Genomic DNA, 1,082,664 nt, shown 5'->3' on the forward strand with positions numbered 1-1,082,664 from the left:
TGACCCCCTGTGTGGCCTCCACGAGACTCCCATCACTTGCCACGGTTTGAGCACCGCCAGCATGGTAGGAAGACAGATAGGAACCCACATAGGCTGTCTGTCGGAGCATCCGACATTCGCTGTGGGCCGAAGAGGTTACCTACCAGAAGCATGCGCGAGACATCGAGGCAAATATTCCTAATGCCGAACATAGCTTCAATAAGCAGAAAATCAACTTTTTCTCCATTCATTGACTCGAGTATTTCGTCAATATCCAATATATCAGCCGCGAACGGGGCTGCCCCGTGTGGAATCCACGAGACTCTCATCACCTGCCACAGTTTCAGGATCGTCGACATGGTAGAAAGAGAGGTAGGAACCAATATTGTACGTCTGTCGGAGCATCCGACATTCGCTGTGCGCCAAGACGGTATCAAACTGATACACGAGGCGATCGAGGCAAATATCTCAGGTCGTGTGTCGCAATTCCGGGTCATTTGGATAGGCTTTGTCAATAGGACCAGCTATAAGAAGAACTCGCAGAAAGAGAGGGCTATCATGACGAGCTTCAAGAGATGGTCGCTATAGATGATGCTGCTGGAAGCTTGTAGGAACGCTCGTCAGAATTCGAGTGTCCGGAATCAGCTCAGGATTCTACGGACGGCTCGCGAATCATGGGACTCGGTCTCCATATCCATTGTTTGAGACATGGAAGTAGAACCAGAGGCAATATATGAGGTCAAATCGGGCTTGATTGTAGAATGAGATTGCGGTTTCGGTGTAAGTGTAAGATGGAAAGATGTAAGCCGCAAGAGAGACCATAGTCGAGACTTGATTGTCTGGAACGGTGCTATCGAGCATAAATGAGGGCCACATGGCAGACGCATATGGTTGACCTCTGTGGAAGATTGACTGAGAAGTTTATAGTCGACCCGCAGCACAACGAACCATAAGAAGAATCTCTCCCCGTACTAGGTAAAGTTAGCAAAATGTAATGTTGATTGTTATGTCTTTAGTTTACCTACCTAGGTCTGTATGGGTATGGATACAGTCACCCATTTCTGACCTTGTTCGGAGCGTTGTTCTAGCTCCAAGAATGGCACAGGGCTGTCATTGATATAGCCTTTCCATCGCCACCTTTCCGAAGTCATCGAATAAGATGTACTCTCTTGATTTCCCTTTGAGGAAGCGGACTGCATGGGGTGTTCTGCAATCTCCACTTACGCTGCCTCAAGTAGGATGACTGTCTCGCTCGATACTGTGTAGTATACCAAGAGAAAGCTGAGACAGAACATCGAGTCGACATGTGTTATACGTTTCCTATGTAAGCTGTGTCCTTGTTCTATCCCCATTACCTCTTAGAAACGAAAGGGAAGAACCCCATCATCATGAACAGGGCGACGTAAAGTCAGACCGGCAAAATACAGCCTCCACATCTGAAAGGCTATGAAGGAGAAGCTCAGAGCAGAGGCCTTGAAGAGAGCTTGAAGAAAGTCGAACAAAGGAATAGCGGGGAGTGAGCATAGAGATCACGATCTAGGAACCATGTAACCTCAAAGAAGACTCCTTTATCTCAGCTGGAATGAGACCACAGGCAGATTCGTTCCGGCTCTCACTTCAACAGAGGCCATCACAGGCACAGCTACAGTGGTGAGCATAAGGGCCTCCAGCGCGAGCTAACTGTGGAACTATTCGCGTGATTTGTTAGCTTGGCTCTTACACTTCCGGAGAGCTTATCCCGGTACCAACCTCATATGTTCATTCGAGAATGCGTGTGCCGAGCTCGCTATATATGGTATTTCCAATACCTTTCGAGGTCTGAGATGCTCAGTGCTGAGGCGATTATCCAACAAATGGATAACCTGGTGCGCAGTCTCGCAGTAGCAGCCATTGAATCTTGGGCTTGGCCACATCGAGGATAAGATCTTCTCCCTCATCACGGCCATCATCACAAGCTCGAATCTAATGAGAGAGAGAGGCTCAGCTGGACTATCAATTCGATTTGCTGGCCATATGGCGTTCATTCGAGAATGCCTGTGCCATTTGGCATGCGTGATATTTCTGATACATTTCGAGGTCTGAGATGTCCAGTGCCGAAGCGATTATCCCGTAAATGAATGACCTAGGGCTCATGTCTCCCAGAAACCATTGAATCTTTGAGCATGACTACATTGAAGACATCGATAGGATCTCCTCTCTCATCACGGCCATCATGACCAGCGCGGATCAAGTGGGACGCTTGACTGGGCCATCGATTCCATTCGCTGATCATATGATATCCATTCGAGAATCCTTGTGACAAATTCGGTATTTGTGGTATTCCAATACCTTTCGAGGTCCAAGAAGTTCAGTGCTGAAACGATTATCCAGCAAATGAATGGCATGGGCTTATATCTCGCAGCTGCAGCCATTGAAACTTGGGCTTGGACATCGATAAGATCTCCTCCATCATCACGACCATCACCACGAGCGCGAATCTAATGAGATGCTCACTTGGGTTATCGATTTGATTGTTGGTCATGATGTCCATTCGAGAATGCTTGTGCCATTTGACATGCTCGATATTTCAGGGCCCAGAGATTCAGTGCTAACGCGATTATCCCGCAAATGAATGCCCTGGGCTCAGATGTTGCAGCAGAAACCATTGAATCTTGAGAATGGTCACATCGAGGACATCGATAATATCTCCTCATCACGGCCATCATTTCAGCGAGCCAATCAAACGAGAATGGTCCGACGGGTTATCGATTCCATTTGCTGACCATATGATATCCATTCGAGAATGCTTGTGCCATTTGGTAGGCTCGATATTTCCAATACATTTCGATGTCCGAGATAGTGCTGATGCGAGCATCGCGCAAATATGTCCGGGGCTCAGATGAAGCAGCAAAAGCCAAGGGTTGGACATCGATAAGATCGGCCATTATTCTCAGCACGCCAATCAACGGGGTGTGAGATAAGTTATCGATTCGATTTGCCGATCATATGATGCCTGTCTCATTGAGTGTGCGTGTCTGGTTAGGAAATTAGTAGTGGGGACAGGGCTAGACAACAACATCCCATACCGGACCGTGTTCCACCGCCGACACTCAGCAAACATTGCATATGCTGCAAGCTGATGTGGTATTGGTAATACCTCCTGTGACAGAAGGGTTGCTCGCATTGCCCTACACGAACCAGCTTGGTATTATAGGTGGTGATTTCGATCCCTCAGATGGTCACTTTTGTGTTCCCAATAGTCTGCCTGGTGATGTAGCTGACTGGTGTCTTCTGTGTGGACAATCGAGGTACCAGGACCACATTCCCCAGTGACGATCCACATTTCGTGACCATAGCAGAATATGAAATATCTTTGAGATTAAGTTAGCGATTTCCTTGTATATGCTTTGACAAATTCTTACCCTTTCTTGTGCTGATATTCTTTTTTGCATTTGAGGACCATGCTATCATCTCGAGTCCCATTTGCGTAGGTACCTTTTGCATCACTTGTAGGAGAATAGATGCCTTTACCTCGACGATGGCTTCTGACTGACGGATGGTTCTGAGCACCTCAGTTGACTATCATAAGCAGCGACTATTGAAGATATGCCAAGAGTCACCTTCGCCTAGGAACTATCGAGGGACCATTTCAAGTCGAAATCCCCTAGCTTAAGGCACGTAGTGTAGAAGAAACTGAAAGTTGATTCAACCAACTTTTCAGAATTGATCTGCTCACTTTGAGGTGTAGGCCTGTCTCAAATCGAGAACACCACTGGAGTGTTGAGAACTTCCTCAATACCATGCTGCTATCGTTCGCAGAAACATTTCTTGCATCTGATTGGGAAAAGAATCGAAGAATTCTCACTTCCAGCTCTATCCCGGTGGTCGATTCACCGGAACAATGGGCTTGAGGACATCATCAAACGCCAGAGGCGGCAGAGGCATGGGAGGTTGGGTGTCTCCCTAGAACATTTCGATCTTCACCTCAAGCTCTTGGATCAATCCCAACAGCCGGCTGAGGAATCGCCTTTTCGGCCTGTTTATTGACGAATAGGGGGGAGGAATTCTGGAACATCAATTCTGATGAGGTTGAGACCAGGAAGCCATAGCGAGGGCTATATTCACATATTAGTAAATTGGTCCTCGTCCTGAAGTTATGGAGAGTGTAATGTACCGACACGGTGACATATTTCCAGATACGGAATACTTTCTCTTTCCACTCAATTATATCTCAGATGAGACAGTGGGGTCTGTATGACTTGTGTTTAAGCTTGACCATTTCAGACCCCTTCTTCAAAAGTGGCAACCTCCGAATAAGTGTAAGATGGAAAGTTGGAGAAGAGAGATTACCACCGGGTGTTACTAGTCTTGCTTGCTTTTGTCCATTTCGGGAGCAGCAAGATAACATGACGATCTCTCAGATGAGTGCTAGCCTCTCGTTCTAGACCGTAGTCATCATCGAGATAGAAAGTGGAACGCATATTTTGGTCCAGAGATGTGTTCACTCTGGCCTAATCCTCTACCTTAAAGCAGAGTTTGAAATCCCGCTGTTGTTGGTAGCACGCTATGAAGCCACGCCATTTTGTTCGTACGTTGCAAAATATCGCAATGTCGGATCCGTTGCTATGGAACGTATCAACTATAAGTTATCTAGTTAGCAATGCAACCGTAAATTCTAGAGATCACTTGCAGATGCCAAAGGCGGTCGCCTAAGAGGCATGCTTCATTGAAGGCTTGCGCTTCTCCTTTGCAGAAAGATGTTCAGCACATTACAACGAATGTAGATGTAATACATCCGGTTGATATCATCTGCAAGTCACTCTCATGTTAAGAGTGCTTATCAAAGAGTATTTGAGAATCGACTTGGGCTTTGTTGATCTTGTGTTCAAGTAGGGGTAAGGCTGGAATGACCTTGAAGTTCGATCCAAGCTTTTTGGTCTCGGTCAATCTCCAAAACAATGTCGATGGGAAAAAGATGGAGAAGCCCACTGGTGGATAGCCTAGGTGATTTTGCAAGAGTTAGTTCATTTTTGTAAGCCCATCGGCAGTGTCATAAGGACCACACAGTTATCTCCTTCGTGGTCACCCTTCAAGGAAACGAGTAAGTCGAATCTTCTAGCAGTCTCAGGTTAGGCCCCCCACGATGCGTGGGCCTGAGTCTGGTTTCTGTTTCCCTAGGATGCAGGGGAAAATGGGGAGCTATTTGTTGGTAACATTGAGACATCCCAACGTTTCTAGAATGATGATAGCCACCCTGTGGGAGTGGATGAGATTGGAAGAGACAGGGTTGGATGATTCAAGGCAAGTAGGGCAAGAATAGTAGATGTGGACCCCTAGAGGAACCCCGCGGGTCCTTTGGGGTTATTGCAGTGCTCATGCTCAGAACCTTGGGAGTCTGTGATAAAGAAGAAACGAGGATGGATGAAATAGTTGTAGGAGAGATGGGGGAGATGGGGATGGAGATGGGGGAGGGAGAAGATGGAAGAAGAAGAAGAAGAAGAAGAAGAAGAAGAAGAAGAAGAAGAAGAAGAAGAAGAAGAGTGAGGGAGGGAGGGGGAGAAAAAGAAAAAAGGAGGAAAGGAACGAGAAGGAAGAAAAGGAAGGCGTGACCCAGGTGCGACAGCTAATTTATCTTTCCCTCTGAGATGAATAGCAGACCCTGGAACTCTGGAATACTTTCTCTTTACATGTTCTCTAAAAGAGCCAATAAGATCAGAAGAATTGAAGAATATTGACAGCTATCTCAATCGTCTAATTATAAACATAGTAGTTGAACAAAAAAAGACATAAAGGGGACATCCATCACAAACCCACATGGCAACCTCATAAACAAGTCAAGTCGATACAAATGCCGAGTAGCTCAGGGGAACATAATCTGTGGGTGTAACAGCCATAGCCAGTGTGTGATTCCCATTTCCAATCCATATCCATATCCATAATATCCATAATGCAAATCCAATGATCAAGTTCTATGCCACATGTCAGGACAGGAGTTGAACTGAAAACTCCCTGGACTGGAAGGAAATAGGCTGATCATAAGAAATAGAATAAAAGCCAAAAAAGGAAAAGAATCGAACAGGAGCCAGCCTTTGCCCTGCGGAATGATACATGTTGTACATCGGAGCAATATTCCCAGACATCCCAATCGACATCTATTGGCAGGATGCCGAATAGATACGAGAATCTGAGAGCATGGGTGAAACAATATTAGGCAATATCTTGAGAATAACAGTGACAAAGAAAGTAACATGAAATACTGTATGGATGTAAACGGGAAGCAAGAGTAAAAGGATCATAGGAAACGGGGCATATTCATTCGTTGCTTGTTCGAATATCTCATGACCGTTTTGGTTTCTTTTTGTTTTTCAACTCCAGTTCCCCTTTTCTTTCTAGTCTGATGTTCACTTGCTTTAAGTGCCATAGGGCCAAAAGTCCAGACACAAGAATAGAAACCCAGCACAAAGATAAAGGGGCACATGGAATTAACGCACCGACACGATGTGACCAGCAACAACCGTGCTTGTGGAAAAAACACTCCGAACGAAGACTTATCTCAAAGCCTAGTGAACTCAAGACATCATGTCAACCGATAGGAGAAAGAAGCCAATATAGTACTAATACAAGGGATTCTTGACATCCTGGACTCCGCGTCGGATGACATCCTCGACGCGCCAGCGGGGAGGGGAAATATTCTCCGAGCGCTTGCGGTGCCACTCCTTTTCTAGTTCTGGTGGAGGAGCCGGCTGTTCGGCAGCAGGCAGTGCACCACCCGCGATACCAGTAGAGAACTTCAACTGGAGGACGTTACCAATTTCGTCACAAGCGGTCAGCACGCGGTCGAGATCGTCCTTGGTGTGCGCAGCAGAGACACAGAAACGAGCACGGGACGAGACCAGCGGAGTGGCCGGGTAACCAACAACGACGACAGAGATCTTTCGCCGGAGCATCTCGTGCGAGAATGCAGGCATCTTGGCCGGGTTAAAGAGAAGGAGTGGAACGATGGGTGAATCATCGTGGCCATACACTATAAAGCCAAGACGCTTCAAGCCGAGACGGAGGTATCGGGAGTTAAAAGCCAGTCGCTGCAATCGCTCCTCACCCTGGCCGGGAACAAGCTCGCCGCTGATGATGCGCAGAGCGGAAGAGATCTGAGAAAGCACTGCAGGGGCGGGAGATTCTCCGAAGTAGACACCGGGGTTGGTGGCACGAAGTTGGTCGATCATCACCTTGTCTGCGGCGATGTAGCCACCGTTGGCACCGAATGACTTTGTAAGTGTGCCCATCAGAATATCCACCTCGGAGGTATCGATGCTGAAGTAATCACAAACACCGCGTCCCTTGGGGCCAATGGCTCCAATGGAGTGAGCCTCATCGACGAACAGGTTGAACTTGTACCGGCGCTTCAACTGCACAAGACCAGGAAGGTTGCACATAGAACCTTCCATCGAGTAGAGTCCCTCAACCACAACCAGGATCTTCTTCCAGGGACGGTGAGTGCGGGGTTGTCCTTGAGAGATAGCCTCACGAAGTCTCAGCTCTAGGTCCTTCATGTCATTGTGCTTAAACATAGCGATAGAGGCGCCAGAGAGACGAGCACCGAAACGGATCGAGGCGTGGTTCAGTTCATCGGAGATCAGGAGACATCCCTTCGAGACCAAGGCGGGAAAGACGGTTGCGTTGGTACCGAAACCCATAGAGAAAATCATTGACGACTCTTTGCCCACAAACTTGGCAACCAGGTCCTCTACTTCAACATGCAGATCCTGTGTGCCGGACTCCGCTCGCGTGCTGGGTGCTGCAATGCCATACTTCTTGATGGTTTCTTCTGCAAGGTCCGCACAAGGGCCATCCGACTGAGCGAAACCCAGGTAGTTGTACGAGCTCAGATTCAGGGTGTCGGTGGTAGTTCCCGTCAGGTAGAAGTGCTGGTTGTGATCATCCGTACCCCGATCGATAAGAGTGATGGTGCGGCCAGGAACACCAGTCACGGGGCGCTCGAAGCAGTCGTTGATACGCAATTTCAAGCGACGCACGTAGAAGTTGTCGAAATCACTGTTGAGAGCGCCATAGCCATTGCGAGGCTTGAGATGGCGGTAGTGTTCTTCACGGAATCGCTTGCCAAAGAAATCACGGACATGCCCGAAAGCGATTAGGATTAGGTAACTGATATAGGTGGTGAGCAGGTAATAATACGGCGGCTCGTCCATCACCGGCTCCGGGAAGACACCACCAGGGTGCTGGCTGGAGTATCGGTGGCTGGGATGACCGATCGGACCAAACTGGGCATGTTGCTTGGCCAGCCGACGAGCCTCCTCCGGGCTCGGAGGCTGGAAGAGTGTGGTAGGCAGCTCATCCATGTTGGGATTATCCGCGGTGGCTGTTGATAGAGAGATCGTCGGTAGGGACAGTGAGGCCAAGCTTATCGGCGGAGCAGAATTGTTAGGTTGAGAATGCCCACTCTGTACAGTTTCCGTCTTTGACTTTGGCGAGGACGAGAATAACTGGGAAAGGCGATTGGTCTTGACCGTGGGGGCCTTGATGGAGATACCGCCCTTTCCCGAAGCAGGTGAAAAGGACGGCGGGTTGGAAGAGGTGTCGTTGGAGGAGTTGCTACTAAATCGACGAGGCATCGCAGGAGGAAACAGCGCAAGGTTTCGGCTCGGGTGTTTCTTTTTTCACGTCAGGATCGAGAAGCGCTTTGTGTAAGGCGCGTCCAGATTGACGAATTCAAGGCAGGGACTACCGGAGGTAGTTGAAAGTTGATGCCTTGGGGGTGGGCTGTGTTCTTGATGACTTCGGTCTTCGGCGGAGTTAAACCCTCAATGTGTTCAACCTGGAAATAATGACCAATTAGTATTCTGGACCATCAATTCCATATCTCTGACCATGCCCAGTCCCCAAATAATCCATATTCAGGAACTGGCAGGCCACAAGTCCGATACGTACAAGATCAATTCGAGGTAAGCGGGAGCCGAATACTCCGAAGGGGGCTTAAAAATTGTGTGCACGTGGAATGGAGGGGGCAAGATACACGAAGGGGCAAAGTGCCCTACGTTCAGATGACGAAGTGACCACTGAGAATAGAAATAATGAAGCACCGAAATATAGGGTTGAAGAAGAAGGAAAGTCAAGGTAAATAAGAGATGTTTCCTTAAGCTGTGTAGAGCCCACCTCCTGGTATTAATTAAAAACATATGCAGTACAGTGATAATTACGTGTGATTGGTTAATTTTACTTGACAAGGAGGTATTATTACCAAATCAATACTAAAGGTTTTTTTTTTCCGCACTAAAATTTCGGGCCCGAGAAGGTCTAGAGGCCAAATTGACAGAGAGTCCACTATGCCCACAATTCCAGGTTCCAGTTTGCCCCTGAAGTTGGAAATTTTACATGAACTAATACTCCGTACTCAGTACTATGTATGGAGTACGAGTACGGAATACTATTTTGTGAAAGGAACATGCCATGTTCATCCGGTATATCCGAGTATCCTTTTGCACCAAATAACATGTCTGTGACACTTACATCTCATATGAGGTTCGAAAACGGCAAGATGCCTGAGGCATAATTTCTATCCCGAGGTTCGGAGCTGGCATATCAGACTTTCCAAGCAAATAATTTCACATTCAAAGAGCTTTTTATACAAATTATCTTTCCCCGTAGCCGCGGAGATCGGCAACTCAATACCCGATCATTCCCGCATCCCCTGGGGTATCTGCACTGTCTGACTCGCTCTTGCTTTGTCAAGCTTTGACCCCTGTTAACCCCTGTTAACCCTATCAAATCCTTCAAATTTGTTGAGCTATTGCCACATTGTGTGTAAGAATAGTTTGAGCCCTAGATTTATTCGGTCTCAGACATTATAAATATTCGATACTCCAGACTCCAGTGGCTTGATTGTGTGAACTATTGCTACACACATCATTAGCTATGCCTCATATCGATGAAATCGTCGAACTGGACGTCAAGGAGCTTTGGCGGCCCTCATCTCCTGAGACAACCCAGATCTATGATTTCATGACCAAAGTGAACAAGAAGTATGGCTTGTCCTTGCATGACTACAACGCTCTCTGGAAATGGAGTGTATCCGAGCCAGCCCAATTCTGGGAAGAAATATGGCACTATACGAAAATCAACGTCCACGATCCATATCACGAAGTGAGTAATCTCTATTTGAACCTGGATGCATTATCCTGGAAATGAGATACCCGATGCTAATCCGATCTACACAGGTCCTTGGTTCAAAAGATGTGCTATTTCCTAGACCTTCATTCTTTGAAGGCAGCACTTTAAACTTTGCCGAGAATCTTCTGTATCCCGCCACCTCCCCGGATGAAAATTCCGTAGCAGTGATTAGCGCCACTGAAGCAGCCCGCGAATTCATTTCGTGGAAGGAACTACGAGAGCGAGTTCGGCTGTGCGCAAATGCTTTGAAAGAAACAGGTGTGGAGACCGGCGATCGTGTCGCTGGCTTCGTAGGCAATCATGCTAATACCGTGGTGGCAATGTTGGCCGCAGCCTCAATCGGGGCCTTTTGGACTGGCGTGTCACCTGACACTGGTGTACATGCTGTCTTGGAACGCTTGAAGCAGATCCAGCCTAAGATTCTCTTTGCGGACAATGGCTCCTTCTATAACGGAAAGGTGCATAGCTCACATGCCAAGGTCCAGGAGATTGTCTCTGAATTGCCAGACCTTGAGATTTTGGTGCTCTTTATCACTACCCCAGAACTTGAAGATAGCCTCGATGATCTTCGACCTACAAATGGCAAAGCAACGGTTTATGGTGATTTCTTGTCAGAAGTCAAGAACCCTCAGGCACCATTGGAGTTCGCAAGCTTGAGGCCGGAACATCCTGTCTATATCTTGTACTCATCCGGTACAACAGGGGCTCCTAAGCCTATTGTCCATGGGTCTCTAGGCACATTGTTGCAACATAAGAAAGAGCATCTTCTTCACTGTGACATTCGACCAGGTGATCGCTTGTTCTACTTCACAACGACAACCTGGATGATGTGGCACTGGCTGGTATCGGGCTTGGCCAGTGGAGCCACAATCGTCCTATACGATGGTTCTCCCTTCCGACCCTTTGATATTGAAGGCGGGAAGGGAGAAATGGCCATGCCACGACTAATTGAAGAGCTTCAAATTACCCATTTCGGTACATCAGCTAAATACCTCTCTCTCCTCGAACAAGCCGCTTTGAACCCTCGCAAGCATGCCCATAGGCCGGTGTCCTTGAAGACATTAAGGGCCATCTTCAGTACTGGATCCCCATTGGCCCCATCCACATTCGAATACGTTTATTCCTCTTTCCACCACGACGTCATGCTCGGTTCCATCACCGGCGGCACAGATATCCTATCTCTGTTCGCCTCTGGCTGCCCCATTCTACCAGTTTACAAAGGAGAAATTCAATGTCGCTCTTTGGGGATGGACATCTCAGTGTTCGACTATGCCGGCAACGATATCAGTGCAACAGGCGAACCTGGCGATCTGGTCTGCGTCACACCCTTCCCGGCCCAACCAGTCATGTTCTGGCCCCCGGGACCAACAGGTCTGGAGAAGTACCGAAAGAGCTACTTCAACGTGTTCGGGCCCACAGTCTGGCACCATGGAGACTATGTGCGCTTGAACCCACAAACTGGAGGTGTGGTCATGCTAGGCCGCAGCGACGGCGTACTCAAGCCATCTGGAGTGCGATTTGGAAGTGCCGAGATTTACAATATTCTACTCAAGCATTTCGCCGATGACGTGGAAGATTCTCTTTGCATTGGTCGGAGACGAGATGGCATCGACACCGATGAAACCGTCGTTCTGTTTGTCCGGCTTGCTGCTGGCAACGAGTCTGGTATGCCGCCGGACCTCGCGGCACGCATTCAGTCCACAATTCGGAAGGAACTAAGCCCCCGTCATGTCCCTGGTGTTATTGATGCATGTCCCGAGATTCCGGTGACTTCCAATGGCAAGAAGGTCGAGAATGCTGTCAAGCAGATCTTATGTGGGCTTAACATCAAAATTGGTGCGAGTGTGGCAAATGCTTCATGTCTTGATTGGTATAGAAACTGGGCTTCCGAACACCCTTAGTTATAATTCCTTATTACATAGAAAATGTGCAAATCTAAAGTTTTCTTGGCGGGCTTATAATTTTCTGGTATAAAAACATCAATAGCTAGTACGGCGTAGATCACCTGCGCCATATATTAACCGCAGCTAACCATTTTCTCCTTGAAAATACATGCCTATTCTTTTCCAACCCTGTCTTTTCTTCTCCGGTGACACCCCGTGGCTTGGGAAAAAGATCAGCATTACCAAGGATAACAGATATTCCACGATGTCTTCCTCGCAATGATACTGCAATTAGCAGTAGCTTGCTAAGTGTGTGCCACGCTCCACAAAACGAGTAGGTTTGGCCGGGATAACCAATACTGACACCGACGCAGCTGTATGCAGACACGGCTTCAAAAATAATCCTAAAGGTTGAAAAGGCCAACGGTTCGGCTTCGGAGTGATCTGATTCAGTGATGGCTATGACAAGAATAGCAAGAGATAGCCACCAGATATCGTGGCTGAATTGAGAGCGAACTTGTTCGTAAACGAAGCGGGCGTGAGGAAAATTTGAGAGACTTGAGCGATGGGATTCTTTTTGAACCGGGTCTGTGGGCCAGTTGTTTGCAATATTCGTGCTGCTACTACTTGTCAGAGTCGAACTTCGACCGTTGGGATTAGGGGCTGTCATACCTGATGGTGGCTGAGACGGGGAAAGCATAGATATACTAGAACCCGGCACGTTTAGTTGCGACATTCTGAATCCTGTTTGAGTAAAAGGATAAGAGCTCACCATCATGAGTACTGTATGAGATCCGGTTAACGACTTGCCTAGTCATAGTAGGATTTCCGTTAATGGAACACATACCGTATAGAATAACCAAACCCTGTGGCAGTCCATCAAATGCCACGACAGAGAACCCGCCGCCTCGCACAGCTTTATTCTGCATCAGCTCTATTTATCAATGAAAGACCGGAATGAGATACCTAAAGCCTGGAAAAGCCCATCTAGGACGCGGAAGTTGGGTGAAAGAGAAGCAATCTCCTCGTCACGGATGGCAGCAACCTCAAACCCACCCCACATGATAGCATTAAAGAATAGGACTGTACTCAATAGAAACCATGTATGCCAAGCAGGGTACAAGTAACCTGAGATCTTTTGGGATTGATCGAGGGCGAAATCGAATATTTGTCGCCACGACTGCCAAGTAGGATTATTTAGCAGCATCTTTCTCAAAATCCAGATATAGAGTCGTAATAAGCAAGGGAAAAGCGTGTTTCCAGCAAGGATGAGAACGCCACAGGCAAGAAGTGGAAAGGGCCTATGGGCTGTGTGAGCAAAACACTTGCCAAATGGTTATCTGCAGGGAACTGTGACCCACTCCTTTTGATAAGGGCTCATGTTAGTATCAATGAGGGACATGCCGTTGTTGCAAAGCGCAGATGTAGCAAGAAAAGCACCTGCCCAAAAAGGGGAGGTTTCATCCTCCCGTGGAATGTCTGGGCGAATGAACTTGGACCAAAGGCCGATGCTCATGATACCGATGATGAGGAACCCGATGAAATAGATCATGGTAAGTACTGCCGTCAAGAGAATTGCCTTGTACTCAATTACCCTGTACTCTGCCTCGGCTGGTTCATTGCAGTCGATTGGGTCTCTATAAGAGAAGTGGTTTTTAGCCAGGAACTCATGCTTTTTATGTGCATTTCCATTGCCGAGATCATTCTTGACATCAACAATGATAGAAACCACTCACTGGGCTTGGTTGGGATGTACCCGATCTGTGACAACGACAATGCCATACTTGTTCCATCCTTCAGGTTCACAAGGGGACGAGATATCCGATTGAACTTCTGTCACTATATTGGCGATTTTTGCCTTGCCTATAACATCGGTAGACAAGGTACCCTCTTCAACACAAGCCATTTGTTTCTTTTCCTTTTGTCTCTTCTTTTCCTTGTCTGGGTTATCTTTCAGAGCAGATCGGAGCATCCAGGCACGGAATAGAGAGATGGTTGCAAATATAGGAAATGCGTGTCCAAGAATAAGAAGGACAAACAGGGTGCCCTGCTGTAAACTGCTTAGTGGAGACAGGTCCATCTTAGAAAAGTCAACTGTCATATCCGGATGTCAACTATCAACAGCCGAGGACATACCACGCCCAGCCCAGTTCCTGTCATGGCACTGAAACACATAAACAAAGCATCGGGATATTGGAGACCATGAATAGGCGATGGGGCGGTATAGAATATGATACTTCCGATGAAAGATGTTAAAATAAAGTAGGCATAGTGTAGTCTGAGTGGATTGAATTCCAAAAGATCAGCCATGATCGGCATACTTTAGTGGGAATCGTAAGCATTGTCTGAGTGTAGGGCTGGGATATCCCAAACCATATAAAGATAATCGGAGTGTAAGGCCCAGTAGCAGCCGTGAATACTTGGGCTTTCTTTATCTACGTGAAGCCCCCTTCCATAAAAAATGTAACCGTGGGATTTTATCATATTGGTCTGGTTCCTTGCTACTTTCGTCAGATACCATTCATTTCTTAGATCCGGTGGAGCACGAGAACATATGTTGTAGTACTTAGCAAATTCTAAGGTACGGCACGCTGCATTCTGAGGAAGCAAGGCTCAAATATGTTGTTCATTATAAGTGGATGGCCAGATCGTGGCTATCTGAGGATTAGGGAGAACCACAACAAATAAATCAGGTAGCTGTTGCAGTATAGAAGAATCTTATGAAGAAGGGCGGGCTTTCGTGGAACGAAATGGATTCCTAAGATATCATGTGGTCCTTAGCGGATGTTAGGGCCTAATATATATACCATTGCAGCGACAATCGCACCTTTCGATTGTAGTTTAAGTTCCTAGAGGATTTTCCTTGGTAATACAAAAGAGTCAAACATCTGAGCTGGAAAGTGCTTTGAGCATCTGGCAAGGTGAAACTTCCCTCTGCCACTCCATGTCCAAGTGACGGTCTGGGGGGCTCACTTGGCATCAGACCTCGCAAATAGTGACCCACATGAGAATGCGGTGACCCTTCCCAGGACGTATCCTTCTCCCCAAATGTGTTACTGGCCTTCAGTGCGAGCTGAGATATCTATATTGTGCAAATCCTAATTCTAAGTCTAGCACTGGAGTAGATATCAATATAGCCCTCCGCTAATGGAGGTCGCCTCTCTAAGCTCCCTGGCATTATGGCTAGGCAATCACTGCTACTCCAAGGTGGAGCAAGTTGAAGTAGCGGAAGGACCGCTAAACCTGTCTTCTTGGTTCGATTGACTCAGCAATAATTTACTTCCTTCATGGGACTGTAGATATTTGCCACGTGTTTACAATGTGCTGGGAAGGCGGAGACACAGTCACAATGGAGCATAAGATTGTCAATTTGGGCTGTGATTAAAGTACACGCAAATGGAAATTAACAGAAAAAAAAGGAAAAGCAAGCCGAAAGTCTTCCGTGTATAGCCCTTTGTTTCAAACCGTTGGATGCCCATATTTTCTCCAACGATAAAGGGACTCTCGTGGGATGTTGAACAAGCATAGCAACCTAGGCCACCCTAACTAACACTTTAGCACCTCTGTCTTCCGACGTCCTCAGTATGTTTTCCTAGAAGCCAAGAGAAAGATTTTATTGATGGGCCGTGTATTCCCCTCGTAGCCTGCCCACGCGAGTTGCTGATTAAGGGCCCAATCTGGCTCGATTCTTTCGGTCTTGGTTCCGTCATCATCGACAGTGAGTTTGATAATCATCAAGCGTAGTGTCCAATTTTCAATGCCACCAGCCTTCCCTTCGGTCTCCACAAGTAAATCCATCAGTTGAGCATGCAATTTCTGTAACACAGATCTTGTTTGCGAGAAGACGCCTTTATCAGTAAGCTGCTTCAGTATATACTTTTTTGCTTCACGGGACAATTTTTGATTCTCGTGGCGACTGTTGAAGATGCTCAGTAACGTGATAGTGGAGAAACTCGGGGTCTGCATGAATAATATCAGAGGAAAAGAGATTTTCCCTTCGTCTAGGTCTTCGCAAAAACCTTTTTGCTGTGCATACTATTACGTGATGGCACATTGTCAGCTTTTATATCCTTAAGGGGAGAGAGGGATGTAAATACGTCTGCAGATTTGAGATTTTGGTAATCATCGCGAATTTGGAAGTACCTCCCAAGCAGATTGGCAAAATGACTTAGATCAAGATCCCTAACTTTGTGTCAGCCGATGATTTTATCAGTCACGAGGAGGCAATTTAATCACTTATTCAGAGTAGCTTCTGTCTGCATCAGTCGGCTGATAAGACGGAATAGACCCCCTGTCTCTATTGATTCTTTAGTAAGACAGGTAATCAACCAGGAGAAAGGGGATAGCAGAACTTACTGCCATCAACCATGCTCATATATTCTTCCAAGTTGGGCACATGGGTATGGTAGCTCCAGTGAAGATCATGTCCTTGTCCAAGATGAAGGTTGCGCATTTCCTCTACTGATATTAATCTCAATATATCGAAACAAAGAAATTAGATTTACCATACCCGAGTATACAGACACTGCAGATTCTGATAGCCTCTGTATAAGACGCAAAGCCTCGTTCATCAGAAACGTAGCTGTGTTGATCGTCTGACCGACGCCGAATACTTGGTGCGCGACTGGATTACCACGTCGTAGCGAGCTTCCGTCCTGGATGTCATCGAGCCTTGTCCATGGTTAGTGATAGCGAAACATGGTGGGCACGGGTTGAGCTACAATAGTGATGAGTTATGCAAAAAATTTATTGCATCTCCAATAATCGACAGGGATTGGTCTGGCACCTTGTACCAAGAGTTGAGCGCAGATATCAAAGTCCCTCTGATATTCTTGGATGGCAAGGAAATAATGTAAGTGTATGGATCCAACACGGACTATCAAGATGCGAACTAGCTAGTTTTTTCCTGTATCTTCGCATAAACTATCATCTGGAACTTGCCTCGTCCTGCAGATCATTGCCTAAAGAAGTCTTCATCAAAACTTTCTCCTCAATTGCTATATAGAATTCCGGGTTTAGCATTATGCATAATCAAGTTTACTTCAAATTCTGAAGCAGACTCAAATGGTATTTCAACATACCTAGCATGTCTAGCTGTTTGGGCTCGATGGTATCAGCACAGTTTGTAGCTTCTGAAGTTGATTCAAAAATTGAAGCTTGCGGTGAAATCACTGGAACTTTTTCACTCCCGAATGTTTCGATGTAATCACGGTAAGGGTTGCGGTCACTCTTTGCGTAACGAGGGCACCGAATGCTCCAAACATAGTTTCCAGCCATTGCATGCTCTAGTAATTCTAATATCCTCAGGATTGACCTTGATGGGTTGGACGTGGTTTTGTACTGGTCTCTTAGCTGGCAGAATCGCTCTTCATGTACTGTGAGCTCGGACCGGACGACTTCTTTAGCAGCGCTCTCCGTTAGCATCTTCGAAGTCATAACAATTTGCACAGCATTGACTACTGGTATAGTCTCTCCACTTTTAATGTAAGCTGCTTTCTCCTTCTCCCACGAGAACAAGTCGTTGACTAGAGCCAGCTCAGCATATGCGATGTAGTTTATCGGGCCGATGATTTTTTCTTCTCCAGGTGTGAGATAGATCCCCGTTCCCCATTGAAGAATTGCAAGTGTCCAACTATAACCCAGTCAGAAAATAATTTCAGTACAGGTGATAATAGATATGTATACCTTCCTGAAACGTCCACTACCCTGGATTTAAGGTATTCGTCCAGGCTAGCGAACTCGAGTTTTCTTATATCTTCTGTTGCCTTGGTCCATGTCCTCCAGAATGGTAGAAACCAGCTTCCGAAGGTAGGATCAAGACGAAGGAATTCCGCCGCTATCTTGGCCTGTGCCTCGGATTTCCGTTGTGCGGGTTCTGACATTGGAGTTGGAATAGAGGTCACACTGCTTTGATTAACCGTCTGGTCAAGCTGCATGTTCATTTTCCGTGCCTTGAAATATGTAAGCTGTGTAGTCTTAAGCCAAGTCCAAGGGGGACACTATACAGAATGTTCATCTGAGGCGGTGTCATTGCCATCTATCGTCATTTGTTACTTTATAATCTTGTTCTCGCAGGTTGTTAACATACCATCATGAATGAATGCATATTCTATGATGTAAGAAAGAAGGGGGAGTCTTTCGGGCAAGCAATTCGGTGCACATAACGTGGTAAAATTGCCTGCCTCAGCGTTGAGGGAACCAAATGACGATCCAACAGCATCTTCAGTTCCAAAAATGTCTAGCTGGCACTGTACTGAAGCGTGGTCACATATGTCACCATGTCTATGTTCGTGTGGAATAAATAAACAGGTAAATTCCGGATCGTCGACGTAGATTTCAGGGCGGATGGGCACAGCATATGTGGCCATGTTGTTCAGAGAGATAAGTACTCGCAGACGTCTCTCTTTGAAGATATCTAAGATGGAAAAATTGAATTGGATCGATAGAATTGTTCAATCTAATTGACGACATTACAAGAGCAACGAGCTATTTATGCTCAGTTTGAGGGCCTTTTATCGGCATCTAATTCCCTCCGCAGCTCTCCAATAAGGCCCTAGCTGTATATAGAGACCATTCAGCCCTCGATTCCAAGCAGTAAGATTGCTTGAATAGGCATAGGTGAGGGGTTGTCGTGGCATGGGGCGTTTGGGCTGCATGGATAGATCAACACCCACAGCAAAGAGAAGACGTGGAAAATTGATGAGTCTCACAGGACTTGATTGAGGCGCTAGATGCACAGCGCATCATACTGTAGAGTTCGACAATATGAAAGGGTAGATGACCTAAAAATATATAAAAGGATCTTGCAGATCCAATCATTCAATGGATAGGCCGCGACAAACACAGAGTCTGTTAATGATATCTGGTATTCTTGTAGGCACTCCCTTTACCTGCTAGAAATACAGCTGGTCTCAAGCATTGGCATGATGAGTGGCTATATGGCAGGGGAGCCATTCGAGCCTTGCAATGATGTGCCCAGGTGTTTAAGAGTGATTAATCATGCTACGCTATTAACCCCTTATGTAAAGTTTATGCAGGCTTAGCTTATGCTGTCACGTTCCTAAGGTTGTCCATAACGCAAGAGATATTGTGGTAAAGCCATATACAATGATGTCTACAGTTTTCAATATTCAAAAGAGGGTTTCCTATCTCGATGTATCATATGAGGGATTTAGTTTAGTACTACTTCCCTGCGCTACTGCGTACTAATGTATAATCCCCAGAGACTGTGCTGCATCGAAAGGTGTCAGGCGAATAGATATTGACATTGTGTGGCTGGCTGAGACCTGCAACCCCTCAATGCTCCTCTTTTGTTTAGATGTATTTTGGCCATATCTGGACCCCAGAGTCATTGGTATTCTCATCGGCATTTCAACCCCAATGAAGATCAGCTGTTTACTGTAATTCTGCAGAATCAACACTCATTTTATCTCATCTCTTTCACTTATTCCATCGCTCTCATTGGCAGATAAATCCTTATTCTTTCCGTAGCGTATACAGGCCGTTCCTGTTGAAAAGAATTAGTACACGATATCAGTATTGCTTCTTTGACTGTCTTGATATCTGATCAGTCGATGCAAAGAAAAGTATCCTAGGGGACGAGGTTGAAGCAATGACACCCTGCATCATGCTATTCCGTTTATGAGCAACTGGTGTGAAAGGAGCTTACACACGTCCTCTAGCAACCCACCACGTATACACCGCAACCGACACCCAGATCTCATTAATCTGTCCCCCGAAAACTTAAAATCACACTGAATGATAGTGATACTGTGACTGGTGACTGTCAATATACATGTAACGTAATTTCTAGCCGATCTGGTCACCCCGGCCCTTTGAGCCAACCCAAATGTTTCTTTGCCGTATCCAGATTCATCTACATAGACAAAATGGTACAAACGGAAATCCGAGATGAGGTGAAAGTTGAATGTATTGAAGTGCGTAGGGAGAAAAAGAAGCTATCTACATGTTTAGACTATTTAGGTCCTGGGAGATATGGACTCATACATATCATATGCCAATGCATGCATACACCACTCCACGCCAATACCAAAGGTTCTGGGTTCTATAACTGACCCATTTTGATTGGTAAACAGTCTCCATCCTCCTGCGATATCGTACTTTAAGCCACCTATTGAAAGTTCGTACTGCTTGGTAATGACAGATTTTACCGAGGAGTTTTCCTCGTATCTTTCTAGACATATAAGTAGTCATGACGAACTAAGGATGCTAGACATGCCAGCTTGACATACTTTGACCCGGCAAATTTACGAACTCTCCATCGCTATCAGATCATTGGCTGAAGCGGGCGAGCTTGCAGGTTAGATATTTCCCTGACTACCCTGAATACAGGAGCTTTGATCTAGGGTTTAGTTGTGACTCTTGCTGATATAGACTACTGACCTCTAGTCCCACAAGACCTTACTCGCTCTGGCCAATCATTTTAGCATTTCAAGGACGGAAATAATCGTTGTACTCTTTGCTACAATGCCTCTCGACATTATCCCGGCAGCAGTAATTCCGGCCAGTAGTAGTTCTCGGGATATGCAAGAGGGAAGCTGGACTCTCCGCACTTCTCAAGGAAATCAGCTGACCCGCCGAGGGAGGAGAGGAGGATGCTTAAACTTGAACGGCTCCGTCACTTCACGAGCTGCTGCCAAGAGTGCTTGGCTGATCAAGCGTGCGATGAGCTGGGTTTTCCCTCCCCCGCCGATGGGTACAGCACTTGCTGAGTATGACAAAATTCGTGCGCTCTGCTTGCAATCAGCTACTGCCAGTGAAAAGAGTTCGGGCTTTGGCTCACTTAGCTACCGGTCGGCCGTATCTCAGGTCCACCAGTACGTTACAGCCTGTGATGTCATAATCAGTGAATGGGAGTCTGCCCTAAATAGTTTGACTTTGCGCACTGATCGTTCCGGCGATAGTGGTATCTCGATTAAACGGCGGAATCCTGCTCGAAACGAGCGTGGCACGTTTGCGATCAACCATTACGTGGGTGGTTCTCTCGTCCAGCTCCCTTACGATAACCAAGCTGTGACTGTTGGCAGTCTTGTCCCCGCTTCTTTGTCAACTCTCGGACAAGAAACAAGCCATCTAGAGGCGACATGTCATGCCAACATGCACGCCTTATGTGACCATTTCCCATGGGACGTAATTACCCGTGAGCCTTGGTACCGCTATAATTGGGTACTACTCAAAGGGTACGCTGAGAAGTCCCCTTTTGCAGCTTTGTGTGCTCTCTACGCAGCGTCACATGCCAGAAGTACATACTGCAAACAGAGGATGCAAAAAGAATTATCGGAACGGATTGGACAAGCAGTAATGCGGATACCGATGTCCCTTTGGGGAAATCTTGACTTCTCCAACGCCGTCAGGGCTTTTTGCGTGGACACAGGTGAAACTTCTGCTCACCGGTTCCTAGACGAAAGTAGCATGATGGCGTCTACCCTTGCAATACGGATAATCAATGATGCTTGCGATGTTCTCACAGATATGGCCACTCTGGAGCCCTGCAACACCTTTCTCATGCTCTGCTCTAGAAGTATGACCGAGAGGGCCGATTGTTTCCTTCGAAATTACGCTACATGGGAAACAGACCACGAACTCTTGACCGGCAGCGCTGCCCTCAGTTTGGTTTACTCTATAACATTAAACCGTGGGTCGATCCACGAGAAGATACTACAGCGATACGAGTCTGGGAATTTCGCTAGGCGACCGCGTCCCTGTGCTGACTGTGCTCGCGCTACTGCCCATGCTCCCCTCCTTACCGAATGGGAAGATCTACCGCCACCGTGTAGTCACCCAACCTCCTCTATTGCATACCCTGGATTATTCGGCGAAGCCCTTGACCGTTACAGGGCTAACGACCCTGAGGCCCTATCTTTCCTGCGCCCCGAGTCAACATTTGGTGGAGCGTTAACGCGTTACGCCCTCGACATAAGTATGCGCCGACCAGCCGATGTCTCTTTGCTTGTGTCGCCCTTATTGTCACTCCTGCTCATAGAGAGTGATTTGCTGTATTGTGTGGGGGTCGACTCTATACCTGTTGAATACATTGGCCCTCTGCTATTGGATGACTCCTGAGCAGCGGTCCTATTGTGTTTGACTTTTGGTTGTTGATGATGTGATCGTCCTGCTGTACTATTCTACAGGTGTAGTGTAAGTATAATCGAGTTCCTTCAGTTTGTTAGAAGCTTAACAGATATTAGTCTCGGAAACAATGGGGATGAGGCCTGCGCATACAGGCCCGAAACATGCAATCTGGATGTTGGAAGAAATGGTGGAGGGATTAATGGCTTCCGTGGAAATGCGGAAGGGCAACGGATATTTGCAACCTTGGAAGAATGCCGGTATTAGTCATTTGTTCGTTGTGCTTAGTTATTATTCATTGTCACCTTTCCATACATCTCTCCAATAAATAGATACATATTGTGCAATTTCGATTTAGAGCACAATATACTACGATTGGATGAGTCCCCATACTCATTCGCAATATCTGGGGGACGTAGCTTCTCTACCATTGTGGTAGATGGCCAGCACTAAAGTCGGCGTTGGTTATGGGTAATATATCCTTTTACCATACCGATCCAATCAAGTAAATCCATCAAGACCAGAAATGTATATGTTTAGGAGTAACCCTGTAACTATATATTCAAGCCATGCAGGTCTTGGCCTCAGGGTAATTGGGCTACACACCTGGGCAAGCCCTGCTTGCATCTAGATTTGAATGAAGATAAATAACACAGACAATGGCTTCTTGTCAAAACATCAATAATTCAATCATAAAGTGGCCGATTTATCATTGAAGAACATAGGGCTGGGCTATGGATCTGTCATGCAACGGATTAGCTAAGCACTTCGGATCGAGGCTCCATTACGATTCTTCGCCGACAACCCGTCCGAGCTACATCACCTCTTCCGGATATATTCGGTGCAACAAGAAATCCTGACTCAACCAGGCTGTTGCATTTGTACAGAATTAGTCATAATGCGCCGCTCAGCACTGCGGGCCATTGAGTCCACGAAGCCATTGACACGAGCTCCTCGCGCCGTGTCAAGAAGCTTCTCTACCATCAATGATTCGGCCAAGGTAAGAGAGCCCCCCGTTATGTGTTGCAACGTAGTATTATTTGTAACTGACGAATTGTTATCTATCTGCAGGATCCCGCCGAGTTAGAACAAATCACCACACTTCCCAACGGAGTTCGCGTCGCCACGGAATCATTACCGGGTCCCTTCGCTGGTGTCGGAGTCTACATCGATGCCGGATCTCGTTACGAAGATGAGAGCCTGCGCGGTGTCAGCCACATCATGGACCGTCTAGCCTTCAAGTCTACCAAGGCGCGCACCGGAGATGAAATGCTTGAGATTCTTGAGTCCCTAGGTGGTAACATTCAGTGTGCCTCATCCCGGGAGTCATTGATGTACCAGTCTGCCAGTTTCAACTCGGCAGTTCCTACCACGCTCGGTCTGCTTGCAGAGACCATCCGTGATCCCCTCATCACCGAAGAGGAGGTTATTCAACAGCTCGCAACAGCGGAGTATGAGATCGGCGAGATTTGGGCGAAACCAGAACTCATCCTTCCCGAATTGGTACACATGACTGCATACGCCAACAACACTCTTGGAAATCCGCTACTGTGTCCAGAAGAACGGCTAGGCGAAATCAACAAGGCAGTGGTGGAGCGGTATAGGGAACTTTTCTTCAACCCAGACCGGATGGTGGTTGCATTTGCCGGACTGCCACATGGGGATGCTGTCAAACTCACAGAGAAGTACTTTGGTGACATGAAGCCGAGAGACATTAGCACGACAAAGGGCCCTGTACTGTCAGGCACTGGAATCGAAACCACACTGTCTGATTCCCGAACAGTCGCCCACGAAGGCCAGGTGCCGACCGTTCCTTCCTTCACACCCTCATCAACAATCAGCAGCCCCGCTGCTTCCCCCAAAACACACTCTTCGCTCTTGTCGAAGCTTCCGTTCCTCAAGAACCTCACTTCCTCCAAGGGCTCTCCTACAGTCGAGCCTCTCCACTCATCCCTGGTTGAGCCATCCGCGCTAAACCTCCGCCAGCCTGCCCACTACACGGGCGGCTTTATTGCTCTCCCCCCGATTCCTCCGCCAGCGAGCCCCATGCTTCCTCGTCTGAGCCACATCCACCTTGCATTCGAGGCTCTCCCTATCTCCTCACCCGATATCTATGCTCTCGCTACTCTCCAGACCCTCCTCGGTGGTGGTGGCTCATTCTCGGCTGGTGGCCCTGGAAAGGGTATGTACTCGCGACTCTACACGAACGTGTTGAACCAGCACGGTTGGGTCGAGAGCTGCATTGCTTTCAACCACAGCTACACGGATAGCGGAATCTTCGGAATTTCCGCATCCTGCAGCCCCACCCGGATCACGGAGATGCTCGAGGTCATGTGCCGTGAACTGCAGTCCCTTACTTTGGACACTGGCTACAGCTCTCTGCAAGCGCAGGAAGTCAACCGTGCGAAGAACCAGCTCCGGTCATCGCTGCTCATGAACCTGGAGTCTCGCATGGTCGAGCTTGAGGATCTTGGACGCCAGGTGCAGGTCCACGGCCGCAAGGTCAGTGTACGGGAGATGTGCCAGCAGATTGAGGCCCTCACTGTCGAGGACCTCCGCCGTGTGGCTGGCAAGGTCTTCGGTGGCCAGGTTCACAACGATGGCAAGGGCACTGGTAAGCCCACCGTTGTGATCCAGGAGGGCGAGTTGGAAGGCTACAAGCTCCGGACCTTCCCCTGGGAGGAAATTCAAGAACGGATTTCCCGGTGGAAGCTTGGTCGGCTGTAAATAGTTGATTAATACTTCTGGACTCACGTTGATGTGTCGAGCATAGGGTCATGTGGGTGAAGTAGTTGCATCTAGAGGATGATCTGTAATTATAGACCATGGCCAGCATTTCGACTGTAGAATACACCTCTCTTTTTTATAAAAAAAAACAGGGTTTATATGAACACCTAGCCTTTCTCAATTTTTTCTCTTTCTACATAGTATTCCTTTTACCCATCCATTCACATAAGATCACAAAAACAAATGACATCGTTGTCGGTGGGTCCAAGCTCTTCGCCGCTTTTCGGCAAAAAAGTCGGAGCGAAATCAGAGCGACTTTCCATCATTCAACCATCACCTTTAACTAGATCCCCTTCGTCATTCCCATCAAAATCGCCCAAAATGGTCAAGCTTACTGAAGTCGAAGACGAGCACTTCACCGACAAGCCCACTCCCACAAAGCACGACGCTCTCCTAGTCTCTGATGACGAGGATGACTACTCAGACACTGGTTAGTACCGAATCCCGATACCCAGATGGAACTCGATCGCGCCATTGTCATTTGCATTGGGAATTGCTTCTATGGGAAGATGCTATACTTCCTGGATTTCCTCACATCATCTCATTCCCCAATCCCAATCCCCGACAACGCGACCTCGAAAGCCTAGGAATGAACACATCATTTGCAAATAAACATCAAGAACCGTATCTGACATGGAAATCAATGAACAACAGACTCCGAGATCTCCGACGATGAGGACGTCGATCTCGAGGCCGAATCTGTCTATGAGCGTATCGCCGCTCTGAAGGACATGATTCCCCCCTCCGCCCGCCGCACCGTCTCCAGCACCGTCTCTTCCATCACAGACCTCACCAAGGCCAGTCTCTCATTCAGCGGCAAGGCTCTCTGGATTATCAGCACCAGCGCTTTCCTGCTCGGTGTGCCATTCGCATTGGCCTACGCCGAGGAGGAGCAGTACATCCAGATGGAGCGCGAGCAGGGAATGATCAAGGGAGCTAACGAGGTATGTGTTTTGTATCCCCTTCTACTTTTGTTTCCGTGGTTTCATCGAAACTGCAACAATTGTTTTGAATCTTCGATTCGTTGTCACACACTTGACACCGTGTACATTGCCTCGGGTATTCGCTTCTCGGCAATCCTCAAAATTCTTTTCTCAACACTATCACCACATGCCCTTTTCGCGCTTTTCACCAAACTTCTAGTCACTGAATCTTATACTGATTATGATTCCTATTTGCAGATGCTCACCCCCGGCCTCGAAACCGAGAAGACCGCTCAACCCACTCTGTAAATTAATACCACATCGGAAAGCAGAGAGATTGGCGAAGAATCCAGCGACACGATTATCGACCGACGCGACTTGGTGTCATGCAAACATCACACCTAAGCGCATGTCGCCGTGATTCTGTTATATCCTGGGATTTCCAATCACCTATTTTGGCCAGATCTCAAAATATCGGACTAAAAGTACTCGGAAGGAGTTGGTTTCCCAATTCTCTTCTTGTCTTGACTTGTCCGGATCTTTGTTATACTTCTTGTTTTTTTTACTTCCTTTTTACTCTCGCATCTCTCATGCTTTCTGACATTTTGGCTCCGGCAGCTTATGCATGCATGTATTTGTACAACCCCAATCATCTTTCTTCCTGTTTCTCTATACCTTTTTTCTTCTCTATGTGCATGTCCAGGTAATGAAAAAGGATGGGTTTGGTTATCTAATTTGCATCTCGGGGTAGTCCTAGCTTTCTTATAGGAAAACAGGCTAAGAAGGCTTAGTTTCTTCAGATAGCCAGCTTGCTGTTATGTTGAGCTCGCCGATCCTTGTATTTGTAGGCTAGCTGGACATGACTGAGAATGTGCAACAAAGAACAAAAGGGTATCATTGTGGAAGGTTAAGCGCCGGAGAAAGTTTGCAAAAGGAAAGCGACATCATAAAACTAGCAAAACTCATAGAGTTCATGGCATTTGAGGACAAACACCGACCCTCAGGTACGCTGGCTCTTTGGTATGATCATATCTCATCATCCATAGATAGACTAAATAAGGACAGACCTGATTAGCATCATGCAAGCACCGAGAACATCTGACAAGAACGTACCTCTTTCTCGCGGGCAGACTTGAGATTAATGTGGAAGTCACGCCAAAGCTTATCAACTTCACCACTTCCAGTCATGCTGTCGAGGACATCATTTGCATTTCGTGTTCTCCGCTTGACGCTCATATCATTTCGCCGGAGGATCTCGTCAGATTCCATATGGCCCGTACGTTCGAGGAAGTCAATGACCCATTCATTGAGATGGTAGCGCCAATGCGTGAGGGTGTGGGCGAGCTGGGCTCTCGCCTTGCATTGTCTATTGGAACGCAAGAAAACCGTTAGATGGTGAACTAGATCGAAATGATTGTCCAAAAGGAACTTACTTTCCCAGAAAATACCGGACATTCTCAGGTGGAATGACATGGCCATCCCGGTCCCGTTCCTTTCCATCGTCTTCATTACTAGAACCCTCCCTGTCGTCACTGTCGTCACTGTCATCATTATCATCTTCCAGCGGCTCCAACGTCCGTAAGGAATACGCCTTCCCGTAGAGCTTTATGTCGCTAGAAGCGGGATGCCCAGAGCGCCTGCAAGCATCGCAGGGATGGTTCTCCTCCGTGAGGAAGGCAGCGATCTCGATGTGTGGCCGGGCCTGGAGGGCATAGACAAAACTAGGGTTCCAAACGGAGGAGATCAGCTGTGAACCAGCCCGTCCCTTGACTTCATCTTCAAGCTTCATGAATGCCATCTTGTACATGTCATCTGAGCGAGGGAAGGCCGGGTTAAGTTTGTTTTGCACCATCCAGCCGATAACATCGCGGAAGTATTCCTTTGGCTGCTTATATGCGTGTCGGGTGAACTCGAAGGGGATCTCCTCGGTGGGAACACCGAATTCATGTTCGTCTTCTAGGACAAAGTCGTCTTCGTACCGATCAAGGTTCTCATTGGGGTCGATGGCTGATTCTACGTCGCTGTCATCGTCGTGATGACGCCGGAGACCACGACTAGAGGGGCCGGCACCGCTGCCGGGACGTGCAATCTCCTGCACATCCGAATCATATTCATCTTCGTCATCATCGTCATCTTCTTCATCCTCATCCTCATCCTTCACACCAGCCCGTCTACGGCGAAGGGCTTCAAGGTGCTTCATTCTCTTGTCTCGGGCAGATTCAACATTCCGGCCGCGAGTTCGACTTTTCTTAACGACTACGCATGATTGACATTAGCATAAATAAATTAGTCTTGTGCACCAATGGGTTGCTACCTGAATCCTGAAGGTCTTCTAAATCTTCCGCGATATCGAGTCTGGCCTGTTTAGAGATTTGGCGGGGCGTGTGAGGAGACGGGGATGTCTCTTTCTCCTGTCCACGTCGAAGCCTCTTCACTGGTGAGGAGGCTAATGGTTCATCCGAGTCATCGTCGCTTTCGTTGACTGCAGCTGGCCTTGATAGCCTGCGCCTCTTGACCGTCGAAGGAGCCACTGACTCGTTTGAATCATCGTCGCTGAGTAGAACAGGGGAGCTTGAAAAATGGCCACCTCGGGTAGACCTGCGCCGTTTCGTGACTGAGGACGCCACGGGCTCATCTGAGTCGCTAGAGTCAATCGGCGAGCTTGCGGCCTTTCGCTTGAGTGTGGTCCTCGGCCTTGGTGGGCTGAGGACCACCACTTCAAGATTGTCGGGTGGCGCGGCTTGCATTTCCTTATGGGAGGCGAGGAGGATAGGTCTATGTAAGGGTTCATTCTCCGATTTGTCTTCTACAAATAGTTCGTTTTCTGGATCTTAGCTTTCAGGCTGCATTGATAAGAGAGATCACCGTACTTGGGGGTTTATCATTGGACCTCGTTTTAGTGGGGAGCTTCGGCTGTTCTGTCTCGGGCGAAGGCTCCGACTTGAATTTGAGAGACTTTGGAGGACGGTATGTACCCAAGCTTGGGTTTTCATATTTGAGTGTGGCGTATCGGTTGGCTTGCTCCGGACTCACATCCGCTGAAGGCGATGCGGTTGCAGCAGCAAAGGCAAGTCGCGTTTGCTTTTTTTTCGATTTGCGGGGTGGCATTGCGATTGAAGGTCAATGTGATAGAAGAGGCTAGATCAGAAGGAAGAGTACCGGGTTCATATAGCCAGGTAGGTCATAGCAGAATCAAAGAAAAGCAAATATGTTCAAAGAAGAAAGCCTGAGCCTGTCACGTCAGAGTGGGACCTTCGCTGTCGCGGATCGCGTTTAGAAAACCGCGAGAGCACGTGACCTATATACTTACAAGATCAAATCAACTCGATGAGCTTGGAATGGAAAAATCGTTGTGAAATATCTTCTTAGAATAAACCAACATCTGCAATTTGTTCTTTCGGTGAAAATGGCGGAAATGAGAAAAGTATAGCACCTGAAATATCATGAAGTTATACATAACTCTTGTGTAAAGTCAACGCAGTAATTGGCCACAAGTACATCTTTAAATATGTTACATTGACAAATCTAGCTATTGAAATGAACATAAGTGTTATTATAATATGCAGTTATGCGGGCATGGATATACGGGCATTGTTTGAACAGACTGGCTATGAAATTATCCATACAAGTTGTTGCTCTTATAGGACGAAGACCAGTCATTCAAAAGATATTGGAGATTTCACAAGATATATAAAGCACTATATAACTATCTCCAAAATAGCTCTTATTAATAGGTCATTATTCAATAGATCTTTCCAAATCATGTCTCCTTTGCCATATTGTCTTCTTCTGGCTTATCGTCGATGAAAATAAATTCGAAGACATTATAGTCCCATGGGGTTCTACTTTGGATGTATTTCTTAGGTTGAACACTAGCCATGTAGTATGCATTGCTGCTTTCAAATGTTTCCACCCCTTTCGCTATATCTATAAGAAGTAATCCTACAATGTTGTCCTTGTAACCCGATCTACCCCCTACATCTCTCCAGGACTACGGATAAATTCAGCCCTATCTCTAGACCAAAAGAATCACGGAAGTCTTGTCGCTTAATATGTCTCCTATCTGTTGGGCTTACCGCCATAATGCTTCTCAAAGATCTTATTTATACCACAATCCTTCAACATTTACCCTATTGGTGGAGTTTGACTTTCTCCCAAGCCATTGCCATTCAGCCTGCCGATTCGTGGAAATTCATCAACCTCCTATCTCGCCGGAACAAAAGCTTGAAAAATATCCTCGAACCCCAGATCACTATTACCCCAGGTCCGGTCCGCGCAGTTGATAAAGCTCCAATCCAATCAGAAATTCAATAGACGAAAGATACGCTTTACCATGTGCCATTGACTCTGAATACCCCACCACTCAGCGATCTTAGACACTGGGCACCCCGTTATCCATATGCCAAATAATGCTTAGCGTATCCGGGGTTTGTTGATTCTGGGGATGGTGTTGATCCACCATGGGGTTGTCTTGCTCACATGCGGGTTTCACTTTTCGCCCCCGGAATATGCCCTAATTGTCTCTTCTTATATAGCTTTCCCCGCCCACTTAGGTGCATCCCTGGAGTGTTGCTCATCTTTATCTCTCAAATCACCGAGGGCTATAGTTGATCACCCGTTACACGACTTTTCTTCAAAAATATATTGGAGAAACTTCAACCTCGTTCATTGTTAAACCTGTCCACGTCCCATCAGCATGGGTCTGTTAATGAGCCACAAGAGGGCGTACAACTGGTTCGTGCACAGCCATCTAATTTGGAGAGCATAGCCTAATCCAATTTATAGGTACATCTCTTGTGTTGCAGCATCATGTATGGTACTCTACGGTTACGATGCATCTGTATTCAACTCGGTCCAGGGTTCCAAGAACTGGCTGGCTTGGATGAACAACCCAAATGCCAACACAATCGGTTCAATTAATACAGCATATACGGTCGGCGCTATCTTCGGTGGTTTCTTCCTGGGAGGACCCTGTGCAGATTTCCTGGGCCGCAAGCTTGGGATGGCCATTGGCTGTATTTTGGTCATTATTGCTACATTTATGCAAACCTTTGCTCCTCGCCACAATCTTGCTACCTTCCTTGCGGGTAGATGTATTATTGGTATTGGTCAGGGTATTGCATTGAGTAAGCCTTCTTGATCCCGTTTCAATTGCGTGAACTGACGGAATTGCAGCTGCTGGCCCTATCTACATTGGCGAATTGGCCCCAGCAGAGATCCGAGGTAAAATCATGACCTTTTGGCAGATGTTCTACTCTGTTGGATCGTTCATCTGCTTCTGGGTCAACTTTGCCTGCACTAAGAATGTTGACAAGTTGGGTGAGTGGGACTGGAGATTGGTTGTCATTTTCCAGCTTTTGGTTCCTACTATGATTCTTGCCCTGCTGCCCACTGTCCCCGGTAGCCCTCGTTGGTAAGTCCCGTCTGGGCATTTCTATCAGTTCTGAACAATTCTGACCTTCACTAGGTATATCCAGAAAGGCAATAACATCGAGAAGGCTCGTGAAGCCCTGCAAAGAGTGCGCGACAATGAAGACGAAGTGGAGCAAGAGTTGCTGGAGATTCGCGAGGCCATCGAATATGAGCGGGAAGCCATTTCGAGCAACTACTCTGCTCTCTGGAAGGACAAGTCTCTCCGCAAGCGCATGGCTCTGGCTCTAATCCTTAACGCCGGCCAACAAATTACCGGACAAGGCTCGCTCAACTCATACTCCACCAAGATCTACCAGAAAGTCTTCACTAGCGACAGCCAAATTGCTCTGATCAACGCTCTGAACGCCACCTTTGGAATCTTCTTCACCCTGAATGCCGTCTGGATTATCGATCGTTTCGGAAGAAAGTTCCTTCTGATTGTCGGTGGTATCGGCATGGGTATCTGCATGATCATTGTCTCTGCTGTCGAAACTGAAACACCACAACTCGCCGATGGATCTAAATCACAACCCGTCGGTATATCAATTGTGTTCCTTATGTTCTTGTTCATATTCTTCTGTAAGTTTCCTCTACACACTACCTTAATACCCCACAGCGAAACCACTAACATCATTTCTCAGACAAACCATCTTGGGGCGCAACAGTATGGATCTGGACGTCTGAGATCTTCTCAATGAACGTCCGCGCCCAGGCCGTGGGCATGGCATCGCAGACGCAGAACGTCGCCAACGCTATCGTCCAGCAATTCTTCCCTATTTTCCTCGACAACGAGGGCTTCTATGCATTCTACATGTTTGCCGGTATCAACTTCCTACTTGCTGTCTTCGTTTGGTTCCTTATTCCAGAGACCAAGATGGTTCCTCTTGAGGAGATTGATACTCTGTTTGGTGGCGCCAATCACGTTGCTCAGGGAGAGGAGGTGATGGCGCAACAGAAGGGAGCCCATATGAGGGACGAAGAAAACGAGAAGGCCAATGCTGTTAATGTGGAGCATGCTCGAAGCTAAGTAGCTAATTTGACCCTATACGCTATGTTTTTGGTATATCGACTGTGCTGTTTGTGTCTGGAAATAATATATAAGAGATAAAATAGATCGAGAGCTTTCTTCAATGTTAAAAATGAGGAAGGGAAGAAGAGAAAAACGGTCGTTGCGGATTTTGGCCGATCCCTCAGGCATCAACTGCGCACCACGTGACCACAGGGAATCTTTCACACCTCTAGCAAGCCATATCAACTTGAAGATCTTGACCAACGAAGTGATTTTGTTCTTAAGCTAATATTCACCGGTATATCCAAATTTATAAATTTTGTATTCTAAACTACTATTGGGAGCAACAATTTGAGCACATTTCCTTATTCCAGCCAAACCAAACCAAGTCAAAACGCGAGAATCAATCAAGCCAAAACCAAAGAACAAAGAACCAAAAGAGTATACCAACAACCCTCTAATATGACAATCTATTTCAGATATCCCATGGCCTTCCAAGATGCCACATAGGCCCGCGCGATGTCAGCATCCACCGGCCCCTCAGCAGCCATGGTGGCCGAGTGCTCTTTCGCTTTCTGGGTGTCGAGGATAATGCCACCACAGGACATGCGCTCAAAATTGCCATCGAGGAAGTCAACTAGGCGAGAAGCGGGGTTCTCGTCGGCAGACAGTGGTGAGCGGCGCACGCGCATAATCCAGTCAGCGTAGGGGATGATGTTTTGAGGAGGGATGTCGAGGGCCGATGCCAGCACCGGTGACATGTCCTCCCACGGCTGACCGACCGGGTTGTCAATATGGTAGACAGGGTAAGCTGCAGCACTGTCGTTTTCCAGTTTCAGCAAATCCACCATGACACTGGCGCTACGGTCGACAGGAAGCCACTGCAGGGTACCATGCAGATCGGGCCACACGCGCAAAGCTTGCGCACTCTTAATCAAGAAGGCAAAGTGCTCGACTGGGTTCCAGAATCCGCTGCGGCTAGAGCCGGCGATCTGCCCTGGGCGCGTGACGGTCGCGCGGAACAGGTGCGGGTAGCGGTGCAGTGTCTCGTCGAGCATGCGCTCGTGTACCCACTTGCCCTCGGGGTAGCCGCCAGGCATGACGGCGGCCATCGGCACGCGGTCTTCCGTGATTCGAGGTCCGGCAGATGTGTCCGCGTAACCGACTACACCGATCGAAGACACGAACTGGAAGCCGACACGCGTCTTTGGTTTTCCTAGAGCTATCTCCCGCGCTAGGTCAAGCAAGTTGCGCATAGTCTGTAGCTGTGGCTCAAAGCCCTTGAGGGGCCTTGTGCCGCTCATGGGCCAGGCGTTGTGCACAATGTGGGTGGCATGCGACACCAACCAGGCGTATTCTTGAGCCGGGAGGGCGAGCTGCGGCTTGGAGGTATCGGTCTCATAGACGCGCAGCTTTTCCTGCTCGGTGGGTGACAGAGCAATGCCTCTTGACGAAAAGGCCTCGGCTTGGCGCCTATTGACTGGGACGCTGGAATGGCGGTTCACGCAGACGACAGTGGCGACATCGGGGCGCTTGACGAGGGTCTGCACAAGGTGGGCACCCAGGCTGCCGGTGGCGCCGGTGACGATGACCACAGCAGGAGTAGAAGTAGTAGAGACGTCGATGACTGCGGAATCGAGAGCCGGGGTGGCCCAGCCGGCCGTGTAGGAGTCCACGAGTTGTTCAGCATCGGCCTCGCGGGCGGCTACATCGCCTCTATCAATCACCTTGGTTTCCTTCACAGACGCCACAGATGCCGGGAGACGAGCTTTCCGCTCCCCAGAGGCCAGAGCAATAATAACCTTCTGGAAGGCGTTCTCGGGTCGGTTGCCGTCAGTCCAATCAACATGGCCGAAGCCGGCCGCGTGCAGAGCGCGCTCCCAGTCTTCAGTGGGCACGACAGCGTGGGTGCGGCCGTCGTCGAAGAGCCACCAGCCCTCGAGCAGGCCGAACACAATATCCATAGCTGGCACACACTCGGTCATCTCGAGGATCATAAGGAAACCGTCAGGGCGGAGGGCCATGTGTACGTTTTGGGTCGATACAACCAAGTCGTGAGTGGCGTGGATGGCGTTGCTGGCCAGAACAAGATGCTGTTCCAGGAGCTCCGCAGCCGGTGGCTTCTCGATATCATGCACAGCAAAGCGCATAAACGGGTACTGCTTGGCGAACTTGCGGCGCGCATTGGCTACCATGGATGGAGACAGGTCCGTGAAGGTATACTCAACAGGGATACCCAAGGACGCCAGCACCGGAGCCATCACATTCGTCGTACCCCCAGTACCACCACCCATTTCGAGGACTTTCAGGGTCTCACCAGGATGAGCTACACGCCTGGATAATTGAGTGATGACCTCCGCCATCTGCTGGTAGTGCATGCGATTGAAGCCATAGTCACAGTACATGGCCTGGACAAGCTGGCGGCCCTCGGCGCTGCCGAAAATAACCCGGATGCCGTCCGTGGTGCCACTAAGCACACCGGCCAAGTTCTTGCCGGCGTAGTAGGCCAGGCGGTCGGGGATGGCGGACTCCGGGTGCGCGGCGACCATCTCCTCGAGTAGGGTAGCGCTGTTCTTGCGCGGCACAGCTATGTGCGTGCGCGTGATCTGGCCCGTCACTGTATCGATATCGATTAGGCGCGCCTCACGCTCGAGGAAGCCATAGACAAACTCCATCATGCGGCCGTGCTGTGGCAAGAATGCAACTCGGTCTAGCAGCTGGCCCGGCGCGGCTGTCCGCAGTGGCGACCCGAGCTGGTCAAAGGCTTCGACCACTAGGGCCGTACAGAGTTTGCTGCTGCCGGCCAGGCTGACGCGGGCGATGCTGTCAAGCCCAAACTCGCGGATCTTATCGTCAGTCGTTAGCTTGACCTGGCCGAAGCACTCGAGGATGTCGGAGTGGGAGAGGGTCAGATTACTGGTGACTGGACCGACTGGCAGCGAGACGGGCTTAGCGAGAGCAGAAGCCTCTTCTGGATCTGGGGTGGTGATATCGGAGGCTGTGTCGTCGTTCTCATCTGGCGGCGTGATGAGTTCTGCAGCGGAGTCGCTGTCGCTGTCATCCGAATTTTGTTCCACGGCGTCTCCCCCGGCATCTCCCCCCGTCTTGCTCAGCCCATTTGCGACGCAGGCGACAAACTGGCGCAGACTAGTGGCCTCCATCATCTCTCCGTGGTCGAGGGTGAATTTGAACGCATTCTCGACCTCGCGGGCCAGCTCCATTCCCATCAGCGAGTCAATGCCTAGGTCGGCCATCTCGCTGTCGAGGGTCATGTCGCTGGGGTCGACACCAGAGACATTAGCGACTAGGTTACACACGTCTTGGGTGATGTCTCGAGTCTTCTTCTTTTCTTTCTTGGCTTTAGCACTAGTTTTGACGGCCTCGAGAGCAGCAGCAACTGCAACTGGGGGAGCAGCAGCAGGAGTAGCAGCAGCCGGAGCAGACAGTGCCACCGCTGGATTTCTAAGGAACTTCTGATCTGTCGTGAAGCGTGTGAGAATCTTGCTCATGGACGCCTTGGGCACCCGTGCATACTGCAGACCGAGCATGACGTCGTTCAACGCGCCGGTGGTGGCATCAAAGACAAAGACATCGCTGATATAGGCCTTGTCAGACTGGCGCGTGTGGCGCGCCAGGACATGCCAGATACCGGGGCCGTTCTCTTTACCAGAAATCTCTGGGAGTGCCTTTGGCGATCGCATAAGGAGCTCGCAGCTGGTGGCAATAAACATCTCGCCTAGAGGCAGGTCATCAGTCAGGAGATTCACATAAATGCCGGCGACCTGGCCAAACGAGTCGCCCATGGGCACATCGAGCCAGGTGCGGCCCTCGTGGCGTTTATGAATAACACCAGCGCTCTCGCCTGGGCGACCGATGATGTATTTCACGCCACGGTAGACCGGCCCAAAGTCAACAATCTCGCTGAAGGCGCGGTACACGTTGCGGCCGTGTAACATCTCGACTCCTTCATGGTCGAGATCTAGCTTAAGAAGAGACTGACACTGCGCGTGGCTGACTAGACGCTCGTAATGGCTGAACTGTTGTAAGAACGAGGCGTCGGTCGGTGCTCGCATGCGTATCGTGGCCTCGGCGTGGACCTGGGAGTCGCCATTGCTAGCCACACTGTGTAGGCTCAAGTGCCACTTCATCTCGGCCTTGTCCAGCGGCGACAGGTCCATGTAGAAAACACGCGACGAGTCGGCGCACACCGGTGCGTGGCTGGTGAGATTGTGCACCGTGGGCGAATAACCAGCTGGCCGCCAGTCTAGATTGAGGCTGAAGAGAGCCTCGATGGCCATGTCAATCTCGAGTGTCGCCGGGCAGATGGGTGCCGTTTGGGCGATAACATGGGATGAGAATAGGCGCTGGTATGGGTCCGATGCTGTGTTGATGCGGAAGCGGGCAAGCTTCCTATTCTTTTTGGCCTCCGGGTAGCCGATGAATGTCCAGAGAGGGAGGGACCGGGGGTCTTCCACTTGAGTGGCAGAGGCACCTCCGACGGTATATCCACCTGCTTCAATCATGGCCTGAGCTGCCTTCTTGACAACCTCCGTCGGCGACTTCACATCCAGCCAGTGGCGTGACTTCTCGAACTGGTACGGTGGTAGCAGCAGCTGCACGTACTCACGTGCCTGGGAAGGGTGGTGAGGCCAGAAGGAAACGCGCAGGCCCTGCTTCCATAGCGCAACGGTGGCATCTGTGAGACCGTCAAGGCCCTTTTCAGTGTTGGTGATGGATACAGCCTGGAAAGCGAGCATGTCAGGGCTGGCAGAAGTGACTTGGGCCAACGCACGGCTCGCCATCACCGTGATCGTTGAGTTAGAGCCAGCCTCCAGGAAGATAGCTTGCGGGTGTTTCTTGGCTAGCCGTTGCACAGCATGGTTGAAGAAAACAGGTTGGCGCATGTGCGACGGCACAAAGCTCCAGTCTAGTGGTTCTGTTGAACCATGCTCAGTAGCTCGTTCAACAGGGATCACTGCGTCGTGGAAGGTCAGGTCCCGGCCGACGTTTCCGAGTTCACCAACGAGTTGCTCTACCAGCACCGAGTGGAAGGCGTTGGTGACGTTGAGTCGCTTGCTCTTTATGCCAGCTCCGGCAAACTTGCTATTACCAGCGAGAGTTGCAGCCACAGCGTCGATGGCCTGGGTCGTTCCGGCCAGAGTGAAGCTCCGAGGACCGTTGTAGCAGCCGATGCTGGCGGAGCCGTCACTGGTGATATTAGCCGCTTTGAGTAGATCATGCACAAGTGCCTCATCCGCCTCGACGGCCATCATAGCCCCCGAATCCGCCCCCCAGGCGTCGCGTACCAACTTCGCCCGGCCGGCGACAAGCCGGACCGTATCGCCGAGGCTCAGCACACCTACCACACAGAGCGCGGTGATCTCGCCGAAGCTGTGGCCCACGACTGATACGACCTTCGAGGCCAGCCCACAGTCCATCCATGCTCGGGCACTGGCATACTGCATGGCGAATAGGGCCGTTTGTAGCTGGACGATGTCGCGGATGGGTTCGCGCGAGAAGATGGCAGGGAAAATGCTAGACAATCCAGCCGCCGTGACGGCCGCATCACACGCATCTAGGTGCTGCCGTAAAATGGCGACGCCATCGTACAGTGCGCGGTCCAGCCCGACGAACGTCGAAGTCTGGCCGCCGAAGCACAGCACGACTGGCCGCTCTGCTTTGACAATTGCGATGCCACTGGCAGCGGCTGTTTCTTTAGTAGCCACAGCAGCGAGGGTAAGCTTTTCCTGCAGCTCCTCTAGCGACCGGCAGCTGAAGACCAGTCCCTGCGGTAGACCAGGGTTAGATTGCCGGGCCATATTGAACGCTACATCGGCCAGGGTTGCCTTTTGGCCTCCTGCGTGGGTGCCTAGGTATGGGGCTAGTGCCTTGCTATAGACGGCGATGCTGCGTGCGTCGAATCCATTTATCCAGAAGGGCTGGCGCGCCATTGCCTCAGCTACCAGGCGGTTGTTTGGGGTCGGCTTGTGCGCTGAGTAGGCCAAGACGAGACTGGCGTTGGACCCGCAGGCGCCGTAATTGTTGAGCAGGGCGACCTTGTGTTCAGCCGGCCACGGGCGTAGCGCCGTCACCACCTCGACCATGTCGGTCGGCAATGCGTGAATGTGTGGGTTCATACGCTTGAAGCTGGCCTGTGGTGGGATGAAGTTGTCGCGCATCATCATGAGCAATTTAACTAGCGCGATCACCCCGGATGCGCCCTCTGTGTGGCCGACATGGCCCTTCACCGAGCCGATGGCCACAGCGGTTTCACGCCGTGGGCTGGCCACCGCCAGCTTGACGCTCTCATACTCGGCCGGATCACCGACTGGCGTGCCGGTGCCGTGGGCCTCGACAACGGAGATCTCAGCCGGGTCGATGCCGGCCTTCTTGATCACGTCCTTGAACAGCTGCGACAGGGACGGCACGTTGGGTACGAACAGCGGCGTGATGTTGAGGTTTTGGTAAACCGCCGTTGCCCGGATCGTTCCTAGCACCGTGTTGCCGGCGGCCTGGGCATCTGATAGCTTCTTGAGGAAGACGAAAGCGACGCCTTCCGCCCGACAGTAGCCGTCGGCATCGGCGTCAAATGGCTTACACTGCCCCGTCGGGCTTAAGAAGCTGCCGGCGCTTAGGTTCTGTATCCATTGCAGGTTGGTCATGACGTTGACGCCGCCAACTAACGCAGCACTTGCCTCGCCGGACAGGATGTTACGGCAGGCAGTGTGCATCGCTACTGTCGACGACGAGCAAGCCGTATCGAACGTCATCGCCGGCCCTGTCCACCCGAAAAAGTGAGCGATCCGGCCGGTGATAAAACTACGTAGGCCACCCGTCGCCGTGAATGCGCTGGGCGCATGGGAGGCTATGTTTTGCTCATAATCGACTCCGCACACGCCTAGGTAGCAGCCAATGTGGTCTTCTTTGTCTGTTCTGGGTTCCGTGAAGTATCCCGACTGTTCGACTGCCTGGTATGCCGCCTGAAGCGATAGCCGGCACTGAGGGTCCATGGCCTGTGACTCGCGTGGGCTGCGCTTGAAGAACTTGTGGTCGAAGGTATCCGCGTCGCGCACGAAGTTGCCGTAGTACTTCTTCCCATCCGCGTCTGCGGCATCTCGGAATAGCATGTCGTGCATCATCCGCTCCCGAGTGATCACTTCATGCTGCGATTTGCCTGTCTTCAGCATCGCCGCGAACTCCTCCAAATCCTCGGCTCCGGACACGTTGATGGACATGCCCACAATAGCAATGGCCTCCTCAGTGTTCTTTCCTCGTTCTACTGATACGAGCGGAGCATTTCCTGCTGAGATGGTTGTTGAAACCCCGATACTGATGCCGTTGCCCGTTGGGGTAGGCGTGGCTGCAGCCATTGACGCCCTTTGGATCCTCCGGCTTTCAATATGTGGTTCTAGCTCCTCGAAGGATGTTTCCCTTGGTCCGTACCTCCGGGTGATTGTCGGTGGAATGCACTGGTCTAGTCCAAACGCCACTAGAGATACCTCCTTCTGAGTCGACGCTGCCGCTGCTAGCAGCTTCGACATCGTCCCGGCCCAGTTGAACTGCTGCGTCAAGATCGCCTGCAGCAACATTGCGGTAAGGTCAGTCTCATCTGCCGAGACATGGGCTCCGTCCGCCGAGTTGCTGTATGTCGGCAGGGCCAACTGAGCCGCTGTCGCCGGAAACTGTAGCTGGCCACCATACGATGTCGAGTGGCATAGTTCGATCAGCGCCTCCGCATCTCGCTTCCGCTCCGCCCCTGGCGCGTGGAGATAGCCCTTAAATGCTAGCGGGATAGCCTTCACGCCGGCGGCCCGTAGTTTCCGTGCTAGCGTCGGCGCTAGGCGCTCTGATGTCGTCACTGTCGCTCGTGCCTCGTCAAATAGAACCGATACATAAGCGTCCGGTGTTAGCGAAGACACAATCTTTGTCATGTCGTCGCGTTGCTTGCTACCGCTGCGCCACGCCGTCGCAAATGAGGCCGACCCGCCCTTGCCCTTGGCCGCGTCCCGGGCCTCCCGCGCATCCACCACCGCGGCCATCAGCAATCCCAGGCGCACCGCCACGGCGCCGTATTTTTGAAACTCGCCCACGTCATGTGAGCTTGCGACTGCTACCGCGGCGATCAGGCCGGCACAGAAGCCCAGCGTTTCCACCGGGGTAGTGTTTTGTTGTTGCTGTTGTCGAACGAGTTCTGCTTGAGGGTCTTCGACACCAAAATCACCCAACCGAAACTCCAGATACCGCCAGTACTGGTCCAGTTGGATGGCTACCATCAGCGGCCCGATGGCGACGCTGGGTAGCTCTGCATCGGGCGCGATCAGGTCGCCCGCTGAGATGCCGTTTCGCAGCCATGAGTCGAAGTCGTTCAGTTGCTCCATACCCGCTACTGTGCCGGCCTCGGGGATCTTTTCCACCACGGCTGCCCAGATTTGTGGCAGCCCAGCCACGGCCTCCAGTATCCATGTGGCGTTAGGTCCGCTGAGGAGTTGCTTCACTGGCTTTTCCAGTGATCTTTTGCTTTGTGTACCGATGTGACCCCCAAACACGAAGGTCGTCGCCTTCTGTGCATCCCCCACAGAAGAGGGAATAGAAGATGTAGTCATTGTAGTGTAAGGCAATGTGTGTAGCTGACTAGGTACTCAACCACTAAGTGAAAAAGAATCAGGTCAACCCGAGTTGTTGCGAATCACTTGTATGATTTGATTCTATACTCGGGATATTACCCGTGGATTCATACAGTCTTACAGGTCCATAAATTTGGCTACTATCATCGGACATAGGCCTGCGGACTTGCCTTCCACATAGAGATAGGATTTATTTCCGGGGGTTTCGTATCTGAATAGCAGTCCGTTTCTATTATTTTATCCGAAAGTCCGCGCGGAATTTATCGTTCCAAAACAACCTATTGGGACTGTCAGCACTAGGAATAGTACCTACCTCCTGGGCCCAGGTGCTTGGTAGATTCACGAGTAAGCCCTAGAGGACAATAGTAACTCCGTCTTGGGTGAAAGTCTACACAACACAGACACAAGCTGGGTATTGTTCATTGTCATTCCATTATCGACATGCAATACTTTTGGGGGGCGTATTTCGAAAAGAAGCTGTTACTTTCAAAAGATATGCCTACATGTGAATCAAAATAAGTAGTAACTATAGGTTAATCATTCTACCTATCAAGGTGGTAGTATCCTTTCTAATATTTGTCACATATTTTATATTTTATCATACCCAATTGGCTCAACTTCCGATCTTGGAAGCAACTATACTGTCCATCAACATCATGGCTAGCAACAATAGTACTACAACTCCTTCTCTCGAGGTGGCCATTGTAGGCGGCGGCATCATCGGAGCCATGACAGCGCTCGGCCTGATAAATCGAGGGATCAAAGTGACCATTTACGAGCGAGCCTCCAGCTGGCACGAGATCGGCGCTGGATTTTCTTTCACTGGCGTGGCCCAGGAGTGTATGCGGCGCTTGGATCCTGGCGTCTTTGACGTGCTGAGCCAGATCAGCCAAAAGTCAGATCCCAAGAATGCAAGCACGAGCTATTGGAATGCATACCATCCACAGACAAAGCAGGAGGCTGAGGACGCATCGAAATCACTGCTCTTTCAAATGCCGGGCAACAAGCTCGCATTCTGGGGCTGCGTACGCTCACACTTCCTGTTAGGCATGGCTGCACTGCTGCCAGATGGTGCAGCAAATTTCGGGAAGCAGCTTGTCAGCTACGATGACAACGATGCGAATGATAAAGTGGTCCTCCATTTTGCCGACGGTAGCACGGCCGAGGCACATGCTGTGCTTGGATGCGACGGCATCCACTCGACCACCCGAGAGGTGCTTCTCGGCGCCAATCACCCGGCCACCCGCCCAAGCTATACTCACACGGTTGCTTACCGAACAATGCTGCCCATCGATGCCGGCATTGCTGCCCTCGGTGAGGCCAAGGCAATGAGCGGTTGTATGCACTGTGGCCCGAACGCCAACATGATGTCGTATCCTGTTAGTCTAAGTGCCACACCCTTTACCAACTCACTTACAGCTGTAAGGCTGCGCAAGCTAACATTCACAACAGGTCATGAACGGAACCCTTCTAAACGTTGCCTTCTTCGCCCATGAGCCCTTAGAGTTCCCCGACCCAGAGAGGATGACAGCTCCAGCCACACGCGATGAGCTCGAGCAGATTGTGGTCGGCTGGGGTCCGCACTTGGTCGACATTGCGAAGTCCTTCCCAGAGAACATGGTGAAATGGGGAATATTTGACATGGACGCAAACCCGGCGCCAACATATGCCCGCGGCCGCGTCTGCCTTGCCGGTGACGCTGCCCATGCCAGCAGCCCGTTCCAGGGTGTCGGTGCCTGTATTGGTGTTGAAGATGCTCTTGTTCTTTGTGAAGCCTTGGATACGGTGCAGGTCAGCAGGAATAATGGCAATATTCGTGACCAGAGAGCGGCAATTGTACACGCACTGCAGGCTTATAGCCAAGCAAGGATGGAGCGTGGTAAATGGGTTGTCCGTAGCTCGCGCGAGATGGGCCAAATGTACCAGTGGCGATATGGTCCCACGGGGCGGGATGCTGAGAGGAGCAAACTGAAGCTTGAGAGAGCCTCTCGAGTTATATGGGACTATGATGTTGAAAAGATGGTAACAGATATCAAAGCTGCAGCTGCTTAATGTACGTTCTGTTTTTAGACAAGAATATAGAGCGACTTACAACATGACCTCTAAATTCACAAACAACCTCATCTCATGTAGGACTGTTGGTTTATCACCTCCCTGTTGCTTGTTAGTTTAATTGCAGACTGAGATATCTATTATTTGCTGCTAAAATATTTCTATTTCACAGAATATAGATAAATACCCTGCTATTCCATGGATCTTTCAATCAAGAACTCTCGCCGTCTTCATATATCGCTGTGTCTCCGGGATCAGGGCTATGACCAAGTCTTAAGATACCAATATACCTTTGGAACCACGATCCAAAAGTTGTCTATGCTCAAAACGATCTCGATGATAGATAGTTCATTCCTAAATAAGTGTCATGTCCTGCACTATATATATCGGAGCCTGGAATATCTGAGCATAATGCTCAGATATAGTGGTTTTTTGGCCTAGTGTGTAACTCGCCAGTCCAGGGGCTGGTTATAACAATACAATAAGGTATTAATCTCAAGAACTAGATGACTTTATATCATAGTAAGCCTCTTATGCTAGTGCTCTATGAATCGCAGTCTAGTAAATAGACGCCCCATTTCCAAATATACAAGAGGGATCCCATATGGACTTTAGTTTTCGAAGCTTGGGCAAGTTGGCTGTAGAATACCATGCGGCCGCTCCTTCGTCCCCATAAGCATAGTTCAAATAAACGTGAGGAGTGGAGAAACCGCTGGTTTTCTGTAGGTTCGTGCGTTGTCCGCTCATAAACTGATCAACCTGAGGCCTGATTGAGGCGTCCGTATATTCGTTTTGTGTGAGCCTGCAGAAAGAGAAATACATCGTGAAATTAGTACAAGGGAAGATAAGCAACAGAGAAATCCAAAGAGCCAGAGATACTTACCACCACACTTGAATATCACGCCACGGGAAAGCAGTTTCAGACACCGGTGTCTGGAGAGTCACCTCGTTGCTGTAATATTGGAGGACAGATTCTCCCTTGAACGCAGGATTTGCCTTGTAAAACGCCGTGATATCCTCAAAGTGAGACTCATAGCTTTCGACGTCAGTTCTTTTGAAGCCCAAGGTGTGCGCGCTGATGATGTTTCCCCTGTCACACACTCCAGCTGTCTGGGACTGGTAGAACACGTCGGTCTGCGGTAGGTAAGTCACAGATTTAACAACCGGACCGATAGCGGCAAACTGGTCAATATATGGCTGTGCCTCTGCCACAGGGCCAAAGTACCATAGCTGCAAAACAATGCTCGACGAGTCGCTAGCCCGGTCAAACCTGATGACTGCTTGGAACGATAGCTTGGCTGGCTGGTTGCCATCAAAAGTTTTCATGGTCTCCCAGAGCGAGCGATTAGACGATGCCGCGTAGACAAAATTAACTGCGGTCAGATTGCCGTTGTTGGTCTGTTCGTGAATTCCGTAGGTTGCTTCTGTTACGATGCCAAAGTTGATACCGGCTCCGCGAATTGCCCAGAAAAGATCCTTATTCTCCGTTGCCGAAGCCTTCACCAATTGGCCCTTCGCGGTCACCACACGGACAGATTTCAGCGTGTCGATCATTAGACCGTACATGCCCGTCATCATGCCAATGCCGGCGCCGATAGTAACCCCAATTGCACCCGGGCAGATGGAATTGCCAGTTTCTAGATAATGCAGGTCAGTCATTATTCCGCTTGTCCTGCGCGGTGGCCTTTGACAGGCAGTGTATGAAGTCCAAATACAAGGAACGTACGGATTTCTTTGCCAACATCATACAACCCTTTTTGGACATCCCACAGCTTGACACCAGCTCCAATTGTCACCAAATTGTTTGTAGTATCGATACTGACTTTATTAAAGCTGGCCAGGTTCACGTTGATTCCGGTAAACTGGCCCTGGCCGACTTTCGGACCATGGCCACCATTGGTTGCAATGAATGGGATCTTGTTTGCTACTGAGATTTGAACCTGTTGTTCCCATAAGTATTTCTGACATGCCAATAAGCGACATACAAGGAAACGACACTCACCACTTTCTGAAGATCCTTTTCCGTTGCGGGCTTGATTGCCCCAGACCAATGTGGAGCTTCCCAAGCTGACCATCGCGGTCCAACAACGGAAGAAAAGTTAGCATCTGTTGAAGATGCAATTTCTGTGGCAGGTGAAACCCATGGTTCATACAGCTCCTCGAGCGTATAAGCATCATGTCTGATGTAGTGGCCGTGGACTGCTATGCTAGAAGCCACACTCGCCAAGACTAAGAGACGGGCCAACATGATTGGTTGAGGATGGGGAGGGGTATAGCTCTGTGCAGATAAGGATGCAACCAAGACTGAGCAGTATAAAAGCTTGGTATGGCCCTTATATTAGTTAATTGCCACCCAGACGCCAAAGTCCGGAAATTTAATTAGCCACGCTCAGATACCATGACTCGCACACTGCTGATTCTGCTCAGCCCATTGTCTCATCACTTAATCCCCCCGCCTGGAGAACTAACTCCGGAGAATTCAACATATGAAGACCAATAGTACTGAGACAGGATGTTGTCACAAATGGGGCAGGGCACAAGTGAGATGTGGATCTGGAGCTAGTCCGTTGCTGGCTCTGTAATCCTCTTCCATAAGCAACATCTCATTGAACAGCGCATCAATAAAACACCGCCGGAGTGTAACCTACCCGCTGACTCGGATAGCCGAGGTTCTTATGGTCCCACAATTGCTGCAGGAAATGAGGAAGCGGGAACTGGAGACTGAATTAGGAACGGGGCCGTGACATGTCGGTTAACTAAGGTTCACATACCTGCATAATCACATCCACTCAACAGATGGGTGGGTCCATCATATTTTGCGACCCACAATGCCCCACATTGGAAAGCTTGGCGTTGCAGTACCATGGGTCGAATTATCTAATTTTATCGCATTTGTAACAGAAAACTCCCCTTCCTTAGTAAATTCTGAGCATATATGTACTCGTATATTACTCCGATTAAACTCACCTGAGATTTCACTATTTAGTCTGATCTACAAAGTGGTTGACTTACATCTTTTCGTTGAGCTAGCCAACTGGCCAGATACTTTGTTCTGTTGTTTTTGATTGCTTCTGGTTCCTTGTAGCCACAACCCTTCTGTCGAATAGGGCGGTAAAAGATGCTCTATGAAAATGCCAGAGCAACATATCAAAGAAAAGGCGATGCTCTAACCGGCCCAGTTCATTTGTGATAAATTTGAGTCTGTACACTGAAGTACATTAGATAGAAAGATGCTACCTGACTATGTACACAGGTCACTTTTGCAGTTGTTACCACCTCCAAAATGTGGATAGACCATCTAAGCCACCATAACAGATGGGTCACCATCTCCCCAGACATGGTTCGCCTTCCACGACTTAAATCTCCAAAGATCACCAACTTTGACAGCGTCGCAGTTGTAGATAGCGCCAGTGGTGAACTTGTTGGGGCCTGGCTCAAATCCTTTGCCGTGTCGGCAGTGCTGAGCAAGAGACGTAAAGGTCACTCGGGCCGTTGTTGGTGTGTCAATGCTGATGCGCATGTTGGTGAGGTAGTGGATGGTATCGACCTTGATGACATTATCCCAAACTTTGGTCTTTAGATCTTGTGCATTGGTGACGGTTGTGCCGGCAACTTCGGCGTATATGTCATCTGTCACGGCGGACCAGAAGAGCTCTTCGTCGGCGTGGTCAATTGAGGCTGTGGTGCGGTAACAGGCATCGGCGATGGCCTCGCGGTCACTCATAGGTGGACCGGCAAGATTGACGGGCAATGGAGTAGCGGGCATGATGGCTGGTTGTGATATTTGGGAAGTGGGTAGACTGGGAAATGGTATGAATAAACTTGTAGGTAGCATATCGACGTTGCTACTTATGTATTCAAGTGTCCTATCTCAGCCTGAATACTTCCCTAGGAGTAAATCTCTTGGCAGACAGGCGGATCGACCAAGCCAAGCTAGCCAAGAAATTGTTACTTCACACGGCGGACATAAATGTCCTGTGTACGGTGCGCAATGTCCGCGGAATATTTACAGTCCGCCTCGTCACACAGTCACTCGAGAATATTCCTGATCAGTGGAAGTTTCACCCTGTTTGTATTTGCCACGTAAAATACGTCGGCTTGATCATGGCCCGGAAATATATCGCCGACATAGATCGAGTCCCATAATCTAGTATTGTTTCTATGGTAAAAGTAGATCTGTTATTTAAAATCTGATTAGAGCAGCTATCAGCAAAACTATGTAATTATGATCCTTCTCCAGGGCTATGCTACATGGTATGTATGGTCCTACTTGGATAAGGACCAAGGACTTCATGTTGCATGTAATGATCAAGCCAAGCATATGTAATGATCCCTCACTTCATTGTATATATAGCTATGAGTAACTCGAAACGGAGATATCGAACATGAGAGAGGGACAAAAGAGCAGAGATAGATACAAGGTATGGTAAAAATGTCACTATGCATAATGTCATGTCTAATGGTAAAAAGGACGAAGATCATCTCAAAGACACTATCCGCCATAAAAGAGGGAACCGGGAAAAATCATACCCACCTCGTTATTGCTCCTGTTGCCGGCCGGCGCACCATCTGTTATATTCAGCCTCGACAGTGCAGAGATAGTCTTGTGCTAAAACATTTAAGTGGCCCAATTGCCGAAGCAAGCAGAGAAGCTTCTCCACCTCTCCCTCGTTGTTGCTCATACTGCTATTGCTGCTGCTGTTGATGCTGCTAGTGCTGCTGCTATTGCTCCTTGCACTTCCTGACCCCCTGGTATTGGTAGACTGTGCACGTCGGATGAAGAAATTGGCAGCATAGGCGAGCGGATCAGCTACAAACGGGTGCATACTGAAGCAGCCGAGCGACCTGGCTGACTCGGCAAGGCCCACTATTTCGACTGCTGCCCGCTCAGCCCGCCACTTGTATGAACTGGCGAAAAGCTGACGGTCGCCAACTTGTTGTTGCTGTCGCTGCAAGAGCGCCATCTCGAGGGTGCCGCTGAGATAGATGACCGACTTCTGCGCCAGCATGTGGGTAAAGAGTACCATGGGGTCGCGGGTGACCAGCTTTAGCGATGGACTTTGAGCGAGAATCTGAGCCCTTTTCTCTACGGCCAATGTTAATTGGTCGTGCCTCGTCCAGAATTCTTGAGCCTCGTCTGTCCCCGTGTTCAGCATTGACATGCGGCGATGTGTCATGCAGCGACCATGTAGTGCTGCCAGCACAATACATTCTGCAAACGGAGAAAGAGGGATCATTGTAGACGAATAACACTGGGGACTAGTACTCATGGCTATTGCTTCGGATAAGAAACACACTCGGGTTGGTTGGTTATTTTGAAAGCTTGCCTCCGAGGCAGGCAGACGTGTGCGGACTGCTTCTTCCTGCAGCGTCAAGGGCCACTCGTTGCGTGAGCAGAGAAAGCGATCAAAGCTAAAGGCGATCCAGAAAGTTCGCCTTTTCTCCTCGGCTATTATGTACGGAATATTTTGGTCGGACTGGTCGCCATCAGGGCCAGCAGGACTACTCGACATGTCTTCAACACCCCCATTCTCATCAACATCGTAGAGGCGTGCAAGCTGTACAAGCCGAAATGCACGTCCCGCCGTAAGCATGGCCTGGTGTTCACCACTCCGCACAACATCATAATATGCTAGGAGAAGCCAAGATTGAATCAGCTCGATGGGGATCTTGTCGCCAGCAATAGAGGGTTTAGGTCCGGGGTTGTTATTGGTTGATGCGAACCACGACCCGTCACCACTTAATGTTCGCATGCACTGGGAGTCTAGTAATTGGCATGTTTCTTGGTAAAGGGCGTCGCCAAGGGTGTGATACTGTGCCGACATGGCTGCTGCCACGGTATGCATGGCTGACCGGAGACAGGTTCGAGCAGGAGAGGGCTTCTCTTGATCTGTCCAGCTAAAGTACCGTCGGCGGTGTATCATAGGAAGGACATCATGGAGGCGGTCAAAATATAGTTGATCTCTGGAGGTAAGACATAGAGGTCAGTCACAAATCTTTCCTTCATTTTCACAGGAAATCATGAAGACACACAGACACGGGAGCACGCAAGTCAAACGTTTAAAGAAAGAATGAAAGGCATGCAAAGATCCACGCACAGGTCAGCTAAGACGAGATTCGTCACCTTAAAACCACCCAAGAACCGGACAGGACTAGCCGTCTCCAGATCAAATTGCAACATATTTCCCATGTCTGCCAGCATCCCATCGTTCATTTCAATATCCTGCCAGTCCATCAAGGCAGGAAGGCTGGTATCTTGCTCCGCAGTCAGAAATGTGGGCATTGTTGCAGTTATAGTTGCGCTCGTAGTCGCCGCTGCATCGTTTGATGTGGGGAAAATGATCGATGAGGCCGATGACCTGGCAGGTGTTATGGTTTGAAGTGTCGGTGCATTCAATGGGTGGGATGTATGGTCGTGATCTTCGAGCGGAACAGGGACGATGCTAGGAGTGGTACTACCAGTGTTACTGCCACTCTTATGATGTTCTGCTTTTGGTGGAGTCTTGGACATAGTACTAGGGTCCTGGTTCCCCAATTGCTTGCCTAATTGCCATTCGAGCTCCGCTGCAACCAATCAGCATTAATAATGTCTTGCGATGTAGCGGCATTGTGCTCGTCCCACAATCAGGAAGTGCAAAAAGGACAAAAGGAGCTCACCAATTCGGACTCGCATTTCATCAAGCTGGCCCTTTTTGGGACCCCTTTGTGGCCTCTGGTCAATTACCACACATGCAACTCCTATCTCTGCACAGAGACCGCATTGTGGGCGGACTCGGTTGCATCTCGCCTTTCGTTTGCGACAGGTTTCGCATGCGAACCCGGCTTGCTGGCGGAAGCCTCTTGAATTCATGGCGGGTTATCAATTCAAAACGGCTGTAGCAGAGTGATATGATTTGGCGGGTATAAGCTTCTGGGGCCGTTGGCTGCCAATCACAATAGTACCACCTGAAAGGCCGAATGGCCGAAGAGGAAACCGAGTTTAATTATGGAAGATGTAAATCGGACGTTTTCTTTGAACTTTTGGGCTCACCTGGTTATATAAATTAGATTGCCTGGGGTATATGTTGCCTTTTCTACCTACTATGCATCATCGCTGCGACTTTTTAGTGCTTATGTCTGTAAGCTGTTTCATATCCAATCAATCTCGAAGAAGGCCATGATACGCGACTATCACAGGGGTGATGAATAATTACTGACTGCTCCCCGGGGGGGCCAAAACCTACCTTGGTAAGAAACGAGAATCAGGCCTCGGGCAGCAAGTACGCAATCTGTCCACGAGTCGAGCTCACCAGTACGGGATCTAGAGACAAGACCCGTTGAATTCGAGAGTTTTCGCCACATAGGTAAATCGAGATACGATAAGCACATACCGTATTCGAAGCTGAATCTGGGCCCGGCGCCAATATCCAACTCTCAAGCCAACCTCGGAACTACCTGTGCTCTATAGCCGCTGAGAATATGTCTCAACTCAAAAACACCAAACTTAGAAAGCCCTTATCTGCATAGTAGAGGTGTTATAGCCGAACAGCATAAGTCTAAGAATCCTTTCGCTGCACAATATAGTAGTCTCAACCCAACAGCGCAAGGTTAGAAATCCTTCAACCTTCACGGTATGGTGGTCGCGTACTCCGAACACGGAACCACGCATCCATGGCGCACCAGGTGCATGTCCTTCTGTCTCAAATTCTCCGATGGGCCGTTTGTGGACTTGCAGGGCCCAGACTGGAAATTCGTTTATGCAGGCAATGGCCACTTCCGGGGTTGAAGGATCGTATCAATGTGGCTGAAATCGATAGGAACGCTCTAGTTTCTATCTCCGAGAAAATAGCGAATGTAACGCGATATCCGGAGTAGCCAGTGCGGAGTCTGACAAAACGCACAGATCACAGTATATTTCCTGTATCCAAGTCAGTGGAAAATCAGCAGCCACCAAGAGGGTCTTCGGTCCCATCCGCCGCCGTACCCGCTTCCAACACTCGGTTCGTCACCTTATTGGATTGTTCGTATTCTCTTGATCCCGTCTTTACGGGCTGCAAGGTATTTCAAGGCATTAGACTTGAAAGCCACACGAAAATTTGTTGCAAGGCAGTGTTAATCATTCTGGGACGGCATGGAGACAGTTGGCTATTTACTCCTGAACACGCGACAGTTACGGTTAAGCGTATAACCATGTCTAAGAGTATAGAATCATCGAAGCGAAATTAATATGAGGTTAAAATCCAGTTCTCCACAAGTAAGCTGACATCTCGCCTAGATAGCCCGAGGTGGAAATACAACCGGAATCTCAGAATCCGGTCCGACCCTTGTTCGAATATCTCAACGAAGAGATCAACCGGTGTTCATATTCCTATGCCGACAATTTACACGGCGTTATCTCAACCAAAAGCCATTAATTCCGTGATCTCGCCATCGTGATGTAGCCAATGATTCCAGAATGATAGATTGTCCTAACTCCGTACGCATGGCGCAACTCCGTCAGTATGGTGCTCCGGTGTCTAGGCATTTATCAGTTGCCGCATAAACATATAACCAATACCATGTTCGGGAGGTACCCACGAGCATCTGCATTCTTAAATTTGTCGGAGCTAACCTGCACAACTTCCCCCTGTTCGTGTTATCTTAAACAGCAGCCGATACCCCTTTTTCTCACACCAAACACAGTCATCCATCCAGCATACCAGAAACTTTAGCAATGGCACAGACCCCAGAGAACAAGGCCGCCTGGCTATCCGGCTCCAAAGTTACGCCGCTTGAGGTCGGCCCGGCGCCATACACACAACCCGGACCTCACCAGATCGTGGTGAAGAACAGTGCATTAGGTATCAATTCGGTCGACTGGGCCAAGCAACTGCTCGGTGAAGGCTTGCTAGGTCATATTAGCTATCCATTCATTCTTGGAGAGGATGTGGCCGGCACTGTTGTCGAGGTTGGCGAAGGCGTAGAGCGCTTCCGCGTCGGCGACCGTGTTGTGGCTGCGGCTGCTGCCATCTCCCTCAATACCCCCCTCGAGGGCGGTTTCCAGCTGTACACAGTCATTCGCGAATGGCTAGCTGCACCACTGCCAGAGAGCATTACCTTTGAGCAGGCTAGCGTGATACCATTGGCAGTCTTCACAGCCTCCCATGGTCTCTTCGACGCCGGCTACCTGGGCCTTGATTTACCCACCGTGCCCGCACCTCAGTCCAGTGGCGACAAGCGTGCTGTCATTATTACCGGCGGTTCATCCGCTGTTGGTAGCACTGCAATCCAACTGGCCGTGTCCGCCGGCTACGAAGTTGTGTCCACGGCGTCACCCAAGAACTTTGACTACGTCAAGAAGCTCGGTGCCAGCCATGTGTTTGACTACAAAAGTGGCACCGTGATCGACGATATCAGTGCTGCTGTCAAGGGGCTCCACCTTGCCGGTGGATACTCCATCGGCGACGGCTCCATTGATCTGCTGGCTGCCGTCTTGGCCAAGCACGAGGGCCCTTCCACCAATAAAGTCATTGCACTTGCTGGCGGTCAGCCGAGTGGTGGCAGCATTGATCCGAGTGTCCAGGTCAAGTTTATCCTACTGGGCCCGGATGCCGCTGGCCCGGACTCGGTTGTGAGCAAAATCTACAAGAACTACCTCCCGGAGGCACTAGCCAATGGGCAGTTTGTGACAGCTCCCGAGGCGATTGTTGTGGGTAAAGGACTGGAAAAGATTCAGGAGGCGTTTGGAGTTCACATGCAGGGTGTTTCAGCGAAGAAGATTGTTGTGTCACTATAGAAAGTCAAGATATATCTAAATGGTTTCTACTCAGCCTAATGGTTATGTAGCTCTCTACCACTCATTTAATTTTTTGATCTACATTCTGTGGGGTTCTAGTACTATTGTACTACAGTTTCTAGACCTTAAAATGTATAGAGTATGAAGATCTTCGGTGCTATTTACATATCCCCTGTCCGCTATTAACAATTGCTACCACATATACAACCCGTGGACAGTTCAACCTCCAATTTCTCATCAAATTGATATGACAACCTCTTTGCTACCATTTCAATTATAATTGTTTACTACATATAGCCTTTCACTCACTGTATCTGAAAATTTACAGAGTCCATCGCAAAAGTGCTAACGAAGAGATGTTGCATGCATGATGTCTTATATAGTTCTGCGAATGTATTAATATTAAAAAAAAAATCAAGAAAGGAGTGCCGAAAATCGCGATTCATTAGCGATTCAGGGTATGTTCAGGCTTTTGGCACCCCATTGACAACAGCAGCAGCATTGTAGGTAACAGTATACTGCCAGTGTCCGCAAAAAGGATCATCTAAATATCTAGCCATCTCCAAGAGACTGAGGCTAAAATAAACAAAAGGAAAACGCCGAATCGTCTGCCAACTAGCTGATGCCCAAGAGAGCCATGTGATCTGCTCAAACAATTAATTGGACGTTTATCCATTTCCCACCTTAGGCCGGGGTCGACTTTTCAGCCAAGTCCAAATCCTCGGTATTCGCCGGAGCATCTCCCGTAATGGCCTGCAGTTTCTTCGCCTTACGGATATCAACCCATCCCAAGCCCCAGCCAAAGGCAAATGTAGCTACACTGACTCCTATGCCGAGATACATAACATGGCTAATTGCCGTGGTGTAGCACTCGAGCGCAGCGGTGAGCTTATCACCCGAAACAAGGGTTCGGATTGAGTTCAGTCCGGTACTGATGAGGATATCAGGGTTGACGCCGATCTCGGCGAAGCGTCTCTGGAGCTCCGCGCGCAAGCCATTCGTGAAAATCGAATTAGCGACAATCAGGAACACGGCACCGCCCATGTTTTGGCAAAAGATGATGATGGCCATGGCAATAGGGATCTGCGGAGGGGGAACGAGGTTTTGGATAGCAATGTAGGGCTTCATATAGGAGTTAAATTAGCAAAGCCCGGTTGGGAGGTAGAGAGAGGATATTGGGAAGTAAACTCACCGCAGAGGTCATTGCACCACTGCCAACACCATAGAGCACCTGGTACCCAAGCCATTTGTGGGATATAGTTGTGGGTTTAATCAAAGACATGAGGCCATACCCAATGGCAGTCACTGCGCTTCCTCCGAGGTTCCAGGGCAAGTAATAACCTAAGATCTCGGCTGCGAAATGTTAGTATGATTTCTTTTGAAGTGACGAAAAAGAATGGGGGGAACGAACTCATCATTCCAGAGAGCATAGTGAAGAATACCAAGCACAAGGTCGCTGGCAGCATGTGTACACCACTCATGATAGGACTGTTGTGAAGCACGGTTTGGAAGAAAATGGCGAGGTAGTACTCGGCCACCAAAATGGCACCGAGAAGGAAGAACAAGTTACCCGCAGCAGACCACACAATGCGCTTTTTGATCATGGCAAACGGTACCATTGCGCCATCGCCCTGGCGATATTCCCAGATAAGGAAGATGATGAAGGTCACAGCCGCGCCAACCAAAAGGCCGATAACAACGGAGCTATTCCACGGGTGCACGGTACCGCCGTATTGCAATGCAAGTAAGAACATGACGGCAGCGGGACTAATGAGCATAAAGCCTGGAAGATCCAGAGACTTGATGGCCGTGCCGAGGACTTGTCTGGCGGGTAGCTTGTCGGTTGGCTCGGGAATCTTGAACAGGAACAACAGAATGGCTAGGGCACCGCCAATGGGTAGGTTGATGTAGAAACCTGCAAGAAGAAGAACATTATTAGCAAGATAATGATAATAAAGAAGACATCTGAACAACTTACACCAACGCCACGAAACATTTTGGGTGAATGCACCGCCAAGAATAGGGCCCAAGGCAATACCGAGCTGGCCGATACCCATGTTTATGCCCAGAAACTGGGCCTGCTTCCTGCGCGGCAGAATAACTGAGATAATTGTCATGGCGCCGTTTCCAATACCTGACGATCCAGCTCCGGCAATGGCTCTTCCAACAATGAACATGGGCGACGAGACGGCGGCTCCACAGATGACAGACCCGAGCTCGAAGAGAAAGAAGAAGGCGAGGAAGGACCACTATTTCCAACGTTAACGATGTCCAAATCTGTCTCTTTTCAAATCACGACGGAATGACCAACCTTGATATTAAAATGGCTGTAGATCTTGCCGGTGAGCGGCTGCAGAGCAGAGCTTCCGAGCTGGTACGCGCCACCATACCAGCCAACGTCAACTAGAGAGTTGAATCTTTGTGTAATGGCAGGCGTTGCGGTAGACACGACACACATGTCAAGGAAGACGAGAAAATAGGCGATTGTAACGGGACCAAGGATCGACCACAAGGCCACGCCGCTGGGAAAGTTGCTGTCATCTTCTGTGGCCTCGTCCTTGGAGTCGACGCTGTCGGAGCCGTACTTCTCAACATCACCACTCTCATCCAAGAGTACCATGTTTGTGTCAATTGGATTGTTGGAGTCGGTAGTGGTCATGGCTATGGCACTGGAGCTAACTCTTGCTCTCGCTGCTGCCACGAACTGTAATTAGTAGTTATCGAAGGAAAGTAGCTTGCAGTCGTAGGTTATATAACACAATTTTATGACAAAATTAAGTTAAAAAAGGGATCATGAGCTTAGAATATGGACCGGAATGTTTCTGCGACGAGTAAGTAAATCCATTTAGGGCTAGTAGCTGTATGTCGGAACCGGAATCTGAAATCCGGTCGGTCTCCTGTTGACGGACTATAGTAGTAGGTCCGGCCTTTCAAGCTAGAACGTGATATAAAATATTTATAACCATAGGAATTGGAATATTACAAGATTACAAGAGATTATACAACATTTGGTTCGCTGTAGTTTTAAAATAATTCGGGCTTTTTACAGGCCATTTTAGCCCAAAACGGTAATTGCCCGTTCATAGTAGAAATCATTCTATAAGTACAACTTGAATTATATCAAATGTAAGGTATGCGTACACAATTTTTCATTAACAATATATTCAGTCTTTTCAAGAATGTCTATAGCAGTGTGTCCGGGGCAGACCATCGCCTAGTAGAACAATATTTGTCATATACCTCCGAGACAGGCAGTAGTAGAAGCCAGTGAAGATATAATCTCAGTAAAACTAAATACGTTTTCATATATCATAATACCGTGCAAGCTATTAAAGCGTAATGTAGTTCATTTCACATGTGCAATAGTGGTCTGTGATCAGTACAACATATATACCTTTATTAGCAGTACAAATATATCAAGCCTCTACATGGTAGGTATCGACTGATCTTCATAATCAACAAAAAACTCCTCTAGCCATAAAGTCGGACTCATCAAGTATCCTGCCTGCTGACTATATGCCAACGCATCTGTATCTCCTTCCGCAGTTGTAACTGGAGCCATAGTTATATCCGCTGTGTTTCTTACTCCATCACCCGACTGCTTTGCTCTATATGACTCTTCCTGTTGAGTCAACAGTTCTCTATCGTGGTATGACGATTGGAACATTCGTAGACCGCGGGCCAATTGCATGAATACGCCGTCAGCTGACGCCGGTTTCTCACCAGCTTCAGCAGCAGCGAGCTCCAGCTTGTCTGCCGTGCATGATAACAAAACGGGCAGATCGACGAGCCTCCGTACAGTGGCTGGATCCCAGCCAGGCTCCCGTAGCGTGCTGAGTTGGTGCAGGGTGGCCACGCACCGTACAAGCTGAGCCCACTGGATGAAGGAAATTCCGAGGAGTCCAGACGGTGAGAGAGTCAGGAAGGTTGATGTGCACGACTTGATCGCTAGTGCTGACTGCCAAAAGCAGGAGATGCGCGTAGGTCCACATGTTGGCGGTGGTGGGCGCGCGGACTGCTGGATGTGGATGGTCTCGATAATGCACATCTCTGTATAGTATGTCTGAGCAAGGAGGACTATATATCGATTAGCAATTAGTGGTTGATCTTCTAAATAAAACTCTCTGAGCTGGACACCTACGAAAATGTTGTTGGAATGCAGGGGGGACAGACGCCCTTAGCTCCTGTAGCTGCCCCATCAGCGTCTTGATGTACAATAGAGATTGAGGTGAAAGAGTCTCCGGTGGAGGGTGGTCGGGGAGTTGGGCTCGCTCCCGGACCTCGGTAGCCTTCGTGGCGAGGAGCTGCAGGCGGACCTGAATAGCCAGGGCAGCATCAGATGGGCATTCTGCGCCGGCACTATTGCCGCTGGCGATAATGGCAGCAAGGGCCTCGTCCATCTGAGGTATCCACCGAGGTGCCTCGACCTGGCAGAAATAGGCTGAGACGGCCGAGCCAAGGACAAAGCAGCCTAGAATGGCTCGCTGACGCTCGAGGTAGAGCTGGGTATCAGTCCCAGCGCCGGTTGTCGGTGTTGGCATCGCAGTAGTCGCCGGCGTGATGTTATACATGTTGTCGAAACCGCCTTTCGGTTCGAGATGACTTATTGTGCGCGAGATTTCTGGTACAGCTTGATCCAGAAAACGCAACTCGCCGACCAACGATATAGCCATCGCCATGAGTCGAGGCAAGCTGTGATTGCTGCGCAAGTGCTCCCATCCCCACGCAATGTAGACAAGGAGGCCTAACAACAGATCAACTGTTTGTTGTGGTTGCTGTTGTTTCTGCTGTGGCGACCGTTGAAGAAATGCTGTCTCATACAATACACGCTTCAGGTCGAGGGAACTTGCCGTCTTGTCCTTAGCCGATACCGATGTCACACAAACAATGGCGCGAAACAGGAACGGCCGGTCTAGTCGTAGTTTCTCGGCCGTGAGGTAGGCAGGCAAATGAACAAATGGGAAATGATGCAGCATGCGCGAGCAGAATGTGTCTATAGAGATCGATGCTGAGGATGGAGGTACCGAGGATGGAGATAGAGCGGGCGACATAAACGCGCCCGACATGGTCGAGGATGGGGGCGTGTCGACGGGCATGCTGTTGGCGCCGAACCCGTTTGCATTGTCCATCCCCCACCAAGAAGCAGAGGCACGGACGGCGTCGCTATCGGCATCCTCATCGTCTTCGTCCATAAAACCGGAGCGCGATTCCTCCATAGTGCCGCTTCCTTCGGCCCCTTCTGCGCCCGCATCTTGGTATGGGATGATGGGATGTGGTGGTGGTTGTTGTTGTTGTTGCTGATGTTGTTGGTGTTGTTGTGGTGGCGATTGCTGCTGCTGTGACCAATCATCGACTCTTTCGCCGTGGGCATTGCCCGCTTGGAGCATTGAGACTAGTTGACCAAGTGTACCCTCGAGCTTCGCAATACGGGCTTCAGATGAGTTTTGCTTTTTGTCGCTGCGGCGACGTACTGCATCGGCTGGATGGCATGGGCGCTGGAGGCGGTGGCACCTACATAAGTGCACCTTTCGTGTCAATGAGTGTTCGCGGGTTAGGGTCTCGAAGCATGGAACAGGCAGCAAAGCGCAGCCCGGACAGACCTTTCGCATCCATTGCCATCAGAACGAGGAATGCATTTGCATTTTGTTTTAAAACAGTTCAAACACGCTTGCCCATATGGCGCTGATCGGCCAGCCATTCTGCAGAGGCCCGGTCGGGATTAGTTGTTGGGGGGGATACAGCTCTATACAGCGATAGATGATACTGGTTTGAAGTGTCTAAAGGGAATGTGGTAGATGTGAAATACGAGGAGTACCAGTCAGACACAGATTGTCAGACAAAGGGTGTACTTTGTACATTATCAGCCTACTTTTGTTCTCCACCTAATATTCTCTCAAGCGGGCCCCATAGATTAATAATCACTTCATTAAGCCCTGGAGCCCTCTAGGGCTGTTGTAAGTAAGAAAGAGTTAACTTTGAGAATTAGAATACAACGTCTTACAAAAATTACATATAATGCATGTGATCACGTACTAATTACTCCGTATCTCTTGGCTCTGTGTTGCAAGATTACGGCCCCGGGGGCTCTGGCCCCGGCCCCAAGGCCGGTCTTTGTGCTTTGTCATCCTGTTTGTATAGTTTGCAGCAGTGGTTGCATATGAGACTTAGATGTCAACCTCTCGAAGACAGGTTCGTACGTTGTCAAGAACCTATACTTCAATTTCAACTCGAGCATGCATAATTTGAACTACATGTATGAGTTGTATGAATAGCTTCCTATTAACGACTCACAATACCTAGTGCGTGTCTGAACGGTTCCCCCGTATCCCCAGGGCCAGTCCTTTTACGCACTAAGCTCCGAGATCGTGCTCTAGGAGCCAACCTTGGAAGGGGCTTTAGCCTCTCCCAGCACCTTGGCTGCATGACCGTGGGTCAAAATCACAATGTCGGAGGTATTTCTATAGCCCGGGCATGGCGGCGAAGTGCCCTTGAAAGAACCCAGCTCAAGATTCTTATTCTGTGCCTCGAATACGGCTCCTAGAGCGATCACGGCTTGTCCTCCTTGCCGGCTTGTACAACATATACCCCTCTCATCACAGACTAAGCTTGGTCATGGTGTTTGTATAGTTTGCAGGAGTGGGGCTAATCTACCATGGATCAACTCTCCCCACTTCTCCTTTAGTTTCCAAGGTTCTCTTCCTATTTTTAAATTGACGGCACTTGGCCAAGACATATATAACGAGTAGCAAACACTAATACTGATAATAACAGGGCCTTACATTTGATTTATTGGAAAGGTGTAAAGGACATGATGTCCTTGTGTAGCTTGCACCGTTATGAACAACCGATCGTCTTATAATCCTAGTCTTTTGCCGATATCATAACAGATTGGCTATTGGAACGCGCCCTATAGGCTGGTATCTAACAGAAGGGATATATATAAGCATTAGCCTGCCACTATCTGTCATTTTTTAGCATGGATTCAAAGTCCAGAGCGCTGACGATCCAAAATGCGGACAAGTGAATTCCAAGAAAAGAAATTAGGGCTAGCAAGAAAGTCCGAAAGTCCGAAAGTGCAACGGTATCCACAGACACAAGTCAAGATGCATGCGGATTGTATAACATGCAGAACTAGAGACCAAAGGATGGAATGGTGACTTGTGGCTTTTTTTTGCAGGTGAAGCTTTCCAGGCTCGTGGACAATTACAAACTAAACCAAGTTCTTCACCATGTCTATCGCAATAGAAAACCACCTTACGAAAGGCGAGACAATCGAAACCGACTCGGAACTCCCCCGTGACATTGTATCCCAGTTCCCAATCCTCAATGCTTACACCCAGCTGTTGTTTGGGTTCAAGTTGCCGGCCGACGTGGACCGCGATGCCATCGTCGCATCCCTCCAGGACGGCTTTGATAAACTAAGGGCGGAGATCCCCTGGCTGGGGTGGCAAGTGGCACGGGAGTCAGGGCCCAACGGCATCTTGAAGGCGATGCCGTGGCCCGCGGACGTGCCCAAGGAGCGCATCCGCGTCAAAAACTGTGACGATCTCGTCGCACCTATTTCCAAGCTCGTCTCAGCCGGCGTGCCGATCCACATGTTGGACGGATCAGTTTTAACGCCCTGGCCGGCGCTCCCACAACCTCGCGGCCTCGACAGCCCTGACCCTGTCGTCGCCATGCAGGCCAACTTTGTGCAGGGCGGCCTGATCCTCAACCTTAGCACTCACCACACCATTATTGACGGCACCGGCATATACCAGTTCGTGAATCTACTGGCTCTTGTCATGAGCGGCAAAAAGATTCCGGCCGCCGACTTGGAGCAGGCCAACCGCGACCGCAGCCGCGTGATCCCGCTCATTCCGCGCACTGAGCCCGTCAAGAGCTACATCCATCTGCGGCGCCCACCCGGATATACCTGGGCGCCACCCTCAAGCCCACCGATGTGGTGTTACTTCAAGATACCGGTCAACGCTCTGGCCCGGCTGATCAAGTCGGTCAAAGACGATCCATTGAGCAACAAGCCAGGTTCGATGATGGTCTCTGACAACGACATCTTCTCCGCCTTTGCATGGCAGCGCCTCTGCGCTGTGCGCGTGGCTAACGGACAACCGCCGGAACGCTCATCGAAGCTCGGCCGCGCTATCGATGGACGCATGGCGCTAGGCGTGCCGCTGACTTACATGGGCCACATGGTATGCCACGCTCTGGTGCGGCTGCCATTGGGCCAGGTGGCTAAGCTGCCACTGCCACAGCTTGCGCAAGTGCTGCGTCGTGAGCTCAACCAGGCTAACACGCCATGGTCCATTCGCAGCTATGCCACATTCATGGCTCGTGAGCCCGACACGTCCAGCCTACTGTACGGTGGCACCCACGACGCCCGGGCGGACCTTATGGTGACAGCGGTTGGCCAAGCGACGCCGCTGCCGGCATCTTGGGGCCCTCTCTTGGGCCGATCGTGCTTCTTCCGCCGCCCAACAGCGGCGCCCATTCCCGGATGTTTTATTATCAACGAAACAGAGGGCGCGTTCATCCCTCTGACGTTGTGCATGCCCGAGGAAGACATCATCGGGCTAAAGAAGGACCCAGTATGGAAGCAATACATAAGGTATGTCGGCTAAGGCAAAGATCTACAGACTTTAGACTACGTAGGTCGGCAGTACTGTGTAGTTAGATTAATCTATTTGACTAACTCGACTTTGTGATAATTACTATGTGATCGAAATTTAAAACCTCCTAATTGAGTCTTGTATGATTATAGAATAAACCAGCTATGAATCTGCGTATAGTGATTATCTGCCATCTCATTGCGTAATTTCGTCGATTAATTGTCCGCCCACGCAGAGATTCTCCGTGCGCGATTGTAACCTAGTCAGACCAATAGATAGCTCTGAGCCCTCACGGCTCTATACTTTTAGAAAAATAAAGGGTGCGATCTCAGACCTATAGGCCAAGCCAGTTGAGGATAGCCAGTCTGGTAATTCCCCGGCGGACTTTTTATACGCCGTATCACCAATTTGTCTGGAAGTAACCTCTTCCGGCGCTGCTTCGGGGAATTGATCATTTCAGATGGAGCTTCACCCATGATTGTTGAAGTCCGTATAGTTAGATCGTCTTCTAATTTGAATAAATAACTCTCATTAGAATAAGGCACTGTGTGATACAATTGATGTTCAAATAAAAGCGAATTGGGTATAGAACTTAGAGCGATCATTCACCATCTTCACACATTACAGCTCTCAAACTTGGCTGAACTGTTAGCTCTGTTCGAGAGTAACTGAGCATCCACATTATCAGTGAGCAAGTCCAAGTCATCTGACTTCTTTAGACGAAAATGGAGGACGACAGCGAGTGGGCCAGTGAGCCGATTGCCATCATTGGTATGAGCTGCAAATTCTCTGGTGGTGCCAATGACCCAGACAAGCTCTGGGATCTGTTAGTTTCAGGAAAGACTGGCTGGAGTGAGATACCGGAGGACCGTTTCAATCTAAAAGGAATCTATCACCCTAACAATGAGAGGGTCAGCACAGTAAGTCAACCTGGGATATACCAACAGCAAGTCCGAGTGCTAACAACAGGACAGACACACGTCAAGGGGGGCCACTTTCTTGACGGCGATATAGGATGTTTTGATGCTGCATTCTTCAACTACTCCGGGGAGACAGCACAGGCGGTCGACCCACAATTCCGGATGCAACTCGAATCGACATTCGAGGCGTTAGAAAATGGTGAGTATATACTACTTACCTTACTACAATTCCTTTGGGACCTCTCTCTAACTTGAGTTCGATCAAGCCGGCCTTACACTGCAGCAAGTGGCTGGATCACAGACATCCGTTTTTGCTGGCGTCTTCACGCACGAATACAACGAGGGTCTGGCGCGAGATGAAGACAATCAGCCGCGATTCATGCCAGTAGGCACATGGAAGCCGATGTCGGCAAACCGCATCTCGCACGTTTTCGATTTCCGCGGTGCTAGCATGACGCTGGAGACTGGCTGCTCGACCACGCTAGTGGCGCTGCACCAAGCCGTGCAAAGCCTGCGTTGCCGTGAGGCCGACATGTCCGTGGTGACCGGCGTCAACTTGATGGTAGGCCCGGAACCATTTAAGACCATCGGCTCACTTGGCATGCTATCGCCAGACGGTAGGTCATATGCGTTCGACAGTCGCGCCAACGGCTACGGCCGTGGCGAAGGCGTTGCCACAGTTGTGATCAAACGGTTGTCGGACGCTCTGGCCGCCAACGACCCCATCCGCGCTGTCATTCGTGAGACGGCGCTTAACCAGGACGGCAAAACAGAGACCATCACGACACCGTCTGGCCCCGCCCAGGAAGCGCTTATACGCGAGTGCTACCGGCGCGCCGGCCTTGATCCGCGCGGCACACAGTACTTTGAGGCGCACGGTACTGGAACACAGGCTGGTGATCCTATCGAGGCACGGGTCATGGCCAACGTGTTTAGCGGCGTCGATGACAACGGTGATGGTGGCCGTGACGAGGCGCACTACCTGCGCATCGGCTCAGTTAAGACCAATGTGGGCCACACCGAGGCTGCTTCAGGCTTGGCTGCTATAGTCAAGGGAGTTTTGTGCCTAGAAAAGGGCCTAATCCCCGCCAGCGTTAACTATGAGAAGCCCAATCCGAAGGTCAAGCTAGACGAGTGGCGACTCAAGCTGGTAACAGCACTAGAGCCGTGGCCAGAGAGCCTCGTCGACGGGCCGAACCGCCTGTCAGTTAACAACTTTGGCTATGGCGGCACCAACGCCCATGTCATCATGGAGAGCGCCGAACCGTGGACTTCCACGCCCACTGTGTCTTTCCCGCTCAACAATGGCACTAGTAATGGAAATGGCACTAGGGCCGGCCATTCGAACGGTAATGGACATACAAACGGAACCAGCAGCACTCACAAAGCGGCTGACACCAAAGTGTTGATTCTCAGCGCTCGTGACGAGCGCGGCTGTCAGCGTCTGGTGGGGGACATGAAGAGTTATCTTGAAAAGCACAAGTCACTCAATTATGAGGCTGCAAATGCGCTACTGCGTGATCTCACCTACACATTGACAGAGCGCCGCACGCGCTTTCCGTGGGTGGCAGCCCACCAGGTGCATCTGGAAGCAGGCGCAGACCAGCCTCTCGACGCCGTCATCGAGGCGTTTGACTCGCCACGGTTCAAAGCCAGCCGGGTTCCCACTACCCAACCGCGAATCGGCATGGTCTTCACAGGCCAGGGTGCGCAGTGGAATGCCATGGGCCGTGAGCTGCTGGCGGAATATCCGGTATTCCGGCAGTCTATCGACGAGGCCGATACGCACCTACGCGATATTGGCGCCACCTGGTCGCTGTTGGAGGAGCTACAACGGGACCCCAAGACCACGAAGGTGCACTCGACATCGATCAGCATCCCTGTGTGCGTGGGAGTGCAAATCGCGCTAGTGCGCCTGCTAAAATCATGGGGTATCACTCCAGCGGCTGTGACCAGTCACTCGTCGGGCGAGATCGCGGCGGCCTACGCAGTCGGCGCTTTGACATTCCGACAGGCTATGGCAGCAGCTTACTACCGTGCCGTGCTGGCGGCAGACGAGTCACTGCGGGTCCCCGGAGCGCCTAAGGGTGGCATGGCGGCCGTGGGTCTAGGTGCAGAGGAGGTGCAGGAGTATCTTGACAGAGTGGCTGATGTGGGAAAAGTCGTTATCGCTTGTGTTAATAGCCCGGAGAGTGTCACTGTATCAGGTGATGCTGATGCCGTTATAGCCGTTGAGGCGATGTGCAAGGAAGATGGCGTGTTTGCTCGCAAACTCAAGATCGAGCAGGCGTACCACTCGCACCACATGGACCCGCTGGCAGACGCCTACCGCGAGCTCCTTCGTAAGGAGATGGCAGGGGTAGTCACAAAGCAGTCCAACGGGGAAGCAGAGGAGCTCAAGGTCATCTTTTCGTCAGCCGTCACCGGCGGTCGGATCACCGATGCCAAGGAGATTGCCGATCCTGACCACTGGGTGGGTAGTTTAGTGCAGCCGGTGCAGTTCGTGGATGCCTTCACGGAGATGGTGCTTGGCGAGACAGATGATGCGAGCGGCCGCAGCATCGATGTTGTACTCGAAGTCGGCCCGCATACGGCGCTAGGAGGACCCATCCGCGAGATCATGTCGCTGGTCGAGTTCGACGGCATCGAGCTTCCCTATTGGGGATGTCTAGTGCGCAACGAGCACGCTGGCAACACTATGCGCGCTACAGCTATCAATCTACTACGCGAGGGTGTGCCGCTTGTTATGAGTGAGATTAACTTCCCGGAATCATTATCCGAGAACTCATATATTTACGACGACGACCTTCCACGCGTGCTGATTGACCTGCCTACCTACCCCTGGAACCATTCGATGCGGCACTGGCAGGAGGCACGCGTCAACCGCGCCATCCGTGAGCGCAGCCAGCCGCCGCATGATCTGCTGGGAATGCCGGTTGCCGGGAACGACCCTGCCACTGCCGTCTGGCGTCGCACGGTGCGCGTCTCCGAGGTGCCCTGGGTCCGCGATCATATGGTACAGGGCAGCATTGTGTACCCGGGCTCCGGCTATGTGTGCCTAGCCATCGAGGCCGCTAAACAAATTGCCAAGGGAGAAGACGATCAGAAGAAGATCTCGGGCTTCCGCCTGCGCGATGTCGACTTTATGGCGGCCCTTATGATCCCCGATAGCAGTGATGGGGTCGAGATCCGAACTACACTTCGCCCCGTTCCTGAGCGGGAACTGGGTCTGCGCGGCTGGCGGAGATTCGAGGTTTCGACTGTCACCCCCGAGAATAGGTGGACGCTACACGCCCAGGGGTTGGTTAAAGCCGACGTGGAGGAGGAATGGGATGAAGAGCATGTCCCAGCGCAGACGAAGCCAGAGAACGAGATCAGCTTACGTCCCCTGTCGGCTTACACGCGCCACAAGGACCCGCGCGACATGTTTGCCAACCTACGGGCTCTCGGCGTGTATCACGGCCCACTATTCCAGAACACGACTAAGATCGTACAGGATGGCCGGGAGCCGCGGTCAGTATCCGACATCACGATCCGGTACGAGTCAGCGGCCGACACAGACCCGGTAGCCGCCGCGCAGGACAGTGTACTGCACCCTATCACGCTAGATGCTGTGGTTGTGTCGTTCTTCTCGGCATTGCCTGGCGTTGGCGCGGTGGTTGAAGATCCTAAGCTACCACGGTCGATCGACGCGATGTGGGTCTCGAGCGACATCAGCCGCGAAATCGGCCACACTTTGCGCTGTGACACGTCGCTTTCGCACGACGACCCCCAGAGCGGCAGGGCTAATGTCACCGTTGTCGATAGCCAAACCGGGGCGATCGTTCTCAAGATCCAGGGCCTTGCTACCTTCTTCCTGGGGCGTGGCAGCGGCGCCACGGCGCGCCAGGACGCGGCTAACAAGGGGGAGGAGGTTTGCAGCAAGGTCGAGTGGGGACCCGACTTGTCACTACAGCAGCCGCTAGCACTGGCACATGTTAAGAAGGAGCTAGAGCTGGCTGTTGGAATTCCGGAGACCATTCTCACGGATCTTTCCCGTGCCGTGTTCTACTTCGCTCAGGAGGCGCTGAAATCGCTCACTCCCAACGATGTGGACCGGCTGAAAGATGAGCAGCTGCACTTCTTCAAATACTATACCTGGCTCACGGAACTAGTTGCCCAGGGCGAGAACATGAAATGGGCGCCAGGCAGCCCGGAAGATCTCCAAAGGAAGCTAGCTGCCGTGGCCTCGCAGAGCGTCGACGGTGAGCTAATCTGCCGTCTTGGCCCCCTCGTCGGCTCCATCCTTCGTGGCGAGAGCAACCCGTTAGTGGCTATGATTGAGGATGGGCTGCTGCACAAGTACTATGCCCACTCTGTGCGTCTAGCGCCGTCGCTCACACAGCTGTCAACGCTGGTGCGTAAAGTAGCTCACAAGAATCCGGCTGCGCGCGTTCTGCAAGTCGGTGCCGGTACTGGTGGTGCTGCCACTCGACGTATCCTTGAGGCGCTTGGCACGCCCAAAGTTCCTCTGGTGGCCAGCTGGCACATCACCGAGCCCTCGGCAGACGTTTTGGAAGATGCCCAGGCGGATCTGATTGATTGGGCCGATCTGCTTGAATTCGGCCAGCTCGACATCGACAGCGACCCGTCTAAACAGAAATTTACACCCGAGAGCTACGATATCGTCGTGTTCTACCAGTCTCTGCGCACGGCGAAGGATGTACCTACCACCTTGGCCCATGTGCGCAGCCTTCTGAAGCCCGCTGGAACGCTACTGCTAGCGGAGACGACTCAGAACGAGGACCAGCCTGACATATCATTTATCTTTGGATTGCTGCCTACCGAAACATCGTCCCTTTCGACTTCTTCCTGGGACAGCTTGCTTCGCGAAGCCGGTTTCAGCGGTGTTGACCTTGCCATCGGCGACGCCACAACCACCATGTTATCTACCCTGCCAATTGGTGAGCTCCAGCAGCCAGACCTAAGCCGTGCCAGCAACCCCGGCGGCTTTGCTGTGGTGACTAGTAACAAGACACCTTCGCCGGCTGGTCTGGTCGATCTGCTCTCCCAGCGCATCCAAGATTTGACTAAAACTACCGTGCAACATCTCGTGCTGGAAGAGAGCAGCCTCGACGCGTACGAAGCCAAAGTCTGTATTTTTGTCAGCGAAATCGACGAGCCAACCATACTCACCGATCTTGATGCTGAACGTATTGAGGGCCTCCGCGCAATGATCACGCAGTGTGGCGGCTTGCTTTGGATCACGACCGGCGGTGCCGTCGACAGCGAACAACCCGAGCATTCTCTTGCTCAGGGATTCCTACGCGTCCTTCGAAACGAGTATGTTGGTCGCCGCTACCTCTACCTGGACCTGGATCCGTGCGTCAAGCAAACCACTGAGGATATCGTCTCTACCATTGCGCAAGTTCTCGAACAGGGCTTCGGGTATGTCGATGACGTCCTCGCGACCGAGATCGGCCCCGCTGAGTTTGAGTATGCCCAGCGCAACGGCGTCCTGCTAGTACCGCGCATCTACAAGGACGAGGAGCACAACGATATTGTCACTGGTCCGCTCACAGCAACCTGGGGTGACCTTGATGCCACAGCCAGCATACCCCTGGAATCGTTATTCCAAAAGAACCGGCCACTACGGCTGGAGGTCGGTATCCCGGGTCACCTAGATACGTTGGCATTTGTGGATGACGATAAGGATAGCACAGACGGGAGTCTGGCACCCGAAAGCGTCGAGATCACGCCGCGGGCTTTTGGCCTCAGTTCGCGCGATGTTATGGCGTCCTTGGGCCAGCTCAAAGACCGTGCCATGGGTCTCGAGTGCGCTGGCATTGTCTCCCGTGTTGGCACCGAAGCCCAGGCAAAGGGTGACTATACTGTCGGCGACCGTGTCATGGTCCTCCTACCTGGAGATGGCAGCGCTTGTCTCCGGAACAGTGTCACTGTCGCCTGGAACGGCAGCATCGTCAAAATACCCAACAACATCACTAGCTTTGAAGAAGCCGCATCTATTCCATTGGCTTTCACCATTGCTTATGCCGGCCTCGTTGATGCTGCCCGTCTTGTACCCGGACAATCTGTCCTCATTCATGCGGCAGCTGGAGCTATAGGACAGGCCGCCATTATGGTAGCAAAGCATCTCGGAGTGACAGAGATCTTCGCCACCGCTGGGTCTGCGGAGAAGCGCGACCTCATCAGCAGCAAGTACGGCATCCCTACTCAGCGTATTTTCAGCAGCCGCGATATCTCCTTCGGCCCCGCCGTCCTAGCCGCCACAGGGGGACGCGGTGTCGATGTCGTCCTTAACTCGCTGCCCGGTCCACTACTACAGGCCAGCCTTGACGCCCTTTCACCTCTCGGCCACTTGGTTGAGGTTGGCAAGCGCGATATCGAAGCCAACAACCTACTTGCACTGGCATCTTTCTCTCGCGGCATCTCGATGACGGCGATAGACATCCCAATGCTGATACAACGCCGTGGTGCCGATGTTCACCGTGTTCTCGTTGAGGTCGCCAAACTCATCGAGCAGCAGGTCTTGACGCCGGTCCAGCCCGTGACAGTCCACCCCATACAAGACGTCCAGGCCGCCTTCAAGTTTATACAGACCGGCACCCACGCCGGTAAAGTTGTTCTCTCGGCTGGGCCAGATGAACAAGCTCCAGTGGTCCCGCGACTGAATCACGTCGCTGCCGCCTCCCGTGTCCGACTCCGGTCTGATGCCTCGTACATCGTCGTCGGTGGTGTCGGCGGTATCGGCCGCTCCGTCGCGCACTGGCTGGTGGCCCACGGCGCCAAGAATCTAATTCTGTTGTCGCGTAGCGCCGGCCAGATCGATTTGCCAGGAAACCAGAACACCGACGGCGCCTTGTTCGTGCGCGAGCTACGCGAGTCTGCTGGCTGCCGCGTCAAACCCGTTAGCTGTGACATTTCGCTAGCTAGCGAGCTAGCGAAAGCTCTACGCGCCTGTGCCGATGACGGATTCCCGCCTGTTCGCGGTATCATTCAGGGTGCCATGCTTCTGCGCGATGCCATCTTTGAACAGATGACGCTAAACGACTGGCATAGCGGCCTTCGTCCCAAGGTCGACGGCACCTGGAACCTTCATACCGAGTTCGCGGCGCCGGACTCGCTAGACTTCTTCATCATGCTGTCGTCCGTCTCGGGCATTCTAGGCATTGCCTCACAGACCAACTACGCGGCTGGCGGTTCCTACGAAGATGCCATGGCGTATTGGCGCCAGTCCAAGGGTCTTCCAGGCGTCTCTATCGATCTTGGACCTATTTCCGACGTTGGCTACGTCGCCGAGACCGCCAAGGTGGCCGAGCGTCTGCGCAAATCTGGTGACTACGTCATGCTAGACGAGGCGACTGTTCTGCGCGCCCTCGGCGCGGCTGTAGCCCGTCCGCTCGGGGGCCGCCGTCAGATTATCATCGGCCTCAACACTGCGCCGGGACCGCAATGGGACGCTCGTGGCGGCTCACAGCTCGGACGGGATGCTCGCTACGTGCACCTGAAGCGCCAGTCCAGGGCTTCGCGTGCGGCACTGGCAGATGACGAATCCGGTGCTGGTGTTTCACTCTCTACGCAGCTAGCCGAGGTTGGCTCGCGCGAGGACGCTGCCCGGCTCATTAGTACTGCCATCGCTGCCAAGTTGGCTGATATTTTCATGATCGACGTTGCTGAGATTGATATTAGCAAGACACCAGCCAGCTACGGTGTTGACTCGCTCATCGCTGTCGAGCTGCGCAATATGCTGGTGCTGCAGGCCGCTGCCGATGTCTCCATTTTCAATATCCTGCAGAGCGCTTCCCTCGCTGCTCTTGCTGCTGATGTGGCAGCAAAGAGCCGTCACGTCGAAGCCGCTGCTTAGGCTTGGTCGTTTGCTTTATTGTACTTTGTTTCAATTTGGGAGTCATGGCGTCAGGTTTTGGATCATTGGTTCAATATTTAGAACAATCATTTCACAAATTGAGCCTTTTTCCATTGTGGCGATCTACTCTGTTGTCACACGTCAATCACATGCTGATACTTGCTTTCTCTTTCTTTCCTTTTAAAGATTTGCTACTAGTCCTAATCGGAAAAGAGGTTGGTTTGATTCTCAGGGCCAATGAGGGAAGCAGAGCCGGGGACGAGAGAACGAGGCGCGGTAAGTTCAGGCTTTGAAGCAACACAAACAGAGTCGGCGCCCTCCGCCTTATCCATTTGTCGAGCAAAGTAAATGAGGGTCTTCCAGCAAATGAGAGTCTCCTTGGCATCGAAATTGGAGGGAGTCTTCAAAACCTGGCTCTGTCCACCGAGGTCTTGCGAGATAGTTGTAGACGGCGAATGTACCACATCGCGCGAAGAGCAAAGACATTCGCAGCTTCCATATAAGCGGAAGAGAGGTCAGGTAGAGACTCTGTGGGGGCGACAGAGTACTTGGCCGAATGATTAAAAGCGAGGGTAACCACAGAGTTGATGTAGTGAAGGCTAGTGGGGGCTTTAGCATACTCCGCAAGCCTGACTTGTTATTGCGGATCTAACGGTTATTAGGGCAATCGGCGGATAGTGCCTATGGAGAGATTGATTGTCCCAAAATTCTCAAGGGATGTATGTGCATCCTTGCCCCTCGACTGAGCCATGCTGTAGAGGCAAGGTAGTTGAGAAAAAATACAGGCGAAGGTTCAGCCAGCACGCAACGGACGGTTGAATATTCGATAAGAATATGAACTTTGTGAGAGATACTATTGCTGACCACGGTTAGAAACGATAGCGTCTGCTATAGACAGAGAATCTAGCAGGTTATGAGGTCAAAGTTAGATGTTTATGAAATGCAGGATCTATAAAGGCTCAGCTGTTCAATTGATCTCGCGCTTTGCGGGGTTGATGTCGTGACAGTCTGAGTAACTATACCTGGTACATGGCGCGATCATAGACTTTGAACACGCAAGGTTGCGCTATTTAAATGGTCTTTGGCATCTAATATCTACGATTTTCTATGACCGACCTTCTGAATAACCAACATGTCCGCTGTTCAGACTATCACTGTGCCCACCCAGCCCGATATTCAGTACCACCCTGATTATGAAAAGTACAAGGAGCGTACTCGTCGTCGAAAGGAGACTGAGACCCTGCAGTCTACTGTACCTTCAGGCTTCCCGCAGAAGTTGATATCGCCGTTAGTCTGGGAAGGAAAAGAGGTTGAGAAGCGGGACGACTGGATTTATCAGTTGTACGATGACCAACTGGATGAGCTCGACGCTGCTTTGAAAAGCTTCAAATGTGGGTTATTATCGCAGTATTAACCTCGGGATATATCATTGCTGACCTAACAGCCCTCAATCTTCCCTTGGGAGATATCAATCAGTCGACTTTCCCTCTACCTACCCTCCACACTGTTCTTCGAGATATTTCGAAGGAGATCCACACCGGTCGAGGATTTGCTGTTCTTCGGGGGTTGCGCATCGACGATTACTCCCGAGAAGACAACATCATCATCTACGCCGGTGTATCTTCGCACATCGGTAATATTCGAGGACGTCAGCAAGAAGGTCGACTGGCAGATGGCACTTCACCCGTGCTATCCCATATCAAAGACCTCACCAACAAGGTCGACAAAGGTCGTATCACTGCTCCTTCGAACACGACTGATAAGCAGGTTTTCCACACCGATGCTGGCGATATCATCTCACTCCTCTGTCTGAACCGTGCCGCAGAGGGAGGCGAAAGTTATCTTTCTAGTAGTTGGCATGTGTATAACATTCTGGCCAAGGAAAGACCTGACCTTATTCATACTCTATTTCAGGATTGGCCATTGGATGGGTAAGAATCAGCAAGTGACAAAGAGACGTGTTTGCAAACTAACACTGTTCAGCTTCGATAACCCAGTCAGGCCCTACAGCCTTCGCCCACTTCTATACCACCAATCAGCCACTGCGACTACTCCGGAAAGAATTGTAATCCAGTATGCAAGAAGATACTTCACTGGATTTATGGCTCAGCCCCGATCGAAGGGTATCCCCCCTATCACGGAAGCGCAAGCGGAGGCGCTTGACGCTTTGCATTTCTTGGCAGAAGAGCATAGTGCGGCTCTGGATTTCCAGAAAGGTGATGTGCAATATGTGAATAATCTTAGCATTTTCCATGCACGGAATTGGTTTAGAGACGAGCCTGGTAAAGAGTATGTTCTCTTTTCATGTGCCGTCTGCTTATATGAACATACTGACGATGTGGTTATTTTAGGCGTCATTTGCTGAGACTCTGGCTGCGAGACCCTGAAAATGCATGGGAAACACCCGAGAAACTCCAAGAGCGCTGGGACATAGTCTACGATGATCTTCCAGGGGATAAGCAGGCGTTCCCATTGGAGCCGGCCCTTCGCAAGAATGTAGGAGCGTGAGGTGTGTAACACAGCATAATAGCCTGATAGCTGCAGTTGAATTCAATATTCGGTTATATTTATGTCGGTTATTCCGTCGAGTTAATCGGAAAGCTGCGCAGCATGCGGTATAATTCCGGGCATTCCGTCATAAATAAGGATCTGCTTTGCCAAACTTAACATTTTCAACCTTTCAAATTCTATATTGTAGAAGGATATGCTCGAGGACTCGTCCGATATACCCAATATCAAGAATTCGGTCTAGACCCATATTAGTGAATATATTCCCAAGCACTATAACCCTCAAATATCTGCTGAATACACCTTTCGTTATACCAAGCCAAGCATAGAATACCAGGATAAACATTCTTGGCATCCCTGGGGGGCGGAATCAAATACCGAAAGTCAAAAAGAATGCGGAATCAAAACATCAACATGCGGGGACCCCGGATTTTCCCCAGTCCCACTATTCCGTATATAGGAACTTATATTTAAGAACTCATGTCACCGTATCATTGCAATTCGGGCCTACCTGAAATTATCCAAAATGGACCCGGAAAAAATACACCATGAGATGGTCGAGGATGTCAAGTCTACGGATTCCATACCAGACATAGATCCAGCAGCAGAAAAACGACTCCTATGGAAACTCGATCTCCATGTCGTCCCTATTCTTACGTTTTTATTCCTACTCGCCTTCCTCGATCGTATCAATATCGGTAATGCGCGACTTCAGGGTCTGGAAAAAGATTTGGGGATGAGTGGGCATGATTACAATATCGCCTTATTTATTTTCTTCATCCCCTATATCCTGTGCGAGGTTCCTAGCAATCTGTTCTTGAAAAAGGTATCGCCGTCTTGGTGGTTGGGAGGAATTATGTTCTGCTGGGGTATGTTCGGATCGATAGAGCATTGAGAGACTAGAACTGACGATATTAGGTATTGTTACAACCTGCCAAGGTGTCGTAAAGAGCTTCGGTGCTCTCGTTGCATGTCGGTTCCTGCTGGGTTTGTTTGAGGCTGGATTGATGCCAGGTCGGATAATCCTTTAATCTCTTGATAGCACAAGCTAATGGTAGCAGGCTGCATCTATTTGATTGCCATGTACTATAAGCGCCACGAACTACAATGGCGATTCAATATCTTTTTCAGTGCTAGTATTGTGGCTGGTGCAGTCAGTGGAGTATGTATTGCCTGCATGATGGCATGATTCTGTACTAAATCTTATTCCTAGCTTCTTGCCTACGGGATAGCCCAGATGGATGGTGTAGGAGGATACAGCGGCTGGCGATGGATCTTCATTATCGAAGGTCTACTGACAGTAGTCACTGGAATCGCTGCCAAATTTCTCGTCGTCGATTGGCCTGAAACGTCTACTTTCTTAAACGATGAAGAGCGTGCTCTACTGCTTCGCCGTCTATCCGAAGACCGCGGCGAAGCGCAAATGAATCGCTTTGACAAGCCAGCAGCGAAGCGCACATTCTCAGATATCAAGATCTATCTTGGGTAAGAGTGAATTCCTTTATTCCAAACCGTTTCCACTGACAATAGACCTAGTGCTATTATGTACTTTGGAATAGTCAACACAGGCTACGCAACCTCATTCTTCACCCCGACCATCCTGAGACAACTCGGCTGGACATCCGTCCGAGCTCAAGTAATGAGTATCCCAATCTACCTCGTCGCCACGGCTATTGCACTAGCTACAGCCTTTGCCAGTGACCGACTCCGCCATCGATACAGCTTCACAATAGCAGGATGTCTCATTGCTACAATTGGATACGTTATTCTCATGTGTCAGGAGTCGGTGCCAGTCGGTGCCCGATACTTCGCCCTATATGCGATCACGGGTGGAGGATATATGACACAGCCGATCTTGTTGGGTTGGGTTAGTAACAACATGGCTGGACACTACAAGCAATCTATTGCCTCCGCTTTCCAAATCGGGTTTGGTAATTGTGGTGGGCTGGTTGCTAGTAATGTTTTCTTTGACTCGGAAGCGCCGACTTACAGAACTGGGTTCGGTGTCAGTCTGGGGATGATATGGATTGGTGGTGTGGCGTGTACGGTGTTCTTTTGTTATCTATACCGTGAAAATCGGCTGCGTGAGCAAGGGAAAAGGGATCATCGGTACCACTGGCCCAAGGAGGAGCTTGAGAATGCTGGAGATGATCATCCCAGTTTCCGGTTTACTTATTAAATATGGAATTGAATGTTCTGAAACAGACTTATGTGGCTTTGTGTCTTTTTGGTAGTCTTTTTAGATGTCCTTTCACTACATACTTTCTTTACTGTTATAGATAGTAGAGGCAGATAACCTCTCTATGTATAGACTGGGATGTCCCATGGTTAGCCCATATTTTTATAGTTTCCACGCCTTATGGTATAAAAAGCAGGTGTCTCTTTAAATGTTTTCTATTCGTCAAAAGACCTTTTATCTTCCCTTGGCCAGTCCCAAATTGGACAGTTGACGCCAAGACCACATGACGTAGTCTATTAAAATTCCTCGAATTCCCGAGAGCCCCAATGATCAGCCTAAGTTCATACCCGTCGATCATTTAAAAACTTAGGGAAGTATAGCGACGTGTTAAAATAACTAGCCAAGAAGGATCCAAAAAGGATCCAATGATATATCAAAAGGGCACGACCCCGTGGGTCCCGCGGAATTACTTACAAGAAGATATGCCTTGGCCAATTACTTATAGTCTCTCTACTTAATAAGAATCAAATCCTCTCCACACCCTCCATCTCAAATCATTTCAAATGCTATGACTCTCCATCCCCAATGTCGCGAACACTGTCTCCACGGAAGCACGTTCAAACCGAGACTCCAGAACCATGGAGTTCCAATACCCCATTCAGTCCACCTGAAGTCCCACGCTCCGTCCCCGGTATCAAACGCCTTCGAAACACACTATCAAAACTCTCGCCATCCGCCTTCGCAGAAAAAGAACTCCTCCGAAAAAAGAATCAGTACAAAATCCCCCTGACTCAGAGAAATGTCGACACTTTAGTCACAGAGCAGGAATGCAATGAAGCCTACAGACCTAATCTACACTCGCCTGAGATTCAGGTGACTGAATGGCTTCGACAAGTCAAATGAGGGCGAAAGTACTATTTCGCCATCCCATTTGGGAATGAGCACGAGGATATGTCAAAGTTGCGCATGGACTTTTCTCGAACTTTTCTCGACTTATTCCGCCCCCGCACTGCATTGCGCCCGTCCAATACGAAGTGAAGGCAAATTGCTCCATGGGGAAAGACGTGATGCTTGGCGTTCATGTCATGGAATTTGAAATGTACATAATTGTACATTATAATGTCTAAATAATTTGGTATACAACATACCTAGAGATTGCGAGTTGATATTATATTATCCCAGATGCTATGCAATTCAGTTAATTCAAATAAATACTTTTATAAAAATAGAAGGACACCCGAGATATTTCCCAAGTGGATATAAGCGGGGTAAGTCTAGCGACATGAGTCTGCCTTGTATTTATTTCTTAATATACTAAACACTAGTCTCTTGGAATCTCAAAATGTCCAAGAAAGTAGCAATAATCGGTAAGTCAATCCAGGTCCATAAGGTCTATCATATTAACATCACCAGGCGCCGGCCCCTCAGGTCTAGTCACAGCCAAAACCCTTCTTCACCATTTCCGCGGAACATTCTCTCCAATCATCTTCGACTGCCAGGACAAAGTCGGGGGTCTGTGGTCAAGTCATTCTTCCATCAATGGCCGCGTTACACTAGACCCTCGAATGAGGACAAACCTCAGCCGCTTCACCGTTGCTTTTTCAGATCTTGCCTGGGAGTCGGTGATTCCCGATGTTCCGACTTTTCCTCAGGCGGCACAGATTGGAGAGTACCTGGCCTGTTATGCGGAGCGCTATGTTCCAGACCATGTGCTTAGGTTAGGGTGTAGAGTTGTAAGAACTATACGGAAGGTTGAGGGTGGTCAGCCGAAGTGGAATGTTCAGTGGGTTCGGGAGAGGTATGTTGAGACTTCCTTATATCGCGCTCAAGCTGGACCTGACTCACGGCTATATATAGTGCGGGTAAAGCTCAGCAGGAATATGGATTACAGGACGACGAGGTATCTTCAGAAGATTTTGACCTGATTGTCATCGCCTCCGGATATTTTGCCGAACAGTATGTTCCAGATATACCAGGTCTGACGCAATTCCAAGGCCAAATCATCCACAGTTCTTCCCTCCACTATAAGCGAGAAGAGCTACTTTCTAATGAAACCAAAAATGTGGGTGAGATCGTCGTCGTTGGTGGCAGCATGTCAGGCGTCGAAGCTGCGTCGGCTGTGGCTCTCCACCAGTCCTCATCTACACTTTCCAATGGAATCCCACATACCCAAGAGACAAAAGTGCATCATATACATTCAAGACCATTCTGGACTTTACCAACTTATCTCCCCCACGAGTCTCCAGACGGGAGTCTATCATTTCTACCTTTGGATTTAGCCATGTACGACCTAGGCCGTCGACCACCCGGTCCAATAGAGTACACCCTGGGCCCGATTCCGGAAGAAAGAGCAGTTAAAATGAACAGTAACTTCCACACATTACTCGGCAGCGACTATGAGAAATACGGGCACATGGATTCACCCCATGGCGCCTCCAGAATCCAGCCACCGTGGGTCGCCATCGGCAACGACTACGCCGAGTTCGTCCGATGCGGCGCGATTCAAACATCAATGGGCCGAGTGACTTCTATACACTCTAATCCGGATACTAAAAAATCATCACTTCATTACGAAGGACCCGACGGTGTGACCAAGACAATAGAAAATGTGGCTACAATTATCATGGCCACCGGATTCACACCGTACAAATCTCTATCACTACTACCAGATGAAGTATTGGCGACCCTCGAATACTCCAAAACGGATCCCTTCTCCCCGCTGATCCTCGACAAGGGAGGCACCATCCACTCGGAGATCCCGGACATCGGATTCGTCGGATTTTACCGCGGCCCGTACTGGGGCGTTATGGAAATGCAAGCACGGTTCCTCGGAAAACTATGGAGTGGAGGCAACACTTTCCGCGAAACAGACCAGAAGCAAAGTCTTCGCAGTCTCAGACTGGCGGATCTAGACCGCGGTCAGTTCCCAATGGCTGACTATGTCGGATTGATGGAGTCGTTCGCCAAGGATCTGGATATTAGTCGTTCGGCATTGCAAGGTGATATCCGGTCTGGACCTGCTATTCCTGCTAGATATCTTTATGGCGATACGCCGGGGCAGTGTGAAGTGGATAGGACGTTGGATGCTTTGCGCGACGCTCTTGTCCCTAGCCATCAGGTGGCGATGGAGGGTGCGGCGTCGGCTATTTTCCGGGCTTTGCATGGGACTTGGAAGTCTGTGCAGACGGGTAGATGCGAAGTATATGGGTCTCTGACTTTTTACCCGCGGTACCCGACTACGTTGGCTTATAATATGGAGTATGTCTGTGTGGAGACATGGAGAGAGAGGCGAGATAATGTGTGGTTCATGCGGTTGGTAGAGGTGGGATTTGATATTGCCACTTCCCGAATTGAGGTATGGTCATCGGGCTTGGCCGATGAACTATCAGCTGGTCGACTTACCCAGATTTTGGAATTGATGCCACTCTGCCGAGAGGCGAAAAATGGGGAGAATATCCCCGAAGGGTATGTGATATCCGCGAAGAGTGTTGATTTGGCTTCTGGGATTGAGTATTTGTACACTTTTCATTTCAAGGGGGTTTCCATCTTGTCTTGGGAATGTGTTGAAGTCGGTGTAAGCAAAGGGAAGCGCTATTCGTACATAAGAGACTGAGAATCAGATAGGGAGATTAAGAAGAGATAATGGACCATGGATGAAAAACTGGAGACTTTTATGATTCTTTTACTGGGGATTGAAGAGATGCCCACGGGTTCTACGGGTTCCCCACAATGAGAGTTCTAGACCCAATGTAACCGTCATTAAGAGTATTTATCCATTAGAGCCTCTTAACACTCTTCCTTTTGATTCCTCTAGACTTCTTCCCTTGGACAAAAGGACCAACCCACGGAGTCTCCGATGCGGCTAATTACCATATAGAAAATGAAGTCTTAATCAGAGAAAAGCCTAAATGTAGTTAGATAACCATCGATGAAGAAATCAGATTACCCAGCCAATCACTGTATGTAAATAGAAGTTCGGTCTTGGGGATATCTTCTCCACGGCTGTTGATGTCTGGAACTTCGGTGGATCTCTACAAATTTTTATACTCAACATTTATACATTTATATCTTTCTATTTCTCTATTTCTCTATTCCTATATATTCTCAAACCTATCAACGTGTCTTTCTGAGAATATAAAGAACCCAACAGCCGCAGTTCAATCCAACCTGCAATTCCATACTCCAAATTAGGGTTCTGAAGCCATACACACAACTCAACCTCCTCGCCACTCAACTACATGATTTCTATTTTTTAACAAACCCGTCAAAAACCACATCAACACAATGTCCAGCAAACCCTCACCACCCTCAACAATCCTCCCGCTAGACCCAATCTCCGAATGGCGCGCCTGGCAAACCCTCATAATCATCTACACAATCCAACTAAACCACCAAATCCGCCGCCGCTGCCTCCTCGAACAAGAATGCATGCAAAACCTCCCATCAAGCGACCACTTCCGTCCCCTAATATTCCTCGAACCAGTCCCAACCCTGCACAAACCCTCTCCAAACCCCAATCCCACCAAATCACCATCAAACAATCCCTTCAACCCAGCAACAATGAACGCCCTACGCACAAAAGCCCGACTATTACGCGCGCGCGTGGAAAAGGGCAAGGAACTCGGTTCCGAAATTGAACGACGAATGGTGCAGGACCCGCCTGCCAAGTTCCCGACGCATTTCTGTCACACGTGTGTGCAGGATGGGGAGAGGGTTGAGGTTTTGCTTACGAAGTGTGGTCATCGGGTTTGTACGACTTGTCTTGAGTTTGCGGGGGATGGGGAGGGGGGGTATGAGTGTAGTATTTGTTTTGAGCCTGCTGAGTTTGTGGCGAGGAGTCCGCCTGGACTTGTCAAGGAGTTTCCGGAGATTCCTTCGCCTTTTAAAGGACGGGGGAGTTGGGATGGGGCGATGGGGGATTGGAGGATGAGTGAGGTTTTGATTCCTGATTGTTGATTGCATTTTATATTGGTGTTTGGCGGATGGTTGTATTAGCGAGTTCTAGGAAAACGAATTATGTGCATTGATCAAAAATAGCCCTAGGCTAGAATCGTCTTTCCAAGTAACCAAAATTCCAATCTAGTGAACCTCTATACCAGGACAAAACATGCATCGTGAGCCATAACCTGGTCATCAGGCCATCCAGGCCATGGGAACGCCTCGCACCGAAATTGAGAAAGAATCCAAAACGTGGGGACACTATGCCACCGGGGAATGAAGGGGGCATTATACAGTAATTATAACAAATAAGCATCTACCCCAAAAGCGTACATGAATCCTGGAGATGGCTGAGAGGAGGTTTAATCCAAATCATGACTCGCAGGTTGTAGCAATGAAAGAAATCAAGTCCTTCAGCGGTCCTCTGCTTTCTCTCCCTCGTCAATGATCATATTGACTTCCTTGACAGGATGCAACAGCATAGGAGGGAGACACATGCGGCCCTCGCCAGCCAGCTCCTGCTGCTCACCGCCATCATTATCGACGCGGAGGCCAAGCCAGCGGCGCCAGATATTCGGCGAGAAGCCGGCAGAATAGAACCAGGTCGTACCACGGAAGTTGTGTTCGCGATCGCCGAAGATGGACGTACGAGCGCCGCCGGAGGCTCCATTGCGACCGGCATTGAACACTGATTCCAGATAACGGGTGGGCCAGCGACGGTCGATGTAGACAGCGTGCGGGACAAAGACAGCCTTGAAGCCGTGGTGCAGCGCTGTCGTTGCGGGCCACATCTCCGAGAACATGCTGTGACGCTTGAGAGTGCATTCGCGGTGCATGGTGGTGAGCAGTTTGCGGGAGATTCGCGACGCGGTGATGATTGCGGTGCGACGAGGCGGCATGCCATTCTCCTTGTTATAGCCTGTCACGTCATCGCGCAGCAGCCAAGTCGTGCCCTCGGGGTCGTAGAGGGGGTTGAAAACGACTAGGTCGGCATCCTCACCCACGCCCCATTGGTACTGATCCTTATCCATGCTAGTGGGTGGGATACCTTCTCCCTCCACCTCGAAGATGTCCCGTTCATCAGGGCGCTCGGGGCCCCAGATGGACTTGTCACCTTGTTGGTGCAATGAGCTCCGCACGCTGCCTCCCTCCTTGACAGGGCTCCACATGTTGTTGGCGGAGTTTGTACCGCTCTCAGTCTGCACGCGGACCATCTGGCGGAAGTCTTCCCATGAGCCGTGGACGGATGGAACATAGAAGCGAGCGTTACGTTCCCAAAGGCCCTTTCGTGGCTGCTTTTTCGCCCACTCGCTGACCTTGTCGAAGAGGTGGTACCAGTGACCCGTGTAACGCGCATCCATCTCCCAGTTCCAGAAGTAATCGTACTCGGGATGCTGGAAAGCGAAGTACTGCATTGGCATGTACGTGCTGCGGTACACACCGTGGATTGGCAAGCCGCGAGTCAAGGTCTCCTCCAATCCGGGATACATCAGAGCCATCTGCGGCTCAGACCAGAGAGTTCCCATGCCGCGGAACTCCTCCGGCAGCGAATCATCAAGCACACGCTGGTATGTCTCGTCATCGGACCAGATCTGCAGGTTGGTATCCTTGACATGAACCAAGAAGTGAACAGTATACTCACCACCGGACATGAGTGAGAGCTCTGAGATGACAGAGCGCATATACATAATGTCTTCCGGTGTATAGTTGAAGTCATGCCATGTGCGGATAACCATCGCAGTACGGGGAAGACGCTCGGGCCCAACCTTGGGCGGTTCCTGGCGACTATCTTCCGCAGGCGGGGGAATGTTCACCTTGGGAACACCCATTGGCATAGAAACAAAGCGATTGAGACGTGGCTCCGGCAACTCATTAAAGCGATGGCGGTTGGCTGCGTGACAGCGGTGTTGCGCAGCAGCCCAATCCACCTGTCGGAAATCCACTGGTGGGATATCCTCCCACACACGGTCGGCACCCTCACGGTGGCCGTCCAGGCCGGCACCAATGCCACCCTTCTTGACCCCGTATCCCAGACCGTATGGACCCAATCGGCCAAATCGATCGAAGCACATGTCGTCTCGAATACCCAATATCGTATTCGAGCCTAGCGCTGGGTCTGGGAAGCCCTTTGGGACTCCGGGGTAGCTTTGGATAGATGGAACCCGTAGCGTATTTTCTGCATTGAGGAAGCACTCGCGCTTCTCACCGTGTTTGCCTATATATTCCGGCGACTGGTAGTCCGGATAAGGATTGAACACATTGCTCAGCATGTTCGGGGCCAAATCCCTCTTGGTCACCTTTTTGGTGTCCTGCTCCTGCTCCTTCTTCTCCTCACTTGTATCCATCACCATGCCCATGTCCTCAGAGCCATCACCAGGGTACTCGGGTATATTTTCAGGGCGTGGGACCAAGGAAGAGATCCCGCCCTGGTAGCGAGTGAGGAAGGGGAAGCTCTCCCATTGTGGGGGTTTCGGGGTGCCGCCAACCTTGGGCAGGTCGACAGGGACTGGTGAGGAGGAGCCGGAGATTGTAAAGCGGAAGAGGGTGAAGACGAAGAGGACGAGGGTAGCGAAAAGAGCGAAGCAGAGCCAGCGCATGATCCGTTGGGGTACGCGAAAGCCAACGCTAGCTTGCGAGCGGCGAACACTGCCGCCAGCTATAACGGGGGGTGGGTAGGACTCCGCGACTTTATTATCGTCCAGCGACTCATCGTCGGAATCATGGTCGTCGCTTTGGTGGTGGTGGTATTTGTGACGGCCAATTGGTTGTTTTTCGATGTCTGTATCTCGTGAATTATAAGGTGATGGGGATTTATAGGCCGCGGAGTGCCTCCTGGCCTGGACGGTCATGATGCCAGACAATATATCAACATTGAATGAGTGGGGTATCGCAAAATCACTCAATCACTCATAAAGTATAATGAGAAGCAAGTCAAATGCCCAAATCAGGGGGGAGGAGCACGCGACTATCGTCCAGGCAATGGGGGACTTTGGCCTTAGGCTAGACTTGAACAGAAAAAAGAAGGTAAAGAGAGGTTAACAAAGGTTAACAGGGGCTAAAACAATCCAAATTTAAAAAAAGAAATAGCCTAAAGACCGTTAAAAAATACAAAAAAACACAAAGAAAATAAACAAGGCCAAAGTGACAGGCCAAAGTGTCAAATGCCAAGACCGTCCAAGAAATGGATTACGCAGTTGCCCGTCCTCAAATGGACTGGTTCGAGCCTTTTAATTTATTTTGCTTGGGACTTAATATTATTTACCACATATTTGGGATATTATAAAATGGATCTTTTTGCCTTCTTTTACCTATAAAACTGTCATAGCTAAACAGAACATATGAAAACACCATACATTGTCATACTGGGCGATGTCGACTGTGGATCCTGGAGAATATCCATTCCTTGATATGTGAATTTCATTACACACTGATCAAACCGCTCATACTCTTCTCCACATGAGCCAATACATAACTAGCTAATTCTTTGTGCAGCTTAGGCTTTTCCTCTTCCTCGGCATCTTCATACAGATATTCCAAGGCACTTCCGTTGGCGGCGATTTCAAGGTAGATTGACCTATCAGCTTCATCTACCCCGATGCAAGCAACGAATGTCCCAAACTTCATTAACATCGAGTTGAGAATCAAACGGCACATTCGACCGTTACCGTCAATGAATGGGTGGATGTTCACGAAGATATGTGCATACTTCGAAGCTAAGGCGATAGGGTCGATTTTCCCAGTCGCTGTGGCTTCTTTTAGATCGCATCCGAGCTCGTGGAACATCGACTTCATTTTATACGGAACTAGGGATGGATGAGGAAATGCATGTAAGCCTGCACTAACCTCGTGTGATCGATAGACCCCACTATACTCCCTCCAGGGCATAGTCTCGGCGTCGATTTTGTAGGTTAGGATTCGGTGGGCTTCGAGGAGGGTTTGCTCAGTCAGATCCTGGCCACGGATGCACAACTGGTCAATCATAAATGCTGCAGCTTTGGCATGTTGCACAACCTCTCGCCAACAACGGAGGACAGCCGAGGAGTTTGCAGGGAGGTTTTGATGAATTAGATACTCCTTGAGAGATGAGTAATCTTGGTGTTGCTCTTTGATCTCCTCTGGGATCTTTTCACCACGGAAAATCACGAGACAAAGTTTGAGGGTAATTTCTGAGCTGCTACCAGCTTTCTCAATCTTGTTGGAGCCGTACACCATCCATGCGAGGGAGTGTAGAACATGGTTCTCAAATGCGGCTTCTTGGTGAGTTGTAAGTTCAGCTTCCGATAGATCGGATAGTTTATTTGCAAGGGTGACAATCTCGTGGAAGGCACTATCGGGCTCGAAATCTTCGCCTCCGATCTGAAACCCATATGAGTCCTCCTCCATGGCAATGGTAAAAGGGGACTCGACCTCGCGTAGAGAAGCAAACATGGTTCCTTGACCGAGGCGGAATGTAGATTGGATCGAATAAATTGAGTGAAGCTAAGTGATGGTGAACAGGAAGCGATGTGTCAAGAATAAAGTGAGTCAAAAATATTAACCTTGGAACCTACCCGTTTAAAGATATATACTAGGAAAGGACTAGGTCCCTAACAATACTCGGCTTGCTTCCATGGTTCTTTTGTCAGTTTTAGTAGTCCATGTACATATTCAGTACAGAGTAATCCTTGTAGATATTCAATAGTTGACCGCCTATGCCTTATGATGTCTTTTTAGAAGTATTCACTTTTTGGTATCTTCTTCTCGTTCTCGGTTTTGTACGCAGGAAATGGCAAGAAAGCATAAAAATTGAAGGTGCTTGTGCCATTTATCTATAGCCTCCAGGGCTACCATTTAGGATGAATAATCTCGATAATATGAAACTGAGAAAGTTGAGACTAATATTCAAGGAACACTTATAGCGAGAATTATTGCTCTGCGTGGCAATAACCAACAATCAATTCCTGGGCACGATGGCATAGATCGTCCGCCGCCGTATAGATATCAGCACGGACTCTAGCCCTGGGGGACGTTAGCCCCTTCCATCTCCCATCATACTTCCATATCTCTTAACTATTGTTGATGATGCGAATTATTCCTAGAATTCCGCGGGTTAATTGAAAGAACATACACATCTTTCCTTATTCGCAACTTCGGAATGCTAGTTTCATCTCAACACCTCGTCTAGGACAACACTGCGTATCTCGCTCTCCTGAGCTCTACGCTGAAACACAGAACGGCCAAGGTAATCATATTTAAAATACACCATAATCCCATTTAAATGTATTAAATAACTGATGATTTCTCATCTAGACGAGAAGATTTCCGAGAAAGATCTGCACCGATACACCAGGCACCGATGGCTGTAAGCTACACATTTTATCTCGGTTTGAACAATGATTTAACTGACTCAAATTTCAAGGTTCAACGAAGAAAAAGAAATTGCTAAGCGTTACGGGGAGTTTAACCTACAACAACTAGTTCAGGTTGCCATCAATGTTTGCGAGGGGGCTCAATCATCTATGTTGCTCTCCTTGAAAGTTGCATACAAGATAATATGCTAATATTCACAGGCACCAGAGTCACAAAATGTGCAGAAGGCCTACATAACAAGGCAGTTATCTTGACAATGGATAACGGTTGCGAGGTTTTCGCAAAACTCCCAAATCCCAACGCCGGGCCTGCTCGTTATACAATTGCATCTGAGATCGCCACACGCAAGTTAGTAAGATTTCCAATTTCGCCCTTGCTACATCCAAACTTATATTCAACTCTATAGCTTTCCGACGTGTTGAAAATTCCTGTTACTCGAGCCCTAGCATGGTCCTTTGACGCGGCAAGTAGTCCTGTAGGGGCTGAGTATATCATTGAAGAAAAAGCACCCGGTGTGCGTCTTGGCTCTGTTTGACACCCTTCAAATCACCCGTATCGTGGATTGGCAATCGGCACGAGTTGCACCGTTATTCTATCATGCCAATGTTCCAAGGATGTGTGCACACCGTGGACCCCTTCAAGAAGGCTGGGCTGTGCCCGAAAGACCAGAAGACTTCGATACTCTAAGTGCAGAGGAACAACGCAAGATTGACGATGATCTAGAGAGTCAAATCCTTCACAAATACTATGAAGCGCAGGTGTATAAACGATCCCCCCGTTACTGGTCTGTCCTCGAAAATCAGAGGATCCCTATCATCCGGAAACCAGTTTGGCTCGTTACGGGAGTGTGAGAAAACCGCGATCTATTCTTTCTCCGTGGATCACTTATCTCGCTCTTCGCTGATTGGGAAGAACTTTTCCCAGATGTACCATGTCCGATAGAGTTTACCATGGAGGATGTCCAGCTTCATTCCAAGGAAGAGGAGAATATAGATGGTGTCGGGAAGTTGCTGACATTGTTCCGAGATGAAGCCGTGCTCCCGGTGGGTGGCATGATTGACCCCAAAGACTATGATACTGCCCAGGAGAATAGCCGGAAATTCAAATACATCTTCATTGGATTGGGCAAGGATGATGAAGAGAAAGAATTATTCTCGAAACTCTGGCCCTACCAGGAACCCACTGACACCGAGGGTTTGTAATCGATAGCACAGCAACATTTGGCAGTCAGGGCTGTGTATGTTTAGTGTCCGTTCAGATAGTTAATACAGAGAGTACAAGCTCACGAACTCTGAACAAATTAACAATGATTGGGATATCAACCCTACTGCGCTTTACAGGGGAGCGCATAAATACCATGTCCCTTCATGGATTCTACAATACATTTCTTCTTCCTTCGTCATCTCTCGTATGCTCAGCAACAATATTAGCCAAATTGGGGATAGAAGTGTTACCTACTCCTCCCCTATATAAGGTTGTTAGATCCGTTTCATCCTATAGATCTAGGGCACTCTATGCGAGTCTGTGTTAGCCCTAATTATGTAGATCATCGTGCTGCAATATATATTGTACATCCATTTCAAACTCATTAGCTAGATACCCTGTCAAGATAGAAGCTTCGTCACTGTACTTTAACCATAAGAAATAAATACAAACAACCTCGGAATGACTGCCCAACTGCTATTCATAGTCTATCACGTGATAATAGGCCGGACTGAAATTTACTTAGCCCGACTCAGCCTTACAGGTCTCCTAAAACGGCCGAGATAGGAAAACAGATGGAAAACAGATAGAAAGTTGGAAATTTCTGCTCATTTGTTCCTTTGATCTCTTTCTTGCCCAATCTGAGATTCTGGGATTTTACATTTTAGTACTTATACAGATCTCTGGGGGTTCCAAGGCAGAGAAGCAATTTTGGGCGATGCCGAGAAGAAAAAACAAATGAGGCTAATAGCATAGCGTAGAGGAAAAAGAGCCGTTTGAAGAGAGAACATCAAAAGAAGTAGCGAACCAGTTGCAGAACCCCTTTCCTTGCAGAGATCAATGTCATGTGTGGCCAAAGAACTCCCCGCCATCGTCATCATCAATCCATCATTTGCAGATTTCGGTATTCTCCTTCAAGCTACACGTCCGATTCGAATTCGCATTATAGACCTTAATCGCGGTTGGTTTTCCGGAGCGCATCGGCGAGCCACTCCAGACCCTCGTACAGACCGTCACCGGTAGTGGCGCAGGTAGATTGGATGAACTAGATCGGTTAGTGAACCTGTAGAAACATACATCAAGGATGTCACTTACCCAAGCACGACGGGTAAGGCTCTGAAGACCAAGCTGCTGCGTGATCTCGGCGGGGCTCATGGCGTTCTAGAAAGCGGGGGAGGTCAGCATGACATTTCCAAAAACATTCTCGAAGGATTCCTTACGGGCAGATCCTGCTTGTTGGCGAACACCAAGAGCATAGCATCACGGAGTTCGTCCTCGTTCAACATGCGCTGCAACTCCTCACGGGCCTCAACAATACGATCGCGATCGTTGCTGTCAACCACGAAGATGATACCCTGGGTGTTCTGGAAGTAGTGGCGCCACAAAGGACGAATCTTATCCTGACCACCGACATCCCACACGGTGAACTGAATGTTCTTGTATTCGACCGTCTCGACGTTGAATCCTGCAGGAGTCAGTTTCCGGGCAACATTTTCCATACTTATGATATTGCGAAGAGCGCATCGTATCGGTAGATGGATCGGGAGGCGGACTAACCAATTGTGGGAATGGTGGTGACGATTTCACCGAGCTTCAGCTTGTACAGGATGGTAGTCTTACCAGCGGCATCAAGACCGACCATCAGAATGCGCATCTCCTTGCGACCCCATAGTCGGTCAAACAGCCGTGAAAAAGTGATACCCATATTGTCGGTAGCGAGAAAACCCTCGGATCCTAAGAGGCGTGGATAGGTCAGAGAGATATCGAGGGATGTGGGTGAAAGGGGAGAAGCGGAGGGGTTGGAAAACGTGTTGTGGACTTGTCGGTCAGAGATCCAGGGGGGGGGGTCCAAGTTTGGGCACGAGCCAGTTAAAACTGAATCAAGCACTTACCGGCAGAAAAAGGTATAAAGTTGGTTTAAGAAGTAATGAGATGCAAGTTCAGGGGAATGAGAGAAGTCAGAAGGGGAAATTTGGTTTCGTTTTTGTTTTGAATACGCAGAAATACGCTGACCGTTGGCGGTGGGCGTAGTCTTCGTCACCTGTTTAACTTGAGAGAGCACGCAACTCGTTTTAAAAGAAGAGAGAAATATAAAAAGTGGCAACTTATGATTCTACAGATATAGATATATATCGTCTGACTATAATAGTTCTGCCTATATGGATGGAAAAGTATACATATGTACTATGAATGGTTTGTGGAAGAGGACACCGTGTTGGCCCCTGTAAATGAAATACCAAAGGGGAGAGTCCAGGCTTAGACCCTCCCCAAGGTCCCACACCCTCGTCACCTATAATTCCTTTAATTCCTTTGGCTCTGGTCCACATTACCCCAATCTCTTATTGTCTTCGTCGTGATATTTTCTCACGAGAGTTTCGAAAGAACGTTCGTATCATGGATCGATAAATCGTCTTACCTTCCATCGTATCGCTGGCATAACCGAAAACGGTCAAGAGCAAGATGGATGCAACAAAGATAACAGCAAAACTAACCCAATAGTCCGTCTTGGTATATCCATTCTTTACGCCAATGAGTTCCGTGGAAAAGTATGCACTCATCAAACTAACCGGCAAGAACAAAATGGTTGCCTTGGCCAGCAGGATAGTGATCCGAGTTAGCTTTTCAACGGCCTGCGAGTCCTTGAGGGCAATCAAGTTGAAATTCTAGGACACGTCAGCAAACTTCCCCGAATAAAGACCGGGAAAATACCCACCAGGAATGTCAAAGACTCTTTCTCATTGAGACAGTTCTCAATCTCGCTCAAACAGTACAAATTGATACGATCAGCCAACCGTTCGAAGCGCGCCACAGCCGTTGAGCTCAGCTGCACCCCGACCGATTTCTCAGTTGTGTTGTGATAACCGGCATTGCTTATAACACTCGACTGGCGCATGTCCGTGAATTCCATATCGCCAAAGGTGGCTCCATACGTCATTGGGGTCGGATGGGCCGAACGCGCTTCGTCGCGGAGCATCCGTTGCCGTTGTAAGAGTCGCCGCATAATAAGCTCATAGCTCTGATACAATCGTTTGAGAACTGCGAGTCGTCGACCCAGCCAGTGCAACTCGTTCACCAAATCCACTATCGGACGATCGAGCATTTGCCCTCTCTGCTCGGAGTTAGCCATCATCAAAACGTGCTACGGGGGCGATACTAACCAATTTCTCCAAAGCAACACCATATTTGTGTTCTCGCTTTGCGATAAGTCCATAGCTTGACACCCAGTCATCGAAGATATAGTAGAAGAGCAAACTCGGTCCATCCTCCTGCTTGATATTGGCTTGGTCCGGTCCGAGGTCACTGAAATGTCGCACCCGGATGGTGATCAGCGACTCGCTCTCGGACATAGCAAAGTGCTGTCTTGAAACGCCAGCGAAAATGAAGCGGATGTTCCTGCGCACGATGTCGAGGACCGGCTGGGCTTCCTCTTTCGGCACTACCTTTCGTCTTGGGAACGGGTTCTCCTGGATTGAGATTATTGTACCTGCGAACAAGTTAGCGGATGCACTCGAACCCCGGGAAGCGTGCGGTGCATACCATCATCGCACTGGATCAGCCAGGTCCAAAGCCGTTTTCCATCCGGGAGATCTTGACCATTTATCTGTGATAGTGTGGGAATCACAAACAACGTATTATAGCCGATACATGTGTCTGGTGAATTGTTTAATGTTTATGCTAACTTGGATTTGGTGTACTTTACTTACATCGAGGACCATGATCTACAGATGAGAAGTGCCAGATCTGATCTGTGACTTGTGAAAAGGTGAGGTTCGCGAATGACGCCGACTCGTGGGATTTATCTGGTTCAAGATTCTTGAGGGCACTCTCTGGGTCATCCACTTCGTGTACGAACGACGACGCAATACTAGGTGCTCGCGAAGACCTTTTTGTTGGTAATGGTGTAGGTGTAGGTTCGGGTCTAGGATGCACTGGCTCTGTGCACATCATCCCCTGGAGTCGTTCGGACACTCCATAGTGTTTGGTAATCGCCTGGGGATCCATGGTCAGCCATTACTGCTCATATGAGAATAAAATTAGAAATCCTACCCTTATGCTTTCTTTTTGCTCCTCTGGTGCCCATATATTACTATGATCGCGATGTCAGTACCTAGTATACACTCAGCTATATTTGGGAACTTGATTCTTACATCCACCGTGTGCCGAAACACTTGTCTCTCTATATCATGTCAGATCTTGGATACTGGAAGACCCTACAATCAACTTAGTTGGATGTTATGGGAGCAAAACTTACCGGCTTGCTCAGCAATAATTTTAGCTCATCAGTACCCAGATTGGATGCACACCATGCGTCTTCGTTCCCGAAATCAAGCACAAAGTTCTGAGTCAGAGGATCCTTTAGGCAGAGCACAGCAGCTTCAAACTGCGTCTTATCGTCGATATTCTTGAATTTTTCCGCTAGCGAGCCCTCATCGTCCAGACTCGAGTAGTAATCCTGAGGCGCAGTTGACTCGTGTGAATCTGTTGTATAAGACATGATGAAGCAAAACAGAGTAGTTTGCAGACACTGGGTTTGGAGGAAATTCTTGTAGATAAGCCACAAAATCAATAGCCAATAATCGAAAGATCAGCTGTTAAGTCGAGAGGGGGTATCGGATGTCAAGCGAATAGTCATATAAACAAACTTATCATGGAACGTAAACTCGAAGTATACGGGAAATTAAGCAGAAAGCCAAGTTTAAATATTCTGATCTCACTGGGGTACAGCCTCATTAAAAGAAGGCAGCCGGGCACCTGGGTAGAACCTGGGTAAAGGGTGACCAGTCATCTGAGGCTGACACTGCCGCCGGTCACGTTTAAGCGCTGCGATCATCTGCAGCCCCCGCAGACAAGGTCAAGTTTTGTTTCACCTGTTTTCACCTGTCGAAATATGTCTTAAAATAGGCTGTGTGATCATCTTGTGGACTGTGTTATACATCTGTTTACTTCATAAATGTTTGTTGGTCGGTCATCCGGGCTGTGTTCAATATATATTACGCGGTCAGATGTTTGCAACGAGGAGTTTTGGAAAATCTTACTAGGTGGGTATATATGTATTCAATAATCAATAAAATGTACGCCAGTTTGTAAAAAATGACATTATTTATGCAGCTAGACCACTATGCACCTATTCAATACGGACTCGTGCTTGTGGCTGATCTAGATCGTCGGGGATAGGGGCCAAACAATGTACATGTATTCAAGAACCATGACAATGAAGTCCTCATCACTACCGCCACACAATAGTAATATGGAACAACAGAGTTCCTTTTGTGAACAATGGCATGATAAATATGATACATAGTAAAGTATTGATCGTTACAATATAAGCGGGTCGGCCATGTGGCGGGGCGATGTGGTCGATGCTCCTCCTAGGTTACATATATGTACATATAAAAGTCGTCTGCATAGTTACGGCTTTTTCTTTTTTTTTTTTTCTGGCTACCTATAAAAATGAGAAAAGAAATAAGATAGCTAAACTAATGACATCTAAAAAAAATATCTGAGAAAACCACTAAAAATACCATATGAGGCCGCATAAGCAGCCGACTATGCTCGGCAGTACCTTGAAGCAGCAGCAACGTTAACATGGCCGGATAATACTGAGATATGTCAAGTATTGTTTTATCTAGGTACGATCGAGTGGGACTGAGGGGATGTAAAGTATCCGTGGACATATTGATCCGTAAACGTGATGATGGTGTGAAAAATTGTAACATGAGATACTTTTTTGCAGTCTTGGTGAGATTTATCGAACTAAAAATAGTCTTATAGGAACGATGAACATTATCCTCAGTCATAGAGCGTACTTGTTTCCGAGATTGAATTTGATATCATGCCTCAGGCCATAAATTTAGTCAGCATGTAAAATCTAGGGCACCGCTAATCCTAATCCAGACTAGCGCTAGTCCACACCCACAAGCGGAGAAATTCACGGCCCTCGACATTTTCTTTTCTCAAGCATTCAGCGCAGAGCCATACCATAAGAATTTCAACTTCTTTTGGAAGACTGTAGCAATCATGTCCAAGATCACAGTCGGTTCGTTTCACCTCAGTCTCTCACCTACATGACCTTACCACTAACTGCTCTTGTCTCATTACAGCCGGAGTGCGCCAGAATGTCGAGAACCTTCTCAACTACTCTCTCAATGAGAAGAAGCGTAACTTCAACGAGACCGTTGAGCTTCAGATCGGCCTGAAGAACTACGATCCCCAGCGTGATAAGCGTTTCTCTGGCACCATCAAGCTGCCCACCGTCCCCCGCCCCAACATGGCCATCTGGTGCGTTTCCCCTCGACATTCCGCCCCGCGGCGCAAAATTTTACATCAGTCCACGATGTTCGGTCGCGAAGGACATGCGCATGTCCAGTGAACACAGAAGCTAACAGGAAATCTATAGTGTTCTTGGTGACCAGCACGATCTTGACCGTGCTAAGCACCACAACATCGATGCCATGTCCGTTGACGATCTCAAGAAGCTCAACAAGAACAAGAAGCTCATCAAGAAGCTTGCTCGCAAGTACGATGCCTTCCTTGCTTCCGAGGGTCTGATCAAGCAGATTCCCCGTCTCCTCGGTCCCGGTCTCTCCAAGGCCGGAAAGTTCCCTACCCCCGTTTCCCACGCTGAGGACATGGCCGCCAAGGTCAACGACGTCAAGTCCACCATCAAGTTCCAGCTCAAGAAGGTTCTGTGCCTCGGTGTTGCCATCGGTAACGTCGAGATGGAGAAGGAGGCCCTTGTTGCCAACCTCATGCTCGCCATCAACTACCTTGTCTCCCTCCTCAAGAAGGGCTGGCAGAACGTTGGCAGTCTTGTCATCAAGGCTTCCATGTCTCCTCCCCACCGTGTCTACTAGATTATCTGTCGCTTAACTGCGCCGGTGTATTCTAGTTTGGGCCTGAGAACTGGGTTTATGTAGTCTCACGACTAAAAAAAAAATATGAAGCTCATGATCGGTCTCAATTTATTATCTCAATATCGTAATTTTACCTTTCGTATATTGTATCTGTAGATAATTCTTATAGAGTTATATTGTACATTGTGAAATCAGATATGATTTATGATAACATCCAGGGAATCAAGTTACTCCATGCCCGCCATCAATTCGGTCTTATCCAGAATCATGCCCCGCATGCCAATGAACTCACGAAGACTTGCCCACTCTTCGCCAACCTCCTCGCCTCTCATATAAGGATCCTTAAAACCCCACGCACAAGCAACTCTATCCATGGCAGCGCGTTCTTCTTCACGCAACCACCGTTGCCGCAGAGGGATGCCAGGAATCCAGACCACACGCTCCATCTGATCGTTAGCCGTAGTAATGGCCAAGATACCCATGGAGGATGTACCACCAACATAAGCCAGTGTAGCGGCGAATGCAATACCAGTCGCTACGTTCGGATCCATTGTATTCTGGAATGTGGCAGCCCATGATGCGAGAGCATAGCAAGCAGCCGGGGCAGCTGCGAGACCGACTAGAGGGACGCCGGCTTTCTTGAAGATTTTCGCGCGGTGGAAGGCGGGGGCGCAGAAAGTGTTGTCGATGATGGCTAGCACGAGTGAGAGGTTTTTCTCTGCAATGGCGACCCCAAGAGCCTTGTTAGCCAACTCCGCTGGAACAGCGCTGTTGATACTCTTGGGGTTGGCCTTCAATAACTTCACTGGAGAGCTGCCTTCCTCTGGGACAGGCTTGTAGGCGTAAAGGTGGAAGATCTCGGGGAAGTGCTCGGCCCGTCGCAGCAGAGTCAGGGTCTCAGTGCAGGAGGCCAGAGCTTCAGGCGAAATGAAGACCTTCTCGTCCTTCACAAGTGCAACGGCAATATCTGAGACTGTATCTGCCAGTCGTGGGTCCGGGTGTTGTGAGGACTGTGATTTGCCTTTGTTCTTCGCAGCAGTCTGCTTCTCCTCCAGGTCTAGTAAAGAAGAGATCGCGCTGCTCTCGCCCTTTGAGGACCCCTCGCTTTGATCCCGTTCTCGCAAGACAAGGGACTCGGCGACCCGCTGGCATCTTTGTAGCAATTCTACTACTACCTCATTGGAAGCCACCGCCTTTGATTGATGCACAGCAGATGCATCCCGCGCAATCTCTTTGACTGCAGCCTCTGGGCTCACCTTTGTGGCTGTAGCGGAAGCATATCGGCGGGGAATAAGCATAGGAGAGCCAAATACCAATCTATCGGCCCGGTTCGAGGGCTGTATACGGAGATTGGAGGCCGCAGGTCGACTTGCGCGAGCGGTGGGGAGACGCGCGATAGGGATACCACGACGGGGCGCTGAAGTCGAGAATTGACATAATTGACAGATTGGGCCCTGTGGTAGGGACCCTTTATTGGCTGTTAAAACAACTCGTTTCATGGCTTTGATGGTGAGTAACGTTGTAAGGCAGCTGTATTTTTTTCGATGGGAGAGTCCAGGCGGAGACTTCGCCCCGGCGCTGTCCACTTCCCCGTACTCACACCCTGACGTCTTCTTACTTCTCTGCCTAACAACTCCATGTTCATTTTATTCAAGGAACGCATCTTCCCAACCTGACTATTTTCTGAATCATATGAAACCCTCTGCCTGATAATATCATCATCTAATCCCCAGCTATGCCACCTCCTCCCCCTCCGCCGCCGCCGCCGCCGGGAGGTTTGGGCGGTCCTCCCCCGCCGCCCCCTCCAGGAGCTCTCCCAAGTAGACCTCCTAAAGCACAAGTTAAAGACAGGGTGAGCACAGTGCTCATATTTCATTGGCGCAAGAATGTTGTTGCCAAAAGAATTCGGGAGCTAACCTATAGATAGGGCGCACTTCTTTCTGATATTCATAAGGGCACCAAGCTGAAGAAGGCTGTTACCAATGATCGATCAGCACCTATAGTCGGAGGCTCAGGAGGTGTCTCATCAGCTCCTCCAATTGCGGGTGCACCACCTGTTCCTGGCGCGAGGCCGCCTCCAAAAAGCGGGCTTGCACCACCTGTACCATCCGGTCCAGCCGCGAATCGATTACGAAGCAACAGCGAGGGAGTTTCTGGGACAGATGGTGCAGCCAGTGCAATGCCACCTCAACTAGGGGGTATATTTGCTGGTGGGATTCCCAAGTTACGTAGTCGTGGAGGTGTCGATACAGGTGCCAGTCGAGACTCGCCATATATTTCTGATTCCGAAGGTGCACGTCGACCACCTGCTGCGCCAGCTCCCAAGCCCCCAACAGCCCCCAGGCCTCCTGGGGCCAGGCCGCCTCCCCGTCCCTCATCGACCGATGCGCCGCCTGCACCACCGGTCAATCCTTTGGTTGCCGGCTTGAAGAAGCCTCCCCCAAGACCTGCTTCACGTCCTACAGTTCCAGCGCCAGCTACAAAGGCCCCTGAAGCGCCGCCTCCACGCGCGCCTCCTCCACCTCCAGCACCGGGCAAGCTTCCACCACCGCCTACATCGAGAAAACCGTCCGGACCCCCTCCACCTCCCCCATCAGCCCCCGCGACTCGGGCACCTCCTCCCCCGCCGGCTGCTTCTAGATCGACACCACCCCCTCCCCCATCAGCAGCTCCACCATCAATTGCTGCACAAGCTGCCCGTTCTGCCCTAGGACATTCTTCGCCTTCGGCACCTCCCCCACCACCCCCATCAGCTGCTCCCGGTGCTCCACCACCGCCGCCCCCAACCTCACTTCCTGTAGCTCCACCAAGCGAGCCGCCATCCCGGCCATCCCCTGTTTCTTCTCGCCCTGTCTCCCACGAACCATTTTCAGCGCTGGACCCTAGCGCTTACACACTTAATGGTGGATCGCCTGCACCAAGTTCACGAAGCCCTTCAACGCATGGACATGGCCCAGTCCGAATAGAAGATGTGCGTTTTAAATTCCAAAGCGAGGGACTGTTTCCCAAACCACGCCAATTTATTGGTGGGGAGCGCCGATACCGCGCTGGAAGGGGCAGTAGTGTTCCTTTGGATCTGAGTGCTTTGCGAGGCTGATTGGAGTGCATGGGAAATTGCGGGCGATATCGTGCACACATAGTGAATTGCTATACATAAATCCTTTTATACTAGAGTCATCTATGTAGATCATTGGCACTGTAGTGAAGTTTGTACAACAAAACCTTTCTTTTTTTTAAAAAAAACAAATCATAAAACCTGTTCATCGCCTTTGCTTAAACAGTATAAAATGATGTGGTATCCTTACCATGAGCTTCCTGCACGTGATCGAATCGGGGATGTCAATCGTCCGTCGTGGAAAGACCATGGAGTACCAAGTCACGCGCTGCCACCAATCTCTTTGCTATTATTCGAGCTCGCCGACGCGTGTATTTCCACAATTTTATTGTTATCACTCAGGAGGGTTCTCGCAATCTTCACTTGAGATTCAATAAACGGCGCAGACCCGCTCCGTGCTATTCCCATCACCTCTCATTGAATTGGCCTCGGACTTTGAACAGAGCTCCTACAGCTTTAATTTTTCTCGACGAGCTTGAGGATTCTCAGCAAATTATCATTGCCACGCTACGACCCACCACAACCACTCCGGCTCTTTACAAACACTTTTTGCGCGAAGTGACGGACTTCGAAGTGAACGAAGATCCACGAACCCTCTCCTGCTCACGCATAGCAAGAGAGCAACTCCGAGCTTAGTGACAGGACCATCACCGAGCTCGCGACCCAGCTCGATCATCTCAACTGAGCGGTGCATCTGCTTGTACCCGATCAACCGCAAAATTGAGATATCCTTGCACTCTGTCAAACCGCCGTTCTCCTACCCAAAATGTCTCTCCACTTTTACGTCAATAGTGAGTTTTGCCGTTAGCTAAAATGATTATATACATACCATATCTACATAGACCAAGTACTAACTAGCTTTGACCAAACAGAAAAAGTCCTCATTCTCACTGTTGACGGCCGCACACTGATCGGCGATCTTCTGTCAACTGACCAAACGACGAATCTTGTCCTCGCTAATACCGTTGAACGCATCATCCGCACCCCAGAGGATGACGAGCCCTCTGCTGAAATTGAGCATGGGCTGTATCTAATCCGCGGTGACAACGTTGTGGTGTGCGGTGAAATAGACGAACAGATGGACGGAGACATTGACTGGTCCAAGGTGAAGGGCGAGGTAATCCGAGACACAAAGAATGCATGAGCGGGGTTTGCACAGTCCTATTTTCCATTGTCGTTTTTAGGGCGTTTTGGGGAACCCATTTGCATGCAATACAGCGATTCAGCAAGCCGATGAATCCTGGAACTTTTACTATTGAATCCGCCGTTGCGGGCTTGGCCCTACAACGATGCAAAGATACGCTGGGTGTTGAATGTCCGTCATGTTTTGATTTTCCGTTGCGAACCTATACTGATATATATCACAAGGATTTGCATCTTTGATGTGCAACCTTGATATGATGCAATGGCCACAGGTTACATAAAGAATGGGGCACATGGGATTTGCCATCAACTCGGCATTCTTGCCCCTCGAATGACTTTGCGGGGGGGGGGGGGGGGGGGGGGCCCATGGATATACGACAGGGGTTGGATTCTATCAAGTTGCCAAGTCTGAGATGTCCGGGGAACCCCTACGTTATTTGATCCAAAAGGAATGTGATTTTACATCGGCAATATGATTCAATTAATAGGGACGTGAATTATCATTTTCTATACATTCCGTTTCGAAAAAGGAGTTACCGTTTGCAGCCACATTCCTTCTCGACTCCACGCGGGAAAATGCCAAGGCTAATATATCAAGTACAGAGTACTCCGTACGGAGTACAACATACGACGTAGAAAGAAAAGATCTAAAGACAAAAGAGTGCCATATATAGATAACTAGGCAGTCATGTTACAAAGATATGTATAGTCTACTACATCTTTTAAATCAGATGTCCACGAGTCAGATGTGTAGTACTCGGCCTCTTAGGCCCCTGTCGGGTCTTGGCGCAGTAAGTTAGGAGGCTACATGGCATGAGGTGTACTCCGTACTCAGTACTGAACATGTAAGTAAGAAAGATTTAAAAAGAAGACAATTTAGATTATATTTCATATTTATCCAGTTAGGCCGCAAGCAGAAAAAAAAAAATTGAAAACTTAAGGCGAAACATCCAGGCAGAAATTACCGCCCCCTCAGACCTCCCCTAATTGCCATCTCAACTTGTCACCTCCCCTTTCTTACTCTTTCTCTTTCCCCCCAACTATTTTTTACCCTCTCTTTGTTTAAAGATCGCTGGGCGATCTCCAATTCCTACGTTTTACCTCTGTTCCGCCCCCTTTCGCAGTTTTTCCCCCCCTTATCCGCTCAGCCCTTCATGTGTCCGATAGTATCACTACAACACATAGAGCGAATACCGGGTCAATTCAAACAGATTTCCCGGGCTGATAGCCCATCTTGAAAGGTTTACCCTTAAGCAGACCAGCCCAATAAACCAACCGATATCCCCCACGTCTCCCCCGCGTCAGCCATGTGGCTCTATCGGGGCGCTCAGTCCGCAGTCTTCTACTATGCCAGTTGCACCCCCTGCGCCGAAAATGTCGATCGTCGGAAACGTAGAAAAGATGCTGCCCGGGTCCAGCGGGAGAAGGAGAAGGAGCGACGCAACAACGAAGTCGTCACCGACCAACCCCGTCCATTCGCACAACCAACCCCTTTCAGCACCAATGTAGGGTGGAAGGAAGAAATATCCCTAGGCCCTGGTCCCCCAGCCCGTCGGGGTGGACACCGCAGTCATCAACGAACCGACAGCTGGAATACCGACCAGAGCTCGCAGAAGAAAGACAAGAGTGGTGGCCTGATGCATCCGCTCGGCGAGAAGTGGAAAGAGATGCGGTACCAACGGGAAGACGAACCTCTTTGGGGACAACAAGAAGTCCGCGGATCGTCCATTGGATTCTCTGGACGTGGTCGTGCAGACCCGAATGAAACCTCCAAGTATTACATTCCCCGCGTCCCGCCTGTGAACGATCTCCACCCACCCATTGTTAGTGGACCGTGTAGCCGTGCCGATACCAGATGGATGCTCCAGCCACCACCAAGTGCCCGAGTGATGGCCGGTAAAGCAGGTGTCACATCGCCGACTCGTGCTACCCCCCCTGGACTTAACAGCATATCTTGGGCTCCCAAGACCGTGACCAAGGAAAAAGAGACTGGACCAATCAGTAATGAGACTGGTGACGGCGCTACCGATGATACCGCTCAGAACCGTCGGCCTCGTCGGCCATCGCTAACTCGACTTCGTATCGAATCTGATGGCCCAATCCCAGAATTACACTCTCGAACTGACTCTATGTTCTCCACCGGCACCACCAACTCGGATCTCTCCCAGACTCTTTCATGGAAATACCCCGAAACTCCAGCATCACGCCCTCAATCGAAAGCCACAGATGACAGTGACAAGTTCTATCGCCCAAATATATCGAAGACTCTCTCCACAGTGCACCGGGATGATAAGAAGATCCACATGCTACATCTAGAGATCAACGATGACCACCGCGATGATATTGCCCTGGGTCAATTCCAGCCTCTCCGCCCATGGCGTTGGAGCATGGACATCTAAAAGCTTTTTGAACACCCTACAACCCTCATCCTCGAAAACCTCCTATTTTCCTTCCATTCGACTTCCCTAGGTTTCCAGCTATACGGCGTTTGAAGCATCAAGACCAGCCAGCATTTGCTTTTTTTTCTCTCTTTATTTCTCCTCGGTTCTCTGAGACCCTATTTCCGCGTTTGCCGAGTGATACTGATGTCTCGACGCAAACACCCTCTCGTCGGGACCTCAGATCCCATATAGGCATGTACCTGGCTGGCCCAGTATATAAAAGCGAAATGCCTTATATCGCCTATAGTTCCTCCGTTGCTTCAACCCAACCGTATGAGAACTGGCGAGTTCACCATGACAGCACTCCTTCCTATCATTTTACATTCCCTTTCCTTATCTCTTTGTTTTCTGCAGTATTTTTGTGGCCCTCCAGACTTATCTTTTATCTTTCCTTCAATCCCTAGATATTATCTCTTCCTTGTACCATAATCACTCCCTCTCTCTGCTTGGGTTACCAGTACATAGCGTTCGACCAACAATGAATGTTTTGCCTCCTTTTATACATCGATCAGTCTAGATGGGCAATGGTTTCTGGCCCAGCGGCCTGGTTTGGAAAAGACGTCACAACGCTTATGCGACTATTCTTGCAGGATACATAAACCGGAAAATGGCAATATTCTGTAACCCGATTTGCCCGAATATGGTAAACACCCCTCCCTTTTAACATCCCTCTGGTACCTCCACAAACTCCTGAATCTCCCAGATCTCAGTGACAAGCTCTTCAAGCATATCCGTATCAGTCACGATATCACCCTCCCTAGCATCCCCCACCGGCCGAAAGAACAACTTCTCAAACTCAATAACCAACGGGCCATCAACTCTAACACGTTTATCAGCATCCATAGATATACCAACTCGTGCAGTCCGAATTGGATAACCATCCCGTAGCTCCCATTTCTCAAGTACAATCCCCGGCCCTTCACGATCAATATCAAGCGTAAGCACAACCTTAACATCCCCGTGTACCTGATTCAACCAGAACCTCACATCAGAGCTCAATTTCGACTCCGTCTCAGAAAGCGCCACCTCAAGAACGACAGTGGGTATTTTGCTCAAGTTACCACCAGTTCGACGTGGTGCCCACGAGCTATCGGGCTGCTTCACACCTCCTGTGCCATAGACCGCGGCGCTTCCAAAATGTCTTATACAACGGCCTAGCCCCATTGGCATGAGAGCACTGATTAGCAACCATCTGAACCTCCCGGAGGCGACTTCGTGTGGGAGAAGAGCTATCCTGGCTAAGAGTAGACAGAGTGAGCTGTCGTATGAAGCGGGGGATGTGGTCCAATCGTTGATTTTGTGCTCGCTGTCTTCTGGGAAGTTGTGGGTGAAGGTATTTTCATCTATATCGGTGAATAGAACCCATTCGCTCCATTTTTCGATTCGGTCGGTTGATTCTAATCGTCTTTTGAATTCTTGGTTCATTATCTTGTTGAAATGGCGTTTTCCTTGGTATGGGAATCTTTTGATTGAGGGTTCAAGATTGCCCAGGAAACCTGTGCCATGGTTGTTTGTAGTTGAATTTGTCGAGGGCATTTTGATTTGGTGGGAGCTGATTGAACAAGTTAAACAAGTTGATGTATTATTTAGTTTGAATTGGGGAGTGGGATTGCTTTATGGTGATGTGATAACCAGGTAACGCACACAGTATGGTTAATATATATATGAACGAAGAATATGGGTTAATGGTAACGAATTCAGGCCAACAAATTCCTACCTATACCTACAAGTAGGGCATAAATAAGCTTGTAGGTTACTGTTAAGCTAGAGGCAAAGGAGAATATAGATGCGACGCATTTAGCGTTAGATTTTCGAATCAACTCGTCTTCGTGATAAATGCAATGCACTTCGAATGCATATCAAAAACATCGTATGCAAAGGACATGTCTTTTTGATCTCGATGAAACAAGAGACCAGGGCGCAAAAGTTTAGCTCAAAAAGAAAGACGCAAGAGAGTAGATCGCTGGATCTCCTCGGCGTTTCAAAATTATCCCAAATGCAAAAACAACGCCTAACCCGGTCACGCATAGCCTCTGTAAACCAGCTAAAGGTCCAAAGGGGCCCGTATTCAAATGCTCGGAGCCCGCGGAGCACCAGCCAAGCCACCCTTTGTTAGTTTTTGTCCCTCTTCGTTGTGTTTGCTAGACGGATACAGGCGCCGGGAGATATATAGAGAGAAAGAGGATCGCGTTTCGAGCCCCTTCTGCTCTAGTAGACCTTCTTCTTCTCGTCCATGCTCAACTGGCCAGGGCCCATGTTGACTAGTAGGACCAATCCACCACTGTAGGAATTATTAGCGTTGAACATGCCATACTACTGGGCAGAGGAAACATACACAATCGACAAGATCTGGAAGAAGTCGTACTTGGCAAAGTCCTTTTGCGGGTGGTGGGCATGCAGCTAGACAGAGCTGTCAGTAACTGAAGATAAAACCAATTGCCCAGTAAACATACCGTCCAGAAGTTGTTCACAAACACATTGAACAAGCTCAGCAGAACCACAAGAATGATGGCACTCCACTTGGCCTTGAAGCCAACAACGACCATGACGCAAGCGATAAGACCGAACAAGCTGACCAGAATGCGCCATAAGCTCCACTCGCCGGAGAACACAAACCCGATGAAAAGGAAGATCAGCAACACACGACCAGCGAACTGGACGTACATCTTGCGGTCCTTCTCATCAAGCTGGGGTAGACCGGCGGGAACGAACTTCTTGCGCACCCACGAATCAGACAGAACCATAAGCAGACCACCCACAACACTCAGATTGCGAAGGAAGAAGTTCAAGTCAAAAATGAGACCGTATCCAAGACCTTGTGTAATGACGACGCCAAGCAATCCAGCGACGGCGAACTCGGTGCGTTTGCGGGCGATGACCAGGGTCGAACAAACGGCCATAGCGATGACATTAACGATAAGGAACATGTGTGTAATTCCCCAAGGAACTAAAGTCAAGAAAAGCGCGTTAGACAACGTTATAGAGCTGTGGGACCCTGGACCCTAGGTCGCGCAGATCAGGGTCCAGGAGCATGGATATGATCTTACTCTTCCGGAAATCACGGAGGTAAAGGAGCTGATCGCTCCATTGTGTGAGGATGCGCAGCGAGTCTTCGATGAAGGTCACTACGATCAGGAATCGGCCGATAGCTGGAAGGTAGCTAGAGAGCAAAAGAACAGGGTGTTAGTGCATGCTTCGAATCCCTTGTTTGGAGCTCTCTCGCGACGCGGACCACAACACGGAAGAAGAAGATCAAAACAAAAGCGTGGAACTCAAAACGTACGGCTTCACTGGATCGGCCAAGGTGTCCAACCAGTCCTCAATCTTGCTTGTCTGCTCGCGGATTGCATCTAGCGGACTAGGGTCGCTGGTGGCATCTGCGCTACCTGGCCCGCCGAACGGGTTCTGGTGACCGAGGTTGTAGCCCGCTGTGCCACGAATTTGGGCCATGGCGGAAGAATAAAACAAAAAGAGGTGGAGAAGAAGAAATTTGTAGTTGAGTTAGTTGGGGAAGAAGAACAGGAGTAAATACCAAGGAGTTGTATACAAAGCAACTTCAGGCCACGATAACCGGAACTGGCCGCTAAACCCCTTTTGGAATTGTGACGACACACTCCTCATATCTATATACAACAATTGTAGTCTTCATACTAAGACCTCTACATTCTTGTTTATTTTGTTCTTAGATTGGTTATGATTTCATTGCAATACAGATTGTGTTAGAGTAACAAAGAAAAAAAAAGAACTTGCACAAACACATCGTCAGATCCATTCCCGCAATTCTGCTTTTGTTTCCGCAATGCAGTTCTTCCTCCTTGCACAGCTTGCAAGGGGAATCTACCAATTCCGCTCCTAATGCGTTGTGGCAATCTCCCAGGCACCCCCATTGTAGTTGAGGGGAGGGAGAGTGCTCGAATGATGTGACACCCCCAGAACGCCAAATAACAACAAAACACAAACAAAAAAGGGTAATAAATACAGTTCAAGATGAAGACATTGGAGAGAATCAGAGAGAACTAGAGACAGAAAGACTTGGAGAAAATTGTTCATGCAGCCCAGTCAGAGTCCAGAGGGTGACCCTTCTCACGAGAGCGCAAGATGTCGGGGAGGTAGGTTGGGGTCACAGTCACACGGGGCTCAATAGGGGCAGGAGCGACAGGGGTGGACTGGTTCTCCGAGGCACTGGTCTCGCTGACACTCTCGTCAGTCTTGCCACCCTTCTTCTTGATCTGCTTCTTGGAGACGGTGGTCCATTCATCATCGCCCTTGGCAGCTCCCAAGAGACGCATCTGCTCCTCCTCAGAGGGGAGGTTCTGGGCCCACTTAGTAGGAGCAGAGGCAGCAGGGGACTCGAAGGTGTCAAGGAGGGTCTGAGAGGAAGCGGCAGGGACGGCGGGAGCGTGACCGGATCCGCCATTGACCACATTGGCCTTCACTGGAGCAGTCTCCTTGTTCTGCCAAGCGTTGGCAGCGGGAGCAGTTGATCGGGCAGCCTCGCGGCGCTCAGCCTCGCGAGCGGTGTGCAACTGCTTCTCAAGGAGCTTCTTGCGTTCAGCCTCAGCCTCCTGGACTTGCTGCTTGCGGGCCTCGTTCTTGAGACGCTGCTGGCGCTGCTTCTTGGTTTCTACCTCCTTGAAAGTTTGAACCTTCTGCTTCTTGGGCTGGTTCTCAACGTTGCCAGTAACACGGAGCACAGATGCACCGGGGGCGGGGGCCTCCAGCATGTCGGAAACATATCCGGCGGAGGGGACAGTGGCGTTCACCGGGGGAGACGCGGCGGGAGACAAATCATCATCGGCCTCAGCGCCAGTAGTCGAGGAGGCACGGGTGTCGCTGGTCTGGAGCTGGGTAGCCTTCTTCTTGTTCTTCTTCTGGCTCTTGGTGGGAGCGGGCTTGGCGGGAGCGGGCTGAGCAGGAGCGTTGGTCTTGAGGCCGGCCATGCGGCGGGCCATCTCCTTGCGGTCGATTTCCTCGTCCGGCTTCTCGTCCTCGGTGGTGGGGGGCGACACGACAGTCTTAACCTCGGACTTCTTGGCAACCGGCTCGGGAGCAGGCTTAGACTTGCGCTTTGATTTCTTGGGGGCTACAGTCTCGGTTTTCTCCACGGCAGTTCGAATCACGTTGGCCTTGGGGGTTGTGCCATTGGTGTAATACCAGCCGAGGCCACCTGCCACGACGAGCAAAATTGCCCAGCTAATATAGGGGTTCATGGTCATGGAGCTGTGCACTCATCAGTCAGTACCATCAACGTGGTCAGGGCGGTTGCAAGCCTAGAACTTACTGTCGGTTTGAAAGGCGGAGTTATTGGGATGAGAGGGGATGTGGGATCAAAGTTGCCGAAAGACAAGGTAGGACAATTGCGCACGCGCACGTTGAAATTGACACGCGCACTGAAAGCCGGGACAATTGCGCTCAGCTACAGAAGCTCCAGGAAACTTTCTCCAGAAAGTCGAGATTCCAAGGCGGTCAATTGACCAGAGTGCGCGGGGTGGTGATTCCGCGAATATGGATTAATATGAATAGCGCAATGGCGCAAAATGGGATAAAAGAAGAAGTAAAAGAGTTGAAGATGAGAAAGGAGGAAGATGGGAGTAGAGAGGAAAGGGCAACCGTGGCAGATCCACTTGGTACTGTGACCGTAATGGTAACTTACCAAGCCCTTGGCTTTGGAGTACAAAATGCAACTTGAATTGCACATAATTTCTGTACCTTGACAACTTGGCATCTTTATTGAAATTTCTATATATTTTACTTTATGTTTTTATTATATACCTATACAGCACGGAAGAATAAAGAATGTGGTGTTCATACGGTATGGGAGATCCGTACAGCTGTCATATATGTATTCGATATACCCCGTACCTGGGGAACAGTGCGACTTATCTCAATAGTCTCAATAACTTTCACAGTGAACAGGCCACGTCTCCGCCTGTCTCTCCGCCTTCTGTGTCAACCGATTTATATCTTACTAGCGCATTCTAAATCAAAGGACCTCCTGAGCATTAATTTTGTTGGATTAATCCGATTTCTCGGATCGGGACGCTTGAAGATTGCCGATCCGGCAGGGGATCTCTCTTCCAAGGTTCTTATTACCCCCTTACAGACTCTCAAATCCACCCACGAGGAAATGAGTTATGTTGTCATAATCTCCAGTAGCCCGAGTCATGCAAATGATGCGTGTGAAGTATAGCGAGTCTTGGCCAGTCCCTAAGACCTGCAGTATGCAATACCTTCAGAGGGCTTGGGATTGGTTCACCGGTCATGCACTCCTGAAAGCGGATCTTTGACATATAACACTAGTTTCTTACTGTTTTGCGCCCTATTAGCTAAACCGTACTCCTTCCGAAGGTTGTATTCTTCTTTATTCTCATTTGCTTTCCCCTGTATATTTTTCCAGCTCTGCTCACGCTATGTGAAAGGTCTTATTGACCGGATGACTATTGAGACTGACGAAGCAATTGTGACTGATGCTAATAGCTCCTCTATTGGTTTCGATTGCAAGATTTCAATTATATAGGCTTTACTACTTCTTATAGGAATATCATCTGACGAAATCTAACATGTCCACTATAGTGTTAGATATAAAAACCCATGAAGTGCATGTGATTGAGGGGCATATTCGAGCGACGAACTCCTATATATACTTCGGGATCATCCGCGCCAACAAATCTTTATTATATAGTTCAAAACGTTCAAGGTTATCTTAACTACCCTAGAAAAGCGAAAATCTTTTTAATTCCCCCAAGTATCTCGCTGTGCCTTTCAAAACTACTGCAAAGCTTAAGTCACAATTATAGTCATGGTGACCATGCATCAGAACATAGGGCCTACAGTAAATATCGCGACTTACCACGCCCGCGCGCCGAATGTAGGCGCTTTTCTACTCCTCTAGGTCAATAGACAAGGTGATGCCCACCAGGCTGTATAGCTTTCCGTGGCGCTAGAAGCTGCGGGTACCCGTGTTGCTTTTCACATGTTCGGGGGCGAAGATTTCGAGGGTCATATGCAGCTCTTACTCCGGCTTGGCGATCCCACCTATCCTGTGATATTAATCATGGATAACTGGCTCAATAAGCGTGGACGTTCCTGTAACAGTTTCAAGTACCTGATCACTCTCTACGCGACAAATATTGGCGAATAGGCACTATCTTGTTACCACATAGATATTCACCCGCTAGCTTAGGCGTGAAATCAGCCATCTGGTGGGGCACAGTGAGGCTCGGGTTGATAGCGGCCGGCCCCGGGAGATTCTTGGGTTAGCAGCCCGGGGCGCCGTCGGTCACCGGGAATGCCTGCCCAAGCCCGGACTAAGATATATATTTTTTCATTCTAGATATATACTATAAAGCCATCTCCTAGAATCCGACTACGCTGTAGATATTATTTTAATAATTGTGGTGCCTCTAATACAACCACTTAAAAGTATTCAATATTTGCCCACGAGGGGTTTATAGTCAGACGAAATCCCCGCAGCCGATAACGTTGATAAGCTTCCCACTTCTGTCATCTTCCAATATTTGAAGGTCAACATTCACCATGGGAAAGAAGATTATCATAGACACTGATCCGGTATGCTCCATCAAACTCCTTTGAAATAGCTCTAGAACTGACCCATAGCACAGGGCATCGACGATATCCTCGCCCTTTTGCTGGCTCTGTCCGCCACCCCGGAGGAGGTAGAGATTCTTCTCATCTCATTGACATTCGGTAATATCGAGATAGATAGGTAAGTGATTGTTTTACTTAGAAAGGTTACACTGTCTGACCTGATATGTAGCTGCCTCCGCAATGCAGTGTCAATGTTCCACATCCTCGAGCGGGAGATGCAGTGGCGCCGCGAGAATGGCCGCCACGAAGGCTTCGGTAGCTTGAGAGCTTTCCGTCCTATATTGGCTGTTGGTGCAGAGGAACCACTCGAAAGCCAGAAAATGCTCGCGGACTACTTCCGTATGTATCGCTCTACCATACCATAGACACCTTGTACTGATATCCCCGCAGATGGAACGGACGGACTTGGTGGCATTCACGCAACGGTATGTGAAGATATGTGGCCTATAAAAAAGTATGCCATACTAACTTTTGAATAGCACCCACATCTCACCGCCAATAAGGCATGGGTACACCTCTTCGCTAAAGAGCTGAACGGCGAGGGAATCAAGCCTGCTGAGGACTGCTCAGGCCCCGATGACCACGCATTCACCCCATCGAAGCTTCCAGCACACAAGGAGATTCTCCGCGCACTCCGTGATAATGAGCCGGATTCAGTGACTCTGGTAGCAGTTGGCCCACTCACTAATCTGGCTTTGGCTGCAGCAGAAGACCCAGAGACGTTCCTCCGCGTGAAAGAGGTAGTAGTCATGGGCGGTGCTGTTAACGAGCCCGGAAATGTGAGCTAGGCCTTTTTCAGACTGGAGAAATACCGAGACTGATATTTTTAATAGGTGACACCAATGGGCGAGTTCAACGCCTACGCAGACGCAGTGGCAGCCGCACGTGTTTTCGCACTCACCTCGCCCAACCCACACACGACAATCCCACCCACAAAGAGCGATAGGCTCCCACCGTACCCCCGAAGTCTCAGCCGGCAACTGACTCTGCGTCTTTTCCCGCTGGACATCACCCTCCGCCACAATCTATCACGCGGCGAGTTCCGGGAGGCCATCACACCTCTTCTGGCTGCCGGCTCCCCACTCGCTGAGTGGGTCAATGCCTTCATGGGACACACATTCAAGACCTTGGAGAGACTGCACCCAGGACATGTTGGCGATGATGCCAAGCTGAGTCTGCACGACCCTGTGTGCGTCTGGTATGCTTTGACATCGGAAGACCCGAAGTGGGCTTACTCGAAGAACTCACCCGAGGATATTCGAATTGACACCCTGGGTCAGTGGACTCGCGGCATGTGCGTTATTGACCGCCGCAGCCGCCACCGCATCGAAGGTGAGGAGGAGAGCCCAAGTGACCATGGTCTCTGGCTAAGTGGCCGTGCTGGAAATCGCATCTGGCGAATGGATGAGTCGCCTGTGGAGGAGAACTTTGGCAAGGTCATCATTGACAGGCTTTTCAAGTAAACTTAGTTTGATAGAAGGGAACAAATCTGTTGGGTATAGACGCACATAGCTATTGGTTTCTATAGAGACTGAAATAAGCTTTTCCTTTTTTTAAGTCTGAGAATATACTCTAGCCAATCTAAAAGTGGCAACCTTAAGAAGTTTTATTGTGAGCGGCCTACTAGCATTTTTGGATACGCGAATACCAGAGAACCAGAGGTTAAATAGAAGGAGGTACAATAAGCCAAAGTATCTCAGCAATGCCATCTGTGAAACTTGGCCTGTGCTCCTGTCAAAGTAAGCCATAGCAAGCCATGAAAAAGCCATAACAAGCCAAAGAAAGCCATACGTACAAGTGTGACGTCAAACTTCTTTATCATTTCGTACTCCGGAGTATGATTGGGTGGTACCTGGAGATCGTCTCCCGCTGGAATGTATAGAATATGTGAGCTTCACCAAGGCTCGCAGAACATACCCTTTGTACGCCACCAGCGCAAAGAACTGCAACAGACGACACATGCAATCAACAACAGCCAAGTAGCTAATAATCAGAAGATCTAACTATATCCAACAAGTGAAGGCAACCATCAAATCGTGAGACGAGGCGGGTGTCTCGAAACTCCTATCCAGGAATGTGGAATGTCGTACCTCGAGATCGACCATGGCACTTACTCCTAAAGTCCTATAAAACACGCGAATATGCAACACTGTACAATCCAGGAGGATCTTCGCGGGCGGCCTGGGAACTGACAACCAGCCCCCAAATTAGGGAAGCCGTCAAACCGTTTCTATATAAGACCGGCCGGTCCAGGGATAAGACCCATACCAGTAGCAACTGATCTCACCTTGAATCTCTGTATAAGATCAATCCCCAGATCCACCTTTTTGAGCTTATTATTCTCTATCCCCACACTTTCCCACCATGCAGCTCACAACCCTATTCACTGTTTGCATTGCTGCTCTGAGCAGCACCGCTGTTGCAATGCCCCGTCTCTCTGGGGCGTATCACGGTGCCCGCATCTCTGTTCGTGTCCCTGGAAATGAAACTACCGCTCACAATGCCACTACAACGGGTACACGGGGTAAAGCTCCCTTGTCGACGGGGACGGCTCATGGTGGTCGTGTTAGTGTCAACCGCTGCCATGAGTTGTGCTCTTTGCAGTCTCAGACTTGCTCGCTTGCTGTACCGGAGGATGATAAGTTTTGGTAAGTTTTGCTTTGGGAATATTCTTTTTCTGGATTTAGCTAACATGCTGATTTTAGCTGGTCCGTTTACTTGCAATGCACGGAGAGGTGCAAGCCTGGGCATTTCCGCAAGTAAAAATAATTGGATAGGGGATATGGATAAAAGAGACTGAATGTTATGGACTATGTGATACGAATGAAGAATTTGGATTTTTTTAAAAAAAGTGAATTGAAGTTTTGCGGTTTTTCGTCAGGTCTTGCAAAGTACGAATAAGCTTCACCGTAGTAACAGCGGGAAGGATGATGGATTAGCCCTTTTCAGCCATAGAGCAATAATTGGTTATTGCAGTTTAATAATGAGGTGCTTGTACGGGAAAGAACGGGAGAGCTGTTGCAGCTTCCAGTTAATTGAATGATTTTCCTAAGGATCTACCTGAGCTGAAACAAACCACCTTGCTAGTCCAGCTGGGCATAATTTTACTGTAACAAAGAGAATCCCCGGGGGGCCCCGGGGTCAGAGAGAAAGCACGTGCCAGTTGATCAAGAGGAGGTCAAGGAACCTTCCAAGATTAACTATCAGAAATTAACCGTGGGTTGAGACAAAACACACAGTTTCCTAGCCAATAGGAATAAAAATGCCAAGTAAAAAAAGCAAAAAGAGTGTAGGAGATTGTCCAATCGATGCACGTGCTGGGCTACCTCAATTGTTGCAATTGTTGGAATAAGTACCAAGTACAACTTAGAATGACCCCTTTCCCCCATTTTCTAAACTATAGGGTAAGTACCGAGTACCTACCAATAAGCTCTACTGGCCCCACTCTTTAGTCCAGCAAATGCCCGTTGTTCCTTGAGGCACGAGTCTCCGCCCGACCAATCAAATTTGCCTATTATGACTCGTGGGCACAAGCACGCGACACTATAACCTGGCCGACGTTCACGGTTATATAGTCAGGACCCCTTGCTGTAGCAGATTGCAACTACAACTTCCTCATTTTTACAATGTCACGACTTCCAACTCCAGCTATGTCGGGCGGCTTCACCATCAAAGATAAACCCGAGGGGGATTCCTTCACATTACCCCCCGCTGCATTGAGCACTGCCAGTCGGAGGTCCTCTCGATCAGATCCTTCATATGTCCCACCATCACCGACCTCTCCAGAGCTCCCTGGTCGTACGGGTAATACCGGACGGTCAGGTGCATCGATCAAACGCCCACTTGAGGATTTTGATTTGCCTCCGCCACCAACTAGAACTCGCAAGATCATCCAAATGAAACCGAAATCGCCCGCAAAATCCCAAAAGACAAGGGAAAATGGCAAAGCTTCACAGACTTCAGAAGACGCATCCAACACCACATCAACCTCCAAGAGAAAACAACCCAGTGCAACTAGCGCTGCAGGACGAAAGATCGCCCGCAAGACAGCACACAGTTTAATTGAGCGTCGACGACGGTCCAAAATGAACGAGGAGTTCGGGACATTGAAAGATATGATCCCAGCATGCACTGGACAGGAAATGCATAAACTCGCAATTCTTCAGGTACAGCCACATTTCTTCTAGGAATTTACAATATACTAATTATCCCAGGCAAGCATTGACTACGTCAATTACCTAGAGAAATGCATCCGCGACATGAAGACTGGAGGATCAACACACACACCTGCTGCACCGCCCTCGCCCACATCCGCCGAGTTCATCACAGAAACAGGCGAGCCCTTGCGAAGAGACAGTTCTTCTACTTATTCATCATACTCCACCTCTGCTTCACCGGAGTTACAAACTGCCCCCACTGAATTCCCTGATACATCCCCGTCTTTCTCCCCGCGCACCCAAGTCCCCTCGGCACAGATCCCACAGGATGCTTCATCTGTTCTTCCTAGTCCCGCACTGGGGCCGATATGGGCGTCCAGTGAAAAGATGCAGGAATTCCAGGGAGTTGATCATGAGGCTTCGGCTGCATTGCTTATGTTGACTCAAGATCGGAGAGGGACTGCTGATTCGATCAGTGAGAAGTTCCTTGGGAGTACGGCGTTGTCGACGTCTTTGGAAGAGAATTCAGCTGTGCCTCCTGAATCTCAAAGGAGGAAGGGCATGAGTGTCCGTGATCTTTTGATTTCATAGTCTCACGGCCTGCTTTTTGTATCTGTTTTCACTGGGTAATTGGGAAATTCGGGGTTTTGGTGTTTCTGGGAATAGTTCAGAGGCAGTTATATTAGCGTTGTTTAAATTTAGCATCTGTTTTCAGGATTTCGGTGGATTAGTATCTGCATGTATTGGTGCATGTATCTTGTTGCTGGCCAACCGATGAAGGCGGGTGTTGGCTTCAATTTGGAGGAAAATATGTGGATAATAAGTTGAATACAATTGATTAACATAAACACTGAAGGACATTCAGAATTAATGGCATTATAATCGTTTCATTTAGAAACTGTGCTGAGCATTGCCAGTTGGCTGACCAGTTGGTGGCAAATAAGGTTTCGCCCCCACAATATCGGATCGGCAATTCGCGAACGGCCGAGTGCCGAAACCCCTCGAGACTATTGCAGAAGGATCTGATAAAGAAATTCCCCCTTATGAATACATTCTCTGTGTAGTCGCAGACAGGACCATGTACCAACGCCGGTACAACGTAGAGCGATCATGTATACGCTGCCACGCGCACAAGATCAAGTGCGACAAGGGCGCACCATGCGGTAACTGCATGCGAAAGAACATGACCTGCCAGTATCCAGGTCCAGGCCGAGTCAAGCGCCAACCGCCGAAGAAAAGCACAACGAATATTGCATTACAGTTGGAGAAGCTTGAACAGTCCATCGCGACGATAATAAACGAACGGCCGAATAGCCTGGACAATCAAACCCAAGGCCCGAGTACAAGCTCACCAGCCCCGAATGACCGATCCGACTATAAGTCACCATCAAGCAATTCAGCTGCAGCAGACCAGGGGTTTCTCGGCAAAGACGGTCGGTATATCAACGAGCCTCTTCTCTCACAGGTTCTGGAGAAAGAGAAAGAGCTGCAGTCCGCAATTGGGTCACCTGTTGATGCAAGGAGTCCGCGTCGACCACCTGTATTAAGGGCAGATGGCCTCTTCTCGAACCCGCTCTTGGGCGAGATTGACGCCCGAAAGCTATTTCCGAGTCGTTGGCAGGCAGTTTCGCTCTGGGAGGCATTTATCAATCGTGTAGATCCCTTGATAAAGGTCATTCATGTTCCAACGGCGCAATCACGCATCTTTGCTGCTATTAATCGACCTGAGAGTGTGGGTGCTGATGTACGTGCTTTGCTCTGTGCGATTTGCTTTGCCGCTACAACAACCTTGCTTTCGGAGGATACTCAGAATGAAGTCTTGTTTGCCGATTTGCGACGGTTTCAGCAAGGCTTGGAATTGTCTTTATATCACTCCGACTTTTTGGATGCTCCGACCCTTACTTCCTTGCAAGCGATGGTTATATATCAGGTGAGAGAATGTTTCTTTAAGTGCCTTTAGTGCCTCTGCTTGGTATCACTGACCGTTGCTCTTTAGTCATGCTTTCGATTTAGCAATAGCGGCCGATCTGGCTGGACATTACATGGCGTAACTATCCGAGCCGCGCAATCAATTGGCCTCCAGCGCGACGGAAAATACCTCAAACTGCCACAGTTAGAATGCGAGCTACGCCGACGAACCTGGTGGCATATCCAATCGGCCGATATCCGAGTGGCAGAAGACCATGGGCTCAGCGTTCCGGACAACGACCACGGCGACACAGACGTCCCACTGAATATCGACGACCAAAGCATATCAGAGACGAAGATCGCTTCAGCCGTATCACAGAACCAATGGACCGAGATGACCTTCTCTCTAATCCCAATAGAAATTAATAGGGGACGGCCAGCTTTACTTCGAAGTTTAGTGGGAGCATCTGACCCAGACCGACTCATCGCCGAATTCAAAGGCGCAATAGAGGAGAAATACCTGCGCCACAGCGACCCAGATATTCCGATCCAACGCTTCGGATTCCTCCTGGGATGGATTCTGCTCACAAAGACCGAAGTATGCATTCGACAGAAACAGCTACAGTCACAAGGACCGGCGGCATCCTCACTCGACCACAACCTTGTTCAAAATACACTGGCACAAGCTTGTATTGGAATGGAAATGCAATTCGAGATGCTCACCAATGAGTTACTCCACGGGTTCCGCTGGCTCATGATGACTTTCACGCAGTATCATCTCCTCACATTCATTCTCTGGAGTTTGTGTGCATATCCCACCGGCCCACATGTTGAACGAGCCTGGCGCATTATCGATATGCAGTTTGATATCATTAATAATCCCTCTTGGCCGGACCCGGGACCTAAGTGGCCGATGATTGTGCAGTTGCGGGATAAGGCGCGGCGGATTCGTCAGGCGCTTGATTCTGTTGAGCAGGGTCAGCAAATTGTACACGAAAGTCGCCTTATATATGGTGATGGGCTCCGGATTGGGAACTCTCAACTTGAGGCAGGCTTTGATATTGATAGTTGGGATCCAAATTTTGTTGACTTTTCGGATTGGAACAACCTGGCCCAGAGTCTTTCTCTCTTGGGTTGAGGATGTGTTGGATATACTGGCATCTTAGTATGGGTCAATAGTAATGTGTGTACATATTAAAGCTGGTGGAGATAATAGATTGCGACGAACCACATAGACATGTTTATGCCCTGAATATATGCCTTCTTTTGAGCTTTTTGTCCTACTCAAAAGCGGTATTTTCTCAAAGAAAAGACATGACAATTTCCATAATGGGATGGCGTTTGCCGCCCCCTCCACGGCTCCTTCTGCTTTGTTCTATAACGACAGGATGCGACGCGATTCATCTCAGCTAATACAAACACCCAAACCGGTACTTCACCTTCTTTCTTCCCCTACATGACTTAAGCCTTACACATCATTGAACCACCGCCAACATGTCTTCACCTTACGAGCAACCAGATAATCTACCGCTCCTCCTACAAGTAATCCGCAGCCAACCGGCCCACCGCCTGCAGGGTATCCTCCAAGACATCGTCAAGCATAGCCCCGAGGGTCGCAAAATTGCCTCAAAATGGCTACTAGCAGTGAAAGACAATGTACCAGTTGTCCCCACATCTACTACTCCTGTCACTGACACCCCACCGGTCAAAGAAGAGTCTATCTCGACACCTGTGGCCATGACACCACGTTTCGAAACTTGCCTCTACTGCATGGGAGAGTTCGAAGTCACTAAAAACTCGGCGACAAGTTGCAAATATCATGTTGGTACGTATATCCCCCAAGGTCAATACATTGCTAGAACATAACTAATCTATGGGAAGAACCCGATATTATCGACGAGGAGTTTTTCAAAGAGGAGATCTTCGCTGGACTTGATGTTGATAATCTGGAATATCGCGAGATTTGGCCTGATGGATTCTACCATCCTTGCTGTGGAAGGGACTTGACTGAGGATATGTGTCAGGTTGGTTGGCACAAGGCTGTCGACCCGGAAGATCGTCCTCGCAAGCGAGATATCTGCGGTGAGTTCCAATGAAGTTAATGGAATTTGTCACTGGAGTTCGGGGTTGGGGGTTTGATTTAGCATCTTTCTCTGTGCCCGAGATATGATTCGAGCACTGCTGATGTTCCAAATCAGGAAATAATTTCATTCAATATGGCACGAGCGGTCTCTGTATCTATGCCAGCGACCCAATTGATTTCGTCCTAGAAGAAATATCCAAAATTAAATAGACCCAGCCCTGATTATTGCAACGGGCATTCCGGGTTATACTCCGTCGAAGCCTCGTCATCTTCACCCAAACCATCTCGCCTCCGCTGCTCCTGTCTCTCATTCTCATCGTCCACCAACTGCCGCAGCCGCGCTCCATCAGGCTCCTCGCCTGGCTGAAGACGGATTAATTCAGTGACCATAGCTGCCGACCGCGGCTGACCCTGATGACGCAAGTAGCGCTGAAACTCCGTGAGCATGTATTCGCGGAGTGCGGCGTTGAGGGGATCCCGTTGTTCGGGTGTCGATGAGGGCACAGACGGTGTTTCCGGTGTGTCTGTAGATATAGCTGCCGGCGGTGATGTCACTGAAGACGTATCTTGGGCTTGGGATGGAGGTGGCATTGCTGGCAGTTTCGGGTTGAGCTTTAAAAAGTCTATCACCGCTCGAATGAGGATCCAACGCGTCTCATTGTGATTCTGCCAGATGAATCGTTGCCATGGGATTGTTGGGCCGACATATACCATGTTCGGGTGCTCGCTTGCTAATGGCCAGTAGTCTTCCAGCAGGAATGTCTGTGCTGAAAGTAGGGAATAGAGATCGCTCCACACAAGGCTTCCGAGAATTCGCATCTGACCGTAGTAGCCTGGTGACTCGTCAGGTCGTTCAATACCCTCCTTCGGGTCGAAGGTTGGATCAATGGCGAGGAGGAAGCCGGTGAAATCACCGGGGATGAACCTGGATGTCGCGGGGCTGTAGGAATCTGTGGTATATGAGGCGAAAGATGCGGAGTCAACGACGAGGAAAGCTTCATCTTGTAGATTTGACCAGCGGTCACTGTCTTTTATTTCGTTTTTGAAGTGTCTGGTTTGTTAGCTTCGAAATGCAAGAGGGAAAGGGCACACCCACTGCTTAGCTGCATCGACATCGCCCTCTGAAATACCAAATTCCTTCCCATCCAGCCAGTGAAGCTTTAAATTCTCCTTGATAGCACTGCTTCCTGTTTGGCCTTTGCCCCAATCCGAGACATGGGCTTCCACTTTGCGAACGAATTCAGCCCATTCAGACTCCGTTTGCCCATATGTCAACCGATACACAGCAAACCCGTATTTTCCCTCCTTTCCGTCCTTCTGTCCATTTTCCATTACCAAAGCGCAGCCAGCAATCCAAGGTTCGCGCGGCACAGGCTCGATAGGTGCACCACGCACCTCTTTCCTCAATTTGTTCTGGCCTTCAATCTGGCCGGAGCATGTCGAATGATACATCTGTCCAGACGTAGGGATTACACCTCTCCACACACTAGCATTACGAGAGATCGCTTCTCGACTAAGCAGCTTCAAACGCTCATGGTATGCTTTACTTCTCGTCAGCAAATTCGCTGCATGAAGTGACGCCGGACCCGCCCGCGGGGGATCCGCAAAGTGCCCCTTATAACCGTTCATGGGAATCATGATGGTAAAATCCGCATTCGCGGTGATTTCAGTCAACATATGCAGCGAATCACTAATCTTCCATTGCATAGCATCTGGTTCGCCAGTCAGATCTTCCACGACTGGCTGGTACTCCCTAAGGGCTCGCAACAACGGAGCGCGCAGTGTATTGACATGCACTGTAACCCATCTATGGGCGCGCTCGCTCATCATCTCGAATTGCGCAGACATGAACATTGTCCAGAGAGCCGCGACACTAACAGGCTTTTTATTTTGTTCCTCTCTGCGCTTGTTGAGATAAGTGTCGAGAGCAGCCCAATGGTCGTAAATGTAATTGAAGGTGTCGCGAAGGTGTAATCGCACCGTTGGTTCATTCAAATACTGAAATACGGCGATCACGGCTGATAGATGCTGACAAGCGAAATCGAAATGTTCTGGCCGGTCGAGGCCTTTCTCCTTCCATACTTGGTCGTTCAGGGGGATGATACCCTCCCATAAACGGGATTTGAGATATTGAATGTTCTTTCCGACCAGACAGAGACGATTGCCATCTTGTATGGATCCAATTCGGGACATGACACTGGCCATGATGGGTTCGCCATCGGTGCCCGGGGGAAAGTTTTTGTCTTCGATGAAGGAGGCTTCATCTTGGGACAGGCGTTCGATATCTGGTAAATTACCATTGGGTAGGGGCTGTTTGCCAAATACAAATCCTAAAAAATGTGCGATGGTTTGAGGCTCAAGAATGCGATCGACTTGATCGGCGTGTTAGTTCCTGATGGAGAATTGGTGGGGTATCAACGCACCGACGGGCAAGTTTTGTGCCTTGCAATGAGCGATAGTCACTGAAGTGCCTTCAGAGAGAATATGTGAATACAACATTGCAAATGAAATGTAAGATCAAGAAGATCAAAAAGATCAAGAAATTCAACTGAGATTTTGAAAGTGGAGAGGCGAGATCATTTCAAAAGCCGCCAGGCAACTGGACGTTCTGGTTGGTGAAGTTTCAATTTAGCGCCCAAGTCATTGCATACTAGTTTGATACTACATCTCAATGGGGTTTGGCTTCTAGAGTATTTCATTTCTTTATTGTAGTTTCATTGGTTGGCCCCTTTAGATCATGCGATCTCTCAGTAAAAGGGGGAAATATTAAGGAGAGTATATATTCATGTAATATATACCACGGAGAATCTATATACAGAGTACGGAGTAGTAATTGAGAAATCATAAACTTCATTATAAATTAGATATCAAGTCATTATTTCGTCCCAAATTATTTTCTGATAAACCAGCCCGAGATTTCAATGAAAAAAGCAACTATACCTGCGGTGTACTCGCTCCACTAGCCCTGAGTTTCTCCTCCAAAATCAACCTCTGGCAGAATGGACTTCTCTCCCGAATCCAAGGACCCCATCGCATCAAAGCAAACGGAATAGGAACACAAGCCAGACTAATAAACCCAATGAGGGAAGTCGCCCAAGCAACTCCGAAAGACTCATACAGCGGCTCAGCGGCAAGCGGGAAAAGCGCTCCAGAAATGCTGCGCAGAATAACTGAAGCTGCAAGCGCACTGGCGGAATAGATTTTGTATGCGTCGGTGACGTAGGTAAGAAGCGAAATGAAGATGCTTTGGAATCCGAACCCGAAGATGAATCCTGACATCGCGGGTGCGGCCCAGTGCAGGGTTGATTTTGCTGACCAGGCAAGCCAAAACATGCTTATTGTTAGACAGGGTCCAGCGATGCAGGATAGGGGGAGTCGGTGCACTTCTGGGCCGGAGGTCCAGGCTTTGTTGAGCTTTTTGGCTTTTTCGTAGATCATGTCATAGTAGAGGGCGACAAAGCCGGAGGATGCGGCGCCGACACCAACTGTGATGGGTTAGATATGGTTGGAAGTGATGAAAGAAGGTGGACGTACTTGGGATGAGTGTAAGGGAAGTTTGTTCGACGGTGAAACCATAGACACCTGTCAATATATTAGTATTGTAGATTGGGATATTAGCTGGAGCATTCGTTACCTCCAAAGATAATGGGATAAGCTTGGAAATAAAAGAAGACCAGACTCCATGCGATAGCGATATAGATAGATGTTGAGGTGATGATAGGCTCAAAGAAGAGCATCGTGACGGGGCGAGTGATAATCTCCATTGGAGTGAATCTCGAGTCGAGGTTAAGCTCCTCGCGTGAGAAATACCGATTAGATCCTGTATCCTTTCTCAATTTGGCAGCTTGTTGCTTCAGAAGTGCCGGGCCGAAGGTTTCTATTTTAAACGAAGATTAGCTGATGACACAGTCCGTTAGGCAAAGTGATAAGCATACCAGACGTGAAAAGCAAAGCCAACCAGGTAACACCTGTCAGGATCACGTCGATCCTAAAAGTCCATCGCCAACCATATTTGATCGAGCATCCAGATATGATCGGGCCTAGAATGGGACCGAAACTGCAAGCCTAAGAGATATATCAGTACTATCCAAACATTCCACCAGAGGTAATTGGCCACATACCGACATATACATTGCCATCGCACGACCACGAGTTCGCCTATCAAAGAACAAGTCCGCATAAATACCACCAACAACGGTCTGAGGCGCAGCCCCTGCTAGACCACAGATTGTCCGAAAGACGAGAAGAGATGCCCAGTTTGGCGCTAGAGCACAGCCAAGCGTAGCGAGGACGAAAACAGAGAAGGACCAGACGAGAACGGGTTTCCGTCCGATGATTTCACTCATTGGACTGAATAGTAGAGGGCCAACTACATAGCCAACAAGGAAAACGGCGGTTGGTAAGACCTTTTGCTGGCCCCCGGACTGGTGGAACTCCTGCAGGATAGTGGGGACTGCATTGCTAGGAAGTGCGGCTGATATGCCGCTATTAAGAACAATAAATAGTGACACAATAGCATTGTACAACTTTTTCTTCTATTAGTTTGTTAGTAGATGATGATATATCGTGAGATAAAGATGTGCGTACAAAGGCCCAGTTTGGTGGGTTTCTCGGTGAGTTCTCCTGAAACTCGACAAGTAGTTCATCTTGAGACCGTTCAACTATTTGGTAATCACCATTTGACTTTTGATTATTCTCCGTTGAAGCAAGGGACCTCTTATCAGCACTTCTATCCTTGTCTAGTATATGTTAGTGCAAACCGGAGAATATCAAGTGGAAGTTGATCACACCTGAAGAAAGGATGGCTGTGATCTGAGCCGTTAAAGATTTTGTTTCTGACGCCATATTGCATCAAATGAGTGGGGTAAGCTAGAACAAAAAGGAAGATTAGAAGTATTGTGTTTATTCTTAAAAACTCTAGATGAGGATTGAAGCACTATATATGCTATACAAAAGTTTTCCGTTCCCATTGCAACCGGCCGGCCTAGAGAGGAAAATCTTGTCGATTCCTTGACTCACTGTGGCTAGAACCTGTTCGTCTTGCATAATGCCTCTATCTTCTTCGTTGGAGTAGGTAACAAGCCAATGGGAGACTCCTATACTTCAAGATTTTTGCACGGGAAACCGGGGCCGGTACGGGGCCGGGTGTTAGGGCAATCCACTCACGGTGCCGAGTTGGACCCGGACATGGATGACTGCCCCGGATGCACAAATTGATTGCTAAGGATACAGTTTTTCGTTGGAGATGCATCTAGACTGGTGTGACTAAATACATATGAATAAAGAAAACATACTGCGTTGCGCGTGGCGGCCCAATTTGTTGGAGTATCAACGTTGATCTAGGCTATAACATTTTCGTCCTTGCGCGTTCTACTCAGTTTAGACAGTTTAATTAGAATGATCTTAGCTTCAGTAAGGTCTATTAGGTATATTATTGTTACTGTGGCATCGATGGCATCATAGGCAAGAAATCGAAGATATCGTTCTGCCCCTCCTCAAACAGACCAAATGAATCTGCAATGGAATTCGAAACAGTCCAGTTGGGTGCCTCCATCGTGCCGGATAGCCGAGATACGGGCGCTCTGGCCGCTGCAGATGGGTCACTACTTGGCATTGAGACCATATTTGAATCTTTATCAGCCTGAATGGTCGGGCCGGTTCTATAGCGGAGATCGTCGAGGGGACCCACCCCCGATGGAGGCGGGCCGTTGATCATGGGATTATCAGGTCCCTCGAAGGGTGGGCCCTCGCCTTGGTCAGGCATGATGGGTACATCAGTACTATGGTTGCTCTGCGGACGCTGACTCGCTATCAAGGCTCGTGCGTAGTTCACGAAGATGGAGACAGTCCGGTGGATATCGGGATATGGGGGCTGTTTGAGGAAGTCACAGATTCTTTCTGCTCTTTCAAGTAAAAGACTTTGATTGATCAGATTCGGACGCCATCTGGCGATACGAAGAGCGAATGTTGCTAAATATTTGTATTAGCAAGTTGGATGTATGTAGCTGATTGAGGAAATGATCAACTTACTGACGAAGGCGATTGTGAGAGCTGGATACGTTGGCGCCCAGGGTAATTGACAACGATAGGATGGCTCGTTGATCAAAAAGCTTAATTGGTCCATGATGGTTGTAACAAGGGACTGCCACAGGCCCATCACATTCTGGTCGAGGATTTCAGAGTTTGAATCCGCGTACGTGGGTTGTAACTTTTGAATCCGTGCTAAGGAAGCACAGAAGACAAAGATCCTGGCATAGTGAAGCATAAGCTTGAGACTGCTGCGTTGAAAGGCCCCTATATGGAAACCATTGTCTTCGTGGTTTGTTCAAGTCAGTAATTGATCCAGACCGAGCGTGCATTCAACGCGAGAGATGGCAGCCTACTTTCATGGATTTCATCCCATGTCGTCCACCAGTTTTGCAATCTTGTCATAATGGCCGGTAGTTCTGTAGACACAATATCGCCTATAGTTGAAGTATTATCAATGATCATACGAGAATTACCTGTCATATGTTAGTCATTGGTTAGACGAATCGCACCACAGTTTTGCATTTTACCTCGCAGTTGATGAAGCTCAATGATACACACAGTCCGCATATCACAAGGCAGAGAGAGTGGATAGTCAAGGAATCTGCGCAGCTTTACTACATCGACCTCGGCAATGCGTGATTTTCGTCCCGTACCAGATGCGACGTCCAACTCCAATGTAAAACTGATTAACCAGGTCCTTGTCTGCCATACCAATTCACGATCAGCCATCGAAGCCGAGAGCGAACTTCGGGGGACATTTTCTTGGGACAGCAAAGTGTCTAAAGATTTCTCCAATCCAGAATCCAACGCGGTGCGAAGAATGAGAGCAATTGAGAACCATGTTTTCTCGGAGTAAGCAGCCAGCAGAATCATTCCTTGTACTGTTTCCAGTTTCGTAGGCCGCTCGAAGAAGCTGTCTTCGGCCAAACGCTGTGCTTCATCTTGGAGAACGCGCTGCATATGTGTGTCTCCGCGCAGATCTGTCACTGCGCGACTAGCCAGATAGATAATCACCGTAAAGCAAAACAAGGATCTTGAACGGACAGAGTCGAATGTGTCTCTAATCGGATCAAAAAGGGGAAGAAAGTTTTTTGATCCACCTGTAAACCTGTAGTTAAGTTAGATTTGCTTATGATAGTGAAATTCCATTTGGCTGTGAGTTCTATACCTCTCATACATGACACGAGCAAGCTCCTCACTAACGATTCCTCTGGCGACGACATCTCCTCTGGGGTCACCCTTAGTTGAATTTTCCATAAAAATCTTGGTCTGTTAAATCGATGCTAATTGTTTGAGTGATTTGATAGTAACTCACATCATTACTACCTAGCAAATTCACAGACATCGAGTGTACTGCTGATGCAGGCGCGATCATTTCATTAGGGCTGAGCTGTTGAGACTCCGGTCCATTCGCATCAGACGTGTAAGACCGCTGGAGGCTATTTAATCCAGTAGAACTGGGTAAAGAGTCAATTGAAGTGTCAAAACCACCATCTTGTACGGTGGCAGGTGAGAACCCCTGATCTCTTGATGCTGGAGTGTGATATCCAGTTCTAGGATCTAGCGGTGAAGCAGTATGGTTTCTTTGACAGAATATCAGCTGGTTGCTTTCACATGTAATATCGATATCTCAATTGTCACCTTGCGGGGGTAGTCGTTTTCCGCCGACGATCGCTTCGTCGTCGGCCATCATCGATGGGGTCCAAGATGCAGTCCCGGCCGGTAGAGCGACAGCGGAAGCAAGGGACTTGGCTACGCGCATCACATCGCATCTTTTGTCTTCTGCACCATCGGCATGCTTTAAAAAAGCGAATCGGGACATTTTCAGCTCGGTAGACGATTTCCGACCCTCTTTCACTCATGATGGCCGCTCCTTCATGCGATTCCAAAAACAGAACACCAGCCAGCCAAAACCTTTATTGGGAGAGCAAATATTTGGTTCCAGTTGGCAAAGATCTGCCGATGTGTATCGATCGTAAACTGTGGCTAAGTCCTAATGCCTGCCAACTTCCTGATAGGGATATGTTAGCCGGTTACCGAAAACACCGGTCACGTGTCCGGCTAGCTTTTCTCCTTTAGGAAGGCCAACAACAACGCCTCGTGAGAAGAAAGAAATTCAAACTTTTCACAAATTGCACCTCATTTCAAGCACGAAAGAATATTCACCCAATTCCGCCTTAGGACGGAATGACAGATTTCTGGGCAGATAAACTTGAGGGAGGACCGGACCACAAGGTCGTGGAGAAGATTATTTAGTAACAGGGTTGCTCCTTCCATAGTCTCCGACTTAGCCTCAGTTTGCCAGCCTTGCGGTTGGCTTTTTCTTATGCCAGTTATTGGAACTCAATGTAGATATATTATCAAGCATCATTTCACCTGACCTTTCGCAATTTCACCTGTTCTCGGACTTCCCTTTTATTCCCTAATTAACAACAAATAATTTCTCTGAATAGGTGCCAGCTACTATCCTATTTCTCATTTACAAATGAAAGAATCATCACATTCGCGAGCATTATACTCCTGGGTGGGCACCTCCAGGTAGACCTTCGCAAAGCCCCAAAGCCCAGCCTAACCCAACCCACTAATGGGTTGGGTTTTAGGTCTATCTTTGGGCCCACTGGTGGGCTATGGGCCTGGAGTGAAAGCCTACGGTGGTTTCTCTATTTGATATTTGATATTTAGCACATTTTCCGCAATATCTTGTCTTCCTCCGATTATATTCAGTTTAAAATTAAAATACATACTTATACAGCTACAATAATTTGATATCTATGTTTGAACTTGATACTATCAGTAGAAGGTCATAATTACAGAGGCCAATTTATTAGTACGAGACGGGCTTTAAAGGGGGCCGGGGTTGAGTTGGAGCTTTAGACCCATTTATGGGCTTTGCGGAGCTCTACTTCCAGGGCTGCCTAGGTGCTTCCCACATATTACATAATACTCTGCTAGCAGAAAAGTCCATATATATTTTGATTATCTCTGCTAATGTGACGTAAAGAACAAAGAAATAAACTCGATATCCTGATACAGAAACTCCTCGCTCATTAAGAATGGCTCCACTAGCGAGGTATCACGCAACTACCCGGCTCATCAAATCTGCCTCGCTCACATCCACCGACCATGCGATCTGGAGAGCTTTCCTAGATGAGGCCGTCGATCCGGGGCATGCTGCTTGCTATATCTGGAAAAGGATTCATGATCGCACCGATTGCTCTACAGAACAGGTCCTGCATGAGTTGAAAATTGACTGGAAGCGACTGGCCACGAAGTGTCAGTCGAAGCGGGGCGTCCGTCCCCAGTGGCTGCCGTGTCCCCGCCAACCATAAAATCAGTGGTCAAACAAGACCAGGTCTCGTCTCAAGCATGCGCGCTAGTTGAAGCGCGAGACGATTCACACTGTTTTATGTTGGATCAGAAGCCATTGGACCCCAACGTATCCGTTCGGTTCGATCATGCCTGGGTCATCCCTCCGAGCCTTTTTGATGACAGTGACATGGATCCGCAGGTAGGTGTTTATTGAGCGTTTCTAAGCCAAGTTGAGAATCGGAAATCTAACAATGTCGGAAACTCTTATAGGGTTCTCTCTATCCCCTTCTCCGGGCATTTTTGACGCCTGCTAAAACCTCTGAGCTTCAGACCATTTTGCGCACTAACAAACTGGAATATCAACTCAAAAATATTTTCTTACTCTCCCCTAGTATACATTCGGCTTTTCGAAATGGGCACGTTCAAATATTTCCAGCAACTAATACCCCTGACCAGTGGAATGATGAAACCGAGATCAGAATCAAAACCGCCAGTGAAGTTTACGTCAATACTTCTTGGAATCTTACCCGTCCGGTAGTACGTCCAACTGACTATGTGTCAGTATTTTGTGTCTAGACTGTTCCCTGAGCCTTGTGGTGAGCTGTTCCTTAGCGATGGTAGCCACTGGGACTCAACAATGCAAATGTTTATCATGGAGAGCCAAGGCACGAATCAGCCTCTCCCAGATCCATTTTTGTTGCGAACGCATTACCGCATCGCAGCTTCTTTACATCTATTTCATGTTGAAGAACGAATCGCCGATGGCTGGCCTTCGCCCCCGTTGTGTATGGTACAAATAATTCCGTTGCTTAGACCTCTAATGCTAATTTGGTTCCTTGGGATAGTCCACTTGAACATAGCGACCCAGAAGATATTGCGCTCGGTCTGGCATCTCATTCCTCACTTTATACGCGTGCAGTGTTATGGCGCGCTCATAAAGTTAGGCAGTCACCTATACCCGCAGTATTCCACCGGCCTCGTGCACCGGTTACCGTTCGGATTGTATGCAAAAGAATCCACTCGCACTCCTAATGAAGGAGAGACACTCAGGCTCGTGGAACGGTATACTTCGATCCCCGCACCCCTTTGGATAGATGATTATCAGGGCATACGCCGCGTTCTTATCATGACAGCCATGCCTGGAGACACGCTGGATATGGTTTTTCACCGACTCTCATACCCTGAGCGCAAGCAACTGTCGAAAGACCTGAAGAATGCCTTATCACAACTCCGCTCTATTCCAAATCAGAGCTCGTACCACTTTAGCGATTGTCATGGCGGCCCGCTGTTCGATTATCGTTTCCCCTCCGGCGTATGTGGTCCGTTCCGCCTGATTTCTGATTTCAATTCCTTCCTCGTCCACAGACACGTACTCAGCGAGACAAGGGAAAAAGTCGCAACCGTCCATGCGCGTCAATACCGGTCTGTGTTCACGCATGCGGACATACATCCCAGAAATATTATCATTGATCGTGGACGCCTGTCTGGCATTGTGGACTGGGAATGCGCCGGCTTCTATCCTGAGTACTGGGAGTTTACGAAGCTGTTTTATGGCGTGCACACATCCCCAGAAATACTAGGTCTCATTCATGATGCATTCGTGGGAGATACATATGAGGAGGAGCTAGAAGCTGAGAGGTTATTGTGGTACGACACGCCGTTTGGGGCATGATGGATTGTCGAAATGTACCTGGCGACCCTATTTCGTGTATATAACCAAGCACCTGACTCAAATTGAGCAGTTGTATAAGTTAGGAGATGCAACATGCTTTAATTTACATAGTAACGGTATTTCGGCGTACTGGGAAACCTGACGGATGGAGCATCCATGAGTCGCTGTTTTCTTTGGGCTGCGTCACTCGATTTGCGAGATTTGTGATGCTGTCCTTTATCGATAATGTCGTGGGAAACATGGGCTTGCGAAACATTGACTTTATACCTGCAAGTGTTGAATAGCAAAGGAATGGATATTTTGCCAAATTTTTGATGTTGCTCAGTCCGTCGGCAAGGATATATAAGGAATAGTTCAGGTTTCAATACTAAAGGCATGCTTTGGCCGCGATCAGCGGGTGAGATTGGGGGCTAGCGGCTGAAATCCTACCACAGCCTCTTCGCACTCCATGCGCCTTGCCAAGATAGAGCCCCTGAGCTTGGAGGTTATATCTGCTGACACCCCAGGAATAACTTCCCCAGATTTTCACGAATCTACAAACACGCACTACCCCAGAGCCATAGTACCCATAACTACCACGACAAAGTAAAGGTATGATGAATCCCAGGAATGATCATCTGGGCATTACTTACATTACATTAGAAAACATGGATCAACCCCAAACTCTCCCCACGCTCCCAAAGGCAACGCAAGCCTCAACCAACTACTGCATGTACTATATCGAAGATGGCGCCGCGGGCAAAAATCAAACCAAAGCCCTGACAGCATGCTGTTCACCGAATCCCGTCAAAACGGAATCCCAAAATGCCCAGTGGTGCGAGATACCCGATCCATTTTTCCAAGGTCTGCCTGAGCCAGGCGCACTCAATAATGAGGCGAGTCGCTGGTTGCAGGGCAACTTTACTCTTTGCCAGAAAAAAGAGATTCCGGACACGGGGATCCAGTCAAATTACTGTAATCTGCCCAAATATAATCCTCATCTTAGTGCGGCAGCTTCTTTCCAAGGACAGCAGCAGCTTCTTGTTTTATGTATGGCTCTTTGGGTTTGGGTTTTTTGTCGATGAGCTTGGGGTGGATGGAAATGCTTTGCTGTATTTTTGAATGACGGAAAGACCACTGAAAAGACATAGCAAGGCCGTTTATGCGGCCCACTATTCTTGTATCGCATAAATTGATACATACAATGCAATCTGCAATTCAGACAATTGCAGAAGTATGGTCGAAGTTCCTCTTTTTATTTACTGCCGTACTCCGCTGGATATTCCAGCTTCGACAGCCTTGATCTGAAGTGCCAAAAACTTAGAGTAGATCCGGCACAATGCGAGGTTTCCACCAAAGTACCAGAAGCCCGGATGACCACTGGGGCGCCACATCTTAAAAGTGTAATTAGCATGGAGTTCAAAAGTATCATCGAGTAAACGGGAGCTTACAGCTTGAAGCTCTCCTTCTGCATCCAGATCCCAAACATCCGAACACCGGTCCGCAACCTTGTCACCCAAGACCTTTCTGACTGTCGTGCGCATATTATCGTATCCAGTGGCAAGGACAACAACGTCCGCTGGGAGGGAATCACCATTCGCCAAGAGCAGCTCGCGATTTCCAAAGCCGTTGATACCGTCCGGGCTGTGTTTGACTTTGATCTTGCCGTCGATGATAAGCTGGCTGCATCCGACATCGATATAATACCCGCCGCCGCGGGTAAAGTATGCGCGGGTAATACCAGCCCCGTCTATCCCGAAATCCAGTTCGAAGCCAGCCCGACGGAGTCCGTCAAGTGTCTCCTTCTCGGCGTTGGCAATGTCCTTCGTCATATGTGCACCCAAAGCGAATTGGACAGGCCAGGGGAGACTCTCGGAGACGATGTCACATTGTTCAGTTGGGGGACTACACGGTTGACAATATTAGTATGGTGTGAATCAGAGGGAGAAGGGATAAGAAAGAAATGGAAAGGAATTTGGAAACACACCCGCCATCCTCATGCAATCCACTGTGCATCATAAACACACCCTTCTCGGCAGTTATAACATATGTCCCGCTGCGCTGCAGCATAGTAACATCTGCACCATTCTCATAATAGTTCTGCGCGATATCGTGCCCACTGTTACCAGTACCGACGACAATAACCTTCTTACCGCGGACATCGCTTTCCGATGCATCGCGGTGCTGGCTGCCGTGGTATACCGTGCCCTGGAACGATTCTTGTCCCGGGAAGAAAGGAATTTTCGCCTCGCCTGAGTGTCCTGTACACCATACAAGGTGACGAGGCCGGACGATGCGTTGGGACCCATCACCACGAGCGAGGACAACCGTCCACTGGCCTCCAGCTTCGTCATACTCTGCTGAGACGATAGAGGTCTGCATCCAAATATTCAACTCCATGATACTGGCGTAGGCTTCAAACCAGTCACCCAGCTTGTCTTTCGGCGTAAACTGTGGCCAGTTCTGTGGGAATGGCAGATAGGCCATGTGTGTGTACTCAGCTGGGTCGTGCGTGACAAGTGTCTGCGCGAGAAATTAGTATATCTCTCCATATAATAGAGCATGTTCCTCTCATATCGCGTACCCGGTACCGATTACGCCAATTATCTCCCACGCGCTCGCTCTTATCGACAATCAAGCATGACACGCCGAGGCTCTGCAGACGCGCACCCATATTTAATCCAGCTTGGCCTGTTGACTGGTTAGCATCCAAATCATAGGAACGCTCATTTTAACGAAAGAATTCCTTACCGGCCCCAACAACCAAAGTAGCGGGCTCCTCATCCAAAAACTCCTTCTGTCGATTCCTGCGCTCAATCCATGTGCCACCAGCTAGACCACCAGGCATCGACTCGGTCGTTCCCTCAGCCCGACGTTTCCCGAGTGGTTCTAGAGCCGAACTGAGCTCCTGCAATGATGTATACATAGCATAAGCCTTCCAAGCCCCATCCGCCGCCTGCGTCAGACGCAGCATGCCCGTTCCAGTACCAATGGCAGTCTCGAAGAAGAACATGGAAGACACCCAGCTCAGCCCGTCGACAACCTGCTCCAGACGTGGCTGAAACTTGCCCGTATCCTGGAGCTTGAACCTGGAGAGTTGTGCCTTGGTCTGTTGCTTGGATAGGAAGTTCTGAATTTCAGTGGCTGTATGTACGGTGCGCATATCCCAGTCCAACGCCAACATATCGCGCCACCAGGAATCATCATGGAATAGCTCCTTGATGTTCAAGTCTTCTGAACCAGAGAGCTGAGCTTCGAGATCCGAGAGCCATTTCTGAGCGACGCTTTGAGGGTCGGAAGATACGTCGGAGGGTGTCGTTGGCAGTTGGATGATGTGTGGATTTCCACCGGTTAATGTTGTTGCCATCTTCAAGACGGTTCGACGGATTTGCTCACTCTCCAACTCAATGGGCTTTATGGCAGTGTAGTTCAGGTAGCGATGCAAAGATAAACCTCTGCATCAATTGTGGATCCTGACAGTTCTTATACCCTCCGTCTTCCCCTCAATTCCCATTTTGCCGGATATTCCTGCCATAGGCAACTGAGCCGAGCTTCCCGGCGTGTCTCCGAGCGAGGGGCAGTTGGGAAACGTGGAGTAGGAAGAAGGCAATGTCCACGTGGAGTCGCCCAGAATCAGTGACCCCGGCCTCTTCTCCGAGATCCAGGGGAGATCGGAATATTGACACCCGAGCTGACCATCAAGGCAGGTTGGCCGAGCGGATCAGCCTTAAGAGGAAAATCCGGCGATCGGTTCTGGAAACTTGCCAAATCCCATGTCTGCAGTGTCATTTACTATTCTGGGTTACTGGTATACGCTGTACCTGTAATGTTGCGGTTGAATATCAAAGGTTATACTTAGAAATGCCCATTGCACAAATTTAGCTCCTATCCGCCTTTTTTTGCCGTCGACCTATAAACTTGACAAGGCATCTACGCAGAATGATATTTGAGAAGACCACTGAAAGACACTTATGCGGCCCAATTCTTGTCATCTTTAATTGGCATCTATATTATGTTTTGTGATAGATTGAGACTAAACGCGATATCGCCTCTATTAGTTTCCGAGGACCTCATGTCAGGTGAACGGTACCATGAAGTTATGCAATTTAGATGATCCACATGTGCCTGGAGCCCTGGAAAATTGTATAACCGTGTATTTGGAAGGAACGGTTGACCAGGCGCATCACGTGGCTCTTTCCATCCTTCCTTATCAACCATGAGGTGGTTATTATTAAACTTTAAGGATGTCCCTTCGCCCTTCGGGGCATATGGTCAATCTGAAAATATACAGAAAAGATTAGCTGGCCCCTGCACTAAGGATGATACGCTCAACCAAAGAGAACATACCCATATTTTTTTTAATCTTACAGATGCAATACTGAGGTTTCAGGGGTATGGGTCTTTGATATCAGTTTAATTGGCTATTATGCTTTCGAGACTTCACGTGACGGTATCCACTCGTGGATGTCGTGGTCGAAACCGAGAGTGTGCGGTCTTTCATTGGCCGGTATTATGTGGGTCTATACACACATAATACCTTGGCACCATACAGCATGGAAACTTCCTTGGCTATAGGGTATACAACATATGACCACGCGAGAGACGTTCTTTGATTTCGAAAGATTAAGTTTCTTCGAACAGTAAGCCAATTTTATCGAATCGCAACCGTGAAGGTTTCCAGGTAATGGCACCCAACTACGATAGAAATTTGGCCTTTTTAGCAGTCTCTAGGCCAGGTAGGTAACAACCGGCTGGTTTCCAAGCATTCGACAACGGTTGGCCAGACACTTCGCTCATAAAGGTGTACGGAATTACAATTTTATTATTGGACAAAGCGCTTTAATAGATCGGCACTAGAATAAAGCATGATATAAGATAGCGTTTACCAATAGTTGTATACTTCTAGAACTAGAATATCACTATGAGCCCTGATGTATCGCAGCGTGGAAGCTTCGCTTGATAGCAACTTTATTCCCATCTATACTGGCATAAAGGATCTAGGGTGTGGGGATCGAAAGACCCATCGGGCCCCATCTTCAAGGGTAAGAAAGATAGCCCAGTTGGAATTCCCTGTGGCAGAACGTTGATTTGGATTGCAAGAACATGCAATACCCTGCCGTAGCGCGCTGGCTTGGTGGCACAGAGCTTGAATATCATATTTGGCATATGTGAATATTGGGCGTCTTGGTTTGGAGACATTCTGATAGGAAGAAATTCAAGAATGGAAGAGAAATGGGCTCAAAAGGGATTATGATGGCAAGGACACCGACACAGGGTGCAGACTATATTGTTAGTGGTGCCACGATTACAGGTCCCTTGCACTCCTAATGCGTACTACAATGTACGGTGTACACTCGACATATCATATAATCTTACAGGGTAACTCAAAGTGACCTGAGAATGCAGCCTGCATTAGTGCATAGTAATACCAATACGGAGTCCATAAGAATTATTTTAGTTAAGGCGAATCTCATATTTGGCCTTATTGTATGCCGTGGAAATAAAAGTATTTACTACTAGCGTGCATATGCAATACTGTTTGCTGACGAGTGGTAAAGGTATGTTTATATCGTACATCTAGCACTCTATCTACTTCGTACCGGAGTAGCGGTGTCATTGAGCACTGTAGTACGTATATCTCTTCCAAAATGGGCAATCCTTCCATGAACTCAAATCTGTAATATCATTTATTTTTATATTTACTCCGATTATATCGCTGCTTTGCGTCGCACTAACACTTAAAACCTAAGCCACCTAGGTGCCCGAGGACGTCACGAGTATATGTATTGCGGTCACATAATAGAGGAAAGGTTCTCATCCTTGTTCTACCTCATCCTTGTTCCATATCGTTTTTGACCCCTTTTCCTACCTCTCCCACCTCTCCTCAATCTGAAAATGGAGGATCCAAAATTAGGCTCGAAATACACTTGCAAGAGTGTTAGCTCTTTTGGAGGTTACAGTACCATCTATGCTGGCTTGGTTGTCAATGCCGTACTCGATTCAGCTATATTGAAGGGAAAGCTCACAGAGTTGGTCAGATTATGGCCAATACTGGGCGGTAATTTAATCAAAGACGTGAGTTTATTTGCCACTACTATGGCCTGCTTAACTATATCTTTTTCTAGACAAAACCATGGTCTTTCACCTGTGGGTCTACTGTCGATTACGCCAGCAGGGAGATCAATGAATCACTGGCTACCTATTTTCAAATACAACACGAAGAATATACTAATGGGCCAAACATCATGAAAATCTCGGAATTATCCAAAGTTGAGGAGAGATTCATATTCAATGTCCCAGTCAGCCTCGCGACAAGTTTCCGCCTTCGTGTTACGCTCCTACAAGACGCTACACTGCTCACTTTTGGAATCGCACACCATATTTGTGACGGCAATGATTGCTGGGAAGTGGTTAAAGCATTCTGTGATCTACTGTCTAATAAGCCAATCCCTTTGTTTGCTCTTCCGCCTGACGCCGGAGATGTCCGAATGTCTGATCTGATGAACGTCAAAGATGAGTGCACGGAAACTGAATCCAATTTCCACTACCAGATGCATGCACAAAACTACGACAGTGGGATATTCAAGCTGGCAATGCTTATGTGGCACATGCTGGTAGCGATCATTGCCATGAAGCTTGGATTCCGTGAGGCTCTTAAGGACAAGTTTATCTACATTCCAGGCGCATGGGTCGACGAATTGAGGAAATGGTCACAAGGAGAGTTGAAGAATGGTTCTCCTGACATTCAACTCACAAGAAATGATGTTATCGCTGCATGGTATCTAAAATCCGTGTATTCCCCTCAATCTACAGCTATATCCTCTGATCCAGTCGACTACTTTGGGATTGCCAACTTTCGCCGCTTTATTGAACCCCCGAAGGCAGGAACATACTACATCCGTTGTAGTGTTTTGGCCCTTCGGTGCAAATTCTCCGTCCAGCAGCTAAAAGAAGAGTCAGTTGCTGAGATTGCACGGGATATACGCCTCACCACACTGCGATATACATCTAGCGGATCCGTCCGGCAGAGCCTTCGATTCTCAGAAGATCATATATCCAAGACCCTCTCATTAGCACTCCGTGGCACAGGAAACCTAGGGTTTTCGGTGGTGTCTCACTGGACAACATTCGATTACACAAGTCTTGATTTCTCCGGCGCCAGTCTTAATGGAGAAAAAGCCTCAGTCATATTTATCAATCCTATGATTGTCAACCCATTGAAACTCACGATAGCACCGGTGGCTGTCGTCGCAAAGGATGGGTGTGGGGGCTACTGGATTCGAGCGGCGAATACATCGACTGGCTGGAAACAGTTCAGCAGATCTAACACCATGGAAAAACTATTCCCTAAACAGCGATGGGGACTTAGCCTTCTCTGTTCCTGTTTGCAAACCATGGTTTGACTAGTATGCTTTTTTCGAGGTCTGAAATGTTTCAACTACGGGCCTTGTAGCTGTATAACCTGTCGAAGTCTGAAGGACGCATATGAAACATCTGAGCGCTGTTTGGTTCCCATTTTATGTATACTTTTATGTAGAGAGATTTGCCTACTTAGTTCCTGGACGATTTTCTATCCTGTGAAGTGTCGTCCCTAATACATTCGGGGCATCTCACCACAAATTTTCACCATGCACATAGATATCACCAGTAGATCTCTTTCCAACAGATCATGAGTCACATGTTATCATCTCATATTCCTCATGGAATTTTCCATACAGTGCGACTAATATGGCGATACCTACAATCTCATTATCTCATGTTGTCGTTGCCAGACCAAGCCCTAACTGATCACTCACTCGTGCTTACAGAGTGCTCATAGTTGACACATCATGGTGATAGATCTGCAGCCTTAATGGTGGTTTCCAATGCATATAACTAAACGGGCTGATACATAATAACTTTCTCAGGTTGGAAGCATTTCCCGAGGTCCTGTGGGGCGCAGTTTCCACATTTGACAGGTCTGTGGAGTACATGTGGATACATGCAGGCCAATCAAAGTAAATTATTAAAACCCTTATCCAGGTCAACCATGGAAAAGCATCTAGGACCCGCTAAGCCACACCGTAAAGCCGAGGATAAGCCACTTTCCCGAATGAGGCTTGTTTGGCCCCCAACACAGCCGTCACAAATTAAGATTGTATGGTAAAACCAAAGATATGCTCTAAGCATTTCTCGATGGTTCCTGTGGCCTTACAAAATGATGGGCTCGCGAAAGAGTGATGCCTCGACATCTCTCCTCCATGTCTCTCAGGAGGAGCGTTTGATTAACGCAGAGGAACCTATCCCACTCCACACATTGCGAGCTTCCAAGTGAGTGTTGAACACATCTTGGCCTGTGTTATAATTACCACTAACAAATTGCCTCTCATTCTAGGCAGCCTTCTATTGTAGACCAGCAGGCATACCAACTCGTCGACGCACGCGATACCTCGGACTATGAAGCCACGGTAGATAATGATTCGAAGTGTTCTCCACCGCCCCCGCCACTGCCCCCAGCCAAGAAAAAATGGATAACTGGATTGCTACTTTGTGCATTGGGAGTGGCGCTGGCGCTACTCGCCCACGTTATTCTCACAGTCGAATTGGCCACAAAAGCCGCTTCTGGTGGCTATGGATGGGGTTCCTCGTCGGCCGTTATCTACGAAGGTACATGCCACCAGGCAAACCAAATCGCGACCGGTCTCCATATCCTTGTTAACATCATTGTTTTGACTTTGAGCGCCACAAGCAGCTATTGTAATCAAGTTCTGGCTGCACCGTCGCGCGCAAGAATCGATATTGCCCACTCTCAACGCGTATGGGTTTCGATTGGATCCTCCAGTTTTACAAACGTCTGGTACGCGCCTTTGTGGCGTAAAACATTATGGCTGTTGATTCTTGGGACCTCTTTGCCAGTTCAGATGATGTGTGACTCTCGCTGCGACCATTAAGAGAGCTCTAGCTAATATGCCATGTCTTCAGATATAATTCCTTCATATACGTATCAGTCACCGCCAATGATTTCGGAATTGTTGCTGCACCAATTGCGTTTGGCAATGAATACACGGATTTGTCTCAATTCGATGTCCCTTCCGACTTCCACCGCATAGTTGGCATGAACGCGAGCAGCCTATATAATGATATCATATCGAATGCGCTCGAGGAAATTGACAATCACGATTGTCTAGAAGCCTACAGTGGCGCGTATCAAACCGCCCGAACAACAGTCGTCGTTTTGACCCCAGATCTTGGCTCAAAACTAATGGCTTGGTCATGTCAGGTTGGACTGAGCGGCGGTAGGATCTCCACCGGCAGTTCTCACGAAGGTTTAGGTTGTAAAATTCAGGGATACAATGGCGAATATACAATTCCGATTACTTACACCGACGAGCTTCAGGTAAATACTTGCTTCAGTCGCTCAGTCACACCAACCTGTGAGCTTGGATGCAGTTTACCGATTGGCTTAGTGGTAATGGGCTGTATTGTGTTGAAGCTAATATGCATGCTCGTCACTGCTCTCGAGCGGAGGTCCGAAATATTCTTGACAGTTGGTGATGCCCTCAAGTCATTTCTGACATGCCCTGATCCTTACACGGTCAACAACTGCCTCATGGCTCGAGTCAATAAAGGACAACCAAAAGCATTGCATTCCTTTAATGATTATCCCTGGGTATCTGTATTCTCCCGCGCGGTGCCATTCCGCTTGGGACAGAGCCCACCTCCACAGCCAAAAAGGGTCTGTACAATACGACAGAGATGGTCAGCTGCTTTACCACGTCGACTATTTGCTTTCCTTCTGTTTTTCAAAATGGTCCTCCTTGCCTTGATTGGTCTCGCCTTGGGTTATAGGACCTCTGGGTTTGGCGGGAACGGAACAGAACTGAATGAGGATGGCATGTCTTCATGGGAACAGAAGGTCACTTCGTTGTACCATACCCAGCTCTACCCACTTGGATCCTTTGGATTCATTGCCACTGTGTTGGTTGTGAATTCTCCGCAAGCTGTGATCTCAATAATCTACGCGATCTACAACAATACTCTCACTCGAATGTTGCTTGCTGCCGAATACAATGATTTCGGCGTCGAACGCAAGCCCCTTCGGGTCTCTTTTCCTACTGGAGAACAACGCTCAACATACTACCTCTCTGTGCCATACCGGTATAGTGTCCCGTTTATGGTGTTATCCGCCCTTTCCCATTGGCTTGCCTCCGAGGCCTTGTCATTCGTCCAAATAGTACCTCGAGATGCTCAGGGTAGTATGCATCACAGTCGAACGATATACGTGATAGGTGTGTCGTCTCTTGGTCTAAAGGTCATGGTTATACCTTGGCTCATTATGGTTGTGGGAATTCTCATTTTGATGTTCCGGAGGTTCAAGTCGGCCGCCATGCCGATTGCAATGAACTGTAGCGCGGCTATCAGTGCTGCTTGCCATCCACCGCCAGATGATATCGATGCCGCGGAAAAGCCTGTAATGTGGGGACAGGCTGATATTGAAATTCCGGATCTTCGTACATTCCTTGGACCTGGCGTGGCCGAGATCGAGACCAAATGCCGTCGTACTACATTCACGTCGCAAGAGGTTGTTGAGCCAAGTCCCCAATTTGTATACTACTAGAATATATAAAGAAGAAGTCAAAGGACTGCCAGTCCCTAGTGCGAACAACAAGTGTTGGTCATATTAGGGCTCACTACAAAGTCCAGGTTCATATAGCACGAAGACCTCGGCGCCAAATTCTTTCGTCAACGTCCAGCTCCTTTAACAGTCATTCAATGGCCTGAACGCATTATTCTCCGAGGTATATTGCATTACCCTGTCGTCGGACCTTGTCCGTGATATCTATCATAGACAGTGTTTTGATAATCTTGCTCTCTTTCGAGGGTATCAAGTGCCGTCCTCGCACAAGACACTTTTCCTTGAAGCGATTGCCTCCATACAAATTTACACAATCACAATAATGAAACCCGTGGTGTGAAGTGCCAATAGCTTGCACAACAAGCCATAATCCACACTCAGCCAAAGCCCAGTACATACTACCTCTGCTACTCCATGTCCCTACTATATTCTACTACTATTACAAGCCTACATATACACTTCAGGTTTCAGATCAGCACATAATTGACATTTATCCTCGATCTATCTCAACTCTACTCGCCACCTTTCCGATTCTACTCCTCTGGGAACCAAGGCTCATGCCCCAGCATAATAATAAAAGTCCCTTCAACAATTGCTTCAGGGGGCACATCCAGCATCCACTTCCACAGAGCCTCTAGAACATCCTGATCAAGCTTCTTCTCCCTATAGTCACCAAGACTAAGCCGTACAAAGCCAAGACTATTAGGTTTCTGAATCCACATTACATTGACCGGCGAGGGAGGAATATCCAAAGTGCGCGTAGTATTTCCATGGATTTCAAAGCTCCTACAGAACTGATCCCACTGTGGCTTCCACATCTCAAATGTATTTTTCCAATCGGGATCGATACCACTATCTGCAAGAATAGCACACATACTCCACACCATGTGTGTAGCACTTACATACTTCTCAAGGTAACCGATAACACCGGGCAGAACTCCGTTTTCTCGGTACAGCTGGAAACGGAACTGGTTGAGACTTGTGCCTGGTGCGGGATCGGGGAATGAACAAAGGAGAGTGCCGGGGGGTGAGCCGGTGCGGTCGACGTTGCGGATGACCTCGTCTATGGGTTCGAAGGCTTGTGCTACTTCGATTGGGAAGCGTTCGGATGCTGTGGGTGTGAAGTGTACGGGCTCTTTTTGGCCCCAGCCGAGTTTCCAAAACTTCATGATTGCTAGTTGGGCTGCTGAGGGCTGGATAATCGCAATGTGATGTTGATGGGATATCATTTTCGAGGCAGAGAGATCCATTTATATACCGACAAGGGGCTGTGCAATTTGGCTCTTCGGGTCATGATACTATATTGATCTGAAAGATTCCCTTCATTGTCTTTGTATCTATCCGAAGGCTCGGGGCTCTACAATACCTTTGTACTCGACTTTGTAGTCGAGGCTTTTACATCTTTGTTTACATCAAACAAGGATCCCAAGCCTAGTGGGAATGGGGACAAAGGACTCATTGTCTTGTTCTAACTTGAGTTTAGACGTGGTGGGTTAATAGAAACAAATCGGGGACTGCTGCCAGAGCTTACGGGGAAGGATTGAGTCCAAGGCTTTGGCTCCTTGCTCAATGACTACCAAGAATATAGGTAGGGCTTATATATCAGAAATTAAATAAACATACAAAGATGAATTTTTAGAAATAAATATGGAACAGGGACCTATGTACACCGGAAAGCCAACGGCCTGACACGCCACGCTACCCAGAGGTATTAAACACATACACAGATAGACATGAGTAAAAAAGCAAAATCAAAAAGCAATTACTGAGTCCGTCGGGCCATAAAGTAGGTCAGAAGGTTAAGTGATCCTTCACGGGGAGGCTGCGTGACTTTTTGCACTCGCTCGGACCCGAAGGTGATGTTCAAGAATGTGCAGAGCTCAGTGGCATTCTTTCTGACACCAGGGCGAGGGTGCCCGAGCTGTTGCATCACGACAGCACCGATTCGAGCCAGAAGCTCATCGTCGATATCAACACCAGGACGCGATAGCGACTGCTGGATGGTACTCAAGCCCATAATGGTGGACCTGTAGGTCTCATCATTCTCTGCTTCCGCTCCAAGATCCAATCCTTGCAGAACACCGACAATCGCAGTCTCGGGCAAGGTCAAAAATACAAGTTTATCTGCCACTTCCTCCAGGCAAGTAACAAAGTGGGAAGTGGACTCGTAGTGTCGGCGGGCCCGAATAATAGCTGCCATGGCGCGAGTGTCGTAGGGGTGGAAATGCTCGCGGGTCCGTAGAAGCATGGAACGGATAGTGGCCAAAACCTGGGTCTTCACGTCATGATCCTTGCGGTTGGAAGGCGTCGCTTCCAGTTCATCGAATAGAGCTTCCAGCAACGAATTGTAGTCCTCGCTTTGGGACACAATCTCATCGCCGTGGTATTGGATGAGTCCCTGCAGCTTCCGATAACCCGAAGGCTCCATGGTTCTCGAGAGAATGCGAGCTAGGCCTTTATGGATCATCTCCCTGGCATTAACTGGGTCCTTTGAACGTGGGCTAGGGCTGCGTTGACGATCAAGCCACTTTCGAGTACGTCGTGTGGAATCGTCAGACATTGTTGACTGGGATAGTGTTGATTGAGACAATGATTCGACTAATCTCTGCCTCACCTCTGGCGAACGCGGTGTAGGTTCGTTTGCAGTCACTTCTTCAAGGGCAGTCGGCTTAGCTGCAGACCGCGGGACTGCAGGCAAGTCTACAGTCTTGGTCAGAAGAGGAGTCGAATTTTCGTTGTTGCCATCGATCAAATTCGTTCCCATGTGGGACTCTTGGGGAAGCGGGGCCTCGATATCCATGGCATTAGAAGCCGCTGGTTGGACACGACCCCTCGTTGGTGACGGGCTTGGTTGCAGCGGTGCCCGGCGTGTTGGAGATGGAGTTCGAAGTTCAAAGTTCATACTAGAGTCCTGCTTGGGGGCCAAATCAGGTGTAGGCTTCCTAGCCGAAGCAGCCACCGAGGCTGGGATGTCCTCAGAAATGGGGTGATCCTCTGCTTCACTATGTTCAGGTTGATCATGGCGGCTAGAGGACGATTTTGAAGGGGAAATCTTTCCAACCGAGGCGACGTAGTCAACATCCTCATGTTTCTCCGCGGTGGGCGTAGTAGGATCTTCGTAGATTACCATTGACTCAGGCTGGGGTTTGACAGCAGATGCAGGTCCAGCACCAAAGGCCAGATTTATATGCTGGCGAGCAGGAGACACAGGCGCGGGAGACATTGCAAGATCGGGTTCGGGGATGAAAGGTGGAGGGGCGGCAACGACAGGTTCCTCCTGTATCATTGCTTCTGGCTCTTCTATCGTTGGTTCCGGGTCTTCAATAGGAACCGAATCCGCGTGAGGGCCATCCGGTGCTGAGTACAGAAGAGGTTGAGATGCATGAAGGGGAGGACTTTCCAACGAGACAGGGGCTGAGGAATGGTGGTCCTCGGACGGGGAGAGGTAATTCCCGTGACGCGGACTTCTTGCAGATGGCTGGTTGATAAGACTTTCGTTCGAGTCACTGCGAGCGCGACTGGCAGCCATGAGATCGTTGTGAGACTTGGACTTCGATAAATCGAGTTTCTTCGGCCTGCCCTTCGCTGAAGCAGCTTGCGCTGACTCATGCGGGCGAGTGCGAGGTGCTGTTAGAGGGGCCTTCGATGTAGGTGTTGAAGGCTTGGTGGATCTAATAGCCCGGGGAGAAGTTGTCGCTTGTCGCGTAGACTGGGTACTAGACTGGGCTCGTGACTCAGGACGACGAGCATATGGGTCTGCAGTTGCAGGACGACTCAGTTCCGGTCGTCGAGGCTTCATGGCGGGTCTCATAGGTGCAGAAGATAGAGACGAGAGAGGAGCCCCAGTGGGTACACTCCGGGTTGACTTGGAGGTAGGAACAGGTGGCTTCGCCTCGGCAAAGGTTGGCTGAGCCGACTCGGGTCGAGAAGGCATCTGGGCCTTCTTCCGAGCAGCAATAGCTTCTTGTAGAGCGGAGCGACTCTTGGCGGGGCTCTTTGCAGACAATGCAGGTGCACCTTTTGAAGGGGGGTTGGGGTTCGATGGATCCTTTTCCAGCAGGTTTCGTGACTTGGGGTCGAGGGTGTCCGCTATCATATTGGCTCTCTCCGGCCACACGCTGTAGAACGTCCAGAAGGTACTCCTTGTTGCTTCGCGCACACCAGGGTTGGCATCTCCCAATCCTTTCGTAATCGACTTCTCGACAAGATCAAGGCCACCGCCATGTTCAACTGCGCTTTTATGATGCGCCTGGCGGATAATCAAAGCTTTTAGCCAGCCTATAGCAAACTGACGCACTGCAACATTTTTATCCTGGGTTGCGAAAGAAACGTGCTGCAGAAGGCGAACGCTAAATGAAACATTTCGAATGACGACTTCGACAGTGGCATTTCCGTTCTGGGCGGCGATCTTTTTCAGCGCCGAGCAAAGCTTCAATAGGTTCTGCATGATTATCTCGACCATTGGGTCAATTTTAGGGCCACATGTTCGGGCAATATCTTGGATCAAGAGACTGCCGTTGCTAGACATTGTGGTTCGTAAAGAGTTGACAACCTTCAAGATACCATCAAGGAGTGTCTTTACTGCATTGATATAGGTCTGAGAGAAGTCGTGCGGCGCATTGCCTCGAGTTAGTCTACGGAAAAGAATCACATTCTTTTCACGCTTTGACCAATTGTCCTCAGATTCTCTTCCCTCGAACCAGGGTAGCATATCGCGCACAAGATCATCAACGTCCCTTGCCGAGGCAACATCAAACGGTTCTAAACCATCATCATCTGGCAATGGTTCCTGGGATGCTGGTGCCGGGGCCGGTGTTCGGGGTCGGTTCACAATGGGTGGTTCTGTAGGTGCGGATGAGGCTATTGGTCTCTCACGGTTAGCTCTAGAAGCTGGGCGGGGCTTCACGGGCTCCATCTCTGCAAACAAATTAGTACACCTAGCGCAAATCTCCCAGGAATAAATAGAATGAAAATACTAACCATCATCAGTCTGTTCCATAGCATGTGAACGTGAGGACATCACCGAAATCGAGCGTTCAGCGCGAGAGATTGGGCGCGTAGAGGATGCAGTGTCGGGTTCAACAGACCCTAAACCAATTCCAGAAAGGATAGCATTCGCGATAGATTTCCTCACACCGCGTGCCGCCATTTGCTTTTGTAGGTCCGACTTCGCTCTTGCGGGGCCGGTTCTAAGTTTGGTTAGAGACGATGAATATAACGATTAAGAGGGATATTTTCACTCACCGGAACAGATCGATCACGACCAACTTAGCCGTATCTCGAACGGCGCTATCGGCGTCCTCTAAGCACGAAACTAGGGAAGGGACATATTGGCGGAACAACAAACCATGGTGCTTCGTCATCTGCAGGTCGAGATTAGTAGCTGAGACAAGCCTTGCAGGATGCATAAACCTACATTTGCCAGCCAAAGCATGCTCGTTTCTTTCGCCCGATGATTTTTCCCAACAAGTGCAACTTCTAGCACATGGTATTCGACTTCATTTCCTGCAAATGGCCACAGTTCGGTGAATATCGATGCAGCCTGGGCTCTTATACGTTCTTTTGGGTCATTGAGACGCTCCAAAAGAGTAGGATACAAGCTCTGCGCCTGATGAACAATCCATTGCTCCTGATCTTGGATTGCCAGGCGCTTCAGGAGATGGCCAAGTGTGGAGAACCCCGCCCCAAGAACAGAGTAGTGTTGGGAGCCGATGGCGAGGCGCAAAGTTTCAAAAATGGGGCGAATCGCTCCTTCGGGGACATTTTTCTGTTTGATATCGGATTTGACACTAGAGAGGTAGGCGATCTTTGAATCAACAGACAGGTTGGGGTTCTTGAAGGCCGCCAATAGTTCTGCTGCCTTCGCCTCCATTGTCACCACCGAGAGATTGATCTCAACTCGGGTCAGACACTGAAGGGGATGGACAGAAGGGTGATATTGTATGTAATGGACGATCCGGAGGAATCAAAAGGCAACAAGGCCAATAGCGGATCGGACCACAGATTCGGATTCGATGTCTCACTAGCAAGGATGAAAGTTAGAAGCAGATTCCAGCGCAACAAATTAATAGGCCAGACAAGGCAGAACGATTTGATAAAGCGATGATAACATGGATGTGGGCAGGCAGTGAACGCATAAACTGGTTGTAGGATGGGGTCGCAAAAGGGTACGGAATATCGGAAATAGAAGGATAGCGAGAAGCACCGACGTGTTCGGAGGCGAAGGATGATAACGACGTACCGAATGCGATGGAAGCGACAAATAGAGCGCAAAAGGTGACTTGGATATAGTGGGATGTTGAAAAGTGGAAGGGAAAACAAGGGGCGATAAGCGCGTGACGATAAGCGCGAATGGCCTTGGGCGGGATATTAAAAAGGATATTAAAGGGGTTATCCCTTTTAAGATCCTTTATTTCATTTTAGAAGTTGATTCCTAAGATCTACGTATCACTAGTTTATACCTGTCTACTCCCTTGGATCTACATATGTGAGGTGCCCGATGGATATCAAGAGCCCAACCTGCCCAAGTGGTTTGTTTATTAACTTGGAGACTTACGCGTCGCAATGGGCAACCAACAATCGTCATGTTTACATCTCAAGGTCAATGTTTAAATTGGCAAGTTAGTATATGTGAGTAGGCAGATTTTGAATCTTCCAAAAACAAGATATTAAAATAGTAATACAAGTCATAGTAACACATGCGCATGACTAGAAGCTGTCCACTGCATTGACTAACACGCGTTAAAAAATCAATATAATGCTCAATTGACATGCAGTCGATGACATTTTACTCCATACATTTCTTCCACTCCAATCAATGTGAATCAAAGCGTCCTAGCACCCCACGAGATCGTCAAAGTGGAGCATAGTGCCTATTAAGGATCACCTGCGCCGACAAGGTGGTATTTAAAGGTGGTATGAAAACTAAGGTGTTCAGCCTTGTCACTATAGATGATCACATTTGTAGGCTCGAGGTTGTTTATATGCAAATAGCGTCAGTCTAGTCAGCATCACGTTGCCTTTTCGAAGGAACCCCGCTCTCATCCCACTTGACCTTTCATACACCTCACCAATACAGAGAGAGCTATATAAGTTGAACAAATACCCGTGGGCCTCCCAGTTGATTGATTTCAGTCAAACCAAACACATCATGGCAAGCACCGTCCCAGCACCTCAACCCTCCGCAATCCCCAAAGGCAATGCCCAGCAAGTACGACAAACCTCGCGCAAAGAAGAAAAGGAAAGAAACTTAGGAATGAACCTCGCCTCATCAATCCCCCAACCAAAGCTCCGTCTTCACGTACAAGACCTACGGCATCCAGCCTCAAGCGCTTTCCTCACTCTCCTCCCAGACGTTGCGTCAACACTCGACAAAGCCCTAACAAACATCATTAAATACCTCTATACTTCACCCCCAAAGTTGGAGAACACCCAGCAGCCCTTCTTCACACCCAGCATCCCGCCAACAAGATCCGTAACAGTTTTCCTACGCGATTACAGCGGCGTGGCATACACAACAGGCACAGAGCTCGACGATGCACACAAGGAAATCCACGTCTCGCTCCCGTACATCCAGCACTGTACCTCTGGCCCATCGGCGAAAGATGACCCGCTCCATGAGCTGGTGGGAGTCCTGACCCACGAGCTAGTGCATTGCTATCAGCACACAGCGCCGCCCAGCTCCTCAGATCATAGTAGCAAGGAGATCCCGCGTCCGCCGGGCGGACTTATCGAGGGCATAGCTGACTTCGTGCGGCTGAAGGCTGGTCTGGAGCCGCCACATTGGAAACGTCCTCTTTCTGCGGCGGAGCGGCCGCCGAAGTGGGATATGGGGTATCAGCATACGGCGTATTTTCTGGCGTGGATTGAGGATGTTAGGGTTGGGAGGGGTGCGGTGGGGATGTTGAATGATCGGCTTTTGAGAGTTGGTTATGTGAGGGAAGGGGAGGGGGAGGAGGTGCGTGAACAGAGTATTGGATTCTGGAAGGGTCTTTTCGGGGTTGGGGTTGGAGAATTGTGGGAAGAGTATGGCCTATATCTGGATAGTCCTACAAAGGTGGGTGTCGGGAGAAGTAGCGGGAACTGGGAGGATGAGATTCTTAACCCAGAGTGATGGGATGAATGTCAAGTACAGATGAAGAGGCATGGTAGATCTATTTCGTAGTCATCTAGAGGTATACAACTAGCAGGTCACAGACTAAAGAGCTTCCATTAACATTGAGTTTGTATGCATTCAGTAGATGCCTGAGAGCTTCTATATTTGGATGGCAGGGAGAAAACGAAGGCCATGGCATGCCTAGTTTTGCCCGATATCTAACTGGAGAGTAAAACAGAGGGTAAAAAACAGCAAGGGAAATTTCGAAGAAAAAGACACCAGGTGAATCGAAGGGATTGGAATTCCCATAATGTACAGGATCCAGTCATGCAGGAGACAGGATAGATGACTCTTTTTACCGCCGGCCAGCTTCCCATGCGAAAGAATAGCACACCGGAAAAAGAAAAGCGAGATGACAAAAAAAAACAGACATGAAATAATATGTTACTGTGCCTTGGACCAAGGCATCCCATTGCACCAAATATCTTAAACAATGACCTCGCCCAGGTCAACGTGGACCGGCTTCCAAGGTAGGGCCGATGGCTCCTCCATCGCACTGGGAACGCGCACAGAAAGAGGGCTGTAGAGATACCAACCCTTGAGCGCGGCAACAGCAGCACGCTCGCGGGCCTCCATCAGACTGGCGCCAGCGCCCTCCCCTAGCTTGTCCTGACCAGAGAAGATACCGACCACAAAGACGGGGTGTCTGCTCTTACGACCAGTCTCACTGATGACCTTGGCGACTGGACGTTCGAAGCTCTCGCGAGCGCACAACCGGGTCAAGTCACGAGCTGGCGCCTGGAAGTTGAACAATTCTGAGATGTTGAGGTGTCGTGAAAGGAAGTGTTGCTCGAAGAATCGTTTGGCTGCGGCGCGGCCAGCGTGCAGGTAGATGGCGCCCATAACAGCTCGGACGAACTCAGCGCTCGCTTGCTCGGTGGTGACACCTGCCGCAGATGGCTTGGGCCCCTTGAGTGGGTCACCGAATTCATCATCATAGAAAATCTTAGAAGTGACCGTTTTCCTCCAGTTCTTCTGTGCTTCGTATGGCCGTGCTGTCGGGTGGGTCGGGCCCGAGGGAATCTCAGCACCAGGGTCGACTCTCTGGAACTGCAACAGACCGGGATCGACCTCTCCTCCGGGCAATGCGGCCAAGTCAACACCCCATTCTCGTGCCATCGCGGCAAGGGTCTTGGGTCCAACGTATGCGTACATGGCAGCAAAGATCACGGTCAATGGCAGACGAGGGTACGTGCAAATAAGGTGCTCGGTGGCGTAGTATGAAAGGAGGTCGTGACCGAGAGTGGCCAGCGAGGCATTGTTGAAATTCGAGTTCGGATCAGCTGATGCATCGACTAATGTGCGTGCAAGTGTCTCGATAGGTAGTCTGGAGGGTAGGTAGAGTCGAGCGTGGAGAGCGGCAAGTTTTGCAGATTTTCGAGCTGCGTTGACTGGGGGAGAGGGATATTTGAGTTGCAATTTGCGAGTGTGGGAGTGCTTGACAATTCGAGCCAATTGATCATCCAAAGCTGCTGGTTCCTCGAAAATTGCTGTGGTCTGATCATCACGGGCTTCGATTGGGGAAGCGGTCGATTGACACCGTTGCCCGTAGATGTGTTGATGCAGGCGGTTCACAGTCCGAGCCCGCGGCGAAAGGACTGAACTGCTCCATCTTTGGAGTTGCAGTCTCTTCATTTGGGCGATTGTGGTATTCTGAGGGGCGTAAAAAGATTATACAATGGACGGGAGGGAGAGTCGCGACGCAATCGATTAGCATACCATCAACGAGAGAGAAGAGAAATTGTCGCGGCAGTCACGGGATGGCCAAGTCGTGTGAGGTTGCGCTAAACCTATTGTGGCATTAGCGCCTTGGCATCAGACCTGCGACCGAGACGGCCCTTTCGGCTTCCACCTTTGAGAACTACTAGCCCTACGCTCGCTTTATCTACTTAACAAACCCTTCAATTGCATCTTCGTCACAATGGGTGGAGGTGGAAAGATCCCGTACGTACTTGTACTTCTCATGATTTTGCCAGGAGCTAATGGATTTGATCTGGCAGGTACCCCAAGGAAGTCTGGTCCCCCGCTGGTGGTTGGTACGCCCAGCCAGCCAACTGGAGGGCCAACACTGCGATCATGGGCGCTTTTGTGATTGGTATCGCTGCCGTCGCCTTCAGCATCAGTGCTGAACGGGAATATCGCGACAAGATGCCCGAGCCCGGCCGCTTCTTCCCCAGCCGATAGTCCGTTGCCCAAACTCTTATGTCACTCGGTGTACCTTATGCTGACCCTGATATCTCTTACTTTATAGCTGGAGCAAGCAAATTCGCGAACACGAGCAGCAACAAGCCGCGAAGAACGACTCATGAAGAAGGTCCAGGATACTGGATGGCGGTTGTAGGAGGATTTTCAGCAGGACGGACCTTTTCTTTTCATGTTTTTTCTACTATTTGATCACTTGTGTGCTGTACGACAATAAAAGGGCGTTCCTCATTCGGCCATTGGTCAATTGACCAATATATGTCTCTGAGGGGACTCTTCAAGTGTCCTCAATAATCGCTGCGTGTACAGGCGGACACGTTCCGTGAATTCAGTCCCATTCCACAATTCCTCCCCGTCTCCATTAGCATCAATATGCGGCACACCAATCTGTTCGACCACAAAGCCAGCTGCGACAGTTGCGCAAATGAGTGCTATCGGGTAATGTTGGTAATTACCCCAAGACTCGAGGGCTTTATTCCAATTTTCGGATTTTGATAGAACAGAGTCAATGACCTCGAATGGCTCTCGGCCTGCAGTCACCATGCCCTGGGCTAGAGCACCAAGGAAAGAGTTTCCCGCCCCAGTGGGGTCGATCACAGGCGTAGCACCGGAGGCATCGGGTTGATGATAGGCGGGGAACCAGATCTTGCTAGACTTCGAGTAGGCGTAGCTACCATCCTTTCCTGCCCTAATAACCAGCATGCCAGTTCCATCGGGACCAATTCCGGAGTCTGTAATCTTTTGGACTAGCTGCTGGCCTTCTTGGCTCTTGTCGGTCCAACCGGGATGGTTAAACATCATGCCCAGCTCCATGTGGTTGGGACTCACCACATCCACGACTTTATTTGCGGCGAAAAACTTGTCCTGTTCTTCTGGAGTACAGAGATCAGGGACTGGCTCCCAGACGAAGATAGGGCGCTTGGAAGCATGCGCGGAAGACGGCGCTTTCCCTGCCTTTTGCAATTCATCTCGTCGTTGAAGGATTTGATGCACTATAGACATACAACGAGATGGAGAACAGACCATATGGAATGTCTTGGACCACACCTGGGAATCTGACAACATTTCAGGCTCGAGTCTTAGTTTCGGTGTCAAGTATTTGAAGTCTGTCCGAGTTAGTCACTGCGTGCATACTTTCACAAGATATCAGAAACTTACCTCGTTTCTCGTCAGGATGATAGCCATTCCAGGCTCTTGTTGTTAGCCTGCTAGGGTCCTCTCTAAGAACACAAGACGTGTTCCATGATTTGATTACATCAAGCGTCTCAGCGGGGAAATCGGAGCCAACATCCACGATCCAGCTCACAGATCGTGCATACTTCGAGCCCGAGACCAAGCGGGCGCCCACAACTGCAAATGAGGCTGCACCACCAAGGATATTCTTGACACCGGGTCTTGAATCACCGAAATCAATCTCATCTAAACAACAATACACCTGTGAGTCTACATCCCACTTTGAGAGTTGAAGTAAAGCATACCAATTATAAACATTCCCAAGGTGCAGAACTCGACCTCCATTTGCTGATCTTGGGGCAACATATTCGCATCTAAATGGCTATTCATACGGAAAAGAAGATTGTTGTTCAGAGAGGGAACAAAACAATGAAGTGTTTGGAGTTCCTATCGCATTACGGTGGATCGGATGGTAATATAATTACCAAATATACCCCGCAACGTCATTCCCATATACGGATCCCGCTGTAACGTACCATACCACCTCTAAAGCCGTCATCTGCCTCAGGAGCTCCTTTGTCTTCTTTCTACTCCCTACCATCCCGTGCATTGTCTTCGGAACTTGAGGGCATAAAGTTACCAAATAGCAGGGGATTTTGCTCTTCGATAATCCCTATATCTCAACCTACTCAAATCACCCTTTTTACCTTTCCGCTTCCACCGTTGGAGCAACGTGTTGCCTATCATGGCGTCCGGCGGCCATATGCATAATTTCACCACCCTCATCAAGCGGTATGTCTGCTTAGTATTAGCAGTGTCTGGCCTATGGCATTTTGCTGTTGGTTCAGTGCCTGCTAAACTGTTTTGCAACTACATCTGGCAGACTTGACTGACGTTGGACTTGTCTACAGGCTCGAGGCAGCGACCTCACGCTTGGAGGATATGGCGATGTCATACGATGATCCTAACGCTCAAAAGGCCTTAGCTGGGTCTCCTTCTTCCGTGCCCGCTATTCCAGAACCCCCTAAACCTTCCCCTCCTCCGCCCGCAGCCCCTGTGGCGGCCCCGGTTCCGCCACAGATTCAGGACTTCGATGCATTGATCAAGGGAGATGTTCAGAACTTCGTCAACCTGGGAGAGAAGATCGGTGGTCTGGTTGCTGAGCAAGTATGTCTTAAAAGAAGGAATTCTTGGAACTTGGTCTGTCGCAAGCAGTTGCTGACTGGATATATAGTCCAAAGCCGTCCTTCAAGCCTTCCAAGCTGAACGCACCTATCTTTTCGTTGTGACAAAGGCCAAGAAGCCTGATACCCAGCCTCCGGAGTTAATGACGGATCTGCACAAGGCATCTGATAGCATTAACAACATTCGCGAATCAAACAGAGCATCCCCGCTATTCAACCACCTGAGCGCTGTTGCGGAGGGCATTGTTGCGCTGGCTTGGTTCTTTGAAAGCAAGCCTGCGGAATTTGTCACGGACATGATTGGTGGCATTGAATACTATGGAAATAAGGTACTGAAGGAGTACAAGGACAAGTGAGCACTCCTGTTAATGACGTCTTGAAGGAATCCCTATATTGACAATTTGACAGGGACAAAACACATGTCGATTACATCAAAGCCTACTATCAAAACTTCAAGGCTCTTGCAGAATACCTTAAGAAGCACTTCCCCCAGGGTCTCACATGGAACAATGCATCTGGCATTGATGCCTTGGAAGCTTTGAAGCAGGCCAAGGGCGGTCCTGCTCCGGTCAGCGGCGGTGCCCCTCCTCCTCCCCCTCCTCCTCCGGTCCCATCTCTCAATATCCCTGGTGGCGGTGCTCCTCCCCCACCTCCGCCTCCTGGTATTCCCCCCGCTCCGGCCCCTGCAGCACCAGCACCAGACATGGGCGCTGTCTTCGACCAGCTCAACCAGGGCGAGGGTATCACCTCCAGCCTCCGCAAGGTCGATAAATCGCAGATGACACACAAGAACCCCAGTCTGCGTGCCGGATCAACAGTCTCGGATTCCGCTGGCTCCAGCGCCGTGCGGGGCAAGTCGCCAGCACCTAACAAAAAGCCCAAGCCGGAAAATATGCGCGCACGCAAGCCGCCCCGCAAGGAACTCGAGGGCAGCAAGTGGCTCATTGAGAACTTCGATGCCCCTGGCGAGATCGTCGAGATTTCCGCTCAGCAGAATCAGTCCATCCTCATCAGCCGCTGCAACAAAACCATCATCAAGGTCTCCAACAAGGCTAACGCGATTGCCATTGACAACTGCGTTGGTCTCTCTCTCATAGTGGACTCTCTCGTCAGCAGTCTTGACATCATCAAGTGTCCCAAGTTTGCTGTGCAGATCGACGGCACGGTTCCCACTTTGCTGATGGACCAGGTTGATGGTGCTACCGTGTACCTTGGCCAGCAAAGCCTCAACACTGAGGTCTTTACTAGTAAGTGCTCCGCTGTAAACATCAACCTTCCACCACCGGAGGGCACCGATGAAGATACCAAGGAGTGCCCTCTTCCTGAGCAGTTCAAGAGCTACATCAAGAACGGCGTGCTCGTAAGCGAGATCGTGGAGCATGCTGGTTAAGCTCGGCTCGTTAGCTGAGGCTAGGAAATTTTATTTTCTTGGACTCGGCAGAATTGTAATACATCATGTCGACTGGGTTGAGATCACAGTCTTCTCTTTGGTTGCTTGGCACTTGGTATGTTGGATAATTTTGCTGTATCTAGCGCTCTGTAGATATAAACTGCAGGAACTCCTATTCTAGTACATTTCACAAAATCTTACCTTCTTGTGTCTTTAAATAAACATTCTCGAATTGTGAAAATACCTAAATATATATCCGCTGTTAGTGTACATTGTTGGCAAACACGAAGTGAAAATCGTGAAAATCGTGCAGCAACGCAATTCATGTAGCGAGATATATGTAATCAAATTTAAAATCTACGGAGTGAACCTAATTAATAGATAAACTTGGTGTAAATACCAAATCAACACGGAGAAGGTACCAAAAAGAAATATAGAAAGGGGGGTATAGTCAACGGCCTATGCGCCTGGGCTCCCCAATATAACCATAACCAACGAAAGCAGATCAACTGGAAGTCCAAGTGGTAAACATAAATACACACATCGCTAGGACTTGAATCAAGATGAATGAAGATATTCGATGCTATTATGTGAATTAGTATGAACAAAGATCGGCAAACCAGTGCGCCTATTGTCATGCTGTTCTGTGCTGCTCACCAGGGCTTTGGGGATGTAGTCAGGAAAAATGTCAAGGAAGGTTAAGATACATGTGGGAGATGGGAAGTGCTATTTTACTGAATAGCGAGGAGATCTTTGGAGTGTATTGCATTGGGTTCGTTTAGCGAGGATGGTAGTCGTGGGTGGGCGATGATTGATCATAGAAGCCTAATTTGCGTGGATGCCGTTCATCGACTGAGGTCTCCGCCCTGTGCACATCGAGACCTCGGAGTCTCTTAGCAAGTAGGCTTTCCCTAGGTTCTGAACTGCTTGGATTCGAGATGAAAGGATAACGTCTGGAATCCTCGTTGTCCTTGGCGAGCTTGTTGTACTGAGACGCACTATGCGAGGAAGGAGTACTTTCAGGGCCGCCTGGAGCATCCAAGGAACTTCGCACACCTAACTGCGAGGGGAACTGGCCGGGAGACGACATATGTGGACGGAGGTGAGGGATCGCTCCCTGCTCCACACCCAGCCTGCGGGAAGTTTGTCCAATTCCTAGGCGCGTATTTACGCCCTCAGTGCTGGAGGTGGAAGGCTCTCGGGATGGCTTGTACCGGGTGTACCGAGGCTCAGGATATTTGACATCATTCCGTAGTTTCTCCTTGCCATCTGGGACACGGTTCGCAAACACAACGCGGATAGTCGAATATAGATAAAAGCGACCGCGTGACGGACAACAGATGTTGAAATGAATGAGGTATCTCAAAGTGGGTTTATCGTTCGGGTCTTCCGTGGGATTCAAAGAAGCTTCAGGGCGATCTGTCCCAAAATTCTTCCGTGCACTGAGCGGCATATCGATGATCGGACCTGCCGAATAGCTCCGTTGCCGAATGCAGGTTTTTGTGCCAGGTTCCATATCACTGAGGTCGTATGGGATTAGGAAAAGCTTGACCGCAGTTTTGTGCGGATTCTTGATTATGATTTGTAATTGACCCTGTTGCGGAATCCGGTAAGAGCCCCCCGGGGGAGATTTAAGCGATTCTGACTTGCGATTCTTCTTTTCCTGGAGGCGTCGTGATCCGGCATCAGATGTACGACTATCGTTTTCTCCTTCTGCTGTGGGACTACCCTCGCCCGTGGGACTTGAATGTCGCTTGTGACGTCGAGGCGGACTAGGATTCTCTTTCGGGAGGGAGTTTTCCAGGTCAATTACTCCCACATAGGGGCTTGGATTGTCGTCTGAAATCGAGCGGCCGCAGCCCGAGGTCGGATAGCTGTAGAAAACGGCCGGGAATGGCACTGTAACATGTGGCGGACATTTGAGATGGCCTTTACATTTCCCCTTGCCCAGTACACCGATCTGAGCCATGAAATCCAGCGGCTTGGAAGGATTCATTGACATTCTCCCGCACAGTATCGACTCCTCGTAAGACCCCACCATCGGTGCGTGGGGTTTATACGATATGTCAGAGGCAAAAGACGGCCTTCTTACTCGCGATGGTGGGATCTGACCCCCCGGGGACGGTGCGAGTTGAAGACTATATGCTGAAGTCAACGAGCGGCGAGGCAAAGGCGTCTGGTTGGTAAAGATATCTTGCCGCCGCCCGGGCGGAGATGGGCTACTAATATTGGGAATTTTATCGCCTGGCGGAGAGAATTGTAGATTCCCGAAAATATCTGGTGGCAAAGTACGGCGACGGTTTGCTCTCTCCACGTCCACATGCTCAACACGAGGAGAGAAGTCCAAGTCGGTGTTATTTGCTTGGTATACCAGAGGACTGGTAGGAGCTTTCAGAACATAACTTGATGAAAATGAGCCCACCGACGGTGCACGAGCACGATCATCCACGATAACATTGGGCTGACGATTTTCATTCGATGTACTGGTCTTCCGTAAATCGGGTGGCAAGGCAGGTGCTCCGAGCCAGGGAATAGTGTGGGAAGATCTTAAATCAACAAGAGGAGAAGTTGAACTCCGCTCAGTGAAAGAAGATCGAGGAGAGTGTGAGTCATGGGGATCTGCGGCTCCATCTGTGGCTCCTTCTCTGAAATCACCCGAGTGTAACGCTGATCGAGGCCTCTGGATATCGGCCGGCGATTCCAGTTCCTCAGTCGCGGTGATGTGGCGTTCTTGGCTAAGGGAGCGGTCTTCGTGCTCTCTTCCTGCTATTTGCGACTGCTCCCATGAGGTTTGGATGATTGAAAGTTCATTGTTTTCCCTATCCGGGGACTATTGGCATGTTAGCTGATGTACACTTGAGAAGATGTGTTGGACTATGCAAGAAAAGACAAAGAGAACAAAACAGGAGTAAAAAAAGGATAATCACAGCAAGCAGAGGCTGGAAAGAAAATCAGATATTCATGAATATATTCACATACCGTGTGTTGAAGTCTCCAAGGTGAAGATTCTTTGATACGGTGTATGAGCTCCTCCCGATCATTTGCCCACGACCTGGGCGGATTCAACGCCGTTGAATGCATAGAGTCGGTTGCCATATCTGGTGCAGCTATTTCACGGTGATTGGAATCATTTAGCTGCGGCTCCGAGGACCTTGTCAGCTGTTCACGATCATCATGGTCGGGTGACCGTAGATAGTAACGCCGCCGATCTGGATCTCGAAATAGGGGCATGGTGGCGTGATAAGGGCAAACTATAAGGCCTGAGACGCTAAAAGTGACATTTCACGAGCCCAGCCGCGCAACATCCCAGCCGCGCAAGACCTTTTGAAACCGGAGCCAAGCTGTGCCGCGGGGAGTTAAGACGCAGCGTACCAGGATGATTCAGGTATATGCCGTCAATAGTTCTACTGATTTCGCGAGGAAGGCACCGCTTATATAGAAGGTAGCATGTCCATAGGCCCCGCTTTAGCTTTTTTTTCTCTCTTAAAGTATAAATACCCAATCTCAAAATATTGAATAGTTGAAAGAAAAGCATTGGGTGTGCAGTTGAATGGGAGGTGGACACCCGTCGATCTCGGAAATCCGGACTGAAAACGTCATGTGATGGGCCAGTGACGTTGTATTGCCCTTTAGGTGATTAGGCCCTTGATTTTTTTATATTTGAATTCTTTGGGTCTCAATAATATCAAGGCGCGATGCCTAAATATTGTAAAGATGTTGGAGAGAAATGTAGCAGAATGTGCCAGTTGGAATGCCAATAAAATGAATAATGTCACATATATTGGACATTATACATGATATTATAGATATTGTAGATGTTGATGTAAATGATATTAGCTATCTCATTCTTTTAGAATCTACATAAAACAAAAAGAATAAAGTGTATAGATATTTCTTTCAAAAGAGTTCATACTTAGCTGCTAGTGGCCGAGACCGATGTTCCGTGCGGAGATCGCCACTTTTTTTTTTCTTCTCCGAAAGTCTTTCGAAGTTCAACACCACGTCAGGACAAAACATATCTGTTTTGTTTCAATATCAGCATGGCACCAAAACGTACCCACGATGGCGATGCTGCTCCATCAAAGGGCGAACCCGAGATCAAGAAGCGCAAGGGTTTTAGCGTTGGACCCGCAAACCTACCAGATGGCACATATCGTCGCAAGAGTGAGCATGCCTTCAAGTTGTAGCTTGAACGAGACTAATGAAATGATCAACAACAGCCCAAAAGATCAAAAATGACTTGATTCACAAAGCCAAAGTGAAGAAGGCCTATGCCAAGATCAAAGCCGAAGAACTCGCTATCGCGCCTAGGAAATCCGTGTACGATACCGCCGCGGCAGAGGAAGCCGAAAAGAGCAAGGATGAAGGAAAGACTGTTGAAGACGCAAAGACCCCGGAACTCCACCCGGATCGCATAGCTATGTTGAACGAGCCTGAGCCCGAGCCGACACCTGCACCTAGAGCAGAACGGCGCCCACGAGGGGATGGCAAACAGAGGGAGCGCAGACCGAAGCCCTCGGCGTTCGCAAAGGAGATGGAGTTTGCAGAGAAGCGGAGAAAAGCGGAGGAAGCACGACAGAAGGATCGCGAGGCGAAACAAAAAGAGCGTGACATGCTGCTGCGCGCGAAGCGGCCGGATCAGTTTGGCAAGAGGAGATTAGGCAGAGAGAGCAATGCGCTGCTTAGTCGTGTGCAGCGCATGGTTGGTAAGAATTAGAAAGGAAAGGCACGAACTACACATGGTGTTGACTATGTTTTCATGATACCCGGTCATAAAAAAATTCAAAGCATTCAATACATGATTCTTGATCAAGAGCACTTTGATTAATACTGTCTTGCTAACCTACGCCGCGGCCGGAGCAGAAGACTTATTGTTCCCTCCACTTGTACCGCTTCTCGACTTTTTGAAACAAGCAAACTCGCCCTTCGTCCGATCTCTGAGCCGTTTCAGGATAACACGCATTTCTCCTAGTTCGGCCTTCAGTTTTGTGCGAGCTTCGTTGGTAGTACGACGATCCAGCTCAGTGTAGATCTCGCCTTGCGTACTTTTTGCTTCCTCAGTTGTGTATGAGCTAAGACTCTGTGCAATGAACTCGGTATCCAGGGTGGCTTGCATCAAAGCCGGGAGTGAGAAGGAGGACCGAGCACGGAAGGCATCAAGCAGTGACGAAGAAATGTGAGAAAGGAGATGTGTCAACACAGTGGAAAGTAGCGAGGAAGGTGAACTTGACGCAGCGCGACTAGCACCTGATGACACAGTAGACGGAATAGTTGTGGAGATCTCTGTGTGGACCAGCACCATGGTCAGCATGGTGTTGTAGACATATGGCCGAACTTGCTCCGGCCTGTCAACAGACGGCTCCCAATCTGGAGATGCAATCCCAGCCGTGATTGTTTTGTGTAATAAGACAGTAGTTGGGGTGATGTATGATTGAAAGAGCCTGTCTTCAATCTGGCTCAGCACGTCCCGGACGGTCTTGGCCTCTTCCGTCAGCTTGACTGAGAATGATGTCTCAAAGTTCGAGATAAGCTGTGGGACATGGTCGGCTTGTAGAGCTTTGAGATTTGATAGTGTGAGAAGGATTCGAACATTCTATTATGTGGTCAGTTACGCAGGTATCACATCGAATTGGACTGAAATTTACCCGATTCCAAGAATCGACCGAATCAGCCGAGAGAACCGACAAAGCAGCGTCAGTCGCTTGGCTTGTCATCGCCGGTCGTGCAATAATCCATTCATTCTCTTCATCTACTGTAGTCAGGCGCTCTGCGTTTTCGACCAGGCCACTTAACGCTTTGTAAACACTCGATACAAACTGAGAGCGGACCATTTGAAGTAGCTTCGCAGGCGGCTGAGTGACAACATCCACTGAACCTGGCTTTGCCATAGCTTCCGAAATGTAAAGAATCTTTTGCATGCCCCCAAGGATAGCACTCTCAAAAGCCACAAAGAACCCCGGCATCTTAGTCAAATCACGATTATCTGAATCGCGTGTCCAGTCTTCCAACATTTTGCAGATCTCCGCGTCTTTGCTCCAGGCAGCACACGCCACACGTGCACACCGTTCCCGGGAAATACTGACAAGGGTCTTGAGGAGGTCATAAGTTTTTCCAGCGCCGCCAATCGGCCTTAGGGCTGCCATTTCGCTCGCCGCAGTGCCTACAGTGATAAGGAATTTGCTCAGATAGTGCACTCCACTGAGGGAATTGGAAAATGGTGGCCAGAATGCGAAAGTCTCCCAGTGCTCTCCAAGTTTTGGAGGAGGATATGGTAGGTTCGTTGGATCCAGTTTGAACCGGGATTCTGTCGGAGTAATGCCCCTCGACTCTGGGGTTGATGGACTTGCTGGAATTGGCGAGAAGAGAAGGGAGATATCTTCTGTTGGGGGTTCCGCGAACAGAGCCACGACATTCTCTCGAATGATATTGACCAACACATCGATACCCTTCTCTAACTCTTGAATATTGTCGTCGGAAAGATGGTGATGTTTGCGACTCTCTCCTTCAAACCCGGTAGGCAAAAGCCGTTGTCGATTGCCATCAATGAATGATTGTGCGACTTCCCAGAAATCCAACACCTCCCCCAGCAAGCCACTTTGAGAGGACAGAAGGCGGGTTAAGAACGTTTGTATGCATTCCCACAACTCAATGACTTGGTCCGTGTCTAGTCTCCCTGGTATTTCTACCGCACCATCACGGGGCGCTAGGCGGAGATAGGATGCTGTAGCCTGTGGAGTTGGTCTCTCTCCACAAGCAAGTCTTCTTCTTAAAATTTCAATTTCGACCTTGCATCGGTCGCAGAATCCGGTGATCTTTGTTTTCAAGAATTCAACACGACTCTGAAGCCATTTCCAGATGGGGTTGTTCTCAACACCTAGTTCCAACAATGCCCCTATCAACTCCATGTGTTCTTCTACAGGCCCTGAAGCGGTGCTCGTAGTTGAAGTAGTGGGGGCATCGGCAAGACGTCTCCATAGATCACGCTTAAAGTCATGGATTTGTTGGTCAACATCCATCCACATTCGGCCCATGGCTAGAATGGTGTGTGTCTCAGAGTCGCTTAGTTGCCGGTGGGAACTGGACGATGCCTGTTCGGCAATATTTTTCGCCCGATTCGCGAGGGTCCTTGCTTTGGTATATTGCTCAACGACAGCATCGTAGTCACGTTGCTGGATGGACTTGGACAAAAGGCTTCCAATTTCATAGACATCACGTTGTTTCTCCATAGTCTCCACCACTGATTTGAGTACCTTCTCTCGTTCCCGACCTCCAAGGGCCGGTCCCCACACTTCTTCGGCCTTGACAGAAGCCTCAACCAAAGGACCTCTGATACCCTTCATGCCAAACTCACTCTCCTTGACAAGGGCGGTCTTCTTGGGAACCATTGGGGCGGGAGATGCAATCCGCTGCTGACCTGAATAACTCCGGAAATGTCCCGACCTGCGGGGACTCAGAGCTTGTTGTTTATCAACACCCTGGTTCCTCATCTCGGTATAGACGCTATCGATAGTTGCCTTGGCACGGACGAAACGCTCAAAGTTGGCTTCCACTAGCACCTTTAGGGACGCGGATTTCTGGTCAATGGAATGCGACAGGTTATCCAGACCGCTCGTCAGCGATTCAATAGAGGCTGAGTGATGCGCCTGTGATAGGAATAGTGCGGGCGAGAATGATGTTGATGATAGCAGGAATCGTGATTTCCCATCTTCTTCTAAGGGCACTCCCCGTTGTTTGAGAATCCGGAGAACGCTGTCACTTGTACCCAATGGATCCGGCTCGTCTTCCCGCGCATTTTCTCTGCCCTCCTTTCCTCTTCGTGAACCAAAATTGCTCCTCCAATCACTGGTACTGCGTTCAAGAGCTATGTATCGAGACTTGCGTGGACGGGAATCAGCTCGTTGAACTTGCGGTTCTTCTGGTTCATCGGCCGCGTCTAAAGATGCTGGCCATTCCTCCGGGAACTCGGAGGGTAGGTTATAGTGGCTTGCGACGTCGAGGTCAGCCATAATTGCCGGGGTAGAGCGCAAGAGCCACGAATTGAAACACAAAATAGACAAACAGGGGGTTGATCTCCGAGATCTGATAACAGAACCCTGAAATGTTAAGTTGTATGTCGTAAGTCAAGAGTGGACACCTAAAAGAGTGGACTCGGGCCGTGGGGGAAAACCAATGCGGTCTGAGTCCCGGATCGGTGCGGCGCCGAGAGATTTGATTCTTTCTTCCTTTCTCCTTCTTCCCTTTTACCCCCTCACCACTTATTATTTTCCCCCAGAATAATTGAAGGGATCTTTCAAGATGATCGCTGCCCGGAACTTCTCTGTCGCTCGCCAGTGCATGCGCCCCTCCCGCGTGGCCCGTTTTGCTACTCCTATCGCGCAGGTACACAATTCCCCCTCAAGGACAACAAACGCTTTAACAATTAAAGCTCAATTGACTAATTTTTGATCTTTTAAATAGGTTCGCTTCTACGCCAGCCCTGCGCAGGAGGCTGTTGCCAAGTTCAAGGGTCAGAAGGGTCCTGATGTACGTTTTTTCTCGTTTTTTCATCTATGCCGGTGCAAGCCGCGCCAGCACACTACCGACCATAAATCGCTAGAACATCACCACGTGTATAATTACGTCAATGCTAATTGATCTACTTTGAAATAGGGCAAGTACACTGTTACTCTGATTGAGGGTGACGGTATTGGCCCTGAGATCTCTCAGTCCATCAAGGATATCTTCGAGGCCGCTAAGGTACTGATTTCTCAAGATTCTAACTCTTCAACGCGATCGAAATACTAAGTTCAGTAATAGGCCCCTATCAAGTGGGAATCTGTTGATGTTACCCCCATCCTGAAGGATGGCAAGACCGCCATTCCCGACGATGCTATTGCCAGTGTGCGCCGCAACTACGTCGCCCTGAAGGGTCCCCTCGCTGTATGTTCCAGTTTCCAATTGCCTATAACTCCCTCGCATCTGCACTGCGATACTAAACTCCGCTCTTTCAGACCCCCGTTGGCAAGGGTCACGTCTCCCTGAACCTGACTCTCCGCCGTACTTTCAACCTGTTCGCCAACTTGCGTCCTTGCCGCTCCATTGCTGGCTACAAGACCCCCTACGACAATGTCGATACTGTTCTCATCCGCGAGAACACCGAGGGTGAATACTCCGGCATTGAGCACGTTGTCGTCGATGGTGTCGTGCAGAGCATCAAGCTCATCACCCGCGAGGCTTCCGAGCGTGTCCTCCGTTTCGCCTTCCAGTACGCGCAGTCCATCAACAAGAAGAAGGTCCGCGTTGTCCACAAGGCCACTATCATGAAGATGTCCGACGGTCTGTTCCTCAACACCGCCCGCGAGATCGCCAAGGAATTCCCCGATATTGAGTTTGACGCTGAGCTGCTGGACAACTCATGCCTGCGCATCGTCACCGACCCTACCCCTTACAACGACAAGGTTCTCGTTATGCCCAACCTGTACGGTGACATTCTGTCCGACATGTGCGCCGGTCTCATCGGTGGTCTCGGTCTCACCCCCTCCGGTAACATTGGTGACGAGTGCTCCATCTTCGAAGCCGTTCACGGCTCCGCCCCCGATATCGCCGGCAAGGGCCTCGCCAACCCCACTGCTATGCTTCTTAGCAGTATCATGATGCTGCAGCACATGGGTCTCCACGACCACGCCGGCCGCATCCAGAAGGCTATCTTCGACACCCTCGCCGAGGGCAAGGTCAGTTTTTACATCTATTCCTACAGTTACCGCGCATTACTGACACCATCTTTAGACTCTCACCGGTGATCTTGGCGGTAAGGCTAAGACCCACGAGTACGCTGGGGCCATCATCAAGCGCCTGTAAAGCAAGCGCTGCTAAGACTCCTTGTACTATGACCCACTGATCTATTCCCTTTGTACCCTTCGAACGACATTAGACCTATAGCGATCGAAATATACCTACTTTTGGTTACCTGGAGGCGCCTGATTCCCACACAACCTTGAACTTCCTTTAGGCATATGGTAGATCTGTATCGTACATTGATCGGTTCTGTTACTGTAGCAGTAGAGTACAAGATGCATGCATAGTCATACACATCACTCAAATAAAAGAGAACGCCACCCCTCGAACTCCGTAGGTATCAAAGTTTAAACTTCCATATCGAAACCTCGGCCACCTTAACGTCGTCGGGCAGTCCTGCGCGTCGCAGTGCTAGCTGAAGGTTTCTTATCTTTGGCTTTGGATCGAGATGTTTGCGCTCTGGTGCTCCGCGAACCACCTTTTTCATCCTCGCCGTCATCCTCGTCAGTATTGCCGTCAGATCCCTCCTCGCCTTCCTCGTCATCCTCATCATTCGCACCAGTATCGTCTGCCGAATCGCCCCCTTCATCTGACAGCTTGCCTTGGCTGCCTGGACCGATTTCTACCTGCAGCCGGGTTGAGCGTGTTCCACGCGTGGAGGGACGGGATGCGCGACCTCGAGATGGGACAGGAGAAGATCGTGGTTCTGTGGTGGATAAGTGGTCAGTTTACGGGATGTAGACCAGGCTGTAAATCATATCGCTCCTTACCATCTGTATCTGCAACTGTGCTTCCTCGCCGTGATCCGCCTGCGCGGCTGGCACGACTAGTGACAGGCGACAATGACTCTTCCATCGCAAGCCGCCTCTCAAACATCATATCACCGTACTCGTCATACGGGAGCTCAAACGAGCAATACATTTCGCTGGATCCTTCATCATCTTCGTTGACGTCGGTGATCACTGAATCTTCCTGTAAAGATATCGATAATTAGCAAGATGAACCAGCGCGGACAAAGCTCCGACCACCGCTTACCCGTTCGTCAAGAGCTTCCAAGTTGTATAATGAGCCTAGCTTCTTCCAGATGCCTGGAATTCGCATGTGCTCCGCCGTGGAAGGTGCGTATCCTTGGCTCTTTAGATAATCTGAGATTGCGAGCATCCGAAAGTGTTTGTGTAGGCCTATGGAGCCAGACGGTTAGTTGCGTGGTCGACTCAGCGGAGGTACGAATTAAACTCACCCACTGGTTTCCATTTTATGATCGCTTTAAGTAGCGCAGTTTCTTGCTCGTCTGTCCAGGGATCTGTGATTAGGTTGTAGTCTGTGTCTGGCTTGTCGACGCTGTCGCTTGACGGGGTGTTTGCGCTCGACTCCACTGTAGTATCGTCTTGAGGTGTGGGCGAGTGCGCGCGCTTGGTCTTCTTTCTTGGAGGCATTGTAACTTGATGGAATATCCGTGGACAGAGAGTAAGAATTGAATTGGAGTAGGAGGGGAGGTAATGAGCTTCGAGCTGGGCGAGGGCACTTTCTGTTATCAAGGGTCTGTGCACGATAGCCATCTCCGTCGCGGGACCTGGGAACTTTCACGCGTCAAACATCTCATCTAGCATGGTCTCATTATGGAGTTGGATTGTGATGAGCTGGATCCTTTCTCCAGTGAAAGTCTCTGGAAACTCTCAAAATTCAGCATAGAAGCTCTACAGCCATTGGGATCGTTACCATGGAATACGACGCTAAGTGGTGAGTACCAACCGCAGATTCCCTAGAACATTCAATAACTCTCTCTTCTTATAGATGATACTACATCTTGCCTTGAGATATATCCACAGTCTACAGATAAGATCGATCCTATATGGAAGCTGGATCTCTTTCCAACCCGCTTGGAGAACCCCGAATCATTTACCAACTCGATCATCAATCCCTCCATAGACGGCGAGTCTGACGCTACATGTGATTCTTTGAGAGACATATCGGATGACGGCAACGACCTATGGTCCTTGGATTTACTTCAGGAAGACCCGAGTCAGGCATCCCCGCAGAAATCATGGGAGAGATATCAACAAAGATCTTTTCAAGAACATGTGTCTGTGTACATTAGTGAATCTGGGGCGAAGGGCTTTGATGCAATTTTGGAACGGCCAAAAACTGCAAACAGAGATGGTCCGCCACAACGAATGGTTCGAACAGATGTGTTCATTCGATCATTGCTTCGTCTCGGGCTTGGCTGGAGCTCTCCATTATTTCGCTATGATCAACGCACCAACCAATTTGAAAGATATTTGAAGGATATTCGGGTTTCTGGTATTAGCCCATTGGCGTTGGAACATGTTATTGAGTATGTGGTCCAATGTGGTACCAACATGCAGCGCATGCGGCTGTTTGCGCAGGACCCGCCAGCGAAGTGCAAAGAACTCTCTGCTTTGTTCACATTAAGCAGCACCGTCGCAATAATAATTTTCAACCTTGAAAAACAGATAACCGATCATTCAAGGAACATCGCTTCACTTCTGCAAATAAAGGCACTATTCCACCGCTGCGGAGACTTGATTGGTGTCTTGGCAGCTATTGTTGGTGCTGCGCAAAGGGCTGTCTCGGATGCACAAGTCATGTCAATTGTTACAGAACGTGCAGCATTTTTCGCCCAGAAGTTTGACTGGATGGAGAACCTTGTGCATGAGATTGTGATTCGAGTGACTCGGCCGTGGTTCAAATTCATTGAGACTTGGATTGGGCTTAGACCCGAAGATGCAACTCTCAAAGAGTCCATGGCAAGCGGCAAAAACTTCGTCAGACTGGTAACTCATGACTCTGGCAAGTTCAAGACTGGGCCAGCGCGAATCGACCACATCTATCAAGCGGACCATATGCCGTCTTTCATCCCGCCCGACCAAGCCCGTTCCATCTTTGAGAGTGGACGAAGTCTCCAGTTGTTGAAACGATCCCATCCTTCTCATCCCATCGCAAAGCGCGATGTTCTCTTGCGAACTGGTAGTCTTCATCTCCGTTGTGCGACCACTTGGGCTGATATTGAGCAAATTCAAACAAAAGCCCAGGAGTACGAGTCAAGTCTCCGCGCCGAGATCAAGAAATATCATAAGGGTGATGCAGGCTTGCAGGATTCACCATCAAATGTTGTCACCCAGGGTGTCGATCAATCCACTGACGCAGAAGTTACAACGGCAGCCTTTGAACTCTTCGACATCGATGATGACAAAAATGCCTCAGGGCCGGTAACAGATTACAAGGCTCTCTCAAAGGATGATTTCAAGCAACTTCTCGATAAAGCCCGTGGGTTTGAAACCGAAACCGCCAATGAAGGAAGCTACCTCGGTCCTGAATTAACATACGGCATCCATCTATCTCTTGCCCCCATTCTTTCGTCACAGGCACTTCTCATCGACTACTCTTGCCTACACCTTCTCTTCAAGGAGCATCGACTTCGTCATCATCTGAACATGCAATGGCGCTTCCAGTTGTTGGGAGAGGGCTCATTTGTCGCCCGCCTTTCTCATTCCCTATTCGACCCGGAAATGGAAAGCGGGGAGCGCAAGGCTGGGAAAGTGCGCAGTGGTGTTGGCACCGGTTTACGCCTCGGTAGTCGTGACACATGGCCGCCAGCTAGTTCAGAGTTGCGACTCGTGTTGATTGGCCTGCTAGGAGATTGTTACTTTGGCAGCACAAACACAGAGGATGACGAGAAAACCGACGCTCAAAAGGATAACGAGTTGCCTGGTGGTATGAGCTTCGGAATTCGGGAATTGACAGACGAAGAAATCGAAGGATGTAAGAATCCGAATGCAATAGAGGCTTTGGATTTCCTTCGTCTGCAGTACACGCCACCAGAAGTCCTCGAATCCCTCATTACTGTTCGGTCTTTGGATAAGTATGATCGTCTGTTCAAGTATTTACTTCGGTTAATCCGCATGGTTTCTGCCGTCAAAGGACTTATCCGTGATTCTACTGCTCGAAGGTCCCTATCAGGAGGGTCACGGGATGTATACCAGAAGTTTAGAGTTGATGCCCAACACTTTGTTCTAGCAGTCAGTGATTACTGCTTCCACATTGGCGTTGGATCCACCTGGCAGCGCTTCCAAGATACACTTACCAAGATTGAACGCTGCGTCAACTGTGGTGATATCGACGGTACGATTGAAGCGGCGCACTCGGTACCACGACTTCGTGATTATCACGAAGACATTCTTGACCAAATGCTGTTCGCATTATTTCTCAGCAAGCGCCATGCACAGGCGGCCAAATTGCTTGAATCCGTTTTTGGCACTATCCTCACCTTTAGTCTTCTGTCAAGAGCAGATGGAATCGGGATGCGTAACGAAAGTGAAGGAGCTGCTCTACACCTCTATCAGTCTTTTAGAAAACAGGTCTCCGCCTTTGTCAACTACCTTCGCAACCTGGAGTCTGGAAAAGCCACTTCAAAATCAATGGCTAAATCAGGGAAATTTTTCTATTCGCGGACAGACCCAACCAGTGTCTTTGAACATCTACGGGTGAGACTAGACGTGAAGAACTACTATTGATCGAAGGAAGCAGCTACTACACGTTCCGAATGTGTAAAGAACAACCTACTGGATCTTGGCTGGAACGCTTATCACTCTGTTTTTACTTCTTGGACATGTTACGATTCATGATTGACGAAATTCTTTCAAAATTCACTTCATTTGTACGCAAATGCAATCCCAATGTTTCTATACCCTTCCAAATGGCGTGTTTTCTGTCGCATTTCCCTTATTATTACAACTCCAATCCAAAAAGCATTTCATGTTCTCATGCACAAAATCGACATAATCCAAGCATACACCACAATTAGAAGAAGTGAAGATCCGACTCGGCCCAACCCTTAGCAAGAAGAATTTCACGGGCAGATTTCTCCATAGGCCCAGGGCCGCAGACCAGAACCATACTTTGCTCTTCTGGGGCCGCATACTCCGCGAGCAGTTCCTCAGAAATGCGGCCCCGACGACCGGTCCAGGTATCAGACCCTTTAGTCAAGGTGTGCACGACAGTGCATTTCCGACAATCAGTCTCAACAAAAGCATCAAGGTCAGAACGGCACAAGATATCTTCCTCCTGCCTGTTTCCATCCAGCACAACACACGTCGTGGGATCTTGTGTGTCTTGCATGACAGCCCGCAGAACCTGGAAGACTGGAGTGATCCCCGTTCCTCCACAGATCATTTTGAACGAACGGACATGGCGCTCTTTGCCGCTGATCAAAACCCGGCCGTTGCCGAGATATTCAAATCGGCCGGTCGGGCCCTTGCAGTCAATCACTGAGCCTAGGGGAAGCTTGTCGAGAGCCATGGTCATTTTTCCTCCTGGAATGGTCTCCGTTGGGAAGTAGATCTTCACGAGTAACTCCATCTTGCCTATGAGGTTTGTGTCTGACATTGGCGTATAGGATCTGATGACTGCCTCGTTACTGGATGGATCCTGGACTTTGATCATCAGGTGCTGGCCGATTGGTAGGCCGAGAGTCTGTTTCTCATGTTCCAGGTCGAATACGAATAATCGTGTGTCCCAGGATACATCCTTCTTCTCTGCGAGAGTGGCTTTTGTCCATGCTCGTGACTGAAGGAACACTGCGCGTTTCACGTCAGAGCCTGTGACCGAATCGCTCTTCAGCGCTTCGAGAGATGCCTTGTCTAATGTGCCAATATGGTAATCAGGCATCATTGCCTTGGCAGTTTCACTGTCTGGGAGAAGTTAGCGGTGCAATATTGTGAGAATTTTTGATTTGTCACTCACGGATTGCAAGGAAGTCCTCTGATACATCCAGACCAGCAGAAGATGTAATACTGATCGCTCCTCCGGGGTGGCCTTCGAGGAAGCCTGTACCATCATATACTTCGCCATTAACGACAAACCAAGGCTTCTCGCTGGTGCTATTGGCTTTCAACTCTTGCAAGTCGATTTGTCTGTTCACGCCATCTTTCTTCATGTTTATTTCTTTCACTGGCTCCGGTTCGGCAGGCTCCTCGCCTTCGACCCTTTCACCCCAGTTGCCATTGAGCAAGTCACCGCCAGTCTTCTTGACTCTCTCCATCCACCCTCCAGCTTTCGCTGGATGAGTAGGGTGCTCAAATTTCAACGTATTCCCTTGTTTGGTGATCGCCACTCTGAACCATGGGTTATTCATCATGCCCAAGACAGACCAGTACATGTCCCGCGGCATAGCGCTTAATGCCTCATCCACCGCACGGACTAGAATTGCATCACTGGTCTCTAGGTCCGCCACTGGGACTTCCAAAGACCAGAAAGACCAGCAGAAAGATGCTTCCCTCCACCACATGTCTACCTTGCCGCCAAACAGCTCGCCATCAAAGTCGCGGTATTTATCTTCTGCATATTCGATCTCGGAGAGGCGCCATGCTAGAAGATCAGAAATGTCAGCCATGTTTCATCCTTGGGTTCAGGGGTGTAAATACATTTGCCTTTATCCAGAGAAACCTCAACCTTTGTTACCCTCCGACCACCCCCGGCGTATGCATATCCTTTGACTGTATATGTGGGTCCAGCTGTGGATAAATCGATCTCTTCCTCGTGTTGTGGATATACAGCCACCGAGTTGACGTTGAGTTCGTAAATGGCATATCGCTCGTCGGTCCACCACTTGGGGTCCTGGGAGGACATCTCTGGCGTCACCATTGTCCTGGCACTGTTAGCACGGTTCATTTCACGGTCAGTTCACCTGAGACTTACGGGAGCACTCGGTTATCATAGATATGATACCAGTTATCACTTGGAGCCTCAGTCAGAATCAACTTCTTCAGCCACTTTACACTCCGACCTCCGATTTGACCAGGCACCACTGCTCTCAATGGACGGCCATGATCTGGTCTAAGGTCTTCGCCATTCATCTTATGAGCCAACATGATTCCTCGATTTGGATCCATGGCCCAGTTCAATTTGACTGAAGTTCCGTAAAATCCATTCGGCTATGGGTTTCGTCAGTCTTAGCTCGATGATTCCCGACACCCTTAAAATATTGATATGAAAGTCTTACCAGCTTATCAGCACCCTCCATACAGACATACTTTGCTTGTCGAAGTGGCTTCGCACTGCGCAGAATATCCGCCATCATAGGTCCCGTGAATAGCGCCGTCGATAAACCAGCCGCACCCCATGAGAAGCCCTTCGACTTCCGAACTGTGTTCTGTTCTTTGCGTCTGTTGCCCGCACAGACGAGTGTGATGGGTGCCGTGATCTGGTCATACTTCTGAAGCACGTCGCGGAAGTTCAGGACTAATGGCTTTTCAACCAATCTAGCTCATCAATCAGTTCATCTGGACACGAAGCCTGCAAGCATAAGTAGGATTGCACTGACCCTTCTATACTGATCTCCCAATCAGGGATATCCTCATCGCGGACCTGGGGTACCGGTCCATGGTTCCGAACATAGAACAGTTCCGGGGATGTGAGGAAACCTAGGTATCGGCTTAGCTTGGCGAGTTGGGTATGGCAGATGAGAATGGATACCTTCTTTATACAATGCTGTCAATGGAGGCTCCACATTGAATGGATGCACTCCTGTCAACCGAATCAATCGTGGATCGCGAGGTACATGGTTATCTGGTGTCCCTTTATCGACCTCTAAGATGTCGACGGGGTTCTTTGATGGTGGTGGGAGTGGGATATCAGGCTCTCCTGGAGTTGGAATGATGTCTTCCACTGTGATCTGGGCATTCTTGAAAGAGATAGTCTCTGATTCTGTTATCGTTTGTGTGGTTATGGTGGTCATGATGGTATTGGCGCGAGGCTTCTACGCTGTGTGCTATGAATGTAATGGAATATAATAGAAAATATAGAAAATATAATAGAAAATCTGTCGAAATTGCTTCCAAATATGAAAAATATGGTAGAATTCCAAGTATAATAAATCAAAACAGTCTTAACGTGAGACTGTAAATACCCACATTTCACTACAACATAGTATACATAGCCCTAGACCATCAGCCCAATACCATACACCATCAGCACAGGACTAGATCTCCGCGGATTCTGTTCATTCCAAAACTCCACATTCCTTTATGGAGTATAGGATTATAATTGCCGAGTCATATTCAAATTCTTATCTACTCCATATAGATGTCGAGATAAGAATGAAACCCTAACAACCAATCACAATCGACATAAAAACTCCCATCTCCGCGGAGATAAAATCGACTATCTCAGGAAATCCCTCGTTCCTGTTTTCTCCGGTTTCGTGGTCTGATTAGCCTCAATTTGTACGACTCAATAGGTAGTGTCACAGATCACATCGTAGTATCAGACTCAGTGGAACGAGGCATTTATTTCCTTAAAATTAGCATGAAACACCCAATTCCGTAGTGCATTAAACTCATCTCACATTGCTTAGTCTCAGCCATGCCTGTTCTAGATGGACTACGGTATGGGGAGCCAGTCGATGGCAGCCCAAGTACCAACAATGTTCAACGCCAAAAGATTGTAATAGTTGGACTGGGAATGGTGGCGGTCTCACTCATGTAAGGGATTCTATCAGCCGACTATGAGAATTCCTCTAACAGCCCAAGTGAGAAAATTATCAAGCAGGATACAGAAAGAATATACGACATTGTCGTCATTGGTGAAGAGTCCCACGTAGCATACAACCGTGTTGGACTATCGTCGTTTTTCGAACATCGCAAAATTGAGGATCTATACCTCAATCCAACGGAATGGGTAAGCTATCTATTTGTTAGAGTGAAGAAACATAAGTCCTGATAAACATTGCTTCTTAGTATGACTCGTTTAAAGAACGAGCCTTCGATCACCACCTCAACACACGAGTAACAGCTATCAACCCCACGGAGAAAACCGTTCATACCTCCACCGGTGTCTCATTATCTTATGACATCCTCGTCCTTGCAACTGGCTCCGATGCCACCCTCCCAACACATACCCCCGGCTACGATGCCAAAGGCGTCTTCGTATATCGAACTATCTCGGATCTGGAACGCCTCATCGACTTTGCAGCTCAGCATAAAGGCGAAACAGCTGTTACAGTCGGAGGTGGACTGCTGGGCTTGGAAGCTGCCAAGGCCATGACAGATCTAGAAGACTTTGGAAATGTCAAATTAATTGATCGAAATAAATGGGTGCTAGCTCGACAGCTGGATGGAGATGCGGGAATGCTGGTCACTCGCAAGATCCGGGAGTTGGGACTTGATGTTCTACACCAGAAACAGGTGAAGATTGTTCATACCGACGAAGGAAATAATGTAGTTGGCATTACATTCGAGGATGGTGAGAGGATTGATTGTTGCTGCATTTGCTTTGCGGTATGTTTTTTCTTGATTTTCTTTTGGCGATGCACATGCTGACTGGGTTTAGATTGGAGTACAACCTCGAGATGAACTGGGTCGAGATATTGGAATCCAGTGTGGTACTCGGGGCGGATTTGTGATCGATGAAAGGTTCGTCAATTACTAGTTGTGGATACCCAGTCATATCACTAACTTGTATAGTCTTCAAACCTCAATCCCAAATATCTACGCCGTCGGAGAATGCGCAAGCTGGGAGAACCAGACATTTGGAATTATTGCTCCCGGTATTGAGATGGCCGATGTGCTCGCTTTCAATCTGACAAACCCAGACAAACCGCCCCGGAGTTTCACGCGGCCAGATCTCAGCACAAAGCTAAAGCTACTCGGAGTCGACGTCGCTAGTTTCGGTGACTTCTTCGCCGACAGAGACGGACCGAAGTTCCTTCCAGGTCGTCGACCCCCCACTGATTCTGGCCTGGCAGAGGATGCTTCACGAGAGGAACCTCCTGTCAAGGCTTTGACATATAAGGATCCATTCAGTGGGGTGTACAAGAAATATCTGTTCACCATGGACGGCAAGTTCTTGCTTGGCGGCATGATGATTGGAGATACCAAGGATTATCTGAAGTTAAACCAGATGGTCAAACTCCAGAAAGAACTTGATGTTCCTCCTAGTCAATTTATCCTCGGTGCCCAGAACGGCGGAGAAGAAAATGCAGATGACCTGTAAGTATCCTAGAGTTCTGCTATTTGGAAGGGATCCTAATTCATCTCTGCAGTGATGACAGCACCCAGATCTGTTCATGCCACAATGTCACCAAGGGAGACGTGGTCGACAATGTGAAGAATGGTACATGCACAACCATTGCACAAGTCAAGTCATGCACAAAAGCAGGGACAGGCTGTGGTGGCTGCATGCCTCTCGTTCAATCAATCTTCAACAAAACAATGCTCGAAATGGGACAAGAAGTATCAAACAACTGTTAGTGATATCAACTTACCCCAGTATTATCCCCCGTCACGACTAACATGTTTAGTGTGCTCACATATCCCCTACTCCCGCGCCGATCTATATAACATCGTTGCTATTAAGCAACTGAAAACCTTCGTCGATATCATGAAAGATGTTGGAAAGAACCCAGATTCCCTCGGTTGCGAACTTTGTAAGCCCGCAATTGCATCGATTCTGTCCAGTCTGTTCAATCCGCACATCATGGACAAGGGCTTCAACGATTTGCAGGAGACAAACGACAAATTCCTCGCTAATATCCAAAGAAATGGCACATTCTCTGTGGTACCCCGAATCCCAGGTGGTGAAATCACAGCCGATAAGCTCATTGCTATTGGATCCGTGGCCAAGAAATACGGTCTTTATTGCAAAATCACCGGTGCCCAGCGCATCGACATGTTCGGTGCGAAGAAGCAGGATCTTCTGAACATCTGGACAGAACTTGTGGATGCGGGCATGGAGAGTGGACACGCCTATGCGAAGGCACTTCGAGCAATTAAAGTACGTTAAACTAATGACCTTCGAAGAGAACACCAGCTAACAGTGAACGTTCAGAGTTGTGTTGGAACCACATGGTGTCGTTTCGGTGTCGGTGACAGTGTCGGCATGGCAATTCGGTTGGAAGAGCGATACAAGAGTATCCGTGCGCCTCACAAGTTCAAAGGAGCTGTATCTGGTTGCGTGCGAGAATGTGCCGAAGCTCAAAACAAGGAGTAAGCAAACAGTCCCACAATGTTGAATTGAACACTCGCTAATAGCTCACAGCTTCGGACTCATCGCTACCGAAACCGGGTTCAACATCTTCGTCGGAGGCAACGGAGGTGCAAAGCCTAGACACGCTGAGCTCCTTGTTACAGATGTACCAGCGGAGATGGTAATGCCCATAATCGACCGTTACCTTATCTTCTACATTCGCACTGCCGACAAACTCCAGCGAACAGCACGATGGATCGAGAATCTCCCCGGCGGAATCAACTACCTCAAAGAAGTGATCGTGGATGATAAACTCGGAATCTGCGCCGACATGGAAAGACAAATGCACGAACTAGTCGATAGCTATTTCTGCGAGTGGACCGAGACCGTCAAAGACCCCAAGCGCCGAAAGGTCTTCCAACAATTTGCAAACACAGACGAAACGGTCGACACAGTGGAAGTTATCCAAGAGCGGTCCCAGCAACGACCCACATACTGGCCGAAAGACTCTGCCGAGCGACAGGATTTCAAAGGCCACAAGTGGTCGAGTGTCTCCTGGCAACCGGTTGTTCGAGCAGATCATTTCTCCGACGAGCCACCTCAGGTTTCATCGGCGAATGTCAAGCGCGGTGATACTCAACTTGCTGTCTTTAAGATCAAGGGCAAGTTCTATGCGACGCAGCAGATGTGTCCGCATAAGCGAGCTTTCGTTCTGTCTGATGGCCTTATTGGTGATGATGATGCTGGGAAATATTGGGTGTCATGTCCTTATCACAAGCGCAACTTTGAGCTCAACGGTGAGCAGGCGGGTCGGTGCTCTAATGATGAGAGTATGAATATTGCTACATTCCCTGTTGAGGAGAGGGATGATGGCTGGGTGTATATCAAACTCCCGCCAATTGAGGAGTTGGATTCGATCTTGGGGACGGAAAAGTGGAAGGTGCGCAAAAGTGAGGCGGAGGATCCGTTCCATAAGGTTGATAAGAAGTTCAAGGGGATGAAGGGGAAGAAGATTACGGATGGTTTCCTGCCTACCCCTACGGTGCAGCCAGCAAAGTCGATTGACTGGTAATTGTTGTGTGACATGTTTGTTTATTTGAAATTTGGCGATGGAACAGGTTGGCGTATGGAATTATCGAAATAGTTAATGGCCTTATGAGAATACATGAGAATACATATATTTGCTTTGCATCGTTTTTCCCATTATCACTCATTCTATGTAGATATATTGTCAGATATACGAGTATATAACTTGTTCATATATTATATCATTCAACACCTGGTTATATAAAAAGGGCCCGAATATCCATCTACCGACATAAGTACGGAGCCTCAATGTAGCCGCTTTTTACTTCCACCTCATTGGAGGGATTAACAATGGCCACCGATCTTTTTCATATCCTTCTGAAGAGTTCTCAATATTTCTGATATGCTATGTGGAGAAAGGAGAAATAAGAAATAATGTTCATTTGGATATGCAAATTGCTGAGCAATTATGCTCGCACACCTCTAGGGCTGGGCAGTCAATATCGCCTAGATTCCTTATCTCGGTATACTGAATATAGAGCTACCCGTGGACGCACACACTCAAAATGTCTGGGAAAATAAAAAAAAAGACCCGTCTAGACTGGTAGGAAGTCTTTGCTTCACTACCGAGTAGAGAAATTACTAAAAAAGAAGCCCTAATTTTGGATCGGTGGATGATACCAGATCTTTTAGGGTTGACTCCCGTTGACTCCGTTGACTCCCGTTGAACTCCAGCACCAATTGACAAGCACCATTGCTAGATTTAAGTATTTCCGCGGAGCTCATATCGCTATTTAACGAAAAGACCCGCTAGGCTGAGCTTCTTCAGTCCCTATCTCAGTTGGCTTGTCATCCAATGAGGAGGCTCGCGTTTATCAACATAGATTCCTGGCCGCTGTGGAGAACAACGCCCCCCAGACCCGACATGATCTTATGGAGTACCCGGTAAGCCTATAATAGTCGATTGAAGGTCCGCGGAGTTACATGAAGTAGCTTAATTCATTCGATCAGGGTTTGCTTCCAATTGTGGCACTTGGCATAGTATACTTCCGAGACTGTGATAGGTCATTCAAGTTGATATCTTATCTTTATTAGAATTTCAGCAAAGGGTACGGCGGAATTTTCAGGAATGAGATCGGTGGCGAGAAGTAACTTTAGAATTCAAGGATCCGATGATCCTTGTTCTAACCTTGTCTTTGGTTTGTATCAAATCAGCGATCTGAGATATGGATACTCCCTGGTAACTCTTGACTAACTATTTTCCATTGGGAGCACCTAGCTATCTGCGACAATTGGATAACCTGACATGCAGCAGGATTTGCAGACTGATTGTTGTTGTGTGTGTCACGACGAGATACAATTGAGATATACTTCACCGAACAGAGCATCAGCAGTATCTATATAGATGCGAATGTCTCTCTATCTTCCATCTTGTATATTTCTCCTAAATCTCCAAAGAAGCTCTTACTTCCATCTAATTTACAAGTCTGTATCGAATTATCTGAGCTATTTTATTAGAATATCAGCTTCCGAGCCTACCTCGACACAATCGGTCGACAATACAAAGATCCCATCATGGCAACAGGCTTTGTTAAACAGCTTTTTATATCACCAGAAGTTAACCCCAGTAATCGCAAAGCCAAATCTATTCCCATATTGAACCCTTTCGATCAATATGGACGGGTATTCTTTTTCTCGTGGCTTGGCTTCCTGGTAGCATTCCTATCATGGTATGCATTTCCACCACTGGTAAGTTCAAGATACAATTACAGCATGTTTGATAGACACAAGAGAGCGTCTCTAATATCATCAACCTGTCTAGCTGAGTGTGACAATTAAAAAAGACTTGAATATGACACAAGATGATGTCGCCAACTCAAACATTGTCGCTCTTCTAGCAACGTAAGTACCAGATATGGGATCAATTGAAAGAAACATCTCTCTGACCGCTACAGTCTACTCGTCCGGTTTGTTGCAGGCCCACTCTGTGATCGCTATGGCCCACGCTTGGTCTTCGTGGGACTACTCCTCTGTGGAGCCATTCCTACAGCCATGGCCGGTCTCGTCACCGGCCCCAAGGGCCTAATAGCTCTGCGATTTTTCGTTGGAATTCTAGGAGGAACCTTCGTGCCCTGCCAGGTCTGGTGCACTGGTTTCTTCGACAAGAGCATTGTCGGTACTGCCAATTCCCTTGCTGGAGGCTGGGGTAATGCAGGCGGAGGAATTACATAGTATGTGTCTACCTTCTCTATTTGATCCTATGAATATACTAACAAACCAACTCAGCTTTGTTATGCCCGCCATCTACGACTCCCTAGTCCACTCCAGGGGCCTCCCTTCGCACAAAGCATGGCGTATCGCTTACGTCGTCCCATTCATCATCATCACCTTCATCGCCTTGGGTATGCTGTTCCTCTGCGAGGATACACCAACAGGAAAGTGGTCTGAGAGACACCTTTGGGCGAAAGAGACGAATACCGACGGAAACATCGTCGACATCAACTCCGGCGCTTTCACTAGCGGAATGACAACCCCCCACAATGCCGCAACAATCGACATCGAAAAGAAAGGCGCCCAGTCACCGCAAGTCCTAGAATCTGACCCATCAGCAATGGGCCAGATGGACATCTTCAAACAAGAAACAGTCGTCTCCCCAACTTTCAAAGAGGCCCTCAACGTGGCACTGAGTCTATCAACCATGGCTCTGGCAATCCCCTACGCCTGCTCATTTGGCTCAGAGCTGGCAATCAACTCCATTCTGGGATCTTACTACACAAAGACCTTCCCACACATGGGTCAAACAAAAACAGGCCAGTGGGCTGCTATGTTCGGTCTGCTGAATGCCGTCTTCCGACCCGCTGGCGGTCTCTTCGGTGACTTGGTCTACCGCTACACAGACAAGGTCTGGTCTAAAAAGCTTCTGATTACCTTCTTGGGAGTTGCGATGGGAGCTTTCCAACTTGCGATTGGATTGTCGAGCCCGTCCACGGAGGCGTCTATGTTCGGTCTCATCGCTGGAATGGCTTTCTTCCTTGAGGCATCTAATGGAGCCAACTTTGCTCTTGTGCCCCATGTGCATCCTTTTGCCAATGGTATGTTTACCCCATTCTTACTCCAATGCCAGATTTGAAGCTAACATCTTGTCACTAGGTATCGTTTCTGGTATTGTTGGTGGCTTTGGTAATCTTGGAGGAATTGTCTTTGCTATTGTGTTCAGATACAATGGATCAAGTTACGGGCAATCGATGTGGATCATCGGTGTTATATGTTTGGCGGCTAATTTGGCCGTTTGTTGGATTCGGCCTGTTCCTAAGAGTCAGATGTCCTGAGAGCGATTTTATATGTGCTTTAATAATTACGAATACCTATTTCAATTTACGAATACTTCTCGATACATCCGTGTTTCTTCTTAGTTTGTAATTTAGTTTATATAAATGAGGCTTAACTGGACCCTGGCGGCCTTTGTACAAGGGTTCTAAGCAAACCCATCATGCAGTCCATGGTAGCAGCCATGCTATCGATTCTACTTTCTAGCCTGGTGATATCTGACCTTTTAGCCCCGGTCGAGGCCTCACTAGCTGCCTGGCTATTCATTATACTAAGAAATAAAGCCATTTCTGTTTGTAATGATGGCGAGGAAGCCGGCGGTGAGGGGGGTCGTGTCCGTGGCCGGACTGTTGGACGCTCAATTTCTATATTATAATTAGTAAAATATAACCTAAATATACCAACTTTTACATACCTTCCTGGCTAGAGTTGTCCGGATCTCTAGGCCTTTTATCCCTCCCCCGCTGCACTAATTTATCGGCCATATCATTCTGCACAGAGTCGACATGTGTCTGAGGCTTACGCTCATTTTCGGGGTCTTTTTTTGGTGGTAGGCAGAGATAGCATCCTGGATTCTACCCTCGACAGATTTCATTTCATTTGACATGGTGCAGTAATAAACTGGATAAGAAGTTAATAAAAATGGATTTTTTGACGGAAGGTGGAAATTCAACTTTTGGTGCACCAATATCCCACCTCGTGGGATTTTTGGCGCTTGGGGTAGATTTGGCCAAATATTTCGGAGGTCCTACCTGTATACAGTATAATGTACATAACTTTATGCAGCATAAGTAAGCCTTCAGGTGATACATAATGTTGGGATAGGAAACACCGATCGAATTGTAAGGATTAGGTATTAGGTATCTTTTGTAGACTAATTCTAGAATAGTTAATCTTTCATAGAACAATATTGACTCTGCACACGACAAGAATATGCAATCTCGGTATCCACTCCCTACCTAAAAAAAGTACGGATATATGCCAAGCTCTCGGGTTAGCGTACTCCGAGTGCGGGTTGAAGCTGGGGCGAAGAGGGGCATAAATGAGTTCCCTTGGTTTTTGTGTATTCTACTCTAATTCCAAATCTCGTCACAATGGCTCAATCTCAACCTCGCCGCTTTGCCCAGATCGTGCACCTCAAGCCCTCCGCTGTTGCCGCATACAAGGAGTGCCATGCCAATGTCTGGCCTGAGATTCTTCAAAAGATCAAGGAGTGCAACATCGTAGACTGTAAGTTTCAATGTCAAAGATATGTATAAAAATACTGTATGTTCTCACTGGCTGACATGGTATATTTTCGCCGATGAAGACTCAATCTACTTCGATAATGATCGGACTCTGTTCGCGACCTTCAAGTATATCGGAACAGACTTCGAAGCTGATATGAAGAGCATGGCATCACTCCCTAAAATGAAAGAGTGGTGGACTATGACTGATGGAATGCAGGTATGTCGACGATCTAACACAACTGGAGAGATATGGAGCTAATCCGAAGACCCTATTAATAGGAGAGCCCTATTCCTGGAGCCGTGGGCAGTGCGGAGGGTCCAGGGTGGTGGAAGCCCTTGGAGGAAGTGTTCCACACCGACTAAATCCTTCAGCCATCGTGAAGAAAATTGAACCTGTACATAGCCATAGATTCTCTATTAGGTGGTCGATTGTCGGAAAAATTGATCAATCTTTCTTTGGTTCACGTCATGCGCGGCGGTTCCAACGCCACCCCTAGTTCGATGGAGGTTGGCAAGATGCTTTTTGTCGTCAATACTCAGCACCACAAATTTGAAGTTTGTCAAGACCGTAGGCAGAATGGTCCTTTCTATCAGGTCTGGGGTAATCAGTATCGCCATATATCCGGTGTTTGACCACACAGGCTTCCTATGAAGCGTAGTCATGCTGGTATCCGCTGGATTGGAGATCTCAGCAAAATATGTCCATAGCTCTCGGAGGATAATGCCATGGGCAACGATCGCGATATTTTGTTGGCCGTGTGGGTCACACATTAGAAGTGGGAGTAGGTGTTCCTCGAAAAATCCTTTAGCTCGCTTTCTCATCGACTCTTTGGACTCCGGGATGACCCAGTCTCGGGGCCTTGGTGATGGAGGAGATTCTTTCCAGAAGCGGCCTTCCATTGATCCATAATCCTTCTCTCTTAAATTTTGAGTCAATATCGGTTGCAATGGTGTTTCACCGGGTGAAACCTGTGCGTGACAGACCCCCTCGGCTGTGATTCTTGCTCGACTTAAGTCCGAAGAAAAGACAGTCGTGAATTTTGTTGAATTGGAGACGAAATGCTGAGCAAGGCAATTTATCTGAGCCATCCCGTGGCTGGTTAGTGCTGAGTCAGTGGTGCCCGCGCTATCATAGGAAGTGTTAGTGCGAGCCAAGGGGAAGTAGGAAAATGGAGTGCCTACAGGACTTTTCCAACGTTATGCACTGTTTCAGCATGGCGGATTAGATATAGCTGCATTGCGAGATAAGTTGGTAAAAGTGGGAGGGGGAAAGATATGAGCGAAAGTAGAAAGGGGACTACATAAGAACAAACATGACGAAGTCGATCAAAGAATGACACAGAATTTAGCTAACCTCTTTAGGAAATATCTTCTACTTTAAATTTCAGAACGGAAGGAGCATGTTAAGAGTATCAATTTCTTTCCCAGTTAGTGTGAATAGAAGCTCACATTTAATTTCATGCATGGCGCCCGGGCGTTGAAGGCGCTAGTTCGAGAATTGGGGCCAACGTTCATCATTGGTTTTGGACTTCATTTCTTCAACCTGACTACACCAAATACGTGCTAGTAAGATTGCAGTTGATTACAACGCAATTTATCTTCCGGAGATACGGAGTAACTAACTGCATATAGGTAGCAACGCGGAATTCGTGCCCCTGGCTCTGCTATATATACGTTTGCATTAGCAGGCAAGTCCGCAGGGCTGTCTTCCTGTTACCCACTCTATAAAGGGCTACTTTGTTGTTTAAACAGCATTAAGAGCTTGATCCTTGTGTGAGCACTTCTGTGAGCACATAATGAAGTTCTTTTCCTTCGTCAGTGCCTTCACGGCGGTGCTATCGTATACAAATGTCGTATCTGCACAGTCCGATCCCGACCCAATTGGCGCCATCTATGATGGCCCTGTGCCAGCCGACCTATATGGATCCACCTACCCCTACCCTTGGCCGGTGAAGCAGTTCAACTTCTTCAATCAGCGCCAGAACCTTTCAATGGCGTTTATGGACGTACCGGCAAAAGAAAGCCACAAGAATAAGAAGACAGCGGTCTTGCTACACGGCGGGAACTTCTGTGGCGTCACTTGGTCCGACACCGCGCGCCAGCTGTCGGCTGCCGGGTACCGAGTGATCCTTCCCGATGACATTGGCTTCTGCAAATCGAGCAAGCCCCAAGGCTATGCTTACAACGTACACCAGCAAGCTTTGAACATCCACAGCCTGCTCACTGCGCTGGGCATCGATAAAGTCACCGTAATCGGTCATTCGATGGGCGGCATGATTGCTGCTCGCTACGGCCTTATGTACCCAACCAGCGTTCAACAGCTTTTCCTCGTCAATCCCCTGGGCCTGGAGGACTGGGTAGCCAAGGGTGTGCCCTACCTATCAGTCGACGCGTCGTACCAGAGCGGGCTTGTACAGAACTTCACCACTCTTAAGGCGTATGAGCAGGCTAGCTACTTCCACAATGCCCCCTGGAAGCCAGAGTATGATACTTGGGTTCACATGCTAGCCGACATCTATGCTAGTGACTATGGCTCCGACTATTCCTACGTGATGGCCCTCGTCACCGATGCTTTACTCAGCCAGCCTGTTATCCACCAGTTCCCTGTCCTGCAGACACGCACCTACCTCCTGGTGGGAGATAGCGACGTTTCGGCGCTTGGAAAAGCATGGTCACCCCCTGCCATCGCTGCAAAACTGGGCCATTATGCTGAGCTCGGTCCTGCTGCCGCAGCCATGATCCCCAATTGTACGCTCCATATGTTCCCCGGTCTAGGCCATGCGCCCTTTCTCCAGGACCCCAAGGCGTTCTACAAGGTACTACTTTCTTTCCTGGACTAACTGGACCTGGAGATTGGCATGCTATATATTGATGTAAGATCTATTTGTCGTGCGGGGACTACATTGTCTATCTCTCTCGCTAGCCATCTGGGTATCGGATCATTCCTTCCTATGAGACTTGTTGAGTATGCAGTGAGAGAGAGATGGTGAAGGGAGAGAGATATGTATAGTAGAACATATGAAGGAACAGGCAGAACCCCTTTTGGTAAATATTAAAGCATTGATGTCTGATTCTAGCCTCGCTCTTGGCCGCCCTGTACGATTCAATATCAAAGGCTATGCTCCCGTAAATCTAGCAAATAAATTAGCAAACAAACTAGCAAACCAGCAAACGAAGGTCTCGAGAATCTGGACTAGCAAACAGGCATACAGCAGTTGATATCATAACAAGACTCACAGTGGACTTAACCTGTGATTTTTTAATATGTTTTTTCACAATAGTCACTTTACTTACCTGGGCCAATTTCGGAGTACGGAGTAGATCTTTCAATTATTCACGGGTGCCAGGGCTAAAACGCGTCGCGTCGCACATCCCACCACATTCCAGCACTTAACACCCTTCCCACATTGCCCTTCAGACCACAAATATGTAGTAGACGGCTGCGCTAAGTGAGTTGTCGATTACAAGATATCCCTCAATTCTATGCTAATCAATTTCCAACATGCTAGGCTGAATCCTGTCTCCACCAATACTCCGCTCTCAATGGCAAGACTACTGGCTAGTCATGAGCTGGCTTCCCCGATCCCGAGCATAGAAAGATCAGAATGGGACAGCTCTTTAGTTATGCGCACCACGTTTGAAACAGCAACATCCCCGTCTGCGACGGTAACTCTTTTCCGAATATGCTTGAAGTATAAACATTTATACTCACAGTTGTCCAGCAATGATCGCTTTTGGGGATGTGTTACGGAAGATTTCAAGCGTCTCTACAACTTGGGGTCATTAGGCGTCAAATCTATGGTTCAACGCAAGTTGTTAAAATATCGCACGGCGGACCATACCATTCGTCCTGTCGACCCTGATGGTTATCGGATCGAATCACTTTTATGGCGAATGGCGTATCACATTACCGGCGTCAGACAGTTGGATAACCTACGACATGGTCACCAAGAAGGACCTCTGGAGCCTGTTCCTGAAGTTGATATGTCTGTGGAAGAGATCGAAGAAGACATATTGAAGCGGAGCAAGTTAGCAGAAATGCGCTATGACTTTGATCAGGCCAGGGAGCTCCTGTTTAATCTCTCTGACATGTATAAAGCCGAACAATGTCTCGATGAATTGGAGTCCCGTTCAAAACTGCATGACCAAAAGGAGAAACACCACGAAATGGAAAGCGCGAAAGCAGAGAGTGACGGTGATTGGGAGAAAGCCAAATCCACGCTGCTCTTGATGGAGAACAAGTTGAGATCGGGACGACTTATTATGGCGTTGGAAAAGAGACAAGCAATACAGGAGAAATACAACAAACGTCTCCAAGAAGAGATTGTGGAGGCACAATTTGTTGATCGTGACTTGACTAAGGCCTGTTCTCTGGTGTCCCAGATGAAAGGCAAGAGGCCCAAAGCCTTCGTGGCATTATTCAAGTGCAATGAGGCTTTGGCTCAGGGTGACTTTACCAGAGCTAGGTCTATACTTTCGAACCCACAACTACCATCGGCCCATATAGCCTTGGGGCTTATGGTGGACCTTGCAGAAGAAGTGCACAATGATAACCAAGAGAAAGCTGCTTCTCTATCTTTACTTCTTAAAAGGGATTGCGGGAGATTCCAAAAAGTCCTCTTGGACTCACAGGCTGGTGTTAGTGCAGAGAGCTGCGATGGCCATGTTGAGGCCCCGAGCTTGTTATATGATCAACCTAAGGACGCATCAGGTCATCTATCCGATTTGGCTGAAAAGCAAAGCGAGCAAGCAGCCTTGGCCGGCGACTGGAATAAAGCCAAGAAATCACTACTCGGCATTCCGAAAAACACGGTCTCCGGGCCACTCCTTAGAAAATTAGAAGAGGAACGATCGGCATTTTATGAGATGGAGAAGGATTTGGAAAGGCAAGCTAAGGAAGCAGAGAGGAACGGTGACTGGGAGAAGGCAAGATCTTTCCTATCTCGTATCCAAAGCGACTTCGGCAAATTCCTCCTTGCGGCATTGGCATACAGTGAGGCACGGTTAAGTCTGAAGGAAGAGCACATGGAACTATTTGTTGAGCTCCAGAAGGAATATCCCGATCCTCGCCTCGAACAGGTGAAATTCACACAGTACTTTGAATATACAGAACGGAATGGGCCCCAAGAGAGATCCATCGACCTGCATAGTCTTTTTGTCGGAGAAAAGATGTTTGGAACTGGTGTTCTCTGGAAAAAGCCTGCTGATTTCCGCAAGGTCTTTGAGATGATGGCTGAAGATATGCGCGATGCCTGTGACAGGGCATGGTACGGTCTGCCAGCTTTAAATGTGCAATCTCTAGCTGCATATCGAAGACAGCCTCGGGAAGTTCACATAGCTGGGCAACCGCCTTCCTCCGAAATTATGCAGGCAGGGCTCGGTGATTCCTTAGGCACCAGCTCATCTTCACCGACGCTACCGGCGATACCTCGCGACCCATGTATGGTAATCCCCGGTCCGATAGTGGTGCGAGAGTATCAGTGGGACCGACCTGAATTACCGTCATTGAGCTTTGATCAGCAGTTAATCCTGATTCAAATATGCCTTCGACACAAAAAGCATTACACGAAACCGCAAGGCAATATCCACTTTTGGCACCGTGTTGCTGATCAATTTTGGGGAGTTGCGGGCTGGCACTGGAAACGTATCAGGACGTATATTCAGGCCAAAGTACGTTCTGTGGCTGCAAGTGATCGTGGTCCTCGAATATTACCACTCTTGGGTGAATTTCGTTCCCATATCCATTCCCTCAAGTATCCGTCCCCTCGAAACATCGTGATGCAATCGAGGTCGCCTCCACGGACAGGTTCGCGTATCTCAGCACTTTCGCCTCGACCCATCCCACGTCCGAGACGTTCAAGTATTCCCAGTATCACAGTATTTCCGGGCCCGTCAGGAAACCTTACGAGTCAGGGAGCTGCAAAGCATGGAGCCACAAAGCGGACATTGTCACAGACTGGATTCGATGTTGAGATCAGTTCGGATGGTATGTAATATCATTGCTGTGGAGCGTTACTGAGACATACAAATAAGTTATCCCCGTCGGTAGAAGATAGACCTACACCTCTTGCCTCGCGACCCCGACATATTGACCCGTTTAGCTCTTCTCTGCACGCGCATTCTGAATCTATGTGCAGGGAAAGCTCCGTGCAAGACCTTATAACGAAAAGCAACGAAGCAAAAGAGCGGCATGACTTTGATAAAGCCAAGTCTCTGCTGCTTCAAATCTCGGATAAGACAGTTCTTGAGCCACTCCTTGCGGAATTGGACAAGGCCCGGGAAAGTCAAATACAAATCAATAGAGACCTTGAAAGAAGAGCCAAGGAAGCCGAGTTGAAGGATGAAAGGCAAACGGCCAAGTCTCTGCTATCTCGCGTTGTCGGCGAGGATCCCTCTTTCCTTCTTCTAGCATTGGAGTACAGTCGAACAAGGAAAGAGTGGGAAATATTTGAATCAGAAGAAGCGCTGGAGCAGCTTAAGAAGAAATACCCCGATCCACGCCTTGAACAGGTGGAGCTTGACCAAATTTCGAGTGTGCAGAAATGTCTGGCAACCCACGAAAGATCGGTCATCATCAAGGGTAGCTTCGTGCCTACAAAAGGAAAAATGGTTCTCTCTGGCAAAAGCCCGATGGTTTCCGCAAGGTATTCCAGCTGATGGCTGCAGACATGCGCCGTGCTCGTGACGATGTTTGGTATGCAACACCACCTCGAGCTAGGACTACAAGACTTGAATCAGACACAGGCGCCCCATCTCAATCCCATTCTCGAGACCAGTCTCCGCAAGTGGATATGTTTGCCGCACCCCGATTGTCAGAAAGGGCGCGGGCGATCTCAGGCTCAGTCTCAACCTCAATCACAACCCCAATCCCAAGACTTAGATCTGGACCAAGAACTCGACTTCTTAGACAGGGCACGGGCAGAGATCATTAGTGGCAACGACAAGGCTAAGGCTCTCCTGCGCCAGGGATCGAGCGAGGAATGCAAAGAAGCCCTCCTAGCATTGAATAGAAGCCAACAAATGCTTCTCGGTGACTTTGAGGAGTCTGCGACTTCACTGATGGCCCAAACTGAGGATGCGGAGAATGAATGGTAGCAAATGGAACTGGTGCTTGCTATGGAAGCCGAGTCGAAAGCTAATATAGAGGACTTCAGATCTCTACTAGCTCGGCTACCAAGGAATGATAGCCAAACCATGAGATTCCGCAGGGAATTTGAAGAAGCGCAGGCCAAGACGAATCGGTACCTTGCAAGATGCAAAGCTACAACTCTCGCCGGGGGAAGGATGGAAGATGTAGAGCGAGAGCATTGACACAAATCATGCATCAGAGATGCTGGTCAAGTCAGAATGGACGGGGCCCGGGGCCTGTGACATACTAGAAACTCGAGCAAAGCATAATTCTGTATCTATAGTTTAATATGAATATTGTGTCTCTATTTACTTCAACCAAGTCTCTCTCCGGATTCCTTTACCTCCTTCACACTCAACTCCGGAGAGTCGATCTTTTCCCCAGCAGGCACTCTCAAATCCGCAGGCGTCTCTAGCCCAGACCGCCAATCTTCCACAGCCGGTGGGGTCCATTCCGCAGCACTATCGACAACACCGTATCAGCGTAAGGACTAAACCAGCTATAACCAAAGCCATCTAGAAACCACCTACCCATGCTCCCGATCCCCAATCTCCTTCGTCCACTCCTCGGGAAGCGGCGGACGCGGCGTATCTGACGCGAACCCGTTATTCACGGCATCAGTGCGGCCCTTATACCACGGGTAATTTGTCTCGGATTCTGGTGTCTCTTCATTCGCATGCGGAGCTGGACCTGGACCTGGAGTCTGTGGGAGTGGGGTACCGGCGGCCTCGTCGATAAAATTAGAGCTTTGTTGCTCTATCCGACGTCCGAGTGGTGTCGATGTAGCAATTGCTCTGCTAGTTCTGCCACTGGCTGAGCTCTTTGCAGGTTTGCGGTTTCGGTTCTGTGTCGTGGATTCTGCCCGGTGAGGGGTTTGGCACCAGGGGCAATCGAATTTATCTGCGTAGGCGCGATGCCAACTTGCGTGTGTGTGTTGTTGATATCTTCTCATAATGTGGGATCTAGGTGAGGGATATATATACAGAGGGGATGAAATTGAGCGATTTCAATCTCGGGGACCAAACAGCTTTTTAAAGCGGGTAATGGTAAACAATGGAACTATCTAGCCTTTTTTTTCCCCTGCATCCTTGCTGCTTGAACAGCCACCAAATGTGCTGGCAATGGGGTTGGGGCCATCACATTCTGCGGCGTCGATCTAATTTTAATTATGTGGGTTACTTCTAATAATTTGGGAATTGCACCACCATGGCATGATGCAATAAAATCTTAAATACTCATGAACTACTTCGTACTTTGTACTTTTAAACAATTTACTCCCAGCTACAAGGCAAATGCAAGGCAAATGAGGGAAGACAGATGGACATTCGGGAGCAGTTAGAACTGAGTAAAGAAAATTGCCTTAAATGAACACCGAACTAATTGCTCCCAGGAAAATAAAACCCCTTCCGATAATAAAAAGTAAAAAGTGGTATGTGCCATGATCCGTCAAAAACTACATCACATAAATAAACGCCGGCAGTAGCTTATTTCCCTCTGGAAATATTGGGAACTTTTGGTAAAGATAGGAAGCGAGACGCTTAAGCAGCAAGCTTGCGGATCTTCTCCTCGACGCGGGCCTTGCGCTGCTCGCGAGTGAGGCGGGCGACCTTGTACTTCTTGGACTCGGCCTTCCACTCCTCCTTGGTCTTCTTGGAACCAGCATCCTCATCAGCCTTGAAGGGATCCTCACGGATGGCCTTGTGGGCATCGGCGTAGATCTCCTCAAGGTCACCAGCCTCAATCTCGTTCTCAATGTACTTGACGAACTGGGACTTGTAGCGCTCCTCATCCTCATCGGCAAGGTTCTCCATGTACTCGGAGACGTGAGAGCCGTGGATGTAGTTCTTGAGCATCTCAGCGTCAAGCTCCTCGGACTCGATGTCGTAACCGGGGAAACGGCGGTCAGAGTGGGGGATGAAGATACCACCATCGGAGGCACCCTTCATGGCAGCGAAGACACGGTTACCGGTGGAGGTGCGGACAAGACCAACATCGAGGAAGGCCTTGAAGGGGCGGCGCTCGCCATCATCGGTCTCGACGGCCTCGGTGAGAGTGTGCTCACCGGTAGCCTCCTCGACACCCTTGAACTGCTCGTCAAGGTTGAGCTTCTTGAGGACACGGCGGGCAAGGAGCAGGCCGGTGGCGTAGGCAGCAGCCCAGTTGGTAAGACCCTGCTCGATACCGTACTTGGGGAGCTCGTGGGCGTAGGCGGCAGCGAGAACCTTGTCACCGGTGACCTCAGAGTAGACGATCTGGGTGACGATGTCGCGGTTGGTGAAGCGAACGACCATGCGGTACTTGGGGGCGTTGTACTTGTTCTTGGCCTGGGTGATCAGGCGCTTGCGAGCATAGTAGTCGGTCTTACCCTCGCGACGGCGACGGTACTTAGTCTGGAAGCGACTATAATTGCAAAAGTCAGTAAACAGATATCTTGGGGGGGGAAACAAATAAGAATTTTACTAACCTGAAGTAGGCGTTGTTCTTGACGGTCTTGGTGAAAGGCTGTCAAAAACGCGAGTCAGCAATTAACGCTTCAGAAATTACGCCGAAGCAACTTGCAGGGACCCGGCTCCGATACAATCGGAGAGGAAATAGAAATGCAAAAGGAATGCATAATGGCTCTTCAACCATTTGAACTCACCATTTTGACGGGGGTGTCGAGGACGCTGGAGATGGACGAAGAAAAGGAAGTGAGAAATTTCGTGGATCGACTTTGTGCGGGATTTCGCTTAGCGTGTGGCTGCATCCCCCGCCAAAAAATGAGGTCGGCGACGAGTGGAACATCAACTTTTCTACTATGAAAATGAAAAAGATAAAAGATAATAAATTCAGAAAAATTGAGAAAAATTAATAAAAATCAAGAAAATATTCTGAACCTCTTATTCTTCATCATTTCTACATATGACTCTGATATTCTTCTAGAAATCCGATTTCTATAACATCTCACAATCGTGCCTTATCCTCATCCAGCAATTGAAGGCCTGTGAGTTTCTCCAGTTCTTTAACTGCATCTTGAGTCTTTCCAAGTGTGACTTTGACTGTACGCATGCCAGCTTTCTTCGCTCCCTTCAAGTTCTCCCCGATGTCGTCAAAGAACACAACATCGTCGGGATTAACTCCGGCCAGCCCTCGCCTCTTAGCTAAAGAGTCCATCTCCTGTAACGCCACCTGGTAGATTTTTGGGTCGGGTTTGCGAAGGCCCGTATGCGCAGACGAGATAAAGAAATCGAATTGCTGCTTGACCTCGGATGCGTTATTGTATTCATGTCCGTCGGGGAAAATAACGGTGTTGGATAGAGCGCCCATCAGGAACTGTCCCGATTCTCTCAATTTCTTCAGAGCTGGGTACATATATCGGTCTGGCGTGCGAGATATCCGCATCATCTCCCAGAATAGCCATTCTGCATCCACTGTCGGCAGTGGAGGGATGGTGGATCCGCTTGTGCCTTTTTTCTTTTGAAGTTGTTGGTGGAATTGTTTCCATAGCTCGGGGTCTCTTAGGTCCGCATTGAACCCCGCAAAGAAGTTCGCGTCCATCTTGATGTCGCCGCGCTCAAGCTTGTGCCAGCTACCGTTCGGTGCTGTTCGCGAGATACTAAAATTGACCCATCCTGGTGGGATGTTCTGCGCAAGTTCATAGTCAAGAATGGCCTGGAACGGAGATACAACCTAGAAATTTGTCAGATATATATATCTTCAATTTGCGGGTCAAGTGGCTGACTTACACACACTCCTCCAATGTCAAACAGTAGGCCTATTGGCCGCTTGATCTCTGCCATGTTGAGATGATAATGCGGCTGTCGGAGATAGTAGAGCTCACTTCAAGATATATCGCAATTTATTTCTAAATGTGTTGTGATGACCTTGAAATCGCAACGAATTGAATTACTTTGAGAGCGATCTGGACCTAAAAGACGGTCTGATTGCCGAGGTACGTCTCTAAACCGAGGATATACTCCACACTAGCAACCTTCATTATTACCCTATTGAGGCCGTATATTGCGACTGAATTATTAGTTAATCTGTACTATTAAAATCATTTCTCTCGCTTTATAGTGGTTTATTACCCAAATCAATATTGGCCATCTGTAAAATGCCATTTGCGGAGAGACACGTGATCCCTTATCGATAAGAACGCGCTCAGAGAAGATCGCGGGACTTTTTGGAGACTCAACAATGGTACTTCTCTAACACCATTTAGATTGTGTTCGAAATGGATACAACTCGAACTATAACTGAGTTGAAATCTGCATTTATCTGGAGTCAAGTCCGCATTTTCTCAGAGAGCCTCGATCTCCCGGAAGACTGGCGAAACTATGCTGCTGAAACCACGGAAGGTGATCTAAGTGACAAGGTGATCGAAGATGTTCTACATAAAGGTCAGAGCACGAACCTCAATCAAACAGCACAATTATATATGGATTTGCACCCATATATGGCGATGAATATCATACTCATAGTCATATAGTAAATGCAGCTGCTAAGCAGCACAATCGCGTTGTCTATTCATCCCAAGCGATACATCATGTCGCCCAACAGATTGCAAACTTGTACTGGTCGTCGGTTAGCCAAGAGGCACAAAGTCGAGATGCTTTTGCTCGAGGTATCGAAAAAACAACGGATTTGTCAAGGGAGATGTAAGATCCCATCCATTTATATACAAGGTATAACAACACTGACTATATATATTAGAAACATTGCAAAGATGCCTGTTGACTTGGAAATTCCGGAAGCAAGCGAAGAGGAGCATGCAAGGTCAGTTTAAAAATACACATCCGGATTTTTGTTCATTGAAGTTTCAACTGCCTTACACCAGTCGTACAGGTATCAGCAGCTCCGTGAGCGGCTCACGAGTCTTGACAGCCAACGGCAGCAACGGCAACGGCGCCTTGATCAGTTGCAGCATCTTCGACGATTGCTTGAGCCATTCGAAGATCCCCAAAAGAACATTCAACCCAATCTTATCACGAGGGATGGGGAACTTGTTCAAGAATTGGAGAAGATGCGTATGCTCGTAGCTAGAGTTGGAGGCCGAATTGCACAGCAGAAAAGAAGTAGCGGTGCCCTTGAAACTTATGATTACTCACTTCCAGGCTCTGATCAGAGATTAGAAGCCCTATTGGATATGCCTTGATGAAACCAAAATACCCCTTGTCCACATATGCATACAACGAAGTTACTTGCCATACGAGATGATTACACATTGTTAATTCTTCTGATTTATTTTATAGATTGTAGTTTCCTTGGGATTGTACTTTGATTTCAAGCGCGTTGCCCTAGCTACAATGATCCCGATATCTATGTACCTTCCATTAGGGCACATAGTATAACCTCATGGATGTCAACAACGGAAGAGAAATATTGGCAGGTACGTATCAATTATGACTGCAGAAAGTCAATTATAGACCTTATAGAGCACGTGCCCTTGCACCGAAGCATAATTGAGCATTCTGTACTGGACGAGGGCCCATTTTGTCTCTAAATCTCGACCGTCATCAATCGATTACACTTACACCTTCGTCCGGCGGTCGGAAAGAAATAGGCTTCGCCCCACCGATATGTTGGGAAACCGACTCCTCTAGAGTGTCCTTTTTTTGTCGATTTGACTTGCAGCATAGTTGTCATTCTCTATCTGAATGAGTGCCCTCGAGAAGATGAGGGAGCTTGTTGGGATGAGGTCATCACGTGAATCTCGATCACGTGCTGACTCGTCGCCAGCCCCACTCGCTGCTAGCGTGAGCTCCCAGCACAACACGCTTGTTGGCTGCCTATTGGAGTGTGATTCTGATCAGAGCTCCCTGAACGAATTTGCCATTGATTCAGACTTGAGTGATAGTGACGATACTGTCCCTGATTTGAGTGCACCCGCCATCATCGAGGGCGACACTTCCCCCTCCCCTTCCAAGGCTTTCACGCGTGGGCATCGCCGTCGCTCCACGCACGTTACTCGCCGTGACCTTGAGAAGTTTCAATCGGAGGTCCTAGGCGTTGAAAATCACGCCTCGTGGTTCGACGAAGACAACGGCGCTCCCCAATCATTCACTCCTGACGATCCTCAACTTGAGGAACTGAACCGAGCTTTCGCCGACGCCGACGTCTCTATGAACAACGCCGCCATGGCTAGTAACGGTACTGGCCCCGGAAACTTCTCGGGTTATGAAAACAACACCGGCACGATGAACATGCCGAATATTCCCCCCCGCCAGACTCCGTCCCCCTCTCCCTCCCACTCTTCGGTCACCACCCAGATCAATGGCGGTGGAATGGGCGCCATGGGCGCGGCAATTCCGATGAACGCTGGCCATCAGATGGACCTGCACCATCTCTATGAGATGGTTGTTGAATTGAGCGACGTGTTGAAGAACAATCGAGATGTGACTAAGAACATCGTCGCAAATGCGGAGGAGATTGTGGTATGTGGGAACCTAAGAACATTCAACTTCGATATCTAGCTAACATAGGTTTAGAAGAACGGTATTGCGGACAGCTCTAGTGCGAATGGCCAGCAGGGCGAAAACCTTAGTATGTTGACCTCTGGCAATATTCACATCCTTGTTTACTAACAGCTGGAGCAGCCGCTCGGATTGCCGAACTCGAGCGTGCACTGGCCAAGGAAAAACGTGTGAGCGCGGACCACAAGTACCACCGCGAGGAAAACTGGAAGATGATTCAGGAGTTTGAGACCGCCGTGGGTGTTATGGTCGAGCAAATCCGCAGTTACTGCCAGAACAACAACATGCACTACCTTGCGCAGAAGAAGCACTACAACAATCTCCTTCAGGCTGAGCGCGACGCCCATCTGGAAAGCCGACTTGACCGGGACTACTGGCATGCCCAGACCATGAAATGTGCCGAAATGATCCGCACCGCCTATCGTCTCAAATGTGAAGAAGATGATGTCCCCACTCGCGTCATTTCTGGTCTCCAGAATGAAGTTCGTGCCTACCGCTTTGCGCTTGGCATGGAAGCCGAGAAGCCCGAAGAGGAGTACGGTTGGGAATATCTCAAGGATATCCCAGGCATGGATTAAAATAGGGGTTTATGTGGGGAAGGGTGGAATCCGCACTATTATTCCCGTCCGCTTGATGCCGTGATGACTTTCTTTTCATCGCATACCCCTCGGAGGCGTTTGCGTTTTTTTGTTATTATTGCTCGGCACTTTTCTCCAGGAAATGGTGTGGCGTTCTTAGGCGTATCGCGAATACCCGTATTTCTTGAGTGTGTTCGACACTCCTTTTTTTACGAACTAAATGTTCTTTAAATCATTCTCCCGTCTAATCCACTGTAGACTCCACGATGTAGCTGTCCACTATACGGAGATCCGAACATTCTCCGGATTTGGCCTCCCTCAAAATTCCACTCCAATTATTTAAATGTCCAATCAAAATTTGCAGTAAATTGCATGTTACATGCTCACGTGCCTCCCCTTATGTCACCTCTGTTGCTTAATTGCATCCGGACTCCATTTTAGTCACTTGCATTCTACTAGTTATGCATTTGTTTATATGATATTGGGTGGAGGGCGCATTTGAAGCTCAGATCATACGGCATTTCCCCATTTCCTAACGTTTCCCAGCATTTCCCGGCATTTCCCAATATTTTCAACATTACCAACGTTCTCTTATTCTAATCGGGCTATATTGTCCACCTGATTCTCCTTTAATATTTTGCGATCATCACTCGAAAGTGGGGGACCAGCCAATTATGCGTCGTTCGATCTAGTCCTATCCAGTCATTGCGCTCTTTATACGACGCCACACCGCTGATAAACTCTCAACGACTTCCTGGGCACGAGTTTACATTCCTTTTTATCTTCTGACTTTTGAGCGATTTCAAAATGGAAGGTGTTCAGACTGTGGACGTGAGCTGGCTTCATCATTCACAAAAAGGTGAGTGCCACTTTCTATAGCATCTTCTCTGACCCTAGGTTATGAGCGGCGTGTTAGAGTTCCGAGATCGGCACAGCTTTTAACACTCTCTTTAGACCATTTATCTCGCACAAAGTCAGTGTCAGCGAGCGACAAGCCTGGCGCCGAGTCAGAACCGCCGATATCTCAATCTAAGTCGCACAGGAGATCTCGCTCTAACAGCAACCCGGCACGCCCAACACCGCCACCCTCAGAACCGAAGCAAGCTCCCCGAAATGACGCATCGCCAGTACAAAACAAACCGCCACCAGTTGAAAAAATCGAGGAGCCAAAGCCATCTACGCCGTCTCCTAAACCCATCGGCCGGCGAAACTCATGGATATCCAGTCTGAGCTCAAAGTTTTCGTCTGGATCTACACCACCGTCGCAATCTAGTCTCAAGGCCAGTCCCGCAAGTCCCAAGACAACCTCGCCTCTCGATACGCATAACCCATTCGGCGCCGCATATTCCCCGAAGGACAAGGAGGAAGAGAAGAAAGACGATTCCAATCCTTTCACTTCGTCGTCACCTAAGGGGCCATCGTTCATTCACAATGCACTGCGCAAGTTCTCATCTAACTCGGGTGGCTTGCCCAAGTTGAACCCCAATGGCTCGATCTGCCCGCGTCGCGTGATGAACATTGACCAAAATCGACACCGATGCAAGATCGCAGACTTAAACCAGGCTAAACTCAACCGGGTTGCGTTCTGTGTGGATGTTGAAATCGCGGGTATCTCTCATCGGGACGATGACGAGGAGGCCCCTCCAACGAATCAATTACGGCAGCCTCTACCTGAGTCTAATAGCCACAAGTCTAAGAAGGCCGATCTCAAGACGAAGGAACAAGACGAAGCTGGGGGTTTGAAGCATCCCCAGGGTACATTGGCCGAGAAGGATAACGCAACTGAGCCTCCGGCTCCTGTTTCTGCTCCGGTTCCTGCTCCGGCCAGCGGTGATGCGAAGATTCAATCTAGCTCTCCACCAACAAATACCACCGGAAGCAAGCCATCTACTGACCCCATTCCCAGCGGAGAAGGGGCTGATCCATCAAGGAAGCAAGAGAAGAAGAAAAGGTCCGAGGCAGAGCGAAAAGAACGGAAGGAGAGAAAGCGAAGACAAGCAGTGGCGAATGGCTCGGTTCCATTGCAGCTCGATGCAGAGAATGACGAAGAGTATTCCCGAGGTCCAGCACCAGCACCAGGTGCCCCTCGATCCAAAACGCAAAGTCACCCAACAACCGATCCAGTGCGGATCTATCGCCGTTGTTGCCAGCTACGTGAGACACCTGTTCTCAAGAGAGTTGTTGACGAGATCTCCAAGCCTTCATCAACACTGGCCGAGTCACCAGGCACGGTAGCAGCTTTGGATCTGAGCAATTTCCCGATGACATCACAGGACTTGGCAACATTCAGCGACTGGCTCGCGGTCGTTCCAGTCCGTAAACTCATCCTTGAAAATTGTGTATTGACGGATGCTTCCGTGCGAGCCATACTTTCAGCTCTACTTTCTACCAAGACGGTAGAACAGATGCGCTATCGACGGAGACGATCGCGAAGACCGGAATCTCCAGACTCCAATGATCATGAACGATACGGCGTTGTGGAAAAGCTTTCTCTGAAGGATAACCCGAAGATCGGACGGGAAGGATGGCGCCACATCAGTCTCTTTATTCACCTCTCGAAATCCTTGAAGGCCATCGATTTATCGGGTATTCCATTCCCACAAGGACAGGTTGCGATCGATGGGTCTGGGACAACGGGCCAACCCCAGTCGCCTATGGCCGATGTGAGCATTGTCTTCGCGAGTGCCCTGGCAGAGCGCTTTGCTGGGGATCATCTTGAAGAACTGCTCATGAGCGAGTGTTATCCTTCGGTGGACGCTGTAAAACAAATCTGCCAGGCGACCACCAAAATGGGTCTGCGAAGGCTTGGCTTTGCGAACAATGGTCTGACGAGGGATGGCCTGGAGCATGTGGTTGAATACCTCAAAGCGGGACAGTGTGAAGGACTGGATCTAGGCGGCAACGCTATAAAGGATGATCTCGATCTCATCACAGACGCGATTGAACCTGAGACACCGCTTTATGCGCTGAGTCTGGCGGATTGCTCCCTCAATCCGTCGGTTATTTATCCATTGCTCCAGTCGCTTGCGCAGATCCATAATCTCCGGTTTATCGATTTCTCGCACAACCGCGAGTTATTCTCGTCCCAGCCTAACGCGCTGGGGGCTTTCCGTCGCTTCTTGCCAAAAATGCCCTCTTTGAAGCGTTTTCATCTCGCTGATGTCACCTTATCGCCGGATCATGTTATTGGTCTTGCTGAGGTATTGCCGGAGTGTCCCAGCCTGTGTCATCTGAACATTCTGGAGAATCAACAGATTGTGGATCTGGCGTCAACCACAGATCCCGTTGCTCAGGAAGAAGCATGTGCTGTATATGCGTCTATGATGGCAGCTGTGCGTGTGTCAAGGACAATCATTGCAGTTGACATCGATGTGCCCAGCGCAGAAAACAATGAAGTTGTCAAAGCTCTAGGATCACAGATTGTGGCTTACTCGCTGCGGAACCTTGAAGGTGGCGCTATTGCAGAGGAGCTTTCGGGCTCTGCTTCTCCACTTGAGGATGTCCATGTACCAGACATTTTGCAGCATATTGTCGGACATTCTGTTGGTTCCGAAGAGCCTTACGATGATGAAGATGAGGCGGCTCCCGACGAGGATTATGTTATTGGTGGCACAGGTGTTGTCAAAGCATTGGGTGTTTGTCTTGGGAACCTGGACCAACATGGTCTCGATGTCCTCGGGGAGCAATCTTTACCCGCTAGTGGTACCACAACACCCCGACGCCGCAAGTCTCGAGGTGTTCCTACTAAGCGGCCTCGCGACATGTCGAAGAATCTGCTGGAATCTGCGCGCAACATTAGAGTCCGGATCCAGTCGGCTCTTATTCGCGAAGATCGTGCTGGCAATGACGCGAACTATCGCCGCCTGCAATTTTTGGACATGACCTTAGCTAGGATGATCCAGCGCTTTGAAGATGAATACCCAGAAACTCGTATTATTCCTCAACTCCCGCCCGCTGTTCCAGTTCCTGACACCATCTCCCAACACTCCGGTGATGACGATGGAAATGGCTCCATCACAGCTGGCGGTAATTTGAACAGCAGTCAGCTTGATGAGACTGGCGGCGACGAGGAAGACACCGATCAATATGCGGTCCGCCTTTCTCGCACCAGCTCTATGACTTCCCTCCACTCCCGGGCCATGACCTCCCAAGAAGGACACATTCACCGCATTGGCCAGAACCTCCGCCGTGACTTCCTCAAACCATCTCTAGTCCCTGGCGACGGCGACGAAGATTTTGACTATGACGACGATAAATCACGTATTGCCGCTCTCCGGCAAAAGCTCGATCTTCTACATGACGAGCAGTCTTTGTGTCAATTTGATGACTTTGATGCCGACATGGCCTTTAACCATCTCGGAACCACCGTCGATGACCTCTATGATTCTCAGAAACAAGATGCCGAAGGATTCGAGCGTTTCAAGCAATCCCAGATTGCGGCCCAGATCAACAGTGGTATCCGTTCCAGGGATAATTCTGAACTCCGGACAGGCTCCGAAGCAGAGAGCAAGTCCCCGTCTTAAGTTTTCTTTCATTTATTACCATATTTATTCATGTTTTTGGCCTTTTATGTATTCTTTTGCAAGCTTGCGTTTCATAATACCTGTACATACACTATGTGCGCATGTCTTTTGAGTATTATCCACATACTCCCGGTTTGTATATACGTGGCACGGTGGGCGGTATCCTGTCATCATTAGCATCACTGTCATTGCCATTACTTTGTATCTTGCATGGCTATGTATTTACATATGGTTATTTCAGGGCCTCTCTTTATAATTAAGGAATTTCTCTATGTATTCTCATTGAATGCTTTGCAAGTAATATGGTGTTGCTGCCTTAGGCCAACATGTTTTCTCCCCTTGATACATGAAATTCTAATGCCCTATCTCAGGATTTGCTATAAGACTATGTATTTAATTTGAATAGATCCATTTATTTAAAATAATAAAAGCTTCAATAAAGATAAATCGCCGATGCCCAGAGTGAGATTACCTGAAGAGTTAAAGAGTGGGTTCCTCGGCTGAACGTCCCCCAGTTTCCTGGGGTATCACATGTCACCTCCGTCATGGCAATGGCACCTTTCTCCTCTCCTTCAACTCCAACAGCGGACATGTATGAGCCTGAGTCTGGCTGATAGCACTCAACAGCTCCGCCATGGCCGTTCAGTCAAAACTATTACCGCCCGAACGGTCCATCAAGCAGATCCTCTCTAGCCTAACAACCCTCTACCTACGAAACCGAACCCGAATCTCACGCGCCGTATATCTCGCCCTCTTCGCCGCACTCGCCAAACGAATCCATAATGCCATTTCCGAACAGAAAGCCGCGTCACAGCAAGTAGAGCTGCGTCGACGGCCCGGCACCAGCAGTCTAGGCGATGAGGAACAGCCCCGGAAGAAGCGCGTGGAGATCAACCGGGAATTCTTCAAGAACTTGCTTCGTTTACTGAAAATCGTCATACCAGGATGGCGAAGCAAAGAGCTACGACTGCTGGTGAGCCACAGTGTCTTCTTGGTGCTGCGGACGCTACTTAGTTTGTATGTCGCCGAGCTGGACGGAAAGCTTGTGAGTAACTTGGTGCGCGGAAAAGGGAAGGATTTCTTGCTCGGTCTTGTCTGGTGGATGATTGTGGCTGTCCCTGCTACTTTCACTAATTCTATGGTAAGTCCCCCGGTGATGGGACCCAAATTTCGGCCCTGTGGTGATATGCGACCGTTCAATACATTTGCTAACTCGACACTTTCTGTATCAGCTCTCCTATCATCAATGCAAGCTTGCTCTCAGCTATCGCAAGCGCCTCACGGACTATATCCATGAGAAGTATTTGTCTAACATGACTTTCTATGCCATCTCCGCCCTGGACGACCGAATAAAGAATCCCGACCAGCTCGTCACGGTTGATGTGTCTCGCTTCTCGGACAGTCTGGCAGAACTCTATTCCAATTTAGCTAAGCCCATTCTCGATATGGTTATTTACAACTATTCGCTCTCCAAGAATGTGGGAGGCGAAGGGTTGTTCATCATGAGTCTGCTAGTGCAGCTGTCCGCCAATGTTATGCGGATGTTGACTCCACCATTTGGCAAATATGTTGCCGATGAGGCCCGGCTGGAGGGCGAGTTCCGTTTCCTTCATTCGCGGCTTATTGATTACAACGAAGAAGTCGCGCTTTACCATGGCCACGAGGCCGAGAAGGATACCCTGGACAAGGGTTATTTCACATTGATCAAGCATGTGAACCGCATTTTGCGCCGACGGCTTTACCATGGATTCATGGAGGACTTTGTGATCAAGTATTTCTGGGGAGCCATGGGCTTGGTTCTCTGTAGTGTACCTGTCTTCTTCAAGATTCCTGGTCAGGCTAACCGCAGCATGGGTGATCACACTGAAAGTAAGTTGTTGTCGTTTCATGTTGAATTTTTACATTCTAATTACTCCCAGGCTTCGTCACCAATCGTCGAATGTTGCTTTCCTCCTCGGATGCCTTTGGCCGATTGATGTTCTCCTACAAAGAGATCTCGGAACTGGCTGGCTACACTTCGCGTGTCTCCTCATTACTGGAAGTGATGGACGATCTCCTCGCTGGAAGGTTTGAGAAAAAGTTGGTATCTTCCGCTTCCACAGAAGAGAATGCAGAGGTTCTATCTGGTCGGGGTACAGTCATAGAAAGCGATGCAATTGAGTTCACCGACGTACCGATCGTATCCCCGAACGGTGACGTATTGGTGCGTAAACTGTCCTTCACCGTCAACCCGGGCGACCATCTTCTGATCGTCGGACCCAACGGGTGCGGCAAATCGTCTCTCTTCCGAATCTTGGGCGGGCTCTGGCCGGTATATGGAGGCACCGTGAAGAAACCGCCTTTCCAGGATATTTTCTACATTCCTCAGCGACCTTATCTTTCCCGTGGTACCCTGAGGCAGCAAGTGATTTACCCAGATGGAGTGCGTGAAATGCGTGCCAAGGGTGTCACTGATGCTGATCTCTACGATATCCTGTCAGTGGTTGAAATTGCGTCTGTCGTAGACCGTCCTGGGGGCTGGGATGCAGAGGAAGAATGGCGCGACGTGCTATCCGGTGGTCTGCAGCAGCGCATTGCTATGGCTCGGTTGTTCTATCACCGACCTAAGTTTGCCATTTTAGACGAATGCACATCTTCAGTGACGTTGGAAATTGAGAAGGTCATGTATGAGACAGCCAAGAAACTTGGCACCACCCTCATGACTGTTTCGCACCGACGCAGTCTCTGGAAGTATCACCAGAAGATCTTGCAGTTTGATGGAGAGGGCGGATATATTTTCACTGGTCTAGACTGGGAGCGCCGGTTAAAACTTGAAGAGTAAGTTTCTCCGATCCGATTTAACCGATCGAGTTCTTAACTATTTTCACAGTGAGAAAGAAGAATTGGACTTGCAATTACGAGCTGTCCCGGAATTAGAACGTCGGGTTGCCGAATTAACGGCTTAGATCCTTGCACGTTTTAAGTACTCCAATACAGCCATATATCATTCTCTTTAGCGTTGAAATGAAATCGATGATGTATTATGCATCCACTTCCAATTATATTGACCAATCTCATCAAACACTTGACCTCGGTTTTCCACTATTCGGCATTTATGAGTTTTTTTGGACCACAATTCCTTAACAACCAATCAACGCCTGTCATATCAATGAAATCTCACGATGTTTAAGATGAGCCCCCCTTTGGCCCACACTGATGTCGTTAGGGATCCCTACGTCATTTTCTCTGTCTATCTTGTTTGCCACGAAATACCAGGTTCTTTTAGGATCGTGACTTGGCCATTTTGCTTCAATTCCTTTTTACATCTATATAAACCATTCCCCGCCCCCCATATATACACACCCCTATAAAACAAACCCTTTTATACATATACCCAAAATGGCTACCTCACAGACAAATCCTCATCAAAAGAGAAAGATCATCATCTTCTCTGGTATGTAAATCCCTTTTACTTCCCCTATCCCTTATGCCCTATAACCCCTATGCCCTCCAATCCCGACCACCAAGCCCTAAATCCATATAACAAAACCAACCTAACAACCCCAGACTTCGACGGCACAATCTTCCTCCAAGACACCGGCCATGTCCTAGTCGACAACCTCGGTTGCGGCGCAGCCTACCGCAACAAACTCGAAGAACAATTCAAGACCGGCGAACGCACTTTCCGCGAAATTTCAGATGACATGTGGGGATCCCTCACCATCCCCTTCGGCGACGGCTTCGAACTCATGGAAAAACACCTCAAACTCGACTCCGGCTTCCGCGAATTCCACCAATACTGCGTCGCCGAAGGCTTCCCCTTCAACGTAATCAGCGCAGGCCTAAAACCCGTTCTCCAGCGCACCCTAGATCTCTTCCTAGGCGCAGAAGAGGTACGATAATACTCCACCTATGCCAGATATCCACTCCAAGTATCCCACCCACTAACCTTCCCCAGGCCTCCTCAATTGAAATCGTCGCAAACGACCTAGATGCTCCAGGCGGTATCCCCTGGAAACCCGTCTGGCGCGACAATACCGACTCAGGCCACGACAAGGGCGCGAGCGTGAATCAAGCGCGCGAAAAAGCCCAAGCTGAATGCGAGCCCGATGAAATCCCGCTAATTGTATTTATCGGCGACGGCGTGTCTGATCTTGCCGCGGCGCGTGAAGCAGATGTTCTCTTTGCTCGACGGGGTCTGCGACTCGAAGAGTACTGCATCGAACATGGGATTGAGTATACTCCTTTTGATGATTTCTCGCAGATCAAGAAGGAGGTTGAGGCTATTAGTCTTGAGGATCAGCGGAAGACGGGTGGTGTTGGGAAACCGGTGCGGTATAACCCGCGTGCGAATATGTGGAGGAGGATTTCTAGTAAGGAAGCTGTACGTTTTATCCTTTCTGAACTTGTTTGGGGATTTTTACTGATTGTTATAGGTTCCGACGCTTTTGGCTACGGCTACGCCTTCGCAGGATGAAAAGATGGCGCTTTGGCCGGATTATTTCTCGCAGCCTAAGCAGCCGGAGACAATTAAGGAATAGGTTTTTATTGGGGGATTTTTGACGTATTATGGTTTGATGTTTCATGTTGGGTTTTCGTTTCACTGGCATGGAGTGGGTGTTCGATATTTTTTGTCATTACTGCCTTGAGGTTGGATCTTTGGGTTTGTACACGGTGCTGTATATTGGGATTAGTTTGTATAGATACCAAGTTGTGCATAGTCCAATTGTATATAGTCTTATGATCAATGGCATAAATATCAATGAATATCTTTGAACCTTGGAATGGTTAGCTGGATGACTCATAGAATTGAGCATAGAAGAGAATCGATATAATTGATATACTATTAATGCTAGAGATATTGATAAACTGATGCTGATGAGTTCGTAACCAATTAAAAAACGCATTTGAATCATCAAAAAAAAATGCAAGACAAAGCACTGCCTATGTTAAACCAGTCTGTCTAGTCCGTAACATCCAGAGGCTCGATATTCCAGATACTATCAGCGTACTCATCAGTAACGCGATCCATAGAGAAGAATCCCATGCGCGCGACAGAAGAAATCGATTTGGCAAGCCACTCCTCCTGATTCTGGAATGCCTCGTCGACCATCTCGTGGGTGGTGATGTAGGAGTTGAAATCATCCGAGACGAGGTAGTAGTCGCCGTGCTCTTCGATGGAGCTTGTGAGCGCGGCAAAGTCAGCTTTATCACCGAACATGTTGTCCTTGATTGCGTCGAAGACACGCTCTAGCTGTGGGTCTAGCTTGAAGTCGCCGTAGAAATGTCTGTGACGCAAGTCCTCGACGTCTTCAGCGAGATTACCGAAGAGGAAGATGTTCTGTTCGCCGATTTCGCGGGTGATCTCGATCTGCAAGTTGGGTTAGAACCGAAGTTGGATATAAGCGAAAGAAGACTTACGTTGGCTCCATCACAGGTGCCAATGATCAGACCGCCGTTCAGGACGAACTTCATGTTACTCGTGCCACTGCCTTCGGTACCGGCGGTTGAGATGTGCTCGCTGATATCCGAAGCAGGGCAGATAATCTCCGCCTTGCTGACGTTGTAATCGGCGATGAAGATAACCTTCAAAAGGTCGCCAATCTCCGGGTCCTTGTTCACGACATCGGCCACCTTGTTGATAAGATGAATAATTGTCTTTGCCATCCAGTAACCAGGGGCTGCTTTGCCTCCGAAGATGGAAACTCGGGGTACTACTTTCTTCTTCTCTTCTGCTGACATGGCTTTGATGCTCAAGTAGCGGTGTATAACTCCAAAGATGTTGAGCTGCTGACGCTTGTACTCGTGGATACGCTTCACCTGCACGTCAAAGAGGGCATTGGGGTTGACATCGTATCCTGTGGTGGCCTTAATGTGTTCGGCTAGGCGCAGTTTATTCTCCCGCTTAATGGCAGCCCACTCCTCGCGGAAAGCCTTGTCGTCGATAAAGGCCTCTAACCTGTCCAAAATAGTGAGATCCTTTAGGAACTGATAGCCTCCAAGCTTCGTTGCGATCAAATCAGACAATCTGGGGTTGGCCTGGTGGAGCCAGCGTCTCGGGGTGATACCATTGGTAACATTAGTGAAACGGTCTGGTCCATAGATCTTCACAAAGTCTTTGAAGAGAGTGGTCTTGAGCAGGTCTGAATGCAGCTCAGCCACACCGTTGACTTTGTGAGAGCCAATGATGGCCAGGTAGGCCATGCGCACCATCTTGGGATGCGACTCTTCGATGATGGAGACACGCGACAGGATATCCCGGTCATTGGGGAATCGCTTTTCAACGGATTGCAAGAAGAACAGATTGATCTCGTAGATGATTTGCAAGTGTCGCGGAAGCAGGTTTTGCATCAGCGGAACAGACCATTTCTCCAGGGCCTCGGGGAGGACAGTGTGATTAGTATACCCGAAGGTCTTGGTCACAATCTGCCACGCCTCATCCCATTCCAGTCCCTCCTTGTCAATCAAGATGCGCTGCAACTCTACAATTGCAAGGGCTGGGTGGGTGTCGTTAAGCTGGATAGCAACCTGATCAGAGAACTCGCTCCAGGCCCGTTTTGTCTTCTTGAACCGCCGAACAATGTCAAACAACGAGGCAGCGCACCAGAAGTACTGCTGCTTCAGACGCAGTTCTTTGCCTCGCTCGAGGTTATCATTGGGGTAGAGAACAGCTGAGATTGTTTCCGCCCTTTGCTGGTCGGCCACTGCGCTTTCATAGTCTCCGGCATTAAACTTCTGGAAGTCAAACTCTCCGCTACTGGCCTTGCTAGACCACAGACGAAGGTTGTTGGTAGTCTTCGTGCCGTACCCGGGGATGGGAACATCATATGCGATGGCTTGAACAATCTCACCATCCTCCCACGAGTTCAAGATCCTGCCGTTCTCATCCTGGTATTTTTTGACGTTACCATAGAACTGGATGTCGACTGTGATTTCGTGACGGGGGAACTCCCAAGGGTTGTTGTCCAGCCAGTAGTCTGGAACCTCCACCTGATAGCCATCGACAATCTCCTGCTTGAAGATACCATAGCGGTAACGCAACCCGTAACCCCAGGCTGGGTAGTTCAGCGTCGCCATACTGTCCAAGAAGCACGCTGCCAGGCGACCCAGACCACCGTTGCCTAATGCTGCATCGTGCTCCTGGTTGATGACGTCCTCGATACGGAATCCGAGATCGCTCAATCCATCTAGAATCATCAGCAATAATACAGGTCATAGATCCTCCTAGCGCTTACCTCGAGCAGCATCCTTCAAGCCAACATTCAGCATAGCATTGTCCAATGTACGTCCCATAAGGAACTCAAGAGACAAATCTACGGCGATTAGCCATTGTCTTCTGCCACCGAGCTGATCACTTACAGTAGACTCGCTTCTGATCCTTGAAAGTCTGACGCTGCTGAGTCTTGTTCCACTCGATGATCAACCTGTCTCTGAATGCAAGGGCGGTTCCAGAGTATGCGGCCCTATACAAAGCCCAAGTCAGCAAAAGCTCGAATGAAAGACACAACGCACATACAACTCATCGCAATTGTACATCGACCGAGCGAGGGTTGTTTCAATATGGCGGACGAGATCTTTCTATAAGATACATTAGACCCGAAGTATCAAATACTAACACAAGCCAGACTCACCTCGAATTCTTCTTTAGTGTTGAATTCAGTGGCCGACTAATTTGACTCGCATTAGTCTTCTAGAATCGAATCTCCAGTTTTGTCTCAACCTACATGTTTTCTCCAGCTGCAGGATTATATGGTTAGCCCAACTATGAAGCAAGTATAGAAGGAAGGTACTCACGCCTCTCGCAGTGGCTCAGGAATGCTAGCTTCCACAGTTTTGATCTCAGCGGGACCAAGGCCAGTGAATGTACGCTTGTGTTTGGGACGACTGAATCCCGGACCGACAGGACCTTGGAGGTCTGCAATAGGAGCTCCGAAGGAAGATCTACGCTCCCGACGAGGTTCGCTTGGTAGCTCTGGGTCAACTGTGTTCGTTGACATGATGAAAGATGGAATTAAATTGGGTGAGAGCAGTAAGTAGGAAGGTTCACAAAAAAAAAAGAGAGAGAAAGAGGTACAGAGAAAGAGGGGAAGGACCTTGTAGTCATGACATTTCGAGTGACACTGACCTTTTTTTAGTTCTTTTACTTTTTATTCCTTTTCTCCTTTTCAGGCTGTTTCTGGAGTACTACATAGAGAAGTACGTCATATAACTTCTTAGCTCCTATAATACCTGATTTTGAATACATGTGATGATATATGAGACATATCATGCCATGTCTATTTCTCTTTCGCATAAAAATGCCCTTTATAATATAAAAGGCACTTCAACCCGCCATGGCCCTGGGCCTTTAAAGGCCCATTTCGGATCCGGTTCTCGGCTCCACCTGTTCCTCTCCCGAAAACCCGTTGATCTCACCTTCAACCAACATACAACATAATTGATTTTCCTATACTTCTTTATAAGTCAACTTCCGAGCTCACCGAACTTCACCCTGCAAACCTAGATACCCCGCGAACGCACAGACGCATTGCATGAAGCACGTACTGTGTGCACCGACGAGGCCCTAGTGCCTCCCGTGACTTACTCTTGAACCTGGGCCCAAATGAATTACAGGCGGTGTATGCGTTCAAGATGTTCTAGCCCGCGTCCTTGGAACTCTTTTATCGGGAAAATCGTTAGTAGGACTTGGTTGTTATGAAGTGGGTGGTGGGAATGGGGCGCAGGGATTCTGTGGTCTGGACTCTGCACGAGAACTTTGGATATAATGCCGGAGCCCTCAGGAAAATGTTGTAGACTGGAAGGGATACTATATATTTCCTGATTCCTTGTTGAGGTGCTTCTACCGTTTATCTCACGAAGTGGATATTAACCCATCGGAGCTAGGAGTTTGCTATCCAACCATAGCAGGTTCTCAAAGCTGCCCTCTACACTAATCAGATCTACAGGTAAAAGCAAAGTCAAATGGAATAATTTATATATTGACATCGGGAGGCTCGGCTATGCATAAGCCCGGACAACTCCCTTCCGACCAAGCTCCGGGGGCGCCTGACACGAGGCCCATGCTCGGCAATCCCGGGATCGGGTCTATACAAGATAGAATAACAGTCCTCTGAAAGTTGAAACAACGCTGAAGGACAGCTTAACAAAAACAAAGAAATTCAGAAAAGCATCAGACGTGGAACTGCTTGGGATGGGTTAATAGTGATATTTAATAAGGGGGGATAAAAACGCAGAAAAACATATAAAACGGAGATTAGCAGAGGGAATATCAGAGCAGAACGTGGAACGGAAACAAGAAAACCGCCATGGTATGCAAGGAACTGGGAACAGACCTGGAGAGGCAAAGAAAACATATGAAAAGGAAACATAAACCCCATTGGCCTGCATACCCACAAATATCGAGTACACGAAAAAAAAAAAGAAAAGAAAAGTCCGGAGAGTATTCAATTCCACCGGGGGTTCTTCCCGGCATTTTCAGGATGATACATTCCGGAGCTTAAGAAAAAGGCACATGGAACAGAAACAGTAACATAGTTCACTGCCTGAGCATGCTACTGAGACCTTTATGGAACATAGACCCTTGTTTAGGGAAAAACCACATTAAGTACCAAAAGGGATATTCCCAGACCAAAGCGCCTGGGAAATCAGCCGAGAAAGCCATATAAGGCGCCATCAACGCCTACAGCTGGTCAAAAGCAAAAAAAGGACGAAAAAGGGTATGGTATGAGGGATCGTTGGAGGACTGTTCAGGCAGTCTCCTGAGGGGAATCAAGAAAACACCGAGGGCGACATTGAGAGATAGGGACGGTGTGTGTGGTCGTAAGGTCGGATTGAGAGGGAAAGTGTGCGTGTGCACAGGAGGACATGTGACTGGGGTCCTCGGGGTACATTTCGACTATAGAATACCCGAGTCTTTCAAGGCATTCTGCAGGATAGTCTCTTTGACTGCTGCGAACACCAAACGGATATTCGAGGTATCAGTCGCTTGGGTAAGACTAAAGAAAAATCAAGTCAGAAACGGTGCGCGACAACTGGCACTGTTGAGATCAGGCGAACTCACTGTGGGTATAGGTTCAAGTGTGCACGATTCACCTGGTTGAATCGCCAGAGAAGGTACTTGGCGGCACGGTGTACATCGTTGCCGCCCGAGTAATCGGGAAAGTAGTTGCTCAGCGGTGATCGAGGCAGCTTCAAGCGGAACAAATCGACTTTGTTCAGGAAAAGGATGATACTTGTCCGCATGAACCACCGAGAGTTGACCACGGAGTCGAAGAGAACCAAACTTTCCATCATACGATTCTATCAAGTGTGTCAGCTTCGGTATAGGATGCTCGGGTGTAACGAAGCCTCATACCTGATTGCTTTCTTCCAAAAGCACTTGATCATATTCACTGAGCGCAACGCAAAAGATAATGGATGTCACGTTTTCGAAGCAATGGATCCATTTCTTTCGCTCACTGCGCTGGCCGCCCACATCAAACATGCTATAGCTGGTTAGACATATCCCAAATCGTGAGTGTCCAAGACTGCCGCCACGTACTGTATGCTCAACTGGCCCATTGTGAAGCGTGTCTCATAGATACCGGTCGTCTTCGTTCGCGCCCGAAGCACATCTGAAACATCCGGAACGTAATCGGCGGCCGTTATTCGTTTCGCTTCCTCGAAGAAACTGACGGGTAAGAACTCAGCTTTGAGATCGGGAGACATGATCGGACTTACTAGGGCGCTGAATCCATCAAATAAAACTCATTTTGATGTTCCAGAACTGTTGATGTACACGGGTCGTTCCAGAGATATGTGATGGCATCGCCCACTTTCGAATCGAGCGGAGTGTTGGGATCGGGGTCCACGTTGTAATCTTCCAAAAATGTAATGTAGTCCTGCACCTTCTGGCTGGACGGTTCGAGTTGGAGATAGTGGTATGCTCCGATGAGGGCCTTGGCGCAATCCAGGAGATTCTTGTAAACGGTCAATCGATATAAGGAGAGTTCTTCCACGGTGTAACCATTTTGGTGGATAATCTTCATCTGCTTTACAATCGTTGATTTTCCGCTTTCTCCGGATCCTGGTTTTGACGTGAGTTATAATTCCTTCCAATGGAGTACCAGGCTACCTACCCAAAAGAAGGATCTTGCATTCTTTCCGTAGTCGCCTAGAATCTTCTTCTAGCTTGCGATCGATCTGTTGGCTTCGTTTTTTCTGATCCGCGTCCCCAGTGGACTCTGAGCTGAAACACGACCCCATGGTGGAATCGTCAGTGACCCAGACCAGCAGGGAGGAGATTCATCAACCGCGCGCGAGAACAAAATGTGCCGGTCAAGACGGCCGGAGCCTTCGCTTGTGAAAACAAGCGCCACAGACGAGGATAGAAGGATCTCAGTGCGATGTGTAGAAATAGCGATATAGATTGGAAATCGAAGTGGGACCTTGGAGATGGTGAAGGCGAAAGGTTGAGGCTGAGTTGCGAAGGGGAGACGTTGGGTTTCGGGTAGGGAAGATGGGGGCGGAAGTGGGTAAACGCGGAGAAGGGATGTTCTCGGATGAGAGAATAAAATAAAAAAAAAGGGTACGAGTATAGAGTAAGTGTAATAAATGGAAGAAGTTTAAAGAAGAGAGAGTGCGACCATCGTCATGCTGGGGGGGGGAAAGAGTGGAGAGGAGAAGGTAAGAAATGTAAGAAACATGTACGGTTCAGCTTACATTTCCAAGGTAATGTAATCCAATTTCATTCCTTTCTTTTTTTTTCTTTTTTTTTTTATATTATTATTAGTGTTTAAGTGATGTATTATATATTTTGTTTCAAACTACCTAAGTTATATATAGGTATTATGTAGGTAATGAAAACCCGGGGGAAAGCACGTTCCGATCGTATAGGGTATGATCTAGTATTAAATTCTCTTTAAATCCTATAAACGCTGTTTAAGCGACGAAAACTGCTAATTAAACGGGGCGCCACCGGACCCGTGCAATCCGATATCAATTCGGATCTTTTTTTGTATAGATTTATAGATTTACCTACAAATCTTTAATAGGACTTCAGTACTCCGTTTCATACACTTTTCAACCCACTCTGGAGCTTAAAAGTGGAGTGTGACGCAAAATTTAATGCCTCAGGCAGCGCGGGGTTGGTCTTCCAACCTTGGGTTCGGTGTGTATCTAATTCTTTATATATTGAGAGTACTTGAACCTATTATCTATTTAAATTAACTGCGTTTTCAAACTTGGAGGTGTTGGCTTAAGATATGCGGTGAGCTAGCTGGGTACTGGCCACATCTCCCCTTGTAACACGGAACTCAATTCAGCCTTGTGGACAGATGTACAGAAGGCTTGGGAGAGTGCCTTGGTGGTGTTGGTGTTATTAACATCTCAGAGGTATGAAGTAGAGGTAGATAATCACAGAAAGTCAGGAGTTAGATATATTTCCACAATGTATATGTATAAGGACATGTCCTCTTCTATCAGGTACCTACAAGGCATATGAAACCCCGAAAGGTAACTCCAGAGTTTAAAATGAGTTGCACTTCTAACCAGCCATCACATCATTCAAATGTCTTTGTTGCATGTCTGCAGTTACATATTATGTTGGCAGTAGCGTGGGCATTGTTTCACATGCCTCAGCCGCCAGATTCACATCCACATTAGACGACACGATTAGTGACAAGACTCAAGTATCCCTCTTAAAACTCATGTTTGAGCCAATGTCTCTAGTTAATTTCCTTCAGGGTTGCATTGTACATGGCTATTAGAGTTGGGTGTAGGTTCGTAGTTGATATATATATGTAAGTATATATATATATATACACGCAATGTGCAACTATTTAGCGATAAGATCACCTCACAAAATGTAGAACTTGATTGGCCTAGTTTGTAGAAAGAATGTGCATTTGATATACTGAAGTGTAGTGTTCTAGATGGTGTCTCCCTTATGCAGGTCAATGTGAGCCGGGACAGTCCACCTGACCTATAAGAGCATCAGAGAGAGCCCCGGGTAGGTATACATAGCTTATATTCATGTAGAGTTGATAAATTCTCATGATTATCATGTCTGCCTAAGGATATTGAAGGTGAGGGGTTGTACTCTGACCTGCCAAGGTTCTGAATAAAGGGCCCAAGAACTCTCTGTATATTGGTTTTTTTTTTGGGCGGGTTAAAGTAAATCAAGATTAATACATAAAGTGGATAATTCTTATCCAATCTGACTGTATATAAGTTCTATATCCCATATCAAATATATCAAAGCGATCGTTCAAGGGAAACTTCTTCCGGTATAAGACCAGGGTCTGGGCCGCGTGGTAGTGGAGCGAGGGCAACCTTGGAAGTTCACACAAATCAACAAATAGAATATATATGAATTGTAGAGAAGAAATGCAAAGAAGATGTATTAAATCATTAGATATTCTAATAAGCAATAAGAAATTCTCATTTTAATATAACCTATAAAGCACCTGGGGGGGCAGTGGCTTGCTGAGTCATCCGCATAAAACTGGGCTTCGCCAACGTCATCGGCCTTGTTTTCTGCGCTTTTCAGTCCCTTCCCCACATCTGTTGCCAACACACTTGCTTTCCTTCGCGACCCCTTTCTTCTTTCTTTGAAAATTCATTTGCTTCTTGACTTGAGATTCTTTATTTGAATCTCCATATTTCTTCTTGTTTATCTCTCTGATTATACATTCCCCCCCCCACCTTTCATCATGGCGGAATTCGTGCGTGCCCAGATTTTTGGCACCACCTTTGAGATCACCAGCCGGTTCGCAATGCCCTATCCTGCTATATTTACTATTGGTGTTTTAGCAGGCGCATCCAAGGGAATAGGGATGCTAACTTGATTTCTAGGTATACGGAACTGCAGCCGGTGGGAATGGGTGCCTTCGGACTGGTCTGGTATGTTGCATTCTGTGTCGCACAAGACATTTCCAAGCCAAAGTCCATGCTAATTAGGTTATCGATATTATAGTTCTGCCAAAGATCAATTGACTGCCCAGCCAGTCGCAGTTAAAAAAATCATGAAGCCCTTCAGTACCCCCGTTCTGTCCAAACGAACCTACCGGGAGCTGAAGCTGCTCAAACATCTCCGTCACGAGAACGTCCGTACTCCATCAAATAAATTGACTATACTCCTTTGCTGACATTCTACAGATTATCAGCTTGAGTGACATTTTCATTTCGCCTTTGGAAGACATGTATGTCCCCCCTTATCTGCAAGGCGGGGTTGATATACTAATGATCACAGCTACTTCGTCACCGAACTTCTGGGAACTGACCTCCACCGACTTCTTACTTCACGACCTCTTGAAAAGCAATTCATTCAGTACTTCTTATACCAAATTCTGGTAAGATTCCCACGGGAATAACATCCGGGTCAGAATCTAACTTTTTTGATAGCGTGGCTTGAAATACGTTCACTCTGCCGGTGTGGTCCATCGGGATCTGAAACCTAGTAACATCCTGATTAACGAGAACTGTGATCTGAAAATCTGCGACTTTGGCCTTGCCCGCATCCAGGACCCCCAAATGACCGGCTATGTTTCAACACGATACTATCGCGCGCCTGAGATCATGCTTACTTGGCAAAAGTATGATGTCGAAGTTGACATCTGGAGTGCGGGTTGCATCTTCGCTGAAATGTTGGAAGGAAAGCCGTTGTTCCCCGGAAAGGACCATGTCAACCAGTTCTCGATCATTACGGAGCTGCTTGGTACTCCTCCCGATGACGTGATCCAGACCATCTGTAGCGAGAATGTGAGTAGTTATCCTTTTGGCAAAATACGAAAATATGCTAATATTCGATGATGCAGACCCTCAGATTTGTCAAGTCCTTACCAAAGCGCGAGCGCCAACCCCTCGCAAATAAATTCAAGAACGCCGATGCCGATGGTATGTGATATCTGAGCCCACTTTGGGGTTATGGGCACCACGCTAATCTGTCTCTTTTTTTTTCTAGCTGTTGATCTGCTCGAGCGGATGCTGGTTTTCAACCCGAAGAAGCGCATCCAAGCCCCCGAAGCATTAGCACATGAGTACCTGGCGCCATACCATGACCCGACCGACGAGCCTGTCGCGCAAGAGAAGTTCGATTGGTCATTCAATGATGCCGATCTGCCCGTAGATACTTGGAAGATCATGATGTATGTCGCTTGACTTGTTACCGCGCCACAATTATCTTTTACTGACTTTCCACATAGGTACTCCGAAATTCTTGACTTCCACAACATTGAACAAGGAAACGACGCCGGGGAAGCCCTGGTACAGGGCGCAGTTCAGGGCGACCCTACTGGACAGGCATTCGCATAATGGTTTGACATGAAATCTCCCTAGACACTCCCTTCTGCCATTGAATTCCAGTCTCCAAATCTGAAGTCTGGCTCTATTTCTGTTCAAAGGTGCTACGAAGCTGGGGTATTCACTTGTGTTCTTTTATTTTATTTTCCCCTTTTCTACTTTGTTCTTTTTTGGTCTTTCTGGAAATCATTGTCCATAGCTCTTCCGGCGTCGTCAAGAATTGGTTGGTGATTAGGAGAAATCATAGGGGGGATCTGATTTAGTTCAGCGATGGCCTCATAACCTTTAATTCTTTGAAATATCTATGCAATCCAAAGTTACTTCTCCAAAATACTATTACTTTCCCCCATACTCCATATATGATGTTGATGCCCTCAAGATATTGGCGGGGCTACCGTTCACCGCCCGTACGATAACCGTATCAGTGATGTTCCCCTGTTTGCGACGATCTTAGTCTCATGGGAAAACTTGAGGTTTTGGAGGAGAAGCACCTCTTTTCTACATATTGCAAATTCATTCAAGTCATTCAGTCTCAGCATTCTAACCACATTCCTCACAACCGAACCTAATACCCTGTCGCAAGCTTCGGCGCGATGGCTGTCCAGCATAAACAAGACCCAATTGTCTTGGTCATAGATTTCCACCATGCACGGTGAGCCATGAGACATTGAAACCCCCTGGACTCGTATCTTTGAAACGGGGTCAAAGACGGATCCATACTGGAACCTGGCTGATTGAGACATACATCTGCAGCGGCCCCGAGATTGAGCATTGCATTGCCGATGAAGGAACCGATCCAGCAACAGAGAATGACTGGTCTCTGCTCCCATTTATGGCCCTGTCTGATGGCGCACATCTGTACGATACCCTTATCGCCGACAAACATCTCCCCTCCCCTTCTTGGTCTCCTTTGGCGCAATCCCGCGACAAATGAGAGCCGATTTGCGCTAGACTAACTAACGGGTGGAATTGCAGGTCAACCGAGGAATTCTCATACTTCACACTCTGCCGAAAGGAGACATCCACTACACCTGCAACCTCCCTCTTCGGCATCGCCTGCTCCCGCCAGATCGATTCAACCCTACTCATCAACCGCTCGGCCGATGTGACTCGATCAACGGTACAAAAGGCTGTTGTGGTCGTGACGGATACTCCGCAGCGAGTAGGTCAATTGCGTGAGAAGCTCTCCGTGGTGACTTCCGCATGGTTTGCTCAACGGTATGTGGAACTGCTTGCCCCGGTGGACTATCTGCTTCCCTAATGCGCTGGCATGGGATCCATGGAGTTCGGCTTAGAATGAGAAAATGTGACTAATAGAGCACTTTTCTTGACAGTGACTTCTCGGACATTGATATCTTGAAGGTATGTTCTAGCCGCAACGGATGTAGAATGAAACGCTGACAGTGGATATAGAAATTCCGTGAGGGCTTGGTGATTGCTCTATTGAATGATGGCCCAAAAGACCAAAATTTAGGTAAGGATATCATCTACTCCGATGCGTGTGAAAATTTGCTGATTTACGAAGGCCTTTCGCTTCGGGAAATGATTCACGAATTCAAATTCCAGACTTTAGTCCTTTTCAAGGCACTCCTGTTGCAACCCAAGATGCTTTTCTTTGGGACGCGCTGTGAACGCCTGTGCATGATTCAGTTCTCGCTTATATCTTTAATACCCGGCCTCCTAAACAACTTGCAGGACTGTGCGGATCCTGCTTTTGACACCTATTCTCAGACCGTTGAGAAACCAACGTCTCTCAAGACGAGTGACAGAAGTTCCTTGCTGGCATACATGGGACTTCCATTGCAGATTTTTGGAAAGGGAAGCATGTTTGGCCCTTATACACCTCTCCAGCTGCTGGATCTGCTGGCGGATGATGGCACAAAATCATATGTGGTTGGCTCAACAAACTCGCTACTTCTTCAGCAAAAGGACCGCTACAGTGATATTTTAATTAACCTCGACGAAGACAGTATCGTCATTAATTCTCCTTCCCTCCGCAGTGCCCTGGTCCTCTCAGCGGCCGATAGGCGCTGGATTGACTTGCTTACACAAATTGTTAATGACACTTGGGATGAGGAACATCCTTCGCAACCCAAGACCCTTGGCTTCATGGGATCAGAGGAATTCATTCGACTACAGTTTGAGGAATATTTGCTGGCGCTATTATCCTCCATGAAATACCACGAGGAGCTCTACCCATGCGATGCCGGAGAATCGGGACATCTTAGCAGAACCCAGCTGCAAAACTTGAACATTGAAGGAGACCCTGCTAGCGACTTCAATACGGAATTTCTGGCCCAGTGGAAAACCACATCTAATTACGCCCTTTTCTCGCGTCTCACCTCGGATGCGCTCCTATTTTCCATCACTGAGCCACGACACCCCAACGCCGGCGGTCTGACGATGGAAGATGTCCAAAGACGACTCGCACAACAGGTAGCAGACCTGCACCTTGATGAGCGTGTCCGCGAAGGGCGCGAGGCCCTGAATCGCCATATCTCCACTGGTCAAAAGAAAGTGAGCGCGGCATTCACTAGCTTCTGGTCGGACATTGAGACAATGCGCGAAGCACAACGCAAGCGCAATGAAGAGAAAGCAGCCTCTCAGTCCCAATCTCAGCGCGCCTCTATGGACAAAGAAAGCCCTATATCACCGACCCCCTCCTCACAGGACCCCGCCGATGCCTCCTGGTTCGCAGGCCGACAAAGGCCATCCGTCGACATAGCACAGGCCCAGGCTTCCGTGGCCGTAGCCAGCCAAAAGGCCGGCTCCTATCTCAGCTCGTGGGGCACCTGGGCGAGCGAAAAACGTCGCGAATGGCAAGACAAGCGTGTCACATCCCCAGGCCCGAATCCGACTGCCACACCCAGTGCCGGCATGACTTCCCCATCAACTCCCGTCTTATCTGTCGTTACCGAATCGACCGAGTTGGACCGCGGCCGTCGTCGTTCCATCCAGCATAATAGCGAAGGCAACAATAGCTCCGAGGGTGGTCTTACTCGCAGCGTCAGCCGAAGAAAGAGATGGAGCAATATTCTTCTTAGACGCGACAGCGGCGAGTTCCAACGTTCCGATGATGTCTCCACTTCCGATTCTGTCGAAACTTCCTTCCCCAAGTCTCCTCTATCACAGGGATCCCCGGCTTATGCGAATGATGCGGATCACAAGCAGACACAGGACCACCCTGTTCACGATGGAAAGACTGCTGCCCAGGATACCGTTGATGCGGATGGGTTTTCTTCTGTGGCTCTCACCCCGAATGAAAGCCCGGGGCAGACTTTGAAAACCGAGGAGAATGTTTCCCAAAGCCAGAAGGAAAACACACCTCCCAGCGGCAGTGTGGTAGATACACAGCCGAAGGACTTGGCAGCAGCACTCCCTGCCAAAGAAGAGACGCATCCATCCTAGAGCAAGGACTCGTCTGGTACGAACTAGCATGTTGGATTTGGGAGCCCGGGGGGTGATTTGCATTTTTCGCATCTAGGGTGATGAAGTACTAACAGACTTTCTGTCTTGTCTTTCTTGTCTCTAGTTTCGCATAGCATATCCATTCTAGCACAGTTCTTATTTTGATCATACATAAATATACCACTGGGCCTGGCCAGTACTACGCATACCAATGTCTTTTCATTGTACCTTGTTATAGTCTTTCTATTGGGCTAGGTCTGTACTAATCGCAATATTCGAAACCCTGATAGCTAGCTACATAGAACAGAACTATCAATGTATGATGTAGGATTTTTCTGTAGAAAAAAAAAGTTAAACAGGAAAGAGCAAAGTAGTCATCATTTGTTTGTCGTCTCAGCGCTATGAAGTGGAAACATAAAATAAATCGCCGACACAATGAGAAGAATTCATACACTCCTATCAGCCTGATCCCATCCGCCAGCTGTCCATTGAAGGAGTCATATCCTGGAGCAGCACGAGTTCCAGCCCTCCCTGTCTTGCATTTCCATCACCGATAAAATGGGAGGGCAATAAAGGGACACCGAAAATCACTAATTCCGGAAAGAGACGGCAGCAGAAGCAGAGAGCAACAGAAAAAAGGAGATAGAAGCAAGTTGGGTGTGCAATATTGTTGGGAGGGGGTTGGTAATTTGATCTAAGCAATGTATGAGATTTCATCGCCGTCCATGCGCTCGATATAGTCCTTCTCCATGAGGGCTTCAATGTTCTTCTTGATATCGGGGATTTTAGGCGGGAAGCGGGACTTGACCTGCTGGATAACCTCCTGGACAAGCTGGACGTGCTTCATCTTCTTGCGCGACTTCATGATTCGAACAATGGCGGACTACAGCAACGTTAGGATGAATGGATTATGTGGGGGGTTTGAGATTAGCTAGGAGAGATACCTGGAGCAGAAGCCTCCTGTCCTCTTCTATCGTTTTGTGTGTGTCGTCGGCCTCGACCTTTTGCTCGGACTTGATCTGAATGTTCAGGTTGATTTTAACCTTCTTACTCTTGAAGTTGTAGTTCAATGTGAACGAAGTGGAGAACTCGGGCTTAGCGCCTTCAGGGATAGCGATGAGGACCTTGGCCTTGAGCAGGATGCTCAGGTTGGGATCGAGAATGTCGGGTGCCAGGGTAGTGGCCTTTTCAATCTCCTCGTAGGACAGAGTGTCGGCTTCGTTGAAGAGGAGCAGAATACCCATCTGGTAGGTTGACACCTGGAAGGTGTAGGGCACTTTGGTGTTCTTGATATAGTTAGCCTTGATTTCGCCCTTGCATAGCTGCCACAGCCATGTCAATTTGCGGCCGCTGTGTTTGTCAAAGTAGAATGTCTGGAACCGTTCAGCGGTCTTGACTATCTCCGGTGGCGCAAGGAATGGCGTGGTCGGGGCATTGAGGGGCCAGAAGCCAGTTCCTAAGATCTGGAAATGGGCGTCGGTCTGTCTCTTCCGGTCCTCATCATCTAGCACTTTGTCTTGCCAGACCTTGTAGTTGTTATTAAGATCCTTGGAGATTTGCATGTCCTGGAACATGCGTTGTAGCTTGTTGGTATATTCGAAACCGCACGCCTCCTTCAGCTTGCTGATCATACTTGTTTCAGCATCATCAGAAACAGAGGTCACATGAACGAGACGCTTGGCCAGGTTCTTGGAATAAAACTTTTGGAAGACGTCTTTGTCTTCGATGTACTTGAAGACTGTCATAATTTGCACCAGCATATCCTCAAGCTCTGACTCTTCAGCCGACTTGGATCCCTTCTTGAGCAATGAGTCTGTGTATTTTGCCAACAGTTCGGGAGACTTGGAAGAGCTGGTCTTGCAAATGCGGTTCCGGTTGACAAACTCCCGGCAGGCGTTATCAAGAGACCGCACAAACTCAGCCTCGCCATTGAAGGCCTCATCGACCAAGCTCTGGTACCGTGTATGAACTTGCAGTAGAGCATCAACGTACAACTTGGGCTCTAGTGTTTCTCCCTCTGAAGCAACCTTTTCGACAGCAGCCAGACCGGCCCGTCTCACGTGGTTCTCGAATGTCGTGCGCAGAGGATCCAAGCCTTCCTTGATTCGTGATAAGAGTCGATACATGCGAGCAAGATCCTCCTGGCGTTCATTGTCCAACAGGACTTGGAACTCGTCGCGAAGCAAATTCGAGTGGGCGGTGACAAGAACAGACAGACAGGTATCGGTCAAGCTCTTGGTGACATCTGGATGCAAATACAAACCGACCCGGTCCTTCTCCTCCTTCAAACGAGCTTCTGCCTTCTTCATATATTCCACCACGCTGTTTTCGGCCACAAACTGCCGTGACTCATTTTCGTAATACGCTTTGGTGGCACTGATGAATGGCAACTGGAAGTACTGCCGGTAGACATCTAGTGTCGACTTGGAGCTATCATTCTCATCCAGCCCCAGTGAAACGAACGAGTCCACAATGGCTTTAATCTGCGACTGTTCGATGGTCTCTCCATTACGTTGCTTCTCGATCAGATTCAGAACAGCGTCCATGACCTTCTCATGGACCTTTTCGAAAAAGTCCCCTTTCCATTTGACCAAATGCAGGGTATAAACGTCATAGACGTTTTTCTTACCCTCGTCGATTTCACGCTTAACCCAGTGACGATTGAGGTAGCGAAAGAGGTGGTTCACGTACTTGGCGGCGGTCGTGTAGCGTGACCATTCGCGGATGTAGAAGCTAAGCATTCCTTCCTCGGTGTGGCTCTGGGACTGTTTGTAAACTCCACTCAGATGACGTGAGAGGTATTCGCCGAGTAATTTGTAAAGTTCCTCGCCCAACAGGTGGGCTTTTGTCCAGGTCAGCTCATCATAGGAAGCTGGGAGTGCGGTACGGAGAAAGGAGAACGAACCGCCACGTTGTCCTTGTAGGCCTTGGCCGCTAGAAACGGCTTTTTGAGATGTACAAAAGTTATGGACAGCCCTGATATCAAATTGTGAGCGCGGTTCTCGTCAGATAAGAGGTAGGATCGAATCTTAAACACACGTGTATAGGCCCATGTACTAGACAAAAAAAAAGCCAGTCAGCTTCTATTTTCAAACAAACTTATCGCCAGGTAGTGAGTTGTTCGGCATTTCACTTACAGTCTTCATATCGATACCGGAGTCAAGGTTGAGCATGACGCTCTCGATTCCTGCTTCTAGGAATGACCAACTAACCCAGTTAGTTCACGCTATAACGCTGTATTAAAGGGAGTCCTCAATCATTGTCTCACGTTGAATCAAGGTCATCCTTGTGAGGCACCGGTGGCATTGCGAACGACATCGCGGTTGCAGAGGAGTCGGGTGGGATGTGAAAGAAAGCGAGTGGTCGAGGCCGGGGGTCCTGCTCCACTAGTCAGTAACGTGCTCTTGACTCTCGATAGTAACATGTAAGTTACGCATCATGAGTATTACCTCAAGACGGTTGTAGCACCACAGTCACGCCTCAAAGATCCCTAGGTGATCAAATGAGTGTTGGCGCTTAGGAGGGGAAGAGGGGTTGGCAAGAGCGGGGTGCGGGCAGCCAAGGAAGACAAGCCAGAAGAAAGAAGATACGACCCTCGGGAACTTCTAGAGCAAATATAGAAGAAGAGATAAGGCAGAAGGGGAGCAGAGAGTGATGAGGCTGAGAAGGACCAGAGCGTGGGGATGGCCTTGTTGCCGCAGGCGGTGAGGTGGCGGAGCTTTCCCGCCAAATCTACATCATCGGCTTCGATGCTTTGACCAGTCGCGACATATATAAATTCCATTAATATATTTCTTTAGCAATTATTTTAAAAAAATAATATGCTATACTTGTTCATCTCTTTTGTGCCTCTAAAATGAAACAATCTCTATCCTTGTGGTATTACAACATGTCTGTCTAATGACATTTGATCCATAGATCTATAGTATATTTCTTACTAGTACTATTACAGACTTCGCATATCAAACTCAAACTACATAATAGCAAAGATGAGTGTAAAACAAGCACCTTGCTGTCTCAGAAATTTGGGAGCATATGGGAACTATTGGCCTATAACCTTCAAGTTTTCTAATTTCCTGATTAGGCCCAGTCCGGTGTTCAGAATATACATATGACGACATTTAACATATCCTGAGATCATTGCATACATTTTATGTCCACCAGACAATAGATTCTATGTGTAAATGATATTCATAGAGAGAGATGGAGCAACCAATTGTAAATTTCCTATTCTAAAGGATCTTCTTATTTTCATCATCTTGTTGTTGTGCGTGGTGAGAATTGTACATAGTTTGCACTTCTTTCCGCCTATTTCTGCCGTCTAGATATAGAACGGAGAAGGAGAAAATATCTCAAAAATACAGAAGACAACTAAAAAAGTACCACTATACTGTTGTACGGACATTACAAGGTCGCATAGTCGACTATTCTTGCCCAATAAAGGGGAGAATATACACCTGTGGGGGGAGGCACGTGATTCTGTTTTGAGTTGTTTGCCGAATCTCGTGGTTACTGTTCTCTCTGATTTCTCTTTCTTAGCTTTAGGAATGTTATAGCTGACATTATATTACTATTAGAATGCTGGCTGGATTATTAAGTATTGAAATTGCTCCTGGTCAGACATTAATGGAGCTACAAACGAGGTTAAGACACTCTCAATCTTCCACTTAGCTGGGTCTCCGGCCGAATAGGTTAGATGACGCCAGCATCAGACCACTCTCGATCTCAATTGATCCTGCCGAGCAGATATGCTGTACATTCTGGATGACCGAGCGGAACAGGAGACTTCGCATTGTGGCAGAGCTTTCAATGGGATCGGCATAGGAGGACCCCAAACGGCCATTGCTGGATTCCAAAAATTCAAACACTGGCCACAGCAGATGTTCTCCCCCTGTCGCCATCATGTTTCCTTTCATCTTATGTAACCAGTTGATTCCCTGACAAGGTTGAAGAGGGCTCCCAAAAGTCTGGTGGCATGCTGTTGATACTGCGCGCCAAAAGTCCGGAGCGGGAAGGCCATCTGTGATAGATGTGATCTGAACAGACTGGGAGCCACCATCATTAAGGCCGGTTGTGTCTCGATATCCGTCCAGAGTTTGACTGGTGATCAGACCCGCCACGAGATTCACGGGAGAGATGAAAATCCACGAGTTGGAGTCCTCTTCACTGTTATAAAGCCCACAGGACACAGCAGAGCCCACCACCCGCCAAACATAATCGCTCACATTCGCCATTCCGTTGTCTGTGGACCCGATTATCCATCCCGGCCGAATGATGTTCATGTGGATATGTTTGCAGGCTGTGTCTTGTTGAAATTCTTTAATAGCCAGTTCCGACATGAATTTACTTTGACTATATCCATCGGAGGTGGAAAGTAACTTGGCCACGCTGCGATCATCATCCACGGCCGAGCAGCCGGGCAGGAGGGCCGAGATGTAAGTGAACGCCACGGGATAGGCTAGATGCGCTAGCGCACTTAGGAGGTTGATCGTGCTTTCTGTGTTGACTGACTGGAGTTTGTTGTAATCCTGACCCCAATGAACCCAAGCGCCATTGTGAACAACAGTGTCGAATCCATCACCTTGGTCAAGCCCACAGAGGATCTTCCACTGACTCTCGGACAACCCCAAGCACGGCTGGGAGAGACATCCTCGCCATGTTCGGACGCGATTTCGATACGATTCTCTCCACCAGCCTGCGCCATGAGCGGCTTGGACGACACGTCTAATTGCTATCTTGTCGGATTCAGCGCGAACGAGAACTGTGACCGACTGCACTCGGGGATCTTCCAGCAGTGCTTTCAAGATATGTGTCCCAAGAAAGCCTGTGCCTCCTGTTAACAGGACGCGGCCAACTCGACGATCCTTCCCGCTGGAACGTCCACCGAGGCTAGAATTCGCCAACTTCCGCGAATGCGCGCAGATTCCACGTATTCTCTCCCGTATATTTTGATACTCCGACCAAAGATCCATTGTCAGCAGCGGCTTTTGCTCCAGATCTTGCGTGGTCGGCGGCATGGAAACCATGAGAGCCACATCGCGAACAGTTAACCCCGATCGGAAGAGCGGCGCCATAGGCAAACGAACGTCAAAGCGGGTGGAGATGGCCACGGATATAGCCATCATATCGATAGAGTCCAGACCAATCCGAGACAGGGTAACATTCTTCCCTACTACACGGTTTCTGTCCAGTTTCAACCGCGAATGAAGGGCGTCGGCCACCACTTCGGACACTATCCACGCAGTAGTTTCCGTTGATGCCAATGGGACATCGCTTGACTGAGCGCCGGAGCACCCGAAAGTCAAAAGTGCCTCGGGCGTTAGCGATGCGGCAGCAGCTCGAACCTGTCGTCGATCAGCCTTGCCGGAAACGGTGAGTGGCATTTGGCGGGCGAGGAGCCATAGCGAGGGGATCATGACTGCTGGCAGCGTGGACGAGAGCTCCCGCTCGACTTGGCTGACTATCTTCACAAACCGTGAACTGGGGGGAACAAATAAGAGCCTGTCGTTGGCCTGAGCATGCGAGGTGGACGTGCTGAACATTTCCTCATCCGACGTTTCAACCATTGCCACCAGCATATGATGGGTGTCTCCAATTTCTTCTGTCCTTGGTTTAATGATGTCCGCCATAATAGTGGTGAACTGAGCGCCCAGGGCTTCCGTCAGGTGGTGCTCGACGTCCATCAGGTTCACGCGCTGGCCGCGCAATTTCACTTGGTGATCTTTGCGACCAAGGAAGAGGCAGGTGCCATCGGGATTGATCCGTACTAAGTCTCCGGTCTTGTATAATCGCTCCCCCGAGGCATTCATGTTGGTGGACCATTCGGTTTGATCTAGAAACACAGCGCTAGTCTTTTCCGGCTCGTTCAGGTAGCCGCGGCCAACGATACGCCCTTGGAGGACTAATTCTCCGATCGCCCCGATCGGCATCAACCGATTGTGGTCGTACTGGTCCACCACCCACAGCGTACATCCCATTCCTGTGCCAATGTTGCGAGGGTCGACGGACACACCGTGTATGGTGTGCACAGTTGCTCCCGTGCAGCATTCAGACGGTCCATAACCACACAATAATGTGACCGCGGGTGCCCATATTGCGACCTGCGATGGTAGCAGCGTCTCTCCCACGGCGACCACAGTTCTCAAGCTGGGGACATCGGCAGGCGCAATAAGACGAAGCATGGATGGAGTGGCGCACATCCATTCGGCTCGGTATTGTCGAATGGCGGAGCCAATGCCCCCGGCTAGCTCTTCGGCCGATGGGATGCACACACAACCGCCGCTAGACAACGTCGTGAGAATCTCGACTGCAAAAGAGTCGAATGCATACGACGATAGTTGTAGAACACGGGTGCCTGTTCGGATGTACAGTTTCTCACGCTGGGCAATCATGGCGGAGCAATAGGACCCGTGTTCAATCTCCACGCCCTTAGGGTTCCCAGTCGACCCAGAGGTGAACACGACATAGAGCAAGTCGCTGTGATGACCATTATCTAGGTCATCCTGCGGTGGAGATGATTGGGTGCTGTCTTCCCGCACCATCTGCTCGGAGAATAGCAGGATTTGAGGCGCAAATCTCTCACAGTACCCCATGCATACGGCGGATGTTATGACCCATTGCGCCGCCACTGTTTTACATATGCTTTGATTTCGCTCCCAGGCTGAATTTTGATCCAAGAGGACAAACGCAGCCCCGGTCTTCATGACGGAGAGCATGGCGATGACCACCCACTTGGTGCGTTCCAAACAAATAGGAACAATGGCCCCTGCCCCAATGCCCATGTCCCTCAGGCCGATTGCACCTGCATCAGAAAATTGCTGTATCTCATCGTACGTGAAAGAACCATCCCAAGAGCAAACTCCCTGCTCTTGCGGGCGGATCTGGCATTGAAGTTTGACAAGCCCATGGATGGTGTAGTCGACGCGCGAAGGAGGGGGTAGTTGCCACTCGCATAGCTGCACCTGGTCGGCTATGCCCAAACAGTCCAGTTGCCCTAGTCGCGTGGACTGCGCCCCATTCAACTGGGTCAAGATATGGCTGACCTGACGAATAATGCGCTCCCCCTGAGCCGGGGGAATGATTTCATCGTCCAGCAGGAGCTCCAACTCCCAAATCTGATCCGTATCACCGGGAGTACAGATCAGAACCATCGAGTACCCCGGAATAAACCCGTCTGCTCCCGTCCGCTCTTGGATGGAGTCGAATATGGCCGACTGTAGTGGATCCTTACGTGGCTGGATTACAACCAGGGTCTGGAACATACACGCTGTAGACGCCTCGGGACTGACGCGAGAAATGGAGTGCAATCCCGCATGCTCCCACTCAATGGTGGACTGCATGTTTTCCTGAGTCATTTTGAGTGCTTGGTCAATGCGCATGGATCGATCAATTGTGTGCCCAAATGGGATGGTAGCCAATGTAGGCCCCATGATGCTGTCCATTCCCGGCAAAGACGATAGCCTTCCATTGCTGATGGTCCCATAAACCACACCAGGGGACTGCGTGTACAAGGATATGAGCAAGGCCCATGCCAAATGGACTTTGATCGCCGGGGTCACTCGAGGGCCAGCAAGTTCTGACTGGTCGGTTTCCCCCCTCGCTGGCGGCACATTCTGTGTAGGTTGGTGACGGTAGGTCAATCGAATGCGGAGCTGGGCAGCCCGGTTGGTTGTGGGGGGTTCGGGGAAGACGGCTGCGTTGAGGTTGCGACAATAAGAATGCCAAAACTCCTGTTCGTTGACAAGATCCCGATCTTGCAGGAAGCGTACAAATCCTGAGAATGGACGCGGAGGCAGTGATTCGCCTCGGTAGGCGGCCTCTACATCCTGTAACATCAAATCCCACGACCAGCCATCATAGACTGCATGGTGGATGGTGACCACAATTTGTGCGTTGCGCGTGGCAATGTTATTCTTCTCTGTGCTTGTATGCGTTTCTGGGACTATGAGACCGAGGACGACCAGAGGAGTCCCGGGGCCCATCTCCTTCGCCGCTTCACTTGTCAAATACTGTTCCTCGGATTTGAAGGATGGCATCGGGAGCTCATGGTGATCTGTGACGACCTGGTAGAACCCCACGGACGTTTGGATGATGCGGGTGCGCAGTATGTCGCTGGATCGAATCACCATGTTCCAGGCTCTCACCAACCGGGGCCGATCGACCTCAGGAGAGAGCGTTAACGTGAATTGATCGATGTACGCAAGAGACCCAACGGAGGTTGTGGAAAATAGACCCTCTTGGATAGGTGTACATGGGTAGATGTCACGAATAGACTCTTTCCCAATGCCGCATTGCTCTTGGGCAGCCTCCAGGATCTTAGTACGGTCGTCGCTATTTTCCGGGAGCATGGAGAAAGGAGGAACAACAGCAGATCCCACCTCTGAGGGGATTGGTTCGCATTTCTCAAGACCTTGAGCCAGATCCGTTAATTTCAGGTCATGCTGTAAAATATCCATGGCTTTTAGAGACATTCCTGACTTTCGAGCGAGACTGACTAGTCTCACAGCGGCCAAAGAATCTCCGCCCATGTGCACAAAGGCGCTATTCATATCGATATCTGTCGCCTCTAACCCCAGAGTCTCTTGAACAAGAGATGCCACTTGATGTTCCGCGGTGGACATTGCGATTCTCTTGGGGTTCCCATTTGTCTTCGACTTGAGGAGTTTCGTCATCTCTGATTCTGTTCGCGCAGTGAACATAGCGGCAAGCTTTTTCCGGTCGATCTTGCTAGTAGGTGTCTTTGGCAGAGCCGAGAGCTCAATCACAAATGCTGGTATCATATACCGCGGTAGACGGTGCCCCATCTCATCACGGATCGCATCCTCTCGGCCATAACGCCTCATTTCTACATGTGCACTGTCTTTACACACTGAGGGCACTTTTGATACATCGGATTTTGTCGATCTCTCTGCCACGAAGGCGACGACAATGTCTTGGTGGTGCGCACCAGGCGAGGCCAAGACATCCACTGAAATGTCCAAGCCTGTCTCCATCTGTCGAAGGGTGAATTCGATGTTTTCGATGTCTATTCGTTGGCCGTTGATCTTCCGCACATTGTCTCTTCGACCCAGGTATCGCATCGAGCCGTCCCAGTTGAATTGAACCAAGTCGCTGGTCCTAAAGAAAGCGCCGCGATGCGGAATGGGAAAAGTAGACCTCCAGCTAGGGGCCGAAACAAAGACTTGCTCGGTCTTCTCTGGTTCGTTCAAGTATCCATGAGCAACAATCGGCCCCTCCACGAGCAGTTCCCCTATTCCTCCAATTGGGGTCAGGATGTTCATGTCATTTGGGTTCACTATCCACCCGATGCATCCGACCGGACGGCCAATTGTACCATCCACCCATGACCGGGGGTCCATTCGAGTTGATACACATATGCTCACTTCGGCTGGCCCAAAACCGTTGTACAGGCGACTACCCCATGTTTGGACTAGGTCATTACCCACAGCCTCTCCACCAACAACAATGGTTTCCATAGTGGGAAACTGTGAGGGGCTGAAGGTCCTGAGCATTGTGGGCGTGATGAATGCCCATGTCGTTCGATGTTTGGTAACGAAAGACGGAATATCGTGCAGCCTTTCCTCCTCGGACGGGGTAAACACCGTTCCTCCTCTCACAAGTGCATGGAATATTTCATAAATCGCCATATCGAAAGCATATGATGAGAATTGCAAGGTTCTGGGAGGTTTGTCAATTCCTGTGGCAAGGCCGTGGTGGTGCATCGTTGTGGCAATGGCCCGGTGACTTAAGAGTACGCCCTTAGGTTGTCCCGTGCTACCAGACGTGAAGAGAACGCACGCAACATCTTCTTTATCGCCGCTCGGGAACTGCCAGCTGGCTGATGGCCGAGGCAATGATCTCAGCGTTGTCTCTGAAACAACTATGCGGTCGACACCTTTTACGCGCGCCAATCGATCATATTCGGTCTTCGAGGTCAGCACCACTGCGGACCCTGTCTGTTCCACTACTTTCGCAATATAAAGATTTGGATGGCTCGCGCATATCGATGTGCTCGCCGCTCCGGTTTTCAAGACGGCCAGTATACTGACGATAGCCCATAGCGACTTTTGGAATAGGATGGGGACAATTGTTCCCCTGCCAATGCCGCGCTCGACCAAGGCCGCAGCCAGAATGGTAGATAGCTCGTCCAATTGTGCATATGACAAACATCCTTCAGTGGTAATAGCCGCGGGCTCGTTAGGTCTTTCACGAGTCCTGGCTTGAAATAACTCATGCAGCCGACCTTGCGAGGAAGTGATCTGACCTGAATTCCACTTCATCAGAGAGTCCCTGTCTTCGACACTGATCATATCGATATCCCGGAGACACCGAGTGTGATTTTGCCGCATAAGCTGTTGTACAATGTTTTGGTATTGGGATAAAAATCGTCGCGCCTGTTCATCCATACATTTCGTAAAATCATAGTATACATTGGCATCTACGGTTGCGCCCGCCTGCCAGCATACTAATCGGAGACCTTCCTGTGGGTGGAGTTGGAAGCTCCCACGTGTCTTCGGATGTTGATACGGGCAGTCCATGATGCTCAATGTCACATGAGGGACATATTGGTCGTTCCCCGCCGCATGGACTTCTGATTTGACAGGACCGCTGGGAAATGTGAGAAATTCTGCTGTCTGCTCTAGGGCTGACTCAATTGAGGATTCTGGTTGCGACTCGAATGGGATCTGCGCCAAAAGTTTCTTATTCTCACAAACTGAGAGGAGCAGCGTTTCGGATCGATTGTATTCTTTCAATAGGAGTGCCCATGCCAGGACCAATAGTGGAACTGTCTGCTTTGAACGTTGCCCTCCATGGCCATCCAAAACAGACCGAATCTGCCTAATGTCGCCGTGGTCCTGCGTTTCCTGAACCGTCAAGTCTCTTGGGTGTGGGAACGAGAAATCTCCCGAGACTTTCAATTCGCCCTTGCTTTTCTCTGTAGTTGAGCTCGTGAAGGAGTCAAGAAGACCCTCTGGCACTTGGTGTAGCCCGACCATTTTCAAAATGCGTGGTCTAACGAAGGTCAATACAAGGTGCGAGTGCAACAAGTGATATGGGCATGGACTTGTGTTATTGCTGGTCAATAACAGAAAGCTTGAACTTTACAGATTGCTTTCCTAGCACCCTCAGCCAGCCATCTCTTCGATGTGCCTTTTTTTTCCCCCCATATCCAAATTCGTGCAACTCGTTTCCTGCACGTACGGCGCCATCAGAATGCCCCCAATCCCTTGCCGTTTCTTAGGGCCCTTGCTGTCCGAAAATACCGATCGTTTAGGCTTTGCCAATCATCACCACGCCAAGGGAAACTGCAACATCGTAGTACCCGAGCAAAGGACTATCACCGCCCTATGACAACTCGTGCCCTATGCGTGCGTGGACTATTCCAGACTATGCCAGACTATGCAGGAGCATGCAGGGGATTACCGGCCCACTGAAGCCCAAGGATATTTCACTAGGGTAAGTACCTACTAATTATAAAGCCGAAAGTATTGAATATCAGTCTCTGGTTGTGAAAGGTATGCTTCCCAAGTCTGAAGAAAACAGTATTAAGAATCAATATGAAAAGGGCCGACATGATCCGTAAATAATTGAGCTAAGGATGTACAATAAAGCTTTGAAAGTTCCAAGTCTCATCCTGATTGTGATATATTCCTTTTTCAGAATAATAATATCCGTCTCCTGTAGACCGATTAGGGATTAATTCCATTTCTTCAGGGTTCAATATATTATACTCCGTACCCATATGTGCATTAAGCACAGTAGATCGACGGTAAAAGGACGTAGAATAGCTTATTAGATCATATAGCATATACAATCTTTATATCGTAGAATTCATTTACAGCATTCCTTGCAACCTTGCAAGAACAGACATGTTGGTATTGGCCAGTTGAGTTCTTCATCCGGTCAATACCACCATATACGTTTCTCTACACAACATTCCTACTCGTTGAGTTTCTTCAACTAGAAATAATATATTGAATTCTCTATAATTATACATCTTAAGGATGAGAACATTACTCTCTACATATTGAAGGTAGATCATCTCATAGTGGATATAGCTGAGGTCATGATCGTGTAGATCTTTTGGAACAAGATATATCCACACTTATTTATGGATGTTATAGGTACGTTATATTTACACACAAAATATACTGAATAGAGTTTAAATAGACAGATATTGTACTTCTCTATTAGTTTTTACTTTTATCGAAGAACTTGCTTCTAACATTAGATTCCTAACCTAAGGAGTAGTAGCTGTTCAGGATATAGTCCCAAGATGTACGGAGTATTATTTCTAGGAATCTCTAAAGCAAAACTAACCAATAGGACTAAAATCACGGATGATCACAAACAAGGGGTCCTGAGCGGCATGACAATATCCTTATCAAAAATGGTCACTTATGCTGCAAGGGGATGATCCATTCCAGATCACGGAGTACTCCGTCCAGCCTCAACCCATAGACCGCTATTTTGCTCTTCCTTGATCAGGTTGCATACCAGGGCATATAGTGTATGGGTACACATATCACAATTGCTCACCACAATGGAGTAATCCGTAGCGGGCACCATCCCTTGCTACAGATCATCAGTGGCTTAGCTCAACCATGTGTTTACAGGTGACTTTCCTTGATCTACCAATTTGAGGGATATCACTCAACGGCATGTTACAACACACATGTTCGCATATACCGTTCAGGGGACGGTATCACCGATGCACGGTGCAGATGGGGCTTCCAAGGTTAGTGTCAATTATTGTCTTATGTATCAGATCTCTGCAGCAGCGCATTTTGAGGCGTGCAAACCGACTTTCAAGGTCACATTGCCAGTTAGCCCTACTGTTGAAGGGATATTACTCGTTTATTGATTCGGTTTCGTTTATTCTTTGCCCACCATCACACTCGTGGCACGCATGCTCGCTGTATGTTGATATTCTCTTCCCGAAACAGAAACAAGGCCTCGATCCCCACTATATTCTATCCTCTATGACCAGTGGAAGTACAAAAGGGGTTGCACTGCGTTGGAAGATCATCACCTATACTCAATAAGCAAGCTAGCCCGCAGTTCCATTTGGCGTTTCTCAAGTCGTTATCTTGTTTTTTCCGTTTTTTAATTGAAAAAATGACGAGACAGAAAAGGTTGATAGCGGTTATCGGGGCAACTGGTGAGTTGGCTACCCCAACTTCCATATCAGATTCTCACACTAGACAGGTAACCAGGGAGGCTCTGTTGCGCGTTCGCTATTGGATAATGAATCCTTTGAAGTGCGATGTATTACCAGAGATGCGTCGTCCCCCCAGGCCAAGGCCCTCACAACCCTCGGTGCCAAAGTGGTTCAGGCTGATGCCACACAACGCCTGGAGCTAGAGAAGGTACTTTTAGGATGCTCTGGGCTGTTCGTGAACTACAGTGTCTATGTAAGTTTGGTAGTGGCTCGTCCGCTTCCGCTCAGTTTGTTGCCATCGCGCTAACCTCACCGTTCCTCTTGCCACTAGGGCGCTGATATTGACGAAGCAGAACAACTGGGAAAAGACATATTCCTTGCAGCGGCTGCAGCGGGGATAAAACAGGTTGTCTTCAGTTCTGAGCCTCACCCAGAGAAGCTGACGAGTGGCAAAGTTCCGCTTGATTACTTGGATGGTAGGAAATCCTGAGTTCTACCGGTGATGCTCACCATCTTGCTGACTCTGTCTCTTGTTTCTTCCTCCCAGTCAAGGCACGAGTGTATGAATGGGTCTATCAGACCCAGAATTTCGATTCTTTTACCCCCATCATGCCCGGATGGTTCATGGAAAACATGCAGGATTCCCTTATGCAAACGCTGCTCGACGGATTCCCCTCCAAAAAGGACAACGAAGGATATTTGACATGTCGCTCACCTTTATGGGGTGGGAATGAAGATGTTCCCTGGATAAGTATAGGAGATGACTTTGGAGACTTGGTTCACGGTATTTTCCTCGATCCAATTCGATGGAATCACCGACCCGTTCAAGCGGTTGCGGATCCAATGTCGTTTGGCGAAATGACTCGCATTTTCTCCCTTGGTACGTTCCCCCGGAAAGCAAACACCAGGCACCATGAGCTCATCTTCCACTTAGTCACGGGCCAAAAGACACGATATATTCCATGTGACCTTTCTGAGGTGGTGTTCGGGGTTAAATATGATAACCTGAAGAACCAGGATCCAAGTGCTTTGTTTCGATATGCTCAGCTACGAGATGGTGAGTATTACGGCAATGGACCTACCGACAATCGCACTGCCAATCAGCTCAAGAAAGCGGCTTTCAAGGCCAAGGGAGGAAAAGGGCGAGAGACTCTTCTTACACTGCGGGAATATATTGAGCGAGAATTTACTTGAGGAAGGACTGGCTTGCCGACTCAACGAGGAAGTACTGGGGGTCGTACCTCGTAGATGAGATGAGCATAGTATGTTGAAACAATACAAGCAATGATCTTAAATTTGATATCGCAAAGCTATGTAGAGGGAGAAGGAATTCTATCGATAATGCTGTTTGTCTCATTATCACTGGCCTTTTATATATAAAAGGTGATTCTATTTGGTTTACTTTTCCTTTCCATGATGCTTGAGATATAGTAGGTATTTTGGATTTGACAAGCCAAACAAGTAGCTAGGAATCTAGAGTTCTTATTGATATGTCAATGTGTCACCGAAAAAGAGACCGCGTTCTGTCCAATAATTTTGATTTGAGACCCCCCAAGTATTTGTAGTAGTTTTATGGTCTCCCCTGTTTCCATGCCAAAGCCCAAGAATTCAGTGATTTATCATAAGCTAGGGTTTGGAACAAGATGATGCTTTAAGCTTTGATCACAGCTTCCAGAAGTGTCGCACGGCGGCTACCATTATCTTCTGGTGATGCCCAAATATTTACCAGCTGCAACTGGGCCGAATCCAACAGAGCTCGCCATCCTGACGCAGATCGCTCTGGAGCAGAGAATAGAGTCATCATAGCCCAGTCATCACGAGCTTGTTCAGGCGATAGATCCGCAGGGTTATCGGAAAGAACCCAGTCATGAATGAGCAGAACCGAATCCTGATCCATAGCCCTTCGAATGTTTTCCAGAATCTGACGAGATTGGACCTCGGGCCAATTGTGCAGCACCCTCCCCAGGAAGTAAACATGAGCATGCTCAATGGGCTGTTTATTGAAAAAGCTATACTCCATGCGTTCCAAAGAACCCTGGGTCCCGGCTTCCAGTTCGGCGTCGTGACTTTTAACATATTCTGGGCCGTCCTGTACGATAAATCGACACGGCAGGTGAGAGAATCGACTCATAACTGCCTTAGCCTCGTGTCCATGGCCTCCTCCCACGTCGACGAAAGTAAGAGGCATTTTGTCCTTCTGAGACTTCTCATATAGCTCCTGGAATTTAGGCTCAATTGGGAACCACTGGGCCCACTGTGCAGGAGTCCCATCGCCCGCAGTAGCCTCCATGAAACGATTAAATGCATCTTGTAATAGGGGCTGCGATGGGAGCCATTCAAAGAAGGGCAGTGATGTCCCAAACGTATGTTGAAAAACACCACGATTGGAATTGGTTGGGTTATGATACCCGTTGCCTTCAAAGAAGGAAAGCGTGTTTGCAGACATTTTGAGTGCCAGGTCGCTAGAACAATGGTCAGGTCTTCATATAAGATCGACCAAAATCAGAATCTCCCAGACTTACAGTGTCAATACAATACCATCATGGACCATACCGCCAGGCATGAGAGACTTGCTGGCTTCGTTTAATTTGTACTTTCCTTCTTCGGTGATGTCAAGAAGACCCAGACTAGTCAAAGCCCTCAGAATGCGTGCTTAGATCTTACTTCAGTATCTGCACCAGATAAGGGAAGCGAACTGCTTGTCAAAACTTACAGGCTAGCGCAGGTTCGCACCCACTTCGATCGGCCACATCGCATGGCCCAAAGATGGGTTGAGATGGATCAAACACTCCCAATTGAATGCCCATTCTGGCAATCACCAAGTCTTGTATCTATTATTGTTAATACATCTATCCAATAATTTATCATACCGTGAATAGTAGTAGCGCAGAAAGTGTTCACACCTGGAAGGCTTGGTTCAAGAGTCTTTCCGCCGGGTCCTCTACGGATCTGCTCAGCGAGGCGCAGGCCTGACGAAGCTGGGCGACATCTTCCTTTTTGGTACTAGGATTATTGATAATGTCCTTGGCCTCGTTAATGGTGGAGATTAGGTGTGGAGGGAGCATAGCTAGTAATAACCGGCAAACAATGTTTGAGTACAAGTTTAAGACTGCACTTTGTGAGATCTAGATTTGAAATTATATAAACAATTGATATATCAACAAGACTTAGATGTGTCCTATCTCTAATTCTCTAGTCTACACCGCTGAATCGAGCATATTTCACAATTGTGAATATTTACTGATGCCCACAGATGGTTCAACTAAACCCCAGGGACGTTAGGAATGTGGCTTAGCTGGGAACTGTGAGACATTGCAGATTAGGATTCATACTCCTTCCCACGCATGCGTTAGTACTATGGAGCATTTAGAAAGTATCTCGGCTTTGGTAGGGAATACCCGGTCTATACAATAAATATGTAATGATGAGAGGCAAGGGGCTGCTCGTACATGAGACTATTTATGTGTATGTTGTATGTGGAAAAGACCATACGACACACCGCAGAGGAATTGACGTGGATATCTAACTTTCAGTGAATATTGATCTTGCATATTTCCGTGAAGTACGTTGTAGGAGTATCATATCGTGTTCGCGTTAATCAACCCTGTACGGAGTAGGTGTATACGTACCTAGACCGGTATTGAGATGCACCTTACTCCAGATCTATCACATTCCACTCTTGAAAACAAAAGAATTGCATAGGACCCTTTTCATATCCATCCAGATATGATCAAGCAAGGTTCCTAAGTGGTAGATAGTATAAAACTCGTCGAGGTGGTTGGCAGAGGCTAGCAAGTGCCATGGCAGAACCTTATGGGGAGACTTACACCGTTTATTGATCAATATTCTATTTTCTCTCTATCACAGAAAGAGTACAAATCTGTACATCAAAAAGATGCTAAATGATATCTTGCATTCAAGTGGACACTATGATGTGTGGACTACTACTCTCGTAATTGGTATCACAGTAAGGCCATAGATGACTCTAATTGCTATTTAGATATGCTAACAAACATTTATAGATAGCCCTGGCGTGGTCATGCACTTTGTTACTGTTCTACACACATTTTGATCAGTTAGCAAGCTACCCAGGGCCAAAGATTGCACGTTCCACTCGGCTTTGGTATGCGGTACATCTCTTTCGCGGAACATTGCTTCAAGAACTCCTGAAAGCCCATAAAAAGTACGGACATGTGGTTCGTATTGCGCCAGATGAGCTGTCGTATATTTGCCCTGAAGCATGGGACGATATATATGGAAACGAAGTCGTTCCGGAAATGACTAGAGACCCCCGATTCATTCAGGATGTGGGCGGGCCAGGGCAATCATTACTGAACGTCACCAATGATCACCATCGTGCAATGCGCAAGAAGCTGGCACATGGATGCTCAGCCGAGTCTCTCCGGGATATGGAATCCATCCGAACATCTTATGTGGACTTCCTCATCCAACGACTTTCTGAAAATTCGCAAATTGGAGAGGTATTGGATCTTGTCAAGTGGTACTCGGTAAGTGAATATGCTACTCCACAAAAGAACTATAGTCCCAACTTAGATGTTTTATTTTCATGAGCAGTTCTTCGCCTACGACATCCAATGTGACTTGGCATTCGGGACGAGCTTCAAATGTCTCGAGACATCGAGCCTTCACCCATGGATTAAAATAATGAAGGAATTTGACAAAATCGACCCCTTCTTCAGAGCGGTCACATATTTTCCATGGGTGATGAAATTGATACGATATCTGACACCGCGATATGTGCTGGATATGGAAGGAAAGCTCGCAGCGATGTCGATAGAAAAGGCCAAAGGGCGAATGGCGAGACCTGCTGGACGGCCGGACTTGCTCGAGCACTTTATCCAGACTACAGAGGCCGTGAGCGAGGCTGATATTTGTTCTAATGGGGTGGCAATGATAGCAGCAGGGGGTGACACGACAGCGACTTTGCTCAGTGGAACGACATTTTTCCTACTTCAGAATCCTCAACTGCTAACTAAATTGTCCCTGGAACTCCGCCAGAGCTTTAAATCCGAAAGCGAGATTGATCAGGCTGCCGCAGATGGAAATGAGCTTCTACAGGCCTGTGTTCTGGAGACACTGCGTGTATACCCCCCGGCTGCTGTTGGGTTTACTCGAGCAGTGCCCAGGCTAGGCGCAACAATTGCAGGAAAATTTGTACCTGAAGGGGTGAGTAAGACTAGTTGAACCCCGACGCATTTCGTAAGATCGGTTGCTAATATATTGGCGGGATAGACCACGGTTTGCATACCACAATATGTAGCCAATCATTCTGCAGATAACTTTTCAAAGCCTGATGAGTTCTGCCCAGGACGCTGGCTTGAACCAAACGACTTTCAGCATGACAGGAAAAGCGTATTTCGGCCATTTGCGTGCGGCCCTTATGGATGCCTTGGAGAGAGGTACCATGAACCCTGACCTATATACTCCCGGTTTATACTAACCATCCCCAGACTGGCACTTTCAAATGTCCATCTTGTTCTGGCGAAGCTTTTATGGAGATTTGATCTTTCACTAGACGCTGGCTGTGAGAATTGGGAAAGACAAGCTGTGCATATCACTTGGGTAAAAAGCCCGCTGCGTGTTTTTCTTAGGGAGCGATCTGATTAGATTATATAACTCAATTAAACATTCCGATTGTTGAATTATTATCATGGACTTGTAGTCAGTTTTTTCGTGAATTTAAAAGACAGACTGTGTGACCTAGTACAGGTTGTAGATCCTATTAGCGGTACATGTTGATCTTTCAGCTCTGCGTAGTTGTAATCCGTTAGAACTATTGATCCTTACTTTCTGGCCTGGCTAATTCTATCAATATCGGAGGAACGAGCGTTCAAAGGAAATTATCATTTTCACCAAACTGAGAAAGGCTACGAAAGAGAAAAAGTAAGAGATGGGAGCAACAGCCGAAATAAAGGCTTAAGGCCCAAGATATAATATCATATATTATCCTCTGATATTTCAATATAACCAAAGCATTTTTACTCTGCAGAAATAGGGGCTGAGTGTGCAGAGGGTACCTTCACTGTGGACTTGCCTTCCTCCTCCACGATCCCATGTCGACCATCGTTTGGAATGTTGGCAGGTACATACGTGCTGCCAGAAACCACGGCCTCTGCCGCCTTCTCAAACTCCTCGTATGTGGACTTCTGGCAGTCGTGATCAAAGATCCACATCGCGCGAGCTATCAACGTGGGTTGTTTGTCCTGCTGTTTGGCGTCCCAATTAGCCCCATGAAGAGACTCCAACATCTTCGCGCTTCCCTCCCCAATCAAGGATATCCGTTGATATCTGTGTACGACTGTGAGTTAACTGTTTTGCAAAAAATAAAGAAAGAGAGCTAAAATCTGCTCACCTTAGCTTCTCCATCACCGAAAGAGCAAGCGGAATCTGCTTCTTTCCAGCTAGCTCTAAGCAAATGGCAATCACCGCACCGTCCTCGATACTTTGACTTGCACCCTGGCCCGAGGTGGGAATAAAAGCATGTGCGGCGTCTCCGATGACAGCCATTCGACCTTTTTCTGACACCCATCGAGACAAGGGGTCGACTGCCATGACGAGGTGGTCATAACAGGTGTTGTTCGGTGTGCATTTAATCACTGCCCCGACTTTGTCCTTTGCAGGCCAATTTTCAATCAATGCTAGTGCCTTTGTCACGTCCGAAGGTTGGAGCCATGATTTGGAGACTCCGTCAGAGCTCTGGGGAGAATGGGAATGGGACCGTTAGCATCATTTGTGGACTCGATTTCCTGAATGAGTGAGTCAATACGTACACGATGTAAGCAACCCCAGTACACGTCTTTGCCGTGTCTTCCAGTACCCATGATGACTGCAATGTCTTTCCCAATGAAGTGATTCAACTGATCAGCTTTCTCTGTGCCTTCTAGGATCCACTGAGCATCCGGGTGGTTGTCCAAAACCTCGGCCGGATAGCCCGCGCGGTACGTGGCAGCACCACTCTTGTTAAGTGGCTTATTGTCCCCGGTAATGACCGGTCGTGCTTTGCTGTGAATACCATCACTAGCAATTACACAGTCTGCAGACAACCGTTCTCCATTCGCGATGACTCCAGCCTCGTTGTCGTTTTCCCAGTATTCCGACACCGATATTCCGAAGCGAAGGTCGATACCCAGACTCTTTCCATACTCGTACAGGGTGCAGACTGTCGTTGAACGGTTTAGTACAAGCCCCTCGCCCTCTTTATATCCGGTCATGTCTTTCCGAAGCTTGATATTGGCTGCTTCATCCCAGACAGTGATGCTAGCGACGTCGCAACGGACGGAGTCCAGGTACCTAGCAACGGACCCATTATCCCACTTCTGGATTACGTTGGCCCCATTACTAGAGATACTGAAGATATCACCTGCGGTCCTGTCAGATCGGTGTCCTTGAATCTTACTGGAAGAAAAGCAAAGATGACCTACCCAGGTGCGTTGGTTTCGGGGTCTTCTCCAACCCGATCACGCTGTGACCTTTGCGATGGCATTCAATCGCAGCAGTGAGCCCAGCAAGACCGAGTCCCACAATAATCACTTTAATCCCCGATGAACCTGGCGGCGCAATTCCATTTGGACCGGAATGGGTGACAGTCATCGTAACGGGTCAGACTTCTCTAGTGGATAGACAATTTGCAGAGGTGAATACGTGTGAATTCTTTTGAATCTAGGCTTATTATTTAGTCCATAGGTCTAGTTATGTGTGATTCGTCGATTATAGCCATGTGCATACCATACAGTTCAGACCTGGTTAAAGAACCCAGGTCATGTTTGGTAATCGTCGGCGATAAAATCCCATTGTCCGTCCATGTACATATCTCCACTCCTCTGCAGTGTATGTACTACACATTGTACCTATTGACTCCCGTAGTATTCTGCGTTCCACACCGCCACTCCCTATTCAAGACAGATAGGGCTACGTGGTATCCGAGTGGAGACCTTGCATCCTATGGCTGAGATTACATTCTGAAATAATGATGGAAACGACTAGTACGATGCAAGGGTATTTCTTAGGTACATTTTGCATGATGTAGGAAAAGTCTAGCAGGGTGCATTGACTGGTAGGGAGTACGTACTCCGCTGGTTGAGGCGCCAGCAGGAACTTGGCCAGAATGAATCAAGCCGCTGATCATGGAGCTGAATGTTGATCTCATATGCAAAGGTCAGCCGTGCCTTTATCCAAGAAAGTGGTGGGACTCCTTTGGGTTATATACGTCGCAGTATAGCGGGTGCCGTATAACTAAATTCATAGCAGGTCGATTCCAACCCGCAGGCGAGATCGGGACAAGCCCGCTACATTGATAGCTCTAGTTTACAGTCCATATAGAGCAGTGGCTCTTCAGTTTTTGTCAGATATGCACCGTGATGGCCTAGATCTCTTGGTATACTAGCGGTATTCATATCTAATGCCTCTCAGAGGATGAGCAATTTTTGTCCAGGTTTCCATCATATGTGGATGTAGACCATACTCACTACGCCCAAAGGTCCTTGCGCACTTTGATCTTCAAATCAGACGTAGCACGGGCAACAATCCGGTCAGCCCATTGTATCCCATTCCGTGACTGGTCATCATCCACCAGTTCAAGGGCGAAATGACTAAAGATATAGGCCAGAACAGCGTATAGCTCCATGTAAGCGACACTTTATTTCCACAATCAGCAAATCTTTTCCAAAGATCCTGGTATTTAGATGGTCTGTAAACGTACCTCATTCCAATACAGCGACGCGAGCCCTTCCCGAAAGGAACGCTATATCTTTCTAGTTCCTCCCCACCACGTATCCAGCGCTCGGGGTCGAACTTATTTGGCTCGGGAAAGATCGTTGGATCCATATGGATGACAGGGTGGGAAGTAGACACGCTGGTCTGTGCAGTTGAGCGTTAGTGAACATCTCCGAGCATAGGGTATAGTAGGGTTACTGTATACTTACACCTCCGGGTAGAAAGAATAATCCAACTTGGATGCCCTCCTTCGGGACTACACGAGGTAGATAGCCAGGAACTGGGTCTGCCAGTCTCATTGTTTCTCGAATGACACCTCCCTAGAAGAAAAGTTAGCGACGTTGTCCAACAAGAGTGGGGTCGACTTTCGCATCGCTTCGTACAAGATAAGGGAGATTTTGAATCGCTTTTGGATCGAAGACATCGCGAATTGCCGCCTTGGCTCCATCCAGCTCTGATTGAACCTTAGCCAATACGGATGGCGAATTTAGGATGTTAAAAGTGGCCCAGGATAGAGTGTAAGCAGTTGTGTGAATGCCCGCGGTCATGAAGTTGAAAGCACCATCAAACACCTCCGCCACGTTCGGTAGCGAGTTTTTGCGACTGTCAATTTCCAAGTACAAATCGAAATATGACTTTCTAGCTGGGACATTGCCAGATAACTTTCTGTGCTGTGCCTCTGCCAACCGATCGTCACAGAACTACCCCGTTGATATCAGCAATGCCCAACGGAGATATGAGTCCACACATTCAAACGTACCTGTCTGAACCTGATAATTTCCGGACTTAATTTGTTACCGACGGACGATGGGAGAGCTTTCATGACTGTTTTGATAGCCGGAAACTCCATCACTATTGATATTAGTTAAAGGGTCATGGATTAAGCGACGGGTTCACACACTGAGCCAGGTAATAGACCCCAGATTATCGACCTCATTTAGCAGAGGGTGACCATCATCGCCGGAGTCGATGAAATTGTAGCTATGAGCAAACATCAGATCACATACGACATCGCCCTTTAGTATGGAGTTAGCATCAATGAAAGTTGTGCTTTATTTTAAGGACCGAGCCTTACAATAAGCTCGCTGTAAATCTTTTGTATATCGACTGATTTGTCGTTGGCCGCTGCTGTCTGAAGGTGGCCGGCTGCCTTCTTAAGTGTCTCCAGAAGGCGAGGCTTCAGATCTAGCGTTGTTTGTGCGGAAAATAGCGAGCTCAGATAGCTACGGTGCTTTCGGTGCACTGCTGGATCGGTCAAAGAGGCCAATGCTCCATCAGCCCCCAGTGACTTGTAGAATTCGGGCTCTTTGTAAAAAGGTGCCCCTGCGCGAAATACACTATTGTATTATCGTCAATATCTGGCTCTTGCTTCTGGTGGGTGTTACTCGTACGTCTCATAAAACTCCACATCGTTCACATGCACTCGGTTTGGCGCAACGCGTATTACAGGAGAGTCTATGATCTGATGTTAGATGTTATGCTGCGAATTGGGATCATCATGGTGAAGTGAAGTGCTTTTGTACCGTATTTTTTATGTAATTCAGCAAATTGTTTACTGTATGTGCCATCTCGGATGTAATTGTAATAAAATCCATATAGGGATGTGATAGCAGCAAGTCTTGGGCCCGGGACGGAGGCGAGTGGATGAAGATAAAGAAGATCGAACGCCTTCCACAAAAGTGAGATAACGTAAATGATTAATAGGCCAGAGAGAAGCTCGTGCCAGTAGGCAAGTAATAGGATAGTCCACTTCGTGCCATCTCCCGGCGTGATAGCAGAACCGTCAACCATCATGAATTGCACAGCCACTTGAATTATGCCACCTTGAAGGTGATCAGAAAGTAGATGAACAAATAGAACAAAAGAAAGCACTGGACCAATACCCAATATACCAATGCTCATCAGCCGAAATGGAACCAGGGAGTATACCTCAAGAATACATAGTAGGGGTTGATAGAATAGCATCTCATTGTTTGTCTATTATCAGTGCAATGATGAAGTATTGCATTGCTACCTGTAAGGGGTATACAGGTGCATTCCTTCAATTCGGATTGGTCTGGCAAGGCCCGCATACTTACATTCGACTCCATAACTGCAGCTGACGTGTAATATTGTGTCGCATCCAATAGGTAGTTTTTTTCTTCAGCATCACATCGTACATTACCGGTAGCTACCTTAAATGTGCAACAGACTCCTTGCATGAACATAATGCATAGTGATATGGCTGGCTGGTGTGGAGCAGCATTCTAGAACGGGACAAAGGAGGGATTGTGCCCTTACATTCAACCAGTTCTCACACCGTATAGTTTATGTCAACGGGAATGAATGTTCGGGTACCGATAATGCTATACTATGGTTTATGATCGTTAGAACAAAGCCCAGAGACAGGTGAGAAGGGATGCTCACATCAAAAATCGCCATTGGTATCCATATCCCTAGCTAGCAAAAGAGAACAGGTCACGTCATTCAACGTACCTGGTACTGAGTTTTCTACACCAGACTTTGTAATTGACTGGTGCGCCTCAAATCAGCGGAAGCTCTATGCCACAGTGCAATATCCCGCTGGATATTCAATTCAAGCCATCATACATCCGCGACCACGGGGTCCTGCTGTGTTGCCGAGAACATCTATAACAATCACACTTCAGCCATAAACATGGCAACCACGGTCAAATCCTGGTCACACGTCCTGCTAGATATCGCCGCAGGTATAGCCCTTCATCTTCTCGTCCTTCGACATGGGGAATGGGATTTCGTCCTACCAGTCATGGTTGTCAAGCTGATTGGTGTCTGCGTGCCGCTTTTGGCCATCGGGGCACTGTTGTTTCATAATCGAATCGATATCTTTTGGCCCTGGCTATCAGCAGTAAGCCTGCGTGCGTTGAGAGTCACTGGGAGCCTCTGCATGAGCATTCTGATATACCGATGGAAATTTCATCGGCTTCGGCGGTTCCCAGGACCCCTTGGGTCCCGGTTGTCGACCGCATACATCATGTGGAAATCTGGGACAAGTAGCAATGCCTTCGAGATGGTCGCGGAGTACCACGAACAGTATGGGGACTTCGTGCGAGTGGGTAAGTTAAGTGCCACAGTCTGTTTCGTTCGTCTTCTCCGGGCGGGGGATGTAGGCTAACTCGAGTCGCCTGCTTAGGCCCAGCGGAATTGTCAATCAAACATCCGGATGCTATCGCTGCCATCCACTCCTCCAAGTCGTCATGTATCAAGAGTCCGTGGTATGATATATTGCGGCCGCATCGGTCCGTGTTTGGGACGCGGGATCGAGCAGAACATCAACGTCGCAGACGTGTATGGGATCATGCGTTTCGACCTGCCGGTAAGTGTTGCGGTAAAAAGTTGAATATTGCCATAATTGTACTCCCTGACGCGCATATGTGTGGTGATGTCTAGCTCTAAAGGAATATGAACCCTCCATGCGAGCCTGCGTGAACCAGCTAGTCGAGAAAGTCAGCAAAAATGCAGCATCAGGTACTCCTATCAATATGACCGAGTGGTTTGGGTGTCTCATGTTTGATGTAAGAGCCGCCTCTGAATGTCGAAGTACTGCTAATCATTAGTTTACCGGCAGATCATCGGTGAACTGGCGTTTGGGGAAACGTTCGGCACTCTTGCCAACGAAAAGCCACATTACATGATGCAATATCTACACGACTCAAATGTATCCACCGGAATCATGATTCGCGCGGTGTGGATTATCATGGTTTTCCGGACCATACCAATCATCAATAGAGGATTGCAGCAATTCTTAGATTTCTCTGAGACAGCAATGGAAAAGAGACTGAAGGTTCCTTCCCCGGTACTTTTGAGACCTATTGGCGATGAACTAAGCAAACAATCATACAGAGAACTGATCAACCGCGAGACGTCTTTGCTTGGCTTTGGGACGACTTTTCTGCTAAATCACCTCAGACGATAGAAGCTAGGCAGAACCTGATCGCTGATGCTTCGTTATCCGTGTTTGCTGGGAGGTACAGTGGAGCTCGAACACCCCGATTTAATCGCTTTTGTGCGTGGGATTCTAATCTTTTTGGTGACAATAGTGACACCGTGGCCATCACGATGACGGGAATCTTGTACTATCTTATGCGTTACCCAGACTACCAAAGGCGGCTACAGGAGGAATTTGACCAGGCAGAAGACAGCCACGATGGATCGGACGTTCCGGACCTTGTCAAGTTACCGCTTTTCAACGGCATCATCAACGAGTCACTGCGGCTTCACTATGCCGGCCCGTCTGGGTTTCCCAGAATCACACCACCCGAGGGGATACGGGTAGGAGAAACATTCATTCCCGGCAATGTTAATGTCAAGGTCCCTTTCTATGCCGTATTTCGGGATGAGCGGAATTTCAAGCACCCCGACGAGTTCATTCCAGAACGATGGTACAGCCGTCGCGACTTGATTCACCATCCAGAGGTTTTCGTGCCTTTCCTGATGGGGCCATACAATTGTGTTGGTAAGAATGCTGCTCTCATGCAGATTAGATGGACCATGTATTCGCTTTTCAGCCGGTTTGAGGCACAACCGTTGGACAAGGACCAGCTCCAGAAATACTGGTACCAGCGCGCTGATGGCTTTAGTATGGGGCTTGGGCCTCTCTGGACTAGATTCAAGGAACGGCCAGAACAACGGAGCTCCACAAGTCACTGACAAGAGATAAGGACATATCCTGTGCGAAGTCTACGCGACTATGTTGTATCATACCCAATGTCTCTAATATCGTGGTCGTTAGGGGTTTAACCTTGGGGAGATGTTAAACATGCAAACAGTACAAACAGTACAAACAATACAAATTCTTCTACTCTTGCCTTAGGCATAATTTGTGAGAATGTTTGCACAATTTGCACAATCTTTTACATATTGGACTTCTCACAAATTGAACGTGGGATACATATCATTGTAAAATTTCCCATATTTAGTACACCGACACTTTGCCTATTGTCAATGCGATCTACGGCGTACGGAGGAGAACACTCTCAGCTCGCCACAAGATACCGCATATTCCCTACATGAGGTGACGCCGCACTTTCGGGTCAGGATTTGGAGATCGGGACACAACGTCGCAATTCTCGATAACCAAGATGTAATCTCTCATTCCGAGGGTCGATGGCTCTGCTAGTCGCTGATCCTGCATTGCACGCGCATACAGACACACACGCTTGGTAAACAAAACGGGTATGGAGTGCTCCGTAGATACTATCCATCTTCGAAGAAGCAAGTACTTCCCATGCAAGGGGAAGTCTGTCGCAACCCACGATTGTGTCTATGCGTCCATGTCACATTTGGCTTGGCTTTCTCATCCTGATTTGGAACTGAGGTCTCAGATCGTGACTGCATGCCCTCTACGCCTACTAATGGGCCGTGGAGATGCCCACTGTCATTGGGGGTATTCATCACGTATCGGTTGTTTTAAGTAAATTGAATTGTCGGTCTGAACTGGGGCCAGTTTAGTGCTCGTGCAGACAGACAGACCCATCAATGTTAGGAGTGCAAGATTCTCATTGGGCCTTTAGGGAAACAATATATATCAATGCCGAGACAGTGAATTTAAAGCTAATCACAACTGCCTAAATCAATTTAGCATCAGTCCAAGACGTCGACCTCATACCCAACCTGAACTAGTAGCCATGACCATCGAAGCGAAGGCGAAGAAAGTTGTCACGATATTTGGAGGGACTGGTAACCAACTTCCCAAACCTGAACTAAATTCTTTAGAAGTAGCTGACCAATACAGGGAACCAGGGCAGTAGTGTGGCACGTTCCTTGCTAGCACACAAGGATAATATCTTTCACGTCCGTGTTATCACCAGAGACCCTCAATCCGACAAAGCGCAAGCCATTGCATCACTCGGGGCAGAGCTCGTCCGGGCAGATGGAATGAATCCAGTCGAAATGGCCAATGCCTTCGCTGGCAGTTGGGGGGTGTTTATAAATACCAATTCGGATGATGAGGCAGGTTCTCCATCAATTTTCCCCTGCTCGGTCAGATATGTACTTACTGAGGTTGCATGTGAATAGGCCTTGAAGTCATTAGATGGTCCCAGTGACTATGACCTCGGCGCGACGGTAATCGATGCTGCAGAGAAATCAGGCGTCCAACATGTGGTCTATAGCTCTGGACCATCCATCACCAATGCTACAAAGGGCAGAATGCATATCGAAGGATTTGAGAGTAGGTAATTCCTCTACAACTATTGCTACATTTGCTGATCTCCCAAGCCAAGTACCATGTTGAGCAATATGGGCGCAAGAAAGCATTTGCTAGCTTCACTCCCATATTATGCGCCTCCTTCATGGAATGCTTCTTCTATGATCCCTTTGTGGATGCCTTTGGTGGTTTCCCTTGGAATCCTGACCCGGAGACAAATGAATTGGTCTTCAGAACCCCGCCATATGGGGGAAAGGGTGATATGCCCTGGGTTAGTTGTGAGGTCGATCTCGGGGACATTGTTCATGGCATCTTTTTGAATCCGTCCAAATACAATCAGATTCTGGTTCAAGCAACAAGCCAACAAATTGCAATGAGTGACATAGCAGCGTCATACACACAAGGTATGCCCATCTCCTCCTTGTCCTTTTTTCATAGGCGTCGAGTCTTTTCAGGTGACTAAGAATCATTACTTACAGCCACTGGAATTCCTGCTCGATACGAGGAGATGCCATCCTGGTCTAGCATTAAGCTCAACGGTACACGGTGCCGAATCGAGACTCGCCAAATGTTCTGGTACATGAACTCTTGCGGTGGCCGGTGGTTTGCAGAGCACGAGAGCGACATGTCGACCGCGGCGGTCTTGAAAGAATCTGCAATGGCAGCTCGAGGCCAAGTTGGAGGTCCTACTACATTTCAGAGCTGGTTTAAAAAGGCGCATCTCCTCAAATCCCAAAGTGTGTGATATTTCAGAATTGTGTCTGGCAGTTGAAACCCTCATCTCATGCCACTGATGGCTGGAAGGACGTCTCGACTGTGTTTACCATGTGCCATTCCTTGTATCCAGTGCTTAAGCAAAATATATGTCCTGATAGATATATAATCGAATTGTTTCTAACAAATATCTCGCGTTCTTGAAGTTTTAAATACGAAGCAATGAGTTATAACCTGCGTACTCAACAAAACACAGCATTGGCTTAACCCCCTAACCGATCTACTTGCTATTTAAATTCCGTGTTACAGTAGACTTATAGATGATGTGACGCAGACGCTGATAGAGGGAAAAAAGAATCTTCTTGTTATAGTGTTTTGTTGAAAATCGGTGTATCTATGCATTGGAATTATCACTCGATAATCATGTCACGGTAACACATATCCCAATAACCTTTATAAAGATAGATATAATCTATTCAACAGTCATAGGGCGTTTATCACAATAATGTATCTTTAGGGGTTGATAAAAGTATTCTATGATACAGTCGACATATGGTTGAGGGTGTTCGGGGGTAATATTTGCAACGAGGCCAGGCCCATTTTGCCTGCTATACTCCCTACTGACAGGGGTTGAAAACTGTACTATTGGTCTGGAGCCACGGTAATGATGCAAATCTGTGGCATTAAGCCCAGATTTTATGATCTTTGATCAGGACACGACCTCTAGGGCAAAGAAGGATAAAGCAAATAGGAGCTGAATTTCGTGGGTAACCCGTGGGTACTCATTTACGGGTTATTGGTTAGAAGCTGGTGTGTTTATGGGCTCAATGTTCCTCCATGGCTGTCGGAGTATTGTTCATGAGGCACAGCTCAGCCTTCGACTGCATGTTCCCACCGAGTATGCAAGGAGAATAATTTTTCATATAACTCGGGTTTGTGGCATTCCTTAGTCCCTGGCGTCTTGATGTAGCTTTCTAGCCCCATCTTGTGCGCCACTGAGCTGGAAAGGGTATGTCAGTGAGTGAAAGCTTGTCGCACGAATGAAGGGATTTTAGCGGTCAATGATCGCTGATCGACGTTTGTACATTGACCTGTAGACGTACACATCATATATAAATATATGCTAACTGATTCACACCTATTACACACCTCCTTTTCCCACTTTGAAGTGTAGAAGCTTATTTCTTCAGATGTCCATGCCAGTATGGATAGCCCAGGTATTCTAACTGTCGTGTACTCTCGCTTGGGACGTTTTCCAGAGATCAAAGCTGTCTGTGGCTTTCTTGCTGTCTGGGCGCTTTTTCGCTGGATTCGCTACTATCGCTCATGGGTATGTGTCCGAAGATGCCCCCTCGGTATCACGACCATGGCTAAAAGACGCGTTAATAGATTAATCTTCCCACTGTTGGGCCTAAGGGTTTCCTGGCGTCTAGATGGTCCGGGCTAAAGTGGCCCGCAAACTGTGACCAACTCCTTAACGAGGGATATGTCAAGGTTCGTTTGTGGCGCGGAACATAAAGCAGGAAAAAGCTGACATGATTTCAAGCATGGCGACTATGCGTTCCAGGTACGGACTCGGGACAGGTGGGAGGTGTGTGTATGCAACGACGACATGGTCCGCGAATACCAAGTCCTTTCTGATGAGTATGCATCTCTAGATGCAGTCAGTGAAGATGTAAGTTCTTCTTGTCACCAGAGACCACGAAAGGGGAATTCTGACATACTGATGTCCACAGCTCTTTCAGACCATGTACACTTGCCCAGGCGTCGCGGACTCACTTAAACATGTGCCCGTGGCGGCTCTCTCAAAGGCTGTGGTTTGGTCCAGAAACCGAACAACGGGGAAGCATTCCACATACTTCCAGGAGTTGGTTAAGGAGCAAGAATTTGGGTTGAAAGCTGAACTTGATGTTTCTTCAGGTGGTAAATTGCCCCCTTGGCCCGCGAAAAGGTGTAGCCCCGGCTAACATTTACATGTGCGGCCAGAATGGACCGAGTTCAACTGCCTCTCGGTTGCACTTGCGCTGATGCTACGAATGATCGGCCGAGTGTTGGTCGGCCACCCACTCTGCCGGGATCCAGAGGCCATCTCGTTGTTCATGAGGTACGGCTCAGCCGTCCCAGTCAGTGGATATCAAATTTCGTGGTTGCCGCGTATATTAAGACCGTACTAAATCCCCCAAATTTTGCGTTTGAGACAAAGTTGATTTAACTAACTATTTGCGTAGCTTGTTGGGTCCTCGTTTTGCCGCTTCCAAGATGCAAGTTGAGCTAAGCACTCTCATAGTCGAAGACATGATGCGCAACGCCGATGCAAATGATGACCAGCTGGTCCGTATCTGACACCTGAGCATCTCCCTATGCGATAATTCTGACATTTTACACAGACGCTCGCGCAATGGGTTTGGCGGTGGACAGAGCGAGAAACGCCCGGCGAGTACACCCCATTCGACGTGGCTGGATTGCTAGTATCATCTATCTTCGGTGCAGTGCATACAGCTGGCTCGGTAGGGACATTCCCGCATGTGAATTAAATTGAAGATGCTGATGGCAACTCAGGTGCTCACCAAGTCCTTCTATGAGCTCACTCAACGGCCGGAGTATATCGAAGTTCTTCGCAGCGAAGTTGAACAAGCCATGCGCGAACATGGAGGTGTCGGCAGGGAATCCATCGAGGCCATGACAAAATTGGACAGTTTCATCAAGGAAACCATGCGCCTACAACCTGTCGGTCCAGGTAAGTTCACAGCGCATTCACTTTCTACCAACCATGATTACCTGACACCTTCCCACAGCCGCAGTCCATCGAGTCATGAAGAAAGACTATACCTTCAAGAATGGGGTAAAGCTACCGAAGGGGACATTCGTCTTCGCCCCAAATACACAGCTACATATGGATGAGCGCCTTTATGACCAACCGGAAGAGTTCGATGCGTTGCGATTCCACAAACTCGGGCAAGTGTCGGGAAAGCCAAATAACTACAAACTTGCCGGCTCCAGTCCCAAAACGCGTCAGTTTGGTGACGGGAAGCACGCATGGTCAGTTTAACCCCAGAATTTATTTACTAGAAGATCCGCGTTCCGATACTGACTCGTCATAGCCCCGGGAAGCAGCTTGCTGCTGATCTGCTACGTATCATCATGGCCCACTTCCTGCTCAACTTCGACATCCGGAAGTGCGATGAGGACGTAAGCTACCCGCCTATGGAGCAGCGAGGCATGTCGATCAGGCAGCGCAAGTGTTCAGCATGAAGAATTAGGATAAGGAGCTTAGCTTTCTACCCGCCGACGAGAATAGCACTTGTACTATGTCGAGATGCTGAAATCAGTGAACAGGAGTCAACCCTTTTCTAATTAGAGCAACTGACAGCTAATGGCATTAGGCCTTAGGATATCTCATTTCTGGGCACTTAATTGTGTGTTGTGGTACGTTTGTATTAAAGATATAATATAGAGCACTTTGTCTCTGCTTTTGACAGAAATATTTTCGGGAAGTTGAGTCGCATCGAGACTAAAAATAAGTTTGTATATAATACGCATATCGGCGTATAAGCTCGGTATCTTCTACTACAAAGTTAGTGATATGCAATATCAGTGTCATCGGCGCTAGTAGAGAGTTACATGGCCAGCTGCTGCACCAGGGCCTCATAGGGCTGTCTTTCTCTGCACTCAATAACACTACATACATTACACTAGTTGTGGCAAAGCAAACTCGACACGTCACGTTCTGCACGATTCTGAGCTGTAAATGCGGTGAACCCAGACTCTCTGTCCATACAACCAAAACTTAGAGAAGTGGACATGCCAAATTGTGGCCCCTTGCGGGACCATTGGCTAACTATCGATGGCCCGATCTACAGAGTGGTCATTCCAATCTTGAAGCATCCTTTTGGCTCTAGCCAGCCACTTTTGCCCTTGCCGAATACCCGCTGACCAGCCCATGATGGGGTGTGCGTGTTCATACGCGTTGGCCAGGTGCGAATAAGGCCTCTCTTCAACCTATTGAATAGTTAACAATTTTCCAATACATCTCACTTCATCTAGACTTTTGGTAATCAGGCAAAAAGTCTCTGCTAATCCCGTTCTTTCAAGACGCCATGACGATTCCTAGCCAGCGCAAGACGATCACCGTGGTCGGAGCTACCGGTGAGCCACACTCATCCCATATTCCGTTTGGTTTCATTGGGGGCTTTGTGAATATCACTGAGGTTGTTCCTAACACGACTCGGCGTGGATAGGCAAACAGGGGGGTTCAGTTGCCAAGTCGCTTCTCCAAAACTCCAAGTTTAATGTGCGATGCCTGACTCGAAATGGGTCGTCGAAAAAGGCAAGCGAGCTTCGTGCAATGGGGGCAGATGTCGTGCAAACAGATGGCTTTGACGAAGATTCAACCCGCGATGCAATCGCTGGTAGCTGGGGCATATTTATTAACAATGGATACTCAAATACGGTATTTCAATCTCTTCTACCTCCGAGGAGTCGACGAGGAATGACCCCAATTGACCATCAATAGGACGATGTGAGAGAGGGCCGGTATGAACTGGACTTTGGGAACCGCATTCTACAAAGCGCTGCTGCCGCTGCAATCCCGCATGTTGTTTTCAGCTCCCAGCCATCAGCAGAGGAACTCACCAATGGCAAAATTCGCACCCCCATTTTGGATGGTATACATAAGCTCTCCCAAGCACCCATCGAGATGATGGGGCGTTGGTTTCCAGATATGCTGACCGATTCGCAACAGTCAAGGCATGGGGCGAGACATGGGGACGAGCAAACCCAGCCTTTACCACCTTCACCCCAATCATGTGCTCTTGGTACATGGAAGACTTCCTAATGCCATCATTCTATCAGGGGTTCGGTGGATTCCCGATGAACAAGGATTCCGATGGACTATTCACATTACGCAGTCCATTGATCGGCGGTGGTGAGAGGGTGCCTTGGATATGTATCGATGAAGATTTTGGGGACTTGGTTCATGGAATCTTCCTGAACCCGGTTCGTTGGAATCGTCGCACTGTCCAAGCCGTTGGTGATATCCTGTCCTTTGCGGATGTTGTGGACACCTTCGCCCGAGGTAGGACGAATCCTTTTGCCCATCCCTTCTGACGCTGGGGCTATACTAACATTATATTTACAGTGAGGAAGCAACCGGCACGGTTTATCGGACACGAAGACCCTGAAACGTTCCCGGCTTTTGAGAAGCCCGAGTTGAAAGAGTCCAAAGATGTATTCTCGTTCTATCAAATGCGAGATGGCGAGATATTTGGGTGTGGAATCACCGAATCTCAGACCTCGGCCGAACTGAAGAGAGCGGCTACTCAGGCTAAAAGGTGCTCTGGGGGCCGGGAATCTCTTATGACATGTGCTGAATGGTTCGCAGACGTCTTTCCACAACACGCGTAGTTTACAATTTATTCTACGTTCAGACAACCCAATTTATTTTCAGTCAACGGTGTTCATGAATATAATATTTAACATCTAGTCATATAAGGATATAGCCATTGAGAATGATTTAATAAAAGCTGGTGACTATGAACGGCCCAATTGGTACTCAGCCCCTATAAGATGTGGGACCTGCCCCCAAGCCAGATGCCCATAGCCCCCGACTTCTCTGTTTTATCAACTATGGTAATAGTAGCCTATCAAATCATTACCGACAATGCATATCTCAAAATCAGGTTTGCAATCGAATGGTTACGTGATAGCTCTACTATTGAAATACATAGGAACTGCAACGCGATAAGAATCGAGGGGTATCCCTCGTGTCATTGGATTCCTTACGCCTACATTGGCACCATGCAGTGGTACCCTCTCGATTCTTGTCCACCCTATCCCCTTGCTTCTTTTCGCCTATCGGTTTTATGGTGGAGATGGTGGGGGGAAGAGGCGTTATGTATGTTCTTTCCTGATACTGGGACTCAGCTACGCCCGCCTTAGCCCTAGCAAAGGCCTGCACTCTTTTGGGGCCGCTAGTGGGTATTAAAGATCCAAATTCTTGACTACGTGCCCAAAGTGGTCCACATTATCCTCGGTCGCAATTAATGGCATTCTGGTTGGCTGCTGTTATTGTGCTCCTCGCCCTCGGGCTGGGGCCTTACTTGCCTGATACCTATGGGTCTCAATGCCGGTGTGGACCACAGGATAATTGCTGGCCCTCACCGGCGGCTTGGAGTGCACTCAATGACACCGTCGGTGGTCATCTGGTGCAGTTACGCCCAGTGGGAACCGTGTGTCATGAAGCACAATACTCCAACGGCTCTTGCAGTGAGCTCATTCAAAACTTTCGCAATACTACATGGCGTGTTGACAATCCCGGTAAGTTTAATCCGATGCTGTGGAGTGTCCGAGGAAACTGTCATCCATACTGACCAGTCGCCTTTTCGCAGCCGCGTTACAGATACACACATGGGAATATTCGCGCCCACAGAAGCAAAGCTGTCACCTTAGTGACCCCAAAGAACTTGGCCTATGTGCCCAGGGACGCGTAGCACGCTACTCTGCTTATGTACAGTCCGTCTTGGAAGTGCAGGAGGTGGTCCAATTTGCCGCTTCTAATCGCCTGCGGCTCGTCGTTCGCAATACTGGCCACGATCTGGCAGGTCGTTCATCGGCCCCCAACTCCCTACAGCTCCATACCGCTGGTCTTAAGGGTATCCGTCATGTTGAATCGTTTACTCCTCAGGCTCCCGACGGTCTGTCGATTCCATCACAGGGTCCGGCGGTGACGGTGGGGGCCGGGGTACTCACAGGAGAGCTCTACTCCGCAGCTGCAGAGGAAGGATATACGGTTGTGGGAGGAAGCTGTAGTACTGTCGGTATTGCGGGAGGTTGGATGCAAGGCGGTGGCTATGGTATTCTCACACCGTCGCGAGGCCTCGGGGTCGACAATGTGTTGGAGGTCGGCATCGTCACAGCACAGGTAAGTGACTGATCGGTCATCCCTACGTCGCAGGTGATGGACTTAGTTCGCTGCAATTACCGCTGACGTATTGGGGATTCTAGGGCATCTATGTTATAGCAAACCCGTACCAAAACCAAGACCTCTTCTGGGCCGTTCGTGGGGGCGGCGGGGGCACGTTTGGGGTCATCGTGCACGTCACGTTCCGTACCTACCCCGATGTACCTGCAGTCGTCTCGAAGCTGAATATTTTCAGTCCCCATGGGCCGGACTCTGCCTTCTGGGACACTGTTACCGATCTGCTCCACACGATCCCTGCCCTTGTCGATAGCGGCGACGCTGTTCAGGCTTTTGCGATGCCAGTCCTTCCTGGCAACCAGTCATTCCTCACTATCGAGTCCTATCTCATCGATGATACTCGTGCAATTGGCCTCAATGTCCTCAATGAGCTGCGCACACGCATCGAGAAGCGTGGATTATCAGTGGAGTCATCCGATGAGTCCTTCGATCGATTGTCCACGTATCTTGCGGTTCCTAAAGGCTTAGACCAGGCGGGCGTGGGAATGATGACTGCGTCGCGACTGGTTTCGCGTGATTTGATGACATCAATCAAGGGACCTTCTCGAATTAGCCAGACGTTAGCAGAGCTCAGCTACGGACCTGGAGACGTGCTCAGTTTTGAGGGGACGGCCGGTGGGCCTGCGGTCCAGCGGAAAGACACAGCAGACAGTGCAATCCATCCATCCTGGAGATCTGCATTGATGTCTCTAACTCTGGGTCGCGGCCTACCATCAGAGCCGGATTGGGACGCCTATGACCGTATTCAGAACGAGCTGGTTATGACACAACTTCCGGCGCTTCAGTCCCTCGAGGAGGGGGCGATGGGAGGCTACCTGGGCATACCATTCCCATATGAGAGCAACCCTTCTCACATATTCTGGGGACCCCACTATGACAAGCTTCTGGCACTCAAAAGACGCTGGGATCCTGATGATTTGTTCATAACCCGATTGGGGGTGAACTCGGAGCGGTGGGATGACGAAGGCATGTGCCGAGTAGATTGGAAGCAGCGTTACCTAGGGCAGTATTATAATCTTATAGATCGGGTGCAAGCGTGGACAGGACAGGTGGTACCCAAAGTCTCGCCAGCCTGATTGTACAGATGTAGGCCGTTGGGCGCTGGCCTCATGTTCAAAAATAGGCAAACATTTTAGTTCAGGCAGTGGAATATGGTGACATCCTTCTTTCGGATTCCACCAACGCTTATATTACTAGTATGAATAGTTTAGACACCAATACAGTTCGATTTCGGCTAATAGTTTCTCAATATCAATTTCCTTCTGAGACAGTTTATCCTAATCTTACATGTAGTGTAGTTTAGTTCTACATACTTACCCTACTAACAGTGCTGTACATAACCTATCTCATACGTATATGTATACTAAGGTGAGGAGAAAATTTTTTTTTTTGAATACTAAACGTAGATATAAGGAACCCAAATAGATGTCATTGAAGTGACATCTAGTATGATGCCGTAATGTCTAGAGGGAACTGTGGTAATAAACACTCAGATACATGCCTGTCTTCTCCGAATACGCCATTGAGACATATTGTATCAAGTTCGACGTCTCCCCAGATTCAAAGTTCGGGCTGTTTATTAAGGAGTTAGCAAGGATGGTCACTATGGTATTCGATGAGGAGGGTAACCGTACAAGTATCCTTTGACTGAATCGATGTAGCTTGCAGCCAAGTCATGCCATCCAAGGGAATCGTAGAACTTGACAATCGCCTGAGCATTTTCCATATCATTCATGCCGTGCATAATAAAATAATACTTGGGGTTGGGGAAGTCGGTACTTCCGGGCGCCAGTTCGTAGCTCCAGATTCCAACACCCATTTTGTCCTAGATTCACATAGTAAGTGATTGAAGCTAGGTGTCAGGAAGGAGAAATTTGATTACTGACCTGATCCGAAGTGAGAAGCTTCCAGAATTGTTGGATGAACTGCATCCCTCGCTGAGTGGTGGCATGGGATTCAAAGCGACCGCCCAGAGTCCATATGTCTCGTAGCTTGGACCATGTCACATCTTGAATTGTGTTATAAACTTTGAGTCGAGACTTGGAAGCGGTAGTACAATCAATGCCGATGAAGGAATACTGGTTGTACAGCCCTGCACCCTCCAGATATTCGTGGATAGTATCCAAAGCAGGGTACGAGACCTCATTGCCGAGAGACTGGACCGCGTCGTTCAACAATTGTCTGAAAGATTTGCCGGTCAAGTGCGACTTCAGGGACGGATACAAGTAGCACTTTACAGAGACTTCTCCGCCTTTGAGATCAAGCCCGAAGGACACTTGGTTCTTCATCCTAGTAAGATACAATTGATCGCGACCAACCTCGGCGGCTTCTTCCGGGGTGGCAGTGAGGGATCCTATCATATGATGGAGGAACTTGGTGTCGAAGCCCTTGAGATTGAGTTGGGACATTGTGTCGATTGCCCGTCTGACAGTGTCATGATTGATCGGGTCTGCTGCCGAACCGGACTGCTGGCTCACAGGCTCCCATCCGATCCGAGCTGTTGGAGCCCCATGTTGCTGGAAGTTGATGCTGAATTCCACTGGAATTCCAGAATATGTGATGAACGAGTCCCAGGTATGGGGGTGTGGGCCGAGTCGTGGAATCAGCACAGTCCTATACAGCGTCATGTAAAGATATTGATCTTGAACACTGTACTGGGCGGACTGCAGGACTTTTGCCAGTAATGGTCCCGTCTTATCCCACCAAGCCTGCTCAGTGGGGTTCTGAAAGGCAAAGCACTTCAAAGGTGGAGTCGAGTTATTGGAGACAGCATTGCCTCCAGCTTTCACTGATGGGATGGGAGGATTGACAGTCATTGTCGCTTTGTGTGTGGAACTCAGTTGTGCAGCGGATGGGAGTAGCCAGGAAAGGAATTTGGCACTACAACATAGATAGATGTGTGCATATGTATTCTGTACTCCCGATGGATATTTCACGAAAATGGTCAATGTGGGCTGAGTGAATTTACTTGAACCTTACGCCTGGTTAATGCATGTGCTTGAAGTTGTCGTGTCCTTTGCAGACATGTCATTCTTTCCAAGATGCAGCCATAAACCTGTAACCTGTAATATGCAAGGGCTAGATAGGCGGTATGTGCTGTTTAGATAGGGCATGTTTCTGGACTACTGCTGTATGCTGATGCATGAGGACGTAGATTTAATGGCTTCCAATGAGAGTGCTGAAAGAAGAATGTGATGAAGAGGGATGATGAGGCTAGCTGAAGGAGAAATCAGCGTCCACACCGATTAGTCTGATTAGTCTGTGAGGAAGGAACCTTGGAAGCAATGGCAACATGTAACTGCCATTTCGAAATTCTATGACACCCAAGGAGAGTTCTTATTCTCAAGATGTAAACAAATGTTTGAATTGGAAAGAGCAATCTCAATGAACTGGGAAGGTGCGAATGCTGAGAGTATAACCCCCCCCCCTTCATTTTCGACTTTTCTCTTCTTTTCTCCTCCTCGGCTAACATAAGTGCGGTCTACGACAGAAGTAACAAGTAGTATAATCCATGGTGATCAATATCTCTTATTTCATTTCAGATAGATATAGTATCCTAAAATTGAATCCCAGATCAGATTCATCCACTGCAAGAGACTCAACTGCTTCGTTCGGTCTCCTCCAGTTTCAACCATGGATACTCATCCGAGGAATGGTAGTAGACACTCAGGTAAACCCCCGTCTTTTCCGTATATGCGAAGGAAATCCATGATGTAAGACGAGCCGTCTTACTCAAATCTCTCTCGGGGCTGTAACAGTTAGCGGATTGATTGATATTAGGTGAGAGTGGAAAGGAGTGGGATATCATACAAATAGTGCTGAACTGTCGCCTCGTAGTTGTCACCATATTTGGAAAGCCCGATACGAGACAAGAACTCAGCCAGGCCACTGATAACATTCTGATCACTTTCTCCGTGGATGGGGAAGTAAAACTTCGTGAGTGGGGTGGCCTCGCCCTTCTTCATCTCGTAATTCCACACCATCGGGCTGCTGGTGGACTTGTCGCCGTCGTCAAAGCCACCATTAAAATCACGATGCCCCTCAGACAGCTTGGTCAGCTGCCACAGTTCTTTCAAGTACTCTAAGCCTCGTTGAACGACAGGAGACTTGGCTCGGCCGCCGAGAGTCCATATCTCCTCAACCTTGGACCACACGACACTGTTGTGTGAGCTATAGAGCTTGAGGCGCGATTGAGCAGGGTCAACGCAATCAAATGACCAGAAAGCAAATTGGCTGTAGCCATTGGTTTCTTCCAAGTAAGCGTGCACCATATCAAACGAGGGGATGGGCCCCATTTGCGCTGCGAGGGGCTGGATTGATTCAGCTATGAAATTGCCGAACCCCTTCTCGTTGACATTGCATTTGATGGCTGGGAATGTGTAGCCTTTGACGGAGATGGTCTTCTCCTTCAGATCGAACCCGAAAGCCGCTTGGGAGGTTAGTTCGCTCCCTTCGATCTTCTTTTCTTTCAGCAACCCTCTTTCGTGGGCATTGACGGTATGCACATCCAAGAAATACCGGAACAGCTCAGGGTCAAAACCGGGGATTTCCAACTTTTCCAGTTGGTTCAAGAGATCGAATGTTGGTTTTTGGTTGTAGGGGTCTTGTTCTGTGCCAGACGCTGCAGCGACGGGCTCAAATCCGATGCGGACCACCGGGTCGACGTTTCCATTTTGCTGGTAGTTAACGCTAAATTCCACGGGGAGCCCACTTCGAGTAATGGCGCTGTGGAAAACATATGGGTATGGACCCAGTTGTGGAATCAAAACTTGACCGTAAAACGTGAGAGCCTCCAAGCGTCGGGCAGGGTTATAACCAGCTGAGGCCAAGATTTTGTCCAACAGACGGCCAGTCTTCTCCCACCAGACTTTCTGATGACTATTTGTGAAGAGGTAGTATCGACTCAGCACGTCAAAGGTGGTGGACATGGGAGAAGTAGAGGCTCCCTTGGCCATCATGCCCAGGGGCACCTGATTCTGAGCCGTTTCAATCGTCATGGTGTCAGTACACGTGAAAGGATCGATATAGGGCTGAGTTGTTCCGACCTAGGTTTAAAGCGGTTTTCAAGGTAAATATAAGCACCGAACAAGACAAGGCCAAGACAAATGCCAAGTACGTGATGTATCGCACCCTTGAAGAGATACATGACATGTGCTTTCTTCCCACCGCTAGTCGTGACCGGATCGGCCGTCGTCGTATTGCAGCTTGACTGGCCATCAAAGGCAAGGGATGATAACAGCCACACTATGCATGGCACGCACATTACACTCGCAGAGCTGTGGATCAGAACTTACACGTCATTAGATTGTATTATTCACAGAAGATTACGTTGGGGGAGATAATCCCCAACGGGCAGCTAGGGCTTGCAATTTCCACACCCCAGATGTCCAATTTGGATCTGATATGATATAGTCGACACGGAACACCCTGATATTGTTGGCTTATTACTGAGCAAGCAGGAAGTAATGTATGCAATTGATAGGAATTGTCTTCTATTTGCTTCTTCAAACCAACATCAAGCCCCCATTGCTCTCCAACACGGTTCCGGTGACGAATTGGTCCTTCATAAGATACAGATACGCCTGTGCTACACTCTCTGGGGTGCCAGCACCACCCACCAAGGACTTTTCTTTCGCCATTTGAATAGCCATATCGTAGTGCGGACCTAGCATTTCCCGTACGACCTCCGTCATAACCGCCCCTGGAGAGACGACGTTCACGCGGAGAGGCTTCAAATCGACGGCCAATCCCTTCATCATCGTCTCCACTGCTCCAAGGTATCCAATAATGGCGGACCAACCAGGATCAGGCTTGTGCCCGTGGGCACCGCTCGTAAGAGTGAGAGAATTTTCCGAAGCTCGATCCATGAACTGGGGCAGGTATTTGGCGAATATCAGAGGCGCCGTATACCGAATGCGGCCCGATCGCTCGACACTGTGAACAGTGATTTCGGCCAGCGGCGGCGGAGGAGGCATCATATCTGCGGCGGTGATAATAACATGGTTTATCTTCGCCCCGTTGGCTGAGAATCGCAGCACTGATTGCACATTTTCCTCCATGTTTTCGGCGTCGGCAAGATCAATGGTAATTCCTCTTAGTCGCGTTTTGGAGCTTTGCGATGGATATGAGAGTTTGAGTCTGGATACGGCCTGCTCCAGTTTGACTGGGTTGGATCCGGTCACAATCACAATGGCATTGTGTTCCAGTGCGGCCTCTGCGACGGCGTAACCAATTCCTGAAGTCCCTCCCACGATGAGCACTATTTTGTCGCTTAAGCGGCCTACGTATTTTCCTGCCTGGCCGGTCATCCTTATTTTTTCTTGCAGGATATGGATGGATGATATTCCTGTGTCTTTATCCCCAGATCCAAAGTTTTGAAATATTAAGATACGGCTCCCGCATGTTGATATAGCAGACACGGTACTTTATACCATGTACGAGTAAAGACCTAGGCCCCAAGGAATGAGACTCATCTAAAAATGCATAGGATGAATCCAGGAGAATGCAAGGGTTAGGTTGCATGCATGTTTAGATGCACATCCATTTTGGCCATAGCCTCGGTTTATACAGATAAAATTTATGTACAGTGGGATTTCTTAGGGCTCTATGATGGAGGTAAGATATTCTAACATTCGATTGATATAGGTTCTTGTAGTAAATCAGTTATTCTTTTCGGGTATAAGGTGGAAGATGAATTACGTCTTACTAGAAGCGCAAGCAAAGTCCATTGTAGATACTAGATAGTATTGTTACAGCCTGCCCCTGGACTGGCGAGTTACACACTAGGCCAAAAGGACCACGATATCTGAGCATTATGCTCAGATATTCCAGGCTCCGATATATATAGTGCATGACGTGACAAAGGGAAGAGATATCAAGCAATGATGACTCCAGTGCCCGGTGGAATCTACATATTACATGGAGAACCAGAAGCAAAGACAAGTTCACGTTGTATCATTATCTGAAACGGAATGGTGAGCCCATGTCGCGCTAAACTCTGGTGTATAACTATGTACCTCCTATGTTAGTTACCCTAGTGTAGTTCATGTTGACCCGTAAATGACGTCACTTGTCTGAGGTAGATTACAGCTTGTAGATTTATCCAATTCAAAAACCTAACTCCTTTCTCAATGCCAACAGCCAGCAAAACAAAATAGCAGATCTCTCACAATGGCCATAACTCCACTTTCAAATACTCAAGTGACCACCCGCCAGATTCCCGAGTGGCACCATATACCGAACACTTCTATCCAGTCCAAGCCGCTCATGATATACCATGGAGCCTTCGATGCCACAGCCCCAGAGCTCGAGGAGCACCTAAAGGGGGTGGGCGAGGTTGTTCCTCAATGGGTATATAGCATGTATAGACAAACCCACTTCCATTCCACAACACCAGAGGTGCTCGGGGTCATTTCAGGGAGCGCGCGTCTTTGCTTCGGGGGTGAGGAGAATCCCGAGCGATTTGAGCCGACTGTCCAGCGCGGCGATTTGATCATCGTACCCGCGGGAGTGGGTCATCGACTCTTAGAAGACCTGCACAGGAACCAGGAAGAGTTCCAAATGGTTGGTGCATATCCACGCGGTAGACAGTGGGATATGTGTTATGGGAAACCGGAAGAGAAAGCAAAGGTGCAGAGAATCAAGGATGTGGCTTGGTTCCGTCAAGATCCGCTGTATGGCGCCGACGGCCCTGCTTTGCACGTCTAGATATAATTGCGCGTGCGCAAAATCAAATCCCGCTCAAATGGTATATTTAATCAACAATCAAAGATGCATGAAACACTACTACAGCCGGATATCACTGTGTAACTCTTTCGACAAGCCTAGTAGATCGTTAGAAAATGGAGCAGTACGCCAATTATAGAAAGGGGGCTTACCTGAGAACACTAATCGAAAATGTCATGAGCCAAGCCAAAAGCGCAACCAGCAACACGGAAGCAAGTGCTTTTTGTCGTACGCATATAGCATCATTCTGAGGATTGATCTGTTGGTTGACCTCCGCTTCGGTGCAGGATCCAGTCACCTCGGTGAGCGAAAAGAAGGCCAAACTCAGATTGGCGGAATCGAAGACGATAAAGAAGATATCCAAAAGGAGGAGACGCGCTTTAGCCGAGGCAGAGCGCAAACCCAAAGGCTTAGACGTGTATTCATCGAATGTGATGTATAAGAGGTAAACCAAGGCGACTGCATCAACTATGATTGCCATCAATGCAGATGGGCCTTGAGAACGATGCCCTTGATTGGCCATGTGCTGGATCGACCCACCCAGAGCAAGTGCAGAGAGTGAGAAGCACCAAACAGTCGTTCTAAGGATCATCGGTATCATCGGGCTTCGCAGAAGCGTCTTCTTGAAACGCTTGACCCAGATATCCCTTCGGTCCCCACTGTGTAGTGGATACTCCGGACTATCGCCCTCCAAATGCTTTCCTCGCCATGGTTGTAAGTAATCACCGTGATTCTCATTCAACCATTCTGGTGTCACTTGTTGTTGCTCTCTACCGGGCTCTCGGGGGTATTGGATGGTTCGTGAGAATGACATCCATCGCGATTCACGGTTGACAAATGGCGAGTCATCCTCGAACAGGCCATTAGTTGTCGCGTGAGTAGGTTGGGTCTTGGACGATGCGTAGGGCGAGTGATTGTGCTGAGCGACAAATGCGCCATTTGGTTGGGATGGTAGTAAGCGATCGGTTGCCTTAGCTTCATCTCCGTCCTCTTCGGGCTCATCGACCGAACGAATCCAGGCTACAAAGATCTGGAATTAGTGGATGATCGTTGGATCGAGCTTTAATTGGGACCCATACCAGGTAGGGATCGGAGTGCGGATTGTTGGGAGTACGCGATTTCTTCGTGTATCTGGCCGTCTGTACGTGAAAGTGTTGAATCGGAGGTTTTATTGCGAACAGCAGATTGGGTATCGACGCTAAGCTGGCCTGGTAGTGATGACTCCGGGATGGTCTGGATCTTCTCTGTCTTCTCATTGAAGACTGGCCCTGTAGCACTATCTTTGGAGCTGTCCATGATAAAATAAAATAAAAGGACTTGTTGGGAATCGCGGGAAACGTCACCCGCGAATCCCCAATTTCGCAAGCTGAGAGATAGGAGGCTATGCTCAGGGCAGGATGATCTCCCTACGAAAATGGCGGGAATGACGTCTCGATACTTTTGCTTACTCCATCCCTTTTCACCACACTAAAAAAAAGTAAAAAAAAACCCCTTCACACAACTATTTATTGTGAAGTCTACTACTATTTCTCTTTTCTATCTTGAGAATATTCGATATCTACCTCCTCGAATTATTGTCCGTTCTCAATCGTCTTAGGCATCCACCATGCGCCTGTTCCTAATTCCGATCTCGACAAAACGAGTCCTCGTATATGCTCGACCCCTTCGCAAGGATTTAGCGAAAGAGCTGTCAATCCTCGATCGCATCACAACAAAGGCGGCGGAAACATGGGCGAAGTGGGAGGAAGCCGACAAAGGATGGAAGATGCACCTTGTTCGTTGGGGAAATAGTGTCCAGCAACGGATACCATACGAAGAATGGGCCCTCAAGAGCATTCCTTCATTCAAAACCCAGCAGCGCATTAATGGAGATCATGGAAAGACCAAAATTGATGTGCTATTCCCTGGTAACGCGGTGCGGTTGGACCGAATTCAGGATGTGTTGCGCAAAATCGCCACCGAGAGACAAGAGCTTCATCGGAAGAAGATGATGTGGAGCTTGATTGCTGCACCAATTACAGCACCCCTTGGGTTGATACCAGTGTATGTGGTTCGCATGCGCCCTCTCCGGCGATATGATATACTAATGAGGAGCAGGGTTCCGAATATTCCCTTTTTCTATCTGGCATACCGGGGCTGGTCCCACTGGCGCGGTTAGTTTGATCTTGTACTCGGACACATTCCATGAAACTGACGAGTATATACAGCATTGAATGGCTCAAAACATCTAGAACTTCTCGTTGAAAAGAACATCCTCAACCCCATCTCATTACCGGAACTAGAACAGCTATATGCCAAACGCGCATCTGGAACTATCGAAGGCACTACGAACGATACACCATATTCCGAAATTGCCGACGGCATCGAACAAAGTGAGGACCGGGTGCTGTTGAAGATGACAGATGCCAAGAAGTTGGCTGTGATATTGGATGCACCGGAGCTTGCGCTGGAAGCCGAACGAGCTATTATTCAGGTCAGGGAGCAGCTTGAGGCACCAAAGAAAGCTAAACAACAGGAGAAAGATGAGAAGAAGGATTGATAACGAGGATTTAATTACTATGTACTAGGGAAAGGAGATATCGAGCTCTCCTACTCATCACGGATATCATGTACGATAATGAAAGAAGAACATCAGATTCATAGATATAACCATATAGACGATAATCATTAAATACACTTCAATATGAATACAAAGAAGAATAATTACATTGTGAGTCCAATGACCTCAGAGCCCCTGACGGAAGTAGGTAAATCCGAGTCTCTCCCCCATTGTTCCCACCTCATCCACCACCCCATTCATCGGAGCTCCATACATCATGTCTACGAAAAAGATTGAGCAATGGGAGATTGAGCGGTATTGGGAGATTTTTGCCTCATTATCAAATGGCCAAAAACACCTCAATAGCTCCCAAGCCGCCTCCGTGCTGAGGAACAGCCGCCTAAGTGATGCCCAGCTCGAGAAGGTCTGGGACATTGCCGATGTCGACGGAGACGGAGAGCTAGACTTTGAAGAGTTTTGTGTTGCGATGCGCCTAGTTTTCGACTTGGTCAACGGCGTAAGTGACCCCGCCCTCTCAAATCATCACTAAATCGCTCTAACACGGCGTCTTATCACACAGGAACTACAAGATGTCCCGCATGTCTTACCAGATTGGCTAGTCCCAGAGTCCAAGTCACATCTCGTCCATGCGACCCGCGCACTCAGCAGCGGACACGAACAGTTCGAGCGGATAGAAGACGAAGATGACTCGCTCGGTCTGAAGGACGGCTTTGATTGGTATATGAAGCCCGACGACAAGAACAAGTACACTGAGATCTACGACGCCAACCGGAACGCCCGCGGCCAAATAGAATGTGAGTAACTAGCGCATCATTCCCAGAAAAATACCCCGCTGACCACCCCAGTCCAACAATTACAACCACTCTACGAATCGCTCGATGTCCCCGACACCGATATCCGCTCCGCCTGGAACTTGGTTAACCCTTCTGCATCACCCGCAATCAACAAAGATGCAACACTCGCCTTCCTGCACATCCTGAACTTCCGCCACGAGGGTTTCCGCATCCCACGCACCATCCCCGCATCGCTGCGCGCCTCATTTGAGACCAACCAGATCGACTACCAAGTCGACAAGGCGCGACCTGCACAGCGCTACGGCGTAGACGGCGACATGGAAACACGGACAGGTCGCAAGGCCAAGTTCGGCGATACCTACCTTGGTCGTCTTGGTGTTGGTGGCAAGGGCTCGTATCAGCCTAAGGGAACGGATTTCAGCGACACGATCCAGGACGAGGAGTGGGAGAAGGTGCGGCTTCGCCGTGAACTGGCAGAGTTGGAGAAGAAACTAGAATCAGCCAATAAAGCATCGGCTTCTAGGCGGGATGGCCCGCGTCATGATGGCCGGCCCAACTGGGTTCTAATTAAGAAGGAGGCGCTTTCCCTCTTGGAGTATAAGGAGCGAGAGTTGCGGGAGCTGCGTGAGGGTACTGGCCGTGCTAAGGATGGTCAGGAATTGGAGCGACTCCGGGAGGATGTCAAGGCTGTTGGGGAACAAGTGGACGGGTTGAAGAGCCATATGGCCCAACGGCATGATGTCCTGTCGGATCTCCGCAGGCAAATTGAGGATGAGAAAGCTCGGCGGTGATTAGTGTGTGCATATAGACCAACGGACTCGTTGGCCTAATACTCTTGTTCTTTTGCTTTCTACGGCCCCTTTAGCTGCACATATGCCCTGTTGATTCTTGCGAACTATCTTGTACAGCCATTTCATGTTAGGGAGCTTCAGGCGTCAAATGGATATTCTTTGCGTTTTCATTTCTAGGGGATATTGAAATAATTTAGCACATGTTGGGGGATCTATCTACCTAACTTGTAGCATTACAGAAACAAGTTATATATATATATATATATCACCCTCTGGTAGTTCACCTTGGATGTTAACACCAATCTGGCCTACTATGTATACTCCGTATTCGTATATATATTTTACTACTTAAATAGGTAAATCATTTGAGTTGTATTTAATCAATCTACCTTTCTATGCGCCAATGGAATGATAGAGCCGATTCACGGTGTTTGAATATATAATGGAGCTGCCGGTCTCAGTTCAAACTTTGTACCTGGCCCCCTATACTTCCAGACCCATTTATGATATGATGCCTCTCGGTCCTTATTGACCCGGATCATCCGCAACGGTAGTAAAAGTCATGTACCTTTTGTATTGGTGTGCAATACAAAAGATACCCATTGTTTAGAGTTTGTGCCAGGGGAACCTTAGAAAGCTGATGAAACGAAAGGGGTACAAAATAGATAACTCCCCGATTATTTCTAGCCGGCATGTTATCTCCATAGATTCTCCATAGTTTCTCCATAGCTTCTAGCCCCCAATCCATTCAGTTTCTCATAGATTAACCACCTATAATATCAAAGCTTACCAAAAAAAGGGTTCAGAAGACTACAGAATAAGACAAAGTCAGAATCTTGAATTAAGAAATGCGGGGACGATTTGAGGAATGATGACGATCAGGTCTTAACTACAATATTAATTTATCAGGTACTTTTGGTTGGTGGATCTTTGTAAATGCGTCGACAGTTTCAAGCTTATAGCCATAGCCACAATACGAGTGCATAAAAATCTTGGCCTTTGGCATATTGACTAAGAGTATACCTTTGTATTGGCTAAATATACGCCAAGCCGGAGAATCATCTGTTAGAAAATGTCTTATATTTCGAGGAAAACGTGTAGATAGAATTCACTCCAAGCCAAATTGGGACTAAATCCCAGTCTAACTAGTGGGGATTCGTGGGGTAATGCAATTGAATTCATCCAGTTAGACACCGTTCAATTTATTCACGGACATTGTGGACCCCGGAGCTGTATAGGTCAGTGAAACAGTACGGAGTAGCTCCTCTCTTGTTAGGATATCCAAAGGTATAAAAGACCTCTCGGTAGCCCTCGATTTGATCAACCATCAGCAAAGACATCCGAGCAAAATGCACTCCAGCGCTATCATCCTCGGCCTCATTGGCCTTGCCAGTGCCCAGACTCTCAACATCCCCTCTCGCGTGGGTAACATTGTCTCTTTGCCCTCTCCCAGTGTGATCACTGGCAGCGTCGATCTGGGAAACCGGGAGTTCGATCGTGGCCGTGCCTGCGACAATGATGATGATACTGGTATGTCCGCCTAAAAACGAGTCCAAATGAATCAAGCTAATTGAATAGGCGATGACAACGCCGTGTTCATCTTGCAGGATGGAGCATCCCTGAGCAACGTGATCATCGGAAAGAACCAGCTTGAAGGTATCCACTGCAAGGGATCCTGCACCCTGACCAACGTCTGGTTCCGCGATGTCTGCGAGGTGAGTTTCACCCATATCTATCCAATCAGCTAATACTAACGAGCCCTCGATAGGACGCTATCTCCATCCTTGGAACCGGAGATGCACTCATCAAGGGTGGTGGTGCTCAAGAGGCCAAGGACAAGGTCGTGCAGCACAACGGCCGCGGAACCGTCACCATTGATGGATTCACCGTTGTCAACGCAGGCAAGCTCTACCGCTCATGCGGCAACTGCAGCAAGAACGAGAGCAAGAGCCCACGTAAGGTTGTTGTCAAGAACGTCAAGGCCAAGAACGTGTCTACCTTGGTTGGAATCAACTCCAACTACGGCGATACTTCAAGCGTGACCAGCAGCTGTGGATCCGTCAAGCACGTGTGCCAGGAGTTTGAGGGAGTGGACAAGTCCGAGGGAAGAGAGAGCCCCAAGCTGGACTCCACCGCTTCTTGCAAGGGACAGTCTTCTCTTTCTTCTTGCTAAATTCGAATCGATCTTTTCGAGGGAAGAAGATATGAAAGAGGCTTGTATGCTGATTACTGCCTATTGAGGAGGAAAGAAGGATCATGAGGGCAACTACATAGTCAAGGCTTAGGCCATCTCCCTCACAGAACACCGAATTCCCTCAGACCATCAATGTTACGGAGTAAACTCTCGTAAATAGCAATGTTGTATGCCAAGCCTCAAACTCGGCATTTGAACCTATTCTGTTATAGCTCATAGAACAAACTTCGACAGCCGAATCCGACATAGTGTGCTTCGAGGTCCTAAGTATAGCGTTGTAAGATCTGCCTAGGACCTCCCGAGGTCCCGAGACCCGGGTCTTGTAGGTCGATTAGCTAATGTTAGGGTCAGCCCTGGAGGTGGGCATTAAATGGATGTTTGCGTTTTATTTCTGATTCTTGCAAGGAACACCGAAATAATCTAACATATGATACAATAAAGAGCGTGTACCGTGGTCATCTAACTGACCTGTAGCAATTGATACACGAGAAAGTCATCCATCCCACCATGTAAGCGAACGCCAATCAAACCAGCCAGCCCACCATAGCTATTGTTACAGTCCAGTACCCACTGGACATCATCCAGCGTGTAGCTTGGATGGAAAAGAGACACCATACAGTCATTGAACACCTCAAGAGAGAATGCTCTCACCAGGATCGCGCTTCGTTTCAACCGCAACAAATGCATCCCCCTTCTGGTCGAGTCCCTTCTCCGCACGGAGATAAGCCTCTTCCGAGCGATCAGTCAAGATCTCAAGATCTTCATTCGACAAGATCGACCCAGGGTCAACGCCAACCTCAAACCGTTCGAACTCGTTCTCGCCAAGCGCCTTGCGCAGTTCCTCGATATCATGGGAATTCGCACTGGAATCAAGCAAGGAGCGGAATTTGCCTTTCTGAATCACCAGACGTTCGAGGCGGCGCTTGGAATCCGCTTTCTCGAGGAGTGTCTGCTCAACGGTACCCTTCGTAGCCAATCTGTAGATAATCACTGGCTTGGTCTGGCCAATGCGGTGAGCTCGGTCCTGGGCTTGCAGATCTTGCTGCGGATTCCAGTCCGAGTCAAAGATAATCACAGTATCCGCGGCGGTGAGATTGATTCCCTGACCACCAGCTCGGGTGCTGAGGAGGAAAATCTTGTGACTCTTCTTGGTATTAAAATCTTTGATCTGAGCCCGGCGATCGGACTGTGCAATAGCACCGTCGATTCGACAACACTCCCAGGAGCGAAGTGTTGTTGCCCACTCTTCGATGATATCAAGCTGTGTCTTGAACTGAGAGAAAATGAGAATCTTATGGCCTTTCTCAAGCAAACACGAGACCAAACGGTCCAACAAAAGCATCTTTCCAGAAGCAGAGACGAGTGTTTCGTCTACAGAAGAGGATTCGTCCATCCATGGCCAATAGAAGTTGTGCGGAGAGTTACAGGCGAGGCGAGCTTGCAGAACCGGGTTTTGCATCTTCTTTTGCCCAATCTCTTTCTCTGCAAGCAATATTAGTAAAGGGACTGGGAAATGTGATATGAAGGTAACGTACTAGCAAGTTTCAAATTCTGAGCCTTCTGCATCTCTTCCAGTTCATTATCGCTGGGCTCGCTCTCCTGTTCCTCTTCTTCAATTCCCAGCTCGAGTTTGCGGAGGTGCTCATCAAACTCTTCATCGCTTAGATCATTGTAACCCTGACGAGTGCTGCGTCGGCGTCGGCGGCTAGAATTCTTTCCATTACTCGCTGGCGTGGACGCCCCACTGGATCTTGCGCTTTTGACAGGCGATGCATCGCCACTGCCATTCCGTTTGCGCTTCATACTTTGCGAGCGTATAGAGCTGCCGTTCTTAGCTTCCAGACGCTCCAGAGCCTTTCCCTCGAGGTACTGACGTCCTGTACCATTGATGATCTCTCGATAGAGATCTTTCTGTTCAGAGGTCAAAGGAGCATAGAGAATGTACTCCCGCTTCTTGGGAAGGGTGGTCTCCACATCTGTCTTGAGACGCCGCAGAAGGAAGGGCTTGAGAATGGCGTGCATGCTGGTGACAAGGTTACGCTTGCGTTTCTCAACCAGCTCTGCCTGGCCCCTATTGTCTAGCACGGAGGAAAAATCAAACCAGCTTTCAAACGAGTTGAGATCGTTGAAAACTTCAGGAAGCAGGAAATGTAGAAGTGACCACAACTCTGAGATGTTGTTCTGGAGAGGTGTTCCAGTGATCAACAGACGATTGGCCGAGTTATAGGTCAAAAGCTCTTTGATGAGCTTGCAATTCATATTTTTCAGCCGATGGCCCTCATCCTGTAGATCGATTAGCGCCTTAGAAATGAAAAATAGACCGAAGGCAAACGTACAACGACGATATAACGCCATTGATATTGAGCCAAGAACTTCCGATCGTTCATGCAAATCTCGTAAGAAGTGCATACCACCGGGAAGTCCATGTCTCCCTGGTTTTTCATTTTCATAAATTTGTTGCGCATGGCAGCGCGCTCATCTTTCGAGCCGTGGTACAAAACCGTTTTAATCCCCGGTGTCCATCGGGCGAACTCGTCCACCCAATTGCTCACGGTACTCAGCGGTGCTGAGATCAAGAATGGCCCTGAAACGTTCATCTCCTTCAAGAAAGCAATCATTGAGATTGCTTGAACTGTCTTACCGAGGCCCATCTCATCGGCAAGAATACCACAAAGCCCATTCATCCATAAAGTCTTGAGCCATTCGAGTCCCTCCAGCTGGTATGTTCTCATTTTGCCACCTGTCACGAGTTTTGGCTGCTGTGTCGCGACCAATTCCTGCTCACCAAGAGCCGTGGGATTCGCTTCGTAGTCATCTGCAGCTTTTTCAAGAGCCTGTTGTACCGAGGGATTATCTTTGGTCACTTCCACGTCGGCCTTTTTAAAATAACTAGAAATTGAGTTGCTATTGGCGGCCGCTGCTCGCTTAGGTCGACCCCGGGTGGGTGCTGGTGCCTTTTCGTTGGCTTCTTGTCCACCGGCTGATTTATTTTCTTTCTCCTCCGTCGCATCTTGGTTTTGTCGAGTTCGAGTAGTTCGGCGAGTAGCTTCAGGAGGAGACTTGGTCTTCTTTTGACTCAGGACAGCTTGTTCGCGCTGCTTGATCGCCGCCAAACGTGCGTCCTCTTGCTGCTTTTTCATTTTATCTGACATAATAGCCACGAAGACCTGCACGTACGAGATGATATCAGACTACTGTAATGAGATAAGACGGGGATGGACTTGACACTTACGGAGCTCGTTTTCAACAAGTGCATCAAGGCCTTGGCCTTACTGTCCATCCCCTCGACATCTTCAGAATCAGTCAATTCTGCTTTCGAGTTGTCCTCTTTATTATCCGAAGACTTTGAGTCTTCAACCTCAGTCGGGTCTGTGAGTGGCGACGAAGGAATGACCGACTCGGGCGCCATAGTCCCTGCATGGGAATCCGTGGGAGTCGCTGTATCCTCAGCAGACATTTTTCTTGATAGGATTGAATAATAAGGAAAAGAGAGTGAATGGTCCAAAGCGAGCACTAGATGGATGGAGATAGTACGTCATTCACAGGGGTGAAGAAGTTTTCCTAACGTCAAGTTTCGCTGTCGGCGAGGGGTAAACGAATGTAATGGCAGAGACCGGACGTATAAAATTTTCCAACAAATCTACCCTCGTATTTCAGACAGACGTTGGCCCTGCGCACGAGTGTTGGTTTGTGATGTATCTTTAATCAAAGTGAGATCGCGTCCTTGACGCGGCATTTTCGCGTTCGATGCACGGACCAATTTTAGATTAGACAGCCCCTGGAACTACTTGAACTTGAACATCATTGAAAACTTGTCATATTTGAGTATAATCGTACAAATAGATCATTCGTGAAGTTTGCTATGAAGAAGATTGTCTCATATCCTTGAATCCTTCATGTTTCCTCAATATTGCTTGTTTGTATCCCACTACTGCGGAGAGGAACAGCCATCCATCGGCACCAGCACCACATCATCCATGGAGACCTCAGTGATGGAGCTGATATCAGTGGAGCTTTGCTGCTCATCGGGCTGCTCATCCTCGTGTTGCTCGGGCTCGCTTTCTTCGGGCATCATAGTAGGCTCATAGCAGATAAATTCTTCCATGAGGCGGTCAATGTCCCCCAGTGTCATTCCAAGGAACTCCTCGGGGAAGAAGTCCGAAGACATGGTTTGTCCAGCTGGCTGGGTTTGTTCGACTGGCTGGGTCAGGGGAAGCTGTTGACGGTTACTGTGGCTGCGAGTGATTCCAACACCGGCGCCGTAGACCTGGAGTTCTGGCTGGTCGTTGTACCGACGGCGCTGAGCCTCTGCTTCAGCCTCTACCTTTTCAAGGCGGGCCTCTTGTATTCTTCTTTGATACCTGATGTGACTCGCGGAGTGACTGGGACCTACCGAAGGCCAGTACTCGGCGAGGACTCTGCTGAAAGGTCTGGCAGGTTTCTGGGAAATGGACTGGGCATCACTCGCATTCCGTGGTTTCTTAGATGGTGTTTCTTGTGGCGATTCTGGTGGAGATGACTCTGTTATGCTGTTGACTTGTTTTAGAGGGGTTAATCCTTGAGGTCTGACACCGGTTTTCTCGTACTGTTCGATCTTCGCTGCTTTCTGTGAACCGACATTCACTTTGATCATTCCACCGAGTCGGGGCTTTGTAACGTCCCACGACAAGTCCGGTTTCCGTTCATAATACTTGTCCCAGTTAATGATGGGATCCGGGTCAGTGCTGCGTCGAACTAAATCGTTTGGATTCATTGTGCCGTGCAGACCAATGTTTTGAATGAATTCACTCTTGGCGTCACTGACTGGGTCCGAAATGGGATTGGTTGCGGTCCCCATCTCATCAGCAGGCGGAGTGAATCTCAGGTCGTCTTTCCATTCAAACTTGTCGGGTTCTTGTGAGTTTCCCTCAGATTCTCGCATCACCACCAGGCTGTCTCCCCATTCGCCAGCATATCTTCGAGGTAGTCCGTGCTGGTGCAGGTACTGTCTAGCTTTCAGGACATCGTGTGCTTGACACATCAAGAGGTCCGTGTACTTGGTGAGCACCAGCTTCCGATTCGTCTCTCGGGTGATCCTTTTCAGTACCAGTTGAGGTGGCGGCTGGAAGAGCTTCAAGTCGCTGTTATCGATTCTCGTGAGTGCTTTGCGCTGTTTACGCCGCATTTCTTCAAGTCTTTTGTTCTCCCGTTCGATATGTTTGTTGCGAATGCTTATCAGAAATTGGAGCTGCAGTCGCTCTTGTGGCCCGAGGCCAAGGAGCTCGCAAACTCGTCTCCAACTGTGGTATCTCATTGTGTTTTCGATAATCTCAACTCGCATGGCTGGGTGCAGATCCTCCCATTTGGGGTTAGGCATCTTAAGCGACGACTCACATCAGACTTGTTCAATTCTACTGACATAGCTGGAGTCATAATATACTTACCGCATCAAGGAGCACCTGAGTCGCATCTGGAAGTGACTCGTCGTCACTATTCTGAGAGGTAGCCATACCCTCGGAACTCGGAGCGGCACCCGTACGAGTCTTGCGCGCCATTTTGACGTTCCGCGCATAGACCGGATTGTCCATGTTGTTACTAGCGAGGTGGTTTTCGAGCTGGTCCATAGGAATTCCTTCAATCTCAGGCTTGGACGATGAAATGGTTGACGACGACAACGACGACGACGACAACTCATTGCGGGAATCGAATGCGAAATCTTTAATTTGTATGTTCTGTTGGCTGTTTTCGACGCCAGCATTCTGCGCGGAGGTGGTGGAGTCACGACCTGGATGTGGTCTGCTCAAACTGGGAAATGCAGCTGGTGGCAGATTAGGGTTGAATGGCACAGTGTTTGGCCTGTACCGCTTCTGTGGGCGTGGCCTTCCTGATTCCCCAAGCTCCACGGAGTCATCAAAGAAGCCATCTTGTCCATGGCGCCGCGAGATTCGCGATGGTGTCTCGTCGTCGTCATCGCCGTATCGCACTGGCGCGCGGATGCTGTCACGCAGTTTCATACTGCTCATTTTGGCGGCGCGTCGAGGTGGAGCGTGAGGTGTGGGACGAGGGGTGATGCGATTACTGATTGATGTGGGTGTATCGATGGTAGCTACGTGTAAAGGTCAATGGGAAGCATGCGCTTCATCAAAAAGGGGAGATGGGGGATGATGGGGGGGTGGTCGCGAGATAGAATGGTTGTCGCGCAAACTGAAAGGAGAGAAGAGATGGGAAGAGGGGAATGGGTTTGAAATTGCGCAAAGTCAGCGCAAGACTCGAGCTCTCAGATTTAAAAGGAAAACAAAAGGCAGGGGCAAATTGAGTCGAAGGTCGAGAAGGTGGGCAAACGTTGGTTTAAATGGTTTGCAGGCATCGACCAACTTATGCGCGTCTCGAGACTTGCCAGATCCTGATATTGACCCCATAGTTGATTTCCTACGCAAGATGCAAACACACACTATCTTCGAACCTTCCCATGTTTATGATCTTACGGATATAAAGATATAAGGGTCTAATCACTGGTAGAAGGCTTGGATATCTGGAAGATAGCATCAATGAGCAACTGTAGCTGGGTATTTGCATCCAAGAACCATAAAGCATTAAAGCAGACAGATAAAGCAAACATAAAAGAAGAGCAGACGACCACCATATTCTACACGTTGTAAAGATTCCCTCCGTTTTATTTCCTTGTCAACCAACATATTCATCTCTCCCCCCATCCCCATAGCCATTCACAATTCAATCAAAGATACTCGCAACACACCAATTCCGTTTCCTCTAGACCACACGGCCTTGGAAGGGAGCATTAGGCTTTCGCTCATAGAAAGGGTCATCATCTCCATCCATATCCATTTCACCATCCCCGATGGCAAGATCATCATCTCTATGATCTTGAAAACTTCGCTTCTTCGTAAGAATTGGTGGTACCGATGGAGGCGCAAGAGTCGAGGCCCCACGAACAACAGTCACATTCTGTTTAGCACGCTCAACATCACGCTTGGCAGAAAGAATGGAATCAAAAGCGACGAGGACGCATTTCATATTGTCCTCTATTGAGGCACAGAAGCGACGTTGCTGAACCATGTGTGTAGCCTCAGCAGACTGAACATTAAGCATGACCATGATATAGGCAATGACGACTCCAGCGGAGCGTTCATTCCCAGATTCGCAGAAGACGAGAACCTTCCGTTTCTGCTGTTGACCGTCTATCATCATTCCATCATTTTGTATATCCAGACCAGCAAGGTGATCATTGATGCGGCGGATAGCACGTGGGAATGCAGAACTGAGTTCTTGAATATCAAGGACATCAATCGAGTCTGCCATAATACCAACCTCCGCCGCAGCCTTATCGCCAGACACGAGGCGAGCCTGGGCCGAGTGCCGACTGCGAATAGCGAGAAGTAGAGTGAAACCTTGGCTACGGATGTAATCGCTATCACGTAGACATGACGAAGGGCCAAGAGATAAGAATGGGAAGACGGACTGGGCTTGGCGACGCATATCGTAGTTCCATTGGGAAGGGCTGAAACGGCGTGTGAACCCGCCCAGATCGACATGATCGAAAAATCCTGGGCAAACAAAGTCTCCCTCTGCAAATTGATGGGAGTGACGGTCGAAGACCTTCCTGTCGACGATTACAGTGTCATCGTTGCCGGTACCTGCCAACCCAAAATAGGTTGTCATAAGAGATCCATCTATCAGCGCGGGGGTTGGATATCGTGGTGTAGCCGTGTAATCTTGGGTGCGAACATAATGAGACTGCTCGTCGTGAGACATGGGCACTTCTCTCTGTGAATTGCCGTTGAACATTGTGTCTTGCAAGCTATGGCCTGTCTGGTGGCTCTGGTATACCAAGTATTGAATATTGATGGGCTGACTTGTTGGCGAGATCAAATCATTAAATATGTCATGAATCCAAGCAGAGTGGATGCATGAATTCAATTATCAAGGTCACTGAAAGTGCGAGACCAAGTTCCATATAGTGGAGATGTAGGAAATGTGTCAAGTTGAATCACCATATAATTCTTCTCTGGAAGACCATTTGAAGTATAATAACAATATTCCAACAGTCAATGGGTTCAAAGACCTGAATTATTCAAGGTTGAAACATCCAACTTGTATGAGGGGAGGCTGCACGCGGCTCATCGGGGATTAGGTAAGACGTTCCAAGATTCCACCTGGGCAAGGTTCCACCCGCAACGGGTGTTCCTGAACTTCTTTGATCTCTTGGCTTTTCAATTTTGATACTTCCTTTGTATAAATTCATAAAACATGAACAGAAAACCATTATTGAATGGTTTTGTATCTGGTCATCATTGGATAAAGACATGACAACGCTCGCCAATGATCTTTCCGCCAATTTGCATTATACAAAACGCTACGAATTTGACAGCTAGAATATCGTTCTATTGAATAGGGTAATTCATATTTTATCTTGACTCCTATAAAGGTCATCCTGGTCACGCTTCAAGCTGTCGATGTCTATACCAGCCCTAGAAACCTTCTGGACTTAAGACAACGTCGTTGGCGGAACTGAGTTAACCCGTGTTACATTGGGTTGATTGTGCACAAGCTATTCTTTGGACGCGTTTGGAGCATTAAGTGTAGAAATATAGTACTTAGATGTTGCGCTACAATATGTATAGGCCAAAAAATAACGGGGTCATCTCTAATGTCTTTCCTAGATATATATAGCCAACGCATCCATACCCGCTCACGCTTGAAAAATGTGGTCACCTTTGCGCCTACTTCACTCATTAGAAATCACTTATAACAGGATAGTGGCCTTGTGTTAGTATAAACAGAAGCCTGACCAAGGCCAAACTGTCAGGAAAAACAAGCTAATCCGTAACCGAGCTCCGAGTTCCGAGTACCCCTCCGCGTTAATATAAGCAGAGAAGACTTTCAAAGACTTTCTCACTCAATTAGATACTCAACGGTCAAAACAAGTCAATCATGGAAGAAAAGCTTCTGCCGGGGGCTGTTACCAGCAAGCAGGAGAGGCCATATCCACGCCTTAAGAAATGGACCCTCTCATCAATATCGACACTCATCGCATTACTCGTTCTCAGCAATCGCTACAACCTATATCCCATATCATATCCCAATTGCAGCCCAAAGCCCTTCAAATACACCGGCGAGCATATAACATGGGAACCATGCGGCGACCTACACGACCGACCACTCGAATGTAGCAGCATCGAAGTTCCCATAGACCAATTTGCAGAGAAATCAAACACAACCAGTTCCAGTGGTTTCACAATCCCACTCATCCGCCTACGCAGCGAAAACGCAACACAAAACCTCCTCCTAAACCCCGGCGGCCCAGGAGCCAGCGGCTTCGAATTCCTATACCGCCGGGGTGACCAGCTCAGGACCATCCTAGGCTCAGGTTTCCACTTGCTAACATTCGATCCACGCGGCATAAACAGCTCAACACCGACAGCATCCTGCTACCCAGACGCCAAGACACGACAAGAACAGTCACATGTTCGAGCGCGCGATGCCGCATCCGATAGCCCCGAGATCTATGCATGGGCGCGTAACTTTGCCAAAGCATGTCCGGAGACGATGGGCGAGTACGCGCCGTACATCAACTCCCCTCAGACTGCAGCGGATATGAATAGTATCCTCGATGCGGTGGGACAGGAAGATATGATATATTGGGGATTCAGTTACGGGACTCTTCTGGGACAGACCTATGCGGGATTATTCCCGGAACGCTCGAAACGGGTGATTATCGATGGAGTCGTGGACCAATTCGCGTGGTACGAGGGCGTTGGCGAATCCGATGAATTCATCGACACGGATAAAGTGTTGGACGGGTTCTTCGACGAATGCATAAAAGCAGATGCTAGATGTGCGCTTGGGTCGCTGGCAACGTCGAAAGAAGAGCTGCGCGAAGTAGTCTTCTCATTCATGGATACGCTGCGTAATAACCCGCTCGACGTATACATCAACAACACCGTCTATGGAATCTTAACCTGCGAGAAAGTCTGGTACAACGGTGTTTTTGCGGCATTATACAGGCCTCCACTATGGTCGACTCTTGCGGAGAATCTTTACAATTTGATCCGAGGAAATGCAACACCCGCCTTCCTGGCTTATAACACTGACCATGGACTGGATGATGAGTCTAATGAATTCGTCACGCTGAACGATGGCCGAACTGGACCGGCGCACTGGCCGCAGGGACAAGACGAACTACTAGCACAAATCACACCATGGTTGAACCAGAGTCTGTTCAGCGCTTCGTTTCTCACATCATACTACCAGAAACAGCAGTGGACGGTACCTAGGACACATCCGTATGTTCCGAGGCGAGACGTGGAGACCGCACATCCGCTGTTGATCCTATCGACTACCTACGACCCTGTGTGTCCGCTTGTCTCGGCGCGCGTGGCTAATGAGGCTTTTGCTGGATCTCGGATTGTGGAGGTTGAGGGGTATGGGCATTGTTCTGTGGCTGTGGCTTCAGTTTGTGCTGCGAAGCATGTGCGGGCATTCTTGTATGAAGGGAAGCTTCCTGATGGATACACGCGGTGTAAGGTTGATTCTGCTTATTTTGGTAAGCCCGATGAGAATGGGCGAGTGGCTGCGAAGGCAGACTTTGAGGACCGGGAGGATCAGAAGATCCATCTTGCGCAATTGGAACTCATGGCGGGATGGGAGTTTGCGAAGCCGGTCTTTTATTGATTTTGCGTTTGGGGATGACCTTTGTCTTGAGTCATAAAAGGATGATGATATAACAGGAGTGCTCAGAATGGAGTAAGTCTATGTAAAAGCTTGGTCTGCGGTTATTCACTATTTCTTCTTAAAAGGCATAGACCCTAGAACCTTAAGAAACCTACGAAATCAACACGTATCTTACAAGGACTAATACGCAATTTTGGAGAGTGGCTTCATTATCCGCTATTTGTGTAATCGGACAGACAAATTCTTGACAAAGGCCACACCACCTGAGTAGTGTAGACACATAAGCCACATAGTAGATACACAGACCGCCATGTCCCAGATATGAAAAAGGGGGACCCAATGGATATTCCATTGGGGACGAAGGGTATTCCAGGCCAATAGCCTTGAGTAAAATCAAAACAAAAAGGTAAGGAAAAGGCCCACAGAAGAGCAATGACCGTAGAGAGAGTCAATAAATCCGTGCGTCACTCACACAGGAACATAAGGATTGACAAGAAAAAGGGGAGATCATACCCAAGACAGAAACGCCTCGAGATTAAAGAAATTCGTAATGAGCGTCTTGGTGGGACGCAGAAATAGAACCGATGGGAAAAAGAATCCACAGGAAAGCTGAACGGAACACAAATATGTACAAATCGGGTGAAGACGCCCACGCTGTTAAAGGGGAAAAAGCAGGGGGAGTAATGTGATGTCTCAAAATAATTGCCAGGATGTCGCTATGCCGAGGTTGCGCCGTAAATTGAAGTAAAAAATATCAAACCCAAAGCCTACGACTGCGGTCGTTCATTTGCTGGTGCCGTCTCATTGGATGGCTTTTCTTTGTCCTTAGGTCTCCAGAAGTGCATCATTCGGCTGAGACGGCGGCTCTTCTTCTTCGTTTTGTCCGATGCGTTGCTAGGGGGCTTCTCCTCCTGATTGAGCTTGCTCCGCTCAGAATGGGGACCACCGACCAGTTTGGAAAGGCTGGCTAGACTGGAGCGTTTGGAGGCGTTAGCCTGGCTGGTACGTCGGGTACCAGCAGCAGAGAAAGAAGCTGCGCGGTCGGTAGAAAGACGTCCACGGGGAAAGAAGGAAACCGCGGAGAAACGATTCAGAGTGTTGGTCATGGTCGATGCACTGCTGGTTAAAGATGGGACATCTTCAACTGATGCATAAGGATATTCCGCCGATGGCAGATGATGGTACGAGTGACTGGAAAAGTTCCGGTCAGTCATAGAGGACTCTGCAATTGACCGCGGAGCATCGGGAGACGGGAAAGACGAATCAGAAGGCGAAACCCCTGGTTGCAACGCAAATGGTGGAATAGTAGGCAACAGCTCAATGGGTGAGGTTGCTGGCCGTTTGTCGATAGCCATGAATCGAGGAGAAACGTCGGGGCTGGGAGGCCCAATCGTTTGATGCGTAGATTCTTCCGTCTTCAGAATTTCGACGGGGGTTCGAGGCTTGCTGCCGAAAGGATTGCTAGCAGTATGTACCTGCTCAAGTGCACTCTTTCCCACCGGCTGTTCTTGATTAACCTGTTTATCGCCTTGCTGAATGCCTAAGCCAGCATTCTGAGAGGAAATGCTACCCGCGGGGGCACGAGTCAGAGTATCACTACTGCCGGTGGTATCGTTGCTGTGGACAGATTTCACATCATCCTCGGACGACGAAAACACTGCGTTGTCGATCGATTGTACGTTCACGGGAATGCGCTCGCCCTTGGGTGACTGGGAAGCAGCCAGGAAAGCATCCTCTTCCTCTTCGTCAAACACATCGGGCGTTTCGACTGCCGAGGTCGGACCCAAACGGAAGGCACCGAGAGCAGAGCGGTCGAATGGTTGCATCGCTGGGGCGCTTTCTGTGCGCCGATGATAGCGCATCTCTGGGCCAACAAATTCACCCCGTCTTCCACCGCTGTACATCCGTTGAGTTGCAACCGAAAAGTTGTTGCTGGGCGCACCCTGCGTCACTGGTCGCATATCGGGAGTGTTGAAAGGACCAAGGGCAGCATCAAGGTCAATGATAGGGCTACTTAGTACATTATCGTGCGGGCCAACACCCTGCTCATAGAAACTTCTCGGTTTCCACGAGGTCTCTAGTGATTGTGCAGACAACAAGCCACTTTCGGTCTGACGATTATCTTGAACAGGCTCAAGGGCAGAAGGAGGCATCGAAGGATTGGTCGGAGTCCGGATGACAACGACATCGTCATTATCAAAATCAACATCCAAAACCGATCCGGTCCCTGAGTTGGTCCGAGTAAGAGCAGGTGGGCGATGCGCAGGGGCGCGAGGTACAGGCGGCTCCTCCTGTGTGTCAGACTTCGCATGGCGCTTACCCTTACCCTTGCTCTTGGTTCGAGTTAGAATGTGACCGGCCCAAGAGCGAACACGCTTCTGCTTCTTCTTTTTGGACTTGATATGTGATTTATTGTCAGACGAATGCTCCACCGCTTCATCGCCAGATGTATCGGAACCATCGTCTGAAAATGAAGGTCGGTAGTTGTCCGTCGACTGAGCATCATCAGGCAAGAGAGTAGAATCGAGATGCGGCGTCGATTTGCTTTTTCGGGAGCGAGAGTGCCCAGCGGCGGAGTGCGAACGTTTGATAGAGGATCCGGAGTCGTCATCTGTCTGCATGAAATCCATCACCAAAGAGGCATCGGCAGTCTTCGGCCGAGGTTTTGGGCTGTAGTGAGGTCTTGGCTTTACCCGATCCGAGAAAGTCGGCTTCTCCATTTGTTGCTGCGCCTTAATTGTGGTCGTACTATCCGAGGTGCCATGCGACACAACAGAGACTGGTCGCTCGACATTTGAGGTTTGGTTGAAGGACATTTCCGCTTGAATGGCGGCGGGAATGGGAGGCACGGGGGGTAATAGCGGAGATGCAGGGGGCGTAGGGCGTCCGAGGCTAGCAGCCGATTGAGAGAGTGGTCGCGAAGGAATATCAGATGCAGACTTGCGGTACGGGTCGGCAGGTGTAGTAGGCGCACTTCCAACCATAGAACTAGGGCCAAGTGCCTTAGTGATGACATTCAAATCGACACCCGAGATCGCAGCAGAACGCCGATGAGCATGATTTCGTCGTCCAGGAACCCTACCAACACCAGGCCCTGGAGGGGGAATAGGTTGATCTGCCATGGAAGCCGCCCGTCTGTGACCGGGTCCCAGTGTTTCCGGTGTTACCAAATGGTCGGTTCCGACAAACTCACTTGGTCGCCGACGGTGTCCGCCCGTGCGAGGATTCGACAAGGACGGTGCTGAGAGGTGTGGTGACTGCTGTTCTGATCCGGGATTGAAAGAGAATGAGGGTAACGCAGGCCGTCCCCGGCGTTCAGGGGTTTCCGATTGGGTGTTGGGGGTATCAGGGTCCCGTGCAGGAAAGACAAATGGTGGATTAGGCAATGGTGCGTGCATGTGCTGGCGGCGATCGTGGCTGGCGGAGAGGTTCGAGTTGTCGAAATGTGGCGGGAAGCCCGCCTGGGACTGCGGAGGAAGTGAAAGCGAAGCCATGACGGCTAATAGAAAATAACAGAAAGGATAAATGAATTTAGTGGAGTGACAAAAGCCCCGAAAAGGTCCAGGGCAAAGACCTCCAGACCGACTTCCCTTCAGCAAGAAAGCCTAGGAATCTGGAGGTCAAGATTAAGCACGGGTGGGGGTCATTGAATCTTCCGCGCCAGGCAGAAAGTGAAATCAAAAGTATCCAAGAGGTATGGAAAATGAATGGACGGCCACGACGAAGGCCAAAGAGGGTGAAGGTGGAAAAGTTGGTCGTAGAGAGAAAGAGAGAGAGAGAGGTAAAGAGAACAACAAATCCAGGAGGGGAAGAAGGGGGAGCTGAAATTACCATACACGGTATCACCCGTTGTCATCCGGACAAACCAATTACTTACATACAATTTTAACAAAATTATATGTTGTATATAGGAGTTACCTATTTCTATCTTAGGAATCCCTTTCTTTCCCCTGAAGGATTTGATATAATACTACAGATACAGACAGATTAAATGACACCTGTCAATTTGGAATGTGAACTTCACAAGTTTTCTATAAAGGACGTCATGACCTTTGCCACCATTTAAGCGTCCGGTAAAAAGTGGTTCACTGAATCCACTCGTATATCGTACAATATCTTTACAAAAGAAGGCACCTCTTTCCTGGGGTCATCAAAGTACCAATCAACAGGGAGTGACATCCGGAGAAAAAAGCGGGTATTGTCACTGCCAATCAGTTTGCCTGATCATCCAAATCTCGCTTGATTCGGTGGGTCCGGATAGTGCGCCACGCTGGGGGCTGCAAGTCAAGGGGATTATATCCATGTTAGGGAAGAGGTGTTCATTGCCGAGTCTCAAAAAAAATAAAAAAAATGAAACTTCTCAACTCTTGCCAAAGTTCAGATTTTTCTTATATACATGTATGTAGATGTGGATGCCGGGAGATTGTCAAACCTGAAACCGTACTTTGCACTCTCCATTGCTTGTCTTGGCTGCGGAGTCGGATCGGATATAAATAGTGGCGCGAGACATAGCGCCATTTGGCAGGGGATGAAAGTTGAAAAGACAAACGAACTTTTTCCCTGTGAAACATTATTTTCCCCCTAGCGTTCGGTGGATCGGTTTCTTTGTTTAAACCAATAACAATGAGGTCTTTGACGGAGTTCGGGGGGCAATTGCGTGGGGCCGATCAAATCCTTTGAATTTGGAAATGGTCTGCATATGCATCTGTACCACGTCTTTAAAAGTTGACTTAGTTCTCACCGTTCTCTATACTTTATAATTTACATGCTAAACTCCATAGTAGTTTGATTTATGAGGTACATAGTAGGTAGTAAATAATTATTAATGTGTACTTCGTAGTATAGTGGATCTGATTTGCGAACCATGCCAAGGCAAAAGGAAATTAACGTACAAATATTGGATGTATAGAGATAACACACGTATTAATCCACTATGCGGGATGCCGACGGTAAAAAAAAAATATCTGCCTAAAAGATCGGATATGCCCGTTGATGATATCATACAATCTTGTATAATAACCGAAAGAACCATGGACATAATTAGGGTCAACCTTGGATTTGGAGCCGGGGATTCCCCGAAATGAAATTTATACCTCAGAAACGCTGGACAATAATTCAAATGCTGTATGTGAAATCATCACCCGAAAAACAAAAAAAAAAAAAACATCCATCTATACATCACTGTCAGACTCGAGTTCATCATGTTCCAGATGCTTCTTCTGCTCCTCATTCATCTCTCTATATGTGCTGAAGCTCAGCATGAAAAAGGCCAGCATAATTAAAACACCTCCAATAATAGAGGACATGGAAAGCGAATCGCCGGTTCGGAACCAGTCCACCAGAGCGACCAGGAAGATGGTAAGGAGAGCAGCCACTGATGATAGGACAGGCGACGTGAGGGAAATGAGCACAAGGAAAGACCCCGAAAATGCTATATTGATGTTAGCCTCTGTGTATGTGTTTTCAACCGCTGATCTGGTACTTACTAGCATTGGCACCGACGGAGATCATCAACATCCATGCTGCCTCACCAGTAGGCCATTCAAATGTCTCCCATCCCGTCCAGTGTAAAAATGGCAATGGGATCCATAGTACTAACAGAGTGAAAACTCCAATTAGACTGCCAAAAGTATTGGCAAAGATCGTGCCCCGGCCAGGACTGGTACCATCCGGAGGACAGGCAAAGCGTTTGTAGAGTACCTCGTAAAGCCCATAGAGGATACTCCCAATGCCGATAACGACGTTTCCGAGGAACCTGTTCTGCGCCACATGGTCATCCGAGGCCTCGCCTCCTTTCGAGGGCTTCTTATCCGGCCGGTCCCCATAGGCAACGACCATAACACCGATGGTAGCCACAGCCACGGAAAACACCTTGTCGAACCGCAGCTTCTCGTTCAGAAGCGGAATGGAAAAAGCATACGCGAAGAAGGCCGAGCAGTTGTAGATTGCCGTGAGGTCGCTGGCAGTGGTCATGTTGACTGCCACGTACCATGATCCTCCCGCGACTGTGAGAGCAGTAGTCACAAAGGCGGTGGTCTTCAGCATATAGGGGACAGGGGATCGATTGGAGGCGCGAGCGCTCAGATGTACTTCCCGGGATTCTACCATCTGTGCAGTGCTGCGAATGAGAGAGACGTGGCGCCGCCAGAAAGCATCCCATGAGAGTTTCCGTTTCTGTAACCGAAGGATACCTAGCTGGACCAGCCAGAGCAAGGACCATGACCCATGGGTCATATAACTGCATAGGGAAAGAATAAATAGTCAGCGTTTACATTCCGGAAAATGGGATTCGCATGGGCTTGTCGCTGGCATCTTTGGGTCCGGACTTACAGCATGCAATACGGCTTCTTCCAGTGAAGCTCATTTTGAATGTATGAAGCGGTCTCCGTTTGGACCACGAAGCTAATCAAACTGAGCAGGAGAAATCCAGATGCAACCATGTACTTCTTGCGGGTTGCTTGGGCAGCGTCGTGTTCCGGACTTTTACTCCGGATTGTCGGCCGTCTGGTTTCATGCAGCATGGGCCGGCCTTCTGCATCGCGGTTACCGAGGCTGGAGCGTGACCGGCGATGGTGTTCATCTAGAAGGGGTTGTTGCGAGCGGCCGTCTGTTGGTCGGTGTAATGGGGGGCGATTGACAACCATCTCTTCGTCAGAGTCGAAGTCGTAGACTGCGTCCGGGGTAGAGGTCACCCGCGGCTCTGAAAGCTCAAAGCTATCGGAAGCCACAACGTCGATTGCGAGGGAAGGTGCTAGTCGGCTTAACTACCTCGACATGAATACCGCCGTCAGGGGTGTTCTTGTCCGATTTACTGCGCTTGCGGCGAACGATAAGGGATAATGAACCGATACGTCCACGGGCGAATTGTTCAAAGGCCTCTTATCCAGGTGATGCATAAAACGTGGCTATAGTTTATCCCCCCAAAAGGTTACCCATGAAGCCTATTTCCACGTGTTCAATATTTCGTACACTGTGTTCACAGGATACATGCACGGGAATAGTTGTAGCTCGAATGGTAGGTTCAGCACACTGAGTACCAATTATTTCGGAAGGGAATTAAAGCAAAGGATTTATCAAATAGAAACCCCCGTGTTGAAAATGATCAGAAAATCAAATGAGGCGTAGTAAAATGACCGCCTTCAGGTGTGTCGTCACATCCACTTCAAGTTGTTACCTAAAAGCGGGACCCCTGTGATTATAACACGTGACCTCATCTGGTGCTATTCCATATTTAGTTTAGCGCGGAATGTATATCGTTTGTGGTTTTCCAAGCTTGGAAGGTCCGTTCTCAAAGGATTCGGGGTCCTACCGCCCCAGCCTAGCCAGCCCTAGTTAGCCTCTGTGAAAGGCCCCTAGCATATGTTGTATGTTGTAGTGGAAAAGGCTAGTAAAAGGTCAAGATGGATATGTTATAATTCCTGTGTCCATAATATCGATATCTATTGCCCTAGTACGATCTGGTCTTGCTCTAATTGCTCTCTTCAAACAACTATAGAAATTATGGCCGTGGTGCATGGCCTTAAAATTCCTCGAATTGTCATGGGGCTGACTATCAAACATTCGTGTGCGATGGATGATCAATCATATGGACACATGCATTACCTTACTCCTTAGGCCCGAACACCGCCTTCTGAGTATCATAAGTATATTCCAGATCCAAATGCCAGTAATTAGGAGAGTTGGATTTGGCAACCAGCCAAGCCTGGTCCAAAGCCTGCACGACCTCTTCCGGGAGCGGGCCCTTCTGGAGATCAGCAAGGTTAGTCTCAAGCTGTGCGAAGCTGCTGACTCCAACTAAGACTCCATCACGACCACCATTGTCCATTCTGAGAGCAGAGTGATGGCGGACCCAGCGCAGAGCTGTCTCCAGCATTGTGAGACCATGTTTCTCTACGACAGGTTCAATGATACTCAGAGCTTCGAAGGTAGCATCTCTGAAGTAACGCTTGCGGTAGTTGGCTCCAGTAGAGCTCGAGTCGCTGTATCTGCCTTCCGCGGGGATATCTTTCGACTTGTATTTTCCGGAGAAAAGACCACCCGCCAACGGGTTGTAGATGACGATGTCGAGACCATACCGGTGGCAGGCGGGAACGAGCTCAGTCTCAATGTTACGTGCTATTAATCGTGTTAATCGAGTTGGAAAACCTATAAAAGGAAAAAGGTATCACCTACTGATTGCGTTATACATGGCTTGGTAAATAGTGGGACGGACCCATCCCCTCTCAGCGCAAAGGACGCAGATCTCAGCCACTTCGAAGGCTGTAAAGTTGCTCAGACCGAGCTGTACAAACTTGCCCTCCTTGTGCAACTGGTTAACAGCCTCAAGAGTTTCAGCAAATGGAGTGGCGCGATCTGCTGCATGCAGGTAGAAGATATCGACTGTATCGGTCTGCAATTCCTTCAGAGAGAGCTCGAGTTTCTCACGAACGACCTCCGGCTTGTGGAAGCCGGGCTTGCTCGGGTACCATTTTGTGGCCAGAGTCAATCCACGCGACTTCCAATTCGCCTTGGCTGTGAATGCTTCCTGCTCTCCGTCAATGTAGACACGGGCGGTATCAACTTCATTGAATCCTTGCTGTTGGAAGTAGTCAAGGCATTTATTGTACTCATCCAGTGAGGTGATCCGAGCACCTTTGGCCTCATTTGGGCCAAAGGTCATCAATCCGAGAATCACTCTCGGCTGGGGGTTCTGTGCGATCAGAGGCATGATGAGAATTGAAATTTGTTCGTTTCTGAGATGTGTTGTGAGGTGAGATGGCGTGCGAGGATGGAGGGGGTGGGGTGGAGTCTCTTATACGATGTCCAGGAGTTGTCTAGGACCTCGTGTTCGGCGTGATACGATGAATTTGTAAGCCATAATCGATTCCAAGGTTGATAATCAATAAGTTCCAAGAATCTGCAATGTGATAAGTATAGATTATGATACAAAAAAACCTTACGTCACTCGGTAAGGATTATCCGAAGCCACAAAACGCAGTGCATACATGACCAGTAGACCTTTTTTAGAAGTTGTCCGCTAAGCTCCTAGGAGATGGTGGGGTTCCAAGGTTGTGGATGATCCCCGATAACGGATAACGGAGCTCATCGTAGCCTCCGCGGGCAATTCGTTTCTTCCCGACAACGAACTGTCCTTCCTGTCTATCCAATTGACCCTATTCTTCCAAAAATGAGTCTCCTCGAGCCGCGATATGACGCAAACGATATCCTCCAGCTGGATCCGAGGAAAGGCGAGCGGGATTATAGCATATTGATCATTAACCCCAACACCTCAACACATATGACTGAAGCTCTGAAGCCCATATTGGCTAGCATGAACTACGGGGACGTGCACTTCGAGTACTTCACTGCGCCTGACTCCACTGTTGAGGTCGACGGAGTCAAGGTTGAGCCAATTGCCAGCATCAACAACGCCGAAGAGTCATGCAAATCGGCGTTGAATTGCTGGCCTGTACGGGAGTTTGTCGGCCATTATGACGCCTTTCTTGTAGCGTGCTACTCCGCGCATCCATTCGTCGGCAAGCTCAGAGAGGATATCACGTCTAGCGAAGAAGCGAGCTCAACGAGAAACAAATATGTCACTGGGATCTTTGAAGCATCCATCACCGCTGCACTCTCATTGGTTAGCGGTTTCGCATTGAAAGGTCCAATCAATCTAGCAGAGGGGCTACAAAAGTACCAAGAGAAAGGAAGTTTTGGAATTGTGACCACTGGCTCAGCGTGGAAGGAGGAGCTCACAAATGCGGTTCAAGGAGCGCTGGGTTATGATCATGAGGATGGGACCTCTATGCACTTTGCGGGCGTCGAGACCACTGGCCTAACGGCAGTTGAACTGCACACCACGGAACCAGAGGAAGTGCGACGGAGGATCATCGATGCTACCCGCAACTTGCTTCGGAACTCGGCATCTCGTGTTAAGGTTGTTTGTCTGGGCTGTGCAGGTATGGCCGGCATGGAGGAGGCGGTACGAGAGGGCTGCATTCAGGAATATGGAACAGAAGGTCAACGTGTACGAATTGTCGACGGGGTAGTTGCCGGTGCTGGGAACCTCATCACAGCCTTGAAGGCGGGATTCTAAGTGATAGTGGTCCAAGGCGACCGTTGGCCAACTAGATCACCGCAGGAAGACGATATATCAAAATTTATGCATAGCTGGGCGGATTAAAAAGCACTTGCACCTCATATTAATTATATTGATCCACAAATATTTTTCACATGTCATTCAGACGTTGTTGATGTGCAACGCATAAGGTAGCAAGAGCTTCTGCCTGAGGCAAAACAACCGGCCAAAAAGTTCCCCGCGTGAACGCGATACGCGTTAACGAGCAGCAACACTCGACGGCCTCCACGGAAGAAATATGCCAAGGTTCGTTCATTCTTTTGATTCAATTATAATAGAGGAATCCCTTTCCAGCTCTAAGACCGATGCTAATATCGGTGGCAATTGCAGAGAAATCATCACGATCCAAGCCGGCCAGTGCGGCAACAACGGTATGTGGCTCACCTCCGCGGTCCATTCCACGAAACCCTTGATCCTATACTTTTGAACAGAGTGCGAGGAAATATAGTTTATGCCGCTAATATCCGATCTATCTAGTGGGCAGCCAGTTTTGGCAGCAACTGTGCCAGGAACACGGAATCAGCGCAGATGGAAACCTTGAGGAGCATGCGACTGATGGGGCAGCTGGTGATCGCAAGGATGTCTTCTTCTATCAGGTGTGTATAGCAGACTTGGGAGAGTATATTTAGCTTGACATGGCAAGAACACTAGCTAACAGACGTGGGTAGAGTGACGACACCAGGTACATCCCTCGTGCGATCCTCCTCGACTTAGAACCCAGAGTATGCTATCCTTCACTAGTATATCACATCGATACGCGATGATTAACGCAAAGCTTTTTTTCAGGTGCTCAACGCCATTCAGACTGGGCCCTACAAGAACATCTACAACCCCGAGAACTTCTTTGTCGGACAACAAGGTATCGGAGCTGGAAACAATTGGGGCACCGGATATGCTGCCGGAGAGGGCGTGCAAGAGGAGATTTTCGATATGATCGACCGCGAAGCAGATGGAAGTGACTCACTAGAGGGATTTATGCTTCTACATTCGATCGCAGGAGGAACAGGCTCTGGACTGGGAAGTTTCATCCTAGAGCGCATGAACGATCGCTTCCCGAAGAAACTCATCCAAACCTACTCCGTCTTCCCAGACACGCAGTCCGATGTCGTCGTCAACCCCTACAACAGCTTGCTTGCCATGCGACGATTGACCCAAGATGCCGACTCCGTGGTCGTCCTGGACAATGGCGCTCTATCACGAATTGTTGCTGATCGTCTCCACGTTCAAGAGCCTTCATTCCACCAAACCAACCAGCTCGTGTCAACGGTGATGTCTGCATCCACAACCACGCTACGATACCCTGGATACATGCACAACGATCTTGCCGGAATCATCGCCTCGCTCATCCCTACGCCACGCAGCCATTTCCTTCTCACATCATACACACCATTCACAGGCGCCAACATTGAGCAAGCCAGGACAGTGCGAAAGACAACCGTGCTAGATGTTATGCGTCGGCTTCTACAACCCAAGAACCGCATGGTCTCCGTCAACCCCAGCAAGTCCAGCTGCTACATCAGCATTCTCAACATTATCCAGGGTGAAGCCGACCCGACCGACGTGCACAAGTCTCTGCTACGAATTCGTGAGCGCCGCCTTGCTTCTTTCATTCCCTGGGGCCCTGCCAGCATTCAGGTGGCTCTGACGAAGAAATCCCCGTACATTGAGGAGACCGGGCACCGTGTCAGCGGGCTGATGCTAGCCAACCACACCTCTGTCGCGACACTCTTCAAGCGTATTGTGAAGCACTACGACATGCTCCGCAAGCGCAATGCCTTCTTGGATTCATATAAGAAGGAAGCGCCATTTGCTGACGGACTTGGTGAATTTGACGAGGCACGGGCCGTTGTGATGGATCTGATCGGCGAATACGAGGCAGCCGAACGGGAGGACTACCTAGACCCAGATGCCGGCAAAGCAAATGAGCTGGGGGTATGATATGAGATTATGAGATTTCATTCCCTGTTTTTCTTTTTAAACTCTTTTTTTTTTTTTGCTATTTGGGCAGGGCAAGGGCGGTTTGGGCGCATCATCGGTGTCTGCGCCGGCGTTTTTATTCACATTTTACATTTTCCTTGCTTTTTTTTGTGTTCTCAACGCAGTGGACATATCATGAAACCAATCCACGCTAGTCGCTATTTAAAATTGACCACGTACACGTAGCCCGTATAGATGGTGTCAACGTGGTAGGATTCTGATTTGTACTGATTAGCGTGTGCAGAAGGGATCTGTGGGTAGTACTACGGAGTACATACCACCTAGATAAGGCGATGAGGTGGAGAGACGGTGAAATTGGGTAGCGGGATCGGCCCTGACTTTAGGTGATTTAGGCCTAACCCAGGAAATGTAGTATGTACGAAGGACGGAGTAGACGGAGTACAAGGCAAACCTATGTCTGCAGTCCTGCAGTCCTGCGCAGGATGCTCTTACCGATGCAATAGCTCCACGCGGATCATCCGTGCCTACGCGGACTTGGCTCGGCCGACTCGTCGATTTGTACCCCGTATCGAAGACAGTTCACAGGGGTCATAGCTCCTTTTGTCGACTTGCGATTGTGGCTTTTTTTTTATGCCAGATGCATTCGATTGAGTAGCATTGGGCATGCAGGATATAAGGCATGTTGCCTGAGTACCGTAGTATGATAAGTCCGGGTGAACACCTTGCCACCCTGGTGGCGCGGTAAAACGGAAGAACCGATATTTGGGTTTCCAACCAATTTGACTCTAGTTAGTACAATAGTAGTTCCGTACATACCATGTACATATGTAGTTAGAAGGTTGGTCCATGTTGAAAAGTACACCTGACTCCTGAATTATCACGTGAAGGCGCCCTTGAATGCACGGGCAAATTCAACATCATTGGACCCGAGACCAGGCACCTTGGTACTGAGGAATAAACCTGGAACCTTTGGTAGGTCAAGAATGGGAAGAAAGGAAAGAAGAAGAAACAAAGAGAAAAAAAAAAGAAGAAAAAAAAGAACTCTTTGAGTATATTTGTATAAAGTAAAAGGAGTCCAAAGGATACAAAGATGTATAAAAAAAAAAGAAAACCAATTTCAATAATTGTAATCCACTAAAAAAGCACTAAAATTCTCCAAAAATGCTCCAAAAATCCACTTAAAAATCCCCAAAATGCGTTTAGCTCCATAACTCTGGGAAACTCCACCCATGATTCCGTCACTGTCGCCTCACTGACTCAGCCCTTTTATCTGTTTCTTTGGCCTTCTCCCGTGTCTTCCGACCCTATATATAGTCTCTTGTTGGCCTAATTTCTTTTCACTACTTTCCTCTCTCAAGACCCCGGCGCTTATCACCTAGCGTCTCGCCTAACTCTACTATCTCCTTACTTATCTCTCTCTATATCCCTCTCCATCTATCCAAACCAAATCATCTACCAAGTCACAATGCCTCCCCGCAAGCCACGTTGCAACTTCAAGGAGTGCAAGGAAGCCGCCCAACGCATCGTTGGTGACTGCAGCTTCTGTACCGGCCACTTTTGCTCCAAGCACCGCATGCTGGAAGCCCACTCTTGCACTGGACTGGAAGACTGCAAGAAAGAGTCACACGCCCGAAATGCCGATAAGTTGAACAGCGAACGTACCGTCGTCGTCAAGGGCGTATGAGAAAGGGAGGGACTACAATCAGAAATGGGAAATAGCCGCTTCGCTTTTCTCTCCGAACAAAGGGGGCGGCCAAGGACATGACCAGCCTAGTCGATGTAGGCCCGGGCCATCTCGCCTCCTCCCCCTATCTTATCTGCCGCGGCCGATCAGGTGCCATCCCTATTTGACTTGGCTTCGACCCGGTTCGATTCGATCCGGTTCTTCCCTTTCTTGCGTGCCTCTGCGGTGATCTTGGATTTAGCGCGGTGTTTCATTTTTAATTATTTCTCCTTCTCCTGGGATGGGGGCTTCTTTCTTTTGTCTCGTTTATGATCTATATTCAGATCGGATTCGGTTTTTGGCTACGGCTTGTTTGGGTTGAGGCTTTAAGGTCTTCATTTGCATGGCGTTTGTGCTTGGTGTTGACATCTTTTTGACATCTGATCTTTCGATATTTCGACATATTTACTGCTCCCATTGTCATCGCATTTTGGGCATGCCTATTCTTTTTTTCCGGGAATGCTAAATATCTCTTCTTGAGTCATTTTAGCCATATACTATACATATCTGAAATATCGAGCCACTTTCTTATCACAAGACGTTCACTTCCATTTACGGGGTATACATTTACGGGGTACCCCAGGTACATATGTAGTTTATGGGTCATCCCTGAAACATGGTAGATTCTTGGCAAAACGTTGGAAACAAAGTATTTCGTGGATTTCGTACAAGTACAGATATGCTTGACTAAAATTGTATGATTGAATTGAACCTCATTTGAAACACCGCAGCCATTTAGCCCGGTCCAATCTTCGGCCTATATAACAAGTTAGCTTATAATTCAATGCCCAAGAACAGACCCATAAAGCGACTAAGACATACATATCATGATGTTCACTCAGCCGACTGAGATACTTATTCAGTTCCTCCACACGCTCCTTATGAGTTTTGACACCTTCGCGCTGGAGCCGCTCATGCAACTGTCCCAAAAAGTCAGTTATAGTCTGTACAACAAAGCCGAAGTAGAAAAAGCTCGAGCCTGGCAAAAAAGACAACACATACCCGTTTCCGCCGAATTTCCTCAGCTCTCTTTTCGGCCTCGGTCTTCCCAGGCGCATCCCTCTCTTTTTCTCTGTCTTCCTCAGACCTCACCCCCTCATCCTTTTCATTATCTGGTCGCTCCGTGTCTGGTGTTGACTCCGACTTTGACTGTGCCACTTCGCCCTCCTTTTTCTTCGTGCTCTTCTTCTTTTTCTTCTCTACCCGTCCTCCGCTGACTTTGCTTCCCTTCAGCTTGAGCTTGCCGCCACCGATGGAGTACTCGTCACCCGCCATGCTTGCGGCGCTTGTTTGGGGGGTGTAGTAGGGTGGATTATTTCGGTTCCCCTCTTTTTAGTGTGACGTGCCGCTCGTAGAGGTATGGGCTTAGGGGAAATGATAGGCGCGGCGTGCGGAGTAATGGGGTGATTGTCGATCGGTCTCGTGTGTCGGTGTGGATGTTGGGGTTTCGTTCCCTTTTTTTGGATTTGGAGGGCGGCGCACGAATGAGATAGTATTATTTAGCTTGTGTGGTGTGTTGATTGAAAATGGAGGGTTTCTCTTGTCGGAGTTTGAGGTTGCCAATCAGAGGCGGTGACGAGAAGTTCGTTCTACACATTTCAAGATTCGACGACTTTCGATGAAAATAGAACTTATGATTCACATTGAAAGTAGGTATTAGAAATTAAGGGGGCACCGTGGTATATATCCTCTTTGGGGTATGTTCCTGGCCAATACAGATGACCTCCTTATATATGCTCATTACGAAGTCAACCTAGGCTTCGCATTTGAGCCTTTTTCTCTTTGTATCTGCTTCTACTTCCTGAATATATACTCTGCTGAACAGACAAGAAGCACTCTCTAATGGCCGGATCTAAGTGCGACAGATGAAAGTGAGGTGGAACGCGTTCTGGCGCACCTGCCTGCCTCCTTCCAATAGATACAACGATGAAGGGAAAGAGCAACCCGAACATATCTTATAAACCGAAGCCAACCGTCTTGTACGCTCTCCTACTGATACCCCCAAAATTTCCGAATACTTCGTTATTGACATTGGTCCCTCTAAGGAGACTCCCTCATGGTGTCGCCAAAAGAACCGGGATAGCCGTTGGAGATTGGAGTATCGGAGCCCAAAAAAAATCTACCTAATGAGGCAAGGAGACAAAACTCAGAAGCTACCAACCCTGTCGGCGACCTTGATACAAAGCAAGTCGAGTGGACCTTATGCAGACCACTTCGCCCGCTACCAAGCGTGAGGCGAACAAACTTCATAAAACAACGCAGACACCTACATCCTTACAGGTCTACTTTGCTTTCACTTCGCTCGCACTTCGGACTTCGAGCTCTATTTAAACCCCCAAACACCTCGTTTGCCTTCCTCCTCCTTCCAACAATTATCTTGCCTCTCTTCTTTTCGACAATTACTTTAACCCACCATGATTATCACAGATACGATACTTGAACTAGAATCTACTCAAGAAGGTGGTGAGATTGCGCATATCCCCCCCAATTCCGACACCAACAGAGCTTCAGAGTGTTCTAAGGAAAGTGGATGCCGCGCGCTCTAAAAGCCCACTTAACGAAGCCAGTATCCGCTGGACGCTGGATCTACTTACGACAGCCGGAATGGGCCATTTTTTTGACAATGGGGTTTTTACCCAGTAGAAAATTAGTAGTCGGCGCTAATAGACCTCATTATACAATAGTTATTTCCCGTGTGATTATCTACCTTCGCAACTCGCTTGGTTTCACCATTAAGGCTACTTCTCCTGAACACCACGTAAAGATATAAGTTTTGCTTAGGCATCGTATATAGGCCCTATACGACTAGGGAGGGTATTTAGGTAGGATATATAAAAGGGGAAAAGAAAATTATACCTACTTAGTCAATTTCAATGACCTTAGGGCTGTCATTATTATGAAGGCTAATAGGATTTAATACTGTTCTAGTAGCTAACTAAACCTATAGAGATATTATCTAAACTACTAGAGCGGCCCTTCTTCTTATTCTATTCTGTCTACTATTACTATCTTATATAGAGTATTAAGCGCTATAATCATATACTCCGCTAGTAGACTTCGGTAGAACCCATCTTGAGTCGGAGCCTCCGACCCAAAACCCACCCCAATAGGGTTTGGGTTCCTCTTTTCTTCCAGTCGCTACTCTTCCCAACCCCACCGACGATTGTGCCTCTGCTTATAGCCTGACGCACTAGCCCTTTCATAATAGCGATGCTGCTCGATCCGATACTGAGTTTGTAATGCATATCATCTAACTAGGAGCTGAACCACTAGGGTGATTCAGGCCACAGCGGTATCCAGGCTATTTCGTGTCGGTACTTTTGCTTTAGTCTAAGGCCCCCCGGCCTCCGTATCTATAACGTGCCGATATTCCTTCGATGCCGTATGTCCCGCTCTGCTCACCCCTTCGGAGGTTACATTACACGGCCCGGCGTCGAAAAATGGCTCTTGGTTGCCCGGTCACGAATAACGGGGCGCACAGTTTTCATCATCGTCGGTCTCTCTAGGTCCTACATTCCTAATCGATGAATCTTCGAACATATAGCCCCATAATATAGGTCAATAGCTGGAAATACCGCAAATGCCTTTAAATGCCTCATAAGCAATCTAGTGTCTAGTATAATCAGAGAAAAATGTTTCACACTACTCTATGGGTACATACCATGCGGTAACTAATACTAGTATATATAAGATGGTTGCCGCTGGGCTTCGCTGATAATTCCATTTTATAATACGTAACTTTTCATTTTCATCATCAGAGAGCCGCCAAAATGATTCGGACAATCCTACTCTCAATTAGTTTTCTTCTCATCAGTCTCGGGCAAACAGTAATTGTCCCTCTCCCTTCAAGCACCGGACCATGCGATGTCACGCTTCATGCAACTGAACTAGTTGACATGTCTCGAACCGATCCCAACGACCCAAAAGGAGGTAAACGTTCTATCATGGTTACCACCTTTACACCCGTCAATTGCGGAAGTGTACTATCTACATCTTACGTCCCGAATGCAACAGCCAAGTTGGAAGATGGGATTTTCCAATCTTTTGGACTACCTCCAGGAACGTTCGAGTCACTTCATATCCAGACTCAGAGACAGCAGCGGCCACCGCCTTTCAGACTTCACGGAGATTATCCAGTAGTGCTTTTTTCTCCGGCAGTGGGAATCTCAAGATTGATGTACACATTGCTGCTTCAAGAAATTGCCAGCAACGGATTTGCTGTTGTCTCCGTCGACCACCCGTATGATGCCGACATCGTGGAATATCCCGATGGCCGCACTGTTCCCGGAATACTCGCAAACATCAGTACCCCAACAGAATTTGTTTCAGCACTGGAAGTACGTGTCAAGGACATGTCATTTTTACTTGATCAAATGCACGACGAAAAAGTGATCAGAAACCTATTCCCTTTGTCACAGGGAAACCCGCATCTACTCTCTCTTGATCGAGTAACTATCCTTGGTCATTCCCTCGGTGGAGCAACAGCAGCGCAGACAATACTAGTTGATAATCGGTTTGTCGGGGGTATCAATCTAGATGGTCAACTATGGGGGTCTGTCGTGGACAAAGGACTTTCGACCCCGTTCCTGCTTTTTGGTAACGCAAACCACACCTCTGCAACAGATTCCAGTTGGGCAACTTTTTCGTCACATTTACGAGGATGGAAACTGGAGCTACAACTCGCACAGTCTAAACACTATACGTTTTCTGACTTTCCAGTGCTTGTTGATACTCTAGGTATTTCAGATGAAGTTCGACAAATTATTCAGGCTCAGAGCAATGGGACTGGGACGATAGGTGGTTTGCGGGCTAAGGATGTGATTACTTCATACACCGTTGCTACACTGCAGTACTTTGTTCATGGGCACAAGTCGAAATTGCTGAGCGGCCCTTCTGTAGCATATCCTGATGTGACATTTGTGTCTTCCTGACTGGCTAGATGATTGGTTTTTACTCAAAGTTTACCAATTGGGGTAGTTCCTGTGGCCCAAGGTTAGCATGTCATTTGAGCTGAACAGATTGATCGCATCAGTCTGTATCAATGTCCTTATTTGTCAAGCTAGTTTGTTAGAAGCAGGGTATAAGCAGGGTATAAATTAACAATAATTCTTTTCCCTCTTTCTGCCCTAGAAACACGATAGTCCCCTTCAGATGCCAGCCAATAATATCTCACCTTCCGAAACATTTCTACTAAACCATGGTGATCCCTCTCTGCAGCACATCCTTGAATTGATTGCCCATCTCTCGTCGCTTTGCCACTATCTCCGTGCTCCAATAGCATCACAATAACATTTAGATTCCCCCCCAGCAGCAGCAACATGTATTGCCCTCCACTCTCGATCATCTGTAGCTTCAAAATCTGCCCCTTTCCCAAGCAACATTCTCGCAGGGCCCTCTGCACCACGTCGGCAGGCATGATGAAGAGGCGTCTGATTTTGTTATGTGCGAGCATTCAGCTCTGCCCTGTACGATAAACATAGAACAACGGCACTGTCGTCAAGTAGCATTGCTGCGTAGTGAAGGGCAATCCACTGTCCCGGATCGGATCTCGCGTGGATATCGGCCCCATACGAGAGGAGTGCGCCGGCCACGTTGAGCGAGCCGAAAAGCAGCGATTGTTAGAGAGGTGTACGACCTCCTTGATTCTTCATTTCCAAACCTTTCCTACGTTCCCGACTGGTATCCTCTTCAGCGGTAAGACTAAGTAGACTTGTCAGCTTGTGAACATCGTCCGTCCAGATCGCATTGATCAATTCTTCTTCCTCGACATTAGAATCGAGTGTCATTCTGCCACTAATTTTTCATATTAATTACTTAGCCTCGTATGTCCCATTCAACTGAGCGTCTTCTAAAGTCGTCCACCCTCTCTCATTTTGGTATGCTAGCTGCGAACCTCTGTCATCTTCCTCCCGCAGAAGACATTTCATGACTCCCACATTCCTCTCGCATGAAGTAATATGCACTGGCAAATTTCCGGCCTCATCAGCAATAATGACCTTCCCACGGGGAGCAAGCAGTACTTCAACGGTATCGACATGACCACCCTGGCACGCAAGATGAAGAGGTGTACGACCAATTTCAGTCTGGAAATCAAAACCACCTGCACTATCTACAATTGTCTTTCCTTCGCTGTGTTGTGCATTGTAATAAACCAGAGGTAGAAGCAGCACTAAAACAGCCTGTGTTTGTCCCGCCGATGTAGCACCATGCAATGGTGTCCATCCATCTTTACATGTGCAATCTATCCTAGCCCCTTGGTCGAGTAGATGCACAGGGCCAGGGTGATAAATTCAACAAATATCGAATGTGTATTGTCATTGATGAGGAATGCCTCCAGACGCTACTGAATACATCGGCAGAGGCTTTAGAGCAGGAAACAGAGTACCATCGAGATTGTACCATACGGTATGTGAAGGTTGTAGAGGCGTAGCCGGATTTGGAAGAACTTGACGACTTCCCTGGATGGATGAAGTGTTCGACCCGTGCGTTGTGGGACCGTTGGAAGATGATGTGTGATAGTGATGACATGAGTCTCTCTTGGGACAAAATTGATGATTTCTGCCCTGGGTATATTGTGGATGATGAATGTGAAATCCGAGTTTCTGTGCTAGCGGAAGATTTGGAAAAAAAAAAGAGCCATGTCCGTGTTGAAATGGGCTAGCACTGTGGTTACACCTAATGTATGGAGTATAGTATTGAATATTCATAGAACGACCTTTATTGAACCTGACTCTGAGACCCTGATAGAAGTGGCAACTCAGATAGGAAGTCTCGGCATAGTAACGACACTCTTAAAGGTACTTATGTACTTATGCAGTGGATTTCTCCCTCTTTTTGGCCTTTCCATTCTGTTTTACCTCCTTGAACATGCTCAATATCTTGTATTACTATGTTGGGTTATATCACACAATATATCGATGATCTATCGGCATAGATAGTGCTTTTATTCACCCCAAAGCTACTAATTCTGTATAACCCACTGTTCACGAACAATTACGGTGGCGTAGTTGAATCACGGAGATATCCCCAACTGGCACTAGGCACATGTAATGTGACTAGTATAGGCTGACGCCTATGGCGCAACTGGGCGCCACTCATAAACAGGGCCCACGATGATGAAGAAGCATAATAAATTGTGGCGGGGAAGTGAGATGTGGGGAGTGTCACCTAGAAATGGTGGGGTCTTGGAAGTAAGCAGAAGTGGATAAATAGGTTGTTTGCTACACTTGGTCAGGTCATTTACCTTGTGCAAGTACAATCTTTTTGTTTTGCAAGTTGAGTATATCACCCTAGTAGGCGCGATGTCCTGAAGATACGGAAATTCCAAACGCCGCAGTCGCCTGGATCTGTTAGTATATAAGAGGGAAACGGGAATTTATCGGCTTTTTTTCTCACAATTCGACTAAAATGCGATGCTGCATCCCTTTGTCTAGCGGCTGTCGGGCAATTATCGGACTACATGCTACAAAAGGAAATTTGGCTGTGAAGACAAGACAAAGCCTACATGTCCAGACATTCAAGCCGACGACGGAAGGGTAGGATCATGATGTGAATGGTTGATACAGTCAAATAGCAATTATGGGAAATACATATATAAAAGGGCAATGTTTCGTTTGATTTCAAGAGCCAGCAGCTTATTTTTGAGAAAATACACCTAAGATGAAGGGTTCCTCTATTCTAAGTCTGGCAGGTCTTCTGTCCTTAGTCAACGCCCATGGATACCTGACCATTCCTTCAAGTCGTACTCGGCTTGGATTCGAGGTAAGCCCTCAGATGGATTCATGGATGCAATATACCAGACTGACTTTGTTAGGCTGGCATTGATACCTGTCCTGAATGCTCCATCCTTGAACCAGTCTCTCCTTGGCCTGACCTAGAAGGACCCCAAGTTGGCCGTAGTGGACCATGTGGTTACAATGCCCGGGTTAGTGTTGATTATAACCAGCCCGCCGCTCACTGGGGCAACGTGGTCGCCAAATACACTGCGAACCAGATTGTGGAAGTGCAGTGGTGTGTCGACAACAATGGAGACCATGGTGGCATGTTTACCTACGGTATCTGCCAGGACCAGGCCCTGGTCGACAAATTCCTTGATCCAAACTATCTTCCAACCAATGCCGAGAAACAAGCTGCAGAAGACTGTTTCCTGAAGGGTGAATTGAAATGTACAGACGTTCCTGGACAGGACTGTGGCTACAGTCCGGACTGCTCTCCCGGACAGCTATGCTGGCGCAATGACTGGTTTACCTGCAATGCATTCGGTGCCAGCAACCGACGCGGCTGCCAGGGCGTGGACGGTGCGCCATTGAACTCCTGCAAGACAACTATTGCTGGTGGCTATACTGTTACGAAGAGAATCAAGATCCCAGACTACAATTCAGCACACACTCTGCTGCGCTTCCGATGGAACTCTTTCCAGACAGGCCAGGCTTATCTTAACTGTGCTGATATTTCTATCGGGGGTTCCGGGGGAGGATCGACTACCACCAGCGGTACGACTTTGACCACTACGACAAGTAAGACAACAACTACCGGAGCATGTGCTACTCCTGCCAGCAGCGTCTCGGTAACTTTCAACGAGTTGGTAACCACGTCAGTGGGCCAGAATATCTTCCTCACTGGGTCAATCAGCCAGCTGGGCTCCTGGTCTACCTCGTCGGCTATCCCACTGTCAGCAGGCTCATACACATCGTCTAACCCACTGTGGACTGCCAGTGTTAATCTCCCTGTTGGTACTACCTTTACGTACAAGTTCTTCAAGAAAGGAGCGGACGGTAAAATTACCTGGGAAAGTGACCCTAACCGGAGCTATACTGTACCAGCAGGCTGCTCTGGAACTGCAGTCACTGAAAGTACAACCTGGCGGTAGTGGATTTCTGGGAGTGACACACCGTGGAAAGAGATATGAGCTGGTGTGGTATGATGTGTTGAATATGTACATAGTGATATCACAGATTGAAATCGACAACACTTCACTGGACCTTAACGAAACTGGAATCACCATCGTATATAAAGTACGTACATTACACACCTCTGTTCGCGGCCCAGGGACCGGCAAAGAGCACAGGCACTGTCAGTAAGTATAGGAGAATAAACAGATTGTCGGGTTTGACATTGTCTAATATGCTAGTCATGTTGATTCATTATTTTGTTGGAATGTCCCAAACATCGCCGATATTAATCAAAAGGAATTGGGCGCAGATTAGATCCTCCCATACGTTTACGCATCTCGGCGCCCGCAGCCACAGTACTGGGTACCTTGATACCGCAGCAATCGCCGAACCAGTCTGCACTATCATGAGGATGGTCATGGCCGTGGGCATGGTCATGACCATCATTCTCAGCACCCCCCTCCGACGGATCGGTCATGCCTTCAGCAGCAGGCAGAAGACTTCCGAACAGGAAATGTTGCATAATAGGAAGCTTCCCAAGCACCTCCTTAACAAACATTTTCTTCATGCCGCTCTCAACCTTGGTCCAATTCTTAGAACCAGAGATATCGTCCAGCATAGGGCTATGCCAGCGAAGTCCCTTCACAGTCTTGACACTATCAACCCACCGGACCTGATCCAGGTAGAGATATTTATCACCCTCTTCATCCAAAGTGGCAGTATTGTGGATACCCAAGGGAGTGATATATGGGTGCCCGACAAGCTGACTAGCTCCGAACAAGAACGGTAAGAAATGGTAGTCATCCAGACCCCAGACACCGTGCGATCCAGCAGGCTCAAGGTAGTAGGCTGACTGGATCTCCCGCATGAGATGCATATACTCGACATAGACCTTGACCACGACAGCAGGGAAGTCGCTAGCGGGGAGAAGACCAAGCTGATACAGACACAACAGCCACATCATGAAGTTTAGTTCGTGTCCGGAGCCGTAGTCAATCCGCTCTCGTGAGCCTAGGCAGTTGATTAGATATGTCGAGGCTTCTTCGGTTGCGCCCGCATCTTTCAACCCGAGAATGTTAGTGTGCCATGATGTGCTCTGGGCGCTTACATCGTCGCACAGTGCCCGGAAGGCCGGGTTGCCGAAGCGGGATCCACCCTGGTCGATTGGCGGGTTTTTGGCTAAGAGGGAGCGTATCTGAGTGACGACTGAGAGGACCTTGGAGATGGATTCGGATTGAGGTTTTTTTTGGAGGTCGTTGATGGAATGCCCCCGCACAGAGTCAGTTAGGCCAAACACAAAGGCGAGGACAAGGTTGTAGGTCGGCGATGAGAGGAAGAGTTCATGGTCTTTTGGGGATAGGATGCGGCGGATTGGCTGACGGTACTGGTGGGCGGAGAGGTCCGGCGGCGAAGGGAGAGGAGGGGTTGTTGGAGTTAAGTCTCGGGAATTGGGGTTTGACCTGCGGGTATTTGACCGCAAGGCAGACAATTTTTTAGAAAGATCTACCTTCCCCGTAGGAGATGGTAAAGATTCTTGCGATGCCATTCTGCTGGTTAAGTGAGGGGAACTTTGGAAGGAAATAAGTCGGATAAGTTGATATTGAGCTTAACAGGACTGACCGCCTGCCTTAAATAGAGTATGACGCAATTTGGTGAAGTGGAAGACAATGAGGTGTGAGTTTGTCAAATTATATGTGCAGATTAAAGCAGATAACTCTGGCTATAAGCAGAAGATCTACATTAGTCGCCCATATCAACATGTCAAGCTTTATAGGTTGCAGTGACAGTTCGGATCAACACTTGGCCCAAGTGGGTTAGAGTGGAGCATGTGATCGCTTCCCCGGATTGGTCAGGTGACTGGGATCATCACTTTGTTTCACGCTTTTGCTCGAGGTCACATTATATGCCACATGATGGCCATAGCACCCTGAGAGGAGGAACAGTCAAAGAAATGCAGATAGCAAGGCTTCAACTTACCAGACTCAGCTACTGAATAGTTTTCCATCGCCGTGAAAATCTTGTCTCTTTTCGTCCTCTGTTAAGATAAAAGGACCCGGCGCTTCAGACCTGCATAAACTTGGTCCCGGGCGACCCTCGGATTGGACAATATTCTCCAGTCACATATCAGGAGGGCAAGCACGCCATAATGAACACATTCGACTCATCGGCGCCGCCTCCGACAGGTCCCAGCAACTCCGGAGGATCAAACAACAACCACTCATCATCACGCTCGCCCACAGATTCAGGCCTGTCATCGTCCCTCGGCAGCACCCGGTCCCACTCAAGCTCCTCATCCCGAATCCATGCACGTAGCCAGAACCCAGTTCAGAGCTCATACCAATCCACCGAGTCAACACCAATCAACGGAGCTGGTCCCGCGGGGCGCAACTATCAGTCCACAGAGGGAGCACCCGCCTCTCAGCTCAAAGACTTCGGCCTAAATAATGCAACCTCTGGAAATGTCAATCAACCAGCGAAACCTGTGTCGACTTCCGAGCCCCACCAGTCCTGGTATAGTCGACTCGCAGATCGATACGGCAGCCTCGAGCTAGAGAACAAAGGCAGTGTTGCCCGCGACCACCTTGCCTTGGGTACGATATGCGCAGCCTACCTTGAAATTCCGCATAGACCCCCTAACACACTTCATTTCCTACAGAACGAACTTTCCTAGCCTGGATGCGCACCTCCCTAGCGTTCGCCTCAATCGGAATCGCAGTAACGCAACTCTTCCGTCTGAACAGCGCCTCCACAAGCACACACGCCAACTTCTTCGACCCAGAATCCGGCCCACACCCGGGCATCCTCCCACCTGACCTCGCCTTGGCTGCCTACGATTCAGCTGCATTCCACGCCTCCTCTGCTTCCTCTCGTCTTCGTAGTGTGGGTAAACCACTCGGCTCGACTTTCATCGGCGTCTCGATCATTATCCTTGCTATCGGCTTCCACCGCTACTTCCAGAGCCAGTATTGGATTATTCGGGGGAAGTTCCCGGCTAGTCGGGGTAGTGTTGCGCTTACGGGGCTTATAGCTGCTTCACTGATTATTGCTACTCTTGCGGTTATTTTGGCTGTTTCACCGGGGGCTGTTGAGAACTAGTTTGGAGATTGTCTGCTGGCTCGTCTCTCTTTTTCTCCATTTTTGAACCCTTCGCATAATTCCTTCTGTGATACTGCTCATTTGTTTCGTTGCGTTTTGCGTGCTGCATTTTCCATTTTCGGATTTCTTGAGTTCATACATACGTTCCTGCCCAGGGATGTCGGTGCTCCTTTTTCGATGGCGAAGAGAGAGGAGAGATGCATTATTGGGTATCCTTTGTTTCTCGGCATACTGATGTTGACGATAGATTGTATATGTACAATCATGATGATGAGTTTAACCACACACATGTAGCTCATACGTACATATCCTACGAAACTGGCATATACCGAAAAGCCGATAGAAATATTTCGTTCTTTTCTGTCACGAACGCCCCGAATCCACCCGCGCCAGACCAGTCTAGGCACAATGTAGGAAGCAGGCGAAGACACAGGGAAAACTACAAGATGGACTGGAGTGTATCGACAATGATGGGGGGAAGGAAAGATAGGAAAAAAGAGACCCAGGCAACATGGCTTGCAAACAATGCGAAGCAAGAAATCAGAGAAAAAAGGAGCAGACCAAGAACCGCCTAAATACAATCCGTTTATCGCGGGCCGAGCTTGTCCAGGGCGCGTGCACCCTGTTCCTGCCACTCCTGCTTGCTTACCCACATGTCGTCCTTGTCGGCGATCTGAGGAAAATGGTTTAGTAAGAGCTGGAGTCAAATGGGAATGAAAAGCGAGACTAACCAAGTTGGCAAGCACAGCACCACCCAGGAAGACCATGTGTCTCCGGCGGGGGGGATCTTCGATGCGAACCTTGAATTTCTGGAAAATCATTAGCCAAGTTGCATTGATATTGTTTGACCAGGTTTCTTCGACGTACGTTCAGGCGCTCTGGGTCGCCGCCCAATACCCGGGTGAGCCAGAGCTGCTTCAACTCCTTCTCCAAACGAGAGGGCAAACCGGGGTACATGCTGCTACCACCGCTGAGCACGATGGCCTTGTATAGACTGGAGCGAACATCGACATCGGCACCCTGGATACAATTGAAGAGCATTTCAGCCATACCGGGCTGGTCAACGTCAACCAAGTGGGGTTGGAAAAGGCACTCGGGGGCTTCGAATCGCTCACTGCCGACGCGAATGACACGGCCATCGGGCAGGGTGTAGGACTCGACGAGGACGGTGGTGTCTTCGGAAAGCTTTTTGTCCAACTCGAGGTCGTAGGAAACGTAAGCAAGCTTTTCCTTGATCTGGCGCACGGTTTCGAAGTCGGCGGTTCGGTTCAGCGCATAGCCGCGGCGCAGAAGGAGGGCAATCAGGTTGCGAGTGACGTCGCGGCCGGCGACATCCAGGCGCTTAATGTGGTGATTGAGTACGGTCGACTCGTACACGGGGATAATGTGTGTCACACCGTCACCGGAATCCACAACCACGCCGCTGCTCAGACCTATAACATGACATCAGCATTCATCCCGAACGCACGCCCTGGACTTGTATCACATACCCTGGGCATACAGTGCCAGCACCGCCTGGATCGCCACATAGACGCCGCCAAACCCGTATCCTTCTAGCATCACCTCGGCCATCTGCTCGCGGTTCTTAAGCGGGTTCATCGGCGGCTCCGTGAGGAGAATCTTGCGATCTGTGGGGTCGATCTTCATCTTCTCGTAAAAGGTGTAGTTCCATAGACGTTGCATGTCGTCCCATTTCTTGACAATTCCATTCTCCATCTAAAGCAGCACAGGTTAGGCATTGACAAGACACTTGCCTGGTTTGCGGAGAGGGCGGGGTAGAGCAGGCGAGGCGAACCCCGACATATACATACAGGATAACTGATCTGGAGCATTGATCGTGCAGCGGCGGCTTCATCACCGCACATGATATCCTTGACGACGATGTCGCCGCCCTGCTCCTCCGTTCGCAAGATGGGCCGCCCCACTATCGAGGGAAACTGGTGCTCTGGGAAGTTCTGGCAAGGAATTTGAATTAGAGAAAAGTATAGACAGATTTTACTGGCTGTGCGACATACCTGGGCGGCATAGCCGACCTTGAGAAAGCCGGTTCCTCCATCGAGGACTGCGGAGTAGCTTGTTAGCTTGGAGCTGGGACACGGTAGCCTGGGGGAATCGGTGTACCAATGGGCATTTCCGCCATCTTGGAGTAATTGGGGATTTGGCGGTTGGGAGTAAGGGTACCGTCCGAGACTGGGATTCTATTTAGAAACTCCCAAGATAAGCGGAACTAGGAGGGTTCAGGGGAGAGCGGAGGTGTTGGGGATGTTTGAAGTCGAGCCCACGACGGACGGAGCATCATAACTTACGTGACCGTACCGTACCTGATATTCACCCCCACAGTTGAGCGCGAGCCGCAGCCATGACGGTATGTGACCGCATCATCACATTCTTGAACCAAGCAAGCTCAGAGGATATGGAATTGTGTGTAAATATAGCTTTTGGACTATTGACAGAGCACTCGCTTAACGCTGAAATCAATGATATATGCGCATGGTTATAGTATACTACATGAACGCCTCACATTAAGGGGTGTACACGTGGACTTCACTAAAAAGTTACACCAAGTATAGAATCGGAGTAAGGAGAAGAATTATATGTCCACAATAATAAAGTCCAATCTCTACAGGGCTAATTTTAACCTATAGAAACTATTAGCTTTGAAGACCTTCCTGTCGGCCGACTCCGATATCCCGAGGTCGGGAAACACGCGCTCCACCATCCCTATCGCATCGCTGAATTTCTTTTGAACTGATGAGCTCTTGTCTATAGATATTACCATCGCTCATTCGAATCCAAACCCAGAGAAAACAGCGAGTAGCAATGCCACAAATCGGTTGGGTAAGTAACCCCTAGAGCATGACAGTCCTGAACACAAACACTAACTAAGCAAACAGTATGGACTGGGGTCCATGGGCCTGGCAATGGCCTCTAATCTGCAGCGCCATCTAGCTAGAAAGAGCCTAATCTTTTCGAATCGCACAATGCAGCGCGGAGCACCATTGCAAGCGTTGGGAGCAGTCCCAGAGCACAATTTCGAGAAGCTGGTGTCTCAATGTGGAATCATTTTCACCATAGTAAGTCGATTCCATCGGCAAAAATAGCAACGTAGCTCTAAGCCTGTTGCAGGTCTCGAATGACTCGGTGCTCCAAAGCCTGCTATCGACTGCCATGGGCTCAAGCCAGTCTCTAAAGGACAAGATCTTCGTCGACTGCTCAACAGTGCATCCCGAGACCGTCAGAGCGGCTGTATCGCAGCTAAAAAGCAAGGATGCATCGTACGTGGCAGCGCCGGTCTTCGGCGGGAACCCAATTGCTGTGGATGGCAAGCTCGTTTTCGCGATTGGCGGTCCTAAGAGTGCCACTGAGGCCGTTAAACCGCTGATCCAGGATGTGATGGGCCGACGTGTGATTGATTGTGGCGAGGATGCTACAAAGGCCTCGCTTCTGAAAATCGCGGGTAACATTGTTACTGTTTATATGATGGAGGCTGTTGGTGAGGCTCAGGTATTTGCTGAGAAGACTGGGCTGGGAACTGGTGCTATGGAGGAGCTCATTGGTGAAGCTTTTGGTCCTGTTGCTGGAGGGTATTCTAAAAGGTGAGCTATAATGTTGTCTCGGTGCTGGCATTACGGCTCTTCATACTTATTTGTTTTTCCCCCAGGTTGACTACGGGGGCTTATGCGCCGTCCCTGGACTCCCGTCCCGGCTTTGGGGTTTCCCTCGCTATTAAGGATGCCAGACATGCCATGTCGATGGCCCAGGAGCACGGTGTTGAGCTTCCTGGCCTTGAAATCGCCCGGGCTAACATGGAGGCCGCGAGAGAATATGGCGGAGAGTGTTTGGACAGCAGTGCGATGTACGGGACATTGCGCCAGAAGGCTGGTCTGGAGTTTTGGAATGAGAAGAGCAGGAGAGAGTAATGTGTCTCATAAGACACAGAGTGATTATTGATATGGAGATATTTATTTGTCTAAACATCTAGACCGAAATGATCAATCCAAATATCATTGGCGGCATTTATGAGCATGTGACCCGTGGCCCTTCTCGCACTATGCTTCTGCCTTGCCTTGTATTGAGACTTAAGAAACGGCATTTATGAGCATGTGACCCGTGGCCCTTCTCGCACTATGCTTCTGCCTTGCCTTGTATTGAGACTTAAGAAAAAGGATACACCCAAAAAAATAAACAATTTGACTTCCTAAAAGCGAGGATTTCCTTTCGCCAAAATGGGTCGCGGAATGTGAAACATACGAACCAAGATCAACTTGGCAGAGGTAGGACATGGGTTGAATGCAGCCCACTTAAATGGGTTTGTAGTCTCTTGGTGAGTCTACTCCATATGAGGTGTTGGGCGGTGCTTTCGGCTTGATTCGTGCCGCGTTTGCCAAAGATGGATAAGTCTCCGCAAAGCTGAGCCCCAGGGACCAATTAGACAAATTCCTCATATGCCGCTCAAAGACGGGATTGATGACGAGCTCCTCCGAGTCGCCGGCTGACAATAGACAGTCTGTATCCTCGTACGGCCAATTGACACTCAAGCCACGTGTAAATGGGATCGTCCAATTATCAAATGGGTAGTTTTGATAATTTGTGATGATCCTATCACGCATTCCAGGCCAGGGAACGTAATCCATCCAAGCAGGGTGTGGATGGAGAATTTGTGTTGGGCGCGGGGTCAACCACTCTGGGAGTCGCTCATAGTTCTCTTGCGTAGGGTAAATCTGCCAGCGCATGAGGAGGAACATGGTGTAGAGCACAGCAACTTGCTCTGGCAAAGAGTAAATATCTGGAAAGGCACGCAGAATATCTGTGAAAACCTTTGAGACTGGATGGGAGTAGACACTTCTCTCCGGGTTCAGCAATGAGGAGACACTTGGGTACGGTGGCCCGGCTAACTTTTGTCTAGGGATGCCTTGAGCAGCCTCGCGTTGCCGGCTTTGAAGAAATTCTAGAAGAATATTATCCAAAGGACATGTCGCTGCTACGTTTTGTATCGGAGCGGCGAATGCAGGTGGCCCACCTTCAGAGGTAGTAGTCAAGGGATGTGGGTATATTGGTGAAGGAGGATTCGGGGGAGGACAGCGGAGGTTTTCTGAGCTGCTGCGATGTAGCCGGTCGACTTTAGGGACAGTATGCGAGGCATCCAGAAGGAAATTAAACCCCAGACGCTCCTCGGAGCCAAGGTTCAGGCCGTGGGTGATATTATGGCGTTGCGAGTCCAATGCGACACGAAGAGAGGCCGGTGAAGGACCATTGGTACTATTGCGGCGACTCCCAAGAGTAGGTGCAGAATGTGTCGGGGAAGGCGTATCAAGGCTGGCAATAGACTCGGCATATGATTTATCGCCTGGAAGAAGTGGCTGACTATTGGGGGTGAGGTGATCGGTATCGGGTAGTGGGGATGCATGCGAAGGAGGCGGGACGAGATTGGGTATAGCCAGAGATGGACCTTTCTTTATCAGCTTGAGACTTTGATTTTATTGGGATGCATAACTAACCTGGTAGTTCTGGCTTGGCTATCAATGGTTGGAGAATGTCCATTGCCGCCTTAAGCCCTTGGCGGAGCTCTGCGTTCTCCGACCGAATCGTATCATTCTCTTGGAGAGCTGCTTGGAGATCGAGGTAGGGTTTCTGTGATGAGAGGTCCCGGACCTGTTGCTCTAGAGCTTCTATGTGCCCCTTCGTCCTTTCACGAATTGCGCGCTGCGCTTGGCGGTCGTTGGCCCGCTTTTTTGCCAACTGATCTGGGGTGAGATTGGCGACGCCTCTTGATGACATGCTATTCAGCTTTCGCTTGCGTCCTGATGTTGTGCCATTATCCAAGGTCCTCTCCACGTCTATCGAAGCCGCACGGAAAGGAAGGGAGTCCTCGGGTCTGCCGAGGGGGTTAGGCTGTCGTTCAGACAAGTCGGGCAAGTCAGGCGAAGGCGCCACATGCTCATTGGTGTTTGAAGCGCGGGCCATGGCCTTGCACACGCGCTAGTTCAGATTAGCCATTCAGTGGAAATGAGGAATGGAAGTTGAGAAGAGTTCTGGAGTAAGATGTATGGGGGCTATGTGGGTCAAGAATGTGAAATGATTAAAGTTTCATGCTGGGTAATATTATTGTATCAGATTCAATTGGGGAACCTACTATGTATATTTTGATCTAAAAACCATATATCTAGGGAGAAAACCCCTCTATTTCTAGAAGCTGATGGATAAATCTGGAGTAAAGCACCTGTGAACAAAAAAAAAAAAGAATATACAGAATTATCAGCGCCGTATATAACCTTGGAGAAGGATCAAGACTATGCACAAAGAAAAAGATTCGGTCGTGTCGATCATATACAAAGGCTTTTATAAGTTCCAATGCAAGCAGAAGCCAGACAAGAAGGGGAATGATAGTGACAAAAGTTCAAAGTGATAAGCTATAAGCATTATTGGATCATATGGCCCATTTTCGAGATCTATCACAGCCGTATTAGTATCAATCCCAGACCGAGCAAATAGTTTGTAGACATACCTTAGTCTGTAGATAGCCTTCAATTTCAGAGCTCTTAATTCCTCTCTGGCCACCTGTCCGCCATGCCAATGGGATCATTGGCACCCGCTCTTTTACGAGAACTTCCCGGTTGGGCCCCTCAATAGCCCGGACTTTATCGGGGTTATTGGTAAGTAGACGAATTCCTTCTGGAATTGCATCCACACCACAACCAAGGTCTTTCAGGATGGCTGTAGCCAGTCCATAGCTTCGAGCATCAGCCGGATGGCGGAGTAAAAGGTTTGCCTCAACAGTGTCCGACCCAAGATCCTGGAGATTGTATGCCTTCAACTTCTCACCAAGACCGATCCCACGACCCTCCTGACGCAGGTAAACAATCACACCGCCTGTCGAATGTGATGACAAGGACTGGACCTCTGGGGGCGCATCAGAGGAAAGACCCTCAACGGGGAAAGACATCAAACGCGCCGCCTCATCCAGCTGCTCGCCGCAATCGCACCGCGCCGACCACGCTGTTTCTCCAGTATAACACTCCGAGTGAATTCGCACCAGCGGAGGCTCGACCTGCTGTGGTGTCGAGGCTGACCCAGCCAAATCGTCATCATACCGGCTGCTGACTCGACCCGGGTGCAATTTCCCAACATACGCGCCGCGGATCATTCGGTCCATCTCGGTCTCCCCGGGCCGGACGCTGTCCAAGCTCCGGCTGCGAATGTTGTTTCCAAATACAATGGCCAAATGCTCCTTTCCGTCCAAATCATTGTGGTATAGGTGTAAGAACATTTCCGCTCCGTTGGTTGTCGGGATTCGCGCTCGCACGATACATTCCACTGCTGGGAGCTGCGGGAGTAACTTGGGGCCTTTAGCCTCCTGGTTCTTATTGTGGATATCTGCTGCTTGGTTTGCGTGAAGGACCGCGGTGGGGTGTAAATCCAAGTTCAATGTGCCACCGGGGGTCGCAGGTGGGGTGAATGCGGGCGACAGCAATGAGCCCGGTAGGGCCGGAGTCTGTTCGCCTGCTGCGATGCTCCCCTGACCCGAATCATCCAATTGTTCATCTGATCTCGGGAGGGAATGCGGGGTGAGCTTTGGTGAGGCGTGGGCTGGTAGGTCGGTCATTGCGACGGCGGAGAGGCGGGGTAGTCGGAAGGTGTGGCGCGTGAGGCTCGCTGTAAAAGCTCTAGTGTGCAGGGGTAGGGAATGTATGGCGTAGATGCATCTGACGAAAATACAAAACAAAATCTGTTCAATGGAAAGTTTTAATTGCGAAGTAGACTATGGTCCGGCTATGCTCCCTCGGCATGAGGAGAAGGAGGCTGACTCATCTCTATGTCACTGCTTACTCTAGCACATTCTCTGGTTCACCAACAGAACTGTTTTACCACTCAGGATTTTATAGGTTCGAAGGATCAGCCTTATTTGATCTACAATTACACCATTGCATGAAAATCTTGACTTGTTCTGGCCCGAAGTCACACAAGAATTGCATATCGTTCTCAAATTGCATAGTTATATCAATCTAACAACATGGGAGCCGACATCGGGGAAGGAAAAAAGTAAACAATCACGGCAATCGATCACGCAACCAGTGTTCAAGTGACACAGAGGCACATCCATGATTAACGCCGTAGTCATTGCAAATGTATGGAAGCCATATTTTAGGTCATACTTGTCCGTTTTAGTTAGACATGTTCGTCGAGAATAGAAGGTAGTATGTGCCATCAAACTCCGGTAACCTCGGCTCTGCAGTGAGGAGGCCATCGGCATCACCCCAGTACAGGAGCTCTATTGCATCGCCGTTCAGGGTCACAGTATCGGAGTCGAGATTCTGCGGCATGATGGGAGTGGGAGTTAGATTAGCTCTTGATATATAAGCTTCGCGAAGTGGTATACAAAAGCCTCTTATATTGTAGACATCTACTATGTGCAACCCCTCGACGCTACTTCGAAGGCTAGAGTAACTCGTTTAAGATGCAACAATGGATCCATATAAAATATCTATTCAGCAAATACGGTTATCAACATATATTGGAGCTATGGCTTGTTGCTAGCGTCCCAGTCTTAGCTATGTGGTGTCAAATGTAAAAGTTGAATTATCCTCATGTCAAAAAAAGAATTTGGTCTTTCTAGCTAACCTTGGAAAGTATCTAGTCAAGATGAAAGCACCCCATATCCATGGTAGGCCTTCGAACTCCAGATAGCGCCGCGCTTAAATGGTATCATCATCACATCAGATCGTAGAAACAGCTTGAGATTACTTGCCCAGAATATCCAGCACAAATCGCCGGTCGACCTCCATCTCTTTATCGTCTTCTTCACCCTCAAACTTGAGGCGATAGACATCCTTCCGTGCGCCCATAACCTCCGCACGATAGAATGTGGTAGTGTCCGGGTATCGTGCGAGGACCTGCTTGCCAGCTGGGTACGCAGCCAAGTGGGTGCTGAGCTGAGGAATGGGTATGAGAGAGGCAGCGGTTGTCTTGTAAACCGCCCCCTGCTCACCATTCTCATTCGGCTCGGGGTCCTGCACATCATATCTTAACCAGACATGACGCGTCAGTCAATGTAAATCGAGACGAAACGGAAACGACTCAACGTAACTTACCGCTTCTTTGGTCCTTCGCCATTAACAGCCTTGATTATGCACTGGATCCCCTCGCCTTCGACACCTTGTTTATTCTTGTTGTGTTTGAACACAACCTGAGCCCCAACTACCAATAATCCATTCCTCTCTGCAACCGTGCCCTTAGTCCCTTCCGACGACCCTTCTTCGATCTTGACCATGACGTTATCCTGACGGCCCCCTTCGCGGGCTTGCGTGCTTGATGAGACGCTGGCGCTGCGTGGGACGGTCCCCTTTGAGCGAGCGGACTTGTCAGCCCCCGAGGCACTGGGGGAGTCGGTCACCGAACCTTCGACTTCATTTCTTTTCTTGCGAGACTTGTTGAACGACGCTGACCGATTTGGAGGCGCTTCGGCTTCGGATGCCTTGCGCAATGCTGTGAGCAGTTCTAAATTTTTGATTACGTCGCATGGCTCGTCTTGCATTATCGAACGCTCATCTTCGCTGAGCTTTTGACTAAGGCGGAGCCAGCTATCGAGTTGATCGTGTTCAGCCATAGTTGGTTCTATTTAGAAGCGCATTATTAGTACATGCGATTAATAATTAATTTGAATTTGATCGGATTAATTGGAAGCCAAGCGCAATTTGGAGCTTTGCGGTGGCGGGTATAGAGCCGAGGGATGTAGTGCGGGGGAACACTCACGGTTACCATCATGGGCGATTTTGTCTACTAGACCTTTAATCTGCAAGGACAATGAAGTCTGCTGATCGAACTTCTCTTTAGATTTTCGAATATCCTGGCAGATCTTGGTCCAGAGCTCCAATTCCTCATTATTGCCGAAGCCGTTGTCTCTGGGTCGGGGGCGGTTGCGAGACATCCCGTTTACCAACAGGGGTTAAATAAGGGTATGGATAGTAGGATCGGCTTACTACTGGCCAGAACCTCTAGGTAATGAGACCAGATTTGGAGCAACAAGTTGTTTGTTTGAAAGTGTTGGAGATGCAGTGATAAGAGGGCTCTGGGCGGTCGGGGTTAACACGCTAAACTACTTTGGGACATGGCGTAGGTACATCGATTCACAGTTGGAATCAGGTACAAGATAGTTCTTGGTCTTATATTTGTGATATCCTCTGGGAAAACATAAGCTTATTCACATGTGTTCAATTATCATGTCTTAATGCGGCTATGTAATCTGGTTATACAACATACAAATTTGTAAGATGGTTGCGGAAGTAAATGACCGATTGGGATGCTCCGTACGGAGTACAATCCAGAAACAAAAGCCGGGAATATCTCGAAATGCCACGGGATCAAACCTTTAACTATTAGAGGTCTCAAAAGTGCGTCATAGTACTATAAAGACAATATACCCTGCCCAGCATCACTCACCGAAGTCTTGGCGGGGTATTTCTAATATCCTGGAACTGATTGCCCCTCCACTTTTTCTTCCTCCAAAACATCCATTTCAAGATGCAGGTACCACTACTTCGGCTGCAATGCGGTAGGTTTTGGAGGTACTCTATAAGCAACATGGCTGATATCTTTTACCTTAGGCGTCAATAGCTACGACTGGGGTAAGTTAGTACGACAATATTCTATGCCCCGCGCTAATATCCCGTAGGCAAGGTCGGCCAAGAATCGGCTGCGGCCAGGTATGCGGCCACAACATCCGGCCCGGATTTTGCAATTGAAGCCGAGAAACCCTATGCCGAAGTAAGTGAGACCTCAAGTCTAATATTGAACATGATGAGCTCAACATTCATAGCTCTGGATGGGCACACATCCGTCTCTTCCCTCTAAAGATGTCGAGACTCAGCGTACCCTCCTCGACATGGTCCAGGATAATCAGGCCCTGCTGTCGACGGAGATCAGTGAACGGTTTGGAGGTAAACTTCCGTTCCTGTTCAAGGTCCTTTCCATCCGTAAAGCGCTCAGCATCCAGGCCCATCCAAACAAGAAGCTCGCCGAGCAGCTCCATGCCCGGGACCCAAAGAACTATCCCGGTGAGTGTTACTTGGGATCACAGTAATAAGAAAACACCCGAAAATGTTACTAACAAATCATAAGATGACAACCACAAGCCCGAGATGACTATTGCCATCACTCCGTTCGAGGGTTTGTGTGGCTTCCGTCCGCTCGCGGAGATCACTCATTTCCTCAAGGCCGTAGAGCCTCTGCGCACCCTTGTTGGCAACCAGGCTGCGAGTGAGTTCGAGCAGCTTGTCAAAGGCAACGAGAACTCAGTTGACCCTGCTGTCATCCAAAAGAACAAGGAAGCGCTACGCTCCCTTTTCACCACGTTGATGGAGTCGTCATCCGAGAAGATAGAGACCGCCTGTAAGGACCTTATCTCGGCCGCAGACAACAACCCCAACAGCTTTGCAACCGTGTCAGGTGAGGTCGAGACCAACCCTACCAACCCCGCCGAGCTGGCTGCGCTTGCCAAGCGTCTGAACGGACAGTTCCCTAACGACATCGGTCTTTTCATCTTCTTCTTCCTCAACTTTGTCAAGATGGAGCCTGGTGAGGCCATGTTCCTGAAGGCAGATGACATCCACGCGTACATCTCCGGTGATATCATCGAGTGCATGGCGTCCTCCGACAACGTGGTGCGAGCGGGTTTCACCCCGAAATTCAAGGATGTCAACACCCTCACCCAGATGCTGACTTACTCCTACGCACCAATTGAGGAGCAGAAGCTCCAGGCAACCGACTACCCATATGTCGTCCTGAACGCCACTGCTTACTCTAGTGCCTCGTCCGCGATGCTCTACGACCCTCCTATCGACGAGTTCAGCGTTATCAAGACCGACTTAAACCGGACTGGTGCCAAGGCCACTTTCGACCCCATTGATGGCCCCAGTATCCTGATTTGCACACGTGGCAAGGGCAAGATTACTGTCGGTAATAAGACTGAGGAGGTCAAGGAGGGCTATGTTTTCTTCGTGGGCGCTACTGCTGAATGTGTGATTGAGAACACCGGCAGTGGTGAGGGTGATGATGATGTCTTCACGACCTATAAGGCATTCTGTGAATTGACTGCGACCGGTGAGGGAAACTAGGTCAATGGTAACTAAGTTGTCATATTCTAATCTGTGGCGTCAAGATGAAACACCTCGTCCTAGCATCGGCGCAAACCTTTGACGTCCGCATGGGTGATATGGATGATACTATTGTGCGAAATAATTAAATAACAAAACTATGAAAGAATCCAATAACAGAATCGCGATATCAGGGTCATTTAAGCACGTATTAGGACAGGGCCCGGGATGTTCACACCTTCTCAACTCATCACAATGCTTACACTAAGCATATCAACCCGCATTAAGTGATAGAATTTGAATCCCGCAAGGCGTTCTTGTGGCCAGCACATCTAATATAATCTCTAGGCGGCATAACGACGTGTGGCAGTGATGCAGGCCCAAAGAACGGCAGAGTTTGAAGCATGAAGCTGCACTTTTCAAGCCATGAGATGTTTCTGCCTGTTTTCAAGTCCAATCCGCTTGCTAAATTTGTCCATAGCCTCACAGTCCCTCCTACTAAGACCAGACATGTATCACCAGTCGCTACGCTTCACATTTTCTATGGCAGTGAGTGAGTCCTGGGACACTGTGCTTCCGCCTTTCCCATTCCTCCTACGTTGTGCGTTGTGATTAGTAGGTGGGTGCGACTCTATCCCTAAACATAGGGTTTGGCCAAACAAGATCAGCTGCTCAGCCTGATACATGAATTAGAGGTAAGTAGGCTGTGCTTCCTTCTCATATATAAGCAGACCTCCACGTAGAGCATCTTGGTATCTTTACATTTTTCGAAGGAAGTAGCACAGGTGCGTATCTCCAATTTATTAGCCTGTTCTCATAATAGATATCTTCTCCATTCGTCCGAATTACCTCTGCTTTCTTACTAGGTATGGTTCCCAACCTCCGTGTTTTTGGTTTGCTTAATTCCTACATAGTTTTCCCCATAACCTTTCCTATACAGTAAGTTCAATCCCAAATCCGATTATAAATCAAGTCAAGATCCCCTTAAAACGCCATTGAAGCGCCGAACTCGGCGCTAAATCTGTACCCCTGGAGATATCACGATGCAGATCGGTGCAAAACCAATCATCGCCGGGTGCTGCTCCTGCATGCCCCACAGGAGGACTGCAAAGAAGCGGGGGAACTATAAAGTCGACACTCAGCCCTCATCTTCTCCTCTTTAGTGCACTTCACTCAATCTCAGAAATCATGGCTAAACACGATGTCCCCGAGCTTGGCTTCTGGGAAAAGGCAGATATCCCATTCCTGCACCTGTCGGTGTTCGCCAGCATGGTATATTCTGCCATTACTGGTGTTTTCCGGGGTAAAGCCAGCCCCAAACGCTATGATCACCATGTTCTATCAGGTTTGATTCGGAAATTGGTTGATCGCAGGTCAGATCGGCAGACACAGTGTGTTCCCTCCAATTATTCCACCCTCCAAGTATTGCACACTAAACTACAAAAATCCGTAAATGACAATGGACAAGATATTGATGTATTGTCGCACAGGTACCTCACTCCCCCAACTTCAGTGGTCTATGAAACCGTCATGAAGAAGCGTGGTCTCGAACCCGAGACCGTCACCCTGCCTCATGGCGCAGAGGGCCACTGGCTGGGAAATAAAAGTGCCAAGAACGTGATTGTATACTATCACGGTGCGTCCCCAATCTCTGCATTAAAAATGCCTAGCAATTTACACCCACAGACCAAAATACTAATAACAAACAGGTGGCGGTTTCGCCATGCCCGCCATTGCGGCGTACTTTGATTTCTGGCTGGAGATGCTAAACGCCTTGAATGCAACCGGCCACGACCTAGCCGTGTTCTTCCCACGGTACACGCTAACCCCACACGCGACATATCCGACCCAACTCCGCCAAGCCGTTGAGGCCCTGCGCTACATCATCAACGAGACTGGCCGCTCACCAGCCAACGTGATTATCGGCGGTGACTCCGCGGGTGGGAACCTCACTGCTGCGACACTGCTGCACCTGTCTCACCCGCACGCTGAGATCGAGCCTTTGGCTCTGTCGGCATCGTTGGCGGGCGCATTTACATACGCGCCGTGGATTAACTTTAGTACGGATTGGCCTTCCATGAAGGAGAATCAGTGGAAGGATATTGTTACGACCTCTGTTTTGAATCGGTGGTCTACTGCTTACCGGGCGGATAAACCGGCGGATAATTGGAATGAGCCGTTTAATGCACCGGCTGAGTGGTGGAGGGATGTCAAGACGGAGAAGATTTTGGTTCTTGTTGGTGGGGATGAGATCTTGCTTTCGCCTATTCAGGAGTTTGCGAAGAAGATTAAGTCTGTGTATGAGGAGATTACTGTTGTTGTTGGGGAAGATGAGTCGCATGATGCACCATTTTACACTATGGCCAAGGAGCAGACTCAGACTGGAACGGAGTTGCGACAGTGGCTGGCTGCTCGGCTGTGATTTATTTCCTACCACATACTTATTAAAGTAGATGGACAGGAACTGGTCTTGTTCCTCTCATACCGAATCATAGATTGGAGACATGGAATCCAAATATGGTACCAGTTTCAAAAATGAGAGGTCATGTCTTTTCATACACAAGCAGGATAGGCTCCCCTGACTCGGATTAAACAAAACAAATATATGGAGCAGCATTCAGATTATTCTACGATGAAACCTTAGCAGAGAATTTAGCTGCCGCAGTATCGAAGAACTCGCTCTTCTCCTGGATATCGGTGATAAGGGGGTGCGCGGGCTGGACCTGCTGTAACCGGCTAGACGAGAGATAGTAGTTAGCACCGAGTGGACTGGCACTTTAAACGGATCCAGGGCGGGACAACATACGACTCCAGGTCTTCAGTCTGCTTGCCAGCCAACACATTCAAAACAATGCTATTGGCAATCAATTCCACGTCGGTGGGGTATTTCTCAAGGGCGGAGGTGAGGGCGGCCTCGGCCTCGGGGAGACGACCCAGATGGATCTCAGAGACGGCCTGACCGACGATAGATAGCGGTGCGGAGGTACCAGGTGCGGAGGCGAGCTCCTCGTAGACATAGAAAGCAGACTGGTACTTCTCGCCGCCCTGTAAAGTAGAAACACAAAAGTCAGCACTCATAGACCGCTGACTAGAATATTATAGATTCCTCATCAACATACCATTCTCAATCCAACCCACGACTCGGCAACGTTGACTAGTAGCGAATCCTGAGCCCAGCGCTTGGCAGACTGAACTTCCTTAAGGGCGAGATCGGTTCGGTTTTGTTGGAGGTGGATCTGGACGATGAGGGAGACACTAATATAGACATATTGTCAGATCAATATATCCTAGCATATAGCAGTCTGCTTGCGACGGAGGTACTAACGCCTCGAGGTTACCCTGGTGCTTGGACAGCAGCGCCAGCGCTTCCTCGCTGTGGCCCTGGGCCTGGAGCACGGTAGCAGCAAGAACCTGCACGGTATTGTTTTCGGGGTAGTTCTCTGCGAGCTCTTGTGCGAGCTGCAGGGCAGCGTCTGTCTTTCCAGCGGACTGCAGAGCCAGGGCCCTGACGGCCGACAGGTCAGGGCTGTCCTCCTCGATGGAGGGCTCGGCGAGGCTTTCCTCGTATTGGCCGAGGGCAATCTGGGCGCGGAGTCTGAGGACTTGGGCGGGGAGTTGGTTCTCGGGGGAGAGCGCGGAGGTCTCGAAGTCGATCACATTCTGGTATTGGCCGGAGTGGAAGGCGCTGTGGATGTTGAGGAGCTCTGCGGGGAAGCTTGATTAGCTTTGATCGGAGGTGTAGGACGGAATGGAACGCTTACCGCCCTCTGCAGAAAATGGATCCATGTTGGCTGTTGTGGGGGAATTGGTTCAAGGGAAATGGGGTGTTGTTGATGATGCGCTGTGGCCGCAGTTGTTCATGGTGGCTTTATGGCGGAGAGGCAACTCTGCCGAGATAAGACGGGGCAGGTGGACCGACCGCCTTCGATCTATATCTTCACTTCACACTTCATTAACAAAATCTTAGGGATGCTTCTACGTCTTCAAGATCTGGTATTGAAAAAAATTGATTATATCTTTATTCTCCACGCAAAATCTAAACATACAGGGTATCAACTTTAGACAAATACCAACATTCCTTGAAACAAAACAAAAATAACGGTGATATATATACATCAGTTGGGGCCTCGTTAAAACCAACTGGGTTGAAACCCTGTGGGATAAGTCCCCCAGCTGGAAAGAGTACCCCATATTTTCTCACATATTCCAGCGCGGACACAGTATATCTGAAACCCAGAAGCAACAGACATCATAATATGCATTAAATCCCTCTTAGGATCCCCGAAAGAATCTCCTCTTGAAGGCCCGACATGCTTTGCGGGCTTTCCTCGATACAACTTGCACAACCACAAGAGGCAACCACTGAGGCTCTTTTACGGTAGACGAAGAGGGCGATGGTGAGGAGGCAGTGGCGGTGAAAGAGGATTTCTCGGACGGTTGTGGTAAAGCCCCACAGAATGGGAGCAGACAGTTTTCGTACTCCGAGTCAGTCACAGTCGTGGCTAGTGAGCTGGAGTCCCCTTCTTCATAGTAGAAATCTGTGAATCTCTGCCTTGGGGTGTGTTTGGCGATTACACTATGTAGTCGACGAAGAGACGGCTGGCTGAGGATTGTCGGGACTGGAGGTTCGTGTTCCAGCTTCATTATACCCAGCGTTTGTAAGTCGAGGGAGGAACGGGAACGTCGGGATAACCGAGGAGATGGTTGTTTTTCGGATCGGGAGGCTTGGTAGGGGTGGTGGGTGATGTTGTGGGTAATGACCACCGGATGGACTTCAACCTGATGGATCTCAAGTGTCCTGTAAACTATGTTAATACTTATTTGGACGTGTGAGATATCTATATGTAATGGACTTACCTTGGGTCGATGCTCCCGTTGTCTCCGGAGAAGGCATCGAGCCAGTTGGAGTCCTCGGGCTGTTCGTAGTAGCCTTCCACGGACGTCATGGTGCTATGCTGTATATAGCCCTTGGTAATTTGTGTGAAAGGATTCGAAGGGATTGTAGGTGGCTGTGGTGTATCTCCTGTGGTTGATCGAGTATACAATATACTCTATAATAATGGCCAGTTGAGGTATACTTGAAGTAGATTTAATATATACCTATGGTAGGAAAATCTGATAGTGAGAGGAGGTACATGAAGAAGTGAGAAGTAAGATGAAGAAAAATGGATTCGAAGGACGTATATATAGACCATCATTAGAGAACTAAGCCTTCTTGAGAGTCGGCCTCAAGTTCCGTAGAATTCAACTCATAATTGGAGTGTACTTTCCCTGATAGAGATAAATTAGGGCCACATCCATGGTTGCTGGGACGAAATCTGTTTCGGAGATGATGGCAAGAGCGTCACGGGCACCGCAAGAAGGAAAGTACATCTCAAAGTCAGGCACCGCTCCGACTGCACGAAACCTTATATTCAAGAGAACAAAACACGAAAAGTATGCATACATCATAGTGATGGAAGGCTTTGGTGAGATGGACCTTGTTGGCCTCCAGAATAAGGAGGAAGAAGTGATACTGATTTTGGGGCACCCCGTATCAGTGTCCATTATGCTGTGCCTGGGTCTATCACTGCGGCACGTAAGGAGAAGTATGGAATGGAGGAGGGACGGCATATGCGGGTGAGGTGAAGGTGAGGCCAAGAACCATAGTTGGATCATGGGAATAATGATACTGTCCAGTGGGGAGGGAGCTCTTGAGTGCGGGGGATGTTGAGATTGGTGAGGGAGCTGCCACGAGGTGAGTAAGAGCTTACGCAGCTGCGTGAACGATGTCGGGGTAAAAGTTTGGGGAAGTGAAGGTGTCGAGATGGTTCTGAGTAGCTTGATATATGTAGCGGATGACCAGCATCAGTCTACAAGCTCATTACTATACGCATTGGCGAATCGTTGGACCACATGCAGGTATAGGATCCAGACTATTGAACCACGCTTTGTACATCGTATATAGGCCATTGCCTTTGAATAAAGGTGATAATAGTGTAAAATCGTTCAAATGAGCCGCACAAGTAGAGATTATATTGTTGCCTATCACTCTGACTATTCGCTTTTGTTTCTCATGTCTAAACAAGACAACAATACCTATCGACTTTCCTTCACCTCTTAGGTCCAAGAGGTGGGAAGAGGGTTGGCTGGCACAATGGCTCTTGTTCCTGTTCCAGCGGGGGGAGTAAGGTTGGCTGGAGGAGCAACTGAGCCACGCTTATCACTGCAGGAGTCTTCAGTGCGTCGTCCCGAGCAACCGATCGAATAAGCGGTTACCCTTGTGTACTAACTATTCTGTTCAGATGTTGCTACCCCTATCCTGAGAGAATTCGATCTGCCAACCTATTAGGTATGCTTGGATAGCTATTTGATGACCTCAGTATCAGCTGATTTCACGAACAATCACGGCTAGGTGAAAGCGCAAGGCGTTGATCCACCCCTAAAACCCATTCCTAATAAATAGGATATTAGCATCATCTTCCTTTGAGAGTTTAGCATAGTGACCCTCGGGATTCGGCGTAGAACACAAATATGCCTTATCTTTGTTGATGTGCTGACTTCCAGAGCTGCTTTTGTATAGGCGGGAAGAATAGCGATATGCGGGGTACAATATATAGATAGTCCTTGTTTAATCTATATTATGAAAGAGACTTGCATGAAGGCATTATATGTGCCATGTTAATATTTAGAATATAGAGTAGAGAGTAGTAGAGTACATAGAGTAGAGAGAACTAATTGTCCAACGGAGTACATTTGCTCCGCATCATCCAAAAGTCATAAGCCATGAAGCCATAGTACCACCAGCAATTGGAATCAACTATCTCAATCAACCCTGCCATCTGAATCTACCCTCCCGGAGGGTCTTCACGACACCAAGGGGCATAAACTCGCGATTGGCAGCAGCCAAGCTACCGTAAGTACGAGCCATCTCTTCGCGATACAACTCTGCCACCCAGCGCCAGTACGGCGTCATTGTGTACCAGGAATCATTGATAGAGCATTTAGAGGAATTTTGACTAAGGAATCTTTGCTCCCTTTCAAAGCCCCAAGTCCGCTCCATACTCGTCTCGCTCGGCACCATGGTCAATTTCAGATACACGCCAGCAAGGGAATCGCTGAATGTTTCTTGATACCGGGTGTACTCTTCTAGGGACATGAATGGCTTCTTTTCGTTGCTCCATTTTTTCCCAAATTGGCCCCTAGCATCAGCGCCGTTCTTTATGAAATTCGCTTTGGCTTCCTCATATTCCTTCTCGTCCCTTAGCGAAGCCTTGTGCAGTAGCTTCCGGGGGGTTTGCTTGATGTTTTCACGCATTGCAAAAAGTCTAATGAAGGGATTGAGGAGCTCCAGGCCGCCGAGTTCGGTGGGATAATAGAAGAATCCATCGGGGAGATCGTGCATGTCAAACCGATCAGCGATTACAGTGCGTAGATAGTCGGTGACACCACTGATTTGGGCAGATGGACTCTTATCGTCTGAGGTTTTGTTAAATAGTGTGCGCTCGATGCGGCTCAGGGTGGAAATGGCCATGTCGATATGGTCCCGACCGAAACAAAGGGCTGGGTTTGCAAAGTTGTTGGCGAAGAAGCGGCCGAAGTAACTGTTCCATGCCTGTACCCAAGCAAACACACTCTTGCAGGATGAAAGCTGCCGTGAAAGCTCTTCAATATGCTTATCAACCTGGGCCTGGTCGATTATGAACTTTTCTTGTTCCGCATTCAGAACCAGGAAGCCCCAGCGGATATCACCGGTGGGAAGAGCCGACTCTTTCGAGGTTTTATTCAGCCCCATCCGCACACTTCCAGTCTTCTCCTGATTGAACTTCAGACCCATAACTTTAGTAAAATGCTCCATTGCCTGCCATGACTCAACGCAAGTTTTCTCGGACCCCCAGAACCAGAAATCATCATGGAGTCGGTACAGGAAACCGCCGTCTGTAGCTTGGTTGACTGCGTAGTCCATACAGAAGAGAACAGACTCTCCGAGGCAATCACTTAGTGTATGACTGGTTGGAAGACCACGCTTGCGAACTTGTATGGAGGCCTGAGGTCCATCTTGGGCAAATTTGAGCGGAGCCTCCAGGAACAACAGGAAAAACTTGAGCCATTGCTCGGAAACCCCAAAGAATTTCAGTACGGTGAGGAGAGTGGCATGGGGCATTGAAGCGCCAAACCACTCAAAGTCCGAGCGGACTGCAGTAAAGCCCCCATGCTGATGCTTATGGATGATAGATTCTGTGACTAGGAGGTGCAGCAGGGAGTGCTTTGTATCCAGGGCGTTCTTTGCTTTGGTCCCCTCGTCATCATACTGTCGTGCACCTTCTTCGGTTGAAGCGGGCAGTTGGGTCATGAAATAATTTTCGGTGTATGTCCGCTTTCGAATCTCATTGATCTTACCAGAGTCCGAGTTTGCATATCGGCCAAGGAAGTACTTGCGCATTTCCTTATGATCTTCCGGGATATCCTCATGTGGAGCCTTCCAGGCGTTGGAACCTAGGAATGTCACGAATACCTCTCGCAACTTCACGGCCCAGGTTGTACCAAGATACTGTAGCATAAGAGCGTCGAGAAGGTCTTCATCCATGAAAGCCCGGTATTTACCGTTGAGCTGACGGCGCAGTTCAACGGGAATACCATCTACGGCTCCAGTCCAGGTCCAGCTCTCGAGCGAGGCAAGACGCATGTTGAGCACATCTGCCACTTCCTGGGCAACTTCGTCGTTACGCATGAATTCTTTCAGAATGGCGGTCTTTTCTTCACCAAGTAGGTCGCTCTTGATCAGCGCCTGAGACACCCACTTGAGTTCATCCAAATCGAGCCAATCGCCTTTCGAGAATAGTTCTGTTCCAAATAATTGGATACTTACTCGGAGATCCTTGAGTGCCTGTTGAGAAAGGTTGGTTTTCATGAAAAGATCATTGAGGTAGGACTGGATTGCATCTTCGCTGACGTGGGTTGCAGGAGTAAAAACGAAGGACTCCCAAGTCGCGCGTTGCTCGTGCATCTCTGCCCGTCCAGCTTTTTCCAATTTTGGGTCGGAGTCAGTGGATTTGGTTTCATCTGCAGTGCTAGCAATGCTTCCATCCAACTCCGACAGCCACTCCGTAACCAATTTACTATAGAAATCGCCATGTTTATGCTTTATCTCAAGATACTGCAACTCCTTTTCAAGTTGAGCGATGCGATCCTTCAAAGCTGCCTGGGAGATGGAATGGTCGTAGCGACCTTGTAGAAGCACGTGGCGCATGTTCTTATGATCTTCTGGCTGTAAACGACCGACCCCTCGTGGAGTGAGTTTCTCTTCCAACTCATCCGCGGACTCAGCATCTAAATCCGCGTCATTTTTGTCAAGCGTGTCCTTGGGGTATCCTTTCAGACGTGATATCCCATCCAGCAAAGCTTGAGCACGGGCGCGTAGATCTGGGGCTCCATTCGCAACGGCAAGGATCTCGGTTTTGCGCTGATCAAATAAGGCCCGCTGCTTGGAAAGTTCATTGATTTTCGTGGCAGTGATAGCCTTGAGAGTCTGTGGGAGAGCTCCATTTGCCATGATTATGGGCTTTAATCGATTGATGTTCCTGAGCATCTGAAGTTCTGAATTTTGAGAACCTTATAAATTGAAATGTGGGGCTGATATGTGGGGGGATTAATAACAAAATGTAAACAATGTAAACACACACTTTAAGATGGACAATTTGAAATGGACAAAAAAAGAAAGGAGGTTAAGGGGGGAGATATTTCTGAGGCTGATTGTAGACTCCCTAATCAGGTATAGCGTCAACATCCTTGCTATATAACAGATAAGAATACCCTGTGGTTTTTTCAGTATTTTAGTCTTCTCAGATATCATTCTGTTTAAATTTCTTATTATAACCCTTGATCATCATAACAAAAAAAAAGGCCGATTATTCACGTCTTCGAATAACAAAATTCCATGTCCAAGGAGGCAATACATTCATACAGAGTCAAAACGCGTAGCAAATCCTTCAAGCATACCCTGGATTCTCCCTTTGTAGTACTCACCAGCGAAATTTGCATCTGCCGACTTGGTGCACATGTCCAAGAGATCAGTACGGCTCAAACCAAAATGCTGTGCGGCCAACAAGTACTCATTTGACACGGGGCTACAGAAAAATCCCACGTCATCAGTCTGCAGAAATCACGTCAGGAAAGAAAAACCAAAAAGAACACAATCCTGATTGGAATAACTTACACAGAGTGCAATAGGACAGTCCTCATGTCGCCAGTAACCGAAATGATGATCCATGAACCCACCATTAATCATCTTCGCGTGAACATTGCAAGAAATACACAGTTCGAGGCTTAGCTTGCGCCGCGCGATCTCCTTCTTGATCTCGTCAGGGACATGGATGACATGGCCCAGTCGGTCAGGCTGGAAAGAAAGAAGGGTCGACAGCTCGCTCGCAGAAGCCGAGGCTGTTGTCTCAGCAAAGTGAAGAGTAATTCCTAACCCATTGGCTTTGGCTTTTGAAAACGGTTGTTTGTAGATGCTGACATCGCCTTTGGTTGGGTTGCCGCAGATATCCACCCCCACCACTCCGCGCGGCTTATGTTCGATCGCAAGATTGATAATCTCGTCCGCCTCGACTGCTGTCATACTGCCGCGATCGATGGCGAGAATCAAAAACACAGACATAAGTCTAGTTTTGGTTCGAAATTTCTCAATTGTGTCTAGCACTGTGTTGATGTATTGCTCTCGATTGATGCCGGGAGATGCTCTCGGTATGGTCCGTAATTCGAGGTACACAACTCCATCACGGAGAAAGTCTTCGAGAACCGAGTTAGTGGCATATACTAGGCTTTCTAGGTCGTTGCAGAGCTGGTATGTCAACTTGGAAAACGTTGAAAAGAACCTGGGCCTTTGTTAGGTTGTAGCATGATGATTTCGCAACATTGTGCGGTGTAAACACGGACACCTACGTTTCCAGTGTATAATCGACCTTGCCCGGAGGCATTAATACCAGTGGGTCCTCAACGTCAAAAGCGGGGTTCTGCTCTATTTTCCTTTTCCAAATTTCGTGGAGGCATTGGCGACTAATGCTCCCGCTGAGATGGGCGTGCAGCTGAAGTGTGATCTAGTCAGTAAACAAGACCAGAATGAGACACCAATCATACCTCGATCTTTGGCAGCGCTTTAGTAAATATCTGGTCAACTGGCTTTGAATCATCCATGGCTTGGTCAGGTAGTCAAGTGTAAGAGTGTTGGTAGAAGCGGACAGAAACTACCAGGGCAGGTGACTTCCTATCTTCACGACTTCACACGGAATTCCCCACGCTACTATCTAGTGAGGTGTTCTCACTGGCTGGATTATACCCCCACATTGGGGTCAATATCAAAGTGTGGGTCTGTCGGATCGTTGGGATTTTCATTCGTGCGCCAAGCAGCTAAGTATTAGACTAAGATAGTATAGAAGCATGTCTTGACGATAGCTGTTAACTGGATCCAGAAATATACATCAGGCAGAGGAGAACAGAGGGACAGAGACAAAACAAATATCTATTCTATACACTAGTTGCAATAAAACCGCTCTCACAATTTGTAGTAGTCAAAACCAATTCGCTGCCGATGACCACGGCCCCCAACTCTCAGCTCTGTCACGGCAGCGATACATTCCAGTTCAATTTTCGTCCAGCGTTGTATACATTACGATGATGGCGAGATCAAGGCATTATCATGGGGGCATTCTTGTCATCCTTATCGGGGGTATGTGTCGGAAGTTTGCTCCAGGGGATGATGAATGTAGACAAAAAGGCAAAGCCAGACAGCGCAGTTGCAACTGCAAAGGTAGTCTTCAGTCCTTGCATATAGGCAATAAGAATGCCGGGAAGGTCATCCGGACCGAACACATCTCGGAGCTGTGCAGCACCTGTTGAACTAACTAGCTCCGGGTCCACTTGAGGGGCGCTGATCGGCAAATGGGCCAACAATTGGTTGATAAATGCCGCCTGTCCCGCTGCGGTGGTGAATGCACCTCCAACTGTTTGGAAGACTATATATTCTGTTAGTTTCACTTTCGGATACTTACGGAAGAGGTACATACAGTAAAGGTTGGCTGTGACAGCTGAGATATCTTCTGGGCCCACATTGGCTTGGGCAATGTTTAGGCCGTTCTGAACAGAGAATGCGATGGCAGATCCAGCCAGAATCTGGAAGCCAATCCACTTTCCAATGGAGGTGTCGATATCCAGAGTACAGAATAGACCAATTCCTATCGTGGCGATCCCTGAGCCAGCCAACATCGTCGGAGCTGCATGGCCGGTTTTAGAAACCACTATACCGCCAACGACGCAGAAGATGCCCACTGAGATAACCATAGGAAGGTTGTCGACACCAGATTCGATTGGGCTGGCACCCTTGACACTTTGGAAGTAGATGGGCAGTTGGTAAAGCAGCAGAATGAGGGTACCCATGAAGAAGAATTGATACGGGGCAACACTCCACAATGACCGTTGTTTGAACAATCGTGGTTGGAGCATAGCATACTCGCCGAGATAGATCTCCCACGCAATAAGAGCAATTGTGAGGAGACCAAACCCGATTAGCAGTCCAATAACCTCGCTGCTCTTCCAGGGCAAAGTGTTGCCGCCGTATTGAAGGGCCAGGAGGAAGCAGATAATCGAGGCCATGGCCAGTACCACGCCGACTGGGTCTAGTTGCAACACCTTCTCCTTTAGGCTGACCTTTGGTGGTTTGGCAGCAGCTGGGAGATGGAAGAAGATAAGTACTAGACCAGCAGCGAGACCTCCAATCGGCAGGTTGATGTAGAAGCACCATCTCCATGTCACACTCTCTGTAAAGGCACCGCCGATCAAGGGCCCAAGAACGGCAGCAAGACCATAGGTGAGTCCAATGATACCCATCATGATCGGTCGTGTTCTTGGTGGAGTACTGAAGGCAACAATACTAGTTCCTCCTACTGAAATTCCAGCACCACCCCAACCAGCGATAGCTCGACCCACGATCAAAGCTTTGGAAGTTGGAGCAACACCGCAAATCAGACTACCAACCTCGAATATCACCATCGAAACGATGAAGGTGTACTTTAGATCGAAGTACTTGAAAGCTTTTCCCCACGTAGCCTCAAGACCACCGAAGGTCATGAAGTATGCGGCGGCATACCAAGATACATCGTAGAGACCATGAAACTCGTCCGTGATCTTAGGGACCGCGGTACCAACGATTGTCTACGTTGGTGTGTAAGCGGTGAGGTTTGTTTGCTCCAGTCATAGATTACTCACTTGATCCAGAGAAATTAGGAAGACGCCCATAACCGATGCACCAGCAAGCAGGACTAGTTTCAAGCCCTGTGGATACTCCGCCTCGGGGTCGGCCTCCTCCGATGCCCCAGTTTGATCAGTGTCACTATTATCCGCGAAGACATCTTTCTTCTCTTCCATGCTGCTAGCAGCGTCGGATGTTTGAGTATCACCAGACATCACCTTGGGTGCCGTTGGGAGTGTTGTCTGGGTATAACACTGGGCGACAGTGATAAGGGTTGTTCGAGATATAAAGCAATATTTCTGTACTATATCAGAATCATAGAGGGATGTTGACTGGAAATATAAGGTTTTTCCAGGTGGGGAATTTGGAGAGGATGATAGCTGTTACATCTCATGTTCCTCATTGCCACAGTTCAAACAAAAAAAGGGTCAGAGCTAACTAAAAGCCGAGAAAGACGCGAATTTGATTTATTAGAGCTAACTAAAAGCCGAGAAAGACGCGGATTATGAATTAAATCCTTACAAATCTTAGTCGAAATTCTTAGAGCTATCTATTTACGTGGCTAAATGACCGACAAGCCTTTTTTTCGCCCCCCCTTATAGTTCATATAGTATAACCCCCCGATGCTTAATAAATCGCCGAACTTTTTTTGATCCCCACAAAACGATATCTCCACGGAAACTAGCTAATGAGATTACATATTATTAGATTTGTAATTCGGGGGTTAGGGCTAACTTGACGGCCCCATTATACTCCCGACTGAAGATCTTGATCCTTCCTGAATATATTCCTTCCCGACCTCGGGTGATTGTAACACTCCCTAAATAGTATCATTCAATCTCACCTCCCGTAACCCTAACCTTATCATACATCTTTAACCTTAGCAATGATTGGCAAGTAATATGTATTTTTTTTTTTAATTACGAAGGTATGGCGTACATGTACCGTTAATCAATTTTAATATTAGTGTCAGATGATGTAGCCAGTTGGATCATGCAATTTATCTGTGGCTGTGTATATATGGTTTTAATGCAGGGATTAATATCATTCTTGATGCACAGACAAGGTTCCGTATTCTCGCTAATACCAAGTAGTATAAAGGTGCGCTGGGCGCTAGGACCAAATATGGAGTTAACCGTATCACACCCCTGCAGTGGAAGTGGACATGCAAGGCCCCCAGTCCACGACGTGTCAAATCTAGTACTTTGTACGGAGTACTCCGTACTATGTGACGGAAAATGATACAGTCTCACTTCCGGTTGTTAGTCTAAACTTTGAACATGGATTTGCATCCTTTTGATGGCACCTCGGTACGCCTCGAGGGGCTGGCCGCAAACAAGGTGATCACTTACGTAAACTCTATTGCTCAGGGCTAAACATTAGACGAAGATATTTCATTATGATATTTTTATAGAAAGTGGTGAAGGAAAGGTAAAAAAAAAAAAAGGATGATTCCATATTGAATGCTTAAATGAATTGCCCCGTACTTAATAGCTAAAATAGAGTCTCCGTCAAACCGATCCAATCCCTATATGAAAAGGATGTCCACATTGATACTCAAGGAGTTAGTGCCCGAGGAAGGTGCACGGGGATTGGACTCCTGAAAAAAGGCCAAGAAAGTTACGGGAATTACACTCGAAATACTAGCGTAACAAGCTATAATTTGTTATTTATTATTTTCTTTGTTTGAAAGGGGTTTTGCGTTCAGGGTCAAAAGCCATGTGCCCAGATCTATCTACTGCGCGTGCTGATCCCTGATGTCCATGCAAACCGTTTCTATTCCGATCTAGCCGAGTTAACCAGGGTGTGGATACAACATTGATATGTTCAATATATCTCCCGGGAGGAAAAAAAAAACGAAGAGGTTGCAACCTCACAACCTCGTATTTTGGGGCTATTTCTTCCCACCAAATCTGCACTTCGTAATATGACGGCAGACAGTATAGTGGGTCCATATACTTGGAACAGGAAGCTCTGGCGAGTCAGCAAAGATCTTACATTTAATACAGTAAACTCTCAGTAACACGAACAGGCGCCACAAGGTACATCACCCGCCTATCTTGATTCAAAGTCATTTCTTCAGGGTCGTAAATGCATGCTGTATTGCGTGCTGTTCCCATTTGGTCAAATCGTCAGCTCACGTTATCGCAACCGTATCGTGGCCCTAAGAGGGGGCGGTGATGTAGAAGGGTCGAAGCGCCCTAAATAAACTCACCGATATGAGGCAGATTGTTGTGAAGTCAGCTCGGATTTGTTAACTTCTTTTTTGGCCTTCTAGCACGTGAATTCTTCTTTCATTCATTTCTTCTTTGTCTTCCTTCTTCTTTTTTTCAAGTCATATGAACCAATTCGTCTTCGCAATCAGACATTCATAATGACCGGCCAGACTGCAGGGGAGCCTGCAGCCGCAGAAACACCACCTGCCCCGTCCTCACTTCCTCATAGACAGTCTTGTGACAGGTGTCACAAGCAAAAGTTGCGGTGTATCCGTGAACCCAACACAGGTGTATGCGATAGATGCCTGCGAAAACGGGCTCAATGCGTGTACAGCTTCAGTTTGCCTAAAGGTCGCCCCACCATGTACCGTTCTGGTGGGGCGAGTGTGCGCCCAGGAACGGCAACTGCTGCACCTTCGAATCAACCAAGTCCGCCGGCAGAGCCAGTCAAGCCTGTTCGTAAGTGTTTTGGCAATATTTTTCGTTGCGTTCGGGTTGTTGGATTCGTATCGACTATTAACACTCGGGGAAGCTTCAGGTCCCAACGTTGAAGTTGATGAGAGTGCAACCAAAGATTCTCAAGTCGCCAACCCTACCACAAACGAGAATCCAGTCTTAACCGGTGTCATGGATAATGCCCCACGATTAGAACAATTGAACTGGGATGATATGCAGTTGGACGGAGAGTGGAACAGTCAAGACCCTACTCAGGTCGACAAATTATTGACATCTCTTGGCGCATTTTGCAACGACGGAAGCGCACCGGATGCGCACCCCCAATCTTCACCCGACCAACTTCACTTCCAACTGAATTCCTCCAATCTCCATGCATATGACCACAGCCAGCCTATCGGTAACATCTTCCAAACCCATAATATTGGCAGAGCCGAGATGGACAGAGGCATAGGCGATGGCTCAATGAACATGGGAATGGAAAAGCCGATGCACATCCCCAGCATTGCTGTAACACAGCTGTCTCAGCTCAGCATGGACCTTGCCTTATTGCGCTACACAAGCTACAATATGGCCAAAGCAGCAGAAACGCCCCCGTGTCATATGCCGAATGATAGAAGAATCCCGTTGATCGATAGTTCTGCCTTTGAGTTCGTGAGCACATGGCTGGCCCATGGTCAAGGGTTCACAGGAATGAATGGACCTCAATTAGCACCTGAAACCCAGGTCCCTTATCCAACTCCCATCTCTGAAACAGGAACTTGCGCCGGTCGCACACTGAGAGAGGTCTTCTGTTCGTCGCAGCGGTTGTTAGAAATCCTGGGACAATTGCAATTCAGTCTCATGGTCGAAGTCAACCCTTATCCTTCACCGATAATCACCCCACCGGAAAGGCCATCCACTGCAGTCTCTGGTGGGGATAGCGGGTCCCTTGGGTTGCCGAATGGTTCGGGTATCGCGGGCCGATCCGTTCCCTGCCCGAACACGGGAAATGGAACCATGCAGGTCATTCATTATCTGGTCATGGCTTGTGAGGCGTTGCTGTTGGAGATCTATGTCGCCGTTCTTGTCGCCTTGCAACATGAGGCATATTCATCGACCAATGGAACCGTCCTGGGAGATGTGCGTCTGGTGTTGGTAGTAGAGCTTTGTTCCTACCTCATCGAACGCCAACTCCAAGCCGTGGACTCATACCTGGCGCCGCAGGCTCGTCTGCATCCGCATATTATGAGTGGGCCGATTCCTCCGAAGTTCGATATTCCTGGGGGGCCTGATAGTCTTGATAAGGATAGAGATATGTTGAATGATCTCAGGAACCAGGTGCAGGAGAGACTCGGGCACCTTCGACAAACTCTGCGTTGTAGATGACAAGACGCGATGTTGATATGAGAATTAATGGAAGGAAACAATGATAAATGGAAACCGGATCCTTTGAGGTCGGATTTCGGAATCTGGACCGGAATTCAGACCGGCTGGCTGCTTGTTGAGATACACCGACTATTTCAATTGCAATGGCGTTCTGCTAGGAACAGGCATTGGGCACTGCTGGCCCATTATCAACCAATCCATGTCTTTAGAAGATCTTGTGAACAGCTTCAGGTCCGAGCAATACGCCGGAATGCGCATGGGATCAAATTATGGTTTCGATATATTTACTCTAGAGTACGCCATTCTGTGCTTTCTACATACACCGTACTCAACTCCGTACTCCTTACAGCAATCCCAGGGATACACACAGATCTCCATGATATGGATTGGTCATTCACAGAATTTTTACTCAGCTCACCACCTTGATTTGAAATCCTACTTACTCGGAGCTTCGGACTTCCTAAAACGTGCAACTAACCCAATTCGGACATCCTCATATTAGAAGTGTTTGATCATGTGTTACATGTAAGTCATGTGCTCGAATGAGGGCTACAGCCACGCGTGGATGTACCTTTGATGCTTAATAATGCGCCGACGGCAGCTCACACTTATACAGATTCGAAATTAACCGAATGCACGGGCTCCGCACATTCGGCGATATAATGCGTAATGAAGGACATGGATATTTGAACAGATAGGAATGTTTACGAGGCTTACATGCATTATCCAAATATGTACATTTATGTTACCGCTTGGTGTTGGGAAGTTTCCATACCAAAAATATACCTTTATCCTCGCTTATCCTGTAAGTTAATTAAACGAAAATAGAAATTTAGTGATGGGAGCCAAAGGAGCAAGCGGCAAGTCTACCGTACTTATATGTCATTTAATCATTTAACCATGGAACGTTGAAATCATATGACATCACTAGCCCTATAATGATTTCGTCTCAGGCCTTGACATCAAGCACAATCGGTGCATCAGACAACTTTATCATTCCAGTGATAAAGTGTTCTCCAGTCTCCGCCCGCTTCTTCGAATCCTGGTAGGAGGATCTCGAAGCCCGGACCGCCGCACCACCCCTTCTCAAGATCTCCTCATGGTAACCAGCGACCGCAGCCTTCACAACATCAATATCATGGACGCTGCCATCAGCTTCCAACTTGGCCAGTACTTTAGTCAACTTAATCGCATCGAGGAAAGCATGGAAAGCACCCTCGCCACGGGACGGTGTCATTGCGTGTGCCGCATCTCCCAATAGCACGACACGACTGGAAGGCAGACTTTCGAGTTCAAGGTCGCGCCAGATATGCGGCTCCTTGCGGATTCCCTCGGCTGGGGTAAGTTCGAAAATCTCTCGCAGCTTGGCAGGCAGTCCTGCTGTGGTTTTGAGGACATGGTCTAGCTTTTCCTGCTGGCTGGAAGTCTGGAGCCAATGTTGGGAGCTGTTGACATCCGCATCGGGTTGCATGAACATCCAGTAGAAGCGCCCAGACTTGGCATCTGGAAGGACCTTATGGAGTCCGACGAACCCGATGAAGCCAAGTTCCGGGTTGACGAGGTTGTAGGCGCTGTGGCCTAGAGCGAGCTGGCGTGTGAAGGCCTCGCCGGATAGATTCAGTTCGCCCACAATGGCGCTTAGAGGGACAACCTGGAGGAGGTCGCTGCTAGGGCGTTGGAGAAGAGTAGTTCGAACTTAAAGCCGGTGAGTATTTAGTTAGCAAGGATTATGAAATCGCTGTGTCTGGGTTGGGGGAATATAAATCCAATCACATACCAGGACTGTAAACGCCATCGGCACCAACGACGATATCTCCCTTAGCACTTGTGCCATCGTTAAAGAATACCTCGACACCTGCGTCATCATGTTCAATCCGAATAGCATGCTTGTTCCACTGGACATCCAGATTGGTCAGAAGCCACTTCCGAAGAAGAGACCGCTCTGCACGAATAAATGGCACTTCGGCGGAATCCTGTGTCGAAACGACAGGGTAGAGTCAGTCATGAGATGATCCTTCATTTTTGATAGCCAGCCATTGGATTCAATTTCCATACCTCGAATCCATAACCCTGATCCTTTCCACCATAATAGTAACGGAACTGGCCGGGAAGTGTCAATGGGGCCAGGTGGTTAGTGGCTTCTCTGACATCGGGTAGGTCTGACGGGAGAGAGGAGATGAGTTCATCGACGATCCTAGTTTCCTTTTTAGCCCTTGTTCCCAGATAGATTAATTTGAGGGCTTACGTGTGTAGAGCAATAGCCCATCCCTGGAAGCGCGCATTGCTGTCTACGTCCCGCTCAAAGATCTCATATGAAATGCCCTGCTTTCGGAGGTTCTGGGCTAGAGTAAGCCCGCCGGTGCCAGCTCCAACAATGAGAACGTGCATTTTGATTATTGAAGGTATAGTGAATGAATTGTTTAAGATAGAATGGTAGGCAATAAGTACTAATTACGACCCCGGTCATATATGAGTATGGCTCCGGGAAATAATGTTGTTTGTTATGTTTAAGGCATTAGGATGGAACCACAATTCACCCTAATGACGCTGCCATGGAAATTCCAAGACTCCGATTCGGCGCTTAATAATATTAATAGAAAGATCGGCGTCAGGATGGCTTGAAGAAATGTAATTTTTGGAATCAGATAAAGACGAAATAGGGTTCTGGCCACTGCATCCACTTGCAGCTCGATTCCACAGTCCCCTTCTAGCGAATGATATAGTTATATTCAATGACACGAGCACATTCCTCATGCAATACAATAAACCGCCGAAAGCTTAGGTGGCCTGCAGGTCAGGTTTGAGGGCAATCGGTGTTATTCACACATCTTACGATAACCATGCAGACCGGAAATGTATATACTATGAGGCTCGTTGTAGTTGCATATATGACGTTTGCCAGATGTGATCTGTAGATCTTTTATTGCATTCTTCTTCAAACCGCATTCTTGCTTTATCTTCAGCTACTCGTGCGTAGTTTACCTTCGAAATCAACGGCAAACGGCAAACATGTCGACAGACGAAGTTACCCTCCCTCTTGTTGACCTCAGTGGATACATCAACCCACAAAAGCCAGGCGACAAGGAACGAGTCATCGCCGAGGTGCGAGACGCTTGTGCGCAGTATGGATTCTTCCAGACCACCGGACATGGCATCTCTATGAGCCAGCAAAAGGGCCTGCTGAAGAGTATCGAAACTCTCTTCCAAATGCCACTGGAAGAGAAGCGCAAGCTCTCGTTCCTGAACAACCCTTGTCGCCGAGGATTCGAAGAGTCTGGAGCATCGCTTCGCGACGGTGACGCTTTGCCGGATTCCAAAGAGGTAAGTCCACTTTCTTGAAGGATTCGCTGCTTTGCTTCTCTTCCTATGTTAGTATATTAATAAAAATTTCAAGGCATTCTACATTGGACGAGAGGATCCCGTCGTAGAGCATTCCGGCTTCTACGGGCCAAATGTCTGGCCCCCTCTCCCCAAGGAGGACTTCCACGATCCCGTCTGGGAATACTACCAAGCAACGCACAAACTCGGTGAAATTATTTGGGAGATTCTTCTCCTCGGCCTTGGACACCCCATCTCGCTGATGGAAGAATTCGCCAAGCGCCCGATGGTCGTGATGAAGATGATCCGGTATCCGCCGCAAGCCAAGGATCTTCCAGGCCAGTTCGGCGTCGGCCCCCACAAAGATTTTGGTGGCGTCACCGTGCTTTTGCAGGAGGCTGGAAAGCACGGTCTCCAGGTCTGGCACGAGGGTTTGGAGAAATGGCTGCCTGTTAAGGCTATGGAAGACGTGTACGTCATCAACTGTGGAGATATGATCGGAAAATGGTCTGGGGGCCGGTATAAGAGCGCGAAACATCAAGTCATCAACGCTGCTAGCGACGAGCCCCGTCTGTCGTGCGCCACCTTCTTCCATGGCGATTTGTTCGCGACCAACCCACTGGACCCGTCCGACCCTGAGCGCGAGACTGTTGGTGCGCTGCTGGTGAAGCGATTCCGCAACCAATTCTCCTTCGACAAGGAACTTATTGCTGCCGTTGGGGCTTAAAGTCGAAGGATTCAACCTTGGCAGGCTAGATTGTCAATAATTGTCAGAATACGAGGTTTTTAATATCCGAAGATATCGTAAGTCGTAAGTCACCGATCTTGATGTTATTTAGAGTTATGAAATGGCCGAATCCCTGTACACTTTTATTAGAGATGAATTATATATAAAACTTCTAATTAGACCCCTGTTTGATTTTATGTCAATCAATTCACATTATCAGTATGAGACTTCTACTACTTAGCAGTTTATGCGCCTTGGCAACAGCTGCCAGCGTCAGCGCTGGCGCCCAGGCTTGCAAGTGCTTCCCCGGTGATGCATGCTGGCCATCAAAGGAGGAATGGAACAGCTTCAATCGCACAGTAGGAGGCCGTTTGATTGAGACGGTACCTCTGGGCTCACCATGCCATGCTCCTAATTATGATGAGGCTGTGTGCAAGGAATTGACATCCCAGTGGAAGCTTTCAGCAGTGCAGTATGTTCAAACCTCTCAAAAAAAAAAAAAAAAGGAATCATATAACTAAAAACTAGACAGTATCGACTCGTCCTCCTCCATTCAAGACCCTATTTATGCCAACCAAAGTTGCGATCCATTCACACCTCGCGATTCCCCGTGCCAGATGGGCAACTATGTGCGATATGCGGTGGATGTGACAGGACCGAAGGATATTGCAGCAACCATCCGGTTTGCCGAAAAGAAGAACATCCGTCTGGTGATCCGAAACACGGCACATGACTACATGGGGCGTTCGACCGGTGCCGGTGCGCTCGCCATCTGGACCCACCACATGAAGGACACTGAGGTCAAAGACTGGTCTGATCCAGAGTACACCGGCAAGGCCATCAAGATCGGTGCCGGAGTGCAAGGTTTCGAGGTCGGCCAGGCCCTGACAAAACATGGATTGGTTGCCGTGACAGGTGAATGCCCTACAGTGGGAGTTGCTGGAGGGTATACCCAGGGTGGTGGTCACTCCCCTCTCAGCACAGCGTACGGTCTATCCGCCGACAACACCCTGGAGTTCGAGGTTGTAACAGCGGACGGCAAGTTCGTCAAGGCCAGTCCACACTCCCGCAAACACGCCGATCTCTTCTTCGCCTTAAGTGGCAGCGGTGCTGGCAATTACGGCGTAGTGGTCTCTGTTACCCTCAAGGCGCACCCAGAGGCGATGACCAGCGGAGCCGGCTTTACCCTGGATGACCCCAGCTTGGATTACCCGGCGATCGTGAACGCCTGGCACGCCGCTCTGCCTGCTATTCTGGACGCAGGCATAATGGCCACCTACTACGCAGAGAAGGGTACCCTCGTCGTCTACTCCCTGACTGGTTACAACCGCACGCAGGCCGACATGGAAAAGATTCTAGCACCCTTTGTCAAGTCTGTGGCTTCTTTGAACGTCGACCTCAAGCCAAAATACACCCAATTCGACACGTACAACGAGTTCTACTACTCGTACTTCGGACCTCTGCCCGTTGGTGTCTTCGGCTCAGCCGGTGAATACCTCATGGGTGGCCGTCTGCTTCACCGCGATGCCCTCCAGCAGGTCGGTGGCGCCATCAACGAGACACTACAGCTAGGCGTGCGAGTCATCGGCCAAGCGACTAATATCGCCCGCTTCGCCTCTCGCAGCAGAGCCGTTCTCCCGCAATGGCGAGACACTCTCGTTATGTCCTCGTACACCCTGCCGTACAGCTTCGATGTGCCATTTGAGAAAATGAAGGCCAAGCAAGACTATATCACGAACACCATTATGCCGATCATTGAGAAGGTCACACCCGACGCGGGAGCGTACATCAACGAGGCTGACTTCCAGCAACCCGATTGGCAGGATGTTTTCTACGGTCAGAATTATCGGCGGTTGTTGGCGATTAAGAAGTCATATGATCCAAAGGGGTTGTTTTGGAATCCCATTGCGGTGGGCAGTGAGGGATGGAAGACGCAGAATGATGGGAAGTTGTGTCGGGCTTGAGTAGATGTAAATAATGCATATTAGTTGATCATTTCTATGGTTCAACCATAGAATGCTGTATTACTTTCAAGAAGTATATCTGTTGAGAAGCAAAGCGAGTGAATTAAAATGACAGTGATCTTGATTCAGGAAGTTGAATTTGCTACCTTTGATGGCGGCGTTTCCGGCTCAACCCACTCTTTTCGATAACACGAAGGCCTTCTTCCACCGCCTGTCTCGTCTTGTCCATGATACTTTTGATGGCGCTTTGCAGATAGCGTGCGATCTCATTTTACTCTTCGTTGCTGATATTTCGGACACTAGTGGACTTGATGAGGTGGGAGTAGGTGTGGACATGGCCGGACATGTAGAGCAGTCCAATGGCTGGAAATGGTGACCTCGTGCTGGGTCACCGAGTAGTCTGTTCAGTAGTCTTTTCAGTAGTCGTTTGATATAGGGATCGACCTCGGAATAGCCCCTGTACTATTTCCTTAGTAAGCGAATGCAAATAGTGCAAATAGTGCAAATGGTATACAACACAAGGAGTGTAAAAACAAATCCAAAGTTACTTAGGGCTATGCGGGCTGCCACCCGCAGAAGGTATCAAATCCTGATTTCCTCTCATTTTATAGATGAAATATCATATATTTCATATTGTTCTTTTTGTACAAATCCCTTCCAAACTTCTGGAACCAAATCCGAGATCCCCAAGAATATATATTCGGAAGACTCTGTGATCAATCTATATCCGACCCAGATATACAAGGCAGTGACCTCGATATTTTGCTGAAATAATATAGGCGAGATATCAGTTGCAACAAATTTTTCGTAAGAGTTACTATTATATGGAGTACAGTACAGATAAAAGCACGCTTCATATATGGAATAAATTAGATTGTTGTAGACATGATGCCAAGCCAACACCACGATTAGTCCATGGTCTAGATTCACCTGTAGATAAATTAACAGAAACGAAAATGACAACAGGAGATCGGCTTCAGGGTCCGGATTACGCCGGTAAAAAAAAAAGCAACTAAATTGATGTCGAACTTAAAATACTTGCAATACAACCATGCAAGTTTTATAGAAACACAGCAATATGCCCGTGGGGAATCGGGTTAGTGTAGAAACTCAGTTCCAAGAGGTTTGGCATTTTGAAGAATGGAAACTCCATTAAAAGTCCCCGATGCAGAAAGTACTATTGCACTCTTCGATTAACTACTCACAACATATATACAAAGCCCCGGAATCTATCGAGCTCTGCAGAGCCTATTATCCTTATCCAAAGTAAACTCATCAGCTCCCACCGCGAAATGACCATACATCAACCGATGCGGGTCATGATCATGCTTGATCTTTAGCAATCGCTTATAATTATCCCCGTACATCGTTTGTTTCCAATCTCCCTTATACCATGGATCCATCTCATTGAGATTGACACCTGATCCGGGCGTCGCCGCCTCGATAGCGGGGAAAAACTCATCAACGAGCTGCTTCTTGAGCGCCAGACTCTTCGCGGGATCTTCCCAATCCCAGGGATTGTTAGGATTGCAGTAGGCAATGGCCTTACGCCAGGCTGGGTGGACTGAGTTGGGAGGGTGAGGTCCGCGGATTGGGGAGTCTTCTTCCACGTTGATGAAGGAGCAGCCGACAAACCATGTTCCATCGGCAGTGATAGAGCGGTATGCATCCATCAGCTCAGCATTGGATGTGGTATTCAGCACTGTCGCGCGCGGGATGAGCCGGCTGGAGATGACAGGGAAGCTAGGACACAGGTTTCCGTATGGCAGGGGCCCGTACGATGAGACCAGGCTGTCGGCATAAGTGCGGGCCTGGCCGGTCTTTAGCTCATACGGGAGATCCAGCCGTTTCAGATCGTCGATGAATGGGGCTACTAGGGCGTCCACGGCGGAGCTTTCCTGATCCGGTAGGACTAAGCTGAAGACTTGCAGAGTAGCGTTCGTGACGAGGAACTGCACATTGTTGGGAGTGTTCTCCACGAAGGATGGACCACGGTGGAACCAGCTTCCGATGGCTTCCCAGAACGCGGCGTCGTTGGTGTTGTTGACGACTAGTGTGCCTCCGGCTACTGGTCCGTCGGGGTACGCTTTGATCGTCACGCTAAGCACAACTCCGTACGTCCCGCCTCCGCCGCCTGCAAGTGCCCAGTACAGGTCTTTGTTCTTCTTGGGTGTAGCGGTCAGATACTTCCCGGCGGGGGTGACAAGTTCCCATTCAAGAACCTGGTCGGCGGGAGCTCCGTATTTGGTAACGAGCTGCGAGTGACCGACGCCTTGCAGATAACCGCCGGCAATCCCGCTGAGACCGCATTCGGGAGCTACGATCCGGTAACCCGCCGCATTCAAGGCTTGATAGGCCTCGCCAGCAATCACACCGGGGCCCAGTTTTACCGCGGCTCCGGAATACTGAGGGCTCACGTAGTTGGGGATCACATCGATGGTCTTCAGGTTGTACATCCATAGGGAGAGTGCTCCATAGCCAGTCGACTTTCCCATATAACTTTGACTTTATTAGCGATTGCTCTGTTGTCATTGCAGGAAAAGGTGGACTCACTCAAGGCCGGTACTTTTGACGACGAGACGAATGTTATTTTCGCTGGCGAATTTCAAGCCCGCCTGCACGTCGGCGGGTCCAGTCACATCGATGGAGTATACAGCTCTGTTTCCTAGCTCGCAAGGCACAGATTTCGGAGTAAATGGTGAACAGGAGGTGTTCAGGAAGTATGCGTTCATAAACTCGCCCGGTTGTGGTTGGCTATCATGATAAGCTTGGGTTCATCTTTTACGGTTGAAATAGGGTATTCCATACAGAGTCTGCGCACCAGCCTCATTGAAGGCTTCCTGTAAATCCTCGCATGCAGGCTCATTGAAGGCCGGATAAATGCCAGTTTCGTGACAAATGTGTGCCAAGGGAACAGTCTCGATCAGTCTTCCACCGACTGTACTGTTCAAGCGATGCCATGCCCCCTGTTTCGGCCACCCCTTGTCACCAGGGATGTTTCTGCATAGCGGATCTGTGGTGGGAGGTCGTGCCGCAGCGGCGACGACCGAGATCAAGAATGGCCAGAACCGGATAGCCATCATCTGAAAGGGTAATTGACTGCAACTGACTGGGGTATTGCATGCAATATCATCAGGAAACAATGGAAATGCAGGGGGTGCTTACCCCTGCGTAAATCCTCCGATGCTATATTTGTCCAGCGTTTCGGCGTATTATCTGCCACGCCTCACCCCGAGTCTTCGGCGGTTTCTTATCATTTTCGTGTTGGATGACTTGGAATTTGTACATTTTTGCCGACAAGCCAATTGAGAGAGATTCTATATTATATTCCTTTTAAAATATTTACATTAAATATTTTCAGGGGAAATCGGATTATTCCAAAATAGGAAACTGCGCCGTGAGGCTCAAATGGCTCTACACATCGCAAAATAAACTACTTTGATAATATTAGAACTAACTAAGGAATACGGAATAGGATTACGGACTATGGAGATACTTGGTAATGGAGTGAAGTAAAACAAAAAATGGATTCTATTAAGTAGAAATCTACTAGACAAATATCAATCTATACGCTTTGCAGTCTAGAACCAAGTAACAGATCAAAAAATGGGGAAGACATCTTATAAGCCCCAAAACAAAACAAAAAAAGCAAGGCTAAAATAACAAGTCAACTTGTCCAACAGGCAAAGTTTTCTCAACGGCGTGATTGCAGGACCTGGCCATTCTCACCGCTGCCACCGACGGTGGCCTCCTGCGACGCCAGAAGGTAGTCAAATCCAAGGGACTTGATCAGTCCAAACCATTTCAGAACCGGCATCGGCTCTAGACCTTCCCGGTCTCCCCGCTCCTGCTGAATGTATGCAGTCAGCTCATCTGTGTGGACAGCAAGCGGGCTTTCGTAGTGCGAGAACTTGGTCGTAGCAGTAGTAGTAGGTGCAGCAGTAAGGGAATCACCGAGCCACTGGGAAACCTGCTCAGTGGGAATCAGATCCACGCGACCGGCCCAGACGCTCATGTCGGGCACCTTGTTCGATGCGTCGACGTAATGGATGAACGTATTCATTAGTTGCTGCTTCTGCACGGGATCTTGTTTTGTAGCGGGGAGGAAGCGGTAGATGGAGGATGGGACGTCCAATTCTCCAGCAGAGCGCTCCAAAATGCGCTCACTGGCCCATTTGCTGCCAATGTAGCCCTCGGTTCCGTCCACGGGGGGAACATAAGCGGCCGCAGAGCCGGCTTCGCTTGTGGTAGCCAGCTCCGGTAGAACACCCACAGTTGAGATGTAATGGATAGGGACTTGGTGCACGGCGGCGAGTTTGGCAAGTTCCTTGGTCGGCTGGACGTTACTGGGACGCAGGACGTTGTAGTTGTCCCAGAAGGATCGGACGGCACCCATGTGGAGAATGACATCCGCCTGGCTTGCTAGCTGACGGAATTCATCCAGACCCAGTCCGAGAAGTGGAAGAGACAGGTCACCTGGGTGATAGGCCACATTGGAAGCAGAGAAGAGTTGACGTGCGCGAGGCTTGTCTCGCACGGCGATACAGTGGATCGCAGCCACATCGGGTCTTGCTGCAAGCTGCGGGAGCATGGACTGGCCGAGGAAGCCTGTCGCACCCGTGACAACGATGGTCTTGGCTGCAGAAGGGCTTCTTGGGGCAAGGTCGCGGAGGAAGGTGGGCAAGGTTGGCGGTGCAGTTTCCTGCTCCCAATCAATGGAGTCAACGGTCGGGCTTTCTTCAATCTTGCGCGCCATATCACCGAGGACACTGGCGCCTAGGAGCTTGGCGAGGGGAAGCGCGACATTGAAGGCCTGGCGAATGCAGGCCTGGAGACGGATGACCAAGAGGGAGTTGCCTCCCACGATGAAGAAGTCGGTCGAAGGTCCCAGGTCAACACCGAGCTTGTCGACGTTCTTTCCCAAGACTTCACGCCACACGTGCCTGAGCTGCACCATGGTCTCGGTCAATTCAGTGTCGTCCTGCGTCTGTAGCACACGATCAGGCAGAGGCATGGCCTGTACGGCCTTGCGGTCTACCTTAGAGTGGTTGCTCAGAGGGAATTTGTCGATCGGAATGGCCATCACCGGTATCATGTACTGGGGGAGAGACAGACGAGCGAGCAGGTCCCGCAAGAATGTGTCCTTGTCCACAATATTGTGCTTGGGCTCGAAGACAACGTGGGCGACCAGGAACGGCGAATCACCCTCACGGAGAGTGACCACAACTTCTCTCAGCGCACCACCAGCAACACAGATCATGTTGCTCTCGATATCGCTCAGCTCAATCCGAAGTCCACGGATCTTCACCTGAGCATCGCCCGCCATTCGACTATGGAACACCATGGCGCCATCTTCTTGCAGATGGCCGATGTCGCCTGTGCGGTACATGCGTGTCCAGCCGCGGGCGACATCTTCAGGTGTCGCAAACGGATTCGTCACAAAGTGTTTGTCGGTGAGCTCCTGGTTTTTGAGGTATCCGCGAGAGACACCAGCACCGCCGAGACAGATCTCTCCCGGCATGCCAACGGGAACCGGTCGCAGCTGCTCGTCCACAACGTAAGTATAGTAGTTGGGGAGGGAGAAGCCGCACGGAATACGGCCCATGTCGGTCAACTTCTCCGTTTCGCGGTAAGGGATCTCCATCTTATGAGATGAAATGGAGATCTCGGTCGGACCATATGAGTTGAAGAAGCGGAGCTGGGGGAGATCAAGGCTCGCGAATTCTTGAGTGACGAGGGTGGTAAGCTGCTCACCACCACCGAAAGCGAAGCGCCAGTCCTTCGCCTGTCGAAGTGTGTCGCCGCCGTACTGCATCCAAAGCGAGTACTCGGATGGCGTGGCCTTGGTGTAAGTAATTCCCACCTCTTGGATGATCTTGGTGATCGAAATTGGATCGCCACGCTTATCAGCAGGAACGATGTAGGCCATACCTCCGTTGCAAAGGGCTGTGTACATCTGGTCCGAGGAGTGGTTGAAGGTGAAGGCACTCTGCTGAAGGACGCGCTCCGCCTTCAGTCCCCAAGACTTGGTATATCCCTCAATCTCGTTTCGGAGACCTGCGTGAGTCACCACAATTCCCTTAGGCAAACCCGTCGAGCCACTGGTGTACAAGATCGCTGCAGTGGAATCTGCGTTTGAAGAGTTGGGGATGGGAGCCGTGGCCGCCTCAGGGAGACCAGAGACGTTGATGATGCGGGCATCCGGTGCCTGTTCCTGGAGTTGCGGGGCATCATCTTCTGTGGTATCATCAGCGAGAATGGCGAGAGGCTCACAATTCTTGGCGACAGTGGCGAGGCGAGCCAGCGGATTGCGGAGATCCAATGGTACATAGACTGCACCAATGCGCATGATGGCAAGCATGGAGCATGTCCAGTCCGCCGCAGGCTGCTGGTAGACAAGTACTCGGGAGCCTTCGCGGACTCCGGCATTCTGCAAGGCCTCGCTTATAGCCTCAATCCGGTTCACCATGCCGGAGTATGTGAGGACCTTGCCAGTACCGTCCATCAGGGCGACTTTGCGGGGGTTCTCCTCGGCAATCTGATCGATCCGGAGGGGAAGTGTTCCGGGCCAGTCAGATGTCAGATTGAGACCTGTCCTAGAGTTAGTAGCGTTCTCCCTTTTGGGCACATGCTTGAAGGGATGAAAAGTAGACTTACCACGGCCGACCTCGACCGCTTTGGTCAGCTGCTCCTGTCCAAAGATTGGGGTATTTTCCAGAGTCAACGACGCATCACTGGTGACAGTCTCAAGGAAGTTGACATAGGTCTTCAGCAACAGGTTCGCCGCTGTGAGGTCGTAGAGACTCGTCTGTACTCGAATCATCACGAGAGTGTCTGTAGCATTCCACTCAGTCACATCCAATGTAATGTCGTACGCGGTCCGTCCAGGGTGGACATCTTCGAACTCAAATTCACAGTTACCCCAAGGGTATTTCTGCTGGGCACCCTGGCGGTAATCCAAGAAGGCCTGGAAGAAAGGACTGTGTAGCGAAGATCGAGCGACGCCCAACTCCTTGAGCAACACATCAAACGGCAAGCGCGATGTGCCCAGCGCTGCGTATGTCGTATCTCTGGCTTCTGAAACTGCATCAGCAAAGGACTGGTCGTTCTGACGGCGGAAGCGAAGGGTCAGAAGGTTGAGGAAGAAACCAATGCTGCCTTCAACGCTGCTATCGTTGCGAGCAGCGTCGGCAATACCGATTGTCAAGTCCTTGGTGTCCTCGCCGGCGAGGCAGAATAGCATAGCCTTGAACGCAGCGAGGTGGAAATGGAAGGGAGTAGACCGCTGTGCCTTGGAGACAGCCTTCACTCGCGCGACCAGCTCGGGCTCAAGGTCGATGGCCACCTGGTGGGCGGCGAATCCTTGCATGGCAACTCTGGAGCTCGTGCGGGCCATTGGCAAGAGCGGAAGGACAGGGGGCTGCTCACCAGCAGGGAATACTCCCTGCCAGTACTTCAGCTCATCGCTCATCTCTCCATTCTCAAGGGCCTGGCGCTGAGCCACTGAGAAGGCAGGATACTGTCCTGGGGGTGCCCCGAGAGATTGGCCGCTGTAAGCCTTTTCCAAATCTGCGGTGAAGATGTTAAAGCTAGCTCCGTCCATGACAATGTGGTGGTAATTGATCAGCAAATAATGGTTTCCTGATGAGAGGGTTAGGAGAAGGATACGCATCACGTCGCCGTTCTCCAGGTCAAACACATGCTCCTTCAGGGTCTTATACTCAGCAGCAACTTGCTCCTCCGATGCAACCTTCTTGCGTTCAAGGCGCATCGGGGAGCTGCGCAACACCTTCTGGTAAGCCTCACCGGCTTCGTTCTCATTCTCGACAAAGCATGTGCGTAGCGCTTCGTGTCTGGTTGCCACTGTGCGGATGGCTCTCTCCAGGGCGCCTACATGCAAGTTTCCGGTGACATGGAACTGGAAGACCACGTTGGGGGTTGTTGGGTCTTCAAGAAGGTGTCGCAAGAACCAGAATCGTGACTGCGGCAACGAGAGACGCTCACTCTTCAGGAACTTTTTCGGTAGGCGTTCAGTTTTTACTGTCTTAGCGATGTCATCATGGTCGGAAACGACGGACGGTGTGGTCATTGTCGTCAATGTCGTTCCGGCATGCTTGTTTGGGGTCGAGTTTTCACCTGGTGTGGAGGTGGAGTTGTCCCCGGATGTCGATGTCGAGTCTGAAACAGATCCCTCAACCCGCGGCTGGGGAAGCTGAGGCTGCGCCTTTGTCGGAGCAGGCTTGGTGGGCTCAGCATCCTTGCCCTCGGTTCCGATGGTTGCAGCAAGCTCCGCGGGGAGCTTCTCAAAGGCCCCTTGGCACAGCTCAGCGAGAGATGCGCCTCCAATTACCTTAAGAACAGGCATGTCAACCTTCAACTCCTTGGTGAACCAGGTTCGCACTTCCACGGCAACCAAGGAATCAATGCCCAGTTCGAGAAGAGGAGCATCGTGATGGATCTCCTGGTCTCCCAACTGCAGCAAGACGCGCAACCTCGATGCGAGACAATCTGCGTTCTGGTTAGCTACTCACAAGAATCTCGCACTTGAAAAAACATACCTTCCAGGGTTTCGAGAGCCTCTTGCTTGTTTGAAGCTGCCGCAAGCTGTTGGCGAACGGGCAGTGACTTCTTATCCTGTTCGTCAGATCCTGATGCTGATGAGTCGCTCTGGCGAATCATGTGCGAGAAGAATGAATTGCTGAACCACGGGCCGGTGACCTCGTCCTTCTCATCCTCGCCGTAGATGCGGACACCGGTGGTCACAGTGGGGATGTAATCGTAATCATTCTGACCTGGATATCCGGCTTGGATCGCTTCACCAAGCGCTTTTCGGAGAACTGTCTCAGAGACGAGCGCCAGGCGGAGCTTTCTCAGCTGATCATGGACGCTCTGGTTGGCTGCTTCAATCAAACCGATACCAGTGACCTGGCCGATATCAAGGGCAGAGGCGGCCAGACCACGTCTGCGACGCTGTCTGGCAAGGCCACCCATGAAGGCGTTTGCCGCATTGTAGTTGGACTGGCCGACATTTCCGAAGACACAGGCAATGGATGAGAACATGACGAAGAAGTCAAGGTCCTCGTTGTAGAAGAGCTCATCCAGATTCTTGGACCCGTCAATCTTGGGTCCAAGGACTCTCTGCATTGACTCGGCCGACATATTTGAGAAGAGCTGGTCCTCAAGAATCATGGCGCCATTGGCAATACCGGCGATTGGTGGGCATGTCGCTCGGATCTCATCCACGGCGCGCTTCAGATGTTCCTTGTTAAGAACGTCCATGGAGACAATCTTGACAGTGGCGCCTGTTCCACGGAAGGATTTCAGCCAGTCTTCATTGACCTGGGGGCGTCGACTGGTCAAGCAAACACATCCAGCTCCATTCGAAACCATCCACTCGCAAAGTGACTGACCCATGGAGCCACTGAGACCAACGAGAATATATGTCTTGTCTTTGGAGAAGAGAGCTTCGGCCTCGAGAGGGCGCACCTCAATCTCGACAAAGCCGTACACAGGCCAATGAACAGCATATGTCGCGTGCTTGTAGCTGAGCGCACCGAGACGGTCAACCTGAGTAACCAAGTCCTGAACTCCACCTGGGAAAACGACCGTGTTGGAAACGGCATCTTTGAGTAGGTTCTCCAGAGCAGCATGGTCATAGGACTGAGAGAGCGCGGAGGACTGGTGTCGGAAGAGACTAGTTGGGTTAATGCGGCTGCAGCGTGCGGGCAGGAACTTATCGACGCGCAAACCGCTCTCGCTGAGAGAAGGTGTAGCTGTCAAATCTAAGAAGTGGGTAGGCATGATTTGACGAAGTCTCTCACGCACGCAATGGTTGGGAGTGCGCACATCCAGAGTGATCCATGCTGGGTCTCGCTGTTTGTCTTGCCCATCACAGGTGAACTCCACGCCAACTGCCTTTGCGGCGGCTTGCTTGACTAAGGCCGCAGCGAGGAAACGATCTTCACCGGAGCAGTGAACCAGCATGTGACTTCTGTTGGGAATTTGCTCAAGGAGCGAGCGAACGATGAGCTCGCTCGCAACGGAGACAAGCAAGTCGTCGGCCTCGGCACCCACATCTGCTGGTACACTCGCAACTGGAGCTGCCTGGGAAGAGTTGGTAGTCGAGACGAAGATCTGCATTTTTCCGTCATTGCCTCTGCCGGCTCCAACGTACAAGAACATATCCGGCGTGACACGGATTGCCATCAAGCTTGACGCTTCGACCTTGATGAAATCCTCAGAGAACTCTTTGGGCTGGCCGCCAACAAGCTCCACCAAAGAGGATGGTGAATCTGCCGCCGGTGAAAGAACAGTGATGTTGGGGTGGGAAATTGGCACTGTCTTGGTGATGACACGTTTGGACGAGTTCAGTCTGGCATTTTGCTCTGTGTTCACCATCAGGCGAGGGATTTTCAGCTTGCCGTGATCAAGGAACACCTCGGGCTCCTTTGACCAAAGGAATGCAAAGTCCCTGTGTTCCCTATCTCCCAAGGCCGATGGAGGTGCCTCCCAGGCGTCAAGGGCGCTCTGCTGAAGAAGATACTCAGAGATAGCCTTGGATGTGTTGTGTTGCAGATCGGACACATCGAGAACATTCCAGGTGATGTGTGCTGCCTCTTGCTGGATAGTACGGCTGAATCCAACACTGGCCATGTGGTACGCGTGATCGGTGTGTGCGCCTTGGGTGACCCAAACGATGTGCTTAGCCAGCTCCACCATTCTCTTCAGGCCGTCCATCTTTTCAGGTGTGATGTCCTTGAAGATGGCAGAGTCGATATCGACAAGGTTGATGAAGGTGCTCATTGGGTTCAACTCGAGCGCCTCTTCCTCGGTAGGAAGGCCGTTGAGAATGGTCGTCTCGCCGCAGAAGCGTCCAAGGTGGTCCACAATCTCCTCGCCAAGACGGACAGTCTCGAGAGTCCCATTGCCGAGAATAACCAGACTTTCAATTTCGATAGGCGGAGTAGAGGCAGAGAGTGGTCGTCGCAGGAAGTGCACTCGGTCGTCTACAGCCTGCGCCGCCATGACCGAGAATGACCCATCAGTGCGGTCCATATCTGGGGTGGCAGCGTCAACTCCCCCAAATCCAGCCTTACGCAAGGCAGAATGCCAGATTCCCAATGTCAGCGGGGAGGGGCCATCGCTCTGGCCTTCGACCGCGGTTGAGCTGGTGGGCTCCGACAGCAATAGATAACCTCCTGGCTTGAGAAGCTCTCGCACATTTTTCAAAGTCGCCTGGAGAGGATCCGCAGCGGACAACGCGTTAGATGCGATGATGATATCGTAGGAGCGAGGTTCAAATCCTTGTTCGGTGGCCGGCTTTTCAATGTCCAAGGCACTGAATGTCATCTTATCGCTGTGTGCGCAGAAGAACTCCTCCGCTCTGGCAAAGTAGTCCGCTGATGGATCAGTGTAGGTGTATGAGGAGAACTTACCACCGATGCTATCAAGAATCGGCTTTGTAGCGGTTCCTGATCCAGCACCTGGTATCTAGTTAGTAACCCGAAAAGGGTATTTGCATTCCAATTGTAGACAGATTAGGCTCACCTATTTGGAGAATGCGCGCGTGTGGGTAGCGATGTGTTACCTGCGCTACCATACTTGAAAGGTTCACAGCAGCGGCTCCATCTGGCAGCGCGAAACCAAACTTGGTCTGTGTGAACATGACAGTATCGTCGGCCGCGGTGGCTGGAGCGAAGGGCTTGAGGACGATATCCTCCACGTGGATCATACAGTTTCCGGCATCCTGATCGAGAAGATCGATACTGGCAGAGAATCCCTCAAACTCAGGATCGAGCGCTGAGATGACAGGCACTTTCGACCCGGAAGTCGGTAGCGAAGCACACACCTCCGGGTTGACGCGAAGGGCTTTCATCCCGGTGGGGACGGATAGTGACCCAAGACGACCATCCCCGGGGGCGGAGAATGCGAGAATTGATGCCTGGAAGGCAACATCGAGTGTGCTTGGGTGAACCAGGAAGTCGGACACGTCCGAATCTTTGTAAGGGAACGAGTCCACCAGGACGGAAGACTGGTTGAGCTTGCGCTTCATTCCAGACATAGTTCTGAATGGCCCGCCGTAGTGGTATCCTAGCTCGGCAAGACCAGCATAGAAACGGTCGGGATCAACCGCGTTCATGTTGTTCTCGGTCACTGGTAGACGGTCCAGTGCTGCGACGTCTGGAATACCGAAGATGATCTTCACTGTTCCGCTAGCCATGAGTTCCATATCCAAGTCCGAACCCTTGGTGAGAACAGGGACGGAGTAACAAGCGAACTGCGTGGTTGCGGTTTGGTCGGGGAGATACTTGACTCCAGTCAGGGTGACCAAGGTTTCGACGCCCGCGCTGTCTCCATCCTCAAATGTGAGGGCTCTTGGAATGGAAAGGTCGTGTAGCTCGAACAGTTTGACCTGCATATTGCCCGCAACATGTCTCGCTGCCTCGAGGGCCATGGCGATATAACCTGCAGCTGGGAAGACGGTCATACCTTGCAACTGGTGGCCAGCGAGCCAGGGGATTTCCGACTGCTTGAGCACATTCAGCCAGCGTAGCTCCTGTGCATTGGAATCGGTAGACAGGAAGCCAAGAATTTCATGGTGGCCGTGCTTCCGCGTCCGCATTTTTCTCGAGATACGCGATTCGCTCCAGTGGGAGCGTCCATGGTTCCACTGATATGAGGGCAATCCGGCCACCAGCTTGGGAGGGCGAGCGCCTTCCTCAGCCACAGCTTTTTCAAAGGATCGGAAATCAACCAACTGCGGAAGATGAGTCCACATGAAACCCAGGCCCTCGGAGAAAGCCTCGATGTCGTTCTTTCCACGGCTAAGAACACCAGTGTAGGGAAGCGGTGTGTCTCGCACATCGGAGATATTTTGCATGGCTGGGCCTTTCAGGGCCGGATGAGGTCCGACCTCAACGGCAAGGTTGATGAGTTGGTCGCTAGCTGCGGCATTCTTAACAGCATCTGCAAAGAGCACTGCATTGGTCATGTTATCCCTCCAGTACACGTCGTTAAGTTCCTCAATCGGTTCCATTGGCTCAGCAGAGGCTGTAACACTAGAGAACCAAGAGCAAGCCTTGGAACGCTCCTTGTTGATCCGGATACCGCATGCCTGCAAGGCCTTGACGTATGCCTCTCCACAGGGCAACATGTGGTGGGAGTGGTACGCAGTGTCAACCTTCAGAGCTCTGGCAAACTTGCGGTCTTCGTCGAAGACCTTCTTCGCGTGCACGACGGCGTCGGCATCTCCCGACAAGGTCACACTGGCAGGAGAGTTGTGGGCAGCGATAGCCAGACGGCCCTTGAAGGTGGACAAGTTGATGAAATCCTTTGCATCCTCCCATGAGGTACCAACTGCCAACATGGCGCCCTTTTGGCCAGTGGCTTCATTGCCTGCAAGGTGAGCAAAGAATCCACGGTAGTAAGCAAGGCGGATCGCATCGTGGCCGGAGATGAAATCGGCTGCATAGGCAGCAGCAATCTCACCGGAGGAATGACCCACGACAGCAGAGAAGGTAATTCCAGCTGCCCGGAGAAGATCAATCAGGACAACCTGGATTGCGGTACACAATGGTTGCGACAGTGCAGCTTCAGCAAGGCGCGAAGTGTCGGCTCCAGCCAGCATCTCCTCTTTGAGGTTCCATGTCGGACGGTCGCTTTCTGGGAGAGTATTCAGCGAGTCCTCGAGCTCCTGGATTCTCTTTTGGACAAATGCTGACGAGCGGATCAGGTGAGCGCCCATCGCTGGCCATTGAGCACCCTGGCCGGTAAACACACCGAGCAGGCGAGGGGCGGTTTTAATAGTGGAGCGGAGGCCAACAGTGGCCGCAGAGTTCTGGCTCACCTCTGCTAGCTTGATGTCAATTTTAGAAGCGAGTTGCTCAACAGTCAGGGCGGAGAAGGCGGCCTTGGTCGACAACTGGCTGCGGCGGGAGTGTAGTGTCCACGCCAGGTCTGCGACATCGATAGTATCATGATGAGTCTTTAGGTGTTCGGAGAAGAATTGTAATTGAGCGAGCAGAGATCCTTCAGACGCAGCTGAAAATACGAAAGGAGTTAATGTTGGACCAGAAGAGCCAGTGACTTCGGGGGCCTGGTACGACTCCAAAATCGCGTGTGAGTTGGTGCCGCCGAAACCTGTGTTTGTCAGCATCGCGCTCAACCCCCGGGGCCCATTTTTAGAAAATACTAACCAAAGCTGTTAACACTGACACGACGAGGAACTCCTTCTGGCAAGGTAGGCCAAGATGTCAGTTTTGTGGGCACATGCAAACCCTTGTAAAATGGTTCGATCTTAGGGTTCAAAGTCTCGAATAACAGGTTGGGAGCAAAAGCCCCTGCCTGGATCATGCTAGAAGCTTTCATGACACCAGCGAGACCCGCGCAGCCCTCAAGATGACCAATGATGGTCTTAATCGATCCAACGTACAGGGGTTCCTCCGAGTCAGTAATGTGTCGACCAAAGCATTCGTGGATGGCAGCAGCCTCTTTTGGATCTCCAGCCTGAGTACCAGTGCCGTGTGCTTCGAAGAACTGTTGATTTTTGTCAGCGTGCTGCGTCAAGCACATATTTACGGTATCGAGGGGAATTCATTCTTACTCACCTGTGGTCGGTCGTGAGGGTTATTCGCAGGGTCCAGACCAGCTCTCTTGTAAGTCTGACGGATCAGGGCAGACTGGGCATTCGAGTTGGGAACGGTCAAACCATTCGAAAAGCCGTCCTGGTTGGCTCCAGTCTCGCGGACGATACACTCAATGTGATCTCCATCCGCAATTGCATCACTCAGTCGCTTCAATACAACAGCTGCCACGCCCTCACCACGAGCGTATCCATCCGCATCCGCATCCCACATGCGGCAGCGGCCGTTAGGTGACAGCATAGTCAGCTTACTCTCTCCGATATACATTTCGGGGTTGAGAAGCACTTGGGTACCGCATGCCACGGCGACCCGCGATTCGCTGGCACGCAGGGTTCTCACACCCTGGTGCAAGGCGACCAGACTGGACGAACAGGCCGTATCAATGGTCATACTAGGTCCATGCCAATCGAAGAAGTATGAGACACGGTTGGAGATGATTGCACGATTTGTGCCAGTTGCGAAGTAGTTGGGCATGGTGTTGTGATCACGGGTAAGGGTGTCATTGTAGTCGGCAGTCATGGTTCCAGCATAAACAGCCGTGTCAGATCCTCGCAAGGACTCAACAGTATGACCTCCCGCCTCGAGAGCTTCATACACCGTTTCCAGCAAGATACGCTGCTGGGGATCCATCGAATCGGCCTCGTTGGGGCTGATGTTGAAAAAGGCTGCGTCAAACGCACGCACGTCTTCCTCCAACAGGTAAGACCGGAGAACATTGGATGTGCCGTGATGGCTGCCATCAGGGTGGAAAAAGGCCGAGGCATCGAATCGGTCTGGGGGAATCTCCATGCCCACATCGCGAGGGGTCTCCAGTAGCTTCCACAAAGCTGAAGGCGAGCTTGCGGATCCGGGGAAGCGGCAACCGCTTCCCACAATAGCGATAGCTTCGGGTTGTGTAGAAGGCATCGCTGAGATAATGGCTAATGTTGGTAATTGGGTGTCTTGTGTGTATGTGTATGTGTGTGTGTGTGTGTGTGTGTGTGTGTGTTTGTATGTTTGTGTGTTTGTGTCTTTTTGTGTATAGGTTCAATGCAATTGCTCTTCCTGATCAAGTGATAGAAATTTAAGGTAAACAAGGAAGAGACAATAGACAAGCGTTGATCCTCTATGGCATAGGAGTGACCGTAGATGTATTCCTCTATAGTTCAAGCGGCAACCAGCTCTATTATTACAGAAGCTATGGGCAGTGCACAGATGCTCTATTCATTGCTAGCTATCACGATTATCGCCGACCAACAACTTAGATTAGCCCAGCCCCCATAAGCCCTCTTGCTCTCCGCCGATATCAACGACCTCAAGAGTAGTGGTGGGCCCCGACACAGCGTGATGCCTGACAAATCAAGATGTGTTGCAGATACGAGCTCTTCATGTCAGATTATATCCTCCGACACCTTTATCATGAAGGATTGAGGTCCGCCGAAGGCTTATAGTGGAGAAAGTCGTATTTCTCAGAGCTCCAGCGCTACACTTATGCAGCTAAGCAAGTTTGCCTAGCTACATATGTATCCTTCGGCGAATATTTATTACAATCTTACATGATTCGCAGATATTAGGCGTACCCACCTGGCATTTCTTGATATGTGAGGGTTGCTAATTGGGGTAGCTGGCGTGTACTCGTGTACGCTAGGCGTAATTATTCATGCAGTCATCACAGCAGGCCCTCGTGGACCTTGAGTTTCCTATAGTACCTTCACGCTAAGCTACCCGTGCATATTCAGACTTTTGAATTTCGTTTCCAGGCCTTCGGAGCCGAAGACTGGATTAGGCAAGCATCGTCTCAGATTACCCATGGCTTTGACAAGATGGTCAAAATTTAGCCAGTAAATGACAATTTCTCCGCAACCTACATATGTAGAATTTGGTCGTGTTTCCCACATGGCACCCTAGTATCACAGCCCAGGTCGTTTCCGATGCTTTCAAGGTTCCCAGAACCGTTTGGTACCTAAGAGATGCATAAAAAATCTTACAGATTAAATGAAATAATTTCAAAGAAAACGCCAGTTTCATTTATTAAATTCACGTGCCAATTTCCCCGGTCCATCAAGAACCCTGCTCATCAACTGAGCGCCTAGTTAACCTGATCTATGTACTTGGAGGTAGGTCTAATTCCTAGTCCACTCTTCTCATATGCCATATCAACCATCTTCATTTGGTTAAGAGAGTCTTGCCTGTCAACCCAGTACTGGGTCGGACGACCCTTAACCCGGTTTACAAACTGCTCCAGCTGGTACCGGAACGACATCCAGTGATCCTCACCGTTGAGCTTAGAAATCTCGCCAGTAGCATCGCGGGGCTTGTAGGCCTTCTGCGATTTCTTCTCGGTCCACTTCTTAATTAGCTTGTTGCTGGCCTTGTCGCGAATCTCAAAGGTTTCCTTGATATCAATCCGGTGCCAGAAGACAGCGTGAATCCAGCCATTGATTGTAACCTCACGAGTGACAAACTTCTGCTGGGAATCGGGAAGGCCGCTATCCTTAACCTCAACCTTCCGGTGCGTAACCGTTGCGTAGGAAGGGTGCCAGATACTTGGGCCTTGCAGGGTGCTAAATGCCTCACCGATTCCGCCGTTGGGGAAGCGGAATTTGGTCTTAAACTCATAGTCACAATCGTGGTGGACACCCTCGGTAAAGGCTTTGGTATCGGCGACCAAGCACTCCTCGGGCTCGGCGTCGAAGATGAGACGTAGCGCAGCGAAGTTGTAAGTTCCCATGCCCATCATGGTACCACCCGCAAGGTGGTGCTTGAAGTGGATGTGATCCTTGGTCACGAACCACCAGGGGATCATGGAATAAGTATCCACGTGAACCACATCGGCGGGAGTGATTAGAGACCGGAAGATAGACCAGATAGGGTGGAAGCGATAGTGGAAGGCTTCAAGCATGACCGGTGCGTTGGGAAGATCGAATTCTGGGAGGTTGAAAAGTACCTCAGCTTCCTTGGAATTGGACACAGAGGGCTTTTCGAGAAGAACATGTTTTCCTGCTTTGATGGCCTTCACGGCCCATTCGAAGTGCAGAGCATTTGGAAGAGGAATGAGAATTACATCAACATTGGGATCATCGAGGATTTCTTAAGTAGGGTTAGTAAAAGCTGGAATGATCAAAGGTAGAGATTAGGCACTAACCCTGATAAGTATCCCTAACAACTGGAATACTATTGCTCTTCGCGAACTCCTCGGCACGTTTTCGGTCACGGGCCGCCACAGCATAGAGAACCACTTCGGGATGCATCTTGGCGGGAATAGTCAAGGTCATACCACTGCCATTTGTCAGTCTGGAACAGAGATATTACCCAATCTAGTTTTACTCACGCTGAATTCGCAGCTCCCAGTATACCAAATTTGAGGGCATCTTTGCTCTTCTCAACACTGGGTGGATCAAACGCCCACCAAAGACGCATCAATTGTCCGACAGACATCTTAGATTTTCAAACTGGAAGGCAAATACGCGAGATTTGGGGCACTTCTCTGTGTTAAGAGTTGGACAATAGAAATACACTTCTAGGAAAAGGGGGAAAGAGAACTATAGCTCTTCTCGGAGCCGTTGAATACTGATTTTACATTATTCTTTTCACGACTGTAGCAATATCTCTATCCGATAAGCATATAACTTGACGCCGAACCTGTGAAAGACCAAAATATGGCCGAATATACGCTAAAACAAAATGAGGTTCTAAAATCTAGAGTGCTGACGTTACAAGTCGCCGATAAATTGACCAATCAGGTGACATTTAATGCGCCGAGAGATTAGCGAGGGGTTGGCGAGGGGTTGGCGAGGGAGGCTCTTGATAGGCAGCGCTTTAACTTCTTTGTTCTTTGCTCCCCGTGAAACTCGCGATTCCACGAAATTCTCAAATTTCTAATCCCTGTGGCGCAGGTGTTACCAATCCCCTCTAACTACAGATGTAGTTTAGTTAGTTCAACCGATTTCAAAGCACCTATCCCCTCTTTTCAATATAAGTAATTCCTTTCGTAACTTCTAACTTCAACATTACAACCAATCTACCAATCTACCAATCTACCAGCCTACAGCCTACCAGCCTACCAGTTTCTCTTCCAAATTTGAAACCCTCAAAACTACACAATGTCCAAGACACTTGCTATTTTCGGTGCCACCGGTCAACAAGGCAGCTCTGTCCTGAACCATGTGCTGAACGACCCAGAGCTCTCCCAACAGTTCAAAATCCGGGCCATCACCCGTGATACTACTTCAGAGAAGGCCCAACAATTGAAGCAGAAAGGCGATGTCGAAGTTGTCGATGGTGACGTGACCGACCCCGCCTCGCTTGCGAAAGCCTTGGCCGGCGTACACACTGTATTCGCTATGACCACACCTGATATTAGCCCCGACGCCTTCAACGTTGAGGTCGGCAATGCCAAGCGCATCGCTGACGTTGCCGTTGAGCAAGGTGTCGATTATCTCATCTGGAGCACTCTGCCATCAATTCGTGATCTCTCCAACGGCAAATACACCTCCGTTGTCCCCTTCGATGCCAAGGCCGCCGCCGAGGACTACATTCGCACTCTCTCTATCAAGAGTGCTTTCGTCTCTCTCGGCTCATTCATGGAGAACCTCCAGGCACAGACTTTTTTGGCTCCCACAAAAGCTGCCGATGGCACTTACGTGTTGGCCCGTCACACCTCTCCCAAGGCTCCATTCCCCTTGATCGACGCTGTCGGTGATACTGGTAAATTCGTGGGTGCTATTCTCGCCGAGCCTGAGAAGTTCCAGGGAAAGCGACTCCACTGCGCCACAAAAATATACACCGTGGAGGAGATCACCGCCCTTCTGGCCAAGAGTTCCGGCAAGACTATCGTCTTCAAACAGATCTCCACTGAGGAGTTCAAGGCTGGCTTGCCTTTCTTCCAGGATGTGTTCGCAGAGGGATTCAGCTTCATGGATGATTATGGATATTTCGGCCCTGGCTCTGAGGAGTTGGTTGCAGAAGCTGCTGCTGCCGCTCGGGGCAAGCTCTCCACTTTCGAGGAGTACTTGGAGAGACACCCATTCCAGCTTGCATAGATAGATGACCGTGCTAAGGGCTGGTATGCCCAGGATGCAAATTTTTCATAGAATTTAAAATCGATTATAGTTACGCATGAATTTAACACCTCGATACCTAAAACCTCCAGTACTACATAGATGTTCTAACTCCCATTTCCGCTACCTATTGCTACTAAGCTAGATTCGGGTTCCCCAGCTCCCTTGCCATTTGAACTTGGTGGAAACTGGAGACTTCCAGGGTGGAGCTTGGCGGGCCGTGCCGAGAGTTGACAAGAGTCCATGGAGCTCGGGATATTCCAAATCGCTTGAGAATGATAAATTTGCGGTTGTTGTGTACATCTTTCATAAGGGTTGCAAAATCTCTATACTCTTGGTACTTCGTAGGGCTTGTATAGTTGACAGGATGAGAAGTTCGACCATTTTGGTGTCTTTTGAGGTATGTTTTTGATGCTCTTTTCAAATATATATACCTCTTCTGTCCTCCACATTATTCAATATTTACTAGAAGCCAGTGTAATTATTTTGAGTATCACGTTATTTTAATATCTAATTGAATAAGAGTAGTGCAAATTTAGAAAAACAATAACTACTGTGTAGGTAGAATCGTCGAGGTATGATCGAGTTGTTGGGCCCTCAACTTCCTGCCTAAAAGGGGTATGACCTCTGACTCCTGGCCTGGATCTTACTTTCTCTCAACTTGCATCTCTTATTTTCCTTCTCATTCTTTCCTTCTAAGCTCTGAGTTTACTTCAATAACTGATATCTGTTCCCATCGAAGTCTAGGGCGGGTAGCAACAAGTTCCCTGGATTGACCTGACGGCTTTGTTCTGACCCGCTGGATCTGGTTTGTCTTCTCCGGATATCATTCAGGATAACCTCATTGCCAAACATCAATATTATCACGCACAAGCAATCATTTTGTGCGCTAACAACTGAGCATGCTTAAGGGGAAGAAGGCCCACACGTGACCTAGTGGGACACCACCCCACTCCTCTCCACTATAATCCCCCACTCTCCTACAAATGCTCCTCGAACATTGACATAACATGGAAGATGCCCGGCTGCAGCTGGCACGCCCTTCAACACCCTTGACCCAGAATGGTGTTATGACAGACCTGCATCAGTTTACAACGACCGCGTTGTTTTAGCATATACGGGACCCCGGAATCTGTTTCTGCAACGGGCTATGACCAGTCGGCGCTGATATTCAGGCCCTCAATCCCCCGACAGAAGCGTCCCACATGTTGTTTACGGTCTCGTGGTGAATACAGGATTGTCTCGCTCCATTGATGCCATTGGTGGCATATACATAGTCGGCGAGTTTAAACCACTCTGGGCAGTTGAATGCTCGTGAAATGACGAACAATGGTCCAAACCCGCATCCTCGCTCAGAAAGTCTGATCGATATATCCATACCGGAAATTCATACCGTCATGAAATCTCCCCTGCCATGTTCTTTCTCATTCCATGCCAACCTCGGCACATGGGAGCCCGGAGTGATTCAGCATACCCATCAAAGGATCAGTTGCCTTGCCTTTGTTAGCAAGTTTGCATCCATACCCCGAGTTCGTTGAAGACATTTTGCTTGAAAGAGAATTGCTCAATGAGTTTCTTGACGCTATTTTATCTCCGAAAACCCACGCCCCCGCCGACAACCATGACGCGCCCACCAAAAGAGTGCGTGAATTGTGCGGCGATGATTTCGACAAGGACTTTACCAATGATTGCGACTTCATCGACATCATTGCGAAAAAAAAGCGAAAACGATCGCGCACACAAGGTCTATATTGCAATCCGATCAGGCGCAGGCGTCTCCGAGAATGAGAGACGAGCTGGAGGACGACGAGGAAGAATACGCCAACATGATGGAGGCAGCCGCTGCCCGTCTCGAGGACAGACCGCCTTGGCACAAGCGTGTTCTTGGAGATTCCTCGAAGTCGTCAAGAATTTCCTGAGGTATGGTGTACGCGAAGTCTAGTGCTGGGCCACGACGACCTGATAGTAAGGTCACTGCCTGGGCTTCCCTTTTCTCCTCATCCTTCATGCTGCCCATGCCATGCCAAGAACAGTTGCTTTGTGGGATAAATTTTAGGTCAAATACGCATGGTATGTATCAAACACGCCTTGACATAACTCGATTTGCCAGGTCCTATCTTTTCCTAAATGCATCGCAACAGGAAAAATCATATCTTCGAGTCTGTTTCCGGCAGGTTACGCGACCCTAATAGAATGCCGGGTGGCGCGTATGACTTCGTGATATCTGACGCAGCCTAAGTGCAACTGAATGACTTCACAGCGAAGCAGGATTCTCTAAGGCCATACACACGCTTCGGACAATATCCATTCGTCTGATAACCCTGGAATTCATAATGTCAAAGGTTATACATTGGAACGACGTTTTCACAGCTTAAGCCCCTTGTCATTTTTTTGCCGTCAACCAACCTATAAAATGAATAAGAGATTCAAGCGGAATATCTGGGAAGACGCCCGAAAAGACCACTGAAAAGACCACGAAGGAGACATCGCAAGGCTCGGCCGACTATCCTTCTTTTATATGCAAGAGAAAGTATGATTGCCAGTCTGCTTGATGTTGAGGTTGCTTCACTGCCTATGCCTAAACATTCACTCCCACGACTTACGCGATGTGGAAGATTCAAAACGAGCTCTCTCCCTATAGGAGAAGGAACCTGTCATTCTCGCCTTTGCTAATTTGCTACATTTTGATTTTTCTTTTCTGGCCCCATGAGGCAACTGTGGCCGACGGTTGTCCTGGAAGTTGGAATTTTTGACTGAATTTACACCATCCCTAGCTATAGACGCACGAGGATAGCCTGAACTAACGCAGTATGGCTACTGACCACAGTCCGTTTACCGAGGTACCCGAGCATGACAATCACCATACAACTAGCCACATGACGGTGACACAAGAGGACTTCAACTCGGATGAGCCGGAGAGCCCTACAAATATTCGCGACTCTAGTTTGTCCCCGAAAACCCACGTCCCGGCCGACGTCCATGACGCGCCCACTAAAAGAGTACGTGAACTGTTCGGCCACGATTTCGACAAGGACTTTACCGATAAGATGCCGAGCTTTTTTCCAGTGAGCATTGTTGGGTGACACGGCGCTAAGTCACCGTCCGGTCAGATAGAACCCCGTCGCTACCTAGTACAGAATATCATCCTTATTCCATCTCCTATAGCAAATGGTAGCTAGCTTCTATCGAAGCATGCATCACTACGGGCCTACGGGCCTACGGGCCTTAAACGAACAAACGGCAAAGTTGGGATTTAGGAGCTTGGCTTGAGGGTGGCTCAAGCTTCTTTGATTATTCACTCCTCCGTCAGCCGAGTGCCGCCAACCTCGAACACGACGTCGTGATCAAGAGTACCCTCCTTATTGAACTCGCCGGCATCTTTCGTCTTACTGTTGAACCTCCAATCTTGAAACTTCCAACATCTATCGCAGAAAGTATTAGGAGGAGTTGAAGCAGTGGTCCATTGTTAAGGGGTCTGTCTAGGTAGACCTTCAACTAGCAGAGTCACTGCTTATCGCAGCTCGAAGTGTATTTGTGCGTCCAGGAACTTGACCACGGGTGTTCGACGTCTTCGAGACATTCCAATTTTCTTGCTTCTTTATATTGATACCCTGTTGTCTCCCCATTTTTTCTTGGCTTTTTTGAACCTCGGGGTAACCAAGGAGTTGTATTCTTGAATATCTTCATTTTCGTCCTTGTAGTTTCAGTGGATGTATTATGTCGCAATGACTTAGGTACTTGGGCCACAGCTTATGCGCTCAAAATATAAAAGAGGCTGACTGCAAGCCATGCATTCATTTGACAAGGGTAGCCCCGAGCCTCAACGTTTGAAATCCACAGTACTGTATGCGGAGGAATCCCGTATCAATCCCATATTACTGTAATACCACTCGTTGCGACAGCAACATAACCCGTACAAGGTATCCACAGCTGCAACAAGTTTCGATACGCCTATCCACCACCCACTGTCGTCCTGGACATTCTTAGGTGTTCAAGGTCAAACCGCCAAGACCCTGGAACCAGGATTCGCTGGCAACGGCTTCCGAGCGAGCCGTCGTATGATTTTGCAATAGACCTCAAACAAACGAAAGATTAAAAAAAGCTCGTGTTCAAAGTCATAACTCTGAAATGCGGGGACTTGGCCCTGATCCTGATCCTTATGAAATGCCGAAGTGGCTGAACGTTTCGAAGAAATTTCTGGAAGCCACGTTGTCCCAGGGAGCTGAATGTGGGGTCATTCGAGATTTCAGGTTCCAAGATAAAAGGCGCGTTATTTTTAGCCCGAGATCTGCGACACATGGAACCCGCGCTAAACGACTTTGCTCTCTGTCCCGAAGGTTTGGTATATGGTACATGTGGATTTGTTTGGTTGGATGTCTGGTAGAACTTCGGTAACCGAAATGAGTGCTTCAGATAAATTGCCTTGGAGGAACCCGAGCTTTGCCGTATGTTGGATCCCGGATGTGTTAGCGTGGAGTAGGCTACAGTAGCCCATGAGCTAAGCTGGCTTTGGAAACACGTTGACTTGCGACGGCATTTCCGGGGACGTTTTCCTGGTCGTGTTATTTGCCCCGCTGGGGCTGATAATGTTGGATGCCTACTGCCTTCTGGTGCCAACATTAGCTTGGGATCCGAGCCATTAGCGACTTGCACCAATCGCGATGCTGAGATCAGGTCAGTGGTGGAGAATTCTTTTTTTGAGAGCCGGAGCCGCCTGGAACCGGACGTTATTCCGGATAAGATATGAGGCCCGCAATATCTGTCCCGGAGAAGTTCAGCCACGATATCTAACACGATGGATAATCAAATGCCGATGAATCATGGGACATGTTCCAGATACTGGTGGATTCGCTGCAATCTCTCGATATTTCCGCTTTCCCGCTTTCCCGCGCTCCCGCTATCTTGGATACAGGATAATGAGTATTTCAAACCCTCAGAAACACAAGTGTACCTCTCTTGGTGTCTCCTCTCTTGGTATCTGAATCATGGCCAGCCGTGGATGTATCAGATTTCTCAAATCGTATGATCGCGCGTCATCTATGAAACGAGCATTCGAAACCCCGGATATTGTGCATGAAATCCTGTAAGCCGTGCCCGATATAGATATTGTACGGGGTTGATTGCGGAGTCGGCCTCGGTAATAGAAAAAGCCACCGACCTTAAGGTACGACGTAGGGAAGTTGAGCATATCAACTATAAGCCAAATGGCGCCATGCCGGTTCCGGGGTAGTATCTTCTGAAACACAGGTGTGATTCTGAATAGGACTGGGACGAGTCGCAATGCATGATTCTGGTTACACGGTAAGTGATGTGCGAGCGACAGGCACCTATGATACTGTTGCACCCCTCTCCTCGGATATGATGGGAACATTCATTCCAAGTCGAATCACATGCACCGCCAATAATTAAAGAGAAAAGGCAAAAAATAAGACAAAAGAGGCACACATCTGCCTTCCTGCAGTCCGAACCGAAATGCGGTAGATAAATTTCAGCATTTAGCCACAGCCGGGCCGGTGATTGGAGGTGCTGAGCCAACGGAGGCAGACCCCGAGAGTGCCCTATCAAAAGGGAGAGGCCCGAGGATGGAAGGATGACCTTTGTGTGTTTATTTTTCGTCATTTCTATTTTAGTGTTGGTGTAGTCCTACAAGCTTGGCTTGATTCGTATCAACACTGGAAGCATCGAAGACGCATCGAAGGAGCGGGACGAGGCTGAGCTGAAAGTGGCTGTGGGCTGAGACGAGAGCGGGGAATGTCTGAGACGTGTCAGTCGCTGTGATGAGCATAATTAATGTGGTGGTAGCGGATAGTATCATTTCGACATGCACTGGTCATCCTTCAAACGTAGAGGTCTGCCAACGTGCATGCCTCAAAGCGGGGTGCTTTTTTTTTCCAAGGTTGCCTAGTTTGGTCAAGGGTACCTCATCGCAAAGAAGATGTACATTCGGCCGAGTACATTGTCACAATGACTGTATCTTTTGACGAAGTGTTTGTATCTCCGGTAGGTACCTAGAGAAAAAATAGTCATTTCTAGCAAGTCACAACCACAATGCTACCACCATAACATGTATGATATGACCAGGGAAGAAAGTGCAGGGTACTCCGTATCTCAAACCGAGACTAAGGTAAAGGAGCAATCCTGGCTCCAGTGAGGCGCAACGGTTCCATCCCCCTGGGTCGGTATAATTAGTATGTAAGATTGTTGAATTGGAATATTACTTGGGGACACCATACATACACACTAGGTGACTCTAGGTAAATGTTAGGGTGTTTCGGATAAGTGTTACAATATGGGAAATTGGATTCACTGTCGGGGACAATTGTTATAGTCGTACTCCGTAATAGGTACTCCATACTAAATTGCCCTGGAATGGAGCTGTTAAGCCCCTTCCGTTCTCTCCTGAAGATCAGACCCATTTAGCTCAGTTTTGTGGCACTCAAATTCCTTTTTTCCTTCTTTTCTTTTTGACCTCATCAAGTATGTATCCCAACTAGCTCGCGCTATAACAAGTGTCTGCAGTTTCCAGGTTTCCAATGTTCCAAGGAACGTTCGATGTCTCTGACAGTAATACCGTATTGAAAATGGTAATACTGTAACGAGCTCGAATTTCGTTCATTTCACCTCGCGTGCGTCTTCATGATGTCATCACAATGCCAGGTATTTTGTTAAAAACAAGTTGGAATAGTCTAGGATATATCGTCATCTAGTTAAATTATGAGATACCTTCTGATATAGGTTAAGGCTAACGTTGACAACAAAGAATATTTTTGCTTTTTTACTTTTTTTACTTTTTTTTTTCATAATCCAATAGATATTAAGGAAAGGGCCCCGGGGAGTATTCAACCGCAATCAATCAAAGCACCCCACAGAGTTACAAAGGGAACAAAGAGCACCAAGGAGAGTTTTTTTTCGCCGAAGGTTTCATCCCATAGGGGGGAGCCCACCGTAAAAAGCGGGGTGTCGTCATTTAGGGCTGTTGATCGTAGAAAGCGGATGCGAGATTGACTGGTATTGTGTACAACATACATGCGCATCAAAATGGAGTGCAGAATTAGTTTCAATTAGCTCTGGTTAGTTCTGCGGCTGATGAACTCACCTGCCTCTCTAGGCAATACCATTCTAATCTTGCGGATTTCATCTCGTCCGATATAAGAAGTCCAAGAATATAATAATGACGTTCTAAGCGTTACATTCAATGTACACTATACTAGTAATTTTGACCTTCCAGAAGGAAACGTTGGAAGTATTGAACCCCTGAATGACATTTACAATACAGATTGTACAACCACATACGAACCCTGTCAAGTGGACCCCCAAGCCAATGGAAGAACCTAAGAATCTTGGAAAAAAATACTAAGACATCTATTTTCCCTATATAACAATCCTTTGACATCTTTTTCGTGGGGTCCAAAGTAGAGGATGATTGGATGAAAATTTCAAAATGAGACTTGTCTCCGCCAGCATTATTGTGATGACTTCTTAAGAACCCCAGGAAAATGTTGTCTGCATTACCGCCCTCTTATTACATAGGCTAAGGAGTACGGGTCGCACGTCAGAGGAAAACTATATCATTGAGTAGCGTGGCATGATAGCATGGGTTCTTCTCAATGTACATATGTACATGTGTACCCAGTACTCCGTAACTCCGTACATCTAGGCAAATAGGGTTCGATAATCAACTCCCCCTCTTCATCCCGTCTGCGTCCCCCCTGGTCTGATCCTGGTGGAGATCACTCACTGGCTGGCAACTTGAATTATGGATACTCCGAGGCACCGTGATTAGCGGTCAGGATGTTTTTTTTTTTTTTTGAGAAATTATCGTGCTGTCATCGGCAAAGAGTGGCTGTTGTGAACCGGCAGATCCTTGCTTCAGCCACCGCTCTTTTCTTTACCTCGTTACTGGGTGGGGTATATTGAGGCTAGGGTATAGAGGGAGAAACCGCATCTAATACGGGTAACCACTCATGTCTTCGATAACCTGGTTTAATATATATGGTTGAATAATAATCTCACTTGTTTTGTATTTCCTTGCAGTTTAATTTATTTTGATGTTAAGATCCTAGAGAACCGAGGGTACTCTTGTCCCGCCACAACCGCGATATCACGTTGGGAGCGCACAGATCATGGATAAGAGACATAGTCAGCACTAGATCTAGCTCAATGGTGTAGTTTTGAAGTTGCATGTCTGATAGCACATACGAGTCATCTGATTCTAGCACGCTATTTGCAGTCAACATTAGAAAAACAAAGGAAATATACGAAATAAAAAAGCAAAAAGTGACATCTATTACCCTTTTGGGATAATCGTACCTACTCATTGCTTTTTGGGATATCGCAGCGCATGGCCATTCTAGATAGATTGCGAAGGGACGCAAGGCTCCCATGCATCCGAGTATGTATCTACGGAGTAGTCGTGAGGGGAATACCCCCTGAGGTTTGAACAAGATCCTTGTCAAGAACTGTTAGTTAATGCGGCTGTCAGGACCGGGAGAGGCTAATTATCACTAAACAACGCTACGTCCATTCAACAGCCTACCTAGGTAACGTGCAGGAGCACGGGATCAAGAGAGCGTGGGCCTTAGTGAGGGGTGTTGAGGGGCTTTAAATTTCTTGCCCGGCTGTAGCGGCAGAGACTCGTGAATCAAAGGAATCAAGGAAATAATGAAGCACGGCATCGCCAGCTCATCGTTTCAACGGCTGCGGGGTTGGCAGGTCAACCCCGCAGATGTTCCTGTGCATTGCGGCTAGTCACATTCCGCGTACGGAGTTTAGTTTGTATCATTGAAGACAGGTACGAGCCGAGCTAGAGCTGAGAATGAGCTAATTAAAAAAAAAAGCAAAAGAGAGAGGGAAAAAAAAAAAGCCGAGTATGGAGTCAACTTGACACTAAGCCACGCGAAGTGTGGGCCTTGTAGGGCGAAACGGATAAAATCGACAAAAGACTCCTAAATAATGTTTCAAATGTTCTATTTTTCGGAGTGTTCGTGAGAAAAACAGAGACCCCAAACTCCCCGACGATCTGTTTTTATTTTTTTGATAATCCACTCCACCCACATTTCACTGCCACAACAAGCCTCACCGGTTCAGGGATTCAATTTCAACCTTTCCGTGCTATAGATGACGGTGTACTATAAAATATACAAACCCTATACATTAGTGAAGATTTGCGGTGTACACCTGTACAACCCGCCATTTAACCCCACCAAGGTGTTGAGGAAATAATGATGTGCGTTTGTGATTGACTCACTCTTTGTCTCAAGGCTTAGGCACAGATAGGCGCCTGACCGTCAACAATGCACAGAAACACAAGAAAACACAACACTAGATAAGACTATGGATCACAGGAAGAACAGGAAAGTCTAATCTATCTCGCGATCAAAACGCAGGAATCCGAAGGCTCCGCATATCTTCCCCGGGACCGTTCTGTCGGTGCTAGGCGGGAATTTCCACTGATGTAATACAAGTAAATATTTAATGACCGTTACAGTCTAACAGGCACTAATCTTTAAGTGGTCATAATATGTACTATAGCAAACTAAATAGGCTGTGATGTGGGGGAACTGGAGCCCGGCGGTGTCTCGGACTATAGAAGTTTGAATGAAATAGACTGCTATTCTTGTATCCACCATAATCCATAATCTCTTGGGACATTTATTATTATTAAATATGAGTTCTGAATAGAGAGAAATGGATCTCCCCCTTTTTACCCCATGAGAAATTCAGGAGAGTCTGTCATAGGTAGATTGTAGTTGTGGAATTGTAATTCCCGGTCCTTTTAGGGCTCCCGTCCAACACACTTGAAACAAAGATCGTCCCCGTTTGGCCGATAACATTCCCCAGGAATTCTAAGGATCGTCCAATGATACCGAGCGACGGGTTACTGTCTGGCAATCATTCCACATCGTCATCTCGTGGTAGGCAGCTCTGTATTTTGATAGGCACTTGGGTATTGAAGTAGTACCTAACTGTAGGGGCATGCCTGAAGGAAATGAGCAATTGCATGTTGCCATAGTATTTAATAATTTCGACGGCCCTCCTTTTTTCCCCCTTCCCATCCTGGAGAATTCTTTGTCGCTTTTTCTTTTTTTGTTTTTGACCCCTTGAGATCTCAGCCTCATTCCCACTGATTGTGCCTCATATATACCCGTGGACACTGGTGAGTCTTTGGATATATTCAAATTGCCTGACCAGACCTTATAAACTCCCTCACATCTACATCTCGACTAGAATATCTGCAGTCGCAGATTGAACTCGACCTGTTTTTTGAACACTATTAATTCTTTGAAAAAGCAAAGAAAAGAACATTGAAGAAAGACATCAAAATTACGCCATACATCGAATTGCTACGGAACAATACAATACCAATATTACCATATAATACTGGTATACAATACAGCATTTCCCATACCGCATGCTACGTCTATCGTAAGTACCCAGTACCCACTGCAGCTTCAATTCGCGGAATTGGGATTCATTGATTTAATTATTTTTCTTTTTCCCCCTTCAACCCAACTTCTTCAATAACTCCCCTCTCCTTGAAACCAAAAAGAAAAGTCAATACTCATACGACGATAAGGACAACGCAGGTCTTCTCCCTCTCGTCGCATGATCAGAACTTCCGCGGTTTAACCCACTTCAAACTCGCATACGAACTTAGTGGCCACCACGTAACCGTGCAGCAACTGGATCAGCTCGCAGTGATCCTCAAAACGGCACTAAACAATCCAATATCGGCGAGCTCCCCAACTTCGTCCAGTCACCGATTGTTCACCTTTCCCCATTCGACCGCCTGCATTGACTGCGTTGGCAACTCTGTCGCAATTCTCGATTTTCGTCCCATTCTCCTATTCTAGCTTCGTTGCGCCGGGGAAAAACACTCCCTGCACTTTAGCACGGGTACTCCCTTCGCCTGCCGCATCGCTAGTCTTCAATTGCACCCAATTGCGCGCCGCCCTTGTCAGACTAGGACAATCCTTGACTCTTTGGTCTTTTTTTTTTCCCTCGCTGTCTACTTCCGCAAGCACCCAGAGCCGGTCCTTGGGGCTCTTTCCTAAACTCTGGTAAAGAGACCTGCATACGCATTGCATTCCGCCTTTGACTTGCCTCGGCGCACGCCCGTTCAATTTCGAACCAGTTCCGCGTCCCCTTCCCGATCCACTCGTTGTTTCCACGATCAATTAGTCCATATAACAACACCCTCCGCTTCCGGTGCAGAGCAGCAGCCTTCCCCACGCACCGGCAGATCGACACGCATAAGAGAGGGGTAGCTTGGGTACCATTGGAAGAACATCCAGAGAATCAGCCGGGCTCCAAAAGAAGCAAGACAAGGACCCGCATCCCACTTCCTTGAGGCTGGAGATCATTCCCCGGTTGATTTCGTTTGTGACGTTTATCCCAAGTATTTGACACCGGCTGAAAATATCCCTCGTGGGAGATTGGTCATTGCACAGGGCCAGTGCCCTTTGCAATTGTTATCAGGGACTTCGTTTTTTTAAATCGCTCAAGTTGTCTTTTGTTACAACTTTTTTCTCCCGTGAGCTGCTCTCCGGCAGGGCTCTCCGCATTACACCCAATCCAGGACAAGATGCAGCAGAGTTCAAGAACGGTGAACTTCTGCTGAGGACGTGGCTGAACCATCATTTTCTTACCGTGTCAGAATAGTCTACCTGCTCTTTTGGCTCGTATCACTCCACAATCCTGACAGGCGGTAGCCTTGCGAACCTTGACAGCAGGCCGGTCCCATACGCTGTTATCTATTCGTCCATTTCTGAGTCCAGGTGACTCGAACGTTGGTACCGTATTCCACGGGCTTATATTTCCACCATCGGCAGCTGAGCTGTCGTCTTTGATAGATAGTCGTCATGGCTTATGCTACGACTACCTCGCCAACCCTGGATGCCGACACCCAATCCAACTTAAAACTTGCGACATCTCTCCCTCAACCGACTTCTCTACATCATGTTGTCACATCTTTACAATCCGGCCCTCCCCCTTCTTGCGCACCCTCTTTCACCTCTTCTCCAATCTCTACTCCCACCTCATCCTTCCCTGCTCCTGGCACTCCCTATACTTTCACTCCTGCTGGCACTCCCCTGCATCCTGCTAGCGAGGGACACTGTGGTCGAGTGAACGGTCATTCCCTGCCTACGCCCGGCCCCCTCGAACTTGGCGATTCCATGATGGCGATTCCCGGAAATGCAAATCCCTCTAGCTTGAATGACTCTGCTGCGTCCACCAAGGCGCCGGGCCTAATGCGACGAATCTCAAGAGGCGCCGCCAACAAACTCACTCGTAGGAGGCAGTCTACCTCTCAGAACGACAAACGGGATAGAAGCACTGGTCCCATTATCATGCGCCGGCGCAGTGATAGCAAAACTGGTCCTCAGCCCGTTCGAGACAGCGCCCTTGAGTCGAGCAACGAGGATGAAACCGGTGAATCCATGGACAACCTGGGTCCATGGGCTGGCTCGGAGGCATCCAGTCTTCGCAGCGAGAGTCGTATGAATATGACTCGCGAAGCTGTTCCTATTCCCGTCGTTGCTATTGCGCCTAAGATAGACTCTGCTGTCCAGCGAGGCACAGTCCTAACCAAGGTAACCAAGAAACGCAGGAAGCAAGTTCGCTTCTTCCTAGACCTAGATGCCGCCAAGGTTTTCTGGGATGTCTCCAACCCGGCCAAACGCTTCTATATCGATGATATCAAAGAAATCCGGGTTGGTGCCGACGCTCGCAATTACCGCGAAGAACATCAAATTCCGGAAGATTTGGAGCGCCGATGGTTCACCATTGTCATTGCCGATTCTGACCGCTCTAAGGGCCGAACGGTCAAGACCTTGCACCTCATTGCTCCTAGTGACCGTATCCTGGACCTGTGGATTACCACCCTTGAGCATATCTCGCGGTACAGAATCGACCTCATGTCTGGCCTGGCTGGTTCGAGTCAAAGCGAAGCGGTTCTGCAGGCACACTGGCAGCGCGAGATGTCAAGACTCTTCCCGCAGGGTCCTCCCCCAGTAGGGGAGCAAAGTCTCGACCTCGCCGCCGTGGAGAAGGTCTGCCGCAGCCTGCATATCAACTGTTCCAAGAACATGCTTCGGGCACAGTTCACTAAAGCTGATGCTGCCCGGAATGGCAAATTGGATTTCTCCGAATTCAAGGACTTCCTCTTGCGTTTGAAGGAACGAAAGGATGTCAAAGATATCTTCAAGCTTCACGCTGCAAAACCGAAGGAAGGCATGACCCGAGAGGAATTTTTGACTTTCCTTTGTGATGTGCAAAATGAAGATATCGAATCTGACCGTGTCTACTGGGCTGCACTGTTCGACAAGTACGTCCGGCGAGCCTCCAAATCTCGCACTCCTTCTGCAGAAGGATCGGACCTTCCTCCCCCCGTGTCACGGATGAACCTGGACGCATTCGCTGCGTTCTTGTCTTCTTCCAGCAACGGTGTCTACGCTTCACGTGCTCCCCAGTCGAGATTCGACCGACCGCTGAACGAATACTTCATCTCTAGCTCCCACAATACCTATCTCCTAGGCCGCCAAGTGGCTGGTGCATCAAGCACCGAGGCTTACGTTAGCGCGCTTCAGCAGGGGTGTCGTTGCGTCGAGATCGACTGCTGGGATGGCGCAGATGGACGCCCCATCGTTTCCCACGGGCGGACTCTAACCACTAGTGTCCTATTTGCGGATTGCATCACTGTCATTAACCGATACGCTTTTATTACATGCGACTTCCCTCTCATCCTTTCGCTTGAGGTGCACTGCAACCCGGAACAGCAACTGGCAATGGTTAAGATCATGAAGGAGACATTCAAGGAAAGGCTTATCCTCGAGCCCTTGATGACCAACTGCCATATCCTTCCGTCGCCCGAAGAGCTCAAGGGTCGTATTCTGGTCAAAGTCAAGACTTGTGACGAGACCCAGTTTGATCCTCGCCAAGACCATACCGGCTCCGTCGGCACCCACGGCCGAAAACGCAGTGCTAGTACGCCATTCGTGCGACCAACGCTCACTGAGATGCACACCCTGCCTCTTCCCACGCTCTCGAGTCCCCCTACAATGGGTTTCGTCGACAGCATCGGCCCTTTGGTATCTGATAGGCGCTCGCTTACTGCTACGAGCATGAGCAGTGCGACCGAAGATAGTGACGGAGCGCTAGTGTCTGTTCACACCGACAAAAAGAAAAAGCGGCGTCAAAAAAGCAAGATCACCAAGCCTCTTTCTGACCTGGGTGTCTATACCCGTGGCTATAAGTGGCACAGCTTCTCGTCTCCAGAGAGCCGGCGGTACAACCACGTATACTCGTTTGCTGAACGGTCTTTCGAGAGCATCTGTCAGAGTCACGATAACAAGGTTGCACTGGAAGCGCACAACCGCAAGTATCTCACGCGGGTGTATCCTTCCGGGTTCCGCCTCCGTTCATCCAACTTTGATCCGAACAAGTTCTGGCGCCGTGGTGTCCAAATGGCAGCGCTCAACTGGCAAACTTACGACATTGGTATGCAGATGAACCAGGCTATGTTCGCTGCGGGCACTGATCGTACCGGCTACATCCTCAAGCCCGAGAGCCTTCGTCTCCCGGCTATTGGTGATGGAAATCAGAAGCGCAAGATGGAACGCAAACTGGTTCGATTCTCGGTTGATGTTGTCTCCGCACAACAACTCCCCCGCCCACGTACCATCGGGCAGGATGACAGCATCAACCCTTACGTCGAGATCGAGATGTTCAGCGCTGATGATCGTGGCCAGAGCTTTGTCCTCGGCGAAGGTGGTATGGATGCCTCTGCGCGCAACGGTATGTCCGGTATCGGATATCCCCACCGCCGCCGCACCAAGATCGAGCAAAGCAATGGCTACAGTCCGGTTTTCAATGATAAGTTCAAGCTGTCGCTGGAAACTAAATATCCTGATCTTGTTTTTGTGCGGTGGACTGTCTGGAGCTCAGTGGACGGCCGCAGTGCAGGCAATAACAACAGCGTGCAGCTGGCCACTTTCACCGCCAAGCTCACCAGTCTGTCGCAAGGTTACCGCTATTTGCCTCTCTACGATGCCAGTGGCGACCAGTACTTGTTCTCGACGCTTTTCTGCAAGATCTCAAAGCAAGATCCCATCTCCGTTCAGCGTCTAGACCTCGAAGAGCTCCGCGCTGAACGCATGGGTATTCTACGCCAAATCGGCCAGACTGTCTTCAAGCGCTCCTCATCGGCCGAGCGCGAACGGGATCAAGCACAGGATCGCAGCGATTCTCCCCCTGAGGACAAGGAAGGCTCTCCTAACCTGACCCCCACTGTGTCAACAACAACGTCGAACTCATCATTCGTGCAATGAGGGTCACGTCACCTCCTATCTCGCTCACCTTTAACCTCCGACCACTGCAGATTTGTGCTGGTCTTTCCTCTCATCTCTCTCCCGATCTGGAATCTTGTTCCTATCATTGTCAGCATCAGCCAAGGTTCCGGCGTTTGTCTTTCTACTGCATCATATCCCACTCTTTGCTCTCATCTGTGCTTGCGTACATTGTTGGACGTTTTGTTTATTACGCCATTGTCATCCATACCCGTCATAGCGATACCCCAAGTTTTCTTTTTGCCATTTACCATTGGTATTATCTTGTTTAATCGTTATTATTGTCCTATCATTTGTCTGTGACAACCCCGGAAACTGAACATCCGGCTATGTATTCGACTGGGAAGATGTGTTTGTGTACTTTCGTCCCATCCTTTCTCTTTTCTCCTTTCCGTTTGTTTGGTCCAATTTATGCTATTCTCATATTATCTCTTTTGTTGCGCTACTGTCCGCATAGGATCTTTCGGAAACTCGGTTCTGCCATTCATCGTTCGCATTTGAGGAGTCCATCATTATATCAGAATATATACGTGACTGGTTCACCTGAGCAACTTCTTCTGCTTCATCGTTTTATCATAGCATAGGGACTCGGGATTTTTCATTTTCAGGAGGCTCTCACAGTTGATCTGTCATTTCAATGATACACCTTTGCACGCTTACTTCTATTCATATTCAGAATGTACTATTGACCTTTTTACCTCTCAATGTTCAAACCATAAGAAAATACCCGTGGAAGGTACACTCCCGAGGTCCTGAGGTCTCTGCTTACTTATCGACCCGATCACATGATTTATTTTATTACTCGATCTCATCGAGTCAACGCCAAGAGCGTTGTCTATCTTTTCTCCATATCAAAGCATAGATTACGACTAACCAATCATAATTTACATTAATATTCCTTTTGTGGGGATAATAGTGGGGCTAGTGCTCCCGAGACAATTCCCCAGGCCAATTCTTGTAGATAACGAGTTTCTTGCTTTCTTACTTGAACTCATTCGGTCACTAACTATCATGATAGGCGTATACTGAGACCATGCATACGCTAATATGCTTGGCTGGAGACCCCACAGCCAACAGCTTCCTTATCGTACTCGGAGAGAACAGGATTCAATCCCGGGATGATACTCTTAAATCATTCCGCGTAGGGTTATATCATACTGTTGTCCCCCGTCTTTGTACTTGTTTTTCTTCAACTTCCCAACAATAGCCTTTCCTTAGTTAGTTTGATTACTCTACTGACAACTGTTACGAGTCCATACGCAAATATGTCCAAACTCAAATGGATACTCGACAAGGCGGCTGTAGAGAAAGAAACGGGACTCACCAATGCCCAGATGATGTTGACCAACAGTGATTTACGCCCAGGTAAGAATGTCCAAGCTTATGGGACCTCAAATCTTCCCTCTATCTATCACCTTCATCGTGGTCCATAAAGAATTTGAAGACTGATCAATGGAAATTGTACTACAGTGGACCCGGAACGACGCCAATGGAAATGGATCAACTTTATTGCTTTCTGGATTGCAGACTCATTGAACATCGTCAGTCTATCTAAATGGTGCCAGAAACCTAGTGCCGGCTAATACGAAATACAGAACACATGGATGATCTCCTCCTCAATGATCGTTGACGGTCTTTCTTGGTGGCAATCCTGGATCTGTGTCTGGGTTGGATACTTTGTGGCAGCAGGTTTCGTGTGTCTTACTGGACGGATTGGTGCTGTCTATCATATTTCTTTTCCCGTCACAGCCCGAGCATCATTCGGAATATGGGGCTCTTTATGGCCCGTCCTTAACCGTGTGGTGATGGCTATCATTTGGTATGGCGTACAAAGCTATATTGGAGGTACGTATCTTTCCGATACAGTGAAAACTATGCATACTTATTATACATTACTAGGCCAGTGTATAACTTTGATGATCGAGGCTATTTGGCCCAGCTATCGGAACCTTCACAATGGCCTTTCTGCCAGTGCCGGGGTTGATACCAAGAACTTCGTCAGCTTCTTCTTATTCTGGTTGCTCTCGCTTCCAGCCATGTGGTTCCCCGTTCACAAAGTCCGCCACTTGTTCACCGTCAAGGCGATCTATTCTCCTATTGCTGCCATCGCTTTCTTTGCCTGGGCCATCTCCCGTGCCCATGGTCTCGGGCCGATTATCCACCAGTCCAACACCGTTCACGGAAGCGATCTTTCATGGGCGATGGTAAAAGGAATCATGTCGTGTATTGGAAACTTTGCAGCGCTTATTATGAATAACCCGGATTTCTCACGATTTGCCCGAACCCCGAAAGATGCATTCTGGTCCCAGTTACTTACTATTCCCGCTGGCTTTGGCATCACTTCATTCGTTGGCATTATCGTGTCTTCCTCCTCATCGGTTATCTTCAACGACGGCTACACATGGAACCCCCTTGATCTCCTCGGAAAATTCCTTGATGGAGCCAGTTCCGGCCAGCGCTTCGGTATTTTCGTCATCGCCACCGGATTCGCCCTAGCCCAGCTCGGAACAAACATTGCCGCCAACTCAATCTCAGCAGGAACTGACTTGACTGCCTTGTTACCTCGATACATGACCGTCCGACGCGGTAGTTACATTTGCGCCATCGTCGGCCTAGCTATGTGTCCAGTACGTTCTCCCATATGTTTACTTATCCCTCATATAACAATGACCCGAACTAACAAATTTCCCAGTGGAACCTTGTCTCGGGCTCAAACAACTTCACTACATACCTCTCGGCCTACTCCCTCTTCCTCTCCGCAATCGCCGGCGTCATGATCTGCGACTACTACGTCGTCCGCAAGGGCTACCTGGACATCAAATCCCTCTACAGCGCCAGCAAAACAGACCCTTACTACTATACCTTGGGTTTCTCTTGGCGCGCCTATGCCGCCTACATCTGCGGTATCATGATCAACATTGTTGGCTTCGCCGGTGCCGTTGGGCGCAAGGTCCCTATCGGCGCCCAATATATCTACAACATCAATTATTTCACCGGTTTCATTGTCTCCGGTACCGTGTACTTGGGTCTGACGTGGTTCTTCCCCATTCCTGCGACAAGCGCTACCTGGAACGAAGTTGACGTCGACTTTGAAGACTCTGTTGCATACGGGAAGGATCCTGCTGACTTGGAGGGTCATGGGTATGCTGATCGGTCGTCTGATGACGTTGAGTCGGACGTTCGGAAGGGTCCGAATACTTCGGATAAGAAGCTTTGAGCGGGCTAGCGTGTTTATTATGGGCGGCGTTTTCTTTTGATATTGATTTTCGCTGGTGCTTTTACCATCAAGCGGGCTTTTTATATAATTACCTTCCCCATTTGGGATATATTTACGATGAGATGACAATTGACTACTTCCTGGGTTGCTAGGCTTCCAGAGATGGCCCACCCCAGGATTTCCTTCTATGTCCCGAGCATTCTCTTTTAGGGCCTACGATCCTACCAACACTAAATTCTAGTAGCGTGTATATCTGCGAAGCCATTTAAGCTCCTACGTCTGCATGCTTTGAGTAGCTACCGGAGATATCAATGTGAACTTGGGTGTTTTTCAATCGAATTATGTTTTCGTTCTCCTATGGAACCAAAATCTGGACTTTTTACTAAAGGCAGGCGTTGAAAGTGAAGGGCCAGGACATGTTTTCTATTCAATCATGTTTCCTAATTCAAAAGACGGAAAAAAACTCAAGGAAATACCTTGTTCGGTATTGATGGTCGTTTGGTGGATACCGATATACCAATTCTTCTCTGGGCCGAAGACATTCATTGATGGCCTCTTGCCTTCTGTACAATGTATCGTACACACTTGGAAGTCATTCTTTAACGGCGCAGGGCATCTCTGATAGGGGAGTCACCGCGGCGGAAGGAGGCTAAGTACAAGTTAGGTCAGTCATGTTTGGATCTTGGAGCTAGGCAGGCTCGGGGAAAAGCGGATAGCCGGGCCACTGCTGAAAGGCCTGCGAAGCTCAATGCTGGAAAGATGACAGCAATAAACCTCTGCCCAAGCTCAACAGAGCTTATATCGCAGTGACCAGAAGCTCCAACGTCACCCAAAGTCTCTGTAAAGCCCAGGAACAGAATGATAGATATGAACGTACCATCAGCCTCTTCCCAAGCACGTCCGGCACCGAAGCCGAGACCAACCCACGCGGGCCAAGCTCTGCGCTTGAACAGGAGGACTGAGAAGACAACACCGAAAGACAGACCGAGGGAGGACTTGATGATCACAGAGGAGATGGCGCGGTCCCACTAATTGTATGACGTTGAAGGTTAGCCGCGGGTTCTCTCATTTTTGCTCCCAAACTCAGACAATCGTTGTATATATCAATGGTATGATTCTATATTGCGATCTCCCTCATTTGAAGAACCCAGCTAGCTCATACCTTCTCGTTAAGCAAAGCCTCACTGACGGGCTTGGTGGCGCGCGCGATCGCTCCGGATTGATTTGATTCAGCCATTGCGAAAAATCTGTTGGGGTAAAAGTAAGCATCAATTGAGCCGGAGCTAGGTCCGAGCAGAAGACGAACCAGTTGCAATGATGTGGAATTATAGAGGTGAATGGAGGCGTGTGGAGTGCAAGGAGTTTGGGAGGTTCAGCGGATCGAGTCGATTCGGCCAAAGGCGGTCGGAGCAATCCGCGGTTTTTCTTCTTGGTCTCTTTTTTTTTTACCCTCGACAAGTAACCACCCACTCTCTCGAATAATTTGCTTTTTTCGAGATGCCGTTGATTGCGGAGGTAAGTCAAATGTTATATTGGAATACTCCATGTCTTTTCCCGAGATTCTAATGTGTTGCGCTTCTACAGCGTCCGCGCTCATCGCAAGAGGCTCTACTCCGCCTCGAGAAGGGCACCGCCAGTCCGACAACCCAGATTCATGAAGCGGCACAAATTATCGGTGTAGATTTGACACTATGTGAAAGTCACCCGGAAGTTCACCGAGATGTTAAGATCCAAACAAACGCGACCCCGAAGGAGGAATGGGTTCTACGATGGCTATTGAAGAGACTGAGAAGTGGGAAGAACTACAGAGTGGATGCGGCTTCCTTCCTTTTATTACGACAGCTCATCGACCTGATTTCGCCCAAGAATCTCGCTGCTATTCTTAAGGATCAGAAATTCCTATCGATCCTATGTGATACATTCGAAGATTTGGAAGCCGATATCTTTTCCGGTCTGGGAAACGGCCTTGCAACCCTAAGCTCCGACTCCGAGTCCAGTCACACACTGTCTGGATCCCCGACACACGATGATCGCCGCGGAAACCAAGGGAAAAAACGCAAGAGAATGACGACTGAGAATGATGTAGATGCCATGGACGTGGACGTGGACGAGCAGCGTCAGAACCCCGCAGCATGCTTCCTCGCCTTCATCCGCGCCTTGGATTGTCTACACGGATTTGTCACACTTACGCATCGCACAACGGGCACTGATGGTGTGGCAAACTCTCATTTGAAGCTTGCGCTGAGGGGCGAGCCCGAGGCCGTCGCTATGCTGCTGGGTCGAGCATTCCGAGTAGCCGCCGTGGCTGCCAAGCAGTTCTCGCATGAGGGAAAAACAACTGACCTTCAGCACCTGCTGTACGTGTTCCCAGCGGCGGTGGAACTGTGGGAATCGAGATCTTACCGTGAAGATGATATGGACAACAAGTCGAGCAATGAATTTTTCGCACGGCATTGCTTCGCCCACGCGCTTAGGCTACAGATTTGCCTCCGGTCCGCCAAACTTGACACCGACGAGCGGGCCACTCTCCTGCATGCTATTGAGCGCATTATTGCTCTTCATGTATTGCTTCCCGCTCGTGCAGCATTCTTTGAGCGTGGAAGTTCTGGCATCGATTATTCTCAAGAAGAGCCCGATTGGAGCTCAGTCAAACCGGTGACTGATACTTTCAGGCCGATCATTCGCGAGTTTGCTGTGGCCAAGGAAAACAAAGCAAGCAATGAAGCTTGCATGCATCCTTGGCGATCAGTTGAGCTTCTCCCCGAGCTGTTTGACAACGCCGTACGTGCTGTTCCTAGAGATGTGTTCCGGAGACAGACACATGAAGCTCCGTGGTTGGAGACTTTGTTTGTCGCTGTTGCGGAGCTAGCATTCTCTACTGCGAAGGAGGAAGACTTTGCTACCTTTTCTTCCAAGTTTATCTCGGTATTGGAACAACTCCTCCAGGTCGCTCTCGACCGGAACGTCGGTCTTTCTCTTAACACCATTCTGGCGCATGCCAATTACACTGGTCTTTTCGAACAAGGCCTTGAAAAGGTTCAGTGGAACGTGACGGCGTTGTTTGTCAGTCTTGGTGTTGATATTTTCCTACCAAACTCCGGTCTTCGTGATTCGCGTAAGCTTCTTGAGGCATTGCTCGACAAGGTTCTATTACAGTGGCGCGAAAGCGGTTCTCGGAAACGGAAGGAATACAACATCATCAAGAACAAGATTGTGCTGCCTTTGTTGCGAGGTTTCGCTGCCGCAAGAGACCTACCTAACTTCATGGAATTGTGGCACAACCAACTCGTTATTGTGGAGGAGGCTCGCCAAGATAACAGCAACTTGAGTCTCTTCTCGGTTTGGGAAGATGATGAGTTGGCGGATGCTTACTCGGAGCTGATGCGAACTTCCCTCACCGAGACGCATATTGCTGCCCAAATGCGTACCGCTGCTAGCGAGACGCGAGCTGAGAATGGCAAGGTTGCTCAGACCCCTCAGTCTTACGCTAAATTCGTTATTGTCGAGGCAAGCTTCCGTGGCCGAGTCCCGACGTTCCCCGAATCGGAAAAGACCTTGGCATCTCTTCTGGACACCATTACATCTACCCTATCGTCGAAGCAGACTCTGCACTGGAGATGGCGTCTGTGGCGCTTGGTTCGGAATTTCCTAGAGAATACTTTGCAGTCCGCCGATAACACCATGGCAAGTGCAATCATGCCATTGGTAGAAGTCGCGGCCAAGGTTATTCATCGCAACCACAAGGACCTGAGCAAATCCCCACATGCTCCTCTCGAATCGTGGGAGGCTTACCGGTTTTCAATTGTCGCAAACAAGGCACACGCTGGTGATGAGCAGCTAGCCTCATTCGTTAAAGCCACCAAGGATGTCATAGAACTCATCACCTCCATCTCAACCAAGGATGCCAAGAAGTCGATGAAGGCATCCTGGAATGGCCGCACGGATACTGTGGATTCCCAAACAACCCTTGGCCTAGCCTACTTCCTGGCCCTTGTCAGGGTTCCGGAAGTCTGGGCTCTTATTTCTTCTGAGGATCGATCCCGTCTGTTCCGTCATATTCTCTCCCTGGCAGCCGCTCAATACCAATCGTCATCGTTGCCCTTGGAGGCTGTTGCAGAAGAAGCAAAATTCCTCCAGGCGTGGGCGAGCGTGGTCTGCCACGAATATATGCTCAACGCTCCCTTCATTGTCTCTGATCTTTCCCTTCTCCTCAACGACGGCATCGAGCAAGACTCCTCCAATCGCAAACTGCTTATCGAGAGCTTGCAGAGGGTTCCGGCCCCGTTGATCACTCGGGGTCTAAGGACCACAATTTTGAACAAGTTGCAAAATGTTCTCCTTCAGCAGGATAGTTCTCCCGAAGTCACAATCGGAATGATTACGATGATGGCGAAACTGGCTGCCATGCCCAAATGTGATGCCACACTGACTAGCGACTGGGAGCCCATCTGGACTGCTGCTCGAGCCGTGCCATTGGAAGGTAGCGATCTCGACCTCCAGATCATGAAAGCATTCCGAAGCCTGCACCGCGCGATATCAGCCAAGCTCCTGGTTTTGTCTGAGGATGAGCGGAACAAGATGTTCAAGAAACTCTTTGCCCGCGCATCGAAGCAAACCGCTAAGATGAAGCAGGTGGACCGTGATTCCATGGCCTGTTACCTTTTGAGGTTAACTTTGTCCGAGCTCTGGGTCCACCGCAAGCAGCTACAAACGGCCTTTTCGGAGAAGGAACTTGCCGCTTGTCGCCAAAAAGTGTTTGACTTCGTGTTGGCGGACATGAAACACGTCAAGGATCAGTGCAGGAAGCAGAAGATGGAGGAGACAATTACCATTATCAAGACCATCGATGCTCTAGAAGATTTCGAAGATCTAGCCACCAACAACGCGGAAGTGGAGAAGTTCCTTACCAAGATTGACAATTACATGGAAATGACCGTTGATTCCGAACCAACAAGATTAATCCGTCGCCGTCTTCTTGCTAGCAAGGGACCTGAGGAGAACATCGCTCAGCCAGTCCTGCAATGCGCCGAGACTCTTGCCCTTCAGTCTCTCTATGCCGAGGACCAGCAGCTGTTCATCCGGACCACCACCGAACGCTTCCGTTCAATGACCGTGGAAAAAATCACACAAACAATCTGCGAAGTTCGCGGACTTGGCTTGACTGGCGAAAATGCCGGCTACAGACTCCTCGTGCTCTACCTCGCCGTTTCCTCGCTCCCACCCGTCGAAGACAAAGAGAGCCCCACAGCACGCGAAATCTCCCTCCTCTGCACATCCCTCGCCGAAGCCATCATCCAAAGCACAAGCATCGACCAGTTCTGCTTCGCAGCCGAATGCCTAGATCTCCTCCTCCGCAGCCACACCCGCAGCCTCACCCAATGCAACATCGACGGCATCCTCAGCGCAATCGCAAGCGCCTCCTCCAAAAACGGTCCCCACATCTCCCCAGAATACGCACCAACAATCTACACCCGTCTGTGTCGACTAATGGGCGTCATACTCAGCCTTCAACGTCTCAAAATCGGCGGCCGATTCCACCTAGTAGTAAACGCCATGCAGCGCCTACTAGGCTGTCTCTTCGCTCGGTCCCGAAAGCGCGGCCGCTCCCGCTTCCAGCCCACCCTCTCGCAGCCATTCTGGCTCGCTCCGCTCGACGCCTCCCACGCTACCTACTACACCCGTCTGCTCACCTCGCTGTGCGACCCTACCGTCTCGGCGGTTCTGCGTCCCCAGCCTGGTGCATCCCGTGAAGCCCTGACTGATCAAACGAAGAAGGCGAAGCGTATTGCAGGACAGTACTTGCAGTATGTTGTTATGGAATATGCGCAATGCTCGCTGCGTGGATCGCTGTCCCCGGAGGTCAAGGCTGCTATCTTGCCTGGTCTGTATGCGGCTCTGGATGTTACGTCGCGTGAGTCTATGCGTGCGCTTAACGCTGCGCTGGATGTTTCTGGTCGTGCGGTCTTCAAGTCACTCTATGATGACTATGTGAAGTTCGGAAAGTGGAATAAGGGTTGATTGGGGTTTTGTGAGTAGCTGTCTTTTCTCTGTACACTATCTTTTGCTTAAGAATTATGATATCCCCCAATGCATTGATGATCATCATATTTATTTCAGAGTAAAACTATAAATACCAGCAAAATAATGTCCTAAATTTGGGCTCTTAGGGTAAGCAAAAGTGGCCTGGCACCCGCTGGATTCTGCGCCAATACTTGCCCCAGGTGAGTTACGAGTTAAAAATGATGCACGAGACACTAAAGAAGGCTGTAGGAGAAAGAAAATTCGGAATAGTTGGAACAATTTGGCCAAAGCAATTACACTCGAACAGGCAATCTATTACTGTGGCCGTCTAGAGCAGAGATTCTAGATAGGGTATCATAGGAGATCATAAATCATGCAAGATCAGATCAAAAACAGTGCGGGAAAAAATGAGTGGAGGAATAGAAAGGTAAGAAATCGTCAATCCATAGATAGCTAGATCATGGAAGTCTCCAAAGTCCGCGGACTGAGGCAGGGCACAGACACATTGTCTAGTACCGGGATCCGCGAAGATTGAGATGTAGCGGAACTTGGGTGAGGAGCGTGGCGCGAAGGTTGAGTTTGCTTGTCCTCTGTGTTGGAAATGGGGTGCTCAGGGATAGGCGCGTCCAGAGAGAGGCCGTTGTGGCCGCTGTGTGTAAGACAGCCGACACAGCTGCAGTCACTGCCGCATTGGCAGCTTCCCGTGGTGTCAGAACAGGCGTTTGGTAGCCCGACTGGGTACTCCAGTGTGTAATACTCAGAAGGATGCATCAACTGCTGGTTCAGTTGGTGATTTGCCGACAGAGGCGAGGAGTAACCGCTGGCTAGGGTGGAATTTGGGTCCGAATAGCTATCAAATGGAATCGGCTGGAAGCCATGGTCCATTGAAGGAGTGCTTTGCATGAAGTAGGGGAATGGGGTGGAAGGGGTACCTCCATGGTAAGGCGAGGCTTGGTAAGGGTTGATGACTTCCGGACTCTTGTCATCGCCGTTGGAGGTGATTATAGCACCCATCTCTTGGACATGTTTCCGTGTCGTGGTATTGAATGGATGAGCAGCACAGCCAAGGCACTGGCAGTCCTCTCCGCATCTACAGTCGTGACAAGGATCGCCTCCTGGCGGGGCATCGTAGGAGGGCTCAATGTTATTTAGCATGTATGGACCCATGGATGGCTGTGTGATTCCAAGACCGCTCATGGGGTTGGAGTATGCCATGGACGGCGGCGAAGTAACACCGTATGAAATCCCTGTTGGGGGTATTTGCGGCTGAGAGTGTGGCAGCATCATCCCCATATACCCATCATGGAGGCTTGGTTGTTGGGAATGTGCTTGGTGCATGGCGGAATGCATGTAGTCTCCAGGCGTGGGGATTGAGGAATTCTGCCATGGGGACATTTGGGGCACGGGGAATTGCATGTAACTCTGATCACCCCAAGCAAGAGGTTGTTGGAATTGCTGCTGGTCAGCCTGTGAGTACATGGCTTGGTTTGTCGTGGAAGGGCGAGACCCTCCGCAGCAAGATCCACCATTCTGAGCCGGAGCAACAGCCGCAGTAGGAACTGGGGTCGGGGTGGGCGATTTCGGCTTTTGCTTTTGAGAGCAGCAGCCTGATACTTGGGGAGACTGCGAGCCTTGCTTAGTAGTTTCTGTGGGCGATGGTGCCTTTTGGTTGTGTGCAGACGCAGCGGGAGATGTGTGTGAACCATCTACCCCGAGCTGTGAAGAGAAGTCTGAAATCAAGTTCGGTGTCCCATCCTCGAGTTTAACCTTGTCTGGCATATTTTCCAATGCCCGTGCTATGTTTTCAGGTGCTGCTTGCATAGTACTCTGTCGTCTTCCAGACTTTTGAACTTTGCCCGGAGCTGGCGACGATGTGGAAACCATGGAGGATGGGGGAGACTGAGTTGAGTCATTGGCATCCATGGGAACTTTATAGAGCGGTCGACATAAGCATGATGAGCCTGAATTCAAGTCAGTACAACGCAAACACATGTGTAGTTTGGCGACAAAGATATCTATACCTTTCGGAATGCGGACCATCACAGCATATGTCTTCTGACAGCTGCAAGTTCCTTTCGGGTGGGGACATTTTGCAAGAGGACGCCCTGCTTTAGGGACCTTCATCATGAGTCTATCGAAGTGTTGGCATTTTGACGATCGGTGACCTCGAATGCATGGTTCACTAGTGTAACTGTTTAGCACGGTTTCATTGATAATATACGATATATATTCCTACCAGGACCACTTGGCACCTTCTTCATCGAGAGGCATGTTGGTGAAGAGATATGTATGATTCCGTCGAAGTTAAGGTGGGACGCAAGATTGATTCGTAATGTCGCAACCGTGTGTCGCAGAACTCCAACGGTTAGTCGATACCCCGCGCATGCAATCGCCCGTTTCCGTTAGGTCCGTCAGACGCCTCGTATTTTGTAGCTAACTAAGCCATATGTATGCACGTATTGTCAAAATGATGTTCGAGAGATCGGAGAGGTGGAGTCGAGACGGAGCAAAGTGGAGGTTTTAAATTCTTCAAAGCGGGAGAGACCGGACTGATGTGTGATCGCAACAGCAATACCACAAGAGATGAAATAAACACTAAGACGCCGAGTACATATGATCCGACTCTATAGATCACAGCAAGTTCAGGCTGCAAGGGGGAAAAGGTGGGAAAAAGGTGCGGGGAGGTACGGTACCTGGCCATATTATGTAAGGCAATACCTTCCTATTTGAGTGTGGCGCGTTGGAATTGTTTCGATGACGGCACTTTTGGACACTTTTGGGACTTTGGCGACTTTGGCGACTTTGGACTTCAGACCACCACAATGCCTCCCAAAGCACCCGATAGCCCTCCGGAAGAGCGCAATGCCAGTCCTTTCTTTACAATCCCCGCTCCTCTTAAGCGCCTCTTCGACAAGTTCCCGTTGACTACCTATCCCGCCAACGAGATCCCTCAACGCCTTCGGCCGCACGACAATGTCAACCAGCTCTATGTTTTTGCCGACGCATCTGGCGCACGACATGGCCGACCCTCATTCAATCCTCAATGTCTCAAATGGCAGGTTTGTGCTATCTAAACTCGCATACTCACATGCAAGGACGCGTGTAGCCGTCCCTGTCGGAACCATACTGATCGGTCTCGCTCTAGGCATACTTGAAATTCGTTGGGATTGACTTTGAGATCATATCGTCCAACAACCATGCCTCACCAACTGGCTCCCTGCCTTTTCTCCGCCCCTCGCTGCCTGCAGACGCCTCAAATCCGATCCCTTCACACAAGCTCCAAAAGTGGGCCATTGAACAAGTTCACTGCGAGGAAGAACAACAATTGAACCTGCGGTTCGAGGTTTATGCCTCGCTTTTGGACAATCGGATACGCAACGCTTGGGTAGGCTAGAGATCCCATCAGAAACAAACCCTAGACTCTTAAGGAGCTGACCGATGTGCATAGTTATACATGCTTTATCTAGACAGTGAGAACTTCGACGCCGTCGCACGCCGGCTCTATGTGAATCCAACAACCTCAAACTCGATTGTGCGCGCCGCTCTAGGCCACCAGCTCCAACAAGCCGCGCGCGATGAGCTTCTCAAGACGTCGCGCTACATCGATGCCGCTGATCTGGAAGGCGATGCGGGTGGCGCGTTCGAGGCGCTGTCCACCTTGCTCGGTGAGGACGAGCACTTTTTCGGCCGGCCAAACCCAGGCCTCTTCGATGCCAGCGTCTTCGCCTATACGCATCTGATCCTGGACGATACCCTAGGCTGGAAACGGAACCGGCTAGGACAACTACTCAGGGAGCATCCCAATCTTGTACAACACCGTGACAGACTACTGAAATTATTCTAAATGTATAACAGCAAATATGGCGTTGGATTTGGACTCATTTATTTCGAGAAGAATAATATCTCCCCCAATTAGCATATCCATCTCAGCCCCTCTTAACAAAACAAACCCCAAACCAAACCCTAACTCCAACCCACTTCTTCGCCCTCGCCCCCAAAACAACCCCCAATTGCTCATCAACCCCCCTAACAACAACCCCATCCGCACCTGCACCAACGACCTCTTCAACCTCAAACCCAGCCTCCTTAGCCGCAACCAAAACATCAGGAATAGTATGACAATAGCTCGTAGGCCGAACCTTAACCCCTCTCTCATCTGTAAACCCCGCCTGACTCCGCATCCCCATCTCAGCATGCATATTCGTCACAAGCAAATACCCACCAGACTGCATAATCCCCGCCGCAGCCGCGAAAAACTGCTCAAGCGGAATATGTTCCAGGACCAGCGTGGAGATCACACCCACGGCATCCGCTCCATGCAAGGAAGACGGAAGCTGCGTCATTGAAACCTCAGGTTGAAGGAGGTCAAAAATACCGAGCTCAACATCCGGCGTCTGCGTTGCGTTCTCCGCATACTCGCGTGTCGCTGTCCGCGCCACATCTAACATCCCGCGCGAGGCATCTAGTCCGATTACGGTAAAGTACCCGGCTTTGTCGGCTGTGGATAGGGCGGAGAGGAGCTGGATTGTGTTTCGGCCAGTGCCGCAGCCTAGATCTACTAGGGTGGGGCGGGTTGTCTCTGGGTCTGTAACTGGGAAACGTTTGCTTACCCGGTCGATGAATTGGGGTAGTAGAGAACGCATCTCGATTGTGTCCAGGCGTTGGAGGAAGTTGCCGTCTGTGTCGTAGACCTGTTTTGAGTTAGTTATATGATTTATATGTTGGGTGTATTGTGTCGCTGGTATAGATTACAACAGATCTGGAGATATACCCACCTCTGCCCATTTATCGTATGCTTCTACCGTGTCCACATATTGCGTTTGCTGTGAGTTTGATGGCTTCGTAGCCAGTAATTCCTGGATTGTCTGCATTTCGAATATCAAGTGCTATGGTGGAAAGCCTCCATAGCAATGGGGTTGCGGGGATTTATAGGCACTTGTTCCACACTAATACTGGACTTTTCTCCACTTTGAAGATCGAACATGGAGTATATAATGTAGACGATAAGAGTCCGTGCGGCGTTGAGTCATATACGAACGTTGACTCATTTATATAAAATTTAGATTGATGGAGAGAAAAGCAACAGCGGGAATAACCGAGATGCCTGGTAGCTCTAAAACCGAGGATACGAAGTCTAAGCCTACATTGAGATTACGGAGAAATGTTGATCATCAGTAGTATATGACGGTTTAGTCACAGAGAAGAATCGTACACATTCATGTCACCATCAAAGAGACAAGGAAAGCGATAAGGGAAAGCCCGGGGAGAGAGCACACTAGGTAGGTCGACAAGGTTTCCAGAGTGGAGTAAAAAAAAAAAAAATAAAAAAAAAATAGAGAGAGCACAAAAGACAGGCTAAAAGTGGGCGAGACAACAGTCCAAGGAATCGCATAATTGCCGTACCGGACGGAACATAAGTCAAACGCTCGTGAAGAAGATGAAAAGAGGCTGGGAGAAGTGAAAATAGAAAAAGAAAAAAGGGAAAGAAAAAAAAAAAGCACCAAGTGATCGCAGCGGACATCGCGCATATTTGGTCATCAAGTAGTGAGTCAATCGTCACCAGTCAAGTCATTCAGTAAACAGTTGCTCCGAACGGAGCCGTCTCCTTCAGGTCCTCTACGAGGTCCTCCACATTATTGAGATACCTCCCCAGAAGAGCTTGCTTCTCGTCCGTCGTGCGTGTATCGCGGTTTGTTTTACTCGCAGCACTTGCTGCGGCGGAATGCGCACTGCGCGAGAAGGGTGCAGAGGAGAGTTTGCTTGGGCTGCGCTGCAGACCTGGCGGGGAAGACATGGGTGCTGGGATGATGGCCTCGGGCATCAGGTAAAAGTAAAGGAACTCGACAAGCTTGAGTTTGACTTCCCGAGAGGTGGCGCGTTGCTTGAAGAGTGATGTGACGGTGAGGAGGCCATCTAGGTCCTCGAATGTTCGTGTGTTTGATGGGCAGTCAAGTAGGGCTGTGACGAGCGTGAGGAGGGTTGCTGATTGCACGGCTGGGCAGTTGATCGGGTCGAGTAGGTCGAGGAGGAGGTTCATATAAATCTCACGGGCGAAGAGGGTGCGCGAGCCGCGATGGAGGAGGAGAGCGCCTTGGATTAGATCCAACGTGCAGACGATCAACATATCATTTGTGCCGTTGCTTCCTCGACCTAGAAGGTGTTCGAGGCAAGATACTAGGCGCATAGCGACTGAAGTCATATTGTTAGCCAACAGTCTAGGATAGAAATTTCCAAAGACATACTGTTCCATTGGAAGCTTTCCTGCAATTTGGAAAATTCCCGAAATGCTGGATCATCTCGCAAGTCTGACAAGGTCTTTGGCACGGGCTGGGTTTCGGGGGAGCGCGATCTCCGGTCCGAGACGGGCTTAGGTTTCGATAGACATATTTGTGCCAGTAGTCCCTCGACCTGGCGTAATCCTTTACGGATCTTGCTAGGCTCGTATGAGGAAAGGTAATCAAACGAATGGGCTAATAGAGCCTCCATTGATAAATCAGATGCGAGATTTTGACATCAAAAAAAGAAAAGCAAGTGAACATTCTTAAATAAAATGTAAGTGGAGAAAGGTCCGTGGTGTGGATGAGGTCAGGGCCCTTTTCCAAGGTTGGGCGGTAAATAAAGCATCGTTGCCCTAGGTAACTGGTCAATAACCAAGGAACTCATCACATCAAACGAACTCTTAGCTCCTTTTTTTAGATCGAACCCTGGCGTTAAATTCGACTTTAATTTTAATTATAGCTAGAACTCGATTTTCTATTGAGTGCGTAGATATATATCTATCTTGACCTTGCCTCTGTTGCTATAGTGAACATGAACTATATCTTATACCTACTATCCCTTGAATTGGAGAGCAATTAGCGCTTATGACCTATCAAATCATATTTGCTTTTAATTGACACATCTTATTTACTTCTCGCACCTTTCGGAAACCTTTCTGTTATAGTGAGGTAGCACATCCCTCCGGTAGGGCTGATCCCTAGCATTATATTACTTAGTATTTTGTATGGTATACTTAGAGGAATGAATAATACTGAAAAAAATATAACGATATAATTCCTAAATATTGAGCCTCTTACTTGTCTAGTTTGGTATGCTTTGCTTTTCTAGAACTGCCTCTTAACAACGTAATATCTCGTCCACATGGATGGATCCATGCAGGTGGATAGATGGCGATCCCGATTAGTCATGGACCTCGGCACCTGACCTGTACATACCAGGACCATGTCCACGTGCATGCATAAACGCTTTACGATAACTATATTATAGTGTCATTGTATGGCGTATATGATCATAAGTTGTAAGCTGTTGATGTTATCTCTACTATTTGCGTACCCGAATTACATTACGTAGCCCCGGAGCTCACTAGCTCCCCACGTATTTCTGCCGCCTTCACCAAACCCCTCCATCTCCCCATCCACAATCATGAACTCAACACCTTTCCAACCCCCAAGTCCCGTTCCTCCTCGGACAAGCTCAGCAAATGCAACAAATGGCAATGGGAGCCCCTCCCACCGACGCAAACTGTCGATAATGGACGAAGAGCCGACGAAAACTGGACATCGTCGCAACAAATCCAGCGTGGACGGCACCAAGTACAAGGATGGAACTTGGTCGTCGAAGAATGATAAGATCCTCATGGGTCCGTACGACTATGTGCACGAGCACCCAGGGAAAGATATACGGCGACAACTGATCCACGCCTTCAACGCCTGGCTGCAGGTCCCGCCGGCGAGCCTAGCGATCATCACCAAAGTCGTAACGATGCTGCATACATCGTCGCTGTTGTGAGTTTGGATCCCCACACCTCCTCCATCTTCTCGCCCAATATATACCCCGATGCTGACGGCGTGAGCGCCAGGATCGATGACGTCGAAGACAACTCCGTCCTCCGCCGCGGCATCCCCGTCGCACACAACATCTTCGGAACAGCGCAAACAATCAACTCCGCAAATTATGTGTATTTCCTCGCGCTGCAAGAAGTACAGAAGCTTAACAACCCAACTGCGATCGACATATATGTCCAGGAAATGCTGAATCTGCATCGGGGTCAGGGCATGGATCTCTTCTGGCGCGACACGCTGACCTGCCCGACGGAAGACGAATACCTGGAAATGGTCGGCAATAAAACAGGCGGGCTCTTCCGCCTAGCGGTCAAACTCATGCAGGTCGAGAGTACAACGGGCATGGACTGTGTTGCCTTGGTAAATGTCATGGGCTTGATTTTCCAGATCTGCGACGATTACCTCAACCTGTCGAATACGGTGTACACGGAGAATAAGGGATTCTGTGAGGATCTCACCGAGGGCAAATTCTCATTCCCGATTATTCATAGCATTCGTTCGAACCCGTCCAATCACCAGCTGATCAATATCCTCAAGCAAAATACCAAGGATGTGGAGGTTAAGCGCTATGCGGTGCAGTATATGAAGAATACAGGCAGCTTTGCGCATACCAGTCGGGTTGTCAGAGATCTGCGCGATCAGGCGTTCGCGTTGATTGAGATGATCGATGCTACGCCGAAAATAAATGGAGCCGGTGATGGGCAGATGGTGCGTGCTATTGTGGAAAAGATTGTGGAGTCGACACTATCAGATCCCAATGCGTGCTAGTTTTTCTTTGTTCTTTTGGTATGATTTTGTAGGTCGTGTCTTTGTTGGATATACCCAGTGCTAGTTATCTTATTTTCACAAAGTTGGCTATGTAGCTATGCGCTCACGATGATATGATTTATTTTTACATGGTCTGGAGATTTAAAGTGTTGAAAGAGTTGTACCCAGCACGACAGTAAATGGTAGTTTCATTAAGAACAATGTGCATGTTCATCTAAGGGTATAACCACATCCCTGCCATGAGTCGTGTCAAGGCTGAACTCAAAACTTGAACTCTACTTAGATGGTAGATGGTCTAGAAACAAGAAACCCAAAGCGCAAAATGTCACCAACTTCAAACAATATCCGTCCACAAACACAGCTATACGTCTATGTATATGTCCCACAAACCAAAAATACAAGCTCACATAACCACACAGCAAGCCTTCTCGAGCTTGCGCAGAACCTTGGGCAACACCTTCTTGGCAAGCTCCTCGAGCTCGTCCGGCTGTTGCTGTCCTTGCTGCTGGTGTCCCTGGTGGTGGCCTTGTTGGTGGCCTTGCTGGTGTCCCTGTTGGTGGCCAGGGTACCCAGACGAGCCGCCCTGGTGACCGTTGTATGGAGGCATGACAGCCTCACCACCAGTCAGGTTCACATAGATGCGACCGGCGTTATCCTCGGTGGCATACTGGAGCCCCAATTCACGACAAACCTGCTCGACGCGCGGCTTGATTTTCTGAATGTGATTCGCGGAGTGGTTTCCCTTTCCGACGATACTATAGCGCGAAGCCGTATTAGTCGCGTAAATTCTAGCGCACAAGGCTCTCATTCATCCTGGGGCGTGTGGCGACTTACACATGAAGGTGGTTCTGTCCATGCGACTTGGCGTACTTGATCCGTTCTTCCAGGATCTCCTCAGCCTCCTCGACGAACTGGCCGTGCAGATCGATGGTATCGGCCTCAACGCGCCCGCTTGCGTTGTTCTCACGGAAGATAAACTCAGACGCTTGTCTGTTATACTCCTCCATCTTGCGGCCGTGTGCCTTTCCCTCCTCGGAGAGTTGCTTGGCGCCGGCGCCATCGCCGTTCGCATAGGCTTCCTTCGACTGGTGGGAATGTTAGCGCTGATGGAATAACTAGAACTGCGATTGCGATTGTATTCGAGCGGGTGGAATTGGGTGGTCGCATACCCGGCTGAAACATTGTCCGCGCTTATTGGCTTCCTGGCGCGCGAGGTCGCGGAGCCGATCGTACTCCGCCTCGGCGTCGCTGCTGTTCTCGTGGTTGAAGGCTGATATTGTTAGCGATTGCAGTTGTATAAAACGATTGATATATTTACATACCCCGAGGGCCCATGTGAGACATTTCGTGCGACATGTTTGTGATGATAAAAAGCCCGGGGGGAGGGAAGCGTACCTTCTTAAAGGTGGGGAATACCCGAAAAATTAGATCGATCGATTCCGTGGGTCCTTTATATTATTTTCCATGGTTATCTAGATCTATGGAACCAAGATTTTTGTCCCATTGGGACTCACAGAGTGGTGATTCCAAAGAAACAGACAACAATATGTGCGAGTATGTTTTATCATTATCAAAGGTTATACTTACGTAGAAAAGTCGCCTTTTCCCGCTGTCGACCTTATCTCAACAAGGTCATATCTGAGAAGACTACTAAATATACCACCAAAAAGTCCACTGAAAAGTCCACTGAAAAGACATCACAAGGCCGGCCGACTTTTTTTGTTCTAATATATTACCTAGGTAGGTATCCCCATAGTAACACCCCCGTTAATATCTTTAGTGTCCTCCTTGATACCTCGACTCTAAACATCTCTCCTCTTAGCCCTATCAAAGACGAGATCTTAAGCCTCTTCTGCTAATATAAGGTCAGAGTACATATCGAAATTTCGAACGATAAGCTCTGCCACTACCCGACATTTTTCTCTATCGCCTTTAACTACCCTCTTATCAAAGCATACGACCGAGTCATACAGAATCTTGTCGCTATCCTAAAGCAGACACTTGGTTCTAGCTTCAATATACTATACCCCTTCAACGTTAGTCCGAGTGAAGCTAAGGCGCAGCCGACTATTCTGGTATTTGTGGAGCTATGGACGATTACAAACTGGTTTGAGCTGCGACTTCAAGTCATATTTCGACTCTTGCCACACATACAAGCGGACAGCTTTGACATCGAATTTTACCCGGCGCTATGTCATTCCTGAATGGAGGTGGCATTCCGTTCACACACAACGTCAGAGAGTATGAAGTTCCCCGAATGGGATCCTCGATCGGAATTGAAGGAGACAAAAACGCCGGAACGCTTGGCGGGTTTGTGACATTGACTCACGATGATGTCGTTCGTAGAGGTTTTTTGACCAATTACCACGTTGTCAGGCCATCGCCGTCCCAACGCCCCTCTGACAGCAACGATTTTCTCCAAAGCCTCGATCGTTTCGGCTCCTCCCCTGTGCGCCCTCTAGCTAACAAAATCACGATGGAATCGCCATCTGGCCTTTATAAAGACGCTCTCGTTGCCCAAATTTCTAGGCTACTATACCCATGCATTTATAGCTACATATAGACCTACCTAGGTAATATATTAGAACAAAAAAAGTCGGTCGGCCTTGTGATGTCTTTTCGGTAGACTTTTTGATGGTATATTTAGTAGTCTTCTCAGATATGACCTTGTTGAGATAGGTCGACAGCTTCACGACTGTCTCAAGCGCTATACTTTTTTCCGACTTCAATACGGAGTATATCCCCTAAAATCGTGTACCGCTTTCCACTTCCCCATATTTTGACCGTCGAACTCTTCAATTAGAGACAGAGTTTTGGCGCCCGTCTGCAACAGTATGGAAGCGGTGGATTCTTGTGGCATTAGGACACATACATACCCAGTGGGACTCGGCGGTTAGCTGTCCAATTAGCAACTATCTCTGCCATTTATTTTTCTCTTTTTCTTTTTGGCCCCGCTTTATTGGCAGAGAGAGACTTCCTTCATAGTTATGCCATCTGGTCCAAATGTCACGATTATCTAGCTGACGGCGTAGATGTGAATGGAATGAGGCACGACCTGACTTGACTCATAAGCGCTATTCGATTCCGCCAAGCCAGCTTTCGACGTGCTTTTTCTTTGGACCCCAGTGCTTTTCCACGTCCGATTCTTCATGTCATCGGGCTCTTCTTCGTCGGTACTTTCCAAATCAATCCATGAATGCTGGTACATGGATTTTTCGGCAAGAGGATAACCGTTGATCTGAACCATTCATGTATCTCACGGGTTGCTCCTTCCGAGAGCATTTGCGAGCAGAGATCATATTTGTAATTGCTCAGTGCGGCAGGTGCCATGTCATGTTGGGGATGGAATGCGGTATTTGGTCAGGGGACTTGCTGTTAGCTGTTCCTAAGTCCCGAATGGAATCACCATTTGTCAACATCCATTCCGAAGACTCGTATTCTAGACAATGACCCCATGGAGCGTGCTGGCGGACCGCCAGATCTGTGTCGCAAAGTTGTGTGTTCTCAAAAGATTTCTAAGCAAGACTGGAGGTCAGTCATGGCTTTCGCACGCAATGATGGATGACAGCCGGTATTCCTCATCACGGCGTATTAATTCACCATTACCAGTCCCGGTGGCGCAAAGAAACGAGAGAGCTAGTCAAGAGCAATTACCGACAATGGTGGTTCCGACTCAACGCGTGGTTGTGACTTAGCGCCTGACAAATGCTTAGTGGGTAAGGTAAATCCCGCCCTCTTCGACAACATCGACCATGATGACAGATAGACATGGCCCTAATACTTCATAGTCGCATCCCAACCATCCTCAGAACACAAGATGGCCCGTCACCAGAGGAATTCTTCCTCACAGGCATTGTCGCCAATGTCAATCAGAACCGTAGATCGATTGCTCTACTTCAACAATCGACTCTCTATCCGATCCGTAGTGTAGCATTGTGATTCCTTTCCCTCGCAAGCGAACGAGATTGTCTTGTCAAGTGAAGCAAGGCCATCACCGAGGAAAGCCGGAGTCTGAATGACGAGAGGTCTCATATTGATAGCTTTCCGAGAGATTAAGAGTTATTTGTTCCCAGCACCTAGATATGAAGTCCATATCTTAAGACTTTGCTAGAGGACCTTCAAGTTGCTGAATTCATCATCACTCGGTCGCAAGGCATAGTCCATCCCCACACACTAGCAAGTAGAATGCTGGTGAGCGCTGGGATGTGAATAGTCGGAACTTAGGGGTGAATACAGTAATACAGGTCAATGTTCGCTGCTATGTATCCTGGTCGCAGTATTGGAATATAGAGAGGTCGAGTTATTTGGGGGTACTGAGTGGCGCAGTGGAGGTGGTATTCCTGTGGCGCGGGTTGTGGGTTTATTTCATTGGTAAAGGGTTTACAGGGAAAGATAGCGGCAAGCAGGGAGACCCTTGGAGATGATCTACATAGTTACCCTGCAAAATTAGTCTAGAAAGCTATACTCCGTAAGTTATACGTATACTCTTACTCCGTACAAAATTGTAATATTCATATATTGTATTAATAAGCTCAGCCCATGACCCAGGGAAATCTCAGAATTCAGAGCTCAGGACTGCGTTTAGACCAGACTCACCAGAGCGGACTTCAATAGTCTCCATTGCCACGAGGGAATAAGTGGAGTCCAATATCAACTCCTCACGCAAAATAGCGGCAAATTTCAAAGGTTGGCGGCTGAAAACGGCTAGAAGCACTAGCTAGTGGGTCATTTAGTGCAGAACTTTAGGAAAGAACCATGGAAGGCGATTGGAAATAGTGGAAAAGAGGAAATCCCCCAAACTTTCATTTTTTTCAGCCAAATCTGACATTGGGGCCCTAACCTCCTTTCCGATCATCCGGACATAATTTTTGCTGAATCTACTCCGTACTAGTGGAAGGACTGAGTACTAACATTAAAGGTGTTACAGTCAGTGTCTCGCCATTCTCGAATAGTCGCTTAGGTGGACTGTGGGCTCCACTGAAGATAAAACGGAGGATCCACGGATGTGCAGACTGCCGGATACCTTTGGGGTCTCTCTGTGTACTATTGTGGCTCAAAGATGTTTCAAAGAAGTGATAAAGAACTAGACATGGATGCATAGGATGAGGCGTAGACTAGTCTGATTGGGCAAGAGCGCTGGCCTTTTGCTTTGTTTCTTTGTTTCCCTCAGATTGAAGTGATCTGAGACGAGATCCTGTTGAGATGAGGTCAGATGTCAGACTATATGGAACAATCGTGTGGAGAACGGAGTCGAGAGTATATGTAGTACGATAGTATACATGTTGCAAGGTGTAGTCATGTGTTAGGGGTTCCCTCCTTAGCCCCATTGAAGAGCCGAATTACAACTACCGTTGCTATTGTTTCTAGCATTGCATCTTGAAATATGATTCGTTTTGTTGTTTGATATGCTAATATTGCTCTCCACAAGATCTGCACGCCTCCAAGAGTCTGTATGTTGACATGCAGGGTATACTCTGCTCTATACGGATTATACGGAGTTCTAGATAAAGTGTCGGAATCAGAATGTTCCATATATGCATCTAAATATTCCGTACTCCGTAATATCCTCTTGAAATAGAATCAAAAAGGAAGAATACCAATACGATCACAAAGCAAAAGGGGCTGAATGGGCCCTTGGCCCGACTCTTCACCCAATCAGCTAACTCCCGGGTATTGTTCTGTATTTTTCGAGTAATCAAAACATTACATACGAGGTACCCATCTTGTACTCCGTAATCCGTACTTCTCCCCCTAATCACCCATTGTCTGTCGTATTACCAGTGTATCCCCTTTCTCTGAAACTTTCCCAATTTCCCCCTCAGTCTTGCCCCTTACCTTTGTGAACTTTTGTCCCTTCTCTCTCTTCTCCAGATTGGATTCGATTCGAATTCTTCTGATTCTTCCTTTCTTTTCGTTTTCTTTCATTTATACCCTTTTGCCGGTCCTTCATTTTTCTTGCAAAAGGACGTTCAGGTTCGTACCATTTATTTCTTTTTTCCCTCTCTTTGATCGTGTCAATTGGCTATTTGTTCTGGTTTCCGACTCCTTGCGTCGGGATGCTTACACCAATTCTGAAACGCCGTCTGCCTCTACTCGGCAGTGCTTGTACCACCTATGCAACGTCCCCCTCGAGATCAATGCAATATTTCCCTCGGATGAAATTATTCCAGCTTGCTGACCGTTGTTCCGACTTGGACAGCCCCTGTAACAGACCGAATATCCCTATACGAAGAACCTTTTTCCATCCACTTTCACACCGTTGATTGCGACTTCATACCGTCAAAATGGGTTGCGGAATGAGCACCGAAGATAAGGAGGGGAAGGCGCGGAATGAGGAGATTGAGAACCAGCTCAAGCGCGACAAGATGATGCAAAGAAACGAGATCAAGATGTTGCTCCTCGGTATGATCCACTCCTTGATGGGAATATGGCATTATGGCTGACTTGGGATACAGGAGCCGGAGAGTCGGGCAAGTCCACGATTCTGAAGCAGATGAAGCTTATCCATGAGGGCGGATACTCCCGTGACGAGCGTGAATCATTCAAGGAAATCATCTACAGCAACACCGTTCAGTCGATGCGGGTTATTCTCGAGGCCATGGAGTCCCTCGAGCTCCCCCTCGAGGATGCGCGCCACGAGTACCACGTGCAGACCATCTTCATGCAGCCCGCTCAGATCGAGGGCGATAGTATTCCCCCCGAGGTTGGAAACGCCATTGCCCAGCTGTGGCGCGATACTGGTGTCCAAGAGTGCTTCAAGCGCTCGCGCGAATACCAGTTGAACGACTCTGCCAAATAGTTAGTAGTGACCGCTCGGCTGTCGCATTGCAACGTGACTAACTCATTTTCTCTTAGCTACTTCGATTCCATTGAGCGCATTGCTCAGCCCGACTACCTCCCTACTGACCAGGATGTTCTCCGTTCTCGTGTCAAGACCACCGGTATCACCGAGACCACATTCATTATTGGTGACCTCACATACCGCATGTTCGACGTCGGTGGCCAGCGATCCGAGCGTAAGAAGTGGATTCACTGCTTCGAGAATGTCACCACCATTCTGTTCCTCGTCGCCATTTCCGAGTACGACCAGCTTCTCTTCGAAGACGAGACCGTCAACCGTATGCAAGAAGCCCTGACCCTGTTCGACTCCATCTGCAACTCCCGGTGGTTCGTCAAGACCTCCATCATTCTCTTCCTCAACAAGATCGATCGTTTCAAGGAGAAGCTTCCCGTTAGCCCGATGAAGAACTACTTCCCCGATTACGAGGGCGGTGCCGACTACTCCGCGGCTTGCGACTACATCCTCAACCGTTTCGTTTCCCTGAACCAGGCCGAGCAAAAGCAGATTTACACTCACTTCACCTGCGCTACTGACACTAGTCAAATTCGCTTCGTCATGGCAGCAGTGAACGGTAAGCTCAGCCCAACCTTATTGTACAACGTATCACTAACGTTTCACAGATATCATCATCCAAGAGAACCTTCGGCTCTGCGGTTTGATCTAATGAACCTATTGGAAGTGTGTCGAACCTAGATCGCATGTTTTTATTAACCGGGGCTGATCGGATCCGGTCAAAAAGCCTCGTTTCAAGATCCCGGCGTTGATTCTCTTTTGCGTTTCCTTTTTCTTATTCTCCGTTCTAATTTCCCCCGCCCTTGACACGATCTCTAGCCGGTTTTTGTGTTTTCTATTGTCACTCCTGATATCCACGACAGAAAACAAGGAGTGTCTACCTTCCTTTTTTCTCTTTCATATTTCCTTTCAACTTTTTTTTCAACCCATCTGATTTGAATGCTGGATATCCTATCATCTCTCCCCCATTTCTTGTTTATGTATGTAACCATATCTTCCCCGATCATTTTCCTTGGTCTTGCGTCCGTTGGAAGCCAAGAGCGTCCATCCGGGCATTGGGCACGGGGAAATGGCAGGATCCGCGGATTTGAACGTTTCCTTCTCATGTGTCATGCCAGGCCGGTCGTTGGGTTATTTCACAGAGTCATTGGCTCTTAGGGTTCTGACTCTTAATTCCACAGTTTCTATACAGTATTCGATGCGCATCTTTATATTCGTATGGCCAGGTTGTAGATATGGATAACTATCTTGTGGTTATGTAGATGTATAAGCACTTGATCTATGCAGAGCGAAATAAGGGTATCGACGCATAAAGATAGAATCAACTACCGTAGACAGTAAAAGTATCGAGACAGCGGCGTATTACGCCTCTCAAAACCTCAACTTCGGTCCAACATAAACAATCAAAATAGCAACAACCCATAGCCCGAAAATCCACGCATACAGCATCATCCGCCCCCACAACCCCTGCCCTTCCGTCATCTTGCGCAGCATTCCCATCCTCTTCCCCGCCGCCTCCATTGTGGCACTCGTGCGGTCGATGCCCGACACCGCGCGGTCCAAAGCAGACTTCTCACCCTCCAGAGTCGACTGGAAATTCTGCGAGGATGATTTCAATTGCGAAGCGAGTGATAGAAGGGAGCTAGTTAGATCTTCTTGTTCCAGTCTGTGGGTACTCAGTTCAGTTTCCGTTTCAGAGATCTTGGTTGTACTGCTTCCCGTCGCCGCTGCTTTTTCGGTGGATGGCGGTGCGGGTTGAGTTGTGTGACGGTTGCGGAGGGTTGGGGGTACTAGCTGGGTTGTTGATGACGGGTGCGGTGTTGGGGTTGTTGTAATCGCTGTTGTAGATGTACTCGGAGTTTGCTGCGCTTCATTTGTTCCCTTTACTTCTCGTTGGGAATCTGATGACAGTGTCGGTGTCTGCTGGTCTTTTGGTTGCGATACAGGTGAGATAGTTTTCTCAACGACAGGCTTGGAGAATAGCTCCTTCCATTCGTCGTCATCTTCGGTCTCGTCGTCTTCATCTTGCTTCGCTTCGGCTTTGGCGTCTTCTTCGTCTAAGATGATCTGTATACGCTTCAGGAGCTGTTTGTCGCGTGCGATCTCGGCTTGTGCTTCGTGTTTGCGGTCGAGAGGCTTTATTTGTGGGAGAGAGCGCTCGAGTTGGGTGAGGAGTGAGCGGGCGTATTCAACGTTCTGTAGTATTTGTCAGATTCCTAGTTCGGGTATATTTCTCTTTTGAAATAAAGGCTTCAGGAAAGGTTGAGTAAATGCTTACCTTGTTCACGCGCATACGCTGGTATTCTGATTGTTGGATTGAGCGCCGGTCTGTCCCCGGGGAGAGGAGGTTGTGTTCGAGTCTGGTGAACAGGCGGGCAACGTTGAGAAGGGCCAGATCTGGAGAACCCTCAGAGGGGAATGCGGTTACAGTCATGGCTGCGACTTGAAGTAGAACAGTGTGGTAGCTGTAAGTTGAAGATGTGGCGTCCACGAGTTGATGTCCCCAGCCCTGGAGGGCACTTTCGAGATGACTCAGCATGATGGCGGCCCCGGATCTGGGGAATAGTGGAGGTTGAATTTAACTACATTTAACACCACTCTATCCAAATAAGACTCTGATTTGATTTAATTATGAGTCCTAATGATTCTCAAAAGTTTACGACTTCATGGGTGCCAGCACAGATGAAACGGAAGGCCTTCCAACCCGGATTAGATATTAGCATGAAATCTCCAGACAGTTGAGGTTTGACGTCGAGATCAGCCCAACCTTGGAAAGCTTGAAACTATTAGCAGATACCGCGAGATGTAGTCTTAGTACTGCGGTTTCGGTCGTGTCAAATGAACCGCCCCTTCAACTGAACCAACTGAACTATCTCAAGGACGTGGATCATGCACACTAGAGCGGCGGATGTAGAACCGCAGATGAACCGATTCGTAATCAAACTTCTCGACACTTCAACACTCAAGGCCAGGTTGTAACCAAGATATATTATATCCTGGGCGTGTCCGGGTTCTAATGGAGGCTTTGGGGCATCGGGATAATGGGCCTGCAAGGTCATGGCGGTCTCCCTCCGTTCTTCCATCCGATTGGTACCTCGGTTCGGCCAATAAAAACATAGCGCACTGAGTTCTCTATATTTTGATTGGTGTACAAGCAAAAAAAATAATCCATAGCCACGATCACTGTACAACAGCTAATAACGGCCAGCCTGCCACTACAAATTTTGTCTATAGTATTGAGTATGGGAAAACGGTAAGTTGCACACTGGTCGTTATATTCCGTCCTGCCATTGCTTCCACTGTTTTTCCCTTGCAGACCGCTGGATGAGTACTGGGTACTTGATCGACAGCCATATTCTCTATCACCCACATGGGTACTCGATACTCCGTACATGTGGTACAATGTCAACCGCACAGACCTGCATCTGCTCATACATAACTTGCGCCACAAATTAGTATCGTGGACTAAGATTGGGATAATATATACGAACTTAGTATATGTGGCCCAGAGACCCTTATATGATACTTCGATTGCCTATACTATACTACCCCTCTACATATTCCTATTTCCAATTTGACTTGCTCGTCAACAATTTGCTCTACGATCATCTTGTTTCTTCTTTTCTCGCTTCTTTTGCATCACTGAACGGTTAGAATGTCGTTCGGATTCTCAGTTGGGGACATTATCCTCTGCTGCCAAATCACCTATCGACTATTTACTGCCGCAACCACAGGTCGAAAGAATGCACCACGCGATCTACGAGAACTTGAATGTGTCTTGTTTGGCTTGAATTGCTCTCTGACTCAGTTGCAAAGGTCTTCTGTTGTTATCTTGTCGAGGAACCCCAATACTCTGGACCATGATCCTACCGACCTTGCTCAGCAATTAGGGTTTATGATCCGCTCATGCCTCCAAACCCTAGGACACCTCGAATCCGCCACAGACAAGTACCGAGCTACAGTTACCACACCTTCATTAGAATTGCATGATGGAAGCAGAGTCAATTTCTTATACTCTCAACAATTGACCACTCAAGTCAAAACACAATGGCGGCGGATCATGTGGGATCTCAAAGGCGAGTCCTTGACTCAATACCGACGGAAGCTCGAGTCACATCTTGATTCGATCAATCTTCTCTTGAATACTCTTATATGGTACGTCCTACAATGTGGGTTTTATGGATGTCTTGTTAATACATTCCAGGTCTGCCACTGATCGTATCGAACAAGATGGCATGCGCCAAGGGGAAAGAATCGAAGAATTACTTCACCAAACCTCACATTTTAACAATGCTTTGCTTCATCTGATGCCGAAGCCGAAGCGTCCAGCACCGAATAGTTCATTTGAGCTTTCTCGTGGCCCTTCATCGGGCGTATCATCAACATTTGAGTTAGTTCCATCAAGGCCAAGACACAGGCTGGATCAGGATTCTGCGAGTGTATATTTCATGGGAAGTCAAAAAAGCCATGCAGGTTTCTCCAATGGGATAAGAGCTTAATCAGCCCTTACTATTTGCCGCAGGTGTTATGCAGAAGGTTATTGAGCTTGTTGGATGGTCCTCATTTGCGATGGAGTCATGGCGTTTGTGGTTTATAACCAGTTAATTACAGGTGTACAATCAAATTATACTACAAAGCCTAAGCTTTCTGTAGATTTCGTCAATTACAAAGCAAATACGCTAGGTTCAGATCTTTCCCAAGTTGTATCATAATCAAATAACTTGTCATATTCATAAATATATTGCTGAACATGTGCTTAACAAAATAAACATCTCTGCCGCCCAAAGCAATGCTTGACCGAAAGAGACAATCCAAGCCCACGCTTTTCTAAGGAAAGACATTATTCGTGAAATAGTAAGGAACCACACAGAAGGGAATAAGAAAGAAAGGCATAAGAGAAGGCATAACAAGAGATATAACGGCAAAAGCAAACATATAAATAACGCAGAACCCAAGCCTGGTAATCGGACGGAATAGATCAGCCTGTAAAATAGGCCAACTATCTATACTCAACAACAACACGCTTCCAAGTCCGCCCTCCCTCGGCATCTTCCTCACACATTTGCTGAATGGATTCATTGCGTTTTTGCACCTCGCCTGTCTCAGGTGAAGAAGTACTACTCGCATCGATGGCCGCTCTTTGACTTTGCTGTTCTCTGACCTGTGCAGCAAGAGTTCCACTGCTTGGGAGGAGGCTTGTATGCGATAAAGGTTGCAAGATATCGCATGCAGATGGAAATCGCGAGTCGGAGGAAATGATGTCGCCTTTCTCCATAGTGATAGACTGAAGCCAGAAGTCTTGCTCTTGTTCAAGTTCAGAGATAGGTATGCGGGCTTGTCTCCGATGTTTGATATACCGATGGATAAAGATGAGGCTGAGAAGAGAAAGGCTGACCAGGGTGGTCACAGGTAAGACAAGTTCGGCAGTCGACTGCAGGGGTTCACACGGCAGATGGTTGTATTGTTCCACGGTGTTCATGTCTGGGCGTTTGGGTTGGATAGCGTCCACCACTCGCAAAGTTGAAACTGACACCCCTGTAGAAATGGGGGAAACAGCTCAACTTAAGACTGGGCGTGTGGGGAAGTAAAGAACTCGAAGGATTTTACCAAGTCAGATACGAGTATTGAATCGAGACTATAAGCGGACTTGGCGGGGAGAAGGCGGAACTAGTGGGACGGTGTGCAGGGTGGACTTGTTTTAGTTTATATATAAGATCTAACTGAAATCGATCCGAAATAGGTTATGGGGGGGTGATCGAAGATCGAAGTATGCATTGGTGCACGGCGATATATGCAAGATAGGGCTTGAAGAAATAGAAAGAAAAAAAAAATAGGAAAAGAGAGCCCGAGAACCAGGATATCTAAAGAGGCAAATTAGAATTATTTGACATGTCGAATAATTCAAATTCAAAATATAAAATATAAAATGCCAAATAGAAGATGTGTTTTTGCCTCTCTTAAGTATAAAGTGGATAAATTAAAGGCCAGCCAGCCCGTGTCTCTCCACTCAGCTTGCCTTCTACACGCCACTTGGAATATTCTTTGTTTACACAAATCTTACTCATTTACTTCCTTGGGGTTTAGTTCATATCTCAAATCTCAAATCTTACTCTCTCTTAGCATGCGGAGAAAAAACATGTGCTGTCGATCATAACTTTCGAGATGAAATTCAGCTTGCGCCTGCATGGGTCCCCGCGCTAAAACACTTTCATACATCGAATCACACTGCAAGATTCCTTTCTCGGCTATTATAGTGGGCTACACGCACCTATCCGAGCAGTTAATTATCTACTTTTCCCCCCTTGGTCTTATAATATGTCTAGATCAATCTGAGGTGGATTGAGGGCCTTGGCCCGGGTGCATAAGCCCGCGAATCACAACATAAAACGAATAAGTCATATGGTCTCTCCGTATACTCCGTATATTGCACCTATTAACTGGTTTCCTAAAAAAAAAAAGTTAAAGCGCTAAGATATATATAAAACTATAGTATAAGGTCTAGAGTTTAGCGGTGACTCTCTTCAGCTCCTCTTTGGCTAGTTCACGCAATTTGGTACGAAGAATCTTGCCTGAGGGATTCTTCGGTATCGCATCGAGGAATACAACTCCGCCGGTAATCCGCTTGAACGCGGAGACCTTGTCGTCCATGAAATGCGTGATCTCCTTTGCGGTGGCGGATTGGCCCGGTCTAAGCACCACATATGCGCGAGGTTGCTCATCGTTATTGCTAATCTGATTTAGAAAAGAAAAAAAAAAGAAGTGAGAAGAAGGTAAAAAACGGAAATAATTACCTGACAACTCCGATAACTGCAACATCTGATATCGCTGGATGTTCAAGTAATAGAGCCTCTAACTCGGCGGGCGCCACTTGGTTGCCCTTGACTTTGATTAATTCCTAGTTAGTTAGTTAGTTAGTTTTCTTTTCTTTTCTTTTCTTTTCTTTCTTCATAAATACCTTCATTCGATCCACAACATGGAATTTACCATGATCATCAACAAAGGCAATATCACCAGTGAGCAACCAACCATCCTCAGTTTTGGTCTCTTTAGTGGCCTTTTCATTCCGCCAGTAACCCTTCATCACATTAGGAGCACGAATCCACAACTCGCCACGAGAATTCCTCTCCTTCACCTCTTTTCCATCCAACATAATCTTCGCCTCACAATTAGCATTGAGCTCACCGACAGATGCAGAAGTACTGATTTCGGCAGGATTCCATCCCGTAACTGAGCAAGTCGCCCTATAAAAAGCAGGAGGGATTAGTTTCCAACCAAATAGAAGAAGTAAAAAAAAAAAAAAAGCAAAACTGCAAAACTGCAAACTCACTCAGTCATTCCCCATCCCTGTTTAATATTAATCTTCCCAGGAGGCCACAACTTCTCAACCTCCTCACAAACCTCCCTCCCCAACGGCGCAGCACCACTCCCAACCGACTCCACACTACTCAAATTATAATTCTTCACAGCAGGATGTTTCGCCAATGCAACAACAACAGGCGGCACGAGAATGAAATCCGTAATTCGGAATTGCTGCGTATACTCCAGCATCTTGATAAAGTCAAACTTGGGCATGATATATACCGGCGTGGCGCGGTATAGCGCCGCCGCGACGAAGATATTCTGCGCCATCGCGTGATACATCGGTAGGAAGCATAGCCATCTGGACCGCGCACGACGGGCCTCGTAGTCCGGATGCAGACTTGCGGTGTGGCAGTACTGGAGCATATTAGCGACGTAGTTCTTGTGGGAGATCTCGACGCCTTTGGGACGGCCCGTTGTGCCGCTTGAGTAGTTGAGTGCTAGTGTGCGGGAAGAAAGGGTTGGTGTATTTAGCTCGTCCCAGATGAAGGCGCGGCCTTCTTCTTCTGAGGCTAGGAGATCGCTCCAATACGCGCAGCCTTTTTGGGGTTTTGTTATGCCGTCGTAGATGGAGTTGTCGAAGGCGAAGATGCGGTTTGTAGGTAGATTGGCTTGTTTGGCTGCTTCTAGGCCTGTTTCTAGACTGTTGCTTGCGCAGAGGAGGTAGGTGGCGTCGCTGTCTTGGAGTTGGTAGGCTAGTTCACGGGCTATGTAGGTTGGATTTGCGCCGGTGAAGATTCCCCCGGCCATTATCACTCCCAGGAAGACTACCGGGAAGAAGAGGTCATTGCCTGAGAAGAGGAGGACACGGTCTCCTGGTTGGAGTCCGGATTTGCGTAGGCCTGCGGCGAACCGCTGGCTCCAGAGGCGGAGGTCATGGGTGGTGAGGTAATGAGTTTCTGGGCGGGCTGCTTCCAGGTAGCACTTGTGTGTTTTGGAGAGGGATGCTGTGGGCGATTGGAAGAGAAGAGAAGCTAAATGGGTGTCTGGGATGTCGATTGTCCAGCGGGATTTATACGGCATGTTGGGAGTATAACAGGTAATGGTTCAGTATCAATATGTGAGGGAAAAAAAAAGACTTGGAGGAACATCAGGACTTCATATAAGTCAGGGACGTATCTAATTCTGCACAATCGCCCTTATTCCTGCATAATCTCCCCGCATTGTCGGTTATACAAAGTGTTTTGCGGGGAAGAAGTGCCGGGGCCTCGGTCTTCACACTGGACGGAGTAATAGAATGGAACTAGTGTGCTGGGCTGATACTACATAAAGGCTATTAACTGAATAGCTTAGGCTGTGGCCAAAAAGAGTATGAGTTTCGCCGACTTGAAGTTGATGGACCGTATATAACCTCTAAAATATGAATCTAAGAGAATAAAGGACCGGAAATAATGCAATTATTTTGAAACTTCAGCTCCATGAATCATCTACTACACCCCGACCAGCCCATAATACACGAGGAAAAAAAGAGAAATGGCAAAAAAGGCTACAAAGCGAATATTCATGATTCCTCCCCACCTAAACAGGTAACTGCGGCTTTCATCTCAATAACAAGCTTCTCCTCCAATCGGTTCTCAGCCCCAGAAGTCGAGTCAAGAGGCTTCTGTCGGGACCATTCCAACTCCTTCTCATTAGTTGCGACAATGCGTGCACGCAGAGAAGCTCGGCGACTGAGCAGCTCCTCAATGTCTTCCTTGACCTGCACCCTATCCCATTTGAGATCTTGGATGGCCTGTGCGTCAACTCCAGCACTGGCGCCCGCCTCACGGAACTGGTTCAGGATGAATGAGATCAGTGCGAGCGAGTAGGCCTCGGAGACCATGCTGAGGCTGATCCACTTGGATGTCGGAACGGAGGAAACGGCCGTATGGCTGGAGAATGCCTCTGACGCGCGGGTCAGACGCGATTCGAATTGGTTGATGAACGCAGACACCTCGGGCGCAGTCCGCATGACACTGTAGAGGAGGTTCAGACACAGAGGGAGGAATCCTCCAGTCCAGATGGCGTACAATCGAGGAACGGGGTCAAAGGCTCCGAAGGCTTTCTTTTGGGTGAGAATGCTTGTAAGGCGACAGGTGGACAGTTTCATCAGGACAGCCTCAACAGCGAGGTGCTCCGCGAGCATGGGTAGGCTTGACATCTTGACCAGAATCGAGATGCTGAGCTCTGCATACACAGGGTCGCCTCCCACGGCTAATTGGTCGGCCCAGGAGAAGAGCGTCGTCGCATGACGAGCGGTGTCGTTTTCCTCAATGTGGTACACGATATGCTCATAGAGACGATCTGCGTTCTTCACTTGCAAGGCCGTCTGCAGAATAGCAATGATAATGGCGAAATCTTTCGGTGCGCATTTCTCCGGCGCGTCATGGAGATAAGTGGTGAGGGACTTGAAGCCTTGGGCCACCACAGTTTTCACAACTTCCACAATGACAGTCAGGTCAGAAGAGACTTCAGCCTTCTTATTGATAGCTTCGGGGGCACTCCGAGAGGGACTATCCAAGTGGAACTGAAGAGAAAGGAATAGCACGTTCAGAAGGGATCGGAAGTAATCAGTATCGTCGTTAACCAAAGCATCTTCGTATGTCAGATGCCGGGCTCGTAGTGCCGTCCACGTAATCTCGAGTAGCTGGAACACTTCGGCGCCTCTAGCGTGGACCTCGACAAGCCGCTGGAGAAGTGCCTGGGCGAAATCAACGCGCGCTTGTTGGATTCGCTCAAAGATGGCCTCAGGAGGGCCACTGCTAATATTGGCCTTCAAGCAACTTTGCGCGACCAGCGCCATCGACTTTCGGACTTCGGTATCGGGCATGAAATCGGCACAGTGCTCGATAGCGAAGAATTTCCAGCTATGGAGAAGGCTCTGTTTCAGATTAGGAAATAAACTCATTTGCGACGAACGGAAGAAAAACTTACCACTTGTGCCTCCACAAGAGACAGATTGATGTTGGCGCGCTCAAACTCCTCCGCAAAGCCACGATTCTTGCTACCGGCCCAGGCAAAGTCGTAGGACAGCAGCTTGTCTCCCATACTCAGATCATAGTAGTAATCCCGTCCTAGACTACGAACCTCGAGCGGTGTCCTTTTGAAGTCAACGATCTTGCAGCCCGAGTATCGCATCTCAAAGTTCTTCTTCAAGTTGGCATGCAATGAGGAATTGTAAGCCGAAACTTCAACCGCATCCTTGGCATACCACGACACCAATGGAATCAAGGTCTTTATAAAGCTTCGGTCACCCACCTCCTTTGCAGAGTGCAGGTAGACCGCGCATAGGTCTGCGACAACAGCTGCAATCCGCGTAGCATGGATTTGATCCATGACTGGTAGAGAAGAAATTTTCAATTTGGAGACGTGGCTAATGATGCTGGTGAAGAACTGAGGATGCTTGCTCAGATGCGAAGTGGCCCATGGCCAATTTTCTTGGGCACGAGAAACGAACTCGAGCAATGCCAAAGCTACTTGCGGCTCCTGTTGATCAATGTGAGACAATTTTTCAAGTGCCATTTTGAGGAAAGGTACACTCCTCATGCTGAGAGCACCAGAGGCGGGTTCCTTCTTCAGAGTCTGGCGAGGGGATGATCCTGTGAGAATGAAGACTGCAAGCCACTGCTGGCGCTTGCTAACAAATGTCGACAGCAGCTGCAATACTGCAAGAAGTAGAGGCCTATCACACATCGGTTTGTCAAGTTGTGACAGTACATCAAGGAACAGACAGGACGACTCTGCTCCGAGGTGTCCAACAAGTGAAGGCGGTTCATTGTCGGGATTTGAAGAGGCGCTGGAGATCAAGATTTCGAGAAGCGACACAACAGGCAACCTGTATGCATCATGCAGCGCGTAGAGCTTGACTAAAACTGGGCTGGCCTTGAACAATTGTTCCTCCAGAAGCGAGTCAGGTTTTTCTGCCAGCTGTGCTGCCTGCACAAGTTTGATGCAGAGCCGCAGTGTAGACTTGACCTGGTTCTCGAAGAGGGTGAGATATCTGAGGTGGAGTGTTGGGGGAGTCTGGAGACCCTCGGCGATCAACCGAAGAATTGGATTAAAGGGCAAGTCGGCGGTTGACCGAGGGCGCAACATATCCAGAATGTACGCTGCCGATGAAGAGAAGACGCCAGTAACTTTAGTTTCTAGCTTCGAGCTGTCGTTTATTCCGAAGGCATAGTACAGAACACGTTCGAACGAATTGGCAAGCATCGAGTTGATCTTGAGCCGCTGTTCCGGCAAATTGAACCTCCAATTTCCACTGCTGTTGAAGATCTCCAGCATCGTACGAGTGAAGTTCAACATAATAGTCCTCATTACGTGAGACGGAATACCTGCACTCCAATCAGACGCAATGGATGATTTGTTTGTCACGCTGCCCGGACTCTTTCGCAATACTGCTCGAGATGCCGCATCGTCGATGACAGCGTCCACGAGGTCGACACAGGTCAGGAGGAACGGGTACTCGCCGGAAGGAATTTCCATAGCTGAAACGATTGCTGTCATGACACCACTCTTGCCGTCGGACCCAATGAGACTGCTGCGACCAAGGAAAGGCCATACTCGATTGGGTAGGATCTTTAGAAGTGCTTTCATGAAGCGCAGGCATGATATGGTTGCGTCCAAAGACTTGCCTGAATCTCCTCGGGAGCCGATGGTCTGCAAGTTGCGTTCAAAGATATCGAATATCACAGAAATGATGTCGCCCTGTTTACACAATCCATCACTAGCCATCTCGAGGATCCTTTTGCCGCTTGAATCGCCAGAAGGCTGGGTCTTAGAGTTGGCTATCAAATCTGTCAAGAGATCAATGATTTCCGTGGCAGTGTCATCAGTCCACCCAGGCGAGTAGTCACCGGTCTCGCTCCATTCCTCAAGCCAGCTTCCTAAAAAGCTTAAGCAAGAGTACCGATGCTCCCACATGATGACTGCGGGCTTTGAATCGGAAATGACTTGGCCAACGGTTTGCCGTGGGATTTCGGACGAACCGCTGACAATGATGGCATTACTTGGTTCCCTCTCCAAAAGACGGTTCTGAGATGACGTTTCAAACATCGGGAGGGGTTGGAGCAGGGATACAAAATCGGCGTTTTCGTCCTCTCGAATGGTGACATAGCCCTGGAAAGTGGGTGAGACAATCTGTGTAAAGGACTTCATGTTCTCCACCTCGTCTAGAATAGCTGGCAAGCCTTCTTCATTCAAAGAGTGCCCACTGACAAGAGCGCGACAGAGCTGTAAAAACGGTGCCGTTTCGTAAGGGAAACGAGACCGTGCGACACGAAAGATGCCATCCATCAACTTCTCATCCTTGGCGAATAGAGATTTAGGATCGCTGGCAGACCCTAGAGAACCTGAGTCTCTTGACAGGTCGTTGTTATCGTCACTTAAGATAGCCAAGACCGACCCCACGATTTCCGGGGAGTAATCCAAGAACATAACAGCAACCCGGATAAGGTCGAGAAGTGACAGCCGAACCCATCGGGTTGTGAGGCCATCATCGACGGCTGACATTGACCCTGTCTTGCTAGCCAGGGCAATAACGGTGTTAAATGCCGATTCTTTGAGGGCATCAGATGTGAGAATTGGAATAGCATCCTCAGCCGTGCATTGTGGAGTTCTGGCGCAGTCAAGCAATTCTTCATAGTATGACTGTTCAGATGCTCGAGATAACCCTGCATTCTGTGTTTGCTCATTGTAGGAGATAGCCGAATGTTGGCTCACAGCACGATCTCGGGCGTTTCTTGTGTGTTCGGCCACTTCTTGAATGCTATACAAGATCAGACCCCATGAAAAGGCCGCCGGATTCGCGGTGTTCAAATCACCGCATGCAGTAAGGAAGATCTCATTGATTTCAGAGATTTTCTCCTTGCACCAGAAGTAAGGCTGAGGCGAGGATTGGATGCTTGTATGGTTCTGAATAGTAGAGATGGCGAGAGAGGGTTTTAAAAACGATAATGTGGTAAGCGACACGAAAGCTTGAAGTGGCAACAACACTTCCACAGGTTGCTGACAAGGCTATAAAAAAAGTTAACATCTCGAGAGGTCAAAATGGGCCACTGGCCGCTTACCACTTGAATTGTCTCTAAGAAGCTATAATCAGCCATGAGCCGGAGCCAGGACAATAGGAGGTCTGCAGTGGGAAATTCCTCCGAAGCTTGAAGCTGGTGGAACATGATTTGCACGATATGAACGATCTCCTCAACAAGGCTTGTTCTCCAGATGTTCTCCACTTCCTCGCTGCTTTCTGCGGCACCGAGCCAGCCACCGTCTCCTTCCAAGATTTTTAACCGACTGCGTATCGAGTTGATGCATTCTTGAAGAAATTGGGTCGATCCATCAGCAGTCGACTTGCTTTGGAAAATTATGCTCCCTACTTTCCGCAAAGCTAGTTTGCGATCGGAACTGGCGGGGGCGGTCGAGTCAGCTGGAATACCATCGTGTAGTGACAAAGCTAGCAGCTTGCGAAGTGTCTTCACTACATGGGTTGCCTCGGAGAGATACACCTCGCGGATTCGTAGACGTCTCGTCTCCTCTTTTTCGAATGACTGATCACCATCGCTTCTGGCTGTCTGGTTCAATAGGTTGGCGAAGTTCGGACCGGCTAGGGAGCCTCGAAGATTCTCGGTCCCAGCCGCGCTCTGTAGACTGGTCGCTTCCTCGCTGGAAAAGCCGATTGTGAGGCGCGTTGCCGGGCGGTTCTGCCATTCCAATACAGCGATGCGAAGAGCAGTGATCTCGTCGATTCCGGCTTGCTTGCTTAACCATAGCGCATCCGCCTTGATCTCCTTTAGGTCAAAAGAGCTTTGGCCATTGGTCTCGACATGGATTGCAGCGGTTTTGGATTCGAATTCGGTTTTGGATTTTGCGGAAGGGGAAGGGAACGGCTTTAGGCCGTCAGAGAGTAGGCGAATGGATTCGGAGTGCGAAAAGAAGGCATCGATATTGCCTCCATCGTCAACATAACTTTCAGGTGCGAAGGCGTACAGGAAAGCTCTTTTCCAGGACCTGCAACATATTAGAGTATTAGCTTCTATGACAATGAATAATTAGAATGGACATACAAGAGTTGAACGTCCCCGGAGAAGCACTGGTCCAGGGACGGGAAATAGGCCTCCGGGACGGGAGCCATTTTGGTCAATTAGATCATCATAGAATAGAAAGAAAGAGCGGAACAAGGCGACACCAAATAAGGTGGCAGGACAGTGAGGAAAAAGGGTAGATGGCGAGCGTGGGGAGCTCTTGAATTGAGAGGGAGCTTCAAAAGAATATTATTCACCGCGACTGGGTCAACAATCAGGTGCCTATCTGATCTTATTGCCGGGCGGTGAGTAACAACATGGAAACCCGCATTCTGTTTTGAGTCACTTTTCTCTGACAAAGCTAATTCGCTAACATTTGATTCTGTTGGAGCTGTGTGAGATTCCGAAGCCTGCAGCATAGCGATTATAACATTTTATCCACCCTTCCGATCTCGAACGACAATCCGCGGTCATGGCGGACCTTGTTGACCATTCCCCCCACCATGCCACCAAAGCGGACAAATTGGCCAGCGCATCCAATGTCATTTTGATCGACAACTACGACTCATTTACCTGGAATGTCTACCAATACCTCGTCCTTGAAGGCGCCACAGTGACAGTCTACCGCAATGACGAAGTAACTATTGAGGACTTGGCTGCAAAGAAGCCTACTCAACTGGTTATCAGTCCTGGCCCTGGCCACCCCGAAACCGATGCAGGAATCAGTAACGACGCAATCAATTATTTCAAAGGAAAGATTCCGATCTTTGGTGTGTGCATGGGTCAACAATGTATGATCACCACATTTGGTGGTAAGGTGGACGTGACCGGCGAAATTCTGCACGGAAAGACATCGGAGTTGAAGCATGATTCCAAGGGTGTCTATCAAGGATTGCCAGCCTCCCTCGAGGTCACTCGGTACCACTCGCTCGCTGGAACACATTCTACTATTCCAGATTGCTTGGAAGTGACCTCGCGGGTCGAGCTGCAGGACGGTAGTGGCAAGAGCGTCATTATGGGTGTGAGACACAAGGAGTTCGCAGTGGAGGGTGTTCAGTTCCACCCCGAGAGTATCCTGACGCAATACGGGCGCAAGATGTTCAGAAACTTCTTGGAGCTCACCGCTGGAACCTGGGATAACAAGCAGGGAGCAACCACAGCTGCACCCTCAGACAAGAAACTATCCATTTTGGACAAGATCTACGCCCACCGCAAAAATGCGGTTGAGGAGCAGAAGAAAATTCCGGCTCTGCGGCCAGAGGCTCTTCAAGCCGCATACGATTTAAACATTGCGCCTCCCCAACTGTCATTCCCTGAGCGCCTAAGACAGTCAGACTATCCTCTCTCACTTATGGCGGAGATAAAGCGTGCATCACCCTCGAAGGGCATTATTTCGGCCGATGTGTGTGCTCCTGCCCAAGCACGGGAGTACGCCAAGGCTGGCGCTAGCGTCATCTCTGTCCTCACAGAGCCGGAGTGGTTCAAGGGCACCATAGATGACTTGCGGGCTGTGCGCCAGAGTCTGGAGGGTCTCACCAACCGACCAGCTGTCCTCCGAAAGGAGTTCGTTTTTGACGAGTATCAGATCCTGGAGGCACGTTTGGCTGGAGCTGATACAGTTCTGCTGATTGTGAAGATGCTAGATATTGAGCTGTTGACTAGACTGTACCATTACTCGCGCAGTCTTGGCATGGAGCCTCTAGTCGAAGTCAATAACCCTGAAGAGATGAAGATTGCAGTTGACCTGGGCTCTCAAGTCATCGGTGTCAACAACCGAGACCTGACGAGCTTCGAGGTCGATCTCGGAACTACCAGTCGTCTAATGGATCAAGTCCCTGACAGCACAATTGTGTGTGCCCTTAGTGGGATCTCGGGACCCCAGGATGTGGAAGCTTATAAGAAAGATGGTGTAAAGGCCATTCTTGTTGGAGAGGCTCTTATGAGAGCGCCCGATACCTCTGCCTTTGTGGCACAGCTTCTCGGCGGTTCTAATTCAAATGCCAGTGCATCATCAAGTTCTCCTTTGGTGAAGATCTGTGGAACTCGGACCGAAGAAGGAGCTATGGCTGCTATCCAAGCTGGCGCAGATTTGATTGGCATTATCATGGTTCAGGGCCGCTCACGACTTGTCCCAGATGATATGGCCCTCCGCATTTCCCAGGTGGTCAAGTCGACCCCTCGTCCGGACGGTACATCGCAGCAGCCGACAGACGCAACATCATTGGAATGGTTCGATCACTCTACTAATCTCTTGCGCCATCCTTCTCGTGCTTTGCTCGTGGGCGTGTTCATGAACCAGCCGCTATCATATGTCCTTTCTCAACAACAAAAGTTGAGTCTTGATGTTGTGCAACTGCATGGATCTGAGCCTTTGGAGTGGTCTAGTTTGATTCCAGTTCCTGTCATTCGCAAGTTTGCCCCTGGTGACCTTGGCATTGCTCGCCGAGCTTACCACACTCTTCCATTGCTGGACTCTGGTGCTGGAGGCTCCGGTGAGCTTCTGGAGGAGACCGGTGTCAAAAATGTTCTCAGTAGTGACGAAGGATTGAGGGTAATACTGGCTGGAGGATTAAACCCTGACAACGTGATCGACACTGTGAAAAAGCTAGGCCAGCTTGGTCAGAAAGTGGTGGGGTTGGACGTCAGCTCAGGTGTAGAGACAAACGGGTCTCAAGATTTGGAGAAAATTCGAGCCTTTGTCAAGTCTGCTAAAAGCATTCGGCAATGAACAGGCTATGAACATGCATTTACACTCCTCAGGATGACTCCTTTTCTCATTCAATTTCGGGGTTTCATATTCAATAACTATGAGCAATACCTATTCATAGCAAGCAAGCACAACACTTCCGGGTTTTATTCTGCTTCTCCTTACTTCACTTGTTTGATAAAGACTTTACTTGATACCAACAGGAATGATTTTTGATCCTTCCTTGAAGTAGATCTCAATCTTAAATTGCTTCCAAAGTCCCAATTTCGGCTTTATCGTCACCTGCATCCTCCAGATATCATCATGATCAGTGCATTCCATATCATCGTTGCAAAAGCAGACCAAGGCGACAGCTTTTGGGAAGTATAACACAGTATCCCCTCGAAGCGTTGTCCGTTGACAATAAACTTATTTTATTTCTGAGATTCCTCGCCCTCTGACGGAAATCTCAGTCAACAGCAGAGATCAAACGAGCCTCAGCATCCCCAAACTAGTCATCTCATTCATATCTCAAAGACTTGCCTTTCGGCAATACTCTACACACTTCGTCGGTGAAATATTACTTCACCTAGCAAAGACCGAGTGAAAGTTCTGACTCACAAAACTAGTCCTTGCAGTATTCCTGTTCTTCCTCCTGACACCATAGCACATTTACCTCTAAAGCCATTCAACGTGAACCCAAAATGAGGAAGCCGTTCCAAAGGATTCATGCCTCTATAGTAGGCAAGTTCGAAGACGGCGTCGGCGAAAAGATTCCACAGTGGATTCGGGCAAATGGAGGGCAGTTCTCGAGAGACGTGAACCCGCGAGTTACCCATCTCATTGCCACAAAGGAGGCGTTCAAAAGCAATGCAGTTCCAGGTATGTTACCCTTGGATCTTTCAAAAACAACGAATTAATCAACGACATACAGTGCAAACTGCCAAGAAGAACAGCACTATCAAAATCGTCTCATACGATTGGCTTGAAGACTCGCTGCTGTCAGCAACCCGCCGGCCAAAGCCTGAAGGGCCATATCTTCTAAAGAATCTGATGAAACCCGAGAAGAAGGAAGTCAAGAAGAATGCCACGCCAAAGTCCTTAAAGACGGTCAAGGAGATCAAAGCGAACGTTCCAAAACGTCGGATAGGTATCGATTTCCGGAGTTATATTGCATTGCTACAATACACACGGTGCTGACATGTTCTCTACAGTTGACCCTTTCCTTGGCTCAAAGGGAAAAAGAAAGCGTAAGCATGATCTTCATATCCAAATAGCATATCCAGGCTAATATTTACCTATCACAGCCGTGCGTCAGGTGTACCAGGACAAAAAGACAAATGTGGTTTACAGCATCACCTTATTCCGCCCATCAAAACCACCAGGCAATAGCAGAGAAAAGTACCAACTAACTGTGAGTAATATCCGTATTGTGGACTTTTCTTTTTCAAGGTATTGACATTACCTAGCTTTTCGAATCCGTCGCCGAACCACACACCTACTCGACCTACACCAAATTCAGCCGCGTTGGCACATCTAATGTTGAACTGCTGGCGGGACCAAAGTGCAAGCTCGAGCTTGCGGTGGACAAATTCAAGCAGTTCTTCAAGGAACAGACTGGAAAGGAATGGAACGAAAGGGCAAATGGAAAGATGCCACCCTCAAAGACAGACCAGGAAGGAAACAGCTTACCTGCTCACGAAGGGTGGTTCTATCTCGAGGAAAAGACAACCATTCTTGGTGCATTCCTCAGAGAACCCCAGAACCCAAGTTCTCAAGGCTCGACTGGCAACATCGTATACGATCGTACCAAAGAGGATAATGTCGACCATATGGCAACCCATCAAGTCCAAGATGGGGACAAAGGCAGTTCTGAAGCTGACGGTAATATCAACGAAAGCAGCATCGAGGACAAAATGACAAATCATCAAGTCGAAGATGGGGGTGAAGATGGATATGAAGCTGGTGATGATGATGATGGCGAAATGGATGGCTAGATACTACCGATGAATGACGGGAATCCCTCCAGGTGGTTAACGCCTGTACTCATGAGTGGATTCCTAGGTGGACGTGGATGGGGGAGGACTAACGCTGATTTTATCTCGGATTGTAATTCGATGATTTTAGGACAGTCCATACCTGGATATGTATCCGCTTATTTTTCTCGTGCTTTTATAAATACTTTTTCAGTGGCATAGTTCAAGAGTGCAAGGAAGTAAATAGAGACCCCCATTGTACTATCCTATTATACCAGGCTTTCCATGTATCATGCTCTACATTAATTGGCCACAAATTTGTTACTATATGTATGTACCGTGTAAATATCTGGTACGAAGTACTATATTTCCGATCATTCCACCGACGGTTGGGACCCTGACATAGTATACCTTTTAGAGGCATGTCATACTACATGATACCTGAGTTATAGTAGGTAATATCGACTCTCTACTATCCTTCCAAGGTTGTTCTAGTAATTGAGCCTCTGGTGGGGCTGGGGATGATCGTGGCTTTTTAGGGCTAATCACATGCAGCGTGACCCCCACTTTTATAAACTATCGGTCCTACCTCCTCCGTAGGTAGGAGTTGAATCCCATATTGGCTATGCCGTATCTACGATGTAAATTTATTATCCAACCAACAGATAACAGTTTAGACAATACCTGTAGCCCAACATTGATCGAGTTTAGCACCCATCTCAACATGTAGTGACATATAAGAATGGATAATATAAACAGCCCCCAAGAGGCTGCCAAGAGCATAGACCTTTGGATGTTATACTGATGTTTTTATTTTTTGCTACGCCTCTACGGAGAAGATATGTTTGTCTCATCTGTCCATCAGGACTGGAGAAACTCCTTTGATTAACCTGGGTTTAAAAGTTGGATTGTATATTTTCATACACAGTAAATTGGTGAATTATAGATCGGCAACCAATTCACTGCCGGGAGATTGGGTCATGCTGGTCCCAAAAAACTGCTGTACATGTCTTAAATATTTTGTTTAGACATTCTCAAAATCATAAGCTTGAACATGACAAAAGAACCCATTCTAATTGCCCTCTAACGCCAGATACGCCAGTCGATTGAATGCGACGAGATGTTCTGTTTGAACCATCCGAGTCACAACCAATATAGTGATGCGAGTTCGTAAAGAATCACAGGTATTCCTTCTTTTTGCTGGTTCTTGTGTATTGGGTAAGAGCCCATTCGATGTCGCCACTCGAGCCCTTCTCCAATGTACCACCGCGGATCTCGAAAAGTCGCATTGTCATGCGAGGACCAACTTCAGCCAGCTCCACATCCCGGTACCCAGTCTTTACGAAAACATGGTGTCGCACTTCGATGTTGTCATCCTTGTTCACAAAGCTCACAACACGGTTGCCGACCTTTCCGGTTTCGCGAGGGGGGAAAAGGTGCTTCAGAATCTGAACAACGCGAGCACCCAGCTTCGTCTTAAACCCTTCAAAAATCAAGTGCGGGTAGCTTTCGGACACGGTACCACGAGCAGCATTGGGGATATCCTGACGAAGGACAACATTGTGGAGAGAGAAGCTGGCGGTCGGGCCATGGGGAAGATGTGAAATAGTGAGTGCGGTCGGGGTACCACGGTGCTCGTGAAGGAGGATCATGTCGGTCAGAGCCGCAGAGGTAGCGCTGGAGACGAGATCTCCAAGAACGAGAGTTCCACGGTTAAGGCGAATGGAGGTGGGAAGGAGAAGGCGGATTTCTTTTGCAAATGCGCCGAGGCGAGCGGAGGGCGAGCGAGAGGTGGTAACCAGAGGACGGGGGTCGATAATGCCGGAGGTTAAAACGTATTCATCATCAATGTCCATCTCAGCGTCTTCCTTGTCCTTTGATTCGTCATATTTGAAGTCTTCCCGAAGAGTTTTATCATTTGCGATTGTAGGATCTAAAGGCTTTCCAGAAGCCAATGAAGCCTTGAGTTGCGATCTTTTTTCGGCAATCGAGGCATCACGGAGTAGCAAAGCTCTGCGATAGAGATAATCGCGACGCTCGCGAGTTTGGCGGCGCTACTGACTGTAAGTAAAATATCAAAAATGTCAACTTTATCCTTTACTTACCAGCATTTTGAAGATTGAAGTAAAAGTGGCTTGAGCAAAAGAAGAGCGGGCAACTTTTTTTTTTCTCTGTTAACTCCGGGGCTGCATTTATGGTTTATCCGCGTAACCGTAGTGGGATCGCACCGATAAAGAATCTGGGCAGTTGCGGAGACGCTTTTTGCTCATCCTTTGAGACAAACTCATCGACTTTCTTTTGTCAGTCCTCTGAGACAGAGAGCTGGACTGGTTGTATGTGCTCATTTGTTCTTGTCAAGAATACACCACTAATCCTACCTCACGATATAGATCTCCGTTCGTTTGCCCCTCAGGCACACCCTGGAGATTTCAAACCTTGAATATCCCCATAGGACGACCGGATTGTCCTCTACGCTCTTTAATCGTTCACGACTGCGAAGCTCATTTCAGATTTCAACAAACTTTTGGTCCCCATTTTTCTTTGAATCTTCATCACCTTCAGTCATCCCTATCAACGTTCCAAAACGGTACCCATAATGAGCTACCAACCGGAAGACCGCTCGGTGGGAGCTGAAATCGATGAGATTGATTCAAACGCACTTGCTCGCGCGCGTCCACGTCGACATGACGATGAAGATGAGGGTTCTGATACCTTCGAAGATGACGATATGGAAAGCACAGTCGGTGCACCCACAAACGGGAATCAGAAGTCCCAAGGAAATGGGGAGGAGGAAATAGAGCTACCTGCTCATGCATGCGCGTTAGTTTTTATATCTTTCTTGTGTATGACCATTTACTGATTATATTATAGGTACTGCGGCATTCACAACCCGAGCAGCGTCGTCAAATGTCTTTCGTGCAACAAGTGGTTCTGCAGTGCGCGTGGAAATACCTCCTCTTCCCATATCGTCAATCATCTTGTCCGAGCTCGCCATAAGGAAGTCCAACTTCACCCTGCTTCTTCTTTGGGTGATACTATTTTGGAATGCTACAACTGTGGCACCAAAAATGTCTTTTTGCTTGGCTTCATCCCCGCTAAATCTGATACCGTTGTGGTTTTGCTTTGTCGGCAGCCATGTGCCTCCATGCCATCTTCCAAGGACATGAACTGGGACACTTCACGCTGGCAGCCTCTTATTGAGGATCGGTCCTTCCTCCCCTGGCTCGTCGGAGCACCTACTGACCAGGAACAACTCCGAGCCCGTCACCTCAGTCCTCAATTGATTGCGAAACTGGAGGAAATGTGGAAGGACAACTCTCAAGCGACTCTGGAAGATCTAGAGAAGGCTACAGCAGTGGACGATGAGCCTGCGCCAGTGCTACTTCGCTACGATGATGCTTTCCAATACCAGAATATTTTCGGGCCACTTGTTAAGATCGAAGCTGATTATGACCGCAAGTTGAAGGAGTCTCAATCTCAAGATGGACTGATCGTGCGTTGGGATCTTGGTCTCAACAACAAGCACCTTGCAAGCTTTGTACTGCCTAAGCTTGAGCTGGGAGATGTCAAATTGGCCGTGGGTGACGAGATGCGCATCAAATACAATGGTGAACTGCGTCCCAAGTGGGAGGGTGTGGGCTATGTCATCAAGATTCCGAACAATCAATCTGATGAGGTCACCATCGAACTACGCGCCAAGGGCGACCACAAGTCAGTTCCCACCGAATGCACGCACAATTTTATGGCCGACTATGTTTGGAAGTCCACTTCCTTCGACCGCATGCAATGTGCTATGAAGACATTTGCCGTGGATGAGCAGAGTGTCTCGGGCTACATTTTCCATCGCCTCCTTGGACATGAGGTTGCTGCAGCTCCTATGAAGACCCAAATTCCGAAGAAATTTAGTGTTCCAGGTCTGCCCGATCTGAATGGCAGTCAAATCAACGCGGTTAAAAGTGTCCTTCAGCGGCCTCTCAGTTTGATCCAAGGTCCCCCCGGAACTGGTAAGACCGTTACCTCAGCCACCATCATCTATCATCTTGCCAAGATCAATGGAGGCCAGGTTCTTGTCTGCGCTCCGTCCAACGTTGCCGTTGATCAGCTTTGCGAGCGGATCCATCGGACTGGTCTCAAGACCGTGCGAGTTACTGCTAAATCTCGCGAGGATGTGGAATCTGCCGTTGGATTCCTTTCACTGCACGAGCAGGTTCGAATGAACGATAGCAACATTGAGTTAGTGAAACTCAACCAGCTTAAGGCCGAACTTGGAGAATTGTCTAGCCAAGACGAAAAGCGCCTCAAGCAACTTACTCGCTCTGCTGAGCGTGAAATTTTGACTAACGCGGATGTCATCTGTTGTACTTGTGTCGGTGCAGGTGATCCTCGTCTTTCAAAGGGCAAGTTCCGCACTGTCCTGATTGACGAATCAACCCAATCTGCCGAGCCCGAGTGTATGATCCCCCTTGTTCTGGGTTGCAAACAAGTTGTGCTAGTTGGTGATCACCAGCAACTTGGCCCCGTGATTATGAACAAGAAGGCCGCTAAGGCTGGTCTGAACCAGTCTTTGTTCGAGCGTCTTGTCATCTTGGGCTGCTCTCCTATTCGCTTGAATGTCCAGTATCGTATGCACCCGTGCCTTTCGGAATTCCCATCCAATATGTTCTACGAAGGCTCGCTGCAGAACGGTATTACTATTGCTGATCGTGTCCGCCGTGACGTTGACTTCCCTTGGCCTATCATTGATGATCCCATGATGTTCTGGTCAAACCTAGGCAATGAGGAAATCTCCGCGTCGGGTACCTCGTATCTTAATCGTACCGAAGCTACCAACGTCGAGAAGATCGTCACACGCTTCTTCAAGGCAGGTGTTCAGCCTAGGGATATCGGTATCATCACTCCATACGAAGGGCAGCGCAGCTATATCGTCAGCTCTATGCAGGCAAACGGCACCTTCAAGAAGGAACATTACAAGGAGATTGAGGTTGCCTCCGTCGATGCTTTCCAAGGCAGAGAGAAGGACTACATTATTCTTTCTTGTGTTCGTTCCAATGATCATCAAGGTATTGGTTTCCTGAGCGACCCTCGTCGCCTCAACGTGGCCCTTACTCGTGCTCGATATGGTCTTGTTGTTCTCGGGAACCCCAAGGTTTTGTCTAAACACCCGTTGTGGAACTGCCTTTTGCAGCACTTCAAGGAGCGTCACTGTCTTGTGGAGGGGCCCCTGTCCAACCTTCAGGAGTCCTTGATTCAATTCAGCCGACCTAAGCAAGCATACAGAGGCCCGCAGCGCTTCCAGATGTCTTTCAGTCAGACAAGTAATGCCCCAAACAATGGAGTGAATGGTCGCAACGGCGGTCACCGCAATGAGTATCATGACTCTGGGTCTGTAGTGGGCTATATCCCTGATGATGTGTCTTCTGTTCATGGCTCGGCACTCGGTGGTGTTGGCCTTCCATCTGGCTATCCCCCTATGTTCCAGAATTTTGGCGAATCCTGGCCTGCGATCTCTGGCGGTCGCCGAGCAAACGGTGCCCGACCCAAGGGAGCCCCCAGTGTGGCCGGCGAATCAGTCGCTGCTACCGAGTCTGATGTCACCTGCAGCGTCACTGACGGACGGAGCGTTGATCAAGGCGGTGTCAGTCTCGCTGGTCTGAGCATTAATGATATGAGCAAGCAGCCCAGTCTCAGCCAATCTGACCGATTGAAGCGCTACGTCGAGTCCGGCGGACGCGAGCCTTACAGGGCTGGAGTTCCGGACAACGGCAGTATCTTCGGGGGCAGCTCCGCCAGTATTCGCGTGACTCGCGGCGTACCAGGCCAGAATCCCCATGATGACGATGACGCCCGTAGCGTCTCCACTGCTTTTGCGAGCCAAGTTGGTGGCAACTATGATTGAGTGACTTTATGTCCAACTTTTCCCAGGGCAACCTCCAACAGGTTCGCCCGTCTTACCACTCGGCGAAGCAGTGTCCGTGCATACTATCAGGGTTCTTTCTAACAGAGTCTGCCTGCCCGTTTCTTTTATGCCGACCAGGACTTTGGATCTGCAAACCCAAGACTTTTCGGATGCTTATCCCCGGGTCCTTTTGACCTGCTATCAGAGCACCGTTCTGTCCGTCGAAGGATTGTTCCCTGGGTCTGATCCCTCACCATTGTCACCATGGCATTTTTACACGGCGTGATTTTTGGGGATGAGGCGACAGCCAATGATCTTTCCAGTATCGTCCGATTGGAGGAATTACTGAAAACTCACCCGTCGATTGCAGATGCCCAGTTCCCATCGCCCCGGTAGCAATTACTGGGCGACTCTGTCAATTTACCCCTACCCCTTGGCCATGTTTCATACTTGCTATCTTCATCTCTTAGGTAGTCAGGTGTCCTTAGGAAAACAATGCCAATTATGATCCCACCCTTTTTTCAACGTCCGTAAGCAGGCAATATGTCAAGAAACCAAAAATTATCCCAACTCAGGACAGCCTTCCAACCATGGAAGCTTCGCTGGCTTATATTGCCGAGTTAGGGCTAAAAACATCTCTCTGCTTCAGCTTCTACCCATCAGTCCCATCAGCCGCTCCCATTATAGCCTTACAGCCGTACTAAGTCAGGTAGGTGCATTATATTAATCAGCTAGAGTAGTTCAGTTCAGTGCTTGTCTTCTATCGCTCCTATTTCTTGGGGGGAAGAGCCTACGTTCCAAATGGGCGAGCAAATTAGGTACATTTGAAATCAGTGACATGATTTCCCATATTTTCGAAGACGCAGATAGTTATATGGCAACGGGGCCAGATACCCAGCGCCGATCGATAACACTGCTGCCATCCAGAACTTCGGATCCCCCAGCGCAACTACCCCACCGGTCAGATGATAGTCAACTGCATTCTCAGCTAGTTCCATGGCCAACATCGAAACCATACTCATGCCCATAGCCGTACGAGCAGCCATCGGCCAAGAGAGCTGGTCAGCCCCCCGGCGGAGAAGAACTGTCTCAAGGATGACCGAAGTTGTGATACCGGATACCACTATATGATTGTTCTTAGTACCCAAGACCAGAAACGATCTGATTTGTGCAAGGGGGAACCCACTCGATAAGGCCATTATGCTGCTCATGCCAATCTCAGCGTAGTACGTCTGTAGGATCCATAATGCGGAGAAATCGCCGACTGTGCATCCCACCAAACAGCGGAAAGTGTTGATTCCTGCCCGTTTCCAGGTGGATCTGCAGGTCCAGAATGGAATACTGAGCGCAGAAAGGGGTTGGGCTGGCGGCTTTTTGGCACATTTCGGAGCCTGAGATAATTGGTTTTCGCGCTTGATGCTCGTTGGGCACTGTTTTTTCTCTGTATGGCAGGCTTGTACACGAGTCGTGCCACTAAAGGCGCGTCTTGGAGCCCAGCAAACGCCTCGGCTCCGTTGAAGGAAAAATGAGTGGCGTATTTGATTCATATCCCTGCTTCTTGGGATCTTATGATAATTTCACTTGAATGGTAACATGCACAAGTTCGAAATAAAAATTCGAAGAGACAGGGTCAAGGGATGCCAGGTTGGTAGAAATGGTGGAGCTGCCCAGGCCTGAAGCACAAATAGCACAAATGCCGCAGGAATACCAGATATACAATTTACGCGTCAAATCGCATTTTGAATAGTATGCCAATACTAATATTGCTTTTATAATTCCATAGTATCTCACGATAGAGGGAATAACTGGCAAGGCAAGAAGGGAGCAATATAGGGCGAAAATATTATAAAATGTCAAGTACTCAGACTATGTAACTATACCCCGGTGGGGCCACGGAAGCACTAGGAACATCTCAGGTTGACAACACGATGAACTAACTCCTGACCCTTTTACGTGGATGTGATTATCATGCGATTGTATGCCTGTTAGTCCACGTTGAATGGTGGCTTTGTTTTGCCAGTTTGGGCATTGCCATTTCATATAGATCTGGGGCCTCATATAAATCCATTACTTGTCCGAACATAAGTTCAAAACCGGGCAGTAAATTACCCGAAATAGTTGAGCGTGCATTAGACTTTCCTAGCATTCAAGACTATTCTATTATGATAGGGGCAGTGTTGATTATGCTTTATATTTCATCTTAGAGAATTCTCTATGTTGGTATAGAATACAGATGATATACTATCTGGCGACTTCATTGCTATTCTACAGCATGATCTAGTAGAAGAATTGCAGTCTTGCCACCCTTTCGTCTCTGTGAGAAAGGTATAAAATACTATTCACTGTATGGCGAAGTTTTCTAGCATTGCATACTTCGTAGCTAAATCAAGTCATAGGCTACAAGATTCTCAATGGTTGATCTTCCAAGCATATCCATGCAAACCACGTTCTTTCTGTGTTACTTCCCTTAGAATCCCGTACAACGCACATGTCCTAATTTTAAGTGCTTGCATAGCCCGGCTGAGGTTGAGAAAACCTCCCTAGATAGATCCGTATGGCCTGTATTGCTTTTAATAGAAACAATCGATTGCGTGTACATGAAGATTATTGATTTATAAAGCTTGTCAACCATAAACAAGTTTGTTGCAGCCTAACATCGGGCATGGCGAACGTGCATTTGCAGCAAGGCACCTTCGACTGCTCGGGCGGTGCCCGATCTTTGATGCTTAAATAAGCATCTTTGCCATGCACGTGATTAGATATCAGGCCGATCATTATCACGTGCACTCACCGCCACTGGATTTGTCACCATCTGTGGCGACCCCAAGGATTTTCCGGAGGGACCGGCTGCCTGACAGGCATCTTGCTTTGATACCTAAATCGGATCCGCCTGTTATGGGATAATAGGATTGGTGCTCCGTACTCCATACATACTAGTAGTCTACAGTCATACCCTCGGTGTCTCTATAGGGTATGAGTCACTTGTGTTCCTTGGCCCCCTCATCTCGATAGAGGCCTGGGCCAGGCATTAATAAATAGTCTTGTCCTTGACACTTCGATCTGCATGTATATAAGCTCTAGCCAGTTATGAGTTCATATGACAATTCTCCTGTTCGGAAACCCCACTAGAAGACGAAAGAACCAAAGATTCTGCAGGGCTATTGAACAAAGACTGCGCCACAAGAGTGGCGCACCCGCACCTGACGCAACCGGTATAAATAGCCCACGGATGCCTTGCTACCTGAAAATTTTGGCAACTCTCCATCTTCACCCCGAATCGATAATCATCGACATCTACTAGCTTTCACCGCTAATTATTTCTTTTTGTTTTTCATAAACAACTCTATTCTTCCTGTTTACTTCTACTCAACTATTTGTTGCCTTCAAACTTACCGTTGTTCTGAATTAACGACGCGTCTCTGGTATCTACTACACTCTATCACCATCCCCTCAATAGTGTGGGGTATCAACTTCGCGATATGGGCGACGGGTCTGACTATCCTAGCCCACGAAGTGAAGGTCCTAACGGTGCTCTCGCTGCGACTATCCTTGCCTCTACGTCTGAGTCCTCGCCTCCAATTGCCAGAATGAACGACCCTCAGCCCATGACCTACAACATTGAAGGGGCGCGCCCGCGTCTTTCTGTTCGACGCGCCCGCGATCCTCCTAAGAACTCTGAAGGTCAAATTTTCTGCGATCATCCTGAGTGTCAAGCTGCCCCTCCTACTTTCCGCCGTCCATGTGAATGGAAGTAAGAATACCCACTATCCTATTGTTTTGTCTCTTAATGTATCCATTACTAACACGACTCAAGCAAACATATGGATAAACATGATCGTCCCTACAAGTGTTATGAACCAAACTGTGATAAGATCCAAGGTTTCACTTACTCTGGCGGTCTCCTTCGCCACCAGCGCGAAGTTCACAAGAAAAATACCGATACCAAGAAGGCCCTGATGTGCCCATACACTGACTGCAACCGCAGTACTGGCAATGGATTCACGCGCCAGGAAAATCTGCGGGAACATCTTCGCCGCCGCCACATGCACAATGATGAAGCTCCCCCTATGGTCGATATGTCTTGGGAACGTGCCACCGAACTTGATGGTGTCGAAGGCGTCCGTGCCCCCTCCCTCCCTATTACTGGAATCAAGCGCCGCCACGAGTCCCCTCCTGTCGGAGATCTCCGAGACATGCCTGAGACCGATGAGCATGGAATCGACCTGCACAATGAAGTTAAGAGGCTCCGTCGTGAAGTCCAAGAGAAGGATCGCCGCCTCCAAGAGCTGGAGCGAATCGTCGCCAATATTCAGCAGGCTATTCCTCAGCAGTCTCCTCCTGTACCCGAACTGCAGGAACTTTCGCAGCCCGCTCCCCAGCCTGCTGCAGCTCCTCCCGTTTAGGGTTGCTCTTTTCAGACCGAAACGTCTACGGATTTGTCCTTTGCATCATGTGGGCGTTTATGGAAGCAACCAGTGGGCTTCAAAATTCTTCAACTTTGCTTCTCTTGTTTTGAGTCAATTTTGCGACTTTGCTTTCTTTGTCTGTGTAGCATTTGGGGTGGGTTCCCATGGATCTTTTCTGGGCAGACATTGGATTTCGGATCCTGTGCGTTCTGCAAGAATTCAAGGGTCGGCCTTCCCGGTATTTACGGCGTTCTAGCTTGGTGCTTTCATATGGGCCAGGCGGTGTTGTTTCCAGAGGCGGTTTACAGCGTTGTCTCGCCTCATATACCCGAGTGTTTGATTTGGTCTATCTTTTCGGATGAATCACTTCTAACACTCATCTCAACTTTCAGTTCGATTTGTTCCTGATTAATAGCAGATTGTACCAATAATATCATCTTTACGAGGTCACATATTTTCAATTATCGTAACTCTACCTTGTAATACATAACAGCCTCAAGAGACCGTTTATTAGCCCCCAAATACGTGGATTCTTCGTGGCATGACATCCGACATGCACGTTGACAGTCGAAGTATAAGGCGGCCAATGATATTCATGGACTCTGGACATGTATTTATTCCTAAGGCACCCAGGCTTCCACACGATAGCGATAGTTCCCAGGCAAACATTTCAGCCACATCACTTCCATCCTACCCTTGGCTCGTATATTCCCGCGAGGCTCTGGGAAGGCCGCGTGAGCACGGCCGTTTCGGCAACTAATTGACCCGCTGGCGGCGTCCACATCCAGAAAGCCGGAGTTAGGAGACAAGACCGCCGTTAATAGGCTCTGTGCGGAGCTCGCTGTCCGATACGGCGGCCTATGAGGCGTCAAGCTTGGTCATAGTGCCCTCGGACAACGGCTATGACTCCTTGGCTGATAGAACTAGCCTGTGACTCATTATTACGTGGATCGCGTGTTTTGTTCTTGACTCGACGCGAGCGGCTCAACGCGATATCACATGATGGCCTTGGTGCGTTGTTTTCGTGTTGGTCAAGTCATTCTTCCTAATACGTATCTTTGTGGCTTTGGGTGAGAAAGTATATAGAATGTCATGGGTGTAGGGTATAGGCAGCGCTCTAGGCGGAAGTGTGCTTGTTTGGGTTGATAGGATGATTGCAAGAAAAACAAGACGTATATCGTATATCACAGTATGCCATGTATTATTGAGGGGATTTCCTCCCGTTTGTTGCCTGCTACATTTGTTCTTACACATGTGCGAGGTGAGTTGGCAACCTAGTCCTCAAATATATATACTGTAACTAGTCCAACGTATAACTATATTCTTCTACTTCCTGCGTTTTGATTCCTGTTCTACTAATAAACGTGCAAATTTTATACCTTGTTTGCTGGTAGCATACTACACATATATAGTTCTGTATTAAGAGTGAAATCGCACATGTGTATATCACATACAACTTATGAATAAATGAGTATTCAATGTTCCTTTCGTACTAACGGCCAATGTGTCCTATACCTGTATCAGTGAGACAGCTAGCACAGCCTTGGTAATTTTCTAAATGTAGAAGGCTGGTTGATAGTAGAAAATCACTTGGTTACCGGATTGGTTGCTTCTATTCCGCATTACCCTCTACTCTGAGCCAGATAAAGCTGGGATGTTGGCAAGACGATATATTTTTTCTGTTACATTTCTATAGAAAATGTAGCGCCTTGATCGACCCAAAATACGGCGCTGATGGACACAGGGCTGATATCGTGTGTGATAGAGATGTTGTACAACTACAGCAGCATGTTAATTGGGAGGAGCGCAGGCTGCGCAGCCAGGATATTGGAGGCTAAACAACATATTGTGTCTTGTTGATAGTATTTAGGACGCTCGGACTAGAATGATTCTTATAATGATTGTTGTGACATCAACCTTGCTGTTTGCTAAATAGTAGTTTGCTGTTTTACAGTCCTACAGATGTATAAATATTTTGTCTCTCTATAGATTTCTCCAATACACACCTCTTCCTTCCTCATCTCTCTTTCATAGCATGCTCAACTAGCTATGAGACCCTTCGCTCATCCCGAGCACGTTATCCTCCATCTTTAGGGTAGCTGGTCATTATGCTCAACAATGATCATTAGTTATATAGACCTTGTTCAACATATCATATAAGCATAACTACCTGGGATAGAATGAGGCTGTATATACTCTTTGATATCATAATCTCTTTAGTTTTATGATAAGTCGAAGCCGAGCTTGGAGAGTTTATAGACCTTGATAGTGGAGGCGCCGATAACGATAAGGAAAAAAGTTCAAAATTCCACCCCACGTTCGATTAAAGACAGTCACATTCCTCACAAAAGACCAGACGAAAACGACTTTCTCGTCATATATATATAATGCCTCACGCCCCACGTCAGGGAAACCGCAGGAGGTCCCCAGGCCCGAAAGCGAAAGCGCAAAAACCAAAGCAAGCGCCACCGGCAAACAAACAGCACGCCAATCGCAAAGCCGAAATTGAGAAGGCGAAAGCCGACGCCGAAAAAGCAGACGAAGAAGAGTCTGGCGGACTTAATCTTGTCAGCACAATTCCTCTTACCCTTCAGCAACTACTCTTGGACGTATTCAAAACAGCCCTCCTCGGCAATCCAGTCGCAAAATCGGAACCTGTAACCCAGGATACCAACCCCGCTGAATCACAATCCGACGAAAACAAAGATGAACCACTAGATATTAAATCTCTCATTCAGACGATTAAGGGGCTTCTGTACCAGCGCGATTTTGATTCTGCGTTCACTGAGGCAGGCGAGGATCTCCTGCGCGCCTATGCCTTGCGTTGGAGTGCGTCTCGGTCACTTGGATATGCGGGCCTGTTGAAGGGAGTCTTGACTTGGATGAAAGATGAAGAGAAAAATACCCGAGGTCGCGCTAGAAGCAAGAATCCCTGCACTCGCGTCGTCTCGATTGGTGGTGGAGCCGGTGCAGAGATCGCTGCTCTTGCCGCTGCGTGGAGAGACATGGGCTCCCAAGCCCAGTCGCTAGAGGAACGTGTGGCAAACGTGTCTCTTGAAGACAAGGAATCTCAAGACGAGAAAAAGACAGAAGTTGAAGACCAAGGTGTCAGCGCACCCAGTCTCTCTGTGATGGCTGTCGATATCGGAAACTGGTCGAACGTGGTGGACAGACTTTCACGAACAATTACCTCGTCCGATGTGCCATTTTCCCAGACAACAAAATATCGTCCTCCGTTGCTGTCGGAGAAAGTGGCCAGTGAAACATTCTCGGTGTCTTTCCGTCGCGCAGATGTCCTGACTCTTCCCGAGGAAGGCCTGAAAGAAATTCTGCTCGGCTCCCCCTCATCCTCTCCTTTCACTTCCGTCCTTGTTCCTATCATGTTCACTTTGAATGAACTATTCTCTACCTCGATGCCAAAGACTACCGGCTTCCTCCTGAAAATGACAGAAATGCTTCCTGCCGGTGCTGTGCTTTTGGTTGTTGATAGTCCTGGCAGCTATTCGACTTTGAAGTTAGGAACAAAAGGTCCGGATGGTGAACCACAAGAGAGGAACTACCCTATGAAGTTCTTGCTTGACCATACACTACTGAATGTGGCGAAGGGCAAGTGGGAGTGCGTATACACTCAGGACTCGAGGTGGTGGAGACGGGACGCAGTGCGTCTGCGCTACGAAGTTGGGGAAGGAGCAGGCTTGGAAGATATGCGCTTCCAGATGCATGTGTATCGACGTTTGTAAATCTGATGTGTTCTATATCACGATATATAAATACCCTTTAATGAACAATACGATTGAGTCTTCTAAAAAAAGAGAAGTGGTTTTGGAGTGAGGTATGGTATTGCTACAGATAAGAAAGGTGGTTTAGTTCAGACCACTCCAAATTCGCGCCACGAGGCCAAGCTCGCCCCAAGTCGCGGCAAAGATTGCGATTAATTGGTACATTCAATGAGTTGTGAAAACGGGGCCCATAAATCCCCGAGCTTTATAATCCTCCTAACTCCGCAGACCCAGCAGCATGCTAGTGCCCTTGTTTCCGTCCTTTCCTTCTCCTCCGCCAGGCAGGTAAGTGACGTTGGGGTTCGCCGACAGAGTCTGGGCGATCTCCTTGCTAGCCTCGATACGACGGATCTCAATCAATCCGCTGCCAGCCTTGGCGACGGCCTTGCTGATAATTTCGGCACTCAGGGCTTCACCCTCAGCGCGAATGACGTTAGCCTGGCGCTCCTGCTCGGCACGCTCGACGATGAACCGGGCCCGCTCGGCATCCTGCTGGGCGATCTGCTTTTGCTCGACGGCCCGTGTGAACTCCTTTCCGAAGGTCATGTGTGTGATGGAGACATCCTCGAGCGCGATGTTGAACTGTCCGGCACGCTTCATCAAGTCGGTACGGATACGGTTGGAGACAGCTTCACGTTGTGTGATCAGCTCGGCGGCGTCGAACTGGGCCACGATGGCCTTGAGAACTTCGTTTCCGATGGAAGGGAGGACACGCTCATCGTAATCGGTACCGTATGACTGGATAACCTTGGGTTAGTCTTTTGTTTCGGTAGATGCTTAGGGATCGTGGGAAATGCGCACTTGGTAGATCTGCGGCAGCTTCGGCACCTCCGGGCGGTGCAACACACGCAGTGTCAAGCTGACCATCTGCAAATCCTTACTTCCTGTCGTGGTGGAAATGTTACGAGGCTTCGTGCGGACATCGTAGACAATTGCGCGCTGCAACCAGGGAATCAAGAAATGTGTTCCTTCGTTGACAACCTTCTCTTGGACACCAGACACTCGATCGAAGATGACAGCTCGTGTGCCACCCTTGACATCGTAAAGGGAATTTTGAACTAGCATACCCCCAATAGCCACGGGGAATGCCAGCCGATAAACATTTTGGAGGATTTGAGCCATGGTTGGAGGTGGAGGGCGAGGTGATGAGGACGGATGATGGAGATGATGTCTGCTTTTCCCGTTGCTCACTCTGAGTGTTCCCAATCGGGTTTAGTGCCCATCTTTCCAAACCTCCAACTTCACCCGACCTTGGTCTTTTCCTCACTCATTTCGCTACCTCCATACCTTTTCCCCCACCCACTCCTCTCTTTTTACCAGAAATCATTCACAATGGGTGGCTCTGTGGACCCTAAGAACGGACAGTAAGTCGTTTCGCGTTTGCTCCTGGTGTCGTGGGTTGAGTACCGGCCTCCCGGATGCGTTACCCGCCCGGCTACACAATGCAATTCATGAACGATGCCAATTGAGTCATGATTTAATAGTCTTAGTGACTTCTGCGTCTATCATTCAGTTAACTGACAAATTTTACTTTCTATAGCTTCATCGGCAACTGGGGCGAGTTCGGTACGTTTGACAATAACCCTTGAACCTTTCATACGGACCCGATATATGCGCACGAAACCTACCCCTTTCGCGATATGAAAGATCGCGACCCCCGAATGGAGAAAGATTCAGAGAAACAACCAGGCGAATGCAATTCGAATGAATCGCTAATATCCAATTTCCAGGTTGCCCGACCCCCCAGCGCATCGCCACCTACTCGCTGTCCGCTAACCGTCAGCGTCCTTTCGCCGGTGCCGGCCACGCTGCCATCTTCAACGTCTTCCGTCGTTTCCGTCACCAGGTTCTCTACGTTGTCCCTCCCTTCGTTGCCGCATACGCCGTCATGAACTGGGCCATTGAGCGGTAAGAATGACTGTAGGAGTCACGTTGATCGGTGTGCTAATTCGATACCTTAGCAACGAGTACCTCAACTCCAAGCCCGGCCGTCTTCTCGAGGGTGGTAACGAAGAGTAAATTATTTCAATTTGTTTGTTGGAGTGAGGTTGGATTGGTATAACAGAGCATGATACACCCAATACTCTGCAGTTTGGGGGAGCTGTATGCTTGTACAGTAACTAGAAAGCAATCGACCATTTGATTTTCCTTTTATATTCCATCTTTTTGCGCTTGAGATGGCTCTATTTTCTTATATTTGAAATGAAGCTTGAGTAAGCGTCTTTCTAGGGCTCTCTATTGGTCCCTGGGGTGACCATGGCCAATTGTGGGAATGAGACATGTCTACTGGGTGGAATTGCAATCAAGTGATCCTAGAGGCCAGATTAATTGCCTATATTAGAATTGGATCTATCTTGTTTCTAATGATGGTTGGGGGAGAAGTTGGTGGCAGCCCAGCGATTCCCCACTTGAGCCGAGAAGCAAAAAATTCGCCCAAAACAGCCAAACTTCCGCCGTACCCTTTTTCTTCGAATGCTTCGTCTCTCCAGACTCTCTTCTACTTTTTATTCATCATCTATTTTCCCCCGTTATTTCTCATCTTCACACATCAAAATGAGCGAGCTCACTCACCCCACCATCGTGGGTATGTGTTCCACCCCCCTCCATTACCCCGCCTTCGAATCAATTCGCTATAAAAAAATACATGCTAATACCCATCTACAGATGGTTGGTTCTCTGAGAAGTCCGGCATGTGGCCCGGTCAGGCCATGAGCCTCAAGGTCAACCAGATCATTCACCACGAGAAGTCCAAGTACCAGGATGTCCTCGTCTTCGAGAGCAGCGACTACGGTACCGTTCTCGTCCTGGACAACGTTATCCAGTGCACCGAGCGTGATGAGTTCTCCTACCAGGAGATGATCACCCACCTCGCCATGAACTCCCACCCCAACCCCGAGAAGGTCCTTGTCATTGGTGGCGGTGACGGCGGTGTCCTCCGTGAGGTCGTCAAGCACGCCTCTGTCAAGGAGGCTACTCTGTGCGACATCGATGAGGCTGTCATCCGTGTTTCCAAGAAGTACCTGCCCGGCATGGCCATTGGCTTCCAGCACCCCAACGCCCACACCCACGTTGGTGATGGCTTCGAGTTCCTCAAGAACCGCCAGAACGAGTTCGATGTTATCATCACTGACAGCTCCGACCCAGAGGGTCCCGCCGAGAGCCTCTTCCAGAAGCCCTACTTCGAGCTGCTCAAGTCTGCCCTTCGCGAGGGAGGTGTCATCACTACCCAAGGTTGTTCGTCACTTTCTTTGCCCTCCTTTTTCGTAGATTGCTCATTTCCCCCATTTTATCATCCCTCAAACAAACAGATCACACGCTAATATTTTTTCGCACCACCCCGCAACGAACCCACTTTACGGGCTCGGTTTTGCGGAACTGTGCTTTATATCTAACAGCCGAGAACCAATGGCTCCACCTGGACATGATCGCCGAACTTAAGAAGTCCTGCAAGGAGGTCTTCCCCGTCGCCGAGTACGCCTACACCACCATCCCCACCTACCCCTCCGGCCAGATTGGCTTCATGGTCTGCTCCAAGGACGCCACCCGCAACGTCCGTGAGCCCCTCCGCACCTGGACCGCCGAGGAGGAGCAGAAGCTCTGCCGCTACTACAACCAGGACATCCACCGCGCCAGCTTCGTTCTGCCCAACTTCGCCCGCCAGAAGCTCGGCAACTAGGTGTTGTGATCTCCGAAAAAGCTTTTATGGTCTTTATATTCTCATGACGATATTGAAATGAAATCATGGATTTCCGTACATCCTATTCTGTAGATTGGTCCCATTGTCTCTTGTCGTGCGTAGTCCTGATTTATACTGCCAATGTGTTTACCCTTTATAGATGATATTATGGAGGGGAGATCTGATGGCTGCCGAGCAAGAACCCTAGTTAGGTAGGCCACTCATGCTAATTAATAGCAGAATCAACAAAGTTCACACCATATTTTATTGTCCATTTTCTGTTGCCACGAGACTCAAGATTGTTTCTCTTTCGTCGAATCAAGTCTTCAATGTTCGGCTACCCTGGAGCTCGGTTTCTAACAAGAATACGATGGCAATGGTATGCGGCGATAATGCAATGTATCTGTTAAGAGATAACTGTTCTGGAAGCTATGCGGAAACAAAAGCCGGTCCCATTAAAGGTGAGGCCCAGGAGGCTGACACATATCTATACGGCAGATTTACATCATGGCTTTTGTTTATTTTTCCTACGAAATCCAACAATAGTCAGCACTCTGCGGAAAAGTTGATTGTTGTGCAATTCGCTTATTCTCAATATGTAGGCCCGAGGTCCTTCACAATGAAGGTCTATATGCATTGCGTTCTGTTATTCGTCTCTCCCCCTCTAGTGGCCCTGATCCTCAGGCGGGAAAAATACTCTGGAAAACTCATTGTGATAGGTGACACGGCCTCGTTAGCACCGCGCAGGGTAAACCAAAACTGTACGTCAGATGGCATTGCCAAAATGGACGTGAGCGGTTGTACATACCCATCGATTTACCCACCACCTAAAGACCTGGTATGCGTTACACCACCGGGGCAATTTCCTGTCACCTACAAACCCGTGTCGCCCGTGATACCTCGAGCTGAACTCTCCCAATGTTACCTGGGCTGTGTCAATGCCAATTCCGAATGCAACGGCACAGTGGGAAATGCCCTTTGAGTGAAACACCATGGAAACTATCTCCTTGCTGGCTAGCCTCGGATATATTAAGAATTTTCCAATGCGTGAAGTCCAATTATACGGGGCGTAAGAGTGTCAAGCTGATCTTACATAGGCCTTGACTACAATTTCCATTGCTTATAGCTCCTAGAATTTTGAAGGACGCCTGGCGTGCACTGTCGTACTTCATTCTTTGTTGAAACACGGCGAGTCTGTACACCTAAACCTTGGGACTTCCTAGCATAATCATATACCGCTTTCTTATTTATGACATATCTATCGTTCTAGTTACATCTTTTGATCTATCTCAGAATATAGAAATAAAATCAAGCTCACACCCAACCCGCCAATAAGACAAAACTTCCAAACTTGTATCAAGAGCCACTTCCTCGCTAGTGCTTGGACTGGAGTGTTTGAATAAATAAAATGGACCAGAAGACAACATCAAGTAAGTTATGTTCACCATTCAATTTGACTCCCCCGAAACGCGGAATCGTGATCTCTCAACATATCTCGATTGGCCCATGGGTGCCTCCTAGAGGCGGATTGCCATCTAACTCCTGTGGTCTTCTTCCGTATGTTCCCCTTCCTCGTGAACCTCATGAGAAAAGAGATCGACCGAGGTATCTGTAAATTTCCTGGCATTCACTCCACGTTCGAAAAGGATATCAAGCTCTGCAAAGGTCCGTCCCTTCGTTTCAGGTAAACGGAAGAAAGTCCATGTGAAGCAAAGAAGACAAGAGCCTGCCCAGAAGAAACCTGCCTTGGCTTTCCAATTCCAGGCAGTTGGATTGATCATACAGGGAGCCATGATTCCGCTGATAATGGAGCAGACGTTATAAACGTTCCGGGCCAAACTGATAGTTTTGGCGCGAAGTCGAACAGAAGAAACCTCCGAGACGATGGAGTAACACACTGTTCCGACGGTGACCTGATAGCAGAGTGAGAACACCAAGAGTAGTGCACCTGAGGCCCAATAAGCGGAACTGTTGTCTGGGCCGGGAATGCCTGAGAATCCAATGCTAAGCAGCAGCAACAACAGTGTAAACAATCCCCCGAGGTACAATTTGCGACGGCCGACATGAATCATGAGTGTCCAGGCGATAAACACGCCGACGAACCCAATGGCGTATTGTGCCATGGTCAGGTTGAAGGCATTGGCAGTGTCCATCCCAGCCTGCTGGAAGAAATATGTTGAGTTGTTCATCAAAGCTGTGCCGCAGATATTTTGAATGCCCCAGGTAATACAAGCGATCTCAGTTCGGCGTAGATTGTAACCTCTGAAGCAGTCCGAATAAGTCGCACCCTGGCTGGCCTCTTGTTCAATCTCGTTCGTATAAGCCATGACCTCCACAGTAGCGTCGATGTCGACGGCGTCGTCCACATTTCGACGTGTCAATGACCGGAGGGCGGATTTGGCTGCTTCTTTGTCACCACGTCGGACATACCACCACGGTGAATCGTGTGCAAAGGCGATGCCGATAATCAGGGGCACTGGCCACATCCATTGCAATGCATATGGGATACGGTATGCCCATTGATCGTTCCTGCTCAACATGGCTCTTAGGACGCCCGAGGCTAACAGCTGGCCCATCACCCAGCATATGTTGATGTAGGTCGTAAGCAATCCACGAAGGGCAACAGGGCACACCTCAGACGCATATGATACGGGCAGTGTTTGGAAAACACCCCATGGGATTCCCATCAAAATGTTGCCAACTTGAAGGACTTCCACCGAAGGTGCAAAGAATTGGATGAAAATGAGACAGGTGATCGATGATAGTGCCCCCAGCATTGTTTTGCGATAGCCGAATCTCTCAGCAACGAAACCGTTGAGGACGAGACCGATGATTTCTCCCACGGCAGCACCATTGTAGAGTCCTGTCTGCCAGGCTGCGGAGACGGAGTATGTGCCATCATCAAGGAGAACCCCAAATTTTTTCTTCCACGGATCTAACGCAAAGAACGAGGTGATGAGAAGCAAGTCATAGCCTTCCATAACCACTGCCGTTGACAACAAGATGGACCAACCCACTGCTTTCGAATATAATCGAAAAGCGGTTGGAATCGACATCTCACGCTCACCTCGGGTAGTCTCCCGAATTTGAGCTTCCCGATCTCCTTTTTCATCGTAGACCGGGTTCTCGTCATGTTGAACAACTTCAGCCTTCTGGAGAGGCTTGTTTGAGCCTGTGTCCATCTTCGCGAGGGTAATTGGCAGTAATGAAAACAAAGGACAGAAATGAGAGATGAGACTGTTATTTCAATAGAAATTGGCTTAATAGAACACTAAATAAAGCCTACATGACAGCAATATTTCAGGGTCGACGCCACATCTTTACCTCGTCGTACTTCATGTTCACTACAGTGAAGCTAGTAATAGACGCTCTCAGTTAATGAGGTAAAATTTTGTGTGTCAATTTGCCCCGTTGTCTCAAACAAGCAAATGCAGAGGATCGGCAGTCAATGAAGGATCTGGAATATCGGATCCTTCCCGGTTTCGGTGTTTATATACCTTGCCATATTCCTTTTTGAGTACTCTATGGGTCTATCTACGGAGCACTCGCCGATAATAACCCTATATATTCCGCTATCCGATATGTTAATGATGTAATCTTAGGACATATTATTATATCCAAATTCAGTGAGTCTGGGGTCCGGGGTCGAGACCTCCGCGTTTTGGTGGGATCTACAGTGTCTATGGGGCGCCATTTACGCTTGAGGATCTTCGGCGTTCCCAAAGGAAACCTGACATGCCCAATTTAGGTATTTAGCTAGTGAAGGAGGAAAGACCTTACTCTTTGAGTCCGTACAAACCTGTTCAGGGCGCACTCTCGGTCCAGTCGTCTAAAATCGCGCACTGTGTGGCTGTGATCCACGAAAAGTAAAAATGTTGTTCAGTTAATGGCAGGTGGTTGTTCCTATACACACCGTGTACTATAAAGTTCTTCAAGAAGCAGTTGGAAATGTCCTTGCGAGAATATCACGACTCCATCACTCTTATAGGCACATGTATCATTGTCACCTGGAATATATACATAAGCCATGGAGTCCAGCGGCAATGAAATGAAATATGGAATAGTTAATGCTCAGAAAATCAACATGGAGACCACAACATTCTGAGGGAATATTGAAATCTTCAATACGAACATGTTCCAAAAAGAGAATCCTGAACCCCTTCTCCCAGCGCCATGCGGCATTTACAGCGTAGATCAGCATCGTAGCCCTGCAGAGATTTACTACTCCTGCCACCAGTTACCGTATTAGGTATTTCGGGCAGCAGCTGAAACCCACCTGGGCGGAAAAGCTAATCCTATTAGAATTCAAGATTCAAGCTCTTATATGGGTTTAAATAGCCCAGTATTGTGGTTATTAAGTCAATAGGGGTGTATCGAGCAGTGTAAATGATGTATGACGATGTCTATTACGGGCGATATAAGCTAGTATCAAGTTTCCGAGAAAAGAAATTCAATATATTTTGAACTGTGGAAAGTGTGTTTGATATGTCGTCTTATTACTAAGCTTTTATTTATCTGTCCGGCGCAATACCGATCGATTCAGGTGCTCAGGAGACACTGAGACGATCCCCGACAGGTGGAGAGTCAAGTTGAAATCTCCTAGGAGACTCTTCAACACATGGCGTACTCCCTCCTCACCTTGAATGGCCAATCCATAAACGTACGGACGACCAATCAGGACCATCTTTGCACCAAGTGCTAATGCCTTTGCGATATCAGCACCGCAGCGAACACCTGAGTCAAAGATAATTTCCAAATCATCTCCCACGGCGTCCACAATCTCCGGCAAAACATCCAACGATGCAATACCCCCATCCTGTTGTCGTCCGCCATGGTTGGACACAACGATTCCCTGGACGCCATAATCTACCGCTTTCTTCGCGTCCGCCACCGTCTGAATTCCTTTTAAAACGATTGGACCGTCCCAGTGCTCCTGGAGGAATTTGATATCCTCCCAGCCGTGACTCACACCGGGGAATACGGTGTGTGCCCACTCGGTGGCCGCAGTTTCGAGATCCCCCTCAATGGGTTTCCCATGTTCTTCCTCGAACTTTCGGCGGTATACAGGGTCAGAGAATCCCAGTGCTACACCGATGTCATCTGGACGGATGAAAGGGTTGTATGCATTGTTCAGGTCGCTGGGACGCCATCCAAGAATGTACGTATCCAAGGTTACAACCAATACCTTGTAACCTGCTGCCTTCGCTCTTGAGAGCAGGCTCACCGTGATATCATTGTTCTCATTCAGAGGCCAGTAGAGTTGATACCAACGCGGCCCGTTCCCATTGGCCTTGGCCACATCCTCGATGCTCGTGGAGGATGCGGTACTGAGAATGTAGGGGACGTTCTCCTTCTCAGCAGCCTTCGCCGATGCCGTCTCCCCATCAGGGTGGAAAATGCGCTGCACGCCTACCGGTGCCATGGCGATCGGATAATCGTAGGTCTCGCCAAAAAGCTTCGTTTTGAGGTCTGGGAAGTCACTCTTGACTAGGCGTGACGGCACAATCCCCCATTTTTTGAAGGCTTTCTTATTATTATCGTCTGTCTCACGAGTACCGGCGGATCCCGAAACATATCCATAAGAATCTGCAGACAGACGATCCTTGGCCAGGTTTTCCCAATCGAGGCAGTTGAAGGTTATCGAGGGTTTCTGGCCTTTGCGACCGGCCTGGTACACCTCATTTTCGTATGTGAATGGGGTGAGTTTGGGAATCGGCTTACTATCCGATTTGTTGTCTTGTGGAGACGTCATGATCGTAGAAGGAGAAAATTAGAAGGGACTGGAAAGAAGATTGAGACAAACTGTAGATGAATATGAAGGAAACTAGGGAATAGAAGCTGCTTTTATAACTTGCAGGGTTCTGATACTTTAGACAATGGGGCTCCAAATTGACTCTAATTGGTGGGTTTGTAGAGGCTCTCAAGCAAGCTCGGTGCTTGATGTGAACGTATATTCGGCCGAGATACGTCATTGTCCTTCATAGTTTGAAACCTCATCATCCGCTATGATCCGGGGAGCAACAGAAATACTCCGAATTATTTCTTGATAATACGGATCACTGCTGTGAATTTGTTACTTGGTCTTGTCGGATATAAAGTTGTACCCTACCCGTCATCCTAGCCCTATCCACATGCAGCTGTAGGTTGAATGTCAAAAACTTTTCGATTCGGGCCCGGTATATTCATAACAATATAAACCTTTGATGCTGTTAAAACATCGTTGACTACAACTTAACCTCTAGTGTCCAGAGGTCTTCCTAGAACGGGTCCATAGTGATAAGCACTAAACAGCAGCAGCAGCCTCTCGTCTGGAAGCCCTACCTTTCTCGGACCACGGGAAGTGAAAGACAGGAATAATGAAAAAGCTGTTGCTGTCATCCGCGATACCTGCTAGAGCAGAGTACCATGCCAAGAATGCAGCAATCAGAGCAAATAAGCCTCCAGCTTTGAGGATTTGCGGATTAGGCATTCCGTGAGAATCGCGATGGAGGTGTCCAAGCCCAAGCAGCAAGAAAGCCACATCCACTGATAGGAAAAGGGAAAAGAACACTGCAGTTGATTTGACAGTGCAGGTGAGGAGGAGAAATGTGAAGGCGAACCAGCCCTAGGACTTGTTAGGCATGGTAATATGAAGGCTGATTTGAATGGCATAAATCAACATACCATAAGAAACAGCCCATACGAGTCGTAAAACATGTCGGTCGACCCGTTGTCTGCCTTCTGAAGCTCTGACATGATTTGGAATCCAGGGGTAAACGTGATGCCTAGGGCTATCCAAAAGCCACCATATGAAGACAGAGCGGTGGCACCAAATGTGTTTCCAGCAGCCATTTCCCTATCACACAGATAAATGGTTAGATTCAGATCACCTAGAAGCACATGTTCAATAAGAAGGTACTTACCACATGCCAGCGAGAAGCTGCACCAGCCCACCATAAGAATACGCAACACCAACAACCATATTAGGCTCTGTGATATTCCGCGTGCCCATATTGATACACCCCAGTACAAATGTGGTCAAGGCAAACCCCGAGAGACCTAAAGGCGCAGGATTTGCATACTTCCGAAGCTTGGGCGTCCGGTAGAGACCTGGTTGCAGTTCGCCCGCAAATGCAGGCAGTCGAGACTCCACAGTATTTACGTGTGCAAGTGGGCCATAGTGCTCGAGGTGGGTTGGTTGAAGGTCGTCCATTTCAATTCTGGTGGCGGCCGCATGGCTAAAATCCATTTCCTGGCGGGGGTTGCTGGAATTGGAAAGAACAGTCATGCTTGCTGGGTCTTGCGAGATATGATTAGAGGTGACGTTCCCCTCCAAAATAGGTGGATATAATGGATCGTATAAGCTTTGAGATTAAAGATGGAAAGGAATCATAGGATCTTTGATAATAGAAACTAACATTAACAATTGATGAGAGGGAAGATCAAATATAAATAGTGACTACGGGGTAGTAGTTTATGGTCATCCCCAGAGAAATAATCTAAGTGTCAATGCGGGGTGGACTATTACCCCAGGCGAACAGAGAAACCTAGACACCACGGTAGAGCAGTTAGGCTCTGTCGGTATAGAGGGTTGTGGGGTATACATTGGGGTTTAGTGAAATGCGGAGACAGGATTAGTTGTGTTCTTCTGTGGTGACTGGTTGAGAAAGCTTCTACCCACCTTTCTGATTGCAAGTAGTCTCGGCCGAGAACGACAGAATGATGTTTAACAAGCATCGGCCGAGAACTGCACTTTAGCTTACCGAAAAAGTGGATGTGGTACGGGAGTGTGGGTATAAACGCGAAACTATATGTACTTGAGAGGAACAATCATTGAGATTCTTTGATCATGATTAGGGAAAAGGGAACTGGAAATAGCTACAATATATGCGTGCAAATACGCAGCGGCTCGAACATTCATAAATTCCAAGGTGATAACAGATAAGCTTCAGCGGCTCATTTAACCTTCCAACCTTGGTTGGAACCTTGGAACTATAACCCGATTAGGTAATTGCCAAGAGTGGACCTCGGGAGACTGCCATCCGTTGTTAGCCCCAAGGTCGTTAGCTCCAGGGTAATCTCCCAGCTGAAAATGATGTGTCAAAAACTCATCTATCATTCCAGCTCTGATTCGATGACAGAAAGAGATTAACGATGAAGCTCCAACAGATTTGACATGGATCCGACGGAAATCAGTAGCACCAACCACTAACATACTACACACAATATACCACGTATGATATTGGTTCATCAGACTTGGGACATACGATATGCCCTGCCGTGCCAGCTCAGGTGAGAAGGGACGGAACAGTACATAGTACCTGGGGCTGAACGCAGGGCTGGCCCTAGAAGTGCTTGGTCTCGGCCTTCGCCGATCCCGAATCGGAACCACTTACGGAGTAGATCTGCAGCATATGTCCGAAAAGTCGGGTTAAGTGGCGTAGTGATATGCCGAATCTCACAGGCTGCTTAGACGTGGGTTTCCGATGCTTCCATTGAATCTTTGTTTCTCTCAGTATGCGCGCGATTAATAACATAAAGAATAGGTTAGCAGCCCGGACAATCTGTTTACGGTGATTTAATTTCCGACAAATGCCAGCACAATGTTAGCGGTCGGTTTATTTTCACACCACGTGGTCGCTCATTGCCTATTCGGGCTGACCTTGGCATTGAACAGCCGGCTAGCAAAGGCTTGAGTAGCCCCAAAGATTTGTCCAATCCGACCAAAGTTCTGAGACATAACTGGCAAGTCGACTTCGGATATTACGTATTGTTGTAAGGGTTCTTAGGCCCAAAAACCGGGCATAAGCTATGAGCGCACACTAGAGAAGAATAATGATTCACTCGGCCGAGAAGACATCAGAATGGACCTCGGACTTGGATTTTATTCCATTGTTGTACCAAGGCACGGCATTGTCACAGTGGGCCAAACTCTCAGAAACTCGGAGAAACAGCTTTTTTAACTCATTAACCCACTGTATGTGCTTCATTTGAAAGCATCTATGGGAGACAATTTTAGCCTAACATCGCTAATGTCAGCTAAAAACCTCAGAAGATTCACATACCCTGATACACCAATATGAAATGGTTTATCATAGTCTGATCTCCTTTTCTACCAAACGTACCAATATTCTGAGCACCACACAGTACTCCATTAACCGCAATGGCAGCCGGATTGCCTGGCTACGGATCGTAATGTGCCAGGCCAGAGTGGAGGACGTGGAGCGAAATACCACCTATTGTACTTCGCTCTGTGCTGGGAGAAGTTGGCAAAACAACGTCTTTTAGCTAGCAGCTTTAGGTACGTTTGAGTTTGGGCTTTGGCGGAACTGGGGGAACAAACGAGAACAGCACTACCACGTTCGCAAAATACTGAATTGCGCCATCATTACCAGTGGTATTGGAATCCTCCAATCTCTAAATTGACTGAGAAGCCATTGCATTAGGCCCAGCCACTTGAGCCACGCTTTGCGAGTCTTATCCCACCGCTACTGGCATAGGCAAGCAGCTCATCCACGTCAATCCGCCATTACAATCCAATCTGGAAGAACTGCTTCAGAGACTATCAATTAACGGTAATTGGCGTATAATATCGATTTCGTCGTGTCTACCAAGGCGACCGGCAGGTGTAGTGTATGGTATATCACCCCAATTTGGTGCTTAACGAATGGAGTGGCCTTCTTACTCGACGGCTGGAGTGATTAGCAAGGACTTGCCCTTTGCTCAATGTATAATTCTTGAAAATTGATGGCATATTGGTAGTTGAATAAGTCTGTTTTGATCGGAGGTGAAGCGCCGGGCTGGGCAAGGGTCCACCCGTGGACGGGTCCGCAGTGCTGAGTAATCACTCCGGCCCCGCGATCCCGGGCTCATGGAACCACGCAATTTCTAGATATCTGCACGCTGGGTTGTTCCACATGCATGCCATAATTCTTTAATTATTTGCCAATGTCACTTATACTTGGTCGCTGGATTGGACGAATGGCACGCAGATAAATCACCAACCAAGCGCGCCGAACATGCAGCCTGAGGAGCGGCCATCCAACACGTCTAGTACCGGCCAAGCGCGTCCGCCCTCGGCTACAGGAAGTCAACCCATTACCCGGAAACGTGTGAGCTATAGCTGTCAATCGTGTCGTCGGCGCAAAGTCAAATGCGACAAGGTGATCATTATAAGCTCAGGAGCATGGTGCCTAGGCTGAACATTTATCTTAGATACTTCCAGTATGCGGCAACTGCACGAAAAACAACACCGAGTGTGTCTACAACGCCGAACCACAACAAGGTGACAAAAAGCCCAGTCGTACCCGCCGGCCGAATAGAAACAAACGACAGAGACAGATTCATGACGAAAATACAGATGAGCAGCCGACGTTTGATCATTCGAGGCCGGCGTCATTATCAAATGTCCAGAAAACAGATTTAAGCGCAGTTGAAGCCCATCTGGCTCAACTTGTCTCGCTTGTTGATCGGCTCAAGAGGGATAATCGGGCTCATGAATCGGCGGAGGCGCAAGCGTCTGGATTAAACCCCAGCGTGGAAACCGCGCCGATGGACAGTAATTCTCGGACCAAATCTCTCGTCACACAGCCAGACAGTCCGCTCAGTGTCCCTGCTGATTCTAGCAGCGATGAGTTCCCCATTCCGCACGGCCAAACTACAGATCTTGTTGATCCACTGGGGACTTCAAACTTGGGCCACATGTCCTTGGGGGATGGCGGGAGTTCAAGGTTAGTAGTGATACACTAAGCTGAAGTGCGTTTGAGTCTAATTTTGGGTTAGATATGTTGGAACAACGTATTGGGCTTACATTTCCCATGAAATGGATGAACTCAATCAATTGCTCGGAAACCAGAATCGGTCACATGATTTAGCAGCAGGTAGTGATCATACTGGAACCGATTCAGTTTCTAGCGAGCGAAGACAACGGAGAGAATCGATAGGCAGCCAAACCACTAGCCAAACCACGCGCTCTCCCTTTCCGCTCGGCTTCTCGGGACCCATCCAGAAAGCTGTTTGCATCCCATCGGGTCATTTCCCGGTGAGTGATAAGGCAGTGGAAGCAGATATGCTTAAGCATGTTCCGACGAAATGGCAGAGTGACATCCTCTACAGGGGGTTCATGTCTGGTGTCCACTCACTGAGTCCTATCATTCATCCTCCAATGATCTTAAAACTTTACAATACATTTTGGGACTGGTATGACTGTAAGAGTTATACGGGGGAGCCATGCCCTAGTCCTTCTTTCATTCCACTCCTATACGCTATATGGTTTGGAGGCTCAGTTTCGATTTCTATGAGAACAATGGAGACAGAGTTCAATACTTCGTCACGAGCTGTCCTCTCAACAAAGTATAGCGAGGAGGTTACTTGTTGGTTAGCCAAGATCTCGTTCCCCCATAGCGTCACACTTCACGGTCTAGCGGCCTATCTTATTGCACAGACAATTTTGTCAAGAGAGGAAGAACCTCTGGCAAGTAGTTTGTTTGTCAGTTTAGCAGTGAGAGTGGCACAGACCTTGGGGTTACACCGGGATCCATCCCATTTTAACATCGATCCTTGGGAGGCAGAGTTTCGACGCCGATTATGGTGGCACATCATGCATATGGATGGCGTTATCGCGATGTCGAGTGGGCTTCCGCCATTGCTTACCGATGAGACTTACTGGGATGCTCGGCAGACGAGCGAGGTCAAGGACACCTTGTTGGGTACTGCCGAAGCGGAACAGTATGAACAACTGGTTGCCAGCGGTCAGCGGCCACCCGATAATCCAGATGACCCGACTATCTGTGGTGGCCCCTCGATGGTGAACGTGTATTATTTGTCTGCAAAGGGCAAATGCATAATGGCCCGTGAGTGATACTAGGCTTAGATCTTAGGGGCGTGGACTGACCTTTCCGCAGAGTCTGTTCGTAGGATACTAAAGATCCAGCTAGGCACGAAACCTCTTACAAGAGGAGATATGGTTGAACTCCGCTCTGTCCTCCATGATCTCCAAGTCAAACTCAACTCTATCATAAACAGAATTCCAGAGGCAACTGCAACTGAAAAGTCAGCAGTGTCTTCAAGAAGAGCTCCTCGTTCCACCTCGGAGGAACTTCCTCTTGAAGGTCCATCTGGCTGCCCGGAGCAATATCATTCAGTAGTCCTCGTCGCGTTTCATAAATGGGCTAGGATTATCTTGTCATTGTTCATTGATAAGGTCAAATTGTCTTTGCAGAAATCCCATTCGGCACTAACATCGATGTAGGCATTTTGTGTTGCGTACCAACCATTCCTCAGGAATCCCCGAAGTCGGATTTGGCCCGTAGCACGCCAAAGGTAAGTGTCGCGACTCACCTAGGCATTGGCTATTGAGTCTAATTCAAATAGTGCGCTACGCCACTGTTACGCATTCATGGAGAAGTTTATTCGATTGGCGACGGATCCTGACTTTCAGCCATTTCAATGGGGCTGGCCAGGGTAAGTATTCTGATCTTTTAGATACAGATATTTTAGCTAATGATCGCCAAGAAATCATCAGCCCATGCATGCAATGATGTATGTTGAACGCATGAGTTAATAGCCCTGCTAACTCGATCCAGGATTATTCTCATCGACTTGTACGAACGACCATATAGCCCGGAAGCCTCCGTATCACGCGGATTCATTGATCAAATCATGTCGCTTTCTGGACCGGACGGGGGCGTCGTAAGTGGCGGAGATGACATTTTCACACAACGCCCATTGAGAAATGGAGGCCGCGAGGCCTGGGATATGATCCGTCGTCTGCGCCAAAAGGCATGGCAGAAAGCTGGTCTAAATCCACAATTGCCCTGGACGGGACAGGATTGGCCAACCGAGTCTGGCTTTGCAGATACACCTTACTTCAAATTCATGGCATCCACAGCCATGACCGCACCTACTACGAGCGCAGCAGTGACTGCCACCCTCTCGTCATGCGACAAAGAATTCGCTCCTGGCGTAGCCTTTGCTCGCCCCGCTGCTGCTACTATCCCGGCTCAACAACCCCTCCTTAACTCTCCTACCCTCAACTTCATGGACACCGCCAATCAAAATATACTGCCCCCTCCTCAACCTTCTACCCCCTTCATGATTGATCCGAGTCTCAACTTTGACTGGGTTGAGTGGGACAATATCTTTGGTCAATCTTTACCCGTGGCAGATGAGCTTATGGAACTCGATCAAGTCACAGGGCTTGCATTTGCGGACTTGGAAAATGGAGCTACTTGAGCCGACTCAAAATGAAGACAATTGAATATCTTCCTGAACCCCGTTGCTCTGGCTCCTCTGCATACCAACAGTACGCCTTTATTTCCTTTACACTCTCAGTATGGGGTGTTTGTCTCCATTTCTGTGAGTTCCATCGCTATTTGGGGTGTGGCATTGAAGTTAAACTTCTCACACCCTGAGGTGACCCAACGTGCACTTAGCTACAAACATTGTGGTAGAAACTAGGTACTATCTATCATCCCGCGATAACCCCTGACATGCTATGGGAAGCGGCTTGTCGACATGCCGTGAAGCATACTGGTATAGGGCTCTTGCTCGATGCATCATCGGATGTGGTTGCAAGCAATTTCTCTGCGATAATATGCTTCGAGATGACATAAAACGGAGGACATCACTTAGATTGATACCAAAGTGTGCCCTGTAGAAGATGGTGATCAGAACGGAAGTTAATAGAAGATCGATATGCGTAACATCTCACTCTATGTACTGTGCTCGGGCTTGATCTTTGAGCCAATAAGCAGAGATGCCCTGTCAGGGACAACACACTCATCCAGCTCTAGCGTGACACCGATTCGTCTTGATTCAGTGACATGTTCCTCGTCGTAGGGATCACGTTGGGAGAGAACTTCGATCATGCGAGTGTGCCAGTATCCTTCCAAAAATTCCATCACAGGTTGGTTAAGCTCGTCAAACTTGACTTTGAGTTCAGTGAGAAGTTTTTCAAGTTCCAATATTCTTGGCATTTCTTCGTCATGAATCTCTTCGACTTCTTCTTCTTCTCTGCTGACAAGTTTGGGACAAAGATAGCGTCGAGCGGAGATGTTGACGCAACACGAATGTTTCAGACCCAATGCATCAAAGGTCAGAAATCTGATAACCCCCCAGCCAATTTCTGTATCTCCTCTAGTCCACCGAAGGATAAATTTTATTATCTCCCGGAACAAATGGCTTAGCTCTACCATCCAATACCGGTTAGAATCGACGTTCCCAACAATACGTCGTAGCAATACCGACATCGTAGTGCACCCGCCGGGAGAGCACGCGCAGGAACATCTATCCCGAACCGAAGGAAGGAGAAGAAAAGACTGTTCCAACATCGAGAAGAGTTCCAAATCATATTTTGGGCGTAGATCGTAGTCCCTCAAACTTAAAATATACTCTCCGACACTGAACCCGAGATGATGTGTTACGGTTGAACTGGTCCCGGGTACTTCTTGATCCAGATCAGCACCTTTGGAAATCAGCCAATGCATTCGCTCCGCCCACATTTCCTTCCTCCAAAATGGAACAATTGTGGTCATGAGAGGTGTAAGTCCTCGAGAGTCTCTCTGGTTAATATCCCGGAAGCCAACTTGACAAAGTTCCTCCAGTGTCTTGACAGAGAAACCTGGAGAATGATGAACAGAGCCAAAATTATTCCAATTTTGAAAATTCCCACACTGGCGGATTGTACCAATGGATATCCCTTTCTTCACTAGGCGAGCATATATCTCTGCAGTGTGTACGTCGAGTATCGTAATTTTGCCTGTCTTCTCGTCCATTGAGATCAAGTTTGGAAGTTGGCCAGCAGGCAAGCAGGATTGGGCCAAAAGCCAAAGTCTTTGCTGCCGTGCGACCAAGTCGTTGATTAAAAGCGATTTTATTTTCTCACTGCCGTCATCTTGGCATCTCTCAATATCAAACCAGTTGCACGAAAATCCAGCCTCAATGAGAAGCTTGACTGAATGATAAGTATCCTCGTTGTTGTTATCTTCGGCATAAGGGATTCTCCAGGTCCGCGCACTTGTATCAGCGCCTGCTTCAAGTAAGATTTGTATCCCTTTTGGCCATCCAAATGCGTAATCAAGCAATGTGGGAGTACGAATCATGCGATGCGGAGAAGCGTGAATCTCTTCATTTGGGGAAACGGTTCCAGAGTCAAGGACATCCCTCAATTCATCCTCGGATTCTTGGAGTAAGATTCTTATGATATTCGGGATTTGGATTACTTGAAGCAAATTAGTCCCGTTGAATAGGATACGGGGAATGTTCACATACACTCATCGCTGTGGCAAAGCAGGTGACGAATGTACTGCCTCCTAGCTAGAGAATGAGGCATACTGATGGCGAAGGAACAGTCAAGGTCGAGTAGGCGAGAGCCTATAGAGTCTTGTCCAAAAGAGACGGCTTCATTGTGCATAATATCTATTGTACCAGGCTTGACGCCACAATCCAGTAAGAAGTGGAGAATTCTAGACTGTGACTCAGACGAATAATGATGGAGTCTGTTATAGTAATAACAAACCTGCTTGCGTCAGAGAAATGGTTGGTATCGAAATGCGGGATGAACCTACATCAAAAAGTGACATCTCTCTACCCCACATCCAAATTGAATCAAATGGAGTTGCCTCTTGGAGATCGAATGCGCGTTGCAGGCTCTGTAACATGCTAGTGAGGCCTAATTCAACTGTGATGGGTTTAAACCTAAGTTCGATCGCAAACTCGCGAATAATGCGGTATCCCACACTATTTTCTAAGTCCACCAAGGGCTGTAGATGTAGCGAAGGAGCAATTGAATATCCTCCAGCACCCTTGCTAAGCGAGAACGAGGCTCGAATGGCAAAATTCAACATGCGACTATAATACTGGTAGGATAGCCTGATGACTTCTGTTTCCTTCCGTGGTGGACGTGAACGAGGTATACGTCTATTCTTCGTTGGATTCCGATCGTGGTAAGTAATTGATGTTTCATCAGTCGTTTCTGTTCTGTATGAATCTGGAGAGGCTCCACTAGGATTTGTTGCGATGGGGGTGTTTTGTATCGTATGGTCACCCTGCGTTGTGCTTTGCAAAGATGAGCTCAATGCAGATAGTTGTTCATGTTGGGCACACCATGACTGTAGTAAACTTGGTGGTGGCATGAATTGCTTTGGTAGATCTTGTAATGCCAAGCGCTGAAATCAATTAATATGGGCGACATAGAGTATTTGGGTATAGGAGGGGCTACCATCTGCTGCATCTCCCCCACTAAATTTCGAGTGCTTTGCGCCGAATAGCTAATATAAAATTAGCATGGATCTCATTTCTGACGAGATTGCGTTAACCCTGAGCAGTTAGTAAAAAAACAAACTCACATCAGTAATGCCGTATCAAGCACTCCCTGAACGCTGTCGAGGTCACTTGCTATGTCACGCAACCCTTCCTTTCGAAAGGGATATGCCGCCTTTTTGACCTGGAACCGGAAAGAGTCTTTGTCGGATGTGGTAGATGAATATCGGTCTGTCGCTGTCTTGAGCCGTTTTACTGCTTGTTCGATGCTCTTCGCCTTCTCTTCGAGGTCGGTCGCGATCGAGGGATCAGTAGTACGGAAGTCTTCAATCAGTTCCCTCAAAGCTCTCAGTGGCATACGAAGACTATTGGCCTTTTGACTGATGGTTTCGATATCCTCGTTGAACCCCTGCCATGCCTGGCAGAACGAAACAATCTCGCCGCAGACCTGCAGACCGAGTGAGATAATACCGACAGCGGTACCAGCTACAGAGATAGGATCAGACATGACTTGGCGAACTGATAATAGGAAAGTGGTGAGGGTGAAATGCTGGAGGTTGTCCTTTTTCAGAGGCCCAGGCAGTGCATAGCTAGCGCCATGTGTCGTGGCACCAATCAGAGGCAGACTGGTGGCTGATGAGGCTCAGCATGAAAGGAACCCATCATCCCAAGTCATTTCAATGTCATCGTAAGGTCTGCTAATAGACACCAAGTGTTGATATTGATCGGACACGAGCCCTATTCCAGGTAATTCTTCGGCACGCTTTTCTACGATATATATATATATAGTATGTAGTATGTAGGTATTGGTCGTCCCCTCTACTACGTATACAAGTTGCCAGCATTAATATATTAGCTGAGTTGTCACAACTGAATTGATCTCTGTAGCTAGTTATATTGCACAATGTAGTCATACAACCGAAAGGTACGGAGTATAATTCCCTCCCCGCTATTCCCCACTCATCGGCAACATCCCCGAGACCTATAGCTACAACCCACTCCTGGTCCTTTCCCTAACACTCAACAACGCCCAAATCCCCAAAAGTCAAAAGCAATGGCTACAGAATACCCTCACCGAATCGCCCTCCTAGGCCTAGGCACAATCGGCCTCTCAATGCTAGCAATGCATCTCCGCCGCCCAGACACCAGCATAACAGTCTACGACCCCCGACCGGACTACGAATCCCAGATCCGGAGCACACTACCCTCCCTCCTCGATTCTGTCAACTCAACCCTAATTGACGAGCTGATCAGCACCTCCCGCCTAAAACTAGCCACTACCCTCCCGGAAGCCATCCAAGACGCAACAATCATCCAAGAACAAAGCCCGGAAGTCACATCCTCGAAACAGGCTCTCTGGAAGGAAGTTGCCAGTCTCGCAGATCCAGATGCCCACCTGTGGAGCAGTTCATCTGGAATCCCAGCGTCGGCCCAAGCATCCGGATGCGAGGCCGCGGACCGTGTTGCGGAGCGGTTACTCGTGGCGCACCCGTTCAACCCGCCGCATCTGATGCCGCTTGTTGAGATTGTGCCCGGGCCTGAGACTAATGTCGACCGGGTTGAGTTTGTGAAGAAATATTTCGGCGATATACCTGGTCCCCAGGTTTCGGATGGCGCTGGTGGTTCGGGCGGGGAGCAGTCGGGTTCGAAGCATTACCGGCCTATCACTCTGCATAAGGAGATTCCTGGGTTCGTGGGAAATAGGCTTGCTTTTGCGCTGCTAAGGGAGGCGTGTCATCTTGTTGGGGAAGGGGTCGTCTCAGCAAGGGACTTGGATTCTCTCGTTACAGCTAGTTTGGGGCCGCGGTGGGCTGGTAGTGGTGTGTTTGAAAGTTATCATGCTGGTGGTGGAGAGGGTGGAATCGGGGCATTTTTGCAGAAGCTTGCCCCGACGATTCAGAACGTGTGGGGGGAGTTAGGGCAGATCGATATTGAGGGTGAACAGGCATGGAAAGATTTGGTTGTTAAGCAGACTGAAGACGCTTATGGGCCGTATACTCCTGAGACACGGAAGAAGAAACAGGAGATGTTGAGGGATGTTGTGGAGTTGCAGAAGAAGAAATGGGGAGAGTTGTAATCGATTTAAGTACTGATATAATTACTGTTTTAGGGTTACTGATTTGAAAAGTGAACAATAGAGTGCTCTATTCGCATTCTTGTATATCTAGAGGGCCATAGCTCCCCTATTAAAAAACCAAAACATTTTGTTACGTCATATTCGTTCCGTCCCTTACAGGATCTGCTGGAAAGCACGGTTAATGGGAGAGCGCACGGTGTGGCCCTTGTAGAAATCGATGGTGGCAAGAGCACGCTTGCTGATGCCCTCGGGGGTGAACTCGAATTTCTGCGGATAATTAGTGAATGGTCATGAGACAATGAGTGAAGATAACTTACAGCGTACACCTCCTTGTAAGGACCGGAGGCACCGAAGCGGTTCAGACCGAACTGCTCGTGCGAGTAGCGCTCCCAACCCATGGTGGACAGAGCCTCGACGGACAGCACGGGGATGCCGTCGGGCAGGACCTGGAGACGGTACTCCTTGGTCTGGGCATCGAAGACCTCGAAGCAAGGAATGGACACAACACGGGCAGCAACACCGTGCTTCTCCTGAAGGTATGTGGCAGCCTCGATGGCAATGCTAACCTCAGAACCAGTGGAAACGATAGTGATGGCAGCGTTAGGAGTGTCGACAGCGACGTAACCACCCTTGATGGCGTTCTCGATGGTAGAGAGCTCAAGCTGGGGCAGGTTCTGGCGGGTCAGAGCCATGACAGTAGGAGTGTGCTTAGAGGTGAGGGCGGAGTAGTAGGCAGCGCTGGTCTCGTTGCCGTCGGCAGGACGCCAGACCATGCAGTTGGGCAGAGCACGGAAGTGAGCCAGAGTCTCAATAGGCTGGTGAGTAGGGCCATCCTCACCCAGACCGATAGAGTCGTGGGTAGCAATGTGAATGGCACGGACGCGGGACAGAGCCGACAGACGGAGGGCACCGGCGGCGTATGAGACGAAGTTCAGGAAAGTACCACCGGCGGGGATAATGGTGCCGTAGGCAGCCAGACCGTTCATGACGGCAGCCATGGCGTGCTCACGCACACCGTAGCGAATGTAGCGGCCGGCCCACTCACCAATTCCAAGGTCAGGGGGCTGGAAGTCAACGGCGTTCTTCCAGCGGGTGTTGTTGGAGCCAGTCAGATCAGCGGAACCAGAGACCAGCTCGGGAATGACGTCGTGGATAGCCTCGAGGCAGGCCTCGGAAAGCTTACGGGAAGCAACGGCAGCATCAGTAGGCTTGTAGACGGGGAGCTTCTTCTCCCAGCCCTCGGGCAGCTTGCCGGAGAGACGGCGAGCGAGGTCAGCACCCTCGGTCTTGTGCTCGGACTGGTACTTCTGGAAGAGCTGGTTCCACTCCTGCTCCTTGGCAGCACCCTCAGCAGCGTGCTTGTGGTACATGTCGTAAACCTGCTGGGGAACAGCAAAGCTCTCCTCGGGGTTGAAGCCGAACAGCTTCTTGACACCCTGGGCGTCGTCAGCCTTGAGAGGGTTGCCGTGGACACCACCGGTACCGGCAAGCTTGGAGCCGAAGCCAATGGTGGTGGTCAGCTTGATGACGGAGGGCTTGTCAGTAACCTGCTGACACTTGCGGATGGCAGCCTCGATACCCGCGAGGTCGTTGTCACCATCCTTAACCCACTCGGTGTGCCAGCCGTAGGACTCGAAGCGCTTCATAACATCCTCAGTGAAGGCACACTTGGTGTCACCATCTGTAGAGATAACCTGTCAGCATTTAATAGCTAATTTGGGGTACTCGAATCAATCTTACCAATGGAGATGTGGTTGTCATCGTAGATGGCAATCAGGTTGCCAAGCTTCAGGTGACCAGCCATAGAGGCAGCCTCACTGGCAATACCCTCCATAGCGCAACCATCACCGAAGAACATGTAGGTGTAGTTGTTGAAAAGCTCGAATCCGGGCTTGTTGAAAACACCGCCGGTGTGAGCCTGGGCCATGGCAAGACCGACAGCGTTGGCGAAACCCTGGCCAAGAGGACCAGTGGTGACCTCAACACCGGGGGTGTCGTGAGCCTCGGGGTGGCCGGGGGTGATGCTGTCGAGTTGCTATTAAAATTAGTAAAAGGCTGCTTGCATAGAATTTAGAGGGACTTACACGGAAGTTCTTCAGGTCATCCAGGGAGATGGCGTATCCGAACAAGTGAAGGAGAGCATACTGCAGCATGCAGCCGTGGCCGTTACTATCCAATTCGAGATTAGCCGGTGTTCCAACAGCGCGGTTATTTCGGTCTGAATGGAAAGGCTGTTGCCATGACCAGCCTGACCTCAGGCGAGGGAAGCACTTACGAGAGAACGAAACGATCACGGTTGGCCCAATCAGGGTTCTTAGGGTTGAAGTTCATGAACTTGTTGAACAGAACGTGGGCCACGGGGGCCATGCCCATAGGGGCACCGGGGTGACCGGAGTTGGCCTTGGAGGTGGCATCAACCTGATAGCGAACTGTTAGTCAGATTTCCTCGATTGTGTTCATTGAAGCTGCATATGAGGCCGAAGACTCAAATGTTGCTCCAATTGAACGTATGAAACGGAGGGGCAATTGCCCGGTGAAGCTCAACGTACCGCAAGAACACGGATGGTGTTAACAGCCAACTGGTCCAAATCAGTGTAACCCATGATGGCGGATTCTAATACCGTTAGAGATAAAAATCACTTCAAATCAGCTTGATACATACATTTTTGTGTTAAAGGGAGTGAGGTGGAGGATGAATGGGGAGAAGAAGAGGAAGAGGGGCTGCACGTAGGTATTTGTTGGCCAGGTGGGGGTAGTGTACATATGATGTCGGTGGGGTACTTGGCTTGCAGCTCAACTCAGCACTTTTTACGGGTCAAATTTAACAGAATTGAAGAAATCTATTTACGAGATTATACATATTTCTTTTTACAGGCTAAATCCATCCAATTGACTTCTTTTAAACTTGTATATATTTTCTTATCTACCTATTGCATCATGGGCTGAGTCATCAACGAGGGGCTCCCGGGGTCACCTGCCTAGCACCTGACCTGAGCAACTATAACTATAACCATTAACAACGTTGAATTCCGTATAGAACACGTTATACCCATTGATCCTACTCCTTATGTACCTGGATTTGTCAAAATGCAATAGCCGTTTCTTCCGTTTTGATCCCAATGGCCCGCATTTTCCGACACTCTTCCGGCTTGACATCCACACGTTCTGTTAGTATACACCGGGAGCCGTCCGGAGGACCCTGCTCCGACTCGCAACCGGCCTTTTCCACGGAGTGAAATTAGCCGAATTTCCATCTATGGCTGCTCAATAACCGTGCCGATGATCAGCTGGTCAACAGAAAAAAAATCAGTTCCGATCGAATTGGTGCTCTGGACCTGGGAAGACTCCTCGATAACTCCGCGCTTACCAACATAGTTGTACATCGGATTCCCTAATCAGGCCAATCCGAGGAAAGATTGAAACACCAATGACAGTGGAATTCTGCAGATATAAGTGGAATGGCCGCTCCAATGAATTTCCAACATGAGTCCCCACTCAGAAAGTAGTTCCCGAGTACGGAGTAGTGCTGGAGAAACCACCAAGTCACGTGCGACCTATATTTGAACTATGTGATACATCCAGAGGCACTGTCTTTGCTGTTAAAATGTTCGATATGTCTGTATAACATGGGCGCTGAGCCACTCTTGGCTGTTCTTAACCTATCTTCGTCCAATCTCCTATCCGAGTACATACACAACTTAACCCTTGCTGTGCTTCCCCAGAAAGTCAACTTCATCAGCCAGGATTAGAAAGAGGGGAACCTTCCAGTCTTATATCACATTTTGAACGCGATTCTGGGATTATATCATCTATGTCATTAATAACCATTCAGCGAGTACATTGCTTTTCGAAGCAATCGCCATACCGGAGCCTTAACTCCGATGAATTGTTTGAAGGGGAACTTCAGGCAATATCCTCACCTCAAAATCGAGCATGCCAGCCCAATTTGAGCAACGTGCTAGTCAGGTCAGCTTGCGCTACATGCGCACATTAAGAATCGGGCAGTTATTTTCAGCTTCTGAATCTCCATGACACAACAGAAAGGAAACTAGGGCGTCTGACTGGTATGGCTTGGATATGAAAGCATGTTGATCGGATAAGCATTGTCGTATGTCAAACCTGTGAGGGAGATTATTGTACAGCTTAACACGGAATACCCTTGGATTAGGAACGATTTTGGAATTCTTGCAACCCCGGACCTCGTGATTATCTGTGGCTTGAGTCAGCTTACAGGGGCTGGCCCTCCTCTTAGTATCTTGTAGCTCGGCATGCCCATATGGCTTTATATAAAGGTACCTCGGGTGAATTGAAGGATTCATTGACTTTATTTCTATCCGCGCGTCAACATTCAGCATCTGCTCAAATATATTGAGATATCCGTCGTACGCCATGGACAAAGAAGACAAATCGACTCAGTCCCAAACTGATGTGTAAGTTTCCACTATATTTGTCTAGCACAACCTAATATGCTCTCGCAGACTCATCATTGGTGCCGGTCCATCCGGCTTGATGGCAGCGTACTGGATGGCTCGTTATGGAGTCAACGCACGCATCATCGACAAGCGTGACACGAAGGTCTTCCTAGGCCATGCAGATGGGCTTCGTGCTCGAACGCTGGAATTATTTGACAGCATGGGCTTCCAACACCGTGTTATACAGGAGGGATCTATCAGCACTGAGGCAAACATTTGGGTGTGTGCCAGCTTATTTTCTACCAATATTACGCCCCGTCTAACGATAACACGAACAAATAGGCCCCTGGTCCGATGGGAAAGCTTATCCGACAGGCTTATATTAATGTATCTAGGGTCGAGGAGTCGCCATTCTACAATACATGCTTGACTCAGGGACGCATTGAGCGGTTTATTCTCGATAGTATTCGGGAGCACTCTGACCTTGACGTGGAATACAGTGTGATCGCCGATTCTTTGGAATATGAAAAGGAATTGAACACTGATGTTGACTCGTATCCTATAACCGTCAAGGTCCGAGTTCTTGGTGAAGATGATTCGAAAGTCGAAGCTGCGTGTGAAACTGCTGGCAACGAAGTGAACCGCAATGATTTGCTCCCTGATGAACGGGCCGATTTTGCCCCGCGCAAAAAGCCACAGAAGACGCAAGTTGAGACAATTAAAGCCAAATATCTGATTGGGTGTGATGGTGCCCACAGCTGGACGAGAAAACAGCTGAACATCCCCGTGGAAGGGTCTAACACGGACCATATATGGTTGGTGGTATTCATTGTGCAACCATGCCACGGAAGCTAATATAACTGTGTATTCAGGGGCGTTATAGATGTTATACCCCTCAGTGACTTCCGTAAGTACTACCCCCTACGTAGAATGCTCTCCTAACCGAATCCACTAATTCAAATCTTCAATAGCGGACGTCCGCCGCTTAAGCATCGTTACCAATGCCATAGGCACAATACTTGTAGTCCCACGCGAACGGGGCTTAGTCCGCTTCTACGTCCCCGTGCAGACCTGTGAAGCGGGTACAACCGACAGATTCGATCGCTCGAAAATCACGCCGGGCCTAATCCGTGAGCGTGTGCAAGCCATATTCGCTCCGTTCACTTTTGACTATAAGGAATGTAGCTGGTGGACCGTCTACCAAGTCGGACAGCGGATCTCCGCGCAATCCACCAAGGACAACCGGGTCTTCCTAGCTGGTGATGCCGTGCACACACACTCGCCAAAAATGGGACTCGGCATGAATATGAGTTTGCAAGACGGGTTCAACGTAGGGTGGAAAATTGCTCTTGCTGTGGCGGGTACTCTCAAACCTGAGATTCTTGAGACTTATGCTGCTGAGAGACACCCGCTTGCGGAGATGTTACTTGACTTCGATCGCAACTGGTCGCCTATGTTCAATAATCAGAAACCTGCCGTGGCGGATACGAAAGCTTCAGACATGGCCCTTATTGCGGAGAGGTTTGAGGACTTCGCTGATGGATGGAAGGTCTTTTACCCCGCGAGCAGCCTTGTTCAGAAAGCTGAAAACAATGCTGAATTTGCCTTTGCACGGCATATGATTCCTGGGGAGAGAGTCCGGCCGGTAAAGCTTCGGAACCAGGCTGATGGCGCCCCATTATGGACGACAAGATCGCTGGAAAGCGATGGGCGCTTTCGAATCCTAGTTTTAGCTGGGGATATACGAAACCCAATACAGAAGCAACGCATTGAGACGTTGAGTCGGGCTTTGGCTGGACAGTCTGGAACAAATATTTCACCCCTTGGCCGCTACCTGGGAATTCCTGGTCGATTCGAGAGTCCTGTTGATGTATTCACCGTCCACGCTTCGCCGTGGAAGGGGGTCGAATTCTTTGATTTTCCAGAGATCCTGCGCCCTTTCGATTCGATGAAAGGATGGGCATATGACAAGATTTGGTGTGATGACCCTTGCATATTTGATCGATATTGTGATGGAACAGCATATGAGAAGTGGGGAGTTGACCGGGTTCTTGGGGCGTTGGTGGTCGTTCGTCCGGATCAATATATCGGATGGGTGGGTGAGCTTGGAGATGCGGAGGAAATGACACAGTACTTGGATGGTATTCTTGTGAAGAAGTCGCCCACAGACGAGATTGAACCAGTTCGCTAGACACCATTACACACGACAGCAATACTATAGGCGAGATTTTTTAAATATAAATCGTTGCAAGCTAACGCTTCGGAGTAGCCGACTAGATGAATAAACAACATCGTTGAGAAAGAAAAAATAAGACTATCGGTACACAATCGCACTATCTAACTGCACTTGGCGCAAATCCACAACCACCTTCATGACTGCGCGCGTGTCTCGGGCATCCATGACCCATCCTCTCTTAGCTCAGTATGAGGATCAGCAACATGAGCCGACCCGGGGGTATTCTCATCTTTATTCAACGAATCCCGGGTAAGGTCTGGATTATCAGGGAACCGGAACTTCGAGCTTTGCCATGGCTTCACTCCCATCCGGTACATGGTATCGATCTCCTCCAGTGTACGGCCCTGTCCCTCAATAACGGCGAAGTAAACCAGGGCCGCTGCAAGGAAAAGACAACCGGCAAAGACATACCCGAAGCGGAAGTCAATGTCGCCAGTGATAAAGGGGGTGAAGAAGGCAAGCAGGAAGTTCCAGAGCCAGTTCGATGCAGTTGCCAGAGACATGGCGCGCGCACGGTATTGTGAAGGATACAACTCGGCGATGATCGTCCATACCATGGGACCCCAAGTACTGGCAAAGCCAAGAATAAAAAGACAGGCAAAGACGACCATAACCACACCGGCAGATTTTGTTCTCTCTGGATCCTCTCGATCTAGGGAGAAATGGCCCACCGAGGCAAATACCATGAAGCAGACGAACATCCATAGGGCACCGGCTATGAGCGAACGGCGTCGACCATAGTGCTCGATTAGATAGAGGCCAAAAAACGTTGTTCCAAAGTTGACGCCGCCTAGAATCATCTGGGTGACATAACTGTTTTTAATTCCAGCACCATTGAAGATCGTTGTTCCCTAGTAGGTGTTAGTTGGTTCTTTTCTGCTCGATATTTCACCAATATCTAAAACTCACATAATAGAAGAAGTAGTTAGCACCTGTGAGCTGCTGCAGAGCTTGCAAGGTGACGCCAACAGCGACCCGTCTCCCCATCGTCGGGGCGCGGAACATCTGTATCCAGCTAATCTTCCCGTTGCGCTTTTCCTCCTCGTATTTCTGTCTGATTTCATCGAACTCGAGGTGCAGAGCGCGGTGGTTATGAGGGATACCATAGATTTTAGCAAGAGCTTTCTTAGCTTGATCCTTTTTGCCGTTGCGATAGTCGTAGCGTGGACTTTCAGGGAAGAGCATCATGCCAAACCCAAGGATTATGGCCCAGATATATGTGACACCCATAGGAATACGCCATGAACCGGTATCGGTGCGAGCTTCGGTTCCAAAGTTGATACAATTGGCAACGAAGATTCCAAGTGTGATGAATAGCTGATATGTACTAGGGAGAGTTAGAAGCCGACAATTTCAGTCTGTGATGGCCCTAGGGTTGGGCATCCAACATACCTAATCAACGATCCTCGAATGTGCCTCGGTCCTGATTCGGCTTGGTACATAGGTACCAGTAGAGAAATCGCGCCAACTCCGAGTCCAGCAACCCAACGACCCATAGCGACCTGGTACCACTTGCCAAAAGGTGAGGAGATCTGGATAGTGATTCCAATACACACCATTAGAGACCACCAGGTGATAGACCACTTTCGTCCTAAGCGGTCAGCGATCGGTGCTGCGACTAAAGCTCCTATCAGAGTACCAATCGACAGCTGTGAGTTGGTGTGTTAGCATGTGAGTAAGAAATGACAAAGGCACACCACTTACCAAGGCAACAATGAGACCCGAACGAACATTACTGAAATGATTAGTTCCATCCGAGTCGGGTTCTCCATAGCGATGAAGGAAGTCTTTCATCTCTAGGAAGCCAGAGATCTGACCGGTGTCGTAACCGAAAAGGAAACCGCCCATAGAAACGAGAATTCCCATAACAAATGAGCGCCAGGTGAGGAACGGAATAGGCGTGTCAACAAGATCACTAGGGCCTTTCTCGTGTTCATTTGTGGACATTGAGTCCCTAGGGACCTGAGAATCTGCATATTGTTCCTGCGGACGTGTTTTGAAAATCTTATCGAACATAGTGCCAGCAATTACTATTTGGCTGCGATGTTTGCTATTTAGCAACTAATTTTTCAAAGTCTATGCTGTGCCGGATCAGCCGTTCTTATACAGTGCCCGACTAAGGAAGTGTGACGGAAGCCGACTCCTAACCGATCCAGGCAGGCCGCATCATACCGATGACACGTTGATTCAAGAGCCCGGGCCTGCACGATTCATGGGGATTTCGCTTATGTCCGTAATTAAGGGATAAATGGCCAAATTTGGTTTGCATTCAGCGGGTTTGCTGGTTCAGCCATGGATTGCGCGAGTGGTTCATCGTTGCTGTTGGTCAGTATATCAACTTCAGACTCCACGTCCTCGGGGTTTGAGTGGCGTGGAAGTCTCCGTCTTCTGAACCTCGTGATTATTCTAGGGACCAATAATATTGCTGAGGGGATTAGTCGATGTCATCACCTAAGAATCTGGGGAAGTGATGACGACGGGAGCCCACGAAGCTTGGCATTTACCGCCCCACTTTTAATGTTCACTCCGTAGAAGCGAGCTAGCGACAGTAGATGAGAGGTGCTACTATGTAGTTTTCAATAAAAATGCAATTAGTCAACATTGAAACTCATAAGAGGTCCTCATGACTGCATTGTCTTGTGTATTAGCCACAAAGTATATTTAATCGAACATCATCCAGCTTAGAAAGTGTACAAGGCAAAAGGAGACGCGAACATAATTTCTATGCCTAGGGCACTCGCTGTGATTTTAATTTGAGATAGGAGAACACCACTCATTTTGTGTACTTCGAATACATCTACGGATCATGGCTCTTGGGTGGCGCCCACATTGGTCAAACCATCGCTAAGCGAGCGATATTTTATTTTTCTCACTTTCTGTCAATTTCAAGTTTTCCCAAAATCACCATCACCATTACTAACCATCTCCACTGGGTAGTTCCCTGATTAGGCAATATGACGAAGAGGAATAGGCTCAATGGAGTCCCCATTGTGATCAGATTCCCGACTTGAGGTACCAGCTGGCGTCACTGGCTCGTTGGTTATCGTATCTTTAGCTTCGGATTGACTTTCCACGCCTGGATGGTCCAAGGTTTCCAGAGCATCCACAGCAGCTTTGCAGCGATATTGAATCGCATACACTGCAATGGGGACACCAATAATCCACCACGAGAACATAATAGGAAGGGCACGATAGAGCCGATTGTTGCACCCGCCAGACCATATTTGTATCAGGACTTGGTATGCCTCATGGGAGGGAAGAGCGTAACCCCAGCGGAAGAAACCCGGACTCAGCTCAAATGGGCTGATGGTGCTGGCGACATTGAGAATGACCCATGTTAGAACAATAAATGGCATGAACTGAATGGGGATGAAAGCAGTCGTGATATCGAAGAAAAGGAAGTTGATGTGCATTAGAAGCCACAGCATGACCCAAGTCAACACAAACCGGCTTCCTTGTTGTCCCCAGGACTCCCTGAAAGCCCAGATATAGCCAGTCATTAACAGTGCCCCCATGAGAGTGTAGAGGATAGAGGCTATCGCGCGGATCAGGCCGTTCGCTTTCCAGGACAACTTGGTGAATGCATCAAAATGGGTTGATATGCCATTCAGCGCCAAGATGAAAAAGAACTGTTGGATGATTGGCATCACCATGGATACTGTATTATAGAAGACCCTTGTCCCTTGCTCCGTGCCCTTGATGTTTATTTCATCCACGTGGATCGGATTGAGGAACGCTTCGAGGGTAGCTGCATTAGAGAGGTCGATGGACGTGGCTACGGAAGAACCATTGTTGGCTTGATATGTTGACCGTGTGGCTTCTATCAGTTTCAAGATGCTGGAGTAGACTGCAGCCTGTGAGAAAACCGGGTATCTCACCCCGTTCCAGATGTAAGTGAGCGAGATCGGCGGGCGGGACCCGTTTGCTAGCGCCGAGGCCAGACCAGTTGATCCACCCTGACTGGTGTAAACAGCTCCCCAGTAGTCACCACGGCATACGGCTGCTCGAATATCCTCTGGTTGAGGATATTTATTAGAAGATTCCAGCAGCAAGGTTGGAAACCCATCTCCTTGTAACTGGTGGTAGGCATCTGACACAGACTTTCCGATGATACCGCCGTCATAGTCAACATAAAGGACATTGAAATTGTGATAGCGGTTGGCACTTCGGAACTGCGTTGCGTAAAGATAGCACATGTTCACCAAGAAAAGAGCTTGAAGGAGGAGAAACATGGCGATCACAGCTGGTAAAAACCGAGACCGGATTTCCTTCCATGCGCCCATTTTGGGATATGAGTTTGATACTGGTCTCATCTTGGGAAATGTAAGGTCAAGAAGATGGAATCAGGGATATGAGGTGCAAACGGCGACTGATGTTCCCCTGAAGAGTGACATTTATAGGGATTCTCGGAAGCCGATCCCCGTATTAATGACTGCCTGCGCATGATTATTTGAGCTTGGTCACTCCAGCTGGTTGCACCGGTCTCACCGTCCGAAGTATAACAAACTGGACATCAAATTGCTTAGGGACTAACCAATCACAGACGGCCTTCCAAGTTTGGATCTTGGAGTAAAATCCCGCTGACTCAGCGGCATAAGTTACAAAAACGACCTCTTGTGTTTATGACTGATAGTAGCTACATGATGGGCCCCTGATCACGTATTCTGTGATTCGGCCTCACGATTGCGCTTCGCATTCCCCTCCAGCCCATATAAAACATCCTCAGACATCCCGGGGATCACCATGTCAAACGTCTCCGTCACCACCGTGTACTGGTAGTACCCACACCGCGCGATCGGCTTAGTCTTCTTGATATCCAGAATTCCATCTGTCAACACCTCATCTTTGATATGTACAGCGATTACTCGGCCAATCACCATGTCCACAGTCCCCATTGGAGGATTTCCCGGTAGCCGCACGGTAGAATGATATTCGCACTCGAATTTCACCGGCGATTCCTGCACCATGGGGACATTCATCTGGCTTGCCGGCTCTTTAGTGACCTTCGCACGCTCAAATTCATCTACACCATAGGGCACTTGCTCCGCCGAGATGTTCACGGCCTCGCGAAGATCCCATGTCGCTAGATTCCAGACGAACCGTCCAGTCTGCTCCACGTTGATCACAGTGTCCTTACGTGTGCCGTTCATGGTTTGGTTGGAAGAAAACATGACATACGGCGGGTCGAATGTGAGATTGTTGAATTGGGAGTAAGGTGCCAAGTTCGCTTGCCCCTCTTTGTTCTGGGTTGAGATCCATCCGATCGGACGAGGCACCACGCAAGCCTATTACCGTTAGGCATATTATCCATTTTCGATCCTGAAATCTCACCTTAAACGGATCACGGGGAAGATTGTGCTCTGTCACTCCAGGCTGATAGAACATGACGTATTTTGTTGCTTTTTCTGTTTCTGTGCTTTCTGGGAGTCAATCCCTCTTATTTGCATATTCCCCGCTGCCGATCGAAGTGCCGACGCCACATAAGCATCCCTTTGGGGTAACGGCCGACCACGCTAGCAATGATCTATCTGCATAGTGACAACACTTCCCGGTATCCGATTTTCGGTATCGACTCCTACAGATTGATTGGCTCGGGCACCGTGGATGTTTGGTGTCTCGGTCACTCGGGTGCTCTGGTTCGGTAGCTCGGTACTGCCCGAATAGTACAGGACTCGACTACCGGGGCCCCGGGGGTGAGCTCCACCTAGGCAGTTGTATAATAACTCCAACAGAAAAAAAAACAGGCAATATGTGGCGATCCGAGACTGCCGCGTCGAAGAGTCTCGAAGGGATATTTAAGCTGGCTTGGTTGTCAAGGGCTCCCCTCGTTCGCAAGTCCAACTTCACTCAACATAACATATACACAACCTCCTACAGGAATAGATTCGCAATGACCAACACTGAACCTCACCTCTGCTTTCGGTCATTTGTTGAGGCGTTGAAGGCCGACGATGATCTAGTTGAGATCGACTTTCCAGTTGACCCCAACCTTGAAGCCGCGGCCATCACTCGTCGGGTTTGTGAAACAAACGACAAGGCCCCGCTTTTCAACAATCTCATTGGCACTGAAAACGGTCTCTTCCGTATCCTTGGTGCCCCTGCATCTCTCAGGAAGTCCCCAAAGGATCGCTATGGTCGACTTGCACGGCACTTGGCCTTGCCACCGACCGCATCTATGCGCGACGTCCTCGACAAGATGCTCTCGGCCAGTACCATGGCCCCGATTCCACCCAACATCGTGTCTACCGGCCCTTGCAAAGAGAACTTTCTCGATGAAAGCCAAGTCGACCTGACCAAGCTCCCTGCACCCTTGATTCATCAAGACGATGGAGGAAAGTACATCCAAACATACGGAATGCACATTGTTCAGTCACCCGATGGGTCCTGGACTAACTGGTCCATTGCCCGCGCCATGGTCTCCGATGATAAACACCTGACTGGTCTAGTGATTGAGCCCCAGCACATCTGGCAGATTCACCAGATGTGGAAGAAGGAAGGCCGCGACGCTCCGTGGGCTCTGGCATTCGGCGTTCCCCCTGCCGCTATCATGGCCTCGAGCATGCCCATCCCTGATGGTGTGACCGAGGCTGGATATGTGGGTGCCATGACTAGTTCCGCCTTAGATCTAGTTAAGTGCGATACCAACGATCTCTACGTGCCTGCCACTTCTGAGATTGTCTTCGAAGGTACCCTTTCCGTCACCGATAAGGGTCCCGAGGGTCCTTTCGGTGAGATGCACGGCTATGTCTTCCCTGGAGATACCCACCTGTGGCCCAAGTACAAGGTCAACCGCATCACCTACCGCAACAATCCTATTATGCCCATGTCATCGTGCGGTCGACTAACCGATGAAACTGTAAGCCGCTCCCACCCCGACCTTTTCGGTTCCATAGTAACAAGTATTAGCATACCCTGATCGGCTCCCTGGCCGCTGCCGAGATCCGCAAGATCTGCCAACAAGCCGGTCTGCCGGTTACCGACGCCTTCTCGCCGTTCGAGTCCCAAGTGACCTGGGTCGCCCTAAGAATCGACACCGCAAAGCTACGGGAAATGAAGACCAACACTAAAGAATTCTCCAAGAAGGTCGGCGACCTGGTCTTCGGCTCCAAGCCCGGCTATACCATCCACCGGCTAGTGCTCTGTGGCGACGACATTGATGTTTATAATGGAAAAGATGTTATGTGGGCTTTCTCGACTCGCTGCCGCCCTAACCTTGACGAGACCTTCTACGAGGATGTGCGCGGGTTCCCGCTTATTCCATATATGGCCCATGGAAATGGATCGCCAGTGCAAGGTGGAAAGGTTGTTTCTGATGCTCTTCTCCCTTGTGAGTATACCACCGGGAGAGATTGGGTCGCCGCTGATTTTGAGAGCTCGTATCCTGAGGAGATCAAACAGAAGGTTTTGGCCAACTGGACGAAGATGGGATTCCGGGAGGAGTAAATTAAGCTTGTATAGTACTGCTATTTATATTATCAAAATTGGCACATTGATACATGTTCCTCCTTTCGTTTTGGTAACCATCTAGGTGTTCTAATATTTGTCATTCTGTAAATTATGGATTAATCTATAGGTCTTGGGTATACTATCTATAATATATATTCCGATGGTTGCCCTACTCAAGTAGACCACCTTGCCACAATCTCCGACCACCACAATAAGTATGCCTTGTTCGCTTATATTTCAATCATCGATAACAAAGCTCCTGTCACTAGTCGTTCTAAATGGTAATTGCGCGACGTGATATGTTAAGTGGCCCGTGCGCGCAGGTTACCTGTGGGCGATTCTGTCAAGGCGGCAACCCTCCAGGGTTGACTCTCCATCCTTCAGTGTTGAAAGCGTAGCCCATATCAACCAGTACCGAGCTCGGATTTGCGGGACTATATTGAGAGAGCTCCACATTTTCAGTCGACACAATTTCTTGGTTAGAAGACAACCTTCGATAGTCCCGGTACCTCGGAGTCCTCGGCAGAATGAGCGCTGTCAGTCAGAACGAAGCAGATCGGGTGCTTCAACTCAAGAGTCGAGAGCACGAGGCGCCTGCATGTTATCCATGCAAAAAGCGAAAGGTCAAATGTGATAAGGGCCAACCATGTCGTACTTGTCAGAAACGAAAACACCCCGAAATCTGTACCTACGCCCTCGCGCATTCGGGACGCAGGTGGGCTTCCCGCCATAGTGTAGCAGGCTCGGCTTCACCCAGATCACCGGCCATAGCAAGAAATGAGCCAGCACATCCTGATGGAAGTTCGAAGAATTATGTCTATTCTGGTGACAATTCGGCTGTCTCGATCTTGCGCTCGCGAGCATCGGACGTCAATGAATCAGTGGCTCGGGAAGTGGGATCTGTTCTTGGTCTGCAGAATACCTTCAGCAATTATCCTTTTATGGACTCGAAGACGCCGCTCGAGAGATGGAAGTCCCTGCTGATTGTAATACCTCATAGATCAGAGGTCCTAAAGTAGGTTGCAAACCATCAAAAACGAATACGGCTAACTAGTTAGATTCTTTCATTTCTATCGTGTCACGGCATATCCATTCAATCCAATACTTGCTAACATAGACCGCTTTGAATCTGACTTGTGCACCTATCTCAATGCTCACGCAACTGGTGAATTACGTGACCCGGAGAAGATCACTGATCGCTGGGCAACTGATAAGTCTATTGGCCATGTTAGCCTTTTATTGGCAACATTGGCCGCTGGGGCTCATTACTCCGATATTGATTGTTCCGAACGACATGAACTGTCAACTGACTTTGGTAAGTTTGGTCACATGCTCGTCAGGCTTTGCTAACGATGTTTAGCTCGCCGGTCCTTTCATGCTCTCCGCTTGGCCAATTTCCTGTTTCGGCCATCGCTAGATATTATACAAGCGCTGCTTATCTTGGGGAACACGTTGCAGAACATGGGACAGTCTGATGCCGCATGGGCACTACTGGGCACAACCATCCGACTAGCCCAGACCATGGGGCTGCACACTGAAAGAAGTACTATTCACTGCCCTGAGCATGTGAGAATGAAGGCTAGGACTCTCTGGTATGAATTCGTAGGCATATATGCTTGACTCACCACTGACTTTCCACAGGTCAACAATTGTCTGGCAGGATAGTTTACTCTGTCTTTGCTATGATAGACCGCCTATTGTTTCCGTGACGGGATGGTCTCTGGACAACTCTCTTTTCGAGAGACAAGACTTGTCCTTTGCAGAAGTAATGCATTGGCTCTGTCGTATTAGTCTAGATATCATGCGACCGGAAAACCTCAACATTGCTGAATTTGATCGAGCATTAGAAGGCCTCCAGCGGCTAGATTATGCTTACCAACGGGGTCTACCATATCTTCGATCACGGGAACATTGCACAACACTACAACAACATCTCGAGCATTTGGCCCTCAGGATGCATACCTCCTTCTGTGTATCGGTTTTCTGTCGACCGGCAATGAACCAGGCCACCCCACAGCCCTTTCTCCGCGACGGCGGTATTCTTCGGGCTCGTGCCAAAGGGAGTTTGATCGATGCTTCCAAGGCATTTCTTGACTTTCAGGCTCTGAGTACGGTTCCATTGCGGAGCTGGTCGATGGTGCATACTGTGTTGAGTTCGACGCTGCTTCTCTGCATCTGGGAAGAGACACGCAATGACCCCGAATGTCGCAATCTTCAACAGAAGGTCATCAACGTCTTCTCATCATCTGATTCAAGGCTCAATGACGATGGTACTTCCTTACCGGAAAGTGATACCCAGTGGTTATCGGCTCGTCACATCCGAGCCTTGGTGACCCTACGGAGTGTATTGGAACGAGAGCAGGAGGCGAGGCCCCCAAGATCAGAGAACTGGGCCGGAATGGCCTCGAATGTGATGCCGCAATATGGCCCTGGGTATGTTTCCTATCGATGGCGAAGATAAAATGCTGATATCTGAGTAGACCCCTTGGGTCCATGGACATGCCCAACCCGTTCGACATATCACCCGTCACGTATCTGGACTCGATAATGAACCGTACGTTCAGTTTGTACATTTGCGACAAATAAAAGCTGACATATTACAGTTCCGATGTTTGATTATACACAGGAGAATGGATTCTTGTGAAAACTTGAGGTTCACATCCCAATGACCAGTTATAGGCTTCAATCAATTACAATTTCCTAAAGCACCAGGAAAGTTTAGGTACATTTATGCTATGACATAATTATTTTGATTAAAATTTCCCTTAAAATGGTTGTGCCACTCAACTGTGTAACTCTCGGGACTCGGCCTCGGCGCCTCGGAGGCCTCCATTCGGATCTCCAAGATCGGCCGGCCGTTGACAGTATTGTCCTGTTTTTTTGAGCCACGCGAAAACGCACGGCAAGGAAGCCAGTGGCACCTGCATATTCTTACTCTTGCCACGCATTAATATAAAACTAGCAAGGGTTGCCAGACTCAGATCATTCATCACACCAGGCCTCACAGCTCCACTACATACAAAACCAAGCCATCATTCAACAAGCCTCCAATCAATACTTCCTCTTCTCTTTATTATCTACATCCTATCTTACAGCGGTTATTCCCCTAGACGAAGCCCAGCAAAAACAGCAATGCCAGCCATCGATGATGCCGCTCACCAAACCTGCCGCAGACGCATCGTGGTCGCAATGACCGGCGCAACGGGCGCTATTCTTGGAATCAAAGCGCTCATCGCTCTCCGTCGTCTAAACGTTGAAACCCATCTTGTCATGAGCAAATGGGCGGAGGCCACCATCAAATACGAAACCGACTACCACCCAGCGAATGTCAAAGCATTAGCAGACCATGTCCACAACATCAACGACATGGCTGCGCCGATATCGAGTGGTTCTTTCAAAACTGATGGTATGATTATTGTGCCATGCAGTATGAAGACCCTCGCTGCTATTCACAGCGGTTTCTGTGACGATTTGATCTCGCGCACTGCGGATGTGATGTTGAAAGAAAGACGGAAACTTGTGCTCGTTGCGAGGGAAACACCTCTTAGCGATATTCATCTGCGCAATATGCTGGAGGCTTCCCGTGCTGGCGCGATAATCTTTCCACCGGTGCCGGCGTACTATATCCGGCCTGGATCGGTGGATGACTTGGTTGATCAGAGTGTGGGGCGTATGCTGGACTTGATTGATTTGGATACTGGGGACTTTGAGAGGTGGGAAGGATGGCAGACGGAGAAGTAGAGGGTTAGAGCTGGGTTTATTGATTTGTCTAGCGTTGGTATTGTCATGGGCTTGGATAGACTTGTGTATTATCAAATAGACTAGGGGTTGTATTCGAAATGTATAGTGATATCCATGTTCCATCGAAATCATTCTAAATAACCCGTCAGCTTCCTTCTTACCCTTCAACCCTAGCATCAATAACCTTGCCTTGCAAAATGCAGTATGTGACCTTTTATTGTCAGGTTTTTACCTTAAGATAATCTCATTCTCGCATCGACTGCACAGTGATCGGACTTCCTTGGTCATAAGAAGAAGATAGATCTATTGCCATTCCGTTTCTCAAAAACTATCAGTTCTTTCACCATTCCTTGTAACATGAAACGCAAACCCAAACGGATTCGGGGAGCCCCGACAGCCTTAAGCCCTAACCACAATTATTAGGCCGCCACATAGAAGCAGCCTGCAGCCTCGCAAGAACTACCAGCATTGAATGCATAACCAATTAAGTCTATGACTTTGTTCGCCGCCCCACTTTAGATGCTATGTCAGTAACTGAAATTCATACTCTATGTTCACGTCGCTCAAGCCCAGGAGGCGGGTGTACTTACTAAAGGGTCTCCTTCCAATCCGTCGCATGAATACTGTTCTTGTCCTTAATCTCATCCTCGACTCTCTTCACAAGATTCTTAATCAAAGTCGCAGGACATTTATCCTTTTCCCCAGCATCTCGCCACTCAACACCCCGGACGATCGACACCGAGAGAGGTCGACAATACGGTTCCAATCGTTCCGCATTGCCATCCTGGCTGAATCACAACGACCTCGATGTGCGATCAAAATCTGGGGCGATGATGCCGCGCTAGTGGCATACCTGATTTGCATCGGGTTCTGAATAGTGGGCGGATGCGTCGATAATCGCTCCGCCCCAGTTCGATGTAAGGGGATGTTATGTTCAGCTCCACGGCCGATCTTCTAGTTCCCGGCCGGGCCGTGTGGGGACGGTGATGAACTATAGTTCGTCCTTAGTCCTGTTTATCTCCGCTCTCGGTATAGGCTTGTGGAATTTGTAGTCGTTAGGGATTCTCGAATTCAAATGTTGCTCTGCGATATAATAATATACATCATAGAGAAAGGCATAAAACTACGTGCTAATATTCGGTGGGGCAAAGTTGGCTGGAATGCCGAGTTAGGGTTAGCGTTACCCTCATTCCTTGCCGATAATCCCAGGCTAAGCCTCAGGTAGCGGGTACCTACATTGATCTCGATTTAGGCTGAGATGCATAAGGCGTGGGTTATGGGGCCAAGGGTTTTAGGGTCTTTTTTCCCTATGTTGTATATGAAAGTGTGAACATGCAAAGACACCGATTTAAGGTTCCCCTATCCATATGTACTTCGGGTATAGTTAGGGCCGCGAACAACAAGTCCTTCAATGGTTATGGTGGAAAGACTGCCGTGGTCATCAGATTTATATGTACTCGACCATCCTAAGAACTATACTATATACTAAGGACACTAGCCACTGCAGACAAAATCAGAAGGTCAAAAACATATAGACAGAGGCAAATAGCAGACAGAAATCAAAGAGAAAATAAACGCCCCGAATCCACAGGTATCATGAATAGAACAGAAAAGCTAAAAAGCCAATTCAAACCCCAAATCCCTTCCAAAAAAGAACACAACGCTACGTAATCAATTAGACGGCCAGCCGTCGGTCCCAGCCATTGACCAGAGAAAACTCATCAACCTCATCTTCACCATGCATAGCAAAAGTATGGAAAGGATCGATGGTAGCCATATCCTCAGGACAGACCCGGGCATCAGCATAGGGCGCCAGAGACTCCTCGGTACTCCCCATACTCTCACTTGAATAGCTCAGAACGCTCTGCGTGGTATGTTCTTGCTTATGTACGAAGTCGCTGCTGCTGGCAGACCACGCTTCGGGCGAGAGGCCGTGTATATCACTCTGCAGGTGATTGACTAGGGGTAGGTCGCTGGGTTTGCGGCTGTATTCTGCTGCGATTGAGGCAAATGGTCCTGGGTCTTCGCCGCATTCTTTGCCGCCATAGATGCCTGTGAAGATGTTGGAGTATCCGCGATCCATATCACTTAGCACATACTCCCAGTCGGCCATTGTGATGGCCCCAGCTGTGGGGTCAGAAGGCGTAGAGCAGGACATGGAGCGTGGGTGGTCGTAGTTCAGGGATGGGGCTAAGCGGGGGTCCGAGGCTAGGTCCAGGGGGGAATGGCCTTTGTCGGTGAGGTAGTGTGGGGTGGGGAGGTGGTCGGGCTGAGAGGGGGGCAGGCTGCTCCAGCTAGGGGAGCGGAGCGACTGCGCCATAACTGGGGGTGTGGTTCCGGATATGGTGTTCCGGCGAGAGGACTGTGGGGAAGGTTGGGCTGGAGGCTGCTTATCACGGGTGGAGCAGGCGATAAGACGGGACTTTAAGGCCTGCAAGTGTTTCTTGGGGGACTTGTTCGGCTTTTGTGTTGGTGCCACCATGTCCTGGCTGTGTTGCTTGCCCATTGATGCATGTCTTCCGCTGTCGAGAGAAATCAGAGTGTTGGACAGCGTGCCGAATTCCGCAGCCGCCACGCTGGATTCTGCTTGGAGGTACTGTATAACGGTTCCAATCAGTTTCTGGCTATCCTTGGCCAATTTACTATCACTTTTCACATCAAGCATTTGCCAAAGGAGTCCAAGCCCAGAAAAGAATATAAGCTCTTTTCTGTTGATACAGACAGACAGACACAAACGCCTCTCATCAAGAAGCTCAAGGATCTGAATGATATGCTTCGCGGAATCGGACAGCGCTAGAACAGACGCAGAGCGAATGTTCCTGTCAGCGTAGCAGACGGCCGGGCGATGTATCAAAGATCGAATGAAATAGTACACAAGTGACTATAGAAAGGTCAGTATATTCTTGTAGAACAACATTGAATCCATGATGGGACTTACCAGAAGCGGTGACCGACTACTGGTGACGTTCGTGCTAGGCTTGTCCTGAGTAAACTCAAGACGAAGATGTGGTGGCAGTGTGTGAAGCCACTCATCTAATTGCCCTGTCACCGAGCGCATCTTCGAAACGTACACATCGTAACCAGACTTTGAAGGGAACAGATCCTCCAAAGCCTTGGTCAAGATCCTTGCAGCTCCGAAGAGAGCAAGAGCACTAGAAATGCGAGTGGATTCGCCAGGAAGTGTTGGTAAAAACCCTGTTTCTGTGACATTCTCATCATCCACATCAACCGGATACTCAGTCTCGATATCCTGTTCGCGCAAAAGGACAGGTAGTCCAGTAAGCGCGGAGCAGAATCGGTCGAGTACATATTGCGACCAGAAAACCTTCTTACGAGTCTCGTCATCGAGCGGGTTGGCGGAACTTTCTTGGTTTTCATGCATGCCTAGCTGGTGACAAATATCTACACCAAGGGCACGGTAGCGAAGCAAGGTGCGGTAGTCCCCTTTGGTCATGCAGTAGATCTGACCGAGAACAAAGCACTGCAGGCTGGAAACTGACGTTTCACCGGAGAGCGAATCAAGGGTGGCGGACCAGTTTTCTTCAAAGAAAGTTGGGTCTTGGTTGGTTCGCGACATTGATGAAAGAGCAGCGATACCGAAAATCAGGTTCAACTGCGCCATCACATGGGGATCGCGCTGAAGAGTCTCGGCGTTGTTGACATATTGCCCATAAGCTTTCAAAATGGTCGGACGATGTACCACAGGGTACAGCGGCGCCCATTCTTGGAAGAAGATATTGATCAGTTGATCCGACACCAAGCGGGGTGGCGTTTTCACAGCCCGGTTGGGGCCACCCTGGCATACCGAGGTAGACAGGGCAGTGAGTGCCCCTATCGGAACCTTTACTGCTGATTTCCCTTCACTGACAAGTTTGTCGGTAAAGACATCTGGGTATGTTAGTTAATTTGACTGTTTCCATTTTCAAAGGGAAACGCATAACATACTAGCAAATCCCAAGGTGCTGGAAAATCCTACAAAAGGGTTCTCCGACTGTCGGGATGGTCGGGTGGTTGATCGTTGTACGTGGAACACACCATCCGATGAATCCGAGGTGCTCGACCTCGCTGTCGCAGAGGCAGAGGGAGACCGCACGGAGAGGGTTCGGTGCGGCGGCGAAAACGAATGTATCCGGGACAAGACGTCGATCTTCTCGTCCTTCTCATCTAACAATTCCTTCAAGTCTTTGACTTCGGTTTCCAGACTCCTAACTCGTTCTTCTAGCGACTCGGTATATCCACGTGGGAAGGCCCGGCGACTCAGTTTGTCGCTGGTGCGGCACTCGAAGCCCACGTTGGCGCATTGCGAGCAGCAAGGTCGAACACCGTCGCAGCGGATTTTCTTACTTCGGCATCGGTCACAGGCTTGGGCAATACGGCTCGTTGTGCCAGTTCCACCGACCTTGATCACTTTCATAGGTAAGATACCAGGCATGTTGTGCAGAAGGGGCACACGGGCCGCCGGGGTTGAGTTTGTTGTATTTGGATGCCAGAAGTGTAAACGCAACACTCCGTATAAACTTCTTAATACTAAGACAATACTGAAGAATCAGAGAAATCTCCAGATCAAGAGTATGCAGGAAAGAAGCCTAAAAACATGGGGGGGGAGAGACTCGGGAGGATGGGGACACGCTAATGCTGAGTCAGTTAAAAGTGGGACTGCTGACCTTTGGGCGCCAATAAGCTTGTCGTTGTTTTGGATGGTAAGTTGGTATTGAACGTGTACTACGTACTGTACCTACATATTCACTTCTAAGCCTCGTTATATTATTGGACCTGATCTTTTGGCTATTCCAAGAGGCGACATTACCCCGTATACCCCGTATACCCCGTCTCAAACTCGCCCCCGGATTCTTTTCGATCCTCCCGGTCCCCGCACTCCACATTCCATAACTCCTTGGCTGATATGGAAATTCTCTAGAAGAAAGTACATGGGGCTTCGATGAAGGAACAAGACTTGCGGAGTGCATGTGCCATAGTACTGGGTTAGGCTTTGGAATAAATTGTGCTCGGATTCAAACCGGTCACGGCATTACCGCTTCCGACTTATTCCCCCGGCGCCGGTTGTGCAGCGTGTCTCCTATGCAGGTGATTTTAATAGGCCCATGTATTAAATTTTTGGTCCGATGATCGGCCACTCTCCATAGTTAATATGTCTTACTTTCCCAAAAAAAAAATGGACATGATCCTTCCGGTGAACACGATACTAGTACAGAGTACATACTTTGAACACGGAATGCCACCTCAGTGCTTAGCCACTCCGGGTCTTTCTGAAATCATTCTGACGAGAATTTCACTCCCAACTCTAATCACAAAAGCCGAGCAAATCCCAGAATCTTAGAGTTTATATTCATTATCTAGTGAAGTACATAGTACAGTGGCGAACCGTTCATGGACGATCAACGCGGGGAGACACCAATTGCACCTTGGGAGTTTAAAGGACTCGTGTAAATTATATTGCAAACTCCACATGGACAAATATAAACTGAACTGATTAGTAGTTATGAGAGCCTAAGCAAAGACGCGGGACATAGTTCAATATTAATATTGTGTTTAATATCGAATTAATTTACGCAGTATGTAATTATGGTATTGTCAGGAAATGCCGTTTTCTTCCGCTCAGCGAGTTTTTCCCGAGAGATCAGCGAACCATGGTTGCTATCCAATAGCCCCACTAGGCTCCGGTCTGTTGGATTCGTGATCTACAGTCTCCTGCACTCCACTAAGTACGGATCCCTCAATATTAGGTTCTAATTGTAGAAGGTATGCTGTCATCCGGCATATCAAAGTCACCGGTATACTCCGGGTTCGTTCATGAAACATGTACTGCCGTGCCAACCCGGTCCAGCGGATATCGGAAAGTCGGGGGGTTCCTGCAACTGGCTTCCCCGCATACATACAAGTCCCGTAGATCATGATGTTCATCAACCCCCTTTTACAACCCAATGATTTTCGACTATAAACGTCATAGCTATGGTTCCCCTGTCTTTTTGTCACAATTGAGCGCTAGTAGCGCCTAGTCCGATGCGCTACGGGGGTGTGGGGTACGCTCTTTTTTTGAGGTTTGGGCGGGACTAACTAGGCTTGCTGCAGCCTGTTAGCTAAAGGAAGAGTGGGTTTTAGAGGGATATTTAGGAATCCTTCGGATGCTTTGGCATGTCTGTTGGGAAATTATCTTTTCTAGCCTGTGGTCTGGCCTTCATGGTCTCGATTAGACCCATCAACAATATCTGGGCCCTTGGGTTTGCATCATGAAAAGTCGTCGGCTTCATCCGGCTCCCCTGTCTGTGCACGGAAATATTCGGCCACCGTTTTAGAAGCCAGCAACTCTGTTCTCTGAATGCCATGGTCAGTTGCGGGACATTAGAAGGGAGATGGCCCATTGAGGCAAGTCATAAATCAGCACTTACCTGCTTGATCAATTCCTCGACAGCCTTTTCTAGGAGCTCCCCCTCCAAGGTCCGATATTGAGCAATCGCGGTGAAGATCCCAGGTCGGAACATAGAATCCAAAACCGTTTTGTCCTCTTGCATATTCGAAATGATCTCCTCAGTCTCCTGGAGAAGAGCGAGCTGGGTTTCGAGCCGTTCGAGAAGTAGTACTGCGGCGCGAAGTTGGAAAATCTCCCATAACGGATCAACAGCGAGAAGCTCGCGGAGATGATTGGTCGACTGGATCTTTTCGCCTTTCCAGGTGGTTTCCAACTCCCGACCGCCGTCCGTCGTCTGTGCAATCCCAAAGTGAAGGCCGTCTTCTTCATTGACACATGCAATCCACGCAAGGCCACTCTCCCATGTTACTTCTTCAGAGCTCTCCACGGCCGAAATTCGAATTCCAGGATTGTTCTGGCAGAACATCTTCTTTGCAAGGGCGAGAGGGTCATCCTCTGGGATATCTAGATTGAGGAATATCTCCCGTGCTTCAGTTGTGCCGCTTTCCAGGAAGCCGTAGGAAAATATCATCTCAGATGCAGGCTTTTCATCTCCATATCTGTCATGCCATGCGTCAGTCAAGCCTCCAACGACCATGCCCACTGTAGAAATATCTTACGTGATTGTAACCTCTTCTCCGGGTTGAAGAGTCTTGCCCCATCGTAACTGAAGCACGACATTCCCCTCCCGGTCTGCATCGTACAGCGCCTTGACCCCATCACCGGAGACATGATTGGCCATATCAATACAAGGCACCATCGCTAGACCACTGCCAGGTAGATCCAGCATGCGCGACCGATAGGCAGCGTCAACATATTTCCAGTCATGAATTGTGAGCGCGCCAGTCTTCTCATCCCACCAGCTCCGCTGGCACCATGCAATGCCCTCCGTAGCCTGGCGCAGCTGTTCAAACTCCCGCTCCAGAGATGCAAACTTCGCAGCTAGAGCTTCTTCAAGCGATGTGCCTCGGAGGAGCTGTTGTTCCTCGGCGGTGTAGAAGGTAGGCAGAGGGAACGATGGAGGCAGGAACTTCACGTACTCCGTCCAGGGATTGGAGATACCAATGATCTCGTGTGCTGGACGCAGGTCGGGGCTGCTATGGGATAGTTGAATAAGTAGAAATATTAGGATTGCTCCTCTAGCTGTCTGTGTATCTTAACTTTTTGCCCCATGGTATGTAGATAAATGTTATGGAGAGGAGCCATACCCTTCCAAAGTCGCCGATTGCCTCTAACACGTCGCGCAAATACCTGTCAGTTTTGGAATGGTTATGGACGGCCTCTAGAGATAAAATTAATTCAGAGGGAATCTGTAGTAGGATCGTAGGTTTTGCATCGTTCTCGCTGCTCATCTGGGCTTCTGTTGCGATGAGGGCACTGCCTTTGTCTGCGCCATGTTGATCAGATCCAACCTTGTGAACTGCGATGCCTTGAACAGTGATCCCATTGAGCCTCTGCCAAGCTGGCAGGGACTCGATCGGGATGTACTCGCGTTTCATTGTGAATTGAGTTGGAGGGTTGGTGTTGTCCGCTCAAAATGTCCCGAGGTCGCGCCGATGACGATCACGACCTTATCGATAAGCCCGGCCCCAAGCTCGAACCGGTTTCCTCTTACCCTTTTCGGAAAAAATCGCATTGCAGCATAGGAACGTCATATTACTGAGCAGATAATCATACCGGTAAAATTCACCGCTCTAGCTATTCATGTATCTACCATAACCCGCGATTCCTTGTGCGCAATCCCTAGATCTCTTCTACTACGCAAATGCTGCGCACCATGTCTGTTTCACGACAATCTTGGCGGGTCATCCTACCGTTACGTTCCGCCATACACCCGCCAGTTCACCATGTACCACTTGGGGCCCGCTATTACTCCATCTTCGAGGATTGGAAGGGGAGTTCAGCGGAGGAGCACACACGCAAGCGGGCTCAGAAGGGTGATGTGGAGGATGTACATTCAGAGGCAGCCGCCACTGGGTTGAGGGAAAGGAAAACAAGCCATGGTCTTGCAGATGATACCAAGTCGCAGGGAATTACGGAAAGGGGCGGGACCAAGTATGGGAAGAAAGCCAAAGAGGAGCATCCCAAAGCGCCAGAGCCGGTCATTGGCATGAATGACGAACGGGCAAAGGTCAGTACATACGATTGATGGTAGAGTTCACGTTGCTGACTGCATCTCGATCTTGCAGAAGGGCAGTTGAAGCCAGATATCTTGTGAGGTTCTACGGCGCTGTTCGAACACGATACATTCGCTTTCGGCGCCGGAAATTTTGTAATAATACACATGTAGTGTGAATCGGACTAGTGAACAAGGTCATAAGACATTTCCATTGCTAATGTCATATCATGGGAGGGACTGTACATAAACGGATTGGTCTACCGACCAACCTTGAACGATAGGATCTGCAATGATAAGTCAGTCAACCAACCATATTGTATGATTTTTACCGGAAGCACTCACATCGTTTTTCCCAACTTCCACAATGTCATCCTCGGAGACTCGAGTTCCACCTACTCCTTCGACATAGTTGATAGGTACATCACCCATCACCTTCCGGGCAACATCACCGACAGTGCTGTTCCTATAGGTAGGTCGTTAGACAGACTACGTCAGCACTAAAATATAGAGTACTCACTTATTGACCAAAACACAGTCGCGGAATACAGCAGTTCCAGTGCCAGAGTTGAATGTCGCCACGTTCCGAACGGGAAATACTGGTACGAGGCCCAGAAGCTCTGCGGCTCGGGAAAGACATTGTACAACTCCGGTTGATCCAAATCGATACAACACCATATCTTTCATGTTCTCAACCCGTCTGGAGCGAAGTCGTTAGCAACGTTGCAACCTGCCTATGGGCGCTGAACATACGTTTTCAATTTTTCATCCATCTCTTTAAGGCCTCCTCCATCTGGATCGCCCATTTCAATCAAATCTTCTCGTGTATCGACAAACTCACTGCCTTCGACGTATTTGATGTACTGCTGCTTTGCCAGCTTTCGGAGGAAAACCTCAGATATAGCGGAGCAAAGCACAATGCTTTTAGGATCTTGCATTTTCGCAATTTTGCTGATGTTCTGCAACCTCTGTCAGAAAGGTATAAGAAGCAGTAGCCAGATGCTCATACCTTGTCTGCATCTGGGTGGTCGATCTTGTTCAACGCGAACACTGTGGGGAATTTCTCGTCGATGAAAGCGTTCACAACAAGCTCTACCGTCTCATCTGACCAATCTTCCAACGGCTCTTTCAAGGCAAGTTTATCCATAAATCGCGCAACAGTAGCTTGGGTACTTCCATAACCGGCAAACTGTTTCTGCAATGTGTCGACGGGGTTTGCCTCTGTGTGAAGAGTTAGTTATGCACCAGTGACAATAGTGTTGCAGAGGTCCACTAACTCAATGCCTGATGTCTCCTCTTAATAGAACCCCTAAGGGTATATTAGCATGGGTCCCTTGTTTCATTGTGGCATTCGCAAACGTACCACTTCTCCATCAGGTTTCCTAGCACCCATCGCACAATCTCTGATCGCAGCCACTCAATATCTACTGATGGATCATATCCTCGAGTGGCCTTTCCTGTAGATATCTATCAACGCCGGGTTCACGCCATTGTTTTAAATGTGGTACACTCAACTAACCTTCAGCATCTGTGGTCCCGCTCACATCCACCACGTGAATCAAAGCATCGGCGTGACGGAGATCATCCAAGAATTTGTTACCTAGTCCGCGGCCCTGATGCGCGCCTGGTACGAGACCTGCGACATCTAGCAACTCAATCGGTACGGAGCGTCGCCCTTCATGGCAGCCTCCATAATTGGGCTGGCAACGATCTGAAACATTGTGTCGCTGGCATGGGCATTCAATCTGAAGGTATCCGATGGCTCGCTGGGGGTCAATGGTTGTGAAGCTGTCGGGTGTCAACACGGCCTGCGCGATCAACTGCGATAAGGTGGAGATGCTCGTGTAGAACAACCAGGGCGCACATACGGGAAATTTCCTGTTCAGAGTATAATTGATTAGGTTTCTGGGATTGGATACAACCATATTCCGGTTCACTTACCAACTTTCGAAGTTGCATCGGTCAAACTGTTCAATGTTGTGGATTTTCCACTAGACGGCTGTATGCCCCTCGCACCTGCGGTCAGTGGGGTGGTGGAACATTCGATGGGAACGACATACCTTCCCAACCAATCCGATCAGCGGATCTCGAGGCATATTGTAGGATAGATCTGTCGAAAGTCAATAGATCCTCTGAATAACAAAATGACCAGTTTCACTAAGTCTCCACAGGCCCAAGAGTTGTCTGTCTTTCGATAAGAAACATTTTCTGCCGTATCAAAAAGGAAGGCGGTGTTCCGAATCGCCTGCATGCTTCTATGCCGCTTTAGTACGCCGCTCTTGAACTCATCGAAGCCTTTCGTTACTATACAATGTGTCCATATTTGCGCCTCGGTATCGTTCTAGAACGTCTCGAAGATCAATGACATATTGACAATAGTCCACACTGAAACACTATGGGCAACCGTTGTATACCAATAGGTCCAATGAGATCTCTACTGTCTAGCTCCAAGATATCTATCCACTCCTCGACGGAGCTCGAATTTTTCATGGGATATGCATAGCGTCTTGCCATGAAAACAAATGAACAGGTTTGCCACATTAGGTGGTCCATCCTCTAAGACGCCAATTCCGAATCTTAACCAGTTAATATTTTGTTGTTGACCCGACAGCCTAGAATCTCCAATAGAAACCAAATACCCAAGACGAAGCAGGGCCCAGCTCGTTCTGGAGGGTAGATATCCATGGCCCTGAATTCCATGTCGTCATTGTAGCAAACGTCACAGTGTCTTGCCATCGTCAAAGAATATGGTAGGTAGATATATAAATCCTCATTTTTCATAGTATGCTTCAGATTCAATATCACACTCACCCGATTCAGACACTTCACCATATTTACAGCCACTATACAAAATGACTGATGCTACCTTCCACACCACTATCCAAGACCTTCGTAGGGCCGAGTCCAAACTTTCCCTGCTGCATGGTGGCAACCCGCCATCGGACTCAAATGTGTCTAGAATGAAGGCGAGTTATCTGAAACGCAGCACCATAGAAACAGACCACTAACATATTGCCTATAGTCTATCATCGACCAAAACACCGATAAACCCGCAGAAATTGAGAAGATCAAGTCTAACCTGCCTCTACCTGAACAGCCTCCAGTTGCCAGCGACTGGAATTCTCTTGATCAGCGTATTACTGGCATTGGCTCTGGGCGTGTTGAGTTTCCCCCTGACAATACTGGCCTGCGTGGGTCTCTGGCTACTAGCAAAAGTGCTGAAGAACTTGAAATATAGGGTGTCGAGGGACTGGATCACCTTCCCTCTGATGCTACGACCCGTTAACTGAGTATATGAATGTGGGGATTTAACAAATGTACTATACAACATAATCATTTTCTTCATTATGAGCGAATGAGTGAATCTATGTAGGAATTTCATTTTCATTGATAACTGAATTCAAAGGTAGCCGTGAATATCCACCATTATATATGTCTCATGAAGAACTACACAAAGTAGGGTTATGTAGCAGAATCTGTTTATGTCGCGCCAAAAATTCATGTACAATAAATATACAAATTTATCTCTCAAACTTAGCTTGAGCACAAGGTTAGATGGTCACACCTATAGTTACTAGGTATAGTGAAAATAAAGATGTTTGCATATTTTGCATTAGGGACTATGCTGTAGACTTGACGTCAATTGCCCCTTCCTTGCATCGTCAACTTTTTCTTCTGGAGATTTCAGACAGGATGATGGAGAAGTATGTGGGGCATGAGTTTCCCCTTTTGATAAGTTCTAGAAGTATGAATACATCAGAGGAGAGCCTGTGCTCCACATCCATCATTCTATCGGTTTCTCCTGCCACCAAACAGAGTGCCTTGGTATAACTAGTTAACCTGACGGCGACTGGTTGGCAAACTTCCAAGATTAAGCCTGATATGTCTTGTATAAACCCCTCCTGGTTAGCGTAAGTATGACATCAAAGATCTTTAGTACACGATCAGTTTCTATGAGGGCACCAGATACTTCCAACATCCGGTTCGGTCATAGCTCACTGCTTGTCTATATAGAACTGCCATCGCAACCTTGTGTAACATCTATCACTCAATTGTCTCCCGTATCCCTTCCACTCAGTATCTCTTAATAACTTAAAATCTATCTTGCTTTCCCCATCACATCATGGATATCCAGGGCACCCCTCTTCCTCACACCACTCCCGGCACCAAGGTCACCACCGACCCTCGCTCACAGCAGCGCATCGAGGAATCATCTGGACCTATTACCAATGACTCGCTTGCCGCCGAGTCCATCCGCCAAGGTGGCGGCTTCTCTGGCAACCGTGGCGCTGAAGCAATGGGCGTCTCGGCAAACCAAACCACAGTAAATAATGCCAATACCTCCGCCTCCATCAAGCTTCCCTCTGCCTCATCCAGCAGTCATCGCCAGGATCGCCACGAGGAACAGAAGTACCCAGAATGCGTGGTTGGCCAAGGGAACTTCCCTGGCACACACCTAGACAACTCTGGGTACGCCGGTGGCTCAACTGCCGCCAAGAAGGAAATGGGCATCAAGGCTGGTGAATACTCTGCTGCAAGCGGCAGCCGTGGTATTAGTCAGTATAACGCCGGCCATGACATCCAAGAGGGTGGCCTCCCTCCCGACAATGCTACGAATGTGAGCTTCAACTCGGAACTTGGCTCCAGCGAGGACCCCGGCCGTGAGGCTATTAATCAGGCCCAGCGCAGTAATGCCCGCACGGCTTACAGTTCTGGCCATGTCGAGCAGAAGGGCGTGGATCCTCAGAACCTCTACGACAATTTGGACAGTGACCAGCGTGCTTAGGTCTCCCTGGCTTGTGATTTGGCTCAATATTTTTCACCTTTTTATTGGAAAGATGCAAGCGAGCGTGCTTTGATTGGTCTTCGTCTGAAGCTGAGATTATGATGAACTAAGGGTTATGAGTTTATATACATTTATGTACAATAGCAGCTAAAAATACATATGATTATTACAATCCTTTTTTCTAAAATATCTCCTACTCCGCATCAATCCCCCAGGCTTATTTCCTTTTGTCTTGCGGAGGGAAGGTATTATAGCTTATCCTCACCAAGTAGGAGTGCATTGGTCAACAATAGACCTCTGGTATATAATTACTAACTTCTAAAGGCCACGGAAGATATGAATTGGTTGATACATATGGGGTATATGTATTCATCAGATGTATCACAAAATGCGATAATCATCCTCATCAGATTCCGAACCCGAGTTCGACTTGGAGTCGCTATAAATGGACACCGGGGAATCATACCCATGTTCTCCCACAGAGTGCGGCCGGGTGACTGCCGAAGGGGCAGTAATGATTCTCAAGGGGACCTTCATCGTCTCATCTAGATCCAGATTTCGCTCCTCACTATCCGGAACCCGATCACCCTCACTAACCAGAGTCTGTCCTCTTCGTCTCCAAAGATAATTCCCCAGTTCAAGCAACCCAATGGTGAAAATAGCAACCCAAACCATCACCAGGAGAATAATCACTGTCGTAAAAGTGCCCGGGAGATGATAATGTGGGAACATCATGACTTTAGATCTTAAAGCCGGGAAGGAGAATCGGTATATAAAGAAAGAGGTCAAATATCTTGATGAGGAGTGGGAGGAAGATGTAGGTGAGGCATGATTATGCGCATTATGCAGGGTATTCTTTGTGTATAGGTAATGTAGAATCTCGCTGTATTGATCCTGTGTCTGGGCAGCGGGTACATTGATTGTGTTTTCTTGTGAGAAGTAGTGTTCGTTTTCTTCCGTATGTTGGCTGTAGTGTTTGTGCATTTCCTCGGGTATTTCTGCAGATGTTGGGATCAGGATTGAGACTGTTGGTTTCCCCGCTTCGGAAGTTCCTATTGCATAGCGATCGTTTGTGGTGTCTTGGTCTAGTGGGTCGTTGTTCTGGCTGGTTGACCATGCTGGATTCTGTACGTGGATACAAACAAGTAAGCCGCCGAGTCGACAATATATAGTAGGGCCCTATATTTACCCCGTTGTATTTGACATGCGGTGGATCAGGCAACTGATCATATGGATCCTTCTCAAAGACCTTCCATATTCCACGGGCATTGGGGTCCTTGAATTGTTCTGTCTTAACCCATTTGCTGGTTCCGATAGGGTGGGATGTAGTGGATCGAGTAACAGCCAAAATAAGTACCAGTGTTAAAATAGAAGGGCGATTGAGTTGCATTGTTAGGAATGTAAAGAGGAAATTGAGTCACAGGATGGCGTATTGTAAGCAGAATGAAAGAATTAATCGATGAAAATGAGGGAATTGCGTTCTTTATAGTATTTTTTCAATGGACAGGGAAGATATCAACCGCAAGGGCCGAGCTTTGAACACAAGGAAGAAGCTGTGTAGGACAAAGGTAAACAAACCCCTCTCAGGTCCGGCGCCCAAAACTAAATCTTTTCATGGGTCTAGGCTAGTGCTAGAAGATTTGTGAGGTTAAGATATGATTGATCCAGGGCGCTATGCATGGTGATTGGCTAGGTTGATATCTGCTGGGCTTGGTATATGCACTTTATCCCTTGATTAACGTCAAGGGCGAAGGACCTAGGGATTGATCATATTGATCGGTTTCAGCTCAGAACGCCACGGTAATAGTTTATACTACCATGCAAGGCTAATTGCCTAGGTTTAGCTCCCCACATCGCGTGTATGAAATCTATGATTCATCATTGTGTGAACCTCACCTGCTATCTACAATTCTTGAGTTAGCTACGTGTGCCTAATAACACCGGTAATTTAGGGTTGATTGTCTTGGACTGAGGACAGTATGAAGTATTGAAGGGACTCGACACCAATTTCATGTGCGACCCGCGGTTCTATCGCACAAGGGGATTGATTATACAGTCAGACCTTTGAGAACGACAATTTCTACACCAATCAGGCACAACGTGGGTTATGCAGGTGTCACACTGTGGGGTAGTGCAATAGTGAGATTTGCATGAGATGTCCATTAAAATTAACCGAGACCTTACTGAGAACAAAGTCTATGAGGTTGGTGATATCTCATTGGAATTCTTGCCTTTTTCGTACACCATTGAAATAACGCCGAGTTGGAACAAAAGAGCAAATATAGAAAGATACCCATAGGCCGGACCCCATAAGACATGCACCGTCTGAATAGACGGTATCAGAAACCTGTACAACCAGAGAACCCACTCGCAGTGAACAGCGTGGGAAGAGCAAATAACAAAAGGTAAAACAGACAAGTCGAGAACATTTTTAGACTGTCAGCTTGTTGAGCTCCTTCTGGGTCAAGCCAGCAAGCTCCTCGAACACCTTAGTGAACTCCTCATCATCCTCCTTCTTGCCCTTGGCAGCCTTGGGGGTAACCATGACCACACTGGTAGGGCGCTTGGTGGCAGCGGAAGCACCGAGCTCAGCGCGGGAGGTAACGAAGACGTAGGGAATACCGTGATCCTCACACAGGACGGGAATGTGGGAGATGACATCCATGGGGGAGATATCGGCAGCGAGAACGACAACACCGCTGGGAACACCGATGGGGGCGTTGGCGGCGGGGACGGGAGACTTGCGGAGAGCCTTGACAACCTCCTTGACACCACGCTTGAGAGACTTGTTGACGGCAGCTAGAAGAATAAATGTTAGAATCGATGATCTGACGATAAGAGAAAAAAAAAGTTGCGCAGCGATGCGATCAGAGACATCGGTGATCCGAAGATCAGATGAAAATGGACCCATGAGCACTGATAGTAAAAGAGCGAACTGAATAATTGGAGAACATTTCACATACCCTTCTTGACACTCTTCAGGACCTTCTTGGCCTGCTTGTCCTCAACCAATGGGTTGGCGAACGGCACGAGGGCGCCAACGGGGCGGACAGCGTCGACCTCAGCCTCGTCTTTGACTACAGCATTGGTCTGCTCGAGACCCTCCATGGCCTCAGTGTCAATCTCCTTCTCTACTGCATCGACAAGAGCAGTCTTATCCTTCTTCTCTTTCTTCTCCTTCTTGACCTTGTGCACACCGTCCTTCTCCGCACGCTTCTCCTTCTTCTCAGCGCGGTCCTTCTTCTCGACCTTGTCCTTGCCCATAGTGACGGTTGTGTGGAATTAAACGGAAGAAATTGACTAAAATCGAACGAGAGACCGAGGTGGATGAAGACGAGTCACGGGTGAGGGTGGTGAACTGAGAATTCGATGCCGAAATCGAAATAATTTTTAAAACGGCGCTAACCCATTTCAGGCGCAGTTTATTGCTGACATAATACTAAACAAGGCGGCCCGCCTTCAACCATCTTCCCTTTGATACAGCTCCAGGACAAGTTGCGCAGTGTTTCTTGCCTCATGTTCCATTAGACAGGAATTTCCGTGGGCTATACAATAGCTTTGACCTCACTGTGAGCTTTAATGGGCCTCCCTGTTGTTTTTACCCAATAACTGACCTCTCCTGGCTCTTAATAGATGGATCATAGCCAAAACAACCGACCGGCTTCCCAGCTCATTGCTGGATTCGGCTCACCATCGACACCTTCTGGTGCACGGGGTACCATGCGCCGATCGACAGCTATGCGACAATCTAGCCGTTTCACACAATCTCAAGCCCAGTCGCATCAACCTATTCACGGTAAGGCGAGACCCTGCCTAGACTGACTGCAGAGCCAGCGATGGAAAACTGACTGGTTCGTTTAGATACGGAAAAAGATGAGTTACGTGTGCAATTGAGTACTCTGAAATACGAGCTGGAGAATGTCAAGCAGGAGCGAGAACTGGAAGCTCTTCGCCATGAAAAAGAGGTCCGCGACTTGCAACTGAAAGCGGATGCAGATTTTAGAAAGGCTCAGGTTAGTCGCTACAAAATTGCGGTTGTCATGACATAAAACTAACGATGTTCGCTGCTACAGACTGCCGAATCTTCGAGTAATCGGGCCACCCATAAGAGTGAAGAACTGGCAAAAGAGTTGAAAGAAATTCAAGATCAGGCTTTGAATGACAAACTTGCGTTTGAGCGCAAGATTAGAGGCCTTCAGGACGAAAATCAGAACTTGCAGGAAGAGTTTGACGACACTCAAGCTCGACTCTCCGACCAGGAACGGCAGTTCAAATACCAGATCAACGAGTTAGAGACAGTCCGCGCTTCCCTACAAAAGACCATCGAAGAACTCCAGAACGACATTCAAAACGCCAGGACATCGCAGGAATCGACGCAGGACAAATTATCCCAGCGTGAAGCGGAGGTCGCTGAGCTCGAGGCGGAGAATATTCGATTGAAGGCCGAAGGAAACGATGCAGAGGCTTTGGCTGTATTGAAGAGAGAACTCTCCGAGCAGGTCAATCATATTCGGGAATTGGAGTTAGCGAACCGTGACCAAACAACGGAGCTGCGTCATCTTCGAAAAGTCTCGAAGAACGTTGAGGTCGTCGAAGAACAAAAGAGATCAGTGGAGAACCAGCTCCAGCTGATGAAAGGCTTTGAAGCTGAACTGAACACAGTTCAGATCCAAAAGCAGATCTTGGAAGATGAACGACAATCTTGGGTCACTCTTTTACAGGAAAACGACCAGCCTGCCGAGTTTGACTCACCAGATGCCATCGTGAGAGCGGTAGTTCAAGGACGAATTGAGATTGCTACGCTCCTTGATCGTCTCGGAACTGTCGAGGCCCAATTCCTTGAGAAGGACGAGGCTATCAAGAGCCTTGAAAGCGATAAAAATAATCTGCAACAGGAGTTGGAGAAACTCCGCGTTGCTGCCGCGTCTGCAGGAGGACCGGGTGCCGCGGAGGGCCGACTTCGAGCTCGACTGGAGCGGCAGCGTGCGCTTGCAGTGAAAGAAGTTGAATACCTACGCGCGCAACTCAAGACATTTGATGCAGAAGAGGCCACAATGCACGAAGATCCATCACATTTTGATGAACAAAAATCCGAGCAAATAACCCAACTGCAACAACTGGTCGATGAGTACCGCGGTGAGCTCCATAAAGTTCATGAAGAGCTCTCTAAGCAGGAAGCACCGAAAGAAGACCAACCCGAAGCCAGGGGCGTTAAGCGACCTCTTTCTCCCGCCAACAGCGACGCGGAAAGCGAACGTATCGCTGTACTCAGCCGCAAGAACCGCAAACTCCAGGAACATCTCACCAAATCTGACCAGGCCACCACTCTCGCTCGCCGGGAACTCGATGCGGCCAAGTCACAGATTAAGGCTTTGAAAGCCAAGTCACGGACACGTGTCCTTGAACTGCGCGACAATCCGACCGCCCAAACCGAGCAAATCAAGATGACGACTCTTGCAACTCTCCAGTCCGCGAACAGAGACCTTTTAGCACAGCTGCGTGGGGGTCATACCGATGTTAAAGTCGTCCCAGTCAGCACCCTGGAGAGTATCAAGCTCGAAATGCAGGACATGGAGCGCACCGTCGCCGATAAAGAAAAGCGTATGCGCCGACTAAAAGAGATCTGGACAGCCAAGTCCTCTGAATTCCGGGAAGCTGTCGCCTCTCTCCTCGGCTTCAAGCTTGACTTTTTGCCAAATGGTAGAGTGCGTGTCACTTCTATGTTCCACCTCTCATCCGCATACCGTCACGGCGACTCAGACGCGCCTTCTGACTCTGGTCCCGGCAGCATGGGCAATGGTGAAGAAAACTCCATTGTGTTCGATGGCGAGAATGGCACTATGAAGATATCGGGTGGACCGAACAGTTTGTTCGCCATGGAACTTAAACCTCTCATCAAATTTTGGGTTGAGGAAAGAAAGGATATTCCATGTTTCTTGGCAGCCATGACCTTGGACTTCTATGATAAGACCACCCGCGCTGCTAGGATGTGATATATCGCCGTATTCGCCAGGCCTTTTTCTTAACTTTTCCATCTCTGTATTTCTGTGATTCCCCGGCACATGTTGATTTGTGCTATGCATTTTCTTATCATTGGTTATTCGCTATTTGTTTATGTAGGTAGTAATCAAACCAACGCTACATATATATTTTCCCTCTTTCTTTGCATAAATGAGGGCATTGCAGAAAATTCGCCGTGTTGTATCCATGGATATCTAATATCCCCAGATCAAAAGTTCAAGTTATCTATCAAATATACCCAGCCCGTTGTATAAATTGTCTCATCAGATATTGCGCTTGTCAGTATCACTACCCTTCATGACTCGCTCTGGCTCCAAATGCTATTTCCTCAGCTCCTATCCGTCTTCCTTGCGCACCAACCGACGAAGCTAGCATCAATATCCCGAACAAACCCTTGCCTAGATGCATCTCTTGTTCTACTCCTCCATCTAAAGGATCGCAACATGATGGAATCTAATCCTACTAGGATTTAGACTATTTATCGAACTTTTACGCATTTACAAGTGATGGACATGCATGTTGTATGCTAGGTGTATACGTAAATACCTGTTCCACTGGATTTTAATCGTCTTTTAATATATTGTGTCTAAATACCCGGAAACCAGTCTGACATGGAGCGGGATGAAGACATGCAGTAGGCCTGTTTCAGCAACTTCGCGGTCTCTGAAAGGTGCCATTCTTAGCCTTTAGGCTAGCGCGTTGCATAGGATCCTCTCTCAATGTCGTCCAGAATAGCGAGACCCCGTGGCTCCCAACCAAGCCTTTCTTTTGCTTTCTGGCCCGACGCCCGGTTCTCTGCACTGAGAAAGCTGGCTACGAAATTTCCCATGCGGTTGGTGACTTCATCAAAGGAGAGCGACTTCAGTGGAAGATTGGCAGTGCGAGAAATGGCTGTAGCTAGTTCCCGGGCCGTCACTGTGGTACAGGAAACGGCGTTGAAGATGTCCCCTGGTTGAGCCTTGTCCGCCGCCAGGAAATATAACTGGGCGGCGTCATCTACATGCACAACAGAGGTAGGCGCTGCCCCCTCGTCGACGTAGAATACCTCACCCATGCCTGTGAACATGGTCATGAAAAGCCGAATCCCACTACCACCACGACCGTAGACCCATGGCGCCAACCTGATAGCGCTGACATTGATACCCTGGTCCCGTAGTTCTAGCGCGTGTTGCTCAGATTGAATGTGATCATTCATCGGCTGTTTTGAAAGAGCCGAGTCCTCATCGGTTTCGAGGCCGTCGGGATGCGCCTCAACGACGAGAGTGCCTGATGTGACCACCAGTGGCTTGGAAGTGCCCTTTAGGCCTGCCGCGATGGCATCCACAGCACCTCCGTCGATGCGCACAACTTCAGCGTAATCCATCTTGCCGAAATTACCGGCCCATGCGTCTGCTAGATGAAATACGACGTCAGCCTGGGCACTTTGCTCCTGCAGAACGGAGTGAGATTCCAGGCCGCCTCGTACTGGAGTAGCGCCCAGAGCTCGAATCTTTTCGTCACTTGCTTCAGTTCGTGACAGGGCGATAACATGATTGCCTTGCTGGATGGCTTGCTCCACAACCACGCCACCGATGTAGCCAGAGGCACCAGTTATGAAGATTCGTTTTCCGATCATCTTGTTCGAGCCCTGCGGTCCTCGGTGTAATATGATATCGCTTTCAAAGCTTTGTGACTTAAATTTGATACCCTGACAGGAGAAGTGATGCTCAATTAATAAATGAAGGATACGATGATCAGTAAGAGGGTGTTTAATTCCGCCTGGAGTTAAGAAGCTAAGCCACGATGTTCAATGTAAAATCCGTCTTAAAGTCCGTGTTAAATTCCGTGTCAAAGTCCGTCCATGTTTATCTCTGCACGAGATAGGAATACTCCGAATGGAAACAACTGCTCGGAGAGTTCGGGTGATTGTGCTCATTCGGCCACGGCTATGTACTTGATCAACTGCTCCGCTGAACGCAAAGCGGATCCCTGAAAGGGGACATGAGGCATCTCAACTATACAATGGAACAAGATAGCTACATTCACAATCGCAAAACTATCCCTTTATTTCGTTCTTTCCCTTGGAACGGTAGCTCTTTCTGGCACTTTCAGCTTTCCATTCTCTAGTGGCTTCCCCTTTCCTGATGAAGTAGCGCTTGAAGAACTGTTCACGCGTGCTGAGGTAATTTCACCAATGCGCCACTAGCCCCCAAGTTGGATGAAGATCCCTTAACAAGCTGGAACGTCCAGGTTTTCAACGAATTAATGGAGGTGGATTTCTTCAATTGATTGCCAATATCACAGGGGGAGTACCTGGCACTTAGAGGGTGGTTTGTATCGTCTACCAATATAAAATTGATATCAGTGGATGGACCGAGGAATTACAATTAACTTGCAACTATTTAGAAGACTGTAGCCCAAGGCGTCGTAGGGTAATTTTAGAATCAGATTTGACGGAAGAGTATCTGACATCAGAATGAGTCGTTCACTAGGTAGAATTTACTTCTCACTATATACGTCTCTATTCTCTATACCCGATATGAATATACCCTGGTCCCAAATGAAACCTGCGGACAAGCCGACTCAATCAAAAATCGATTTAACCCTGACTGGAGAGAAAACTCAACATGAAATCAAGCCCAAATAGAGTGGAGATATTGATGCTCTTCAGCGGTATCGACAGGACGTGATTCGTCAAGCAAAGTGTTCCTACGTTGATCTAGCGCTTGGCCTTCTCCAGATAGAAAAAGACCTTCGAAGTAATGTCCAGGAAGAGCAAATTTTCGCCAATAAGCCCGGGACCAAGTGCAGCTGGCCAATGTATAGGAATGATAGTTGCTGGAACGACAGTGGTGGAAAGTCCGAAGCACATCTGTGAGCGGAAGGTTAATACAAGGATTTGATCTATGGCGATCACATCGTCTATGGAATATGCACCGATTTTTGATCGGGGATTGCGTGAGGAAGACAGGGTGCTGTAGCTGTAACTGCGGATGCTGCGTTGATCGCAAGATTGATAAGACACGACAGGTTGGAGCTGGACATTGTATGGTGGTGTGTGGATGTTGTCGCCGAGCTCGGAGGTTTCAGCTTACTAAAAAAGAAAAGATGGAATTTCTTACGGATCTTCATATCGTGAATGATAGTAGCCTTTACCGTGAGATTATCAATCGAGTTTCAATAAGGGGAATATCTTTTGATAGTCATGACAGCCCTTTTGATATGATTGTACTACCCCCAGGATGTGAGAAAATGTTTTTAAAAGAGCATATGGCAAAAGGCAAGGCTGAACAAGTCGATGAAGGGTTGATTCTTATTGACGAAGAGGAGAAGGAGGAAGTTGAAGCGTCAGGCTACTAGGGGCCTGCTGGATTTCCAGAGTTTCTTGCGCAATGTAACTCTTTCTTTTGTCTTTATTCTTAGGTTAGGTTATGTTTAGTACATATCTTACTCGCGATAAAGCCAGGTTAGAGTAATAAGGTGGAAATAAGGGTACTTACAACTTTTCTAGTAAGGGAAACGTACCTGGCTGAATATCCGCCTTGAGCGCGCCGAACAGAGCGGCGCGCCTACGCAGGATATTGGGGCCATACGACAAAGCCTAGGCCGCTTATGCGGCCGACTATTCATGTGTATTGTAAATTGATGAGTACGAAAATGAAGCTTTCGACACTATACAACTACGTGTATCTCCGCTTTTTGAGGTGGTTAAATGCTCATTTCTCCTAAGGTTACTTATAGGGTTAGGTAACAGAACTTGGGTACCTTCAAGATTATTGAGGGATCTGTAATATAGTTATTCAGGTATCTTCAATGTTAATTCTTCTACCAGTCTAGATTCAGACATCTCATCAATTTTGCCTGAAAAGGGGGTTTTATCCCATGGCCCCTATACCCTGCGTACAAGACCCCTGTGCCCGAACCCTGTGGGCTAGGTGACCACCACCTTGGAGATGTTATGTGTTTTTGTTATGTTTTTTTTTAAAGGGGTCAAGTTAAACTATTAACTATCTGCGCCCAGGTGCAAGATAAAGCTGATAACTCGCCGCCCGCTGAGTGGACGCAATAGGAGAAGCCCCACGGCTTTGACAAGGTTAATGTTGATATACACGATAACAAATTAATCGAGACAGATTAAAATATTTTCATGGATAAAGCTCCCGCAACAAACCATCTCGTCTATATTCTTATCGCTTGTCTGGGTATAAAACAAAACTGTCGTGCGGAGAAACCCCGATGTGCGTGGGGTAAGTCCCCCGGATTTTATCCGCTCCAATATTGTTCCCACTGATGCATTGACAGTCTCTACCTCTTTCGTTACAAATCATGTCAGTTTCACAGGCCAGAATAACGCCGTCCTATCAACCATTCCAATGTCACGTCTGTCAGAGCCGATTTACTCGACACGAGAACCTCAAGCGACATTCAACGCTACACTCCCGCTCTCAGGCCGAAGCGTCGCTTCCCTGTGACTTTTGCCATGCTACCTTCTCCCGTCCTGATTTGCGCAATCGTCACATGAAGAGAAAGCATCCAGAGCGCGAACAGCATCGAGTGACGAAAAGGACACAGCGCCAACCACCACCTAGACAAGGCAGGCTGCAGTCTTCTGTATCGCCGACAGCGGTCTCGCCTACAGGAAGCCATGGTGACATCACTTCTCCCGGACGCATACATTCGAGCCCAGGAGATGAGACGAGGTTCGATAGTGATGCGATCTGGCGTCTAGTGATACGGTATCAGCAGCAGCAGCAGCAGCTTAACCGTAGCTACCCCACGGAAAACCCGAATACTGTTGCGCCAAGGACCGAGATAGCTAAGATATAACTGACAGGAGACCTACTACAATCGACGACGAGCGACTCTGTTCTCATCGATCAAATTGTCTAGGACGTTACAGATTTAAAGCGGAACTTACTATTAGGGATATCCCTACTGAATCCTACTAATCACCTTGACAACTAACTATATCCGATAGTGACCGCAGAAGCCGAGCCACTTGATACAAGCTTAGCCGAATATAGTTTCAATCACCCGATTTTAGATAGATTGTCACCGAATGATATCCTTCAACTCTAAGACGATTGGGCCCCGACTGCCTTATAAATCTCACGAGGCTGTAGTCAATTTTTCGCCTTAGTCTCTCATTTCCTCCCCTTTCTCTATTCCTTAACTTTTGATCCCGCGCGAGTCGCTCCTTATTTGGTCCTCAGTATGCTTTGCCTCGCCTATCAATATGGCGAGGACCTAGAATGCGGGGACCAAGAAGGCTTAGGCGAAAGCCTTTCTATACGTTGCTTTCATAAAGCCCGCGCTCTCCTTGCTTCGGATGAAGAGAGGCCTGATGTATCGCCGATAGCGGTCTCGCCTATAGGAAGCTATGGTGATATCACTTCTCCCGGACGCATACATTCGAGCCCAGGAGATGAGACGAGGTTCGATAGTGATGCAATCTGGCGTCTAGTGATATAGTATCAGTAGCAGCAGCAGTAGCTTAACCGTAGCCACCCCACGGAAAACCCGAATACTATTGCGCCAAGGACCGAGATAGCCAAGACATAACTAATAGGAGACCTACTACAATCGATAACGAGCGACTCTGTTCTTATCGATTAAATTGTCTAGAACGCTACAGATTTAGAGCGGAACTTACTATTAGGGACATCCCTACTAAATCCTACCAATCACCTTAACAACCAACTACATCCGATGGTGACCGCAGAAGCCGAGCCACTTAATACAAGCTTAGCCGAATACAGTTTCAATCACCCGATTTTAGATAGATTGTCACCGAATGATATCCTTCAACTCCAAGACGATTGGGCCCCGACTGCCTTACAAATCTCACGAGGCTGCAGTCAATTTTTCGCCTCAGTCTCTCATTTCCTCCCCTTTCTCCATTCCTCAACTTTTGATCCCGCGCGAGTCGCTCCTCATTTGGTCCTCAGTATGCTTTGCCTCGCCTATCAATATGGCGAGGACCCAGAATGCGGGGACCAAGAAGGCTCAGGCGAAAGCCTTTCTATACGTTGCTTTCATAAAGCCCGCGCTCTCCTTGCTTCGGATGAAGAGAGGCCTGATGCTTCAACGATGATCACCACACTGGTCCAATCATACTTGCTCCTTCAAATTTGTGCCATGATGTACCTTTGTGGCGACAAATCAGCATGCGGCCTTAAAATGCATTCGCATATGATCTCTCTAGCTCGCGCTGGACGAATGACACAGCCAATGACTATTGATACTGCTGGAACTGCCGATTTAGAGTCATTATGGCGCGAATTTGTCAAAGTCGAGTCACACAAACGGACCCTTTTCGCAGTGCATCAGATCGACGCGCTTTGGTATCAACTGCTTTCTATTCCTCGCTCAATCTCACACCTGGAAATAAAGCATGATATGCCCTGTCCAGAAGACCATTGGTCGTCATCCTCTGCTGCTGAATGGGCTCATCGACAACTTGTGTCAAGAAATACCAGCTCCTCAGTCACATACACCGATGCTGTTCGACGCTTCCTTTCCTCTGATGACGATATCACCTCCCTTCCGCCATTTGATCCGTATGGTGCTATAAACATTGCGCAATTCCTGATCTCTAGCGCCCGGGAAATCTCCAGCTGGTCTACAATGACGGGTATGCTCAGTATGGAACGATTCGGCGCATTAAGATCATCCCTCGTCACACTAAGCCCATTCATCTGCCCTGAAAACTGCCCAGCGCAAACAAAACACGCAACATCGTGTGCTGCGACTTGGGAGACTGCCATGATCGAGCTGCAGATGTGGTCACCATCCCATACTGGCGGCATTGTGGAGGGAAGCATAGATGCCATTCTCAGTCAGTCAACATACCTAGGACCATCGCAGTTCTTGTGCGATACCAACACGGCAAAAGCTATACAACCGCATGTGAACTGGTTCCTACGATATCTCGATGAGACGCTGATACTGGAATCTGAAGCGCCATGGGTTGCCCTCTATGCATATAAAGCTTTTTTGATTGCCTGGCAACTAATACATGCCGGCCTACCTGGCGCATTGGAGGTCGTGGGTGTTCATGATGGCAATATAGAGGGAGCTCTGATTTGGGCAAGAAAGGTCTTTCAGCGAAGACAGAAATGGCAGCTTGGGAAACTCATCTTGACCTGTTTGGATGAATTAGATATGCATTCTAAGAATAATGGCTAGAGATGATTCTTATCTGATGGGGGATTGGTTATATTTACCTACACATGTACATCGGTAGTCACCAATCCACCATGATGTACACTTGGGAAGTCGGCTGCGCATTTTACATTACGTAGAACGTATGAATATTTGAAACGAGATGTCAAATTGGAACACTATATATCTGAATCTTGCATACAATCTGGTGCGTCAATCATCCAGAAAAGCTAGGGGTAATTAGATCAAAACAGCAAAGACTTCAAACCAATCATTGTCTGCATTTTAGTTTAGACAGGAAGAACAACCTTGACACCCATGTACTCTCGTTGGTGCATGACCTTGCCATCAATGAGCACCTGGTCCGCACCAACTCTGTTGCGCTCTTGATCTGTAGGATCTGTAGCCGTAGCGATCTGGATTTCACGCCATTGACGGTTGGTAGGCACAAGCTTTCCTTGGGATGTGAGACTCTTGAACTCCTTATAAACACCCTGTTCCTCAACACAGCCGACTCTTTGAATAAGAGGAGAAGCTATACAAGATTATGTTAGCTTTCTTGTGATTACACCATTGCGTTGATTCTACTAACCTGTTGCAGGACCCATGCGCAAGTCACCCACAGAACTGTTGAAGAGCACTAGTGAGAGACGTTCCTGTTGCAGCTGATCGACAGGGGGCTTGTAAACACGGTGGCGAGTCGCCTTGAAATGGCCACCAGAAACAATCTCCAGGGTATCACCGATGTTAATGACAAGCGCACCGGGCTTGTAGGGTACGTAGTACCACTGTTCATCGCGGCCCCAGATCTGGAGACATGAGATGGGCACAGAGAAGAGCAATGTTGTCAGACCGAAGTCAGTGTGACCGTGCATGCGGAGGCCCTTGGATGCCTCCTCGGTCTTCTTCTGGACGGGACGGAAAAGTGCATGGCGGAAGTAGCCCTCGCCTGTTGGACAACCGTGTGACTGAACGTTGTCCCAGAGGTAGTCATCGGGCAACTCAAGGACTCGGGAGAACAGAGTCAGGAGGCGGCGGTTGACGGACTTGGTCAGATAGTTGGAGAACGCTTCGATCTCGTCCATGAAGGGGTGGAGGCATGTGGGCACCCGGGTGATATCGTTCCAGTCAGGTTTGTACCAGTTAAATTGTTCGATGCCATCTTCAGGTCCGCGCTCGCGCTAATCATAAAAGGTAGAGTAAGTACAGTGTTGAATTTCTTGATGCATGAGCTAGATCATCCTACCTTGAATCCATAAGGGTGCTTGTAACCTGACCAAACTTCGGTTTCGGGATTAAACAGAAGGCGTTTCTTGTCGTCTTCGCTGATGTTGTGGTATAGATACTGGGCAAGAGAGAATTGTCGGTGGAGCTATCGAAAGAGATATATTATTAGCGACGTTGGTCTTGAGAATTTTCATGAGAACCAAGACTAACCTGCTCTAGAGAAACTCCGTAGTTTTCGAGGAAAAGGAATCCATCATCACGAATGGCGACCTTAACCTGCTGGACAAGTTTCTCAACAACAGCGGGATCATCCGAGTCCAACAAAGAAAGATCAATGGAGCTAAGCTCAGCAAAATTCTCCTTTTGCTGAGTGACCGGTGGAGGAACCCATGTTGGGACAAAAGGTTTACCAGGAAGGTCAGCCGCAGGAGGATTGAAAGGAGCAGAAACTGGCATGATGATATATATTCAAAGAATATTCAATGTTGTGACCGATGTTGAAGACAACACATGGAGACTATCTGATTGAGTTATATATCTTTATATTAAGATGAGAGATGAAACCCTATCTGTGTATCCGATCTCCGGGGAGGTATGGCATCCTGCATTCAGATTAGATGAGATGAGAGCTGACCTCTGCTAGCGCACTACTTGATTCTGGTCATAATCGTCTGGATTCTCCCTGTTGCATTTCCCCACATTTTTCCAATGCTCTAGCTCTGTTACATTTTGTTATCAACGGGGCCGTGGAGGGCTCCTCTGCCTTGGCACATCTATGAGCAGAGCATTAGGGTTGGAGGATATAAGGTTTGCGCTAGGCCCAGATTGGAAGGTTTATACAAGTGTACAGACATCGATTGCGGCCACAATGTTACTCTTAGTTATCAGGCGGAGCTTGTGCACCGATGGGCCTTTTGAGCAACATGGCCACAATAATGCACCTGAAATGATGTGCTCCTCCCATAACTCACTCCTCCCACTCCTCCCACAATATCTCCCGAAAGAGTGATAAACGAATAGACTACTACCAAAAAAACACTGCTCCTCCATAACGATAATAAAAATTGCCCCTCTTCTTGATTCAATATGTGGCGGATAGAGAGACATGAGGAGTAGCTTGAGTAATTTAAACAATCTCATTGCCTAGCGCTTCCAAATTTCGAACTTCCTGACAGACTCTCGAAACCACACCACCAATAACCTCCATTTCTGCTCAAAACCACCAACGAAGATGTCTCGTCAACTTATCTCAAGCGAGAAGTTCCCTACCAAGCCCCACAACTGTGAGTATCTGCATGCAAACACCACCCTCAATTCTCTTGAAGGATAAATAAGGAGAGTGACTAACCAACCCGTTTAGGCCCTGCCGTCAAAGTCCCCGGCCTCGTCTTTTGCGCTGGCCAGACTGCCACAGGGGAGATTAAGCAGGCTACGGTAAGTTCGATTACACAAGCACTTATCCGATACCAGGGCATTGGCTGACCCATGGTTGCTTTCATCCACATAGAGAACCGTTCTGCAGAACCTGAAGGAAGTTCTTGAGCTTTCCGGCTCTTCCCTTGAACAGGTCGTCAAGTACAATGTCTACCTCGCCGATATGAAGGATTTCGCCGCCATGAACGAAGCCTACATCGAGTTCCTCCCGCAACCTATGCCATCGCGCTCATGTCTTCAAGCAGTTGCTCCTGGAAATGGCACTGTTATTGAGATTGAGTGTATTGCGCAAGCTTGATTATGATGTTATGAAAATGGCTTGAATATAGACGAAAATTTAAATTCATTTTGCATAGAGTATCAACTTGCCATATTATGTAGATCGAAGTAACCGATATGCTACGAAATTTTTAGCTGGTGTTTTGCGTAAATACCCAAGCTGCTGTTCGTGAAGTCAAGCTAGCAGATAGAATAATATTCCAAACAATGAATACAAGAATATTCGGCGGCATAAGCGGCCTTGTGATGTCTTTCCAGTAGTCTTTTCAGCACTCTTTTCAGTGGTATCTTTAGTAGTCTTCTCAAATTTATAATTTGTGACATACGAGTCAACGAAGCTTTCTTTGTTTTCGTGCATTTTGAGCTAATTAAGATAATTTGCTTTGGGGAATAAAACGGACCAAGCAACAGTTCATTTCACATGTCTGAGCAAGACGTGCAATGTAGCTATAAATAGTCCGGGAGTTTTCCAACTTGAACCTGCATTTAACAATTGTGGAGAGGAAAAGAAGTATTGAATCTTTATTTGTCTATTCAAATTTTATATGTGAAAGTCTATCATCAGATACCATAAAATGATCAACGCTCTCATGAACGAGCAATATCAAACTCTGCCATGTACCAGTTCTGAATCGCCTTGGTGTCACCAGTGATGGCGACGGTATCATACCGCTCCCGAGCCTCCTTAGCCGCTGTACCATTGTTTACCATGCGACCAGCCCACTTTCCATGTTTGCGCGCAGCATCGATAATCTTATCAATCGCAGCAACAAACTCAGGCTCATCCCCGCGAGCAGGTGTGTATCCAAGCAGAGATTGGGCAAGATCGTTGGGGCCAATGAAGACAAGGTCCACACCTGGCACAGCGCAGATAGCATCGACGTTCTCGACACCGGCACGGGTCTCTATTTGAATCATTGTGATGATAGTCTCGTTGGCAGACTTCATGTACTCGGGAGTTGTCAGGCCGTGACCGATGGCGGGGAAAGCTGAGCCCTGGCCTCGCACACCCTGGGGAGGAAACTTGGACGAAGCAACAATTTGTTCTGCCTCCTCAGCATTGTTTATCTGGGGAACCATAATTCCATGAGCACCGGTATCCAGGGCGCGTTTGAGGATATCGTGGGCAGGGCCTCGAATGCGGATAACTGGGGAAACACCGAGCGCGGAGATGGCAGCGACGGAGTTGTGCATGGCATCATCTCCGATATGTCCGTGCTCACAGTCAATGATGATACCGTCAACGCCAGTCAAGGCCACGATCTGGGCCTGGCGGACGGAGGGGATGGCCATGAAAGTCATGAGCGGGAACTCGCCGGCCTTGATCTTGTTGAGAAGTCTCAATCGAGAGTTATCGATTGAGGTAGTGAGAGCGGTAGGGTAAGTCATTGTGATGGTAGGGTATTATAATATAGAGCCGATAATTTGGAGTGGTTTGTTGGAGGTCTGAGAGTGAGATGAAGATGAGAGATATCGATACGATACCAGGTTAAGTATCATTTATTGGTATACGTATCCTCAACCCTCTCATTAGTCTAGACCAATGATAAAAAAAACAAAGGAAACTAAAATGAGGAGCTTAGAGATGGTACAGATGAGCTCTTGCACAGTAGTTAGGGCAGACTAGTGCCAAACCTTGGGGTAGTGGCTTATCGTATCTGAGGGTTGGTATTAGCGGCCCACCTGAATGACTCAGATATTGTGCGGGGTTTCCCTCCGAAGTTATGAGTTCTGTCCATATGGACGCTAAAGGCTATTGTTATATACGGAAATCCCAGCTGCACCTCCCGAAAACTTTCTTATCGACCTCGGGACATGCGAGAGCTCCTCCCAACGCTAGGTCGATGCACCCCAGATTCCAACCAAACTCTGCGTCTGGGGTAGTCGATTCCAATTGGACAGATAACAATTGGGCACTCTTTACCTACGCCTATCTCCAGGCCTATCTACTCGTGTCACTTATCAACTACGAATGACCGAATCTCAACCAATCTCAACCAATCAATGCCTTGATATTCTGAAAGGTAGTTCCAGTCATTCATTGGCTTCCTAGGTCGGATATTTGTAATGACTCTACGCTAAGCCGACAAAGGCAGGGACTGCTTGAACTATATAGGGGGAGCTCAAGTATCGTCCAGAAAACACAGCCTGCAACCTGGAACACTCTTTGTGCAACACAGCCCCCATTGTTTATTCTTGCTGTGAGCTTGGCAAAAGGCACAAGCACTCCTTCTCCTCATGTCTTTCCCTATGGACAAGAAAGATTCTGTCCTGGCTGAAGACAATGTCTCGTCGGCAGAAGGGCAAGTCGACGCCTACAGCCGCATGCCAGAATCCATTCGCACTCTCAGCGGCGATGAGTACAATGCTCTGAACAAGAAGATTGTCCGGAAGGTTGACCTCTTTGTACTCCCAACAATCGGCATCCTCTACATTCTCAACTATATCGATCGCCAAAATTTAAGCGCAGCAAGACTGCAGGGCATCATGGAAGATCTCAACATGTCTGATGAGCAATTCGCCACAGCTATATCCATTCTGTTTGTGGGGTATCTGCCCTTCCAAATTCCCAGCAACCTCATCATTACGAAAATATCCCGGCCAGGCATGTACATATGTGCTGCCGTGACGATCTGGGGTTGTATATCGGCTTGTACAGCGGCGATCACAACATATGGCCAACTCCTCGCAGTCCGAGCTATTCTCGGAGCTGCCGAAGCCGTTTTCTTCCCAGGAGCCATCTATTACCTCTCGGCTTGGTACACAAAGAGGGAGCTAGGGAAGCGTATTGCCGGGCTATACATTGCCCAGCAAGTTGGTAATGCCTTTGGAGGTCTCTTCGCCGCAGCTATCCTCCAACTTGATGGACAACACGGCATCCGCGGCTGGAAGTGGCTATTCATCATCGAGGGCAGTGTCACTGTCGGCGTTGGCATCATCTGTGCCTGCATCATGCCAGAATTCCCCCACAACAGCCGCATCCTCTCCCAGCTTGAGCGCGACTGCGCCGTGTGGCGTATAGAGTCTGAAGCTGGTGCTGCAGAGGGCAGAGAAGACGAGAGCGTGCTGAAAGGGTTTGGCAAAGCCCTCTCGGACCCCAAGCTGGTGCTACTCATCCTTTGCAACATGTTATCCCAAACACAGGGCTCCATCGCCAACTACTTCCCCACCCTCGTGGGCTCGCTCAAATTTTCAAGCACCGTCAGCTTGCTTCTCACCGCGCCCCCCTATATCCTCGCCGGCATCGTCTACTATGGCCTTATGTTCTACTCCGATCGAAAAAATACCGTCTACCCCATCATTCTCCTTTGCATCGCCATCTCGATCCCGATGTACATCATCCCGATTGCGAGTACAAACGTCGGCGCCCGATACTTCTCCATGATGATCCTGCCCTTCGCCTCTGTCGGCCCCCAGCTCCTTCTCTACAAGACCATCAACCTGCACCTTGCACGACCCATCTCGAAACGAGCGGCTGCATCTGCGTTAGTTAATGCCATTGGTGGTACATCCAACATTTGGGCCTCATACCTATACTTTGGAGAGCCCCATTTCTATGCTGCATTTGGCACGCTCATGGGTGCCGCTGTCTTGTTCGGGTTCACAATAACTGCATACCGCTGGCTAATCTTGCGCGAGAACAAACGTCTGGACTCAGGAGATCCCTTGGAAGTAGCCAAGGTGATCAAGGGTGGCGTCACGGAAGAAATGGTACAAATCAATTGGCGCTACGAGATGTACTAATCAATCCTTACCTTGTTTTGCATTATGTTACTTTTCTGTGGCACATGGTTATGGTATATTCTAGGATAAGGAAATGAATATAACAATGTAATATTCTTGAAATGACTGGATTCTTCAAACATGTATAACCTTTGAAGGATAGTGATGTGGGAATACTCGCTCGACGGATCACTGTGATCTATTTGTCTTCATTATGGACAACCATATGTTCCCCCAAAAGCTCCCCACGAAGACGTGACAATAGTACCTCATATTGTGATTTGTTCCTATCTTTGGAAATTGGTATTTCTGAAATGGAACACATGAAATTATATGTTATTTACCTTTCACGGAGTAGGAAGAGTCGAGAGCGCTGTTGAGATTCAAGGATGTGCAAATGAATTTCTTTTTCTAACTCTAGAACCTATTTCAGCCCTCCAGCTAGGAGAATAGTTTGGCCTGTCATGTACCCGGTCGTCACTAGCATAGTAACAACATTCGCTGTTTCTTCTGGAGTTCCTAGCCGCTTTAGAGGAATACTCTCTACCACTTCCGGGAAGGCCGCGGCAGAGGAAAGCATGCCTGTATCACCAATCATGGCTGGGGCAACGCCGTTGACACTAATGTTGTACTCTGCCAGCCGGGTTGAGAGGTTCTTCATCATACCATCAAGACCACCCTTGGAGGCTGCGTAGTCTAGAACGGGAAATCGAATCAGCAATTACCTCAAAAATATAGAAGGATAATAGATTAATAGTAGGGGATTGACTTACGACAGCCGTTAATTCCTCCACCTTGAGCGGCGATAGAGGACATGAAGACGATCCGCCCCCATTTCTGAGCCTTCATATGCTCTACCACGCCTTTTACAAGGATGAAGCCGGCACGCAAGTTGATATTCATAGTGTAATCAAACTCCTCGAGCGAGATATTCGACACATCGGGAATTCGCTTGCCGTATCCAGCATTTGATATAAGAATATCTGGTCGCTGGCCGTGCTCGACATCAATTTGTTGAAACATGGCCTCGATTTGATCGACAGACCCAACATCAACCTGGTGGGTTGAAATGCGAAGCTTCTGTGTGGCATTTATGGACTGTATATCTGCGACAATATTGTTTAAGGATGTCAAATTGGTGGAGTAGGTCAAGGCAAGATGAGCACCATGTTGTGCAAGTTGTTGTGCGCAGGCTGCACCGATGCTAAATTCAGAGAATCGATGCAAATTAGCTTCATGTTCCTTGTTTAACGGTTGTTATGCCTACCCTCCTGATGCGCCGGTGATTACGGCCAATTTGCCTCGAATGTCGTTAAGTGCCATTGCGAATTTACGAAATGCAAGTATATTCATCTAGAGAGAATAAAGACGGCATAGAAGAATATATTGAATGGGGCACCGATATTACCCCGTTGGCGTTAGATGCTCCCCACTAACAAAAGCTGTTCTTGAGAACCAGGCTAGTCACTAATTGCCATAATGCGGACTATATTCAATCCATATGAAAAAGTGGGATAAAAGTGGGTTCGTCAATAGGGGAGCTCCTCCCAACGCTTTCAACAGCCCGAGAGATAGTGATAACGCTATTCAAAGCCAATCTCGTTATCTGTCTAATATGTCGATCATAAGTTTTGGATTGATTGTCCTTTTGTCCTCGCGAAGATAGTTGCATGGCTGTTATAGCAACTAAGAGGAATATGGTTTTGTGTCGGATATTGAAAACTGAGCGAGATTGTTATATTCAACTCATCCATTATCTGTCTGTACTCGTGCTTATCTCTTCTTTAAGCAGTTCCAAGGTTCCTTTCTACTATTACTGTGTGATTACTTTAGGTCATGATATAGATTCTCTTCCCTAGTTCAGTATAGGAGCCTCTAGGTATGTATAACAACGATTATCTCGACATTTGGATTTCAATTAGTTGCTACTCAATAGCCATACATAGAGATACTCAGGAAGAAACATTCTGCTAATCTGATAAAAATCTTTTAAAGAAAATTACGAGCATTACGATATAAATTTCTTGAGAACAGGGGAGCACTTACTCTTTCTACGACTCGCGGGTTCCTTCCCAAAACTTCTAGATCGAGAAGATTCCGCCATTTATCCAAACTTATCCTTCTACACACTTCATTTTTGATATCTGCTGTAAGCCCTCCCGTTGGGCCCCCCCTTGCTTTTATAAAAGAATAAAAAAAACTGCTGTTTCTCTTGCTCGTTACTATGGCTGGATGCCAGCCTCCACCACCACCTCCCGTAAGGCTCGCATACCCATTCTTCGAAAGAGCTGAATTGATTTACAACCTTGCTGGAACAGAATAAGAAGCGCAAGGCCCGTCGTGGCAGTAAGGGAAACTTGGCCAACAGAAAGGGTATGTCCTACTTCACTTGATGAAATCGACCAATTCATGAATACTATACCCGGAATGTCACTCTCTCGCTTGGGGTTCTTTCTTGAACCATGACCAGCCCTTGAAGCGGACAGATAACTAACAACTGTTTTTAGCCAAGAAAGCTGCGAGGAAGGGTACGCCAGTTGTGTTCAGTGATTGTGCAGCCTCAGACAGCAGATTACTGACTCCAAGCGAGTGCAGCCGCGAAACAAGCTCTCCTCGCGAAACAAGCTCTCCTGAAGGGGGTAGAGACACCGGCCTCTGGCGGAGGGGGTGAGTTATTCGCTCTTTTAGATCAGTTTGATCTGAATACGAACATTTGCTAATTGTTATAAACCACCCGAGCAGTCGACCCCCCCGCTCCCCTCGACAACACCTCCACCAGTAGGTTGATACCTAGGCGTGCCCTTTGCCCCATCTGAGCGATACCTGTCGCTGCATGGTATCTGTTGTTGGGTGGCCCTTATAGAAGGGAACACAAAGCCGAACCCCCTTATTAGTCAAGTCAGCTGCCAATGAGGATATGCATGATCCATTTGGTCCTTCTTTGGCGCCAATTTTCAAATTACTAACCCACATTGTCTGATTAGCGGCTGAAGAAAAAGAGCTCCACAAGGAGGCAGAGGCTTCGGCTTCTAGCCGGAAGGGTGAGTTTCTCCTCATCTGATTAGTGTATCACTCATGTTCTATATCAATGGATGCTAATTACTAGTAAAACCAGGCCCTGCACCCGATACCACCAAGGACCTCCCAAAGGAGGCAGAGACCGCGTCTTCCGGCAACGAAGGTGAGTTGCTCTTTATACAAAACACCAGTTTACTGTATAGCTACATCAGAATAAAAATACTAATCAGTATGGATTAGGCTTGCCCCCCGCCCCTCCGGTAGGCCTCGCCATTCTTCTCATCCTTTAACATATTGCACTGTTCTTTACTCAGTCCTTGCTTGTGGGTATGTACACTGTTGAAGGCTTCCACTTCCAATCCCTTCGTCTCCGAGGCTTTGCATGTTTATGGTGTCCGTTAGGTCGAAATCTGTTGCTGTTGCTGTGGAATATAACATGTGTTATGGGACGAATGCGCTAGCTCAACACAGGACCGAGTTGTGTGTCCGGCCCGGTCGCCCTGTCTCTCTACACAAGGAGGACAAGGACGGAGATATGGAAATGTCTGGCTAGAAGGGAGAGGGTTGCACCGCTTTGTTTGTTTTCTATTTTTACGTTTGTTGCTTTCAAACTTTGTATATGTATCTATATGATGGTGGTGGGCTTCGGCCCTTTCTAAAATTACAAGACTGTGTGGCCTTTTGAAACAATTATTGATCGGAGAGATAGAACCAAAGACTCACTGTTGAATGTGTATGGCATAACCATGTGATATAACCTCCGGGGCTCCATGTTTGATAGCTCTCTCTCTCTACTTTGCTCTCTTTCTCTTGTCCTCCTCTCCGTGTGCGACGCAATACATACCGTGTTTTCTCCATCTATTCTCCATCTGTATCCTGTATCACGCCTTTATCAGGTTATGAGTCCTTTTGCTCGACGTCTCTAAGAAAGGGGGTCTTATTATTGAGACCCAGTAGCTGGGGTAGCGGCCCCCCCAGAGTTTGCTACCCCCGGCACCTTACACCCAGCTCGGTCCCTACACACCGAGACCTCCGCGGCTTAAGAGAAGAACCTCTTTTCGTACAAGTATGCGCCATTCGTCCAGATTTTTGCACACAATTTAGATCCCCCCTTGTCAAGCTAGTTCTGATCAGCACCTACAGACTCACGTCCTTCATTTTCCTTCTCAGTAGATCCACGGACCTTCTAGACCGAGGTATTGCAATATTCTTGTCATTCACGTCCCAAACTTTCTCTTTCAAGTTCTTAATATCTACACTCCTCTTCCTCTAATATCATCTCTCATTAAATGTTCTTTGATTTCATTTCGTCATGATTTTATCTCAACATTCCTTTCTCCGGTCCCTCTTTCAACAAGTTATTGATCTTGAGGATGACTTCCCTTCCCTTGAAACTCTACAAGCAGTTGGAATCCAAGCATTTCAAGTCTCCTTGGATACGGAGAACGGAACTCTGGAATTCAACCCGTGCTTTTTCGAACCTCAGAGCAAGGGACTGCTTCAAATTTACCCTTTACACCCCATGGATCTAGAATGAGACCAAGGAGACTCTTTGAAGTTATCCCCTCTTCCCAGCGTACAGGACATTATGGATAGGACCTTAAAGAAGTGACCCCCTGAACTCACGCCAGTCCTTGAGAATCTTAAAAAACAGGACCGTTTCAAATTCGATCAGGCCCATGATCCTAAAAGCCGAGCCACTGTGTTAGAGCGTGTCGTCGAGGCTCACCTGGACGCTCATAGGGTAGGTCCATTCAAGTACTTCACGCTCGCGAACCTTAAAAACCAAACAGACTGGTAGTGAGTACCCTACAACCTTAGAAAGAATTTATGCATGTTCCATACGTGCATATTAGACTAACAACCATTTCATAGCCCTCCACCCAAAGAGGGCGACCCTCCTGATATGCAGCTCTCTCTCTCAAGATGGTGGGAGCTGGCTAATTATTACCGGTACACTGATCACCCTCGCAAGCCACATTCGGTCCTGTCATGCACATCTGCTGTTTGTCCCACCGAAACAAATCGTGGAATCGCTACACATGAGCTGTGTGATATCGTTTATGCGATGCTTCTTCGAGTGAATCATAGGCCATTCAACACATGCCGTATTCATCTAGCAAGATCTTTTGCGTGTTATGACGTAGCGATATATATCTAATAATCGCATATGTTTTGGTTCTCTCTTACATGGGTGATAGGCAGGCAAGGATCATTCAAACTTTATATGATAGAGAGGCACTGGTCTTGCAATACTCGCCATTATGTAAATTTGAAGACCCAGACATGGGAACAATGGAATTGTTCGTCCGATATAGGTTAAGTGACCCGGTTTGTGGCGATACCCATAACCTGTCAATTAGATAGACTTATCTGCTTTCTGATTTGATTAATGAGTATATCGACCCTTAGCTACCTTCTAGGTACTGAATGTGAGGAATTTACAATCTCAAGATATATAGCTACACGACAAAAGCTTCGCGATTACTCACCCTAAAGTGGAAAATAGTGAGGCTTTTCTCATCGCTGAATACCTTCATAGAGAATAATGACAATACATACATATGTCTTTGTCAAGAGAAAACTACGCCGAAGTGCATGGTGTAGTGTGAGGAATAGATTGGAGAGTTGTGAAAGCTAAGGTACTGGAGACTATGAAAACTGACAGCAGTTTCAATGATGGAGCTCATGAAGTTTTCTCGAAAACAATCAGACTATCACCTGATCATCCTTCTCGACGGCTTCAAGGAGCTCCCGGATTTTCCGAAAGTGGATGCCTTGGAAATATCTCTCCCTCTGATCCTGGACGGTGGCATCATCGAAGCAAGCTGCCCCCGTGATAGAGTAAAGTTGATACTCAGCAAAAACAGCGTCATCACCTCCACTCGCCGCCTCCTGTCGAATTTCCGCCACATCCTTGTGCGAGACAGAAAGGGCAGGATATTTCTCGGCGAAGGCGCGGCTGAGGTCTTCCCAGCATGTCTTCTCCGCGGTGATGTAGGTGTATTCGGCCCACTTGTCACTTTCCAACAAAGCGACAAGACTCTTCGCTACATCACGGGCACACGTGACATTGAACAAGTCACGTCCAGTGCCTGGGATGACCATTGTTTGATTGGCGACGTCAATTGGAAACGCAGGCCCAATGTCCTTGAGGTATCGATTCTTGCTCGGGACGACGTAGTCAATCAACCAGCCAACAGAAACCAATGTCCATTCCAATTCGGTCTGCTCACGGAGCAACTTGCGGACAGGCTCGCGTGTGTACAAGTAGAACTCGGGCTGATGAGGGTGGGTTTCAAGGTTGCCACCAAACTCAGAGGGAATGAAGCGTTTGCAGAGGCGGCTCTGCTTGCACGCTTCGATCAAGGCAAGGTGAATGTCGATAAATCCCTCCGAATAGTCGAGAATGGTGGAGATCATGGCTTCACAGTCCGAAATCGCATTGACGATTGACTCCACTGAGTAGTCAACTACGACCTGCGTCACCTTTGGACGACCTTCGAATCGAGGTTTCAGGCTGCGGGATAAGACTACCACATGATGGCCCTTTGCGGTGAACTCCTCGACGAGATAACTGGCCATGTCGCCGGATCCTGCAATTGCGAGGTGCATGTTGACAGATTGGAGTAGTAGACTGAGTACTTGGTGAAAAAGAGTAAAGGTGAAGATAAGCAAAGATGCCAATTGGAAGTTTGAGTAATTCTTAGCTGGTTGCTTGCAGAATAAAAAGCATGGAATTGGGAGGATGTTCAGCAGTTCTTATACTAAAGGGTGTAAACATAGATCGAGAAACATGATCGGCCTTGGCATTATGGCCATATTCTCACAGACTCTACTCTCAATGATTAGCAAGCTTCATTCTACAATTATCAATCCATCCTAGTATTATTATGAAGCAAAATGCCAATTTGAAGAACGGTTGGTCATCCCCAAGGAGTCCGCGGATTCCGTGCCAAGAACGGGCGGCTCGCACTCGTAGACCTCCGCAATGGGATGGTGTTGGGTCCGGACAGGCCCCACAGCTAAGCCCGCAGTGGGCTACGGGCCCTATCTTCGAAGCCCAACCAAGCCCCATAAGACCCCCAATAACGCTCATTTCTATACAGAAATTTCAGTTGAAAACAATCCCCAGAGGGCCCGATACAGAGTAGAGAGTCTTTAAAATTCGAGATATTCACAGTCAAAATTGGTATACACAGTTCTAGAACAGTGTGTACACTGTCTTGAAGTCTACTGTTTCGCATAAATCTACATTAGTATATCCAATATGAGATTATAGATTCACATGCAATGGATATGAAAAGACATATGACTTGCTGCTATCCTGTAATATTGCCTCTATATAAATTCTACACTCAATCTATTTGTAGTGTTGAAGACAAAATAGCGGCCTCGGACGTTTGTTAGTCCACTTTGACCCACTCTAGGACACCTTACATCTTACGAGTCCATGTGATTTGTATTCTTGCTGTTGACAAAACTGACTCCTTTGCTTTTCTGTATTTCACAAGATTTTTAAGGGGAAAAAAATCATGGCTGCCCCAGTTGCAAAGGCCACATTGCAGGCTGCCCTCATCAATGCGGGGTCGAATGTGTTGGCTCAGGGGATTAAGGCATATCGAGCCGATGTGAGTTCTATACTTTTTTTTGTATTTGTTTCTTTGAATCTTTACAATGATAAGAGTCAAGAACAATGTGGGGAAGACATCTTTCACATTTGCCTATGAAATCAGATCAACCACATGGCTCATATTCGATCATTCTCTAACCTAACATATACAGATTCCTTTCAATTTAGACACTGAGTCCCTAATGCAATTCACAACATGTGCGTTCATCATCTCACCACTGGGCTATCTGTGGCTCGGAACTCTGGAATCCTGGTTTCCCAGCCGTGCGCCCGATGCAAAGAACGTCCAGACCGATAAAAAGGGTGACCTCTCGAAGTCTTCTCTAAATGTCACAAATACAGTGGCAAAAATTGTCATTGATCAGGTTATCGGCGGTACTTGGAACACCGTTCTTTTCATTGTGACGATGGGGATGTTACGGGGATTGGATTATGATACAATCACTAGACAGATTCAAGCGGTATGGGTTCAAGATCGGCTGTTGAGCTCATTTCCTAGTGCTAATATCGATATAGGAATTCTTGCCTCTCATGCTTGCTGGGTTGAAGCTTTGGCCACTTGTGTCGATTCTCAATTTCACGGTGGTTCCTGCCGACCGGAGGTTGCTAGTAGGTAATCTTTTTGGGGTTGTTTGGGCTATTTATCTCAGTCTGATGTCTGGATGAATGGAAGTGGAAGGAATTGACTCTTTTCCTTTATTACTGGAGTGAGAATTTATAGGGATAATCAAACAATTATACCACTTTCACCGCTTTTTCAACACATCTTCCAATGGACATCAACAAAAATGGACAAAGTTCACTCTCTCTTGCCCACTCGAGTTAATGCAATCTCATCATACCAATACACTATCAGCATGAAGGCCAACGCGGAGCTGTGAGTGGAGATGTCGAATGTCTAGAATGAGAATGACACCCCCAAAAAGCACACCCAAGATTATCACTCATCCAATTGACACCTTCTTAGCAGTGCCATCTCAATTGCCAGACCGGGACCAAATGAGGTAGCAACAACGTGAGCCTTTTTACTTTGCGAACGAAGCCGATCCAAGACAATCAAAACCGAAGCACTAGACGAGTTTCCGCGTGTGCGATATATCTCCCGACTTGTCTGCAGTTGATCTTCAGACAATCGTAAGACTTCTGCTACGCCTTCTATGATTGCCTTCCCCCCAGGATGCAATGCCCAGTCGAAATTGTGGATCCCTAGCTTCGGAAGTTGCCCTTCTGATCTTGGCTGATACTTTACTTGTTCCTCATATAAGGGAAGAAGTCTCTCAAACATTGGTCCAATCGCATGTTTTGTATAATTCGGAATATCTCGACTGAGGGTAGCTCGATAACCTGTATATCGATGCAACCGAAAGTCGGTTCGGATGATTAGTTGAGGTTTCTTAAAACAACAATGACGATTGACGAACCATTGATATCTGCATAAAACGACATATGCTCAGCGGTATCCGGAACCAAATCACACCCCCATTCCAGGAGCTCGAACTGAGGAGTGACTTGCTCGTCCTGGGCTATTGCATACTCATTACAAAGAACAAAAGCAGCCGCAGCATCTGAGAACAGAGCTGCCGCAATGTTGACAGGATCAGAATCCGCACTGAGCTCTGCGACGGACAGATAATGTCGCACATTGGGCGTACACAGCTCGCAAGCAAATGCCAAAATGCGGGCCGGTTGCCGTCGCAGGCTTGCCGCGCTGGCTATCTGGGCTGCAGCCCTCAAGATTGACAGCCCACCTGCACATCCAACACCGTGGAGAAGCATGCGATCGACATTCGATGCAAGGTTCAATTTACGGGCTACGTGAAAATCGTACCCCGGATTACCTTGGTTGGTACAAGTGACCCCGATCGTGTGAGTGATTTGCTGAGGAGCAACATTTGCTTCTTTGAGAGCCTTTTGGCATGCTTGAACAGCGAGGTCCACCCCGGCTTGACGGAAAAATTCGTCAATCTCATTGATCGAAGGTGGGTCCGTTTTCGTTGCAAATCCTTCCTCATACGGTCGGACTGCAGATCTGGTTTCGATACCGGTGGAGCGGTTGACCTGGAGCAACTTTTTGATTCTACAAAGAATTAGACAATCTCTGCGAACCAACTCAAGTCGAACAACCTACCCTGGGCGGCTCACATCATAAAAGCTCGATGCGAAGTCATCAAAGTCCTTGGGTCCTAGTAAATAGGGCGGATATTGCGATCCCAGTCCTGTGATGTACAAGGCTGGGGCCAAGGACTGTTCTTTTATGGTCATTGAGAGGAATTTACAAAAAGAGGAAAAGCGAATGTGCGAAAGATATTATCGTCAAAACGAAAGAGCGCCAGCTCCATGTGGCGCTTTTGTCATTCCAATACGGCTTAGCGTCCAGTCACATCGCACCATACACAGATCGTGAATGAATGAGAATACTCAACTACTCCAGTTATCTAAATAAGGCCTAGTGGGGAAATGGCATAGCCGTGCAAAACATACCAATGAGCTTGTTCATCGGTCAAATAAGATAAAAAGTGCATAATTATCAACCTCTTCACTTACCCAGGTGATGACGTTGCGAAGCATGTGATTTCTCAACCAGCAGACACCCAACTATTAACTGCACATGACAGTCAATACCTAGGTTACCCCGATCAACAGATAATCTGCCCTAAGGCCTTGGCAGTGGGGCCCGTTTAAAGAAATGCAGCCGTCCAGGTGGAAGCAGATTTCGCTATCACCTGTTCGCGCTCAAAAGAATCTCTGTGCGCAAGTGGTACAGACCCTGGCAGATGGACCAGTGACCGGACGAGCTCGGATTTGCCACGTGGGACATCCTAGCTACCAATGATTTCCTTTACCGTAGTGACATTGCCCAGGTCCTTCACGACCACAATAACCCACCAGACGCAAAAAGCCCCAGTAAAGATAATGTGAGAAAAAATAGCTCCAAACCCCGAAATCCGCAAGCATTTTCTGCCATGGCGAGGAAGACTGGAACCGCACCGGTACTTAGGTTATTGAGACTTGTCATGATTCCATAGCCATGTGTGATGATGCTGTCCTCCGCCGATCTTTCCCACTCGTTATTTCTATCAGAACCATCGGAATGACCATCAGAGTGATTATCAGGGAACTGTGTCGGGACACTAATAGTCCCATATTCGTATCCATCAACGGAACTTCTCCCCTCGTTCTCTGACACATCTGTCTTTGCCGACTCGACGATGGAGAGGAGACAACGTGCAAGCCCAGCCCAGAATGCAACACTATAAAGCGCATATGATATTCCAAGCAGACACATCGCTCCAATCGGTTCTATCCTGTAGAGCAAAAGTAGATGTGCTTTTATCATAAGGATATTAGTGGCACCTAAGCACGCTGGATAGCTTTGAAACCACGGCATATTTAATAATAGTCCAAATGGTAGAGTCAAAATTCCAGATAGGAAGTATGGTATTCTACACCCAATGTCAGCTTTGGACAGAATGGGCATGAGACAACTTACCCAACAACAGTTCCAGCTTTACGTTGATCTCCGTTGTAGAACCATGCGGCAAGGAACCGCTGCGCAGACATAGTGAAAGTATTGATACCTCCGTAGCCCAGTATACAAATCAGAGCCAAATGCCAGAAGGCACGAGGAAACTGACGAAGTGAATATACCGAATGAAGGCTCTCGCTCCTGTGGTGCAACGCTATAGAGGGGTCGGCTGCTAGCAAATAAAGTGAACTAATAACGGCAACTCCCAGCGAGAATATCGACGCTACCCATACAGTCCACACCACGCCAAAGGCTACAATCATTCTGGGGACAAAAACGGAAGCCGCGACTGAGCCTAATTTTGATATGCATAACAGTATTGCCAAAGTCAAAGATAATTGCTTGTCCCTGAAGATTATACGTTAGGAGTTATCCTAAGCCGATAGACTGGAAACTCACTTGAACCATCGCGTCGTGATCTCACTTCCCAAGACACCAATGATCTCTGCCCCTAAGCCGATCAGGACACGCCCAAGCATCATTCCAAACAGGGCTCGGAACTGGGTCGCGAGCGCAAATATTAGCTGACCGGTTACCACGCTCATCAGCCTCACAAGGAGAACTCGTTTTTCTCCAAGTCGCTCCACGGCCAGTCCGGAAAACAGCGGCAGGACCGTGTTGGGTGCCGCATAAGCGGTATAGAGTGCCGACACAAGGTACGTATACTGAGTGTCTGAAAGTGATAAATGCTCTTGTAATGGAACCGACAAGGGTGCCGGAAGGTCATAAACTAAATAAATTAGTGCGGTTCCAATGTGAGAGTGTGATGGACCTTAGATACTGAAGTAAATCCCCCACATTATTGCGCACACCGCTGCTAAGACGCGCCAGTGGGTGCCTATCGAAACTGCCATCTCTGGGCCGTCGTGTATCAAAACTATACACTAGATACTAGTCAAGAGCGAGGTAGAGTTGGAAAGAACTCGGCAGACAATAATAAGTCGGCTCAGTTTCATCATCTTCCACATACAACATACGTCGAAAATAAGTGCCAAGATTTCGTCGGGGATTTTCCTTCGTAAGTGTTTCATGCTGATCTCTCCGCTGCTAAGATCGCTGCATTTTCTTCCGGTGCTGTAAAGCCCAGACCTCCGCCCTAGCCCATAAATCCCAAAGCTCAGCCCGCCTCAACGGCTTTGGGCCCGGTGCTTGGGCCTATTGATGGGCCGTGGGCCCAGGGTAGAAGCTCACTGGGCTTTACTAAGCCCCGTTAGTAATTTGTTGACCTTTTGCTCATTTTGATACTTCTTACACTGCTGCTTCGAGCTTTGCTATTTTTCTTTTGTTCGCAGTCCTTTGTTTCCGATCTTTCCGGCTCCGACGTGTAAAAAAAATATTAACTGCATGACGTGGTATACATGATGCATTATTAGTCTGAGGGTCGAGGATCTTGCCTCATCGTATCAATTAATCCCTTTGCCCCACACCCATTTTTATAGTTCAAACCTCATCCAACACCACTATGAAACTCGCAGATAGATTTAATACTGGAGTAAGCTCTTAGCGCGAACGCATAGTAGAAGGAAAGTTACTTAAGCAAGATATAGACGTAAAATGGCTAGAGAGCGGGTAAATCGGACCCCACTTTATAGAGTTCTGAAATTCACTTGCCAGCATGGGGCGGGAAGAGACGCTAATGCACGCCACAATCACTTTCATGGTAGTAATACTAATACCATCTATTAGTAATACTCAATTTCTAGTATGGAGGTTGCGGGTTTTCCTGTATTTAATTAACCGTATTTCTTTTGAAATATGTAATACCATACCGATTATTGGTGACATGCATGCATTAGCATCTCTTCTCGCCGCAGCTGAAAAGACATTGTTGATGGAAACTTATGGACTGTCGCTGCAATAACCTAGTCTGGTTACAATGGGTTGAGCATTGTCCCGCGCTTTCTAAGGGCTTGTTCTGTGTATGTTGTATATAGGTAGCGAACCATCCTGCAGAGAAATCACCTACACTGCAGCTCCCAAAACTTGTATCATCCCTTCTCAATATACTGAAAAATGACGGTTCCTCCCATTCTTGGCCATGTTAACTCCCTATTTCCTCATATCAAGAAGGATTGGTGGAAAAAACTCTACAATGAGACGTATCTCCTCACCAATGGCGACTGTGTCGAAATTCCCGCTATCACAGAAGCTGAATGCAATGAGCTAGTCCGAATCCCTTGTGTGCAACAGCTATTACAAACTCCAGAATCTCAGATCAAGGTGTTGGATCTATGCTGTGGCCAAGGCCGACATAGCATCAACCTTGCCAAACGTTTCCCATCGGTGAGCTTTCGCGGCGTCGACCAGAGCAGCTACCTTCTTGGCCTTGCTCAAGAACGAGCGATAGCAGAAGGGGTGCAGGGCAACACCATATTTCAGGAGGGAGACTTTCGTCACATTCCTGAAGCGGATTCCTCCTTTGATCTAGTTATACTTCTGGGGAACTCCTTTGGGCACTACCATGACGAGGGAGACCTACAGTCCCTCCGCGAAGTCTCCCGGGTCCTAAAGCCAGGGGGCATCTTTATCATTGACTACGTGGATGGATCTTGGATTAGATCCAACTTCAGTCCAAGTGGATGGGAATGGCTTGAAGGCCAAAAGACACTTATAGCCTGTCGGGAACGAGAGCTGTCTCCAGATAAAACTCTTCTCGCCACCCGAGAAATTGTGATTGATTTGGAAAGCCCTAGAGTCCTCCAGGATTCGTTCTATTCTGTCAGGCTTTACAATATGGAGGAAATGGACAATCTTTTGAAGAAAGTGGGATTGAGGCGTCAAGCAGAAGATGGGTTGCAGCTGATAACACCTACGCGAGAAGGCACCATTGATATGGGCATGATGGAGCGAAGGCAGTTGGTCGTTGCACACAAGCCAGCCGAGTCCAAAGGTGCCAATGCTCTTGATGAAGACGCGGGTGTCTACGTGCATCCAAATTTGGTACAATACTACGATAGTCATAAAGGAAGATCTTTAAAGGTCTTTGCACCTGTGCCAGCAGGAACTACAATCCTCGCAGATGTACCATATGCTTTGACCCCGTCTCTGGATCCATCTCGACCTGACGACCTAATTTGCAGTAACCTGAAATGCCGCCAACGGATGACACAATCCAAAGAGAGCGTTCGTTGCCAAAGAAATTGTATCCGAGATGTTGCTTGGTGTAACATCGATTGTCGAACTGCAGATCAAGCTCGGCATGATTTTGAATGCGCTTGGTTGAAAATTCAAGGAGAGAACCTTCGTCAAAACGAGGGTGAGTATACTTTTGCTATGATTTGGACAATCCTACGTCTTCTGGCGGGAAGGCACCTTGAGCTTCAGGCAGGATCCAAGCCATCAAAGCTTTATTCCTGGGAAGATCGGTTCAAGCGGGGATGGGAATCTGTTGATTTGCTTCTCGGTAACCGGGAGCAGTGGCCCCAGACGCAGATTCAGCACTGGAAAAGGCTTGCTGAGCAATACCTAGCTCATGATATTGGGTCAGATCTCAACCTCAATGAGATGCTGGACCTCATCTGCAAAGAAGAGTCTAACTCGTTCGGACTATACCCAGGGGAGACCGGGATATTTCCCATTCCGGACCCCCCAGTTGGGCGAGGCTCGCATTACGGGTTGGGTATCTATCCAAGAGCCACGATCTTTAACCATTCCTGCATGCCAAATGTAAGTTATCTCGTGAAAGCACTGTCAAATTCCAAATTCTCACAAATATCCTAGGTCACCTGGAAACCAGACAGCAATGGGCGAATGGTTTTCACTACTTCGCGGAACCTTGCTGCAGGTGAAGAATGTCTCATTTGCTACTTTGATTTACCCAAGTATGTCGACGTCAAAACACGACAAAGCCTGGTGCAAGAAAATTTCCTATTTTCTTGCGCCTGTGAGCGATGCACCCAGGAACTGGCCGAGGAACAATAGTATATTAAAGCACCTAGGTCTACAGTCTTGAGTTCTAGCCCTAAAATCATACTATGAATGTGTCACGAAACGTTGGAGAAGCTTCCATTCCATTGTCTCTAGACCGAGAGAAAATATTATATATTTTGTCAAACAAACTTCGCAAAATGCAATGTCAGGAATATCTAAATCACCCACAACGCAAGAATTGATACAGTTGAATCCCAAGTATATACATAAATCTGACACGTACTGAGAATTCATCGCCACATAATATAAGCAGGCTTGGTGGGTACTTCAGACCTATTTTTCGAGTACCACCGAGCTGTATGCCCAGTGGCTAACTAGGGCCTATGATTCGAGTCATGGAATAACCAATTACTCGAGCTCTGCCGTGGCCGTGTACAGGTGGCAAGCGATAGATGTTTCAGGTCCTGCAGGCATTAATGACATATCACCGGAGATCCTCGCAAAACGGCCTAAACGGTCAATGCGCTCTCCCGGGGATTCCCCCTGTCCCGCGCATCGGCGCACCTTCGTCACACACTCTCTCTATTCCGCACTCACACTGGGCGCGTAGGGGTGAATCCTGCTCACCCTGGCGGCACCCACCGAAATATTGATTGAGCTTAACCCAAACGACGGCAGATTAGTAGTTGAGTGACCATCAGCAAACCTTCAGATCGGCACAACAATTTATGTTTACCATTTGTATGATCTGAAGCCCCAGTTATTGAGCGCGATGATAGGCTGCCAATAAATAAGTTTAATCATGCGCCGATATTCTCAATATTTCTTCGGCAACCCGTCTTGACTTCATCGGCCGACTCCGATGGAGTTCTAGAGTTGCCGACATTGTTTGATGTCGTGATGGCGAGGGAAACGATCCAGTTAATGTCTGAAGCTAAGAATCTTTATTTCATCAAGGCTAGCTAAATGTGACTACATTGCCTAATATCCCAGTTAACAAATCAACACTCTCTTGACCTCTTCCGTTGCCATATTCTTTTCTCATTTCTTTTCAATTTTTCCTCCTCCCATAATTTTAAACGTTGACGAACCAATGTCATAGATGAGAAGAGTCCACTTCAAAAAAAACGGATCTCGGGCAAGCAACGACCGAGCAATTCCTCCGTTTCCCGTCAAATCCCCGCATCCCCAGATTTCCCCGGATAATCCCCGGTGGGAGTTCACGTGGAAGAAAATTTTGGAATGATTCTCGAATTCCCAATTGGCGGATCGCAGAATCCGTGTTCAAACAGAGATGGAAGTCAAATGAAATTGTGCAAAGCCCCCATAAGCAGCGAAATGATTCGGGACATTGATTTCCCGACATATGGAGATCATTTATAAGGACAAGAGAGCAATTCATGACGATGACTTTGTTCAACAAAAATACCAATCCTTAACGCCCCACATGCGGGTTTCGTTGTTAACAGCCTTCACGGGGCTGGCAGCAGCAGCAACGGCACTACACGTCGCAGAAAATCGGACTCACATCACACTCGCCAATGACCGCCTCACAGCTGTTCTTCGGAAGAGTGTTGGCCAGATTGTCGATCTCGCTCTGGATGGCCAAGACTTATTGGGTGCCCAGTCTGGATCTACGGGAATAGGCCCATATCTTGACTGTTACTGTATCCCTTCGGGCTTCTACACAGCTGGGGCCACAACCCCGAGCATGGAAGTGGTTCAGGGTACAGATTCCACCGGAACCAAATATGGAGGCATGATTCTGAGCGACACATACACTCCCACCGGCCAACAATTCCAACAGTACTGGTTCCTGCGCGAAGGTGAGACTGGATTGCATATGTTCAGTCGATTGGCCTACCATAATGAGACCACACCTTATCTTCGCAATTTACAGGAAATGCGAACCCTGTTCCGTCCAAATACGGCTCTTTGGACACATCTGACGTCTAGTGAGGTCCAGACCGCACCACTACCAAGCAAGGACGCCATTTCGAAGCAGATTGTTGTCCAAGATGCAACATGGACATTCAACAACACGCCCAGCGATGCGTACTACACCCAGTTCTCTGAGTACTTTACTAAATATTCATTCTCAAACCGTATGATCAAACCCCTATTTTCGGTTACTCATCGTTGTATCGACTAATCCATGATGTTATTTTCTAGAATGGCGAAATAATAGTGTTCACGGTCTTTATGCTGATGGCAGCACTTCAAATGGAGCAACTTATGGCGCATGGCTAGTGATGAATACCAAGGTTGGTCATATTGCTCCAATCCTTACCAAGATTGAATCTCTAACACGATTATCCTAGGATACATATTATGGTGTAAGCAATATTTGAGCAAAGTGAAATGCAGCGGCTGACATCCCTTAGGGTCCACTCCATTCTGACTTGACAGTGGACGGTATCGTTTATAACTACATCGTATCAAACCATCACGGAGAGGGCACACCAAACATCACAAATGGGTTTGATCGAACTTTTGGTCCACAATTTTACCTTTTCAATGGCGGCAAGGGCTCTGCATCTCTCGAAGAATTAAGATCTGAGGCAGAAGAATTAGCGAATCCGCACTGGAACTCTGCATTCTATGATTCTATTGCAAAGCATGTCGTCGGATATGCCCCCTCGAGCCAGCGAGGCAGTATCAAGGGGACAGTGAAGCTCCCCAAAGGCGCCACTCGCCCAATTGCCGTTCTCACTGTTGACGGCCAGTACTTCCAAGATAATAGCGCCGTCCCAAGCTCCTATCAGTACTGGACTGATATCAATCGAGATGGAAGCTTCAGCATTGATCGTGTTAAGGAAGGCAAATATCGACTCACAGTCTACGCCGAGGGAATTTTTGGTGACTTTGTGCGCGACGGAATCACTATTCGTGCAGGAAAACAGACTACACTTCGTGATACTTGGAAGCAAGAGTCGGCAGGAACGGAGATTTGGCGAATTGGGATTCCCGATAAGTCATCAGGGGAGTTCCGACGTGGCAATGCGAGAGATCCAACCCACCCGCTCCATCCTCCCGAGTACCTTATCTACTGGGGAGCTTATGACTGGCGTACCGATTTCCCTGACGGTGTCAACTACACTATCGGTACAAGCAACCCTGCTACTGATCTTAACACTGCCCATTGGTCAGTCTTCGGGCCAACAGCAAAGGATTCCCACATCGAGTATGACACAACGTACGACTGGACCATCCATTTTACACTCAACTCCAAGCAATTACACAAACGCAAAACAGCTACATTGACCTTACAATTAGCCGCCGCAAAGACTGCCGCAGGCAACACAGATGTGTGGAATCCCGTTGAACCATACAACAACCTGGCATTAGAAAGCTACATCAACAATCATGAAGATCCCCTGACTCTCATGGTTGGGTTCAACCAATCAAGCAGCTGCATTGTGCGGTCTGCTGTCAGCTGCTACCAGGTTGGGTCGAGAATGGAGTTCCCGGCAGATTGGTTACATGTCGGAGACAACGTGTTGCGATTGCATTTGCCTTTCAATGCAACGGATACAGAGACTGCTATTCTACCCGCCACTGTTTATGTACAATACGATGCTATCCGGCTAGAGCTTCAATGAGTAATCTGGCTCTTCCATGGCATGTGCTACACATCTGAAATCAGGAAATCAAAGTCATGTATATTCACTTTTGCACATTGGCCGTTGAAGAGTGGTTTTTAGATGAGCAGATAAGGCCGACCTCGCTATATTGTTAAGACTGTACATGGCCGGCCCAATAAATCAGATGAGTTAATCTTCGCAGGGCTTCAAAACTTCCTTTGACCAAAGCAAATAAGTGAATGTAGGTCTCCATTGTGAGACTACTGGGAATGAAGATGCTTTACCTGGGAAATATCAAAGCAAGGACCTTCTATTCTGGATAGAAATAAATACATAAGGTTAAAAGCCCCAGAGACTGGCGGCGAACGAAAGACAAATGAATGGCAAGATCTGCTCTTGAGGACAACTATCCGACAAATTCAAGAATGTTGTCCTAACAAGATCAGATAACAGAGGCCCTTGATAAGTTTTGCAAGGGTACATATGTATGTACTCTGTACTGGCAAGTATTTTTCACGCCTTTCCCGCAGAGTCCACCGCAAGTGACAAGGTTGATGGTGCTCGTTGATATTTTCATGACGGAAAGGGCTGCACTTGATGAAATGCAATTTACAGCAAGCTGCCGAAGCTGACACAGGGGGCAGCAACGCCAACGAGGTTTCCAGTCTATGAGAATTAGTAATGATATCTCTTTTCCGTCGTTTTTGGGGAGCACATACAGCCTGGGAGTTGGAGTTCTGGCAGCAGGCAATGTTCTGCTGGCAGTTCTTCTTGAGGAAGTCGGACAAGCCGGCGGCGCCGAGGACTAGAATATCGTCAGTCTCGCTCTTCAATTCATTGAAGTAGGATATATCACTTACCAGCGACGGGGATGTTGAGCTGAGTGCAGCCCTGGCCGAGGCCGAGACCCTCGCTGCCAATGGCACCGAGGACGTTGGAAAGAACACCAACGTTGTTCTGGGTGACACCCTCGCTCTTGTTGATCTTGTTGCAGCAAGACATGTGGGCACCGTTGCCACACTGGTTGATTGCGTTGCGGACCTCGTTCTCAGACTCGAAAGCAGGGTCGGCGCCGGGCAGGGCCATGGCGGTAGCAACGAAAAGGAGGGCAGTGGCGAAGAACTTCATTTTGATAGGGATAGAGAAACTCGGAAGGCGATTGAAGGTGAGTAGATTGAGAGTGGTTGGAAGTCTTTGGAGATGAGAGAGTTGGATGATGAATGAAAAAGAATTAGTGACTGGAAAGATCGTGCCTTTTATAACTTTCTTCCCGCTCCCTTTTCTCTCTCGTGTTGTTTTTCTTCATGCTTCTGGGGCAAAAAGATCTGATTGATCTTCGCGTCTTCCAGCATCTAAGCTCCTTGCGCTATAGAAGAGTGGATGCTTTCGAGTGACTTGGGCATGAATTATTGCTTTTTTCCAGCAGAGTAGGGCTTGGCAACATAAACTATCGGCTTTCAGGCGATCCATGCTCAGTCATAGGCTCGAAGATGCATGGATATTTGCAGGTTTTTCCCCTGCCGATCAACCCCTGCCGGTATATACCCCAGACAGTGGCAAGAGATGCATATAGGTGCATATGGAGGTCAAGGCAACCTACGGAGTACTCCGTGCCTAAACGTTAGGGTTGCCAATAATAGTTATCATCGGCATTTGCAGTGGCAGTTATTTGTGTTTAAATTCTTGTTTTGCTTTTGAATATGCGTGTGACGTCTCGGTTCCTCCGGGGAGTGGATTCCTCAGTTGATAAAACTGATCTATCACTTCCCATCACACAGATCTTTCCTTTTGGGTGAATTGTTTTATGTGGCATTTCTCGTGATTCTGGATTTAAGCGTCTGAAAGATCAAATCAGATTCGTTGATTCTCGATTTGAACTCGATAGTCGCATGTGTGGGGAAGCTCCTGCGTCGTGCATTATGCACCCCTGTCAGCCACCAACATCTCCCCAGGTCGAGACCACAATTCAGTTGTCCTCTCAAAGCCAAAGGAGCACATTGCTAGCAAGTTAGAGCTGTAAATCTGAAGTCGCCAGATAAAGCTGTACGAGCAAGGTATTGTATCTTTTGCCGATCTATTCCGTAACAAACAAACCTCAACTTATAACCTTCAAAGTATGTACAAAATTCGTCAATATATGCATGGCGTCGTATACCCATCACAAATTCCTCACATAGCCCCTTGCCTACCATGTAAAAGACTCCTCCACAAATTTGATAGAGCGGTGGCCTTGTCGCATCGCAAGATGGGTGGCGGCGCGCGCTTCATCCGCCATTCTAGCTGGGCCACATACGAGAATCGCAAGGCTATTACCGGCAGAGCATGCGTCGCAGGCCCGGCTCATGATCAGGGATTGAAGGTGGGGTCGGCCTGAATGGATATCCAAGGTGGTAGGAAGTTGGGAGGCGGTGGAATCACGCGTAGCGTAGAAAGAGGCACGGAAGTCCTCTCGTTCAAGTGCGCCTTTCAGCTCTCGGCGACAAACATCTTCGATAAACGCTGCTTGTTTAGTGGTCCAAACAAGCTCCATGTCTCTGACTCGTGTTTTCTCATTTTCGGGGCCTTCATTCCAGTCTTCAACGGATCGGCGGAGATGATCTTGAATATATGGCACAGCCGACGCTATTCCCGTCCCACCAACGATAATCAAGACTGATTCATACCTCCACAGTGGAAAGGTTTTTCCGTAGGGGCCTTCAAGAAGAATGGTTGCTTCGCTGCTCTTGTCTGGTGAGCTCAGACATTGCTGGCGCAATTGTTTGGTCCAACCGTCATACGGGCGGACCCAGAAAGTCATTTTCAACTTCAATAATCCTTCTTGGCCCGACGAGCCGCCTTCTGAGTTGCCCTGGTAGTCCTGGTCAGAGGCACCACCTGCAAGAAGCGGCACATGCGAAACATCATGAGATTTGATCAACTTCCGCTTGGTTGTCGGTGCCAGCGAGGTCTGGTCTATGTCGTAAGACCAAGCTCCAATGGTAAAGGGATGGCTCTCCCAGCCGGTAAATCGAAATGGTTGGTATAAATAATAGTACTGTCCTGGTGAAGGTTGAAGAGAAGGTATCCCTGGTGTAACCTCTAGCCGCACCACGTCGGTCGCTTCGTCGTAAACCATGTGGCTCGTAGAGACCTCCACAATTCTTTCGTTTGAAATACTCACATGAAGGTTACAATAACATAGCCGTACAATTCGAAGGAAGCGATCAACGACCCATATGACGACCGAGGGCCACAAGTACTTCCAGTATTCATACCCTTCGAAAACAATCGTGTGGCTGTCAATTTGTTAGAAATATATGTAGAAGTAGAATTATGGGCAGGGGTACTTACTAAAAGCACCCGACAAGAGTGATGATCGAAAGCACGACATGTGCAATCAAGAAGAGCTCATATGTCGCAATGCGAATCCGATCCAATGAGGTGATCAACAGCAGAATCATCACGAATGTGCCCTAATATGACATGAGCATTAGAGATCGATTAATTTGAGATCAGGCAGATTGATAGCCTACCAAAATACCCCACAAAACATAGGTCTTCGACAGACCTCTCCAAGCTTTTCCCGCTGCGATTTGAATAAATTGTAAGTTTTCCATCCTGCATTGGAAACCAAGCTCTCAGTACTCGGTACTTACTTTGAATAAACATGACAACGTAAAGAACAGAGTGCACTATGGCCTGTACAGTGGCCACTCGGGCCACATGACGATGGAATATATTGAACGATGCAAAGCTCCACCCAGTGGCCCACAGGAAGATATTATTTCGTCCACCAAAGAGCCATAGGAGGGGGAAATTCGCAAATGACATGATACCAGTACGGTCTGCAGAATAACGCAAAATCTGGCTTGGAATATCGGGCCAGCTTGACTGCCTGTCAGCATTTTCCACACCTCACTCCCACAGGCTCTGTACGCACTAAATATTTCCCGGAAAAGTTGGATAGCCCACGACACTCAATACGATGCTGATCGTCCAAAATCCCATGACTATAACCGCCTCGACTCTGGTAGAGAACGTAAAGCCTAGGAAGCGTCGACCGTGTGTTGCTGCCAAAGGTGCTGGAATCATCAGATGAGTCTGGATCCAGTGAATACCTACCCCCACCAACGGTATATTTTCTAAACACTTTATGAGAGGATAGACGTTGGATTCGAGTGCACGCTCTGCATGGCGTTGTCGGCGGTGGAATAACCAATCACACAAGCGATAGACCATCCCTAGGGACAGTATGCCACCCCAATATGCATAACCAATATAACTAATTGGTTAATATATAATTGTTTGTTTGTCATCCTGGAGGGACTTACCCAAATGCATGATGTGCCCAAGTTACAAGTTCCCAAGATTCCTAGCACGTCGGTGAGCTTTTGGCCTGTTATATTCCAAGAGGGCACGAAGGGTCTCACAAGCGTATTGAACATTAGGCCAAAGTAAGATGCAGAAAGAAGGATTGGGGTATCCACTGGTTCGCCTCGCGACAACTCTTGATAGTCGACGGTTCTCATATTTCTTATTGCATCATCTGTTAGATTTTCGGCGACGGCTTCTCTCGGTAGCAGCTCTAGGTTCCCAATTTCTTGGCACTGGTCAGCCAGTCGAGTCAAGCCTATCGCACGTTCCTGCTCATTGCAATATATCTCGGACGCGGCGTATATAGATGCAACTTTGAGCGGATTTCGGCATTGCGAGAGCCAAATGTCTTTTCCTTTCGTAGGAATGCCAGCGAATGAAATGTAGTTGTACGCGGAGTAGACAGCCGTCACACACTGCTCGTCTTCAAGGTTGGCCCAGACACCGTTAGCGAGTGCGATTACCAGCCAACGAAGCAACATAATGAACCACCAAGCCGCAGGCCAGTCTGGGGTAAATGAAGAAACAGTCGAAGGGGAAAGGCGGAGCACCGGCAGCAAACCGATAATCGCACTGATCAGGCGGGACCCATATGGATCGGCAAAGTCTCTGAGCTGTTGGACCGTTAGATCTCGTGAGACCAAAACTCCCGAGAACTGGAGTTATAATAAAAATGACTTGTATTCTAACACAAAATTTCCCGGGGTAACTTGAAAGAAAAAAAATTAAAACAAAGAAGGAACCGGGGTTAAGGTGTGGGACACTCGGAATCTCCTCGGACATACAGGCCCGTTATCTGATCTGATTGATTAGACACCAGCCACGTGACACCATGATTGGCCTAGCTTATTTCAGTCTGAATTTGAGGTCAAGTTCGTGTGACTTCTTGATATTTTAAGACATACATGGATATTATATATCTGCTCTACTTGTGATATGTGGTCTTTATTTTTTTTCGTTACGACACAAGTTTGTAAATACTATATATATGAAGATGCCGGTGATATATATATTAAGCTATGATACTAATGTTAGCACTTATAAGACTAGCGAAATTTTCCCTCAAAGGTCGCTATAGACGAATCTGCGTAACGAGAAGATTATATATCAATAAAAGCTTTTGGAGAACATTTGACCGTCAAAGCAGATGAGGTTTTCCACACTATGACTGGAAACCTAAGGCATCACTTGATGCCTTGCCTGGTGCAAAGAAGACTTGATGTACAATTGTACTCAACGTATCAATCACATTGACTTGAATGACTACAGAGACACCCCAGAGAGTAAAATTGTCCATATTTAAAAAAGTTAATAATCAGTGTCAACACTGAACAGAAAATTGTACTTAGAAGCTATAGCACATCACTATACGGCAGAATAGCGGGCGGTCCAGAATGATGATGTCACGCTGGTTTTTTCCAAAGCTTATGTGTAGCAGAAATTCAACAACGCACAGAGCAACTTCAACTGGTGACCATAATGGGAGGAGGAGACCGAATTCCAATGAATATCCAAAAGGTGTCATCTGATCCCGGTCAGAATGTATACCTTCATGCAGTGGTTGATTTGGGCAGGTAGGGAGACCAAATCCACCTCTTTATTGCCCTTGAAATGTACGCAGGTGGGGACTGTTCGCTGACTTCAAACTATTGCAGTAATGGCATCCGTTGTTCGATCTCAGATCTCTCACCCCCAAGCACCCGTGTGATCCCCACTGTACATTTTCATCGGGTCAACATCTCCCTCTACGAGGCTCAAGTGGATCCCGACACAGGCAACCGAATCCCAATTCCACAGCATGTCATCGACCGAATTGTCAGTGCCATAGTTCGTTTCCAAATTGTCTGCGTGGAGATTGGAGTTCCTGGTCAGAATATTCGGATCATCGCCACGGAAGCAACTCGAACTGCCATTAATGCTTCTGCTTTCATTGACGCCATCCGACACAAAACCGGAATCTCGGTGGAGGCGTTACGAAAGGAGGAGGAGGGAATCATCGGAGCCTGGGGAATTGCCAGTAGCTTTTCAGATGTGGAGGGCCTCGCACTTGATTTGGGGGGTGGGAGCATGCAGATGACTTGGATCACATCGCATGCGGGCAACGTGCATATGAGTTCTCAAGGATCAGTCAGCTTCCCCTACGGAGCAGCTGCGTTGACGCAGAAGCTTGCAAACCTCAAACGGGGCAAAAGTAAAGAGGAAGCGCACAAAGCACGGGAGCAATTCCGCGTGGAGATGGCTGACAACTTTCGCGCCGCTTTCAATACCCTGAATGTCCCTGAACAGCTTGTCCAAAAGGCCAAGGAGCAAGGGGGCTTCCCTCTTTACCTCTCAGGGGGAGGATTTAGGGGATGGGGCTATCTTCTGTTATATTTGCATCAGACAAAGGGCCAAAGTTACCCTATCTCGATTATCAATGGGTACTCCGCACCTAAGAAAGACTTCGAGGACACCGAAACTCTCAAAGAGGTGGCTCAAACGGCACACGAAATCTTCCGGGTCTCCGACCGACGACGCAAGCAGGTTCCCTCGGTGGCATTCTTAGTCAAAACACTAGCGGAATCATTACCCCATGGAATCAAAGAGGCCCATTTCTGCCAAGGTGGAGTACGGGAAGGAGTGCTATTCCGTGAGATGCTCCCGATTGTCCGCCAGCAGGATCCTTTGGAGGTTGCCACGGCCCGTTACGCCCCCTCGTCGGCCCAGGCGCTGGCTGCTTTATTGTTGGCCGCCCTCCCTCGACCATCTGCCACCCGCTCGTTCCCATCTTCTATCAGTCTTCACCTTGTTCAGGCCTTTGCTAATGCCCTCTACTACCACGCCACGATGTCCAAAGAACTATCCTCTAGTGCCGCACTATATAGCACTAGCACTGGGATCTTGGCCTCCACGCATGGCATCCCACATTCCCACCGTGCTCTCCTAGCACTGATGCTCCAGGAGCGTTACGGCGGAGAATTACCACCCCGGGACATGGATTTCAAGACTCACCTCCAGGGAATCTTGACACCAGAGGAGGTTTGGTGGACACGTTATCTTGGAAAACTCGGCCTCGTGCTAAGCTGGCTGTACCCAACCGGGTCTATCGATACCTCTAAGCCTCGAATCATTCCCTCGGCACAGTGGACAAACAGATTAGGGAAGAAGGGCAACAAAGAAGGCCTCGACTTGACAATTTCCATTCAGAAAGTTGAATATGACCCGTCTCACTTGAAGCATGAGCTCGAACATGACGTACAGAAAATCGAGAAGGTCGGAAAGCGGAAGAATTGGATTGGTGGGCGGAATGGCTGGGGCATTAAAGTGCGTGTCTCAGTGGTAGAAGAGGATTTATTGGTCCGGTGAGTAGAGACATACACGCCCTGGTGTTATCGGCCATCCCTCATTATGTTTTACACACTAGTAGGATGTAGAGTTGCATCCCTGAGATCATTGAATATGCCAGCCCGAAAGGCGGCCCTAGATACATACTCACGGGAGAATATGCCATGGGAATGAGTGACGATGGTTGGCTCTGTATGAACATCCGGTGACTAGACCCATGATGATTCCTCTGTCTAGACTTGGGAAAAGTCGCCGTTAAACCACTCTCCTTGTGCCTGTGGGTTTCTCAACTTGGTCCTGCAGACGAGATATGGGTCTTTGCAAAGCTTCTTTTCAGAATTCTATGGCGAGCTCGATGTTGAGGAAGCTTGCCTGGGATTTAATTTTTATGCATTGATGAAATGAAGAAGACTAACATCAACCATCACCTAAGTGATATACCTTGAAATTAAACAAAACAAAAACAAAACAGCCTTTGAATTAAATCATCAAGTCCACGATAATCCGATGCTCCCTCCTGACAGCCTTATGGGCCGGAAACCACGGTGCACATGTGTATTCCCACGGATTCAGTCCGATGTTGGAACTACACGCTCTTTCTGTTATCTGATGTTTCCTGTTTTTTTTTATCAAATCCTTGATCTCTTTATCTGATCTTCTTATCAGATCCCTTTTCTGCTCTTTCCTTCCTCATGCCTATCATGGAAGCTGGCAAGGACAAAGATATTAATCTCCTAGAGAAATCTATTCGGCAAAAGGAACTCCAGGATGGAAATACTACTGATTCCGGTACGTCCATTGTTGCCATTTGTTGTGAATTCGTTTTTGAAATTCTCACATCATAACAGCTGCAGATTCACAGACCGAAATCTTGCGGGCTGCGGGTATAGGCATAGCCAATGACGACCCTACTGAACCAATTCTCACTCTACGTATGTGGGTGCTGGACCTTTCCGGGCGATTGTAGTCGTCCCACCGGAGTTGCTCTGGCCTGGAGTTTTGGGTGTTACTGCCTTAACCACAACCCTGCACCATCTCAATCAGGAACAAGTGCAGGCGCGGTGAGTCATTTATATTCATTGCCTTGGTGCAATGAAACTGATGGATGTAGTTAGAATACTTGGAAAATGTCTCGTTATGCCTTTTTCACTATGGCATTTTGCATCTCTTTCTGTTGGTATCTGTTTCCGGACTTCACCTTCCCGGCGCTTAGCTATTTCAGCTTTCCGTGTTGGATCAAGCCTGAGAGCAAAGTAGTCAATCAGTTCTTTGGAATGAACTCCGGAATGGGACTGTTACCGATTACCTTTGACTGTGAGTGCCACGACTTTCCAAGTCAACCACCGTGCTGATGGATTCCATAGGGAGCATATCTTACGTTGGGTCTCCCTTGCTCGTCCCCTCGTGGGCAGTTCTCAACGTCTTTGTTTCCCTGGTGTTCTGGATTTGGATTGTGGCTGTTGCTTGTTACTATACCAATGTTTGGAACACAGGCTACCTGCCTTTTCAAAGTCCTCATGGTATGATATATCTATTCGAACCCTTGAGGTGTCGAACCCTTGAGGTGTCAGTTCTGACTTATACAAACAGTATTCGACAATACTGGAATATTTATAAAGTCAAAAGAATTGCCAATGCGGCTTCAGGCTACACGCTTGATGTTAAGAAGTACCTTGTTTACTCTCCGGTATTTTTTTGCATCGCCTGTCAAATCAAAGACTTGATGTCCAGCTAAGGAGAAAATTAGGTCTACATGCCAGTTACCTACGCGTTGAACATGTTTGGGCTATCATTTGCCACCATTTGCGCTCTTCTTGTTTGGGTTGTCCTTGAAAGGCGTCATGTCATAGTCGATGCAGCCAAAGGGGTGCCGCGACTGGTCCTGGAGTCCCTTCCCGGGCGCCCCAGAGAGCATAGCGAGGGTGAGAGGGAGACCCAGATGTGCCCTTGTGGTGGTATTTGATTGCATGCATCTTGGCCTTATTCATGGCAATATTCGCCGTTGAGTGGTGGGCTGTTGAACTGAGATGGTACGGTGTTTTGCTGGCATGCGCTGTGGCACTTGTTCTATCCTGCGGTGAGTCTGCCTAATATACCGATTTACACAATTGACATGTTTCTCTAACCAACTACAGTTGGCTTTGGTGTATGCCACTTCTAGTCTCAAAATCAACATCGATATTTTCTGCAGTATCGTGGCTGGTGTCGTCTTTGAGGGCAAGGTCCTGGCCAGTATCTGGTTCTTTGACGTCGGGTACATCACGACTATCAAAGGTCTTTACTTTGCCCGAGATATGAAGCTGACTTACTATTCTCATGCAAGCGCTCTTCTTTCCGATTATGATTGGACCATACTGATACCCCAAATATCCCTCAACGAAAATTGTTTTTGGTTCAATGCGTTGTGATGCTTGTCGGCACGCTCTCCTCACTCGGTGTCCTCAATTGGACGGTATCATTTCGTCCGAACCCGTCCATCACGATGTCAAATGGTGTCTTTCCCTACTTGTCTTAGGATACTAGAATCCTAGCGATATCTCGATTACCGACACCGCCAAAGTCATTGCATAATGGTATCAAAGCGAAATGCGCCATGCAGGTGTGAAAATCAACCGAAAATATCTTCGATAGAAATAGTCACCGCATAAGCGGCCTTTTGATATCCTTACAGTCAGCCTTTCAGTGGTCTCGAATACCGTTCTGACTTAGGAGTATACATATGAATGTGAAGGGGAATGCGGGGGAGGGGGGTTTTATACTCACAGGTGGTGGGCGAGTGCCTTCCTAAAAGATGATTCAATTGCTCCATTATACTGTTATATGCAGAGGTATGCAGAGGGAAGGAGTGACAAAGGATCTGCATTTCCATAATAAGGCTTGCATTAAAGGTTAAAGCCAATTCGGTGACTTGCACAGTATTCCAGTAGCTCTTTTATATTTGAATTTTGATCACCGCTAATTGCCGTACGTTGCCATAGTTCCTGCGTATATCCTTGTCATGTCTTTCAATGGTCTTCTCAGAGGACTTCTTAGATATCATTCTCTTTACATGTGTTAAATCAATCTTCTTCCCCACAATAGCTTTCACTGCTACATCAACGGCAACAACAAGCCGGAAAAGGACTCAACTTGTGAAAGCCACTTTTCAATATATAACCTTGGATATATATATTTACATAGTACTCCGTACATAATACGTACTCTTCCTCGTGTAATATTGAGTGTTTTGAAGTGGTACTGGTTGTATTTGTGGTATTTTTACGTGCATGTGGGTCCAGCATGCAGCCGATGTCGGGAATGATTGATTAGATCAGCCAGATTGATTAGATTTTCAGGGTTGCACAGTCGGATAACTTTATTTTCGTGAAGCTTGAGGAAGCTGAACATCAAATGATACCAATTATATAATATATAGGTCTTCTTAGGCTATGAAGACGATCTGGGCTGCTAACCAAACCACTGTCCCTTGTCTTTAGACAAGTGAATACAAAAGTAGTTTCGGAATGACGAGGCCTGCCAAGAGTTAGTGCCCACCAATTACTCATAACAACTCCGAAGTATGTCCCGGACTAAGGCCTTTTATGTACACCGTAAGGAGTATAGAGTAGATCCCAGCTGATTGATAAACCTAAGATTCTGCAGACTCGGAGTTATCAGATCCTGAGTGGGGTCTAGTGCCAGGGGTTTATTTTTCTTTCTTCCAGGCCGGTGAGATTGTGCTCTGACAGGTAATCCTAGACTATACTACTATGACGGGAAATCCACTAGACGATCCCCCATAGAGATGAGAAGAGCATTCTGCCGATGTAAAAGTGCTAAAAAAATATTCAGATATTGCAATATTATTCCCGGATATTCGCCATTTCCGGTGTCAGTCCACCTCAAAGACTAGAGTTTTTGTCATAAAATAGATTCAAATAGCCTTGAATAGCTAAGGCGAACCAAAACAAATCTCTTCGTGTTCCGCCAAGGTTCGCTTGAAGAAGTGGAGTTGTAGGAGACAGCCAAGCATGGAAGCCGAAACCTGAAAATTACCAAATACAAAACTTCCGATGTGGAGCCCGGCCTATCTGATGGAATTAAATAAAAATGGTTTTTATCTTGTGCGAAATTTGTTGTATTGCCGGGTACATCTATAAACCCCTGCCCGGACGCTTTTCCTGGTTTTCTTCTTCAACTTCCTAACCATGGCGGCCCCAAGAAGTGTACAGCGCTTGCAGCAGACCTTGTCGCATGTACAGCCTCCTATTAGTCCACAGCCCTCTCTTGTCGCAGGTCCGACGGAGCCACAGCTGCTGGACATTACCTTGGGTGAACTACTGACACTCCAAGCACTACAGTATGGGGGAATTGAGTGTTTGGTGTTCCCCTGGACCGGTGCGCGATGGACCTACGGCCAGCTGAAAGATGAGAGCGATCGTCTAGCTCGGGGAATGTTGGCTTCTGGTATTCAAAAAGGCGATCGTATTGGAATTATGGCAGGCAATTGTGAGCAATACATTTCGGTGTTCTTTGCGGCCGCACGAGTTGGGGCTATCTTGGTCGTCTTGAACAACACATACACCCCCTCCGAGCTGTATTACGCTCTAAATCACAGTGGTGCGTGAGATCCACTTTTCGTATTACTAGTTCTATACTAATCTCGGCTTTTTATTCTTCATTCAGAATGCCGAATGCTTTTCATGACACCACGCATTGGACGTCATAACCTCGAGGAGGTCCTTGCCAAACTTGGCCCTTATCCTAAAAAGGCTGCGACTTCGGAATCATTGGAGGAAATCGTCGTTCTCCGCGAAAATTACAACAACTTCAACACCTACCAAGATGTCATAAAACGCGGCCTGTCGCAGGCTGCACATGTGCTACAGGACCGCGAGGCCGAGTTACGGCCGGATGATGTCTGCAATCTACAATTCACCAGCGGTTCAACAGGCAGTCCTAAAGCTGCCATGTTGACACACCAGTACGTGGACCATGTACGACAATGAGTTTTCAAGCTAATTCCTCCGCAGCAACTTGGTTAATAACTCGCGTTTTATCGGTGACCGTATGAAACTCACCTCTTTTGATGTTCTGTGTTGCCCGCCGCCCTTGTTCCACTGCTTCGGGCTTGTCCTGGGTATGCTTGCGGTAGTCACCCATGGCTCCAAGATTGTTTTCCCTAGCGAAACCTTCGACCCCAAGGCGGTCCTGCATGCCATCTCCGATGAGAAGTGCACTGCTCTACACGGTGTTCCAACCATGTTTGAGGCCATTCTTGCCATTCCCAAGCCCTCCAACTTTGACACCTCAAATCTTCGCACAGGCATCATTGCTGGGGCCCCAGTCCCGCGGCCACTCATGAAGCGGCTCTTTGCGGAATTGAATATGACTGAATACACTAGTAGCTATGGTACTGTCCCTCCCATTGGTCTACTGATCAAGTGCTAATTCAAGCTCTAGGTCTCACGGAGGCCTCGCCCACTTGCTTCAATGCTTTCACCACCGACAGCATCCACACAAGATTGACCACGGTCGGAAAGGTTATGCCTCACGCTCGTGCCAAAATTATTGATGCACAGGGAAACATCGTTCCCGTTGGTCAGCGTGGTGAACTTTGCATGGCCGGCTATCAGCTCACAAAGGGATACTGGCATAACCCGGAAAAGACGGCAGAGACATTCATAACCGATGCCGAGGGTGTGAAATGGCTCAAGACTGGCGACGAAGCTTCTTTCAATGCGGAAGGATACTGCACCATCACTGGTCGCTTCAAAGACATCATCATTCGTGGTAAGTTTAAACACCAAGTCAATCGATCGCAGTTTCTAATTGGCATGTCGTAGGTGGTGAGAACATATATCCTCTCGAGATCGAAGAGCGATTGGCCGCACATCCCTCCATTGAATTAGCATCGGTAATTGGTATCTCCGACCCCAAATATGGCGAGGTTGTCGGAGCATTTATCGCGATCGCTTCGGGTGCCAGTCGTCCGACAGATGATGAATTGCGCACATGGACGCGTGAGACTCTAGGCCGACACAAAGCCCCGCAGTACGTGTTTGTATTTGGAGAAGAGGGGACTTCAAGCACGGTTCCTGTGACGGGGAGCGGCAAAGTTCGCAAAGTGGAGCTACGACAAATGGCGATGGAGGTGCTGGCCGAGCGCGCAAAGGCATGAACGGGAAAAAATAAAAGACAGCACGGATTGTATAGTCCTCGTGTTCAACCAGTATAGAGATTCTAGACCTTACAATAATACCCCATCCCATTGACGAACTAAACTTGTGCACAATGACCGAAAAATCCAGGTTTGAAACAAATTAAATTAAATGAGGGGCGTATCTTATCAGATTATATTTTTATTCGTCCAGCCCTTGTAACGTCAAATACATGACAACAAAAAGTGGATTTTGCAGCGAAACGCGGCATTTTCATTTTCGTCACTTTCCAGGGCACGTTTTCCCATCAGATTAGATGCTCATCTTGTCTGATCGATGATCATTTCTGGTTTAGGCCAGTGGCTTGTATTGTACCATGGAATCAAGAGTGTATTGTTCCGTATACATTACGGTCGGGTGAAGAATTCCAATGTTTTCCAGTTCGCAAAATTTGTTTTGCATGTTGTCTGTCCAGAGCTGCCGGCTTCGGTTGTATTTGCATATTATGTACGGTAATGAATTGACACACTTGACGGATGCACAGATGACACGCTTTTGCGTGCGTATCAGCCACCATGTCGGTTGTACCGAAAATGGACTTGCTTGGCACAGCCTGAAGTACTGGCCCAGAAAGACTGTCACGGAGTAATCGGAGGTCATGTCAATACAACCGAGGGATGTTTCGCTTTTCACGGCTCTGATCGGATCTGATAATTCGAGCCAAGGAGAATGCCAAGAGAGCAACCATGGATGCATTATATCCGATGTCGCTTTCAATCTGATAAGATCAAGACCCGCATAATCTGATCACTTTTTTTTCGAGTACATAGCTCGGCTCCTTGGTTTTTGTCTTAGTTTGTTTTTTTTCTTATTCCCCTTTCTGTTTTCCTTTCGGCGCCTCTTTTTGACTATTTCTCGCGTCAAACCTCTCGTTCTCAACTCATCATGCCCTCCAACGACTTTGTCCGAACTGTATCTCGCAACTTCCGAGTACTTGTGATCGGTGGCTCCTATGGCGGTCTGGCTACTGCATTGGCCCTCATTGATCTTTCACAGGGTCGCCTCGCTCGGTTCAATTGCAACCCCGACGCCAAGGCCCCTACACATCGCATTCCCATACAGATAACTGTAGTTGACAAGCGAGATGGTTATTGTAAGTTCCCCGGAATATCAACAGCCCCCGAACGATCGTCCAACTCACATGTGTAGTTCATTTGATCGGATCCCCCAAGGCCCTGGCTTGTGAAAAGTTCGCGTCCGAGGCATGGACTCGCTTCCAAGATATTCCCGGATTGAAGCATCCAAATCTTAGTTTTATCCAGGGAAGCGTCAGTTCGCTTGATTTCAAGGCTAAAGTCGCCCATATTATCGATGCGGAGACTAAGTCCAGCCGATCGGAGCCCTATGACTACTTGATTGCAGGATCGGGACTGCGTCGGTCCTTCCCCACTGTTCCTCAGTCCTTGCGGCGAGATGAGTTCCTCAAGGAAGCCAGAGAACATATGTCACATGTGAAGAACGCCCGTGATGGAGTCGTTATTGTCGGTGGAGGTATGTGTTGTCCGCCACTCTGTGCTCTTTTCACCCCGGCTAATGTCCCTTTCTTTCGTAAACAGGTGCTGTGGGTGTGGAGATGGCTGCCGAGTTAAAGATCCTTAACCCAGAGCAGAAGGTCACCCTGATCCACTCTCGAAAGCGCTTGCTATCCTCGGAGCCGCTGCCAGATGAATTTGCCGAGCGCGTAGATTCTATATTGCGCGACACGGGCATCGAGGTCATCCTAGGGCAACGCGTTATCGAAACAACTGCTGTAGACACGAAAACTGGGGGACGGGTCTGGGAACTCACGCTCAGCGATGGTCAACAACTCAAAACTGGGCATGTCTTGAATGCCGTCTCTCAAAGTATCCCAACATCGACATATCTGCCGAAAGAGACATTGAACGAGGAAGGATACGTCAAAGTGCATCGCTCGTAAGGCTATTTCCTGAACCAAGTTGCTCACGTAACATTGTTAATATCTCTGCAGACTACAATTCTCCGGTGCTATCCCTAACGCAGAGTATCATTGGGCAGTAGGAGATATTACAGCGTGGGAAGGTATCAAGCGCTGTGGTGGTGCAATGCATATGGGCCATTACGCCGCGATGAACATTCATCAGCACATGATGGCAGAGTGCACTGGTAGAAAGCCAGACTATCAGACCCTGGAGCCGTTCCCATCTGTGATGGGCCTAGCTCTTGGCAAAAAGGCTGTCTGTTATACCCCGGACGAGGGCACACGTGAGGGCGAAGACCTGATGAACACCCTGTTTGGCAAAGATATGGGACATACCAGTACGTCTTTATCTGAAAACTATGGAATCAAAGCTAACCCAATTTGCAGTTTGTTGGAACTATATGCGTCTCGGTGAGGCATGCTAAGCGTGGCTTAGTAGGTTTGGAATGAATGCGTTGTTCAGGGTATTTTTGTATATTATTGAGTTGGTATACCACGAGCTTTGGTTTTTCTGGGCTAGCTAGAGTTAGATTTGACGAAAGTTGATCTCCGTAATATAAGTCAATATATGACATTCAATCTCACTAGCATCTTCACAAGTCCGGCTTCATTCTTCCCATTGCCTACCAAGAGCTTAGACCTCTTCCTCGGATTGTTTAAGAAGCTTGTTTGAGATTCGAAGAATAAAATATGAAAGTTTGTGATATTGAGAGTATTGGAGAGTAATGGAGAGTGTTTGAGAGTATTTGAAGCGGATGGTCCAATGTTGAAATCCGGGGAAAATATATGCACTTCCGCAGTATTCGTCCAATAGGATACATTCCATCTATAGACCCTGTACTTTGTACAAATATATAAAATTCGTATAGATGATCTACACCAATAATAAGGATTACTACAATTATAAATCTCATACAAAATAATGAAAATGCTTAGAAATCGGGTTCCACTTGGTTCTACCCCATTCCTTGGCTTCATAATAAAACCCCTCCATTGAATTTGTGTTTACTCTATACACATCATCCATATCCACAATGGCACCATTCGGCACAATCTACTCTTACCAGCCCAGTCCCCGGGTCATGAAGGTAAGGATCTTGAACTCTATCCAACTCTGAACCAACTAACCCCCACACTATAGGCCCAGGCTGTGGCCAACCTGAACGGCCTGGAGCTGGCGGTTCCGGAATTTGCCATGGGCAAGACCAACCGTACCCCGGATTTCCTGTCCAAGTTCCCATTGGGCAAGGTGCCCGCCTTTGAGGGTGCCGATGGAACAACTCTATTCGAGTCAGACGCCATCACCCAATACATTGCCGAGAGCGGCCCGGCTGCCGAGCAGCTCCTTGGAGCCACCCCCGCCGAGCGTGCCACTATCCGCCAGTGGATCTGCTATGCACAGGGTGAGATTCTGGACCCTGTGACCCAGCTGGCGCTGTGGCGTCTCGGTATCCGTCCCTACGATGAGAAAATCGAGGTGGCCAACCTCGAGCGTCTGGAACGCTCGCTACAATGTCTGGAGACTCACCTCAAGGGCCGCACTTGGTTCGTGGGTAATGACAAGCTTTCCTTAGCCGATATTACAGTCGCTTCTGCCTTGGTCTGGGGTTTCTCCATGGCCATCGACGCTGAGATGCGCCCGAAGTACCCCTCTGTTGTTGCCTGGTACGAGAGATTCCTCGAAACCGAGGGCATCAAGGAGGCATTTGGCGAGAAGAAATACGTTGAGAAGCGGTCAAGCTCCCTAGGCGTGGCGCTCTGATTAAATAACTTAGCATTAGTATCCGATCAGAAAATGAATTAATATACTAAGATATTATATTCGGGTTCACGAAACATCTAGTCATATAGAACGAAAGAGACTACAGAATCTTGCTAGGGATATCAGAACGTATTAACGACTTGGCTTTGACAGTCCAAGTGGAACAATGCATATGGACAGGAAGAAAATAAAATAGATATTCCACGGCCATCCCATCACAGACGAGCCATCACACTGCCTTCACCTCGTACCGTTCCCATCGCCCGCGCGAGGTTTCGGCTAGCCCAGTCGGCGATCGCCATGTTGGTGATCATTGGGTTCACGCCGCTAGCACTAGGGAACACAGACGCATCCACAACATATAATCCGTCAGTGCCCCAGACTTGGCAATCTGGGTCCACAACACCTAATTTAGGTGACTTGCTCATGCGGCAGGTACCCATTTGGTGTGCGCTGGCAAACAAACCACGCTCCACGTTCAAAGGGGACTTCCCACGAAGCTCCGCAATCCAACTCTGCAGGGCCGCATCGTTGATGCCTTCAGGGGCCTCGGGGTCCGAAGCATCTGGCCGGATGAATGGGGGAAGGTCGCGGTACGCGGTATGGAACTCTTTGGCGCCTGTGATATACGCAATCTTGGCGCTAGCAATGATGGCCTCCACAATGTGTTTTCGGTCAAAGGCGGAGACGGTGTAATCAATCCGGCACCGTCCATCAACGGGATCAGGGTAAACACGACCGGAATCGCGGTCTTTAGTTAAGGTGATGAAGCCAGTGCTGCGACGCAGCTTGGCTGCCCACAGCTTATACTCCAATGAGTCTCGCCATGGGAAGATGGGAATAAACAAGGAGGGCATCATTGAGAGAGATTCAATCTTTACGCCGTGTCCAGCTCCATCAAGGTCCTCAAACTCATTGACAACCGTTGTCAGTGCAGAGCCTTCCCAGGGACGGGTCTCCTCATCAAAGACAGCACCAGCTGCCATAACTGTTTAAGAAATAGTTAGTTCCTGTTGATATGCGCTGTCGATGGAAGTGAAGAGGTCTTACCAGGGTGAAGATAAAGGTTTCGACCAATCTGGGAATTCTTCAAGCCACTACGCAGTAGCAAAAGAGGGCTTTGCAATGTGCCAGCTGATACAACTACTTTCTTAGCCTTGATGATCACCTTACGCTCCACGGCCTGGGTACCACTGAGACCCAAGTATGAATCACGCGACTTCCATGTTCCTTTCACGCCAGAAGCCACCTTTCTGCCCTTGACGTTGGTGAATAGCACTTTTTCGGCACAGAATCCTTCCATGAATTTCGCACCGGCCTGGGCCGCGTCCATAAGGAATGACTCCGTTGGACCTTTCTTTCCACCTGAGGCACATCCCAACGTGCAATACCCACAGTAGTGCTTACCGTGACCCGTGTTTTGGGGCACTGTTTTGGCAGCATACCCCAGTTTCCTTGCGCCGTCAAGAATCACCCTATTCTGACGGTTATGCTCAACGTGGTCCTCGTTAACACCCATGCGCTCACAGACACGGTCCAAACTTTTCTGGAAGTCGAGGGAGGTGAAAAAAGGAAGACCAGTATCTGCCCATTCCTGTCGGACGTACCCCTGGGTCTGTAGAGATGCCGACCAGTTAATGGTACCACCGCCACCCCACGTTGAGCCTGCTAGGACTGCCATTGAGCCATCATCAGTGGAGACAGCACCGCCGTTCTCAAACATGTTAGTAAATCCATCACTCGGGGTCATGGGAAAGGTGTCGGTCGGATAGGAATAGGATTTTTCCACAACTAGCACCCGAAGACCCGCTTCGGCTAGGTTCTTTGCAGCCACGCTGCCGCCGCAGCCACTTCCGACGATAACGACGTCGGTTTCAATCGTTTCTGGCTTGTCCCCAGGAGTAAATTGTAAGAACTCATACTGGAAACCGTCGGCGGGTTGGCCATGAACAGGGATACGTGGGAACCCGAGGACTGGGCCTATGGTTGGACTGCTGCTAACCCAACACTTCTTAACCATGGCAGTGAGTCCTCGATAGATGGCGCGGAGAGGGGGCAATCGAGAGGTGTCCCATCCACGTAGGACCTTTTCCCGGAATTCCACCGGTTGGTCCTGGATCGGAGTGATAGACCCCGTCATAATCAGGGAGCCGGCACGGGTGTTGAGCGCTGACATGATCATCCCAAACCCATTCCTTCCCTCATCATGCACATGGTTCCCCAAAATTCGCTCCACTGTGGCCCGGAATATCGGGTTCTCGGAAACATTTTCTTGCAGATATTGGGTAGCAATATTTACGGCGTCGGGTCCAGAAATGTTGGATGACAAGCTTGACACGGCAGAATTCCACTCCGCATCTGAAACCACCCGGTCATTTGATGACTTGACAGTTGCTGCAGTGTGGATGGAGGGCACAACTGCGTCAGCTAGCGCATAAAGGGTCTTCCACTGCAGCTCCGAGAAGTAAGTGGCCGAAGGCACTGGTGGAGAAGGGACGTCCTTTGGAGTGTACGTAGACACAGCGTGAGTTGCCATATTTCCAACCAAAACAAAGCTCTTGTAGATCAAACTCCAATGGTAGAGGAATGAGAAAAGTTAGAAATGGGATTGTGGAGCAAAGACAGAAGAAGTCCGCCTGGATACGGGGTGTCAGGGATTATAATAAGCTAGCTCGACAAGGTCCCACTATGACACCAGCTGCATAGTCATAGTTCAAGCAGTCCATCTTTAGCGATGAAGAGAGGGGAGGCCCTATCATGCAACGGTCATGCGACTATCGGCCCTTTCAGCCCTCGTAACTCAAAGGCAACAACCCAAAATCTGGGGGGGTGAAGCCTCGGTTGAGTGGAGATGTGATGGGCATGACTTTGGGATCATTGTAACGGTGGGGTCTTTTGATTTGCTGTCAACCAGTCAAGACCGTGTAAATCTTCATTGCCTGACAATTCCAGGGCCTTAGTCCCCAAGTTTCCACACTAAAGAGGAAGATCCCCTCTTTCTCCAAGAAATCAGGGGCTTTGCGGGGAAGATAGCCGAGTTTCGCCATGTGAGAGAGGTTTTGAGAATTGCGTATTCACAGTCAGATTGAAGTTTGAAATAAGTTAAGCTTGAAGCAAGTTCAAGATGTCAAGGGTTCAAGTATTCAAGTCAAAGTTGTGAATAATCTTTGTTGTTTAGTGTAGTTGTAGGCAAAATTGTAACTTCTCCGCCTCCGACCTCCTTTCTCAAAACACAATGGATTTACGTACTCCCTCTCGGGGTAAATGTAATTTACCTAAAGAGAAAGTCTTCTCTATCCAAATAGGTTCCGAGATATTTCGTCTCTCGGGTGCTTCAATCGCCTCTGATGGTTAGTAAACGTGTTCGTTCCCTCTTGACTTGCATTGACCCCTTCCAATAGCTCCATCCTACTTTTCACGCTTTTTCGAGGATCAATTGCTTCAGAATCAAGATGCTGCTAATATAAGGACCCTCTATATCGACCGCGATCCTGCGACATTCCGCGAGATCGCTAGGCATCTACAGGGTAAGAGAGTCCATGGATAAGCACAACGTGATGGAGACTGATGGACGCAGGCTACCATGTCCGGCCCCAGGATGGCGCGCAATTCGTAAAACTATTTGCAGATGCGCAATTCTATACATGTGAGCATTCTCCGTCGAGGTACCGTGGGAGTAATTGCTGACCCAACAGTGCCCCGATTGATGTCTCAGCTGTTCGAGTCTGAATGTTTTATTCAAATCGGCGACCGCCACTTCCAGATCCCTCGTGATATCTTCTCAAGTCCCGGTGACAGTCCAAACTTTTTCACCCTCGGATTCGCCGCCTTCTTTGCTTCCCCGACTGAAGTGTTCCCGGGCCTAGACCGCCAGGGTCTATTGCGACCTCCGGCTATCATCCCCCCAAGCGTTCCGAACCGATCCGCGGATGTCTTTGATGAGCTCCTGCATCTCCTGCGCGGGTATCCACTACATATTAGAAACGAGGACCATCGGGCTTCGCTCCTGCGCGACTGTCGCTACTTCCACCTGCGCGGCTTGGAACAAAAGTTGATACCGCATCAGATAACCACGAACCCCTTCAGCCATCGTGTAGAAATCACCATCCGGCTCGAGGATGTGCGACCTTCTGGGATTCAGTTTGCATTTGATACAGTTTCTGGGTCGCCTGCAGCGGGTGGAAATGTCACATACATGCGCCCTTTTGTAGACGAGAAGGCAGCCGATCTAGTGATTGAGATCGGCGACGAGTCGAGTCTGATCCATAAAGGGAGCATGCGTGCTGACTTTCTAGGTCTTTCAAAGCAAAGAATTACTAGTCTGTTGCAGACAGTAGGCAAAAAAATGAACTTGCCTGCTTCACATCCACCATTGGGTCAAGTTCCAATCAAGGTCCGTGTCGACCGTGAAACTGACCTCATGGTGGATGGAGACCCAGACCCTCAGCACCTGATGATCCTGAGAGCCAATACCGAATCTGACGATGGTGTGCCTCCGGCTAAACGTCCACGGGTCGATACTACGGACGATAGGCCTTGGGTTGTTCGGACGGGACAATGGCGATTGCAAGCGCAGAAAGGGCTTACAGGGACATACGAGGTTGTCCTGGCTGCTGTCAAACTGGACGTATATACCAGTCCACAGGTCCGAAACCGGTCACGAAATTTCCTTTAGTCGCCTGTACGTCTATTCAAATATTAAACTGCATAAACGCCAGAAGACACGAATGTATGATATGAAACAGATGCCCTCGGGAATCGGTCCAGGTTGAGCAACTTGCATTAATATAATTTTGTCTAATCGGAGAATCCTCCCCACTCTTCATCGTCTTCGTCTGCATCTTTTTCATCTTCGTCGCTCTCATCACTCTCGCCGTGCCCACCATGCTCATCATTTCCACATTCCTCCTCCAAAGGGACTGTGACAGCAAGACTAGGGTCACGAACGAATCCAGCGACGAAAAATCCTCCCAGGCCCTCTGCGTCACCTTGCCAGGACCGGATACACGCTTCTAGTGATTCGTCGGAGAGATCTACCGAGCCCGATGGCCCTGTTTCTCCCTCAGCTGGCCGCTCCTCGCGCACACCTCGTTTCGTCCATCGACGCAAGCCATCGGGCTGCTCATCGCGGCGCAGGAGGCGCCAGCCGCGCTCCTTGGCAACCTGAGAATTTAGAATGCGAGCCACGACGCCCTCATTCTCAATCAGGTGAATAGAACAAGTACTGTACGTCACATGGGTAGCATTCGGGAAACTGAGAGCGTGTTCAACAATCCGCGCTTGGATGCTTGATAGTTTAGTCAGTCGCTCTGGGTCGATCGCCCCATCCGCGATATCATTTTCATCTGTGGGCTCTGCCTGCGGAGTTCCCATGGTGACTTTCGACTGCTCGCCACCTGCTTCGTCTTCATTTTCCGGACGCTTCCTTTTCTTTCCATGTGACTTAGGCGCCTTGTACGCTGCCGCGGCGGGGAGTGTGAATTGAGGGACATCGTCACGGCCGATGATTCCGCTACCAGAACAACTGGGATCCAACAACAATCCAGTAACCTTCTCAAACCTTTCATCTTCTGGGTCAAGGGCGAGGAAATCCTGACCTTGCAGCACAGTGACCGAGTCAGCACCGGCCAGACCAACCATTTTCTGCAGTGTTCTAGACCGCATGGTAGATGCATCCATAGAATAAATTCTCTGGTTTCTGTTCTTGCTACCATTTTGTTGCTTAGCCATAAGCGAAGCCAGGTGCGTAGTCTTGTTCCCTGGGGCAGCACAGCCATCAACCAAGTCACCCTCCCATGCGTCGCTAGGCCCGCGGTCACCCAACAGGAGATATGCGGGGAAGCAAGACGCTTTATCCTGGAGAATGATTTCTCCGTTTTTGTAGGCCGACGAGGAAGTAAAGTCTGCACCAAAAGGTACCGCCACCAAATCCGGAATATTAGGATCAATGAACAGTCTCGGCTCTGGCTTTCGGCTTTCCAGCTCGTCTTCTGGAGCCAATTCTGCAAGACTGTCTACCCGACGATAAGACTTGAACGTAGTGCTCAGCTGGTCTTCAAGTGTAGTGCGGATGTTATTGATGCGCACCCAGCGCGGGTAAACGAAATGACTGGTTCCATCGGCCAGTCGTTTCTCGCGCATGACAACAGCTTTGAATTGCTCGACGGAGGCGCACCCACGACGGATACGGGCCTTGGTGAACTCGGCCTTTAACCTGGCCTTATGACGCTCCACGGTCTGGCGGAGTGTGTGGGTTGCCGGCGCGGCAATGCCCTTCTTCGCGAGTAGATGATCATGGACGAGTAGGAGAGCGAGTAGGGGAGAGAGCTATATAGAAATCACTTAGTCAGTCAGTAGGTATCTTAGTGGTTTATCTGGAGTCATCTCACCTTGCGCTCCAAGGCGAGAATGCCTGATTTGTCAATGACATCTGCCAGGACGGTGTCCCATTTGGCAGCCTCGGTGATCAGCGCATAGAGCTGTGCTGGAGATGCGCGCAGGTTCCGAGCACTGTAGATCCGCGACTTAAACGAGCCGCCCGATGAGGGCGCGGTCAAGACAGCGACCGCATCAAAATAGAGGGACATTGGGTGAATGGGATGTTGGTCGGAGAAATTGAAGATTTTCACGGTCAATTTGATATTTTGATGTTGTTTGTTTTGTTTGCATCGGATTCTATACAGATAGGAAACATGAGACTATACAACAGTCATGACTTATTATATTGCCTCTCAGATATAATAGACTCGCTACGATAAGACTATAGTTTCTTCATCTTCAATTATAACCAGATCAACGATGAATAGCGTTCAATGTCTTGTCGCTGATCTCGACGGGGCCCTATATATTTGGAGCTGCCCCTCTGTTATGACTTTTGACTAGTTCCACTCCAAATTTCCACTACAATTACCATTGAAGACACCTTGCCATTCAATCTCCCATTACCAAGCAGAATGGCACCAAAACCAACGTTCAGCACTTCAATACAGCCCCCACCAGGACCCAACGCAAAGCTAGTCCTCCCATCCAAAACTAGCAACACCAACCCCACTATCTTCAACGATGCAATGATAATCCGAAAGTCCGTCTTTATTGACGAGCAGCACTGCAGCGCGGACTCCGAGATCGACACTGACGATTGCCGCAGCTGGCACTGGGTCCTCTACGACAACTCCACCGCGACATCCACGCCGGTGGGGGTGATCCGCCTGGTGCCCCCGCCGCAGACGCCTCATGCTCATCTCACGGAACCACCGGCGGCAGTTGCGCAGGGAGGCCCCGAATATGACTGGGCGCACGAGCCCTGTATCAAGCTGACGCGGGTGGCGATCATGCCGTCGTCCCGGGGCCTCGGACTTGGGCGACGATTGGTGGAGACGGCGCTGGAGTGGGCGGCTGTGCACGCGGCAGATATAGACGAGGCTGCGGCACAGGTCGCTGCGAGGGGGAACTCACCTGTTACTCCGGCTCCGTGGCGGGGTTTGGTTCTTGTTCATGCTCAGGTGGATGTTGAGGGGATGTATGCTGGGCTTGGATTTGAGACGGATCAATCGCTGGGTCGGTGGGATGAGGAAGGTATTGAGCATGTGGGTATGTTCCGGCGAGTGACTTTGCATAAATAAGGATCTACAGGGATACAGAATACCCGGTCATACATAGTCTACGGAGTACGAGTAGAGGAAAAGCTCAAGGTTCAATATCAATGGATTCAACTAGGCCGAATTAGATCGAGCTAGATATCAATTGGGGGAATTGCAAATTGCACAGTTTCCCCTAGGCATGGATCCGAGACCAGTAAAAGAAACATCGAATGAGATGTCCGCGCAAAGAAAAACCGACGGGGTATCCTGATCAACGCGAAGCAACAAAGGCAGAAAAAAAGAAATCAGAAAGCAACCGGGTCGCTAGAGACTGATGACAATCCTCTAGGACGATGCAAAGCCACATGACTGCAGAAAACAAAGAGACAACGCCCAAGGCCCAGGGCCTGTCAGAAACGCCGAAGCCATGCTCGCCAATAACAGAGAGAAAAGAAGTCCACACACGAGCATGACTTGATAAAGTGAAAAGGGTATGAAAAGATCAAATAAAACGCCGAGCTGTGCCATGCTAGCCACAGTAACACAAGGAAACAGGGCAATGCATTTAGAAAGTGCTCCAGTTCCAGTCACGAGGAACGGAGGCAGCGACCTCGCTGGTTGGACCCACGGTGGATCCGGAAGCCTGGTCGGCGTTGTTACCCTCGGACTCGGGAACAGAGACGCCAGTCTGCTGAGCATCCATGTTGTTCTGTATCTTGTTCAAACGGTCGGAGCGGCTCTCTTCCCAGCGCTGATGGGCGCTCCAGCACAGATCGCAGGCACGGGAAGGGACACCATCAGGGTGGAAGCGAGCATCCTGGTCAAGAGGAACGAGATGAGGTGTGTGGGAGGCGCAGAAGACGTGGCCACAGTGACGGCAGTGGTGGCGACGCAGGAAGATGCCAAATGAGGAGCGACAAGTCGGAGCATCACAGTTGGAAGAAGCAGAGTCAGCCTGTGAAATCAAGTTAGCAAGGGTGCCAAGACAGTGATCAATGCGATTAAAGGATATGTGGCTGGGATGTCACAGGGTTGAGGTGGACTGCAGCACGCCATTTCCGAGGAATGACGAGCTCACACGACATTTGCTTGTACAACTGCGCAATCCAGGTCGAACCCAATCCTATAAAGGTGCCGAAGGAAGGAGAAGAAAGGAACTTTTTTTTCCTCGAGATAACTTACTTTCCAGTGTGAACGGGTCGGAAGACCGCTCACCACACCCAGGTGCTCATTCTTCATCCACTCATGCTGTGCGCTCTGACTGATTTCGCTGGACTGGCTCTCCATGGTGGAGCGACGGCTAATAGGTTCCGTGTCCTCGTTCAGGCTGTCGAGTGAGCCATGCACGCTGCGGGGTGGGGTAATAGGAGACGATTTCTGGGGTCGCTGAGTGGGTCGTAAAGCTGCAGGGACGTAGAGAGGACCCTTGAGAGGACGCAGTTGGCGCGACTGCAAAGGCAGTTGGTGCAAGGAAGCGGTAGCCATGCGAGGGGAGGTGGGGGAGTTGTTGGAGGGAGTATTGGTGGCGGAATTGGTTGGGGATGGTTGACCATAAACCGCAATTTGGTTGGCAGGGTTGGTCAAAACGTGAGTAGCCATGATGAAAGGTGAGAGATTGGATTTGAGAAAGAGGAGGTAAGAGTGTTAAAAGGCAAGAAAGTGCCCGGATACCGAGGGGCAAAAGGAGTTCAAATAAATCGAAGTACACACAGGGCCGGGGAAGAGGCAAAAAAATGGGTGGATTGTGAGTGGCCGAGGTTAGTGGAGACTCGGAGTAAGAGTTATGGAGTACGAGAGTGGGTTAAGGGAAAACAGTAGAAAACAGTCAAGAGAAGAACACAAGAGCTCTGGAGATTATAAGAGATTAAATAAAAAGTTAATGGAAAGGAGGTGAAGGATTGCTATACTACTCTGTGATAGTGTTACCTCACGGTACATTATAGCGTTGGAATTATGTCTTTCCCTACTACTTTTGGGTACTTAGCGGTACTACACTTCCGCAGCCAAGTAGGCGCTAAATACTAAGTAGCCCGTCTTTTTCCACGTACATGAATGTACATATTCCGTACTCCAACTCCTTACCCTTGTACGTACTTTTTTTCAATCTAGTTCCCCGATATGAAATCATAATCTAGACGGTATAAGATCTTAACGCTTTCTTTTGACCGCTATTTTCTTATTCAGACCGGTTTTCTATGAAGCCGTGACAGGTTTCCTTTTGCGGGCACTCCACTCCGCAACGGGTCCTATTCCGTATTTATTCTATATACTCGGTATAGTATTCTAGAAAAAAACAACATAACGGAGTAATTACCTAGAACGACATTTACTTCCGTATATAAAATAAATAAATATACCGACATTTGTAAATCCAAGACAACGGGACGAAAAAAAAAAAGAGGCAAGGAAATCCTTAGGTTTACTAGTATGAAGCTAGTGACCAATCAGGCTGTTCGTGGCGTCTCTTCTTATCATCGAGTTATGATTGGTGCATTTACATCTGGATCATCCTATTGGTTCCCCATCCATCAAGGGTCGGAGCCCCGCGGAAGTCTGAGATGGAAATATCCAATCAACTCGTGGAGAATGGAAATGAAATAAATTAAATAAATAAAAAAAGGTAATCATCCAGAAGGAACAGAAGGAAGTGGGCATTTCGAAGGTTTATTGTATGTAATAGGCTTAATAGCCCTAGAGGCTCCGTATAGACTGTCTATACGAACCGTTGAGAAATTGCTTTGGTTTCAGAATATGCGCATAAGCCAACCACCTATGTTGTACATATTCTACCGAGTACGGAGCACGGAGTATGTCCTATATGCCACATCCCATTAAGATCTCTAGGTTACCTATATCTTCAAATGCGGGAGGTTACAGAGATCTGGGGTATGGAGTAACCTGGAGAGGCCGCTTGCAGTCATCAACCATGTCGTCATGACTTTGTTATAGTTCACACATCCCAAACCCTCATCACAACACATACGCCATCATGAAGTTGGCCGTCTTTAGTGCCAAATCCTACGATCGCACCTACCTAGATCAGGTGCGAGATCAGCACTTTCCGCAACTATGTACCATCGAGTACCATGCCTTCGCTCTATCTGAGGAAACCGTACCCCTAGCCCAAGGTTGCGATGCAGTCTGTGTCTTCGTCAACGACACCCTAGACGAGCCTGTGCTGAGAGCCCTCCATGCATACGGGATCCGTGCCATCTTGCTCCGCTGCGCGGGATTTAACCATATCCACCTCGCAACTGCCGAGGAGCTAGGCCTCTTCGTGGCGAATGTGCCGGCATACTCTCCGGAAGCCGTGGCCGAGTTCGCCGTGGCTTTGATTCAAACCTTGAATCGGAAGACTCACCGCGCATACAATCGTGTACGCGAAGGTAACTTCAACATCGAAGGTCTACTGGGAAATACCCTGCATGGCAAAACCGTTGGGATCATCGGCGTGGGGCGCATCGGGCTTGCCGCCGCACGCATTTTCCACGGCTTCGGGTGCCGACTACTTGCGCACGACCCCTTTGCCGGCGAAGAGTTCCGACAGTACGGCACGCTAGTGGATCTCGATACCCTGCTGAAAGAATGCCACATCGTTAGTCTGCATTGTCCTCTCACGGACAGCACGAAGCATCTCATCAATGAAAAGACATTGGCGCTCATACGACCGGGTTCTTTATTGGTCAATACCTCACGTGGTGGACTCATAGATACCACGGCAGTCGTCCAGGCGTTGAAGACGAAGCGGCTGGGTGGGTTGGCGTTGGATGTCTATGAAGCTGAAGGCGAACTGTTCTACAACGATCACTCCGGTGAGATCATTGAGGACGACTTGCTGATGCGCCTGATGACCTTCCATAATGTCCTGATCTGTGGTCACCAAGGGTTCTTCACGACCGAGGCCCTCGAGGAGATTGCTGAGGTCACACTCGGCAATCTCTCTAATTTCGTCTCGGGCGTCTCTTGTAAGAACTCCCTGGTCACTGAGGGACATTTATTAGTTCCGCTTGACAAAGAACCGGTGAGACTGTAAAGGAAGTTTGAGAAATATATATGGATATAGCGTCCATGCATTGATATTTTGGCCAATGTACTAAACCGAACACTTTCTTAACCAAGATATCATTCATCAATATTAATTATGTAGGTGTTGACTGGTATCAATATACCGGGATACATTTCAACCGCGCAATGGACGAGTGCCCTGGAATTGACCCTGAACAGCTCGTCCTGCTCTGGGAAGGAAATGATTTCCATGAACGATTAGTGGAACCACAGATATCAACCACATGAAATAGATAATCCCCACAGCAAGCAGTAGGCAAAGCTGCTCAAAGACCCATCCAATTAGCCCGGGTCGAGGAATTCTCCGAGAACCCTGCGATTCCTGATCGGTATACGACAATGCCTCGGCCATTTGCCACGCTGCTTGGCAGTTGATCTTCTCCCAGGTGGTATCATCCGCGTACTGACGTGCCGCCACCGCCAGGTTTGCTCGCCGTATTGGGTCGAGGGAAATCTCCTTTACTGAATGAACAAAACCCTCAAGATCATGCGGCGGAACCAGATAACCAGTTTGTCCATGACGGATAATATCAGAGGGCCCGCCCTGATCCCGCGCGATGGCAGGAACACCACTGGCCATGGCCTCTAGGACCACCAACCCAAAAGTTTCCGTTATAGAACAATGAAGGAACAAATCGGCAGACGCATATGCACGAGACAATGCAGTCCCAGTGAGAACCCCAGTGAAGACGACGTGGTCTCGAACACCGTCAAACAGGCGCTGGACTTTATTCTCAATATCCAGATTGCGATTCCCGCCAACAATCAGCAGCTTGAATGGTAGCTTGTCTGCGGCTAGCTGTTTCGCGACCTGCGCGAGGAATTCAAATCCTTTCTCTGGGGCGATACGGCAAACGCATATCAAGATGATTTCGCCATGAGGAGCAATATGACGGCGATATAACTCGTCCCGCTGTGTCGGCGAGAAGAGAAGCGTGTCAACACCACGACCTAGCTGAACGAGTCGATCGACCGGTATATGCGCACGTTCCAAATATTTGCGGATCGCAGAGCACGGATAAAAGATGGTGTGTACAGCGCGGGTGCGGAACAGAAATCCCTGGACTGATGCTAGGAGCCATACGCCGAATTTGTCCAACGGTGCCGGCAACATGATTTCCGCATAGGCGGACAGATCTGTCTGGAAGTTAAGTACGACCGGCGGAGGCGACCGCAGTTGGCGGATTTGCAACAGCATTTGGAAACCAAGTGAGGCCGGGCTGGCGAGGTAGATGATGTCTGGCTGGAAACACTTGCTGAAGAGATCATTCAAATGGAACGGATAGACGACTGTGAGATCCGGATTATAGGGCAGTGCACATCCAGGCAGACGGCGCTCCCATGTCTTCTGCTTGGGTTGACCTTTGAAGTTGGGCGCGACGAGAATAAGTTCCATCCCGTTGTCAAGCAGATACTCGACCAGACTGCGCGTCGTGCGACTCACTCCGTTCACAGGGCCCCATGATTCTGTAGCAAAGAGGATCTTTTTACCACGCAGGATACTGGGGAAGTCGAGATAGAAACCCTTGCCCTTCACGCCCTCCGAAGAGAGGAGAGGTGTGGATTCGGCCATTTTGAGATATGAACCTGATATTTGAGTAGTCTTGGAACGCGAACCTGTTTTGAACCCGATTTCTTTATCTTAAAGGTCAACCCTTCGAGATATTCAAGTACACGGGGTCTGAACTATACGCCGATCTATGCACGTGCCCTAACTGCTCGCCGAGGATCGTTGCTTAGTGGCCAGTCGCAGTTCACGATGCGCCGCGTGCACCAGTTCGACCTTTTGGGACGCACAATTTGAATTTGGATGCGGGGGATAAATCATTATGGGTGTGGCATCAAAAGACAAAGCTTCATTATCCCTCTTATCATGCTTTGAACTATATTCCCTGATAAACCCTTGACTTCTCAAACATAGACGAGAAGGCAAGCTTTAAGTTCCAATAATTATACCCTTATAGATTATATAGATTATGTAGATTCCTTGGCTTGTAATTCAAGTTTCAAATCTACTTCTTCTGACCGATACTTCTGACCCTCATGAGCTCTTTATAGTTCACCATTGTTAATATTATCCCTGGAGGCCTAGGAAGGTAATTATGACTTTTAACCTGTATATATTCCAGCTTCTGCTACAACGCACAACTATTCTGCACTCGAAGCTAAGCTGTGTGGGTATCCCCCTATCCACATTCTGTGCACTTTTCTACTTACGAATTACACTAACATGAACTCAGAACATGGTGCCTAACTACGGTTCCTCTTTGAGAATTTCGTTGCTGGGATTTAGATACGTTGCGAATGTTCGATACCTTTGGACACTTCAAACCCGTTAGGGTATATCAACGGACGGACAGACAATTTTAAGCCCGGAAGGAATCTTCAAATACCTTGGTGTTGGTGCTGTGGCATCAATCGCCTGGTGGTGGCCTTGGTGGTCCCGGCCGTGGCGGCAGTCAGGGTGCTGTCCAGGGTGCCACCAGCCGGGAGGTGGCTTCATCACTGCCAGGTGGTACTCCTGCCCGGCCCGTTAATGAATATCTCGATATTACCGATGCCGTCTATGTGCCTGCTCATGCCCTTGATACCAAATAGTGGCCCTGGTCACGATTCTCCCTCTAGGGTTTGCTTCTCGAGTTGGATGAGAGGTGTTGCCATACTGCTAACGTTGTATAGTATGCAAGATATGAGAAAGTGCCCCCGGGGCCTTGTTTGATTATCAGAATGGAATGGATTTTTGTGTGTATTCTCCGCAAAGGTAAATCCTTATTTCTGTAGCTACATGTAGACAGTGAATAGATGGTATGAAACTAGGAACTATTGTCATGTCCTACACTATATATATATCGAAGCCTGGAATATCTGAGCATAATGCTCAGGTATAGTGGTCTTTTGGCCTAGTGTGTAACTCGCCAGTCCAGGGGTGGGTTGTAACAACTATCGGCCTTTTGCTCTTGCTGTGTCTTCTCCCTTGTTCGGCTCAACACATGTATCTACACACTTAGCAGTATTGAAAAGGCAATTGTAATATAATCGATTTACAAAAGGAGTCATGGCTCCTAGGTAACTCCTTGTCCGCGATAGGTAGAACGACTCTACCCACCGAATTCTTAGTTTATATACAGCCGATCAAGCCTCGGCAGTACGAATATCGATGTGCATAGGCCTCCGAAAAGCAGGTGGAAATTGGGAGTAGTAAAATATAGACCTAGATGGAATTCTGACTAGGCTAGTCCATGCAATTTGGGTGATCATGGTAGAAATCCATAGTAGTCTAGTATATCTTCGCATTTAATTGTAGAATACGTATACTAACCTTGGGATGCTCGCATCTAGATATAATTAGATATCTAATGTTATACTTAGAAAAGTCCATTCAGAAATTATGCCTTTTCCTTTTTCTGCCGACCTATATAACTGACACATAAATAGAATGATGCCTGAGACCACCCAAAAGACCCCTCAAAAGACCAAATATCAGCCAAAAGGCATCACAAGACATATGTGACTATCGTGTTCAATAATAAGAAAACTCAAAGTACGAAGATCTCGGCCCTTTATCCCTTCTGGGAGGTAAAACTTGGAAGCCTCGGCTTCGGGTCAACATTGACATCATTTATGTGCAGGTTATTTAAAAGTCCTAGTTTCCTCTTTAATTTCATATTATATTACACTATAACATTATGGACAATAATCAAGGTTGCAAGATTACTCTTTATTGGTACGCTTCCCTCCCAGTATCTTCAGACTCATGCTAACTCATATAGGCTCGAGCAATCTCGAAGTCACAGAATCCTTTGGCTTCTGGAAGAACTGCAGTTGAAATATGAGCTCAAGACCTTCAAGCGCCGCGCTGACAAGCTCGCCCCTGCTGAGCTGAAGGAGGTTCATCCGCTGGGCAAGTCGCCTTTGATCACGATCCAGGCACCGGGCGCCGAAAAACCGCTAGTTTTGGCTGAGTCTGGCGCGATCGTGGAATATCTCTGTGACCACTTTAGTAGCGCGCGACCGACCCTAGTACCACAACGGTACGCTCCCGGCAACGAGGGCAAAGTGGGCGGGGAGACCGAGGAGTGGATGCGCTATCGCTACTTCATGCACTATGTGGAAGGTAGTCTGATGCCTTTCTTGGTGATGACTCTGGTCAACGACTGTAAGTCAGCTTTTCTTTAAAATAGCGCAAGCACTATTGACATTCTCAACAGCTATTCGGAACGCGCCTCCATTCTTTGTTCGACCTATCACCAACATTGTTGCCTCACAAGTCGAGAATCAGTTCCTGACCCGCAATGTGGAAGGGAATCTTGCGTTCCTCGAGGAACAGCTCCGCACATCTCCCGATGGTGGCGAGTTCATTTGTGGCAAAGAGCTGACAGCTGCCGATATCATGTTGAGTTTCCCAGTCATTGCTGTTAACATGCGCATGTTGAAGGAGGAGAAGAACAAGGATAAATACCCTCTTATTGTCGCGTATGCCAATCGCCTCCAGAGAAATGAGGGGTACCTGCGTGCCACGAAGAAGGTTGAGGAGATTGAGGGAAAGTTCTCAGCTTCTATGTAATTCAGAGGCCAGGGAAAAGGCGCAATGGTTTTTGTAAATTATCAATGACCTCAGGTATTATTTATACCCCGTTGCGTGAGTGCTGAGATATGGAAGACATTTGGTTGGCGGATGATCCCGGATATGCTTGCACACCTCCACAACCAGACATCAATAATGAGAATATGCTACGAGGATAAGAAGGAATGAATAGAGATAGGAACACAATGAGGTGCATGTTTTCATCTATGCAATATATGTACAAGTCTATTTTGGTTTAAATAGTACCTCCAATGCCTCCAGGGCTACCTAGGTAGAAAAACTGATTACGTCATTCCGCTGATTCATCATCATGTGACCTTCAACTTCAATCCCGAAACGCTCACAAGCGTTGTCGATTCTGTGTCCACGCTTCAACGCTTCCCGCAACAATGGCTGGTCCTAGCAAGTGTGAGTTTTGAGAGTTCCATGAGTGCAGTGGCCTAAATTGTTAACCCATTGTCCAGCCCTGATCCTTGATCCGGCCCTCCAGAAATACTATGGTACATGTCCCCCAACCCTATCCTCCAGGATTCCGGATGAACCTCGCATATTACGCTGCACAAGCATACATACGAGCTATTTGAAGCAGCTCTCCCGAAATCAGCACCCCGCGACACGATATATGTACGATTGAAGATTGACTAACGGACCCACAGAACTCAATGCCAACCGTTACAAGTACTGGCGCTGGACCCCTCGCCATGCCATGCTCTCATTCGTCTACATGGGCGTGATCCCCGGCATCCTGACTTACTTCGCCTACAAGTACGAGGTATGGAAGAACCCATCGTGGTCGGATTGCGATTGTGGTCCAATTCCGCGGTGAAACATGCGCTAACAATATGCAGGGCAAGTTCGAGTTCCGTGGAAAGCGCAGGGGAGATACCATCGCCGAGTGGTAGATCTTTAGCGATGAATTCCATAATCCAATTCCCGTTTTGTTATCCACCCCCGAGAAGCGACTGTGACATGACGCGACATGGAAAACTACACACGGAGATGTTGGGGATACTCGTGTGTCGAGGGGATTTTGTTCGATAACTCTTTCCTTTTGTGCCGGTGCTCGTTGCGTGGGCCGTGTACTTTATTACAAGCATATACCGCATGGATTTCTTTATTTTGTTGACTTCGTCATGAAACTTGCCGTTTACTTCCAAGGACAAACATACAGTCTTGGAGTATCTACCCGAAAGACGAGCGTCTTCCATTTTAGTGGCTGCATGTTAGTATAGGGGACTTGTTATAGGCGTTTACTCGCCAGGTCGCCAGGTCATGGTAATATCTGGTAAGCAATTATGAAAAATTATAACAATGACTATTTGGCTTTGTAACTTGATATGCTCTAGTCCTATAGAATATAAGGACATCGCATATAGTTACCAAAGTATACATAGCTATATCATGAAGGGGCGTTACTCCTAGCTATGTACTTGTGGCGATTGAAGAGGCAGAAATCCTCGAAAGTTTAATAAAGTAGGTTTTCCTGCGGGAGTATGTATTGTTAAAATGCTGTAAAACGGAGCTATCGTGGCCTCTTGAGCAATGCTAGAGCACAGCGCACGAATGCTGAGGGGCACTATTCTTTGTATTTGTTTGATGGTGCTGATTCCATTGGCCCTAAACTAGATAATCATACAATGCCTCGACATGGGTATTCATCGCCCCCTTTTGACAAATTTGCTTTCAAACTGGATTTTCCTTTTGTGCTCTTCAATATGGTGCCCATCCACGACGGCCTCCGCGCCCACCCTCAGGCAATCGCTCACCACGATGCCAGTCACCTCGTGGCATATTGGGAGGTCCACCACCACCGCCTCCACGAGGACCACCACGACCAGGCCCACGAGGGTAGCCATTGTCCCGGAACGCGCGCATGCCACCACCTCCACCCCTGGGTCCTAGGATCGGACCTGACGCGCCATTGAGTGCCGGCGCAATAGATCCGTCCTCGAGAGGCGGGAGAATTGCGCATTCAATGTAGTCTCCAACGATGAACCGGGCATCCTGCAGAGGCCTATCGGCTTCGGAGCCCTGGAAACGGAGCGCGCCAGGGCGAGGTCGTGCTTCCTGCTTATCTTCGTCGTCATCTGCGCGCAATGGACTATCTCTCGGACCAACAATAACACTACCTAAATCCCTGCTCAAGTATCGGCCACGCGCATCAGGGCCGCCCATTGCCGCACCGCGCGCGTCGGGGTAAATCAGTCGGAAGCAGAGACGGGTGCCCACGGGAGGATCAGGGAGTAATGACGGTAGAGCAGAAGTGAGAAGCTGTGAGAGCTCCCGAAGTGTGCATGATTGCCATGTGTAGATCTCCAGATGTGGTGGGAGTGGCGCTGGAGATGCGACGGGTGATGTTGAACGAATGGCATTTGGTCCGCTGACCGGTCCTCCGCGGCGAGGGGGTGCGGGGATGCTGTAATCGGACAGTGGATTGTAGTTGTTAACTCGGTAGAAGAGCTTCAAGTGAAAAGGTGCAGTGGTTTGGCGATTGATCGAGGGTTTGGGGCCCTCTCGTGACGGAGCGGCCATGATGGATGGTAGGGTGAAAATCAGAGGTTGCAGTTCTGAGGACAGGGAAAAAACAGAAGAGAATGGAAGATGCGATGGCTTGGATGTAGATTAAAGCTTGGATAAAGGCCCTTGAAGGTAAATGCTCTGTGTATTTTGGGTTGAGGGGAGTTGACTAGAAGAGAACCCCAAATGCGGCGTGAAAGCTGCGGGTTCTCTGACGTGGAAGAACATTCTTTTCCTTCTGCCTCCACACCCCATCTTTGTTCTTTAACACAACTCTATCTTATTAATTGTTTATTTTAACTTGAGCTGCGTCACCCCGCCACCATGGATTTCGCCGCGTTGATGTCCAAGGAGATCTCCAAGGCCAAGGGTAGCGATGCCTCCAAGCCCTCGAAAGATACCGAAAAACCTTCCCCCGCAGCGCCAGCAAAGAAATACATGCGACGAGGCGATGTCGAAGCGGCCCGTATTGAAGCTTACAATCAAGAGCAAGAGCGGATTGCACGCGAACGTGAAGAGCGCTTGGCAAAGAAGCGCAAACTCGAAGAAGAAGAAGCGGATCGAAACCGAGAACGCGAGGAGAAGAAACGAAGACTAGCTGAAGAGTCTAAGATAAAGAGAGAAGCAGAAGAAAGAGCCAAAGAACGTGAACGGCGGCGAAGACTCGGTCTGCCTGATCTGCCTGAGAACCCCCCAGCCGATGGTGAAACGGAGGAAGATATTGAGGATGAAGAGCTTATTACGAAACTACGAGAAATGAATGCGCCAATACAATTGTTCGGAGAGGATCATGGAGCCCGTCTTCGACGATACCGTCGTCTGGTTCAAAAGGCCGCAACGCCCAAGAAGAAGGTCATCGATGGACCTATCCCCACCACCTTGGAGCCCGTACCTGGTGGACAGATGATCATCCCGGATAAGATCCCGAAAGACCAAGAGAGCCGTTTGTTCCTTTTCAGGCAGTTGGGATCTTACTTTAACATGGTTTTGTCGGAATGGGAACTGGCACTAGCAAAGCGCGACATCTCGGTGCGTGAAAGTTTCCAGGGAAAGCAAGCCTACAATGCCATGATCCAATCACGCGAAAACATGACGCCGTTGTTCCGTCTCTTCGAGAAGGCTGAGCTGGAGGATGGACTGTTACAACCGATCGTTGAGATCGTGCACAAGGCACAGCAACGGCGATACGTCGATGCAAATGATGCCTACCTACGAGTGAGCATTGGTAAAGCGTATGTTGATCCCAACCACTTTGATAAATTTGGAAATAACGCTAACATGTCTATAGAGCATGGCCCATTGGTGTGACCATGGTTGGTATCCACGAGCGATCTGCACGAGAGAAGTTGCATCAGAGTGACCAGCAAGCACACATTCTGAGCGATGAGATTACTCGCAAGTATCTACAGAGTATCAAGCGCTGCTTGAGCTTTGCTCAAGTCCGCTGGCCTCCGGAGGATCAATTGCAGATGATGGGTTAGCCATGTTGAAAATAGTGTCCGAATATACCCATAGCGTTTCAAGAAGAAAGACATGTACATTCAGAGCCTGTAATACCCATTCGGACATCAGGAGCCGATCTCTTTCAATAACTCGGAGACCGTGACAACGCGGTACCCCCTGCGGCTCAACTCCGGCAACACCTTCTGTAACATAGGCACCGTCCACTCTCTGCAATCGTGGCAGATAATAATACTCCCTGGCTTGACCATACTCAAAATATGACTCGCGTTCAATTTCCAAAATGGCACCTGCGGGTCATGCGGGTACACATCACCGAGTACCAATCGATAGCCCAGCTCCTTTACGAGAGTTCTCATCCGAGAGCTGAAAAATCCCGAGCCAGGGCGAAACAGCCAATTCTCAGGCTGTGCTGTATTACCAGCGGCGAGATATGCTTCCTGGATCCTGGCATGGACTACTTTCATCTGCTCTGCCAAGACGTCGTCACTGAGTGCACGCGATGGCTCGTCATACATGGCATGGTTGGCGAGTTCGTTGCCAGTTCGTACGAGATCAGCCAAGACAGATTCATTTCCTGGGATTTGAGATCCGATCAGGAAGAAAGTCGCAGTTGCATTGTGCGATTGCAATAGACGAAGAATTGCAGGTGTGTGTATAGAGGGCGCGTCGTCGATCGTCAATGCGACCACTCTTTTGTTTGTATCCACGCGGAAGAGCACGTCTGGCCAGCGACGTTGACAATAGCGAATGAGCAGAGTTGGTGGTTTGTATATGCAATAAAATGGTATGAGGAGAAAGAAAGTGGTGATGATAGCTTGAAGCATGTTTGGCTTCTGTGGAGGATAGGTGTTTTTGTCGAAGTTTGCGGGAGATATCTAGCTTGGACTATACACTCTACACCAACTGGACAGTTTTGCTAATTTGGGGATTGAGTTAGACTAAAATGCACATTTCATTGTGCTTTTCAATTCCTCTTCGTTTTTGATGTTGATTGTCGGTGTCTGAGAGCTCTAGGAGCTCCATACCAGCCATCAATGCGGGGATACACTCACAATCAGTTAAAATCCTCGAGACAATATCATTCATAGGCTGCCATCAGAGTATTTCCTAGTACCTTGCTACTAAATTCTTCCTCACCAAGTGTCGTTGTGTGTGCCCAAGGCTTCAGCCGATTCTCTTCATGAATGGTACCAGCGAAGCACGAACTCCACTTCAGACGAGGGAAATGGTTGGACACATCTTGGATTGTGGATGGATGAATGAGATTCGCATAGGAGCCAGTGTTATCTGTTTACAACGAGTTAGTTGGGCTACATTTGCCGAGACAAGCGAGGAGGATCATATTTGGTCGCAGTTCAAGGAATCTTGTGTCAGGCTAATCCATTCCGATAGAGGGTAAACATACCAAAGATCGTTGCCAGCTGAAGCAATTGACCAAGAGTTGTGATTTTACCTTTCTCGCACAAGTCTTGATGTCGGATGACTGCTTCTGCCACGCTCTCTGCCTGATCTTTCGGGGCGACTGCGACCGCGCCTCCTACAAAGGAAGGCTTTAGGTTCTGCAGAACTTGCAGTGCTTTCAACCCTCCGAAAAATTCGAAGCTCATTCTAGTGGACTCCAAGTTCTTTTGGGTTGTTCCGATGTCGTGAAGCAGGCAGGCAAGGAAGTAGGTTTCATCGGTGAAGGCCCAGTCGGGAAACCTATACCGCTTGATCGCAAGCCCGAAATGATAAACTCGAAGGGAATGATTGTATGTTGGCTCTAGGAGATTCGACTTTGCATACTCATTGATCCGCTGGGCGAGTGGCGTTTCTGGGATTGGGACTTCGGCCACTGCAATGAAGGGGGCAGGTGTTGTTGGAGGATCTATCGCGAGAAGTTCAGCAGCTGAAGATACAACAGGTGTGAAGCCATAGGCTGAAACTGGGTCGTTGGATGGACACATCTTGTTGGAGAGAGAGAAAGTCAGGTTAGGAACGGTAGCGGTCAATGTCACCCGAGGGTGCTGGGACTTTTATACTTCCACACTACATGTACTTTCTCTTCAATATTGAACACAAAATGAGTATATTTCACCGTTATAACAATGAGACAATTGGTAAGCATCACCCCAGACCTAGACATATTTCTATACATGTAACCATGACTCACTTGCCACCGAATTGCAGGGGAAGAAGCCATTTCATGCAGATTTTGGCCACGGAATTGAAGGAACAGAACAACATTGACCATTCAACTACTCAATTATCGTGATGTAATATATGCCTTTTATCAAGGCAGCCCTGTAAATAAGTGCATTATTATTACGAGATAGTTCCTGCATGATGTTCGCCTATATATCAAGTATATTTACAATTATCATAGACCAATCTGATTACTCTGATAGAATTTCCTAATACTATATGATACCACTGCGCATTTGTGAATAAATAAACATAGAATTTCAACACATTATAAACCAAAATCAAGCAACCTCCCCAGCAGCATGCCGAACCGCCTCAGTGACCTCATCGGGTTTACTAGGGAATAGGCTGTGCGACGCCTCCACCGACTCTGTCCTCATTCCAGTTCAATTAGCTGATCCTTCAGCCATTCCCCTTTGAGTCACCAGCGGAATAGCAGTATCAACCTTGACGGCGTAACATTTCTGGTAGAAGGTTTTCTCCGGATTGACTTGCAGCTTGTCATCGCTGATAATAACCCATGGCACTTCATTCCACCGAAATTGGACGGCATCTGCTGCTCGTTCGATTCGACGTTGAGATGATGCTCTTCAAACCGCGAGATATTAATTCCTTCTGGCATCAGCCATATAAAATCATCCGCAAGATTTTAACCACAATACAATCAGGATAGACATCACACTTGAAGGAATCCGGATGACACGATCGGAGACTTTCCAATCTTTGGCGTCAGATGCTTAACTATTCTGGTGACGAAGACAGCCAACTGGGCTTCTGGCGGCAGTAGTTATGTATCAAAGGAATTGAAACATGGTACGAAAGAAGCGGGTACTTAACATAACAGACTTCGTTGCCTCGGTTCAGCTTGAATTTGATGCTCAGGTATGCTTCTATAAAATGCGCAAATAGCCATGGATGAAAATATGTAAATAAGCAATCTAAGCTTCGGAGGGCCCCGAGCTTTCCATGCGGAACATCACCGCCTTTCCTGTTTGGGACTAGCGCTATATACAGATGGAAAGCCCTACCCTTTTGGGAAAGCTCTGGATAACCTCGGGACCTCGGGAGTTCCAGTTGACGGGTATGTACCACATGAGTCAATTCGCACCATTGGAAACTAATTCCGGTGTATCTTTCATTCGCTTGAAGGAAATAAGAATAGCTCGACACTTCTGCAGCCTTGTAATGCCTCTACAGTGGTGTTTCTGATGGAGACTTGATTTTGAACGGCAATCAAAGAGTTTGGTTAAGAGAGCAAGAAAGGGATAAAATCATCAAAATAAAATAGATGAGACAAGATATGAGTCTTTATAAGAGCACTTCTAGAGTTTTACATTTGAGATCGTGGTATACATGCAACATATTCTTGTCGAGAACACTCATCGTGTAAGATCATTCCACATGCGTGAGAATGCTTTCCACCAGCCACGTACAGCAGACTGGTTTGTGACTGTTGACATTTTGCTGAAGGTGTCTTCACGAGTCAGGTCCGATGCATCGCCAGTCGGGAAGACAAGGTGCCCATCCATGCCGTTCATAACGGAAAGCGAAGACCCATGTAATTTGGGAGATGACTCGAGACTACTACAGACGCTGCGGCTATCACGCTCGCCATCTATCAGATGTCCAGCGGTGTAGATGCACCCACCATAGGAGAACCTGACCAGAGAATCTCCAGTCAGGCTGCCGATGATGTAAACTCCCGGTGCGACCTCGAGGTCCTCAATTGCTTTCGCACGGAGGGTTTGGCCGGTGACTGTTGCGTTCTCTTGATTGCCCTGCCCCAACACTTCACAGCGGAGCTCGGGATCAAGATAATCTAGCGTGCCTCGCCGGCCAGCAGCATACACGAGGCCACGCACGGGCCGAGAGAAAATAGTTCCATCTTGGCGGCGGAATGTAACCGTCGCCAAGTCGCCGTGAACTTCCACGGCTGTCACTTCAACATTAGGAAGGCCTTCATAGATGTCTTCCCAATTCCGGCTTTCAAGGAATGGCGTTGAAGTCGCGCGTCGGAACTTTGGCCGCTGGTCTTTACCTGCGGCTTCGGCTTCGGCTGTGAGGGCAGCTCGTTTCATTAGACGGTAGACACCAGCATACTCAGGATATGCTTGCTGGTGGCAGGCCCGGAGAGGCGATGGGCGGTCATTCGGAGACCATTTGTATATGTGCAGAATTCTTTGGTTAGGGGAGGCGGAGATGATGGCATCCGCAGCGGAGAAGCCAGATCCAATAACGAGTAGTGGAACGTCAGGCGAGGGTTTTGTCTCAAGTAATGGGCACAAAACCGGCTCCGGTGTCAAGATTTCGGAAAAGATACCACTTGCCAGGACTAGGCGCTTGCAGTGGAGGTTATGAGAACGCACGTAAAACCCTGTAGCGGTGCGGGAAATGCCCTTCAATTCTTCCCCACACCGAAACACATCATCGATATGCACAGCCTCTGGATAAGCGGAAAAATAGTCAGCGATCTCACGCCGCGTGGGCCTGGTATATGACGGTAGGTCCTTGCCCGTGGTCTTCTTATGATGGTCGGCAAAGGAGTACCCGGGCAAGGACAGCATTGCCGCATAACTCAGTGTCTGGATATCCCAGTTTGCCCCCCATGGATCCTCTGTCCATTGGCCTCCAGGCTTTAAGGGCTTTCCAAAAACAAGATGTGAAACAGCTTTCTCAGGCTGTGAGCGCCAATCAATATTTGAGATGCAGCCGGGCTCATCCACATCAACACTTGGCCGTACAAGTGTGTCGAGTAACACGTTCACGGGAAGGGCCTGAGTCGAGTATGATAGGCGTGAGGCACAGAAGTGTGCTGTAAGAGAGTTCACATCGGCATTCAAAATCTCTGGGGCGGCTTTTAACTTGGCGTGTAATAAATGATCGGGATGTGGAGGGTCGGATGAGTAGAAAGGGATGTGTCCATGAAGGATGTATGAAAGGATCATGGCAGACGGCCCATTGCCTGGTGAAATCGGTTCAATCAGTTGCCATTTCACAAGGACTTCAAATGGCGCGGGGTTGGGACGGCGGGGCTCAAGCAGAGCAAAAGTCCCAAATGGCCTTCATATGGGACATCAACCATGATAGACATACCGACGATGATAGTATCAACCTCCATTAATAACGATATGTATCAAATAAGTGGTGCAGCGTATGGCATACTGGTATAGGCATGTGACAGGAAGAAAAGGTCCAATCAGAGTAGGAGATCCTTGTCACACTGCCTTCTCACCAGAGGTTGATAGCAAGGCCATAGGGACTGTAACATTTGTCCAGGTAATTCAAGAGGAAATTGAATGTCCTCGACAAATGGGGGGAACTTCGTATTCGATCAATAATCAGACGCTGACAAACCTTGGTAAAGCGGAGTGGCCGCAAGTGGGGGGAGAAGAAGACCGGAAATGTCAAGAAATTCCCATTTTGCCGAATGAACATGAAGGAAACTGAACCCGAGGGGGGATTTGCCGGGGAATTGTGGCGTCCATCATTATAGCATCATATTTCTAGTTTGAGATGGACCATATTTGAATGCACAACATATTGTACATATTGTACATATTGAAAAATGTCCGATGTAGTTTAGATTGGAATATCCCCCCAGATCTATCAAGGCCCTAAGCCCTAACTTCCTAAAATGGATGAGGCTGCGACGCCCCGGGGAACATGGGCTTCAACGTCAGATAACTGGCGATATCATGATTTCTGTTTTTGATCCCGTTTTTATATAATTGCAATTGCGCTTGGCCTTGCAGCTCCCCCATAGGGAACGCGATCATGTATCACCTGGCCAAGTCGCTGTACTTAGCTGCCACGAGCAAAGAAGGTAACGACGTTCTTCGATCGCATGACCTTCCAAGGCTGACTATCTTGAACTATAGAGTATTCTGTTATCCTGCTTGGTTTAGACAACGCCGGCAAAACAACTCTTCTGTCCCAGATCAAGGCGCTGTACCAACCCCGTTCCGATGGCGCCCCGGCGCCAAACCCCGGAAAGACCGTCCCCACCGTCGGGCAGAATGTCGCAACAATATCTTTACCAGACATGAACTTGAAGATCTGGGATGTGGGAGGTCAGATATCGATGCGCGGTCTCTGGCAGAGCTACTACTCTAGCTGCCACGCGATCATTTTCGTTGTCGACAGTGCCGATGTTGGTCAGGATCCCGATATCACACGACTTGCTCGGCGCGCAAGCTCCGTCGCAGGACCAGCACGCAACGGCACACGAGGGAGCACAAGTGCAGAGGCCTTTTCAGAGCAAAGCGTTGGAATCAACGCAGCGAGCAGTGAGTTCGGCCGATTAGACGAGTGTCGCCAAGTCCTCGAGTCGGTCTTACAAAATGCCGACGTGGCTGGGGTTCCTATCCTGGTATTAGCAAATAAGCAGGACCGCGAGGACTGCGTGGAAGTGGTTCGCATCAAGGAAGGACTCGTCCGGAAGGTATTTGAAGGAGAAACAGGAGGCGGCGTCCGTGACAGCCGTGTGCTGCCGGTCAGTGCGCTGCTTGGGTCCGGTGTCCAGGCAGCTGTGGAGTGGGTACAAAGTCGTGTTAAGTGGAACAAAGAGGGTCGGCCTCCAGTCATGCGTTGATTCAAAGTTGAGGTGCTGCTGACCATTCTCGTACATGATGCCGAGCGCAGCATATCAAGGTGCATAATGGCGTTTGTTCATGATAATTACATTTTCTGTTAATATACCAATGGAGTCTATTCGATATCAAGTCTAGTCAACTATCAACCACCGGTCACCTCATTTAGGGTGAAACTATCATGGCTCTGGGCAGTTTATTCCATCGGGTAGACATTATATATTGGTATTATGTGTGAGAATATGTAAGAATGGGTTGTGCCGCATGAGAGGGTGAAGGGGGCGGTCAGATGAAGCCATGAGCTGTCCGAGACAAAGCAGGATAGGCGTAGAATCCAGAGCGGACTAGAGAGATATTCAGGCCAGTATGCCCTGTACCGAGGAGTGTTTCGCTTCATTGTGCTTTGCGTTTTTCCTTTTTTTTGGCTCAGCGAATACTTCCGGTGGTCTCACGAGATTTAGTCGCCGGTTGCTTCTTTGGCCAACTTCGTGCGATATCAATGTTGGCTCGGGGAAACCACATCTCAAGGAAAACGTAGATCAAGAAGTCAATCACGACACAAAGGCAGAACAGCTTGCCCGCCCAGACACCACAGCCGTAGTAGCGTTTCAACCGGTCAATTAGCGCAAAGCTGCGGACGCGATCTCCACTCGCTTCCCAGCCCTGGCCTGGATAGTAACCGTAGAATTCCTCTGGACTTATATCGCCAACAACGCCTGCATATACGCGCTCGGTGCGCGCGGCCACGTCCCGCCATGAATACATCATCTTCACTTGGTCATGAAATCGGTCCGTTCGCACTTTGTTCGAGCGCAAAGCTGCAATTGCCTTGCCGGTTGCTAGCACAATATCGTCCTCCTCCGGTTTGGCAAATGTTGTCATATGCTGGGGTAAAACCTCCGGAATGCCTCCAACACGGGTACAGACCACGTAAAGACCACAACTAGCAGCTTCAACAATGACTGTTCCAAATGCTTCCGTAAGACTGGGATGGAGATAAATGTCACCTCGCACCATCACATCTCGAACCTCCTCGTGTCTGACCGAACCTAGAAGCTCGACTTTATCCTGGAGCACGTTACGTTCCAGCATTTGCTCGAGGTCGATCGCTTTGGGCCCTGATCCTGCGATGATAAAGCGAGTGTTGGGATTGGAGGCAAGAATCCGCGGAATAGATGCAATGAGCAGATCAGTTCCCTTATTGTAAAAAAGACGGGAGATGACCACGATTGTGATCGGATCATCGGGCCCGATTTTTCTGGGGGACATTGGAGCATCGGCGGGGGAGCTCAGACCCTGATCAGGCGCACGAGTAGTTTGAGACAGAGGGCAGAAATTCTCCGCTACCACGGCGTTTGGAATGACCGAGACCATTAATGGATCCAACGAAGCCCGGAGTACTGTGTTTTCCTTGCTATAACTTGTCAGTTGAGTCGTGCGATACGACCGCAGGTGACCTACCAAGTATGGCTGACGCAAATCGCATGGTCAACATCACTCAGTGTAAACTTGAGCAATTTGTTGGTGAGAATTGATGCTGCGTCAGCGAATCCGAAGAGGGAATGATCTGTGAAGACAGTCCGTAGTCCCATGCTACGCGCATGGAGAATGGCCTCTGCACAAAAGCTACTCAAGCTGGCATGGCCATGGACTATCTCAATCTCCTCTCGGATGACGATATTGCGGAATATGGGAAAGAAAGAGAAGACGGTAGGGAATGTCGTCTCGCGGTAGACGACGAAGAATGGAACGTGGTAGATCTTCAATCCGTTGGTGAGGTAACGGACTCCAGTGCGTCCTTTATACGCGTGGGTAATAATAATGACTTTGTGTCCCCGATCAATGAGTTTCTGCGAAGTAATGAGAAATAGCGCAGGTGGAACGACTAGGTAAAGTGCTTACGGACGACAATTGGTATATATGACTCTCAACTCCGCCTAGATAAAAGTCAGCAATTGCATTAAACCATAGGAGAAATAATTAAACATACCTGACTGGGGAAAAAAGAAGTCACTGACCATTCTATAACCGCGTGGTTAGCAAGCAATCACAAGTAGATAGGCCAAATACTGACGCGATGTTATACGGCATCGTGGCTGTTGGTCTCGGGGCGAAAACTCCGAGGTGTCAGATTTGCTTGTGTCAAATTTCTTTCCATGGCGAACAGACCTGCTGCCCAAAACACCAGTCCATCCAAGCCAAATATAGGAGATAGGAGACCTGGAGATATCTGAGGAAGCTGTCCCGATAAGAAGGGCGGTACCTAGAGCGGTGATGCTTTTATGTCTTCTGCCGGCATAAAAGATTCAGAGAAAAGGAATTTGATCCACACGAGGCATCCAACGCCAACTCCGACATTGGCGGAATTAAATGAGAATGGTGGGCAAAAATTCGGGACTCGAGTCCTCTAAGATGGTTGATGTGACTCCCAAGACTACTCAGTCTCACAAACGCAAGAGAGATCCTCATGGCTCTCAGCCCACTGCGACTACTCCCACACCAACGAAGAAGCACAAGAAACGCGAGAGCTTGCCGATCAGAGAGGCCACAGATGATGGCAGCATTAAGAAGAGCAAGCACCTCAAGGATGCGCTTCAAGGATCGAATTCCCCGGAGACGTCCCGGAAAGAAAGTACTCTCTCGTCAGACCGCAGAAAAGCGGATGTTGCAGAGTCGCGCAGCAGCGTCAGCGAAACGGAAAGAAAATCAAAAAAGAGCAAGCGAAAGAGCGCTGGATCGGGCGACACATTGGATGATGCGGCTACATCTGTGATTGCAGGAGATAACGATGAAGAAGTTGAAGCACCGGAGGTCGAACAACGCAAATCGAAGAACAAGCATTCTGGGATTATGTCAAAGTTCGAGCGCACCAAATCAGTATCTAGTGCCAAGGCCAAAAAAGTTGAATCCGAAGCTGTTGAAGATGAGACACCTGCTGTCGAAGCTGTCTACGCACAGGGTCTTGAGCGGCTACCTCAGCCTGAAAACCCGCCCGAGGTAGAGCAAATCCCAACATATTCATCTCTACCCCCCTGGCTGGCCAATCCATTGCGCAAATCAGCTCAGGACACAAAGAAGTTTTCGGAGCTCGGAATAAAGCCAGATCTTCTCAAAATCCTTGAACAACAGAACTACAAAGAAGCCTTTGCTGTGCAGTCTACAGTCATTCCTCTCCTTTTGAAGGGAGAACAAAACCACCCCGGAGATCTTTGTATCTCTGCGGCGACTGGATCCGGAAAAACACTTTCCTATGTTCTTCCCCTTGTTACTGCTCTGCCACCGAGACCTGCCTCCAGACTTAGAGGATTGATTGTAGTTCCTACAAGAGAACTGGTGAAACAAGCTCGCGAATCCTGTGAGCTATGTGCTTCTGGATCCAGACTTCATATTGGAAGTGCAGTCGGTAATGTGGCTATCAAAGATGAGCAGAAACTCTTGATGCGCGTGGACCAGGTTTACAACCCGGCTATTCAACAACAACAGCGTGACGGATTTAAAGGAAATGACTGGATGAACTTGAGCCTGGAAGATTGTGTCAGCGAGGCAATTGACTCTAACGGGTCTCTTCCGGGTCATATCCAGCAATCTGAGCCTAATGTCGACATTCTTATCTGTACTCCTGGCCGTCTCGTTGACCACATTCGCTACACCAAGGGATTCACCCTCAAACATCTTGAATGGCTGGTGATTGATGAAGCGGATCGTCTTTTGAACGAAAGCTTCCAGGAGTGGGTTGATGTTGTTATGAACTCGCTGAACAGTCGACAGGCCCCCGAGACCTTTGGGCCTGGTGGAAAGCTGTTATCTGAACTTGGACTTCCAATTGACGCCAAACCTCCTCGAAAGGTGATTCTGAGTGCAACAATGACACGCGACATTTCCAAACTCAACTCCCTACGCCTTGCCAACCCCAAAATGGTTATCATCGGGTCTGAGGATGCTGCCGACGAAGAAGACCCATCTGCTATTCATCCCGATGCTCACTTTGCCCTACCCCCAACTCTGTCTGAGCACATCGTTCAAGTTGGCGACGGATCTCTCAAGCCGCTGTATCTGTTGCGTCTTCTTCTTTCTCACATTAAGATTAGTGGGGACCAAGCTCCGAGCACATCAGATTCATCCGACTCCGACAGCTCTAGTTCAGATGACACTAGCAGCGACGATGATACTAGCTCTGACGATGATACTAGCTCTGACGATGATACTAGCTCTGATGATGATACTAGCTCCGATGATGGTACTAGCTCTGATGAATCGTCTGATGATGACACTTCATCGTCTGACTCTGATTCGGAGTCTGATTCAGACTCGGACTCGGACTCGGATTCTTCGGACTCATCTGACTCGGAATCCGACGCTATGGAAGTGGTTCCCTCGCCCTCGCGAAAGACTGTTCTGATTTTCACCAAATCATCCGAGTCTGCCTCTCGACTTGCGCGTCTCATTTCGCTACTACATCCCGCGTTGGCTAAGCGCGTGGGAACTATCATTAAATCCAACAAATCCTCCGCATCTCGCAAGACATTGACGGCTTACCGACAAGGCCGCATTTCAGTGATCGTGGCTACCGATCGTGCCTCTCGTGGTCTTGACCTGGAATCCTTGACTCATGTCATCAACTACGATATCCCTACCAGCATCACTACCTATGTTCACCGAGTTGGACGTACTGCCCGTGCCGGCCGCGCAGGCTCTGCCTGGTCCCTGGTTGCTCATCGTGAGGGCCGCTGGTTTGCCAACGAGATCGCAGCTAGCGTGGACGGCCGGATCACCCGCACATCAAACATCGAACGTGTGCAAATCAAGGCCGACGCATTGGACTCACTCAAGCCCAAATATGCCAAGGCGTTGGACAAGCTTGAGCAAGAGGTCAAGCGTGGCTAGTCTGGTCTGATATGTGTTTGCGATTTATTGTACTTTATGAGTGGTTACGTGTTCTGCATTCATAGCGGTATTCTTGTATCATAATCTGTTCACAAGTTTTGCAGTCTCATGTTTTACGTACTCTTCTTAATTACAGGGAAGTTCATCTCCCAAAAGGCTATACAACATAGACGTACATCGGCAAAACTTCGGACATATTTTGCCCCATTACCCGGTCATGCGGGGTTTGGGCCTCTTATGAATTCAATATGCCCAGATATGCGTTCATCATTAATGTGAAGGCTCATTTCAGGCTAAACTTGCCGGGTACGGCCGGGCAAATCCGATCACTCTTCAGCGGATGGCTTGAATAGCTTGTTTTTTTGCCCAGGAGGTTAATTCTGACTTCAGATCTCAGACCTCTTTAGGTAGTACCTTTTATGAGTAGTGAGAGCGTTAATTCTAGTGATTTCTGAATCTACTGCAAGGTCGAAGCGAAGTTCGAGGAAAGCAAAACGGGGGATTTCTACCCTGGTATATCCATAGGCACCCATGCTGCACCTCCCCCTTTGACCCCCTTGAACAGCCACCAGAGACATGATCGACAGGCATCGGCAACCGGAACGAATTTCAGGCTAAATTCTAAATTACAAATGTCCCTTTCCTTCCAAGGTTGACTGAAATACCCGAAATCCCTAGGGATCGACTGTGAAAGTTCCAAATTAGGTCCAAATGTGTGGGGGTGTCTCTTCATACCCCAGACTATAAGTTGATTCCCGCATCATGGCCAAAGATGCATGAGTATTCGCTCTCAAAGACAGACTTCTACAATGCCTGTCGTTCCGCTACTCGCCTTGATCGCGGCCTTCGCGCCGACCGCGTTGTCTCAGGACAACACCACTTATGCGGACTATAATACTAAGTCACAGCCGGATCTTTACCCTGAAACAATGGCAAAGGTCGATTTCTCTTTTCCAGACTGCTCCAATGGCCCACTCAGCAAGACGATCGTCTGTGACACCACCGCAAAGCCCCACGATAGAGCCGCTGCCCTCATTTCCATGTTCACCTTGGAAGAGCTCGTGAACAGTTCTGGAAACGTCATTCCCGCAATTCCTCGGCTGGGGCTCCCACCATACCAAGTCTGGAGCGAAGCTCTACATGGCTTGGATCGAGCGAATCTTACCGAGTCCGGGGACTACAGCTGGGCTACATCGTTCCCATCTCCCATCCTCACCATGGCTGCCCTGAACCGCACCTTGATCAATCAAATCGGTGAGATCATATCAACTCAAGGCAGAGCATTCAACAATGGTGGTCGATTTGGGCTTGACGTGTATGCACCCAACATCAATTCCTTCCGCCACCCAGTTTGGGGCCGTGGACAGGAAACTCCAGGCGAGGATGTCCAACTCTGCTCGATTTACGGATTTGAATACATTACGGGCGTTCAAGGTGGCTTAGACCCAAAGGATCTGAAATTAGCTGCAACTGCTAAGCATTTCGCTGGCTATGACATCGAGAATTGGGCCAACCATTCAAGACTAGGAAATGATATGAAAATCAGCTCATACGATCTCGCTAGCTATTACACCCCCCAGTTTATCACAGCAGTGAGAGATGCCAGAGTTCATAGTGTGATGTCGTCATATAATGCAGTCAATGGTGTTCCCTCGTCGGCCAATTCTTTCTTGCTCCAGACTCTGCTTCGTGACACCTGGAACTTTGTCGAGGATGGCTATGTTTCTTCCGACTGCGACTCTGTCTACAATGTCTTCAACCCCCACTTGTATGCTTCTACTGCCTCACTCGCTGCGGCGAAAAGTATACAGGGAGGGACAGATATTGACTGCGGTGCGACATATCAACTCTACCTAAATGAGTCGCTCTCCCAGGGCGAAATTTCTCGCAGTGAAATCGAACGTGCTGTCACCCGTTTCTATTCTAACCTCGTCAGTCTGGGCTATTTTGATGGCAGCAATAGCAAATACCGGGACCTTGATTGGTCTGATGTTGTTGCCACCGATGCATGGAACATTTCATACGAGGCTGCCGTAGAAGGAATTGTCCTTCTCAAGAACGATGGCACTCTACCGCTGTCCAAGCACACCCGCAGCGTCGCATTGATTGGACCATGGGCAAATGTAACAACTACAATGCAAGGAAATTACTATGGCGCAGCGCCCTATCTTACCGGCCCACTCGCTGCCCTACAGGCATCCGACCTTGAGGTCAACTATGCTTTTGGTACCAATATCTCCTCGGAAACCACTGCTGGATTTGAGGCTGCTGTATCCGCTGCAAAGAAGTCTGATGTGATCATCTTCGCCGGTGGGATTGACAACACCATCGAGGCAGAGGGGGTAGATCGCGCAAATATTACCTGGCCTGGTAATCAGCTCCAGCTGATCGAACAGCTGAGTGATCTAGGCAAGCCATTGGTCGTTCTACAGATGGGCGGTGGCCAAGTGGACTCTTCATCGCTCAAGGCCAACAAAAATGTCAACTCTCTGGTTTGGGGTGGCTACCCCGGACAATCTGGTGGTCCTGCAATTCTAGACATTCTCACCGGAAAGCGTGCACCCGCTGGTCGTCTGACAGTCACTCAATATCCTGCTGAGTACGCTCTTCAATTCCCCGCTACAGACATGAGTTTGCGTCCCAAGGGTAGTAACCCTGGGCAGACCTACATGTGGTATACAGGCAAGCCAGTTTACGAATTTGGCCATGGGCTATTCTACACAACATTCGAGGCATCACTAGCCCACTCCAGCGAAACCAAGAGTCGTGATTCCTACGATATTGCCAAGCTTCTGTCACGCTCAAACGATGGATACAATGTGGTCGAACAAGTCCCGTTTATGAACTACACTGTTGAAGTTAAAAATACTGGTACTGTCACTTCTGACTATACCGCTATGGCCTTTGTCAACACAAAAGCCGGACCAAGCCCGCACCCCAACAAGTGGCTGGTTGGCTTTGATCGCCTCGGTGGACTTGATCCCCAAGCCGCTCAGACCATGACAATTCCCATTTCACTCGACAATGTGGCTCGCACTGATGAGAATGGTCACCGCATCGTGTATCCCGGCAAGTATGAACTTGCACTGAACAATGAGCGCTCGGCTGTGCTGTCGTTCACTTTGACCGGTGATGCGACCACTATTGCTACTTGGCCAAAGGAGGAGCAACTTGTTCTTCCTTCGTGAAAGGTGGCTTCCGTAAGTGTGTATTGTAGTCGAATATGATAGATATATGGATAGATACATGTCAATGTCTGGTGAATATTAACAACAAGAAAAGGACCAGTTACCACCTCCATTATTTCTAAGTACATTTCATGAGTGTCATCTTTATGCTATATCTTAAAGCAAACCATTATATCCTGTACAGAAAAAAGTTCAGACGTTTGAGTGCTGCCCATGGGTTCTGAGGATTGAGGCAACTTCCCGATGACCTCCCATCATGGCTGCTCGAAAAGGCGTTCTGTAAAAGCCAGCACGAATGGTGCTGTCAGCACCTCGATCAAGAAGCATTTGGACGATTTGACTATCTCCGATCGCGGCAGCTGCATGCAAGGCAGTGCCATGTAGTCTACCGCGACCATGAATGTCGGCGCCGTTGCCAAGTAACATTTTTACTATGTGACATTTCCCTTTTGTAACAGCAGCTATCAGAGCTGTTCCACGGTCATGTTCCGCATTTATGTTGGCGCCGCTGTCGAGGAGCATTTGCACTATATTCTGATTCCCGCTCATCGAAGCTGCGATCAGTGCGTTTCCATGTGATCCTGCTTGATGGTTGACATCAGCATGGTGGCTGAGCAAGGTTTGCACAATATCTTCCTGGCCCTGGAGTGCTGCTGATTGCAGAGCGGTGTCACTCCCGCTGCTCCCTAGAGAGTTGGGCTCAGCGCCCTTTTCAAGCAGGAAAGTTACTATTTTCCAGTGACCCGCCGAAGCGGCGGCTTCCAAAGGAGTGCCGTACAGCTCGCCCTCGACATTTATATTTGCCTTATTGTTGACGAGAATCTCCGCAGTTTTCAGCATGCCCCTGTCACACGCTGCGACGAGGGCACTTCCGTACCATTCACATAGGCCATCAACGTCGGCACCCCACTGAAGAAGAAGTTCGACGATGACTTCTTGGCCATGCTGGGCAGCCAATGAAAGCGGAATAGTACTGCTCTCTCCGGATTTGTTTGGGTCTGCTCCACGGGAAAGGAGGAGCTGGACGATATTCGAATGACCGTGGCAAATAGCAAATGTCAAAGCTGTCCATCCACCGTTACGACAGATGTCGACGGGGTACCCATGTTCAATCAAATAAACTACTGCTTCTTGAATCCCGATGCATGCCGCGACATGCAAACCATTTAATGTTCCTGAGAGAGGGTACTTTTGGCTCCAACCTTTTCGCATCGGGTCCTTAGTAGCCCTGAGCGCTTGTTGCGAAGCTTCAAGTTTTGGCTGGTCTTTCAAAAACTCCAGCACACCAGAGTGCAGATCTTTGATTGCCCTCGCATGTCTGTCAAAATGCAGTGCCGCATAAGAGTAGAATGGATGTGTTTCCAAACGCTCCTCGAAGGCTTCATCACTTTCACAGATACCGGATCCAAAAATGTCAAATGAAAGGTAAACGAGACACAGCCTGGCCAAGTCATTTTCCGCGGTGGGAAAAAGGAAATCTTTCTTCCGGTCGAGGTATTCTTGTGTCGTATAATGAACCAAACGTATTATTCCGCTTTCATTTTCGACGGTAACAAGACCGGCGCACACAGCGAGGATATCTTCAACTTCGGGTATGTTCTCCTCATCAATGCTAGATTCCCCTTCCTCTATTGCAAGCGCATGCTGGAGCTCTAATGAAGTGAGTGGCCTTGTTGCACACGCTAGCCAGGACAGTGTTTGCATGGCCAAGTCAGTCTGCTCTCCTAGTTGTCCTTGAATGCGACTCATCGCATCATCGTAAGCCTTGTCATATGTATAGTCATCCGATCCACTTGAAAGCCTTTCCAGAGCGGTTCGGGTAGATTTAGCTGACCTTCTACCGATCAATGACTCAAAATAAAGCTGCGCAAGAAGAAACCTGGGTTATATGAGCAATCTAAGTGTTGAGTGAAGAAGGAATCTCCTGGAGAGACTCACATTCCCTGAACGTGGTGTGAGATTACAGCCATAATCTCCTCTTGTAATGTAGGACTTCGGTTCACAAATCCCGGTAGTCGGAACATATTGCCATCAAGATATCGTCGAACATCGTCCTCGTGAGCCCGTATCTCCAATGTCTCGCCAGCTTTAAACAAATCATGTATCTCTGTGGGCCTTGATGTGGCGAAGACATTTGCTCTGGCACCGGCATGAACTTTCATGATCTCGCCCAACACTCTGGTACGACAAGTGGACTCGCACTCATCGAGGGCATCAATGACAATGAAGACTTTGGAATACATGGAAACGACTGATTGGAGGGCGTTCGATATTTTCTCGAATTTCGGATGCTTCGATTCGGTTTTATAGCGCTTGTAGATGTCTTTTACGACATCTGGGATGGTTGTTCTCTGCTGGCTCAACTGTTTCAACAGACTTGAAAGCAAGTCTTGGGCTTGTTGTTCATCTCGTCGGTTGAAGTTGCAATAAATGTAGGCTATACCAACATTCGGATTATCCCCAAAGCGCGTAGTCAAATCTTCCACAAGAATAGCAGAACATATGGTCTTTCCCGCGCCCGGAATACCTGGACAGAACAAGGTCGCCCCGCGTGTGTCAAGCCAATGTTTATATTCTTCCGAAGCGAGAAGCCATTGTCCAGTTCCTTCTTGCCGTCGATCTAGGAGATCTCTTTGCTGCAAAGTGTAATCAACGGCAGACAGCCATTCAAGAATGCAAGAGTTTTCATTGCTTTCTTGTCGCTGGTTGAGGTGCTCTAGTGTTTGCTTCGTCGCAGTCATCGTTTGACTATGGATGTTAGATGTTTGTCATGCTCAGGTATGCGAGGTGGCCCATAGAGGGGAAAAAAGGTATATGATACCTTGATATAGCACTCAAAAATGACTGGAGCAATGTCACATTAGATAATAAGCGATCTCGAAGCTCGCCTATGTCTTTCGGCTCCCAGGCCATCCTCTTCCATATACTTCTAGATTTCTTGTGGAAGGATGTACCACAATACTCAACCACTTTATATTTCCCGATGGCATCTTGAAGTTCCTTTAGCAGGGTCTCACAACTGTGACTGATTTCTTGTAGTTGTTCTCGTTGATGGTCATTGCAATCATAACCCGGTAGTTGAACATCAACGTCTTGGAGGATGATTGTCAGTCCCCTAACCCTATATGGACGATATATATTAGTTCCCGGCCAATGACCTGTGTTTCCAATGTGCACGTACTCTCTAGAGATACTATTGAACTGGCTTGGGGCACCAACAAAGTCCCTTCGGAGCTTATTAGCCAAAGTAATAACGGAAACGAAGTCCCCCAGGCTAAATCCGAAACTCATCGTGGTTATTATTCGAGTTTCGATGTAACACGCTGCCTGGGGGGAGTATATGAGAAATGTTGGGTTTCAAAAGACTTGCTATTTTTCTACAGCGAACCCCAAGTTCTGGACTACATCACGTCTGTTCGGTACATCCGTCTGCGGTTCAGGTTTCCAGATTGATTGGATATTAGGCATCCTCTTCAAGGCGCAGTCTTGCATTAGCGTGTGAGTTGTCTCTGTACTATGTACTTTTGTTTACGTATCGGAAGGGTCTTCTTGGCAAGGAAAAGGTCATTCAACAGAAATGCTGTATATTCATCTACCAATAGTAGCAGGTGACTAACTAACTAGTGGGTACGGAGTAGTTGATTGCATGCAGCGGCGCTTAAACACAATTCTTGTTTCGAGTATTTTTAGTTCCCCAAATGTGAGGTCTTTCACAGAAAATTTGACATGTCGGGGGAATAATAATGGAAATAATAACCATCATAATCATAATACAAGATCAAACTTTTGTTTCTTGATCTGATCTGGGGTGCCTGAATTTGTGTGTGACAAGAACAGTCGGCCGCTTATACGGTCTTCTCATCTTTTTCGAAGTCTTTCAGATGAGTATTCCTTTTGTCCTTCTTAGAATACTAGACAGATGTGCTGATATATATTAAGGTAGTGACAGGAAGAAAAAAGTGAAAGCGCCAAATGATATTCTTGCCTGCAGAATAAGGCAAATTCAGGCACCGATGATGACCTCAGAATGGAGTGATATCATTGGCCGTTCACTTCGATCGCCGATAACCGTCAGAGAGACCCCGCAGTCGGCGAAGCGCCGTTGTTTTTATTTTTTTGCGCGCTTCCATGCTAATAGAAATTAAATTTACTTTCATGTATTTCCAGGGACTATGAGCCAGAGCCCATCCAATGCTCAGCCCGTATCGGGTCCCGTCCCTAACAACTCGTTTGCTCCGTCATCATTGAGGGGACCTTTGGCTAGAGGTCGCCAAATCACCCGAAATCGCGCGAGTTACAGCTGTCATACATGTCGGCGTCGGAAGGTCAAATGTGACAAGGTAGATTAATCTGATTGCCACCAATACCGAGGCCCATGTTTCAAGCTAACATATATATCCTTCTAGACACATCCGATATGTGGAAACTGCGTGAAGAACAACACTGAGTGTATCTATGATGTATCATTCCGCAAAGATGACAATCAGCGCTATGTCTCCTCCCAGAATTTGCATGGCGTTAAACGAAGGAGAGAGACGCCCCGGACATTAGAGGAAAATGTCGACGAACTCCAGTCGATTTACGGACACTTGAGGCGGGCAGAGTCGACAGGTGAAAAGCCCGACCCAAGTGCCATTGAATCGCGACTCGACAAGCTTATGTCAATGATTGAACGCCTCGGGGGGAGCGACCAAGCCCTCGAGGACGTGGGAATACAGGCAACGGCCCTGGATGCGAAAGTGGAACCCGCCCAGTTAGATGGCCCACTGCCGAGCAATGGTCTGAACAGAAACAAAGCACAGTCAAGATCCACCAGCCCACGTCGCATTGCTGCTGAGTCGAACAACGATGAATTCCCGATCCCGTCCGGTCAGGCTACCGATCTTGTAGACCCGGTCGGCAGTCTAAACCTAGGCCATTTGAGCCTAGAGGATGGTGGAAGGTCAAGGTTGGTCATAATTGCTTAATTTTGAGGGACAACAATTCCTAACCATAACTAGATATGTCGGTACCACGTATTGGGCTTATATAGCGGGCGAAGTATGCTGTTCACTGGAATTTCCTGGTAGACAACTTTGACTAAATTGCATCTAGATCAATGAGCTTAATCAATTACTGAGAGACCAAAATAGCTCACATGATCAGGCTGCTCCCGAAAAGAATAATGATATAACGGATTCGCATGCCGATGGTCGACAGGCATGGAGAGAATCAGCTGGCAGTTCGACACCTTCAATCACGCCTAGGTCTTGTTCCTTTCAGCAATCTATAATCTTCCCTTCGGGTGACTCTCCCTCGGTCAATGAAAAGGTGGTGGAGCCAGAAATGCTTGATCACATTCCGACGAGACGGCAAAGCCATATTCTTTACAAAGGATTCATTTCCGGTGTACACGCCATCAGTCCAATCATCCACCCTCCGACTATCCTTAAGCTCTACAATTCCTTCTGGGATTGGTATGACTACAGCAGCTATTCTGGAGAGCCGTGTCCAAATCCATCATTTATCCCACTGTTGTACGCGATATGGTATGGTGGCTCAGTAACGATTTCTATGCGAGCAATCAAAGCAGAATTTAATATATCATCGCGGTCAGCCCTTTCGACAGTGTATACTGAAGAAACTACGAGATGGCTTACGAAGATTAAATTCCCGCGCAGCCCTTCGCTCCAGGGCCTTGCTGCCTATCTCATCGTACAGACAATTGTTACAAAAGAAGAAGAGCCTTTGGCGAGCAGTCTTTTTGTCAGTCTCGCGATGAGGGTTGCACAAACCATGGGCTTACATCGTGATCCAGCCAAGTTTGGTATAGAGCCATGTGAAGCTGAGTACCGGCGCCGGCTATGGTGGCATATCATGCATATGGACTGCGTCGTTGCTATGTCAAGCGGTCTGCCTCCCCTCCTCAGCGACGAGAACTATTGGGATGTATGCGAGACGAGCGAAATGAAAGATACAATGATAGGTTCTCCTGCCGCTGAGTCCTACATGAAACTGGTTGCTTCGCGAGAGCGGTTGCCCGATAATCCAGATGATCCCACTGTTTGCGGCGGCCCATCAATGGTCAACGTCTACTACCTCACCGCAAAAGGGAAATATACTATGGCTCGTGGGTACCTTTTTGGTTTCGAAATACATAGGCTAATTGTCACCAGGCGCTATCCGCCGAATATTGAAAATCCAGCTTGGAACAAAGCCCCTCACCAGGCAGGACATGGAGGAGCTCCGGTCCATACTCCTTGACTTGCAGCTGAAACTGAATTCCATCATCAATAGGATTCCAGAGGGGAGGGATGTTGATAATCTATCAACACCAAGCCGAGCATTTTCTATGTCAAAATCCCCCGATGACCGCTCTTCTGATACAGAGCTTCCAGGCGAAGGTTCCACTGGATGCCCAGAACAATATCATTCACCTGTTCTTGTTTGCTTCCATAAATGGGCGAAAATAATTCTTTCTTTGTATATTGACAAGGTTCGGTTCCTCGATATTTGCTGTTTTCGTACCCAACTGACCTTCCTCTAGGCCTTCTGCGTGGCCTACCAACCTTTTCTGAAGAACGCTCACAGCCGAATTTGGCCAGCGGCACGCCAGAGGTTTGCACATACCATCGGGAAATACGTCAATGTGCTAATATAGGTAGTGCACTTCGCCATTGCCATGGTTTTATGGAAAAGTTTATCGAACTTGCGACGGATCCAGATTTCCAGCCTTTTCATTGGAGCTGGCCTGGGTAAGTCTTTCTTCTAGTATGGTGGCCAATAATGGTATGGGAGCTGACCTTTCTTTCTAGTAATCATCAGCCAATGCATGCCACTATGTATGACTCTATAAGCAAGGTGACGGGAACCGCGCTAATGAGATACAGGATCATGCTTATCGACCTATATGAGCGACCTTACAGCCCTGAAGCATCCCGGTCCCGCGCGTTCATCGACAGCATACTCGCACTTTCTGGCCCAGATGGAGGTGTCGTGGGCGGCGAAGACGGTATATCAACACAGCGGCCATTGAAAGACGGTGGCCGTGAGGCATGGGATATGATCCGCCGCCTTCGCCAGAAAGCTTGGCAAAAGGCTGGCCTCAATCCGCAAATACTCTGGACCGAACAAGACCAGATACAGGCCGCGGTTGCTTCGACAGTTGACCCTCACGCGGATTGTGACTCCCCTCCTTCAGGTCCCTCTCGGCCAGGGTCTCCAGCTCCAGGATCGGCCGGTCATACCGCAGCGCACGCCCCCCAACCCAGCGATGTTTACAAAACATTATACAAGATCACCCGCTCACATACATTCTCGAACCCTGCTACCCCGGATGCTACCAACAGTCCCTTACGATACCAATACCAACCCCAGAGTAAACACTTACCCCCTATCTCACATTCCCGGCGCCATTCTAACCCCGTCGGTAATGTCATATCTCCCCGCATTGGCGCCCCATCGCCCAATACGGACCGCTTGTTTGCTGCATCTCCGCCGACGCAAGCTACTGCCTCCCTCGCCCCCGCTCCGCATTTGCAGGATTCAGATCATGATATTGCTGCTTCAGGTGGCATATCCTTCGTGGATCCTGCGTCTCCTAAAATTGTACCCATGAGAGTTCCCACGCCGCCATCGATGGTTGACCCCAACCTCAACTTCGACTGGGACCAGTGGGATGCTGTGTTTGGGCAACATCTTCCTGTCGCAGATGATCTGATGGAATTGGATCCTGTTGCGGGTCTTGACTTCACCCATCTTGGGGCTTCCTCGACATTCAATGGCAATAGCCCGAATGGCACTAACATCATCGACATGCCTAATTCAGATGTGAATGGTCTTCCACTTCCAGGCTCCTCTCCAGAAGGAAGTTTTCCGTCCTGGAATGGGAACAATGGAGGTGATTGGCCGTGATATTCTCAGTATCCATTATGTGCTTAAGGTAGAGCCTTAGAAGATTTATCAGCGATAAAAATTCAAATATATATCCATCTAATGATTGCTATCGCCTTACTCATTCTATGACGGGACTGTTGTTTTAGGGTTTCGGGATACCCATTCTTATTTTAGTCAAAGACGCAACACTGTTAGTGTCAAGGACGGAATTGTTCAATGACAGTGAAGACGGACTACATAGTACAAGCCAAGATGAAGGACATGACAGATGATTTCATGAAGCGTAACTCTTGAGGATCCGATGGATCGGTAACTCGGGATACAAAAATGCGAGAGGGTTATTAGAACAGACAGGCCCAGGGAAGGGGAATAAGTAGCCGCTGCGTCTGAGCTGTAACTCGCAATTCTTCCAAGACGTATTTGTTCGTGTAGGGTGCGTACATTTTTACTCTATCGCCTTCTTAGAGAGAAGAGTTGCTTAGACCTTGACCTCCTTGAGACCGTCAGCCCAGACGGTAGCGTAAGGGGTGACACCATCCTCGCGGAAGTCAATCAGGACGTGCCTAGGAACAGTCAGTTTAAGATTTCAAGGGTTAAGTCGTGATATGGTGACATACATAGCATCACCGTCCATGGACTGGCCCATGAGAACATCGTAGTTATCCCAGTTGGCAATGATCTTCTTCATGGCACCAGCGGCCTTGGTCTTCCACTCCTTCTCGGCCTTCTCGGGATCCTCAGCCTGAGCGAACTGGGGCTGGGCATTCTTGTGGAGTTTCTTAAGGTAAGCTGTATTAAATAACAGTCAGTGGTTTGCGCGGACAAAATGAAGATCAATGGGCGAGCATACACTTGATATGGGTCTTGTAGCTCTCCTTGCTGGGCTTGGCGCCGTCCTCAACCTTGAGCCAGACAAGACGGAACTGGTCCTCGATATCGTGGACCATGGTGGCCTCACCCTCGCCACCCTCGTCGTCACCACCCTCCTCAGCGGAGGGGTTGGCACCCTCGAGCTGGAAGTCCTCGTTGGCACGCTTCAGGTACTTGCGGCAGTCACACTCCCAAAGGATATCGAATTCCTTGTTGGGGACAAGCTTAAAGGTATCGGCGACGATCTCGTCGCCGGAAACGATGTCCTAGTTAGTGTCAGTTGAGATTCTCGAAAGAGGATAAAATCCAAGGATCTGTAAACATACAGTGTAGATAATCATTTTGGAGGAATAATTGGGATTATAGGCAAGGGTGTAAGAAAGTAAGGTGGCACGGGAAGGGGAAGGAAGAAAAACACTTTCAAGGTGGGGGGAGATTTTTCTTTCAAAAAAAAAAAAAAAAAAAATAGAGCGGGGGATTGTGTTTGTTCGGTTTGTACCCAACGAGTATCAGGGAGTCTGGGCCACCGCCACTGGCTCTGCGTTAGCGCAGTATTTAGTACTTCAAGGTACTTCAGGATAGAAAATCCATTGACAGTGCAATTCGGCAAATATATATATGTACAAAAAACTTTTGAATATTATTATAGAGAGGAAAAGCGACTAAAGCAATTAATAAGATCAATGCATGTTCGTTGTTACTGTTATAACAAATTTGGTTCCCTCCAGTGCTGCCCTAAGTCGAAGTATAAACTGAGTCAGCATCAACCTATGTAATACCATATAATACTGTATTTTATCACTTTTCCCAGTGATTTTACACAAAATTACTGTCCACCCAGGTATTACCATGGTTTTTCTTGGCTCCGGCTCGCGCCACCCGAATCCGGGCGTCTCCTGATCTGATCTGATCGTTTATCTTTTATCTTTCGAGCATTCCTATTCTTTCCTTCATCATTATCTGATTCCTTTGTTCTTTATTTTTTTGTTTGTACCGGCCAGCGCCGAGAGGTCTTTGGCTGATCGGAATCCTGCATCGCGCCTACCCGTCAACATCCGGACTTAGGCGTGGGCAGTTGCGAGCACACTCTCTTTCCTTTACCTGACATCTGACCTTGCTTTCAATATCCAAGATATTCCGAGATCCCTTTGATCTTTGCTCCCGCATTATCTGTGCTAAAAAAATTCAACACATCGCCATCCTTCCATCATGGCTACGAATGCATCCGTCGCGTTCGACCTTCCTCCCCTACCATCCTACACTTTGACCAAGCGAGAGCATTTGCTTGCTCCGCTTCCCGACAATATCCTCACCCTTATATTGCCTGTCGTCGCTTACTGGGGCTTGTCGATGATCTATCATTACCTTGATGTCAATGATTACTTCGTCGAATACCGGCTCCACACCCCCGCAGAGGTCCTGAAACGAAACAAAGTGACCCGTTGGGAAGTTGTGCGGGATGTTGTCTTACAACAGGTAATTCAAACCGTAGCTGGTTTTGCTTTCGTGTACTTCGATGCCGAGGAAACTGTTGGCAGGGAGCAATATGATGTGGCCGTGTGGGCGCAGCGATTGCGGATCGCCCAAAAGGCTATCCCGTCCTTATTAGCTCTTATCGGGGTTGACGCTATTAATCTCGGAAAATCTGTGTCTCAAAACGGTTATACCATGTTGGCAGGAGCTCTGGCTGGTGGATCATACCCCAGTGTGACCCAGTCCGTGATCCTCGATAATGGAGTCGAGACTGTGGCTCCCGCTTTCACGAGCTGGGAACTTGCAGTGGCCAGTTTCATATATTGGTACTTTGTGCCGACCTTCCAGTTCATACTGGCGATTTCCATTGTGGATACTTGGCAGTACTTCCTGCACCGTGCTATGCATATGAACCGCTGGCTCTATGGTATGACATTTTGAAATTGATCGATGGTTCCATATTAACTAGCTATCAGTGACTTTCCACTCCCGCCACCACCGTCTTTATGTTCCTTATGCTTTTGGCGCCCTCTACAACCACCCAGTTGAGGGATTCCTACTCGATACAGCCGGCACTGGTGTTGGATTCTTGATCTCCGGCATGACCACCCGCCAGGCCATGTGGTTCTTCACAATGTCGACGATCAAAACCGTCGACGATCACTGTGGTTATGCTTTCCCCTGGGATCCGCTGCAGCATTTCACTTCTAATAACGCGGCCTATCACGACATTCATCACCAAAGCTGGGGTATCAAGACAAACTTCTCCCAGCCCTTTTTCATCTTCTGGGACCGCCTGCTTGGCACGCAGTGGACTGGTGAGGTCAAGCTGCGCTACGAGCGAGCTCGGGAGAATGCCCAGAGGCAGGTGGATCAGGATGCTGCCCAGGCGCCTGATATGACGCCGGTTGTGGCTCAGACCGAGGAACGCGAACCCGAGCGGGTAGTGGTATCACCTGAGGGACCTGCGACCCGCACTCGGCTGCGCCGAAAGACTGTTGATAGTCTCAAGGGCCCGAGTCATGGAGTTCCTGGGAGTGTTCTCCACAACTAAAGCCGCGATGAAATGAAGCCTGAGCATGTGTTGATTTTTTTATGCATCCCCCAACCCCGTCCCTGGAGCTGCTGGCCGTCTCCGCCAGACTGTGGGGCTTTCCATCATTTTTTTATTTTCTTTTTGTATATGGGATCAATGGCCCGATGTATTAATACTTCAGAATGGGGCAGTCAATGCTTTGTACATGGTTCGCTCTATGACCTACTGTCAATAATGTCTATTATTTGCCATTTATATTTCCTCTGGGTATTCGGTATTAAACTGTTGAATACATTTGCAAATATCATGAATTAATCTCAACGCCCGACACTGGCCAGATATTGGCGTACAATATCAAAAGCAAAATAGTATCTGAAAGTCTCATCGCGGAACAAAAAGACCAAGAACAAAGCGCGCAGACGAGATGCGAAAACAAATGAAATTTGCTAGGAAAAGAGGTCAAATCATATTCGACTGTTCACACATCAGATTCCAGGTAGTTCTTGCTGTCGAGCCACCTTCCGACCTTCTCCGGTCATCTTCATCACTCCACTCACTGTCAGTGGAATAGATCGACGGGGAACGACACCCTGATGGGACCCCGCCACTCCCATGCACAGAGCAGTGTTGGGTGGTTGAGGGATTTGTTCCTAGACCCTTGTACATCTCAAGCAATTCGTCGATTTCCTCCAAGGCTCCCGAGAAAGTGCTTGTGCTGGGTGATGGGGGTTTTCCAGGAGGTCTAGAAACAGTGCTTGTGCTCCCCGCTTCCACGCTTATTCCTAAGCCTTGATATTCGTCGTCGGCGAAATCCATGAATCTAGTGACGCGATTTAGGGTCGGGTCCGAGCATCGATCGCGCTTCATGTGGTACGATGTTCTCAAGGCTTTCCTGGAAGGGCTTGACCTCGGACGATACATGCTGCGCCCTTCTGTGTCAGTGTCAGTATGTTGAGACGACGAAGATTCGGGGACATACCTTTCTGCGGGGTGGAGTACTGTGATTTTTGGCGGTGGCTGGGTATACTTCTTCCTGGGATTATACTCACTTGCCGGTCTACGGCCACTTGCACTCTTTCCATTCCGGTCACTTTTGTGTCTTTGCCGTGATGTTCTCGAATCAGCATGTGCTGGGTCTTTGGACCAGGCCTTGCTGCAGGCCTTGCGGGTATCCTTCAGGATGAATGCAAACTGACTAGACGTGCCATATAGCTCGTCCACATCATCAGGAAATAGGTCAATGCAGGTATCGACGAACTTCATCAGTCTTCGTGGGGCATGATTCAAACGAGTCTGCGTGCGAGCGAGCAGGGCAATTCGAAGATTGCGCAATGCATTCTTGTCACTCGCAACCCGAGCCACCATACATCCCTGACAGCAGCTAGTCTCATAGTGCCATGCTTCTGAGACAACCTGGTCTATTGGGTCAGGCTTCTCCCACATGCCCCGTATGGCCTGTAGTTTCTCCAGGATCAATATATCAAGAGGCTTCAGCAAGTGGGGGTATGCTTCAAACTTGCGAAGGTGGTGACCGACCTCCCTCTGGATAAGTTTAAACACATCGGTCATGAGAGCCGCGTTCAGATCCTGGTGGACATCGCATAAATTCTTGTTCGTTCTTGACCAGCGATCATGCCGCATATTCTTTGGTAACTCGTGGATCATACGCTTTACAAGCTCACCAACGTGCCTTGCTCTTGTGTTGTCTATGTGTAGGATCACTGTTAGCTTTTTAAGTTCGTCCCTTCTCAGGTCAGTGACCAACCGGGTGTCTCTTTGTCCTGAGAAAAGGGATCTATGGCTACCGATTGTGTCTCGTGTTTTCTCGAACCACCCTCCATCTTTTCCCATTGTTTTGGTTATCGCGTTAAAGGACTGGGTTGGGGCCCTTAGACTTCAGATGGTATTGGTTGTCCCAGAAGAAAGTAGTATGGGGCTTGGAGGTTAGTTTCAAGTTGTACTTGTTTGGAATTGGATGTAGTCACTAGATGGTTTTCATTCATATCACAGATTGTGTGCACAGAGCCGAGCCTTGCTGCGCTGAGCAAAGGGCTTGGGGTTAGTCGTGATACTCAGATTGAGAGGAATATTCCGTCTTCACTAGGATGTTTATATTCCCAATGAAATGGACTGTTTTCGGTGTGCTTTTATCGCAATGTATACTCCACTAAATAATTGGATTTCAAAGAGAACAAAGCTGTTCTTGTGGTGTCCAATTGGTGTTTACTTTTGTGTTCAAAGAAAATGATTCTATTCATAGGGTTACGATACATTCACACAATGAATTGTGCTATTAAAGAACTTATCAGTGGCCTTTGTTCATTTTGTCTCAGTTAATATATTAGACTTGTCCTGTCTCATCCTCTTATGCTCTCGTCTCTTTTCTTTCTTCGTTTTCTGTACCAATCTCTATCTGTCTTTCTACTCCAGAAATTCACTTGTACCATGGAAAGCAAAGTCTCGGCCATTGACTCCTCCCGGGTCACAAAAAGCAAGCGGCGTCTCAGAATTCCAGGGATGTTCAACCATTCAAACGGCAAAAACATTCGGGAGGACAAGTACCCAGCTGGATCTAACCACTGGGTAACTGTCTTTTTCAACTGGGCAGACCGCAAATGCAGCGACCATGAATTGATGGATCTTGTACTGGCTCGAATCAATGCGAGAGACGGTATTATTTCGTCCGAACCGGTCCATCACGATGTTAAATGGTGTCTTTCCATACGTGTCCCAGGTTACTGGAATCCTAGCGATACTTCGATTGCCGGCACCGCTAAAGTCATTGCACAATGGTATCAAAGCGAAATGCGTCATGCAGGTGTGAAAATCAATCGAAAATACCTTTTTCGTGGCAGCAATCGAAAAAAGCGTCACTTTGTTCTTTAATGTTCATTCTCCTTTCATTCCACCATTGTCTCGATCTATAACTAACTGTGCTTTGTCTCTTAGAAACACGCTCATGGTACCTGCAACCTCTTCCATGTTTTGCTTCGCGAGATGAGACATGTATTTCACAAGTAGATGAAAGAATATCAATAATATTACACCAATTATAATAGAAATCGCATCTTCAAAGAGTTCTATAAATTATAAGCGGAGTCATAGGCGGAGTGGAGCTATGGCCTGTAGATCTCCCGAGGTATAGGCAGGCGCCAAAAAAGGTATCACATGACGAGATTACCTCTTTTATATTCTTCTTGTTTCTTCTTTCAACGTTACACTTATTCTACGTTCCACAATGACTTGTCCTGGTAAGGAGGGTACTCCGTTGCCCTACACTGCCTCACCAATCAAGTTACTCTTGAGCGACTTGGCCCTGTTTGTTTCGAAGCTATGGGCGCTTCCAGGGATCTTCCTGCCCCTGGATCTAGCTCAAACACATGAATTGGATGAGTTCTATCCGTCATTACGCAATGGAGCTACCGTGTTGATCCATGTATTTCTCGTGGTTTACCAACTTGGTTTCCTACTCTCGCTGCCCATCATGGTAGTCTGTATGATTCCAGGTCTATGGATCCTTGCTTATTCTGCTATTGGCTTCACTACAAATTATGCGATTGTCATGTTCATGTTGAACGGATTCGAGCATGTTCTAGTGTCCCAAGTTCCCGTGGTCGAGCGACCAGGTCATGAGCGGGAGCGTTGGCTGTATATAAATGGAATTGCAGCTGGGTAGGAGAGACATCCCCATGATTCCCCCGGGGCCTCTTTGCAGTTGCTGACTCAGACTACCTGCAGGCATCACTGGGTACAGATGAACATCGATCAGCTGTCATACATCTTTGGTCGGAAAGTGACCGGTGTACACAATCGCACGTAAGTGACGCCTTGGATCCCAAGTTTGCAAACGTTAATGAGACTTAGCGCAGGAATTGTTTTTGATCTAATCGAATGCCTAATTCAACGGGATTTTTCATACGCTACTGATGATATACGACAATCGTATGTCTTAGTCAAGGAAGCTCTCTTGGACCCAGAATGTGACAAGGTGGTTCTGCTTCTTCACAGTCAAGGCGGTATTGAAGGGGGACTTGTCGTGGACTGGCTTCTGGATGAGCTACCACACGATCTCCTTCATCACTTGGAGATATACACATTTGGAAATGCCGCGAATCACTTCAATAACCCGCGATGGACAAAACTAGCAAGGCCACAAAGAACCTCAACACCTGATCTAGTGCCTCAATTTGGTCAATCTATCGGCCATATCGAGCATTATGCTAATGCAGGTGACATTGTGGCTCTGGGAGGCGTACTCCACTTTGTGGACATCCCAAATCGATATATGGGCCGGCTGTTCGTGCGCCCGCATCCAGGCCACCTGCTCAACCTGCATTACCTGGACAACATGTTTACTCTGGGGCCTGATATGAAAGTTCTTGACTCCAACCCATTCATGGATATGGAAGTCGAGCCATGGGCAACCGCCGGTATAAACGGATATGATGGCCCTCCACATCGAATCAGGTATCAGCCCACTATGGCCCGAGACGAGGCGTTTCTTCCCGCTGCAGTGAGCCTGCAGCAGCCACAAACAAATGGTGTAGGCCGAGTACTGCGTGTCAAGGATTTTAGTCGGCTCTGGCAGTATAGAAATGGAGGATGTCCGGAAGACACAGAGGCACGGCATGATCATGACACCGACGCACATGTCCTTCTTTAGACATTTTAGTACAATTTCCCCCCTTGCATGGGCGTGTGATATATCTTCATTTGTGCCCTCCCCAATATGACAACCTCTGGTATGACCTGCTGACCTGGTCATTTATAAGGCGACCAGGCTAAATTGCCTCGTAGGCCACTTTTGCCCCAGATTTGGGGCCTCCGAGGTCTGACATGCCAAATTTGTTTCCTTAAAACTCTCTAGGCAGCTCTGTTGGTTGAAAGTTGGCCGTCTTCCATATCGGCTTCAAAGACCAGAGGTCTGATGCTCTGCAAAAATGAAAAGCGAAAGCCCGCTGGCATGTAGTTGGAGGCAACAAACATACCTCCAGTCGAGGTTTATCGCATTAGAGGATTGCCCCGTGTGACCTATATTACTATGTATTATTTTGATAAAAGCCAGCCGGTTTTTGAATATATAATAGGGTATGAGATACAAATAATACAGGGAACTCTCCAAAGCTAGATGCATTGCATTCTACAGCATATATGTATCCAGGTCAGACTAGGGCAGCCCTAATAGTTTCGGGACATTTGTATTAGACCGTAAGGCATAGGTAACACATAATTGTTTTGGAATTGTACAATCATGTACATAAATATATGGTTATAGAACTATCAGGTAGAGGCATTGAGGTGGATGTACAATAAGATCAATTCAGATGGAGGTCCGTGGTATCAAGGAAGTGTTCCTTTCTCGAGTGCATCAAAAATCAGGAGGAAAAAGGAACGCCCTTCGCCAAAAATGCAAGTGGAACCCGGAATAAAGGTGTTAAATCATGCCCTGATCACCTTCTTCTTTTCCTTCTTTTTCTTTTCTGGGCCTGCCCCTGAGGGCTCGCCCATTCCGCCCATTCCACCCATTCCGCCTAGTCCACCTAGTCCGCCCAACATATTACTCAGTCCGCCCATTCCGCCCATTTGACTCATCATTTCAGACATGTTAGGCATTCCCTCCATGCCCTGCATGCCCTGCATCTCAGCCATTGCATCCTTAAGGGGGTTATCACTGACACCACCGCCGCTGTAGGCAGGCGAGTGGATAGGTAGGATCTTCCCGATCTTCCAACCCCGCGGGGCAGCAGGAGCAGGTGGGAGCTTCTCAGGCATGGGCAGGCCACGAATCCGTAGCCGGTAGGGTGATTTTTCGGTAGTAGGGTTTGCCTTCAAGTACTGTGCGACGAGAATATAGAGGTGGTGCTCTAAGCAGCAATGTCAGTTCAAGTCCAACAGAAAAAAACCCCCATTCACTCCACAGATATTAACCACGTACTGTTCTTGATTTTTGGGTTGGCTAATTGACCATCCTCGTTCTTAACCTGCACACGCACACGACCGGGATTTGCCCAATCCTTAGGGTGTAGCTTCTCAGGCTCCAAACCTGCATTCAGGCCAAGCATCTGCACGGCATCGACGATATCTCGCGCCAGAGGGTTTTCCACTGCAAGCTCCGCACCGACTTTGCGGCCCTCGGCGCGCGATCGCGTCTTATCGAAGTACACGGGGTACAAGCATGAGAAGTGTCGGGGGATTTCGCGCTGGGGCTCAGGTGCTGGCATCGATGGCATGGGCATCTGTTGTTGTTGGGGTTGAGGTGCAGCCCTGGTCGGGACATTTACGGGCGCAATGATGGCATTTCTGGGGAGGTCCTCATCGGAGTCGTAGGAGGGGGCGATCTCTTCTGGGTCGGAGTCGGAGACTTCCTCAATTTGGGCGTGACGCTGCATTGTGGGTTGGAATAGTGGTATGGAGAGATGTCTGGGGAAGGCGGGAATTGTGGCCAAGTCAGAGGGGCAGAATGAACTGTGCGGGCGGTGGGACGTGGGGATGTTCAGGACGTTCAACTACACGTCAAATACTAATGTTATAGTAAATTATGTTTATAATTTAGACCCTAATCTTGAATTTACTACTATTCCTTGCATAGCCTTTATAAGAAAAAAAGGCCATGTCATTTATTGTTCTATTTCGAAACCCTAACTGAACTATGTATTGCCAGATATATTCTTGCAAAACCAATGTATATAGTCCCCGCGTATACTCCTAGGCCATGTGCCATTACCAAAAACAAACATCTAAAGCTCTTTCAAACATGTTACAGGCAGATAGACCCGGTAGATAGCTATAGATAGGAGATAAAATCGGACGAAAATGTCCGCTCCCCGGGCCAATTGCGGGTTCGGCTTCTTCTCTTCGGCATGCCGAACCCACTTAGCCCCGCATAAATTCCCATTGCCTCGGGTGAAACATTCAAGAGAGGATACACCGACTATATAACCCGTTTCATCCCCTCAATCCATTCTTTCTCTCATATTTCCCCAAACTTCAATCATGACCAACGGTACGTCGAATGCAATATCTTGACGTATTCCTCATTCTGATATACTTCCCAGAAACCAAGACTAGTGCCGTTCTCCACCGGGACACACGCTTTGTCCCGAAGAAAGCCATTGGCGGCAAAGGATGCTATGTGTTTCTGGAAGATGGAACCAAATTCCTCGATGCCACAGGTGGCGCAGCTGTATCCTGTCTAGGACATGGTAACCAGCAGGTCACCCAGATGATCAAGGATCAGATGGACCAGATATCCTACTGTCATTCTGCCTTCTTCGGTACTCAGGTAGCCGAGGACCTTGCCCGACTCCTAGTAGACTCTACGGGAGGAAAGCTATCCAAGGTTTTTGTAACCAGTTCTGGTGAGTCAAGGCAGCCGTTATGAGAAACAAAAAATCCAGTTCACACATACAATACTGACGATATTCAGGGTCTGAGGCTGTCGAGGCTGCACTTAAGCTAGCACGCCAATATTTCTTGGAGCTTCCAACTCCCCAAACTGAGCGTACTAGGTTCGTTGCCCGTCTTCCATCTTACCACGGCACCACGCTTGGGGCTCTTTCAGTTGGTGGCCATGTTCAGCGTCGGGAGCCATTTGAACCACTCCTCTCCAAGAACGTCTCCCATGTTTCCCCATGCTATGCATACCGTGGAAAGCGGGATGGTGAATCTGATGCAGACTATGTGGCACGCCTCGCAGAGGAGCTAGATGCTGAATTCCAACGTGTCGGACCTGAAACTGTGTGCGCATTCATTGCAGAGCCAGTCGTTGGCGCGGTATGACTTCCTATCTTGAACCTTACACTACCAGATCATTCAACTTATACTCATTAGGCTCTTGGTTGTGTCCCCGCAGTACCAGGGTACTTCCGTGCAATGAAAGCCGTTTGCGAGAAGTACGGTGCTCTCTTGATCCTTGACGAGATTATGAGCGGCATGGGCCGTTGCGGGACCTTGCATGCCTGGGAACAAGAGGATATTGTCCCCGATATCCAGACTATTGCAAAGGGTCTGGGTGGTGGATATGCGCCGGTGTCGGCGGTCTTGATCAGTGACTCTATTGTGCAGACGATGGACAAAGGTACCGGGCAGTTCCGCCACGGACAGACGTACCAAGGCCACCCGATCTCATGCGCTGCTGCGTTAGCTGTACAGAAGACTATCCAGGAACAGTCTTTGCTAGATAATGTCCGGACTATGGGTGCTTACCTTGAGACACAGTTGAAGCAGCGATTCGAGAGTCACCCTCACGTGGGAGATATTCGTGGAAAAGGATTGTTCTGGGGTGTAAGTTTACATCTTTTCTGTATTAGATGCTACACGACCAAAAGAAACGTGTTGCTAACTCTTTCCAGCTTGAATTTGTCAAAGATAAGGCCACGAAAGAGCCATTTGATCCTAAGGATCGCCTATCTTACCGGATTCAGGAGACAGGTCTACAGCCGGAGTACAGTGTCTCGCTATATGGCTGTTCTGGTACTGTGGATGGAATTAAAGGAGATCATCTTGTCCTTGCGCCACCTTATATCGTGTCGAAAGAGGAGATTGATATTATTGTGGACACGCTAGAGAAAGTTATGAAGGAGGTTTTTGCCTCTCTATAGATGCGCTCTATCTCTACTTTTGGGGTCTGCTTCTATGGCATTGGAAGTTCAATTATTTAATCAATATCATTTTGTCAAAAAGAAACCCCGGGAAGAAACGTTAGATGATGAGGCAAAAGTAAAAACGTCAAATCATGTGAATGTTGGGATATTTCATTATTTTACAAATACAGGGATCAAGCATGAGCCTCGATGGCAGCCGCTTTCTTCCTATCAGCCAGTTCAATCCCCTTTGGTCCGTTGTCCTGGATCGAGCTCTCTGCCCACAGGCCAGCGACAGTCTCAATGGCCCGTTCAACGACTACACGAATGCGGTCTCGCAGGACAGGGTTTGCACATTCGACCTCTAGGTCCTCGAGCCACACGCGAGCAATATGCTTGTCCACCCTGATCTCAATCCCAGGGACGGGAATGCCCATTGTGATAAGACGGTCCAGCTCCGCAGCCTCAATGTCGGCAATTCGTTCGTCGTTCGTCTCTTCGCCATCTTCTTGTGGGCCGAGTGCGAGATCAGCCGGGACTCGTGGCCGCTCAATGGGGCCAATGTTATCGCCACCAAATTGGGCCTCAAGCATCATCAGCATACGAGCAAGCCGTTCTTGGGGTCCAGATTGAGCATGGGGATTATGTGGAAGTGAGGGAACTTCCATGTCGTCATCGTCATGGTGATGGTGGTGGTGCTTATTTTTGGCCGATTCTAAACCCGAATGAGTTAGCATAAGGAAAGAGGTAAAAAGGGGTAGGGATTCATACGCTTTACGGAGGCCGGGCTGCTTTCAACTGTGAGCAGAACAGCCATAACTGCATCTGCCACTCCGTCGTTCATCATATTACCTTCCCATTCCAATTCAACCTCGCGAGTGCGTGAGTGATGGCGGAGATACACACACCCCATGACAAGGAATGTCTGTGTCTCGTCCGATGGAATCTCCTCGTCAGCATCCTCTTGCTTTTGGATATTGTCGGTAGCCATGCTGTTCTTGCCGTTGGCCTCGGTCTTGTTGCTATTCCCGACTTCTTCAATGGCTCCGAAAGTTCCCTCGAGGGCCCATCGGATCAAGTCCATGCTCGCGGAGCTGAGAGTGATATGTTGTTTGCAAGTAATAGTCGTAGTCGTCAAGCCCGCGTACTCTTGTAGATCATCGGGGGCCATCAACGACAAGTTGAACCCATTCTGAACTAGCACTCCAGCCATGAGCTGGGCATCATCATTTTCCGATGGAGGCGCAAGCTCTGCAAGCTTGCCGACGACCTTGGCAATCTTGTCTTTCTTGAAAGGGATGCGAACTTCGTCGCAGTTCGCTGGGGTGTAGACTTTGACTTTGACGGCTTTGTCTGCGTTGAGGCTGAGCAGTTTCGACTTCAATCTCATCATCTGATGTTTTTCGCCGTGAACGAGGATCTTGGATGAGTCAGTAGAATTTCAAATACACTGGTGTATGTCACACTTACCACAACTGGTGCTCCAACTTCCTCGATGAAAGTACGATTTTCAACGCCGTCAACATGAGCTGCAAAGCTGACCTCGTCAATAGTGCAACGACGAGGAATCATAACCTTCTGATCCTCGTCATTTACTCCAGGAACACGACCACGACCATGCCCAGTGGAAACCTTAGACATAACAGCCGGGATCTGATCAGGTTCATTGAGCAACCCCTTGGCCATAGTTCCTTCAACGCTGTAGCCGGTCATAACAACTCCGTTGCGATCACTTGGTGCCCATCTTTCCAGCAGCTCGCGACTTGTTCCCGTCTGCAACATACCGGGAGAGGCAAGCATGACACATCCTCCAACATCGTCGAAACGCTCTAAACTACGGAGACTTCGAACGAATCGGAAATCCCACGGTCCGACACTCACGCTCTTGTTGCCGCTGGCCTCGGCCTCGGCCATGCGCTGCCGGAAGAGTCGCTTTATATTATCGTTCATGGCACCGATATATGTTTGGTACACAACCATGCATCGTCGTGCCATGTTTCCGATGTAGTAAATGGGGAATTTTTGGAGTTCTGGGTGGGTTTCCCAATATTCATCAAGGATAAGAAGCAGCTCTTGGGCACGTCCAAGAGCAAACACAGGCATCAGAACTCGACCTCCGCGGTTGAGGACGCTTGTGATTGACTTCATCAAGGCAGCCTCACGCTCCAATCGGGGCGGATTGGAGGAAATTCCGAATGTAGATTCTGTGATTAGAACATCGATCTTCGTACCCTTTGGCACCGCGGCGGGAATCAAGTGTCTGTCTTCCTCTCGGGAGTAGTCTAAAGCCGGTTGGTTAGCAATTTAGTTGATAATATTGTGGATGACAAGGGGTATGATAAGGCATACTTACCTCCTGTAAACAAAGTTACCAGCCCTGCAATATCAACTTTAAACATGGCAGCACCGAGGACATGTCCGGCCGGATACGGGGTAATACGAATACCATTGATCGTATGTGTTGTGTAAAAGTCGATCGTTTCAATCATTGGAAGTGTCGACAAGTGATCACGCTCAGTGTATAACGTGGTGCGTTGATCGGAGGAAGAGGACGTATTGCTGACTCTGACATTGTCTTGAATGAGCCATTTGTAGATTGCCCGGGTAGCCGGAGTCATGAATACTCTGCCTTTGAAATTCGTCTTGCTGAGAACATATGGGAGGGCGGAAGAATGGTCAACGTGGAAACTATACAGATCAGACGGTTAGTCAACTGCGATAAATGAACACGTTGGAGAAAGCACTCGAAGTCGAAACTCAAGAGGGTATAGTGATACAAGAGATATGTGCATGACATTGAATTGTATTGGGCTTCTCATATATATGCAGGGGAATGTGTTCCATTGAGGCAGCTGAGGCAGTAGACTGCCAAATAACCCAGCCTCATATGGATAGATGTAGAATGCCCAGTCGGGCTTGCCATGATTCCATATATTATGTAAATAAAAGAGATACACGTACTGGCTGATTAAAAGAACGTCGACTGTGCTCAGATCGAACTCATCAAAGAAAGGAAGTGCGGAGAAGCCTTCTTTTGCCGGATGCATGCCCGCGTCAAGCTACAGAAACCAAGGGGTCAGTATCTGCGACTTCATGTCTCATTACACCGGAGACTTACCATCACTGTCTTGCCCTTATATTCCAGGATGTGACAACTCCGTCCAACTTCATTACCGCCGCCGAGACAATAGAATGCCAGTTCGTCTGATGGGTCAACAGGCTCATCATCGACGGCTGTTCCCATTGATGAAGCTTTGCGCTTGGATGCCATGGTGTCGATGTTTAATTGGGAAAGGTTCCAGGAGATCGACAGATTTCTTGATATGAGTTTGAGAAGCCTAGTTGGAAGGAACTAGGACCCGCGCCGCAAAGTACAGCTCAGGATATCAATATAAGCTTTGCGCAACACCCATGACTTGCGCAATAAAAGGCTATAAGTAATGTAGCTGCTCAGAATATTTAAAAGCAGATGCCAATGCACCCCGTGAAGACTGTGATTCAATAGAAGAGTGATCTCTTTCACAGACATCCGCAGATTTGGAGAGCTTAGTCAAGCTTAGTCACGTGTGTCGCAATCCGCGATCCGCGGAGCAGAGTTCGACCACCTAGAAAGCTCCTTACCACATCACGCATCTCTAAATCCGCGATTACTATTGCTTTTTCGCTTGAGCTAACTACTTTACGATTTGTGTGTCGCTTCTATGGTTTAAGTTCAATAGTGAGATGGTCAAAGGTGGTGGAAGCTGGTGGTGCGAGCAATCCGCTCAGTTTAACGGCCACGCGTGGACCTCGATTCATCTGCCAGGCTACAACGACTCAGCACAATAGCCTTTATCTCATTTGAATTCTAATTTTTCTCTCAATCGGAAGTCACACGTCACAATGGCCCAAGCTCGGCATCCGCAGCAGCAGGCACCCCCGCCGCCGCAATTTTCCTCCCAACCTTTCTCCCCACCTGTGTCGTCTCCATCCCCAAATTCGATAGCATCTCCTGTGAATGGAGGCGCTGCACCCCCTCCATCTAAGCGACCTCGTCTCTCTCCTCTGCCACCTTCCCAAACGCAGTCTCCTTACGGTTCTCCGAGCTTTAACGCGGTGCAGCTACCACAAAATCCATCCCCAATGAACGGAACGCCAATGAGTATGAGCATGAACATGAACATGTCTTCAACACCTGCCCCTGCTCCCCCTGGGACGATGGGTCCTCCTTCTCGCCCAGCTGATAAAACAACGGATGCTGCTGAGCTGACAGACGTTCTAGCGTCATCTGGAATTGATGTGAGGGAAGAGGAAGCATTTCTCACACAGAGCTTTTCAGGGCAGAATGCGCAGGCGCAGCCTCCCCACCGAGGACCACAGTCTCAATACCCGCCACCCATCAACACCTCCTTCACGTCTCAAGGCTCTGCCCCGGGAACTCCCTCGGCTTCGACCAGCTTCGGTGATTTACCTCAGACCAAACCAACAACCACACACGACTCGTTTACCGGTCAATCTTCCCAGGCACATGTTCCCTTCAAAGATCCCAATGAACCGACTCGCGAGGACACTATTGCAGCAAGGCGAGCTCAGTATCACATCCAAGAACCATTCTTGATCACAAAACTCCTCGAGCAGAAGCTCCAGAAGCGAGGCTTTGACCTCGGTGTTCGAATCCCCTCGGAGGGTCTTTTCCATCCCGTACCTGGCCGACCACAGCCGATTGAAGTGACTGGTCCGGATGGCTCTTCTGTAGTGCGCACTGGTCAGACAATTCTCAACCAGGAAGGCGCTCCTCTTGTGGACATCCTGAATCTTCTATCTATTTCCACCGAGGAAAGATTCAGGGGCGTCATCGACTACGCCTCGACTCTGGCTCGAAGTCGCCGGGCGCATTCTCATGGCCTCGTTCCCAATGAGTGGAAAGATGTCGCGCAACCTGTTGGACAGCCTACTGGAGGCACTCAAACTCCTATGAAACGTAATATTTCGCTCGTCCTACCCACTCAACTTAATACTAATTACCTTGGCAGGTTCTCTTTCCACCGTTGAATCCTCCAGCGCCAAGTCGAACGCGGCAAGGTACAGAGCATTCATCCAACGGGAGAGTTCGCAAGAAGAAAGGCGTGCAGCAAAGCGTGCCAAACGTAACAGCAATGCCATTCTTGATGAGGCTGGTCGAGCCGAGTCTGTTGATCCAATGGGATCTGCACCCTCGACACCTCTCGGCGACAGGGCGCTTGGGCTCGATAAAAAGTCAGTCACCAAAAAAGAAGCGAAGAAAATGCAGGATTCCAAAGCAACCGAAGCCCAACAGCATGCACAGTCTGTTGAAACGGCCCGCATGGCTTTGTCTGGGGGTGGCCGTATGTTCGGCGGCAAAAAAACATACTCGTGGTTGAAACCTGGCGGCAAGGCCGGTGGATTCTCGTCCCCTTCACGTCCGACTCCTTCCACCCCCACCGCCGGCCCTGAGAAGACTATTGCCGGCGAATCCACACCCAGTCTGGCCCAGCGTCGTCTGGGCATCTGGCGTGAAGATCAAGAGAAAGGGGCGGGAATTCAGGTCCGAGATATTTTGTTCATGCTGGAGGCGGATGGACGGGCGACCAGACATGTGCAGAGGGGTTACTTGAAGGACCCCAAAGAGGATCGGGATCGAAACTAACTGGGTCCTAAATGTTTGTAATCTTATTTTCTTCCCTAATTTCTTTGTTGGCCCAAGGTCTATGGCTCTGGGCATTAGGAGTTGCATTCTCTGTGTGTGTATGATGGCGTTGGCTTATGCGGGGGGGGGGGGTTGGTTGTCAGGCCATGGTCTTTTAATTTCATTCAACTACATGTTGAGCATCTTTGAGAGGATAGAACTATTTCAACTCTCTTGTACCTCAATAAATTACTGGATATGTCTCTACATGTGCTAGTAAGGAATGGGATTTGCTAGGTCGTATGTGTACGTGTCTATGTTGTATATCATGCCCTATCCTTCTAGGAGACTGTAGATCTCTGAGGATTACTGTTCTTGTCACGGGCTATGCCGGTCTATATATAGTTCACTTGTCTACGAAATTTTTTAGAGCCAAGGCAACGGTCAAAGGGGGTATTTCGAGGATTCTCCCAATTGAATATATGTATCATTGTCCATGATTAGTATGCCTATCTACTTTTACTTTTGAATTGCCTCACTTTGAGATATATATTACTTGAACTTTTATTGCATTAATCCAATAGCAGTAACCTGACAATTTTTATGAGGTTATGTTCAATATATATATCTTTTCCTCTAGTCTCTCTATACAAGCCCTTTTCTCCCATTTTTTTTCTCTCTTTCTTTCATATAAAACCAATAGCCCGTCAAAAACAAATGATCAACTTTCAATTTCTATTACACCTATGTATATATAATGTGTTTCTAAGTAATTCCCAATGTGGATGCTGACTCAGTTGGAATGTCTATGCAGGTCGAGGTAGTATCCATATGAGAGGGGGTATAGTCGTGATATCAGCATTTCCTAGGACTTAGGGTTGTATTATATATACTTTTTTTGGCTTCTCGAGAGTCTTTATTCTTATTCTCGATATTATTGAGGTTCTCCCTTGTGGATTGGATTCGGCTAAGCCAGGGCTTGGACGCGATGCTCCCCGGTGGCCCCCTCTCAACCTTGAGCCTTTAGGATTTTAAGACTTAAGATCCTTTCTAATTGTATTCACAGGGAGTATAGGAAGGAGATAACATCCTCCCTATTCTCCCTAGAGGTGCATGGGAGGGTTTAACATGTATAAGATAGAGATGAGAGAATAGGCGAATAACGCATCAACATAGGCATTTAAACATTTAGAAAGGTGAAGAAGAATTAAAAAGACTGAAAGAACTAGAAGATAAACATTAGTTAACGATTTCTTAGACAGTGATGATAGTTATATAGAAGAGAATCGGTCAAAATCTCCAAAAATCCCAAAAATCCCAGTTGGATCGGCAACGGGTCCCAACTCTCCGACTCTTCCATCATCACTTTGCCTCCAGGCCCTTTCCCCTCCGTTTACCAATGTCGCCAGGCTCTCTCTGTGCTTTACTTCCTTGTGAATTTCTCGAGGAAATGCAACTAATTTGAAAGATTCCCCTCCCCGACCGCCTCAGCCCGTCATCTTCACGTCTCCAATCTCCTAGACACACTTGCCAATCTCAATCTCTGTCTGGTTCCTCGCTGGCTGGCTTGCCCTTGAGATCCTCTCTATCGAGGGAGCCTGACGCGCGATACCGACTATCGGTCACAATTTAGACCAATCTTCTCCCCATATTCCTACTGTTCGTGTCACGGGCAGGATACTCTTAGTGCACAATGTCCACCCCGTCCACGGCGACTGCAACACATCCTTCTCATCATCAGGCTTACGGATATCCTCACCATCCTTCGTATCAACCGAATCCCTCTTACCCAGCTTCGACCACTGCCGCAACAACTCGCCTCGCGAACCCCTACGCCATTCCCGTCCCCTCTCCGACAATGACCACCCTTCCCTACACCCAACCTCCGAGAATTCCCCCCGCGACAACAACTCCGTCGGCCATGACCCACCAGAGTGGCTCCAGCGTGGCTCCCTCCGTTGGTGGTCGGAGAAAGAAACCAGACTGGACCGAGTTCTACAAGAATGGTCTTCCCAAGGAAGTCATTGTGATTGATGACAGTCCCGGTCCAGAGCCATCCAATGGTGCCCCAGCTCCTGCGAGTACTGGGGACAGACCACCTGCCGCGGCCCCTCAGCCCGCTGGAAAGAAGCGACGGACGGGGATCGAAAGTGCCTATGACCTGGGCCACTATGACCGCCCGTCGTTTTCAATCAACCCCCAACATTACGGGGAGGAATCCTCCGCCACCTCCTTATCGACCGATCGAACCGCATCTTTACACACAACAGCTCCAACTTCGCTTGGTTCACAAGGTAGTTCGGGAGCGAGCAATGGTGTATACTACGAGGACGGCTCCGTTGGTCAAAAGCGGAAACGCGCCACTCGGAAATCCACCCGCGACGAACTGAAGCGACGAGAGTTGGAGACTGCAGGCGATGCTTTCCTGAGTTATGTCCCACCTCCGAAGCCGCCGATCAAAGCGAAGGATGTCCCTGTGCCGGTCGTTCGCGATGTGAGTGTTTTATCTTTGCTAGAGCTTTCGTGCAAATCCACTGACAAATTTTGCTCGATCAGTACACCAGTTCCCAAAACAAGAAGTTTGACGATGACGATGGTCATTACATTGTCACACCCGACACGCCATTGACAGATCGATGTGAGTAAAGAGAGATCTCTGGTATCTTGTTGACTATGCTAACCCCTCGCAAGACTCTGTGATCAAACTTCTAGGCCAAGGTACGTTTGGCAAAGTTGTCGAAGCCTATGACAAGCAACGCAAGGCTCGCTGTGCAGTCAAAATCATTCGCTCGATCCAAAAGTATCGAGACGCTTCTCGAATCGAGCTGCGAGTCCTGTCAACCCTGGCTTCGAATGATAAAAGCAACCGCAACAAATGCATCCACCTTCGGGACTGCTTTGACTTCCGAAATCACATTTGCATTGTCACAGATCTACTAGGACAAAGCGTATTTGATTTCCTCAAGGGCAATGGCTTTGTCCCATTCCCGAGCAGTCAGATTCAGCAGTTTGCCCGGCAACTGTTTACCAGTGTTGCATGTAAGTTCCCCACCACGTCTATATCTATATATCAGATCACTAACCTATTAGTCCTCCATGACCTAAACCTTATCCATACTGACCTCAAACCCGAAAACATCCTCCTCGTCAGCAACGCCTATCAAACCTTCACTTACAACCGCACTATACCATCCTCTTCCCACGCTACTGCTCGCAACGCACGGCAGCGCCGCGTTCTCCTCGACGGCGAAATCCGACTTATCGACTTCGGTTCAGCGACCTTCGATGATGAATATCACTCATCTGTCGTGTCTACGCGTCACTACCGGGCTCCCGAAATCATATTGAACCTGGGCTGGAGCTTCCCATGTGATATCTGGAGTATTGGGTGTATCCTGGTGGAATTCTTCACCGGTGATGCCCTGTTTCAAACGCATGACAACCTTGAGCACCTGGCGATGATGGAAGCCGTCATTGGCAATCGAATCGATACCGCTTTGGTCAGGAAAGTCATGGCGGGCCGAGGTGGTAGTGTCAATTCTGCTTCCAAGTAAATATGGGCCCTTCCACTCTTTCCGTGATAGGAACTAATTTTTACCAGGTACTTCAATCGAACTAAGATCGACTACCCCAACGCTGAAACGACCCGGGCCTCGCGGAAGTATGTGCGCGCGATGAAATCTTTGACAGTAAGTGTTTCGCATATTATCAGCCTGTGGGAATTTTGACTGATTTCATCTACTATAGGAGTTCATCCCTACCAACACACCATTCAATCGTTCATTCCTAGACTTGCTGCAGCAGATCTTTGTCTACGATCCAAAGAGCCGGATCACTGCAAAGGAGGCATTGAAGCACCCGTGGTTCAAGGAGACACTCGTTGATGATGGTACGGAGGCTCACCGGATCGGCCAAGGATTGCATCGGCAAGCACGCACCTAGGCCACAGATCCAGTTTGCACAGCTACAGCCAATATTCGGCTCTTTCAACGGCATCAGAAAGGAATTCAACCGGCGTGAACAGGATCCAGCTATGGATAGAAGGCTCATATCTTGAGGGTAATCTTTTTCTCTATCGCGAATGGGACGGAATGGTGTTTGCACTTCGGAAAATCATGATCACGATGTTATTTTTTTCTTCTCTTTTTAATTTCTTCTCGGTCCCTGGGGGTTTCTCCTCGACTCCTGCACATGCAGGATTCGGGTGTCTTTGTGACACCGCATGGCAGGGGCATTGGACCCTTGAGCAACCGGAATCGATGCATGTATCCTCGAGGGACCTATCCCCTGATGCTCGGTCTTACTTTTATTTGCTTTATCTATCCTTTTATCCCATTTTTAAAGGCGCTGGTTACATGTTATTTTGCTTATCCCGTGTTTATGGAATCCGGCTTTGGGAGCCCTGGAGGGTTTAGGCTAAGGTCTGGATGATTATACCATTTGATTGTTTGTGGCGTCCACTTGTTAACCGTATGTGTGTACATATGTGTTTTCTTTTCAATTTTCTAATTCTTCTCAGATCTGTACATGACTCTTTGTCTCGGTCTCTTTTGTATACATCGGAACGGAATAACCCCAAGCCGTCCTTCTATATAGTTACAATGGCCACTTCTGTTATTGACATTGTCAGTTCAGCAGTTCAGGACAAAGCATACATTAACAAAACTAGACTCCGTCCATCGAATTGCAGATCCCATGTACAGCATGGATGAATTGGATGAGCAGATCCCGAGGTCACCAACATCCGGGGAGACCCCAACACGACCCCAACGCCAATTGCCCCTCTTGTGGGAATAAATACAGAGTATTTTACCACTAGATCATAACGAAAACCAAAGCTCTCTTATAGCCTAGAGGGGCTATACCTGCTGTTCGATCCCTCTATCCAATTCACCCAACACCATGGACTCTCCAGCATGGCAGGAAGAGATAACAATCACCAAATTCCATGAACTGCTCCGGATAGACCCCTCCATCGGTCCAGAGCTAGTAAAAAAATATCTCAAGGCAATCAATCAACACGACGGAACCCTCAAATCCCTCATCACCATAAACACCACAGCTCTAGAAACCGCCATAGAAAAAGCCACCGAAACACACACATTCAACCAAGCCAGCAAACAATTCCCACCATTACACAGCGTGCCAATAATCCTAAAAGACAACTACAGCACCGCAGATCTACCAACAAGCGCAGGCGTCAAAGCCCTCCAAAACCTATGCACCAAGGACAGCGATGTTGTCTCCCATTTACGAGCCGCAGGTGCAATAATCATAGCAAAGGCTAACCTCCATGAATTCGCTCTGCAAGGAATAACACTCTCCTCGCTCGGCGGACAAACCCTGAACCCATACGATAAGACCCGCACTCCGGGCGGATCCTCTGGTGGGACAGGCGCTGCGCTAGCGGCGAACTTCGGGATCGCGGGGTGTGGGACGGATACGATGAACTCGCTACGGTCGCCTGCGTCTGCGTGTGGGATTGTGGGATTCCGTCCGTCGACGGGGAATGTGTCTTGTGTTGGGATTGTACCTGTTTCTAAGACGCAGGATGCGGCTGGGCCGATGGGGAGGAGTGTTGGGGATGTGAGGATTATGTATGGAGTTATGAAGGGTGGGGAGAAGACAAATGTACCTGAAGCGAGACCTCGATCTCGTCAGGTTCGGATTGGAGTCTTGGAGGCTTATTTCCAACCTGAAAGATGTGCAGATGGAACTCCGGAATCGGAGTATATAGTCGAGAACCAGATCGTGCAGGATGTCATTCGGTCGAGTTTGCGTTCTATACAGGAACACGATGGGGATATCATATTGGTATCTATTGACCCGTCTAGTCATCCGGATTGGAGTTATGGAACCTTGTTTGAGAAGGCGGATACGCAGGCTTTCGAGTTCAAGGATTGTCTCGACGAGTTTCTGCAGTCGTCGCTGGTTTTGTCAACACCGCATCGATCGCTAGAATCTATTGCACAGAGCGGCGAGTTCGATTTACAAGCTATGACGCATGTTTTTACTGCGGGATTGGAAGATCCTGAGACATTTTCATTGACGAGTGAGGTATATCGAAGTCGATTGGAGTATATTGCTGCTCTAAAAGAGTCTGTGAAAGAATGTTTCGATAGATACGATATCGACGCGGTGGTATATCCGCACCAGACACAGCTGCCTGTGAAGGTTGGCGTGAAGAAGCAGAATGGACGGAATGGTGTTTTGGCTGCGTTGACGGGGAGGCCTGCTATTTGCATTCCTGGTAGGTGATTCTATTCGGTGTGTAAGATTGGACTAACAGGAATACAGCTGGGCGGAGCCCTAAGACTGCGTCTGCCGTGCTTGGTGTTCCTATTGGGTTGGAGCTGATGGGCCGGCGTTGGGGAGATGATGAATTGCTAGATATTGCGGAGCGGGTTGAGGGTATCCTTAAAGGTAGAGTGAGACCTATTCTTCATTGAATGGTCTATAAGGCCAACAGTATCAACATTTATAAACGGAAAACCGGGTCTATATATTCTCTGACCTATGTATGCAAAGACAATGTAATATGCACGCTGCGAAACTCCTAAGATGAAAAACTTACATTCCGCGGTTGAACTCCACCATGCCCCGTTCACCGCCACGACCTCTGAACTCCTCCTCAAGGCTGTCAACACTGATAGCCTGGCGAGAGGGGAATGCAGCGAGCGCAAGTGGCAGCGCAAAGATCGAAGTACCCAGAATCAGCGCCAAGTTAATAGGCGTGACCATGCGGGGGCGGGCACGCAGCCAGTCCGTCTTCTCGAGACGAACGAGGATGAGCGGCGGTAGAACCATGATAGGTGTGGCGTTCAAGACACGGGAGATAGCCGTCTCGCCGACGGCAAGTGTAGCAGCCTTCTTACTCTTGCCGAGACTCTGGACTGGCTCGGCGTCCTCGTTGAGCGCGCGCTTGGCACGCTCAGCATCTGACAGGACGGGGTAGACGTCGATACCCTGACGGATTTCCTCACCGCGCATGAGGAAGACGTTCAGGGCGGAGGCGCTGGCCACAGCAGCGAAGGGGACGAGGCGTTGGAGGATGAGACGGGTGTTTGGGGAGACGCTCTTGAGGCGGGGGACGAGGGCGTTCAGGCCGAGTGCGACGGAGCAGGAAGCTGAGACGGCCATGAGGTAGGACTTGCCGATTTGCGACAAGGAGAGGGGGGTAGATTTGTTGGCGTTTGCGTTGTTGACGGCGACGTTGAGGGACTGGTTACCGATTTGCCAGAGGAGGGTTCCGGTTGTCTATATTGTCAGTACAATATTCATATGTACTTATATTTGGGTATGCGTAGAGATATGCTCACCTGCAATCCTGGGGTCAACATGCCTGCTGTGACAACCAAGTTCGAGAGCACGTAGCACGACATGCGGAAGGGCAGGAAGACTGGGGTTCCGGTATCTGATCGGTCGTATATTAGCCAATGGCTATTGTATAAATCTGAGAGAGCCCATACCAGGGTGCAATGTCGCATCAACCACTTTCTTCGCCGACCACAACTCCGGTGTCATGGCCGGGATGCGGTTCTGCTTGTAAGAAGCAATGAGGCTCTTGGCGCTTTCAAGACCGGCGGACGAAACAAATAGGGTCCTAATATAATTGACACAATCAGTATATACTGGGAAGCACACCAATCTCTTCAATCTAAACATACCGAGGATCAGAAATGTCGGCGGCATGGCGCACACGACCCCAATAGGTCTTCAGGTCATACTGCGACGCGGGAAGGTCCCGACTGCCAGGGAGAGAGGCAGACATTGGATCGAGGGAATGACGAAGCACAAACGGCTGGAACTAGACCAAAGAGTGAATGGCGCGCGAAAAAAACAGAGGGAGGCGATATGACTCCGCGGGGAGAAAACCACTTTTTCGATAAAAAGGGCGGTGAGCCGATAAGTGTGGATCGACCAATTAGACTGCAGTCCAATCTATATAATCGGGCCCGGGTACCTGGGAGGGCTTTCTGTAAGGGCCTGCTCGAAACAAAGGTTCGGTGAACTAGGAGGCTAAGCGGCTAAAGGTGAGAGATAAACTAAGAGGGAGTGGGCTATTGTGGAACTAAATAGCCCCGGGTGTTCCTGCGGGCATGCAGACATCCCCGGGCCGGCTCCTCTTCCGAGACCGGTTCGCTACCCCGATATGTGGGGAGTTCTGCAGGACACTAATAAAAGAGATGGAGAAGTATAGAAATAGTTCTATTCTGGGCTTGTCCAGGGTTGTGGGGGAATAGTACATAGGTATCATAAGGGGGTAATGGGGTCTCAGAATGGATCTGAGAATCTGAGGGCGATTATGAAATGGGGCAGAGTGGCCCGGCTAATGCAGAGTATAAAAGAGCCCAGTTGGGCGAAGAATCACACAAAAGAAATCAAGAGGCACCGGTCTTTGCCAGACATATATGCATCCAAGATGGTAATCAACACACCAGGTTTATCGGAAGCGGAATGACTTGTGGGCCAAGGGGGAGGGAGGGGCTTGCCCAGTGGGAACATAAGATGTTCGGACACGGTGTTGTCGGGATGGTGTTGTTTGAGCACAAAAGACGCAGACATAGACGGAGGGTAGGTTTGCACGCTCCAATCCAACGCATCTGGTATGCAGCCAGTGTGTACACGATTCACTGAGAAAGTTAGTACAATCGACATTGGAACCAAGGCCGATGGAGACTGGTACTCACCATTGAATCATGAGGTGGCCACCGTTATCCATCGAGCGGCAGACACATCGTGTACCGTTGCTGGGGTTGCTGTGACGCTCTGTGCTGGGGGTTGCAAGATCAGGGTCGGTCAAGGTCGTGGGAGAAGCATTGTGGCGGGGATGGATTTCAAAATCACTACCAAGGCGGGGTGGTGATGAGCGGAGATTAGCGAAAGTGTGTGATGACCGAGATAGTCGGTTGCCAAACGCATTCGTGGCGGGTCTTGGCCCCCGGCCTCGTTCTTTGAGGACTTGTCGGAGTGCAGATTGAGCATCGCCACTCTCGTCATCCTCCCCGGGCAATAAGTCTGATGCTACGCTACTTCGAGTATAAGTCGAGTCCGAGTGTAGCAGAGACGAATGCCGTTTGGGTGTCCGCTTAATATCAGGAGATCCTCGATACGTTGGTCGCCCACCCCCTCTAGAAGAGCCAGCCCAGGGTGACATCCGACCCGAGTGTGATGAGCCAACGGTGGAAGCATATGACCCCTTTGAAGGAGGCCGGGAACCCGAGTCACTCCGAGATAGTGGACGCCTTGGGCCGTCACGAAGCGAAAAGGACGACTGAGCGCGATGTAGCACGGGATATTCCGAGAACTCAGCTGGATCAGATTCACTCTCTGTTGTAGAGCCATCTAGATCAATCCCGGTCAGGGGATCGGTCAATCCTGTGGGAGCCTCACTGAGTGGCTCCATTTCAGCCTTTGCACGGCCATCACGACCGATACGAAGCACTACAGACGATGAGCGCGCTAAAGAGCCGGTGGCAGTCGAACTAGACCGTGTCAAGGGGGCTGGACGCATGGTTTTTGCTGGCGACGAACGCCCTTTACATGGACTTTTTCGGATTCCGCTGGTGGATGCCATCAAGCCCCCGGCTTGACTGAGCGGTCGGGATAAGCTAGGTAGTCCATTATGTGTGACACTGCGTGTTAGACCTGGTCGTATTCCTCTCGGTGTGTAGTCATCATCTTCCTCTTCGCTCTCGCTCGGGAACACAGTGAAAGGGTCGGATTGGTGGCCATTTGATGCCTGTGCACGAATAAGCTCCTCCCGCCTTGACTCTTCTGCCTGGTGGTGATAGGGTTGTCGAAGACCACGAAGAGACCGCGTCTCTGGTGTAAGTTGAGGCCCTCCAAATCTCCGAGCAGGGGAGCTGAGAAACAGTGCTGGATCCTCGGCCTTCGTGACTGGGAGCCGAGGAGAGGTTGAGAATGGCGCAGGAAATAGGGCAGCATCAGTGGGTGGTGGTGCTGAAATTCCAAAAGCGTTGCCAAAGTCGGGGAGATCAATTGAACCACTAATGTTTGGTAATTGGGGGATGTGATGGGTGTTTGTAAAGGTGGAGGTCTGACGAGCATTGAAATTGTCCCCGTTGCTGGGCAAGGGGACCTCACTCGCTGTGTTGTCTAGATCATGATCCCAGAACAGTCGTTGCTGTGGGAAAAAAGGCGAGCCCGTGGGATCCAATGAAGCCAGTTGAAAAAGATCGGGTGACGATTGGAGATTTCCAAACATTCGAGGGGATGCTCCGAGAAGACGACTAGGTGTTTCCAAATGACCTCCCATGCCTGGCGTTGCTGCTTGTGTATGTCCATCGGTCTGTTCAAACTCGGGGATTCTCCGCCTCGATGCACTTGTCGGCGGCGGGGTTTGCATTGATGCTGCTGACTTGGCCGATCCCACTGTTCGAGGGTACTCCTCGCCCACACTCGGAAGGGGTTTCATCGGGCGAATCCGTCTGGCTGTATCGGTTTGATCCGAGGACCTCCTGTAACTAGTAGTCTCCCCATTGTGACCTTTCAGTGAATTGGACGAGCCTAGAGTAAACTTCTGTGGTGTGCGGAGGAGCTCTGGGCTGGAGGCATATGGATCGGAGGTATCCCAGGTTACCCGAGGGTCAAAAAAGCTCGATTCGAGTTTTGGGGTGTGGAACGAGTCGAAGGTGTTCGGAGTCCTCGTCGGAGTTTGAGGCTCACCGTTGGGATAGCTGAAGCTGAAAATAAACGGATCCATGAGCGTCTTTCATATAGGAACAGAATATAGATTGAAAAAAGAGAGAATAGAAGGCTACAATGTGACAACCCCCACAAGGGGGTTTCTCAAGGGAGGATGCATACCTGTGGACAGGGTGATCCCAACTCATGTCAGCAACACAGGTCCAGTAACCATTGAGAGATTAAGCTGCCAGGCAACTTTAATTTGAGAATGTGAGAGACAATTGGAGAGTAAGATCATTGGAGTTAATTCATGTTGTATAAAGAGAGTGTGTATAGTCAAAGGGTGGAATGTAGAAGGAGAAGTCGGAGAGTCGGAGTGTGTTTTTCTTTTGCTCTGTTTGTCGTTTTTTTTTCTTCTTCTTCCTTTTTTTTTTCAAAGAGAGAAAATTCGAGTTTATTCTTTTTTGTTTTTATATTTTTTTTTCGTTTCTTTACGTGGGGACTCGGATTTTTTTTTATTTGATCCACAGTGTATGTTCCGGATGTATGTTGTGCTTCATGCAGGAACAGGATATATGAATTACAATGTTCAATGTACTAAGGACATAGGTACGGAGTACTCCGTAGTGTTCAGCTATCAAGGAGACTTCTGTCACGCCGATCTAGACCTACTTTGTGCAATAGTACTCCGTACTAAACCCGGACAAGAGTCGGGGGTCCCGGTTCAGCTCTTTTAGGCAACCAGTAAGAAGTAATGACGACATGTAAGATATGGAGGCTCTGGGCATGTAATGTTGTATGGAGTCAATATTGGAGCTTTATCACTTTATGTATAGCTTCAGAACTTTAGAATATCGGAATATCAGTCTATTGTTCCACTTCAGAACCCCCTGGATGAAAGGGGTAGATTCACAACGTGTTCAACCGGGGTAACCTGGACTTTTTGAAGAGCTCAGCCCCTGGCAAACCCTCTTGGCGTCTCTTTGTGCCCGAAAATTATATATTACTTACTCCATGCTCCATGTTGCTCCCCGTATTCGCTTCCTTGGCTCTTGTTAGGATTCCACCTCTGTACATCTATATTCGATACAATATACATTGGAGAGTGTCTTGATTTTGATCTTGACCTTTAACAAAAACTCACTTCCGATCTCACAATCCGGAGATCTGATGATCCCAATCTTATTCTATGGGATCTGTCTCTCGGGTGATGGATCTGGCCAATGAGCTCCAGATAAGATGTTCTCCCGTTTATGCTGACCTCATACGTAATATCACCACGCTTGACCAGTCGATTGACATTTAGTCTGGAATCAAATATAATAAATCGAGAACTAACTTGTACTTGGAGTACTCCGTACGGAGTAGATGTATCAAGTTCGCCTAATGGAGTAATAGCCAGGTTCTGTGGTGGAGACCACAAATCTACTTTGGTATTGCCCTCACTTTTAGATATCTATTACTCCAGGACTGAACTTTTAGTGATTTTAATAGAATATCTGACTTTGCATACTCCCTATATTCGAGAAAGACCAAATGTTGTAGTTAACCAACGTTGTTTGATATTGAAGGCCAGATTATTCAGGCACCTACACACAGCCACATAGCCACAACCACAGCCACCGTTCCTGATCTGCTGCTTTGATTGTCAACTGTGAAAGATCAAAGAATTTGAAATGTTTTGGATCCAAAAATAACATTGAATGACAATCAGATCTTGGCGCTGTAGGAAACTCCCTTCAACGGAATTGATGTGCGAGTCGCATTTCAACACCGTGTGAACCGTCAACTTATCAACCTTCTTAGCTCCATGAACACCCAACATGGCACCAACTACTAAACCCAAAGTCCACAAACACAAGCGAGGTGCGAGAAGGAGGACTCGCGCTATTCGCACTCGTGATGGACATGCACGTTCGGTAGATGCAGGCTCGTCAGTCCAACCGCTTGCCGAAGTGCTCAACGAGACGAAGCGTCGTAAACGCAAGAAAAAGCGGGCACCCCTCATTCCTGTCTCTGATGATCCATTCGAGAAGGTGATTTGATTTGAGCTGTATCAGTATTGAAGGATAACATGCTAAACATTGAAACCAGAACATTGTTGAGAAAGTACCCTTGCCGGATGGCTACGTTCTAGTTCCCAAAGGTGATGTCTACATCACCCGACACTGCCGCAGCAAGACCAAGGAGTCTGGGAAAATTGTCTATGTTGTCTACGTAAATAATCATTCAAACCACCAGTTTCAAGCTTAGAAAGGGACCGCTAACAGCCCCAGAACCGCGCGGGCAAAAGAACAATAGGAATCCGAGTTCCTGAAGAGATTTACACGGAGGTTCTCGAATCAGCCGCTGCAACAAAAGAATCGCGTGCCAATGCCGTGCAAGTGCGCGATGCCAAGGATCTCTCCAAATTCCGAGAACTCCTGAGAACCGAATTCCCGCTTATGCCGAAAGAAAGCCTCGAAATCATCCTGGGACATGCCTGCCTCAAGGGCTCGGGCCGTGTAGGGCGAACGACGATGATCAGTGATGAGCGAAAGACACTCTTGGCTGTTGAGGCGCATATTCGACATGTTCATACACCTTATGAGAAGTTGCTCGAGGAAGGAGGCAATCGGAAGGCTGCTCGTGATCAGGTCTGGCCTACTATCCAGGCTATTGAACGGACTTGGCAGGGATCCAAGGAGAGTCAGACTACACTAGCGTTGCGTCCGGCAGATCTGTGAAGGCTGGTGCTTTTGATTGCATTGTTGGAGTTTGTCATGGAGTTACAGAGGATATGAAGTTATGAGGCTATGGTGTTTGGGATCACTCAAAGTTCAATGAAATTTGCGAGCCATACTAGAATGCATGACTGATTACTCTATTCTTAATCTCGGAGGTACTAGTTGCGTGGGCAGGTACGTAGCCCTGGAGGTTTGTACGATCCATGGAGTAGTAAAATCAATAAGAATAGTACTTGTGACTATTTGACTATGGAAAGAACAGCAGGGGCAACGAAGAAGAACAAAAGCAGAGACAGAAGAGAAGGAAAGACAGCTGAGAAGTATCTTACTAATGAATCTTGGTCACCCCAGAATACATTGGCCGCCAAAGCACCTCAGATTCCTCTCAACCGAACCCGTACTAGGTCCATCAATCCCACTTGTAACACTGCAGCGGTGCTCACCCACCAAATTCCAAAGCCTCAACTTAGAGGCGTCGACCACGAAGAAATTTGACTTCGAAGTGTGGGTGGCGGTAAGGCAAACCCGTGAACCACCCGAAGCCGTCTTGGATCATGTCCTGCATGGCACCCATCCGAAGATTGGCATCCATAAGGGCATGACGACGGTCAATATGGTTAGTATCAATGCGGATGAAGACATGAGGCCCAGCTTGCTCAGGCAGTGCTTCCAGAATTGGCATTCCAGTTCCCTCAAGACGAGCCAATTCAGTCCGAGCGGCGGTTATCACGTCAAGGTCCAGCACTGGCATAGGATGAGATCGAATAGGGATGTAGTAGACGTGTCGGTGAATGGTATCCACCCCAGGTCCCTGGGTCATGCTAGCCGGAGCGGTGGGTGGTGGAGGCTCTTGGACGGGGTCATCAATTTCCATGGGGTCAAGTTCCATGGGATCGAGCTCAAAGGTATCTTGATCGACATATGCGACAGGCGCGTAGCGGCTACTGCCCATTCCAGGACGAATTGGGCCCCGATATTGAGCAGCTGGGTGGTTGCTGCTCTGCGGATTTGATAGGCGGCCTCGGGCTTGACTCTGCTGTCTCATTTGTCTTGCGACTTGTCTCGAGATGGCACCCGGGCCACTGCCCGTGTTGTTTGACATGGCGCTAAATCAAATTGTAAGCATATACTTTCATATTTCATTGTAGTGGAGGTCACACATGCCCGTAGACACTATTATCTTCGGGAGCAAAGGGTGTGGACTGTGTGGTACAATTGGGGATGACGATCTAGTGAAAGGGGAAGAGGGATTATAGGAATCTGTCTCAAGTCGAGAGAGGTAGGTACTGTTGTTTGCCTAGCTATTACGACACGTGATTTTCGACATTTGAGGGTTTACGCGTTTGGGGTCATGAGAATCGAGGAAATTCCCCAAGGTCTACCAAAGGCCTATGTTTGCCATTAAAATGCTTGAAAGAATAACGACAGTAGTTACAAGACGTATAGATTTTATCCAAATATTAAATTAACAAATTTATAATTGATATACAAGTATAGCCAAGCTTTTAGCTCTTCTTGTGCTATATCTCTTTATAGTTCCCTAATTAAGAATGCCAAGGCTACGCCAAGACATCCATGGGTCCACAATAGAACAATCAGAAATGTTCTACTGACCTTCTAAGCTTAGCTCTGCAGTCATTACAGGCATAAAATCACAGAGGATAACAATCTGTTCTCAGCGTCATCACACCTGTATATCTACAAATACTGAAACTGATGCCAAGGGTCCACAAGCCATTAGCTAGGATCCATAACAATTACACCAATCAGGTGAATCAAAGGTCTTTGGGGGCTTAGGCTGACAGCCCAAGGAAAATTCCCCCCTCAAAATCGACAATCTCTCGTATCTGTTATGGCGATGTTCACCATTAACCATGAGGAATCGCTTGTTTCTAGGGTCTTCAAACCGGCATAAGATTGCCCTGGTGACCGCGATTCTGACTATATTCATCCTTTTCAACACTTTGCCCTCACCAATATCCAAGCTAGACCCCCACACCGATAAGTCATACGGGGAAGACCGACCGCGATACCTTCACCAGTCTACCTTTCGCACAAACCCAGACTATGAATATGAGGTCAAGATCTCTAATGCGCTACGCGCTATCGAGATAGAAAGGGGAATGCGCCATGATGAGGATGCGGCAGACACATTGTGGCAAATTATGCTACCAGGCGCTATCACCCAACGGAGCGACGATTCAATCCAATTCGAGAAGAAGAACTCCGAATGGAGGTACAAAGTAAGACCAACAATTCATGGTCTTGATGATAACCACGGCGACTAACTTTGCAATTCACAGCTTGTACAAGCTGATTGGGCCCACAAATTCATTCACGAAACTCTCGAATCCGTCCCAGAAATCGCCCGGCTCTATGAATCATACCCGCACTCCGTTCACCGCGGTGATCTTCTCCGCTACTTGATTCTATGGTACTACGGTGGCTACTATGCAGACCTCGACGTATACCCCGCACGAAGCATCAAATCCTGCCCCTCACTGCGCGACTCAGTCTTCAAAGACAATAGAATCAATGCAAATATCTCGTTAGTCGTTGGAATTGAGATCGATGAGCCTTTCGCTTCGCCACAGAAGATGCGCGACTGGCACTGGGCCCGGCGCTACGGCTTCATCCAGTACACAATGTATGCACCACGACGGTTCAGCCCACTACTGAGGGAGATCATCGCCAGGGTACTGTCCCATACAAAGCAACGTTTCGACGAGAGTTATTTCTGGAGTGGGGGATATAACGAAATGGATACGCTGGAGATTACCGGTCCGGGCGTGTTTACAGATGCTATTCTCGATGTGCTATCGGATGCATTGCCGTCTACCCACCGGTTGGTTCAGCAGTCTATGGAGGCAGACGCTGGGCTCTCAGATTCATCTGTACGGCGTGTGACTTGGGCGCCCTTCCATGGGATTCAAGAACCACTCTGTGTTGAAGGTCCCGAAGCCAAACCTGGCAAGCATTTGGGAGGACTGTGTGTTCTGCCTGTCAACGCGTGGGGCAATGGACAGCGGCATTCTGGAGCGGAGAACTTCCACAGTCAGCAAGCTTGTATTAACCATCGGTTTGGAGGGACCTGGAAGCCTTGGAAACAAAGCTGGCAGAAGTATCTCTTTGGTTAAGAGGATATGGCTTCAATATTTACATATGGTGTCCCGGGTGTACAGTATATGGCGTTTCACGGTATCTTCCACTTCTCCTGATCTCTAACACCGTTTAATACCATAAAGGTCTTTGTTCCTGATGTTGATACCCCACATGTTGTATCTTTATAATGCGTTACTATCCAACCAGTTGAAACAAAGTTGATCTGTGTTACTTCTAACTAAACCGGCATTTCTAGTTAAAGGACCTTGACTGGAAGCCTGATCCATCAGGCATGTCTGCATTAGGCGACCATGCATGATTGGACCAAATACTTACATAAAATATGTAGCTTGATATCTTTCCCTTTCTATCGGACTATCCCCCGTGTCTGCCTTCGCCCATACCTATTCCCTTGAGTTTACAGAAGCGTTTTCTGTCCATGACCGATTCAAGTAAGAGGGACCCGTGAATCCCTTGACAGCAACATAGCTAAGATATCGAGCCGAGCAGATACAATGTCTCCGAAGCTCTTTGTTATATTTTACCGACCACGGTATGGAAACTTTCTACACTGGGCGTTGCATATTGAGAATGGCCAAGATCACCACATTCTCGAAGTTGATGGCGAGCATCCACAATTCAAACGCAACACGTTTATGGAGGATCCGAAGGAATCAAGCACTTTCTTACGCCAGTTCTTTGTTGCTGTGCTTAGGGAGGACGATGTTGAGAGAGTGAAGAGTGCTGCACAAAGCGTGCCTGTGGACAACGAGACGGTTGAGTGGGATTGTCAGGATTATGTGCTCGAGATCCTTGATAAACTACAAGAGGATCTCATCTTGGACAAAGATGACGAGGATTACATGGATGTAAGGGAGATATTGATGGAAGAGAGAGGAATGGTTTGATCGCCGATGTACCGGGTGATATATTAGTACTCCCGGAGACTAATACATAATGTATACGCCATTTACTGCAGTCTCCAGGGCTGTCTAGGTGTTTGAATTCTTCCCTTCTGAGATTCATCAATCCATTGGTATTTAATACTCGGCCCATTGGGCTGATTGAAATCATTAGAAGAGGCATTTCATAGCGGTGGCGGTTGCTAGTCCTCCCGTGACAACGACAATCTCCTTTGCTAACATAAGGACCACTTCACTTTCTCTAGCACCTTCTTCCTAACGATAACCGTCTCTAGCACCCCTAGTACACGGGCGAGGCAATTGAGCGTGTCCGCTGTAGAGATACGAGTTGCGGATGCCTCATTACCGAGTCTCTCCCAGGATACCTCCAAGCTCAGTCTGTGAGTTTTTCATAAGCGTCCTGGGTTTCCAAGGGTTCCATAGCTAGTTAGATCTCACAAGCCACATATCATCGTTATATTGTGAGACCCGGAGGCATCTATAACCGCCTGCAAGAACAAAAGCATTTGACAGTACGACTGAGGTTACTCACAGCGCCTCTTCGCCAGTATCCAGTATCCAGCAAATCATTTCAGCGGTCTCCTGCCACAGAAGCTCAGGCCGTTTCTGCTAGCCTCGCTATCTACTGGCAGTCCTGACAAACGGGCTCACATCAGGTGATCAAACAATTAATTACTAGAAGTCCGATGAATATGGCATCCATGCATTTAGTCTTAATATCTCCACTTCCTTTCACTCTCCTTTCACAGTGGCCGCTTCATCAATCGTTCATTGGGAATTGCATCCACTTATAAGCGTCCCTCGCCTTGATCATAATAAGAGTGGTCTATCATTCATACTATAGTCTACATGGCTTCTATAAGAGGAGGCTTATTTCCGTCATATCTCATCGGATCTAAAGATTCAAAAAAAGTGAGCCTGAATTCTAACACAAAGAGGTCTCCAGACCAACTGGTCGGCTTAGGTTGTATCGAACGAACATCTCTACAGGCGAGGTGAATGGATATTTAAGGGTCCATAGTTAAAAGGAAAGCAAGGGCTTATAGACTGGTGGAATTAAGAAGATAGGCCCCGAAAGAGACGGGGAGTTGTATTGTAGCTATGTAATAGCTAAGGGGTCGATGACTCGATGTCTGAGGCACCATCCACAACAGTGAAAATCCAAACATCCCAAAAGAACGATATCAAGCATATGATAAACCAGGTGAAAAATTCAGATCGTGATGAGTACTCGCTTCTTCGTGAGATAGGGTAATAAGGAGTGGTAGCAGATCCTAATTATCTCGAGATATACACCTAATGTCGGCAAATCTCCAGTCCAAAGAAACGATGCCAACTAAGAGTCTCCGTGGTATGGAGGTAGGTAACCGTCGGAAGCAAACAATTCCACCAGATGGTAACGTCTATGAGCAGTGAAGAACTGAATAAGGCCCCTAATCCATTGATCGTAGACTTCAAGGAGCTTAGGATCATGAGACATGACTTGACGACCAAATGCATGAACCTGTCGAGGGTGTTAACACCTTACACGCAAATTAGAATTGCTTTGAAAATACTTACCTCTGCAGCATGTTCAGCCAGGTTGCACAGGACTTGAATATGACTTAGGCCATGTGATTCAGCAAAATTGTCTACAAAGTTGTACTTTTCGTCCGCAATAACGAATTCTTTGTAGTATGACAGGATGTCGTTGCTGTAATCTGCAAACTGCATCATAGCCGGAATGGCGGGAAGGCACTGGAGTAGGTATTGCTCTTCAGGGAATTGAGCATAATCAAATACCATATGGGCCATAATCTCTGAGCCGCCAACCCTAGGGCGTAGAAATACCGGAACCATCTTCGTCACAGGTGAAAACTGAAACTGCGAAGCCAACATCTGGTGCTCAACAACGCGACCAGCCACATACTCGAGGGAGTTTTTAACAATTGCAGACACACTGTAAGGTCCATACCAGGTACCTAAAGTTCGTAGATGGCCATCAAAAGTCTGTAGAATAGTGCTGTTATGTGGTGCATTAATGATGAAACTTCACCAATACCATGTCAGTCAATGTATGGGAGCTAGGCAACTTGAATTGTAAATATACGAGTACTGACCGTTGACCAAATCTAATCAGATCATCCATGAAGTCCTCCGCGAAATCATCGATCAAGAACATGTAGAGCAACTGCTTTGCAACGGCCACTTTTACATCCAGTGATAGGCTTTTCCATGCTAGATGGGTCCAGCTGACGGCAAGGACTAATCTTTGCTCGGCTTGTTTGAGGGATTTTGCGTCCAGATTCAGCTTGTTTAGGTCTTCGCGTATGAGTAATTCTAGTTCCTTGTCCACGCTGAATGGGACGCTGTGAGGCTCGAATCCAACCCTATCTAGCATTTGCTTAATAGCTTGCTTGACAATGGCACTATGGCTGTCGAGACCCTGCGATCCGGTTGGCTCGGAATTTAGTGCTAATTTGACATGATTTTGGATTTCGTATGAATTGAGTTGAGAAATCGGTGTAGTCATGATTGCAATGATTGATCGAATAATGTTGAAGATTAATGCAGATAAATGTTTTTAGAGAGGGTGCTTAGGTGGATTTTTATGTAAAGAAAGGATGATATTTATAGTGAATTAATGTCTTCTTCTAGTAGGTCAGAGGTCTTCGAAAGGTTATACTATGTTTCACAAAAATGACGAGCTCATTCGTCGATTGACTATGCACCGTGTATTCACCGTTAATGCACCGTAAATGCACCGTAAATGCACCGTAAATGCACCGTAACACGCTATAAATGTATGGTGTAGTATATACATTTTTTGATCCGAACTTGTAGAATAGTAATTTATTTAGGAAACTTTTGAAGGTTATGGTACCTCTAAATGATGTACAGCTACGAAATTCTACGTGACTGTGAACCACCTATCATCATTGAACTCCATTTGGGGACCATATTTACAATCATGAGCGGATAATTATTACTCGCTATCATATTTCGTTTCATTTTACACAACCAAAGCTATACTTCAGATCTACCCCAGCCCTTATAATTGGATAACTTCACCAACTGGTTCTAGCGGACCTGGGATAGAGCTAACAGAATATCACAAAATCTATTTGAGAAAGTGGACGGAAATCCGTAGCTCTCACCTCAATTTCCCTAGGGGAGCACGCAAGTGACGACATACTATACCAGATGTAGAAAGCACCCAGAGCCATCCAATCCACCTTTTTGAATCGGCGTATTAGCCAGAGGCATTGGCTGCTACAGGACTAGAAAAGCAAGCACATGCTCATGAACTTCGCTCTGCCGATTGATTTCATAGAAGCTCACGGGAGGCGATTGCCAGTGACCAATGCCCATGAAATCTAAGAAATTGATAGCATCGCAGTGGCTGCAGTAAGCAGCGCTAATACTTTCAAAATCGCGTTTCCCATCCTTGAGAGCCTTCCTTGGTAGATAATATTTGAAGGTCAAGCAGCAAACACGTCGAAACGGACACAGAACAGGTTCTTTTCGGAAATAGATGCGCATGGATTTCGGATCAAACCCGTGGAACTGGGCCAAACCTGTTCAAGAAGTAAACAAAGACCACGGCATGGATTACACCAACTCGAGGTATATTGTGGGTATTGCCTACTATTCTTACATAGAGCTCCGCAAAGCCCACAAATGGGCCCGGGGTTCGGGCCCAAAGCCCTACCAGCAGAGCCATTGAGGCCAGGCCCAACCCAACCCCAGGCCCATGGCCCACCAGTGGGCCCAAAGATAGGGCCCAAAATCTAGCCCATTAGTGGGTTAGATTGGGCTGGGTTGTGGGCTTTATGGGCTTTGCGGAGGTCTACTAGGTTATGAAGCCGGCATTCATAAGATCATTAATGACCGTAGCTTAACTTGAGTGCCATTTGATAATAAATGTTATTCCTTAGTCTGCTGGCTATATGATCTTGTCAATGAAGAGAAGTTTTTCTGGCAAATAGAACAGAAGCAATAGAATATTTATTGAAATTCGGAGTATATTAGGTAGGCCCTAAAATTCGTTAGTTAGGGATAGACTTCCGTAAAGCCCGCAATGCCCAAAGCCGCTGGGAGTATAAACATGCCGAGAATTTATAGTGGCATTTCATGAGTATTTGAACCCCAATACTTCTATTGTTGACCGCCCTGGTTACCGCCTTTCCATTACTAGTATTAACCCCACCAGATTAGATGTGAGTGGATGCAAAATTCTTCCGGCGGAAAATAGAAGTACCGGGGTGCAAATACTTATGTATCACGTGAATATAAAGTCACGTGTATCTTTTTACTTTCAAAAAATCAAAAAGCACGACGCAAGCTGCATTTCCAGCATTCAATAGTTATTATGTATGATTAATGTGGACTGCATCATGGGTAGCAAAATATGAGCTTGAAGTGATGAAATAGGTTACTCATCATCAAAGTTACACGGCCTGGGGACTGTGTAACTGATGCGAGTGGATGGAAGTAGGAGATATGGACGATACCCAGGTGGTGATATGAGATTATCCAATTTGCTTACCCGCGGTAGCCTCTCTCGCTGTTCAGGGGATCGTCAATGCTTACCCCCACCCACTTAATATTCTATTTCCAATATAAATTTCGGCACCGAAAATGTTCAACAGCTCGAGCTGGATTCATCTTGAATATGATAACTGGAAGGCAGAAAGTTCGAAGTGCTTGTGAAGAGTGTCACCAACGCAAGGCAAAATGTATCATTCCACAAGCTGGGGGGTCCTGCCATGCTTGTCTATCATATCAGCGTCCTTGCTATTTTCTTCCTCGCAAAAAATGCGGACGACCGACAAGAGCTTACCCTTTATGTCCCATGACCTCTCTCTCAAATGTGTGGGACGACAATAATGCAAAGGGTGAAGGCTTGCAAGAGGACGTTCTTGATTTGATGAGTCCAAATCAAAGGGAAGTTTTTCCTTATGTTGATGCCAGCAGTCTGGTCTGTACCTCATCCAACTGATCACAGCACTAGTATCCACCAAGAGGAATGCTGACACTGTTTAATAGGAAAGTTCTGTCGGATATACCCCAAGCTTGTCTGTGTACGACAACACGACCAACTACCTCAACGCTTTACCTCAGGGAACCACCGGTTCTTTCGATATAAATGACGTGTTATTTACGAGCGACAATTTGTTGCAAGCTGTCACAAATGATCAGTCTATCTTCAGCATCAATCAGCCTATCGCAAATACAGATGGTAGATATCATGTCCCAGCACAAGCAACCACTGAAGCCTTTGAGCAGTGCAGTAGTACCTTGGATGGTAACTTGCTCGAATGCTCTGATCATTTATATCGGGATATTGTTGGTCTTACTCAGGTATACATGAAGATCCAAAGTCTGAGTTACACACTTGGAGCCCCAAGATTCTACACCACTGAGTCTTTCCTTCTTCCGCATTCAATGTATGAGACATTGAATTTAACATGTCATGCGGTTTACACAACTTCTGAAAGATTTTCTCAACTCAGGCGGGGCTCGGATGATGAGAAAGGCGTCATGGAAGGAACAATTATTGCGAAATTGATCATCTGCAAGGCTTGCGATGTCGTTGCAAAAGCTTTGCAACATCATACGCTTTCTGAAGACAACCATCGAAACCAACAGATTTTTGAGCAACTACAGTTGAATATCGCACAAATCAAAGTATCTCTCACGTACATCCAGAGTACAGAAGATCACTTTCATTCGAACTCTTTGGCTATAACACGGAAGGTGGAGCAAATTGAGACTCAAATGGCAGCCATTTCGATCTATAAAGGCGGGGAATAGCCAATCGGGAGGAATTAGGGCTAGATTAGACTTATTTGTATTTGTATAGAGTTAGAAGAATTAAAGAAGGGTCAGTAATTCACAGTCGATTATAGCCAGATGTTGACATGTATAAATACAGCACGTATACCGAAATAAAATAATATTATTGAATATAACCCTATCTTTCAAATCCGGAATATTTAACGGAAACAAGGAGGCCCAGGTCATACTGAACCTTAGTGAGAACCCCCAGACCTGGGATCTAGTAAACACTTCCCTCATCTCTTACAGATATACCATCTGTAGCTCCACCAACTATCAGGCCTTACCAATGCGCCATTATCTTTGAATATAACGACCGACAGTATGACGCAAAGACACAAGCATTGGGGTGCGAACATTTCTCAAGCGCTCGCGAGCTCCATCCATGGAGGGAATAAAGTGAAGGCCTGATGACACAGAGCGACTTATAAGCGGTGCACTAGGCTGCAAATCAAGAAGTTCCATGTATCTGAAGTATAGTTCATACAGGTTATGTGCTAGACTTCCTTCAGAAACCACCTTATCCGTGAGGATAGATAATTTACCCATCAAATTCATGGACGAATAATCCGCAATAGTCGTCATCTTGACAGCGATATTAACGATTCCAAGGTCAGTGGCCCTTGCAGCCAGAATGGCCATCGTCGAACCAAACACATTTCCATTGATATTTCGCCAATTGCTCGCAAAGGCGGGTCCTGCGTGGAATTTCAAATTGATTTGAGGCTCCTGCTTGGAAATATATTGGACTAGGTATTGTCGTAGCAGGCACATTTCCATAAAGGCAATTTGATCCGAGCTGACACCCTCTTTATGCAACCCGTCGAGCACATCAGCGAAAGAATTTCCTAGGAAACAAAATTCGCCATTGACCAAATGTTGTGGAGGAATTGTGATGTCTTGGGGAATGGTGGAAAACGCAACATAGAGATGCTTCCAGTGATGTTTCTCCAGCGAGCGATGCCAGTGACGCCACCATTGAATTGCATCGCGCATTGCATAAAGACAGGTCTCTTCTACCGAAGTATCGCCTTTTTGGATGTGGAGAGAATAATCCTTGGACCGTTTAACGCCTGTCGTAGGCATATTGTTGATTTCCCTACGCAGACTCTCCGCCGCCGTATACGGATCAGAATCCGTACAAATATCTTGCAACTTCTGAAATAAAGATATCCAGATATCAGAATCAATTGTTTCATCTTGAATGGGAATCTCCGATTCTATTTTGCAGCTGTGATTCTCTGGACTGATATCTTTTGCTAATTTGGAGTTTCCGCATTGTGTGAAGTTATGAAATGAAGTCATTTTGAAGTAGGTTTTGATATTCAGGGCGAGCAACGGTCGTGATAGAGTTGGGCTTTAATTAGCTTTATGTACATAGTATATGTTATACTAGCTGTTTCTCTCTAACGTGTAGATTCTCCTATTAAAAGATGACGTTTTCGACGTAAGCTATTATTATAGCACAATAAACGATATATATTTCGTCCAATTACATGATTGTTCTAGCAAGAAATGATACGATAATCGCCTGACAACCGAATGGAGTAAAAGCGGGCTATAGTGACTACTACCAATACTTCCAGAGTTCCGTTGCAGCAATTGACTGTTGATAGACTAAAGAAGCAATCCTTCCATGATCACGTATAGTGTACTATCGAATCAGCTTTACTCAAGTACAGTGCAACCTATTTTCGGAAGCCAATGCATTGTGCGACACTGCAAACGCCATGACTCTCGATCAACATGAGTCGCATTGTGCAACAAATTCGGGTTCATGCAGCAATGCCCAGCCAACGCATCCTCCATGATCGACACGTTCCCGGCAGTCGGGGATCTCATAACAGTTCAGAGAAATGAGCAGCATTACCCTCGAGTTTGTTCTTTGCTAGCACATAGACATTCACATCCAGCTAGTCGCACCGTCTAGCTCTATTTCTGAGCTTTGTTTTCCCGCAGCTCTACCCAGCACTTGTAGCTAGGATAAACCAGAAACGAACAAGACAGGTCCCAAGGCTTTTCTTCCTCGAACTTGAAGTCAATCCTCCTTACTATCTGAGGCAGGAACTTGGTCATCTCTAACAAAACAATATTCCGGCCGATGCAGGTTCGCAATCCGCCTCCGAACTGATATTATGCGTCAACGCTTCATGGACTTAAGAAAATGGGAAACAAAGGGCAAGTAGCTGCAACACTCACTGCAAACATCATTGAATCCCTATACTCAAAATCCGATTTGTCTTCAAGCCAGCGTTCTGGTCGGTATTGGTCGGCATCTGGCCCGTAAACATCCTCGCTGTAGTGAAGTGGCCAGGCGTTTGTCCCAACGTGTGTCTGCAATGTATATTAGCAATAGACCGAATAAAACAGTAGCAGGTGTATGGAATACGCACTCCTTCACGGAAATAATAACCTTCAAGGGTCATTCCACCCTTTGGCACAATCCTAGGCAAGATCGTGCCAACAGCAGGATGCATCCGAAGCGTTTCCTTAATGACAGCATTGAGGTATGGCATATCCTTTGCCTGGTGGTATGTCACAGGGTTGGAGATACGCCCTTCGGAAGTCATAGTATCAATCTCCTCCCGAAGCTTCGCCAACTTGTCCGGATTCTGGTACAAATAGTATATCGCCGCACTGAGACTAATACCGGTTGTATCTGACCCAGCAACAATATTAGATCCACATGCATCAAAAACTTTCTTCGTCTCGACCTTGTGTGCAGCTTCTTGTTCGAGTATCTTCCGTAGAAATGTATCAAACTGGGATTTCATCTTGGTACCAGTGTTTGAGTCTCGATGCTTTTGACACTGGCTCATGATATAGTCGATCACATTTGCCATGGGGTGGCGCCCAAAGATAAGCTTCTCAAGTATATGGTACGGCTTCTGCAACTCTGGCAATAGACCCAGACGAGCCATGTTGTTGTTCGCAGTGTGGATTTCTTTGATGATGCCTTGCGTATCACCCATGTTTTTCATCATGCCGAAGTTTTGGTCGAACTGTCTCAATCTCAGCTTTTACTTGTGGTCCGTACTTTAGAGTGGACATACTGTGATCTCACCAATAACATCCCAGGCATAAAACTGCATGAAATTGGGTATGGAGATAAGCCGCTTCTCTTTTGCGAACTCATCCATCTTTCCCATGCAGATTGTCGTCATCCTATCAATGGCATCTTCATAAGATACCATAGCCGACATAGAGTATAGAGGGGCAACTTTTCTGCGTCTATCACGTTGCTCTGTGTTATCCCTCATCGTAAAAATGTCATCATCACTGCCTTGCGCATTGTAAAAACTGGATTTCGTGTATTTTCCACTGAGGTCGTAGATTGTTTTGACGGCTTGGGGCTGGATGATACTGTATCGTTTTGGGCCAACGCGGACTACCGGACCTACACTCAGCATCAATCAGTATCAGCTTTCAATATGACTCAAGGTAATTCGAAACACTTGGGATTGCAGACCATATTTCTTATGTAAGTGGATGTAGTCCTCATGAGAGTGTCCTCGAAACACAGAACGTAACTCCCAGAGATTCGTGAATCTAGCCAATAATGGCCCAGGAACCTTTCGTAAAGGGGAAAACAGCAGGCCATAAATAAGAGGACCAACCCAGAAGACAATTGAAAGTCCTAAGAGAAGCCCGGCAACGGCCCTGACGGGATTGTGAAGGGTTGAATGGATGATATCTTCGAACATAATGGGCAACAGAAAAAGGGAAGAAGAGGTTTGCTATACGTTGATTCTATACTCAGCGGAAGTAATTGAGGATTGTGCCCTGTTCCATCAGGAGGTTTTATATGTAAACGCAACCCCGGGACTACCTAGGTATGCATATAGGTATGTCAGCGGAGAACGGAAGGAATCCATGCCGAGTATCTGCAAGAGATCAAGATCATCCTCTCACTTGCATAAAATGGAGACGCTAATTTACCATTTCGAATTCTGGTTAGGCCCTATATCACATTGTCCCGGAACGGAAGCCCAACACGTTCAATAGCTCGGAGCGGAAGAATCGAGGAGAGCCGATAGGTCATCGGAATTGGAAGTAACCGGTTATGTGGTTTATAAAACATACAAAGCCTCCTAGCCGTCGACGTTAGAGCCCAATGGAAAATTAAACCGGACAGGGCATCTGCAACTGAGACAACCGGTCTCTCTTATCTCCGTGTATCCGGTACTATACTCACTCGCCAGGCTCAGTCAGAAGGTATAAATACCAGATGTACTTTGTTGGAACACTAATTGAGTTGCACTACTTCCTATCATACTCCTCGTCCTTTTGATTTACCTTCTTCTCTTTAAGTTACATTGACCGAACTCCTGCGAACATGGCCAGCGATTTATCACACACCCATGGTGACCATGCACCTTTTAACGTGGCCATCATTGGTGGCGGTATTGTTGGGCTCCACGTCGCCCTAGGACTCACGAAGCGTGGCATCCCCGTCACGATCTATGAGCAAGCCCATGAGCTTAAGGAGATCGGGGCTGGCATGGGCTTCACGTCCAACATAGTCGGTTGCATGGCCGCTATAGACCCTAAGGTCGCTGAAAGTCTGGACAATGTGTCAATTAAATCTGCTAGCAAAATGCGCTGGATTGATGGACTCGCCAGGGAGGATTTAAGGTCCAGACCTAAGGAGCGCTTGTTTGACGTTGAACTGGGCTTCGATGCGGAGGCAATAACCAGGGCAACCCACCGTGGACATTTCTTAAGAGGGCTGATCAATCTGCTCCCACCCGACCAGATCAAGCTTGGAAAGCGCCTGGATACCATCGTGCAGAGTGGCGAGAACGAGAAGCTTCTTCTCAAATTCTGCGACAACACGACTGCCGAGACTGACGCTGGTATGATTCCCTTTGTCCTCCGTAGCAAATCAAAGCAAAGAGGCTAATGTGACACTTTCCCGAGGCAGTCATCGGTTGTGACGGCATTAAATCGTGCGTTCGTCGACTTGTCCTAGACGAAAACGATCCTGCCGCTATTCCGCATTATGGCCACGAAATTGCCTATCGCTGTCTTGTCGATATGGACAAAGTTCTTCCGGTAATGGGCGATCTTTGCAAAACCATGGTGATGTATACCGGCCAGGGCGCCCACCTCATGGCATATCCCGTGGACAATTTCAAATCCTTGAACGTGGCAGCCTTTGTCCATGATAATGGTGAATGGCCCCAAAGCGAGAAGCACACCATTTCTGGGAGTAAGAAGGATATCGAGAAAGCATTTTCTGGCTTCGGGCCTACCGTACGATCCTTGGTAGCGGTTCTGCCCGATGAGCTTAATTGCTGGGCCATGTTCGATACATTCGACCACCCTCTGTCCACCTATGCCTACGGCCGAATCACGCTTGCCGGAGATGCTGCTCACGGCTCCACCCCGCATTACGGTGCCGGTGCTGGCATGGGTGTAGAGGACGCGCTGGTTTTATCAACTGTTCTCGAGCAAGCGGCAACAAAGATTAGAACCAACGGTGTTGCCGTTAGCAAGGCTAAAGTCCTGTCAGCTGCATTCGAGGCGTATGACGCTGTCCGGCGAGAACGCTCACAGTGGCTTGTTCGCAGCAGTCGCCGCCAAGGGCAAATGGTCAAAAGGTTGGACCAAGAGATAGGCAACGATTTTGACAAATTCAAAGAGCGGACCAAGGCGAATATGGACGAGTTATACTGCTATGACTTCAGGCCTATGCTCCAGCAGGTAACCGATGAGTTCGAGCGCCGGGTTTCCGGCTTGGTTTGACTCTAAGCTGGTTCTTTATCATTGTGTGACGTTGGAAATAGTGGCCGTGGGCTTAGCAAGGAATATATACACTCGATAACCGCATTGTTCCAACTCGTATTATATGCCATTGATGATAAAGTAAACCCATATATATCAGCTCCACAATCATTTTATGCTCACAATAAAAGAACTAAGAGTTGACTATAGGAAAGTAGGATATGCTACAATAAGCCGGCAGTTCTGTGACATGTCGGTGCTGCTAATGCCGAATTCCGAGATCAACAAGTAAAATCACTACGTGGTCCGGACTTCGTCCGAAAACGTGTTTATTGCGAGCTATTTCAGTATGTCCGAGGCCGAGTTACATCAGGATAGGCTTCTTGGGACTTTTGGCGAAGGACTACGTGCCGTCTGACATGCCGAGAGTGGGAATTAGCAAGGCTTAACTGCATTGCTTGTCTCGGAAGAGGGCATATCCGAAACCAACTTCATACCCGACAATGGCTTAGAGAAATGAGCATTACCCTCGAGCGTGTTCTTCGCTAACACATATTCACATTGAGCCAGGCGCACCGTCCTACTGTCTGACCACACATTGGAATCTTTCTTGTGGAACGGCAACTCACTTTTCAATATTGAGTTGTTTTTCCGAAGATTTGAGTCAAAGTTGATACAAGCCTGATCACTAGTAGGATCTAAAAGTATAAACTAATGGCCTTGATAAGTCACATTCACTGCTCTGCAGATGGGAAAAGATAATGATACAGAACAATATGGTACAACATAGAATGACAGTGGGTATAATAGAAGTCTAGAAAAGAAACCAAGCCTATTCCAGGCCCAAGAAAAGGCAAGAAGGCAGTAAGCCATGTCATGTAGTGGCTCACAAAGGAAAACGAGAAGCGAAAACCAACAGTTCAAGCACCGTACATGCGCACATCCTCTGCATCAACTTCTTCGCGGCGACGGAGGAACGTAGCTTCCTCGAAATCATCCATGTCCATAGTGGGCTGATCAATCTTTTTCTGACGCACAGCAAGTATCCGGCGACTTTGGCCCAAATTCGGGGACAAGATGGTTCGACCGTATGAGGTTTCATGCCAGGATTCGCCAAAGTTATTGAATGATTCATCGACATCCTCATCGACAAGAATATCGCCATCTAATTCCAAGGCCCGCTTTTGACCGCCCAAAGGAAGTGACACAGTCGACTCTTGGCTGCTTGGTGGAATCGAGTATGCGTCGCCGTCGTCGGTGACGAGGTAGTCATCACTGAACGAGGTTTTGGGGGCGCCAGAGAATGGAGACAGCTCGGAGGGTCTGCTGCCATGGTAGACTTGAGCGCGGGGGGTCTGCGCAACAGCAGGGAGTGGGGCCTTCTCTTCTGTCTTGGACATGTGGGTTTTGTACCCGTCTGCGACGGATTTCCGGACTCGCATTCCGACAGATAGAAGTGAGGACTGGACTTTGGCGGGGACGACGGGGTGCGCAGAGAATGTTTCCGCGGCGTAATGGTGGTGGTGGGATACTGCGGGTGTAGCCGAGGACACTGGTTGCGAGGCAGATGTGAAGAATGTCGTGATAGGGGGTTGGAAGCGTCGGCGCTTTGACAAGTCGGACATTTTGATGGAAGACATATTGGACGAGAAAAGATATTCAGATTTTAGGATCAAACATGGAGTGACGTAGTGTAAGTGATAGGGGAGAAAAGAAAATGCAAAAATGATAATCGGAGGGCTGCTAAGGCAACGGGTACCACTTAACGCGGTACGCGTCTACGCGTCGATACGTCGACTTTTAATTTAACACGCGCACAACTATACATGACTTCTATATTATGTGTTCGTTAATGTTATAAACTTACGTATAGTACTCCGTATTATCTGTCTAATTCTATTCAAAAGTCTGTCATGAGGATAGTATGTATGATCTGATCTATCCACGCAAAGTAATGTACTGTATATAACAAATCATTATTTTTAAAGGACATAAAAGGCCTACTGGCCAACGTTTCCTCTGCGTCCACCTCTCTTGCCACGATCCACATGGGCTTTGAGCACAGCACGGGTCTCCACCAAACTTCTCTTGTTCTTGCTGCGAGCCTTGCCGAGCGTCATGAGGAAGTTCTTCTTGCGAGCCTTTTCCTTGTTGGTACTACTCTTTCCTGCTTCCTGCTTGCGCTCCTTGCGACGAGCCTCCTTGCTCATATGATCAGTGGTCTTGCCCTCCTTGGCGTGGGCAATACGTTCCTCGCGAGTGGCCCTAGCGGCAGACAGAGCAGCAAGACCCTCAATCTCATTAGCGGTCAATGGGTCATCGGTATGGCGGGAGGTCCATGGGGCAGCGACGCGGCCCTTGTTGCCCGGAAGAGTGGCATTAGCGGCCGCCTCAGCACGAAGCTCGGTAAGCTTGGCGAGATCGGCGGGCGTGAGGATGCGAGTGGTAGCCAATTTCATGAAATCAATGGCCTTCTCGGCTTCAGCTTCTTTTTCAGTCTCCTTCTTGGCCTCTTCTTCTTGTTTGGCCTTCTTTGAGGCCGGCTTGCCTTCATCCTCGGAATCACTCAGCACAATCTCAACATCGTCCTCCACATTGATCCATTCTCCATCGACATCGCTGTCAGAGTCATCTTCGACATTCCAGGCTGCCCAATCGGCTTCGTCATTCTCCTCTTCGTCATCTTCAGCATCAGATGGAAGACCCTTCTCGATGTTCCTCTTGCGACGCTCCTCATCTTTCCACTTGGCCAAGAGTTCCAGGCCCTCAATTTCGCCGACCTCCTGTTGTCCGTAACGTCTTTCTTGTCTTTCACCAGCGCGCAGGCTCATTGCGGCCTCCTTGCCACGGTCACGCTTCTTCAGCATCTGTGCACCAACGTCACGGTAAAGACTAAGGAGACCCTTGGAGGCCATCATGACACCCTTATCCTTACTCTTCTTGTACATGACAAGATCCTGCAACAAAGTCTCATCAATAGCCAAAGGCTGTCTAGCACAAATTTCACGAATGGCATTCAGACCAGCTGTCGCAACTTCACCTGCAGATGCTTCGGAGACGAACTCATTGGCAATCTTCTGAATCAGAGGCTCGAGAACATCAGGAGGCACCAAGTCGTGCGAGGCTTGGGCCAGGGATGCCAGGAATGAAGTGACCGAAGGTTGGCGGGGAGTAAGGTACTTTTGGAAGTAAGAGTAGAGCGGCATGATGTGCAACTTGTGCAAGCCGACCAGGCGGGAGACCAACTGTAGCACCTGGAGCTTCTGCTCCAGATTCAGCTTAGATTTACCGTTCTGCAGATGCTTGAAGAACATGTTATCCGCGAATCCTTGGGGATCGTGCAGCAAATGAAGCGCGGAAAAGTTGAGGGGATTAGGGTTGCCCTTCTTGCGCTCCTTGTTCCGGACCGCTTTGATGGCCTTTTCGGCGACACGGGCCTTCTTTCTGGTCTTCTTGTTGATGGTAAGTTGATGCTTAACCTGGCCAACATTGATCTCTTCGTCACTGTCCTCGTCCTCCAATTCCTCGCGCTCCTTATCACCACCAAGGAAGAAACGGACTCCGCCGATGATGACCTTCTCATTTAGTGACAGGGCTGCCTCCTTCATGACCTCAACGGCCTTAGCCTCAGTCCAAATTTGGCGCTTCCATAGCTCTCTGGTAATCTTAATCGCCCACAGGCCTTTAGCCGATGTGCGGTCTGATGTGACCAAGTTGAATAGAACGGTTTGCATAGTGCGGTTCAGCTTGTGGTTAGTAGTCTTTGAATTTGCGGTTCGCATCTCAGAGAGGATCTTCTGGAAGAGCAGAGCACGCAGGGTCTTGCTAGGTGTAGAGACAAGAATGGGGAAGAGGGTGTGCAGCAACCTAAAGTAGCGGTTAGAATCGACAGTAGTGAAATAATGAGTAGGTCTTCATACGTTGCTGAATCTATAAGTTCCTTCTTCTTCAAGAGCACCAAACTTCCAACTATCTTCTCCCGCAACTCTGTCTCCAACACCAGGTGGTGCTGCATGAGCATGTCGATGAGCTGTTGCGGGAAGTCCTTACAGATCCCTGGGTAACAGTCGGCGACATGGGAAATGAAGTCGATGAGATCCCGAAGAGAAATCACACCGGTATCCGTAGCAGATGAGGGCGCCGCCATGAAAATCTCACGATGGGATTCATATTGGTAGTGTTGAGCACGGAAATCTTCGATATAAGACCTGAAGAGAGCGAAGCGGCAATTAGCCCCTGACCGAGTGGAATCAATCATAGAAAATCTCTGCATATAACTTACTTGGGATCCCTGCGAATCTTGTGCTGCAAATTGGGCCTGCGAATCGCGCAAGAGATGTTAGCATTCGCGGACTGAAGCCTCTGACGGATTGGCCATGGGCGCATCGGCTTAGACAAGATGTACATACAGGTCAGCCTCGACCTTTTCCAAGGCTCCCAGCTTTCTTTTCACCATTTTGAAGGTGGAAATAAGAATATGGTGGTTGGGAAGGGTGTGTTGAGGTCCGAAACTTTTTTTTCTCCGTATTCTCGGTATCGATAAGCGATGGAAAATCTCAATCTTGGCAAATATCAGATTTGGCTAGAACTAAGTAAACATATAATTTGATCATTTGAATCAGATATATTATTCTACAATCTATATTGCGAGATTCATTCAAAAACGCGAAATAAAAGAAATTTTTTCTTTTTAGGAAATAGGTCTTTACGACCCAAGGTCTTCATGATCGCATCACAACTACAAAGAAAGCCGTCCGAATGCGTTCCCTTTAAGATCGTGCTTCCTCCTTGACTGTATCACATTATGTACAGCCTTGCAGATGCATGCGAATCCACTGAATCCCGGTTAAAACCCCGTCCACTCCAGTATACGCAAACAGAGGACCAAACGGAGAACAAATCCAACACAACCCCTTTACCGGTTGCTCTTGGCAACACGCTCGAGCTCGTCCTTCTTCTTGATAGCGTAGGAGTTGGAAGAACCCTTGGCGGCGTTGATCAGCTCCTCAGCAAGGCACTCAGCAATGCTCTTGATGTTGCGGAAGGAGGCCTCGCGGGCACCGATGGTGAGCAGAGAGATAGACTGGTTCACGCGACGGAGGGGAGACACATCGACGGCTAGGTGGAGAGTTAGTATTTCAATTTCATAGATGAGAATGAAGACTTTTCACGTACCCTGGCGACGGACGGTACCCTGGGAACCGATACGGGTGGAGTCCTCACGGGGACCGCAGTTGACAATGGCGTCAACGGCGACCTGGAGAGGGTTCTGGTCGGTCATGATGTGAACCTGTAAAATTGAATATTAGTATCTGGTTTGGACAGTTGAATCGTCGAATCGGTCGGAGTAGCACATACAATCTCGAAAGCGTGAGCGACGATGCGGACAGCAAGGAGCTTCTTTCCGTTGTTGCGGCCGTTCATCATGAGGGAGTTGGTGAGACGCTCGATGATGGGGCACTGAGCCTTGCGGAAACGCTTGGCGGCATAGCGACCGGCAGAGTGGGAGAGGTAGACGGGGGAGCGGATCTGGATGTAGTCGCTGTGATGGCGGGTCAGCACCTCTGTAAATCTGAGTCGCGCAATTGCCGGCCCTGTGTGCGCTGTTGATTTCCTGATGTGTGCGAAGAGAAAACCAGTCCCATGGCGTGTCGTATTTCCTCCGATACAGAATTTCGATATCCCCCTTCAAGTTGTCGAAAAAGTCATGCCATTCCACCAATCCGATTCGGTTTTTCTCGCACACAACAGGAATTCACTCGGCGCATAGAGGACCTGATAGAAAGACTCACGTCAAGGAAATATCCCGGATCTCGACATCATCGTAGCTCCACTTGTTGAACAGCTTAATGCTGCCCTGCTCGGCCAGAACCTCCTTGGGCAGGACAGGGAAGGCGGCGACCTCGACGTCCCCGTTGTCGGACATGTTGACTGTGCGGGAGGGGTTCGTGGGAAAATGACCGGGTTGTCGTTTGGTGGTTGAACGTCGATGAGGTTCCGGTTATCCAAGAAAGAAATTGGTGTGCCTCGCTTAGGTTGTGCGGGGGTCATGTGATTAGGGTAGGCTGAGAGTGGAGATCACCTGATTTATGTCTTGGCTTGAAGCCTTGGCGCCTGGATGCCTGAGGAATCAAACTTTTCCCATGATCAGCGCGGACACCGGGGAAAACCAGCCAATCCCAGCTTCATATTGATCACACTGATTTTGTGACTTTCTACTGATTCTGCGGAATATTCTTGGGCTTTCAATATTAATCTTGTTTTTTTGTAATTCAACTAAAAATTCTCCTGAACACACAAACCTAGACCAAAATTGGTGTAAATATGTGTCTCATTCTTAATAGTCCCAAGGCTGGAACTGTGACACGCGATACATCTAAAGTCAGACGGTACCTGAAAAGCCACAATTTTCGTCGGAACTCGATACGGTAGCCTTTATGCTATAGTGTAGAACTTTTTCTTTGTATTCTATATATAAATGAGACAACCATACATAACCTATATCGAGGTATAGCTAGGTAGTATCGCATGTCTTACTTAGGCTCCTCGGCTCGCTTGACCGCCCTGAGCAGGTGACGTTGCGGCTGTCTTGCGCGGAGAGAGACACGATGGATTGACTGTCGTTCGAACATACACCCCGGTAAATACAACCTGTGGCTATCAGGGCTGCACTTGGCAAATCCGCCACCCCACCTCTGAGCCCTCGAGACGCTCATTGCGATGAGGTGTTGTTGACTCCTTGTCCCCCATCCCTTCCCCGCGCTTTTGATACACTCCCCCGAATTGAGGCTTTCCGAACCTACGTCCAAATGGCGGAAGAGTCTCCTGAGATACAAGCCGCTTTGCGGAATCTAGATCGGGAATTGGAGGTATGTACATTTCATGCGCTTGTTGTATCCTTCTGCTCATGCATGATTCATAACAGGAGGGCGATATTACCGAGAAAGGGTAAGCGATTTGCGATGCTCCCCGGCCACAAAGCGATATTACAAGACATTTGTTCCTTGTCATAAATACAATTCCTTCGACGGGCCCTTTTCCACCTACAGATGCACAAAAGGACTAACAGCAACAAGATACCAGAAGCGACGTACAGTCCTTCTCTCGCAATATTTCGGTCCCAACAAGCCCCTTGAGATCAATCCACAGGCTGGTCTAGGCTACGATGCATCCCCAGCCAGTCCTGGAAGGGCCCCGCCGGCCATTTTGAACGTTCGCCCACCAACCGCCGACTCTTCCCTGCCACACATCGCTTCCCCGACTTACGCAGGCAGTTACAATGGCTCACAGGCCAGCGGAGGTGTCGGATATACTCAAGGTGCCGGTATACATACACAGGATCAGTCGCAGTCATCGCTAGGGTCTCATAGCCGAGAAAGCATGCTCCAAGCCCATGATCGCGCGCCTTCTGGGAGCTCTTACGACTCACTATTTCTTCCTAAGCCCCCGATCCCAGGGCCACCAGGCCAGGATGGCTCTAGAACTGCTACTTTGATGAGCCAGAACTACGCCTTTAACCCAAATGCGCAACCCGAGTATATGTCTCAGCCCGAGTATGCCCAGGATTACGCTCAGGAATACGCCCCCGCCGAACACGCTCAGCCCGAGTACGTGGACGATGGCGTGACATATTATGATCAACCACCTGGAGCGCCCACGCGACAGTCAACAATGCTTGATTCCCAGCAGGGCTACTTTTCCGACTTTGCGGGGCAACAGCATGATGACTATAGGGATAGCTATGGGGGTGGCTTCCACCGCTATTCTCAGTCCGGGGAAGCTTTTTCACCAACAGCGAACATGGCCCCGCCATTAATGCCCGCTGCGGCGGAGCTTCAGCATGGACCGGCTATTGAGCATCTACATCCCCTCGAACCTCGGGAGATTCCCTTCGCATTGAACGATCCGCATGACAAAAATATCCCCATGTCCAACTTTGACAACCTTCCCACGGTCTTACGGCATCGTGCTCGAGCTCACCCCAAGCAGGCAGCATATTGGGTGCTGGATGCGAAGGGCAAGGAGGTTGCATCGATAACGTGGGAAAAGTTGTCTAGCCGCGCAGAGAAAGTTGCTCAAGTCATCCGTGATAAGAGTAATCTATATCGTGGAGATCGAGTCGCTCTCGTTTACCGCGAAGCTGAGATTATCGAGTTCGCCGTTGCGCTGTTGGGATGCTTTATTGCAGGAGTTGTCGCCGTGCCTATCAACAGTCTAGATGACTACGCCAGTCTAAATCTCGTGCTCACCTCGACCCAGGCCCATCTGGCTTTGACAACCGAAAACAATTTGAAGAACTTCCAACGCGATATCACAGCGCAAAAGCTTAGTTGGCCACGAGGGGTTGAGTGGTGGAAGACGAATGAGTTTGGCAGTTTCCATCCAAAGAAGAAGGATGATACGCCTCCACTTCAGGTCCCTGATCTGGCCTATATTGAGTTTGCGAAGGCCCCGACGGGTGATATGCGTGGTGTCGTGATGAGCCACCGGACCATCATGCACCAAATGGCATGTCTGAGTGCGATCATTTCTACGGTTCCTGCAGAGTCAAACGCCAGGCAGTATGGCACTAAGGGAGAGACTATCATCAGCTACCTCGATCCGAGACAAGGGATTGGTATGATCATAGCCATTCTTCTTACCGTTTACGGTGGCCACACAACCGTTTGGCACGAGGACCGAGCGGTAGAAACACCCGGTTTATATGCCCATCTAATCACCAAGCACAAGGCATCAGTCATGGCGACTGATTACTCTGGCTTGAAGATTGCCACCTACAACTACCAGCAAGATCCGATGTCGACAAGACATTACAAGAAGAACTCAGAGCCTAATTTCAGCAGCGTCAAACTCTGCCTCATCGATACCCTTACTCTCGACCCTGAGTTCCATGAAATCCTAGCAGACAGATGGCTTCGTCCAATGAGGAATCCACGGGCTAGAGAAATTGTGGCTCCAATGCTCTGCTTGCCAGAGCATGGTGGTATGGTTATTAGTATGCGTGATTGGCTCGGTGGCGAAGAACGAATGGGGTGTGCTTTGACCCATGAAATGGACCCAGCCACCCGTGATGATTCTAAGAAAGAAGACGAAAGCCTTGTCAAGTCCGAGACTAAAACTGGCTTCGGAAGCAGCCTTCTGGGTGGTGGATCCCGAGTCTCTACGATCAAGCAGAGCCCCAAAAACGAGCTTAGTGAAATTCTTTTAGACAAGGAGGCCTTGAAGAGCAATGAAGTGGTTGTGCTGGCCATGGGCGAAGATGCACGGAAGTATGCCAGCAGTATGCCGCATGCTGTACGCGTTGGTGCTTTCGGCTACCCAATTCCCGACGCAACTCTCGCCGTCGTTGATCCGGAAACCAATCTTCTCTGTACGCCAAATGTCGTTGGAGAGATTTGGGTCGATTCACCCTCTCTTTCTGGTGGATTCTGGGCATTGCCGAAACACACAGAGGCCATATTCCACGCTCGTCCTTACAAATTTGAGGAGACTAACCCGACCCCGATACTCGTGGAACCTGAGTTCCTGCGTACTGGTCTTCTCGGATGTGTGATTGAGGGCAGAATTTTCGTGCTTGGTCTCTACGAGGATCGTCTCCGCCAAAAGGTCGAGTGGGTTGAGCACGGCCAAGAGATTGTCGAACACCGATACTTCTTTGTTCAACATTTAACTGTTAGCATTCTTAAGAAGGTGCCGAAAATTCATGATTGCACTGCATTTGATGTGTTTGTCAATGAAGAACATCTTCCGGTTATTGTTTTGGAGTCTTACTCGGCCTCGACAGCACCAACAACTTCTGGCGGTCCACCAAGACAGCTCGACTCGGTCCTCCTCGATTCCCTCGCCGAGAGGTGTATGGAGGTATTGTACCAAGAGCATCATCTGCGGGTGTACTGTGTTCTACTTACAGCCCCGAACTCTCTGCCGCGTGTCACAAAGAACGGCAGACAAGAGATTGGTAACATGCTCTGTCGCAAAGATTTCGAGTCCGGTATGTTGCAAGCAGTGCATGTCAAGTTTGGAGTGGAGCGATCAGTGTTGAATCTGCCCGTCGGTGTTGACCCCGAGGGTGGGATCTGGTCCCCTACTGCTCTGGCATCAAGACAAGACATGCTTTCCTATCAGGAAAAGCAATACTCGGGTGTTGATTATCGCGATGTGGTGATGGATGACCGAACTTCCACCCCACTGAACAACTTCAACACAATTGTCGACCTTCTTCAATGGCGAGTCTCCCGCCAAGCTGAAGAACTAGCTTACTGCTCTATTGATGGTCGTGGAAAGGAAGGAAAGGGCATCACCTGGAAGAAGTTTGACCTCAAAGTCTCTGCAGTCGCGACCTATCTCAAGAACAAGGTGAAGGTACGACCAGGAGATCATCTCGTGCTGATGTACACCCACTCGGAGGATTACGTCTATGCTGTTCATGCTTGTCTGTGTTTGGGTGCCGTTGTCATCCCGATGGCTCCTATCGATCAAAATCGTCTGTCAGAGGATGCCCCTGCATTCTTGCACATCATCAGCGACTTCAACATCAAGGCCATCATCGTCAATACCGAGGTTGACCATGTCATGAGGCAAAAGCTTGTGTCACAGCATATCAAGCAGTCCGCCCAGGTTCTTCGCATTGGCGTTCCCGCTATTTACAATACCACAAAGCCCTCGAAGCAGTCCCACGGATGTCGCGAGCTCGGGTACACTATGAAGGATACATGGCTCCAAGGCAACCTTCCCGCTCTGGTCTGGACTTATTGGACCCCGGATCAGCGAAGAATTTCGGTAAAGATTTCCCACGAAACAATCATGGGCATGTGCAAGGTTCAGAAAGAAACCTGCCAAATGACAAGTTCGAGACCAGTGCTTGGAAGTGTCCGAAGTACCCTGGGTCTCGGGTTCCTCCACACCTGTCTGATGGGCATATTCGTCGGTAAGTTTGCTGTTTTCTATGAAGATTTCCATTCTAACATGTTACCCAGGTGCGCCTACATATCTTGTTTCGCCAGTCGATTTCGCTCAAAACCCAATGACTCTCTTCGTCACACTTGCTCGGTATAAAATCAAGGACACCTACGCCACTAGTCAGATGCTGGACTACGCGATGAGTGCTATGGCTGGAAAGGGCTTCCAGCTTCAAGAACTGAAGAACCTCATGATTTCCTCAGAGGGCCGACCTAGAACGGATATCTGTACGTGTTATCTCTATCGCAACCAAGGAGAGAAGCTAATCTGATTACACAGATGGAAAGGTACGCCTACATTTCGCCAACGCCAACTTGGACCGTACCTCTATCAACGTCATTTACTCGCACGTTCTCAACCCGATGATTACCACAAGGTCATACATGTGCATTGAGCCGATCGAGCTATGGCTCGACTTGCGAAGCCTCCGTCAAGGTCTTATCTACCCCGTGGACCCCGATGCCGATCCTACTGCGCTCTTGCTGCAGGATTCAGGTATGGTACCAGTCAACACACAGATTGCGATCGTGAACCCCGAAACCTGCACTCTTGCGCATGTTGGAGAGTATGGTGAGATCTGGGTCCAATCGGACGCTTGCGCTCAGGGATTCTACAAATCAAAGCAAGAATTTGACGCCGAGCGGTTGAACGGCAGGGTTGCAGACGGCGATCCCAGCGTGCCTTATGTCCGTACTGGTGATCTTGGTTTCCTTCACACCGTTACTCGGCCGATCGGTCCTGGTGGCCAGCCAGTTGATATGCAAGTACTGTTCCTTCTTGGCAGCATCGGCGAGACCTTCGAGGTCAACGGACTCAACCATTTCCCTATGGACATTGAAAACTCCGTAGAGAGTTGCCACCGCAACATTGTGAATGGAGGATGGTAAGTAAATGGCATTTTTCTCATAAGACACAGAGGCTAACATGACATTTGCAGTGCCATTTTCCAAGCCGGTGGTTTAGTTGTTGTCGTTGTTGAGGTTACCCGAAAAGCCTATCTAGCCGCCCTTGTCCCCGTCATTGTTGATGCTATCCTCATGGAGCACCAGGTTGTTGCGGATATTGTCGCCTTCGTGTCGCATGGCGACTTCCCCCGCTCCCGTCTGGGCGAGAAGCAGCGTGGAAAGGTTCTCGCCTCGTGGGTGACTCGGAAGCTACGAACCATTGCTCAATTCAGCATTCGCGACCTAGAGGGCGACAGCCCATTCGCAGATATGCCTCAGCATCGTATGAGCAGAGTTTCCAAGCCTGGAAGCACCGTGGGCACCAGCATCCGACAGTCTTCAATGAACCCGGACATCGACACGGGTGTTCCTCGCTCTCCGGCTGGGATGGCACCGGAAGAGACTGTCCATCCTGCCCCGAGCTATCACACCGACAGAGCTGGGTCTATGCCGCAAGAACTTGAGAGTGCCACTGATAATAGTGTGGCTGCCACTCCTGTCCCAAAGCCTAGCCCTGCCGTGCCTCACATCAAGGAGCCACAGTCTGCCACTATTGTAACCGAGTTTGATGATCAGCACTACGACACATTGGGTTCCGCTGCGGGTACCTCCAACGCGGACCGCGATTTCCGGTTTAGTTTTGATATGGCAGAAAGCTCTGCCCAGTCTCAACCGTATGGATACCCTGGCGGTGAACAGCCGGGACAAGAGTCGCTTCCTGGTCAACAGGGATGGAACCACAACCAGCCTATCGGTACAGCCCATGCTGAGCCAACACGTCCACGTACGCAAGACAGCGGAATGGCCGATGATTGGCCCCAAGAAGCTCTTATGTACCAGTCAGCACTAAGTACAGAAGATGGACAAGACTCCCGCACAGCCAACAATGCTCCACCAAATCGGCAAATGCGAGCTCTAAACTTGGATTAAGTGCATACATTGTACAGATCTGAAAATGATTTGTTATCGAACCTACCGTTTGACAGTTCGGATGATTTTTCTCAGCATTGCATCTTCTTTATCCGGTTTATTCCCAATACCTCAGCTCTATGTTTTCGATTTGTACATACTTCGCTCGAATGTAGATAAGTTCTGATTTTATTTTTTATTTTTTTTTCCAATTCTTGCAATAAATGACACGGCCCACTTAACATCATCAACATCCACAAGCTCGCAATCGCCGATCTATTTTATACTCCACATCTTTATACTACACTTCAAATAATATTGCATTATACTCGGACTGATCGACTTCCCCCATAACTTCCAACCTATCACCAATATGCCGATCATGTACGTGGTACATTACCATATAGTATATTTGGATGATCGCTATGTGCAATTCTAGAGAGAAATCACACAACAGCTTGTGCTTCTCATGACGCAGGGCTTGGAGATGCTGAAGAAGTAAAGGTATATATCTGCTCCCAGCTTCTAAGCTGAACAAATAACATCCATTTCACCATGAAATTCCTGAGGTTGCTGCTATTGACGACGCTGGCTGTTGCCAAGCAGCCTAATATTCTCTTCATTCTAACAGATGATCAGGGTAAATATGTAGGCGGTTTAGAACACATGCCCAAGCTGCAAGTGAGTCTATTCCCATTGCAACCAAACCCTACTTCCTCCCCAAATCTAACACTCCAAGGAAACCCTCGTTCAACAAGGGACAAGCTACTCCAAACACTTCTGCTCAATCGCACTATGCTGTCCATCCAGAGCCAACCTCTGGACCGGCCGCATGCCACACAACACCAACGTAACAGACGTCGGACTTCCCTACGGCGGTTATCCGAAGGTAGTCTCAGCCGGCTGGAACGACAACTACCTCCCACTCTGGATGCAAGAAGCAGGCTACAACACATACTACGTCGGCAAGATGTGGAACGCACACACAGAAGACAACTATAACAGCCCCTACGTGCGAGGGTTCAACGGCTCGGATTTCCTCCTAGATCCATACACATATCGATACTGGTACGCGCGGATGACACGCAACGGTGCACCGCCAGTCAAATACGACGGGAAGTACTCGACAGACGTCATTGCTGAAAAAGCAGAAGATTTCATTGACGAGGCCGTTAAACACGAGCAGCCGTGGATGCTCACAGTAGCGCCGAATGCGCCGCACTCGAATGGGTCTCATGATTCCACGCGGAATGCGAACTGGTTCGGTGAGCCAGAGTTTGCGCCGCGACATGCGGATTTATTTAAAGATGTGCGGGCGCCGCGTGATGAGAGTTTTAATGCGCTCATTGAGGATGCGGTTAGCTGGGTGCGGAATGTGCCTGAGTTGAATCAGACGCATATTGAATATATTGATGAGTTCCAGCGGTGTCGGCTGCGGGCTCTGCAGGCTGTTGATGAGATGATTGGGAGGCTTGTTGAGAAATTGGAGAAAGTCGGGGAACTAGATAATACTTATATATTCTTTTCGACGGATAATGGTTATCATCTGGGTCAGCATCGGATGCAGCCTGGGAAGAACTGTGGTTATGGTGAGTTGGTCTTATTTTTAGGGCTGTGTTCATTGCTAACTCTGATAGAAACCGATATCAATGTCCCTCTCATCGTTCGAGGCCCTGGTATCGGCAAGAATCAGACTCTGGATGCTATCACTTCTCATACGGACCTAGCTCCCACTTTCTTGAATATAGCAGGGGCAACTCGAGATGGATTGGATGGCAAGAAGATTCCTACTACCATTTCTGCCAGCACGGCGGACAATAGGACCGAGCATGTTGCTATTGAGTACTGGGGATTGGTGAGTAAATCACATAGAGCATATTCAAACAACAAGCTAACTATGAAAATAGGCTGTACCAGAAGGAATCTACGGGTATGCCAGCGACAAAGACGACCAGCAACATAACAGCTACCAGAGAAACACATACAAGGGTATTCGACTAGTTGCCGATGACTATAGTCTATACTATTCAGTATGGTGCACAAACGAGAAAGAATTCTTCGATCTGAAGGTAAGAGATCCCATTCTGTATCAACGACAAGCCCTAAACCCCTAAAACAGAGCGACCCCCATCAAACTGTGAATCTAGGCACACACCCTGCCAAACACTCCTACAAGATTGCAAATCGTGAACTGCCACAAATCATAGCGCGGTTAGATGCACTGATGCTCGTCCTCAAGTCCTGCGAAGGCGATTCATGTCGATACCCCTGGAAGCAACTGCATCCAGCCGGTAAAGTGAACAGTCTTGCTGATGCGCTGGACTCCGGCTTCGATACCTTCTACGCGAATCAGCCGAAGGTTTCGTTCTCGTCTTGTGAGAAAGGGTATATTATTTCGGCGGAGGGGCCGCAAAAGTTCAATTCTTATGGGGCCAGTGCAAAGAGGGGCTGGTTGGATGATTTGTTTGGGTGGTGAGCCTCGATGCTACTCTTAACAAATATATTCAGTCAAGTCAATGCTAGATTCAAAATTGATCATGGTATTCACATTATTGCTATCACTTTTAGACTTTTGTTTTTTGGATTATTTACAAATTTTCAGCCTTTTTTGTCAGCTGATCAATGTTGACCTTGACGCTCAGACCGCCGTTAGATGTGGCAGCCTCAGGAGAGCCGGCCAGCTGCTCGAGGGCCTGGATGTCCTCGTCAGTGAGGGTGTTGGAGCGGATGGGACGGAAAGGAGCAGGAGAACCAGCGCGGGAGGTGAGGAACTAAACATATGTTAGTGGTGAGATACAGACAAATCAAAGACCAAATCTTACCGAGCTGGCGGCGCTGAGCAGCGCAATCAGAGAAGCCTGGACCACATCCTGGTGGATACCAACGCCCCACACCTGTTGATTGCTGCCGGCTGCTGTGCATTGAATGTATGTAGCAGCCTTGGTATCACGACCGCGGCCAATGGAGTGCTCCTTGTAGTCACGCACGTCAAGATCGATACCAAGGGTAGAAAGCGCGGTGGCCAGGGAGGAGATAGCACCTGGGCCGACACCGGTGATGGCATGTTGAACGTTGTCGATCTCGATGATACCAGTGAAGCGACGCTTGAGGTTCTTGGTGTTGAGGGCCTTGCCGGGCTCGGGGGGAGCAGGGGATTGCGAGCGGTCGGTGGTGATGCTGTAGTCGACAAGGGTGAAGCGGGGGTTTGACTTGAGGTGGTAGGCCTCCTCGAAGAGATTGACGACCTCAGTGGGCTTCAGCTCCCGGCTGACAGCCTCGGTCTTCTCCTGCACGATCTTGCTGAACTCGACCTGCAGCGCGCGGGGGAGATCCAGCTCCAGGCTGCGCAGGATAATCCAGGCGGCACCACCCTTACCACTCTGGGAGTTGACGCGGATGACTGCCTCGTAGGTACGGCCGATATCTTGAGGGTCAAGCGGCAGGTACGGGACTTGCCATTCGGTTTCCTCGTCGGCACCTCCGCCATCTTGGCGCAGCTTGAAGCCCTTCTTGATTGCATCTTGGTGACTGGATTTCAAAACAGGTTAGCAAAAAGAAAAACATATAATACACTTGGGAAGAACTGGAAAACAAACCTTCCGGAGAATGCGCACACCACGAGCTGACCACCATAGGGAGTACGCTCGTGAACGGGAATCTTGTTGCTCTCCTCTACCACCTTGATGACGGAGTTGATATCTGAGAAGTCGACGCCTGGGGAGACACCTTGTGTGTACAGGTTCAGGGCGAGAGTGACCAGGTCCACGTTTCCGGTACGCTCACCGTTGCCGAACAGAGTACCCTCTACTCGCTGGGCACCAGCCATCTGTGCAAGTTCAGCTGCGGCAACGGCGCAACCACGATCGTTATGCGGGTGAACTGAAACAACGAACTTCTCGCGCTCAGTCATATTTGTGCAGAAGTACTCAATCTGATCGGCAAAGACGTTGGGGGTGGCCATCTCTACCGTGGCGGGCAGGTTGAAAATGATGGGCTTATCCTCAGTCGGTCCCCAGGCAGCCTTAACAGCTTGGCAGACCTCCACAGCGAACTCGGGCTCGGTATCCGAGAAAGTCTCGGGGGAGAACTCAAATTGCCAATCTGTACCAGCCTGAGAGGGGTCGTCCTTGGTGATAGAGCGAGCGTATTTTGTGCACTTTACGGCCATCTCCAGACTTTGCTTTCGGTCCATGTTGAAGATGATCCGACGGAAACAGGGGCTGGTTGCGAGGTAGATGTGGAGGATAGCCTTCTTGGCGCCCTTCAGGGAATCGACTGTGCGACGGATGAGATCCTCACGGCAGGGGGCGAGGACCTGCAGAGCAACATCATCGGGTGTGAGGCCGGGCTCTTCAACCAGACGGCGGGTAAAGTCGAAATCAGTTTGCGATGCGGACGGGAAAGACACTTCGATTTCCTTGTAGCCAATATCGACAAGCATCTTGAAGAAACGGTATTTTTGCTCGCCATCCTACAGATCCAATCACGTCAATTTGGGAAACAGTAGCGAACGATATATCATATCATACCATTGGATCCGGCAGAGACTGGTTGCCATCACGCAGATCGGTTGCCAGCCACCGAGGAGGCTTATCAATAACTTTGTTAGGCCATTGGCGATTTGGTACATTCAGCGGCTTAAAAGCCTTGTACTTTTTTGAGGGATCCTTGAGCCTTCAGAATGTTAGCATGTAAACCGAATCGGAGAGTCATTTCAACATACATCGGCATGTTGGCGGGGTACCGCGGGGGAGAAAGTGGATAAGAGGCGATTAAAGGGAAATAGTATAGTTAAGCCAAGCAGATTCAGGATTTTGAATTAAGAAAAAAGAATTGACTTCCAAAATATGGACAGGATGATTCCTTTATAGAAAAGAAGAAAAGGAGAGCAAATAAGATTAGGGAAATATGCTGTGACTCAAATGGGCCCGTCAATGACGCCGAGTTTTCGGCGCCGACAGCGGAGGCACGTGATATATACTTTGATCGAATTTGGGGGCGTTGGGCCACAATTGGTTTAATAATGAGGCTGAGATGATGCTGGTAGATCTGCAGGGATTTGCAGGTGTCAATTTATATCAATTATGTTGCATTTACCATCACTTAATAGCCATTTACGACGAATATATACTGTCCCCGTCTTCTTAGAGGACCCCGAACATCGGAGATATTGCTGCCTGAGGCTCTATACTCCGCGGCTAGCCGCAGGCATTTGTTAATATCAATCAATCGGTGTGCAATAGAACTTGGATTCGGCGAAAGATCGGTCTGATATTGTTGTACAAGAATAGGAGTAAAACAAGAAAAGTGTAGTTAAGCACGCTCAAAATGACAACACACATGTTATACAACATACAAAGTTATACAAAGTTACACAAAGTTCTTCTCGAGTTCGACCATTAGCGGGTGAACCTCCTCCACCCTAAGTTTGACAGCTCGAGGATTCTTCAGCGCGTCATTGCCTAGTCTGGCTTTGATCAGCGCCTGCAATGTCTGAGCATCTTTATCCGTCTTGCTCTGCATCTGCCCAGTGACATCAACAGTGATGCCACCATCGGCCAAGTCCCGTGAGCCGAGGATGAAGATGAGATTATACTTCATCTGTTTGGCGCGCTGAATCTTCTTGCTCAAGGTCTGTGCGCTGGTATCGACATCAACCAGGAATGTAGAGTCGACAGAGGACAATGGACGGGGCGACTCAGCGGTACCATCATCCACCAGTGCGCGGAAACCAGCGAACTTGGCTGCCGCTTCCTGAGCCTGGCGCACAACAGCATCGTCTTGGTTAACTGTCAGGATAATTGCCTGGCGCGGAGAAAGCCAGAATGGCCAGTGACCACCATGCTCTTCAATCAACAATGCCAAAAATCGTTCTAATGAGCCGAAAATGGCGCGGTGAATCAAAACTGGAGTTGCAACTCCGGGTGTGGCTGGATTGTAGTCTGGCTCACTCTCTGCAACTTGATACTCCAGCTCAAATCGCTGTGGTAGATTCATGTCCAATTGAATAGTAGACAATTGGTGGTACTTTCCAGCTTTATCCTGGAGCTGGATGTCGATCTTGGGGCCGTAGAACGCACCATCGCCCTCATTCAGCGCCCATTCGCGTCCGGTGCTATCCAGAGCCTCGCGTAATTGCATCTCAGCATTATCCCACATCTCCAATGTACCAATGTAATCCTCTTCGGGTCGAGTCGACAGGACCAATCGATACGGACCGAGTCCGAAGGTCTTCATAGCCATATCCACAAATCCCAGCGCTGATTTGATCTCTGACTTGATCTGCTGCGGGCGAGTGAATATGTGCCCATCATCCTGATGGAAACGGCGCACACGCGTCAAACCAGTCAGTGATCCTGATACCTCGTTGCGGTGCAGCGGGCTGAAGTCTGCATAGCGCACCGGCATGTCGCGGTAGGAGTGATTCTGCGACTTGAAGAGGAGACAATGGCCAGGACAGTTCATTGGCTTCAGTCCGTAGGACTCATCTTCTCCTATCTCGCCTTCCGCCTCACCGCTAGCTCCTCGTCCGGTCACCTCATACATATCATCCTTATAGTTCTGCCAGTGGCCTGAAATCTCCCAGAGCGACTTTTTGTAGATGGTCGGGGTTAAGACTTCCCGGAAGCCATATTGTAGATATTGGGTGCGGAGGAAGGAGATGAGCTTGTTGACAACATGTGTGCCATTCGGGAGGAATAGAGGAGATCCGGGGCTGTAAACTGAAGATGTGAAGAGCTCTTGGGCGGTCCCGAGAGCTCGATGGTCGGTGGGAGGTATTGTTGGAGCTTCGGGTTTGTCAGAACACGAGCATTTCCGAATCGCTGTGTATGACAACGATCGCGATCGTGCAATTTGCCATGGCAAAGATCTAACGCAAGGCGTTAGGGACGGTCTCAGGCGAAGCAATGAGCGCATGGTTGAAGATTCTCACTTATTCGGCCGCCGCGGTTTCTCCGATCTTTCTTCCCCACCGCTTTACGCGTGCAACGATCTACTTAAGCCAGTCGCATTCAAAACATTTGAAACACTCCGAATCGTGATATATTAGCTACAGAACAACTACACAATGTGCACAGTGTCTTGCTGAGATGTTTATACGCCATGTCTACAGAACAGCCTCGTATCCCAGATCGCCCAGCTCTTGGCGAATCCTGGGTCATAGCATCAACTGCTTCTTTGAAAGAAAATGACCCCACCAAAACTCCAAATACCCGGCATGAAAGCATAAAAGCGACCACAAAGACAGCCGACCCGGCATCGGAGTCACTGGCATCCTCATCGTCATCATCATGGACCATATCAGGCCCGGAGCTGATCATGCCTTCTATCTGCGAAACGCCTAACCTAGAGAAGTCATGGGTGGAATATGTGCGGACTCCAAAACAGCAAGGTTCAGAAAGCATGAGAAAACGACGCAAAGTTTCCACGCCGAATGGTGCAAAGCAGCGAGAACAGGACCGGACCGGCGCTAAAGCTGAGAATGCAGACGCCGGTTCGTCTGCAGAGACGACCACCAATGAAGCAGGCCTGGTTGTCAAACCACAGTCCATCTTTCGTAGCCATGCTACCCTTGCCCGCAATGCAATCAACGCGATCTTGATCGCCATCATCCTACACCTACTAGTTCTTCCCGAGGTCGTCTACCAAGCCAAAGACCTCTGCTATATATCAACCATCAAGACTCTCTACCCCAACAGCTGCATCACCCTCCCCACGACATACCCACCGCGCAGCACCTTCCACCCTTCGGCAATACCCCCGGAAGAAACCCTCGCAAACTCCCAGCGCCAACTGGAATCCATCTTCGACACCGCCCTTGAAACCCTCACACCTCTATCCGCAATCCTCAAGCAAAGCGAAAGCATGCTCGCCGACCTAGAATCTCAACTAAAATCAACTTTCCCAGAGGTTCGCAACGCGCTAGATCTCGAATTCACCGGCAGCAACCAAGCCGTCCAAACAGCAGTATGGGAATTCGACTCTCTACGCGCAGACCTGCGCTCAGCAATCGACAGCCTCCTCGCCTCACGCCCACCAACCGAAATAACCGGCACAGCCGCTCTAGACACACGACTCGCGACGCAAATGCGACGACGCGAAGAGTACCTAGACCGACTGCGCTCGCAAATCCGCAGCAAAGCAGACTCCCTCAACACGCGCTTCATAACACTAGACGACCACCTCGAAGCGGTGGACGGCATCGTAGCACGCGAAGAACGACGAAGTCCAACTTTCCACAAGTACGCTTCTGACGACAGTAGCAGCGGACTATATTCCATGCTCGACTCGCTCCCGCTACCGTTCGGGGCATATTTGTTCCGGGCGCGATCGTCAGGAGCTGCAGATGGCAATCCGGTTGTTGTGACTGAGTCGTCATCGTCTGCCGCATCCACTGCATCCACCGCATCCACTGAACCCACACACACACCCCGGCCCGCCACTCTTGCTCTCCTCAGGGTCGCGGCCACGCACCATCGTCCCGTTGCTGACTCGGTATTGCGGTTATCACGCCAATTGAAAGATGTGCAGCGTGCGACTGGGGCTGGGTCCACTTGGTGAATTAAGGTCTCCACAGGGGGCTGGGGCGCTGAGGGGAAGATCTGATTTTGAGGGTCCGAGAGTTGGTATTACCGTAGTTACCGTAATGTTTTGGACTATTTCTTTTTTTTTCTTTTTTTGACTTTGGACGATGTTATCCAAGATGAAATGAGTTCAATGTTTGATGCAATAATGAGCCATGACAGTATTTTACCATACTTTTTTATATGAATACAAGGAACACAAATTAAACCAACAATTCATACCTACTCCATGAATGAACCTTCCAACCTTCTAACCTTGGAAGGTTGGAATGTGTAAATATTCGTCCATGGTTCGACTACACATTCATCGCTCGATCAACCAATCTTACTACTCACATTTCAGTACAATTTATTATCAGCCAATCCAAATCGAGATCCATTACAATTATCTCTCGATCCATGGTTCGCAGCAATCCATTTCCCGGTGTGTTAAGATATCTATGCTATTCCTGGCCGGTGGCGGTTTATGCATACTTGGAAATGTATCGAATAACCTAAAGCCAAAACTTGAAAAGGACATGCATAGGACCCACGTGGATGCAGTGCGAATGATGAAATACGAACACAATGGCAATATACAGCGAATCCACAGGAAAAATGCGGTGAGATATCTAGATTTCAGGCTACAATGGGGACAATGATGAATTTAAGTACTCCGTAGAGTCAAATGACTTCGTATTATTGCATATTTGCTCGATGGCAAAGGTATGTGTGCGGATAGATACATGATGTCCGCCCAAAAATCGCCATGCTACCGGAGTGTGCCAATCAACACATCCGGGCAGTCCTAATAGACTGCAGGCATTTGAGCACCAATGACAAAAAGGGGGAAAATTTGGTACAATCCGAAAAAGAAAAAAAAACAAAAAGATATCGCATCCATGAACCATTATCATACCCGGTCCAGCCCAGTATCCTCTTTCGAGGCGCGTTTCCATTAATGATGCATCAAAAAATCACAGCGCTGAAAGGGACATTTAAAGCTGCAGCATGGCAGTCACCAGACCCAGGAGGGACACAGGTCCCATGTAGCTGGCAACAACAGAAGCAGCAGCGTTGAAGCTAGGGCTGGCGCTCGCGCTGGCACTAGTGGAAGAGCCAGAACCCGAGGAGGGGCTGGAGCCAGATCCAGAGCCAGAGCCAGATTCAGAGCCGGAACCGGAACCGGAACCAGAGCCAGAGCCGCTGGAGCCACTGGGGGAGGCACCAGAGCTGGAAGAACTGGCAGCACCGGAGGAAGAAGCGGCGGTGGACTCGGCAGACGAGGAGCTGGAGGTCTTGGTAGCCAGAGTAGTGGTAGCGCTAGAAGTATCCTTGTCGGTCGTAGTGGAAGGAGACTTGGTGGTGGAAGAGGCAGCCTCAGAAGAGCTGGTAGCAGCCTCAGTGGTGGTGCTGCGCGAGCTCACGGAGCCGGAACCGGTGAACTTGATGCTGTCGGAGGAGCCAGACTTGTCGGACCAAGTGTAAGACTCGGCGGGGTTGGCGTTCTTAACAGTGACGCTCTTGATGTACATGGAGTAGGGGCCCTTGGAGTAGTCGGTAAGACCACCAGCCCACTCAATGGTACCCTTGGGGTTGGTAGGAGCACCACCGGCCCAGATACCAAGACGGATGTTCATAGGAGTCTGGGGGAAACGAGCACCACCCTGGGCATCCTTGTAGTTGAGAGTGCGGACAATGGCACCATCGATCAACCAGTTGACAGTGTCCTTGCTCCATTGGATGGTGTAGGTGTGGAAAGTATCATGAGGGGCGGAGACAGGCACCCAAGTCTCACGGTCATAGGTCGAGGTATCGCCCTTTCCGAAGTAGTTGGTCATAATGGTATCAGCCCTTCCACCCAGTGCTTCCTATATTTCAGTTAGTAATTATTTCAGTCTAGTCTGTGAGATTATCACGAACCCAGTCAATCTCATCCTTGTCATCTGATTGCAAGAAGGCAGAGCTGACAATTCCTTGGCCATGAGAAGTCTTCATCTCCATAGACATTTCACCGTAGAAGAAGTAGAAGTCGCTGACAAGGGTAGGAGCATCTCCTTCCTTGTTGATAGTGAACTCAGCACCATTAGCGCCGGTGGGAACTTTACCACCACTGATCTTCCACTGATCGAGGGAATCACCCTTGGTGAAGTCGAAGTGCAAGTTGGCAGCGGAACCCTTATTAGCAGGGCATGCTTTCTCCATTGGGTTGCAGTCAGAGTAAGTCTGAGCTGAAACGAGAGGGGCAGCCACGGCAAGAGCCGCAGCAGCAAACTTCATGAAAGACGGCATTGTGATGTACGCGTCAAGAGAAGTGAAAGTGAATAAATGTAAACAAGAGGGAAATCAAATGGGAAAGGGTTATTAAATATGTCAAGTAACGCGGGAAAGTGGAAACGAGAGTGAATGTTAAAATGGGAAGGAACTTGGGAGGCACCACTTTATCTACTCATCTCCACAGCAATATTACACTATAAAATAAAAGGGAGGCGGGAGTGACCACCTGGGCATCGATTAAGATGATTGGACATCGGGTGACAAGCCCGAAAGATGCTGAGACAAAAAGGTAAGACTCTCTCAGACAGTCCAGTCAAAGTGGATCCTAATGATCCTCCATTGGGGAAAGTGGGGATGATAGCCTTATGTGGTTGGATTTATGGGTTGTGAGACAAGGATGAGGCTGGAGATATCCATGGTAACTGTATGAAGTATACAATATACAATACCTAGGTACACATCTTACTTGTATATGAATACATTATTGTATGTAGTACTCCGTAGATCCCTACTATATGTGCTGAAAGTGGACTGTACCTATCAGCCGATCATATGTTACATATTCCATAATTATGATCACATATACATTGTCGTTACATCAGTAAATCAAAATTCAGATATTGAATATAATATAAGATCAAATGTAATATATACTCCGTACTCCGTAAATAATACAGAATAAGTGCCAACATTGAAGCTTACCGCCAAGATGTTGCCTTATTCTTTTCTTTTTCCCTTTTTATATTACAATCCCAACCAACCACATTTATCCGTTATACTTCCCGAGGTCTACTAGAAATCTGTTTTAACCTTGAAAATTAATATATTATCACATCCATGTAATCATGAAACACGGGCCATAGTCCTACTTGGGACACTGTCTACAACATACAAGTAAGGCATTTTCTACAATAGACAAATGTCTTCAATATATTCTATATCGGTTAAAATTGCCTCAAAAAAAACCCCCAGAACTAATAATAACCAATTTCCCTACACGAAGTTGATGGGTCCACGGGTTTCTCATCAGATGACTCAGGAACTAGCGGCCTGTGCCTGAACTAGTGCCCAGGTGGGCTGAGTGAGACCTTTTCCTCTTAGAATAGTCCACTAGCGCTTGACTTGGTATACTCCGTCCATAGTTCTGAGCGCTTTTAGTCTCGATACGGAGTCCGTACTGATAGAGTTCATCCGTCCAATTGAAGTCGAAATTTTCACACATCTCAAGGGTGTCTTCCCCTAACATCCCCCCTCTCTCATGCAAGGCCATGCAAGGGGTTTAAATTGTTTTGCTTTTTGAAACGCTTATAATTATTTATACATTTATGCCCATGTTCATGTACAACATACACGTGATTCTTGACTGCGTGGGGTCTCAGACTCAGGAATGTTAGTTAGTCATTTGGACTTTACGACCGAGTAAAAATAGTATAAACAGTGTAGTAAAAATAGAAAAAAAAATAGCACTGGAACAGATGCTCGCTTACATTCATAATGATTCCATGGGTTGCCAAGTTGAGTGAGGCTAAAAAAAAAAGGTGGCGGTAAAGAAAGTGGAAAAACCCGCTAAAACACCCGACTCATAAACCCTAACTATACGAAACTCACAAAATCACCTCGGTAGGCCCATCCAACTCAATCTGAACCTTTTTGGTAACACTATGCCGAGAATATCCATCCCGAGGTTGATTCCTCTGTCCAAGCAGCGTAACAGCCTCAATAATCACATTGGGGCGATATCCAAACCGACCCATGATCTTAAGCTTACCATCCCGGTACTTGAACTCGATTTCCGCCGCACTATCCGGCTGAATCGACTCGCCATCATCAATATACAACTCACCCCCCGCAGACCCATCAGCATCAGGCGCAATGAGAATTTCAAACCCGCGCTTACGCAGATCAGTCGTGGTCTTGGCACTCTCCGTACGGAGCGGGATGATACTCCCGCCACGGATATGAATCGGGATATCCGTAATACCAAGTTCGCTAATCGTCTTCACAGATCCATCGCCCTGCACGGCTGCGCCAGTAAACCAATCATAGAAGAGATCATCGGGGAAATATGCGTCGACAGAGGTAGCACCTTCTTCTGAGACGGGCGAGACGAGAATGGAATCGCCGTAAAAGAACTGAAGATCATTACCAAAGGTCTCGCTGTCCTCTGGGTAGACGTAGAAAAGAGGCTGGAGGAACGGTGTACCCGTCAAGGTCTGGCGATGGAATGAAGTATACAGGTAATCGAGAAGACGGTAGCGGATATCGATGATCTTCTTCGCGGCTTCTGTCACGGTTGGCCAACGATAGAATTCCTGCGGTATGCCCCCGATCTCGTTGTGGTTTCGATAGAATGGATAGAAGCCGCCGAGCATTGCCCAGCGCGCGCACAGCTCTTCAGTCGTGTTTCCGCCGAAACCGCAGACGTCACTGCCGACCATTGGGACTTGGAAAATCGAGGCGAAGGCTAGCATCTGTGGAATTGATACACGGTATTTTTCCCATTGGCTGAAATTGTCGCCGAGCCTGTTCGGGAATGGGTTAGTATAGCTGTACTCAGGCTGGTTTAGGAGGTTTGTGTGATCTTACCAATGCCCAACCTGGGAACCTGCTCCGGCGAAGGTGCTACGCGTGATGATCAAGGGTCGCACGTGGGGTCGACGCTTCAACATCGCCTCGCGAGAAGCCGAGCTCATCACTAGGTTGTGTTAGAAAGGTTTCGATCATGAACAACAGGGTACTCACTGGTTCCGTAGAGATTGTGCGTGTCATACTCGGCGTAACCCTCACCAGCATGGATGATATCAGTATCAATAGACTTATTGCTAATCGAGCCAGCCTCGTTTGCAATCTGATAAGGCGGGTTAATAAGGTCTCGGCCAGGCAAGCCAACCTTCTTTCCCTTTTTACCACGGCTCCGTTTCTCGTTAATGCTACGTGTCTCAATAGTAGCGCCACCTCTCTTCGCGCGGGGCGATGAAGAGCCAGATGAAGAAGATCCAGGCTGGAAGCTATCCGGGAAACCAGGGATATGGCGTGGATTCGGTCGGACTGGTGGAGGCGCTGGGGGTAGGTTGTTCTCCTCGGAGTACTTTGCTGGGTCTGTACAGGGGTATGGGCAGAAGTTTGAAGCTTCGTTCATGTCAATCCATAGGCCGTCGATGTCAACGCCGTCTCTTGCGCTGAAGAACCGCTTGAATTCTGAGTCCCAGTATTTCTGTGTGTCTTTGTTGAACCAGTCTGGATAGACGGTTAGGCCTGGCCAGACGGCGCCTAAAGATATTCTATTAGGGATGGTCAATGTTGTATTTCTTTGGTGAACTTACCTTCGTAGAGTTCGTTCTGCTCATCGTCGCGGTACAGGAAGACTCCCTGGTCGTGGCCTCGGTTGAAAGCACCGTTATCTGGTAACACACTCATCGTTAGAGCAGAATTGAAGAGGAACCAGTAATCATAACACTTACTAGAGTTACTGACAGCCGGATCTACCATGACAATGTAGTGCTGATCATGCTTGTGGAGATACGAAACCAACTCGCGCATCTTGTCGATAGGGAATCGCTCTTCGTCGAGAGTAAATACCCGTCGGCCACTCATATAATCAATGTCGGTCCACATAGTCTCGAGTGGGATTCCAGCACGACTGTAGTTGTAAACTACCTCGGCGACATCAAAGACATCCTGGTATCCATATCGGCAGTTGTGATACTAGAATGTCCATTAGAATACAATTTCAAAAATTTGTAGAAATGACATACTCCAAAAGTCCAGTAGCTTTGCATAACAGGAAGACCAACGACCTCAGAGTACTGCTCGCTCACTTCCTTGGGGGTTGGACCGGCCATGAAATAGAAGTCTAGGACTCCACCGAGGGTATTATACTCGAGGTATTGTTTACCATCGGCAGCTTTATCAATCTTGATGTCCATGCCGTTCGAGTTCAAAAAGAAGACTCCATGTGTGCCCTTCTCTCCGCGGTGATCAATATAAATAGGATGAGTACCGTAAAGGTTGGAGTTAGAGGGAATGCCATATGCATCACGGTTCCAGATAGTGCGAGTATAGTTAGTGGTAGGCAGACGCAGCGAATCGCTGTGTTCACCCAGACCATACAGGTTCGGATCATCAGGAAGCCAAGTGCGCAAATTCAAGTATTGAGACTGGAAGATGATGTTGGTATCGTAAGTGTCAAAGAGCACTTCCTCTCCGCGCAGAACTCGGAATGAGAAAGGATTCTCTTCAAAGTCAAAGTTAAGGACAGACTCCTTTTGACGACCCTTTGCGCTCTCCGGTCTAGGGAGGACAGATTCTGGTACTTGATAGACCTCCTCATCTGCATCGTAGATCATGACATGAAGGCGGGTTTCTAGTATAATGGTAAGTATACATATATACTTGGGGGTTGAAGTATGGGATGTTTTATCATACCAGTTTGCGCCTCTACAAGGAGCTTCAAGTTTGGAAGATCCGTGCCATAGGTGTTACAGGCCTCTCCAGCAAGGTTGAGATCAGCCGTCAATCTCTGGCCTAACTGCTTCACATTGGTAGCTTTATAGCCAGGACAACTGTCAATCTGAGAAGTCGATCCCAAGACAGCGGCACCCACGAGGGGAGCCAGGAGAAACAATGTGCCTTTCATGTTTGACAACATCTGAAGCACAGCAGTAGCTACACAACAGAATACACTGAAGGTAGATTGATAAGAGGACCAGGGGACCCTTTTAAATGCAGGATGCACTGGTCTGGATTAAAATGCGGGGTGTTACAATGTGCAAGGGGATACTAGACACCACATGATTGAAAAGCATTGCATAACATTACATTGACTTCTCTGTCACATTGAACTAGTGTTGCGCGAGAGTCATCACATTGGCCAAATCTGTAGTTTGTGAGGGGAACGGGCATTCACCGGGTTCTTTCTCTTGGCTGTGATCGGTCAATTCCGATTTTAAGCCCATACAAGGTGGAGTACATAGCTAAGTAGCTTCAATAGCTCGAGATTTGCGGCAGGGTCCCCATTTTTTACTTCATTCATTTTCTTATATTACTCTTATTTCCCCAGGCTTAGCCCGACTTAATGCCGAATATGACGTGAGATGTTCGGGACTTGCAAGGTCCCCCCGCTACCTTGATTGTACTTCTTCAGCTTCTACCATGTTCAACCAGAAATTGTAAATACCCTTCATGGGCTTTCTATTCTGCCCAGGGGCATCCTCTAGACATCATTCATGAATATAAAAAAGAAAATCGTCAACGCCAATGGCCAATCTTGATCCCAACCAGAAACCCGCTGATGTTCTCAAATACCGCTTCTTTTTACTCTCGTTCAAACCTTCTGGCCAGCAGTGGCAGCCTTAACATCCTCCTCCGAGCTCATAATCTGCACCTTGATGGCGCCAGTCTTGGGGTTAGAGGCGGTCTCAAAGGCCTTGAGAGCATCCTCAAGGGCGTAACGGTGAGTAACCAGCTTACGCAAGTCAATCACACCATTCTGAACCAGGCGAATAGCCCGAGGCCAGGTGTTGCAGTAGCGGTACTGGTACTGCAAGTCGATCTCCTGGGTGCTGAGACGCATGAAGGGAATGGTCATCTCGTTCTTGCCGACACCGATGACAAACACCTTGCCACCGAATTTGACACTCCAGATGGCGGAGTTGACACTGCTCTCGACACCGGTGCACTCCAGGGCCAGCTTGGGGCGCAGCGCGTCAGGGCCAGAACCCTGACCGTCATTCAGGGCATTGATGATACCGTCGGCACACTCTTCGGCTGACTTGCCAATCTCGACCTTATAGGTGCGCACTTCGGGAACCAGAGACTTGGCGAAAGCCAAGCGGCCCTCGTCAATATCAGTGATCACAATAGGGCAGGCACCAGCAGCGCGTGCACTGAGCAAACTGATCAGACCGATAGGACCGGCACCAGTGATAAGGAGTGGGTCACCGAGACGCAGACCGCTGCGCTCGATAGCCGCCAAGGTCACACTGAGGGGCTCCAACATAGCACCGTCCTCATAGCTCATATCACCGATCTTGTGGCACCAGACAGCGGGGTGGTTGACGTAACGACGGAGCAGGCCGTCGACAGGTGGGGTGGACAGGAAAGCGACCTTCTCGCAACCGTTGTAGCGACCGGTCAGACAGGGTTCGCAGGCGTTGCAAATAATGTTGGGCTCAACGGCAACACGGTCGCCAACCTTGAGGTGGGTGACATCGGGGGCGACAGCGAGAACCTGGCCGGCTGATTCGTGACCAAGGACATGGTCGCCTGTGACGATCATAGGGCCAATGCAGCCAGCGTGCCAGAAGTGCACATCGGATCCGCAAATACCAGTGCTGCGTACCTCAATTGTGACCTCTCCAGCCTTCAGGCTCTTGCCAGAATTGATGTCCTCTGCTGTGGGGGTGGACTCGGCGATCCAAAGGTCATGTTTCGGGTTGGTATAAACACCGATGTTGGTCTTGGTGACTGTTGCGGAAGCCATTGTGTAATGAGGAGGGGTAAGAGGAATAAAATAGAGAAGAAAAGCTTGAACGCAAGGAGGGAACAGCCACTTTAATACTCGAATCCGGAAAGTCCGGTGATCTCATATTGTTCAACCCCACGACGATAATGTATGGAGTAACGAAAAAGTGGAGTCGAGGGGCACTCGATTTAACCGGGGGGGTTAAACTGCTTTCTCGGTCTTAATTAGGAAAACCTAGCCCGCTCTCTCGGGCCGAATGTCGATCGGCTATCGGTTAATATTGTTGAAAGACCCCCATTTCCATAGTAATTTCCTCCATAGCTCTCTGCTCATGTTATCTGAACTTGATTCATACTGAGCAATCTGGAGTATTTTCGGTAAATGTGGTATAGCAGATCAGAATGGGATCAAGTGAGGCAATTCTCCGGCGGAGGTCGAATAAATTTGTGAGTTTTTCCGAAACAAACAATGCAAACCTTTTTATTGCCTTATAATTCTTCACTTTACTCCGTCCGGAGCACAGATATAGATAACTCCTACTATATATGTTACTTGTATGGGATACATTTAGGCAGATATGTTTTCTATCTTTCTTTATTTAATTTCTTTCCGATGTTCATAGAAGGAGCTGTGTAACAATTATTGTCAAACTACTTAGTTATAGTATTCCAACATTGGAAGGTCGATACAAAATGAGTATGTAGCCATAACCAGGTTCCACCTAGGCAAGGTTCCTATACAAGAATAGTCAAGCTTGTGCTGTCTTTCTGGTCTTTCCACTCTCGGATATGCCCTTTGCATTTGTCTACATTTGTCTATCTTATAGGTCGGCAAAATGTGGCGGGAAAGCGGAAAAAGGCTTAATTTGTGAAAACGGCTGTTGGACTCCTGTTGTCATATTAAGGCAATGTTACATATATAAGATAGCCAATCTTTGAATGTATTATGTTTCTAAGATCGTCACTCTAGCTTATACATCGCCAGTCGTTTTTGTTTTTATAGCGCACTCGACTGTAATCTCTCATTTTTTTTCTCGAATATATATTGATCTATTATTCTTATAGTGCATGGTCTAGATTGCAGGTTAGATTTTCTACTTAAACTCGTTGACAAAAGGGAAAAAATGGTGCAGCTTTACAGCATATCGCACTATATATTTTTGCTCACAACAGCTTCGATTTGCACTTTTTCCCCAGATCAATTTTCCAACCTATTTCACAAAACAAAAAAGTTGACATATCTACTAATTTCTCTAGATAGGTAAAAGAAACCATCACCTTGTTTTCTATTGACCGGAGTATAGTTCCAGCTTGTGATTCGACTAACGGAGGGCCGGATGCAGGTACAATGCTATAACAAAATGCTCATGTTCCTATCCACTTTCAGATTCACTCCAAGCAAGATGAGCTTTAATATATAACCAGTAAGTCCATAAATTTTGTAAATCCCCTTTGAAACTACAGTTCATATGGAAAAGTACATTATTTACTTGTGTTAAAAAGTGACTCACGTGACCCGCAATTCCTGAAGTTCCCGAGCGTCAAATCTTCATCTGGTTCTGCCGTTGCGCGAAACTCCAGATCATTAGATCATACTGCCCTCCTATTAGCGACTGCTTCGGGTGTCTTTTGCTTAATTCTTATTTTCCACTCATTTCTTTCGCAGTATTCAAAATGCCCGCCGCCACCCGTGCCGTCCTGCGGCAATCGCAGTTCCTGACCCGGAGAACCGCCGTCAGACACGCCTCGTCCACCTCCGAGGCTGCCTCCAAGGCTGGTGAGACTGCTTCCTCAGCTGCCTCCAAGGCCTCTGAGGGTCTGTCCAAGGTCTCTGCCTCCGCTGGTCCTGCCATCTCGAACGCCGCTGGTGCCCTGCGCAAGATCGGTGGACCCGCCGGCAAGGTCATCTCTTTCGTCGATTGTAAGGGACACTCTTGATTTTTTTTCCATCCCGCTTGGATGGATACAATGGAGCGTTGGGCATTGGATGCTCATCTAAAGAAAATGCCAACGATTGACCGATTGATCCGGTTGAAGTCGTGCCACCCAATCCCAACCTCCTTGTTGACTTCAATCGGCGGATTACATTTACATAAAGTGCATAGCTGACCATCAATTAATCTAGCCATGATCCCTCCTACCCTCTACTACTCCAAGGTTGGAATTGAGCTTGCTCGACTTGTGTTCCGTGGCCAGAACATGGCTCCTCCGTAAGTCGGACTCCACATTTGATCCTTTACTTCCCATCTAACAATTCCTCCTAGCAACCTGGCCACCTTCCAGTCCTACTTCCAGCCCTTCATCACCAACCCTGCCGCCCTCAAGACCCTCCCCTCCCCCTCGGCTATCCTCGCCTCTATCCGCAACGCCAGCCCCAAGCAGATGGCCCTCGCTGGTGTCACTGCCGCTGAGGTCATTGGCTTCTTCACTGTTGGCGAGATGATCGGTCGTATGAACATTGTTGGTTACCGTGGCGAGCCTGCGCATGCGCACTAAGTGGATGTGGATAGAAGAGAATCGTCCTTTCCTTTTTCCCTATGTTAATCTTCCCGCGCTGTGTATGATAGACGATGGAATTTAAACTGTTGTCTGAGATAGACCTTGTTACTGCAATTGATTTCCTGTTCATTCTCTACGCATGTGTAAAAGCTACTCCGTACTGCTTCTGTATTCTGAAGGTTCATTGATCTCGACTTGTTTCTCCCTCCCTAAAACCTCTCTGTAGCCATGATCCGAATCCCCTGGGTACGAACAATTGTCCTACTATGGTATATCTATTATGTCCAGACAATTCCATCTTTGGAAATTATTCTTCTCTCGTTGTTTTGTCCCCAGCCTCGGCGGTGATATACGATGCACAACGCTGATTGGCCCGAGAAGAAAGTCGGCGGACCACTTTTTTTTCTTTTCAGAACATCAACGACATTTTCGACTCAACCACAAAAGAGATGGATGCGTTCAGATTGTTGACCCGGTCAACCAAATTAAAGCCCGCTTCGTCGGCTTCAGACTCTCGTCTTCCGTCCACAGGAAAAGCAGCTAACCCGCAGCTCTTCCGGACCGCGGAGACCGACAAGCTCGAGTCTGCCAAGAATGGCAAAAAAAGAAAGAGAGGTGCTGCTGTCCAGCAGGACGAGGAGGATATCCCCGATCTCGACTTTTTCAGTTCAAACAAGCGCCCTGCAACTAGTGTGACGGAAACCGCTGCTGCGACCGAGGAGGAAGAGAAAGTGTCTGCTCAGGATGCCGCATCCGATGACGATGATTCCATGGACGAAGTGCAGCGTCGCACAATCTTGAACTCGCACAAGATCAAGGTTACAGATATGCGCGACTTAGAAAACATCCCAGTCCAGCCTACATCTACCACAGATTCCAAGAAGAAAAAGAAGAAGTCAAAGAAAGAAGAGGCGCCGACTCTCAGTAAGAAGGAGCAGAAGCGTGCCAGACGCTTGTTCCCGGAACCCCTGCTTAACTTCAAGGAGCTTCGATCTAAATACAAGATCTCCTCGCGGCTCGCAGAAAACGTTGCAGACCAAGGATTTACAGTACCTACAGAAGTTCAGCTTGGAACCCTTCCGTTGCTTCTTAGAGAGTCTTCTGAGCCAGATCTTCTGGTTGTTGCTCCCACCGGTAGCGGCAAGACCTTGTCATTCTTGATCCCTGTGATCAACAAAATTGTTCGACACCATCACTCAAACCCCGATGAGCATGGTATCTTATCTGTGGTTGTTGCGCCCACTAGGGAGCTTGCAAGCCAGATCGTCAACGAGGGCCGCAAGCTAGTGGCTGGAACTGGCGTGAAGATCACGTTGATGAGAAAGGGTATGCGTGTTGGAGACCACGGGGATGCCAATGTTCTTGAGGAGAACAGCGAAGAATCATCCGGGTCGGAAGATGAAGATGCCGAAAGCAAGCCAGCAAAGGAGCGGGCCGACATCCCGGTTACCAAGAGTGATATTCTCGTCACTACGCCTTTGATGTTGGTCAATGCTCTATCTGCGAATCGGACGACTACCATGGCAACATTACCCCTAGTGCGGAGTTTGGTTATGGACGAAGCCGATGTACTCCTCGACCCGTTATTCCGGGAACAAACACTCGACATCTGGAAGTCATGCTCACACCCCGACTTGCGTGTCGGCCTTTGGTCAGCCACCATGGGATCCAATATCGAGGATCTCACCAAGTCGACCATCAAAGAGCGACTGGAAGAGCTCGGAAAAAAGCCAAGCGAGACACATCCACTACTTCGTCTGGTTGTAGGATTGAAAGACTCTGCGATCCCCAACATCGATCACAAACTCGTGTACGCAGCAACAGAGCAGGGTAAACTGATGGGACTTCGCCAACTTCTTCGCCCGGCTGCAGCCTCACCATCAGATATCCGCCTTCGCCCTCCCTTCCTCATTTTCACACAGACCATACCTCGTGCGGTGGCTCTGCACTCCGAACTCAAATATGACATCCCCGCCGAAGCAGGCGGATCCTCCCGTATTGCCGTTCTCCACTCCGATCTCTCAGATGGCCAACGGTCCGATATCATGCGCGACTTCCGCAAAGGCGAGATTTGGATTCTGGTTACAACGGATCTGCTAGCCCGCGGCGTCGACTTCCGTGGTATCAACGGCGTGGTCAACTACGATATCCCCAACTCAGCCGCCGTCTACGTCCACCGCGTGGGGCGAACTGGCCGTGCTGGTCGCGAGGGCGGTATCGCCGTCACCTACTACACCAAGGAAGATATTCCTTATGTGAAGAGCATTGCCAACATCATCGACGTCAGCGAGAAGCTACGCGGCGGCGAACAAGGCGATAAATCCATTCAGAAATGGCTGCTGGATGCTTTGCCGAACTTGAGCAAGAACAGCAAGAAGGATATGAAGAGGCATGGTGTCAAGGCGCGCCAGGCCCCAAGATTGACCGATAAGGAGGATGACGGAAAGGGCGCTCGTGGTATGAGAATCAGTACCAAGAGTGGCTTTGAACGTCGCCTGGAGAATAACAAAAGGGGCGCTATCGAGGCCAGTCGCAACCGGAAGGCTGCAGCTGCGGCTAGTGGCAATGTTAGCGACACTGGTAGCTGGGGTGGATTGGATGATTAAATGCTCGAGTCTCTTTTGTACAATACACTATTCCAAGGTTGATACCGCGGTCCATAATCACGATCATATCATAAACGCATTAAGTATCTCATGAACTATATACACATACAAGCCCTTCGTCTCAACCACGATATTATCCATCTACTTTTGACTCTGACCATTCGCTTGGCCTTGGGGAGCAGCAGGCTGAGCAGTAGGAGGTGGCGGTGGTTTCTCCTCAACAACCTTCCTCACCAGCTTGACAGGCACAAAAGCGCAATCCAGCATACCCTGCTCCTCAAGAACGCGCGCAAGCTCGTCGCCATCACGATCATAATAAAGCGCCCATTCACCCTCCTCCTCTTCAACCGCAATGAAAGCATTTTGCTTCCCTTGCAGGGAAATGATCTTCTCATTCTTACACCAGTCCCACGGCTCGACCAGCTGTTCCACACTCTGTGATCGATTCCCGTACCGCAACTCATGCGTTTCGGTATCTGCATAGATCCAGTTCAGAAGGGGTGGGTTGTCTTGGACGTAAGTTGGGAGCCCGAAGCCGCGCTCCCGCTTGAGATATTTTAATTCTTCTGGTTCTGGGTACTCTATATAGAAAGCCAGGGCTGTGAAAGCTGGCGGATTGCGTTTGGCGGGATCTGGATCGGCAAGGTAGACCTGCGGGGATAAAGTTAGTCTAATTCTGCAATTTGGGCTTCGATTATAATGTTCAAAAGGACTTTGAGGTCTCTAGAATCTTAATCTGGTTTGTATTGGGGTTTCTTACCTTCTCGTCTCTTACGACAACAACCATCCCGTTTAACTCGCGGTCGTCATCTGTGTCCCCATCGCATTCTGCTACGATGTTGAACTTCACCATGCGACGGGCCTCTTCTTTGCGCTGGTTTGCTTTGCGCTGCTCGCTGGAAGCGAGGGATACACCCGTGACCGTTGGGATAGCTGTGATGGCTAGAAGTCCGATCATTGTGCAGTTGTTTGGTGGGGTATGCGATTTTAAGTATGCAATGTCTTCCGTGATGCGCAGTTTGAGAGGTCAAGGGCGAAGGAATGAATCGCAGTCGGTATATAGGTGGTAGAATGCGCAATTATATCGCAGCTTGGGTGTTGGTCGGGTATGAATTTTCCTCGTACTAATTATATTTGGGGAATTTGTAGCTGATGTTCATGTGGCGTTTTGGTCTAAACTCAGGTCTGCTGTCGTATTAGGATGATATGCTTGATATTCGAATAATGTTGGGTTATTGACTGACCAAACGAACGTAAAGGATATATGTGACCTGTACGAGTCATTCTCTTTGTTAAAATTCAGAAACCTTTAGAAATGCAAGAGATGGTAGAAATCCCAATTTGATAGAGATGGTGACACTGACGTCATCTCCACGTGATGGACCTGTTCCTCTTTTCTGTTGACCAACGATCTTCCTCATTCATCTTGAGTTCTGAAAAATATGACAAGAGAAATTGATCCGGATATTTACTAACCCTCTGACTCTAGATGCATGATGCTTGTATTGCAATAACCAATGTCTAGACATCCCTATTCTAATCTATCGTGTATCGTTATTATTCGTCATTACGTTTGGTTGCCATTCCCAATGCGACCTGGCAATATGCCACTATACCTTTTCACTCCAACCCCAAATCGACCACCAGCAGTTGACGGCTAGCGCGCCTCCGTCAGCACTCTCCCAGTCATCATAACCGACCTCCTGGCCCTCCTCAACCACAGCCAGACCCAACTCGCCCATCCGTTGCCGGAACTCGTTCACCTGCGGTAGATACGCATCTCGTAGCGGCATCTCTACCACTACTCGCGCATTGAGCCCACGGCTAAGCCAGGGCTTAATGGTGTCCACCAACCATTTGGGATGCTTGGGCGAGTACAATGGATCTGCGGCGAGAATCACATCAAACTGCTCTTCCGCAGTTGGAAGGGGCGACGGTGTGACCGACCAGTCAAGTAAACCGGTGGTTACAGTCGCTTCAGTTCTTGTGAGGAGTTCTACGTTCAAGGCAGCGTTGTGGGCGAGGTTTGGGACAATCTCGGGCAGGTCGGTGAGGTGTACGGTGGCAGACTTTCCTTGCAGAGCTGCAAAGGAGAGCCCGACTAAGCCTGTTCCGGCACCGAGTTCAAGTGCCCGCAGCGGTTTCTGGGGGCTGAATGTGGTAGCCGAGGCCGAGGGAATAAGTGCTGGTGGCGATCCAAGGTTGTGAAGTCGGCGCGAGAGGAGATAGGAAGATACCCAAGTCTTCATGCCGAGGTTATCCGCCGTCAGTGATGGTTCGTGGAGGGTCAGTGTGTATTCTTCGCCGGAGGAGGTGGGCACGCTGAAGGTTCGAGACATTGCCGGCATAGCTGTGGCAAATGAGTCACGGTTAGCGGGATAAGAAACTTGAATAGATGGTGGCTTGCTTACCGGTTCGACCAGACCGTTCACTTAATCGTGCAGCGGCAGTATCCCAGATTGCCTCCCGGAGTTCATCGGTGTCGAGCCATGCCAGTGAACTGGCGATGATCGATGTGAGATACCGAGTCACTCCTGCAGGCTGGACTGCGGGGCCTTTGACGACATCAGCGGTCGTGCCAAATGTGCGTGGCTGCAAGCTCAAAAGAGCCAAAGCTTTCACGAGATCAGTTCCCGAGGGCTTCTGGTACAGTTGCGGGAGATCAAGCACTGCGCTTATCAGTGCCATTATCTTTTGTGGACCGAATTGATCAGAGGGGTAGATTGTGAACTAACCATGGAGAGGCTCATCTGTAGCACTGATCATGATGATAGCTGTATGTTTTCTATATGTTGCTGGAGAGGAATAAAAGGCAAGGAATTGGCCTCACAGCCAGGAGATTGGACAAAATGTGGCGGAGAAAAAAAGAAAATATTCCCAAAGAGGAAAGGCTGGCGCCGCCGTTCCGCGGGTTGATTTTAGCCTAAATTATCAGGCATCAAGCTATTTTGACTGGGAATCTAGTTAACCAAAGGCCCTAATCGCTGTAATTTCGATTAAAAACAAAGCAATAGTGGGTATATTAAGCTAGCAATCATTGATGATCATGTTAATACACGAAAACATAATGGTATCTCTTGTCCATATGAACGCCTTGCCGGTGCACCAGAAAACGATTCTCCAAATCAGTTCAACGTCGCCTTGAATCCCTGGTAAGCCTGTTCAATATCAAATGCAAGTTCACGCGCTTGATCCTCACTCAATTCCTCAGTAGCCCGCATTTGGTTCAATGCGATCAGCCACTGAATGATCTTGCCGCGGTCTTCAAAGTCGGTATCTGTCACCTTGTTCACAGACTGAATCACTTCCGACAGAAGTGGATGCAGTGCATCCTTGGATACCATGTTGAGTTTCAATGCATCGAGGAAGGTAATAAAGTTTTCAGTTGCTGCCAGAATAAGACTGCCAGAGGCACCGCCAGCCGGACCCGATGTCGCTGCACCCATACTAGAGGTCGGTCCGCCGTGAGAAGCTTGCTCGACTGTGGCTGGAAGACCAATGCGCAATCGCTCTGTAGCTCGTGGGCATTCTAACTATATTATCCATCTGGTGTCAGAGATATCCTGGAGTTTGCGGGGTAAAATGGAGAGGAACACTCACACCCCACGTCCGCTTGAAGGTTTCCAGGTCCACGAACTCCCGCGACACTGTCTCGTCTCCAAGACTGGACTTATATTGCTTCAATAGCCGTGTGCATGTCTCGGTATATTCTGCCTCGGTGACCACGTCCTTGATGTATGCCTTCTCCAGTCCATCGAGGGTGACGATGATACTGTAGATTTCGGCTAGTGATTCATATAAGTCACGTTCGGCTGAGCTGGATGCTAATTTGACTTCCTGAGACAAGTGGTATTAGTCGATATGGCTATCAATGCGGAGACAACCTTGGAAGGATCCATACTTCATCTAGGTTGATTGTGGCTGACCGGGCGGGATTGGGTGTGTAGCTGTATGGGGTCGGCGCATAAGAAAGCGGGCGCTGTGAGTACATTTTGTTGGAAAATTCTCGATATGTACAATAATCGTCAATCGTCAATCGTCAATCATCAATCGTAAATTGCAAGGTTCAATGTTGTCTGTTGTCTTGTAGATTGTCTGGACGTTATCGCCCGGTGCCAAAGGCGGTCTGAAAGGCGGACCCGCTGATTTTCTCCCCAATTTTTTTTTTGACCAGCCATTTCCCGACCAAGCTACACTTGCAGACTCTTTTCTGCATCAATATCTCAAAATGGTTGGCGGCAAAAAATCGACCAAGAAGTTCATCCAGAACCGCCTCCCGGATGTTCTTGAGCGACGCAAAGCCCATGCCAAGATCAAGCAAAGACACCAATTGAATGACAAGCGCAAGGAAAAAGCCGCTGCTCGCCGCGCCGAAGCCGAAGCCGCCGAAGAGCTCAACCCAGGGGAAAAGAAGAAGGAAAATGCCTTCTCTGAAATGAACGTTGACGACTTCTTCGCTGGCGGCTTCGATATCCCCGAAGAGAAGGGAAAGAAGGCCAGCAAGAAGGATACCACCCCCAAGATTGGCAAGCGCAAGCGCTCAGAAGATAAGGCACAAGAAGACGCCGAGGTTTCTGAGGGCGAGGATGACGACGCAGACAGTGTTGATGCTTACGACGAGCACAAGGATCAACTGGAGTCATTGAAGGAGAAGGACCCTGAGTTCTATAAATATCTTAAGGAAAACGATTCTGAACTGCTCGATTTCGGTGAGCAAGGCGATCTTTCAGAGGTTGACGCTCTGAGTGAAAGCGAAGAACCTGAAGACGAGGAACCGGCCAAGAAGAAGAAGAGAAAGTCGAAGAAGGAAGAGGAGGAGCCCGAGGATGAGACACTGACTATTGCGATGGTCAAGAAGTGGCAGACGCTTATGGAGGAGCAAAACTCTATCCGAGCCATGCGCCAGGCTGTGCTTGCTTTCCGTGCGGCCGCCTATGTCAACGACCCCGATGCCCCCGAGCAAAAATACACCATCTCCGACAAGAACGTGTACCACCAGGTTCTTATCACGGCCCTCAACACTGTCCCTAAGGTCCTGGCCCACCATCTCCCTGTCAAGGAGAGCGCTTCTGGCAAGATCAGAGTGTCATTGGAGACCAAGAAGTTCAAGACCCTCACACCTCTGATCAAATCGCACACTGCTTCGGTTCACCAGCTTTTGCTTAACTTGTCCGATGCATCAACACTCAAGTTGACCCTCGCGTCAATTGAGCCCATGCTCCCTTACCTTCTTCAGTTCCGCAAGGTGCTGAAGACACTCGTTAAGATTGTCGTCGGAATTTGGGCTGATGTGTCCACGGCCGATGCCACCCGTATCACAGGTTTCTTGATTTTGCGCCGCCTTATGGTTCTTGGAGATGCAGGCATCAAGGAGAGTGTCCTTAAGGCCACCTACGAGGGTGTTGTCAAGGGTAGTCGCAACACAACCGTGCACACGCTAGCAGGCGTGAACTTGATGAAGAACTCCGCAGCCGAAATCTGGGGCATTGACCAAAACGTCTCATACACAGCAGGATTCTCCTTCATCCGCCAGCTTGCTATGCACCTGCGCAAGAGCATTACCAACACCTCCAAGGAGTCCTACAAGACCATCTACAACTGGCAATACGTGCACTCGCTGGATTTCTGGTCCCGTGTGCTTTCACAGCACTGCGATGGCCTTGTCGAGGCTCAAGTTGGCAAGCAATCTGCTCTGCGTCCCCTCATCTACCCCGTCGTGCAAATCACCCTGGGCGCCATGCGCCTCATCCCCACCGCCACGTACTTCCCTCTGCGATTCCAATTGACTCGCTCTCTGCTCCGCATCTCCCGCGCCACAGGAACCTATATCCCGCTTTCAGCTTCACTTCTCGAGGTCCTGACCTCAGCGGAGATGCGCAAGCACCCCAAGTCCAGCACACTCAAGCCCCTGGACTTCAACACAGCTATCCGCGCGCCTAAATCCTACCTGCGCTCGCGCACTTACCAGGACGGCGTCGGTGAGCAGGTCGCCGAGCTTCTATCCGAGTTCTTCGTCCTGTGGTGCAAGCACATCGCGTTCCCCGAACTGTCTGTGCCTGTCGTTGTCTCACTCAAGCGCTGGCTGAAGCAGGTCTCTGCCCGCAACGGTGGAAACAAGAACGCCAAGACCAACCAGATGATTATGCTGCTGGTGCAGAAGGTTGAGGCCAATGCCCGCTGGATCGAGGAGCGCCGTATGAACGTCTCCTATGCTCCCCGTAATCGCTCCAACGTTGAATCCTTCCTGAAGGATGTTGACTGGGAGTCTACTCCTGTCGGTGCGTTCGTTAAGACTCAGCGCAAGCTGCGTGAGGAGCGTGCTGCTGTCCTCGAAGAGGGTCGCATTGAGGAGGAGAAGCGGAGAGAGGAGGCGAAGAAGAACGGTGGAGAGGATGAGACTATGGGCGGTGTTGCTGGCAGTGATGATGGCAGCGAGGATGAGGGTGAAGAGGAAATGGAGAGCGAGGAGGAAATCGAGATGGAGAGTGAAGATGAAGATGAGATGGAGATGGAGGACGAGTAGATCGTCTAGACTTTTTTTTTAATTTGTATATCTCGTCCATGTCCATGTCCATGTCCATCTACTTCACACGGTTATTGCATATGTCTTGTTTGTTTATTGGGATACACCATGAGTAGTTGCTCAGTCCTACAAAAGAATCATTTATCTTCAAATCTTCATATCATCATAAGTCTCATAAATCCAGGCTCTGTAAAATAGTCTGAACAATAAATCGGCTAACAAGGAGGGTATATCGAAAACAACCATCTAAACTAAACATCTAAACAGACCCAACAGGCCCATGCTCCTGAGCCCAGGCTCTAGATCGATCTCTACGCATAGCAGCATCCTCCTCCTCAGCCCAAGCCAAAGACTCACTGGGTAACATAATTGCCTTATCAATAGCCACCGGCAAACCACGATGTCTACCACGCAAAGCAACAGCAGCAAGAATCAACTTGCTAATAGTATGCCACGCCCCACAGAACGAGTAATTCTTCCCAGGGAAGCCAAGACTGACACCCACACAGCCGTACGCAGAGACAACCTCAAAGATAATATTGAAGGTTGAGAAAGCCACTGGCTGGGAGTCATAATGGTCAGACTCAGCGATGGCGATAAAGAAGACTGCCAGCGCGATCCACCACAGATCATGGCTGAGCTGGGAGCGAAGCTGTTGGTGCACGAAGTAGCCACGCGAAGTCTCGGATAGGCCTGGGCGGCCGAGATGGTGTCTGATTAGGTCCATTGCTACGTTGGTTCGGCTTGTGTTTGCTGGTGAGTCGGGGGATTCGTCGTGCGCGTAAATTCCTAGGGAGCGTTCTTCGTAGACGTTTGTGTTGCTGTGTAGGGTGTTAGATTGTGGTTTATTTGGCGTTGGTTGCGTTCATGGGTTACTTACCGCATTGTGAGCGTTACTGGGTACGCGGACACGTACTAGATGAGTTGTTAGTTTGGGTTTTGTGTATGGGGGCACTAGACTGGTATGTCTTACCATCATGAGTACTAGAGGTTCTGTTAGCATGGTGATCTTTCGGTCCGGCGATGAGATATTGCGAGCACTTACCATAGAGAACCAAGAGACCCTGACGAAGATCGGCAATTGTTACAACGTAGAATCCACCAGCGCGTACCGCTTTAATCGAGATGATTTGTTAGTTTGGTTCAGACACTGTTGGCAATAATGGTTGACAAACCTAGGGCTTGGAATAGTCCATCCAAGACACGATACTCGGTAGGAAGACTCTCGATGTCCTTGTTTCCAATAGACAGCAGCTCAAATGCCGCCCAGTCGATACCGTTCAGAATGATAATTGTACCGAGAAGGTACCAGGTATGGCGAGCAGGAAAGAGATTCGTATAGACCTAGCTCCATGATGAGTGTCTATATTTTGCAAGCTATTAGAGTAATGCAGCTTGACTTACCCTTCGAGGATGCTCTAAAATGAAATCAAGGGTTATCCGCCATGACTGCCACTTCGGCCGGTCCGGAAGCATGACCCTCATAGCCCAGATAATGAACCGCAGGAAACATGGGAAGAGAGTATTGCCAGCAAGAATTAGCAATCCCATTGTGAGAAGTGGATAAGCCCTAGAGAGTGGTCAGCGATATTGGCTATGGAAAGATGAATAGCCCATCTATCTAGGCAGCATACCTTAGCTGCAAAGCAGTCATATTAGCATCCAGGAGCGACATGCCACTGTTCACGAAAGCAGAAACAGCAAAGAAAGCACCTGTCCAGAAAGGCGAGAGACCGTTCGTGCGCGTCACGGCGGGATCGTTAACTTCCAGCCAGACACCGACACCGATCATGCCGAACATGATGAACAAGATAAAGTAAAGGAACACAATAATAGACAGAAATGAGACAGCCTTGTACTCCACACCACCTAATTCATCACGCTCAGCAGCAGTGAGGTCGTGGAACTGGGAGTTCCGGGACACAAGTCCCTTGGACGCCATGTACTTCTGTGTACCACGGAGAATTCCCTTGAAGCCAGACGCCGAATCCTTTACGGCCAATGGAACATTTGGCGCTGCGTCTCGGGGGTGGTTATGCAGATCTGGTCTCGCCCCAATGCCAGCCATGGGAAAGACTCGGTGCTGATGATGACGGGGTGTACCGCCGATAGTTATTTGGTCGTCGTCAACCCAAGGCTGTTCGTCACGGGAAGATGACTCTCCCGGGGTCACTCGGACTTGTACGGACGACTTTGGGCATGGATTACAGCCATGTCCTTCGGTGCTCTCGCCGGGCAGATTAGTACCGGTGCTTCCGTGAGCGGGTTCCCGGTCCCTGACCTGCAGCTCAACTTCTGAGTGGTTACGAGTAGACCGTTCTCTTTCCCGCTCATCGGAGACACCTTTGAATTTTGCCTCGAATGCCCTCTTCCGTACTAGAAGTACAGTGAGGGAGATGAGAATGGCATGGCCCAGAATAAGCAGGGTGAACAAAATTGCCTGTTGGAAGCTGTTCAGAGTTGACAAATCCACCTGATCATCGGGTCATTAGTCTACGATATAGTCATACATGAGATGGAAGTCCATACCGTATTCAATCCAGCACCGGTCATAGCACTGACGCACAGGAAAATCGAGTCCACATAAGTAACGTTGAGATGTGGCGTCGATGTCAAGTAAAAAATGATACTAGCAATTATGCTTGTAGCAATGAAATAGAAATAATGTAGCGTCAAGAAATTCAAGGGCGGAAGCACTGCCATTATGGCGTTCCCGATCTTCCTCCGCGACTTGCGGACTGTATGAAGCGGGTTAGTTAAATTGAATAAATCCATAGCAAGTAACCCAGACAAACATACAGATTAGCAGTGCCTGCATTTTAATTTCGCGACATTGGGCAGGATCAAACGTGAGTTCTCAGGTGCTTGGAAGTGTTTGCCGTTTGAGGCGTGTAATGATGAAATGAAGTTTTTGCAGGATTTTTTTTTTTTTTTTTTCAAACCCACAACAGACTTAAAAACACAACATCAAATAGATGGATTTATATTTTATATAAAGGAAAAAAAGAAAAAACACAAGCAAAGCCAAGTTTATTGTGGGCTCTTGAAATTTCTTGGCTGTGTAAGACATGCAGCCCTATAAGGATCTTCACTATATCAAAGGAAAATACGGTGAGGGAGGATTCAACGATTATACCCAAGACCATTATAAAATATTGTTAACCCCTTTAACTAGAGAGTTTATATACATACCAATGCCTCTATATTTTATTCCCGTAGCCAATGTCCACTCTTCCCACCTTGTTTCTCCAACAATCTAACAGAATCAATGATCATCCCCTTATCCACAGCCTTAAGCATATCATAAATTGTCAAAGCTGCACCCATAGTAGCTGTCATAGCCTCCATTTCGACTCCTGTGCGACCAAAGCAGCTGACCGACGCCACGACATGCATGGCGCCGTGATCCCTATTCTGCCCGGGCTCAACTAATTCCACGCTGACCTCGACCCCGGTAATGCCAATGCCGGGATGACAAAGGGGTACAATATCGGGCGTTCTTTTTGCAGCCATGATACCAGCAATTCGGGCAACGCTGAAGACGTCGCCTTTGTGCGTGGTTTGGCCTTCACGAAGGATTTCCCAGGGTCGTGGGTTCGAGAATGAAACCGTGCATGCGGCTGTGGCGACGCGCTTTGTTTCGGGTTTTTCGGTGATCTGGGTCATGTGCACAGTCTTGGATGGTGTAAGGTGAGGGAGGTCGGCGTCGGAGGTAGTGGGTAGAGAGGGAGATGGGCGAGGAGTACATTCTTTGGGCTCTGGTTTAGATCGCCCAGTGTGGTAGAGACGACTTTGGGAAGCTGCAGGGAGATGCGAAAGCATATGTACTGGTATAGTTGACCAAGAGGGAGACGCTGACCACAAAGTTTTTGGTTTATTATCTAGTTCATCTATCAGCTTGATGATTCAATAAATGTCCAACTTTATCAATTGCATGTATACATGGTATCAAGATATCGCCAATTCCATAAAATCCAAATCATCCGAGATGATCTACAAGTCGTAAAGCGTTTCCAATCATGAGAAAAAGAGAAGAAAATGGCTACCCACCAATCAAGATCATAGGGCGGTTCTTCATATCCTTTAGTTGCTCCATGCCGGCGTGTTTCGCCTTCTTTCGTTTCACTGCCATGCCGATGATATCGAGAATCTCACGTTCTCGCTCATTCACCAAGCCACCTTCGTCACTAAGGCGCGCTGCATTTTGTACTGTTTCCAACAACTGCAAATTGTTCATTGCATCCACATCAATTGGGTTCCCACCGTTCTCCTTGCGAATGATATCCCGCAAGGAGACCTCGGAGTTACCGAACAGGCAAACTTTGAGATTACCGTCACTAGTAATGCGTAATCGGTTGCAGGTACCACAGAAGTTGTGTGTCATGCTCGTGATAAATCCCACACGGCCTTCGAACCCAGGAACACGGTATGTCTTACTCGTGTCATTCTTGTGATCGGCCACTTTTTCGAATGTGGGATACTTCTCTCGGATAACAGCCAGCATCTCCTGATACGAGAACATCTTTCCCTGGTTCCATTTGTTTCCACCGAAAGGCATATACTCGATGAAACGTACTTCAATCGCTTTCTCGCGACCCATTTCCACGAACGGGAGGATCTCTCGGTCATTCATTCCTCTCATAACAACGCAATTGATCTTCAGCTTGATTCCCGCACCGACCTTATTCATTTCCAGAATTCGGTCGATGCTCTTCATCACAGCATCGAATCCCTTGCGTCTTGTCATGATCTGGAACTGGAAAGGATCTAGCGTGTCGAGGCTGAGATTGACTCCTGTCAGCCCAGCCTCCACCATTGAGTCCAATTTGCGATGTAATGAGATCCCATTGGTTGTCAGGCACAATTCCCGAAGCCCATTTGATCGCAGCTTGCCAATGTCATGCATCAACGGTACGATGTCTTTGCGAACCGTTGGCTCCCCACCTGTCAGTCGGATTTTGGTAACACCTTGTGAAACGAATAGCGACGATAGGTATAGGATCTCCGGGGACGTAAGCAGTTTCGCAGAGGGCGAGAGGTCTATGCCCTCCTCGGGCATGCAGTACAGACACCGAAGATTGCACCGTTCCGTAACGCTAATGCGGAGATAGTCATGTTGACGATTGAAAGTATCGGTAAGGAAGTCGGAGAAGGGCTTCGCAGACTTGAGTGTTGATAGTCTCGAGGGTTCGGTCGGGGGATGCGGAGGCAATCCAGGGGCGACGGTGACGTTATGTCCTGATACGGCACGAGTGCTCTGAAGGCGAGTCTGTATCACGGGGCCCCACTGGCGGGCAACCCTAGGGCAAGGCAATATCCGTTTGCACAAGCCAGCCATGAAGAAATTCTTTCAAGGGGTAAAATATTGCATGTCGGGGAGGCAAAATATATCTAAGAAGTACTCCGCGGAGGAATGAGGGGAAATGTCTCTCTCTTATCGTCGGCGGGCTCCGTGCTGAGTCATAAAATTGACCTCCCGAGGTCGGGGATTTCCAATCACTTCAATTGGTCATAGACTCAAGAGGTAGACTACATAAAACTAATCTATAGCTGGTAACAACTTCTGTACCCGCTTCACCAAGCTCTTTTCAAACTGCTCCACTCCATTCTTCTGTTCCTCCATCTTGCCTTGTTTAATCACATAGACAGACCGACGTCTTGGCGTTTCCTCGGTCTCTTCCTCCTCCAGTCCTTCGAAATCTTCATCAAGTTTATGCTCGGTATCTCGCTTGCCCTCGATTACAGATCGAACAAGGAAACGATCGTGCGAAATTAAAAGCACAGCACCATCGAAGGAGGAGAGAGCCGTAGCCAATGCAGTAACTGTATGGAAATCCAAATGCGTGGTGATTTCATCAAGAATGAGAAGCTGTGGTGCACTCCAGACAATTCGAGCTAATGCAAGTCGGACCTAAAAATATGGTTAGCTTGCTTCAAATGTCCCATGCTGATCTTGCACATTTTACATACCAATTGTCCACCTGATAGTTTGGCAACAGGGACATCAGATGCAATACGGCCTGCTAACCCCATTGAAGCAAGTAGACCTCTAATAGCGCCTTCATTCAGGGCTCCTTCAGTTTCGGTTGTCAATAAGCCCAGTGCAGTTAAACTAGGCTCGCCTCGGCCACGCTCTTGCAGCTCTTCCACAGAATGCTGGCTATAGTATCCCAACTTCAACCGGGAGTGGGTTGATACCTTTCCCTTGGAAGGAGATACTTGACCCGTTAAAACACGGAGCAGAGTCGTTTTTCCTGATCCATTAAGACCCATAATCCCGACACGATCACCCAGGTGAATGACCAAGTTCACGTCATTCAGGATGACACGGTCGGTTTTCTTGTACTGGAAAACAATACCTTCAAGCGATACCAACGGTCCGGGGAACCGCAACTCTGTCGCGTTGGGCAAACTCATAGTGGCCCCTTTTTCATCTGTTGGCACCTCGATCTCAGCTCGATTGTGCTCATGCCACCCGACCAGATCACGGTTCAGCTTGAAGCGCCCCCCGGTCGCGCTGACTTGAAGACCCATCCGGTCCTCGACCTTCTTCTGCCGCGATTTGGCTTGTCGCAGCTTGTTTTCGTCATTGTTCTTCTTCCCGGCCTTCATATTCTCCCGAATACTGGCTTCCATATGTGCAACCTGCCGCTCTTGGGCCTCCTTCATGCGCCCCAGATAGAGCTTCTGGTCCTCGAAATCTTGCTCGTAAGCTGACAGGTTTCCTCGGAAATACGTCAGTTTCTGATCTCGTAGAATGACAATCTCCTCGCAGACAGCGTTGATGAAATCTCTGTCGTGCGAGACCAAGACGATAGTTGTCTCTGATGTGTCGCGGAGTTGTTTTAAGTAGCTCTCCAGCCACACCACTCCCAAAAGATCCAGGAAGTTGGTCGGTTCGTCGAGGATCATGATGTCGGGATCTTGGACTAGAACACTGGCTAGCATACATCGCATACGCCAACCACCTGAGAGCGTAGAGACTTTTTTCTGCAATCCGTCTTCTTTAAAGCCGAGACCTAGGAGAATACGACGAGCTTGTTGCTCCATATCGGAGAGTTTCATCTAGTTTCACATTAACGGAGTAGGTGAATTGCCATCGTGCAAAGACTTACATCTTCAAGTTGAGACTGTAGATTTTGTAGTGTCTCAACAGCAGCTTGGGTATCTGACTGGACTGTCTCCGCATCAATAGCGTCTACATCCTGGTCCAACCTGGCAGAAGTCAGATATAGTCGCTAGCATGAATTAATTGCAGCTTACATCTCCGATGTAGCCTCGAGCTTCCCCTCGGCAGTCTTCAAGTCTTTTCTTGCCTGCAGACCTCGAGCACCGCTCTTCAGACTTGCGTTCTTGTGTGCCAGGAAGAGGTGTTTTTCTGCTTTCTGGTGTCGGATTTTTCGGATTGCCCGCACAGGCTGCATTGGATCTTCAGCCTCAAAGCTCTTCGATAGGACTTGGAAGGTCAGTCGATTGCAATTCCAATTGAATAGATATACTAACATTCCGCCATCCGAGTAGTCTCGTTCCTTGTTTCGTCGCTACTCAGAACGGCATCCAAAACAGTTTTATCCTGATTGAGTTCTCCGCCGAAAGGTTTCTCATTCTGTTCGTCCGTCTGTTGCAAAATTGCCATTCGAGTCGCATGCGGGATGCCAGGGATAAGTTTCTCTGCCATTGCCCGAAGGAGAGCTGGTAATATCAATATACTGAGCTTTGTGTATGGTACTTATATAGGTCTGCCTCACTTGATTTCCCGGTTCCATTGCGACCTAGCAATCCATAGTGAATGCCTGCCTTGAGTCGGAGATGCGCATCTGAGATGAGCTCTCTCCCTGCACCCTTGGACTTTGATTTCCCTTTAGTCTTTGGTTTCGATGTATCTTCGGTGGATTCAGGTGCAGATGATGTGACAATGATGTTGAGTCCATCCACATCAATCTGTCAGCAGAACAAATATCACGTTAGAGATCATTTAGATCATTGTTGTGGTTATCCATACCTCCTTCGAAGGGTTATCATCTAGCAGATGAAACCGTGTCTGCTTGCACGTTGCCAGAATTGTCGGGGCGGACGTCATAGCTTCAGAAAATGAGCTAGAATTCTTGTTCTTTGTGTGATTTTCGCCAGGGTCCAAGAGTTAGATATGTGAAGTAAGTTACCGAAATCAGTTCGAGAGGGTTCATATAGATAACTAGCAAGCGCACAGCACTCAAGCCCCTTTGAAGAATTGAAATGTGCCACTATGACCCCATTAATCCTCTCATTTCTCGGTTCATCAAATCAAATGTGAATATATGTGGTCAATTGGATGTCGCTTGACAACCATTCTAGGGTCGGGGTCCGAAAGAGGCATAGTTCGGTGCCTGAGGCTTCGAATCACATTCCTTGGCCGAGTCACTCTTTTGCCTCCCGAGGTCATTGTGTTTGCATTTTATTATAAGTTATTCAGAGAAGTCATATATAGGTATCCAACTATGGATGTACCCATAGTCGCACCGTGACTCATACTTCTTGGCTTCTGTGTGTTATTGTTGAACTAAATATATATATCAGGGGAACAGTGCACCCACGAAGACTCGAACATACATAAGGGTTGCTCAAAACAGAAAATTCAAGTCTATAACTATACAAGTTGTAGATCTTTCTTTTCTAAATAGAATTTGAGAAAAGGGGGTTCATGCATTAACAAAGAGCATTAGCCGGAGTCTAATGAGTAGTACAATATCATGGATATACCGTCAAGCAACTCGGAGAACTTCAAGATTTAGAACCTCGAGGGCCTTGACTGATACCATATTATCCATCCTATCCCGCCGGAAAGAAATGTAAAAGTCTATATCGACACGTGGATGTACTCTATTCTGCTCTAGATTCTAGAGGCTCAATGAAGACTGGGGAGTCCTCGAATACGCAAACAAGCAAAGCCTAGATCGATTTTAGTCGTGTGCCGGAGTTGCGCCACAACCAAAATTCTACCTATTGTCTACGATAAGGTGTAATCTAGATCTAGATCTTAATTCCAGGTCAATCCACGACATCTCATCAAAGGGTTGAGGAGCATCGAACACGCCTAGACTTTCAAATCTGAGGGGTTTTGGGATGAGTCGTCAGACAACCATAAAGTAGACCAGTTCTTAGAATTTCTAGTGAAGGGTCTGGAGGCTTGAAAAGCCGGGAGAGGGTATGGCGGGGCTTGATAAGGAGGCGTCAGATAACCAGATAGTGGCGTTGAAAGGATATTTGAAGAGATTTAGTCTAGGCCTATGGAATTGCATTACCTAGGTAGGAAATATTGAGGCGTAACCATGTAGCATACGTAAGTGATGCTACTTTTGATGCGATAGAATCATGTTTGTATCTTGTAGGCAAAAAGTTATCTTCAGGGAGTAATTTCCTAAGTGTGGAGATGGGTCCACATTTCGAAGGTCGGGTTTAAGGATCCACACAAGTCCAAAAACTTCAAAAATGGGAAAAAGGTCGACTCGAAGTTATTATGTATTGGTATCATCGATTTCAGTGAAATGCTGTGCCTGGTGCTTTTCTGTCTATTTTAAGAAACAGAAACCTACAGCTTCAAGTAGGGTTGTTACATTGAGGCGCAGAATTAGCTAAGCCTCTTTATACGCAGTCACCCCACGCGGCGGGGATCAATTGTAAACCGACTTAGCCTTACATAGTATGTCCACGGGTAGTAGAAAAGCGGGCTGCCGAAGAATCGAGACTCAGGGCAGAGTTCCAAGGGTTGAAAAAGAAAAGGGGCTACCTACGGAGTAGTCTGCCCTGTCTATATTGCATCTGGTTAAGCTTCAGGGGGGATCCAAAAAGACCAGTCTATAGAAATCTTGGAACCTTGGGAAAGAAGGTTCTATGCCTTTAGCGCAGATCTAGAATTTGCAGTCCACAAAGTGCCTAGGTGGAAGAGGCTTCGTTAGACTCGGACAAGCTAGCCTAATTTAGAATAGTTCACGGAAATTGACCGAACCAGAATACATTATGAGTCTTTATAGGGCTTTGTTGCCGACCCGCTTCAACTATAGCAAAAGCTTATTGCCGTTCTTTACCCTCCCCGACCTAGTATATCCGGAGTACTCCTCTAACGGGCTCATTATTTAGCCACTAGCTGTGTATAGGCCTACATTCTGGGTTTGACGAAAATGGTCTTACGAGGTCAAAACACGGAAGTATGGAAAATGTACCTTGGATCACAGATCTGTTTCGCATATGTGTACGAAGTATAGAGTACTCGGTACATATTTTCCAGAAAGGTGTTCAGTCCATGGATATGGGCACTGTTTATTAGTATGTTTTTGTGCGCGACGCCGTACCACCTGGGTATGTATTGAGCCGGGGTCACTCGCAATAATTGGCTCAGCCCCGAAAGACACACCCAAAAGACGCTAGCTGCGGTGATAGTCACTTTTAGTCAAAACAAGATCGGTACATATATAGCCTATTTTCTTGAAGGCTGCCCTTCCAGGTCATTGATACAGATACTCTCACATATCCCTAAGTCCAACATTGAAGTCAACAGGAATGCAATTTGTACCAGAGCGGGCAATCCACAAACAGATGGCACAGCCACCTGCGTCATTTAAGGGGACAAAAAGGTACAATTACAATACCATACGCCTGTAACTCCGAGCCCTAAGATTTATCCAGCCAATGGGATGGGAAGGTTCCTGAGCCCTCAGAGCCACTTCCAAGGTTTTGGGAAAAAGTATTAACAAGGTAACCTACATATGTATTACACACGAAGACACCGAATAAATATAGAAAATATACCTATCAAGTATGTACTAGTAGAGATTAGGCGAAGCATACGAACATGTTACATGCATAGATCCGAACACCTTGAAACATTCCCTGAATACGGTATGGTAAACAACCTTGCCCCGAGTGGCAATTTAGCCAATCACGGGGTCGCATTCCTGAGGCCACCGCTGACTCAGAAAGGACGCGCAATCCCCCTGTTGCTATTCCGGAACACTTTGTCCCTTTCCCCTTCACTTCCAATTTCATTATCCATCTAGAACCAAATTCATATTCTATTAGACCTTCGTTTTTTTTTCGGATACTTTATCCTTATATTTTCCATCTTTTATTTATACCCTCGTTCATCTTATATCGACTTCTACGTATCACTTATCTCACGCCATATTTTAACCTATCCCTACACAAGTTGAGGAACAGGCTTATCCAGACCACCATGGCGACTCTCGCAGAACATCCGATGCAACCTGCCAGCTACGACCAGGATCTTGATTCATTTATCAACTTCGAACAACTCACCTACACATCTGATCCCTCCCGTTCGAAGGTCATGGTCAGCCAACCGTCGGTCGCAAGCACCGAGTTTAGTGCCAGTGATGCCCGAAGCGCCAGCTTTGCTTCAAATGGCCAGTCCCCCCTCGCATTCCAAGCCCCAAGTCACCAGTACGACGAACACAGACAACAGACTGGTCTCCCACCCGGTGCTTTGGCCATGTCCTACGGCCAGGTCCCGATGGGTTTCAGCAATGGTCAAGGATTTCCCGTGAACGCCGAGGTGTATGCTGGTCATCACATGAAGCGGGAAGACGCACAATTCGACTTCAACACTGCACCGGGCCGGAACCCGTCGGAGATGGAGATCGAACCTGAAACCATGAATCCCTCGCCATACTTCTTCCCAGCAAACCCTGGGAACAAGAACCAATATGTCGATCCTAACGCTCTCGGAGGCCATGAGCTGGCTCAGGCAGGTCCGTCCACGCAGGTCGGTCGTATGTACCCCGGCATGCATCAGCAGCAGGCTGCGATGGCCAAGGCCCAGCAACAAAAGCAAAGTGAGATGGTCCGCCACCAAATACAGGAGAGTCCGGATCAAGTGTCTGCTGCTATGCCACAGGCCCGCGGTCCTCGCAACCCCGATCCCGTGGTCGAGGAACGTATCTCTCGTCTACTCCAACAGATGCGACAGAATGCCATGGCCAATGGCGAGGGCTCCCCCACTCCCTCCAACGGTATGCCGCAGATGGCCAAGGCCCGGAAGGATGAGGCCGATATGGATGAGGATGAGCGTCTTCTTGCCAGCGAGGAGGGTAAGAAGCTCAGCAGCAAAGAGCGCCGCCAGTTGCGAAACAAGGTTTCCGCTCGTGCTTTCCGATCTCGCCGCAAGGGTATGACTATCTGAACCCTTGAATTGCAATGTAATATCATCTTTGCTAACGTCTCTCACCAGAATACATTGGCCAGCTCGAAAGCGAGGTGGCCGCTAGAACCAACGAAGCCCATGAGGTTCGCCTCCAAAACCGCGCTCTCTATGAAGAAAATGCCCGCCTAAATGACTTGGCCCGCATGCTTCTGGGATCACCCCACTTTTCCAACTTCCTGAACGATATGGGTGACACCCTGCCCGCTCAACCCCAGCAGCAGCCTCAACAGCAACCTCAGCAGCAGCAACAAGCCCAGCAGGCTGCACCCCAGCCTAGTATGCAGGCTATGCCCAAAGACACAAACGCCAACCGTGGCCAAGAGTTCCAGATGCAGCAAAACCCCCAGCCCAACATGGTCATGGTTCCTAACCCTGGCCAGGGTATGGACCCCTCCAGCATGGGCATGAACAATGCCGGCTGGAACTCGGGTATTGACATGAACTACGGTAACACTCCCGTGTTCGCTGTCATGGAGGTTCCCGAGGGTCCGGCCCTCGATGCCGAAGTCCTGTCCGGAAAATCCTCTTCTTCCTTCGGCATTCCCGAGAGCTCCAAGAATGAGGCACCTGTTGTCGACCGTCCTGCTAGCGACTCATCCACCCAGTCTGACATCGGTGTTGCCAACCCCGATGTTGACATTGATGAGTCTGATCCTGCCTTTGCTCTTTTTGTTGATTCTCCCCCTGCTGCCGACATCACCTTCGAAGGTGTTTCGACCGAAAAGGCTGCTCAGTTTACACTCGTCGTTGACAACTTCGAAGTCAGCGACTCAGCCAAGAGAACCTTCAACGCCCTCTGCAACAGCATTGACGCTGCCTTTGAGCGTGTCTCCGCTGTCACGTCCCACCTTCAGTGATTCCCCATTAGCGTCCTACCTTTTCGGCCTCATTTTCTTTGTACATGTGATCACTCTTTTTTTTTTCCCTTTCTTCTTCGCCATCGTTATCGTCACCTTAGGTGAAATCTCTTGCCGTATTTTGCGAATCATCGGGGTACTCTTTTCTTTCCCTTTTCCAGATGCCCTAGGGAGTTTCAAGGCGCTTGTCTCTTACTATATCGTGTATCTCCCACGATGAAATTCTTTGGTGAAATTTTGGAGCTTTACTGGCGTACTTGAAGGATTTGGGTAAAAATCCAACCCTTGATATTTACGGCCATATGATTGTCTTATTTTATTGCATAGCCTGTGCTCTGGATGTAGTTTATTTAGCCAAATAGAATGCTTGTCAATTTAACATGACCCTGTCCTAATGCGTTACAAGTGTACATCCATCGAGATACTTCAACAAAAACATAAATCCCAAGGACTTGTTTAATATAAATGTTTTTTATTGCCCAGGTGAAATTTATAGCTTAGTTATCTTGGAAAAGAGTAAGTCCATGGCGGTCCAAATGGATTTTCTGCCGCAAAAACATTTTTTGGATCCACCAATTTTGTTGCTTTCTCCTTTACATTATTACAAAGGGGCCTTTTATCATTTCCATTCAATCACCTCTATTCTAGACAAGTTGGCTTCCTCTTGCGTGCGCGGTGCCTTGTCAACCGCCACTCGCGCAGTCGCCCGGAGCGCGTGCCCTCGAATTCCTATTTCGCCATTTACCCTACGATCATATCGCACCCGGAACCGTGACTCACCAATCCCTAATAACCCAAAATCGCGGTCGAGGAGCTTCAGCTTCCCTAAATCATTGGCGCAATTAGCGGAGATCAAGGAAGCCTATGCGAACCGCTCGCCACTCCGGATCAGACAACCTACCATCAACCCCAACGCATACTTTCTTCCAGCTGGCTCGGTATCGAGGAGACGACGCGCCTATTACGACGACTACCTGATTTGTGAACCATCAAGACTCGAACTTACCTCATTGCCCCCGCCTCGAGCAGGAATCGACCCAATGAAGTTCTTCTACCAGGTCATCACGACCCCAACGGCCGATACCCCCGGCACAGCTGTTTGCCTCAACTTCCCGGACAAGCGATACTTTTTCGGCCAGCTATCCGAAGGCACGCAGCGCGCATGCACAGAGCGCGGAATTAAGCTTTCTCTTCTCACCGATGTGTTTATTACTGGACGAACGGAATGGGCCAACACAGGCGGCTTGATTGGGATTGTTTTGACCCTTGCCGATACAGTAACAACCTCCATGGCGGCTGTTGAGGAGGAAAATCGGAAGAAGGCTGCCCGTAAGGCGGAAAGGGAGGCTGAAGAACCCGTAAAACAGAAGTCCCGTCCACAGCCGCACCAACACAAGCCCGTTGTGGAGCGGGAAGGCGAGACAGTCTTGCAGAGGGGTAATCTGACAATTCATGGTGCTGCGAATCTTACGCATACATTGGCTACTTCGCGGCGATTTGTTTTCCGAAAAGGAATGCCGGTTTATTTGAAAGAATATGACTCGAAGACCCTCGCAAAGCAAAAGCCTATCGGCGCCAAGGATCCCTTTGAGAAGCCCACATGGTTCGACTCTAACATCAAAGTCTGGGTCCTGCCTATTAACCCTAGCCCATCAGCTAGTTCTCGAGTTGAGCCGCGGTCACAGAGTCCACGAAAGCGGAGCTTGGAAGAATTCCAGGAATCTGAAAAGACCGAAGATCATATGGACCAGCGTGCTAAAGACCTGATAGTGACGCAGTCCATTGTGCAGGATATGTTCAACTCAACATGGAAGATGGATGCTCTGCATGAAACCCCATTGGCCGAGGTCAAGATGCCGGCCGCTATATTCATTCGGAACCCTGAAACCAAGGACCTTGAGCAATACAAAGGTCCGGTGCCGGGTGGTCCAGACGAGCTTCCAGACATCAAGGTTCTCGTCCGAAAGCCCTGGCCCGGCGCAACTGTCGAGAGTCTCCCACCCACTTCTCCCTCGAAGGAAGCGGTATGCTACATTGTGCGGAATCACGATATTCGCGGAAAGTTCGACCCGAAGAAGGCCCAGGAATTGAACGTCGAGAAGGGTGCTAAATACTCCGCTTTGACGAAGGGCGAGAGTGTTCAATCCCTGGACGGAAAGACGATCACCCCAGACATGGTCTTGGGACAGACGCGAGCAGGAAAAGGCGTTGCCATCATGGAAGTGCCATCGTCCGAGTACCTCGACGACCTGGTCAGCCGGGCCGAATGGAATTCGCCAGCTGTGACGACCGAGTTGCAAGCCTTCATCTGGATTCTTGGACCAGGTGTGGCCGAGCATCCTAAATTCCAGGAATTCGTTGCGAGAATGTCTCACTGCAAGCATACTGTGTCGAGCACAGACCACTGCCCGAACTACCTAGCGATGACCAGCTCTGCCAGCTCGACTGTTCGACTCGCCCGTCTCAAGCCTGATAGCTATGCAGTTCCTGTTCACGACAATGTGTCACTTCCACAACCCGGAACCCCCAATGCCAATTCGAAATCGGCAATTGCTGCTCGTGAGAATTCTCCACTCCAGCCTCTTGAGCCCGGACTCATCATCAACATGGAACCCAATTTCGGGTTCAATAGCGACGAAGTCATGTCTCGCTTTAACCCAGCGACTGCATTGCATAGCATCCCGCGTTCTGTCGAGCAGCGGATGGAAGTCATTCGCAAGCGCGTCGCTAAGTCTGAATTCCAGAAAAAGTTGCACGTGCAACGGACAGAATGGCCTGGAGCGGATGCAGAGATCATCGCGCTGGGTACTGGTTCCTCTGTTCCATCCAAATACCGAAATGTATCTGCCACACTAGTGAAGGTACCTGGATATGGCTACTATTTGCTTGATTGTGGCGAGAATACTCTTGGTCAACTGAAGCGAGTTTTCGAGCCTGAAGAACTTCGTGAAGTCCTTCAGAATCTTCGGATGATCTGGATCAGCCATTTGCACGCTGATCACCATCTAGGAACAGTCTCAGTGATCAAGGCCTGGCACACGGAGAACTTCAAGAATGGATTTGGCTCGGATGCTAAACGTGAAAACGATATGGTCAAGGTCCTCCTGGAGAAGCGACTGGCTGTTGTATCTGATGATGGAATGATCTCCTGGTTGGAAGAATATTCACAAGTCGAGGACTTCGGATTTGACAAGCTGCTTACTCTTTCCGCACGCCCTGAAGTAAATGGTCCTAAAATCACCACGGAGTTCTCACACCAACTACCTAATCGTTATCGGTTCAATCTTAACTTCACGGACGAATCCTCCCACCTCACTCCTCTTCTCAAGTCTGCTACCGGTCTTACAGATCTACTCACTTGCCGTGTCAAACACTGCAAGGGTGCCTTCGCTGTGTCCCTTGTCTTCTCAAATGGATTCAAGGTTTCCTACTCTGGTGATTGCAGGCCATCGGATAAATTTGCCGTCATTGGACAGGGTTCAACAGTGCTCATTCACGAGGCCACTTTCCAACCCGACATGGTCGGATCGGCTAAGGCCAAACGGCACTCAACCTCGGCCGAGGCAATCGAAGTCGGCCGTCGCATGCAAGCGCGCGCTGTCCTGCTCACTCATTTCAGCCAGCGCTACCAGAAGACCGCCTATGTAGAGAAGCGGAACCCTGGCAAATTCCAGTCCAGCCGGGACTCAGCTGCAAAGGAGCCCGCAGATGCGGATATCCCATTCGACGACCCTCAGGATCAAGCAGTGGACTCCAACGACGCTCCACTGTCCGACGACATCAACATGGGTCTCAGCCAAAGGTTCGGCGTGTATACCGGCCCCGTCGCCGGAGCGATGGACTTCATGCGTGTCAAGGTCGGAGACTTCGCCCTTGCGCAGGCATATGCACCGGCATTGGAGAAGTTCACTGAGCTCTTGGAGCGGGCAGCGAATGAGGAAGCTGAGCGCGCGAAGCATACCCGACAGGAAGAGGAGAATGCACGCAAGGCAAAGAATAATAAGAAATGGGCTAAGCAAATGGCTACTGCTACCGCAGCAGCAGTTGCAGCTGCAGCAACTGAGACTAGCGATGTGCAGACGCCCACTCGGTCTGTCTGGAGTGCTAGTGAAAGTGAGGAAGGATGGGAGACGAGTGATGAACAATGTTGTTCCTAATTGTATATACTATACCATGTCAAATATGCATAGCAAAAGTTTTGTATTTTCCATCTCGGAGAATACTAGTCCGAGGTCAGCTTCGGCGAGCTTGCCGAGATGCGGAGACCATATATCTGTTGCATTCTTGGAGTTCCTAGCTTTTGCTCTTCCCATGTTATTCTAAATATCGATGAATATAAGTAGCATCTCCGCTTGATGCGCCTAATTCACCCCATAATACAGAGAGAGGATGTAATTCATTGGGCAACAGAATGGCTTATCGGCCGATCTACCCCAACTGGTCCCCTCACCGCCCCCATGGGGTCCGTATATTTCCTGACTCAATTCCATTTTATAGATTCCTGGATATCTCTCTGCAATTGATTCGAGATGACCACCCTCATACCTCGTGAGCCCTATACTCAGGATGAGCTCGCTCGCCTGTATCCAGCAGCTCTGAAGCTGGAGTTGGTACAAGTGGTAAGTGTTTTGGTCTCCACAAAGACGTAATATGGCTAACCAGTACAGTTCCTTCGTCATGGTGAGAGATACGTTTACAATGCGACCCCTGAAAGCATTTCTAACTAATCCTAGGCGAACGGACACCTGTCTCATCCCGATTCTCAAATGTATGCCGCCATTGCTACCCCATCCCCCAAATCCGCTCTCCGACGGTCTCCGCTAACACTTCCCCAAAGACAGGCTTGAGCCCATGTATGGCAATTTCCCAATACCGATATCGGCCGAGTATATACTGATTCTCTCTTGACAAGACTGGCCGTATTGCGGCGTCGCAAGACGCATGGTGCAGATGGCATCGAGTAGCAAGGACCTCTCGGAATGGAACGGGTTCCAATGGCGCCGGAAAATGGAGTCATTCGGCAGTAATGACCAGGCGATGATCACAACAGGACCCGGAGGAAAAGTCGAAGGGATGTGGTAGGTTCTCCACGGAGCTATGATTTGTATGTGGAGGAAAGCTAAATTATCCCATCTGAAGCTTGCACGGAGAGCTCACAGACAAGGGTCGTGAGACGACATATGCGCTGGGACAACGGTTGCGCCATCTATATGTCGACCAGCTTGGGTTCATGCCTCAGATCAAGGGGGATTCCGAAGATATGTATCTCCGCGCCACACCGATTCCCCGCGCGCTGGAGTCACTCCAGGAGGCCTTCTGGGGCATGTACCCGGCTAGCGCGCGCACGCTTGACTTCCCACCGCCGGTGATTGTGGCCCGCCAGGTTAATGAGGAGACACTCTTCCCCAATGAGGGGAACTGCAAACGGTTCCGACAGCTGGCACGGCTTTTTGCCGACCGCGCCGCTGCACGATGTATGGGCTTATCGGTGGGATATGAAGATAAGGGTCACGGCTAATGATTCTAATGCAGGGAACGACTCCGAACAAATGGCGTACTTGAACAGCCTCTGGTCAAAGCACATGCCTGAAGAATCACCTAAGGTTGCTGTTGATGCCCACCCCCGTCTTTCTGGAATCATGGACACCATCAATGCAACCGATGCCCATGGCCCAGCCACTAGGCTCCCATCCGAGTTCTATGACAAGAAGGGTCGTGCTATCGTGGACCGAATTGCGGTTGAGGAGTGGTTTGCTGGCTACGGCGAGAGCAGCGAGTACCGTAAGCTGGGTATTGGTGCTCTCATGGGTGATGTGGTTGACCGCATGGTCAGCACCGCTGTGGAGGGTGGCTGGCGTAGTGAGACTGCCGCGTCCGGCTCAGGCAACCCAGAGACCGGCAAGGCTATCAAGTTTGCTATGAGCGGCTGCCACGACACCACCCTGGCGGCCATCCTGTCCAGTGTTGGTGGATTCCAGGACCAGTCATGGCCTCCATTTACTTCCTCTATCGCAGTTGAGCTCTTTTCACAGGCGGCCCGCTCCGATTCCGGCGCTGGTGCTGTGCTTGAGGAGTTCGCTAGCCCATCTGTCGCACCCAAGAAGCCCGGTGTCTTCTCCCAGCTGTTCGGTAAGTCCGCACCGAAGCAACCTGCCACCTCCGATACTGCGCGCGCACCTCTGGAATCCCTTCCCGAAGGCGCTCGCGAGTCTCTCCAGAAGCACTATGTCCGTATTCGCTACAATGACCAGCCCGTCCGTATCCCCGGCTGTGCTGCTAAACCCGAGAACCACCTGCCTGGCGATGAGACATTCTGCACTTTGGATGCCTTCAAGGCGATTGTTGATAAGTTCACGCCAAAGGACTGGCAAGGCGAGTGCACGGCGAACCTTGGCGCTGGCCTCCACGGTCCAGACGATCGTGAAAAGGCCCCGGCTGGCTTCTAGACGCTCTATAGACTGTAATGTTATCTTTTAATTGGAGATATTTTCTTTCTCCTACGATTTGATAGGCCAGAAGTAGAGAACCAGAATCGCATATCAGCTGCCATTTCAGCTACTTTTCGCCTTAGCCTCTTGATCTGCTCTGATTGCCTTGATCTTCATCGCAGCAATCTTCATCAACATCGAGTGCGGTAGATACTCAAACGACAAGCCCTGCAACCAATGCCAGAAATAAGCCCATACAATATCCTGTCCACAGCCAACCCGATCCAAGCCAGCAGCAGCTAGCACTCTCGCCTCAGGAATAAACAGATTAGCCTTCACATCATACCCAGGAGTGCTGACCTCCGCAACTCGCAGTCCCATCACCTCAACCTCCTTCCCTTCAGCGGCAAACTCAGCGCGCAGCGACTTAGTAAACGAATCCACAAAACCCTTACTAGCGCTATAAGTACTGAGATATGGCAATCCAAGCGCAGCAACAGAAGAAACATTCATCACAAGACCAGGCGCATTCTCTTCCAACTGTTCAGCCAGAACACGCGTAATATGAAAAGCGAAAGTCGCATTCCGCGAAAGAGTGTCTTGCACATCCTGATAGGTATACTCCTTAAGGAGCGTAGCAGGCTTAGTCTCACCACCAACATTATTAATAAGAACAGTCAACCCGCCCTGGGAACCGACAGTCCCATTACTCCGAATAATATCGCGCACTTCCGCATCGACATCATCGATATCCGCGGTCAAATTCTGCGCATCGCGCACAAGCACGGCGACATGAACTGCGGGGAAGAGCGCCTCGAGTTCGCGACGACGACGTTGGAGTTTCGAGCTGTTCCGCCCGTGTAGGATAACGTTGAACCCGCGTGCGCAGAGTTCTTGTGCAAAGCCGAAACCTATTCCGTCTGTTGCGCCGGTGACGAGGGCCCAGTTTTTTTGTGTGGGGTTGTAGCGTTGGAGGAGGGTACTGGGGAGGAGGAAGTTGGTTGCTTGGCGGGTTATGGAGAGGAGGTTTTTTCCTAGGGTGAAGAGGCCTAGGTAGGCTAGTGGTTTGGTGTAGGTTCCTAGTTCGATCATTTTGGTTATATGTATGGAATTGGAAGGGTTAGCATAGAGGATCTTTATAGATTTCTAGGTGGACGTGTCTTGGGATCGGCGATTTGGCTGTCGGCCCGCTCATCGAGCCGAGCACCGATTTGGAGGAAATATAGACCGACTACTCCGTATAGTACGGAGTAATAAGGACCGTATAAGCGATCAGATATTTTTATTATATCTGATGCTATATCTAATAAATTAAATATATTAATAGTGAACTCGCGGATGAAACAGTCCAGATGGAATGCCCTAACATCACCACTGTTTTACATTGACCTTTTGTGCAGGTGCTTTAGATATCTTTTTACCTTGTCAATTTCCTCACAAGATGGCTAAAAATTAATTTCTCCTATCAGACCTCTGTCTGGTCTAATCCTATTTTAATACTCATTTTGAAAACCAATGGTATCAAATGGGGACCGTGAAAGTCAGCAGTACTACACAGGTACCTTGCGAGCAATTCACGCTGGCCACTTAAAACACAGCAATTATCATAGCCATTTGAAATCATACACTTCATTGGATATGCTACGGCTCCACTGGTGTACCCTTAACCTTGGAGGACCTGTATTGGCATTTGTACGGCATCAGGAATGTAACCGACAGCGTCAGAGGATGAGGAACTTGGAGACGGTTCTCTGCGGAAGATGCTATATAATGTAGCATCCTAGAATTCCCGCAGACTCAACTTATCTTTCTTCTCCTTCTTCTTCTTTCTTGCTTTGTATACATATACACAAAAGTTGCCCATCTTTCATTATGGTTATCGACGCGGGAAAAAGCACAGTCTCTTACCATGTCCCAACTCCTACGGAGCAAAAGCCCAAGACACGGCAGATGCCTGTCACCTTGCTTTCTGGGTTTCTGGTATGAAATACGATCAATTAAATCAACGTTGAGCCAATCCCGAGACACTGACACACCTCAATAGGGAAGCGGCAAGACAACCCTCCTCAAACACATCCTCCAGTCCCCTGACCATGGGTTACGGATTGCTGTCATCGTCAATGATATGAGCCAGTGAGTTCCACGTTGAATAGATAACATAGGCTGTCAGCTAATTGCTTCGTTCCATTAGGTTGAACATCGACGCTACCCTCATCCAAAACCACAAAGTCTCTCAAACCACCGAGAAACTCATTCGACTTCAAAACGGGTGCATCTGCTGCACCCTACGAGGGGACTTGCTGTCTGAACTGGCAGCTCTGACCAAAAGAAATGAGGTTGACTACGTCATCATTGAATCGACTGGTATCAGCGAGCCCATGCAAGTGGCCGAGACTTTCACGGCCGAGTTTAGCTCAGCCATGCTGGAAGCTGAAGATCAGATTGCGAACGATGATGCTGATGCAAAGAAGATCCTGAATGAAATGTATCTTTCGCCACCACATCTCCCCTTACGGTGGACTTGCTGACATGACATAGTGTGGAACTAGGTGGCTTGCACACAATGGCTCGGTTAGACACTACTGTCACTGTCATTGATGCTTTCAACTTGCTTTCCAGCTTCGACACAGCAGAGTTCCTCTCTGACCGCTACGGGAGTGAAGAGATCATTCCCGAGGATGAGCGTACAATATCTGATCTCATGGTCGATCAGATTGAGTTCGCCGATGTGTTGATTATCAACAAGATCGACACAGTTGACCAAGCAACACGCGATAAGATCTTGCATTTGGTGAAGCTACTGAACCCAGCGGCAAAGGTTCTCGAGTCAAATTACTCCCAAATAGATGTCCGGGAAATCATCAACACAAACAAATTTGATTTTATCCGTGCTGCATCTGGCCCCGGGTGGCTGCGGAGTCTGCATGAAATGACAATACAGACGACAGGAAACGGTGACCGGATGGCACCGAAACCAGAGACTTTGGAGTAAGTTTGTCGGTAATTCATTTATGGACAATTTACTGACCGCTGCAGGTATGGTATCAACAACTTCGTTTACACTGCTCGTCGACCCTTCCACCCGCGCCGTATCTTCGCTCTTCTTCATGACAAGTTCATCATTCTCCAGAACACTGAAGCCGAAGAGGAAGAAGGCGACGAGGAAGACGAAGACGATGATGCAATGGACACAGACTCCGAGTCAGAGTCCATGGAAGACTTTGAACAGCCTGATTCAGAGGTAATTCTGAACAATAAACGTACCCACCCGGCCTTTGGGCCAGTTCTTCGCTCCAAGGGCTTCTTCTGGCTTACAACCAGACCTTGGCAATTTGGAGAATGGAGTCAAGCAGGCGGTATGATGACTGTTGGATGTGGTGGACCTTGGTTTGCTGAAGTCCCCGACGAGGCCTGGCCAGAAGACCAGGAGGTACGGGAATCCATTCAAAATGATTTCCAAGGTCCTTGGGGTGACCGTCGCCAGGAACTAGTGTTTATCGGTGAAGGTATTGACAGTGCCAAGATCACTGCTTTGCTGGATGAGTGTCTTCTAGATGATAAGGATATGAAGAAGTGGGAAAAGGTGATGAAGAACAAGAAAATGAGCAGAGAGGAGAAGACGGATAAGTTAGCAAAGATGTGGGAAGATGGTTGGGAAGATTGGCCTGCATTTGAAGAAGAGGAAGAGGAGGAAGAGAAGCCGGAGCAGGGGAAGCGTCGAATTAGTGAATATCTGGGTCCTCAGAATGGGACTAAACATGTTCATGGACATGGACATGGACATGGACATGGACACAGCCACCGGATGGTTGCCGTATGAACTTGTCGAGGTTAATACCAATCAAAAAGTTGATTCCTTTTCAATTCCATCAATTTAATAACAATAAAATCTTAAATCCAAAACATTGGGACATCTATCCTGTCTAAGCATCGTAAATGAAGTTGGAGGTGGTGTAAGTGATGTTGATTCGAGGGTGTGGCCCTGGAATATAGTGGCAGAATAGGAAGGGCGGTCTGTGACAGATTAGAGATAAGATAGGAGATAAAGCCTCCGCCTTTCAAGGTTCTGCCCAGGTGCCCTTCCTCTTCCTCTATCCCATCCTCTCTTCCTTACAATTTCATGCCAAATACTCCTTCAAATCAAAGAAACCCCCATCTACTCTCAAAATCTCTCTTTTAGCTCATTTGCCGCGCTATCGTGCGCGTTGCACATCGGTGTCTGACCACGCTTCGTTTCGCTTCGTAGCTCCGAGCTACTCCAACCCCCGCACTCCTCAGGACAACGGTTACTCAACGATCACCTCAACCAACACTGTTCCGCCGCGAATTTAATTCCCAACCTTGAGACGATGCTACAGGCCTGACTGCAGATATCCGACTTTGTACAACCATCCCAGGCAATAACTGGGAACCTTGCGGCTTTTGTCCTAGGCGAGATCAGCACATGCAGATGCCAACAGTCGGCCTTTGCCGTTAAATTCAGCTCGACCAGTCCCTTTTACCATTCTTCTTCGTGATCACGGAGTAATTTTGACTTTGCATTGGTCTGATTACCCCTGTCTAATACACTATAAATTGCGTAGTAAGTACACCCAATCTATCCTTGTGCATACCCCGGATTCTAACACCCCATTCCTAGATGTCTGCCCGCTCAATGGAGGTAAGAAACTATTCCTTTTCCCCAAAACAACACCCCCGAACAATATTCTTTATAATACCTTGAACCAAGCCTGGGTCATTCGGTAAAGCTCGGTTAGTTACCGCGTGCCGCTGCATCCATGCACGGGCCGTTGTAAGACAGCTGCTTGGTTCCGGACCCTTTCCGCTATTTCCCAGGGGATGAAGAAGCACCGGAAACCTTCTAGGCAGCTAAATGAGCCCTAGAATAGGCAAGGAACATGGATTTCCAATTTTGGGGCGTCTGCCACGGTTGCTGCCAGAACGGGCCGTTGCAAGATAGTACCATATTGAATCCACGGGTCTCCGTCTTCAGGATCAGTTATTTCCTTGTCATTTCAAGGAATATTGGCCTGGCTGGGTTCGCTGACTGCCCAATGCCCTCTTCCTTTTCCGACATGTGATGCGTTGATTTATTCCTCCTTGCCCCTAACTCATGAATCTTCCATCCTGATAACCCTGACCTGTTTCTTGCTTCGCCTTTTCTCCAAAATGCATTCTTTTTTGGCTTGATTAAATGTCCGACTCACCGGTAGCCCGCGTGAGCCGGCCTCATGGTCCTTTTATAGGGCGTGAGTTTAATTTTTGGAAGCGACGGCGCGAATATCCACTCCATAAGAGTCCAGCCGAGCTAAGTCTTTTGGATAATTTACAGGGAAACAACCAAGTGGCTGCGCCGAATCAGGCTAAATCGGCGTCTGTGCCCAACACCAAAGGCCCTGATGTTAAACCTCGTCTGCTTCTAATGGGACTCCGCCGGCAAGTTCTCGCTGCCAGCTCCGCACGCAACAATGGTACTAACTGTGTATTAGGAGTGGCAAGTCATCTATTGCTAGTGTGGTATTCCATAAGATGCCACCAAACGAGACACTCTTTTTGGAATCCACGACTCGGATTCAGAAGGACTCGATCCAGTAAGATCCACAGACACGACTTGCTTTATGCCCTTTCCACTGACATGAAGCCTGAAGCTCTTTTATGGACTTCCAAGTCTGGGATTTCCCGGGTCAGCTTGAGTACTTCGAGTCTGCCTTCGATCTCGAGGATATATTCGGCAGTCTGGGCGCCCTGGTTTGGGTGATCGACGCACAAGATGACTATCTTGACTCGGTAGCCCGGCTCAACCGCACCATATTGACTGTCCAGCAGTTCTATCCCGGCATCAACATCGAAGTCTTCATTCACAAGGTCGATGGACTGTCAGACGAGTACCGCACTGACACGTTCCAAGACATTGTGCAGCGCATCTCCGACGAGCTCAGTGACGCTGGATATGAGAATGCGCCTGTGCACTACTATCTGACTTCCATTTACGATTACTCTGTCTTTGAAGCCTTCAGCAAAGTGATTCAGAAGCTGATCCCCAACTTATCTACACTTGAGAATCTTATCAACACTCTTGCCAACAACTGTGGATTTGAAAAGACATACCTCTTCGACGTGCTGAGCAAAATTTATATCGCCTCTGACACCCGACCTGTTGATATGGCTTGCTACGAGATGTGCTCTGATTATATCGATGTGATTGTCGATATTTCCGAGTTATACTCTTGGGATCACCCAGTGCGCAAGCGATTGGGTGACCAGATCCAAGAAGCAGAAAGCCACGTCGTGTTGCATGATCAGACCATGATCCATTTGATGGAGATGAACAAGTATGTGTATCTCAACGAGTGTCTTTATTATCTATACTGACTTTTTTCTTCAGGTACCTCTGTCTAGTCTCGGTGATTCGCAACCCCGAAGCCAAGGACAAGCGGGGTCTGATTGATATGAACTGTCGTACTTTCCAAGATGCCTTGAACGAAGTGTTCTCGCGCAGCTGGGAAGAAGGGTCTACGGCCCAAGCAGTAGCTTCAACAGCAAGCAAGTGATGGAAATGAAATTGAGGCAAAACTTGACGTTGGAAGCAAAAAGCAGAGTGTATTTCTCGGCTGCGTTATGAAATCAAGCCTCTTGTACCTTTAGCGAATGCAGTTTGGAGAGATAATAGAAAATTGGATTGAAAATCTAAACCAGTTGTACTTTGTAAATGTGAAGTGGATAAATTCAAAGTCCACTCGGCGCACTGCCTCGGGTTTTGTCAGCCAAGTCCTCCACCTGTGCAACTCCAACAATTCAAATGGTCTGATTTTACAACTCCTCAATCGACTCACATTTGGGAGAGCAATGTCAGAACTCCGCCAGCGACCAACAGCCACATCAAAGTCCAGCAATGGGCCCGACAAAGAGTCAAGGTCAAGACAGCACTCAAGCAATGAAACCGATCAAGACCACGGCATAAGCCTACTGGACATAATCCGCGTCATTGTGACCCTAATCATCGCTTGTTGCGGTCTCTCCTATTATATGACTTCCTCCGAGTCCGTGCTGTGGGGTTACAGACCATGGTATACACGGTGGCCGGTGGTGAAGCAGTGGGTGGTACGCAAATCCCGGTTCTCGTTCACAAAACAGGTCACATCCGATTCAAGCTAACTCATTTCAAAAATAAAGCAAGGCCCTGTTACCCTGACACCAAGTCAATTATCCCTTTACAACGGCACAGACGCCACTTTACCCCTCTACGTCGCAGTGAATGGGACCATCTTCGATGTCTCAGCAAACCGAATGATCTACGGACCGGGCGGGAGTTACAACTTCTTCGCGGGGCGGGACGCAACACGCGCTTTTGTCACGGGCTGCTTTAAGGAGGATCTTACGTCTGACATGCGCGGTGTTGAGATTATGTTCATGCCAGTTGAGGATGTCGAGAATGAGTCTATCACATCTGCGCAGAAGAAAATCCGTCGCGAGAAGGAGTTACGGGCTGCTAAAGCGCGGGTTGAGGGGGCTGTGAAGAGGTGGACTGAATTCTTTTCGAATCATAAGAAGTATTTTGAGGCGGGGAGGGTGGTTGAGGATGGAGGTGTTGTTGGAGAGCCGTGGCCGCTGTGTGAGGGTGCGCAGAAGCAGCGACCGAAGAGGAGTGCAATGTTGGAAAAGTCGTAGGACTACTTTTTGTAATTTGCTGGGTTGGTGTTGGATATTGCAGATTGGGTGGTAGAGGCCGAGAGAAGTCTACGGAATGACGCATGTCCTTTTCATGAAGTTTTGTAGATTTTTTGATTCAGTTCGCACTACCTGACGTAAACCAGGAGTGCGAATGTTCCACACTCTTCAAGAGTCCGACGTTAATCCACTATGCATCATGCCCAGCCGGGCTTCCCATGGTAAATGATATCATTCGTAGCAAGGAAAAGAAAACCGCGAGAAAAGACGAGAGACGAGAAGTTTACTCGGCGGTGACGGCACGGGCTATTTAAGAAAAGGTTATCAGTATGGAATTTTCGAGATGTAGATGGGAGGGAACGCACTGTAGATGCTCAGGCTGGAGTGACCGACGACCTTCTTGATCTGGCCGTTAGCCTCAAGGTCGTTGAGAGCCTGGCGGGCAAGGCTGCCGTTGATCTTGAGACGATCGACAAGGGTGGCGACAGTGATCAGACGGTAGGACTGGACATCCTTCTGAAGCTTGTCGTTGGTGGCCTTGTCGAGGATGACGGCGTGCTGGGCCTTGTCCTTGACTGTAGGGCGAAAGATATGTTAGTAAATGTTGCTCTCGGTGTGTTATTGCGTATCCCCAGCTCGTCCAACGATTTCTTTCGTGTCTTGTGGGAACTCGGCGGAAATCGTCACGATCGCATGGTTGGTGATTGCGTACCCTTGCCCTTGGACCACTTCTTCTTTTGCTTCTTGCCTCCGGTTGCTGCGGGCGCCTGTTCGTCACATTTCGATTAGTATTGTTGCCTCCGGGTTGGTATACTGGGATGCTGGGGAACTCACCATTTTGTCGGATGAGGTGGATGTTCAAAGGAAGAGGGCGACGTCCAGAAGCCGTTCAAGTGCGAAAAGGCAGTGGGGCGTGACTGAGGTGAGCCCTAAGCCCTTGATCGGTTAGTCTGGATGTTGTTATTGGCTGACGTATTGAATTACATAATCTAGCTGACATCATCCCCAGATATGTAATGCCTGAGGTGTCTATTATAATTTTGTCAAACGATATATCATTTTGAGTGCTCTACAAAGAACAGAAGAAAGTATTCGGAAAGGAAATTTACGGAATGTGTTTTTTTTTCCCTACGATTTTAAAATAGATGCCCCCGACTCTTGTTCAATATCAACAACACTTGATCCTCTCAGTCATTTTCTCATAATGCCACCGTTCATCTAATATCTACAACACCACAACCTCGAAGTTACCTAGTAAATAAAGCCTCGAATCCAGCCTTGAACAGCCTTTGTCGGTGCTCACAGAGACCATTTCTGTCCAAATTCTCGAGAAACTCATCAACATCAAAAAAGTCGTCTTCGTCTTCTCCGCCATTGTCTGCTTCGATACCACCATGTTCCGGTTTGACTTCGGACTCGTTCGGTGAATTTTGATTGCATGTCGCATCCTTCTCTTTGGTAGTACTATCATCTTGGCTATCATTGTCATTTTCGTTGTTCTTGGGTGTGTTGCATGAAGCAGATTGGCAAGTGTCATCCACGTTCTTCATGCGCTTCACAACTTCACGAAGGATCTGATCGGCGAAACCGAAGCCAAAAATTGAGTCCCCCACTGCCATCTCCAAGTGTCGGAAGAGAATGGAATTACGGGTCACTTTTGCGTTTTCGCTTTCAGGTAGCAGATTTGCGATACATTGCGCGTAGACATTTCGATAGAACTTCCGTGTGTCCGGTGAGTCTTCCCAAACGTATCTCTCGTCATGGATTCCCTGCTCCATCTCTTCGCTCCATATATATAAGCCCGGAGCCCAGTCGCGCATCAGCCATAGTGGGTATGTCTCATTCCCTACGCTTGGCGAATCAGCAAACGTGCGGTGCCAATCAAGGATTCCCCGCACAGAACCGTCCTCTGCAACAAGGAAGTTGAAGATGTTGGGGTTTGGATGGCTTAGAACAAATGATTCTTCGCCACTTGGCTTGGGAGTCCAGTCGATAAACATTCGAAGAAGCTTTACAGCTCCCCTTTTATACTCACTATCCTGTTCGCCCCACCGGTCCAGACTAGAAGTGTAACCCTCTCTGAGGCCCGAGAATGGATCCCTGTTTACGGGTACAACACCTATAGGGCAATCTTTGTCGTCAAATCTCAAAGGGCCACTTTTCTTGAATGTGTATTTTCCAAGCTGTACATACGCAGCAGCAATATCCTGCAGACAGCGCGTGCGTCGAGCCTGCACAACTTCTTTTGGAGATTCCCTATCATGCCAAACCTCATCCAAAGGCCGACCGTCGATGAACTCCATGAGAATGAAGGGAACTTTGAGCTTGTTTTTGCATGTATTGTCGTATGAAAACACTTCGGGGATTGGGATAGTTGTCTCACGCCGTAGCATCCTCATTGTCAAGAATTCTGAGCGAAGGTTCTCAGCATCACCTTCGCCAAATTGATCGGGGGTTCCAATGGCTGGGACCTTGAGGAGCCAGCTAACCCCGTCGGCAAACTTCACCCTATAGCACATGTGCTCCCCATTGCAAGAAGGAGACCCGACCTCGACAACAGGGATTTTCTTCTTGTTGCTCGATTGAGTTTTCACTCGAATCCCTGCCACGTATTTACCGATGTGCTTCACTTTCACTCTCTCCAATACAGCTTCGAATGGATCTATGTCGAGAGAATCCAAATCATCATTCCCGTTGTCAGAATCATCATCTCCACGTAGTAGTTTCAGCGTGACATGATCCAAGATTGACGATGAGAATGAAGTAATTGCCCCAGCGATTCCCCGAAGACATTCGGAAAGAGATTTTGAAAGATGTCCCATAATAACTGCTGTAGGGCGCTGCTAGGAGAATTTCAGGTAGATGTGGATTTTGTGGCCATGTCGAGCGAAAGCCAGGCATTATATAGGATCTCTTTCCTCAATGCCCTTCCGTTTCGGACTTTTTCGTAGGAGCAACTGAATGTCGAGGGATTTGGTGAAAGAAACTGGGGTTGGGGTATTGTCAATGAATATATTCCAAGAATAGATTAGGAACTGCTTCATTGACAACAAGGACTGCAGTTATTAAAGCCCACCATTTAAGAATAGAAGAATCATCTTGATTAGCGAAGGGGTATCTTTCACTTAGAATACTAAAAGATTCTTTGTATGCAAATCCCGAGTTGATATACGCCGCAGGTGTGGAAATTATGGACACCTTTAGAGGATTCAATATAGGAGCTATATTAAAACTCCATATTGTAAGGATCCTGGGGTACAAATTTAGAATTTATTCATGAAATTTTTAAAAAAACACAAATGATGATCAATTTGTGAAGAGAAACAGAGAAATCTAAGAAGTACTAGGCAAGAATAGGTAGGGCTGAACAAAGGAATACCAGCCATAGCTAAATAACGGAGTCCATGGACTTTATTAAAAGCATGAGATATCTAAAAGCATGAGATATCTGAAAGAAAATTGTTAGGCGAGAAAGCAACCCACTTCCTATATCTAAGTGGAACAAAGGGGCCTGATGACGACAGCGAGTTTTATCCTCTGATGGAAGACTCTGTGACGAAAAGAAGATGTATTGATTGGAGTGGAAAAAGTTCTTAATGCCTTATTTCTACAAATCAAGTCTGGACTCCAGATTCCATAGACTTAAATCCATCAATATAAGAGCCTAGTTTGCCAAGTGCGCCGATGGGTAACGCTCTAGAAGTGGAATTTGTGGCCAGAAGTCGGCGTTCATCAAGATCGGCAGCTCACGACTCCACCGAGGATTACATCGAAAACCTCCTCGATCACATTAGCAAGCTCGTACTGCATATGGGAATGCCCAAGTCCTACAATTGGATCTCTCGGTAGCCGGACATACGACGTGAAGAACATTAAAAACGGCCGTAATGTTATAGAAATATACTAACTAGTACATGGAGAAAGCCAGAATAAACAATTGAATATACGATGAAAAAGAGCTGAAGGGAGGAATAAATTAGGGTTAAAAATCGGGTTCAAAATCGGGTATATCACCCCAAGTATATTTCGAGAAAGGGGTTTCCCATGCCGTCAATCTTTCATCATCAAAAATAGCAAGACCCAGACGCCATACAGGCTCACGTCCACCTTGTAAAGTCATGGCACGTTCCAATGTATGTTCTGGTGGGTCAGGCATCAAGAACATCGTTTTCCACAGAATGTTAGGTCGCTCGACAGACGGCAATGTTGACCAAAGATACTCAAAATCTTGCACTGCGTGTCGGTCTGCAGGGTGAAGCAAAGGAAGCAGATCATCCTCGTTTAGCCAGTAGTCAGTGAAGTAGCTATTCGAATAGTCATTTGCATTACACATGACCATATCCCGCCGAATCAAGGGCGCTGTCTCATGCATGAGACGGTAGACAAACTCTGGTCCCATTGAGGCAAGTGAATCTGACATATCAGAAAGATGCTCAAGAGCGGAGAGGCTGCCGATGTTAACCCAATAAGGCATTACATCTTCCGGGAGAAATTCGAAATATTCACGCTTCCACTCTTGTATATCCTTGCTCATATGTTTATCCACAAGTTCATGAAGGCCAGCAGTCATTTCCTTGTAGATAGGGTCGAACATCGTCTTGAAGTATGCCCACACACACGCCATTTCCTGGTATTCCCAAGGCGGTATCGTCCCAAAGAACAAGCGAAACACCTCTCGTCTGGGATCACAATGACCGCTAGGTCCCTTATTCATGTCCCACTGGTTTCGATCCGGTTTCTCCCCTACCTGGTGATAGGGGACATCCAGGTGTTCAGGGGTTCCAAAAATATTTTGGTAGATTTGCAGGCGACATAGTCCTCTGAGTAACCGGTGACTTTCAGAGGGAGACAACTTAATGGGAAGAACCTGAGTCTTCCATTGATCATCTTCCATCCATGGGGGCTGCGGTATGTTTTTCGCATAATCTTCCAGAAAGAAATGGAACACCTTATAAAGATAGAACAGGTGCGAAATCTCTTCTAGATTGCCCGGCTCATCTATCCGATTCGATGAACTCAATGCGAGACTATTAATCTCTTCTCTGCGACGCCAGGTGTCTAGCAACGCAATCGATTCGTGTTTGTATTGAGTAAAGATAAGACCACGAGACCGGGTAGCGGCTATCGCATCCCCAAGCAGTACTCCCCATTGATTCTTGACAATGCGACAGAGGGCTTCATGTCGCACTACAAGGTAGGCCTGGTGAAATGTCGGCGATGAAAGCACTATGGATTTGAGAGAAGCCAGATCGGGTATTTCAAGCAAGATGAGAATGAGTAGCTCCGTTGGGAGTGCTTCAAGTGTTGGTTTGGCCTTGGAAGAGGTAAGCATTATGTTTTTCCCCCCAAGATTGCAGAGCTTACCATGTGCACTATGTGAGAGACTACCGTGATGGAAGAAGGTCAACGGGGAGACTGACCTGATAGTAGTAGGGCTGTGGCGGGGTCTTATGTCAAAAGATACATACTAACTAGTATGGGTTTTGTTACTGGTAAATTACGATGTATTTTACCTTCTTACATGAGGCTCGTACCTTTCCATCTGACCGTTAAACAGCGGCTCAAAATGTATTTTTAGCCAAGTCGCGCTGCTAACCAGGAAAATTAAGAATCTTTCATCCGATCACAAGTTTTACCTGTAGTAGAAATTTACTCTGAGCCAATCGTTCAATTTTGGTACTTTGTGCCTGTAACCGCTAGGTATGCAGCTAACGTTTTTGCCGCCGGCCATGATTATCAGTTGTGCCTTACATTCGTAGATTCTGGGATTTATCTATTTAGTTACAGTGCTTATGTTTAATGAAGGAGCTTCTGCTGTATCACCTTGGCGCTTATTTTTGGGGTATAATCCCTGCCCTCTTGTATGTATGCCTATCACGTTGTAGGGCTAATGCAAGAGTGAAACAACAATAGTATGCGACTAACATCTTGCCGCTAGCCATGAATATCTGTTGTGGATTTAATTCGTAGATTCTGGGACTTATCTATTTACAGTGCTTATGTCCAATACAGGAGCTTCTGCTGTATACCCTGGTGCTTATTTTCGGGGTATATTCCCTATCCTCTTGCATATATGCGAATCACGTTGTAGGGCTAATGCAAGAGTGAAACAATAGCAACCTCGCAAGTTCACCAATAGCTCCCTAGTTGCTACCTACCTATCACTTGCCCCTGATATGCGCGCGTGAACTACCATCTAGAGTTTGAAACTTCTATTGTTTCGCTCTATTTCGAGATGGTAGGGTTCCTTAGCAAGGAGTCTGACCTGAGAGTCTGTCAAGCAGTCTATATAAGTCCGCGGTATACCTCGAAACATATAATTCTTATGTTTGCTCATTATCGTTGATTTACTAGAAACTTGGCTCAAAACTATTACCACAATTATGAGTTTCTTCCGCCGTTCCAGCTCGAGACCCCAAAGGCAGCAGTCCGATCCTATATATGACCAACAGCCGGCTGTACCTGAACATCCCTCGCTCCATCCGAGCAAATTTGGTCCGCACTTCCAAAAGGGACAACAACAAGAGCAGATATATCTCCGAAGGGCAGAAGGCGAAAATATCCCCCCGGGCCATCCGGATCTCCATGGCCGTGCCCATACGTTCCACCCACCTAGACAGATTCACGAATTCACCGACCCTTATGTGAAGAACCCCAACCGTTATTCGAAGCAGATGGAGGCCGAGCGCGCACATTATAAGTCGTTAGCTCTGCGTAAGGATCGTGAGACCGAAGAAGCTATTCGCCGCGCTACTAAGGTGAAAATTGGATATAATAACACGCCCCATGAAGAACATGGCCTAGTGATCGAGACTGCACTGGCCCGTACTTCATCTCGATTGATTCAAGCAAACAAGTAATATGCCCTCGAACAGTAGCCAAAGTTCTGATCGAAAAGCTAATTTGCATTTATAGGATCGTCCAAGCTCGTGCTGGGTTTATAGACAAGTACCCTCAACCATACCAGAGTCTGGAGGCTCATGGCAACCACGTTTCGGAAATTACCACCTCTCGAACAGCGGCAAAGAACCTACGAGACAAGCACAAAAATCTTGTTGGAAGACACCAACAATGGGCTGTAGAAATGGAGAAAGCTGCAAGAACTTCAAAATAGATATATTAAGGATCTTGGACTTGCGGCTTTGAAGTCTGATGTTGAATATGGGGTCCTGAGCCGGGTGAGGAGCCTAGGAGTCTCTCGGCATACGGAATATCTATCGTGTAACCCAGCTAGTATTGACGATGGGCGTGGGAGGAAATTTGAAGGAGGCGAAAGGCGTCGATTATGGAAACTCACTATACTACATTTGTTGTCTCTTTTTGTCATTTTTTGTTTTGTGTTTTCGTCTCTGTTTCAGCTCTGTTTCCATTCTGTCATTTGGTGTTTAGTTTGTTCTCTCAAAGTTCATGTATTTTTTTTTCTCTTTTCTTGGTTATGCCTGTACTTCCTCTCGTTTTTTTTTTTTTTTTGGATTTGATCAAAATCCATTTGTCCCTCTTGGAGCTAGTAATGTAGGATAGCTTTGATGTACCGTTTAAAGGTAGACACATCTCATCTTGGAACATCCTCGAATGTGTTGTATTTTCTTCGTTCATGCCCTTCCCTCGTATAATGTAAAATGTCCTGAAGACTCGTGAATCTAATTAAGTCATGTTCTGTGAAATATTGTAAAATCATATTATCGAGAATCCCCTCTAGTGTTAAGCCCTATCCCTATTCAAACCCCCTGCTTCACCCATCAATTTGAAGCTTCGCATTACCTATCACTAGGTCCAACAGTTTCTTAGTAGGGTGACTCTCTTCCCGATGCGAACGCTCTTCCAACAACCCCAGAATTGTGGTCTTGAAGTTCTTCCCCAGGTCTTCCCACACAAACGTTGGATTAAGAGCCTTGATAAAGACGCGCATTGTAGTAACCGGAACATTTATCATACTGCAGACAATTTCAGCCGAAAGATCCTTCTCCATCATAATGATGAAATTAGACTTCACTATCGATTCAAATTGCTCGAAGTCGCCTGTTTTGGCTTCAATCATGGCAGTTGCCTCTGGGCTTGATCCCTGAGCTGAATCAACGACTGGGTGGGCTTCAGACTTTTCTCCTGTCAGAACCTCGTGAAGGAAGACCTCGTCTAGAGGCTCAATGTCATCACCAAATTGACCTTGCTTCCCTACTTGCCAAGGAATACGCTGTTTCTCCGCATCACCATGGACCTTTTTGCTGAGTGCAAGATTCTTGGTCTTGGTAGCTTCGTCGATATCGGTCCCGAAGTCTGCTTCCAGAAGATCTTTGTATAATTTGATGTTCTGGACCTTCAGGACATTAGGGTGGTCGATATGCCAGAGAGAAGCGAGTTCGATATGCTTGTCCATAATTGCTTGGCATGAGTCTTTCATCCTGGCCCAATCTTTGCTCTTACAAGCTTCCGACGCTTCCCTCTTGAGTGCACCAAAGGCAGCTGAGCGCGAGGTGTAGACACCGGCGGCGACGAGGTCATCATTAGCACGTCGTTCGCCTCCATTGGCGAGATGTTTGAGATACTCGATCATCCTGGTATAGCTCTTACTCTGTCGCTCTAATTTCTCTGGAATCTGCTCTAGCAGACGAGTGGCGATGGGAGCAGTTTCAGCCTCAGCCGTGAGCATCCGCATCATGATGGTGATAATGGTGCGGGAATGGTCAAGCTGGATGTTTCGAAGCTTGCAAAACCGTATCATCTCATCTGTCCGGCTTGACCGCACCCCATCCACCTTTTCATTCTTGGTCACCACACGAATAAGGGCCTTGTCAAGGAGCTTCTCTAAATTCTCGTAAAACTGCTCAAGAGGCCATCCGGTGTATGGATATAAGGCAACAACAGTTTCGTACCAAATCCACTCAATATCGGTTTTAGGCAGGTCGGGCTGAGAGTTTAGGCCAAACAGCTGCCAGACCATGCTTTGAGGTCGCACTCCTGAACCTGCTATTGTTAACAGATTGCCGAACAGTCCTCGCATCAGTTTTGTGACAGTGTCCCCGGCCTGCTGTGACGCAACGGGCGCAGTTGTCCTCATCGCTGCGAGCTTAGACATGGCCGCCATCAACAAAGCGCTCATAAGATGGCCAGTTTCTGGGCTGCTAGGTTGAATATTACACTCTCTGGCCGATACTGCCTGACTAAGAGTAGACCTCATGATGATTCTTAGCGCGGCAATGTGCGCTTCGTTACACTTTTCCATCCATCGCACGGTGAAAGGACTTTCGAGGTTAACAAATTCATCCCAACACACCCAAGCTAGCATTGATCCGGTTCCTAAGTGTTGGCTCAGGTACGGTAACGCTAAAATTGGGCGGGAGAGATCATGTCCAGATCGGAGTGGTCCGTCATGGTTGGCCTGCGACTGCTCTATGATAATTCCGGCGTCAAATCCCTCGAGATGTAGGACTCTCGAGTCAAGGTCACAGCATGGACTACAAATAAAAAGTTAGCGTGTACAATAAAGAATTTCCTGTGTGGTTGCAATGATAAGGAGAGGGTGTCCCCATAGATGAAAAGATTTCAATAGCCTAACGTACCTGGCATCGATAGTGGGCCGATTCAGATTTTTCAAAAGCTCGGAATAGGACGATGTGTCAATATTCAATAGCATGACTCCCATATCTCCAGCATATGTTTCAAGATATCCCGCTAAGGTGTCAAAAGTCATGGACTTAACGGCCTCGACATTGTTTTGAATTTGAGTTTGACGAACAAGTCTCTTCAAATCGTGAGTCCGCTTTGATGTTGTTCGAGAAGAGATCATGTTGCTCAAACTCGAAATGAGCGGTTCAAGCGCAATCTGCATCTCCCTGGTGACCTTTCTCAATTGTCCAAGCATATCATTCTTTTTCTTGGCCGATGCTGGATCCGTTATTTTATACTCCTCGGTTACATATTTAGTGTAGGTGCTTCTCAATGGAGCTGTGACGTTGCTGATCTTTGCTGAGAGTGCAAATATCAAGGTTTTGGAAAGTTCCCGTAATTCCTTTTGGTCCAAAAGCACTTGAAGCTGAGGAACCGCTGCCGATATGTCGTCTTTTACCTCTTCAACTTGCTCCATTGGGAGCTCTTCAAACAGCCTTTGGAGATCTCGAGGGTGCACTAGCTGGCCTGAGCTGGGTAGGATGATCCGGTTTGCATCGCCGAGAGTAACGATACGCTCAATTCGTGGGTCTAGGATCGATTCCAAACCGACAGCCTCGAGTATGGATGTGACATCAGAGCCAAACTCGAGTCTGGACGTGTTGATATGTGCCTGATTAGCAATTCCTCGGTAGAAGTAATACCTCTCTGAGATTTGTACTAGAACCAAGGACTGTGGTCCTGCGAGCGCTGTCACCGCGTTGATGTTTGCCGAGTTTAGTAGCGAAATAATGTCGTCGGTATTCTTTGGCTGGGTTTGTGGGCTGAGTTGCACGATGAAGAGTGCATTAATTCTGTACGCAGTTGCGAGATTGCGGGCATTATCTGTCATTCGATCGTCGACAATTACCACAGCATTTTTGAGTCCCTTGTAGTATTCTCGTATGGAGAATTCATCAATAAAAGGAACATTGGAAGGGGCCGTTCCCGTTGCCAATATAAACGGGCCTTGAAGCTGGGAACCAAATATGCATGGCAACACGACGGTAGATGTCTCTGTCTTTGTGAGGAAGTCTTCGCCTGGTTGCTCGAACTCAATGCCAGTCCCAAAACGTATGACTTCTGTTTTTTCTAAATCAAGGAAGGAAGGGATAGTGACTAGATCGGTGACAAACACAGCATTTTCTTTTGTCATCTTGCGCAAGCTCTCCGATGTCGAGATAGTCTCTTCCTTGGCCGGAGCCCTTGAGGCGACATCTGTATACGTATCAGCTTCTGAAAGCACTCCGTCTCAAGCATGAAATGTCCTACCGGTAGGAGTTTCAGAAATGGTGAAATCGGCGCGGTTGATTGCTTCCGCGAAGGAGGCGCTTTCCAACCTCCTACTATCGCAGTACATATCTACGTCTGTAGTTGCTGTTGACAAAATTGAGCAGACAAGGGAGTCCCCGTCACGCTTGATTACCAGTGGGCAACATATGGTTGCCTCTCCGATTGTCGCTTTATCCAAGGGTACTGGGACAATAAAAAGGATCTGCCAACGACAATTCAATTAATGCACACAGGAAAGCTAGCCGTCAAACATACCTTATCCACATGATCAGCAACGAGCAAGGCAGGGTGGGTTCCCAGAAACCGTGTTATGAGGGTCTTGTTGTAGCCAGATATGAATACGCAGAGTTCTTTCTCTGTGAGAGTATCCTTGCTGATCGTAACATAATGTAGCAGATCATTTCCGACGTAGATATCGCCGCTGTGGTTAATTCCAGGAAAGGTATTCCGTTCCAACCAACAACATGTATTGCATGATGCATCTGCGAAGCAGAAATCGTAGTAAGTGGGCGTTCTTTCAGAGACTGCCAGGATTGTAATTTGCCCAGACACTATCGGGATCTTGAACGTTGAAGCTGGTGCCTGCTGGATTTGGAAGTCCTGGAATACCGCTGCTAATACTTAGTGTCCACTCTGTCATTGAACAAAAGAAGACATACCAAGATGAGACTGGAACCCAGCCATGCGTCTCAGAAGGATCTCACCCATCTCCCCAAGGTCCACAGCATTGGAGAAGAAGTCATCTGGATAGGAGGAGATATCAATTTCCTCAATCCCGTTCTCTGTCCGACAAAGAAGAAGTCGCTCGAGACTAAAGGGGTGTGCAGAGCCAACTGGAAGTTCCTCTAGGATCTCTCGAATCCGAGCCTTCGATGCCGCAAGCGGGTGAAAGAAGACCTTTCTTACTCGCTCCATGGCTAGTAGGAAGGCTAATCACGAATTGTGAGGTGAAAGTTTGGGGGGGGGGGGGGGGGGGGGGGGGATTAGGTGTTGGGTGAGGTGTGTAGGCTGGTGTTTGGTTGTTTGTGTTTTGTTGTTTGTGTGTGTGGGTGGAGTGGGTGGACGCTGATGTTATTGTATGCGTGCACAAACTGGGTCTTTATAGACGACACACAAGGTCCAAGCTTAGCTAGAGATGAGGCTAAAAAGAGTCTCCACTAATATGGCTCCATACATAAAACCAAATCTCTGTGAGTCACTCCCCACATGAGTCACTGCGCCATAGTTCCAAAAGTATAGCAGCGACAGCTAGGTGTAAACCAATGTAACCTTGGGAAATAATGGTGGAATATGAGTCAGAAATTTATAAATTCCCTGGTTATGAACTGCGGGGACAAAGTTGAGGCTCAAAATTGGATCAGATTGGAAGAGATGTATCTCGGTATGCATTAATTCTCGATACTATATTCCAAATCATATAGTTCGATCCAATAAACTACATATGTATAATGTAAAGAGATATTTTATACACCATTTAGTTTGATAGTATGTATTGTCGTATAGCTCAAGAGTGGGACCCCGCGTCGGGCCGTTCCTGACCCGATCTTGATATTTCCCACCGGAGGTCCAGTAATGTTTTGTGTCTTCTTACATTTCCTAAGCTCTCTAGTCCATCTGCGCAAAAGCCTCCAGCGCCTCATGTAACCTTCCGAACACACCACTATGCCACCCCTTTATCGCTTCCCACTCTTCCTTCGGCAGCATCCCCAGACTCATGCGCAACCAACCCCCAACAATGAAATCCGCATAACTTGCCCGACTCCCCATTATGAAAGGTCCACTCGCATCGCTGATATATAACTTCGCAAGTCCAGCTAGAGTCTCCTCAAACGATCTCAATAATTCCTCCCTTTCCTCCCCACTAATCGCCAAAGCGTCCCACGGCACTCCCACCCTCCGCGAGAACATCTCCTTACACTCCTCCGCAGTAGCAGGATCAAAAGGCATACCATGCGCCATCAGGCGGGCATGCGCACTAAACACAGCATCGACATTCGTATTGAACTTCACGTATGCCGTAGTAGGGCCCTCTGCCACTTCTGCCTCCGCGATCGGCGCGAAAAGTGCCAAGTCCCGCCCAAAAACGAACTCCAGCTCCTGCGCAGGGAATAAGTCGCCTGCTCCTGAGGACGGGTATTGTTCTTGAAGATATGTCGCGATTTCAAAGGAATCGCCTACTATGCGACCGGTGGCGGGGTCGGAGATAATGGGGAGGGTGTGGTAAGGGGATCCGTCGGCGAATTTTCGTGAGGCTGGGATATTGAGAGCGCTGCGGACGGAGCTGACGGCGGGTAAGGGCACCCAGGTTGTTTTGTAAGGGGTCTTTTTGAAGTTTAGAGCGTAGCGGGTTTTCCAGGGGTTTGGTGAGCAGGCGGTTTCCGTAACAGGGGGCGCGAGAGCGATGTCGTAGAAGGTTATTGATTCCGTAGTGGGTGATGAGGTTAAGGTGGGGAGGTCATGGTGGAATTTTCACGAGGAATTAGTTTTAATAGAGGAATTGAATATGTTTGAATCAGATTGAAGTTCGTGGCTGTTACTCCGTACTTGAAGAGCAGTTCTATATAACAATTCATATGTGTTGAGTCACATCGAGTCATGCACGATATGGATAATGTCTTGCTAATATTACGCATACTGACTCAAGATATATCCAATTATTTTTATTTTGTATATCCCAACTCTTCTATACATGACAAGTAAATGATGTAAACAGAACAAAAGGGAAGTTCGCTGCTGATACAGGCCTTCAGTCTCCTCGAGCTTGCACACCTCCCGCCACTGAGTGACTCGAGTCCGCTCGCGCTAAGCAGCTGCACGGTATGGCCTTTGGAGTAATGGCCTCCCCTTTCTCTAATTCTTCCTTTCTCTTCCTTTCAATCTCACTCTCTTCGTTTCTCTTCCTCTTGTTCTCACTCTCTTCCTTCACACGTTCTAACTCCAGCGCTGTGATAAATTGACAGACAAGGGCTGAACCTGTTAACCGTCCCACTACCCCTAGCGCATCTATCGTTCCAATAAAAAGCACCGAAGAGAAAACCAATGTCCCAAAAATAACATGTCCAGCACCAGCAATATTGGATAGAGAATAAAAGGATCTGATCCACAAGGCCCAGCCTTTTTTCTCGCTCGTACGCTTAGACCCCTCCATCAGATAAGCCACTATCGCGAAAAACATCGGACCCAATGTAGTAACAACCCAGACAAGCTCGAGATATGAAGAAGTGCATTTCCAGCTGACGACCGTTTGTTGTCCTAGAGTCCAAGCGTTAAGAAAAACGTTGATCGCAGCACCAGCCGCGATCAAATATTTTAATAAACGAATTGAATATTTCCACAAACGATTCAATAGTGGAACTGGCTGCGCAGGCTTTTCCGTACCAACAATCCACTTCTCCCCAGAAGCGAAGGCGCTCCCTTGAGGGGGCTCTCTAGGATCTGTTTTGGCCCACGGCATCCCGAACGCCATCGCGGGTGCACCTAGGACACACAGTAATCCAAGAATCGGATAATGAAAACAAAGTTGCGCCTTGTTGTGGATGGTCGGGCCTATTTGTCCTAAGACTGTTGGCGCTAGGCCCAGCAGAACCAGCGCAGATGACATATCCGCCTTGTCGATTTCTTTCGTATTGCTATAAATACAGGTAACCAGCGTTTTGCATGTCATCGAGTGTTGTGGACCAAATTTCTCGACTTCGCGCGTGTAGTTTTTAAGGCAGGCGGGGGCTTCCCCCTCTCCTGTTAAAGTGAATCGGTAGAATGGATACCAGTGCTCGAATTGCTTGGCATTACTGCCATGGATAACTAGAGCTGTGATGCCCAAGAGGACTAGGAAGGCTGTGAGAATAATCCTAGACGTTGTATTATTAGAGCATCATTACCTAGAAGCAGCCGCATAGTGCTTGATTACACGGGCAAATTTGACAAGCTGTGGCTGCGCTCCACAATTCACCATGGATATTAGGATCCACCAAATCAAGATATATTAAAGGTGTTGAGGGCGAGATCCTTGAAATTCAGGGAAATGTCGCTGACAAGTGAAAAGTGACACGTCCAACGCGTTATGAGGCGCCACATGCGCTTACCTCTACTCCACCAATCGGCATTTGTGGGGGCCAAGACGGTGAGACATTGAAGATCTCAAAATCGAATACGGAAACCCCTTTTTCTTCTTTGCCTTTGACATACCTGTCTGTCTATGCGTGGGATGTTCGTCTGGGAATCCAGGAAAATAATATCATGAAAAACGTGCCAAAGGTCTAGAAGGACTAAAGAATGCTCTTCATTACTTTTGATTTTTGATATTAGTATTGTGACTGCATCGAATCATTCATCGACCGGGATGAACTTCAACATCAGTTTTCGCCCACGTGGTAGCGCAATAAATGCATAGTCCTGCTCGATGCCATCGTCGTCTACAATGGAGGTCGTGTAATTCGAATACACAACCGCCATGACCAATTTGATTTCTACACCATTAGTCTCTTCTCCAAAATTCATACTTAGGACACATACCTTGCAATGCGAAATTACTCCCTAGACACATACGTCCACCACTCCCGAACGGCCAGAACAACCTCCTCATGTCGTGAATCTTATCACCTGCCTCGAGCCATCGCTGTGGAAGCCATTCCAACGGACGTGGGTACACCTCGCTGATACGGTGGAGGGAGTAGGCGGTTGAACTGACCCTTACACCACCCGGGATGTTGTCATACCCATGCAGGGAAGTTCCCTTTTCTGTGGTGGGGGTGACACGCGGGAGTTGGGCTGGGGCTGGGGAGTGGAGACGGAGGGTCTCACGGACCATAGCGTCCAGCAAGGGGAGCGCATCGACCGCGGAGGGGGAGGCAAGGGGGTTCTCTCCATCTGTGCCTGAGTATCGGAGGGATGGAGATAAAGTGAGTAGTTCTTTTCGAAGCTCGGCTTGAAGCTGTGGCTGCCGCGACAGCTCCCACATCATATAGGTGAAGGTGATACCCGACGTTTCGTGGCCTGCAACTAGGTGGTCCAACAGTTCGGACGCAATTGCTAGGTTCAGTGGACGTGGATCGTGTTCTTTCTGGGTGAGGAGACTCTGGCGCAGCTGGTTGTAGATGACTGGATTCGAGGATGGAAATTTCTCCTCGTCCCTGAGGATAACCTCCTTCTCAGATGCTTCCGTCCGCTCGCACAACCCCAAGCACCAACTTTCAATAAATCCCATATACCGGTCGTCTCGACTCATGTACTTGAACCGCTCATACTCCTCCAACCACACCTTCCAGTCCGGAATATTAAGGACATACCTCGTCCCTTGTCTTAACCCAAACAGGAAAGACGAAGTGAAGTCCATCCCAACAGCTTGGAACAGCGGTAGTACATTCAACACCTCTCCGCTCTCACCCGCCTTCTTGATAATAGGCATCAGCCGATCCCATATCACAACTTTTGAAATCGCGCGTAGATCACCAGACTCCTGAAGAAACGACTTGGAGTAGGTCTTGCTCAGCATGCGTTTCTGATGCGCGTGCGGCGCATTGTGCAACATGCCGACCAAGTTTTCGATGTTGAAGTTGACAAATAAATCATTGTAAAAAGAGTGTTTCTCAAAAGCGCCCGTATATATTGTTCTCAGGCCATGGATAGAATTGACACTCAGCTCCTTAGGTCCGAGACGGACGATGGGCCCGTATTTTTGGTGTAGGTCGTAGATAGCGAGGACTTCCGTGCCTGTGCTACGCTTGCGGTCAATCCAGTAGCTGGAGAGTGGGGATGTGAGGTGTGCATTGGGGATTGCAGATAGCGGGGAGAGAAAGTAAGGGTTTATGACATGGTGGTATATAAGGTAGGAGGTGAGGATTACGAGGACGAGGGGGATGAGGGGGGTCATGATGATGGGTGAGGGGAAAGAGGAAGAAGACAATTTCAACTGAGAGTCCCAATCATCTGTTCTCATGCAAGGAGACTTGTCCCCGCCAAAATGTGATGTACATGTGGTTAGTAGGATCTCCGTACAGACTAGTATCGAATGAGCCAATCATTAATTTCTAGGTTAGTTGAGCCGAAAAGAAGCTATGCAGGAGAAGTCTTCTAAGGCTGAGACATATTCTCGAAACTTGCCATGTTGATTAACCTGACATTCGGATATGGACTCCGTATTCCCGATGAGCGCGGACGGGACATGTGTTCATACAACTCGGGTAGATCAGTAATATATGTTGTACCTACAACAACAAGAAAATCCCGTTTTAATTTGAAAGATTTTGTCGCTTAGGAAATCTATCCAATGAAAAGGACTTTCATATTAAGGGGGTTTAAATTAACCGACTACTGTTGATCAAAACTCCAGGCGTGGCAATAAACAGTGGAGCCCTAATTCACACTAGACTAGGATGTTGTAACAATGCTCTAGTCCTGCTACAAAGTACGAAGTATTCCGTACACAGTTTCATTGCCTTAACTGCCAAGGGCGCAGATTTTGCTAGAGGCGAATAGCTCCCCTATCGGTACAATGCGCCGAGTGAATTCTAAAAAGGGAGAATATTCCAACGCTTGACACTATCCTTCTTTTATAACGACGCAGCCTACTGCTACCACTATTCTTTATACGGGCCCTCTTTGTTTTTCGTGTATACATGTAAATATGCGCTGGACAAAAGAGCCTTCAACAGTCACCATGAGTATGGCCGACGAAGCCCCGTCCAGAGGCCAGGTCGCCCCCAAATGGCGTGGCACCCTGGCTGATCAGGCCGATATGAGCACTCTAGGGAGAGATCAGGTCTTGCGGGTACGTCGCATAGAATCATTGTGGCTAATGCATCTAAGCTGACCCTGCAGCGTAACTTCCGATTCATCTCCATTGTAGGGTTCGGCTGCACGTTGATCGCCACATGGGAGGTTGTTTTGACGTATGTTATTCATGCTTACTATGTAATCCAATGGCTGACCTTTTAGTTTGTTGACGCAAGGTCTAACTGATGGAGGAACTGCTGGTTTGATCTGGGGATACCTCATCGTCGCTGCTGGGTTCCTTCTGGTGTTCCTGAGTCTGGCCGAGATGGCATCCATGTGAGTTTACCATTCCGACATTTAGACCTTGGATCCATTCTGATTATGCAGGGCTCCTACCTCGGGCGGGCAATACCATTGGGTATCGGAGTTTGCTCCACCTAGTTGCCAGAAATTCCTTAGCTACATCACCGGTAAGTTCTCCTATCTTATTTCCACCCAGCCAAACTAACTATGTAGGCTGGCTATGCGCTCTGGGCTGGCAATGTGCCATTGTGTCAATTGCCTATTTGGCTGGAACTATCATTCAAGGCCTGATTGTGCTGAACAACCCGGATTACGACGGCAAGCCGTGGCACGGCACCCTGCTAGTGATTGCCATCACCTTGTTTTCGATCATATTCAATACCTTCTTAGCCAAGAGGCTTCCCTTCATCGAAGTGTTGATTCTAATCCTGCATGTATGCGGACTGTTCGCTATTATGATTCCGCTCTGGGTGCTGGGTCCTCGCCGTAGCGCAAAACAGGTGTTTACCGAATTCAACAACGGCGGAGACTGGAACAGCGCCGGCACTGCCACTCTCGTTGGATTCTCTACCACCATCACGGCGCTAATTGGATATGACTGTGCAGTTCATATGTGTACGTCTCTTTCTAAAATTGATGAAATGCGCTAATAGTTTGTAGCGGAGGAGATCAAAGATGCATCTGAGACCCTACCAAAGGCAATGATTACTTCTGTCTGCGTCAATGCCGCCTGCGGTTTCCTGATGCTGGTCACAGTCTGCTTCACACTTGGCGATATTGATGACATCCTGGCTAGTCCAACAGGGTACCCGTTCATGCAGGTGTTCTACAACGCGACGGAGAGCCTGCCGGGAACGAACACCATGACCGCCATTCTAGTACTGACCTTGACAGCCAGTACAATCACAGAAGTAGCAACGGCATCGCGCCAGTTGTGGTCTTTTGCGCGTGATCGCGGCCTTCCTTTCTCCGATTTCTTCGGATATGTACGTTCTCCCCGCCTTTCTCTATATTTGATAACACTAACAAGCATCAGGTAAATCCCGGTTGGAATATTCCTTTGAATGCCGTGATGGTCTCTCTGGTAGTGACAATCCTCTTGTCGCTCATCAATATCGGCTCGACAACTGCACTCCTCGCCATCGTGACCCTGACTATTGGCGCAATGATGTCCTCGTACATCATCACGATTGGCTGTGTGCTTCTCAAGCGTATCAGAGGCCAGCCTCTCCCATCACACAGATGGACCCTCGGCCGGTTCGGCATGGCAATCAACATCGGGGCGCTATGTTTCTTGTGTCCGGTGTTTGTATTCGCTTTCTTCCCGCTCACCTCCACGGTGACACCAGACACTATGAACTGGTCCGCAGTAATGTACGGGGGTATTATGATTATCGCGGTGGTGTATTACGTGTTGCGGGGACGGCACCATTACATCCCGCCTGTGGCGCTGGTGAAACGAGAGATGTAGTTTCTACCCACTTTTATCAGCTATGTTGGAGGTGGAAAAAGTATTCGGTGTGTTAATAGTAATGAAAAATCACATTCTCAGATGATAATATAAAGTGTTACAACAATTGTCAACTTGTGTGCATAGTATAGTGTTCCGCTGGTGTTCCACTTAGCAAGAATAAGCCAGACCTCAGTCAAAACAGCCGACTGGTGAATGGTTAGCGTCAAAAACTAGTTGAAATTTTCACAGTCTATGCATTTAGAAAGCCAAGGGGTTAATACTCGGACGGAGTCCGGTGTCAAGACTACACAGTGGAGATTAAAAAAATCAGCCAAAGAGCTTGGCAGAAGTATATGTCTCATAGATGTAAGACCAAGTCCATACATTTTATGCATTATGGCCTCGTGCACCCGGTGTTTCCGACTTGGCATCTCCAAATTAGATGAAGAGTACATAAAAAGTACCCTCTGTATATATTAAAACGGGCGTGAGAACTATAAGTATCCAGAGAGAATACTCTAATTGGCTTAATTATATCCATAATTGCATTCCCGGTGGACATTTGTATTAACTTGATTTAAATATTCCAAGCTTCCGGCTCCCGGCCCCATATGCCCACGGCCTTCGGGAGGATCCCACACTAATTTCCCAATTTAATTTAATTGCCTTGGATGCCATGCTTCCTGGCTCGAAATTGAAAAAAAAAACTTGGAAAACTCGAAATTGAAACATTGAATAGCCATTAGACTACCTAAACCTACCATACTAAAACAGCCCTAATAAGAAGATATCAAAATAAAGGATAGTGGAAGAGAATATACTGATGTAGAGGATATAAAACAGCTCTGTGTCCACTCTTATTCATGATTAAGTAACGCAAAATTCGCCCCGGGGGCCATTCCTGGACTTTTTACAAGTGTATCCCACTTGGAACATAGATCCCTGCTAGTTAGTTAGATCAATCCACCAGGGTTGCCTGAGAAGTGTGGCGACATCCATGGAATCGCCATCATGATTGCTCTTCCTTTGGATTTTTGTTCTAGACAATTCCCACAGCAAGACTCCTGATCCACACCACGGTCTGATCTCCATGCTGCAATGGCGATCAAAGTGCCCGCTGGTCAGGCCCCGCCTTTCGAGACGGTAGACGACAAGCACCATGCCGGTATTATCATCATCACAGCCGCTATCTGTCTGATGATCTCGCTGGTCTGTCTACTGATTCGAGTGTATGTGCGGAAATTCCTCAGTCCACCATGGGGATCAGACGATATCGTCCTGTTGGGAGCAACGGTACGCAATTGAGTGACATCGACTTTTTTTTGTAATGAGACTAACGGGATAGATCGCCGCGATCATCGAGTCGATCGTCATATTTCACGCTGCTAGCATCGGCTTTGGGACTGACATGTCACTACTCACCCAGAAGGCCGTTGATCGCATACAAAATGTACTCATTGCCCGGCACCCCACCCAAATATAAACGATAACAATTGACAACATAGTCTCTCCTCGCCGCCGATATCCTTTATCTCTTAACCTTGTACCTATCGAAATGCTGCATCATCGCCATCTACTTGCGATTGACGCCTCGCACGCGCCATAAGAGCGTCCTCTGGGCAACATTCGGAGTTAGCACAGTAGGGATTATTGTGTCCGTCTTGGTTATCGCAGTAAACTGCGAGGGGAACAAGCCATGGCTCGTACCTAGCGAGCAGTGTCATAATCTAGTATGTGTACAGGTGCAGAAGAGTCAGCTACCCTCTAAGCACGCCCGAAGACCAAATACACCGAGATGCAATACCATATACTAACGGTGACAAGTTTCCGCGCTGGCAAGCAATCACCGCGCTCGATATTTCGACCGAAATCTTACTATTTACCTTCTCCATCGCCTTGATCTGGGGTCTACAGATGCCCATCGCACATAAAACCGTGATCATGGTATCCTTCGCGGCGAGATTACCGTACGTGTTTCTTTCACTTCCCATCCCGGTCTCCATTACATAAAACTAACTCTGATTCACCTCACAGATTAATACTATTCTCAGCCCTCCATCTCTCCAAGCTCAAAGAATATACGGCGATCAAAAACCCAACCTTCAACGCAATTAATCACACGATCTTCACACAGCTCCACCTCAACTACGCCCTGGTAGCGTGCACAGTCTTCTGCCTACGCCCCTTCATGAATGCCCTGACAACCTACTATGGCACAGCCGGTGACTCCTACCTCGGCAGCAGCAGCGGCTATATATACGGATCCAGTGGACAGGGGGATACGGACCCCTTTGCATCTGGGAGGTCGCGGGACTACGAGCTGGGGAATCTGAAGGGACGGCCTGGGCGCCGTATGAGCGGCATGCTCATAGACAAACCTAATGTCGGCGATGGGACGGAGAATGGGACGGTTGTGTGTGAGGCTGCGGCGCCGGCGCAGTTGGGGGAGGGAAGGTCTGGAGGGGATCTACGTAGTACGCGTAGTGGAAGTGACGAGAGTACGAGGATGATTATTCGGAAGGAGGTAGTGTATTCTGTTTCTGTGGGACATTCATAATCCAAATATGGAAGCTGATATGGCATTAAATCTATGCCTTGATTTTTTAAATTGCGTCGCTTATGCTCCGCAGTGATTAAAAAGAAGAGCCGTTAGCTCTGAACGAATAAATAAACCCAAACATATGCTGCACATCCAAGATAACCAGGTACTCATACCAATAAGCAAAATATCTACTACTGGCGGGCTGGCCGTTCAACATCGTCTTGCTCTCCTCTGCATTTGGTCAGAACGAACCATTTCATCGCTTTCGGGAGACTCACTTGTCTTGATTGCGAGTCCAATATTTCGACAAGTCTCCAACCGGCAAAAAGCTTGGAAACCCGACGGACTCCAACAATTGCACAATCAACAGGTAGAATCCGAGTAAACTAGCAACGAATAGTGACGCTCCGGCACCCTGAAAATAGACAGATGTCAGTATTCAGACCAAGCAGCAGCAAAATCAAATGACACAGACTAATACTCACTTTTACACATCGATTACCAATAGTTGCGTTCCCTTGGCCGAGTTGCCAATAGGCCGCAGACAGAAATAGGAAAACCAAGAGCAGAAACACGAAAATTGCAGTGTATACCACATTGATGCGCGTGGAACAAACCAGGAAGACTAGCATCAGAACAGCCATGGTTATGAATAGAAACGCTGGTATCGTCAGAGCCGCTAATCAAATTCGACAGCTGTTGGCTACACTTACCATAGGTATTCATAAAGGCTTCACTAGCTAGCCCAGCAGCTGTATCGGTGCCCGAAGAGGAATAAGGTGCTATAAAATGTGAGTAAGCGGATATGACTGGGACAGAATGGTATAATTGGATGAACTAACCGGCTGCATTGAAAGCGGGAATCATCGTGGCCGCAAAGGCGAACCAAAACCCGCCTTGGTAAAACATTAGCAACGTGAAGGAATCATTGGGGTTTCTCTTTTGGGATGGGAAGACGTACCAATAGTACCAAACACAACACAGGGAAAGGTGTTTCCAATAATGAACTCAAGAATACTGGTAATGAGCAACAAAAGCCCACCGAGGAAGATAATAGGTCCACTGTTGAGTACATTAGATGAAGTTGTCTTGTGGATTGATTTGATCTCTCACATAAAAGCAATTCCGTTTCCACTAGCTCCTCTCCATGCCATCAAGCAGCATGAAAGGGGGGTAGTGGTGATGACAAAACCTCCAAGTGCTCTGGATGATGAATAGCGAAGTTAGATCACGATACCATGCTTGGAATATGATTATGAAGACTCACAATGGTGTCGGATTTCCAACCTTCTTGGCTAGAGGTGATTGGCGAACCGTCATAGGAGTCAAGTAAAGCCTTTCAAACTGTTCAGACGACAGTGTTACCGATGTCGGGACTGTAGTAAGGCCATTTAGCCTGTTCTCCTTGTTTTGAAAAGTTGCCTTTGTCTCGCCATATTGAGTGGTGTCACTGTCCATTGTGTTGTTGCAAAAATAAGTCTCCCTAGTATCGAGGAGTAAAAGAATATACTATAACAGGTAATGAGACTTCTAAGCTCTGGGAGATGATTCTTGTGGGTCTTCAATATGCGGGGGGCTGTGGACATTTAACCTTCCCCAGATTTTCTACCTGGCTTAAAATATAGGGTCATCAGCCTTTCCTCATTCTACTATAAGAAAGGGGGAAGTCGTAAGAATACTCCTTTCCACCGCGTCCAATCAGATGCGTAGCGTGGGACGTATCCATTTTTGGGAAGGACGGGTGAATCTAGAGCGCGGCAGAAACTCAATAACGGGAGAAAATAAGCATTGGATTCACTGATTGGTTGATCGGATGTTGACGAATGGACCATGTCGATATGCTGTGTCCCGTATGCATCAAGGCTTTAACCATAATAATAGTTCTTGGCTAAATTGCTTTTCTTCCCGCTCGAACGGCCCCAGAAACTATCACATCGGGGGCTCGGATCTCCATGAGAAAAGAGTTTGATAGTTTGGGTTTCTTTTGTCTAGGCGATGCAGATCGTGGGGTATCGGGACCAGACCGTTTGCCAAGACCGCGTGGGGTTCCATGCGGATCCGAGATTTCATGCGGAGCCGCACGCACGAACTTAAAACTGCTAAGAAGATGATCTGCACATTCTCAGGTTTACCCCGCATTATTTTAGTCCAAACAGTTTGGTATACAGCCATGGTAACGCGCATGACCACAAATGCGGAGCCGCGAAGACTGATATCCTAAAATGAGTAAGACACTTGATGAACGCATTGAATTTATCTTGTTGAATCTCGGGTTTGTGAGGACCCTTGGAGTTATTGGCGATCATGACAACCCCAGCGTCAAGATATATATAGAACCGGGTGCCAAGTTTGTTGCAAAGATAAGCGACACACTATCCCCCCCATCGTTAAAGATACCACACACACTACGCAAATTGAAGATGACTAGTTTGACCATGGCATCCTACACCGAAGTCCAGATTCCGCGGCCCCGCAAAAAGGCTAGAAAATCTTGCTTGTATTGTCAAAAGGCCCATAGAACATGCGGTAAGCTCTACCCCATCCTTTTGTCTGGAGCAAGTCTACTTCAGGAATAATAAACTAATAAGAGAGGGTAGGAAATGAACGCCCTTGTGGGCAATGCGTTAAGCGCAAGATGCCATCGCAATGTGTCGATGGACATCGAAAACCGCCTAAATATCTCAGTGGCAATACAAAGCGAGGAGGCAGCGCTAGCTTGCATCGCGATGTTACTTCTCAACAACCAACCCAATGCGAACAAGGAGCCAGCTTGAATATCACGAAGTACAAGTAAGTTTGGTTACACTTTAGGAATTGTATCATTATGCTAATATCGGTGTAGGAACGAGACCACTCCACAGAAAGACAGCGACGAGCGACAGAGTCGACGGTACAGACAAGACACTTTTGATGAAGTCTTTGACGAACTCATTGATTCAAATTTTTTTTATACTGAAGGGTCCAGTCTCAAATTCGGAAATCAAGCTTCTGGTCGAACTATTGCCAAAGGAAACGACGATCCCATCCCCTTTTTCTCAAATTCTGGATACTCGGCGTGGTCAGAGAGATCTTCCAGCGTATCTGGAGATAGTGAAGTAGAATCATACCAAACGCCGGAAGATGATGTTGGAGATAGATTGGTGAAACTACGAAGGTATGCAAGGGACGATTCATATTTCGGATTTTCCATCAGCAGTGGCTGGTCAAGTACATTCTTTCCTCATGGAATCGATGAAAATAAATATCACTGAATCAGGCAGCCAAAATGAACGTGGAGTGCAAGCTTTTGATAGCCTTATACTATGTACAAAATGAGGTGGCAGAGAAAAGGAGACGGATCTTATGTGTTTTATTTTCGAGAATTTGACCTTCGCAGAATTATCTAGGTCATCATCCTCTTTTTCTTGTACAAATACGAATTTTATAATTATACCAATATTTTTTATGAACGCTGTAGTGGACGAGGGTGGAAGGGGTTGGATTTAGTCAACCAATTTTAGCTGTGTTATGGTGTCTTGGCTGTCAATCGCCAACTTTCACCAACTCTAATTTTTCAGCCCTGTTCAATAGTTTCTCCAAAAGCATCCATTCCCATCTACGTATTCTTTTAGGTTACTGCATACACCCAAACGGGATCTATGGACCCAAGATTGTCCCGTAACCAGAAAAGGGGTTAACATTTCATCCAATCGGAGTGACTCCCCGTGCGGCTCCGCATGGCGGGCTGTGCACGATCCCCGCAAAGCTTCCCCGCATTACCCCGTCATGGTTCCCAACTTTGGAAGTCTACCTTAAGGAGGTGGATCAAGATCCAATCTACTCCATACTAACTGTCTTGCTCTAGAATATTCCGGTGGGCCGATTCCTCTAGATATCAGGCAATGTGAGAATTGAAGCGATGGGCCCCGCCTCGCGTGGGTTCAACCTAGACATCCCCCACCCTACATGTTTAGCTATAAAGCTCTAGTTCGCACTCAGTAATGGATTATCAACTCATCGAAGAATACTCGTTTATTTACTACTCAATTTATCATCAACATGTCTATCCCTGAGACTCAATGGGCACAGGTTGCCGAGAAGATCGGAGGGCCACTTGTGCTCAAACAGATCCCCGTTCCCAAGCCCGGTCCTGATCAGATCCTCGTCAAGATTCGCTACTCAGGCGTTTGCCATACTGATTATCACGCGATGATGGGCCACTGGCCCATCCCAGTCAAGATGCCTCTAGTCGGTGGACATGAAGGAGCTGGAGTGGTCGTGGCGAAGGGCGATCTTGTTAATACCTTCGAGATCGGCGACCATGCTGGAATCAAGTGGCTCAATGGCTCTTGCGGTGAATGCGAATTCTGCAGACAGTCCGATACCCCTCTGTGCGCCAATGCACAACTTTCTGGGTATACCGTCGATGGTACTTTTCAGCAATATGCCGTCGGAAAGGCCACCCATGCCTCTAAGATCCCCAAGGGCGTGCCTCTCGATGCAGCGGCGCCAGTGCTCTGCGCTGGTATTACTGTTTACAAAGGATTGAAGGAATCTGGCATTCGTCCAGGCCAGACAGTTGCTATTGTTGGAGCAGGAGGTGGCCTGGGATCCCTTGCTCAGCAGTACGCCAAGGCCATGGGTCTTAGAGTGATCGCTATTGATGGAGGCGATGAGAAGAGAGAGATGTGTGAACAGCTTGGCACTGAGGTAAGATCGTGATATCTCTATGCTCTAGATTTTCCCTAGTCGAAGATTGAATATCGATGCTAATGGCGAAAAATAGACATATGTCGACTTCACTAAGTCCAAAGACCTTGTCGCTGACGTTAAAGCCGCAACCCCAGGTGGCCTTGGTGCTCATGCTGTTATCTTGTTGGCTGTGTCAGAGAAGCCTTTCCAACAAGCATCGGAATACGTTCGCTCTCGAGGCACAATCGTTGCAATCGGATTGCCCCCTGATGCATACCTCAAGGCCCCAGTGATCAACACTGTCGTTCGTATGATCACTATCAAGGGAAGCTACGTCGGAAACCAACAGGATGGTGTTGAAGCTCTCGACTTCTTTGCCCGAGGCTTGATTAAAGCGCCATTCAAGCTGGCGCCGCTGGAGGATCTTCCCAAGATCTACGAGCTTATGGGTTTGTCACACTCTTTCACTTCCATCCTAGCCTCACAACTAACTTCAAATAGAACAAGGCAAAATTGCCGGCCGTTACGTGCTCGAGCTGCCAGAGTAATTGGTGGTTGACTATTGACTATGCTAAAGGGACAAATTGTGGACTAGGAGTATGTTGTATATAGGGGTGGAGACTTGCGGGCGCGTTATATGACATTGTGATATATGAACTGAGATACTGAATTTACTGGTTTTCAACTGATACACAAGAAGCCTTTGGGCGCAATTTTGCTTTGTCGCGCTATCCGAGATAAGACTGATGTTGATTTTGGGTTGTTAGAGTCTCCGCATTTCACTAGTCTCCACACAACGGGAACTATGAGCTTGTCATTCGGCTCCAAAGTTGGTCGCAAAACTGGAACCCTCGAGTGTTACTGAACCGGCAACTGGAGCCGTGGTGGCTTAGCTGACATGCCTTGCATTAAGTATTATTCATATGATATGTGGGAGCCAAAGTTTCATTTTTAGCCCACCCAGTTGTAAATAGTGGTGAATCGATGCATGAGATTAATAACAAATTCACATGTGTCATGCCAAAGAAAATACTAGACTATTGTTCCCACGGAATGATGACATGGAATTTGTATAGCAAAATGGATATGAATTGAAAATTGATATGCACTTCCTCTGTAGCCAGTCTCCTACATCGAGTTCTATGAAGAGTTCCAAAATACGGGGTTAGTTCGTCTCCCGCATTCCACCCCTGTCTAGCGCTGATTTCCGGACGAACGGAACTGTAAATTGAAGGAGAACAGCGGGGTAAAGGAACTACTACCCCAGACGAGAAACACCGGGCCGGCCTTTATCGATCTTGCTTCCCCCGCGCCCCACACCGCCGATTCTTGAAGGATCCTGCTATATAAGAGTGCTCTATACCTCACATTCTCACATTTTTCAAATCTGTTAAATCTATATCAAACTGACTCTTATTCATCAATTATGGCACTTTCCCAAACCGTTGAGACTCCTGTGCTCTCATATGAGCAGCCTTTGGGACTGTAAGTTGAGCCGAACAAAAGGACTTCCTGTGTTGACCCAATAATCTGACAATATTCAGATTCATCAACAATGAATTCGTCAAGGGTGTGGAAGGCAAAACCTTCGAGACAATCAACCCCCACAACGAGAAGCCAATTGTCGCCGTGCACGAAGGCACAGCAGATGATGTCGACATTGCTGTAAAAGCTGCTCGCGCCGCACTGAATGGAGAGTGGAAGCAAGTCACTCCGTCTGAGCGCGGTCGTCTGCTTACTCGTCTTGCGGACTTCCTAGAACGTGATATCGACACCCTGGCCGCTATTGAAGCCCTTGATAATGGTAAGGGAGTGACAATGGCTAGAGGAGATGTCACTGCCTCTGCAGGGTGCCTACGCTATTATGGTGGTTGGGCCGACAAGATTTACGGTCAAACAATCGACACTGATCCTAATAGCTTGACCTATACCCGCCACGAACCGGTGGGCGTTTGTGGACAAATCATTCCATGGAATTTCCCGCTTATGATGTTCGCTTGGAAGATTGGCCCTGCTCTGGCTACGGGAAATACAGTTGTTATGAAAACAGCTGAACAAACGCCCCTTTCGGGTCTCTATGTGGCTAAGCTTATTAAAGAAGCCGGATTCCCCCCTGGAGTCGTTAATGTTATTTCAGGTTTCGGAAGAACCGCGGGTGCGGCAATCGCCGCTCACATGGATGTTGATAAGGTCGCTTTCACTGGGTCGACTCTGGTTGGACGTCACATTATGAAAGCAGCTGCCGATAGCAACTTGAAGAAAGTGACTCTAGAGCTCGGTGGCAAGTCACCGAACATTATTCTCCCTGATGCAAACCTGGAGGAAGCAGTCGAGTGGGTTAACCTGGGTATTTTCTTCAATCATGGACAGTGTTGCTGTGCAGGCTCTCGCATTATTGTTCACGAAGCTGTCTATGACCAATTCCTACAGCTTTTCAAGAAGCGAGCCGAGCAAAACAAGGTCGGAGACCCATTCCATGCCGAGACCTTCCAGGGACCACAGGTATCACAGATCCAATATGACCGGATCATGGGTTATATTGAAGGTGCAAAGGGTGCAGGCGCTACTGTGGTCACTGGTGGTGATCGTCATGGTAGCCAAGGATATTATATCCAACCGACCATCTTTGCTGATGTCCACGAGGACATGACCATTGTGAAAGACGAGATCTTTGGACCCGTGTGCACTGTGCAGAAGGTCCACAGTGAGGAGGAGGCTATTCGGGCTGCTAATGACACAAACTATGGTTAGTACCACTCGTGTTATCGGATTTAAAAATGACTTCCACAAACTGACATGATCAAAAATAGGCTTGGCCGCAGCTATCCACACCGTGAACATCAACACTGCCATCAGAGTGTCCAATGTCCTCAAAGCGGGGTGAGTCAATTAAATAGCAAACTGGGTCCCCTAAATATTCTAACATATCTCTCGCAACAGAACTGTGTGGGTTAATAACTATAACACCCTTCACTACCAGATGCCATTTGGTGGCTTCAAGGAATCGGGAATAGGCCGAGAGCTTGGATCGTACGCCCTGGAGAACTACACGGAAGTGAAGACAGTCCGTGTGCAAATTTCTAAGTCTTAAACTTATCAGGAGGATTTCAACTGTTTTAACTGTTTTACATTTCAAATTTGGAAATACCATAGATAATCAACCATTATCATCCACCATTCAACAAGTACATTAATCGGAGAAGTTGCCAATTAGATTAGAATCGAAATATGTAATTTCATTCCCTACCATATCCAATTAATTCATCTTGTAATATTGTGGCTTATGGATTTCCTTTTCGGGTTAGTTTCGCCTTCTCTCTGCCAGAATCAGTAACCAGAACAATATTTCCTTCAAGAGACTGTCGGCTGACATACTATCAAAGACTGTATGAAGCTACTAGTATTAATTTTGTACATATTACTAGATGCTATTATAAATCATCAAGTTATGAGACGCCGAAAAAGCGAAATTTTGTTTGAATGGTTTGTGCTGTTTGTGTTGATCACCAAGGACCAATCAACGTGCAGTGGGGTTGGCTGCACAGTCCGTCTAGTGGTGCCCAGGTGATTTGTATCGATAACCAAGGCCCATAGACTCTGTTGAATATAGACAAACTATCTAGCTTACCAACCGTTCGGTCTTCCTACCTGCCGAACTGGATAATCCTTGTCCCAATCCATGTCCCTCCATTGAAAGATAGTCCTATTTAAGTAGATCAGCCCTCGATCATTTTAGTCACTATACCAAATAATCCTTCTCCCAATCAATCAATAATTCACTCACTCGCTATGTCTCTCAAGCCTCTCGCCCTCTGGACCCTCCGGGGCCACGCCGGCACGCCGAACCCGTGGAAGGTTCTCATGATCCTTGAAGAGCTCAAGCTTCCCTACGAGACTAAATCGGTCGATGTTGACGACCTAAAGAAGGAACCCTACGAGTCTATCAATCCCAACGGTCGTGTTCCCACTCTCGAAGATCCGAATACCGGAACCACTATCTGGGAATCTGGCGCCATCCTCGAATACCTAGTGGACACATACGACAAGCAACGTACCATTAGCTTCGCCGCTACCTCGAAGGAGTACTATGAAAGCAAGCAGTGGCTTCACTACCAGATGTCCGGACAGGGTCCGTACTTCGGGCAGGCTACCTGGTTTACGGTCTACCACCCCGAGAAGGTGCCCAGTGCGGTCGAGCGCTATGTTAACGAGATTCGTCGTGTTTCGGGGGTGCTCAATCAATCACTCCAGAACAGGGAGTACCTCGTCGGCAGGTACAGCTATGTTGACGCTGCTTTTGTGCCATGGTTCGAGGTTGCTGCGCTCTTTTGGTCGAAGGAAATGGATCTCGGGCAGAACTTCCCACATGTTCACGCCTGGTTGCACCGTATCAAGGCTCGGCCAGCTATTGCTAAGACTATTGATGATAAGGAGATGGCTGCAGCTGCAGCTGCGGCTAAAGCGAAATAAGGCAATGTGATGGCGGATTATTGTGGGTGGAAATGAGGGGGAGAACTTGCTAAGGTCTAGTAGATGCGGTGGAAAGGCGGCCGTTCCCAGTAACAGAAGCTGTCATTTTAGCGTCATTTTCAAAATTCCTTGTGTGAAGCATACAGAGACAAAGGAATGATGGAGGATAGTTCTGTATTGTGGAATCTATGAAGTGGACCCCTGCAGATCTAGCAAATAAACTAGCAAGCCAAGGTTTCAGTAGTTTAGACTAGCAAAAGTCCAAAGCAAACAGCAGGGATAATAGCACAAAACCTTATATTCTGTTCGAAAATAAATTGGTGAGGTTTCAGTAACCGGTGACCATAAAAGGGGTTTTATACGATTGGCTGGACGATTCTTCCTTTTCGGGCCAAAAATGTGCCAAGTTGTGCTGTGTAACAACGATCTACATGGTGCAGTGTATAATATATATTGAGTAGTTTATATAGTATATAGTATAAATTATCTACTTCATCTCATCCTTAATAAAAGCAGAAGTCAAGTAAAGGAACTAAATATTTTCGGACTTGACCCGTGGAAATTCATTTTCTCCACTCTTTTTACCCCACTCAAAACTTACTCCGCAAATGTTCACGTGTTCCCCCAAATATTATTCTTCTACTCTTTCTTTCAACCTATACTCCTTAACATGGACCGCCGACGTCAACTTCATAGTTGTGATCCCTGTCGCAAGGGGAAGAGAGGCTGTGATGCACCTGTTTGTTAAACATGTCTCTGTGTTGTTTACAGATGCTGACTGTCCATAGAAAGAGAGAAGTGCATTCAGTTCTTGTTCAAACTGTACACGATGGAAAAAAGAGTGTACATTCAATTGGATCTCCTCGAAACACAATTCGACAGGAAGTCGAAAACGAATCAAGTCCAACACGGGCACAGCTATCGCAGGCTCTAATGACGAAGCTCTTGATGAGATACTGCGCTCCGTACAAACGCATCCTGCCGATGTCGGAGAATTGCCCGAATTGCCTAGCTCCCTAGAAGCGTCAGATTATGCCCCGTCATCGTCCTCGTCTTCTTTGCGAACAGATAATCAGTTTCTCGAGTCACCCCCGTTACACAATCTAAGTGATGGCCAGTTTCAATTGTTTCCTTGGGAGATGAACATCCCATATAATCTGCAAATTAACAACTCAAATCCATATCGCTCTCCAGAATCTTCCGAGGGGTCCGACGGCCAGGCGGAATACTTCGAATTATCAAGTTCTGTCGCGGGGACATCCAGCTTGTTACCACAACATGAATATGCACCCCCTTATCTTGTATCAACAGTTCCAGCGTTGAAACAGAGTCGACACAAATACCTATCAGAATCTAGGTCTGAGTGGAACTTAAACCGAGAACCGCAATTGAACTTTTCCATTGCTTCCGAAAACACAGCTAAGCAAAACGCTCGTGCGACAATGTCACGCAACTTGATCCGCATATACCACGACAGTATGGAGAATGCCTTGTCTTGCTGGCTGACGGAGCACAACTGCCCTTACAGCGACACAATCAATCAATTGCTTCCTCGTCAAGAGAGGCAAGAATGGGGTCCAAGTTGGTCAAACAGAATGTGTATTCGGGTGTGCCGGCTGGATCGTGTATCATCCTCAATACGCGGCCGAGCTTTGAGTGCGGAGGAAGATACGAAGGCAGCTCGAGCGCTTCATCTAGCAATTATGGCCTTCGCATCGCAATGGACGCAACATGCACGGAAGGGTACCGGTGCATCAGTCCCCTTAACAACCGACCATGATGAGAGATTGATCCGAGAGAAAGTCTGGAACGAAGCACGACACGCCTTGGAGCATTCAAGCAGTATTCCATCGTTCCGCGTCGCCTTTGCAAACATCATCTTCTCTTTGACGCAAAGTCTGCTAGACAAAGGAAAGGACGCAAGCTTGGGCGAGCTTTTGGAGAACGATCGCGCACCAATATTTCTTGAAACCGCCAACCGCCAGATTTTCACTTTCCGGCACAAGTTCAGAAGACTGCAACGAGAGGCTGCCCCGAAAGTGAGAGAGCTTGGGTCGATAGAACCAACAACGACGAACGGTCTAGGGATGCAACAGCCGCCAGAGCCTCGGCAACTCGATCCACTTCTAACCAGCCAAGAACACTGCACTACAATAGATCTCATGTTTTGGCTAGGTGTTATGTTTGATACCTTGAGTGCTGCAATGTATCAGCGTCCTTTAGTGGTGTCAGATGAGGATAGTCAAGTTTCATCGGCCTCACTGCCACTATCTAACTCTAGAGATCAGATTGACTTGGATCACTGGAGTACTCCAACCCCCCAGACACGTGGGAAACTAGATGTGTGGGGTGATCTTTTTCTTCGCTCTTCAATGGAACGTCAGGGATCGGGTCAGGTCCAGGCGAGGTGGCCGTGCTCGTACGAAGAAGCTGCGTCTATACTTTCGGAGGCGACTCCTGTGAAAGTACTTCTCTACCGCCGAGTGACACAGCTTCAAACTCTGGTCTACCGAGACGCGAGTCCCGATCATATTGAAAATGTTATCAAGAAGGCCCTCCTAGTCTGCCAACACTGGGATTCCACATACCAGAGTTTCATGGTCGATTGCGTTACCAATCATGAAATGCTTCCTTCTCGCATACAGTCGTGGTATGTCATCCTGGACGGCCACTGGCACCTCGCCGCGATGCTTTTCGCGGACATCCTGGAAAGCATTGATAAATCCAGGCTCGGCTCTGATGCTGCACGCGAGGTGCGACAAGCTACACACTTGGTTGCTACACTTCGAACAAATAATGCCTTGGCAGTCGCCGGACTCGCTCGAGCTTCAATACAAGGACATGACTCGTTCATGGACCGTCATTTCCATGATTCACTGAGTGAAGTGGCTTTTCTGGTCGAACCGTGGACAGCCGTGCTAATCCATTCTTTTGCCAAAGCGGGATACATCTTGCTAGAAAGCTTGGATATTACCACAGATCATGTGTACATTGAGGGCTTAAGGCAAAATTGTGACTTCCTAATCCGTGCGCTTCAATATCTCGGACGAAAATCCGATATGGCTTTCGTGGTAGCTCGGAATTTGTCAAAATCGTTGGAATCAAAGCTCACCGGAGTATGAGAAGAAGTGGTAACATCAAGGAGAAACCAAAACCATCTACATGACTTGCTCAGACATTCCACACGGAATTTCAGTTTCGCCCTCAAATATGGATGATATCTCTTGTCTGTTGGTTTTGGATCTCAACAAATTATGTGCTAATAGAGCCTTTTAGCTACCATCTGTACAGAAAGAGTAACGGCAAGGAATAGTAATGAAATTGTCGAAGAAGTTTCTGTGACTCTTAAATGGTTAAAGAGTATAAACTTGAATATGTGTGATCACTATGAAATAGCTCCTAGTTGTCGTTTTCGAGCCATGGTGCCCAGGTGAGCTCACCTGAAACCTTACACATCTCCCTATTTCCCACCCGTGGACTCTACATCTTTACCAAACACGAATTTACCATCGAATTTGCCAGGGTGCCAGAGACTGCAGCTAACATCAAGACTCGGTTTCTAGTCGTTTCCGACACGCATGGGGCTGATAGTCCACCAAGCTTCGTCTCGGGCCAATATGCGGATGTCGCGATTCACTGCGGCGATCTCACTACAGAATCCAAAATCGACGAGTACAAAGCCTCGATCAGTTTCCTACAAGCCGTAAATGCCCCTCTTAAACTAGTGATCGCTGGAAACCATGACTTTACTATGGACATCCCAACTTTCCAGAGGAAGGTCGCAGAAGCCCAACCCTTGGATCCTCAAATGGTTCGAAAGGTATATGGCGACTACGAAGAAGCTCTTGGGTTATTCAACAAGAAAGAAACGGGTATCACTTTTCTAGATGAAGGTATCCATTCCTTTCGCTTGCAAAATGGTGCCATATTGAGTGTTTACGCTAGCCCATACACCCCATCGCTTGGCGATTGGGGATTTCAGCATCACCCTGACCGTGGACACGACTTTCGAATCGACAACGTCGATGTTGTGATAACACATGGACCGCCAAAGGGTATCATGGACTACACACTGTCTGGCGAGCGCGCCGGCTGTCCACATCTGTTCAAAGCTATAGCTCGAGCCCAGCCTCGACCCCTAATGCATTGCTTTGGTCACATCCACGAAGGATGGGGTGCCAAGCTTGTCTGATGGCGCCAGGGAATTAGCCCAGAACCTTCTTATTTGACTGATATTGACAACGAACACTCTCTCCTCATATCCCGACTCGCCAGCCTCAAAGGCAAAGGGGATCCCCCAGAGTGCTCTAGCATAAGTACTTGCTCCGAGTATCACAAGCCTCTACAACGGGGCTCCGAAACACTTTTTGTCAACGCCGCATTCGAGGGTTCCCAGAACCTTTCGATACAACCACCGTGGGTTGTCGACCTCGATCTTCCAGCAGCGGTGTGAGAAGCAAAACTCGCCCTTGCGCTTTGTTATTGCGTAATTTTTATGGGCTAAGGCGGATTTCACGGGTTCGTTATTTAGTTATTCACAATCTTGCCAGCCTACATGGTCGATCTCATAACATGGTAAGTCTTATACTGGCCCAAGGAAGGCAATGCGTCTGGATGGATGGGTCCTACTAAACTCTCAGTAGGAAACCCCAAACCTGCGGTATGACTTAGAAACCTTAAGAAAAATTCTATTTGACCCTTGGCCGCGCTGCACCTTCACATAGTGGTGCTAAACTCGTATTGTTACAGTAAATTTGATATTGATTTGAACTTTGAACTTAAAGCCAATTATCTCTATGTGGATTCTTCCGAACACGCTATGCAGACAGGGCGCTGGATCTAACCTTGAGGGTTTCTATATATTTACACTTGTTAACGATGGGCGAAGGCAAAGAAGAAGACATATAGACTAATGCATCAAATATTCACATTCCTATCCACTCACGAGAGGATCGGGCGTGATGCTGGTGGCAGTAATAGCACCACCATCACCTGGCGTGACAGTGCCCTCAGAAGGAGTTTCAGTCTCCTTAGGGGTATTCTTCTCTTCGCTCTCATTCTTGGCGGGAGGTTTGGTGCCCTTCTCGCGCATCGCTCCACTTTCGAATGCTTCTTCGGGCAGAGGACGGACATAAGGCTGGCAGATCCACCAAGGCCTTCCATATTCCGCAATAACTGCCTTGGATCCCTTCAGGGTCTCATCAGGTTTCGCTTCGAACTTCTCAGGAGAGGCCTCGTACTCCTTAAGTCCAGCTTTGATGGCCTCTTCGAGGAGCGCCAGGGTGTGCTCAAAAGCAGCCATGTCACCTGGTTTCGATGTGGCAAGAGCATCCCGAACGTTGGTATGGGTTGCGACCATTGGTCGCAAAACTTGGAAGAGGTGACCCTGCATGAAACCGAGGCTGGGAGAGTGACACTTCTTGCTCTTCTCGGCCTTGCCTCGCTTTTGCTTTTTCTTGAGTGGGCCATCATGGTGGTCGTTATCTTCGGTGTCGATGGTTTCTGCAAACTCATCAACCGGGTCGGATGGAAGATAAAGCGGCTTCCTTTCCGGAACCGGTTGTTCCAGAACATATTTATAGATAATATCAAGGTATCGTCGCAGGACGGCGTCGACTCGATAGCCACCCTTTCCATCTCGCCCCCGCCAGTATTCTCTCCCTTCGGTACCGGGTGGAGGTGGCTTGCTGAATATAGACGGGTCTGATAAATTTCCTTCGGCGCTCATCACGGCGTCGGCCCCGGTCGCCTCGAGACAGGTTTCGATGTCATCGTAGTTAAGAATGTTTCCATTGGCAAAGATTACCGTATCGGGGGGTAGATTGTCTCGCAGATAACGGATGTAGCTCCAGTCTGCGACTCCGGTGTTGTGACCCTTCTGTTCCCGTCTGCGACCATGCACGGTGATGATGCTGGCACCAGCGGAGAGAATCATTTTTGCGTACTCCAAGGTCTTCTCCTTTGTTTCCTGAATACGGAATTTCGCCGTGACTGGAATTGGGAGCTCAGTGTGCAACCGATTCACAAGCTTATAGATCAAGTCCCAGTCTTCTTGGAGGAAAGCTCCGTAGTGTCCCTTTTTCGCAATACCCTGTGGGCAGCCAAGGTTCAGGTCCACGGCGTCGCAGTGGGGTACCACATGACGGGCAGCCTCCAAGAACTCATCTGGGTTATTCGTGCAGAATTGAACGAAAAGTGGCCGGTCAATTGCGGGATTTCCATCAAGATACACTTCATCCTTGCTCCCACCGACGGTGCTGCGGGTAGGTTGGAAGTGTTTGGCTCGGACGTTGTCTTGTTCGCCGAATAGACGTGCATGAAACATTGGGGTATATGCGAGTAAAGGCTTCGGGTCGTTTGGTGGCATGAAGGATCGAGTGAGCATGCGCCACGCCTTTGGGAAACATTAATGTTGGTCTGGATATGTCGCTACTTGGAAGGGAAACTCACAAATTCGGACCTATCAACCATTGGAGCAACAACATATTTTGGGCTGCCAATGCTTTCATAAAACTTTCTTCCAAAGAGCTTCTCCTTAGGCTGAGGTGTAGCCTCGGAGGTCTGCTCAATGTTCTGCGGTGGGTTTGTTTCGGAGGCCATTTTTGAGAGGTTGGACCGGGAAAAGTGTCGACAAAATCGGCCCAGCAAAGGGCTGAAGGGCTTCAAGATACCTATCTTGACGCTTGGAAGGAAAGAACGTGGTTATGGTGATTGATCGCCTCTAGTCGCAACAAAGTGAAGAAACAACTTTTGCGAAAAGCGCCCTATCTCACTCGGAATTATTATTTCCCGGTTTATCTTATCGCCGCGGGGGATTGGAGATTAGAAACTGCGAACGCGTTGAGCCTGTGTCACTGGAGAATTCGAACTTTGCATTTGATGCTAGCAAGTTAATCTTGTCATATTTCATTTCTCTCATACACCTCAACAACGTGATCAATCTCAACTTGTCTTGCAAATTGGACTTGTGGGTCGATTACATAATCCGATATAAATGCCCTGGAGACCAAGCAGGCCCTGAAATCTTCCAATGGGCAATCTGGACTCAAAACAATACATATTCTGGTGCTTGAGTGCGATTTTTTTGTGACAAGTGAATCATATTCTGAAGCTACTGCATTGATCCCCGGAATTTGACATGGTATTTTCTTAAACGCTGACTTTGCTATCATCTCTCTACTACAAACAATGGACGCGTCAACAGGGCCAGGAGGTAATTCCACAGTCCTGAAACCTTTTTTGTACTCGAATCTGACTGTCGTTAGCCACTTTGAATCTTTGCTTGTCTGAAGATGGGCTATATGCTGCCCACGTGAGTGGAAAGGGCCTAGTTGTTCACTCGAATGTATCTTCGGACAACAAGGAGGTACAGATCGCAAGGATCAAAGAGAGTCCACTCAAATCACTCAAATACTTTAATTTGAGAAGTTCACCTGGTACATCAGAAGATGAGATGGCCTCTCGGCGGCGGCTCCTCTCCGCAAATGACAGCCGAATATCCGTCTGGCAGCTCACTCCGCTCGAAATATTCGCCGAAATTGAAAGCATCGAGCCAGGGACAATAGCCGTCGATTTTGGAGCCGATGAGAATGAAGTTCTTGTATTTCATGCATGGAATACTAAACTCAGTGTTCACTCATTAGAGACCGGGCGCAGCTCAGTCATTAAAACGCCAAAGTTTGCCCACAATTTCGGGTATGGCTATCGCACAACGACTAGGCATCTTGCTATCCTATTGAAACCGGAGACTTCAGATCTACTGACTATCCATGAGCCCCGGTCATACGAGCTCGTCAACAAAGCCGTACTTCCAACCATTGATGCACAAGGACTGAAATGGAGCCCGGATGGAAAATGGATTGCCATATGGGACATAGCTAGTGCAGGCACAAAAGTGTTGGTATTCACAGCGGACGGTCAGCTTTTCAGGACATATTCCGGACCATCTGGGGTGGACGATTCCTTCGATCTCGGAGTGAAACAGATTGAATGGAGCCCTGCTCCTCCGCAGGGGATTTCTGAAATACTGGCCGTGGGAAAGGTCAACGGAAATATTGACTTGCTTCGAACTCGCACGGTAAGTTGTCCTCTAAATATGTGCGACACTATTTCCTAATCCTATTCCGCTAGTTCTCGTCTGCAACAACACTCTCCCATGTCTTCCAAACAGACCAACAATATCCCAATATTTGGCGCGAGCGATACACCAGCGCCGTAGGGGACGCTGAATATGCCGAGACATCCTGCTCCTCTGCATTAAGCATGAGTCCCGAGTCGGCAGGGCCACCGCGGGGCGTCTTGACAATGACCTTTAGCCCAGACGGTCGCCTCCTTGCAACTGTTGACACTGCACGGCAGAATGTTGTTTGGATTTGGTCACTAGAGGGTACCCCACGACTTGAATCAGCTCTAGTTCACGAACAACCCGTTCGACAGATTGTTTGGCATCCTTCAACACCACAACTATTGATTAACACTATCACGCATACTTTGCCTGTTATTCGATGGTGGTCCCCACAGAGTCATCCATTGATTGCTCGGGTTCCTGTTCAGAGGACCGAGAGCGGAAAATATGATGTGAGGTGGGTGGCAGGGTCGAGTACAGACTCGCCATTCTGGTTTAGCTCACCGGAACAACATGTTATTGGATATTTGTCTTCCTATGAAGGTGGCGTTGAGTTTGAGGTGTTGAACTCAGTCAGCAGCAAGACGGGCGAGGGTTTAGCTAGGACATAAGAGCCAATACAATACATTTTATCTCGCTGCCACGCTGAAATGCTTGTTCCCTGTGCACTTTGTCAGTTCTTGTAGTTTTGTGGATCCGGGTTGGTTTTCATAAAAGCATGCAGGGGTTGAATGTGGGTCAGATATATATCCCGAGGTCTTGATAGCATATGAAGGTCCCAAACATTTGATCTCAAATGGAATTAGCATATATCACCTTAACATCTGTACACATCATATAATAGCGCATTCTAGTTATATTCTACAACCCAGGTTTACGCCAAAGTGTCCCTCAGGAACATTGCTACTCTTGCTTCCAAAAATAAGTGCCCCAAAGAAGATGTAATCTGACTGCATAAGTTGACTTATTTTCTTGCCTCTTCGTGGACAAGAGACATAGACGAATATATATATGGAAGCTATTCACGGTAGCCATGCCATATTATTGTGAATTGCTCTTCCCATAATACTCCGTAGCGCGACAAAGTTGACGGCTTGCACTGAGTATATTGCCACTCCTTTGTGCCAATGCCGATCAATGCTTGATAGGGACGCCAAGGTATGCACCTTCGTAAAGGAGTAGTACAACTATAGCTCAAGAGCTTTGGTTTATATACGCAGCAAAACCTCCAACAACCAGAAACTAATTATCTTAGTTATATGAAAAACCATGCCGCAAAACAAAAAGAAACTCCGATAGGGGGAATCGAACCCCCGGCTGTCGTGTGAGAGACGACGATGTTAGCCACTACACCATATCGGACCTTTTGGGTGAAAGAACTAGTCCTATTTAGGTCTATCAATCATTTATCAATCATTAGCCGCCACTATGTGCGCCCTACGCGTCGTTCTATGCAATCCCTTACTCTTCCCTAAGTACATAGTATCTAACAACCCTATTTTCTTCTTCGATTTCCATTCTCCTACACCTCGTACTTGAGGCATTTTTTTCATTGGCCTTATTCACCGAGCTCCTCAGCACCGCTACCCCATGTTCCCTGTATGACTCGTCGGCTCCTCACATACACTGTCTTGCTAGCTCGGGCGGAAGGGACGCTAATAATGCATGCACGCCACACACTTTCTTGCCGGTGATACTAATACCATTTATTGGTAATAATCAATTTCTACCTTGGTAGTTTGCAGGTGGCAGCTTTTCCTATATTTACAGTGGGACCTCCGAAATATTGGGGGTCCCACTGTAATTAACTGCATTCCTTTGAAATATGTAATACCATACTGAAAAAGTATTTCAAAGCCAGAAGATCAAGTGTCTCCTCTCAACATTGAAGAGAGGAGCTCGAAGAAATTCTGCACCTTAAGTTTAGGTAACATTATGTTAGAAGTGATCAGGCAAGGCTTTAATAATAATGATTTTTACTCAGCAGGCGGCGAACTACCTAGGTACTTATGACAAGATCGTGGGTGCTAAGTGACTACACAGCAGCAGTTGTACTATGTATATTATGGCTTTTACTGAATTTTAATTTGTTAGATGTAGTTTGAAAAGCACAAACTAGTTTTTTTCAAACCCGAAAGCAATTCAATTAGGTTTCCCTAAACTGAGATTGATATGAAGTCATGTAGTTCTCCCACTATGCTGCGGACTTGGATGATTCCTTGTGTTGATATTCCAGGGCGACTCTCCTAGTCAGCCACTCGCCGGCAGTAATTTCATCCTCCCACTCCAGTGATGACCATCTTCCTTTAGCCTCACAACCCGGAAGAGGTTTTATAACCAGATCAAAGTCAGGCTGAATAAAGAAACCAATCGAATATCGCTCAACCAACACACCATCACCTACATCGCTGTGCTTTAGGTGATGAGGGGTAGTAACCCGATGCAAGGCGCTTTTCCATCTCCCATTAGACTGTCTCTCTAGCATATCGGCAATCTGGATGATGACCGTGCCGGGTCTAGGGAGCACAGGCCTAAAAATGCCGGCTTCTTCATCCTCAACCTCGAGTCCACCAGTCGTATCTTGGAACAGTAAAGTCAATTGCCCATAGTCTGTATGAGCATTGAGACGAGTAGATTGTCCACTTGTCAGAGATCGGGCGGGTACCGATAGATAATGGTTCCAACCGGTTGCACTGCGATTGAAGTGCGGATTTTGCTGTTTCCCAAGAAGATCTTTGTCCGGAATATCAAGGATTTCGCAGAGGTACCGGAGAAGTTGAAGCTCTTGCTCCACACATGCATCCCACCACCTCTTAGTGAATGCTTCAAAGCCAGGAAATATCTCTTCAGGCAGTATTCGATTCGGTATGAAGTTAGGGTTTGGGACCTTGCTCGGGTAGGGATCTCCTGTTTCAAAGTTTTCCCTCCTTTCCACTGGGCCAGTTTTATGTATGCGCTCGATATCCTCTTGATCCCAAACACCTTGACTTGAGACGGTTGTGCCAGCAGCCGCCCAGCCACGGTGGTCAGATGCGTCATGAGGGTGACGAACTAGTCCTTTTACGTCATCCGGTAGATCAAAAAAGCGTTTAGACTGTATAGGTCAGTAAATGAAGAGGATGGTGATGTATAAAGATGAAGATGGAGCACAGTACCCATGCGAATGCCTCTTCTACAAGATCCTGGCCGATGATATGGTTGGAAAGATGTATAAGTCCAGCCGATTGGAATGCATCGTCTAGCTGTTTAAGAGCAGCCTTACGCTCTTGCAGAGTGCCAACTGAGAGAGTTTGGAAGTCGATCACAGGAATTTCTGCAGGCTCCACGATTTCGATGCCGACCATTTTGACTTTCCACTGTGGTAGATAGAAAACGAGTTGACAGGTGTATCAAATTGCCATAGAATGAAGGCTGAACAACCAGCGAGCGAAATTATTTTAAATAAGAAAACATAAGTATTACATACGTGTATCGGGTCGTACGGCAATCTTTTGTATTCGCTCCTGATATAGCAACTTCTCTTCGAAGTGCTGCTTGATATGCACAGAAGAATAATATTATTGGATAGTCATATACTCTGTGCGTGCTATGGGAGTAACATGACCAATATGTGCTGGGTCAAAGTCATGACTAGGGAAGGTTACGTCAAAATACAGTAATATGTGCAAATATGCAGGTTATGTTCGAGCACTTTTTATGGATTCGTCACACAGCAGGCAGTTGCACTACAGATGCAACTACATAGCATGGAGCTGTTCTCGATAGATCAAATATATACCTTAGGACAAGCGCGAAATAAACCTATCTAAGTTGCTAAACCAACTATATTCAAGTCTCATCTACGGAGTAAATAGAATTGATTGTTCGCTCTATAATAACACCGAACCTTACTCTGCTTTCATCTACTCCGTAATAAAATATAGATAATAAAATATAGCTCTACATTCGTCTCTTCTTGATTTGCCAAATAGAAATTTCGAAAAAAATAATCAGATAATGGTCTTACATTGGAAAAGATAGCAATTGAAGACGGGAATATCACAGTAAGCGATAATATTGACACGCATATCTTGTATAAGGAATCAGTACGCTCGGGTGCTATGTATGACGAGTTGCTAGTTATTTTAGGCCTGGTTTTCGTAACATAGTGCCTACGGCAATAGAATCCCTGAGCCACGAAATTTATTTCTGATCTAATTTCTAAATCGAAAATCCCGCTTCTTGAAGCCATCGTTGCAAATTGAGAGCAGACTTGTCTCCGTAGAGCCGCCGCACCACATCGAGAGGTAGTATAGCCTCATGGTGGGAACCAGTGCGAACTGGGACATCGGGAAGAGGATCTAACCGACCTAGTCGCGCTCTGTCTTCGTTTCTATTGATCAAGAACCTCCTGCAAACGTATAACTCTACCAAGTAAGTCTCAGGCTTTTCGCTAGATTGTCGAATCTTGCTGAGTATCCTTTGAGCTCTGGAGTAAATGCGTCGTTCCGCAGAGTCATCAACGCTGATAATTAGGCGGCGAGGTTTTCGCTTTTTCAATGCCTTCTTGGACAAGTTAACTTTCTTAGTTTTGTCAGATGCCGGAGGTACTGGTGTTGGACTTTCGACGAGAGACGGCCTGATTGCCTCATATACGTAGAACAGATAACCTAGCTGGTCAAGGTTCGAGGGTCGTTCCTTGGCCGGGATCATCTCGTAGAATCGTTTCCAGCACCCGTCTTCTTCAGAGTCCAATGCGGCGAGAATTAAACCCAATGAAGGGATTTCTTCATGCTCAATTGCTGTTCGAATTAAAACAGCAGCTGGATTTGTCCTTGATGTTATGCTAATCCCATAGCTGGTGCTGTCGCGAATCCCTCGTTGCTCAAGCCCATCTCTGATGGCTTCCACGAAAGTTTGGCCGATCTGATCATGTCGTTGGTTAACAGCGTCCATCCATTGCAACACTTCGGTGTTCGAACATTGCTTTAACGCAAATTTTGTGGCTACTGCATGGAAGTAGTGCCAGCTAGGGATGTCAAGTTTTATTTCAAGTCGCTGTCCAGAACCCTGCTCCCAAGCCCTTAAGATGTTCATGGCAGCCACATCAGCGATGGCACTTGACGCACGAGCAATATAGTCCAGTTCATTGTATGTTGGGATTGAATTCTTGAGTAGATCAACATCGACACCACCAGTTTTCGGACTGCTTGCACTCATTTCCAAAAGCCTTGCATTGAAGAGACAAACTCCAGAAACGATGGATACTTGTTCGAAAGTTGGTGTTCCCTCCTTGGTGAAGAGGGTATCGCCGGATTCGAGGCCCTTCCAGGAAGTTTGTAGATATTGCAGAGATGTGAAATCTGCTTTCGGGAAGCGAAACTCAATTGACATGAATGAGTTCCAGATGTGACTGTGAATAGTTTGCGCATCAAATGTTTCATCGACAACTAAAGTTGTTTCCCCAAGCCGCATTACAGCTTTCCCCTCATCTTGGGCTGTGCTTTCTTTTTCTCTCATGACATGAGGGGCATTAAGTAGCTGTTTTAGCCTAATGACGCCTTGTCTGCCCTTAGACAGATATCTGAGGTCGTCCTCCTTTTCTTCGTGGTCTTTCAGGGCACGATTTGTGGAAAGCATATAAAATCTGGAGCCATTGCGAAGTCCATCGTTGCGGAGAGGAATTTCATCGAAGTGAATTGAAAACTTAGCACCTTCTCCTATCAGTAGGTTGGCGATATCGGTTGGTATAGACATATCTGTGGAGAAAAACGTAGGCTAGAATATGAGGTAACTGAAACTGGAATGGCCAAAATCCCGGCAGCTTCCCGGGTGTCTTTAATTGTCTTTATAGATTTGAGTGCATTCGGACATCACATATACCAATGTATGAGGTGAATAATACCGTACCAGTAATATTAAGGAATAATCTCTATTGCAGAATTGACTCAGGGGAGGTAGTCGAATGACGCAGGGTATCAAGTAAATTTGCAGATTACGTGCCGTGTTGCGAGCATTCCAAATTCAAAAATTGAATATGGCCAATAGCTCATCAATAAGCTCCCACAACCCTTAACTATTTCCATCTTCCCTGAATCTAAGCGGCTTAGTGGTAGTCCTTTTGCAGGGGATACTTGGAGAAATCATTGCCTTCAGCGCAAGCATCAAGTATACGGGGCAGAAATGCAGGTTCGGAAGTCAAATTCCACAACACCGAAACTTAATCGGCTGTATGAAAAGTTTGTGACTACTTTAATCATGATGTATCACAACAGAAACTAGGTAGGTCCGATTGAGATGCAGTATGCATGCAGAGAAAGCTGTCTCGGACTCAGCCAGCCACAAAAGCATATTACTGGTAGGTTTCCCGCTCAAGTGTCCATGTTTACGGTGAAGCTCAGCTGCCATCCATATTGACTGTCAGTGATCCCATACAACAGAAACCAGGTAGGACCGATTGAGATGCAGCATGCATGCAGAGAAAGCTGTCTTGGACTCAGTCAGCCACAACAGCAGATTGTCGGTATGCCTTCCGCTTAAGTGTCCATGTTTACGGCAAATCTCAGCTGCCATCTATATTGACTATCAGTGATCTCATCTTTCCAACCTCGTGGTTAACACCTTCAATAGGTTTCTAGCCGAAATTTACATATTCCGTAGGTAGTAAAGCAAAAGGAGCTCTTCACCTGTAATAAAGTCTATGGATAGGAATATATTTTTTTATTGCTTGTCTCAATTCCGCCCAAGTCCATTTCTTTTTCCTTCTCAATATCCACTCATTGAATACAGAGTGTTGTAAAGTCCAACTCGTATACATGATCGTGATACGCAATAGAACATGCGTCACTCTAGGGCTGGGGCAATTAATTACAAATCGAAATCAAACTCAATTGGCTAAACAGACGTGTCCTGTACAAAGAACTAAAAGATCGACATATTGGGTCATTCTAACTCTGCTGCTTGCCCCTGCAGCTTCCTGGCGTCGTGACCCCCTCTGTGGGGCATGCATTAAGTGCCGATCGGAACAAGGCAAGGTGGTTCAGCCCATCTGTAAAGAGGGTGGGAATCGGATAGAATTATAGTTACCATCTAAGTTAACAATCTATGGGTGCCTTGTGAGCTTAATTCCAAGACAAAAGATATTGTATAATACCCATATCCTTGGGTGTTTTTATATTTGAGGACTTGTACTCCGTAGATAGTAAGGGATTCATGAATGAGCATAGCAAGGAAGACATCAAAGGTTGGAAATATAAGATTTCAACTAAATGTAGGACTACACTACTTGAAAGGATCACAATCTATTTCACCTTCTTTAGCGTGGTAACAGGTTGACTAAATCTCATTCGATTGTTTATTGTTGGCAATGTGTTTCCTCTAACCAAGTTATCACTCCATGAAAGCTGACTCCAAATATCGAGTCATCTAAACCTACCTGGGGGAGAAAGCCATGTGGAGGACAAAAAAGAAAGATTCCGACAAAACCGAAAAAGAACATCTTCATCTCGCATCTAAGCAACAGGAACAGCCGGAGGCACTTGTTGTCCATCTCCATATTCAAGTGCAACTCTCTTCTCAATCCAAGCGCCGGCAGTCATGTTGGGCTCCCACTCCAAGGTGCGCCATTTTCCAATTGCCTCGCATCCTGGAATTGGCTCAATCATCACATCGTGTTGAGGAGTTCCATAAAATGACATGGAGAAACGCTCAACAACGGTGTCTTCGTTTGTTGTCTCATCCCCATATTTAAGATGGATAGGAGCAGAGACGTGGTGCAACGCGCTCTTCCACTTGCCGTTTGACTGCTTCTCCAGCATGTCACCAATATGCACAATCATGGTACCGGGCTTAGGAAGCACAGGTCGGAAAATTCCCGCCTTATAATCATGGACCTCAAGACCTCCGACCATATCTTGGAATAGCAGGGTCAACTGTGTGAAGTCGGTATGTGTGTTCAATCGGTTGCTCTCGCCTGACTTCAATGTTGATAATGGCTGAGAAAGATAATACAGCCAGCTCATATGGTTTCGGCTGCGGCTGGGGTCCTGCTGCTTGCCAAGGTAGTCCAGGTCGGTGTATTCCAGGATCTCGCAGAGAGCTCGTAGAACCTGGAGCTGCTGCTTGAAACAAGCGTCCCACCACCTTTCAAGGAAAGCCCTGAATCCGGGGAAAACGTCCTCAGGGAGCAGACGATTCACGATAGACTCGCCTGGGCCACCCTTAGAGTGAGGATTACCCATTTCGAGAATTTCCTTCTGCTCAACAGGTGCAGTTTTACGCAGATTCGAAATTTCATCCTTGTCCCAGACATCCTGGGTGACAATGCCAGTTCCGACAGCTGCCCAGCCACGGTGATCAGCTGCAACGGTGTTGTGCTTGCAAAGCTCTTTAACCTCATTCGGTAAATGGAAGAAGCGCTGGGACTATAGGTTATTAGAAAATGTTGATGATAGACTTAGGACTTGACCATACCCAAGAAAAGGCTTCATCAACCAGCTTCTGTCCAATGCTGTGGTTGGACAGGTAGATGAAGCCGTATGTTTGGAAAGCTTCATCAAGCTGGTTCAAGGCATCTTTACGCTCCTGAGAATTTTCAGAAGTAAGAGCCCTGAAATCAATAACAGGGATGTTGGCAGGCTCGACGTATTCCTTGGTCATCTTGGAGGAGTCTCTTGAGGGACAAACTGAATGGAAGGTATTGTGAACAATGGCCCAGTCCTGACTTTCGGATTAAAGCTTCCTTATATACATGAGATGTCAAATGCAAATGCAAATGCAAATGCAATTAGCCCAAAATATCAATCTTGCGATCGGCGGTCTGTGTAGCCCTCCACAACAATTGCAGGTCAACAACGTGCCCTTGATGGATGGACACCTACTATGCAATACAGGGCCCGAACCAATGTTCCATTGATGCATGACATGTGATCAATAAAGTCCGTGCTGACGCGGGACGCCAAAAAATGACCTGTGCTATGCAGATTACTTCATGAAGTTTATCTGCAAGGCCGTCCCAAGCTGGAGAAATAGCGCATTAACTCAACATTCAGTTCCGAGCCCTGAAGTGTCATCTGCAAGTGGCATACATGTAGACCCCTCGCGACACTGTAGATGACGAGCTGAAATCCTACAAAAGCAGAATTTAGTCCCATCTCCACTGTATTTTTTCATCATAAGCCGTGAATGGCTAGGCATGCAGGGTATATCCTTGTAATATATCGCTGTACGGTATTTCATCTACGATCTCACTAGCTGAACGAGATACAGAAATAATGATGAGTACACCAAAGATCGTGACTACTGCAGGTGCGGAGTAATTGGAAACCTAGATCAATTTGCATGCACAATACGAGCCGTCTTCGACTAGTCAATAATGCTGTGTGATAGCAATGCATGCTATGCGCCCTATTCTCACCGCTGAATGCATTTGAGTTTTGCTAGGTATCCTGCTGGCTCACTCTGTATGCTCAGACGAGTGTACATCACTTTCCTCCAGAAGCTTCCAGTACAGAACGATTGTCAGGTATCCCTCTCTTGCCGGTCAATGCACAGAGAGACTCGAGACTTCAACCAGATTTGACTTCGCACTTTAGGGGTCAGCATTCACAATTGCATCGCAATCTACCTGAAATACCCATTTTGAACATTGACCCAGAAACCAGCTGGTCTGCATGATCTTCGATATGCGCATCTCAATCATTCAGCCTGTATCGACACCAGTCGACCTGTCAAGCGAGGAACTAGAAGGACTGTGCAAAAACGGTATCACTTGTTCAGTCGTCAATTTGAACACTGGCCCAATCTCCGTCGAATCTCGAGCCGACAAAGCATTCGCAATCCCCGGCCTGATTGCGGCAGCCCAGCGAGAAGAACAAAAAGGAGCCGATGCCATAGTCATCGATTGTTTCGGTGACCCCGGCTTAGATACTCTGCGAGAAGTTGTCGATATCCCAGTCTTAGGTGTGGCGCAGATTTCAATGAACATATGTGCCAGTCTAGCGGATACATTTGGGGTCGTCACCATCTTGAAAGGGTCCATTCCCATCATCAAAGACTCGGTTAAAGCATACGGTCACGAGGGCAGATTTGTCGGTTGTCATGCCATCGATATGCGATCGCTTGAAATCAAGGGCAAAGTCAATGAAATGACGAATAGGTTAGCGGAGCATGCCCTCGCTCTCGTGAGAGATATGGGTGCACATTCTATTATCCTGGGATGCACTGGCTTTATAGGTTGTGCTGAGGAAATCAAAAAGCGGCTTGAACTTTCGGGATTCGATATTCCGGTTATTGATCCCATGCCTGTGACTGTCTTTTCTGCCATACCTCTTGTCCAGTTAAGCTTAAAGCAAAGCAGAGAAAGCTATCCAAGGAGTACGATTAAGGAAACAAAAGGTTATACAGAGTTTGAGTGAGGATCATCAAAAGTCGAATACGAAAATTTCACTCTGAGATTCTGAAAAGATCGCATGGTTTCTATTGGATAGTACTAGCTAACGCGTTATAACTAGTTCCAAGGTTAGTTAACGTATTCGGTAAGCCAGCTGCGCAGCCCAAAACACATAGTAAAAGCGATAAATTACAATATGATATTGTAACAACGGTTATGTATATGAACTTTTCCTTATAGCCTAATATATTTTATATGACATCTAGCTATTATCTAGACTTTATAGGAATTTAATAGGTGTTTGATAGAGATATGATCGATAAATATATATTTCTTGAATGTAGGGATGTATTTTTTGAAACCATGACAATGCATGTTTTTGATTTAGGCGAAACTGCTATATAACACTAAAAATGCTTATCGGTTGCTATCGGCAAGAAATTTAATATGATAAAAACGTTGGTTGTTGAAATATAAATGATAAGTGCATCACTTTTACTATGTGTTTTGGGCTGCGCAGCTGGCTTGCGCGCGCAGCTCGCTTACCGAATACGTTATGCAGATAGATTACATAATCCACAGGAGGCCTCGCTTCTCAGCCAATAGAAACCCCATATTCCCCGCCCCTGGACAAGTGAGGCCTGAGGCCATCAAGGAGATGCAAACCCTGCAAACCCCTCGGGATAAAACTCCAAGATGTCGTGGTCACCTGACGTGACCCTGTTTGCCAAGCTTCTCTTCCTCTCTATCCTTTTTATCCCCGAATCAATCAACTATCTTGATCTCCTCTCCATCTCCATTAATTGTTAGAGGTATTTTATTTTATAGTGAAGTTTATTCACTAAAAGAGCCAAATGCAGAAATAACGGATTGAGGATCTACTATGTGGATAAGAAGATAAGGTTTGAATTTTTAGCTTGATCAGGCTAAGCTTTAAAGAAGCCGAGTCTAGATCGGATCAATAAGCCGAAGACAAAGGCCTGGAGAAATATAGATACATTTCCGTCACCGGCCGTTTCCGGCCCCGAAGTACGAATGCAAAATGGTGCCGAACAATAGCCTTTCCATTTCCTGTTGCAGCGGCTCCCTAGGCGTGCAAGACCGATCCGGCCTGAATATTCCACCTCGCATTTGTCTTTCTAGGGGACCTCGTGAACTCCATTATAATCTCCTATTATCTCATGATTCTATTATTTTCAATTACCACTCATGACATCACGAGGAAGTAAGGCGCTATTCAATCCTTTGAATATTGTACAAGATATCATCAACGGGCTTGCTACTCAATTTTATCCTTGAGTTTACCAATCAATACAGCACTATCCCAGAAGTCATGGGTCAAACCGCTAGCACAATGACCCGGCTAACGCCCGGCGTCGTGCTTGGCCATCCTGAGGTTCAGGGGAAATGGCCTAGGGACCCTGAACAGCTTGCTGTTAACGGCATTGACAGCGGTGTATTCATCAACGAACTAGCCAATATTGAACTTTTGCCGAGGAGTCTCAAATTATTGAGTGACGGGGAGAAGAAGTCGTTTGGTCAAAACCCCGAGAATCTACATTGGAAAGCCCATGAACAAGGGCCGTCTCCCATCCGCGAAGGAACATATCGTGGGACCAAGCTAGCGCTCACCAAAGCTTATGATCTAATAGAGCAGCGGTACTTACCCCTTATCTATTTTGATCCTCGGATATCGCTAATACGATCAACAGCTTTATGTCCTTCATGGATGTCGCCAATTTTGAACCTTTAGTTCCATCGCCTCTGTCCAGAGAAGAGAAACAGAAGTTCTTTGCTTTTACAAATGGCTCAGACGGTTATCCACCCCATCTAAACCTTGCTGGTAATATACCAGCAGCAGAGGAGGAGAAAAACAAGACCCAGAGATCAACACTCCAGCCATCTGATATATTTAACAAGATGCGCCTGCTTCAGTTAAGCTCTCTCTTACCTAGTGTTGTGCCAAATCAATACATTAGAGAGGCTGCCAAGATAGCAGCATGGGCTTGGTTTGGCTCTATGGGCACACCCGATGCAGGGACCAAACTCGCAGATGTGGAGTCGTATAACAGGAAAGCTCGCGGATCCACACACCGTGAAGATATCTTTGATCTCCCCAACGTGGGTGATTTGGAGGATTGGTACAGCGATAACCGATTTTGCCAGCAGCAGTTTACAGGGGCTAATCCTACAACCATTGAGCTGGCTTCGGATCGTTGGATACAACACTTCATTCAAGCCGCAAATGCACCGGAGGATTCAGAAGCTAAGCAGAACATCACTGATCTCAAGGACAACTGCCGTGAGTCATTATACATGCAGGATTACAGCTACTTCCGCGAGGCTGTTGGGTTGGATCCGAGTGCTGTCATCAAGAGTGCGTTTGAGGATCCAGGTGAGAAAGTCAAAGGCGAAAAAAGCTATCGTTATGGCTGCGCATCGGTCTGTCTTTTTTATCTTAATGACAAAGGCCAACTGTACCCACTGGCTATTGTTGTTGACTGGCGGGGAACTGCGGACAGATCTGTGACGATCTACAACCGTGAACTCATGAAACGGAAAGACCTCCGATCGGGAAGCGAGAAGAGTTGGCAAAGTGAGAACATGATCGATGAATCCCATGACTGGCCGTGGAGATATGGTGAATCCCCTACCCTTTGAGGCCCCTTTTTCGTGCGCTGACTTATCCCTTTCAATCTAGCAAAAACCTGCGTGCAATGCAGCGACTGGCTTCGACATGAAGTAACTGTGCACCTCACCAACACGCACCTAATCGAAGAGGCCACAATTGTCGCGGCTAACAGGCAACTCGACCCGAACCACCCCGTGATGAGGTTGCTCTATCCACACTGGCAGAAGACCCTGGCGATCAATGCGGCAGCCCGGAACACTCTAGTTCCCCATATCATTGTTGAGTTGATTGGGCTCAAACAAACAGAGGCGTATAGGTTTATCCGACACGCATATAAGACATTCGACTTTAAGCAACGCTACGTGCCGGCAGACCTCAGCCAACGTGGGTTCCCTCCGGAACAACTCGACAGTCCAAAGTTTCACAACTACGCCTATGCCAGATGTATCAACAGCATGTGGCACAAGATTAGGAGCTACGTCCAAGAGATGCTCACCTTAGACTACCCACAGCCTGATGCCGATCATAAGGTCCTTCATGACGAACGCATTCAGGCCTGGTCTGCAGAGATGCGAAGTCCCAGCGGTGCAGATCTACCATCCTTCCCAACCATTAGCACGTTCGCGGAGCTAGTTGATTGTGTTACAATGTGCATACATATTGCTTCCCCTCAACACACGGCGGTCAACTATCTACAAAACTACTACCAGTCGTTCGTTGTCAACAAACCTCCCTGTCTCTACACCGAGCTCCCATCATCTCTGAATGACCTGCTCGGCTACACCGAAAAAGACCTTGTTGAGGCCCTGCCTATGAATCGTACTCGGGATTGGCTTCTTGCGTCCCATACACCATACCTGCTGAGCTATAAACCCGGCAATAAAGAGAGCCTGATTGTCTACGCTGCTTCGAAGTTCCGGGTTTACCGCCACAAGCCATCAGAGGAGGACCAGGCCATTGCAAGAATCACCGGAAAATTCTATACAGCACTTGCTGATAGCGAAGAGGAGTTCAAGGGATACGGGCAAGCCACGGATGATTGGGACACCATCCCGTATGAGGTCCTGAGCCCAGAGTGGAATGCAGTCTCAATTTTGATTTAGGTACCATTGTGACCATGCTGCACATTTCGCTCTCGAGCATGCTTCTTTTATTGATTTATCACCCCGCCTTGGGCGTAGTTTGAATTCGAATAATTTTGACACTATCAGTTTAATGCTCTTTATACGTGTGTCCATGTGCGTGGTTCTATAAAGCCCAACCTATCATCCTGTATCTCCGGCATCTTGTCTGCGATCTGTCGACGAGGCATTTTTACTATTGTGGGATCCCTGTTTCTTTTTATTTTGTTCCTTCGTCCTTTATTGCTATTGGTCCGACTTTTGTATTATTTGTTGCTTTACTCCTATTAGGCATATCGCCGAACTTGTCGGAGATAGTCTATCCTCTACTGTACTTATTGACCGAATGGACTGTACTGGAAGTATCGAGAGCTTGGATCTTGCTAGTCTCACAACAAGACATATTTAGCATCGCTACGTCATACGCAGAGGTACAATCAACACGTAAAACTAGCATACTAAACAAAGTGATATCTGGGGCGACTGAAACGACTGCCACAAGGCCGCTTATGCGGCCGACTATTCTTGTTATAGTAATTCAACTATCTTAGTTATTCTGCCGGTCTAATTTCAGAAAATGAGACACCAAGGCGTCTATATTGCCCAGAAATGGGTGTTTGATCCCTGGCGTCTATACCGCTACGTATTAAGTTGACTTTGTGTTACTTTGCAGATTCCTGTTTCGATAGTCGGACATGTGCGTATAGTATGATTCATAAAGTGAAACAGTATAAAAACAATTGGATGGCATAAAACTCAGAACTAGGTACTAACAGGCTACGAGTGAGGACTGGGCCATCTCATCCTGGCTATTATGTCCTAAACTTTGCCACCCTTCATGATCAATTTGGTGCAATATCCAATCAACCTTGAGCCTAGCCTCGCAAGGATAGAGGTCGATGTGGTCAACTAAGGGCCCTGTACTACGTACTTCGTCCGTAACTCATTACTGAGTACGCAATGAATATACACAATTGCATCATTAATGCACTCTCAAGTAGATTACAGGTCTGGACACCCATGGATTTGTGGATTATTTACAAATCTGCAAAACATCCGCACTATCTCATTGCAGACGTGCGTGGCAAATTGTATACATCCACAAATTGCGGAGTGTGTAGTCTACGTGCCTGTTTTCAATTGGGTAATGCAACCCTCTACCTTGTTAGCCAGCTCAGCCAACCTTCACTTTGTTAAACCACCTCCTAATGGGGTGGCGAAAATATCGGAAACAGGGAAGAGTGGGAGTGAGATAAGTTTTTTATTGGGTAGTGTAATCTTGGAAGGATTCATGCATATGCAGGTAAAGCGGGGAGAGATTATCATCCTTGCAGCGGGATGTACCTAGACCCGTGCCGGAGCAAACTTTCTGCATAAGCCCGCTATGTCGTACATACGCTCCGGAAGCCCCGATGCAACTAGTATTGCCTATTGTTTTGGGTAGAAACAAATCTCTATAAGGTAAATACATCATTGGTTGTTGTTATAGTGTGGTAGAATATGCATTGACAAATCAGAGCGCTCAGGTGATAGCCAGTAGATGAAATAGGTAATCGATAGCCATATGTTCCACAAGTAGAGCATATTCATCACGCTAATCTATACTCGATTGATACATATATTGGAGTCAAGATCCCCGCAGCATCTGTTATACATGCTGTTGAAAACCCCTGCATTGATCTGGACCTGATGAGACTCCTGTATAGATACCTGAACTCAATTAGACTGGGTTGATGATGCGGGGGATAAAGAGAAAGAGGGGGTTTTATGCACGCGGCCATAACGAGCATCATGAACATTATTTCCTATTTTGTCAAAGGGAATGAACCCTGTTGACTCGATCTATAAAGTGAGTAGGAAATACCCATAATACTGACATCTTTCTTACTACACATCTTCAGATCTTCTTTTGTCTAACCATAATGTCCATCCTGAATCCGTACGATCATCTATCCTTCCTCGGTCGTGGGGGAGGCCTTCTCTCTTCCGACCCGGCCGTTTACCGTCGGCAGGTGTCTCGCATCCAGAGCTACATGCGTGGAGACCGATTCGATGCCAAAAAGAACCGGAAGCTACGTAACGCCCGTTACCAGCAGAGTCTCCAGCGGTCTCGAATGGGGGAGGGTGAGTAACACGCAAATATATCTATCGAGGCTCTTCTAACCCAATACAGAAGCCCGGAGGGTGCTTGACGCGAATCCAAAACAGATTGGAGGCCCGAGAATGTTCAAGATACTGGTGACAGGTCACGATACCATAGCCGGCCGCAAGCTGCATGACCCGAGTTTCTATCATGATGAGGGTCATTACCTCTTCCTTCCCGCCTTTGGTACGCCTGATACACCCATGCGACTGAACAATGGATGGATAGCCCCGAGTGATATCCAGATCACCCCCGAACGGAACATCTACACAGTCAACACGCAGGACAGCAACGGCGATAGCCTGTCTTTGTTTATCGACTTTACCAATCCTAACCGTCCCACTGGTCAGATATATCTTGCGGGAGGGAACTATGCGGTGATGCTGCAGCCGTATGCGGTCAGTTTTGATGTGCAGGTGGCCGCCAATTCGGGCGCGTATCTATCCAGCGGACAGGGAGGATTGGTGTGGGATCCTGATTCCTCGGAATGGAACTCAGCCTCGTGGGAGACAAGCATGACCTTTCAGTATGACACCGTCTCCAAGTCCAACCCGTTTGGCAGTCCGGAGTACATCAATGAAGCTGCGTATACGGACCGCCAGACGGGCGAGACGTTCTCGTTGGATGCCGAAGGAATGATACAATACACAGCTGTGATGGACGGCAGTGATCCAGCCGGTGCGGTTTTCAGCATCACTATCACCGATCAGACACAGGTGCCTTCACCTCCAGAGGTCCGAGTGAACAGTGACGTCAAATCTGTGTTCCCAAACCGATCTGTGTTTAAATTTGATGCCTTTGCCACTTCCTTCACGGGGGCTTATATTGTGCCGGACACCAAGACTGTGTACGGGGTCATCGGTACAGCCCAGTCGCCTTTTGGAGAGCCAATCCCAGCGATGCCCCGGAACCCGTCTCTACCACCATTCAAGTCGATCATCAAGCCTTCGCCCCATCTGTTACGCCCCGCTGATGACAAGTCATCACTTAATGTCACCGGACTCACGTCGCTGAACCCCATGGAGCCGGTGCCAGACAGCCCGACGCAGTATCGAGACGTGGTTTCGCAGGCTGCCAATAAGGATTTTAGCGACATTATCGCATACCACATGGATGATGACCTCCGAACAACCTTTGTCCAGGCCACGCCCATCGTGTTAGAAGATGAAACGGTGCAGGCTATTGCGACCGACAGCGGTGATAATAGTACATTTTACAATTCTCTGCAGGTCCCTTATGTGACTGCCAGCCTGTCACGCTCGACTCTACCCGAGGCAAAAGAATGCAATGCTCTCCGAGCTCAGGCCCAGCTGCAGAGTATTCCCGCCGAGTCTGACACGTACAAACGACACGCGGAGAAACTGTATCGCCATCGCTATCTGCTCAAGTTCCCTAGTATCCAGGCATATCTCGATGACCAGGCGGGAGGGGACCATACGGCCAATATCAAAGCCGCCGCAGAATATATGAAAAACAACATCAAGGAGCACGCAAATGGCATGGGAGATGGGGGTGATCCCGACCAGGCCGCGAAGAATCTCCAGACTGCGCTAGATGATATTGACTCTCTCTGTAGCTGGGCTGTGGACAAGAAGCTTCTTTGGGCATTTCAGCTATATTATTGGGGAGTCGTTACATACCTTCCCAGTCTGATGGCACAGGTTGCCTCCGGAGGAGCCACCTCGGGCACTGTATCCCGGATGTTGAAATCGCTTACAGGAACGTTTAGCATACTGGAAAACGGACAGAGTAACCCCGATGGAAAGTCGTTCCAGCAAGCATTCAACGACGTGGTGCAGGTGTATATGATGACCTCGATGATTCCGCAGTTTATCGACGCCAACGGGGTCTCGGAAAATTTCGACAGTGTGCTGAAGGCCATGCTGGAGGAATTCTACGAGGCAAACAAGGACAGCTCGAATGCCGATCTCGTGGAAGAGGCGAACAATGCAAAGCTCCTGGCTGCTGATGACTTTATACGGAAACAACTGTTCAATAGTCTCGATATGAGCATGCTTCTCGGGGGCAGTTTGGGCGATTGGTCAAATGTGGTCAAAGGGTTCAACCGTTTCAACGAGAAATCAGACTGGTTTAAGAAACTTGCAAATGGCGCTGGGATTTCCGGGACGTTCCTTCGCATGGCCTGCAGTGTGCTGGTAATCTTGCCCCTGCTGAGCGAGTTTGGCGGGGGTTGGGACTCGATGACAGATCAAGAAAAGGCTTCGATAGTGACGACACTGGTCGAACTGGGAGTCACATTTACAATCAAGGGCATCCAAGGGGCGATCAGGCTAAACGTGTTCTGGGAAGACCTAAGTGGGTTTTCCGATTGCCTCAAAGCCTTCTTTGGCTTTGAGAGTGTGATGAAACGACTTCCATCTGCTGCGCAACGGGTGAGTTTATCATTTCAATAATACGAGCTAGTACTAACGTGTAGGCAGACTGAAAGCGAGCTAGCCCAATGGCTGATCCGCACGCCGGAAGAAACCATGGAAATCACGGGCGAAGCAGTTAGCAAATCCTTGAAGATCTTCGGCCGGTCCGCAGGGGAGTTCCTCGCTAACGTCGTGGGCTGTCTGCTTGCCGCGGTCGATCTTGTGCTGACAGCGCTCGACCTGGCCGGGGCATCGGACCCACTGCAGATTGCTATGGACTCGTTGATGATTGCCTCGACAGCTGTCCAGCTCTTCGCTATCGGATTGAACTGGTTCGTCAGTGGTGCCAGCTTTTTGGCTGAAGGCACGGTGGCCATTTTGGAGTCTGTGGTAACCTGTGCGGGTCCCGTGGCGTTTGCCTTTTTGGTGGCTGGACTTATTGTGATGATCGTAATGATGTTCCTACATAAGGATCCTCCCAACCCCATCCAGGACTTTATCGACAAACATGCCAAGAAGCTTGGTCTGAAAATGGAGCATGAGACTGACATTGACTACTTTAATGTCGTACCACCTGATAGCTCGGCCAGCTCCCTCAATGGTATCTCGATTAGCACCGGGTCTGACTTTATATACCTTGCATTGGGTAAAGCGAGCAAGGAGAGCTCTGACGGGTTTGTTGTGGACGTCTCTAGCAAGGTCACTTACGCCCCCGATACATGTTGGTGTATCACCACCAACTCGACAGGAAAGACGACCATCTTCACCTATGCGCTAGACTCGAAAGGGAATTGGATGGCAGTGTGTCTTGGACAGACTAAGAATGGCGACCTGGAGGTCGTGCCTCCTCCATCGAAGATCACGACTGATGCAGAAGGGAACACAGTACCTGTGGATGACAAGGTCTACCAAGAAGCCCTGGGTCGACAGCAGTGGACTTTCATCTGCCAGTCAAAACCCACAACAACCACCCGGAAGGTCGACAATACCGACACAACGTACGTGACATCCGCCACCTTCCAGATAATGCAAGGAAGCAAAGCACTCATGGCGTCTGATTCGACCATCCATCTGGGAACCACCAGCGATAGCTTCAGCACGTGGAAGCTGAGCCTGGAGACCTTGGGTCCTGCCCCGTTCTACTATAACCAAGCGGAATGGACCTTATCAACCGACAGTCGGGATGAGTTGAATTGGGTTCACTTCAAGCGGCCAACATCTTTCCCTCTCAAGTGGTCCATCACACCCTGTCTTCCCTCCTTTTTGACACTCGTTGAATCCGGGGATGATGCCGGCACTGTCAAGCAAGTGACTGCCACAGCTCCTGCCATATTGAAGCCGACAGTATTTACCTTGCTGGCCAGCATCGAGATCGAGGGGCGCTCCTACCAGCAAGAAGGCACGCTGACAATCACCGTCCTTGATGCCAACAATCCACCCATTGGCGAATGACTAGAAGAACCCGAGACCGTCTTCCGCCCTGAGTTGGCATATCAGAATTTTGACGATTTCATGTCTCTCACTCCAGAATTCTTCCAATGGCTCCAAAGATCTTCTCTCCCCTTGAATGAGCACTATACAGGACAGGGAGCCATAGGTCGGATTCGGACTAGAGATCTGGGCATGTGGCATCTTCCAGGCAGCCTTGCCCCTCAACCCTTATTTTGGAGCCTTGTCTTCTTTGGTTCGCCTTTTTTTGAATTCCCTCCCATCCAGAACGGGGACCCGTGTAATTATAATGATGCTGCAAAGGCTTTCATTACCCAGGCTATATACAACGGCGATGGTGAATACAAGGTAAGCAAACCAGCCCAGTCCTATTCAGTACTAATAGGTGGATAGGAAGATTGCAACATCACGAAAGCTTTTCAAACAACAGATTCTTTCAATACCAAATTATGGGACAGCAACGTCGATCGATTCATCGAGTGGCTACAATGGGGTGGCAGCAGATCCACCACGGGAGGCTTATGCTCGCTGGAAGAATACAAAGAGTGCATCACATCTCCATACTGGATCGCCGGAAAAGCAGCCGCTCAAGCTAGCGGCGAATGGAGCAACCCCAGCCTAGAAATGTTCCAACATTTCCTCAAACTGTCTGCCCTAGGAGCCAGCGACACAGAAATCCAGTCCATCTACACCACCGTCACCACGCCTAGCGACGACTCCCCACAGTCCATCGACCCCAGTGCCTTCAACGACATTACCCCGGACAAGTGGAGGTCGTATCGCGGGTACCTAGTTCCTGGGAAGATCAGTACAGGTGACTTCAGGATATCCGTGGGCCAGACGTATGAATATTACAAAATGATGGCCTCCTACCCGACAATAGCGTATGCAGATCATGATTTCTTGAAAGATGCGGGGTATTACAAGTGAGGCCTTTTCGTTTTTCAGTTAGTAAGCAATGATTTATTTCTTCTTTCGATATATCTAGTGCTGTGATGCAAGATGGGAAATTGGAAAATGGATTCTTCTTCTGGATAGTGTCGATAACGAGCCTGCAAGTCCATTAGCCAAGCATTCCATTAATATGTCTAATTAAACCCTCTCGGTTGTAAAATAAAGTCAATTCCGTTAGAATCTACGGAGTAAACAGGCAATTCAAGGTTGATAAGATCAACTATGAATTGCCCGTTTTAAGTGGGGTTGCCTTTTTCGTCATAGTGTCAACTTGAAACTCGTGCCAAGGTTCACCTCGATGTCTTCCCACGGTCAATGCTCTGTCACTTTTCAGCCGCAGCCATTTGCTTTTACCTAGTATGTATCTAGTTTCTGAGGTTCAACTAGAATCGAAATAGGACTAAATTTAGAGGGCTCGCTTTATCATATTTTTCATTTTCCCCCTTAATTTGACCTTTGCTGTTGATCTTTGCCTTGTTTTGCTGTGGGGAAGCTGGCTATGGTTAAGTAGCCCGAAGACAGTTGGGGCTTTTTCCCGGTCTACCTTCCATCCTTTGCTCACAACGAAGAAAGGGTTTATACGCGAGGGGATTCTCGATTAGTAAGGAATAACAGTTCTTAAACAAAAGCGGTCATCTTCATCGAATGAATTTATAACATACCACCTTCGCCAGCCTGAACTAGAAGTTCTGTTATATAGTAGTCTGCCTAGGAAGTCCCCTCGGCGAGACTAATCTCGCGACGAAGATTAATGCCAAGGTGACGCCAATATCCTAGCCTTAAGTGCAGGGTCTGTTCGAGCGTAGGGTCCCTCTATTAATAAAAGACCCCTAAATTTTACTAGCATTCCTCTTCTGTTTTTCTCGCTTCGGTTAGCTCTTGAAATCCAACCTTTTTTGGACGAGGCCATTACCTCGTATCCTCTACATCACACACGGCTTGTATGCTTCGCAATCAACTTTCGTTTGGCTTTTAGTTTCGTTCTTTCCTATCATGGCTGACGACCTCGATTGGGGTCCCCCGTTCGGATTCGCAATACGCAGAACTGGCTCCTGCTTCCCAGGAGAATGCCTCACCGCCGCAGGCGTTGATCCTATAACATCGAAAGATGTCTTCCGATGCTGCCCTAGTGGCTCAACTTGTAGTGACAAGTACACAGGGATCTGTTGTCCGGGTATTACAGACTGCAGACAGGAAATCAGTAGACAACCACATTGCGCCAATGCAACCTGGGGTCTTTTTGAAAACTATGGGGGCGGATATTTCTGTTGCGAGAGGGGAGAGTGGGCGTATAATAGGACTGGTGAAGCGGTTGGAGTTGGGTGTGCGCCAAATGGGGTAGCCAAGGCTGATGATACCACGCCACTATACCAAGTTTCACTAGGTAAGGCGGATTTAATTCCTGCTTGCATGTTATGAGTCCACATCTAACATAACTATATGTAGGCGTTCCATCATCGACTAGCTCCCCTACATCGAGCAGCTCACCGACATCCAGCAGCTCCCCAACATCTAGCGACATCCCATCATCGAATCGCTCTTCTAGTCCAAATACTGGCGCTATCGCGGGTGGTGTGGTTGGCGGTGTTTCTGGGTTGGGAATCATTGTCGCTTTGCTTTGGTATTTCATGCGCCGTCGTCCGCAGAAACAATTATCTCAAGCAGTAACACCCATCACCGAAGAATCGGCGATACAGCAGGAGCATCTGCAGCCCCCAGGAATACCGAGCGAGTTAGACGGCCAAGGTCGTGTGTCAGAGCTACCCGGCAATAAAGAGAGCACACTGAGCGAGTTAGGCGGAGGTCATGTGTCAGAACTACCTGCCAACAAGGAGAATACTATCCACGAGTTACCGGAGCCTACAAAAGCTCGATAAAAGGTTGTGACCTTATTTTGATATTCCCTGAGAGAGTGCCGCATGAGAGACTTGTAGATGATATACCCTCGGCACCCCGGTGTTTGGCCATCTTCACTCATCCAGTCTCTCTATAATGCCTATAATTCTAGTTGATCGAGTGGATTCAGGTAGATACCTCCGCATTAGGATCATATTTCCAGTCGATAGGGTATCATCATCGCTATCAAAAGGTGGTTGGTAACTTGCGCCCCACTAAACCCACAAATGGGCCGAAGCCCTGGCCCACCAACCAGCAGTGGGCCCAGCCTTTGAGGTCCAACCCAACCCCGGGCCCATTGATGGGGGCCCCCATTGAAAGCCCATGGCCCAGCAGATGGCCCGAAGATAGGACCAGAAAACCAGCCCATTACTGGGTTAGGCTGGGTTGTGAGCTGTATGGGGTTTGCCGAGGTCTAGGCAGAGGCATACAAGTTTATGGGGCCTTCCAGGGTTATAAGGTATGATTTGTAACGTCGTTAACCGGTAAGCGAGTTGCCCACATTTCTAAAAACACGTACCCCAACGCGCACTATATAACACGTCTACAATACCACCAAAACGTGCCAAAAACCGTCAAGACTCGAATGAGCAGGACAGGATCCTTCTTGCTATCACGGCTCTTCAAAAACAAGAAATCTCCGTGTTGCACGCATATTTGACGTTCCAATCTCTTATAAGAGAACACTTCCCAATTCGGAGAGCGTCAGGTGATCGCCAAGGCGCGGGGTCGATTTCGGTCAGAATTATTTTTCCAGTAAGAAGTCAAGCTATCCTTCCATCCTTACCTGATCAGCGTCGAGTCTACCCCCATAACCCCCGGGGCCTTTAGAAGCTTAACCGCTTATGCTTTATAAGCTAACTCGGCACTATTTGCATTAAAGCTGAAGGTCCACCATTTGTACACAAACTGCTCAAAAAGCTTCGTCTCCTAGCTTCAGTATTTTCGTCTGCACCATTGTACGCTGCCATTTTCGGCTCTTGGCGCGCTTGCTTAGGTACAAACCCCTGACATTGACAACGAGTCTTGATATTGAGATCGACCCTCAAGGCTGAGACTTTAGCTTACAACTTCACGATGGCCTCCGATCCTCAAGCTTCCCAACTACTTAGACAGAGAGAGGCAATCGATGCATCCAATAGCTCAATACTCCCAAGGAAAATGGCCCTGGGCAAACTTTACTCTATCAGCGATCTCCATATCGGCTTCACGGACAACAAAATAGCGTGGTCAAATCTGACACCTCATCCAGGAGATGGACTCATTCTGTGCGGAGACGTTGGAGATACCGCTGAGCAGTTACGAGCAGCATTCTCTAGAGCGACAGAATGCTTCGATACCGTATGGTGGTGCCCGGGCAATCACGAGTTATACACGATGCCCGATCAATCCGGCGCCGGAGTTCGAGGAGAGCAGAAATATCAAGAATGCATTGCTATAGCGCGAGAATACAATGTTCTTAATCCTGAAGACGATTTTGTTGTTTGGGAAGGAGAAGGTGGCCCAGCCGTTATTGCTCCAATTTTTACACTGTACGATTATTCCTTCAGACCTGACCATGTGAGCTTGGAGGGTGCTGTCCCTTGGGCAAGGGAGAAGAACACGGAAGCTACAGATGAGTTTTTGCTTCATCCGGATCCACATCCTAGTCGGCAAGATTGGTGCAAAGTGCTCATTGAGAAATTTGAGACCAAGTTGGAGGCTGCGAGAGCACAATTCCCCTCGTTGCCTCTTGTTATTGCAAACCATTGGCCATTACGGGAAGACTTGGTGACACTCAAATTTATCCCGAGGTTTAGCTTATGGTGTGGTACCAAATTGACAGATGATTGGCATCGGAAATTCAATGTCAAGGTGGTAGTTAGTGGCCATCTTCATATTCGGAGAACCGATTGGAGGGATGGGTGTCGATTCGAGGAAGTCAGTCTTGGATATCCACGGCAATGGAAGAAATGTGCTGACATGGGCATGGGGGTGGATGAGCTTCTGAGAGAGATTTTACCAGGTCCAGAAATTCCCAAAACTGGGGAGGTTCCGACTCAATGGAGAATCTACGGATAGAGTCATGGGTTTAAATCTTGTTAGTGGAAACACTTATTGTCCATAATGAGTACCTACTTTGATGGTTCCTGGATCAAGACTCAAGAGCACATCTATATACTAAAGTACTAAATATCTCTTAAGAAAAGCATCGTAAGAACCATGACACAGCCTGCTGCTCCGCTCGCTCCGCCGCCGCCATCTCCTGTTTATCTTCCGGATGGGTGCGAATCGCAAAGCCATGCTTAGCACCGGGTATAATCTGGACATCATGCTCAACATCCGTCTTGCTCTCAAGAATGACCTTCATTTTCATGATATCGGGTCCCTTCATCTGGATGTCCTCTTCGCCGACGGACCAGGAGATGGGAACCTTTATGGAGTCAACGTCGTCCGGAATCTTAATGTAGGTAGGGTGCGCGACGAAGGCGGCATCGATAAGCGGTTCAGGTGCGGAGGAGAGGGTCTGGGATGAGTGTCGGGTCACTCGGTGCGTGGGGTCGTCTTTTGCGAGCTCGACAGTGTGCTTGCCACCCCAGCAAAATCCGGCAGCGCCGATCTTCAAGTCTTTTGTCTGAAGGGAGGAAGGAGGAGGTGAGGTGCGGAGACTCTTGAAATAATTGATCACGCCGGCTTCGGTCTTGGGCGGGCTGCACGTCAGTATCCAGGGGGCGACGTAGTACAGGGCCATGAGGAAGTAGAACGGCTTGACAAAGATTGTGGTGAGCCAGGATGCTTTCTCTAAAAGCGTGTCGAATATAGGAAGGACTGCTGGAGACATGGCACGGCCTTTAGGTATTTACAAGTCAGCTGTAGGTTAACCTTAAGACTTAGGAGCTGGACGGACCATTCATAAAATCTGGGCAGTAAACTAGGAAACCACCTTTAGCATAGTGGTCGCATAAGACTCGGTTGTTTACAAAGTCCCAGCCAAATGCATCAGTAATAAAGACAATGATGCCCTTGGGCGTGACGCCGGCTTCGGGCTCAGCAACGTAGGTTTTGACGCCATGAATTGTGGCCTCCTTGCCAGTTGCATGGCTCTTGGAGACTCCTCCACGAAAGCAGTCGGGACAGGACATAGTGGGAGAGATTGAATTGAATTGAATTGTCTAAATGAGGATTCAGGAATGAGGATTACGTGTCTCGAACAAGCAGAGGAATTCAAAGTGCTCAATTGATAAAGGTCGGATATTATTTTACGAGGTCGGGGCGGTCTTTACTCGGCTTTGGATTGATTTCGTAGCTGAGAAGTTGCGTTGATATTCGCCGGCTTGTGGCCGGTGCACCGACTCCGATATAGCGACCCCGATTTGAACGACCGATCCGATATTAAATCCGATCAACTCCGATATGGCAACAACGCCGATCCTAAGCCAACAAGAACTGTAGCGAAAATTGAAAATCGACTTTAGGTGTTGTGTCGGAGTCGCTGCAATGTTGGAGTCGGTGCAACTATACCTCTACATACTTACAAGGATTTAGTATAAGTTAGGTTCTATACTTAATCAACAAGTGACATACTTGATACCTAAATTCTACAAATTACCTGAGAATCAATACATAGTTCTGTTAATCGGTCATCCGATCGTTTCTTCCAATCTACAGCCTTCAAAAAACCAACATTCACCATGACAAACCAAGCCTACGTCGCTGACCACAGCGCTCCCGTCCTCCGCACGCACGCCTGGCGTACCCCCCAAAATAGTACCGCCTACCTCCTCCCACACCTCCAACCCACCTCCCAAATCCTCGACATCGGCTGCGGCCCCGGCAGCATTACCACCGGACTCGCCGCCCTCGTCCCAGCCGGCCATGTCACCGGTATCGAACCCACTTCCCTTCCCCTCGAAGCCGCTCGTGCCCTCGCCGCCTCGGAGGGTATCACCAACATCTCTTTCAAAGAGGGCGATATCCACGCGCTGCCATTTGCAGATGAATCTTTCGATATCGTGCACGCTCATCAAGTACTCCAGCATATCACAGATCCAATCGATGGACTGCGGGAAATGCGAAGGGTATGCAAGACCGGCGGTCTTGTTGCGATTAAGGAAAGTGCTAGTTTGCACTGCTACCCTGAAGCGCCTGAAATGGTTAAATGGCAGCAAATTTACCTCAAAGTTGCGGCGGAGAGAGGCACCAACCCGCACTCTGGGGAGAGAATTCATGTCTGGGCTCGCAAAGCCGGGTTCAGCCCTGAGGATGTGAAGTGTAGTACCGGGAGCTGGTGTTTCCAGACGAGGGAGGAGAGGGAATCTTGGGGTGGTAACTTTGCGGAGAGATCTGTTGGCAGTCCCTTGAGTAAGGTTGCGGTTGAGAAGGGATATGCAACGGAGGAATTTTTTGAAAGGGTGCGGGAGGTTTGGTTGGAGTGGGTTGAGGATGAGGATGCGTGGTTTGGCATTTTGCATGGAGAGATTCTCTGTACGAAGAGGGATGCATGAAGCGAAAGCTTATAGCTGTTACAATATATGACAGGCTCAAAGCGTACGGGTTACAATGGGCGAAGGAGAAGGAGCAACATAAGGAAATTAGAAGCTCAATGCGAAGATGGAAGAAGGAGTTGAAGTACATTATTGATCATCTATGTGGCAGAACCACAAACCATAGTATCAAATACCACTCTATCTTGTATGATGAGAACTCAGCCGTATACTATTTCTTTGATCATTGATAACAGGAAAATCGCACACTGTCCTTGACGTTATATTTCAGATAAACACTAAGAGTCATATGAGGTTGAGATACTAATGAGGGGGAAAAAGTGGGAGAATTGAGCTAAATAGACGACTTCCTACATGAAAACCACAATTTCTCAACATGAAAATGTATCAATCATCAACTCAAAACACTAAAGGATTTCTAGACACCAATTTCTCTCTTCCAACCCCCCCCCACCAGCGCGTCAATTTCTCAAGATCGTCTCGATACGCTGTCACGCACTCACAACGTCCAAGTCTTCGGATCGATGCCACGCTGCACTGCAGGCCGCCGTCTGATGCGCTCAATCCACTGCAGCAAGTGCGGGAACTGGTTCATTTCCTCCTGGGTGATCTGGCCGTTGCTGTGCCAGACATTCAACCAAGCTTGCAGGCGTCAGTCAAAAAGCATTGTAGAGTACGTGTTGGGAGTAGTGCCTTACGCCAAGTGGAGATGTCTGCGACAGAGTATTTCCCTGCGCCTATACCGGCGAGGTATTCCTTGACCTGTCCAGTGTACTTGCCCGAGAGATGGAGCTCGAGGACGCCATAAATGCGGATAACTTCGTTCTTGAAACGGTTGAGGGCGACTACATTGAACCAACAATCAGCAATGCGTACCACGTGGCGTATGAATTTCAGATACTGACGCGCATCGTCTTTAGCATTCCTGGAGAACCAATTCAATTGACCTTGAATTGGTTGGCCCTGGCAATTTGTTAGCATAGTTGAAGTCATCAGCACCAGGAGGATCAATACACTGCCATGCCAGAAGAAGAGCCATTGCAAGCATTCACTCCGCCCAACATCGTCTGTAAAGCCGAACGCAGGCTGCTTGTCACATTCCTTGAAGAGGTGAAGCAGCTCGGCTGAGGTCTCCATCACCGGAAAAGGCGGGTTCTTGGTGTTGTCGACGAGAACCGGAATTCGTCCTGCGATTACTAGTAAGTAAATTGTTTACTCCTACATGATTGTTCCATACCATTCGGATTGAGTTTCAAGAACCAGTCTTTCTTCTGCTCATTGGTGCTGATGTCGATGATCGTCTTAGTGTCTAGGTAATTACCGTCAGCACCTCATGTGAAGAAGCGATCGGGCCAGTTTTTCGCACACTCAATGCCATACAACTCTTTCAATTCCTCCAGGTAAATTTGCACCTTCTGGCCATTCGGGGTCGACGTGGTGATCAGGTGCAGCCCCTAGATACCCGCATTAGCTTCAACCTTTAGGGCCTGGTGGGCTGCCGCTAACCTTAGCGTTCTTCACCTCCGCCGGGGTGTCGTCGAGATAGGAGTTTGAGGTCATTTTGGGCTGGATAGTGTTGTTTCGCTTTTCTGTTGATTTAGATGTCGTAAAGATTGCTGGCCGTTATAGCCTGAGCCCTAAGCTCGATGTCACCGATGTGGGGCCTCCGATCGGCGCTCCGATCGGTTTTCCTCGAAAAGCGACGATCATTGCTATTCTGGTTCAGAATAGCCCGACGATACCCTACAGTATAGAAAGAGTAGGTGTTTAAGGAGATTAAAGCTTAAGTCCGCGAAGAGGTAGCTACGAAGAGTACAGCATAACTCCAAATCCGTTTGGTTCAATATCTCTAAGAATTCGTTTACCTCTTTCCACGTATCCCAAAGAACGACTCAGATCAACGATAATGGCTAGCACAGTAATGAAGGCTCTCGTCGGGGGTGAGTCGGGCGGCTACCGGCTGGCGGATGATATGGACATTCCCGCCCCAGGGCCAGGCATGATGCTTTGCCAGGTGCATGCGGTCGCCCTGAGCCCGTACGACGCAAAGATTGTAGACTATTCGAATACGCCTGGTGCAGTGGGCGGCTGCGACTTTTCTGGCATTATCGTTGGGGTGGGCGAAGGCGTTACACGGTTCAAGGAGGGAGACCGCGTCCTCGCCGTGAGCTTTGGGCTCAATGCCTCAGACAAGACGGCAGGCGCTTTTGCCGAGTACGCGCTGGCAATCGAGGACTTGAGCTGCCACGTCCCCGAGAATCTGACCTTTGAGCAGGCATGCTCAATGGGACTTGGTATTGCTACTGCTGGTCTCGCCCTTTTCCAATCGCCCGGGCTACACCTGGAAATGCCGCGACCCAAACCTGCTTATGATGATGAGAACATGCCTTCATTTGTTCTTGTTTCCGGGGGTGCAACTGGCACCGGAACGATGGCAACCCAGTTGTTAAAGATGTGAGTTTTGTGCTCCACATCGACATGGACTATATACTGTTCTTAGCTGCACTTGAGATAATCTCAAAACCACCTCACTGACTCTAATATTCACAGTGCCGGTTATACCCCCATTGTCACCTGCTCACCCGCCAACAATGCTCTGTGCGAGAGCTACGGCGCTACCGCTTGCTTCGACTACCGGTCCTCCACATGCGGTGCCGACATCCGCGAATACACCGCCAACAACCTAGTCTCTGTCTTAGACTGTGTGACTGACGCGCCGACAATGCGTATGTGCTATGAGGCTATTGGGTCTTCCGGCGGCGCATACGTTGCGCTCGAAGCCGTTACTCAAGTCGTCAAATACACGAGGAGAGATGTCCGTGCAGACTGGCTGATGACTCCTACCATCACGGGAAATCCAGTGGTGATTCCGGGTACGTACGGGCGCCCTAGCACACCCGAGCATAGGATATTTGGGGCGGAGTTATTCTTGCTAGCCGAGAGATTATTGATGGAGGGCGGGATCAAGAACCATCCTTTGGATATTAAGGAGGGGGGCTTGGAGAAGATCCCTACGTATGTGAATGACTTGCGTGTTGGGAATGTACGGGGCAAGAGGATGATCGTGCCGTTGGTCGGTGCATAGATATGGTCAAAAGTGTAGTTCTCAATATTATCTATGCTTGCTCATTCCAATTGCTTTGAAGATTTAAACAGGATCAGTTTAGTGCTGTGACTAAGAACATTTTCGAATGAAAATTTTGATACAGAGTCTTCTTACATAGTGATTGACTCTAAATTTAGTTGGATCTCATAATCATGAGAATGTAAAAGGACTGAAGTTGTGGTTCTACCTTGTCCAACGGGTCTCTACAGAGGTTCTGCCATATGTATGCAAAGACTGTAGTTATGCACAAAATGGGGGTTTGATGGGGGATCCAATGGGTCCACAGCCCACCACTGGTTGGGCTTTGGGTCAGGGGTTCGGGCCCATTTGTGGGCTTTGCGAATATCATTTTCCCTCCCCGCATTTCTCCAAAACTTGAACTCGGCGTACTACTAACGCCGCCCCCGCCTTGTCCGACTTGCGACCTCGGGGATCCGATCGGCTGCGGAGCCTCAGAAAAGCTTAGACCGAGCCCAACTCCGACCTTGTAGTCCCGGCTATAAACACTAAAAGATGAATGTATGAACGCTCGCCAATTCTTTGCAGTCTGTCGAATGAAAACCGTTTGAAACAATGACACTACCTCCCCGCGAAGATATCGAGTTCAAGACCCTCGCCGGCGTCACGTTGCGCGGCTGGCTGTACCCAGCCGAGAAGCGTGGACCTGCAATCATTCTTTCAGCAGGAGTACGTTAGAATTTATGTCTGAATATTATAAGAGACATTTAACCTGATGATTCTCCATGCAGTTCAACATGCCTAAGGATGTAGTTGTACCGGATATTGCTGAATGGTATCAAAAGCGTGGTTTCACGGCACTCATCTTTGATACATTCGGCATTGGTGCTAGCGACGGTGAGCCCAGGCATGAAGTAAGTCGTCCTGGAGTATCTAACTATACCCATATGTAAAGGCTTTCTAGGCCTGTATAAGCTAACTTCCGATGTCGTGATAGAGCGACATGCAAAGGCGGGTTGACGACTTTATCGACTCGGTCACATGGCTTTCCCAGCACCCTCAGGTAGATCCGAAAAAGATTGCGGTATGGGGTCTCTGTTTTGACGGCAACATTATGCTGGCAACCGCGGCCCACGACCGGCGGATCGCCGCCGTCGTAACGGTCGCACCCATGATCGATGTCACTGGGGATCCGGAACGCAGGGAAGCTATCTTCGAACTTGGACTAGAAGACCGCGCCAGCCAGCTAGCTGGTGAGGAACCTATGTACCTGCCCTTGGTTGATGAGGATGGAAATACGCCACTCGGTCAGTTCTTGGGAAATTTCTTCACAACAATGGACAGCATGAAGATGCCCATTGAGAACCGTGTCACAGTCCATACCTACATGCGATGCCTCAACTGGAACATTCTGTACCTACTACCGAAAATCACTCCAACACCTGTCATTATGGTGACGCCTGAGCTAGACCAGGTGTTCCCCGCGGAGAGGCAGAAGGAGGCATTTGACTTGTTGAATGAGCCAAAGGAACATCACCTTATTGTTGGGAAGAATCACTTTGATTGGATGTTTGGGGATATGGATGCTGTTTTTGACAGGCAACTTAACTTTTTGAAGAAGCATCTGTCGCTTTGAAATATTTTAATAATATAAAAGGACGGCGTTCATTTTTGCCTCTGGACTATAAGAAGTTTTCCCGTGCAGATTCAATGTTTAATCAAAACATTAATTAACTGGGGAAAGATTTCCCCGTTACCCCTTACTCCCCTTAAAATAAGTGGATGAGGAACATCACTTCCTCTTACTTTTGGTCATGCTGCTCCATTCCGTCACTCCTGTGATGTTTTAAGGCCCTTTCTCCAGCATTGTTGACAGGCATTGTAAGATCGAAAGACAAAACGCTTTTGCCATTCAAGTGGAATCCGAAATGACTCACCTCCGAGTCCTTGCTAAGAATGGGTGCCGCAAAACACTCTAAGAGTTAAACATCGGTCTACCGTACACCGAGCCGACTCCGGGCCCGAGCCCACCGACTCCGGGCCCTAGCAGACCCTTGCAACCGCGAAGCTGCTCATGAATTCTCCGAGTATTGGTCATAACATATCTCTCAAGCATAATTCAAGAGATCCCTGATTAAAACTCATCCAGCGACCAATTGGCTCCTGTCATTCAGTGTGCATCTCTCTGTCATTATGGTCTCCTCACCGACTCCCAAAACAGTAACTATTATAGGTGCCAGCGTCTGCGGTCTCACGCTTGCTCTCGTCCTCAAGAGATATGGCATTCAATCGCGATTCTTCGAACTCCGAGACCCAGACCATGACTTCGACGGCGCCGTCTCCCTCACTCCAAACGCTTTGCGCGTCGCAGATTCAATCGGCGCATACTCTCGCATCAAGAATCAAGGCTTCAACTTCGAGGCTATGACTTTCATGACGGATCCTGAGCATGAGGTTACTGGGAAGCTCTACTTCGGAAAGAAAGATGTGTATGAGTATGATGGCATACGTATCACACGCAAAGTGTTGATCCACGAGTTGAGGGAAATGGTAAAAGAAGCTGGAATCGAAATTCACTACGGAAAGAAGTTTACAAAGGTTGTCAGTGAAGACGACAATGGCGTCGTATTCGAGTTCGCAGACGGAACTCAGGAGAAAGCTGAAATGTTGATCGGCGCCGACGGGATCCATTCAAAGGTCCGATCGTATCTCTTCCCAGACATCCATCCACATTACGGGGGTTTCCTAGGCTTGACGTATTGCTTCCCACGCGCCAATGTGCAACTGGATGACGACTTCCCACTTCCAGTATCTCTGCGTGGGAAACACGGTTCCTTTATCATAACGCCTCAGGCTGAAGGTGGCAAAGAGATCTTCGTTGGACGGCAGTACAAGTATGAACCGAAAGATCGTGCAGGCTGGTCTGCAATGTTGCGGGATAAACAAGAAGTGATTGATATGCTTCAGCAAGATCCCACCGCATGGACACCACTTGTCCAGTGCGTACAAGCGCAAGCTAGCACTCCAGACGCGCATTTCCTAAATGTCTGGCCATTTTACACTGTTCCTAAAATGGATCGCTGGCATTCATCAACAGGGAAAGTCGTTATACTCGGAGATGCAGCGCATGCTATACCACCCTCGGCAGGACAAGGCGCGAATCAGGCCTTTGAGGACGCTTATAGCTTCGGAATGCTCTTGGCAACGCTCAATGGTAGTGTAAGTTGGTTGGACGCGTTGACGGCTTGGGAGGCATATAGAATGGAGAGGATGGATGAGGTGTTAAGATTGACCAACCGGCTTCTCACCATCAGGATGACAGAGGAAGAAAGGGCATGTGTGCCCGAGGACATGAGGTGGGAGCTTGATTGGAGTGACGCGGGCAAGTCGCAGTTGGGGTGGCTGTACCTTGTAAACATCGACCGCGATATTGAGAGTTTAGTGGAGACCCTGGATGCACAGGCATGAGATAGATGACGTACATATTCACAAGCGAGTCGCCCACCCGCGAAACACATAGTAAATACGATATTTTTACAACCTCATATTACAATAGTCACGTTATCATATGATTGCATTTTTACTTGATAGCTATAAGTCTTTTAAACACCACGGGCATATGTCGATCTTGAGAAAATCTAAAAGCTACATTATCATGGTACCGAAAGTTACGATGCTTGAGGCTTGAAATAGACAGACCACCACAAAGCCCGTAAAGCCCACAACCCAGTCCAACCCAACCCACTAATGCGCTGGGTTTTGGGCCCCATCCTAGGCCCACTGGTGGGCCACGAGCCCAATTGGCACCAAACAATGCAAACATACAAAGTTGAACCCCCATTTTAGTTTTTTTTTAATTATTCTACGTTTATCACCGTTTCTCACTATTATGCATAAGGTAATATTTTATTAATTTAAATAACTTAGAATTATTTACTAGTTATATTTTTATATCACGTTTAAAAACGTGAAAAACGCGTTAATTTGGATGGTCCAGAAATTATAGAGGTCAACCAGGAAAGTGGCAGCACTTCCAAACGAATCCTGAATATATATATCGCAATCATCAAGTCGTCAATAATTTTTTTTTGAAAGAGAGGCTAGATATCACCTAAAAAGTATTAACTCGTTAGGTAAACTCTATATAAGCTATCATTGTTGAAATATAAAGTTGTAAATTATCACATTTACTATGTGTTTTGAAGTGGGTGACTCGCTTGTGAAGTTTGTGAAATACGTTAGTTTGGAACATGCATATTAGGTAGGTAGCTAGATGAGCCATAGTAGGAGGCTTGAAAATATGTATGTGTAGACTTCTTGACGAGGAGTTTCATTATGGTGATGATGCTTGTGCAGTCATTAAAATGTGTGGCGTGGAACCACCAAGAATGCTAGGGTTTAGCGCTAAATTCCGCCCTACAGGCTTAACTGTTGATGTCGCTACCAATACCCACCAATCAAGCAATTGGTAGTCAAACGAGTCACAGGTCACCAAATGAACGGAGTACGGAGAACTTAATTAGGGCAGATTGTTGATCACATGACCTTGCTTGTCAGGACTTCCAGTAGCTAGCTCCTCCTCTCTCCTTGTTTTCCTCAATGAATCAACTATATTGACAATATCTCCTCCATCTCTAAGAGGTTATGAGTCCTTGTCTCATTTCCGAATACAATTATCGTTTTACCAAACCAATCTTCGGCCTTGTTACCCCTGGCCCCGACACAGCGCCCCACAGTGGGGCGCCCCAGAGCTTTTCCGACGCGCCAACGTGCGCAAAGTCATCACAGGAGCATAATCAATTCTCAGCACCGCCAAAAATTGTGTTTTGATCGTCACGTCTAATTGGTCTGCCTACTGTGGACTTGTTATCAATAACGGCAAACAGCTATATCTATATGCTGAACTTAGGACAGAATATGCAACCCGGATGCATATTCACAGCACATTTTAATACTTTGACAGCACAGACGCAAATGTGCGGTATTTATCGAGTCCGTATCCACGAGCTTTCTCATCGATTTATCCTCGATATTAACGACATCAAACTAAGAATCTACCGAGATACACAGCATAATCACCATTGGTGTGTACAAATCAAAAGAATAACATTCAGAAGCACTTCCTAACTCAGAATTTCAAAGCTTCTTTAAGAAACGCTAGCTGTGGGGTCAACAGCTCCTCAAGGTCAACGCTTAAAAAGTCCGAGTGTCCTCTATCCTTTACAATATGGAACTTCTTCAGCGGTGATTGCAGGCTGTCGAATATGCTCTTCTGATACTCGGGCGGCACGATCTCGTCATTCTCGGGCGTTAGAATCATAACGGGGGTGGGGCTGACGGACTGGAACAGATTCACGGGCTTCCACTTGGCGTGGCGGTAGAAGCTTTGGAGGGTCAGACTGTCCTTAAAGGTCGGGGCATTCTTCTTAGCCCCGTGGACCCAGTTGGGTAGATGGGCCTTTTGCTCCGGTGTCATTTTGTCCAGATATTTGAAGAGCATTAAATGCTCGCCCTTTTCATTGAGAAGGGGCAAATATCCGGGCGGATCGCCGCGAAGCTGGTTCGCCCGATCCTCGACTGCACGGGCCACGAGGTCCTCTTGGTCTTCCTCAGTCAGGTACCACTCGGGCATCAGACCTTGCGCTATGACGGCCTTTACGCGCTTGTCAAAAGCTGCGGCCTCGAGTGCTATACCAGAGCTATAGAAGAAGCCCCATATGGCTATGCGGTTCGGGTCCACCCATCCCTCTTTCTGCAAGAACTGTTCCCGATTCATTAGTACATTGAATTGTAGGGCAATAGAAGTCGGAAGTCTGCGGTGAATACATACTGTGACTGCATCTGAGTTGTCTTCTGCCATCTTCTGCGGGTCAAGGTCATTTCGAGGTAGGCCGTCGCTCGTGCCTATAGTACGGGCGTCGTAGACAAGAGCCGTTAGGCCGTTACGTCCGAACCAAGCTGCTATGCCGTCCACAAAAATTTCCTTTGGGCACATGAACTAATAGCCTCACGTAAGTAACAGTCGGGATAGTTTCTCTGGGCATATCTTATGAGGCGTCTCCGTTTAGGGTTGACTTACTGCGCCATTGACAATCACTGCAGGACCGCCCTTAGGGCCGACGTACAGCGAGCCGCGCAAAGTCAAGCCATCAAAGGTTTTGAATTCGACGTCTTTACGCTCCTGTTTCACGGTCATGATGATATAAATCCTTAGAAAGGATGCGGTCTCGAGTTGAGAACTTGAGGACGAGAGCAATTTGTATTTGGCCTTCCAGAACAAAAGGTAGGTTTCTATGAATGATCGCTCAAAATCTCGGACGAAGCTATTGAAGCTGGGGGAATAAACTCCGCGTTCATATTGATAATGTTGCTCGGATCTGAGTCGGTAGACGGATCGGGATATCGGAGGTTGAGTCTTAGTCGCCTGTCCGATTGGCTCCAGCACCGATCGGACCGGAGCGGACCGCCGACCCACAAAGCTTACCGAACCCACGGATCAACAAAGTGGATCGGCCTTTGGTATGATCTTGTGCAAACCGAAAAAACGGGTCGGCAGCTGACAGCCACGTGTGTCCGTGTCCATATGGTATCCCTGACGCAGCTAGACTTAACCACGGTCACATCCGGAATGCACAAAGCTTGGATCCTCCATTTGAATTTCCATACAAGCTAATGCAAGTTGCCAACCATTTTTCCCAGTCCAATTGATTGATTCAACACAACTTTGATCATGGGGAGCGTATCTAACATCACACCGCTACGGGAGCCTATTGCGGTAGTGGGAAGTTCTTGCCGCTTTCCAGGTGGTGCTAATTCCCCATCGAAGCTTTGGGGGCTCCTCAAGAACCCAACAGATCTAGTGCGAGAAATCCCGCCCAGTCGGTTCGATACCGAGGCGTTTTATAACAAAAACAGCCAGCACCATGGAGTATGTCAGCTTTGGTCATTCCAAATTTTATATTTGAACCGAGGGTAACTAATGTACGAACAGAGCACGAATACAAAGTATGCCTATCTTTTACAAGATGAACCGCGACTCTTCGACCGCGATTTCTTTAATATCAGCCCCAAGGAGGTCGAAGCGATGGACCCCCAGCAGCGGTGTCTTCTTGAGACTGTTTATGAAGGCGTGGAATCGGCAGGATACTCAATCCCTCAGCTTCAAGGATCATCTACTGGCGTTTTCGTCGGAGCGACGTGCTTCGACTACCAGTTTGTTTCCATGCGTGGCTTCGACAGCCTACCGCAATACTACGCAACTGGTGGTTCCATGGCAATCCTAGCTAACCGTCTATCGTACTTTTTTGACTGGAGAGGCCCGTCGGTTGCGTGCGATACGGCTTGTTCGTCGTCACTCGTGGCCTTGCACCAAGCAGTCCTTTCCCTTCGAAGTGGAGAGATAAATATGGCCGTTGCAGCTGGAGCAAATCTCATTCTTGGGCCTGAGCTTTTCATCGCTTATTCAAATGTATGTTCTGCTATGAAATGAGCACATCGTTGTAGTTTAAGCTGACAAGTGCATACAAGTTAAACATGTTGTCTCCCAACGGGCGATCTTACATGTGGGATTCCTCTGCTGATGGATATACACGAGGAGAGGGGTTCGCCTCTGTTATTCTCAAAACTCTTAGCCAAGCCATTGCTGACGGTGATGACATCGAGTGTATCATCCGCGAAACCGGTGTGAACTCGGATGGTCGGACGCCAGGTTTGTTTGCCATGGTCTTTCCATTATCAACTGTAATAACCGTGATATAGGTATTACAATGCCTAGTGCAGAGTCACAGTCTCAACTTATTCGAGACACATACATGAGGTGCGGGCTGGACCCGGTACGCGATCGCCCCCATTACTTTGAGGCCCATGGCACTGGCACGCCGGCAGGTGATCGTAAGTATATAATCTGCATGGCCGATGGACTACGATGCTGATGTGCGCTAGCTATCGAGGCACGGGCTATACATGACACTTTTTTCCCTCCAAACAGAGGCCAGAACGATGGCCAGCTCTTTGTTGGTTCGATCAAAACCGTTATTGGCCACACCGAGGGCACTGCAGGCCTGGCTGGAGTGCTCAAAGCGTCATTGGCAGTTCAAAACGGCCAGATTCCAGGTAACCTCCATTTCCAAGAGCTAAATCCAAAGATTCGGCCATTCTATAAGAACCTCTGCGTTCCGACAGATTTGACACCCTGGCCCACCCTTGCCTACGGTGAGCCGCGCCGTGTGAGTGTGAATAGTTTCGGCTTTGGCGGGACTAATTCCCACGCTATCATTGAGAGTTGGGATGGAGCCTACGACCGCTATATGTGCAAGTCGCATCCAGGTGGACTCATAGTCCTGTCTGCCAACTCGGCTCAGGCACTGGCAGCAAAAGCTACAGCGCTGGCCGGCTACCTACGGGAGCATCCTAATACGGATCTTGGTCGACTTGCCCGCACTCTGTTTCAGAGGGCTGAATTCCTCTTCCGGGCTTCCTTTTCCGCTATATCTGCTGAACAGCTTGCTGAGAAGCTTGAAGCCCGCGCAGAAGCGCTCAAGAAGACCGTACGAACCCCAGCAATTCCAAAGGCCCTGCCGCCTCGCATCCTCGGTGTCTTTACTGGGCAAGGTGCTCAGTGGGCCACCATGGGCAAGGAGCTCTACGAGTCATCATCTGTTTTCCGCAAGACTATGGACCGGCTGCAGCAGAGCCTCGACGCGCTTCCTGACAGCGATCGACCTGACTGGACCCTGATCGACGAACTTTCTGCGCCCAAGGAGACATCCCGCGTCGGCATAGCTGTCATCTCCCAGCCAATCTGCACTGCCATCCAGATCGCTCTAGTGGATGTCCTCCACGCGGCCGGTGTTGACTTTGCGGCTGTTGTTGGCCACTCATCTGGAGAAATCGCAGCTGCCTATGCCGCAGGGTACCTTGATGCTCGGGATGCTATTCGTGTTGCCTACTATAGAGGATTACATTCCGGCCTGGCGCAGGGATTAGACGGCAAGCGTGGCAAGATGATGGCTGTGGGTATGGGCTTAGAAGCAGCGTCGGCATTCTGCAACGAATATGGCGCGAATCTCAGGGTGGCCGCTAGCAACTCCCCGACAAGCTGCACACTGGCTGGAGATGCCATTCTTATTGACGAGGCTAAGGTGCGGTTAGATCAAGACAAAATATTTGCTCGCATGCTGGCGGTGGACACAGCATATCATTCTCACCACATGCTGCCATGTGCCGAGCCTTACCTTGAGTCGCTGCGCAACTGTGGAGTCAAGGCCCTGAAGGGGTCCAAAAAGTGCCAGTGGTATTCTAGTGTTTGGGGACCGAATGGCCGCAGTCGCTCCTTCAACAGCGAGCAAAGCATGGAACTGCTCGAGGGACAGTACTGGGTCGATAACCTGACCAACACGGTGCAATTCTCACAGGCAGTGAGCCGAGCCTTGTCTGAGGAATCCTCCGTCTTAGACCTCGCACTCGAGGTAGGACCACATCCAGCTCTGAAGGGACCAGCCTCCGAGGTGATCAAGTCGTTGACTGGCCTGAATTTCCCGTATTGTGGTGTCCTTAATCGCGGACAGGGTGCGGTTGAAGCTTTTTCCGATAGCTTGGGACTGATATGGACGTCCTTCCCGTCATCACGCCCTCTAATTACCTTCGACGGTATGCAACGGGCTTTGCCACTAACTGGCCCTAAGAAGCCCAGCATTCTCAAGGGCCTGCCAACCTATCCCTGGGATCATGATAGCCTTGTCTGGCGTGAGTCGAGAGCATCTCGCCTCTTCCGCAATGGCCAGCGTCTACACGAGCTGCTCGGCCGTCCGACCACACTGGGCGAGGACGGTAGGCGGGAGGTTCACTGGCGCCAGGTCTTCAAGCTGAGCGAGCTCCCATGGGTGAATGGCCATGTTATACAGGGCCAGGTCCTTTTCCCGGCAACGGGATATGTGACAATGGCGTACGAGGCTGCCGTGCGCCTCGTCAATGACCAGCAAACACTGCAGCTAGTCGAGCTACACGATATTGAGATTGTGCGCACCATGGGCATGTTGGAAGATTCTTCGGGCCTGGAAGTTCTCTTCACCATACGCGTTACGAGCCAGACTGACAGCTGCATTACCGCCGAAGTGGCCTGCTACAGCGGGGATATCGACGGGACCAAGCTGGACGGCCCTGTGAACGGACTCACCGCACATTTCAGCGGTAGCGTGCGACTTTTGCTGGGCCCTCCTGAGGCCCTGTCCAGCCGGGATAGGCCTCTGCTTCCCATGAACACTTTAGATATGGACCAATTTTACTCACATCTGTCCAAAGTGGGTTACAACTATTCCGGTGCTTTCAGAGCTACCTCGGTAGATCGCCACCTCAACCATGCCGTGGTATCTGTACCAAACCCTCCTGAATCCAGTTCAGTCCGTCCATCTGTGCACCCTGCAGTCCTTGATACCACCATTCAAGGCATACTTGCCGCCTTTTCGTACCCAGAAGATGGAAGACTTGGGGCGGTATATCTTCCCACGGGCATCGATTGTGTCCGTATCAACATGACAGCCGCCTCTCCAGATTTACTTATGGCTGACAGCCGCCTAATTTCATCGGCAGAAAAGGGACTGACGGGTGATGTTGACCTTTTCAACGCAAGCGATGAGACTGTCCAAGTTCAAATGCGTGGAGTCCAGTGGACCCCCTTGAACCAGAGCCGGGACCGCCGGCTCTATGCAAGCGAAACATGGGTGCGGGATGCGGCTTACGGAATTGAGCCCAGCCTCAAGACCAAGTTCTCTCCTGAAGATGAAGTGTTGCGGAAGCTTCTGGTGCGCACGGCCCATTTCTACCTGCGAAGGCTTCGCAGTCAAATCAAGCCTTCCGAGCTGTTAGTCATGGGCAAACATCGGCGGCACATGATGAAGTGGGTCAGGGACCACCTATTTCCCCAAATTGAAGCAGGCAAGGTTCCCGATATTGAGGCAGAGTGGGCGAACGACACACTGGAAGATGTGCAGGAATGGTGCGCTCCCTATATTGCAGCGGGAAACAACGATATGCTCATACTGCATGCCGTGGGGAAAAACTTGGCAGCCATTGCTCGTGGAATTATGCCTGCCCTTCAGGTTCTTTTGAAGGACGACATGCTCGACCGCTTGTATGTGGAAGGAGTTGGCTTTGCCGACGGCAACCTTGATTTAGGGCCCTTAGTCAAGCAACTCGCGCATCAATACCCGCGTATGAAGGTGCTCGAGGTTGGAGCTGGAACGGGCGGTACCACTCAAGCTGTGCTTTCGGCTGTGGGTGATCAATATGCATCTTACATGTATACTGACATCTCAGCCGGCTTCTTTGAACCTGCAAAGGCAAAGTTCAGCCAGCATACCGCCAAAATGTCGTTCAAGCTGCTGAATATTGAGAAAGATCCATTGGACCAAGGATTCGAGGAGGGGGCGCATGACATGGTTATAGCCTCCAACGCTCTGCACGCGACACGAAGCTTAAAAGAAACGGTCAGCAACTGTCGTCGCCTGCTTCGACCAGGCGGTTATTTGGTGTTGCTAGAGATCACAACTAATCATCTTCCTATACAACTAATCATGGGCACGCTTCCTGGGTGGTTCCTGGGCATTGACGAAGGCCGCGTCTGGGCACCCACACTCAGTCTCGATGAATGGGACAATTTGCTTAAAGAAACGGGATTTTCAGGCGTCGACACAAGCTCAACGCCTTCCTTCTGTTCCGTTATCATATCCCAGGCAACAGACGAGACCTTCCAGGAGCTTCGGGAGCCGCTTTCTGTTGCCTCACGTCCCGCAGGCCGGCCACTCGACAGTGTTTTGGTCGTCAGCGACGTGACGTCGGAACTTGCATCCAAATCGCAGGGCCTCCTTGCTTCAATCGAGGGTGTTCTGCAGTGTGATATTGAAGGCCTGGAGGATATCAATTGTCCCATCGGAGCAGTCGTGCTCTGCCTTTGCGACCTGGATAGTCCTGTCTTCAGTGAAATGACTGTGGCCAGATTCGAAGCTATGCAGACTCTCTTCCGTAACGCCAGTGCTGTTTTGTGGGTAACCTCAGGGGCGGCCTCGGGCAAGAATCCACTGGCCAATGTGACGGTGGGGTTGGGGCGCACGCTGCTGGCTGAACGTAGTGATTTGCGGCTTCAATTCCTCGACGTCGACGACCCAACATCGCTTGAACCATCTCTGCTGGCTACCCTTCTTCTCAGACTCACTGGAATGAATCAGCCTAATCCAAGCGAAATCCTCTGGACTCACGAACCCCATCTCGCACTTAGAGATGGCGCCCTCTATATTCCCAGGGTTCTGCCTCTAGATAGGATCAATCGTCAGTCCACAACGAAGAATGGCCAAGTCACCCAGTTGACCGATCTTGCGCCTCCGGATACAGCTACGGCGGTGGCGGAACAACACACTGCCGATAAAATACCTGCTGAGACTAGCCCTGTCAAGCAGAAGGGCATGTTCGCCGCCGACAAGACGTACATTCTTTTCGGCATGACGGGAGACCTTGGGATCTCCATTGCTATATGGATGGTAGATAACGGGGCTCGAAACGTCGTGTTGACCAGCCGGCATCCCGATGTTCCGGCCGGAGTGTTCGAACTCATGTCGAAAAATGGAGCCGTGTTGCGCGTTGTGCCAGTGGACATTACGAACAAGGAAGGCCTAAGAGCAGCATATACCGAGATCAAGTCCAGTATGCCGCCAATTGGAGGTATTATCAACGGTGCCATGGTGCTTCGGGACCGCGCCTTCCTCGAGACGTCTTGGGATGACTTCGAGGCGGTGCTAGCGCCGAAGGTTGCCGGAACTCGCAATCTTGACGAGCTCTTTGGTGAAGATGAGGCGTTGGACTTCTTCATAGGACTTTCTTCTGCAACATCAATTGTTGGAAACATCGGCCAGTCCGCGTATAGTGCGGCAAACCATTATATGGCAAGTCTCGTGCGACGTCGGCGGGGACGTGGACTGGCGGGCTCCGTTGTCGTCATTGGGCTCCTCACCGGACTGGGCTACATTTACCGTTCAGACAAGAAGCGGAATGCTGCTATTGAGAAGTCTCTCCTACCACAGTTAGATAGACAAGGCGAGACAGATTTGCACGATATGCTAGCCAAAGGCATTGAGTGCGGACGCCCTGACTCAGACCTGCCATCCGAGCTCATCACTGGTATAAGGAAGGTGTTTACCGAGGCGTGGCACGAAGACCCTCGGTTGTCATGCTATCTTCTGCAGGAAGGCGCGCAAGAAGAGGACACCAGTCAGAAACAACCTGATGGGAACATTAAGGTTGAGGCTCAGCTGGCGACAACCGAGGATCCAAAGGAAGGTCTAGCAATCTTGGTAAAGTGCTTTTCGCAGTCCCTCGGCAGCATGCTCCAGCTTGACCCCGCCCAGATAGACGTTGACATGCCCGTGGCCGATCATGGAGTTGACTCGCTCGTTTCGGTTCGCATTCGCGACTGGTTCCTGAAAGAGCTGGGTGTTGACGTGCCTGTGTTGAAGCTTATGTCAACCAACCACACTCTATCACGAGTATGCGAAGACGCACTAGTAGGATGGCGAAATCTTCGTACAGGGTCCCAGGCAGAGTCGCAGACAGCTACTAAGACTCATGACGATCCAGAAATGGATTGGAAGAAGGAAGTGGCTGGGCTCATCGACGGGATACCTTCTCTCATTCCGGCAGGTGCAGACTTGGTCAAGGACGATCCTCGGAGCAGCGGACGACGTGTGGTCCTCACGGGATGCACAGGGTTCCTGGGTACGCACATGCTACGCAACCTCGTGGCAGACAGCAACATTGCAGAGGTGCACTGTCTTTGCCTCCGCTCACGTCCTCTGCGCGTCAAGGACGCAAAGATCCGCGAGTACAAAGGCGACCTGGTCAAGCCGATGCTGGGCCTCTCCACTGATGACTTCAAGCGCCTCTGCCAAACAGCAGACCTGATCATCCATGTGGGGGCGGATGTCGCCCATCTCAAGTCGTATGAAATGATGCGGGCTGCTAATGTCGTCTCAACACAATATCTACTAGCTATGGCTACGCCACGCAGCGTCCCCGTACACTTTGTCTCGTCGTCCTCGGTGGCCATGCTTCAAAAGGATACCAACGAGCTAGCTGAGGTGCTGCCATCCAGCTTTTGGCCGCCAGCTGATGCCGATTCGCTGCTGAAAAACGCCATCGGTTATGCTGCCAGTAAATGGATGGGCGAGATACTGTTGGAGAAAGCGGAGGGACTTCCGGCCGTTGTGCACCGCTTCCCCAACATCATGGGGCCTGATGCGCCCGAAGAGATTCCCTTGGTGGCCCTAGACAAATACTGCACCAAGATGCGGGCCGTACCGGCGCTTGACCCTAAGCAATGGCAGGGAGAGCTTGACATCATCGATGTCAGCGACGTGGTGCCCGAATTTCTGGCCAAGGCATATGCTCATGACCCCTGCGAACCGTTTGCCGTGCACAATTACTGCAGCGAAAACAGATATGTGCTATCAGATCTCGCGAGCATGTACAACGACAGGCTCGGTACCAAGGTCAACGTCCTACCAGTACGCGATTGGATGCAGAAGGCCAAGGCTTTGGGCATGCCGCCGGGTGTGGAGGCCACCTGGACTGGCAATGAAGTATTTGTGTCGCCTGTGTTGCGTAAGGGGGGCAAGTCATAGTCTTAGAATGCAGATACAGTGGACCCTGATGTGATATGCAGCGTATTGATTGTTATTGATAAATGATGGACGGGCGAGGGGAAAAAAGAAGAGGAGAACAAACAGCGAAATTGATTTGTCTCCATTTCTGCCCTAGGCAGGAATCAGTGCATTAAACTTTCGATAGGTAACGTAGGTAATAGATTTTTTATATACTCACGCAATCAATTAAATTGGCTTGTGTTAAGAAAGTAGTCTTGAAAAAAGTATAACGTAGGCAAAAAAAAAGATATCAAAGGTTGCCTTATCGCCAGATTTCTTGAACTTTGCACTGAAAGAATCTAAGAGCCTACAGAATAGCATCACTGCGCAAGGTATAAACATGCAGTTGTTGCAGGCCACCAAGGTTAGTGACTCAAACATGCTGAAAGTCACTGTACACTAAAGCAATGTTTTTATCTTATCATTGCACCTGAAGGTTTGGCAACGATCTCACTCAAAGAATAATTTTTGTGGAACACTAGTCCTACTTCAGTGCATTAAATAGCCAGCCTTGAATACCATCGAATCCCTCCTTCAATGCATTCCTCCATTCCGCCGTCTCTCTAAGCTCCGAATTATCGTACATGATGAACAATTTCCATAACAAGCAAACGGCTCTTACCCCGTTGACATAATCGTTTGAACAGAAGGTTTAAGCAGCACTGGCCTTCTTCTTCGCGTTAACATTGGTCCATTTGTTGCACAAGCTGAAGGGGACAGTGAGGCCGCAGGCTGCAATGGTAATTGCGAAAACGACCTTGATACCCCATGCGTAGGCATGGATAACACCGTCCAGCTCGGCCCCGGAAAATAGCCGATGTACATCAGTGGCACCGGTACTAGTGACTAGGGCGGGATCGACGCTTGGTGCGGTGTCGGCAAGCTTGCGCACGATCTGGTTGACGAAGCCGGATTGCGCGGCCGAGAGCAAAAGTGTGCCGCCGACAGAACGAGCGACTGTGTACGAGGAATACAATTAGCATTGGGATACAAGGAAACAAAGAAAATTGACGAAATCCTAGGACAGGGCAAAGGGGACTTACAGATGATAATCGCGGTTGTAGGGGCTATGTCACTTGGCTCAGCAAAAGCCTGCGCAACGACGACGGGGACTTGGAGGGCGAGACCGTATCCGAAGCCGGCCAAGATCTGATACCCAACCCATTTTCCTGTCGAGGTCCCAACGTCGAGGGTATACAGTAGACCAGAGGCGATGGTAACAATCACAGAGGCAACCACCATATAAGGAGTTGCAATACCTGTCTTCGTGATGGCTCTGCCTGAGCCGTATGTGGCAATGCCGAACATGATGATGAGAGGAATATTACGCACACCGGAGCCAATCGGACTGACGTTGTCGACGCTTTGGAAATAAATGGGCAGGTAATAGAGCGTGACAAAATACGCACCAGCGAAGAAGAAGCCCCATACGCTGCTGGCCCAGACGGTCCTTTTGGCCATAATGCGTGGCGTCAGCATGGCGCGTTCTCCTTGCCATATTTCTGCGATTATAAGTGCAATAACTATAACAACGAAGCCGACGAGCAAACCGATAACAACGCTAGAATTCCACGCATGGGATACACCACCGTACTGGAGAGCTAGAAGCAAGCAGGCCAGCGCACCCATTGTAAGCACTGTTGCAATAGGGTCCGTGTTTAGAAGCTTTTCCTTCATCGTAGCCTGGACCACTTTAGCGGCTGCAGGGGTCTTGAAGGTGAGCAGGATGACGAAAGCGGCCAAACCACCGACTGGAAGATTGATATAGAAGCACCTATAGTTGTTCAAATCAGGTCAGTCCCAGTCATGACAGGATTTGACAACAGGAAATAGTCCCAAGTTTCGTAACAAAAATAAAGCAGTAGAGATTTGACTCACCACCTCCAGGATGCCCCTTTTGTAAGCCCTCCACCAATGAGAGGTCCGCAGACAGCGGCGACACCATATGACACACCAATAACTCCCGTGTAGGTAGCTCTTTTGGTGGGCTCAGCAGCAAATGCAGAAATCGTGTATACTCCAGGCGCGATACCTGAGGCACCGAGACCGGAGATGGCACGTCCAACAATCAGAGTCGTTGAGTTTGGGGCGACAGCGGCGATCAAACTCCCAAGTTCAAAGATGAAGATGGCCACTAGGAAACTAGCCTTGAGGGGGAAGTATTTATACACTTTGCCCCAGGTTGACTGGAAGGCTCCGAGTGTCATGAAATAAGCTGAGCCGTACCACGAGATATCGTCGAGGCTATGGAATTGATCGGTAATTTTTGGAATAGCCGTTGCAACAATGGTCTAAATTGAGAGTATCAGCTTACTGCCGTGTCATATATTGCATTGGCAAAAGACGACTCTACGAGAAACTTGGAGTAGAACTCACCTGATCCAGAGAACAAAGGGTGATACTGAGCACGAGTGCAACCATGATGAACAAGGCTTCGATGCCTTTTGGATATTCCATCACCGGTTTTGGCTCAACCACAGCTTTTTCTTCAGTAGCAGGACCATCGTCTGCACCATTGATAGATGAGGATGTCGTGGACGGCTTGTTAGACTCATCTGTCTCCTTATCTTTTTCGGGCTCGAGATTATGCAATTTCTCTCCCATTGCTTCGAGATTGCTGTTGCCGTTGCTGTCTGGTAAGGTAGGTGGAAGTGTTGTAGACATGTTTGTACATTAATTGCTCTTGATATGAGACTCCGCTTGACGCTTTAAGGTTAAGGTTACTACGGAGTAAGCTTTATAAATTATGGGCTATTCAAATTTACGGAGATAATAGCTATGAGACCCTTATTCGCGAGGGTCCAGTTATTTTGGTAACAAGCATTATAGGGGCTTGGTATGGTACATGCCCAAATATCAATTGCAGCTTTTGCCTACGGCCGTTAATTCCGTTAAGTCCGTCAATTTGTTAATCCCGTTAATTCCGCTCATATAGTGCCTGCAGTGTCTATTCCTTCAGTAATTATTTCCGGCAGTTCTCGACACGCGTCTTATTTTTTTTATTCCCCCAATTCCTTGGCTACAATGGAAAGACGCAAAAGGAGGGGGCCGGTGGGCCTAACGGTGGACCTCATGGTGGACCTCATGGTGGATTCCAAGGTTTCCATCTACTGCTAGTTCCCGTCCAATTGGACCTTGATCTTCTAGATCAGCCAATTCTACTCCATACGTATCCTCGCTGCCAAATATTCTCTATGAATCAGAAAGGCTGATGAATCTAATTTGCAGCCTACGCCTGATCAACAATCAAATGATCAAACCTTTTCGTCGAACCCGGATCGAAAATATTGCTATTCATTATCACTTTCTTCAAGTGGTTTCTGCAGGCAACGTCACCTCCGAATAAATTGCTACACAGCTGCAATACAAATATTGTGCTTCATGATCTCATTCTCATCTACATCGTAGATTCTAACACTAGACATAAACTCTTTCCTCTATGCAAGCCTGAAGTTCCTGAATGACCTCGCTAAGCTTGACGTGCTCATCAGGTAGGGTTTTGAGCATGACCTGAGCAGAGCCCACAATACTTTCTAAGCTGCTGCCATCTCCACCGCCACCAGGCCCAAACCTCAAATCGTGTTGGTTAGTATTCTCTCGGTTTCCCATTCGAAGGCTGCGACCTATGCGGTTGAGTAGGTGCATGATGAGCTGCAGAACCATGATGAACTGCGCAGAGGACGACCCAGCGCCGTGCAAAGTTTGTTGTTGCAGCTCGGTCCCTTGAGCTATGCACCCCAAGGATCTCTTAATAAAGTCACAAACTGCGTGGAAGAGGGCTAGGACGTGCTGATAAGACGCCAGAGCTAGAAAAATTGTACTGTGTTCGGTAGGCAGTTGTCGCTCGTTTCCATCGCGGGACAAAGGTTGCGAGGAGCCATATGGGCAGTTCACCGGAGGGATACTGTTGATGATGTGCACTAAAGCATTCGCGGCCTCGAATGCTTCATTCACTACAGGGGAGTTTACTGTTAAAGACGTAGTAATGACTGCGCATTCAAGTTCTCGTGTGGCGCCCATGGCCCGGTTGCTCAGTTTCATCAGCTGCCCTGTCAAGGTCTCTTTGCCTTCATCCCGAGAGAGTGTTGGGTTGGTCCCTGGGCCCTCTTGGGTCCTGTCGTAACTCTCTGTATTATATGTGAGGTCATTGTTGTTGATCCAGCTGTGTGGGTCGCCATCGTCCATGCAGCCCATGGTCGTGTCAAGCGACGGCATCATCAGGTCGTTGAGATCATATGCAACATCGCTACCTGAGAGCACGCTTGAGAGATGCTGACTGAGATGTGGATTTCCTCTTGGGGATAGGACGTCTTTCCCCTTTTCTCGTCTGCCTTTCGGTCTCGCTGTGAACGACGCGATTGATCAGTCCAAGAACAAAAATACATAATGTGCAAGGGAGACACATGACATACAGCTGTACACACATGGTACGTCCGCCTTTATACATCGCTCGCATGGGGTAAGATGGTTGCGGCCGCTAACGGCCGTTGATAGTTCCCAGTTCTTAAGGCATCGGACCTTTTGCTGGCGGCAACGATCGCATGAGTATCGTTCTGGGAACATTTTGCTGGTGAAGGAGCATAGGAGCATATTTGTTCATAAACATAACTAAATAGTGACGGGAAGGGCAGATGGGATGCCTAACGCGATTCAGGAAGTGGATCCCTTCCGACCAAATTTAGACCCAGATTGGCCCCCAATTGAATCCATTTTTCTCGTTTAATCTTGAGGCTTGTTTAGATATTGTGAACGAAAAAAGCCAATTCTCCTCCCTGTTTCCGCGGGCCTATTACTGACAAGGATGGTAAATTGCTTGTGTCAGTTTAGTTCCACTTGGCCCGCATAGGCCAGCTTGCGCCACGAGGATTCTCAATGTAACAATGACTGCAGTCGTAAGTTTGCCTCCGTGTTGATCATTGGTGTACTGCGGGTCAACCCGACTCCATGCCGCTGTCAAAGTCCAACGTATAGAGCTAAGAGTGTAAGTGCGGGAGGGTAAGTGCGGGGTACAGGATCAACGGACCATAAATACGCCGTACAGTCAGATTTTAGATCGTTCACAACCATGCCACTGCCCACTAAAAGGGTATAGCCACGCAGCCCCTAAGCGAGAGATTACGCGGGATCGGGGGCGGCCCCGGACCCCTATGGGCCTTGAGCATAAATCAGAGTATAGCGAGTGCTCATGGGCCACCCGGCCCGCAGGGTGGCGTAATAGTAGAACGCCACTGGCATTCCTTCAGTAGGGATGAAGAATAGTGGGCCAATCGATTATCCTATCCTCGGAGACGAAAATTCTGTAGTTCTGAGGGACGTCAATTCTGTAGGCTACGGCCTTCATCACGAAGGGCGGTTTTTACCGCTAGGCAACACATGATGCTATTTTCCCGAGGTCCCCATTTCACAGGTCAGATAGGGGTAGCTTACCAACCCAATCACAAAGACTTGGTTGCCTACTATACACTCCGTGTACATAATTTCGAAGCTTAGCACGTCCTATACCCCATGGGAGGGTTTGGAGGGAGGTAGATAAGGCCGCAAAGGCTCCGCCTTCGCTCCGCCGTCAAACAATACAATAACAATTGTGGGGCACTCGCTTGTGAAATACTTTATCCATGGATAGAAACAACTGCACCCTACGGCAGTCACTTACCAAGAGCATGACAATATAGTGTTTTCAACCGTCTTGGTTCAGGTAGAGCTCATGTCAATGAAAATAAGCTTTGCGATATGTTCTCGTCACTGAAAATCATGCTCCAGTCCATATCCGTCAAAATTTCATCGTCCCAACCGAACAGATGAGACCCTCCGTCAATCACCGACGGCGTACGCTCGGTCCCCTCGGCACCCTGAGAAACTGCCTGAAATAGGACAGCCACGATGTCTGCAGCACAGTCAGACGCCCGCATCCAAGGTCTCATTTCTGCAAAGATTTCAAGCGCTTTGTTTAAGCTTGAATACGAGGATATGACGTCGTTGGAACCAAGTGCTCCGTTGAAGGATGCAGCCATAGCAATAGAAAGGAGGGGAACCATGCAAGCTTGGAACAGATACCAAGCAGAGTTCCAGACCTGCGTTCGATTGGGAACCCAATGAAGCGCAATCGCATCGATAGCCTCCGCAGCTGTTGCACGGCAGAGGTCGGCCATCTGCTCTTCTGCTTGACCCATGCAGTGTCTTTCAGGATCTCCATACGCCTTGTAGAGAAGAAAGCACCGGGACAGCATTAGACGCACGTTATGATATCTATTGCGTAGGAACTCGCGCGCCATGGTTATGCGAGGTGGCGTATTCATGGTCTCCTTGAGAATGGGGGATAGTGACCGATACCACTCTTGAAGTTCGTGATCAAGGCTTTGAGCTTCCGATATACTAATCCTGGTGGTTTGGGCGAAACGATGCTGGAGACGGTTGCTAATATGGCAGAACTGGGTGCTAGCTCTCAAAGAGGCCGCAAAATGATCGTCGGAATCAAGAGGAGTGGGCAATGACGTGTTCATCGTGGTACTATCCCAGCGTCCACACGTAGGACGACCTAGTGTCATACTAGCCCATGTGTCAAGGCAGTACAGACTCCACCAAGTACGCCGTCTACTTTCGAGCCGAACGGCGTGGCGTTGGGCAACATCAGGATCCTGGTGATCGACACGTGTCGGGGACTCTCTATGTAGCCCCAATGCTATGGCCAGCCGTTGGGAAGCACCGAGAATCGCGTATGCCATGTTGGGGGAGTTTCGGTAATGCAGATAGTACCCGCCCAGCAGGCATAGAGCTTGCAAAGTTTCCAAGTTACCAGATCCAAGTGAGTCCAGGTCAATGTAGGACCGGGCTCGATCGTAATAGTATATGTGAGCAGTGTCACTTCCCGAAGCAATGGAACCCATTGTGAGCACCATATTGCAGAGACCCAACCATGCCGGGGTCTGGCGATCGCCAGCAGCGAAGGTCGCCCGAAAGGATTCCTCATGCAAGAAAGGTGTTACGGCATGAATATTCTCGAAGTAAAATCCAATGTAACGCAGCTCTCGTATAGAATCAGGCGGCACCGGAAACCCAATATGCGGATTCAAAATAGAGGGCCTATTAAGCTCTTGTTGGATGCCGGGCAAAATCTTCGATTGTTCCACAATGCGGTCTTTCGCGGCAGGGCAAAGTCGAAACAACGCCCGCAAAACAGCACTCACGGAGCATATTCCCAGATATGAGCGGCGATGTCGGTCGCCCGCCAGACTGATTGCATTGATATCGTCGCTAGCCGCAATGGTGGCGGGGTTGTGCGCAGACTCGTCCCAGCACCTTTCCTCTCCCGATTCTCCCCTATCAGACTCCTCCGGTGAGTCATGCGGATCTTCAAGTCGGCCGGAAATAGCGGATGATCTATCGACAGGGAGCGCGTCACTATGGTGATCCGAGGGTCCGTCTTCTGCTGAGTCGCGCGACAATAGCAGAATGAGTTCCGATCGATCCTTTTCAACCAATTCGTCCAAGGAGAAATTAGGAAAAAGCAGTCGAAGAACTCTATCCTGACGACGTAGAGTATCTGTGGCTTTCTCATAGGCGCTGTAAGAAGCGAGATGCATGTATCAGCAACATGATTTATTGAACCCCAAGAGAAACACTTTGCATGGATTAGCATCACATACCTCCTGCTCGTTGCCTGACGCCTGGTCCGTTGTCTATAGGCGCAAGCTTCGGATATCTGGTAGTACTGGCAACTTGTACAAGGATTTCCCCCGTCGCATTTCACCTTTCGGCGGGTACATTCTGAACATGACCTGTTCACCCTGCGCGGTGGTTGGAGTCTTGGAGTCGCAGATTCTCCCGGGTGTTGGGTTTCAAACGTGTGGAACATAATGGAACAGGGGATCCCATTCTGTCAGGACTGTCGTAATCTTTGCTCAGGGGCATATTGCCGTATTGGCAAAGCGGATGAGAAGATGGGGAAGTTTTGTGGGGAATAAACATTGTGGCAGGTTTTTCCGGAAGCCGATCCTCGGGGTTGATGCAAGACCTCTTAACCCCAACTCTACCTACAACTCCACGTGGGATTTCAAGTTTCAGGTAACTTCATAACATATATTAGGAACAGCTAAAAATCTCCTTGATTAAACCATACCCAAGATAACTATAATACCAAACTTGGCATATATTTGGAAGAAAGACCGCAAAATATATATTTACAGAGCATCAATTCATACTTCAGTTCTTCCCGCCACAATGATTCGCTTTCTAGCCTTTGCAGCTTCAACACTGGCCTTTCGTGGGTTCTTTGCCTCAAATATGATGTCCAGCTCCTCGAGTGTGATACCCTTGGTCTCGACAAAGAAGAAGTATATAAAGCTCAACTCAAAAGTATCCCAGAACACAAAGAACACATAGAACCAGTACCCAATCTAGATAATAGATTAGTAGTGCGGTGTAAAGGAAGGGTGCGAGGACTTGTCTTACACTTGATAGCGCAATAGGACCAACAAAGGTATTGAGAAACCCAGCGGCTCCGGCCGTCAATTTGAATGTGCCCATGGCCTTGGCTCGCATTTTGTTGCTCACAACTTCAGCGGGATATATAGGCTGCATTGGGGTATAGCCGCAAGCAAAGATTGAACCAAAGAGGAAGATGAAGACAATGCTAACGGTCGATGCCGTCGTGTTGCCATACTCAGTGTAGCCGGCGGAGCACGCTGCTACGATTGCCAGACAAATTGCCATACCGGCCGTGGTTGTAATAAGCATCTTGCGACGTCCGACAACATCGTGTAGACGTGATCCTAAGATGGAAGCAACCCACCCAACGACCGAATACACGATGTTGAGAATCAATTTCATGTTGGTGTCTGTGATGCCAATGCCACTGAGCATGATGGGCAGGTAATAGGATACGATACTGGCCATATTGTTAGATATCCGGAAAGCCAGTATCCAGGACTTTTAACGTACTTATTTCCACTGAATTGGCCGAACCAAGAGAAGGCAATGTTGAGCATGAGTCTGTAACGGCTAGAACGGGACTCAACAAGCACCCGGAGATCCAGCAGGTCTTTCCAACTAGCTTTATGGTCGAGGTCGACAGTTGCGAGGATTTGGCTCATCTGTAGTGAAACGAGCGGATGGTCACTGTCACCATTTGTGTGATACGTAGCAATGATTGCCTTCGCCTCGTCGTGTCGATCATGGGACATGAGCCTTTAGCAACGGTTAGCTTAGCACTAGCACATGTTTTCGGTAAATGAGGCAAGACAAGAAGTCAACAATGGAACATTTCGACATACCATCGCGGAGATTCAGGGAAAAATTTGATAGCTAGACAGACAAGCCCTGGGCATACCATCTGAAGCCAAAGTGGGATTCGCCAATCCAAATCACCCTGGTCGGCAAGGTATTTGTGGCATGCGTACACTGCCGATGTTGAAAACACAGAGCCCTTGCAAAGGCCAAAGTTAGTCGAAGGATATCCCATATTCTGCGCGTGTTTCTATTACATACCACATTATAGAAAGTGTTATACATTCCTGCGATGGTTCCCCGATAAGCCGGTGGAGCAAGCTCGACCAGATAAAGGGGAGCAGCAGTATGTGCGCATGTTGCGAAGAATGACAGAATAAATCTTCCGGCGATGAAAGTAGGGAGATTTGATGCAAAAGCTGTGACAATGGTGCCGACGCAGACACCCAGACAGCCGAAGAAAATGTGCCATGTTCGTCCGTACCAGTCGGCCATCCAGATGAATAGTGCACCGCACATTTGACCAACCTAACAAAAGTCAATATAGGTGGGAGCATGTGAGCTAGTATTTTATTACCTGGAAAATAGCAAAGACAATGCCAGTACTGGCGTTGCCATTCTCCGACAAGCCAAAATACCTAATGTAGTTCGGAAGCGCGTTGATAGATCCCATCAACGAACTGTCAAATCCTATACTGTGTTAGAAAGTCAGACCACGGTTATTTTGACGCGGCAGACTCACCGTTCATAGTTGAACACAGGAATATAACGGCTGATAGGATATATAGCTTGATGTAGCCTGGACCTCGGGGATTCGGTTTGTGCGCTGCCATGATGGCTGCGTATGTTTCAATGGATTCCATATTCTCAACCTCCTTCAGGGTAGGTTCTTCCTTTACTTTACTCATAATGGAAATAATGAACTGGCTCTCCACCAGTTAAAATGTGATCAGGGTTGCAAAAGATAGAAAAAAGAATTCACAAGAATTGATCCTTAATGGACACACAGCTCCAAAGAAGATGTGATGTTAATGCCCGGGGATGTGCACGAATGCAGGCCATCGGAAGACTCTTATAACAGTACCGAATGCCTAGAATATGCTCGTATAATGCGAAGTAGACTTTCAATCCCCACGGGGATGCCCCCAATATTTTTTTAGCTAAACGCTAGTCCCAAATTGTCGCACGGAGATTCAAACCTTCGTTATGGGCGGAAATATCGAACACATGTTTGAAGTCCGGAATTGGAATCATCTCTGTTGATCCTTTTGCCACTCACTAGTCTTGACTTTATATTATGTTTTTTTTATAAGTAACTACAATTTGAAGATGATAAATGTTCATTCAATTAGTGCCGTATAGACAAATGATGGCATATAGTTGCCGAATCTGGTGGGAACCTATCAGTATGGATAGTTGGAACATAAATCGATCACACTAGCATTCATGGTTTCCATTGGCAGTTTAATAGTAAAAATGTCTTGTCACTCAAACATAAGGCAAGATTGTAGCAAGCGGGAAAAAAAAGAGGAGAAAAGCTTTCTGATCAATTGTAGGATATAATAAAAGGAATAGTTACAAATCAGTCTATAATTTAGCCATTAAGTTATTCTCCACTGTGCCTAAGTCAGAGGGTCCATCGTAAAGCTGAGCATCCAACATCGAAGTGTTGACCTATGAATTTTACAATCAGTTGTTGGCTCGACTTGCGCCCACTCGATTCAATGTCGATGCTGGAACTCACATGCTGTGGCCGAAGATCCCTCACACTGCTGACACCGAGGAGTCTCATAGCTGTCGCTGCCTCATCCGCGAGAACTATGATAGTATATTAGCATCATAAATACCATATGGAACAAAAAGGAGATGACGGACTCTGTAAAGATCTGTAAACGCCGTCCTCTCCACCAACAGCTAGGCCATAGAGCGCGGCCCGGCCAAGCCCAACGCCATTTGCACCCAAAGCCAGCGCCTTGACAACATCTGTACCTCTCTTAATTCCCCCATCAATAAGAACTTCTAGCTGCTCAAATACTTGAGGGCAAAATTTCCTGATTTCCAACAAAACTTGCATGGGTGTGTTGGCCGTATCCAATGCCCGTCCCCCATGGTTGGAGAGAATGATACCCTTAACAGCCGGGAACATAGTTGCCATGTACGCATCCTCATGAGTTTGAATACCCTTGAGGACAATCGGAAGGTCGGTCTGGGCAGAAAGCCATGTCAGCGTTTTGCGCCAGGTAAGGGCGGATTCTGTCCCCCAAACTTGTGCAGGCCCTCCTCCAGCAACTTCTCCCGCCTTATAACGCTCATCTGCCTCGCGCTTCCCCGGAAACGGGGCATCAAGAGTCAAGACAATGAATTTGATTTGTGGTATTCCCTTTATCTGAGCCAAGGTCCGCTCTGTTGCTTTGATATCCTTGAGAACATAAAGCTGCCAGGCAAACACCGCATCGGGGCCCGCACTCACGATATCAGCCACAGATACAGATGCATTCTTGCTTATAATTTGGAGAACGTTGAGACGAGAACAAGCTGCAGCAATGCCCATCTCGCCCAACGGGTGTGCCAACTTCGCCATGGCGGCCGGGGCAATGAATATTGGAAGTCCGACCTGGTTCCCCATTATAGTGGTCGACAGCGAGCAGTCGGTGCAATCCACAAAAACCCTCGGTCGAAGGAGAATAGACTTGAAGATATTTCCATTTGCGTATTTTGTGATCTCATCATCCGTACCGGATGCGTAGTATGCAAGAGCCTTGGGGGTAAGACGCCTTAAAGCTAGCCCTTCCATCTCTGCGATACTCAAAATCGTATCCAGAGGAGGAGCGGGAATATGCTCAGTCTGTGCATCTTGCTTAAGATGCTGAGGCATGGACTCAAATTTGCCCAATACTTGATCAGAAGTCAAATATTCATCAAGAAGCTCAGCTGGATGTACATCTTCAAAAGCACGGGTTGCATCGGTGCCAGCATGTCGGAGGATGATTGCTTTCCCCCCGGGATGGCTGTTTAAGAACCCACTAACCTGGTAATGTTAGAGATGCAATCATGCGGGCATGGATTCAGGGCTTACATCGTAAACACTGCCATGGATTGCGATCCAGCAGTCACCTTCAACTCTGTGGGGTTGTACTGATGTGGTCAGCAATTGGCCAAATTTGATTCAGTGAGACTTACTATCCGACAGCGTAAGCATGACGTCCGACATATTGATTCTAATTGTCTAATAGCATTTGGGCGAGGTTCCTTTTTTCAATGTTCATTTTCTCCATCTTCTGTGGGATCGGGGATATTTCATGAAGATCCCTTCCCCACATTCCGTGCTCTCCGTGTTGTTCGGGGTTTCAAATTCCCGTGCCATTTTGGGAGAGCGGGACAACATCGGCATTGGTTTATACTCCACAGCTCTCACTATACAACCCTTGGAGTAGTCCAATTCCCCTCTTCCGAATGCCCCCACGTTGGAATTGGCCGCGGTTTCAAAATGCCGCATCTTTCCCAGTTGCTCTCGGCAGTAGGGATAAAGTGGCCTCAAGTTCCATGGGTCGCTAGATTCAGACCGCCTAACACGGACTTATTTCAACGTGATGCAGAAGTCCAGACGAGAGTTGAAGACCGGTTGGTCTATGAAGCAGGTGGATGACATTTCCAATGATTGTTGGCTTCCTGTGAAACAGGTTCCCAGCCAAGTCCACATTGATCTCATTGACAACAAAAGGTAGGCGGTGCTCCTGGACAGCATTCCAAAGTATTCCAATACTAATTGATTATTAGAATTCCCGATCCGTTTGTGGATGCTAATGAACTCGCGGTACAATGGATCGCAGAGAAAGATTGGGTTTACCGTACAAACTTCACGGCGCCGTCTCGCGAAGACTCCACAACGGATTTGGTGTTCCTCGGCCTCGACACCTTTGCTACTGTGACTCTAAATGGAATCATACTCTTACAGTCGGAGAACATGCACACTTCATATCGGGTGGAAATTTCCGAGTTCCTTCGACCGGGTCAAGAGAATGAGCTCCAGATTATGTTCCATTCCGCGCTCCTTCGTGGACGAGAGCTCGTCGATCAACACCCAGAGCACACCTTTCACGTTCGCCAGACTGAAGCAAGTCGCATCCCTGTACGTAAAGCACAGTACAACTGGGGCTGGGACTGGGGTCCTATCTTGATGACTGCGGGACCTTGGCGTCCTGTTGTACTTGAGCAGTACATTGCCAGGGTCGATGATGTATGGACCCAATACAACTTATCTGCAGACAACAAGACTTGCTCTGGAAACCTGTATGCACGGGTTGGGACGGGTGCACAGGAGGGTGACAGTGTCGTTTTGTCGCTGCTTGCTGATGAAAAGGTGGTTTTTCAGCAGAAATGTGATATTGGGCCTGGTGGGTTGGTAAGGGCCGCATTTCAGCTTGATAATCCTTCTCTGTGGTACCCACATGGTTATGGATCGCAGCCCCGCTACCAACTGTCCGCGGATCTCATCCGTGGGGCTATCAAACTAGACGAGCAAATTAAACTTGTTGGGTTCCGACGGTGTGAACTAGTGCAAGAAAAAGACGAGTTTGGCAAGTCTTTCTACTTCCGGATCAACGGTGTCGACATATTTTCCGGCGGGTCATGCTGGATCCCAGCCGACAGTTATCTTGCCCAAGTCTCCAAAGATCGTTATCTAGACTGGATGAAACTGATGGTGGAGTCCAATCAAATAATGATTCGTGTGTGGGGCGGTGGAATCTATGAGGACGATGCCTTCATCGAAGCATGCGATTCATTAGGCATCTTGGTCTGGCATGACTTTGCCTTCGTCTGCGCGAGTTACCCAGCTTATTCCTCCTTTCTGAAATCTATTGAGGAAGAAGCACGACAAAACATTAGGAGGCTGAGATCCCACCCATCTGTGGTAATCTGGGCCGGAAACAACGAGGATTATCAGGTCCAGGAAAGATATAAGCTTGAATATGACCAAAATGACACTGACCCGGAGTCTTGGCGCCAATCGACGTTCCCGGCACGTTATATCTATGAGCATCTGCTGCCAAAATGGGTACAAGAAGAGGACCCATCAATGATCTACCACCCTGGAAGCCCCTGGGGCGATGGCAAACACACAAGTGACCCAACTGTAGGCGATATTCACCAGTGGAACAGTGAGTTCTCTGTCCAAGTCCGATTCGAACGTATCATTCTGATAGAACATAGTCTGGCACGGCCAAATGAGCAGATACCAAGATTCCGCTGACCTCGTCGGACGTTTCGTGAGTGAGTTTGGGATGGAAGCCTACCCTCATGTTGAGTCCCTTCGCCGAGTCATCACCGACCCGCGCCAACAACACCCTGGCTCAATGATGATGGACTTCCGAAACAAAGCTGGCGATCATGAGCGCCGTTTGATGACGTACGTTGCCGAGAACTTCATAGTGCCGTCCGACCTCACAGCCTTCACACACATCACCCAGGTCCTCCAAGCTGAAACCATGCGCTACGCATATAAGGCCTGGAGGCGGAGCTGGGGACAACCAGGAGCTCGAAGGTGTGGAGGTGTCCTTGTGTGGCAGCTGAACGATTGTTGGCCAACCATGTCGTGGGCCATCGTCGATTACTACTTGGTCAAAAAGCCTGCGTTCTACGCCATATCTCGAGCTTTGAGGCCACTGGACGTTGGTGTATCTCGTAACTGCCCGGTGTGGACTTCGGGTCATGCCGATCCTATGTCAACCAACTCATGCGAGTTCGACTTATGGATTGCGAGTAGCCGGCAGGAGGCAGTTGAAGTAGAGGTGAAGGTCAAGTTTGTTTCCATACGGACGGGTAACCTGGTTAGTGATAGTATCAATATCACGACACTAGCAAACCCGAATGCCACAACAGAGATCCTCGGGAATCACTGCGTGAGGATGTCCACGAGTTGTGACAGTGCGGTCCATGAGAACTTGGACCAATTCATCATCCACGCAGAGTTGTATGTTAATGGACTGGTTATGGCAACTGACACGGCTTGGCCGCAGCCCCTAAAATATCTGGACTTTTCAAACCGAAATGTCAGGGTTGAAACCTCGCCATTGCAGGACGAGCTCACTGTATCGGCGGATCTCCCTGTTAAAGGATTTGTGTTCGAGGAGAGGGAAGGCTTGAGGCTGAGTGACAACGGATTTGATCTGGTACCTGGGAACAAGAAAAAGATCACTGTGCGAGGCAAGGGCGCAAAAGCCCAAGACCTTTCCTGGACATATGTTGGTGCAAATGTATGTCATCGAGGAAGAAGTCCTAAGCTGTGAGCGCTCCCTGGATGTTCTAGGCTCACGTTGGATAAACTGGGAGATGTTATATGGTCCATACTAGCAGCCCTGTCAATGATCTTATCTCTAGCCAGCCAGTCTGTGTACCCTTTCCTACTATAATGTAGCAATTATTGACTTAAGATGAATTATACGTACGGGCTGGCAAAGCGAACCATTTGACTTAGTTTGTAGATGCCTTCTGTAGAGAAGTGGAGATTAGGACCTCATCGCGGCTTGAATATCGTTCAATTGCATAGTGGAGCTCAAATGAGGGGACAAGTGGATTCCAATATGCCAAACGTACTATTTGTGATGCATCCCATTCACCCTAGTTGGGTGAAGTATCCATACTCCAACATTGACGACTCAAAGGCTGTTAGATCTCGAGCGTATGAGGCAAAATCGGCTTAAATCCTAGAATATCCGGTCCTGCATATCACACTGACCTACTGTACTAAGAGAAAATAGTAACTCAGTCCAGGAAGTTGAATGAATATAGAACTAGATCTAATAATGATAACGACAGTTGCCCAGGAAAGTGCCGGGGAGTAACTAAACAATGCAGAAATGACTGTTGCAAACAGACTAGGCTGTAAAAAAGAAACAAAAAATAAGAGGAAACACACTGCGTAAGGGAATTAACTCCACAATAAAACGATATTGGACACGAGAAATCGAAGGGCATAATCCAATAACAATGGCCCATATAGTCATCATCCAAGTTATCTATTGTAAAGGACTATTTATCTACTCAACGACTTTAGAGCCCAACTTCCAAGAGTTACCGTCATAAACTCTAGTCCAAACACTTGCCGGGTGGTCGAGGGGTTTCTGGAAGAGGTAGATCTTTCCACCGAAACTGACAGCGCCCAACTTGGTGCCTGGAACATAAAGCCCAACCTTTGTTTTTGTGCCGTCGGTGTAAGCCATGACCTCGTATGGAGAGGTTTTAGTCACATAAAAGAGATAGGGCTTGTCCGTGGCCTTTGAACTGATGGCGGCGAGAGGAGTGCTGATTTCAACCTCCCCACTTTTAAGAATAGGTTTCTGGGCTGTGTATCATGTTAGAAATAGTCACAGGTTTAGATAGATGGTTCAAGAGCCACACTTACAATGCCATTTATCGTAACTGCCAAGATATTCAAAGATTTCACCGTCATGCCTTTGAAAAAACAAGTGGGTGGTGGTATCAGTGAGATTTGTAGCCAATTGAGTTCCAGGAAGAGCAGTGGCGGCTCCCTCCGAGAGACCCTTTCGATACCTCCACTGGAATCCGCTGTCATCGCCACATCGAAGCTCAGATATTTCGGTAACACCTGTGGCCGTATTGAACCTGCCTCTATGTGAGTATAGTGCATTTCTCCGAAACTTCAAAACCACGGTATGGTGTATTACTTACTCTTCGAAAAATAGCCACTGGTGAGCGGGCTTAGGGCCGTCATGACAGATTCCACTAGACAGCCGCGATGTTGTAGCGGGAGATTTCTCGATCTGAGAAGCGAACTCCTTATCCTTCCATGAAGTGCCATGCGGGAGGGACTTGACCTTCTCATGAAGAATTCCAGATGCGTCGATAAAGAAGAGGTGGATCTATAAACAACTTAATTAGCCAAACATCACAGAGACAGGTGGAAGTCTTCCATACAGAGGGCTTGTTCCCCTCAGCGCCGTCATTCGCCACATAGTAGGCTGTTATAGGAGATCCGGCGGGATTCAGTTTATCAGCAACTGGGTTAGGACTCTCCGTCCAGCTGGATCCATCCGAAGAGGTAACCTCAAGGATCTGGGATGCACCGTTTTGATAATAGAGGTAGATTTTGGTGCCATCAGATACAGCGGCATAGTCGGAACTGGTCAAGGCAGCCATGATGGAAATCGTTTATTGTATGAAAGCTAAATTCTTTGAAAAAATGATTTGTGTGCTTGGTGTTTATGGGGAACTTCGGAGGCCTACTTATAGCCATGGCAGCTTCATGCCAAGAACCATCCGTCTCTCGTCATGACAAGTTACTACGAGTGGACATCCAGCAAAGCTGAAAGGCACATATCTGTCTCAGAAAAGGAAGATGATACTGCAGCTTTAGAAAGTCAATCCTGCCAGCCCAGTGGACTACCACTACAACTTTGCCACTGTGCATGCATGGACGGGTCCATTGCAACCCGAATAAGGCAGCTAGAGCACGAGCTGATACGGGAGTATTAGCCTGAAAACAGATGGCATCATAGTACGGATTATGTGGCTAATGGCTCAATTATACTGCTGCTTGATGTGTTTGTTCAACTTTATGGATGGAACTGGGTGCCATACTATACTCCATAAGACAGTACACAGGTATATCAGCTTAAGGAGCGATCAAGGAGCTGGAGGCCACCCAATTCATGGGCCAAAAGGAAATGAAAGGAAATGCACCAAAAGGAAATCGGGGCGGGGGAGCCGTTCTGCTGCGGTCTACTAGCGGGGGTCAAATTAAATCCTAACACGATCAATCCATTGCATAAAGGAGCTAAGCTGCGGGATACCCACGCACTGGCTTGCTTTCACTTGATCTAGGCCAAGCCCAAGAGAATCCGATCTATCTTTTTCGTCTTCGTGGGGGTTTTTTCCCCTCAATTCGCCGATCATTCAGCCAACCACTTCTGCAGGTGCATAATCGACGTATGACGTCAAATAAACTAATTGTCTACCGCCTCAACCATCACAGTGACTTTTGTAAGATGCAAGCGCCAATTGATATGAAGGGGCAGATAGAGAAATCCTTAATGGGGCAAGTTTAGCGTAGAATCGCATAGACTATTAATCTGGCGATCGAGTCGTATGTCTATGGCTTTATGTGCTGCTGTAGGGGAACACGCAATCCAGGCCTTTCGCGTAAAAAGCCTTTTTCGTCCCATATAAGTACATTGTACGGAGTAACCTGACGGTATATTCGGTCGGTCGGTAGCTTGACCAAGGTGAGCTGTCTTCTTCACATAAATGACCAGGAATAAAACTCACTTGTGTGGGGATTCAGGGGTTGACATGTTGCCAATCAACGTCTCCTGATATTTGATTGTGTTTGGAAAATGTTGCAAGAGTATTGTTTCCTTCTAAACGACGGGGAGAGGCTTGGATTGCACTCAGAAGTCGGCGCTTCTCTTAGGCTCTTGGTACAGCCTTTCATTAATTTCTTTTCTCTAAAGTTCAGTTGGTGCCAAGTCCATCAAGATGCGGCGAAGTTAGGAGTAGTTTCGTCTGCCAGCTCAGCCTTCGCTTGTCAGCAGCTAATCCTGGAGAGGGTGGTGGGTTCGAGGCAATCGTTGGTGTCTATCACTTTAAGTTCGATCGAGGCACGCTTAGCTGCAGTGGCTTTGTTGCCCCACTCAACGCACTCGTTGTTAGAAAATAGGTAGCTGATCATAATTTTCTCCCCAAGTGGAAATACATACTAGGCACACGAAACATATGTCGCAGGTCTTGTACTGATACCACTAGAGCATCATCATGATCGTTGATGCAGTCTCCTGAAAGAAGGTATGGGAAAAATGAGCCGTAGACATAGTGATTCTGATTGGATGGATGGAAGGGAAACATCCATGGATACCTGGAGTGGAGTGATGGATCACGTGAGAGATTGATTTCTCCGAAGACCCACATCTATGTCAATCTCCACCTATTGAAGCTCAAGCAATTAGATCAACAGCCCTTTCTCACACGCCCTAACAGATATTCTATTACGAATATCATGTCGCAGCTTGGCGGAGTTACTCCATTACCTGTGAGTTTTTTACATGCCACTAATGCAAGCCACGCGGTATATGCTTCCTTACCCTCCGAGACCACGTTACCTACTCGTTCTCCCGCAAAATGTACCACTAAAGTGCTTCTTGTGCCTCCAATAAGCAAATTTCGAAACCCTACTAGCAGAATTTGAGTCACTTACGAGTATCATTTTCAAAAGTTCATCGTCCCCCCAGGCTGGACGGCACGTCCCGGGAGCCCCAGCTTTGAATACGAGTGGGACGGTGTCGATTCATCGGGCCAAAAGATTGCTCGAGGCTATGGCCTTGCCCCAGGCCGACCAATATTAGAGGATGACGACGCTTCTACAATAATTTTCCAATCTGGCGATAAACTCTACCTCTGGGATGTGCTTTATTGTGATGTGTATGAACTCGCAACTCAGGACATCAACGAAGTCGCTCGTGTTCTCTCTCAGGAAGGAGGTTTGAAGAAGCTGCAGAGACGCCTTCTTGATCCGGTTGAAGACATTGCTGCCTGAGAATGATCGTTGTGGCGACTTAAGCTATATGCTGAACCCGCGGGACCGATGACTTGATACGAAAGGGTATTCTACCGACCAAGTGGTGAACTGGTTTTATTTCCCATTCATATAACCCCTGAATGTTTACAAATAGTACCAAAAAGTGGGTCGTCTGTGCAGCAAGTGCAGGTGGGTAACGCGGACACCACGTGGATAGTTAGAGCAAATGACAGGATGGGTGACAGGTGTTTCGGGTTGATATTAGACCTTATAAAAAGGCTTAAATTCTAACATACTTTAGAAAGTGTAGCTTATAATGGAGCAACTTGGAAACCGTTAGGGAAGCCTCGGTTAGTGCAAAACCGCGTCCGCATACTCTCAGGGATACAAAAGAAAAGGCAATGATAAAACATTGCTTTCGAGACTTTGCTAAACAGATTCAAGACCATTCTTAGAGTCGTCACTGTCTCCGACACTTGTACTCAACTAGCTAAGTGGCGCTTTGTTAGTATTATGCCACTTTTTTCGGACGCTCTGGGCATAGAGTTAGTCTCAAAGGAGACCTAATAAAGTAATCGGCAAAGCGGAATGGTCCTAATGAACAAGTTTCGAGTATCCTATCTACAAGCACGCTGTGCATCTTGTGTATTATGCTTCATACACAATACGAACGCAATCACCCGGGTTTTGCCTTGAACATCGTTGATTAGGGTGACACAGACACTAAACTAAGACTGCTGGGGTCAGGACCGTAGTCGTAGTCAGATGATCTCCTCTCCTCTCATTTCCGCGGAGGTCAGTCAGGCATATAGCTCCAATACACTAGAATCGATTTCTGTTCCTTGCCTTTTTCCGAAAACGGGGACGTAGCGAAGGCGTTGTCGTAATTGTCCCGCCGAAAATTTCGAGAAATCCCCAACAAAAGCGCAGGACACTATTTACAGATTACCCTGGCCGGCGCTGCCAGCGGGGTCGGTGCTAGCACCAGATGCAGTGGCGAGAGTTTCGCCCTTCAAGTTCTCCAGAACGGTGTTGGAGGAACCAGAAAGTGTACCCCCGGCAACGTTGGCGACGCAGGAGCGACCAATGGAGGCCTCACAGGTGCTAGAGGCACTGTCCGAGGCAAAGAGAGCACCCTGGAAGGAGGATTCCTCGAGAACAGCCTTGACATTAGAGAAATAGTTACCCTCCGCAAGAACGTAGCCACCAGTGCCAATCTCGAAGGCGTGGCCGGAGTTCTCGTCCCAGTAGTTGTTGACCGCATGAAGGTAGGTGTTGCCCTGGACCTTAGGTGCGCGACCGCTAGTCTTGTAAAGGTAGTTGCCCTTGAAGGTAACCTTATCGCTGGAGCCATCAAGGTACACGTTCCAGTAGTGGTGACCGTCGCAGGTGGCAGAGTAATCGGATTCACCATCGATGTAGTTGTTGGTGATAGACACACGGTTGTCAGCTTCGGTGCCCAGGACGTAGTGTTGACGACCAATGCGAGCAGTCTGGATTATGGAGTAAGTCTATTGGACCGCTGATAATGTCTGTACTGAGGTAATAACCTACCGTGACGTGATCAATCCAGATTAGGTCGGCCTGATTGAGGGTGATGGCATCACCACCCCAGACGTACTGGGGATTGATGTCGGTGACAGCGATGTTCCTATGATAAACCAGTCAGCGTGGATTCCAACGAACCTTTTGTGCAAAAAGCCGAGACAGGGATTGAACATACTGGATGATGACGTTCGAGACGCCATTGACCATACGTAGACCACGGCCCTTGATAACACCGGTCTTGCCCTCGCCAATCAAGGATTTGTTAGAGCCAACGGTGATACCGAGCATACCAGCGTTGTTGCTGGGAGCCGTGTTAGCATTGAGGGAATGTCTATTATAACCAGATGATGGGTTACCTACTAGGTGACAGTAGTGGTAGCGGCGTCAGGCTCGTAGTTGGTGCACCAGTCATCTTTGTTGATGGCAACCTGGCAGGTAGAGCCAGTACCCCATGGAGTGCAACCGGAGGTCGTAGTGGTGCCCTCAGTATCGGTGAAATCGAATCTAGCATTCCGCCATTGTCAGCTGTCGTACGTCCACAACAGGGGATGTTTCTACGAACGTCTTGCTCAGAACAATAACACGGGCCTTATCATCACCGAGGTAAGAGACCAGCTCATCGGTGGAGATAGGGTAGACTGGGGTGGCATCACCGCCACCAGTGGCGGAAGAAGCGAAACCTTCAGGAGTGCCAGAAACACCGACAGCGGCGACCTTGGAAGCAATAGCGGCAATAGCCGTGAGAACGAATGCGTACTTCATTTTAGAAGTTGATTTAGAATGTATATAAAGAGTGACGATAAACAAAAGCGAACAGAAGTATGAAGTGAAAAAAGAAAGGCAAGTAGAGGAATGGATGAGAGATAAACAGGACAAATGATGTTTATATAACGGTGATTTTGGGTTTGGTTTGTTCCGTTCAACGCCTCCTTAGCTCTACTCGTACATTGGCCGAAATGAGAGTGGATGCAGTTTCGGAAGTGTGAATAAGAGGGCCCGGTGGAGATGCGCCGATCGGTCCATGGCTATTTAGCTTTAGGAAGGAGATCGTCGGCAAGCCCATCTCTGAAACACCATTAAGGCTAATTCCAATGCCGAAAAGAAACCTTGAAGTGGTACGGAGTATAGCCGCGGTCAATATAATAGTGTTTCCCTTAGATTGAAGTGATTGTCTAGGTTGCTGCGATCACATTAAATACCATAGAGCGTCAGTTGAGTAATCGGAAAAGTCTACTATATATGCTGTTATTGTTCTCCTATGGATCATTTTACAAATGAGAGCCCCATTGAGATTGTTTTATATGAACTTTTAGGTTAAACTTCGCATAAACTCTTTTATCTTTATAATTCCCCCAATCATGGCTACACACTAGGAAAGTAAATATATATAATTCTCTTTATATTCTCATATAGGTCACTATATAATAAATGCAAATAATTGCTAAATCAGTAGTTATACGTAGCCTGGCGAAGCTTAATTGGCGGAATAATTGGCGGGTCTCGGGCCCCAGGGGGGGCGGGTGTGTTTCAGGTCGTACTCGTAACCACGCATTTTCGCAATCCAAGGAAATCTAAAAGGTACAACATATATGAATATAAACCAATTTTAGCATTAGATCCAATTTCTTACTTTGGCCTATGCCCGAATAATGTCGTCTTCGTAACTACCAACTGGTGGAGAAATAGGGAGCTCTCGGGCAGGCTCATCTAATGTTGCAACGGTCCTCAAGATTATAGAATCCAGTCCAAGGACAAAACTCATATTTGCGTCTTTGATCTCCTTGTTAGTACGTGTTGGACCTCTACAATTCTGTTACTATTCCTCTGTAACGAATGATCTTTTGAGATATTCAGAAAGTCGACCACTTATGCAGGCATCCAAATGTATTCTGTTAGTACATCCGTGGATACATATATGTGTAGTCGTTTTTACAAGTCTTTTAGGGGATCTCAGAGGAAATGTATGGGATGTCAATTACTCAAGGTTCCTACGCAAACAACGTTTCTGGCTCTTGACGTCTTTCAGCTGCCTCTCTTTCACCTTTCACAGTCTCGTGGCCTCTACTAAATGTCACACCAAAAACCCACCGGTAAGTCTACGTCACCTTTCACTTTTTGATTCTCTAATCGAACACTCTTCAGCATGGCCTCTGGCAGACGCTGCCTTGACACAAAAACTCCTGAATTTGCTTCAACAAGCGATGCATTACGACCAGGTCAAGAAAGGTGCAAATGAAGGTATGTACTTTCACAACTCTTTCAGTTGGTCATAGAGCTGATACATGTCTAGTCATGAAGTCTCTAACCCGAGGCATCTCGGAGATCGTCGTTCTCGCGGCTGACACCGTTCCTCTCGCAATATTAATGAATATTCCGGCGCTACGTGAAAGCAAAAACGTCCTATATGTGTTTGTACCTAGCAAGCAGGCGATGGGTCGAGCGTGCGGTATTAGTCGGCCAATCAGCGCGATCACTATGAACTCGAACGATGCCAGTGAGCTGGCTCACATCATTGAGCAGACTAAGAACAAGGTGGAGCGACTTTCAATCTAATGGATTGCTGCGAAAGTACAAATAGGGATGGATCATTTTCGGAACTCTACTTCTCATGGAGGTAGCATCCTTGCCGACTAACTATGGCTATTCCCCAGCTCCCCGGGTGACTTGTTATTTGGCGTTCTTACTCGTCGCCGTTCCAAATATGAGTTTATATGAACACACTTTGGGTCTAGTCTTACTCATAACCGTAAACTATATATTGTCCACCTACTATAGCAACTCTAGTCTATTAAGGATTTAGCAGGTAGCAACAAGGCCTTTGGCCTCTAGGGAGCTTAGGATGAATTGATCTATTCGTCTATAGTTTCCTCTCCGCAGGTAATCTTCCTCATTTCTTCTTCTAGCATTACTCACAATCACGCCTTAATATCACAGAGATATTTGAGAACGTGGACTCATCCGAATCCGCTTTCCATAAATATAAAACACAACGGGAACAGGTAGCATGCACAACGCAATAAACCCAAGCAACGAGTTGCCCCACCCCTGCCCCAACGCCGCATACATCGAAGGTCCAGCAAGCGGCAAGAAAGCACCTACTAAAGACCGCACAACCGTATTCGCCGCGACAGCGGAGGCCGCGTATTCGCCGAAGGCGTCAATCAGATATGCTTGGATGGGCATGAGGGTGGCGATAATCCCGCAGCCAATCCAGCCCAGCCCGATGATCGGCATAATCCAATGGGCATGCATATAAGCGGACCAGCCATACCAGAACAGACCGATCGGGAGCAGGAAGCTTGCTAGGATGAGAATCGGAAGACGAAATTCTGGCTCGGCTTGGCCGTTGTTTTTTGCTATGAGGTGGTTTTGGATTTTATCTGACAAGGCCCCGAAAAATGTTAATCCGACTAGGGATCCGACACCAATGCCGATAAAAACGAGTCCAGTGGCGCCTTGACTGAAATTGTACGTTGTTTGGTATAGATCGGTGACTGTCGTAAAAAGGAGGTAGAGGTAGCCGAAAACAATTCCTGTTGTACCAAACAATTAAGTTCCATTCTTCGTCCTAAGGGTAATCCGGCTTACCAGTATACAGCGAGAATAAGGCCGCATTTGGTGTGAGGAGAAGTATCTTTGTTGGCCTGGAAATCGCCTGAATAAAAAGCTTCCTGGAATCCACCTTCAGATCCTGTCCAGAGATTATATCTGGATTCCCCATTTCTTTTCGGATTCTAGTCACACGTCGTCGTAGAAGAACGGGCTCGTAAGTCTCGGATTGAAAGATAGACACCATAATGACGGCGACACCCGACTAAATGGAAACTGAGTCAGTATCTGTTCTGATGACAAAAGTTATGGTACTCACCACAATGGCAAGCAGCCAGAATACCCATCGCCAGCCTTGGGCTTGTGAGAGATAGCCTCCTGCGATTGGACCAATTACAGGACCTAGGAGCGGACCGAGACCATATATCGATAGGGCTGCTCCTCTCTCTTCCCGGATGAACATATCCGCGACAGATCCTGCACCTAGGGTGACTGGGCTGCTACCCGAAATTCCTGCAAAAAGGCGAAAGACTAACAGAGCGCCGATGTTGGGTGCCAAAGCGCCAGCAACATTCCAAATAACAAATATCAAGGTGCCAATCTGATATATGCGCAGTCGACCGTACATTTCCGAGAGGGGAGCGAGAAAGAGCGGCCCGATGGCAAACCCTACTAGATATATCGAGACGACGAATGATGACAAAGTCTTGTTCGTTGTATGGAACTCTTTCAGCACGAGTCCCTGCGCCGGTGCAACAATGGAAGACGTCAAAGGTGTGAGAAAAGTGAGATAGGCGATACTGAACATATTCAGCCATTTCTTCGTCTTTGACCAGTTAACTGGCCGTGCGGGATCTGTTGGCCCATCCCAGCCAAGGTCGGGGGTGGTATTGTTGAGGGGTGAGTGTGATGTTTTTTCTGCGAGTGCTTCTTCATCATCGGACTTTAGATTGTGACTGTTGCTTGGCAAATCTTCTTGATAACCCATATTCTTGGCAATCTTGGACTTCGTCAGGAATAATAATGTTAGCTAAATCATTACATGGACCTTGGAGATATAGTGGACAGACCTGGTCTCTACACAAAAGTAGAGGCCACACCAAAAGGTTTAAAAAATATATCGACAAGAACAGATTTGGGAAACAAGAACATTCAACTACTTAGAGCATTATAGAAAGCAATAGTACTAATGGCAATCACATTCCTCGCATGGGTTACTTTTATCCCTTGCTCTTTCTGTATGAAATTACAGCTTGTCTCGGATACCGGCATTTTTGTGTTACCAAAAAGGCCTTCTATGCATCCTTCAGGGGGTACCGGACAATTTCGATGAGATGGTCGCTTTCTTGTCTTGTTTATACATCCATAGTAGCCCAAAATCCTAGTATCGTTAATGAATAATGATTTAAATTACGCAAATTCGTTACAAAACTTGAAAAGAAAAACCAAAAAGTGTTTATATCTCAAGTCTATCACACTCTTTGATATTGATCACCTCTGCGCAACATATATATCCCCGACACAATAAACCTCAATCACAGTCTTTCGAATCGGATCACAAATCCGTACACAGTTTCACCAAGATTCGGGTTATCATACAAGGGGAATCTTTCCATGCGAACCTGTTTCCAACCCTTAGGAACACCAAACTCCTCTAGTGTTGAGACATGATTGAAGTTCGTACATAGTTCCCCGTTTCGCTTTTTCATATTTTCAATGTACGCCTCAGTGAGATCCTCATGGATTGCAGTCACAGATCGCTTCGCAACCATGAACATCCGTGCCAAAAAGGCTGTTAGATGAACTGGGTCTAGAAATTGGAATGCCGCAAAACAAACAACATGATCGAAGTTATTCACGCTCTACTTGTAGATTAATAACCATGCCGACATGTCTACCGAGGGCTCAGGTCTTACCATGATCAGTTCATCCATCGGTCCAATCAACAGTGGCTTCTCATAGTGATCCTGGATATATGATGACTGGGTCATACCCGAGGAGAGGTCACTGCCTGTGATCTTGGCAGCGATGCCCTTATCATGTAGGATGGCTCCGAACTCACCACTCCCACACGCAAGATCCAATACAGTCCCAGAGAAATCATAGTCTCTGCTCAGGTCTTCCTGCATACGACTGAGTCCGGTGTTGGCTCGAGCAGCAGAATAGCGTGGAGCAAACCCGTCATAAACACTGGCGAGATGCCGATTCCGATCACTATCTTGGCCTGATCGCATTTCCTTGCTAGCGACTAACATGTCGATAAATGCCATATGTCCACCAGGGAATTCCTTTTCAATCACTAGGTCCTCGTATGTGGATGCTTCCCTTGGGCTAAATGCTCGAGGAGGGCAGATCCGGCCCTCCAATGATACAGCATTGCCATGTGATACCAGTTCAATCCCAATGCAGGCAAAACCACTACATGTTGCCCTAAATAAATCCAAGGTAATTGACTCCAGTTCAGCTTTCAAGGTCACGTCCGTCATTAACGTGAAGTTTGCCGACGCGGGGTGCGAGACTTTTCTATCTAGACAGTGAGCAGAAACCTGCTGGCCTGGTGTAAAAACCTTCGTCTCAAGGCCCATATCCATGACGAGACAAAGCCAGTTTTGGCCTGCGGCAAATGTGGGATTCAGTCCATTGATATTGCGTACCACGGACCTCTTTACACCTTCACCGGCACCAGTTTGGTTATTCAGAAGAGGGACACCTTTCGCCTCTAGGTACTTGGTAATTGCTGCCACTCTCACAGCATCTTCCGACTTGGCCACCTGTTCGGAGTGGTCAGCAACATTGCTTCTCTCCCATTTGGCTATACGAACCATATAGTTTAAGAACATGTCAAATTTATTGCTGCAGATTTCATCGATATCTTCTTCTGCGTTTGATTTACTGATGTAACAAGTTTCAAATTCATGGCGGGCATGTGTGATATAGTAACGGGCATCGACAGCGCTTCCACCCTGTTGTGTCTGCAACAGAATATCAGTTTTGTCAAAGGTATACAAAATTGTGTCTGCATCGCTTACATGTTGAACATCTTGGCGCAAAATAAGGAGCCCGATCTTCATGATGAGTTTTGAAATTGATACGGAATAGAGGTTGCAAATTTCTTGATTGGGCACACAACAGACAGTACAGTCAGCCGATATTCCGAATATATACTGGGGAGAATGGGGGGCGAGATGATCTCTGTGATAAGGGAGATCTCAAGGATACTTGTAGATCATGGATCTACAGGGTTAACGATCAGATTCACAGTATGCATGACACGTCACTATCTGGGGTGGATCGATACCCCCTAGCATCCACGATTGTGTGTGCTTGCCGGGAGGGGGTTGCATTGCATGGAGCACTGCTGCTAAATTGCTACTAGTGAACTGGATTTTGCTTTTGCTTTCAAGACGTGTACTGAAATTATGCAAGTGGAAGTACGGAGTCCTCCGTACAGTATACATAATTAATCAATGCATAGCGTCGGTGTGCGAAGGTGTAAACTCGGCACCAGGGGTCAAACCCATGATTTAGTTATATTCTGAGTACGAAGTAATAACGGTTGTGACGCCTTAACGCCTTGTTAATGCTTGATTCCTGGGCGCTCCCACACTACTCGAACCATATATGATGTATCATTTGGACACAAGCCCCCTTTTTCCGCCAAAAGCGGAAGGCCGATAGGGCTGGCTCCAGCTATGTCATGCCCAGGTGCCAAGGTGCTTCTAAGGAATGCAGCAGCCTGGGAGGTATTTTTAATTTTCTGTTCGAAATTCGTAATCCAGACCAGGCTCAGGCCAGAATAAGGCATCGAGTTGTCATTGTGTAGATCAGGCATTTGACCCCTGCTTTATAGTTACACACCACTCACAAGCGGTGTATATATGCTGCCACCTTTCTTCACAGAACCGATAATACTAGTGTGTATCTTTGTTTTTACCATTTTCCAGCAAAGCCAGTTAGTCGGTTAGTCCTTTTCACCCCCAAAAAATACCAACAATTACTCGAAGCCATCTCTAAGGGTTGTGTTTCTTCCTACCAGACCTGGTCGACATGGGACACATTGTAGAGGGGCTTGTACGCTATCTGACGAACAATGCCAACCACCCGGCCTTTGAGACTTTGTCAGTCGGTATGGTTGCCAAATCACTTTTTCTCTGCTGGGCGACGGTATATATATGAGAATTAACTATGGCCTAATCATACTGGCTAACTTGATATTGCTAGTATTACATTCTGTCTATAATATATAGCCTCACGTTTCATCCTCTCGCGAAATATCCGGGTCCAAAACTAGCAGCTGTGACCCGTTTGTGGCACTCGTACCAACTCTGCACGGGAGGCATCGTCTCAACTCTCTCCAAAGCACATGAGAAATACGGACCGATATTGCGTATTGCTCCCGATGAGTTGCTATTCACATCCAGCCGCGCATGGGATGATATCTACGGCCTTCAGCCCGGGAAGCTCGAGATGGACAAGACCACGCCCCTCTACAAAGGCCCGACAGCACCACACTCAATTGTTACGGTCGATGGCGAGCTCCATCGATTTTACCGACGGCTTCTCGCTAAAGGATTCTCAGACGCGGCATTGAGAGAACAAGAACCGGTGATTAAACGAAATATCGACCTATTAATTGAAAAGCTGCATGTTGAGGTCGCAGCCGGGAAGACACCTGAGATGACATCTTGGTTCAATGTAAGCTACCAGAGCCACATCACAGACCCGTAGCTAACCTATATGACTATCAGTATGCGACATTTGACCTGATCGGGGAGCTGGCATTTGGCGAGACCTACGGATGTCTAGAAAACTCCCAATACCACCCCTGGGTAGAAATGATTCTAGAAGTAATGAAGCTTCGAGCCATGACCCACGCCGTAGGGTACTATCCCTGGGCATTCCACATCTTAATGTGGTTTGTACCCAAGTCCTTGCGGGATAAATTTGTCACCCACCGCAAGTTCACCGACGAAAAGGTCCAGCATCGAATGGATCGAAAGATCGACTACAAGGATCTGACCACTAACCTCTTCGATCCCAAAAATGGTCTCGAACGATACGAAATCAACGGCAACTGTTCTACACTCATTATAGCTGGCAGTGAAACAACTGCCACAGCGCTCTCCGCCACCTTATACTTCCTAACCCAGAACACGGACGCCAAGCGCAAAGTGATTGACGAGATCCGTAGCATGTTCACAAGCGCCGATGACATCAACTCCGTCACCACAAATCAACTCAAATATCTCAATGCGTGCATCAACGAGTCGCTGCGAATCTTTCCTCCCGGTCCGGCTGTCTTTCCCCGTCGTGTTCCTCGCGGCGGTGGTGTTATCGACGGACATTGGATCCCTGGGGGTACACAAGTCGGCATCGCACACTTCTGTATCAACCACTCCAAGCAAAATTTTGTTGACCCTGAAAGTTACATACCCGAAAGATGGCTCGGGGATGTCGCGTATAAGAACGACGATCGCCATGCAATGCAGGCGTTCAGCTATGGCCCTCGAAACTGCATCGCCACTAACCTTGCCAGGCTGGAAATTCGTTGGGTACTGGCTCGTCTGATCTGGGAGTTTGATTGGGAATTAACTCCTGGGTCACAAAGATGGGAGGAAGCACTTGTGTTTAATGTTTGGAGTACAAAGCCGCTGAACATCAAATTTGTACCTGTGGCACGGTGAAATCGGGTCAAAATACCGTTCAAGGCACCCCGATGGCTGCTTTGTTGACATTTTATCGCTGGAAAAGTGATATTGACTCTGCATAATGCAATTTTAATTACTATAGTGTTTGGTTGTTTGCTACATTTTTATGGGTGTAAACGTCCTGCTTTTTCGTAGATTCTACAGCCAACAACTTTTCCTCCACATCACGTATGCGCTGTTTCTTGGGGGCGTTAATGTCGTAATAATTTACTCAGTCTTGGTACCTAACGACATTTCTTTTATATATTTAAGACAATGTAGAAAGCAATCCTCGGTTATTATCACCCTATACGGTACAAGACCATCAGCTCCGTCAGATATATAGTTTCGCAAGCAGCCCTCATAACAGCATAGCGTTTAGTCCGTAAGGGCTGGTGTAATATTTAGCTCATGCTATTGATTCAATTGTGATTTATCACCTTCAGGGATTATCTACAAGGGTGAAAAGAACTTGCTCAGACAGCGCTCAATGCAGTCTCATGCTGCGTAGCCCTGTCACGACAAGGGCTAGAAGGGATCCTTCAATCTTGCTTTTTACCCTGTTGTACCAATCCAACTAAAATCATCACTTTCAAGGTTGCCTACCAGTAACCCCCAGCCTTTTTATTGAATTTTATTTGAAAATATTATTGGTGGCGTGCATACATTAGCGCCCTTGCTCGCCCGTGCTAGCAGGCATATAAAATGACAACACATATTTGAGGTTAACAGCCCTGTAGATATGACAAATGAAATTACATATGCCTCGTACGATAGTTTTCTATAACCCCCTGTCAAATGTAATTCAACCTTGGTATCCGACATAGCCATACGGAGAACTCCGTAGTTAACTACACGATCCACCAAGGTCTCAACAGTTTGCAACTCCACAAAACGAAGATTGTCCAATCAAAAGTTTTTCTCCAACGTATCACATATAGCTATGGTTAGATGAAATCTACTTTTAGAATTCTAGAACATGGTTTTAGACAAAAGACTTTATCTGTTGGAGTAGTCGAACCATGTATATTGTAGACAGTTGCATGGATCCCTAAGTGAACCTGCGTACTATTGACACACAATTCATTTCCCCCCCCCTTGTCTTGAAAGTCACGCCCCACATCTCAGGAAAACATTTTCTTCAACACGTCTTCAGTAAATCCCCAGAGGAGAGTCGAATAATCGGAACACCACGAAGCTCCTGTGTAAAAGGTACTTTGATGACCCTGCAACGCGTACAAGTTCTTGTAGAAACCGGCACGGATGTCCTCGGCCGAAGCGCTCATGGTCACTGGAGTGTGGTCCCCCCATTTAACAATGCGAGGCTTGGTTGCAGGGAATGTACCCACTTGGCCTAGGCGCTCGATGCTGCTTTCCAGGAGTTCCCTAGCGTCCTTCTCCGAGAACTGCTCGTTGCCAACCAGCTTGATGGTGTGGTATCCGGGAACCCTTTGGGCATCAACGCGCCAAATGAATGGCTCGTAGGGAACAGAAAAAGGGTTACTGGGATCAATATTGATAAGGTTGTGGCCATCGGGAATACCAGTTTCATTGATTAGGGCGGCATAGTATGATTGGTAGTGCCACTTTGTGAAAAGGCTGGATTCTCGGTTATCCAGAGAGAAACCGGTGAGATGGCGAGTGGTAGGTGGGATGGTAACAAGAAGCTTCTTCGCATGGATGCGCTGAGTCTTCCCATCAGAGCTTCGCACAACGACTTTCACACCGTCCCGAGATCGATCGACCTGCGAGATTTGGGAGTTGAATATGACGTCAGAGCCGATGACCTTGGTGGCTCTTGTGTAGAGGTCGGCGATTCCGTGGCTTGGCCGGATGTACCCGTTCAAGAATGCCTTGGCATGAGGAACTCCGATGTATTGGATAACGTAAAGGGTAGCCATATCGAGAATGTTTCCAGAGCCATGGGAGAAGACTCCCCACACCGCATCATCCAGCTTGTACTTGGCGATAAAGTCACGCAAGGGCAGCAGGAGGTCCTCTGGTACTGGGTCAGGGAAATTGTAAGAGCCATCCTCAAGGAATTTGAATTGGGAGATTGAGTCCATCCATTGGTGAAGCGCAGCCGACTGATTTTTCGATGCTTCAGGTGCGTCGACCTTTTTCCCAGTCCTCAAATTGATGTAATCATCTTCTGCCGGAGCTGGTACTCGAAGCTCATACGGAACTTGGAGTTTGGCGAGGTAGTCCAAGGTAACACTGTTGTTGAAATATCCTTCGACGCCGTAGTTGATAGGCTTATCGTCATTGGTATAGAAGGTCTCTCCATGTCCACCAAGGAGACTATTGCGCTCGATGAGGGTAAATGTTTTACCCATTTCCTTCAGGCGCACTCCAGCGTATGTTCCAGAGGCACCACCTCCAACAATCACTACGTCGCGAGTGATAACATCAGGGGTAGCCTGGGCATGTAGAAAAGGGGAGTTCAGCAAGGCGAAGCTTAGGAGCCCACCAAGGCCAAAACTGGTGTGACCCATTTTGGAAGGATGGATAAGAAGAAAAATAAGTACGGCTGGATGGCGAAGGGGCAATCAGCTGCGTATCCGATGCTAGACAGCCCTGGTAGTTATCCTATATATATTCTACAATCTAAACGTGGATAGTCCATTCGGTGAATAGTGAGTCTCCGCAAGACAGACAATAATCCAACAGCTGCATAGTGAGGATCTCCAACTATTACTGGGTATGTCAGGGCATTAGTTCCTTGCATATGGCAAATTGTGAAATGACATAGCTATCCGGAAAGCTGCATGCAGTGGAATATCATCACAACACGGTGAATGAGTAAATAGTCTGGAAATTACCAGTCATATGGTATAATTGCAAACATGTCAGGCAGTAGGTTCTAGACAATTCTATAACGGCTCTAATGGCCCATAGTCGACATGGCGCGATGCCGCCGACTGCTGGCTGCACCGCTGGGTGTCCACTTCGGAGACCCTCGGGGATCGCCACCAGCTGAAAACAGGGCTGGCTGGATTCAAGTGCAATTTCCGTTGGGTATGCTCCATTAGACTTCATTAGAGTACAGTTCATTATGCATACCAACAACATTATGCGAGTCTCAGTCGAACACATGCATCTCATTTCACTAGGTGTCTCTTAAAAGACACCGCAACGGAGTTAGTCTATCATTGTATGCATGGGAAATGAAATTCTTGTTTTTAACCAGCCTCGATTGATTGACACTGCAATGTAACCAGGAGAAACATTCCTGTTTAGTTGAAGATCTTATCCAAAGGCATATGACACATACGCCATGCCTTCAAACATTCAACACCTGAGTCGCTGTGGCTGGGATATATAAACCCTTGGCGGCCATTTTAGGCCTTGTACGCTCCTAGGAGTTCAACTGGAACCCTGTAACTACGTGCTGCACCTGACCTACAGGTCTGGCCCGGACATGGTGGGAGGAGTGGAGTATGTAGGTGGTAATCCCATGGCGTCGATAGTGTAATCTCATTTCAGATCTTCTATAGCTGAAGGCCCACGTGCGCCTTAAAGGAAGGCTCTTGTCGCAAAGGCTAATACGATGTTGCATCTATAGGATCGACAGGTTCTGCGGGTGGCGTTAGTCTAACCTTGTGTATCCATACCGGCCGTGAGCTGACCCTCACGGCCATTCACAGTAATTTATTATCCCTCTGTGTGACCTTGAAACTAGCACTGTATTGGTCAATAATTGCGTAGATCAAAGATCTCCTTCTTTCCTTCCTGGCAGAGTCCCACTCAATGTGCAGATCTATCTACTGCGGTGGGAAACCCGCCGTAAAACGAGCAGATGTAAACAAGTACTCGTACAAGAGTGAGATCCTGGACATGTAATAGATAATTATAGTTCGCCAGTCAAATGCGATTTCTTTTTAAAAGGATCAGGGATTAATTGACCAAATCTTAAGCGTGCCAGCATTTACGAGGAATGTGAGAAAATTAGAGGAATCGAGCGAAGTTTCGATACATTGTTGATAATGGCGTACTTACCCACCGTACTACGTGACATGAGAGCTGAATACGGAGTATGAAAAGCTGAACCTGCACGCTAGGTGTTGAACCAGTTGCGTTTTGGTGCACACATTCCGTAGTACTCTTGGTCAAGAGGCCGATTTCCCGAAGGCCCCAAAGCCTTTACCCATAGCCTCAAAGCTGTGCATATAAACACTCATGTAGGGTTTGTTTGCCTTGGTGGCGTAGGAAACCCACGCTTGATGATGAGTTGTCTGTGCGAGATCCTGGTCTGGGCTGTGGGATTTGTTGGTCACTGATGTGTTATGTGGGATTGAGATAAAAGCAAGAAGACTTACTAGTATGCAGCCAAATCGGGGGCGTAGAACTTGGGCAAGCTGGACACGCCTACACGATCGAAGAAGGTCGAAAGCCCTTCAGCAGTTGCTTTGTCATTGTTACCAAATACCGGGAAGTAGATTTGGGGTTCGGGCAGTGCTCTGTTGGGGTAAAGGGCGAAATTGATAATGAAGGGAAGTTGCTCCACCGGCGATTCGCCTAGTTCGTAGAAGCAATTAGGGAGGGTGGCGCGTCCCTTGGCAATAGGCAACAATTCCCAAAGATCCTTCAGCCAGCCTAGACCTGCCTGTGTCTCGGGATCCGTACGGCGGCCATCCAAAGTCCAGATTCCGGAAATTGTCTCGAAGTCAAGCTGGGTTTCGAAACAATAGAGTTTGATTCGCGACTCAGATGGCTTTACAAGATCGCAGGAAAGGAAATGGGCAATTAAAGTTTCCCGCGATCCCATGAATTCTTCCAGAACCGACAATGGAGCAGCTAGCTTGCCAGAAGTGTCGGCTTTCCTGATTGCATTAAACATCAAATGTTCCTTGGGAACACCGTTTGCCATAGCCTTAATCCTGGGATATATGTATGTTTTGAGTAGCATATCACCATTGGGAGCCAGATCAGCAGCAAGTTTGTTTTGGGTTTTGAAGATGGGAACCGGTAGGTTTTTGTCGCGAATAACCTTGATGTCCTCATCTGAAACAACGAGCTCTCGAATAAAGAGATCAAACCATTCGAGGTCAAGCTTGGGAAGGACGGTTTTGAACCTCTTCAAACATTGACCAATGGGTTGGGTATTGAATGGGTCCTCTTCAGTGCCAGTCAACGGACCCAGTGGCTCAAATGCAAAACGGACCAGCGATTTTGTGTAGTTGTAGCTCAGCTCAAAGGGAAGTCCAAAGCGAGTCAGCGTGCTTTTCCAATGCATAGGGCTCCCCTTGGTGGGGTAAGGACCCAGTGCTGGGATAACGAACTCGCGGTGCAGGCACAGAAATTGGTACTGGGCGTGCACATCGTAGCTGGACTTTTCCATCAAGGTTGCAAACATTGGCGCTGTGCTATGCCACCATTTTGCCTCATCGGTGCTGGTGAAATTGAAGCTCCGACTCAACACTTGGAGTGGTGTCTGAATCTCGTTCTGCTCGCGAGTCATACTGGGCAATTATGTTGTAGGATGAACCTGGATGTGTGGATACGGTCACTTAGGCTTGGAACTGACTGGTGTTTGGGACGATACTATCTGTCGTACACAACAATATAATAGTTTTGAACAAAAGGAAAAGGGTTTGCGGCAAGGCAGTTTTCAACGCTGCACCGCTCGGACAACAATCTTTCAGGTCAATATCATGCGAGTCAGCAATAAACCATATTTACAAGCTTGGTTATATCCTATGTCGATCGAGTGGTAGCTTTACAAGGGTATATGGTGAGACTAGAGCCTGTACGATAAGCTAGCCTCGGACCTATACTTGCTACATTCCTTCTTGGCGTTTCCTTTCTAGCGAGACACGTTTAGGCTGCGCCGTGTACGCACCCCTATCACACCCCTGGTTGGTTGAAACTGTGGTGTTGTAATTTTCAGCTTTGAAACGCTGGAATGGCTACGGAGTACTTCGTACATACTAACGTCAATTGGAGATAGTAATTCATGCAATGCATCTTCCATGTAAGGGTACCCTAACTCTGGAAGGAATGTCGACTCCGCCAATGATGCACATGCAGTGGGTACACCTGCAACCCTGCATCTGATCTCTCCCATCGGCATGATTATGATTATCACCGCATTAACCTGATGTAGCTAGGTTTATTCTCCCTCACCTTGTAAATTGATATAGTGGTTGGTGAAGGGAGAAGGCACATGGGTGCGTATCCCGAGCTTACTCCGTACATGGTGTTGAATGGAAGTCCGCGGGTGGGTTATGGCGATAGAACAGAGTACTATTTGACATTTGATTTGTGGATACCTGAGTAGGTTATCTATATTATTACACGCAGTGTGCAGCAGCCCAGATCATCCTTCTTTTCGCGGCACATACTCTCTCATTAGATCTTGTCATTTGTATACTTCCATAACTAGTTCTTCGTGACCGTGCTGCGAGGTATGATTAGTTCAACCACAAAGTCATCTTCGATGAAAGAACCCATTGCCATCGTAGGCACTGCCTGCCGTTTTCCAGGTAGCGCCAGCTCGCCAGCGAAGCTATGGGAACTTCTACGCAACCCGACTGATGTACTGTCTGAATTCGATGACGACAAATTGAACCTTTCAAGCTTCTACCACCCAAATGGAGAGCACCATGGCAGTACAAACGTCGCGAATAAATCATATCTCCTCGATGACAACCATCAGAAGTTTGATGCTTCGTTCTTCAATATCAATCCCGCCGAAGCGGACGGAATGGACCCACAACAAAGGATTCTCTTAGAGACAACGTACGAAGCGTTCGAAAGAGCGGGATATACACTGGAACAAATGCAAGGATCTTCAACGGCTGTCTTCGTGGGTGTCATGACGTCGGATTTTCATGATATCCAAACACGGGATCTAGACACCATCGGTCGGTGGCATGCCACCGGTACCGCGCCCAGCATCTTGGCGAACAGAATCTCCTATTGTTTTAATTTGAAAGGGCCGTCCATGTCCATTAACACTGCCTGCTCCAGCTCGCTTGTGGCATTGCACCAGGCAGTCCAATGTCTACGCAACGGTGAATCAAACATCGCGATTGTAGGCGGAGTGAACTTGATACTAGACCCGGACACCTACATCGGTGAATCCAAGCTTCATATGTTATCGCCTACGTCGAGATGCCAAATGTGGGACCAAAATGCTGATGGTTACGCTCGTGGCGAAGGATGCGCCGCTGTGGTTCTGAAGACCTTAGGTCAAGCTCTCGCAGATGGCGATGAGATCGAGGCCATTGTTCGGGAGACGCTGGTGAACTCTGATGGCCGTTCTCCCGGCATCACTATGCCAGATGCTGAGGCCCAAGCAGCCTTGATCAAACAGACATACGCCAACAGTGGTCTGGATCCGGTCAACGACCGCTGTCAATACTTCGAATGTCATGGAACTGGTACACTTGCCGGCGACCCTGTCGAAGCCGAGGCAATCCAGAAGGCGTTCTTCCCTGATAAAGCTTCACCTGCGAGAAACCAAGAAGACAAACTGTTTGTTGGATCTATCAAGACAGTTGTCGGACACCTGGAGGGCTGTGCTGGCCTCGCCGGTCTTTTGAAAACTGTGGCGTGCATCAGAAACCAGACCGTAACTGCGAATCTGCACTTCAACAAACTCAACCCTAATATCGAACCATTTTATGATCATCTTCTAATTCCAACAAAGAACTTCCGTTGGCCTCCAGTGGCTCCTGGCAGCCCGTTGCGTGCCAGTGTAAATTCATTCGGTTTTGGAGGAACAAACGCACACGCCATCGTTGAAAGCTACTCAGCTCCCTCGCTTAGTTCCCGTCGAACCCTTTGCGAAGAGAAAACCGCAAGAGAATACGCGACATCGGGGCCTTTCGTCTTCTCCGCCCAATCCAAATCATCCTTGCTGGGAAATATCAAAAGTGTGGCGAGCTACATCAAGTTGAACCCATCAGTTAATCTCAATGACCTTGCGTGGGTACTCAGTACCAAGAAAAGCTCGTTCTCACTTAAACAGTCATTCACTGCAGACAGTCATGGGGAACTCCTCGAAGCAATAGACAAAGCAGTCACAGAACGAGAATGCAGCTCGTACAGCGAGGCTGGAACTTTCAGCAGAAGGAATCAAAGCGAACCATGCCGAATCCTTGGTGTGTTCACAGGCCAAGGCGCTCAGTGGGCAGCTATGGGGCGGTCACTCATTCTATCGTCCCCAACATTTCATGACTCCATCAACCGCTGTGAGCGCGGTCTAGCTGACCTGTCCGATGGACCATCATGGTCCCTTAAAGAAGAGCTTATGGCCGACGTGGCCTCCTCCCGCCTGTCAGAAGCAGAGTTAAGCCAGCCACTGACAACCGCCATTGAGATTGCAGTCTGTGATCTTCTTTCTGCTGCTGGCATCCATCTTGACGTTGTCGTTGGCCATTCCTCGGGAGAGATTGCAGCAGCATATGCGGCGGGGGTCATTTCCGCTAAGGATGCCATCAAGATTGCCTATTACCGTGGACTGCACGTAAAGGTACCCAGGGCCTCTGGTGGGGACCAGGTCGGCGGTATGATGGCAGTTGGTATCACCTTCAAAGATGCAGTTGCTTTCTGCAACCAGTCATCGTTCTTCGGCCGACTTGTGGTCGCCGCGAGCAACGGACCGGCTAGCATAACTTTGTCTGGAGACTACGACGCAATCAATGAAGCCAAACAGCATTTTGACCAGAAGAAGATATTTGCCAGAATCCTCAAGGTTGAAGTAGCGTACCATTCACATCATATGAACCCTTATGCTGATGCGTATTTGGAATCATTGAGGGCATGTAATATACATGTCCAACCACCAAAGATAAATTGTACCTGGATTTCAAGCGTGCAAGATAATGCCGGCTTCCTGACTGGGGACCTATCAGCATTGACCGGTCAATACTGGGTTGACAACATGTTGAAACCTGTGCGTTTCTCCCAGGCAGTTGAGCAGTGTCTTTTGAACGAAGGCAAATTTAGTCTGTGCATTGAAGTTGGACCGCACCCTGCTCTCAAAAGCCCTGTCTTGCAGACCTTGGATGTCGTTCTAGCCCAGAAGGTTCCATATCTGTCATTGCTCCAGCGTGGAGTTGATGACATGAAGGCTGCCTCGTTAGCTGTGGGCTTCATGTGGCAGCATTTCGGACCCCAATGTGTCAACCTAGACCGGTACTATAGAGCGTGCAACCACAAAGCACCAAGGATGGTCAAGGACTTGCCGACATACTCATGGGACCACAGCAGGTCACACTGGAGAGAATCCCGAATCTCGCGAAGGTATCGACTCAGGGATCCACGCCCACATCCGCTGTTGGGCCGACGGGCTCCCGATGATTCAGAAAGCAACATGCGCTGGAGAAATATCCTTCACTTGAATGAGATCCCCTGGCTGCACGGCAACAAACACATCGGAAGGGTTGTCTTTCCCGCTGCCGGTTATGTTAGTCTTGCATTGGAAACAGCTGCTGCTTTGGCTGCGGAAAGGCCCCTTGCGCTCGTGGAGATACAGGATCTAAGAATTGTGAAGAGCATCACATTGGAAGATGGAAGTATAGGGACTGAGTGTATCACCACACTCAGCACTCCGCATCCTGGTGTCGAAAGTCATTCACAGGCCCGACTCGTAGCCAATTTCACCTGTGAAATCTGCCCAGCTGATAGTACAACGTTGGAGCGAATGTGTACTGCGCGAGTTATTCTTCACTTTGGTGTCTCCAACGTGGATGAGCTACCAGCTAGGAAATCCAAGCGACAGAATCTTACACTTGTTGATCCTGCCAATTTCTATGAGCTATTGCAGTCAGTGGGGCTTGAATACACTGGCCTATTCAGGGGCATTGATTCCATGAGCCGGAAATTAAACCATGCCAAAGCTTCCGCCTCCTGGACGGAGGGAACGCTGTCCTCGGATTACTTGTTCCACCCTGTTGCCCTGGAGGTCGCATTCCAATCAACCATGGGGGCCTTCTCGTCGCCATTCAGCAACACCACCCGGACCCCATTTATTCCCATGGAAATCTCGCGCCTGTTTATCAACCCGAGTCATTCGCGATATCCCGTTGGGGAGGTTGTCAAATTTGACATTGATACTTCCGTGACAGAGTCGAACGCCACTCTGATCGAGGGTAATGTCTCACTTTTTCATCCAGATGGACACACAATGGTCCAAGTGGAGGGGTTAGCTTTCAGATCTGTGGAAGAGCCGAGTCCTTTGGACGATCGGAATATTTTCTCGCATACAGTGTGGGGAATCGACCCATCCCTCGGCTCTATACAAATAAATCAGACGAGCCCTGACACAGATGAGGAGGAGGCGGTAGAGACGATGGAGAGATCGGCCTTGTTCTACTTCCAACGTATGCTGTGTGAGATCGATCCATCCGAGGTTCCGGACCTCCTGAACCACCATCAACTGTTTTACTCTGAAGTTAAGCGTGTTGTTGATGCTGTCAAAGACAATCGGCACCCTGTCTTGAAACCCCAGTGGCTCGACGATTCGGAACAATACATCACTGGCATGTCTGAAAGGATGATCGCTGGAAAGGCCGAGTGTGACCTCATTAACCACCTTGGACCGCTTCTGCCAGCAATCCTACGCCGGGAGATTGATGCAATGGAAGTTTTGAATAAGTACCCGCTCGAGAACTTGTGCTTGGATGAAGTCATCTTTGCTCCCATGCACAAGAGCATATGCGACGTCATCAAGCGCATTGTACACAAGCATCCTCGGATGAACATACTTGAGGTTGGCGCTGGGACCGGGATAGTCACGAACAAAATACTGAAAGTCGCCGGCGATGCATATTCTTCTTACTGTTTAACCGACGCGTCTTCAGAACTTGCTGAGAAGGCTGCTAAAACGATTTCTGAGACTGCCCACCGCATATCCTTCCAGGTAATGGAAATCGAAACCGATGTCGTCGATCAAGGATTTGAAGCCGAGGCTTATGACCTTGTGATTGTGGCCAACGTTCTCCATGCAGCACACGCATCAACGAAAGGCCTTCAGCACATCCGATCACTGCTAAAGCCTGGTGGATATCTCATTTTCATTGATCGTGCTGACCAGATGGCAACACCGCTTTCTGTTATGGGTCTCATACCTGAGTGGTGGGAGGGGCACGAGCAAAGGCGGCCCGTTTCAGCAGTTGAATGGGATAAAGTTCTACGGTTGAATGGATTTGCTGGTGTGAATGGGATATCCCAAGACGTGGGACGTTCAGACAAGCACTGTTTCAACTTGATCGTTTCCCAAGCTGTGGATGACTGTATGATGATGCTTCGGGAACCGTCGATCTTGATGAGCCCAGTTCCAGTGACAGGGCAGGTGGTCATCATTGGGGGAGCAACATTGCCGGTGTCTCGCTTAGTACACAGCCTCAAAAATTCCCTTCGCTCTCCTGGAACTGCGATCAAGATCATTGATGACATCGAAAGCTTGGACACGTCTCGTCTTTCAGAAGATACCTCGGTCATCTCCGCAACAGAGCTAGACAACCCATTTTTCTCAGGCGCAAATACCCAGCACAGATTGCAGGCATTGCAGGCGTTATTCAGGAAATCCAAGTGCGTCCTCTGGCTCACGGCCGGACGTCTGTCAGAGCTATCACAGGCAAATATGACTATGAGCGTGGGGCGCTCAATCAAATCGAGAACGCCAGATGTCAATTTGCAATTCTTGGACGTGGCAGAGGTCAGCGCTTCTCTGCATTCAACCGTGGTCGAGGTCTTCCTTCGTCTCTCGTGGTCTCGTCTCCCATGGCTCACTGAGAAGGATAGGCTGTGGGTGAATGAATTAGAAATCCATTTTGACGGTGAGAACATTCGCATTCCACGCCTTGTCAAGGATCATGAAAGAAATGAAAGGTATAATGCCGGACGACGACAGGTGTTTCAAAAGATCGACGTTAATCAGCACCCCGTGGAGATCAAAGTGGGCCCCGCTGGCCGTTTGTGTTTGCAATCTTCTCAAACTCCTAAAGGGGCTGGAGGGTCTATTCCCGTTAAGACAAGGTTGTCCATTCCTCTCTTCAAAGAAATTTCAAAGGCATTCTTCTTGTGGCTGGGTACCACCCAGGACAAACGCACTGCAATCGGCTTTTCCAACAACGCCACTTCTGCTATTGAGGCAAACCCATCCGAGACATGTATTTTCAACACTGATCATTTGACTCCAGAGTTATTCCAAGCTACGGCTAGCTACATCCTCGCAAGCTTGATAGCAACTTCGACACATGATGAAGGGTCTATTCTTATATATTCTGCGTCCGATATCCTTATCACGGCCATCAAAACATCTCATGCTGGGCAACGCCGACGTACTTATTTTGTGACATCAGGCCTCAAAAAGTCCGCCCCTGGAACAATATCAATCCACCCACGGGCATCTCGCCAAGATGTGGAGGATGTTTTGCCGAAGGATGTGTCTTGCTTCTTTGACCTGTCAACATCTTGTGATGATAGCCTGCGAACCATTCTTGTCAAGCTATACGAAAATGCCCGACAAAACATCTTCGACCTATTCCGCCAGTCAGCGAACCGAAGAAAGATGATTATGGATTCCCTCAGTGACGCTAAAACCAACCTGCACACTCTACCTCGGGGGTCTACCAACATTCTTGGTCTGGAGCAGCTGGATGGATCACCAGATTCCACGTACAGCTATACTACAATGATAGACTGGACTCATTCAAGCCCTCTAGCTGTTCAGATCCAGCCTTTAGACCCCAGTGCCTTGTTCTCGTCATCCAAGACCTACTGCATGGTTGACATGACAATGTCACCTGTATCATCCCTTCTCTCATGGATGGCAAGAAATGGGGCACGAAACTTCGCTCTGATCGGTAGGAACACACAGATTAGTCAAGCATCGCTAGAGGAGATCTCAGCTCTTGGGGCAGATGTGAAAGTGATGAAAGCGGACTTCTCCAGCCGTGATTCCGTTTTAGAGGTTTGCAAAACGGTCACCCGCACCATGCCACCTGTTGCCGGCGTGTGTTATGCTTTAATGGGCCTCTCCCCCAATCCATCTGAGGATAAGGTTGATGACTCGAGTAACCCATCGGCTGCAGCTGTCCAAGGAGTAGCATATCTCGACGAATTTTTCTCTCAGCCCACCTTGGACTTCTTCGTTGTTGTATCCACTCTTGGTACTGTCATGGGAACATCGCGGTGGTTGAACCTCCCCGCTGATAGTCTCTCCATACCTGGTTTGGTTGAACAGCGGAGGAAGAAAGGATTGGCAGCCTCGGTGATATACATGGGCATGGTCGTTGATCTGGGTTATATGGCAAGGCAAAGCAAACATAACATTCAGCGCATGGCGAAGCTCGGATATGCTCCATTGTCCGAGCCAGATATTCATCACTCCTTTGCAGAGGCAATCGTTTCCAGTTCCTGTGACTCTGCAGGTAGCCCGGAAATTGTACTTGGACTCCAGCAATTCAAGAAATCTGCCAGTGACCCAAACATTCCCTGGTGCTCAGATCCCTTCCTGTCACACTTCGTGACTAAAGACACGGCACCAGATGAGCAACAGCAGCAAAGTATATCGCCGAATTCAAGTGTGATTGAGCAACTGGACAACTCCAAGTCCAAGGATCACGCTTTCCACATTCTTGAACAAAGACTCTCGGCAAAAGTTCAGTCTATGCTACATCTTTCTCCAAACACGCTGGACACCCATAAGCCACTCATCGATCTTGGGTTCGATTCTTTGTTGGCTGTTGAGATCGCAGATTGGTTCTTCCAAGAGCTAAGCTTCCATATTCCAGCGTCCAATATTTTGGAATTCACTACATTCGAGCTCTGTGACAGCGCTGTAACACACTTACTGGATTCGGCAGCACAAGATAGTGTCGGACAACAGCCTGTAGGGTCAACTGAGAGCTCAAATTCACAGACCTCTGGGTCAAAGCTTGGCCCCAGCAGCTCTGCCGAAACGACGCAGTCTGAACTAGGTGACTCAGAGACATCCACAAGCGTTTCCAACACTCTCCAGGTTACATATGCCAAGTCCTCAAGTTCACCAATTTCTCAGAAATACCAACGAGTCGAGGAGATGTCGCCCTATCAGTCACTGATTTGGCTTGGAGGAAGCTACATGAAAGATCCATCGCAGTACAATGTTGTTATCTCGTATGAGGTCAAGGGGAACTTCCAGCTTGCGAGGTTTGAGCGAGCTCTCTCTCAGACTGTTTCTTGGCATGAGATGCTGCGCACCGCATTCTTCGCAGACCCTGTCCGTGGCCAGTTGCTCCAGGCGGTTATGAATGAACCTCTGCCATTCTTCCGCCATATTGAGACATTAGATACTGCCACTGTATCGCGGGAATTTGAAAATGCTGCATCCCTCAACTGGCGGTTGGAGGAAGGTGAGACGTTCCAAGTCACCGTGGTGTCTGTTGGATCAGAGCAGCACACCGTGATATTCGCCTATCATCACATCATCATGGATGGTGTCAGCTGGTCCGTTTTCCTACGCGATTTGAAATCTTTCTATGAACTGGGAACTCCGCCCACCAGTGCTGTCCAATACATCGATTACTCTGTAATTCAGAATCGTGCTATCCGAGATGGCACCTTCACCCAAGAACTCGATTATTGGAAGCGTGAGTTGTCCCCGTTACCAGCCGTCATGCCTCTCCTTCCATTTGCCAAAATCAAACAACGAGTGCCAATCGATGATTACACGGCGCATACGATGAGGCGGGAGATAGGTAAAATCACAGTGGACAAGATTAAGAAGACAAGTGTTGGCCTTCGAGGAACATCCTTCCACTTTTTCCTGGCGACACTCAACGTTCTTCTTGCCAGATTGTTGAACGTGGAAAATATTTGCATCGGCATAGGCGACGCAAACCGCAAACAGCGACAGTTCGCCAATACCATAGGCTACTTTGTGAATGTAGTGCCTGTTCAGGTTGCTGTCGCCCAGGAGGACACTTTTGCGAACGTCTACCAGAAAACATCCAAAAAGGCTTTACTTGCACTTTCAAACTCTTCTGTGCCCTCCAGTGTCATTGTGGACACTCTCAAAATTCAACGGGCTTCTTCCCACACTCCAATCTTCCAAGTGGCGATGAACTACCGCGTTGGTGAAATCACCAAAATGTCTGTGGCAGACTTCGAGCTTAATTATGAGCAAAGCGCCATGGGTAATCCACCGTACGATATTTCATTCCACATCACTCCCACTGAATCTGGTACTTGCATCTTGGAAGTAACCTGCCGTGATTATATTTACACACGTGAAGCCGCCGAATCAATCCTGGACACATATGCTGATTTGATTGATTCCTTCTCCTGCAATACCCTATTGCCTGCAAGGATTCCAATTCCTCCCTCGCCCACAATTGATGGAAGAAAACTATCTATTCGACGAGGCCCACGATTGGATAATGGATGGCCGACGACTCTATCTAAAAGGTTTGAGAACATGTTGAAAGCTTTCGGAAGCAAGGTGGCCATAGTGCAGGAATCTGGAGAGTTTACCTATGCGCAGCTCGGGGCGCATACTAACCGCATTGCCAATGTCCTTCTTGAAGAAGGAATTGCTAGAGGGGATGTTGTCGGGATTCTGTGCCAACCATCACTCGCCGCAGTGGCGAGCATGCTCGCTGTTCTCGTGGTTGGTGCCGTTCACCTTCCCCTTGACCTCAGCATTCCCACGGCAAGACACACGGTTATGATCAAGGACTCCGGGGCAAGTATAATACTTTGTTCATCATCAACATGCGAAAGAGCCCTGGCACTAGGTGCCGCTTCCGTTCTGAATGTTGAAGAAGTTGGTGGGGATCCGAACACTCCTGTACAAGACAGAAGTAGTGGGGCTGCACCATCAGTTTTGCTTTACACGAGTGGCTCAACGGGAAAGCCCAAAGGCGTTCTCCTGCCGCAAATCGGGTTCATTAACTATCTTGCCGCCAAAGAGAAAGAACTGGCACTCGACAGCCGAGTTGTTGTTTTGCAACAGAGCTCAATCGGATTCGACATGGGTCTTGCGCAGACTCTCAATGCCGTTATGAACGGGGGTAAGCTTGTTATTGTTCCTCAAACAGCACGCGGTGACCCCATCGAGATTGCCAAATTCATCCGCAAACATAAGGTGACATTCACGCTCGCTACACCTTCCGAGTATCTTGCCATCCTACAGCATGCACGCGAGCATATGAAGGGGTACACCCTATGGAAATATGCTTGCTTGGGTGGTGAGCCTTTCACAGATCGCTTGAAGCTGGAATTCGCTCAGCTTGGGACGAACTGCCCTATTGTTCAGGACTCCTACGGTCTAACAGAGATTTCTGCTTGCACTACCTTCGAGACAATGACAGTGTCGCAGGTTGAAACCGCACGAAGTGTTGGAAAGGCAATCGCTAACACTTCCCTTTATGTGCTTGATAAAGATCACAACCCAGTGGACATCGGAGTCCCTGGTGAGGTCTGTGCGGGCGGTATTGGCATTGCCTTGGGATATTTGGACAAAGAGCAAACCAAACTCAAGTTCCATGACGATCCCTTCGCAACACCTGATGACATTGCCCGAGGCTGGACTCGAATGTACTGCACTGGCGACAAGGGTTGTCTTCTGGAGGATGGTTCGCTCATTCATATGGGTCGCATGGACGGAAACACGGAGATTAAGCTGCGAGGACTTCGCATCGATCTCGAAGATGTTGCCTCTACGTTAGTCACCTCCGCATCTGGTTTGCTATCATCAGCCGTTGTATGTACAAAGGGCGAAGGCGATTCTCAAATCCTCGTTGCCTATGTCGCACTGGTTCCCGGGCAGACCGCTAGTGAGGCCGACCTCCAGATACTTGCGAGCAGTCTACCCCTCCCACAATACATGTGCCCCGCAAGGATTGTCTGCTTGGAATCTCTACCCAGGAACGCCAACGGGAAGATTGATCGCAAAGCTATCGAGAGTCGCCCATTCGAGAGTGCCATCCCAAAGCCACTGCCGCTGCCATCCAGTCGTCTGACATTGGGGGAGGGCGAGCTCAAATTGCTATGGCAGGGCATTCTCCCCAATAACCCGCAGATCCAGCCCGACACAGACTTTTTCATGGTAGGTGGGAACTCACTCTTGCTTGTCAAATTGCAAAGCGCGATTCGCACATCCATTGGGGTATCGATCACCATTCGTGAATTGTATGGTGCAAGCACATTATCCAGCATGGCCATCAAAATAACCACGGAGAAAGCAAAATCTCCCTCGAAGTCAGTCAACTGGTTTGAGGAAACGCTCATCCCAGAAGAACTTCTGAACAGTGCAAAGACCGCGCCTGTATCACGCCGGTCTGCATCTACTGGGTGTGAGATTCTCCTTACCGGATCGACCGGCTTTTTGGGAAGTGTACTTGTGCAAGCCCTGGTGGAAAACTCTCTGGTCAGCAAAGTCCACTGCATCGCGGTTGAGAAGGGACATGAGGACTCTATCACCGGCAGTGATAAAGTCATTGTTCACTATGGAAGTCTCCTCGATTCAGCCCTAGGGTTGTCCACGGCAGATCACACAATGCTGCTATCCTGCATCGATGTTGTCATCCACGCCGGCTCAAACGGCCATTGTCTAAACTTCTATAATTCACTGCGGACCCCCAACCTGCTTTCCACCCACTTCCTTGCTCGTTTCTGCCATCAGGCCCAGATTCCTCTGCACTACATCTCCTCGCCCCGGGTCATTCTTCTTACTGGAAACGCAGCTTTGGGACCGGTGTCTGTGTCCTCCCATCCTCCCCCCGCCGATGGTTCTGAGGGGCTGACAGCTACCAAATGGGCAAGCGAGGCCTTCCTAGAGCGCTACGCACAACACACTGGGCTGCCTGTCTGCATTCACCGACCCTGTACCCCCATTGGGGACAATGCACCACACCAGGATGCCCTTAACTCTATGTTGCGTTATTCGAATATTATGGGAGCAACACCGCAAATGACGAATATGGATGGTTATCTGGACTTCCAGAAAGTGGAGATTATTGCAGACGAAATAGCCACACAGGTGATGGACGGCATCGACAATCGTCTTTCCTCTGTTGTTTTCCGTCACCACTCCAGCCATGATAAGGTCTCCGTGAAGAGCTTCAGGGAATACATGGAAAGAGTGCATAGTCGACCTTTTGGGGAACTTAGTCTGAGGGATTGGAGCACGCGGGCGCTTGAACTAGGGATTGAACCACTTATTCCAAGTTTTCTAGAAGCTGTGGCTGAGAATACGGAGACGATGTTCTTCCCTTATTTGGGCTCGCAGCATGGAGAGTAAATGGAAGTAAGTGTCGGCATTCCTGTATTTATAGCTCAGTATTGTCCACCAAATTGAACTTGCTATTTCTTGGTTGTCTGAAATATTTAATATTGACAACCCAATCTTAGAACATACTATAGAGGACTATCTCCTTTTGTTCTATAAGGTGTTTCTGTTACTACATAAATATTTGCCTACTGAAATGATAACACACACTTGAATGACCTGGCAAGGAGCAATATATACTTTGTAGAGATAGGATGATCACCCATTTAGTCACCGGAAGAAAAAGCATCGAGCCACTCGACCATCGCGTCCAAAATCTGCGACCAGGCATTGTTTTTTGCCATTTGCTCTGGCACCAACAGCTCCAATGTATATTGCGTCTCGCCCCGTGGCAACACATTTAGTCGGGGTGGCTCAGGAGGGTCTGGTCGGTCAAGTGGGAGAGCGGCAAACACTATGTCTTGGCCTCCCACTAGAACAGCGGTTTGCTGCTCAATGTTTTGAAAGTAGAATACCGAGCCAAATTCCGAGATGTCTTTCGGCCAATTGGTGCAATTCTTCGCGATTTCGGACAGGCCAATGGTCTCATGGGGGATGGAGTCGATGAACTGGGACTGCAGCGATTCTATGATCTGGGACTTGTCTGCAGTAGAGCATGGAGTGGCAGGATCAAAATTGGAAACGCTCATCCTCACTGGTACAAGGTTCAGACACGGCCCGATGATTCTCTCGTGGTCTGCAGTAGCAGATGTCAATGTCCTCCCGGAGACAGCACGGCCAAACACGACGTCACTTTGCCCAGTAACCCGGGCAAGTGCTATACCCCATGCGGCAGTAAACACCGTTGCCACAGTAGCACGTTTGGGAGGTTGAGAAACGCTGACCTCCCTGCATATGCGCATTCGATTTCCGGGACGAAGTCTGGAGTTATCGTAAGTTATATTTGTCGGTACCGGTGCGTCTTGTAACAGTGAGCGCCAGTAGGTGTATGAAGCTGCCCGAGAAGAGTTGGAAGTGGCAGAAGTGATTGAGTTTATGTAAGAAGAGAATTGACCGACAATTGGGACTGGGCGTTCATCATAGAGCGCGCCAAAATGTTCGGCCATTTGTGATAAACTGATTCCGTCGTAGAGAGCATGGGAGATACCAATTACCAATTGCGACATATTGTGCTTTTGGGATTGGAAAATGAAGAAGTTGACAAATGGCGAGCCTGGGATAAGCTTCTCTTCCAGTTCATTCAAACATACTCTCGCACATGCCTCGTCCAATAGCTCGTCAAGATCACGGATGACCGTGACATTTGGTTTTAAGGTACGCAAGATGACCTGGATGTATTCACCATCATAGTTATGAGGCACGAAAACAGTTCGCAGTATCTCCAACAATGATACAAGCCGAAGACAGAGATTTGTCAAATTAGCAATGTTGGTAAGGCCGGTGAATCTCATAGAGAAATAGTTCCATTCAGTGCGAGGTTGAGTGAAACCAGAGCGGATGGCATAGCGCTGAAAATCAGTCACTGGAAGAATGTCGCAGATCATATCCTCGGGGACTGAAAGAAGGTTTGCAACCTGAGATTTCCCTGGAAGCACCTGGTTTGGGGACTCGGTAAGGTGTCCATTATCAGGAGGGTCAAAACGGTGCGCCCGTTCATCACTAAAGGGAGTTGACAGTCGGGCTGCCATGTCGTCGAGCTGCGGATTCTGAAAGACGAGGGTCACCGACAAAGGAAGTTGTTGCTGTCGAGCAGCTCCTACCAGGCGGATGGCCATAATGGAATCGCCCCCGAGATCGAAGAAGTTACTATGGCGGCCTATCCTGTCACTTGAGATTGCGAGCAGACTTGACCACAAGTCCTTCAGGACTATCTCACAGTCTGTCTGCAGTTCCTCGACGGGTTCATTGTATTGGACGTCTTGGAACTTGCTGCTCGCTCCGATTTCTCGGAGCCTCGTGCGATCAATCTTCCCGGAGGGCATAAGTGGAATCCGCTCCAATTCCAACATGGATGAGGGAACCATGTACACAGGGAGGGCTTGTGTAAGATATCTGTTCAACTCTTTGCGCTGTGTTTTGGTAAACTGCTGCAATTCTTCACCGATATTTGTACTTTCCTTCCCATTGCGAGACGCCAAAAATAAGGTCAACATCTGGGAGTTGTATCCGGAGTCTCCTGTATTGCGTATTTCGATAACCTCGGCCACTACCATGAACGAAGGGCCAAGAAAGTGACTGGCATGGAATTCGATCTCTTCCAGTTCCACACGCTGTCCACGGATCTTGACTTGCGTGTCCGCTCGGCCCACAAACATCAATCTACCGTAACTGTTCCAACTCACCAAATCACCTGTGCGATACAAGCCTCCCCGTTGGCCACGAGGAATTGAATCATCGTCAATCGCAGACAGCCAGGGAGGCTTTTCTATGAATACGCTGGCTGTCCTTTCAGGGTTATTCAGGTACCCCCTTCCAACCAAGGGCCCCTCGAGGACAAGCTCTCCAATGGCACCGATGGGAGCCAGCTTGTTCGGCTGAGCACAAGATGTAACCCACGCGTTCAAACCATGGGATTGACCAATATTCACTATTCTGTTGAAGTCCACTCCATATACTGCCATTGTGCTGCCTATCGTGCACTCAGATGGACCGTAGAGGTTGATAACTCTGACCTTCTCCCCCCAACGAGTGGCATCTTTTAATTGAACAACTTCGCCTCCCATAGTGATGTTCTTTATATCTGGGAAGGATCTGGGGTCCAGAGATCGCGCTAGGGAAGGCGTGATGTTCAGATAATTGATGCGTAGTCTTTGAATTGCACCCGCGATATCATTACGGCGTTCATCTTCGGAGGGGATACAGATGCACGAACCCGCACACAGTCCGTGGAGAAATGGCGCCCACACAAAGTCAAAGCTATAAGAGGACAAATCAAATACCCGAGTGGTGTAATCATAACCCCAGTGTTGCTTCTGGTGAACCACAGCGCTACATGCATTGGCATGGGTAATGATGACCCCTTTGGGGGTTCCCGTACTTCCCGAAGTAAATATTATGTACAGAGCATTGCTGCCCGACACAATTGGAATCCATGAGTTGTCAACCACTAGGCATGTATCATGCAAGCCTTGGATGAACGCGGCATCAACGACATACACTGCGGTTGAAGTAATCTTTGCTGCAATCTCTTTGGTTGTTGGTGATGCCAAGGTCAACCGAGCATCGACCTGGGAAGCGATGGACCGCAAGCGTTCAACGGCCTGGAATGGGTCCACAAGGGCCACTACACCACCAGCCATGATCACTGCCAGCTTCGCCACAGGCGTCCACATACTTTTTGAACAGCAGAGGAGAACTGAAATCTCTGGTCCAACTCCTTGTTCTGTCACCAGCCAATTAGCCAGTTCGCGGGCGTTGTCGAACAGTTCCCGATAGGTTAATTGACCATCCCAAGCGTCGATCGCGAGTGAGTTTGGCTGTTCACTCACGCGCTCTGCGATCATGTTGTCAATTCGACTGTCAATTGTTTCTGGGAGGGTTTCGTTCCAAGCCCAGATCTGCTGGCGGTCCTCCTCTGAAAGTAAGTCGAGTTCAGAAAGTGGCATTTTTTCCATCGTATCATCGTGTTTGCACAATTGTTTGAGAATGTGTTCGAGCTGAAGCAAGAGTCGGTCTGCTTGTTGCCCATCGATAACCTGGTCGTCAAAGCTAAGACTCAGCGTGACTGCGTCCGTCGATGATACGGACGACGAACCACCCAAGACGCATTCCAGGACCAAGGCGTACGTTTGGCCTATGGTATCATTCTCACTTCGCTGCAAGAACAAGAAATTCTTTTGGCTGTCCTCTTCGGCTCGCGGCTGAATAACAAACAGAGATTGGAAGTGGCAGGCCTGGAGGGAATTCGGGTTCAATCGTTGCAGGCGCCCGAGTCCATATTGTTCAAATGGAATCATCTGTGCTGCCGCTGATTGAATGCCCTGTAACAAAGTTCGGAGAGGTAATTGCCAATTCAATGTTACCCGAATAGGAACTGTGGCAATGACTGGGCCGGCAATTAGCTCAACTCCAGCGAGAGGTGCTTGTCTACCCATAACGGTTGACCCAAACACAACGTCATGTGAGTTACAATACTGCGAAATTAGTATAGCCCAGGCAGCCTTCAATGTTGTTGCTGGAGTGAAGCCTTTAGGCCATTTAATGCCCTGTACATCTCGTTTGGACGCCATATTGGCGATTGGCTGGTACTTGGGGTTAGGCAAAGCGGGGAACTGCGGTGCAGCACAGTCGGCCAAGTATCCCGTCCAAAAATCCCGGCACTGCTCCTCGTCCACTTCCTGGACAATATATTGAATAAACCGGCTGTATGGAATCAGATTCCTGGTTGGGGCAATGCCACGATAAATGGACTCAACCCTTCTCATGATCAATGATGCAGACCATCGGTCGTAAATTGCATGATGAATGGTCATGAAGAGGGCTGCAGAGCCACGGGGACTTGTCTCAGACGCGGAGGAGGGTTTTATGAGGGAGAAAGAAAGCAGGGGCCCCCCAATCCCGACGGTTGTCGGTGTTTCCTCCTCCCGAGTCCCAAGCTCCAGCCATTGTACGGCTACCTTGGTAACAACCTGTAACAATCCTTGTCCGGCAGACTCAACTATACGAGTGCGAAGAACTGGGGTTTCAGCAATCACTGTATTCCAAGCTTCCTTCAATCGATTCACGTCGACGTCCACGGGAAGCGGAATGAGACCGCGGGATACGAATTCATCGGCTTGGAGGACGGTACGAGCCAACATCGCCTCCTGGATAGGAGAACAGGGATACGCATCTTCAATCTCCCACGGCTGAACATGACAAGCCACAGCGAGGGATTCCTTATTGATTGATTCCTCGAGGAGTGAGAACGGTGCAACTGGCTGGAGCAATGGTGCATTATTTTCGGAACCCTCTTCAACCATCTTGATGGCCTGGTCTGCTAGGTGAGAGGTGCGCAGCACGTCAGCAACTTGCAAAAAGTATCCTTCCCCCCGAAGACCAGCGACTAGTCTCATTGCCGAAAGTGAATCTCCTCCAATAGCCAGGAAGGAGGTCTGTCGACCGATTGAAGAAGCATCAATTTCCAGGGTAGCTGCCCAGAGATGCTGCAATACGAGTTCCGCTTTCGTCCGTGGTGGATCATCGAAGGCCCTTCGATATTTTACGAAAGCTGAGTAGTCGAGGAACTGATCCGTCGGTGTCTCAATGGCTATTTGGCTCAGCTTGTCTCGGTTGATCTGGCCGGGCTCTATCATGGGTAGCTGGGGGAGGACAAGGAACCTCGTTGGCAGCATGTGTCGGCTGAGCTTTTCCGAAAGTTGACCAAGCGGTCTAGAGAGAACATCCAGCAGCTTTGAAGGGGTTGTGTCATTTTCTGTCATGGAAATAAAAGCCACCAGCTGTTTGGACATCCCTGGGATGTTAACAAGATTCAACCCGCAATTCTCCACTTCATCCGGTAGACATTCTTTGAGACGAGCTTCTGCCTCAAGAACATGGACATTTCGACCAGGTTTCCTAAGGGCAGCAATACGATCCCGCTCTATCTTTGATAAGATGCCGACCTCGCTCAGAATTGGGGATTCCTTTGACGCGGTGGAAAGGAATGAGAGGATTTTCTGGAGGTCTGCCAATATCTCTCCAATCTCCTCCTTGCTCAGGACGATTTCATCAAAGCTGGCTCGAACAATGAGACCATCTGATGTCAAACAGCATTCCAGCATGACTGCGTAAGTGTTGAAAGCCTGGATGTCATCACGACCATCTCCGAGATCGAATAGTGGCTGTGGGTTTGATTCTGAATATTGCAGTGCTGGTTGTACTACCAGAAATGTATTGAACTGACAGGCCTGCTCTGCATCAAAGTTCAGACGACGGATGCGGGAGGTGCCATAATGCATAAAAGGAATCATCTTCCCTGCCTGGTTCTGCGTAATTTGAACCAAACTCAAGGCATCGTGCCCTTCCCAGTCTATCGTTATGCGTACTGGGACAGTCGTAATCGTCGGGCCACCCACTCGCTCAATTCCAGGCAGCGAGATTTGTCGGCCTAGGAGTGTAGTACCGAAAACGATATCACTGGCCCCGGAGCGTTTAGACAAGACAAGTGCCCAGGCAGTTTGAATGAGAATATTTGGTGTAAATCCATTGGTATTAGCCCAGTCAATCCCAGACACATTGAGCTCCTCGATAGCCGTTGCGTATGGCTTATAATTTGCCTCTGGAAGTGGCGGGAATCCGACCAGATTGACATCTTGAAGGTAATCTGTCCAGAACTGCCCGGCTGCTGTTGATTCTGACCCATGAAGATATTGAATAAAGTTACGGTATGGAATCATAGATCCTCCCGAAATATCCCCTTTCTTCAGACTATTATACGTGCTGAATACTTCATCGCCAATCTGACTGAGGAACCAACCGTCATAGATGGCATGATGCATCGTAAAGACGACCCGAGTACGAGACTCTGGTTTTGTATCAGTATCAGAGGAACCCTGCTCAACAATCCCGATTCTGAACAGTGGCTCATTGACTCCCATGCCAGCCTCCCGTTCAGATTGTAGACACTCATCTAGATCAGGGCATTTGGATAGCGACAAAGAGCATTTCAATACAACTTGGGCAAAGTTTTGATGCTGAGCGCCACGAAGATGGTTCGCTTTCATATCGATAATCCGCGTTCGAATTATTGGCGTTGACATTGACACATTCTTCCATGCGAGGACAAACGTTTCCAGATCCACATCGGGTTCCAGAGTCAACACGGTTTGTGTGACAAATGACTGTGGGTTTCGAGCTGCCAGCACCATCATCTCCTCCTGGATAGGTGAGCAGGGGTATATGTCCTCGATGTCGGCGGGATTGCACTGGCAGCTTTCCGAGACTCTGATAAAAATTGCATTGATTTCGTTTGGTTCTGGTTTTGGTCCCAGTAGCAACGAAAATGGCTCAGTCGAGATATCGGCAACATAATGTTGGTCATACCGGTCTCGTCGTTGTAATAACCCTGCTAAATCCGAAAGATGTGGATGTTGGAGAATGTCTGCAACGCTCAAACCACCGTATCCTTCCTCATGAAGCAATGCTACAAGACGCATGGCTGCCAAAGAGTCTCCTCCCTTGGCAATAAAATTGTCATGGGGTCGAAGTGAAGTGTCATTTGGGATTATCAACACTTTTGTCCAGAAATCCCCCAGGATGAGCTCATCTGAGGTCAATGGCCTAATTGAATCATCCATTAGTGGCTCTCCGAGTGTCTCCACAGAGTAAAGGTCAAGTAGTCGATCGGGTGACGCTAGTGCTATACTTCGTAGCGTCTTACGATCCGTCTTTCCCGAGGCTGTCATGGGGACAGACTGGAGTGGGAAGAATGCGGATGGTATCATGAATCGAGGCAGTCTGTCAGACAATTTCTCATCTAAGCCTGCAATCATATCCCCTACCAGGCGCCTGATGTGTGAGACAGACCCTCCCGTTTCTTCATCTAAGTAGATGAATGCCAGGAGCTGCTTCTGGCCGGATGGCCATTGAACCGCCTCCACAATCGGAAGAATTCCGTCGGGTAAGAGCTGACCAAGATGATATTCAACTTCACCGATTTCGACGCGTTGTCCATTGATTTTTATTTGTGTGTCTGCGCGCCCAATAAAGGAAATTGAACCATCAGAGTTGTATCTTGCTAAGTCGCGAGTACGAAACATCGGGGAGGTTGGTGCGAGTGCCACTCCTGGCAGATAACCATTGGGTATTTGCACAAGAGACTCCGTGGTCTTTTGCTCATCGCCGAGATATCCTTGCCCGACGATCGGCCCATCGATAAGTAGCTCGCCCACCGCCCCAACTGGCGCCAGGCGGTTAATGTCATGCAGATCGGCGATCCAAAGGTTGGCACCCAGACCAAACCCAATGCTCTCCGCATCTTCAGCGCAGGTAATATTGCAGTTTGCCGCACACATTATTGTACACTCCGATGGTCCATACGCATTGATGACACGCACTCGTCCTTTTGTTTGCAACCAGGGGTCGAGTACGGTGCGGTTTATTTTCTCGCCAGTAAGAATCAAAGTGCGTAGGCGTGGGAGCTTATTTGGGTCAAGCAACCGGGAGGTCGAGGGGGTCAATTGGGCAAACTCGACATCCAACTTCTGCAAGGCCAATTGCAAGTTATTGATACGGTCCGTTTCAGAAGGAACGCACAGACAACCGCCCGTCAAGAGCGTATAAAAAGTATTGTAAACATATGCGTCAAAGGTATATGAAGACGAATCAAATGTGCGAACACCTGTGTTGAATCCAAGAGTGCGTGCTTGATGGGCGACTGCGGAGGCAAGATTTGCATGGGATATAGTGACACCTTTCGGTGTTCCAGTACTGCCTGATGTGAAGACGATGTAGAGATGATCCGATGGCAATGATGTGCCTCCTAGCGGAGCTGTCTCGAAAGACCCCACCCCATTGAAGCCTTCGTCAACAATCACTACATGAGTAGTGATGGACTGAGCTAGCTCAGCCGTATCTGGTCTCGCCAAAATGGTGGAGGATTGGATTTGAGCCATAATTGCTGCTAAGCGGCTCCGAGGTTGGTACGGATCAAGCAGGATGAAAACGGCTCCGGCTTTTGCAATCGCCAATATGGTTATTGTCGTCCATATGGTCTTATCAAAGCAAACCGGAACAATCTGACCTGGACCAGCAACCTGGGTGTGCACCAAGTACTTGGCTAGTAGCGTTGATTGCTCATCCAGTTGGGAGTATGTGAGAAGGCCATCCCAAGCATGCACAGCTGCCCGATTTGCACGTCTCTTGACTTGTTGACTGAACAGTTCGGTGATGCAGATATCATTATTCCGCGGACGAGACCCATTCCATTTCCAGATGAGAGTTTTATCTTCTTCGCATATGGTGTCAAGGCCGATAATATGTTTTCCCTTCTCGTGAAAATTCACTTGACAGAGCTGGCGGATAAGATTTGTGAACTGAAACATCATTTGCTTGGCTTGAATACCATTCACAATAGCCTCATCAATATGGAATCGTACAGAGAGATTCTGCAGGCGAGCAGATGGCAGACATTCCACAATTAGGGCGACACTACCCATATTGCAGACTCCTTCGGTTGATAAGGGTTGGGTATCCTAGTGGCCAACACGGATCAGCATTCAAAATTGTCACTATAATCCGTTGGAATAGAATGTTTTACCTCTTGTTGTTCCTCGTCAATTTCCCGAATCAGCAGTATCGTGCGAAGATCACAAGCTTCCGCTACCTGTGGACTACAAGACCTGATGCGGTCCAATCCTCCCCATTCGAGAACCTCTTCAATAGCTTCAATTCGAGTTTGCATGATTTGCAACCACTCCACGAGGTCTGAGTACCATGATACTGGAACTCTAAATGGTATGACATATTTCCAACTGCCTTGGATACTTGGGGCATTCTCAGCTCTATGACAATCCCTCCATTCGCTGGCCACATTTGTTCCAAACACTATGTCCTCGCTGTTGGCGTATTGGGCCAACAGTAGGGCCCATGCGGCCTGTAGTCTGGTGGACAAGGTACATTGATCATGGTGAAAATCGCTCCAGTCTAACCAGTCTATCTCGTGCTCAATGGTGTGCTTGAGTTCGGGGTGATAACCAGTCGATGGGAGGTTTGGGTACGGAGAAGTTTCAAGGTCTGCAAATTCATCTTGCCAGAATTGATGAGCCATTGGGAACCATTCGAATTCGAGGACAAAGTACTGTTAACTCAGTAGGATTGAGATATACTTACCAGGTCGGGCTGCTTAGGAGATATATAATCCTTCTCGCTTTCCCTCAGTACCTTGCTGCGGCATCAAGGGTCCCCAATCTAAGGGCTGTCAGCGGCTTTCATACATACCCGGACCGTCCCAGTTGCATGACGAGACATCGCCATTGTTTCCGTGGAGAGGATTAGCCAAAAGGAGATAGATCCAAAAAATTGTAATTTCAGGTATGAATATTACGTTGTAATTTGAAATTGAAAATTACACAGGGGCAGATCTGACGTGGATCTGAGGGGTAACACGCGACAGAACCCTGGAACCCCGTGAAATTAACTTAAGCCTCGTTCCTTCCCCGGCCAACGTTGGCACTTTGTCACTCCGTACCTAAGCGGGAGACGGGCTTCCGCCGGAGAATTCTGTCAGCCCGATGTAACAATAATTGCTAATTCTGGTGTCTCAACGCCTCAGCTCCCTACCCCTGCACGTTGCAATTTCCTCTCCCCGACATCTCTCATTCTGCATATCGTTGTTGTGGGAACTTGGTAGAACCGCCTCTCACGAAAAGATGAGGGAAAATTCGAATCGAGAGCAACAGCCACCGCCACCCGCTATGCCGACGCGAAATCCATCCGCACCGTCGACACGCGCATCGGAGGCGGGTGAGCGGGCACCGCTGTTAGGGGGCCACGAGGCTGGGCATGGCGAGCATTCCAAAATTACGTCCTTTCCTCGTCGTCATCTCTTGCTCCTTGTATGTCTTTCTGTTGTAGCCGCTGATTTCGGCAATTACCTTGGCTATGCCCCTCATATCGAAATTCTTGAGTCGATTATCTGCCGCCGGGCTAGAGGCAGCAACTCCTTTGTGGGAAATGACAACTGCAAGTCACCTGACGTGCAAGGAGAATTGGCTCTTATCAATGGATGGAAAGACACATTTGACCAAGTCCCAGGAATCCTCCTTGCCCTTCCGTATGGGTTTGCTGCCGACAGAGTAGGTCGTAAGCCCATACTGGCACTCAGCTTGACTGGACTCATTCTAGAAGAAATTTCCATACGATTAATCTTTTTCTTTAATTCCGCCCTGCCGCTGCGGATGGTTTGGGCGACTCCTGTTTTTCAAATCATCGGCGGCGGACCCCAAATAGCGACCGCTATGGCCTACGCTATGGTTACCGATATGGTGCCAGGTAGTCAAAGGTGGCGATAATACCTTGCCCATGTTGATGAGGAATTAGCTGACTAACGAGGACGGTCTATTTTCAGGGCATCTGTTTTCTTCATCCTGTCTGCTGCGACTCTACTCGGCGAAATTATTGCTACTCCGGTTGCAGCATTCCTAATGTCGTGGACCCCATGGATTCCTTCACTGTTGGGTCTATTCTTTGAGTGTTTAGGACTGCTCGGAGCCACTTTTATCTCTGATATACCTTTCGATTCAGCGCCATCCAACGACCAACAGGATCTTGAAGAGGAGGAAGAAGGCCAGGAACAAGGACATGATTTGAGCTTGACGGATGATCCACCATATCTACATTGGAAAAATGCCATACGACGGCAGTGGAACCACATTCAAAACGACTATTCGACATCCTGGAGCGCAAACCTTTTCTACACTGTCGGGGCATTTTTACTTGCAAGTATCGGTCGGCAAGCGCTACAACTCATTGTTCAATATGCTTCAAATCGCTTTTCTTGGAGCATTGCGCGTGCCAGTTCACTCATCACTCTGAAGGGCATCATAAATCTCGTCACTCTATTGTTCATTCTACCTTGGCTTTCCAACTGGCTGAATAAAAATTTGCTTCTGTCCCCCGCTGCCAAGGATCTCCGTATTGTTCAAGGCAGTGTGTGGCTTCTAACCCTGGGGTCCGCCATCATGGCCGTTTCCACTTATCCGGTCACATTCATAGTGGGAGTTAGCTTGCTCGCATTTGGATGGGGCTTCTACTCGGCCCTGCGAAGTCTAGCGATGGAACTAGTATCACCATCGCAGGTAGGTATTGTGAACACGGCGATTGGGTTCGCCCAAAGTATTGGTTCTCTGCTGTCAGGGCCCATTCTGGCTGCCGCATTCCGCCGGGGGTTACAGGAAGATGGGCTTTTGGTGGGCTTGCCCTATATGGTTGCTGCTGGTCTATTCTTTCTATCCGGTTGCTTGACAGGTTGTATCCGGATTCCACGGGGAATAACTGGCGCCTGAATGTCTTCCGAGAACTTGACAATAGTTCTTTCAAAGCTTATAATTACCATAGAAGACAACCATTCATCTCAATGCTTTGTTCATCTTCTAATTTCAAAGTGACCTCATATATAAACAGAATATGAAGGAGAGGGAGTGGAGAAGTCCCAACTATCCATATGCGCCATGTCCCATCGGATGTACAAGCTTATTTTGACTCCAATTATGAATCGCTTTGACAAACCTCATATTCACCAATCTAACATCACTTAATATTCCGATCCCTCTTCCTCATTTTTGCCCCATATTTCATCAAGAGAAAGGGAACCGGGGCGAAGGCCAATGCAATGAACGCCAAGAGACTGTTCCCCCATCCCATCCCCAAAGCATCGTATAGGCCATGGCCCGCGAGAGGCAACAAGCCTCCAGCCAAACTTCGAAGAATGTTCATCGCCGCCAGGGCAGATGCAGAATGTATCGTGAATGAATTCACCAGGTAGACCTGTGCTGGCTGGAAAACACCCATCATGGCGAACCCAAACACTCCCAACCCAACTAATGGGACCACTGGGGATGCATTCGTCTGCAGTGACCACCCATACCAAAAGAGACCAATGGGAGCTACCAGACTCGAAGGAATCATAGGCCACAGACACACCTCCGGCTGGAGATCTTTGGCCAAGGCGGATGCTCTCTTCTTCTTCTGTTCGGCAACTTTGTCGGCGGCAAAACCAATGGCGAAAATTCCTAGTGCATTTACGGAACATATGTCAGATTTTCTTCTTCTCCCAGCCATCTAACTCAAAGACAGAGAACAGATGTAAGCAATTAACTCACCTAAAATCGTTCCAATTCCAGTTCCTAAGTAAATCAGCCCGGACGACCCAGTTGACATGTGATACTTATCCTGGAAAATGTACGCCAATGTAGTAAAGACAAGATATTGGTATCCGTATACTACTGCCACGTAGAGTGCAATTGTTGTCACCACAAATGAAGTCAGCAGAAGCCTTGGGGGGCGAATGAGAGCCGTGAGAATGACCTCCCGTCGAGAAACCCCAGGATCCAGGCGGGACTTCAGCTGCGGATTATTTGTCTCCTTACGGAGTCTCCGAGTCTTAGCCTCCAGCAGTACGGGGGCGTATGTTTCACGGATCAGAAATGGGGACAAGATCGTAAGGATGGCCATCTACTCCACTGTCAGAACCCATTCCGTTGTGCTTACGCATTCATTGCCCTTTCATGGTTGTATTTCGCCGACGCTTACCGGAATAGCAATTACCCAAAAGATCCATCTCCAGCCCGCATCTTGGCTCAGGTAGCCTCCTGCAATTGGAGAAAAAACCTAGACGCAATGTTAATATCAGAAAGTTTCGGCCGAGACAGATAAAGTAGACCGTGAGGAATCAGTCGGTGACTTACAGGCGCCACTAAAGATCCTAAACCCCAAACGGCCATTGCGGTCCCCATCCGCTCCGGAGGCATGAGGTCGCCAATAGTACCGCCACCCAAAGCTAAAGGGGTTACTCCCGCGCAGCCGGAAATAAACCGGAATGCCAGAAACATCCCAACATTTTTGCTCAAAGCACATCCAATGATGGCCCCAAGGAAAATCACATTTGTCAAATGGTAGACGATGGCGCGACCATACAATTCCGACAATGGTGCTACAATGAGTGGGCCAATAGCGAATCCAATCACATAGATTGACACAACAAACGACTCTAGCTTCGTATTGTCAGATCCAAGAGATTTCATCACGTCGTGGACTGCGGGTGCCAGCATGGATGAAGCTAGCGAACTAGTGTTGTAGCATCACGCATTAGTCTCATGCATATACTAGATTTTGCCGCGACTAGCCGTCCGTTTAGCAGCTCCATAGTATGCCAAGCTATGGAGAAGATAACGAGCAAGCTATGAAACCAGCAATACGTACGTGACAAAGGTTACAAGCGAAATAAAGCCAACATGGCACCAACGATACGTGCCGCTCCAGTTCATGGGGTTTGAGGAATCTTCGTCATTGTCCCAGAATACTTCATTGGGATCAGGATCAGGATTATGCATGTCTTGTCGGTCTCCGAGGCTGTCATCCACAGGCAAGACGGGAAGTGGGCCCTTTTTGGCATCATGGGGCAAGGCCATGTATGTTTTTCCAAATGTGGGGGAGTGGCGGGAAAGGGGCCCAGCTCTTGATAAAGGAATTTGGGCGAGAAGAAGACTCAATGGTCAGTGCGATTAATCAAGTAATGAGAGAAGACACAGTAACTGATCCTTCTTAAATATATGCAATCCGTCGGAGATACCGCTAGCGTGATTTCTCACATCTAGACAGTACTTTCACTATGTATTCTATTCCTCTAATATATGCATTAATCCTTGGTGGACGCTTTTCAAGGTTGTGTTTATTCGAGTGCCGAATAGGTAATTACTCATACAAGTCCGATAGATTTGAATAGGTATACAGGATATTTCAAAATGATGACAATATTCGATCGCACAAAAGCGCAACTATCTCCGACGATCACACAATACAAGTCAAAGAGGGAAAATGTTGACGAGGTAAAGGGATGTGTAGATTGGCCAATTCAATCGAATTTCAAGGAATTGAAAATTACTAGGCCCGTATACGTTCCTTACATCGCCACTGAGGCTAGTGCCGGGTAACGGAGATCCGGTGGAGTTCCCGCGGCTTAACCTTGGAAGGCTGAACTGAGGAACAACTTTAGAAGACAAACCCTAAATATTACACAACGTGAAAAGCGTAAAATAACAGAGGCTCTTACAATAGGGTTCTCGAACCCACATCTAGCTAGATGTGAATCTTATCTAACTCCCCCTATAGGTAGCCTCGGGGATATCACTGATACCATAAAGGGCGACAGTCATCCTCGTTGTTATTACCTGGTAAAGAATTACCCTTGGTGTATATGACTTGAAATATTCAAGGCAATAATCGCTAATTTGGAACACCAAGTAAGATGACATGCTTATATTCCAAGAACAAAATTGACGGAGTCCGTCGTAATCACGGCTATTTGCGTCAAGTAGCCCCTAATATACTCGTTTCACATTGGGTCAGCCGGTAAGCAACACTTTTTCATCGCCCTGTATGAGCAGATTTAAGCGAGATGGAGATGGAGAATCAGATGGATCTTAATCCCTGTATATGCTTTGGGGTCAATATTGGTGAGACTTCAACATCCGGTTGGTGATTGCCCACACATCTCCCGCTTCCGCCTGTATGTTTCATGGCTTTTTCTTCACTCTACAATATCATCTACCCCCTCTGTTATGGTACTTGTGGCGTTTCCAAGTGATCCCGAGGAAGACACGTAGCCTATTGTGGTCATATAGATGAGATTACCAGACGATCTGGTAACACATGGCGGTATATTTGCCACCACAAATTACCTGGCTGGAATTTGTACTGAAAGCGTTATATCCTGCCTATGGCATTATTCCAAGTTAAGGCAATCCTTTTTCTGAACAATGATTCAAGTGGGTCCCAATGGATCATCAAACCCCGGAGGTAGTAACGGGGTGAAAAAAATGTAATCATCATCCTTTGAAGCAAGCTATCTTTTGGACTTTTGTAGATTTTGCCGACAACAGTATATAACCAGGTAGCCCGGACTCTGTGTCAAGTGTATCAAAACCACTATATCTCGAGAAAAGTGTTCCTTTTTACAGTTTTACTTTCCGCTATCAGAACCTCTTAACTTTCCTAATCTTATTCAGTCATCTTATACCCATCATGGGCAGCATCGCACCAGTACTTGCATATGATGTTAACCATCAGTGGGCAACTCCACATGTCCAGCATACGTTAAACTCATGGTCTGAGTTGAAGAAACATGTAAAGGCAGGTACCATCTTTATCGATGGTCAATCGCTAGATGTTGCATCAGTTGTTGCGATAGCGAGGTCAGTGAAGAAGATTCCAGTTTTGTATGATATTAACTGACAGTGGAGTATCAGAAACGGTGTTAGGCTAGCTCTTAAAGAGGACCAAAGTGTCATTGAGGGTATAGAGGCAAGTGTTGAAACCCTGCAGGGCTACCTTTCGAAGGGCTACTATCTGTATGGTAAGTGTCCTTGGCTTATATAACTGTGAAACCAACGGGTCCAGTTCAGCTGATGCAATATCATAGGTGTCAATACTGGCTTTGGAGGTAGTGCGGATACTCGCACCCAGGACTTGTATGGCCTCCAGCGAGGGTTGATGCAGCTCACGCAGAGTGCCATCCTGACAAAAGAGGACAAATCAGACGCCCCAAATGGTCATGAGTACCTTGAGTCTCACAGTATGCCTAGCGTCTGGACCAGGGCTACAATTCTCATCCGGTGTAATGCCAACATTCGCGGCCATTCTGCTATGACCCGCAATGTTGTTGACAGTATGATCAAATTGCTCGAGCATGATATTGTACCAGTCATTCCACTTCGCGGCTCGGTCTCCGCATCCGGTGATCTAATGCCTCTAGCATACATCTCTGGGGCAATTCAGGGGTCTCCAGATGTCTATGTGCGCGTAGGTGGTCAAAAGGGATTACCGCGCGTCATCACCGCTCAGCAAGCTCTAGAGGAGGCCTCAATTACACCTATTGTTCTAGGTCCCAAAGAGGGACTATCACTCATCAATGGAACGGCGGCGGCAGCTGCCGTTGCTAGTATCGGGTGTTATGAAGCCAATCAACTGGCGGTAGTGTCGCAACTGCTGACTGCTTTAACCTCTGAGGCTTTGTATGCCAACAATGAGTGGGCACACCCATTCATCGCCGCGACACGCCCTCACCAAGGACAGATTGAGGCTGCACAAAACATGCGAACATTCTTGCGAGGCTCAAAGCTATCCTATGGTTTGGAGCAGACAAAAGATCGATTCTCATCGGGGTTGGCCCAAGAGCGCTATGCGTTAAGAAGCTCACCACAATGGCTCGCGCCACAGCTCGAGGACCTTCTTAGCGCGGAGAAGCAGCTCCATGTTGAACTCAACTCGACTTCTGATAATCCAGTTGTTAATTCTCTCGACAACGATATCCATTGTGGTGCAAACTTCCAGGCCGCCTCAGTCACCTCCGCCACGGAGAAGATCCGTCTGGCATTGCAATCAATTGGCAGGATGCTTTTCAGCCAGACTAGCGAAATGATCAATCACGACCTAAGCAATGGTCTCCCACCCAATTTGGCGGCAGATGACCCCAGCATCTCTTTCTGCCTAAAGGGCCTCGACATCAACACTGCCGCATATACCTCGGAGCTCGGGTTCCTTGCCAATCCAGTCAGCAACCATGTCCAAACGGCAGAGATGAACAACCAAGGCATCAACTCACTAGGACTCCTCTCTGCACGCCAGACGATGGCTTCTGTCGAGGTGCTGTCCATGATTGTCGCTAACTCCCTATACACTGGCTGCCAGGGGGTGGACCTGCGAGCCCTCCACCGAACCTTTATTGCCAATTTAGAAAATCCCGCCCGCCAGCTTGTTGTGGGCTTTTTACCAAACGAGAGCTGGCCCGTGGCCACCGCGCACAAATTCTTCAACTCATTCTGGAAACTCTTTGAGGAGGCGTGGTACGATACTGTCGCTTACGACGCGCCGGAACGAGCGCGGAAGGCATCTGAGTCGCTCACAACAGCTATTGTGGCGCATGCCGACCAGATACCCGCTCTGGTCTCGATTGAGAATGTTGCGGGACTCTCTAAAGACTTTGAAGCTCTTGTCCTGGACTCGTACCTGACTCACCGCGAAGCTTTCTTCCGAAATCCTACCACTTCTGAATATCTGGGACAGGGAACCAAGGCCATTTATCTTTTCGTGCGCGAGAAGTTGGGCGTGCCCATGCACAGAGGCTTGATTGAACACCCTGTTGCAGGAGACAAGGACGGAAATATGATCGACGGTCGCCCCAAGAAGACAATTGGATCTTGGGTTTCGATTATTTATGAAGCTGTTCGTAGTGGATCGCTGTATTCAGAGGTGTTTGAATTTTTGCAGGCTGCGGGGGATGTCAAAGGAAGCAAATTGAGCAAAGGGACAAATGGAACCAACGGAACCAATGGTATTCATTAGATAGAACATGGGTTGCAGATATGGTGGTTTACCCAAAAATTAAGATTGAATTGAACATTGGAGCAAATACCAATGTCATGTGTAGGATGATTTAGTAGGATTCCCTAGATTAATCGGGGGCATTGGCTCTAAGTTCGCGCAGCCATGAAGATCAATAGGCAAGTGCCACGGCCTCCTCGCCTCACTGACTCTTTATATATTTGATTTCACATTTTTGCTATTGACATGAGTTGGCCAATTTTGTGCAACCAATGAGCATTGGGGCTAACCTCGCAAGGATATAGTGATCAAATGGGCGTGGTCAACCAAGGACCGACCCTAAAGGTCTGTGCCGCGGTCTAGGTCAGGTATATCTACAACGTTGAAGGTTGCAACTTCTGACAACCTAGTCCATGTTCTAAGCCTGTAGTTCCAAGCCTGCCCCCATATAGCATAGCCTTCTTCAAAGCACTTGCTTTGCTTTACCATTTATCCCGGCCATCCTCATCCTCTTGGCCTCTGCAAACGCCCTCCCACAAGCGCCCACACTATCAGCAATAAGCACTATATTCATTAGCCCGGTCCTCGCCAGTCATTGAGAAAAAAAAAAGAAAAACACTTACGAGCCGGGATAACAATCCAAAACGCATTTAACAACACAAAATACCCATAAAAGTAGTACCCTTCGGGCCTCGAGTACTCAACGCCATACACCAAGAAGTCAAACGCGCATGTTCCGTAGTACAATACATCCCCATACAGCTGTCCAGTGGATATGATAATCTGGAGCGGGTGTCGGAAGGGATTATCCGTGACGATGAAAGACGCAAGGAGGAAAGATAACGGGCCCCAGCACCAGGCAGTAATTGACTCCATAGACATGACAAATGCATGAGATGTGAGATACCGCGAATCAGACATGGAATATTCTTTCCAGAGTTGTGCGAGGATATGTTGGGAGCCCGGAAGTGTGGCAAAGTTTAGGGCATAATAGCCTTCAAGGATGAGGTGGATGCAGCCGCCTGGTCGGTTGTTAGTACTGTGCATAGATAATGGGAGCGAAGACATACATAACGTAAACCAGAGAACCTTGGAAAGTTCAGGGATCGTAAGTCGAGGGTTCGTATTTGTCGCGATGGCTTTAGCGGCTGCTAGAACAACTATGCAGGTAATAGCGAATGTAGAGACCAACGCTACAGTGCTCCATTCATTAGGGACGTAGCTGGGGATTGCTACGCCCACGGGGTAGTAAGAGTGGAGAATGGTCATCGTGAATTTCTAATTGAATTAATTTCAACTTGATCTACAGAGTAGTCATGTTAACTACTATGTATATGGCATGGCTGCCTACGGAGTAGACAGATAGGGGTGATACGATCCGGAATAAAACTCGCTCAGGTTCCGGTGCCTTCTCACCAATCCCGACGTCTCCAGGGCTACGACAGTGATTATGTGATCAGTTTCTCACCTTAAGTCTAAGTGAATTTAGACCTATTGGGCCTTTTGTTTTTAAATGGATCCTTTATGGACCACAGTTATATATATTCTGACAGCTAGTGGGCCACACCTAGAGATGTGGAGTATTTCTAGGGGTGGTAACTTTAGAGTGTTTGTTAGCCTAGGGTAGAAAGTGTTGTGATAAACTATCCCTGACGTTTGCTATGCCATTGCTAGTCGAAGCTTGAGATCTTTGTTTGCCAATCTACCAGTTTGTTTGCTAGGTTTATGGGTATAAATACCCTATCCTTTTTCTACGATACCGCTCCGTCACTCCATCATCTCTCTAGGTTGCTTGGCAGAAAGAGCAGAAAATAAGTACTACCTAGAAGGCTGATTGCACAGAGCTGCTAATTTCGACACCGGGCTGAGGAGAAAAGCGTAGGCTAGGTTCTATGGCGAGTTGGTTGCTTCTATGTATCTGCGTGCTTCAGTTCCAAAACCAAACACGTATCGCAGGGTGGGACATTCTTTCTTGTTCCGTATCAGTCCCTACTGATTAAAGCTAGTATTATTCACCTTTTGGAACGAGCTGAAGGCGCCAGCACATCGAATACTAGATTGTGTTGAGCATACAGTGTGAGAGATGAAGGAGCATAGATCTATCTGTATTGTAAAATCTATGAAGGGGGCTGGGTATTTTTACCCCTCTAAATCTAGCAAACAAACTGTAAAAACTAGCAAACATCATAGCACACAGTAGGGATGATATCACAATGGATCGAAATCCGAAATAGCGCGCGTTCCTTGTCTGGGATATATATGCATGCTGGGAGCACTGCCATCGTTCTATCACCGGAATATGGACATATCCACAACAAAAGAAGAAAGATAATGAACAGAACGCCAGCGAAGGAAGTAGAAACATTCAGTATCCAGTCTCAAATATCGTCATGACTTTCACAGTTTCTCCTTCACCTCCTCGATCTCCTGGCCACTGTCACCACCAAGGCCGAGCTCGCTCTTCTCTTGTGAAGAATGCGAATTAATGTCGGTACTCAACCCCAGTTCGCGTGACTCGTGAAGGATCTGTTGGAGATTGAGCTTGGGCATCTCCTGGGCGACCCGGAACGGCATCTTTCCTTGGACATGTGCTTTGGCGTAGATAATGTCAACCTCTTCGAGCTCACGTCCGGCTGTCTCGACATAGAAGAAGAAGCCGAAGACCAAGCCGATGAAGTTAAACAGGGCGAAAAAGAGATAAACACCCCATGAGCTCTGGCCAGAGAAAAGCGGCGTGAACATGACCACGGCAAAGTTGCAGATCCAGTTGGTGCAGGTCGACGCCGCCGCGCCCACAGTGCGGGTACGGAGGGGGTTGATCTCGGGAGGGTAGATCCAGGGTAGTGGCAATAGAGTGAAAGCGAAGAAGGTGATAAAGAGGAAGATACCAACAGCAGCGCCCTTGGAGTTTGCCTCGTTCTCCTTGATCAAGCAAGCGAATGTGATGACAAAGCTGAGTCCCTGACCTAAGAAGCCAATCAAGTACAGGTTGCGACGGCCAACTCTCTCAATCATGAAAAATGATGGAATAGTCGCAAGGGCGTAGACGGTAGCGAACACACCACCCATAATCAGAGATAGGTACTTCTCCATATGTAGGTTTTCCTGGAAAAGTAGTGTTGAGTAGTAGATCGCGGCATTACAACCGGTGAACTGCTGGAAGAACTGGCCGGAACAACCAACAAGAAGGCGCTGGAATTCCTGGGTCTTGCCGAATGTGAATACAGTCTTCCAGCTTGACTCTGAGCTCTTTGAGGATTCCACGTCCTGCTTCAGGAAGTTGAAGTCGTTAAGGACTTTGTCGGAGTCAGGAGCAACGCCATTAAGCTTAGCGAGCACCTCGCAGGCTTCCTTGTCGTATCCTCTGCTCACAAACCACGACGGGGAATCCGGGAGCATCAAGGCACCGGACGCCACAATAAGAGCGAAGAGGATCTGGAGCGCAATGGGGAATCGCCACTGGACGGTATCCTGGGCATGTGAAAGACCAAAGACGACCCAGTAGGCAATAAAAGTACCACCAGCAATCATCGCACCTTCAAAACAGACCAAAAATCCGCGGTTGTGAGCGCCGGAGCATTCCGATTGCCAGACCGGGATTGTCGCGGTATTCATGCCGTTTCCAATACCCGACACAACACGGCCGATGACGAACTGGCCGACTTCCCATTTACCAGTAAAGCAGACCGTGGTAAGCAAAGCACCAATAACCAGAACACTGGCACCTGTGAAAATCAGGCGAGTGCGACCGAGTGAGTTGCCGAAGAACATAGAGAATAGCGCGCCGAAGAAGCAGCCAAGTTCATAACAGGATGTGACAGCACCGCGGATGACGTTGATGTAATGTTCCTGGCCCTTAGTTGCATTCGTGGGCATTTCGAGAATTGGAAACGACTTTACGAACTCGTCGCCGTTGAGGAGGCCAGCCATCATGCCCTGATTATAGCCGAAAAGCGAGAAACCCATGACAGCAGCGATGGTGATGCTCAGCCGGAGCGGCCGACCACTCAGGCCGCTGGTCGTCGTCCACATATTGACGGTATGGACAAAATAATAGCCGTCGGTTTGGGGAGGGAGGCGGGGTAAAAGAAAGTTGGGGAAGAATGGGGACGGGAATTGGCGGTCTTATAGCAAGCAACTCCATAGGGGATTGAAAACAGTACGGTAACTTAAAAATATTGGTTATACTGCAACCTTGGGTCAGGGCCCAGATTGGAAAGTCTAGCGAAGGCGAGGTTCCCGAAGCGGAGACCTTGGCATTGGGCGCCACTTCCAGGGCCACTTACAGGGCCACCTGGCGGGGTATTCAGCGGGGGCATGGATCCATGGATCCACTGGTCTGGGCATAAATGACTAATCTGACTAATCTGGAGACCGCACACGGCAGGCACCTGTCGACAGGTGGACCTGAAATTCCAATGTCCAGGGCTGTATTCATTGACATAAACCATACATTTTACTGTTGTCTCTTCGACATGATATACATATTACATATACTCGCATTGTACAACTATATAAAGTACATCTATGTTGTACCTTATTGCCAAGACCCTTTTGCCCCAGTATGACGTCGGAAACTTCAAAATCGGCGCTAGACAAAGTTTGCAAGTCCGAACCAACGGCACCAAAAAAATGTTTGCGGCGTGGCACACGTCACACGGACCGGTGCAATCTCCCTTTTTGTGGCAAGCCGGTTTCCGACTACGCTGTGCCGGCCGGACATGGCATCGGGACCGACTCGGTGTCGCCCCGGGTGCCGTCTCCTGTCTTATGTAATAATAATATACACATTAAATTTTTCTGGGGAGGAGTTATTCAATCATGGTACCTGAATCTTCGGTGGTCATCCAGGCCCGGTTCTTTAGCCGATACAGACATCCATGGTAGTATTATATACTATTATGAATTCCTAATAATCGCGCCAAGCGTCCAACACACCTAGGGTGGCCTACCGGGTGTTGATCTCGGGTTTCGGCTTCGGTCTTCTCCCCACACCAAGAATTGTAAAACTTCCATTTCGCCCCCTTTTTAATTTCGCGTAGTCTGATGGTGGTGGCATTATGACATGTTTAGATGCAGTTTCCATAGACAGCCGAAAGAAATCACAAAGTCGGTGCCATGGATTAATTTTTGTATATGAAACCGTTAGTAGGCGGGGAACGGTTAAACTTACGCTCTCAAGGGCAAGCCAAGCTTACAATGATAATCGTTATTAGCGATGATATTAGGGCTCGCGAGACTTTCCATTATATGTATCTATCTGCAGTATGGATTACATGCGCATTCTAAATCGACTATGAAGCAGTGTATCGAGTTCCGACTTTCGGAAATTAAAGGTCGCACTAGTCTCAACTCACTATTGTAGGACCTTATAAGTTACAATATGCTAACATCCTCGCGAATGATAAGGTATGGTCGAGTAGTCCGACTTGTGGTTCATTGTTCGGTGTAGAGCGATTAAGCAGCGTAAATGGCTTGAAGGGTCTGACTAGTGGCACCAAGAATGACGGAGGTGGCGGAGCTTGGTAAAATGCCTCACCACTAGGGAAAAGGACAACGGGTCGAACAGATGGGGCAACAGAGAGGACTTTTAAAACACAAACCCACGGGGACGCACGACAAGGGACGCTAAACCAAAGCTAGTATAGGCTCATATACATACCACATTATCATAACGGGGATAATCAGCCCCTTATGCGGCCTTGTGATGGCTTTTCGGTGGTGGTTTCAGTGGTCTCGGATATTCTGTTCAGAGGACGCAGTAGAAAATTCGGATGGCACTGAGGGCCAGATTCAAGGTGCTAGAGGAGCTTGGTCAAAAACTAGATCTTTTCCACCCGTTAGTCCTATCGTTAGTCCTGTCTAACAATTGTTTCCTTGTACAACATAGATCAATTATCTAAATCGTCTAATTGTTTTCACCAAACGCCGCAACCAGGGGCTCTGGCAATATCAGTGGCACTTCTTACACCGCCTTCAACGCCAAATCAAGTCTGCAGCTACACTCTCGAAACGCCCCTGTTGCAGTCAGGGCCCGATCTAAAAACTTTACACGACATTTCAAGCCTCCAGTTTACTAGTTAAAGTTTTCCTTGTCGTCCTGGTGGGATTCCCCAGGGGGCAACATCTAATCACGATGACCCACGAATTCGGTGATCGGTACCTCGCCTGCAGAACTCTCGAGAACACTCATCATTTTGTTCATCAAGAGTTATAGAGCTAAGGCGTTCGTCAGTGGGGTAAATTAGACCTCGGTTCTGCGAAAAACGGTACATCTATGGCGACAAAGGGAATCAGCGTGCTTCCAATTTCTCCCTCGCCTTTCCCCGACCAAACTATACCCCGCATGTAACCATCAATAATTAGCCACCAGGGGCACTGACCAGACTCCATATACCCATTGCGCCACTTGCGTGTCCGAGCGAGATCGACCACTAGAATCTAAACCCAACTTACAACTGAGGCAATGTGCACGGGCAATGGCTTAAGTAATAATACTCCGCCACTCCCTAACCTTGGAATACCATGAATATTTTTTGCCCGATGTACAATATCCCATAAACTGATTCTCTGGACTCGGGACCAATGGCGTACCTTCCTATGTCCATCCTATAGGCCGAGTCTTGCCCGGGTGAGTATGTAGACATCTCCGCCCGAATTACTCGGGAGACCTCGGGAGAGAGGGGCGCTAATGCACGCCACAAACTCCTTCTTTGGCAGTAATACCAATACAATTTATTAGTAATAATCAATTTCTAGTATGCAGGCTTCACCTATATCCGTATTGAATTCATTGTAGCGTACTTGAAATATTACCATACTTAATATTGCCATGTGGTGGCGTGCATTAGCGTCCCGTCCCGAGCTGTCATGGCAGGGTACCTAGCCGTGATAAATCTTCATGGTGTAAGTTGACCTCGAGTGATATTCCGCCAAATACTCAAGCTATATTAGATAAGACACATAAAGATGTCGGTCTATGTATAACCAAAACCTGATAATATTGAGAGCTTAATAGTGTGAACAGTGCCAATTGATCGGATTGATGACACAGAGGTCCATTTCACAAAGCTTTTTCCGCCTTTTTCCGCCCTGCACAAAACTGACAAGGCAACTAAACAGAATGATATCTGATATGACTGCCAGTCGAGGATTTCATATTGCGAATTGGAGAATGAGCAAGCTCCCCATCTACAGTTAAGGCTCCGCATTTACGCCGAAGCAACCTTCTTTTCTGTTCCAGGCAATAATCTCGTTTCCACTGACCGTGAATACCTTGCGTCATCATCCGCAAGCTCTGCGACCGAAGCCTATAGGGGAATTTCATAGTTCCTCTTTCTCTGCAGACCCTTTGACAAGCTCACCAGTATACTTCATTAAGCGAAAACAATGCTCCGGTTAGACGACACTGTTCAAATCAAGGACGGTCTGCCGACCATTTACAGCTTCCCAGATCTTGAACCACTCAGAAAATAGCCGGGTTCTTGTCTTCAGGCAAAGCATATTTTGTAATCAAAGTCGGACACATGGGACAGGCTTTTGAGATCACCTTCCCGGGGACAAGAGACATGATATCCGGGTGAGGATTTGAAGAAATCAAAGTCTAGTACGTGTTAGGATGGTTTACGCCTTGATCTCTGGGAATAAGAGATATCAGGTCCTAATGAGGACAAGCAAAGGTAGGCTCAGCTCTGTGATGAGCGTCTAAGGAAGGGAAGCTTATAGTATGCCGAGCCCATACATATAACTGGCTAGTTTCCTTAATAAAACCAGAGTAACTCACACAATTTCGCCGGAGCTAGTGCTATATAAACAGCAGTGGCCGAGGCTAGGTTGTCCTCCGTCGATAAAGTCATATTCAAATGGGCCATAGTTGGTTTTGGCTAGCTTCGTGGGTGATTTGGGGATCTTGATAAGCTGGTCTCGACCTCAGATAGTCAGAGAAATACAGGGACATAGGTCAGCTATACCAGCGTAGTATTTGTAGGATCTCTCTAGAGGTGATTGTCTCAGTAAATGTCTCGTAAATTCTTTCCGTGGATGGAGTTTCAAACACTGTACACAATAGGCAGCAGCGATTTTCGAATCGAAGGAGTTGATCTCGCAGCACACCCCTACTATTCACGCATAGTATTGGATTCCTGATATGCAAGAGTCGTGGAAATTCAAGGTCTTTATGCTCCATTATCTTCCCGAATAGGCTGTAAAGCCGTCCGCAGCTGAGAGATAGACAAACTTGATCGACTAGTGAGAGGTATTGGTAGACTTCTGTAAGATGCGCTCATATAAACAACGTATGGTGGAGTATTTAGGGACTTTCTTCCAGAAGATATGGAGTAGTCGAAGGAACAACTTTTGAGATCGCGATATCTTCGAATCTTAAAGACGAAAGATGATATTGAACGTGAGGCAGGAGACTAATTGTTGATTTTTCAAAACGGGTAGCCCGGGAAGAGTCAACCTAGTCTATCGCTAACTTGTGATATGAAAAGACTCCAGGGATACCGTCCGCGCTTAAGAATTGTGACTTGGTGACGTACTGATTTGCGAGTTTCTATTCCAAAACTATCTCATCCGGCATCGGTACCTAGGTTTGGATTGGATGCCCATTTTATCTGGTAAACACGCAAAATGAGCTTACTGATCACGCGTTGGTTAACACAAGGCGCCGGTAGGATAGAATGCAGACGAGACCTGTTAAGGGTATTGACCATGGACTATCGAACACCCTGGCTGATGTTAGACCTCGGTTGTATGTATGGTTTCATTCATCACCAATTACCGCCAGCGGCCAGACCATATTCTTACGACAAATACAGGCCGCATCAACTTGGATAATTGAGCATTCCCCCGTGATCAAATCCTCCGTCCGATATGCGCCTCCAGACCCCGCAAATCAGTCAGTCTATCGAACCTATGTTTAGCTCTAATCAAGATCTTCTGTATCTTGCTACCATTGCTGAATCACAGGTGCCGGTTGCCAATCCCACTCCTAGCAGTCAATGGATCAGACGATTACGCAGCGGTATAGATACCAGTGGTCAAACCCCCATTTCTACGCATTATCGATTCCCTGGTTCCTCATTTTCTGAAATAAGACCAGCAGAATAATTAAGATACTTGAATTACTATCACAAGATAGTCGGCCGTAAAAGCGGCCTTGTGAGGTCTTTCCAGTGGTCATATCAGTAGTCTCTTTAGTAGTCTCCTCAGATATTATTCTATTTACGTATACCAGTTTACGGTTAAAAAAGGCGGGAAAGTGCTCTGTACAAACGACTTTCTAATATATAAGCTTTCAACTGTTGATAAACCAGTGTGGGGAGCGGTTATGAGCCAGGCCAAAATGAGACATCAAGGCATCGATATTCTCTAGAGATGGGGTGATAGCCCCTGTCGTCTGTACCGCTGCGTGGACGATGTTAATCACAGTATGGTGCCCGAACAATCCAGTCATTCAAGCAAGCTGAGACAATATGTGCAATTGGCCTGTCCCGATGATCATACGGTAACTAGAGCTAAATTTGGCAATGAAGACAGACTTGAATAAATCGCATGTAACATCCGACATATGACCCCTTCATTGCACCTGTAGTAATACCTTGGTTCATATTTTCCTACTACGGCAGCCAGGGAGGAACAGGATGACGAAGCATACTTCACACTGTATTCTGCTGTGATTGTTTCCATATTCACCACGTCCAGCCATTGACACCTTAGATACAATCTGCCGTTTCGGATGGTGTTCCTTCCCAGTCAAATTGGCTATCGAAGGGTTGGATGGGTCTGTATTGTAAGTGTTTAACGTTATCCCACTGTTGAGGTTCGTCAAATAGAGATGCGAGTCTAAATACGCAGATGTGGCTAGAGATAGATATTTTCTTATCATAGTGCATATAGATGATCTCGTATAGACACACATTTGGCCACTAGACTATTCATAAATAATCTTCGATGGACCACCCATACAAGGCATATACCCGCACGGTAAAAGCCTTCTACTCTATGTTAGCCTAATATATCGCTGTGGTTACTAGATACTTATACGTATAGACTTGGCGAAACTTATCGCGGATGGCCTTGCGATCGGCAAAGGGGAGCCTCCAGAATTCGGTCAAATTAAGAGACTCGCCAGCGACTTTTTCCCATAGGATATACGTGATGTATCCTCCAGGAACACCCTCGTCGTGGTCTTGCTGGTGCTGTTGATAGCCTAGTAGTCGAGGAACAACATCACAGTCTAGCCTTATGAACGTCCGGGAAACGATCAGTTCTGGATGGTCAGGAGGGGCGTCGACAGCCTGCGTAGCCCATATAGCGACCTTTTTCGTTTCAGCTCCGGCGATAGGAACCTGTTAGTAAACGCGTAAAAATGCGCGCCTGTTGTCGTCTTGCTCACTGGCAGGTCAGCATAGGAATTTCCCGGAGATGTCTAAACGCCCGATGCAGACTTGATGAGTCGCGCTAGGGATAGCGAGGGTGGCGGAACTCGGTGCTCCGGATCAGTAGCAAAAATGCCTTAGATATAGGGCACGGATAGGGACGAGAGATGAACAGCGGTCGAAACACAAGGAAAGGCTGAAAGGGCGATAGCGGGGATTATATAGAGCCACGCACTAAGAGCGCACATAGTGGCGGCTAACGGCACATAGACCTAAATAGGACTAGTTCTTTCATCCAAAAATCCGATATGGTGTAGTGGCTAACATCGTCGTCTCTCACACGACAGCCGGGGGTTCGATTCCCCCTATCGGAGTTACTTTTTTCTCTTTCGTACAATTTTCTGTACATCTTGTCTTTTTTTTTGCATGTAGAATGCCCATTTATCGCCTTTGTTACATTAGATAGCTCCAGGATGCATGAGTTAAAAGTTTCCCGGGCCAAGCCACTATCGCATTCTGAGTCATGTAGCATTCTGCCTAGCGCCTAGGTGACCTATCACAAAACGTCAGTCACGACCACTTCGTATATACTGCTTTTATGACTGAATGTGAATCATTTTAGGGCTACTTCTCTAGTGATCACAGGCTGAGTCAAAAATCCGCAATTTAGATACAAAAAATGTGTCCGGCTTATTCTCTCTGCGTGATATATAAATCCTCTAGTTTCTAGATTAGGTGCCGTGAAAAAAAAAACCCCAAGTCCCGCAAGTTTTGAATTATTGGAGATTATGGATTCGAATACTCTGAGTGAAATAGACGCCAATAAGACTATGGAGAAAGAGGTATCATTCCAAGTGGAGTCAAGCTCTCAAATGCGTCAGCGAAGTGCTTCGCCTGAATATGACCCTAAAGCCGGCGAAAACAGATTACGCCCAGCTGGAGGTAGGTAATTTGAGACTATATATTGCCCAAGTCTAACGATTTACAGACATTATCAACCGCATTACTTGGGACTCGGCTTTCGAACGCAGCAACTATGTCATTGGATTCGTGGACCGATTTGAAGGACAACTGGAAATCACCATGGGAAGTTGGAAGAAGGAGACCACCGACGAAGAATTCATTCCACAGCATCGGGTGTTATATATCAGACATATCAATGGGGAGATTGTTTGGGATCGAAGGAGGCGTATTGACAAAATCTTTTTGAGTGGAAACTCGGCATTTAAGGAATTGGCCTTTCTTGACTGATGGCTCCTTCCAATATTTTTTTTGTTTACTTTTTTTCTGTCACTTCCAAAGGTCCTGACAGATTTTCTCTGTCATCTTAGCACTCTCATCACATACTCAAACTTCAGTTGACACATAAAATGGATCCTTCTAAGAAGAAACCGTCTTTGCCTCGCTTGACAACCAACATCCCACTATTACAGAAATCGCCTAATGCATCATGCAATGCTTTGCCAAAGAATCTCCCAGATACCAACGCGCCTCCGATTATCCTTCCCGGGAGGCCGTCGAGAACTTCATCGATGTTTAAGGAGGACAAACACGACGAGGAGAACATCGTGCCCGTGACACGTTTTGCGTCAGAGAGCATCTATGTTTCCCAGAAAAGTGTGGACGATTCGCCATTAACAAAAGCGAAGAAGTTGTACTACGAGGATGAATTTACCACCCGTGGATCGCACAACTCCCCAAAGGACCGCGTCACTCATGAATCTGTTGTTGTTGTTGAGCTCAGGACCAACACCAAGGTTTGTGACGCTCTGACATCTGCTCGGTGATCCCTCTCTTCTAACTCACCAACTAGGCGAAAGATGATACACGCAAGTTACTGTCGAATTTCGCCCATTTCTTTGCCCAGGTCTACCAGCGACCGGAGACATCGATGTTAGTCACCATTGATCAGAACGTTGACTTAATTTTCGGGAATACCTCCGGCTCGGCATATCTGTTGAAGATTACTGCTCTCCCAAGTTTGTTTGGACCACTCACCAACGTCCGCAGTACGACCCTAATCCAATCAATCATTCAAGAAATGTTTGGCATTGCACCTGACAAAGGAGTCGTGATCTATACCCCAGTGAGCGAAGACAATCTTGCAACCAACGGGACGACCGCTAAGAGTGAGATCGACCGCCTCGAACGAATGGATTCCAGCAATAGCCCTTCAATCTTCAAATCTATCTCGCGATCCATGAGTCGTCGCATGAAATCAAGCAGCGGCAACAGTGCTCCGATTTCCCTCACCTCGGTCATGAGTCCTGATGTCATAACCCCTACTTCAACTTCTCCCGTCGCTTCAGGTCATAACGCTCCGCCGAGGCCACAGCATGCGGAGAACAAAAAGCCGACAGAGTCACCAAAGGGCGAACCAATGCAGCAGGGTTTATCCAGAGACGAAAAGCCCGAACGAACTTTAAAGAAGAGAGAGAGCTTGAAGAGTTTTGTTAACCGTCGTCTGGGCGAGTTGGGCGAGCTGACTACAATGAAACCGTTCGCGGCCACAAAAGGAAAGAAAGATTGACTGCTGTCGAAAAGGAATAGTGAGTGCGATGAGTGATGTGTTGGATTGCATTGGAGTATTTTCTTAACGGGGCCTTGACCATATGCCTTCGCTGTATCAACCCATTCATTCCTATATGATTATACCATGCAGCCTTGGTTAATCAACCCAATAGTGCATCAAGTCTTTCTCTTAGCACAGAGTCGACTTAATTAGGCTCTGGTCAATGTAGTATGTATTTAATTTTACTTTGCATTCTTCCTTTTCTGTGTATGCTCTCTTTGGCGTCGTTAAACACGCGTTGCCTTGCGAGATTCATGTGAGACTGATAGTTTGGACAACTAAACACTCAATTCTCGCTCTGTGATGCTCTTTTCAACCTTTTCCCCCCCTCAACCCTTCAAAGGAAGCATAATCAAATTTCAGCTTCTTCGTTTGTTTTCTCCGACCACAACACAATATCATCATGTCTGACGCAGGTGATAATCAGATTTCTACGATTGATCGCACTAACAGCGATGAGTCGTTGGTACTGATGACTTCGCCTTTGCCTACGGTCAACTTTGTCCAGGAAACCCCAGGCGACCTGTTCGACGCCCCCAACGGCGCTGCTCTGATCCGTGAGAACCTCTCATTTAGCAACTCTTGCTTTAGGAGTGCTTTCTAATCTAGCCAATTAAGATGCATGCAACTGCCAGGGCGTTTGGGGTGCAGGCATTGCCCGTGCATTTCGTGAGCGGGTTCGTCAATAAATACCCAGTTGATGCGACAACTTAGAGCTAATGAGATGATCTAACTTTAGTATCCCGCCGCCTACGAGATCTACCGCAACCACTGCCGCATTTACCGTGACCACCCAGTCACCAACGTTATCACCGATCTACGGGATGAGGCCCAGCAGCCCTCTCTCGTTGTTAACCGTCCCCTCGGCACCGCACTCATGATCCCACCACAGCAAAGTGACTTCACTCTACACCACCGTCGCCATTGGATCATCTGCGTCTTTACCTCGGAGTACTACGGCAACCGCGCGGATTCAGAGGATATGATTGTCAATAGCACTTTTGCTGCCCTCCAACACCTGAGTGAACAGCTACGAAGTCTTCGGCAACAGGCTTCTGAGAGCGGAGATGATCGACCCCAGAGACTCTACTCCAATCGCTTCTGCACTGGTTTTTTCAAGGTCTCCTGGGACCGCATTCGTAAATTGATCGATACAGTTGGTCTACATATCACTGTGTTCTACCCCTTTGAGGCCAGCAGCCGCCGCCCTCGTCCTATTCGTATGGTGCATCCCAGTGAGATTGAACAGGAGTGAGGGAAACAAGACATCTTCCCGCGAGCAAGGGTTTGGGCTGGTGGGCTCCTACCTGGTGCGTTGAGGACAGTCATTTTATGGAAGATAATTGCAGTAACTGTGCAATCCATGTACGTAACTTCGGTACAAAAAAAAGATCCAACAAAAAAAGGACGAAAAAAAATACAAAGCCTGTCGCTGGAAAGTTGAGCCTCCCCTTATCACCTGATAGCGCGTACTGTAGATCGCGCCCGCGTTTCCCCCCAATTTCCCTAGTGACTTCAATCTTTAGGAACTGTGATTCCTGCCATACCAATCAGACACCTTGTCTAGGATACCAATATGCCTGGAGAACCTCAGCCAGCTCAAAAGCGCCCACGCCTCCCCTTCAAACCTCCTAGTCGCACGACTAGCGCGGCACCATCCAGCTCCGCGCCAAAGGCCAAAGGGAAGGCAAAACAAACCAGCACAAAAGCCTCCACATCCACAACCGTGCCCAAAACAAAAAGCAAACCCACTCAGGGCAAGTCCACAACCCAGAGAAAATCCGTGAGCATCGGGAAACGGCCCCGACCCGAGTCTCCGGTAGCCAATGTCAATGCCAATGCCGCCTCCGAATCCGAATCCGAATCCAACTCCAATGAATCAAGCCGCAGTCGTTTACGGTCACTCTCTCAGGAGCCGGACTATATTCTTGCTGAAATCATAACTACAAATCAAACAGAAGACGTCACGTCCAGCGACCCCAAAATACCTTCAAAACTGCTTACGCGCTTGTTGCATCAGCATTTCCAGAATGAGAAGACCAAGGTTGCAAAAGATGCTAATAGTGTTGTTGCCAAGTATGTTGATGTATTTGTGAGGGAAGCCATCGCCCGAGCTGCATATGAGAGGGCCGAGTCAGATGGAAATACTGGGAGCAGGGGCCTTGGGGACGGGTTCCTCGAGGTAAGTTTTAATTTTATCCAACTAGCTATCCTTGGGTATTCTGATTGATAATATAGGTTGAGGATCTTGAAAAAATGGCGCCGCAGCTTACGATGGATTTCTAATCTGCATCTCTTTTACGAAGGGGCTCATGGCGTTGGTTCAAATTCGTCATGTATTAGGGCTTATTGTTAATTGTTCAAGATACCACAGCATCGGCATAATGCATGCATCACTTTTAATCCAAACACCTTCAAAGGCAAGAGGCCTGGAAGAGTGAGATATCCCTCGGGTTCATATACTCAGGTGGCTTTCCAACGGTATGGTCCTCTACAAACGGCGGCACTGCCCCGAAACCATTGGCATTGTGAAACAAAGCAATATCTCTGTTCACCCTCTTCGACAACCACGCATTCGCCACATAGGCCGTGTTCCTTTTGCTGAGACGAACAACAGCAACGGGGAGCTTGTTCTGCTCGGGCAAATGGCCGAGCTTGGCGTCGTAGGTTGTGTGGCAGATGTCGAAAACGAAGAATACCCGCGTCCGCCACTTCTGAGCCGCCACTAGCCTTGTTGTTGGGTGAACTTCTTGTGGGCTGTAGAGGTGACTTGCTTTAAGGAGACGGATGGCTTTGGGTAGGAGGACTTCTGGATTGGTTTGGGCTTTGGATATCTGAGAACTCCGGTGCGAGACGATGACTAGGACCCGGAGCGGTTTTCCCTGGGACATGGCGGGCTGTAGATGTGAGGAGTGGTCCGTTTAGAGGTTTGTCTTGTTCTTACCAGGATAGACGAGACGGAATGGTTGGATTGTCTCTACGCCTTTTACTTTCTTTGCTAAAATGTGCCCTGCTACGAGGATTTCTCAGGGTTCTCAAGCAGAGTTTAAATATTTTTTTTCCTACTCGTATGAAGTACATGGGGGCAAAGTTCGGTGTCTTACCTGGACTAGATGATAACCTTCCAATGGCCCGGCGGTTTGATCGTTCAGACTGGAACATTTACCAGGGGATGGCCATCTGCCATATTGCAAAGAAGCTATATGTAATGCTGACAGCCATGTACAAGGAACTTGCTTCAGCTGGCTATCAACTCTGCCAGGTACCTGGTGACTGGGTTAAGTCGGGTTGGGATTCGTGTGTCAGTCTGACATCAAATAATGTACAACGTAGCAAACCCGCAGTATGCATCGGAAATGATATAATAGGAGCCAGGAATACAAAAAAATTCAGAGCATAAACTAAAAAGCTGTCAGGAATGTTGTAGTTGATCGACGGAAGGCGGTGGCTCGTGAATTTTCCCCGCGTGTTTTGTTTCTTCAACGCGTCGAGCCCAGCCAGAAAAGACCAATCTTTCCGCAATGGATGATGCGACGACCTCCTTGCTCACTGAGCACTTCAGTTACACACCCTTGGTACGTCAATAAATACCGATGTACATTAACTCGTGCTGCACGCTCGACCTGCGACCTGCGACTTAGGACCCACCGCTTACAACTAGGAATATCGCTGACAGCTCCCTAGTCTCTCATAGATGACATTATCAACTCGATCAACAACCTAATTTACCAAGCGATTTCGAGCTTGGAGTCTGGACTCCTCAATACACCGCCTGAACGGCTCGGTTTCTCCCATGACAGCAGTGGTCCTAGCATCGCGGAAACAGACGAGGATGGCAATGTGGTCTATCCTGAGGCGAAGCTGGAGATTGAGAATGGATTGCACCAGCTGGAGACACTACTAGAGGCCAATGTTGATAAGGCATTCGACAAATTCGAGATATATGTGCTGCGCAACATTCTCACGGTGCCCGCAGACTTGCTGTCTTGGGTGCGGTTGAAGCACTACGAGGTATGTGGAGTCATTACAGATCTCTGGATCTCAGATTGCTTGTAGTTTTGTAATAGGGGATATACTAATGCGCATCGTGCTAGGGTCTCGCTTTCGGATCTTCGCCAGACACGCCGACGCCAGAAACCATACATGCGCAGCGCAAGAAGTTATTCGAGACGAAGAAACTGAATCGTTCGCTAAAAGAAGAACGCACTCGGAACGATGCAGTGATCTCGCAACTACAATCTATCTTATCGACAGTTGAAACAGCGAAGGCAGATGGCGTGTCTACGGCCGAAAACAAACCAGTTGATTTGTCCTTCTTGACCTCTACCCCATCAGCACGCCAGCTTCGTGTTGGTGTCGATGCTGGGCCGAATTCTAAACCAACACCTCTTACAACCAACACAACATTCATTCTCTCGCAACTGCCCGCGTTACAGACCACACTTGAGCAGCTCCGACCGAAATTAGCAGCCCTGCCCAATGCAACGGTGCCAATGGAAACCAAGTCTAAGAGAGACGAGAGAAAGGAGTATATCGAGAGCAGAATTCGACTCCATCTCGAGCGAACTGGCCAGATTGCTATGGGTGATGACGGCAACCCAGTGGTCGCAGGTCGCAGAATCGACATCAGGGAGGCACACGCGCTTGAAAGTGTCGCAAACATGCTTACGAAAGACAAGTCTGTGTAAGAGGATATGCATGTGAAAACTTTTGGTTCTACGACTCTATTATTGAATATGTACTGGTCGCCTTCCTAAGACCAAGTGATGCTCCATGTTTCCTGAGTCTTTCTGAAGGGGACCACGTCAATCTTGTCTGACTGGAGGATCTCCGAGATCTTCTCGCCCTTCCTCTCGATGGTGATGAATTCCTTCTGCTCCTCCGGGAGGCCATAGAAGGCCCGTCCGAACTTGCTCATGAAACCCTCGACAACCTCCGGCGTGATCTCATCCTCCTTGAGGACACCGTTATCACAAGCCTGCTCAAAGGCATCAATCACAACCTGAGTGGTGTATGGTTGGGTGAAGACACCGGCGGCGATCTTTTCACCACCACGCTTGGATGCCGCCGGGTGGGGGGCGCTGTCGGAGCCGAAGAAGAACTTTGGGTTTCCTGAGACAGCAGCACGGAGAAGGGCATCGCGGTCGGCGGGGGTCTTAGCAACGGGCTTGCAGAAGCAGAATGGGTCGCCGGCCCACGAGTCGATGATAATGGATAGGTGATGAGCAGTGATGGTACCAGAAACCGTGGGACCGCATGACTTAACAGCTTCCACAGCCGCAGCAGTGGTACAGTGCTCCAAAATGATACGCAGCTTGGGGAACTTGGAGTGCAGCTCAAAGAGCTTGGGAAGGAAGCGCTCTTCCGCGGACAACACTGTCACATCGCCTCCGGAGGGACTTTCTCCGTGCAGGTTCAGAATCATGTCTTGACGCTCCATCTCCTCGAAAATGGGGTAGAACTGTGTATAGTCGACCACACCCGCAGAGGAGTTGGTCGTCACACCGGCGGGATAACTCTTGACACCAATGATGCCACGCTTCTTAGCTTCAATGATGGTCTCCGGAGTCACGGTCTCGTGGAGGTATAGCGACATAAGGTAGTTAACATTCGGCTCGAGGGCTTGGAGGCGCTTCTGGTAGTCCAGAGCACGGTCGACGGTCGTGATAGGTGGCACAAGATTGGGCTATCGAGTGTATTAGATTTAGCTCAAAGGACAGGATTCTATGAAATTCCCTTACCATAACATAAACGGTGTTCACACCACCCTGTCGGATAGTGGGAGTCACCAACTCCATCATTGGACCCTCACGAAGGTGGACTATCTTTTGGTCAGTTCAATTGCATCAATTCCCGGAATTGCTTAGTACCATGAAAGTCGGCAGAGGCGGGGAGCTTTACTCCCTGTAGCTTAGAGAGAGTCATATTTAAATTAAATTCAAGAAGTTCAGCAAATGCCTATGATAATATGTTCAAAGCATTGTCGATGTTGCCCCGCCATTTCGGAAAAGATTCTGCCCGATGGCGGTGGCAACCTCTCCGGTCTTGGGTTTAAGAATGTCAAAGAGGATGTGTTGCCATAGGCTGATTTGAAAAGTAAAAAGATATTCTTTTCTCTTTTATCTCACCCTTAACTGCACTATGAATGGCACATCTGGGGTAGTATTCGGGGCATTGACATACAAAGGCCTAGATTTATCCAGGGGATACGAGAACGCCTCGAATAAGCAAAGACCGGGATGTGTGTTCCTTGCCGCTGGCACAATCCTCGGCGCTTCGCCTTTGCCTATCACAGTTGAACATCACATTTTCCAAAAATTCTATTCAATCCAATGAAAACCCCGCTCTGACTCTATATTTGGGTCTACTACGCGCTTTGGTGACTGCCAAGTCTGCACGCTGGCGCCCAGACAATTATAGGGGATGTACAAGTCCCAATTGAAAGGCCAATGTTTATAATTCACAGTGCACATTTAACCCAAAGCCTACGAATCAGCTTTTTCTGAGGCGCTATGCATGGCTCTATGCAGTAATACCAGCTGACTATCGTCCGGATACGCGCCCATTGAGTACTTTCTGTGATAGCGCATAGCGCTCACTAATTTAGTCTCCAGACCAAGTTCTACTAATATACATATATCCCAGCTAGTATCCCTTAGTTATTTGAGACAAAATATAATTGAATATAGTACCTGACTTTTCGTTTTGTTTATTATTGCCCCTGAGGCGTTCGTTCTTTGATATCAATTCCTAGGAATATCCTTGCTGGCAAGGTTATCATACAGTTACACACTCTCCTTCGAACCCCTCTCTATCATCTCAAAAAACCACCTGGGCAAACGGCACTCCTTCATCATGACCTCAAACTCATCCCTCGCCGGATCAGGCACTGCTTATTCTTCAGACATGGAAGAATCAAACTTCCTGAAACGCAATCGTATCATTCACTTTGCACGCCTTGGTCTATCTTTCTTGACTTTCGGCATTGCTATTGCCGTCGTCGCATGCGAAGCCCCACCCTTGCGGCATTATAAGCACACCTCACAGTGGGCAACTGTTGGTCTCGCACTGTGGCCTTTGAACTTTGACCTCCGTCCAACAACAGCCGCCATTGCATGCGGCTGTATAATCTCCACCTTGAACTTGGTATACATCGCCGCTGCGCTCCTACCATCCGTGAGTCTTCCCATCCTATTGTGTGATAACTCTTGATACCATATACTAACTCTGATCAAGCCACATTCACGTATAAAGCCACTTAACATCTACGCCTCAGCATCAGCTGTCGCAGGTTTTCTAACTGCCTTGGTCGGTATTTTATTTATAATCTACCGTCCTTCCGCGGACTACCCAGCTGGGTTCAGCAAGAATGAAACCCTGCACAGCTGGACTTGCAAGTGGAAAACAGGGACAAGCAGCGTAAAGACACCCTATCATTTTGATCGTGACTGCATCAATACTAGCGCTGGCTTCGTCTTGCTGTGTATACTTGTTGGAATGGAGGTTTTGATGGGACTCGTTGCTGCTGCTGGCACGTGGTACCAGCGGGATGTTGCTCGTCGTCGGGCAGAGCAGTTCCAACTTGAGAAGTTGGAAATTGCTACTAAGCAGGTGTACCGCAATTGATTGGTGGATAACTTTGGGATGATGTGATGTGTACGTGTGACGTTCATTGGTGAATTTGTATGAATATATGTTTTCCTGTGTTGAATGAACGGGATGTATTCGTGGTTATCTTTGCTGGACATTAATGCGCTGTGAGGTAACGGCTTACTGGTTTAGTTCATCCGCGCCTCTTTTATTTTATTTTCTTCTTGTTCAGCCATGTATGTGATATTATACGTCTTTCAATCTATAACCTCTATGAAAAAATAGCATCAAGGATCCCTTCCGGAGCCAACGGTATCAAAATGCAGCCCCTACTCCTAAAACAACAAGAGCCATCCAGCTACCAGCAGTATTCGCAACTGCAGCTCCCTCAGATGGACTTGTCGACTTCTCGTTCCCAATGAACGATTTAGTCGGTCCGGCAGTAGTAGACGAGCTATCACTAGTGGTCATACTAGCATCTACCAGCGTCGGCTGTGCAGCATTCGACCCAGGGAGTGTCCATGTAGGTGCGACGGTGGTCTGACCTTCGTCGTATGCATTTGCCGTAGCGCAATTGTTCACACTTAGTTGTTTGGCCGCGACTGAATTAGGATCATCTTCAGAGCAGTTTACATAACAGCTGTTCAATTATGTTAGTATTGCGGCGTCGGAGTAAAAAAAAAAGCGATAGATCATTGGGCAATTCGAGCCAGACAGGTTCGAATGATGTCTACTTACTTCGCAATATTTGCAGCACCCGAGCACTTGCAATCCCAATCCGGCTCGGTACACTTTGCGAGCCCTCGCTTCATGATCGCAACGCAGGAATCTACAACTCTGTTGATAGTGAGAAAGGGTTGGTGAGTGGTAAGATTACGGGTGCTTGGGGGCTTACTTTTGGGACTCGCAGTTCGAGTTGCCGTTTGTGCTTGGTGATGTGGGTGCTGCATCTTGGGCGGCGATGAGGGTAGCCGATGCAGCAAGTAGGAGAGAGAGATGTATAGTAAAGAAATGCATGTTTGTACTGAAGCCAAGAATAATACAATGTTTTAGAACGAGAAGATTCGCGCTGTTAGGTACAGATCAGACCTTGAGATAAAGTTAAAAGTAGATTCACTCAAGACTTTCTAGGCTTATAGTGGGCGTGTGCTAGGATATTGAACGTTACATTTATCCTTAAGGCGATGGAACCATTAAGCCATCTTTCAAGGCCGTGTCTATTCCCGGAACGTCCACAGGAGCCCTATAGCCTGAAGAAAGCTCCCACGTGGAAAGAATTTCAAGGTCCACATTCCTAGCCACCTGGCAGGCACCATATATCCTTCTCATTTATGGCCAAGGAGGCTATGTCCATTGAAGAGAGAGCTAAATCAAACATGAATGGTTGGTTGTGTGTGCCGGGTTAGTATAACACGTAGACACCAAGTTCGAAGGTAAAGATGAACGGAAAACGACCATTTAGCCCAAAGCGGTATTCCTCTGGTTCAACCAACCTTGCGAGCTACCATGGGGGTAGATAATGAGGTGGTTTTCCGACATCATCACTCGCTCTAATGTCGCATTCCAGATATCGGGGTTACATTCCTCGATCGATAGCCCTACCTGTGTTGGCCAATGGTGAAGGACCAGAGCCGCATTAGGAGTATTGAAGTCTCCACTACAGCTATTCACCGTCGGGCGCTCTGTTCCTTGAGCTGTTGCTTGGTTTAGCGGGGTTCATCGTCCTTTGTCTTTTTGCTTTTTTCTACTAAGGAATGAATTCATATCTCTCTCACTCACTGTTTCACTCTCAACTCATTTATGTTGAGATAATTCACCAACCATTATCCCAGTAATGCTGTCAAGCGCCCTCTCAAACGGTCCTTGGGAATGCTAACGTTGCTACTCACGTTGTCAATGGTCTGCCCCGTTATCGTGATGTCCGCGATCCAGAGTCAGGCGTGTCCTCAGGGCAATTGGCGGACTATGACCTTACTCTGCGCAACAAGTATCTTGGACTATCAATACTATGCAAGCAGTAGGAGCGGTGTAGGAGGCCTCAGGAGATGAGCCGCGATTTAGGATCGCTTTCTGACCCGGAGTTTTTAGAGCCTCGGGTCACCAGAAGCTTTGATTGCAGAGAAAAATGAGCTCATAGCGTAAATTCAGTGTCAAAGCAAGATATCCATCTTCGTGCTTTCTGATTTTGCTCTATGGAATATAATAAAAAAGCATGGATAAAGCGGTCTCTATTTGGTGTCCACAGGAAGGCTAATTGGGGATGACGGTATAACGTGACACCGCCTTTGGCAGAAATTCGTCTTGTTGCGCGAGCCTGCACCTTCCTCTTCTAAGCCCTGACACTAAAAAAAGAACATTGACAATGACAGACCCAACTCTGCCAGTAAATCAGGACCTTGATGAGGAGGCTTATGACTCTGCCGAGGATGAAGATTTTGAGTTAGACGCAGCACCGGACGACTCCGATCTATCTTCCGATGCCGATGAGACCGCAGAACCCGCAAAGAAGAAGCGAAAGACAGACACGAAAGCTCAGATCCCCGAAGATGCAGAACTCGACTCTGGAGATGAGGCCACAATTAGAAAAGCAAGAGAGAAGAAAGAGAGAAAAACCAAGGGAAAGAAGCTTAAGGGCAAACGCGCGCGCGATAGCGACGAGGACGATGTCGACCTTGACATGGACGACGATGAGGGAGGAACGGGGGGATTCGTGCGAACGCGCGCAATGAAACAACAGATGTAATTTTTTTGTTCTACCCATGTGACTTGACCTATTATCGGCTTCTAACACGCGTTTTCCGAGCAGACAAGAAGAACAGCGTAAACCGTTGGCCAGGATCGATGGCGCAACCGTGGACGTGGACGCCCTATGGGAACAGATGAATGCACCTCAAGGCCAGGTCAGCCTGCAGCCAACCCTAACCCAGCCGGTAACGCAATCCGTTCCCAAGCCCGAACCAACAGGCGAAACGAAAGCACAGGACCACGGTGCCCGAGGTGCGGAACATAAAATAGACCCTTCCCTGCATGCCGACCAGATGATCAAGATCAAGCGCACCTACAAGTTTGCCGGGGAATGGATCACGGAGGAGAAGGTCGTACCCAAACACTCGGCGGAGGCTAAAGCCTTCCTATCGAGTGGAGAGAATGCCGAATATACGGATGAGGATGCAGCAGCCATAAATGCCACTCGTAATCTTCGCCGACCGCTTCGAAAGATCTCACGATTCGACCCCAATCCGACCGGTGCGATTAAGAAAAGCTGGGAGAAACAAGTCGTTGCGGATGCGCGCGGACCCAAAATCAACACCGTGGAGAAGTCAAGACTCGACTGGGCTACGTACGTCGACTCTGCCGGTATCAAAGACGAGCTTCGCACACATAGCAAAGCCAAGGAGGGTTATATCGGTCGTATGGATTTCTTGGGTCGTATGGAAGAGAAGAGAGAAGACGAACGGCGAGCTGCACGGCTCAAGGGCATATGAAAACAGCCCTCGTGCGTTCTATACTTAAACTCCTTCTGGTGTCAGACACACTCTCCTGCCGAGTGCCGCAATAAGGGTATAGCTTCATACAGAGCCGTGTTATTGCAGGGGCTCTCTGCAAACCCTACGCTTATTGCGACGACAAAATTCGACGAGTAGCTCTTCTTTGAGCAATTTCTCATTTCATTTGGATTGAAATTGCGGGCTCTCAATCTTGAAGCCAGTGCGGTGTGCTCTATGTCCACTACAGGGCTACGATAAACTGGGATGCATTCACAAAAATCAGACATCCTTACTTCAAGCTTCGAACCTGCATACGACCATGCCACCATCCTCCCAGCGGTAAAACCACTGGCCACATCTACACCCAGTGGAACATTATCGTCAATCAAAGCGATCATGGTCATATCAGATTAACGAGTATTCGAATCTGTACTATCAACATGTACTATATAGCAATAACCCAGAGATACCATTCCAGCGACCCAATTCAATCTTCAAATCAAGCACAATCAACAAGGGACATCAATCCCCTTTCTCTATTTACTTGGGCACATACTTGATGCCAGTCTTGGGGCAGCCGGATTTAGTAACTAAGAGAATCAAGACGTCAGTAAAGCAACCAGAAAGCAAAACGATAAAAGAACTTACGGGTATCAACAGCCTTGTATGTTCCATCAATGGCATTGCCCTTAACATTATAGAAATACCAAGCCTGGTTCAACTCGCCACTTTGGCAACCGAGGTAAACCTCGGCTCCGTGCAGCTCAGTGAGAGCTGCCTGGATGTCGGCGAGAGTATATGTCTTAGAAGTACTCGGGGTAATGCCAGCAGCGGCGAGAGCCTGGGAGATATGGTCAAAAACGAACAGAGCAAATAAAAGAGCCGAGAGGGAATTTGGGACATACCTTGTGGGTATCCAACTTCTTGAACAGATCAACCGTCTTCTGGAAGAAGTCACCCACTTCCTGCTGGGCAGTGTAGTCGGAATAGCAGCTGGGCTCGATGGTATTGATGCAAGTACCGTGCTTGCTCCACTCGTGCGACCAGAAGTCCTCGTTGTCGCCCTTGATATCAACCCAGTACTTGTCCATGTAGTCAACCAGCTCGCCGCGGTCCTGGTCCTGCAGGATGGCGGTGATGTTGGTGTAAGCGCGCTTCGAGTCGCAGCTTGCCTCGTATGTACCATCGCAGTTATCGGGCCTGGAGGGGTGTTACTTTTTACTCTTATAGATCAGACTGGATGTTAGGGTTACGTACCACAATCCGTGAATGGTCCATGAGTTGTCGGGGCCGGTTGATGGGCTGGTATCCCAGAATTGAGTCAGGAGGAGAGCACCACCTGGGGAATTGTAGCAGCAGGTTGGCTCTTCGGAGCTTGAGCAACTGAAGGGGGTGCCACTGTCGCATTTTTCGAGGGCGGTTGTGCCGGCGATTAGGCTCATGGCAGCCAGGGCGAGCATGCCCTTGGATTGTGATTGCAACATTTTGTTAAGATTGAACTGAGTGTGAATTGTTGAACCGAAAGAAGAGATGTAAGGGGATCATACAATGGTTTTATATGCTCTAGTGCAGATCATATTTGGTACATACATCGTCAGGCACAAAATATACAATATAGCACATGCACCGATAAGAATAAGCTGATTTGTTCTCGGACGTCGCCGCTACACCTATCATCTCATCAAAAAAGTAATATAGTGTACAGTAGTGTCGGTCGAAGTAGGCGACGATCACCGAGCGGGGCAAGTTGCGTTTCGACATTCTCCAATGATGAGACAGAAATGCACAACGGACTCAGCCGCTAAGTCAGAGTCCGACGGTTTTCGTCTGAAGAAGACTGACGAAACGCCTTCTTAGGTTGCATCGTCCGGGCTCCCCCTTCGGATTTCCGACTTGTTGCCTCAAGTTGATTCAACCCCGCAAGATTGATCCTGCCGATCGCCCTCATCTTGACGAAGCGGAACACTTCGCCCTTTATCTAGCAGGCTCTGTTTTATCTAAAAGCTCGTGTTGCTTCGCTTAGAGGACAATGACCTATTAGGTGAATATGTGATTACCTCTACTGGGAGGTTCCCGTCTGCGCCATCTCTGTGGGCTGACATGGTATTCCCCACATTAAGGAACCCGTGTGGAATCGCTTGGATGTAATTAAATTGACCGGAGAAATACATATAATCTACTGAGACAACAAAGGTTCCTGTTCCTGTTCTTCATCATTGGCTCGCGGAGACAGTCCAAGTCGAATGTGCCAAAGAGCGGTGACGGCAATAACGAAAAAGACCGAGGCTTGTAGGAAAGGCAGTCCCATCCAGGCAGGTCCAAGACGCATTCCTAATCTGAAGAGGTTGGCAAATAATGGGCCGGAAACGACTGTTCCCAAACCCTGTGCAATGGCAATTGCCGAATACAAAGTGCCAGCATGGTCGGGTCGTACAAGTGAAGTAGCCAGACTGCGTGTAGAGATCATGAACGATGAGCCGATTGACAAGATGACCTGACCACCGATCAAAATAGCTGGTGTCGGGGCTATAAATGTAACGGCGAATCCGATGATTGAAAGCACACCGCTACCTTTGCTCAAGAAATGGTCACTATATTTTCCATGGAGATTGAGATATTTGGCGGTTAAGAATGCCAGGATTGGCATTATCCCCAAGTATGTGACGAGAGCAAATATCCCGCGCAGCGAAATCAAAAGACTGGCCTATACCATGGTTAGTTTGTGATTCGGTGGGCGAGGACAGGGACATACACGACCAATACTCCAGTCAAACTTCTTTGACACATATTGCAGGAGCAGATTTGTGCATTGTCGACTCATCATCGTGACGAACATTAGAAAGACCATTAAACAGATATTGAAATCGGTCCAAATGAACCGAGTCGACTGTATAAACTCGCGAACTTGTCGGGTGATCTCCTGTACCACTGTCCGCTTGCTCGAAGGCTGGGCCTGCGCACTTTCACCATTCTGTTCTGAAATTTCTCGATTGGCTTGTTTTCCTTTTGCGTGTTTGAGAGTCTCGGGCAGGAACAAGGCCGGAATACTTCCCAGAATGATGATGAATATGGAGAGAAAATATGGAAACATCGGACCAAAGGTCATCAGATAAGCACTGAGTGGGGTGGCCAGAATCTCTGCGATTTGAACACAAGACTGTAAACGAAAGAGTGCAGTTGCTCTAAAGAATGTTAGATTTCATCACAAAGAAAGGTCAAGCCATAACGGTACCTCTCGTCTTCGGAGAAGACCTCAGCCACTATGACCATAGCAATGGCCGTAAGGACTTGGTCGCCACCACCGATGATTTTAAACACAGCTGACATCCAGACCATCCGTAAAGGAATGACACTTGACCATAGGCCTAAGGGAAAGAAAGGTATTAGTAAAATATTGAAGAGGATTAATAACCAACTTACAAACTATCCTAATCCAGACCTCCGCGAGGATAATGCCCAGGATGCTAAGATATAAGAAAGGCTTCCGCCCCCAGTGATCTGAAAGGACACCATATGGCAGCGCGAGTACAAGTCCTGCATTTTCGAAGCATCAGCATCCCAACCTCAGTGTATTGTAGTGAACACATACCAGGGATTACATCGAGTGTACTCTGATACCCAGTCACAAGTGCCAATTCTCCCTGTACAGGCTCTGATTTACACGGGTTAGACACTGGCGGAGTCAGAGTGTCATTTCCCACCCCGTGAAGACTGGCTTGGTAGTTTCGACAGATGATTTCCTCATATACTGCGATTTGTGGTGCGGCTGACATGAAAAATCCGAAATCGGCTGCTAGCAAGAATATAGTACACACGACACAGATCAATAGTTTCTGTGGATGCTGGGCTGGTTTGGCATGTGAGCCCAATAATGGTTGTGTCTCTGTCATTGTGTATAGTGAAGTTTGTTTAAAGGGAACAGATACCCTACAACATAGAATTTAAGGGAGTCCCCTAGAGAAATACTTGTTTTTTAGGGGGCGATCTCCTTTTGTTTAGATTGCTGCCTCTGTGCTTATGCGGAGTTCAATGACACCGGACCGTTAGATTATCGTATTATCCCCCCACTCTTTTTCTTTTCTTTGTTTTGGATTCTTTCACTTCACATTCTTGACTTTCATGAATTTAAATATTGCTCTAAGCCAAAATCTATTTGGTATGATTCTAATAAAAAATTCCTAGGTAATTCCTAGGCAATGTCTAATTCCTATCTCCGGTCTTATCTTGAGGCTCGGAGCTCGGAGTTCAGGCATATCTGACGTGTCTCAACAGCCCAATCATCAGCCCCAGGTTTTGGATGACGCATAACGCTTAAATAGAAAAGCCGACAACTTGGCATTAAAGACATACGACAATACTCTGTACTCCTGAACTCATATAAACGACACTCGACCTAGGATTTCAGGGCCCGTGAAACCAACCTTACCAGCATGAACGCTTCCGGGATGACCAGAAACGTGCCCTTTGGTGGTGCAGCCATATAATTGTGTGATCTGCCTCGTGCTTCTGATCCAGACTCAGTCCAACAGGCATATTCCCAACAGGAACGCACCCAACCCCACCTCCATGCTGGTCTTTCCTACCAGTCTGGCTCCGGAGCATGCATCAGTCGGTCCTTCAACACACCGATGGTCAAAGTTTGCAATAAACCATCACCTCGACTCCACAAAGCGGGAAAATGTCTGACCGTACCTGAAGGCTTGATGGTATGCAGTGACATCTCATAAGGATGAGGACGAAATTGCTGACCGCATTTTCTCAAGGTTGTCCAGATAGCCCTGCAAGTTCCCGTCCATAGGTCTCGCCTTTGTATTCTGCATGCGCCCGAAGCTGCACCTTAAGATTTCAGATCTGACCGCCACCAACACTACGGAGTACTCCGTACATGATTGTGGAGATCTCGAATTTCCCGAGACCCGGCGATTTTCTCGGAGGATTAAGCGAAGGTTTTCTTTGCTTTTTTTGGTATGCGGCTTTCTATTGCACAGCATAAGCGGGAGTCGGGTGGCGTTCATATTCTGAATTACGATACGTCCAGTTCTGGGCTTGCATCTTTCGGAGATGAGATTCCCATCTGTCCCGGTGGCTTGATAATGTTATTGGTTCTTAGGCTTTACCGTCTCCTCGAGGATTTGTGATACATGTTCGTCCTGGCTAGTTATTTTAGTATCACGGATCGAATCCGGGCAATACATGGAGTGCTCATTCGACTGATTTGGGCTTGAACCAAGCAGGTACGTGCTTGCATGTGGATAACTCGGCATTTGGCGATTCCATATTCTCGCGTGGTCTTGTGTGGCCGGATCTTTAGCTTTTGGACTGCTCTGTAAAATATTAGTCTTGCATGTCATTTAAAATGGCAGTATTTCAAGGGCAGTCATACTTAAGAATATCAGAAGCATCGCACCATCCTCATAAACAAAAAGAGGTTTACTCATTTGTACAGCCTCTTCCTTGGACTGTCAACCACTGAGAGTCTAGCAACAAAACTTTATAATTGATGTCTTTCACCAGAAATCAAACTCCAAATCCTAAAGGTCTGAGCCCTAGCATACAGGAAGAAAAGGCCTAGTTTAAACAGATTGTGGCCATCCATTTCAAGGAGGAAACCGGTCAGCCAATCTTAAAGCAACTAGGGACTTCGAGAACCAAAGGGCCAGTAAGCATCATTTCACGAAGCACGTCAGCACTTTGAACGTGTATTATTAAACAGAAATACCACCTGCCTACATATTTCTTACTAGACCGTCCACTGTACCACCACTACTACACCGACTTATTCCTCGGGTTTCAAACCCCTCTCACTTCCCAAGATTCAGTTCAGCTCACCACCCGAACCAACCTGCAGTGTTGATCAGTCTAACACCGCCAGAATGTAGACTCTCATGACCTCAGCGCAGCAAGACTTGGCCATGAGAGTCAGGCAACACTGAATCTATTCCAACCCAGATCCCGCAAGACAAGCAGTCAAAGAACACCACTACATCGCTGAAAATAGTCCAAAGGGGACATTTAATGCGATGACTGCGGAATATCAAAAGGCCAGAGCGGAGGGAGCCCTGGCTGGAAGCTGATGTCCTTGCTAGCAGACGAAAGCATAATGGGCCCTACCAGCGGTACATTCACTTGGTGGCCGGCACACATCGCCTCACTGATGACGCAGCGATCATATCATTCTATATCTGAGATAATATCTACCGCAGGATGTACCTAGCCTGGGACTTGGATACAAAGGGCGAGATCAGGAAAATTAACACACCTATGTCTTCCATCCTCAGATAGTTCTTTTTATCCTCACACATTACAGTATTGTACAGAGAGTCTCCTATTTCATAGTAGTCTGCTGTGTCTCTGTATTCTCAATAGTACCCAAGCCCGAGATAATAGGAGTGAGCATAGGAAATATCCAGAGTGTTTAACCACTAGGCTACATAAAAACCATGGTGCTTGTATAGCCCAGTAAGGCCATACCCGCTGTTTGACAGGGAGTATTGGCTTAAGAATGCTTGACGACAGTAGTAGGTAATAGATGATACTCTCTCAGAGTCAAGCTTTGGGCTGTTGATAACTAGTCGAACAACAATGCTTCGGGGAGACGCACTTGGATGCCCATCTCACTGCAGAGTCTGGTTCAAGATTAACTTCACGTCCTGCCAATCCTTTAGGCTAACATATGGGGTGGCCAAGATGCTAACTATCTGCCCTGGTCTTGGAGAGCAAAGGGTATTCGCATGTTTTTGAAGTGCCAAACAATTACCCAAGATGGATGTATACTGTGAGTGATGAGTTGTGGTTGGAGGAAAGGAAGAAGGGTGTGGGGCAATGGCTCGTAGTCATGTGACATCAATTCATCTCATCTATAAATCTCCCTTTGGTTATTATCCACATAGAAATATTTGAATAATAAATTAAATCAGTCTATTCTATATCAAAAGGCTGAGTTCCTAAAACGAGGTATCGTGTTGAGCCCGACGTTGCAAAGCGTAGCATGTTGTCAGCGTAGCCGCAAATATATATCGACGAGATTAGGTGCATAATGTATGTAGACAGCAAGAAGTATAAGTACATACATTGCTCGTACAGCTCAACATACAATAATCGTGACACCTTAACATTAAGTATTAGTGATAAAGTATGCTTCACTTGGGGTAAGCTAGAAGACGTTGTACTCATGTTTATACGGGCTGTGTCTCCTGATAACTACATAGTATATTCACGTACAACTATGCGGATAATACCATTACTTAAGAAAGTATATCGAATTGAACTGGCCACCGCACATTGCGGAACTATTTAGCTACTGATATATAACACCTCTACTTCAGAATTATTTTGGTTGATCTAGCTTCGCTGGTGGAATCATACCTAATGAGTCCCATAGTAACCGCACACCATGCATACCTCACTAGACGACCCAGAAGTACTGGTAGAGCATCTACCAAGGTTATTTCTACTAGTTTTTAATTGGTTCCATGCTTACCATCTTGGCTCTTGCTTATCTGTTATATTTACCCTGGAAAAAAGGGAAGATAGGAAGCGGATATCTACCAGGACCCCAGAAAGGACAGCTAGACATGCTGGTGAGAGGAAAGCCAAGTGGCCATAAGTAAGGTTCGTTGTTATCCTTTATTGAATCTGTATAGCACATGAGAACTCATAAATATCTCATCTGAAGGTCATATTGTTATAATCCAAAAAGACTAAAGTACTCACTATGCACTAATTATTCCGTTTGGTTAATCCAATAGACACCCAAAGAATAACCATAGATTTCCGCGCTATATGACCCCCAACCTAACCTAGCATTTCTGCCTAGTCAATGATCATCCAACCCTCTCATCTGATCACAGATCAGCCTGCCCCATCCAAGACCACGCTAAGGACGTATGAACTAAACCAAGGCAAGAATGACATCAAACCTTATCGGATTGATCCGTGCGAGCACAAAGTACACGCTATCGTAGCAAACCTAACCTAACATGACACGGCGGAAGCAAGACACAGGAAAAGTAGCACTCAAAAATAGCCCCATAATCGGGCGTTTGAGTCGCGGCCTGGAGTCGATATGTAGGAAAAATGAAACCAACATCTAATAGCAGCATGTACGTCTCCCAGGTAGGCCAGACAAGCACCAGGGAGGCGCAAGGGTCCCAATAATATGATATCACCAGATTCCCATTAGGGATGATCTGCAATCACACCAATTAGGGGCCGTTGTCGCTAAACATGGTTTGTGCTCTGCAGGGTTCCTGCGAAGCACCCATGTCTGACATTCTTAGCTCGATGTGCAGGGTCGATCCCGCTTTTATTGGGGCTCGAATCTAGCCGTTCCTTTTTTTTTTTTTTTTTTTTTTGGACCCATGCTCATCCTACCTTAAGTACCATCGTAGCTAGATTGGTACTAGTATAGGCTGGGTTACATAAGACTGTGGCAGCGGACATGGATGTATGGGCCGTTGGAGAAATTAAAGCAGATCAGTGTGCTTGGACTGGTATGTGATATGGGATTATTGCAACGCTGCATCTCTGCGACACTGTAAGGTTTTCTTATTTATGATTCACAATTCAAGTAATAGAAACCAAATATATTGGGTATTAGTTCGGATACGACTCGCGAATCATGTTAAGATAGTATAATCCTTCGTCGCGACTCACATCGCGCTCCTGGAAGTAGACAGGTATACAGATACGATGTACAAAGGTACACGAGGGTCTATCCTTGGGAGACCCTTAAGGGACTGAATACAAAAATACCTAAACAGGGCAATTGTCTAAGGCGTTGACACATAGGCTTTTGCCACAGTGGAGTTTGTTCCTGGGAACCGGGAATAAATCAATGCAAGGCAATGCAATGCAAGTCAACACGGATGGAGTTATTCATTCGAGGAAAATTGAATTAAAAAAGCAAGTTTGAATGCCTTTGTGGGCGTATGAAGAGAGAAAGAGAAAGAAAAGTAAGGGGGTGGCGGGGGTAAACGGGTAAACAGATAAACGGGACAGAGACCTCGGCTAAGGGCAACAAACTACCAGGAACACCAACCAGGTACCATTTTGGGGTTTGTGCATAATCTCCTACCTATGCTATTTTATGTACTATTGATCACTTCTGCAGGCTTGATCTCTGATACTTGCTTCCTATAGGCCGCTCAGTTTCGTCCCTGCATCTGGCCCAAATGTCGAATATTTCATAACTTATTGCAGTTTACCAATTCTATAAGGCTTGTTTTACACTAAGAGTCTGTAATCTGTATACACACACACACATACTATGAAATCTATACCCAAGAGGTTTTATCGCGATAAACTGGTCGGCTGTCGGCATTTGGTTCTATTTCTAAACGGCTGATCGCTTGAGTTCTTTATCAAGGCAAAAACCACGGATATTTAATTCACTCTTAGCACGGTCCCCGATAGTGCGTGGTCCCCGATCATGTAAGGTCCCCGAGTATGCAAGTAGTCAAGCGCTTTGGCGTCAACAACCTGTATTGGAGATGCATATTGAACTTAAGCAGTGGTATTGATATGGAGCCATAAAACAAGCCTATAATTTGCAATGAAAGTCTGTCAGCCAAATAATAGACATTCGCAGTTGCGTCAGCGGCACTCAACAGACCTGTAGCTTCTGCAGCACCCCCAGACATAGGTACGGATTACTGCCGGGAGGAACACTCTGCATCCCGAGGAATGGCAATGTCAGTCGATCAGAAACACAAAAATAAGGTAGTGCGATATACAGGTAAGTATGTTAGATTATGACCTAGTGGTAGATTGTATAGACTGCTACTTATTTGCAAATTCGGTAGAAATTACCGCAATATATGATAGGACAGGAAAAAGTGCCGTCATAACGTTGATAGTGAGGCTTGCATGTCTTGTTGATCATTTGGGCAGTCTGGGCTATTATTGGCTGCATTCTATGCTCCGAGTTCCTAACCGAGGACTTCGGCCTTTGGTCGTCAAAGAACGCGCCAGAGTCTGGGCAGAGGGCAAAAGTTGATAGCTCTACTTGTATTTTCCGAGTACCTGGTACTTCAGAGAGTTAGAAATCATGCTAATGCAGCCATATCCCTAAGCCCAGATAAGGTTTTCTAATTCTGGATTTGGACTATTCTTTGTTGACTGATCTATGATTTTTCCCCCCTTGTCCTCTTATGGTATAGTTTGGTAACTAGCCTGATACGGAGTACCTAACGTATCAATAGATTTAGGATGGTATGTAAGCTCGCAGTCTATGATTATACCGGAAGAGGGCAACTACTCCGAAAAGAGATTGATTGTTTTAGTCACTATAGCAGGCGCAGGTCTGAAACAAAGGAACGCAATCAACAGAGGATCATATATCAAGAGAGCTTTAATGGGCACTTGGCTATCCACGAGGCCCACCAAAATCACAGAAGGCAAAACCACGCAGTCTGCAGCGGTGGCGAGTAGCTTGTAGATCTCTGTAAATACTGTAGGCGCAGATACGAGAGGTATGTAGAATATCCCGGATGCCTGGAGATCACCCCGGATAAGCTAAGCCACACTACATCCCCAACGCCACCAGCAATCAGTGGCGCGACCGAGCAGCCTAAGGCAGCTGTGCAGATTGAGGTATGACTCGGTGCGACCGAAAGCTAAAGTCACTATCGAAATCTTCCCGCGTCGATGATCACGGCATTCAGGTGGATCGGGTGGGTTTGGATCGATACTTCGGTGGTCTGGGCGTTTAAGGGACCCTGGTTCTAATCTCAGACCTGCACTAAGACATGTAGTTGATGATAGTGGTCTCTAGTATCGAAAATCAAGGCATAAAGACGGAATTTGTGGGTTTATGGATAAGGGAACCATATAAGTGAAAGATATCTGTTCAGACGCAGGGGCCGAAAGATCTCGAGGTGATTATATTTGCTTTTGAGTTCGGGGTTTCGGTGGCCCTTGCTGCGAGAGTATCAGGGATTTTATTATAATGGGCTCAGATTTCATTGATAGCAAGCATCCAAAAGTCTATATTGTATATTCCAAGGTTATAGCCTTCCAAGGTTACAATCTGGGGTTGGACGTCAGGGAAAAGTAAAATAAATTAGAATTCTGACAATCCATGGAACGACCATTAGTTTCCAAGGTTCCAATGTTGAATCCCGAGACCTTAGCGGGGTTTGACTTCCAGGTTTTCGGGATTTAAAATAAACAATAGTCTCAACCAATTGCAGGAATAAATGTATCTTAATCAATAGGGCTTGAAAACCGTTTTTCGACTTGGGGCTTGGATATCTATGCAGGTATCCCAATGAAGCATGAAGGATTTAGGGAAGTAGGAAACCGAGGTAATTGAAGTGGGGGTTCGTTGAGGCTAGATCTGACAGTTGACACAGCAATATAGACCTGAACAGAGATCGACACGAATGCGAAAACGATCGACAAAAGAGGGGCCGAGGGAAAGAGAATCAGTGTCCGGACCGAAGAGTAATTCTACCCACTCGGTCCAGTTCAAACCTAATCTTATTGCTAAACGGAATTGATTATCTACGGTTTTTCATAAATCAGCAAAAGAACAAAATGCCTTTTAGCCTTATGGCTCAAATCAAACGCGCAATAATTAACGCTCTTACTGGATAAAGCCTGTTTCATCCCCACTCGATGGGCCATGCAAGTGCAATGTGATACACAGGCAAACAGTGATAGCAGAGTTATTATTAAATATAGGAAAAAAAAGCGGCGATTTCGCACACCTGCAGCGGAGACAAACATTCGAGGCCGATCGCTATCTGGACGGGGCGTGTTTCAAACCACGGGGTGGAACGAAGATCCAAAGAAGAATGCAAAACTTTTGCCTCTGACTGCTAGCCACGCAGGTTGAGAGCGAAACAGGCCCAGCATACCCAACTAAGAGGATAATCCTATCCAAGTCTCAACTGACGCGTGATGAATCAGACGCAAATGCCAGCTCGGGGTTAACACTATCCGAACCGTTGGGGCGGATAGGTGGCTTCTCTTAGACCCAGCGGGATGGATGCTAATTGTTCCCCGAGCCGGTTTGCTTTTTTGGCTCTCGCATTCCAAGGTCTGAATGATGAGGTGGATTTTATCACTGGGACCTATAGGGACCTAGAGGGCGTATGTATGGCTTACCTTCAAATGTAGAGAGATAGGTTGGGTGGGGAAGACTAGTCCAAACTGGGAAGGTAAAGTAAGTATTAAATATAAATGATTTCCTTTATAAACAGGGCGATCCATAACCAGTGACGATGATACTGGAGAAATAAGGCGGAGAAATAGGGGAATGTTAGAATATGTCGAAGCTCTGGAATCTGAGATTGCTACTCTCCGGGAGAGATCCTGCAGCATCAACTGGGTTTGCACAGACCCGAGTTGGTAAACGTCTGACCTATCGCAAAAGTACGGATGAGATCGATCCAAGCCTCCACCGTCCGAGCGAGCTCATATTTTGTCAATTTCGATGTCTCTGGGGTTCCCAATGTTTCTAACATTTGTATATTGTTAAAAAGCTAGTAATTACATGAGTATAGTGTTTTTACCCATTCAAGGTTTTTACCTCTGAGACCTAAGTAAATATAGCCCTAGAGGGAAGATCAGGGTTTGAGATCATGCTTTATGATCGACAAGGCCAGAAAGTCCGGGGACGATCGACCTGCATGTCCAAATAGACTCTGCTCACATTTTGCGGAACCTAAGAGATACCTGAACATTCCAATGAAGTACAGAGAGTATGCTTGAGTATTGGATAGGATTGGTGGAGAGGAGAGTAATGATGCATGAACTAAAGAAATAGAGAGATAAAAACATTTAAATAATAGGATTATACCAAAACCAGAATACTGGGTCTAAATTCCAAAATGATTTTCTATTTTAATTCTTTTTTTTATTTGAAAAAAATGAATTATTTTAAATCTATAAAAAAAAACATTTAAAACAAAAAAGAAAAGAAAAAGGTGAGGGATGACAATCCGCCGATCCAAGTCTCTCTTCTCACCCCAAAAAGGTACCAGGAACAAGCTTCCCCCCCGTGGATCATTACTTTCGACTTCAGACAACTCCTCCTTGCTGTACTTATAATCTCCCTTCCCCTCCAACTATATACAACCCCCCTACCTATCTGAGACCTCCCCTTCAACCTCCCCTTTAACCTCCAACCGCGTCAAAGGGCTTCTAACACCACCGCCTATCTTGTTCTTGGTGTTCCATACCAGCCCATCCTATTATCCAGGTTCGGCAATTTCTGGCTATTTTGACGCGAAATAACGCGAAACATCGCGATCAAACCTGCAGCCCTCGAGGAAGTTCAGTCGATCTCAGTCCAGATTTAGCTGTTACAGCCTTTGCCGCGGTAACGGAGGATCTTATAGTCTACATTCCTAGCCTTGCTTTGAACCTCACGCGACGCGCCTCTAATTTTGGCCACCTCGAATCTGAGCTTAGACCATGGCGTATAGCTGTAAGTACGATCTCCACTCCTCGGGATTATATGCTGGACCAATTTGTTTATTTCTGCTCGTTTGTCCTCCATTCCCTTCATCCTTTTGAACATTCTTTCCTTTTTCCCTATACTTCGGGACCAAATACACATTCTCTTGTCTTCCTTTTGCTCTCTATCTCCTATCCCTATCTTTCTTTGATAGCTTCCTTTCTTTACCTCACTGTCGACCCTTAATACCCTCGTTCTACTTGTCAATTACTTGACTTCGACTCTCGTTCTTACACAAAAGAAAACCACAAAAAACAAATACAATTTACTAAAGTCAATTGGGCAGGTGATACTATCAACTCAGTTGCATCTCAACCTTTCAAAACTGAGGACCTGGACGACATGAGATCTCACGGACAACAAATTTCTGATCGTTTGACTGTTGAAGTTGACTGTCGCTCTCTGGGCCCTAGTGAATGCCCCTCGATGACTTCGAGCTTTTCTCCTTTGGACTCTCCAACTCCCACTCCTACCAGTCTCTACAGCCAAGGCTCAATGGCCTCACCCGGGTGGCACGAGTCTTCCCACTATCACCACGGCCTCCCAATGGAGCGCCGAACTTCGTCTACGCCACTACGTAGCGCATTCAGAATGGCCGATCTCACATCAGGCGACGGCATGATGAATATGCCCTGCGGCAACATGGACCGACAGGAGCAGATGCCCATCCCCGACTATCTTCCTGGATACGATGAGAACGTCGACCAACTCTGGATTCCCCAGGATATGCCAAAGACATACCAGGAGCCCCAGTTTCCTTACCAGGCCTCGATGCCTCAGTACAACCAGATGGCTCGCAACTACTACCACCGTCCCCAACAGGCTGGATATCTGCCCGAATCCGCCTCCAACCCTTGCTTGTCTCGTCCAATCTTTAACCAACCCTCTGAGCGGATGCCAAACTCCGCCTCAATGACCAACATGGTTCACTGGATGCCATCCCATGAGTCGTTGGTACCCCAAACCATCACACCCGCTCAGGTCCAGCCCTTCCCTTCTGGACCCGTTACCCCTCCTTCTTCCTCTTATTCCGACTTTCCGACCAACATTCCAACTTTCAAGTCCCACACTCCTTCGACACCCCACCGATCTGTTTCCATGGGCACTCCCTCGGGCTCAGATACTCCAATGAGTCGAATGTCCGGACACAATGATTACCAGGAAGAATTCCAACTTTCTCCTGTCTACCGCGAAGGCCTGATTCAACGTCACCGCCAACCCTCGCGCAAATCTTCCAAGAAACAGCTCCTCCGCTCTAACCTGAGCCTCGAGAACTTGCCATCAATCATTAAGCAAGTTCAATTCAAGTGCAAGGAGCCTGGCTGCAAGGGGCGTTTCAAGCGCCAGGAGCACCTCAAGCGACACATGAAGAGCCACTCCAAGGAGAAGCCCCATGTCTGTTGGGTCCCTGGTTGCCACCGTGCGTTCTCTCGCAGTGACAACCTGAATGCCCACTATACCAAGACCCACAGCAAGCGGGGCGGTCGCAACCGCTACGTCGCAACCCTCGATGAGACCAGTCAAGATTTCGATCCCGATTTCCGCGGCCAGCTTACCCCCGATGGTCGGCCTATCTACGGCAGTAAGCTTGAAGATAGCATGCCTGACTGTGGGGAGCTGAGCGTTGATGGGTGGGATGACTAGTCGCACGACCTCAAAAAGCAAAACCAAAAATCGAAAACGAAAAAAATTCAACAAAAAAACATTCCATGCGAGTCTTTCCAAAAAGAAAATTATGGAGTCATAGAAACACAAAGCAAAAACGTGGCCCTCATTGGGTCTTATTGATACCCCGTCTCTGGAGGATCTGAAATGGCAGAGACATGGGCCAGATGTCTGGTTGTCCTGGCGTTGTACATGTCTCCTGATAGGAGACTTTTTGATTTATTTTATTTCCTTTCTATTGCATAATTTGTTTGGTGCCAAAGGCTGGGAGGTATTTCTGAACATGGAATTTATCTGGAGTTGCATATGTTTTTTCCTGTCTGGTTTTGGGGAGATCGCCAACTGGGGATAATCATTTGGGAGGACAACCCTCAGGGGTTTGGCGATCGTGTACAATCTGCTACAACGTGTTGTTGTTTTATTTTTTTTTATTTTTTTTTATTTTTTATTTTTTTTTCGCTTGTACTACCACCCATTATCGCACATCGGTATAATATACAGAAAAAATCGAGATCTACATTGTTGCACTGCATTGCTATTGCCCCAGTTGGTCCTGTATACTAGTAGTACCATTCTTATTAAGTACTTTGAATCCTTCAAGATCGGCTAAATTTCTGCTTTAGAATCCAACTTCGCCTCTCGGTTACTGACCTGGGAGTTCAGACATGCGCCCAAAATGTTACATATCACAAGATTCGGGGCTCTAGATCCCTAGTTCCTGGATCTCTCCAAACCGATCTATCTGCTCAATCGAGTGGATCGAACAAATTGAGCCTGGTGCAGCCATAAGCATGATAAACCTGTACATGCTACTCGTCGGGACTCTTCATTCCCAACGGGGCCTTAACACCCAGTTTCAGAAACGCCATGTCATCATATCTTCACCGCGGCTACGGACATGATAATTTATGTGGAACACAGTGTCCCGAATACTCTGTACGCACTACTGCAAACCACGACGAGTACTCCCCCACTTTCGACATCAACATAGCACGTATCAGATGGCCATGTGGAACCCAACTCACCCGTTCTCTGTGAAACCCTAAACCTTAGAAAAATCCCATAGTTCTAAGTATAGCATAGCAAAAAAAGTAAAAAGGGAATGCGAAAAAGCAAAGAGAATCCATGCTACATTATACTGCATGACCAAGGATCCCACGATCCAGAGCCGCGTTCCTACGTGCCTGGACTCTGGTATTCATGCGTCCATTCCTCATTCCCAAGTCTGCGGGCATTAGGGCTTTACTCAACAGTGACATCCTATGACAAACATCCCTCATCCTCCGGAAAGATGAAGCCTATATTTGCTTTTTCTAATGATCGTCGTGCATGGAATACTTTCCCGTTCTTCAAACTCCAACGCAGGGTCTTGGTAGCCCTTTTTTTGTCTTGCACATCCACTACCGGCATATACATTATTTACTTTCTAGCACATCCATACTGACCTCACTTATTTTCCGATATACTATCCCACTAATTCAAAACTGTATTCCCCAGCCCTCCAAAACCTTGATTCTAGATTCCAAATCCTCATTCCAAATACCCAAGTCCACTGCTACACCGATGTTTGGTTGTGCGGTGAGGTGATTATTAGGCACGACGTTAAATTAGCCCGACGCCCATGCCCTGCATGTACTTATACTGTTACACCGCGCTATGTATATGCCACGCCGTACAAATTGGGAATGAGACCCCAGGCTTCCCAATGGTGTGATATGCGGGAATGATATCCAAGCGCCATTTTCACTCTATTGGTTTCCATTCCTTGATTTTTATCTTTTGTTATGCACAGTACTACCTATGGGGATAATGCCTGGAGATCCACAACCCTAATAGGTCATTGGGTCATGTGCAAGCTGTTTTTTGCTTTCCTCGTACGTATTCGTTTTTCTAGATTGTGCAAATAATCGGTGAACTGTTTCTGCTTCGTATTAGATTTACTACTCAGAGATCTCACTGCAGCAATCACAAACTCTCTTCCCTTTTTTTTATACCTATTAATGTACCTGTTCTCACATTCCGGGGAGAAATCCTCCCGACCACTTGGATGACTACCATCAACACACCGCATCGGTATGTCTGTGCGCGTGGGAATGATGGAGAGGAAGTGGGTGAGCCATTAGACTGGGTTTAGAGCATACCTCGACATAAGTACAACTTTTCCATCCGAGTAAATCGTACCTATGTTAATGCAATGTCAATCTAGCTTGGCGCTTATATGCGAGGAACCCTTTTCGATTGGCTTCGCATACACGCTATACAGATCTACACTACACACTACACCGTTGTGCCGAAGCTACTCCGTACATGCATTGGAATGTGATATTAGAGCGTCAATGAAGTTGGTTCCAGATTCCCAGATTGCGGTGTTTAAGTATAAATTATTACCAGGGCGATGCTTTGTTTTGTATGTGATTATGCGATGATGCGATGTAACCCCAATTTTACCCCATATTACTCTGTAAAAGTAAGATCTCTAGCTGCTTTTATTCGTTCGGCTTACCTGGTCCTCGGGTGATGTACGCCGATCTTCATCCCTAGCTTCGGGTTTTGAATTGGGGCTGTCTTAGTAGCCGATATATTTTCATTGGTGCCTGATCCCCCCGCCTTGCTTTAATCCTGTTTGATCAAATCGTTTTATCTCGCCTACCTTTACCATACATATTAATGGTGGCCTTGCCATTCTTTGAATGGACTTTGCAGGCCGGGAGTCATCCGACCAACAACGGTCCGGTAGGTTAAAGTCTAGACCTGGGCCGCGACCTTCCTTTATTGCAACTAACTATATCTACTAGTTCGCCTTATCACGCAATATCACTTGCAGAATTTATAGACCGAAATCCTACATGAAGCAATCCTTCAAATGTGTGCTCGATTGTTGATACCTTTCCCGATCGGGAACTAGATTAGTCACCCACCCGCCGTGCCCAGGTGGACCAGGTCTGGGCAGTGCTGACACATCATTATGTAATCACACGATATAAAAACTCAGCGCATCAATTTTCCGTAGCTCTTTCATATTAAATCAGACATCTTTTGTCTACCACTCAACGACACACCAGCAGGCTTTGAAAACACATTGCTCAAGGGATTAATGTCTTCCTTTGATAATTGACTTCAACCTTACATCTATACACCCTCTCCATCTTGCGAGACAACTCTGGTCTCTCCTTACTATGATGATCACCATTTCTATTGACATGAACTTCTCCATGAATGTTTCAAAATATCAAGCTCAACAGTCTGAGTAATGATTGACCAGAGAATACAGTCTCAGGACACGATGGCCACCGGTCTTCTTTTGATACATACTGACGGTGTCTTTTGATATCCCCCTTTTAATAGCTTGATACCTTATCCAATTGAATACTTACATTACCATGTTTCCCTTTCCCTTTTTCCTCATACAGCTTTGCAGCTGATAGCACGGATGTCAAATTGCGATCCGGCCCTTTCATGGCCGCGGTCGCGCCGAAGAAGTGCTTATATCGAAATGGAGATTTAACTATTTCCCTCGCCAGTGAGTACTAGATTTTTGTCCTACGGTTCGCCCGAGGTGTCAAACATCCATTGAAGATCTGGAACATCCCGTATTCGTAGACTTAATTATATTTATGGAATGAGATTTATCCCTTTTGATTGTACACCGTCTTGATACTTTACGAATTTGCGATGAACTCTTTGATATTATGATGCTCGACATGTGGTTTGGATGTGCTTAGACCATTGCTAGAATCCGTCAAAGGTCTACGAGTGAATATGTAAGATCTAGTACAGACTCTCCAAATATACAAGAGCCTACAGTCTAGAATAACAGAATCCAGTTTTTGCATTTTGTGTTATCAAATTCGAGGTATTTCCACAATGCTTTCAATCCAACCACACTGATATCAAATAACTCCTGTACAGAATGGTATCGAGTCTGATAAATCCCAGGGTTCCCACCGCGCCCAAATAGTACAATCGAAAAAAAAAAAAAAAAAGAAAAGCAGAAAGAAGAAAGAAACCCCCCGTGGCAAAATAACGCCGTCCTCCCCAATCTCCACGATGCCTAGTCCCTGTACAAAATCCCGGGATTTCAGAAAAAAAATAACAAAAAAAGAAAAAAAAGAACGAGGAAAAAGCCAAAGCCAGTGACAGTAAGAGTTGCTAACCAATGTCCCACTGCCATTGAGTAGATGCTCATAATAAATCCACCTGGGGCCAGATTTACACTGGTGAAATTGTAAATGTGGAATAGCTTCCGTCCTCGCAGGGTATCATCAATCTCGTATGTAGCCACTTTACATCAGTGCTAGCGGACAAACTACCCTCAGTTGTTCAGGCCACCCATACTGTGCATCGAGCCCTGCGCTTGCATTTGCTGGGCTTGCAACGCAGCCCGCTGTTGCTGCTGTTGCTGTCCGCCATCCCGCTCACGTCGCATAACCTCGGAGACCCACGCTTTGGCTGTCTTTTCCAGACCAGGGCCATACTGTTGCGCAATATTGGAAGGGTACTGGTTTGGCGGGCCGTACTGAGACATGTACCGTGCTGACATATCATGCCGCATGCGAAGCAGTCGTTGTTGGTAGAGCTGGGTGTATCTTTGTGCCTGGTTCATGGGCTGTCCATTTTGACCCATTTGGCCACCATTCGCCTGTGTAGCTGCCAACAGCATTTGCTGCTGTTGGGGTGTTAACTGCGGATTGCCTTGATGTGGCTGGCCTTGCTGGCCCTGCATCGGTGGGTGCTGCCCTTGCTGTTGCTGCTTGACTATTTGCATTTGCGCATACTGAGCACGCATGAGCTGAGCCTGGTATGCTTGCTGGCCTTGTTGACTAAGTTTGGGAACACCCTGATGGTTTTGTTGTTGCTGCTGCTGCTGCTGTAGCATTTGGTGTTGATGAGATTGTATATTTTGTTGAGCGTGGGCATTAGCTTGTAGTTGGGCTAGCTGCTGCGGCGTGAACTGATTGTGCTGCATATGTCCTTGTTGTTGCGCTTGAAGAAGCGCTTGCTGTCGGTGTTGTTGTAACATCATCTGCTGTTGTGGTGTGAAAGGCATGCCCCCATTCATTTGCGGCGTAGGTGCCATGCCCTGATTCATCACCGGAGTCTGGCCCATCGAGTGGGTTGGACTGCCATGACCCATCCGCTGAGTAGGCGTGACATTACGCATGATTGGCGTGGCATGCGACATAGCCGGTGTGCCCTGAGTCATCTGTGGAGTACCATGTCGGCTTGGTCCTTGTTGACTTCTGGAAGGTGCCATCGGGTGGCTCATAACATTCGGATGAGCATGCTGCAAAGCAGAGGGAGGTCGGGGCGGACTGCCGGATCCAGATGCGGTCATTGTCATCGGAACCGCCTGCGGCATAATGTTACCAACCAGTGGTGATGAAGTGGTATGTGGGGTCTGGTTACGTACAACAGGCGAAGACTGCTGGCCTTGGCTGACGCCATTCGGCTGAGCCATAATATGACGATTCTGCTGTTGTGCAGCGAGTTGAGCCTGCGCTTGCTGCGCGGCAAGTTGTTGTCTTCGAGATTCCTCTTTCGCGTGTTCCTCGGCCTGTCGCTGCTCAATTGCACGACGCCGCTCTCTCTCTTGCTCCTGCTGTTGTCTCTTGGCCAACTCCTGCTTGAGCTTCATTTCATGTTCACGTTTAGCCTTCTCCTCATGTTGCATGCGAATCGTTTCAAGTGTCTTGAAGCGGGAGAATCGGGGTTCAAATGGCGCCACACCACCCGCATCATCCACGGCAGCAGCCTTCGCAGCACCACCCGGACCAGAAGCCGTGGGCTCCAGACGTTCGTCCATGATAAGCATAAATCTCTCCTCTTCGGCCGCCAAGGCTTCGTCAGCAGCAAGTTCGGCAACGGTTCTCTTTCGGCGCTTGGGCAAGGGTGGCGGGTCGCAATGCAGTGGGCTTGCCAGGTGCCTAAGCAACTCTTGGGCAGCCTCGAAACTATGCACAGGTTCCAAGAAGAGAGGAGGCGCCAATGCCTGTGTCATTTTAGATTCGAATTCCAAAAGATCTTCAGGCTCAACCAGCATTTTCTGTCTCTTTGCGACGTGCCCGCGGTCTGGATGACTGCTTCCAGGGGTGGCTGAAGAACCAGAGGAGCTTGATTGAGCTGGTGGTGTTTTGTTGGCTCTCGGATCAGGGGTGGTGACCAGCAGTGTCAACTCTGCCTGCAAAGTGCGGGCAGTGGGATGGAGTACTGTAGTGAATACGCGAGGCTTCACAGGGGAATTTTTCTGACCTGTGTTGCTGCTTTTGCCGTCCACCTGCTCACCAATGGCCGAACCATCTGTCTGCTGACTAGCAGCCGAGGCCCCATCGGCCTTGGTGCCTTGGGTGGCCGAGGTGAGCTGGTTTTGTTTTGGGTATGGAACAAAAGCGGACGGAGTAATGTGTTCGTTGTAATTGTGTAGGGAGAACGGTGTGTTGTTCTCGTTGGATGAGGTTGTGGAAACTTTTCTTGCTTGCGCGGAAGCAGATTTGTGATCGATGACACGGACGATGAGGCAACCTAACAATGTTAGTAGGTAATTAGACTAGCTGTTAAAGCTGATACGTACCTTCATAGAACTGCACACCACCTCGCAGAAGTTCCTCAATCAGATCATGTGGAACAGTCCCAGCGCGAATGTGCTCGATGATAACCTTCATCTCGGAGTTGTAAGGGAAGCTACCGTCTTGCTGCTCAAATCGGAAATGTGTAGGATGTAAATGCACAATTAGGGATGGGGGGCTTTTCGAATATTTCTTAAGGATGTAGGATGTAGTTTTCACTATGTCAAGAAAGTCAGTGATCGCGCATTGACATTGCGACTGTTACGGAACTCATTACCATATGGTTCTGGTGCCCTTTTCCCAACTCGGTGTGTGTTATCTGCAACGGCGGTTCTGGTTACTGGCCGGCCAGAGCGTGAGGGCTGATCCATGGGCCTTTGCGACTGATTCCTAGTCCGATTAAGGGGGCCTTTAGTCGTGGAACTCGCCACATGGGCCACGCCGTTTGTGAAATTGGAACTTGCGTTGATGGGGGCGCCCGTGGGCAAACGTTTTGCGGCGGAGGTGGGCGAAGACGAGAGGTGCTGGCCCTTGACTCCGTTGACCGCGGCCTGGCCGAAAGGCGGGGGCGGCCGCTTCATCTTCTGGGAATGAGAGGCCGGCTTGGATATTGCGGTCGCCATCATGTCTGCGCCGGTTGCGCAACCTCCGCGTGACCAGTGAGGTAAGAATGCGACTTATCGGAATGTCTGTTTGATGATGTTGAATGAAAGCCGTGCTCGGGAAATGAATGAGATGGCCGATGCGCGAGACATGTGGGGATAGGCAGGGCGGCACCGGTCCCCAGCACAGCTGGAATCAATGCAAAAAATCGGCGTGTATTGACCGAGTGGGATTAAAAGAATGAAAGAAAGAAAGCACCCGTCCAATAATGCTGCTGGGAAGGGGTGAATCGGTAAAGCCGCTGGGTAGGTCTTGCAGAGGTAGGTCAACTGATGATGCCAAGCCGTGGGTCAACGTGAAGTTGGTCACATGACCCCTTCCTTATTAGGACTAGTTTTAATCGATGCAGCAACAAGATACGAGACTCTTTGATACATAGGTGAATCAATGCTTGAATAGCTTTTATATACTACTGTCTAGATAATATAGGTAATGCCCATAACTTCATACATGTCAGAGCTAAGTGAGCTAATTCTGAGAGTTAATAATGCTGTAGATAGTTGCAACTTTAGGGCAAAAGAAGCATCCATTATTCTGTCAAAGATGAAAGTTGAATCATATTAAGCCAAAGCAAGAAAATTGGAAAAACAGGGGAATAAGGTCAATCAGTCATAAGGGGGTTTAAAAACACAGGTATAGACAAACAAACAAATATCAACATCAAAATCATGGGGCCACAACGTGATCTGATGACCTAGTCCAGACCACGCACTCGTCGTCGCCAGTCATCTCCAACTCGAACAACGTCAACCACATCAACGCTCTTGCCGAGACCTGTGACACCCTCCTTTTGCCACCACTTCTCTCCCTTTTCGCCAAGGGCTGACTCGTCATCACTGTCGATGAGCCCACCACGGCCACCCTCGTCTCCGACCACGACGATAACCTGGCGAATCCAACGAGTGAGCTGAGAGACGGGTTCACCTACATCTCCAGTCAGGGACTCTTGGACATAGACAAGGTCTGGGAATAGGTGGCGAGCGAGGTGCACATAGCCACCGGGCGTGCTGAAAGGCATGATCATGCTGTCCTTCTCAACAAGCGCTTGTGCCTGTGTGTATAACGTTTTGAAGAAGGGAGACGTGCCCTCCAGTTCATCGTCCTGGCGGGGCTCGACCGGGGTCAAGACTCCAGAGGCTAATTCTCCGACAGAAGCTCCTTCTTCGGTGCCAATGTTCGAATAAGACGATGCCATAGAGGGTGTGGTGGGAGGTGAGCCACCCTTTCTGATGGCGTGTTTCAAATCCGGAGCATAGATCAGCACAAAGATCTTTGAGTTTTCCACATCGACATGTTCAGGGAGATGGGATAGAATCGACTGCGATTGTCAGAAAAGCCTACAATGTGTATCAGGGGCGAGCAGTTCTTACCGCGTGTTCAGAAGAGAATTCGTCCGAGTCAGCTGATGAAACCGAGGAAACAACAATTACAACGGTCTTCTTGTTAGTGTTGACGGTCTTTGCTGGACGACTCGGCAATCCATCACTCATAGTCGGCGCAACAGCGGGTTGTTGGCTTCTCTCGTGGGCTCTAGTTTGAGCCTCCTCCGACCATCTAGAGTGGTCCTCGTAGTCGCCCTCGCCTTTGTTATCCTCCCGAATTGAGGTGAGAGCGCCACCGACAAAGGCCCCTGCAGCAGTGACGCCAGCCACAACCCTTTTGCTGGCGCCATCGAAGATCTGTTGAGGGCTCGGCGTGCGGCGCAAGGCACCTTGCATGCGAGCCACCATACCATGATCATAAGAAGCATCTGCAGGCAGGACTTCCGCTCCTGTGCTTCGGGCATAATCTCCGGTAGCATAGGAAGGTGGAGGATAGTCACTCCCAGGTCCAACAGGAGGCGGGTAAGGGCGGCCATCTCCGTGGGGGCGGTCGTCTTCGTCTTCGTCGTCATTTCGTTCACTCCAAATCCAAGCTGCAATGCTGATAGTTGCAATTCCAGCAGTTAAGGCCAAGGGGAGCCAGTATCCAATGGCGGTTCGCCCACCGGTTGAGCTGAAGCCAGTACCGGCTCCGCCGCGACGGCGCCGAGGGTCTTGAGGGAAAGACATTGCGATCGCGGGTATTCAATTAGAGGCACATTTAACGGCTATTAATCGCGGTCGCAATGACTCGCAGGTTGCATCCCACACGCCGATTTGCAAAATAAGAGGTTGGGAAAAGGGGAACGAGGGAAAGGAGGCAGACGTCTCTCCTCGGATACCAGAAACATGTGGCTGGTGATTACCGCGGGTGTTTACTTGTGTTTGTCCTGTTTGCGTCTTGCTAAATCTGGAGGCGGGTCGGTATCACGTGCCATCTGCTTCCGTGATTATGTAAGTGGTTTTTCTGACTCCTCCGAAGCAGGGCTTATCGGTTTTAGAGAAATATATGACTAGGTGGGAGAACTCGCAAGCGCATTGTTAGTTCAGATTATGCCTCACTCAGTACCGGTGCCCCCGACGGGCCTGCAGGCCCTAATTCTTGTGAGGAACCAACATCGATATATGTCTGAAATAAAAGCTAACAAGCAAGCAAGTGTGGCCCTGGTGTATCACTCAACACATTCACTTCAAACCCCGAGGAATACCCAAAATGCCTTATTCCCGTGGCCAACCGTCCAATGCTCTGGTACGCCTTGGACTGGTCGAAAAGGATGGGCATTACTGGTAAGCGCATTCCCACCGTCGGAATAGCATGCGGGGCATGCCATGACGCCATGTGCTCTATCGCGAATCATCGGATGGAAGATTAACTATTCTAGATGTCACTTTGGTCACTCCTCCCTCTTCGCTCGCTCCCCTCCAGGCCGCTCTACGACAGAACCCACATCTTACTTCACTTCCTTCGCCCTCAGTCATCGCACCGGCGGAACTCGAGATGACGACTGGCACAGCAGAGCTTCTCCGTCTGCCGGAGGTGCAGACTTGCATCAAGTCCGACTTCCTTCTCTTGCCCTGTGATCTAGTTTGCGAAATACCCGGCGAATCTCTGCTTGAAGCATGGATGGTGTCTGGCGGCGAGAAAAATCGTCGGAATGGACTCAGCATGTACTATCAGACACAGGGTCGGGAGGAGAGTGTCAAGGGCGAGGCTACGGACTTTTTGGCAGTTGCACCACTTGAGCAAAGCGAAGCTCCTACCGTCTCTCATGGCGCACTTCGTTCCTCGCTCTCCAAGCTAGTCCTTTCTATGCCCATGGCCACATTGAAAGAGAAGTTGGAAAATGACAAGGGCTTCCTTGTGCGCCACTCCCTGGTGGATACGCATGCGCAAGTGAAGTTGTTGACGACATACCGTGATGCGCATATCTACGTCCTACCTTACTGGGTCAAGGACATGGCTCGTTTGAATGAGCAATTCCAATCAGTTGGTGAAGACTTGGTTGGATGGTGGGCCAAATCGGAATGGCAGCAGGGCCTCAGCGACAAGCTGAAGATCAACGAAATTTTCCAGCAGAAAAGCCGTCGCCAGAGCCACGGCCTCACTCTAGGTGAGAGTGAAAGCCACGACGGCGAATCCCTCGATGGTGAATCCCTGGAGGAGGAGATTGATCTTCAGAACATGAGCACTACCAAATCTACGGCAGCCAAATTTAGCACAGCCGCATCAGACCCTCAATTCGCGTCTCGTGTCAAGGCTCCCACCTCGCAAACTGCCAAGGGTCCCAAGTCAAGTCTACCACCGATGTTGGCTTACGTCCAAAAGGGCACAGCGCCATTCGTTAGACGGGTCGATTCATCCGCCGTTCTTCTCTCTACCTCCCTCCGTCTTGCTAAGCTAGAGTCCATCGAAGAGGTTGGCCGAGTTGCTTCGTCGGCATTCGCACACGCCTCTAAAGTGGCAAATACAGCTAGCATCGCGCAGCGTTGTACTGTGACACGGAACGACTGCCTAGTGGACAATAACTCGACGGTTGAGGAGAAGTGTGTGATCAAGGAGACCGTCATCGGTGCTAATTGCCATATCGCTAGCGGTGCACGATTGACTCGTTGTTTGATTATGGATGGTGCGGTTGTTGGCGAACGTTGTCAACTAACCGGTACCATTGTTGGACGCCGCAGTAAGATCGGCCGGGAAACCGTGCTGAAGGATTGTGAGGTTCAAGACGGAAACGTTGTTCCTGATGAAACTGATGCCAAAAACGAGAAGTTCATGATCTTCGAGGGAATTGACGATGAAGATGATATGGATGCTTCGGGTGACGAAGATTATTAATTGGAACTAGATTTATCCTCAAATATCTGGGGATAAGCTTGGAAGATCCATAAGATCAATATCAAAATAAAATAGAACTTTATACCCCAAGTGAAAGTTGAAAGCCTGACATATGAGGCATTGTAAATGACACAATTTCAGGGATCTGAACAAAATAGGCTAAGAAGTTCATCAATACGGTACACAATATGTAATACTATACTGGTCAATGCGTTCGACCTGCTTCCCCGGATGCATACTAAAAACTTAGCACTTGCACCAACGGAAGTGCAAAGCACGGGACCTTTTGGGGATGTTAACTTGGCAAGATATTCGTAATTCGCATATTGCATGAACTATACTCCGCACGAATGAGCTTTCAAATATCTTTATCTCTGGACTGATCCACCAAAACATCAGACCATAGGATTCTCGGGATTTGGATGTGAGTCCACAAAGACATACGGGATACTCTAGTAGAGTACGGAATACTCCATACAACATAGTAGAAAATAACGACTCGAGTGATGATCAGAGGGATATTGAGCTCCACAAGTGGAATTCCTGTCTTCTCCGCATTTGTTTCGCGACACCCCTTAGCCTGTACCGGGATTGCTACCCCTGATCAGCCACAGAGCACCGTGCATATTATTGAGGATTTCCCCGTTGAATAGGAGATGGGAGATTAGATTTCGGTGCACAGAGCCATGGGGTAAATGAAACGGGGGTGTCAGGATGCTTAATCGAAGGTTTTCAGTATCAGGTGCGCCTCCTTCCCCTCAGTACAACATATGCAATCTAAAAAAAATTCACGCTAATTGCAAGGACGGGAAAATTCGGTACCTGTATGGAGAAGGAGGTACACATATTCTCCACAGGTGTATGTTGTAGTTGATAAACATACGGAGTAAAAATTTGGAAATATGTAGTGAGCATATCGGAAACACCTGCCGATCACACGGGAAGTTGTGTTGTGGAATGTGGATCGACGGATTGAGTGGTTTGCAGCAAGTGGAGAGGGAAAGCGGGACAGTTTTGACGTGGAGCTTTCGAATTATACGTACAACATACGGAGTACAACATACGGAAATTTATGAAGATAAGGATCAAGTTCCAAGGTTGCATATAAGCACATTATACTCCGTACATGGTAATCCCGTCAACAGGGGAAAAAATAGCCCTAAAGTGGCGTTGTGTCAATAAGCTGAACCATAACCCATGTGACATTCTAAATATCTTTACTATAGCAAGCATAAGCTGTAAAGATAGGACCAAATGTTTGGATATAGGAAGTCAGTAGAAAAATGATATACGTACACCTTCCCAGGTTGTAGATATTCCAAATGTGGATAGAGATTAGGTTGAATGGACTACCATGGAAACAGCTCGGACTTTTACCATAGTTGGAAAGATTCATATGGTCTGATTATAAGATGTTTCAGACACCTTACGAGAATCTTTTTACCTTGTTTTTTTGTATAGAAAACCTTGAGCTGGTATTAGAGGAATATTCTGGCTTCGGATGGAAATGTCTTAAGATGCATCAGGGGAAGCCCTATGATTGGTACCTAAATTTGGAGGTCCCCCTTTTACTTCGGACAACTTGAAGTATGTTGTAGTTGTAGATAAGAAAGGAAATATCCAAAGGAAATATAACATATAGAGTTCTCTATAGGAATGTACTAAATAGAGGCTATGTAGATTTGTAAGTAAATAATAGTACCTAAGTACGTATGTTGTAGAGAAAAGATTACGTTGTACTCCTGTATCATGCAAAGAGATGCATAAACATAATTGACAGTTTTTCTCTATTTCATTTTCATACTTTTTCATACTTTTTCATACTTTTCATACTATTTGATATCTGAATCCAATTTGATTCAATTTGAATCAATTTCACCAATTCCATCCAATTTCATCAATTTCTTGGAGTGCGGACCTAATCTACCCCGTGTCTACCGTGTCTGTGATCTCTCCGCCCCCTCCTATTTTCCTTTCCTCCATCCTCTCCCTTCTTTTTTCTCTTCCCACTTCAGTGAACAGGCACATTATAGTGTCATTGTCATTTGAAGGTTACGGGGTTCTTTCGGTTTACTCTCTCTCGTTTTTTTTTTTTTTCTTGTACATGGCTCTCCTATTCTAGAGACGTCTCATCATCCCTAGGGATATCTCCCTTTTTTTGCCTTAACCTCCTTTCGTTTCTTCCAACTCGCCTGGTTTCGAGTTTCCTTCTTCTGGCATCGAGCGTCACTTTTTTTAATCGTTGTACCACTATAGTCTATGTCCACGTTACTTAGAACAGGTATGGTTACCCCCTGGCTGACGCGGTCCCTTATCACCCAACGTGCACAGCAAAGGGAAAAAAAAAGCAAAGCACGCCCCCTTTCCTTACAAACTCCACCTTTCATACATTGAACAACGTGAGAGTCTTATTTGACTTGTGATGGATAGCTGACAGCTCCTTGGTCACAGCATCCCCTTTCGTTCCTCGGATCCCTATTTGACGCGAACACAACTCGGGCTTTCTATCTATTATTATTTTTTTTTGCGAGTTGCCTTAGATCACGACCCTGGACACTCGTGATTCTTATCCTTTTGAACAATTTGCTGGAGAGAACAATATGGCTGCGTTGGTTCAAACAATTCCGCAACAGAGTGGCACGGTACCTGTGCTTCAGACGCGTCCTTCATCCTCATCAGGCACCTTCTCTTCTCCACAGAATCAAGGCTCTCGTATTCAGACTATGTCTTGGACATCATTCAATACTGGTAATTCCGGGAGTTATCGAGCGGGCCACCCGGTTGTGGCTCCTTATGCCTACAACCCAAACATGGGTCAATCCACCCAAAATCGGCAGTCTTGGACACCACATCTTCGACCAGAACATCGCACCTTTTCCGCACCTACTACAGCTCAAGTGCCGGTGAATCCGACATACACCGGTGCCAGCCCCCGATCCCCCCATCTTGCAGCTGGTTCTGTATCCAATTCCTCTTCACCCCGTTCCTATGTTTCCAAGGACGACAGCGCACTTCCCTCACGACAACCCAGGAGCGACCAGCCGCTCCGTCCCTTGTCTACAGCCAACCTTCCCTCCCCCTCTATCAACACTTCCTCCCCGAAACCCTCCCCAAATCGGTACCGTCGTACCCCTCAACGAGCGGAAGCCGCTGCCGCTCCATCATCTCCTGCGGCTTCTCCGATTCCGACCGTGATTGTCGATGATTTCGGTGGCCCTCGGCCAGCTCGAACGAACGCTCACAACCGGGTCTCAAGTGTGGACGATTCATCTCATCTCGAAAGGGTCCAACCTGAGCGATATCGACGACGAAGCCTAGGCAACATGGATGCTACGGCGTACCCCAATCTGTCACTAGATTTCCCGACCTCGACTTCTCAATCTCAATCGGGCTCGTACGACTTCATCACATTCGATACCAATCAACGGCCTGCTTCCGCTCACTCCCAGCGGGACAGCGTAGGTAGCGTTCACTCGACACACTCGTCAGCCTCCTCGGTAGGATCATTCTACATTGACTCATAAAAATAATGCAGAGCTAACAGTATCTATTTCACAGGCACGAGAAGGGACGCCACCAGAATCCAACTCTGTCACTAGCAAGACCGGCAAGCCAGAAGAAAAACGTACTGGCAAGCCATCGCCATTATCCCAACCGGTATCGACACAACCCGAAGCCCCTAAAACCAATCCTCCAGCCGAAACTCAGAAGAAGGCAACACCGCCTACACTGGATTCCCCCGCCGCGAAACGTCTCACCGATTTGAAAAATGAAACGAAGCGCCCCGGGAAGTCGCGCTTGAGACGGGCCTTCTCGTTCGGCAGCGCCTCTGAGCTCCTGAAGACTTCTGCACAAAGCAATGCTGCCAAGCGGGAAGCTTTGGCTGCGGAACAGGCGCGCCGTGAAGCTCTGAGGGAACAGCTGGGCCCAGAACAGGCCGCCATTGCTGAGCAGCAGGAACTGAGCGGACTAGGTGAAAGCATCTATTCCCATCAGGGCCACTTCTTTACCGGGTCCACCGACAACCTGTCTGTATCATCCACCGCTTCATCGGCGTCGATGATGCTTCGCAAGATGGGCAAGGGTGTGAAGCGCTCCACTCGCTCATTGGTTGGCATGTTCCGTCCCAAATCGGTGGCGAGCATCAATTCCATGGAGGGTGCGGGCCCCGAAGTTTCACCCCCACAGATCACTGTGGTGAACGTGGAGGCGGAACGGGAGAATGTCGCTGTTAACCCCGACCCTGCAGATTTGCCCCGCGGGGGTACTGTCTTCCCCAAGTTCGAGGGCAATGCGGATGTCAGACGATCCGTTTCCATTCGGGAAAGAGCCGCATCGGAAAATTCCCAGTCGCGTAAAAGCATCGTGGGAGGAGACCGAGAGCGGGCGGAGATTCTGGCGGCCGTCCGGAAGGGTATCTTGAAGAGTGCGTATCTCCACACAATACACTTGACGTTTTGGCATACTGACTGATCTTATTAGAAACTCACTCGGACCTCGGTACCTCTTCGCCTGCATATGCATTTGCCGGTGGTGACTCGCCGCATTCCAGTGCTCCCCCTACACCCGATGAATCGTCCAAGTCTCCCGCCCAAAATGATCCGGTGAAGATTGCCGGCGAGGACTACTTCCTGTCGAGCGCAGGGCGGTTCTCGTCTTCTGAAGCGAAGAGTGCACCCATCACCCCTTCCGCTGTAGGTAGGAATATTGTCTTCAGTCCTCGCATTCAGTTCCACGAAACCTGGCCTAGTGGCGAGTATGACCGACGTGGAGAAATTGCAACTTGCAACCGTCTCACCCCCCTGCTTGCTCAGCAGATCCGGGAGGAGATCAATAACTTTAAGATGGTGAGTTGCCTTGCATTGTTCTATTCTTTCCATTGTGCCATTATTAACAACAATATAGGAAATGGAAGTTCATGAGAATTCCAAGATCTACACACACTTCATTTAAGTTTTGGGCGGGAGTCTCTAGCATCGCTCGGTGAGCTAAACCTGGCCATGGTCAGGGATCTATCCACCGAGCCTGCCTTCTTGTCTAGACATGCATCAATTCCGGCGAAATAAGGTGTTTGATGATTTTATCGCGTGAATAGAAGCTATGCTGTCCGGATCTTAATTGATTCTATGGATTGGTATACCCTCTTCAGAGCGATTTGACCAATACAATGGTACTTCTGGTGGATATTCCACCAACACAAAAACGGTGGTCTCTAGCATAGCGTCCATCCAAATCCTAAGATGTTCCCCTCTCATCAGGATCTTGTCTTAGGCGTTGATCTAATGATTGTTCCTCCTACCATCTAATCGGTGTGGCGGTGCATAGTCACTTGTTCTCTGCCGTCAATTTTTTTTCCAGTTCTGTTCTGTCTTTTCTGCATTGTGTGCATCTGAGTCATTGTCATTGAGTATTGGGAGCGTGGGTTACTGGACTGTTTCTTTCATTTTATTTCCATTTTCACTCTTTATTCTCCTGTCCTTTTAGCACATCGTTCCTCATGGTCATCACTAGGCCCTTTTCATATCTATCACTCACTAAGCTCCGAATCCAATGTCTAAGCCTTGTTCCATCTCTGATATGTCTTTTGTATCTCTGTATTGTGTAACTGTGTTTAATGGACGGTTCTCGTCAGCTGCACATATTCCATTTATGTTCCTAGCTATCCTACTGTTACTGTCCGCCACATAGATAACCTTGGTAGTAGTATGTTGTACTAGTATCAGTATCTACCAGTAAGAACTAGACGATAATTTCGATCCTCGGCATTCCGGAATATGTTTCTAAACTGTCAGGTTATCCAACCACTCGAAATATCATGCTTTTAGGACATGAAGTACCTCAAGCCCTCGAAAGTAATTACTAGAAGTGGAAATATATGTTAGCACCTGACCCAGCAAGTCTACTTCATAACAGGTTTCAACTGTAGTATACTGTGTACTCTAAATAAGTTTAAAATCGAAGTGTAATTCTCTATAGACTGTAGTTAAATTCCTGGTCTTGGCTACCATTAAATGAGATAGCATTCTTCCTATCACTACCCTTTTCTCTACATTCTCTCATGCCGGAATGTCATTTCTATGAACAATCCCTGAAGAAAAGGAACCGGGAAACCGAGAAACTCGGGATCAGAATCTAGGATAAGGAATCTTGGGACTTAAAGATTTGTTATATTATAAGAGGAACAGCATATTTCTACTAAAATGCGTAGAACGTAGAATGTACTGAATCAGAGTTAGACGTTCAGCTAATATAGACAGATCTAGGCCTGAATTCTGTGTTCGGTGAGAATGAATGTGATGATATTGATATAATAACCCAAGAATCACTTATATATTCTTCTCTGGAATGAAAAGAACGCAATATAATGAACTATCACCCCCACGGTGACCGGGTTATCATCTATATTAGGTTAGCCCTTAAATAAGCTTGAATACGAGAAGCATCCCCCACGCGGGGAGATGATCTTTTCTCTATGTAACCATATCCCCTTGTCAATCCTGTCAATGTCACTTGAATCCCCGCAAAAGGCCCGTGACCGAATGATCGGGATCCGGGGTCTGACATTTTCCCATCTTTTTCACCCCGCGAGGGGATTATATTTGGTGGATATATAACAGTTCCAGCCTAAGTTCCGGATACTCCTGTCATACTACTCTCACGCCACATATCTCAACCCTTGTAGAAGGAAAGAACATCCCGACTTGCCGCCGAGTCTTACTCTCCATGCTTATCTTTCTCCCCCTTCTTATACCCCTTGCTCCCTCTGGTATCTTCTATCTTATCGACTTTGACTTATATTCCTATATTGAGTGAGCTAGTGTACTATACTTATCTCTATCCTTCATCTTCCTATAGTTCCTGCCTTTCTCATACTGGGAAATCAGACCAACATGTCTCCCAGAAACTCAGACATCCAAGTGGGAGATATCGACAAGCCTGGCACCGACAATGTCGAGGTAGTCGCCAATTCTGACAGACCCAATGCTCAGAAAGAAGCACCGGCCTACGTTGCCAGTCTGACACCCGAAGAACGCGCAAAAGTCGAGAAAGCCCTCGTCCGCAAAATTGACATCCGTCTACTACCCATGATAATCATCATGTATATCCTCAACTATCTCGATAGAAACAATATCGCCTCTGCTCGACTAGCAGGCCTTGAGGAAGACCTAGGTCTTGTGGGCAACCAGTTCGCGACCTGCGTCAGCATATTATTCGTCGGTTATTTGTTGATGCAGATCCCGTCCAACCTTATGTTAAACAAATTCGGCAAGCCAGCCATCTACCTCCCGGTGGCGATGGTTCTCTGGGGTGTCATTTCCACCGCTACAGCGGCTGCTCAAAGCTACGCCGGCCTCGTGGTCATCCGCTTCTTTCTAGGTTTCGTTGAGGCCGCCTACTTCCCAGGCTGTTTATACTTCCTAAGTGTTTGGTACACCCGCAAGGAGCTGGGCTTCCGCACTGCAGCGCTGTACTCTGGATCCTTACTCTCGGGTGCTTTCTCGGGTCTGATCGCAGCAGGTATTACTAGCAACATGGACAGCGTGCTAGGAATGCGCGCCTGGCGATGGTTATTCATCATCGAGGGTGCTGTCACCATAGCGATTGCTTTTATCGCGGTTTTCGTTCTTCCCAATTTCCCTCGCACCACTAGCTGGCTTTCTGAGGAAGAGAAGCAACTAGCCGTGTGGCGTTTGGAAGAAGACATTGGTGAAGACGACTGGGTCGATAGCGAGCACCAGACCTTCCTACATGGAGCCAAACTAGCATTCGCAGACATTAAGACCTGGGTCCTGATGCTCATGATCCTTTGTATTGTCTCCTCCGCCTCAGTCACCAACTTCTTCCCGACAGTCGTCAAAACACTTCAATTCGGCAATATCGAGACTCTTCTATTGACAGCCCCACCTTACTGTCTGGCCGTTATCTGCGCCTTTGCCAACGCATGGCATGCAGACCGTACAGGAGAGCGGTACTTCCATATCACCGCACCGCTATATATTTCCGTCGTGGCATTCATCATTGCGGCTACTACTACAGCTACTGCCCCCCGCTACGTGGCGATGATGCTCATGGTGCCATCTTTTTACTCCGGTTATGTTGTTGCCCTCGGGTGGATCTCAAATACCCTTCCTCGTCCGGCTGCGAAGCGTGCCGCTGCTCTGGCTGCTATTAACTGTGTTAGTAATGCCAGCAGTATCTATGCTAGCTATATGTATCCTAATTCCCACGCTCCAAGATTTGGTACGTGTTTCTCTATCGATGGTTTTGTTTCTGGAATTCCGAACTAATCACCATACAGTTCCCGCCATGGCTGTCAACTGCGCAACAGCTTTCATCGCCATTGTCTCTGCAACGGTACTACGGTTTATGCTCGTACGTTTGAATAAGAAGCTCGATCGAGGCGAGGAGGTCGAGGGTGCTGTCCCTGGCGAAGGAAGTCGTCGTGGTTTCCGCTTCTTAGTTTAAGAATTGAATTAGTTTGGATTTGGCTTCATGCAGGAATAATCAACGGATTTGGTCCATGATAATAACTTTCTTATTTTCGACGGACATCTGGCTATAGTAGGTCTGCTGGACTAGGATCTGTGAGAGATACACGTTGATATCGAAAATATCACAAAATGATTCGCGTGAGTAGAAGAAGCTTGCATGTTGGGCTATTTATAAGGTTTGATCTAGCTCCTGGACCGTCCTCTTAAAATACCCAACTCGGCAAGAACCGACGGATCCTGTTGACAACACCAGGACCCAGATCTGGGTACGCCCCGGGGCCGAGCGGGTGGTCGGCGCACATGCGGACATCATCCATCGTAATGCCCTCTGGTAGGTCTGCTGGGTCGATCCTCATCACGCCCAGGGATCCGCACTCAGCTTCCGCCGCGGCGACCTCGTCGGGGGTTGCGTCTGGGCCGAGTGCGGCGAGGGCGGTGGTTGCAGAGATGCCGAGGAGGAGGGAGAGGTAGGTTAGGGGTTTCATGTTGGAGTTGGATCAGGTGATGACCTTATAGAGTGGTCTAATTAGCCCAAGAGAGGTAAAAAAGAAAGGGAAGACGAGGCGCAAAAGAGGGCTGATTAAGGAAGAAAGATGGGAGAAAGGGGATTTCGTACCTTTGAAACTCAAGACTCTCGTGCTGAGCAGTGGCGTGAGGTTCGGTGCTGGATCTCAGCGCTTAGCCTGAGAGCCTGCTTCTTTATACAGTCAAGACCAGTGTTAGGCGAACAGGTGACGTGGTCGAAAGTCGGCCCCGGGGGCCAGGCAGCCCAATTAGTAAGTACATTTGTTTGCTTCCTGCTCATAGGGCAATGTCGGTGGACAAAGGAACTCATTTCCAGGTAATGATCTATCTAACTGGGCCTTCAAGTTGAGTCATGGAGCATAGTGAGGTCTCACCCTGTCACCGATCTTATCCACGAAGGCACACAGGAGATTTTCATATCTGATTAGACTAGAGTGCCCGCAAGGGCATGGTAGTGACTCAACAATATGATATCAGGATTAGGAGATTACGATCCGGAACTCCATTCTCACAGGACAATCATACTCCGGACCGGCACGACCTTGTAGTAGGGAAACCACTATGTTTCAAATAGTATTGATCGGTTGGGAATCCAGGGAGCTTAATTAAATTGTAGGGTGTTGCTCTGTTGGCCTGATGACTGGCGGAATCAAGTTTTTAAAGCAAATCATGCCATGGAGATAATCTCAGAGGCCAAGCTGTGGAGACTCATGGCCTTTCTCTTCCAATGCCACAATCATTAATCACTAGAGTGACATGGGGCTTCATTCGCTCTCCTTTTAGACTTCCAAGTGGCAGGGAAACTCTTGCCTGTTGTGTCTTGTTGTGAGCAAGCACCAAAAATGACGCTATTACTCCCGTGTCTCAGTTCAAAGTGGCTGAGTCGCTAAGGGTTGGCGGCGATCATAATGGCACTTTTATCGACCCCGATACACCGAGGTCTATCCGATTGGCTATGGGCAAGATAGTACTATGTAGACTAGATGCTAAATCTATGTTGTAAATAATTTCACAGTTTATAACTGGATTCAAGCAAATTTCACCCTCTTCTCAGTCCATCCAGGCCTCAGATCCTTAGTGTCCATCGAAGCAACATCCAACGAACTATCAGCAACATAATTAACCCGCCAGTCGATGCCAATACTAGCCCCTTCCTCACTCTGCGCCCAAACCGTTACTCCAATTGTATTCTCCCCGGTATAATCCAAAATTCCCACAGGAACAGGATAAACAACCTGATTTCCAATATAAGGGTTATACCTTCCATACTGGTATCCGTTGACAAACAACTGAGCACGATATTTTGTTGTCGCACCAGCTGGCGTAGAAAGAACAAATGAGATAGAAACATCGGTATGTGCAGGGATAGAGAGGGGAATGGTAGTACGGAAGAAGCGAACCGTCGCACCCTTGAAGCTAAGAACAGACTTTGTTGACTCCTCGGTGGACACCTCCTCTCCCCAGGTTGAGTCGTCAAAGCCGGGTAGATGCCATCCTACCCGCTCGGCATACAGTCCATCCTCGTTGTACACGCCGCGAACTGGGTCCAGGTCCGACTCCCCGCCTGCGGTGCCAGCTAGACGCCAGTGTGTAAAGCCCGAGTCCGAGCCGAGGAGGTTTGCGTCCATGATGCCGCGCGGGTTGAGGGCGCCAGTTGTTTGGTCGTGTCCTGTGTCGTCGTGGACTATTAGGAGAACATTTGGCCTTTCGGTTTGCAGGGTTGCGTTTGTGAATGACAGAGTTAGGTTTGCTTGGGATGTAGTGGCGTTGCCGAGGTAGGAAGTGAGGAATTTGCCGTTTAGCCAGGCGGACCAGCCGCTGTGAGGAGTAGGTCAGGTTTATGGTGGTTAATGTGATGGTGGTGAAACTTACAATGCAGATCCTCCTTGGACGTTGATGAAGGCTCCCGTCGCTGTTCCGTTGAAGTATCCGCGCCATAGACGGACGCCGTTGTGGAATCCGTATTGGTCAGCGTAGAGGACGGGTAGACTTGTCGGGGTTCGAGGGTTTAGAGTCGTCATGTGGTTGGCATCTGCAATATCAGCTACTTTTCCTCGCGTGATGCTCATAACAGTGAGTAACTTACCAACCCACGCCACGCCGGAATCATCATAGTCTGTGAACCGCTCTGGCAGACTATCTTTCGATTTCCATGAAGTCAAACTCGGCAGCTTGATAGATTTTGGAGCACTGAGCGAGCCTTTGAGACTGCCGTACTCAGTCGAATGTGTCTGGACCTTCCTTCCATTCCAGGTCACAGACTTGACACCTTTTGGTGCAAAGACATCCAGTGTAGTTGCATTGACGACATCACCGGTTAACGTGAGTGTTTGGCCTGACAGCTTAGCATTGCGAACGAGATATGGACCCTGGACGAGAACTGCAGCGATGATTAGTCTTTTTAACATGAGAGAATAATAGATAGAACATACCACTCTCTGTCTCCGGCACGAATGGATCATTTGTGAGTGCAGGAGCCCAGAAGTCATACGCCGCCTTTCTATCAAGCACGATAACTCTAACACCGTGATCGTATTCCAGAACAGTCATGCCAGTGGATTGCGTGAACGAGGTCGTCAGACCGCCATGTTCTTTGATGAACTTGACCCGCGAACATCCCTGGCATTTCTTGATAGAACCCTTCTTAGCTCCCTTGATAGAGAACTCCCCAGACTCGCCAGTCGGAACCCAGAGAACCAGTGTAGCCTTCTTATCCAAGACAGTATATGTCAACACCTCGGCCGTGGAGTAGAGCAGCGTGTTCGAGCCGAAGGTGAAGTCCGTCACAATGATCTTTGACTGGTGCCCGTTCAAGCGAATATTATTGGCATATCTAGGGACTGTCAGGGCGCCGACCGAAGTATTAACTTTTAAATGGAACGGCTCATTCGTGGAGAGGGAGGTGTTCGTGTGGAAAGTAGGATAGAAGGCAGCTTTCGTCTCCGGATTCCGGAGCTCATAAGCCCTCACAGCAGAGTTATCAGTGTATTGCGTTCCATTACCAACCAACTCAGTCATAGTCAGATCCCTGGCAGAGCGAGTGAACAATGCCAGCAGTTTAGTCTCATGGTACTTTGACCAGATAGACCGGTCCTCTGAAATAGGCGCGGAGTAGTCATAGCTGCTAGCCGTCACTGGCGCAGCCATAGCACCGGGATTTTGACCACCAAACATCATGTACAACGACATTGCTGTCACACGCTGCCCGATGTTCCATCGGTAGAACAGGTTGGCAAAGTCATCGCCGATATCTTCGGGGCATCCACCTTCAGGTCCGCCCCAGGGATTGTACGAACCGCCCTGAAACTCGGGCATGAAACCAGGCATCCTGGGCTGGGATTCTTGGAAGTAATCATGGTATTCCAGGACCTGGAAGGGGATGTATGGGCCATTGGTGGAAGTGCATTGGCTGAGATCGCAAGTCCAACACTGATACGCGAAGTCGTTAGCTTTTGTTGCTCTCCCTCCCCCTATCGGAGACGTAAAACACCACATACCGAAGGATACGAGTCCACACCAGAGACATCAACATTTCCACCCACATCAGTTCCAGCAGACCAGTCTTTCCCCCACGAGTGTGTTTTCATATTAGGATCATTTACGGTCAGCGGTAGCGTAATACCATTCTCACGGGCATTGGCCTTCAGCAGTTCCATATAAGCAATGGCGGTCTCATTCGGTACACGCAAGGAAGGATCACCCAGCCATTGCATCCCATACTCATTCTCAATCTGATACACGATAGAGTTATGGCCATCAGTTACTTGGTAGCGGCTAGTGATCTCCGTCACTTCGGTAAAGTACGGTGTCCAGGCATTCGTATATCGGTCATCATCATTGCGGAGGGTGCCGTACCCACCCGTAGTCAGCCACAACGGGAAGCCGCCAGCATTGGCTTCAGCGTTGACGTACGGGCCGGGCCGAACGATGATGTACAGACCCAATTCCTTGGCGAGCTCGAAGATAGGGGTGATATCACGAGCCCCGGTGGTGAAGTCCACTGTTGCGTTGTTCGGTGCATGGTATGCCCAGCTGGTGTAGAAGGCGAAAGCTGTGAAACCGGCTGCTTTTATTTTCTCGAGGATGTCGCGCCATAGGGCTGGGACGGGAATACGCCAGTAGTGGAATTCACCAGAGAAGATGAAGATACGTTGACCATTTACCTGGAAGCTGTAGTGGTCCCATTGTACAACGGTGTTGAGGCCGTTATCTTGCAGTGGCCATTGCGTGGTGGCTTCGTTTGCTTTGGCTGCGGCTCCGAGACAAGCTAGCGCTAGCAAACAATTGAAGAAGCGCGTCATCTTGTGCCGTAAACTGACTGTAATACATTGGGGGCATTACTGGCCATTTATGTTTCTCAACTGAATAAGTAAATACGTTCGACTGTCAAAGCGGATGTTTATTTTCCCTTCCTCGATTTGGATTTGTGGAATTTCTATTTAGACGGAGAAACCCCACACTAAAAAGATGCGAGTAGATGTTATGTAGCTTCCAAGGTTCTTTGCTATAGTAGGCGAAGGAGGAAAACAAAGTTAGGCTAATCCATATGATCTATCTCGGGACTTACAAGGTTTACTTCTTGGGATTACATGTGTTTGACTTGTATAGAACTATATCCTAGAACCCACCGGATATACAAGTCCCCCCCCCCCCCCACCCCGGGATTACTTCGGAAACGGATAATAAAGAGTTTTGATAATAAAAAATATACAAAATAATATATGCTTACACAAACTGCTATGAATAGAACGCTGTAAAACCAAAAAAAACCGTCTGGTCTATGAAAGACAAGAGTCGGGATGTATTTCCCCGGATATACCGAGCTGGCATTACTTCCAACCCGAACATAAGAGCTATCATAACCAATCATTTTTTAAAACCCAAAACTCCAAAAGTATGCGATATAGGAATATTCCAACACTCTAAAAGATATTTTAAGCATTGTTATCCAATACGCCGAATGGGTTCTCGCCATTTGTGGTTGGGCTGCTGGAGGGAGGATCCTTCTCGACCTTTTGCTTCTTGGCCCCCTTCTTGGCGGGGACCTTGGCGAAGCCCTCTTCAGACTCTGACCGACTAACCGATGCCGAGGCAGTCTTTGCCTTGGAGGCAGCAGCCGAGCGGGTGCGGATCGGCGAGCCAGGAATGGCCTTGTCAGCGATCTTCTGGGCCTGAGCCTTCATGACTTCGTCATCGGTGGTAAACTCGCTGTTCTCGCCCTCAATGGCAGCCTTGCGAATCTCGCGGCTCAGGCTCTTAAGAGCATCCAGACCGGCCTTCTCAGCGGCCTCCATGTGTGTTGGCTGCTTCACTCCTGGGTCCTTGCGGTTCAGGTAGGAGCGGACGAAGAAGCGCGCGAAGAGGTAGGTGAGGGGAAGGAGGTAGGAGACATTGAGCCAGATAGCGAATGCCTGTCCGGTGGTGTCGGCACAGGTCACCATCTGCTGAGAGTAACCGGATTGCTGGACAGGGGCGGCTTGGAAAGAAGTGCCCACGTTCTCAGCAAGTCCTTCTGCGCCCGCAGCCCGGAATGCCAGCTTCTTCAACCAGGAGATCGAACCAACCTCGGCAGTGGCAGAAGCGGCGGCAGAAGCGGCATCGGTCAGCTGCTGCAGGGCGGCACTACCGGACGGGTAGGGGATAGTGTAGTGGACGAATAAGTAGGCGGCGGCCATGTTGGTTCCAAAGACGAACTGGGTGATTTGCATGGTGGTCAAGCTGCGCTTGATGGCATTAGGGACGCGAATGCGGAGAGCAGTGAAGGTGTAGTAGGTGTACTAAAGCGAGGAAAGAAGTTAGTAACTTGGTCGAACAAATCACAATGCAACTGTCCAACTTACCATCATAGCGTGAATGGCCGAGTTAACCAGGCAGAAGATCCAAATGGGAGCCGCCATGTAGCGGATACCAGCCCACATGCACATCATAGCTCCTGCGTGGTGGTAGGTCTGTAGGGTGGAGCTCTTCTTGCCCTTGGCCAGAATGATCGCGGTGTCCACAACCTCGTAGAACTTGGAGAGATAGAAGAACCAGCCGAAGTAGGCCAATCCCTGGTTCCACAGACGGCCGGCATCAGTGGGGTCTGGCATGCCGTTGGTGAGGTGGAAGGCAGGGTTGGGAATCGACCACTCGTTGGTAATGGGACTGTAGATGGCGGCATTTCCGTAACCACGGGGTCCATTGATCTTGCACAGGGAGTCTACAAGTCCAACCAGTCCGTGGGGATCGTCGCTATCCGGGAAAGAGCTTCTGAATGCCAGGAACATGCCAACGAAGGTCCATGCGGAGTACACAGCTAGGAAGACATTGTGGAGAACGACGAACAGCTTGAACAAACGGGTGTTGCTGAACGCATATGGCTTATATCCGCGGCTCTTGTTGATGCGATTGATTAGGACCACAGTGAGCGCGTAGACAGTGGCGATTGTGATCGGCAGCCGGACGTCCAGCACCTTGTTGTAGAGATCGGTCGGGATGTTGAAGGGCTGCTTCCATGTTGGGGAGTCGACGTGAGGCGCAGGGATGGTCACTGGAAGTTCGTGAGGAGGGAAGGCGAGGAGAGAGGCGGGAGGGAAGGCAATGCGAACAATCGCCTGGCCAAATTTGGTCGGCACGTTGAAGTCGTGCATGGTGATAGCTACGCGGAATCAATTCAACGCGTCCACTAGAGGAGTGATTTTTTTTCTAAAGAAAAAAAAAGAATACAAGAGAAAATATATGCGATTTCTAAAGAAAAAAAGGTAAGGAAAAAAAAAGAAGACGTTGAAGTCCAGTGGAGACCCAAATAACCTGGTCCTCTAAATTTCTCAACAACCTTGGACGATCTCGAACCGCCCGCGTTTAGTTTGTTGGGAATTCCAAGGCTTGGCCATGAAACATGCCGAGGTTAGCCCTGGAGTATCGCCACTTGCTAACAGGCCCTTTGAAGATCGTATGTTGTACAATGTATTTGTATGAAATAGGCATGCAACATGTGAATTCTTTGTCTCTTAATTCCAATTTATCTTGGATGTTGGGGAAGATAACGTAAGCGAATCATGCTGCGTTGGAATACTTCAAATTCCTCAATTCTTTAGAACATGAAACCGGAAACCTGGACAAGTAGTATAGATAAGTACTCTGAACAGGTTAAATATATGGACATTTCTGCCTTGGAGGGTTGTAGAGGCCCTATACCAGCCCTACAGGGAGGAAACTTCTGCTGAGTCAGCTGAACAAGGTTCCAAGTTCATCGGAACCTTTGAACTAAAGTTTGACTTTTGAAGGTTAAATCAAAAAAAGCAAAAAAAAGTGTGATTTTGCAGGGATCGCGGGATCACTGAGATCAGCTACTTGTTGGGAGTTTTGACCTACAATCGTCCCAACAAGTTGGGGATATGCAATCAGATATAAAAAAAAAATTTCGGATCACATGCAGCCTCGGTCTCACCGTCAAACGAAATATGAGACTCAATGGTATGGACACTATGTATGACGTACCCCGTACAGCTAAAGTCCACGGGTACATCATAAAGCTTAGATCGGGACATATCGTCATTATGACAAAATTGTTTCATTTCCGTCCTGTTTATGCTGTAAAGAGAAACCCTCAACGCCAGAAATGCACAACATAATACACGGTTAAATGTACAGTCCTTAACGAGGCTTGGTGCTATGGGGAACGGGTGGAGGTCCTGAGAGTGATGGCGATGAAGCGTCAACAGGTGACGCACGAAATTCAGCCCGTTTAGGAGGTGGGGGAGGGGCCTTCTTGCGTTGGGCTTGAGTTTGAATATCGGGCTCTGTGGGTGATGCCACTGGAGAGTTCGACTGGGCAGTGGAGATGGGACGAGGAGGTGGGCGTGGAATCCGTTTGTTGGCATCCGCGGAGAACTTCCGGTCCTCCACAAATGTGTTAAAGCGCGAGGTGACCCCACCCCACTTCTCCTTACCCATGTCGATCTTGTCGGCATGGCGTTCACGGAAATCTTGCACAGATGATGAGCCCCGCGCGGGCTCGGCCGGTTCCAAGTTCATGCTAGAAGCATTAGACGTGGGCCGGGCTGGTGGGGTAGGCGCTGCTGGAGAGGAGCCAGTGAACCGCGACGCGTAACCACTCAACTTCTGTTTACCTGAATCGATTGAATCCGCGTGGCGCTCACGGAAGTCACCGTATTTCTGTTTGCCTGTATCGATGGTATCTGCATGACGCTCACGGAAGTCCCCATACTTCTGTTTCCCCGAGTCGATGGTACCTGCGTGGCGCTCGCGGAAGTTCTGGACAGACGACGTGCTGCTCGCAGATTGCGGTTCGATGTTCGTCGAGGCTTGAGCAGGCGGGGTGGGTTCTGATGGAGATCCCGAGGTATTCATCCGGGAGAAGCGCGACTGCAGCTCATTGACAGGCGTATGTGCTGGCGACGAAGATTTCTCACGACCGATTCCAAATCCAGGCACCGAGACTCCCGCGTTGGCTAGGCGGGACGTAGCATCTTGATTGATATAATCGTGGGAGAGTACAGGTGCAGGGGAATAAGCAGGCGGGGCGTCGGAGCTCGGGGATCCATTGCGTGCAGGAAGTCGAGGCGGGGGCTTCGGTGGTTTTGACTTTGATATTGAGCTTGAGGCGGAACTTGCCGAGTCTAGTCGCCGTACTGGTGGTGGAGGGAGATGGTCTGTAGAAAGGCCGCTTGTGTCGACGCGATATGGGACCGGAGGTGGGGCAGGCTTTTGGAATTGTTCCTCCTCTGCTTCCGCTACTTCCCGTCCATGGGCTTCCTGGGCGTTTATTTGGTCCTGAGATAGCGGAGCTCCCAAACCCCGGCGGTCTGGTGTTGTCTGATTTGGCACCGCGGCCGCTCCATGGTAATTTATATGCTTGGGAGGTGGTCCAAAGGAAGATGGGTCTTTCAGGGCCGACAATGGCTGTGAAACATGATCGGAGCGGCTGGGGTTGGATTCATTGCCCTTGCCCATCCAGCCAGCCTGGAAGCGAGCAAATATTAACACCAATGGCCGAGTCGTGAATACACGGAGGGTTAACTTACCACTTGGCCCCTGATACCGCCCTGTGATGAGCCCTGGCGGTTGGAGTCGCTTTCTTTGCCCTTTCCCATCAACCCAGCCTAGTAGTAAGTATAAGAGTCAGCATCAATGGCCACCTGAGTTGCGAGTCTGAGAGAGTCTTGAGGGAAGAGCTTACCACGGAGCTTCTAATACCCCCCTGTGATGAGGAGCCCTGTCCAGAGCTAGAGGAGTCGCCTTCCTTGCCCTTTCCCATCCACCCAGCCTAATAGCGAGTAAAGGTCAGTATCATAAGCCGCGTTGCGCGTCCCTGAGGGCGATAGATGGGCTTACCACTTGGTTAACGCCTTTAAAATCACCACGCCAACTCTCTTTTCCACCATCCTTGCCTTCAGGGTGCCACCCACCCTTTATGGTATTGCGTAAACCACTCATTATGCTGTATGCCGTAGACCTCGGAAGTGCGGGGATGTTGTGAAGTGGTTGGGGAAGCTGTGACGACGATATCTCCACTTGGTCACGTGTGAGATTGATCCGCATTACTACAATTGTACCCCGTACGGAGTACATAGATTCACATGGTCTACTAAGTGGGCATTATGCGGGGTGCGAATCGTCCGATACTTCGCTTTCTACGACAGACCACGATGTTACGAAAGAGAACTGCCCTCGAAAGGTGCAGAAGTCAGCGTCCAAAACCTGGAGTCTAACCTAGACGACCCACGTGTGTATTCATGGAGTGTCTGTAGTCACACCCATCATGTACAGTATCCTGTAATGCTTCCAGCTCTATTTTGTTAAACACTTAGATTGTTGACTCAACATCGCACAACAACTGGACACTTATAGCCTGATAATGGGAGGTTGGTGCTCCTGGCCCATGTGGGGGGAGAAATGAAATGGAGATCGAATCAATGCATTAGAGCCCAAAAATCCTTTCAGATTTTGTGTGCTGGACAATTGCCGGGTTCACACGAATCAGGATGCACATTATCCAGCCAAGACGGTCATTCTACCTAGTGTCGTTTGTCGGCCGCTCGATCTCGAGTACTCGGGTACTATCCCACAAAATCCTTAGGAAAAAGTGCCCCTCCAAAAATTTGATTACTACATTACTACGTATTCGACATGGCAGGTATTTTGAATCTTTTAGAAATCCTTCAGCTTCCGGAAACGACTATCGATGTTGAAACAATACTTACCCAGTTCCTTACCCTGAGCGACGCTGACAAGGCAACTTGTCGCCTAAATACAGCGGAGAGAATATTTCCAGCAATTTTTGGAGATGATGCCATAATACACAGCGATGTCAATTTCTCGACGCAGAATGAAACAACTTGGTACCGAATCTCATTGTCCTCTCTTGCGCACATCTAATTTCCCATCGCAAGGTCTACCAACTGTCAGCTGGCTCCTGGCATTATTGTTACACCGCAGACTCCTCGGGATGTTGGCAAAGTTCTCGCGCTCTGCCGATTTCTGGACATCAAGTTCTCCGTCCGCAGCGGCGGCCATCTTCACAACCCAGGATTCACAAGTAACAATGGCGGCATGGTTCTCTTGATGAAGAGATTCAACACGGTCAGCCTCTCCGAAGATCGCTTAACAGCAGATATTGGAGTCGGACAAACCTGGTTTGATGTCTATAAAGCTCTCGAAAAGTATGGACTCACAGTAACTGGGGGACGTCAGCCTTCCGTGGGTGTTGCTGGCTTGCTTCTGGGGGGAGGCCTGGCATTTCAGAACAGTGAGCGTGGATTGAGCTCTCATGGTGTCGTGGAATATGAGGTAAATGGCGAATGGGCTTTTCTTATGCTGGTTAGAAATGCTGACTTTGTACCGAAGATTGTTCTAGCAGACTCGACAGTTGCCAAGGTCAACGCTACCAGCAACAAGGACCTCTTCTGGGCCCTGAAAGGCGGAGGCCCTAACTTTGGTAAGGCTATCTCAATTCAATTAACAAATTTATCTCTCGGTTCTAATTTTCTATTGTTGGCGATAGGTGTCGTGACGAAAGTCACCATGTCAACACTTCCCAACAATATATGGTGTGAAGGTCTAATTTACTCCCCAGGAGAAAATACAAATCTCTTCAAATCTATCATGAACTACCACAAAGCGAGCGAAAAGGACCCCAAGGCTAATCTAATATGCCACTTTATGGAAGACGCCACACTCTTCATTTTCCTTTATGCTGGCACGGTTGACCACAAACCAGCTGTTTTCGACACCTTTGATAAGATCGAGTGTCTAACCCGGGTGCTTCCATCTAAAATATACACGGTCTTTGAGGTTGTCAATCTCTTCGCAAATTTTACCACTACTGAGCCTAAGAGGTATTACTTATCCCCTTGTCTAAACCGACTCACCCACTAACCCTTTCTGGTCCAGCCATGATATGCGAGTCATGACAAGTCTTCCTGACTTGGATGTCTACAACGCCATTGAATCATGTCGTCTTGAGCAACTGGAAGCAGTAAAAAGCGTCCACGGGGCTCGTCTGATTATGAACATTCAGCCTATTTCTTCCAGCGCTTCTAGGGCCTGCGATAACCAAGGGGGCAATCCTCTAGGCCTAAAGCCCGAGTCACAGCAGTGTACGTATATGGACTGTAATAATCTGCTAGGTATTGACTTTGGCTAGGGCTCCTGGTTATGGTGGACTGGTCGCACCCAGAGGACGAGGCCACTATGCTGGCAGCAAGCCGTAAAATCATCGACCAAGCTGAGTTCGTTGCGAAGAAGAATGGCACCTATCTTGATTTCAAGTATTCGAACTATTCTTCGCGAGACCAGGATCCATTGGCTGCCTATGGATCTGAGAATTTGAGCAAGCTCAGATCGGTTGCGAAGGAAGTCGACCCCCATGGTGTTTTCCAGAAGCTGCAAAATGACGGATGGCTGCTTTCCAAGACTGCCTAATAGGTGAAGTGAGGTTATCTTACGGCGAAAGAAAAAAAAGATGAACCTATTAAAAATGTGTATGTACAAGCTGTAAAATGGAAAGTGGATCACTAACGTATCATCTTTAGTCAAGGCTTTCTTGGAGGAATCGTCGAGTTAGATCGTTCTCAATCCATTGCTCAATTAGCCCAACGCTATTTCCGACAAGGTGATCGTAGTTTGCACCCTGTGGGATGAACATAGACTGATGTGCTATGACTTCGTCCATGTCCTCCATTAATATCGGCTCCCAATGGGCGTTATCGTTGTATTTCCAATGGTGTGATGGTAAGAGGATGAACTTGCGAAGTTGTTGTTTAGAGGGGTCTGAAGACTCTGTGGTTGTGACGGAGCCACTCTCTGTTGAGAGGGAAATGCTCCCTGAGAGGGACTCCTCTATTTGGTCGACTGAGGCTGAGGTAGACGGTGCAGTACTTGTATCATCCGCCAGCGGAGTATCCTTGTCATCGTTGGCCTTTTCGGTTACCAGGGAAGACTTAGAAGTGACGGTCTTCAAGGGCTTTCGTTTTAATGCCATGTCGTTCATGGAAGTGGTTACTTCGATTTCTTCGGAACTTGGCGTTTCTGAATATTCTTGCGGATGTACCTTCGTTGCATATTTATCCATATCAGCTTCGATCTTCCTGGCGGCCTTTTTCTCTTCTTTTGCAGCCTTTTCAGCTTTCTTTTCAGCTTTCGTCTTCGACTTCCGCGGTTTGCGGCCGGTGCTCGTGGTATAGTAATTGACAAATCGTACTCTCCAGGGACTGGACTCATCAGCTTCTAGCTCCATCAAGTGCCGGTATCGCTGACGAAGTTCAGAGTAATTATTGACACAACCAGCGAATTTCAATGGTGACATGATGCGATCAAAGATAGATCGTGAGAGATTGTCGGTGTTCTTGTTGACAAAATGCATAATTCCCTTGAGGAAGCCACGATCTACTAGGCGCACATCATTCATAAATGGGGGGTCAAAGTTGGGATTGGAAGGAGCGGGTTTAAAGGTTGGATTCAAGCCTAGTGATTCTTGTTCCCCTGCGAGCTTCTCTTCAGCTGCCGGGTCTTTCTTGGGCATTGAGCCCATGGTTCCTGTCGGTATTACACGGGGATGGATACCCAGAAAGGGCACATCAAATCCCACTACCCCCAAAATTCGATGCTTTGGTTGCCCATCTTGTTGTAGACGCGCAACGTCTGCAGCTAATATTCCACCGAGACTATGTCCCAGCAAGATGACATCCAGGTCATCTGCCTCATGTGGCGATAGCCTGTAAGTATCTCAATCAGCATATGTAACTAATTAGAAATCCAGGAAAAATGTTATTCCCGGGGGCAGGATCACATACCAAGTGCTGAAGTGATTCACAGCTGTTTGTATTTCGCCTTGAGACTTGTATCTGGGATACATGCGGGTGTACACCACGTGCGACTCCATCAGCGAGCCCGTTAACAGATCATGAACATGCAGCGGAAGGTCATGAAAGCTAGCTTCCGATCCCATGAATCCATGGATATAAATCAGTAATAATCTTCGCTTTTCTGTGGTTTGATATCCTCCCGGTCGAGGTAGCGACAGGGTAGAATGAGAGTGATCGATAGAAGTACGGATATTACCCTCCATGTCCATCGTTCCAAGCCAGAGAGGGAAGTTGAAATAGGAAAATGAACAACAGACTTCCCTTCTTGAGAGATGCGGGGGGCCGCAACCTTGGAAATTACCGATGCTTACTAAGTCAAGTCAAGACCAATATGGAGGGAAAAGATCAAAGAGCTATAATAATAATTTTATTTAAAGATATCTAATATATTCAAATCTATGCTGCCTAGTTATATAGTGTATCATTTAGGCCCACATAGACTCGTTTGCTGTCTAAGCCACAATATATGTAGAGACAAGATTGACATTGACACTTTCACGATATAAATAGTACACAAGAGGTTTGAATTTATACATTGCTCGTGAAATTCCTCAACCTCAAAACGTTTGTTCTCAATTGTTCATGGTACTCAGCTTATCAGTCAGATATACCAAGCAGAATTGCCATGCTCTCCCATAACGCATCCATGCTATATACAGCCATCTCACTTCCCCAAACATGCAATCTTCACACAAAATGTCTATACCGCCCCGTGTCCCTCAGCATGATTCGACACAGGTAAGGAATTATCCTGCACTCCCCATTCCCCTTCTTCAATCTTTTGCGCGTAGAATCGAACTAGCAGGCCGACAGTGATTGGGCCAATGATGGTATTCAAAAGAATGGCCCAGACGCCAGTGAAGAAACCTTCATCACTAACGTATGGAGTTTCGTTGTGCCCAATTTCGATGATCAATAGCCCAATCTCACCGCGTGCTACCATGGCAGATCCTAAAAGTGCTGCGGCGAGCCAGGCCCGGTTCCACCGATTTCCCTTCTCTTGCGAACCTCGTTCTTCGTCGCTAGTGCTGTTGCTTTCGTTCTTTGGTTGTCTCTTTTCCTTCTGCTTTTCATGTGACTCCTTTTTGGATTTGCTCACACCAGCAACTTGCCATATGGGGATCCAGATCCCAACGATACACTAAACGGAATGTGTTAACTTAAAGCCGAGAACATAATTTAGGGGTATCTGTATACCTTTGCAAATGCCATGAGAAGCGTGTAAACCACACCTCTCCAAATTCGTCCCCCCGTCCACAGCTGCACGAATGGAATCGCGAATCCGATACTTGCAAAGAACAGAGGCTCCATCAAATACTGTTGAGGTCCTAACAGATACTTTTCAAAGGTATGGATAAAAGTGGGACTTTTATCTGCCTCGCGCTCACCTTCCTCACGACTCATCACAACGAATGGTCCTTCGGGATGCTTGCTCGGTAGGTATGAGATAAATGCGCCCGCCAGAAAGGCACCAAACAGGACAGATGTACCAGCAAAGCCAGCGATGGCAACAAATGCCGAAAGAACAAGTGTCATGAGAATGATGTTAGAGATGTGGTCGAATCGCGCAAAGTGGTATTCAATGAACGTTCGGAAAAAAGGCGCAAAGACCCATTTGGTAACGATGGGTGTTACAATGGCCATGGCGATGGATGCCACTATGGGACGCCCAATAAGCCAACCCAGATTGACATTTCCCCCTTCTGAAGTTTTACCCAAGTCGGCAATAACACTATGCAGCTAGTCAGCTTGATGAACCACTCCCCAGTTCAAATAAATGACACACCTTAACATAACAAGTCCTACAACATCATCGATGACAGCAGCGCTCACTAGCACTGACCCTACTCGGGTCTCGGCGAGATTGACCGAGCCAGACGCAGAGCTGATCACAGCAAAGGTTGTCCCTGATTTTCATCAGCAATTGAAACGTGCGTATCAAGTGGAAATAAATTACCAAGTGAAGTAGCGGAAAGAGATGCGCCGATGATGAAGGTCTCAACCGCACCTGGCCCATGTTAGTTCTTTTTTTTTTTTACTGTAATAATTGGGCATAGAAAACCAACCATATCCAAAGCCAAGATATAGCAACAGGTACGAAAGACCAATGGGGAATAAAACTCCAGTCGCCGCTCCAATCATACTCAAAGTGAAATTCTGTTTAAGAAGATCAACACGGGTGCCAAGACCGCCTAGAGATTGATGACATCAGTAAAGAAGAAGCCAAGGAGCCAAGCAATGAAAACATTTTCACACCTTCGAAAATGATCAAAATCAGACCGACATATCCAAGAACGGAAAACGTCTCTTGCCATTTATGTTCAAGGAAATTGGCCAACGGTACACCGTAGATGATGCCGACGGCGATTTGGCCTATAATTCCGGCCTGGATTACCTTCGCCGAGACCCATTTTGCAAGGGAAAGGAAAAAGAAGAAAGAAACGATGATGAGGATATCGACAGCTGCAATAATTGATCAGTGAGGAAATGAGCAGAGGTCGATTAGGATATGCTTGGGTACATACTTCCGGGTTCGTGGTATGGGAGGAAGCCACCGGCCATACTAGGTGTTTATCTTCAAATCTTGTAGCTTACAAGATTGACAATGTTGAAGAGGGAATGCCAGCACTTAAGTTCACATTAAAATCTGAAGACCCATTTGTGGTCCTCACAGTCTGGGCAGTCTGGGCATGACCTGGGTGGATTCGAAGAAGCCTACAACATTCCAAGGTTGGATTACCAGAAACGGAACATTACTCATCTTAGCTTTCCAGGCCCCGGATTCTACGACTTTCACTATTCGAAGAACCGTACAATCATTCCTGTTACATCATCATAGTTACCTCATATCTCGGCCAGGAAGCTCTAATCTACTGGCCTGAAACCTTAGGCACAAATCTCAGGAATACATCTTTAGACCTGGACTCCCAGGGACAATAGTAGGCAATACGGTTACTATCTAGGTGAAAAGCTATAAAGCTATAAAGCTAGACGAGAATAGAAGAGGTTACTGACACGGGCTGGGCTTAGCGCGAGTCACTAAACCCTATGATCTACTCCATACCCATCACAACAATACAGACCTCCCATAGGATTATTTTCATGGTGAATGTGCATAAAATGTCCAATGTAAACTCTAGTGAGACATCCTGACGAACTTATATATTAGGAATATGGATCAATACAGCTTGATATTTGTTTTATGCGACCGCTAACATATCTCATTTAGGGTTAGTCGGTTATATGGATTTCCTTTTTTACCGTCGACCTATAAACTGACAAGGCATCTAAAACGTCAGAATGATATCTGAGAAGACTATTAAAGAGCGCAAAAGATATCACAAGGCTGCTTATGGAGTATTCTTGTAGAATAAATTATCGTATATCTTCGAAATTATATATATATTCTTGCGTATCTAATTTTAGTTCTCCCGACTACTATGGGCAATTCGTATTAGTATGTTATAATATCGAGTACGAAGAGTCCATAGCACACTTGCATAATTTTATGTATCCCGGAAGTAGAAAGTGGAAGTATTCTTTTTAAAATGAATCCTTGTCAAATATGGCCACTCACTATTGGCTCTTTACTTGTAACTGTCAGCGTCAAAGCAATCCAAAATAAAAAAAAATCTCCCATACGAACTTCCCCGCCTAGCCACTAAACAGAAAATAGTTAGGGCTCGTGTTGATCCTACGTGGCCCCATATTAGCGCGAACGTTGTAAAAATAGCATCGAGCCTCATACTTGAAGTTTTCAATTTGTACGGAGTATAGAGTATAGACGTCTCAAATAATCATTTTGATAATTCCTTTGAGAATGTGTTCAAAGCATACTTGTGTGAAGTTTTTCATTGACGCCGAGTCTAGTGCATATCGAAGCGCTTCTTTGTTAGACCGTCTCATCTTGAGGGCAGTGCTTCAACCCCCACCCTAGGGCGGTTGGGCTGTTATACATTATCTGTGAATGGTCACTTTTATTCTTCCCAATCTTTTCGAATTTCGTATTCTGTCCTTCCAACCTCTCTGCTCGTGAATCTGGACATATTTAAATACTTTATACAAAGGCATCAAGCAGTTACCTAAAACGGCATTTAATGGAGAAAGCCTAGCGCCAGTGTCTTTCGTACCATCTTTCGTGGCGGTTCTTTGTCTTCCAGAGTTCGCTTTGGGTCCTTCACATAAGACGAAAGTGCCCCAAGAAAGATTTCAGCCCACCATACCTGCTATGAGATTCTTGCCATTCGCAATGTTGGGTCCTGCACTTGGCGATGCAGATACCCCAGATTCCAGTAAATCGATATATATTGGGACATCGCCAGTGGCAACAGCAGGCCAAGATGCGGTGCTCACGATGACAGCCCGCGAGCAGAACAAGAATATTGTACCAGAAACGTCAAGCTTGGGAGATGCAGCGGTGACAGTGTCAAGCATACTTCCTAGTGGATCGGATTCATGGCCCTCTGTCAGCGAGTTGACCACATTCTCAGCACCAACTGGGACATCGACTCTCAAGGATATCAGTGCACCAGAAGCCGGTCCAATATCAACCAGCCAACTAGATGTAACGAGTTCATATTACCCATCACCAACACCCTCAACCACACCTTCAAATTCGAACCCACCCTCTCTCGAATCCACCCAAACAGCCTCCTCAACAGCCATAACCTCAACCTCCTCAACCTCCTCAACAACCTCAGCAACTAGCGATTCAACCACTTTCTCCGGCGGCCCATCAAAAACAACAAAGATCGCCATAGCAGTCCCAGTCTCAATAATCGGCCTAGCGCTAATCCTAGCGCTCATATTCTTCCTCTCCCGCCGACGGCGCCGCCAAAAAGAACGCAATGCCCTGCCGCCATCATATGATATAGCAACAGGCCATCGAAGTGCAGTATCAACACAGGAGCTAATGATATCGCCGAAATCCTCGACTCCAGAACCAAGACGTCCATTCTCCGCACCGGCAATGTCCACACCAGCCATGTCTATGCCCATGCCTGTCCCCCGAATCCCGATTATCAGCATCTCGCCCTCGACTGAAAGTCGGGGCCGAACGCCCAGTCCCGGTCCTAGTTCTGGAGCCTCCTTGCGCCGCATGTCTATGGCTCATGGACCTAATGACTCTGTGGCAGAGCTTGGGGTTGCGGTTGCGGTTCCGATGGATCAGAGACGGAGTGCTACAGAGCAGGATTTCAGGGGTCGGGTTGCGTCGGTTGCGTCGTCGAGGGGGCCGTCCCGGTTGGCTAGGATGCCGTTTGAGGATTTTTCGGATGATGAGGTTGGTATTGGTATTGCTCGAGGTGGTTCGGATGATGAGTATGATGATGCTGTTTCCGATGTGTCAGATCTGGATGGCCGGAGAAGGGAGAGAGACTTCGATGAGCATTCCGTGGTGTCGTCTTTTGATGAGGTGTCACCAATAGGCGAGCAGGAAAGGAGGCGGTTTCGGGGGGTTTGAGGGTGTCAGTAAGATGATATGATATAATGAAGCTGAGCTTGGTCTAGGGCTTCTATTACCTGGTTTTCTTTTGGTGCTCTGGCGTTTTGATGAGTTCAGTAAGACTGTTCTTTTTGAAGGGTTTCATTGTAATAAGCTACAAATTGTGTATTTCAGACTATGTACATGAAGACGACTGGAATGATATCCTGGCCACAGTAGTCACAGTAGCGGGCATTTTGAGGTTCAAAATCAAGTACAGTCGGCGCTGATTCGTATCCCGATTATCTTCCACCACCGTAGTCAGGCTTGTGGGCTGTGGCCTTTCCGTGTGTCAATTCACGAAGAGCCATGGTGGCATACTGGCTTGAACCCAGTTGGAATTTCAGGACAACAGCCATCTTATCAGCAGCGGTCTCATCGGTCATGGTGGCATTGGCATTCTTATCCTCAGGCTTCAACTTCTGCATATCTGTCTTAACGAACTGTTCATCGTCCTTGGAATAAAGCTTCACGTCGAAAGAGTAGTTATCTCCCACCATGCGGCTGAAAACCTTGCGGTAGCCGCCGCTAAGGCTGATGTCCTTCCACTTGCGACGCATGTTGGACGGGTCAAGGCCACCACCTTGTTCGCTTTGCATGAAGCGACGATAGAATTCCTTCATTTCGTTTTCGGGGTAGATAATGTCATATCCAGGCTGGGGAAGCACCAAGTCAAAGATGGTATATTTGCCACTGGCTGCCTCCTCGGCAGTCAGGGCACGCGCCCGCATGAACATGTCCTCGGCCGCAACGGCACTGTCCTCGCCCTGAGGAACAACAATAATTTCACCGTCAGCATCGACAGTCTCAGCAGCCTCGACAGCTGAGTCAGATTCCTTCTCGCGGTGCTCTTGGATAATGACGAGATCACCTTCCACCACACGGTCGCCGTAAAGTCGCCAGCGCTCACTGGCAGCAAAGTTCCAGACAAGCGACTGGTATGCGTGCACATACATCAGTCGCAGGTTCCGGGGGATACACTGCAGCGCACCCAAATAATCCTTTTTATTCCTGCCGAGGTGGCGGAGTATATTGTTTTCAGCGGTGAACTTGCGCGGCATTTTTTGCAGAGCGTCAGTGATGCTACCGCCGGTCTGGAAGATATTAATGGCCATGGCGCGATCTTTGTCATCAGTGCCAATGGTAGCAGTAGACATTTTCCCCTCCATTGCCGCCTGAAGGGATTCAGGGGCATACTGCAGAATAGCATCACATGCGCCCTGGAAATCTCCCTGCAGCATCTTGACACCGATTGTGTCCGTTCGGGTTGCGAAAGTTCCGAATCGCTGGAGACCGTAGTAGTTGAAGTATCCTCGTTGATAGAGGTTCTTCAAGGATGTACCGACGACTTCGGATGCCTTGGAAATCGCAGCCTGAGGATCACTCAGGCTCACGCCGGGAATTTCAACGTCACGCAGAGTAACAATGAACTCATTGCCCTGCAAATCACCAAGTTCGAGGCCTTGCTTGCGATACTCGAAGTCTCCAATGAAAGCATTGCGAAGTTCAGAGTTCACTCGTGCAAGCCGGTCGACGTGAACGCGCACAGCACAGGCACGCTGCGCGGTCACACCCCGCCTATCCTTGGTTCCAGCGAATTGTAAAGACTTGGGGTTCACCTTTAACGAGCGGGAGATAAAGCCAATGACTTCCATTGTGTCCTTGTTCTCCTTGTAGATGGTGAAATGCAGGTATTGCCCACCGAGTTCTTCCCAGTTTGTTCGGTGGCCGTGGGCCCGGCCGTTGGATAGTTCTCCTGTCGCACCGCGCTTGAAACGATTATTCGCCGCGGTGATTGACAAATTTCCCTCTGCGTCGGTACTAGACTCTAGCTGAGAGTTGAAAATGCGACGGATGGCCTGGTGCATCTTAGTGCGAAGGTCGCGGTCAGACACGGCGACAGTGACTTGTCCAAATTCACTCGGCCGACCCTTTGGCTTAGCCATAGCGACCTTGTGGAGCGCGATTATTTCAGCCGCATTTTGAGGACCAAAGTATTCCTCTAGAAGAGTGTGATCCTCCTCCGAAACCTTGAACTCAGCTGGTGTTTCCACCTTCTTGGCCGGGGTAGCCTCAGTTTTCTCCGTAGCCTGGGTTTCCACCTCGGAGGGTTTCGGCACAGACGTAGTAGGCTCTGTCGTAGTAGACGCGGGCTTGCTGGGCGTACCAATGCTTCGGAGGTGAACAACTTCGCCGGTGGTCGTGATCTCATTGACCATGAAATCTGTGTACCTGCGCATAAATATTAGCGGAATTCTGAATTAGAATAACAAAATAGCTCACCTCTTTTTCAGGATACCTGAGAATCCCTCAGTGTCGTTGCTCACAAACTCCGTGATTCCAACCTCAACTTCCTTCAGAGCCTGCGCATCTGAGACCGCGGTGCTGGCGGTCTCAATTGCGTCATTAACGATGACAGCGACCTCAGCCGGGCCTGCATCTTCTGTCTTTTGTCGCTTGCGCGGAGACTCCACGATATCTGGCTTCTCCATCTTGTATCGTTCGTAATGGGTGGGGTTGGATGGAGAAGATTGAGCTTCAGGAACTTTTCTTTACTAATCAGGTATAGCGTGGCAGGGCCAAGTGTGGGTCAGCCCTACTTACCGCATTGGGACAACATACTTCATTGAATATTTGACTCCTTCAATAGTCAATGTATCTTATTTAGGGTAAACTGGCAAGGTATTGTCTAGCAGCTGTATATATTGAGCATCTTACTAAAATCATAGATAGTCAAAGAAAGATTGATAGTTACATGGTGCAAAACAAAATGGGATATCCCTAATACCTTCGATCCACTCGAACAGAATTAACCCGTTACACCAGCAATGTGATAATTGGGCAATAAATGGAAGAAATAAAAATGATAGCTCGGGATTTTCTATGGGAGCAAATTGTGGCGGTTGTAACAGAGAGCTAACTACACACTCTCTTTATCCAGCGACACATATCCGTTAAGCTTGGTATCCACCACTAGATTGTTATGATAGACCTCACCTAGACAGACTTCTATCTCAGTTGGTGAATTCGGCCAGTAGGGTCTCTTTCCCGAGTACTCGGGCTTCTTATCGCTTCCAGAATTCTACCCACATAGGGTTACCGTAGTTTGAGCACATACAACAGAAGAATCGCCAATTATGCGACAATCAGATCAGGCATCAGCGAAATCATCGCGAGCAAACACTTCCGGTGCAGTTGCCATCACGTGGACCGACTGTCGGATTTTAATGTCATCCTTAACTAGCCATTGTCATGCTGCACAGTTCTGTTGTCCAACTTTATGTCTCGAATCATTGGAATAATGCCTACAGTTCACGAGGTATTGGGTAAATCGCCAACGATAGTGGTCTATTCAGACAATTACTTGAATGGTAGTTACGATGGAGACCAATTCATGTACAAACTTCAGCATCCCATTCTGTCTATAATCTGGGAAATTGTCTATCCATTATGCTGTATATTCTCATCCAGAACAATGGCCATGCTTCCAAGGTTACAGTGAACAAGTTGCATAATCTTACCTCAGATCGGATCGAGGGCTTTGCAAAGTAGCTAGACAAATTTGAAAGCCTATATGGTTTCTTCTAGGCCTCTAGGCGGACTGTCCATAGTAACTCCGAGCTTCTCGCTTGCTACAAAAAAGCTGGACATAAACCAGAGAGCAAGACAGAACGAAATATGCCCCAGTTTACAGAGCTAGAGAATATATTGTAATCGAAGATAAACAGCACCTCCCAAACACACATAGCTAGCATTGCTCGGATACGCAGCGTCAGTTCCCAATTTCTAGGCTGGTAAAATTACAATGCACTAGGACCAGGACCACCTCGAATTCTAAATCAGACGTCTCGACAGCGAAAATGACTGGACGCTTTTAGTGCAATATACCGAAAAGATCCACTCAATCTCCGATCTCAGCTGAGAAGTATCGCTGATCGGTCTTGTTCTTTGAAGGAAACTGAAGCCGAGTCTCGAGGTATAAAACGTAGGCATTCGCCCGCTGTTCTAGATATCACCAACCATACATTTCTACAAAGCTTCGCTATAAAGTCATTCGGTGAGACTTACTCCTATCTCGCATTGGCTACATGCTGCAATTGAGCTTATCATTTACTGTCATTGCTACAACATTAGCTCGATCTGAAACAATGAAGTCCAACTTCCTCATCGCCCTATTCAGCCTGGCTCTGGCCGCTGTTGCTGCTCCTACCAGTATGTCACCAGCCATTGCGGTGGCTTATTTTGTTGGAACATTTCTAATTGAGTCATCGTAATAGATATTGGTAGCGGACTTGGCAACGGTGGGGGCGGTGCCTTGAGCGGAGGTGGCGGTGGCGGCGGTTCCATTGGCGGAGGCCTCGGGGGTGGCTTTGGGGGTGGCTTCGGTGCTGGTTCTGGCCTTGGTGCCGGTCTTGGTGCCTGTGCTGGCAAGGATGACTGAAAAGATGGTTTGTGGCTGGGCTAATGCACTTGATACTGTGTAGTCCGTTGAAGTGGTATTCGATAGAATGGAAGGATGATAAGACCAAGAATGACAGTTTCAGCAATACTTGATTTGCATCTTTGAATTTAAAGAATTCGGGAGGAATCTATGGAGTGATTGACTGTGAAGCTGGTGTCTTTGTAGTGAAAGAAAGCAGAGGGAAAACAAGATGATAAAACGGCTAACGCTCAGCCCAAACTCCATTTTGATTCTTTTCTATCTTCCAGGATGTAGTGTGTGCATGATACATAGGTTGCGTTAAAATGAAATGATGAAATGCTCTGTACGGCTCAACGGTGGGAAAAGAAGAAACAATGTAAAGGAACAAGGGGATGATTATTTTACAGCTCATCTTTGGGAAGATCCTCTTTCTCCTTGGGCTGATCCTTGGCTTTGGCCTTATCGGCCTCAGACTTCTTCTTTTCCTTCGACCCCTTCTTACCGTTGCTGCTGCTCTTCTTCTGCTGGCCAGCGGCGGAAGTCATCCTCTCGTACATGCGGTTAAGAATGCGCTCGAACTCGCGCAGTCGCGAGTCGACCTCCACAACAGTCAAAGCAGGGTCATCAGACTCGCCAAGCTTCTCTTGCAGACTGAGCTGTGTCTCGAGCCAAGGGTTGGTGGACTCGTAGGCCTCGGTGATAGCTCTGAGGTCGGAAGGAGTGAAGAGAGAATACTTGGGGCCTGTGGGCTTGGCAGTGGCAGCACTCTTAGTAGACGTGGTCGAAGACGAAGAAGCAGAGTACGGGTCTTCATCGAGATCGACACCTTCGTCAGAAGTGTCTGGGGCTGGGGTCGACGAGCTGGTCTCGGTGGAAGTGGAGGTGGAGGAGGCGCTTGAGGATGAGAGGGAAGATGAGTAGAGCTGCTCGTCGTTCTCAATCTGGTTTTTGATCAATTCCTTCATGGACTCGGCGTTCTTGAGCATGTCCTGGAGCAACTGCACGCGCGCTGGGCGAGTAGAGCTCTCCTTCATCCGCTTCAGTGCAGGGTCGACGATAGCCTTCAGTTCCTTGAGCTTCGACTGGAAATCAGCAGTCTTAGCGTTGTCGCTCTCCTCGTACAGCCAGTCGCTGGCCTTAGAGACTCTCTCGGAAAGAACAGTCAGTTGATCTGGCTTGACTGCCCTGATGAACTCCTCGTTATCAGCGAGGTCTCGACTACGGTAGATGAAAGATTCCAATTCATTAAGAGCCTCTTCGCGCATGATTCGCTCACGGTCCGAATTATCGAAAGCAAGTAGGCGGCTGTTGATGCGACTGAGCTCTGCGGCTGATGGCGCCGGAGTGCCAAGGGCCACGGACTTCAGGCTGATCGGGATAACTTCAAGCTTGACTTGAGGGGTGGCCTTTGCATCCTTCTTTGCATCCTTCTTTGCATCCTTCTTTGTATCCTTGCTAGATGTGGTGGTGGTCTTGGCACTCGCGGAGGATGTAGTGGATGACTCCGTCTCGGGCTCAAGTGTGATCGATTCACGGGGCTCCCCATCTTCGCCCAGAGGCTCCTGCTCGTCCTTCTTGCCGAGGCCGAAGAAGTCCTTGACATCTTCGACAATGCCCTTCTTTTCGGCTTCCACCTCGCAGCTGACAGTGCCGGCCACAACTTCGGGAAGGCCGTCCACAGGGCTAAGGCGGATCGTGAATTTCGTGGTAATGTTTGCATTGGTGCAGCCAAAGGTATCCTTGAGCTTGGCAACCGATGCGGTAAGGTTCTGGGTTTGGACATTGAGGATAGGGTGTTCTTCATTCTGGGTAACATGCTGAGCAAAGCTAAATTCGAAATCTTCCAGATTTTTCACGGTGACTTGCTTCTCAGGGCCAACCTGGGAAGTGGCGGTAAACAGCTTCTGGTTTCTTTGCTTGCCGTCTGAGTTCCACTTCAACGAGATGGGATACGCAGCGGCGTCACCGGTGCGGATATCCTTAACGCGGAAACTAGGGCTCAGAGCAGCTCCCTTGAAGGCAGCACCAAACACAGCTGCCTCATCAGCGTTGACATTTGTTCTGATCTTCTTGGAGGAGCCAGCAAAGTTTTCTAATTGCTTCTGGACGAACGGAGTGCGGATAGCACCACCGTGAAGCACGATGGATTCGATATCGCTGAATTGAAGGCCGGCCGCTGTCAAAGCCTGCTCAACTGGAGATCCAATGCGGGCGACATAGTCAGAGGCCATCTTTTCGAAGTTGGCACGGCTCAGCTTGTACTTGAAGTTGACATTCTCGTAGTACAATCCCTCGAAGCTTGTCGAAGTCTCGGTGTTGGCGCTCAGGACCTGTCGCAGTTTCTCTGAATCCTTCCAGAGTCTGGACATAGTTTTTCCGTGCGCCTTGATTTCAGCTGGAGTAGCCTTACCTTTAATATTCTTGTCCTCAACCAAGTGGGCGACCATGTCATCCACAATGAGGTCGTTTAGGGAGTCGCCTCCAAGTGATTTGTCCCAACCAGCTCCGACAACATGAACTTCCTGGATAGTCTTATTGAATTTGCCAATATCCTTAACCTTGCGGCTCTGGAACCGCAAAACACTCGCGGTGGTAGACCCAGCACCCATGTCATACACGATGTGGTATTCTGGCTTCTCGCCATCAGAAACGCTGGGGAAAGTACGGCTGGTGGCGTAGTTCAACCCCACGGCCAATCCATCACTGACAAGAGCCTGGATCCTCAGGCCCGCCAGTTCAGCCGCCAACTCGAGGCTGCGCTTCTCCTCCGCGGTGTAGAACACAGGGTAGGTGATAACGACATCACGGACATCGGATCCCTTTCCAGCCAACGCATCAGCATTAGCCTTGATTTGCTTCAACTGCATTGCCAGAATCTCCTCAACCAAGAAGGCCTCCTTCTTCTGGGCTTCTCCCAGTCGGTTGCTGCGGAGAGCAACAGAGCCGCGACCATCGGGTGCGGCCTCCAATTGCAACGCGGGGAACCGTGTCCAATAGGTCTTGACCGCCTCATCCTGGCCATCATTAAACGGAACGCCTAACAGAGTCTTCAGGTTGATGTAGATGTCGTCCGGGTACCGAGCCGCAAGGGCGAGCGCATCACCACCATAGAAACGTTCGGGGAAAGGTGCATCACTCTCTCTTGTAGGTTTAAAAGCAATAGCAGCGGACTCTTTGCGCTTCGAATCCTTGGTGAGGACGATCTCGAGCGGAATGCCGGGTTTCACGAGAGCGGCCTTGAAATATTCCGTGCCGATGTCGATTCCCAGGACGGCCGATCCGGCGGCAGAAGCTGGCCCAGCAAAGCTGAGAAGAAATACAAGGAATGGGAGGACCATAAGGGATAGCATTGGCGAGCTGGATAACTGCCGGCGATTTGAGAACGCCATGATCTATGTGTGTGCTCTGGGCTGCAGGAGTAGCAAATCGCCGATTCAGGGAGCTATTCGCAATTTGAGCAGGGAGAAATTACCCGCGGGCGAACATATATAGACAAATTGACAGATATTCAATCACTCTACCGAGACTCCAAATAGTGTGTCGGGTGGCTTTGCGCCAGATGGACGATCGGATGGAGCTATGGGATAGCTCGATATTGGTGTTGGGTTGGGGGATAGGTAGTATGGAAGGATGAGCAGAAAGGGAAAATTAAAAGGATGACTCAAAATTGAGCCATTTGAAAGCAAAGGGATACTGTGGCCACTTGGCAGTAACTTGAAGCCAGAAACCTTGAGCTGTTGGATGAGGACACGGGTCATCATGCAAACACGCTGGACAATGTTTGATGTTTGCATTGCTTATCGTTATCGCTGCCGCAGCCCTAATTTCAAGCAGGGCTAAATTGTGTACCAGACAACTTATGAATGTCCTAATTTTATAATAAGGACGGGAAAATGCGGGTAATTGATGTATACCAACTTGTAACGTAATGCATATATGACAATAATTAGGGTCCCATAAGCTGGATAAGGAGCGTCAAGTCGTTGAAAAGAAAGCCATTAATAACGGTCCGTCATCCTGGCGTCTTTCAACACCGGAAATGCCGAATACATTTTTTGGGCATTTATATATTCATTTTTTGTGGGCAGGGATAATGGCGAGGTGTATCATAAGCCCCTTCCCAGGGTGATGATATCACCTTTGTCTTGATAGATCAATTTCCGCGTAGAACAATCAGAGCAGAGCAAACAGAAGAGTGAGACCAGGAAGGAAGGCCGCAGCTGACATGTGGAGAGCTGGAGCATTGTTAAAAGCAGGAGAGGAAACAGGAGGAGCGACGGTAGAAGAAGTGACGGGGGTTGACACTTCCGGGGCAGTAGGCTCAGTAGCTGGAACACTGGGCTCAATAGCCGGAGGAGACACCACAGACGTGGAAACAATAGGGGGGATGGTAGGCTTAGTGGTTGAAGGGGGCACCACTATAGAAGTTGTTGAAACAACAGGGGGAATCGTGGGGTTGATGGGAGGGGTTGTGGGATGGGTACAGCCCTCACTGCAGGTGGAAACAGACGTCACAGTGATCGTGCTAGTCTGGGTCACGGGGTGGGTGTATGTTGTGGTGCCACTTGTGACGGTGCTCCAGGTAACTAGCTTTATTAGCAATTGTAATTGATGGAACAGTGACACGTTTACTTACCTGGGCAGGTGGTAGTGGTGTAGGTGGTGGTTATCACGACAACTGGAGGAGTACCAGTGGATGTCTCGGTTTCACAGGTAGTGGTAGAAGCAGGAGGTGACGCTGTGGTAGAATCGGTCTCGCAGGGAGTGCTAGAGGCGGGGGGAGCAGTGGGAGTGCACGTCTCGCTAGAAGTCGAACTTGATGTCACAACCGGAGGGGACGTAGAAGTCACAACTGGGGGAGTGGTAGACATGTCTGTCTCGCACGGTGTAGAGCTTTTGATCGGGGGAGTTGGTGTGTCAGTTCCACATGGGGTCGAGGTAGGCGTTACAACCGGTGGAGTAGTTGACGACGCAACTGGGGGAGTAGTAGACGTGTCTGTCTCGCACGGTGTAGAGCTTTCGGCCGGGGGAGTCGGGGTGTAAGTTTGAGTTGGGGTCGAGGTAGGCGTGACAACCGGGGGAGTGGTTGTATTCACAGCTGGGGTAGTAGTAGGCGTGTTGGTCTCGCACGGGGTGGAGGTCTTGATAGGCGGGGGAGTCTCAGTCTCACAGGGAGTGGTCTCTGCTGGGGGAATACCTCCCCCATGATGACCGCCGCCATGGTTATCATCGCCGTGACCTCCATGGTCACCCCACCATGGACCACCGCCATCGTGGTCTTCACCGCGGACAGCAATGTGAGCCTCAGCAGTAAGTCTGGAGGTAATGACCATGCCGGACGCCAAGGTCACCACCACATAGAGTAGAGCGATTGGAGCACCCCGCATCTTGGCTAGCAAACGAATGGTTATTATGTACTAGTATAGATTATCTCGTTTATAGATAGGGTTGATATGTTCCTTGGAACGAAGGGCGATAGGAACCGTAGCGAGAGAGTTCCTGAACGGGCAATATGAACAATTGAGATATGTATTTCTAGAATAGAGGCTGGGTGCAGACGGGGGACAGGGCAGGTTTATATATGCCTCTGAGTTTAGTTCTTCTCGGAGTCCCAATTCCTGTTTGGCTGGTTCGATTAGGCACTCAAAATAGACGCAAGTCAGAGCAAAAGGTGGCGATCATATTCTAATACCAACCAGAACTTGGTATAAACCAATAAGCGGTCGACCCGCATATTTTCAACGACGAGGCTGGGTGTATGTATCGAAATCTGAATGCATAGGCGATAGCTAGCGCATGAGTACACGGACCCAGTTGACTAGACGACCAGATACTAAGGTTGAGCCAATGATAAACGATGTCTCATATTGGTGGCCAACTTCCAAAACCTTGGAATTATAACAAATTCAAAGCTTCCCCAGGATTCAGACTTTGATGTTCCAAAGAGATCCAGAGTTTTCACTTTAGGCTTGATATAGTGAGTGTAAGTGAGACAACGTTGATGTGGGGAAACCTTGGAATTTCAAAGGTCATAAGAACATAAAAAGTAATAAAGACAGAGAGCTTCTGGTGAACCATAAACATCGTAAAATGGCGATGTGAGTTCACTTCAAAATGTTGTAGTCCAATGCAGGTACCCCCTGTCTACTGTCCCCAACAGAAATTCTCCCAAAGAATTTGCTCCTTTTTCCTAGCTTTAAAATTTTGACAGACTCTCTATTTGTTTTTTTTTTTTTTCTTTTTTTTCTCTTGGAAAATGCGGGGTTACAAGTCAGATGCCTTTGGAAGCCAGAATAAACGAAATGTCTTGAACTCTCGTGGAAAACCAGCCTTTTCAAAAGAATAAAGTGCAAATGTGAGCAAAGACCCCAAGCCACAAAATCCTGGTCTTTTCCTGGGCATTACCGACCGGGCAATTATCAGCCGAACCCGGCTATGTACCACTATTTTTTATGGTATAAAACACACTACAAAAAGGACATCATTGTTAGGAGAAGCTAACTGTATATGCCCCTGTCGTTTTCTCTTGGAGCTCTTATATTTGAAGATTCACTCTAGTTGGCCTTGAGGTTGAAGATGGACATGATATGATCTATGTCTCTATGAAGGAAGCAAGAGAATGATCAAAAGAAATCAATGGCGACGATCTCCCTAATACCATGAAGCTATTTAGAAAGCTTCATAGTAACAAAGGGACAAAACCCCGAGAGTCGCAAAGAGGCCAAAACTTCCAATTTCTAATTGAGTCCCAGCAACCTTTCGCACTACGATCCTATTAGCACGGCTAGATCATCTGCACTACTAAGCATTGTGAAGTCAATATCTATTTCAAAGAGGCAAAAGCAGCAGAGATGATCGAGCAGTACCAAACTACATTGCAGAATTGGGCCCAGACCTATCGACGAACTTGTTGTATTCGCGATTGTCCCATCGAAGCGGCCCATGATGTCCGCTGCTCTTCGAGGCATGCATGCAGACAATTCACGCGACAAACTGGGCTCATCTCAACGGCCCAAACCTCGATTGGACCGGCCAAAAAGGCATAACCTAGATATGGCGCCCCAAGGACCACCATGAAGAGACACAATAGCTCATCCGATGGATGCGAGAGTACGTCGCGGTCGGCCGAAGATATCCTAATAACAAAGGAGAAGCAAAGTCACAAAAACGTCTAGGTCATATCACCATTCAACAGCAAGCCAGCGCTTTCCGAGATGATGGAAGCCAAATTCGCGCTCTACAAGGGTCAGTCCATCGCAAAACGAGACTTGAATTACCATGGGATCGTTGCTAACGGTGATACTGATAGATGACTTCACTCTGCTTCTTAATCCACAGGAATTTCCGCGAGGCTCTCGTACTGTCAAGATCATCACACTGGGGTAGCCAAACATCTCTGTTGTTGAAGAACAGCTCAAGGCGACCGATCAAGCCTCGAGGGTCACGGGTTTTGGTGATCGGGTATGAAAGCCTAAGGAAAGGATTCTCATTGAAAAAGACCGTCGGCGCCTACGGTGGAAAAATGGATTCATATGGCCCAGCGTATTTCGAACTCGAGATGCGCCAAACATTCCACTCTTTCCCTGTCGAAAAAAAATTCTCGGATAGAGAATCTATGGTAGTTATGAACCTGATAGCTATACCGCTTCGTAGTGGGCCCAAATTCATAAAGTCCTCCTGAATAACTACATGGTAATATTCCGTTGAATCTGTTTAAAGGTAATTATCAGCTGAAACTGGCTATATATGTATATATCCTGTCATTTTCTTATCATAATAACAACATACGAGGTTCTTATCCAAGGTGCCTAGTCATCTTCATCATCCGAGCCACTACTCCACCCTGTCTCGTAGTACTCTCGAATCTCGCCGAGCCCGTTCACCAAGGCCTCGCGCTCTTCGACTGAGGTCAGACGTGCGGCAGTTGCCGAGATAGCCTTGATACTCTGAGCCGTCCGTGTCGATGCGGTCAATGCGGTGAACACATTTACTCCTTTACCTGCCTCGGGGGCGGGGAACATGTCGTGCGGGAAACTATCCAGAATAGGCATGCCAAGTGGCGTGTGGAAACTATAATGATATAGAATGTGAGCTTCCTAGCCGAGAGGGTGAAAAAATGGGAAACCTACCTTTGGAGCATCGCCTCTGAGTTGTATCGTCTGAGTTTGCGAAGGTGCCCAATGTCGCTGTCCTCGATAGAGTCGCTGTCCCTTTCCGGTTCGTCTCCACGGGTTACTTGGACTTGGTTGAAGATATGGGCGCCCTTTTTGTACTCGCCATCATAGGCGAAGTCAACGTCAAATTCAATTTCGGCTTTGGTCGGCCCATCTTCATTGGAGGCTTGGGTTTGACTATCATTGATTTTGAGTTTATTGATGGAATATTGCAATTCGAAGATAGTGTGTGTGCCATCTTCCCCCGCAAGGGAGGCCTCGAAATGCTGATATGGCCGTAATCGGGAAGGCAGTGTAATCGATTCAATTGCCGAGGCTATCAGGGCGGTTTTTTGCCATTCTGATTGGCGATCAACATTGAGGTAGCCGGGTAGCTTATGCGGAACGTCGATAATTGGAGAATAGAGCGATGCCAGTGGAGAGATCGAGTAAAGTGACCTGGCCTTGTTCGTGTCCTTCTTGAACTGGTGGTGCTATACAAAGTTTGAAACTTAGCCAACCGAGCGTGCGATTTTTCAAAATTGCACCACTGTGTCGCTTACCCGCTGTGTTTTGGTGCCGTCCTCAATAGCCCAGACCCAAATGCTTTTCTTTCCGAACTCATCTCTCAGTCTTTCCATATACTGGGCAGTGAATCCGCCCCAGGCGTCATCTGACCCGGAGAACAGCTGTAGTGCCCGCAAGTGGTCACATTCTTCAAGGAGAGGTCTCACATCACGATCCAGTAGGTCATGTTCCTTATCAAGGTTTTTGAATAACCCTTCCCCGACATTCCAATCCTCAAAGGGCATGGTCTGCGAGTTTAATTCATATTCATTTAGTTGAACAATGGACCTTGGATGATAGTACACCCTGTTGTAGTCTGACCAGTAGCGTACGGACTCTGATGTCAGGCGTGGGGCTGGAGTACCCAGATCCAAGCTTTTCTGATATTCACTTTGTTGTATCGGAGTTTGCTTTTGGACTATCTCTCGTCCATCCCTACCAGATGTTAGTTTGACAACGAAAGACTTATTCATCAATTTGAGCTGTATACCATAAGCCTTGGCCTGCTGTGGAGTCTTCACTCAGCTCGTAAAGTGCATTGTATCTACGCAATGTACCAAATCCGCCCTTCAGGTCATAGATTACTGTGCGTGGAGTGTAAGTCTCAGACCCATCTGCTCCAACACCCGGTCGAAAGTGAACGTCATGATCGACATCGGACTGTTCACCATCATATGTAAAGTATGATTCCTAGTTATATATCAGACTGGAGTTCATATATTATTGTAGATGACAGTACCTGGAGATTCCAAAAATGTGTTGCTAGATAGTTAGCCCGCTGACCAAGCTGAAGCGTGACAATTTCATGCATATCGATGAAAGAAATGACACTCGCAGTGTAGCCCCTCAATAAATTTTGATATCGACAATGCCGCAAAGACGCACAGACATAGCCAAAAATGGACGCTAGGCCTGATGTGGGGGCACGTGAGTGTCTAACCAAATATGGGAAGGTGCAGAGAGTCACCAGGGCAACTGTCACATGATCCTTCCAAAGAGGGCAATAAACATCCATGTTTCTTGTGGGTGCGTCACCACCCTGACTCCACAACGGTGATTTTCCCTCGTGAATCTTACTCTTCATTCCTGTGATGATTTTTTTGTCCTTGTGATCTTCATCGGCTGGATCCATTACTTGTCACGAAGCAACTGCGATGGAGTCTCCAACGCGTCCCATCCTGAGCCCCTCAAAAGCGCTGCATCCGGTTTCACCGGAACGCATGAATCAACAAACCATACCCGGCTCTCCTTCACTACCTTCCGATCTCCTTACACTGCACCACAAGAACACTCGAGGTGTTTCAGAAGTTCAAGCCAAAGTGGCGTTCCTAAACGGCCTATCTCGAGGAGGCAGCCCTGCCAACTCTACAGCCAGCAATGCCGCTCTACAACGGGCTATCATGGGCCGGGAGGAAGCCGAGTCCGCCCTAGCCACCGCACAAGAAGATTTATCTGAAGCACAGACACGAGAACGCCGGATCAGTGAACGCCTCGAATCATTGCTAGAAGAGCTACATGGGACGAAAGAACGCCAGGCCCACGAACGATCAATTTTTGAAAAGGAAATCCGAAAAGCCCGTAAAGAAGCCTTCCGCGCTGGATCCACCATGGTGAAACTTCAAGAAGAATTGAAGCATGCGAAATCAGAGGTCAGAGCCCTGAAAGACGAAGTGGCAGCAGAACGCGAGTCGAAGGACAAGGCCAAGCAGGAGGCATTCGAACGCGCCTATGCTCTCGCTGGTCTTACGGAGGAACTTGAAGTCCTTAAAGAGAAATTCCGCGCCCTTGAAACCGACAACCACTCGAGCACCCTCGAAGTCCGCGCCCACGAGATCCGGAAAGAAGAATTCGGAAGACTGTCAATAGCGGAAGGCGACCTCGCCTTTTTGGCCACACCACGCAGACCGAAACGTGCCGCTGCGGGATCTGTTCGGTCTCCAGCTCCAGCACGCGAAGATGATCACGCAGAAGCCACTCCCCCTAAACGCCCACGGTTGTCAGACTGTGCACCAAAGGCAGAAAGCGAACAACCCGCACCAGAGGCAGCTGCTGAAATCGACCAGGATCTGTTGGAAGGGATTAAGGAAGAGCTAGAATTTGAGCGTCGTCGCAGAGTTGCAGCCGAAGATATGGTGCATTTCCTGAACATTGAGTGCCAGTTCGAACGCTGCTCTTGCAGGCTCGCTGAGAGCCAAGGCCGTCGCTACATCTACGACGCTGATTACTATAACAAATTCCAAAAACCTCAGATTGAGGCGGAAGAGAAAGCTCGTGCTCAGCAAGCCAGCATTTTGCAAGCTAGTGTTCACGAAGCCCATCCTCATCCAGCCAGCACCTCCGAGGCTAGCCCTCCCCCTCCTCCACCCCCCGTCCACCGATCTCCTGTTCACCAGGTCCCCATTCCTCAAGTGAAATCGCCTCGACACAGCGGCCACCAGGAAGGATCTGAGCCAAGTCGCACCCCTCTGGCGGCGCCACCTGTTCCTGTTCACCAGCACACCGCGCCTACTGCGAAGGCTGAACCTAGAGATCTCCCCAAGATGAAGATGCCAGCCGAGCCTCTGGTTACATTTTCCCCAGAGACCGGCACATTCACGACATTCCCATCTCCTCTCAGGGATAACGTCAGGCCTCCGCGATTAGATTTCTTCAACACACCTGACCTCGCCGAGCCCCAGCCAGATGTCCACGCAGGTCACACCGATGACTCTGCACCAATGGACCAACAAGTCGACTCATTCACCCCCTCTGGGGAGCCAGCTCTGACCAGAATGGCTCGCCCCACCCCATTAGATGGTGTCGCCGAGCAGTCGCGAGCACCACTGTCTGTGGAAGCAAGACCGTCCAGGCGCGTCGAGAGAGGACCCCATGGACACCGCCAGCCTATCCACCCCCCAAAGAGAGTTCCTTCCCGACAAGAGCCACAGCCACAGCGCACTTCGCACCCTGGCATTCCCGATACACCCATCGACCGTGAACAAGCACTCGCACAGATCAGGGCTCGACGAGGCCGTACCCACAGCAAGCAGCGATCAGTCAGTGCCAGCGAGCCTGGCCGCGCAGCTCGAACCTCCGCTGGATCCAACCCGACCTCTGCTCGGGGCCCTCGACGCCTTCCCAACCCCAATCTTCGAGCTGATTCGAGGACCGAGAACGAACTTGGTGAACGCCGAGATATGAGTGCTCCTGTTCGGATGTTCCGACGTTAATGAATGCCTTGGGATATATATGTCCCATGACGCATATTTATGTCTTTCTTTTGCATGGTCTGCTGGTGCTTATCGTTTCCTCTAATACCCCCTTGGCGCTGCATCAATTTGTCTTTATTCCATTTGCATCGTGGTTGAAAGCAATATGTTTTGTGTTTAGATTTTCTTTTATCTCCGATGTTACGAGCCTCAGTATACTATGGTTTAATTCCCCAACTACCTATCCTTGGATACAATTTCGGCTTCAGTGCCTGTCAGTCTTTTCACATTTCCTATGTCTTGCTTTTCTTCTGTACATATATTTCGGCTACTGAGAGTGAAGTCTACATATTTTACAATGGTCATAGCCTTGTTTATGAGGTAAATTCAGGTTATCTATGCCGAAACTAGATTCAAACAAACCATATGAAGATATGTATATTTACCTACAATGTATAATATATGCCTAACAAAAAACAGAGATCTCAAAGATAAGACAGAGAACCAGCCTCTATAAAACCGAGATCCCACAACACCTAATCCTCGCACTATCAACTTTCGCACTACGACCCCACCACAAAGAAACTAGCTCCTCAACAAAGACCCGGTCCGTCGCACTCCACACATCAAGCCCCATCTCCGCCATATCCGCCACTGTAATCGTAACTGCGTCGTTGGCACCAGCGTCGCGGTGACCAACTCTTGACCCATGACTAGGAGACCCGCTCACGCTCGACCGCTGGCGAAGTAAAGGCGAACTCCCATCATCGCCGTGGAAGGACTCGCGGGACATGGAGAGCGAAGCCTCGGCATCATCATCTTCGTCAATATATGGGGCATCATTATATGCACCGTCGAGGTCGTTATCATAGCGCGCGATAGCGCCAGCTAACGTAACGAATATCTGCGACGTCAGGCGACGGAAGTACGCAACCAACGCGACTTCGCGCGGCTGCTGGTCTTCATGGGGGTTGCGGGCTTGGCTGGGGCTGGAGTTGGGGTTGTATGGGGGATGGGCGAGGCTCTCGACGCTTGCCAGAAGGCGAGAGTCTTGCTCTATCTGCTGTTCTTCCTCTTCCTCTGATAGACCGTCGCGGTTCTCGCCGGCCGAGGCCCACCATATAAAAGAGGTGTAGGCTAGGCGGGTCCAGGAGAGGGGCTCGACGACAGGGCTGGAGGAATAGGTCGAGTCTGTATCTGAACGGTCTTGGTCTAGGTCTGGGGATGTGGGGCGGTCGTTGGAGAATTGGCGGAGTCCGCGGCGGAGCATAGCGTAGCGACGGGCGTCGCGCTGGGTTGCTTTTAGCTGAATTTGTTGGGCTTGGTTGGGTTTGCCGCCTGTGCTGTGGACTATGGATATTTTGGGAAATGCTCGCTCCGCGGTTTGTTGTGAGTATGGTGCGGGGAGAGTAATAAGGACGTCGAAGAGGTCAGGTTTCATGGTTAAGACGGTGTCAGTGGAGCAGGCGATCCAGCTAGGGTCTGTTTCAAGGTCTATGATGCTGCGCGATGGATCCAAGGAGGAGAGATAGGGGATATCATGGATGCCGACGTTAAAGAGGGGGCGAGGGCGTAGAGGGGGCATGCGATCGTTGGGGAGGAGCTGGAGGAGGGAGTTTGGCAATGAGGCTAAGAGAGAAAGATCGTATACTAATTCTGGATTAGCAATAGATCAATCGAAATGCGTGTGGGAGCATACCATAGTTGCAAGATGTGTGAACAGGAGCCTCGCCCATGAAGAGAATGCGCTTGCGCAGCAAAGCTGCTCTGTAAAGGGGGAAGATCAAAGGTCCGAAGCACTCTGTGAAATTTGGAAGTGATGAAGCGGGGTGGAAGGGCGTCAGGGCAGGCCTAAACGTTTCTAGTACTATCGCATCGCTGAAGGCGCGGTTGCGACTCGAGTGATCTGGTCGCTCGCTGGGTCGGAAACGAAGACTAAGAGGTGAGTCGAGGGGGGATTCAGGCGCTGAAGAATCGGTCCCTCCTATCCTATATGTGTCCCAATAATCACATAGATGCTGCATGTCCGACATGTTCTCGGCGTATTTCCTATCGAGCACGTGTCAGTCGGGATCTCGTCCATCGCGGGTCGAGATACAAACAGCGTGAGTTCCTTGAGCCTTGGAGCATGTCGCCAGCTCTTCCCAAGTCTTCCGGTGCTGAGAGGCACCAGAACCCCGATTGCAAACATCTTTGCATTTCGTTCGGCCTCCGTGGCGGGATGATTGAGGAACGCGCTGATACCGGCATACTGTTCATGGACAAAGTACCTATATGATCGCATTAGCAAAGATCGGATCTAAAGCTTTTCAAGTTCTCAAAAAACTTACACCAGATCCTCTGTTACATTGTGCAGCCCAGAGGGCAGTGATTTGTATTCCACGACCCCTTCAACCTCAACTGTTCACCCTAGGAGTTAGCATTGCGCGTGGGAGTAATTTTAGCCTCGGCTAGATAACTGATTGCTCACCTCCCGGCGTAGTTCGCTTCCACGAAACCACATATCTATCGCATAATGTCAGCGAAGATTCCTCAGAACTGCGATGCCTAGGGAAAGGAGTAGGACATACCCGGCCCTTATGTCAAAGCTGATGACGAACAAGGCGGCAATGGCTGGTGGCGACTCCATAGAGGAACGTGAGACGTCAATGCCCAAAGGCCGAGGAGATTCAGATACCATTGTAAAGGAGAATCATGGAGTGCAACGCCATTCAAGCAGTGTCGGGGAATCACGGTAAGTTGAGGGGTGAGCCTCGTAAAAGGACCTTGGCTATGCGGAGTCGGTGCCTGAGGCAGGATATCCGGATCTAGACCGAAACCAGAAACGACATCGTGAGCGCTTGGCCCCTTCAACTTCGTCAGTAATATCATACGGCATGGATCGTATAGGCTTCGTTGAGAGGTCATATTTGATTACGAAAAATCTTAGTGCTTCATATATTGAAAGGTATAGCATCTTACGTGTGTCTTTTGAGAAAGATGCGTTCTTTACCTCTAACAGATCATGAGAGATGTCCAAAGGACTAATTGATTATAGCATAAAATTCGACAAGTGTCTAGCACGATATATATCTACCACAGAGATACCATTTCGTTACCCCATAATTACTCGTTCTCTTCACGGAGTTGCTCAAGTTTCTCCTGGTCAAAGATAGGACTTGGGCCTGTGAGTTCGTTCTTCAATGTCGAGATAGAGGGCACGAAGAAGTATTCGCCACCCCTTTGAATAACCCAACTTTCCAACGGCATGCGAGCCTCGGTGGGGAATTTACCATCAGGAAGACCGATAGAGCGAGGAGGGTGGTGGTCCAGTCTCTGGCCCACAAACGCATCAATACCCGGACCTTCACCACCAACAAAGTGAGTCTTGCGGTCGGGGAAGTGGTGGTTGCTTGCCCAGCCTAGAAAAGTCAGATGTTAGCGACGGGTAAACCTTTGTTGCATGTTATGCACGATTTCAAATTTCGAGTGCTTACGGGTTGTCAAGAAGTTAAATCCGTTTCGAATATCGCTCTGGTAGCAAACGAACAGAAGCCCACGTTCCTTGTCTTTAGCAGACTTTCGCTCGGTCATTTCTTCGGCTGAGACTTCATCGCCGTAAGGAATGCCACGACGGATAATAACAGCATGGTCGTGCTCCAAGTCAGCTCGTGGTCTCATTTTGCGGGTGTGTGCTGCAAAGGGGCACTTCATGTGCTCTGTGACGGGATGGTAATCGAAGTTGTTTGATGAGAAGAGGCTTTCGTCAGAGTCATCATGAGGGGACTCATCCACAGGGGTTCCTAGAAGTCGGTTTCATCAGCAAATTGTTGCCCAAATCTTCACTCTTGATTCCCGACGAACCGTTCTTCCATCTTCCCATCAAGTAGGCAGCAAGCTTTTCGGCTGGCCTGGGGTGGTCCTGAGTAAATGGGGCATGGCGGGCATTTTCCTCCATGAACCTATAGACTTGGTCAGTACCAGGAAACAGTAACACTCGAAGGAGGTCACTCACTCATCGAATTCAGGAACAAGCTGCTGAAGATCACGGAAAACGAGGAAACTGCCATCTTTCGCCCACGCTGGCTGACCCATGGGGTCACCCTCATGCCCGCAAACAATCAATCTGCATTTCATCAGTCTGGTCCCTTCATTCAATGACTAGGGGCATATTTACCCCGACTTTGTGGCTTTAGGCTCCTTGCCCTGGGGCTGCCTGTCATCCCAGCCCTCAATTATGGGCTGACTGATTCCGTCCTTGAATCCAAAGCTGAATATAATGGTAAGTTTGGCCTACCGAGATCCCCAGGCGTATGGTAAGTACTTACTGCTCCTTCCCTTTCATAGCCCCTGGTCGAACCTTCCCTTCTCTGACTAGGGTTAACTCTATACAAGGGTCCTGGCTAAGCACATAGGTGTCTGGGTTGAGAGGTTCTCCCTCCTCAGCTAGGAAATGTTGCTTCACCTCCTTGATCTTGGCATCTAGACCAGACTTTAGGCTTGAGGTGACCATAATTACACCGTCAATGAGTCTTTCATTGTTGATGGTGGGTTGGTACTCCTTTCGAAGCTCCTGGGGATTGTCCCAACCTTCGCCCACAAGATCCGCATACATGCCTTTTTCGAACAGTCCACCGCGGAGCTGTTGTTTCCGGAAGACTGTAGATAGCTGTCTATCCTTTTTAACAAGAACCTGATCGTTGGTATTCACAAACGCTCCAAGCTGTAGGTCATCGCTTATGAGTATTTGTTCAATGCCAGTGCAAACCGCTTGGAAGATGACTTACTGCTTCAAGGCCAGTAGAGGTAAAGGCAATGTTGATTCCCGGTAACGCTTGGAGCTTAGCTGATCTCCTTGCTAGTTGGGCATCCTTCTTTGCCTGCTTAATGGTCTCGCTCATCTCACAGGCATCTTGGCCTGTAGTGATCTTGGGAATAAATGTCCTCAGTCGATTCTTGAAATCAACTTTGTTTTGAACGCGGAAAAAGAGAAAGGTTTGGAATCTTTTGGGGAGCCCAGGCCTGATGGAGATAAGTATTTTTTTTTAAAAAAAAGAAAGATCATGCTGATATATGATCATTCGGTGACACGGGAGACTTACCAAACATCTCCCTGGATATTTGCCTTGATGGCCGAAGTAAGACTCATGATGGAAGGTTGTACTCTTAAAGAGTGAACGACCCAGTGTCAATGAAGGTTACTGTCAAACCACACGGGTTGACCTGAGGGGATGGGATAATTATATGAAAAAGAGGGATGGCACGCCGTCTTGCGACCCAGCGACAATTCCATTTTCCAACCAGATAAAAGCAAAGAGAGGAAGCGGGGCATAGCAGGCGATTGCACCGCAGATAGTAGCATTGCGCTACTGAATCAGATCGCCCAGCACTCCACAGATATGGGGCATGTTCAACACCGACATTAGCACCGAGTGAGATCCAATAGCAATAACCGATTACAGCCACATTTATCTATACGGGCATGATGTAAGAAGGGAAGGGCTTCGTACCTACGCCTTGACTACAACATACGGACTACTCCGTAGCATTGACGTGAGTTTGCGAACTCACTGCCCCGCAGTAGATCAGTTGAAGGGATTCCTAATTCAGAGATGATCATAGGTTCATATTGCTCTGAAGATCAACATAGTCCACTTAGCAGTGACAATCGATGGGCCCACTTCCAAGAAAATGAGATGGACCATTTTACGATACCACGAACATATCGCGGTTCCTGCAGTTGGTACGACGCATGGGCTGCAGTAGTGGAGAACCCGGAATATCCATATCTGGAAATGTAAGATGTATATCGATATACATCGTACGGAGTACTCCGTGCAGATCTTCAGGCTTTGGCGGCTATCTACTATAACCGGTGCAGTATAGCTGCATTTAAGTAATAGAAACCTTCGTGTCTATCTCCTGTTTCAGTTGATCAAAGGTGATGCAACGAGCAGCAAACATTGATTGTTGGGTGTTATGGATGTATCATTGTATATATTATGGGCATGCTCACTCACCTAGCAGCTTGCCACAGGAAAATCATGAAGTGCCAGACAATTTACAGTTTTCAGCTTTCCACTTTGACAAATTGTGGGTCCGTATTGCCGTATTGTGGTAAGGAGTCCTCCATATGTAGCTCAAGGAGCGATATAGCTCATATGTGCAGGAAGCTCACGTTTAGGGTACAGTCCGAGAATGTCCGTGGTTCAGCTCCAGGGTTTCCACCTACGTGATCGATTTAAGAGAACAAGATTAGCCCAAACCCATGGATGTCTTAGCGGAAGCGGGCCGGGATCCACACTTAAATATCGCTAGCACGAACCTTGGAATTATGGATGTATCCAACCTTGGAAGCCCATCGCTCAATATAATTTACGAATATTATTGGGAACAGAAATCTCAATTATTTCTTTGAAGTACTTGAATTTGCATATATAACTGGAGAAAAACACAATTGCGTTATCAAATCTCTGTCAACATGTATCATATATCTGTGGATGGTTCCTCCTCTCACGCATGATCGACATGCAGTAATTAATGTTTGCACCAAATTGCCAATTGCCAATTGGTCAATTTTCGATTGCCGAGCCGTGACAAGTTCTCAATCCTGTAAGCCCCACATAACAGGAATAACCTCGCACAGCTGAACTTGAACTCCCTATTAATGTCGGAGTGGGCTTGCAACCCGTGTCTTCTGCAGCACTTGCCGATCATTGATCTCTCCCCGAGCATGACCGATTGGGTCCAGTTTTTGGGAACTTTTCTTCACCGATCTAAAAAGGAGTGCCCTAGTCAGGGTACTACGCAAGGTGGGCCTAGGCAATCACTGACGTCTGTCTCTCTTCATTTTCAGCAATGCCAGGATTGCCGCTTGACTGGTGGAGAGCATCTCCACCCCCCAAAGAAATTGGGCTTGTCATACAGACTAATTTGTGTATTATTGGCATAAGTGATTGCGGATTACTCCGTACTCCGTGCTGAAGATCCATTGGATCCTAAATAGGAGTAGCGCTCTGCCCCAGGCAGAGCATGCTGAGTATTGCCCTTATATCTGCCCTTTGCTCACGTCAAGATTTCACTCTCACACAGGTGAAGTGAGCTTCTCCTTCCTTTTATTCTTCACATTCTCTTCGCTTTTTGATAAAGTTCTCCCAATATGAAGCTTCAATGGGTCGGCCTCTTCTTAGGGGCTTCCATTGGGGGAGTCAATGGTATGGCCAAATACATGCACGAGGCTATGAGAGGAGAGCGTGTTTCTGGCTATGGCAAAGCCGACAACCCTTCTACGCTCCCGGAGTTCAAAGATGAATCTCCTCCATACCAAGGCCATCGAATCCCCCGTCAAGACTGGACCTTGACATGCAGTAGCTCCGCTCGCAACTTCCCATGCAAATATGCGATCGATGGCAAAAACAATACTTCCTGGCGCAGTGACCCCTCTGACAAGGGACATACTTTCATTGTTGATCTTGGAGCATGGTACCAAGTGAGCGCCGTCGTTGTCCTTCCTCCACTTGATACAAAGTTGGAAGGTCTCATTACCCACCACAAGATCTGGGTCAGCGAAGATCATGAAACATGGACAGGGCCTGTCGCATACGGAATGTGGCCTAACGTAAACAGACAGCGAATGTCTGCGTTTGAACCATCATCTGCCCGATACCTGAGAATCACGACTGATGCCGACGATGAAAATCCCTGGGTCGGTATCTCTGAACTCAACATCTATGGAACTCTATACACCATTCCTCGTGACCCCACTCTCGGTGTTTGGGGGCCAACTCTTGATTTCCCTATCGTCCCTGTCTCCGGTGCTCAGGAGGGATCTGGCGTGCTTGCCCTTTGGTCATCATGGGCCGATGACCAATTCCACTCGACCCCGGGAGGCAAGACCGTTATGACCCGATGGGACCCATTGACTGGTGAGGTCTCTAAGCGCACTGTCAGCGAAACCCACCACGACATGTTCTGCCCCGGCATTTCTTATGACGGCACCGGCATGATGGTTGTGACAGGTGGTAATGACGCCTCAGAGACTAGTCTCTATGATTCTGTCAAGAATGAGTGGGTCCGCGCAACCGAAATGCAACTCCGTCGTGGATACCAGGCGTCTACAACTCTCTCTGATGGACGAGTCTTCGTCATTGGAGGTTCATGGGCTGGAGCTTCGAACGTTGATAAAGATGCTGAAGTGTACGACCCTGCTACACGGAACTGGACTATGCTCCCCGAAGCCAAAGTCAGCGCGATGTTGACCGAGGATATGGAAGGTCCTTGGCGAGCGGACAACCATGGCTGGCTCTTCGGCTGGAAGGATCAGAGTGTCTTCCAAGCTGGGCCTAGCAAACAGATGAACTGGTACTCCGCTCGCGACAATGGAAGTGTTACGGCGGCAGGACGCCGTATGGAGGACGAGGATTCCATGTCTGGTAATGCAATCATGTTCGATGCCGTGAAGGGAAAGATCCTTACCCTCGGTGGCTCTCCTGACTATGATAAATCGTGGGCCACCGATGCCGCCCATATTATCACGATCGGTGAACCGGGTGAGCCACCGAAGGTTGAACCGGCCGGAAGAGAAGGCGCTATGCACCATGAGCGTGTGTTCCACACTACGGTCGTTCTCCCCGATGGGAAGGTCGCTATCTTCGGTGGCCAGAAGTTTGGCGTTGCCTTCAACGAGGAGAACGTCCAATTTGTTCCGGAACTTTACGACCCTGAAACCAACTCTTTCCAGAAGCTCCAGCAGAACAATATTGTCAGAGTGTATCACACTGTGTCAATCCTTCTCCCAGATGCTCGGGTACTCAATGCGGGCGGTGGTCTCTGTGGTAATTGCACAGCCAACCACTATGATGGCCAGATTTTCACTCCTCCCTACCTCCTTACTGCTTCGGGACAGCCCCGGCCCCGTCCTGAGATTATCTCGGGTCTGCAAGATAAAGCCTTGGTGGGTAGCACCTTGAGATTCAAAACCTCCGGTCCTATCTGGACAGCTTCTCTGATCCGTCTGGGCACCAACACCCATACTGTCAACACCGATCAACGCCGTATTCCACTTGATGTCACCGCTACAACATTCTTCGGCAATAACTGGAAAGTTACCCTGCCAAAAGACTCCGGTATCCTAATCCCTGGATACTGGATGCTATTCGTTATGGATCGGGATGGCGTGCCTAGCATCGCAAAGATCATGATGATTACCCTGGACAACAGGGAAACCATCGAGACTGCAGAGTATCCACTAGGCAGGCTTGAGGAACAGAACTGTAAGCATGAATTTCCCCACAACCTTTGGTGATCTTGAAAACCAACACTAACTGTACAGCTATTGGGTCATCGTTTATGAGGATCGAGTTGATGAAGAGAAAGTGGGTTTGAGGGGAGTTGATATTCTTGGAGAGTCCGAAGGTTGATATAGCATCACCCTGGTGTGGTAATAAATACAGTGTTCAACACAGCTTCAAAGGGTGATTTAATGCTATTATCCTCTGGGACAAGCGGCGATGATAAAGTCGTCCAATTTCTGATCTAACAGCATCTACCCAGTAAATATTAAGTTGGACCATATTCCTCCCTTAGTATGTATATATTATGTTATGTGTATAAACCCCTCCTAGCCCGCTAAGCGCGGGGTCACAGGCTGACAGCCCTTGGAGGTGGGCACCAGTCTTTTTCATTTTCCCAACGCGAATTTTTCGAAAATCACTAGAGATCCGTCTCTACCAATTATTTCCAATTAAAACGAGTATCGATGCCAAAGAATCATGGCCGTTGAGCCTCAATCTCTCTGGATGGCTGCGAAAGCTAAACTGGACAAATCTGACCAGCAGCTACTCGCCTTCGACGGCGACGATGGTATCAACAAGACTGGACAAAATGAGCTTGATATATTGGAGAGTCTTGAACAAACTACTCGGGAAGCATACGATACATGCATCCGCAAGAGATGGAAACTTACCATCCCAAGAAAAGGGAAGAAGATTATCATTCGTGACCTACTCAGCAAAGTCGCGCGCTGGATTGATCTATTCAAATCAGTGGGCGATCAAGTTGTGCAGTTTGACCCGGTCCACACTGCCTTACCATGGGCTGGAGCTCGATTTTTGCTGCAGATTGCTATCGCCGATTTCAACAAATTCGATTTTGTCGTGCAAGGCGCCGAAAGAATCGCTAAAATGACAGCGCGATATAGGATCATCGAGCAGATTTACGTCCAAAAAGGTTCAGCTGCCTCTGATCAGCTTGAACAGGCGATTATGAGCGTGTACGGTTCGATCCTCAAATACCTTGTCGAAGCCAAGCGCTATTTCGAAGATAAAACTGGAGGTGGGCGCCTATTTCCAAGTTCAATTGTAGCTGGGGAAAGCTCACAGCATCTAGTGCGACTCTTAAAAAGTGGGCTTCTTGGCCAGAATGATTTCGAGGAACTTCTGGACAAAATGGAAGCGGAAGAGAGATTGGTAGACCGATGCGTGAGCTTGATTCAGGGTCAGGGTAAAAATTCCATTCATCCTTTTTTGCTCGGGCTACATGGCTGATCACTAAATCATAACAGTGAATAATGACATTGCCTCTCATCTTTCAACCTTGTCATTAGGTATGGAGACTACTCAAACCACGAGCAAAAATGCCCACCGCTAATGATCATGTAGAGATGAAGGCCTTTCATTCACTTCGAGATACGCTCAGTCGTATGGAGCAGCCAATTTCACAGGTGTTCTTACACTTGAACAAGGTTGAAGATCATTTGAACGGTAAGTCTCTGTGTTAAAACGGTTGCAGCAGTCTAACATATCTTTCAGGTATACAGCGACGACAGATGTTGGACTGGTTATCTTCCCAGCCATATTTTGACCACCACACATCGATCAAATCTAGAGTCCTGGATGGAACATGCCAATGGGTCTTGCAACATGCAAGTTTCACTGAATGGAAATCCGAAAGTACAAACTCGCTGCTCTGGCTTCATGGTGCCCAGGGTGCGGGCAAAAGCTGCTTGGCATCAATGGTCGTTGAGGATGGCATGAATGTCTCCAGCAAGATTGAAGACTTCGCCAATGCCTACTTTTACTGTTCTCGCAACACTGCCGAGCCCCAGCGTGCAAATGTGCAAAGTATTCTCGGATGCATTGCACGTCAGCTTTCCAGTCCTTCTTCAAGCCAGCCCCTTGCTCCCCCAACTGTTTCTCTTTACAGAAGAATGCATCTGGCAGATGGTTCCACGGGAGTTCCTAGTCTGTATCAATGCCGTGATTTAATTATTGAACTGAGTGAATCCCATTCCCGGACCACTATTGTGGTAGACGCTCTGGATGAGTGTAATAGGGAGGAGCGAGCAGAACTCGTCGAGGCACTGGAATATATCATCGACAATTCGACTAGTCTCATCAAGATCTTTGTCACTTCACGCGAAGAAGGTGACTTGAAGTTATCTATCCAGGCACATTCCGGGGTTCAGGTGACGTGGGTAGAGAATGGGTCCGATATCGAGAAGTTTGTGGATTTTGAAACAGACAGGCTAGTGGCAAAGAACCAGCTACTTCCATATATCCGAGCAAAAGCAGCAAAAGAGGATCTGAAGGAGTTGATTAAGGAAGACACCATATCTAAGGCTAATGGAATGTGAGTGGGACTTTTTCCGGGCCTTTGACGACGCAGGAGCTTACGAGTTTTAGGTTCCGTTGGGCCCAGTTGCAGCTGCAAAGTCTTCGTTGGATTCGTACGGAAAGGGATATTCGATTTGCCATGTCGAGGATCCCGCGCCCCCTGAGCGAACTATACGACGACCTCTACAACAAGGCACTCGAAAGCACCGAAGAAACAGATCGGGCTTTGTTCCAAAATACGCTGAAATGGATGCTATGCACCACGCGGGTTTTCGACTGGGAAGACTTTTCTCAAGCCATCACGAGCTTCGTGGACATTGAGGTAGACGATATCGATGAAGACTTTATCTTGGACCTCCTTAGCAATTTTGTAATCTCTCAAACAACACAAGAAGGAAAACGGACATTTCGCTTCGCCCATCTGTCGGTGCGAGAGTTTTTGGAAAACAGGCCCGAATACTCCACAGAATCCAGCAACACCTTTGCCGCGGAGGTATGCTTGTTGAAATTGCTTGGAGCGTCCGGGTCACCCAGTGCAAGACACTTCCTCGACAGACTAGGTATCAATGATAAAGGTATCATTACTTTCTCTGAAATCGACTCTTACAGGAAAGGCATACATGACTACTCCTTGCGAAATTGGAATGAACACTGTGTGCGTGCTGGCGAAGTGAATCGAGCAAATGAGGAACTACATCTTTTTCGCCTCTTGCGCTATTTTCTCTTTAATGATTCGGATCCGAACTGCCCACTTAAGTGCTGGGTACATTCTCGTCGGCGTCGCAAACTGGAAGACGATCGCGGAGCGCAGTTTCTGCGGCTGTTGCAAAATTACCCTCGATCTCCGGACCTGGCATTTGTGCTGTCCTGCGTCTTCGGCTTTGGTGAAATTCTTCGCATCGATCACTATCAGGAGCTCGATGATAACGTCAAAGAAGCATGTATTATGGTGGCCACAGCATACTGCCAGTATGATATCTTGAAGTATTTGATGGGAGAAACAAAAGACCGGTTACTGCAAAAGTGCATTCTTGAGGCTATAATCGAAGGCAACGACATTGAGACGCTCAAGTGGTTCTTGACTCTTATCGAGCCTGACCTAATTACCGGATCAGTCATTGCAAATACGTATCGGGCAGATAAAGAAATAATTGAGCTCTTGCTTGATCATAATAAAAGTCTCTATATCACGACCGACCTCATTGAGGAGTGCGAGCTTTCTTACTCGGCAATTGAAGGACTTCTCAGCCGAGCCCCCGAGGTCTTAATCACCCCTGTGATACTAAATAATGCCATAGAGGACATACCCATTGAGCTTCTGAGAGAAATTCTTGATAAAAATGATGAATCAATCATTACAAGTGATACTATCGGAACGGCTAGCTCTTGTGCTGGTTACAAAGAAGGGATGCAAGGCAAAATAGAGCTTTTGCTAGAACGCGCCAGACAGACAAAAGGGACCGAGAGGGCTATGATGCGAGCTATTGAAGGTAACGGAAATTCTGAGGTGATTCAGATTCTTCTTGATCATGGTTGGCCGGTGACAGAAAAGGTTATGGTACACGCTGCAAAAGAGGGAATGGCTGCTCCTTTCCAGCTTCTGCTCAAGGCTGGAGGCGTAATTACGTCCGACGTCATTATCTGCGGAGCAAGGAATGCTTATGATGGATCACAAATGGTTAAGCTCCTTGTGTCCCGGATGAACCGACCATTGGACGATGAATTATGGGTCAAGATGATGCTGCAATGCGCTCAGATTCCATGGGGGAATTCGGAAACTCTTCAGACGCTCCTCGGAATGAAACCTGACCTTCAGATTTCAGAAGAGGTTCTAATTGCTTTCATGGAAAATCCGTACAAAGGGAACAGCAATCTGGATGTCATTCTGGAGGACAGCCGAGAGATTCAGGTTACAGGTGCAGTGATTGTTAATGCATTGAAAAATTTGGATTATGACAAACCCATATTCAAACTTCTCAATCGATACGGTTCGACGAATGTTTCGAGCCAGATGCTACTTGGAGCTGCTCAGAACATTCAATTCGGAGATGAAATGACAAAGTTTCTATTACAGTCAAATGGAACTATCGAGGAACCATCCTCGATGGTTGTCGACGCAGTCATCAGTAATTTGATATCAGGCTATGCAACCCTGCAGATTCTGGAGAACCATTTCGGACAGCTTGATCTCTGTGAGGCGCATGTGCAAACCGCGGCTGAGTCCGGCAACCATTCCTTGCTGACCTTGGTATTGGATCGATGTTTGATCACCGAGGCCACGCCACCTGTTTTATTAGCCGCCGCAGCCAAAGGGAGCTTGGAGATGATGAAACATCTTTTGAGACTAGACAACGTTGTTGTTACCGAAGAGGTTCTGATTGCGGCATCAAGAAATTTCGACTGTAGCGTTGACATGCTCAAGGTGCTTTGGAACTTCGCCCCGCATATCAAAGTTTGTCCTGAGATGTTTTTGAAGATTGAAGGTTCATTTCTTTACTCCAGGTCCACGATCGTTGGGTTTCTTTTTTCCCGGGTTAAAGATCCCAAATTGTGCCAGGATATTCTGAACGCAGTGATGACCGCAAAAGAGAGTCCAAATAATCGTCGCAATTCGGCATCTGTGTCTGTTCTAAGTTGCATCCTGGAGAGCGAGTTTGATATTGAAGTGACAGATGAACTGGTGATTGATGCCTTAAAAGCAGGCCAGGGATGGCTTTTGAGGACTTTCTTTGCCCACCAGATGGATCTCGAACTGTCGCAGGATATGGTAAACACGGCAGTTGAATTAGAGGACTACCAAGCCCTAGAAGTGTTGGTCCGACATGGGAACTCGCGTGGGTTGGACCTGCAGGGCGCCAGATTTATCCTCAATAATTCAACGCCGCCGCCATGGAGATTTTTTGAGGAGTGAGCATCTTCATTTTTGTCAGTCAATTGATTCAAGACGATAGTTTCCTGCATCATTCGCATATGAAGCTTAGTCTATTCTCAATGTTTCATGAACCAATATCTCCAGATCAACTTCATACTCCCCAAATCACATCATCACTACATCACGGGGATTTGGATTCAAAGCCTGACGAAACTCATACTTCAGGCTTTTCTGTGATGATTTTTATTCCGGAGGCTTGGAGGGGATATTTCTACAAAAGGGTTTCCTTTCGTACCCAAGGAGAGTACCATAATATAAACCTGGCTTCCAATTAAGAAACAGCATTGAACGCACAGCATCACAGTGAGCAAATAATCTACCTCAGGGTCTTTTTTTTTAAAGCCTAGAGCACAACATACTCAAACAATCAACTCTACACAGATTTGACCTGTCACTCTTCTCAAAATGAAGATTGTAGATCCATTTAAGCCTCCAATAGGGGTTTAAGCTTGTTATTGGCCGAACTCAACTCCACCCCCTTGACGAAAAGCTATTCCAACTTATTGTCCACCTTTACTTTTTCTATATTTGTGACCTCGGTCTAGGTGTTCCAACTCACCTGCAAACATGTCCAGTTCACCATCCCACCCATACTACCCCCTTAATGCCAATGTTGTGGGTTATGAGCCCAACCAGACTCCAGTGTTGGAGCTTCTGGTCTCTGCTGGTGGGGCATGTACTGTTCTTCTTAGTGCGACTTTCGCGCTGGCCAGCTATGTGAAACCGACCTTGCGCATGGCGGATCGAATCGCCATACTGTGGTTTGTGCTCTGTAAGACGATCGAAAGAAAGATCAAAGTTTCGATATTGATGGGAATATAGCTGGAACTCTACACTGCTTCTTCGAGGGTTATTTTATGCTCCACCATAACCACATGGCTTCTGCCCAAGATCTTTTTGGGCAACTATGGAAAGAATATGCTCTAGCGGATTCCCGGTATATGACCTCGGACACGTTGGTGTTATGTATGGAGACCATGACCGTGGTGAGTCCCCATATACAAGGCCAACTTTTTGAAGATTCACCGCTGATTCCTATCCACAAAGCTCTTGTGGGGACCATTGTGCTTTGTTGTTGCATACTTGACCGCAACCAGGCATTCCCTGCGCCACCCCATCCAGGTAATTGTGTGCATGAGCCATTTGTACGGCGACACGCTGTATTATGCCACCAGTTTGTTTGATGAGTATGTCCACGGACGACCATATTCCCGACCGGAGCCGTATTATTTTTGGCTGTATTACTTTTTTATGAATTTCATCTGGATTGTTGTTCCGGGTTGTATGTTATATGCATTTCTTCGGCTGAGTGTATAAGCTGACATTCAATAGACTATCTCTATCAAAGCATCTCCACCATCTCAGCTGCGCTAAAACAAGCGGAAAAGGAGAAAACTAAGTAACACCTCTTTCGTCATCGGCATAGTGGAGCATCGGGCTAGAACTGTGTCACGAAAGGGAATTTGGATTGAGAAGGGGAAGAAGGAAAATATTGATGTATATTGTATAAGTATCTAGGATCATATGATAGGATTAAAGCTATTGATTTGAACATTTTAATAGATTTTAATAGATTTTAATAGATTTTAATTGAACAGATCAAATATCACACTACCATACCTGTGAGCCTAAGTACCCTACCTGCACAGGGGACCACCTGACGCGCAACTTGGCAATATGAAACCGAGTTCAACTCTGTCTTCCCTGGTTTCTTCTTGGATTTAAACATCTTTTTTTAAAAAAATATCAAGTTGAATCGGGGGTCTCCAATAAGAACCCGTGGACTTAGTTTGCACCGATTTGGTTTCCCAGCAACCAATTTAGTGCGGGAGGGGGAGAGGCTTATCGACCTTGTCAGCCCCCCAACATCTTGCCCAGCTGATTGTTTTTTTATGATCCTTGAAGGATTTTCATAAGATCGTCCAAAAGGCAGATGATCCAAATTTCTTAGAGATATCTGGGGGTTTGGTAAGTAATTACTAGACTGTCGAAGTCAAACCTTTATTCGGGTGCCTGCTTTAACAAAACATCGAGAGCTACCTACTAATACTAGCCTCTATTTTGATCTATAGGTACCGATGCCATCTTCTGTGACGCCACAACGTCCCTCCAATCGTGGAGGAACTCCAAAATCTACCTCAAAACCGCTAGATATCGGAGAACCGCTCGGGGCGCATGACACGAACACGGTGCGCTCAAGAGTGCGAAAATGGCAGCAACAAGGCGGCGGGGTGGTAACAGTCGACGACCCCTACGCCGATGATGAGGAAAACGATATAAAACCAAGACCAAAGCCGGCCAAGATCAAGGCAGAGAAGCTGGAGAAGGTGGAGAAACCGATCAAGGACAACCCCCCGACCACAAGGAAGCGCAGTCACAGCACCCCCCGCAAACGTGTGGTGAGTGACGAGCATTGGAAGCGAACGCGAAACCGAGCCTCGACCCAGTCCTCGTCGCGCAATCTACCTACACCTAGGCGCATAGCCGAATATACTACAAATGAAGGGCAGCTTAGGTCTTCACGGGGGAAACACAACGATAGCGAGTACGAAGACGAGAAAAATCGCGATCTCCCTCGATTTCAAGGAAAACGAGGTACCGGAACGGGAACTAAATCTCCTATTCGAGACACCAAGTCCGCGGGTGCACGACAGAATATCGATACCATCACCGAGAGCGACTATGAAACGGACCATCCCAGAACCGTCGAACCTACAGAGCTCTCGGACAGACTCAGGACGCACTCGCCTCCCCCAGAGGATGCGTGGGCAGCAAGCGAGGCGGATTTCTCTGAGCTGTCAAGGAGACGCAAGCGTGGCCCAGCAAAACCTCCCAAAGGTGGTATATTCGCGCACATGATCGACGAGTCTAGAAAAATGTTTGGGATCCCCGAACCTGAACCACCGAGACCTACGCCTACGCCGACTACGGGCCGTGGCGCCAAAATTGAAGCATGGCTTTCTGACACACCAGATCCTTTTATGGATGAAGCCGGATCTAAGACTGATATGCCAGCCCCTCTGGATCTGAAGTCAGGCCGGGCAAGGCGATCTCAAAAACTTGCAGATGGCGAGATACATCTTGGTACTGAGTCTGAGCCATCAACAATCAGCGAGCGCCCGAAAAGTTCCGAGTCTCGCCCGAAGAGCGCTGTGAGTAGGCACTCCAAAGGAAAGGACAGCATTTCTTCAATCGACAAAACAACAAAGGTACAAGATCGCGATACGCCCTCAGAAGCAAAGCGAGCTAGTATAGATAGGGCCTCTAAGTTGTCTGTCAAAAGCAAAGAGGACAGTCATATCGAAGATAGGTCTTACTTGGATAGCCTCGCACCCTCAGAGTCCGATTTCCAGCCATTTTCCGATGGCGGCTCTGAAGTATCGGGGCATAATGCGCCTGTGCCACTTGGCCGAAGGAAGCCATTCCCAGCCACCGGTTACCATCGTCTGTCCACCATTGCTTCCACGGACACCTTGAGCACCGCTGTCACAGATAGAACCGAGCACGTACCGAAGCCTGTCTCAGCTGAAACGCCTAAATCAAACCTTGTGGAAGCAGAAGAGGCAGAAGAGGCAGAAAAGAATGACCAGTTCGACCCAGAATCGCTACCTGTGGTATCCTCACAACTAAAAAGGCGGCTTACCACTCACAATGACCTTATGTCTGTCCTATCTGTTTCAACTTCGCGCAGAAGTACCCGGTCGAATCGGAGTATTCGCACCAATAAAAGTCGCCTGGCCCACGCGACAGTTGACGATTTGCTCCATGAGCTTTCGGGTGACGAGACGAAGTATATGCGCGAGTTGAAAACACTGGTCGGAGGAGTGATTCCGGTCCTCTTGACTTGCGTGCTGTCCCGCTCTGATTCGGCCATTGCCGCGGGGCTCTTCCGGCCGTCTTTGGACCCTCAAGACGACTTGAACTTCTCAAAGCCAATTGTTAACATGGGAGTGGCGATCGAGCGCCTCAAGACTCTACACAAGCGAATCCCGCAAGACAACGCGGATGCATTGCTTACGTGGGCACAGGGTGCCCAGAGAGTTTACCGAGAGTACTTGAAGGCATGGCGCCTTGGATTCAAAGACGTCATTGTGAACCTAGCTCCTCTGGAAGAAGATGAAGTCACGAACGATGCTGACACGAAGAGCCTAGATGAAGGCTTGGAGCGAGACGAAAATGGCGACATCGTGGACAGCAACGGGGAAAAGGTCGATGTGGCCTATCTGCTGAAGCGGCCGTTAGTACGTCTCAAGTACCTAGCGAAGAGTTTCAAGGGTATCAATACGTTGGAGCCATCCCCAAAGGCTGAAGAAACCGCTGCCGCCTATCAAAGTCTTGTTATCGATGCCCGAAAACGCGTCCGGGATGAAAGAGCGAGATTGGAAGATGACTCTGCTGCCAGTATTGACCCAACACGCACAAGAGACCCGATGACCTTGGGCGTCCTCCGTGGGATTGGCATTGATCAGACTCGCCATGTCCGTGCCCGCGATTTCTTCAATCTATCGTTGTATCACTCAAGTGGACAACTTGTGGATTGTCGAGCTGAGCTTCTGTATCGAGATAACACTCCGAGCAAAGGGCCGGGAGGTGATCTTTTGATTTGCGAAATTGATCATTCAGATCGCTGGCTTCTCTTTCCTCCCATGGACCTAAGATGTGTTTCGGCCCGCAGGGGAGAATCGAAGCACGAGATCATAGTCATGCTGCGTAGCAGTCCCGGAGAAGAAAAGTACTGGCAGGAATTGATCTCCCTCCGTATTGACGAGGAAGAAGTCGGGTCTGAATGGATCTCATTGCTCGGGTCCGACCCTATTCCGCCATCAATTTGTCGAAGCCAGAGCTTCATCAGCCGAGCCAAGCAGAACAAGGCTCACAAGCCCTCTGCCGTTGGCTCTCCGCCTAGGCCACACCCTAATGACATCGATATCCCCATCGGCGAGAAGGCCACCGGTAAACGACGCTCGTGGACCCCCAAAGAGCATTCGTCTGATCCAAGTACGGTCAGCTCTGTCACTGATGCCCGGAGTTCGTTGGCCTCAATCGTCACTCGGGAGACTGACTACACCAGTGGAGGATCCGAGCTATCCGCAAAGCCCGCTCGCCCTGATCTACCTCTTCTTCCTTCGACGGTTCCTAAGAACTCGCCAACTAGCCCGGAAAAGTCTGCCACCGGCCTCAAACGATCCAAGGCCAAGAGACTTTCTCGCTATGGTGACAGCCCGGCTTCGGAAGCTACTTCTCATCAAAATGTTGTATCTGATAAAGAACCCGAATACAACGGGCCTGCGGCTGCCTCGCCTCAAACTCCAAGTACACCAACGGGGCGTAGATTCTATGGTGAAATAGAAGAAACCCCAACAAGAGCGTCGCCGAGAGAAAAGTCGCGCTCAAGGATTCCTCAACCCCAGAAGACGCCTGTGAGGGAACCCGAGCCCGAATCTCCCAGGGTTTCATCTGTGCCCTCAGCAACTCTCCCATTGATTCCCAAAATCCGAACTCCTAGCAGCCAAACTCACCTCTCTACTCCGACAAGCATCGGCCCCGAAGATGAGGAAGACTATCCTCCACTTGAATGCTTGCCCAAGCAAGAAATCCCGGAGACACCAACAAGACATAGGAGAAAGAAGTCTCGGAGACGGCCAAAGGATGATGATAGCCCTCCTCCTCCCCCACCTCATCGCTCACCGAGCCCGGCCAATGGCAAGCGCTCCACTACTCCAGTTCTTGCTTCCAGTAGTGGTGGGCTCAAGCGACGTGGCTCTTCTCCCCTAAAGCACGAATATGAACCTTCTACAGCTTCAGATTACTCAGAGACCGACTCAGACGCGTCAACAGTGCGCCACTATTCCTACTCATCATCTGAATACTCACGATCCGGCGGCTATTCTGATTCGGAGGATGATTACTCCTCAGTATCTGAAGACGAAGAATATGTTACTCCCAAGCCAAAAGCACCCGACGTGATCTCCGATGCCAGTTCTCTCTCACCTTCTAACTCTGTGTCGCAGAGTGGCTACCGTGCTGTCCCGCTGCAGCCTACCAAGACTAACAAGGCCGTTGCGTCTGTCTTTGCCTGGTCTGATAAAGGCAGCTGGGAACCTTTGCTTCCTGACGAATGTAGCATCGTTGTTAGTCCTGGCCTGATTGAGGCCTTCCCGGTGGGCTCTGAAGCTGATCCAAACTCCGATTCCCAATCATCAAGACCGCTCATATCTCTCGAATTAACACCACTGGTTCCTATTCGCCGTGGCACCGCCATCGATATTAGCATTCGCTCTCCTCCCACGGAGCGATCCAAGATCACCTCCAGCAACAACATCATGTTCCGGTCAGGCAACCCCGATGAATGCGACACCCTATACGGCTTAATCAACCAATCAAGAATCAACAACCCAACATATATCGCGCTCCAAAACGCCCGCGGCCCGTTCAACGGCCATGCCTCTACCTTTGAACCTGTCCCGAAATCCGGCGGGGGCCTGTTTGGCTGGCCTCGCCGCAGAAAGAGCTATCGCGCATCGAGCTCCCCACGCTCTGTGGCCGAAGGTTCCGAAAGCAGCGTGGGAACAATGAGTAGCGCGTTCTCCGCCCTCAAACGCTTTGGCACAAGCAGCAAAATGTTCAACATTTCCCGCTCAACCATCGAATCCCGCACCGGTCGCGAAGGCAGCATCTACTCTGGCTCCGGTGATTCCGGCAACGACCCATCCCCTAACTCCGGCATAGGCCGAATTGCCGCAGCAGTCAAAGGCGCCGACGGCATCGGTCTCTCAAACGCCAAGGTCCGCCTGTACGCACGTGAATCCGCCTCCAAGTGGCGCGACATGGGCGCCGCCCGTATGACCATCATGCCCGCACCACCCAAAAACCCCTCCCGCCCCGGTACTGGCGTCAGCGGCCGCAGTGACAGCAGCTCGCCGCATGGTGATAACGCCGACAATGCAAGCGGCACTTCACCTCCCACATCAGGCCCCGCCTCCCCGCGTGGCGGCATCTCGGTCGAGAAACGTATCGTCATCCGCGGCAAGACACGTGGCGAGACTCTCCTTGATGTCTGTCTAGGTGAAAATGCCTTTGAGCGCATCGCTCGCACAGGTATTGCAGTCTCCATCCGCGAGGAGGATGAAGACGCGTCCATTGCTCAGAAGGGTGGTGTTGCTACTGGCTCTGGCAAAATATTTATGATTCAAATGAAGAGTGAGGCCGAGGCGGCTTACACGTTTGGGCTTGTTGGTAAACTCAGGTATTGATAAGTGATGTGATGAGTTGATGTTGGGTTTGTGATTGGGCTTGTGAACAAGGTATGGGGGTGTATTCTTGGTTTTTTTTTCTCTTTTTACTTCTCTTTTCCTTATTATTTTTCTCTTCGAGATCCTCAGTCATTATCAGCTCTTTTCTTTTGTACATTTAGACTTGGCCCAATGATATCCTGGCAGTGAAATAATACAAAATATCCCTATTTTCTTTCTTATAGCAATCCACCTCCTCGGTATTGAGCTTTTCCTTTTGAATGATAATACTTCATACATTTAGCTCTACATGTTATGTTTGCTTCTAGTATATCATTCTATGTATATATAGTATAGCCCAAGTAAATGAACAATACATCATTGGTCTCAAAGGCCATTTCAGCCCTGGATACAGAGAAGTCTAAGTCCTCATTTCCGCCCCGTTGGTTTTCTTGAAAACGTACCCAATCAAGTTACACTCATCTTTCAGCATAGAAACCAACACATCATCATCAATGGCAGCTTCAAGCTCCAGATCTTCAGGTCCAGCCCCGGCATTAGAATCAGACTTGACCGCAAGCAGAGTTGGGTCAACATGCGCGTACTGAGCCAAAGACTGATGCATCGTATCTTTCTTGCTTCTAGGCTCGCCTTCCTTCGCTTTTGTACCCTTCTTCCCCTTTCCGGCTATTTTAGCACGGTAAGTACCGTCACGGATAGCCTGCTCTTGTTTCTCCATATCGACCTCAGAAGCCTTGACAAGAGTATGAGGTTTCGGTAGAGATTCATCCGAGTCATAATCAACATCCTCATCAAGGTCAGAAGGAGGATCCGACAAATCGTCAACTTCAGATCCACCCTCACCATCGACAGTAGCAGGCGTCACGGTGCCAGACGAAGAACCCTCGGGATCAGCTTGAACGCCTCGTCCACCGCACCGACATCCCAACAACTCATGGGTCTGACAAGCCCTGTCCTCGTCAAGCTTGAACAAATCCCTCAGCTCAGCAGCTGAAAACTGCGCACCACCGTTACTCTTCTCCTGCATAACGCTATCTGCAAGACCAAGCTTGGTAACCTGTCTCTGCCAGATCTTCTCCTCAAGACTCCCCTTGAGAAGAATTCGGTAGATGCGACAAGGATGTTTCTGGCCGTCGCGGTGAATGCGCGCCATGGCCTGGATATCCGTGGCAGGATTCCAGTCTACATCAAAAAGGACGAGACGGCTTGCACCAATCAGGTTGAGGCCTGTTCCGCCTGCTTTGGCAGACAGTAAAAAGGCAAAGCAGGAGGATGCCGGGAGGCGGTTGAAGTCGTCTACCAGGCCTTGCCGTTTCTGGGCTGGTGTGCTACCGTCTAGGCGGAGGTATGGGAGGCCTAGGGAGGTAAGGAGAGTTGCGAGGAGGGAGAGGGTTGAGGTGTAGTTTGACACGAGGACTATTTTCTCGTCTGTTTTGCTGCGCATTGTGTCGAGAAGTTGGTCGAGGACGCGGATTTTTGCGCTGGAGGACGGGGATAGATGGCGGTGGAGGGGTTGAGGGATGGAGGCGATAAGGGCGGCCATTGTTTCGTTGGGGGTGTCGTCGTTGTTTTTGGCTGTTAGGAGAGAAGGGCTGTTGCTGAGCTTTTTGAGGATCGTTATTAGCTGCAGGGCGCTTTCGGCGTTGCCCATTGCGCTTTGGAAGACAGAGGAGGCAAGGACTGCTTTGTAGATGTTGGCTTGAGGGCGAGTTGGTTTGCAGAAGAGAACATATTCGGACTTAGGTGGGAGGTATTTGGCCAAAATGTCCGCTGTTCGGCGGAGCATAAATTTGGAGGTAAGTTCTCGCAGCTCTTCGCCTCTGGACTCTCCTTTCTCAATCTCCTTTCTCGTTGCTTCTGGCTGTCTGCTGCGAACGATTGGTGTTTCGAATTCTCGAATGAAGGACTTGAAACTTCCCAGGAGCCCTGGATTAACAAGGTCCACAGCTGCAAAGAATTCTCTCAGATCATTTTGGATTGGCGTGCCGGAGAGAATGACTCTCTTCACGGCGCTGAGCGACTGGATCGCTAGACCACTCTTGTTCTGCAATGTCTTGAGTCTGTGGCCTTCGTCCGCGATAATGATATCGACTCCAGAACTATTCGCCAATGCTTCCTGGACCGTTCTGAGCTTCTCATATCCAACAATCATGATACTATACGACCGGCCCTTGGTGAAATCTGTAAGACGCTTACTCTTATCATCAAAGACAAAAACTCCAATGCGCTCATTGCCAAGCCACTTGCGGAACTCCTTCCTCCAGTTATTGATAAGAGTGACAGGACACACAATCAGTGCCTTCTTGATAACAGGGGGGGCTTCAAAGACAGGATTCTGCTTCAGCAGAGTCCAAAGCAGGGCAATAGTCTGCAAAGTCTTTCCGAGTCCCATATCATCCGCGAGAATTGCACCTTCGCCATTAAATGACCGCATGCCCATCACACACTCGTACAAGAACTGCACACCTTCACGCTGATGCGGCCGCAAGTTCTTGGTCAAGATAGGATCAACAACAACATCCACAACCTGCCTCCCCTTCGGTACGGACTTCGGCCGCGGCATAACCAACGCGCCAACTGCTTTGGGGTCATGACGCGGAATAACCTTCCCCGCAGCCTTGGGAACAACGGTATTCACAAGAAGCGGCGCCTTGTAAGCGGCAAACGCCGCCGGTGCGTTCCCAGGGTTCGCATTGGGGTTGGTAACTAGAGCCAGCGAGCGCTTGAGAGACTCTGTTCGCTCGGCAGCTGTAGGCTTGCGTACTTCGCCCTTCTTTCGAGCGGTGGGGACTTCTTTCTTCGGTTTAGGCACCGGGTCCGGCGTGGAGGTAGGCGTTGCCTTCGTGCCTTCCAGAAACATTCTACCGGAGAGGTATTCCTTGTGCGACATCTCAGAGTCTATTTCAACCTCTTTGCCGGATATGGAAAGCGTCGTTCCCGGCTCGAGGCGGGCTTCGTGCATCTTCCGTCCCATCTCCTTCCCGGCAATGTCTCGTAGATACACGAATTCTCCGCGAGTGGAGAGGATCCCATCTCCATCCCATGTTTTGTGCTTCTTTGCGCTTGGTTTGCGCCTGTCTGGGTCAGCTAGTTCGGTGTAATTGGTACTCGCCCAGTGGGGGATCAGCGTTCTGAGGACCTACCAGAGAACATTGAAGTATCTTTCGCCAGATATATCATCTTTGGTCGATGTACCGTCTGATCCTTTATTGCTAGCTTGTAAGAGTGGTTTTCGACTGGCTATTGGTGTCGATTGCACATTCTTGGGTGCTGGTTCGTCTTCGAGGCGCGGCTTTTTGGTAGGACGGCTGGGTTCGTCGGGAATTTCGGTGGATACTGCAGCAGGGTTCCTAATTAAAGGAGACTTGAAGGGTTTGAAGACCATAGCTGCGCTGGTCTTTATCTCTTGATCAAGATTGTGTTGGGGAGGAGGACGCGACACAGGCGCGGGACGCGTAGTCACGTGGCTTAATAGATCACTTTTGTTAAGGACCGTTCTAGAATGAGGAAACACTTGGTTTATAAATTTAACTATCAATACTAGTATGTAAAGTATACATATTCAAAAAAAGGAAGCTCAAGCAAATGGACATGAATTATTTTGGCGGAGCTATGTATAGAGTCGTAAAAAGCCCAACACCAACGGAAATGTACAAGGTGTGTAACTATAACGTTAAGTCGCATCATGAAAAGGGGCATTTTGATAGCCGTGCAGCGAAGAAAAATCTCTATCAAGCAAAATGGTATACGCAGACTTGACCTCCCAACATCTTCCCTAAATGAGATTTACCGAGCATCATCGGCGAGGGCTTTGTCGGTCAACGGGACATGCTTCGGGCCCACATATGAGTCTTTGTGGATGAACCACCAGATAGTAACGAAGATTGATAGACCTCCGGTCATCAGACTGGCATAGTTCATTGACGCAGCATCAGTAGGTAGAGCGTAAGGGAAACAGAAGATAATGGCGAAGGCGATGATATAAGCACAGGCTAGGGAGTTGACGACGTAGCCAATTTTGTTGTTCATGAAAAAGTATCCAGGGACGAAGGACGAACGACGGGTCAGAATGTGAGGGAAGATGGCCATGAAATACGAAAGACTGGACAATTGCACGAAGCACCCCACAAAGGCGCTAAAGGCGGTGGTCGAACCAAGGTAGATGCATGCCAGGACGGTGATAACACCACAGCAGGCCAGGGTAGCGTTGAAGGGGTTCTTGAACTTGAGGCTGATTCGCCCAAGCCACCCGGCAAATGGAGTTGCGCCGTCCCGAGAAATGGTCCAGAGGGTACGGCCGGCGGTGATATAACAGCCGCAGGCAGTAATAAAGGTAGGTAGGAAAGCGACAACCAGGAGACCCAGAGCTCCAGCGTGGGAGCCAGTGGCTTGGCGATAGATCTCAGCCAGGGGGAAGAAGGTGCTCGGGTCGCGCACCGCGTCGAGGTCGTTAATTGCATAGAAGATTGCGATCATATAGCAGATACCGGTGACGAAACCGACAGCCATCTGGGCCAGGATAGCCTTAGGGATATTTCGGCTCGGTCTGTAAGTTCAAGTCAGCATTGATAATAGAGGAGATGGGAAAAGAAAAAAACACTGACTTGGGGATCTCCTCAGCCAAGTGGGACGAGCAGTCAGGAGTTCCAACACTGTAAGCACCGTTGAGCATTCCAGCTACAAAGACGAACCCTTGCTGGGCATAGCCGGTTCCATTCTCCCATGTTTCCCACACGAGCTTGTCAGTGGCATATCCGGAGCCGTTCACATGAGGCATCACAGCACACACGACGATGGTAACGAACACACCCGCGAGAATGAAGAACATGCCGAGGTTTCCTATGTAAGGTAGGAAGCGGTTCATGAACAGCACAATGCAGCAACAAGTCCAGGTGCAGAGGAGGAAGCTGACAAAAACGTTCCATCGTGACGGTGTGAAGCCGGGATGCATCAGCGCATACATAGCCACGGTCTGCTGGGCTAGAATCAAAGACATCGATGCAGCACCGAGAATCCAAGCCAGACAGTTCCACCATCCAGCGTAGAATCCGCACACTCGACCGTACTTGCTTCCCGCAGTGATAGTTGCCCAATGGTAGACACCACTAGCTGAGGGCATACCCGATGCCAATTCGGCAATTGATGCGGCGACTAACCAATAGCAGACAGACACAGCGATGCTAGAGGAAAAGGGGTTAGCTGTACCTTGATACTGGTAGGAAGGGAGATGTACAATTCATAGATAGTTCCTGCAATTCCACCGTTTGTCAGAGCCACAACGACACTACCACCTTGGGCAATCCATGTGTTTCCAGTGGTCACGGCCACAGCACAGATACTGATAAGGCCAAAGTTCCGCTGGAGTTCCTGACGATGTCCTGATGCATTAACCAACTCTCCATCTACTGGGCCATCGTGTGTATAATCCGGAGATGTGATTTCTTTTTCGGGGACGTAGCTGGCCTCCTTCTCCGGCGAATAAACACTCCCAGACATGATCGAAATTATGGGAATATCCCTAAAACCTGGTAAGGATACTCCTCGATGAATTCCAAAATGCAGAAAGAATGAAATGAGAAGAGTTGAGATGAAGTTAAGAAAAATGGAAAGCAGCGTCTAACGTATATTATTATCCTGGGCCGATCAAGTCATGGATTGAATTCAACCCGGCCCCACCCAACTTTCTCAATCTCCAGCCAATCATCACTCACGGGGGAACATCATTCGGTGGCTAACTGGTTAATAGTGGAGCTGCCCCGGGATTCCCATTGGGCGAAACCGGGGAGGGTGCCATCTCGACAATGTACTTCGGGAAACTTTAGGTGCCTTGCCGCTTAGCCCAGAAGGGGAGCTTCAACAGAAATTTCATCCCTTTAAGTATTAGTTTCTTTTTACTCCTTTCTTCATCTCTACCTCTTTCTTTTTTGGAGAGATAAGAGATTTAGGGCTGTTTGGCGGGTCAATTAACCCCAGACTCTTCTTAATGCCGTTGATACTCTAAATGGCGTGTTCCTTTTAAGGGGCGATACATTATATAATTGAAACCTCCATACGGAGTATTCTCGTGCACATTATAGCGTACTCCGTACGGAGTAATTTCGTACACATTCTCCTTATTTACCCCTGTTGAATTGAAAGCGTATTCCAAGTGAGACAAGCCTAGAAGCGCCACACAGTACCTGGTAAGTGGCAAGGTAGAATATAAAAGTGGGCTAAATGTGAATCCAGAATCCTTTTTTTGTCAAGCTAAAGCGACCGGGGTGTGTGTCGTATGTTGCATGTAGCAATATCATAGGGCTTGGGGGTAACTTTAAATTGGGCTCTATACCCACTTAAGCCCAGTGCCAAAAAAAAAGGAAAATATGAAGTACCCAATCTACCGAGGTACTGAGTGTTCATCATCGAAATACCGAGTACGGAGTACAGAGTACATATCAAAATCGAGACTTGGGACAGCACATTGTCCGGAAGTATAGTTCAGCTGAATGTGGAGAGCATAGAGGCGACTCCAGTTTTAGCCTTAGATCCTGCACAGTGATCTAGACCGAGCACTCAAATAACCTTTGATAAGATATTAATAATTATCTTGTTCCAGTTAGATTTAAGAGAACCTTGGAAGGCATATATATTTTGAACCCTATCCAATTCAGTTACATATCATACTACCTACATATGTAGGACTGGTCCCTGAACGGAGACCTCTGTATCAAGTAAAGATCCGCTTTTTTCCAAAATTCCCTCAAGAAAAAGGCTCGGGTCAATCAGTGTCTCATCCATGGATATGGCCCCCCACTCTTCACACTTCTAGATTAGTGGCAAACTCAGAATTGATGGTCTCCTGTGTAAGTAAAGTCTAATAATTGGTACATTCCTATAGAGATTCAAAATCAAAGGTTCTATATTCCTGGATTTCTCTTGAGTTTCCAAGGTTAGATATTGATTTACCTAATTTCTTGAACCTTGGAATATCTCTTGATCACCTCACCTTTCTCCGCAGTGGGCCTCTTTAAGATAGATGTGTATATCTTAGACGCTTAGGTGGCGCTTTACTTTGGTGATTGGGTATAATAAAAGGTTTACATATACGATGTTGTATCCTCTTGCCTAATCAAGCAGGTAGTACTAGCTTCATTATAACTCTAGTTTATTATAATTTTATGAAAACTTTTATTGGAGGCTGAAGACTACCTAAACTTCCGGCTCTTGGAGGAAATTTCACTGTAAGCTTGGTAAAGTGGACCAAATTGACCGATACAAATTAGAATGCAGTAATGAGATCAATTACCCAAACTAATCCCATCCAAGGAAACATCCCCCACCGTCCAATCGTTATGTTGTATTCTCTAAGCTCTATCTTTGAGTGCAGGTGGCTTTTTATTCTGATTTGCATCTTACCATACTTTGAATCTATCATAATTTTGAAGGTTCTAACACATTTCAAGCCCCTGTTGTAATCACCGGCATATTTACGGCCCTATCGGAACTTGGCAACCCTATGCATAGCTCATATCCCGTCTAGTTTCATAAAATGTGAGTGCGCCTCTTAAATCTCGTTTCTCCTTTGAATCCCTGTTAACCTTTATTTGAACAGGCCAGGGGCAATGTCTGGTTTAGGAGGTCACTTCGCGGTGCAATTCGCCCGTGAAACATGGGCTTTGTATTCTGTTGGAGTACTGGGTGCTGTCTTGCGATTGTGAGTATTAATTGAATGTCCAATATACGAACTCCCACTAACCAAAGGTCTTTGATAGCACTGCTCGTCTTCGGCGTTTAGGTGTTCGCAATCTCCAGGTCGATGACTATCTTATGATATTCGCAGTACTTTGGTATACAATACTGTGTGTCGCTTTAAATCAAGTTGCTTCCGGTGGCGGGTCAAACCTCATGACCGAAGAGGACAAGCTCTCGTTGACAGATCAAATTATCAAAGAACGAGTGCGCGGTAGTAAATGGGTCTTTGTGTCGGAACATTCCTTTATTCTTTGCGTCTGGAGTTTGAAGGGATGCATGCTGGTGATCTATGCGCGTATCACGTATGTTGAATCTCGACTTGGAGTTTGTTCCTTTCGCTAACAACCAACAGTGAAGGATTGAAGCAGAAACGATGGATCAACTACCTGGCCATTTATGTTGCACTGGGATTTGTCGCAACCGAACTGTCGCTCTTCCTGATGTGCCGCCCATTAACAGACTATTGGGCCGTCCTCCCCACGCCAGACTACCAATGCTCATCCTACCAATACTACGAAATCGTACAAGGTTGCATCTCAATCTCTGCCGACATATTCATGCTCCTTATCGCCATCCCGATGCTAGTCCAAGTCCGCGTCCCTGTCAAGCAGAAGCTGATCCTAGTGGTCCTCTTCGGCATGGGAATCTTCGTCATCGTCGCGGCCGTCCTGAATAAGGTGTATTGCCTCGTCCCATCTTTGATCTCCTACGTCTATATGAACTGGTACTTCCGCGAAGCAACTGTCGCCATCCTGGTCACTAACCTGCCACTAATCTGGTCACTGCTCCGCGATGTTTTCCCCGCCCTCAAGAGCTGGACCGGGGGCTCCAAGCGCGGTACTGACCGCTACAGGTCCGGGCCCTGGACCAGCAAGGGTGGCTCGAATCTGGCTCCCTATGGCCAGCCCAGCCATGCCCGATCAGGAGACTTCGGCATGCAGGAATTTGAGGGCACAACTACAATTACCCCGCAAAAGGCGACTGCTTCCAATATGAGTTTCTCGCCCAGCGAGGAGCGTGATGCGAGCAGTGATGATGGCTCGGCCCGCGCTTTGCGCATTCGTCAAGATATTACCGTGACGGTGCAGCGTGACTCACGGCCGTCGGATTATGAGTCGAATTCTTCGCATATTACCCGCGCTCGGGAGGAGGTTTAATTGAGTCTTGTTATATATCGAGATCTTATTTTCTGTTTGTCTCCTTTTTTACGAATCCATGAAGTCTCCAAGGGCTTGATACCCCGTCCTGTATTATGTTTCTATTTTGTCTGTACATATTTACTTCTGCACCTTGGTTTTGTTTCTCTGCTTTTGTTTTTCTGGGATCATCCAAAACATATGTACGGAGTACGCACTCGAGGGATATATTGGAGTTTAGACATAGAGATTTCTCCTTGAAATATGCCCACAACTAAATATTTAAAATCCATTGATTACATGTCAACTTCCACCGCCATCCCACAAAGCATCTCACCTCCTGATACATAGTAGCCACAGTAGCGCGCTAACGGTATCCTAAAGACAGCCCTAGAGGTACGGAGTAGAACCGTGGGAATCGTTCCATCACACCCAGCCGATCTCCCGGCACCTTGCGTCAAGGCCTGCCGATCTTATCGGCAACGGACGGCGATGCTCCAAGCTGGGAAGGGATTAGCCCAGGGCGTTGGAGAGGCGGGCTTGGCCCTGGTTCTTCGATCTCTGAATGGAGGAACACTGGGGCGCAATAATGGAACCTTTCCCGGAAAATGTCGAGATGTCGCAATCACAATTTCCCTGGTTCTGGTGCTTGGACTCGGGCTCGGACTTGGGAATTATGTGGGGTAGTTGGTTTGCATATGTGGGCCATTGCGAATGAATAGTGTAAGGGATGGTTCATGCCGGCAACGCATAGATAGTTCCATTTTGAGTTCCCCTACTATCTCCATAGTCCGAGCCCTATAGAGAACCTTGCGAGATTATCCAGGGCACAGCTACAGTGGTATCTCACAATTATAGAAAATCCCGATATCGGTGACCCCAAAATGGAAACTTCGCACCGGAACCTTGGGAAAGCTTGTGAATCCATGGATACTCTTTTACACCTGTACCATGGACAAGCTCTCTCTGGATGGCTTGGGGTATTCCGTATAGTATTGAGGATCTGCGTGGGGGCATGACAGGATAAGAAAATGGACACATGCCGGTATCTGGAATTCCCGTCATTGTTCTTTTTTAGAAAATCTCAAATTATTTCATTAGAGCCTCGGGGTTAAGCCGCGTAAGTCACTAAATCTAAGTTTCAACTTGAGTTTCGGCGACCCAACCTTTCAGTCTCCAACCTCCGACTTGTATAAACAGTAAAAATATTCAGATACATCTCAATCTTTCTAGACGTCGCTTAGAATCCCTGTATTTATTCTCATTTTTGAGTGAAGAGATGATCATTTAACCTTATTCCAGTAACTTGCACGGACAATCGTCGGTCTATTCTAACATGTCCTGCAGGATTCACTGAAGGATTCAAGTAAAGACTTTGACCAATGGGACTCGGTGCAATGACTCCATATATAGTATACAACATACAGAGTACTCTGTACTCTATTGTATGGTATAAAATTCCGATTATAAAGCACTAAGCTGAGCACAATAACATATGTTATAGTTATATACTCCATAACACGGACAAGCTCATCTTTTCCCGATTAGGGGGGGTAATATTTTCCTTCCTTTTTTTTATCGCCAAATGCAATTGCAATTTTTATTTCTTCTATTCTTTTTCTTTTTGCTATTTTTTTATTCTTTGGCTCTCCTTTCGGTCCGGCGGAAGTGCCGATCCCGAAAGAGCTCGCTCTTTGATCGCAGCTGTGCTCGGGCACTCCGGTCTGAGTTTCAGGCGCCCCAACTCTATTCACAAAGGTATGTCTTCTCTCGCTTAGGGCTTTGCTTGGGCTGGTCTGGTTGGCTAGGGAATGCGAATCCGAATCCGGATACGATTTGCCGGTGGATTCAGTCTTCAGGTACGGAGTAATCTATCAATTTATCAATATTTTTGGTTATATGTTGCACATGTACTCAGTGCAGTACGACCTAAACGAGAGGCGTAAAACTACAACATGTGGTGGCAGATTGTAGGTCTAGTTTCCTTCGCTCAAGCGAAATCTCATAAATGCGCCAGCCGTCAGGAGTCAGGATGCAAGCGCGTGAATAGTTGGAGAGAGGTGTTTGATTTGCTGCTGACATATAAGATGAGACATTCCAGAAGCCCGTCGGCACTTCCGTGCAGGTACGGAGCATATACCCTTGTATAGTAGGTTGCTTCGCTTGGGGCTAGTAGCAAGCTAACCTCGGAAGGATATTTCGGCCATTCAAACTTGACTCTGAAGGCCATAGCTAACCATTTTCCTAGTAGAAGACATCAAGGATTTTCCATTTATTAGAAAAGGTTACTTATAGAAGAATCCCTACCTTGTCTACTCGTCAACTCTTCAGGAGTTTTTTTGTATTGTATATCAGGTAAGTTAACATGCTCAAACTATTGAATCTTAACCTCAACCCCCTAGCCAATCCTAAATCTAATCTCACTTTTACGTATACAATCCGTAGTAAATTATACCACATAGGTACGATATACGCACTAAGTCTCTTCTTCTAAAGTTTGGATCGAATCTGGATCTCGATCTTCGTCCGCCCAGGCGTACCGGAAGTTATTTTGGAAAGTTCCCTCCTATACTGCACAGAACTCTTTTTCAAATTCTCGGGTTTGCGGTGGATGTACGGAGTATAGATTCTCTGTGGATTCATACCGATTTTAAAATTACTAAATATGAAACGTTGAATGCAAAGCCGGCGTGATTGTCATCACTAGAGCCATATACCACTCGTGCCCTATAGGGCACTAGGACCACTCTGCTCCTCGTAATGTGGAAAAGAATATCGCTGGGGTTCTATAGCCCGACCGAATCTCGCTTGTAGGGTACTTTCCCCCCCTACGCAGTTCGTTCTTCAACAATCAAAGTCTCTCTAGGCATCTCCCTTCCTTTTTGGCTTACGTGCTACTATATCCATAATAACTTAGTGAGAAAGGTGTACTGTTTCATGTATATAATATACTCGCATTCTCTTCCTGCCGACAGAGAATCCTAAATCTACAGGCATACTTTATCTAGAACAGGTCAGATATATTATGTTGTCACCAAAAATTATGGAGCGACTAAATTCCCGATAGGACATTTTCCCTACTGTGCTTATGAGTCAATTACTTTCTAAAATAGCTCCAGGGGTATGGTAAAATCGTATGTTTTATTTGGCTTTTGAATAATAAATAAACTTATATTAACATCATCGTCAAGGCTGATAAACCTTCGACTCAAGGACGTATCCACCCAGCGAGGACTACATAAGTACATGAAAAGAGAATGCGAATAGACAGTGCCAACGCCATAAGAAATCGAAGCCGTAAAACTAAAAGGAAAAATCGTGTATCATCTTATCATCGCTGGTATGTTCAAATCCTGTTGTGTTTTGCACTTTGGCAGAACCTTGTACCACCTTTGTTTAATCATCATACAGATCAGGAGACACCGGATTATCATCCATTTCAGCGTCGAGATCATCCTCGTCCATCATCTCATCATCGCTCTCGTCACTGCTCTCACCAACCTCGTGGTTAGGCAGGACTTCGATGCGACCATCCTGCATGACAACACGGGCAACCTCGCCATCCTTGATGCTTCCGCGCAAAATGAGCACAGCGAGACGGTTGAGGACCTCGCGCTCGATGAGTCGGCCGAGTGGGCGGGCACCGTAGGCTGAGGAGTATCCTGCTGCGCCGAGGTAGTCCTTGACTTCGTCTGTACATTGAATAAAGACATTGCGCTCGTTGTGGTCGAGCCGCTTCTGCACCTCGGCGAGACGGAGGTCCACGATCTTACGGATCTCCCGTCTGGTAAGGCGGTTAAAGATGACGGTGCTGGAGATACGGTTGAGGAATTCCGGTAGGAAGTAGTCTTGTAGTGCTTTCATGACCAACTCGCGGGTCTGGGGATCGATCTTTCCGTCCTTGGTAGTGGGACGTGAGAGGTACTGGGCACCCAGGTTAGAGGTCATCACGACGATGCAGTTCTTTGCATCGACGATGCGGCCCTGACCGTCGGTAATACGGCCATCATCCATAAGTTGCAGGAGGACAGTAAGGACTTCCTTTGCGGCCTTCTCAACCTCGTCGAAGAGCAAGATTGAGAAGGGGCGGCGGCGCAGGTTTTCGGTAAGTTGGCCACCGGCGTCATGTCCAACATATCCGGGGGGTGCACCGATCATACGGCTGAGTGAATGTCGCTCCTGATACTCGGACATGTCGAAGCGAATCATTGCCTTTGGATCATCGAAGAGGAATTCGGCAAGCGCTTTAGTGAGCAGTGTCTTACCGGTACCGGAAGGACCACAGAACAAGAAGCTGGGAGGCGCGTTAGGGTTGCTGAGACCTGAGCGCTGCAAGCGAATGGCGTTGGAGACTGAGACAACGGCTTCCTTCTGGCCGACAACGAGCTTGCCAAGGTATTTCTCCATGTTGAGCAGCTTGTCCTTTTCGGTGGTCTTGAGTCTCGTGACAGGGATACCGGTCCAGCGGCCAACGATTTCATTGATCTGATCAGGACCAACTGCATCGGCAAGGAGTGCTTCACCAGCATCGCCTGATTGAGCGCGACGTTCAGCATCGGCCCTGGCCCGATCAGACTCGAGACGCTCGATGAGGGTTTTGGTCTCTGGGATGGCATAGTATTCTAGATCAGCAGCTGTCTGGGTGTCGCCCATACGTTCAGCTTCGTCGCGCTTGACCTTGAGAGAGTCAAGCTTGATCTTGGCCTCCTGGACTTCGCGGCTGCGTTGCTTTTCACTTTCATACTTCTCGCGCATGGGCCGGAGCTCCTCGGCAACATTGGCGGCTTCCTGTTTGGCAGCCTCAAGACGTGCCTTGGATGCATCATCCTGCTCACGGCCAAGGGCATGAATTTCGATCTCAAGCTGGCGGGCCTTTCTTTCTAGTGTGTCGAGAGCTTCTGGCTCGGACTCGCGAGTGACTCGGACTGCAGCTGCAGCCTCATCAATCAAATCGACCGCAGAATCGGGTAGTCGACGCGCTGTCAAGTAGCGAGCTGCGAGAGTGGCGGCAGTGACGATAGCTCCATCGAGAATGTTGACACCGTGATGAGCCTCGTATTTTTCTTTCAGACCACGAAGAATAGAGATGGTCTCTGGGACTGAAGGCTCCTTGACAAGGACTTGCTGGAATCGTCGCTCGAAGGCCTGATCCTTCTCAATATACTTTCGGTATTCGGAGAGAGTCGTGGCACCGATACAATGCAACTGGCCGCGAGCCAACATGGGCTTAAGAAGGTTGGCGGCGTCCATACCGCCTTCGCCGCTAGATCCAGCGCCCATAAGCAGGTGAATCTCATCGACGAACAGAACGATAGTATCCTTAGAGTCTTCTATTTCCTTGAGGACACCCTTCATACGTTCTTCAAATTCACCGCGGTATTTGCTGCCCGCAACCAGAGAACCAACATCGAGAGAAAGAAGACGGCACTGAGCCAAGTTGGCGGGAATATCGGCGTTGACAATGCGGCGAGCGAGACCTTCGACAATGGTAGTCTTACCCACACCAGGCTCACCGATAAGCACAGGGTTGTTCTTCGTGCGTCGACTGAGAATACGAATGACTCGACGGATTTCCTCCTCTCGGCCAATAACTGGATCGATCTTTCCCTCCCGAGCCAAGGAAGTCATGTCAATGGTGAACTTCTTCAGGTTCTCATTTTCGCCTTCTGCGTCGGCAGTCTTCGAGTCGACTCGCTTTGTACCACGAATTTGCTGGATAGCGTTGTCGATCAACTTGAGGTTGGGGATGTTGGCATCGCCCAGAGCACGCTGAACCTGTGAATCTTGGCAGACAGACTGAATGAGATGGTCAACGGCAACGAAGCTGTCCTTTTGGGTCTTAGACAAATCGGTAGCTGATCGAATGACTTTGGATAGTTGGGGAGAAACACTAGGGTTCTCTGGGGGAGGGTCTTGACTCGGTAGGCGGACCAGTAGCTTCATCAACGCACGGTCGAGGAGCTGAGCGTCACCGTGAGCTCGTTCGACCACCTGACGGAAGAGAGGAGCGGTTGAGTCATCGTGGGAGGAATGTGCGCCAGAAGGAGTCTGTTGATCTTTAGACTCATCTGGGGAGGGGTTAAGCATCGCCACTGCCAGGTGAAGAGGCAGGATCTGAGATTGTGCATATTGCTCGCAGAGGCTGCTGGAGTCCAGCAAGGCCTTGTTGGCTCGATCTGTGAACTCGACACCGTTCATTTTGAACGGAAATGTGGGGTAATGTCAATAGGTGTGGAAATACTGATGTTCTGAGGGATAAGATGATAGTAGTAGTGTGAGAGTAGAAAGTAATTGGGCAGGTAAACTTCAAGATATGCAACTAGAAACACGATGATGCAAGTTCATATACTCCTGGCGCGTAGGATGCCCGAAGCTGCCACTCAATCCATGGCGTCACTACTAGGTTCCACCGCCTTCCAGAAGCTGCCTGACGTTGCCTGACGTTGCCTGACAGTGCCGAGGATCACCCCTAGGCACCGGAGAAACCCTCATTCCGGGGTAGTCACGGACCACATTCATAGTGTAGCATGTCACTCTCTGTTAAGATACACTTAATGACACTTACATTGTACTATACACACATATACCGTAGTCAGTCAATTACCACCTTATTATATAAGGCAACAGGTTATCCCTCCTACTATAGTTAGTCAATTACCACCTTATTGCACCTGGCCAGATTTGTGCACTGGCACGTGATAGATAAACACGTGACAGCTCATAGCCAAGTCACGGGATGTCCACGCGAGATGCACGTGACCTTTGGACCATTGCTTCGCTGACATAATTCCTACATGCTCCGAGATGAGGTCAGCAACTCGGATTAAATCGCGCAAGCCAGCAAACCACAGCCCTGAGATGTGCAAGCTCCCCACGTTGGAGACATGATTCGGCGTTGACGCCATTATTGGCGGATTTCGACTTTGAACTTGCGTGCCTTGCAGTGGAGCATTGAAACAACCCAGTCCCACCAACTCCTCTTACCCACAAAAATCAAGATGTTAAACATCCATGTAGGTATGCTGGATTCTACAACATACAACATACGATGTGCCACTTAACGCCTGCCCAGGTACCATTTACATAATAGTGGGTATTCCAGAAGTTCTTTATTTTCTTCTACCATGCGTCGCTTACGTTGTATATCGTGTTCCACGATAGCCGACAGAAAATGTCCCACAGTTAGTCAATGACGTCAGCTGGTACAAACCCTAAGCAATGAGAATTCGAAGAAATCGATCTCGAGCCTTGTCCAGGATCAGACCCCCTGCAAGTATCTACTCAAATTCGGCCGAGGGATTTTTCAAAAGGGAATTTCTCTGTGCTTTGGATCGGAATCATCACCATTTAGGTAGTCAACTTTCACCGGGCTGCATGGAAGAGGAGTACGGTCTCAGCTGAGGTGCTCAGACATGACTTGGACCGTGGATGGTGGACATTTGTTCCAGGCCGGCGCATCCAGAAACGAAGATCGATCCATGCACTGTCCACAAGTTATTTTCTCATTGGCTACTTCATCACGAGAGGTGACTGTAGATTTTTTTTTCAATTTATTAATTTGTTTGTCTGCTAGACTGGAGGGAAGAGAAAAAATAGAAGCGGGAAGGTTCCTGCGGGGCAGAGAGGGGCAAGAGGCTTTGTGGCGTTGATGATTTGCTTCCTCGATCCTTGGAAGTGATGTTGAAGCTAATGCTGGCTTAGGGGGCTTTTTCGATTCTATACAACAATAGTATGCAGCACTACATGCACTTCTATACCATAACAATACTACTATGTACTACGAGGAGAGGTGCTATACTATATCTTATGCGTAACCTTGCATTTAGACTTAATTCGTAGATCTCCAATCCCCTCTGGTCTACCATATAGGATACCCATAAATTATTTTTGAATATTTTTTTCCATGGGTCAGTTAACCCAACTCTGGTAGCTCTCCGCTTCCCGAGGCTCCCTAAAGAAATAAAAATAAAAATAAAAGCCTGTTATTAAACGTGGTGCATATGTCATTCCATATAAAGAGTTTTTAGCCCCCCTCTGCATTCTTTTCATTATTCTCACGCCATAGTGATTGCAGCTGAGACCATTAAGAACCTCTCACATTCGCTGGACCCTTGCGAAGATCTCCGCTATCCAACCCAGAAATTTTCTGTCGCGCTACAGCTTCGACGGCTAGATTTGAATTATCCTTGCGTTGATTGATCAGAGGCCTGATCCACTGCAAGTCTATTTCGATTGCCTTTTTTCAATTTCCCTGACACAAATTCTGCAGATTGCAGTTATATCAGCCGGTATTAAACAGATCCTTGCAGGACTTAAAGTATGTCTAACAAGCCGATCTTTGTGGCTACACATCCTCGAGCATGCTCGACAGCCTTTGAACGAGTAAGAGATCCTGAGATATTTTAAGATATTGCAAGATATTTTAATAACTACTTTTATTCCAAGCACATCTAACAGAGTATAGGTCTTCATGACTCAGCGAGATACTATTCAATGTGTCCATGAGCCATTTGGCGATGCATTCTACTACGGCCCGGAGCGCCTCTCCAGCCGGTTCGCAGGCGATGAACATGCCCAAGAACGCCTGGATAGTGGATTCGCCAAATCAACATATAGTACCGTGATGGATAGGCTCGAGCGAGAAACTACTCAGGTCCGACCCTTCTTTCTGCGTTGGAATCTCTCGCGTTCTTACCCACCCCCCTCGTAATGCTCCTCATGTTCTCCCCTGTGGATTGAACATGAGGGAAGATTCCCTACCTGTCTATATTTTTGTTACTTTGCACCGCAGATGTAGCCCGAGGCGATCTGCTCCCCCTCCACCTCTACAAACTGTAAATCACAGACCGGGCGCCAAAAATATTGGATGACCATGAGATGCGCGGCGAGGAATGGAATATTTACACTTTTTGAGGGGATACTTACCTTGTCACAGGGAAAGAGAATTTTCATCAAAGATATCGACCATTACCTGCTTCCACCCAATGGACAGCCCGCCAGTATCGCCCCGTCTCTACTGCGCCTTAAGCGTGGAGTCGGGACCAACGGCGAGTCGCACCAGGCCAATGGTGTGAACGGTGCCAACAGCACTGTCCACACCAACGGCCATTCCGTCTTGCCAAACGGTCACACCAACGGGGTCAACGGGGCCTTGAATGGTGTGAACGGTCATCACGAGACGAACGGTCACACCAACGGAACTTCCAAAGAACCATACCCATACGGCACACCGGCAGAGCCGGGAAACCCAACGGTGATGCCGCGCGAGCTGCAAGAAAAGTTCCACTGGGCGTTCCTAATCCGTGACCCGCACTACAGCGTGCCGTCGTACCTGCGGTGCACGATCCCACCTCTGGATGAGGTGACTGGGTTCCACAACTACGACCCTCTGGAGGCCGGGTACGATGAGCTGCGCCGTCACTTCGATTATCTGCTCGAGACCGGATTGATCGGGCCCCAAGTTGCAACGCGCGCTGATCTGAACGCCCAGGCCGATCCCCAGGCGACGACTGGCGTTGAGGTCTGTGTCATCGATGCAGATGATATGCTTGACGAGCCGGCGAAGACTATTGAGGCGTTCTGTAACAGTGTTGATCTGCCATATAGGCCGGAGATGCTGACATGGGATACGGAGAAGGACCATGCTGTTGCTCGGAATGCATTTGAGAAGTGGCGTGGGTTCCATAATGATGCTATTGAGTCGAAGGCTCTGGTACAGAGAGCTCATGTAAGTTTTCCATTCTTCATTCTGGTGGAATGTGGATGCGAAGATATTGGGGACTTCCGGCTGACGCTATTCATAGAAACGTGCTGTCAAGACCGAGGAGGAGTTTGACGCCGAATGGCAGAAGAAGTATGGTGAGAAGCAGGCTGCTCTTATCCGTCGGACAGTCGACGCCAACATGGCCGATTACCTATACCTCAAGGCATTCGCAGTGAAGGTTTAGAAAGAAAGATTGACGAGTCATTTGTAGCGCAAAGGGTTAGGAAAGAAGTGAGACGGGAACAGAATGGGAGAATGGGAGAATGGGAAGCTCAAGGGGCACTTACCGCATATAATTTCTTATTGACCGCTCCTTTGCGAGACCTACGGAGTATATGAGAACGATTTAGTCCGGATGGCGCCATCTCCACGGGGATTGGTTGATGACTACGACGATCTTGCATGTTTTTTTTACTACTCTTCCCTGAATGCTATTATCTTTCAAGTTTCTAGAGTGTACTCTGTAATGTAAGAAATAAGCACTGGTCATTTTATGTGGGTGCTAGCAATGTTTTTTCACACCTGGGCAGTTCCTTAAATAGTATATCCACCTACCATATATGGAAGTATTCGTGAACAATACCAAAGCTCATATGGGATGTCAAGAAGCACTGATTTATGTTATGGCTGTCTCTAGAGCTGTCCTGATGTCTTAGCCGAAGATCACAAGTACCCCAAATCAAGTGCTATACGCGTCAGAAGGTGCACATGAGGTATATCCGACCCACCATGTCTAGACCCTTCCCATGTTGGTACCAGGAAGCAGTATCAAGGGCAGTAGTGTATTTTCGATCATCAACATCGTAGTATGGAAGTTCATGATTATTGACAAAGTTAACTCAAACCATGGATTGGACAGCACATTTTCACTTGCGAGTATAACACACCCCCCCACCACAACCCCCTTACCACACCCTATATTCCTCCCTCTCCCATTTTCCCACCCTACCCCCTACCACTATCCCCCAAACAAAAACTATCCTAACCAAAAAAACAAAACCACCACACACAACCTCTCCTCCTTTTCTTCTCCATTTCCATTTCCTCTTCCCACGGTTCAAAACTGGCACCATATAGAGACAAGAAAACGAGAATTTACAGCATCGCAGACGCACAAGCCCCGAAGACGCGGCAAAGGACACTATGGGAAAGCTAACAGAGGTTTGATCAACTAGAACGCTTGGAGCTTGAACCTAGAGATAACCAACACGCAGCGATGGCCCATTTCGGGCGTTTTGACTGACGCAGAAGTAGGAGTTATATGATCATGTCGCGGTGAAGAAACCACTGGACGGCTCTCATAGTTCGCACACAGTATGTCAAGTGGCTTTTAACAGACCGGGGTGTTTGATAATGATTATAAGTTAAGCTTGGAAGGCCCTCCAGGTACGTCCTTTCCTTACTCGCGGGTACCTATTTTGGTAGCTGTGCCAGGCTGTTACTAGCTGGAAATGAAAGCGAAGTTCACTATGCCTCTGCTCGTAGCATAAGACGAATGATACGAGGTGCAGCAGCTCTCAGCAGCCATACCCCACTGCATTTCTAGTGGCAGCTGTGGTTGTTACTAATTAGGGTTAAACCCATCCATTTGAAACAGTATGGCCTGAGTACTAACCTTGGAAACTACATACTGTTATTCGAAATGGCGAGGCGTCCAATGCTCACGTTACCAGAATCGTAAAATTTTCGGCCTCTCAATGTATCACTTGAAGTACAGATATAATAATAATTTTCACTCTAGTGCCAAATTTGTGGGTAAAATGTCAATTCTGCAGCATGGCCGTATGAGGCACTACTACAGGCCCTATTTGTGAACCTTGTCGTTACCCTTGAGGGCACTATTCGGCACATAGAGAGGCATCGAATCCTCCCAGATAGAATCAGTCATCACACGCTTGTTCGAGCCATCGACATCCATGACAACGATCTGACCGTAAGGCTGGAAAGTCTGGTCATAGAGAGCACACTCATACTGGAAGCCAAACATGCCAGAAGAGAAAGCAATGCGACCATCCCAAGTCCAGACTGCATGGGCATCATTGGCCCCACTACTAGTGAGAACCTTCACATCAGTTCCGTCAGCACGCATAGTGCAGATATCGTAGTTGTAGTCGTTGGTCTTGCGGGTGAAGACAATTCTCTTTCCGTCTGGGGAGAAGGAAGGCAGGTTATCCCACTCGTTACTCAAGACGGAGATCTTTCGAGTTTCCAGATCCAGAAGACGGAGTCCAAGCTGGGACCTATCACCCAGAGTCGAGTTTGTTCCCCACACACGGAAGACAATCTTCTTGCCGTCATGCGAGAAGCTGGGAAAGCCGGAGTTGATCGCGGTGCTGTTGCTAGCAAGAGTTGCTTGGCTCTCGGTCAGGACTTCGGAGTACGTGCCATTGGCAGTAGATCGTACCAGCCAGCCGCCCCCAGTTGCTCGGCCTTGGAACCAGAAGCCTACTCCGAAGGTTACCCATTTGCCATCCGGTGACCAGGTCGGGTTGAAGGCGCCTGCGGTACCCATAGCGACTGACTTTGCATCAATGAAGCTGGATTCCATGACGTTGTAGATGAGGCGTTCGTTGGTTCCGTTAGCGTTGAAGGAAACAATGGAAGAGTTCCCAAGCTGTTTCTCAGTCAGGGCGATCTTGTTGGTGTTAGATAGCTGTGGGAATACGTCCGTAAAGCGGTATTCCCACTCGGAATCCCAGCTATACAGCTTCTTGTCCATAGGACGGACAGTCCAGCCGGTCTTCTCATATACGACCTTTTTGCCATCTGTAGACCAGGCGGGAGAGCGGATCATTTCGGTAGAGGTGTTCACAAATCCACCGGCAGTGGTGTGGAGTCCTTCGGTGCCGGAACCCTTAGCGAAGTAGGCGATGGTGTTGTCAGAAATGTATTGGGGGAAGCTCTTCACGCCCGCTCCTTCGGCTTCCACACGGCGGTCAGCGCCTGTGGCAAACTCCACCGAGACAAGGGTAGAGTTAACTGAGTTAACTGACTCAGGACGGTGAGCGCTCCAGGTATGCTCGCGTGTGATCTCGTAGAAGAGAATACGCTCACCGTTAGGTGACCACTTGGGCGAACCGAGGCAATAACCCGGCTTTGACACGACGGGGCGGAAATCAGAACCATCGGGGCGGATCGCATAGATAGAGAGCTCCTGTGTATGTTCCCAGCCGGTCACACCTTGGAAGATTGGGTCTCCGTGTCCGTACCAGCCCGAGTTCCGGTCCGACGAGAAAGCAATCCATTGGCCATCGGGAGACCACGAAGGGCGGAAGTAGCCATTAGGAAGAGAATCATCGGCTGCGGTCGACGCGGTATCTGTGAGGTTCCATTTCTCACCACTCTCCAGATCCATGACCCAGATGTTGGCCTTATAGCCATTAGCAGTGGACACATAGGCGATTTTCTTTCCATTCGGAGACATAACGACTCCATCTTCCACGGAGGATGTTGCTACCAACTCCTCAAGGTCAGACCCGTCTGTTCGGACGCGGTAGATATCCGAATTGCCATCACCATTCCGTTCTCCGGTGAAAGTGATCCATTCTCCATCGGGGGAAAAGGTGGCATGGTATTCGTAGATGGGGTTGGAGAGAAGAGGGCGTTCACCGCTACCATCAGCATTGGCAACATACAGCTCTGATGTCGCGGGAGCAATGCGGTTCATATAAAAGATGCCTTTCTTGTCGTACGACGCCTTGGGATAAATGTGTGTATCTGGCGGGGGTGTGCTCTTCTTTTCAAGGTTCATTTGCTCTGCGTGTGGGCAAAGAGCGCAGGCTAATGGCAAACCAAGGCCCAGGAGGGCAGCTGAAGTAGGAAAACGCATCGTGAACAGAAATGAGTGCAGCACAGCGGTCCAATGTCCTCAGCCGGTTATTTTCCGGCACTCCTATACTTATACATGGAAAATATACGAGGGAAAAAGCGCCTGAAGAACTAATCATTCCCTCCAGGGTCGTAGCGCTATTCCTTTCTCCGAGAGGCCTTCTCTTTTGCGTAATGAGGCCCGCGTTATTAGTGGGACCTTTCATCTTATCTGATTAAACGCTAGCAACTATCCACCACTGAGAAGTCCAATGCAATATTTATCTTCCGTCTGATTGGTCTTATCAAATGAAGCTGTGAGTTGCGAGACTCAAAACAAGGCAGTGATCTTCGTGGCTTGAGACGGACGGAAAAAGCCTCTGCCGCTGGTCACCGGTAGCATTATTCGTGGTTGGGGTCTTGATATATCCTGTCCTCACAAGGGTCTATCTCGCGTACACTTACATCACATACTGTATACAGAGCGAGCCCTGCAGTTCATGCATAACTGTCTCGAAGGTCAACAGCCAATAGAATTCCCTTGGCAAATATTAGCATATAGCAATCTTTACTTAGATACTAGCATAAATTTTGCAGTGGGACATACTCGGAGTCCAAAGCTCGGTCGGAATTACCGGATTGAGGAAGGTGAAGTGTCGATCGAAGGAATCTCATTTCACGAGCATTCACACCCCAATACTTCCGTTATTGTGACCGTGGATATACCGCGTAGCAGGATTAGATGTGAGTACACAATTCTTACGGCAGAGAATAGAAGTACTACATTCCATGTAAGGAGCTTTAGCCAAGCAGAAAGATACATTATGGGTTACCAAATCAATACTATTTCCAAAGTCCACACGGTCTTAAATTGTGCTGAACACGCTATGCTCTAAGATCAATATAGGAAAGTATAGTATTAATATGATGCTCGGGGTACAAGAGGAATCCAAGCCTAGTTTTTGCTCTAAGCGGTGCAATTACCCCAGAGATGTTGATGGAATATATTGGGAACGCCTGAGATGCTGCAATCCTCACCAATAGGCAGAACCCCAATGAAACTATTTGTTTAGTATTCATAATGATCTAAAGTAAAAGTAAACTTTCAGCCTTAGTTAAAAAGAAGAAATTGTATCTTCATCCAAAAGTACAACTGACTATAGGGACCAATGTATCCAACTCCACTTATACCGCACTGTAACCACCCCGCGAACCCGATCCTTGTAGGGTATTGACTACACGACGGAGCCAGTCCTGGAAGAGGTAAGGGATATCGCGGATAGTATCACCGTGAGGGAGAAGGTCCCAGCCACGGGCGCCGTAACGGTTGTAGTTGAGCCAGGAACCAAAGATGAGGTAGGCAGCGATGCAGAGGAAGGCACTGAACAGATTGATTAGCAGACATTCCAATACTGAAGCAAGAACAAGGAATTAATCCTTTAGGAACCAAGCAAGACTCACATGATGATCAACCAGGTAAAGAAACCCCAGCTTCTCGAGCCGGGAGTATCGCCCTTCTCCTTCTCGAACTCGTCGCAGGCATACTTTGTGCGCCAATCCAGTCTTAGGATGTAGGTATCATCATCAGACGGAGCAAAACTCTTGAACTGCAGAGTCGCGCTGCTGCTGTTGTCCGACGTGCTGTTTCCTGACGGCACAGCACCACCTTCGTCCGCTCTCCGTCGTCGCTCCTTCGTCTCCGAGTCTGGAATCGTACGCAGGCCCTCCAGTCCAGAACGCTCGTGGTCGCACTGGAAATCAATGACAGTAGCTGCCTTCTTGGGCTTCTGGTCATTGAGATCTCCCTTGTACAAGCCACCTTCCAGCTTCACGCGCAATCCTTCGGTCTCCGGGTCGATATCCTTCAATCGCTTCAATTCTGGGTTCTTTGGGCCCTTGTCAACGGGGTCAAGCCCGGCGATCGGGAAACCGAACGTAGAGCCGCCATTTCCATCCTTCGGTGTTTGGTGCACGAATCCGCAAACTAGAAATAATACATCAATTAATGTGACCACTCCAAGAGAAATAACTTCAACATGGTCGCGTCATGTCGGGTTGCAACATACCGTTTTTGCCAGTGCCGCATGTCGCGCTACCGTTCCGGGCAGCGCCCTCGAGAATATTGCAGATATTCAATCGGTATATTGTATTCGTCACGTAGTCATCGGTCGTCACTGTATGATTCAACTCGTGGACGCCTTTTAGGGGACTAAGGTCGTATTTGTAATTGTCAATCTTCAGGTCCGCGCAGTCGAAGCCGGACGCGGATGCTGATGCCGATGTCAGGCTTGGTAGGAGGGTGGAGAGGAGGAGTGAGACTCCGCTTGGTTGTATTCGCATTCTGATGAATGTGCCGCTGGCTGGGTTGCGAAGGGTAGGATGGAAGGACTGAGGAAAGCTGGGATGAGGCTTTCGCGAGCTCTATAGCTCAGATGGTCACGAGGACAGATGTACTCAGGACAGGTGTGACCAAGTCAAATCAAAAGAGAGGTTTTGTTCCTTGTTTGGGGAGTTTGAAGTTAAAAGTGACGATGACGAGGTCCTTGTTCCTCCAGGGTTGCGGAGGTGTTTCGTTTCTCCGGTGGCGGTGTTTTGGCACTAAACAGGTGATGCCTACTCCGTACACTCAACTCGAAATGAAGATGCCTTCCAAGGTTGAAAAAGTATTTGAAACTATTTCTGTTCTACTCTTATTTTCTTTAATTTCTTTAGAGAAAATAATAGCTATGATGTCACCCCAAGTACCCAATGGCCTACCCAACGCGTATGGAAAGATAGGATCAGAGACGAACTGGCATATAGAAAGAATCAGAAGGTCGGACATTACTCTCTATAGGGAGGATATATATATATATATAAACCAGATACTGTAATAGATCCTATATTTCTACCTTAATACCACATTCATCCAATTAGCGCACGGACCACCCACTCAAACCCCGATATCAAAAGCGCAAACCAACCAACCCGCAACGACTGGGCAAAGATCAGATACAAAACAAATCCCACACTCAAATCAAACCAAATATCCCTCCAACCAGATAGCCAAAATGGTGCAGCCGCGCATGGTAAGCCAACCCCCCACCAAGCCCAAGCGCGACAACACCCCACCAAAGCCCAGTTCTCAAGCTAACCGAATCAACACACAGCTCACAAAAGCGGACGAGACATCAGCCAATGATGAGAATGAAGTTCGTCGTGAGGATCAAGAGAAGATTAACCGGTTCAGTCGATTGCATCAGCGCGAGACTGTGCTTGAGGAGCAGTTGAAGGGGAAGCAGGTATGGAAACATTCTTTTGAGGATCTTATTTTCTGTTATGTATTGAATCTTGTACTAATTGGTTTATAGAAGGATAAGGAGGATTTGGAAGAGGTTTCGATGGAGCTGGAGCTTGCTGATGAAGATGAGCTTGTGCCGTAAGAAATACCCTCTTCCCATCTCCATTTTCTATTTTTTCTTAAAAACTCCCTTCTGGTTCTTTTATACAATGCTCGTCTTGAGTATTGTGAAAACATTGAAACCCCAAACCAAAAAATATAAGAGGCCGTCGCTAACAAGAACACAGTTACAAAATCGGCGACTCATTCTTCCAACTACCGCTACCAGATGCGCAGGCAATGCTCTCCACATCAACAGAGAAGATCGACGCAGATGTCTCCAAGCTGGAGGACTCCCTTGGTGAGCTGCGTGAGGAAATGCAGCAGCTGAAGGTTGCGCTGTATGCGCGGTTTGGTCGGAGCATTAACCTGGAGACTTGATTGGAATGAGGATGTATTACCACTCTTAAGTTTTGTCTCTTGGGACTTGTTTCTCATTCTTTTCTATTATCTATCTAAAAAATGGGAAGGTTGGACAATCTTCAATTGTCTAGATTAAATACGCGAAATGGATGAACTTGATGATAGGTTCGATGGCATCGCATCGTGCTTCATATACTCATTATCATGAGTCCATGAAGGCATAAATATGTAGGGAGAGCTGGATATTATAAATCAAATGAGGACCACAGCTCGTCAATATCATTCAAACAAAACACGATAGTCAAGAGGTATCTAGGAGGGCGAAAGAGGAAAAAGGAGAGAAAAGAAGAAGAGGGGGGAAAAACCACAAACAGGAACCGCCAACAAAAGAAGTGGGCAAAATAAATGGCTCCATAAAACCGTGGCATATATTTGGGAACGACACAGGTTCCGCGAGAATCAGCACATATAACGCCAGTTCGCCTGTGTAGTGATGTCTGGAGTATCTGACCAGTTCACGGATCCAAGACCAATGAGAGGGAAATTCAAATCGACAAAACGTAAGTGATGGCCACACTTCTGTTCGCCAATGATGTTGTGGGTCTCGTCCAGAGGGGATGTATATAGAGGGCCTGATTTGTTCTTTTATGTGTAATTCCCATGTGCAAAGATTTGTAAATCACCGGAACTTGGCACGGCAGCGGCCCATGATCTCGTTCTGGCAGACTAGTTCGGCGCTGAATTCACTGCCGTCTAGCGTAAGGTAAATATCGAAGTAGACACGGTAGAAGATGCCTTGTGGTGTGTCCATGCGCTCGAAGTCGGTCTCGAGGTTCTTGCGTGATAAATCAGATGTGAGCGTGACAACTTCCTTGATGCCTAAAGAAAGTATTAGCAATTTGTATAAGCAAAATGAAATCGATCAACTTACGTGGATCCTTGGTGTACTCGGGGCAGACGTCCTCATCACAGGCATACAGCACATCCTCGTACATGAGGGTGGCACCAGGTGCAACTTGACGGAAGAAGCTGACCTTGACTGGTTCGCCAATTCTGACACGCTCTCCCTTTTGAACGAAAATCTGACGGGTATACTTGCATCGATCGCGGCCATCCAAACTGGGCACACGGTACTGTTCTGGGTGGTATCCTTCTTTGAATGGTTGAAGCGTGGCCATAAGGTAGTGTCGACGTGCTACACGGTGGGTGATGACTCGCTCAGTGATACCTGCGGTAACTGCACCTTTGACGATCGCAGCTACAGAGTCCATTGGGCGGACCACCTTTGTCTGATATTGTGGCGGCACGTGGAGCTTGATCTGCTGGAAGAGGTATTCTGAAGCACCAAAACCACCGACGACTAGAACGTTCTACAAACTTGTTAGCTCTGCACTAAATACTAGGTAACTAAGCCGTGATGCTCTTACCTGGATCAGGCGGTTCTGTGCTTGAATGGCGATAATCTGGTTCCGAACCAACTCGAGGATACGGTTAACGACCGGCTCGAAGCACTGGAGGATCTCCTCATTCGTGAAGGTCATGTAGCCCTCTTCAATACCGGCATCGGGGAAGTCGGCCTCGATACCCACATCCACTGCCCATTTTTGCCCGTTGTTGCGGAAGTCGGCCTTGATACGGTTTTCAAAGTCCATGATACACTTCGCGTAGACTTTGCCCGCAGTCCGAGAGCCATCCGGCAGCTTCATCTTACGGATCTTCGCGCGCAGGATGTTACTGAAATTCCGATTCAGTGCTGTTGAACCACACGAGTCACCAGACCCGGCAGTACATTCCATCACACTGAAAGGCTGCTCTTCCTCAACCTCGTATGCAATCAAATCCACGGTACCACCACCGCAATCCACAATCAAAATAGCGTCGCCCACCTTCAAGTTGAGCAGTCCACTCTTGGCACAGAACAAGGCCGCTGCTTCGGGCTCTGAGACTAGTGTGAGACGGTTATCGTTCTCGTCGCGCAAGAAGCCAGCTTGAATAGCAGCGGTCCGCGTCGCAGCCTTGCCGGCGTCATTCCAAATAGCCGGGACGGTCAGGTAGTATCGGATATTGCGTTCCTCTCGCGTGAACACCTCTCCTAGGGCCTTTTGCAGCTGAGCGCGAATAGCTTGTCGTAGCTTGAACAGGTAATCGGCAGCGACATCGATTTCGGACTTTCCCGGAGGGAGGGGGGGTAGGTTGATGGGATCAATATAGGTATTTCCAGAGAGCATCAACTGGAGCTTGAACCACTCGACCTTCTGCACTTGGGGCTTGGGGTATCCGGTCGGGGCGAGAGCGTCGGCGATATCGGGGCCCCATCCTACCACCTTTTGGTATTGGTCGTAGTAAAGGACGGTGGGGATCTAGCAGAAAGTCTGTCAGACTAACGTATATGGAGTTATACTTGTTCACGCTCACCTTTTGTTTTGCGTGGTTTCCGGCCCCAGGCCATTGCGTGATGATGTCCTCGCTTGCCTGATTGTTGGTTGCAAATGCATATGCGACACCGGAGAAAGTTGTACCGAAGTCAATACCGACAATCAGTTGGGCCTTGCTCCGATCCCCACCTTCGACCTCGACGGCAGGGTTGCGCCCTGGATACTGATTGTTCGACAGTGGGGCGGGAATACTAGGAGCCATCTGCTGTTGCATGCCATAGCCTGGTGGGCCATTCATGGGATTAGGATATTGGAGGTTTGTGGCGATAGGTGGAGGTTGTTGTTGACCCCCATGCGCTATTGGGCTGGTTGGCCGGTTGTTTGTGTAACTTGGCGGTCGGCCTAACTGTTGTTGATTCATTGGAAGACTTGTTGTTGATGAACTGTGACCGGAAGGAGGTGGGGAACTAGGGATAGGAGTTGCAATAGGGTTGGAATTAGGAGTCTTATGTTTGTTCCTAAAGCCAAATGACTTAAATCGGGAACTCATGAGATCCATGTGAGGCGACAAAAGAGGGAAAATGGTAAGAAAACGGGAAGGGGGGGGAAAAAGGATGAAAGAGGGGGAAAGTGAGGCTGAGGTTTACGGTAAATTGTGGAGATCAAAGAGATGAAAGAAAAGTAATTACAATTTTACTCCGTATTCTTCCTTATTATTTTTTTTATAAAAAAAAAACTGTGAGGCTGAAACTGGTATATGGGCATAGTTTTATAGTATATAGTAGTGCTTTCAATATATCAAATTACTCAAATTACGGAGTATTTTGAAAATAACATCATTTTGCTTGGCACTTCTCTTCGTGGGGAAAACAGATATTCTTTGTGGATGGAGAACTATATACGCTTATATGTTGTATACTTAGTTGTATATCTTTTCCAAGTCTTTTTTTTTTTACTACCCAAGGTTAATCCTCAAGCCATTAGGCTCCTTCTTTGTCCCGAGTTTTGGCCCCCAAAAGCGAAAGAAAAAAAATATATAAAACAAACAGGGCGTAAACCGCCTTGTCTAGCCTACTTATGTTTCCGAATTACAGGGGTTTGTCGTTTTCCCAGCCCCTCCATTTAAGCCAGCTTTCGCACAACCCAATGTGAGGGCTGATAAAGATTCTGAAGCATGCTGTTGGGATCCTGAATGTAGCCACAAGCCTTTCGATCTCCACGCTTTTCGAGGCGGAAGCCCATACGCTCCACAAGGCTCAGCACTTCCTCCTCGGATAACTCCACATTTCCTGGCTCACCAATCCCAGTCCCCTCGTATCCGGAATCATTTCCTCTACGGGAGTGGCCGTCATCGAAATGCCATAATAGTGGACCCACGTTGATCCAGAGCCCATTGGGCTTGAGGCTGTGTCGAATCGTCTCAATATACCGAATAAGGTTTGGCGCCGTGTCAATGAAGAAAACAGTCGTTACTGCGTCAAATGTCTCGTGATTGTTCGGTTGGGTATACAATACGGTGAAATCCGCTGCCGACATGGACATCGCACCGAAGCGGCGACCAGAATTGGTAGCCTCCTGCATGGCCAATCCGGGGTGCACGTCAGGGATCATGACTTGCTGGAGCTGCTGTGCTCGGGATTGGAGATTGGAGAAATGCAATGCAAAAGGATGAAGGGCATGCTTTGCCGGCCCGTCGGTGTGGTTCAGAACCCAGCTACTGGCTAGCAGCTGGTGGTAGGAGATCTCGTTTCCCTCGGCGTCATAGCCTGCCATACAGATCTCAAAAACTAAACGGCCCAGCCCAGCGCCAGGAACCAGAACACGGATTTCCTCTCCGCTATCACGCCGTGCCTGAAATTCCTCGTTAAGGGCCTGGAGAACGGGGTCATAGCAGACTTCTCTCTCCGGCCGTCCTTCGAGACTCCAGTCACGATAGAACTGACGTATTGTTGAGTGGGCTTTATTGACATCTGATGAAGTGGCTATATCATGCCAATTTTGACTAGGATTGGTTTTGTCGGGGTTCGCAGCGAGACCAAATGACTGGAGACCTAACGCCAGAATTTTATCGGCGATATCGGCATTGGTATCGATGGCATCATCCACCTTATTGAAGTTATCAAGGATGGAGAATGGAGGCTCAGAGAGCATTTGCCAGTGCGCCGAGGGCAGGGCATAGAAAGCTTGCCGACGACGATGGGTAGTATTCATGTGTGCATTTCGCCGATATTGTCTGTGAGTATATTAGCCAAAACCATTGCGACGTTATGTACGAAATAGGCAATTGGTCGTTTCAACCCAATTCAGAAGCTACAAGCCAATAGACCATATATTATAGCCAGCTGTCTACCCACGTACCTGAATGAGTCAAACGCAGCAAATAACACCCTACGCTCTTCAGGGTCAGCGAAAGGGTCGAAGTCACCTCCCCAACTGCTCTCTTCCCCGGTCTGGGGCTCTTGATGCTCAGATGTCATTGGGTTGCCAGACTAGCTCCACGTCTAATGGCACTGCTCAATACTACAAAGTCCTACGTCCTCTGGTAAAAATGGTAGTGACGAAGAAGGAACAATTGTTGGGGAAAGAAAGTACAAGAAGAGAGAGACCAGAGAAAGTATATGGAGGGGCAAACCAAACAAGTGGGCAATGGATCCTTCCAGAGACAATTAACAGCTTCTATTGGGTGATTACCTTGACCGCTTGTTTCTCCGCCTTTTTACAGAATATAAACACTGTAGGATTGATATATACATAGCTGTGGCTAATTCTCCAGATATGGGAATGTATGTATGTATGATCATGTATATATCTACTAGGTATGAGAGCCAGGTAATTTTCTAATACCGATATATATGATCAACGAAGCTTGAGTACTACCATGCATAGGGACTTGCAAAGAAGAGACAATCGTTTTCTGCCAGCAATAATACCTTGGGAGCCAATAAGAATCAAGTCACGAGTGGCTTTGTTGCCGACCGTGATAGCGACAGGGCGGGGATTTGGATATTGAATGTTCCGACTCCCAAAATACCATTCTCGTCTACATTTTCTTTTTAACATATTTCTTCTTTTACACCAAGAACCGGTTATAAAAAAGAAAACCTCATGGCGACCGAAACTCCACCAGCCATTCCTTTGGCGGAGCAAGCCACTCCTAGCCTCAAGCCTCAAGAGATCTCGTTCACCTTGCCCAAAGCTTTTCATACGACAGCACATGTTCACTTGAACTTCTTAGACCATTGTGCCATGGTATTCTTGGCTACCTCATCACCAGGTGATTCGGGCGGCTCTATCAAGCCTATGGGGAGTTTTGTCTATGCAATGCCAGATGTAAGTACCTTACCTGTTTATTTTGGAATTCTTTGCCACATTTTAAGCGAAGGCATTGTCATTCTCTCCTACCATACTATATGGAAATTCTATGGCATCATTGTTTAGCTTATCATCAAAATGGCTGTTGCCTGTTCCCTGTTCAGTTCGAAGTGGAGTATGCTGCAATCTGCTGAGCACAACCGAATCTCAAGCTCTAGTTAGGCAGGAGATTTGCTACACTAAACGGATATCCCCGAATCTATAATTTAAAATTTCCTGCTCTTTTTCTAGCAAATGCATTTGCGTGATTGGGGTATGGCTGACATCTACATAGCGCACTTCATCCAAGTCGACAATATCAACAACACTCTACACATCACCATCTAGCATTGAATACACAGCCCGCATAGCCAAGATATTGGCTCGACGGTTTTCTATCCCGGTCTATGTTGGCTGCAGTATCGACCCACATGGCATGGGGTTGGAAGTCGCGGAGGAAATGGAAGGGCTGACCAAGATCGTCAACGCGATCATGGAGAAATGGGAAGAGCACAAGCAGGAGAAGACTGGAAGTGCTAAATAATCGTCAAATAAACCTTGGAAACAGCAGATCAAAATCACATATCTAATTGAAGCCATCACTCATTCACCTGGTTTTCTCATTCACCTGGTTTTGACCAACTTCCCCATTTTGTCTCCGCCCATAATAATAATAGGCCAGGCATGAGCATCTACAATGACCGCGAAGGCGACCTCCCTACCTATTTAATCCGACCAAATCTTCTCCGAACAAAATATAAGCCAACACAGACTTCGAGTACCCGCTATTTGGTCCGATTGTCCCACCTTCGATTCGGTTAGGCAACATTGAATCTTCATTGGAAGATAAGAACGCAGGTAGGCTTTTTATTGGCCTGTGGCAGGAGCGGTTCTCGCAGGGTATGCCTGGTCTTAACCCGCCGGACAAGGCGCTAGAATGTACATAATGCGAGCGTATACTCGGGCTAGTCAGAGTTACTGCAATGTTGCGAGTGGGGAGGCTCGCGGCAAACGCGTTGATGCCCTTGGCTTCAGGGTGTGGCTTCGTGGGCGGATTAGCCCGTTGTTTAGTCTGTGCATTGTTAGTGATGTGCAATACTTGGCGCTCAATGCCGATCGGCATGCTTGTTTAGCCTGATTTTGGGAATTTGTTGGACTGATATCTAAATGAATAAATATGTGTTGGGCTCGCGGGAGAGCTTACCAACAGAAGAACCCGTGAGTCCAGGGTGTTGTTCTCCCGGTATCAAAGAATCAGACTTGAATGCGACACGCGAATTATAGCGAAGCTCTGATCGACACATTGTGAGACCCCACATGCACGTTGATTCCACCATACTACTCCGTACTGTGTACATATGTATTTATGTTGGCTTATCAGATATTACCATTGTATCTACCTGCAGGTGGATATCCTTTCAACTCCACATTTGCTTAACACCCTCATAACCCCATATATATAATTTCATGACTAACAATCACCTAATCAGACTTGGAAACGAAAAAAATACTCAAACCAACATTCTCCCCAGACATGTAAAAAACACAAAAAAGAAAGGGATCCAACATCCACTATCTACTCGGTAAACTACCCGAAGCATATTAGATCCCATTTGATCTGAGACACGTTAACTAGCAGACGTCGGGTGTCTCGGGTTGACAGCGATGTCAGTTGTTGAACAGAGCAAATCGGAATGGCTCGGTTAACGGGTGTTTCATCGAGATCGTTGTCCCGCTGTGGGGCGTTGGCCCATGGCTGGAACTGAACAATATACATGGACGAGATTTGTGCGATATGGGATTGGCATACGGAGTATACGTAGGTCATTTCCAAATCGAGAACTTGACTTGGGTTGTAGAATTGTAGACAGGGACCGCACTGGCCTTCGAAAGTCGAGGATCAAAGCAAAGCCACACTAGGAGCGCATAGATATATTACACTTTCCCTTCGGAGCCGGCCGATCTGTGTATCTTTATACCAAAATGGAGATGAGCTTAGACTCAAGTACTCCGTACCAATATATGTATACGAAGTGGTAATTGATCGCCATAAGGAAGTGTTCCAATTGGAGCCCTCTTAAGAGATCATATCAAGAGACGGTAACAGAATTGTACACCGCAAGTTCCGAAACCCAGGAAAGGGCCTAGCTTCAAAGCAAAACAGAAAGGATTTCTGCAGGCTCCATTGGGTTACGGAGTACTCCGTACAGGTTGCATTACACGTGCTATCACGCCCCTGCATAGTACTCCGTACATGGAGAATAGTTCCGAGCGGCACGAACCGAGTAAAGCCTATGCTTTTTTAGGGTTAAGCGTTTAGCTGCATGCACACGGCCCCTTCTGTACGGAGTATCCAAGGATAGGGTATGTCGGTCTTTGCCGAGCTGGGGTTATACAACATAGACATTTTTTATTTTTTTTTTATTTAAAATAATAATTCAAATTGAATTCGGTAAAATGAACAACCTGTCACGAAGGTTCTATTAGTTCGGAGTAAGTTCCCTAAGCGTCCCCTAAGCGTCTCCCAAGCGGGGAAAAAAGGTGTCGAATGCGCCAAGGGGCAATGTGTTTCTGCAGGGGCCAAATGTCAGCGATGAGGTTTTTTTTTTTCCCCTTTTTTTCCTTTTTTTTTTCTGAGCCGGAGAAGTTCCGGGGATACATCAGTACAACATACTCCGTACAGACGGAATAAACATGATTCAAGACTAAGCGGCTGAGGCTGTCTGTGCTCCATAGTTGTTGTTTTTTTTTCTTTCTTCTTTCTTTTTTCTTTTTTCTTTCCTGCACAGAATTCAATTAAATTAATTAAACCAGTGATATTCATTTGGATATATTATCCGTTTATTTTACCTATATGGGTACCCTTACATACAGGTTTTTTTTTTTTAAGAATACGGCTAAAGCTCGGAATAGCCAGAAAAGAGAATAAACATCCGGGCCAACCATCCGATTCCATGTGGTCCCGGTGTATAACTTCCGAAGTCGATCATTGGAATCCTTTTTTATCTGATATCATATTAACTTATTACCATATTAACTTATTAACTTATTTATTCACCTTATTGATTAACATAGTATATTAGTATATTAGTATAGTATATTAGCATATAGCATATTACTTATAGTATATTGGCATATTAACATATTAACTTGATTAAAACTCCAATACCTTACCATACGGACTCTCGGCTTAGATCCGTTGAAGATTCCTTAAATCCCAAATACTCGAAGATCGTAATACTCTCTTCGGCGATCTATAGTTCGTTTTTTTTTTTTCGTTATTTTTCCCTCGTTTTTCCCCTACCCTAATTTGATTTTACATTCCCCGATCTCCCCTTTCTTCACATTCTTTGATCTTCACCTTTTCCTACCTGGGCAACCTCGGCATTTGCATACTATTGTCCGGGTCTTTTGCTTTAATTTTTTATTTTATTTTTCCCCTTGCTCTTAACTTCTCAAACGATGACTTTCCTTCCATAATACCAGGAAATTGAAATCTTAGGACTGTGGCGATAGCCTTTGTCTTAAATCGCCTTTCCCTTTCCCCCCCCTCTCCCATTTCCCCCCCTCCCAATATTTATTCTGAACATCATGCAACCTTTTCGTAAAGGCTACGAACTCCCACCCGTGCAGTCGGTGACGTCGGGCGCATTCCCGGTTCCCGCACTACTTTCCGCTCCGCCCAGCAGACCTGACAGCGGGATGCGAATGTCTCATTTACTGCAGCCTATGCCCTCAGCTGTACCAACAACATCACCGTACCAGCGCTTTTACGATTCTGCTTCTGGCTCACCGGCCGAAACTGCGCTTCCAGATGCCCCACCAGTAAGCTCAGTATCAGGTCTCTACCAAACCAGCCCGGGGCACGGGCAACAGACCGCCGCGCAATTACAGCAGAAGCGCGCGTATCGCCAGCGTAGAAAGGACCCTAGCTGCGATGCTTGTCGTGAGCGCAAGGTCAAATGTGATGCCTCGGAGTCATCAAGTTGCACCGAATGTAACAATCGCAGGGTGCGATGTCAATTTACCAAAGAGACCAACCGCCGCATGTCGTCCATCAAACAGGTCCAGGATCTGGAAAAGCAGTTGCAGAATACGAAACAGCAATTACAGCACTTACAGACGGGCATGATGCGGCCAGATCGCATGGCCGATGTTGATGAGGGCGTCTCGCAGCCGATGGTCAAGTTGCCCGAAATCGAATATCGACCGGTGCGCCGTTCAAAGGCGCCCATTCCGCAGGATTTCTCCGATGTGCGGTCTAATCTCCGTCATTATGGCCGTGGTATCTTGAAGGTGCCCACTCCATACCGTCAAAAGGGTGCAGAATCATTAGTGACTGGGGATTCACCAGAGCTGCCCCCGAAGAATCTAGCAGACCATTTACTGGCCCAATATTTCAATTGCATTCACTCGGTGCTTCCGGTCCTTCATTGGCCCATGTTTATCGCAGAGTATGAAAAGGTTTATCGGTCGGGGTCATTGCTGGGTGTCTCAACTGAATGGGCGGCTGTGCTGTTTAGTGTATTTGCCTGCGGCTCAATTCACACAAACGACGCAAATCGGGAGGAGGAAGGAAAGAAATACGTACGCACATCCTGTGGGATTATTGATGTTTGGCACGACAATTTCAATTTGGATCGGGCTCGCGCGGCGCTACTGGCAAGCATCTTTCTCTACGAGGTGAATTCAAAATCCGCTAGTTGGGTGTGGATTGGCTCAGCAGTGCGCGTGGCTCAAGAGATTGGGCTACACATCGACTCTGGACCGTGGCCTGCGGTGGAAGGGGAGATGCGGAAGCGTGTTTGGTGGGGGCTATACGCCTGGGATAGATTACTCGCTCTTGAGATGGGAAAACCTGTGTTGATCAACGATCAAGATTGCGATATCGATCTCCCATGTCCTGTGGACGATCAATATATCACAGAAGGGGGCGATATCCCAGACAGCCGGCAAACCACGCCACTACTAGCTACGATCCACGTTGTCCGGTCCATCGGTCAACTCACGCGCACTCTACGCTCAGCAACCATCAGCCCTGCCACGCTCGAGACCTTCGAACTCCACTTCAACACCTGCCTCGCAACATTCCCCTCCCAATTCCACCCCAAAACCGATCAAGACCTCGACCCCCGCTCCCTCGCCCCGGTAATTTACCTCCAGAACGCCCGCCTCTTTCTCCACCGTCACAACATCTCCCCCTTTTGCCCAGACATGGTTCGCACCTCAGCAATGGACTACTGTGTCTCCACAGCTCTCGACACAGCCAACATTCTCGCTCGCTGCATGCGTAACTATCCAACAAACCCGGGACCGCCATGCATCAACGATCCCCGTTCCCACTTCGCCTCCTGCGCCGGCTCCCTCCTCTGCACACACATCTGGCGATGCACGCTCCTCCTCCTCTTCCGCGCCGAGTACGCCGGTGCTCTGGCGTGCGTACAAGCTCTGGCATCAATCGGCGACGTGCGTACCGTCAACGCAGCTTGTGGCCGATACCTCGCCTTCTTCCTGCGTCGTCTTCTAGCCCGCATTCGCCCATCCGAAGCATATGTCCCTGATCTCGACCACGATGAAGAAATGTTGGCTTACGTTTCGGGCGATATGCAAGGGACCAGCGACGGTAGCTGGGTATGGCACGGATCAGAGACAGGTTCTCAATTGGAAGGGATGGGGAAATCGACCTCAACATCTTCGAACCATCAAACCGAGATGGAGATGGATGCCGAGTGGGAGGGGTGGGAGTGGATTGAGAAGACTGTCCAAGATCTCTTTACCGAGCAGCATCAGCAACAACAGCAGCAGATGGCTTATGGACAACCAAAACTGGAGGCTTCTGCTTCATCTTCCACTCTTGCGCCTGAATCTGCCGGTTCGGCCAGTTCGGCTCATTCACGTATGACGATTGCAAGTATTATTTGAGTGTTTTTTTTTCCTCCCGACACCGTTCACATGCGTTTTGTTTTTTTTTCTCTTCGCCTTACTCCTTGAACTCCCCCCACCTACTTCATACCCGTTCCACCTCCCTCGCATATCACCGCGTCTATCCATGTTGTATGGTTCCAGACCCGATCTAGAGCTCAAGCTTTACAAAGCTTGCGGTGTCATGTTTTTCGCTTGCCTATTCTCTATATCTTCCTTGCAAATATTGCATTGCCGATACCCATGCCCAAGTGCTTGTTTATAGCCTTATGTCTTACTGTATATATTCACAAGCACACGTACCAGATTCGATGAACTCCTTCAGTTTGCATTTCTATGTTTATATTTCTTAGCTACAAAGATTGAATCTTAATATATTGACCAAAGCTTTAAAATCTACTTGTCAGTGACATTGGTCTTTGTCTGGGTAATTCGATTCACTATCTTCACAAGCTATGTACCAAGTCACCAGACATTATTTTCTTTTTTCCATCCCTCCGTTTCCCTTCTCTTCTCCATTTCTCTACCACCTCGTCTTTTTACTTTTCCAACTCTCCACCTCTCTGCCTTTGCACTTCTCTAGTCAATCCCACCTTGAACAGAATATACCTAGATCAAAGTCCCCTCAACAGGGAAAAAGGTACCATTCTGGATAGATCCAGCGTGATGACGGGCAACAAGGCCATAGGCAAACTGGTACCTACAGAGAAAAAAAAGAAGATATTAGAACTATGAACACAGCATAAGAATAAAAAGGGATAGGAACTTACTTATCAAGGAAAGGCAGAACCTCATTGAGACCAGGAGTCTTACGCCAATCGCGCATAAGGTCACAGACAATACCGAACAGACCCATGAGTGTAACACCAGCCCTCTCCATGCGGCGATTCGCATCTTCAGCAAGCTTGACATCAAAAGTGCCACTGGCATCGGTATTGGCAAAGACTTCGTAGCCAGCATCAACAAGAGAGAGAGCGAGGAAGGAGGTGCCTGTCTCAAATATCAGTATTTTTTTCACTGTATTTTCCTTTCTCTTTTCTTTTCCTTCACTTACAAACTTCAGTAACGATACCCGCGATAATCAGCTGCTTCTTGCCTGTGGCCTTAACTGCAGCGCGGAATTCCGCATTGTCCCAGGCATTGACCTCACCCTGACGACGGACGAAAGTCGCGTTGGGGTGCATTTCGGTGATTTCCTTCAGCAAAAGGCCGTTGGGGCCTGCATCAGAGGAGCTGGTTAGAACAGTGGGAAGGTTAAAGACATTTCCCAAGGCAGCGTGGCCGAGGATGTTGTTGCGGAAGTCGTTGGTGTTGAAATCACGCACGAGTTGTGCGAGACCAACTTGATGATCGATGACGAGCAGGGCCTTAGATTGTTAGATTGGGGTTTTTGTTCTTCTTTTGGGTGATATTTGTTCAATGTTGTTTTGGGGAAGGCGAACTCACTGCGTTGTCCTTGTCCAGTCTGTTCCATGCTTGCGCGGGAACGGATGCTACCAGCAGGAGGGCTGCTTTAATTCCGGCAGAGATGCGCATTTTGAAATTGATCCTTTTGGTAGATTGGGAACTAGGATTGTCTGAGGTACTCTGGATATACCTCTAGACTTGGTAACGAGCTTGCTTTTATACCTCGAGCGTTGGAGGTAGCTGCCTTCCTAGACCGAAGAGCCTGGTCGTTCTCTTGTGTCTCATAATCATGACAAAGTCCTTGTAAAGGTCTCACTTTGCTTACTGCGTTGATTATCGCCACTTTTCCTGTACTGTCGGTGGTAGGTGATGTCTGCTGTTAGTGCTTGAGCTATCGCGGAAGGGCGCCGTTATGTCTTGGCTTGCAGAAATGGCTAGACTAGACAGGGATTCCGGATTTGTGAGATTATGGAATCGTGACAGAGCATTGAAGAATTTATTTTTTTCATGTTTTCTCTCTAAACTTGGAAGTTAGCGTGCAGTGGTTTTCCTCTGGTAGAATGGTATAGGTCAAACTTGAATTCACCATCACTTGGTTTCGGGGTCCATTTTAGATTGAATCCCGGTATAACCAGCTTAATTCGAGTAGTTATTTTTTTTAAAAAAAGAAAAAAAAACTACAGCTGTTTAATTTGGGTCTCGTAGCGATGGTTTCAAGGCTCACTTATTGAATCGAGGTAGATAGGTAAATGGGAAGAAGTATAAAATAGAAAAATCTATGCGCTGGTGCTACTGTTCCTGCAATTTTAGAGATCTATACATGCTAAGATGCTCCAAGTTAGCATTTTCGAGTCCCGAATATACTTATTTATTTTCGGAGGTGCTCCGACCGAAACCGGGACTTAGATTTCCGAGATAGGGCTTTATATCAATGATTCTAGACCAAAAGGTTATTAAAGCCTATATAATTACTCGTAATATACTAGCCGTTGAATATTCGTGGACTCCATACGGAGTAATGAGAAATCGGTTAAAAACACATCAATGGCCTCATATTTTTTTGGATTATGCTTTGCAAAATACGCCGAATGAGCCTAAAGCCAAGGAATTTTTTCGGTGATCCCTGAAACCTGAAATTAATCTGGAAATTGGCTTAAAAAGCCCAACTGGTCGGCTCGACAATCCGTAACTAAACCTGCACGTTATTTTGTGTATAAGCCGCCTGTCAGCTGCCTGTCAGCACTACAGAACCTTCCACTCAGCTGAATATGTATCTAAATTAAGTCTAGTTTACTATATATATATTTTCATGGCTTTTTTTTCCTCGGCTCGGGTTCAAAAACCCTGAAACATCCATAGAAGTCATGGAGACATGTAATTTATCACATAATTCCTGCCAAGCCTTAACAAAGCCATTATATATTTTTCATCAGAATTATCCTCTGATTATTGACATAGGCTGATTATGGAATCGGATGGAACAAGGTTTATGGAGATCTACATCCTATTAGGTGAAACCATTGAGCCATATTTATATTGTACTTCGTACTGAGGCTGAAATTTGCTTTTTTTTTTGGTTCCTCCAATTGATGTAAATAGCCTGACTTCGACCTAAGTCCTAATATTCGATGATAGCGACCGCTAGACTTATGAGAATATATATATCTAGTCTATCCTTCTATACTATCGAAACATTATATTACTACCATGATCTAGAAAAAGTTTACATAATCTACTATAGAATATGATCGCGTAGCAACCACTACATAGCTATTGAATATATAATCCACATGACCTTGGGATAAATGCTGAAAACGTGTTCTACACGATAGTACAACTGTTCAGCTCTTTATTCTAGCGCTAACCGGTTATAGCCTTGCTCATAGGCAGTTATTCGTTTGCTATGAGAAACCGTTTTCTTTCCGTTGTTTTATAACGTGCAAATACTTATCAAAACACGAACACTAGGGCCATCGGGTTGTTGCATAATAAAGCCATGGGTAGTGACAGGGCCACTGATACCTGCATAACGAGGGAGCTGTACTAATAATGTCTGAAAAGAGGTGTGTTAAATTATTTGAGCCTAAATTGTAAGTATATAGTACTACATAGTAACATTGTAGTACTAGGCCACTTAATAGGATTAGACAATACTTTTCAATCATATAGATAATAAAGTGTCCTTGAGAATCGTATATGAAATTTATTTATACGTTGTGCGACCGGGATGTCAGATCGCAGCTAAGAGACTAGTTCTGCAGGTTTGCGTAGATGGGCCTTTTGAGGGGTCACAGCTCTTGGCTGCATTCCTGAACCCAACATCATCTTGTGCACACACTCGTTAACTCCTCTCTTCCCAAGGTGCTTTCTTGACACTCGTTTGTATTTTGTATTTTGTTTGCCTTTCCGGTTCGTGCGTTTCTACCATTTGTTGGTTTGCTTTTGGGCTGGGCATAACCGCTATGCTAGCTGCTCCATACGAAGCCATTTGGACCTCTGGGAAGACCTTGCCCCGGACTAATGTAACTGATGTCTCTTTGTTATGGAAGGTGGTAGCAGCCTGCTTTGCAGCTTTACAGTTAGTCGGGTGAGTTTGATACGAGATGTAAGCTTTACTTGGGAACTGGAGATTGTTAATTATAGAGTTGCGCTGCTTAGGTATATGATTCTGGCTGTAGTAGTCAGTTCCCCTCCTCAAGAGTTGCGAATCAATACTACAGTATCCACTGTTATTGGATTCGTGCTTGTTGGAGCGTCTTACGGCGTATCAGCCCTGATTGCCTTCGCCCAGTGCCACCAAATGATGTTCCTCCTCCACTCAATCTTTATGTGAGTATCAATGAAACCCGCGTGTCTTTGATTGGCCATCGGCTAATAATTACAGCCCATACTCGACGATGAATTTGCTCGCGCTTCTGAATATCCTGTTCCATATACAGGGGCGAAGCCTACAGTTGAGCGCTCTGCATATCGTGAATATCTGCTTACCCGCTGCTTTCTCGATGTGTTATGCTCTCGCAGCGAGCTTGGTATGTCGAGAGTCACGCCGTCGTCGAGTGGAGGAAGGTACCCCGCTACTCACCGACGAAGAGATGCAACGTCGTCAGTTGCTTCGCTTGTTGGGGGAACGAAATACCAGAGCGCCATCGCCTGAACTTGTGCGAAACACTTATCGCTTCGATTTACCTAGGGGCGAGACAGTACAGAAGGACTGGAATAATTTGACTGCTTGAAACATGCTGTAGCATAGGATAATATCGGATATGAGTATGAAGAGAAACAAGTAATTAATGTGAAATTTGTTGAATAATATAATATTACTATATCTTGTGCACAATGTGTACAATATGTGTACAATGTACTCCGTAGTAATCCCTGGGGCTGTGTGTAGATGAGAAATCCCCTTGGACCTCGGCTGTTTTTCGCGCCGAGCGCATTTAAAATCCAAGGAACCGTCATCCCTGAAATTCATTCCTGGTTTTTGATCTCTCTCACAATTTACAAATATGTCGAAACGCGTGACGATTTTCGATCCGCCCGCGCAGGATCATTCCAAGGCTCTTATCGAAAATGTACTCGATCTGACGCCAGTAGTAGACCTCGGCCCAGTATGACATCCCCGGTTCTTCTGTCGCGACATACTCTAACAAAACACTCTCGGTCTTTAGGATGTCTTCACTAATACCCGCCCGCTATGGCATCCCCCCGGAGCTCGAGGCATTTACGGTGGTGCCGCGATCGCGCAATCCCTATCAGCCGCCATGCTGACCGTCCCCGCCGACTACGCCGTCCATAGCATGCACTGCTACTTCGTCCTTGCCGGCGACTCCGAGATCCCCATTTTATATCACGTCGAGCGTGTACGCGACGGAAGAAGCTTTGTAACCCGAACCGTGCAGGCGCGGCAACGGGGGCGGCCAATTTTCACCACAACGCTGAGCTTCAGTCGAGTCGGTAGTGGTGGTGAGAAGACCGTTCACCACGCCGTATCAAAGCCAGATGTCCCATTGCCAGAAGAAGCTGAGCCGGGAAGTCTGAAAGCCCTCAGCAATGCGGGCGGCGGTCCATTTGAATCAAGGAAGGCGGGCATTTTGAACCGTATGTCTCCCCGGTCGGAAGCTCCATGCTGTGCATGTTGTACTAATGGGCTGTCGTAATCAAACAGGCACATCCCCCAACCAAGAAGATAAGAGGGTTCGGCGATACATTCGCGCCCGCGGCGCAATCTCCGAACAGGGTGGTCACCAAGCACACTTATCGGCGCTTGCATATATCACCGACAGTTATTTTATCGGTACAATCTCACTCGTCCATGATATCCCACGATTCTCTTCCCCAGCCGAACTTGAGAAACTCCTAAATGCACTTAAGAACCCATCTGATCTCGACGATGAGGATATCACACGAGCTCTGAAGGAGTTGAAGGAAGAGGAGGCTGCAGAATTGCGACGCCGTGTGGAAGGGGCCTTGAATAGGGTTACGATGGGTCAAAAGGAGGTAAACCATAAAGAGGTTGGCATGATGGTCAGCCTGGACCATTCAATCTACTTCCATAATCCATGGGCATTCCGTGCCGATGAGTGGATGTTGACGGAGATGGAGAGTCCGTGGGCTGGCGAAGGACGAGGCTTGGCGATCCAGAAGATTTGGTCTAGGGATGGACTGCTTATTGCTACTTGCATGCAAGAGGTATGTGTGCGTTTATCTATTATGAAGCTTAGTACTAACTTGATCATAGGGTGTTGTACGGTTAAAGCAAGACAAGCCGCCACTATCGAAGATTTAAAGAGCTTGTGCTATACCCCTAGCTTAAAGGAGTTGTCTCCTGTCAGCGTGAACATATTCTTCCCTTCTTTTCACATATCTTCATCTATAGATTTTGGCTTAGTCCCCCCTTTGACTTCTTGATTTTGCTTTGTACTGAAACTGGGCCATTTTTAGCTATAACTGCATAAGCATGTTATAATTCAACAAATATCTGGAAGCCTTAATACATATTTTGTCTCTTTGTCTTCCGAAGACACAGTCTTCGTTAACAAACCAAAACGCAAAGACGCAAGTAAAAGATAATTGAAAACAAGAACAACACAACTTTTGTTGACAAACAAAAGGGCCGACCCATTTTTGATTTCCCAGAACCAAAATGCGAAGCAAAGACAAGGTATCCTACAAGATCCACTCAAACTTTAGTTCTCTGGTGTTTCTCATCATCCTCCTCGTTTCCTGTCTCAACTCTCACCAACCCGTTTCCGATGGTATTCCAAGACCTTAGCCCCCCAAACATCCCTCCCCTTATACTCACTCACACAATCAGGCCAGCTCTTCATCTCCTTGGCCAGATTATCCAGCTCGGCCATTGGGAGCTCATCCATCGGCGTGAGATAGGTCTTGACACCGAAGACAATCGCCCCTGTCCGCGGCAGTCGACGGAAAGTCTGTCTCTCGCGGCGGATCAGGATATCTGAAGGCAATGGGCTGCTCAACTTTTTCTCGCAGAGCGAATTGGGCCGATAGAGGATCTCGGTCAGGTTCTCATTTGGCTCCTTGACTTCTACGAAGTAGTTTGAGCGCTCCATTGGAGAGGCTGGGGTTAAACGGGCGAGAAATCTAGGGGGTTGGGGTTAGTTGATTTGTTTCTCTTTGGTTGTGCTCTTTGCAGCCATTTTCTCCTGATCTGGTTGTAATATCACTTACTTGCTGACAGAGTTGGCAACTTGTTGATGCCATAATGGCACCGGGCCATGCAGTTGAGAGATGGTCCAGCCAATTCTCTGGTTCACTGTCCACCCCGTTGGAAAGAGGCTGGCGCTAGCGGCCCTGTGTTAGTGTTAGTATTGGCCAATAGGCATTTGGGTGTGGATTTGGACATACAGGTAGAATTCTCCTTCTTCGTTCATCATCAAGATGCTGAGATCTTCCATCGTAAGACGGACAGCAGCTTCGAGTGCCTCTGTTGATCCCTCGTTGGTGTCGCGCCCACTGACAGTAAATTTGTCGCCAGTCATACGATTGTTGACAGTCTTACGGCCGTCTTGGATTGTCATTCCGAACGTATTAGGAAATCTCTCACAGAGAAAGTCTGAAACTTCCTCCAATGCCTCCTGGCACGGCTCAATTGACTCCGGCAAACAGCGTAGGACCTCTTCTCTTTTCTCGTGAAGCAATTGGGTCCGCACCCGGTGTTCGTCCATATAGTTCTTGTCGAGAGTAAGCCAATTATGGGCATCGAGCTTGCGGATATCCATCATCACGCGGTATCGCTCTCTCCCTTTGATGGGCTGCGCTGGGTACGGTGCCATACGCTTGATGTCGGGTGAATTGGAGACATTTGAGCAATGTTCCCCTTTCAACTTTTGTGTTAACCACTGGAGCAGTTGTTTTTGATGTCTAACTGCGAAGAGAAAGACGAAGATTGGAATTGCAACTAGTGAAAAGGTTGTCATTTCCAATTTAAGGAATATAGATCAAACTTTTTGGAAATTCAAAATCGAGAACGCTCAATGTCAAAGGAATAGAAAATGAAAGAAAGATGAATATGATAGATTGTGACCTAAACTAAACGATATAAATATGATTTTTTTTAAAAGGCTATGAAGTCATTGGAGTAGAAGATCACCAGACGATTCAAGTCAGCTTCACTAGTCCTAGTAAAAAGGATAGTTCAAAGGTATGGCAGCTGCATTCCACATTCCTCATTTAGCCAAGTTGTGCCTGCGGAACTGTTGTGATACGCTCAGGGTTTCCCCGCAAAAGTCAGAGTTCACCGGGGAGTACTAACAGCCACATGATCTCAGACCTGTTCTTTTTCAAATTTCATTTATTTTTCTTATGAAGTTCGAGGGGACAGGTATGGGCTGTGCAGCAAACATTTCCGAATTTGTGTGTAGAAGTGGAGAAGATGACAAGTACTTCGTATATAGAGTGTTTAACTGGTTGATCTTTCTTTTCTAGTCAAACAAGACTGATTGGAAATGACTTAGGGCCCATATTTATTCGGACCCCGTAAGGGCCTCCACGATCTAGACACAAAAATACCCCGACCTTAGCTTCAATCGTCAAGCTCGTTTATACCGTCCGTGCGTGCATGAACCGCTAGGGCTCAATAAAATAGCAATTGGGCGGATATCATCGGAGAGATTTGAAAGGCACTGTGTAAGATACCTAAAGCCCGAGAGTACCGGTCCTTAGGTCCTCTGTTAAACGGTTCCAGTTAATATATTAGATCTAACTGGCCCGGGGATAGGCCGGGGGGGCCGATCTAGTTCACAAACTAAGTAGATGGGCACATGAATTTATTCTGACGTATCATAGTATGGGGGTGGATAGGGGGTTTTTTTTTTCTCGGGTGTCTTGAGATCAGCCCCGATTCAAAGATACCCTTGTAGAGCTTTGAACATTGCATCTGACATGATAATCCCCAAATTTATCTTCGATCACCAGGTCCAGATCTCCTAAATTTCCCAAAGTACCCCTTTTAAGAGGCTCCACAGACCGCTGCAACCGCACATCCCCTCCTTTCGCGCAAAGCGCGTTTGCCGCTATTATTCTCTATCTGGCTATTCTTAATTATACACTTTTGAATACCTTTTTCTTCTTTTTTTTTGCCGTCATAGCTTCTTCCTGATATACCCCTGTATTTCCAACAGGATTGAATCGATCTACAAACCATAACAGATTTTCACCATTTCAACATTTCATTAGTAACTAGCTGAAGTATTCGGAGTCTGCATCCTTTTTACTAGTTCTTAATCTAAACTGTGACCAATCAATGTTCTAAGTATATTATCCAAGACTTTTGTAGAGTCTGGACCTCAAGTAGATTCTTTGAACTCTTCATCCTAGACCTGAACTGCAATTAGAGTGCAGACCAATGCAAGTCAATGAGCTTTGACAATCAAAGTCTTTCTTTTCTTTTTTGTGACTTACGCACAGACGTTTAGATCAAAAGTATTCTGGTTGGATTGTATCTTCCCAGGTGGATCTCCCGTCTACTTATTTTTTGCATCAGTAGCGCTCCAGCCGAGAAAAGCCATAAAAGTCAACATAGTGTTTACGGAAATATTACCTCCAATGGGGGCTATGTAGGCTTGACAGGGCTGGACTTTGGTGGTGTACAGGTTATTTCTGACTGATCACATGGTTAGATTATGGTTCGGCCGGAGTAGAGGTTTATTTTGGACATTTCTTTGTTTGTCAATCAGAAATCATATAATTGAACCGCTGAATTAAGAATCTGAAGCTTTTCGAATGGGTGAAAACAAGAGGCCTTGCCTTTTTGGTAGTCTTAAATATTATATCTAAGGATCTGCATCCAGATATGGATGTCATCTGGGTATCGGCAGCAGTACTTGATGCAAAGGAGACTGCTGCGTCATCATACTCGGGTTGAGACATGAGTAAGATACAAAGAAATTGAAACAGAAAGTTGACGGATGACTCTTTGTGCCTAAGGCTACAACTTTTGGAATCTCTTGGGGCTCTTATTCAAGGCTAGAAAGGTTAGATTCAAGGGAAATTAGAGATAAAAAAGTTGATTATGGGTCATCCTGGGGGAATATATGGAAGATAACTAAAATTGATCTATGAAGTAACGCTCGGTATCTGGTCCCTGGTAGAAATAGTGAGATGTCTCAAATGGGGGGAACAAAAGCAAAAAAGCAAATGAAAATGCAGGCACCTGTTTGTTCTGCTCCTTTCGACAGGAGCATGACTCGAAGCTGGTAGAAGTCCTGTGCTTTAAACATTAGGAAATAAGGTATATGGTCATGTCACTCGCCTCGTGAAAAGAAAAAACTTTTGAATGGTCAACCGATGAAACCGAAAAGAAAAAAAAAAAAAAAAGAAATCGAGGAACAAATGTCCCAAATGCGTGAAGAAATTTTTTGTCGAGATAATACTCGAGTGAATCATGAGAAGCATTTATCCTCAGGCACGCAATCACTGACCATCTTCAACAAATAATCGACGCTCTATCCGTGCGAGCAGTATCAATCCTCGTCATCGAAATCCCAGTATTGCGGGATGGGATAGGTGCAAGGGTATCATCACCATTCGCGAGACGCTCCTCTCTCTCCAATTCCAATTGCTCGGCTTCCTTAGCGCGCTTGAGCTCCTGACAGAACTTGCTGTTTGCTCTGATGCGGTCACCATAGCGAATAAAAGCAAATGGAATCACAGAGACACCTAGACTGAGGAAGGCAATCAAACTACAAGCCCAAGGCACGCCGAGCCGGTTGAACATCGGCTTAGCTGCTAGCGGGAGCACAGCTCCCAAAATACTTCGTGTGCAACTTGCGGCGGACTGTGCACTGGCAGAGAGGGTCTCGTAGGCATCGGTCAGGTAGTTCAACATAGCCATGAAGATTAAAAGGTATCCCATTCCGAACGGGATGCCGGAGAGGAAGGGCACAACCCAGTGGATGTTTGGTGATGCTGTCCAACCTACCCAGAAGAGGGAGATCACGTATAGGGGTCCACCGATGCAGGCAAGAGGGAGTCTGCGGTATTCCTCGATAAAGGCCCAGCTTGCGTTGCGGGCCTTTGCTCGGGCTAGGTAGCCATCGTACCATAAGAAGACACCACAGGCAAGGATGGCGCCGATTCCAACTGTGTGGGGTTTAGAATCTACTCCTTTTCGGTCGGGAGACAGTATGGATGAACTTACTGGGTAGAAACATCAACCCAGACACACCAGGGCTCATTTTGTAGACACCTGTATGATGTTCGTCAATGTCAGTCTCCAACAGGGTTCTGCATATGTTAGTTGACGTAGATCACTAACCTTGGAAGATAATTGGATATGCCTCAAAGTAGAGGTAGAAGATTGCATAGGCCAGAGCAAGATATAATGAAGTCAGAGAAACGATATACTCGTGGATTATCATGCGGAAGGGTCGTGAGATCGTGATAATCATCATTTCTCGCACATTACGACTCTGAACATCCAATGGTGAGACGATGCTTGAATTGCCGGTGTCTTTGCGTAGCTTGTACGCACGACGCTTCAGAATGACCGGGGCATAGGTTTCAGGCATGAAAATAACCAATGGCAAGCTAGCGCCTGACAGAATGAGGCCAATCCAAAAGCACCAACGCCAGCTGACAACAGCTACGAATCCAGATAGCCAAGGTCCGATGATTGGCCCGAAGGTTGTACACTGTTAACAAATTAGCTATTGGAACCGACAACTGGAACTGAATGTATGAGGCAAGCTTACAGCCATGAAATAAGCCATCAGGCGTCCTCGCAGTGTTGGGTCGTCATGTACGTCGGCAAACAATCCACCGACAGTAGCGATAGGCGCCGATGCAACCATGCCATTGAATAATCGGAAGACAAGCAGAGATTCATACGAATCTGCGACAGCGCACGCCAGTGTGAATATCATAAACAGCACATAAGCGATGAGCAAAGGCGGCTTCCGGCCAAAATACTCGGAGCTAGGACCCCATAGCAATGGTCCTAGAATGTATCCGATGAGAAAGATGGAGATGGGCAAGACGAGGGCTGTTTCGTTGGTGATATCAAATTCTTCGGCGATTTGGGGAATAGCATTGCTACAAATTGACGAGCCGATAGTACTGTTCATGACCTGCATGACACCAGATGCGAGAACAAGAAACTTTCTCCTCTGTCGAACACATTAGTCTTATGTTCCTTGCATTGCTTCATTGTACTAGACACTATCGGACATACCGTTCTCCAGTTAACAGGGTTAGCTGGGTCATTAGGTCCGAATGAAACAATCGTTTTGGAGGCCACTCGTCGAAATCTAGAGTATGAAGGGTTTCCATATCGTTCTTGGATGGGCTCATGATCAACTTCTGAGTCTCGATCTTCAGAGTCATGGGAGTGTTGTGACTCATGGGAGGAAGCGACTACGTTCTCTATACAGTTTCAGCATTTTGAGCTCATAAGATAGAATATAGAAAGAATTGACAAACATAACTGACCTGTTTTTGACATGACCTTGTGTACATTTTCCTCGGCAGCCACATGGTCCGACATATTGACCTTGGCTTAACAAAATGGACGGTTTGTACGCTAGATGAAGATCTAGGGATGCAAAAGTGAAGGTTCAAAGTTGAAAAAATAAAACCCCCCCACATTCACAAATTGCTGGATGTTTGACTCAGACAAAATAAATCTTAATTTAATGTGGATTCAACTCCACATCCATAAAGCAATCTCTGCGGGTACGCCCTACTAACGGTACGCCCTACCTTTGACAAATGGAGTTTGTACGCGAAGCCAATCTGGAAAATATGGCGAGAAGTCTAGCCTTCCCTGTCAAATTAGGCATCTGGTGGTGTTGATCAGTAGACCTCGGGTAGGACGGCTTCCAGCTGTTTGGGCAAAAAGCAGGAGCTAAGAAGCTATTGCTAAAGTGGCAACTGAAAATGTGACTGGAATATCACATGGAATCTCGCATAGAAGACCGAATTTCCCAAACCCTTCTTAGACGGACGCTTGCGAAACTACGGCAGTCCAAGCCCACACAATCAAATACTGGACCGAATATTTCGACTGAATGCATCTAGTTATTTGGACATTGAAGAATTCAATGAGGGGTGGAGACCCTGCCGATCAATTGGTCTTGCATTAGCAATTGCGTCAGATAGCTTTCCCTGTAAGTCACGAATTGGGCAAGCTTGATTTGGGCTGACGAGTACTTGTTCCCATGATATGCGTAATTTGAATAGCGTAGTTGACCCGATCGAGCTAGAGCAAATTTTCTTTAGTAGGAAGCCCCCTGTAGCGGGGACGCCAATGCTTAGAACAACGGGAACGGGGAATTCCGCACAGTGTTCACTTTTTTGTTCTCGGAGGATGGAGCCGAAACTACTCCACATAGAGGAAGCAAATGAGGCCGTTTCAGGGGTATGCTATCTTTTTTGATTTGTAACACTTGGGCAACTCCAAGGCTCGGTTGTTGGGCTGGTGTCGGCTAAGCTAAAAATTCCCGGGCCAGTATCATTTCCGGTTGCGTGCTAATAGGCTCGGCTTTCTTGCCGATCTACCCTGACATCCTAAAAGTCATGAGAACAAGAACCTGGAAGAGTCTTCAGCCAAAATAAATTCAGTACTGTTTATATATGTACTCCGTAGGGATTGTTTTATGGTGAGTAGGATTTGATATCTCATCACCTGCCCCACATTTGATATTTGATTGGCTGAACGAGTTTATACTCAAGTGGACATCTATAGATCTGTATAGATCTATTATTATAGATCTATTATAGATCTGTCTACGGAATATATATAAGTCTCCAAATATCGCAAGTTAGTGTATTGAAAAGGCATTTTATAGGAACTATTCAACTATACATAGTAGTTACCACACCAAAAGAAGAAACCTACAAATACATATACTAAGCCAATCAACTGCCCGCCCCAATGTCATCGAATGGTCCCACTATAGTATCCCCAATACATCGTGCGCATTCGAAAAAGATGGTGGGAAGACTACAAATAGAGCCTCATGGTGCCTCAAAAATTCCTTGAATCATGTTCAATTCCGGTAGGAATGTATTATGGCTTAACTTTCAATAAGCACAAGTATCAAAGATCAATACGAATAAGTGTCTATCTATAAATGACCACAGGGGTATTCTGTCACATACAATCTTAGAGTTTGTATATGTTTTGGTTGCTAACAAATAATGACCAGTTAGTGCATGATTTCTATCCTAACTGAAACCCGCGCATCTTAATGAGTGGAACTTACTAAGGCCGACTAATTGCATTCCTCCCATCTGCTCGAGTGTTCACCCAAATACTAACACTCATAGCCGCGACTGGGAAAACTCCATAGCCACATTTATTAATGAGTACCGTCTCATGTCGCCACCCGAGAATATCTGTCCACAATTCCCCGGCATGTCTATCGCCAACAAACATGCGCTTTGTAGGATGCGCCACCCTTGCTAAGCATACAAGCAAGGCAGAGGTCTTTATAGTTGCCGTAGCGCACAAATCCTATATAATTTTAAGAACAATCAATGAATACCTAGAAAGCTTGCTAACCAATGCAGTTCCATCTATTGAGATAATCTCGTTGTTCGCCGTGTGCATATAGCTTTCGGGCACGCGTAAGTATGGGAATTATTCCGCTGCATGATGGCCCAGGTCTCCATAGAAAAGACAAGACTGTCCTTGACTTCGAAGGAGAATTAAAGAGTATGCAAAAGTTTTGAAAAATGGTGCGATAATAGTCTGGCAGAACCATACATTACCATCTCCGTTCCAGGAATGTATAGTGGAAAAGTATCTCACCTCTAATGATTGTCCGGGCTGCTGTGGAAATATAAGCTTAACTCAATTCATGCAGAAGAGCTTTAATATACCGTATCATGATTGCCAACAAAAGTCTAACGGTAAAAATGATGTTAGCGGCAATCCTTTCTCGCAAGATGTCTGGGTCTTACTAGTAGTAAGCTTCGTACAAATGGTCAATGCGATGAATCAGTGTCACTAATATTTTATACACTATAATAGATATAGGTAGAACCTGGGAGGTAGTGTCTACGAAGTACCTAGGTATGTCCGAACATCTCGGATCGGAACCAAGGAGCCAATCACCCAACTTTTCCAGAAGTGACTAAAAGAAACTGGGCTTTTGATGTTTTTTATTCGTGGAAAGACAGTTATCCCTGTGAAATGACTAAAATGACTAATGAATAGCGCCCAATTCAAGAAATGCATCAAAATGGCGGCCTTGGCTGGTCAACAAATTGCAAAATACGTACGCGTCCCCAGTGGAGATGTGGCTTGTGATTTGGGGCCACTGACGTTCTTCATAATTCTTTATGTTAATTGCGTAAAATATACAACATAGACAGCCTTGGGAGAATCTACTATATTGACAAATCTGTGATAGAATTCCCCTTCAACCTTGGAAGTCTCACTTCTCAATCTCCTCCATCATTCGCTTTGCGTCCTTTGCTGTTGTTCGCACTTCATCTCCAATGTCAACTTCCATTTTGACCAACTCCCCGAATCTTTCTTTCCAAAATTGCCACCTCTCCTTACAAAATCCATGTTGACCTTTCCAGAGCGGCCCACCTTTCCCGAGAGCGCCATCAAACCCTTCATTCCACTGATAGATGTCTGCCCCAATGATACTGATCCACGCGGCAGCAGCAAGGATCATTGCTTCTAGATCCCCCGCAGATAATTGGTCTGTTGGGGTTTCCAGTGCTTTGCGCAGGGTAATCAATGCGAACCAGGAGTATGTAAAGACAGGTTCTTGGGTCGCCATCAAACGGGCGGTGAATTTATCCCGGTTGATAATTCGGGAGATTGCATCTTGACGTGACTCGGGAGGTCCAGCAGGTACGCTTGCATTCCATTCGTCACGGACTTGCCAGCCAAGCATTGGTAGGTCTTTCCAGACTTGCATATCGTGGAGCAAAATGGAGTTTCCATTTGATGATTTCGCGTCCGGGAGTTTTGACAGTTGGACTAACACATTGACGAGTTTATCATGGTGCTCGGGAAACTTGTATGCACACTTGAATATCAAGTTCCATAGGCTGGTAATGCCATCCTCTGGCTCTGTATCTGCCAATGAGATTGAAGCCAAATATTCAGCGGCTTTCTGTGCGGATACATTATCGCTGAATAGATCTTGCAGGATAGCAAATCGAGGGGCAAAAATATCATCTGTGATGGCGACCATTTTGAAAGAATAGATAAAGGATAATATAATTTTCAGTCAAAGGCAGGAATTTAATCTCTTATCACTACGGAGTACTTCGTATAGGAACATTCCATAGTGGCCTCGTGGCCTTTATCTGCCGATCTCATTGGTTCTGATTTTCAACGTTGCATATAGATTTCTTGATTTTTAGTTATAGTCCTGAGCGCAGCCATACGGTAGTTATTTGTGACCATTGATTATTTATTATTTAGAATGGGGAGTCCGAAGTAGATATAAGTAGATATAATAGACCCTGGTGGCCGCAAATATCCACCTTGACAGACTATTATGTGTCCACTGTGACGTAGAGATGTATATTTTTCCCAACGTGGAGATATATTTCTTTCTATATATCCCATACTACTCCATACTCCGTATACACATAACAGTTTAAATACTATATAGCAATAAATCCCTAATATATCAAAATATCTAAGAAATGAGTTAAATCCCTTTCCGGTTGCTCATCCCGTCTATTCCCGACTTCCAACATTGAACTGGAATGACGTATAATAGTCAATCTCAACCTCCAGAGGTCAAAATTGAAAAAATTAAGATCAATCATACTTAACAATTGACAATGTAAAAAAAATAATAATTGCGAATAGACTGGTTGACCGGGCGATCGGAGGTTAGTGTGGCTACCGGCTCCCGCATTGGCCGCGAAAAGTTTTCGGGTTCGGCGGCCCCATCCCTTTCAAATCCTTTCTTCTTCTCTTCCACTCTCCCAAAGGCTTCAATTCCTCCCTCTCCTCTCTTAACGTTTCTTTTTATTTCACATTCAAAATGGCCGCCCCTATCGCCCCCAAGCAGGAGATGAGTTCTCTCAACCTGGTACGTTCAATGAACTTTGAAACCCTCTATGCTTTAACTGACTCAATTCCTACTTCCAGTACTCTCGCTTCGCTTTCGCCGGTGCCATGTGCTGCGCCATCACCCACGGTGCTGCTACTCCTCTCGATGTGTAAGTCTCTGCCACAATCGCCAACGCGCGATTAAGAATTTCCGCTCATATCCGACCCTCCATAGCGTCAAGACCCGTATCCAGCTTGACCCCGTTACCTACAACCGCGGTATGCTCGGTGGTTTCCGCCAGGTCATCCAGAACGAGGGTGCTGGCGCTCTCCTGACTGGTTTCGGTCCTACCGCCGCCGGTTACTTCCTCCAGGGTGCCTTCAAGTTCGGTGGATACGAGTTCTTCAAGCAGCAGTCCATCAACGCCCTTGGCTACGAGACTGCCAAGAACAACCGCACCGCCGTCTACCTCGCCTCCGCCGGTGCCGCTGAGTTCATTGCTGATATCGCCCTGTGCCCTCTTGAGGCCACCCGTATCCGTCTTGTCTCCCAGCCCACTTTCGCCAGCGGTCTCCTCCCTGCCATGACCCGCATCCTGAAGGAGGAGGGCATTGGTGCCTTCTACTCTGGATTCGGACCCATCCTGTTCAAGCAGTAAGTTTTCCTCTAGTGTTTGTTTCGTATAATTCCCGCTAACCTCGGTTTCAGGGTTCCCTACACCATGGCCAAGTTCGTCGTCTTCGAGAAGGTCTCCGAGACCATCCTCGCCAACGTCAACAAGGAGACTCTCTCCGACTCCGGCAAGACCGGTATCAACCTCGGCTCCGGTCTCATCGCCGGTCTCGCCGCCGCCATCATCTCCCAACCCGCCGACACCATGCTCTCCAAGATCAACAAGACCCAGGGTGCTCCTGGTGAGGGTACCGTCACCCGTCTGATCAAGATCGGAAAAGAGCTCGGTATCCGTGGCTCTTACGGTGGTATTGGTGCCCGTCTCTTCATGGTCGGCTCCATCACCGCCGGTCAGTTCGCCATCTACGGTGACATCAAGCGTATGCTCGGTGCCACTGGCGGTGTTGAGATCGGTAAATAAATGACTCGAGTCTAATATGCTCGGGAGGATTATAGAGACTACCCTTAGAATTATTTTTGTTTTACGCCTTGTCCATCCCCCACACACGATGTACAATATTTTGTCTCATTTCCTTTCAAGAACAAGCTCGCCTTTTTGTCACATTTACAATTATTTTCATTCCCTTGTAAAGCAGAAGCCTTGGAGCAGTATTCATAGTGGTTCTCGGTCATGTATCAATACCTTGAATGCAAAACAGTTGGGTCTCAAGACGCAAGTTCATAGATGATGACAGGACTACCTGCAAGACCAGCAATGAGACCTGATCACTGGTCATGTCTGGGTTGGAGAGTGTTTACTTGTTAGCCTGAGGAGAGTTGAGCGTGCCTTCTACACATCTAGAGCAAACGGTCTGAGGTGGAGAAGCAAGAGGGCACAAAATGAAAAAAAAACTATATCACGGCTATAAACGAACGCTAGGCCTCCAGGCAAGAGAACAACCAAAAAGGGGAGGTCCAGTGGTGCGGCGCCTTGTCGCTTGTCACAGCGCCATGTCATCCAGCTTGGCCACAGGCCCATTCCCCAAAGAGCCCAGGTATGGACACCTCAATTTATGTTCCGATGGAGCAAACACAGGTATAAAGTTTGCATTGTACTACTTCAAATGGCCTTCTACAAAGCAATATCCCTCACAGAGAATCCATCCACCCCAAGGCTATCCTCCTTCTCTACCACAAAGGAGTGATATCCGGTATAATACGCATATCCCTCGACAGAGACTCGAACACTCTGCTTGTCTCCTCCACTTATGCCAGCATCATCAAAGACAGATCCAACAAATCCAGAAAGACCTCTATACGCACGAGTCACTAGAGAGTTATAGATCCTCTTCTCACCTCTAGGCAAAGATCCTTTGGCATATGCGAGGGCCACCCTCGCAGCAACACAGCTTCCAGTGGGAGAACGGTCAATCTGCTGGTTTGCAAAGAAACAGAGTCCCGTTTCCTCACTAGTAACATCCAACTGCGCACGAGCAGCTGCCGTTCCCTCTGAGGCACTAACATGTCCCAGTCGCGTATCAGTGATCATAATTCCGTACAAGAACCCCTCCTCAGCAGTCCGACCATCCTGAGTGAGATATTGCAAATCTGGATTTGTAACCACCGCCGCCTTGAGTAACTTCGTCGCATGATCCATATCCTGCAACTTAACCTCACCAAGGCCACTCGGGAATCCCAATTCCTCGGCACTAATCATACAGTAGTACGCACCCCCATAAGCAAAATCCGCTGTAACAGCAGTCTTGCCACGAAGCTCAGCCCAGCGGTACTTCTCGGGCAGGGGAATTTGCAAGGAGATGGCCGTAGCAAACGACGGCACCGACACGAACGAAACAGGCCGTGACGCATCCGACTTCCCACACTCCAAGATGGGGACGGTAACCTCGACCACGCCACATGGTACATGCAGATTGAGAGTCGTTGTGCGGGACACAGCGTCATATTTCAATTCCTTCCGACGAGGAAACACGTTCTCGTCAACATCGACAAGGAAACGGCCCAGTGCGATAGTTGCATGTCCGCACATGGTCGAGAACCCTTCGTTGTGCATGAACAGAACACCTATATGGGCCTTTCCTGAGCTGACAAGCTCCGTTTCTGGGCGTAAGATCGCGCCGTACATGTCATAGTGGCCGCGCGGTTCAAGCATGAGAACGCGGCGGAATTCGTCGAATTGCGCTTTTGCTTGCGCTCGTTGTTCGAGGAGTGTCCCTGTCATAGGCGGGATGCCGTTCCAGATTATTCTTGTCGGCTCGCCTGCTGTGTGCATCTCGACGCAGGTTATTGGTCTAATAGGACCTGCGGCTTGGAGGGGTTGTGGGATTTCCATGTTGCGGGGAAGTGAGAAGTGATTTGGGGATTCAGATTGTAGTTTAGAGGCACGTTTCTGTTCTTGTCGATGCGGATTGACAGTGGTTTTATATGAACTCCCGAGGTCGGGATACGGCCCCGAGAATACTAGATACCGCTTATCCACATGGTGTGGGTGCTTGTCAAATCAAGGGCGTGGGGATCATTTTTAACTCATGCATTTCCATTTGTAGCGGATATATTGTTACACTTTCTATTTTCTTGTATTTATTATTATACACGTAGACTTCTGTTTGTTTCTTGGGATGTTGGATGTTGGAGGGCGCTCTATTCACTTCCGCTTATATAGACCACTAGCCAGGTCCTAGGTATCCTTTCTTCTTATCTATTCTAGTACGGCGGTTAATGTTATAAAAGAGTCAGGCGAGTGGATTAGAGTTGAGGTCTCTTGGGACTAATACCGCTAATTCCCCAATCCCCGTTAGGTTTTTCAGCTGGAGCGCCCTGTGACTTCCGACACAGTTTCTGTCTGGCAGTGATTGCAAAGAGAGAAATAAGGCTAAATCAACCCTCGTGTATTTAAGCTAACTGTATACCGAACAACACTACCTATCCATTCGTCCATTGTGCCGCTGACGGCATTTCTAGTTGGAATTGACCGCAAGTTAGCTCTAGTCATGCGGCCCTAGTCCGACTCAGACTCGAGCATACCAAGGAGATCAATGGTACAGAACCAACGGCTTATCTATCAACATCGGCTACCAAGTGCTAGCACCGCATTAGACTTCTCAGAGTCGGCTACTACTTTATTGTCCTATGCGAGCTTTAGAGAAATGTCTAAGGGCGTAGGGAGGAGCTCGTAGGGGACCAATTAGTTAAGGTTATGTACAAACAGAGGCAATTAATGGTATTGTAAGAAGTGTATCCTGGCCAATTTAGACCAATCCTATACTTTAGGGGACTAATAAACCTCTCTCTTTTAGGAATCCGTTACACCAGGCGACAACTTTAGGTATGAACCCACAAATATGTATAGTGCTCGGCATCCTTGTTGAATAAAGTAGAGTCCTACCATTTACGTGTGGTGTTCTGACAAGTATAGTTTGCCTGAAGTATTCCGAGGGGATCATATTGGGATAATAGGTTGTTAGCTCACGATATGATTTCCGGAAGTTCTACTATGGCCGAAACATATATCGACCCCACGCCACTTGCTGGTATAATATCAAACAAACTCTTAGTATATTCATTTATCTGAACATAATGAGAGATACCTCATATCCGCATGATTCGAGTTTTGATATTGTCTTGGCAGCTCATGCAAAATCTAAGAACGCCGCTAAGCCACACCATCCTCCAATGTAATCCAACCATCATTCTGAGCCTAACTGGGCCAACAATGGAGCAAAAAGAAAACCAGGAAACCAAAAAGTTGACCGACGCAGGGATCGAACCTGCAATCTCTTGATTCGTAGTCAAGCGCCTTGCCATTGGGCCAGCCGGCCTCGTTATGGACTCTTTGGCGAGAATGTGCATAAGTGGAGGCAAACTCTTTAGGGCAAGACCCACTTCACAAGTCCGCATTGGGAGTTTTGTGTCGTTTTCGGAACCTTGGAATTCTCCGTATATCACATAATTCAAACATGATCCCGAGGTAGCCAGCATAAAATTAATTTAGCGCTGGTGAGCGAAATTATTCCCAGCCATACTTGGACTTTTTCGCAGATATGGGAAGAGCCCTAGAGGACTGCAGCTTGTTTAGAGCCCGGGATGCCAGGCATCTGTCTTCTTTGGGAAATAGAGCACTTGAATACATAAATCAGCATGGAGTAGGTGAGAGAGGCAAGAAACCGTTCTAATTAGGAAGGTTCTATGAAGGCAGTGATACGTCTAGGCTACCATTTACAGTCTCCAATCACTCCCCGGGGAGGGAAATTGCTGACCAACCACACTAGCAGACTGCTATATATATACATGTATGCGCTGGGATTTGCAGTTATGATACTCGAGTGTGGTAATAGATCATGTTATGTATGTCTGCTCGGATATAATATCGGTCGTTTTCAGATCCACTCGTAGATATCCGCATACACACACATATATATGTATGCATCTGCATCGCCATTGAGCTCAGTGGCAGGGGCCTGAAGGCCTGGCATAACTCGAAGCGAAACCTAGATACATCCCTAAACACCCAAGCCCCTAGCAAGGAATAGTTTGACCGGCGAGTCAAGTCTCATCAGCCAACACATCGTGAAAGCGGCCTCCTGTCAAATTACATCAATAGGCGTGAGTACAGAGGCTACATCCGGTAGTTTCGTACGCATGGTACATTCTGCTATACTCTACGTTCCTTGGGTATTTTGCTGGTAAAAAACAACTAGGTCGATTTAATTGAAAGTTCTATAGCCATCATCTACAACCCTACGGTGCAACGATCCGAGTGAGTCGTATACCAACACTACTCCCACAGCTGTATAGTAGACCCAGCTTCCCCATATGTGCAATGCCGGTCATATACAACACAGGTCTTATCGAATAAAAGACACCATAGTCAAGACTTTCATCTCATCTCGCTCATATCTAATATAGAGAGCTCTTCACTTCCACACCTATTCATCAGTACACTTCGAGGTCTCTATTTATTTTCTTGACACCGCGGTAATCAAAGGTAGTATCTATCTATAGATATACCAACCCATGCACATGTCAATTGGTCCATTTGTTGTACGTCACGGCGAGGAAGACTGGGTTTAATAAGGGCGGAAGACATTAAAAAGATATCTCGTTGCAAATCGAGATAAATGTGTTCGTTCATAGACAGAAAGACAAAAAATGCTCACACTCGGAGTCGAACCGAGGATCTCATCATTACTAGTGATGCGCTTTACCACTAAGCCATGCGAGCTTTGATTGGTTGAAATCTTTCAGATCTGCTTCAGCTTCGAATTGTAAAGATGCACTTGATGGAAAACACAGCCAACAAATATTGAATGAACTTGACTCCCTGGGAGTAATATTCAGTTGTCCATTGGCCATTAAAATCCAGGTAGAGTTGGTCCACATCAGCATTTTAGATCTACATACTCCGTACTGGTAAGTTATGTCCATATCGTTTGGAAGTCGTTATAACACGATACTAAATGAAACGTTAAGAATATAAAGCAGAAAAAATATACTCGCGATTTGCAATTGGTATCAGGTTCCATTTGGAAAACCAGTGAAATTCAAGGACCGTGTTCAATACCGAATTCCTCATTAGGGTTGACAGCTAAGGACCTACAGAACAAAGACTTTAAATAGGGAAATAATCTAAGATATAGTCGTGGAGATAAATATATAACTAGATTGAATACTCTAGCAGTGGATAGGTAAGTGTACTAGAAGTCTCCCACCAAAGTAAAGTAGTATAAGGTATCTGATCCTAACCGGCTATTAACCTATACTAAAATCGCAGAACCCATTAATATAGTGCCGAATACCAATTTTGTCCCGTGCAATCACATTAACATCCTTTTAAAGTCCATAATCGGTATCTAGCACTAGCTTCGCTTTCAAGCAAGCTACCATAATTTCTGCTTCCACTACAGCCACATTGATAAACCCATGGACTTCATGGACACTTCAATTTGTCGATACTCATCTTGTTCACTTCAACCCGAACCTCAAGTTTTCGCTCTCACTGCACCAAGTCCTATCTCTGTGACAGCCTCCTGTAACAAAGAATAAAATATGTAGCATCCAATCAGCTCGCATGGCTTAGTGGTAAAGCGCATCACTAGTAATGATGAGATCCTCGGTTCGACTCCGAGTGTGAGCATTTTTTTGCCTGTGTTTCATTCGGAATATATTTTTTTAATCGATGTGGGCCATAGTAAGTAAGTGCCCCCTAGTTGGCGGCTCCACACTATAGATGCTACGGAGTACTTATTAATTACATAGAAAAGATGTATCCCATGTAGTTTGTACTTGTTGATATAGGTCTAAGAGGCTCTATACTCCAAGAAAGGCAAACGAAACAAAGCTGTTCTCTCTCACATTTCTGGTCTCGATGATATAAGCACAAGTGAGACCTCCATGTAGCTAGATATACCGCCCCGTATACCGACTGTTAGATACTGGTTCTGCTAGTCCAAACCCCCCAATATAGTTAGTAGACACGTGATGCATAGCAGCTAGAACATACCCAAGTGCGATGTTACTGGGATGTAATTGACAAAAAGGCAATTCGTGGATTATGTGTAACCCACATACCGTGGGACACGTCCTTGCATTCAACTATCTGAGCTACCTGCAAGACGGCGAATGAATACGCCCACCTGGGCAGAGGGAAATTATCTGTTCCACCAACAAATACTACACCAATCAAATAGATGAATAAAGAATAGATCCGGCCGATGAACATATGCTCCGTGATAGATAGGCCCAGTAAGAGGCGAAGTGCCAAATGGTAGGGAAAAAAAGGTGTCTAGTCTAGCTGTTGGGAAAGCAACGCAAAAGACAGAAGACGAGAGGCGAAGAGAAGAACGAACAAACCTTATGCTTCGGGAGCACGGGACGTTCACTGTAGAGAAGGGTAACCCTCGAAGATGACGAGAAGTTAGATGCTTGGTTGGAGGTAGAACTGCATACTGCAATATTAGGTCAGAGACCACAGGCACTTGGAGGAACTAGTATCACTTTGATGTTGGGGACCAGCCCCGGCGGGATGGAGGGAGCAAAGGAGAGGCACGGGATCGCTCAGGCGGGAGTCGCGGAGGTAACTTGGCGTTTTGCGGCTCCTTCGGCGGGACCCTGATAATCGGAGTTGGTATTAGTTATTCTAAGTTGTCGACATCCTGGGGGTTTGTCTCGCAGGGCGTTGGATCGCGGATTCCAGGGTTGACGTTTCGCCAAATTAGGCAGATCTCACTCGCTTCTGCACACTTACGTCCAACTCGCCAATGCTGCGTTTCTGGCCGGCTGTCTCTGACCGTTTGGCAACTTTCTTCTTTGGTCGAGAGGCCCGAGTCTCACCGGGCTGGAAGACATCATCTGGTAAATCAAAACTAGAAGGGGTTAGATAAGATCCACACAAGTCATAGGTAGAGGAAGAACTTACTTGCGAACATGGGTGACGGCCAACTCCATGACTTCCTCCTGGTATCCGGGCCATGAGGTGCAAGCTGACTTGAAGATCTGTGAGTCGGTTGATATATCCAGATTTCGCGATTGGCCTAGGGAAAAAAAGTTAGAAATGTCATGTCGTATAGGGAGAGCGGTGCGATTACCTGGCTCCAGAGGTTTCAGCTCCAGGCCGATGTAATAAGTCGTTGTGTAGACAGTCTGGCCATCGCTGTCGACTGTGCCCTCAACATTGCCCGCGGCCGGCTCTGGGACCTCTGCATTTTCGAGGGTGTTCTGGATCGCAGCTTGGTGAGCAGCATCCTTAGTCTCATCGGTCATTGCGGTTTTTGTGCCTTTAGCCTGATATTGTGTAGACCCATTTTTGACTGCTTCCATTTCTTGCTCGCTGGTGATACGATGGATCCTTTCAAATCCCTTGGGGAATGGGTGGGCCACTGCAACAATTGGCTTGCGGTCTAAAGCGCCAACAAGGTGACGCAGCTTGGACTCCACGAGACCTGACCATACGGACTCCGCCTCCTTGGTCTTGCTAGAAGCGGTGATGCTGAGATAGTACTTGTAATCGTGGGTGAAGAATGTGTGGCGCCCAAATAGATCCTTCCACGAGAGCTGCTTCATGAAGATCTTGTCGACTATGTCGCCACCTCGCTGTAGCTCCCTGAGAATAACAGCCTTGGTGGACAGACTGATATTGTGGGTCGCACACATGGAGGGATAAGCAGGGGTGATGATGGGCATAAGGTGGAATCGATCGCCATGGTAAATCTGATGGTTCTTAGCCCATATCGTCAGCGGAAGTGGTGCCTGGTGCTTACCTGTGGATTCCAGACTTTTATCTGGAGGGGTCCATCCTCAATCTGTTTCAGTAAGACAGGCTGAGGCCAACCCCACTTGTTCATGATTCTGAAAAACTTTCCCACGATAACAGAGCCAGTGGCTTGCGGGTATAGTTGACAAACTCGAGCTACCAGCATCGCCCATGCAACACCTCCAGGGAATCCGACAATGTTCGAGTAGATTGCTCGTCCTATACAAATGATTAGACAATTTGGATAGACATAAAGAAAGAGTAAGTGACAACTTACGTTGGGCCCAGAGTTTGATTGCACGCAATGCAAGGCGGAATGTCTTTTCTTGGGGGACAAGCTCCAGTATTTCATCCGTGACACGAGTTCCATTTAACGACCGCACCTCTCTTTCATCCAGTCCTCTGAGATAGTCATTATTTTTTAGATCCAGGTTCATCGGGATAGAGGGAACGATGAGACGGGCAAAAATCAGATCGATACTAATTCCACATAGCTCAAGCTTGATAATTGGAACGAACGCATCGGGCACGGGTGTCATCTTTTCGATCGCTCCCTCGGAAGCCATTCTTTCGAGGACAGGGGGGAATTCAGCGAAGAAATCATCGATCAGGACATGTTTGGGACCGACAACCAGCGTGTCGATATCGGAGCCTGTAAACAATCATCGTAAATACGGGCACGAGAGATTAGAACCATACATAGCTGGATACTTACCTGGCCCGTATACACCTAGCCTATAGCTTCCATAGGTGAAGATTTTACCGCCAGAAGCCTCAACAGCAGCAGGAGACAGACCTTTCTTGCGACTGACGACTTGAACGAATTCCACCGTGACGCGCTGTAGTAGCTGAAGCACTTGTTTTCTATTCCTCAATTATCAGTTTAGGCGCTCTGGCGATTCCTTGTTGAAATGCAAACACACCTCCGTTCCGTTTCAGTCGGTAGCTCGAAGTTATTCTGAGCCTTGAGTTCAGCAATGAGATCGTCGTTCGCCGCCAGTTCATCCTTGGTCGGCAGGACGGTCGAGATCGGGGGTGTAACACCCCACTGTCGGACAGGTGGCGTAGCCATTGTGGGGAGGAAGCCGAAGTGGTAAGATTCGAGATCTAGTCTCACAAGCCGTGTGAAGATAGGGATTAGATAACGAGAAGTGGTGGACAAGCTCCCGAGGCAAGCAGCGCCGGAAGAAAATTAGGTGATGCTGGGAAAGGACAAATATTATTCCCTAAGCGAAACGGGGAGAGAAGATAGAAAGAGGGAGAGGAATGGAATTGAAGAAGGAAGCTATTCGCCGCGCAAGGTTCATCGGCGCTTCAAGGGCCAGGGCAGGTGCTTACTCAGCGTCACATGATCTTTTTGAGCGACGAGATATCATTACTATCTCAACAAGAGGTCTCATCTATGACTGTATTTTCATATTTATGACCTACGTATCTAACTAAGCGTGCTTTAGAGCTTTTCAGCTACATAATCAACACCATCACCTTAGTTGTCTGCGAAGAATTGCGAGAGCTTGTTATCAAGCCATTCAACATCCTCCATACTATCACCCGGACCTCCTGCCCAATCTATTTACCGGGTTAGCATTCTGTGTACTTGAAATTTGAATTGATATACTCACGACCCCAGATCGAAGGGAATATATCTAGTGTTCCAATGCCTGGCTTCATACAAGCAACCTCATACTCCGAGTCTTCAGGCCTAATATAATGAAATTCTTAGTTCAATCCCACTTCTCCCAAAAGGTAGGATAGATTTTGACTTACGGGAAGTAAAGGTCAGTTTTCGAGGGCAAAACCAGCGCTTTTGCTTTGATAGATGCCATCGCCTTTGCAAAGTCCCCATTATATGGATCTTGCTGCGAAACATCACCATTTTGCCAGGTCTGTAGCATGACTAGCATATTTTCGGGTTCTTTAAAGTATCTGTTAGTACTCTGATATACCTCGTTTGTTGGGATCAAGAAGCACCTTTAGAACAAGCCCATTTCTCCCAGAAGTTGACCATGAAGTCTTCAAGTCCCTTAAAACCCAGCACAGTTTCATACAACTTGTGTCGATAGAAAGTCTGGCTAAATCCCCTGTTTCCAATGCGTTAGACAGGGAGTAAATCTAAACGTCAACACAAAATTTCTTACCATCCAGCATATACCCGACCCAGTGCCTTGAGACCAACATCCTTCTCCTCGGCTGTCCAGGCATGTGCTTCCGCAGTTTCTCTATCAAGGCTAATTTTTCCAAGTCCTGCAGAGCAGCTCTTTTTAACTGCAATCAAAGAGCTTTTGACACCCTCAAGGAATACTTGGTTATGCAGTGAGGTTTTAGCAGACGTGCAAAATGGGACCACAAGATCCATGAACTCAGGATACTGTGTTGCCCACTGGAAAGCCTGGGCACCTCCCATAGACCAGCCAATAACGGCGCGCAAATGCGTGATACCCATGTGTTTGGTAACAAGCTCATGCTGCGCTCGCACATTGTCGTAAAATGACACTTTCGGAAATGGCCCGGGGCTCAGCTGGTTGGAGGGAGAGGAGGACTGGCCATTTCCAAACAGGGCTGGAACTATGATAAAGAAATTGTTCGGGTTCAGGAGCTTGTCATCTCCGATCAACCAGAAGTTGTCTGAGAGGGCTGCAGCCAGTATTAGATCAGTATCGGGGAGAGTGTAGGAAGATGTCTAGATATACATACCTCCGGAAAACCAGGTTGGATAGACGATTGCTGGAGACTTGGGATCGCCGAATGTCTTGTATGCGATATGGGCATCCTCAATTCTTTCCCCGCTCTGTAGCTCCCAGTCTCCAAGCTTGAATGTTTCGTATTGCTCCTGTGACATATTCGCGTTTTTCTTGATTGAAAATGGAGAAAATGAAATGAAATGGTTTGTATCTCGTGGTAAACGGGCAGGGCGTACGATTTATAGTTCAACAGTTGGAGATACCTCCCAACCCCGCTCTACTCTCCGCATGAGACACGGCTTGAGTCGGAGCTGCTTACCCTACGTGAGACATCTCACTAAGAGCCTTTTGAAGCTTCGGCAAGATATCTAGTAAGCATGCCGGCTAGACTTGAGCTGAATTTAGTCAGGAACGTTCCGAGCTTGGTAAAATCCCATCTATGCCGAAGGGATACCGAAGGGATGCCGGGCTTACAAACTTTCGGGGTGTCGGGGACCTCAAGAGCATAGGAAATCGCAAATAAGGGTTAGGTGTACTGATTTAGCTGACATTTACTCATGTAACTATCGAGATATATCGTCCATGTACTCACTATTGGTTGCAGACTGTGCCTCAATTGGAGACTTACACAGGTTGATTTGTTTCCGAGTGTATGATTTTATCATCTATATATATATTCCCCTTCGGGCACCCAAACCCCTTTTGGAAAGCAGAGCCCTAGAACTGCGGCCTAGGGATCTCCATGGCCTCCGTGGTTCGACCGTAGGAGATGCCACCAAGGCGACTGATAGGCTTAAGAACCTTCAAATCGACGACATTTCTTTCCTCGTTGATAGCGTCATCCCTAACCCAGAAACGGACACCTTCAATAATGGCAAGCACGCCCGATTTCTTCCCGGGGGTGACGCGACTCTCAAACTCCTTCAACTCAACAAGTTTCCCTTCAATAGAAAGAATGGACTCCTTGACACGGGCGGGCTTCACAACAGAGGTAGGCGCCTGGTGCAGCCCTGAAATTTCCCACTCGGAGATACCATAAGGAGCATTGATAGAAGTAGAGTTGGCCGCTTCAACAAAGTGCTCCGAGATAATGTTGATAACACACTCCCCAGTTTCGTTTAAGTTCTTCAATGAATCCTTAGCTCTCTCCATCGACCCAGAAAAGCCAACCGTGAAGAGTGGCGGGTCGTGGTTGATGACCTGTGCGTAGCTGAACGGAGCAAGGTTTGTAGTCTTGCCATCTGCGGACTGAGTACTGACGAGTGCGATCGGTCGTGGAACCATTCCTGAAATCAAGAACTTATAGTTCGAGGCCACGGGGCGGCCCTCCTCGTTGGGGTCAATCTCAACGTGGTCTTTCTTCAGGCTCTCACCGCCGTCATTCGCGCCATCGCCTTCTTTCCATGTGGGGTTTGGGGACTTGGTGTATGTGATCTCGACATCGCGGCGAAAATCTGGCCGCGAGGCTTGGGTTTTCTCGAACTCCGGATGGACCTTAAGCATTGTGCAGGTTTGGCTAAAGAATCGAGTTGGGCTGGGTTGTAAAGGTGCGCGGGTTATTATGAGACGATCAGAACTTGGGATTATAAATCAGCTTTGCTGTTCAATGTGGGCTGCCCCGCGTAGCAGGTGTGGTGACGAGAAGGTCACCTCCATCACGTTCACTAGAAAGGGAGGTCAGTGAGATACTGACTAATATTGCAATGAGAGTCTCCGAGTATTTCGGTAGGCCGTTTTAAGTAGACACATGGGGGCAATGGAATGCTTTTGATTTCATGAAATTCTTATCGCGTTTGCTATCTCTAGTTTAAGCTTCCAAGGTTTTAGTTGGGGATTAGTGCCACGGAGAGATTTGCTGCACATTTGTATTGCCACGCGTTCTATCCCGCGTTATCTCATATAAAGTGCGTAGATATACGTCCTCTACCGAATCCCGGGCCGACACTGGGGAGAAATCAAAGCGAGGTCTCGGGACACGTCATAATGGTTCTCCATCCATCGGTGGAGCTGTATATAATAAGACCTTCGGTGCTCTCCGATACTCATGGAATTGTCTATTGTAGGTTTTTTGTAGGTTTTATAACTTGAAAACTAATAGGTGCATATCAAACCCCAAAGTTATCTCTGGACAAGAACACACATGGGAAATATATAAAGGCGAAAGAACTGGGTACTCTGTAATGCATATTTTCGTATTCGACAATTTTCTAAGAATCCCAGAAACTCCGAAAATGACAGAGTCTAAGAAAGATATTAAAAAGTGGAAAAATATAGGCCGGTTAAAAGCACCTGTTCACCTGACCTGGAAACCGCCGATGTGGACCCTTTCTGTAAATACTTGTATTTTCCATTCTTTTCAGTGATTATTTCCCAAACAGGGAACCCCCTAAGCCAGGGCTCCAGATAAGCTTAAATATAGATATGGAGTACATGAAGGATCAATATCAAGCATTTTAAATATCTAGTTCATATTGCAGTTTGTGAATATGATACAAATTCCCATATCTGAAAACGTGGGGGAGAGTGAAATACATAAACCCACTCTCCCCCATAGATGCTCCATATGTCCCAAAGTCTGGACTCTACATACTCGGAGTTGATGCGAATTTCAATATCCTATCCTAATTCTATTAGAAATTATTTCTTCTTTTTTTTTGGTTTGTATATCTGTATTTGCTATGTAATATGTACATGTACATTATATATATAAGTACTTTTTTTTATACTATTTCTATAAACAATTACTATATGATATATACACAATCTTGGCAGGATCGCCCCAGACATCCCATGACCGATTGTGTCTCCTAAACGGGAATGGTGTGGCTCTGTTTTCGGCGTAGCGGTCAAGGGGGGGAAACTGAGATGTTTTCGATCAGAACATTACCTTACACAAATACATCGTGAGATTTCCAAAGATTCTGGAAATGTAAAATGTGCCCTTGGAGTGGCGTAGTACAAGCGAGGGCAATCACGAGGGCTTATCGACTCCCCTCTTCCATAACTTTTTCTCCCTTGAACCACTTCACACTTTTGTGATCCCCTGGCCCCCCGTTCATTTCTCGCATCCCTCATGAAGTTTTCGCCATATCACACTTTCCATTCATTTCGACCCTGAACCTTAAAATCTAAAGCTCCGCGCCGAGAACCCGCCGACTGAAGCTAGGAGTGTGCAGGTACCCAATGGGTCGAGGTCACGGATAATAATTGGCTCGCCATGAGCCCCCCTTCTCCCAAGAAGAAGAATGGCGGCAATCCTTCTGCTCCCAGACAAATCCGCTTCGTCGCAACCGATGGGCAGCCGCAAACCAAGCGCCGTCGCGTTAATGCCGCGTATGTGGACAAATATTGGGGATAATTTTGTCGGCCAAGATGCTGACGTCACTTTCGTTTTGTATAGTTGTTTAACATGTCGCCGGCGCAAGATTCGGTGTTCTGGTGAACAACCAGGTAGGATGCACAGAGTGTCTCGATTGCGGATATGCTGCTAACAGGGTATATGTGGGAAGTGTGTAAGACTTGCTCCGACTACAAGCATGTCTGCCTTGGATATACGGAATCGACCGCACACCTGCGAACGCAGTCCGACTCCGCATCTCGAGCGCCGCCGCGCTTTTCCGCTCCGAATGAATTGACAAGCCATGGCACTTCCCGAGCAGTCGAAAGCAGCTCCCCCGAACCAGTGCCAATAACGATGCCCAAGCCACCCGTGGATAAGTCCACCAAGACAAAACCGCCCGTATCAAAGGATACATCCTCTTTTGGAGATAATTCTTCACTTGTGAAGGAATTAGATACACAAACCGTTGGGGACAGTCCAGCGAGTGGTCGTACCTCTGTGAGCTCAGCGAGTCGCACGCATGTCCCGTATTTTCGTTACTTTGGCCCCACCGCGATTGTACCGGGGTTTAAGCAAATGGTTGTGCAAGTTCGAGGTTCTCGCAGGAGTAACCCATCCATGTCCTCAGACTCCCCCTCTCCTCTTCGGAGCCCTAAACCGTCCGATATCCCTACAAGACCCCTGACCACTGCCGCGGATAATCGAGACAGTCGCGATGCAAATATCCCATTTTATGATCGAGATGATACGCTTCCAGTCTCGAATCTTGTATCCCATTTGTGCGAACTCTTCTTTGCTCACTTGGGCTGCAGTTTTCCCTTCCTACAACGAGAAAGATTTCTTCAGGACCTTCAAGAGAAAAAGGTTGACACCATGTTGGTAGATGCAGTGTGTTCGTTAGCTGCGAGATTCTCAATACACCCTTCACTTAGTCCTCCGCAGGCTCCTCCTATCGATCGCTCGCAACCCATACTCGACGACAAAAAGTGGGATCGTGGTCTGCCCTTTGGTCATCGTGCGATGAGCGCTCTTGTGGATTCATTGCCATGCCCAACTCTCTCTGCCGTCCAAGCCTGTTTGTTGCTGGCTTATGAACAGTTCGGATCAAATCATGACAGTGGACTCTGGATGTACCTTGGAATATCAATTCGCATGGCGCAGGACCTTGGGTTGCAGAAGTTCCAAGGTCTCAAACATAATTACGGCCGGACCGGCGTCACACCGAGTGAAGTGATGACAGGTCACGCCGGGAAATTAAGGGAGGAACAATATGATGATCTTGATGTGCATCTGACACCAATGGCTAACCCGCAGCCTTTGGTTGAGGAACGTGCCCGGGAGCGCGAACGGGTAGACTCATTCTGGAGTATCTTTTTCCTAGATCGAGTCATCTCTTCGGGCACTGGGAGACCAGTGACACTGCGCGATGAGGATATTGAACTCTGTTTCCCTCTTCAGTCTGAATCCCAGCTACCAAATGGGTGGCCCGCGCCGTTCCCACCACTTATTCGGATCATTCATCTGTACGGCCGAGTGACCGACCTTATCAATGGCATCCAGGATGTCAAGCTCGTCACGCCGGATACGTTAAAGATGTTGGCTGGGATGGAAAGCGATCTAACCGGCATCTATCAACGCTTGTCCCCAAGACTTCATTTCAACGCAGCCAATTTTCAAGCTTATGTCAAAGCCAAGGAGGGAACCAATTTCATTCTTCTCCATTTTTGGTTTCATACTCTCATTGTTCTCCTTCACCAACCAACATTGTTGAACTCGTTTGGTGGATCAATACAACATCTCTATCCGAATAGTCGTGAGTTGTCGATGTCATCTGCCAAAACTATTGCCGATATCCTATCCTTCTCGGAGCTTGTGGATGGAAAGAGCTTCATTGGCAACCCCTTCACTAGTCAGCCGATGTACATTGCGGCGTGCGCGTTCCTCATGGAAAGTGCGTACTATGCATCCCCATCCTCGGGGGCTGGGTCAACCCCACCCCGGCCATTGTTGGCGAATCAATCTAGTGGGTTTGTTATGCCCACTATGGAATCCTCAAACGGGACAGAGCGGAAGTCTACGGCAAAGCATATTCTGCTTGCTTCTGCCGCTAGAGAGAATTACCAGCGATGCTATAAGGCTTTGAAAGCACTCAACGCGTACTGGGAAGGCACTGGGTATATTTTGACAGTGCTTGATCAGAAGGCCAAGGGTATTGTGGATCCCCTCCTTTACGCTGTGGAGGATATAGAAAACTTTGCAGGTACCGCCCCAGGTCCACCTCTTGGACCAGGAGCTTGGCGTGCGGGCAAGGCACCGGTGGACTCTAGTTGTGATCTAGAAAGACCAGCCGGGGTCGCAGATATCTCATCTGATGGAAAATGGTCTCCACACATTGACCCAAGTCAAGGTTTGTTGGATCCATCATCCATGACAAACATACCACTAATATCTTCTGCCTCGACAGCTATCGGATGGGCACTCACTGGGGCAACAAATTCTTCACAGCCCAACCTGAGTCTACTCTATCAGATGTCTACGACCGAGGCCGAGTCTCCGTCCAATCGACCAACATACTCGTCGCAGTACAGCCACAGCTACCCAGTCCTACCAACAAATGCGGACCAAGGGCCAAGCTCTTCATATTCACAATCTATTGCACCAGCCAGGGCCCACGAAGAAATGACGCCCTCGCTCACGACAGCAAATGCTAAATACTCTAATGTTCAATCAAGAACAATTAGCAGCGACCCCTCTTATTACATGGGCATGAATCCAACGTATCCCGAATCAAACACGCGAACAACACGCCCCGTACAGACATCACAATCAACTTTCCCCGGGATGCTATCATCTGGGCTACCAACTTCACATATGGGTACACAGCCCTCCGCCTATAGTTACTCGATACCCCAAACGACAACAGGACACCAGACTAGAAACCAAATGGGGTCTCGCGACCCAGGTGCCGATCTCCAGCCGACCATTGATGATGCCAACGGGATGATGATCGGGAGTCACGAGGTCGATATGAACTCCATCCACCAGCAGGACTCTTTCCCGTTCGCTAACGGCGAAATCCTTCCGTGGCTAGAATACCTCCCTCAAGATGTTCTGAGTTTCTTCGGCGACCATCAAAATTATCCGCTTATGAGCCCTGACGATGTGTCACGGCCCCCATAATGTTTGATATACCATTCTTCTATCGTACATATTTATATATATTTTTTGGCGGTTTGCATTTGCCTGTGTTCCAGCGACTGGCTTCTGCTTTTGTTTATATATTACGGACCGAGATATGCTTTTTTGGCGTCCGGTTGGATGATATCCTTGGCTTACACTAGATTTTTGGTTATGTTCAAACTAGCGGCATGACTTGGGGTTTTCAAACATATCTAGATGACTGGTTATCAACTTGAATATACTGAAAATAAGTATTGATTCTGAGATCCCAGCTAAGTCAATATCTCAATACGATGTACTCGAGTACTGTGGCTTGATGATCGACAATGTCAGTTCGGTTGCCCGGCACAACGGGGGCGGTGAGAGACTTGTCAACACACTGTTGAGTTGTCTTGGATTCCACGTTGACACAAAGGGAGGAGGCGGAAATCTGGTTTCATAACGTTTCTATATCTTTGTTTTTGCACAGAAAACCCAGAACGCAGACTACCATCATATGATAATCCCATGGCGCGGTTAAATGACGACAGTCAACAAGACGTCGATTGCACAGAGATCCTAAGCCCGAAACCATTTACCCCTCCAGGAAAAGACTTCCTTGTATCCTCCCTCGAGTCCAGCAACGAGACATATACCGCCGATAATACACAGATGTCCTCCGCCCAAGAATATGAATACAACTCTTCCTCCTCCTCCACTCGCCATTCAACAAGTGACGTCTTCGGCCGTGAAATGGACGATGAACTAGACCAATTGAAATCCAGAGCATCGAGTCGCTCATCACTATCCTCAACCCCAGCCTCCGTCCTCATTCACCCAGTCGACAGAATGAAACAAATGCCAGACATGGACATACACGAAAAGATAGGCGGTTACAGAGTAGAAGAGTCCGAAGCTAGCTTCGGCGACTTCAACGATATCCCCGCTAATGTCCGCACCATCCGCCAGCGCGAAGCCGCATTCCGGAAACCGAGTTCGGTCAGGGCAATGCAGATGCACACAGAAGACGAAGCTGACGATGACGACTATCTAACGCCCCCGCGCCGACGGCCAGGCCTCCGGTCACGGTCACCTGGCCCTTCGCCATTGAGGCGCTCACCGTATTATTCGCCAAATGCACCAAAGCAACCGAAGCCCAGGAAGGAGGCTCCGCTCGTGCTACTGCATTGCACCCTCCTCCCGCCGTCCATCCCAGTACCTGGGGCATCGGACCCTAGAAACCAGCATATCCTGGAAGACGAGCTACCGGCAGAATACTGGAAGCGCTGGCGGCGGCTCCAAGACCGTGTTGGATCTGGCGTGCTGCGCGATCGTGGCGTGCTAATCTCGCACCCAGAGGATCTGTATGACATTCTAGAGGAGCGGCTGCTGGAGAGTCTCGAGCTGCAGCGACCACGCCTGCAAAATGGGCACTTCGTGGGTCTAGAGGACCATAGCTCTACCTCTGAATCAGAGGGGGACTTTTCGGACATCGAAGAGAGCGAGACAGACGGTGAGCAGGGCGACGAGTGTCCCGACTGCGGGACCCATGTACGGCACGGAGATAGTAACCGCAAATGGGAGATTCGGGTGTTTGCTGCGAACGGATTGATGCGCGCTGGGGCGTGGGCTGCTGCGTGGCGCGATATGGAAAAGGTTGATGTGGAGGTTGGGCTTTGGTTGCCTTCTGATGTGCGCCGTGGACTGGAGAGGAGGCTTGCGGAGGAGCAGATGGCCGTTGTGGAGCAGGCCCAGAGCCAGATGCCGCCAATGCAGATGCAGATGCAGATGTCGCCGCTGGTTCATGGTGGGCATCAGGTATCACCCGAGATTCTGCAGTCGCCTAGACAGAGCCATGCACGTATGATCAGTGATGTGGGATCTTTCCAGTCTGATGATATGACGTTCAGACAGGTCTCCCCTGAAGCTGAAGCTCGGCTCGACCATGCGTCTGAGCTTGGACGGGAGAAGAAGGAACACGAAGTTGCTCTATCGACTCTCTTGGTCAATTATATCCGCATTCTGGCGGCTGACAGGCGAAATATTGCCCTTCTTATTCTCAGCGCTCTTGTAGCTTTTCTTGCTATCGGTTCTCGTTGGCAGCAAGTCCCCGTCTACTCCAATCTTGATTCTTTTTCGCATACCTTGTCGAATGATGTTCTGCCGTCTTCGACTATGCCGAGCTTGAGCGTCGCCCCCTCTCCGTCTCCTATCGATATAGGGGGCTCAGCCAGTGAGAACGATGCACTGGTCCTGAGCTCAGTTGACTCGGTCCCGGCTGAGTTCGTGGCTGCTAGTGAGAGAGAGGTGATTTTAACCTCTGAGATAGTGGAGCCTGCTTCTCTGACAATTGACTCTCCTAATTCTTCTCAGCCGACAGAGACTACAGCCTCGCCCCAGCTGGCGGAGACATCTCAGGCTCAGACTAAGGAAGTAGAATCCTTTTCTTTGTCTGCTCTCCCCGTTGAATCTCCCATTGTGTCTTTGGAGCCCACGGAGTCTATACGGACTATAGAACCTCAAATAGAGGGCGACATACACGATTCTTTGGATGACACTGTGGACTCTCTCGCTGCACCTTCAGGGCCCTCTCCTTCTTTAACCGACTACGATATATCTCCCACCCCATCAGAAATGTCTGCCGACAATGAGCAGCCCCAGCTTGAGCGTGAAGCAAAACAACCTTTGGATGACACCGTGGACTCTCCTATTATGTCTTCAGAGCCATTTTCTTCCCCCACAGACTCCATCGACCCTCCCGTTCTGTTAAATATAGCGACGGGGACTGCAGAGCCTGATAGCCAAGGCGAAAACGAAGAGCAGTATGAAGCACACGAGAAAACAGATTGATTCCGGGAAAGTAAACATTACTTTCCCAGTCTCACGACCACGACTGGAACGATATCAGGCGAAATGTTTTAGGATTATGATCTTTACAATGTTTTTCCATATACGTTTTGCTAATTTAGCCATAGCCCTTATAGTTTTATCCTGTTTATATTAGCGAGCCTTTGCTCTTTCATGTGTATAGACACGGACGTTGAAACAATGCCAAGCCCCTAGAGTTTGATATCTCCACTTCGCCCCATCTGGGGGTTCTGGAGGTCCGGTTATGGATCTCCAATTAGACCTCGGGATATTAAACACATTCGATTACGCCTTTATAGATATTCATACTTACCTAGATAGTATATTATTTCAGTTTAGCATTATAGCACATCCATCAAAGCCCCGAGACAAATGCGGGGCAACCCACATTTTTTACCTACGTTGTACCCGCTGTAGATCAGGAACAGGAACTGAAGGCTCGATATTATTTATTATCGATTAAAGGTAAGGTTAGTTGAACGAGTTCGAATTTGTAATGGGCATGTTCAAGTGACATCTCACTGGCCCAGCGAATTTATCCCTCAACCCAGCATAAGTCACAACCTTCGGAAAAAAAGTGCTAATCACGTCCAGACCTTCATAAGCTTCGTGATAGGAACATCTAGTAACCACCCTGGCCGCCACCGTAGCCGCCCTGGCCACCGTAACCCTGACCACCGCCGTAGCCGCCCTGACCACCACCGTAGCCACCTTGGCCACCGTAGCCACCCTGGCTGCCGCCACGGTAACCACCGCCGCCGAAGCCGCCGCGACCACCACCGGGAGCACGCTCAGTAGCCTTGTCAACGCGGATCTGGCGACCATCGAACCTGAAAGAAAGGGTGATTGTGAGCACATATTCTGTTTATAGGGAGGAAAAGGACACATTCACGTTACGCTGGAACAGACACGGGCTGCTCATTCCAGCACAAGCTTGTCGCCTAAAGAGGAAATATAAAAAGGGTGAATTTGCTTACTCCTGGTTGTTCATGGCGTTCATAGCGGCAGTAGCCTCATCATCGGTGGAGAAACGGACGAAACCGAAACCACGGCTGCGGCCAGTATCACGGTCCTTAACGACAGTCTAGGGAAGAAAGGTATCAGAAAATGAAATGAGTCGAAGTAAAAAAAAAGTCACTTACAGCATCCTCAACAACGCCGAATTCCTCGAAACGCTGGCGCAGACTGTTGTCGTCTGTGTTCCAGGAAAGACCGCTAGAGAATGAGATTAGCAAGCGCATGGGTGATTCCAGTTAGGGTCAATCTTACCCAATGAAAAGCTTCGACATTTTGATGGAAATGGGTGGAGAGAGATCAAGGGAGGGGGGGGAGGGAAAGGGTGTTAAGTGTGAAGAGGGGCACAGCCGAGCCTGATCTTAAATACAACCCGGGACGGAACAACATCACCCCACAGATTCCTGGTTTTTCAGGCTCTTGGAATTATTACTATTTTTTTTTTTTTTGAAAATTCGAAATAGTTATTTGATGTGATGTGTTTTATGTTGGAGATATTAGAGATATTAGATAGTGTGTAGATATGTGATATACTTGTTTGGGTAATATGTTTATAGATGTTAGTGGACCCATATCCCCACGCTGTCGATGACCTAAATTCATTTTAACTATAGTTTACTATAGTTAACTATGTAAAGCACATAGTTAACTATGTAATTAAGTAGTTTAGTACATAAAATATAAAAATAAGCTTAAATAACGTATGATAAAACTAAATTTAGAAACTTGGAAAAAAAAAAAACTTACTCTCATGAGGTCACTACATCACCCCACCCTTGGAATCAGTCTATATAAATCCCTTTTTCCACACTCCTACACTCCTACACTTCCACACTCCTACACATCTACATATCTACAATTCCAAATATGCCTATCAATGAAATCACTAGGTAAAAATACCCCCTCTCTCCCTTGCATGCAAAACTAACACATACCATAGCAAAGCCGACTTCCTAGAGAAGATCCTCGGTTCCAAAGATGCCGTTATCCTTGACTGTTACGCCGAATGGTGCCCATCTTGCAAAACAATTGCACCTAAATTTGAAGATTTGAGCAACACATATACCCAGGTCAAATTCTACAAGGTGGATATTGATAAGGTTGAGGAGGTCGCACTGGAATTAGGTGTGCGAACTATGCCTACATTCATGCTGTTCAAGGACGGAGAAAAAATTACCGAAGTTGTTGGGGCTCATTTGTCTGTCATTGAGCAGGGGATCAAAACCCATCTTCTTTAAATGAGGGTCCATGGTCCCTCCCCATGGTCTTTTCTTTTCTTTTCTATTTTTCTTATCCATTGAGTTCTTGCGCGGAATACCTGCCTCCAGCCATTTGATGCGGTCACTTTCTAATTAGAGCATGTTATCGATCAGACAGCTTTGCATCTGATTTTGTTTTTAATGGAGACAGCATTTATATCAAATCTGCCTTAAAGGAACCTTACTCTCAATTATAATTTTATTTTCGTTAGTGCGGCCATGCAAATATTGCTGAAATATTGGGCATTCTCCTGTGTACACCCACGCAATACATTGTGCAACATAGAAGAAAGTATCACATCACCCCAAAAAGACAATAATAGAACTGTAACCTATATACTCCTTCAAGATTGTTCCCAATTATACCCTCCTTTCATATCATATACATTCCACTAAACCCCAGAATCAATCAGATAAGCCGGTGGGATAGTAGGCCAAACATCCACCCCATCCAACATCGCTAACACCATCCCCCCACTTTGATGAACCTGAATATGACAATGCATCAGAAATGCACCAGGATTAACAACATGATATCTAATAACTGTCCAAGATGGACTCGTGATAGTTGGCAGTGTAGGGAAGGTATCACGATACTGCGGCGTCTGGAGATTAAAGTTGCCAGGAATATCCTGTACAGCATCTGCCACTGAATCCCAACTGAAAGTACCATTCCCTTGACCAATAATGAAATGTTTATTCGAGTGTTTGTGGATCGGATGCCGGGGTTGCAGAAGGGTATCTGATTGGAGAACCAAGTCGATCCAGGTATTATTTTTCGTCCTGATGATCAAGTCTTGAGGAATGGAGTTCTGGTTGAAGAGCAAGGGCTGTGCTTCCTCTAGCTCGAGACCGTAGCTGGTATTACCGAGTCTCCAGCGGAAGGCGGTGCCGACTTGGTCGATATTCAGAAAGAAGGTTTGTGCTATATTATTTGAAGGAACGAGCGCCGGGAATGGGACGACCTGATTCTCATCTAGGAATACAGTGTCTGGCGAGGCCGGTTGGTTGTTGATTGCTATCCACGGGTTGGATGGGCGTGTTAGCCTGGGCGCGCCGTAATATCGCATTATTGCGGTCGTGTTGAGGATCTGGTTTATGCTGGCGCTGACCATACGCACGGCGTAGTCTCCCGCCGGCTGAGTGAGGGGGATTAGAACCGAGTAGCGGTTTGAGTTCGGGATGGTGACTGCGTTAACCTTTCGGGGCTGAATGTATCGTCCGTCTATGGCGTATACCCACATATCGTGCTCGTCAATTGAGAAGGTGAGTTCTAGAAGGCCCGCTGTACTGGTGAGATCCCAACTGGCGTATTTAAGGGCTGCGTTGACATTGAAGATTTCTTGAGGGCCTTGGGATGGTACGCAGCCTTCGAACATGGTTTGGGGGATGGCAGCGTAGTTGTGAGGGAAATTGAATACTGTTTCGGTGATATTGGGAGGGAAGCATCTAGTGATGAAGTTAGTCTATTGACCGGGTTTATCGGGATAGTATAGGACCATGACGGATAAATCTACTCACGCCATATCTGTTAATCTTAGATCATCACCCAGGCTGGTTTTCTGATCGGGTGTTGTCAGAGCGTCAATTTCCGCACGTGGCAGGCAGGTGATAGATCCTTTTCCATTAATGAGCAAAGCATTGGCACAAAATCCATCTGTACCAGAGGCTATCTCGGCAGCCCAGACCTCTTCCGACGTGAGGACACGCCACTCCGAAAGCAAGACGGGACAGGTTACGCTCTCTGCGAGGACCATAGCCCTCAGATGAGCGGGATCGGTTGTGATAAGACCAAACGGCTTTTCCACCGAGGGGGCCGGGGTAATATAGACTGGTCCATAGAGTCCATCTTCGAGAGAGCCACGGTGATGCGCATGATACCAGTAGGCCCCGTAATCGGTTGCAGTCCATCTATACAGGAAAGAAGTGTTTGGCTTGATGGATCTCTGCGAGACACCTGGGACTCCATCAGACCAAGGAGTTCCTAGCTGTTCAATGCCTAGATGTGAAGTTAGTATGTGTATGCTAAATAAGCTGAAGCTATCCAAGGGCCTACCATGGAAGTGTATAGTTGCATTGAACGGGCACCGGTTATTAACGAGGAACTGCACATTGTCACCCTGGTTGATCCGCAAAGGGGGACCAGGGAACTGGCCGTTCATCGAAATCACTGGCCTAGTCACTCCCGCGACGGTTCTTTCCGACCACGTCAAGGTAATTGGAAAGAACACTGTAGCTGCAGCTGCCCATTGGACGAGGCATAGAAGCCAGAGGGACATCCTTCTTTGAGGGAACTTCATACCTAACGATGACAGTAGATTGTCAATCTGTACTGAATTGAATTGCCTACCTTTGGTACATACTTTTCACGGGAGTTCTACCCTTTATATGGTCATACGGGGACTTGTAGGGTGAGGATATCCGTCTCAATCTCACCTAGGCAGCTTTCATGCAGGTGTATCGTATTAGATGCAAGATTTCCATGGGAGCCTTTTGCACTTGAGCTCGTAAAGGCGCAAAAGCAAAGGGATAGTCTGTCCATACTTTTATCGGGAACCAATCTAGTCTGTCGGGGAATAGGCAGAAGGGTAATTCTGATTAGCTCGGGATTCTGTTATTTGAAGCAAGGGACTTCATTGGGAACAGCAGGGCGAGTACGAGCGAATGATGGACACACAGTTCAAGATACTCATTCCCATCTCGGAGATGGTAGCCCCGAAAAGTAGCTTGGCGGTGGTGTAGGGATAAACCTCGGAGGAAGCTGTTGGCACCTGCTTATGTGTAGGCTTACATACTCTAAGCCAGCCCCAAGACAAGGAACCCTCTTAGACTCGGCACGTTACCGAGATGGTGTATCCGGGACGAATGGTGCATGCTGGGGCGCAAAGCTTCCATGGCCATGGGAGTGACCGACTTAGATCAGAGGTCGGTACTCTGCATGTCATAGAAGGAGCGATCAATGCTACTGGTCCGATCAGAGAACTGCCGGTCTCAGTCGTCATCGGACTGTGAGTCAAGCAGCCACAAGTCAGGTTTCATGGAAGAAGGGTCGGCGGAAACTTCAATCTCAGACTTAGCATGGACGCCACGTGCTGATAAATGAATCGAGATACGCAATTTCCAGGATGAATCGAAAGAATCGGATGAGGGAGATATACGAGGCAGCTAGGGGGGCGTTGGATTCCAAATCAAACTACTCAAAAATGAGGTGTGGAAGCCGCCTGAATGATTAAGATCTAAAACAAAAAAGGATACGTGAAAAACGCCAATTTATTTGTAGTGTTGTCGAAAATATGATTAGCTCCTAAATATACGCTATGAAACAAGGACTATTCCAACAATTTCGTAAAATTTCTTTTCCTTGCCATGTATAACGCTGCCTGAGGCAAGTGAATAGCCATCACAAGCATTAGAAATCGCCATTACCAAAGTACCCTGGCATATCATCATGGGTAGCATCCGATGCAGAAGGGTGGCCTGTTTTGGAATTGAAAATAGCAACCGGATCTGACGCAGGCACTTCACCCATAAGAGAAGGCGACATGGGCTGACCAAGTAAGCCTCTGTTTGGCCATCCTTGCTCTTTGGGGCTTTTTTGGCCATCGGCACCATCTAGACGCAAGCCTCCCAAATCATCAGGGTTTATTTCGCTGTAGCTGTCATTCAATCGCTGTAGGAATTCTGGGTCAAATCCCATTTGTACCAGCGGGTCAGCTGGGCCTTCTCCCCGCACAGACGCAGTAGTCGGCAGGCTGCTAGTCCAATCCGTAGAGTAGGATGGATCTGCGCCAGCTGACATCATTCCTGCACTACCAGCGTAACTGCCTGATAAACTCCCCGGCCTGCTGGGCCCAGCAGAAGAAAAGCCAGTGCTGGGAAAACCGTGGCTGCGAAGACTAGGGCTAGAGACTGCAGGGCTGTGTATTGGGGCGCCTTGACATACTGTTCGCGCTAGCACATTGATCTCCCGGGGTGCAGCTCGCAGGCCGCCATTGATAGCGAATGGGGGTTGCATGCCCAGGTCAGCAAATTGGATGTTGTCATTGTGCACGGGGGTTTGTAGTCCACAGTCACGCTTGAGGACACCCAGCCAAACAATATTATCTGCGCAGGTCTGGTTCCAAGGATCGTCACACCCATAGATAACACGGCGAGCTTCTGCTTGTATCATCTGATCTGATGGAACAAGGCCTTGTGCCTTTTGGTTATTGATGTATTTAGTGAGTTCGACAGAAAGCCGATGGTAACAATTGACATCAGTAGGAACGGGAAGACAAAGTTTGGTGCCATCTCCCTTGGAATGTTCAGTGGCCCATGGATCAGGGGACCGCCATTCATAGTCAATCATGTATGGGGGAATGGCGTTCTCGACGCGAGATTGAATCTGCGGGTCAAAGCCCCAGTCCCCTTGCCATTGGGCCATGGCGGCTCCATTTTTGAAATGACTGGCTAGATGATCCACTCGATCTTTCCATGTCTGGAAGGTGGAGCCACAGAACCCACAGCGGGATTTGATATCTGTATTGCTGCTTTGCCATTTCTCCATGCAGGGTTGGAACTTGGCATTGTGCATCAAGCGGAGGTGTTGGTTGAGATGATCCTTCCGGTAAAATGTTCTCTCTTGCACTGTCTTCTCTTGGCAACTGATGAAGTTATGAGTTTCTAGGTGTTCATCGTCTGGGTTAGCTGCCAAGCAGAAGACACAAAGAGGTATACCGTTTTGTTCAATTGCACCGCCGTGGGGGGAGCATGTCCATTTGTCCAAGACTAGATGTATGGACTTCTCGTGCCGCTGCCAGTCATACTTGGTAGGGAAGGAGTCGGTACAGAAAGTACATTGGAAAGGACGAGCAGATTTGGCCTTTGAGTGGGCCAGGGTATTGACAGGTACTGAGACCTTGCGGCGGCGGCGACGTTCTTTGCGATCCATTGAGCCGAAGGAAAGAGAGGATCGATGAGAGAAGGCAGAAGCAAAAGAGAGATCAGAAACAGATGAATCCAAACTACTGGCAGATGCGGTGCACAGTTTATGTTCAGAGCTGGCATGGCTTGACTCATTGTTACTAGACCCAGGGCGACGGGGCCTCACGTGACTTGATGGGGCTCGGGGAAGACGCGAGGGATCAAAAGGAGGATTGGCGAGGGCACGGGTAATATCGCTGATTGTAGCCGGTTCGTTTTCGGGGGGAGAGTACTTCCAACGCTCAAGAGGCGTCATGAGAGATACGTTGACGGATTGCTTCATGGGGATGTCCACCGCTCCTGGAACGGGAGAACTGCTTCCAGGCGACGAACGAACTTTGCCGCGTCGCCTGGCATTGGCGAACCAACTAGCAATTTGCGTCCGAGTTAGACCAGTGTCTTGCTTCAGTTCATCTTTCTCTTGTTCGGTAGGATATGGGTTCTCGTTGTGGTCTCTTAGCCAGCCCTTCAGAATGCTGATCGCCTTGCGCGAGAATCGAGCACCATTTTTTTGAGAACGTGAATCTGGGTCATTGGGATATGCGTTGTACGAAACTGATTTGAGGGCTTTTTTCCCTGTCAGACTACCTATAGGAACGTGGGCATTCTCCGACACGCTATGTAGTGTCTGGAGGAACTTGCCCGGTGTTTTGGCATGAGTGAAACTGCATTCACGATAAAGAGAGATACAGCAAGTACAGCCATAGTTCAATGTGCCGCGCTTTGCAACAAAACAGTCCAGTCCCATTCGCCGGCAAAAATCGCACGGGTCCTGGGCCCGGAACATGGGGTAAACTCCGTCGGGGTCGACGGGGTCAGTGACTTGTCCGACATTCACTTCAGACTGCTCCGGTACCGGGTCATTGGAGAACTCCAATGTCTGATCATGAATCAGCGAGTTGAAGTTTGCTGCCTGTTCTTCGGCATCATCGAGTTCAATATCAATCGAACCGATGTCATCGTCTTGTTGGTTTGAGCCATGGGCAGAGGAGGCGCCTTCGAAATCAAAATATTCCATATTATGAACGATTTCAATGGTAAAAGCCTGTCCATAGAACAGCAGGACCAAGAGAATAATACGAGAAAGGACACGGTGGAAATTAGGGAGAAGAGTCGGTCAGATGAGAATTGACCGAGACAAGCTTGGTCCGGGGTAGAAAGATGGGTGAATAATCGATTTGGGTGGATCTCCGTGACCTTGGAATTGGAGGTGGGCACCATTCAGCTGGGATTTTCGGTGACTCGGCATGGACCGCTCGAAGCGCAAACCCCGTGTGGCTTTTTTTCACGATAAGCATCATAGGAATTTTGGGAAGCACATGCTCTTTTACTCCGTATCCACTATATAACTTAAAGTGGCAGGAATTTCGTTCGAGGAAGTCCAGAAGTGTTTCAAGTGGATGGAAATTCAAATGGATCAGAAATGGACGCCCTTCGAATGACAAGGCTAAACCTATTTAGGTTAAGCTCATATCAAATGTGGGGGGTATTGCCAAGCCTTTATGATTCATCTTTCTCTCTTCGCGATATCGGACGTTGATTTTTTATTATTTATATATCTGTGTAAGAAATATAACTCAATACGAGATCACGAAGTCGATAGTATATGTCAGCCGGAATTACACTTTCCCCGTGCTTTTTAACGAGGGTTTGATTCCTTAGCCAAGTGATTGATACACCAGAGGGAAATCAGAGTTTCCATGTCGTAAGTTCGTCTACATCCTTGGGTTTTGAAGAGGGAATGGCAAGACCCCAGAGTTTCCAGATACGATGCATGGGAACCCGGTCCGCCTCTGTATGGGGATTTTGTTCGTGGCGAAGCGAGCAGATTCTCTTCGGCCAGCCCGCTTCCATCACTTTTCTGGAATCGACGAACCACCTATCCATATAGTTAGCGAGCAAGTCTGTGTCAGCATTGAAGGGACACACAGCTTCGAGGAGGTAGGATTCCACACAAGATGGTCGACCCAGGGTTCGTGGGGTAAACAATTCAGCTCCGCCAGCGTAGAGTAAGTCTTGTCGAACTCATCGCGAGTTTTGTTTCGTTCCGCACGCTCGAACTTTCCATGTAAACCTGAAAAAAATACCATCGTCGCCTTGGAGTTTCTCCTTGATCCCGGGGATGGGGGGTATCATCGTGGCATGTACCTCGTGGAAGCACTTTAGGGCGTTGACTTCATTATGTGAACAGAGAGCGGCTTGGCGACATCGAACTTCAAGAGGTTCGAATTCGGTAGATGGATGTGGAACCTACATATATACTCGCATGTATGCCGTTGGACCATAGTCCTGCTGAAGGCAGAGTGTTGCCTCGACTATTGATGGACCAGACTCGAGATCCCATTCCTCTCGCTGATAGTTGTGCTGGAACTGTTTTTCTTGGATTGACCATGTGCTGCATGTTGGCTTTTCAGAGAGGACTGTTGAGTCCGGATCGAGTTTGGCGCGGGGAAAGCAACCTATTGAAGCCATGGCTGATATGGAAGATGAAAACAAGCACGAGGCGGGAGAGTTGGAAGAGAGAAGATGATGAAGAGTGCCGGAGAGGAGCCTTCGGCACACCGGAACCTACTCTCGTGATCCTCCCCATTGGCCCAGAATTCCTACTGAAGTTCGATTTCTAAAGGTTGTTTGCTTTCCTATTGAGCCCTAATCCTGGGGTTTCATTGGCCCAGTCGCCTTCCAGGTACCCAAGTGATCATTAAGTAATGTGCCCTGCTGCAACTTTCCGAAGTATGAATTTGCGAAACTGCATTGCGATCACCCATCACTTGATGAGCCGACCAGAGGAGTTCCGAACATTGGTTTTGGATGACGGGAAACTAGCTACGGTGTGCTCTATTTCAATAGGCTATATTTAGAGTTGAATGTTGATTACTCGGCCAAATGCTTAATTCCAAGCAAAGGTTATACTTAGAAAAGCCCATTTCACAAAGTATCACAGAGTAGTTTGGGAATGCATAGAAGATTATTGAATACTAACATAATATCTCTCGTAGACAAATATTAAGACTTTTAGAAATATAGTTCCAACCTTGGAAGCCCTACTCGGTCAAGATCTAGTTCCTTCACTCTATCCTATTTACTCTTCTAGCCCCAAACTAAAACCCCAACACCCAGTATTATAAAAATCCTACATAATTTCGCATGATTGTCTAGGTATCAATGTAGAATCCTTTTAATATAAAATACGACCCACATTTGGTGGGGCCGTTTTTCCAAAGATAAGGCTTTTTGGAATTTTCAACCTCACCTGTACAACATATGCACTCCGTTCTAGCATTTCATATTACTCAAATTTCCTGAGTCTTAATACCTCAACTCTATATTTGGACCCTTGAAAATGCACATCGAAAAAGAGTGTAATTCACCTCGCGCAGATTTAGACCCTGACCAATACCCCGAAAGAGGTTTGAAGGCATGGTCTGTGGTTCTTGGGGCTTGGTGTGCTATGATTCCTTCTATGGGACTTTTGAACAGCCTGGGAGCTCTGCAACCTTGGACAAGTACCCACCAACTCAAGGATTATTCGGAGTCAAGTATCGGCTGGATCTATGGAACATATACATTTTTCCTTTTCTTAGGAGGTGCACAATTTGGTAAGAGCCTTCTCGCCATCTCAAACCCAGTCTGAACTAATTAACACTTCAGGTGCAATCCTTGATTCCCACGGACCTCTCTATGTGGTGCTCCCGGGCTCTATCGGGATAGTACTTTCATTAATATTTCTAAGCTTCAGTCAGGGTATGTTCCTAACCTCTACTTATTTCTTCCCCATTGCAATACCTTAATACACTCAACTCGAAAAAGAGATACGGTCTAATTGTCAACAAGAATATTATCAGATATTTTTGTCATTCAGCGTCCTTGGCGGGATATCAGCTAGCACATTATTCACGCCTCCCCTGGCGGCTGTTGGCCATTGGTTCAATGTTCGACGTGGTTGGGCAACCGGGGTGGCTTGTACAGCTGGGGGCGTTGGGGGTTGCATATTTCCCTTGATAATCCTTTTTGTAGCTCCTCGCATCGGTTTTGCGTGGGCAATTCGCATAATTGCTCTGGTATGTGCAGTGTTGTGTTCAATTGCATGTCTCACGGTCCGAACCAGACTTCCTCCCAAGAAAGCAGTCGCCTCCCTCGATTTCAAGGCTCTCAAAGATATCAAATACGCATCTGCGACGTTGAGTGTCTTCTTTGCTGAATTCGCGGCTTTCATTCCAATCACATACATCACGTCCTACACGCTTCATGCCGGCTTCGATGAACAGATGTCATATGCGATTCTTGTCTTTCTTAATCTTGGTGCTGTATTCGGACGCTTCCTACCAGGACTGGTGGCTGATCACTTGGGTCGGTTCAACGTCATGATTGTGAATTGCTTGATGTGTTCCCTATTCACCTTCATCCTTTGGCTTTTAGGGGATCTAGTTGAGCCTGACAGCTTGGGGATTGTCATTAGCTACGCTATACTGTTTGGTTTCTGGAGTGGGTCGGCCATCAGTATTGCACCAGTCTGCATTTCTCAGGTCTGTGAAATCCAAGATTATGGAAAAAGAGTTGGAACTACATGGACGCTGGTCAGCTTTGGTACCCTCATCGCTCTCCCTATTGCAGGCGCAATTCAACAGCACAACGATGGGGAGTACTATGGGCTGATTATTTTCGGGGGTGTTCTTTATATTTCATCCACAATTGCCTTCGTCATCTCTCGTGGAATTTGCAAAGGGTGGGCTTGGGGAATCAAATTTTAGAACGGTTCTACATATATACCTTACGTATAGAGGTCACTTTCAATTACCACTTTAGGACGGCGAAGACGAAACACCCAATTCCCTCTTAATCCTAAGCTTTTAACCTATGTAGTCAATATTAGGTAGGGTGATCAAATTTTCTTAATACGGAGAGGTAACTTGATACCTTTTAGTTGCTAACTTGTGACTACTGCTAGATGAAAGGATTGGCGGAGCGCTGTTAACTATCGACATTGAAACATGCTATTTAAGATTATGTCTAGGGGTTCCTATACGTTTCCAAACTTAATACCTCTATATTTAGCACTCTCTCGTCGTTGAAGTTAAGGGCTTCCTGAATTACATGGTCATTTCGATATGAATTCCAAATGATGGTTCTGCAATCTGCTGGCTGTGCAATTACGGGTTCGTCACATCTCCTACCGGCCTTAAACGCCTCCATGTGGCCCATCAAGACCGATTCAGTATTCATGACCTTCTGTGGGCTCTCCACCACGCATGTGTAGCAGGTCATGTAGATGATTAATTCGCCTCCGTAGGAGAAGGCGAACCTTTACTCCTGACGGCTGCACTACCCGACCGCGTTGATGTTGGCGAAGGAAGATGTGTAGTTGGTCTGACGTCCCATGCAGACGACAGACATGAACTTGCTGTTGCGCCCGGCGTACTTCGTGATGACGCTCCTAACGGTGGACATGTAGATGGCTCCACTTGCGAACTTGTTAGTCTCCACGATCGTCTTCGGGGGTTGGGTTAGATGCCGCAACATCTCGCCTGGATGTATTCGAAGCCCAGGGTCCAGGTCATCTTCAGGGGGTAGTTGTAGATCGGACAGCTGCCCAGTCGTGGACCAACATCCCGTTCGAGTCCTTGAAGCCATGCATCCTGCTGACTGTGCAGCTGCTTATATCCAGCAACGCAAGCACATCAGGGTGGATGATCATGTAGGGTGTCTTGCTCAGGATCATCTCTGAGTTCACAAGCGTCTTCGTTTCCGAGGGCAGAAGTTCCATTATGATCGCGAGGGTGTTGCGATCCACAATTCCAGTTGACAGCACGTGGGTCTTCATACAGTCGCTGCAGGTCGTGATCATGAGGCTGGCTTCACTGCGAATATTATTCCCGGTAGAAGGAGTTATCGCAGTCGTAGAGATGCAGCGATAGCAGATAGCAACAACGGGTATATCTACTGGTACCCTCGATCTCATACCGGTCGGCATCCTTGTCAACACGTCCCTGACCATGGATCTAACCGACATCAAACTCCTCCCCAACCTGTTCTGGCCCCATCTTCCGACATTCTCCATCGCATGCGCCGAGTCAAACCCGATCCCCCAGACCCTGTCGGTTGGACTAGCCTCTATGATCAGACTGTCAGCTGTACCTAGAAGGATCTCCATGAGGTGGGCGTCCTGCGTGAATTTGCAGTAGTTGGCGTTGATCACCACGTTCATGTTCCTGGACTCCCAGATATCTGGGTCGAAGTTTGCAACCATTCTTCCCATCGACTTGTGCTTTCTTGGGGAAGCTGAGGATGAGCAGAGGATTCTCTCTGACATCCTAGTGTCGCCAAACATCAAGGCCTTCTTGTACATCATGTACTGCTCTGCTGTTGAGAACTTCTCATCATCGCACACGAACTCGGATCTGTGCCACTGGCTGAACTCGCCGAAGTGCGAGGTGACCTTCCAGAAGAAAATCGGGTTTTTGATCATGGCTCTATTGGCCTCGTGGTCTTCGATATGTTGCTGGAATGTATCCATCTTCGTGTTCGTGGATCGCGGTTGGATTCCGCGTTTAATAAGATTGCGTGACTGGTTCTTTTCGAAGCTGATAATTGACTTGGACGCTAAGCTAGAGGAACTTGCAGTAGGGACTATCAGTGACGGCAACATCGCCGGGGGTCTGGTCGGGACACGTGCGGACCGTCACAATCTCTATCACGTGTGCGCAACGCCTGTCTGATTTTATGAAATTGGAAATGAGGAAGTTAACGCTTGTGTAGCCCAGGCTCAACACGACTCAGCGATTGTCCATCTTCCAATGCACCGTGTGACCCATATCCATCTCCTAGATCTCGCCTTCACCATATTTTGAACGGTAGACTTGTAGCTGTCGCTAGCCATATGCATAACAGTGACCGAATTTGCCCCATATACACTAGCTAGTGTACACCATTGCGCAGGTAGATGGAGTCAGCTTTATAACATCCGCGAAGCCCATAAAGCTCAGCCCAACCCAACCTACTAATGGATTGGGGTTTGGGGCCTATCCTCGGGCCCACTGGTGGGCTATGGGCCCGGGGTGAAAGTCCACTGGGGGTTTAATAGCCCTTCTTTGGTTTTAATTACCCTACAACATATGTTTAGCACCGTTTCTCACTACCCTACCTAAGGTAATATTTTATTAATTTAAATTATTTAGAAACAGTTACTAGTTATATTTCTATATTACGTTAAAAAACGCGAAAACCTTGTTGATTTAGATAGTTAAAAAGCTATAGATGTTTACCCACAAAGTAGTAGTACTCCTATACCAATCCCAAATATATCCATCGATATCTTGTCGTGAAATATGTTCACATCTCATGCGTGGGGAAATACTGGGAAAAGAGAAACGAGTCACATAAAATGCTAGAAATTATACATCACATTGAGATCTCCAGATATCATCGGAAGTCGAAGCACGTTTCACCGAAATATGCTCTTTTCGTCAAAGATATTCCTGTACGCAAGGAGAAAACAAGGTGGAGAACTCGAATTAATCGTCGAATTACAGCCAAAAACGAGTTTATGGCGTACATGCATTAAGGTCCCTTCTTGAGTTGTGGTGCCGTAGTAGCGTAGTAACAAGGATTTTGCTTATAACCATTGAGGTGGTCACCCGGAAAGTCATTCTTCTCTACTTTCTATACCCAGAGATACGATCACCAAATGCCAGTTGTCAAGATAATGATTTTGACTCCCACGGGTCTACAGGATGCAGATAAAACAGTTGCTGAAATGGCTCGGGATCATAAAGATTCCAACACTCTGGTCACGGTCGCTTCACTTGCTTCTAGTGCTGGTGATGTCATAAGGCTTCCGACTGCCCTAGAATGCCCATCTGCAATGTGCCTTCTTCATGTAGACTTGGTGAAGGCTTGCTATCAGGCCCGCAGAGAGAGATATGACGCCTTCATTGTCGATTGTATGGACGATCTTGCTCTTGACGAGCTGAGAAGTATTTCCGGCGATATGGTAGTCATTGGGCCCACTCAATCGGCGGTTCAAACAGCCCTACGGCTTGGAAACCGTTACTCCATCATTATCGACGATCCTATCTTTAAAGAAGTCATGGAAAAGCAGCCTTTGCGCAGGCTAGGCCCTGATCAGTTACCTGTCTCGTACCGATCAATTGATATGTCCTACCATGGGGACCAGAAAGAACTGGAAACACAGCTCTTTGCACAGTCAAAGTTGGCAGTTGAAAGTGATGGCGCAGAAGTTGTGATCTTGGGATGTACTCTCGCGCGCGGATGGTATCAAAGCCTTCAGCAAAGACTCGACGTCCCTGTTATTGATGGCTCCATCAAGTTAGCAGAAATGTCTGCCCATATGAAAATCCGTTTTGGTTGGCGTGGGGTAACAAAATCTCCTACAGATGAGGAACTTAAGCGGGCCAACACGATGCAAGAGCCTTATGTGTTTAGTGGAAGAATCGATGTTGAATAGCCTGCTTCGGTTATACATGGACTATAATATCTACAGAGTTATAGTTTCAAGTGCGCTTTGTGGCCTCCTTAGGCTGATCCGTCATACCTTTTCGCTATTTCATGTTCCCTTGCTTGTATATAATTGAGCAGCTATTGTAGTGAGGCTCTCACCCTATTTGATTGAAGTTCTTACTCCTCATGTCTTTTACAGGCTTGGTAGGATGGTATAAGTTACGCAGCCTAGGTAAGAGAAATAATCATCAACTACGCATTATCGTTAGCTGGAATTACACCTTTCTCGTCCCATTATTTATATATAATTTACTTTCTATAAGCAGGAACTACCGAAAAGATTTACGGCTCAGTATCCCGACCAATCACATGCCCAAAATAAAGTTTACCATTCTCTTTCTATATGCATCACTTGGCCATCAACTTTCTCCCTCTTCGCCATCTCCTTTTATTTCGGTACGCTGCTCCTTTAATCTTATCAAAATGGCTTCGCCGTATCCCTGGTTCCGGGGCCCCGAGATCCACAGTATTGTCTTCGATGCCCCTGTACCGTCTACCTGGATTGTCCTTGAACGCGTCAACGAACACGAGCACCGAAAGGATCCCGATCACTCCGCTATCTCCTATGCCTCCGTTAAGTATCATTGTAAGAGACGCGGAGATAAAAGCAAAATCGCATTCGTTAGCATATATAAGCAAATTCCCCACCTCGGCACAGAGTTTGACGATTATACTACGGTTATTACTACCCGCGCTAAGCAAGCTAGGGCATAGAGACAGTTAGAACATGTTACTGTATATTTATAGACTTAAGACCTAGCGTAGAATCCCATCGTGCAGCTCTATTCATAGATTAACCTAACTAGTAGGTCTTTTCATATAGAAATCTTCGAAGCGGGTCTATAACTAGGCCGTCTACCCGCCAAGCTTACCGTCACCTGTTCTCAAATTTATATAAACTACCTAGGCAGCACATAAGATAATAATTTGTATTGAAGAACCTTTTCGAATATAATTCGTGTTACATTACTAGCTTGCTTAATGTTTCAAGTACCACTTTCTAACTGAAAGAAATCAGCTTCCTGAAGTGTCTACGTGCTTATTTTTCCTATACCTTCAATTGACCCGGGAAGTGTTAAACTACCCGTAACTATTAAATCATACTGGTTTAAAACCCCCCACCTCTCTTATATTTCTATTAAACCTCCTCGTTATCTTCAACTACACAATTTTGCCTCTATCTCTAGGCTCTAGCTGCAACACTCCGTTTCCCTCTGCCCTTCCTTCAACGTCAACATAGACGCTGACTCAGCTACTATAATCCTATATATTAGTTTGATTGCACTCGCGATGGCTACTCTAGGGCAGCAAGCTGAGGTACGCTCTTTATAACCTAGTCTCAGAATCAAGCTAATAGTATTCAAGCTTTGCATGCTATGGAAGCGCATGAAGCGGGTGGAAAACGAAATAAGAGACACGAGGCGCTAATTATTTCTGGGAAATCAGTTTCTGGCCCTGATTACAACCTCTATTAGTTTGATTTTTCGGACAGGTCGTGGTGGCCTTTAATTGGATGGCTGACTGGGCTAAGCATTCGGCCAGTATAGTAGAGGCACTGTTCACTATGCGTGGGTTTGCTAAAGTATATGCGAAGTTGCTTATATGGTACGAAATGCTTTTTCGTTTTACGTGTCCGCGTCCCCTACCGTTAAGCGAGCTACTCCTATATATGACTCGGATAGCTAGAGTATCAGTACTTGTCCATAGTAGTTATAAACCTCAGGTTATCTGTTAGGAGCTACCACGCTCGTATCTATATCTTCTTTTTGCGTCGGGCACGAACCTACTATCTAGCGTCTAGAATCTCTAGGGCTTGTATATAGATAATAGGGTCTTATAAGATATATTATAGCAACATCACCCAGCCCCTTAGTCTAGCTTCCCTGGTAGGCGAGACTGACTATACTGTCCCAAGGATGCCTAGGCGAAGGTCATTTTAAATTAGTTCAAGCTGAGACTAACTTCGGACTTCTGGTCATATCATTATCTAGATAGTGGAATGCATAAGTCATAAAAAAGCGCCTAATACCACCCTAGCTCAACCACGGCGGGACCTCCACACTATAGCACATGACAATCTTGCAGTAGCTAACTTGGTTTTAAGCTCAGAATACCTATAATCGTACGGCCGGGATTTTACGACAACACTAATGTATAAAATCGCTTCCATCTAGGTAATGAATTTCTAGGTCATGCCTCTTCTCACTCTTTACCGGCATGCTTCGTAACTATGCAGAGAGCCCGAGTAAAACATGTAGTAGGTTGAAGATATTAGATAGGTCATCTCTTGATTAAAGTCTTCGGGCATGTTCACGTAGGCCGCAGTGGAGCGACTTTTGGTCTTTAACGCTAGCTAGGGCATTAGAAAATAGTCTTGTTGGTGAAATAATCCAACAAAAGTGATGGACTTGGTATAGAGGGAACAATGGTATAGAATTGTATAAAGTATAACTTCCTATGGCTGCTAACTTCAAACACCGTTAGTAGTTCAATGTCAACAAGTTACAAAATTAGAGAACTGCTATTATAGATAGGCCAGCAGTACGTGCAATAGTATTCCTCAAAGTTGGTCCATTGCCGAAATGAAAGCAAAGGGGTGTAGGTCGTAATCAGAATTATATATTGACTGATCTTTCATCGGAATATCCATAGATGTCGTCCATTTGTGAAGGGTACGAGGTTGGTGGAGCGGGGAGCTTGAAGGTCCTGATGAACAGCAAAATTGCCTTATTAGTGATGAATTTATAGAAAGGTGGAAAGAGATAGAGAAGGCCACACACCTCGTTCACTTTATAGAAGCGGCTTCTGTCGAAACATATAAAAATCAGGCGACAAGGCATTAGTTTTCCTAAAAAGGGTGGCGTCTATAGGGCTAGGCGATGCACTCCACACATCCCGATAGTATTTTTTCGGCCCGATTTCTTCAACAACATCCGATATGGTGTAGTGGCTAACATCGCCGTCTCTCACACGGCAGCCGGGGGTTCGATTCCCCCTATCGGAGCTCATCGTGAGATAACTTTTTGCGTACATTGCCTGTACTACGGATATCTTTTTTTACACAGGTGAAGCAAAGAGAGGAAGGGGTTTGTAGGTAGTAGTAGTAGTAGTAGTAGTAGTAGTAGTAGTAGTAGTAGTAGTAGTAGTAGTAGTAGTAGTAGTAGTAGTAGTAGTAGTAGTAGTAGGTAGGTATAGGGCATATAAACCACACATTGTTTTCGTCCTAGATACGTTGTGTGCTTTTTTTTTTATATACAAAGTACGATCCTTCAACCTACTACATACTCTGGTATGCCTCTGTCTCTGTCTCATTACGGATGTAACAAATGGTTACTGCTTGTCTTCCAGCGGTGAAGATATTGTCATTAGAAAAAAAAAAATTTACTCTACAGGCCTTACTCCGTAGAAAGTCGTTCACCCGATGCTAAAACATCAGGCCAACCTAGAAAAAGGGTATGGTATGGCAAGCGATAAAAAGCAAAGTAACTCACTCCGATAGGGGGAATCGAACCCCCGGCTGCCGTGTGAGAGACGGCGATGTTAGCCACTACACCATATCGGATGTTGTTGAAGAAATCGGGCCGAAAAAAAACTATCGGGATGTGTGGAGTGCATCGCCTAGCCCTATAGACGCCACCCTTTTTAGGAAAACTAATGCCTTGTTGCCTGATTTTAGCCTCACTAAGGTTTGATTCCAGTCGTCTTCATAAGCGCCCTTCCGTTATTATTGGACTTCCACTTGTTCGTGCAAGCAACTTGTAGATTATTTACTATATGGAGTATAGATTAGGGTGTACTAGACAAGAAATTCTCACTGTTGTAGTTGCATAGTCTTATCAATGGTCGCATGCAGGTCATCCGAGGGTTTTGATCCATTTTTAAAGAGCCTCGAGATCTATACTACCCTAAAATATGCTACCTGAACCGCAATGAAACCGATTATATTTGGCTTATCCCAGCAATCTTCGACAATTCTGTGCAGGCTAGCGTCTGCTTCTCTTACCCTATTGCTGATGACTCCCGTACATATATATATATACCTACATAGGTATATATATATATATGTACGTGGTTTACCCATGTACGTTTTTATGTTTAACGTAACGTTAATTATTCCGCCCGCGCTTATATATATATTTTTTTACGAGAACCAGAGAAACCAACCCTTTCTTTTTTCCGACATGACTTTCCGTAGGCCTGTGTACCTTAAAAGGCAACTCAAAACTGGAAAAAAAAATTCCTCTGACCCGGGATCGAACCAGGGACCTCAAGATGACAAGTTCTTTTCAGAACAGGACAATTACAGTCTTGCGCTCTTCCAGCTGAGCTATCAGAGGAGTTGATATGATGAATTTATGTGCCTCAAGGTCTTATGAAGCTGCTTACCCTCGGCAAAAACCGGAGATTCTCTTATCGAGATTCTCTATATCTTGAACATTGACATGTGAAAGAGATTTTAGTATTTTAGTTCAAATCCTTTACAACCATACATATATATACATAATAATATGAGAACTCAAACCTAGACAATGGAGTACCCAGGACTCGCTATTTTCCCCATCCCGGCATCGATTCGGCGTCGATTGCCCCGCCTATATTCTTCCCGGGCCGAGTCAAACGGGGATCAGCATGGACTGGCCTCTTTGTCCGAACCTCATCTGTTATGTCACAGCCAACTATGTACAGTAGCACCAGAGATCCAAAGGCCTTCCACAGCTAGCGATGACTTGGATTCGTTTGACTCTGGCTCCGTGAGATCGGATAGCCGAGAGGGCATGGGGTCCCCAACGAAATATGACACCGAGTCTGGCTTGCGGTGGAATCGAGTCGTACCTGGTGAGAGTCCTGTCGGGAGTTGATGTATGAAGTATTCACGGCTTTTACTGACTTGTGAAGCGTTCAATCTTCTCCGCAATGCAGGATATGAAGCCCAGCAGCCACAGCCAGATGGCCGTCTGACTCGTTCTCTCTACGTCAATGCTCTGGTTTACCTTCTCGATGCTTTGCCTTCAGATCTGACCGATGAGGAAACTTCCATGCTTCAGCGTCATATCCCGGAGCCGGTTAAAGCTGGGTTGACAACTTACCCCCAACCGTCCGGGTATATGGATAGCGCGAATAAAATGAGCCCCCAGCCAAGATCATATCTGCATAAAATTCTCGCCTCGGTAATTGTGCAGCTCTTCATTTTATTGCGGTTGCTTCTACCATATGCAAAGGTGTTCATTCTCCAACTATATGAGTATGAGCACACACATCGCATCACCGAACGCATCGTGACTACTACACTGGAGGCAGCTAACGGGCTGGCCAAAGGCAGTATCAATCTTGGAACTGCTGTTTGCAAATTTAATGAAGGGCGGGTTGGTGCTGCTATCTCGAATTTTGCAGCCTGGTGGATGGAAGGTGTAGCTGGAGGGATATACGAGGGAGTTGGTGAGGGGATGGTACATTTGGGTCTCTCGGGAAAAGAAGAGGATTTAGATAGAATTCCTTTACAAATGAGTTATGTCGATAGATCATAGACAAAAAGGAAACCCACATAAAGCCGAATTCAATCTTTCGCAAAATCGAGCGCCGCATGGGAGAGAAGTCGTGTTGTATCAACGACGTCGATCCCACAATTTTGTTCCGTAAGAACAAGAGGCAACTCGGTGCACCCAAGGATAATACCATCACATCGTGTAGCGAGCTCCTTAGCAATGCGCACCAACTCGCCCGTCGTCTTTTCCAGGAAGATTCCATTGATCAACTCGTGTAAAATTGCATCCATGACAATTGTTTGGTCAATGTCAGACGCATAGACCGCAGCCATGCCCCTCTCTTGTAGCGGACCATTATAGAGACGGTTTTTGGCAGTCCAGGTTGTGCCTAGAACTCCAACGCTCTTGTAGCCTTGCATTTTGCAGTAATTCGCAGCGACGTCGAGGATACTGAGAACAGGGATGTTTGACTGAGTCAAAATATCGTCGAAAACGATGTGTGGAGTGTTAGCGCTGATGATGGCAAACTCGGCGCCAGCTTTGGCGGTGCGGTTGATCGAGTCGGTTATCAATTCTACCAGGAGCTGGTTGTTGCCAGACTTGAGTGCTTGCTCCAGGTCTCCGTAGATAGGAGTGTGGGTGACAATTTGAGGGTAAGCAATGCTCCGTCGCGCTGCTTCTCGTCCGATTTCTTGGAGGGTGATGACCCCGCCTTCTATGGTTGGGATACAGATTCCAATGGTTTTCATTTCGAGTACTTCAAATGATAAATGTAGAAAGATAATAGCTTCGATGGAGCCAAAAATCCAAATCTCAAGTTGTGTGTAGGAAGGTTGCTCCGACTTCTCTCTTGAAACATGAAAAATGTATCAACACCACTTACCCCTACCATGAAGGACTGGTCATGATGACTGAGCAATGACAGCAGTTTCGACTATGGGCGTTGCGCTAAACCACACAATTACCTTATGTTTGAATACGCTGCGACAAAAGGATAGAGGATTCATGAATCGTAGATCTACAGACAAACAAGTACCCCCCAGCGAGCCTACATACGACTCATTATACATACAATCATCCAATAAACCACACATAGATCTATTAAATCAACGAACCTCCTCTGTCCGCCGCTCTGAATCAACGAGCCAAGAACCCCCACCAGCAGCATGATTACCGCCAGCGGCACTAAGACTAACAGTTGTCTTCTTCAAATCCGGGAGAACCAGAACCGTCTCGCCATGGTTACGGTAGTCGACCTCACAAGGGATCGAGCGACGGGACGGCGCCATGGAACCAGCAGGATCAGTCGTAGCCGGCGATGTCGGGAGCTGAGATGCCGATGGGAAGAAGGTACGGATTTCAATACCCGGCAGAAGGAGGTGGCCTGGTTTCTGGGGGAGTAGTAAGACCGTGAAGCGGTTGGATTCACCATCGCGTGCGAGGAAGTTGCCCCGGCGGCGACCACCTATTTGCCACTGGTCGGGGTTGGCGTGAATCTCATAGGAACATTCAAGGGGCTGATCGGCGTTTTCGCGGCTCGCTGGAGAACACCAGCGTCGCGTGTGGCGGAGACATAGCTCGGCAGTGATCATCTGGCCGACCGCGGCGTGGGTGGAGGGCCCGGAGTCAGTGGTGGGCTTGGGTTGGAGCTGGAGGTCGGCTGTGTGCACGACTTGGATCTCGGGGACATCGACGGGGATGATGATGCGGCGGGCTGGGATGGTGGGTTGTGCAGGGAGCTGGATGGTGGAGTTGCCCTGTTGGAAATGTGAGTAAAATAGCCGACTAGAAACATTCGATTTGGTTCTTACCTTGTGCCACTCCTTAAGCCACTGTCGCACATCCTCGCCTGGTGCTTTCAAAGCTCCAAGTAGATCGTCCCATCGTACAGTCTGATACGGTAGCATGTTTACTTCTCGAATGAGCCCGATCGCTTCCATGTCATTTGTGGACAGCTGTGCGCGGAAACTGCTGACAATGTGCGACGTGAGTAGCGCTGCGTATCGGCGGAATGGACTGGAGTTAATGGAAGCAGCGAATTGCTTTTCGACTGCATCAAGACACTCATCGTCGACACATGTGAAGTCAACGCCCAGCTGTAGGCTGCGCGGTGTTGACGCGGCTGTGTTGCCTTGATTATGGCGAATTTTGTAAAGAAGAGACGCGGGCTGCTTGGGGAACACATCAAGGGCAACAGGCCCGGTGATGCTGGATTGCACCTCGTAAATGTCTGAGCTGGGTAAACTGCAGTTCATGATACGAAGCGGGATCAGCATGGCCGGGCTGATGGTGAAACGCGAGAATAGTACTTCATCCTTGAAAATGTCCTGTACGTTGACCGATATAGGTAGCGCTGAAACAACGCTGAATGATGCCGAGGAAGCAAATCGGCCTTGCTCGGTCTCATACCCGATCTCTGCTCGCGCTGAGAGGGTCGAAAATGCCTCCTCTACAGTGTAGGGGATACGCAGTCGGACGAATGACCGCGCCGGCAATTGCCCGAATTCGATAATGCCCGAGTCGTGGTTGGCATCCACATCGAGCTTGCCATCCACGATCTCTGTTTCTGCAAGGCGAAGCCGTAGGCCTGCAGTAGCTGGCCGGACACGGATCGTACCACTCTTGATATTGTTTCGTCCGGTGTCAAGTTCCAGCTCTAGCGTCCGCATGGCTTGGAGGTTAATAAGATGCGGTGACACGATCTTGGCCTGTAGGGCTTCGGCTGGAGGGTAGCAGTAGATGTACGGCTGGTCGTCGATTTCCTCTGAGTCTTCCGTTTCCCGGAAGCCAACTGGAAGGCTGGAGTCTCGCCCACCGTTGTAGTTAAAGACAAGGTTGCCAGCCCTCATCTCCAGACGGTCAATTAAGTACTTGCCTTGAAGCGTGGTCTGCATAAACGTTAGTTACTGGTATCGGAAGCCATCTTACGAGTACTTACCGAGGAGTCAATCAAAATCTGTGTCGACGATGATTTCACCATGAACTTGGCCGAGCTATCGATCCAGTGCTCAGAATGCTGAGAGCTGTTGGCGCTGATTAGCCGAATCTTGAGATTGTCAATCTCGATTTTGTGGCCCAAAAGGAATCGCAAGGACAACTGGATCTGGAACCCATCCTTGTTGTCATACAGCCGAATGGCCGGGTCAACACGGAGATCGGCAAAGAAGTCTGTCAAGGAAGCAGGGATATCCTTTTGAAGAGAGCCGGATGCTTCAAACAAATCGCGGACATGCCCTTCTAACATTTCCTGTTCAGTGGAGGGAATCGAGCCAGCTACGGACTTTTGCCTGACTGACAATTGCGCCTGCGCATATGTAGCAAATTTGGAAAGCAACCGTATCATCAACCGAACATAGTCCTCGTTCCGTTTGAGCTCCTTCAAGCACCGCGCGTGGAGTTCAAGCATGCTTCCTTCCAGAACAATCCAGTATTTCGAGCCGTAGAAAGGAGCCATCCGATAGAAATAGGAAGCAGCAGACTCGTAGTCTTTCCGGCGGTATCTTAAGATAGCAATTTCAGCCAGCGCCTGTTCGACAGAGTTGACACGATTGGCTGCCATATGATGGCGGATCAAACGGTCTGTGAGATCTTCATAAAAAAACAGGTAGGCATCTTTTGACTTTAATGCGGCCTTGAGGCCAGAAAGTTCGATTCCCACAAGCGACGATTGCTTCTTAGAAGGTAGTTGTGAATATTCAGTGTCATTGACGTCCAATGAGATCTCCGTAAGGCCACTGGCCCCAGAACGATGACGATCATCAAATAGAAGACCGAGATTGTCCCAGCCCTCAGCCCAGCCCCGTCTGCGAGCAATCTCCTCGAGGGACCGCCGAGCCAGAAGAAGCAATTCCGCCCTCCCGGATGATAGTTGTTCAGAACCAGTCTTTTGCGTTGGAATAGGCACGGGTTTAGGATGTTCCATAGTCGACCGCCGCTGCATCAAACCAACACTATCAGAGATATCCTGGGTCACTGGTCGGCCAGGTCGGGCACCACCTATGAGGGAACTAGAGCGGCGAGGTACATCGGCACGGGAATCTGCCATCGTGACAGCAGCGGCTTCACTCGATTGTGCAACAGCATGGAGAGAGGATTCGGGAAGCATGAGAGTGGGAGTAAAGGTTTGACTCAGGATCTGGAAAGCTGCCGAAAATGCCCACGTGGAGACTAGATTGTTGATAATATCTGTCTTGCCATCATGGACTACCTCCGCTAGCCCCAATTCGAGGTCATATCGAAGGGTACGTGCAGCTAAACCGATAAATTCCGTTGCCCTTCCACAAATCTCAGCTAGCAACATGAGATTTTCGGGCTTCTTGCCTAATTTCACCGCGTTGGCGTCTGCTGCGTATTCGCTGTTGTTCAGTGATGGAGCTCTCGCGGCTCGGAGTAGTAGAGTCAGTTGACGAGAGAAGATGTATGTGCGAAAATCGAAGATAGAGATATCGCTTGCTAGGATCATTTCCCGGTAGGACATCTTGTTGGCATTAAATGGGAAATCTTTCGGTTGAAGCTCAGACAAGAGAGTCCCGTCATCGTCATTGCCCTCGCTGTCATCGGGAGCCCCAGTCTCCAATGCCTTTTTGGCCATGCCAGCCCATTTTTTACTAGTGACCGAGAGTGCACCGCTGTGTTGGTCACCACTCCCATCGAGCTGGTCTCGAATGGCTGCATCCAAGCCAACAGCTAGTTCATCGTATCCAGCCAGCGCATCTTCGAAGAGGCCCACATTCTCGAACCCCCTAGCAAGACCTTCCTTAAGGATAAAAAACGTGCAGAAGTTCCAGCCGGGCAAACTGCGCTGAGAGTCTTTCTCCTTTATATCCTCTTCATATTGAGCCACACGCAGATCAAACGAAGCTAAGATCCCGTTCTTCATTTTATCAATCAAATCCTCCAGTTGCTCACCCAATTCAGGGGATTTTGTCCCCTGCTTTGGAAGACGTAATTGGGCCACCCGATCCACAGCAGACTTGGATGATCCATTGAAGTCGGCCTTCGCCTTTTCCAGCACTGTAGTTGAACCACGGCCCCATTTCGAGGTAGGTGTGGCCGCCTTCTCTGCGGCGTCGCAGTCCGGTACCACGTGCAGGATAAGCCACTCGAACGCGTCGTGCTTTTCCTGACTAGTCGTTGCGGGCTGCGAGCTTTGAGAAGACGCGTTGGCCTTGATCCATTCGCGAAGGTTCCGTCGGGCCGTTGCCTTGTAGCTTTCGTTGTCGTCGCATCGGAGGAGGTAAACTTTCAAGTATGGTGTCTGGCGTAGACCGGGAATCTGGTGTCTGCGATGAGCGATTGTGCCATGGACAGTATCACTCGATGATTTGCGTTCGTTTGATTCTTGCGCAGGCGTGAAGCCGATGCGGAGCGACTCGATTGATCGTACGGGGCGGGTTGGCGACTTCCAGTGGAGGTTCTTAAGGGGAAGCTTTGATTCAATCACGGGCTGAATGAGCGGAAATAAACCCGAAGGATCAGTGTATTCAACTGTGTATGGTCAGCGCAAGCTTTATTCGTCTCAATCCTGGTCGTACCCGTCACATTGCTCGAAGCCTGCGAAGGGTCCATTTTCCCGGGCGCAATACGGGAGAAAGCCAATTGACCTCAGGACATGTCAAAACTTAAGGTGCATAGGAAGCTTTCATGCGCCTGGAGTTAAGGGGAAAAGTTGCGGGGTGAGGGAGACCATGCTGTCAACAGCGGCGCACGGTCTTTTCCATTTTAGTGCATATCTCCTCGCTGTTTTGAGATTTAGATCTACGAGCTTTTCTTTGTTTTAATCTCTTCGATATTAGAGATATTTACATATAAGTACTTATTTATTGTTTATTCCACGTTAATATAAATATCATCTTCATACTATGTAGTTAATACCTTTTCCCGCTTTTTCCTACTGTCTACCTAGGAAACCGAAATGAAATATACAAAATGACACCCAAAATGATTAAAAGACTGTAAAGACATTACAAGGCCGTTTAAGCGGTTGAATATTCTTGTTTAACATCTCCAGGGGCATTTCAAAAAGAGAACTCTATATGGCAGCATGGGGATCTATACCCGATGTCCTCACACCTCAATCTCAAATATCTTTGCTAGCACAACACCACCAGCCAGAACAATTCCTGCCTCTAAAGGCAATCCAATCCGACCTGCCACAGAAAAAGGAACAAGAGCCTGATTTTCCGGTCTTACCACCTGTGGATAGAAAAACCCAGTTGAGGTGACACCTAGCCATGCCATAGACCACGTTAGGCCGAGAGCTCTTTGCCACAGCGGCTTAGGAATATCCTTGATTGGTCTATTAGACTTGGAAAAATATTTCCAAAGTGCTTTGATGCCATCTTCGATCATGAGGCCTAGAGGGGCAGTGAGGAAGAATAACAGGGCGCCGGATTCCTTTGCTGGGATTCCCTGCACAATATCGAGGATGAGATGCAGCCCGCCCGAACAAAAGAAAACAACAAAAACGTTCATATACCGCTGCAACAAAGACCTTGGCCTTAGACCTAATAGGTCTTGGGTGATGAAGGCGCTGACCGAGGTCAGGGGATTTTGTAGCAATTGATGCCAGAATTTCCTACCAAATCGTTGTCAGCATGATATCCTGCCTCTAATTATGTGCAGTGAGTGAGCTTACCCCCAGAAGCCACGTACGGTATCGGCATCCAGTGCTCTTCCGTACAGTGGAGGGCAATTTGTAGGCGAGTCTAGTCCAAGTCCCACGGTAATTATCGAAAAGACACGATGGTGGAAGTCTATGAGAATCCGGCTGACCACAAATCCAGCCATGAGATTTGAGATGATGCGTTCGATCCATTGTTCGGTTGAGATATCCCATCGAGGTACTGGCGGCAGCATCCCACTTTTCTCTTGCTCCAATGCTTGCTGTAACGCAAGTGTAGCAAAGACATCTAGAGCTAGATATTGCCAAACAACAATGGATATCTGGCGAATTAGAAAGCGACCTCGAGGAGGCGTGTTCATATCGCGTCGTTTATAATATGCTGGCTGTGGCGGGGCATTCTTTATCTGCCATGGAGTGTTGATCCCACGAGGGTCGGTAAAAAGCCGAATCGCGGCATAAATTCGAGCCACCAAGCTCTGGCTACCCCCAGAAGGCAGATCATTGCTATCCTTGGGGTTGATGAGTAGCAAATTTAGGCATTGGAAGAAGATGGTCACGAATAGGCGAGCGCATTCACACCATATAAATCCCGGGCCCAGGGCTGTGGCTACTGGTATAGCCCGATATACAATTGAGACAGCGCATGGAATCGACAGATACCGAAGGGCTGATCGCTTTGGCGTTGCGATTAGGAGAGTGGCAGGTATAAGGCAATGGACAGCATAAAGAAAAAGAATATGCACAATGTTGGAAGAGTTGGACATGACCCTATCCCTAAACAGAGGAAAACAATGAATCTTTTAATGGGTGTTGATGTTGTGAGACGTAATTTTCTATTAAAAGGGGGCAATCATTTCGTATTTTTCAAGGGCTTATACTGCATGGGCCTTACGGTCAGCGATAAATACGAAAATGACAAAAATATATGCTTCTACATTATTAGCATTTCTTTTTTTCCCCCCCAAAGGATTGAGAATTGATGTCTCCTTAGATAAATATCTGTACTTTGTTTCATATCCAAGAGTTTCTTGTGAATCACTCGATTCATAGATCCTGGGCGATATTAGTGGAATAATAAATAATTCGCTAGTATGCACCTCTCTTAATTATCCCCAATGAAGGCCATAATGTGTAGAGACTCTCCATTAGGAGAGTATCGAGTAGCCATGTGAGTACATGCCTGTCGATGTTTATATTGACAACGTATATAAATCACGTGGAGGGGTATCAGCCCTAGGTATTTCCCCGCCCATATGGATGTAATCACAGTGTAAACCTTCTGTTCATAACATCCCAAAGACCTAGTAAATTATCTTACACCTTTCAAAATGGACTCAGCCATCTACGATGCCGAGACTCGATTTATCGAGCGCCACCCTGAATCCCAGCGCCTGCACAAGCTGTCACTTGCAAGCTTACCGGGAGGAAATACCCGCACTCTGTTGCACACCGCACCATTTCCAGTTTTTATGCGCAAAGGAAAGGGATCAGAATTGTGGGACGAAGATGGGAACAAGTAAGAATATTAATATAGACCCCGAGAACGTGTAGACTAACGGTATTTCCTAGATATTATGATCTAGTCGGTGAATTGTCCGCCGGGCTATATGGGCACTCTCACCCAACGCTACAGAAAGTATTGACAGATACCATTCAGAATATTGGTTTGAGTCTGGGTGCAACCAATATCTACGAGCAGCAATATGCCTCATTGCTGTGTGAGCGATTTGGACTTGAACGGGTTCGATTTACAAACTCAGGAACAGAAGCAAACATACATTGTCTTGCTGCAGCCAGAAAATTCACCAGTCGTCGTAAGATAATCGTCTTTCGTGGAGCCTATCATGGTAGTGTGCTATCCTTTGGGGCTGGAATTCCAGAAAACAACATTGACCAGGCTGATTGGGTACTACTACAGTATAACGATTCGGAGGGGGTCCGGGAAGCGTTTTTACAGAATGATGATATTGCCGCCGTCATTCTGGAGGGGATCCAGGGGTCTGCCGGGTTTATTTCGGCATCCTTGGAGTTCCTACGAACAATCCGCGAGGAGAGCGAGAAAGCGGGCGCATTGATGATTCTGGACGAAGTCATGACATCTCGGTTGGCGTTTGGTGGTCTGAAAAATATGCTCGGAATCAGACCAGATCTTATCACTTTGGGCAAGTATCTAGGTGGAGGCTTGCCATTCGGGGCCTTCGGTGGTCGAGGAGATATTATGGATGTTTTCAACCCGCTCACTCCCGGGGCTTTGGCACATTCTGGCACATTCCAGAATAACACTTTGATGCTACACTCCGGGTATGCGGGACTGTCTGAAGTGTATACCGCTGAAGCTGTTCTATCGCTCAATGCCCAAGGCGATGACTTGCGTCAGCGCTTGCAACGGGTCTTTGAGGGAACTAAGTTCTGCGTCACTGGTCAGGGTTCTCTCATGTGTGTCCACACCACCCAGACAGGACTTCGCGCGGAGCAGATCACTTGTCGGGATAATGTTGCTGCGGTTGAGGCCACAGATCTCAAACAGCTTTTCTGGTTGGAGCTGGTGAATGCAGGGTTCTGGGTGCAGAGTCGGGGAACAATCACCTTGAACATCGCCATGTCTACCGCAGCTCTCGATATGTTTGTTGAAGCTGTTGAGAAGTTCTGCAAGAGATATAGATCCTTCATTGTAGTTTAGAACATACATGCGTGATATCATTATCATTATAGTGGGCCTAAATAAGGAGGCATAATACTTAAAGAATTCTATTTGGATGTAAATCTAGAATTGAGGACATGTAACACAATTGCAACAGAGGGTTTGGAGACAATCGTCATAGGGTTCAAGTTGGGTAATTACATAGAAGAAAGGACAGTTATACTCAATCATGCGGATTCTACATGTAGTCACGCCGCGTCATTATGAACACAATAAGAAAAAGACAAAAACCCGACAGCTAGTCGTATAATAGGGAAGGCTCACTCGCTCAGGAACAACGCCAGAGAAATATATGAGGGAAAAGAAAAACAGAAGGAAAAAGAAAGAGAAAAGAAAATGCCCTAAATGCCCATTTCCACAGCCGGCTGTGTATAGCGAGCTTTCACAAATTCAAAGCTGTCCGTGACGCCTTGCCAAATCCCGGGAACGTAGTTTCGACCCCAGGCGCAAATAACAAGAATAAGAAGAGGAATCTGTAGAAATTGTATTAGCTGTGCATTAGGCAGGAGAAACGAAGCTGGTGGACATATTTGTTTACTTACCCAGATGAAGTATAGGTTTCGGTCGCTGCCTAGACCCTTCATTCGTCGAGCCTGTTGCTCTCGAAGATGCTTTTGCTGTTCACGCGAGATGACGTTGCGCCCGATTGTGATATCTTTGATATCATCCTTCTCAACTTGAGCGCGAGGAGCGGAAGCAGAAGCGGAAGCGGCGGCGGCAGCAGCAGCAGCAGCACTGCTCTGGGCCTCGAAGTGTTCATCGATGGCTGCCTCTGTTGCGGCGCGGAGTAGACTAGACTTCTTCATGTCGGACTCATCGGTGGCATCGGGGTGTGGGAATAGCTCATCATATGAAGGTGGTTGGTTGGGACTGGGCGCGGAGGTGCCCTTTAGGTAATCCCACCAGCCGTCCCGAGCAGTAGGTCGGTGAGGGACGAGGTTGGTTATACGGCGCATCATTCCTTGCCCTTGATAGTCTTGGAGGGCGGGCATCGCAGGTATCGCGGGCATTGCGGGCATCGGGGGCATCGGAGGTAAAGCTGGTAGGTTCGGGAAGGCATTAGCCACGCTCTGCTGGAATTGATTGATTTGAAGAGCCAGCTGGTCACGCCACGCAACGAGAGGTGCTGGCGGGGCAAAGCCTTGAGAATCTCCAGGTGCGATGGTCTGTTCACTATTGTCGATGATTTGCGGGCGGATATCTTGGTGCAAACTAGACCGACGAGAAGGGCTGAATTGAAGAGGTTCTGAGTCGGAATCGTCGGTAGTTTCCTCCTCATCATCCACATCCTCTGAGTCATCAACGTCATGGTCAAGAGATCCAGAGGCAGAAGACACCTCCCACATCGAGCTGAGCGAGGCTGAGCTACTTTGACGGCGGCGCGATGTGAGGGATCCAACACTGCGGGACCGGTAGTGGCGAGACGGAAGCAATGCGGCTTGGTGCGCGGGGAGCGTTGTCGCTAGGTCCGCGGCAGTGAAGCCTCGTACACTACGAGTGTTGGGATTGGCGCCCGTCAGACGCAAGCGGTGGACAATGTGAGCATGGCCATTAAGTGCGGCCAGATGCATTGGCGCATTGCCCGTGTTGTCTTGCACATCGGGGTTTGCACCTCGAGCCAAAAGACCAGCAACAAATCTAGTGAGTCCCAATGACGCCGCAAAGTGAAGAAGACTCTGACCGGTGGCACTACGAGAGTTATACCGTGCTGATCGGGGACTGTCATCCAAGTCGATAAATTCCAAGTAGGTCAGCATCTTGGAGTCGAGATCGCCAAGTTTCCCTTGGTTCTCAAGACCCGGTACTTGGCGTTGCTGACTGCCAGAGGAGTTACCGTTACTTTGCATGTCTGCCTGCATGTTGAAGAACGCATTTGGATCGCTTCCCATAATTTGTTGCGCTGTGTGGAATGCATCCGCTTGGCTGCCCAATTTCTGACCAAGGATGTTCAGTGCCAAGCGATACATTTGAAGCTCACGATCGTCCACATAGCGGAAGAACAGCTGCTGTTTAGGCATGATGGGCTGAGGCTGCTGGACTTGGCCAAACGTTGGGTGCTCATGTTTGAACACCACAGACACCAATCCCGGTTGCAGAGCGGGAGGGGTCAGGCAGTTGAGGCACTTATCACCCCAGAATGTGGTTGTGGTAGCCAAGGTGTCACCGAAAACAACCTCCATGCCAGGATAAAACCCGCTGCCCAACAACGTAACCTCAGTACCTCCTGTGATGGAGCCCTCGGCAGGTACTAACTTGTGGATGACTGAGGGCAATCGATTGGGGGTATTGTTGAGGGGAGGCCAAGCCTGACTTGAGGAATTCGCACCAAGTCCAATGGGGATATTTGCATCATGGAAGCCGTTGCGATTCGAGCCACCTGGTGTCCCCGGACGACTGGGTTGGGTGGAGTTGGGCGTCGATGCCACCGTTCCCCCGGCCAGGGTATCCAAACTTTGCCGTTGGGCAGGAGTTGGGTTGAAGAATGGATTGTTATCATTGTTCTGGTTGGGAGTGGGCGGGCCATTTCCATATTGAGACATGGAGGACGGGTTTACGAATGGCCGTTCAGTTGGTGAAGCGAACCCTCGGGCAGCCGCAAGTTGCGCAGCATTGGTCATAGCCGCTGCGGATGACTGAGGTGTCTCGAGTCTTGTCATCGTTAGTTCCGATGGAAGCCTTCCAGAGCTGCTGTGCTTGCGTCGTTTGCTCTGTGGCCCTTGGAAATCAGATGGCGATGCGCCTCGAGACAGGCTCCTGGACGTTTGAGGCACATGCACTCCATTCGTTGTGCCCGGTGTTGTAAATGAACTGGGCGTAAGCTGATATTGAGAATTGAACCTTTGTTGAAGGCCCTGCAGATCAGTTGGTGATTGAGGGGCACCGAAAGAATTTTGTCCGTTCTCGGGGTTTTGGCCCGAGGAAAACACTCCAACCCCTGGTACTTGTGTCCCATCTGCGAGAGATGGCGAAGGGCCAGTCGGCGCAGGCGCAGATGGAGCCTGCGTCTTGTGGTCATCGGTTATCATAATCGAATTTGTGATTGCCTGCGCCACCACGTTGTCCAAGTGATCCTTCACAGTGAAGATAACCTGGAACCCAAGCTTCTCGTTCTGGTGTCGGCAATAGCATGCGATCCGCATCGGCAGTTCCACTTGCATTGACCCTGGTGGGACCGATAATCTATCGCCGTAGCCACCGCTGGCGTTCTTTGCTGGTTCGGTCCATTCCTTGATCTCGCTAGTGTTGAAAACAATGACACGCTTCTCTTCATCCTTTTGAAACAATTCATCTTCCTCGGGCTTCCTTTGTTTCTTTCGTGACGCACGTTTCCGTTCTCGCTGTATACAACCGCTGCAGATTTTCACATCACCACCATCCAACGGACGTTCGTCATCCGATGTTGGTTGATAGTGATCACCCCTTGTCCGTGCAAATGCCCGCTTGATTTTTTCTCTGTCTTGCATGGCGCTTGTGCATACTAGACTTGTATACAATTGAAGCGTATCACGGGCAGGTTCGGTGGCAGGAGGAGCAAGAAATTTGAGCTTTGAGATGGTGTGCGAGGGAAGACGGAGTTTCTTGACGCCGGTAGGTAACGGGGAGAGGGTCAATCGGATGGGAATTTGAGTCTCGACGCGGGATTTGAGGGAAGTCGGATGCACAGTGAGAACAGGTTGTAGAGAGCGCGTATTCATTTGAGGTTGGGCTGGAGAGGAAGCGAAGTTGACAGGGAATTGGTATGATGCGGGCGAGCCGAAGTTCATGGCCGGTGATAGCGAGGTGTGAAGAGGTGACTGGTGATTCATGTTGATGCCTCCGAAGCTTTCTTCTAGAAATGACGAAGGAGAGTGCCCACCCCATTGTGGAGCCACTCTATCCATATCTTGGGGGATCGCGGTCGAGTATGGGGATTGACCATTGAGTCCAAAAGCGAAGAACGGAGACCCGGGGGCATGAACCTGTGAATTGTTAGCATTTCGCGACAAACAAAAAATGCCGTTCAAGCGACTCACTGAAGGCACAGCGTCGACCGATGCTAGCGCAACATGATTGCTCGAAGGACTCCAGAGCTGGGATTTGGAGCGCTTCTGGGGTCTCGGGAGTGACCCATTGTCCGTTTTCAATGGGCTAGGGCTACTCGCTGCACTTTCAAAATCAAAGGCTGCGTCCATCGCTTTATTGCTGACCTCCAGATCCGGATCCATAGAGAAACCACCATCCATAGGAAAAGAAGGGTCAATATTGAACGGTGATTCCTCCTTAACTGACGATAATTCCGGGCGCATCCAGTCCTCCGATGGGTAACTATTGGAAGCCAAGGGGTTCTCACTATGCGCTGCGGAGTTGGTCGAAGCGATCGATGTTTGTCGCAGGTGATTCCGTGGTGATTCGGATGAAGAACTGCGACCCGAATCATCTGGGGATTCAGCTGGCGAGTCCGCGGCAAGAGTCTGCACCGGTCTCAAGGGGTTTTGGTCTTGGTATGGTTTGGAAGGCCCCGATGTGCCATTCGGACGTGAAGTTGTGGTTCGTGCGAATAAGTCGTCAAAGTCTCCCCCAGCACTTTCGGTTGACATCTCAAGTTTTGTGGGGTCCAAAAAGTCCATGTTGGCGTTACGGAAGGTGGACTCTATGTCGTCGTCCATGATGATAGGATCCAGGGCGGAAAATGAGGGCGAAAAGGGTGCCTGCGGTGATCCCATGCTTCGTGTGTTTCCGTGTTCAACGTTTCAATCAACCGCCACCTTCACAACAATTGAATGTAGCACGTGTTGAAAGGGATCCGGAAAGGCGATAGGGATCCAGAGAGAATGACAATCAAGTCTTGACGCGGTTTAAACCAGGGCCAGTTTCCGATATCATGGCCCTGAGAAAGGTGAGATTTGAGGTTGGGGAAAGTCACTGCCTGTGGCCGGGGAATCTGGAAAGGGGAGCGGGAAAACTGTGAACGCCGAGTTATGGCAGAACTCAACAAATGTGATTCTTTTTTAGAATATATTCACCTTTATACTGTAATGAGATACTATAATATTTGAATTATATTTATGTATTTGAAAATAATCTGTTTCTTTTCTTTTTTTTTCTTCTTTCTAGAGATTCTCCATGTGTCAAATTATAACTTTTTTTTCAAAAATAGACACCTCAGGCCTCAGAAGGCGGTGACTCAGGTTGATCCCCGTCTGACAAGTCCGACTATCCCTTTTGAGATCTGTTCCATCAAATAATTGGAGAGTTGTACTCCGATCAACTTTCGGCTTATTACTTTCTTTCTACTCACCGAACAGAGTGATCCTCGGGACTAATTGGGACAAAGTACTCCGTACTCCGTATGGAGTACATGCATAAGGATAACACAAGAGGCCTGTGCCAAGTGCACAAAGATACTTCGGGTCAACATGACTTGCGAAGGCAGAGATTGTGGCACCCCGGCTAGCGGCTGTGTCCTACCCTCATCATATTGGAGTAACACTCCTAGTAGATCTAGCTATCAGTTGTGTGTTGTTAATCACGATAACGTATCGCCTCAATGCAGGTGATAGGTGACACTATGCAGGTTTTCATTGTCGGACTCACCACGGAAAGGGATCTTGAGTAATGTTGTGCGAACTCTCAATATGCTACTCCATATAGGATATATAATATATCAAAGTCTTTGGATGTATGTTGTACTTTGTGGAATGGCTTGACTATCCAAAGATATGGGGGTGAACGGCCCTTCATATATGTTGTATGGAGATCGATTTCCTCCGTATGTTGTACATTCAAGCTAGACTGACGTTGAAACGGGATCTAGCTTGGCTAGGTGTCCACATCGAAACTTCCTATCAGGCTTCTTGAATTTGAAAAATGTTTCCAGGGTGACTTGGTCAAAAGTCCATAAAAATGCATGTTAGAATGTGATTTTCTGACTTGATCACGATTTGCTTTAGACAATTTAGGCAATTTACAGAGATCTGAACCGAGACCTATGAGTCATTAAAGTCGAGTACAACAGTATATGCCGGTGTTTTACCTAGTTAGAATAATTCTAATGACTTTATGGACTCTTGATGTTTGGACTGTGATAGGATTGAATTAGCCGCTGAGAAGTTGAACTTTTGTCAACGTCATGTTTCAACTTTTGTAACATAAGACAGAGATCAACCAGATTCAGTTTAACGTCCGTACAACATACGGAGCACTCCGTATCCAAACTTGAATTCTCCGAACATCCCCTGAAGCATATTTCAACGAAATTTCCCCGAGCAGCGGAGTTGATCAATCTTTTTTTAAGGGATGAAACTTGAACTGTCACAGACAAGCGCCGATCGACAGCCACCAAATAGAGATATGAGACAGAGTCAAATACCCCCCTCCTTGATGCTCCTTCGTGATCCTGATAGAGCATAGCTTAATTACCTTTCTTCACTAGTGCATCCTTAGGAACATCCAGACGCTGTGAAAAAACCACATGCTTCATTTATCTGTCACCTAGATGGTTTCTCGCTCACAATTCTCCACCTATGGGTGCTCTCACTGGAATCCTCGTCTCGGAAACACATATTGAACATGGAGATATCCTCTATGAGGATTTCTTGGCAGAGTTGGTGCTTTTGTGAGCTATGATGCTGAGAATCTATATAAGGCCCTGGAATCAGGGCCATTTGATTCTTCTCATCCATCCTTTGCATTCCATTCTTTTCAAGGTCTAGTACCATTCATTCTCTATTTGGGTTTGACTTCATTGACTGAAGTCCCCTTTTCATTCTTTTTTTCGACTCTTTTGATACTACGATCCTTCGATCCTACGCTGTGCGTTTTTATCTCAAAACTTCTTCAAAATGTCTGTCCCAAAGATTGCGGGTCTCCTGCTTAGCTCGGCCGCCATGGTCGCTGGTCACGGTTATCTGTCGGGTGCTGTTATTGATGGCACCTACCACGGTGGCTTCCTCGTCGATAAATACAATTACTCGCCCGAGGTTCCTGAGAACATCGGATGGGCTGAGACTGCCACCGACCTTGGCTTCGTCGACGCCACCGGCTACTCTGGCCCCGACATTATCTGTCACAAGGAGGCCACCCCTGGTGCTCTCTCCGCAGAGATCAAGGCCGGTGGTTCCATCGAGCTGCAGTGGACTAAGTGGCCCGAGAGCCACCACGGCCCGGTCATCACCTACATGGCCAACTGCAAGGGTGACTGCTCCAAGGTCGACAAGGCCACCCTCGAATTCTTCAAGATCGATGAGGCTGGTCTGATCGACGGCAGCAACGTCCCTGGTAAATGGGCATCTGACGATCTCATTGCCGCCAACAACAGCCGCACTGTGACTATCCCTAGCGCCATTGCCGCTGGTAACTACGTTCTCCGTCACGAGATCATTGGCCTGCACTCTGCTGGCAATGCCAACGGTGCCCAAAACTACCCCCAGTGTATCAACCTGAAGGTCACCGGCGGCGGCAGCGACTCTCCTAAGGGCGTTCTCGGCACAGAGCTCTACAAGGCCGCTGATCCCGGCATTCTGGTCAACATCTACACTGCCATGGACTCATACAAGATCCCCGGTCCTGCTTTGTACACCGGCGCTGCCCCGGGCTCCTCGACCACTGCTCCCGCCCCTACGACCACCGCTGCACCCACCACTGTCGCGCCTACTACCACTCCCTCAAGCGTGAGTGCCCCTACCCCGAGCTCCTCTTCGTTCTCGCACCCGCACTCCACCCGCCGTCCCACTCGCAGCCCCACCGGCACCCCTACCCCCTCGTCTACACCTCTTGCCCCAACCTCCACCCCCAGTGGATCTAGTTCCGTGTCGACCGGTGCTCCTGCCGTGACCGAGACTCCCACCTCTGCTGCTTCTTCCTCTGCTGCCCAGGGTACTGACGAGCCTGCCACACAGACTCCTAGCAGCACCCCCGAAGCCTCCGTCACAGTGAGCTCCCCAGGTCAGTCCGCCCAGAGCTCCGTCCCCGCTGGTGGCAACAACGCCCAGCCTAGCCCTACTCCTACCCCCGACTCCGGCTCTGGCTCCGGCTCCGGCTCTGGCTCTGGCTCTGGCTCTGGCTCTGGCTCCGAGGGCCCTAGCGACTTCTCGGCATACCTCAGCTCCCTAAGTGCCGATAAGCTCCTCGAGGTTATCCGCTCGACCATGAAGTGGCTTGTCTCCGACAAGAAGGTGCACGCCCGTGCCCTGTCGTTCTAGATGTTCTCTCTGCGCTAGATTTATAGCCATGGAAAACTACACATCTATTTCTATATATGATGTGATGAACGTCTTTGAAACTCGATCAGGTATCCTGTCTTTTTGTTGATTGTTCAATTTGGACTGCTTGTAACAACACCGTGTTACGGATCTCCTTTCTGTTCTTTTCCTCCTCGCCTTTTGCACACAGGAGACGATAGGCCTGCCTTGGTCTTTTTTCCTACTTTACCTTTACGAATGGAATTGCTGGATTGCTCATTATAACATCGTAGATAAAAGCGTATTGCTCCCTTGTATAGTACTCCCAGTTCGAAGAGGATAACATTGGGGCAAACACTAGAGGCAAGTGATTGCCTGTAACCAAATAGAAACCAAATAGAAATGTAATCCTGCCATACAACATGCACATTGTAGAGAAATGTCGAACTGCAGCAGAACTAAGCCTCCATCGGGTGTTGAGGTTCTTGGCAATTCGGCGAATTATTGAAACCCCCGATTCCATGCTCAATGGAGTATTGACAGTAGGCGACTGTTTTCGGAGACATAAGTAAGGCTTTGGCCCAAGATAATATTAGGGATGAAAGAACACTCCCATATGTTTCTGGGTTTTCCTTTTTTTAGTATGCTATATGCATAAGAAGGCGATGAAGAATAAACCATACAGACCTCGGATTTCCGAGGCATTAGGCGAGATTGGTACAATCATCAACACTTGCCACATTGTTTGCGAGGTAGAAAGTCATATTGTAAAGAGTTCCGTGCAGATAAAACTGAGGTTTGACCACATTAGAACGTATGTCGAGTAAGAGGCCTGATTAAAGCAGTCAATAAAGAATTGTGTATCTTTCCTGGGATAGTATCACCTCAGATAGGTGCTGATTTTGATGAAAGCCCATGATCTTCTAGAATCCCTTTTTCGAATTCTCAAAGGAGAGTTTGGGGAGGTAGAGATGATGCTATGGAAGAGTCTAAGGAGTTATCTCAGGTAGTACAGCCCTGGAGAGATTATATACGAACTGGACAAAGCACCTGGACTCATCTAAACTCTCGGGTCATTCTTCGATCTCTAGACATATTAGCAACCATTTATAACCCACAATGTCAACCTCGGATACCGATACCAATAGAGCTGAAAGCAATGATACCTCCAACCAACCAAGCATTGAACCTATCTACGGCATACGCGAGTCCACACAGCACCATGCAGATAATACCCGTCGCGTAGATGCTACACAGCGCACAGAAATCTACACTGATAACCCGGGCCATGCGAGTCGTCTTACAGACGAGGAACGGCAGAGACTAGAGGAACTCGCAGGAGACTCGAGCGGGGGTGCGATCTTCGTTACGTATGATCTAGTGCACAGAATAGATACGCGCATGGCGGATGGGACCCGTCGCACGGATGAGGCTTTGATGCAGTACTTGTTTCAGGATGATATATGGGAGGCTGTTGATAGTGGTGATACCAATGGCACAGAAACACGAAGGGAGAATAGAAACGGGAATGGCAATGGAAGACAAGATGACAGCGAATTGAAGCTGCCGAATGGAACTGGGGAGAGTCATGAAGAGGGACTGAAGCAACAGAGGGACGGTTAATTCAATGTTGAGTCGGAAATTGGCTTTCTACGATTCGGATGGTTATATGACGATGAACTAACTAGGAGATATGTACCTGTGGGGTAGTTTAATCCATTATGAGTGTCTTCTGTTCTAGCAGTATGCTGCAGGTGATTGATCATTTGTACTGGAAAAACGCTGTCTATCTATTGATGAAGAAATAATCTTTTGCACAATCATTTCTTCTTCTTGGTCTTATCCACAACCTCGATCATCTGTGGCTTCAATCCACGGCGAACAAGAGCTGTCTCAATAGCCTTTCGCTGGTCGCCCTGGACCAATACTTCCATAATTCCCTTTGGGGCACCGGTAGCCTGTGTCACACTAGTGCTGCCGGCACACTTCTTCTGCAGTTCCTGTGCCAACAGACTAGGAATAATGCCGAAGATCTCCAGGGTCATTACTTTCGTAACGGTCTTTGAACCTGTCCGCTTCTCGAGGGTGACTGTAACCTTGGGTGCGGTGCCTGCTTTTGGCTTGACGTCTGAAATGGTTTGACCGGTTCTCAAAATGACATGGTATGGCGAGAGGAGCGTTTTATCATCCATGAGTCGTTTAAAAAGGCCATCGCGAGTGATCTTACCCCGTGCCAGCGTCCCTTTATCCTCCGTAGATGATGAAGTGAAGACGGAGTTTGCAAGGAATGGGTTGAGAGTGATGATGCGCCGGTTCTCTTTCGAGATTATCGGCGGATTTTGGGATTCAAGGTATTGATCCAAGTGGCTGGATACTTCGGAGTATTTGTAGAAGTTATTTGTGTCACTGGCAGCGAGCGCAGGGAAAATGGTTGGCACTAGCTTTCCTGATGGCCGATATAGACTTTGCACAGTGATCGTCTGGCCAACTGAAGGGTCGGAGCCATCCGTTGCAGCCGATTTTTTGCCTTCGGGTGTAGCAGCCTTACTGTTCTCCAGAGCACGAGGCGAAGGCAGTCTGTATGGCACGAATCGCTGGACTCGGTGGTCCTCAAAGTCCACATCCAAA

At 48.3% G+C, this 1,082,664-nt stretch overlaps 378 protein-coding genes across 378 annotated transcripts in view; 187 read left to right on the top strand and 191 right to left on the bottom strand.

The window, feature by feature from the left end:
• Positions 1-6,572: 6,572 nt before the first annotated feature.
• lcb2 (putative serine palmitoyltransferase 2) lies at positions 6,573-8,588 on the bottom strand (the record flags this gene model as incomplete). Its single annotated transcript, XM_040790579.1, has 1 exon — positions 6,573-8,588. One exon carries the CDS (start codon positions 8,586-8,588, stop codon positions 6,573-6,575), a length of 2,016 nt encoding a protein of 671 aa, XP_040647532.1.
• A 1,300-nt stretch (positions 8,589-9,888) lies between these two features.
• Positions 9,889-12,044, top strand: PGRI_028670 (acetoacetate--CoA ligase family protein; the record flags this gene model as incomplete). The annotated part of the gene is made up of 2 exons (XM_040790580.1): positions 9,889-10,116; positions 10,191-12,044. 2 exons carry the CDS (start codon positions 9,889-9,891, stop codon positions 12,042-12,044), a joined length of 2,082 nt encoding a protein of 693 aa, XP_040647533.1.
• Positions 12,045-12,960: 916 nt separating this feature from the next.
• On the bottom strand, positions 12,961-14,336 carry PGRI_028680 (Cation transporter; the record flags this gene model as incomplete). The annotated part of the gene is made up of 4 exons (XM_040790581.1): positions 12,961-13,327; positions 13,388-13,663; positions 13,763-14,076; positions 14,163-14,336. The coding sequence occupies 4 exons, from the start codon at positions 14,334-14,336 to the stop codon at positions 12,961-12,963; spliced, it is 1,131 nt and encodes a 376-aa protein (XP_040647534.1).
• A 2,616-nt stretch (positions 14,337-16,952) lies between these two features.
• On the bottom strand, positions 16,953-17,908 carry PGRI_028690 (Terpenoid synthase; the record flags this gene model as incomplete). The annotated part of the gene is made up of 3 exons (XM_040790582.1): positions 16,953-17,023; positions 17,108-17,658; positions 17,712-17,908. The coding sequence occupies 3 exons, from the start codon at positions 17,906-17,908 to the stop codon at positions 16,953-16,955; spliced, it is 819 nt and encodes a 272-aa protein (XP_040647535.1).
• Positions 17,909-20,513: 2,605 nt separating this feature from the next.
• Positions 20,514-22,109, top strand: PGRI_028700 (uncharacterized protein; the record flags this gene model as incomplete). Its single annotated transcript, XM_040790583.1, has 1 exon — positions 20,514-22,109. The coding sequence occupies one exon, from the start codon at positions 20,514-20,516 to the stop codon at positions 22,107-22,109; it is 1,596 nt and encodes a 531-aa protein (XP_040647536.1).
• Positions 22,110-23,013: 904 nt separating this feature from the next.
• Positions 23,014-24,842, top strand: PGRI_028710 (mitochondrial-processing protease subunit alpha; the record flags this gene model as incomplete). Its single annotated transcript, XM_040790584.1, has 2 exons — positions 23,014-23,115; positions 23,187-24,842. The coding sequence occupies 2 exons, from the start codon at positions 23,014-23,016 to the stop codon at positions 24,840-24,842; spliced, it is 1,758 nt and encodes a 585-aa protein (XP_040647537.1).
• Positions 24,843-25,223: 381 nt separating this feature from the next.
• PGRI_028720 (mitochondrial import receptor subunit TOM22) lies at positions 25,224-26,134 on the top strand (the record flags this gene model as incomplete). The annotated part of the gene is made up of 3 exons (XM_040790585.1): positions 25,224-25,332; positions 25,557-25,846; positions 26,084-26,134. 3 exons carry the CDS (start codon positions 25,224-25,226, stop codon positions 26,132-26,134), a joined length of 450 nt encoding a protein of 149 aa, XP_040647538.1.
• A 598-nt stretch (positions 26,135-26,732) lies between these two features.
• PGRI_028730 (uncharacterized protein) lies at positions 26,733-28,933 on the bottom strand (the record flags this gene model as incomplete). The annotated part of the gene is made up of 5 exons (XM_040790586.1): positions 26,733-26,777; positions 26,939-27,191; positions 27,259-28,081; positions 28,140-28,631; positions 28,696-28,933. The coding sequence occupies 5 exons, from the start codon at positions 28,931-28,933 to the stop codon at positions 26,733-26,735; spliced, it is 1,851 nt and encodes a 616-aa protein (XP_040647539.1).
• A 1,588-nt stretch (positions 28,934-30,521) lies between these two features.
• On the top strand, positions 30,522-32,264 carry PGRI_028740 (putative MFS sugar transporter; the record flags this gene model as incomplete). The annotated part of the gene is made up of 5 exons (XM_040790587.1): positions 30,522-30,559; positions 30,611-30,951; positions 31,001-31,238; positions 31,293-31,816; positions 31,879-32,264. 5 exons carry the CDS (start codon positions 30,522-30,524, stop codon positions 32,262-32,264), a joined length of 1,527 nt encoding a protein of 508 aa, XP_040647540.1.
• A 452-nt stretch (positions 32,265-32,716) lies between these two features.
• Positions 32,717-40,849, bottom strand: PGRI_028750 (putative polyketide synthase; the record flags this gene model as incomplete). Its single annotated transcript, XM_040790588.1, has 1 exon — positions 32,717-40,849. One exon carries the CDS (start codon positions 40,847-40,849, stop codon positions 32,717-32,719), a length of 8,133 nt encoding a protein of 2,710 aa, XP_040647541.1.
• Positions 40,850-41,526: 677 nt separating this feature from the next.
• PGRI_028760 (FAD-dependent oxidoreductase) lies at positions 41,527-42,922 on the top strand (the record flags this gene model as incomplete). The annotated part of the gene is made up of 2 exons (XM_040790589.1): positions 41,527-42,249; positions 42,323-42,922. 2 exons carry the CDS (start codon positions 41,527-41,529, stop codon positions 42,920-42,922), a joined length of 1,323 nt encoding a protein of 440 aa, XP_040647542.1.
• Positions 42,923-43,801: 879 nt separating this feature from the next.
• Positions 43,802-45,170, bottom strand: PGRI_028770 (FAD-binding oxidoreductase; the record flags this gene model as incomplete). Its single annotated transcript, XM_040790590.1, has 3 exons — positions 43,802-44,559; positions 44,649-44,862; positions 44,925-45,170. 3 exons carry the CDS (start codon positions 45,168-45,170, stop codon positions 43,802-43,804), a joined length of 1,218 nt encoding a protein of 405 aa, XP_040647543.1.
• Positions 45,171-46,220: 1,050 nt separating this feature from the next.
• PGRI_028780 (nuclear transport factor 2 family protein) lies at positions 46,221-46,688 on the bottom strand (the record flags this gene model as incomplete). Its single annotated transcript, XM_040790591.1, has 1 exon — positions 46,221-46,688. One exon carries the CDS (start codon positions 46,686-46,688, stop codon positions 46,221-46,223), a length of 468 nt encoding a protein of 155 aa, XP_040647544.1.
• Positions 46,689-47,460: 772 nt separating this feature from the next.
• PGRI_028790 (fungal specific transcription factor domain-containing protein) lies at positions 47,461-49,595 on the bottom strand (the record flags this gene model as incomplete). Its single annotated transcript, XM_040790592.1, has 3 exons — positions 47,461-48,886; positions 49,021-49,486; positions 49,580-49,595. 3 exons carry the CDS (start codon positions 49,593-49,595, stop codon positions 47,461-47,463), a joined length of 1,908 nt encoding a protein of 635 aa, XP_040647545.1.
• A 2,019-nt stretch (positions 49,596-51,614) lies between these two features.
• On the top strand, positions 51,615-52,676 carry PGRI_028800 (zinc-binding alcohol dehydrogenase family protein; the record flags this gene model as incomplete). The annotated part of the gene is made up of 1 exon (XM_040790593.1): positions 51,615-52,676. One exon carries the CDS (start codon positions 51,615-51,617, stop codon positions 52,674-52,676), a length of 1,062 nt encoding a protein of 353 aa, XP_040647546.1.
• Positions 52,677-53,360: 684 nt separating this feature from the next.
• On the bottom strand, positions 53,361-55,335 carry PGRI_028810 (MDR family MFS transporter; the record flags this gene model as incomplete). Its single annotated transcript, XM_040790594.1, has 5 exons — positions 53,361-53,798; positions 53,869-54,029; positions 54,088-54,591; positions 54,655-54,925; positions 54,988-55,335. The coding sequence occupies 5 exons, from the start codon at positions 55,333-55,335 to the stop codon at positions 53,361-53,363; spliced, it is 1,722 nt and encodes a 573-aa protein (XP_040647547.1).
• Positions 55,336-56,100: 765 nt separating this feature from the next.
• PGRI_028820 (uncharacterized protein) lies at positions 56,101-58,289 on the bottom strand (the record flags this gene model as incomplete). Its single annotated transcript, XM_040790595.1, has 3 exons — positions 56,101-56,753; positions 56,818-58,133; positions 58,192-58,289. 3 exons carry the CDS (start codon positions 58,287-58,289, stop codon positions 56,101-56,103), a joined length of 2,067 nt encoding a protein of 688 aa, XP_040647548.1.
• Positions 58,290-59,905: 1,616 nt separating this feature from the next.
• Positions 59,906-61,294, top strand: PGRI_028830 (Transferase; the record flags this gene model as incomplete). Its single annotated transcript, XM_040790596.1, has 1 exon — positions 59,906-61,294. One exon carries the CDS (start codon positions 59,906-59,908, stop codon positions 61,292-61,294), a length of 1,389 nt encoding a protein of 462 aa, XP_040647549.1.
• Positions 61,295-62,007: 713 nt separating this feature from the next.
• Positions 62,008-70,066, top strand: PGRI_028840 (Acyl transferase/acyl hydrolase/lysophospholipase; the record flags this gene model as incomplete). The annotated part of the gene is made up of 3 exons (XM_040790597.1): positions 62,008-62,202; positions 62,257-62,401; positions 62,469-70,066. The coding sequence occupies 3 exons, from the start codon at positions 62,008-62,010 to the stop codon at positions 70,064-70,066; spliced, it is 7,938 nt and encodes a 2,645-aa protein (XP_040647550.1).
• Positions 70,067-71,198: 1,132 nt separating this feature from the next.
• On the top strand, positions 71,199-72,574 carry PGRI_028850 (TauD/TfdA family dioxygenase; the record flags this gene model as incomplete). Its single annotated transcript, XM_040790598.1, has 4 exons — positions 71,199-71,457; positions 71,511-71,997; positions 72,050-72,355; positions 72,418-72,574. 4 exons carry the CDS (start codon positions 71,199-71,201, stop codon positions 72,572-72,574), a joined length of 1,209 nt encoding a protein of 402 aa, XP_040647551.1.
• A 526-nt stretch (positions 72,575-73,100) lies between these two features.
• Positions 73,101-74,753, top strand: PGRI_028860 (Major facilitator superfamily domain, general substrate transporter; the record flags this gene model as incomplete). The annotated part of the gene is made up of 5 exons (XM_040790599.1): positions 73,101-73,443; positions 73,493-73,561; positions 73,636-73,736; positions 73,788-74,059; positions 74,111-74,753. 5 exons carry the CDS (start codon positions 73,101-73,103, stop codon positions 74,751-74,753), a joined length of 1,428 nt encoding a protein of 475 aa, XP_040647552.1.
• Positions 74,754-76,095: 1,342 nt separating this feature from the next.
• PGRI_028870 (uncharacterized protein) lies at positions 76,096-78,366 on the top strand (the record flags this gene model as incomplete). Its single annotated transcript, XM_040790600.1, has 3 exons — positions 76,096-76,120; positions 76,167-76,551; positions 76,611-78,366. The coding sequence occupies 3 exons, from the start codon at positions 76,096-76,098 to the stop codon at positions 78,364-78,366; spliced, it is 2,166 nt and encodes a 721-aa protein (XP_040647553.1).
• A 671-nt stretch (positions 78,367-79,037) lies between these two features.
• PGRI_028880 (Zinc finger, RING-type) lies at positions 79,038-79,709 on the top strand (the record flags this gene model as incomplete). Its single annotated transcript, XM_040790601.1, has 1 exon — positions 79,038-79,709. One exon carries the CDS (start codon positions 79,038-79,040, stop codon positions 79,707-79,709), a length of 672 nt encoding a protein of 223 aa, XP_040647554.1.
• Positions 79,710-80,104: 395 nt separating this feature from the next.
• Positions 80,105-82,540, bottom strand: PGRI_028890 (DUF3405 domain-containing protein; the record flags this gene model as incomplete). Its single annotated transcript, XM_040790602.1, has 1 exon — positions 80,105-82,540. The coding sequence occupies one exon, from the start codon at positions 82,538-82,540 to the stop codon at positions 80,105-80,107; it is 2,436 nt and encodes an 811-aa protein (XP_040647555.1).
• A 571-nt stretch (positions 82,541-83,111) lies between these two features.
• PGRI_028900 (Fic family protein) lies at positions 83,112-84,119 on the bottom strand (the record flags this gene model as incomplete). The annotated part of the gene is made up of 1 exon (XM_040790603.1): positions 83,112-84,119. One exon carries the CDS (start codon positions 84,117-84,119, stop codon positions 83,112-83,114), a length of 1,008 nt encoding a protein of 335 aa, XP_040647556.1.
• A 3,076-nt stretch (positions 84,120-87,195) lies between these two features.
• PGRI_028910 (uncharacterized protein) lies at positions 87,196-90,738 on the bottom strand (the record flags this gene model as incomplete). The annotated part of the gene is made up of 12 exons (XM_040790604.1): positions 87,196-87,288; positions 87,339-87,404; positions 87,464-87,708; positions 87,801-88,061; positions 88,660-88,906; positions 88,957-89,352; positions 89,402-89,727; positions 89,781-89,894; positions 89,948-90,233; positions 90,291-90,330; positions 90,392-90,420; positions 90,496-90,738. 12 exons carry the CDS (start codon positions 90,736-90,738, stop codon positions 87,196-87,198), a joined length of 2,346 nt encoding a protein of 781 aa, XP_040647557.1.
• Positions 90,739-92,261: 1,523 nt separating this feature from the next.
• PGRI_028920 (60S ribosomal protein uL1) lies at positions 92,262-93,097 on the top strand (the record flags this gene model as incomplete). Its single annotated transcript, XM_040790605.1, has 3 exons — positions 92,262-92,280; positions 92,345-92,522; positions 92,641-93,097. 3 exons carry the CDS (start codon positions 92,262-92,264, stop codon positions 93,095-93,097), a joined length of 654 nt encoding a protein of 217 aa, XP_040647558.1.
• Positions 93,098-93,324: 227 nt separating this feature from the next.
• On the bottom strand, positions 93,325-94,596 carry PGRI_028930 (uncharacterized protein; the record flags this gene model as incomplete). Its single annotated transcript, XM_040790606.1, has 1 exon — positions 93,325-94,596. One exon carries the CDS (start codon positions 94,594-94,596, stop codon positions 93,325-93,327), a length of 1,272 nt encoding a protein of 423 aa, XP_040647559.1.
• A 236-nt stretch (positions 94,597-94,832) lies between these two features.
• Positions 94,833-96,194, top strand: PGRI_028940 (putative proline-rich, actin-associated protein Vrp1; the record flags this gene model as incomplete). The annotated part of the gene is made up of 2 exons (XM_040790607.1): positions 94,833-94,949; positions 95,025-96,194. The coding sequence occupies 2 exons, from the start codon at positions 94,833-94,835 to the stop codon at positions 96,192-96,194; spliced, it is 1,287 nt and encodes a 428-aa protein (XP_040647560.1).
• A 784-nt stretch (positions 96,195-96,978) lies between these two features.
• On the top strand, positions 96,979-97,356 carry PGRI_028950 (U6 snRNA-associated Sm-like protein LSm8; the record flags this gene model as incomplete). Its single annotated transcript, XM_040790608.1, has 2 exons — positions 96,979-97,003; positions 97,085-97,356. 2 exons carry the CDS (start codon positions 96,979-96,981, stop codon positions 97,354-97,356), a joined length of 297 nt encoding a protein of 98 aa, XP_040647561.1.
• A 1,306-nt stretch (positions 97,357-98,662) lies between these two features.
• On the top strand, positions 98,663-99,754 carry PGRI_028960 (uncharacterized protein; the record flags this gene model as incomplete). The annotated part of the gene is made up of 1 exon (XM_040790609.1): positions 98,663-99,754. One exon carries the CDS (start codon positions 98,663-98,665, stop codon positions 99,752-99,754), a length of 1,092 nt encoding a protein of 363 aa, XP_040647562.1.
• Positions 99,755-100,456: 702 nt separating this feature from the next.
• On the bottom strand, positions 100,457-101,332 carry PGRI_028970 (uncharacterized protein; the record flags this gene model as incomplete). Its single annotated transcript, XM_040790610.1, has 1 exon — positions 100,457-101,332. One exon carries the CDS (start codon positions 101,330-101,332, stop codon positions 100,457-100,459), a length of 876 nt encoding a protein of 291 aa, XP_040647563.1.
• A 672-nt stretch (positions 101,333-102,004) lies between these two features.
• PGRI_028980 (protein ERV29) lies at positions 102,005-103,246 on the bottom strand (the record flags this gene model as incomplete). The annotated part of the gene is made up of 5 exons (XM_040790611.1): positions 102,005-102,077; positions 102,132-102,196; positions 102,250-102,743; positions 102,844-102,956; positions 103,080-103,246. The coding sequence occupies 5 exons, from the start codon at positions 103,244-103,246 to the stop codon at positions 102,005-102,007; spliced, it is 912 nt and encodes a 303-aa protein (XP_040647564.1).
• Positions 103,247-103,842: 596 nt separating this feature from the next.
• Positions 103,843-105,006, bottom strand: PGRI_028990 (uncharacterized protein; the record flags this gene model as incomplete). Its single annotated transcript, XM_040790612.1, has 1 exon — positions 103,843-105,006. One exon carries the CDS (start codon positions 105,004-105,006, stop codon positions 103,843-103,845), a length of 1,164 nt encoding a protein of 387 aa, XP_040647565.1.
• Positions 105,007-107,332: 2,326 nt separating this feature from the next.
• On the top strand, positions 107,333-108,867 carry PGRI_029000 (putative nucleoside hydrolase; the record flags this gene model as incomplete). Its single annotated transcript, XM_040790613.1, has 6 exons — positions 107,333-107,365; positions 107,419-107,522; positions 107,574-107,743; positions 107,795-107,829; positions 107,884-108,183; positions 108,238-108,867. The coding sequence occupies 6 exons, from the start codon at positions 107,333-107,335 to the stop codon at positions 108,865-108,867; spliced, it is 1,272 nt and encodes a 423-aa protein (XP_040647566.1).
• Positions 108,868-109,768: 901 nt separating this feature from the next.
• PGRI_029010 (uncharacterized protein) lies at positions 109,769-110,167 on the top strand (the record flags this gene model as incomplete). The annotated part of the gene is made up of 2 exons (XM_040790614.1): positions 109,769-110,052; positions 110,110-110,167. 2 exons carry the CDS (start codon positions 109,769-109,771, stop codon positions 110,165-110,167), a joined length of 342 nt encoding a protein of 113 aa, XP_040647567.1.
• An 863-nt stretch (positions 110,168-111,030) lies between these two features.
• Positions 111,031-112,152, top strand: PGRI_029020 (uncharacterized protein; the record flags this gene model as incomplete). The annotated part of the gene is made up of 2 exons (XM_040790615.1): positions 111,031-111,570; positions 111,619-112,152. 2 exons carry the CDS (start codon positions 111,031-111,033, stop codon positions 112,150-112,152), a joined length of 1,074 nt encoding a protein of 357 aa, XP_040647568.1.
• Positions 112,153-112,639: 487 nt separating this feature from the next.
• PGRI_029030 (Zn(II)2Cys6 transcription factor) lies at positions 112,640-114,607 on the top strand (the record flags this gene model as incomplete). Its single annotated transcript, XM_040790616.1, has 2 exons — positions 112,640-113,491; positions 113,558-114,607. 2 exons carry the CDS (start codon positions 112,640-112,642, stop codon positions 114,605-114,607), a joined length of 1,902 nt encoding a protein of 633 aa, XP_040647569.1.
• Positions 114,608-114,963: 356 nt separating this feature from the next.
• PGRI_029040 (uncharacterized protein) lies at positions 114,964-115,565 on the top strand (the record flags this gene model as incomplete). The annotated part of the gene is made up of 2 exons (XM_040790617.1): positions 114,964-115,294; positions 115,351-115,565. 2 exons carry the CDS (start codon positions 114,964-114,966, stop codon positions 115,563-115,565), a joined length of 546 nt encoding a protein of 181 aa, XP_040647570.1.
• A 209-nt stretch (positions 115,566-115,774) lies between these two features.
• Positions 115,775-120,397, bottom strand: PGRI_029050 (MFS transporter; the record flags this gene model as incomplete). Its single annotated transcript, XM_040790618.1, has 10 exons — positions 115,775-116,603; positions 116,649-117,924; positions 117,976-117,994; positions 118,493-119,037; positions 119,087-119,134; positions 119,187-119,429; positions 119,488-119,617; positions 119,674-120,087; positions 120,140-120,291; positions 120,343-120,397. The coding sequence occupies 10 exons, from the start codon at positions 120,395-120,397 to the stop codon at positions 115,775-115,777; spliced, it is 3,711 nt and encodes a 1,236-aa protein (XP_040647571.1).
• Positions 120,398-120,989: 592 nt separating this feature from the next.
• PGRI_029060 (fungal specific transcription factor domain-containing protein) lies at positions 120,990-123,404 on the bottom strand (the record flags this gene model as incomplete). The annotated part of the gene is made up of 7 exons (XM_040790619.1): positions 120,990-121,522; positions 121,583-121,864; positions 121,936-122,055; positions 122,110-122,690; positions 122,751-122,851; positions 122,898-123,142; positions 123,224-123,404. The coding sequence occupies 7 exons, from the start codon at positions 123,402-123,404 to the stop codon at positions 120,990-120,992; spliced, it is 2,043 nt and encodes a 680-aa protein (XP_040647572.1).
• Positions 123,405-124,635: 1,231 nt separating this feature from the next.
• Positions 124,636-126,563, top strand: PGRI_029070 (aminoglycoside phosphotransferase family protein; the record flags this gene model as incomplete). The annotated part of the gene is made up of 4 exons (XM_040790620.1): positions 124,636-124,855; positions 124,918-125,090; positions 125,454-125,676; positions 125,737-126,563. The coding sequence occupies 4 exons, from the start codon at positions 124,636-124,638 to the stop codon at positions 126,561-126,563; spliced, it is 1,443 nt and encodes a 480-aa protein (XP_040647573.1).
• Positions 126,564-127,801: 1,238 nt separating this feature from the next.
• Positions 127,802-129,909, bottom strand: PGRI_029080 (putative flavin-binding monooxygenase; the record flags this gene model as incomplete). The annotated part of the gene is made up of 5 exons (XM_040790621.1): positions 127,802-127,936; positions 127,994-128,447; positions 128,530-129,065; positions 129,127-129,233; positions 129,294-129,909. 5 exons carry the CDS (start codon positions 129,907-129,909, stop codon positions 127,802-127,804), a joined length of 1,848 nt encoding a protein of 615 aa, XP_040647574.1.
• A 2,528-nt stretch (positions 129,910-132,437) lies between these two features.
• PGRI_029090 (uncharacterized protein) lies at positions 132,438-133,945 on the top strand (the record flags this gene model as incomplete). Its single annotated transcript, XM_040790622.1, has 2 exons — positions 132,438-132,617; positions 132,668-133,945. The coding sequence occupies 2 exons, from the start codon at positions 132,438-132,440 to the stop codon at positions 133,943-133,945; spliced, it is 1,458 nt and encodes a 485-aa protein (XP_040647575.1).
• A 3,745-nt stretch (positions 133,946-137,690) lies between these two features.
• Positions 137,691-138,326, bottom strand: PGRI_029100 (uncharacterized protein; the record flags this gene model as incomplete). The annotated part of the gene is made up of 2 exons (XM_040790623.1): positions 137,691-138,009; positions 138,064-138,326. 2 exons carry the CDS (start codon positions 138,324-138,326, stop codon positions 137,691-137,693), a joined length of 582 nt encoding a protein of 193 aa, XP_040647576.1.
• A 593-nt stretch (positions 138,327-138,919) lies between these two features.
• Positions 138,920-143,029, bottom strand: PGRI_029110 (uncharacterized protein; the record flags this gene model as incomplete). The annotated part of the gene is made up of 4 exons (XM_040790624.1): positions 138,920-142,074; positions 142,138-142,346; positions 142,402-142,520; positions 142,574-143,029. The coding sequence occupies 4 exons, from the start codon at positions 143,027-143,029 to the stop codon at positions 138,920-138,922; spliced, it is 3,939 nt and encodes a 1,312-aa protein (XP_040647577.1).
• Positions 143,030-144,307: 1,278 nt separating this feature from the next.
• Positions 144,308-145,270, top strand: PGRI_029120 (basic secretory family protein; the record flags this gene model as incomplete). Its single annotated transcript, XM_040790625.1, has 1 exon — positions 144,308-145,270. The coding sequence occupies one exon, from the start codon at positions 144,308-144,310 to the stop codon at positions 145,268-145,270; it is 963 nt and encodes a 320-aa protein (XP_040647578.1).
• Positions 145,271-145,738: 468 nt separating this feature from the next.
• Positions 145,739-146,947, bottom strand: PGRI_029130 (mitochondrial 54S ribosomal protein mL44; the record flags this gene model as incomplete). Its single annotated transcript, XM_040790626.1, has 1 exon — positions 145,739-146,947. One exon carries the CDS (start codon positions 146,945-146,947, stop codon positions 145,739-145,741), a length of 1,209 nt encoding a protein of 402 aa, XP_040647579.1.
• A 286-nt stretch (positions 146,948-147,233) lies between these two features.
• Positions 147,234-147,621, top strand: PGRI_029140 (uncharacterized protein; the record flags this gene model as incomplete). The annotated part of the gene is made up of 3 exons (XM_040790627.1): positions 147,234-147,256; positions 147,313-147,495; positions 147,564-147,621. 3 exons carry the CDS (start codon positions 147,234-147,236, stop codon positions 147,619-147,621), a joined length of 264 nt encoding a protein of 87 aa, XP_040647580.1.
• Positions 147,622-147,757: 136 nt separating this feature from the next.
• Positions 147,758-149,032, bottom strand: PGRI_029150 (ribokinase family protein; the record flags this gene model as incomplete). Its single annotated transcript, XM_040790628.1, has 4 exons — positions 147,758-148,464; positions 148,519-148,620; positions 148,673-148,933; positions 148,993-149,032. The coding sequence occupies 4 exons, from the start codon at positions 149,030-149,032 to the stop codon at positions 147,758-147,760; spliced, it is 1,110 nt and encodes a 369-aa protein (XP_040647581.1).
• A 400-nt stretch (positions 149,033-149,432) lies between these two features.
• On the top strand, positions 149,433-151,261 carry capA (adenylate cyclase-binding protein; the record flags this gene model as incomplete). Its single annotated transcript, XM_040790629.1, has 4 exons — positions 149,433-149,479; positions 149,599-149,854; positions 149,922-150,223; positions 150,280-151,261. 4 exons carry the CDS (start codon positions 149,433-149,435, stop codon positions 151,259-151,261), a joined length of 1,587 nt encoding a protein of 528 aa, XP_040647582.1.
• A 778-nt stretch (positions 151,262-152,039) lies between these two features.
• PGRI_029170 (uncharacterized protein) lies at positions 152,040-154,492 on the bottom strand (the record flags this gene model as incomplete). The annotated part of the gene is made up of 2 exons (XM_040790630.1): positions 152,040-154,091; positions 154,241-154,492. 2 exons carry the CDS (start codon positions 154,490-154,492, stop codon positions 152,040-152,042), a joined length of 2,304 nt encoding a protein of 767 aa, XP_040647583.1.
• Positions 154,493-155,301: 809 nt separating this feature from the next.
• Positions 155,302-155,978, top strand: PGRI_029180 (uncharacterized protein; the record flags this gene model as incomplete). The annotated part of the gene is made up of 2 exons (XM_040790631.1): positions 155,302-155,425; positions 155,482-155,978. 2 exons carry the CDS (start codon positions 155,302-155,304, stop codon positions 155,976-155,978), a joined length of 621 nt encoding a protein of 206 aa, XP_040647584.1.
• Positions 155,979-156,104: 126 nt separating this feature from the next.
• PGRI_029190 (exocyst subunit SEC5) lies at positions 156,105-159,267 on the bottom strand (the record flags this gene model as incomplete). The annotated part of the gene is made up of 2 exons (XM_040790632.1): positions 156,105-156,854; positions 156,907-159,267. The coding sequence occupies 2 exons, from the start codon at positions 159,265-159,267 to the stop codon at positions 156,105-156,107; spliced, it is 3,111 nt and encodes a 1,036-aa protein (XP_040647585.1).
• A 289-nt stretch (positions 159,268-159,556) lies between these two features.
• PGRI_029200 (isocitrate dehydrogenase (NAD(+)) IDH2) lies at positions 159,557-161,098 on the top strand (the record flags this gene model as incomplete). The annotated part of the gene is made up of 6 exons (XM_040790633.1): positions 159,557-159,640; positions 159,719-159,784; positions 159,911-159,997; positions 160,058-160,180; positions 160,252-160,971; positions 161,027-161,098. The coding sequence occupies 6 exons, from the start codon at positions 159,557-159,559 to the stop codon at positions 161,096-161,098; spliced, it is 1,152 nt and encodes a 383-aa protein (XP_040647586.1).
• Positions 161,099-161,412: 314 nt separating this feature from the next.
• On the bottom strand, positions 161,413-162,471 carry PGRI_029210 (EAF7 family protein; the record flags this gene model as incomplete). The annotated part of the gene is made up of 4 exons (XM_040790634.1): positions 161,413-161,741; positions 161,806-162,007; positions 162,071-162,216; positions 162,276-162,471. 4 exons carry the CDS (start codon positions 162,469-162,471, stop codon positions 161,413-161,415), a joined length of 873 nt encoding a protein of 290 aa, XP_040647587.1.
• Positions 162,472-162,654: 183 nt separating this feature from the next.
• PGRI_029220 (tubulin gamma complex associated family protein) lies at positions 162,655-165,570 on the top strand (the record flags this gene model as incomplete). Its single annotated transcript, XM_040790635.1, has 2 exons — positions 162,655-162,775; positions 162,830-165,570. 2 exons carry the CDS (start codon positions 162,655-162,657, stop codon positions 165,568-165,570), a joined length of 2,862 nt encoding a protein of 953 aa, XP_040647588.1.
• Positions 165,571-165,856: 286 nt separating this feature from the next.
• niaD (nitrate reductase NiaD) lies at positions 165,857-168,791 on the bottom strand (the record flags this gene model as incomplete). Its single annotated transcript, XM_040790636.1, has 7 exons — positions 165,857-166,746; positions 166,799-167,422; positions 167,479-167,702; positions 167,753-167,988; positions 168,057-168,315; positions 168,378-168,477; positions 168,530-168,791. The coding sequence occupies 7 exons, from the start codon at positions 168,789-168,791 to the stop codon at positions 165,857-165,859; spliced, it is 2,595 nt and encodes an 864-aa protein (XP_040647589.1).
• Positions 168,792-169,417: 626 nt separating this feature from the next.
• Positions 169,418-173,090, top strand: niiA (nitrite reductase niiA; the record flags this gene model as incomplete). Its single annotated transcript, XM_040790637.1, has 9 exons — positions 169,418-169,536; positions 169,585-169,732; positions 169,792-170,331; positions 170,384-170,466; positions 170,518-171,042; positions 171,096-171,298; positions 171,354-171,826; positions 171,881-172,038; positions 172,091-173,090. 9 exons carry the CDS (start codon positions 169,418-169,420, stop codon positions 173,088-173,090), a joined length of 3,249 nt encoding a protein of 1,082 aa, XP_040647590.1.
• A 1,806-nt stretch (positions 173,091-174,896) lies between these two features.
• On the top strand, positions 174,897-176,373 carry PGRI_029250 (Major facilitator superfamily domain, general substrate transporter; the record flags this gene model as incomplete). Its single annotated transcript, XM_040790638.1, has 4 exons — positions 174,897-174,946; positions 175,000-175,275; positions 175,331-176,136; positions 176,195-176,373. The coding sequence occupies 4 exons, from the start codon at positions 174,897-174,899 to the stop codon at positions 176,371-176,373; spliced, it is 1,311 nt and encodes a 436-aa protein (XP_040647591.1).
• A 1,092-nt stretch (positions 176,374-177,465) lies between these two features.
• PGRI_029260 (L-rhamnose mutarotase) lies at positions 177,466-177,963 on the top strand (the record flags this gene model as incomplete). The annotated part of the gene is made up of 3 exons (XM_040790639.1): positions 177,466-177,601; positions 177,681-177,817; positions 177,880-177,963. The coding sequence occupies 3 exons, from the start codon at positions 177,466-177,468 to the stop codon at positions 177,961-177,963; spliced, it is 357 nt and encodes a 118-aa protein (XP_040647592.1).
• A 1,433-nt stretch (positions 177,964-179,396) lies between these two features.
• On the top strand, positions 179,397-180,440 carry PGRI_029270 (alpha/beta fold hydrolase; the record flags this gene model as incomplete). Its single annotated transcript, XM_040790640.1, has 1 exon — positions 179,397-180,440. The coding sequence occupies one exon, from the start codon at positions 179,397-179,399 to the stop codon at positions 180,438-180,440; it is 1,044 nt and encodes a 347-aa protein (XP_040647593.1).
• A 703-nt stretch (positions 180,441-181,143) lies between these two features.
• On the top strand, positions 181,144-184,695 carry PGRI_029280 (uncharacterized protein; the record flags this gene model as incomplete). The annotated part of the gene is made up of 4 exons (XM_040790641.1): positions 181,144-181,266; positions 181,315-183,586; positions 183,650-184,209; positions 184,267-184,695. The coding sequence occupies 4 exons, from the start codon at positions 181,144-181,146 to the stop codon at positions 184,693-184,695; spliced, it is 3,384 nt and encodes a 1,127-aa protein (XP_040647594.1).
• Positions 184,696-185,042: 347 nt separating this feature from the next.
• Positions 185,043-185,681, bottom strand: PGRI_029290 (uncharacterized protein; the record flags this gene model as incomplete). Its single annotated transcript, XM_040790642.1, has 2 exons — positions 185,043-185,190; positions 185,260-185,681. 2 exons carry the CDS (start codon positions 185,679-185,681, stop codon positions 185,043-185,045), a joined length of 570 nt encoding a protein of 189 aa, XP_040647595.1.
• Positions 185,682-186,267: 586 nt separating this feature from the next.
• PGRI_029300 (60S ribosomal uL18 domain-containing protein) lies at positions 186,268-188,508 on the bottom strand (the record flags this gene model as incomplete). Its single annotated transcript, XM_040790643.1, has 5 exons — positions 186,268-187,129; positions 187,194-187,231; positions 187,371-187,395; positions 187,677-188,398; positions 188,455-188,508. The coding sequence occupies 5 exons, from the start codon at positions 188,506-188,508 to the stop codon at positions 186,268-186,270; spliced, it is 1,701 nt and encodes a 566-aa protein (XP_040647596.1).
• A 434-nt stretch (positions 188,509-188,942) lies between these two features.
• PGRI_029310 (kinetochore subunit FTA4 family protein) lies at positions 188,943-191,759 on the top strand (the record flags this gene model as incomplete). Its single annotated transcript, XM_040790644.1, has 7 exons — positions 188,943-189,108; positions 189,198-189,366; positions 189,422-189,484; positions 189,554-189,735; positions 190,448-191,142; positions 191,197-191,251; positions 191,305-191,759. The coding sequence occupies 7 exons, from the start codon at positions 188,943-188,945 to the stop codon at positions 191,757-191,759; spliced, it is 1,785 nt and encodes a 594-aa protein (XP_040647597.1).
• An 807-nt stretch (positions 191,760-192,566) lies between these two features.
• On the top strand, positions 192,567-196,282 carry PGRI_029320 (putative cell wall biogenesis protein Mhp1; the record flags this gene model as incomplete). The annotated part of the gene is made up of 2 exons (XM_040790645.1): positions 192,567-192,618; positions 192,714-196,282. 2 exons carry the CDS (start codon positions 192,567-192,569, stop codon positions 196,280-196,282), a joined length of 3,621 nt encoding a protein of 1,206 aa, XP_040647598.1.
• A 634-nt stretch (positions 196,283-196,916) lies between these two features.
• On the top strand, positions 196,917-199,227 carry PGRI_029330 (ATP-binding cassette long-chain fatty acid transporter PXA2; the record flags this gene model as incomplete). The annotated part of the gene is made up of 4 exons (XM_040790646.1): positions 196,917-197,423; positions 197,515-198,151; positions 198,202-199,099; positions 199,152-199,227. The coding sequence occupies 4 exons, from the start codon at positions 196,917-196,919 to the stop codon at positions 199,225-199,227; spliced, it is 2,118 nt and encodes a 705-aa protein (XP_040647599.1).
• Positions 199,228-199,660: 433 nt separating this feature from the next.
• On the top strand, positions 199,661-200,802 carry PGRI_029340 (uncharacterized protein; the record flags this gene model as incomplete). Its single annotated transcript, XM_040790647.1, has 4 exons — positions 199,661-199,715; positions 199,829-200,154; positions 200,220-200,645; positions 200,698-200,802. The coding sequence occupies 4 exons, from the start codon at positions 199,661-199,663 to the stop codon at positions 200,800-200,802; spliced, it is 912 nt and encodes a 303-aa protein (XP_040647600.1).
• A 422-nt stretch (positions 200,803-201,224) lies between these two features.
• glpV (glycogen phosphorylase) lies at positions 201,225-204,258 on the bottom strand (the record flags this gene model as incomplete). Its single annotated transcript, XM_040790648.1, has 8 exons — positions 201,225-201,632; positions 201,683-203,448; positions 203,497-203,574; positions 203,621-203,724; positions 203,778-203,839; positions 203,893-203,928; positions 203,986-203,998; positions 204,056-204,258. The coding sequence occupies 8 exons, from the start codon at positions 204,256-204,258 to the stop codon at positions 201,225-201,227; spliced, it is 2,670 nt and encodes an 889-aa protein (XP_040647601.1).
• A 1,898-nt stretch (positions 204,259-206,156) lies between these two features.
• Positions 206,157-207,505, bottom strand: gpaB (guanine nucleotide-binding protein subunit alpha gpaB; the record flags this gene model as incomplete). The annotated part of the gene is made up of 6 exons (XM_040790649.1): positions 206,157-206,256; positions 206,322-206,560; positions 206,616-206,745; positions 206,802-206,930; positions 206,981-207,326; positions 207,379-207,505. The coding sequence occupies 6 exons, from the start codon at positions 207,503-207,505 to the stop codon at positions 206,157-206,159; spliced, it is 1,071 nt and encodes a 356-aa protein (XP_040647602.1).
• Positions 207,506-209,952: 2,447 nt separating this feature from the next.
• sakA (mitogen-activated protein kinase HOG1) lies at positions 209,953-211,552 on the top strand (the record flags this gene model as incomplete). Its single annotated transcript, XM_040790650.1, has 9 exons — positions 209,953-210,008; positions 210,095-210,142; positions 210,216-210,345; positions 210,398-210,441; positions 210,492-210,591; positions 210,644-211,000; positions 211,057-211,135; positions 211,203-211,386; positions 211,444-211,552. 9 exons carry the CDS (start codon positions 209,953-209,955, stop codon positions 211,550-211,552), a joined length of 1,107 nt encoding a protein of 368 aa, XP_040647603.1.
• A 581-nt stretch (positions 211,553-212,133) lies between these two features.
• On the top strand, positions 212,134-214,948 carry PGRI_029380 (uncharacterized protein; the record flags this gene model as incomplete). Its single annotated transcript, XM_040790651.1, has 5 exons — positions 212,134-212,192; positions 212,294-212,398; positions 212,516-212,758; positions 212,875-212,902; positions 212,954-214,948. 5 exons carry the CDS (start codon positions 212,134-212,136, stop codon positions 214,946-214,948), a joined length of 2,430 nt encoding a protein of 809 aa, XP_040647604.1.
• A 694-nt stretch (positions 214,949-215,642) lies between these two features.
• On the bottom strand, positions 215,643-218,254 carry culA (cullin culA; the record flags this gene model as incomplete). The annotated part of the gene is made up of 5 exons (XM_040790652.1): positions 215,643-215,831; positions 215,893-217,924; positions 217,988-218,004; positions 218,086-218,155; positions 218,217-218,254. The coding sequence occupies 5 exons, from the start codon at positions 218,252-218,254 to the stop codon at positions 215,643-215,645; spliced, it is 2,346 nt and encodes a 781-aa protein (XP_040647605.1).
• A 1,361-nt stretch (positions 218,255-219,615) lies between these two features.
• Positions 219,616-226,944, bottom strand: PGRI_029400 (Male sterility, NAD-binding; the record flags this gene model as incomplete). Its single annotated transcript, XM_040790653.1, has 1 exon — positions 219,616-226,944. One exon carries the CDS (start codon positions 226,942-226,944, stop codon positions 219,616-219,618), a length of 7,329 nt encoding a protein of 2,442 aa, XP_040647606.1.
• A 1,679-nt stretch (positions 226,945-228,623) lies between these two features.
• On the top strand, positions 228,624-230,303 carry PGRI_029410 (uncharacterized protein; the record flags this gene model as incomplete). The annotated part of the gene is made up of 4 exons (XM_040790654.1): positions 228,624-228,686; positions 229,165-229,362; positions 229,441-229,585; positions 229,657-230,303. 4 exons carry the CDS (start codon positions 228,624-228,626, stop codon positions 230,301-230,303), a joined length of 1,053 nt encoding a protein of 350 aa, XP_040647607.1.
• A 457-nt stretch (positions 230,304-230,760) lies between these two features.
• Positions 230,761-231,916, bottom strand: PGRI_029420 (Winged helix-turn-helix transcription repressor DNA-binding; the record flags this gene model as incomplete). Its single annotated transcript, XM_040790655.1, has 3 exons — positions 230,761-231,571; positions 231,632-231,761; positions 231,823-231,916. The coding sequence occupies 3 exons, from the start codon at positions 231,914-231,916 to the stop codon at positions 230,761-230,763; spliced, it is 1,035 nt and encodes a 344-aa protein (XP_040647608.1).
• A 1,088-nt stretch (positions 231,917-233,004) lies between these two features.
• On the top strand, positions 233,005-234,570 carry PGRI_029430 (Cytochrome P450; the record flags this gene model as incomplete). Its single annotated transcript, XM_040790656.1, has 4 exons — positions 233,005-233,076; positions 233,132-233,617; positions 233,685-234,296; positions 234,439-234,570. The coding sequence occupies 4 exons, from the start codon at positions 233,005-233,007 to the stop codon at positions 234,568-234,570; spliced, it is 1,302 nt and encodes a 433-aa protein (XP_040647609.1).
• Positions 234,571-235,108: 538 nt separating this feature from the next.
• Positions 235,109-236,720, bottom strand: PGRI_029440 (FAD-dependent oxidoreductase; the record flags this gene model as incomplete). The annotated part of the gene is made up of 4 exons (XM_040790657.1): positions 235,109-235,418; positions 235,483-235,826; positions 235,901-236,490; positions 236,552-236,720. 4 exons carry the CDS (start codon positions 236,718-236,720, stop codon positions 235,109-235,111), a joined length of 1,413 nt encoding a protein of 470 aa, XP_040647610.1.
• Positions 236,721-237,594: 874 nt separating this feature from the next.
• Positions 237,595-239,636, bottom strand: PGRI_029450 (cytochrome P450; the record flags this gene model as incomplete). The annotated part of the gene is made up of 9 exons (XM_040790658.1): positions 237,595-237,763; positions 237,829-237,986; positions 238,052-238,162; positions 238,226-238,543; positions 238,603-238,694; positions 238,744-238,858; positions 238,918-239,179; positions 239,234-239,297; positions 239,366-239,636. The coding sequence occupies 9 exons, from the start codon at positions 239,634-239,636 to the stop codon at positions 237,595-237,597; spliced, it is 1,560 nt and encodes a 519-aa protein (XP_040647611.1).
• An 862-nt stretch (positions 239,637-240,498) lies between these two features.
• Positions 240,499-242,510, top strand: PGRI_029460 (cytochrome P450; the record flags this gene model as incomplete). The annotated part of the gene is made up of 5 exons (XM_040790659.1): positions 240,499-240,916; positions 240,994-241,176; positions 241,251-241,375; positions 241,429-241,656; positions 241,704-242,510. 5 exons carry the CDS (start codon positions 240,499-240,501, stop codon positions 242,508-242,510), a joined length of 1,761 nt encoding a protein of 586 aa, XP_040647612.1.
• A 977-nt stretch (positions 242,511-243,487) lies between these two features.
• PGRI_029470 (uncharacterized protein) lies at positions 243,488-244,753 on the top strand (the record flags this gene model as incomplete). The annotated part of the gene is made up of 5 exons (XM_040790660.1): positions 243,488-243,539; positions 243,595-243,782; positions 243,879-244,032; positions 244,080-244,412; positions 244,488-244,753. The coding sequence occupies 5 exons, from the start codon at positions 243,488-243,490 to the stop codon at positions 244,751-244,753; spliced, it is 993 nt and encodes a 330-aa protein (XP_040647613.1).
• Positions 244,754-245,926: 1,173 nt separating this feature from the next.
• PGRI_029480 (Cytochrome P450) lies at positions 245,927-250,125 on the top strand (the record flags this gene model as incomplete). Its single annotated transcript, XM_040790661.1, has 16 exons — positions 245,927-246,052; positions 246,112-246,216; positions 246,269-246,397; positions 246,459-246,645; positions 246,709-246,826; positions 246,951-247,053; positions 247,110-247,229; positions 247,282-247,459; positions 247,518-247,761; positions 247,824-247,911; positions 248,106-248,148; positions 248,782-248,868; positions 248,961-249,172; positions 249,236-249,386; positions 249,464-249,796; positions 249,860-250,125. The coding sequence occupies 16 exons, from the start codon at positions 245,927-245,929 to the stop codon at positions 250,123-250,125; spliced, it is 2,490 nt and encodes an 829-aa protein (XP_040647614.1).
• A 708-nt stretch (positions 250,126-250,833) lies between these two features.
• Positions 250,834-252,774, top strand: PGRI_029490 (FAD-binding oxidoreductase; the record flags this gene model as incomplete). Its single annotated transcript, XM_040790662.1, has 3 exons — positions 250,834-251,037; positions 251,234-251,641; positions 251,725-252,774. 3 exons carry the CDS (start codon positions 250,834-250,836, stop codon positions 252,772-252,774), a joined length of 1,662 nt encoding a protein of 553 aa, XP_040647615.1.
• Positions 252,775-253,161: 387 nt separating this feature from the next.
• On the bottom strand, positions 253,162-254,514 carry PGRI_029500 (Aromatic prenyltransferase, DMATS type; the record flags this gene model as incomplete). Its single annotated transcript, XM_040790663.1, has 3 exons — positions 253,162-253,270; positions 253,333-253,523; positions 253,585-254,514. 3 exons carry the CDS (start codon positions 254,512-254,514, stop codon positions 253,162-253,164), a joined length of 1,230 nt encoding a protein of 409 aa, XP_040647616.1.
• Positions 254,515-255,296: 782 nt separating this feature from the next.
• PGRI_029510 (Aromatic prenyltransferase, DMATS type) lies at positions 255,297-256,695 on the bottom strand (the record flags this gene model as incomplete). The annotated part of the gene is made up of 2 exons (XM_040790664.1): positions 255,297-255,447; positions 255,509-256,695. The coding sequence occupies 2 exons, from the start codon at positions 256,693-256,695 to the stop codon at positions 255,297-255,299; spliced, it is 1,338 nt and encodes a 445-aa protein (XP_040647617.1).
• A 507-nt stretch (positions 256,696-257,202) lies between these two features.
• PGRI_029520 (Glucose/ribitol dehydrogenase) lies at positions 257,203-258,006 on the bottom strand (the record flags this gene model as incomplete). Its single annotated transcript, XM_040790665.1, has 1 exon — positions 257,203-258,006. One exon carries the CDS (start codon positions 258,004-258,006, stop codon positions 257,203-257,205), a length of 804 nt encoding a protein of 267 aa, XP_040647618.1.
• An 862-nt stretch (positions 258,007-258,868) lies between these two features.
• On the top strand, positions 258,869-259,405 carry PGRI_029530 (cupin domain-containing protein; the record flags this gene model as incomplete). Its single annotated transcript, XM_040790666.1, has 1 exon — positions 258,869-259,405. One exon carries the CDS (start codon positions 258,869-258,871, stop codon positions 259,403-259,405), a length of 537 nt encoding a protein of 178 aa, XP_040647619.1.
• A 91-nt stretch (positions 259,406-259,496) lies between these two features.
• On the bottom strand, positions 259,497-260,719 carry PGRI_029540 (phospholipase D regulator; the record flags this gene model as incomplete). The annotated part of the gene is made up of 3 exons (XM_040790667.1): positions 259,497-259,521; positions 259,576-260,443; positions 260,503-260,719. The coding sequence occupies 3 exons, from the start codon at positions 260,717-260,719 to the stop codon at positions 259,497-259,499; spliced, it is 1,110 nt and encodes a 369-aa protein (XP_040647620.1).
• Positions 260,720-261,029: 310 nt separating this feature from the next.
• On the top strand, positions 261,030-261,962 carry PGRI_029550 (mitochondrial K+-H+ exchange-related family protein; the record flags this gene model as incomplete). Its single annotated transcript, XM_040790668.1, has 3 exons — positions 261,030-261,466; positions 261,521-261,576; positions 261,631-261,962. 3 exons carry the CDS (start codon positions 261,030-261,032, stop codon positions 261,960-261,962), a joined length of 825 nt encoding a protein of 274 aa, XP_040647621.1.
• Positions 261,963-262,239: 277 nt separating this feature from the next.
• end3 (cytoskeletal adaptor protein SagA) lies at positions 262,240-263,568 on the top strand (the record flags this gene model as incomplete). Its single annotated transcript, XM_040790669.1, has 3 exons — positions 262,240-262,479; positions 262,543-262,777; positions 262,829-263,568. The coding sequence occupies 3 exons, from the start codon at positions 262,240-262,242 to the stop codon at positions 263,566-263,568; spliced, it is 1,215 nt and encodes a 404-aa protein (XP_040647622.1).
• Positions 263,569-264,917: 1,349 nt separating this feature from the next.
• On the top strand, positions 264,918-265,741 carry PGRI_029570 (pectate lyase; the record flags this gene model as incomplete). The annotated part of the gene is made up of 3 exons (XM_040790670.1): positions 264,918-265,098; positions 265,147-265,283; positions 265,337-265,741. The coding sequence occupies 3 exons, from the start codon at positions 264,918-264,920 to the stop codon at positions 265,739-265,741; spliced, it is 723 nt and encodes a 240-aa protein (XP_040647623.1).
• A 652-nt stretch (positions 265,742-266,393) lies between these two features.
• On the bottom strand, positions 266,394-269,219 carry PGRI_029580 (putative SNF2 family helicase/ATPase PasG; the record flags this gene model as incomplete). Its single annotated transcript, XM_040790671.1, has 4 exons — positions 266,394-267,244; positions 267,298-268,045; positions 268,099-268,929; positions 268,995-269,219. 4 exons carry the CDS (start codon positions 269,217-269,219, stop codon positions 266,394-266,396), a joined length of 2,655 nt encoding a protein of 884 aa, XP_040647624.1.
• A 471-nt stretch (positions 269,220-269,690) lies between these two features.
• PGRI_029590 (uncharacterized protein) lies at positions 269,691-271,764 on the bottom strand (the record flags this gene model as incomplete). Its single annotated transcript, XM_040790672.1, has 2 exons — positions 269,691-271,118; positions 271,186-271,764. 2 exons carry the CDS (start codon positions 271,762-271,764, stop codon positions 269,691-269,693), a joined length of 2,007 nt encoding a protein of 668 aa, XP_040647625.1.
• A 748-nt stretch (positions 271,765-272,512) lies between these two features.
• On the bottom strand, positions 272,513-273,547 carry PGRI_029600 (dual specificity protein phosphatase family protein; the record flags this gene model as incomplete). Its single annotated transcript, XM_040790673.1, has 1 exon — positions 272,513-273,547. The coding sequence occupies one exon, from the start codon at positions 273,545-273,547 to the stop codon at positions 272,513-272,515; it is 1,035 nt and encodes a 344-aa protein (XP_040647626.1).
• A 1,146-nt stretch (positions 273,548-274,693) lies between these two features.
• On the top strand, positions 274,694-276,433 carry PGRI_029610 (alpha/beta hydrolase; the record flags this gene model as incomplete). Its single annotated transcript, XM_040790674.1, has 1 exon — positions 274,694-276,433. The coding sequence occupies one exon, from the start codon at positions 274,694-274,696 to the stop codon at positions 276,431-276,433; it is 1,740 nt and encodes a 579-aa protein (XP_040647627.1).
• A 767-nt stretch (positions 276,434-277,200) lies between these two features.
• PGRI_029620 (putative cell wall proline rich protein) lies at positions 277,201-279,927 on the bottom strand (the record flags this gene model as incomplete). The annotated part of the gene is made up of 1 exon (XM_040790675.1): positions 277,201-279,927. One exon carries the CDS (start codon positions 279,925-279,927, stop codon positions 277,201-277,203), a length of 2,727 nt encoding a protein of 908 aa, XP_040647628.1.
• A 1,677-nt stretch (positions 279,928-281,604) lies between these two features.
• Positions 281,605-285,140, bottom strand: PGRI_029630 (Drug/metabolite transporter; the record flags this gene model as incomplete). The annotated part of the gene is made up of 5 exons (XM_040790676.1): positions 281,605-281,864; positions 281,920-282,671; positions 282,764-283,147; positions 284,041-284,548; positions 284,606-285,140. The coding sequence occupies 5 exons, from the start codon at positions 285,138-285,140 to the stop codon at positions 281,605-281,607; spliced, it is 2,439 nt and encodes an 812-aa protein (XP_040647629.1).
• A 459-nt stretch (positions 285,141-285,599) lies between these two features.
• PGRI_029640 (aspartate/glutamate racemase family protein) lies at positions 285,600-286,508 on the top strand (the record flags this gene model as incomplete). Its single annotated transcript, XM_040790677.1, has 1 exon — positions 285,600-286,508. The coding sequence occupies one exon, from the start codon at positions 285,600-285,602 to the stop codon at positions 286,506-286,508; it is 909 nt and encodes a 302-aa protein (XP_040647630.1).
• Positions 286,509-286,788: 280 nt separating this feature from the next.
• On the top strand, positions 286,789-288,488 carry PGRI_029650 (gamma-tubulin mipA; the record flags this gene model as incomplete). Its single annotated transcript, XM_040790678.1, has 5 exons — positions 286,789-286,796; positions 286,881-286,921; positions 287,028-287,146; positions 287,219-287,272; positions 287,337-288,488. The coding sequence occupies 5 exons, from the start codon at positions 286,789-286,791 to the stop codon at positions 288,486-288,488; spliced, it is 1,374 nt and encodes a 457-aa protein (XP_040647631.1).
• Positions 288,489-290,946: 2,458 nt separating this feature from the next.
• Positions 290,947-291,486, bottom strand: PGRI_029660 (DUF1754 domain-containing protein; the record flags this gene model as incomplete). The annotated part of the gene is made up of 3 exons (XM_040790679.1): positions 290,947-290,968; positions 291,034-291,131; positions 291,214-291,486. The coding sequence occupies 3 exons, from the start codon at positions 291,484-291,486 to the stop codon at positions 290,947-290,949; spliced, it is 393 nt and encodes a 130-aa protein (XP_040647632.1).
• Positions 291,487-293,981: 2,495 nt separating this feature from the next.
• PGRI_029670 (alpha/beta hydrolase family protein) lies at positions 293,982-295,142 on the top strand (the record flags this gene model as incomplete). Its single annotated transcript, XM_040790680.1, has 1 exon — positions 293,982-295,142. The coding sequence occupies one exon, from the start codon at positions 293,982-293,984 to the stop codon at positions 295,140-295,142; it is 1,161 nt and encodes a 386-aa protein (XP_040647633.1).
• Positions 295,143-297,870: 2,728 nt separating this feature from the next.
• Positions 297,871-299,080, top strand: PGRI_029680 (Carbohydrate binding module family 20; the record flags this gene model as incomplete). Its single annotated transcript, XM_040790681.1, has 2 exons — positions 297,871-297,972; positions 298,025-299,080. The coding sequence occupies 2 exons, from the start codon at positions 297,871-297,873 to the stop codon at positions 299,078-299,080; spliced, it is 1,158 nt and encodes a 385-aa protein (XP_040647634.1).
• A 308-nt stretch (positions 299,081-299,388) lies between these two features.
• Positions 299,389-300,648, bottom strand: PGRI_029690 (serine/threonine-protein phosphatase 2A activator; the record flags this gene model as incomplete). Its single annotated transcript, XM_040790682.1, has 1 exon — positions 299,389-300,648. One exon carries the CDS (start codon positions 300,646-300,648, stop codon positions 299,389-299,391), a length of 1,260 nt encoding a protein of 419 aa, XP_040647635.1.
• Positions 300,649-301,248: 600 nt separating this feature from the next.
• Positions 301,249-302,198, top strand: PGRI_029700 (uncharacterized protein; the record flags this gene model as incomplete). Its single annotated transcript, XM_040790683.1, has 2 exons — positions 301,249-301,693; positions 301,759-302,198. The coding sequence occupies 2 exons, from the start codon at positions 301,249-301,251 to the stop codon at positions 302,196-302,198; spliced, it is 885 nt and encodes a 294-aa protein (XP_040647636.1).
• Positions 302,199-302,784: 586 nt separating this feature from the next.
• PGRI_029710 (actin-related protein 2) lies at positions 302,785-304,338 on the bottom strand (the record flags this gene model as incomplete). The annotated part of the gene is made up of 7 exons (XM_040790684.1): positions 302,785-302,871; positions 302,930-303,007; positions 303,066-303,631; positions 303,689-303,914; positions 304,010-304,153; positions 304,214-304,260; positions 304,320-304,338. The coding sequence occupies 7 exons, from the start codon at positions 304,336-304,338 to the stop codon at positions 302,785-302,787; spliced, it is 1,167 nt and encodes a 388-aa protein (XP_040647637.1).
• Positions 304,339-305,018: 680 nt separating this feature from the next.
• PGRI_029720 (NAD(P)-dependent oxidoreductase) lies at positions 305,019-306,118 on the top strand (the record flags this gene model as incomplete). The annotated part of the gene is made up of 4 exons (XM_040790685.1): positions 305,019-305,036; positions 305,093-305,272; positions 305,325-305,794; positions 305,860-306,118. 4 exons carry the CDS (start codon positions 305,019-305,021, stop codon positions 306,116-306,118), a joined length of 927 nt encoding a protein of 308 aa, XP_040647638.1.
• Positions 306,119-306,499: 381 nt separating this feature from the next.
• On the bottom strand, positions 306,500-309,801 carry PGRI_029730 (uncharacterized protein; the record flags this gene model as incomplete). Its single annotated transcript, XM_040790686.1, has 3 exons — positions 306,500-307,647; positions 307,697-308,177; positions 308,704-309,801. 3 exons carry the CDS (start codon positions 309,799-309,801, stop codon positions 306,500-306,502), a joined length of 2,727 nt encoding a protein of 908 aa, XP_040647639.1.
• A 1,135-nt stretch (positions 309,802-310,936) lies between these two features.
• Positions 310,937-312,123, bottom strand: PGRI_029740 (SAGA-associated factor 29 family protein; the record flags this gene model as incomplete). Its single annotated transcript, XM_040790687.1, has 3 exons — positions 310,937-311,219; positions 311,288-311,810; positions 311,949-312,123. The coding sequence occupies 3 exons, from the start codon at positions 312,121-312,123 to the stop codon at positions 310,937-310,939; spliced, it is 981 nt and encodes a 326-aa protein (XP_040647640.1).
• A 593-nt stretch (positions 312,124-312,716) lies between these two features.
• Positions 312,717-314,308, top strand: pmi1 (mannose-6-phosphate isomerase pmi1; the record flags this gene model as incomplete). Its single annotated transcript, XM_040790688.1, has 5 exons — positions 312,717-312,747; positions 312,800-312,820; positions 312,868-312,959; positions 313,012-313,249; positions 313,314-314,308. 5 exons carry the CDS (start codon positions 312,717-312,719, stop codon positions 314,306-314,308), a joined length of 1,377 nt encoding a protein of 458 aa, XP_040647641.1.
• A 1,167-nt stretch (positions 314,309-315,475) lies between these two features.
• Positions 315,476-316,709, top strand: PGRI_029760 (putative 6-hexanolactone hydrolase; the record flags this gene model as incomplete). The annotated part of the gene is made up of 2 exons (XM_040790689.1): positions 315,476-315,923; positions 315,997-316,709. The coding sequence occupies 2 exons, from the start codon at positions 315,476-315,478 to the stop codon at positions 316,707-316,709; spliced, it is 1,161 nt and encodes a 386-aa protein (XP_040647642.1).
• Positions 316,710-316,914: 205 nt separating this feature from the next.
• On the bottom strand, positions 316,915-318,073 carry PGRI_029770 (putative Coatomer subunit epsilon; the record flags this gene model as incomplete). Its single annotated transcript, XM_040790690.1, has 5 exons — positions 316,915-317,023; positions 317,094-317,332; positions 317,407-317,542; positions 317,613-317,991; positions 318,049-318,073. 5 exons carry the CDS (start codon positions 318,071-318,073, stop codon positions 316,915-316,917), a joined length of 888 nt encoding a protein of 295 aa, XP_040647643.1.
• Positions 318,074-318,559: 486 nt separating this feature from the next.
• Positions 318,560-319,233, bottom strand: PGRI_029780 (uncharacterized protein; the record flags this gene model as incomplete). The annotated part of the gene is made up of 2 exons (XM_040790691.1): positions 318,560-319,085; positions 319,145-319,233. The coding sequence occupies 2 exons, from the start codon at positions 319,231-319,233 to the stop codon at positions 318,560-318,562; spliced, it is 615 nt and encodes a 204-aa protein (XP_040647644.1).
• Positions 319,234-321,095: 1,862 nt separating this feature from the next.
• PGRI_029790 (uncharacterized protein) lies at positions 321,096-325,462 on the bottom strand (the record flags this gene model as incomplete). The annotated part of the gene is made up of 5 exons (XM_040790692.1): positions 321,096-323,863; positions 324,266-324,419; positions 324,483-325,143; positions 325,211-325,353; positions 325,406-325,462. The coding sequence occupies 5 exons, from the start codon at positions 325,460-325,462 to the stop codon at positions 321,096-321,098; spliced, it is 3,783 nt and encodes a 1,260-aa protein (XP_040647645.1).
• A 489-nt stretch (positions 325,463-325,951) lies between these two features.
• On the bottom strand, positions 325,952-327,688 carry PGRI_029800 (MDR family MFS transporter; the record flags this gene model as incomplete). Its single annotated transcript, XM_040790693.1, has 3 exons — positions 325,952-326,280; positions 326,332-327,475; positions 327,530-327,688. 3 exons carry the CDS (start codon positions 327,686-327,688, stop codon positions 325,952-325,954), a joined length of 1,632 nt encoding a protein of 543 aa, XP_040647646.1.
• Positions 327,689-330,090: 2,402 nt separating this feature from the next.
• On the top strand, positions 330,091-331,549 carry PGRI_029810 (uncharacterized protein; the record flags this gene model as incomplete). Its single annotated transcript, XM_040790694.1, has 2 exons — positions 330,091-330,187; positions 330,261-331,549. The coding sequence occupies 2 exons, from the start codon at positions 330,091-330,093 to the stop codon at positions 331,547-331,549; spliced, it is 1,386 nt and encodes a 461-aa protein (XP_040647647.1).
• A 949-nt stretch (positions 331,550-332,498) lies between these two features.
• Positions 332,499-333,937, bottom strand: PGRI_029820 (FAD-dependent oxidoreductase; the record flags this gene model as incomplete). The annotated part of the gene is made up of 4 exons (XM_040790695.1): positions 332,499-333,244; positions 333,327-333,522; positions 333,605-333,743; positions 333,795-333,937. The coding sequence occupies 4 exons, from the start codon at positions 333,935-333,937 to the stop codon at positions 332,499-332,501; spliced, it is 1,224 nt and encodes a 407-aa protein (XP_040647648.1).
• A 621-nt stretch (positions 333,938-334,558) lies between these two features.
• PGRI_029830 (isopenicillin N synthase family dioxygenase) lies at positions 334,559-335,594 on the top strand (the record flags this gene model as incomplete). Its single annotated transcript, XM_040790696.1, has 2 exons — positions 334,559-334,870; positions 334,944-335,594. 2 exons carry the CDS (start codon positions 334,559-334,561, stop codon positions 335,592-335,594), a joined length of 963 nt encoding a protein of 320 aa, XP_040647649.1.
• Positions 335,595-335,815: 221 nt separating this feature from the next.
• Positions 335,816-337,558, top strand: PGRI_029840 (FAD-binding oxidoreductase; the record flags this gene model as incomplete). The annotated part of the gene is made up of 2 exons (XM_040790697.1): positions 335,816-336,066; positions 336,127-337,558. 2 exons carry the CDS (start codon positions 335,816-335,818, stop codon positions 337,556-337,558), a joined length of 1,683 nt encoding a protein of 560 aa, XP_040647650.1.
• Positions 337,559-338,787: 1,229 nt separating this feature from the next.
• Positions 338,788-340,641, bottom strand: PGRI_029850 (FAD-dependent oxidoreductase; the record flags this gene model as incomplete). Its single annotated transcript, XM_040790698.1, has 3 exons — positions 338,788-340,057; positions 340,112-340,312; positions 340,367-340,641. 3 exons carry the CDS (start codon positions 340,639-340,641, stop codon positions 338,788-338,790), a joined length of 1,746 nt encoding a protein of 581 aa, XP_040647651.1.
• A 611-nt stretch (positions 340,642-341,252) lies between these two features.
• On the bottom strand, positions 341,253-353,106 carry PGRI_029860 (Acyl transferase/acyl hydrolase/lysophospholipase; the record flags this gene model as incomplete). The annotated part of the gene is made up of 6 exons (XM_040790699.1): positions 341,253-344,149; positions 344,216-346,066; positions 346,117-349,041; positions 349,106-351,697; positions 351,754-352,093; positions 352,165-353,106. 6 exons carry the CDS (start codon positions 353,104-353,106, stop codon positions 341,253-341,255), a joined length of 11,547 nt encoding a protein of 3,848 aa, XP_040647652.1.
• Positions 353,107-354,268: 1,162 nt separating this feature from the next.
• Positions 354,269-355,617, bottom strand: PGRI_029870 (Gfo/Idh/MocA family protein; the record flags this gene model as incomplete). The annotated part of the gene is made up of 3 exons (XM_040790700.1): positions 354,269-355,269; positions 355,325-355,458; positions 355,511-355,617. The coding sequence occupies 3 exons, from the start codon at positions 355,615-355,617 to the stop codon at positions 354,269-354,271; spliced, it is 1,242 nt and encodes a 413-aa protein (XP_040647653.1).
• Positions 355,618-356,282: 665 nt separating this feature from the next.
• Positions 356,283-357,221, top strand: PGRI_029880 (NmrA/HSCARG family protein; the record flags this gene model as incomplete). The annotated part of the gene is made up of 1 exon (XM_040790701.1): positions 356,283-357,221. One exon carries the CDS (start codon positions 356,283-356,285, stop codon positions 357,219-357,221), a length of 939 nt encoding a protein of 312 aa, XP_040647654.1.
• Positions 357,222-369,100: 11,879 nt separating this feature from the next.
• Positions 369,101-372,568, top strand: PGRI_029890 (putative 1-phosphatidylinositol-4,5-bisphosphate phosphodiesterase Plc1; the record flags this gene model as incomplete). Its single annotated transcript, XM_040790702.1, has 1 exon — positions 369,101-372,568. One exon carries the CDS (start codon positions 369,101-369,103, stop codon positions 372,566-372,568), a length of 3,468 nt encoding a protein of 1,155 aa, XP_040647655.1.
• Positions 372,569-373,851: 1,283 nt separating this feature from the next.
• PGRI_029900 (nucleobase cation symporter-1 family protein) lies at positions 373,852-375,803 on the top strand (the record flags this gene model as incomplete). The annotated part of the gene is made up of 5 exons (XM_040790703.1): positions 373,852-373,951; positions 374,057-374,127; positions 374,182-374,431; positions 374,486-375,213; positions 375,279-375,803. The coding sequence occupies 5 exons, from the start codon at positions 373,852-373,854 to the stop codon at positions 375,801-375,803; spliced, it is 1,674 nt and encodes a 557-aa protein (XP_040647656.1).
• A 599-nt stretch (positions 375,804-376,402) lies between these two features.
• Positions 376,403-377,040, bottom strand: PGRI_029910 (MICOS complex subunit MIC10; the record flags this gene model as incomplete). The annotated part of the gene is made up of 3 exons (XM_040790704.1): positions 376,403-376,452; positions 376,681-376,831; positions 376,966-377,040. 3 exons carry the CDS (start codon positions 377,038-377,040, stop codon positions 376,403-376,405), a joined length of 276 nt encoding a protein of 91 aa, XP_040647657.1.
• A 260-nt stretch (positions 377,041-377,300) lies between these two features.
• On the top strand, positions 377,301-381,821 carry PGRI_029920 (ribosome biogenesis protein URB2; the record flags this gene model as incomplete). The annotated part of the gene is made up of 2 exons (XM_040790705.1): positions 377,301-377,318; positions 377,388-381,821. The coding sequence occupies 2 exons, from the start codon at positions 377,301-377,303 to the stop codon at positions 381,819-381,821; spliced, it is 4,452 nt and encodes a 1,483-aa protein (XP_040647658.1).
• A 456-nt stretch (positions 381,822-382,277) lies between these two features.
• Positions 382,278-383,747, bottom strand: PGRI_029930 (uncharacterized protein; the record flags this gene model as incomplete). The annotated part of the gene is made up of 1 exon (XM_040790706.1): positions 382,278-383,747. One exon carries the CDS (start codon positions 383,745-383,747, stop codon positions 382,278-382,280), a length of 1,470 nt encoding a protein of 489 aa, XP_040647659.1.
• Positions 383,748-384,646: 899 nt separating this feature from the next.
• On the top strand, positions 384,647-385,668 carry PGRI_029940 (putative mitochondrial outer membrane protein (Sam35); the record flags this gene model as incomplete). Its single annotated transcript, XM_040790707.1, has 3 exons — positions 384,647-384,883; positions 384,970-385,209; positions 385,273-385,668. 3 exons carry the CDS (start codon positions 384,647-384,649, stop codon positions 385,666-385,668), a joined length of 873 nt encoding a protein of 290 aa, XP_040647660.1.
• An 82-nt stretch (positions 385,669-385,750) lies between these two features.
• On the bottom strand, positions 385,751-386,695 carry PGRI_029950 (class I SAM-dependent DNA methyltransferase; the record flags this gene model as incomplete). Its single annotated transcript, XM_040790708.1, has 2 exons — positions 385,751-386,515; positions 386,600-386,695. 2 exons carry the CDS (start codon positions 386,693-386,695, stop codon positions 385,751-385,753), a joined length of 861 nt encoding a protein of 286 aa, XP_040647661.1.
• A 701-nt stretch (positions 386,696-387,396) lies between these two features.
• PGRI_029960 (cell division control protein 14) lies at positions 387,397-388,310 on the bottom strand (the record flags this gene model as incomplete). Its single annotated transcript, XM_040790709.1, has 2 exons — positions 387,397-388,013; positions 388,067-388,310. 2 exons carry the CDS (start codon positions 388,308-388,310, stop codon positions 387,397-387,399), a joined length of 861 nt encoding a protein of 286 aa, XP_040647662.1.
• Positions 388,311-389,246: 936 nt separating this feature from the next.
• PGRI_029970 (FPP/GGPP synthase family protein) lies at positions 389,247-390,433 on the top strand (the record flags this gene model as incomplete). Its single annotated transcript, XM_040790710.1, has 2 exons — positions 389,247-389,608; positions 389,683-390,433. 2 exons carry the CDS (start codon positions 389,247-389,249, stop codon positions 390,431-390,433), a joined length of 1,113 nt encoding a protein of 370 aa, XP_040647663.1.
• Positions 390,434-390,836: 403 nt separating this feature from the next.
• PGRI_029980 (Smr domain-containing protein) lies at positions 390,837-391,777 on the bottom strand (the record flags this gene model as incomplete). The annotated part of the gene is made up of 4 exons (XM_040790711.1): positions 390,837-391,188; positions 391,268-391,518; positions 391,603-391,703; positions 391,756-391,777. 4 exons carry the CDS (start codon positions 391,775-391,777, stop codon positions 390,837-390,839), a joined length of 726 nt encoding a protein of 241 aa, XP_040647664.1.
• A 4,940-nt stretch (positions 391,778-396,717) lies between these two features.
• gpaA (guanine nucleotide-binding protein subunit alpha gpaA) lies at positions 396,718-397,938 on the top strand (the record flags this gene model as incomplete). Its single annotated transcript, XM_040790712.1, has 4 exons — positions 396,718-396,835; positions 396,889-397,231; positions 397,289-397,845; positions 397,895-397,938. 4 exons carry the CDS (start codon positions 396,718-396,720, stop codon positions 397,936-397,938), a joined length of 1,062 nt encoding a protein of 353 aa, XP_040647665.1.
• A 719-nt stretch (positions 397,939-398,657) lies between these two features.
• Positions 398,658-399,825, bottom strand: PGRI_030000 (uncharacterized protein; the record flags this gene model as incomplete). The annotated part of the gene is made up of 2 exons (XM_040790713.1): positions 398,658-399,482; positions 399,565-399,825. The coding sequence occupies 2 exons, from the start codon at positions 399,823-399,825 to the stop codon at positions 398,658-398,660; spliced, it is 1,086 nt and encodes a 361-aa protein (XP_040647666.1).
• A 2,460-nt stretch (positions 399,826-402,285) lies between these two features.
• PGRI_030010 (uncharacterized protein) lies at positions 402,286-402,765 on the bottom strand (the record flags this gene model as incomplete). Its single annotated transcript, XM_040790714.1, has 1 exon — positions 402,286-402,765. The coding sequence occupies one exon, from the start codon at positions 402,763-402,765 to the stop codon at positions 402,286-402,288; it is 480 nt and encodes a 159-aa protein (XP_040647667.1).
• A 1,019-nt stretch (positions 402,766-403,784) lies between these two features.
• PGRI_030020 (acyl--CoA ligase) lies at positions 403,785-405,668 on the bottom strand (the record flags this gene model as incomplete). The annotated part of the gene is made up of 4 exons (XM_040790715.1): positions 403,785-404,013; positions 404,078-404,181; positions 404,242-404,527; positions 404,614-405,668. The coding sequence occupies 4 exons, from the start codon at positions 405,666-405,668 to the stop codon at positions 403,785-403,787; spliced, it is 1,674 nt and encodes a 557-aa protein (XP_040647668.1).
• Positions 405,669-406,146: 478 nt separating this feature from the next.
• PGRI_030030 (nucleoporin) lies at positions 406,147-411,753 on the bottom strand (the record flags this gene model as incomplete). The annotated part of the gene is made up of 4 exons (XM_040790716.1): positions 406,147-407,505; positions 407,559-410,639; positions 410,693-411,629; positions 411,686-411,753. The coding sequence occupies 4 exons, from the start codon at positions 411,751-411,753 to the stop codon at positions 406,147-406,149; spliced, it is 5,445 nt and encodes a 1,814-aa protein (XP_040647669.1).
• Positions 411,754-412,115: 362 nt separating this feature from the next.
• PGRI_030040 (bifunctional anthranilate synthase/indole-3-glycerol-phosphate synthase) lies at positions 412,116-414,371 on the top strand (the record flags this gene model as incomplete). The annotated part of the gene is made up of 1 exon (XM_040790717.1): positions 412,116-414,371. One exon carries the CDS (start codon positions 412,116-412,118, stop codon positions 414,369-414,371), a length of 2,256 nt encoding a protein of 751 aa, XP_040647670.1.
• Positions 414,372-415,033: 662 nt separating this feature from the next.
• Positions 415,034-416,326, top strand: PGRI_030050 (BRCT domain protein; the record flags this gene model as incomplete). Its single annotated transcript, XM_040790718.1, has 5 exons — positions 415,034-415,211; positions 415,264-415,479; positions 415,544-415,579; positions 415,637-415,743; positions 415,799-416,326. The coding sequence occupies 5 exons, from the start codon at positions 415,034-415,036 to the stop codon at positions 416,324-416,326; spliced, it is 1,065 nt and encodes a 354-aa protein (XP_040647671.1).
• Positions 416,327-417,483: 1,157 nt separating this feature from the next.
• PGRI_030060 (snoRNA-binding rRNA-processing protein IMP4) lies at positions 417,484-418,416 on the bottom strand (the record flags this gene model as incomplete). Its single annotated transcript, XM_040790719.1, has 2 exons — positions 417,484-418,359; positions 418,411-418,416. 2 exons carry the CDS (start codon positions 418,414-418,416, stop codon positions 417,484-417,486), a joined length of 882 nt encoding a protein of 293 aa, XP_040647672.1.
• A 485-nt stretch (positions 418,417-418,901) lies between these two features.
• On the top strand, positions 418,902-422,201 carry PGRI_030070 (putative regulator of nonsense transcripts; the record flags this gene model as incomplete). Its single annotated transcript, XM_040790720.1, has 2 exons — positions 418,902-419,125; positions 419,177-422,201. The coding sequence occupies 2 exons, from the start codon at positions 418,902-418,904 to the stop codon at positions 422,199-422,201; spliced, it is 3,249 nt and encodes a 1,082-aa protein (XP_040647673.1).
• A 3,479-nt stretch (positions 422,202-425,680) lies between these two features.
• On the top strand, positions 425,681-426,604 carry PGRI_030080 (putative C2H2 transcription factor; the record flags this gene model as incomplete). The annotated part of the gene is made up of 2 exons (XM_040790721.1): positions 425,681-425,952; positions 426,016-426,604. The coding sequence occupies 2 exons, from the start codon at positions 425,681-425,683 to the stop codon at positions 426,602-426,604; spliced, it is 861 nt and encodes a 286-aa protein (XP_040647674.1).
• A 2,390-nt stretch (positions 426,605-428,994) lies between these two features.
• PGRI_030090 (25S rRNA (uracil2843-N3)-methyltransferase) lies at positions 428,995-430,347 on the top strand (the record flags this gene model as incomplete). The annotated part of the gene is made up of 1 exon (XM_040790722.1): positions 428,995-430,347. The coding sequence occupies one exon, from the start codon at positions 428,995-428,997 to the stop codon at positions 430,345-430,347; it is 1,353 nt and encodes a 450-aa protein (XP_040647675.1).
• Positions 430,348-430,602: 255 nt separating this feature from the next.
• phb1 (prohibitin subunit PHB1) lies at positions 430,603-431,508 on the bottom strand (the record flags this gene model as incomplete). The annotated part of the gene is made up of 2 exons (XM_040790723.1): positions 430,603-431,124; positions 431,188-431,508. The coding sequence occupies 2 exons, from the start codon at positions 431,506-431,508 to the stop codon at positions 430,603-430,605; spliced, it is 843 nt and encodes a 280-aa protein (XP_040647676.1).
• A 210-nt stretch (positions 431,509-431,718) lies between these two features.
• On the top strand, positions 431,719-432,405 carry PGRI_030110 (ubiquinol--cytochrome-c reductase subunit 8; the record flags this gene model as incomplete). Its single annotated transcript, XM_040790724.1, has 4 exons — positions 431,719-431,750; positions 431,927-431,952; positions 432,117-432,294; positions 432,348-432,405. 4 exons carry the CDS (start codon positions 431,719-431,721, stop codon positions 432,403-432,405), a joined length of 294 nt encoding a protein of 97 aa, XP_040647677.1.
• Positions 432,406-432,939: 534 nt separating this feature from the next.
• On the top strand, positions 432,940-434,062 carry PGRI_030120 (spermidine synthase; the record flags this gene model as incomplete). The annotated part of the gene is made up of 3 exons (XM_040790725.1): positions 432,940-432,970; positions 433,051-433,620; positions 433,782-434,062. 3 exons carry the CDS (start codon positions 432,940-432,942, stop codon positions 434,060-434,062), a joined length of 882 nt encoding a protein of 293 aa, XP_040647678.1.
• Positions 434,063-435,597: 1,535 nt separating this feature from the next.
• On the bottom strand, positions 435,598-437,244 carry PGRI_030130 (Major facilitator superfamily domain, general substrate transporter; the record flags this gene model as incomplete). Its single annotated transcript, XM_040790726.1, has 1 exon — positions 435,598-437,244. One exon carries the CDS (start codon positions 437,242-437,244, stop codon positions 435,598-435,600), a length of 1,647 nt encoding a protein of 548 aa, XP_040647679.1.
• Positions 437,245-438,569: 1,325 nt separating this feature from the next.
• On the bottom strand, positions 438,570-439,814 carry PGRI_030140 (lactate 2-monooxygenase; the record flags this gene model as incomplete). Its single annotated transcript, XM_040790727.1, has 1 exon — positions 438,570-439,814. One exon carries the CDS (start codon positions 439,812-439,814, stop codon positions 438,570-438,572), a length of 1,245 nt encoding a protein of 414 aa, XP_040647680.1.
• A 531-nt stretch (positions 439,815-440,345) lies between these two features.
• On the bottom strand, positions 440,346-441,329 carry PGRI_030150 (acetate uptake transporter family protein; the record flags this gene model as incomplete). The annotated part of the gene is made up of 3 exons (XM_040790728.1): positions 440,346-440,666; positions 440,726-440,897; positions 440,965-441,329. 3 exons carry the CDS (start codon positions 441,327-441,329, stop codon positions 440,346-440,348), a joined length of 858 nt encoding a protein of 285 aa, XP_040647681.1.
• A 6,424-nt stretch (positions 441,330-447,753) lies between these two features.
• On the bottom strand, positions 447,754-449,142 carry PGRI_030160 (uncharacterized protein; the record flags this gene model as incomplete). Its single annotated transcript, XM_040790729.1, has 1 exon — positions 447,754-449,142. The coding sequence occupies one exon, from the start codon at positions 449,140-449,142 to the stop codon at positions 447,754-447,756; it is 1,389 nt and encodes a 462-aa protein (XP_040647682.1).
• A 1,241-nt stretch (positions 449,143-450,383) lies between these two features.
• PGRI_030170 (uncharacterized protein) lies at positions 450,384-450,809 on the bottom strand (the record flags this gene model as incomplete). The annotated part of the gene is made up of 1 exon (XM_040790730.1): positions 450,384-450,809. The coding sequence occupies one exon, from the start codon at positions 450,807-450,809 to the stop codon at positions 450,384-450,386; it is 426 nt and encodes a 141-aa protein (XP_040647683.1).
• A 546-nt stretch (positions 450,810-451,355) lies between these two features.
• On the top strand, positions 451,356-452,378 carry PGRI_030180 (Dehydrogenase, multihelical; the record flags this gene model as incomplete). Its single annotated transcript, XM_040790731.1, has 1 exon — positions 451,356-452,378. One exon carries the CDS (start codon positions 451,356-451,358, stop codon positions 452,376-452,378), a length of 1,023 nt encoding a protein of 340 aa, XP_040647684.1.
• A 153-nt stretch (positions 452,379-452,531) lies between these two features.
• Positions 452,532-454,981, bottom strand: tktA (transketolase tktA; the record flags this gene model as incomplete). Its single annotated transcript, XM_040790732.1, has 6 exons — positions 452,532-452,645; positions 452,696-454,059; positions 454,119-454,413; positions 454,463-454,547; positions 454,654-454,796; positions 454,928-454,981. The coding sequence occupies 6 exons, from the start codon at positions 454,979-454,981 to the stop codon at positions 452,532-452,534; spliced, it is 2,055 nt and encodes a 684-aa protein (XP_040647685.1).
• A 1,786-nt stretch (positions 454,982-456,767) lies between these two features.
• PGRI_030200 (putative phenol 2-monooxygenase) lies at positions 456,768-458,981 on the top strand (the record flags this gene model as incomplete). The annotated part of the gene is made up of 5 exons (XM_040790733.1): positions 456,768-456,808; positions 456,857-457,070; positions 457,133-457,605; positions 457,663-457,697; positions 457,762-458,981. The coding sequence occupies 5 exons, from the start codon at positions 456,768-456,770 to the stop codon at positions 458,979-458,981; spliced, it is 1,983 nt and encodes a 660-aa protein (XP_040647686.1).
• A 179-nt stretch (positions 458,982-459,160) lies between these two features.
• Positions 459,161-460,973, bottom strand: PGRI_030210 (sugar porter family MFS transporter; the record flags this gene model as incomplete). Its single annotated transcript, XM_040790734.1, has 4 exons — positions 459,161-459,877; positions 459,936-460,353; positions 460,419-460,675; positions 460,731-460,973. 4 exons carry the CDS (start codon positions 460,971-460,973, stop codon positions 459,161-459,163), a joined length of 1,635 nt encoding a protein of 544 aa, XP_040647687.1.
• Positions 460,974-461,971: 998 nt separating this feature from the next.
• Positions 461,972-463,309, bottom strand: PGRI_030220 (SNG1 family protein; the record flags this gene model as incomplete). Its single annotated transcript, XM_040790735.1, has 1 exon — positions 461,972-463,309. The coding sequence occupies one exon, from the start codon at positions 463,307-463,309 to the stop codon at positions 461,972-461,974; it is 1,338 nt and encodes a 445-aa protein (XP_040647688.1).
• A 372-nt stretch (positions 463,310-463,681) lies between these two features.
• On the bottom strand, positions 463,682-464,411 carry PGRI_030230 (flavin reductase family protein; the record flags this gene model as incomplete). Its single annotated transcript, XM_040790736.1, has 2 exons — positions 463,682-464,311; positions 464,358-464,411. 2 exons carry the CDS (start codon positions 464,409-464,411, stop codon positions 463,682-463,684), a joined length of 684 nt encoding a protein of 227 aa, XP_040647689.1.
• Positions 464,412-464,916: 505 nt separating this feature from the next.
• PGRI_030240 (UbiD family decarboxylase) lies at positions 464,917-466,469 on the top strand (the record flags this gene model as incomplete). The annotated part of the gene is made up of 2 exons (XM_040790737.1): positions 464,917-465,882; positions 465,933-466,469. The coding sequence occupies 2 exons, from the start codon at positions 464,917-464,919 to the stop codon at positions 466,467-466,469; spliced, it is 1,503 nt and encodes a 500-aa protein (XP_040647690.1).
• Positions 466,470-467,413: 944 nt separating this feature from the next.
• PGRI_030250 (fungal specific transcription factor domain-containing protein) lies at positions 467,414-469,116 on the top strand (the record flags this gene model as incomplete). Its single annotated transcript, XM_040790738.1, has 6 exons — positions 467,414-467,487; positions 467,531-467,787; positions 467,833-468,064; positions 468,114-468,905; positions 468,953-469,026; positions 469,076-469,116. The coding sequence occupies 6 exons, from the start codon at positions 467,414-467,416 to the stop codon at positions 469,114-469,116; spliced, it is 1,470 nt and encodes a 489-aa protein (XP_040647691.1).
• Positions 469,117-469,604: 488 nt separating this feature from the next.
• On the top strand, positions 469,605-470,213 carry PGRI_030260 (UbiX family flavin prenyltransferase; the record flags this gene model as incomplete). Its single annotated transcript, XM_040790739.1, has 1 exon — positions 469,605-470,213. The coding sequence occupies one exon, from the start codon at positions 469,605-469,607 to the stop codon at positions 470,211-470,213; it is 609 nt and encodes a 202-aa protein (XP_040647692.1).
• Positions 470,214-471,888: 1,675 nt separating this feature from the next.
• Positions 471,889-474,645, bottom strand: facB (C6 transcription factor FacB/Cat8; the record flags this gene model as incomplete). Its single annotated transcript, XM_040790740.1, has 3 exons — positions 471,889-473,094; positions 473,152-474,101; positions 474,159-474,645. The coding sequence occupies 3 exons, from the start codon at positions 474,643-474,645 to the stop codon at positions 471,889-471,891; spliced, it is 2,643 nt and encodes an 880-aa protein (XP_040647693.1).
• A 1,814-nt stretch (positions 474,646-476,459) lies between these two features.
• PGRI_030280 (SET domain-containing protein) lies at positions 476,460-478,139 on the bottom strand (the record flags this gene model as incomplete). The annotated part of the gene is made up of 4 exons (XM_040790741.1): positions 476,460-476,546; positions 476,621-477,200; positions 477,261-477,734; positions 477,892-478,139. 4 exons carry the CDS (start codon positions 478,137-478,139, stop codon positions 476,460-476,462), a joined length of 1,389 nt encoding a protein of 462 aa, XP_040647694.1.
• Positions 478,140-478,405: 266 nt separating this feature from the next.
• Positions 478,406-478,789, top strand: PGRI_030290 (uncharacterized protein; the record flags this gene model as incomplete). Its single annotated transcript, XM_040790742.1, has 1 exon — positions 478,406-478,789. One exon carries the CDS (start codon positions 478,406-478,408, stop codon positions 478,787-478,789), a length of 384 nt encoding a protein of 127 aa, XP_040647695.1.
• Positions 478,790-479,016: 227 nt separating this feature from the next.
• On the bottom strand, positions 479,017-480,852 carry PGRI_030300 (Ygr210 GTPase family protein; the record flags this gene model as incomplete). Its single annotated transcript, XM_040790743.1, has 10 exons — positions 479,017-479,043; positions 479,102-479,222; positions 479,277-479,456; positions 479,510-479,715; positions 479,766-479,977; positions 480,034-480,065; positions 480,120-480,213; positions 480,276-480,634; positions 480,698-480,723; positions 480,817-480,852. The coding sequence occupies 10 exons, from the start codon at positions 480,850-480,852 to the stop codon at positions 479,017-479,019; spliced, it is 1,293 nt and encodes a 430-aa protein (XP_040647696.1).
• A 2,027-nt stretch (positions 480,853-482,879) lies between these two features.
• PGRI_030310 (uncharacterized protein) lies at positions 482,880-483,542 on the top strand (the record flags this gene model as incomplete). The annotated part of the gene is made up of 1 exon (XM_040790744.1): positions 482,880-483,542. The coding sequence occupies one exon, from the start codon at positions 482,880-482,882 to the stop codon at positions 483,540-483,542; it is 663 nt and encodes a 220-aa protein (XP_040647697.1).
• A 381-nt stretch (positions 483,543-483,923) lies between these two features.
• On the bottom strand, positions 483,924-484,932 carry PGRI_030320 (uncharacterized protein; the record flags this gene model as incomplete). The annotated part of the gene is made up of 2 exons (XM_040790745.1): positions 483,924-484,667; positions 484,732-484,932. 2 exons carry the CDS (start codon positions 484,930-484,932, stop codon positions 483,924-483,926), a joined length of 945 nt encoding a protein of 314 aa, XP_040647698.1.
• Positions 484,933-485,973: 1,041 nt separating this feature from the next.
• Positions 485,974-486,806, bottom strand: PGRI_030330 (uncharacterized protein; the record flags this gene model as incomplete). The annotated part of the gene is made up of 2 exons (XM_040790746.1): positions 485,974-486,341; positions 486,506-486,806. The coding sequence occupies 2 exons, from the start codon at positions 486,804-486,806 to the stop codon at positions 485,974-485,976; spliced, it is 669 nt and encodes a 222-aa protein (XP_040647699.1).
• Positions 486,807-487,175: 369 nt separating this feature from the next.
• On the top strand, positions 487,176-489,535 carry PGRI_030340 (coiled-coil domain-containing protein MAD1; the record flags this gene model as incomplete). The annotated part of the gene is made up of 3 exons (XM_040790747.1): positions 487,176-487,338; positions 487,404-487,555; positions 487,616-489,535. 3 exons carry the CDS (start codon positions 487,176-487,178, stop codon positions 489,533-489,535), a joined length of 2,235 nt encoding a protein of 744 aa, XP_040647700.1.
• Positions 489,536-490,254: 719 nt separating this feature from the next.
• PGRI_030350 (uncharacterized protein) lies at positions 490,255-491,178 on the bottom strand (the record flags this gene model as incomplete). The annotated part of the gene is made up of 1 exon (XM_040790748.1): positions 490,255-491,178. The coding sequence occupies one exon, from the start codon at positions 491,176-491,178 to the stop codon at positions 490,255-490,257; it is 924 nt and encodes a 307-aa protein (XP_040647701.1).
• Positions 491,179-495,773: 4,595 nt separating this feature from the next.
• On the top strand, positions 495,774-496,730 carry PGRI_030360 (uncharacterized protein; the record flags this gene model as incomplete). The annotated part of the gene is made up of 1 exon (XM_040790749.1): positions 495,774-496,730. The coding sequence occupies one exon, from the start codon at positions 495,774-495,776 to the stop codon at positions 496,728-496,730; it is 957 nt and encodes a 318-aa protein (XP_040647702.1).
• Positions 496,731-496,996: 266 nt separating this feature from the next.
• On the bottom strand, positions 496,997-498,389 carry PGRI_030370 (Oxoglutarate/iron-dependent dioxygenase; the record flags this gene model as incomplete). Its single annotated transcript, XM_040790750.1, has 4 exons — positions 496,997-497,241; positions 497,299-497,887; positions 497,953-498,078; positions 498,144-498,389. The coding sequence occupies 4 exons, from the start codon at positions 498,387-498,389 to the stop codon at positions 496,997-496,999; spliced, it is 1,206 nt and encodes a 401-aa protein (XP_040647703.1).
• Positions 498,390-499,164: 775 nt separating this feature from the next.
• Positions 499,165-499,665, top strand: PGRI_030380 (RidA family protein; the record flags this gene model as incomplete). The annotated part of the gene is made up of 3 exons (XM_040790751.1): positions 499,165-499,216; positions 499,294-499,367; positions 499,441-499,665. The coding sequence occupies 3 exons, from the start codon at positions 499,165-499,167 to the stop codon at positions 499,663-499,665; spliced, it is 351 nt and encodes a 116-aa protein (XP_040647704.1).
• A 569-nt stretch (positions 499,666-500,234) lies between these two features.
• Positions 500,235-501,035, bottom strand: PGRI_030390 (HpcH/HpaI aldolase family protein; the record flags this gene model as incomplete). The annotated part of the gene is made up of 1 exon (XM_040790752.1): positions 500,235-501,035. The coding sequence occupies one exon, from the start codon at positions 501,033-501,035 to the stop codon at positions 500,235-500,237; it is 801 nt and encodes a 266-aa protein (XP_040647705.1).
• Positions 501,036-501,896: 861 nt separating this feature from the next.
• PGRI_030400 (Major facilitator superfamily domain, general substrate transporter) lies at positions 501,897-503,390 on the top strand (the record flags this gene model as incomplete). Its single annotated transcript, XM_040790753.1, has 1 exon — positions 501,897-503,390. The coding sequence occupies one exon, from the start codon at positions 501,897-501,899 to the stop codon at positions 503,388-503,390; it is 1,494 nt and encodes a 497-aa protein (XP_040647706.1).
• Positions 503,391-503,793: 403 nt separating this feature from the next.
• PGRI_030410 (SDR family NAD(P)-dependent oxidoreductase) lies at positions 503,794-504,692 on the bottom strand (the record flags this gene model as incomplete). Its single annotated transcript, XM_040790754.1, has 3 exons — positions 503,794-504,065; positions 504,143-504,573; positions 504,637-504,692. The coding sequence occupies 3 exons, from the start codon at positions 504,690-504,692 to the stop codon at positions 503,794-503,796; spliced, it is 759 nt and encodes a 252-aa protein (XP_040647707.1).
• A 901-nt stretch (positions 504,693-505,593) lies between these two features.
• PGRI_030420 (uncharacterized protein) lies at positions 505,594-506,677 on the top strand (the record flags this gene model as incomplete). Its single annotated transcript, XM_040790755.1, has 8 exons — positions 505,594-505,626; positions 505,688-505,742; positions 505,877-505,897; positions 505,965-506,036; positions 506,112-506,147; positions 506,354-506,410; positions 506,485-506,550; positions 506,628-506,677. The coding sequence occupies 8 exons, from the start codon at positions 505,594-505,596 to the stop codon at positions 506,675-506,677; spliced, it is 390 nt and encodes a 129-aa protein (XP_040647708.1).
• Positions 506,678-509,096: 2,419 nt separating this feature from the next.
• PGRI_030430 (uncharacterized protein) lies at positions 509,097-510,002 on the bottom strand (the record flags this gene model as incomplete). The annotated part of the gene is made up of 1 exon (XM_040790756.1): positions 509,097-510,002. One exon carries the CDS (start codon positions 510,000-510,002, stop codon positions 509,097-509,099), a length of 906 nt encoding a protein of 301 aa, XP_040647709.1.
• A 920-nt stretch (positions 510,003-510,922) lies between these two features.
• On the top strand, positions 510,923-511,706 carry PGRI_030440 (Mpv17/PMP22 family protein; the record flags this gene model as incomplete). Its single annotated transcript, XM_040790757.1, has 4 exons — positions 510,923-511,018; positions 511,173-511,481; positions 511,537-511,629; positions 511,671-511,706. 4 exons carry the CDS (start codon positions 510,923-510,925, stop codon positions 511,704-511,706), a joined length of 534 nt encoding a protein of 177 aa, XP_040647710.1.
• Positions 511,707-512,400: 694 nt separating this feature from the next.
• PGRI_030450 (Thiolase-like, subgroup) lies at positions 512,401-513,282 on the bottom strand (the record flags this gene model as incomplete). Its single annotated transcript, XM_040790758.1, has 2 exons — positions 512,401-513,097; positions 513,149-513,282. The coding sequence occupies 2 exons, from the start codon at positions 513,280-513,282 to the stop codon at positions 512,401-512,403; spliced, it is 831 nt and encodes a 276-aa protein (XP_040647711.1).
• Positions 513,283-516,559: 3,277 nt separating this feature from the next.
• PGRI_030460 (uncharacterized protein) lies at positions 516,560-518,467 on the top strand (the record flags this gene model as incomplete). Its single annotated transcript, XM_040790759.1, has 2 exons — positions 516,560-518,212; positions 518,267-518,467. 2 exons carry the CDS (start codon positions 516,560-516,562, stop codon positions 518,465-518,467), a joined length of 1,854 nt encoding a protein of 617 aa, XP_040647712.1.
• Positions 518,468-519,863: 1,396 nt separating this feature from the next.
• rglB (polysaccharide lyase family 4 protein) lies at positions 519,864-522,018 on the top strand (the record flags this gene model as incomplete). The annotated part of the gene is made up of 4 exons (XM_040790760.1): positions 519,864-520,521; positions 520,589-520,680; positions 520,738-520,752; positions 520,801-522,018. The coding sequence occupies 4 exons, from the start codon at positions 519,864-519,866 to the stop codon at positions 522,016-522,018; spliced, it is 1,983 nt and encodes a 660-aa protein (XP_040647713.1).
• A 591-nt stretch (positions 522,019-522,609) lies between these two features.
• On the bottom strand, positions 522,610-523,128 carry PGRI_030480 (hydrophobin family protein; the record flags this gene model as incomplete). The annotated part of the gene is made up of 3 exons (XM_040790761.1): positions 522,610-522,666; positions 522,720-522,805; positions 522,861-523,128. The coding sequence occupies 3 exons, from the start codon at positions 523,126-523,128 to the stop codon at positions 522,610-522,612; spliced, it is 411 nt and encodes a 136-aa protein (XP_040647714.1).
• Positions 523,129-524,185: 1,057 nt separating this feature from the next.
• PGRI_030490 (ferric reductase family protein) lies at positions 524,186-525,810 on the bottom strand (the record flags this gene model as incomplete). The annotated part of the gene is made up of 4 exons (XM_040790762.1): positions 524,186-525,275; positions 525,331-525,452; positions 525,513-525,565; positions 525,636-525,810. 4 exons carry the CDS (start codon positions 525,808-525,810, stop codon positions 524,186-524,188), a joined length of 1,440 nt encoding a protein of 479 aa, XP_040647715.1.
• A 2,022-nt stretch (positions 525,811-527,832) lies between these two features.
• Positions 527,833-529,698, top strand: PGRI_030500 (putative transcription regulator (RTG2); the record flags this gene model as incomplete). Its single annotated transcript, XM_040790763.1, has 2 exons — positions 527,833-527,927; positions 528,009-529,698. The coding sequence occupies 2 exons, from the start codon at positions 527,833-527,835 to the stop codon at positions 529,696-529,698; spliced, it is 1,785 nt and encodes a 594-aa protein (XP_040647716.1).
• Positions 529,699-533,864: 4,166 nt separating this feature from the next.
• Positions 533,865-535,837, top strand: sidI (putative long-chain-fatty-acid-CoA ligase; the record flags this gene model as incomplete). Its single annotated transcript, XM_040790764.1, has 5 exons — positions 533,865-534,276; positions 534,343-534,640; positions 534,690-535,069; positions 535,120-535,449; positions 535,503-535,837. The coding sequence occupies 5 exons, from the start codon at positions 533,865-533,867 to the stop codon at positions 535,835-535,837; spliced, it is 1,755 nt and encodes a 584-aa protein (XP_040647717.1).
• A 925-nt stretch (positions 535,838-536,762) lies between these two features.
• PGRI_030520 (putative pyridine nucleotide-disulfide oxidoreductase AMID-like) lies at positions 536,763-538,241 on the top strand (the record flags this gene model as incomplete). The annotated part of the gene is made up of 5 exons (XM_040790765.1): positions 536,763-536,970; positions 537,027-537,368; positions 537,434-537,791; positions 537,847-538,154; positions 538,204-538,241. The coding sequence occupies 5 exons, from the start codon at positions 536,763-536,765 to the stop codon at positions 538,239-538,241; spliced, it is 1,254 nt and encodes a 417-aa protein (XP_040647718.1).
• Positions 538,242-538,850: 609 nt separating this feature from the next.
• Positions 538,851-539,578, top strand: PGRI_030530 (glutathione S-transferase family protein; the record flags this gene model as incomplete). The annotated part of the gene is made up of 2 exons (XM_040790766.1): positions 538,851-538,904; positions 538,958-539,578. 2 exons carry the CDS (start codon positions 538,851-538,853, stop codon positions 539,576-539,578), a joined length of 675 nt encoding a protein of 224 aa, XP_040647719.1.
• A 215-nt stretch (positions 539,579-539,793) lies between these two features.
• PGRI_030540 (GMC family oxidoreductase) lies at positions 539,794-542,114 on the bottom strand (the record flags this gene model as incomplete). The annotated part of the gene is made up of 2 exons (XM_040790767.1): positions 539,794-540,566; positions 540,629-542,114. 2 exons carry the CDS (start codon positions 542,112-542,114, stop codon positions 539,794-539,796), a joined length of 2,259 nt encoding a protein of 752 aa, XP_040647720.1.
• Positions 542,115-542,813: 699 nt separating this feature from the next.
• On the top strand, positions 542,814-544,253 carry PGRI_030550 (uncharacterized protein; the record flags this gene model as incomplete). Its single annotated transcript, XM_040790768.1, has 4 exons — positions 542,814-542,928; positions 542,980-543,105; positions 543,156-543,224; positions 543,274-544,253. 4 exons carry the CDS (start codon positions 542,814-542,816, stop codon positions 544,251-544,253), a joined length of 1,290 nt encoding a protein of 429 aa, XP_040647721.1.
• Positions 544,254-544,375: 122 nt separating this feature from the next.
• Positions 544,376-546,165, bottom strand: PGRI_030560 (rRNA (cytosine-C5-)-methyltransferase RCM1; the record flags this gene model as incomplete). The annotated part of the gene is made up of 2 exons (XM_040790769.1): positions 544,376-545,905; positions 545,968-546,165. The coding sequence occupies 2 exons, from the start codon at positions 546,163-546,165 to the stop codon at positions 544,376-544,378; spliced, it is 1,728 nt and encodes a 575-aa protein (XP_040647722.1).
• A 366-nt stretch (positions 546,166-546,531) lies between these two features.
• Positions 546,532-547,200, top strand: PGRI_030570 (GNAT family N-acetyltransferase; the record flags this gene model as incomplete). The annotated part of the gene is made up of 1 exon (XM_040790770.1): positions 546,532-547,200. The coding sequence occupies one exon, from the start codon at positions 546,532-546,534 to the stop codon at positions 547,198-547,200; it is 669 nt and encodes a 222-aa protein (XP_040647723.1).
• A 523-nt stretch (positions 547,201-547,723) lies between these two features.
• PGRI_030580 (FYVE zinc finger domain-containing protein) lies at positions 547,724-548,757 on the bottom strand (the record flags this gene model as incomplete). The annotated part of the gene is made up of 2 exons (XM_040790771.1): positions 547,724-548,113; positions 548,341-548,757. The coding sequence occupies 2 exons, from the start codon at positions 548,755-548,757 to the stop codon at positions 547,724-547,726; spliced, it is 807 nt and encodes a 268-aa protein (XP_040647724.1).
• Positions 548,758-550,147: 1,390 nt separating this feature from the next.
• On the top strand, positions 550,148-551,191 carry PGRI_030590 (2-hydroxyacid dehydrogenase; the record flags this gene model as incomplete). The annotated part of the gene is made up of 1 exon (XM_040790772.1): positions 550,148-551,191. One exon carries the CDS (start codon positions 550,148-550,150, stop codon positions 551,189-551,191), a length of 1,044 nt encoding a protein of 347 aa, XP_040647725.1.
• A 147-nt stretch (positions 551,192-551,338) lies between these two features.
• PGRI_030600 (glycosyltransferase family 4 protein) lies at positions 551,339-552,796 on the bottom strand (the record flags this gene model as incomplete). The annotated part of the gene is made up of 1 exon (XM_040790773.1): positions 551,339-552,796. One exon carries the CDS (start codon positions 552,794-552,796, stop codon positions 551,339-551,341), a length of 1,458 nt encoding a protein of 485 aa, XP_040647726.1.
• A 2,113-nt stretch (positions 552,797-554,909) lies between these two features.
• Positions 554,910-555,787, top strand: PGRI_030610 (glutathione S-transferase; the record flags this gene model as incomplete). The annotated part of the gene is made up of 3 exons (XM_040790774.1): positions 554,910-554,947; positions 554,994-555,379; positions 555,432-555,787. 3 exons carry the CDS (start codon positions 554,910-554,912, stop codon positions 555,785-555,787), a joined length of 780 nt encoding a protein of 259 aa, XP_040647727.1.
• A 410-nt stretch (positions 555,788-556,197) lies between these two features.
• Positions 556,198-556,710, top strand: PGRI_030620 (NADH:ubiquinone oxidoreductase, subunit NDUFB4; the record flags this gene model as incomplete). The annotated part of the gene is made up of 4 exons (XM_040790775.1): positions 556,198-556,216; positions 556,273-556,308; positions 556,465-556,580; positions 556,657-556,710. The coding sequence occupies 4 exons, from the start codon at positions 556,198-556,200 to the stop codon at positions 556,708-556,710; spliced, it is 225 nt and encodes a 74-aa protein (XP_040647728.1).
• An 808-nt stretch (positions 556,711-557,518) lies between these two features.
• Positions 557,519-558,340, bottom strand: PGRI_030630 (SAP18 family protein; the record flags this gene model as incomplete). The annotated part of the gene is made up of 1 exon (XM_040790776.1): positions 557,519-558,340. The coding sequence occupies one exon, from the start codon at positions 558,338-558,340 to the stop codon at positions 557,519-557,521; it is 822 nt and encodes a 273-aa protein (XP_040647729.1).
• Positions 558,341-558,649: 309 nt separating this feature from the next.
• On the top strand, positions 558,650-559,806 carry PGRI_030640 (mRNA splicing protein PRP18; the record flags this gene model as incomplete). The annotated part of the gene is made up of 2 exons (XM_040790777.1): positions 558,650-559,557; positions 559,614-559,806. 2 exons carry the CDS (start codon positions 558,650-558,652, stop codon positions 559,804-559,806), a joined length of 1,101 nt encoding a protein of 366 aa, XP_040647730.1.
• Positions 559,807-559,893: 87 nt separating this feature from the next.
• PGRI_030650 (Glycoside hydrolase/deacetylase, beta/alpha-barrel) lies at positions 559,894-561,735 on the bottom strand (the record flags this gene model as incomplete). Its single annotated transcript, XM_040790778.1, has 3 exons — positions 559,894-560,510; positions 560,927-561,076; positions 561,195-561,735. The coding sequence occupies 3 exons, from the start codon at positions 561,733-561,735 to the stop codon at positions 559,894-559,896; spliced, it is 1,308 nt and encodes a 435-aa protein (XP_040647731.1).
• Positions 561,736-563,352: 1,617 nt separating this feature from the next.
• PGRI_030660 (uncharacterized protein) lies at positions 563,353-565,091 on the bottom strand (the record flags this gene model as incomplete). The annotated part of the gene is made up of 2 exons (XM_040790779.1): positions 563,353-564,935; positions 565,067-565,091. The coding sequence occupies 2 exons, from the start codon at positions 565,089-565,091 to the stop codon at positions 563,353-563,355; spliced, it is 1,608 nt and encodes a 535-aa protein (XP_040647732.1).
• A 656-nt stretch (positions 565,092-565,747) lies between these two features.
• Positions 565,748-566,564, top strand: PGRI_030670 (ADP-ribosylation factor family protein; the record flags this gene model as incomplete). The annotated part of the gene is made up of 2 exons (XM_040790780.1): positions 565,748-565,796; positions 565,852-566,564. The coding sequence occupies 2 exons, from the start codon at positions 565,748-565,750 to the stop codon at positions 566,562-566,564; spliced, it is 762 nt and encodes a 253-aa protein (XP_040647733.1).
• A 424-nt stretch (positions 566,565-566,988) lies between these two features.
• On the bottom strand, positions 566,989-568,653 carry PGRI_030680 (phosphatidylinositol N-acetylglucosaminyltransferase subunit A/GPI3; the record flags this gene model as incomplete). Its single annotated transcript, XM_040790781.1, has 5 exons — positions 566,989-567,976; positions 568,024-568,412; positions 568,465-568,499; positions 568,553-568,584; positions 568,637-568,653. 5 exons carry the CDS (start codon positions 568,651-568,653, stop codon positions 566,989-566,991), a joined length of 1,461 nt encoding a protein of 486 aa, XP_040647734.1.
• A 321-nt stretch (positions 568,654-568,974) lies between these two features.
• On the top strand, positions 568,975-571,446 carry PGRI_030690 (putative ATP-dependent RNA helicase DBP6; the record flags this gene model as incomplete). Its single annotated transcript, XM_040790782.1, has 1 exon — positions 568,975-571,446. One exon carries the CDS (start codon positions 568,975-568,977, stop codon positions 571,444-571,446), a length of 2,472 nt encoding a protein of 823 aa, XP_040647735.1.
• Positions 571,447-572,255: 809 nt separating this feature from the next.
• On the top strand, positions 572,256-574,634 carry xlnD (beta-xylosidase XylA; the record flags this gene model as incomplete). The annotated part of the gene is made up of 1 exon (XM_040790783.1): positions 572,256-574,634. One exon carries the CDS (start codon positions 572,256-572,258, stop codon positions 574,632-574,634), a length of 2,379 nt encoding a protein of 792 aa, XP_040647736.1.
• A 192-nt stretch (positions 574,635-574,826) lies between these two features.
• Positions 574,827-577,375, bottom strand: PGRI_030710 (uncharacterized protein; the record flags this gene model as incomplete). The annotated part of the gene is made up of 2 exons (XM_040790784.1): positions 574,827-576,513; positions 576,573-577,375. The coding sequence occupies 2 exons, from the start codon at positions 577,373-577,375 to the stop codon at positions 574,827-574,829; spliced, it is 2,490 nt and encodes an 829-aa protein (XP_040647737.1).
• Positions 577,376-579,298: 1,923 nt separating this feature from the next.
• On the top strand, positions 579,299-582,527 carry PGRI_030720 (putative C6 transcription factor; the record flags this gene model as incomplete). Its single annotated transcript, XM_040790785.1, has 7 exons — positions 579,299-579,582; positions 579,635-579,674; positions 579,729-580,743; positions 580,790-581,109; positions 581,161-581,231; positions 581,279-581,368; positions 581,504-582,527. The coding sequence occupies 7 exons, from the start codon at positions 579,299-579,301 to the stop codon at positions 582,525-582,527; spliced, it is 2,844 nt and encodes a 947-aa protein (XP_040647738.1).
• A 460-nt stretch (positions 582,528-582,987) lies between these two features.
• PGRI_030730 (translationally-controlled tumor protein) lies at positions 582,988-583,720 on the bottom strand (the record flags this gene model as incomplete). Its single annotated transcript, XM_040790786.1, has 4 exons — positions 582,988-583,072; positions 583,127-583,298; positions 583,360-583,645; positions 583,706-583,720. 4 exons carry the CDS (start codon positions 583,718-583,720, stop codon positions 582,988-582,990), a joined length of 558 nt encoding a protein of 185 aa, XP_040647739.1.
• An 868-nt stretch (positions 583,721-584,588) lies between these two features.
• On the top strand, positions 584,589-585,906 carry sur2 (sphingosine hydroxylase; the record flags this gene model as incomplete). The annotated part of the gene is made up of 2 exons (XM_040790787.1): positions 584,589-585,279; positions 585,329-585,906. 2 exons carry the CDS (start codon positions 584,589-584,591, stop codon positions 585,904-585,906), a joined length of 1,269 nt encoding a protein of 422 aa, XP_040647740.1.
• Positions 585,907-586,347: 441 nt separating this feature from the next.
• On the bottom strand, positions 586,348-587,739 carry PGRI_030750 (uncharacterized protein; the record flags this gene model as incomplete). The annotated part of the gene is made up of 1 exon (XM_040790788.1): positions 586,348-587,739. The coding sequence occupies one exon, from the start codon at positions 587,737-587,739 to the stop codon at positions 586,348-586,350; it is 1,392 nt and encodes a 463-aa protein (XP_040647741.1).
• Positions 587,740-589,126: 1,387 nt separating this feature from the next.
• On the top strand, positions 589,127-590,551 carry PGRI_030760 (uncharacterized protein; the record flags this gene model as incomplete). Its single annotated transcript, XM_040790789.1, has 3 exons — positions 589,127-589,560; positions 589,627-589,704; positions 589,753-590,551. The coding sequence occupies 3 exons, from the start codon at positions 589,127-589,129 to the stop codon at positions 590,549-590,551; spliced, it is 1,311 nt and encodes a 436-aa protein (XP_040647742.1).
• Positions 590,552-591,327: 776 nt separating this feature from the next.
• On the bottom strand, positions 591,328-592,277 carry PGRI_030770 (RNA-binding signal recognition particle subunit SEC65; the record flags this gene model as incomplete). The annotated part of the gene is made up of 2 exons (XM_040790790.1): positions 591,328-591,752; positions 591,824-592,277. The coding sequence occupies 2 exons, from the start codon at positions 592,275-592,277 to the stop codon at positions 591,328-591,330; spliced, it is 879 nt and encodes a 292-aa protein (XP_040647743.1).
• Positions 592,278-592,881: 604 nt separating this feature from the next.
• Positions 592,882-594,488, top strand: PGRI_030780 (aminotransferase, class III; the record flags this gene model as incomplete). Its single annotated transcript, XM_040790791.1, has 5 exons — positions 592,882-592,891; positions 592,944-593,246; positions 593,315-593,661; positions 593,719-594,171; positions 594,240-594,488. 5 exons carry the CDS (start codon positions 592,882-592,884, stop codon positions 594,486-594,488), a joined length of 1,362 nt encoding a protein of 453 aa, XP_040647744.1.
• A 176-nt stretch (positions 594,489-594,664) lies between these two features.
• Positions 594,665-597,741, bottom strand: ysh1 (cleavage polyadenylation factor subunit YSH1; the record flags this gene model as incomplete). Its single annotated transcript, XM_040790792.1, has 6 exons — positions 594,665-595,185; positions 595,242-595,890; positions 595,941-596,752; positions 596,824-597,158; positions 597,432-597,529; positions 597,589-597,741. The coding sequence occupies 6 exons, from the start codon at positions 597,739-597,741 to the stop codon at positions 594,665-594,667; spliced, it is 2,568 nt and encodes an 855-aa protein (XP_040647745.1).
• A 611-nt stretch (positions 597,742-598,352) lies between these two features.
• Positions 598,353-600,117, top strand: PGRI_030800 (uncharacterized protein; the record flags this gene model as incomplete). The annotated part of the gene is made up of 2 exons (XM_040790793.1): positions 598,353-599,430; positions 599,483-600,117. The coding sequence occupies 2 exons, from the start codon at positions 598,353-598,355 to the stop codon at positions 600,115-600,117; spliced, it is 1,713 nt and encodes a 570-aa protein (XP_040647746.1).
• A 1,672-nt stretch (positions 600,118-601,789) lies between these two features.
• On the top strand, positions 601,790-604,038 carry PGRI_030810 (putative protein kinase (Lkh1); the record flags this gene model as incomplete). The annotated part of the gene is made up of 6 exons (XM_040790794.1): positions 601,790-602,590; positions 602,653-602,734; positions 602,788-603,135; positions 603,187-603,646; positions 603,698-603,785; positions 603,844-604,038. The coding sequence occupies 6 exons, from the start codon at positions 601,790-601,792 to the stop codon at positions 604,036-604,038; spliced, it is 1,974 nt and encodes a 657-aa protein (XP_040647747.1).
• A 960-nt stretch (positions 604,039-604,998) lies between these two features.
• PGRI_030820 (amidase) lies at positions 604,999-606,545 on the top strand (the record flags this gene model as incomplete). Its single annotated transcript, XM_040790795.1, has 2 exons — positions 604,999-606,346; positions 606,394-606,545. 2 exons carry the CDS (start codon positions 604,999-605,001, stop codon positions 606,543-606,545), a joined length of 1,500 nt encoding a protein of 499 aa, XP_040647748.1.
• Positions 606,546-606,666: 121 nt separating this feature from the next.
• On the bottom strand, positions 606,667-607,867 carry PGRI_030830 (sideroflexin family transporter; the record flags this gene model as incomplete). Its single annotated transcript, XM_040790796.1, has 4 exons — positions 606,667-607,353; positions 607,416-607,510; positions 607,566-607,699; positions 607,764-607,867. 4 exons carry the CDS (start codon positions 607,865-607,867, stop codon positions 606,667-606,669), a joined length of 1,020 nt encoding a protein of 339 aa, XP_040647749.1.
• A 915-nt stretch (positions 607,868-608,782) lies between these two features.
• Positions 608,783-610,822, bottom strand: PGRI_030840 (PHD finger domain protein; the record flags this gene model as incomplete). Its single annotated transcript, XM_040790797.1, has 1 exon — positions 608,783-610,822. One exon carries the CDS (start codon positions 610,820-610,822, stop codon positions 608,783-608,785), a length of 2,040 nt encoding a protein of 679 aa, XP_040647750.1.
• A 1,747-nt stretch (positions 610,823-612,569) lies between these two features.
• PGRI_030850 (DUF2293 domain-containing protein) lies at positions 612,570-613,472 on the top strand (the record flags this gene model as incomplete). The annotated part of the gene is made up of 3 exons (XM_040790798.1): positions 612,570-612,782; positions 612,841-612,963; positions 613,023-613,472. The coding sequence occupies 3 exons, from the start codon at positions 612,570-612,572 to the stop codon at positions 613,470-613,472; spliced, it is 786 nt and encodes a 261-aa protein (XP_040647751.1).
• A 466-nt stretch (positions 613,473-613,938) lies between these two features.
• PGRI_030860 (uncharacterized protein) lies at positions 613,939-614,517 on the bottom strand (the record flags this gene model as incomplete). The annotated part of the gene is made up of 1 exon (XM_040790799.1): positions 613,939-614,517. One exon carries the CDS (start codon positions 614,515-614,517, stop codon positions 613,939-613,941), a length of 579 nt encoding a protein of 192 aa, XP_040647752.1.
• An 829-nt stretch (positions 614,518-615,346) lies between these two features.
• Positions 615,347-616,609, top strand: PGRI_030870 (uncharacterized protein; the record flags this gene model as incomplete). Its single annotated transcript, XM_040790800.1, has 2 exons — positions 615,347-615,715; positions 615,776-616,609. 2 exons carry the CDS (start codon positions 615,347-615,349, stop codon positions 616,607-616,609), a joined length of 1,203 nt encoding a protein of 400 aa, XP_040647753.1.
• Positions 616,610-617,089: 480 nt separating this feature from the next.
• PGRI_030880 (uncharacterized protein) lies at positions 617,090-617,482 on the top strand (the record flags this gene model as incomplete). Its single annotated transcript, XM_040790801.1, has 1 exon — positions 617,090-617,482. The coding sequence occupies one exon, from the start codon at positions 617,090-617,092 to the stop codon at positions 617,480-617,482; it is 393 nt and encodes a 130-aa protein (XP_040647754.1).
• Positions 617,483-618,833: 1,351 nt separating this feature from the next.
• Positions 618,834-620,009, bottom strand: PGRI_030890 (Trichodiene synthase; the record flags this gene model as incomplete). The annotated part of the gene is made up of 3 exons (XM_040790802.1): positions 618,834-619,001; positions 619,058-619,436; positions 619,597-620,009. 3 exons carry the CDS (start codon positions 620,007-620,009, stop codon positions 618,834-618,836), a joined length of 960 nt encoding a protein of 319 aa, XP_040647755.1.
• A 3,605-nt stretch (positions 620,010-623,614) lies between these two features.
• On the bottom strand, positions 623,615-624,622 carry PGRI_030900 (uncharacterized protein; the record flags this gene model as incomplete). Its single annotated transcript, XM_040790803.1, has 1 exon — positions 623,615-624,622. One exon carries the CDS (start codon positions 624,620-624,622, stop codon positions 623,615-623,617), a length of 1,008 nt encoding a protein of 335 aa, XP_040647756.1.
• Positions 624,623-625,249: 627 nt separating this feature from the next.
• PGRI_030910 (cytochrome P450) lies at positions 625,250-626,727 on the bottom strand (the record flags this gene model as incomplete). Its single annotated transcript, XM_040790804.1, has 4 exons — positions 625,250-625,444; positions 625,517-625,651; positions 625,711-626,319; positions 626,371-626,727. 4 exons carry the CDS (start codon positions 626,725-626,727, stop codon positions 625,250-625,252), a joined length of 1,296 nt encoding a protein of 431 aa, XP_040647757.1.
• Positions 626,728-627,653: 926 nt separating this feature from the next.
• PGRI_030920 (Monooxygenase, FAD-binding) lies at positions 627,654-629,065 on the top strand (the record flags this gene model as incomplete). Its single annotated transcript, XM_040790805.1, has 2 exons — positions 627,654-628,173; positions 628,242-629,065. 2 exons carry the CDS (start codon positions 627,654-627,656, stop codon positions 629,063-629,065), a joined length of 1,344 nt encoding a protein of 447 aa, XP_040647758.1.
• Positions 629,066-629,964: 899 nt separating this feature from the next.
• On the bottom strand, positions 629,965-630,669 carry PGRI_030930 (uncharacterized protein; the record flags this gene model as incomplete). The annotated part of the gene is made up of 1 exon (XM_040790806.1): positions 629,965-630,669. One exon carries the CDS (start codon positions 630,667-630,669, stop codon positions 629,965-629,967), a length of 705 nt encoding a protein of 234 aa, XP_040647759.1.
• A 375-nt stretch (positions 630,670-631,044) lies between these two features.
• Positions 631,045-633,500, bottom strand: PGRI_030940 (SDA1 family protein; the record flags this gene model as incomplete). The annotated part of the gene is made up of 4 exons (XM_040790807.1): positions 631,045-632,911; positions 632,965-633,252; positions 633,327-633,362; positions 633,454-633,500. 4 exons carry the CDS (start codon positions 633,498-633,500, stop codon positions 631,045-631,047), a joined length of 2,238 nt encoding a protein of 745 aa, XP_040647760.1.
• Positions 633,501-633,959: 459 nt separating this feature from the next.
• PGRI_030950 (40S ribosomal protein uS7) lies at positions 633,960-634,970 on the bottom strand (the record flags this gene model as incomplete). The annotated part of the gene is made up of 4 exons (XM_040790808.1): positions 633,960-634,162; positions 634,220-634,334; positions 634,403-634,586; positions 634,837-634,970. 4 exons carry the CDS (start codon positions 634,968-634,970, stop codon positions 633,960-633,962), a joined length of 636 nt encoding a protein of 211 aa, XP_040647761.1.
• An 883-nt stretch (positions 634,971-635,853) lies between these two features.
• PGRI_030960 (putative AMP binding domain protein) lies at positions 635,854-641,877 on the top strand (the record flags this gene model as incomplete). Its single annotated transcript, XM_040790809.1, has 6 exons — positions 635,854-635,913; positions 635,970-635,992; positions 636,121-639,971; positions 640,021-640,230; positions 640,283-640,886; positions 640,941-641,877. 6 exons carry the CDS (start codon positions 635,854-635,856, stop codon positions 641,875-641,877), a joined length of 5,685 nt encoding a protein of 1,894 aa, XP_040647762.1.
• A 534-nt stretch (positions 641,878-642,411) lies between these two features.
• Positions 642,412-644,332, top strand: PGRI_030970 (sulfatase family protein; the record flags this gene model as incomplete). The annotated part of the gene is made up of 5 exons (XM_040790810.1): positions 642,412-642,537; positions 642,596-643,445; positions 643,494-643,711; positions 643,764-643,925; positions 643,976-644,332. 5 exons carry the CDS (start codon positions 642,412-642,414, stop codon positions 644,330-644,332), a joined length of 1,713 nt encoding a protein of 570 aa, XP_040647763.1.
• Positions 644,333-644,444: 112 nt separating this feature from the next.
• PGRI_030980 (2-isopropylmalate synthase) lies at positions 644,445-646,587 on the bottom strand (the record flags this gene model as incomplete). Its single annotated transcript, XM_040790811.1, has 5 exons — positions 644,445-644,627; positions 644,679-645,384; positions 645,453-646,327; positions 646,386-646,530; positions 646,580-646,587. The coding sequence occupies 5 exons, from the start codon at positions 646,585-646,587 to the stop codon at positions 644,445-644,447; spliced, it is 1,917 nt and encodes a 638-aa protein (XP_040647764.1).
• Positions 646,588-647,226: 639 nt separating this feature from the next.
• PGRI_030990 (threonine--tRNA ligase MST1) lies at positions 647,227-648,774 on the bottom strand (the record flags this gene model as incomplete). Its single annotated transcript, XM_040790812.1, has 1 exon — positions 647,227-648,774. One exon carries the CDS (start codon positions 648,772-648,774, stop codon positions 647,227-647,229), a length of 1,548 nt encoding a protein of 515 aa, XP_040647765.1.
• Positions 648,775-648,960: 186 nt separating this feature from the next.
• PGRI_031000 (uncharacterized protein) lies at positions 648,961-650,418 on the top strand (the record flags this gene model as incomplete). The annotated part of the gene is made up of 1 exon (XM_040790813.1): positions 648,961-650,418. The coding sequence occupies one exon, from the start codon at positions 648,961-648,963 to the stop codon at positions 650,416-650,418; it is 1,458 nt and encodes a 485-aa protein (XP_040647766.1).
• A 1,000-nt stretch (positions 650,419-651,418) lies between these two features.
• PGRI_031010 (glycoside hydrolase family 16 protein) lies at positions 651,419-652,712 on the bottom strand (the record flags this gene model as incomplete). The annotated part of the gene is made up of 2 exons (XM_040790814.1): positions 651,419-652,291; positions 652,344-652,712. 2 exons carry the CDS (start codon positions 652,710-652,712, stop codon positions 651,419-651,421), a joined length of 1,242 nt encoding a protein of 413 aa, XP_040647767.1.
• Positions 652,713-654,301: 1,589 nt separating this feature from the next.
• Positions 654,302-657,333, bottom strand: agdC (putative alpha-glucosidase; the record flags this gene model as incomplete). Its single annotated transcript, XM_040790815.1, has 7 exons — positions 654,302-655,220; positions 655,284-655,392; positions 655,440-655,967; positions 656,021-656,098; positions 656,159-656,402; positions 656,453-657,060; positions 657,123-657,333. 7 exons carry the CDS (start codon positions 657,331-657,333, stop codon positions 654,302-654,304), a joined length of 2,697 nt encoding a protein of 898 aa, XP_040647768.1.
• Positions 657,334-658,020: 687 nt separating this feature from the next.
• On the bottom strand, positions 658,021-659,178 carry PGRI_031030 (NAD(P)-dependent alcohol dehydrogenase; the record flags this gene model as incomplete). Its single annotated transcript, XM_040790816.1, has 1 exon — positions 658,021-659,178. One exon carries the CDS (start codon positions 659,176-659,178, stop codon positions 658,021-658,023), a length of 1,158 nt encoding a protein of 385 aa, XP_040647769.1.
• A 1,655-nt stretch (positions 659,179-660,833) lies between these two features.
• PGRI_031040 (F1F0 ATP synthase subunit g) lies at positions 660,834-661,655 on the top strand (the record flags this gene model as incomplete). The annotated part of the gene is made up of 3 exons (XM_040790817.1): positions 660,834-661,080; positions 661,285-661,369; positions 661,424-661,655. The coding sequence occupies 3 exons, from the start codon at positions 660,834-660,836 to the stop codon at positions 661,653-661,655; spliced, it is 564 nt and encodes a 187-aa protein (XP_040647770.1).
• A 452-nt stretch (positions 661,656-662,107) lies between these two features.
• Positions 662,108-664,264, top strand: rok1 (RNA-dependent ATPase ROK1; the record flags this gene model as incomplete). Its single annotated transcript, XM_040790818.1, has 1 exon — positions 662,108-664,264. One exon carries the CDS (start codon positions 662,108-662,110, stop codon positions 664,262-664,264), a length of 2,157 nt encoding a protein of 718 aa, XP_040647771.1.
• Positions 664,265-664,405: 141 nt separating this feature from the next.
• PGRI_031060 (uncharacterized protein) lies at positions 664,406-665,222 on the bottom strand (the record flags this gene model as incomplete). The annotated part of the gene is made up of 2 exons (XM_040790819.1): positions 664,406-664,915; positions 665,025-665,222. The coding sequence occupies 2 exons, from the start codon at positions 665,220-665,222 to the stop codon at positions 664,406-664,408; spliced, it is 708 nt and encodes a 235-aa protein (XP_040647772.1).
• A 652-nt stretch (positions 665,223-665,874) lies between these two features.
• PGRI_031070 (S-adenosylmethionine-dependent methyltransferase) lies at positions 665,875-667,030 on the bottom strand (the record flags this gene model as incomplete). Its single annotated transcript, XM_040790820.1, has 3 exons — positions 665,875-666,614; positions 666,676-666,933; positions 667,000-667,030. 3 exons carry the CDS (start codon positions 667,028-667,030, stop codon positions 665,875-665,877), a joined length of 1,029 nt encoding a protein of 342 aa, XP_040647773.1.
• A 359-nt stretch (positions 667,031-667,389) lies between these two features.
• Positions 667,390-668,255, bottom strand: PGRI_031080 (ESCRT-I subunit protein VPS28; the record flags this gene model as incomplete). Its single annotated transcript, XM_040790821.1, has 3 exons — positions 667,390-667,797; positions 667,865-668,101; positions 668,166-668,255. The coding sequence occupies 3 exons, from the start codon at positions 668,253-668,255 to the stop codon at positions 667,390-667,392; spliced, it is 735 nt and encodes a 244-aa protein (XP_040647774.1).
• Positions 668,256-668,492: 237 nt separating this feature from the next.
• PGRI_031090 (mRNA-binding ribosome synthesis protein NOC2) lies at positions 668,493-670,787 on the top strand (the record flags this gene model as incomplete). Its single annotated transcript, XM_040790822.1, has 1 exon — positions 668,493-670,787. The coding sequence occupies one exon, from the start codon at positions 668,493-668,495 to the stop codon at positions 670,785-670,787; it is 2,295 nt and encodes a 764-aa protein (XP_040647775.1).
• A 259-nt stretch (positions 670,788-671,046) lies between these two features.
• On the bottom strand, positions 671,047-678,867 carry PGRI_031100 (Cation transporter; the record flags this gene model as incomplete). The annotated part of the gene is made up of 17 exons (XM_040790823.1): positions 671,047-671,608; positions 671,668-671,702; positions 671,761-671,771; positions 671,833-671,901; positions 671,963-672,131; positions 672,192-672,357; positions 672,422-673,260; positions 673,317-673,525; positions 674,027-674,587; positions 674,838-676,044; positions 676,357-676,698; positions 676,758-677,852; positions 677,903-678,002; positions 678,051-678,243; positions 678,291-678,479; positions 678,536-678,728; positions 678,790-678,867. 17 exons carry the CDS (start codon positions 678,865-678,867, stop codon positions 671,047-671,049), a joined length of 6,018 nt encoding a protein of 2,005 aa, XP_040647776.1.
• A 3,129-nt stretch (positions 678,868-681,996) lies between these two features.
• On the top strand, positions 681,997-683,840 carry PGRI_031110 (bZIP transcription factor; the record flags this gene model as incomplete). The annotated part of the gene is made up of 2 exons (XM_040790824.1): positions 681,997-682,948; positions 683,011-683,840. 2 exons carry the CDS (start codon positions 681,997-681,999, stop codon positions 683,838-683,840), a joined length of 1,782 nt encoding a protein of 593 aa, XP_040647777.1.
• A 1,040-nt stretch (positions 683,841-684,880) lies between these two features.
• On the top strand, positions 684,881-687,997 carry PGRI_031120 (ribonuclease Z; the record flags this gene model as incomplete). Its single annotated transcript, XM_040790825.1, has 1 exon — positions 684,881-687,997. One exon carries the CDS (start codon positions 684,881-684,883, stop codon positions 687,995-687,997), a length of 3,117 nt encoding a protein of 1,038 aa, XP_040647778.1.
• A 372-nt stretch (positions 687,998-688,369) lies between these two features.
• PGRI_031130 (putative acid phosphatase) lies at positions 688,370-690,286 on the top strand (the record flags this gene model as incomplete). The annotated part of the gene is made up of 6 exons (XM_040790826.1): positions 688,370-688,459; positions 688,508-688,520; positions 688,574-688,693; positions 688,753-688,918; positions 688,980-689,314; positions 689,373-690,286. The coding sequence occupies 6 exons, from the start codon at positions 688,370-688,372 to the stop codon at positions 690,284-690,286; spliced, it is 1,638 nt and encodes a 545-aa protein (XP_040647779.1).
• A 105-nt stretch (positions 690,287-690,391) lies between these two features.
• On the bottom strand, positions 690,392-691,360 carry PGRI_031140 (putative short chain dehydrogenase/reductase; the record flags this gene model as incomplete). The annotated part of the gene is made up of 1 exon (XM_040790827.1): positions 690,392-691,360. One exon carries the CDS (start codon positions 691,358-691,360, stop codon positions 690,392-690,394), a length of 969 nt encoding a protein of 322 aa, XP_040647780.1.
• Positions 691,361-692,140: 780 nt separating this feature from the next.
• PGRI_031150 (uncharacterized protein) lies at positions 692,141-694,088 on the top strand (the record flags this gene model as incomplete). Its single annotated transcript, XM_040790828.1, has 5 exons — positions 692,141-692,248; positions 692,313-692,401; positions 692,460-692,753; positions 692,807-693,256; positions 693,305-694,088. The coding sequence occupies 5 exons, from the start codon at positions 692,141-692,143 to the stop codon at positions 694,086-694,088; spliced, it is 1,725 nt and encodes a 574-aa protein (XP_040647781.1).
• A 1,709-nt stretch (positions 694,089-695,797) lies between these two features.
• Positions 695,798-696,819, top strand: PGRI_031160 (GTR/RAG family Ras-related GTP-binding protein; the record flags this gene model as incomplete). Its single annotated transcript, XM_040790829.1, has 3 exons — positions 695,798-695,859; positions 695,917-696,600; positions 696,654-696,819. The coding sequence occupies 3 exons, from the start codon at positions 695,798-695,800 to the stop codon at positions 696,817-696,819; spliced, it is 912 nt and encodes a 303-aa protein (XP_040647782.1).
• Positions 696,820-697,114: 295 nt separating this feature from the next.
• On the top strand, positions 697,115-697,936 carry PGRI_031170 (putative heme/steroid binding domain protein; the record flags this gene model as incomplete). The annotated part of the gene is made up of 2 exons (XM_040790830.1): positions 697,115-697,369; positions 697,442-697,936. 2 exons carry the CDS (start codon positions 697,115-697,117, stop codon positions 697,934-697,936), a joined length of 750 nt encoding a protein of 249 aa, XP_040647783.1.
• A 283-nt stretch (positions 697,937-698,219) lies between these two features.
• PGRI_031180 (40S ribosomal protein eS25) lies at positions 698,220-698,773 on the bottom strand (the record flags this gene model as incomplete). The annotated part of the gene is made up of 4 exons (XM_040790831.1): positions 698,220-698,242; positions 698,302-698,511; positions 698,649-698,703; positions 698,771-698,773. 4 exons carry the CDS (start codon positions 698,771-698,773, stop codon positions 698,220-698,222), a joined length of 291 nt encoding a protein of 96 aa, XP_040647784.1.
• A 410-nt stretch (positions 698,774-699,183) lies between these two features.
• Positions 699,184-700,758, bottom strand: PGRI_031190 (phosphotransferase family protein; the record flags this gene model as incomplete). The annotated part of the gene is made up of 1 exon (XM_040790832.1): positions 699,184-700,758. One exon carries the CDS (start codon positions 700,756-700,758, stop codon positions 699,184-699,186), a length of 1,575 nt encoding a protein of 524 aa, XP_040647785.1.
• Positions 700,759-701,918: 1,160 nt separating this feature from the next.
• Positions 701,919-703,268, bottom strand: PGRI_031200 (uncharacterized protein; the record flags this gene model as incomplete). The annotated part of the gene is made up of 1 exon (XM_040790833.1): positions 701,919-703,268. One exon carries the CDS (start codon positions 703,266-703,268, stop codon positions 701,919-701,921), a length of 1,350 nt encoding a protein of 449 aa, XP_040647786.1.
• A 1,051-nt stretch (positions 703,269-704,319) lies between these two features.
• Positions 704,320-704,796, top strand: PGRI_031210 (uncharacterized protein; the record flags this gene model as incomplete). The annotated part of the gene is made up of 1 exon (XM_040790834.1): positions 704,320-704,796. The coding sequence occupies one exon, from the start codon at positions 704,320-704,322 to the stop codon at positions 704,794-704,796; it is 477 nt and encodes a 158-aa protein (XP_040647787.1).
• Positions 704,797-705,668: 872 nt separating this feature from the next.
• PGRI_031220 (uncharacterized protein) lies at positions 705,669-709,786 on the bottom strand (the record flags this gene model as incomplete). The annotated part of the gene is made up of 5 exons (XM_040790835.1): positions 705,669-707,388; positions 707,494-708,796; positions 708,851-709,073; positions 709,127-709,482; positions 709,531-709,786. 5 exons carry the CDS (start codon positions 709,784-709,786, stop codon positions 705,669-705,671), a joined length of 3,858 nt encoding a protein of 1,285 aa, XP_040647788.1.
• A 690-nt stretch (positions 709,787-710,476) lies between these two features.
• On the bottom strand, positions 710,477-714,740 carry PGRI_031230 (Cytochrome P450; the record flags this gene model as incomplete). Its single annotated transcript, XM_040790836.1, has 5 exons — positions 710,477-711,193; positions 712,254-712,719; positions 713,057-713,060; positions 713,239-713,337; positions 713,384-714,740. 5 exons carry the CDS (start codon positions 714,738-714,740, stop codon positions 710,477-710,479), a joined length of 2,643 nt encoding a protein of 880 aa, XP_040647789.1.
• A 786-nt stretch (positions 714,741-715,526) lies between these two features.
• PGRI_031240 (Amino acid/polyamine transporter I) lies at positions 715,527-717,356 on the top strand (the record flags this gene model as incomplete). The annotated part of the gene is made up of 7 exons (XM_040790837.1): positions 715,527-715,637; positions 715,688-715,758; positions 715,805-715,918; positions 715,970-716,052; positions 716,099-716,500; positions 716,546-716,871; positions 716,922-717,356. 7 exons carry the CDS (start codon positions 715,527-715,529, stop codon positions 717,354-717,356), a joined length of 1,542 nt encoding a protein of 513 aa, XP_040647790.1.
• A 1,080-nt stretch (positions 717,357-718,436) lies between these two features.
• PGRI_031250 (uncharacterized protein) lies at positions 718,437-719,895 on the top strand (the record flags this gene model as incomplete). Its single annotated transcript, XM_040790838.1, has 5 exons — positions 718,437-718,631; positions 718,684-718,788; positions 718,844-719,068; positions 719,163-719,305; positions 719,373-719,895. 5 exons carry the CDS (start codon positions 718,437-718,439, stop codon positions 719,893-719,895), a joined length of 1,191 nt encoding a protein of 396 aa, XP_040647791.1.
• A 176-nt stretch (positions 719,896-720,071) lies between these two features.
• PGRI_031260 (uncharacterized protein) lies at positions 720,072-721,338 on the bottom strand (the record flags this gene model as incomplete). The annotated part of the gene is made up of 8 exons (XM_040790839.1): positions 720,072-720,111; positions 720,159-720,295; positions 720,366-720,541; positions 720,594-720,662; positions 720,723-720,776; positions 720,842-720,942; positions 720,994-721,083; positions 721,148-721,338. 8 exons carry the CDS (start codon positions 721,336-721,338, stop codon positions 720,072-720,074), a joined length of 858 nt encoding a protein of 285 aa, XP_040647792.1.
• A 2,580-nt stretch (positions 721,339-723,918) lies between these two features.
• PGRI_031270 (zinc-dependent alcohol dehydrogenase) lies at positions 723,919-725,099 on the top strand (the record flags this gene model as incomplete). Its single annotated transcript, XM_040790840.1, has 3 exons — positions 723,919-724,569; positions 724,646-725,000; positions 725,053-725,099. 3 exons carry the CDS (start codon positions 723,919-723,921, stop codon positions 725,097-725,099), a joined length of 1,053 nt encoding a protein of 350 aa, XP_040647793.1.
• Positions 725,100-725,977: 878 nt separating this feature from the next.
• On the top strand, positions 725,978-727,642 carry PGRI_031280 (aldehyde dehydrogenase family protein; the record flags this gene model as incomplete). Its single annotated transcript, XM_040790841.1, has 4 exons — positions 725,978-726,036; positions 726,096-727,297; positions 727,362-727,431; positions 727,492-727,642. 4 exons carry the CDS (start codon positions 725,978-725,980, stop codon positions 727,640-727,642), a joined length of 1,482 nt encoding a protein of 493 aa, XP_040647794.1.
• A 698-nt stretch (positions 727,643-728,340) lies between these two features.
• PGRI_031290 (glutathione S-transferase family protein) lies at positions 728,341-729,021 on the top strand (the record flags this gene model as incomplete). The annotated part of the gene is made up of 1 exon (XM_040790842.1): positions 728,341-729,021. One exon carries the CDS (start codon positions 728,341-728,343, stop codon positions 729,019-729,021), a length of 681 nt encoding a protein of 226 aa, XP_040647795.1.
• A 1,442-nt stretch (positions 729,022-730,463) lies between these two features.
• On the top strand, positions 730,464-733,213 carry PGRI_031300 (metallophosphatase domain-containing protein; the record flags this gene model as incomplete). Its single annotated transcript, XM_040790843.1, has 2 exons — positions 730,464-732,137; positions 732,425-733,213. 2 exons carry the CDS (start codon positions 730,464-730,466, stop codon positions 733,211-733,213), a joined length of 2,463 nt encoding a protein of 820 aa, XP_040647796.1.
• A 741-nt stretch (positions 733,214-733,954) lies between these two features.
• On the bottom strand, positions 733,955-735,621 carry PGRI_031310 (tRNA-dihydrouridine synthase family protein; the record flags this gene model as incomplete). Its single annotated transcript, XM_040790844.1, has 2 exons — positions 733,955-735,415; positions 735,472-735,621. 2 exons carry the CDS (start codon positions 735,619-735,621, stop codon positions 733,955-733,957), a joined length of 1,611 nt encoding a protein of 536 aa, XP_040647797.1.
• A 588-nt stretch (positions 735,622-736,209) lies between these two features.
• Positions 736,210-737,757, top strand: PGRI_031320 (WD40 repeat domain-containing protein; the record flags this gene model as incomplete). Its single annotated transcript, XM_040790845.1, has 3 exons — positions 736,210-736,234; positions 736,287-737,098; positions 737,152-737,757. 3 exons carry the CDS (start codon positions 736,210-736,212, stop codon positions 737,755-737,757), a joined length of 1,443 nt encoding a protein of 480 aa, XP_040647798.1.
• Positions 737,758-739,340: 1,583 nt separating this feature from the next.
• Positions 739,341-740,490, bottom strand: PGRI_031330 (Oxoglutarate/iron-dependent dioxygenase; the record flags this gene model as incomplete). The annotated part of the gene is made up of 2 exons (XM_040790846.1): positions 739,341-740,240; positions 740,302-740,490. The coding sequence occupies 2 exons, from the start codon at positions 740,488-740,490 to the stop codon at positions 739,341-739,343; spliced, it is 1,089 nt and encodes a 362-aa protein (XP_040647799.1).
• An 856-nt stretch (positions 740,491-741,346) lies between these two features.
• Positions 741,347-742,882, bottom strand: PGRI_031340 (uncharacterized protein; the record flags this gene model as incomplete). Its single annotated transcript, XM_040790847.1, has 1 exon — positions 741,347-742,882. One exon carries the CDS (start codon positions 742,880-742,882, stop codon positions 741,347-741,349), a length of 1,536 nt encoding a protein of 511 aa, XP_040647800.1.
• Positions 742,883-744,636: 1,754 nt separating this feature from the next.
• Positions 744,637-745,783, bottom strand: PGRI_031350 (Oxoglutarate/iron-dependent dioxygenase; the record flags this gene model as incomplete). Its single annotated transcript, XM_040790848.1, has 2 exons — positions 744,637-745,548; positions 745,598-745,783. 2 exons carry the CDS (start codon positions 745,781-745,783, stop codon positions 744,637-744,639), a joined length of 1,098 nt encoding a protein of 365 aa, XP_040647801.1.
• Positions 745,784-746,796: 1,013 nt separating this feature from the next.
• On the top strand, positions 746,797-747,540 carry PGRI_031360 (aspartate/glutamate racemase family protein; the record flags this gene model as incomplete). Its single annotated transcript, XM_040790849.1, has 1 exon — positions 746,797-747,540. The coding sequence occupies one exon, from the start codon at positions 746,797-746,799 to the stop codon at positions 747,538-747,540; it is 744 nt and encodes a 247-aa protein (XP_040647802.1).
• Positions 747,541-748,848: 1,308 nt separating this feature from the next.
• On the top strand, positions 748,849-751,250 carry PGRI_031370 (putative lipoxygenase; the record flags this gene model as incomplete). Its single annotated transcript, XM_040790850.1, has 3 exons — positions 748,849-749,174; positions 749,228-750,156; positions 750,217-751,250. 3 exons carry the CDS (start codon positions 748,849-748,851, stop codon positions 751,248-751,250), a joined length of 2,289 nt encoding a protein of 762 aa, XP_040647803.1.
• Positions 751,251-753,190: 1,940 nt separating this feature from the next.
• Positions 753,191-757,238, top strand: PGRI_031380 (uncharacterized protein; the record flags this gene model as incomplete). Its single annotated transcript, XM_040790851.1, has 3 exons — positions 753,191-753,392; positions 753,442-755,804; positions 755,853-757,238. The coding sequence occupies 3 exons, from the start codon at positions 753,191-753,193 to the stop codon at positions 757,236-757,238; spliced, it is 3,951 nt and encodes a 1,316-aa protein (XP_040647804.1).
• Positions 757,239-757,409: 171 nt separating this feature from the next.
• Positions 757,410-758,165, top strand: PGRI_031390 (uncharacterized protein; the record flags this gene model as incomplete). The annotated part of the gene is made up of 2 exons (XM_040790852.1): positions 757,410-757,583; positions 757,629-758,165. The coding sequence occupies 2 exons, from the start codon at positions 757,410-757,412 to the stop codon at positions 758,163-758,165; spliced, it is 711 nt and encodes a 236-aa protein (XP_040647805.1).
• Positions 758,166-759,411: 1,246 nt separating this feature from the next.
• Positions 759,412-760,066, top strand: PGRI_031400 (uncharacterized protein; the record flags this gene model as incomplete). Its single annotated transcript, XM_040790853.1, has 2 exons — positions 759,412-759,511; positions 759,636-760,066. The coding sequence occupies 2 exons, from the start codon at positions 759,412-759,414 to the stop codon at positions 760,064-760,066; spliced, it is 531 nt and encodes a 176-aa protein (XP_040647806.1).
• A 1,096-nt stretch (positions 760,067-761,162) lies between these two features.
• Positions 761,163-762,146, top strand: PGRI_031410 (metallophosphoesterase family protein; the record flags this gene model as incomplete). Its single annotated transcript, XM_040790854.1, has 1 exon — positions 761,163-762,146. One exon carries the CDS (start codon positions 761,163-761,165, stop codon positions 762,144-762,146), a length of 984 nt encoding a protein of 327 aa, XP_040647807.1.
• A 118-nt stretch (positions 762,147-762,264) lies between these two features.
• Positions 762,265-763,207, bottom strand: PGRI_031420 (dienelactone hydrolase family protein; the record flags this gene model as incomplete). Its single annotated transcript, XM_040790855.1, has 2 exons — positions 762,265-762,914; positions 762,973-763,207. The coding sequence occupies 2 exons, from the start codon at positions 763,205-763,207 to the stop codon at positions 762,265-762,267; spliced, it is 885 nt and encodes a 294-aa protein (XP_040647808.1).
• A 549-nt stretch (positions 763,208-763,756) lies between these two features.
• On the top strand, positions 763,757-764,569 carry PGRI_031430 (class I SAM-dependent methyltransferase; the record flags this gene model as incomplete). The annotated part of the gene is made up of 1 exon (XM_040790856.1): positions 763,757-764,569. The coding sequence occupies one exon, from the start codon at positions 763,757-763,759 to the stop codon at positions 764,567-764,569; it is 813 nt and encodes a 270-aa protein (XP_040647809.1).
• Positions 764,570-765,068: 499 nt separating this feature from the next.
• PGRI_031440 (glutathione S-transferase family protein) lies at positions 765,069-766,129 on the bottom strand (the record flags this gene model as incomplete). Its single annotated transcript, XM_040790857.1, has 7 exons — positions 765,069-765,211; positions 765,268-765,414; positions 765,475-765,532; positions 765,584-765,756; positions 765,807-765,878; positions 765,936-766,023; positions 766,076-766,129. The coding sequence occupies 7 exons, from the start codon at positions 766,127-766,129 to the stop codon at positions 765,069-765,071; spliced, it is 735 nt and encodes a 244-aa protein (XP_040647810.1).
• Positions 766,130-766,475: 346 nt separating this feature from the next.
• PGRI_031450 (zinc-binding alcohol dehydrogenase family protein) lies at positions 766,476-767,654 on the top strand (the record flags this gene model as incomplete). Its single annotated transcript, XM_040790858.1, has 2 exons — positions 766,476-767,023; positions 767,120-767,654. 2 exons carry the CDS (start codon positions 766,476-766,478, stop codon positions 767,652-767,654), a joined length of 1,083 nt encoding a protein of 360 aa, XP_040647811.1.
• Positions 767,655-768,248: 594 nt separating this feature from the next.
• Positions 768,249-769,269, top strand: PGRI_031460 (alpha/beta hydrolase; the record flags this gene model as incomplete). The annotated part of the gene is made up of 3 exons (XM_040790859.1): positions 768,249-768,362; positions 768,425-768,547; positions 768,631-769,269. The coding sequence occupies 3 exons, from the start codon at positions 768,249-768,251 to the stop codon at positions 769,267-769,269; spliced, it is 876 nt and encodes a 291-aa protein (XP_040647812.1).
• Positions 769,270-769,826: 557 nt separating this feature from the next.
• Positions 769,827-771,101, top strand: PGRI_031470 (FAD-dependent oxidoreductase; the record flags this gene model as incomplete). The annotated part of the gene is made up of 1 exon (XM_040790860.1): positions 769,827-771,101. The coding sequence occupies one exon, from the start codon at positions 769,827-769,829 to the stop codon at positions 771,099-771,101; it is 1,275 nt and encodes a 424-aa protein (XP_040647813.1).
• Positions 771,102-772,761: 1,660 nt separating this feature from the next.
• On the bottom strand, positions 772,762-773,829 carry PGRI_031480 (alpha/beta hydrolase; the record flags this gene model as incomplete). Its single annotated transcript, XM_040790861.1, has 3 exons — positions 772,762-773,394; positions 773,464-773,631; positions 773,713-773,829. 3 exons carry the CDS (start codon positions 773,827-773,829, stop codon positions 772,762-772,764), a joined length of 918 nt encoding a protein of 305 aa, XP_040647814.1.
• Positions 773,830-774,363: 534 nt separating this feature from the next.
• Positions 774,364-782,299, top strand: PGRI_031490 (Male sterility, NAD-binding; the record flags this gene model as incomplete). Its single annotated transcript, XM_040790862.1, has 5 exons — positions 774,364-774,561; positions 774,625-775,101; positions 775,161-775,341; positions 775,392-775,523; positions 775,575-782,299. The coding sequence occupies 5 exons, from the start codon at positions 774,364-774,366 to the stop codon at positions 782,297-782,299; spliced, it is 7,713 nt and encodes a 2,570-aa protein (XP_040647815.1).
• Positions 782,300-782,972: 673 nt separating this feature from the next.
• On the bottom strand, positions 782,973-784,984 carry PGRI_031500 (MDR family MFS transporter; the record flags this gene model as incomplete). The annotated part of the gene is made up of 4 exons (XM_040790863.1): positions 782,973-783,277; positions 783,364-784,094; positions 784,199-784,611; positions 784,697-784,984. 4 exons carry the CDS (start codon positions 784,982-784,984, stop codon positions 782,973-782,975), a joined length of 1,737 nt encoding a protein of 578 aa, XP_040647816.1.
• Positions 784,985-785,737: 753 nt separating this feature from the next.
• PGRI_031510 (Zn(II)2Cys6 transcription factor domain-containing protein) lies at positions 785,738-786,883 on the bottom strand (the record flags this gene model as incomplete). The annotated part of the gene is made up of 2 exons (XM_040790864.1): positions 785,738-786,663; positions 786,733-786,883. The coding sequence occupies 2 exons, from the start codon at positions 786,881-786,883 to the stop codon at positions 785,738-785,740; spliced, it is 1,077 nt and encodes a 358-aa protein (XP_040647817.1).
• A 1,139-nt stretch (positions 786,884-788,022) lies between these two features.
• On the bottom strand, positions 788,023-789,900 carry PGRI_031520 (fungal specific transcription factor domain-containing protein; the record flags this gene model as incomplete). Its single annotated transcript, XM_040790865.1, has 1 exon — positions 788,023-789,900. The coding sequence occupies one exon, from the start codon at positions 789,898-789,900 to the stop codon at positions 788,023-788,025; it is 1,878 nt and encodes a 625-aa protein (XP_040647818.1).
• A 612-nt stretch (positions 789,901-790,512) lies between these two features.
• Positions 790,513-794,753, bottom strand: PGRI_031530 (FMN-dependent dehydrogenase; the record flags this gene model as incomplete). Its single annotated transcript, XM_040790866.1, has 11 exons — positions 790,513-790,713; positions 790,769-791,204; positions 791,258-791,503; positions 791,590-791,741; positions 791,804-792,070; positions 792,120-792,232; positions 792,285-792,465; positions 793,287-793,360; positions 793,418-794,570; positions 794,619-794,677; positions 794,723-794,753. The coding sequence occupies 11 exons, from the start codon at positions 794,751-794,753 to the stop codon at positions 790,513-790,515; spliced, it is 2,913 nt and encodes a 970-aa protein (XP_040647819.1).
• Positions 794,754-795,132: 379 nt separating this feature from the next.
• Positions 795,133-797,864, top strand: PGRI_031540 (beta-mannosidase; the record flags this gene model as incomplete). Its single annotated transcript, XM_040790867.1, has 4 exons — positions 795,133-795,263; positions 795,320-796,701; positions 796,754-797,796; positions 797,850-797,864. The coding sequence occupies 4 exons, from the start codon at positions 795,133-795,135 to the stop codon at positions 797,862-797,864; spliced, it is 2,571 nt and encodes an 856-aa protein (XP_040647820.1).
• Positions 797,865-798,579: 715 nt separating this feature from the next.
• PGRI_031550 (uncharacterized protein) lies at positions 798,580-799,699 on the bottom strand (the record flags this gene model as incomplete). The annotated part of the gene is made up of 4 exons (XM_040790868.1): positions 798,580-798,884; positions 798,945-799,165; positions 799,232-799,422; positions 799,478-799,699. The coding sequence occupies 4 exons, from the start codon at positions 799,697-799,699 to the stop codon at positions 798,580-798,582; spliced, it is 939 nt and encodes a 312-aa protein (XP_040647821.1).
• A 1,855-nt stretch (positions 799,700-801,554) lies between these two features.
• Positions 801,555-802,091, top strand: PGRI_031560 (uncharacterized protein; the record flags this gene model as incomplete). Its single annotated transcript, XM_040790869.1, has 2 exons — positions 801,555-801,587; positions 801,771-802,091. The coding sequence occupies 2 exons, from the start codon at positions 801,555-801,557 to the stop codon at positions 802,089-802,091; spliced, it is 354 nt and encodes a 117-aa protein (XP_040647822.1).
• Positions 802,092-803,011: 920 nt separating this feature from the next.
• Positions 803,012-804,383, bottom strand: PGRI_031570 (polysaccharide lyase family 1 protein; the record flags this gene model as incomplete). Its single annotated transcript, XM_040790870.1, has 5 exons — positions 803,012-803,566; positions 803,628-803,724; positions 803,797-803,922; positions 803,982-804,125; positions 804,184-804,383. 5 exons carry the CDS (start codon positions 804,381-804,383, stop codon positions 803,012-803,014), a joined length of 1,122 nt encoding a protein of 373 aa, XP_040647823.1.
• Positions 804,384-805,689: 1,306 nt separating this feature from the next.
• PGRI_031580 (Ribosomal protein L7Ae/L30e/S12e/Gadd45) lies at positions 805,690-806,174 on the top strand (the record flags this gene model as incomplete). Its single annotated transcript, XM_040790871.1, has 3 exons — positions 805,690-805,711; positions 805,764-805,859; positions 805,912-806,174. 3 exons carry the CDS (start codon positions 805,690-805,692, stop codon positions 806,172-806,174), a joined length of 381 nt encoding a protein of 126 aa, XP_040647824.1.
• Positions 806,175-806,549: 375 nt separating this feature from the next.
• PGRI_031590 (Major facilitator superfamily domain, general substrate transporter) lies at positions 806,550-810,241 on the bottom strand (the record flags this gene model as incomplete). The annotated part of the gene is made up of 8 exons (XM_040790872.1): positions 806,550-807,154; positions 807,210-807,435; positions 807,490-808,176; positions 808,241-808,247; positions 808,740-809,032; positions 809,087-809,941; positions 809,993-810,142; positions 810,200-810,241. 8 exons carry the CDS (start codon positions 810,239-810,241, stop codon positions 806,550-806,552), a joined length of 2,865 nt encoding a protein of 954 aa, XP_040647825.1.
• A 976-nt stretch (positions 810,242-811,217) lies between these two features.
• On the top strand, positions 811,218-812,854 carry PGRI_031600 (cytochrome P450; the record flags this gene model as incomplete). The annotated part of the gene is made up of 3 exons (XM_040790873.1): positions 811,218-811,334; positions 811,392-811,865; positions 811,919-812,854. 3 exons carry the CDS (start codon positions 811,218-811,220, stop codon positions 812,852-812,854), a joined length of 1,527 nt encoding a protein of 508 aa, XP_040647826.1.
• Positions 812,855-813,981: 1,127 nt separating this feature from the next.
• On the bottom strand, positions 813,982-815,352 carry PGRI_031610 (amine oxidase, flavin-containing superfamily; the record flags this gene model as incomplete). Its single annotated transcript, XM_040790874.1, has 1 exon — positions 813,982-815,352. One exon carries the CDS (start codon positions 815,350-815,352, stop codon positions 813,982-813,984), a length of 1,371 nt encoding a protein of 456 aa, XP_040647827.1.
• Positions 815,353-816,966: 1,614 nt separating this feature from the next.
• PGRI_031620 (Aromatic prenyltransferase, DMATS type) lies at positions 816,967-818,318 on the bottom strand (the record flags this gene model as incomplete). Its single annotated transcript, XM_040790875.1, has 2 exons — positions 816,967-817,114; positions 817,177-818,318. 2 exons carry the CDS (start codon positions 818,316-818,318, stop codon positions 816,967-816,969), a joined length of 1,290 nt encoding a protein of 429 aa, XP_040647828.1.
• A 978-nt stretch (positions 818,319-819,296) lies between these two features.
• PGRI_031630 (Acyl transferase/acyl hydrolase/lysophospholipase) lies at positions 819,297-831,095 on the top strand (the record flags this gene model as incomplete). Its single annotated transcript, XM_040790876.1, has 1 exon — positions 819,297-831,095. One exon carries the CDS (start codon positions 819,297-819,299, stop codon positions 831,093-831,095), a length of 11,799 nt encoding a protein of 3,932 aa, XP_040647829.1.
• A 254-nt stretch (positions 831,096-831,349) lies between these two features.
• Positions 831,350-841,037, bottom strand: PGRI_031640 (AMP-dependent synthetase/ligase; the record flags this gene model as incomplete). Its single annotated transcript, XM_040790877.1, has 3 exons — positions 831,350-840,256; positions 840,322-840,861; positions 841,002-841,037. The coding sequence occupies 3 exons, from the start codon at positions 841,035-841,037 to the stop codon at positions 831,350-831,352; spliced, it is 9,483 nt and encodes a 3,160-aa protein (XP_040647830.1).
• A 395-nt stretch (positions 841,038-841,432) lies between these two features.
• Positions 841,433-843,067, top strand: PGRI_031650 (putative MFS transporter; the record flags this gene model as incomplete). Its single annotated transcript, XM_040790878.1, has 3 exons — positions 841,433-841,865; positions 841,908-842,064; positions 842,131-843,067. 3 exons carry the CDS (start codon positions 841,433-841,435, stop codon positions 843,065-843,067), a joined length of 1,527 nt encoding a protein of 508 aa, XP_040647831.1.
• A 244-nt stretch (positions 843,068-843,311) lies between these two features.
• PGRI_031660 (MFS transporter) lies at positions 843,312-845,191 on the bottom strand (the record flags this gene model as incomplete). Its single annotated transcript, XM_040790879.1, has 5 exons — positions 843,312-843,793; positions 843,884-844,235; positions 844,314-844,391; positions 844,469-844,847; positions 844,983-845,191. 5 exons carry the CDS (start codon positions 845,189-845,191, stop codon positions 843,312-843,314), a joined length of 1,500 nt encoding a protein of 499 aa, XP_040647832.1.
• A 1,612-nt stretch (positions 845,192-846,803) lies between these two features.
• PGRI_031670 (aromatic amino acid ammonia-lyase) lies at positions 846,804-849,122 on the top strand (the record flags this gene model as incomplete). The annotated part of the gene is made up of 3 exons (XM_040790880.1): positions 846,804-846,973; positions 847,028-847,134; positions 847,201-849,122. The coding sequence occupies 3 exons, from the start codon at positions 846,804-846,806 to the stop codon at positions 849,120-849,122; spliced, it is 2,199 nt and encodes a 732-aa protein (XP_040647833.1).
• Positions 849,123-849,519: 397 nt separating this feature from the next.
• Positions 849,520-850,370, bottom strand: PGRI_031680 (EXPERA domain-containing protein; the record flags this gene model as incomplete). The annotated part of the gene is made up of 4 exons (XM_040790881.1): positions 849,520-849,539; positions 849,588-849,665; positions 849,725-850,123; positions 850,172-850,370. The coding sequence occupies 4 exons, from the start codon at positions 850,368-850,370 to the stop codon at positions 849,520-849,522; spliced, it is 696 nt and encodes a 231-aa protein (XP_040647834.1).
• A 1,128-nt stretch (positions 850,371-851,498) lies between these two features.
• On the bottom strand, positions 851,499-853,133 carry mfsA (glucose-inactivated glycerol proton symporter STL1; the record flags this gene model as incomplete). The annotated part of the gene is made up of 1 exon (XM_040790882.1): positions 851,499-853,133. One exon carries the CDS (start codon positions 853,131-853,133, stop codon positions 851,499-851,501), a length of 1,635 nt encoding a protein of 544 aa, XP_040647835.1.
• A 7,222-nt stretch (positions 853,134-860,355) lies between these two features.
• PGRI_031700 (DUF504 domain-containing protein) lies at positions 860,356-860,734 on the top strand (the record flags this gene model as incomplete). The annotated part of the gene is made up of 2 exons (XM_040790883.1): positions 860,356-860,425; positions 860,472-860,734. The coding sequence occupies 2 exons, from the start codon at positions 860,356-860,358 to the stop codon at positions 860,732-860,734; spliced, it is 333 nt and encodes a 110-aa protein (XP_040647836.1).
• A 119-nt stretch (positions 860,735-860,853) lies between these two features.
• PGRI_031710 (MIF domain protein) lies at positions 860,854-862,013 on the top strand (the record flags this gene model as incomplete). Its single annotated transcript, XM_040790884.1, has 2 exons — positions 860,854-861,240; positions 861,297-862,013. The coding sequence occupies 2 exons, from the start codon at positions 860,854-860,856 to the stop codon at positions 862,011-862,013; spliced, it is 1,104 nt and encodes a 367-aa protein (XP_040647837.1).
• Positions 862,014-862,458: 445 nt separating this feature from the next.
• PGRI_031720 (Appr-1-p processing) lies at positions 862,459-863,310 on the top strand (the record flags this gene model as incomplete). Its single annotated transcript, XM_040790885.1, has 3 exons — positions 862,459-862,612; positions 862,674-862,732; positions 862,795-863,310. 3 exons carry the CDS (start codon positions 862,459-862,461, stop codon positions 863,308-863,310), a joined length of 729 nt encoding a protein of 242 aa, XP_040647838.1.
• Positions 863,311-863,631: 321 nt separating this feature from the next.
• Positions 863,632-864,341, top strand: PGRI_031730 (CENP-X/MHF2 family protein; the record flags this gene model as incomplete). Its single annotated transcript, XM_040790886.1, has 2 exons — positions 863,632-864,237; positions 864,294-864,341. 2 exons carry the CDS (start codon positions 863,632-863,634, stop codon positions 864,339-864,341), a joined length of 654 nt encoding a protein of 217 aa, XP_040647839.1.
• A 128-nt stretch (positions 864,342-864,469) lies between these two features.
• On the bottom strand, positions 864,470-864,946 carry PGRI_031740 (uncharacterized protein; the record flags this gene model as incomplete). Its single annotated transcript, XM_040790887.1, has 1 exon — positions 864,470-864,946. One exon carries the CDS (start codon positions 864,944-864,946, stop codon positions 864,470-864,472), a length of 477 nt encoding a protein of 158 aa, XP_040647840.1.
• A 630-nt stretch (positions 864,947-865,576) lies between these two features.
• PGRI_031750 (MIND complex subunit MTW1) lies at positions 865,577-866,743 on the top strand (the record flags this gene model as incomplete). The annotated part of the gene is made up of 3 exons (XM_040790888.1): positions 865,577-865,630; positions 865,740-866,066; positions 866,150-866,743. 3 exons carry the CDS (start codon positions 865,577-865,579, stop codon positions 866,741-866,743), a joined length of 975 nt encoding a protein of 324 aa, XP_040647841.1.
• Positions 866,744-866,808: 65 nt separating this feature from the next.
• Positions 866,809-867,980, bottom strand: PGRI_031760 (dihydroorotase; the record flags this gene model as incomplete). The annotated part of the gene is made up of 3 exons (XM_040790889.1): positions 866,809-867,741; positions 867,797-867,876; positions 867,926-867,980. The coding sequence occupies 3 exons, from the start codon at positions 867,978-867,980 to the stop codon at positions 866,809-866,811; spliced, it is 1,068 nt and encodes a 355-aa protein (XP_040647842.1).
• A 930-nt stretch (positions 867,981-868,910) lies between these two features.
• Positions 868,911-869,681, top strand: PGRI_031770 (uncharacterized protein; the record flags this gene model as incomplete). The annotated part of the gene is made up of 2 exons (XM_040790890.1): positions 868,911-869,231; positions 869,292-869,681. 2 exons carry the CDS (start codon positions 868,911-868,913, stop codon positions 869,679-869,681), a joined length of 711 nt encoding a protein of 236 aa, XP_040647843.1.
• A 2,326-nt stretch (positions 869,682-872,007) lies between these two features.
• On the top strand, positions 872,008-873,130 carry swc5 (putative Swr1p complex component (Swc5); the record flags this gene model as incomplete). Its single annotated transcript, XM_040790891.1, has 2 exons — positions 872,008-872,384; positions 872,452-873,130. 2 exons carry the CDS (start codon positions 872,008-872,010, stop codon positions 873,128-873,130), a joined length of 1,056 nt encoding a protein of 351 aa, XP_040647844.1.
• Positions 873,131-873,673: 543 nt separating this feature from the next.
• PGRI_031790 (T2 family ribonuclease) lies at positions 873,674-874,617 on the bottom strand (the record flags this gene model as incomplete). The annotated part of the gene is made up of 4 exons (XM_040790892.1): positions 873,674-873,723; positions 873,782-873,974; positions 874,039-874,333; positions 874,391-874,617. The coding sequence occupies 4 exons, from the start codon at positions 874,615-874,617 to the stop codon at positions 873,674-873,676; spliced, it is 765 nt and encodes a 254-aa protein (XP_040647845.1).
• Positions 874,618-875,309: 692 nt separating this feature from the next.
• PGRI_031800 (Major facilitator superfamily domain, general substrate transporter) lies at positions 875,310-877,023 on the bottom strand (the record flags this gene model as incomplete). The annotated part of the gene is made up of 5 exons (XM_040790893.1): positions 875,310-875,837; positions 875,886-876,315; positions 876,366-876,498; positions 876,554-876,667; positions 876,723-877,023. The coding sequence occupies 5 exons, from the start codon at positions 877,021-877,023 to the stop codon at positions 875,310-875,312; spliced, it is 1,506 nt and encodes a 501-aa protein (XP_040647846.1).
• A 10,070-nt stretch (positions 877,024-887,093) lies between these two features.
• Positions 887,094-888,242, top strand: brlA (C2H2 type transcription factor BrlA; the record flags this gene model as incomplete). The annotated part of the gene is made up of 1 exon (XM_040790894.1): positions 887,094-888,242. One exon carries the CDS (start codon positions 887,094-887,096, stop codon positions 888,240-888,242), a length of 1,149 nt encoding a protein of 382 aa, XP_040647847.1.
• Positions 888,243-892,575: 4,333 nt separating this feature from the next.
• Positions 892,576-895,452, bottom strand: PGRI_031820 (uncharacterized protein; the record flags this gene model as incomplete). Its single annotated transcript, XM_040790895.1, has 3 exons — positions 892,576-894,782; positions 894,832-895,044; positions 895,104-895,452. The coding sequence occupies 3 exons, from the start codon at positions 895,450-895,452 to the stop codon at positions 892,576-892,578; spliced, it is 2,769 nt and encodes a 922-aa protein (XP_040647848.1).
• A 731-nt stretch (positions 895,453-896,183) lies between these two features.
• On the bottom strand, positions 896,184-897,540 carry PGRI_031830 (uncharacterized protein; the record flags this gene model as incomplete). The annotated part of the gene is made up of 2 exons (XM_040790896.1): positions 896,184-896,807; positions 896,860-897,540. The coding sequence occupies 2 exons, from the start codon at positions 897,538-897,540 to the stop codon at positions 896,184-896,186; spliced, it is 1,305 nt and encodes a 434-aa protein (XP_040647849.1).
• A 551-nt stretch (positions 897,541-898,091) lies between these two features.
• On the top strand, positions 898,092-899,686 carry PGRI_031840 (translation initiation factor eIF2B subunit gamma; the record flags this gene model as incomplete). Its single annotated transcript, XM_040790897.1, has 2 exons — positions 898,092-898,137; positions 898,233-899,686. The coding sequence occupies 2 exons, from the start codon at positions 898,092-898,094 to the stop codon at positions 899,684-899,686; spliced, it is 1,500 nt and encodes a 499-aa protein (XP_040647850.1).
• A 2,810-nt stretch (positions 899,687-902,496) lies between these two features.
• Positions 902,497-904,639, top strand: PGRI_031850 (uncharacterized protein; the record flags this gene model as incomplete). Its single annotated transcript, XM_040790898.1, has 4 exons — positions 902,497-903,183; positions 903,245-904,112; positions 904,169-904,533; positions 904,592-904,639. The coding sequence occupies 4 exons, from the start codon at positions 902,497-902,499 to the stop codon at positions 904,637-904,639; spliced, it is 1,968 nt and encodes a 655-aa protein (XP_040647851.1).
• A 1,937-nt stretch (positions 904,640-906,576) lies between these two features.
• Positions 906,577-908,152, top strand: PGRI_031860 (putative MFS transporter; the record flags this gene model as incomplete). The annotated part of the gene is made up of 2 exons (XM_040790899.1): positions 906,577-907,927; positions 907,986-908,152. The coding sequence occupies 2 exons, from the start codon at positions 906,577-906,579 to the stop codon at positions 908,150-908,152; spliced, it is 1,518 nt and encodes a 505-aa protein (XP_040647852.1).
• A 229-nt stretch (positions 908,153-908,381) lies between these two features.
• PGRI_031870 (uncharacterized protein) lies at positions 908,382-908,663 on the bottom strand (the record flags this gene model as incomplete). Its single annotated transcript, XM_040790900.1, has 1 exon — positions 908,382-908,663. One exon carries the CDS (start codon positions 908,661-908,663, stop codon positions 908,382-908,384), a length of 282 nt encoding a protein of 93 aa, XP_040647853.1.
• A 1,068-nt stretch (positions 908,664-909,731) lies between these two features.
• Positions 909,732-913,004, bottom strand: PGRI_031880 (glycoside hydrolase family 35 protein; the record flags this gene model as incomplete). Its single annotated transcript, XM_040790901.1, has 4 exons — positions 909,732-910,521; positions 910,576-911,083; positions 911,136-912,132; positions 912,201-913,004. 4 exons carry the CDS (start codon positions 913,002-913,004, stop codon positions 909,732-909,734), a joined length of 3,099 nt encoding a protein of 1,032 aa, XP_040647854.1.
• A 633-nt stretch (positions 913,005-913,637) lies between these two features.
• Positions 913,638-915,332, bottom strand: PGRI_031890 (elongation of very long chain fatty acids protein; the record flags this gene model as incomplete). The annotated part of the gene is made up of 2 exons (XM_040790902.1): positions 913,638-914,480; positions 914,544-915,332. The coding sequence occupies 2 exons, from the start codon at positions 915,330-915,332 to the stop codon at positions 913,638-913,640; spliced, it is 1,632 nt and encodes a 543-aa protein (XP_040647855.1).
• A 1,006-nt stretch (positions 915,333-916,338) lies between these two features.
• On the bottom strand, positions 916,339-918,141 carry PGRI_031900 (uncharacterized protein; the record flags this gene model as incomplete). The annotated part of the gene is made up of 4 exons (XM_040790903.1): positions 916,339-917,667; positions 917,730-917,807; positions 917,885-917,971; positions 918,040-918,141. 4 exons carry the CDS (start codon positions 918,139-918,141, stop codon positions 916,339-916,341), a joined length of 1,596 nt encoding a protein of 531 aa, XP_040647856.1.
• Positions 918,142-918,834: 693 nt separating this feature from the next.
• Positions 918,835-920,628, top strand: PGRI_031910 (FAD-binding oxidoreductase; the record flags this gene model as incomplete). Its single annotated transcript, XM_040790904.1, has 5 exons — positions 918,835-919,046; positions 919,098-919,642; positions 919,709-920,042; positions 920,098-920,303; positions 920,351-920,628. The coding sequence occupies 5 exons, from the start codon at positions 918,835-918,837 to the stop codon at positions 920,626-920,628; spliced, it is 1,575 nt and encodes a 524-aa protein (XP_040647857.1).
• Positions 920,629-920,734: 106 nt separating this feature from the next.
• Positions 920,735-922,087, bottom strand: PGRI_031920 (uncharacterized protein; the record flags this gene model as incomplete). Its single annotated transcript, XM_040790905.1, has 2 exons — positions 920,735-921,920; positions 921,999-922,087. The coding sequence occupies 2 exons, from the start codon at positions 922,085-922,087 to the stop codon at positions 920,735-920,737; spliced, it is 1,275 nt and encodes a 424-aa protein (XP_040647858.1).
• Positions 922,088-922,770: 683 nt separating this feature from the next.
• Positions 922,771-924,632, bottom strand: PGRI_031930 (cation:proton antiporter; the record flags this gene model as incomplete). Its single annotated transcript, XM_040790906.1, has 7 exons — positions 922,771-923,211; positions 923,268-923,802; positions 923,857-923,977; positions 924,028-924,078; positions 924,137-924,262; positions 924,327-924,533; positions 924,596-924,632. The coding sequence occupies 7 exons, from the start codon at positions 924,630-924,632 to the stop codon at positions 922,771-922,773; spliced, it is 1,518 nt and encodes a 505-aa protein (XP_040647859.1).
• Positions 924,633-926,319: 1,687 nt separating this feature from the next.
• Positions 926,320-927,531, top strand: PGRI_031940 (uncharacterized protein; the record flags this gene model as incomplete). Its single annotated transcript, XM_040790907.1, has 1 exon — positions 926,320-927,531. One exon carries the CDS (start codon positions 926,320-926,322, stop codon positions 927,529-927,531), a length of 1,212 nt encoding a protein of 403 aa, XP_040647860.1.
• A 263-nt stretch (positions 927,532-927,794) lies between these two features.
• On the bottom strand, positions 927,795-930,044 carry PGRI_031950 (pseudouridine synthase PUS7; the record flags this gene model as incomplete). Its single annotated transcript, XM_040790908.1, has 2 exons — positions 927,795-929,784; positions 929,836-930,044. 2 exons carry the CDS (start codon positions 930,042-930,044, stop codon positions 927,795-927,797), a joined length of 2,199 nt encoding a protein of 732 aa, XP_040647861.1.
• Positions 930,045-931,700: 1,656 nt separating this feature from the next.
• PGRI_031960 (uncharacterized protein) lies at positions 931,701-931,993 on the top strand (the record flags this gene model as incomplete). The annotated part of the gene is made up of 2 exons (XM_040790909.1): positions 931,701-931,764; positions 931,830-931,993. 2 exons carry the CDS (start codon positions 931,701-931,703, stop codon positions 931,991-931,993), a joined length of 228 nt encoding a protein of 75 aa, XP_040647862.1.
• A 383-nt stretch (positions 931,994-932,376) lies between these two features.
• Positions 932,377-935,325, bottom strand: PGRI_031970 (Hsp70 family protein; the record flags this gene model as incomplete). The annotated part of the gene is made up of 1 exon (XM_040790910.1): positions 932,377-935,325. One exon carries the CDS (start codon positions 935,323-935,325, stop codon positions 932,377-932,379), a length of 2,949 nt encoding a protein of 982 aa, XP_040647863.1.
• Positions 935,326-936,148: 823 nt separating this feature from the next.
• Positions 936,149-937,362, bottom strand: PGRI_031980 (uncharacterized protein; the record flags this gene model as incomplete). Its single annotated transcript, XM_040790911.1, has 2 exons — positions 936,149-936,561; positions 936,612-937,362. The coding sequence occupies 2 exons, from the start codon at positions 937,360-937,362 to the stop codon at positions 936,149-936,151; spliced, it is 1,164 nt and encodes a 387-aa protein (XP_040647864.1).
• Positions 937,363-939,783: 2,421 nt separating this feature from the next.
• Positions 939,784-941,506, bottom strand: PGRI_031990 (misato family protein; the record flags this gene model as incomplete). The annotated part of the gene is made up of 5 exons (XM_040790912.1): positions 939,784-940,045; positions 940,105-940,622; positions 940,692-941,130; positions 941,186-941,385; positions 941,435-941,506. 5 exons carry the CDS (start codon positions 941,504-941,506, stop codon positions 939,784-939,786), a joined length of 1,491 nt encoding a protein of 496 aa, XP_040647865.1.
• A 343-nt stretch (positions 941,507-941,849) lies between these two features.
• Positions 941,850-943,904, top strand: PGRI_032000 (uncharacterized protein; the record flags this gene model as incomplete). The annotated part of the gene is made up of 1 exon (XM_040790913.1): positions 941,850-943,904. One exon carries the CDS (start codon positions 941,850-941,852, stop codon positions 943,902-943,904), a length of 2,055 nt encoding a protein of 684 aa, XP_040647866.1.
• A 490-nt stretch (positions 943,905-944,394) lies between these two features.
• On the bottom strand, positions 944,395-946,563 carry PGRI_032010 (uncharacterized protein; the record flags this gene model as incomplete). Its single annotated transcript, XM_040790914.1, has 6 exons — positions 944,395-945,533; positions 945,583-945,932; positions 945,986-946,153; positions 946,214-946,283; positions 946,354-946,388; positions 946,454-946,563. The coding sequence occupies 6 exons, from the start codon at positions 946,561-946,563 to the stop codon at positions 944,395-944,397; spliced, it is 1,872 nt and encodes a 623-aa protein (XP_040647867.1).
• A 425-nt stretch (positions 946,564-946,988) lies between these two features.
• PGRI_032020 (Dyp-type peroxidase) lies at positions 946,989-949,011 on the bottom strand (the record flags this gene model as incomplete). The annotated part of the gene is made up of 8 exons (XM_040790915.1): positions 946,989-947,284; positions 947,360-947,665; positions 947,727-947,824; positions 947,878-947,988; positions 948,040-948,132; positions 948,191-948,585; positions 948,650-948,884; positions 948,965-949,011. The coding sequence occupies 8 exons, from the start codon at positions 949,009-949,011 to the stop codon at positions 946,989-946,991; spliced, it is 1,581 nt and encodes a 526-aa protein (XP_040647868.1).
• Positions 949,012-951,021: 2,010 nt separating this feature from the next.
• PGRI_032030 (putative galactose oxidase) lies at positions 951,022-958,385 on the top strand (the record flags this gene model as incomplete). Its single annotated transcript, XM_040790916.1, has 8 exons — positions 951,022-953,134; positions 953,194-953,236; positions 953,404-953,446; positions 953,696-954,362; positions 954,424-954,465; positions 954,521-954,622; positions 954,671-955,490; positions 955,544-958,385. The coding sequence occupies 8 exons, from the start codon at positions 951,022-951,024 to the stop codon at positions 958,383-958,385; spliced, it is 6,672 nt and encodes a 2,223-aa protein (XP_040647869.1).
• Positions 958,386-960,484: 2,099 nt separating this feature from the next.
• PGRI_032040 (uncharacterized protein) lies at positions 960,485-965,659 on the top strand (the record flags this gene model as incomplete). Its single annotated transcript, XM_040790917.1, has 1 exon — positions 960,485-965,659. One exon carries the CDS (start codon positions 960,485-960,487, stop codon positions 965,657-965,659), a length of 5,175 nt encoding a protein of 1,724 aa, XP_040647870.1.
• A 400-nt stretch (positions 965,660-966,059) lies between these two features.
• On the bottom strand, positions 966,060-971,155 carry PGRI_032050 (SNF2-related protein; the record flags this gene model as incomplete). Its single annotated transcript, XM_040790918.1, has 5 exons — positions 966,060-968,733; positions 968,803-969,156; positions 969,450-970,205; positions 970,264-970,839; positions 970,893-971,155. The coding sequence occupies 5 exons, from the start codon at positions 971,153-971,155 to the stop codon at positions 966,060-966,062; spliced, it is 4,623 nt and encodes a 1,540-aa protein (XP_040647871.1).
• Positions 971,156-973,260: 2,105 nt separating this feature from the next.
• On the top strand, positions 973,261-974,547 carry PGRI_032060 (uncharacterized protein; the record flags this gene model as incomplete). Its single annotated transcript, XM_040790919.1, has 3 exons — positions 973,261-973,352; positions 973,411-973,692; positions 973,743-974,547. 3 exons carry the CDS (start codon positions 973,261-973,263, stop codon positions 974,545-974,547), a joined length of 1,179 nt encoding a protein of 392 aa, XP_040647872.1.
• A 3,375-nt stretch (positions 974,548-977,922) lies between these two features.
• PGRI_032070 (ATP-dependent Clp protease ATP-binding subunit) lies at positions 977,923-980,724 on the bottom strand (the record flags this gene model as incomplete). The annotated part of the gene is made up of 1 exon (XM_040790920.1): positions 977,923-980,724. The coding sequence occupies one exon, from the start codon at positions 980,722-980,724 to the stop codon at positions 977,923-977,925; it is 2,802 nt and encodes a 933-aa protein (XP_040647873.1).
• A 2,121-nt stretch (positions 980,725-982,845) lies between these two features.
• On the top strand, positions 982,846-984,473 carry PGRI_032080 (uncharacterized protein; the record flags this gene model as incomplete). The annotated part of the gene is made up of 4 exons (XM_040790921.1): positions 982,846-982,908; positions 982,991-983,179; positions 983,462-984,253; positions 984,330-984,473. The coding sequence occupies 4 exons, from the start codon at positions 982,846-982,848 to the stop codon at positions 984,471-984,473; spliced, it is 1,188 nt and encodes a 395-aa protein (XP_040647874.1).
• Positions 984,474-986,093: 1,620 nt separating this feature from the next.
• PGRI_032090 (WD40-like Beta Propeller) lies at positions 986,094-988,040 on the bottom strand (the record flags this gene model as incomplete). The annotated part of the gene is made up of 1 exon (XM_040790922.1): positions 986,094-988,040. One exon carries the CDS (start codon positions 988,038-988,040, stop codon positions 986,094-986,096), a length of 1,947 nt encoding a protein of 648 aa, XP_040647875.1.
• A 1,241-nt stretch (positions 988,041-989,281) lies between these two features.
• Positions 989,282-990,436, bottom strand: PGRI_032100 (autophagy-related protein 27; the record flags this gene model as incomplete). The annotated part of the gene is made up of 3 exons (XM_040790923.1): positions 989,282-989,477; positions 989,558-990,080; positions 990,163-990,436. The coding sequence occupies 3 exons, from the start codon at positions 990,434-990,436 to the stop codon at positions 989,282-989,284; spliced, it is 993 nt and encodes a 330-aa protein (XP_040647876.1).
• Positions 990,437-991,146: 710 nt separating this feature from the next.
• Positions 991,147-991,856, top strand: PGRI_032110 (tubulin-binding prefolding complex subunit GIM3; the record flags this gene model as incomplete). The annotated part of the gene is made up of 3 exons (XM_040790924.1): positions 991,147-991,377; positions 991,447-991,514; positions 991,664-991,856. The coding sequence occupies 3 exons, from the start codon at positions 991,147-991,149 to the stop codon at positions 991,854-991,856; spliced, it is 492 nt and encodes a 163-aa protein (XP_040647877.1).
• A 661-nt stretch (positions 991,857-992,517) lies between these two features.
• PGRI_032120 (Hsp70 family protein) lies at positions 992,518-994,634 on the bottom strand (the record flags this gene model as incomplete). Its single annotated transcript, XM_040790925.1, has 4 exons — positions 992,518-992,717; positions 992,770-993,208; positions 993,266-994,198; positions 994,254-994,634. 4 exons carry the CDS (start codon positions 994,632-994,634, stop codon positions 992,518-992,520), a joined length of 1,953 nt encoding a protein of 650 aa, XP_040647878.1.
• Positions 994,635-995,335: 701 nt separating this feature from the next.
• PGRI_032130 (uncharacterized protein) lies at positions 995,336-996,690 on the bottom strand (the record flags this gene model as incomplete). The annotated part of the gene is made up of 2 exons (XM_040790926.1): positions 995,336-996,446; positions 996,572-996,690. 2 exons carry the CDS (start codon positions 996,688-996,690, stop codon positions 995,336-995,338), a joined length of 1,230 nt encoding a protein of 409 aa, XP_040647879.1.
• Positions 996,691-997,318: 628 nt separating this feature from the next.
• On the top strand, positions 997,319-998,108 carry PGRI_032140 (proteasome assembly chaperone 4 family protein; the record flags this gene model as incomplete). The annotated part of the gene is made up of 2 exons (XM_040790927.1): positions 997,319-997,543; positions 997,860-998,108. The coding sequence occupies 2 exons, from the start codon at positions 997,319-997,321 to the stop codon at positions 998,106-998,108; spliced, it is 474 nt and encodes a 157-aa protein (XP_040647880.1).
• A 3,047-nt stretch (positions 998,109-1,001,155) lies between these two features.
• Positions 1,001,156-1,003,486, top strand: PGRI_032150 (transcription factor domain-containing protein; the record flags this gene model as incomplete). Its single annotated transcript, XM_040790928.1, has 1 exon — positions 1,001,156-1,003,486. One exon carries the CDS (start codon positions 1,001,156-1,001,158, stop codon positions 1,003,484-1,003,486), a length of 2,331 nt encoding a protein of 776 aa, XP_040647881.1.
• A 609-nt stretch (positions 1,003,487-1,004,095) lies between these two features.
• PGRI_032160 (putative isochorismatase family hydrolase) lies at positions 1,004,096-1,005,022 on the bottom strand (the record flags this gene model as incomplete). Its single annotated transcript, XM_040790929.1, has 4 exons — positions 1,004,096-1,004,186; positions 1,004,257-1,004,476; positions 1,004,541-1,004,853; positions 1,004,933-1,005,022. The coding sequence occupies 4 exons, from the start codon at positions 1,005,020-1,005,022 to the stop codon at positions 1,004,096-1,004,098; spliced, it is 714 nt and encodes a 237-aa protein (XP_040647882.1).
• A 3,377-nt stretch (positions 1,005,023-1,008,399) lies between these two features.
• PGRI_032170 (uncharacterized protein) lies at positions 1,008,400-1,009,679 on the top strand (the record flags this gene model as incomplete). Its single annotated transcript, XM_040790930.1, has 4 exons — positions 1,008,400-1,008,501; positions 1,008,562-1,008,991; positions 1,009,059-1,009,582; positions 1,009,632-1,009,679. 4 exons carry the CDS (start codon positions 1,008,400-1,008,402, stop codon positions 1,009,677-1,009,679), a joined length of 1,104 nt encoding a protein of 367 aa, XP_040647883.1.
• A 442-nt stretch (positions 1,009,680-1,010,121) lies between these two features.
• On the bottom strand, positions 1,010,122-1,011,192 carry PGRI_032180 (heme-dependent oxidative N-demethylase family protein; the record flags this gene model as incomplete). Its single annotated transcript, XM_040790931.1, has 3 exons — positions 1,010,122-1,010,500; positions 1,010,588-1,010,710; positions 1,010,765-1,011,192. The coding sequence occupies 3 exons, from the start codon at positions 1,011,190-1,011,192 to the stop codon at positions 1,010,122-1,010,124; spliced, it is 930 nt and encodes a 309-aa protein (XP_040647884.1).
• Positions 1,011,193-1,013,843: 2,651 nt separating this feature from the next.
• PGRI_032190 (MFS transporter) lies at positions 1,013,844-1,015,901 on the bottom strand (the record flags this gene model as incomplete). Its single annotated transcript, XM_040790932.1, has 6 exons — positions 1,013,844-1,014,499; positions 1,014,558-1,014,605; positions 1,014,675-1,015,050; positions 1,015,111-1,015,524; positions 1,015,590-1,015,780; positions 1,015,847-1,015,901. 6 exons carry the CDS (start codon positions 1,015,899-1,015,901, stop codon positions 1,013,844-1,013,846), a joined length of 1,740 nt encoding a protein of 579 aa, XP_040647885.1.
• A 2,896-nt stretch (positions 1,015,902-1,018,797) lies between these two features.
• On the bottom strand, positions 1,018,798-1,019,574 carry PGRI_032200 (DUF3632 domain-containing protein; the record flags this gene model as incomplete). Its single annotated transcript, XM_040790933.1, has 1 exon — positions 1,018,798-1,019,574. The coding sequence occupies one exon, from the start codon at positions 1,019,572-1,019,574 to the stop codon at positions 1,018,798-1,018,800; it is 777 nt and encodes a 258-aa protein (XP_040647886.1).
• Positions 1,019,575-1,020,381: 807 nt separating this feature from the next.
• PGRI_032210 (putative mitochondrial phosphate carrier protein (Mir1)) lies at positions 1,020,382-1,021,483 on the top strand (the record flags this gene model as incomplete). The annotated part of the gene is made up of 4 exons (XM_040790934.1): positions 1,020,382-1,020,429; positions 1,020,489-1,020,559; positions 1,020,625-1,021,044; positions 1,021,099-1,021,483. The coding sequence occupies 4 exons, from the start codon at positions 1,020,382-1,020,384 to the stop codon at positions 1,021,481-1,021,483; spliced, it is 924 nt and encodes a 307-aa protein (XP_040647887.1).
• A 651-nt stretch (positions 1,021,484-1,022,134) lies between these two features.
• Positions 1,022,135-1,023,352, bottom strand: PGRI_032220 (putative proline racemase; the record flags this gene model as incomplete). Its single annotated transcript, XM_040790935.1, has 1 exon — positions 1,022,135-1,023,352. One exon carries the CDS (start codon positions 1,023,350-1,023,352, stop codon positions 1,022,135-1,022,137), a length of 1,218 nt encoding a protein of 405 aa, XP_040647888.1.
• A 4,721-nt stretch (positions 1,023,353-1,028,073) lies between these two features.
• Positions 1,028,074-1,030,340, bottom strand: PGRI_032230 (polynucleotide adenylyltransferase; the record flags this gene model as incomplete). The annotated part of the gene is made up of 8 exons (XM_040790936.1): positions 1,028,074-1,028,127; positions 1,028,264-1,028,381; positions 1,028,435-1,028,549; positions 1,028,604-1,029,225; positions 1,029,276-1,029,487; positions 1,029,546-1,029,920; positions 1,029,984-1,030,132; positions 1,030,192-1,030,340. The coding sequence occupies 8 exons, from the start codon at positions 1,030,338-1,030,340 to the stop codon at positions 1,028,074-1,028,076; spliced, it is 1,794 nt and encodes a 597-aa protein (XP_040647889.1).
• A 414-nt stretch (positions 1,030,341-1,030,754) lies between these two features.
• On the bottom strand, positions 1,030,755-1,032,107 carry PGRI_032240 (homoserine acetyltransferase family protein; the record flags this gene model as incomplete). Its single annotated transcript, XM_040790937.1, has 6 exons — positions 1,030,755-1,030,837; positions 1,030,891-1,030,970; positions 1,031,036-1,031,183; positions 1,031,240-1,031,349; positions 1,031,407-1,031,902; positions 1,031,963-1,032,107. 6 exons carry the CDS (start codon positions 1,032,105-1,032,107, stop codon positions 1,030,755-1,030,757), a joined length of 1,062 nt encoding a protein of 353 aa, XP_040647890.1.
• Positions 1,032,108-1,032,666: 559 nt separating this feature from the next.
• PGRI_032250 (flavin reductase family protein) lies at positions 1,032,667-1,033,452 on the bottom strand (the record flags this gene model as incomplete). The annotated part of the gene is made up of 1 exon (XM_040790938.1): positions 1,032,667-1,033,452. One exon carries the CDS (start codon positions 1,033,450-1,033,452, stop codon positions 1,032,667-1,032,669), a length of 786 nt encoding a protein of 261 aa, XP_040647891.1.
• A 1,714-nt stretch (positions 1,033,453-1,035,166) lies between these two features.
• PGRI_032260 (Zn(II)2Cys6 transcription factor) lies at positions 1,035,167-1,038,469 on the top strand (the record flags this gene model as incomplete). Its single annotated transcript, XM_040790939.1, has 3 exons — positions 1,035,167-1,035,282; positions 1,035,350-1,035,399; positions 1,035,444-1,038,469. 3 exons carry the CDS (start codon positions 1,035,167-1,035,169, stop codon positions 1,038,467-1,038,469), a joined length of 3,192 nt encoding a protein of 1,063 aa, XP_040647892.1.
• A 507-nt stretch (positions 1,038,470-1,038,976) lies between these two features.
• On the top strand, positions 1,038,977-1,041,298 carry PGRI_032270 (uncharacterized protein; the record flags this gene model as incomplete). The annotated part of the gene is made up of 1 exon (XM_040790940.1): positions 1,038,977-1,041,298. One exon carries the CDS (start codon positions 1,038,977-1,038,979, stop codon positions 1,041,296-1,041,298), a length of 2,322 nt encoding a protein of 773 aa, XP_040647893.1.
• Positions 1,041,299-1,041,938: 640 nt separating this feature from the next.
• PGRI_032280 (RNA recognition motif domain-containing protein) lies at positions 1,041,939-1,042,605 on the bottom strand (the record flags this gene model as incomplete). The annotated part of the gene is made up of 4 exons (XM_040790941.1): positions 1,041,939-1,042,146; positions 1,042,294-1,042,400; positions 1,042,459-1,042,531; positions 1,042,586-1,042,605. The coding sequence occupies 4 exons, from the start codon at positions 1,042,603-1,042,605 to the stop codon at positions 1,041,939-1,041,941; spliced, it is 408 nt and encodes a 135-aa protein (XP_040647894.1).
• A 592-nt stretch (positions 1,042,606-1,043,197) lies between these two features.
• PGRI_032290 (thioredoxin family protein) lies at positions 1,043,198-1,043,568 on the top strand (the record flags this gene model as incomplete). The annotated part of the gene is made up of 2 exons (XM_040790942.1): positions 1,043,198-1,043,220; positions 1,043,271-1,043,568. 2 exons carry the CDS (start codon positions 1,043,198-1,043,200, stop codon positions 1,043,566-1,043,568), a joined length of 321 nt encoding a protein of 106 aa, XP_040647895.1.
• A 413-nt stretch (positions 1,043,569-1,043,981) lies between these two features.
• PGRI_032300 (multicopper oxidase) lies at positions 1,043,982-1,045,751 on the bottom strand (the record flags this gene model as incomplete). The annotated part of the gene is made up of 3 exons (XM_040790943.1): positions 1,043,982-1,045,038; positions 1,045,111-1,045,588; positions 1,045,646-1,045,751. 3 exons carry the CDS (start codon positions 1,045,749-1,045,751, stop codon positions 1,043,982-1,043,984), a joined length of 1,641 nt encoding a protein of 546 aa, XP_040647896.1.
• Positions 1,045,752-1,046,998: 1,247 nt separating this feature from the next.
• PGRI_032310 (putative homeobox and C2H2 transcription factor) lies at positions 1,046,999-1,049,569 on the bottom strand (the record flags this gene model as incomplete). The annotated part of the gene is made up of 1 exon (XM_040790944.1): positions 1,046,999-1,049,569. One exon carries the CDS (start codon positions 1,049,567-1,049,569, stop codon positions 1,046,999-1,047,001), a length of 2,571 nt encoding a protein of 856 aa, XP_040647897.1.
• A 2,325-nt stretch (positions 1,049,570-1,051,894) lies between these two features.
• Positions 1,051,895-1,053,302, top strand: PGRI_032320 (Major facilitator superfamily domain, general substrate transporter; the record flags this gene model as incomplete). Its single annotated transcript, XM_040790945.1, has 5 exons — positions 1,051,895-1,051,974; positions 1,052,032-1,052,150; positions 1,052,203-1,052,295; positions 1,052,569-1,052,612; positions 1,052,673-1,053,302. 5 exons carry the CDS (start codon positions 1,051,895-1,051,897, stop codon positions 1,053,300-1,053,302), a joined length of 966 nt encoding a protein of 321 aa, XP_040647898.1.
• A 571-nt stretch (positions 1,053,303-1,053,873) lies between these two features.
• Positions 1,053,874-1,055,065, bottom strand: PGRI_032330 (NADAR family protein; the record flags this gene model as incomplete). The annotated part of the gene is made up of 2 exons (XM_040790946.1): positions 1,053,874-1,054,137; positions 1,054,196-1,055,065. The coding sequence occupies 2 exons, from the start codon at positions 1,055,063-1,055,065 to the stop codon at positions 1,053,874-1,053,876; spliced, it is 1,134 nt and encodes a 377-aa protein (XP_040647899.1).
• A 1,170-nt stretch (positions 1,055,066-1,056,235) lies between these two features.
• Positions 1,056,236-1,057,015, top strand: PGRI_032340 (aspartate/glutamate racemase family protein; the record flags this gene model as incomplete). Its single annotated transcript, XM_040790947.1, has 1 exon — positions 1,056,236-1,057,015. One exon carries the CDS (start codon positions 1,056,236-1,056,238, stop codon positions 1,057,013-1,057,015), a length of 780 nt encoding a protein of 259 aa, XP_040647900.1.
• A 4,828-nt stretch (positions 1,057,016-1,061,843) lies between these two features.
• Positions 1,061,844-1,062,593, top strand: PGRI_032350 (uncharacterized protein; the record flags this gene model as incomplete). The annotated part of the gene is made up of 2 exons (XM_040790948.1): positions 1,061,844-1,061,904; positions 1,061,965-1,062,593. The coding sequence occupies 2 exons, from the start codon at positions 1,061,844-1,061,846 to the stop codon at positions 1,062,591-1,062,593; spliced, it is 690 nt and encodes a 229-aa protein (XP_040647901.1).
• A 29-nt stretch (positions 1,062,594-1,062,622) lies between these two features.
• PGRI_032360 (aspartate/glutamate racemase family protein) lies at positions 1,062,623-1,063,300 on the bottom strand (the record flags this gene model as incomplete). The annotated part of the gene is made up of 1 exon (XM_040790949.1): positions 1,062,623-1,063,300. The coding sequence occupies one exon, from the start codon at positions 1,063,298-1,063,300 to the stop codon at positions 1,062,623-1,062,625; it is 678 nt and encodes a 225-aa protein (XP_040647902.1).
• Positions 1,063,301-1,063,657: 357 nt separating this feature from the next.
• PGRI_032370 (putative TMEM1 family protein) lies at positions 1,063,658-1,068,119 on the bottom strand (the record flags this gene model as incomplete). The annotated part of the gene is made up of 4 exons (XM_040790950.1): positions 1,063,658-1,064,308; positions 1,064,363-1,065,439; positions 1,065,490-1,068,038; positions 1,068,086-1,068,119. The coding sequence occupies 4 exons, from the start codon at positions 1,068,117-1,068,119 to the stop codon at positions 1,063,658-1,063,660; spliced, it is 4,311 nt and encodes a 1,436-aa protein (XP_040647903.1).
• Positions 1,068,120-1,068,617: 498 nt separating this feature from the next.
• PGRI_032380 (wax synthase family protein) lies at positions 1,068,618-1,069,535 on the bottom strand (the record flags this gene model as incomplete). Its single annotated transcript, XM_040790951.1, has 2 exons — positions 1,068,618-1,069,128; positions 1,069,189-1,069,535. The coding sequence occupies 2 exons, from the start codon at positions 1,069,533-1,069,535 to the stop codon at positions 1,068,618-1,068,620; spliced, it is 858 nt and encodes a 285-aa protein (XP_040647904.1).
• Positions 1,069,536-1,070,504: 969 nt separating this feature from the next.
• PGRI_032390 (aspartate aminotransferase family protein) lies at positions 1,070,505-1,071,856 on the top strand (the record flags this gene model as incomplete). Its single annotated transcript, XM_040790952.1, has 2 exons — positions 1,070,505-1,070,692; positions 1,070,746-1,071,856. The coding sequence occupies 2 exons, from the start codon at positions 1,070,505-1,070,507 to the stop codon at positions 1,071,854-1,071,856; spliced, it is 1,299 nt and encodes a 432-aa protein (XP_040647905.1).
• A 362-nt stretch (positions 1,071,857-1,072,218) lies between these two features.
• On the bottom strand, positions 1,072,219-1,076,580 carry PGRI_032400 (putative membrane-tethered transcription factor (SPT23); the record flags this gene model as incomplete). The annotated part of the gene is made up of 3 exons (XM_040790953.1): positions 1,072,219-1,072,350; positions 1,072,420-1,075,836; positions 1,075,891-1,076,580. The coding sequence occupies 3 exons, from the start codon at positions 1,076,578-1,076,580 to the stop codon at positions 1,072,219-1,072,221; spliced, it is 4,239 nt and encodes a 1,412-aa protein (XP_040647906.1).
• Positions 1,076,581-1,078,698: 2,118 nt separating this feature from the next.
• Positions 1,078,699-1,080,057, top strand: PGRI_032410 (AA9 family lytic polysaccharide monooxygenase; the record flags this gene model as incomplete). The annotated part of the gene is made up of 1 exon (XM_040790954.1): positions 1,078,699-1,080,057. The coding sequence occupies one exon, from the start codon at positions 1,078,699-1,078,701 to the stop codon at positions 1,080,055-1,080,057; it is 1,359 nt and encodes a 452-aa protein (XP_040647907.1).
• A 1,098-nt stretch (positions 1,080,058-1,081,155) lies between these two features.
• On the top strand, positions 1,081,156-1,081,659 carry PGRI_032420 (uncharacterized protein; the record flags this gene model as incomplete). The annotated part of the gene is made up of 1 exon (XM_040790955.1): positions 1,081,156-1,081,659. The coding sequence occupies one exon, from the start codon at positions 1,081,156-1,081,158 to the stop codon at positions 1,081,657-1,081,659; it is 504 nt and encodes a 167-aa protein (XP_040647908.1).
• A 197-nt stretch (positions 1,081,660-1,081,856) lies between these two features.
• PGRI_032430 (putative RNA binding protein Ligatin/Tma64) overlaps positions 1,081,857-1,082,664 on the bottom strand; it is a gene marked incomplete at both ends in the record, with an annotated part of 2,045 nt that continues 1,237 nt past the window's right edge. The window contains one exon of the mRNA XM_040790956.1: positions 1,081,857-1,082,664. This exon is cut by the window's right edge and continues 277 nt beyond it. Coding sequence (XP_040647909.1) covers positions 1,081,857-1,082,664 — 808 coding nt within the window.

This window comes from Penicillium griseofulvum (genome assembly GCF_001561935.1).
Source record: "Penicillium griseofulvum strain PG3 chromosome Unknown contig_80, whole genome shotgun sequence".
Classification (NCBI taxonomy): domain Eukaryota; kingdom Fungi; phylum Ascomycota; class Eurotiomycetes; order Eurotiales; family Aspergillaceae; genus Penicillium; species Penicillium griseofulvum.